This window comes from Ambystoma mexicanum, chromosome 12 (genome assembly GCF_040938575.1).
Source record: "Ambystoma mexicanum isolate Mex_15411 chromosome 12, UKY_AmexF1_1, whole genome shotgun sequence".
Lineage (NCBI taxonomy): Eukaryota > Metazoa > Chordata > Amphibia > Caudata > Ambystomatidae > Ambystoma > Ambystoma mexicanum.
Genome location: NC_090936.1, coordinates 745952935 through 747106367, shown reverse-complemented (window position 1 = coordinate 747106367; position 1153433 = coordinate 745952935). Strand labels below are relative to the sequence as shown.

Here is a 1153433-nt window from a genome sequence, read left to right as displayed (position 1 = left end):
GTTGATGCAAGAACACAATGGGGAGTTGGCAACAATTGCTTTTGCCTCGAGGACACTTAAGGATGTGGAGAAAAGGTACTGAGTGGTGGGAAAAGAAGCGCTGGCATGTGTGTGGTTGTTTGGAAAATTTAAAATATATCTTTGGGGATGAGAGTTCAGGGTGAGCACTGACCATAAACCACGTGTGAGCATATTTAATAATGGTGGTCTGGAGGGTGTGTCGAGAAGGATCATGAAATGGGTGAGCAGTCTGCAGGGTTTACAGTTTCAGGTGGATCATGTTCAAGGGAGACGTTATGTGGTAGCAGGCGCTTTGCCTAGATCAGCGGTTGAATGCTCAATAGTGGATGATGAAGATGACAGAAGTGAAGAAGGAATTTCAGGTATTTTTCAAGTGAAAGAATGCATTAAACAAAAGGATTGGGATGACGTGTGCATTCAGGACAAGGTGTATCAGATGGTATTGGAACTTCTATGTAAGAATTCCAATACTAGTGAAGAGGAGAAGGTTAAAGAATACAGGAGAGTGAGAGATGAATTGTGTGTTAGAGTCTTACTTATATAGGGGGCACAGATTGGTGGTTCCTGAAGGGATGAAAACTCTGTTAATGGATTTGGGCCACAAATGACATTTAGGTCTGGCTAGGATGAAAGCTCTCATTAGAGCTGATTTGTGGTTTCCTGGTTTGGACAAGGAAGTGGAGGTCATGGTGAAGGAGGGCGCTCATTGTCGGGATGGTGATAAAGGTATTGCGATGCACAAGCCGCCTATGAAGGTGCGTGATAGTCCCAAAGTGCCATGGGATGAGATTGCAGTAGATTTGCTGGGTCTCTTTAACATTAGGGAGACCAAGGACACTTACTTGATTGTGGTCATGGATATGTTGTCTAAGTGGCCATAAGTTTTTGTATTGAAGGATGGGACTTCTAGTAGTATTTTCAGGTTTTTGGAGCCATTGTTTTGGCATGACGGGTTCCCATGCAAGTGTTCGTCAGATAATAGCCTGCAGTTGGTGTCGAAGGAATTCAATGCATTTTTGGAGAGATATGGCATACAGCAGGTCAATACGGCATTGTACTACCCCCAGAGCAATGGGTGTGTTGAGAGATTTAACTGCACGTTGATGGATATCATCATAATTATGGTGGCAACAAGTGGGGATTGGATAAGGGCAGTTATGGAGAGAACTTTACAGTATAGGTTGGTGCCTCACACTGTCAGGGAAGTGGCACTGTTTGAGGTTTTGAAAGTGAGGGAGCCCAATATGCATCTGTGCCCAGGTTGGATGAGCAGGTCGAGGTATGGAAAAATAGAGGTGGAAACCATTAGAGAGAGGATTTGTCTGTCTGGTGAGAAGGCCAAAGAAAGAATTGATGTAAAGAATTGTTGTAGGATGGTCAGGGTGAGTCCGGGAGATGTGGTAAAGTTGAAGTTGACACTCAAGGTGAGGAAAGGAGATTCCAGGTTTTCAGAAGAGATGGAAATAGTGAAAGATCTGGGTGAATCCATCCTGGTTAGAGGTGTAGGTGGGTGGAGCAAGGGAAGGATGGCGGTGATAAAGAGAGGTGAGCTGAACAGTGTCTGGAGGAAGGAAGGGAGGTGTTAGGGAGTTGATCTTCCCTGCTGATTTCCCTTGTGTATCAAGGAACACTTAGTGTGTGCATAGATTATTTTATGATGGTCTCATGTTTCACATGTACATCGTTTCCCTGATGCTGTTTACTAATGTGCACTCATGGAACCTGGAGTGTTACTTGGGTCTAGAGTGTGAAGCAGCTCCAGGTTGCAAGGGTGTCAGCTGATGGCTGCTAAGCAGGGAGGTCGCTGCTCAGAACCCAACTTGAATAAATGAGTAATAAGATAAATAACGTTGTGCTGGAGTTATTGTAGTACTCACAACAGGACCCACCTCTCCGCTTTGCTCCTATGTGATGTGCCTTAACCGCGAGTGTCCCCAGCGTGAGCTTCACCCACCAGAGGGACACAGATCAATATGGTAAGCCCAGAACCACTTCAAGCTTGCACATTCATCCACAACACAAGCATGTCTTAGGGTCACATTCAAAGGCCTATCCAGGGTAGCCTCTAGATTTCATGTACACAGCGTGTTGATCACAATCCTCGCTCACTGAGGTGGCTAAGCCTGTTGCACTGCTCCGGTGCAGGGAGATAGCATACCACAAGCGCCCCCTTAACAGTTACACGCTCACCACAAAAGCTTTAATGGTCCACCTCTCCCCGTTGCTGCACACAAGAGGGACTTAGCCCAAGGTTTGGAAATACTTACTTCCTTTGGGTGACGGTGTCAGTCCTGTTTTGGTGTTGAATGTGTCTTGCTGTAAGGTTGCACACTTGTTGTAGTTCCGCTCTGTGTAATTGCAAGCATGTACAACTAAAAACCAGGCAGGGGAGAGATGGATCAAGAACCTATTAAAAGGTGAGCGTTGGACTGCTTAAAGAAAACTTGATACCACCCTGCAGAGCCTGATCCCCCCTGAAGCATCTGTAGAGAGGCAGATGTAGACGTCATCTATAGTGCCCACCACCTCACCTCTATCATATTGGAAAAACAAAAAGAAGACACTGGACATGACACTAGTGTTATGCACTCAGACAACCGTATCAAATGTACCCTCAAACTGACATGGTAGAAGGATGTCTGCAGACACCATTGAACACAGAAGAACTATAGGTGAAATCTGACAAGTGTAACATGACGTCATGAAGAGGAGACATGAGGATGCACTGAAACGATTTGCAAATACTTCAAGAATAAAGATGTAACTGAAGTGACAAAGTGAACATTTATGCGAATATGAAGACATCATATACAGTAAGAAGATAAGTGAGAAGAGATGCAGTAGATGTATATACGCAGAAATGCAAGATAGATGAGATATATAGAAGCTTGCTGCAAAAGAAAATATAACACGGGTAAAGCAGCAATGATGAGAAAATGGATGTCGACTCTGTATAAATAGTAAGTGAGAAGCTTGAAGGAAAGAGACTCTGGAATACAGCTCTGTGCAAGAACAAATAATATTTGCGTAGCTTAGGATCAAGGATGCCACAGCAAGAAGCAATTGCAAGGTACGAAAGGAGTCAAGGAGGATTAGCTACATGCACACAACATATTTCTCTTAGATTAAGTAAAGGAGTGAGCATTTGCAAGTGCCAAGTATTGTACAATCAAAGATGCAGAACGTATATGTAAGTCGGAGCAACCAAATCTCCTGAGGCCAAGAGGAGTAAGAGCAGCCAGTATAATTAAATCAAATAGCACTAAATAGAATGTCAGAATGGGCAAAATCATGGTCTCCTCACACGATGTGCAAGACCACGAAACAAGGCCTATTCATTAAGCTCCAGACGAAAATAGCAATTTACCTTCACTTCCTTTAAAGTTCTGAAGAAGAGAACAGTCAGCAAGGTCCACTACAAAGAAGAAGCCTTGGCTTAGGGCCTAACTGATGAGAGATGGTAGGCTAACTGGCCAAGTGGGCAGTTGTCTGACGTTGTTCCCCGCACCTGGGTTTTGTTTTGCCTACGTGCGGCTAACGAGCCAAATGTCCAAGGTTGGGAGAGAATGCCAACCAATCATGAGGGCCTATGTAATGACGGATTATACATTGTTTCAGAAGCCAACACGCTGCTGTTATTCTGCTACTATCTGTATTATACACAGTTAGAAGTAGTTTAAGGCATGTTTACTTGATAAGGGGCAGTCAATGAGGTTACTAACACCTAAATAAGCCATAGGTATATATGTTCCCCTAACCAATCCCTTGGTTCGATAGGTTTTTACTGTTTGCCATGTAGGATGATGTCATAGCTGATGTGCATTTAGGTATACAGCCATTTGTATAATTGAAATTCTTCAAGAGTGTGTGAACTACAATCAGTTTGTTCGCAGATTTCCCTACTTTATTGAGCTGATAATAAAGTAGTATTTTGCCATATTCTTTGAGTCTGTCCAGCTATTTGGGCCAGAGATCATTTATTGGTAATCCCATCTGGCACTTGGAATGCTCCAGGTGCTACTGCACACATCTTTGCTCCTGCTCGCAAGACATTGGGCCCCGGGCGGTTACAGATCTGGAATTTCACACCCTATAGCACAAATAGGGGCTGTGTTTATTTTGTCAACTTGATCCAGAGATTAATTCCACAGGATCACAGCCCTCTGGCTGGCTGGTTTCTACATACCAAATTTGTCCTCTACTGAATGTGACTCTACCTGGATATTTGTGTAATATATTTCAGTGGGTCAATACCACGTGAAATTGCAAGAAAAAACTGTAGTTCCTCTGATCATAAGAGAGTGCTGTGGGGGCAGAGTCAGGCTAGGGGTGCTCTTTAAGCTGTCGGGCCTTCTCACACCTTGCCAGAGACCACCCGTGTTGTAATTTATGAAGGGTACAGAGGAAGAAAATTGATAGCACCTTTTTAATTATTTAGCTGAACTCGGCTACAGTTTTTAATGAGTAAATGGTGTATGTTTTAGCCTGTATATTAGTTTATATATCGTATCAGAGCCAGATTATTGTACTATTGCACATTGCACTTTAGGGAATAAAGAAGGGCACTTAACACCAAAAGATGGTAAAGAAGAAAGCCACTATGTTTTTACCCACCCTGAAGTCCGTTAAGAGATCAGCCCAAGACGATGCAGAGCAACACAGGTTTGAATCCCGGATCCGCGCTCAGAAACCTCTTTGATATTAAGTGTGTTATAAAAAAACAATTATTATATAACAAATTGATTAGGCAAGTGACTTAATGAGATTGAAGCCCTCTTGTGTAATCTAGATCACACCCAAAAAGTGAATCCTGTGGTTCCCACTGTAAACAAGGGCAAAAAGCACAGGGAACACATGATTGTTTTAACCAAAGTGGCTGCAGATTACAATGTGCAAGCAAAAATAGCATCTTCAGACCTAACAAATTATTAAAAGTCCCACTAGACCTGCAGGGCAGGTTCCATAGTTTACATACTCGACCTAAGAGAAATGCACTCGCCCCAAGGCGACTGGTGACAAAATATTGACCAGTGCTTTTTGTCAAATGGTGCATGTCGCCACAAGCACACTTCATATTTGGTGCAATGCTGCCAAGCATGCACAGTGAAACTTGCATTTTCCAGTTTCTACAAACAGTGTGTATGCAGTAAATACAAAATAAGTTTGTAACACCCCATAATTGCCAGCAAGGTCGAGTATCCTGCAAATGGTGCTCAGCCTTCATAAAAACTACTCACCAATGGTAGTGGGCTAGTAGATTTTGCAAGCCCTGATCTTAATTGTGTGTACTACAAGCCGCAATATAAGCATTCTTGAGTGTTCTCAGAAAAGAGGACCATGCATTTCATTTCCTTGGCATCTATTTATTTTTATCTTAAAACACTGAATCCACAAACTGTGTGGCAGCTATGACCCATTAGCGTAACTCTAGTCATTAGTATCTAGAAATGCACTCTATTAACATGGGCGTCAGAATGCAGCATTGTTGCTTAACTATAGCTTTCCCTAAGGGTTTATACTGAGGTGATATGTGACGAGGCGGAGGGCTGACCCTGTCGGTAACGGCCCACCGCCCAAGTTAAGGTCAGAGGGGCATATCACCATTAGCACCGATGTAGTTCACCAAAGTAAAAAAGTGGTAAAATTATATTTATAAACAAACAGAAGAGATTAAGCAAGAAACAATCATAATGAGATACCAAAAAGGAAAGAAAATCATATGATTATCCACTTTGACTGTAAATTGAAATGAGCCAACACGGAGATATTGGCACAACACCATGAACAAGATAATACAAGGCAGCCAATTGAAGGGAAAATCCCAACCTGCCATTTAAAGGCTAACTAGAGCCATCAAAGGACCAATGCATCACCTGACATGTCAAGGAAAGGCTGCAAGCCACCTTTGGAGTTGAAGGCAGAATAAACAGCCTCCTGGAAACCTTTAACTGTATCAGTAATGCAAGAGACACCAGAGCATAAATCACCTTTGCTGCTCACTACCACTCCTCCAACCGCCAGACGCTGAATAAAGGTGAAAGACTGCAGCAACAGCCAGACTGATTAAATCCAAGCTGCATACACCCTAAGAAGGGGAAGAGATGGGTGAGAAAAGATGGTGCATGGGGAAGGGAAGATGGTCCTTGGACCGAGGCAACAGGCTGGCTTGGCCAACAGAGTGCAGGAAAATCCAGACTACAAAGCAGAGGTCCTCGGGTGATGGCAGGATCCTGCAACAAGCAGCACTTAAAGGCAGAGAAAGCATGGCCATAGCCCACGTTGGTTAACGTTGTCAGGCCCATCAACTGTTAATCTGCATCAGCAAGCACAATTCTGCAAACTGCAGGCTCCAGTGTCCCCCCACAACAATTGGTAACCCTGTAGGCACTTAGGAGACACACCAGCTACAGCCACCAGACAATGCAGCTCTAGCCCCACAGGACACCTCCAACCCAGCACCACCAGCAAGCAAAACTGCAGCAGCACTGCGGCTGCTTCAGCCTAGCTCCTGCCATTCCTCTTGTTCGTAAAACCAAAGATGAAGGGCTACAATGTTACTAGAACATGCCATCATTTGAAGTGAGAATTTTCTATTTAAAACAGAGCGAAACAAAAGGGAAATTATAGAATGTTGAGAGAGGAGAATATAACAGTCATTAGTACCCGGCAAGGGACAATGAGATTGTACTATGCAATCTCATTGGCGCTGGCCGGGTAGTTACCAACCCAGTAAAGCCTTAACTGCACTTCTTCTGTGCCCTTTGATGTCCCTCTATATTCACGCCTGCCCGTCATGGAAAGGGAAAAGGGACAACATGTAGTCCCTTCTTCCCATTTCCTGGCAGCCATTTCTGTGTTTACTGTTTTAAAATGACTTTTAATGGCCATTTACTCTTTTCTTCTTTTTTGAATGGCCGCCATGGAAAGGGAGAAGGGTCCCTTATCCCTGTTCCATGTCGGACATCTTTTTTTTCCTTTTTTTCTTTTCAGTTGTGAAATGCTGACAGTGTTTCACAACTTCTGAAAAGATTATATTAGTACCCCGGTCCAACGGGCAGGTGTACTAATAGAAATAAGCCTCTCCTGGGGGTGGGGGGGACATTACCGCTTCAGCTAATGCCCCGGGGCCTGCATAAAGGCCCTTGCGTCACTCGGGCCTGTAACTGGAGAGGTAATGCCGCCCATCTCGGGCCTTATTTCTTAATTATTGCCACTACATTGTCTGCAATCTAACTGCCAACATTCTAATATTCTAATAAAAATACCAATGTTTTGGGTGAATTATAATGTAGTCCCTTATGTAGAAGAATCATACATATCATGCATATAATGCAGTTATGAGAACATCACATTGTGTATAATATTTTGCCACAGAGAATAATCATTCTCCATGAAACGCTTGGATGAATCGTTATTTTGGTGTCATATTTGATTTCAAGCATTATTCTGGGTAATGACGTCTATTTGGTCACTAGGGTCAAGCTCACCTTCATTGTTGAGTCACACGATTATGTACAGATGAGTCATGATGAGTCAAGGAAAAACAAATCCCATTTACTTAACATTGAAAAGGCACTGGCAGTGCACAGTAATGAAACGTATATAACAGAAGTGAGAAACAAGGCTGCAAAGCCAGACACCAACCCAGACATGCCTTATGTCAATATATCTCAGCGCACCGCAAGAGATCATTGTGTTAATGAATTTCACTGACTCATCTTGAAAGGGATATTGAGAAAAGTGGAGCCATGTGTGAATGATGGGTAATGTCGCAAGGAAAGGACTATCACTCAAATGAATCTCCGAAATGCATTGCAAGGCTTTCCATAATAATGGGAACAACAAACAAGCAGGTGTGTGTCTTTTCATCAGTGCGGTATTTACGTTTGACGTAAACTCTGCAGATTAATCTTTTTTTTTTTTCTTTTACTTTTTGGTGTTCTTAGTGGCTTGACTCCGATATCCCCACTCTTAATTCCCTTACCCTTTCTATTTACTATATGTTTGTTGTCTTATTTAGTTTAATTGAAATGAAATTGAATTTGAATAAAAATGTAGAGCTAAAAAATAGCATTTGAAAAGGCCCGTTTGACAAACATCTTCTTAATCTAATGCTGATCCATTTCCTTAAAGTCAAAAATCACTATTTGAAAAACAATGTATTCGTTTAAACTGGTTTACTGTCCTTCCATTACAGGGTAAATGGGGTGAACCCTGGGGTACATCCTTAATCCTCATGAACACTGCAGATTTAGGAATACTTTCTGAATCTTATGGTCACTGTTAGATTTGATCTGCCCCTGTCCATTCTGTGAGTATGTGTTGGTGCTGTACTGAGTGTGTTGTGGAATGTTTGGACAGGACCTTGCATGAGTGTTCCACTGCGCATGAGGGTTCTAAGAAAATCAGTTGGGACCTGGCACTGAATGGAAGAGGGGGCCGGTGGATGTCTCCCCCTGCCTATGTTACTTACCTTTCTGCCCTTATGTACTTGTCCTGAGACTGAACCCAGTAAAGACTTATGAAACCCACGAGCGGCTCCACCTGTGTATATTTTGACTCCCAAACCTTAAACTTAACACTGGCGACGAGGAATTTTCTCTGGGGACGGTCTCTGGGGAAGGAGAGCAGTCTAAGGAGGAAGTGCTGCACTTCAGGAAAGGGAACTGGAGGACAGAGGGCACATGCAGCAGGAAGAAGAGGGAGAACGCCAGAGGAGTAGGAGACATCTACCGGCCACCCCAAGCTGTCCCCTGGCCATAAGGTGAGCGTGCCCCGTGTGCCAGAGCTGGCGATAGACTGCGCCAAGTTTTAATTTAATGGGGGCTGGCGCTTGCACCTTAAGGGGCAGTGAACTTGAGCGGACCCATACAGTCGTAGTATTAGCCCCGTTGGACGCCGTTACGGCGTGGATGTTTTCCCCTGAAAGAGCACTACTTATTATGCATGTGAACCGGTTTAAGGAATGGCCCCTGGGTCTGACTGCAGGGCCTCTGGGGAGCCTGCGGGTATGCCGACAGTTTGTGGGACATAACTGGAGGCGGTCCCAACCGCCAGTTGTTGAAGTGATGTGGCGCGGCCGGTGCCTTCTCTGCAGGCACCAAAATAGGTCTGTGGATTCACGTACCTCCTCATTAGTGGCTGCTTTGTTGTTGGGCCGTGGAGTGTGCGGTCCGGGCAGTCGCGCAATCGGCGACGGTCTGTGAAGCCCCGGGCTGGTCCTGCTGGGTCTGCTCATCCGGGCGGCCTTTGGGTGGCGGTTGGAGCGGAGCTCTTCCGTGGCCGCCCTGGCCATCATAATAATGACGTCAGATGGATGCTGGGGGTGTTGGCGATAGTGCTGCCATGGTGTGCTCTTGTCAACATTCCAGGACCCGCCAGCTCAGTCTCCGCGTCACAAACAGTGTTACAAAGGTTAGAAAAAAGAACCTTCCAACGTGAGACCAGCGTGCCCTAGTTCCGTGTTTATACGGAAATACAACGTTGAACATTGAACGTTCCGGTAGCCAGTGCTGTATAAAGGATTTATGTACTGCAATCTGATATGGAACTCTGTCTACGTGAGTTTCCAGGCTGTGAGGTTTAAGGCACAGGATGTTGTCTTGTATTTTTTTTCTTCTGTGGATTTTGCCGACGAGAAAAAGAAAAGAAAGGACATTTTTTCTAACACTCGTGTCAGTGCTGGGATTAACTCAAAGACATGTTGCAGAGTCGTGGGGAAGTTTCGGCGAAGACAACGTCTAAAATGGAAGTTTAGTGGCGAACCCGGACATGCAGTGAGGTGCACAAACTGTTGGAGGAACTGCATTATGAACTTAAGTACTGGAAGTTATTTATGGGGGTTGGAGTGATTTTAACAAATCTTATGGTCAATCCATTAATTGATTGAGTATTTGCCACTGCTGGTGGAGATGTTGTTTTGGGAAACTTTGGTAAACTAATGTACTGCATTCCAGATTGAATTATCATCATTCCAGATTGAATTATCAGATGTGTTAACTTTGCATTTTTTTCCATGAACTTATCAGTGGGGCTCTGAGGACTTTAATGCTTGGATTTGGGAGGCGTTTATTTTTATATTGCATTATTTCCACTTTTAGGTCTGATTCGTTCTACTGATATGTTATGGGAAGGGCAGAGTGATGTACCAATTAGAAGTTAGCATGATGATGTTACAGAGTGAGTCTGGTTTCAGAGTTGTGTGACATGGTTTGGCACATCAGGTGCCAGTAGTCTGGCACAGTGGATGCCATTGGTTTGGCATGGATTGTGCCATTGTTGGCATATTGGATGCTATTGGTTTGGTATATGTTGTGTATTAGTGCACAAGAAGTGCCATTTGTTCGGCATAGTTGTGCCACAGTTTGCTTTGGTGATGCCATTGTTTTAGCATAGTAGCTACACAAGTTGCATTGTAGATGCTTTTGGTTTGGTGCATGATGTGCACATGACGTCACTGATTGGGCATTAGTAGTACATTTGAAGTGTACAATGTATGCCTTTGGTCTGGCATAGGATGTGCATTGGAGTTGCATATGAGATGTGTGCATGCCATTATGGGTTTGTGCTAGGCGTAATGTTGTGTAACACATCAATAGTAATGTGTTATGTGTCGAATTGACCCATGAAAAGGAAATGTAAATGAAATACTTGTCATGCATGGTATGTTAACAAACTATTTTTTCCACAGGTACACACAGATGAAATGTTTGTTTAACCAATTAATATCTTTGCCACATGTACGCACAGTATCTCTCTGCAGGCTTGAATTATGGTTCTATTCCGTGCGCATATTTTGTGTTAATGTTCACCATATTTAATGCTGAATTCGAGGCTGTGTGGAGGTGTGAGTGGAGTTGGTTATGGGTTGTGTGTACTGGACAAGTGTCAGTCATGTTGTTAAAATTTGGAAAACTGTTGATGGGGATAGTCCCGTCAGCTTATTTGTTTGCGGAACAAATTTACTCCTGGCACGTGTGCTAGGTTTTGAAGGTGTGTGTGCACACCTTGTAGTTGGAAGTTGGATGATTAGATTGTTTTGCATGTAACATGGTGGTTATGGTTGCCTGGTGAATGAGGGCTGGTTCCCTGTTATTTGACGTCTGTGGTGGGGCCCGCTGCAGAGTTGGTGTTTGTCTATGGTTGGTGCTTAGCTGTTTTGAGCTAGAGTAAGGTAAAGTGAGGATAGCAAATTTTGCTCTGAGCTGTAGCTTGGTTAGTCAGAGTTGTATTGAAGAGGATTTGTCGAACCTGACCTCTGTGGTCAGTATCAATTTATTTGTGTTCAGAGCAATGTTACATCTTCTCCCTGTGTTTTATTCTGTTGTTGCCTGGTTATATATGGGGAAGATGTGTTAGGTTTTGATCTGCCCCTGTCCATTCTGTGAGTATGTGTTGGTGCTGTACTGAGTGTGTTGTGGAATGTTTGGACAGGACCTTGCATGAGTGTTCCACTGCGCATGAGGGTTCTAAGAAAATCCGTTGGGACCTGGCACTGAATGGAAGAGGGAGCCGGTGGATGTCTCCCCCTGCTTATGTTACTTACCTTTCTGCCCTTATGTACTTGCCCTGAGACTGAACCCAGTAAAGACTTATGAAACCCACGAGCGGCGAGAAATTGTCTGTTGGTCTGTTGGCAGTAAATTGCTGATTCACCAAACTTTTTTCCACCGAAGCATGCGCTAGAAACTGTGTACACGTATCGCTCATTTGTGCAAGAAAAAGACATGGGGTCAGATTCTCAAAACATTTTGGGCACAAGTGATGAGATGCACACAAGTGATGAGATGCACTAGTGCCTCGCTTCCCTTGTGGCAAAAAAGGAGCAGGGAAATTTACAAAGGGCATCTTTATGATCGCATCTTAGATGCGCTGATTTAGATGCCTTTTTTCACTGGTTTGCGCATATCTGGTGGCATTCCTGTACATTTGAAAGCACTTGCCAAATTCAAAAACAGGATGTGTTATCAAATGCTCAGAAATGGGGGGTAAGCCCCCTGCGATTGTTGCGAGCAGGTGGAGGCGCAAATCATGGCAGGGTAATTTCTCATCTTGTATTAATTATTTTTCTTAAAGTGTAACGTCTACAGTTTAACCCCCGGATGTCACACTTGCAATCCCATCCCCCAAACATGGATGGAAATGCTCTTTTTCCCTAAGCGTTTCTCAGATAGGGGCCTTTTAAGGGCCAGTCTCTGTGAAATGCGCTCCCAACAGCCACGTGGTTGCTGGGAGCCAGTCGTACATTAGTGTCAGGAGTGCACCCCCCGACACCCCCCCCCCCGACACTTATGTATGCAAGGGGGCTGGACAGCACATCTTTGCCCCAGTGTCCAGCCCCTCCTGAAATGCTCAAGTCCCCTTTGAGATTAAGGTGACCTGTGCATTTCTGAAGCTACACAAATGGGATGAGAGCATCTCTGTGCTCCTTCCATTTCTGCTACTTTTTGAGAATCTGGCCTATAGAGTATTCATGAATCTGTGCAGATCAAGGACATGTACACATGCAAACAAAATAGCAAAAGCCTGGAAGAGGGAGGAAACTATGCAAAGCAACATGACGATGCATGGAAACAGGGAGTTGACATGTAATTGCACCATTAATGTGGGAAACACCCAATAGGTCTCAGGAGTAAAGTAACAAAGGTATGGTCACAAAAGTGAGTCATTTATTGGCTAAAAGGTTTCCAAGCAGCACTAAACACGAACATCTGATTTGCCCTGAAAAGTGCATTCCATCATAAGCTTCAATTGAGATCTGTACCGATGATAAAAGTGCATCCACATCTTTCATATTTTCTTCCAACATGGCCGATCTAATAAACATCATATAGCTGTAACGTACAGTAAGGATGAGAAGGAGGCACTCAAATGACATCAATTGGATCAATTTGGGTAGGCAACAAATCAATGGCTCTCAACCATGAAAAGCGAAACAAATCTTTGTTTGTTAATGTAAAACACCTTCATGGCATATAAACAAGAAATATAAATGCGAGTCCCCACAATCTAGTAATTTCGTACTCATTAAAAGAATAAGGATGTCTCACAATTGTAGACAATTTGTGTAGTGCTTCACTAGGTGACATGTATAGTTTTTCTCACAAATTCACTTATTCAACCATTCGAAATACCACAAAAGGCACAATAGCTGAGATAACGAGACAATAGGGATCTCTCATGAATCCAACAATTACCAGTTGTTACTGGAGTAGTCTACAGTGTACACCTTTTCTTACATTGAGTACGTACAATGTATACATTTACAATCTATTCCATAGACAATCGTTCACTTCACTGGGGCTGTTATTCTGAACAATGTTGTCGACACAGTGTGTTTCAGCCTCTTTTGGACCGATTGATGTGCTCATTTTCTTAGTTTATAGGCCTTGATCAGTTCAATGTCTATTGACTGTCTCTCGTCATTGTATTCCTATGGCATAGTCCCTTTTCTTTCTCTTTTCTGAGATCCAGCTACAATGTACTCATAGAAACCTGTGATGCTTTAGAAAGAGACACAGAGGATCCACTTTTTCAAACAGTATCCCCCTACCTAAAGCAGCCCTTTCCCCAGAGGACATTTTGCTGTATTTTACCACAATATTTAATAGGGCGCCAGGTTAGTGGATAGAGAAATAGCGAGTCTGGAAGTAGGGGGCAAAGGGGCGGTGGTAAAGCAGCAAAATGCGATAAAATGTCATAGATCCTTTTCAAACATCATCGTCAATCTCTGGAACTCACGGCCAAAGGGAATTCACACAATCCAGGATCACCTTTCATTCCAGAAAATCCTAAAGATCTGGCTTTTCAAAACAAATAACTAACATAAAAGCCCACCATTAAATTCCAACTTCACACTAACGCTGGGGTCATACAAACGTCTAACCCCTGGTGTCCGAATTCTAAAATCCAGATGGCTTAACCTTTGTGAACACAATGTATCACCTGCAAACTCAAGCACTAGGCTGCTCCCCTGCATGGAAGGCCTGCAAGTTATGTCAACTGTGGTTTGCATGACCAAAGGACCATACACCTCAACACACCAACTTCAGGACTTCACAACAAACCATTCCATGACTTCAGTAAACCCCTGGAAGCTGGATTTAGCACCAAACTATCGAGAGACCTCACACCAGCCCATGATTTACATTTTCAGGAGTAATATAGCGGCTGTACTGCCCACCAAGGTGGCAAGGCTATGACATCCCAACGAGACGAGAGGACATATCACCATACCAACAAGGCACCTCTCATGTAGCATGCTTTCCACTTTTGTGACTACTACACTTGCTGGACTGCATACCATGGCACTACAGGCGTGGGCCGCAATACTGTGGTGTCACTAGTATGGCAGCACATCAAAAGAAACTGGTCATGGCACCAAGCCACCAGACCGCACAAAGTGCCCTTCTCCAGAATACATATCAAGGAGCCACAATGCTGGCACCAATATTGATAGAGCAGTATCTAGCAACAAACTCCTGTCCCAGTGCAACTCTGCCCACCATTATATTATCATGGGGCCTACATTGTGGTTAATCTGAAACAGGTACTCCTATTTATTGACTTGGCACCAATGCTAGCTGCTCCAGCATGTTCCCCCTTTTCATGCCCGCTGATCTCACTCTAATGCAGGACAGGGCGCTACCATATTTTGCTCCAAGATGTCCCAATGTTATACATGGGCTACTGTGATTTTGCCCCTAAGTGATCCCATGCAATGTGTGCCCTGTTGTGCTTTTTCTCCTGGTGGGCCAGTGTAATTAATATGCTACTGACATTTGGTTCATTATATCCCACTCAAATTCGTGTATTTCGCTCCTGTAAATCACACTGTGATGTAGCCCACATGATGTTCAGTATACCCTTTGTGAATTGCCAGTAAGCCATCCCAATGGGAGGCACTCTCCTGAAACTACTTTTAACCACTGTTCACGTAGTAGCCACCAATCTCTACTGTGTATAGCTTCCCTCTTACCGTTATTTCCCTTTTCTTATTCAGGATAAATTGGTGAATACTGTCCACCAGAGACACCAGTCCCACATTAGGATGTCTCAGAATACCTTCTCACTATTACCCAATCCGAGGGCACAACCGCAGAGTTATCACTATGGCCGTAACAGATCACCAATCGAGAACTCCACTATCCTACTCCCTAACTACTAACGTTCTCATCTACTAGGTTCATAGAGACTATATGCAACCCACTAAGCCACGCACACACAGCATCTGACTACACCTCTCAACAGACATCAAACATCAAATCACTACATCTCTACAACCATATTAAGTATAACAGTCCTGGCCAATGCAACCTAGCACAACCGCACATGAATTTCCCCCTTGAACACAAATGCCTCATTGCTTTCATTACAAAAATCTCAGAAACAGAGCTGCACAAATTACCCAAATACTGTGAAACTGCAACCATCTACAGAACAACAATTGTTTCTTGCATTTTCCCTGCCTCCATAATAACCCACCTCATCCCCCTCTCTTTCAGATCCATGAAAGCTCCAGGAGGTCATACAAATGGCAACACAGTGCTGTATAAGGAGTCCCTTGCCTGGCTCTGGGGACGTATGGTGGGGTGGCCATGTAGTCTGGGTATTTCCCCAATCTAGAGGATGATGAGCCAGGAAGGTATGGGGAGGATTCTTTGGCCACTCTCTCTTAGTCCCAGTTGCATGGCAGGGGGTGGTCACATGAGGTCAAACACCACTCTCTCTTTAAGAGACTGCTCCTGTATAGGGAAGCGTTAGCATAAATGGTAGCACTAATACACACTTTCCCCTATTCTCCGATAGCAGCCTCTCATGTGGCCACAGAAGTGTTCCAGTTATTGGTGCTGTCTCATTGAGGGAAAGGAGATGTGAGGCTTCATACACATTTGTATCGTACAACCCCATTTCTTCTGATTTGAATAGTGAAGTTGCTTTCAAGCATCAAAGGCAATGAAAATCATCTATGCACCACTCTCTATGGACTCCCAGAGACACCAAACACAAAGCAAATTCGTTGGCACTATTGGGTCGGAGATACTGCATGGAATGAACAAATACATTGGAATCTCCAGCTCTGCTCAGTCCATAAACCTGTATGGACAACCGCAGCAGCTTACAATCACAAGCACTGCTTGCATGGTAAGCCTGGTTGATTGAAGCACACCAAGTCTGTTTGCCTGCAGCATGGACACAAAGAGTGCTCAGACAGAATCAACCCCAGGTTTATAATACACATACGAAATCTCTAGTTTCTCCCCCAGGGAAATATGGGGGGCAAGCCTGGGACAAATAAAGGGATGAAGTAAAATCCAAAGTGGTGGCTCCTATTTATAAGGGCTTGGTTTTATCTGGAAAAGCCAAATCACATGCATGTGAAATAATTAAGAGCAACCAATTGCTGATCCTTTCTCACTTGACCCGACAAGTGTAGACACTTACAGGGAATCCAACCCTTGATGAGGGGCTGCATGGCTATTTAAACAGGCTCTCAAGCAGGTGGGGTGGGTAGTTGAAGAAGGTGCAGGCGACTGGAGTCTGGAGGAGGTTGGAGTGTGGATAGACAATGCAGAAGAGTTTGAAGAGGGTGAGTGTGGCGGAGGTGGTTAAAAAGTAAAGGGAGAGGAACATCAGGAAGAGGTGAAGATAAATTTGGTAGTAAATGGAATAATTGTATCAGGAGGACGTAGACAATTTGGTGGATGTGGTAGACAAGAATTAGGAGGTGGACACTGATTTGGAGGAGGTGGTAGAGAAACATCAGCAGGAGGTGGATAGAGATTCGGAAGAGGGGGAAGAACTACATCGGGAGAATGTGAATAGTGATTTGGAGGAGGTGGTTGTGAAACATTAGGAGAAGATGGAGGGGGATGTGGAGGTGGTAGTAGATGGACATCAGGAAGACATGGACGGAGAGAAACTACCTTATCAGATGAAGGTTCAAGAGGCCAATTATGGGCCAAAAAAGGGGCTAGTAGTCAGGCCCTGATCCAAAGGGGTCAAGTCATTGAATGAAGGAGGATGAGACTGTGGCATGGCAGTAAGGATAAGCAGGACAGAAGCAGGAGTACTAGGGTGTGTGGAGAGTAGAAGTCAGGACCCTAGGAAAGAGAGGTGATGGAGGCCCCCTTTAGATCTATGTCTTGTAAGGAAGGAATGGTATCAAACAGTGAAGACAGACACACGTGATCACATTTCAAGGGTGTTTATTGAACTTCAAATGGGTTAGTTGAACACCCATCTAAACCTAAATCTAAGGATGGGAGCAAGCTACGACCATCAAATAATAATACTGCAGTCCTAGTTAAGTCTCTGTCAAATAAAAGGACCTATACTAATAAACCTATTGCCAATCCTTACTTCTAACTACGAAAGGGTGTATGCAAAAAGAAAAGTGTTCAAGAAATAATATCTCAGGATGGTTGAGATGTTGGCTTCCCTTCCCCACATTTTCAGCACAGGGCAAGGCGGCACGTTCGAGCTTCGCACACACTATGGCTTCTCAGCCACAAGGATACAGTCAAAGCACAGATATCAGAGCGTTCTGCCAAAGCCTCTTTTCCAATAATAGTCTCTTACTGCAGAGGGTCTGTCATAAAAAACAAAGTCTCAAAGTTCCATTCCTATCAGGATTGTTACATGCACAAGTTCTCGCTTTCAATGTTCATCGTGGGTCTTCCTTTTCAGGCTGAGATCTCCTTTTATCACTATGTTCACACTTGGTCTCCCTCTTTCGGACTCGGACCACGGACCTCCCTATTTCAGGCTCTGATCCTCTTGATATCTTAATATTTACATTTGGTCTCCCTCGTTTGGGCTCAGACCATGGACTTCCCTCGTTTGGGCTCGGATCCTTTTTTTACCAAAATTGAAGACTTTTGAATGTGCAATGGGTTTTGCTTAAACCGTCGCAGGACCACTTTGATTCATTACACATGATAGTTTCCATCAATCTTCTACTTTCATTTCTCTTGGCGCAATACCTTACAGAGACCTTTGACTGAGCACATTCATCGTGCCGAACACTTTGTCAACTGTATCGTATCTTGACGTCTTAAGTTCAAACATTCATCAGCAATTGAGCTTTACTCGCATCTTTTATCACACATGTTCAACAATGTTCGTTCCAGCACTCGTTATACAATATTGCCGCTTGCAACCTTGACTTCAACACAGACCGGTCTTACATCAGTTTCCCCAACTCAACGGCTGTGTTGATCTCTCTGGTGTTTCATTGTTCTTGGAGCCAAGGATGATACCACAGCGGCTGCTGCTGCTCCTCCCCGCCTTGGTTAGTTACGTGGGAGGGCCCTCGGTATCTTTGACACACAATTCAGGATTCTTCAGTCTGGTTTTCTGGCCTTACGCTTTCTGCCTTGAAGGTTTCTTGAAATGAACAGTGCCTGGCCAAATAGCTCAATGGTATTTCCCTTCTTATGTACCCTTCTGGGTTTGCCTTCTTTCTCCCCTCATTCAGCTGCCGACACGAAACTGCTGTTCCTTCGTGTGCTTTTCCTCGCTCAAAGTGTGCTCTCGTGCTCTGCCTTTTTTGTTTGTGGGGATATTTAATGGAAGTCAGGTGTGAGTGATTGTCAGTAATTGCCTGACCATAGTAGCGGGACATGTCAGGTACACTGCTCGGGTGCAAGTCTGTTTTATCCCAGAGTGGGCTGCTCATGTGAAAATGCTAGAGGAGGGAAAGGGGGGGTAAGGTTCCAACATATCCTACCTTGTAGGATGGGGTAAAGGTTTTGCAGGGGGAGGGATACCACATCTTGCCATCCAGTGTCCCACTCCCCGAAGACCCCTCAGCCTGCTGATCCGCCCACATAGGTCCACTCCCAAGTTCTGGACCCAAAGGCGATGGCCGTGCCCAGGCAACCAGAGAGAGATCCACTGGGACTAGTGGGTGAGACACCTTCTGGTTTCTCGCACACCCTTGCCCTATGGGATGTAGCTGCATCTGTTTCACAGGGAAACCGGGAAAGTAAATCGATGTTCCCTTGGTCTTTGCCTTTTTGGTGTTCCATAGTGAAACAGTAGGGTTGCAGAAGAACCATTGCATGACTCAAGGGTTAGAGTCCTTTCGCTGGGTAATCCATAAAAATGAAGAATAATCTGTGACGAGTGTGAACTTCCTTCCTAGGAGATAGTATCTAAAGTGGTTCATGGCCCACTTGATTGCAAATGCCTCTAATTCCAACACAGAGTAATTATTTTCACGTGGGAAGAGTTTGCAACTTGTGAATAGGATAGTGTGTTCTAATTCATCACAAACTTGCAACAAAACTGCTCCTAACCCTGTGAAGGAGGTGTCCGTTTGTAACACAAACTCCTTCAAGAAATCTACTACCTTTAGGATCGAGTTCTGGCAGAGGGTTTAAGTTGTTGTAACATACATCGTCCTTGTCAGTCCAATGAATTTTCTGGGGTCCAGCGTTTTTTTATTTATCTGTCAAGCTAGCTGTTCTGTCTGAGAAATTAAGGATAAACCTACGGTAATAACCGATTAACCCTAAGAATGCTCAGAGGTCTCTCTTGGTTTTAGGCATGGTGGTATCTAGGACAACTTTCACTTTTTGTCGTTGAGTCTGGACACTGCCATTCCCTACAAAGAAGCCGAGATATTTCACGGCTGATTGGGCCAGCTTACATTTGGGTGGAATGGCAGTTAAGACTGCTTCTCTGAGGGCTCTCATAATAGTAAAGAGATGGAAAAGATGGTCTTCCCAAGTCTTACTATAAATAACTATGTGGTCAATATAAGCCCCCCAGAAATCGGAGTAGGCCTGTAACATCCTGCCCATAAGCTGTTGGAAAGTTGCAGGGGCCTAGTGTTAGTCAAAAGGGAGGACTTTGAACTGGAATAGTAGTCCCAGGGGAGTTAAGAAAGCTGTCTTTTCCTTATCGGGTCCATGTACTGGGACCAGCCAGTACCCCTTGGTTAAGTCTAAGGTTGATAGGAATGTGGCATTTCCGAGCTTATCAATCAATTCATCGATGCACGGCATGGGATAGGCATCGAAGTTGGAGATGGCATTGACCTGTTGGAGGTCTACGCGAAACCTCCAGGAATGGTCATGTTTTGTGACCAATACTACAGGGGAGGACCATGGGCTTGAAGAAGGTTCGATAATATTTGCCTTTGCCATTTTGTTTACTTCCTCAACCACAATCTGTCTACGGGCTTCCGGGATTGTCAACTATTTCAAATGGACCACTTTTCCCTTTTGAGTTCTGAAATAATTATACGTGCCTTGCACTCTCCCTGTTTTCTCACAGAATACATCAGGGAATGTTGTGACTAAATCTTTTAAGTCTTTGTGTTGTTGACTAGATAGCTCTTGGGGAATTAATTCAGCGTTATCCATTTCTTCTGGTACTGAACAAGATAGTATTGTGGCAGTGGCGGCGGAAGGATTTTCCTTCCACTCTTAAGTGATTTACGTGGTAGAGATGGGTCTTTTGTTTCCTGTTAGGTTGGGCTACCTTATAGGTACAGGTTCCTGTTCATTCTAATATTTCATACAGCCCATGCCACTGTGAGACAAGTTTATTTTCAGAGGTAGTCAAGAGGACTAATACATTTTGTCTGATTGAAAACGATCTTAAGTTTACCTTTTTGTCGTAGGTGGACTTTTGTTGTGCTTGGGCTTTTTCCATATGAGTACAGACATGATTTCGAACAAGTTTCATATGTTCTTGCAATCTGGTAGCTGTTTGCAAAAGGGGAATATGTGATTCTTCTCTTTCTTCCCAGGTCTCCTGGAGCATGTCTAGGACATCTCTAGGTTCTCTACCATAAAGTAGTTCAAAAGGAGAGAATTCAGTGGGCGCCTGAGGGGTCTTTCTTGCTGCAAATAGGGCGCAGGGGATCATGCGATCCCGTCCTTCCCATCCTTATCTACCAACTTTATGCAAGGCTTTTACACATTTTTCTTATGCTAGCATGGCCCGAGAATTAGCCCCATTAAGATCAAAAATACAAAATAGGAAAACTACGACCAAAGACTGCAATTATACATGTAACCAACAGATGTGGTCCTCACTTGCGCTGTCGCTCCTTGCCCTTTACATTGTTCCTTTTCTCTTGCACTGCCGCACTTCACCCTTGCCCTCTCGCTCCTTCCCCCTTGCTCTGTTGCCCCTTCCCCCTCACTTTGTTACTCCTTCCCACATTCTCTATCGCTTCTTCCCCCTTGCACTGTTGCTCCCTCCCCCTTGCTCTGTCGCTCCTTCTCCCCTTGCACTTGTGTACAGGCACGTTATAAATGCCACATCACTTCATATCGCTGTTGCTCCTTCCCCCATTGTGCTGTTGCTCCTTGCCCCTTTGCGCTGGCACTCCTTCACCCTTGCGCTGGGACTCCTTCACCCTTGCGCTGTCGCTCCTTTCCCTTGTGTTGCCACTCCCTCCCACTTTCTCTGTCGCACCTTCCCCTTGTGCTGTCTCTCCTTCCTCCATTGAGCTGTGGCTCCTTCTCCCTTGTGGTGTCGCCCCCTCCCGCCTTGCTGTTGCTCCTTACTCCCCTGCACTGTCACTCCTCCCCCTTGTGCTGTAGCTCCTTCCTCCTTTTCATGCTGCTCCTTATCCCCCATTTGCTCTGTCACTCTTCCCCCATTTACACTGTCACTGCTTCTTACAAATGTTGTACAATGCTCCTGTGTACTGTTGCTGGCCCGCTTTCAGCCATTTGATTGTTTTATTCTCCCTCGTGTTGCCATTTATTTCTTATTCCTTCCACCCCGCCACACATCCCTATGCTGCTGCCCTTCTTTCCCTTCCATGCTGTCATGTCTTCCTGCGTGTGCTGTCTTTCCTTTCCTACATGCTAAATGTAAAGTGCAATAAACTACAAAAACGCCAAAAGCATTGGCATTGCCAATGCGTGTTTTTGTAGAGATTATTTCATGTCAGAAATGCAAAAGCTCCCAATCATCCCGCCAGTCGGTCGCAGGTGTGAGAGGTGCAGGCGCAGCCCCTCACTCAGAGCCTGCAACAGCTTTACGTTTCATTTCGATCTAACTTTCTTGCCCCTCCTTTCAGTCCCGAAGAAAGAAAAATAGGAAGAACAGAAGTTAAAAACGACAAGGAGAGGCAGGGAGCTGGAGACTATTGCAAAATGAAATAAAGGAGAAAAAAAGAAACAATTATGCATAGAAGAGATGAGAGATAAAAAAAAAAGAAATAAAAGGCGTGTCACCAAATGGGGTCTTGGACTAAGTGTGTGTTGCAAGTAAAGTATACGGATTAAAATAATGACCTATACGGACATTATTTTTACACCCTTTCTCTATTGTATTTGGAGTTTTGAAAAAGGGCAGATTGAAGTCAGTGTGAACCGCTTCAAAGCGCTGGACAGAGTACACTGGAAACATCGGATCGTAGTACTGATGCACACTCAAGGCGGTGCGAGAAAGATACTTTGAGCAATAGCCAAAACAACATCAGGGTGTGAGAGAATGATGCAGCATCAAGCATAACTGCGACATTATAGAGTATTAGCAGCTGAAAATGAAGACAGCTAAGTGCTCCAACCTACAGATAGACATAGCAGAGGAAAGCATTCCCCGGTCTGCAGGAAAGGTAAACATCAGGATAAGGGCATTTGCTGAGAGAATAAAGAGCCTGGGGGGGTGACGAGACTCTTGAAAGCAAGGCCGAATTTAGCAGATGAGCTTTACATTTGCAGCAGAAGGGAAAGTAAAATGTTGGATTCCATATTGCCGTCGGGATATTGTTCCAGTGCTTGGAGACCAGCACAGAGAATGAACGGCCACCACGTCTGTGTCTGGTCGACCCTGGCAATGTGCAGTAAGTTTTGGGAAGCTGATCTCAGTTTCCAAGCGGGTATGTGGCTCCTGATGGGGGATGTAATATGCCAAGGGCCTTTGTTGGCTAGCCTTTGGGAATGATGGATAGCCATACGTAGAGGACTTGTCGGAAGCAGCGACTACACACCAAGTTTTGAGGCAGTACAGGGGTGCCACTTGACAAGTAAGCGTCTCAGGCACAGATTCTGATGAGGGTGTTAAGTACCAAAAAGTTTGGAGAGAGCGTTAACGACCTTTTCGGTACTTAAGACCTATTCTGAAGGTGGCACATTATTCCGAAAACTGAATGAATGAGCCACTTTCGGAATATATGTGGCAGTTACTAGGATGGGTGAGAAACCAACCTAGCAACTGCCACATTCGTTACATGCCATATATCACGGGTATTCTTGTAGAACTCCTCCACTTTATAATGTGCGTTAAAGTGGCACACATATACAGTACCATTTTGGTGCTGGTATTGTGGAGGAATGTCCCAGAAAGCCGTCGCTGAGTGCAGGTGGGTATCTTGTCATCAGATGCCACTAAATAACTAAACATTAGGGAGGAAAATCAAGACATGAAGTTGTATAGAAATGCAGTTTTGTGGAAACATGACATCTATCCACTTGTATTCTTCTCTCCTGTTGAACTTATTTTCATCTTACAGAAATCTTGCAAAGGCTTTCCTTTTTTCGTCTTATCAGCAGGTGTCAGTCACATCAGGTGGCCTCAAAGTTTACGGGTGCCACTGTGTTCTCGGCAGCACTTTTGTAAAATAACGAATATCTTGTAATTTAACGAGGGTGCTGCAGAGAATTTCCATTCTGCCCATTGTCGACAAAAACAGGTGGAATGCAGGCGGTGCACTGCCGTGCCCGGGACGACTTAAGAATAGTGGTGGAGCCTGGGCGTCCAGATTTGGCCAGTCATTCATGCTCTTTAGCACGCTCACTGCGCCAACATCAGAATCGGGCCCTCAGTGCTTGTTAGAGAGGATGCTGTGAGGTTCTACGCCCGCAGCTTGTGAGCAGTCGAAGAGAGTGGTTTGCCTGACTGGGAGGACCTGCCCTTGGGCGTGCCCGGAGGGCCCATGGTGCACTGCGGAGTGGCCAACACGAGCCCAGTGACTGCCGGGTCTGTAACATCCATTGTTTTTGGGAGAGTTGACCCCTTGAGCTGTGCTTGCTGTTGCTACTGCCGGCACCTTTAAGGGGTTATTCTCTACTATCTCTCCTTTTAAAAAAAAGACAGTTTGTACTGGTACTGGCATTGAATTTTATATATAATCAGAAGTGTACTAGCCGTGCTTGCTGTTTAAATCTGCCGTTCTGGAGGGGTGTGTGAAAAAGGAACAAAGGAAGCGGTCTGACTTGGATAACAGCAGTGTATTAATCTTTGAATCTAGAGGTGTAACAATATTTGTAGATGGGTTAACATAAAGGCCTTTTGGAATTAATTATGCCTGGTAAGACTACCAATCGATATAAGGCATATAACTTGAGTAATGCCAAAGCCTATGAGAAAGTGGCTACTCGTACTAAGTCCACCTGTACGGAGCCATCTGTAGCCACCGTGGCGCAGGTGGCAAAGCGCCCTGATGGAAAAATGACTGCCTTCTCTGCATCAAGCAGGGACCTATTATTAATGTAGACATGTGCACTCAAGAGATGTCATCCACACAATACAAGAAGGGGCAGGGCAAAAAGAAATTTAGATCGGTCGAATCTTGACATTGGCAATAACTCTCTCCTGGAGCTTTGCTATTCTCTCCAAAGGGCGATTCAAGTGCAGCATGAAGGAATTCAAGAGTCCATTCAAGTACAGGAAGAACGAAATCAGGCAACTTCGTCTTTGTCAGAGTCTTCTAATGTAGCTCACGAGATGCAGCGCCAACAACACTCTCCTTCCTCTGTTATAGAATCAGTGCGTTTGTCAGCTACCCAAATATGTGTCCTGTGCTTGAAGGAGCCCGCTCTGGGAAGGAATCTGTTGACTCATGCCATTTGAGTGCCAACGTGAATGTTTAAAGCTGTGTGAGTGGGTGCATGAAGACATCAAACAGCAAGGGTGATCACTTCTGCATCTGTCTGAGTTAATCGAGAAAAATTGCCTTATTAATAAAACACATATGCCAATATTGACAGAGGAGGATCCTCGTTTGCATCTAGACTGTGAACCTCTGTGTCAATAAAGTTTGATTCAGCAGCCGATGCCAGTGAGCGATGAAGGGGCCTCACCAGTGTCTTACAAAACGCACAAGGAAAGGAGGAGTGCAAATCGTTTGGCATGCCAAATGGAGTGAACCTCTCTGCGTCCTGTCAATCTGGGGCTGACCTTTTGGATAATCCGTTAACCTCTACCTAAGTGGATGTAACTACAAACAAACCAGTTAAAAAAATCTAAGAAACAAAATATTGAGACTCTAGAAGAAAGAAAATGCAAGAGGAGAACGCAGGCACACTGACCAATGAGTTGGTTAAGGAGCCTTCAGTCGGTCACGTCCAAGAGTCGGTCTCTGACTTATTAGCCTTGGCTGATCCAGTTAATCTATCAGGACAGACAAATAATAAAATCAACGAGGAGGCTGCGATACCCAATGGGAGCTAGGTAAATAGGCAAGAAGGTAATATTGTACCAGTTACTCTTGCTGGGAACTCACAGGATACTATGGACTTTGATCCAAAAATCATTACAATTGGGTCTGCACAGGTTGACGCAGGGACTAAATCTTTAAATCATACTGCGGTCCTGAAGTTTCTTGCACATGTTCCTACATTGTGAATATTGAATACCTCGGATTTATTTTGACTATGTTGAACAGCTTGAGGAGCGCAGTGACTAGCCTCCACTGCAGCCTGGCTGAAACAGCTGCTCTTATACGTTCACATCAGAATACATTGGCATATGGGTGTCTAACATTGCTATACCAGTACGCTCTTTTGAAATGTCAAAAGGAACAAAGCATGGGGCAGAAGAAACTAGAACTCAGGGCCCTCTTTTGTTACCTGCTGTGAATTTCCTGGGATGGGAGTGGCTCAAAAGTGTACTGCCTTAACAGTTGGATGTGAAGAAATGATGTCTAAAGTTGGTTTGCTGGAATACTAGAGGGCACACTCGCGTGCTCTAGAAACCTGGCTCTTTGCCGCTTCTCTTGAATCAAGATATTTTTATGCTGCAAGAGATCTGAGCGACCACATTGCTCCATATTGATGTTTTTCTCTTTTGCAGGTGTTGGCCAAGAAAGGACCTAAGGGTAGGCCATATGGTGGCGTTTTAATAGGCATTAGCCAGACCTTGTGTACCAAGGAAATTATTAATGCAGCTGACATTGGGCCTCATTACGTGTTTGCCGGTAGCCGTGCCTGCTTTACAGGCACGGCTACCGCCAAACTCGCTACCGGCACCGCCGCCCGCGTTTGGGCCATAACCGGCCCATTACGAGTTGAATGGGCCAGTAATTGCCCATTCGCGGGTGACGGTATTGCCGGGCTCCCGATCCCCAATCTGCCCATAGGGCAGAATGGGAATGGGGAGCATGGTTGCACCGACGCCATCAATAACGGTGCCAGTGCAATTACGAGTTTTGCTCGCGGGTGCCGCCCTGCCTGCCAGGTCAGACCTGACGGGCTGTCAGGCACCCACGAGCAGAACTCGTAATTCGGCAGTACGGTATGAACGGTGCCGGTGCCTTACTGGCACAGCTCAGACTGTATCCGCCAACATTATAATGATGGTTATGAGACTAGGCATGTGCTCCTGGTTAATGTGTATGAACGTCCAGGAGTTGATTGCTCAGAGGAAATGTTTACTTACATAAACACATTGTGTGTTGAGTGGGCTGGTGACGTTGATCATAACCTGATTAATGTTGCCTGTGCTGTAAAAAATATTGAATTACCTTGTAGGGATTTCTTTGAAGATTTCTCAGTAGAGGAAATTGAGACTTGGTTGAGAAAATTGGTATCAAAAGTGGCTACAACTAGTGGGAGCCATCTACCGATGGGTGGCACTAGTAAACCCAAACCTTTCGACATCATGATTTGTGACTCCAAGCAGAGTATTCGTAGTGGTGTCAGATGGCTTAAAACTCTTGGGCTTTCAGAGAAGTGCCACAAAAGAAATAAAGAACATGAAGAATAGATATTGTCCATGGGCAAAAAAACGGGAAATTCGAAATTAAAAATGCCCAGTGGCAGAGGATGATTGAGGTGCTAAACGGGAAAAATACTATATCGATATGGCACCTACTACCATATGCTAAGGGCACAAAGGAAATCCAGATAATAAATTCCATTTATGAAGTGACCTGGATTAGCTACATTGGGAATAAAAAGAAGAAAGGAACTATGAGTGATGTGTACATTGATATAGCGCCTGATCGTTGACCTTTGGATCCCTAGTTTGAAGTGTTACTCACCGCTATTCAAGGGCCCCGGTCCAAATGGACTTGCAAATATTGTCCTAAAGAAGGATCCAAAAGGGTTGGGATGGTTTACTTAAATTTATGTACGGTAAGGTATGTGAGAAACCGGATATTCTGACTACTTGGCGTCAGTCTATTCTGATTCCTGTCTACAAAAAAGGAGACAGGAGTCTACTGGAAAATTATAGATTGAAGGCAATGTTGGTTGTAACTGGAAAGCTGCTTGCGGATTTGGTGTTGCATGCTTTAAAGTTCTGGGTAGACAGTAACAGTATTTTATATGACTTTCAAACAGGCTTCCGACCAGGTTCCTCGAAGGTGCATCGTATTAGATTTGGTGATCGCTTAATACATGGAGCGACCAAAAAAAAAAAAGAGGTCCCACCGTTGTACAAGACTTTTGTGTATTTTAGGTCTGCCTTTCACCTTGTAAACCGAGTCACCCTTTGGGAAAAATGCTAAACTTTAGGGTGCCCTGATTGGTTGTTATTTGTAATCCAGATGTTACATTGCGAAACTAGCAGATATGCTTAGACAATTGTGGGAGGATTACTGGGCCAGTGCAGATAACAGGGGAGTTAAGCAGGGTTGTGTGCTGCCGCCATTGTTGTTTAATCGTTATATTACTGATTTGCCTGGGAGGATGCGGACTGGTACAAATTGCCCCTATTTCCCCCCAGAATAGGAAGGACAAGGGTCACCTGTATGTTATATACCGACGCCCTTGTCATACTCGGCCACACACTATCAGGCACTAAGGCTATGCTTGTTGATCTGGTGGATTATGCAAAAAGAAATGATCTTGTAATCAATGTCGCAAAGACAAAGATTATGTTAGTCACTACAAGGAAAGTAAATAGAACCGTAATTCATACCCCGGTGGGAGTTATAAATTACGTTGAGCATTATTCGTACCTGGGTTTGGAGCGAAGTAGTTCACCAGATTACGAATTCATCACGGCCACAAAGAAGAGAAAATCCTGTTTTTTTACCCGGCTATTTTGTAAATTTGCACTCCAGATGGAAGGATATTTCCTGAAAGGCATTTTAATGCTATATAAACAATGTTTTTGCACGGCAGTTTTATATGCTTGGAAGGAACTAGGCTGGTTAAATACAGTGGAGACTGTATTTTGGAGGAAAATATTGAAGCTCAAGACCTCGGACTCAATATAATTTGTGTGACTAGAGCTTATGTCTTTGAGTGGGCTGGTGGAGCGAAAAGAGAGTCAAAATTTACTTAAAGTCAAAACTCAATCCCAAGTGTCCAGTATTGAGGGCCCTGGGCTGAAATTGTGGAACGGGGGGGGGGCTTAAACAGAGTTGCCAGCTTTGATTAACTTATTATGGATACTTTCAAAGCTATGGAATAGTATCCAAATTGGAATATATGAGGTGGCTATGAGTCACTGAAAATCTCCTTCAGATGGAAACACGAAATTTGGGATTGGAATAAAAACTATATTCATATCTCCACCCTGAAGTGCTATCCTATTATATCAAATGTAGTACACCAATATATGAGACCGCAGACATATATGAGACCGCAGACATACATCAGCCGGTCAAGTATCAAATGTAGTACACCAATATATGAGACCGCAGACATATATGAGACCGCAGACATACATCAGCCGGTCAAGTGGCACAGCGAGTAGAGCGCTCGCTTTGACATCTGTGCAGAGCCTGCTGACGCAGGTTCGAATCAAACTCAGCCTTTCATCCTTCCGAGGTCGATAAATGAGCACCACACACCGTGGGTAATAATAAGCAGCGCTCAGATACCTGAGGGTTCGTAGCGCTATATAAATGCTAAATTATTATTATTATTATTATTCAGTCTCCGAATTCTGCTGTCTGTATCCTGCTGTTGCGTCTACGCATTAACCAACTTCCATTGCTTTTCGTTTTGGGATCCCAGTTGAAACTCTCCCTTGATCGAAGATACTGTACAGTGTGCAAATTACAACCTAACCCCGAAACAGCCAAGCATCTCTTCACGGAGTGCACAAAACTGGGCCCACTATATGTGCACCTATGAGGGTTTGGTGCTCACTTCTGATTCTGTAAGATCGGAGGCTTTATGGAATTACTGTCTGAATACAGACTCAGTATCAGTGCACATGGTGCTTTATCATTTGTGGCTTCAATTAGAAATACTAGCACTTTGTGTAAATAAATGTTGCAGACATGCTACTTTTAGGAGAAGGTAATGTTTTAATAATCTCACTTAAGTTTTAAAAGGAAAATTGTGTGTTGACTAACAATGAATTGTGATATTTATCTAGGTGGTTTTTGTATAATGATTTTACGAATTAAAGTGTGTTTGTTCTATATGTATGAGGTTCTGAAATGTAATGTATTGTAAAAGTCTAACTGACTAAATACAATAAATGATGATTATTATTATTATTATGTAAAGGAGTCTCTCTCTCCAACAGGGAGACAATTCAAAGCTGTCAAGCTTAGCTTCAATAATGAGCAGTGCTTTAAGTGGGGTGAGAAATCAAGCGGGGCCTGCAATGAAGGGTTGTGGCCTGACGGGTCCCCAGCACACGACAATAAAAATGAAAAGTACTCGGGTGACTTCTTTTTTACTTCTTTCTAAGCCCTGGGCATGGCCGGCCTTAGTGGCAGCAGCGCCCTGGGCAAATTGCCCCCCCCCCCCCGCCATGCACCCTTGGTCAACAGGAGGCAGGGACAGGGGGGCACGCACTGCACTTTCTTCTTTTTTTAATAACTCTCCCCGCTCCAGCGCCTGGCAGGTAATCACTGGAATAGGGCGCTCAGGCTCCCTATTTCAATGAAAACCGCCTCACTCCTGCATCAGAGTGGGGAAGTATTCATCTCAATAGGGTGCTGATGCAAGCACCGCGGGCGCATTTAATAACAAAAGGGCGCCTGCTGTGCCTTTTCCCACTACGTCAGCTCAGGGGAACCCTTGAAAACTCCCCCAAGCTGGCATCGTGGGGGGCTAAAGACGCCTCAGGCAGTCCTCCGGCCCGCCCTTACCCAAGGCCGGCCCTGGCGCTGGGGATTCACCCAGGTCCTGCCGGTGACAAGCCAGTGTCGAATTGCACTTTGCTGTTCCATTGGTGCTCAATTTATTTTGTTTCATTCAATAGACTGTGTCAAGCAGTCAATTGAATGAAACCAATGGAATCCAGCACCTGGCTTGTCATCAGTAGGACTTGGGTTTGAATCCCCAGCACGGGACCAGTAAAACATTGCTTTTGTTTATTGTCCGGTGCAAGGAATTCCAACCCGAGCCCTGCCGCTGACAAACCAGTGTTACAGCACACTGTGCTATTTCATAGGTGCACAGTTTCCTTTGTTTTATAGAATAGACTACTTGGCACATGAAGCTCGTTATCAAGCAGTCTATCAATGAAACAGATAAAATCCACCACTTAAGGAATAGCACATGTGACGCCGGCTACTCACCAGAACGGCGTGGGTTTGAATCCCACGCATGCAACGAAAAAAAGTGGTTGTCGGGGCTGTCTGGGGTAGTGTGAGCCCTAGAAGAGCCCAAGCTTGATCGAGGTTTCGGCCCTGGCCCACTTAAAGCCATGATCATGGGCAAATTCAGAACACGTCGTTTAAAGCAAAATTAGCACTGCCTAAAATTATGTACGAGCAAAAATTGTACGTGATCAGAATTGGCCTAATGTCTACAAAAACCACTGGTGTAGGTGAAGTTTGTGCTATCAGGCAGCATGTGCTTATTATTCAGACACGCCAGAAACAATGCCAAACTATTTGAAATTAACTATACAACCCTCCTTATAAAACGTAATATGTTGTTGAAATAGAATCAGATATTTCAAATCATCATTTGGTGGCATACTGTCCACTGATAAGCAAGAAACGCATGCATAATGCCAATGATTGGCAAACATCAGTATTAACAATGTATTTTTTCGAATCAGTTCAGCTGATTGATGCCAATAATGAAAACAGTAAATAGTTCAAGGTTCTTTCTGAAAACATACAACGAAACTGAGGTAAAGATTTTAAAGATCAATTTCATATTTTGCGTATGATACTCTACTGCCACCATATGCTCAATGGGAGAATTGCAGGAATACATCTGGTTATAAAACAGTTGCAAACACATCTTTTATTGAGCATAATATACTTTACAGACTACTTACATGCAGCAAGTTAAAGCCATTAATCATAAAACTGTACCCCATAGCAAGGCACAGGAACACACAAGTCGTTTTGCGCATGCACCTCTGATTAACACATGCAGTCACTGCATACAATAAGTGTCTCTACAAAATTAAGAATGTGTCATCTAACTGGATAATACAAACATACCGATTTTCAGAAATACACCATGAGGTATTTCCAAAAATGTGCGTGTAATGTTTTTATAATTTAAAAAAAGTCATGTCCATCCTTGTTTAGGGATGAAAATATATATAGTCGAGCGGTGGGCCACTGCACCCTGAAAAATAAAATGCTGCCGGTCCTGTTTAAAAACTAGCATGGCTTCTATTCAAATGGGATGAAAACATGGGCACACTGGATAACCACATTTTCACTCTTTTTGCGGTCCACTGCCCATTTTGCCCTTATGGTTATTTAAATAGGTGCACAAACACATCCCTTCACTTAAGGGACAACGCGTTTGTAATAAATGCACTGGGGCGGATGACGATTTCTTCCTCCACCTCTTCGTTGTGGGAAGTTCCAACTCCTAATTAAGCATTCTAGTGCAGTGCCCATGCCCACTATAACAACATCCCGAACAGCTCCGCTTCCCCTGTCAGGAAATGGCTGACGACTTTGCTCTTTAAGGAATACCTAGGAGACATCTCAAATTCCTAGCTCCCAGTTTAGGAGAACCACCCCTGACCTAAGATACAGGCCAGACCAAACCTTGAACGTACACCCTTTCTAATCCTTCATTTATCATTGTACCACTCCCCGTTGCCCCCAGTTAGGTTTCACATATATAAAACCATATCGATACATACAAGCAGCATTTACCAACTGCAGAGTTCCCAGAATCATGCATGCAGGAAATACCTCATGAAGCTATATTCTAGGGGTTAGTAAAAACAAAATTCCACCTGTTTTTATCAACACCGCTTGACACACAATGAGTCCCAAACACCATATTGTGCCAATCAGCAATATTTGGCTCAATCCAGTGGCACTGGGACTGGTGAATCACCAGTAAACCCATGAAATCGAGCCTGAAGTTCCCCGACGATGTCATTTGGTCCTAAATGTTTGCTGGCAACACTCAACCCATACTATTTTTGCACAGTATTAACATACGTAGCATATTAAATATTAATAAATACTAATAATTTAGCATTTATTAGTGCTACAAACCCTCAGGTATCTGAGCACTGCTTGTTATGACCCACGGTGCCTGGTGCTCATTTATCGACCTTGGAAGGATGAAAGGCTGAGTTTGGCCCTGCTGGGATTCGAACCTGCAGTCAGCAGGCTCTGCACAGATGCCAAAGCAAGCACTCGCTGTGCTATCAAACCAATGACTGTAATAAATGAGGCAGGCCCCCACTAGCCCCTCACAGATCCCTCCCTGGTCTTCCCACCTGGAAAACGCGAGATCATCTTCCTCGCTGATGTTCTAGTATGGGGTGGGTTCACTTGACTGAGAACTTTCTGAAAAAACATCCTTTTGAAGTGGCAGGTTAGGGTGATATGTTTCTGTGTTTAAAAAAAACAATTGAATAAATGAAAAGAATCAATACGATATTGTGAAATCCATAGTATCCCTTACTCTACAGTAGTTACAATTAACTATACTGGCGACCAGTCACTAAGCAGGGGACCGGGATTTGAAGCTGTGTTGCTCTGTGTTGTCTTGCTTCCAAGACAAGGGCGTTGCCCCAAACTATCCTACCAGACCATTTGAATACAATTCAAGTTTATTCTGCCTAAGAAGACCCTTTAAACCACATGCAAAAGGATGTAATAAAAATTAATATACAGATCATAAATAAAGATACATATCACAAATGCATAAAATATCCATAAAGACAAACTGTGATAATACACAAGAAAAATTGATTAAAAAAAATACAAGCACAATAATAACTAAAATACTTTAAAGTGCGCTGTGCGAAAACGCTCGTAATTTTACAGTTGATATTTTCACTTGAGGACATTATACAAGAACATGCCCAAGGCCAATGACAAATGTTTGTCGAGGGCAGAGAGGATATAAAGTGGAGCAACTCTACACCTAACAAGCGTAAACGTCTTCAAGGCACACAGCAAAAAAACATCTGATGTCAATATTGCATGGGCAGAACAAGATGAAATGTGATGTAGTGTCACAATCCTCTATATCAATGAACACAGAGCCACGTCTGTAGAGAAAGCTCGTCTCACGCTAGGACAGCAAAGAGGCTCAAGGTAGAGCACCTGACCTTTGTTACCAGTCTTCTGATGGGAGGCAGCTAATGTCCGAAGCCCAGGCAGGGCGGTCACTGGTGGTACATAGGCTTAAAGGAGGGAGTTTTTCTTGCAGAGGAATAATGCAGCTCCTGTGCCTGCCTGTTCCCCTAGATCATGATCTCAGTCCCCTTTGTCTTCCCTATCTTCCCTTGGCACCCTGAAGAGGTTTCTTCTGCATACGACGCTGCTTAAAATGCCACCAAGAAATCAACACAGAAACCTTGTTCTGTACAGAGACGCTTGGGGACACTATTTGGAAATATTGGGCCTCATTACACGGAAGGCAGTAGCCATGGCGCTATTAGCGCCATGGCTACCCCCTTACCGCCGTCAGAGGCCAGGTTCCCAGAATAGGGACATATCGGCCTACTCCGACCTTTGCAGGACCGGTAAGTCCCCATTCCAGGAACCATTCCCCATTCCCATTTGAGCCCCCATAGGGCTCAATGGGAATGGGGAAGCAGCAAATAACGGTACCACAATTTGCACTGAAGTCCCTCAGCGGGTCCTGTCCTTAACATGTGGTCTGACCACACGTTAAGGACGGGACCCGCTGAGGGACCTTGTAGTAGGGCGGTGGGGATTACCGGCACCGGTGCCCTTACCATTGCCGGTAATCCCTTACCGCCTTCCGTGTAATGAGGCCCATTGTCTGTTTCAGCAACCGCCACGTTGCAGGGTTGTGGGTGTTTATTGCCAGTAACACTGCTGGTTATAAATACCGCCTGATTACAAGATGCAATAACACCACAAAACAACTCCAATCTTTACCTCCACCTAAACATTCGTGTTTTGATTTTTTTTCCACAGTTAACATTTTAATATATTTGCTGGGCATGTGGGCAAGATATTTTAGAGGTTGGATTGCCAAAGACGTTTGGTCTCAGGGCTACAATGCCACAGCAAGGTTTCAAGCATATTGCTGAACAAAATTATAGTCTGAAGGCCAATTATCCAGAATGTTTAAAAAGCAGCTAATAGTGTCAGGGTTTACACTACTGCCACTAGGTCTAAGACACCTATGTGACATCCCTTGCCAGGAAGAATCTGGCAGCCTTACTAGACAAGAGGTGTGGGCTGCGGAAACATGCTCAAGAGCAAATGAAAAAATATGCCCATAAGAGAAGGCAAGACACCCATCTCTATAAAGTTAACAATGAAATCTAGCTAGCCACGCAAAACATTAAACTACCTACTTGCCATTGGAAGCTAAAACCACGTTTTTAGGCCCATTCAAGAGCAGGTCATTAACCCTGTTGCGATGAGATTGAAGCTACCTACCCATTATCGGATCCATCCCGTATTCCACGTATCCCTTCTCAAACGTGCCTCTCATTCACTCAGTTATGGAAATAGACACTTACCTCATCCTCCGACAGTGGGTCCTCGAGACAAATACGAGGTCAAGAGAATCATGGATTCCCGTTATTGGAGGAGAACAGTCCAATACCTAATTGATTGGGTGGGATATGGACCGGAAGATAAAACATTGGTCTCATGGGACCAGAGGAACATGAGATTGAGGGCAGCACCGAAATACTGGGGGTAAGAATAGAGCAGGAATCCACCAGATACCTGGGCACCACCATCCCCAGAGACCTCTCCCAACTATACCATTGCAACTTCTCAGGGATCTTGGCTCAGGTTAGTAGCGACCTTCAACGATGGGCTCCCCTTACACTCTCTTGGCTGGGGCGCATGGTTACGGTAAAGATGAATATCTTGCCCCGCCTCCTCTATCTCTTCGCGGCACTCCCTGTGGTGATACCCGAGGCCTTCTTTGAGGTTCTCCAATCCCGGGTCCTCCAATTTATCTGGAATGGCAAAAGGGCGAGAATCAAGACTTCCACTTTGACCCTACCAAAGTCAGAGGGTGGATTCGGTCTCCCGGACTTCAGGCTTTACTATAAAGCAGCCCAGTTCCGAGTAATGTTGGAACATATGAGGGATGACATGGGAACATATTGGACATATATTGAGGACATTCACGCCCACCCGAGAAAAGTCAGAGACCTTTTGTGGGCCCCCTCCCAGGGTTCTCCCCCCACATTTTAGGACTCATCCCACCCTGGCAGCCCTCTGGGCGGTCTGGAAGCCTAACACTGCTAACAAACGACTATCCTCTTGGCCATCCCCCCTGACTTCGCTTTGGGGCCCCCCTATTGATCTAGGATCCAAGGGATTCCGAGACACCCAATCTTGGTCAGACATGGGCCTGGAGAGAATCTCTCAATTGTACCGTGAGGAGGGTTTTATAGAATATGATAAACTGACCGAAGCATTGGCGGATAACCCTCCCTCAGTCTTCGAATACCTACGCTTGAAGGGGATCTTGACCCACCCTCGCTGGGCCGATCGTCTCAAACGTCCCCTCACCCCTTTCGAGACAATCCTGACCATAAGCAGAACGCGGAGAGGCTCCCTATCTAGGTTCTATGGGGTTTTGATTACAGCTGACCTGGAGGGTAGGCAACCTTTCAAGGGGATCTGGGAAACCAGGCTGGGCATGCCTCTGGATGATCATACGTGGAAGGCGATTTTCAAATGCATTTTCACAGGGTCTCTGTATACGGCTGCTATGGAACATAACTTCAAAATCCTCCATTCATGGCATCGCCCCCCGGCCACCCTGTCCAAAATGTTTAGGGATGTGTCCCCCTTTTGCCCCAGAGGGTGTTTCCAACGGGGCACATGGTTTCATTTGTGGTGGGAATGCCCAGTCATTCAGGTCTATTGGTCGGAACTACTTCTGCCCGACCTTACTGCCATTGGAAATCCTCCTGGGCACCCCCGCACCCGAGACAGAACTGAATGCGTTCCCTAAGGTCATTGGGGCCATGTTGAGAGCGGGGAGGCTAGCGCTCGCCCAAAAGTGGAAAAGTGTACTGGCCCCGTCCAAAGAGGAATGTCTCTGCAAACTCAGGTCGATCTTCATATATGAAAAGCTTACCGCAATAACTAATGACACCATGACGGACTTTAGGCAAGAATGGACTGCAGTTCTTCTCCACGAGGATTGTATTTCTATGCGCCTGTAGAATGTATTTTAGGTTGCCTCCACGAGTTGCCTATCTCCATTCTTCCTTGAGACTGTGACTGTATCCTTCTGTTTAATTCTCAAGCTGAACCCACTGTGTCAAGTGATTTGTCTGTTTGGTACTTGGCAAGTAACCGTTCTCCCCAGAGCTATTACTGTTCGTGAACTCTCAAAACTTGGTGTGTTAATTGTGGGTTAGGGTGGGAGGGAGGAGGGTGGTGGGAAGGGAGACAATCATACGACATTTAAAAGTCACCAGATGTACTAACCCACACTGCATAAACTGTATGCAATTTTCCATTGTATGAGGTTGATGTGATAAGCCTTGAACAGTGTATTACTACCCAGTAATTAAGGGCAACAAAAGGTTTCGGATGATAGCTCTGTAACGCTATTTTTATTTTTAATAGTCACATGAATAAAATTGTTGTTGTATGAAAAGTAATCTGGGTGTTCTCTGATGCACAGATCACTGATAGGGATTTGTACAAAGTGTGTTGAATCCATTCCAGGCCAGAGTCAAACAGGTGGGGTAGTCTAAGTCCCTGTTGTTATTATACTGTATACGAGTTTGACAGATTGAAATACCTTACTTCCTTCCTGAAGCATGGAGGTATGTTGAAGGAATTAGTAGAGTCCATGCATAAACTCCAAGCAGAGGTCAATGCCTCCAGGCAAGAAAATGCTGTGTTGTTCCAGACCTGCTGAGGTTTAGACAGAACATGGTACATCCAGGGCTCTGTGCTGTTGATAGAACAACTTTGGGTGAGGATTTTTCGGTGGATGAGCTAAGGAAATTGGTATCAAGCCTCAACTCGGGTAGATGCCCAGATGGGTTGCACATAACATTTTATAAGATAATGCCTAAATCGGTTTTTGAACTGCTAAGAGACATGTATAAGGCCTCTAGTACTCTTGGATCTTACCAGCACCAACTCATCACGCTTCAATTTTGTTGATTTTGAAAAAAGAAAAGGATCAAACTGCACCTTCGAGGGGGCATGGCTAGAGGGCCATGTAAGAGGACGTGTCTCCAGTGTTGCTCCTGCCGATCCTGAACTGATCCTGACTGCAGTTATGCTAAAACTCAACCACGATTGATGAAAGTAGGTGTACAGACTTGTGAAGCTGCACGGCATAACTGGAGTGCCACTTTGAACGGATCAACACCGTGATACATGGATATTGAGTTCACTGACGATCGCCGCTGCCTGCAAATGAAGGACCCAAAATGGCTGCCTGCAGTTAAAGAGACAGAGCATGGCGATAAGCATCAGTATATGGACTGCAGCATTTCAATGTGCCAGAGGTGAACCGAAATCAGCAAGTGAGCTCAGTTGCAGTGAAAAGAAGCAGGGTTTCTCTGAATATATATAGCAGGATTAAAATGAGAACTGGGGAAAAAAAAGCAGGCAAACCGACAGACCATAGGATAAATGGTATGCTCACACAAAGGATCGTAGGGAGCTGAGCCTGGGTGCTGAGCGACCTAGTGAAACTGAAGAACGGACACTGTGGAAGCTCGCTCCCCTAGCCGAAGTGCTAATGATGGAACACGAGTGCCGCTGAAACAATACACAGACGGCAGTGCGCCAGTATACCAGGAGTCGACGGATATAATGTAACATCTTGGACACAGTAAAGCTCTGAACACCCCGGTGTTCGAAACTGAATCGGGTCCGACCGCCTATTCTTCGAGCGCCAGCTGGGCAACAGTGTTGCAGTACAGGAAGATACAGACATGTGTATTGGAGTAAGCTAGCTGAGGCTTTCATGTCACGCGGTTATTCGAGGTGGAGGGGCAATATACATGGACGCCTGCAGTGTGGAGGGAGCGTTATGTAATGCGGGCTCGATGCGGAAGTAAGCTGTAAGAGAGGACTGGGAGTCTGTGTGCTGCCTGAAGGTGGGCCGGGACCGAACTGCAGAGCCGACGGGAAACAAAAGAAGAGTGCGGATAACGCAAGGAGGGGACCGCACCTAACAGATGGGCCCAGAAGGGCACATAGTGCGAGGAAACTGGTTTGGAGTGACAAGTTGGGGCGCCCCCATGGGTCACACTGCAAGCAGTGGCAAACAGGCTCAACAGAGCAGACACATGAAATACCCATAACCATAAGAGGAATGGCAGGCAGACAATGCAGCAAACATAGCACCCTGCACCTGGCGGATATAACCACAGCTTGGACCCCTGCACACAGCAAAGCCGGAAGAAACACTGAGCTGTACCCTGGACCATAGCCCAATGCTAGAAAGGACCACGTGACAGAAGGACCCCCCTGCGTAGGAATCAAGAATCACGGCTCTGCTGTGCCGCATAAGCATCCTGGCGTGACAACGGAAGGACACCATAAGCAGGCCTGCCCATGAAAGAGGGGCAGGAGGTTGGCGTGGGAGCGGTGCAGCACCGATAAAACACACCCTTACGCAGTGGACGTGCAGGACCAGGGCGTCCAGGGCGTTCAGGGCAATGGCTCTTAAAGAGGGCAAAGGGAAAAGCAAACAACCAACAATGGACATTTTTACGAAACAGCAGCAGTCCCCATGCATGCAGGCACAAACTCTGGCCACTACACCGGAAGCGTGAATCTCGCCAAGGGACGATCACCCGATTCTTGCAGCCATTACTGAACTAAAATCCTTGTGGGGGACAGTGATGGCAGACCTGAAAGCGTCACTGGAAACCGAGATAGACGCGGTATGAATAGAGGTCAACCTGTTGAGACAAGGTGTGAGAGCACTGGCGAAACAGACGAGTGGCCTGGAGAGCGCAGTGAAAACCAACACAGATGCGAGTGCCACTAATACTAAAGAGGTCCACATATTGAAACAACAGGTGTCCAACCTGGAAAACCGAGCAGAGGAAGCGGAAGGGCGAGCAAGATGCAACAACATACACGTGGTGGGCCTGCCTGAAGGGGAAGAAGGCTCGGACCCAACGGATTATGTGGAAAATATGACAATTCAAGAAATAGGGGCTAGCTGGCTCTCCCAGGGATTTGCGATTGAACGAGCACATAGGGCCCTGACGAAAAGGCCCCAGCCCGGCACTCCTCCTCGCGCAATCATAGCAAAGATCTTGACCTACAGAGATAGGGAAAAGAGCCTGGAATTATTTCGGAAAGGTGGAACTATAACCCGGGCATCGACGACCATCACTGCATACCCGGACTACACTATGGGCCTCATTACACGGTAGGCGGTAAGGGTTTACCGGTACCGGTATTTTACCGGTACCGGTAAACCCTTACCGCCTTACTACCAGGTCCCTTTGCGGGTTGGAGAATTTAATGCCTGCTTTTTGCAGGTGTTAATAACCAACCCGCAAAGGGACCAGGAGCTAATTACGGTACCGCAATTTGCGGTGCCGTAATTAGCACCTTCCCCATTCCCATTATGCCCTATGGGGCAAAAATGGGAATGGGGAAGGGCAATGGGAGAAGGGGGAATTACCGCCCCACCAACCTTGGAATAGGGCGGTAATACCCCTTTCCACCAAGGCGGTGCCGGTATTTTACCAGCATGGACCAAGGTGCCAATAGCACCTTGGTGCACCGCCGTCCGTGTAATGAGGCCCTGTGTTGGTACAGAGACTGCGTTATAGCTATGTGGCAGTGAAAAGAAGATTACGAACGGCTTGATTCAAATATATGCTTTTTTACCTCGCAAAACTCAAAATCCTACACAAGGGCAAAGCACATTTTTTAGAAGCCCCAGCAAGGCAGAACAATGGCTGGATGCCCAGGGATGTCAAGAGTCTAGAGAAGGGCAGGAGCGAGATGGACAGGATAAGTGATCCGATGTCATGTTTGTTAATTCTGGGGGGGAGGGATATTACAAGTGATTATGCCTGAAGGGGGTGCAAAGGACATGTTATAACAGGGCAAAGGCTAAGTAACTGGCACACTCGATGTGTGGACTTGTTGGACTGGAATATAGAAGTGTGCATGTCAGATAAAAATTGGAAGTGCGTGGTGATGTGGAGCTAATACAGGAGACATAGGAGGTAGCGACCTATCCTCAGTAGGTAGCGTAACAAAAACGCCACTAGGGCGATATCTCCCTGCTGTGTCCCGAGTACAGGCAATAGCCGGAAAAAGGACTAGATGCGGGGGTGCCTGAGATCCAGGGATGGAGCTGGGCATCAGTTGGGATGGGGGCGGAAGGGTGGGGAGCTGTAGTTGGAGTTGGGAAAGGTGGGAGTTAGGGGGGAAGTTGGGGAAGCAGCAAGGTTAAAGGGGAGGGATAGTTTGAAGTTGGGGAACGAGTTTACATACACGAGCGATGGCCTTCAAGTAAGACATGGAGACTTACAACGGGAGGAGTGGGACATACCCGGATTATGGGGGACCTTAAGGTAATCACTTGGAATGTTAGAGGGCTTAATAGCTACCTAAAAAGGAATAAGGTTATGATGTATCTGCGTATACAGAAAATAGATATAGCCCTAATACAAGAGACTCACCTCACAAAAGAAAGATTAGAGGTGATCCGGAAGAAGTGGAAGGGGACCGTTGTCTGTTCAACATATTCAGCCTATGCTAGAGGGTGATCACCTGGGTAGCACCGCATGTTCCATTCCAGTGAACTACAGTCCACAGTGGAAGGAGACGGGAAGATGGTTGCAATAAGGGGGCTGGTGGAAAATAAATAAATATGCATTATAAATACATATGCCCCGAACCAGGTGGCATACTTCAAGACCCTATACAACAAAATGAGCATGTACCTTGGAGGGGTGGTGATCTGGGGAGGTGGCTTTAACTGCACACTAAACCCGAAAGTAGATAGATCAGATAACAAAATAGAGAGACCGACCCCTGCTGCCAGGGCATTGCAGTCATTGTTGACAGACTTCAGGTTCGAGGATGTATGGAAGGTGCACCATCCACAAGACAGACAGTATTCACATTACTCTGCCCCACAAAATGTGCACACTAGGCTAGACTATATGTTTGCCACACAGGAGCTACTGACAGAACTAACACAGACAGAATACAAAGCGAGGGTCCTATCAGACCGCTCGCCACTGGTCCTAATGTGGCAATATCGACCCCCAAGAGTTAGGATACCAACATGGCGCCTCTGAGCTGAGGCACTAAAAGATATAATGTTCAGGGAGGATCTGAGAGAAGAAATAATAAGTTACTTTGAGACCAACACTGGAAGTGTTGAGCCAGATAGTACGCTGTGGGAAGTCTTCAAAGTGGTAGTGAGAGGGATAGCTATAGCTAAATCCAAGGGACTACAAGGAGGGATATTAACAGAACTTCAGGAAGCGGAAACAGAGCTAGAAACAGCATTGAGCAGAGAGTGTAACACCAAGGACGATACTGAAACCATACTCAGGTTGCAACAGAAATGTGCGGAACAATGGGAGAGACTATGCAATCTAAACTATAAAAAGTAAGAGACAACATGTGGGAGGAGATAAACCAGGGAGGATGCTGGCATGGTTATACAAAAACGAAACCCCCAGACCTACAATCAGAGCAATAACGAGGGAGGATGGGCAGATAGTGGACACCCAAGAGGGCGTGAATCGTGAGTTTCTAGAATACTATCAACAATTGTATGAGGATGAAGGAGGAAGCGACCGCAGGGAATTAAGGCAAACACTGGAAGACATAGGTATGCCAGGAATCAGCACAGAGGAGCGAGAGGATTTAGATGCCCCGATCACCCTAGAGGAACTAGAAGAGGTGATAGTGCAGCTACCCACAAGCAAGACTCCGGGGGCCGATGGACTCCCTAGTGAATTTTATAAAATGTATAGAAATGCGGTGCTTCCCCCGCTCTTAGCAATGCTAAATGAGGCATACGAAACAGGAAGGTTGCCAGAATCCCTAAGAGAGGCGATCATCATACCACGGCCTAAACCCAATAAGCCTGGCAAAGATTGCAGATCATTCACACCGCTATGATTGCTTAATCAAGATAGCAAAATGCTCCCAGTGGTTCTGGCAAACAGAATGAGATGGATCATTAATAAACTAATGCACCCTGATCAGACAGGATATGTGCCACATAGGAATATATCCGATAACCTCAGACGACTTCACCGAGTTATAGAACACACGAAAGGGGACACGGGCAAGATTGCAATTGTATCGTTGGACACAATAAAAGCCTTTGATTCAGTCAAATGGCATTGGCTGATTGCAGCCCTGACTAATTATGGGATAGGGCCTGGGTATCTTAAATGGGTCAAACTGCTATATAGTGCATCGCTGACCAGGGTTAAAACGGGAGCAATATCAGAGAGGTGGCAACTTAGTAGGGGTACTAGACAGGGAGGCCCATGGTCCCCTATGCTGTATATCTTAGCGCTAGAGCCCCTGGCGATATATCTAAGGCAGCAGTATGACATAATAGGGATTAACATAAAGGGGGAGCCGCACTTAGTCTCCTTGTACGCTGACGATATGCTGTTGTATTTACGATACCCTGAAGAAAACCTCCAATATGTTCTGGACGTGATGGAGCGATTTGCGTCGCTATCTGGCATAGCAGTGAACCCGAAAAAATCATGTATATTTCTGCTGGGTAGGTATGTAGGGATCCCGCAAGATCAATTATCAATTCTACAAATACCATGGTAGGTAAACACGTTCAGATATCTTGGGATAGACATTTACCATATGGTGGAGGCAGAGCACCAACATAATACTGAGAAAGCGGTAAAGAGCATCGAAAATAGTATGAGGTTCTAGGTAAAGCTCCCCTTGGCGATGATTGGAAGGGGGGCAATGCTGAAAATGGTAGTTCTGCCGAGATTATTGCATTATTTCGGGAACATTCCATATCTGATACCAAGGCGATTTTTCGTTAGGATACATAGCATAAGTAGGGAATTACTCTGGCACGGGATGAGGAATAGAATTGCCCTTTGGAAGTTACGAAATTCATATGATAAAGGGGGTATAAAACTGCCAAACTATGACATCTACCATCTAGCTAACCAACTACAATATGTGGCAAAATGGTTATCAGAAGATCCAACCTCAGAATCTAGATTGTTTAGACAGGAATGTGCCCCGTTCTTCCTGAAAGAAATGATATGGCTGCCCAAATTAGATATGAAAGGGCGCCCAGAGATGATGACACTGAGATGGAAAGTATGGCATAAGGCCTGCCAGGTCATGGAGGACCTATCCCCGTGTAACCCACAAGTGCCACTTGTCGCATTGACAGGAAAAGAAGGCCAATTAATGAAGATGATCAGAAAGCACTGGGAACCAGTAGGGATAGCAACAGTGGGAGACATATGGCAAGAGGGGAGGATAAAAGAATTTGGGATGTTGGTGGAGGAAACGGGGTTGCATACGGGACAATATATTACATGTCATAGAATGGTGCGGCGGATCAAAGAGACATGGTCCAAAATAGTACTAGAGGAGCAACCGGACGCTGCCATAGAAATGATATACGACATAGCAGAAGGAGGGCACGAGATATCCAGGATATATGAGCTGGTGATGTCCAAAGTGGGGAAGGAAGTGGTACAACTGAGACAGGACTGGGAGGAAGAAGTGGGTGCCCCAATGAGTGACGGGATGTGGGAGCGGGCCCAAGGGTACCACAAGAAAGTGTCAAGGAATGCGAGGCTACAGCAAATACAACTATATATAACCCACAGGGCATATATGACACCCCAGAGGCTAGCTAAATTTAAAAATGCAGAACGACAAACATGCCCCAAATGCGGGGAAGAAAACGCAAGGATGACACATATGTCCTGGGCATGCCCAGAGATTGAAACATTTTGGGGAGAAGTAGCCCACAGATTAGAAGAAAAAGGGATTAAGATAACTGTTGAAATAGCATGGGCATGTCTGGTAGGAGGGTTCCCCAGACCACGTAAACTAAAACATGCAAGTAAATTAAAGGATTCGGCATATATACTTGTGAAGCATAGAATTGCCATGGGATGGAAGGCATGCTATAGACCAAGGATAGAAATCTGGTGGAAAGACCTTCAGAAATGGGCAGAAGCTGAAACAGCAGTATGGCGAGAAGCTAGTAATACTGGAGGGGATGAAGAAGCAGAAACCCTGACAGCCTGGAAACATTTAATAGCCACACTGTTTGGGCCCACTCAGGACTGGTCAAGTGACCAGGACCCAGCTGAGAATATAGAAGAGGGAACCCCTCTGCAAGACGAAGAAGCAGATCGCGAAGTAGAGTAGGCTTGAATGGGGGGGGACTGGAGACGCAGTAGACATTGATTGAGTTGCACAAAATTCGAAATACTGTAACATGTACTACAAGTTTGGTTGTGTGTTGTTTGTTTGAGATAAAATCAATAAAATTGTTTTTTAAAAAAAAACTTCACCTTCGAATTATCAACCAATTAGTCCGATAAACACAGACAATAAGATCTTGGCAAAGTCGCTGGCAAAAAAACTAGCAGTAGTATTACCTAGGATGATGCACTCTAACCAGATTGGATTTGTCAAAGGAAGACATGCCGCAGCCAATACCTCATGTTCGAATGAATTATGAAATGAACATTTGAATATCTTTTTTAAAACTAATCATGTTTAATATTATGTTCAACATACCAATACATTTTTTGAATATATTTTGGTTTCTATGTTTCCTTGACCTGGTCCACTATCCCCCTATTCACCAGTAGAAGTCTTATCTGCACATTATCAGTCTTGTTGTTCCGTGTGCCATAACTCCCCCCTGTGTTTTACTAATAGAGTTTAATCAGAATAACGGAGCGGGGGACTCGGCAGGGTTGCCCTTTATCACCAGTATTGTTTGTGATTGCGATAGAGCCACTGGTGGCGGTGATCAGACAGGAGGAGAGAATTAAAGGGGTTAGTTATGGCGGGGTCCCCCAAAAACTATGGTTATACGCAGATGATTTGCTTGTGCTGCTAAGGGACCTGGAAAGCTCGCTGCTGAAACTGATGGAATTAATTGTTAAGTTTAATGCACGTCCGGTTATAAAATTAATTGATCTAAATCAGAGGCAATGACTCTATTTATTGTGAAAAATACAGGATTGTGAATTTAGGCTTTAAGTGGTGTCCAGAGTGGATTACATATTTGGGTATTTAGCTGACCAACAGGCTAGACAAGATTGTATAAGAGAATATGGATCTAGGGAGGTGGACATTTATTTTTAAATCTCTCCTTGTGGGGAAAGGTAAATGCATTAAAGATGAATTGCACACCCAAAATTACTTATGTGCTTGGCATACTGCCTATACCAGTTGGGTGAAAAGTGTGGTTGTATTTTGATACTTTGCAGCAGAACTTCTTATGCTATGGTAAGCCTCCCCACATGAAGTTCTGGGAGCTTCAATTACTGGTGGACAGGGGTGGCCTAGGGGTCCCAAATGTTCAGGCCTACCGTCTGACTTTTACAGGCCAACACTTGGCACTGCTACTGGAATCAGAGCCAGATGATTGGACAAACGTAGAGACAAGCTTGAATGGGCCATTGATACCGAAGGCTATTCTGATGACAAGATCAGTGCAACCTGTAATTACAGCACCAGCCACAGAATTTTTAAGAGCCTTGTGGAAAAAGCAATTGTCACTTCTGTGAGGAAATGCATTGAAATGCCTTGATTCTTCAGTCTGGTACAACCCCGCCCTGAGAGATGGGAAGAAAATGCTGTTTTGGCCAAAACAGTTCTGGGGGGTGTTCAGTGAATAGTTGACCTTATAGCAGGAGAAAAATTGATTTTGTTTGATCATTTGAAAACTACATGGCAAATTCCAAACAGCACAATTTGTACAGTAAAAAGGCTGTTGGTGATGTCTCGGAGGTGGGAGAGATTGATTTTGCACATTTGATTACTCACCCTGAGACAGAAGGCCATTTGGCAAGTAAGTATTACAAACTGATTGTGTTGTCGTCAAATAGCAATAAAGCTTTAATGCAGGAGTGGCCGGCAAGGTTGCCTAGTGAAATGACAAAGGAACGTTGGACAAATGTTTGTAAGAATGTGGCTCTTTCATCTATCAGCTTGGGCGAGAGTTCCAGGCAAGATACAATACTAAATAGGGTCTATTCGATGCTGGAGCGCATGTACAAACAAGGCATGACCGATTCGGACTCATTTTGGGGGTGCACGAATAGAGCAGGGACTCTGGAACACATGCCGTGGGAGTGTGCCAAGGTGAGGACGTTTTGGGAGAATGCGTGCACAGTTTTCAACAGTGTGCTTTGGTGATCCCTTGATTATGGTTTTGTGACGTTGATGTTGAGTGACGATGAACTTGTGGCAGGCTTGACTGTTGCACAGAAGAAATGGCTGTTTAGAGCTTGTTGGTGGCTAAGAAATTGATTCTAAGACTTTGGAAGTCGAGGATTTCCCCAAAAGAGTACTTGGTTTGATGAGATGTTTAAACTGGTGGAGATGGGACGAGTGATCTATAATCGTCAGAAGAAAAAGAAATTGTTTGAGAATATCTGGGGCAGGTTTTTATATCTATTCTAACTCTGTGTTTCTAGCTTTGGGGTGGGGGTGTAACTGTCGGTTTTTGTTGCAAATTTTATGAATATGTGAATATTAAAACTTTAAAATAAAAATGAAAATAAAGATTCCTGTAATACCTGGGTGGGGAACGAAAGGGGTTCAGATTTACTTAAAGTTTGGACCTCCTTCCCTTTCTTGCCCTGGTGCAATTACTTGTGTGCTGGCTCCAGCCCGAATGAGAGGCTGCAAAGTAAGCAGAACAGCGCTAGGGCAGGGTGGAAGGTTTTATCTCCCAAAGTAATGGAATGTAGGTTTGAAGGAAGCCTAGGGGTCCATTAAGGGGTTGCAGAACAACTTGTTGGGCATCAAATTCACACAAGCTGCACCTTATCTTATATCCATGGCATGTTAAATTTCAAGAAAATGTCCAGTTCACGGGTGCAGGCTTTTAACATGTCGACTGGATGTAAAAGTACAGGCTTTGAACCTATAGGGTACCCATTTCTTAGGCCTTCAGATTATAACCCAATTTGTTCAGCAATGTGGTTGAAGCCTTGCCATGGCTTTGCATCACACAGATCTTAAGTCTGTGCCAATCTAAACTTTAAAATATCTTTTCCCAGTAGTAAAGATAAGTGCAAGTGCTTCCCTTCAGTGCTAGAGACTGGCTTCTGAATGGGCACTCCCAATGTTGGGGGCGGGGGGGTCAATTCATGTCCATTACTGCCATGTAGGTGGTGTTCTTGTAATCAGGTGGAGCTCCCCAAATTACCACCGGCAGTAACCGTGATTGACATTGGTGGCAATCTGGTGCAAAAACTTTAAAGCAGTAAGGAGGCCCTTGTCTAATATACAGGTTTTCCTTCTTATATACACGCAATCACAATAATATTAATTAACAGTCCATAGTAACAATGATTTGGCTGCAAACGTCTGAAGCCGAGTAGAAGTTTTTTTCACCATGAATACCTCCTCAATTGTATGATCCATTTCTCACTTTTGCACTGGAATACTGTAAAGCTCTCCCATTAGAGGACAAAAGGCATTCAGTCCCTCCTTTATCTGCTGCTCCTGTCAAAGATGGGAGAACTTAGTACAAGAGTCCCAGAACAAACATTGCCTGCATGTACTTCACCCTGGAGCATTCCCTGCCAGAAGAACAGCTTTACATTGCTCACTTATATTTCAGATTGTTTTAACCTTTGCCGTATGAACGCAAATATAAAAATTAAATCCTTATGCTTAAGAACAAAACATAAATTAAACGGACAGCAACAGATAATATTAGAGATAAACAAAATATGAATATTCAGAGGAAAAGCCATGTCACGTGGTTATCAAAGCCCATGTGCTTGACAAGCACACTACTGGAAATAAAAACCTCAACATATATAATAAGGTTGAATGATCGGAGGAATGGCTGGAAATCTGAACTCATGAAATCCAGTGACTCGTGGAATTAGAAATAATACTGCTAACAGTTCCCATTATTGTCTGTACATTACATTAATATCTGCAATAAAGAGAAAACTGTGGTTTATTCTACACTCCTCCAAAGTAAAGATACAGCATATTCTGTACCACTGCGCTTCAATGATTGACCAGCTAATGGTGGGACAGGGGGCCTTGTGGACTGGCTACGATGGCCAGCTGTACGATCAGTTGTCTTGGGGTCTCACCATGCCCAAGCTCAACCATTGTGCTGGTGTGGCACAGTTGTATAGTGTCAAAAATACTAGCACCACATTATTCAGCCATTCATCAAGACAAAGAGCAGTTTCCTTGTTGGTTTTGGTGAATGTTTGTGGCACAGGCCACACATTTCCTAAAACCATTGTTACCAAAGAGAGAGCGGGAAATGGGCTCCTGAACTGAGAATATCTGGTTGCCATAGCAACCAGCAATGCCACAGAATGAAATGCGCAAGTCACTAAAAGTTTGTTTTCCAAACCCCTCTGCCTACTACCCAGTGGGAAGCTCCCTAAGATTTTCTCCAATTAGAGCTTTGTAAGAAGCAAGTCAGCCAACAAAGCCATCCCAACAAAGCTCCAACGTGCGCGCCCAAGTGATGGTTCCCAGAGCCTATATTGTTGCCCGTCTTCTCTGTTTGGTCGTGAACAGCTCCCCCACCTCAAGCTCCACACTTCAGCTTTCGGGGTCAACAAACATGTGTGAACATTTTCATTAAATTACAGTATGGGTGGAAAATTGAGCGTGTGCGAATCTACAGAGTGTACAGTGTCGGTTACTGAAGGCAGTGCCATCCAGCAGAGTGAAACTGAGAAGTCGGAAAGCACTAATAGCAACTACTGCAGGATTCACTGCAATGACAGTACAAACCGCACAGCAACAGGAGAGAGATAGAATCCAGGTTGTCCGTGCCACTGTCCAACCCATTGAAACAACAGGGCCATCACCTGGGTTGTCCAACTTTAAGGACATCACTGCAGCCACTACTACTGGCATCACCAAAAAAGTCCTTAGAAAGTACTTCTTTCAACATTGGTGATTGGATAGAGGAACTTCTTACAACTTCAACATAAGAAAAAGCCATTTACAAACTCACTGGTGATGTTGAGAAATTTTGGGACATTTGGAGCTGCTTTCTTGATGCCTATGGGTAGATCTGAACTCTAGTCTAGGACAATATAATATATGAATGTCCTTGTTCGCTAATGTTCTGTATGATACCTATAGACTGTGTATTGGTTGTAACATTCTGTGTTTGTTGTTCGGTTTCATGCAATTAGTATTTTTGGTCCTTGTCTCCTGCATTGGCTCTCCTTTTTTCCTTTCTCTTACTTTTCTTTTCTTCCTCTTTTTTCCCTTCTTCAAACTGTTCTATTTTTAATATTGATGATTTCTTTTTGAATTGGTTATGATGAATGATTACTGTTTTGTAATGATTAACTATGTGTAGATTTAATGGATTATTGCTGATCTTGTTCATTTATGTGAAAATAAAAAATTTTAAGTCACAAAAAAGTCCTTAGAGACCCACTCACCGCCTTCAGAAATTACTTTTTGCAACTTGTTCACAGAGTTTTAGACATGAAATACGAAAATGCATTGAAAATGACCCAGGAGGGTCAAAACACGTGTCGGCTATGAGAACAGGTTACCCTAACTCAAGCAGACTGTCCCTTGTGAATATTATAGAGATCTTACTATGAAATAAACAAATACCCCGCGCATGTAACAAGGGTTTCCACTTGTAGAACTGCAGGATGCAGGTTGGCAAAAATAATGAGATCACCACAGATGAGGCCAGTGAGAGGACGTGCGCCCTTCAATTTTGGGCACACGCGAACAATGCAGGGAGGTACTGAGGCGTAGTGTTGTAATATGCACAGGCACGTGCACGGGCACTTGTGGAATGTTGATGCATTTTCAGCAGTCAACATTCCACAGTGGCCGTTAGGTTGAGGAGGCTGAAGCAGAGGCTGTGGGGTCTTGCAATAAAGTACTTACCTTCATCTTACCTGTGTGCGGTGAGATTTTGTCATTGGCGACAAGGATTTTGCTTGACCCCGTCCCACGTGTGCGCCTGATGGTTGTCCCGTGCTACCTGCCCATCCCGGGCGTTGTCGTGCGAGGACGTGGCGTGGCCTGCATTGGATCGACCTGCATCGGATCCCTGTGGAGCTGTCTGCCGCGTACCGTACCCCGTTCATCGTTAGGGGCAGCGGTGACCACAGGTGGGCTCTGTCGGTGGGTGTGCGGTTCCCCCGCAGTGACTGACTGCCCAGGAGCCCAGTCGGGGCATCGGAGGAGGGCACGCCGGTTCGTGGGGGGCAGCTGCGAGTGCGCAGGGCGCCAGGAGACTTGCGATGCCGGCCGCTTGCCATCCCGGGTTTCCAACGGCAGCGGCGGTTGCAGGCAGGCTCCGTTCGTCGTGGGAAGTCACCACCCGGTGTTCAGCTGTTGGGGTCCAGTCGGGGCCTCGGAGGAGGAGTAGCCATCACCGCATACAGAGACCTGCATCCTCGTTCCTCGTAGGACGCTGAGCGCCAGCCGGTAGCCCCACCCCCGGCAGTTTCCGCGTACCAAGCTGCTCACCGTTGTCTCCTGAGGGAAGGAGGAGGGGCTGTGGTGGCGCTGCGCGGCGTGGCTCAGCAATCAGCTGATCATTGCTGCTCGGCTTTTGGGAGGGGGCAGGAGCCTCATACAGACACTGTCCAAGGACGCCCAGAGTCTGGGTTGCCACAAGACATCCCTGATCTGCAATCAAAGGGGCCGTGGTGGTAAGGTTGGGGCATACAACTGCTGTGGAGCCCTGGCAGGTGGAGTTTGGTGCATCTGGGTGGGGCTGTGATCGCTGGAAGTCCGTGTTTGCATCAGTTGGTTTGTTGTGACTCACCCAGTGCAAATTCTCCGGCTGTACTGCATTTACGTGTGGGTGCACGTGTACAAGGTGACAGTGGGGGACATCAGTCCGCTTGTGCATCAATTGGTTTGTTGTGACTCACCCAGTGCCAATTCACCGGCTGTACTGCATTCACGTGTGGGTGCACGTGTACAAGGTGACATCCACCATCTCGAGGGAGCAAGGAGTATTGAGGCTCGCACAGTGGTGGGCAAGTTCCTGTTGGTGGCCTGAGGAATAAGGCACCCTATCTGTCCAGCCATGTTACATACGGCTGCCAGGCCTCCGCCTGCCTTTTTGCCAAACCCTGGAGAGCCTGTTGCTCCTTGGGAGCAGTGGGTGGATGCCTTCAATGTATATTTGAGGCTTGCTGGTGGGGCTAAGTTCAACGATGATCAAAAGGAGGCTGCATTGCTGAATTGTATTGGTACTGAGGGGTTGAGGGTTTTTCGTCACCTGCCTGGAGAGAATGTAATGGTTCAAGGGGGAGGTGAGGGTGAAATGGTGATAAGTACTTACGAGACTGCTTTAAGGAAATTGCCAATGCGTTTTGGCAAAAGAGTTAATGTAGTTTTAGAGCGATATAAGTTTTTCTCTAGGGCGCAAGGTTCCACGGAAAGCTTAGATACTTATGTTACGGCGCTACGTGCGCTCATGGCTACATGTGGGTTTCCTGGTAATGGGGAGGAACACATAAGGGATCAGATTATGATGAAGACATCCAAACAGAAAATGAGAGAGAGGTTGTGGATAGAGAGTGATCCTTCACTAGATAAGGTGTTGGAGATTGCTAGAGCAATTGAAGCTTCTAAGACGAGCGTACAAATTGTTACTGAAAGGGATATGAATAGGGAGATGGTGCATGCCGTAGTGTCAAGGAACAAGAAAGGTTTGGATAGAGCTGTGGTGCAAGGGAGTAGAGCATTGTAAGAGGATTCAATTCAACACTACAGCTAAGTCAACGCCTAGTCTATAATACTGAATGAAAACCCTTATTGATATATCTTTAGGTCCAGTTCATGCGTTCTGGATGACTACCCCTATATAACACCCCTCTCTTGGAATCCCCCTGACCCCACTGAGCCAAGAAGTAGTTCTGTTTTGCAAGTTAAAAGGTTTATTTGATAACTTAAACAATATATATTATATCACGCTTTATAATAAATTAATAATTGAATATCACACTTAATCTGATATGATAAAGATTAACAACGGAGAATCTGGCACTAACACGCTTCTCTATGATCAATAAGGAGTTGACATGAAATGGATAAGGTAGCACAGTGGTAAATAGGTACAGAAGTATAATGTGGTAGAGAATGCTTTATAGGGCTCAAGGAAATGCAAGGTTGAATGAATGAAATGCAGTATAGAAAATACTCAATATGATTTCAACAAACAAGGTAATCACTTTTCTCTGGCAATCCCCTCCCCCCCTTGATGCAATGCAAGGAAATGGAAGGAAGCACACAGTTCTCAGAAATGCAACCAACTGTAATTCAGTTCACCCCAGCAAGCTTAGACTACAGAAAACAGATAGGAGTTTTGAAAACACAGGCCCAAATTGCTTTGATATGTGCTGGCAATGAATTAGAAAATATGCTAAAATACTTTTAATTCCCTTTCAGAGGTTCAGGGTGAGTGGTATCTGGTTAATATTAGTCCAGGCTCACACTAGCAATGATGCAGGAATGATTAGCAGGTTAAACGAATTTCTGGCAAGGAAAAGCAAAACTGCTGTCTTTTTACACGTGAAGAAATTTGCAAATCGCGGCAAAATTCGCGGATGCGCCGGGCGCTATTACAGAGGAACCGCAAGGACTATCCCTATCGTTTTGGGGTCCTAGGAAAGCCTAGGATCTCAGCTTCCAAATGAAAGTTATTGCAAGTCTCTAGCCCAAACGGTTGCGGAGATATGACCGATTTACTAGAGGTCGTTTTTGGTTTTTGCAAATTTTAAACGCACACTTTTTCAGCTTTAAAAATGATGGCAGAATAACACAATTGCTAAGCTGCAGTTCTACTTAGGTTAAATAGATTGAATTAGATGAATTTAAACTAAGAGATGTGTTCTGAGTTTTGCTGAGTACTCACAAGAGATTTTGAACCGGAAAGCGGCTTTGTCACGATCTGGTCAACAGTCTGGTCAGGTCTTCCCGGGTTCTGCTCACAGCGCCTGGCCTCTGGAACTGCTCACAGCGGTCTGGTCTGGGTCTCTCTGGGTACAGCACTGCTTTCTCTCTGCTCTGGATAGATTGAAGTCTCTAGTTTGGCTTTCTGGAGGTTGATGAATTTGAAGTTTGGATCTCTGGATGTTGTATGGTCCGGCAGAGTGCGTTGCAGCAAATGGAATTGAAGGTCCCTATCTGTCCTGACTCTCTGCTTTTATGTGTTTTTGAGAGTGGGTGTGTGTGTTGCATCACTAGACTTGCCCCTCTCACTTGTCATTGGTCCAGCTTTCATTCCTCCCCTTGATTGGGGAATGAACTGTGAGTCAGAGTGATATCATTTTATGGCTTGCCAAGAAGGCACTCCCTTGTCAGATTGCACACATTCTATATTTGATAATAAAAGACATATTTCACAGTTACACAGTTGCTTGAAATTACATATACATGGTGTGGCTGAATTTAGCCATGTCTCTGTCCAAATCTGCTCTTTCTAGGAGCTTGCATTCAGAGATGGCACATAATGGACTTTTTAACTGATTTTTCAATTTCTGACATGGACCCAACTTTACATACATGTGCGCAGTGAGTAAGGACATTAACTGATGAAGTTTCAGATTTTTAACATGCACACATTTAGAGTAATATCCACTTTTCCGCTGACACCCCCCCGAACATACCACCGGTTCCTACCACGTCTTAAACTGTGGGCAGAAAAATCACAAGAATTATGGTATCATTTATAAAATTTTCACATGTCCGCACCATGAGTTATTAATCTTTTTCTAAACAATATTCTGGCTACAAAGGGGTGTGGTTTTCTCTCAGCACAAGGTAGAAATACTGGTTCATCCAGTTCTGCCAAGCCAGCTTGCTCTCACAGGCAGTGCCCCTCCCAGCTCCTGCCAAGAGGAAGCTACATTTTACGACTGCGGTAATAAAAACCTTTGCCTGAGTGAAGAGGGCTTTGTTCACTCTCCTGCAGAGCACAGGTAATTCAATTATCAGATAGATGGCATATCCTTAGTGTGGGCAGCAAAAGGAAGGTTGGCCTGGGAACACAGTGGTGACTCAAGTTTCACTCCTGATGGGGGTAGTTGCCAGGCAGAATCAAGTTCCTTAAGCCAGACCTTCAGCTAACTGGCAGGTTTTTTGTTGCTTTTTAACTTAACTTGCAATTTTACACATGCAGCTAGGATGCTGATTCTAAGTGCAAAACTATGACATTTCAACAGTTACAAAGGCATGTGATACCAAACATAGGTCACTCATTTAATCTAAACATTTTCGATTTTAGTGTCTTTAAATCCAGTGCAACTTAAACTGCTGCAATCCACAGCTCAGCCAGTCTTGTTATAAACCTTGTCTTATGATCTTCATTTCCCAGATTTTGTAGGCACACAACACTCCATTCTACCAAATGTCTGCTGGTGTCCAGTGAGTTTTTAGATGTGTTGCAATGTTTAAAATAGACAGTTTGAGCCTGCCTTCCGAGAAACACAGGGTGGTTTTAAACTGCCGGCTTTTGGATAGTGGTGAGTACTGGTACTGCACCCATTTTTGGGATTTAAGAAAATGAATTCCCAACAATTCTAGGTTGCATTTGGCAATCAGCATTGCCATTCCCAATGGTTTCAGACTACTGTGCGGGTAGTCCAATGGTGATTTTAAAGCGCTTTGAAGCTAACCGGCGCTACTGTTGTTCCTTTGGCAACCCATTTCCCTCATGGCAACCCGGCCTTTCATTCTCGCACTGGTGGGTGGCAAGTGAGGCAACCATTTCGGTGTGCGCACAAACTGCGCAGCTTTCCTGGATTTCAGCGCACATGTGGGTTTTCCGCCATCTTGAATTTTCTAAGCCCACAGCACCAAATGTTGTGGCATGATAGCTTAAACGTGGGTCAGGACACCCAACAGCATCTAAGAATAAGGAGGGGTGCAAACATTGTGGCTGGTCGAGTCACACTGCTGATTCTAAATCCTGTCCTGCTTGCAATGTTGAATGCAGGAAATGTAAGCGTTTGGGCCACTTTGCACGCATGTGTAAGGGGCAGATGGTCGCTAGTGTGGCTCCAGAAGACTCTACCATGTTGTTAGAAGGGGCATCAAGAGGTGGCTCTAATCAAAGTGTCATATTACATGTGGAGGGAAGTGGGCGGAAGGGTCCATGGGTGTCGATATTGGTGGATCAGCACCCTGTGGATATGCTTGTGGATTCGGGGTCACCTTATACACTGGTGGCTCCGGAAGTGTATCAAGAAGTTTTGGGTAAACAGATTTCTACTTTGTTGGCTCCGGACATCAAACCATGTGCATATGGGCAGAGTCCCATCGACCTACTTGGTTACAATTGGTCGAATTTTTCTTTCAAAGGGAGGCAAACTTTGGGTAAATTGTATGTGGCTTCAAAGGGGATGAGTGTGTTGGGTTGGGATGAGCAGGCTGCACTAAAAATACAGATTCATCCGGGTGAGAAGGAACCGGTTCTCAGTGTCATGGAGGGTGCGGGACAGAATGACATATTGGTTACTCCTACAGTGCTCATGAGTGAGTTTCCAGAGGTATTTTCAGACACCCTTGGTAAGCTCAGAGGTATTACACATCGCATTGTTTTGAAGAAGGGTGCAGTTCCTAAAGTGCATAACTCCAGATAGGAGTGGAGGAGGTCACATACTTGGGGCATACATTGAGTTCACGAGGTGTGAGCCCCAAAGGGGAGTTGGTACAGGTGTTGAGGGATACACCAGCTCCGGTCAATAAGGATCAGCCAAGGGCTTTTCTGGGCCTTGCGGAATACTATGTTAAATATTTACGCGGACACGGACGAAGGGACAGACGCACCACGAAGCTGCAAACAGATTCAGGTCAGGCTCTTCAGCCCTACTTGTGCCCGGACCCGGGAGGAGCAACATTTAGCCCTATTCAGAGCGCACCCTACTACTAAATTGCCCTGAAAAAGACTTACAGGGTAATTCATAGAATTTCGCAGAAAAGTGTCGCAAGCGGCTGGCGCAGAGTGTCCGCGTGCGATTGACTGCGCCAGGCACGTGCGCTAAAACCGATTTCCGCGCACAGCGTATTCATGGATTTCATGCTCCCAAACCAGCCGTGGCGCAGAGTATCGCAGCGACCCTGCAGCAGCGCCAGTAACGCCCCCAAGAACGCCCTCGCGCAAGGAAAAGCCATCAAAATCGCTAAATCATCGCAAAGGGCTGCGCTAACCCTGGACCAGTTTACAGGGCTGCCAAACAAGGAACGCAAAGCGGGTAACGTGCATATCAGGGGTACGCGTGAAGTTATACACGCGATTAGCCAGGGTACGTGTATTACAGGGGTACGCGGGAAGTTCAACACGCGATTGGCCAGGGTACGTGTATTACAGGGGTACGCGTGAAGTTATACACGCGATTAGCCAGGGTACGTGTATTACAGGGGTACGCGGGAAGTTTAACACGCGATTGGCCAGGGTACGTGTATTACAGGGGTACGCGGGAAGTTTAACACGCGATTAGGCAGGGTACGTGTATTACAGGGGTACGCGGGAAGTTTAACACACGATTGGCCAGGGTACGTGTATTACAGGGGTATGCGGGAAGTTTAACACGCGATTAGCCAGGGTACGTGTATTACAGGGGTACGCGGGAAGTTTAACACGCGATTGGCCAGGGTACGTGTATTACAGGGGTACGCGTGAAGTTATACACGCGATTAGCCAGGGTACGTGTATTACAGGGGTACGCGGGAAGTTTAACACGCGATTGGCCAGGGTACGTGTATTACAGGGGTACGCGGGAAGTTTAACACGCGATTAGGCAGGGTACGTGTATTACAGGGGTACGCGGGAAGTTTAACACGCGATTAGCCAGGGTAAGTGTATTACAGGGGTACGCGGGAAGTTTAACACGCGATTAGCCAGGGTACGTGTATTACAGGGGTACGCGGGAAGTTTAACTCGTGATTGGCCAGGGTACGTGTATTACAGGGGTATGCGGGAAGTTTAACACGCGATTGGCCAGGGTACGTGTATTACAGGGGTATGCGGGAAGTTTAACACGCGATTGGCCAGGGTACGTGTATTACAGGGGTGCGTGGGAATCATCACACGCGATTAGGCTGGGTGGGTCCTCACAGGTGTTCCCTGTACACCCTCCACGGCCCCTGCAGGCAGCCTACAAAACAGGGGACTACCCTGCACACCTGCTCATGTCCCCCTGCACCCCCACCCCCCAGCAGTGCAGGGGCAGCCTCCACCAGGCCCCCACTCATGTCTCCCACCACCCCCACCCTCCCGCCACCAGGGGCAGCCTCCACCAGGCCCCCACCCATGTCTCCCACCACCCCCACCCCCCCGCCACCAGGGGCACTCTCCACCAAGCCCCCACCCATGTCTCCCACCACCCCCACCAGTGCAGGGGCACCCTCCACCAGGCCCCCACCCATGTCTCCCAACACCCCCACCCACCAGCACTGTGGGGCACGTGGCCAGCAGGCAGTCAGGCAGCAGCAGATGGCAGGTGGGAGCATGCTCAGGGCTCTGGGGGGCAGTAATTTGGCCTCCTGGCCAGGAGCGTGGTCTCTCGTGTGTGAACGCGTGGACAGCCTGATAGGGAGTGAAATCCCACACGTCAGCAAAGGCCCTTAGCGCGTAAACCCGTCAACAGCATATGCGCGCCTATAGTCACCTGCATGTGCAGGAAATTGTTGCGTGACACGTCCCAGTGTCAAAGCGTGTGATTGGTGAAAATGGATGTACACGCAGAAGTGACAAAGCGTGTGATTGGTGAAAATGGATCTACACGCAGAAGTGACAAAGCGTGTGAATGGTGAAAATGGATCTACACGCAGAAGTGACAAAGCGTGTGATTGGTGAAAATGGATCTACACGCAGGAGTGACAAAGCGTGTGATTGGTGAACGTACACGCCACGTAAGTGACGCTGTACGTGTGGGCCTGTATATAAGGTACATGTAGAACACCATTTCCTTGTACGTGCTTTTCGTGGAGAGCGAGTGGGTGAATTCTGTACTTCTTGTCGTTTCACACGCGATTTACTTCACGGCGTTTCCAGTTCGTATTCCCTGTTACCTCTGACAGCTTTTTCTCTTTTTTCTCTTTTACTGGTTTACCTGGGCCTGTTCCCTCAAACAGTGTCCCCTTCTACTGTTGTCCTGTCTTCTCAGACAGCGTACACATCTTCTTTTGGCGGGGGTTTAGCCAGCCAAACGCGCTCATTCTTCACGCTCTTTTACCTGGCAGACGGTGAGTCACGCACGTATCCAACTTCTGTGCTTGCCCCGTGTGTAGCCTACCCCTTCAGAGGTCATTCTAGGCTGCGTGTGACACGCATACGTTCATTCTTGTGTTACTGGGTGCCACAGCGTAGTGCAGGTTTTTCTTTCTGCACACGTGGTCTAGGAGGGGTTGCGTGCACGTCATCTCCCTTTTTTGGGCCTCCTGTGCGTTGCGTGACCCGTCATCTTTCCCCAGGGGTTACAATCAGCCGTGCTAGAGCACTAGGGTACAATTACCATCTGGTACCCAACCCCTTTGACCCCCAATTGCCCAGGACAATTGTCTACAGCCACTCCCATACGCACATTAATATCAGTGCCATGGCTGGGAGGCGAGGATTCCGTAAGGGTGGCAAAGGTGGAAGAGCCACAAGTGGTGGCCGTGGTGGATCCGGTAGGGGACGTGGTCGTAACTTGCAGGGTGAGCCTGTCCCCCCATGTGTGGAGGACCAGTCAAGGGCACCCATCATCCCCCCCCTCCCCCTCCTCCCCCCCCCCCGTTGAGGCTGAAGTGGCTGACACCATCCATGCTCAGCCCTTGTTGGACCAGCCCATTGTGGCACCAGACCTGGCTGACTCCATGGCTGACTTCCAGGTCAGCAGGGCTACGACACGTGCGCTGGTGCACGTTGATGCCATCATGCCACGTGGATCTGGGGCAGCAAGGTCATCTGCTGCACCAAGGAGGCAGGGCGGAGTGGCTGCAGGGGCAGCTGCGGCTCCATCCACCCCAGCCCTCACACACCCAGCCAGGACAGTGTCGGTCCTAGTCCATGCTGCTGACATTCCCCCTGACACCATCACACTAGAGCCAATGCCTGCACCAACTCCCATGCTGAGTGTGCAATCCCACACTCCTGATACAGAGTCCACCAGGGCTCCTGCCCCTAGTGTCCAGAGCGGCGCAGGACACTCAGGATCACCACCACCTTCCAAGCGGAAGAGGAAGAGTGCTCGTCCGGCACAGGCTGATGCCCCAGACACGGCTACACAGTCCGGCCCGTCCAGGAAGCCCAGCTTCACGGATGACAAACTGAATGCACTTGTCGAGTATGTGTCCGGACATGACAACGAGATGGTCATTGTTGCAGGATCCAAGACCACACCTGCACAACGCCAGGCACACTGGCAGACCGTTGCGGACATCGTAAGTGCCCTTGGAATCGTGAGGCGCACAGCCAATGATTGCTATAAGCGCTGGAATGACCTAAAGCGCAGGGCAAAGAGTAAGCTGGCCTCAAGTCATGCCGCAACTCTAGTGACTGGAGGTGGGTCTCCAGTAGTAGACATGGAACTCACTCCACATGAGTCAGTCGCTGGGACCTACGTCACGGAGGAACAGATCCAAGGCGTGGGAGATCTGGCTGATTACGAGGCATTGTCCGGTGAGTGCACATGCATGTGTGTGTCATCCATGTGCATGGTGTGTGTGTGAGGGCTTCTGTTTGGGTGCCAGGTGAGAGTGTGTGCGCCTCAGTCGTATGGGTCAGCCATGTGCTTCATGCAATACTTCCTGCGCAGCTGCATTTGGCCATAGCAGTATCCCTTCTGCCAACAGTAGACATCTAGCACAACTGCACGCCAGTTGCCCTTGAAGTGTCACCTTGACACAACATATTTGCTTATTTTTCACTGTTCATTCAGTCAGTTTGTTTGCATTCCACCACTTTCACTAGGCATGTCGCTGTCCACTAGTCACATGTCTGACATGGGTATGGTAAAGTGGAGTGACTTTGTTACCTGGATATCATTTGTACACACATGTCCCTGTGCAATTTGACCATTTCAGACTGGCAGCTCCAGGTGAAAAATCTGACCTGTTAGAATTAGAAAAGCTATTACATGCGGGAACTGGACTGAATGAATAGGTGCTGCCCTCCTCTCCATCTTCACTCAATAGCAATGGTACATGCCATCTGTGTGATGGCATGTGTGTTTCACCTGCCAATCACAGGCCAATGTGTGATGCCACTGCCAGGCAGCATGCAGAAAATTTGTTCATCTTCCATCTTGGTGTCATCAGTGTGTGCCATTTGCCTGCACTTCATACGCAGTGAGGGTGCATGCATGGGAGGGTTTTAGTCATGTGGGACATGTGTCAATCAAGTACTGGTTCTCTTGCTTCTCAGCCCTCAATGTGTGCCATGGTGCTAATGCCTGTTTCCATTACTTTGTTTTCATGTCTTTGCAGGGGAAGACGCACCTGATACTGCTGGGGTTGTGGATATGGTGCAGACCCAGGAGGTGTCCCAGGGCCGACCAACCACCAGTGAGGGACGTGGTGTGGTGGTGGGGGAGAACCCACAAGTGCTGCAGGTCGTGCTCTCAAGGGGTGTCTCTGGCTGCACCTCCCCCGAGCTGTACTCAGGTGTTGATTCGGATGAGACCTACGTGCCGTCGCAGGTGAGTGTTCCAGGGAGGGATTCTGTTCTGTCTCACCCACCTGCACCAGGGTCAGTACCCTCCATGGGGATGTCAGTGTTGGCAGCTACGCCTTCGGTGGTTACGGATGCAGGGTCACACTCCGCGACATCTGATCCTGTTCCTGGGCCAGCAGATCAGAGGGGGAATGCAGTCCTGCAGCCTCAGGCAGTGCCGGCACAGCAAGGCGCAGTTCGCCTTGCCCCAGACAGGTGTGGTGCCCGCCGACGTGGTGGCCGTACGCCACCCGGCAATACCGCATGGGAGCAATCCATTTACGGTATGGCTACCCAACAGGCTGCATCATCCGAGATGATGGCTCAGGCCATGGATAGGGTGGCCACTTCCATTGTCCCCCCAGAAAGGCTGATGGAGCGACTAGAGCAGGCAACCGACTCCATCTGCCAGTCACACAGGGAGGACATGTTGGGGTCCAACAGGGACAGGCGGGCGGCACTGGCGACTCTGCAGGAGGCCATCTCCATTGAGTCCCAGGGCCACAGGGAAGCCCTGAGGCAGGAGCTCCTACACCTCAGGACGACTCTTGTTGAGCTTGAGGCTTCAACACACCAAAGGACAGAACAGCAGCTGGAGCGTCTCACCCGTACGCTCTCAGCTGAGATGCAGGCAACGAGGGCGGAGGTCCGGGCATCCCGTGAGTTGTTGCATGGGGACCTCCGCACACTCATCCTCCAGAACCAGACCTACCACACCCGCATGCTTGCAGACATGGAGGAGCAGACTAGGGTCTTGCGTGGGCTGCCTCCCATAGTGCAACCACCTCCGGATGCAGCTGCACAGGGTGATAATAGCGACAGCAGTGATACTCCCACAATAGGGTAGCCGTGTGGGCCATGAGCCCATGGAGGTGTTTTATCTTCCCAGGATGCACGCAGGTGGGTTCTGGTGTGCATCCTGTCCTCGGACCTCCTGGGTGGCCTCCCCAACCCCCCCGGGCCCATCAATGGCCATTTTTGATTGTTTCTAAATTTTTATTTTGATTTCTTTTATTCCCAATTTTTTTGGGACGATCTGTTGGCTTCGATCTGTTGGCTTCGATCTGTTGGCTTCGATGTGTTGGCTTCGATCTGTTGGCTTCGATCTGTTGGCTTCCGTGGTTCCTGTGGGCATACGCTGCATTGTGGCTGGGCACATGCAGGCTTGTAATGTATTTGGTTCAGATGCTTGGGTTTGAGTCACACACACCCCTCCTGCTTCCCGTTTCCATGGGCTTGCAAAGGGTGTGCCCAAGTGACAGTGAATTACACAGTGACGTTGGACTCCCATGAGCTGTGTGGCCAGTCTGTAGTCAATACTGTGTATACATTCATAGTGCATATTGCTGTTGTGTTGTACACTGCATGTTGCATTGATGTGTAACTCTTCTTCTGTGTCTACCTCCCAATTTGCAGGTCCCTTCCTCAAGTCCACACAAGGACCTCTAGTCTGGGGATGGGGACCATGTTGGCAGCAGTGCACCTACAACTCTACATGGCGCCAACACTGCACAGTTGGTAGTGGTGGGAGTGCAGGCATTTCCAGGTGGTGAGACTACTAATATGTAACATTTTTGATGTCATGTTAATGGTACTACGTGCTCAAGTATGTTGTTGGTCCGGCATTGCTGTGAGCATTTCAGGTGTTGCAGGTTTCTAATAGTGCCACTGTACATAGTGAGAGTGATGTCATGTTGTGGGGATTACTTTGTTTACCTGCAATTAGCATGACATGGCACGGTGTGTCGTGTGGCAGTGCTGGGGTTGGGTTGGCTGACATGGCACTGTCCTCTTGTTGCATTTTGCAAGTGGGTATTCATTTTAGCTGCTTCAATGTGTAACTTCACAAAACTGCATTGGTGGTGTCTGTGTGGGTAGGGATGCACACATTGTGACACTTCCAGGTGAACAATCTCAGGCTGACATGGAATTCCCGGTTCATTCTCCACACATTCAGGATCAGTGTCAGGTTGAGTCATCATTGATTGTCAGATGGAATGTGCCAGGGCAGTGTGCACTCCACAGGGGTGTGATTTCTATGTGAAGTAATTAGCCACTAGCTGTGTACGGGCTGCCTCCCCCCGTGCCCTTTCCCCTCCCATGCGCAGCGGCTGTGCATGTGGTTGGGGATGTGGGGCCACCACCATGTCCACGGCCAGGCCCCGGCGTGTTGCAACGTTGTGCAGGACACATGCTGCCACTATGATCCTGCACACTACTGGGGGAGCGTATAACAGCTGCCCGCCAGAACGGTCAAGGGAGCGAAAGCGTGACTTTAGCACTCCGAATGTGCGCTCCACTATGCCCCTGGTTGTAATGTGGGCTGTGTTAAATCTTACCTGGGGTGGCGTGGTGGGGTTCCGAATTGGCGTCATCATGTGGGGGCTGAGAGGGTAGGCACTGTCCCCTGTGGAGGTGGGGATTGGTATCATTGGTGAGGTTGTGACCTTGCTCAGTATCCAACATGCATGCATGTGCAGTGGCATACATACTCACCAAGCAGCCATGTATCGCCATGCCGCCCAGCTTCTAGGTCCCGGCTTAGGGTGGACATTCGGTAAATGAAGCTGTCGTGGGTGGAGCCGGGATAGTTGGCATATACTGAGGTGATGATTCCCTTGGCATTACATGCTACCTGCACGTTGATGGAATGCCAGTGCTTGCGGTTCCTATAGATGTGCTCAGATGCCCTGGGGGGACGTAGAGCCACATGAGTGCAGTCGATGGCACCTAGCACTTTGGGGAATCGTGCCACTGCGTAAAAATCCAGGGCGGCAGCATGCCTTTCTGCAGGTGTTCTGGGCAGGTATATGTGCCTGCGGACTGATGGGCGTGCAGTCATGATGTTCAAGACCTGGTGTAGGCAGCGTGACTGGGTGGCCTGTGACACCCCACCCACTATGGCACTTGTCCGCTGAAATGATCCAGTGGCTAAGAAGTGCAGTACATTGAGGACCTTCTCCAGGGGGCTGAGTGCTTGGGAGCACAGGGTGGGTGATGTGAGGTCATCCTCCCACTCACTCACCAGGTCCAGTATGATGTGTGGTGGAAACCTGTACCTCCCATACACCTGGTCATCAGGCATCCCGAAAAGGCTGGTTCTGGGTGTGAATATTCTGGCCCTGACTATCCTCCTCCTCCTCCTTTGGTAGCCCACTGCCACTGCTGCTAGGAACGGTATGTTCATCCTGGCGTCTGAGCTTGTTATTGTTAAAGTCCGCAATTTATGCTTAGCGCGTGTTCTAGGCGAGCGTGTGACCCGCGCACCCCTGGAATCCAGTTCCCAGTCCAATAGCGTGTGGAAATTCACACGCACCACGGGATACAGCGTGTGACCCGCGCACCCCTGGAATCCAGTTCCCAGTCCAATAGCGTGTGGAAATTCACACGCACCACGGGATACAGCGTGTGACCCGCGCACCCCTGGAATCCAGTTCCCAGTCCAATAGCGTGCGGAAATTCACACGCACCACGTGATACAGGTTCGCTGACGTACTTGCGTGTGTAAGTGGCCGCGCACCCATTAAATACACGTACATAGGCCAATCGCGTGTACGCGCACTTTTGTCCAATTACAATGACACTCTGACGTGCAGTATCTCCACGTGTGCCCCGTCATCACGTGCTGAGTGGGGAACACCCGTGCGGGTCACGTCACAGACGCGCTTACGCGCTGAGGGACTCTGGTCCAATAGAATCGCATATGCGTGCTGACGCGCTTACGCGCTAAGGGCCTTTCCTCGGATTTCACGCTGACGTGCAGGATTTTCACTTGCCAAATCACTCCGTATCAAGCTGGCCACGCGAAAACACACGGAAGCCCACGCTCCTGCCCAGAAGGCCGAGTTACTGCCCCCCAGTGCCCCGAGCAGCCTCCCACGTGCCATCTGCTGCTGCCTGCCTGCCTGCCTGCCTGCTGCCACCGTGCCCTGCCATTTGGTGCCTGCACATCAGCCATCTGCAGGGGTCCAGTTGCTGTGTCCACCCCTGCTGGAACTGAAGACTCCCGACTGGGATCACATCGCTCCACAGACCAGCCCCAGGACCCAGTTGCCCACCCACACCTGCCTCTGGGGTTGCCATGTCGGGCACTTCCACATCTGGCACCAGTGGCAACCCCAGGCCAGAGGGGCAGAGGGGCACCAGCTTCACTGTCACCGAAGTTGGTGTCCTGGTGGAGCATGTCCTGGGGCAGTATGATGCCCTCTTTGGATCGTCCCGCGCCAGCAAGGAAGGACGGCAGAGGATCTGGGCCGACTGTGTGGTTGATATCAACGCGGAGGGGGTGGCAACCCGCGACGTCCTGAAGATCAAGAATCGCTGGGAGGACTTGAGGTCCAGGACCCTTGTGAAGGCCCGGCGCCTCATGGAGGGGGGCCGGGGCCGCATGAGTTCCATCCAGATGAGGGTCCTGGAACGCGTACGCCCAGCGCTCCACGCCCAGATCCTTGAGAGGGAGGCCCGTCTGGAGTTGAGCGGTAAGTGTCCATGCATTACTGTGTGAGACAGGGCATGTTGCGGTGTGCTGGTTCTATGATACTTGCCTGTATGTGTGCCATAGGCCATGTATGCATGTATGTGTGCAGGGACATCATGGTAATGCATGTGCGACCAGTGATGTGTGATGCACATGGTTGTTGCATGTGTTGAAATGCCGCATGGGGAGCCCTATTCAGATTTTGAACATGAGAGCATGCCAGTCTCTGTACCTGGACATGGGTGGGGGTGAGGGATGGGTGCTGATGCCAAGTACATATATGGTAGCCATGTCTGTGTGCCTGACCTGCGTGTCTGTGACTTGTGCATGCCATGGATGCATGACACATGTGTGTGACAATGCAGAGATTCAGTAAAGCAGCCAAATTACCCTTGTATCCGCTGTGTTTGGTGTGTTTGGGGCCAGATGGATGTGACTGAGGTGAAGTGTGTGCATGTGATGGGCATGAGGCATGATGCATGTGAGTTACATATCATTGAATGTTTCAAGAGTCCATTGGACATGCATGGAAATGTCCATGGCATGCACCATGCCTGTTACTGTGTGTGTTTTGCCTGGACTGACCCATGGTGAAGAAGAGGGCGGAGACGGCGCTGTGGAGCAAGGCGGCGGGGATGCCCCCACGGCTGCAGCGGAAGGGGTGGGTGAGCCCCCACAGGGGCCTGCTACGGTGGGAGACGGTGAGGAGCCATCCAGGTTGGTGGTTTGCACAGAGGAGGAGGAGGCCGCCACTGGGGCACACATGGGGCCTGGTGGGGGCATCCCTGCTGGTGCAAGTGGTGCAGTCCAGGGCCAGGGGCAGGAGGCAGCACAGGTCACCGTGGAGGGGCCTGTGCATGTCGCTGTCCCTGACCCTGTGAGTGCACCACCATGCACCAGCAGGGATGCCCCGTCCCAGGCCTGTCTGCAGGTAGAGGGGATGTCCATGTCACCTGACTCCCCTCCACCTGCGGACGTGGGAACCCCTGGCCGTGCGGAGAAGGTCCTGATTGGGGTCGCGATGCGCACGGCTGTGATTCGTGATGCCGTGCGTGCTTCCCGGGAGGAGCACGCACGTCATCACGAAGTGCACCGTGCCGACCTGGCCCAATTGGGATCGGCCATGTTCGGGGGTTTCCTGCATGTGTTGGCCAATGTGGCGGCCCTCTCCTCCTCTGTGCAGGCTATCCACCAGTCGTTCTCCTTGCCGTCTTCCAGCCCAGATGCCACCAGGGCCCCCTGTGGACCTGCCCCGACCAATGCAGCCAGCTCGGTGGGGATCCCATCCCTGCCACAGTCGGGAGTCAGAGATCCAGCAGGGGTGGACACCAGAGCAACTGGACCCCAGCAGATGGAGGATGTGACGGCATCATCGGGCAGGGCACGTGCACGACGGCGTCGGTGGTTTCCATCAGCCTGGATGCCGTCGTGCTGGCACAGGCAGTTGCGTCGGAGGCAGCAGCAGGCTCAACGTGGGAGGCATCATGGCTTGGGGCCATCAACATCAGGGGTGCAGGCATCGGCCGGAGGGCAGGAGAACCCTGGAATGGGAGTGGCTTCCGTGTGGGAGAGGTTGTGCCAGCGGATAGGTGCGGAGCGGCAGCGGGCAGAGGAGGAACGGCTCACGATGGTCAGGGCGGAGGACTCCATGCGGAGGGCGCTGAGGCGGGCTGAGTGCCTCGAGGGTCTTCGCAGGGAGTTTGAGCTTGACACTGCGTTATCCCTGCGGGACCTCGGGGCCAGGGAACATGCCCGCCTCCAAGCCATTGACCAGGAGTTCGATGATGCCCTGGCCCATGACAACAACCAGTGAGCCGTCCGAATAGCCCGCTGCCTTTGTATATAGTTGTATAGTTAGGGTTAGGTTTCCTTTGTTTTTTTGATTTTTTTTTGGTTGCGATTGGACAATGCACCACTTTTTTGTAAATAGTTCACTTTTTAGTTAGTAGTCAGTTAGGTTTAATTTGGTAGGGCTCATGGACCCAGGATGATCTTCTTAATTGGCTTATTTTAATTTTTCAGAATTTTTTCTTGGACATTCATCTTGTTTTGTTTGATTTGCTTTGTGTTTTTTCTTATTTGCTGTTCAATACATATTATTTTTTTGATCTTCAATGTGTCGTATCATCTCATTGCTTTCAGGCATGTCATGTTGGGTGTTTTGTCATTCACTTGCAGCCATTGTGTGTGACAGACATGTGTTAAATTGCATTATTTACATTGGGGGTGTAACATGTAATTGCCTTTGATATGTGGGTGGGTGTGATAGTTGGTTGGGCCTTTTGGCAGGGGAGGATGGGCATTACGGACATGATTGGGGAATGTTGGGACCCAGGTGCAGGGGGGCATGGATTGGACATGGGTGGGGGCCTGCTGGCAGGTCCCCCACAGTGCTGGGGGGTGGGGGTGGTGGGAGACATGAGTTGGACATGGGTGGGGGCCTGCTGGCAGGTGCCCCACAGTGCTGGGGGGTGGGGGTGGTGGGAGACATGAGTGGGGGCCTGGTGGAGGGTGACCCTGGTGGCTGGGGGGTGGGGGTGGTGGGAGACATGAGTTGGACAAGGGTGGGGGCCTGCTGGCAGGTGCCCCACAGTGCTGGGGGGTGGGGGTGGTGGGAGACATGAGTTGGACATGGGTGGGGGCCTGCTGGCAGGTGCCCCACAGTGCTGCGGGGTGGGGGTGGTGGGAGACATGAGTTGGACATGGGTGGGGGCCTGCTGGCAGGTGCCCCACAGTGCTGGGGGGTGGGGGTGGTGGGAGACATGAGTTGGACATGGGTGGGGGCCTGCTGGCAGGTGCCCCACAGTGCTGGGGTGTGGGGGGGGTGGGAGACATGAGTTGGACATGGGTGGGGGCCTGCTGGCAGGTGCCCCACAGTGCTGGGGGGTGGGGGGGGTGGGGGACATGAGTTGGACATGGGTGGGGGCCTGCTGGCAGGTGCCCCACAGTGCTGGGGGGTGGGGGTGCAAGGGGACATGAGTTGGTGTTCATTAGTTCAAGGAGACATGTGCCTTTGCTGGGGGGCATGCCCATGGTGGGTGGGCTGCCTGCGGGACATGACCAGGGATGCAGGGTAGTCCCCTGTGGTGTGGGCTGCCTGCAGGGGCCGTGGAGGGTGTACAGGGTACACCTGGGAGGACCCACACTGTCAAATCACATGTGGAACTTCACGCGCACCCCTGAAATACACGCGCCCAGGCTATTCGCGTGTGGAACTTCCCGCGCACCCCTGGAATACACGCGCCCAGGCTGTTCGCGTGTGGAACCTCCCCCGCACCCCTGAAATACACGCGCCCAGGCTATTCGCGTGTGGAACTTCCCGCGCACCCCTGAAATACACGCGCCCAGGCTGTTCGCGTGTGGAACTTCCCGCGCACCCCTGAAATACACGCGCCCAGGCTGTTCGCGTGTGGAACTTCCCCCGCACCCCTGAAATACACGCGCCTAGGCTGTTCGCGTGTGGAACTTCCCGCGCACCCCTGAAATACACGCGCCCAGGCTGTTCGCGTGTGGAACTTCCCCCGCACCCCTGAAATACACGCGCCTAGGCTGTTCGCGTGTGGAACTTCCCGCGCACCCCTGAAATACACGCGCCCAGGCTGTTCGCGTGTGGAACTTCCCCCGCACCCCTGAAATACACGCGCCCAGGCTGTTCGCGTGTGGAACTTCACGCGAACCCCTGATATACACGTAGCCCGCTCCCCCAGACCCGATCGCGTGTGAAACTTCACGCGAACCCCTGTGATGCACGTACCCTGCTGAAATCGCGTGTTAGACTTCCCGCGCACCCCGGTATACACGCACACGTATTTTTTGTCAGCGGGTGTCCGTGTTTGTGGGTACCCCTTTGCACGTCTTTTTTCCTGGAGGGCCACAGTATGGGACATTCATCATGGCAGTATATAGGTGCGATTTGTTGGCGCACCTTTTGGCGCACATTTCTTACAGCCGCAGAGACGCTACCGCCTGCTTTCTTGTGGCGGTCGTGTTTGTGCCTGTGCGCTGGTTTGAGCGTGCGCTTTTTTCCCCTATTCTATTCCATGAATACGTGTTGTAGGCGAGCGTGTGGGCGTTCCGCGCACTTGTGCCCTGTACTTCCCCCGTGACACCCACGTTTTGGCAAGTTGTTCCCCATTCCGAGTGTTACGCCCGTGTTCCGCCTACTTTTGTTGCGTGCGCCGCGCTATGTGCGATTTTCGCTGTGGCCTGTGCGATTTTCGCAGTGACCTGGCGCACGCTGTTAGATGGCCTGTGCGCCAACGTGCGCCGCGCACTTTTTATCGCACATCCTCTGGTTTTCTCGCGCACGGCCTTCCATGAATCGACGTGCGCTGCTTTTCGTGCGATTTTCGCAATTGCACTGCGATTTTCGCTATTCCACTGCGATTCGCACGTTTTTGCCCACTTGCGCCGCGCTAATTATTCCATGAATCGGCCTCTTAGGTGGAAACGCGCGTCGGCTGTTTCTCACCTACCAATGGGTTATAATTGCTGCTATGTATCACTATGATTTTCTAAATTTTACCTTGTGAAGTTGCATTAGCAACAATTAAACAATAAGTTTTAATGCACAATTAAGAGTTTTTTCAATCTGACAATGAAACCAATCCTTAATGCAATGGCTACAAGCATGGGCCAGTGAAGTCCCCCAGCGCCCATCATCATCCACAGTTTGTCATTCCATTCATCACCCAGCACATTGGGGATCTGGAGTTAGTCCCCAGACGAACAAGGAGTGAGGCTGCAGGTTGAAAGTTTCGGTGTTCCAAGCATAGGTGCGCATTAGGTAGGGAGTTCCGACTAACTAACTCCATCCTTTGCAACCTAAATTTGTATCCAATTATGCTGAAAAAACAGTGGCCATGAGAGCTCTCATGAGGAAGTGTGTAAGATTTGCGTGGTCTCAGGAGTGTGCGGCAGAATTTGAGTTGGTCAAGAGGGATGTGGAGAATGCTCCTTGCCTGAAGTCATTTGACCCGAAAAATAAAACTGCTCTGACTGTGGATGCAAGTGAGGTGGGTCTGGGGGCAGTGCTGGAGCAATGGATAAATGGTGAATGGATGCCAGTGGCCTTTGCCTCGAGGACTTTGAGGGATGTGGAAACCAGGTACTCAGTAATTGAGAGAGAGACTTTGGCAGTGTTATGGGCTTCAAAACACTTCAGGACATTTTTGTGGGGCATACCCTATATTGTCAGAACGGACCATAAACCGTTGGTGCAAGTGTTTTCTACCAAGGGAGTCATGGTGGTATCCCCGAGGATTGCCAAGTGGTCAGTACAGCTACAGGATTACAATTTCTCTTTTCAGTATTTTCCTGTGAAGTTTAATGTTGTGGCAGACATGCTTGTCCCGTTTGTCTGTTGTGGAGGTGGACAGTCAGGCAGGCTTGGTGAAAAAGGAAGACTTGCAGGAATGTCAGGTTGCTTTTGTGGCTTCTGCTGTGGAGAAGTCATTGTGGGATGTGGAGTCTGAGGCCGATCTTGAGTTAAAATGGATTAGGGAAGGTCTAGTGAAAGGTTGGCACACGGTTAAGGATAGGCCTGAAGGGAAAGGTTATGCCCAAGTTCTGCATGAATTAGCCGAGGGTCCAGGGGGCGTGTCTAGGGGAAGTAGGTTGATACCCCCTGTAAGTCTGAGAGGTAGAATGGTGGAATTGGCACATGTTGGTCATTTGGGTCGATCTTTGACCAAGAGGAGACTCAGGGAGGAGTACTGGTGGCCGTCCATGGACAAGGATGTTGAACAAGTGGTGAAAGACTGTCAGACATGCTCTGTCAGCGATAAGAGCAAGGTACTGCATCCACAACCTGTACATCCTGTAGAGGTTCCAGAGCAAGTATAGTCGAAATTGCCTTTGGACATCATGGGTCCGTTTGAGTATTTAGAGCCTGAGTCTAGAAATATGTTGGTGTTGGTGGACTATACTTCCAGCTGGATTGAGGTGGCGGCATGTTCCTGTGTCAAAACCAATTCTGTTATTGCCTTCTTGAGGAAAGTATTTGATCCTGAGGGATTACCTGCAAGTTTAGTTACAGATAATGGGGTGCAGTTCACCTCCAGAGCAATGAGAGCATTTTTGGAACAGCATGCCATTTCCCATTATAGGACAGCTCTGTATAATCCTTCTGCTAATGGATTAGTTGAGAGGGCCAATGGTACGATTAAGTCAGCTATACAATTGGCTTTGGCCAATGGTTTGGATTGGCAGGAGGTGGTGACACAATATCTGGCTGCATATCAGAGAACCCCTGCCATGGTTACGGGCAGATCTCCATTTGAGCTCATGAGGGGCAGGAAAGCAGGTACAATGTTGAGAACCCTGGCTATGGGTGGTGGAGGTCCATGTAATATGGATTTGCAGGCTATTCATCGCAGCATTTTGGCGCGCCAGGAGGCCACGGTGGCTTCACAAAAGTTTAGGAAGGAGTTGAACGTTAAGCCTGGGGATAAGGTGTACATAAAAAATCCCAGGATGGTTCACAAAGGCTACAGCATGTTTTTGCCCTCAAGGAGAGTGGTTAAGGTTGGAAAAGGCCATGTGGAATTGGAGGATGGCTCTGTCTGGAGTAAGAGACGGGTGGTGGTGGATGGCTGCAAACGCGTGGAGAGGGCAGGTGTGGAGTCTGATCCGGAATCTCAGGAAACAGTGCTGGATTATGATCCTGTGGGTTCACAAGTGATCAGGTTCGAACAGGAAGAGGATGTCCCACTTCCAGATCCTTTGGTTGCAGAAGTGAATGTGGAGTGTCAAAATGCTTCTGATCAGCAACCTGATGTAGGACAAGAAGGGGGTCGTCTGGTCAGGAGGTGTGGTCCCCCTATAAGGTTTAGAGATTACATTTGTTAAACGTGAAATTTACATTTTATGGTGCGTCGCACCCATATCGTCAATCTTTCTATATCTATTTGTATTTGTAATGTGTATTAATTATAAGTCATATAATCTTCTGTTCATATTTCCATTGTTCAATTTGTGTTGCGGTTTATCCTCTTACAGGATGTTAACATTTTTGTTATGCAAGGGAAGAGGATATGTTGTAATATGCACGGGCACGTGCACGGGCACTTGTGGAATGTTGATGCATTTTCAGCAGTCAACATTCCACAGTGGCCGTTAGGTTGAGGAGGCTGAAGCAGCAGGCTGTGGGGTCTTGCAATAAAGTACTTACCTTCATCTTACCTGTGTCCGGTGAGATTTTGTCACGTAGCATATGGGAGTCACATCCAATGTCAAGAAGCACCCTTGTGCACAGTGCAGCTTTCTGTAAACCCACTATCTGACTCTTTTTTCGTCCCGTACTTGGTTTCAGCTTTCAAGCTACAGAAATTGATCTGCCCTCTTCCACACATAAAAGCCTTTAATGGGCGCAAATGACATCAGGCAGGGGGCAGTCCGACTGGTTATTTATGTGTAGTACATTAATACCTTCAGTAAGACCCTATCACTGGCAAAGTTCTCAGTGATGTCATAAATGAAAATTGTGATGTCATCTTTGATGGCCTGGGTGTTAGTTTTAGCAGTGCATGGTGGTGGCACGAGTTATGGTTGCTTACCTTACCATAACTGGCACATTTCTGGGGGGTTTTCAATTTTACTTGTAACCATAATGCAGCTTTAACAAAGTTTTTCCACTGCAACGTGCAAAGACATGTACATGAAACAATAAGAGATATATGTACCACATCCAAAAATAAATACTTATAAATATTTGAGAACCCAGAAGTATGTTTTCATAGGGTGCACCACATAACGGAATGCACCAAGCGCAAAGCTTAACTGTACACCTAACAGAATCACCTCAGTGGAACCTTGCTTACACACTGACAAGCACCTGGTAGTTATTCCAGAAGAAACCCTTAGAAAAATAGTAAGTACACTGTATTTCTATCTGTAACATTACAATTTATTATGTAAACGTAACTTGTAAGAAATAGCAGTATTGTTGTCTTTGAACAGAAATGTCAAGCACACTGGAATGGTTGGAGGAACATTTCCCCCATGTCAAAATGAGTGAAGAAAATAACTCTAATGATACAGAATACATTTTGAATACAATGAAAGCAGAAAAAGTGTTGTAATTTGTTGAGATATCACTAAAACATGGTTTCTTTTTAACAGTACATAGTGGGAATGAGGAAAACAGGCCCGATTTACATTTGAGTGAACCTGAAGATTGCCACAGACACCCCCTAACGGCAAATGCACAGAATGAACTGACAAACTTATCAGCAAAAATTGATGAAATAAATAATAATTCTCCCATATACGTTTCCCATTCCGATTCCCCATCTCTTTCCTAATTGGATGTATGTTTTTGTTTTCAATAAATATGTGTGTGCTGCTGCTGGCTTTTCTTTTAAAAAGGCCAATTTTGAGTCCGCGGACTGTGCGACTGTCTGTGACCAAAATGGAGGTGCCCCTGGACACTGTGCCTGTCCGGACATGTCCGCTCTGCTGTGTCGCACTTTTAATTAATTCAGTGACTCCACTCCTGTCCTGCAGACACTGCCACACATGCACACACGGTCTCCCACCCAATAGGTGTCGGTAGGACAGGCGTTGTGTCCCTGAATTTCCGGGATGTCATCATGTGACTGCACCCATGCTGCGCATCAGAAGTATCTGTGGACAGTGTCCGTAACACCAAACAGTTTAAAACTGCATTGTGGGACAATCTAGGGTGTTTCAAGCTGAAACCTTACCCTTGCAGAGCTCCTAGACTGTGTCTTAGTTGATCTGGGAACTTTTTAAGCCCTATGTGTGGCTCGATAGTTCGCGGACAGTCCCTCTAAAGGCACCCACCCATTACTGCTCCTCATTGTGAATCTGGCTGTCCAGGAGAGAGCACCTGCTGTTTTTTTCTGTGATTGTTAGAGACCATAACGGCTTCTACTATGGCCACTGCAGCTGCCCCACCACCACCACGATCTGGAGAGTCTGGAGAGGGGAACGGGTGTGGTGATACAGAAGTGGATCAAGAGGAAGATGAGGAACTGGAAGTTCTTCTCTCCAGCTCCCGTTGTGAATCCTGGATGTGGCAGCTTTTTACCACTGTTGGAGGTGTACCAAAGGCTCCGGCAGACAATGTTAGATGCACTGTGTGCAGGTTGTACTCAGTCATTGAAAACCAGGTCTGTACTCATACGGGACCACCTCCATGCGGCACCACCTTAGGTCCAATCACAAGAAAGCAGTTTGAAAGGTCATACCTTTTGAAGGGACGAGTAGGCTGACGGACACAACCTCATCCTCATCATCCGCTCCTGTCACCACAAGGGACACTCCTGTGGGGCAGAGGATCCCAGCGGAAGCCTCGCAGGACATCCATAACACAGTCAACCCTTACCTTTTGAGGGTGACAGTGCTGTGCATGTACTGCGACACACCGCTCTGTAGAGAGGAGCAGTTTCAGAGTTCTTTTCGAGGCTGTGGTCAAGGAGCATGAGAAACACTGTCCCCTACCTGATTAAGGCCCACCAAACATCTTTCTCTCTCTACCTGCCCCTTCGTCCCTGTGGTTGATGCTCTTTCCCTCCCTTTCCTCCCCTTCCATGTCTCTCCTGCGAAAACAAATGCCCAAAAAAATACAAAACACAAAAACTAAAAAAGGTTCTTTTCAGAGGCACCTTTCACAGTTGAAAAATATAAGTACCAAAAAAAGTTATAGGCCCCTAAGCAGTCTGTGGAGTCTGCAGACATCGCGGTAGTCCACGGACACCGAAAAATGTGTGTGGTGCTGGCATCAAAAACATTTAACTCTTTTGCATGGGAAAGTGGTGGCTGTGAAAAGAACCTTTTTTGTATTTTGTGTTTTTAAAAGAATTTTTCAATTTTTAAAGTAAACTAAACAACATTCTATTAAACTGAACTATTTCTTTAAACTTGCAAAAAAAATAGGCATTACCATACATACCAACTAATTTTCTTCTTTCGCGATTGCAGTGAACAACCTCCTGGAAGAGAACAACCTGAAGAAAACTACTCTTCACATCCTACAAAGTATGTGCAGTAGTCTAGTAGTATTCTTTCTGTAAATCAAATACTTATCCACCTCTAGCAGAATTTATAACAAATATTCTAACAAAACTGCTAATGCAGTCAGTCAACAAAACTAAACCAGCAACCACTAGAAAAACGAGGGTCCCTCTTCCAAAAACTACAAATAAAAAAAATGTACAAAGAAGAAGAAAACTGCAAAGGACCCTACCACTATTCCAAAAAAATCATTTTACAAGAGATTTTCCACCATAGAGTACTTCACAATCGTATGAAAACAGCTGAAAAGTCACACTCTGCCCTTAAAACTTTCTCCAGAAGACTAATCCTCGAAGCTCTCATTTTTTTTTATTGTGTTTCAGTTCAAAAGAACTTTTCACAAAGTATAAAACATACACAAAACCGAAAAAATAGGAAGTCAAAAAAATTCACGCAATTAGTCAATAAGATACCTAAAAAAATAATACCCACATTTAAATTTGTCACCAATATAAATACTATACATTATTAAAACAGAAAATCATTGTCTTCTTTACATGCACTAATTGTAGAATAAACCAACCAATATATATATATATATATATATATATATAGATATATATCACTCCTGCGTATAGATAAGTCTCATTCAATTCATTTTCTATGAAAAGAGTGACAATCATGAGAGACAATATAGCTCAATTCAACCCCTGCTCAAAAAGAAAACAGGCTTATAAATCTACTAATAATTTCACATTTTCTTCGAACTGCCTAAAACAAAAGTTTACCACCTTCCAAATCTGAGTTGTTGCAATTATTAAGTTCCTATTCCATCCTGCTAAACATCTCAGCCAGAACCTTTCACTGGCAATCTAAGTAAGATCATATTCATATTTTACTAGGTATTTTTTAAAATACTTCTCATAAATGGAACTCATACTCTTGCAGCAGGTGAGCACATGTCTTATGGTTTCTTTCTCTTTTTCATTACCACACAATCTGCACATTCTCCTTTCCTCTGGGATTTTTGACCAGGCCCCCCGTACACCAAGAACATTGAGTCGATTTAACCTCATATCCAAGAAGATTTTCCGATTAACCTTTGAGGGCATAAGCTTTAAATAGAACTGATATTTTTTGTACAGAAAAGGAAGTTTTGCAAATGATCCTAATGAACCAAATTCCGCAACCCTATCGTTGATATATGCCCAATCCCACTTTTCCAAGGAATCTTTCAAGGACTTCAAAACCGCCCCCTCTCCATATTCCCATTTTGGGACAAATGCAATTCTCTCAAATATATCCAGAATTTTTTTCTGGAAATTATTCAGGGCCCCCATATGCCCTCCCTTAAGCCCTTCATGTACTATATGCAATAATGAACCTTGCTGTGCATACATTATTTTGATATAAAGCTTTGCTCTGTTATGGTCGATTTGGGTAGATGGAGAAATCAACCCCATTTCTAACCAAATGGCCTGAATGGGTGTATAATTAGAGAGACCTAATATTCTCCTCCATATCACACCTTCCGTCACATCCGCCCAATCTGACCAATCAGAAAAAGATGCTTCCAAGGCATATAGGAACATTGCCACCAACCTTTGCTTGTAGATAATAATAATTCCCAATAGGCTAAAACCCGCTGTTTTCTTAGAAAAACTTACAACTGCTGCTAAGGTTGCCATTATCTATGTTTGTTTATTCTTTTGAATTAGTGGATTAATTTTCTTCCTTTCGCTGCATATTTCCTGGCCTAAATATTTGTAGCTGTTAACTTTCTTTATTATTCCCAGTGAACATAGTATGGTGTTTTTTTTACAGCAATGGGCCCCAAAGCTCATAAATTGTGTTTCTTTTAGATTAATTATAAGACCATTCTTATCTGCATATTCACACAGGACAGAAGCACTATTGCAAATGCCCACATATGTATTGTCCATGATTATAATATCATCTGCATAGCAGATCCACCCCCACCTTATGGGAGCCGATTTTGGGAAAGGTGTTCATTTTATCTTTAAAGATGTTGCCAAAATCGGACATGAACAAATTGAAAAAAAATGGGCGCTAGTGCACATCCCTGTCTTACACCTTTTAAGATATTAAAAGGTTCAGATAAGGTACCTTGATTGTCTAGGCGTGTTTGGGCTTTACTATCATCATATGTCATCCTACAGAGATACAACAAATTTGCAGGGCATGCCTCGAGTTTCTTCTAAAGTCGCCCCCACTATACCGAGTCAAAGGCGGAGGTAAAATCTACAAAGAGAACATATAGTGGTACATTTTTATCTTGATTAACCTGCTCAATTAGTGTTTTCAATATGAAGATATTATCTATCGTAGCATGGCCTTTCCTAAAGCCTGTTTGGGCTTCATCTAGTATGTTTTCACTAGCAATCCACTTATTGATTTCTTTTAGTATCAATGTGCAGAAAATCTTGCTAGGGACATCGGTAAAGGCTATTAATCTATAGTTCTCAGGAAGATTACGTTGACCACACTTAAAAATAGGAATGATATTAGCGGTCTTCCAGGAATTGGGCATCCTTCCAGTATCGATAATTTTTATTAGTAAAATATCAGCCCAGGTTTCTGGATTTTCTTTTAGGATGATATTGCATAGACCATCGGGTCCCGGGGCTCGAGAGCTCTTTAGCTTCTTTATTATTAACACTATCTCTTCTCTACATATGTTCATATTGATTATGGGACACATTTCAAGTTTTAGGGATTCTCCTTTAAACTTTTTTTGTTAAAAAGTTTATCCAAGTATAGCTGTCTATGGGAATTAACAGCTCTGAGTTACCGGCATTATTCATATTTCTAAAGCAGGTCCAGAACTTCCTAGCATCTCCTTCATTTAATATTTTAACCGTAGATTGCCAGGCGGCATTCTTTTCAGATGTCTGATAGAACTTGATCGTATTAGAATACTTATTGCAGATCTCCCTTCTACCTTTTTGACTTACTTCAGGACTCAGACATTGCTTATTTAAGTGTCTCAAATTTCTTCGCTTCTCCCTTTTCATATCCCTTATATTTTTATCGAACGGTCTACTATAAGTAACCTCGTTCTTTTGGGGACACACATTCCCTGGAGTAGGCATCATGACAGAAAGTTGGTTAGAGAACCAGGCTACTATATTGTCTAAAGAGTTATCAAGTAGCTGCTTCGGGTCAATTGTTTCACTCCACCTTTTGGCCTTTGCCAGATTGGAATCCGACCATCGAATTCTAGTACCTTTACAGCCACTGTATACCTCCCCCACAGCATCTCTCACATGGGGAGCCACGTACAATTCCATTCTACATTGTAAAAGATAATGATCACTAAAAGTATTGTTCAGTGTTTCAAAGCTTAAGGTTTGACCAAACATATTATCACTTATACAGATATAATCTAATGTAGAGGTATGCACGTTATTATTCCATGTTACAATGTTGAAGGATGTATCACAACTACTTCCATTTAGCAGCCTTAATGTATTTTCGCTGATGAATAATCTCCAAATGGCTGCTTTCGTTAAACAGCCCATATCATCTGTTAGCAGGTTAGCGTTAAGGTCACCTCCAAATATAATGTTCAATTCTCCTCCTGCCATATTTTGGTCGGCCAGGGCTTCAGATATTGTCTGTTGTATCTCAAGGGTTTGGGATATTCCTGGAGGGTCATATATATTAATCAACAAGATTTTACAATTATTGGGCATATCAGCTACCACCATCAACACATTTGGATTGTCTGGAGATATAATACACTCTTGTGAATTCAGTCTATTAGAGACTAAGATAGAAAGACCTCCAAATGGGCGACACTTTTCTCCTTTTTTTGCAACATTATGGTATGATTTAAAACCATCGAACACAGCACCCTTCACAAGCCATGTTTCCTGTAAAAAAACAATTAGTGCATCCTTTAAAAAACCAAAAGACCCATTTTCAGCAAAAAGATGACAGCGCAATTATGCTCAAAAGCAAATTGTTTATATTCATTTTAAACAGAATTAAACCACTAACAAAATGAAAAATCAGTAAATTACAAAAAGTACTTCTAAACATGCACAATGTCAACATAGATACCTTTGCAAACTTCTGTGAAGGTGAATGGATTCACACAAGCAGCACAAAACCATATTTGAATGAAGAGGCTTATAAACAAGAACAGAAAACACCAATTGCCATACCTAGTAATGGCAGAGGTTATGAAATGGTAGAAAACACTGTTATGGCATAAGAAACCCTTATTGGAAAAATGTCCCCAACAAACTTTCAATCAACTGTTCCTTTCACCCAACCAATCTGTCCAGTCTCCAAATGGCTATGCAGCTCAATGTGTGTTGTACTGCAACAATTCTTCAAATCTTTACGACAATTCCTCAATCACTATTTGAAAGTAAAAGACAAAATTAGAATGAAGACTTTACAAACCTTGGACTCCTGTCCAGTGCGCAACTACACTAGACTGAAGAAATTCATTAACCTCCATTTCTGGACCCATTTGCAAAAGAACCTTTCACCACATCAAAATGCTAGGAACACGCGATTCCGCAATAAATAATATTCTGCAGAGACTGTGCTATGCAAAAGTTCCTGCTTTACAACTGCAAATTTTAATAACATTCTCCTACATTGAACAGCCAAAAAACAAATACCACACATCCAAAGTTAATATTTTGGAAGTGAAGATGACTTAAAAAATTAAAAAACTTCAGAGAACATTAGCGAAAAACTTACAAACACCAATCTTCTAATAAACACATACAAAAAAGAAATAGCAAAGTTTAAAAGCACATCTGCTGAAGTACCTAACCAAGTATGTGTGTGTTGTTGCAGAACATTTTTTGAAAAGAGCACAAACATTGTAGATATGACTTACAAAACAGAGGACAATGAGGAATCCCAATGGTTCCAATTAGCTTTATATGTTATAACAGAAAACAAATACAAAATAAGTGACCCCTCAATACTTTGCACATACTGCAATGCAAAGCTTGATAATAACCAAATGACATCACGTGCCGTCACTAATAACTTTTCACTTCCAAAACCACCCCAACAGCTTAATTTGTATGAGAGCATTATAATCCAAACGGCACACCCATTTAAAGCTATAATACCGCTTCAACCCAAAACAGCCAAATTGCCTCCTTCTGAATTACTAAAAGGCATTTGTAGCAAAAAAGCATATTTGCCATTAGACCTCAACGGAAATGTATAAACTCTAGAAGTGCAACGGCCAATAGATCAATCTCTGATTATCCTAGTTAATGGTGTACCAACGAAAGATAAACAAATTAGGCAACAATTAGTAGACTTAAAGTTAGAACAGCCCTAAAATATCTAAAAGAAAACCTTGAGTACTACAAAGATATAAACATTGAACAGAATTTAAGAGAAACCACCCAAATAATTCAGGATTCATCACCAACTGGACAATTTGAACTTCTAGATCCTATTATTGCATCCAATATTTTAGACCGGTATACAATTCACCCACTACACTCCAAAGACGCCAAAGACGATGCATTAGAAACATATCAAATGTGTCAAGCCAAAGTATCTCCAATCAGCATATGGGAGAAAAGTGTAGAAGCACGTGCCTTTCCTCTACTCTTTCCAACCAAAAAAAAGGGGGAAGATATGATGAAAAATCCACACAAATAACAGCATCAGAATATCGCTCTTTACGAATGTATTCTGAAGACCCCAGATTCAGACAAAATGTAGAATACATATTCCACCCCCTGTTCGAAAGTTAACTAGCAACTCTATGTTACTGAATTTCCCTCCTTGGGCTCCCCCTTGCACTTGCCCAGCCCCTGAGCTTTCGCATTCACCCCCTTCCCTTCTCCCAGCCCGACCGCCCTGACCTTCCCCAGCACTTATTTCACTGTACTTGCACGGTATGAATGTCACAAGGCCTAGTAGAACTGTTTATTGTTGTTGTTTTCCCCTCTGTCCCCCACCCTGACCCCTTTTTGTCTTGTGGTGCATGGAAACGCTTGTGTATAGGCACTTAACAAATAAATAAATAAATGTACATGAAAATGCAAGAGGTGTATCTCAATTCACTATTAAATGTCAGTTGCTGCTCATTGTGGTGGCTTAAAATGTGATGCCAGACCCTCCTCACAGGTCATTTACCTTGTACTAGGAGAACTGTAAACCTCCTAGCCAGCCTCCTTCCGAGTTTGTCAAGAGTTGCAACATTTGTCATCATGCTGCTGAGAAAATCACTTTTATTGCTAAAATACATAAAAAGCAAGCTTTGGCAAAGCAAACAGTTTTAGGATACACAACCATAAGTAGGTACCAGCTGTAAAATGGTGGGAGTACCTGGGTATATGATAGCAGTGCATAGCAGGTGTCTACCTAATACCTCCATGTGACATTGGAGGACATGAACACACAGCATCATAATACCAATCTCTTTTAGGACATAGGTGTGTACTCAGCTGAAGCGATTCATTCACTTGTTGGCAGTAGAACATGTTTCTATTTTGTTACAGAGTAATAATCTACTTGCAGTGTTAGTTTCCTTTTATAGGAGTATAAATACTAGAATGCAAAGTGTTGTAAACATCATAAACTTCATAAACAAAGCTAGCTGAACACCTTACGCCTGAAAAGGAGCAACTTCAGATCTCTGCAAACTGGCTACTACCTGAATGATTTAAAGACGCACCAAAGAAGCCTGCATGCAAGCCCCTGTTTTTAATCATTCTTAATCCCGAGGATGCACATTGCTGTTATTCCTGATGAGATTAAATCTGCATTTCAACAGCAGTCAAACAAAAAGGAATCATACAAGTGAAATATACCTCTTTGAACCGTGTGTGGTAGTGAGGGGCCAGTAGACCCCCCCATCCTGCCTTTCCTTAGTACAAACTTGGACCACGTGCCTCCAATGGGGGGGGGGGGGAGTGCCCCTGCTGCCCTTATGTGATGCCAGCATCGGCTGGCACTTGCGTAGATGGGACCGTTGCCCAGGACACAGGGCATCCATTTTGTGCCCCCTTGACTCCATCTTGGTAACTAGGCCCCACTGCGATAATACGAAAAGGCTTCTCTCCCTTTTGCAGTGCCGCGCACATAGCGCACATGGCGCCCACCTTGTCTCTCACTGTGTCTGGAAAACTCTGCAGCCCCATTTTCATGGTGAAGCCGGAGGTAATTGCAACAAAGAACAAATGTAACATCTCACTCTTCCTCTGAGATTACTGCCCCGCGTGTGAACCGGCTTGAGCCAAGCGCTGTGGCTCATCCGTCTCCAAAAATCTGTCCATGCCCCCTCACCCTCGCTATTGGAAAATGATTGCCCTTTGTCCAAGCAAGGTATTCTCTTGATGTGCCAGATATGTGATCCCGCCACAGTGCCTACCTAGCAGGTCCCCAACCAACATTTAGACCTCTGTAGCAGTATATTATCTTTCACTACTAACAAACGCCAACGTGCCTAGATTCTTTACGAGTCCAGACCCTCACTTCAATCAATGTTATCATGATGGTTAAAACCCTTAACCTAAAGCCCCGTATAAGCCGCAGTTATTAATGATGTAAATGCATGAATTAAGTTTATAGGTTTACAATGATTTGTTTAAAAGAATACCAATGATCATTATTTAGTGCATGCTTCACAAAGATGTATTATGTTAGCTTAGTTAGTGGCCACCCCGCTTCACTGCAACCTGACCTTCACCCCTCCTGCACACTGACAAACGGACCATGTGATGTTCACCCTCCCGCCAAAGGAGCAACCAATCCGGATGAAACGCTGCCGCCACAACTATATAGTGCTATAATGACTGTCCAATTCTGAGCTGACTTAGTACCCTATGTTAATTGTGTCACCTATGACGATTTCTCTCTTTATAATATGATGTAAGTGTGATATTTGTCAGAGCGCTCTCGGGCAGCATAGTTCTTTGGATGGCAATTACATAAATATTTTTTGAACTCTCGCAACCTGTTCTCTTAGACTTATTCTCCGACAGGGGTTTGTCTCATTTATTCTTTTCCACGTCTAAAATGGGGAGGGCTCTTACATTTGGTGACCCCCGCGACGTGATTTGGGACAAGTGCCTCAAGGCCCATGCAGTGCGGTGAGATCCGGGACGCCCCCCAGCAAAACCATTGCCTCTGCGGTCGACCAGCCTGTCCACACAATGAGAAGGGGCGAAGGGTTCCCGGTTAACGAATACCAAACTGTAAAAGCTGCTCACCGAGGCGGGCCACGGTTTGGTTGGGGTGCGGACCAGATTGTGGATAGACCGTGAACGGTGACTCTTGGACCACCCGACTGAACACGTGAGTATCGGTTGCGAAAGTTCCCAAGAGGTAAGGGAAGGGTTAAGGAAGAAGGGGAACAGGTAACAGTGGGCAAAAAAGGTAGTTAGGTTCTGTGTGAATGATACGGAGGCTTTTCTGATCTATCCATTATATGGCCATTAGGTTTTGTGGAGATAAAGAAGAGAAGAGTGAGGAAGCCTAGCCCGAACGGGGTAGAAGGCGGCGTCGCGTAGCATTGTCTCATCCAGTGCAGATAAATAAGTGAAGATAAAGAGAAAATGGTAGGAGTCTCGTATATGTATTCGACTCGGAGTAGTCATTTAGAATATTCTTTTTCTGTGTAAAAAAGATTCTTGGCAAGGTAGTGAGGGGAAGTAAGAGGTGGGGAGTGTATGAGGAAACTAGAACAGGGGGTGACAAACCAAACTAATTGGAAAGAGGGGAGTAAAAGCACACAGGTAGTATATGTTACATGTTTTTACGTTTTATGTTTTCATGTATGTCAAAGCGTCATATGTGGATCTATTGATAACTGTTTATGTGCATATAAGTTGGAGAAGATAACTAAGGTTGATTAAGAAAATTGAAAATGCAATGTATGCGAAAAGGTTTTAAGTAATGGTAAATGACGAATGTCCATAATTTAAATAATTTATGGTTTTAGTAAATAGTGAACAAGGGAAGAGGTTGTTGAGAAAGTGTTGGTACCAAGAAGTAAGAAGGAGATTGCATAAGAAATTGAGGTAAGAAGAGTGTCCACCAAGTGCCTGTGTAACTGCACACAGGGAATTGTATCACCATGGGGGGGAATAACCCCATTAGCGCACATCTGCCAACACCTCCCATTGTATAGTGAGAAGATGCAGAAGTATCATGACGTGGGTCACAGAGATAAAGGGAGATAGCGTAACACCCATATGGCCAGAGGGAGGTTCTTTCGATAAAAAGGTGCTGGATCTGGTATCTACACATTTACTGGCGAGATATGAGGGAAAACAGTTACAGAACAGGAGGGAAGTATTAGATTTGTGGCGGATGTTCGAGGAAATAACACCCGCAGGTGAGGTAAATACAGAAAAACTGGCCGAGAAAGAGAAGGCGTCAGAAGAAGTAGGTGGGGCAGCAAGAGGAGAATGTGCGACAATCACAACTGAGAATGATACAACTAAAATATACCCATTAATGACAAGGCCTGCGGTAGGATACAGCGAGCCCCAGTATGTGCCCACGTGCACCACCCTGGCCACCCCAGCAGAGGCAGCAGCCACTGCCCCACTCCCGTATGACAGAGGGGGGCTCTAAAGCCCCACTAGCGCCCCACCAGTGACTCTAGCATGACTAACTGGGGATTTAGACAGACAGCTTGCACACGCGAAGATAGAAATAACGTGATTAAGGGCACTATGCAACAGGGGCCAGATGCTACCAGGGGGGAGAAGTGCCACCATTGGCAGCAGCAAAACTCATGCCCCCTCCAAGTGTCGCAGGAGACTCGGTGCCAGCGACGCCAGCACCGTCACAATCGGTGCCCTCACAATCAGCACCAATACCAAAAGGGCAAGAACAGGAGTGGCAATCGGGAGGGTTCCTGTTCCATTTAAATGGTAAGAATAATGCGCACGACAACCCCAGATAGCCAACGTGGGGAAAGACAAGAAGAAGAAAGGGAGCAAGAGGAAGAAGTAGAAGAGTTGTGGAGTGATCTTGATGAATATGAAGAAGGGGTAGCGGCGGTGGGATCCCCACTGCCATTTCATTTCGATGACCTAGATGAAAGGTCGCCACCAAGATGGCAGGGCAGGTAAAGACAGCGAGTGGGAAACATGGCAGACAAAGAAGGGGACGGTAAGTAAACCAGGAAGGAAGCACAAATTACAAATGCCATTTATACACAAAGGGGCAGGAAGGCCACACTACATTCCGTGGGCCCAAATGGACAATAACAATTTGTTGAAACTTCTCCTCCCACTCTCGGGTGGGGAGGGGAAATGGATACATGCATTCGAGAAGAACACAGCAGGAGTCCCATTAGCAATAGGGGACATAAAAAGTTTGTTGGTGTCCGCTGTTGGTGATCAAGGAGACGCAGTGTGGGTGAAGGTGGGGTTCCCGGGAGTGACCATGTGTTGTGACCGCCATGATGGAGCACCATTCAATAACATTAGAGCGCAAGTATGAGATGCATTGCGGCGGACGTTTCCAGACATTCCAGATTTACCCTTAGTGATGCAGTGCACGATGGGGGAGGAGCAGGAGCCTACGCAATTTATCCTCCGAGTGCAAGACCTGTGGAGAAGTGAAACAGGTACGGCATGGGATCAATCCACCGCCCTGTTTTATTTTAAAATTAAAAAGGGGCTTCCAAAGGAGGTACAGAATGCCTTGGATAAAATAGCTGGGATAGAAGCCAAGGGCTGGCCTGAGATTCAAAGCATAACTGTACACCACTGTAGGAGGATCAAAGAAAGAGAAAAAGGTATAGTGCAGAAAAGGTTGGCAGAGGAAGCAAAATTAGTACAGAATAAGTTAGTGAAGGTCGCAACGCTGAACGCAACCACATCAACTGATAGAAGCAGTGAAGGGGATGACGGAACAGGAAATGCACCAGTCAGAATGGCCACAACATGGGCTGCAGGAGGACAAGAACAGTGGGACGGAGAAGAACAATACGGAGGGCCCCAATGGCAAGGGAGACCAACAAGAGGACGAGGTGGGTACAGAGGGCCATGAGGGGGATTCGGAGGAATGGGAAACAGAGGATTCGGTGGGCCTGGGATGAGAGGAGGACCACAAAGGTCATGTTGGAATTGTGGAAGATGGGGACACTATTCAAGAGACTGTAGAATGCGATCCAGGGGTTACTTTCAAGGGCAGTCCCTATGGGAAATGAGCAGCAATACGGACATCCACACCCAGGTAGCCCCTACAAGTTACCTATGGGAGGGGGTGGGCAAAATCATAAATAATGCAATATCCAAATGCAACAAAGACAGCCACCCCCGCAACAGCAGCCACAAGAGAGGGGACCGTAACAGCCTATGGCCAGACAAAACACAGTAGGGAACGCGAACCATAACATTTTTTAAATGTCAGCTAATGGTGCACCTGCACCTTTTCGCGGCACAGCGGTGGTAGGATATAACGCTTTCTCAGTGCCAGATACTGAGAATTATGCAGATTAGGACAGCCTACAGACAGCCTACAGAGAGCACTTGCGTGTCCAGTCCTATCCACTACCCTATGTGCAGAAGAGGAACCACTAGTGGGAGCAGAGATAGGAAACAAGCAGTTTATCTTTATGGTAGACTCAGGAGCGGAAAAATCATGTCTCATGGAACGGCGGTTTCCACTCTCTGGAAGAAATTTGGAAACGCAGGGGTTCTCTGTGGCTATTTTAAAGGTTCCTTACACAAAAGATCTTGACATAACAGTGGGGGGTAAAACAGTGTGCTCACCCTTACTGTATCACGAAGACGCGCCAATCAATTTGCTAGGAAGAGATTTGTTGAGCAAATTAAATATGACTATCTGTTTTACTGAGCGGGGAATAGTGTGTTCAACCCCAGGAGTATGCCCCGTACGAGCAATGCTAATGATCAGTACAATGACAAACGAAGTTACAGTAATAGGGGTGCCCATTGACATGGATATGTTCATTCATGGCATCAGAGTGTTAGCTCAGGTAGTGCCAGAGATAACAAGAAAGGAATGGAGGGTACCCTCTGACTTTATCTTCCGTCCAATTGTAAATACAGACTTTGTGCCAGGAACCCTTTTATCTATTGATCTATAGGGGGTTCAGGTCTCAAGCAAACGTATCATAGTGATAGGACTGGACACATGTGGATGCAAATGGAGAACAGTACAATGCATAGACCCAAACATAATGTTGCACGATTTAACTGATGAAGAGCTGTTCACTGACAATGAGAGTGATGGAGAAATAATAATGGAAATAAGTATACCATGTGACACCATGATTCAATACGGGGAGATACACAACCCGCTCATGGCTAGTGTTAATGTGCCACCCACAATGTTTGAGGAAGACATGGAAAGAGTACTGCCTGAGATTTGGACAACAGGACCCCATGATGTAGGTGTCATGGTGCGTCCGCCATGGAAACTGTGGACGCTATGGAGGAAGCGTTAATGGGAATCGTCTTCAGCAGTCTAGTGTTCGGCTCGCTCACCACGCCCCCGGGGGATCTACGCGTACATGTATGCGTCCGGCAGTAACGCTGATGCGTTGCAACCCTTGCTTCCGCTTCAGGTCTAGACGCTTGTTACTTTCCTTTGCACTTTGCTGTGAGTTTTCCGCTGCAGTTTTCTCTCCTCCCTTCTTTCAGGCCGCTTCCCGCTTTCTCTCCTTCGTCCCCCCGCTTGCTGCCTTCTCCAGCCTCTTCCTGCCTCCCGTCTTGGTTCCCCTTTCCCTGTATTGCTTGTCTCCACTCTTGTGCTTACCTTCTGGATGACTACGTTCCTCCTTGTTGCTGCTTTCCTTATCGGAGTTCTTGGGAACGCTCGTACTACTCGGATTCCAGGAACCTGCATTTCCTTGTCACCGAAAGAGTCTTCTGGGGAATGTAGTTCTTTGGTACCTATGGAGCTACAGAGAAACATCTACCAGGGTTTTTTCAGCTATGCTTTTTCCCTGGAATTGGGAGCGGACTCCCTGAGAGTCCCACTGCCAAGCAGATAGCTAAATGTTCGGATCCGACAAGGCAAAGGTCGAATTTCTTATCTCCAATCTAGGGGGAAATGCCTTGGCCTCGGCAACCATGTTAGTAACCAACTCTGATCCTGTTCTGACCAATTACGGAGCCTTTGTTCAACAGTTCCGCACAAGGTTTGAAAGACCGGACGTTCTTTACACATCATACGAGAGCCTTCTGGATACCAAACATGGTCCTTTAGACGTACAAACGTATGTGTCTAACTTGCAAAGGATTGCTACGGAAGCCGGATGGCCGGACTCGGCCAAACACTCTTCAGAAGAGGTTTACATGATGAAATAAAAGATGAACTCTCTAGGGTGGCTAGACCAGCTTCTTTTCAGGAGCTGGTTACTTTAGCCCTTTAGATAGAATATCGCATAGCAGAGCGACGGACAGAAAGAAGGAAGTACAAGTCCGGAATTCCACCTTCCTCGACCTCCTACCCACCGATGCCGCCGGAAAATCTGGTGCAGCTGACAGAAGAACCCATGCAAATTGGAACTGCCAGGGGCCCCCTGACTGCCATTGAAAGAAAACGATGAAAGGACGTAAGCCTATGTATGTACTGTGGCTCTGAGAAACATCTTTTGCGAGACTGTCCCGAAGTGCCTCCCAGGAGGTCGGGAAACGAAAGACCTCGACCCTGAGCAGGGACAGGGAAGAGGTTCAAACGGCTGGTCCCTGTATCACTAATACACCCAATTTTTTGGATACCTCTCACCAATTGATGGTTTTTCCAGTGATTCTAGAATGGAAGAAGGGTCACCCAGTAGAATGTCTGGCCATGCTGGATTACAGAGCGGCAGGGAATTTTATGGATGATCAATGGGCTAAAGGACATGCCATACCAAGAAGGGAGAAACCGCTTCCAGTTCCTTTAGAAGGTGTGGATGGTACCCCTTTATCTTCTGGTCTGATTAGACAAGAAACTCAGGAGCTCGGAGTCAAGATGAAGTCACATCAGGAAAGTATGGTATTCGATTTAATAAGAGCAGCTCATTTCCCTGTGATTCTAGGCACCCCTTGGTTAAGAAGGCATAATCCTGGTATTGACTGGATAACCAATGTCGTGGAATTCCGTTCTGAACATTGCTTTCAGTCCTGTCTCTCTAACGAAGAACTATCGTGCCATCAAGGAAATTCTCTACCAGTAAGGAGTATTAACACCATACCTGTGCCTTATCAAGAGTTTACCGATGTATTCGCGGACATTCAACCCAGACCTCCACCTCTGCATCGCAATGAGGATTGCAAGATTGATCTTGTACCAGAAGCAACAGTTCCTTTCGGGCGAATGTTCCCGTTGTCCCTCCCTGAGAAGGAATCATTAAGAGAATACTTAGCAGCCAATCTTCAGAACGGACTGATATAAGAATCCACCTCTTCTGCGGGAGCATCTTTATTTTTCATCCCTAAGAAAGGTACAAAGGAACTCAGACCCTGTATTGATTTTCGAGGTCTAAATAGTCTAACCATTAGAGACAGATATCCAATGCCCTTGATAAAGGACATCATGGAAGCAGTGTAAGGAGCCAAGTGGTTTACAAAGTTGGATCTCAGAGGAGCGTACCGTCTCCTGAGAATACGGAAAGGAGACGAATGGAAGACCGCTTTCCGGGCCCCCTTAGGCCATTACGAGTACAAGGTGATGCCCTTTGGGCTGGTTAATGCACCAGCCCAGTTCCAGAGATTTATGGACAAGATATTTGGTGATCTTTTGTTCAACTCTGTAGTGGTTTACTTGGATGATATCCTCATATACTCATCAACTTTAGAACAACATCGACTGCATGTATGGGAGATAGTCAAGAGACTCCGAAACCCCAGGGGCACCCTCATTCTTGTGCACAAGCGCATTCCTTTTGCTATTCAGAGCCTCTAATAGGACCCTAGGGGCCGCTATGTGCTGATTCTGGGAACGCTTTGGGAGGAGAGGGTCACTTTTGCTTCAGTGTACTCCCCACCTGGGTTGGGGCAGGAGCTGCTGGAGGACTTGACGGCCCTCATTGGAAAATATCAACCTGATAAGCTGTTTCTGGGGGGAGATTTTAATGATGTCATGTGCAATACCACTGATCGTAAGCACCTCAGACACCGCGATCCAGATACCCCTACAAAATTGTATAACTTTGCATCTGCTTTGGGTTTTGGTGATGTATGGTGAGAGTTACACCCGGACACCAGAGGGTACTCCTTTCACTCTGGAGCCCACGCTCCCTCTCCAGGATCGACTATCTCTTTGTCCCACGCACAGATATTTATATGGCACGAGCGTCCGTCTTCCTTCCCCGGGGCATCTCGGACCACTCACCCCTACTTGTGGAAATTCCCCCCCCCCCTAGAACTTGGAGATTGAACAATTACTATCTGGGTTTCCCCGAGCTAGTTGACCACCTTACGGAAGTCTCCACCGAATACTTCGAGTTTAATGATACCGGAGAACAGGACCCAGTGGTGGTATGGGAGGCCTATAAGACAGCCTTGCGGGGCGCCATAATCTCCTGGGTGGCAAATAGGAGGCGGGTGAGACTCCAAGAGATAGCAACACCGGAGGGCGAATTGGCCCGACGCGAGAGCGAACACATTCTTGACCCATCCCCACAGACCCAGCTCTCCCTTAAACGAGCCACTGAGCGGCTCCCAAACCTCTTATTGGATAATGCTAAACAAGCCCATTGGGACTCTCAAGCCAGAATTTATGAACATGGGGACTGGACCGGCAGAATGCTAGCTTGGCTGGAGAAAAGGGATGAGGGACAACGTTGCGTTCGTGAGATTGTCAACCCAAGGGGTGAAAGGTGCACATCAGACGCTGAGATAGCCGAGGCGTTCGCCCAATTCTATGAAACACTCTATCGTGCCCCGACCCTGCAGCTGGACCCAACTCTCCTTAGTGACATACCACTCCCAACTCTCTCAGTACAGCAAAGGGCGAGTCTCGACTCTGCCCTCTCGGAGACCAAGGTTGCCGAAGCACTAGCGCAATTGCAAACCGGGAAGACACCAGGCCCGAATGGGTTTCCAGCTGAAACCTGGCAGAAGCTGGGGGAGGGCAACATTACATCTTCCCTCCATAGAATGTTTTTGACAGCCTGGGAACAGGGCACCATCCCGCAGGACCTCTGCAAGGCCACCATTGTGGTCATCCGTAAACCTGACAAGCCCCAGGATCAGTGCACCTCCTATAGGCCAATCTCGCTAATCAATGGCGAGGCTAAGGTCCTTGTCAAACTCCTAGCCAACAGGTTACAACCGGTGGCTGAGGCCCTAATACACCCAGATCAATGTGGCTTTATGCCACACAAATCGACCCGTATGAACCTGAGTCGACTCCACTTGGCGTTAGAGAGGGCTCCCACCATTAACGACCCGCTTGCTCTTCTAGCTTGCTCTTTGATTTTGAGAAGGCCTTCGATTCGGTCCGATGGGATGGCCTCTGGGAGATCATGGAACGCATGGACTTTGGGGAGGGATTCCTGGGATGGGTGAAACTGCTGTACACAAATGTCCGGGCGGAGGTCAGGGTGAATGGGTGGACCTCTCGCTCTTTCCGACTGGGCAGGGGTACAAGACAGGGGTGCCCCCTTTCCCCTCTACTCTTCGCTCTCACGATGGAACCGTTGGCCATATGGCTTTGCCAGAGCACATCCTGGATAGGATTCAGGTGGCCAGAGGGACACGAAGACCGGATATCCCTATACGCGGACGACCTCCTGATTTACCTGGGAGATCCTTTCCGAACCTGCCCTGTGGTGACCCGGATGCTTGTCCAATACGGGGAATTTAGCGGTCTAAGGATCAATTGGAAGAAATCGGTCTTCTTCCCAGTGAAGGGTAGGGGTCAGCCTGATCCACCTGACTGTCTATACCACATAGAGCAATTTGGCTTTCGATACCTTGGGATCTGGATAACAACAGATCTTACCAGTTATACCATGCTCAATCTCAAACCGATCATGGACCGATTCTCCAACGATGTACAACACTGGAAGCTTCTCCCCCTGACCCTCATGGGTAGAGCCGCCCTTTTTAAAATGTTAGCCCTCCCGCGGTTCCTTTACGTCCTTCAAAACGCCCCACTGCAGATCTCGGGGGTGGAATTTGGCCAGGTGGAAACCCTCCTCAGGGAGCTCCTGTGGGGCGGAGGACAAGCACGTATAGCCCTGGCTACACTCCAAAGGTCGATCTGGGAGGAAGGGATCGGAGTGCCCCGCCTTCAGACCTACTATTGGGCCTCCCAATTGGTGGTGGTTAATGACCTTCTGCACGGAGACCGGGAATTACCCCATATAAAAGCTGAGGTGGGAACTATGCTCGACACCGACCCATTGCAACTACTGTACCAAACCCCCCCCCAGATCTTCCCCACTAACAATGAAGGCACAGATCATTACCACCTGGAGGAGCGTCCACAAGTTTGTGGGGTGGGAGAACAGACTATCAGCGGCGCAACCCCTGTGGCGTAACGCCAACCTGAAAGAAATTGCGAAGCTCAAGCCATGGCCATGCTGGGTGAGGGCTGGGATCCAGAGGGTGGGGGATGTCTTGAAAGATGGGAATCTTGCCCCGTTCGCGGACCTACAATGCAGGTTCCAGCTCCCAGACAATGAGAGATACCATCATATGAAAATGTCCCATGCCCTGAGAGTCCATATATCCACAGAGGACAATATCCCGGAATGTTCGCCTCTAGAACGCAACATTTTGCCCGAATATATACCCTCCAAATGCATATCCATTCTCTACAACGCCATCACTTCCTTCGCAACCCCTGAGTTGACCAATCTAAAGGCCAAGTGGGAAATAGATGTAAGGGAGATGGACCCTGAGGAATGGATCCGGGTACTAATGCACCCACGGGAAGCTGCCATTTCCTCGAGACTTAGACTGGTGCAACTGAAAATACTGCATAGAGTTTATTATCCCAGAACTGCTATGTTTGGGTGGGGGAAAGCAACGAACCCGAAATGCCTCAGATGCAGGGAGGAGGAGGAGGGGACCTTCTTTCACATCCTCTGGTCCTGTCCCCTGATCTGTACTTTCTGGGAAGCCTGCTGTCGGGAACTGACCCGGATACTCTCCAAGACTATAGACATGGACCCGAAGGTCCTAATCCTGGGAGCACCGGGAGAGCACGAACTGAACAAATGGGAAGAATTGCTATTGCATATGGCAGCAGCCCTAATCGAGCACAATATTGCACAGAAATGGGGAGCCCCGGACTCTCGGACCCTGGAGCAATGGGCATCGGACATGGACACATGTGCTATGATTGAAAGGAGGATCTACACCGCAAGAGGCTGTCCCAATAAGGCCTCCAAAATATGGGCGCATGTGAGGAGGGAGGGATGCGGACTCCGGGGACATCACCCTGAACACTTATAAGGTGAACCGTGACTGTACCCCACGAAGATGGTGATGCAAGACAGTTATTATTGTAAGGCGGGCCAGGCCGATCCAGTGGATGTAACTGCCTCGTCTTTTTCTTGTTCCTCCTTTTTTGGTTTTGGTTGTTTTGTTTATGTTGTAATCAAATGATAATAAAAATGTTTTATCAAAAAAAAGAGACTTTGAAACCATCATTTGTTGGCCAAACTTGAAAAATGCTTGTTTGAGGCCACCACCGTGCCATACTTGGGCTTTATTTTGTCGGAAGGCCGAGTAGAGATGGACCCTAACAAGACTGTAGCCATTCATAACTGGCCGACTCCTGACTCGGTAAAAGACATACAGAGGTTCCTGGGTCTAGCTAATTTTTTTCGAAAATTCATACCCTGTTTTTCCAACATCGTCCTGCCCATCACTGCCTTGTTGAAAAAAGGAACGAGATTTAGCTGGAACCAGGAAGCCGATCTAGCTTTCAATCACCTCAAGGAAGCCTTCATTTCTGCACCCATCCTTAGGCAACCGGATCAATCCTTACCTTTTATCGTAGAAACAGACGCCTCTCAAGGCGCCATTGGAGCAGCTCTCCTACAAAGAAAAGAAGATCAGTTAGAACATCCTATAGCCTATTATTCAAGGACCCTCACCCCTAGCGAAAATAATTATTCTGTGGTGGAAAAAGAGTTGTTGGCCATTAGACAGGTCTGTGAAGAGTGGCGACACCTTTTACAAGGAGCTAAATTCCCATTTCAGGTTTGCACAGATCACAGGAATCTCAGTGTTCTACAAAAGATGGAATGTCGTAATTACCATCATGCCAGGTGGGCCTATTTATTTTCTCAATATGATTTTGAACTTACGTATTTACCAGGGAAAGAGAATCACCTGGCGGATGCCCTCTCTCTGAGTTTTGGAGAAGAGACTGACCTGTATACCAATCATGAGCACTTGCTGCAAGGGAAAAGATTCATCAGAACCATCAACACCTTTCTAGGGCAGGTATTGGAAGCACAAAGCAAATCCTCGAGAACGCAGATACCATCCCTAGTCAAGAAGGGCGAATACCTGTTTAGGGAAGGCCTGCTATATTTACCAACCCCAGTACTTCAGGCCCAAGCTATGGCCTGGTGTCACAATCTACCCACAGCTGGACACAAGGGGCGTTCTGCCACATTAAACCTACTAAAGAGACACTTTTGGTGGCCGACAATGGTCAAAGACACTTGTGCATACGTATCCTCCTGTCCTACTTGTGCCCAGAACAAATACAGTACAGCAAAACCTTTGGGCCTTCTCCAACAAGATAAACTACCCGCAAGACCATGGCAACATATATCCATGGATTTTATAGTGGAATTACCTCCATCCGAGGGATACACAGCAATCATGGTAGTAGTTGACTCCTTCAGTAAGCTTGCTCATTTCTCTCCTCTCCAGGGTACTCCGTCTGCCACCAAGACAGCATAAGTTTTCTTGAAGGACATAGCAAAACTACACGGATTACCACAAACAATAGTCTCAGATAGAGGGACTCAATTTACCTCTAAATTCTGGACCATTTTGCGCAAACAATTGCAGATCCAGAAGGCGTTTTCCTCTGGATTTCATCCCGAGAGTAATGGGCAGACGGAACGACTTAATGCCACGCTGGAACAATATCTCAGATGCTACTGTAACCAAACTCAGAATAATTGGAGTCAGCTTCTACCTATAGCCAGTTCTCCTATAATAACACTTTGCATTCAGCGATCGGAATGAGTCCTTTCAAGTGTACTTACGGTTACAAACCCCGACATATCCCACAAACAACAATACCAACCACCAACATACCTACAGTGGATCAATTGCTGGACATTCTCAAACAAACCCATGTGAGGGCTCAGGAAACTTTATCGGCCAGCCGTCAATCATATAAAAGATGGGCCGACAGGAATAGACGAGAGAACCCAACATGGCAGTCTGGAGAAAAGGTTTGGTTATCCACAAAATACTTACCTAGGCGGATTCACCCAGGAAAGTTCACCCCAAGGTATATTGGCCCATATGCCATTGAACAACGAATCAATCCAGTGGCATTCCGACTAAAGTTACCCCACTCCTTATGAAAGATCCATCCGGTATTCCATGTATTCCTTCTCAAGGAATACAAAGCTGATCCTTATAAGAGGCGGATCAAGAAGAACATACCAAGCCTAGAAGATATTTTGGACTCTCGATACAGACACGGAGTACTCCAATATCTCATACTGTGGAAAGGATACCCCTGGACTGAGAGATCCTGGGAACCGGCAAGAAATCTCAATGCACCCAGACTTCTACGCCTGTTCCATAGAAATCATCCAGGAAAACCCAGAGGGGGTCAGTGGAGAAGAGGTCATACTTTCATAGTGCACCCGCCATGGAAACTGTGGACGCTATGGAGGAAGCGTTAATGGGAACCGTCTGCAGCGGTCTAGTGTTTGGCTCGCTCACCCCGCCCCCAGGGGATCTATGCGTACATGTACGTGTCCGGCAGTAATGCCGATGCGCTGCAACCCTTGCTTCTGCTTCAGGTCTAGACGCTTGTTACTTTAATTCGCGCTTCGCTGTGAGTTTTCCGTTGCAGTTTTCCCTCTTCCCTTCTTTCTGGCTGCTTCCCGCTTTCTCTTCTTCGGCCTCCCGATCGCTGCCTTCTCCAGCCTCTTCCTGCATCCTGTCTTGGTTCCCCTTTCCCTTTATTGTTTGTCTCCGCTCTTGTGCTTACCTTCTGGATGACTACGTTCCTCCTTGTTGCTGCTTTCCTTATCAGAGTTTTTTGGGAACGCTCGTCCTACTCGGATTCCAGGAACCTGCATTTCCGTGTCACCGAAAGAGTCTTCTCGTGAATGTAGTTCTTTGGTATCTACGGAGCTACAGAGAAACATCTACCAGGGTTTTTTCAGCTATGCTTTTTCCCTGGAATCGGGAGCGGACTCCCTGAGGGTCCCACTGCCAAGCAGATAGCTAACTGGCAAGGTGGCCTCCACAAGAGTCCGTCCTAAACACTGCAAAAAAAGGCTAGACCACACCTGGAGAGAAAGAAGAGCGATATCCACGGAGAGCTCCTCAGAAGGAATAAATTCAGGTGAGGAGGAGGAGGGGGTGATTCTGGGCATTGACCAAAGCAAAGAGTCCATCAAATCTGAGAGTAGGATTATTGCATGAAGTTACACCCATTAAGCTAAAACTGAAGCCAGGTGCCATGCCCCCAAGAGTTAAGCAGTACTCACTATCAAAAGAAGCGGAGGAGGGGATCCGAGAAACAATAAGTGCTCTATTAAAACAGGGAATAATAGTTCCATCCAACTCCCCGATCAAAAAAGCAAAAGGTGAGGGGTGGAGAATGATACAAGATCTCCGCCCACTCAATAACATCACTCAGTCAGAGTTCCCATTAGTGCCTAACCCGGCATCAGTTCTGTGCAGCATACCCAAAGAGGCCACGTGTTTTATGGTGGTAGACCTGAAAAATGCTAAAATGCTTTCTTTTCAATACCACTCGACCCAAGCTCCCAGTACCTCACGGCATTCACGCTAGGGGGGGGGACAGATACGAACATTGCAGGTTGCCACAGGGATATTGTGAAAGCCCCAACATTTTTAATAGGATCTTATACGAAGATCTCCGAAATATTGATGTAGAGAGCACAATACAGTATGTAGATGATTTGCTCATATGCAGCATGAGCGTAGAACAATGTAGAGAAGACTAACACTGTGACAAAAGGATATAAGGTATATAAAGGAAAATTGCAATACTGCCTAGCCGAGGTTCTGTGCCTAGGGCAACTAATATCCAAAGCTGGCAAAAGAATACTTCCTGACAGAGCAGCTGCTCTATGCCACATGATAATACTGAAAACAGTAAAAGACATGGAAAAGTTTCTCGGCATCTGTAATTACTGCCGTGCTTGGATACTTGATTACGCAGCATACACGCGCCCATTACTACAAGCACTAAAAGAGTCACAAAAGAATAATGCCCCAATAAAATGGACAAATGAAATGATGATGCAGTACTTCAAGTTACAAGACTTGATCGCCCACGTGCCAGTTCTCGCAAACCCAGATTATGACAGGGAATTCTACCTATTTTCACACTGCAACGGTACACTGATGACTGCAGTGTTAACACAGAAAACGTCACTAGGCCACAAGCCATTGGCCTACTAAAGGGGAACGCTGGATGTGGTAATGCAAGGCCACTTCGCATGCGAACAAGCTCTCGCTGCAGCGGCCTTCACCATTGAAAAAAGCATCACAATCGTAATGGGTTGTACGGTGACACTGTATGCAGAGCATTCACTCTTTGCCATTTGAGAAAGATCCAAATCAACATTGACAACACAGAGGGCAACAGCGTATGAAATAATTTCCAGCCCAAATGTGCGCGTGGTCAGTGCAAAACAGTAAACCCAGCCACGTTCATTACAGAACCATGCACTGTAGAAGACATGCAGGAGCACGACTGTGCCACATACGAGCGAGAGGAAAATGATATCCCCAAAGCAAGTGAGAATGCATTACAGGAGGGGGAAATATACTTCATAGATGGGTCAGCATCTATAGATGCTGAAACAGGGGAAAAACATGTGGGGATGGCAGTGGTAAGAATGGAAGAAGACAATTATGAAACGATTGCCCAAAAATGTCTCCCTTCTCATTATTCTGCACAAGCGGCAGAACTAGTGGCATTAATTGAAGCGCTGCACACAGCAAAAGGATGTGCAGTAACCATCTATTCAGATTCAGCATACGCCACAACAACAGTACATTCAGGATTATCGCGATGGCGACAGAGGGTTTCCAAGGACAGATGGGTCACCAGTTCAGCATGCTACATTACTAAATGAACTAATAGAAGCACTAGCAGAACCATCAATAGCGGCGGTGGTGAAATGCCAAGCCCATACTAACAACACAGATGCGATCTCATTGGGAAATGCGGCAGCAGACGCAGCAGTGAAAGACGCCTCTATTTCAGTGTGCCCCCAACAATTGAATGCATCGTCACAACACCCACCGCACAACCATTAGAAGAAGGGTATAGCAACACACCAATAACACAAATAATAAATTTGCAGAGGAGGGCACCAATAGAAGAGCAAGGGTTATGGGCCAAACGAGGGTGCAAGCAATCACTGACAGAGCTAATATGGAGACAGGAAGTGACTGGGAAGGTAGTAATGCAAGTGGAGCTATTGGAAGTAGCATTCCAGCAGCTGCATTCCCCGGCCCATGTAGCGAAACAACACATTGCAGCAAACATACAAGAGCACTGGATTGTTCCCAACCTGCAGGAACATCTGTCCAAATTGACCATAGAATGCACCACATGCCAAACATACAGTTCAGGGATGACCCTAAGAACATTGGGAGGCACTCTACCACGTCCTGTGGGGCCCTTCAGAGAGCTCCACATTCATTATGCAGACATGTGGGAGAGATGTAATGGGGCAAGGTATTTGATTGTAGTGGTGTGCCCCTTCTCAAGGTGGGTAGAGGCAGGACCATGTCCCCACCCGGATGCGAAATGTGCTGCAATGTTTTTGGTGCAGGATGTGTTCTCAAGGTGGGGAATTTGTGATGTAATAAGATCAGACAACGGCACACATTTGTGAATGACATCTTCAAGGAAGTGACATCGCTCCTGGGGGTTAAGCACAAACTGTGTTCAATTTACCATCCAATGGCTAACGGAGTGGTGGAAAAGATCAACGGCCTGCTCAAAAGTAAATTGTCAAAGTTGTGTAACACACTCAAGAAGAAATGGGTGTATTGGCTGCCCCTAGCATTGTTCCAACTCAGAACGCAGCCAAGCAAAGACCACCACTTAAGCCCCCATGAAATTGTGACAGGCAGGCATATTCATGCGCCACTCTCCCCAATAAGAAAAGCATCAGATGCGCACCGGGCTGCCACAGTGCTGGGGGAAGAATTTAAGGAATACCTTACCCAGTTGACACGCACAGTACTTAGCATAGCATGACAAATTGCACCACCCTTTACTGAAAATGCTACGACAGACACTGCAATGCCAGCCCCAGACAGTCCAGGTGGCCCATTAATGCCAGGTGACAATGTATATGTAAGAAGTTTTTTTCGGCGGTGGAACTCGCTGAGATTTCATGGACCTTATGAGGTTGTTTATTGCACACCCACTGCAGTGCAAATTAAGGGACTGAAATATTGGGTGCATCTCTCAGATGTGAGAAAGGCACGTGATAGTGAACTCCCCCAATGTGAGCAAATAAGCAACACTGAAATGGAAAAGTAATTTCAAAAAGGGTCAAAACAAACAATGAATATGAATGTGCTTGCATGAATATCTCTCTCTCTTCCTTTCCTTCTCTCTCTCTATCTCTTGCTCCTACGTCTTGCACTCTCCATCAAACTGAATAAAGGGTAAAATAAATTATGTACATAAAGAAATGATGCCAGTAGCCTAGTATCAGTAAAATGTGTTATATTAAAAGATTTATAGCAACACGTAAGAAGATAATAAGGAGAATATCACAAACAGTAATGAACTATGCAATGTAAATAATTGATGTATGCTTGTCACTTAATCATTTTATATCGCCCCTCCAGGTGACACAATGGCCGAAAGGAGCGCGCTCACAGACAATGGCCTAATGTTAGTTAGTGATAGGATAGCCAATAGAGCCAATAAATACAGCAATGTCGAGTGTGCTTTGAAGTATTTGGCTGCTTTGTTGTCTGTAATGTTATTCTTCATGGCCTGGTACTATACCCTCCTGGGTATTGTCCATGATATGAAAAAAGGGGGGAGCGGGGCACAGCTAATACGAGAAGGGTTGGTACTAATATGGACAGGGGTAAAAACAATGTGGAGAGAAAACTATTCTGCTAATGACTACAATGCTAATAGAACCTACACTATGAGGCACTTTAATGACACAACAACAGCCCCCCTTCCAATTGCTGCTAAAACCTTGTATAATGACAATGAAACCAATGAATATGATGGTGACTATTTTTGGCCAAAATAACTCAACCAAATTAATGTTAATGCACAGACAACCAGAGAACCTACCTCACTTCATATTGCTGCTACTCATGAAATACCAGAACCACTAGCTGAACACACAATGAATAATGTTAATGACACCGCGTAGGGTGGGGTGTTCCCAATACACTATCGAAAGGTTAGAAGTTATCACAAAGGGGAAAGAAGAACAGGGAAAAGGGGGGCGGGTGGGAAAAGATATGACATCTACCCTGGCCTGGGATTAGATGAAATAGAGGACCCCCGCCACCCCGACCAGTTAAATAAATGGTACTCGGACATGAGTGCCACAGCAAAACAAGCTATTAATGAGAGCTGCTATGTTTGCTCACTCATTCCGCACACATCAGGGATGCCCAAAATACTGGTGCCACAAGAAGTGCCCTTGTCAGATGCCCAATGTCTAATTCATCTCATATTGTGTAGAATTCGGAACACCTTCCAGGCACACACATTTACAATAGAGATGCTACAGAATGAGAGAACACGCACAAGCAGACACCAAGGAGTAATTTGCGTAAAAGAACCATTCTTCGTCATAAAAGGAACAAGATTCGCAGAAAACAAATGGCATGACAAAACAATCGAGTGCAAAGCTGAAGCACTCAGAGGACTCACTGAAGAGAACTTCCAATGGGTAAAAGAAATGTGTGCCCCGTCTGGTCCCAGCACATTGCCAAACTAACGTGGGTCAATGCACTAGAAAAGCCAATAAAGACGCAAAAAGAAATACCACATGAACTATGCTTCCACGGAGAAGGAAAAATGTCCATGGGTGCCAACAAGCAATGCAATAAGACAATAATAATTCCAGACATGAAGAAAGGCACGCGGCCCTCATGGACATGTATTGGGTCTGTGGCAAACAAGCATGCCTGCATCTCCCGGCGTCATGGAAGGGCACTTGCGCCCTAGCCACCCTACATTTGGCTCTGATGGTAATCCCAGAAAGTCACATCCAAGGTGGAAAAGGAGAATCGGCTGGCACTTGTGTAGATGGGACCGTTGCGCAGGACACGGGGCATCCATTTTGTGCCCCCTTGACTCCATCTTGGTAACTAGGCCTCACTGCGATAATACGAAAAGGCTTCTCTCCCTTTTGCAGTGCCGCGCACATGGCCCCCACCTTTTCTCTCACTGTGTCTGGAAAACTCTGCAGTCCCATTCTCACACTGAAGCCGGAGGTAATTACAACAAAGAACAAATGTAACATCTCACTCTTCCTCTGAGATCACTGCCCCGCGTGTGAACCGGCTTGAGCCAAGCGCTGTGGCTCATCCGTCTCCACAAATCTGTCCATTCCCCCTCACCCTCGCTATTGGAAACTTACTGCCAATGTAACCCTGTGTCCCCGCAAGGTATTCTCTTGATTGACAGATATGTGATCCCACCATGCTGCCCACCTAGCAGGCCCCCAACTAACATTTAGTCCTCTATAGCAGTATATTGTCTTTCATTACTAACAAACGCCAATGTGCCTAGATTCTTTACGAGTCCAGACCCTCGCTTCAATCAATGTTATCATGATGGTCAAAACCCTTAACCTGATGCAGTTATTAATGATGTAAATGCATGAATGAAGTTTATAGGTTTACAATGATTTGTTCAAAAGAATTGCAATGATCATTATTTAGTGCATGCTTCACAAAGATGTATTATGTTAGCTTAGTTAGTGGCCACCCCACTTCACGGCAACCTGACCTTCACCCCTCCTGGACACTGACAACCAGACCACATGATGTTCACCCTCCCGCCAAGGGAGCAACCAATCCGGATGAAACGGTGCCGCCACAACTATATTGTGCTATAATGACTGTCCAATCCTGAGCTGACTTAGTACCCTATGTTAATTAAGGTCACCTAAGAAGATTTTTCTCTTTATAATATGATGTAAGTGTGATATTTGTCAGAGTGTTCTCGGGTAGCAGAGTTCTGTGGATGCCAATTGCATAAATATTTTTTTAACTCTCGCAACCTGTTCTCTTAGCCATATTCCCCGTCCGGGGTGTGTCTCATTTATTCTTTTCCACGTCTATGTAGGAGAGGGCTCTTACGACCGTTCACTTATTTTATTTAGTTTTTTTTTCTTCTTGAATTCAGGTAAATATGGAGAAGCCGGTTGTCAGCAGTCTGGGGTTTGCCTTTGTTATGCATATGTGCATATGGCAAAAAATCGGCGCAAAACAAACAGGAACCAGATAATTACAAGCAAGTGCAACCCAGCATGCGTCTGCGTTGGGGTGGTCCGCACCACAGGCTCTCACTCCAGCATTTGCTCTGAGGGAGACTCGTCTCCAAGTAAAAATAAAAAGCTGTGTCCTGAATTTTCCACCAAAGATACCATGGTAATGTCAGACACTGCGCTATATCAAGCCCCAGTAGCATAACACCCCACTGTTCAAAGTGACAGTTTCACTTTCATCTGCATGTTGCTGCAGAGCGCCCAAAGCTACTAGTACAAGTCCAGTAAGTTACATTAACACCCTCTATTGTCTCCCCAAGTTGCTAGTGACAAGTAGCAAATGTGCAAGGTGTGCTACATAGCTTTACATAAGTAAAAAACGCTATGCTTTATTACACTACATTTATGGCATGCTGCCAGTTTCCCACATGATATATAGCAGTGCGTGGTAAAAGCTTAAAAAGTATGCACAAGCCAAAAATGTGGGCTTTGCCAATGCTTGTTTTAAACAGGACTTCAGTGGCTTTGCCAAAGCTCGTTTTTAACTTGGCTTCAGTGAAGGGCACACAGAGTGCTTACAAATGAAGTGGCTGAAGGCAGGACTGGTAGGACCATGTGTTCACAGCGCCAGTTAAGTCATTAACTCTCAGAAGGCTGCTTTGAACTAACACTGGCAGGCACTTTGAATGTAGTTTGATGGAAAGACTTGATTAAAGCGATCTCAAAGAGTTTGCATAAAGAGGTAATTTGGTCAGGCAGAGGTGGGAATGTCCATAGGGATTAGCATGGCCATGGGCAGGCAATGGGTGGACACATAACCAAACAAAACCTACAGACTGTGTCCCTCCTCATATGTCATTAAGGGCAGGGCCTCTTTTGGTTTCCAGTCCACCCCTGTTCCTCCCTATCCGTACCCCAATGCAATAGCTTAGGCTCACAGGTGTCGCAAGCCACACCTAATAGCCCAAACTAAAAACTGTGCAACTATTCGACCGCAACAGGGATCAATCTCAGAGAGAGAGAGAAATTCATCCAGGAGGGGTGTAACAACATCGCTGCTGAGATGCTGCAGTGAACTGTGATGGAAAGCGAGCCAGCTGCCATAAAGAGCAAAGCTGCAGACATTGCTGAGCTGCCTAAAAAACAGAGAAGCCCATGCAATGCCCCCTAGACCAAACGGTGTGCAGGACCCACCCTCTCCTAAAAGCCTTACCGGGGGACCCCACAAAAGAGGACCCAGAACACAAACATGAACATTGGTCTTTCCGAATCGCTGTCTTCAATACGTGGTAAACCCATTTGGAGAAAGCTTAGCCCAGTACTTATGGCTTTCTGCTACACATACACACCCCGGATAGGGAAGACAGAGCCTGATTGGCCTGGGACAGGGGTCCAATCCAGGCATAGAGGGATATATGCAGGGAACAGGAAGTATTGGTTTTTCAGGTGAGGTCATAGGTGGAGGTTGTAGATGACCAAGATACCAGCAGGAGGAAGGAAGGAGTGGCAGAGTGTGGGGTGATTTGTGGAGCAGGTGAGGGATAGACTAAGGAGTGAAAGGGGTTCTTCAGTGCCGAGTGTGCATGGTTTTGTAGCGAGTGGGTAGATAAGGGAGTGTAAGGAGTGATACTGAAGCAAATGTTACTGAGCAAAAAGATGCTTGAGTAGTGGAAAGAGGAGTAGTGGTTTGGAGGGAAGAGTAGTGGTTTGTAAGAAGGTGTAGTGATTTGGAGGGAGCAGCCGTAGTTTGAAGGGAATAGAGCAAAGAAGGGGGTGTTACTAGTAGCGGAAGGAGAGCTTATTCCTGCTAGGCAATACCACCTCGACCCTTTGATGTAAGAACATTGAAGGGATAGAAGAGTTGTAGGAGGAGGGAGGCAGAGAGGACAAGAGGAAAGAGTAGAAAAGGGAGAGGTGAGAGTGAGCATGTTAGACGAAGTCTGAATCAAACAGGGTATTTGTAAGGCACCATTCCAAACCCCATTAGATCATTAACAACTGGATAGAATAAGGTCAGTTAGGAAAACAAGGGTGTTTAGAGTATCTCTAGCACCGGTCAGATTTTTAGACAGTAGGGGTCAACATTTGGTAGAACTACCTGAGGTCCTCATCCATTTCCACCCCCCTTCTCCTAACTCACCTTATCCAGAGACACCCCTGAAAAACCTGCCACCAGCCTCTGACTCTTCCCATCCAAGCCCCTCTCCACATCCCTCTGCGCTCGTTGCAAATTGATTTATCAACCTCCTGGCCAGGTAAAAACTCTGCCCCCTGCTATCTGTTGCTCAGATAGGGAACCTGACATGTTACTCACGGATGCAGCAATCGTTCTGTCAACTCTTCGACGTATCCTAATACACAAAGAGAAATGGAGAGACACAAGAACAAACAATGCAATGCTTCTTATAAGCTATCCCAACAATTCAATACACTCGATGTGCAAGAAATGTACCAGAGACAAGAACGACCAATGTTAATGTACAAAAATAAGTGTTTTAGTTAGATAATGACTCACAAAGTCCCTCATTACGATCTCACTAATCAGCATGAGTTTCAGGAGTTTGCCCAGAAACCAACATTACAATAACCACAGCTCAAATCTTCATATGAGATGAGTCTCAAATAACTTCTCTTTAGCAAAACCTTTGGTATCATGAATTGCCCTTCTGAATACTGAAGTCCTCTTTCTAACTGTTATGTAAGGAAAAGTCTAACACTCCTAAGGGTTCTCAAACCATGTCTATAGCTTCTAAAACAAGCAAAGATGCATAGTTCAATTAACCAGCTTGTGCATCTAAAATATATAAAGCAAAGCACAATCTGCCAGAACCAGAAATGTACACAGTTCAGTCAATCAAATTCAACATCAACATTTAAAATGCAGAGAATAAATGTAATAATGACGTTTAGGTGAGGCTTAGAGCTCACGTCCCCATTCCTTCATGGCATCGGCACCCTGGGTCTGTGGGCTGAAAGCTCATTTATAAGGTTCCCTGCTTGGAAATCCCCTTCTCACCTAAAAGAGTTCACTGTCGGACGAATCCCCCAGCTTCTGGATTCAGGCTTTTAGGTTCCTCCCATATTCCTCAGGATTATGGTAAAACAAATTATGGTTTCGACCACCCATGTACCCTCTGCTCATTTATCAGCAGAAACAATGGCTGAAATGATCCGAAAAAACGCAGGGCACAATTACCAGTGAAGGCTCCAAGTGAAACTATCGTTCTAAAATGCCTCATCACCACGAGGTGTGTTTCTATTAGCTTCCAAGTGAGCTGCTTTCTGTTTTGCTACATAGAAAATGGATTGGGACTTTCTTTCTCGTCATACTTAAAATGGCTATACGTATACGCAGGGATGAATGAACTGGCCTGCTTAATCCAGCTACTCTACATACGTATGCATGCACAATATGATATGGTCAAGCCGCATACTGCCTTGCTATGCTATATGGTTAAACTCATACATGAATTAATGAAGGAATGGTAACTCAAAAGCACACCTCCCTCAGTATCTGAGAAATGACTTCAAGCTCCATTGCTAATATAGGCCCTCAAGAGCATCTGAGGACTAAAGCGCTTTGAGTGCACTGTTGCACTGTGAAGCACTACAGTTTCTGTTTTAAGTAATTCAGTCTGCACTGACCTTAAGCATGCATTGCACTACTATCTTTACTACCTATACTTAAACATAATACAATATATCCTCACAGGATACATAATAAAGGAAACAATTTGCTTATCCCATCCAGGATGCTATATTCTACTTGGCCCTAGAGCCAATGCTAAAATAGGTCTTCTATTATGAACAGAATACTGAAAGAGTTGGTGTCTTACCTATTCCCTCCTACCATGCAGGGCACAATGGGTACTATCCAATGACGCACTTGCCATCCTTCCCTGGCCGACATGTCCATCACCCACGCCCACTTACGTCAGCTCCTCCTCCACTGGCATATGCCATCCTGTCCCCTTTCGAGCCCCAATGTCTAAGCATAGGAGGTTTTGCACTGGATTATGTGCACAATTTTCTCTGCATAATCCAATTATTAGTACTTTTTATTTGTGTTTATTGGTGTTTGGCAAAAAATAAAAACAAATCCACTGAATTGGATATCAAGGAGTCCAGAATTATTATTTGGTCCATGGATGGATTCTCAGTCCTGGACAACTTAATAGAAGGATTGCGTCCAGTGCAGCCACAGCGGACAGGACACCTGCAGCTACATAGCCGTGAGATGAATTGATTAATTGACGCTCAAGTTGCACTCTACTTCGACTACATATGGTCTAGTTGTGTTCTTTACCGTCTGAGCACTTGAAAAGAAAAGCAACAAACACTATTGCCTAATGCTAACTTCATAATAAGAACCGAGGCAAAATTAGAGCCGATGGGAGAATTTCTCATGAAGAGTGATTTAAAGTAATTATGGAAGACCGAAGTTAGAATATTATGTAAATAAGGATTAAGACCAGTTTGCCAGAGTATGCCAAAATTAAGAATGAACAACATGAAATTGCCCCATATTTGAGGCATTTCCTAGCAGAGAGAAAACAAGGCAACATACTTAGCAATATTTTAATCAGCTCCCAACTTTAGAAGTATTCAGACAATAATAACATGTACTCCATTGCATTATGCAATTTTGAAACAGTGAAAATAGTAACTATTGTTTTTCTCTTTTCATCAAATTCATGACAAGTTGTATACATTTTTTAAGCTTTCTAATACATGGAAAGGTTAGGTGTTGCAAATTCTGAGTATCTTATCAATACTACACTTGCAGGAGTATGATGAAGCATCTTTGTGTGTATGTGTATTATGGTGCTGCTGCTTCTTCTTCTTACTCCTACAAGATTATTTTTTGTAAATTAAAAAACAAGCATCTCAAAGTTAACATACCCTCAAATGTCTCCAACAGTAATGGGGAAGATGTACATGCAACTACATTGCAATTCCAATTCGCTACAAACAGCAGATTATACAGACACGAAATAAGCAAACTAGTTGAAAACACAATAGCATGAACATTACAGTTGCATTAGATACCTCTTTCATTTAGATGGTCATGAAGGCAGAAAAAGGATAAGGAGCATAATTGTTTTTGTAAATATTCTAGGATGGTGGCTTTTGTTGGGATGCACATGCAGTGTCCCAGCCAGGCAAAAGGGTTCAGGAAAACCTATCTGAATGCAACATTGTGAGCAGAGTAGAGTTTGTGCCGCGGACAGCGCATATATTGTCTTAGTTAGGTCTGAAACATTAGGTACTCACATATAGCAAGTGCAACAAATGTACTAATGTTGTGGTTGCAGAGGTCATAGATATGGCTGTATTATAGGCCTGGTGTTAGATGATGTATTGTAGGGACGCAGGATAGTGTGATGTGCGGGAAGGATTGAAATAAGCAGAAGATAGTCAGCAAGGTAGTGGTGGAAGCGAGGTCAGCGTATTAACTTGACAGATGTGTTCCCATTTTTATATTAAGGCCTAGTACACGAACAGAAGAGACCACAGGCCTTGGTGTGAAGCTGTGGCTCTGGTGTTTTAGCTCCAAAAACAAATCCCCTTTCCCGTCCCGAAGGAGAGAAGCCAAGGTCAGAAGCACCCATGGTGCGCAGATAAACACTAATTGTAGCTAGCTGCATGGCCTGAATGTGATGGGAAGGGAATATTAGTTGGTAAAAGAGCAAGAAGGGATGCACCCTTTGAAGGAAAGAATTCATGAGAATAGGGCACAAAACTCTGTGATGCCAATGACCCAGGCAAAGAACACTACTGCTCTCACCCCATATGAATTACATCTAGACACACAACTCAAGCAAACAAAAACTCAGAATTCTGACTCAAGTGTGGTGCCCTAGTCACGTCATCCCTGGGTACCTGAAGTTGGAAGGCAATAAGGAGGAGCTGAGTTTGGAACGTCATGTAATTCGGGATAGACGGGGCAGAGGTGAAGCCAATAAATTGAGTATAAGGTCAGGGGTGCAGCTCGTGTGTGCCATGTAGTCTGGGTTAATGAGAAAGCCTATTGTCTCATCAAAAGCAGGGTTGGCCTCGCCAAGTTACTTTGATCACGTCTAGAGCACGAGGGTGCCCATCACGTGATGGTCCCAAATGTACAAACCTGTTGATAAGAACCCACCACCAACCATATACCTGGGGTCGGCAGTGACGATGTAGGGGACCATGTGTCTGCGGAAAATGAGGTAATATAGATGTGGCCACTCGGTCAAGGAAGTATGGGGGGGTAATTAGCATGTTGTGTAGGTGGTCGCCAATGAGGCTGGCGGGATTATGCTGTACTCATTATGCATAGTATTGTTAATTAGTGTTTTTTCCACTATAAAAGATATACCGGCTTTGCACAAGTTCCAATCCTGACCACCTTGCTAGACAATGCACTTCCCATCGGGTGAAAAATGATTCTGTGGTGGTGAGGCAGAGTGCTGTAGAGCGCAAGGACATGATCTGAGAAGGTGAGCTCCCACGTTGGTGGTGGGCGAATAAGAGGAATTCTGTGATGTTGGCCGAAGACAAGATGCTGCTTTGAGGATCGGGAGCACAGCAGAGGGAACTGAGCAGGAAGGCGGGGCCCAGCATGACTTGAACAGTGAGGAGTCGGTTGGGAGGTATGGCATAATGAGTAGAATATAAGAGGAAGGAGAGTTTACGGATAAAAGGGCCCCCTGCTTCGGATTCAGTAAACAAGACTTGGATATGTCCCGAATGGCAGGTATCGTGTTGGCACCCAGGGCATCCCTTTGAAGGCACGGCTCGCTGGCCATATGCAATGACCAACAGGAGAACTGCAGAGGTCCAAACTTGAAATGCCAAGAGGAAACCAATGGTAAAAACAAGAGTGGCAGGCTGGACAAGATACATGAGCCAGTGTAAGGCAACCCTTTACCATGAACGGCTAAGTTTGACAAAGTGAAGGAAAAACCTCCCTCCTCGTGTCTGGAAAGAAAATAAGGAATTCTGTGACTGGGGCCGAATATATTAAATCATTATTATTTTCTCAATCAAAGAAAGCAGTGGGTCAATCAGAGAACATATCACCACCAGAAACTAAGGGGATGCTACTGTACCACGTCAGGGACGACCTGAAAGCTGTACTGAAGAGGAAATGGCAACACTTGCATCCGATTTTCACAAATCAATATTGGAAAACAAAATTGAAATATCTGCACTCAGGTAAAGGATCAGTCGATGCGAGGCCAATGTGAATCAAGTTGGCCATTAGAAGCGGAGGTTAGTGAGATGTGTCTAGCGCTAGAAACTCTTTCACAGAGATCTGGAGAATAGGTCATGCAGAGACAACCTGCAGGTCACATTTTTGGCAGAGGAAGCTAAAGGCACAGATTGAACTCAATGTATCCCCCTACTACATGTGTCAATCACAAAAGATCCACCTGACACAAGATACACAATGGATAGAGTATCCCGGATAGGCGCACACAGGATGGAACCCGGTGCCCGCCCCAGGGATATACGGAATCCGAAAATGGAGACACGCAGTGATCAAACAGATCACTCTTTCTCGCTTCTCCCCTGTCAGCTACCCATTTTCCCATACTTTTTTGTTCCGTACTTTCCTGCTTTCCCGCATCTCGAATTCCCCCAACCCCAAAACTGGTGGGAGCTTCCGGCGCTGAGTCTGTTTAAAAAAAAATCTTTATTACCCTCTGTGATCCATGTAATGGATGCGGGGGGACACCTCTGCAACCCCTGAACCCATTTTACTGCACAAGGGGGGGGCAGGGGAAAACCCTGCAACACCCGCTCCCCTTGTTCGATATTATGGGATTCAGCATTTTCACACCCAGCCGAACCCTCAGTAAACACGCATTCAGCATTTTATTTTTCGAGATTTTTGGACAATACCGATTAAATTACATTTCTTCCAAACCAAAGAGAGGGTCTTGGCCACTGCGAGGAAAAAAACACAGATTGCCTACAAAAACTGTGTAATTAAAATATTTCAAGATACTGCACCAGCGACACTGGTCCAAAGAAGATCAAGGACACGGTCACAAAACATCTTGGCAAAGAAGAGGATTCTCAATCGGTGGAAATATCCGTTTGGGATGCAAGAGGAGGGACTAAACATACTGAAAGAAGAGGCAGATCAATATCTATTGAACAGCACTACTCTAGGAGAAGTTGTCAAAGGAAGCCAACGAACCACCCACAAAAGACTCAATTGTTGGCTGGAACAGTAAAAACTAAAGAAAACACCCAAGAGTGCTGAATGATATATGTGACAATGAAGAACAAGTAATGAACTCTGATAGGCAAAAGATTGGATGAAACACTGTGTTCACCAACTATTAGAAATAAATTAGAGGTGGTCACAGGGCGGGAGGGCAGAGAGTGTGGGATTCTGAGAAGGTTAAGTGGGGTGTATGGTCGTACCACTTAAGCTTAAGTGGTGCACTCAGTATTATTGTTGGGGTGTGAAATAACATTGGGGCGGAGGGTGACTCAGGACAGACTGGAATTTTGTAAAGCAGAATGGAAATACCCCAGGAAAAGGTAGAAGGTGGCACAGACATCTCCAACAGATGCAGGAGGACAGCAGCTAGTCACACGCCACAGCAACAATGATACATCTATGGTAATTAAATTCAAAGGGCCTTAACTTGCCAATTAAGACGGGAAGACTTATTAACGAACTCTCTAAACTAGAGCTAGACAGACTTCCTAAAAGAGATGCATATGAGAAAGGGGGAGGGTTCTCTGTTAAAGATGACAAATTACCCCGCACACTTCAATGCAAATATAAAGGATAAGAGACTGGGGTCTCAGTCATTATACATGGGAGCCTGCCACTTCAGGTGTCCCTCTGCAAAGTGGACCAAGGAGGTCGATATGTCATGATAGTAAGGAAGTTGTTCCATAGGGAAGTCCCACGTTTAGAGATGGAGCTAGGAAGCATTCTTTGAAATACATTTAGAGCTTCTGAAAAAAGAGAGGAGTGGGGAATTTTTCATGTCAGGGGATTTTAATCTAGTATTTGACAGGAAAAAAATATAGATTAGCCAACAATGCATAGCAGACGATGCAAGCAATGTCAGGTGCGTTGAAAAACAGAGTTTCCAAAATAGGGCTAGTAGATGTATGGAGAAAAATGAACCTGTAGAGGTGAGATTTTTCATTTTAGTCCCATGTCCACTGTACATACTCTAGAATTGACCATATTTTCACAACACAGTACCTCTATAAGGAAGTACACGAGTCAGAAAGGTGGATATTTTCACACACTGATCATTCTATAGTATGGAAAAACCCTTTAACAAGAGTGTAGATGGCAAAAAGGGGATATTTGGAGAATGGAAGAGTGCCTCTTAAGGGAACCCCTTTATAGTAAGAAACGTGAAGTGACTTTAAACAACTACTTTAAAGAAAAGGTCTCAAAGGATACTTCCTGGGAGACAACCTGGGAGACTATGAAAGTAGTGCTAAGGGGTAAATGTATGGCACTAGCCGGGCTGAATAAACTAATATAGATTGCTACAGAGGAGGAACTATAGAGAGTGCTGGTCATATTGGGAAAAACAGAAGTAGTCCGGAACCACTAAAGCACTCCGGAAACTAAAACTAGCAGGGACATAACAATCTGTTCACCACCAATATTGCAGAGGCATCAGTCTTGAGAGGAAAGCACAGTTTTTCTTTATGTACAGCACCAAATGTGGCACAATACTGGCCAGGCAACTGCGCAAACAAAGAAATAAAACATGTATCCCTCTTATAAAAAAAAGGCAGAGAAACGCATGGTGGCAATAGTAAGACAGACACAAGTGACCACAGTTCAAGGATGTTTATTGAACTTTTGCAAGGGTGTGAGAAGTGTCTATCTAAACCTGAATGAACAGATGGGAGCAAGCTACGACCATCAAATAATAATGCAGTCCTAGTGGAGTCTTGTCATATTAAAAGGGCCTATACTAAAAAACCCATTGCCAAGGCTTACCACTAAGTTACAAAATAATGTGGGGTAATGTTCATGAAATAGAAAGAAGTGTTCACAAAATACAATGTCAGGGTGCTCGGGCTGTTGGCCTCCCTTCCCCACGTTTTCAGCACGGGGTAAGGTGGGTTACTCAAGCAAAGCACACTCTGGCTTCTGTGGCACAAGGATGCAGTTCTTAGTTCAGGACCTTCTGTGGTCAAGTCTCTTTACTTCTCGCAAGTCTCTTGACGCAGAGGGCCTGCTGTACCAGAAACAACACCTAAATGTTCTCTTCAATATTCAACTTGGGTGTTCACCCTGCATCCACCTGTGGGATGTATTGACCCACTCCGCTATGCTATGCGGCATCACCCTGCCAGTTATGGGGAAAGAAATAGCAACAATGGCGGCAAAACCCTTGCGCGCATCAAAAACCTACAAAAACCGTGTGCTTCAGCACACAAAAAGAGGGATGCACAACCTACCACCCATGATGCATGTGCAGGGAAATAGAGTACACCATGCAGAAAAGGTGCCAGTGGGCTCCATGACCAACAAACAGAGTGCAGAGAGAGAAGCAACACTTTGCAAGTGAAAATCCAAAATGTGCTTACACATGACATTTGATTTGTTGCTAAAAACCCCTAAATGCCGATACACAACACTTCTCCGCATTCAAAATCTTGTCTGGTGCTAAAATTCATGTATCAAATGAATCATTGTGAAACATACAAAGTCTGAAAACTGACAGCATCTATGCCAAAATCTGGGTACAGTACCCGGGGCTACCTGAATGACAGCTGTCAGAGGAGTACTGAGGAAACTTTAAAATGACCTAAAACTAAAAAGTCGGCTTGATTAGCAAACATAAATAGGATTGTTGCCAAAAAGGAATACAGATTTTAGTTGTGTTTTTCCCACAGATTTTAAGGCCAAGAAAGAAATGTATTTATGGTTGCTGTAACAAATTTGGTTTTTGCTGGGTTTAAAAGGTTAATTAGCTTGGCTGAAGCTGCAAGAACTGGAAAAACAGGTTTTTCTCCCAGAAGGATGGCCTTCTTGACAAATACCGGCCATTTGGTGTGAATAGGATATGTAATGGGCATTTTAAGAAGCTGTATAACTTATCAAAAGGGGTGAAAAATCTGAAAATGGCAGATTAATTAACTTAATTTTTAGCACTATCTTTGAAAACTTAGTAAAACCGTGGAGCTTATTCTGAACAGGAATGGCATTAAATGTGGGTTTATGGGGACTGAATTTCTGCTAGAATGGTGAAACTTTGTACACACATTCCCAGGGTAAACATGCACATTTGTGGAAATTTACAGAAATATTGGAACATGTTCTCAATACAAAATGGACAAAATTCTGCAGAAAGTCTCAGAGCTGTGGAATTTTGATGAGCAGATCCTCCATAAAATATGCAATCTGTGTATGTGATTTTTATAGAGCTTGCACGTGTATAAATATGTTTTTTGCCAACATTAGACTTTGTGTTCCAGTGGCCAGGGGTGGATTCTCAGCATCATAACATTATACCATAAAGATGACACTCTGTTTCTCTCCTCCTATCAAGGCAGAGAGTAGACTCTGACCCAATCACATTTCACAGGGGCAAGCTTAGCTAAACCAGCCCACACACCCACTTTGTGATGTCATTTTAGAGGATAGAGACAGATGACAACACATAAGGACTCACAGGTCCACTCACTTTCCTGATTCCGGCAAAGCACTCTGATCCAGCATTCTACATCCAGCTGTAATATTCTTCCAGATCCAGATGCCAAATCTCTTGCCAGCAATAGAGACTATTGATTTCCAGCAAGGCCCAAATTCTCAAATGTATTCTCTCCCCCAGTGAAGCGCTGGGTGGAGTGAGAAGGCCTTTTGAACCAGTATCCTGAAATTCGCTGGCTCGCCACCACTAGGCTTACCTGAGGAACTCGCCATCCAACTGATTCAAATACCCACAGACTAGGAGGGCAGATCCTGTGCAAATCCGGTGACCGGCATCGCTGATCCAGTACTGTGCCTGATATGCTGTCTTTCCTAGACCAGACCTAATCCATGACCAGAACTGACAGTCCAATTTAAAAACTGATCCTGTGAGTATTAATAGGAAGAACTGTGACCCTTAGTATATTTACTTTGTCCTATCCCTATTTCCACCCCATCCTATCTTTCATTCAGAACCAGTATTGTTAGAAGCATCTTTGTGCTGACCCTTTTCTCATCTGAAGAAGTCGAGTTTCCTTAGCAGACGGGTCACCCTGATCAAGTGATTGTAAAATCCCTGTGTTGTATTCGCTTTTTCATAGTCATCCTCTAGTGTAAGCAAACCCATTTGTCATTTTCAAAAGTGCATTTCTGTTTTCCATTCTCGTGCCTATTTCACAAAAACGACCTTTACTAAAACATCTATAACTCCTTTTGTTTTTGGGATGGAAACAAAATTTCAACTCTTACTTGTACCTGACATCTGGAGCTATCCAAAGAACCCAAATCAGTGTGATTCTCCCGTTATCGCGAATATCGCATAATTAAATGTTTGCTGCGATTTTCGAAAATCAGAAAGGTTTACACGTGTGAAATAGCTCTAATCTGCTTATGACTTGGACCTTAAGATTTCAATTGTTTTCTGCTGACCAAATCATTGCTTGTGATTGTGTGCAACTGTTCAAAGTGGCTCCCATAGGAATTTATAACAATTTCAGTATTTTTTACCATATTTGGTGTTTTTGCCCAGTTCATTCTAAAGACAATTTTGAAAGCCAGTCAGACAGCTGAAAAGTCAATTCTGTTTTTCTCTTGTGTTTGCTGGGGGAAAGTGGGACTGATATTCTGTTTGATTTGTGCCATTCCTGAATACCTGCTCTCTCCTCCCATCTCTTTACATTGCCTATTGGGGTTCGAGGGGTGTTGCAGGGGAACCTCTAACCATAGTGCTATCTGATCTGAACCAACACAAAAGTATTATTTTCTGTGCTGCATTTGTTTTGCTTATTACTTATTCCTAGTGTATTTAAGATATTATTCCGTTTTCTGTCACCCCATTGGTGATTGTTGTTTATCTATTAAAACATATTGTGATTACATTTTCAATACATAAATAAATATTTACTGTTGCAAACCAGCCTGATTCCTGGTTCAGTGTGACCGGGGGGTCTCAGGAGAAGGGTGTGATATGAGTGGTATATCGTTCAGAATATTGAACTTTTAGACAAAAATAAATAAGGATTTCAGTTGTGCACTACATGCTGGGCTTTGACTTGGATGTGTGCCGGATTGAAATCACTTACAGCTTGGGGGCTTTTCGCGAGATCCTGAATTAGACATACCACTCATGACAGTCTAACACAGCATGCTAGCTGATGGGGTACATACACCTTGTTGGGTTACCATACTGTGCTACACTGTAAAAGCACCCCTCTAAAGAAATACTCAAAGGAGTTGGGCCGTTTGCAAAAGTAAAGTAACCCTGAAATAAGCCAGAAGGAAATCAATATTTCCGGAATGGTGACCCCAGTGGAAATCAATATTGCAAGGGAACACCTATTGCACAAATTGTTTGTCAGGGATGAATGGCTAGAACAGGACGAACAGGTATGGCTGCAGGGAATAAAACAAGAAGTCACTGAAAGCAACCTTAATATCTGGCAGGACAAGGGGCCATTACATCAAGCACTGAGTGAGCTGTACATGACCCCTAAAATAAAAGAGGAGCAATGCAAAATTGCCAAAATAGTGGCCTACCTGTACCTCCACATAGGAGTCATACAGGAAAAATATGCAGACCATGTATACTTCACAAAGAGGCAAGGGAAAGCAATGCAGAAAGTCCAGAGCAATCTGGACTCTGCATAGCAAAGGCTCCAGGGTAGCCAAGAATCTGAAACAGAGGCTAGGCAGTATGCCACCAAACTGCAAGAAGAACTAACGCTCTTACTGCAAAAGAATGCAGAGCAAGACACCCAGGAACTGACACTGCAAAAAGAGTGTCAAGAAAGGTTGGATTCTCTACAACAGAGCCAACAAAAGATGGAGCAGCAATTAAATTATAATAGAGCCTGCGCAGGGCAGATAATTGCCCTAGAAAGTCATATTGATGAACTAAAGGAGGAAAATAATAAATTAATAGTGAAGGATCTCCACACTCAAACAGATGTTGATGAGGAGCGCCAGAAATTATATGCCATTAGAAAACAAAGGGACAATGTGGCTGAGCAGAGGGGAACCCTATGTCAAGAGAGGGACGCCTTAGGCCAGGAAGTGAGCCAGTTAAAAACCAGGTTAGAAGAAAGAAAGTTGGCCCTCCAGGTGCTTAGTGGAGTAAAAAACGATTATGAAAAGCTGTTAGAGCACACCAGGCGGGTGGAGGAGGCTCTGGCAAAGAATAATCAGACCAGTAAGGACCAAACACACGAGGGGAGTCTCCTGCACAATATACCCAATTTAGGCAGGAAGCACAGAGAGACAATGTGGCTCTCTGTGAAAGGAATGACAGGCTCCATAGACAGATAGCCATGCAAGAACAACTCAGAGACCAGTAAGGCCTTAATAGAGGAGCAAAAAGGTCAGATATTGGCATGCCATTAGGGAGTAGGGGCTGAAATAGATGAGGTAAGATGGGAGAGAGAAACCCCTGAGCATAACCTCAGGAACCCTGGTGTCAGGGAATTTAATCCCTTCAATTCCATGGACTCTGCCACCCCCATGTCCACTGGCCCATATGAACCAAGGGCCACGTGGATGATAGACTTCAACACAATGGGAAATATGGGATTGATAGATCAACACCTCCCAGAAATGGATGGGCGGGCATCTATGTACAGGTTCCCAAATATTAGGGCCAGCCTCTCTGATCAGGGAGACTCCATTGAGGGGAGAATCAGAGAACTGGACCCTCAGAAATATCACCTACCTAGATATCAGTCAGTAAAATTTGGTGGGGAATTCCATGAAAATAGGCCCACTAAGAGCATCTTAAAAACCTCTTCCCAGCTAGGACAGTTGGGGGGTGGGGGTGCTCAGCCAATCCTGGGAGCAAAGGAGAGTCGGAAGACTCTTCTGAGCGCCACAGGTCACAAGAGACTAGGCCCACACATTCTGCCAGCCATTCCCAAGCTTGCAGAATCAGGGAGAGCCTAGAGGAACAGACAGCCACCTCAGGTAGCAGTGCCTCTGAGTCAGAGGAGGAGTGGACCAGGGTGACCAAAACTAAAAAGCCCAACAAAGTTAAGAGAGCTTTACTGAAAGATCCCCTGAAGCAAATCAAGGCTATTAGGAGCGTCATCACGCCATACCATAAAAATTCCAAATATTCAGTTTGGGAGCACCTCGAATTGTTTGAGCAAATGATGGGGACTTTCCACCTGAAGGACCGCCAAAGCTGTATTCAGTATGTCAAGTGGACATTTTCACCTGAGTACTCCAGCTTCTTTGCAGGGCTGGAGAATCAGAACCACTTAAGATGGTCCACATACACGGCGGCCATCTTAAAGCATTTTTCAATCCATAGAAAACCGCAAGAGGCCCGTAAGGCAGCCTACAACCTGCGATGTGGGGAAGACCAGGCCCCACAAGAATTTGTCCAAGAACTGAAAAGTGCCTTTGCGCAGACCACCAGGAGGGTGCGCACAGACAGCAGGGAGTTTGTCAATGCCTTCTTTCATGCACTCCCTAAATACATTATGACCCAGCGAGTGAGGGACTTTCATGAGAAAAGGTCTCTATACTGGGTCATTGAACAAGCAACTTGCATTTACGAAGTGCAGGAGCCAGTACAAGATAAAAATGGCAATAAAAGCCCAAAACCAACTAACACCCTGCTGCTGAGGTGGCGGAGGTGAAGGTTGCCCCCATTTTAGATCTGGAGATTGGGGGGGGGGGCTAAAAACATCCCTGCACAGAATCCTACCAACCCAAGAGCCAGAAGGCCCTCGGGCCAATCCCAAATAGGGAGTCAGGAGGTTACCCCACAAATGGGACCCCTAACTCCCCTGACTACATCAGCCCCTGTTACAAGGGCAGCAGATCCAACCAGGCAGCTACTAACCCCCCAGTACTCGCCAAACCTCAACCCCAAAAACAACCCTTCTTTCTTTCCTCATTTTCCTGAAACCAGACAGCCCAATCCGGGGGAGGGGAGGCCAAGGGTGGAAGGGTACCAAAACTATCCCAACTAAGGGTATAATGGGAGAAGGGACAGTTACCCTTCCCGTGATCAACCAAGGGTAGACCAGAGGACCCCGTATTGGCCAGAGCGGCTGTCCCAACTAGAGCGCCAGGTCCAGAACTTGGCACAGGATCTGGGTTGCATGCTGAGGGCTCAACAGAACCCTCAGATGAGCATGGTGACTCGGACCTCCTCAAATCAAGGGTCTGGTGCTCCAGAGCAATGACGGGAAAAGAACCCCGACAATCCACCGGTTCCCAGGGAGGAGGCACAAGAGGAAGGGGGGTGTAAAGCCTTAGAAGAAGCTTCCTTCCCCACTTGTGAAAAGCCCCTGGAAACCCAGGAACCGGAACCAGAATCTTCTGCCCCCGAAAATCTGCAACCAAAGGAACAGAGGGTGGGTAGGAGAAATAAAGAGCCTAAAAAGGCCCATTTTGTGGAGGAGGTGCGAATCTTCCAATTTGAAGGAGATGGGTCCTCAGAGGATTCGGGGAAAAGGATCTTCTCCTTCAGGGAAGAGGGAACTGCTCCCAAAGAGAAATGGGTCCCAAGAGATCCTGATCAGGACTGGGTAGATGTAGGGACCGAGTTAAAACCACCCAACATCAAACCCCCAGAATGACCAGCAAGAAAATCCCCTTGCTCAAACCAATTCTGGTGACTGCCTCCAAAAAGGGGGGCAGCCCGGAATCAGAACCAGGGGAGCCCAAAACGTCCCCCATATCCAATTGCCACCTTTTTCTTACAGGTTCCCAAGATCCCAAACAAAATCCTGCCCAAATCACCCCTTTGTCAGAATCCAAAGCAAAGAAATTAACCCACCAATTGGCCAAAAATGTGCATTATCTTTGCCCCCTTGAGGAGATGTTATGCCCTGGTCCAAATACAGGGGCAATGTATAATTTTGACACTGGTGGACACTGGATCCCAAGCCACCCTTCTGTCAAAAAGGACCGTTGATCATCTGAATTCGGGAAGGGGGGAGAAATACTAAATCCCTCTCACCCCTCTTCCTGGACAACTTCAGAACTTCGATTGGAATGAAATTCCTGTTGAGGGGACTGCGGATTTAGACATTAAAATTGGGCGACACAAGGTGACGCACCCGGTCATAGTTGTGACTCCAGAGGGCATACCTTGTTTAATAGGGAATGACATCCTGCGTAGATTGTCTCCCCTCAGATTGTGTAAACAAGGTCCTCTGGACCCAGACTAACCAACCAATAAAATTAAAAAATAGTGTCAACCATGTTAGTTTAAATGGCACATGCCACATGGTTGAACAAAAACCTGACCAAATTGAATTCCATTTCCAGAATAACTGAATCCCAGACATGACAGTAATTGCAGTAGGACAACAAACTAGTGATGGGGAGTCCTCTCTATTTCTGAAAATCAACCTTCCTTCCAGTCTAAGGTGGCATTCCACACTGGAAGGGAACACTCTGAAATTCTATACAAATTCACAATCAGAAAATGCCACTCCTATAGTCCAAAATGATGAGAAATCAGCTCAAAGCTTGGCTGATATTCAGAAAATTGGAGAGCAGTTGCTCATCCCTATTCAGTTTAATGAAGGGAAGGACCCTGTTCTCGCCTCAGTATTTGTGAACAACGTTAAGAGCTTCATCACCGAGGCCATGTTCCGCAAACTCCCAAAAGATCCAGCCATTCCCACATTTACATTGGTAGACAAATGGGAAATGGACCTGAAAACAACCAATTCCAAACATCTCCTGCCTAGCAGGTGTATGTTCAAAATTTCCATAGGCAATAAGAGCATAGTCCATAATTGTTGGGTCGTGCAAGATGTCCCTGCAGCATTTTATTTATGCAGTGACATTCTCAATCGCTTTGCCATTAGTTTGGACCTAATAAACTTCAAAGCCTGGTCCCAATTAGCAGATAATCCCATGGACTTTGATGACCGAGAGAAAGCATTTTGGACAGCCCAACTGCTGCCATATGCAGTTGAAATTCAGATTGGAGAGGTCACCATCCCAGAACGGACCCGACAATTCTCACTGGAAGTAAAGATTAAAAGAGGACAGAAACTGAAAAATCCTGATGCCTATGTTCATCTTAATGCTCATTTCCAACCACAGGGGTTGGGGGTAACCCCAACACAACTAGTCAATATACAACACACCACCATTCCAAAAGAGGTGGATAACAGCGACCTGAAGAGTATCACTCTGGGCGCAGGCACCATTATTGGAATGGCGGTTGATGACTGACATTTTCCCATAGATTTAGGTAACAAACTTAGGACCAATCCCCAAGGACTGTTTTGACAGTGGTAGCGACGTTGACACAACACCAGACAGGATCTTCAACCGGCAAGGGGGGAATTTCCTGGTGTACTCTTCCTGCCCTTATGGTACAAAGTTCATTGAGGATTACGCAGAGATCATGAGACCCCTGATCCATCTGTTGAAGTGGGGGTCAAGTGGGAGTGTACAAGCCGGCACAGTAAGACAACTCAAAAGAAGCCTCTCACAAGCGCCTTGCCTAGCTTACCATGTCAAAAACAAGGAGTTCTTCTTGGAGACAGGGTTCTCAAATACATGCTTAACTGCAGTATTATATCAAAAGCATGACAAGGTCAATAAAGTAATCTCCTATGCGAGTAAGACTTTATCCTATGTGGAGGAGAAATTCAATGATTGTGGAAAGGCACTCCTGGCAATGGTGTGGGCATCAAAGAATTACCGCCCGTTTATCCAGGGGAAACACATCATAGTGGAGACCCCACACCAACCTTTGCAATATCTTCAAAGTGACAGAATCTGAGCCGGAAATGCGAGTGATTCCCAAATTACTTCCTGGATTCTATCAATGCAAGGCTTTCCTGTGGAGGTCAGATATGGCCAAAACAAGAAGAGTCCCCTCGCACAAGGTCTGGCTGACTTGCATGATTGTGCCAGAGAAAACTGTCTCGAGGACGAAAGTCTTAAAATAAAGGACAACGTGGAGGCATACCTTAATTCCCCACACAAAATCTATGAAGAAGACACTGTGAGGGAATGCCCGCTGTCTATGTAGATGGGTGCTCCGACCAGGTTGACAACAATGGGGAAAAGGAATTTGTGGCCAGTGTGGGGAATGCATGGGTGAATGGTGCCCTAGAACCCTCTGCTTGGTACAAAATCGGTCCCTGTAGTAGTCAAGTGGCAGAGTAGATGGCTGTGCATCAAGCCACCCTCACTGCTGTCCAGCACCAACTCCACAAAATGGTCATAATCACCGATTCAGATTATGTACGGAATGGGTTCGTGGAGCACCTGGTTAACTGGAAAACCAGAGGCATGCTATGTGCTAATAATAAACCTTTAAAACACGGAAAGTTAATACAAAATATTGATGATCTGACCACCTCGAATGGGATGACCATCTACTGGAAAAAGATCAAGGGTCATTCTAAGGTAGAGGGACCAGACAAAACTGGAAATGACCTAGCTGATCAGCTGGCCAAAACCGGAGCCATCCAGGGAGATCTACTTGAGCTTGAGTCCCTGTTGGGGGAAATCCAGGTCACTGCTATCGCTAGGTCCCAGACAAATGCTCACAATGAACTCTCAACTGCACAATGGAGTAAGGCGACCCTAGATGTTGATTTGCTTACGGCTCAAAAAGGGGCTCCAATAATTAGTACGTTTTATCAACACAATGAGGGCCCTGAGAACTTTCCCCTGACAGATACTGATTACATTGGGTGAGAGGTACAATAAAACTATTGTGAGCATATTTAAAAAGTTTGTGGCCGATTCTGGGCCAAGTTGGGACATTCGATTACCCTTTGTCCTGATGGCCATCAGATCTACCCTTTCGTCTGCAACAAAAATGTCTCCATTTGAGCTGATGACTGGACTAAGGATGGTGCTACCCCAGCATCTGCTCTACAGAACCCAAGAGCAGACCTTGATAAATGCCTCCATAACTTATGAGTATGTTGAGAATCTGAGAAAACACCTTTAACATGCTTTGGCCTATGCTCAGCGGAATCTAGAGAGATCTGCAGACAGTATGAAGACCCACTATGATCTTAAGACAACTAAAAAAAGAATATCAGGTAGGAAACCGGGTCTACTTGTACAATTTCCAAAGGAACCAAGCCAAAGATCACAAATTCCTCCCAAATTGGCGGGGCCCTTTTGAAATTGTGGACAGAATCTCACCAGTCGCCTACAGAATCCGCATCCCCATGGGCAGTTTGGCAGAAGGGGAAGACAAGTGGGTCCACATAAACCAGCTGAAGAGTTGCCATCCCAGCCATACTTTGCAGCAAATAGAGGAGCCAACCAGAAACCCTGAGAGGGAAATCTGGACACATAAAAGAATAGTAGGTGCAAGAAGAGTGTTAAGACCAGTAGTAAACATAGATGGGGAATATTGCCGATTATAACAATGCAAGTGTCTTTCTCACTGCTGACATCCCAAGATGACGTGCGGACACAATAGTGGGAAAATATCCATAACCATGTTATGGTCCATCTTCTAGCATCTGGACAAAGAATCATCCAAAGGATTACCAAGGAGGACCACTCGGGGACCGTGAGGAAAGACCCAATGAGCCAAGAGTGCCGCTCCGTACTCCCAACCAGAACCAGCAATACTACTGACCAGAACCGGCGAGGAGAGAGGGTCACCTCCAGCACAGGCGGGAGAAGCAGCTGAATTTCTCCAAATGGACAAAAGAAAAGAACATCTCAATCTCTCGACTTCCCCTTGACGGGCGGTCAAAACCAAGTTGGGAGGGGGGCTCTGTGGGATGTATTGACCCACTCCGCTATGCTATGCAGCATCACCCTGCCAGTTATGGGGAAAGAAATAGCAGCAATGGCGGTAAAACCCTTGCACGTGCCAAAAACCTACAAAAACGTGTGCTTCAGCACACAAAAAGAGGCATGCACAACCTACCACCCATGATGCATGTGCGAGGAAATAGAGTACACCCTGCAGAAAGCTGCCAGTGGGCTCCATGACCAACAAACAGAGTGCAGAGAGAGAAGCAGCACTTTGCAAGTGAAACACCAAAATGTGCTTACACATGACATTTGATTTGTTGCTAAAAACTCCTAAACGCCTATACACAACACTTCTCCACATTCAAAATCTTAACCTGTGCTAAAAATCATCAAATGAAGCATTGTGAAACATATAAAGTCTGAAAACTGGCAGCATCTATGTCAAAATCTGGGTGCAGTACAGCTGTCAGAGGAGTACAGAGGAAACTTTAAAATGACCTAAAAGTAAAAAGTCTGCTGGATTAGCAAACATAAAAAGGATTGCCAAAAAGGAATACAGATTTTAGTTGTGTTTTTCCCACAGATTTTAAGGCCAAGAAAGAAATGTATTTATGGTTGATGTAACAAATTTGGTTTTTGCTGGGTTTAAAAAGTTAATTAGCCTGGCTGAAGCTGCAAGAACTGGAAAAGCAAGTTTTTCTCTCAGAAGGAAGGCCTTTCTCTCAGCAGAAACTCATTGCGAGGTGCTAATTGCTGGTTAGCCCAGGGCTGAACAATGGACATCCTCCAACCCAGGATATTGAAGGTGTGAAAGGTCATAAAACTGCTGCAGCACAGGAAACTCCTGGCTGACAGAAGAAAATTCCAAAGGAGGGGGATACTACATGCTTCAAGGACTAACAAATACTGACCATTTGGTGTGAATAGGATATGTAATGGACATTTTAGAAGGTGTATAACTTATTATCAGAAGGGGTGAGAAATCTGAAAATGGCAGATTAATTAACTTAATTTTTAGCGCTGTCTTTGAAAACTTAGTACAACCGTGGAGCTTATTCAGAACAGGAATGGCATTAAATGTGGGTTTATGGGGACGGAATTTCTGCTAGAATGGTGAAACTTTATACACACATTCCCAGGGTAAACGTGCATATTTGTGGAAATTTACAGAAATATTGGAACATGTTCTCATTACAAAATGGGCAAAATTCTGCAGAAAGTCAAAACAAAGTCTCAGAGCTGTGGAATTTTGATGTGCAGATACTCCATAAAATTTGCAATCTGTGTATGTGATTTTTATAGAAGTTGCACATGTGTAAATATGTTTTTTGCCAAAATTAGACTTTGTGTTCCAGTGGCTAGGGGTGGATTCTCAGCATCATAAAATTATACCATAAAGATGACACTCTTTTTCTCTCCTTCTATCAAGGCAGAGAGTAGACTCTGACCCAATCACCTTTCACAGGGGCAAGCTTAGCTAAGCCGGCCCACACACCCCCTTTGTGATGTCATTTTAGAGGATAGAGACAGCTGACAACACATAAGGACTCACAGATCCACTCACTTTCCTGATTCCCGCGAAGCACTCTGATCAAGCATTCTACATCCAGCTTTAATATTCTTCCAGATCCAGATGCCAAATATCTTGCCAGCAATAGAGACTATTGATTTCCAGCAAGGCCCAAATCCTCAAATTTATTCTCTCCCCCAGTGAAGTGCTGGGTGGTGTGAGAAGGCCTTTTGAACCAGTATCCTGAAATTCTCTGGCTTGCCACCACTAGGCTTGCCTGAGGAACTCGCCACCCAGCTGATTCAAATACCCACAGACTAGGAGGGCAGATCCTGTGCAAATCCGGTGATCGGCATCGCTGATCCAGTACCGTGTCTGATATGCTGTCTTTTTTTTTGTAGTATTTTTTTTTTATTTGTATTGGCTGAAATAAATCAACCTTAGAAATGTACAAAATATACACATCATTAATCATAAATTCATAATTACAATTCAACCTTAAGCATAAGGACAGGAAAAAATAAAAGAAAAATGAAACTTCAGACATAGGCACACAAAATTGCAACTCATTTTCATCAGTCAGTCAATAGGATCAGGAGGAAAAACTATACATATCACACTCACGGTGAATTAAAAGGAAAAAATTACTGTGCAACCTTACCATATGATATCTATTGAGACTACTTTTTTCGATGGAAATCTAATTATCAAGTCTAAACAATATCGAAGATACAACATAACAGTCGAAAATAGTTTCTGCAAGCTCCATCACACAATCAATTAATTAGTGGAAGACTACATTTTTTTGGTAGGTATGCTATATCAAACCCTAAACAACACTATTACAAATTGTGACACGGTATTGCTTATTGAGACCTAGGATGTCAATTCTAAAGACACTGGGCCTCATCACGAGTTGGGTGGTAACGCCGGCACTATTAGTGCCGGCGCTAATAGCCCTACCGCCAAACCCCCGGTGCTATTAGCGCCGGATCACTGGTTTGACGGAAGGGTTATTGCCCATCCCCCATTGGGCCCATTCGGGAATTCCTCATTCCCCATTGGGCCCAATGGGGAAAATTCACACTATTACCACCGGCGGATTTCCAGCCGGCGGTAATCATGCCTAAAATCGGCAATTTTGCCGCAGATTTCCCCCCAGCTCAGAGCTGGGGGGAAATCCGCCAAAGCCATGATCTGGTGGACCCTTAAATGTGTCAGTAATAGCGCCGCTTTTAAGGGTTACCGGCAGACTCGTGATGAGGCCCACTATGTTTTCTTCCAGATTTAGACTATGTAGAAAGTTGATAGCTGCAATTTGAATTGACACGTTGCCACAGCCCAAAATTAGTGCCCAACTTTCGTTTTGAGATATTCTCCCCAGATGTTTGCAATGTCGTGTAAAAACATTTCTCTTTTGGGTCGGAGTATGTGACACTCTGATCAAATGTGTCAAGGTCTCTGGGATAAAACCATCATTGCAAAAGCGACAGATATTTTTGTCTATGTTCACAAGTCTACGCCTTGCCTTAATGTCATTAGTGACCCATAAGTTAAAGCGAAGGCGGAGTATACCATTGCGATACTTGAGCGAAGGACAGCGTATCAAATATGGTGGCAGTATGCCAACTTTTTTGGGAGGAAAATGCAATGTGTCACCATCACGAAAGGTGAGGCATAAGTCACAGGTAGTTATCCAATCAGTCTGGTAGATCTTGAGTTTTGCTTTATCCGGATTGGAAAGCAAAAGTTCAAGAGGGATCTCGGCTTTAGCTAATATGTGATAGACTCTATCAAGCCAGTTGTTTGCAAATATATAATTAGCCGAGAACATATACTGTGATAATGTTTTCAGCAACACATTTAGCTTTGTTGAGATCATACATTTCTTGAATAAAGAACAGAGACGCCAGTTATAGTGCGCATGGATCGAAAGTAGCCCCAGCTCATATCTTATCCAAGCCATCGGTGTTCATTGAGGCAGGTGTAAAATAGAGCACCAGAATTTGGCTTCCCACTGGATAAATTTGAAAGGGGAGTCACTCGGCATTGTTTCAAGACCATATAACAATATTGGTATGATTTTCTTGGTCCAAAAAATGCCAGGCAGGCAAGATAGAACATTTGCCATATTTCTGCATAATGATTCGCGCTTGTGATATGGCTGAGGATAACTTGGTCTCTACCTGCTCCAACTGGCCCTGTGCTCTGCTTTTCCCTTCAAAATGCATTCCCAGATAACAATAATTTTGTGCAACCATGACTGGGACACGATTAATGGTACAGACAAACGTCAGCGGACCATGACGCCTAGGCGAATACTGGACAATTTGTGTTTTGGCTATGTTAATTGTTTGTTCATTTGACTGTGTGTAGTCCTGAAAGGCATCAAGTAAACGCTGGAGCCCAACCTGAGTCCTAGAAATTAAAACTAGGTCCTCGGCATACATGAGAGATTGAATCTGGTGATTATTCAATTTAGGTGAGTCAGATATAACATTTGACAGTGGGATTCCAACATCATGTATAAAATAGTTGAAAATAGCAGAGGCCAATGAGCACTCTAGCTTCAGTCCTCTATAAGTAGTGATTTTCTTCAAGAGTAGTCCATCCAAGGTGATACAAATCTGAACAGATGTGTCATGATGTAAATAATGTATAATGTCATAAAAGGCAGTGGGACAGCGGTCTCTTCGTAGTTTGTTCATTAGTATATAGCGACTGAGTCAAAAGCAGCGTTGAGATCAATAAACGCAAACAAAAAGTGTTGCTTTTGTTCATGACATTGGGCTTTAATGGCGTTGAGGGTCAATAAATTGATGTTGGTTCCCATTCCCGTCATAAACCCAGTCTAGTTGGAATGGCGCAAATTACAGTTCCTTGTCCACACATTAAACTCTCTCAGGACCAGTTTAGTGAAGATCTTGCCCGGAGCATCCAAAAACGCTATTGGGCGATAGTTCGAGGGAATGGACCGGTCGCCCTTTTTAAAAATGGGAAGATTGATAGAGGTCTTCCATGATGGCAGTATATAACGCATGTACAATATATCTTTGAAAATGGTTGCAAGTATGTGTGCCCATTCATGAGGGTTTGTTTTGAACATCTGATTAGAAAGCCCATCAGGTCCCTCGGCTCTGGAAGAGCTGATTTTCTGTATGATGTCATATATTGTTTCATAAGAGGAGTCTAACTGCCAGGCCGATGTCGAGACCGGCTCATAAGGAAGAACAGCATACTGTGGGTCAGCATATAAGGCTAGGAAGTGGGCAATCCAAGCTTGTTCAGACACACCATTAATTTGAGCATCTGCTTGCTGATGACAGGTGTGATTATTTAGTAGATACCACATTCCAGAGGAATTTTTATTGCACATTGCGTGAGCCATAGCTTCGCTGTCTTGCTGATATAAGATAGCCTTCTGACCACGTAGCCAATTTTTATATTTGTATTTGGCCGATTTTAAATCTTGCCACCTAGTTGATGATACTGAGGCCAAAATTTGGCTTTTGTGCTTTCTAAATTCAGCCCTTCTTTGGTGAGTTTCGTGGTCAAAGGTATGGGGATGGCGAATGATATTATGATGAGGAATCGTAAATGTTTTTACAAAGGGTTGCAGTAGATCAGTGTACAGATTTTGGAGCCTGGATTTCGAGTTATCAGCAACCGCATACTCAAATTGCTTTAGTGTCTTCAAATTTCATCTCACTAGAGAGCGGGCACTGTTAACTGCTAGATTGCCATAATAGTACTCCTCAGTTCGTTTTAATGTTAAATTCCAGTCAAGATTCAGAATCAAGAGACTATGGTCGCTCTTTGAGTGATCTTTTATGGTTAAGGACTTTATGACTTGAAAAAAATTGTGGTCGATGTAGATATAGTCGATTGTGCTAGTGAGTGGGCCACGATGCCACGTGTAATGCGCTCGAACATCTCCCTGTACTGCACCATTGACCATATAACAGTTTCGCTCATCCACTTGCATACTATTTGACTTTGGGCTTATCTTTCCAACAATCTAGATTTAGGTCTCCCACAATGATGGTGTGTGTGATCATGACATCTAGTGAGATGTGGTGAGACATGTCAATGAGGCCAGCATAGAAAGTCTCAGCAGACATTGCAATAACATTGCGATATATATTAATTTGAGCAAAGGCCTGCCAATTATTAATTATTTTGACAAGCTGTATATGCGCCCCAACAGAGGCCCACGGCCCAATAGAAAAACCTGTCTTGATGTTTACCGCAATGAGAAGGCCAGATGACAGTCTGCCTCCACTAGGAACAGCTGAGATCAAGGCCAATTCATAATTGTCCCATATTGGTGGTTTAATTAGCCATGTCTCCTGGAGTGCTATGATGTAGTAACATTCATACATAGCTTTAAATGAGAAGTTTAGATGAGCATGAGCTCTAGAGTTCCAACTTACAATGATTATCTCTATTATAGTAGTACATTTTGGTGCTTACTGATGTAAGCTCATGGTTCTCGGAAGTTCTTGATTTTCTCGAGAAATGCCCTGATAAATGTTTGGTTATGGATATTTTAGATCTTATTGATACACTCTCAGGGTCATCCGCTAGCAAACATCCCACGTCAAAAAGGAGAATTTTGCTATGCCATATGGACTGCCAAACCACACCAGAAGGAATCCAGAGTCTAACTATGGAGAGAGGGCAATCAGTAAGAAATTCAATCAGGTCGATGTCCAAGGTAGAAATGTTACGTAAATCTTCAATTTCTCCAAAAATGTTTAGAACACTTTGCCGGTTTAGATCATAAACTGGATGATTGCCCTCTCTGCATTTAAGGATCAATGTATGGAAGTTTTCACGTTGGGGGTGTAAGTGTCGTGTATTTGTCTGGATTTTGGACTTACAAGGAGTCCATTTCACAGCACCACCCCGGTCAAAAGTTTTTGGTGGGCATTGAGTCTCCGACCGACGTGTATCATAAAATTTGGCAGGAGTATTTATTTTTTTAAGACAGGGCGCATCAGTTGAGCTGCTTGGCTCAGTAGTCAACGAATGTTGATGTCCAACCGCTTGAGAGAAAACCTTTGCCAAATTAATGGCTAGATATTTGTCAACCCTTTTTTTAAGTTCATCAACAGCAGCCTGAGGCATGACGGCTTCAACTGGATGGAGAGGCTGGGAAGCAAGTGCAAAGGACACTGATTTAGGCTGGGTAGAGGGAATCGCTAGAGTGGTGGTTGCATCAGGGATCCCTGAGTAGAGGGACCTACATATGCCTGTGAATGGGGAATCAAGAGTGACTAAACAGATGTAGGAGGATTAAAAAGTGAATTTGACTTGCACGGTGCAACTTTCTGTGCATGTTGAATTGATTGAACCAGTTGCGAGAGGGGTGAAAGAGTCTGATTTGGCCCTTGCAATTGATTGGTGGTTCCCCTTGGTAATACGGGCTGATTATCCACTCTTATCTCTACAGATTGTACAGCTTGGGTTGCTATTAAAGCAGCCCTGGTTGGATGAGGTAAGACTGTGCTTGACGTTTTACCAAGTGCTTTAAAAAAGGCATTAAGAGTACTTTTTGGTTGTTTTGTGCCAATCGTATTTTTAGTTTTCTTGATGGAAATTAACGATTTGTTTTAATTGAATTTGAGATTTCTAGATTTTAACTGTTGTAAGTGACTTTGCCCAGAGGTCAGTGTGTTCTCCACACTTATAACCTCAGGGCCTGGCGGAATAGATGGAAGTTCACTGACAACAGGCACGCTTTTATTTGATTGTGGAAATAGAGCTCTTTGGGGATGAGTGTCTTTAGGAACTATAATACCCGAAATTGGAGGAAGAGGACAAGGGACCATGACCGTTGCAGCCACAGAATCCGGACTTTGGGTTGTCAATACCGCAGAGGTTGACATTTCAATGCATAGAGCCGAGGGGCTCGAAACCAAAACTATGGACTCAACAGGACTTCTATTACTTTGGTGTGTTTTAGATAGATTTTGCGAGGACAGCCATTTCATCAATTCCTCAAATTGCCTTGCTTGATGAGCTACTTTGGAGTGATTCAAAAGGTTTGCACAGGCTAAAAATAACAGTATTAATGCCTGTAAGAGCTGGCTGTATCATGAGTAGGGTTTGTGCAGAGTTATCAATTGGAAGCAGTCTATTAGGACGCGGCGTAGGTAAAGCAAAAGACTTTAGCATTGGTTGCAAGTGCACATTAGAAGGTTCACATAATACTGATGCCAAGCTAAGCGTAGGTTCAACCCCTTCCAAAGAGTTTGCAGACTCACTTAAGCTTGCATGGATTGGAAGAGCTGCGTATTCTGGGCACAGATGGGGAAATGCAATTGGGGAAATGGACATATTCGACTTGGGCGGTACTTGAAAACTTTTCGTGGATTCCAACATAGTAATATCAGAAATAGGATGTGGATTGACACGCCCCAGTGGTGTTCAATAGGACGCATGAACTTACCCGATGGTGAGAAGAGATGGCATATGTCCCCCGGGCGATGAAATAGAAACGGGGGATGAAGAGGACACACCCACTCGATTAGTTTGTGTATTAAAGGTGAATCTTGTTTACATGCTAACCGAGCATGCATTGGGTGTAATTGACGTAGCAGAAACAAAGGTTTGTGGATGTGAACCAGAGCACAAATTACCTTCTATAGGCAGTAGAGAAGGAATTAAAATTGACAACGGCACTATGGGTGGCATGCTGGTGGTTAGCTTATAAGTAACAAAAGCAGTCATTCATATATACGTGTAACACAGTAGAATGACACAGAGAAAGCAGACAAATGTAAAACAGTATCAGAACAGCAGGCTTACAATCGAGCCCTTATCAGCATAGCAACCACAATGATAAAGTTTGCCAAGCTCTACCGCGGTGCCGTGGCTGCGCAGCTAAGTGGCTAAGCGTTCTTTAAAAAGTACTTGCGAACGAGTGCTCGCTCGCATTTGCACAAGCAGGCTCGTTCTTAAAGGAAACTCAGCAATAGGTCCAGAAAGGAGGCGGAACCTAAACAAACAGAAGCAAAATTGATGTTAAAGTCGATGTTAAAGTCCAGAGCTTGCCAAATGTGGTTCACTAGAATCTGACTAGTCTCTTAAATCCACCAGCAACAGTCACTGTTAAATGAAACAGCAACAGAGCAGAAGAGCAGCACGTTCAAGCGGCCAAGTGTACTTTAGAAAGTACTTGCGAGCGAGTGTGCTGTCTTTCCTAGACCAGACCCAATCCATGACCAGAACTGACGGTCCAATTTAAAAACTGATCCTGTGAGTATTAATAGGAAGAACTGTGACCCTTAGTATATTTACTTTGTCCTATCCCCATTTCCAACCCATCCTATCTTTCATTCAGAACCAGTATTGTTAGAAACATCTTTGCGCTGACCCTTTTCTCATCTGAAGAAGTCGAGTTTCCTTAGCAGGCGGGTCAACCTGATCAAGTGACTGTAAAATCCCTGTGTGGTATTCGCTTTTTCATAGTCTTCCTCTAGTGTAAGCAAACCGATTTGTCATTTTCAAAAGTGCATTTCTGTTTTCGATTCTCGCGCCTAGTTCGCAAAAACGACCTTTACTAAAACATCTATAACTCCTTTTGTTTTTGTGATAGAAACGAAATTTCAACTCTTACTTGTACCTGACATCTGGAGCCATCCATAGAACCCAAATCAATGCGATTCTCCCGTTATCGCGAATATCGCGCAATTAAATGTTTGCTGCGATTTCGAAAATCAGAAAGGTTTGCACGTGTGAAATAGCTCTAAACTGCTTCTGACTTGGACCTTAAGATTTCAATTGTTTTCTGCTGACCAAATCATTGATTGTGATTGTGTGCAACTCTTCAAAGTGGCTCCCATAGGAATTTATAACAATTTCTGTATTTTTGACCATATTTGGTGTTTTTGACCTGTGCATTCTAAAGACAATTTTGAAAGCCAGTCTGACAGCTGAAAGTCAATTCTGTTTTTCTCTTGTGTTTGCTGGGGGAAAGTGGGACTGATATTCTGTTTGATTTGTGCCATTCCTTAATACCTGCTCTCTCCTCCCATCTCTTTACATTGTCTATTGGGGGTTGAGGGGTGTTGCAGGGGAACCTCTAACCATAGTGCTATCTTATCTGAACCAAAACAAAAGTATTATTTTCTGTGCTGCATTTGTTTTGCTTATTACTTATTCCTAGTGTATTAAAGATATTACTCAGTGTTCTGTTACCCCATTGGTGATTGTTTTTTATCTATTAAAACATATTCTGATTACATTTTCAATACATAAATATTTACCGTTGCAAACCAGCCTGATTCCTGGTTCAGTGTGACCGGGGGGTCTCAGGAGAAGGGTGTGATATGAGTGGTATATCGTTCAGAATATTGAACTTTTAGACGGAAATAAATACGCATTTCAGTTGTGCACTACATGCTGGGTTTTGACTTGGATGTGTGCCGGATTCAAATCACTTACACACCTCTGCCAGGCCCAAATCCTTTTCATAAGTGAAAACAAAAGTTCAATGTTGGATCCCCCTCTGTGTACGGTATCTTTCCTCGGTTTCCCAAGTTCAGTTACATAGTTCAACAGTTTCTTTTAGCTTTCAATTGTATTCACATCGCTTATCCCAAAGGCTTCACACACTGTTCTCATTATACAATGTTGCTGTTTGCAATCTTGGTTCAAAACACAAGCTGGTTTGATATCAGTCTCTCCGACTCAATGGCTGTGCATTCTTTTCGGATGCTGCTTTGTTGTAGGAGCGAAGGACAGTACCACGGCAGCAATCACTCCTCCCGCCTTAGTTATCAATGCGGGAGAGCCCCAGGTAGCTCCGACACACTGTGCAGGTTTGATCAGCCTTAGTTCCTGGTCTTTGGTTTCTTACTTTCCAAGGTTCCTGAAATTAACGGCCATTATAGGTCAAGGATGCTTCCCTCTTTGTAACACTCTCTGGTCTCGCCATCTTTCTCCTTGTATTAAACTGCCATCATTGAACTGCTGTTTCCTTGTCTATTTTGCCTCAATCAGAGTGTGATTTCGTGCTCCACCTTTTATCCGTGTGGAGAAGTGTGATGGAAGTCAGGTGTGTGTAATGATCCGTAATTACCTGACCTTTCCTGACCAGGGTGTTGGCTCTGGTGTTAGTCCATTGTCGCTCACAGTGAACTGTCCATGTGAACGTGTTTGTGTCGGGAAAGGGGGCAGGGGTTGAGTTCCTAGGTATCCTACCTGGTAGGATGGGGAAAAGGTGTTACAAGGAAGGGGACACCGCGTCTCGCCCTCTGGTGTCCCATTTCCACTCCCGAGGACCCTTCATCCAGGTGATCCTCCCGCACTGTTCCACCCCCAGGAACTGGATCCAAAAGCGATTGCCATGTCCTGGCAAACCTGGATGACAGATCCCCGGAGACTAGCTGCTGAGATACCTTCAAGTTTCTCACAGACCCTCAAGGGAAATGAGGGGGACAATAAAATGACCTTTCAAGACATTACGCACCGGATACATACTCATCTGAACAAGAGATGTATCTATATAAGACACCAGTGAGAAAACTAACTATTAAGCAAAGGGACACCCTAGATCTTTCAATATTGAAGATGGAAATTGTAGAAGCTATCGGGAGGTCCAAAATCAATAAAAGCACCAGGGCAGAGGGCTTCACTATAGCATTTTATAAAAAGAAAATATGCTAAAACCCTATCTTCAATCCTAGAACAATTATAGAACCATATCAGAGAATCAGGGTAATTGACACCAGGACTGATCAAATCACTTATCATCATCATCCCCAAATCAGGGAAGCACCGCCAGCAGTGCATCTCGTACAGGCACATCTCACAGATGAATATCAATGTGTAACTTTATACGGGTATCCTGGCCAAACGCATAGAAAAACACCTTCCGGCTTAATAGACTCTGATCAAACAGGATTCATCCCCAATAGGAATACATTTGGCAACATATGAAGGGTGTTACATGTCACGGATGAGGTATAACTACCCAAACTGAAGGCAGTCTTTCTGGCTCTCGACACCAAGCAGTGGTTGATTAGGGATACTTGAAAAAGATGTTGGAGAGATATGGCTTTGGGCTGCAAATGATTAACCTGATATTAACTAATTATCGAGAACATACTGAAAAGGAGGATAATTCCCTTTCACGCCCGCTCTTATTTGCCTTGTCCATGGAACCATACGCAGCATACATAAGGCAAAACATGGGCATTAATGGGATTAAATTGGAAAGAGACACTCAGAAATATGCATCTTCACAGATGATGTAATTTTGATGATTGGGGACCAAGCAAATTCCCTTCCGCATATAATGGAAAAGATATAAAAATGTGCCAGAATTACAGGACTCAGGGCCAATATCAACAAATAAGAGATTCTGAAATTCACTCTTCCAATTGCCGTAGCACCCGGAAACAAAAGATACCATTCTAAAGGGCAAACAAATATATTAAATATGTGTGTGTAAATCTAATGGCTAACCTTGCTCAGCTGTTTAGTGCCAACTACCTGAGAATGATAAATGAGATCCAGCAGGATCTAGTTAGTTGGAAAATGCTTTATATTACATGGCCGGGTCACATTGCAATACTTAAGATGAAGATATTGCCAAAATCACTTATTTGTTCCAAGTCCTGCCTATTGTTATCCACAGAGAGCTACTACTAAAAATATAAAAATGTGTTTTTTTAGATATATCTAGGGAGGGTAAGCAAGTGAGGGTGAGCAAGAAGACACTGCTGAGACCCATGGAGAGGGGATTGAGGGTGCCTGATGTGCAGAACTACTGGAGTCTTGGAGTCTTAGAAGAATGGTCCCAGTCTCAGTCAGAGAAACCAGGGGTATTGTGAAAAACCAGAAGGTGTTTCACAACCTAGTACCCGGGGATCCCGTACTCAGAAGGCCAGGGAAAGGCAATCGCTTCTGGATCCCAGTCCTCGGGGGCGGGGTAGAAGCACCCAATGGTGAGACATGGTATCCCCATTTTCACACAACCAATTTAACCCCTATCCCTGCTTACTTTATGGGAAACTATAACTCCCATAATTCCTCCCCACTTTATCTTAACAGTAATGTGCCGAGGAAGATGATGAATGAGGTCAGAAAGATTACGTCCCTTGACTTGCACTGGCCATGTCCCTGTAATGAGGCCTTGCAGATTCAGGCACGTAACTCTAACAATGTACACCCGACTCTTATTTACACTCCCTGTGAAGATAAAAGGTGGCGCACACAAGCACACTTTGAGTGAGGCGGGGTACGAGAAGGAACAGCTCTTTTGAGGCTGATGCGTACCAGGCTGTGGAAGTTGGAAGGCCAACAGGCTTATGGGCAGTTGCGAGGATCAAGAAGATTTCCATGCTTTCGAGAAGCTTTACGCGCTCAGAGAGCAAAGCCGAGTGAGCAGAGGAAAGAAACCTTCAAGTTGCCAGAAAGAGGCCTGCGACCATCCCATGTGAAGGGCAGAGTTGGGGAGGAGGAGAGGAGGAGTTGGTAACGCCCTTGAGCTGCAGGAAAAAGATTAAAGCAATCCAACTAACACAACCAGTGAGTTATCGAAGGAACAAAAGTCTGGTTGATGTTATAGGGAAAGTGACTGTAATTTGAAAGTTAAAGGTTGCCAGTGTGTGCCGATAAAACATGAATGAAGAGAACAATTGTTGAAAGGAAAGGATACAAAGTAACAGAGTGGTCCTGCGAGGTGAAGTTGCACATTTGAAAGTCTCTGTGAAATGTTATGAGTTTTGAAAGATATTACAGCGGAGATCAAAGTAATGAAAGTAACCGTGACAAAGAAAGAAAGTTGAACAAGAGGAACGTGAAATATATGAATTGTGAATATGCCAAGAGAGCAAAATATAAGAACTTTGGAAAAGGCCAAGAGGGCAAATTAAAGAGAATAAGAATTACAAGTACCAAGAGGCATTGGCTGAAAAGAAATATTAAGAATTGTTGGTGTTCACATATGAACTTTGAAAAAGCCAAGAAGGCAGACTAAAGAGAATAAGAACTACAAGTACCAAAGTACTAAGAGGCATTGGGGAAAAGAAATGCCAAAAGGCATTGGTGTTACACATGAACCTTTCAAAAGGCTAAGAGGGCAGACTAAAAATAGTGGTAACCACAAGTAACAAGAAGTATTGGTGCCACAAGATGAGTATTGTGAAACAAAGAATTGTTGAAAGAGGTCGAAGAGGTCATGCAGAGGTCTATGTAAATACCTTTGAGTTTCGAAAGTCTTCGACAGTGAAAAGGATACCTTAGATAAAACGTGGGGAAGGGGACCCACATGAAAGAGACAGGCTGGAGCCCGGCAGAGGGAAGCCTGTGCAGAACTTTGAGAAATTGAGAAAGTGAGCATGAACTGATTATTGATGGCAAGGTGGGCAAAGCCTAAAGGAAGTGATTGAACTCCCAGAAGACGGAAGCCTAAGATTGAACGGTTGAATTGTACCAGTAAGCCAAATTGTGCAATACTGATCAAATTGTGCCATCCACCTACCCTTTGTTTTTAAGAGACTGTAGACCCAGTGGGGTTGAACCTGGGGAAGGGAGTTAATGCTGAAACCATTCAGACATTTTATTTTTGAGACACCATTTTCCTTTTGTATTCCCTTCATACATTGTCATTTTGAGAAGGAGGGCAAGGTTAGGTTTTCTTAGTATAGGCCTTTTTATTTTGACTAGACTGACAGGGACAGATTTGTTGTTGGTGTAATGGTTGATCTTATTCCCATTTTAGAGTTAGGGCTAGTTAGGAATTCTACCAACCCAACTTAAACTTTAAAGAAAGGTTTTCGAAACTTGTATCCAATGTGTCTGTGTCTACTGCTTGATACCATGCCTTCCTCACAGTATTCATGGACCAAGAGGTACCCGGTACCCATATTTGGAAACAACTGTGGGTGTATTCCAAAAATATAGAGAAATCAATATCCGTAAATGCATTCAATAATCTTACTATGGCAGTGTGGAATTAAGTCACAAGGTTCCTGAGGATTATATCAATCGAATCTCCCTTTACTCCACTGTTTGGGAACCTAAACTTTACACCAGGAAAGCCTGACAAAGCTTTCTTGGCATGGGAACAGACATGGTGCATCAATATAGGAAAAAGGTTTCAAGGTGAACAGATGAATAGCTTTGAAAGGTGCAAATGTGACTTTGGAATTACTGAATTGGATTGCATGAGGCATCTTCAACTGCGCCATTGGCTTCTACACCCCCAGCAAAACAAAGGCCAACTGTAGCATGACCCCTATGGAAAGAAAATCATACAAGGTGCAACCTCCATAAAGGGATTGATATCAGCTATGTATAGGGAACTAGTGAAACTCAAATCCGTGGGTGTATCGGGGAACATTCCAGCCAGGGAAAGTGCTGAACATTCAGATGGGGGACCAGGAGAGGATGTTGGTACATAGGAGGACACACTACATCTCACCTAGTGTACAGGTAATGGATGTGCAACACAAACTCATATATATGATCCAGGTATCCAGAAATGATTGCACAAGATAGCAAACGTTGTTAGTCCTCTGTGCTGGAGTGGGTGTGGTGTAAGGGGTTCATTCTTGCACATTTGGCGGGGCTTACCCATCCCCGAGAGACTTCTGGCTCAAAATCTGTTCTCAATAATATACCAAGAGACCCTTAATAATATAATATTATCACATAATTCTACATTCTTGAAAAATTGTGGAAGATTACAGAATCTCAACACATTCTTAACAGTGATGATTCAATTAGTTAATGCACATAAAAAGTGAGGAAAACCTATACAAAAACAATCTAATTAACCAATTCATTTCGAACTGAGTCCATCATGAGGACTGTACCTACAAGAACACCGAAGAACGCATCAAACAAAAAGCCAAAATGTAAATGGGTAAAGGCTGATATTGTGAAAAAAGTGCAATGTCAGAACCAATCCATCAACCATGACTGCACCATCTCCCCACTGTGAATCTGAATCAGGAACATGCCACATAAGAAAGACCTATGTCCTGTATCGTATATGTGAAAAGATATCCAAATATTGGGATAAATAGACGGGGTACACACAATGTCTGAAAAATAGTAATAAAACTGCCAGTAAAATGAATACACCGATTAAATGGCCCGGCACTAGTAAGCCTACGACTGTGATCTTACACATAGGATATATATAGCAAGCTATTCAACATGGTTGAACTGGATATGTAGAAAGGAGAAAAAAAGCAATTAAAAAAGGATTCAAAACAATGTAAAAAGAAGCCAGAAGAGCTACAAACAAAAATCCACATTACCTGCCAAAAGTATCAAAGAGGATCAAGGGTACACGCTGGTGACCGATTACATGATGAATAATGGTCCTTGGTAAAAACAGGTGGATATGAACAGTGTAAAATTGACGAAAATGGCATGCAGATTCCTGCGTGTACCATGTCATGCTATGACGACACCACGATACAATGATGTCATTGCACTGCGAGTGTAACAGCGTCTATTTGGTCCAAAGGACATAGTAAGTGCATGTAAACAGTATACGGAAGGCCCAGAGTCCTGGCGACAGCTGCAGTAGTGAAGAAGCCCACCAGGAAAAGGAAGGTAGTGCTTCTAAAAAATAAATAAATAAACATGAAAAAAGGTATATATAACAATTGTCAATAAACTGAAATATTAAAATTAAAATATTTAAAGTCAAAATGAGAAAGATTCATAAAGAATACAAAATAAACAACAAAAAATAAAAATACATTAAAAAAAAGAAATACAGGGAGTGGCTAGCAGCGCCGACGCATGAAGCCTGGCAATTAAGTTAATAACGGCGCTTCCAGCTCTCAGCTGCAGTCGATAAAGCCCAGAGAAAGATGTGGGAAGCTGGACAGAATAGCCCAGGAGAAGAGCAACGCTAATCTTGGTCCACACAGTGAGGGACAGGCGAAGACAGCTGAGGTTGTTGCGACACAGAGCGGATCGATCCAAAATGCGCCGACGGCCATGTTGAAATTGAGATGTATATAACACCGGTCCGCAAGGTTGCAAGTGCTGTTCTCGGCCTGGCCACACACCGGAGTTGAAATGCTGCCAGCGGAGTACATGCCTCTGGTGGCCACCAATATATAGTTACATAATCACTCCCAGCCTCCCCAGTGGTGTGCATGCTCCGGGCTTCACTGGAAAGCACGTAGAGACAAGCAAAAACCCAGAAGAATGCGGATATATCCACAATGCTGCTACCCTCTGATAATGTGGGAGGGGGAGTGAATATGGTAAAATCCTCACCTCAGACACCGGACCGGCATGCTGCACAGCTAGCTACTAAGGAGTACAGATAAAACTGAATTCCGGAACTGTATGGCTGAAATATTGACAAAACTGGACCGCCTAGACCAGAAGGTGGTCGAAGTAGAACAAAGAGTGGTAGAGACAGAGGACCAAGTCCTGGACCAAGCGACACACGGACGGAAATGCAACAGAGGATCCAATCCCTGGAAAGGCGAATTGACACCCTGGAAAGTAAGCAGGAGGACATGGATAACAGCACTAGGAGGAAAAATCTACGAATTAAAGGGGTGCCCTCATCCATCTCTGACTAAGTTGTAAACTACTATGTGGGGGACTTTTTCCAAGCACTTTTGCCTCATCTGGATACAGCCTTGCTCCTCCTGGATCGCACTCACAGATTGCAGAGTCGTAGGGGTCCACCATCAATTTCTCCTCCTGATGTAATCACCAGGGTCCACTTCTTTACCACCAAGCAAGAAATCTTGGCTATGGGGCACATGCAGGATGAACTGACATTCCAGGCTTCCGCACTGCAAATTTATCAAGACCTGGCAACGGTAACAATTCAGAAGTGAAGAGCTCTCCGGCCCCTGTCCCTATTCTTGCAGGACCAAAACATCAAGTATAGGTGGTTATTCTCTACTACCCTAAAATATACATTCAAGGGCACTACCCGTACTATTGACAGACTGGAGGAGGCTGAGGGAATTTTGGGGATCGCCCTGCCAGGGGTGGGGGGGTGAGGGAAACTCTCCGACACTCAGATCACTGGCGAGATTGATGGACCGAAGACCGAAGATGAAAAGCATCTCCTGGGCGAGGATGGCTGAAAGTCATAAACGTGGAAAATCCTCCCTGCACTCGTGAACCCAGGGCACAACTGCACAAGACAACCCGTATTTGGGTAGGGAATGAGCGGTAAGCATGCTGGAAGCTCCGGCAGACATTGGCTAACTATGGGCTCCATGCGGCTCACGTCTGGCCTCGAGTGGAAACTCACCTGGAGGCTGAAGGGGCGGGATACCCTGCAGTTTTCAGTTCTTTTTTGAAGTTCTCATTTTTGTTTCGTTGGCTTAGTTGAAACTATGGTTGCCACATGGATTTATGCAGATACTAACCTCTATTGGCGGATGACACTCTCCTGGCCCCTCTACAGTAGATGCCTTCCCTAAGTTGCCCCCTTGGCCCATCAACATTTGGAGTTTGTTTCACTTAAAGCCAAGGGGCTGAACTCTCCAGTAAAAGGCATATCAGTTCTGCGACACCTGAAGGATTTGGACGGCACAGTTATCTTCTTACAATAAACCCACCTTCCTTCCGATTTCACTCGTCTACAGAACAAAGAATTCCCCAAACAATGTCTGTCTTGTGTCTTTAAAACTGGGGGGATGGCCATCTTACTAGTGAAAGGTACAACGTTTACGGAACTGGACATTATATGAGACCCTGGAGGGCGATAGGTTTGTGTGAAAGGTATGTTTAGGCAATTGTATTCCTTACTTTCGATTTATGCCCTTAACGTGGGACAGGAACAATTTTTCAGAGACTTGGAGGCTACAGTCCTCCCCTTACTGGAGGGTCAGATTCTCATTGGGGTGACTTTAACAGGGTTCCTGACCCCGTGATGGCCAAAACGCATGACCCCACTCAGAGAGACTAAAAGATTGCATTAAGCATTCTCAATTTTTTCAGATCTCTGGGGGTGGTGGACATGTGGAGGGTATTACACCCGGGGGAACAGGAGTACTCTTATTCATATTCACTGCTCCTCTTTTTGCATAGACCTAATCTTGGCGTCTCCCCTTCTTATGTCAAACATCGAAAGGTATCTATTGGCCCCAAGGTGCTGTCTGACGACGGCCCAACTCAATTAAGAGTTAGGTTTGGTGACCCGGCCCCATCCTCTAGGCCACAGTTGCGGTTATATTAGCCAATATTAAATGGTATGGCCCTTAGGGACACGGTGGCCATAGCCATACAGAATTATTTTAGAGAAAACCTGGTGGAACTTACCTCAACTGCTACCATTTGGGATGCTATGAAGGCAGTGATCAGGGGAGACCCGATTGCTCACACCTCGGTTTACTGTAAGTGGAAATAAATTAGCCTGTACCCAATTGGAACAAGACATTTCTGAAATTGAAGGGAAATATAAAAAGGGTTAGTCTCCCAAACTCCATAAAGCCGTTCAAATTGCTTGAAATAAATTAAAGGCCCTTTACGCCAAGGCGACTGCACACTCTCTTTTAGTAACTAAGCAGGGATACTACGCCAAAAGTAATAAGGCCAACCAATTTTTTGCGAGGAAACTGGCCAAGTCAAAAGGACGGAACATGATCATAGACCTAAGAGACCAGCAAGGGGTGGTACAGAATGGGGAACATGCTAAATTACAATTGGCTAGATCACACTTAATCGACTCCATGACAGCACCTCCCCGCTTCTTAGAGGAACAAAAGCAGATTATTGAAGAAGCTTCTGTACCACACCTTTCCACAGAAGATAGAGCAGTGCTAGAAGCCCCAATCCAGACAGAAAAACTAGAGTCCCAGGCACTGACAGGTTTTCAACTAAATATTATAAGTTGGTCTGTGCCCAATTGGTGACCTCACACACGGCCCTCTAATTCCTTTCGAGAAAAGGGAACTACAACCCCCTCTATGCAGTCTTCAACTACTATCTGGCTATTAAAACCTGACGAAGACCCAAGGGAGTGCGCCTCCTACAGACCTTTCTCGCTACTGATCATTGATGCAAACATCTGTTCAAAAGTATTAGCTAATCACCTTGCTACAATTCTCCTGACTGTGATAGATTTGGAAATTGACAAGGGGGGTCCTGGGAGTCTCTCCGCCAGACATTAGTCCTGGTTAAGAGAGACTTACCCAGAGTCTTTAGCTCACTATCTTTCACAGAGAAGAAATATCCCAAACATATCAGTCTTAGTCCTGCCCTGGGCAGTCCAGCACCGAAATGCTAGGCAATTCTCCTCTGAACAAGAGTACCAACAGCATCCCCAGACACGTGTTTTGGTCTGGTTGGACCTCATCAGTAGGGAGGAGCTGGCCCTCTCTAAGAATAGTGAGCAAGGGGTCCACGTCTGGATTCCCCATGTAACTTAGGGTGAGACCCAAAGTTACTTAAATATGCCAATTGACAAGGGGGGTCCTGGGAGTCTCTCTGCCAGACATTAGTCCTGGTTACGAGAGACTTACCTGCACCCGCAACCGGATTTGCCATATGTGGTTGAAACTGATGCCTCTAACATAGCAATGGGAGCAGTATTGTCACAACGGAACCCTGAAACCAGACAATTACACCCTGTGGCATTCTGGTCAGGTAAGTTTTCACCCCCCCGAATTGAACTATGCAATTACTGACAAAAAACTGCTAGCAATCAAGGCAGCATTTAAGGCATGGAGACATTATCTTCTCAGAGCCAGACATACAGTCACTGTCATCACGGATCACTGCAACCTACAATACATAAAGTTTGCTAAAGCGCAATCTTTGCACCAACTTCGTTGGGCCCTCTTTTTTGCAGAATTCGACTTCGTCATTACCTATAGACTAGGAGTTCGTAATGGGGAAGCTGATGCCCTCTCCCGCATGATCGTGGAAAAGGAAGCTTTCACTACAACAGACCCTGAAGAACGGATTCACAATATGATGGTCGCAGCAACCTGTCTGGACAATCTACATTCCAACTTGTGATGCCAGATGAATCAATCTGCCCAACAGGAATGGCTTCAAAAAGGAGACCAATACACCATAAAAGACGATCTGCCCTACTTCCAAGGGCGACTGTACATTCCGGATAAGAAACTACAAAACCAGATTATCACCAACTATCATGATGCCTTGGTGGAAGGACATCCAGGAATAGCAAAGACTCAGGCTAAGGTAAAGAAACACTATTGGTGGCCCACTTGGAGGAAGGACATTATCCATTTCATTGAGACCTGTGGTGTCTGCGCTCAACACAAATCACAAATGCAAAACCCTGCCGGTTTACTACATCCATTGATGGTACCGCCAGCACCTTGGCACACTTTGTCCATGGATTTTATTACAGATCTCCCTTCCTGCAATGGTTACAACACCATCTTAGTTATTGTGGATTTGTTCTCCAAAATGGCACACTTCATTCCTTTGAAAGGGCTCCCCACTGCTTCTGTTCTCGTGACAGTGTTTCTAGAACAGATTGTGCGACTGCATGGGTTCCCATCGGTATTGATATCGGATCATGGAACCCAATTTGTTTCGGCATTCTGCAGAAGGTGTTGTAAAATTGACAAAATCGACCTTCGGTTATCCACAAGTCACCATCCCCAAACCCATGGTCAGACTGAACGAACCAACCAGACCCTAGAGCAGTATTTAAAATGCATGTTACAACAATCTGAAGATTCCTGGAAAGACATCCTCTGGTTGGCTGAGTACGCATATAACAATTCCATTCATACCAGTACAGGGCAAAGTCTGTTTTATACTGTACATGGAAGACATCCACTGACATCTGGTTTTGATCCACTTGACACATTAGAAATGCCAGCAATAGCAAACATGCACAAAACCATCACCCAGGTCTTTAAAGAAGCAAACGAGCATCTGACCAGAGCCAAGGAGAGACAGAAAAAGTTTGCAGATCTACATCGAAGAGAAGCTCCCAGTTACCAAATCGGAAACAAAGTCTGGTTGGCATCAAAGAACATTGCTCTAAAAGGACCAAGAGCTTTCCTCCAAAGATATTTGGGGCCCTACACAATTAAGGACATAATCAATCCTGCCGCCATGAAATTGGAGTTGCCATCCAACATGCGGATTCATCCGGTGTTTCACGTTTCACTTCTAAAACCAATGGAACCGGGTACATGTATCAGCATTCCCCCAGATCCAGAAATAATTGAAGGGGAGCCGGAGTACCAAGTCAAAGCTATCCTAGACTCTAAGGTAGTCCGATCCATATTATACTACCTCATAGACTGGAAGGGATACGGGCCCCAAGACCGAACCTGGGAACCCAGCGAGCATGTCCATGCTCCCCAATTGGTTAAGCAGTTCCATCACAACAACCCTACCAAACCAGAACCAAGAGGAGGGCCACCCTTGAGAGGGGCCTTGACGGGGGAGTACTGTCATGGCCACTTGCCCAGGATCACAAGAACTACATCAGCAAGTGGAGGGAGCAAGGGGCACCATGGTTCACACACATCCCTTTGGGACGTTTATACATTGGGGGCCCAGTTGGACTCAGTCCTGGCTCCTCTGGCACCAGGCTCATGGGGAAACATAAATAAGACTCTTTTTATTATGGGCAGGAGTGCTTGGAACCTCATGGACAGGAATGCTTTAAGAACTTTCCAGCTTTCAAGAGCTTTCCATTAGTGTGCAATTAGCCCCGGGCGTGGCTTTCCATCTTCAGCTGCACGTGCCTCTTCAAGGATGGCAGGGTGTGGCAAGCTGAACTGAGCTAGTGGGCGTGGCCTTAAGAGCTTAGCTATAAAAGCCAGCTCAACCCTAAGGCGCGTGCATGCAGAGTAATGCTCACCGCCGCCTAGATAGCTCTTACCTTGGGAATCCAGTCTCCAGTCCATACGCTTACCTCCTGGAATCGGCTTCCATCTGTATTCTTCGCCGCTAAGCCTGGCATCCATTCTTCAGCTTCCGGATCGCAGGTCTTCAGTTCTGGGCACGACATCTTCTTCATCCCCGGCACGCAGACTCTAGCTCCTGGCACCGCAGCACGACATCTTCTTCTCCCACGAAGGAGGACCCTGTAAAAAGACAAAAGGCAAGGTTAGATATACAAACCTGCAGTTTAAGGCCGCACTTGCAAAACACTTTGCGCTTGTCCTAAAACGCTCACTTACCTGCAGCTGGACCACCGGGGGATCCTCCGCTCTTCATCTGGAGCTACCTCGGACCGCAATCACACCTATCTGGGGAAAAAAGATAGACATTGTTACATACTGAACAACAGGCTGAGAACAAGACAATACCAATGCTTCAAGACAAACCGAAAACCGAAAGACGCTTACCAGAAAGGCGTGGCATCGTCGCAGCTGGACTGGACACCACGTATAAAGGACCAGTGAAGGAACTAGGTCCTCATTCTACAGGCGTCCCTGCCAGAAGTAGCACGATGGAGAGTCACCCTTAATAATCTACAGGAGTGGTAACACTTCGGTGGGCGTGGCCAACGGACATGGCATGAAGAGGTGAGCTCTCGGTGCTCCTGAGGCCGTCAGCCGTATCCTGCAATATCCTGCTAGAAAAACGACTGCTCATGTGAAGTAAAAGGTGTTTTCGGGTGTCGGAACATAACGTTTCTCATGTCCGGTGGTCCAAGTGTGAAATCGGCTGCCAGTTTCAGAGAAATAAGGTGGTAAAAGTTGGAGAGACAACATTTGGGAAGTTTCCAAAATGGCCGCCGGGCGCTGCTGAGCGCGAACCCAGCAACGCTACAAATCCTGGTACCTGTGGAAGAGTGGCTGCGCAGAGACGGTCGCTGCTTCAGAGGGAGAGGACTGCCCCCCCCCTACGCGGACCAACATATTGCCGGAGAGGGGGGACTGGCTATGTGTGGGGACCCGCGCCGGAATTCCTGCCCCCCCTGGCCTCCCGAGCGGACGCAGGCACTCCGTACATCGTTGAGCGCCCGCCGGCCTGTTGCTTACCTGCTGCTCTGCCGGCCTGCGGTGTGCACCGGGAGGAGGAACCCACGAGATCCGGTAAGGAGAGGCGGGGGTGGGCCCTGAAAACTGTCCGCCTGCCTGGAACGCGCTGTGGGGGAGGAGTTCCCGTGATCCCCCGCCTGGGGTAGAGCAGCACCCCGAGAGACTGCAGTGCGAGTGCTCCGCGACCCAGGAGCTGAACTGAGATCCGTTTGCTTTCCCAGCGCAGGCTCTGAAATACTGACACATAAATGCAGCCCGCATGAGACACGGGCCCCCGGCAACAGTTTCTCCCAACCCATAGCGATTTGAGAAGCGCAGCCTAACGAACCTCCACCGCTCGAGTTCTTGCCCCTGCGTGAATGGAGGCAGTGAGCGCTGGGTGAACAGGGCGAAGTGTGGTGGCCTACCAAATTAGAATAACTGCTGCCTATCACCTATTGATCAAGGGCCCAAGAAAACACTATTCCAACAACCGCGCTGTGGAGGGAATGTTGAGCATGTGAGAGGGCGCAGCAACGATCACAATTCGCCTCCTGTTACAAAAGGTGGCGGACCGGAGATCTCCCTGCCCCAGTTGAACCACAACGGAGAATTGAGGGAACCGGCAGACCCGTAACACAACAGTGGGGCGAAGAACGCACCCCCACACCCTGAAGGGAGCAGAAATTGAGCACCAAACCCTGACAAAGGCAAGACCCTCCCGCAATTCATAAAACGTGTTACCAACATAAAACAATTCCTACTCATAATTACTGACCTGGACTACAGTAAAGAGAACAATGACCTCCTGCCAGTAGATAAGAAAATCACAGTGTTCCAAACAGTGAAGATGAGGGCATGCCATAACACTAATAGATTTTAGGAACAACCTGTAAACCATAACTCGTGAACAGCATCTCCCAACCGCAGAACGTACTTTTCTTCATAATACAAGGCCTGCTTCGCAATATGGGGAAGGACAAGACTAGAAAAACCTCCACCCAAAGCAGGATAGAACAGTATGCAACCACTCCGCTGCTAGATCACCAGAGAGGTCAGCATCGACCCAACCTGACATCATGGAGGAGGACTTCTCCCTCAGGGATGTGATGGGCGCCATTGCCAGCTCCAGGACATCAATGGAAAAGAAAATGGACGCCATTGGAGCTGAGGTATCCCTGTTGAGACATGACTTGCAGAAGCTGACCGCACGCACTGGAGAGGCGGAAGCACGCATATCGGTGACCGAAGACAATCTACAAGGGGTCAACCGCCAGATAACTGGAATGCTACAACGAATGTAATCCCTATAGGGAAGAGTAGACGAAAGTGAAGGTCGATCAAGGCGCAATAACGTCCGCATGCTAGGCCTTCCGGAAAAAGCAGAAGGAGAATGCATGGAACTGTTCCTTGAAAGATGGCTATTGGACATATATGATACTGAATCCTTCTTCAAATTCTTTTCTATCGAAAGAGCCCACCGCATCCCAATGGGCAGAGTCACCCCTGGTGCGCCACCGCGTTCGGTCATAGCAAGACTTCTGAACCATAGAGACAGGGATGCCATACTACAAATGGCAAGAACGAAAGGGTCCATCACCTATAACGGCTCGAAAATCTCCTTCTTCCCTGACTTCACTAGAGAAGTCCAAAAAGCGCGCCAATCCTTTGACCCACTTAAAAAACGCCTCCAATTGCTTGGAATCAAATATGGTCTGATTTTCCCTGCTCAACTCAAGAAATATTACAAGGGCACAACAGTACACTTTACGGCTCCCAGAGAAGCATGGAATTGGGCAGAAAGGCACATTGAAGGCGATTGGAACGGAACGAAGAAGGTTGGAAACGACCGTAATAGACCACATCCCGAAAGACCACCGGACAACAGTCCACCACAGCGGCAGGAAGACGCCCCACAACAGGAAAACGCATGACGGAAACGGCAACAGAAAAGGCAAGTGAAACCACGAAACACAAAAGAGAAATGAAACCAGCTAAAAACGAGATTCACATGGCAGAAAGTAAGTAATGGCTGGCGACTGGAACCGACCCGCCCCCCTTTAGCAAGAAACGAACGTACAACGATAGGCAGAGTTCTAGACTGCCTAGATATACCGTCTAAGTAAAGTTTGAACTGTTAAGGGGCGACAGATGCTTCGGATGGGGATGACGTATGGGGAGGGGGGAGTTTGGCACAAGTTTACAAGTTGGAAATACTCAATGAAGCACCACATATTACATAAAACAGTGATTAATTGACTAGCAATTACTGTTCCCTGCTGCGAGTCACACGCGTCCAACACCCCCACTATAGGAGGCTCCATTGCCAGCTGGAACCATACACATGAACGCAACTCTACAAGACAATAAGAACAAAACTTTAAAGCTACTCACCTGGAACGTAAATGGCCTAGGAAACAGCCTGAAAAGGAGGCTAGTAAGACAGTTCCTGAACAGGCACAGCCCGGATATAGTCTTCCTAACGGAAACCCATCTGGCGGGTACATCCAACGCACTATTTAAGCGCTCGAACTATCGCACAACCATACAAGCTAGTTTTACAGAGGAGTATTGATATTAATCCACAAAAGGCTACCGTTCACCCTCACCAAAACAATACAGGACACTGGGGGCAGATTCACATATGCCACGGGCACGCTCTGGAACAAAACGATATCCCTCATGGCGATCTATGCTCCACCGGCTCTCCAATCCAGACTTATGGACGATGTAACGCCCTTGCTAACCAGCGACACCTCGGATATTTTGGTCCTAAGAGGAGATTTCAAATACGTCATGAACAATGTACAAGACCGTACGCATCTACGTAACAGAGACCCTAACCGTCGAACCAACCTGGCTACATTTGCGGAAGCGTTTTGGTATTAAGGATGGTGGCGCGACCTGCACCCGGAAGAAAAGGGGTACTCCTTCCACTCTGGAGTACACGCATCGCTATCACGCTTGGATTATTTCTCCATGCCTGCGACATTAATACACACAGTAACGCAAGCCGAATACCTTCCACAGGGCATCTCAGATCACTCCCCTCTACTCATATCACTCACGACGTGCAAACCAGCTCCTCCACCGGGGTGGAGATTGAATAACTACTACCTAGGTTCCCCTGAGCTGATTGAACGCATACAAAAGGTCACTACAGAGTACTTTGAGACCAATGAAGGATCAGTAGAAAGTCCCTCTATACTCTGTGAAGCATACAAACCATTGCTACGAGGAGAAATCATCTCCTGGACGACGGCCCAAAAGAAAATACATTCGGAATCACTGAGAGAGGCAGAAACAAACGTAAAACAAGCAGAAGAAACACATTTTTATCAACGACTGTCCAGATACTAACAGAGCACTGATGCTAGCCCAAAAGAAACTGCAAAACATTGCATTGGACAATGCCAAGCAGGCACATAGTGCTATGAGGGCCAGAATATATGATACTGGGGACAAAGCGGGGAAGGTCCTAGCCTGGCTTGAATGGAGAGATGAAGGGCACAGCCATGTAAGAACAATTGTGTCCCAAAACTTGGAACCCTGCCTCACGGACCAGGACATAGCTGAGGAATTCGCAAAGTTTTACAAGGCGCTATACAAGGGACCTACAACTCCCCCTGGTACCTCTATACTAGACGGTATCACCCTCCCGATTCTCAATGAGACCCAGATTGCTGGTCTAGAAGGAGACATCACGGAAGAGGAAATTGCAATGGCCATGATGCAGCTCCAGTCTGGGAAGACCCTTGGACCGAACGGCTTCCCTATAGAAACCTGGAAGAAGATAGGCTGTAACAACCTAGCTCCCCACCTACTCAACATGTTCCAACAGGCCCGGACAACGGGACGCCTCCCGGCGGACCTGAGGAAAGCTACAATAATTGTTATACCCAAAGTGAATAAGCCCCCGGAGCAATGCAGTTCATGAAGGCCCATCTCCATCATTAACGGTGAAACCAAGATTCTGGCCAAACTCCTAGCGATATGCCTACAGCAAGTCATAACATCCCTAGTCCACCCGGACCAATGTGGCTTTATGCCAGGCAGATCCACGAGAATGAATATAAGAAGAATACACTTGGCCATTGAGTGGGCCCAGGCCCTCAACATCCCCCTAGGTGTACAATAGATTTTGAAAAGGCGTTTGACTCCATCCGGTGGGAGGCTCTCTGGGCTATCATGCGAAAAATGGGGTTTCAGGAACAGTTTCTCTCTTGGGTCCAACTGCTATATGAGTCGCCAATGGCTGAGGTCCGAGTGAACGGCTGGACTTCACGCTCCTTCGCATTGGGAAAAGGGACCCGACAAGACTGCCCACTATCAGCTCTACTCTTTGCGCTAGCCATGGAACCACTGGCCCAGTTGCTGAGAGAGGCACCTACATGGAGTGGCATCCCGGGGGGTTCAGAATGGGAAGACAGAGTCTCATTATATGCAGACGACCTATTGCTATACTTGAGGGATCCCAAGACGACGTGCCCGGTGGTGACAAAGTTTCTCCAGAAATATGGTGCTTTTAGCGGCCTGAAAGTAAATTGGTCCAAATCCACGCTATTTGCACTAAATGCTCTAGGTAGTGGGGTTCCCAAGCCTTGCCCATACAGAATAGCCCCTGATCACTTCCAATATCTAGGAATTAAGATCACGAGGAATCTAGATGATTACATACTGAACAATTTACAACCCATTACGGAGCGATTCACAGGGGATGTGCAGCACTGGATGACCCTGTCCTCGACCCTGCTAGGCCGAGCCACACTGTTCAAAATGCTGACACTCCCTCGCTACCTGTATGTGCTCCAAAGCGCCCCCCTGCACATACATGTGAAAGAATTCCGGAACATAGACAATATACTCAGAAAGCTCTTATGGGGGGGTGGACGCCCGAGAATTGCCCTACAAACACTACAAAAGTCAATATGGGAGGGTGGGATTGGCCTACCAAGGCTACAGACATACTACTGGGCCAGTCAGATGACAGTAGTAAACAATGCAATGCACGCAGATCCAACACTGCCACATGTACGGGCATCGCCCCCCCTGGAACTGTACAAGGAAATGCCCAGAGCGACCCCCCGAAACATAGCGGCACAGACGCCCCGTATTTGGGCAGAATCACATACCTTCATGGTATGGGGAGACAGAGTCACGCCAATCCATCCATTATGGAATAATGGAAACCTCTACGAGGTAGCCAAATTTCCGAGATGGCCAGTATGGACGGGGTGTGGTATAGAGAAGGTGGGCGACATTGTAACAAATGGCGCCATCAGATCCTGTGAAGAACTGGCTATATCCTTTAACCTCCCAGAGACAGAAAGGTACCATTACACACAGCTCCGACACGCACTCCAGCAGCATCTCCCTACACTAGCTGACATGCCAGATACCACGCCAATAGAACGCAACATAATAACAGACTGCATTCAAGCTAAAGTCACCACAGTAATGTATAACGTCATCACCTCCTTTGCTACAACGGAGCTGGTGCGGCTCAAGACAAAATGGGAAGCCGAAGTTGGGGAGATATTACCGGAAGACTGGGTTCAGATATTAATGTTCCCCCGGGAGGTGGCCATATCGACCAGACTGCGATTGGTCCAGCTAAAAATACTACATAGAATCTATTACCCGAGGGTAGCCTTGTACCGCTGGGGTAAGATAGCGGAACCCAACTGCCTACGCTGCCATAGAGAAGAAGGAACTTTCTTTCACACGGTGTGGGAATGCCCAAACATCCACGATCATTGGCGGCAATGCTGTGACATCCTTACTAGAGTGCTACACAAGACGGTCCCCAGTGACCTGAAATTGCTACTCCTTGGAGCGGACAGTGAAATAGACTTGTCAAGGTACGAAAAGCTCTGCTTCATGACAACAACTGCAATTGCTAAAAGGAATATAGCACAAATATGGGGTGCTGCAGAGACGCCGCAAATTAGCCAGTGGATCACTGTTACAGATTTGCATTGCCATAGAAAGGAGAGTGTACAAAGCCAGAGGATGTCCCGAAAAGGCGGACAAGATATGGCACCGATGGGAAGACGAGGTGTGAACTCTGCAACCAGACTTGATATGACATTCCTGAACGTAGAATGTGCATGGCAGTAGGGGATCCTTCACACTAGCACAACAACTTTAATGTGACTTTGTATGATTTGCTTGTTTGAGTATTCCATTGTACGGTATTATTGTTTTAGTTTGTTTTGTGTCTTGTCCCGGTGAGGACCAAAGTTTGTATGTTACAAAACCAATAAAATATAATAATTAAAAAAAATAATAATCTACAGGAGCAGGGTTCTAATTCATCGCAGCAGCCCTTAGCCTACTTGCAGCAGGAGGAAGCAGATCGGGGGTGCCCGTTTCCTGGGAGGGCTGCAACCATGCCCCAACATCACCGCAGAGACCAGGTGAGCATAACAGGGTGGCACTGAACCACAATGAAATCATTTCCCCTTCAATCACTCTGCCCGATCTGATGGGATGAGAAGGCAATAAAATACCTGGGGGTTCATATCACGGCTTCCCCCAAGGACGTATTTGCAGTGAATTTCCCCCCACTCTTTAGAGAGCCAAAAGCGGACTTAGATAGTTGGGCAACACAGGAGATTTCTACGATGGGTCAGATAACTGCCGTTAAGATGAACTTGCTCCCTGGCTTCCTTTATTTCTGTTCGTCCCTCCCGATAGCAATCCCGCAAAAGTCACTTGATCGCCTTCAACGGAAGGTGTTGCATTTCATCTGGTGGGGTAGGAAGACTAGGATCCCCAGGAGAGTGATGTTGGGGGAATCCGGCTTGGGGTTCCAGATCTGCGTAGATACTATACAGCAGCACATATATTGCACTTGCTAGCCTGGGCGGTACCTACGTCCCCGCCCAAATGGGTTGAAATTAAACAATCTAAATTGCCAATGCCCCTTAGCTTTTTGACATTGTCCCTCACTCAGCACAGAAGCATTGGCAAACCTTGCTCATCTCCTCAAAGACAACCCTACGATCCTGGGACTGGGCATTGTGACTTAAAAAGATCCCCAGAGGGATAGGCCCATACTCCCAGTCTTTAATAATCCGGCCTTCCACCCTTGCATGCAGTCAGGGGCTTTTCGTTACTGGAAATGAGGCAGCCTGCTTACGCTATCTCAACTATTTGAAGGGGGTCCCCCATGCACATTCGAAAACTGTAAAGCAACTTTCCATCTGTTGGAATCATATAGGTTCTCCTATACGCAACTACGTCAATGGATTTCGCACCCACTAACCAGACAAAATGCCACACGCAGCCCGAGCCCTATAGAGCTTACTGTTCAAGAGGGTCTACAACCTAGAAGCATCTCCAGAATATACAAACTTGTAAGGAATAATATGCTGACCATCCGCCCGTCTTATATGGCTCGCTGGGAAGAGGACCTGGGTAGACCACTGGAGGACCAATTTTGGCTGGACATTTGGACTAGGAACTACTCGTCCTTCAGATGTGTGACCAATAATGAATGTGCCTTAAAACTATTTTTCCACTGGTACTACTCCCCAGTACAATTACACCATGTTCAGGCATCAATGGCACGAACATGCTGGCGAAACTGTGGGGTACAAGTGACGTACTTCCATATGTGGAGGGACTGCCTGCTTATCAATTTCTTTTGTAAAGAAAGCATTACTGTGGTTAAGGCCATCACAAGCATTGAACTTCCAATGTTCCCCGAGGCTCTCCTTGTGGGTGCCCCAATAGCGGAAGCCTATCCTAAATCTGGGGGTATGACTAATTTACTAGCTCCATTTTAGCTGGCAGCTCGGATTATGATAGCTCGCAGTTCGAGGACCCTGGAAGAGCCAGTTTCATCTCTTTGATGGATCAAGATTTGGGACATTCTGGTGGCGGAGAAAGTGACTGCAGCTAAGGATGGGGTATTGCACCAGTTTATGAACATTTGGGCCCCCCATTTGGAGTATGACCAAGACTTTCCAGCCCTAACTTTTAAACTTAAAATAGATAAACTGTACCTGCAGGGCCACTGAATGTCGCAGTGTCCAGTTTATGGTGTAGCGGGTCGTTGGGGTGTTCTTGGGTGGGTTTGATATGCTTACATTTCTGCCTGTAATGTTTCTCAATTGTGCAAGTGGCTCTGTATGATTTCTCATGTGCTCAACCAAATAAAAAACAGTTGGAAAAAAATACAACAATAATATTATAAGGAGTAATTGAGTGAGTGCAGAAGACAACTGAACTAAAGATAATGATTAAACAGTGATAAATGATGCAAGTAACCACAGTGGCTGCAAAGTAGTCAATCATGAGGATGTGGAGATAACCCAAACCCCAACAAAGGTCATGTGACTTGCAAGAAAGTGGAATATGGTAGTAAAGGAACGCCCATCAAAATGAACAAGGGTCTTTGTTCAACAGCAGATGATCACTGACAGCAAAGCAACAAAAGTGGCAAAATCTGATGTGCCCTACCAAAAGAGTGACGCTGGGATGGTATGATTTTCATATTGGAGGTGGCAGGGGGGGAATGAATAGGATGTCATGAGGAAGGGGGTTCTTAATATAGTATTTTATGTTATTAAGCATTTTGTGATTACAAAAAGAAATAAGGTGCTCTGCAGTGTTCAGGTCCCATACCACTGCCAGGGGCAACATCCTTATAGTGTTACGGAAAGGGGCGAGACATCAGAGTACTTGGTCACATTGTTAACTTTTAGTTAGCATTTTAGGACTCTGGAAGTAAGGATTGCAAATACTGTGCTACCCCTGTTGGTAGCGCCGACTCCTGAAGGCATCACATCGCTAGAAGGATAGTACAGGTCAGAGTAGAGAGATCATGGTAAAAGTGGTACATTTCTGGCGAGGTTGTGCAGTAGGTTCAGGGGTATTTATTAAACAAAGGCAATTTTATTTTCTTGCGAAAGATTGGGTAGGATGGTTCATTTTGGATACAGGGCGGTAGGCTTTTCACAGGGAGATGATGGTGAAGCAGGATCCACCTGCTCTCTTTCTGCTGAATCTAGGGGTGGTGTGTATGGTGGAAGATGAGGACCGTAAACTGCGAGTGTGAGGCTTTTTTGTGATACGATGCGTGAAGTGAGGGGGGCAGTGGTGTCGAGAAATTTGTGATGGATAGGATTTTGAGCTCTATGCGTGTTCCGATATGTAGCCAGTGTGCTTCACGTCTCGCAACCGAGATGTGATCTGATTGTTTCAGGCCCCAAACCGCTCTGACAGAGTTATTCTGGATTAGTTGGAGTTGGTTTGGGTTTTTTTGTGAGGTTCCTGTGAGGATGGCATTGCAGTAGTCTAATTTACTGCCAATGATAGCCCTAGCTAGGGTGAAGCCGTTGCTGGTGGTCAGGAATTTTCTGGAGAGATTGAGTAGTTTGGTGAATATGCAGCGGATGAGGCTGATATGTTTCTGCATATTGGGCTATGCATCAAAATAGACGCCTAGTGGTTTGACGTGGGGTGATACTGGGGTGATGTTACCATTGATGTAGAAAGAGGAGAAGGCAGGTCAAGGTTTTTGAGGCGATGTGGTGAGCCGACAATGAGGAGCTCAGTTTTATCATCAGCCAGGCCTGGATGATGCTATGTTGGCCGAGTCTGAATCGTTGACGGTGAGTTTAATGAGAGCTTGTGGATCAGTTGTCTAAGGAATGTTTAGGCTATTTAGGTGGTCCAAAAGTGGTTTTGTGTACATATTGTACAATATGGGTTAAAGGCAAGATCCTTGTGGGACACCATAGGAGACTGGGATGGGGTCAGCTTCTTCGGCCCCAGTGAAGACCCTGGAGGATTGTCTAGATAGGAAGGATTTGATCCAATTGGTTCTGTGGAAAGATTGAAAGTGGTGGTGAGGTGGTGGCAAAGGATTGTGTGGTCGACAAGGTCAAAGACTGGTGAGAGGTCCAGTAGGAGGAGGATAGCGAGATCCCCTGCATCTCGAATGAGGTCAAGCAGGATCTTGAGGGCAAGCAGGGCTGATTCAGTGCTTGTCTGGGTCTAAAGCCCGATTGGCGAGAGCCTAGGAGGTTGTGGGTTTCAGGGTGTGTTTGCAGTTGTGAGTAGGCAGTGCGGTCAAGGATTTTCAGAATTTAGGGCACTGTGGTGATTGGGCAGTAGTTGGTGGGGAGGGTAGGGTCTAGGGAGGGTTTTTTCAGGAGCGGTGTGGCCCAGGCTTCTTTGATAGAGTTGGGAACTGTGTGGGAGTTGAAGGAGACATTGATAAAATTGGAGATAATGGGTGCGAGCGAGTCAACGCATAACTTGATTAGGAGGGCTGGGTAGGTGCCACCAGTGCAGTTTGTGGCTGTTAGGTGCTGTTTGGTGTTGATTGTGTCCGTTGGGGAGAAAGGGGTAAAGTGGAAGGGGGCTTTTGGGATCAGGGGTGGTTTGAACCACGGGGTTGAGTTCAGGGGGGTGAAGAGATTATTTGAGAATGGTTTTGTCTCTAGGTTTGTTGATTGTGTTGGCTAAGGCTGATTGTATTAGGGTGCACTATGCTCTGCCTTTAGGGAAACTCATTTGGGGGTGCTGGGGTTTCAAGCTCCTTAAGGATTTTAAAGAGCTCTCTTTTGTTGGAGCTTGCTTCAGAAATCCTGGCATTGTAAATGCTGGCTTTTGTGGTAAGGATGGCTATTATGTATGTGTGGGCAATGGTGTTGAAGGTTGCCTTGTTGATGGGTGTGTTTTCTTTTCACCAGATATGTTCCTGGGAGCGTTTGCGTTTGCTTAAGGATATTCGTTTTTTTGTGAACCAGTTGTGGTGGTTCCTTTTTTTGCAAGTAGTGGTTGTGAGTGGGGCATGTTGGTTGAGTGTACTGAGTGCAGCGTTGTAGGTGGCAAGGACGGCTTCGGGGGTCAGTGGTGTCTGATCGTGCCTCGAGGGCTGCACTGATGGTGGGATCTCCAATGGGAGATCATCCTATACCTCGAATGTTTCAATTTATATGCTTGAAATTATTTTGGTTTACTAGTTTCCCTGCATCTGCAATTCTTTGTTAGTACCATCATGGCATTTATTCAGTTTTCATGAAAGCATCGGCCTAAAATAAAGGTACAGAACACTGTTTCACTTCTTTTAGCAGAAGAATCAGGCCATGACAAGAGTACCTTAACTACTTCTGCATCTTAAAGCTTGGGGTCTCATGAAAACAGATTTGGCCCTGTAGGCTCTCCACCTCTCATTAGTGCACACAGTTTAATAAGTAGGTCACTATGGATTGTTTGGACGACTATGTTGATTGTTTTCAATAGATCTGTTCTATTTTTTTTACCTCAGTAACAAGCAATCTGCAATATTGGATTTGAAACTCTACTTTTGGGATAGTTTCCATATTACTATAATAGGATTAAGAACTCCTCATCTCACTGGCCTACCTGTGTAGAACATCCTGGCAGGTTTTCAGCAGTCTTCTGAAGCCAAAGTTGGAGAGCTGCCTCAACACCAGTTATGGGGGATTGGGTGCCGCAGAACAGCGGTGTGGGACACCGCACACCAAACACACAGGAGGAGTCGTGCTCTCCCCCCCCTGCAGGCATCACTACGTACCGGCTTCTCTTGTGCTTGCTCTGGCCCCAACAACAACGCAGAGGGACCACCCACGGTAGAAGGTCTGAACTGCTGCCCATGCAGCAGCTGGGCTAGATCACAATACGGCAACCGCATGCAGTGGTTCCCCCACAGCCAGAGCGCACACATCGACTCTCAACCTCCAAACACTGCCTTCAATAATAAGAGCGCTCTCTCAGATAGAAGACACTGGGTGGGTCCTAGATGGTGAGGCCACGTGGCGTGAGCAACAATGGGCTGTTTTAGCAGAACCACTATGCCACCAATCTACCTCCTACGCTTGAGCACTGGTTGAGAGCCGTGACTCTTGCTCCCACCCAAACAACATCATTGCAAGACATTTGAAGTGACAAGTGCGGACAGATGCCGCAATGCTGCTGGAGACAACCGCATTAAGAAATCACATGAGACAGCTCCCTTGCTACTAGAGCGCCCGCCCAGAAGTTAAAGCAACAAACACTGCACTTGATAATTAAGCCCCAGATGTGCCCTGGACTGCGCAGCAAACCACGTGAGCAACACTGGGCTTTTCTATGAGCGGTCTACCGAGTAACTAACACACTATTCATACCGGAGCATTGGTAAGGGGCGGAGAGCCTAGTCTTGGTCTGTGCCTGGATGCACTGACAGAGATAGGCCTAGATTGAAGCACGCTTCTAAACACTGGCAGCCAAGTTGAGCCCCACAGGTGTGGGACCTGTAGCTGGTACATGATTTGGACACGACCGGGACAGTCTCGACTGGGCACTCCATCAATGCTATCCGTATATACAACTAGTTTTGGTCAGTATTGCAAGCTATGTCTCCAACTAAGAACAAGCACAAGGGCACCATCATGGACTCTTTTGCAGGCCTTGGAAATCATGGCCCATTTGACATTAATGTACAACTTAGAAGATGGTTGGAGGCCTATGTCCAGGTTGTAGAAGTGTCTCCTGGGCGGTACCAGCATTAAGCTCACCAAATTGTAGATACGCTGGGAGGCTGACTTGGGGCTAGAAATCACTGACAGGCAGTGAACACTGCCGCTGGGCTCTGTCAAAAATGTATTTTGAATGCTATTTAGGCTCATACAGGTGAACGTGCTCCACCGCACGTACATGACCCCTTCCAGAGTGTCCACAATTAAAAAAGATGCACCCTCTAATTGTCCCCAGTGTGGTCAGGATAATGCTCACCTAATTCATATGTTCTGGTAGTGCGGGCGATAGGGTTTCTGGTCCCGAATCAAACAGACCTGTGAAAGAGCGGGGATCAAAAGATTCCAATGGAACCTGCTTAAATGCATACTAGGAACATACCCCAGAAAGGGTAAGCATAAACACACCTGTACATGTATGGATCTAGCTTGTATACTGGCCAAGAGATGTTTAACAATGACTTGGAAATCACATAGCTCAGAGAATGTAAGCGCTGGTGTGAAGCTGAGACCACTATATGGGGAGGGACAATAGAAACACGGGGGATGTTGCACTCAATTTCGAAGCATGGAAAACACTTATCAACTCTGTTTTTTACCCCTCGAATGACAGGCCACTGTGAACTCTTTCTATAAATATTGTTGGACTCACACTTGCTATCTTATTTGCACTCGGATTGTATATACTGAACCGGACCCTACTGCTGAAAGACTAACAGTGCACCACTTACTTAGCCCAAACGAGAAGTCATGACACTGAGCAAAGACTGGCGCACATAACTTTTAGCTGACAAAGTATTGGGTATTTTGTTGTTTGTATTATTTATTTTAATGTATTGGTTGGAACACATGAAAAGGACCAATGTATACTGTATTTACAAACTCACCAATGAACAAACATAAAAAATAGGGGTGCGGGTGCAGGGATTCTTTTTTTACCTGTGGGTGTACACGCTATGGGAGAGCAGATTCAAGCCTTTTAGAGTCAATAGGGTAGACTTCTGGAACAATCAATTTCTGACCACATCATCTTTTGCCCAATGGACACTGATCACAACCCGGATGGACATAAGCCCTAGCGACCCCAGCCCCTCCCACTTTGGCGCAGCACTTTAGTAAGTTACAGTGAAGATTCAGACTTGGCTCAGCCAGCCAACCAATGTACTAATGAAGGTGAAGCACCTAGTGCTTTCATATTCAGGCATTTCTTTCATTGAACCAAATCATGCATACCTACGACAACCCCTAGCACTTAATAATGTGTAGTAATGAGTGGAGTCTGCCCCCTCTCCTCATCTGCCACTTCACAGATTTATGCTGCACATAGTGCACAATATATCTATTTTAGAGGGAGAGACAGGGTTTGAAAGTGGCAAAGTGAGAAAGTGAAGAGGCAACTCTCTGCAGGGTCAGGTTTGTGCGAGAAGACCAGTTTGTTTAACTTTGTTTGGACTTCCATGCCTTTTTGTGCACACCTCAGGACGTGCAATGCTGTGCTGTCTCTTGTTACAGGTGTCTTGTTTGCGCTCCTCGTCAAACTGCTCACTATTCTACTTTCTACCTTATTCTATTCGGCTCCCCATGTGTCCCAAACAAATTATGCATGTGTGTTCCACTGTATACTCGCACGACTGGTTTTGCACCTCAGTGTTCCACAATAATTTTGTCAACTGGGGTTTTGCTGCCTGATCTACCACTGCGATTTCACCACTGGTGCCCAATGCAATTAGTGCCCTAATGTGGTTTTGCTTCCCGATATCCAATTTACTGGCTGCTAGATTTTTTTTTAATACTTTATTTTTGAAATTTTCAAACAAACTATTACATCACAACTACATCCATATTGGGTGTAACAACGGTGCGGCAACCATCTCCTCCCAGCCCCCCAGTCACCCTGCCTGCCTACTGGATACAGCAGGATACTATGTCCACTTCAGCAAGTTTTGGTGTGTATGCCAGCCCCAATGTTTGGGCGGATTAAGAGTCAATGAGCTCTGTGTCTGGGCCTCCCGACGATGGCGATGAGGGTTCTTCCGCCTCGTTGAGCAAGAATGTGACTAATGGACCCCATATGTCTGGGGGGTGTGCATGTTGCAGGAATGTTTTTATAAAGTCCGACTCCACATCTTGGCAATATAGCACATCTTTGCGCCAGTTCGCTACTGTCGGGACTGTTCCGCGGCCCCACGACATGGCCACCCTACTGTGGGCAAGTGTCGACAGAAGTTCTGCTAGTTTTCTTATTGCTGGCGATAGACGCTTGGTCATCCCAAGCAGTGCCACGAGCGGGGTGGGTTGTAGGTCTTCTCCCACTATAGCTGAGGAGGTCTGTAAGAACTGTGTCCAGAATGGGGCACTCCCATGCGAGGTGGAAGAAATCGACTGTCGAGTTTCTGCATCTTTCACACATCGCCGACGATTCTGGGTGCTGTAGGTGTTTCTTGGCCGGGGTGAAGTAAGTCTGGTGTAGGAAATTGAAATGAATTTGCTTAAAGTGTGAGTTCAGCGCTATTTTTTGTGTTTACCGTAGAATATAGGACCATTCGTCGTCTGGGATAGGTCCATGAAGGGATCTCTCCCATCTTGTTTTCGCACGTGTGTCAACAGGTATTGCATCTGTGAGTAGGGTTTTACAAATGGATGCGACTAATCTGCCTTCACCTTGTGTCTGGATCACATCTCTCGACCGCCTGTTGGGGTGTAATAAAGATTCCCTCGCTGAAAAGGTCTCCCAGGGTTTTTATCTGGAGCTTCGCAACCCACTGATGGAAAACCTTTCTGGATGTTAGGGGGATTCCTGGTATGAATTTAACAGGGAGAAGTGGACAGTATCTGATTTGGGTGCTTTATTTCTTAGCCATTTTTCTCCAGATCCCATAAGTTGCAAGGACTACGTTAAGTGTGTTATGGGGCACTGGCAAATGACTGATAATGACTGCTCTCAGTAGGTTGGGTGTCGCTAGAGTTCGTTCAATTTGAACGTGTGGTCTAACGAAGTGTGTGGAGTACCAGTGGCTAAGAAATTCCGCTTGGGCTGCCCAATAGTATCGTTCCATGTCTGGGAGGGCAAGGCCTCCGTTGGCCACTGGTAGAATTAATGTCGAGCTGGTTTACCCCCCCCCCAGAGCAGTTCGAGAACTAGACTTTTAATTCTCTTCAGGAAGGATTGCGGTAGAAGGATGGGTACGTTAGTAAATAAATATAGGAGTTTAGGCAGTATCACCATTTTTACAAGTGAGGCTCTCCCCAATAGGGTTACTGGGAGTGTCTTCCATCGGGACACCTTCTCCTGCAGTGATTTCATGACTGTTTCGTAGTTATCTCGGAATATGTCCTGGAAATTTAGGGACATCAGAATCCCCAGGTATCGTACATGTGTAGTCTCCCATGCAAAATGATAATCATCTGCGAATGGCTTAGTGCCTGAAGTTAGCGGAAAGGTAATTGATTTAGAGTGATTGATTTTCAGGCCAGATACTGCGCCGAACCTTATCACCTCACTCATGATCGGGTTTAGATTTTCTGCTTGGTCTTGGATAAACAGTATTACGTCATCTGCGTATAGGGATACTATTAGCTTGTGTGGGCCTATGGTAAGACCTCTATGAAGCTGCCGGGAGCGCAGATTCGACGCTAGGGGTTCTATTATTAAGGCAAAAATCAGCGCAGATAGTGGACAGCCTTGTCTGGTGCCACGTTGTAGGGTGATTGGGGAGGATTTTGTCGAACCCAAAACAACGGATGCTTGGGGGTTGGTGTATAACAAAGAGACAAGGTTAATAAAGCAGGCTCCTACGCCTAGCTGAGTAAGCACTGCCAACAAGAAGGGCCACTCGATGGAGTCAAAAGCCTTCTCGGCATCAAGTAGAACTGCGACGGCTTGGTGAGAAGGATCAAGTGCCTCTATGAGGCCAAACAGCCTTCTGATGACAAAGGTTGTGTTGCGTCTGGGCACAAAACCAGCCTGGTCTGCAAGCACGAGTGCCGGCATCAGGGGGAGCAGCCTATTAGTCAGTATTTTAGCGATTATCTTGTTTTCAATATTTAGTAAAGGGATGGCGCTGTACGATGCACATTCTTCGGGGGTCTTGCCTGTTTTGTGTAATATGATTATGTTGGCCTCACAAAGGGTCTGTGGCAGAGATCTAGTATGTACTGCTTCTTCGTATACCTCCGCTAGGATTGGGGCCAGAGTGCTTTGTAAAATTCCCAGGTTAGGCCATCGGGACCAGGTGCCTTGGTGTTCGGTAGGATCTTGATGGCTTCGGTCTCTTCTGTCGTGATTGGTTCATTAAGGGGTTCTCGTAGTTCCCTCTCCACCCAATAGAGTCTTCCAGGTACCTGCGTACGGCGTCTGAGTTGGAGTTATGTTTTGAGGTGTAAAGTTCTTGGTAGAAGTTTCTGTATTCTTCAACGATTTCTTCTTCTGCATGCACTATCGTGCCTAGCTTGGTGCGCACTCTTTCGACCGTCGTCGGTTTCCTGTCTGCCCTTATCAGTTTCGCAAGGAGGGCTCCTGGTTTTTGGCCTTCGCCGTATTGACAGATCTGCCCATTTCGGCCTAGGAATTTTAGTTTGCACTCTGCTGTAGCTCTAAAGGTCATGAGTTCCTCCCTAAGTGTCGCTTGGATGTGTGGATCACTTGTATCATAGTATTGTAGCTCAAGGTCTTTCAGATGTTCTTCACCAGTTGCGACTTCACGTCTGATCAACTTAAAGATGCCATTTTCTTTGGCCAGACAGACTCCCCTGACAAAGCACTTTAGTGTTTCCCAGAATGTGCCTATCGAAGCGACTGAGCCCTAGTTTATTTCAATGAACTTTGTAATCTCGTCTCGTAATTCAGATTCAAACACCAGGTCTCGCAGCGCACCCAGCTTAAATCTCCACTAGAGTAGTTGTGGTTTGAAGATGGAGGGTTTGCAGTCGAGGGTCACGTGGCGTGATCTGAGAAGGTTTTAGGGAGGATTTGGCAGGGTCCTCACAAGAAGGGGACTCTCGAAGAGACCAGCAGGTAGTCGATTCGGGAGCTCATATTGTGGACTGCTGAGTGAAATGTTCAGTCCCGCTTCTCCCAGTTATTGTGTCTCCATATATCCACGAGATCGTAGGCCTTGCAAATTTCCTGTATCTGGAGGCTGGCTTTGGGCGTTGGCAATGTTGTGCTTCATGATCTGTCTCTCAAGGGGTCTAAGGTAGTATTCAGATCACCTCCCCAGATGATTGTGGCAGAGCCTGACTCAGCAAGGTGTGCGAGGACCCAGTTGAAATTATTTGCTCCGTCTACATTCGGGCCATATGAGTTGACGAAGATAACCTCCTTGTCTGCCAGGATGCCTCGCACGAACAGCGACCTGCAATCGGTATCCCTTTTGGATTTTATCAGCCAAAAGTTGGCCCTTCGATTGATCAAAATGGCCACTCCCCTGCCGTATGACGAGCACGAGGAAGTACCTATGACAGCCCCAATTTCGGGCCCAATGGTGTTCTTTTCCTGGGAGGAGGTGCGTCTCTTGGATCATGGCCACATCGACCTCGTGTCGCTTTAGGTATTGTAGGATTTTCCTTGTTTTGGATGGAAGGTTGCCCCCTCTAATGTTCCATGTGGCGACTCTCAATTGCCTGAGTGGGGTTCATATCAAAGCTGGTTTTATGTAGTACGTCATGCAATGATGCGGGATCCCATGGGGAGTGACTGCGAGGCACTGCTGGTGAAATTCTGGATGTTGTCGAAGTGGTTTAGCAATGTATGGTTGCATGGCGGACTGGTTGGGGCCGAGTGCCCGGTGGCGCTTTCCCCCCCCTCTTCCCTAACAACTTTCCTTATATGGGCAACCCCCAACTCGCCCGTTTGGTTACCTCTTCTGGGTGAGGACCGCAGCTTGCGTGACCAACACCCGTTTCCCCACCCTTAAACAAATGATTGGTAATATAACTTTTGCTGTGCAAGGGGCGTTAGGAGCCTCCCAAGCTGCGGCGCTTTTAAGTCATATGATAGTTTCGGCTTAAAGTGCCGATCTTTCCAAAAGGTCTTTCCGCCTTTGACCGTAGTTGGTTATGTCGGGTTCATTCGGTTTCTTCCTCTCTGTGTCTGTGCTTGGTTGGGGTTCATTGTGGGACAACCAGCCTGGTCAAGGTATGCGTTTATTGGTTCGGGAGTCTGAAAGAACTGGACTCTCCCTACATGTTGTATCCGGAGCCGTGCTGGAAAGAGCATCGAATAGGCAATTTGGTTATCCCCAAGTCTTTGCCTGCTAGCCTGCTAGCAGTGAAGGATCTCCACTGTGCCTGAACCGCTGGGGAGAAATCCGGGGAGAAGTGCACTCTGTCTCCATCATGGTGTATTTCTCCCTTTTCCCTGGCAAGTCAGAGAATTGCGTCCCGATCTTTATAGGTAAGCAGTTTTGCAATTATTGGCCCGGGGGAGCACCCGGGATGGGTCTAGCTGATGGGATTCTGTGGGCTCTCGACAAAAATATGCTTGAAAGGGCCTCGCGGCCAAAGAGGGTGGTGCACAGCGCCTCTACATAATCTTCCATTTTCACTTGCGGCTGGTGTTCTCTCACTCCGACAATTCTGATGTTATTTCGCCTGGAGGGCCTTCTAAATCTTCATTTCAAGCGTTTGCTGCCTTCATTTGTGTCTCCAGTTGGGTCACTCTGGCCGTTAGGGTTGCTGCGCCTTCGTCGAGATTGGATACTCCGTGTTCAACCTCATTTAGGCGTTCAGTGTGGGTGTCCATGCGATGTTGCAGGAGGTCAACCTTGGAGGCAAGGCCATCCATCTTGTTGTTCAGACTCCCTATGCCTGCCTTTAATTCTAGTAGAAATTCCCTGATGCCTGCAGGGACCTCTCCCTCATCCATCTAGAGTGCACTGGCCCCTGGGGGTTTGGGCTCCTCTAGCATTCTGGGCGTCTTGGGGGCTGATCCGGTCTCAAAGTTTAATTTCCGCTGTGTTCTGTCAGTTTTGCCCATTTTTTTGTGTCAGTATAGGTAGAGTCTTCTGTATATGGAGGTTGTAGGCAATCAGTATGACCCCTGCTGTTATTTGGTGGGGTGGGTGGGCACCTCACCGTATGGTTGTATTTCTTTGTCATAGTGCAATGTTTCGGGGCTGTGCTAATGGCTGCAGTGGTATTCACATTGCGGGTTCAGTCTGTTTGTTATGCCTTGGGGGCGCACTGGAGAGCGTAGGAATGCGCGCGCCTTGAAAGGTGGTGAGGCAAGATGGCCAACTCTCCGTGTCTACTGGTCTGGCCCGTCATCCCAATAAGGTTCCTGGTGGTCCGGGGTTGCTAGTTTGTTGGGAGTCGGGGGAGCTGCGACCCGGATACGGCAAGCCAAATAAGTCTGCCAGGGGAGCTTACAGTTTAAAAGTGTGGCTCAGCGTTGTAGAGCTGCCGCTTGCGCCGTACCTGCTCCGATGCGTGGGGCGGTCTCAGTGTTCTGCCTTCTGCTGCTGGGGAGCCGCTGTATGTGGTCCCAGGGGCTACCCGCCCAGTCGCACTCCCCCCACGGAGTGCTAGGGAGGGGGGCAGTGCAGCCCGCCGGCACCTCCCTCCTCCGCCTCCGGGATGGTGCCAGGCTTGATGGCCCCCGCAGCTAGGCCTTTGCTCCTGCTCCGGCAACCCCAGCCCTGCTCATCGCTGTCTCACTGATTTTCACAGCCTACGGCCGTTCGCTCGTGCCGCGGTTGCCGGTCCGCGCAACAGGGGGGGCCGTGCCACGCGAGGGGACTTATCCCGGGTCCAAGTAGGCCTCCAAGAACTCCTTGGCCTAGGAGCGATAGCTCTCCCGACAACTCCGCCCATGTCCCCATCCTTAGGATGTGTTGTGGAGGGTCGCTTTCCCCAGCCTCTGCTCTGCGCTGCCACGAGGCTGACCGCGGACGCAGGGTTGTCGGCCAGGCCTCCTTGGGCGTCTCAGGTCCAGGCTTACGAGGTGTCGGCCGCGGCACAGAACCTCCGATATCGACCCAACTTGCTTCGGTTGGTGTTACTGGTGATATATGTTGTGTCAAGGCAGCAGATATGCCGAAACTTGCAGGATTTTTCCGGATTAATGCAGGGCCGCGCGGGAGCTCACACGAGTGCAGCCATCATGGTCGGCTCTCTAGCACCCTCTTTACTGGCTGCTAGATATCGCACCTTGACCTTGTAGCATGCAGAGTTGTACCTAGGGCACCCAACGAGGCTCTGTCCTCTCTGGAATCCATACTCTGGATTCTCCTCGAGAACTCCCAGTTTACAGGCCTGGCCTGAGGTGAATTTACTGGGTGTCGTTTTTCTCACTTTTATTTTATGCACACTGCTTGTTTTCATTTTTATTTATTTGCTTTCTCTTTCTTATATTTATTTTATTTAGTTCATTCTGTCCCTTGTAACTGCTATGGTGGTGTGAGGTTGCCTGGGCTCACTACCGACTTCGTGGCTCGTCCCATTGCTCGCCTGTCCTGGATTTCTTCACTGCAAGCAAACAGCAAGTCTTTACTAGCTCTCTACAGGTACTTGCAGCAGATTGGCTTTCTTAAAACATGTGTGTTATAACATGCCTTCCATTTCAGACGTGCAGCAGGCTCGCCTTGCCCTCACTGCCATCCTGCTTACATCCTGCCCATCTGAGCCTCAGACGGCTATAGGCCATTGTTAATTCTTCTAACTCCTCTTCTTTCTCCCCTGCAGAGCTCCTCAGATTTGCCCCCCCCCCCTCCCCTAAACTGTCTTCCCGGGAAACTGGTCTACTGCCATCTCTCCTCCCCTCTGGGTCCTTTGACTTTTTCAGGGATGAGATGTCTTTTATTGAATGCCCGTTCTCCTGTGGTGCATGCATAAGACTGCTTCGACCTTCTCCAAGATCATTCCCCCGATTTTGCTTTCATCACTAGGACAAGGCTCAGGGACTCGTCCAATGCCGTCATTTGCAAGTCTCTGCCCACACATTTTTATATCTTACGCAAAGACCGTCCTTCAGACCGTTCTGTGGGCAGAATTGCACTCATTCTTAACATTGTTTTTAAATGTTCTGTGCTACCAAATTCTCACACTCTGCACATGGAATCGCTTCTCCTTCGTGTGGAAGTCTCTTACTTGCACTCTCCATTTTCTTTTAGTTTATAGACCCCCCCCCACCTATGACACTGCCTTTGTTTCTGCTTTTCTTGCAATCCTCTCTGATCTGAGGCTTTGTTACAATTTGCTTTAGGGGATTTTAACCTTCATCCCAATGATACACATCTTCTTGCCTCTGGTATTGTATCTGCTCAGGCGGATTTTGATTTCACCTAGCTGGTTTTCGGCTCCTCGCACTCATCAGGCAATACACTTGACCTCATCTTGGCTTCCCCAGATCTGGTTACAGTACATCCTAATCTGCCCGTCTCCTTGTCGGACCATGTAATTATTCTGTTTTGCATAAGAGCTGCTCATGCACAGACAGTACAGCCGCTCCCTCCACCCTGTTGCACCTCTGGCCGAATGTTAGTAGGGCTGCTATCATAAAAAAATATTCTTGATCATCTTCCCACAGATAAACCTGCTGTTTTTGAAACCCTTGTGCATTCCTTTACGTCCACAGCTAACCTTGTGCCCCTCCTGGCATCTAGGCCTTGTGGCGGCCCCTCTCTGCCTTGGTTTTCCACAGTGCTCGCCGAGCTGCGTTTACTTAGACGGCAGGCTGAACGTAGATGGAGAATGGACTACTCTCCTTCCACTCATCTTGCACTTCGCAGAGCTAAAGCCACTTACCAGCTAGCCATTATAGAGGCCAATCGTGCCTACTTCATCATCTGCATTCAATAGTCATCTAATGCCCCTAAGGTTCTTTTCAAAAGATGTTCAATCCCGATCTACCCTCCCTAATGCCAATCGGATCATTCCCTCCCCATCTCTTTGCCAGTCCAAGTCATCTTTTTTTTCATGATAACATTTCTCTTATCCAACAGACGATTACCAGCTCTCAGTGCCCTGCCTTAACGTCCTCTTCTGTCTGCTCTGATTATCCTACTCTGGCTGCCTGGTCCCAATTCCCGGTCTTCTCTGAGGCGGATATTATTTCTGCTACCTTGCGCTTTAAAGCTGCCTCCCCATCTGACCCTATCCCTTCGGGTATCTTAAAAGAGATTATCCCTTTGATTGCCTCTCTGGTGTCATCAGTAGTAAACTCTTCCCTGGTAAAAAGTTCTATTCCTTCTTCTCTTAAACATGCCCTGGTTATCCCTCTTCTGAAAAAACCTCATCTCAATCCTTCTCTTCCTGCTAATTTACACCCCATTTCTCTTCTACCTTGTTCTATGAAACGAATGGAATCTCTTGTTACATCTCTACTTTCTCCCTTTCTTGAGAATGCTGGTTGCCTCGACCCGTTTCAGTCTGCTTTAGGCCCTGTCGAGGCACGAGTCAGTACTGGTGTTGGTGGTTGATGATCTGGCACAGATTGTAGACCAGGGGGTTGGTGTTCTCCTCTTCCTGGATCTCTCTGCTGCGATTGACACCATAGATCATGCCATCTTGATCCAGAGGCTCTCTCTATTGGGCATCTCTCGTCAAGTTCTGGATTGCTTTAGCTCTTTTCTTACTGATCAATCCCAATCTCTCTTTCTGTCTCCTTTCATGTCATCCACGCTCTTCCTTTCCTGCGGGGTCCCTCAAGGCTCTGCGCTCTCACCCCTTCTCTTTAATGTTTACATCTACCCTCTTATTTCTCTTATTCGCTCTTCGGTTTCTGTGGCTATTCTTACGCTGATGACACTCAGATTCTGATGCAGCCGGATCTTGCCCTTCCTGATGCAGCCACTTGGTTCCACTCCCATCTCTCAGCCATCCATGCATGGATGGCTGTTAACTGGCTTTGCCTCAATGGGCATAAAACAGAGGTTCTTCTAATCAGCGCTCATCCCGACGCCTCTCTGTGGTCCAGTGCATTCTGGCCACCCGAGCTCGACCCATTCCCTCTCCCCACACTTGTGGTTAAGACCCTGGGTGTTAAATTATCATCCTGTCTCTCTATTCTCCTCCAGGTGAGTGTGGTCTGTCAATCTGTTCACTTTAAGCATTGAGCTCTACGTAAGGTGCTTCATTTTCTTCCCCTATCCTTTCATCTGATTGTCGTCTCTTCTCTCATTTTTGGTTCCTTTGATTACTGCAACTCTCTCTATTTAGCCCAACTCAATTATGTGTTACATCATCTCCAGATTCTTCAGCACTCAGTGGCCCACCTGGCCTTGGGAGCTCCTTGTTTTTCTTCTGCTCTTATCACTCTTCATTGGCCTACGATTGTCAGTAGAGTCAACTTTAAAGCCCTTTGCATTCTTCACCGGGCTTTCCATAAGGTTGGCCCTGAATATATTCTCAGTATGTTCCCTCTCGTCCTTTGCGGTCTTCTTCCAAACTTTGCATCTCGCTCCGGTGGCCGCCCCTTTTCGTTTTTTGCAGCTCAGTTGTGTAATTCCCTTCCACTCCCCCTACTCGCAGTAGAAGATCATCTTACTTTTAGACGTAGGTTAAAAACTCTTCTGTGCTCTATTTAATTGGCTTTTTAGTCTTGTTGTATCTGCTTACACATTCCTTGCTTATTGCCCTGATGCCCTCGCTGATGTATGTCACGCTTTTTGCACATTTCTGTAACATAACTGTTCTCACTAACTACTTGGTATCCACTGCTGCATGGTTTCTGTCTTCCACTCCTCCAAGCGTACCCCCACTCACATTCAGGACCAGTTCCTGCACACTGTTCATTCCAAGAGACACCAGCACACACCCAACACGCCACACTACATCTCCTCACAAATACTTTACTCATAGGGCACCACGAGAAATAGTCATGACAACACGGGACGGATGCTCCAGTTGCCCACCGAGCCCTCAAATAGCTGCTCTCTGCCAATATTCTGAACCTCCACTCTCAAACACTGTATGCCATCGTTTTGCCAACAGGAATTATTTCAAAGTATTTTACTTCAAAAGAATTCTGCTGAAAACTCATTGAGAAAAATAGGGGGTGAAAGACAAGGGGGCAAAAGGGGTGGTGACGGGTTTGGGGAAGGATGATAGTGTAGGGAAAGGGGAAGTTGGGGGAGGAGGCAAATTTAAAAAAAAGTTGAGTTTTGACAGCAAAATTCCCACAAAGTAAATTACTTCAGGGGAATTCCTGTCAGCAAAACTACATATAACCCTCAAACACATACAAACTAAGACACTTGCACAGATCAAAGGAATAACCTTCCCAACAGACAATCTGCAATCAACGAGCTTATCAGTGACTGGTCCAATGAAAACTAGCACCATGCACCCCCTCTGGACACAAATGCCTCTCTGCTCTTGGATCTTGACGCAGATCTCCTAGAAAGGACCCACACACCAATCTCAGTAATTCCGGTCTGCTCTAATCAACACACTATTAAAGCTACTTTGCATTTTCCCTCTCTTCCCTGTTGGGAAGCGAGGGCGATCGACCCAGGCTCCCAGGAGGTTTAGGGACAGGCATGGCTGCCCCCACCACTAGGTCATGTGATTTGTGCTGCGAGGTGCTGGGAGGGGCAAAACAACAAACCTAAAAACGACGGTGGGGAGCTTTGGAATGGCGCTGACGTGTCTGGGATCGAGCTAGGGTGGTGTCAGGATTCTCTACTGAAGTGGTAGTGTAGGCAACTAATTCTATGATAGTTTTGGGCGGAGTTATTAGGAGGTGACAATTGTGTTAATTTCTTTCCTTCTTGGAGTTTGGACTTAACTGTTCTATTTAGAGTGTGGATACTTTCCCAAGTCAAGATGCAGGTTTCAGCCGGTGATCCGATTGGCTGGATAATTCACAAGGTCAATTGGAAAACATTCTCAACTGCCTTTCATTGTCCTTTGTCCAGCTGAGGAGGTCAGGATATAGGAAGCTCCTATTGTTTGATGGCTAATTATTGGGCCTAGTCAGGAAACATAGGAGAAGAAGAACAAGTTACTTACCAACTGGTAACATTCTTTCGTCTGGATGTTCCTCCAACGTATTCCACATCTTTGACATGTAAGGTCCACAGCTGTGTACTTCGGAAATATTTTCGGCAGAGGGCGTCCTGCGTCAATGGTGTCGGGTCGATGTCCCTCGAAGGCCTCCATCTAGGGCAACATCACCAGATGTTATAAATAGGACGCACGGCACCCGAAGCCTCATTTTTTGTTTTTTCCTCCATAACGTGACATGCTCTTACACAATGCCAGCTTGACTGTACATAGCCTTGAGGGAACGTAAGCTGCAATAGCATAGGAAATTCTCCAGAGGGGCAGGCTGGGAGGGCGATGTGGAATACGTTGGAGGAACATCCAGTTGAAACAAAGTTACCAGTTGGTAAGTAACTTGATCTTCGAATGGATTGTGTCCTCCAAAGTATTCTACATCTTTGACAGACTCCCAAAGCAGTACCAGAAAATGGAGGAGGGAGAAGAATGTAGAATACCCAATCAGATGGCAGAATAAAGAACCGCTTTACCAAAGGTCATTTCTTGACCATGGAGCGTATCATGGGAGTATTGTTTGACAAAGGTGTGGATAGAAGCCCATGTAGCTGTGCCACAAATATTCCTAATAGGAACTCCCCGCTGCAGGGCTGTGGAAGTAGCCAGGGCCCTAGTGGAATGAGCTTGCAACCCTTCAGGAGGGATCCTGCCCGCCAATCTAAAACATTCAGTAATGGTGAGGATAATCCACCTGGACAAGGTCCGTTTGGTAACAGCCTGGCCCAATCGGTGTCCAGCATATCCCACAAAGAGTTGATCATCCACTCTGACCCTGGACATCCTAGAAATATAAAAGCTCAGAGCTCTCCTAGGGTCTAACCTATGGAGTTGCTCCTCTTCCTTACCAGGATGAGGAGGAGGATAGAAAGAAGGAAGTACCACTTTCTGGCTTAGATGAAACTCAGACACTACCTTAGGTAGAAAGGAAGGACGTACCCTGAGTGCAACCCTATCCTTGTGGAACACAGTAAAGGGCGGCTTAGATGAAAGTGCCTGCAATTCACTCACTCTGCAGGCAGATGTAACCGCAACCAAGAACACAGTCTTGAAAGACAACAGTCTCAAAGGACAAGAGTGCAAAGGTTCAAATGGAGCACCCATTAGGCATTTCAAGACCAAATTCAGATCCCAAACTGGCACCTGAAACGGAGACAGCAGGAACACATTAGTGAGCCCTTTAAGAAATTAGGAAATCAAAGGAATGTTAAAATAAAACGATTCTTCAGACGAGCGCTTGAAGATAGACCGCGCCGCCAGGTAACCTTTGATGGTACCGACTTGAAGACCCCTGTGGGCCAAGGAAAGCAAAAAAGATAGAACCATGGGAATGGAACACTGAAAACGATCAACATTGTGTCCTCTGCACCAGTCGCAAAACTTACGCCAATGGCAATGGTACAGGGATTTGGTTGCCGGCCGCCTGTCCAAAAGCAACACCTCCATATCATCATCCTGGAGGTCCCAATCCTTATATCTCAACCTTTCAGATACCAAGCGTGAAGGTTGAGAGTCTTGACCTCAGGCTGGAGAACCCAACCCTCTCAATCCCTTGCGAGGGAGGGGAGGGGGAGAGAAGATCCTCTCGGTAGGGAAGACAGCTTGGAGGGCAGATGGACATTTCTAGACGGTCCGGGTACCAGGCTCTCCTGGCCCAATCCGGAGCAAAGAGGATCATGTGGGCTGCAAACATCCACAACCTCCTTAACACTTGAGGATTGACGGGTACTGGAGGAAACGCGTACAGAAGTGGGAATGACCAATCCACGACAAATGCGTCTCCTAAGGCTCCTCTTGGAGGAAATTCCCTTGAGCAGAATCTCTCACACCTCCGGTTGGCACTGGTCACGAATAGATCCGCTTGTGTGGTTCCCCAAAGGGCGAAGATCTCCAGAAGGACTTCCTGAGCCAACTCCCACTGGTGAGAGATCATTCTCTGCCTGCAAAGAGTGTCCGCTGCCGCATTCTCCTCTCCGGCCAGATGAACTGCTGAGAGTGATGTTCCCTGCTGGATTGCCCAAAACCAAAGCTGCATCGCCTCTCTGCACAACAGGAGTGATCCTGCCACCCCCCCTGCTTTTTGTTGCGGTAATGCTTGGCCACTGTGTTGTCCGTCATGATCAGGGCACTCTTCCCTGCACAGAGGGCAGAACAGCCTTCAGGGCCAGCCTGATGGCCCTCAGCTTTAACAGGTTAATGTGGAGTTTGGACAGAGACCAATGACCACTGGCGGTCAAATCGTCGGCATGAGCTTCCCATCCTGTGAGGGAAGCGTCCGTCACTACTGTCACCTCCGGCCACAGTTGCCAAAACGGCTCCCCCTTCATCAGGTCCCCCTCGTTGGCCCATCACAGAAGATCCTGGGAGACCGAGAGTGGAATCTGAACAGGATCCGACATCTTGCCTGAGAATTGTGGCCACTGCATCTTGAGGACCCATTGCAGGGATCTCAGCCTGGCCTCTGGCACCAGAAAAATGCAGGACGCCATGGGGTTGAGCAATTAAGAATTAGAAAGCCGGGAGACGCTGGGCATGTTGAAACTTGTCCACCATCTGCACAATATGATGAGCCCTCACATTGGGAGGCGCGCACTTCCCCAAGGACGTGTCCAACACAGCCCTGATGTACTGAAGCGGTTGGGAAGGTGTCAGATGCGACTTCTTGAAATTGAGAGAGTAGCCCAGCTTATGGAGGGAGCGGCAGGTGAGACTGAGATGATCCGTCGCTTGCTTGGGAGAACACGCACGGTTCAGCCAGTCGTCCAGGTAAGGGTGGACGTGAATCGCTCCTCACCTGAGATGTGCTGCCACCACCACCATTAGCTTGGTAAAGACCCTCGGGCGGCAGTCAATCCGAATGGCTGGACCCGAAACTGAAAGTGCGAGCTGCCAGCCGCAAACCTCAGGTACATTCTGTGCTTTGGATGAATCAGCACAAGAAAGAAAGCATCCTGTAGGTCCAGAGACACCAACCAATCCTGAAGTCGAAGGGCCTAGAGGTCCTGAGAAAGAGTGACCGTCTAGAACTTGTCCTTCCTGAGATGGTTCTCAATCCCCCGTCTTTCTTTGGAATCAAAAAATATGGGGAATACCATCCTTTGTTCCACTCTGCTACAGGCACCAGTTCTATAGCGCCTTTCTCTAGCGGGGTCAAGATTTCCCGCACAAGGAGCGGATCTGGAAGCTTCAAATAGAGAGTCTCCAGTGGATTGTCGTGAGGCCGCTGTACGAAGGGAAGGCATTAGCCATGGGCGATTGTATCCAGAACCCACGGATCTGAAGTAATAGCTCGCCATTCTTTGAGATGCTGAGACAGTCTGCCCCCAACTGGTGAACAATCGAAAATGGCCTCATGACTGTTTTGGAGCGGCTGCGGCAGTGCCTGAAGGCAAAGAGGCAGCTGCCTGAGTGGCTTTGGCACCCCTACTTCCCCGAACGCCACAAGTACTTTTTCGCTGGCGCCTTTGACTGGCGTCTCTTCTCGTCCTACCAAAAGAGGAAAGTAGTAACGAAAGGAACCTCCCCTCCACTGCTGTCCCCTAGGATGAAAAGGCAGAGGGTGACGCACAGCTGCACTCAAAGATTTAGGCACAGCTTTTGAGGTCTGCAACCTCTCGAGGCTCTCATCAGCCTTGCTGCCAAACAAATGTGTGACATCAAAGGGCATGTTCAAGAGAGGGGCTTGCACATCCGGAGCAAAACCCGACTTCCGCAACCACACAAATCTGCGTATAACGCTGCTCCCAGCCATGGACCGGCTAACACTGTCGGCCGTGTCCAATCCCGATTGAAGGGATTCACACTTGGCACCATTGCCATCTTGCACGAGAGCAAGGAACCCCTCCCTTTTTTCCCCTTCGGGAATATGCTCAGCCGCTAGAGAAACATAATTCCACAAAGTGTGTGAAAATCTTGGTAAGGCACAAGTGGAGCTGGCTGACTTCAGCGCCATACTTCCCGCAGAAAACACCTTTCGTGCCCAACCATTGAAGCGTTTGTCGTCGCCATCGGGAGGGATGGTAGGGTGTTAGGCAGAAACCTGTGCAGTTCCCTTAGGGACCACTGCAAAAGATTTAAGACTACAGGTGTTGGCAGTAAACCCACTTGGTAGCAGTCTGCACCACCCAGATTTACCTGGTAGCTGTGGCTGAGCAGACAGACTTCCCTCAAGAAGAGTTAGGCAGTATGCAAAGTATACACAATAGGCACTCAGATACAATAATACAAGCAAACACTGACCAGAGCTTTGGTATCAAAGTATATAATTATTTATTTAAAGACACACAGTTGAAACACACCAGCACTCTTATTGTAAAATATTCTAAACACAGTTACTATTGTAATATATACTCCCCTTTTTCCTTATCAGATAAGTCACAGTAAAACACCACTTATTTTCATACAGAGGTGAGCGCTTAACTAGATTGCACTCCAATAAGTTTGTGAGAAAGGGAGGGAAAAAAAGACAGAATATGGAAAGGTACACCACTCTAAGATTCAGGAACACTATTAGCAAGGCAGAAGAGCAAAAAGTCACTGGTGAGCCAAAGTCCAAAGGCTGGGCCCACTCTTAGAGAGAGCAGAGCACAAATGCGCCCAAGATCACACAGTTACACTAGGCTTAGAAAGTCTTGCAGAGGGTTCGAAAAGAGGTTAGAGAGGTTTTAGGAAAGTTTAGCCAGGGTGTCACAGACTAACCCAGGTTCGAAAGCCAGGGGCTAAATCTACCCCATACAGTCGGTAGCAAGGGAAGCCAGGCGGGACACGGTACCTTAAGTGGGAAGGCCCCTCCAGCGGTGGCAGTTGTTCCTGGTAGTGGGTGCAAGTTGCGTCGTCGTCCAGGGGAAGAGAAGATCTCGACTTGGAGGAAAGATGAAGGTCGTTGCACTCCCAGGGAAGAAACCAGCCGCAGAGTTTTCGGGTTAAAGGTGGTACCTTTGTTTCGCGGTCGTGGTAAAACGTGGTATCCCGGTTGCTGGGGTGCTTGGCACGGGCAAGGCGGCCACGAGGTACGTCGGGAAAGCGAAAAGACGGTGAAACTGGTTATCCCCACCAGTCAAAGGAAGAAGACTCTCCGGCGGGAGATCTCCTCTGTCGTTGGGAAAAGTGGTGAGGCAGTCCAGCAGGGCTCCACCGGTGGTGGTGTCGTGGCAGGTCGGCTCAGCTTCTCCCTCGTCGGATTCTTAGGTCCTGTGGCGACTTCTGAAGTTACAGTCCCCAAAACCCTGCTTTTATGCAGTAAACCCCCATTCACTCAGCCTAGTTGTCACTCAAACATGCTAAGTGGTGAGCCGGCCGGCTCACCACTTGGGCCAATCAGGATCAGGATTCCAATCAGGAGTGCGACTTGAGTTGCCTAGGCAACTTAGTCCAGGGTGCCTAAATTTCCCTCCACCCCTCCTAAGTACCCCAGACAGAGTGGCACCACTTTGGAGGGCTTCTGTGGAGAAGCCCGCCAAAAAGTGGAACAAAGGGCTTGACTTGGGTTGGAGTCACAGAAGAGAACACAAACGCCATTTTAGAATCAAGTTTTGGCAAAAAATACCAACCGGAGAATTAATATTAATTAAATAAACCGGCGGTATGTTCGAGGCTACCGTAAATAATTAAATAAAGATAGTAGCCTAAAACAATGGGAAATCCCATAGGAAAATATTTGCGGTTGAATATAAAAAGTAGTATCCACTGCCACCAGCCAAAACTCGATCGGGGGGACGGAGACGTGCCCCCTCGACTAACAGACCCCGGGGCAATTGAATTGCCCCAGCCAGTACGTCCACAATATGATGGTTTGTACTGGTTCTGTTCAGAATTTAAGACTAGTAAAGTCAATGGTGACTTTACATGCCCTGGGAGACAGTAGTCAGTCCCAGGGTATGGAGTCTATACTGGGGGGTCACTATGACACCCCTGTGTCACTGCACTGAGGGTGCTGTGTAACACACATCACAAAAACACATGAAGCCCTATGGAGTAAAAGACCCCATAGCCCATTAAACACATCTAGATTCAAAGAAACACACTCAAATCATGCCCAAGAGTGAGGGTAAAAGAGTCTCACTCTTGGCAGGAGAAAAAAATAAACCCCAAAAGTCCAGCAAAGCTGCTGGGGGACTCACTAGGTTAGGAAATTCAGCCTAAACAGAGAATTCTCCCTAACATAGGGTACGCCGCCTTCCTCGAGGTGGCCGTAACCGCCTGAACCACCAAACCCTCGGGAGTGTGGTGAGATGAAAGGTAGCTGTGGTCGCTAATGGAAGGGCAGTATTTTTTAGTAAACGACTTGTTAACCGCCGGAAGAGATTCCAGTGACTGCCAAGCAGCCACCATCCTTTTCTGCAATGTCAAATGAAAAGGTAACACCAGGTCAGAGGATGGACCTTGATCCAAAATATCAGTTAAGTCATCCTGAACAAAAGCTTCCAGAGGACTAGACCAACCAAGATACTCAGTGACCCTAGCCATTAGCCTCCTGTAGGATGACTCATGTCTGCCAAACTCCACCTCATGAGAAGTGTTCAAGTCACTGGCATCATGGAGAGATTGATGTAACTCTTCCAACTGACTGACCCGGGAAAAGACAGGAGCCACATCAGGCTCAAATTCCAAATCTGACCCCTCCTCATCCTCATAGATATCATCCAGAGGGAGAATAAACTCCTGCCTTGGGACAGAAGAGGGTCTGGAATCCTTAACAGGGCTCACAGACATGGAAGTAGCCTTCGTTGGAGGATCCACAGTACCGGGGACCTCCATCGGCAAATTCCGGCCAAAAGGCACTGAAGGCGTTGAGGGCGCCGACTGCTTCGGCGTCGAGGTGTGTCGATGGCTTCGGCGTCAACAACACTGAGGGCTGGTGTGAAGGCAAAGCTTCGACATAGGTATCCGACGGACACAGTGCCGACGGAGTCGATGCCAACCTCGAGCCCTTACCAGACTTCTGCGGTCTCGCCAGGGACGAGAACCGAGATCTGGAAGCACGTCTCTGGCGATCAACCTGAACCTTGTCCGAACTGGATCTCAAAGTTTCCAGATGAGAATCGTGCCGAGGACCCAAGCCCGAAGGTGCACGAGCCACGGACTAGGACCGTTCCCTGCCGGTTTCTTCCAAAGGTGCGGACAGAACTGTGCCCTGGGATTGGAAAATCTCCAGCATCTGCTCCTTGAAGGCTGCCCATTCCTCCGGAGTCGAGGACTTTGCAGAACAAGCCACTTTCCTCACAGCGCCATTCTCCAAGGAGGACAGGGAAGGCGACCGGTGACGGTGCTTCCGGGAATGCCGAGACGAGATGAGGAAACACTCCACGACCGAGATCCCCGGGACTCCTTCCGACGAGGAGAGTCGCCCCTCGAATCGTCGGTGAACATGCCTTTGGCAGCTTTACGAGACTTACTGGGTTTGGAACTCCTACCTACCTGTAACTTCCCCTTACGCTCCGGCAAGGCCTTAGCAGTCAGCAACTGACATTTGGAACAGTCGTCGTTGTCCTGACTCTCTCCCAGACACCACAAACAAATGTGATGCGGGTCAGTTATCGACATATTAGACTTGCAGTCCTGGCAAGTCTTGAAGCCAGACCGCAGAGTCGGAGGGGTCGAAGAAGAGGACGACATATTCACAAGGAATACATGAGGCGTGCCGAGTCTCCAAAGCAAACACGTTTGCAGAAAAAACGGAACTGAGGCTACGGGGCGCCTTGCGTTCTATTTATAACATCCGGTGACATCGTCCTCGACGGACGTTTTGAGGGACATCGACCCGATGCCATTGATGCAGGACGCCCTCTGTCGAAAAAAATTCGGAAGTACACAGCTGTATAACTCTGTAACTCATGTGCAAGCTTAAAGTCTCCTTATCCTTTCTGCCCTGATACCCTTTGGTCTGACACGTGTTACAAATAAATAAACAAACAAGTCAAAGATGTGGAATAGTTGGAGGACAATCCATTCGAAAGTCGTTTTTTTCCCAGAAGAAAACAAGCTGACTGAAGGATCCAGAATAGCTGTCTTCAATTTCAAAGCTAAGTGAACTTGCAACTAACTCTTAATATAACTTCAAAATATATATGTGAGGGATCCCCTTCATTTTTGTTTCCGAGTTTAATACTGTATTTGAAGGTAAATGTAATTATACTGAAGGAGTTTCAAAATTAACATTGGACAGCCTGTGTATGTTTTGAACTGTGCACGCCTATTTTCCCGTTTGTTCGCACTTTTAAAACCAAGCGTTTCGGTTTGTTACATTTTTTCTGACATTGCGCTCCTATCGGAGAAATCTGCTCACTAGCATTTCTGTTGCTTGACAACCGCTAGTGTTGGAAAACTCTTGAGAGTTTGCCTCGCTGACTGAAAATTGAACTTTAATCTTTGGGTGTTTTAAGGAGCCAGAGACCTGGAACTCATAATTGAAGCGTGCAAAAGAAGAAGAAAGTGTGCACCTGAATAAGTAAAGGTAAAAGGCATGGACCTTAATTTGAGTTAGAAGTGTTGAGCAAAGATTTAAAGGAGAAGAAGAATATTCAAGATATATTTGTAATCCAACCTATTCCAGTCCAGTGACTAAACTAAGAACTTCGTCTAGGAAGTCTGCGAGGAATAACAGGTACTGATCTTAAATAACTGGTTTTGGAACTCAGGAAAGGTTGAGGTAGTTTATTGTACATAACCAGAATTATTGTTCTCTCTTCTTCCCGCTGCAGATAATCCTCAGGGCACAGAAGGAATCTGTGTCTTATTTATTTTCTCCACTTTCCCTCCTCCCCACCACTCCCGAGGGTGTGGTGTGCTCAGCTGTGAATAAGTTAGTTGAGTGCATCAGGCTTTTGAGGGTTTGTCTGGGTTCAGCAGCAAATGCGGATGTCACTTCAAGACTCAGCCTGACAGGTGGAAATTCATAGTGACCTCGAAAGTATCCTCCGAGCCTTTGTCTGCATTACCAAGTGCTTGTGATAGTAGAGATAGAGAATGCATTGTTTTTCTGCGTATAATTGCTAACTGCAGCTTCGTGCCCGATGATGTACCAGGAGGAGCCCACGTGGAAGGAGATGGAGAGAAGGGGCTAGGACCAATGGACTGGCATCCCTTATGGAGAAGGTAGCCTATCTATAGGGACGCGCCAACCAGACATTGAGAGTTGTAACCTATGTAACTTACATCACTGATGACACAGTGTGCCTTTTTAACTTGTCGTTTGCCCCGATTTTGGCAGAGCGCTCCCTGGCAGCAGAGTCCTTTATTTTTGTGAAAATAAAACTTGTGCTTCTTGTAGGGAGTGTGCTGGGCTTTTTTACCTAGTGGGTTCTATTTTTTCTGGTGTGAGCGTTGAGGGGTTTCTCTAGACCCCATTAACTTTCACCATCTCCCTCTTTATCAGATTCACCAAACTGCCTGGAGACCTTTGGTAAATTGCAAAAAACCCAGTGAATACTATTTTTCCAACTTTATTTGAGTCATGTGAGGCCCACACATTTCAAAATGAATGTATCTAAGTCAAGTACAGTACTTTTTTGTAACGTTTGTGCTATGGAAATAAGTTCCATTGCTCAGCGGACACCACACGGTTTGCAACTTCCTGATCAAGTGGAAGAGAAGTGGCAGTCAATGTAAAAGCCTAGATCTGGCACATCAAACAAGGGATCGGATGAAGCCTTCCTAGGCACTGTCTCCTAAGGCACCATCAGAAAACATGGATTGAACCTGGGACCCTGATACATCACAATGCATTAGAGCATACGCAATTTAAGTCTGCTTTAGCTTCTAGTATATTGCACGCATTCAGGCTTCCCATGTAATGGGGGTCACAAAGAATAGCAAAAATGGTGTGTGATGGTGAAATCATTGTGATTTAATATCAAGTTAGTAGGCAGAATATTGAGGTGATTCCATGTAAGGTTTAAAGAACATTGCTATCGGTAATTCCACAGGGAACACCAAATGCCCAAGAGAATGGGGGGAGGGGTAAGATAGAAAAACATGTGAACAAACTGCTGTCTACTCACTAGAGATGAGAACACTCTATTTAAAACGTGGTGGTCATCAGTCCCATGTTTTGTGTGTTCGGGGGCCGGCCGTCGGCCGTCACACAAGCATACATCCACACGCACCCATACATGCATAGAACACACACCGGAGACGTGTGTTGGCTCCGGTCTCCTGCGCGAACTGCCGGGCACCGCCTTTATTCTTTAAACGCGCATGCGCGAGCTTCGTAGAGGCTCGCGCATGCGTACCTCGTGTACGCAGTACACAACATCCCTCCTTTTCCACAGAAACAAACAATTAACAATTAACTGCAGAAACACAACCTGGTTCCTTCTTCGGATTTACGACGACAGATTTCCCCGCCTATGGTGCAGGGTCCATGATAAAGTCTCGGAACCTCTGTGGAAGTCGTCGTCCGGCACTGCTCGGGTATCGTGGTGCCGCGTCACCAGGGGCCTCCGATGTCTCGGGATCTGCAGGTGGAGTGGCTTCCTCCGTCCCTGTCTCTTCCCCTTGTTCCGGGACCTGTTCTGCTGTTGCCTCGCCACCAGCGGCCTTGATGCGCTTGAAGAATGACACATTTCTGGTGATGGTTCCTCTGGCATTGGCTGCGGTGACCATTGTACCTTTCACGTGTGTTACACCCAGTGGTTGGGTCTCGTAAGTTGTCGACAACTTTCCTTCTGCTCTTCTGTTTCGTACCAACACGGTATCTCCAACTGCAATCTGTTTTTCCGGCAGTCTTCTCTGCGCTGTTTCATTATCGTTTCTCCATGACCTTTCTAACTGTACTTGGTCATTGTCGATCACTCCTGGTTGTCTCCCTTCTGATTCAGGTATGAGTTCTCTTGAAAAGTGCTTCCGCAGGGGCTATTCCAGTTGATCGATGAGGTGTTGTGCGATACTCCCGGAGAAATTCAAATAAATTTCGTCAGAGGTCTTCACCTCCATTTTCGTATATGCGAAACACCTTGTTTAGTGTGCGCATGAAACGCTCTACTTCTCCATTGGCTCTTGGCCATAGTGGGGTAACTTTTCGGTGTTTTATCCCTCTCTCTTCACAGTATCGAGCAAACGATTGCCCTTGAAAAGGTGACCCATTGTCAGAACATAACTCGATGGGAAAACCATGGGTAGCAAATATCTTGTCCATGGCCAGGGTGGTGTGGTCGGTGGCCTGGGACTCGACCAGTTCCACCTCTGGATATCGGGACCACTGGTCAGTTACTACTAGGAAGTATAGTCCTCTTCCGGTAGAGCCAAAGTCGGCATGTACTGTCCCCCAGGGTAAATCACTCCTTGCCATGGTCTGAATCGGTGGTCCTTTCTCCGCCAGGCTCGTGGCTTGGCACGGGATGCATGCCCTCACAAAATCTTCCACTCTCTTTTCCAATTCGGGGAACCAGACTTTGAGTCTGAGGCGTGCCTTCATTCTGGTCATCCCTTGGTGTCCGTTGTGTGCCAGCTGAAGGACCTTCGGCACAAGTGACCTGGGGATCACAATCCGGTGCCCTCTCAGCATGAGACCATCGGCAGTTACTGACAGTTCATGTCGTGCACTCCAGAGCAATTGCAAATCCCTTTGCGTTTCTGCATTTCTCCGGGCATCGTTCAAAAGGAGCTCCCGTCATGCTCCTGTGGCTACCGCACCTTTCACTCTCAGAAATGCTTCATCCGAGTTCGATTCGTTGGCAATTTCTTGTCTTGTCAAGGCAATGGGAAGTGCGGACTCGACGACCATGTGAATGGTGTCCACACAATTTGCAACCTCCGTAGTATCTCTGGATTGTCCTGCGCCGGGGTGACGAGACAAATAGTCCGCAGGGTTGTGCGTACCTGGGCAGTATACCAGCTTCACCCCGTACTCCATGAGGGATAGCATCCACCTTTCTATCCGAGGTGGCGTTTTGGAAGAAGCGCCTGCCAGAATGGGAATTAGGGGCTTGTGGTCCGTCACCACTACAACAGGTTTCCCCAGGATATATAGTCTAAAATGTTTACAGCCCCATAGTATTGCGAGGGCTTCGCGTTCAATTTGAGAATTTCTTCTCTCTGTGTCTGTGAGTGCCTTGCTGGCGTATGCAACGGGTCGCATGGATCCCTGTTGATCCGCCTGCATGAGAACCGCCCCAAGTCCCACTGGACTGGCATCCACTATAATTTCAGACTCCCGGGCTGGGTTGAAATATGCCATGGTATCTTGTTCAGACAGAGCATCCTTGATGGCCGTGAATGCTCTCTGTTCCTTTCCAGTCCACGTCCATGGCACTTCATTCCTAGTGAGCGCTCTCAGGGGTTCAGAAAGGGATGCTAAATCTCGAATAAAACGCCCACAATAGTTCGCCATCCCTAAAAAGCTGCAGACTTCTGCCGGGGACGTGGGAGGTGACGCCTCTCGAATGTCTTTCACCTTCTCAGGATCTGGGGATATGCCTCCCGCATGGAAGACAAATCCAAAAAAACTCTAGGCTGTCCTTCAGGAATTCACACTTTTCTTGGTGCAGCATCAGCCCGGGGCTGTGGAGTCTGTGAAAAGTGTTTTCCAGACACTTGATATGCTCTGCTTCAGATTTGGCAAAAACTAGGATATCGTCTGACATGTTTATCACTCCTTTTAGTCCGGACAGAGCCCCCCTGATAGCATTTTGGAGGACTTCTGCCTCTGAGGATATTCCAAAACGGAGTCTTTTATATTGATACAGTCCTTCGTGGGTTGTAAAGGTCGTAATATATCTAGACTCTGGGTGGAGCTCCAACTGGTGGTAACCTGCTCTCAGTTCTCCAACAATGTCGTCTAGAGTGGGAGTGAGATGACGTTCTCTTTATATAGCCAGATTAGGAAGTCTCATGTCTACGCAAATGCGTACAGCCCCAGGCTGTTTGGGCTTTGGGGCCACTACAATTGGAGAGACCCACGGGGTGGGTCCTTCCACTTTTTCAATGATGTCTCGTTCCACTAAGTCTTGCAGCTCCTTTTCCACCTGAGCCCTCAGATGAAACGGTATGCGGCGATGTTTCAGCACCGTTGGTCTGACTGACTCATCAATGTGGAGCCTTATTGGCTCAGCCTTCAGTTTCCCTATGCCTCTGAAGAGCCTCTCAAAGCTTGTCAGCAGGCTGTCCAGATCTGTATGATATACAGCAAAAGTGAAATGAACAAGGTTGAGTGCTTCAGATGCCGCGCAGCTTAAAAGAGAGTGCGGGCTTACGCTGGTGATAAAAAACCTCGCTTTGATGCTGTTCTGGCCATGGGTCACTGGGGTAGGTACCCCTTGGATGGGTAGGGGAGTATCTTCACCAAAAGCGTATATTTGAGCCTTGGAGGGCAACAGGGTTGGTGGGCCTGCAAGTGCGTTGTAATGTCTGTCCGCCAGTACGAAGACTGAAGCTCCCATGTCGATGAGGACTGGAGTGGGAATCTCTCCAATGTCTACAGTACATATGGGTCTTCGTCGAGTTCCAGGGCCATTTGCGATGCTGGAAATGAAGAAAATTTCTTCCTCCTCTTCTTCGGCAATGTGCAGGTCATGCACGTCCTGTTCAAGGGATGATATGCCCCTCACGGTGCGAGCACCACCTCTACCGGCCCTCTCTGGTCCTCTACTTGCTGCCACGGGCATGGCGGCCCACACATTCTAGCGTAATGCCCAGGTATCCCACACCTGCCGCATGTTCGTGATTTGGCTGAGCATTCACCTCTCTGTGGGAGGTCATATCCACAGTAAGAGCACTACTGAGGGGTACCTGATGTTGTGGGTCCTTCTCCCCTCTTCGGTGTCCATCTGGCCTTCCCAGGTGTGAAACGTCTGACTGCAAGTGCCGCCTCCTCCTCATTCTTGGGATGCGTGGCTGCGTCCATTTTCGATCCTCTGGCCTCCGCCAGTTCATACGCTCTTCCCATGTCTAGGATTTGCCAGAGAGTCAGCCCTGGTTCCCTCAGGACTTGCCTCCTGAGTTTTCCTGAGCAGCATCCTTGCAGCAATTGGTTACGGACCATTTCCTCTTCGTTGGCCCACCTGCAGGAGCTCGCGAGGTGTCTCAAACGGGCACAAAACTGGTCCAGTGACTCTTCGCTCCGTTGTTTTTCTGCCCCCATGACGAACCTGTCGAAGTCAACATTCGCTAAGGGTAGGAAGTGATCCCGAAGTGCTTGTTTGACAGCGTCATATGTCGCCACTGGAATGTCGAGGGAGTCATATTTTCTGGACTTCAATGCCTGCAGAGTACATCATGATGGCGATCTTTGCCTCGTCCTCTGTCTCCCCCGAGGCTCTGAACATCATTTCCAGTCTTTTGACCCATATGAGCCATTTTGGGCCATGTTTCGATGGGGGCCCCGTGGTATCAAATTCAGGCATGGGAGCCAGAGTGGTGCGCACTCTGCGTGGCATTGGGGCAACAGCGGCCTCATCATCTGTTTCTTCACCCATCACAATAGGTACTCACAGTATTTTCTTGGCAAGTTGATGGGTAATCCGGCTCCCAACTGTGGCAGAGTCTTCCTGCTGGCTCTTCTGCCACTTCCTGTGTCACAGCCCTGCACCAGCTGGGCTGTGGAGTGTCCAAAAATTGTTGCAGCTGCTTGCAACGGGCAGATGGCGCACAAGCACCCAAAACGGGCCGCAACCACTGCGTGTGTTGTAGTGAACGAGCACTCAAAATGGCCGCCGGCTGTTAGAGCGGGTCCGCGACTGTGGAGTTGTATTCCGTTTCGCCGATGTCGTCGGAAACGGGAAGACAGCTCCGATCCCGCCTCGTCGCAAGTTTTGTGTGTTCGGGGGCCGGCCGTCGGCCGTTACACAAGCATACATCCACACGCACCCATGCATGAATGCATAGAACACACGCCGGAGACGTGTAATGGCTCCGGTCTCTGGCGCGAACTGCCGGGCACCGCCTTTATTCTTTAAACGCGCATGCGCGAGCTCCGTAGAGGCTCGCGCATGCGTACCTCGTGTACGCAGTACACAACACCATGCAGGAGGATAGAGTGGTAAAATGGCACTGTGGATCAGTGTTTTAAGCCTCTGGAACATCAATAAGAAAAGGGAAGACTAACCTCATCAAAATGTGACTTGGAAGGCAGTTTCGCGCCTTGAAACACTTGTTATAGGCGCGTTATAAATGCCAAATCATACCATATCCTGTTCATCTGGATAGAAAGCCAATGTGTGCCTCCAGTTGAAACGGAAGAGCTGTTTGTACTACTTTGCACAGGAAGGGGCAGTGTGGCAAAGTTTGATATCCAACCTGCATATAGATTCGTTTTTTTCAGAATGGTAGATTGATGTTTTGTAACACACTTAATACAGTCCCTAAGCACGGACTGAAATTCGAACCTGTTTTACTCTGCATTTCCTCACTTCCAAGACATACCCGTTGCCCCTGAGATAGCCTCCCTGCCTTTTCAGCAAGGAGCAGTATGCTCCGGCAATGTGTAAGGTCATATCGGACATGACCAGCACAACAAACTCCCTGCCACCTGGCACAGCTAAACTTGGCAGGACATGCACCACATATTTCAAAATGCAGAAAGTAGTGCACTTGACTGCGGGCACTTTTGCCTAGGGCCAGTTCTGAAGTTGGTGGATTAACAATTGGCAAGATGCAGGCTTGTGGAGATGATTTACTGTGGCTCAAAGTGAAAATAAATAACATGCCGAGCCACGTTAGATGTATTCCAGAAGCTATTTGGGGAAGATCACACTTAAACAGTTAACCAACAAGAAATATCTGCAAGTCAAATACACTTTAGGTCAACTACAGCATTGTGGAAAAGCAGTGGGTTACAGATGGGCAGAAAGGACACCCTGGTACTGGCCTCCGAGCTTATTGCTGTGATCTGCACTGATCCCCATTGAATGGGTTTTGTGCACACATCTGTGAATGAGATTTGGGGCATGTTTTTGGAAGCCCAGAGGACAGAAGACAGTGGGCCTCATTACGAGCATGGAGGTAATGAAAAAAGGAAGGCGGAATGGTATTAGCGGCATCATTAACGGGTCCGGGCCATTACGAGCCGACTACCCACCATTACCGCCACCGACCGTACCGTGCCCCTTCTTACCAGCATGCGCGCGTACACACGCCCCCTTTGCGGCGGAAATACCGTGATGCCGCTAATAGGAGGACATCACAAGTTACGTGGGCATGCACTTACCGGCACCCCAAAGGTGGTAATTAGGACCTGCACGACAGCGGCAATACAGGCATCGCGGACCACCCGTAAATAGCAACCTGCACTGTAGGCAACTGCCACAGGTGCACACAATCACCACAGGTGGAGTCTATGGAGCCTGACCCAGTACAAAAGGAGTACACCCACACACCACACCCCTTCCTACACCAAAATTATACCACTAGCTGTTGCAACCATGGGGCTGGAGGACATGTTTGTCCTGCTACAACTACAGCAACAACAACTACAGCTACAACAACAGGCAGCACAGAGGAGACGCAGGAGGAGGAGAGAGGGTGAGACAGGCCCAGCAAGTTCCAGCAGTGCAGCCAGTGGTACCACGTAGGAAGCCACCAATCCCTCGCATCAGACCCAGTCCATTCAATCTAATCCCTGAGCAAATCCACACCCTGAACCGGATGGACCGGGACTCCATCAAAACCATAGTGGACATGATACACAACAACATCGTCAGCCTCATTGAAATATGCACTGCCATCCCCCCGCTACTAAAGGTGGTGTCTGTGCTCAACTTCCTGGCCACAGACACCTACCAGCACACAGTGGGCCAGCTGCATGGTAAATCACAACCACTCTTTTCACGCATGCTGACCCAAGTGCTGGATGCCCTCCTGAAGCATGCTAGCACCCACATATCCCTACCACAGACTGCCCAGGAGCTTGCCGACACTAAAGTAGGCTTCCATGCACTGGCAGGCATGCCCAATTGCATTGGTGCCCTCGACTGCACCCATGTCGAACTGGTTGTCACTCATGCCATAGAGGCGGTGTACCGCAATCGCAAGCAATACCACTCCATCAATGTGCAGATGGTAAGTGACTCCTGCAAGATCATCACACATTGTTGCGCCCGATATCCCAGATCTACACATGATGCCATGGTGCTGTGTAACTCCACGCTACCCCATTACATGGAGCGACATGCTGGACGGCGTGCCTGGCTGCTCGGTAAGTTGCCTGTCTGGGCCATGGCAGTGCATCGGGGTTGTGAGGTGGGGGGATGCATACTCCACCTGGGTGGGATTGGGCGGTGAGTGGACAATGCACTCAGAGCTAAACACTGTTGTCCTGAACAGCCTAACCTGAACATGACACATCAATTGCATACATAACACCAATGCCGTACATCAATGACAACATGCAAGACGCACAAGCAGGCCACCATGGTATGTCAAGCGATGAATGACTGAACATGATTACAACTGTGCCAATGCCGCTAGTGTGATTAGGTACAGAGTAGCATACACTGCAATTATGGGTGGCAAGACATCATTCCGCATCCACAGTATCCGCATCAGCATGCAAGTGAACACCCTGCATCATCTGTACAATGCAATCCACACTAGCAGACCATAGTGCAGTACACAAAGCATCACATGAACCTGTGTACATACATACCGCATGTCAACACAAAGAGCTGCAGCCATGGCTGTGAATCCTAAAGGTGTCAGCTCAAATTGACTCACACATACCTCTTTGTGCTCCCATGCAGGTGATGGAGGCTATCCCTTGAAGCCGTGGCTACTTACCCCTGTGCGGAACCTGCAGAACAGGCACAAAGAGGAGTACAATCGGGAACATACCCGTACCTGTGTTGTGATTGAGCAGACCTTTGGCCTGTTGAAGGCACGGTTCCGCTGCCTAAGCAGGTCTGGCGGAGCACTCCTTTATGGCCCTGAGAAGGTGGCAAAGATCACAATGGTCTGTGTAATGCTGCACAACATGCGCATCCGGAGAAATGTACCACTGCCACCTGACATTGACATGCATGCACCGGGTGAGGCTGATGGGATGATGATGGAGGAGAAGCAGCACCCCTGCCAGTAAGTGATGCACAAGATGGCCGTGCTGTACGCCAATCACTGATTGACAATTACTTCTGAACCACAGGGACGTTGATGGTTATGTGTCAGTGCTACACTGAGCACTGGGACCGTGTGGACATGGACACAAGGTGTGTGGGGAGTTGGGCACTGTGCACTGTCATGAATTGAATGGACACACACGAAATGAACAATGTCCAGGCATTAAATGATTTTGAACACAACAGGTGTATTAAGAATATTTACAAAAAACTGCTTCCCACCTCCACCACTCACATGCCCTCCCCCTCCCCCCAAAACACCCAAACACCCCAAACCCCCAATAAACATCCCATACCCATCAATAAACACCCCTTAATCCCCTCTACACCACCAACACCACCCCCCCCCTCGCCCATTGTCATCCCACACTATTTCCAGGCTTTTTTTGTGTCCAGGGGCAGCATTTCTGTCTGCCTTGCACTGCGCGCCTCGTCATCCGCACAGGGCTGGAGGGAGCGGAGCTTGCAGGTGTGGACAATGGGGTGGATGCGGATGTGATTTGAACCGCCGGTACAGGTTGTTGGCGCTGCATGTGTTGGAGCATGCTGGTTAGGACCTGTGTGACGGCCCCCAAACTGTCACAGATCATGATACCACTTGAATTTATGGCCGCAATGGTCCCAGCATTGGCCTCACGGATCTCCCTGCGTGTTTCTTCGCCATCAGCCACATATTGACGCACTAGCTCAATCATCGAGTCCTGCCGGGCCTCTACCCTTGACTGGCGTGCCTCGATATCAGCAGGGGCTGTGGAGGTGGTAGTGAGATCTGGACTGTGCAGTAGAACCGCAGAATCCAGCATGGGGCTGGACAGTGTGCCCTGAATGGTGGGTTGGGGGTGGACGGGGGGCTTGGGGTGCGGGGACTTTCCACATGGATTGTGCCATCAGGGTTCTCATACTCATCTGCTTTCACATCCACATCGCTGAGTGGGGCTGTGGCTGCTGCCTCACACACTGAACTTGTGGCAGCAGACTGGGTGCCATCAGCCTCCCCTTCAGCTGTTGGCAGCATAGTAGTCGTAGTCTCGTCCGCTGCTGTGGTTTCTTCATGTGCCTGCCTGGCCTGTGCACATGCCTTGGGTTGCACTGTGGGCCGCGGTGCTGCCCCGGAGGTAGAATGGCCAGTGCCATGTGGTCTGGCCCTGGTTGTAGATGGCCTTGGGGCGGGGTCCTGACTTTCACCTTCTGCATCACTGCCTGTGGGGGAAGAAGAGATGCAGGGCATCAGTGATGGTGTGACATGCAAGATGCATGAGTTGGTACTGTACAGTATTTAATTTCTCATGCATTGCAAGCTTATAGGCGTGTCACACATGGTAGTTTCAAGGGGGGGGACATATTGGCATGAGCCGTGGCTTCTCCATTCGGAACAGATGCGTACCAGGTGGCATGCCATTTTAATGAGTTTTGTGTGATATATGACATGCAAATGGTGCCTGTGTGTTGGGTCTCTGTTGGTAATGGGATTGGCACACAGCATGCATTTCATTGTGGCAGGGTTTGGGCCTCCATCTGTACATGGATCTGTATGTGTGTGTATCTGTATGTGTGTGTATGATGGGCCATGCATTGGCTTGGCTTGGCTCACTTTCACATCAGTTGTACTACGTCATGGTTTGGCCTACTGGGGTTTGCAGGGTCACTCACCTCCATCTCCCGATGTCACAGCACCCATCTCCATTTCGCCGAAGCCCTCTATGGACTCCATTTGGATGGTCGTGCTGCAGGTTTCTTCCCAGTGCATCAGTTTGACTGGGGTGTGGGCACCCCCGCATGTGGCCATGGCCTCCCTGCGATTGCTGGCCAGGATGTTCCGGACCCTGAGACGGAGGTCGTCCCATCTTTTTTTACAGTCTTTGACTGTGCAGGGGGTGGTGCCAACTGCAGACACCTTGCGCGCTACCTCCTCCCATATTTCTTTTTACCTTATTTGTGCTTCCCTTTTTGAGGTTGGAGACAAAAATCGCAACTGCATGGGCTGCAAGGGTGTCAGCCAGCATGTTTAGCTCCACATCGGAGAAGCACTACTTGCGCAGGCGGGGGGTTGTTTTACGGGTAGCCTTCGACATGCTGGATGGTATGGCACTGCTCTCTCCTCTGTTTCACTGCCAGATTGGGAGGATGGCAATGGATCGTGTTTTTAATGATGGCCACCGGCGCATTTCCCGTTCCAACGCAATGACGTTACTTCCGGGTCCGGTATTACGAGCTTGGTATTACCACGATGTTATTACCGGGCCGTTATTAAGGGGTTGCTCCTTGGCGGAGGCGGTATCTGTGGGTCCCGTGATGCTGCTATCGGGGGGGGGGGAAGGCCTTTAGCGGCATGGTGGTACGGCCATTACCAGCATGGGGGTTTACTCGTACTCGCACACTCGTAATCAGCCGCTATTAGCGGTGTCATGGGAGCACCGACCCGCTACTTCCTCCATGCCGATAATGACTCTGTTTTTAGCAGGATTCTCGTAATGAGCCAGTAACTTTGTTATCACGTACTAACAGTGGCTGTAAAATGCAGACTAGGTACTTAGTAAAACAGACTTTTCCACAAGAAACAAGGAGTTTAGACAAAGTATAGCAGTTTTTCCAATTATTTCAGTAGGATCCTTTCTCCATTGAACAATTTTCTTAATCAAATTTACCCCTTATTGGTTCTTGGCTTGATCAGTCAGTTATTCAGAATGAGACAAATCACATGTAATAGGTGTCAGGCAGGGATGCAGGATTAAATGTGCTCCTCTGCTGTAGAGTTTGATGCTGCGATTGTGCAAAATAATGAATGTATTTATTTCAGAGATTTGCAAGGTGCACCAAATTATTATAGAGCCTGAGTTGAAGTTGACCATTTTGAGTAACTGAGTTAAATCATGAGGATAGAGTGGGGCTTGCTGATTGAGGATCAGAGGGCCTCAAGTGAGTTCATATTTAGAAGGTTGGTGGTGGCAAATGGGATGTATGAGAAACATTTGGTAATGCCCCTTCTGGCTGATAGTTTGCCAGTCTGACTGCTAAATGTTTCAGTTGGTGCTGATTATGTTGATGAGATATTGGTTGAGCAAGATAGCAGCTGAAGAGCCTTTCACTCATAAATTGCCTACGGTATTGAGGGGGAAAATAATATCACCTTTGAATTGAAGGTTGTTGTGTTTTCATGCTCCTTGTTGCGCTAGATTTTGTACCACAATCTTTCTTATCAGCAGATCTCATGTCTCTTGGTGTTCAGCTCTGGTGTGTACCTTAGCACAGAAGTAGCTGATGTTTTTGGCAGACCTGTGGGATGGTGTAACACAATCTTAAGTGTTCTCCAATGTGGTAGCGTACAGTCCCCAGACCAATTAAATAAATAAATCAAACAGGACAGCTAGAGGAAGGGGGGGGTTCTTTTCCAGGAAAATCTTCCCAAAGGACTGTGCTGCCTTCCATTCCCTATGACATAGTTCATGCGCCCCCATTCCTGTAATTTTTAAATATTTGTATTTTCTTTTAGTAGATTCTTGTAGGTCAGATTCTTGTAGGTTAACCCTTTTCCCTGTTAGCCATGGACAATTAGAGTCCATTCTGGTCGGTGCCACAAACTGCAGACTATAAGCCCTTTCGCCGTCCGAGGTACCTGGGACAAGACTGTTGTACTAAGGTGAATGGTTCACACATGCCTGGTTTAAAAATAGGTCATTCAGCAAGAAAGGAAATAATCATTGGGTGGAGGCGCTACTCCCCTTAGCGTGAGGAGTTGAGACCGGAAGCACATTAAAACAGCTACCGTGAACCGGAAGCATTATTGCTACACATCATCCTCTGACATTGATAGAGAAGACCGATTGGGGCTCATATTAATACACCCTTTAAGGAGAAAGGTGGGAATAGCATGCCAGAAGCACTAGCCTAAAACCTCAATGGTCCTATGATCATTTGGTCAGTGCTCCATAAAGGAAAAGGGTCTGTGGGGCAGGTCAGGATAGTTGGAAGTGAGCGGGTTAACGGATATGATGTGGTCTGTTTGACTTGCAACCAAACTAAAGGAATCACCTTTGGTTTTTTCGATCACTGAAAATGAAATGAGAGTCTGATTAGTTGACATTAATAAAGCATGAGTGTCTTGTGATGGTGCATGAGGTAGTGAGAGAAGTCCCAGATTTAGGTGATAAAGTGGAAGAATATTGAATAATCTGACTGCAACTTTAGTAAACTAGTAAGCCATGCAGTGAATTACAAAAAAAAAATTGAAAAATGAATTCCACTTTTCTGTGCACAACATATTATACACTTGCTGATGCAGTATATAAATGTTAACCAAATTACATCAAAATCAATATTTTATTTATTCAAAAGATTATACATAGAAAGGGTACAGGTGTACATAATGCAATCAAGCAACTGATACAAACAGTTTAGCAAAAATACTAATATGAAAACGCTGGGAGCCTTGTCAAGTGCTTGGGAAAGTAAGTTCATAATGTACACATTTGCTAAGAATTATCCTAACTATCTACACAAGGAGTCCAGACAAGGAGTTGACATGTTTCAGCTCAATACAAAATGTAAAAAGAAATGTTTAAAAAAAAGAAATCGAGACCTTCGCTAGGACAAACACTTACAGATAACACTTGGTAGTAAAAATCTAATGTCATCAGTTTTGTATAGCGTCAGAATTGAAAAGGAGCCACAGAGGGAACTGTGCTCAATTCTTGAGGCAAATTAATAATCAAGGTCTAATTTCTCGTCAAGAATTCAGGTCAGAAGTAAAACCTGCGCTCCTCAATGGGAAGTGAGTAACTTGCTGCTCTTTCCATTTCATGTGTATCCTCAGTACTGTATGCTTTTATGGAGATTGGTGAAAGCTAGTGCTTGGCTGGGAGCCACAGTCCAAGGAATAATGCGTGCATAAAGCATGTGAAAAGGCAATGACAAAAGTGTCATTGCTATGCTCATGCATACCACTGAGAGGAGGAAACCTTCATTAATAACATTCCATTACACTGGATACTATTTAACGTGTCATGGAGATTCTAGAAGTATGCACACTCTGATAGGCTGCACCATATGTGACAAATATTCGAGGAAGGGAAAATTATCTAACTATTACAGATAAACCTGAGGGCCCTGCTGATATCCACATTTTGATATGATATGATATTGTATTGTATTTGTAACACGCCTATAGACAAGTGTTTCAAGGTGCGACGAGGCAAGGTAGGGGGAACAGAGGGAAGACAGACAACAATCCTACCAGGCCAGGTGTCATTCAGATCGCGCAAGTGCATGGGGAGGGGAAGTGGGAAAGTGCGGGGGAGGGGGACAGTGCAGTACATGGGATAAATAAAAAACAATAAGTAAAAGTACGGCCGGCAGCTGGCAAGGGTAAGTGCAGACATCAGGTGTCAAGTGCTGGTAATGAGACTTGTAGGGATAAAGAAACAGTCCCCAAGTGCGGGGGTTGCCAGGTAGGCTGTGCAGGTGTGCAACTGGCAGGGGAGGGGACCTGGGCCAGAGATCAGAAGGTGGCCAGGTAACCAGTGCAGTGTCAGATACAGCCAGGAAGTCAGCAGGGGAGAGGAGGAGAAAAGGCAGAAGCAAAGAGAAAGGTTTTGAGGTGCCTCCGGAACCAGAGATGATTCTCCTCAAGTTTCAGGGAGGCAGGGAGGCTGTTCCAGAGGGAGGCCCCAGCAGAAGAAAGATCTACCACCAACTCGTTGCTTGGAGAAGCGACTGACCCTGAGGGAGTTGGAGGCGGATGAGCGAAGACCTCGAGAAGGAAGATATTTAGGAAGAGAGAGTTGAAGGTATTGGGGCCCAGGCCCCAGAAGGCCTTGTGGACAATGTAGAGGGTTTTTAACTTAATCCTTGCAGGCACTGGTAGCCAGTGCTGAGATTTTTGTCCTGGAGAGATATGATCCCTGGGCTTGAGACCAAGGACAAGTCTCGCAGTCCTGTTTTGGATAAGTTGCAGAGGGCGGAGAGTAGAGGCAGGTAGATTTAGAAAGAGGCTGTTGCAGTAGTCCAGCCTAGAGAGAACCAGAGCTCTGGAGACAGTGAGCTTGTGGGGGAAGGAGAGCAAAGGAAGAATACCTCTGAGGAGGTGCAGCTGGTAGTGTGACTTCTTAGAGACGTCAGAGATGTGAGGAGAGAAGGAGAGTGTGGAGTCAAAGATGACCTCGAGGTTTTTAGCCTCACAGGTAGGAGCAGGAAGAGGGCCAAGAGAGGCCAGCCAGAGTGTGACAGGAAAGGAGGGAGCGGGTGTGCCGATGAGGAGAATCTCAGTCTTACTGGCATTGAGGCAGAGATCATTGGCGGCACACCACTCCTGCATGGCGGACAGTCAGTCAGAGTTGAGAGAGGGTGAAGAGGTGGCTGAGGGTAGCCTGAAGATGAGCTGGGCGTCATCCGCATAGCACTGGAAGTTGGAGCAGAGTGCAGCAATGCAGTGGGCAATAAGTGCCAGGTATTGGTTGAAAAGCCAGGGAGAGAGGTTAGACCCTTAGGAAACCCCACAGGTAGAGATGGAGATAGAGGAGAGGAAGGACCCAAGTTGAACCTGGGAGGGTCAATCAGAGAGGAAAGAAGTCAGCCACGGCAGGGCCTGACCGGTGATACCCAGGTTATCACGGAGACAGTTGAGCAGGATGGCATGATTGACCATGTCAAAGGCAGAAGAGAGATCAAGAAAGACGAGGACACAGAGGGTGTTGGAATCAGGGTTGGAGAGCAGGTCTTCACGGATGTTCAAGAGAGCAGTTTCCGTGCTTCTGGTAGCTCTGAAGCCAGACTGATGATCATGGAGACAACCAACAGATTCAGTGTGAAGATTTCGCTGGGAGATGGCCAGCTTTTCCAAGAGTTTGCCCCAGAAAGGAGTGATGGAGATTGGGCGATAGTTGGCCAGGCAGGACGAGTCTGCAGAGGGTTCCTTGAGAAGAGGGTGCACGAGGGAGTGCTTCAGAGGGGAAAGGACGACTCCAGTGGCAAAGTAGTGGCTGCAGAAGTCGGCCAGAGCAGGAGCCAGGGAGTCAATGTGGTCCTTAATGGTTCTGAAGGAACAGGGATGAACCTTTTTTGACGAGACTTTCATAGATCAGACTTGTCTAGAAAAACTTTGTCTGGTGAGAACAGGGGAAAGGCAGAGAAGGTGGGAAGAAAGGTGGCTGAAGAAGGGCCAGAGGAAGAGCAGGGAATAGAGGGAGGACGGGGAGAGGAGGAGAGCGAGGACAGGATGTCCTGAGTTTTAGAGATGAAATGAGAAGCCAGTGCCGTGCAGAGGGCCTGGGAAGGGATAGGAGAGATAGAGACTGTGGCAGGATTGGCCAGTTCCTTGCAGATTTTAAAGAGTTCAGCTGAGTTTTTAGATGCCACAAACACATGGGCTTGGATATGAGCTCTCTTCTTGGTGAGGACAGAGAGCCGGTATTGCCTTTGGAGCAGGCAGCAGGCCAGTTTGTCAGAGAATTTACATGAAACACGCCATTTCCGCTCAGCCACCCTGAACTTGCTTTTAAGGGTGACGAGGTCTGAGTCGTACCAGGAGCTGCACTTAGCTTTGGTCTTCATGCAGATCCTCATGACAGAGGCAAGAACGTTAACAGTTTCAGATATAGCAGAGTGGAGCATGGAAAGGGCTGTGTCAGGGTGTGAGTCAGCAAAAGGGGGAGGGAGGGGATGAAAAAGTGGCAGCGAAGCCTCACCTGACACTCAACGCGCTTCATGGGTCGGATGACCGAGAAGGAGGGTGGCAGTGCTGGAGATGGCTTTGCCCGAGGGGTAGAGAGGGTGAGCTGGGAGGAAAGGAGAAAGTGATCACTCCAGGCGAGAGGAGTGGTGAGAGGGATAGAAAGGGGACAGTCTGAGGAGATCAGAACATCCAGAGTGTGCCCTGCAGAGCGAGTCGGGCCAGAGGGGAGAATAGAGAGTGAGAGAGAGTCGCCAAGGTTCGGGAAGAGTGCAGATGAAGGACAGGAAGCATCAAGGTGGATGTTGAAGTCTCCAAGAAGGAGGAGTTGAGTGGTCGAGACCAGGAGTGAAGAGGAGAGGTCCACCCACTCAGAAAGGGAGGAGGAGATCTGGCCAGGTGGCCGATAGATAGTGGCCACAGTAAGGGAATGGCTAGGAGAGAGAGAGCCTGCACACGAGTCATTCGAAAGAGGAGTAGGCCTGCGTAGGAATGACAGAAGCAGGAATCCACTCCGGGAAGATCAGGACTACACCCCCTCCAGACCGGTTGGACCTGGGCGCGGAGAGGATTTTTTAGCTGTCAGGGAGGAGAGTGTCAAAGCTTGTGACAGAGCTGGCCGTGAACCATGTCTCGGTGAGACCTAGGACATTGAGGTCAAGTTCCAGAAGAATGCGGCAGATGTCGGAGGAGCGTTTGACAGCTGAGCAAGAGTTAAGCTGGAGGGTCCTTTTCAACTTTCACAGGCATTCAGGCAGAAAACATGCTGACGGATTTCTTGGCCAATGCAGCATTCTGAGAAAACCTTTTGGAGAAATGGGGAATTAATGTACAGTACCACCTTGTTGCTAGGTAACATAACAAAGGGCTCATTCAAACCAAGCTTTAAATTCACCTACTCTTCCAATGACAGTCAAACAACAAAAAAAAACACAGCCCCTCTACTTAAAGCCTTTATCCTTCCAACACACTTTTCAGGGACCAGGTGGTTCATGGTGCGATGGGGCGGCCTACCACAAAGAACCACGCTGACTGAGAGTAGTTCCAAGGGTCTTTATTGGAAGTTTATAACAGATAAGAAAATCGTAGGTGCTAGTGGTTTGCAGTGGCTACCAGGTCTTTAGGAAAGTTGGCACTAGGACTGTCCCCCTCTACCTGGTCTACTCCAGCCTTGACCCCTAGCTGCCTGTTTCTGACTTATTTTATTTAGGGGCATCCCTAAGCGATGGTGGACTGGCTCCCTATGGGGAATTCTAGGCTTTCCCTAACCTAGTTCGCTTAGTAGTCTTAGGAGTAGGGACGTGGCCTTCTTCCGCCTGGCATCATTCACACCCCTTCGTACCTAACCTTTCACTCAACTGGTCTCTTAAGATGTTCTCCTCCCAGCAATTCACCATCCCTCTGATCTCTCACTCCGCCTTTCCACCTCCACCCTTTGATCTTACATCTTTTCTTACTCCTATTCTTACTATCTCTTGTATCTCCAACTACCCCTCAGATATCTTCTCCTCCCTCCTTGCTTGCTTCTCACCCTGCTTCCTTGCATCTTGCTATTCTTTCTGTTATAATCGGTCTCACTCTATGCTGATAGTCACTGCTATTCTCACTCACTGTAGAACGTACTATTTTGTTGCTCCTACTATTCTACTTGGTACTTAACTTGTGTTATCGCCCTCTACTCCTTAATGCTCCCTATTACCTACTCCACTACGACTCAATAAAACTTAGTACCGTCCACTGCTACCTCCAACTCCCACCACCACTCTACTACTGCCACATTACTGCCCTGCTACTCCTACTCTACCACTACTCCTCACACTCTTCACTTACTCACAAATACTCCACAGACACTTGTTCCTTACGCCTCTTCTGGTCTCTCGGATGTCCTCACCCAGCTAACCTGCACTAAACCATTCACACACACTCACTTAATTACCCCACCCCCTTCCATGATTGGCTACTTACCTTATCCAATAACTTACCTTCCTGGAGTGGTTTGATCGGGAGGGGTTTCCTGACGCTGCATATGGGCTAGTAAGCCCTGCCTTCCTTCTTGTGGTACTCCTGATCTGAGCTGATAATGGCTCACATTAGCGGTATTTCCGCAGGCCCCCAGGGGGGCCTTTTTCCATTATAGGTTTCCCTGGCGGTTTAGAGCGGTTTGTTAGGCTTTTTGTTTAATATATTTTTATTGGCATTTTGAATACAACAAACTGTAATTTAACCCCAAAATGAAACCTCCCGTAATGAACACCCCAAACTCCCCCACCCCTTCCCCTCTTATTCCAGCATGGTACAGATTAAACAAGTCACATCAGAAAACAAAAATAGTCAGTTAAGACCCAGAAATCAGAGGTGCTGTGGGCAGTATCGAATGTTATAATCTCTGGCCAGTCTTGTGCAAATTTCGTTTGATCGCCTTGAACTGAGTATGTTATCCATTCAAGTGTAACAAAGTTCCATAGTTTAGAAAACCAGTCCACGATATCTGGTGTGTCTTTAGATTTCCATTTTTGCGCTATATACTGTGTGGGAGGAGGGGGTCTTGGAACCCCGCCGCCCCCTCCATTCCAAGGCAACACACACTTCCTGATGTAGTCGCTTTGGGTTCAGGGCCCAGACCCCGGAGCACCCGTGCGGGAATATCCCTAGGAACTGTGACCCGTGAGGGCAGTCCAGATTAGAATCCAACCAGACTCCATTTTGTGTGCCACCGACTCCATTTTGTTTTTAAATAATGGCAGGCCAGCCATGACATTAGAGCGCAGGCCTGCAGCTCTCCCTGCAAGGCGCACACAGCGAACAAGTTACTCCCCCCACCTCCTACTCTCTGTCATCTCTGCGGCCGTCCGGTTCTCATGGGAGATTGGCCGCGCGAAAGCAACAAACTTGGCACTGTATCTTCTCTCTTCCGTCTTACCTCATTGACCCTGCCGCGGCCCAGCTCAAGGCCTAGCAGCAGAAAGTCGTTAATCTCTATATACCTGCCCCCACCATGCAGACCCAGGCTATAAAGAATACCACCCCATATCCTTTGAACATGTTCAAACTATTAAGAATGACCCTCAAGTATGTCATGTTTTGTTCGCGCCTTAATATGAGAAAACCAAAGTGTCTTTTCTGCAAGCAATCAAAATAGGTTGCTCATAAACTGTTTCCCTTGCATGCGGAATAATGAAAGGATTGTAGTAGAACAATAAGCATATTAGTGCGTTGTATAATATATGTATAATCAGAAGCACTAACGTTAGAGTCCAGCTATATAAGTGTGACGTGTATTAACGTGTAGTATGAGGTTTAATAGAAATAGATTGCAATAACAAAATGCATAACAGAACATAACACTGTACATGCCAGCACAAAGCTACCTTATTTCTGAGTTCAATGTAAATATATGCATATCATGTAAAAGCAATCTAGCAATCAGATGCCATAACCAGTATGATTTTATCATGATAATATGCATTAGGGCCGGCATGTAAAGAATCTGGTAGTGGGCTGCTTAATTTAGCATGGAAAATAACCTGTGTATACATGAATTATTACTATGAGTTTTTTTAAAAAATATCTTTATTTTAAACAAGGCAGGGAAACAAGTACAGTTATGCATTGTTGTAGCATTCCGGTCACATTCAATCCCTTTACCCCCACTCCCACTGCCACTCCTTCCTCCGTCCCCCTCCACGAATGCCTGTCCGCACCGCCATCCTGGAGGTTGGGCCTCCCTCCCCTCCTTTTCATGTTTCGCCCCCCTCATCGGGCGTGCTCCCGCTGCACAGAATCCGTTTGGCCTGCTGGGGCTTGTATGTGAGAGCTGGGAATCTTTGGTCGTAGTCAAGGAATGGGCCCCAAATGTTTTGAAAGCGGTGGGGAGTACCCGCCCTAGCCGCCGTCACCTTCTCTGCGATAGGGATATCCCACATTTTTTGTCCACCAAAGGGGCAGAAGAGGACCCTCTCTGGCTTTCCAGGAACGGGCAATCGTTATTCTCCCTGCTAGGAGGCATTGAGATAGAAGCTTAGCTTTGGCCCCCGACCTAGAGTATACTCCAGGGACTGGAGCGCCCAGCAAAATGGGTTCAGGTTCCAGGTGGAGCGTTGTTTAATTAATACCTTCAATGACGTTCAAACATTGTCTCCAGAATTGTTGGGCTTGTGGGCATGTCCACCACATGTGGATGAAGGACCCCGTGTGTCCACATTGTCTCCAATATCCCGGGTCCAGAGAGCTGTTCATGTGGTGGAGCCTCAGGGGGGAGTAGTACCAACGTAGCAATAGTTTATAAGCGCATTCCCTGTTAGTAATGCAGGCTGAGGAATATTACTATGAGTTTTATAACAATGAGAGCACTGAGCCAAAGAGAAATGATAACGTGTTCTAGATGATTATAATCATAATCATAATGTAACAACCATGTGTAAAAAAGCCTTTATGTAAAATAAAACGCTTCAGGAGATCCTGGGCCTCATTACGACCCTGCTGGTCCGGAAAGAACGGTGGTGGTAAATCCGCCACCACCGTTCTTTCCGGACAGGCTGATTAAGAGTCCTGCAGGTGGGAGGTGTCACTCCCGCAGGTCTGACCTGGCAGGTTTAACACCACCAGCCTGCAGGTGGACATAGACAGAGCCGGTGTTTCCATGGTCCCCATCCCCATGGAGTCGATGGGAATTTACCGATTTCCGCCCCTGGAATTACCAGGTCACTGGGGTTGTAATGCCCCGGTGATTCCAGCAATCATGGAGGCAGAATGGTGATACGAGTCCGGCGGTAACCTGCCGGAATTTCCGGCATGGTTACCGCCGGACTCTTAATGATGTCCCCTGTGTCCCCGTGCAATGCAGGACTACACCATGAAGGTGTTTTTCGATTCTCCTCCACCGCTCATGGTGCCAAGACAGATCAGCAGAGATTTATTGATGTTTAAACAACCAGCCTTTAACCCCCACAATAAGACTTATGACCATTGTGGTATGTGTCTTTGTGACCCATTCGTTTAATGTATAATTTAGACCTTAAATTTAGGGCCCTCTTTGTTGCACCAGATCGACATTCCAGACCACACTGATCTCAAAGTCTTAGCCCCTTGAACAATATATCTTGTATTATACTAACACTGTGGACCGCCCAGTAACAGATCTAACACTGAGCTTAAGAAATGCACTATGACCTATGCCCATTGATAGTTAACCTGCACTTGAGAAATGTCTTTCCATTGGTGTCAAGATTCACAACCTTGGAGGCTGCAGGACAAGATAGAGTGTAATATTGGATGAATGGGAATGTGTGGCCACAAGGGCAAATGTCAAGTGTTTTATTGAAAATGTAACACTGCAAATGTTGTCGACACTGCATGCCAATCCGTTGAGCCCAGCTGACCGACTGACCTGAGTAGCATCATCACAGTACCACGTGATCCTGCTCCAACCACTGCACACCAACCCTATGGCACCTATAGGTGCTCACCCTTAGTGCCCAATCCCAACTCTTCATGTGCCCCCTAGGCCTCCCTCTCCTGGATGACGCAAAAGCTTTATAAAAATGACTTGTAACATGTTTTCTGGAGAGCGCTCTCGGCGTGAGCAGAGCAGATTCTGCTTGCCCTATTTTAGATAAATGATTTTTGATATCACCAGCACTTGTCTTGGTCCCATTCCCTCCCGGGATGTGTCCTGTTTGACTCTTATTGGGAGAATTAAGTGCATTTTTGGGGATTTCTCACTTTCATTGGTGACCCCGACGCAATAGTGTTTTTTTGTCCTTTTGGCACGAGACGTCCACTGTTACGACCCGGAGCGCGCTCCCTCAAGAGCTCCCCGCCAAAGGCAACCGGTACATCTAGACGTGGGCACGCAATAGGGCAAAAGTGTACGGGATCCCCCTTTACCAAACCCAACGTACCACTCGCTGGAGCCGGCGTGGTCTTTGAGCGAGGGGCAGCGCCCTGACCGATTGGGTCTGGAGGGTCTCGGATGAAGACGGACACGTGAGTATCAAGTGCGGGTGATATTAAAAAGGGGTGGGAGTCAGATTAGGAGGTATGGGATGTAGAATATCAGCAGGGGCAAATAAGAAGGGAAGTCATTAGCAGCAAAGGGGGAATCTGAGGTCTGTTCTATATTCTATTCTATTCTCTTTTTATCGCATATGGCCATTAGGACAGTGACAGCAAATAAGGTGAAAAGAGGATAAAGGGATCCTATCTCCGTTGGGGGGTGGAAGGCAGCGCCGCATTGTGCTATCTTGACTAGTATAGGATAAATGGATATGTGAAAATTAAGGTGAAGAAAATAACATAGGGGTCTCGAAGGAAGACCCGGAGTAGTATTTAGAGATGCTTTTTTCCTACTTTCCTACTTTTTCTTACTCTTCCTTCTTCACTCTCAACAGGATACAGGGTGGAGGGAGATACATCTTTAAAGGGATTGGAGAATAAGGGAAAGATATTGAGAAAGGACATGGTTTCCGCATGCTTGTTTATTAAATATAAAGGGCAACAACTGCAGAATAGGAGGGAAATATTGGACTTGTGGAGGCTGTTTGAAGAAGTCCCCCCGGGTAAAAGTGGCGAGTATAATGCCTCTCGCCTGACAACAACTGGCAGTGAAGGGCCAATTGAGAAGAATGAGAATAATACAGAGGTTACATGTATATACCCCTTATTGACAAAGCCAGTGCCTGCAGAAGAATATAGCGACCATGTATACGTAGCACAATCCATATCACCATCCACACCTAAGCCATCTGCCACTGCATCACCCCCATATGAGAGCCAAGGAATGTGTACTCCCACAATAGAGATTGAGAAATTCACACAGGATCTAGATTAACGATGGCTCGAACAGAGCTGTCCTGCCTGAGGGCCTTGGGAGAACAAGGGGGGAGGACGGGTGGAAAAAAGGATAGATACTATTTTGGATAAATGACACTACCACAAGAATAATAGAAATAACCACAGCTGATAGTGACCGTGAAGTGGAGGAATGGGGGATGGCATCGGACAGGGAGGAAGAATACTGGTGTGACAGAGGAGCAGGAAGAAGAATGGAGAATGGGAACTGCTACTGGTGGGGCCTCATTTGGGGAGGGATTGTCCCCCATGGAAGAATGGAGAGGGAGGTTAATGAACAGAACAGGACGCATGGCGGTAGTAGGGAAGAAGGGAAAGAAGGTGGGTGCCGGAAAAAGGGGGAAAAATCTACAGCTGCCACTAATTCACAGGGGGGCGGGAAGGCCAAACTACATACCATGGGCCCAAATGGACAAAGCCAACTTGCTCAAACAGTTACCACCACTGTCCAGAGGCGCCAGCAAGTGGATATACGCATTTGAAAAGCACACAGCTGGAGTACCCTTGGCAGTGGGAGATGTTAAATGCTTGCTAGTATCTGCAGTCGGAGATCAGGCAAACCGGGTCTGGGAGAAGGCGGGTGTAGTGATAAACAGTACCCGCACCTCCCTGGGATCCAGCCCTTTGTGCAAAGTAAATCACTCCTAATTACCTTCCCACACAAATAAGGTTTAAGACGCACGATGAACTCAGTCTAGAAAAAATCCAATCACACAGAATATATGATGCTTGCATTTATTATCTACAGTGTCTAATGAGAACTAAGCAGCAATTTACAATAATGTGGAAATAGAAAAGTGCAAGCTATATATTGCCAATTATCAATCACAGATGAATATGCAATTATTTGGTCTTACGCTCCTAATGAAATGTAGATGAAGGTACGATCTGATCACACCCAGGACCCTCGCCGTCACAGGTGCCCGGCACTCCTCGGAAGAGGAGGGGAGGACTGGCCAAGCCCCCACAGTCCTACACCAGAGCGGGGGATGTGATGCTAGGAGTCTCGGCCCAGATAGTGCACAGCTGGTCGTCCAGGCACTGTTCTTCTTGATACGCGCGTCTTTCCAACAGCCCAGGATGAGTCCCCCCTTCCCTGGTCCAAGTATAGTTCTCTTATTAGGAGCTGCACGTCAATCATCATGACGTGTCAGCTCTTTGAGAAGCTTCTAGGCTCACCCTTCCCGGCAGTAAACATGTTTTCGCTTGGAAAGTTACAAGACTGGAAACAGCCAGTCTTGGTTCCCAGGCTTCGGGCATTGTGTTTTGAGAAGATCAGACATTCTTGCCTTATCAGTGCACCTGACTCGCAGAGCGAAGACGAGCAAAGCTGTGCCTGGCTCCCAAGGGCTGCATAGAGCCTCTTGCAAATGCTAGATGTTTTATGTCTTCAGAAAAGGCCTTCGCAATTAACCCCTTGCAAGCATGCAGGCTCACCCAGTTCGAGAGGCCTGGTTGATGTCAGCATTTTCCTCCACGCTTCGAATAGGCTCTAATACACACAAGATAGCTCAGTGGGTTAGTGCAAATGCAGGTTACTGCAAGTGCCTAGCAGTTTATCACGACATTCCACCTCTTTCGAAGTGAGGCCTGAAAATGCTGACTCAGTTCCATGATTTGGAAGCATGCACAGTGTGCTGTAGGCCGATTAGGCATTTCTCTAGTGCAGTCATTCTAGTATAAAGGAAAGACATTCTGCGCAAGAGCCCAATGAAGACGATAAGTATGAATATTAGGGAAATCAGCAACCACAGCAATGGGTGCAGTATTATATTAAGCAGCTTAGTGGAGGAGGGAGACCATCCAGTGAATATATTCCACCAGTGGTGAGTAGTAACTGATTGCAGATGATCAGCAGTTTTGATTAATTGGTTTCTGTCTATTATCAGCTTGTATTCTGCAGAAATAACTGAGGTAGCTAGCGTCTGGAAATCTTTCGAAGCAGTTTGAGCAAACTGTCTAATAGCTTGAAGCCGGGCAGTAATCACTCCATAGGATAGAGTCCAGTTAAGCAAATGCGTGAGCTCAGCATGCAGAGTAGTGCGAGACCACTGGGTTAAAGAATATAGGGTATGAGTAACAATGTCTAAGATAGTCACAACTTGATCTACGCAAAATACTTAAGGATTCCCTAATAACCTATAATGTTAATAAGCAAGGAATGATTAGTAACTACGCAAGCTTTATGCTGATCTATCTGGAAGATGTCAGTCCCATTAATGTGGTATTGCATCCAGGTGCACTCCCCTGCTATGGGATGTATGCATGGGTCCAGAACCCTCCCAGTTAGGGAACACACCCACCCCTGATCCCAGGACATGCAGGTGTGACTGTGGATAGTGTAGTTTTGGCTGTCTAACCATTCCCCTCGTATTTGTGGAACCCATCAGGAACCATTGATTTTCATAGGCAATACTATAAAAGGGCACCATATTTCTAGAGCATAAGCGGTCCTACTAACTTGAATTAACGCATGGCAGGTGTTATTCATGCAATCAAAAGCAAGCGGCTTAATCCATATGTTTACTGGTAACTGTAGCTCTGTGTGCTAGTGGGTTGAAGATAGTCGCCCCCATTCGGAGCGGGAAGCCAACACCTGCTGATTTAGCAAAGTTTGCCATAAAATGCATAGTGTGTCTTTAGCAGTTTTGTTGACCTGTCCTATGGCAGAGAAAATGTCTTCATAGCTGAAATTCTGCCACTTCCAATGGTTGCCAATACTTTTAGCAGTGTTGCGCAGGGTAGGACTTATCAATGGGCCCCACTGGGCCAGATGTTTTATAGCACCGCTGGCATCAGAACCCATAGTGGCTAACTTGTTGCACACAGTTTCTATGTCAAAAGCATTTAAAGCCCCCGTTCCCACTCCCGCTGAACCCGCAATCAATGAATCTAAGCCCCTAGCTACGCGCAATTTGATGATGGGCCATAGAACTTGACTCCATTTATAGCAGCTTGGTAGTACTAAGAAAACATTGCCCCGTGACAAGTCTATGTCTAAGTGTACCTCTGAAATGATGGAAGCGTGCATCACATGTCTGCAATTTAAATGTTGTCTTACTACTGGAAAATCTATCATGTTCACAGATTCTACTTTGTGTGATTTGAAAAACACTATCCTCCAAGTGGGATGCCTACCATATACAATATTGGTTTTTGATATAAACACCATACTACCATCTGGTAGAGGCTGTTTCAACGTACAATTGTATGAAAGGCATTTGGTCAAGTTATAGTCCAGAAAATCTTGGCAAGTACACTCGTTGCAGTTCTTGGGGCAAAAGAAACATGAGACAGCAAATAAATTATTTGATCCATTCACTAAAACGTTTGGGCCTAAGATTTCGTAAGCACCAGTCATATGAGTTAGTGATAAAAGGTGTCCGACAATGTGCCAATCTAGAACTCTTGCAGTTCCATGTGGATACTCATTTGTAACGCTTTTCTCACAGGTTACGGTGCGGTTGTAGTTATCACGCAGGACTGGAGCATCAGGTGTAGTGCATGCGATTCTCAGAGTCCATGTAGTGTCTTGCAATAACCCACTCTTTAAAGAGAAAGCGTTGGTTTGGCAGGCCAGGAGCACCCACAGCAAGGCAAGTCCCATCCCCTTCATACTGCTCTACGTTCGTGGTGTGAGCCTAGTTGCGGGAATATTAACAGGTATGTCAGAATTATGCAAAAGTACAACATAAGTACTTCCAACACCTTGACTTAACACTTCCCCAGCCTCAGGCTTTTTGTTAAGATGGTGCACCCACACCTTTTTTCCCGTGCTACCGAAGCCTCCTTCCCCCCTCAATGTAGTGTCTGGGGATTGCTTGCTCTCTACTACTAGGGGGACAACTGCTTGTTCACAAATCAATTGTGCAATTCGGTCATATTTGGTTAATGGTACTGCAGATGCACCAGCATTACGTAAAAGTACCGAAACAGTCCCTCTATAATCAGGATCAATCACACCTCCCAATATGTCAATGCCTTGTTTTGCTAGGCTGGATCATGCAGCAATGCATCCATAAGTACCAGCCGGCAATTTGATGCCAATACCCAGAGAGATAGATTTGGTTTGCCCTGCCGGTATAACATCTTCACAGGTAGATAGATCAAGTCCAATGCTGCCTGTAGTGGCTTGCACAGGCAGCTTAGCTTCTTTGTCGGTTTTCCACACAACAAGAGTCTTTGTAGATTCCACTTTCTCACTTGTCAGTCTCACAAAGGGTGTCTGGCGATTTCCCAGTGGACGATTGTTCAGATCAAACAGTGCTTGTGCCAGATGTTTGGACCACCCCTTGAGAGTGTGAGTCTTAGTCAGCTTCTTTATTTGTTGCTTGAGCAGCCCATTGCTACGTTCCACCAGAGCAGAGGATTCTGGGTATCAGCTGATGTGCAGTGTCCATTTTATGCCTTGCTCTAGTGCCCAGTCTTGCACATTGTGTCCAGCAAAATGGCTGCCTTGGTCTGACTGGATTTCATCCGGGATGCCACAGTGTCTGATGAGGTATTCCAGCCTTGCAAGGTAGCCGTTGATCTGCATGGGCGGCTGGATAAGCTAATAACAGTCCAGAGTATGTGTCTACCATGGTCAACACATAATGCTTTCCATTCTCGGGCGGTAAAGGGCCAATGTAGTCAACTTGCCATACGCTAGCAGCTCTTTCACCTCTTCTCAAAGGGCCTTGAGGCTTCCTCTCCAGAGGGTAGTGCTTCACTTCACAGCACACGGAACATCGGGAGGCAGCTTGTCTGGCTTGATCCATGGTAATGGGCAATTGTCTCTTTTTTGCCCAATGATAAGTTCCTGTTTGCCCTAGATGCCCTGAGGTTTGGTGTGCCCAATCCGCCATCCCTTGCAGCACCTCAGCTTCTTGCGGTGTTGTCACTGGGCGAATCTTTGCCATTTGGTCCACTTCATTGTTGAACAGGGCAGCCAGTGAGGTGTGAGGGGGCATGTGTGCATCGACATGCCCAATGCAGATTTTGCACTTCTCACCTTTGCACCACATCTCTTCCCAGATGTCTGGCCCTCCCCAGATCGGCGTGTTCTTGATCTGCCAACCATCTCTTCTCCATGCCGGTGCCCAATGTGTCAGGCCTTGATGTGTGGCCCAACTGTCTGTGTATATGTATGCAGTCTCTGTTTCCTTCACCTGTTCAATCACGGAGGCCACTGCCTGCAGTTCAGCATACTGACTTGATCCTCCCACACCTTCTCTCATTAGCAGTGTTTCTCGGTGGGGCTGGAATGCGACAGCTTGCCAGTGTCTTTGCCCTTTATCATACTTTGCGGTGCCGTCCGTGAACCATGCAGACTTTTGTTCTTCCTCTATCAATGTATCATAGGCGGGTGCGACTTTGAAGGGAGATTCTGGCAACGCCACAGGGGTGTTTGGTTCAGGCATCGCTTCCAGATCTACTGCCTCCAGCATTTGTTCTTGCAGTCTGGAAACCCCTGTGCGGCCAGCTTTCGCACGTTGCTGTAAATACCAATTCCATTTAACATGAGTGGCGTCTTGTGCTCTGCCACTTTTCCCGCTTGCAGCAGTGTCACGCACCCAGCCCATGATTGGAATTTCTGTGCAAATTGTCACTGGTTGCTCGCCTGTGATTCTTTCAGTTTCAACTAGAGGCCAGTACACTGCAGCAACTTGTTTCTCAAGCGGAGTGTATCTTGTCATAGGATCTGTGGGCTTCCTTGACCAGAACCCCTGTGGCACTCTTTTCTGGCCTTGCTTTTGCCACAAGCTCCACACAGCCACGTCATTGTAGACAAGAATTTCCAATTCAAAAGGATCCGTTTTTGTCAGGGGCCCCAGCGTGATGTAATTTTGCAATGCGTCTTTAGCCTGTTGGAAGGAAGTCTGTTGCTCTAGGCCCCATGTAAAGTCATGTTTCTTTCTGGTGACTTTGTAAATGGGTTTCAGTATCAGGCTTAAATGAGGGATGTGATTTCTCCAAAAACCCATTAACCCAATGAATCTTTGTGCCTCTTTTTTATCTGCTGGTGGAGCCATCTGCTGAACCATATCAATTACCGGGTCGGGAATTTTCTTAAGTGACCCAGACCAGATTGCACCTAGAAATTTCACCTCTTGAGCAGGCCCCTGTACCTTTTTGGGATTTATGGCCCACCCCCGATTTTGCATGTGTGTGATCAACTTTTCAGCAGCGTTTTCTACATGTTCTTTCTCGACACTGGTCAGCATGATGTCATCAATGTAATGAGCAATAAATACATCATCCAACTGCACCATCTTTAAGTCTCTGGCAATCAATCCATGACACAGAGTGGGACTATGCACATACCCCTGGGGCAATTTAGTAAAGGTAAATTGTCTCCCCAAGTGATAGCAAATTGGTCTTGTGATTCAGTATCAAGCCAGGTCAAGGACCACATACCATTCACCCACTTCTCTCGTAAGGTTTTCAATCAGGGTGATGATGTCTGGCACCGCCGCAGCTAAGGGCGGCACCTTCTTGTTGAAAATGCGGTAATCAATCGTCAGACGCCACGCCCCATCCGGGCGGCGGACAAGCCAGATCGGCGAGTTGAATGGACTGACTGCCGGCCTGATTATGCCAGCTTTCACCAATGACTCAATTGTTTCACCTATCTCTTTATGTCCTCCTGGCAACCGGTACTGTTTCACGCACACTGGGTCAGCAGGAGGAGGTAAATGCAAGGGGGACCATTTGGCATGCCCAACCACAACAGGGTTAATAACTCTCACATGGATTTTTCGATTGCCAAAAACAAATTCGCCTAAATCTGTAGTCACACTTTTGCCCAACAACACATCAATGCCAAGAATGTACTCCGGTATATCTGCAATCAAAACATTTGCTGTGAAAGGCAATCCCTCGCCAATTGACATTTTTACATTTAAGGCTTTTGCAACAGTTTCTGCTCCCCCATAACCATTGACCAAAACTCTGGGACCAGATAATTTACTGGGTTTGCCATTCAGAATGGTTACCTCAGCTCCTGTGTCTAATAGAGCCAAAACATGTTTTACTTTCTCATCCAAGTACAATGTAAGTGGCACAAAAGGGTGTCTGTCTCTGGGATTAGTTCTCTTTATTAACCGTACCTCAAAGACAGAGCCAGCCCTTCAATCAAAAATGGGGTCTGGGACCTCCCACTTGTCCTTTGCCAAATCAGGGTAACCTTTTGCTCGCACTTTGGGCTTCAACACCTCCTCTTCAGAGGGTGCAGAGGGCTTAGTTTTTCCCAATCCCTGTCTTTTTAATTTCTTCCATTTCTCAAGCAGCACAGATGTGGGTTTACCGTCTATCTCTTCCCTTGGAATTCCTGTTTTTAGCAGGTCCACCCACATTTGTCTGCGTGTGATCTCGACAGTATCAGTTTTCTCTTTAGACTTTACATTTTTGCCACGCTTTTTCTCTGAATCAATGTTTGCAGCCACTAGGCGCGCTGCTTTACGCACATCCAGCCCTTCTAATTGCCCTAACAGAAGTGCCACTTCACCAATGGCTTTGCCCTGCGCTGGACTCGGCAATGAAAGCAATGCGCCCTTCATGTGACTCGGTGCATTTCTTAAAAAACGTGCGCGCATGCCAGCTGTAAACAACTCCATGTCAGGCCCTGCAAAATTTGCACTGTACAGTGCACACTGTAAACCCATCTTTCTAAGCTGATCTGTTGCTTCAGTTAGTGATTGCCAACCGCCCCAACTCTCTTCCATATCCATTGGACTCCCATACAGAGTCATTAGGGCAGTCTGAAGCCAATTAAACAAGGAATGAGAGCCTTGCTGCCCGAGCGCACCGCACACTATCTGTCCCAACATCACATTAGTAGTGAGTGAACCCATCTTTAACAGTTCTTCTGGGGTTAAGAAGATACCATCGGCACCCGTGTCCCAGAGGCGAAGGAACCACCTTAGAAGTGCTTCACCTGGTTTCTGTCTAAATAACTTCGCAATCTCTAAAAGCTCTGTCTGTGTATAATCGCGGACAATCCTTGTATTCTGAATATTTGCACCACCAGCTTGGCCTTTTGACTTGTTAGTGATTAACGGCCGCTCTGGATAAACACATTTCTTTGGAGCACATTCCAGCTCCTCTTCATCAGAACAATTTAATTCAGCAAGCCTAATTTCAACAGACTCATTCCAGTCATATGCTTGCTCAGTTTCACTATCACTGACTTCATCCGACCATAAATTTGGGTCCCAGTTATCTTTCCTAATTAGCGCGCAAATCCTTATCTTTGACGGATTGCCCCACCGCTGTCTGCGCTTGTGCGTGGCTACACGCACAGCTAAAGAGGCACACCTGTCCTCCATCTGATCAGCCCGCTTAACGGACGATTCAAGGGTCTCTCTCATAATGATTTGTTGCTCTTGGAGCAGGGAAATCTCGTCTGTTAATTTGCGAATTTGTACATCTTTAAGCAATTCATTCTCATGCACCTTTCTGAGCGCCTGCAGGAATAACCAGCCTATGTTTCCTGCTGCCTTTAGCTCCCTTCTGCATTTCTCAAGCGGTAAACTCTCCAAGTACTTACTAATTACCACCTGTAATTACATGCCCTCGGTGCCGAGTACCGATGCAAAATATCTGCCACACCCGACCAAGCATTTGATGCCGGCCATCCTGGAATGTGACAGATCTTCCCCATTGCATTCATCTTTTGCATGTTATTTCCAGAATGGCATCGTGCTCGTAAACCCTGCTCACAGCGCCAAATGTAGTGATAAACAGTACCCGCACCTCCCTGGGATCCAGCCCTTTGTGCAAAGTAAATCACTCCTAATTACCTTCCCACACAAATAAGGTTTAAGAAGCACGATGAACTCAGTCTGGAAAAAAGCCAATCACACAGAATATATGATGCTTGCATTTATTATCTACAGTGTCTAATGAGAACTAAGCAGCAATTTACAATAATGTGGAAATAGAAAAGTGCAAGCTATATATTGCCAATTATCAATCACAGATGAATATGCAATTATTTGGTTTTACGCTCCTAATGAAATGTAGATGAAGGTACGATCTGATCACACCCAGGACCCTCGCCGCTACAGGTGCCCGGCACTCCTCGGAAGAGGAGGGGAGGACTGGCCAAGTCCCCACAGTCCTATACCAGAGCGGGGATGTGATGCTAGGAGTCTCGGCCCAGATAGCGCACAGCTGGTCGTCCAGGCACTGTTCTTCTTGATACGCGCGTCTTTCCCACAGCCCAGGATGAGTCCCCCCTTCCCTCGTCCAAGTATAGTTCTCTTATTAGGAGTTGCACGTCAATCATCATGACGTGTCAGCTCTTCGAGAAGCTTCTAGGCTCACCCTTCCCGGCAGTAAACATGTTTTCGCTTGGAAAGTTACAAGACTGGAAACAGCCAGTCTTGGCTCCCAGGCTTCGGGCACTCTGTTTTGAGAAGATCAGACATTCTTGCCTTATCAGTGCACCTGACTCGCAGAGCGAAGACGAGCAAAGCTGTGCCTGGCTCCCAAGGGCTGCATAGAGCCTCTTGCAAATGCTAGATGTTTTATGTCTTCAGAAAAGGCCTTCGCAATTAACCCCTTGCAAGCATGTTCGAGAGGCCTGGTTGATGTCAGCATTTTCCTCCACGCTTTGAATAGGCTCTAATACACACAAGATAGCTCAGTGGGTTAGTGCAAATGCAGGTTACTGCAAGCGCCTAGCAGTTTATCACGACAGCGGGGATGCCCGGGATAACATTAGATTGTGACCACCATGATGGGGCCTCGTTCAACACGGTATGAGCAAGAGTGTGGGACGCCCTGAGGGAAACATTTCCAGACACACCCGATTTACAGTCGGTATTGCAGTGTACAATGTGAGATGATGAAGATGAAATGTCTCATTCTCCGGGTGCAGGATATGTGGAGAGCAGAAACGGGCACGGCTTGGGACCAATCGACCTCCCTATTTTATTTCATTATAAAAAAAGGGGACTCCCAAAGGAAGTACAGAAGACCCTTGACAAAATAGCTGAGATAGAAGCCAAGGGATGGCCAGGAATTCAAAGCATAATAGTGCACCACTGCAAAAGGATCAAAGAGAAAGAAAAGGAGATAGCTCGCGGTGGTTGGCAGACAAGGCTAAATTAGTAAAAAGGAAACTGTTGAAGGTCAGTACATTAGCAGCAACTAACACGGCAGGAAGAGAGCGAGAGGACGACTAAGGGCAGATGGCAATGCCGGCGCAGATGGCAGCAAACTGGGCAGGTAAATAGTCAAGACTCATGGCCAGGGGACAATCAGTATGAGTGATCACAATGGCCAGAGAGGGGCGGTCGGGGTAACAGAGGAGGATTCAGAGGGTCAAGGGGAGGGGGTGTCGGGTACGAAGGACCCCAAGGAGGAGGAAAGGTCATTTCATGAGTGTCAGAGCAGGCCCACTAATTCGTATTCAAATGAGAAACAGTATGGACACCCCCACCCTGGGAGCCCATATGGATTACCGATGGGTGGGAATAGAAGGGAGAATCAGCCCGACCCTAGGTACATGAATGAGTGCCAAGTGACCCCACAACACGCACCACAACACCCCCAGTGTCATGAGCGCACTACCCCCACCCACAGAAGCGCCTATGCTACCACGGCAAATGGAGCACCTGCACCATGTAGAGGGACGGCAGTGGTAACGGGAAATGTTTTCGATACTGATGAGCACCCAAGGTACTCGGCATAGGACAGCCCACAGGGAACACTTGCGTGCCCAGTACTGTCGATGACCCTTAACGCAGCAGAGGAACCACTGGTAGGGGTGGCGATAGGAAACAAACAGTTCATTTTCATGGTGGATTCGGGAGTGGAAAAATCATGCCTCAAAGAGGGCAGGTTCCCGCTTTCTAATCAGACTTTGGAAACGCAAGGATTCTCTGGGGGCAGTGGTTGAGGTTCCATACACTGAAGAACTAGACATAACAGTGGGGGGGGACTGTACGAGCACCCCTGTTGTATTACGAAGAATCACCCATTCACTTGCTGGGAAGGGACCTTCTCAGCAAGCTTAACATGACCATATCTGTTACTGACAGAGGAATAGTGTATTCTACACCAGGAATATGTGCAATCCATGCCATGTTAGTAATACACACTCAAGCAGATTTCCCACAAACATGTGGCATACCTGTAGATCCAGACATGTTCATACAAGGGCTGGGGATACTAGCAAGAGTGGTGCCAGAATTGAAAAGTAAGGAATGGAGAGTACCCTCAGAGTTTATTTTTCGCCCAATCACAGACCCAGCGATAGTGCCAAGCTCAATAGTGTCCTTAGACATACATGCAGTACAGGTGTCTTTGCAAAGAATAGCAGTAATTGCAATGGACATGCAGGGATGCCAGTGGAGAACAGTGCTGCGCATCAGTGCCAATATGGCCCTGCGGGATCTTCCAGACGAGGATCTTTTTAGTGACTCAGATGATGATGGGGAAATAGTGATGGAAATTGCAATCCCCTGTGAAGTAATGATTCAAAAAAGAGAAGTGCCACTACTCTTCGTAGCGGTCATCAAAGCCCCACCAGCATACTTCGAGGAAGACATGTCCCAGGTACTGCATCAGTTGTGGACCACAGGCCCACATGATGTAGTGCTGGTACACGAAGTAACACCTGTAAAGATAAAACTCAAACCCGGAGCCATTTTACCCCAGGTAAAACAATACGCCTTAACTAGGGAAGCAGAAGAAGGAATAAAAGCACCATATATGCATTGATGATACAGGAAATAATAGTGCCATCCAACTCGCCCTGCAACACTTGCATTTACCCAATCAAGAAAGCAAAGGGAGGGGCATGGAGGATGATCCAGGACCTACGCCCCCTTAATTACTTAGTACAGAAAGAGTTTCCCCTTGTCCCGAATCCTGCTTCAATATTGTGCAGTATCCCAACACAGGCCACATATTTCACTGTGGTGGATTTGAAGAATGCATTATTTTCAATCCCGCTCGACCCAGACTCTTGGTACCCAACAGCGTTCCCGCTGGGAGGGAAAAGGTATGAACACTGCCGATTGCCCCAAGGGTACTGTGAGAGTCCCAGTATTTTTAACAGAATTTTGCATGAAGACCTTGGAAACATACACATGACCAGTCCAATCATTCAATACGTAGATGAATTTGTTGGTCTGCAGTAAGGATGAAAAGGATTGTAGGGAAGATTCCATCATCCTGTTAACACAGTTAGCACAGAAAGGATATAAAGTGGACAGACAAAAACTGCAATATTGCCTGACAGAAGTGTTATACTTAGGTCAGCTGATATCCAAAGATGGCAAAAGAATAATACCCGAGAGAGCGGCAGCAATAAAAGTGGTAAAAGAGCCCAATACAGTTAAAGAGATGCAGAAGTTCCTTGGCATGTGTAATTACTGCCGAGCCTGGATATAAGACCGTGCAGCATACACAAAACCTCTATTACAAGCACTCAAGGAAGCCCAATGAGAAAACATTCAGTTACAGTGGACACAAGAAATGCACAAAGCCTTTCACACACTCAAAGAATTGATATCCACAGCTCCAGTTTCGGCAACCCCCAAATATGATTGTGAGTTCTACCTGTTCTCACACTGCAATGGCACACTCATCACAGCTGTGCCAACAAAGAAAACATCTCTAGGCCACAAGCCCCTGGCGTTCTATAATGGAACACAGGATGCAGTAATGCAAGGACATTTCGCTTGCGAACAGGCTCTCGCAGCCGCCGCGTTCGCAATCGGAAAAAGCTCTACAATCGTGATGGGATGCTCCGTCATGTTGTATGTGGAAAACTCTTTTTGCTGTTCTGGAAAAATCAAAAAGCACACTTACCACCAAAGAGCAACAACATACGAGATAATCATATCCAGCGCAAACATGCATATCGTGCAGTGTAAAAGTGTAAACCCTGCCACATTCCTCACAGAAGCATGTACGGTAGAGGACATGCAGTAGCATGATTGTGCCACCTACAGAGGTGATGATGGCAATACGCCTACAGCACATGAAAACGCACTAACAGAAGGAGAAATTTATTTCGTTGATGGTTCAGCTTCCATAGATTGTGAAACAGGAGAAAAAAGTGTGGGAGCAGCAGTAGTTCAGTTGGAAGATGGGGAATCTGAAGTTATTGTCCAAAAAAGATTACTGACTCACTTCTCAGCCCAAGCAGCAGATCTAGTAGCGCTCATAGAAGCATTGCATACAGCACATGAGTGCGCAGTCACGATCTATAGAGACTCTGCTTACATGGCAATGACTGTACATGGACGTTTAGCCAGATGGGGTAGGAGGGGATTCCTAAGAGCAAATGGGTCCACAGTCCAGAATGCAACACTGTTAGTAGAATTAATTGATGCACTAAAAGAGCCCACATTCGTAGATGTCGTAAAATGCCAGGCCCACACACAAGTTGATGACGCTGCCGCCAAGGAAGAATCTTATTTACCAAAGAGCCCTACAGGTGAGTACATACTACAAAAGGTAGTTGAGGAAGAGCACCCAGAAGGATTCAACTCATTGAACTTCAACAAGATGCACCAAGTGAGGAAAAGGAAATGTCGGTGAAGAGAGGGTGCAGCCAGTCATCCACTGACCTTTTATGGAGACAAAATAATACTGGTAAGGTAGCAATGCCTGTAAAATTATTGGAGGTAGCATTCGAACAGCTGCAATTCCCCGCCCACAATGCAAAACAACACATTATCGCAGACATACAGGAGGATTGCTTCGCCGCAGGATTGCAGGAGCAAGTTACAAAGCTAATAATAGAATGTACCACATGCCAAAACATACAACTCCAGCATGACGTTACGAACACTGAAAGGGACATTGCCAAAGCCTGATGGGCAATTCAGAGAGCTGCATATAGACTATGCTGACATGGGAGAGAGGTGTAATGGATCCCGATATTTCATTGTTGTAGTATGTCCCTTTTCTCGGTGGGTGGAGGCAGGCCCCTGGGCTCATCTGGACGCACGGTGTGCCGCCAAATTCTTGGTTAGGGAAGTATTCCCCCGCTGGGGTATATGTGATGTCATAAGTTCCGACAATGGGACGCACTTTGTAAATGATATGTTCAAGCACATAACAGCAGTGCTGGGAATAACTCACGAGCTCTGTACGATTTATCATCTGCAATCGAACGGGTTTGTTGAAAAATGTAACAGGCTACTTAAAAGCAGATTGTCAAAATTGTGCCATTCACTCAAAAAGAACTGGGTATATTGTTTACCCTTAGCCCTTTTTGAGATGAGGAACCAACCCAGTAAGGACCACCACCTGTCACCCCATGAGATCATGACAGGCAGGAGGATGCACACAGCCCACTCACCTTTGCGCAGACAGTCAGATGCACACCAGAGTGCCGTAGTACTAGGAGAAGAATTCCATGAGTATCTCAGAAATCTCACAAGAGCAGCACGTTCCATAGCAAAGCAAATAGCACCCCCATTCACACAAGAAATAGCCACAGACATGACCACCCCAGCCACAGATAGCCCAGACTGCCAGGTGACATGGTATACGTGAGGAGCTTTGTGCGTAGGTGGAATGGACCTAGGTTCCACAGCCCCTATAAGGTAATATACTGCACGCCCACGCAGTCAAAGTGCAGGGCTTAGGGTATTGGGTGCACTTAACAGATGTCCAAAAGGCTCACGAAAGCACGGACTGCACAGACCACGGAAATGGTAGAGATGAACACAGTGTACAAACATAATGAATGAGGGAGCACAAATACAGAAACCGGCTCCAAGTGTAGACGGGAATAAGTGTGTGACAAAGAGACAGTCAGGCGGTTTTAAAGAAATAAAAATGCTGGTCTTTATTCAGACTTAAACAGGTTGATGGGGTTTTAAATAACACAAAGTCTTTTCTGAAGAAGTCTTCCTGCTGTTCCTTCTTGTTGAGCAATGGTTTTTCTCTGCTTCCTTGTAGGGCGCGATGTATGAACCTCTGGCAAGTCTTTTCCTCCTAGTCTTCATATGCCCAGGTGCTACCTGTAGCTCCTGACTCCACGTCTGATCGGTTTTGCAAGGAGAACAAGAATGAACACACCTCTTCAAACCTGCTGGTTGCTTATATAGGCAGGTTTCAACTGGCCAATCAGGTTCTGCTTCCTGCCTCAGTACATAAGAACCCACCCAGACCCAGACCCCTTTTTCCTGTGGATATGTCGTCCGGTGTCTTCCTGCCTCTGTTCCCCTGAATGCTGTTCTGCTGCCCAGGTAAGTGTAGTGTGGAAAGAGGGGTTGGTTATGTTTCTGGGATTCGTGGGGAACACTGGTAGGGTTATGTAGCCATTGTTGGTGGTAATTCCACATGGGTGCGGTGTCACCGTGCAGCGGTTTACTTTCCTCCTTCCCGCGGCCGAAGCACAACATGTGTGTGGCGTCACCGCACGGCGGGCTGTTTTCCTCATTCCCGTGGCCGGTTTGCATGTCCTAACACCCGTTCAGCTGCGGAGTCGTGGCGCCGTAGCTGTTCAGAGGTACATTCCCCCTCCTTTCTTCTGGTTGATCTGTGTCTGCCTCGCAGGCCCCCGCTGATCCGAAGCGGCGGACCGCCTCTCTGTCACTGACGCCGGGGAATTTGTCTCCGCATGGTTGCTCGATTAGCTGCGGAACTGCTAATTGATAACGTGGCGGCTGTTCGGTTTCCTTCTGTTCGTCCCGCGGCGTTCTATTCATGTGTATTCCTTCTTCCCTGGGCACAGCAGGAAACTGCATATAAACAGGCTGTCTCTCCCACTCTCTTATTAAGGGTTCGGGCAGTTCCTTGTTCTTGTGTACGGCGGGATTTGGGTTCTGGTTCGACTGGCCCCACCACTCTCCACTCATGGGGGCCGGGAGTAGTTCCTCCTCCTTGTTTTCCCCGGCCACTGAGGACTCCCTTTCATAGTTCCTGTGTGGTTGATGGTTGTTTACACTGACAGGGCCGTTACAAAGTGTATAATGGAAAAGATTGTTGGTAAAGGTGCACGACTTTAATGGGTACAAACGTCAAGTACAGTATGCAAAATGAAGAAGCGCTGTTAAAATGTAAACAATTGTATAATGAAAATGAACGTCCTCTATATACAATCACTCTCTCTCTCTCTGTCTTTCTCACTCTTTTCCCCTGTTGGTTTTATATTGCTAGTAGTTCGCCTCCCTCAATTCCTCCTCCCCATGCTTAAAGTACAAGGAGGGAGAAGGGAAGGACGCAAAATATAAACCTGCATTAAGGTACAAAAGTAAGCATGAAAAGCGCAAGTGTCAAAATATGTGTACGCTTAACAAATGCTTCCATCTCATTTAATAGGAACTACAATGGGCATGGAAGAGGACCCAACAACAAACGACAATAGTGTAGATAGAATTAGAAGAAGAAGAACGGGTAATTATCCTAGCTATTCGTATTAATGTATGTTCTTTGTATGTGCAGTAGTATTCTTTTCAACATTGTTTGGCCTAGTTTTGTATTGGGCCATAGCTTTTATTTCAACCGATATCAGCCAGGGGGGTGGTGGAATAAAATCAAACCAACAAGGAACCCATTTAATCTGGGATGGTTTAAGTTGATATGGGCCCACGGGAATCGCAGGAACGAATCTAATGATAATACGAATTTCAATGATACAATTGCGCAGGCCACCCAAGAGCCCCATAATTTGAATGAATCTGATTTTAATGTATATTCAATGAATGACAACACCCTCAGAACTCACGTGGGTACAAAATCACCCATTCCCAAAAACAATGCCAGTTGCAGAGATCACATCACCAGATAATATAGCCACCAGACAGGAGAACAACCATAACAAACACATGGCAGACAGCTATTTTAGACTATACACAGAATGGGAGGAAAAAGGGAATGACAAGGTGCTCCAGGACAATGATGGGGTGGTAACAGAAGGAAAAAGAGGGGGACACAACAAGAAAAATGGGAAGATCATTATAAATTTGGCCTCGACATAGTCAATGATCCTCAGCGCCCACATCAAACAAACAAGTGGTACGCTGACATGAGCAACACAGCAAAACAAACAACGAATGAAAGTTGTTATGTTTGCTCACTTATACCCCATTCCTCAGGCACCCCTAAGGTATTGCTGCCACAAGAAATTCCATTTGCAGAGTCACAGTGTCACCTACATCTCGCACTATGCAGAATCAAAAATACTTTCCAAGCACACACTGTCTCATTCGAACCTTTGCATAACGAGCGGACATGTTACTCCAGGTCGCAAGGAGTGATTTGCGTAAAAGAGCCTTTTTTAGTGATAAAAGGAACATTACATTCAGACAAGTGGCAGAATGAAGAAATATTATGCAAAGGTGTCTGAAGAAAAACTTTCATGGGTACAGAGAACATGCGCTCCCAAATGGACTGAACATATAACGAAACTCACTTGGGTTACTGCCATCGAAAAACCCTTCAAACTGCAAAAAAACATTCCATACAAACTGTGCTTTCATGGGGAAGGGAAAAAGAACATGGGAGAAAACAAAAACTGCAGCAAAACTCTTATAATACCTGATATGAAGAAAGGAACAGCAGCAATGATGGATACATACTGGGTTTGCTGCAACCTGGCGTACCTGCACCTCCCGCAATCATGGAGGGGCACGTGCTCCCTGGCAACGCTGCATTCTGCCCTGATGGTGATACCAGAAAGTCATATCCAAGGAGAAAACACACTAGTGGCAGCGCCAAACGAACCATCTCCAGCAACGCCTGAAGAAGTTCCTGTGTATGCCCTAGCTGAGGAAAGTTTGCAGAGCACAGTACGGAGGAAGAAAAGGTCATCCAACTATATCTCCACTAAATCCTAAGAACTTCTGGCACAGATCTCAGATAGATTTCGGCTGTTAAGCTCCGTCGAGACAATCTTTGCGTCTCTCTTTCCCAGCATCCAGGCAAAGGCAAATGCAAAACGGCTTCAGATCACCAGTTGGGAACTCATCCAGCTTGCCAACGACACAGAAGAGGGATTCAACGTCATCAAAGTGGAACTCAGAGCCTTACGACTAATCACCATGCAGAACAGGAATGTGCTGGACCTGTTAACAGCAATCAGCAATGGATGGAGGTGTAACCGAAAAATCGGGAGCGCATGTTGCACATTTGTACCTTCTGCAGACGCGGACAACGGCTCACTTTCCCATGTCATAGCGGCGGTGCACGACCTTGGAGAACGCATGAAAAATGAAAGGGCAGCACAGCCCAGTACCTGGTTCGACAATCTTTTTTCTGGGTACCATTGTGGCTTGGAATGACAGTGAAACTCCTCATGCCACTCATCTTTTTGCTACTCATTTTTTGTGTGTGCCAATTAGGTCTCAGATGTTGTGCCAATGCGATATCTAATGGTGCGCTGATAATGGTAACAATGGGCCGTGCAAATGGAGTGGCGCAAGTAAAGCACGAGGCAGAAGTTCAAACAGGAGAGAGCGTAGATCCAAAATATAGAATGACTGCAATATATAATACAGGGCATATAGTAGATAACTTATATCACAAAACCATAATGGAGCCAAGAGAAGTACAATGGTACAAAGAAGTATGGGTGGACTTGGAGGGTGAAAGGGGGTGCATTTATATGACCTGCACCCCAGATGAATACACTAGAAGGGGGGACAGCCTCAGAGCAGTATGTAGAGCATGGATGCCAATAAAGGGAACACCTCCATGTGAGGAGGCAGTGGCTGAGGAAGAAGAGCACATAAGGTTGGGGCAATTACAATATTCGTTAATTAAGTAACGAAAGGGGGGAACGTGTGGGAGGAGGGGGGTCTTGGAACCCCCCCTCCATTCCAAGGCAATACACACTTCCTGGGTAGGCCCTTATGCGGCTGCTTTGGTTTCAGGACCCTGGCCCCGGAGCACCCATGCGGGAATACCCCAAGGAACTGTGACCCATGAGGGCAGTCCAGATTAGAATCTAACCAGACTCAATTTTGTGTGCCACCAACTCCATTTTGTTTTTACATAATGGCAGGCCAACCATGACATTAGAGCGCAGACCTGCAGCTCTCCCCGCTGTGGGATGTATTGAACCACTTTTGCTCAACCAAGCGGCATCCCTGTGTTCTGTTGGTGCCAGAAATATCAAAATGTCCGCAAGACCCTTGTGTGCGCCAAAACCTATGAAAATCGCGCTTTGCCACACGGAAAGATGGCTGCCAAATCTACCATGCATGTTGTCAGTGGTGGAACAGAGAGCTCACTCCTGAAATATGTCACTGGGCTGCCCAACAAAGGAAAAGGGAGCACAGAGGGAAAAGCAGTGCTTTGCTTAAAGAAATCCAAAATCCTGCTTTTAAATCCTTTTTGCTTGGATGCTAAAACTGCAGAATGCCGGTCCAGAACACCCTCAAACATCCAGTATTCTTGCTGGGTGTTACAATTCATTTAGTGCAAGAAATCATTGTGAACGTACAATATCCGGAAAAGTTGAATTTGTCATAAAAACATCCACTGCAAAAGTTGCCTGCCCATGAAATCTGTCAAAATCTGGGCGCAGTACCCTCGGCCACCTGAATTACAGCCGTCAGAAGCCTGCATGATAGAATTTAAACTTGTAAAACTAAAATCTAATGTCTGAAATCTAAATAACCTGTTATTGAGAGTAACCTAGGTTGTAACGGTTTAATCCCATGGTTTAGAATCTGGAATCAGTGTTCTAGCTGCTTGTTTTGAAATCACAAGTTTGTTTAAACCAAGAAAAAAATGCAACAGAAATAACCTTTGGATCTAAGCCACCAAACCAGTATAACAGCTTCCCCCACAGAGGCCAGGTCTCTCTCTCCACCAAGAAATCACACCCATGTGATGATTATAGGGTGGGGGAAGAATTTGGTCTGCCAGGGTAAGAAGACAATGGACTTCCTCCAGTCAAAGGAAGGCTACGTGTGAAGGGTCGTAAAATGGCCTGCGCCCAGGAGAAATGGGAGGAGACTGCTTCTCAGCTGCAGGAAGGAGGAGGCGGAGACAAACAGCCATTTGTGGTTGGACATTCACAAAGAACATTTTGTTTAAATACATATAACTTACTATGTAAAAGTGTGAAAATTATAGAAATAACAGCATTGTTAATGTGATTTCCGGATGCAAAGGTGAAAAGGCGCCAGAACTCGGTGACATGTTCTAGGAAGGAACGGCGGAAATTGTGATATTAAACAAAATGTATTTTTGATAGAAGCATGAAACTTCATACACTTATGCCCATATTCAATGTGCGCATTTGTAGAAATTTGCTGCAAAATTGGACATTGTGTTCCGGACAAAAAGGGCAAAATTCTGTAAAAAGCAGACACAGATCTTACAGCGATAGGGTTTGGAGGAGTATCTGCTACACAAAATATGTAATCTATATATGTTATTGTTGTAGAGGTTGCACATTTGTAAATATTTGTGATCAAGAGGCGAGGGTTGGACTCTGGGCCTCGTAAAACCACATCATCATGATGACACACTGTTTTTCTCCTCCTATCAAGGGAGAGAGGAGACCCAGACCAATCCCTAGCAAGGGGGCGCGCTTAGGATAATCCAGCAGACACACCCCTTTATCATAAATAAAGACAGCTCAGACTCACAAGGACAGACAGATTCACCCACTAACCGATTGCTGGCGGAGCAGCCTGGAGCAGAACCATCCATCTTTCTTGCTCCAGACTCCAGAAACTTGGAAAGCAGAAAGGCCCATCATTTAGCTGAACCTTTTCAGCAAGGCCTTAAATTCAAGAACCCACCCCAGAAACCTAAGGGGACCAAAAGAAACAGCCGGGCTGTGCTGTACTGCTTTCCTGCTGAAAAGAATTATTACCAGAACCAAAAGATCAAATCCAGTGGTGCTGTGCTATGACCAGAGCTATTGCAGATCAGATCCAGACCAGTTGTGCCGTGCGGTGTCCAGAGTGCCTTGACGCTGCCAATCCCTGACCAGAATCCCTGAGGTTCTGTTTGAAACATATCTAGTGAGTATCTACAGATAGGACTGTGTCACTAGCATATGTACTGTCCATAGTAACCCCCATCTTAACCCATCCTATCTTGTCTTCAGAACCTGATATTGTTAGGAGTACTTTTGAATTGTCAGTACTTTTGTTGCACTAAGTTTCTTATTTGTTTTCTAAAATCATAAATCATTAGTGTTGTGAATAAATAAATTGAATACCAGAAAGAAAGTGAGTATCCACCAAGTGAAGGGTCCCTGGCCAGGACTGTGGAGATTGATGTGTGGCATTCTCTTTTTCTATAGTCATAATCTAGTGTAAGAAATCCCTTTTGTCTTTTAAAAGTGCACTCATGTTTTCCCATTCTTGCGCCTATCTGAAAAAAACGACCTCCACTAAAACGTCCATAACTTCCTCAATTTCAACTTCTGCTTGTAGCTAACATCCTCAGCTTTCCATAGAACCTAAACCACATCCCAAATCCATACGGTTCTCCCGTAATCGCGATTACTGTCTGCTGAAAAGTTTGCCACAAATTTTCGTTTAGGGAAATTCTGACACATGTAAAACAGCTTTTGATTGCTTACGACCTCAGTTTTAAGATTTCACATTGCTTCTTAGTAGGGATGTAATGGTATAACGGTATACCGTTAAAGATACCGTGAACCACTTAATTGAACAATAATAACTGTCACATTGTTTATACCGGTATACCGTTAAGTGCGCTTTTCAATCTGATTTGGAAAGGCTGCCGTAAGCAAGTGCTGCGCAGTCTTGGTCTTGCACTGTTGGATATGCCATCTGCCAAGTAGTTTCAGTTGGAACAGTTTTTAATGCCATTCCATAAACCACATGTGCCTGAGCAAAAGGGTTTACTTTGGGCTGGCGGCTTTGGGGTTTATATATTCATAAAGGATAATGTTTTCTAGACATAGGACAATGGGGGATTTCCGTGGTTCTATCATTGCATTTACATATAATAAGTCACACTACAAAATTCACTCATCTCTGTGGGTATTCCCTGCTGTCATACCAAAGGGTAACATGTCCGTGATTATTGAAAAAACTTTTGGCCCGCAAGGCTGTAACGTAAAGAGAGAGTGCGTGTGCATCTACCATCAGCCTCCATTGATCTGTGGCATGCAGGTAATCAAGATGGCAACATGTTCATCTTCACCAGTAGCCAGTGGGGAAGCTAAAAGCCTAAATTACCACTTAAGAAGAGCTATTCAGTTTGCTTTGCCGGTCGCAGCAGGGCCCCCCGCCCCCCGTCTCCACATGTGCGTTTGTGTTTGGTGGAAGCAAGGGGTGGCATTTCAGTGGAAAGTATGTTGAAAAGCCCAATTCTGGCCTTGTGTGCCTGGTTTTGTTTGTGATGATAAACAATTTATGACCTTTTAGAAAATATTTGTTAAGATTAGTTAACTCCACCTGCTATACCGCGATAACCATGACATACCGTCATTTGGCAAGAAGGTTATCGTACCGTCACAAAACTAATACCGTGACACCCCTACATCTTAGTATTAAATCATTGCTAGTGTTTGTCTGCAACTATCTAAAGCAGCTCCCATAAGAGTTTAAACAATTTCAGCAATTTTGCCCTTATTTAGTGTTTTACCCAATTCATTCTCTAGATAACTTTAAAAACCATTTTGACAGCTTGCCAATAAATTCTGTTTTTCTCTTGTGTTTGCTGAGGGATATTTGGGATCAATATATTGTTTTAATTTTGCCATTCCGGAAACCTGTTCTCTCCTCCTATCTCTTTACATTGTCTATTGGGGGGTTGAGGGGTGTGCAGGGGGGGGGGGGGGGGGGAACTAGTAACCACACTGCTATTTAATCTGAACACACAAAAGTATTATTTCTGTGCTGAATTGCTTTGCTCACTTTTGCTCCTTGTGCATTAAAGAGATTGCTTAGCGTTACATCACCCCATTGGTGATTATTGTATAACCATTAAACATAGTGTGATTAATTTGTAACTACATAAATACATATTTTAACTTTGCAAACCAGCCCGATTCCTGGTTCAGTGTGACTGGGGGGGTCTGGGGAGGGGTTCCAAGAGAGGGGCGTGATATAAGTGGTACATCGTTCCGAATAAAAACTTTTAGACACAAATAAATAAGGATTTCGGTTGTGCATTAGACGCTAGATGTTGACTTAGGTAAAGTGCTGGATTGAAATCACTTGCACCGCAAGGCGCGCACAGCAAACAAGTTACTCCCCCTACCTCCTCCTCCTCCTCCTCCTCCTCCTCCTCCTCCTCTCTGTGATCTCTGCAGCCGCCCTGTTCTCATGGGAGACTGGCCACGCGAATGCAACAAACTTCGCACTGCATCTTCTATCTTCCGTCTTACCTCATTGACCCTGCCGCAGCCCAGCTCAAGGCCTAGCAGCAGAAAGTCATTCATCTCTATAAACCTGCCCCCACCATGCAGACCCAGGCCATAAAGAATACCATCCCCATATCCTTTGAACATGTTCAAACTATTAAGACCGACCCTCGAGTATGTCATGTTTTGTTCGCGCCTTAATATGAGAAAACCAAAGTGTCTTTTCTGCAAGCAATCAAAATAGGCTGTACATGAACTGTTTCACTTGCATACGGAATAATGAAAGGATTGTAGTAGAACAATAAGCATATCAGTGCGTTGTATAATATATGTACAATCAGAAGCACTAACGTTAGAGTCCAGTTATATAAGTGTGAAGTGTATTAACGTGTAGTATGAAGTTTAATAGAAATAGATTGCAATAACAAAATGCATAACAGAACATAACACTGTACGTGCCAGCACAAAGCTACCTCGTTTCTGAGTTCAATGTAAATATATGCATGATTTCATGTAAAAGCAATTTAGCAATCAGATGCCATAACCAGTATGATTTTATCATAATATGCATTAGGGTCTGCATGTAAAGAATCTGGTAGTGGACTGCTTAATTTTGTATGGAAAATAACCTGTGTATACACAAATTATTACTATGAGTTTTATAACAATGAGAGCACTCAGCCAAAGAGAAATGATAATGTGTTCTAGACAATCAATCATAATGTAATGACAGTGTGTAAAAAAGCCTTTATGTAAACAAATAAATTAAAAAAAACGCTTCACGAGATCCTGTCTCCCTGTGCAATGCAGGACTACACCACAAAGGTGTTTCGATTCTCCTCCACCCCTCATAGTGCCAAGACAGATCAGCAGAGATGTATTGATGTTTAAACAACCAGCTTTTATCCGCCACAATAAGACTTATGACCATTGTGTTATATGCCTTTGTGACCCATTTGTTTAATGTATAATTTAAACCTTAAATTTAGGGCCCTCTTTGTTGCACCAGATGGACATTCCAGACCACACTGTGATCTCAAAGTCTTAGCCCCTTGAACAATATATCTTGTATTATACTAACACTGTGGACCGCCCAGTAACAGATCTAACACTGAGCTTAAGAAATGCACTATGACCTATGCCCAATGATAGTTAACCTGCACTTGAGAAATGTGTTTCCTTTGGTGTCAAGATTCACAGGCCTTAGAGGCTGCAGGACAAGATAGAGTGTAATATTGGATGAATGGGAATGCGTGGCCACAAGGGCAAATGTAAAGTGTTTTATTGTATATGTAACACTGCAAAAGTTGCCGACACCGCATGCCAATCCGATGAGCCCAGCTGACCGACTGACCTGAGAAGCATCATCAGAGCACCACGTGATCCTGCTCCAACAACTGCACACCAACCCTATGGCACCTATAGGTGTTCACCCCTAGTGACTAATCCAAACTCTTCATGTGCCCCCCCCTAGGCATCCCCTCTCCTGGATGACGCAAAAGCTGTATAAAAATGACTTGCAACATGTTTTCTGCAGAGCGCTCTTGGCGTGAGCAGAGTAGATTCTGCTTGCTCTATTTTAGATGAACTATTTTTGATATCACCAGCACTTGGTCTTGGACTCATTCCCTCCTGGGATATGTCCCATTTGACTCTTATTGGGAGAATTAAGTGCATTTTTGGGGACTTCTTACTTTCATAAAAGCAGCCAATTGTAAAATGACAAATGTTTTGCATTTTTGTTTCGAGAACAGTTTCAATTGTATTTTAGGGATCAACAAAAGTTTAGACTGGATAGTACTGTGCCCGACAGCCCCAAATATTTGCACCTTGAAGTCCTCAATTTCCGCCCAATCACCCTTTCGGACCTGTCCACCAAACATGCCCCGATTCCCCTGGCAGACCACACTCCGAAATTATTGGTTTCATTTTGTGCAAATGTGCCCGGATATAGCGCTACTAAACCATCAGCTTATACCAGAAGTCCCTTATCTGAATCGAGTGAGTATACTTAGGCATATCTTTTCACAGCCCTTCAAATTCGATTTGTGATATTTGTTCCCCCAAGGTTTGCTGCCGATGGGGGAAGAGTTCTCTGCCGCCTTAGAAGCCTCATGCCAGGTTACGTTGAGCTTGTCCAAATCCTCGATGCAGCGTCCCTTTCAAGATATCATGCAGTCGATCGGGCCATTGGGTGGAGTGTTGAGGACCATTTTCTGCTGTCGGGCTATCTGTATATCTGATAATATGGGTTTATGCCATTAATGAACCAGGGCTCGTCGGAGTGGCCCACACGCACGTGTTTAAGGTGCGGCGGCCATCTTGGAAACAGGCCTTGTTTTTTAATTATGAATCCTTGTTGGGTTAGTGGTGATGTGTAGGCTCCCTTGTTGGATGATGCGTTGACTCCTTGAGCCCCTGCAACGTCCCTCTCATTTACAGCCAGTGTTGTGGGTGTCATGGCACCCCTTGATGCCACACACCCCACTGCCTCTTCCTCGGGCACTGAGCGGATGGTGTTGTGCCGCTCTCTGCAAACCGTGGCAGGATGCATTCCACTTCACCTGGCGTCTATTTTTCCGGCTTTGCTCTGCAGTGCCAGAGCCGCATCAGGTAAGGAGGCTCCCCCCACACCCACTCTTTGACAGGACCTGAAACCAGGCCCTGTCATAATGGGCACACAACAACCAACTTTTAAAAAGAGACTGTGCACCACCTTTTTGAGGCCCAACTGGAGGGACTAAGATGGAGGGAGGGGATGAGAAGAAAGGGGAGGACAAGTAAGCTTGGACTGTCCTAGTGATGGGTAAGCGCTACTTATGACTTCATTGGTAGCCCTTACCCATCAATGGGAAATTCCGGGCATACTTGCTGAGGGTAAGCCTATGCCTCTCAAAATATTAAGATCATGGTCGTCTATGGAGGACGGGAGGTCAGGTGAATTTGATAGGTAGTGGGGGTTTTGGGAGGGCAGAGTGGGGCAGCTGTCTTTCTAGAATTTGAAACTGGTTTTCATCTTGCACATTTCATCTTTGTGACCCAGTTCAAAATCCCTGCTAAGCCTGAAAAGACTTTGCCCTAGCCTTCCTCTGTGGGAAGTTTCTAGAGTGTTTGTTGCAGTCATGATCTTGCTATTAAGGAGGAAAGGGAGGCAGGTACTGAGTGCTTTGTCCCACTCCAGAGTTCCTTTAGAATATCAGGCTGAATAATTATGTTTTTTTGGTTTTTTTGTTAGACAAAACAGCTACAAGAATACCAGTCAAGTTCTGAAATGTTTAAATTAAGGAAGTCCATCATGTCAAAAAACCTTTCTTGGAAGAACTTGGTTGATAACAGTAGTGCCTCTCCTTTTGATCTCAGACCACCAGCTGAGTATGTTGTATTCCAGTTGGGGTTCCCGAGGGATTCGGCACTAGAACTGGAGACATGGTAAAAGTGGAGAAAGTGTATTGACCAGGACAAACAGTTAAGGCATGGTCATAAGCAATACAGGCTCAAGTGCGCAGACAAGAACCACAAGCATAGGCACAGCCAGGAGTTCAGGAAGGGTACCATGAGTGAGACTGGAAACAGTGGGTGGGCTAGGAGAGGATAGCATAACCAGCCTAGGAAGTGGTGATGGCAGAATTTCTTTGAAAAAAAAGGAAGAGTTAATCCAGCTATATACTATTCAATTAGTCTTGGGCATCCAAAGAGTCACTTTAATGATGTCTGATTAAACTGCATCAAAAGCAAAGTGACCTAGCATCCCCATACCTTTGAGTGTACATTGTGACTTTCATGGTGTGATGCTGAAGACACTGTGACGACACAGGGGAAACTTGTAAATGTACAATACTCTTGTCCCTTCTTTTTGTTTTTACGATCCAGGGTAGGTGTCTGGAGTCGAACTTGTATCTACCCAACTTTCTTGGGCACTTTTTAGAGGAAGTAATTTCTACACATTTCTAAGTGTCTACAACCAGTAAGCAATGTGGACTATATTCTCTGAATTCAGTACAGCAGCGTTACCATCCCAGTCTAACCAGTACGAGGATATCAATTCCTTTTAGAAGATGGTCCTCAACCAAATGAGTATTGCTTTGAGTATTGCTAATGGGTACATGCAGACAGTCAAGGGAAGAAATTGGGATTCTAGTACAATTGCACGGCTCTTGACTTGGAGAATAATAATGGATTAATCGCTTGTACTGGTCATAAAGGTTTTACTTGACTACCAAAAGGAGGGTCTATATTGGGGAAGCGAACATCCGTTCTTATATTACTAGGATTACCATAATGGATTTAATTTATATGGTTTTCTATAGCATAGAGCAGGCCCATGGTGCATCAGAGCACTGTATATATTTTACAATGGAGTCATAGTTTTAATGAAACCAAGAATAAATGTGTAATGGAGGGGCTATGGGGATTTGGGATGGCATAGATGTAATCTGCAAAGTGAGCAGTGACCTCAACATATATATATTCAGCCATTCACATTTTAACAGCTTACAGTGGCTAAGTGGGCATGAAACAGTAATGTGACCAAGCTTTCAAATGCCATTCTAAGTTTGATGACTAATAAATGTAGGGCATCACATTTAAAAATGAGATGCAAAGCTAGAATAAGATATTGTTATTTATATCTTCAGTTTACTGTATGACAGTGTCTGTATTCCAAGTTGGGGAACGAGAACATTAGAGGAGTGCCCAGGCTCTAGATGGTGCAGGGTAAATATTGTGGTACAAGCAAAGTTGATGGGGAGATTTAATGTTGCTCTTGCCAATCAATTGGTGCATCATGCAGCAGTGGTTTTGAGCCATTGTGGACAATGTCCCTTTCTCTAGAATCAGACCTTGATTGTGCACCCAGCAAAAGATTCACCAGGGAATACCCACTAGCCGCAACAAGGGTTGGGAAGAAATGTCCCATGCTCACAAGCAGCAGACGACGTCTGGGTGAATCCAGCAATAGGAAATTCTGCCCATAAGCTATGAAATCTTGAAGGAAAACTCACAAACTGGTGATCAATTTTACACAAAAAAAATGCAAACATAAGGGACCTGCACAGTCGAACAATGGTTTGGCAAAGCAGGATCAGTTTGGCACGAGTCAGTGGGCCAAACTAGACTTCAATCCCTCAAAAATGTTTGAGCAGCGTAACAAATCGAGGAAATTCATCCCTTCTCCCCCTTCAAGAACCCCCCCACCCCTGTGAATCTACGAACGTGAGCCCGCTCCGCAATACCCTTCCTCAGGTAGAGGCAAATGGGATCTCACTGGGAGAGACTCCTTAAGGGACAATGACTTCTAAAGCTGTGCATACTGTGGCCTACATGAGATGCTCAAAAATACCAGAAACTGCGAAACAACAAGACTGGTATGAAGAAACCCTTAACAGGTACCATTTTCTTGTGGAAAAAGAACATATACCTTTAAATCAATATATCCAATCCACTGGGACAAGTATGTTGATTAACGTGCACTCAGAAGGCAGAGAGAAGAGAGCGAGGAATGAGTATGCAGGCTTGGGAAGAGTCCTGTGTAACACCTGGAGAAGACCGAAGCCAGAAAGCCTGCGAGTTTCAAACTCACTCGATATCGCAGAGCTGACTGCCAGAGCTACGCCGAACCCGAAGAGCGAGGAACCAGCAGAGCAGGAGCGCAGGAGAAAGTGGTGGCTAGACCATGAAGGATAATCCATGGTGGACAGCTGGTCCACAAACCATTGTTGATACCACTGCCAATAACGAGTCACAAGGTGTCTGGCCACGCATTGAAGCACCTGGACACCACAAGGAAAACGAGAGAACCGCCAGCAGAGAGAAGGCGATAGCCGTCTATGACCCAATAGAAGGTCCCATAGGAACAAGGCTCCCGAAGACCTTCTCCTTCAAGAATGAAGGTAGCAGGGAGAACTGCAGGCCCGAAAGGAATCATATCACACAAGCAACTCATCTCAGTAGAGGCTATGAAACAGAGTTAACCTAGAAACAAATGAACTGAGACAACAGAAAGCATTATTGAAAAGCTGAATAATGAGAGAAAAGAACAGTGGATAATAATACCCTGGGAAAAGGGGAAAGTAACTCCATATTTTGTACAAGAAACATAATACCAAAGATAAAGAAAGATATGAGCCAGAGTTTAGAGGAAATTGACAATTGAGCCACATACAAGGTCAAGTAGATCAAAACAAGCTGAACTATATTTGCCCAGGAGGGAAAGCGGACCAAAGCAATAACACCTTACAAGGATGCATTGAGAGGAACAGCCAGGAATATAGATATTATAAGAGATCCCCAAAAGGGGTTCCCAAAATAGAGGGAAAACTCAATAACACATTTGAAGTTCTAAAGAGACTGATTCAAGAAGTCATGGAAGACTATTTGCGGATTACTTATTTAAGAATACTACAGACTGGTACTAGAAGTACCCTTAGGAGAAGGGAGTCATTCTCCTGACCCAAGTTAGTTTTCATAATGGTAGGGTCAATTAAGGTAGTTTTTGGACAGCCGACTTATTTCTTTGGACGTTCATGACTGACTAACGAGCACCTTAGTTAGTAACATAGGTAGGGACCAGTCATAGCGATGGAAAGAATTATGCCTTATAGTGTTACTTTAATAATATATTGTGCAAACTAGTCTTCAGAGAGGCGTTTCCTCCTTCTGACTCGCCACAGTAGTCAACTGTTACTGTGAGCAAGTGAAAATTGGCAATAGAAGTTGCTACAAGAGAATTGAAAAAGTAAAAGAAAAGCTTTTCTTCAACTTAACAAAAATGTGCTGAATCATTAACTGTACAGTAATCCAATTTATTACAAAGAGTTGTATCAAAAAATATGTATCTCATTTCTATGAACATACGAATGTGGCTGCAAGCACCACGTACATTTCTATTGAAGGCAACGCTGATGGTGATAATCACATATGGGCAATTTTACACAAACAAAATATTCCACAGTTTCCATTTCAAGTGCAGGTGATTGTTCTGTCAAAATAAGTTAAAAGTATTCAATTGAGTGGTCATGTTAAATCTGAAGATCGGTCAAAGGTCCTCGTGTTTATTGTTCGTCTCTGCAGGTTCTGTTAGTAATGTTTCTTCAACTTTATCCTGCACCCCATCTGTTAAAAGAAAATGCACAGTGTACTAGTAATATTTACACAAGTTGGCTCATTAGAAATAATCCCAATATAGTCAAAGCACCCAGGTCATTTAATTAATCATATAATGTATATTCATAAATGAACATCAAAAAAGTATTCAAAATAATTAAAACCAATGAAATGTTTAAAATGAGCAGCCAAATAACCAGTAAAACTATACATACTACCTTTAGAATGTTGTTGGGTAAACAGTTTATAAAAAACTGGTTTAGGAAACTGGTGCAACAGTATCTCTTAAAGGTATCAAATGTTAGAGCTTTTGTATTTAACTGGCTTAAGTGACATGAATTATCAGAACAGGTTACTATGGTTAATTGAGAGGGTTCATGATCCTATACAATGAACAGAAAGAACGGGAGCCACAAATAATTTTACTTCACATAAAACCATGCTCATCACTTCACTGTGTAGAGTTGAAGTGTATGCACTTGACGCTTTAATTGTATTTTGTTTATAGTGAATCCCAGGCACCTATCTGTTGTCCAACGTTTTGTTGCATTCTACATCTTAAAGTTGAATTTATGGCATAATTGTGATTACATAATTAAAAAAACTATGGAAGCCTCAAAGATTAAAAGCTTCAATCCTAAGGAAACCAAGTGCACAAATACTCCAAAGAATAACCATTAAAGAAGGGCCTTATTTAATTGCAAAAAGATTTAAATTATCAAAAATGAATAATTTAGAATTTCAACAGCTTGAGAGTGCAATCTGAAAAATCCTAAATTGAAACCTATGCAGTAACTAAACATTTTGAATATAAATGAGCCTGTAAAACTGCCAGGCAGCACATCCATCCTTATTAGTGCAGTCACTGTTGAAGGGTCCACAGACCACTCAAAGCCAAGGTCTCAAGATTTGCTGGTCTTTAAACACCAATGCATTGATCTATAGTAATGTTGTGGGAAATTGAAGTACTGCACACTGAGGCTTCCTTCAGGACTGTAGCCAGTCAGTCAGTCAGTCAGTCCTCTTTCTCCTTAAATCGCCACCACTTCATGATCAACAATCAGTGCTTCGACCTGGTATAGGATCTAATCTTTCAGTTGTCAATTTTGGCTGACAGAAATGCAGGGTTGTTTGCTGATCCCCAAATGGAAATGATCTCATCCATACTCTTTCATGTCTCCTGCATCGGAGGCTACAACGTAAAGTCCTAAACAAAGCATCTAGAGGAAGAAGTTACAAATCTTACTCTAGCCATGGGCAAGACTATAGACTGACCCAAAGTGATAACTGGAGATGCAATCATTTCAGTGGGGATTACAGGGACATCACTGTAGACACTGTCTACCACCTAATATTTTTAGAGCAATGCAGTTCTGATTGGATGTCAAAATGAAGCAAAGTTGTTGGTATAAATTCACAAACACTTTTGAAACCTAAACAGATTTGTTACTCCCTTCTCCGGTCGCATAGTTTTAATGTTAGTGGAGAGTCACTACTCACCGGTCTCTTTTTGTACACATTCGCCATCCTTGTCCTCAAAGCCTTCAGAGCAGGTGCATTTGTAACTCCCTGGAGTGTTAAAGCATTCTTCGTTTTCCTTTAAACAGACTTTTCCACCAACATTGCATTCATTTATATCTGGAAAAGTACAAAGACTTTGAATTTCCAACACTCAGCAAATAGCAGATGTAACTTTTAATACATGTATTGTCTCTAGAGGAATAATGCTAAACTGAAAGAAGAAACATCTCATTAGTCTATTTAGCAAAGCTATCTAAACTCATGGATTTTCAATGACCTTTCAAATTAGGGGTAATCATTCTATAGAGTCAGGAGCAATTGGCTCCATAGCACAGACTCCAAGAAAGGGAAGAGTTTGTCATTTGGTGTGAATGGGGATTAGCTGTATGGTAGAAATTATATTTGGGCAGCCTAATAAATTATCTTTTGTCCTACAATCAATAAATAACAAAAAGCAATAGTAATAATATGTGAATCTTTTAAAATTGCCAAAGCATGAAAAATTGTGTCAGGTTTATGCATGGGATCAATTCTGCTGCTGTATTTTTTTTTTTTTTTTTTTAGAAAAAGTTGACTTCATAATCCTCTCTCACCTATTCCCCTTTCCGCTCCTCTTTGAAAGAACTTCTTCACTCCCCTCCCAGATAACTTCCCCTTCTCTCTATGCCCTCCCTCCTTCTATTATCCTCTGTTCTCCTCATCTTTCTCTTTTCCCATCTCTACTGTGATCCCCTCTCTTCTGTTGCTCACTTCACTTATTACTCTCTCCATCTTGATCCTTCCCTACCCCCCTCCTCTCCTCTCCCTTCTTACTTGCAAATTGCTCTAAATGCCGATTTTATGGTTTGATTCATGTTTACGGTTCTGTTTCTACTGTTCCATGTTTTATGTATTACTTGTTGTTATCTATAAAGCGCCATGGGTTAAGGCGCTATATAATAAAACAATAAAAATACAAATACAAACAAAGAATGAAGCCCCAGTCTTAGCATAGAAACCGGGAATACAACAGTGGCAATGTTGGGAGCAGCAACACATGTCAATGGAAACAATAAAAAACGATTGTAGGTTTAGAAGAAGTGAAAAATGAAACAAATGTCATGTGTGGCGCTTAATAAGAACTCCCCATTCTGCTATGTGGCAGAATTGAGCCACTCGGCACTTAGCTGGTTTGGCTGCTATCCAATGTGCCTCCTAAAGGGTGGTTGAGGGATCCGTGATCCGGCCAGCTCATTTTCCCAGAAGATTTCTAGCATCCCTCCAAGATCCATCAAGAGGGCTCATATTGCAGAGCACAGCAGTTCCGAGTAACCCTTGTTGATGGTCCCAGTTACTTGACCTGGAGCCCTGGTCCAACAGCACAATTAAGGAGAATTACAGTTCCCAGGATTTCGTACTGAAAGCCCTCACTACTCGGGAACTAGAGCAACTGTTGAATAATGAAATCAATGGTGAAATAATCTGCTGCTTGCCTGATAAAAAGTGAAGGATAGACGAGACACCAGAGTGCTGCATCATCCATGGTCAGAGGGTATCCGGTAATATCGTCCCCATATATATGGTCGCCATACATAATGTCGGCAGGAAAAGGTTGTGGCGACATTACATATGGTGATATATATATATGGGAGTGTATATAATAGTGTATAGAAGTCCTCTTTGTTCAGGGGCTGTGTGGAGGAAGACAAATAGCACATGTATATACAAAAATCCACAAAAACAGCTTCACACTTATTAGGTTTGATAGCTTACAAAAAGTCACCAGCACAATGCCATGAAATATATTCGAAAAAGATGTACTAATTCACAAATTAATGTATACAAAACGTAGAAACATTAAAAATAAATCACATTAACAAACATCATGAGCAATGGCCTTGTAGGGCTAACAAGGAAAAGCCCATAATTAGCCAAATTAATTCTACTTATCACAGCGTAATTGTGAGATTAGTAGGTACGTGAGTGAAACATCTCGGTCAATTGATTAACCCTCTTTTTATTGTAGGATTATCCTTGACTTAGTCGACACTGAAAAATGTGTTTCTAGGTCCTAAGAAAGTAAGACTGTGTGCAACCGACTTAATCTGGTTTACAACGTCCAATGAACCCGTCTTCAGGACACTGTGTAGTGGCACAGGTGGATTAGAAATGGCCCATCATATGGAGATCTTGTCAATCTAAAAAACCAAAACAAATTTGTATTGGTAACATTATACATATTAAAAAATCATAGAACGTTTGGTATCTGTTTATGGCGTATGCAGCTATCATCGCTAACCTTATTTCTTTTATGGCATGTGAGGCATCATCTACGATGAAGATGACACTATTTCTCAATTCTTTGGTGTATTAATCCCCGGTTTAATGTGGGTATAGGACAAAAAACAAAGTGAGAATGGATGCCTCCTGTTTCTCCTAATAGCATTTTGCATCATTCCATCTAAATGCAAGTGTTTAATTTCCACTTATGAAATCATTAAAAAAAAATTCCCTTACAAGATTAGAGCTTCATGCATTGCTGCAGTCAAATGTGCACACCCCCACCCCTTTTTGGGGGGTATATCTAAAACAACGATGTTGTCTCAGTAGCTGTTCAAATATGCGCGATTAACTTTTTCCAAGAGAAAAGTGTCTCTTGTCTAATGATACATCTACAAAACTATGCGTGCCGTTTCGGATAATTACATTCACCCCAGGTCTTGTGGCTATCTCGCTGTTTTTATGTCGCCATGATTGACTTAAAAGATATATTCAAAACCGGCTTGGTGGATCTTGTCGCGGTCTAACGGAAACAACAGGGGAACCACCATCAGGCTGAATGTTGTATCACAGACCAAAGCCGATGGTTAATGGAAAAAGTGTGCAATACCGTGTGTACCGTGTGCACTTACTTGGTTAGTGGGAGCAGCGATAGAAGCATCCGTCGCGTTCGTGTTTAGCAAAGAAAATTCCCAGACGCCAGCCTATGGCAATTTGAACTGCTAGTGTTGATAATGAAACACTAGACCGTGACGGCTGGCAGTAAAGCAGCTTATTCACGCCGCCATCTTGAGTGCATAGTTGAGGCATAGAATACTGCCCAGTCATGCACATTAATGTAGATGAACCGGGAAGGCAGCTAGATTACGAAATAACATTTATTTTAATTTAGAAAGGCCGCGCATATTTCTACACTTAATGTCCTGTATTGTGCATCTAGGAACATATAAACTTGTTCATTCGAGATGGCATTGGGACAGGATTTGGATGGAGGACTGGAGAGAATGCACAACTACGTCATTTGTTGTCATAATTCGGGCTTATACCTGCATGTGGTCTAGGCACGGTGTGGTAGGCATACAGCATATCTCTGCCATTGGGAACCTATTGTGCATATTGGTGTTGCATAGCAGTTGAAATGGCACTTACTGCCCATTGAGAAGGGAATGGGACACACATTTATGTATGTTATCATATGTTTGGTGTTATTTGTGGATGAACAAATTCCATTCAATTCCGACATTTAATCCAGCGTGGACCGTATTCAAATCATAGATCCATTTTGTTCTAGTTTTCGTTTAAGATTTCGGTTGCCACCTCGAGGATGAGCTGTGATGGTTTGAATTATAAACCATTCTATATCTTCTTCTGTACGTTTGGCCTTCACAAAACGTGCTACCAACAGTTTTTCGGCAATGGAATTTTTTACGCAAGAACGATGCTCGCAGATTCTTTGTTTAATAGGTCTTTTTGTTTTGCCGATATATAGTAATCCACAGGGGCATTTAACACCATATATCGCCCAAGGTGTATTACAGTTGGTGAATTTTTTAAGTTGCCATTTACGGCCACTAAGGTCAACAGTTTTTAGGTTGTTTGTGAGACGACAAACGGAACAATTTCTGCATTTAAAATGACCGATCACTGGGGGCAAATGCCACAGGTTGGTCTGTCTGGAACTCTGTATCTGATCTTTAACTTTATACGTGTGCACCAATTTGTCCCGTAAGTTAGGTATCCATCTGAATGCAAAGCGTGGTTTGTTCAAAGTAAAGTCTCCAGTTTGTATTGTCCCCCAATTTTTCAAAAAGCATCTACGAAGATCATTGCTAATTGGCGAGTATGTAGATACACGTTACTTTGTTTTCTTGTACCCTGGGTTGTTTCTCAAGGCATTGTTCTCTATTTATGTTGCGGGCCCGCTTCATAGATCTACGGATGGTATGTGCTGGGTAAGCACGTTCTTTTGAGTCTCAGAGTGAGGTTTCTACTGTTACTACCAAAATCCTCTTTGGTGATACAGTTGCATCTGATGCGTAGAAACTGCCCATAGGGCAAATTTTCCCATAGGGATTGAGGATGAAAGCTGTTAAATATTAGCAGTGTGTTCTTATCAGTTGTTTTTTTGTATAGGGTGGTACCTAGTCGGTGGAAAGTTTCCCTATATATTTCCAAATCTAGAAAGGCTATTTTTTCATTGTGGAAGATCATGGTTAATTTAATATACAGATCTTGTGTGTTTAGCCAGACAAGAAATGTCACCAGACTGGTCTCACTGCCTTACCATAATAAGAACACATCTACATAATGATGCCATGCTTTTACTTGTGTTTTAAAGTTTATATGTCCGTAGATGCACAATACGGGACATTAAGTGTAGAATTATGCGAGGCCTTTCTAAATTAAAATAAAAGTAATTTCATAATCTAGCCGCCTTTTTGGTTCATTTATATTAATGTGCATTACTGGGCAGTATTCCATGCCTTAACTATGCACTCTAAGAGGGTGGCGTGAATAAGCTGCTTTACTGCCAACCGTCACGGTCTAGTGAGTTCTAGCAGGCAATTTGAACACTAGCAGTTCAAATTGCCACAGGCTGGCGTCTGGGAATTTTCTTTGCTAAACAAGAACACGACGGATGCCTCCATCGCGGCTCCCACTAACCAAGTAAGTGCTTTTACACACGGTACCGCACACGGTTTCCATTAACCATCGACTTTGGTCTGTGATACAACTGACAGACCCAACGTTGGACGAGATCCAGCAGGCTGGTTTTGAATATGTCTTTTAAGTCAATCATGGCAACATAAAAACAGCGAGAGAGCCAGAAGACCTGGCGTGAAGGTAATTATACGAAATGGCACGCAACTTTTTTTAGATGCTTCATTAGACAAGAGACACGTTTCTCTTGGAAAAAATTACCATGCATATTTGAACAGCTACTGAGACAACATCGTTGTTTTAGATATACCCCCCAAAAAAAGGGGGAGGGGTGTGGACATTTGACTGCAGCAATGCATGAAGCTCTAATCGTGTAAAGGGAAAAAAAATGTATGATTTCATAAGTGGAAATTAAACACTTGCATTTAGATGGAATGATGCAAAATGCTATTAGAAGAAACAGGAGGCATCCATTCGCACTTTGTTTTTTGTCCTATAGAAACATTAAAATGGGGATTAATACACCAACGAATCAAGAAATACTGTCATCTTCATCGTAGATGATGCCCCATAAGCCATAAAAGAAATTATAAGGTTAGTGATGATAGCTGCATACGCCATAAACAGATACAAAACATTCTATGATTTTTAAATATGTATAATGTTACCAATACGAATTTGTTTTGTTTTTTTAGATAGTCAAGATTAAAAGATCTCCATATGATGGGCCATTTTTAATCCACCTATGCCACTACAGGGTGTCCTGAAGACAGGTTCATTGCATGTTGTAAACCAGATTAAGTCGGCTGCACACAGTCTTAGTTTCTTAGGACCTAGAAACACATTTTTCAGTGTTGACTAAGTCAAGGATAATCATACAATAAAAAGAGGGTTAATCAATTGATGGAGATGTTTCACTCACCTCCCTACTAATCTCACAATTACGCTGTGATAAGTAGAATTAATTTGGCTAATTATGGGCTTTTTCTTGTTAGCCCTACAAGGCCATTGCTCATGATGTTTTTTAATGTTTCTACGTTTTGTATACATTGATTAAAATGTGAATTATTACATCTTTGTCAAATATATTTCATGACATTGTGCTGGCGACTTTTTGTAAGCTATGAAACCTCATACGTGTGAAGCTGTTCATATATATATATATATATATATATATATATATATATATATATATATATATAGAGAGAGAGAGAGAGAGAGAGATTTAAGGTGAGAGGTAGTTGCAGGGGTGTCCCCCAGCATGTTCAATGTGAATGTCCCAGCAAAAAACAGCAATTTTTTGCTGACTTTTTTGCCAGGCGTTATTTTTGCGGGGACATTATCACATGGAACCCTTCAGAGTCCCTGGGAGCACAGGGTGACCATGGAACATCACAGAACTGCACTACCAAAAATACAAACTTTCAAGAAAGCACTGGGCACAAACGCTTATAAAACCTCTGACTCTCACTGCAGGTAATGAAGACCATACAGTACTTCACCATTACTGGAGGCATACCAATAATGCAAACAAATAGAGGCTCCCAGGAAGGACTAACTAAATCAAGCAGAAGAATAGGGAACAGCCTATCTGAGGGAGTGACAGTAACACTGCCCCGTCAAACAACTATAAAAAGGGCAGGAACCAGGCAGAATTAATGAGAAGTCAAGAGGAGGCAGATATTTCTCCTGCAAGGGCCGGCTTGTGGATGCCCACCCTAGGAGAGGACTGACATCTGGAGGAGAAATCAGCGGAGGCTTGGAAGAGGATCCTGGAAGGAGCAAGTCACCAGGGTTTTGGAGAAACGCTATCGTCACCTTGAGGGAATTGGAAGGCCCAAACCTGGGGCTATCCAGCAGCAACCACAAGGGGATCTAAATCAAAGTGAAGCCTTAACCCATGGCAAGAGGGTATCATAATATTGGCTTCCTGGCACAGACCTTTTGGCAGGGCATGTGGGAAGAGAAATATCCACTGCTACCATTGTGAGGTCTGCACGTTTGAACCCTGAGAAAGCCAAGAACTAGGAGGGACTGGTTTTGATTTCTGAGAAGGCCAAAGTTCAGTAGGGATTTGCCTTGAATCTTGAGGAAGCCATGGTCCAAGAGGGACCTTTTGTAAATCTGGATAGATGTGAGGTATGTGCCCAAAACCTGCTGTGAATCCTGTGAAACCCCAAAGACAGAGTCATAAGGCTCTAGTCTTGGGAAGGGGCTTGCAATACAAGGTGAAAGTAGAGAGGCCTGAGAGACCAGAATGAGTAATTGCTGAAATAACCTTCTGAGAATATTACTTATGTTGTTTAGGATAGGGACTTAACCCCCAGGCTGTGAAGGAGAAGACCTCCCCTTCCGTGCCCAGGGGGTCCGGGTACACCCACGATGACGTCGGTGAACGCTACATGCGCTGATGTCATCAGGAAATTTTGCAGACACACTGTTGCTTGCTGCACTGGCACTTCGTGAGATTCTCCCCTTTCCAACAAGTCCTCACTCAAGGAGATTACTGGTCGAGGATCATTCGACGCTCGACCAGCAAGGGCCACTAGACCACCAGGACATTGATTTCAGGGGTGAGGGTCCGCCCTACCAGGCCAAACAGCCCCCCAGCCAAACATTGTGTGTGTGTGTCTATATATATAACTGGCATTATGTTTTGCCTTCCTTGGGGGGCAGATGGGTGCTGCTTTACACCAATTTGCCCCCATGGAAGGCAAAATAAATGCACACTTGGGGGCATTAGGGGGCTGGCCTTGTTCCTAAGGGCTGGCCTCAGGGAGGTGCAGATTCTTGCTGTACCCCGGGGTGCCAGAATTGAGGGTCTGACCCCATTTTGCCACTCCAAGGTAGCTGCAAGGACCACTAGGCCACCAGGGATATGATCTTGGGGTGGGGATGGGGCAGGCTACTCAGCCCCCCACCTCCAGAAAATGCCAACCCAATGGCAAAATGTTGTTTTGCCTTCTTTGGGGGCACATTCTGATTTGCCCCCAAGGGAGGCAAAACAACATTACACTCAACATACAGTAAAACACTTGGGGGTAGCAAGGGGCTGGTCCTGTGTCTGTAGGGCCATCCCCCTCAGGAATCCTCCCCCATGGAGGGGCAGATTGTTTCTGCTTCACTGGGGGGAGGGCGCAATTGAGGGTCTGTCCCATTTTGACAACTCTGGGAAGCAGCAAGGAGCACCAAGCCACCAGGGAAAAGATTTTGGTTTGGGGGGTTATTCTTGCCAGTTGCCCGTCGCAGTACCCTCACCCATCCTTGAGCTTTGGCTGTGCCCAGTTAGTGATTTTCCCTCCGGGGAGGGATGGGGGACCCTGTCGGGGCTCCCTGGGCCCACCGCTGGGCTTTGGGACTGTCGACCCACACTGGAAACAGACACCCAAGGCCGTCCTGGAGCTCTTGCTGTGCTGCGTTACAACCTTTCCCTGTAGGGAAGGATTATGACCCTGCAAGGGCTCCCTGGTACTGTCGTAGGACTTGGGGATGATCGATCCACATGGGAGCCAGGCACCCAAGGCCGGGCACATGACCCCCAGCCATCCTGGAGCTCTGGCTGGGCTGCATTACAGCTTTACCCTCCAGGGTGGGATGTGCACCCTGCTAGAGCTCCAGGGACCGCTTCTGGGCTTGGGGACGGTCGACCCACACTGGAAACAGACACCCAAGGCCGTCCTGGAGCTCTTGCCGTGCCGTATTACAACTTTTCTCTGCGTGGAGGGATGATGACCCTGCAAGGGCTTCCTGGTACCGCCACTGGACTTGGGGATGGACGACCGACATGGGAACAAGGAGCCCAAGGACGGGCACAACACCCCCAGCCGTCCTGGAGCTCTGGCTGGACTGCGTTACAACTTTACCCTCCAAGGAGGGATGTGGACCCTGCCAGGGCTCCCTGGGACCACCGCTGGGCTTTGGGACAGTCGATCCACACTGGAGACAGGCACCCAAGGCCGGGGGCAACACCCTCCACTGTCCTGGAGCTCTTGCTGTGGCGTGTTACAACTTTGGCCTCCAGGGAGAGATGATGATCCTGCAAGGGCTCCCTGAGACTGCCGCTGGACTTTGGGATGGTCGACCCACATTTGAGACAGGTGCCCAAGGCCGGGCACATGACCCCCAGCCATCCAGGAGCTCTGACTGGGCTGCGTTACAGTTTTACCCTCTGGGGAGCGATGTAGACCCTGCTAGGGCTCCAGGAACCGCTTCTGGGGCAGGGGACGGTCAATCCACATCGGAGATAGGTGCCCAAGGCTGGGGGCAGCACCCCCGGCCATCCTGGTGCTGTGGGCATGCCGCATTACAGCATTTCCCTCTGAGGAGGGACGGGGACACCGCCAGGTCGCCCCATGAGTGCTGCTGGACTTGTGGACGGGCGACCCACATTAGAGACAGGCGCCCATGGCCGGGAGCAGCACCCCCAGCCATCCTGGGGCCGGGTTACAGCTTTTCCCTCCGTGGAGGGAGGATGACCCGCCAAGGGCTTCCTGGGACTGCCGCTGGATTTGGGGACAGTCGACCCACATGCCAGACAGGCGCCCAAGGCCGGGGACATCAACCCTGACCCCCCTGGAGCTGGAGGGATGGGGACCCTGCCAGGGCTCCCTGGGGCCATCACTGGACTTCGGATAATCGACCCAGATGGGAGATAGGTGCCCAAGGCTGGGGGCAGCACCCCTGGCCGTCCTGGATCTTTGGCCCTGCCGTGTTACAGCTTTCTCTCTGGGGAGGGATGGGGACCCTGCTGGGGCTCCTTGCTGGATTTAGCGACGGTCTATACTTTTTCTTTTCCGCCCAGGTAAGCACACCCACGCATGTGTGGTACTGTTTCCATCGGGACACCTGTGGGAACGTGGGAAGGTAGGACATGTGTTGTTGCCGGCGTGTTTCGGTCGTTTGCTGGTGGCAAACGTCTGTAAATTATGATTTTGTTCCACCCATATTTTGGACTTTGCCGAGCTTTGTGGGTAATACATTATATGGCGCTTTGTGCTAGAGCTCTTTGGATTCCCACGGGTGTTTTCGTTTCAGAAATGCATTGGGTTCCCAGTTTTCCTTGGTGGCTGCAACACCCCAACCCCAAATCTGTGGGTTGTCCACAAGACCAAATACAGTAAAAATGTGGTCTTGCCAGGCCCTTTGGTGTACTAGTGGCTTAGCCTTTTCCCTTTGTGCCCAGGTAGGTGCACCCACACATGTGAGGTACCGTTTTCGTCAGGACACCTGTGGGTATTTGTGAAGGTAGGACATGTGTTTTCTCTTTGTTTTGATAACGTTTTCAAACATTCCCTACTGCACTTTGTTACAAAACCCCTTTCATTTCCCAAATGTGACCTACATTTAGTCGCTGCTTTAGGCACTGTACGCTTTTGTAACCTGCGCAAGTCACCTACCCTTCAAAAGTTCTGCCCTTGCTCTTTCAAAAAATGTATGCTTGCCATTAGTCACCACATTTCTTTTCCTTATTTTCAAATGCTAATTATGTCTGTTTAGGCCGTCAGCATAAATATCCTGTGTTCCATGGCTCTGTTTCTGGCTCGTGGTATTGCTTGTTTTGTGAAACATTATGAAAAATGTGTGATTTCCTAAGAGTTGGGGGAATGTAGCAGTGCATTGCTTTTCTAAATATTCACAGAAGCCATTACCTTACAAGTGTAAACATGTCCAGAACATACTTTCTTTTCTGTCACTTTTCCAATTAGGTACATAGTTATTGCCTGGCCTGCGCAAATGACCCCTTCCTGAACTTGGAATGTTGTCTTCTTTTCAGAAATGTGTGCCTTTCTGTGTCCCCATTGAGCTTTCCTACCCGCCTCTTCTATTCTGTCCAAGCGTGCTGTATTAAAAGAAAAAGGGGGAAAATCACCTACCTCATGAAAAATATGTTTTTGTTACCCCTCAACCTGTTATTGAAAGCTTGGAAAATGGTCAATTCCGAACTGCACACTATTTGTCCGTAGCTCTTACAAGAAAAAAAACCACGGGCTCCTTTGCACATCATTTTAATGGCATTTTCTGAAAAGACACATTTGGTCCCTTTTTGGTTACTTTCTCATGCCCCCCTACAGCAAAGACTAATCCTAGGTGGCGTTATGACCACCAACATTAGAGAAGAAAAGTGTACAAATTTGCCGGGATATCGCTTGTAACACAAAGCGACATACCGAAAGAACCATAAAAGGACTCAGCACTGGGAGTGAAAACCCTCAGCACTTAAGGGGTTAAATAACTTGATGTCGAGCCCAGAATCACTGAAGCTGGAAGAAAATCTCACTTTAGTTTACCAAATGTACGGTTTTGCATAGTAAAAACCCTCTTTAATTGTATCTCAAACCCTGCAAATCATAAGTGTTTACCCAACCTGTGTGCAAAAATAAAGGCTGGTTTGTTGCCACTTGACTGGACTCCCATGGGCATCATTTCCCAACCATGTCACACATACTAAGAACATTAGATGCCCTGATACATTTGGCCTCACAACCGAGTTGGATGTCAAACTGTTTAGGGTGTATTGAGAAGGAAGGAGAGAAAAAGCTAACTTGTTTGGGTTGCACGCTATTAATGTTGACCTTCCAAGCGGGCAGACAATTATTTAAGTTACAGCCTCCTCCAACAGATTTTATACTGCCATTGAGGTATTAACTTGATTAACATCAGTTGATGGTCTCTAAAGGTGACATTAGGTTAATTAAAATTGCACCAGATATTATATATTAGGCAGTGAAAAGTCAAAAGGAGAAAAAAGGATGGATAAAAAGATTTTATGTCGAATGGCTGAGGGAATTAAATTGAATGAGTGCACTACACCATTTTATCGTAAAGAGAAGTCATGCTGGTCTGCCAAAGACTGATTTCATGCAGCTTTACCTAACGATCAATTGCATCAACAGCCGCCATTAACTCAAACACTATCCCTCACCCAAGCCTGGAAGTTGAGCACCCACCTGATGCTCAAGCAAACACAGACTAAATTAATTCTATTCTCAGGAAACCCCTTCATGCATGCCTACTACTAGAATTGTCTGACAGACATGTAACTCAACAGATGCACCGTTAAACACTAACCCAGTGCCAACTCTCTTGGTTTTATGTGGTCACTTCAAACCTTCCTTTCTGAAGGGCTCCTACCTTTCCGATACAGCTTTCAGAATACAACTACCTCCTTTGCCTCTCAGGAAACTGATTCCATGTTGCCATAACAAGGTTTCATCAGCAATATCTTAATGGTAAAAAAAATAAAAAAGCACACAGCAATGTCCAGTAATCAATCTCAGGCACTGAAATTGAGGACATTTATCTTCTCCTTTCAGCCGACTGGCTGATTAGTAAGGCTCCCCGCGTTTACTGATTTTTACACAGATGGAAATTGCTATGTTTCCTTCGAGCATTTATTTGCAACATATGGAGAGAAAAAAAAAGAAATGTATTCCTCTTGGTTCCTTAGCTACTGGGCTATTATGCACTATGCAAAAAGGATTAATATACTCAGCCTTAGTACTTATGGGTGTTAATTGCCAACCACACAGCACTGGTCAATGGCTGTCCAAAGTACAATAACAGAGGTTGAAAAAGAAACGGAGCTGTGTTTCAAATTATTTAAATGGCTGCAGATGTGCAGTCCTTGACTTGTTATAGAATCCAGCTCTATACGCTTCCCGTTATAGGCATCCAAATGCAAATTTGCTTCTCCTCCCTTATGTAAAGTCATGTGAAAACATACAAGCTACAAATGATATATTTCACATAGCAAACATAAAAGTGGATAAATACAGACATAATTACGACAAAAATAAATATGGGAAAATAGTGCAAAAATAAAAACCATAAAACCGGGAGCCTGACTTAAGAGGCTTGACCTCAAAGATGCCTATTCAAAAGGTCCCTAGTCAACCAGAGCATCCGCCTAGCATTTCACCAAGTTATTCAAGCCAGTAGCAACAACCCTTGGACCAGTGACATCAGAATAATCATGAACTTAGATACAGGCAATCCATGTGCCACTCCAAACTCATTGGTCAAATAAAATCAGGCTATCACCCCGATTCAAGCGATCCAATTTACCAACCTTGACAAGTCGCCTTTAGTTCTTTTTCCATAAACTGTTTTCTCCATTTGCAAAAATCATCTTTGGCTCACTCCCAGAACTCTGATTCAGGTGTATACTGCTCAGGCTACAGAGGCACATGTTCATATGGAGGTTGTGGTCTCCCAAGGAGATGTGCCAGCAAATTAACTGCCTGAACACATGCCATTATCATTTACCATCAAGAGTCTGTCCAAGACTAAAGTAGCATCCATCTTCTGCAAATGGGCAACTTGTCTGCAGTCCAATGTATCAACAAGCTACGGGATACCTGGTGGAACAGGCCCATGAATTGTGGCATTGCCTCCAGAAAGTATTGATCATGGCAGTATCTGCTAGGCATTCACAACATGATTGCAAATTGGCATTACCGCCATCTCCAGGATAACAGCGACTGGAGACCACCCAGTCGTTTTATTGGGCTTTTTGCCCATCAAATTAACCATCAACTTTGTCTAATCTTAAATTAGTGCCTGGATCCAGGGGATCAGAGAAATGGATGTGTGCCTTAAGGATTGGCCATGGGCTTCCCTTTTAGCCTTTCCTTTCTTCGTGACATCAAGGTCCCAGAGTGAGGGATGATCACGGTCAGACAATTCTCATCACTTCCCTTTGGGAAGTGCAATCCTGTTTCGAGCCCCTATGGAAAATCTTCAGGATTCCCTATAACAGCTTCCGCTGTATCCTCGTCTTTTCAAAAACTGCTCTCCCCTTCGTTCTGGATAGCTCCACGGTCCTGATGGCAGAATTATACCAGAACCTAGATGGCTAATTGAAAAAGATCCAAAATCATTTAAATGCACTTAGGAGGAATCAAAAAGATGGTTAAATGTACTTATTTATTGGGTATTTATAGCACAAGGCTGTGAAAGGGTAAATTGAAAACCAGAAAAATTGCATAATTTCTTAGAAGTGAAAACACATTTGGAGAGAGGCGATAGAGAGAAAGAACAGAAAGCAATAAAATATAGTATGCCAAGGAGGCTCACGTGCCGAGACACAACACGTGTGTGCACCTGTAAGCACATCAAAAGCCGCCATAAACATTTCATATGCTCTAATACTCTTTAGGCTGCAACATGTGTTCCCTGAAATGCTTTGTCAGGTGGAAATGGCTTATGCCAATCACGCTTTGTTTTCGAACGCATCATTTACCAAAAAAACAAAAAGCACATTATTAGACATTTTGCACATAACTAATTTACGGTTTATTTACTGTTTTCAGCCTCAGGCGCTTGTCTTTCTTCTTCTTGTTCATTTTCTTTTTATACTGTGTTACAAAACATTAATCTCTCAGGAGAATAATTCAAACAAAATGGTTTTAAAGGAATAAACAGACCTGTGCACTGTTCCTCTTCTAGTGTGTACCCCGAACTACAGCTTTTACAGGCATTCTGTCCACCACCTGTACAGCCGCTGCAGCTCTCATCACATGCTAAAAATATTTAAAAGCAACAACCTTATTTTAATCAAATGCTAAATTATGCTAGTAAAAAGCTATGTAGTTCCTGCAATGGTGCTGGAAATAACGTGATAACCAAAACAAACAAGGAGAAACCAGCTCCATTTAAACACATGCAGCTAAGAAAAGGTCAGCAGGAAAAAGGTGTGCTTTGCCATTCAGGAGACCTAGATTTAAGAATTTCTTTTTATAAGTGTTGGTGAACCTGAAGACATTACATGATTCAGCCCCAAAGATTAGGACACTGACACTCTTTACAAGGAGAACGTCTGTAGGAAGTAACACACTGCATAAAAGCTGTTTAGGAAAAGCAAACCAGATCAGACCGTGGGCGCAGAAGAGTGACATCTTCAGAAATCACAAGCCACCGTCAATTGGTGGTGGGGTAGTTGCATAGAAGAAAACTAAGCCTAGTAAAGAGAAATGAGGGTGGAAAATGCAGGGTGTTGGGTGGTTGGTGGTTTATAGGTTTTGAGAAATGTCTCAAAAGGCTTGACCTAAAATCACTTCATACCAAGAAACGGAAATACAAAATACTGAATCACAAATCTCACTCGGGTTAAACGTGTGTTTGTGAATCCATACCACAACCCCGATTATCCCAAGTATAAAAGATACATCTGCACCGAGGAGCCATTCATCACAAATGAGGTTAACGGCACTCGCGATAAAGATTCATGATGCATATGTACATTTGACTTCGTTCTAAGAAGGATGTAAAGGGTGGCTAAATGTGTCAAGCCAAAAATGCAATTCCACATTTGCAAAAGCCCAAACTGGACATACAATTATTTTAGAATAATCAGGTTGTTTATATTGCTTTATCACGCAAGTCTCAAGGCATTGATAACAGATGCTACCATTACCCAACTCAATCAGATGGAGTGGGAAACTGGCAGGAGGCGTAGTGTGTTTGTGGGTTTAGGGTGTGGGATGGAGGGGAGAGGCAGGGGTGCTGGAGCATGACCTACCTACCGAGCTACCAGATTGGATACGAGTTCCCATGACGTGACCTTCCGTGTGATCATATTTTAAAATGCAGAATAGAAGGATGGACAAAGTAGAATGGTGAATGTCCAAACAATTGGGACAAAAAACATGAACTATAGTTTCTTACAAATTGTGGCAAAAAGGATGAAAGCCTACCGCTTCAACACCATGAGGCGATTTAACAATGGTGGAGCCTACTGGCAAACTATAGGCTCTCAACCTATTCAGTCATTTCCTGAGAGACGACCGGGTAGTCCAAAAATGTTATTGTGCAAAATGATGTTATATGTTTTTACCCAACAATTTTTCATTGCAGCTTTTCTTTGACAATTTAGCAATTATTTTGTTTGTTACTGCAAACAAAATAATTGCTAAATTATTTGTTACTGCAAAATGTGGGGGGTGGGCAGGGTGAACCTCCTTAACCCGACCCCCCAACCGCTGCTTGGTTGACTTGGTGCATGACACAACGGTTCCCAGCTATTCACCTGGGTGTTCGAGTCGGGTTGCGGCAATGTCGCGCTGGTTTGATGCAGTGCTTGAAGATGCAGCAAGTCAAAGGCTTCCGCAGCAATGAGCCAGTGTTGGAATCAAGGCAGCGAGGAGCAGTACTGCTACAAGTGGCATCAAACAGGTTTGTAGAGGCAGGCGAGCAGTTCAATGTTATGAAGTGCCAAAAGCAACACTGCAGGTCCTGTGTCAGGTCGAAGGACATCAAACATGGTTTGAAGCTGTGTGAACACGTTTCAAGCTGCTCCTGATGTTTCAAGTTGTCAGGAGTCCCAATCCAGGGGCTTCAAGGAAAAGGCTAATCCTACCGGATGTGCTCTCCCAGTCCAAGAAGTTTGCCTGGCAGCTAAGGGGTTCCCTCACCTCCAGTTAAGAGCCTGGTACCAGTGCAGCTGTCAGAGTGGAAGGCCGTGGTGCATAGCAGTACACCTCCCGCCCTGTTCCCTGGGGCTGGTTAGGGGACAGACCTCTCCTATGCACTGGATGCCTTTTATCTTCACCTCACTGTTGGAGGGCTTTGGAATGGACTGCACTCCCAATAGAGGTTTAATGAATTAATGTAGTCTTCAAGTCCACAGATAAATTAAGAAAGGTGTGGGAGATCCGATCCTTATAAAGGCAAATTGTAATTGAGAATTGGAGAAAAGCAAGTTATTTGTAAGGGGTCCAATACTTGTTGCAGTAAAAAGTGGTCCTTGCATTATTATAAAATACCCAGAGTCCCTTGTCTTGAAGGAAATGGAGTAGTCGGGAAGAGAGAGCACCAACAAAAAAGCAAGATGGTGGAACCCCTTTTCAGGTGCAGGTTTCTTCTCTAGCTACTCCAACTCTGCCCTTTCCGCATACCTCAGCATCTTTGCTATGTTTTCACTTAGAGCAGTGGAGACAGCCAGGAGTGTCATGGATACACATGGCCTTGGCATCATGAACTTGGGCTCACAGGGTTGACACTTGCAGGTATCTTATTGGGTTGGCTTTAGCAATTGTGTGCATTTTATAGTCACCCCACAATAACTTATTCTTAGAGATTACCCTGCCACCACACTGATAAAGCAACAATTATTACATTTTAGTTCAGAGGTGCATGAATTAAAATCCTAACTCTGTCTGCAATGACTTGGGTCACAGCAGATGCCAGAGATGCACATGAGACCTTTGAACCTGCCCGGTGCCACTGGAGAGCATGGGCTGCAGAAGTCAGGGGACTGGTGCAGGAAAGGTACATCGACGCACTATGTTTGTGGCATCGAGCTTTATGAGAGTGGGGACGGATTAGCAGACCCTGTACAAAAACAGAATTGCCTGAATCATTTCATTTATAAACAAAAGGCTAGGCCTTTCACATCCGTGCAGATGGCAAAGTTACTTCTTGAAAGATCGCAAGGAGCGTAGTAGAGGTATATTTTGAAATGGTCCAGAGTTCGGCATCACTACGGACCTCTACTACTTTAAAGTGTAGCAAGGTATTTACCGAAAGTCTAAAGATGCTGCTAGACGAAGAAATCAAACTCAAGGAACCAACAGAGCTCTGTGACTTTAAGTACGAAAGCCAGCCAATATTGTGGGCAAAATAACTGGTGCAAAGATTATATATTATACAACTAATTTTATTGACCTGGAAAGAATAAAAAGACTAAGTGGGACTGTGAAGATTCCAACCAGTGACTAAGCAGAAATGTTCCAAAAAATGAAACATGTTTCTGCTATGGCAGAGTGACTGACCGCTCCAATCAAGATTCAGCAAGACATGCTATTGGCAGAACAGACCAGCATGTGAAAAATCCTACAATAGAAGGTCACCAAATAGTGAAGAACCAGAGTACAAGTAAAAAACTTTATGGTGTTTTGGTCTAATCATTTATAACCACCTTCTTAGGCTTGCTGGGAGCCAATAGGAGAGATCTGGCCTGTACATGTAGGAACAATGGACTAGAACAAAAATGTCGGTTTGTAACTCGGCCCTTTAGAACAGAGTTCAGCACCACACAGTGAGATGTCCATGGATCCAGTCAGGGTCAAGGGTTAAGGAGGCGTAGATAAATTGTCTCAGTACCCAATACATTGATAACCATGATTCGCACAAATATTTCCCAACCTTTTGGTTGCTTTAGTTCTAAATCACTCTGACCTTGGACCTGTGATGAAGTTCTGTGGTGGGCTAGGCTAGAGAATGCCTGGGAACTGAGGTGCATTACAGAGAATTAACAGAGGACTAGTCCATCCCTAGCCTCAGAAATAATCCCCACAATATCACCCCATGACACACAGAGGCAAACCTGGATATGTCACAATATAAAAGATTAGGATACCAAGGGTCAGTGGCTCGCAGTGCTGTGCATGCGGATAGAAGCAGAAATTATCAGCACCATGAATATATTTGTTTCATTGAAAAATGCAAGACTGCAAGCGCAAACTTGGGCATTTGCATTCTGATGTTTGCAGCTCTGCCAAACCCAAAATTATATTTTAAACCAGGGGAGAAGAAATCTCTGCCAGGCAGTGGTGATCATGGCAGTCCGTGGCCGAAACACAATACAGTGGATGAACCAGTAGCAACCACGGCTACGGAAGCCACTCACAGCCCACCAGCTCATTCGTTTCAGCTGAAGCGAAGGGGAGCATGAGAGAGAGCAGATGGAGGTAGTGGAGAGAAGACAGTGAAGGATATGAGGAACAAGTGAAAGGGTGAGTAGGTGGAGCAAAGGTGAAAGAGGAGTGGAGAAGGTAAAAGGAGGGGCAATGGGGAGCAGATGGAGATGAGGGACAATGACCAGGAAATAAGGACAGTGAAAAGGAGTGGTGGAGTAGAAGTAGCAGAAATTAGAAAAAGGGGAAGGCAGAAGAGAAAAAGGAGTAGAAAGGGAGCTACTGGCAAGAACAGAGAAGAAGGGAAAGTGTAGGAGTGAGGAAGACAACTCAAGCAAAGAAAGAAATGGAGTTCAGAGGAAGTCAAGGAGGAGGGAGACACAAGTTGAAGTCAAGAGCCTTGTTTTTGCCTTCTTTTTTTGTAAACAAAATGTTATTCATTTGGATAAGGTCTGCGATGGTTGGCATAGGAGAGTCGAGCAACATTTTTATTAGGGCCAGTAGGAGAGGTGTCTAATCAGACCGCACAAGCATTTACGACCATAGTACTTGCATTTAGTGGAGGCCCATAACGTTTCCAAAATTGCAAAGCGGCATCTGGGTTACTGGAGGTAAATGCTGATGGGGTGGCAATACAGTAGTTTATCAGTGGGAGGGCATACTTTGGTTCCTCATTCTAGAGGGGTAGACTTGGGAGGGTATGGGGGCCAAACCATGGGAGGTTGAATAGCTTGTTTGGTAAGCAACATTTAGTGAGACAGCCAGTGGTGTTGTCACATTTTCATTTTGTGCACTGGTGGTTGTTATATGGATGGTATATGTGCTAACTGGGTTGTAGACTTATTTTTATTTATTGAACATTAGTGTGCTGCCTGTACAGCAGAAAGTGTTTCCAAGCGCCGCGAGACTAAGGGGGGGGCGGGAGTGTAGGTTTTAAGGAAGGGTGTAACAGGTGTGAGAAAGGAAGAATGAGCATATGTGCAAAGCGGAAGACATGAAGCCATCAACAACATGATGGTAGATGGCGGTGGGGGTGGGGGATTCATGCCAATAAATCAGACAAATTAAGAAGTATAGTAACAAAGACCTTTGCAGGCGTAAGATCCTTCGCTGTTTGAGCAGTACTCATGGTCTTTGCAAGGCGTTTCTTCCACTGCACATTCATCCACATCTGAAACACAAAATAAGATGGAACCTAGTAAATATGCATCTCCAAGTTCGGTTTCTTTACAGCAATTAGTCAACTCAATATTGACTTACATAACATTAAGAAAAGACTGGGGACAAAATATATTTACAAAAATGCTAAACATTTTAATTGGAGACAGATCCCAGCGTTTACAAATGTTGCTATAATTTAGTTTAAGATCCCCTTTAAGTGTCAATGTCTGCCAGACTACCCTCATGGATTCCAGTTAGCATGAGATCTTGGCCTCCCAGGCCAGACTTTCACAACACTATGTATGACCCAATCAGACAATATGTTCTGAAGTGTTTAGCAACAGTACACATGGTTGGCAAATTTTAAATAAGACATTAATATAACTTGTAACAATTGTAGGGGAGGACTGGTCCAGGAGACCCCTCTCGCCTGCGTTTCCTCCCCAGGTGAGGGCTATGGCTCATTGGGCGTTCCCTCGTGCCACCCGGGCCCAGGTGGTGGAGGGCTCACCCGCTGCAGACATTGCCCACACGTATCGAGTGCCCGCACGTATTGATTGCCACACAAATTTAGCTAGGCCCGAAAACCATTTTTTTGCCCGGTAAAGATGGTGTGAGCTCAGCGCACTGTAGCGCGGCCCCCACCCTTGGAGAATCACATCCATGTTGCCGCAGCACCCTGGCAGATCTGCTGCGAGCACGTTCCCACGAACAAGACGGACATGAGCTAGCGCAATACGCTAACATTGTAACAGTTCACCTCCCGCAGTGTACTATCACTATCAGCATGACCCGGCCAGCAGGCCTGAACAATGAGAAGAACGGTAAAATGGTCATCTGATGGCAGACAGTCTTTATATATATGTATATATTAATGTCAAGACCTCTTGCAAAGTATGCTTTCTTCCACAAAATCTCCTATATTACAAACGCCTGTAGAATGTATTAAAATGAGAGAGCATGCTCCCATGATATAAGCAATGGCGAGCTCACACCATTGCAGGTGGATGCTAATAATAAAGGAACGCTCCAGGGATCTGTTTGTTGCGTGTATCACTGGGCAGCCTACCTCCCATGGTTTTGCGCCATAACTAAGCTAATGCTGCTAGAGTACACGAGAAAGCGAATGCAACTATACTATGAACTCATGTAAAGGATGCGCGAGAATGCACTTATCATGTGTGTATGTCTAAGCCCCTTATGTGCCACCACTGTCACGTACAATGGCGGGTCGTTTTCTATGTACTCCACCGACCCAACTACTACCTCATCTACTGCGAATGTATATGCATGTAACTAAAATACTGTAACTGCTAGAACATAATATACAAATGTGGTGCTCGGACTGGGTATAATCGAGACACATCCAGCGAAGTTAAATGCATGTTTTAAAGTGATTTTGAATAAGTATTATCGAAAGTGTTCAAATGTTTGTGATGTCTTTACCTACATTCGGCAACACACGAGGAAGATACCTTTGTAAATGCGTACAAGGCCATTCCCCCTCCCATCCTGCGAAGGCTGCCAAGACATGAGAACAGAGGCCCGCTCTGCGCTACCCCACCTCCCCCGACTAGACTGGAGCCACTTCAAAGATTTGTAGCCCCCACTCCAGCACCCAAGGCCGCGGCCAGCCACCTGCATTATTTACAGCACAGCAGTAAACCTTTGTCTAAACTCAAGCGCCCCCTCGTAAACCCCACAACCCACCGGACCGTCTCAGACTTATGGCCCTGGGCAATCAGGACACCCAACACTTTGACAACACACAGCGAAACATCCATAACCACTTCTAACAAGACAGAAAGACCTGTACCACCCGTCCCAGGCCCCGAAGCTTAGCCCCTCGACCTATGGCCCCGGTCAACAGGACACGGGTAACCAGGCCTCGATATATTACCTCCAGACCCCTCACAAGGTGCATTCCTCCTGTGTTGCATTAACCTATAAAATAACCTATTGGAAGATTTACTAAAGAGAATAACACTGTAAATGACTGAATGACTGCGGTGTGCATGGCCGAGGGCAAGTAAGTCAGAAAAGGCATTCATCTCTGCCACAGGCAGCATTGGCACACCAACACCGCCCGGATGAACTCAAGCCGACCTGCCAGGCCCAGCCCAACCCACGAGGGTGACCAGTGACGTCCTTCAGCCAAGACCAACCACGCCGCAGCAGCACCTATAGTTAGTCGTCGCCGCCCAATCCCAATGAACTTGTGCCCCCTATAGTATGTAGGTTTTGATGACGTTTTTTGTAAATATATACGCCTGTCTTTGCTATTGTCAGACAGAGCGCTCTCGGAGTTTGCAGAGTTCTTTGCATGTCCAATTCTGATTGATAAACTCCCATTTACGCTCACCCGCACTCTGTCTTGGCCTTATTCCCATTTTGGGAGAGTCCTTCATTGTCTCTCATTGCGGGGAGGATCGTGCTGTTTGGGGACGCTTGCTTTCAGTGGTGACCCCGATAGCGTGATTTTTATGTCTTCCTAATTCCTTATAACCGTCCCCTTTTGGCACGAGAATCTCCGGTCGAAAAGGGATACGCACGGTGAGCCGGCTCCGGGAGGCTGCCCGCCAACGGCGACCGGTACACTAAGAAGTGCGCACTCAATAGAGAGTGGGTACGGGATCCCGGTTGAAAAATCCCCTTTGATTACCACTCACCGGAGCCGGGGCTGACTGTTGAGCTGACGGCGACACTGCCTGGACGGACCCAGTTTCGGAGACTATCGGTTCAAGACGGGCACGTGAGTACTGAGTGCGAGCGATTCTAAAGGGAGCGGGGAGAGAAGTTTAAGACAGATAACGATAGGGGGGGGGTACGCAGATCTTCTAAGGATCATCTTAAATTTTCCTTGCTTTTTCTTTGCATATGGCCATTAGGATTAAGAGGTGAATAAGAGATAAAAGTGACGGGAACCTAGCTCCGAAAGGGGGTGGAAGGCGGCGCCGCATAGTGCTATCTTGACTAGTACTGGGAATATATGAAGAAGTGGAGTATAAAATAAAAGCGTTCAGCAAAAGGGGACACAGAGTACATTAGTGACCGCTATTACTCTTTTCCTTTCTTTTCTTTAAGGGTAGGGGGGAGAATAAAAGAACTGTGATTAGCACAAACTTAGGGAGACAGTAAGAGAAAAAGAGTCCTACTAGAAGGGGGGGAAGGCAGGTTAATATCTATATATATATGCGCATCTAGATATTCAAATAAGACGAACAGGGACAGCCGGCTAGGGAGGAAAGGGAGGGCAGCCTGAATGGTAAATTGAGTGGTGCCAAGAGGTGTGTGCACCTCGTATGTGCTAGAAGACATTTTGATGTTGTGAAGTGTGAAGCGGTTATAAATGCATAATAGTTAAATGGACATGGTAAGTGTGGTCGGATAAAACTTTTTTTTCCCTTTTCAGACAACGTCAATATAGTGAAGTGAGTGGGTACCTCTTTGATTTCCAGGCTGACATTGTAAAAATAAGGGATGGGTTGCTCTTGTATGTGCCCCCCAAAGAGAACGGAATAGAAATTGTGTACGGCCAGTTCTGTATTGCGCAGTTAGGGAGGAGGAGAGCCCAAAGGGACCCAACATTGAATGTGAAGTAAAATATAAAGAATAATACTGATACTACATTTACATTGTAGTCGCAAACACACGGAGACACACCAGCACTAGGAGAGCACAGAGATGGGGGCCGAAACACCCTTATCACATATTTGTAAGAATCTCCCGGGATACGTGGAGCGGATTAAAAAATATCACGACCAATGGGTGACCGAGCTAAAGGGGGAGGGGTTACCTCAGATTTGGCCCGAGGGAGGGTCATTTGATAAAAGTGTTCTGGATACGGTGGCCACATGCATTTTCCTAAAATACAAAGGAAAGCAGCTGCAAAATAGGAGGGAAATATTAGATCTTTGGAGGTTATTTGAAGAGATACCACCGCCTAAAACACCAGCATTAAATCCTGATCTCCCGTCCACCACAGACAATCCACTACTAATACAAAGAGATGTCAAAGAAGGGTCAAGTGTAGCGCCACCAGTAGAGGTAATAAGTTTGTACCCGATATTAAAGAAGCCTGTGCCCGCAGAGGGGTACAGTGACCCCACTTACATACCTCCCCCGAAAGATACTACACCCCACCGGCCCACGGCACCTCCGCCATATGAAAGCACGAGGGAGCGAGCCCAGGCAGGCACACAAAGGGTAGATATAGAGAAGCTCACAGATGATTTAGAGTCAAGACTGTCGATAGCAAAAGACGAGCTCTCAAGGATAAAAGACATATGCGAACGAACAGCACTAGATGCAACTAGATCAGGGCGTACGTCCAGAACACCAGGTGAACATAGAAAGCCCGGAGAGGGGTGGAAAAAGGGCGAGATCCTGTTCAGAATTGAGGAAGAACCAACGCGAATAATAGAAGTAGGGTCCCGAGAGGGAGATGTTGTAAATGAAGAAAGGCTTGGGGGAATTAGTGAAGAATTGCTGTGTGATATAAGGGACGAGTTAGAAGAAAGCGACAGGTTGAGTATGGCGATGGGAGGGGGAAGCGAGGGGGAGGAAGGTACGTGTTCAATGAGAACACTGGACGATGAATGGATGGGGCGATTAAGGAATAGAGTGGGGAAAATGGCATCACTGGGAACATCAGCAGCCAAAACGGGCCCGGATGGGACGACGAAAGGAAAGCTACAGCTCCCGTTGATACACAGGGGAGGAGGGAGGCCCAATTATATCCCATGGGCGCAGATGGATAAAGCCAATTTATTAAAGCTATTGCCCCCGTTGTCAGGAGGGGCAAGTAAGTGGATATATGCCTTTGAGAAACATACTGCTGGGGTACCCCTAGCTATAGGAGATGTGAAAAGTCTGCTCGTGTCAGCAGTGGGCGATCAGGCTGAAAGAGTATGGGTAAAAGCTGGTTTCCCGGGAGTAACGTTAGACTGTGACCGCCATGATGGGGCATCCTTTAACACAGTGCGTGCCAGGGTGTGGGATGCCTTACGCGAAACATTCCCAGACACACCGGACTTACAGTCAGTGATGCAGTGTACAATGAATGACGGGGAGGAGGTTATGGATTACATTTTTCGGGTCCAAGAGATGTGGAGAGCAGAAACGGGCACGCCCTGGTATCAATCGACATCTTTATTTTATTTTATTATAAAGAGAGGGCTCCCAAAGGAAGTGCAGAAGGCGCTTGACAAGATAGCAGGTATTGAAGCAAAGGGATGGCCAGAAATTCAGAGCATAATAGTACACCATTGTAAAAGAATCAAGGAGAGGGAGAAGGAGGTGGCGCAGAAAAGATTGGCAGACGAGGCGAAGTTAGTACAGTCAAAGCTAGTGAAGGTTGCAGCAGCAGTAGCCGCGCTCCCACACAGTAGAGAGGGAGATGATGAGGAGGAGGGGCTGATAGCACTCTAAGGAAGGGTGGCAACTAATTGGGCGGGAACAGCACAGCGGCAGTGGACTGAGCAGGAGCAAGGTGGAGGTCCGCAGTGGCAAGAGTGGACCCCTCGAGGGGGACGAGGTGGGTACAGGGGCCGGAGAGGAGGCGGACAAGGGAACGGGGGAATGGGAGGAAATGGATGGCAGGGTCCCAGGGGCCCCCAGGGGAGTTGCTGGAACTGTGGACGATGGGGGCATTACTCCAGGGAGTGTAGAAGTAGACAAAACAATGGGTTCCAAGAGGAGGAGAATTATGGTCATCCACACCCAGGGAGCCCATATGGTCTTCCAATGGGACAGCAGCAACTAAGAAACCCCGGCCAGGGTACCACGGGCCAGCAACAGGGACCCCAGTATAGGACACAGAACCACCCACAAAACAATGACAGTATGCAATACACGCCAGGTAACCCTTTCGCGACAACAGCAAACGGGGCCCCCGCGCCAGCATCTTACAGTGGCATGTCAGTGGTTTCAGGGAGTGTTTTTAATGAGGGAGGGGCAATGAGATACCCCGCATAGGACAGCCCACAGAGAACACTTGCGTGTCCAGTTCTATCCACCACCTACAATGCAGCAGAGGAACCATTGGTAGGGGCGCAGATAGGAGACAAGCAGTTTATATTCATTGTTGATTCGGGAGCGGAGAAATCATGTGTCAGAGAGGGCCGATTCCCGTTATCTAACAGGAAGTTAGAGACGCAGGGGTTCTCTGGGGCTGTAATTGAAGTTCCTTACACAGAAACTTTGGATATAACGGTGGGGGGTAAAACTGTAAAGGCACCCTTACTGTATTATGAGCATTCACCCATAAATTTATTAGGGAGGGATCTCCTAAGCAAACTTAACATGACCATATCATTTACCGAGAGAGGGATAGTGTGTTCTACACCCGGGATATGCCCCTTGCGTGCGATGTTGGTAGTGCAAGCCTACACAACCACACAGGAAATACGAGGGCTGCCACAAAACGAGGAAATGTTTATCAAAGGGCTAAAGACTCTGGCCCTCATAATTCCCGAGCTAGGAGGCATGGACTGGAGGATCCCGGCGGAGTTCCTCTTCCGCCCCATAGTGTGTCCCAACACAGCACCGGGATCAGTGGTATCATTAGACTTGCACGCTGTACAAGTGTCAGCAAAAAGGATCGCTGCGATTGGAGTGGACGAGGAAGGGTGTGAGTGGCGCACAGTGCTATGCACAAACGCCAACATCGCCCTACGAGAGGTAACAGATGAGGATCTCTTTTCAGACACGGAAGGGGATGGTGAGATAGTAATGGAAATAGCGATGCCCTGTGATATTTTAATACAAGCAAGGGAGACCCCCGTCCAATTGATGACAGTGGTAGGAGCACCACCGTCGTTTTTTGATGACGACATGAGGCTCGTACCAAACAACTTATGGACAACAGGCCCCCATGATGTGGGACTGTTGCAAGGAGTACAACCTGTGGTAATAAAACTAAAGCAAGGAGCAATTTTACCGCGAGTTAAACAGTATCCTTTGTCTCGTGAAGCTGAAGAAGGGATAAAAGAGACAATAAATGCCCTACTAGGACAAGGGATAATAGTGCTTTCAAACTCCCCATGTAACACCTGTATTTATCCAATCAAAAAAGCAAAAGGGGGGTCTTGGAGGATGATACAGGACTCACGCCCCCTCAATGATGTAATTCAGAAGGAATTCCCTCTAGTCCCGAACCCTGCATCAATACTATGCAGCATCCCGAAAGAGGCATCACATTTCACAGTAGTAGATTTGAAAAACGCATTTTTCTCCATACCCCTGGCTGAAGAGAGTAGATACCTTACCGCCTTCACACTGGGGGGTAAAAGATATGAACATTGCAGATTACCACAGGGATACTGCGAGAGCCCGAGCATCTTCAACCGCGTATTACATGAAGACCTAGGAAACCTATCAGTTGAGAGCACCATTATTCAGTACGTAGACGATTTACTAGTCTGCGCGCAAAACGAAGAGAAATGCAGAACAGATTCCATAACATTATTGACTTTGCTGGCCAACAAGGGGTACAAAGTGGACAAGGGAAAGCTACAGTACTGTCTGACAGAGGTCCTGTACCTGGGACAGCTGATTTCAAGAGATGGGAAAAGAATAATACCAGACAGAGTAGAAGCCATAAGATCAGTAGGAGAACCCACAACAGTAAAGGACATGCAAACATTCCTGGGAATGTGCAATTACTGCCGAGCATGGATACTAGATTATGCAGCATACACCAGGCCCCTATTACAAGCATTAAAGGTGGCCCAACAGGAGAACAGGAAGATGGAATGGACGGAAGAGATGAGCTCCTCTTTCCAAACATTAAAAGATTTGATTTCAAGCGCCCCAGTACTCGCAAACCCTGATTATGGTCGCAAATTTTACCTATTCTCACACTGCAAAGAAACTCTCATGACAGCAGTGCTGACTCAAAAAACGTCCTTAGGACACAAACCACTGGCCTACTATAGTGGTACTTTAGATGCCGTGATGCAGGGGCATTTCGCGTGCGAGCAATCACTCGCTGCAGCCGCGTTCGCGATTGAAAAAAGTGCCACAATAGTAATGGGCTGCCCTGTGACTTTGTTTGTGGAACATTCATTATTTGCAATACTCGAGAGATCAAAAAGCACACTGACCACACAGCGGGCGACCGCCTACGAGATTATATTGTCCAGTGCCAACATCCATATAGTGAGATGCAAGACAGTGAACCCCGCCACATTCATTACCGAAGCGTGCACACTGGAAGACATGCAGAACCACGATTGCGCAACCTACACAGGAGAGAGAGGGGAGGACACAGTGGTGTGTGAGAACGCTCTAAGCGAGGGAGAAGTGTATTTTGTGGATGGGTCCTCATCAATTGACGTGGACACGGGAGAAAAACACGTTGGCATGGCAGTAGTGAGGTTAGAAGACGGTGAGTATGAAACACTGGTACAATATCGCCTCCCATCACATTACTCTGCACAGGCAGCAGAACTGATTGTGCTCATAGAAGCACTACATGCAGCAAAGGTTTGTGCAGTGACAATATACACAGACTCAGCTTACATGACAACCACAGTGCATGGAGGCCTAGCAAGATGGGGGCGTAGGGGATTTAGGCGGGCAGACGGAACACCAGTACAGCATGCAGAATTGTTGAAAGAGTTAATTGAGGCCCTGCAAAACCCTACAGCAGTAGCAATAGTAAAGTGCCAAGCACATACATCCAACACAGATGTTGTGTCTTTAGGGAACGCCGCAGCGGACGCTGCCGCCAAGGAGGCTTCCTATTTTCAGAAAAATGACACAGGTGAATACATGATTAAGCACACGACGAACGAAGAGCCACCAGAGGGATATAATATGATGCCCATACCACAAATAATAGAATTGCAGGAAGGAGCCAGTGCAGAGGAAAAATTAATGTGGACAAAGCGAGGGTGCAGCAAGTCAGGAACAGACCTGCTGTGGCGGCAAAATAACTCGGGGAAAGTGGTAATGCCAATACAGCTATTAGAGATTGCATTTCAACAGCTACACTTCCCTGCACATAACACCAAACAACACATCGCAGCAGAAATACAGGAAGAATGGTTCGTGCCCTGTCTCCAGGAGCATGTGTCTCGATTGGCAATGGAATGTACAACATGCCAAATATACAATTCAGGAATGACATTACGCACTCTCCGGGGAACAATTCCTAAACCCATTGGCCCATTCAAGGAACTGCATATAGATTACGCAGACATGGGGGAAAGGTGTAATGGCGCACGGTACATGATCGTGGTTGTGTGCCCATTTTCAAGGTGGGTGGAAGCAGGACCTTGCGCACGACCTGATGCCAAGAGCGCCGCCAAGTTCCTAGTAAGGGAAGTGTTCCCGCGCTGGGGAATTTGTGACGTGATTCGCTCAGACAATGGCACTCATTTTGTGAATGAGCTTTTTAAGGAAGTCACTACATTATTGGGAATAAAACATAAATTATGTTCAATTTATCATCCTCAAAGTAATGGCGTAGTAGAAAAGATGAACGGACTGTTGAAGGACAGGTTATCAAAACTATGCTTCTCATTAAAGAAGAATTGGATTTACTGCCTACCGCTTGCGCTATTTGAATTACGAAATCAGCCAAGCAAAGACCACCATTTGTCCCCCCACGAGATCGTGACTGGGAGACGGATGAACACAGCACACTCGCCACTGCGCGAACACTCAGACGCTCACAGAAGCGCCGCGATATTGGGAGATGAGTTCACAGATTATTTAAAGAAATTGACATGGGCAGCGCGCATGATATCAAAGCAACTCTCCCCACCCTTCACTAGAGAAGAGGGAAATGTAACAGGCGCTGTCACGGAACCAGGGCAACAGCTACAGCTAATGCCAGGCGACTGGATTTATGTCGGAAGCTTTGTGCGTCGGTGGAATGCACCACGATTCCATGGCCCATACGAAGTAATATTTTGCACGCCCACGGCAGTGAAGGTCAAAGGATTGAGGTACTGGGTGCACTTGACCGACGTACGGAAAGCATATAGCAACGTACAAGAGGAGGTAGATGGGGAGGCACAGACAACAGCAAACGATGCAACTGAGCAGAATGACTGAATATGAACTTATGTGTATGTGTTGGTACTAAACTTGAATAAATGCACAACTGATAAAGATATTAACTTTTACCTGGTTGAGTGTATATATAAATATATATATATAGTTAATGGAATGCCAAATTATAGCCTGTATACACCCTTGTCTGTGAATACCCCTCCCCGTCTCCCCACCCCTTTCCATTCCCCGTCACATGTATATTGGCACTGATGGTGCTAGCAAAATGTTTACATGTATGCACTCAATGCACTTTTATATCTTAAAACAGGAGCTTCCATGGCATCTAACGGGCGGCCTGCAACGGATAGATTTACTAGAATTAGAGAGTGGTTAACTGTGAAATGCATATATTCGTATGAATGTGGACTATCTGCGTGCATTATATTGTTTTTTACATTAATGTTTGGTCTGGTTACATACTGGTTCATAGCGTTCATCTCTATCGAGATGAACGAGGGGGGAGGGAACAACACAACTACTGGGGCCAATACAACTGCAAGTGTCAATGCCAATACAAGGGAAGGTGATTTCTTGGTATGGGACGGAAATAAACTTGTGTGGGGCTACTATACTACGCCATCCAATGTTGTCATCTCACAAGATGGAGGCCCAAAGGGGAAAAGGCAAAATAACACACTGTCCCCACCTGAGATGTCTAATTACAATGCTCACAGCTTAAACGACCGAAACCCCTCTGCCATATCCTGGTTGTATAACACCCCCACCAGCCAACCTGCCCCCATGGCCATAGACAATCAAAGAATGAAAGCAACACATGAAATATTATATGATGACTGGGTGAAGGGGGGCGGGAATGAGAAAGGGGGGTCTAGTTTGTCCCTTGCCCAGGGAATTGGGAAGTATATGAGGAATAAGAACAACAGACGGAAGAGGGAAGCAGGGAGGAGGAAGTATGATGAGTACTATGGGCTAGGTCTAGATAAGATGGAAGACCCACGACACCCCCACCAAACAAATAAGTGGTATGCAGACATGAGTGCCACAGCTAAACAAACAACAAACGAGAGCTGTTATGTTTGCTCCCTCATCCCTCACGCATCAGGTACACCCAAAGTACTGTTACCCAAAGAGTTGCCAATTATAGATGCCCAATGTCTCCTTCATCTCACGTTATGCAGAATTAAGAACACCTTCCAGGCACATGAAGTGACTTTTCAAATGCTGCAGAACGAGAAAACGTGCTACCCAAAACCGTCAGGGGTTGTATGTCTGAAAGAACCGTTTTTTGTAATTGAAGGGACACTTTTTTCTGATAACAAGTGGAAGAACGAAGAAGTAATGTGTAAAGCTGAAGCACTGAGGGGTGTGGCACAGGAGAAATTGCAATGGATAGAAGAAACGTGCACACCCGTATGGAAGGAACACATTTCAAAGTTAACCTGGGTTACACCCATCGAAAAGCCTTTCAAGCTGCTGCAGAGTGAAATAGACTATGAACTGTGTTTTAAAGGAGAAGGGAGAACCCCCATGGGAACAAACAAGAGCTGTAACAAGACCCTCACCATCCCAGATCTAAGAAAAGGGACTGCGGCCCTTATGGACACATACTGGGTATGCGGCAACCAGGCATACCTACACCTCCCCCCGTCATGGAGTGGCAGCTGCTCAATGGCCACTCTGCACTCAGCCCTAATGGTGATACCCGAAAGCCACATCGATGGGAGCAAAAGGACACAGGAGCGCATGCAGCAAAGTGTGGCTCAACCAACTTCAGAGTCACAAATCTATGTCCTGTCTTCTGGAAGCAAGGGAGAGGTGCTGACCCGCAACAGACGAGCATCAAACTATATATCAAAGGCGTCATCAGAACTATTGGCTCAGATCCCAGACAAATATCGATTATTCAGCTCAGCAGAAACATTTTTTGCCTCGCTCGTATCAAGTGTCCAAGCAAGGGCTAACGCAAAATGGCTCCAGATAACCCGTTGGGAACTAATTCAGCTGGCAAACGACACTGAAGAAGGTTTCAACATAATAAAGGTCGAACTAAGAGCCTTGCGACTGATGACCATGCAAAACAGGTATGTCCTGGACCTGTTGACGGCGATGGACGGCGGTGTTTGCCGAAAAATAGGAAGTGCCTGCTGCACTTTCGTACCTTCTGAAGACGCAGAGAACGGCTCCCTGTCCCATGTGATCGAAGCAGTCCACAACCTAGGAGAAAAAATGAAGATGGAAGGCGGAGCAGAAGATAGTACATGGTTCGATAACATCTTTTCCTGGGTCCCCTCATGGCTTGGAACAACTGTGAAATTTTTAATGCCAGCTGTGGTGTTCCTCCTTTTGATTTTCTGCCTGTGCCAGGTGGGTCTTCGAGTTTGTGCTAACGCAGTACCAAATGGTGCAATGATGATGGTGACAATGGGCAACTCACACGGTACAATAAAAACGATGCAAGAAGCACAAATACAAACAGGGGTAGATAACACACCCAGGTACCAACTGGTGCCCATGTACCACGACAAGGATATTGTAGATAAGCTGTGGCACACCACCATCAAAGAGCCCCGCATACTAGAATGGTACGAGGAAGTTTGGGTAGATTTGGAGGGAGATGGTGGGTGTATATATCTCACGTGTACTCCAGATGAATACGCCAGGAGAGGTGAGAGCTTAAGGGGGGTGTGCAGAGCATGGATGCCTATCAAAGGAACTCCCGCATGGGATGAGGCAGTGATGGACGAAGCAGAATGTAGGAGGATAGAGGATTTAAAGAATTCGTTACTTAAGTAACGAAAGGGGGGAAATGTAGGGGAGGACTGGTCCAGGAGACCCCTCTCGCCTGCGTTTCCTCCCCAGGTGAGGGCTATGGCTCATTGGGCGTTCCCTCGTGCCACCCGGGCCCAGGTGGTGGAGGGCTCACCCGCTGGAGACATTGCCCACACGTATCGAGTGCCCGCACGTATTGATTGCCACACAAATTTAGCTAGGCCCGAAAACCATTTTTTTGCCCGGTAAAGATGGTGTGAGCTCAGCGCACTGTAGCGCGGCCCCCACCCTTGGAGAATCACATCCATGTTGCCGCAGCACCCTGGCAGATCCGCTGCGAGCACGTTCCCACGAACAAGACGGACATGAGCTAGCGCAATACGCTAACATTGTAACAGTTCACCTCCCGCAGTGTACTATCACTATCAGCATGACCCGGCCAGCAGGCCTGAACAATGAGAAGAACGGTAAAATGGTCATCTGATGGCAGACAGTCTTTATATATATGTATATATTAATGTCAAGACCTCTTGCAAAGTATGCTTTCTTCCACAAAATCTCCTATATTACAAACGCCTGTAGAATGTATTAAAATGAGAGAGCATGCTCCCATGATATAAGCAATGGCGAGCTCACACCATTGCAGGTGGATGCTAATAATAAAGGAACGCTCCAGGGATCTGTTTGTTGCGTGTATCACTGGGCAGCCTACCTCCCATGGTTTTGCGCCATAACTAAGCTAATGCTGCTAGAGTACACAAGAAAGCGAATGCAACTATACTATGAACTCATGTAAAGGATGCGCGAGAATGCACTTATCATGTGTGTATGTCTAAGCCCCTTATGTGCCACCACTGTCACGTACAATGGCGGGTCGTTTTCTATGTACTCCACCGACCCAACTACTACCTCGTCTACTGCGAATGTATATGCATGTAACTAAAATACTGTAACTGCTAGAACATAATATACAAATGTGGTGCTCGGACTGGGTATAATCGAGACACATCCAGCGAAGTTAAATGCATGTTTTAAAGTGATTTTGAATAAGTATTATCGAAAGTGTTCAAATGTTTGTGATGTCTTTACCTACATTCGGCAACACACGAGGGAGATACCTTTGTAAATGCGTACAAGGCCATTCCCCCTCCCATCCTGCGAAGGCTGCCAAGACATGAGAACAGAGGCCCGCTCTGCGCTACCCCACCTCCCCCGACTAGACTGGAGCCACTTCAAAGATTTGTAGCCCCCACTCCAGCACCCAAGGCCGCGGCCAGCCACCTGCATTATTTACAGCACAGCAGTAAACCTTTGTCTAAACTCAAGCGCCCCCTCGTAAACCCCACAACCCACCGGACCGTCTCAGACTTATGGCCCTGGGCAATCAGGACACCCAACACTTTGACAACACACAGCGAAACATCCATAACCACTTCTAACAAGACAGAAAGACCTGTACCACCCGTCCCAGGCCCCGAAGCTTAGCCCCTCGACCTATGGCCCCGGTCAACAGGACACGGGTAACCAGGCCTCGATATATTACCTCCAGACCCCTCACAAGGTGCATTCCTCCTGTGTTGCATTAACCTATAAAATAACCTATTGGAAGATTTACTAAAGAGAATAACACTGTAAATGACTGAATGACTGCGGTGTGCATGGCCGAGGGCAAGTAAGTCAGAAAAGGCATTCATCTCTGCCACAGGCAGCATTGGCACACCAACACCGCCCGGATGAACTCAAGCCGACCTGCCAGGCCCAGCCCAACCCACGAGGGTGACCAGTGACGTCCTTCAGCCAAGACCAACCACGCCGCAGCAGCACCTATAGTTAGTCGTCGCCGCCCAATCCCAATGAACTTGTGCCCCCTATAGTATGTAGGTTTTGATGACGTTTTTTGTAAATATATACGCCTGTCTTTGCTATTGTCAGACAGAGCGCTCTCGGAGTTTGCAGAGTTCTTTGCATGTCCAATTCTGATTGATAAATTCCCATTTACGCTCACCCGCACTCTGTCTTGGCCTTATTCCCATTTTGGGAGAGTCCTTCATTGTCTCTCATTGCGGGGAGGATCGTGCTGTTTGGGGACGCTTGCTTTCACAATAAATGGAAGAATTAGCCACTGTATAAATTCAACATTGGCTTGCTTCTGCTTGATTATTTTTTTTAAAAGACCTTTTCAACTATTTAACCAACTAAATTGACCAACTTTCCATCCAATGAAGCCAAGTTATTCAGGAAGTAACATGTTTTTTGGATTCTGTAAATTACTGAGGTTTTACATTTTTCATTATTTTGGTTATTAAAGATCAGTTCTGGTGAATAAGCGAGTCTCCAGCATGTGACTCACAGTCAATGGATAACAAGCCTTCAACTGCTGTGGACAGACAATGCCATGCTCCACTGGTGTTTCAAACACTACGTTAACAAGTTGCAACTCAGAAGTTAAATTCAATTCCAATAAGCATTCCATAAAATGACCCTTCAACAAGTGTTTAATCCTGGTTTTCAAAAATTACTACACTTGATCAAGAAGCATTTTAAATCCACTAGGCCTCGAAGCATGATCATCTGAGCAATGTAGCAAGTTTACTTGCAATCTGCTGTGATGAATGTGATGAGGTCATCACTCCTTTCCCAGAGGTCGCCTTGCCTCATGTGGCCAGTGGATGGCAGCCACTATCCGATACAGACCCTGGGGGTAGCTACTCGAGAGAGGGTCAAATAAGTGGAGGCGACCCTCATGATGGACAGGCATCATAAAATGAGACATGGTATCCCCACTTTCCTTTTAGGGATATCCCCTCCATTCCCTATGCCTTAATGGCATTTGATGATAAACCCTTTCAACATCCTGCAAAATCTGCTGACAAAATGTATCAACATTTTACACTTAGTAAAACAATATGTACGGAGACGAGGACTGCCATGAGAAGAGTGTGAACCATAATGAGCAGTCTAGTTTTGCGAAGAATATGATTTCCAAGACCATTCCCAGCCCGGAGGAGGGAGTTTAAATCTGCCGCTACTGAAAGATGGAGGGAGTTTCGTTTTCCAAGTGTCGGCTTGTAAACCGACAGAAGATGCAGGTTGCGGTGCGGAACAGACAACATCCCAATCCAGGAGTGTACCCCAAAGGCAGGCGAGTGGAACTGGCAAGAGAAGGAGCAGCCCCCAGCACAGATATAAACCATCAAGGGCACTACGAGTGCAGTAAGCAGGGTGAAGCCCTAACAGACTAGCATTGTAACACAAAAAGGAGGGCAACACACAACTGTGTATCATTTTAAAAGGGCAGTGGAGAGACCCATTAGGTATGGACCCAAAGCGCTGTGCAGAGTGTGGCCAAAGGAGACACAAGGTTACCTTAGAAAGACAGTAGGACAGAGAGGAAAAATACTGTCTTTCCCTTAGCCCTTAACCTCACTCAAAAGAGTTTCAAGGGACCTTTCCCTAGGAAGTGCTGATGTGCCGCTTACAAAAAGGGGGAGATAGTAAAAGAGGTCAAAGAGAATTCATTTTTGAATAACCGGAACAACATAAAGGTTGTTCAACTCTTGTGTGTCCTTGGTCACCATAAGTAGAGTGTCAACGTGAAAGTAAAAGTAAGGTTTACACCTGGGACTGAATATACATATACAAGGTAAAAGATCTGAACTGTCTATTAGGGGTACTATATAACTTTACTATCCCATAGACAGATCAAGATTTCCCAAGGTGGCTCTACAGATAAAAAGACCCCACACTGGAAACAGGTATTAGAACAATGTCATTCTACTGCTGAAACCCATATTTATGAATACAGCAGGTCCCCGCTATTGGGGATGTACCCGTTTTCAAGTGTAGATCAAGTGAAGACAAACATATAGGCTACGTAATCCCTTCGAGGAGAAGTGTTTTTGTAGTAGAAGGGGACGTAGGGCTATGCTAAAAGACATAAAAGGTTGATCATGGTCATGGTAGAGTATGTTTTGGTTCTCCGCCACATCACAACCGCTGTCTACCGGTTTCAGTGGTGTATTTTAGGTGTAACCACTTTCTTCAGGACAGTCTTATAAAAACAAAGGGGAAGGAGTCTATAATGGTGCATGGTGTTCAATCACCATGTTTCTGCCAGTAAGGTTTGTTCTTTATACATTACCCCAACTTCCAGTGCCAGAACAGGAAAAAGTTCCCAGGGGAAACCTAAGGAAAAACAAAGACAACAAAGCCTTAGTAGCTCCCAAAGACTGCCATACGCACTAAATGCTAGGAGACTGCAGGTGAAATCACTGCGTCTCCTTTAATTAGACCAGGGACAAACCTAAAAGGTCAAGTATAACACAAAACAGATACATGTAGAAAAAAAAAAGTGTAGAAAGAAGGGGGAACCAACAGACAGTGTGATAATCAAATCTTTGGTTCCCTTATGTGGTAGCAGTTGAAATGAAAGAATTAAAAACATATGTATGTTTTTCTCTTAAATGACCAAACCGGGGCAGTATTCTTGAAAAAACAAGAACAAGAAACAAGTAGATCTACAGCCTTTGGTTATTTAGAGAGGAAGGTAAAGCGCCACGTGTACTAACCTTCTCGCCTGACAAGGTTATTGATTCGATGTTGTGATAGGCAGAGACCACAAGATAGCCGAGTGATGGTGGCTGAAAGAGAAAACAGCAGGTACCACTCAGAGTGTATTCATTTTTTCGATTCTGTTTAAAATCGAGATCACGCGCTCCCTAGGTTTTCAAAAAGATGGTAATACACGGGAGCGAAAGAGAAAAGGAAAAAGGAAAACTTCTGTCACTACTGGGCAGAATGCTTACTTGTTGTCCAGAGACCGCGGCTCCGCTCCTGCAAACCCCGAAACTACTGAGAAGCCGTAGCCGGGTCTGTGATGAATGGACGCTACGTCAGGGACACGTGACCTACGTCACGCGAGAGTATTCCCTTTCGCGCATGCGTCCAAAACAAAGGGAACAAGAACCAAAGGAAGGCTGTGCATGACATTGAGTCACGCAATATGTGCACCCTGGCGAGGGTGGTAAAGCTATATATAAATAAATAAATTATATATAGATTGATGCCCAGATATGTACCATCACTATTCCTCATGCCGCCGATGCTGGCAAATGGAGGAAGCGGCATGTACTTGTAGTAGGCATAATGTTCTTCTGCTGGCAATACTCCAAAACACAAATAGCTTTTTGTGGGTTATATTTATATGCTGAATCGCATATATGATGGAGTGTAATTTAATTTGATGGACATGGCCAGAAATCAAATAGGGTGTGGCCCCATTTTGTTTTTTAATATTGTTTTTTTTTTAAAAGTAGAGTAAATAAATACCTGTCTGATTCATATCATGACAGAGAGGGCCTGCCAGGGAATGGATTCATTAAGGCCCCTCGAGTCGGTTTTGAGGCGGAAAATCCAGTTTTGCTCGCGTTTAAGAAGCATGCTGGCAACATCGCTTCCTCTTCGTGGGCACCTGATCTTTTCTATTACATTCCATCTTATATCCTCGGGTTTGTGTTTTAGGGCCAGAAAATGGGCTACCAGAGGTGCATTTTCCCGCCTAGATCTAATGCAGGACATGTGTTCCTGTATCTGTTTTTTTATAGCTCTACTAGTCATACCTACATATAGCAGATTGCAAGGACATGTGACCATATATATCACGTTTGCTGTATTGCAATTAGTCAGGGAGTTCTGTTTCCAGGGTGTGCGAAGCCCCAGCTCTAACGATTTGGTGCGTGTTTTCAAATCACACACATTACACCTGCCACATAGTGTGTGTCCCGTAGCAGGTGTAGTGTTCCATAGGGTGGTAGATGTATCTTTTCCCTGTTCTAAATAGGAATGAACTAGGGTGTCCCTGATGTTTTTTTCTTTTTCTGATGGCAAAACGTGGAGGGGCAAGATCTACTGCCCCTACATTCAGTATGGGCCAGAGCCTGAGGATTTCCCTTTTGATTTGGTTGATTTTAGAGGAGTATCCAAAGTTTGATTTGGTTGATTTTAGAGGAGTATCCAAAGATTGCTGTGATAGTTTGTTGTCCCTCCGGACGTCTGGCCTGTTGTAATGTGACTTCCCGGGGAATGTTTCTCGCCCGTTTTCTGGCTTGCCTAATGATTCTAGCCGGATATCCTCTTTCCAGAAGACGTTCTTTCAAAACAAGAGATTGAGCATCATACTCTTGTAGACTAGAGCAGTTTCTTCTATATCTGAGGAACTGCCCGAAGGGCAGATTATCCCGCAAGCTTTTAGGGTGAAAGCTAGAATATTGTAGCAAAGAATTTCGGTCTGTGGGTTTTCTAAAGACCGTTGTGGTCAATGCTCCGGAGTTGGCACTTACCTCTACATCAAGAAATTGTGTAGTTTTCTTTGTCGCACTATGGCTGAATTTTAGGTATCTGTTTCTAGAGTTAAGCCAAAGAATGAACTCATTTAGTGTGGCTTCCTCCCCCGTAAACACTAGGAGAATGTCGTCAATGTAGTGAGCCCATACTGTGATGTTATTCCAGTATGGGTTCGTATGGGGGTAAATGTATGTTTCCTCAAAATGAGCCACATATAAGTTGGCCAAAGACGGAGCAAAAGTTGCTCCCATCGCAGTACCTGAGCACTGTTGGAAAAATGTTTCCCATATAGGAAGACATTTTTTGTTAGTGCTATTTCTGTTAGTTGTAAAATGAACTGGGCTGGCATTTCCAAACTTGACCCCATTTCTTGTAGAGTTCTCTCCACTATACGTAAGGTCTCCATTTGAGGGATGTTGGTATACAATGCCTCTATATCGAGAGTGACTAAGAATTGTGTCATTGGATTAAATGGTAGGTCCTGCACCAGTTTCAGGATGCTCGTGGTGTCCTTGAGGTAGGACCGCATCTTTTGGATTTCAGGCCTCAGAAAGAAATCCACAAATTCTGAAAGGGGTTCTAGGATAGATTGTATCCCCGCCACGATAGGGCGACCCGGTGGGGGTAAAATCCCTTTATGCACCTTAGGTAATGCGTAAAAGGCTGGTAGTATCGGGAAACTGGGACACAGAAATGCTGCTTCTTGGGAGCTTATGTGGCCTTCACAGGCCACCTCTTCTACAATCCCTGTGATCCGAATGCGCAACCCTTCGGTTGGATCCCGAGGTAGAATCTGATAATGGGTTCTATTGTCTAATAGTTTGTTAACCATCAGTTCATAGTCCGCGGTATAAAGGATGACTATAGAGTCCCCCTTATTTGCTGGTTTAATTACGATAGTTTGTTTCGCACTGAGGTCCCGAAGTGCTTCACGTTCTTCCTTTGAGATATTCTGGAAGTTCTTTACCTCCTTTCTTTCTATTTGCTCCAGTTTTTTCAGAATGGCCTTCTCAAAAGTGATTGATACTGCTGAGATGTTCTGTGGATAGAACCTGGATTTTGGATGCAAACCTGTCGTACCCTTTCTGGAATTGGTATCCTGTTCCATATCTTGTGTGCCAAAATGCTGTTTTAGGAAGACTTTCCTCATCAGTTTCGCCAGATCTAATCGCGTCTGAAATGAATCATGTCGTGCCGTGGGTACGAAACTGAGTCCCCTTTGTAGGACCTTTGTTTCACTGCTGGTAAGTATGTGAGTGGAGAGATTAATCACTAGTAATGCTCCGGTGCAACGGGACCTCTCCTGGGATACAATTTTCCTAGAACCCCTTTCAGAATTTGTGGATTTCTTTCTGAGGCCTGAAATCCAAAAGATGCGGTCCTACCTCAAGGACACCATGAGCATCCTGAAACTGGTGCAGGACCTACCATTTAATCCTACGACACAATTCTTAGTCACTCTCGATATAGAGGCATTGTATAGCAACATCCCTCAAATGGAGACCTTACGTATAGTGGAGAGAACTCTACAAGAAATGGGGTCAAGTTTGGAAATGCCAGCCCAGTTCATTTTACAACTAACATTAATAGCACTAACGAAAAATGTCTTCCTATATGGGGAAACATTTTTCCAACAGTGCTCAGGTACTGCGATGGGAGCAACTTTTGCTCCGTCTTTGGCTAACTTATATGTGGCTCATTTTGAGGAAACATACATTTACCCCCATACGAACCCATACTGGAATAACATCACAGTATGGGCTTGCTACATTGACGACATTCTCCTAGTGTTTACGGGGGAGGAAGCCACACTAAATGAGTTCATTCTTTGGCTTAACTCTAGAAACAGATACCTAAAATTCAGCCATAGTGCGACAAAGAAAACTACACAATTTCTTGATGTAGAGATAAGTGCCAACTCCGGAGCATTGACCACAACGGTCTTTAGAAAACCCCCAGACCGAAATTCTTTGTTACAATATTCTAGCTTTCACCCTAAAAGCTTGCGGGATAATCTGCCCTCCGGGCAGTTCCTCAGATATAGAAGAAACTGCTCTAGTCTATAAGAGTATGATGCTCAATCTCTTGTTTTGAAAGAACGTCTTCTGGAAAGAGGATATCCGACTAGAATCATTAGGCAAGCTAGAAAACGGGCGAGAAACATTCCCCGGGAAGTCACATTACAACAGGCCAGACATCCGGAGGGACAACAAACTATCACAGCAATCTTTGAATACTCCTCTAAAATCAACCAAATCAAAAGGGAAATCCTCAGGCTCTGGCCCATACTGAATGTAGGGGCAGTAGATCTTGCCCCTCCACGTTTTGCCATCAGAAAAAGAAAAAAAACATCAGGGACACCCTAGTTCATTCCTATTTAGAACAGGGAAAAGATACATCTACCACCCTATGGAGCACTACACCTGCTACGGGACACACACCATGTGGCAGGTGTAATGTGTGTGATTTGAAAACACGCACCAAATCGTTAGAGCTGGGGCTTCGCACCCCTGGAAACAGAACTCCCTGACTAATTGCAATACAGCAAACGTGATATATATGGTCACATGTCCTTGCAATCTGCTATATGTAGGTATGACTAGTAGAGCTATAAAAAAACCAGATACAGGAACACATGTCCTGCATTAGATCTAGGCGGGAAAATGCACCTCTGGTAGCCCATTTTCTGGCCCTAAAACACAAACCCGAGGATATAAGATGGAATGTAATAGAAAAGATCAGGTGCCCACGAAGAGGAAGCGATGTTGCCAGCATGCTTCTTAAACGCGAGCAAAACTGGATTTTCCGCCTCAAAACCGACTCAAGGGGCCTTAATGAATCCATTCCCTGGCAGGCCCTCTCTGTCATGATATGAATCAGACAGGTATTTATTTACTCTACTTTTAAAAAAAACAATATTAAAAAAAAAATGGGGCCACACCCTATTTGATTTCTGGCCATGTCCATCAAATTAAACTACACTCCATCATATATGCGATTCAGCATATAAATATAACCCACAAAAAGATATTTGTGTTTTGGAGTATTGCCAGCAGAAGAACATTATGCCTACTACAAGTACATGCCGCTTCCTCCATTTGCAAGCATCGGCGGCATGAGGAATAGTGATAGTACATATCTGGCCATTAATCTATATATAATTTATTTATTTATATATAGCTTTACCACCCTCGCCATGGTGCACATATTGCGTGACTCACTGTCATGCACAGCCTTCCTTTGGTTCTTGCTCCCTTTGTTTTGGACGTATACGCGAAAGGGAATACGCTCACGTGACGTAGGTCAAGTGTCCCCGACGTAGCGTCCATTCATCACAGACCCGGCTACGGCTTCTCAGTAGTTTCGGGGTTTGCAGGAGCAGAGCCGCGGTCTCTGGACAACAAGTAAGCATTCCGCCCAGTAGTGACAGAAGTTTTCCTTTTTCCTTTTCTCTTTCGCTCCCGTGTATTACCATCTTTTTGAAAACCTAGGGAGCGCGTGATCTCGATTTAAACAGAATCGAAAAAATGAATACACAATCTGAGTGGTACCTGCTGTTTTCTCTTTCAGCCACCATCACTCGGCTATCTTGTGGTCTCTGCCTATCACAACATCGAATCAATAACCTTGTCAGGCGAGAAGGTTAGTACACGTGGCGCTTTACCTTCCTATCTAAATAACCAAAGGCTGTAGATCTACTTGTTTCTTGTTCTTGTTTTTTCAAGAATACTTTGGTCATTTAAGAGAAAAACATACATATGTTTTTAATTCTTTCATTTCAACTGCTACCATATAAGGGAACCACAGATTTGATTATCACACTGTCTATTGGTTCCCCCCTTTTGCTACACTTTTTTTTTTCTACATGTATCTGTTTTGTGTTATACTTGACCTTTTAGGTTTGTCCCTGGTCTAATTAAAGGCGACGCAGTGATTTCACCTGCAGTCTCCTAGGATTTAGTGCGTATGGCAGTCTTTGGGAGCTACTAAGGCTTTGTTGTCTTTGTTTTTCCTTAGGTTTCCCCTGGGAACTTTTTCCTGTTCTGGCACTGGAAGTTGGGGTAATGTATAAAGAACAAACCCTACTGGCAGAAACATGGTGATTGAACACCATGCACCATTATAGACTCCTTCCCCTTTGTTTTTAGAAGACTGTCCTGAAGAAAGTGGTTACACCTAAAATACAGCACTGAAACCGGTAGACAGCGGTTGTGATGTGGCGGAGAACCAAACCATACTCTACCATGACCATGAACAACCTTTTATGTCTTTTAGCATAGCCCTACGTCCCCTTCTACTACAAAAACACTTTACTCTAAGGGATTACGTAGCCTATATGTTTGTCTTCACTTGATCTACACTTGAAAATGGGTACATCCCCAATAGCGGGGACCTGCTGTATTCATAAATATGGGTTTCAGCAGTAGAATGACATTGTTCTAATACCTGTTTCCAGTGTGGGGTCTTTTTATCTGTAGAGCCACCTTGGGAAATCTTGATCTGTCTATGGGATAGTAAAGTTATATAGTACCCCTAATAGACAGTTCAGATCTGTTAGCTTGTATATGTATATTCAGTCCCAGGTGTAAACCTTACTTTTACTTTCACATTGACACTCTACTTATGGTGACCAAGGACACACAAGAGCTGAACAATCTTTATGTTGTTCCGGTTATTCAAAAATGAATTCTCTTTGACCTCTTTTACTATCTCCCCCTTTTTGTAAGCGGCACATCAGCACTTCCTAGGGAAAGGTCCCTTGAAACTCTTTTGAGTGAGGTTAAGGGCTAAGGGATAGACAGTATTTTTCCTCTCTGTCCTACTGTCTTTCTAAGGTAACCTTGTGTCTCCTTTGGCCACACTCTGCACAGCGCTTTGGGTCTATACCTAATGGGTCTCTCCACTGCCCTTTTAAAATGATACACAGTTGTGTGCAGCCCCCAGCACACCTGGCAGGTCGGGCAGCCAAGGAAGCAGACAGGACCGAAAACTGTTGCCACAGAGCTCTACCGTCGAGAAGAGAAGTGCAGAGGCAAGCTCCAGAACGGCCGCTCCGAGAAGTGGTGCCGGCTGACAGCAGAATCGCCAGCCGAAGAAGGGAGTCGCGGCGGGAACTGGAAGCCAGGACAGGCTTCGTTCATACACGAGGAGCAAGAAGGTTTAGTGTCGCTGACTGGGGAAAGCCACTCCAGTCCGCAAATACTGTGGCGAGTACCCGAATATGTAGGAGAAGAATGAAAGAACGCATATGTTACCTGTGAGCCCAGAGGGAAGAGGAGGATGCCAAAATTGAGGCAAAGAGACCCTGAAAGAATTAACTGATTACCGAGAGTGGGGGGGAGAGAGTAATCCTCATTGGAATTACTGTCATCTTCATTATCAAGCACCTGCAAGGTAGGATTGTCACATGGCCAATATAACGTTCTCTCTTTTTCTTGCTTCTTTTTTTCGTATGATATCCCATGCCTGCCCCCACCCCCGTTCTTGCCTTGTGTCGCCTGAAAACATCTATATGCCACACAAATGTCCAATAAATAAATAAAAGTACTTTGCCGTGAAGTAGCTTGTGGGAGACCCATGCCCCCCTGCACTGAAAGTGATTGCAACATAAAATCCTGGCAGAAGAGTATACCAGGCGACATGTGGATCTGGGATTTGCACCCATAAGGAATTGTATAAGAGAACCTGGCAGGGGAGTATACCAGGTGTTCTGTGAGTCTGGGACCCGCACCCAAGTTGTTTTATCTTGGAAAGAGAATCCCCAAGGAAGACCCATGCTCTTAGGATGTGAATTTTATTTATGTGGAAAAAGGATTGGGGAAGGGAGCAATTTCCTGTGGAGTGAATTGCAACACAAGAGTAGAGAGTTATCGTCTAGGGCTATAAAGAACTTGGTTATTCTTTGAACTTTATGATTTGGTGGAGGGAATCCTGGGGAAGGGAGTCATTCCCCCTAGAACTGTGAACATTATCCATTAGGAACTGTTGTTGCAGTTATACCTTTTGTTGAACTTGAAAATATGCACACTTTCGAAGCCAAAGACAATACCCTTAACACCTTAGAGTTAGTTTTAGAATGCAAGGGCTAGGCTAGGATAGGATTTCGGACACAGGATATTTTTGCTTTGGATATCTTGACACCCGACAGACCCCTAGTTTTGATTGAGGTAGGGGAAATACCTCTTAGATTAGGGATATTGAGGCATTTTCCAACCCCTTCATTATTTAATAAAAGTATAGGACCATCACAATGAGTCCTCATGTCCGCGTCTCACTCCTGAATAAATAGCGGGCAGTCTGAACATTACTGAACTATCTCTATAGTATTAATACTAATGTTTGGAATGCCTGCCAATTAGATTTGAAAAACAGAGTTACTCATTGTAGCGATTGCTGTGCTAATCCCCTTGTGTACATACTTATGGGACGTTGTCCCCGTTAAGGGGACAGGACTAAAAGGAGGTCATGCAGTAGGATCTGGATTTAAAAAACGCATGCAATGTGCATTCGTGAGCAGGTTTGCGACCGAAGTACGGAATCAATGTTACACATGCGCCTCCCCTCCCCAATTGAGTTACTGTGGATTCTTATTAAGGGGGTTGGGGGAGAGTGTTGGGACTATGGAGTAGGAGTACAATAGCCATTACTACCACAGCCTTTCCCATTTCCAGTGGTCTGGCCATGAAGCCACTTTACAATTGTCCTCCAGGGGAGCATGCCTGTGGGATGCCAGAGACACCACATTAGTCATCATATGCAATGTGGAGGGGTTAACTTCCACAACTTGTGACTTTCAAACATGCAGGGTACAATTCATTGACCTATGGTCCCCATGAAGGCTTGGAGACCAGGAGAAGAGCCCCACAGGTAGGAAACATGAGTTACAAATGTGTATTGTTTCATACACTCCAAATAAAACTGGAGCGCTGAAGAAACATCCACATATTTTCCTGTTCTTTCTTCTTTTGAGTGGGGGTCTAGAAACAAGACAGGCAATGAATGCAATCTCTTGCTTGAGATGCAGTGGCGGCTCCTCGGTTTGGGCAGAATCCTTGCTTGAGTGCCAGGCAGCACAGTCTATCCGTGTGCTTTATTTGCAGATGGGAGTATGCTGCCTGCCTCTGACCAGGGGTGAGCACCCAAAACAGCATACAGATGCAGACCAACAGGAGAGGATTTGTCTCCCATCAATTATGCTCACACTGCAGAGATTAGGAACCGGCCCTCCAGTCCTTTGTGGTAGCAGCGTTGTGCTGGGGTGTGAGCAGTTAATTGATTAATGCGTATTAAACGTGTTTGCATAAATATGCGCATGTATGTTTGTTTTTCTGTATGTATGCATCTAAGGAGTTGTTTAAATAATGTATGAACGCGCAGATGAGGAGAATGTATGTTCTATGAATGAGTGTGAATGACTGTGTGAAAGGGGGGTGGGCTGCTAAATGTAGGGGTGGAGAATGGTGGACCCCTTGATGCACAGTAACTGTGCATCAAGGGCAAAGCAAACATGATGGATATTATTTGGCTTGACTGGCCTACATTGGTTGCACCTGTCTGCACATACCTTAACTGTTGCATGGCATTTTTTTTACTGAGCATCAAAGGTAAAATCAAACGTAAGTTATCCCATGACTAGACTGGCTATATTGGTACAGCCAGTTTGAATAAACTTTCTTTCTGTGGGGTGACATGACATTTTTACTGGCTGAAAGCTCTTTCATGGTAGAACAGGCATATATTTTAGGCCTTTTCACCATTGTCCAGGAATCTCAAATCTAGGTGTTTTTATTAATGCCTGATATTCAGTGAAACCTAGGCCTTACTCCCACTACCTAGGATCGCAGAATTCTAAGGGCAATAAGTAGCTGTAAACTGCTCTCTGAAACCTAGGCATTCCTCCCACTATCTAGGTATCTCAAATCTAGGTGTGTTCTATCACTGCCTGCCATCATTGAATCCTAGGCCCCTCCTGGTACCCAAAAACACTGAGCAAACAACGAAATCTAGGAACTACAACCAATTAACCAATCACCTAGTCCTAGAACCGGAAGTCCCCCCCATATCGAACTGCGCTACTTCCCCCCCCCGCCCCCCCCCCCCACAACGCTTAGTACTTGCCCCTAAACAGTCCGGCCATAAATTAAAGGAACACCCAAACCAAATTCAATCCACTAAGAGGGCACCCATTACAACTTAAGTGGCTAGACCTCATTATTAACCAACGCAAAGCCCGGAAGGTAGATTCCTGGCCCGGTGAAATCAATACCCAAACCAACACTACTACTAAAAACACACAATGCCCTGACATTACTGGACGCCGCCAGAGAGAATTGGAAAATGGACCAACCCCAACAGATCCCAATGGATCCACACCTTCACAGAAGCTGTCACATATACAAAACGTACCCCAGCAAACAACACAACCAACAGAACAATCATCATATGAGAAAAATGTCTATACCTTACACCATACCTCAGTACAACCGCAGAACCTCAAGACTTTATCTTGTAAGGAAACATCGGTGGCATTAAACACCTTCTGGAAGCACGAAAAAAACATTTTAAGTTTAATATTTATAATACACAATTCATGAACCTGTGGGCATTAGGGCGCAGACAAAACATAAAAAGACCAATTCTAAAATGTCAGTGTTACCAGTCCGGGACAATCCAGATACAAGGTCATACAAACATCAAGGTTTTCAACCTTTTCTTAAAAAAGTCCAAGGAACTCTGATGTCTGAGATCCAGGAGTAGGTTGTTCCATGCCTTTGGAGCTGCAATGTGGAAGGCTCCCTTTTCCACGTTCACAGTCCTGCACCTAGGAAGCATCAATCATTCTGCATTATTGGATCTAAGGGTTCTCCTTTGAACTTTATCAGAGATCAGATCCTGAAGAGGACGCTAGAGGGCCAACCAAGATGGCGGCTCCTCTGTGAGCTCTGACGGAGCTCCCGAATAAATCCTGACAATCAAAAGCTTTCCGGTGTGTGAACCAGCCCCAATCGGTGGGTTAAACTTTATGGCTCCCTGGTGATTGTGACATGAGCAGCAACGGCGGGGAAAGCCTCCCTGAGCCCAGCAGACGGCAGTTGCACCAGACAGCGAGGAGGCCCGACCGTTGCTGCAGACCCGCGCCGTATCACGGACAGAGAGGGCACGGTGCAGGAGCAGATTGCGGAAGACACGAGCAGAGACTACAACAAGGCAGACAGAGGCAGAAGCGCGGGTTGACCGGTGACACCTGGGGAGGCAGGCACCGGTGGGGGAGACCCCACGGCCCCCGCCGCTACACTGAGTGACCAGAACGCAATGGATACCACGTGTGCAGCCGAGGACCCCTTGCTGCTGCTCCGGTCGCTGGGACCCGCGAAGTCTGGCAAGATCTTGCTTCGGTGCCCGGACCAGGAGTGCACTGCCTTAGGACTCATGCGGCTCCCTCCCGTATGCCGCAGGGCCCCGAGGGCTGCACAGTGCAGAGGATCAGTGGTGCAGACAATGGAGGCAGCGGAGGCGGGGCGCCCAGATCCCCGGCTCGAGGTCCCGTGGTGACTGCCAACGAGGGGACACTGAAGAGCTACACGCTGCCGGGAATGAGGGGAGCTGAAACCCCAGCGTACAAATGACATCATCCAAGACAGGTGAGTGGATCGGCCACACCAGACCCCAGTCCCAGCCCCCCCCCTCTCTCCTCTCCTCTTCCGACCTTCCATGGGTGCCAGGGACTGGGCCATCAGAACAAATAATCCTGGCAGAAAAGCCAGCCCATTGATACTGGAGCCGCCACCTTGGTTAAAATCGATGCATCCCCTGCTGCCATCCGAAAACTCATGCCTCGCACCCTGCTGGGTATGGCGCTCGTGAACATCCCTGGCAACAACCAAGCACGGGACACGGAGACCCACACCCCATCGCTCTCCTGAGAACAACCGGGCATCAAATCAAACCTACTACTACCCCCTAATCAGCAAGCAAACAAGCTGCAGCTCTCAAAGAAACTTACCAGACAGCCCAACCACCCAAGCCCCGGAGGTAACTAACCTCTCACCCAGTGAAGGGCTTCTACCCACCCTACGGCGAGGCCCCGGACTACCACCGCTTTGCCATCAAGATTGTCCAGGCCATTCTGATCCCTACCACAAACAGTGGTTGCTTAGTGATCACCATATTAAACAGCAAAGACTCTCGAGGACGCATCGCCCATAAAACCCGGGCCCTGGCCGAATCCTGATTTCAGACACACCGCAGGAGCAACCAGTTGAACCTCAGAGGCACCAGTTACCAGTCAATAACCTCAACTCTCAAACTCCTAGTGAAAAATTGATGCTCGAGTCACGGCCTCAAACAAGCCGCCAACAGAAGGTAAATCGGCCAAATCATGCTCACAAGCAGCCCCGCTGCGGCTCACAACTCAGTGAGAGACAGGCGGTGCCCTCCCACAACTGTGGTGTCAATAATGCCACCTCAGCTCTACGGCTAAAGCACAAGCAGACGCCAACACAGAAATACAGTCACTCGCTGACAAAGAAGGCAGACTAACCCCTGCCTCCCCTACGGCACGACATCTTACAACAGCGGTTCTGACCCCGAGCGGACTGCCGGTTCACTGCGTTTCCTTCACCAACGGCGTCCCTCTCGAAGACCCTGATGTTCCGAGGCTGAAGAATCTCCTCACCATCCGACAGGGGCTATGTCATTGCCCACAAAAAGTCATAGCACCGAAGTCACATCCAAAAACTCGGCAACTAACAAGTGTCAGCATAGCCCCCCCTCAAAAGTCCTCAGCAACAAGCCGACCATATGGAGCTGGGCAATTCCGCAAACTCGCCCTCACTTCTCCAAAGTCTTAGCAGACCACACTCCGAGACCACACGCAGGCCGCTCAATATGGGTAAATCTGATAAATCCCAACGGAAACTGAACTTGGAACTGGGCGCAGTGGTCAAAACCCTTAAAGCAAGAGGACAGTCAGAATCCCCGACGGGGGACATAGAGCAGGAGGAGGAACCTTCCTAGGCCATGGACATACGGGAGATTCTCCTGGAACTGAAAGCCAGCATTGTCAACTTGGATTGCAAACTTCACGCATTATCATCAAATGTCGAACAATTACAACACCGCCTAGAAAAGCACAGGGACAGACTCGACACAGTAGAACAGAGGGTCTCCCATCTCAATAACAACATAGCCTCACTAACAGCGAGAGTGACAGCGCTGGAAGGACAGATGAAAGTGGTTGCCGCCAAGAACGAAGATCTCGAAGGGCGTTTGCGCCATAACATCAGGCTGGTGGGGGTGAGAGAACAACAATCCCCAATGAAAATGGCAGAACTTGTTGAAAACATCTGCAAAGAACTTTTAGGAGCGTCAGAACTATCACAGCTGTTTGTAATAGAAAGAGCCCATAGAATACTGACTAGCAGGCCCATACCGGTGTTAGGCAGAAACCTGTGCAGCTCCCTTAGGGACCACTGCAAAAGATTTAAGACTACAGCTGTTTGGCAGTAAACCCACTTGGTAGCAGTCTGTGCCACACAGATTCACTTGGTAGCTGTGGCTGAGCAGTCAGACTTCCCTCAAGAGGAGTTAGGCAGTATGCAGAGTATACACAATAGGTACAGAGACACAGTAGCACAAGCAAACACTGAGCAGAGCTTTGGAGTAAAAGTATATAATAAGACACACTTGGGATTTACACTAGCAAAAACGAGGTAAGTAAATTCAGCACACAGTCACTATCATATATATACAACCCTATTCACTTATTAGACAAGTCTTAGTGAGAAACACCACTTATTTTCAGACAGAGGTGAGCGCTTAACATAAGATGACACTCTAATAAGTTATAAAGAAAGGGAGGGAAACAGGTAGAGTTAAGGAAGCACACAAGTTTCAATACTTTTAAAAAGAACCACAGTAAGGCAGGATAGGCAGAGTTCTACTGGGGAGCCAGGAAGTCAATTGCATGGCCCACTCTTGGAGAGAGCAAGCACGAGGGGTCCAGGTTCACACAGTGGGGTTATGCCCAAAGAGTCTTGTAGATAGTTCGCACAAAAAGGATGAAATTAAAGTCAGGCAAAGTTAGCTAGGTTGTCCCAGGCTAGCCCAGGTTAGAAAGTCGAGGCTTTACCGTCACCCCGAACGATCTGTCGCAAGGGAAGCCAGGCGGGACACAGTACCTTAAGTGTGAAGGAAGCTCCAGCGGGGGCAGTTGTTCCTGGCAGCAGGTGCAAGTTGGCGTTTCGTCCAAAGGAAGAAGAGGTCTCGCCGTGGAGGAAAGATGAAGGTCGTTGCACTGCCAGGGAGGAAACCAGCCGCAGAGTTCTTCAGTTAAAAGGTACTACCCTTCTCTTCGCGGTAGTGGTAAACCGTGGTATTCTGGTTGCCGGGGTGCTTGGCACGGGCAAGGCGGCCACGAGATGCCCCAGGAAGGTGAAAAGAAGGCAAAACTGGTTATCCCCACCAGTCAAAGGAAGAAGACTCTCCGGAAAGGAGATCTCCTCTGTCGTCGGGAAAAGTGGCAAGACGGTTCAGCAGGGCTCCACCGGTGGTGTCGTTGTTGTAGGTCGGCTCAGCTTCTCCCTCCTTGGATTCTTAGGTCCTGTGGCGACTTCTGAAGTTCCAGTCCCCAAAGCCCTGCTTTTATGCAGCACACCCCCATTCACTCAGCCTAGCTGTCAATCAAACATGCTAAGTGGTGAGCCGGCCGGCTCACCACTTCGGCCAATCACACAAGAGTGCGACTTGGGTTACCAAGGTAACTCGGTCCAGGGTGCCTAAACCCCCTCCCACACCCCCTGTGGTACCCAGGCAGAGTGGCACCACTTTTGGAGGCTTCTGTGGAAAAGCCCGCCAAAAAGTGGAACAAAGGGCTCGACTTGGGTTGAAGTCACAGAAGAGAACACAAACGCCATTTTAGAATCGAGTTCTGACAAAAAATACCAACCAGTGAATTAATATTAATTAAATAACCAGCGGTATGTTCGAGGCTATAAGAATTAAATAATTAAAGTTGGTAGCCTCGAACAATGGGAAAATCCCATAGAGATATTTGCGGTCGAATATAAAAAGTAGTATCCACTGCCACCAGCCAAAACTCGATCAGGGGGGACGGAGACGCTTTCCCCCGTCGAACAACAGACCCCGGGGCAATCGAATTGCCCCGACCAGTACATCCACAATATGATGGTTTGTACTGGTTTCTGTTCATAATTTGGGACTAGTAAAGCCAATGGTGACTTTACATGCCCTGGGAGACAGTCAGTCCCAGGGTATGGAGTCTCTGTTGGGGGGTTGCTACGACACCCCTGTGTTATGGCACGGAGGGTGCTGTGTAACCCACATCAAAAACACATGAGACCCTATGGAGTAAAAGACCCCATAGCCCATAAAACACATGGAAAGATAAAGGAACACCTCAAATCATGTCTAAGAGTGGGAGTAAAAGTCTCACTCTTAGAAGGAGAAAAAAATAAACCCCAAAAATCCAGCAAAGCTGCTGGGGTACTCACTAGGTTTGGGAAATTAGCCTTTACAGAGAATTCTCCCTAACAACCGGGAGCCACACCGCGACCGATCATTGCCAAACTCCTTAATTTTAAAGATCGAGATACAATCCTAGCTAGAGACAAGGGTGAACTCCAATACGACGGCGATAACATCCAATTCTATCTGGATTTCTCCCCAGCAATCCAGGCTCAGAGAAGGTCATACTCCGGAGTAAAACATTGATTGCAAGATAATAAAATATCCTACTCCATGCTGTTTCCAGCAAAACTGCAGATTCAACATGATGGGAAAGTCCAATTCTTTAACACGCAAGAAGAAGCAAACTCCGTCCTAGACAGGCTCAGATGCAGAACCCATGACAACAATCCGAGACCCCCCCAGGAGAGACAGAGCAAGAAGAAACCCACCTTGACAAGAAACTTTACGCATACATATTGAACCCCTCAGGGTTCGGCATCACACACTGCGTGATTTCAAGGGAGCTATTGACCTTGGGAGGGTACTAGCGCCCCAAGCTCTGCACTGTTAATGCTACTGTTTAAAAGGAGGGTTAAGAAGACAAGCAACTTGAGTTTTGCCAGCGTAGGTGGGGGGGAGAACAAACTGTTGGGGGAAATGCACCTGTTGTAGATCTACCCTTCACCACCCAACCTCGCAGTCTCGCCAGAGACCGAATCCACACTGAGTCAACCAAAAGAGTCAAGATAAAGAAACCACCTCGACACTGCAATACCCACCAAGGTCTCGGAGGAAGTCGCACATATCCGACTCAAGTATAAGCTCCAAGCATCACTTTCAAGCTAGCCACCTGGAACATTAGAGGGGGCAACCTTGCGACCAAACACGAAAAATGTTGCAATACCTCTGAAGGCACAAAATCGATGTGGCCCTGATCCAAGAGACTCATCTTCTCCTGGACTCTGAGAACCGCTGGGCCCACGAATGGGGCTGTCATAGGTACTTCTTGTTGTATTCCTCCTACGCCAGAAGGGTGGCCATCCTGATAGACAAAAAAATCAAACTTCAGGCTACTAAAGACGGATAAAGACGCCAAGGGCAGAGCAATCCTAGTAAGGGGGATCCTTAAAGGAAAGGATATCATCTTCGTGAATTCATATGGTCCCAACACAGATGATGCGAATAACTGAGGGATGATGCACCTGGAGGGAGCGGGATCAGCTATGTTCATCTGGGGAGGGGACCTGAAGCTATGTTCATCTGGGGAGGAGACCTGTTCAGGGGACCTGAACACACTGTAGTCCCCCAGAGAGACAAATCACATGCTCCAACTACTCTCCCTACTAAAGCAAGCCTTCAAGTCCTTGAAATCTGTAAATCTTACGATTTTATAGACATATGGAGACAACTGGGAAGCCCACTAATACACCTTTCATTCTTGGCTCCACAACACAAGCTCACGACTCGACTACCTGCTGGTGTCCTCCCAGAGTCCTCTCCAGTGGCCCACAGACACTTCCGAGAAAGCTTACTTGCAGGGTTTGATGAAGGTGCTGAGAATAGTTGGTCCCTGCCAAATTCTCCAGAGGACACTCTCCGACCACTCTGCGGTTACTCTCAAATGCACCACTCAAGGGCAGACCTCACTGGAGATTCAAACCAGGGTCGCTGCAAGACTAGGTTTTCGCAGACAAACTTCGCAACAAAATTGCGTCCTTTCTAGAAATCAACCAGGGCTCAGTCTCATCGGCAGGCACACTCTGGGAAACACTGAAGGGCTATGCCAGATGGGTTTGCGTTGCTAAAGAAAATGGAATACTGAGGTTAATCAGGAAAGAACGTGACACGAGCGAAGCCCGACTCAAAAGACTCAAATAAACATGCACCGCATCGTATGACCCGCATTACCTTGCAGTCCTTAAAGTAGAGCTAGATAAGTTCAGGTCCACTGCAGAAAGAATTAAAATTCCTCCGACAGGGCCATCATATCCGCCAGTATGGTGAAGGCCAAAAACCCAGAGCTTTCCTGGCTCATCTGGTGGCAGCAGACAGAAAACCCACTAGTAGAAAGTATCACCGACTCTCGAGGCACCCTGGTGCACACAGAAGAAATAACTGAATCCTTTTGCACAGGAACTCTACTTCTCCAAACATACCACTGACCCAGAAGCCCCCCTCCTCTAGCAGACACTGAGCTCTACTGGGTATGTGACGAACTAAGACAACCGCTGAATAGGCCCATCACATTAGAAGAAATTCTCCAAGCAATAAAATAACTACCCAATACTAAAGCTCCAGGCCCCGACGGTTTAACAGGTGCATTTTACAAAGCCTTTGCCGCTCTCCTGGCCCCCCTCCTGTTAGAGGTATACGAGGAGGCACTGGAGACCAAAAATTGCCACCGACCCTCCGGGAGGCTGACATAATCCTCTTACACAAAATAGGAAACCCCCCCGAAGAGTGTGTGTCATATAGACCAAGCTCACTGATCAATCTTGATAACAAGATTCTGGCAAAGGTTCTCGCCGCTAGATTGCTCCCCTTGATGCCCGCCCTGGTACTCGCTGACCAGGCTGGTTTCGTGCCTGGTCGCAACACGACGTTCGGCATAAAACGGAGTTCCAGAATCATGGAGGCACTTGACCCTTCGCATCAAGCGATAGCAGTTTTGCTGGACGTACAAAAAGCCTTTGAATACGTAGAGTGGCCTTTTCTTTTCACAGTGCTAAGATGAATTGGCCTAGGAAACTGTAATGAAGGTCCCAACCTATATGTATAGGTTGAATCAACAGCTGAATGAAGTGGAGACCCTCCCCCCCACTTAAACCTAATCAGAGAAATTCAAAGGGACTTCTGTGGTGACAATTATGCGAAAAAGGGTTTCTATAATGATGCAACATACTAGAGTTTAAAGGCATTGTGTTATAATGTCGAAAATGGCATTACCATGTTGTAGAAAGGTGGCAAAGCACAGAATGGACAATGAGATATTCTCTACACGGACATAAAATTATTCAGGCTAAATGCCTTTAACAAAAATGCATGTACTTGAATTGTGACTAAAAGATGAAGAACTGAGTAGTGCTCAAAGTCTGTAATAATGAGCTCATTTTAAAAGTTGGGACGTTCAGGGACATAAGCCGTCAGCAACTTGATTTAGAAGCAGAAACCAGACAGGCCTGGTCGAAACTCTTATCTGAAAAGTCCAGCTGCACAATTATAAGTTGAACCGAGCACCGAGACAGAGTGAGGAATGCATGTTAGAACCTAATTCATTGCTGAAGGGTTTAGTCCAATTAAAACCAATAAATATAAAATTTAAAAAAAAAAAAATAAAAAAAATGCTGGGAGGGGAGTTCTCTTGGAGGCAGGGAACCTGGCACTGTGTTGGGGTTGCACTGTGTCAAGCTATGGTCAATTAACCCTTATGAACTTAACAGTCTCTGTGCTGATCCATTTGAGTGGTCCTTATTGAATTGTGTTGGAGTATGTGAATCCTGCACCCCAACCTCCTTGAGGTGCAGATACTTTGTCTTATGGTATTCGAGGGCCAGCCCTGATCCCATGGGCCCGTCAGAGGTCATTAGGTCCTCGAGTACATTTGGTAGCAGAGGATGGTTTCTGACCATCGATTATTGGAAAAAAATGTCACCTAATGGCCGTTGACAAAGAAACTTTAGGTCTTTGGCAATATCACGAGTCCTTCGCCATTTTGAGCTGAGTGGACTGTGAAGCTCCCCATAGACAATGACTGCAGGCAGGGCCTGAAGGGACCCGGCACATCCCGGAGGACCAGCGGACCAGACGGTAACCTGAAAAAGGCGGTGATCGAGAAGGGGGGAGAACAGAAGGTGAGTGAAAAACTGCCATAGCCAAAAGAGACAGGTAATGGCAACCAAGATATGGGAACAAAACAAATACGTTAACTGCATTTAAAAATTAAATAATAAGAGTAAAATATTAATGAGGGACATGCATGCAAGTGATCAGGGTTTGTGTACATGTCACTATGTGTCTAAATTTGTATGTTGAGGCATGTGGCTCGCTTCGTGGCATAACTATTTGCGTGCGCAGTTAAAACATTGGAACTAGTATAAAAATTATATTTTAAGCTGAATAAAAAATTGGCGTCAACCCAAGGTTTTGAAATTGCAAAAAATTGCATCAAAAGAAGTGGTCAGATATTGTAGTTTAGAACAAACAAATTTAAGACAACCTGTCAAAAGTGAAAAATGCTAGTACACTTTAAGCGAAAATATTGTGTTTCAAACCAGAAGCTATGGAGTTAAAGTTGTATTTTTTTTGTAGCAGGCAAGATAGCTGATAAGATAGTGCTAAGGAGATGGATTTTCGCATTGAAATAACTGAGTTGTAAGTGATTAAGGGGAGCGCTGTTCTCATGTGTTAAGACCGCGGCAATATAAACAAAGACAAGCTTACTTTATGGCCCACGAAAATGAGCAGGGATCTGTCAAGGGAGGAATGTGCAAAGATAGTTTGAGATAAGACACTGACCGGCAAACGACCCTGCTTTTGCAAAGCTGCATGTTGCTCAGATCTGGCTGGGTCATCACATTTTGTTATTATCAACTCATAGACATGCCAACAGCCGATGTAATTGTGAGGTTATTTCAGTGATCTATAAAACGTTTTTGTGAATGTGTGTCATACATTGTAATTTAATTCTTAAAGAGAGTGCATTACATGCAGAATACATGTGACTCACGGCAGAGCAGCCCAGCAATTATTGTCATGATGCCTACCCCCGGGCATCCGGACCAGGCCCATCAGTCCCAGGAGCAGGCATCCAGATGCTTAGAAAAAGCCCAGCAGCCCCGGCTAGGGGCTATCTGGGTACAGTCCTGGCACCGTAGACACAAGGCTCATAGAAGGGGTCAGTCCTGGCGCTATAGGCGCCAGGTTCATATGCTTACACTTACCTCATGCAGACCATGCTGCTAAGAATCCAAGCCAACGTGAAGCCTGAAGGGGACTACTTTACTTCAGGGACTATTTTCTTACTTGGGTGTAGTCTTGGGGGAACTTCTTACCTGGGACTACTTTGAAGGCTATTTAAACCACGCCCGAAGAGCAGCACACGCTTCTCGTTATTCTGCATCCAGCAGCGTAATGCTCACGGTGACTGCAAGTCAGCATCCAGCCTTCTGCCACGCCCGCCTCGAGTCTGGAGCTCCTAGAGAAAAAGGGAAGAGGGAGGAAAGGTTAGAACAAGAACATTATTACTTCTATTCCTCACCTGATTCCGGATCCATTGCGCCTTCAAACAAGGAAAGAGACGTTCATTTGATATGCGTCGCATCGCCCGCTGTAGCGCCGCGCTATTCTTACCAGACTTACCTGATTCTACCGCCGGAGGCATTTTTCATCTCCACGGTCCGGCGGAGTCTCCATCTCATCTTCGCCGAACTCCGGCACCTAAGGGGAACAAAAGAACAGCAAGGTGAACCGAGAGAATAAACAAAGACAATCTCTTTTACCACCATAGACTTACCTGATTTTACCGCCAGAGGCATTATTCATCAAGACGTCATAATTTCTCATGCCGCACCTGTAAAAGGAGGGAAAGCAACAGATTAAACACAGGTATCATTTACCGGACATAGTTGGGTAATACTGACTCTTACCTGAACGCTTCCAGCTGCCACGATGCAATCTTCTCTTGGGTCAAGCTGCAAGACAAAAGGAATCAGACAAGAGTGAATACCAGACATTTTGAACTCTTACGAACTATATACTTGCAGTTCCTCGCCAGGGACCTCAGAGTCAATATTGGTCTGGAACTCTCCCAATTCCTTCGGACCAGTGAAGTAACTGGTTATCTACGCGGCCCTGCACTTCACGCAGGATGAAGAGCTCATCTTTTATAAACATAAGGTGAGACTGTGAAAGGAGATATCGGAGGTGATTAGTGGGAAGGACAGTGGGGTGTTATCACTCAAATCCACGTGTGGCCAATTCCCTTTCTTCACTTTCAGGAGAATACTTCTATGGGTCAAGCAGACGAAATTAGGCGGGCCAGTCCAGTCTGTCATCTCTGCACTACGCGTCACGTTGGTGGAGACCGCAGCTGTCCAGTCCCGGTCAACGCCCCTGTGGGAGCCAGGTGAGCGTAACAATTATAGAAAAAAGGCTTGATTGCACATTAATGCATCCGGCCTGTTGTGGAAAGCACTGCCAGATCCTTTTCATTTTAGTATTGGTAAGCAGACATCCCAGCTATTAAAAGCCGGATGATTAAAGCTAGCATTCCGAAAAGGATGAATGAGCGCGGACGAAAATACCTCTTTTGTGCGCTGCTAATGAGGTTAACAAGAAATGCATTTTTACTGACAACCTGTGCACTTATCTCATGAGAGGCATCTATATGGGAATATTCAGTATTACCTAGAGACCGTACTCTCTTGAGACATACTATGCTGCTGTTCAGCATTCAAGTTAAGCATGTTTTCACCCTTTTGAGGCCCCTACCCTCTCCATTCTTGCGCTATTCAGAATGAGGAACAAGGAACATTTGAAGGCCAACATTCGTAAATCTGCAAAGAGGTTACTTCACTTCTAGTATAGAACCAAGATACCGTTAGCATCCGCAAAAGTATGCAACCCGCATTTCCAAACCTGACAACTTATAAAAACCAAAATATCACAGAAGGGGGTTACACAACATGGGAATGATGTTAGCATCAGTTCTCCATTATTAAAGGGATTTCCCGCATGCAAGTAGGTAAAACCTCACAGAAAACAGCACAGTAATGCAAGGGATCCTATATGTCTTGACCAGGGTCACTGTACCGTCTGCTGGCATAGCCAAGATACAAGCATTAACACAGTTGCTGCACAGTCTCGAATTTGCATACTTGTTTGCCGCTTGGACAGACATTCTATGCGCATCTTCCAAGGGATTGCCCAAGTTTTGAGAAACGCCCAGCTGAGCAAGCTAATTTTAACCCCTATCTGGTGCAGGTACAGCGCTGCCAATCGCGCCGCTTGTACTGCAAACACAAGTAATTGCGCAGGTATATTTGTGAACTTCAGATTTAAAAAATGGTCCAGCCAGCCTCACTGGGATGTGCCCTTCTGATCCTTCACATGAACACATATCCCTACAATAAGCGCTTAACACAGACAACTTCTGAACCCCCGTGGATGAATATGGATTTCCACTTTGGCTACTGCACAAGATCAACAATATCCCCACAGAGGGAAAGAGCTACAAAGGTCGTGTTTACCCAGACTATGTATTCCACAATGAAAACGAAAGGCAGTGCATGTTTTTAATTGATCAAGGCAGAATGTACTTGTCAAAACCGTCAGGCAATGGGTTTGAGGCCTCAGCAGGATGCAGTCAAATTTTCCTGACATGAGTTATTTTAGCCCAATGTAAACTGAAATGTTGCTTTAGATCAGGCAGCATTGTGGGGGCCCAGGACAGCCACCCCATGAGCCCTCCAATAAAGACGTCTCTGGGGTCTACTATCGTGTTGCAAGGAATGAGCGATTCCTAGTAGCACGGAGCATGCAGAAGCCCATAGGCATTGTGGTGCTAGTGAAAAGAAGGGGCTTGCAGATTACAGTAAAGGGCATACACTAGGGGCTGCGTGATGAAGCATCGCCTGTGATTGTGGGACAAATAGATGTATGTTGTGGCTATTGTGAATGGGCTGCATGTTGGGCTCACACTGAGTGGAGTATGTTGTGTAGGGCACAGCATAGTGTTTAATTTAGCAAAAGGGGAAAAGGTACAGACACTGCTGGGGGAAATGTTAGAGGTAGGTAACCAAAGCAGGGTTGACAATTTTGCGAGAAATGAGAAGGGATGGTTCTGCGCCAAACCCACTAGAGAAGCATTCCATGATTTAGGAACAAGACGGGGGAGCTTAGCCCTGTGGCATTAGCTGTTTTGGTGGATGGGGACAGCAGTGGGTAACAAGGAGTCCATGAGCAAGAGCACTGGGGAGCAGCGCAGGATTCAAGAAATACTTGCTTCTCGCATTGCATGTCGAAAAATCTTCTCACCCAGGTAGGCTCTGCAGTGACGCATGTGTATGTGTTTATGTATGGTTAAGTGCTGTATGGAAATAGAATGCTGCCGGTAGTGGTGATTTTTAACATTTATGTTGCAGAGTGAGCGCGGATAAATGAATTGTTAAATGAGAATTTTTGTCCTTGTATAGGAAGGGGGAATTCAAAGCTGTGTGACCATCCGGCGCACCTAATGGGGAAACCAATGATGACAATGAAACAGGTTTTAGCCCCATTTCGATTCCCTTACATTGTGGGGAGGCAAGCAGCCTAGTGCAGGTAACAATCTGCCCCTGGCTGAGCATTGTAGACAATATTGGCTGGGTCAGTGCGCCAGCAGTCACAGTGACGCATACATACAGGACTGCCAGCTACTTAGGCAAATGGAATATGGCAGTCAGTGTATGAATGTCTCTTTCTATAGCATGCGTGGCTCTGAAGGAGCCAGAGAATGGAGGTCATAGCTTAATTTAGCTGTGTCCTCGCCCTCAACCCCTTTTGGGGCTAGCAGAGATTCTGTAAAGGTCAGAGTCTGTGTCTGTGCATATCTGTGAATGACACCAGCCACATACATGTCACTCAATGGGGTGCTGTTGTAAAAAAAAAAGGAAAAGATATTGAGACTGATTACCCCAAAAGGAAATACACCAAACACAGGTTACAATGGAACATACAAAGATCTTTATATTACACTGAACAGTTTCAAAGGACAATCTAACCGATAAGCTATCAGGCCCTCAGTACAACACCGCAAACTCCAGCATGGTTCAGTGTGCTCAGTGAGTGGGACTGTACATTAGAATAGTCTCGCTTTATATACCTTTGAAAACAGGATGTTGAACCCTACTACGAGTTAATATTGGTTGATACATTACAGATCTAGGGTTTGCGCTGAGTTCACGTGTCTGTACATTTAGGGTTTGCCTTTAATACATTCGCCAACAAGCCTCAATGGCAATAGTGTATTTTCTCGCAGAGCCTTCTCAAACAGTTTTTATACAAGTCAGTCAAACAAGTGTCCACAGTTCAGTATTTGGATACATTGTGTTTGACATATGCTCGCAGATTAGCTTCATTGACATAGGTAATCCTCTACACACAGGTCAGCGAAGGACAAGGTCTCAGTTCGTGACCCCTATATGTGGCTTCCGGGCAAGTTACACATTAGAGTGTAAACGGAGGTCAAGACGGCCATGTTACATTCGGAATGACACTGTCCACCATTTTAGACACAGGGTGACTGTACAGAGAGAACCTAAAATGGCGGATAGACCTAAAATGGAAGTTTACATTAACTCTGAGGTCAAGACCTTGCGACACGGATTTCCTTGCAAATGACTTATAAGCAACTTGGCGTAGGCCAATACACATATATTCATCAAATAGGAGGCACAATATCATTTCCTGTTCGACACTGTTTGGACACGTGGCCTTTATACCCTTTGGTTGCAGACACTTTTGGCTCAGATATGGCTGTAAACCTGATATGTGGACCTTTAGTTAAGTTTATTGTGTGTGTGCGTTGTATAGCAGAGGCGCAGTGTTCCCAGTTTTGTGAACTGCCTTTGGGTTTGTTGATAGGGGTTTTATTTTAGAAAATTATATTCTTGTGCATTATTTGTTGATGCTCTCACATTAGTCCAGACCAGGTGTCTGCGAGTGGGGAAAAACTATTGCAGACATTTCAGTGGATTCCAGGCTGTTTAAGACTCATAATTAGACCAAAATTTGTGATGTCATATGTCTTTGGGCGCGGACAGTAAATGGCACATCTTGGAAGCCATTTCTTCCAAAAGGCCTTGCAGAAGGAGAAGCCACCGGCACACTGAGTTGTATGAGGTAGCCTAGCCTACTCCCTAATTCCCGCCAAGATATGTACGCACACCGACTTCCAAGTCACCAGCCGCCACTGAGCTGAACTGACCCTAGCAGCAGCATCAATTAAATGAACCAGCGCTGTGTAAAACTTACAATTGTGACTTTGGAAGAGTAGCCTTTCCTCCAGGGCTGGCCGGTGAGCAGCTCATCTGGCACAAAGTCAGTTGTATTCTTTCAAACGCTGAGAGTTGCATACTGTGGCACTCTGGACTTTTAAAGCCTGTGAGGATTTTGTGAAATGCCTGCAAGTATGGCGGTGTAGTAATAAAATTAACACTGATAATGACGAGAAATGAATGAGCAGGTGGTGTAAGTATGACGGGGAAAGGAAAGGGCCGGAGGCCTTAGCAAATGATAGTGAAAGGGAAGTAATGACACAGGGACGTCACTCCACCAGAATGATAGAGGTAGCGGAAGCGACATCTCAATGACCCCTGGCCTCTGATGATACCACTATAGGAAAAGTTTTAAACATTTTTTATTCTGGGGATAGCAAAGGGGACCGTGCAGCAACAAGGGTTTCCTCTGGGGGTGCAGCCATGACCCCTGGCGACCCCCAAATGACGTCCCTGAATTGGCAATCCAACGATAAAGTGCAACAAACCGAGTTTAGCATGTAACCAGGCATGACATGAGCAAGGGTTATTTTAAAGCTACAGTAGTAGTGTTAGAATTAAAAAGAGATAGTGATAAACTTCATGAGATGAGGAGCAAGTGATTTTACATGGGGTTTTAAAATCAACGTGCAGGCAGGAGCAGGCACTGCCCTGTATCTGAATGGTCCATAGCCATTCATGCGTTCTATCATTTTTTATTAGAAAGCCCCTGACATTTAAAGAGGTTACTGGATCACCTGCGACCTGCTTTTGGGATAACACACATGTAGTGTAGGGGGTTTTTGAGGTGCTCCTAAAGGTTGTTTCTAGGAGCTCCACCGCGATTGGTGGGACAGTCTGCATGGAGTCATACCAGGGGTGGTAGTTTACAATTTTGAGGCCTTGTCAGTCGGAGTGGAGAACATTTTTATTAAATAGGGAAAAACATTTGGTTTGAGACGAGCGGTTGAGATTCTGGAACCATAGGAATTAGATGAATGATGAAAGACTTGAATGACAAAGTGTGAAAGCTTGATGAGTGTTGAGGTTATCGAGGAAAGCATGATTAGTTGGGGTATGCCTTAAGTTAAACACAAGCAATTGTGAATGCATGAGCGCGGCAGAAGGCCAATGAAAGTGGCTGAGTGAGAAGTAAAAGATTTATAGTATTTTTGTAACATAGTGAACATAGCCAGCGGTACGACCTGGCAAAGAAATAATGACATATTTTAAGAAATTCAGGCGTAGGCTGCGAATTATGAAAATTCACAAACATGAGATAGAAACAGTTGGCCTCCAGGAAAATGAAGGCAGACATAACATAGGGGATTATGGCAAATAAATAAAAGAGCGAGCAGGATGAAATAAGAATCCTGAAGTACAGTAGTGGTTAACGTAACATACCGGGAGGGCACCCGAGAGAAAAACTGTAGGATACCGGGAGGACACCTGAGAGAAAAAGTAAGGATACCGGGAGGACACCCGAGAGAAACTGTAAGGAATACCGGGGGGGCACCCGAGAGAAAACTGTAAATTCGCCTTGTTCATGCGCTTTAAAGAGTGGTCAGAAGGAACGTGAACCCAGAGCCCACGGAGGGGGGGGGGGCGTGATTAGGCTGCGATAACGTTTAAAGACGTAATTATAGGGGTTCGTTCAAATCCCATGGTGGGGTAATAATTAGAAGGCAGGTATACGTATGACCAGCTGGTGTTTGTCTAGTCTGTCAAGTGTCTGTTATACATGTCTTGTTGTAAGGTTGAAATTAAGTAAAAGGTTTAATGCGATTCTACAGTTGAGAAGGAATCGCACACAGATTGATGATCGAGTAAATGGGAAAAAAAGTATATAGAATAATTTGCGGGAAGGGGCTGGATTTTAGCTCGCCGCATTTGATGCTCACTCATAGTAATGGGAAGTTTGGACTCACATAAAGATACCAATAGAAACAGAGTTAAGCCCGGGAAACATTGCTCCTATTGGAGGAGTGGGTTAAAAGGTACCGCCCACAAGATGTTATGCCGCGGCCACAAATTGAGCCTTACTCTAAAGCCATTTTTACCACGCATGGCAACTTACTTGCAAGCCACATATACGAACAAAAGGTTAGGAAAACGCTGTGCTGCTCTCGAGTAGTAAAAATATAAGAGCAACGCCAGGAGGGAGAGCCTCCAGCAGCTTGGTTGAAATAAGCACTTAGGGGGTAAAGACACCTGCAGCAACGCCTGCTCCGCCTGAAACAGGAGCCGAGGGAAGTAAGCCTAGAGGACTTCGCCCATTAAAGAGAGCTAAAAGCAACCACAGGTTATAGTAACCCCGCTTATGAGTCACCTTCATATAGTAGTAGCAAAAAGCAAGAGAAGGTTAAAGACAAGAATCGCACATCCCAGCCAAGGGGAGACACAATGATGGGTTAATGAAAGAGGGGATCAAGCATGGACAAGGGCATCTCTCAACAAGGGAGAGAGGGGAGGAAGAGGAAAGAAAGTGAAGATAGAACTGATGAGGTAGCATTTACAAAGGACGAATGGATGGGAGGACAAATCTCATTGAAACTCGATGGGAAAGGAAGTGATGATGGGAGACCTAAAGAGAAGTTAGATGAGGCACAGAGGAAGAAGAAAGAAAAGGAGTTAAGGGACGGAAGGTTAAGAAGGAAAGGTAGGTTAGGGCGAGAACAGCTTTATCGCAAAGAGCAAGGAAAGCAGCTCGATCGCAAACCAGAGAGCAGCCTATGAAAGTGTGTTAAGTAGTCAGCTGGAGACAAACGAGGTTTTCTTTCACAGTGGTTTATTGCACAACAAATACTGGTCAAAGATCAATGAATTTAGCCAACTGATGACGGTTCTTTTCACCTCATAGGCACAGGCGTTCTGTCTTACTTTACTTGCAACAGCCTCTGCTGGCCTCAATTAGTTCCAAGGTAACAGCCAGGCGATTACAGGCTTTTCACCCTTCAACCTGTCCGCTGGCCATGAAAACGAAATTAACAAAAGGTCAATAGTACACACTTCACCACTCTGAATTCTTCTTCTTAGGTGGCCGTTTCTCTCCACTGGAAGGTCTTGAGCCTTGGTCCGGGTACGGTGTCAATTTGTGAACTTTCCGCTTACTACTAGTAAGCCCACTCGTAATCTTGGCTGGACTCACTCCACTCGGGTGCGGCGTCTCTCGCCTCGCGCTGCTCCTGAAAAACAAGATGCTCCTGAGTCTCTTGGAGTTGCATTTAATCCTTGTCCGGCCCCTCCCCCGTAATCAGCCCCATGTCTTCTCAGCAACGGTTTTAACACACCTGATTCAGATTCCCAACCTCCTCCCTGCTCCATCCTCTGTGGGCTAACCCTGTACTTTGTTTGTGTTAGGGCGGTTTTAACGTAAGGAAACCTGGTTCTTCCTTTCTTTTTTCTCCTCTCTTTACCCATCCGTGTGCCTCCCCCCTGATGCAGTATTTCGTGGGGCATTTTGGGATCTGTAGTTTGTCTCTTTTCATTGATGGCCAGCACTTGACGAGACTCTTCCTCAACTCCCTCCTTTCTCCCAGTTTCCAGGGCGGCTGCCACTGTTTCCACCTCACATACTCTCCCACTCTCCCCCCCCCCCCCCCCCAAGGACCCATGCCATTCGGGCAGGTCCATGGCACGTGTCAAGTAATCCGCCACCATCTGATATTTTCCTGGTTTATGTATAGTCACGAACTGGTAAGGCTGTAGCGTCAAAAACCATCTCAGAACTCTATGGTTTGAGTCTTTTTGTGTAGCCAACCATCTTAGTGGTGCATGATCGGTAAAAATGGTAAACCGTCTACCCAGTAGGTAATATCGAAGAGACTCAACAGCCCATTTTATGGCCAGGCATTCCTTCTCCAGCGCTGAGTAGGGAATCTTGTGTGGAAGTAACTTCCTACTGATGAAGGCTATTGGGTAAAGGTTTTGCTCAGTCCCCTAGGATAGCACTGCTCCTAAACCACATCCCGAGGCATCCGCCTGCAAATAGAATTCTTTTGAAAAGTCAGGACAATGGAGAACAGGTTTTGTGGAAATCATCCGGATCAGCTTCTGGAATGCTTGCACTGCCTCCGGGGTGATCTGTAGGGGACGGTTGGTTTTCAGTGCATCTGTAAGCGGTGCAGCTATGGTAGAGAAGTGTGGTAAGAATCTCCTATAATACCCCACAAACCCCAAGAAGGCTCGAATTTCTTTCCTAGTTTCGGGAGGTCTGAGTTTCTGTAGGGCTTAAATCTTGTCCAAAAGGGGGGTTATCACCCCTCCACCCACTGCATACCCCAAGTATTTGGTTGTGTGTGCTGCCAGTTTAGTCTTTTTTGGGTTAATGTGCAGACCAGCTTCTTTTAATGATTGTATTACTTGGGTCAAATGTGCCAGGTGTTCGTTCCACGTATGACTGAAGATCACTATGTCATCCAAGTAAGCCGCAGCATATTCTTCATGTGGTCTCAAGATTTTATCCATTAATGCCTGGAATGTGGCCGGTGCCCCATGCAAACCAAAGGGTAGGATAGTGAACTGAAATAAGCCTTGAGGTGTCGAAAAGGCAGTTTTCTCCTGATCTAATTGGTTGAGGGGTATCTGCCAATACCCTTTGGTTAAATCCAGGGTGCTCAGGAATGAGGCCAAACCCAGTTTTTTCTATCAGCTCATCAAGCCGACAGTGCTCCAAACATTTCAGCTATCAATTTCCATGCCATGAGGGAACCCATTTCTTCATCCTCCCCCGCGTTCCTAGCCTCTTGCCACACCACTGTTTCAACCTCCGCCCATTTTTGTAGGTCCTTCCACCAGACCTCCACTCGCGGCTTATGACACTCCTTCCATCCCATGGCAATCCTTTGTTTCGCGAGCACATATGCCAAATCTTTCAATTTCCCTACATGTTTAAGTTTTTGCGCTCTGGGATACCCTCCTAGCAAGCAGGCCCAGGTCGAGTCTATTATGAGCGTGACCCCCTTCCCCGCTAGTTTCTGTGCTACTTCACTCCAGTAGCATTCAATAACCGGGCACGCCCAGAACATGTGTATCATGTCTGCATTCTCCTTGTCACACTTAGGGCACGCCTGGCGCCCAACATTTCGGAGCTTTGATATTCTCAGAGGGGTCATGTATGCCCTGTGCGTTATATATAGCTGTATTTGTTTGAACCTGTCATTTCTTGACACCTTCTTATGATATCCCAAAGCACGTTCCAACATCCCATCTTCCATCGGGGCTCCCATCTCTGTTTCCCATTCTAATCTCAAATGCACCAGGTGCTTCCCAACCTTAGTCATCAACATCTCATACAATCTAGAAACCTCATGCCCACCCTCCGATGTATCATATATTACCCCAAACGTAGCATCCGGTTCCTCCGCCAAAATAGTTTCAGGCCACCTACTCCGAATCTCGTGCACTACCCTATGATAAGTGACATATTGGCCTACATGCAATCCCGTCACTTCCCCTAGTTCCCCCAACTCCATAATAGTCCCGTCCTGCCAAATGTCTCCCAAAGTGACTAGTCCCACTGATTCCAAATAGGTCCTAATGATTACCCTCAGCTGCCTGTCCCCCTTTGCCAGTGTGACCAACGGTATCTGCGGAACACACGGGAAGGGGTCCCCCATCATCCGGCAGGCTCGGCGCCACATGTTCCGCCCCAACAACAGCATTCTAGGGCGCTCCCTCATGTCTGAGCTAGCCACCCAGATCATTTCCCGCAAGTAAAAAGGAGTACAGTTCCTCCCGAACAACCTGTGTTCAGGGGTCTCTTCATCAGAGAGCCACTTAGCCACATATTGCAGTTGAGCCGCTACATAGTAGGCCTCAAAGTTAGGCAGTTTAATACCGCCTTTTTTCGTAAAAGTTCTGCAGCTTCCATAATGCAACTCTGTCCCGGGTACCGTGCCACAAAAATTCCCTGCACGTACTGTGCAGCTTAACAAAAAACTTCTTAGGTATCATGTGTGGGATATTGTTGAAGTAATGCAAAAGCCTAGGTAATACCACCATTTTAAGCATAGCACATCGGCCCATCATCGCCAAGGGCAACCTCTCCCAGAACCTCATGCATTTCCCGATTTTCCCAACGGCTATTTCAGTATTGCGCCTATGTTCTTCCTCCGTCGTGTGATACACATCTATTCCAAGGTAGCGGAAGGAGCTCGCTGCCCACGGGATCTGCAACACCGGCAACCTCTCCACAGGCGTTCCCACATAGCTCCCCAGCGGGGGTTCACCGCTATACCAGACAGCCTGGCATACCTCCCCATCACCTCCAAAACATACCGCAGATTTTCTTCCAGGTATTTCAGGTATAATAACAAGTCATCCGAATACAAGGATATAAGGTGACGCTCCCCTCCCACCTCAATACCGATCGGGTCATATTGTTGCCTGAGGTATATTGCTAAGGGCTCCAGGGCCAGTATGTACAGCATCGGGGACCAGGGGCACCCCTGCCTACTGCCTCTGCCCAGCTGCCATCTTTCAGACACCACTGCACCCGTACGGACCCTAGCCAGCGGTTCACTGAATAACATTTCGGCCCATCTAATATAACCTGGCCCCACTCCATACCCTCCTAGGGCCGCCAGCAACCACGGCCACTTAACAGAGTCGAACGCTTTAACTGCGTCCAATGCCACAATCGCCATTTCGCCGTCATTATTGCACCCCCACTCGACCATTCGGTGGAGTCGTCTATGGTTGTGAGTGATGTTCCTGCTCGGGACATAGCCCGTTTGGTCAGGGTGAATTAACTTGCCGATTACTCTCCGCATTCTGTTGGCCAGGACAGCTGTCAGTATCTTGCTGTCCTGGTTCAGCATCGACAAGGGCCTGTAGGAACCGCAACCGTGTCCATGTTTATTGGGCTTGTGGAGCGGTATTATGATCGCCTCCCTGAGTGACTCCGGCAACCGTCCTACCTCGAACGCTTCGTTAAGCATTTCTAGCATGGGTGGGAGCACCTCCTCCCAATACACTTTATAAAATTCACTAGGGAACCCGTCTGCACCTGGAGCTTTGCTGGTGGGTAACTGCCTTAAAATCTCTTTCAATTCCTCCAGAGTGATCGGAGCATCCAGCTCCTCCCTCTCCTCGTCACTGACCTTAGGCAGGCCTATATCTTCCAGTACCTCATCTATCTCCTCCTGGTTGCTCCCCTCATCATCTTCATATAATGCCTTATAGTATTCCGCAAATGCCCTGTTTACACCTTCCTGGGTGTCCACCGTCTCGCCCTCGTCATTGGTTACAATTCGAATCGGGGGTCTCGGGGTTTCGCTCTTGTACAACCACGCTAGGAGTCGGCCCGTTTTATCTCCTCCCGCATGCTGTCTCTCTATATACTTTTTATAATTTAAGTTACAGAGCCTATCCCAGTATTCTGCGCACTTCTGTTGTAATTTGAAGACTACCTCTGTATCAGCCCCGCCACCTTCCAACTCTCTTTCCAGCTCGATCTCAGCTATATGTAGATAAGCTCGAACTCCACCCAACAATCCCTTTGACTTCGCAATGGCGATCCCCCGCATCACAACCTTAAAAGTCTCCCATAAAGTACCAGCCGACTTTACACTACCAGTATTCACCTCGAAGTAAGCAATAATCTCGTCCCTTATGTCTTCTCTGAAGACTGGGTCTTTGAGCGCCTCCGCCCGGAGGCACCATGTTGGTATGCGCGCCCTTGGGGGGCAATACTGGCACCTCAGGACCAGGGGCGAGTGATCAGAGAGAACTCTTGCTTTGTAATCTATATGGTTACTCTCTGCAACCACGTCCAGAGTGGCAAAGATATAATCAAGCCTTGTGTGTAGTTGATGCAGAGCCGAATAGTGCGAGTATTGCCTCTCGTCAGGGTGTTTCGCTCTCCACACATCTACCAAGCCAAAGTCCGCCAGCAGCGTCTGCAATACTTTAGCAGCTGGGTTGGGCTTGGCCGTCTTATCATCCGACCTGTCTACCCTAGGATTCAATACACAATTAAAATCCCCGCCCCAAATCACTGCACCCCCGACACACGCACTAAGCTTGGTACACAGCGTCCTAAAGTATGACGCTGTGTTTTGGTTGGCGGCGTATGTATTTACAATGCATACTTCTTTGTTCTCTATCAGCCCCCTCACTATAACCAACCTCCCATCCGCCTCCACAATTTCTTCAGTCAACTTAAATGGCACATGTGGCGCCACCCAGACAAGTACTCCTCTTGCATAAGCAGAGTACGCCGAATCCACCGCTGTCCCTTTCCATTTCCTCCCCACCAACTCCGTTTTCTCTCGAGTCAAATACGTCTCCTGTAGCAAGGCGACGTCTATCTTCTGTCGCTTCAGATACAGCATAACCTTGTTCCGCTTCAAATAACTGTTGAGCCCTCTAACATTCCACGTTAATATCCTAAGGTCCCCCATGGTTCATCAATAGCTCCCCTTCCCCCTTCCAAGCAGCCCTCCCCTCACACCAAACAGATTCCTGATTTTAGTTCTTCCCCCAAGGCTCATTTTTAAACTTAAACACCCCAAAACCCCAACCCAACTAACTGCCCAGCACCATCCCTGGATCTCAGGCATCCCCGCGTTTGGTTCTCCCTTGGAAGCCCAATTTGAGAACCCGACAGGGTGTCACCTCACTATCAGTGACCAGACTAAACTCTAAATGGGGATATAAAGATCGGCCTCAGGAGGCTCCTTCCTATCACATCAGTCTCCGTGCTCACGGATCATGTTTCCTACCAACTAGCGCGTACCTGCTCTTCAACTGCATCAGTGACTATAATCAAGTCCCACAGTCCACAGCCCAACCAGGCCCGCAGCTTTACTTCTCTCGTCCTGCTCCGTCTTCCTTCTGAATATCTGGCTCTTGAGGGCATCTCTGCACATCCAGCCACCCCATAGCGTCTTCCGGAGTGTCGAAGAACAGCATCTTGTTCTTATAAAAAACCTTTAGCTTGGCCGGGTAGAGCAGCATATATTTATACCCAGCTTCACGCAATCTCCTCTTGACCGATCCAAAGTTCATACGGCTTCGCTGTACCTGCAGAGTATAGTCAGGGTAGGCAGTTATGTTCGCCGCTCCTCGTTGAATTGTATCCCCTTTACGGAAGTGTTCAAGGATTCTCTCGCGATCCCGATAATTGAGGATCTTGGCAATCATTGGCCTGGGCGGGTTACCTGGCGGTGGCCTCCTTGTCAAGGCCCTGTGCGCTCTTTCCACAGCAAATCCTTGGGAGAGGTTTCCCCCGGTGATTTCCTGTAGCAGCATGTTTTCCACGTATTCCGTCGGGTTGTGGCCTTCAGCCCCTTCCGGAAGTCCAACGATGCGAATGTTATTCCTCCGAGCGCGCCCTTCTGCCTCCTCTGCCCTACTTTCCAGGTTGCCCACTCGCTGCACCAGGGCATACAGCTCCCGCTTGTGTGCAGCACAGTCCGCAGCGATTGGGCCCCTCTCTTTCTCCAGGGTCTCCGTGCGTTCCGCCAGATTCCTAACATCCTGCCTGAGGAGGTTCACATCTTCCTGTACCGCTCCAACTTGAAGCTCCATCGCCATTTTCAATTCCGTCACAGCCAATTGTAGTTTGGACTCCCAGGCCGCCTTCAGGTCCGCGATCACCTCAAGGACCTCTGGGTTCGTACTCACAGCGGCCATTCCCACTGCTGGGGTCTTATCTTTGCTCCTGGCCCCCTCGGGGCCGGTCGGCGTTCTGGTGTAGTCATCCAGCGTGGGCTGCTTAGCCTTCGCTCTCAAGGGCTTGTTGGACATCCCTTCGGTCAGGGTAGCTTCTCATCCACAATCGTGAGTCAAGGGGCGGTCTGACCCTGCGGCACGGGTGGAATGTGCACCGCACACTCAATACCGCTGCTGCCCAGTGCCCAAACGTGTCTCCGCTATCTTCGGCTTGCTATCCGTCGTGGAGCATGGCCATCCATTGTCCACGCCGCAATACACTTCTGTGATCTCCTCCGACCGTGGCCTTCGCTGCCTACTGTTCGCCCTCCTGGAGCGAGTGTCTCTCAGCGCCCATGGTGCCAGTTTCCTCTCCTAACGGGCGCTGGCGTTGTAAGTTATTGCCTCGCTGCAGCTACTTCAGGAGATGTGTCCCGGGGGCCCCCCCAGCTGTGTCCTTTGCCTGGCCTCCCCTCTGGATCTCCCCGCCAGTCCTATTACAGCTGTTGTCAGTTTGGGAATATCCCATGCACAATCACTGTGCTTCGCCCATTTTCCGGGGCATTGTGCATGTGGATATGTGGGGGGAGCCAAGGCGTCAGCACGCAGCAGTCCGTGTGCTTTCTGTGGGATTCTCGTTGCGTCCTGGGCACCTGTCTGCTCCTCCCCCGCCGCCCTCAAGAGTGTTTGGTGCGCAGACCGCTGATCGCGGCTCCCCGTCCCGCGGGTGTTCAGGGCACGAACAGCCGATCGCGGCCGCATGTAGATGTTCACTTGCGTTTACACGTTATGAGGGCGGGAGGGGGCCACGTAAGCTCCAGACCCCGACCCCTCCATATTTTCATGAACAGCCGCTTCACTTGCGGCCCGATTTCGTCCGCTCAATATTCGGGCTGCGGGGTCAGTTTGTTCGGGCAGCGCACACGCTCCAAACCACTGTGCTTTGGTCGTACACGCGCATAGAGCTTGTATCTCTCTTAAGGGACGCCACAGTGTGTTTCCTTAGCCCCACTGTGCTCGCGTACCTCTGCAAATACACTGTAGCAGCAGAAGCGAAACTTCCTGATCAGGTCCTTTGTTCTCGATTCTGGGCCGCCATTTTGTGTCCACTTCGGTCCCCGGCCACCGCCATCCTCGTGATGTGCAGAACTTTGTTCCAGTAAGTCCTGCGGGCATCAAAGTTTCTGCAGGCACGCTTGGCGTATTCGCATGCGTATGTATGCATTTTCAGCAATCGTAGGCACCCGTGTGTGCACTTTTTATACGGATCATTGCAGGATCGGCAGAGCTCCTCCGGGAACCCGTCCTCTCACATGGCCTCGTAGCCGTTCCACCTCATAGTTAACAGGTCCCAATATTTTTGTTAACTGATACGGGCCCTTCCACTGAGCCAACATTTTGTTCGTGTGTGTAGGTAGCAAAACCAATACCTTATCCCCTACCTTCAAAGTTCGAGGTCGGCTCCCTTGATCATAATACTTCTCTTGTCGGTCTTGGGCCCTCCCCAGATTTTCTTGAGCAAAGTCTCTCAGTTTGCCTAGATGTTCTTTTAGGTCATTAACATATTCGGTGAGTGAGGTTTCCCCCTGTTGTTCCCAGGTGTCTTTTAGTAAGCCCAGTATGGACTTGGGCTGTCTTCCGAATAACAATTCAAAAGGGGAGTATCCGGTTGAGGATTGCGGGGTATCCCTTAGTACCATCAACACCCAAGGTAGCACCCGATCCCATCCCAACCCTGTGGGGCTGGTGGCTCTTCTTATCGTCTGTTTAATAGTTTTGTTATATCGTTCCACCAACCCATCCGTTTGGGGAAGGTACACTGAGGTTTTCAAGTGTTGAATTCCTAAGGTCTTACACCCCTCCTTCATAACTACTGACACAAAGTTACTCCCCTGGTCTGTCACTATCTCCAGTGGAATTCCCACTCGGGCAAAGAACGGCATAAGCACATCGCATACCTGTCTTGCTGAGATTCCCCTTAAAGGGAAAGCTTCGGGATAGCGAGTGGCATAGTCCACAATCACTAAGAGAAACCGGAACCCTCTACTGGTGGGCTCCAATGGCCCTACAATATCCATTCCTATTCTCTGGAAGGGTTCCCTAATCAGGGGCATTCTTTGTAGGGGTGCTCTAGCCGGTGTATGATGACTAGTTTTTTGACATATGGCACACTCTTGACAATATCTGGCTATTTCCGCATATACTCCAGGCCAGTAGAAATTCTGCAACACCCTTTTCACCGTCATGTTTTCCGCTAAGTGTCCCCCTGTTGTGTGGTCATGGGCCAGTTGGATCAGAGTTTTCCGGTATGACTGGGGAACCAGCAATTGCTCCCTCTCCTGATTATCGGAACCTCTGGTCACCCTATATATTAGCCCTTGGTTTTCCTTGAAGTATGGAGTAGTAACTGGGGTCCCGCTCATTGTTTGGGCTTGTTCCATGGCCCTTTTTAAGGTTTCATCCAGTCCGGTTTCGGTTCGGAACAAGGGAAGATGGTCTCCCACTCGCCAGTCTATGAGGGCAATTTCCATCCCTTTTCCCCCTGTTCTTTTTCATATTTTTTCTCTGGCTTTTTGTGAGTTTCTCCCTTCTTATTGGTACCCCGATCTCTGTTTTGGCAAATGGAGCTTCCTTTAGCCATTTGTTGAATTCTGGAATATCTGTCCCTATTAGTACCGGGGCTGGTATGGCCGGAATAATGGCTACTTTAACTGGTATCTCTATTCCCTGTATCCCCAACACCACATCTTTCGTAGGATAGCTTTTTACGTCCCCATGCACACATTTAATGTTAATAGTTCTCACCTTTCCTGCACCTTGCTCACTCACATGCGATTGTATGGCCGTCTGTCTGCTACCGCTGTCCATCATGGCTTGTTGGGGACGTCCATCCGCCGTTGCCTCTATCACATAGGGCAGTTTCTTCCGATATCCTGGAGCTTGTAGTGTTCCAATGTCCATTGGTTCTGCCTTGGTTTTTCTGGCACAGAACCGGGCTATATGGCCCCATTCCCCACATTCAAAGCATTGGGGTGTCTGTCCCTTTAGGACACTGGTTCCGTTGTTGGGCTTAGGGTCTGGCCTATTCCTGGGTTCTTGGATTGCTCCCCTGTAATTGCTGCGCATAATAGGAGTTTCGTTGGGGGGCCTCGCTGGTAGTGCTGTGAATGTGCGGGATGTTCCGGTTTTTTGATAAGCGGTGGCCACATCTATGGCTTCCGACAGAGTAAGGTGGTGATGTTGCCTTACCCACCTTTGTATGGGACTAGGCAGGGTGTCAATGAATTGTTCCATCATTACCTTTTCCTTAGTCTGTCCAATCGTGGCTGTGTTGGGTTGTAGCCATTTTTCTGCTAAATCCTGTACGCGGTATAACAGTTGCCTGGGGCTCTCTCCGGGTTTCAGTTTGGTTTCACGAAACTGGAGCCTATAGGACTTCCCATCTATCCCCAGCCTTTCCAACACTGATTTCTTGATATCCACATATGGGGTGTCCCCTGTGGGATTGGCAGCCTGATAGGCTCCCTGCATTACTCCCGTAAGCAGGGGCGCCAAAAAGAAAGCCCATCTGTCCTGTGTCCATTGTGCTGCTCGGGCTATTCTTTCAAAGTTTACAAAGAAATAACTAGGGTCATCCCCTGCCTGGTATTTTTGAAGTACGGTAGGGGGGAATAGCTGGATGTGCCCGTTGGTTAGCCATTGATTCACCCAGAATCCTCAATTCTTCTCTTCCCTGTTCTTGAACTGCTGTTTGCACTTGTAGAGCCTGTTGTAGGGCCTGCCGGTCCGCCTGGGCTTGATGTCCTTGTACTTGCACCAACTGCTGTAGTTGCTGTTGGCCTTCAGCTAATGCTTTTAACACGGCTTCCATGCTGCTGGTGATTTTTGCGTTCCTCTGCAATCCCACCGCTGCTACCACTTTTAAGTAGTCAGCTGGAGACAAACGAGGTTTTCTTTCACAGTGGTTTATTGCACAACAAATACTGGTCAAAGATCAATGAATTTAGCCAACTGATGACGGTTCTTTTCACCTCATAGGCACAGGCGTTCTGTCTTACTTTACTTGCAACAGCCTCTGCTGGCCTCAATTAGTTCCAAGGTAACAGCCAGGCGATTACAGGCTTTTCACCCTTCAACCTGTCCGCCGGCCATGAAAACGAAATTAACAAAAGGTCAATAGTACACACTTCACCACTCTGAATTCTTCTTCTTAGGTGGCCGTTTCTCTCCACTGGAAGGTCTTGAGCCTTGGTCCGGGTACGGTGTCAATCTGTGAACTTTCCGCTTACTACTCGTAATCTTGGCTGGTCTCACTCCACTCGGGTGCGGCGTCTCTCGCCTCGCGCTGCTCCTGAAAAACAAGACGCCCCCTGAGTCTCTTGGAGTTGCATTTAATCCTTGTCCGGCCCCTCCCCCGTAATCAGCCCCATGTGTTCTCAGCAACGGTTTTAACACACCTGATTCAGATTCCCCACCTCCTCCCTGCTCCGTCCTCTGTGGGCTAACCCTGTACTTTGTTTGTGTTCGGGCGGTTTTAATGTAAGGAAACCTGGTTCTTCCTTTCTTTTTTCTCCTCTCTTTACCCATCGGTGTGCCTCCCCCCTGATGCAGTATTTCGTGGGGCATTTTGGGATCTGTAGTTTGTCTCTTTTCATTGATGGCCAGCACTTGACGAGACTCTTCCTCAACTCCCTCCTTTCTCCCAGTGTCCAGGGCGGCTGCCACTGTTTCCACCTCACAAAGTGACAGGCAGAAACAGCAAAGGTTAGAAGAAAAGCAAAGGTACGTGAAAGAAGGGATGAGGAAAGTCAAAGCAAAAATTTATATTGAGATAAGAAGAAGGGGAAAAGATAGGGTCAGAGAAGAGACGAGGAAGCTCAAAAAGATTGACCACAGAAATAAATAACAAATAAATAAACAAATATATAAATAAATCAGGAAATACTGAAAGCGATTGGTTATCTTGGATAAAAAAATGAATAAAAGGACAAGGGATACACTCAAAAGCATAAAGAAAAAGAGCAAAAAGTGGAAAACAAATAGCACTTATGAGTGTTCCTGGCAAACAGAAAAAAGAATATGGCTGATAAAATTGGGTCAATTAAATGAAGGAAACTCGCACAAACCATTTTAAAGTAAATATGGTGAAGGAACCAAAACAACTGGTGAATGTTGGTAACAATGTTGATTTATTTTACAGACAAGCTATGGACCTCTTGCGTGGAAACACAAGAAATTGTCTGCATGGCCTTAAATAAGCGAGAAAAGAGAAATGATAAGTACTAGTTCACGCCAAAAGGGTGTGAACACGCAATTCATCAACACTGAAGGTAAGAGGATCCAGGTGAGTAACAGGAAAAGGTAGCAAGAGACATAAGGTCTTCACAAGTCAGCTGTTTTCCAAGATAGGTACTATTAGGTGTGGAAAGAGTAGAGAAATAGATAAACAGCATGGCCATTCAGACCACCTCAGAAAACAGAAGTAAAATTGAAGGCGAGTAATTATTTTTATGTTCATAATGTCAAAAAGAGTGCATTGATAGAGGTATGTAAGCATTAGAGTAGGCCAACAATAATGGGAACAATAAAGGTGGAGGCATGTAGTTAGAATTGGTGCCATAGTTTTAGAAGACAGTGGTAGGCTAGATCAAGTTAGACAGGGACGGTGTGCAGCGAAACGCCTCTGTTTTATCTCCCTAGGATGAACACAAAGCACAAGCATAGACCATGGTCCAATTAACGGAAAAAAGAATAGGAAGAATGGCTGCTGAGCTGAGGAGGTATGTGCAGCTAACCAGGAAGAATGGCTGCTGAGCCGAGGAAGAATTTACTGCTAACCAGGAAGAATTTTCTGCTAACCTGGAAGAATACAGCTAAGCCGAGCAAAGAACCCAGCAAAACTAAGTATCCCCGCGGGGTGGTTTGGGAATGAATCATTTATGTGCACCAACGAATCAGGGAGAATGACCCAGAGAGTATTTTTGATAACAGAAAGGGAGAAAAGGGGCTTAAAGTCCGGAAGAAAACCTGACCCTTGCAAATGCCCAAATGACTTTTTCCTTATTTCTTGACTTTCTACAGACGGCGGGGATCCCCAAGGACGTTCCTGTAATCTACTACAGACGTGCCTAGAAGACCAGGAAAGAAGACAACATCTTTCTTTAGCTGTTTTGTCTCCTTAGGGTTGCATGTGGCACCCGGAAGGGAGAATGTGTCTCATGATGGACATAATGTGGTATTGTAAACAAAAATCATTGTCTAAGCCAGCTGACACAGTGCTAGGAATGGGGGGTATTTTAGTTATGGTGTAAAAATGACCCACAAAAGGGAAATGTTTACAAGGAAATGTTTTGTAGCTTGTCTAGGAGGCAGGGGTGTGAAATAAGAGGGAATGTCTCAATTTTAGGGAATAAGGAGTAATAGCCACTGCGAAAGGAGGTTTTAAGGAAATGGGTTGGTAGGAAATGGGTTAGATAAGTAGAGACCCAGTTATTTACTAAGAAACTCATTACGTTTTATATTCCAGGTATGCGTCGAGGGACCTGTATGCCTTGGAAAATTGACGTCGAACCGCGTGAGGAGAGAGGAAGGTCATAGAGGAACCCAGTGAAAGCCCGACGCTGAATTATGTCTGCAAAAGGACGCCCCCAACCCTGTACCCAATGCAAAACCATCCCCTCTTGTGGACTCATTGAACCATGAACTCTTTTGAAAGAGAGACACTCTGGGGAAAACACTGAACCTTATGTGATGAAGAAGGGAAAAAAAACAATGGACTTCTGGTCTAAGCATCTAAAGAACCTGGAAGACTGACTGTGCAAACAGCACGATGGAAAGGAAAAGGCGACAGGACACAGACGGTCCACTAACGACAAACGCAGGACAACTACAAAGGAAGACGCAGAAAAGGAAAGAGTGCGGACAAGAGGAAGTGACGGAGTGAAATGACATTCATGGGCAGGAAAAGATGCTCAAAGAGAGATTGTACTTTGTTGGGGTGGGAGTTGCAGACAAGGTGTGACATACGATGAGACAATGGGCTAATGGGTTACCTCAAAGCTTGACCAAACCTCTTGAGCCTCACAATGGCTGTGAATAGTCCAAGGCATACAGTTAGATTAAAGGCACACAGTTACAGGAAGTAGGGCTTACATGGAAGGAGTTGACACACACGTTTGTTTTAGTACGACAATACGTTAGTATATGCCACATTATAAGATCGTGTTGGGAAATGTTTAGATAAATGTTAAGGTGAATGGAAATGGAATATGGTTTAAAGTCAAAACAACTGAACTTCAAAGACGGGGGAGTGTAATGAAGGTCCCAACCTATATGTATAGGTTGAATCAACAGCTGAATGAAGTGGAGACCCCCCCCTCCCCCACTTAAACCTAATCAGAGAAATTCCAAGGGACTTCTGTGGTGACAATTATGCGAAAAAGGGTTTCTATAATGATGCAACATACTAGAATTCATAATGTTATAATGTCGAAAATGGCATTACCATGTTGTAGAAAGGTGGCAAAAAACAGAATGGACAATGAGTATTTTGTACACGGACATAAGATCATTCAGGCTAAATGCCTTTAACAAAAATGCATGTACTTGAATTGTGACTAAAAGATGAAGAACTGAGTAGTGCTCAAAGTCTGTAATAATGAGCTCATTTTAAAAGTTGAGATGTTCAGGGACATAAGTCTTCAGCAACTTGATTTAGAGCAGAAACCAGACAGGCCAGGTCGAAACTCTTATCTGAAAAGTCCAGCTGCACAATTATAAGTTGAACCGAGCACCGAGACAGAGTGAGGAATGCATGTTAGAACGCAATTCATTGCTGAAGGGTTTAGTCCAATGAAAATTAATTGGACAATTAGCTAATGTAACAATATGGTTGCTGAAGATGTGCAGGGAGAAGTGGGGGCATTTTGCTCCCTCCCATTTTGCTATAAATGTGTCTGTGTAATGCTGGGAGGAGAGTTCTCTTGGAGGCAGGGAACTTGGGCACTGTGTTAGGGCTGCACTGTGTCAAGCTATGGTGCATAAACCTTTATGAACTTAACAGTCTCTGTGCTGATCCATTTGAGTGGTCCTTATTGAATTGTGTTGGAGTATGTGAATCCTGCACCCCAATCTCCTTGAGGTGCAGATACTTTGTCTTAAGGTATTCGAGGATCAGCCCTGATCCCAGGGGCCTGTCAGAGGTCATTAGGTCCTCGAGTACAAAACTATTTCCTCAAATTAATCTCCCTCTACAATCGCCCCCAGTGGAGCATTGTCCTGGGAAAAACAAAATCAGCAAGTATAGAACTACAGAGAGGAACCAGACAGCGTCTGGACTCCGGTCCCTACAGCTTCATAGAGATCTCTCCCTTGGACCCCATAAAAAAATAATCTCCCTGTACGCAGACAATGTGGTACTCTTCGACCAAGACCCGAGTGAAAACCTGAATCCCATCATGCGAGAGGTAATCAAGTTTGGCACCGTCTCAATTAATCACACTAAATCCGTCATATTGCCTGTGACCCCAGACACCAAGGAATTCGTGGACGATTTTGGGTTCAATTGGGAACACTCACAGGTCAGGTATCTTGGGATCCTAATGTCCAGAGCCCACCAAGACTTATTCCAGGATAACTACGAAAGAGTGGCAGGGACACTCCGAGACAAAATAAACAGATGGAAGCTCATCCCGCTAACTCTATGGGGGTGCGTCTCACTGGTTAAAATGGCGATTCTGCCCAAATTACTTTATTTGTTCCCAAACACTTTCTTAAACGAATTCAGAGCTTAATCCTTGAACTGCTGTGGGCCAGCAAACCGGCAAGAGAAGCATACATGCCACTGATCTAGAGACTGGGCCGCTCAAGCCCAATTCCTCGGATACTGGTACACCACACACTTCATTAGACCCCATCTTCAGATTGAACGGGCCCTCGCAACCCCCAATTTATTGAGAGCAATCATCATAGGCCACCTGCCGGTACCCCACGCATCGCTGAATATAGTCCTCTCCACCTATGCCCTCTGGAAATAAATTGCGCAGAAATGTAACATTCAGATCAGATTCTCCCCCCCCATACCAGCAAGGTGCATACCAGGAATCGCCCTGACCGCAGAAGAAGTATACCTAAAGTGGGTGGACAAGCTACAAATACATACACTGATCGACCTTTCTAACACCCCAACCAGCCAGAGATAGAGGAGCCGACATGACCCTAGGCACATTTGTGTACTTTCGCCTCCGTCATGCATTCCAAGCATTCCTCCCCATGTTTCCACAGCAACCACCTACATGGCAACTACTACACGGAGTGATCCAATCTCAGGGGGAAGGCAGGTTGGTCTCTGTAATTTATAAAGCACTCCTAACAGACACAGTACTCACACACACAGCTTTAAAAACGAGATGGGAGAGGTCCCTACAGTCCACAATCCCGGAGGACGACTGGGTCTACATTCTAGGCCAAATTCAGAGAGTTGCTTTAAACACACTTTTTAAACAAACACATTTCAACTACCTATATCAGATATACCACACCCCAGCGAAATTCCACGCAGAACGTCCAGAGATATCGGCGTCCTGTGAAGATGCAATGCCTCAGCGTCTGATTTTGTCCATCTCGCTTGGGCGTGCCCAGCCATAACCCAATTCTGGGATCAAGTCCTCGAAAAGTCTTCGGCAATAACTGGAACATCGGTGGTGCCCAAACCCACAGTGGCGCTGCTTGGCCTAACCAGACATTTACCATCCACAGTTCGGAAACTAGCTGGTCTACTGCTGGTGCTAGCACGCAGAAGGATCGCAATGTCATGGGGACGAGGACCCCCACTGTTAAGACGGATTTCTGAACTCTGACCTGGAGGGGCAGAGGTTCAGAAGGCCAACCTAGTTTCTTGGAACAGGGTAACCTCTGGACAAGCTAGACCAGTCAGGGTAGCTATGGCAGGCGGTCAAGACTAAGTCTCAGGAGAGGTGAGGGTGCCTGGAGGACCTCAATGAGCACACAGAGCAAGGACACATACAAATGACTCCAAACAGGTGTTATATCAAAAATATAGACACGTTTATTACAAGGCCTTTGTAACATAGACCATAGCAAAAGAATCACAGTTACACTAACTAAACCAATACATCACACTCAATACAATATATATACAAGACCATGGGGGTCTAAAAGGGTGACTGCACGAAATATGTCGACAACCTAGAGGGGAAGGAAACAGGCAGTGCAGGTCATCTTTTGGCCCAGTTCAACATCAATAATACACCCAACTAAGAGGCAGTCCAAGCCCTATGAAGAAAGGAGCCTTCCGCTCAATAGTACATGCACGTGCTTGTGTCAATGGGCAGAATAGGGTCTCTTCAAGGGTCTCTAGCAGCTCAGGAAGGTGGATGAGGCGATGCAGAACAGGTTCCCACTATTCAAGAAGGTCCTCCACTTGAAGGCAGAGGCAGTTCGAGAGTGCAGGATGGAGTCGCTATTTTGCAATAGCTGTGGAAAGGAGAGGGGCCCCCAGGGGCCACTTGTGCGTAAAAATGGGCTCTTGCGCTAGGGGCTACCGGTTGGGGTAAGGAGCACTCACCGGTCCCCGAGGCAAGCAGACCCAATCTTCGCCAGTTCAGTCCACTTCGTTGGCAGGTTCGAATGCGGCAAAAAGGAGTTCTTGGCACCTTCAAGTTCCTGAGATGCAGCGATGATTCCCAAACGGGACAGTGGCGATTTCTCCGCTCCGGGTGGATGAATCGACCCAGTTTTACTGCAGCAGGCTTCAGGGGCAAGAGGGTCACCAATGCACCGAACTTGCACAGGTCGTTGCGGCGGCAAGGCAACATGGTAACCGCGATTACTCCGGTCCTGGCGCACTCGTCTCACTTCAGACCTGGGAATGCCAAGTGTATGAAATTCGTGTGAGGGTGCCGGGGACACAGAGCTAGCAGTATACCAAGTTTTCGAGGGCCTCCTCGAAACAGCGGCAGTGACAGAGCAAAGCAACTGGGTATGCTGGTCAGTCCACTGGTTGGCCCAAGGACAGTTCCGAGAAAGCTTACTTGCAGGATTTGATGAAGGTGCTGAGAATAGTTGGTCCCAAGCATGTTCGCAGACCTTCTAGGACGACCAGATGCTGAGGAGTCCCACGGGACGAGAGCAGGCTCAGGGTGCCAAACCTTTCAGCGGGTTACCAGCGCTTCCTCAACTCAGCATCGTAGCTGCAGGATACTTGGATCCTATCCTTTTTTCAGTGAGAACTCTGGGTAAGAGGAGGCTGAAAACACCACTACCATGTTGATCTCCTAAGTTCCCTTCGCGCCAAAACGGAGAGGGTCCAATGAGAGATCTGCTCACAAACACACTCCATACATGGACCAATGACGGACCACAGTGTCCCAGGCATTCATGGCACTCCAGACTCTCTGGCACCCAGGATGTGTATTGGAATCAGACATTCCAACCCACATCCTGGAGGCACACACACAAGGCATGCAGAAGCCCGCGAAAGCATTGGGATTCGTGGGAAACTGCATGACCAAGTAAGGACTGACCCGGGTTGGCTCGACTTGGGGAAGGTGAAGGGGCAAGATGGCCAAAGGACAGGACAAAGAACCTTGTGGCATGGCCATTTTGGAGCCAGGCCACCTATTCGTGCCAAACGCGGTTAACGCGGTCAAAATGGCAGGAAAGGGTTAAAAAGAAAGTGAACAGATAGCTGCCACCAGTCCTGTCCATGAGACATCTGCACAGTTCATAAAAAGACCAGCGAGAGTATCTAGGGCCTTTGGAAAGGACTACAGACCCATGTGTGCTGTATGGTAAGATACATTGCACACTTGTTACATGTTGCACAAAAGCTGCAATATGAGTAAAGGACTAAGGGAAACAAAGTCTCCCAGTACTGAGTGTCTTAAGGGCAAGTCAGTTTCCCCATAAAAAGTGAGCGAATGCCCAGAGGAGTGCTGCTGAAGGTTGTGCTTCTCTGGCAAAGTCAGTCAAGGGTGTCTAATCAGCAGCAAAAAGTTTGGGGGTTGACACCTGGAGGCAAAATAACATATAAGATGAAATCTTTCCTAACACCACCCACCCTGTCAAGTTGGCTAAAAGACATAACCTACTGTCAGGATGTCAAAACTGACTTATCAAAACCCTACCCTTAGACGCACGACGTCCAGACATTTGGGGCCATACATCTCTTATCTAATGTCTACTCCAGACATTACTTCCTCACCAGTCCCGACTCCACAAACCACTCCATAACGACTTTGTGCCCAACAGTTTGCAGATTACAGAACCCGTACAAAGTGAGACTCAATGGTTACGTAATATCCTTTATAAACTATGACTGGGGGCGAGAGGGAGAAGCGGGGATCTCAAGGCGCAGTTTGTATTATTTTGTTCCGTTGTACCCGTTTCTTGTTGTTTGAAATACCAAAAATAAAGTTAAAAAAAAAAAAGAGATAAGATCCTGAAGGTAGCTGGGCATTAGGCCTGTTCTGCATTTGAAAGTGATGACTAATAGTCGATAGAGTAGACGGGCATCAACAGGAAGCCAATGGAGAGCTCGCCTGGCAGCTGAGACATCTCCTCTTTGGGATAAAGCCAGAACTGCTCTCACTGCACTGTTTTGAATTACCTGCATCCTATTGCAGTCGGTTTTACTAATCCCAGCAAGGAGGCTGCAACAGTAGTCAATTTTAGATGTGATAATCGCTCTAGCAATTGTCTCTGCATTGGTTTGACTAATGAGTGGTCTAAGATGTGCTAGGAGCTTATTGCAGCATGCTGATGTAGACACAATACTTCCCATGTGAGCTTTCATGGTGAGCTGTTGATAAAAGATCACGCCCAGAGTTTTAACCTTTTTTAGTGGGGTAATTTTAACATTTCCTAACTGGAAGCTCGCATAAGATGGACCGAGCTTTGTTAGCATGGATTGAGTGTGAACAATCGACAGCTCCGTTTTACCCCTGTTCAGTGCAGGTTTTTCTGCACCATCCAATCCTCAATGATCACATATATCCTGTTCAAGTTTGCTTCATCTAGTGCATGGATTCCCTCAAGAGGAACGACACACTGTATGATGTTTGCATAATTTGTAAGCACAATCCCCTCATGCTTTAGAAGATGGGGGCTGTGAATACATTACAGAGACAAGGAGAAATGCATGCTGCCTGCGGCAAACCAAATTTAACTGTAACCGGTGTAGCAGCTATGTCTCCATAGAACACTCTTCTTTCCCTATTTTCCAAAAAAGAGGCTATCCAACATGGGGCAGATGTAGAGAGGTTTGCCACTTCTTCCAACCTTGCAACCAAAATTGAGAGGTCAACCAGGTCGAAAGCGGTGGACAAGTCCAGCAGCATCAACATGGAAGGCTGACATTCATCGACCTGTTCCAAAAGCCTAGATTTTAGTTCAAGAAGAGCGGTCTCCATGCCGTACACCCTGTCTAAACCCGGATTGGCGACAGTTGAGGATAGGATGTTTGTTCAGATGCTCTACAATGTGCCATATGTAACCCGGTCGAGAATTTTGAGCAGGAACTGGGTATTGATGATGGGTCTGTAATTAAGCAGCTCCTCAACAGCCAATCTGTTTTTTTTAGGATAGGGCTGACCCATGCCTTTAGGTCTAACGGCTCCAGCTCTCCGAAAGGGAGGCATTTACAAGCTTACAGATAGCTTCCACTAGGATCGGAGGGCAGGTTTTAGATATGATGGCCGAAGAAGAGTCACCTCTGCATTTTGGAGCTTTAAACTGTTCAATCATAACGGATAGCTCACCCTCCGTTAGGTTTGAAACATTTTATTGAGGAATGGTTGGGCTTCTTACATATGTATCCTTGATGGCCTTACTAGAGGCAGTGTAATTATTTTCTTTTTTCCGGACTATATCTGACCCAATGCCATTGAATTTATCTTGCATGGCTGTCTGAATATCTCAACACCATGCAACATCTTTCACAAGACGGTTAGCATTATTCGGGCTAGTGGATTCTTGTTCCCTTAAAATATTAAAAAGTTCCTTAGTTTCTGATTGTGCAGTCACAATCCTGAGGTTCAGGTAGTTTTTTTTTAGCATCGATAAATCGCCCATATGCATGTCTTGGCTGCTCCTTTATAGTTTGTTAAGGCTTCTGAGGAGGGGTTTAATTTCCAGGAATACAGAATTTTCATGGTAGCAGATTTAAGCTTTCTCAGCTCTGGTGAGAACCAGGCTTTGTTATCTGTCCCTTCCTTCACCTTTCTGTGTTTTAACAGCGCTAAACAATTGGAAATATTATCCAAGTTACCAAGAATATATTTTGACATATGCTCTAACGAATCTAGCAGGGAAAATGTAATTGGTGGGCTCAGTAAAGGTTCAATTCTTTCTTGTGCGAGTAATTTTAGATTTCTACTCATACCTCCTTGCATGCTCCTGCCCATTTTCCAAGGAAAATCTGCCTTTACGTTAAACAGTAGAAAATAGTGGAGCAACCACGGCAGGGGAATACCTTGAGGTCCCTGGTGGTGACCCTTAAGGACGAAACCCAATCAAGGGTATGTCCCAAACAATGGGTTGTCACATAAAGATGATATCCCTGCTTCCTATATGGAGCAAGTTCTAACGGATTTGGGTTTTGAGAAAATAGTTTATGTCCTAATCAGTAATTCAGATCGCCCAATACTAAAAAAACTAGAGTTGGGATTTAAAATTGAGAGCAAGTGATTACAGAGAGCGGAAATAAAACCATCATTTAATGAGGATGGTCGGTGAATTAAAAATACATTCAGTGTGGTTTCGGCATTAAGGCCTATTTTCAGGTGTAGCAAATTGGCTCCATTCATGAATTGGGAATTAACTTCCCGTATAGTATGGGAAGATTTGAAAATCAATGCTACCCCTCACCCTCTACCATCCTCTCTATCTTTCTGTATCATGTTATATCCTTCTGGAATGGCAAAATTAAGAGAAGGACCAGCTGACAAGTGTCCCCAAGTTTTGGTTATAGCAGCACAAACATCCATTTTGTTTCAAGAGGCTTTTGCAATTTATTAAATAGGTGACTGTGGAAGAAGTCAAACCAGATGACCACTGTGCAAGAGGGTTGGTAGGTGAAGCACTAAACGTGTGGGCAGGGTTTTAACAGTCAAGCAGAGGAACACCCTCTAGGAATTGTATGGGGCAATACATGTTGTTCAGGTTCCAGCAGGGGGAGGTATACTGATTCTTCTGTAAATAAAGCAACATGATGGCATTTTGGCACTCTACATTCCAAATGGGTAAATTGATAGTCTTCCCCTTTGATAGTCGGCGCACTGGCACATTCCAGATTAGATGACTGCAACGCCCTGTTAATGGGTATTGCAAAAGGTCAAACCAAACATCTGCAGGTGGCTCAAAATGCAGCTGTCAGGATGGTCTATTCCCTGCCTAGGCGGTCGCCCATTTCCCAGTTCAGGAGAAATCTTCATTGGCTACCTGTATTGATATTGATATTTTATTTCTATCGCGCTCGTACACAAGTGTTTCCGAGCGCAACAAGGCAGGGGAGGGGAACAGGGGAGAACAAAACCGCGATCTTACTAGGCCCAGTGACATGGAGAACGTGCAAGTGCATGGGAGAGGGGGAGGGGAAAAGTGCATGGAAGGGGGGAGAAGTGGAAAGTGCGAAGCAAAGGAGAAACAGATAAATAATAATAAATAAATAATAAAGGCAACAAACAGTGGTAGTACAGCCAGCAATTTGCAAGTGCTAGGTTTAAGGAAGGACAGGGTAGGTCTGATAAATGCAGGAAGAAAAAGGGGGGGGCTGTATGAGTACAGATACAGACCACAGTGCAAGGGGTGGCCCGGAGGCAGTGCGGGAGGGTGGCATGGTGAGCAGGTACATGGGCCCGGAGGACAGAGGGTGGCCAGGTGCACGGTACCAAGAGAAAACAGATCAGCAGGGGAGAGGAGGAGCGAAGGCAGAAGAAAAGAGGAAGGTCTTGAGGTGCTTCCGGAACCGGAGATGGTTCTCCTCAAGTTTTAGAGTGGCAGGGAGGCTGTTCCAGAGGGAGGCCCCAGCCGAAGACAGATCTACCCCCAGCTTGTTTCTTTGAAAAACGACTGACCCTGAGGGAGTTATAGGTAAAGGAGCAAAGAACTCGAGAGCGGAGGTATTTGAGGAGGGATAGCTGAAGGTATTTTGGACCCAGGCCCCAGAAAGCCTTGTGGACAATGCAGAGGGTTTTGAATTTAATCTTTACATCCAATGGGAGCCAATGGAGAGATTTCAGAGCTGGAGAGATACGGATCCCAGGGCTTGAGGCCAAGGACAAGTATGCAGTCCTGTTCTGGATTAGTTGCAGAGTACAGCAAAGAGTTCTGTTTAAGGGCCTTTGCTTGGTCTTTAGGTGTCTCAGAGGAACTGCTCCTATCCATCTTTCCTCAAAGATTGTTCCCTACCACCCAGATCATTGTCTACGGTCTTCAGGACAACACCTTTTGGTGATTCTACCACCAAGGTCGGTTTCCTGGGGCAATAGTTGTTTCTCTTGTGCCGGTACCCAGGCTTGGAATTCCCTTCCACTTGATCTCTGGACAATTGAAACTTTGTGCGAATTTAGGAAAAAGCTGAAGACTTTTTTTTTTTTTTTTTTTAATAACTGTCCACGATGACTCTGGCTCCCTGTTTTTGTACTACTATATCATCTGCGCCCAGATGCAATTAAATACTTGGTCCCTTTGGTTATGCGTGATATAAATATAAAAATCAAGTGTTTGTGACGGTGTGCAATTAACTGTGATGCTTTTATAACAATCCCGATAAACTAGTTTTGAACATTACTTGTTTTTTAGATGCTATTTAGAAAATGTATAAATATGTAAAAAGAAAAAATATATATATATATGTATAAAAATGAGATAGCCCCATTCATTTGGAAGGGCTCAGTTTGTATGAACCAGAAGTGGGCAATAAACACATTTTTCAAATGGGTTAGCTCAAAAAGGAGCACAAAATAATGTGTTTTTAATACATGCTATTTTCCTTCAGGCAATCTTTGCGCATGCATCATTACTGCATGATCCAATGGTGCATGCAGATTTATCTTGCATCTGTAATAGCGTTGGCCGACTGGCTGATTGTGGGAAATTCGTTTGCACAGGCTTCAGTCTTTTGCACCACAATCTGAATGAGATTATTATGGCGTTGCCTATTTCAAGTTGCACAGAAACATTTGACAACCTGCAAAAAGTATTTGTCCATTGCAGTGGTTTGCATAGGGCTTAACACTTCATGTATGAAGATGCATTTCTACATTGCTGGGAACCCATCTTGAGGACAATGGTAACTTCGGAGGCCGCTGGGATATTGTTTCTGTGGCAATGCCTTGATTCTTGCAAAAAAGTGATTTTATTTTATGTTCTCACAATTCTGCAAACTATGAGGTCTTTGCTTTTTTGAGATTGACCAATGGTGGTGCAGTGAGGTTGGGTGCAGGCTTTGGGACCTGCTAATGAGTGCTTGGGACCTCCCATTGTTTCTTCCTTTAAATGCAAGTGGGAGTATGGTACTGCCGATTTTTTTAAGTTGGTAGTAAAACAATTTTTTAAAGGAGTAAAAATGTAAGTCCAGTTCTCAATGAGAGTATTGTATAAGAGTAAAAATACGTTTTAACTGGAAAACGAAAATATTTTTGCAATAATTATTCCTTTGCCCCTAGTTCTTCATACACAATAAAAGATATACGTTTACTTCTGATCAGGCATTAATAGGAGTTTCCTGCTGTGGTACAATGTGCACTACTGTTTCAAACATATCCATGGAGCGTTGTGGGTGAAAGCAGGGGCACAAGGTCAGTTTCCTATTTTTGGTTGTGAGTATTTTTACTCCTTATTTTTATTTTGTGGCAGTATTTGCCTATTTTTAGAGAGTAAAAGTGTCCAATACACACATGTTCTGTAGGGCTGGATGAAGGGATGTGTATACCACTGTTGTGACTCATTTCAAATGACAATTACTACCATAAGACTATGTCATTTGAAATTCAGATGTAGGCCTGCCCAGTCATTTCACTTCCTATAACAGGGTCACATGTTTTAGGTGGAAGTATTCTACTCCCTATTTTTTGAAGTTCGGAGTAAAATGATTTTTGTATGAGTCAAAAGTAATTCACTTTGCCAACGGGGGTACTTTTTTTTTAATTCCGTGGAAATATATTGTAACTCTAGAACATATTTATTTGTGTAGTGCATACTTCTCTCCAGCCAGTAATGAATGCCTATTAAAATATTCATGTTTCCCTTAAAGTTAATCCTCAAATCAAATCAGGCAGAAAGTTAATCCTCAAATCAAATCAGGCAGTAATAGTATTAGTGTGCCTGCTGCTTTCCTGGTACAACTGATCCAGAAATACCTAAGGGTCTAGGTGGGTGAAAGCAGGTTGAAATCCTATGTGTCCATTTTTCTTATTTTCTCTGGAGCGTACCTTTACGTCCTATTTTTGTCTGGAAAATGTACGTTTTCGGGGAGCTTTTACGCTCACCTGGTATCCACGGGGGTGCCACACGATACTGGATGGAGGTCTAAACTCTATCCCGGACCCCTCTCTGCTTGGTTATGTGCCAGACGTTGGGTAGCGCCTATAACAGGAGAATGGAGGGTTAAGTTACTGGTTCTGTGATGGGTGGACTCCCACCTCCCTCTGGTCCAAATCCCCTACCTTGGGGTTATTGCTCACCTTAGGTTTTTGTGCGTTGAACTCTCCGTCCTGCGTCTCAGGGCAGGGGCGTGTGGTTGGTGCGGGCGTTCAGTGGACCTAGTTGCTTCACTGGTCCGTGTGCCCTTATGTCGGGTCCAGACCGGCTGTGACTCTGACTCTGCTTGCTGTCTTCCAGGTGAGTTATAATGTCTTTTCCGTCTTTATTCTGTCTCTTTCTTTCCCTGTGTTTTCTCGGTCTTCGCTGCGTCTTGCTCCACTATGCTGTTCCTAACAATGTCTTTGTTTTCACAGGGATGGTTGCGATCTGGAGGTTGCCGCGCCGATGGCGAACACCATGGTGAGTTATTGATGCGCGGAGCGCTGCACTGCTTATTGGTGTTAATTACTAACCTGTGTTCTCTTCTCTTTGTAGGGGTTGCAGTGATGTTCTGGATTGATGAGCGATCGAAGCGCTGCTTGCCCAGATAAGTGCTTTGTTAATGCTGACCTTGTTCCTTCTCACTTGCAGGTTGCGATGAAACCCGGAGATGGGCGAGGTAAGAGAAGCGCAGGGTGCTGCCAGGACTCGCCGCTTGCCCAGGTAAGAATTGTTATTAATGCTGTCCTTGTTTCTTTACCTTTGCAGGTTGCGGCGAACTACGGAGATGGGCGAATTAAGCGAAGCGCAGGATGGACAAGTGTTCTTGCTCGCTAATGCTGTTCTTGTTCTTCCAGGATATTAATGGAATCCGGATCTAGGGCTTCAGGATCGGCCCACCGGAGAAGCAGATGAGCAGGAGCTGGACACGGTGAGCGTTACGCTGCAGGAGTGCAGAATAATACGAAGCGTGTTCTGCTGTTTGGGTGTAGTTTAAATAGCCTAGGTAAAGTAGTTCCAGGCCAAGTAGTTCCAGGCCCAGCCACACCCAAAACACTAGACCGCATGACTTGGTTCTAAAGAACTGAGCTGTGTAATAGACCTCCATGTTGGATTAAGGTCCAAAACTGGTATTGCTTTATTCCTGATAATGAGCCTGGCGCCAAAGGCGCCAGGACTGACTTCATGTATGTTTCTGATGGAGTTTTAAGGCCCTTGGGGCCGGTGTGAAGGGCTTTAGCCCCACTGCTGCCAAGGGGCTGTTATACCTCAGGAGGTCAGGTGCATGGATCATGACAGGAGCAAAGTGGCTGGCACTCGGTTTATCAGTGGGGCTGGTTATGAGTAAGAGTTGGCACTGCGCCATTCTCTGGGGAATGTAATGCTGATGGAAGAATATCTGACTTTCCACTCTTCCACTCATTGGTGTAGCAATTCTGATTCCAGTATTCCCATAACAACAGGCATGTTCTCTTGGCCTATGAATTACTTAATACTAGTGGCATACAAACTCTTATTGGCACTTTCAGCACACCCCTCTTTGGTTGCATTGTCTTTCAAAAAATTCCAACTTTTTTGCCAGCCACATGAGTTAGGATAAGCAATGTGTGTTCTTTGTAACAGATTTTCAGATGAGATTTATTTCCCACTGGCCCAACAGATGTTCTGCACTGCCACTGAACAGTGTTTGCTACTCAACAAAAAAATTACTTCAACTTAACCTATTGTTTATAGTGTATATAATATGCTTTGATTTGGTACATATATACATATTTTTCTTTGAACCTTAGTACCTTTGCTAGAGATCTTGAAGTCTTGGATTGCTTTATGAGCTCTCTCAGCACCAGCTACAAAATATTTCTTTGCCAATATATCTGGAAAACATGCTGTATATTGCACCTTTAATACCAATGTGCATGCAATTACAGTGGTCGGGGAGAGGAGAATTCCCTTTCACACTCCTGTCAGAGATAATAACACATTAACCACTCCTGCTGACAAATTGGATTATCTAGTTAGTCAGTTGCACACAGGGTGTGTGTGCACAAAAGCCAAGTCTGCACTTAGAGAAAAAAAGGATAATTGCTCCATACGCAGTCCAAGCCACTTCCCAAGCACAAAAGGCTCTTCCTGGGCTCTGGCTAGACCCCACGAAAAAGTATGAACATATATAGCCATTTCCTACCGCTAGCTGAAATGATAACAACAAGGTAAATCATTTTGATCACCATAATGGCCAAACAGCTACTATGCTGAAACATTAGGGTGACAGTGGTCCGAATTGCACCTAAGAATGTAAAAAGAAGGTACAACTGCCACCAGCCTGACTTGACTACATGCTTAAGTGAAAACTGAACTTTAAGTAAAAATACAGAGGGGGCCCCCACATTACTATCCTAAATAAAGTTGGTGGCACCACACAAAGGAATAAATGGGAGACCGGCTCCCCCTGAATTGGAAGTCCTTGTGACCAACTAGTCCCAAAGAGGAATGTATTGAGGTAGTGAGCGAGGTTGCAAAATGTGTCAGAGGGGCATGGCCTGGAGGGACTTGTGGGGAACTAGAAGTTGTCGGACTAAGTAATGGCATATTCAAAGGTGTTTATTTAAAATGAAAGAAAAACGTGTCTAGCCCTACCACTATGAGGGAAATTCCCTGCCTAACAAACTAAAACTCTGGTGCGAGTTGAAGTCCAAAAGAAAAGAGTCCTTTGTGCAAGTCCTATTCAGCTAACTGTCCCTACCACTTAAGAAAATGTAACAAAAAGGAGGCTGTAGCAACAGCCTCAATGATTGGCTTCTGCCTGACCCAACACTTACATATCCTCTCCAAGCAGCAGGTTTTAAAAGTTCATCAAGTACCGGATTCCTCTCCAACAAAAGTTTTAAAGAAATGTTTGTGAAATCCTGGTACTCTTTCTAAATAAAGATTTTAAAGGGAATAAGGTTATCAATTTCTTGTAGCACAGTCATCCGCCTCTCTGGAGGTTCTCTATGCCACCTTTTTAAGCCATTATATATACTTCATACGGTTTTCTTTTCCTCAGAAAAGACAAGGTTTTTCGTTACACAGCTCCACCCTTACCCACTTGGTGTTTAAATGTGTTCTTGTCTTGTTTTCATACAATTGAATCTTCAAGGTTCTCGCTCTTCCTACTTCTGTTCACTAGGTTTTTTGTTTCCAGGATTCTTCAAAGTCCACAGGCTCTCCATGAAGCTTATTTAGCAAGTCCTCTGTATGGCATCTGACCATTCAGGTTTTCTGAGCTCCCAGAACCCTTGTGGCTTCTCCAGCCATGTACATCAATGTCTTTCTGTTTCCCGGGGCTACTCTTAGCCCTCTGGTAGGCTTGTTTTCGCTCTATTTGTGTTTATCTGGCACACGCAATCCTTGTGGCTTTCCAAGCCTCGATTCAGACTTTTTACCCATCTCCACATCTTTACCTTTTCGGGAGAGTATACTACGTGTTCCAGTGCTTAGTTCGGCAGCTAATCCACTTCTCATGCGGAACTCGGGGATTTGCTCGCTCTGCTTCAGTCTGGTCTTGGCGTCAGTTAACGGTGCCTAGGCCCACCATAGCTTCTATGTGGTCACGTCACCAGGCAAGATGACTGCTTTACCGTCCCAAACTCCTCCTTGACCCAGACCTCATTACCAGTCTGGACACCAGCCTTCCACCAGCTTGCAAGCGTTTTGTTCGCCATCCACACTACTGCTGATTCCGCAGTCTAGCGCATGTCTAGGCACCTCCAGGACGTTTTACGGTCAGAGGCTCGTCTCTGCATAGGATTCGCTCTCCCTTGTTCCTCGTGGTTTTATGTCAGAAACAAAAGGGGTGTGTTGTTCTTCTTTGACTGTGCCGTGCAGGCGAGATCCAGCACTACCTGAAGGCAAGAGATTGAAGAAATGTCAGTATTTGGTGGCTTCAAAACAGAAGTAACACACTTTCCAATTCCTGTGTAAGCGGATAATGTACGCTAGACTGGGAGTTCCTTATCGAAATGGAAGTCCTTGTCCCCCAGAAAGGAGTCACAGTTAGGTCCCACTTGCCAGTTAGGTCCCACTTGCCCAGACCCCTAGGGAAGGTCTTGCTCAGCGGGTTCACTTCCCTACCCTCAAAGGGGGTGGCTCCCCTCTGCGGAGAAGGAATGGATAGTCAAAGACTCCATGTAAAATATTCCTTGTTACCTCTGCAGTGCTTGGGTTCTCTCACAGCTTTTCTCACTGAGCCAGGATCAACTGCCCAGCCGTGGAACGGCACAGATTCTTTGCTGCACTATGCACTCCCCTAGCCCAGGGGAACCCCTGGAGAATAATATCACCAAACTGTAGTCTTCAAGGTCCTGTATGTTATGCTTTGAATTTGATAGTGCTGTTTAGAGGCCCTTTTACATTTGAAACCACACTCTACACAAAATGCTTCTGGTGTTGGAAGTGGCCACTGTCAAAGTGCTAAATTTGGTTTAATTTAGCAACCACTGGGCAGACTTTCGAGGCATGGCCGCCATGGCAGCCCTATACCTGCTGAGGATCTGATGCCTGCTATCTGGGTCATAAGCCTTTTTCAGGTTTGGCTTCCCCCTTGGTTCAGAGGGCTGGGCCCACTTCAGAAACTGTACACATGGGATTGACCATTTGCCACGATCCTTGCAGCAGGACGTATGAAGAAGCAAAAGAGGCGCAACATCCTCTGAATTACGGATGCACATGAAAAAATAGTAAATGAAGCTATTGGTGGTTTATGTTCATGCAGACACTACCCCCATGGAGAGGACTGAAGCTTCAGCAACTAAACGTGTAGTCTCTCATGACTCCTGGAGATGGTGAAATTCATAGTAACATTTCAGAGCTCATGCAAGATGTTAACTCATTTGACAAACAATTATTTTCTACGGAAAAGAGGTGGATGAGAACGAAAATTCAATCTGTGAGCAAGGACCTAAATTGTCTGAACTCACAAAACTAAGTGGAAGTCCTGGAAACCATCCTCTTCACTCCAGGTCAAATTGCAGGCTGCTGAAAATGGCTCCCTGCGGGGGAAAAAAACCTTCAAATCCAAAGTCAGTAAAAGACACCTGCTTAACTTAACCCAAGACCTGATTGACCAAACACTACAATTTCCAGAAAACGCTTACAATAGAATTAGTGTCCACCAGGTATATTACACTCTCGAGAAACAAGATAGTCCTACCCGATATATACTTGCCAAGGTCCCCTTTTTCCATGTAGAAGAGCTTTGTAACCAAATCCATCATTTCATTTAGAGATGCAGAGCTCCAGATTTTTCAGGACTTAGCCCCCCCTCCATGCTTCAGATATGCATATCTTTTGAGTTTACCAAATGGCCGAAAGAAACAAAAAAGCGATGTGGATTACCCTGCACTCTTCTGTTTCACTACAAAGACGGCTCTTAGTCCATCACCATGTTATGAAAAGATCAAACTCTAAAGGATCCAGACAGTCCAGAAGGCCCCGTTCATGTGCTAGCTGCCAATCCTTGCATTCCAGTTCAGAGGAATCGCCCCGGGGAATGGTCACATGCACACAGGGAAGAAAAAGAAGTCTGATCAAATCTCTTCAGTCTTGGATCAGCATAAATGTCACATGAAACACCCCCACAGTGCTCTTGACAGGAAAATAGCACCTGTGTGAAACTCTTTAATTGTTCCTTTGATGCAAATAACCTTGGCATTAGATATTAAATGCCAAAGCAAGAGGCTACAGAAAGATCACTTGAAGATACTTATTGGCCCATTGTCCTTCATCGCTAGTGGTTTCTTTTTTAATGCACCCTCAGGCTCTGGAGGATCTACTCGACCACGTGCATAGTAGAGTACGATTTGCATGGTACCCGACCTTTGATGGGTACAATGAAATTATAGAATGTTTGAAACCTTTGACATGTAGTGCAAAGAAACGTTATTTGCAGTAAATGTCAAGTGGGGAATTCAGGTGGGAGGCAAGTTATCAGGATTAGATCAAATTATTTGCAGAAATTGGCACATGTAGATTTTGCAGTGGGGGGCATTTTCGGGGTTATGGGAACATTTTAGGTTTGGTTGCTCCAATCCTTTGGGTCAGATGGATGATCAGCAGAGTCTTTACCTGAATGTTCAGTGTCTTAACTCTCCTGTTATGGGTGCTGGAAAGCAGTGCTCCAGGAGGCACGTCTGCACACGCAGGACAAACTAAGGTTACATCAGAGAAATTCCCAAGCAATATTTGTCATCTGGGGGATTAGTGGGGGTGGAGGGGAGAGAAAGAACTAGGCATTTGTAGCCTTCTGACAAGTGCTATCCCTTTTGTCCACCCAGACATTGTGGGATTTAGAAGATAGGTTTCTTCTAGTGATATTTGTGAGTCTGGTGGCCCTTGTTTCAGATTTATTGTCACAACTCTAAGATGAAAAGTTCCTTATAGGCTTCCTTCCCATAGCAATTAACTTAACTGAAGGCAAGACTATTGTGGTAGGGGACTTTAACTTGGTCGCAGGCCCTCTAGTTGACACATCCCTTCTCCTTCCTTCTGAAAATCTATTGCTTTTACCAGGTTACCACGGGAACCCAGGATGATTCATATTTGGTGTATTCTACATATGTTATGTTATGTGTTATGTTATGTGTTTGCTTCTATAGCGCCGGTAGCCCAAGGGCATCAGGGCGCTTTACACAAAACAAAAACAAACCAACAGATATATAAAGATCCTACACTACTGAAAATCTCCCGGTCGGAACATTGATTCAGAAGTTCATTCCAAGTGGACAAAGTTCACTTAAATAAGTGAGTTTTCAGTCTCTTCCTGAATGTTAAGAGGCTTTCTTCCAGTCTTAGAGCTTGTGGGAGGCTATTCCACAACTGGGGCGCGAGCACCACAAACGACCTACCCAGCCCTCGTTTCAACTAATGCTTGGGTACCACTAGCAGTCCTTTGCCGTCTCTGAGAAGCGTACAGCACCAATCGATTTTTGAGGTAGATGGGTGTTTTGCCATAAAGACACTTGTGCATGAGTGTGAAGGTCTTGAACTTGATACGCTCCTCTACTCTAAGCCAGTGCAGTGTAGGGATTGGTGATGTGATCATGTCTTCTTATTTTTTTTACATTCCTTATTGTGTTGTTTTCTAATACTTGACATCTCCCTAGATCTTTTGCTGTTATGCCCACCAGGAGAGCGTTACCGTAATCCAATATTGATAGTACAATGGCCCTACCGATTGTGGCTATGTTACTTTCCTCCAGATAAGGGCTCATGGCCCTCATTAGACAGATAGTAAGCTGAGTTCTTTAATATGTAATTTACTTGAGCCTCTGAATTCAGTGTCGAGTTGACCATCATTCCTAGTGTTTTTACCTGGTCTGACACCTCTATTGTGGCTTCATTAATTCTAAAATTCCCATACTCCTTACCCAATTTAACAAGAGAACTACTATGTCCAAATAACATGAGTTCTGTTTTTGTGTCATTGAGACACATCCAATTCTTCTGCATCCACTCGTTTATTATACTATAAACGAGTGCTATCCTCTCGCTGTCCTTGTAAGATCCTTTTATTTCGATGACCAACTGCGTGTCATCCGCATAATTCGTGAAAAACACGCCTGCCTTCATTAAGATGTTGCATAAACTGCGCATGTAAATGTTGAACAGCATTGGTGATAAACCTGCACCTTGTGGTACACCGAATATTATAGCCAAAGGGTCTGAGAAGTTGTTCCCCAATGTACTTTGTCTTGGCGGTCCGTACGAAAGGATACTAACCACCCTAGTGTCGCTTTGGAGCAGCCCACGTTTTCCCCTCAGGGCTTTAGCTAGCAGATCGTGATCAACCAAATCGAAGGCTGCACTTGGATCCAACAACATCAGGATCCCTGTCTTTCCTCTGTCCATTAGCCCCAGCATGTGGTTCTGAAGGTCCAGCATTGCAGTCTCAGTGCTGTGAGATGCCCTGAATCCTGATTGTTGTGGGTGTAGTATCTCCTGTTGCTCTACGTGATCTTGTAGCTGGAGGGTAGCAATTCTGTCCATTATTTTAAGCAAAAAGTTAGCATTCATGATATGACGGAAATTTGCTGGATCCTTGGGGTCCAAGCTTGCTTTCTTTGCCAAAGGGGTAATAGTAACCTTTTTAAATTTTTTGGGCATTAGGCCCTCCTTAAAGGAAGCATTTATAATTCGCACTAAGACAGGTGCAAACTGTTCCTTGTATTCAAGTAAAATATGCGCCGGAAGGACATTCTCGGCGCATGACGTGGGTTTCATGTTTCCCATAATTTCTATTAGCCCCCCTACGGTGATTGGGGAAAAATTAAAAGCCTCTGATCCTTCCTCAGTCAGGCTATCTGCTGTCTGATATTCCTGTTTAAAACCATTCCTGGCTTTAATGAGATTTTGCCGTGCCTTTTCAATTTTTGCTGCAAATGTGTCTTGTACGACATCACAGTCTTCCTTCGATGGAAGGAAGGGGGGGGGGGGGGGTAAGCATCTTTGGTTTTTCAATGCTTTTCAGTATTTCAAAAAGTTTGCTCGTGGAATTGGCCGCAGTTCCTATTTCTCGGTTCAAATAGTTGGCTTTTGCTAATCTTACTTTATCTCTGTATTTTTTATTGGCTTGCCTCCACCTATCTTTGTTTTCCTCGGTTTTGTCATTTAGTCACCTCCTTTGTAATGCTCTTTTTTCTTTTTTTAAATGTCTAGCTCTGGAATAAACCATTTCTGGTTATTGCTAATCTTACAAGTTGGGGAATATGGGGAAAGGGACACTTCTAGTTTGTTCATAGGGGGAGTTCTCCAGAATAGATTTGCTGCTTATCTACACAGCATGGGCCCCATATATTTTAAGCAGAGCTAGCTATCAGGGTGTTTTAAAATCATTCACCAGTATCAGGCTTTTTGACGATAGATCGTTTGGCCACACCTTCAAGACCCCCATGCAGACATATCCAATTTCCCCATTTAATCAGATATCTCCTGAGCTATTTTGAATTACTTTCTTGAGAACCGTTCCCATAAAAGACATAGGGGCAATTTGGCATGGGATGCAGGCGGTCATTAGAGAGTCCTTATAAACTAAACTTCATAATTGGTTAAACGGAGGGAATTGCACAGGGACCGACTGGAACGGGAGTTTTGCAATAAAAGCCATTCTTCTCCACTCCCCACTGACTTTGCTTCCCTATCTCCTCCCCTCTCCAACTCCCCTGTTCCCTTCCTATCTCCTTTCCCTCCCTTCCCCTTCTTCTCGCACCCATTGATCTCAAATCAGTTATTTGTAACCTTCGTTACCTACCTCCTCGCCCTTTCCCTTCTCCCTTCCCTCTCCACCTAAGTAAATTGTTCTACATACTGTCTCACAGGTTTGCTTCATGATTGTATATATGCTTCTTTCTTTATTGTACCTTGTTGTTATACTGTAAATCGCTTTGGATTAAAACGCTATATAAACCTAATAAACATAACATAACAATTAAAGGTGCTCCCTTAAATCCCAGCATGACCCATGTCTGGCTCGATCCAGGGTGAAAGCTCTGGAGGCACACAAAAATGTAAACAAGATGTCAAAAACCAAACACTATTATTACAAGGCAATAAAGCTAATCATCTCTTGAACAATAAATGTAAGCTCATGATGTTGAGAAACTACATTTCCAGATGGTCTGTATAAATATGCCTCGTTATTCATGCTTATGGATTCTAAAACATACATAAAAAAAAAGCCGATTTATAGAGAAGAAATAAAATGAGCCTTCTCCTAAAGCAGTTTTTTTGCCAAGTATCAGGTTATGATGGGTTAATCCGCCGAACATAAAACATGTGTAAGCCTCTTCTCCTGGGCCATCCAATTGCTCTTTAATTTGGTCCTCAATATGGGTTTGATTACCACTTCTACAGCACAATCTGCCACTGATCTCGTTTTAAAACTGGGCAGGGTTGCCTCAGACGGAAGCTTCTAGTGCCTCACTTCCCTTCTTAATGTCGACACAAAGCTCTACTTGAAGGCTTTAGCAAATTGACTGATGGGGGTTTCTTCCTCCTTAGTAGGTCCTAGTCAAAATTATTTTCATCACACTGTGGAATTCCCATGACAACAAGTGAGAGTTCAACCTGATTTATAAGGAGGCGGCAGTAAAGAAACCAACAGAAAATCTCTCTGGTCTCTTAGGGCAGACTGGGGCAATATCTTTAAAACCCTCTGGGTTTTTGGATTTAGTCCTTCCTTTATAGAATTTGTTAGGGCCAAATTCCAAAAATCTACCAAGATCAAGGTTAATGGTGTATTTTCTGACAATTAAACAATTAAAGAAATTATGGAACGCGACCGACTGTGAAATTTGGTTGGCCCACAGGAATATTAGCATACTTCATTCAAGTAGGCGTACTTGGGAACTATTAACTATACAGAAACTCCATTATTCAGCCGCTCGGGGGCTTTGAAGTTGTAGACTATATGGTAGATTTAGTTAATCCAAGCTAGACACTAAAGAGGGACTACATGTGTTGCCTGGCAACTACTATACATTGAGGAGCTCGTCAGCCAGTGCCTTCAGCAGTAGCAGGCCGACGGGTTAGAATACTTGCCCGTACACTAGAAAGGTAAGAAGGGGCTGGGGGATGTATATTTTTGTCCGCAACCCGTATTTTTGAACATGCGCTAATAACAAATGCTAAGGGCTTTGTCTCTGCGTCTCTGTAACAAAGATAACATCTGCACGGACACGCGTGAGACAGACGGGCAGCAATGGATTATATATATATTTTTCGGTACAAGGACATGTTTAACACTGCATCTCCGTAACAGAAACTAGATCTGTATGGACACGCTCGATTCAAGTGGTTCATCTTCGTTAACAAGCTTACTCAAAACCAATTTGATATGTACGCTACACACAGTATATTGGACGTAAATACTATGACGGAAATGCATTTCAGGTGTCAGACCTCATAGGAGTTATGTGTTTACCTTTACAGGGATTATCCCGTGACTGACTTAAAATCAAAATGGTAAGCAGGCTGTACTCTTTACATCACTCCTAAATAGAAGAGAAAAAAGTGCATACCATAATTTAAAATTGTACCATTTCAACCGTGCTGCGGGGTCACCTACACGGAACAAGGCCCATCACTAACCTATATGGGTTAGCATTTGGGGCACTAAGTATCAAACGAGATCAAGACGTCAGATTCTTACTTTAGTAGAATGGGTTTAAACAATGTGAAATATAAATCAACATAAGGAAATGTGAATAAATTTGGATGCAGACTAATATTTACTGATATAATTATGTGTTTTCTTTCTTTTTATGTCCATTTGTTTTGTCCTATTTTGTCTTCCGTATTGTGATGTGTGTGATTACATGATCCAATAATTAATGGTGCCTATTAACCTTATTTATTTTTCCTCTACACTCCGTACAATTGATTACAAATTGTATTATTCATTATTATTTATTTTGATTCATGTAATATCCTGATTGACGTGGATATTTTTCGCAAGAATATGGATATGAACAAACCTGCCCAAAATCATTTGTTTTGAAAAAGGCCCTGGAGAGGCCGAAACACGTGTAAACAATCTATGGGCATAATAAAGCAATGCATTTCACTTGAAAACCACTATATGGATTAAGGAAACTTATATTTTCGTATTTGGAGACAAATTGACTTCGGTGGCACAGTTAAGGTGTGGTTACTAGACATTGTATTTTCTGACAATATCATTATCGCTATGTCATAGGGAACTGGTCAGGTTGACCCCTAGCCACCTCCTTATTTTCGCTACAGCAACAGAGCCTGTTGCTCACAGAATTCACATAAGAGTCAACTTTTCCTGGTACAAGAGGGCAAAGGAGATTCACATGTTAGCCCATTATGCCAAAGTCATTGTTAGAGTAGATGTGCCCTTTGTGTGAAATTCTCTCCACCTGTGAGTCCCCCAGCACTTACTACTGGACCATTGGATTTCTGACCAGTTCTGCTGAGTGAGTGGGAAGCTTTTTCCACACTCCCTCCTTTTTCTCTGATCTTGGTGACCCTTTTTACCTCTTTTTGGAGTCGTCCTTTCCTCCAACATTTCTGGCATCTACATTTTTCTAAAGCAGCACACAACACTTCCTTTGCAGGGTTGCTGGGAGCTCCTAGAGCTTCCACTTGATTGTTTCTCAATTTTCCTTTTGTTAGCTCACACGTTACCAAGCCAGGGGATAATTTCTATCCTACCTGTATTTTCTGTTGCAAAATCAGCACACCCCACCTTATATGGAGTGGTGAGGGCATCCAATGTATCAATTTTCTCGACTCTCCAGTAACTTTTTGGTTACTGTGACAAGCTCTCTGTTCAGGCTGGTGGCAGTGTACCTGTTTGCATGACTTTTTGAGGACTTTGTCGAAGGCTGTATTCGCAGCTGCAGTATGGGATACAAGGGTCACTATTTACTCCAAATGGTGATAAAGATATGAAGATGAAATTGTTAGTAGGGTGCTTCTGACCAATCTTTATTTTTTTGAGTTTGGTAATAGGCAGCGTCCACCTTGCCACCTAGCCCATCTAAAAGACTAGGACCATGTGAACCACGAACATGTGTTTGGAAAGGGGTGAGATGCGCTCGGTCTTCCTTAATTACACAGTAGTTCAGTATTACAAAGCATCACATTGGTAGACTTACAATTAGATCAGGCAGTATTTATTCTTGTATAGATCAGCCGACACGCGTTTCGACCTGTGGTCGTTTTCAAGGCTGACATTCATTTCATGAATCAAAAATGATAAAATGTTGATAAGGATAAACATATGCATCATACATTTATAACTGGTAATGCTTATTTAGAAAAGTATGAAAAGAACAGTGAAATTGCAAAGCAAAGCAAAAAAGACCTTTATTTGGTTTTACATACCCATTAACAGTTCATCGATAACAGGTTGAGTGGATGCGCAGAGCAACAGGAAGAGAGAAACAGGAAAAGGGACACTTGTTTACCATCTTAAACACATAGTTTGGTGAATGAGCATCTACTACTTGGTATATTTATGCATTGCACCTCACTTGCCCAACGTCAATTTGAATATGTAGTTGGATAAATCTTATTCCATGGGCGATATCTTAAAGATTAGTATTATACTTCCACCTATTGTGTTAAGAAAGTCGCCACACATAACATTAGTGACCATATGTTGTACCTTTACTAGTGATTCATCACTTTTGAATGGTGTGCACCCGTGCATAATATTGTGTTAATAGAAATTCAAATGGCCCAGAGCATTATGTTAGTGATGCTGGATATTGACTCACACATCACATGCGCATTCTGCTGTAGGTCCTGTTGGGAAAATGTAATCACTTTATTAGCATGGTGGCCTTTACTTAATTGAACTGTAAATGAAATTAAAACTTGATGAATGATTTACCCCTTGATTAATCAGATAATTATATCATACCGGTAGAAAATCATAAGATCCAATTTTTATTGATGTTCTGTTATTGTTCTGTTATTGCGATTTCTAATTGAGCTGTGAAAAAAGCATGTAATTCACAATGAGCCATAGCCCACCATGTTAGCACGGTATCTTGAGATACTATATTGTTTGTTGGTCCCTTACCTCAATTAAGCACAAATGTTGCGCATCTTCTGAAACTGTCAATGAGCACAAGTTTCCCGAAATGAGTCCCCCAAGGTCGCAGAGTGGATTTACTCCGCCTGTATTTGACAAAATGTTTTGTATAATTATAGGCCCTTCTTTGTGCGTTTCCGTTCTGCATTGCATTTTATAAAAAATGATAGTAATGATTAAGCCTAAATGTTAAAACTTGATGTGCTCATATTCATAGGGAAGTATAAATCATGCTTGAGGTGGCATATTTAGTCAATTACTGTTGGAGTTCAATGTGCATGTTCACAAATCAGTTGGGCGTGCACACACAATGATATTTGGAATAATAGAAGTAGATTTGAAAAGCTACGTTGGCATGCTTTCCCCATATTACTCCCCTAAGTAGAACGCTAATGGCTCCAACGCCAAGATGAAAAGCATCGGGGGCAACAGAGATCCCTGCCTCGTGCCCCTTCTCAACTTCCACTGATCGGAAATAATTGTGCCCGTCTTGACCATTGCTGTCAATTAATTGTATAGCAATAGCACCCATTTGATGTATGTGGGCCGAATGCCGAATCTTTACAGGCCGAGTCAAACGCCTTGACTGCATCGAGTGACGCTATTGCCACTTCTTGTGTTTCTCCTTGGGTACAATCTATTATATGGTTTAATCTTCTCAGGTTATTGGTAATATTTCTGTGCGGGACATAGATCCTGTTTGATTCGGATGTATAATCTTGGCTATGACCGGTTTATGTCTATGTGCCATGACTGCCGCAAGAATCTTCGCATCTTGGTTCAGTAACGAAAGGGGCCAATACGAGCCACAGTCGGTATCTGGTTTATTAGGTTTAAGAAGGAGGACAATTATCGATTCTCTCAAGGACCCTGGCAGTCTGCCCTTGTCAAGTGTCTCGTTCAGCATTGCTAGCAGTAGAGCAAGGATTTGTCTTGTATTTTTATAAAATTCCCTAGGTAGCCCATCCGCTCCTGGGACTTTGCCGGTCGGTAGTTCTTTTATCACATACTCCAGTTCATCTATCGTGATGGGCACCTCTAGCTTGTCCCTCTCCTCCGTGTGTAACTTCGGGAGATTTATCTCGGATGATGCTTCTTGTATCTCCGATATATCGCACTCTGAGGTTTCCTCATATAATTGTTTATAGTAGTCATAAAAACACTTGTTCACCTATTCTTGGGTCTCCCGCAACCTGCCATCAGTTCCCATAACTGCTCTAATTGTCTGCCGTTTAGTCTCGCTCTGATAAAGCCAGGCTAGCAATCGCCCTGGTTGTCTCCTTCTTCATGTTGCCTCTCAATATGTTTCCTGTGGCTTAATTTACTTAAACTGTTCCAATGTTACCAACATTCTTGTTGAAGGCGGGACACCTCTTGTGCTTCTTCTAGGGACCCATTTCCTGCCTGTGTCAGGACCTTCAGTCTACCTTCTGCTTTTGGCAAATCCTGTACAATAACATCCTGCATCCCTATGGACTTTGCTATAGCCGCTCCCCTCATCACTACTTTAAAAGCTTCCCATAGAGTGCCACGTTTCTACGTTGATACTAAATCTACACATACGGCCCCACTGTTGCAGGACGCGCACAGTGAGAATAACAGTGCAGGGACTTAACGGGTATGAAAAGAATATACGTAAGCGCCTCTGATCTAAGTAACTATTGAGGCTCCCATCGTAAAGAATGCCAACACAGCTTTTCAAATCTACTTGTATTATTCCAAATATTGTGTGGGCACAGCCAACTGATTTGTGAATGTGCACATTCAACTCCATAGTAATTGACTAAATCTGCCCCTTCAGGCATGATTTATACTTTCTTATGAATATGAGCACATCAAGTTTTAACATTTAGGCTAAACCATGACTATCATTATTTATAAAATGCAAAGCAGAACGAATCGCACACAAAAAGACCTGTAATTATACAAAACATTTTGTCAAAAACAAAGTAAATCCACTTTGTGTCCTTGGGGACCCATTTTGGGAATACTTCTTCTGAAATTGTGAATCAGCACATGTGCAACATTTGTGCTTAGTTGAGGTAAGAGACCAACAAACAATATAATATCTTAAGATACTGTGCTAACATGGTGGGCTATGGCTCAGTGAATTCCATACTTTATTCACAGATAAATTAGAAATCAGAATAACAGAACGCCAATAACCTGTCACAAAGCTCAAATGATTTTCTACCGGTATGATATACTTATCTGATTAATCAAGGTGTAACTCATTCATAAAGTTCTAATATCATTTGCATTTTAATTAAGTAAAGGCCACCATGTTCATAAAGCGATTACATGTTCCCATCAGGACCTAGTGTAGAATGCGCGTGTGATGGGCGAGTCAATATCCAGCATCACTAACATAATGCTCTGGGTCATTGGAATTTCTATCAACACAATAGTATGCACGTTGCACATCATTCAAAAGTGATTAATCACTAGTAAAGGTACAACATATGGTCACTAATAATGTTATGTGTGGTGACTTTCTTAATACAATAGGTGGAAGTATAATACTAATCTTTAAGATATCACACATGGGATAAGATTGACCCAACTACATAATCAAATACACTATGGGCAAGTGAGGTGCAATGCATAAATATACCAAGTATTAGATGCACATTCACCAAGCAATGTGTTTAAGAGGTAAACGAGTGTCCCTTTCCTGTTTCTCTCTGCATCCACTCAACCTGTTAATCGATGAACTGTTAATGGGTATGCAAAAATCAAATAAGTCTTTTTTGCTTTGCAATTTCACTGTTATTTTTAAACGTAACTAAATATGCATTACCGGTTATAAATGTATGATGTTTGATGCCTATGTTTATCCTCAGCATTTTATCATTTTTGATTTATGAAGCGAATGTCAGCCTTGAAAACGACCACAAGTTGAAACACGTGTCGGCTGATCTATACAAGAATAAATACTGACCAATCCAATTATAAGTCTACCAATGTGATGCTTTGTAATACGGAACTACTGTGTAATTAAGTCAGAGCGCGTATCACCCCTTTCCAAACACATTTTCTTCCTCCAAATGGTGGCTGTAGCCTTGAAAAAGACAACTTGTCCTTTCTGATTACTTCTAGCACTCTGGGACAATTTGTCTTTGCCAAGCTTCCTGTAAAGGGTCTCCAAGTGACTGGCAAGACAGGAAGTGGGAGAGGTCACAGAAACTCCCCTGTCCTTTGCCCTGCAGTGTGGCTGACAGAAATCAGTTCAGACTGGAAGGCTGTCTGTCCCAACCGGACAACCACCCCCCAGGTTCGACGGGTGCTTGGGTCATGATTGGTGGACTCAGCTGATGTTCCTGGATACATTCCAAGTCCTGGAGCTGAAAGTGAGAGTCGACCACTGAAACCGAAGATTCCGAAGGACGCTGCCAGCAACTTCAAGCAACCGCCAGAGCCTGCGGAGTAACAGCTGCTGTTCCTATCTCAACTTCTAAGCAACAGGAAAAGATCCAAACAGGACTACTTCCATCCTTGGACTGGTGGGCCAAACCAGTCCCAAGACGAACAACAATTTGCCCCATTCCTGGAACAGCTGCAACCTCTATGGCGAGCAACTCACCAATACCCAGGGACTTGTGCTGTATCGCTGAGCATCGTCGCCTGAAGTTTGTGGGCATCCTCTAAGCCTACAGTGACTCAGGCCAGCTCCCAAAAGTCCCCTCACCAGAGACGAGGGCCGAGAAACAGAAAAGTCGATCGCTGCAACAATAGTTCTTCACCCAAGCCTGAAGATCCTTTGCTGGACATTCATCTGCATGAGAGCTGTCGCCAGATCCACGAAGCCCCTTTCTTCTGTCCAGAAGACGTCAGTGATCGGGTCTACTGTCACCTCACTGCTATAACGGTCTTGCAGCATCTGTTTCTTCAACTGAAGGTACTGTCCTGATCCTGGAAAAATGTACCTTGAGTCTACTTGTTTGATCCTGTGATCCTGGGGCTGCAGATAGCCCGTATCTCACACCTCTCCAGACCTCTATAGAGTTACATTGGGGTGGGCAATCCATTGTACTCTAATGCTGCCTTAGGACATTGGTACTTGGGGCAACCCTTCAAGGAAACATCTTTATTTCCTGGACTTGTGAAACTCAAATTTTACTGAACTGTAAAACCAAGAGGAGATCCTGTTGGACTCTGTGACTCTGAACCTTGCACTCAGCTGTCCTGCCTTATCTGCCCAACCCCTGGTCACTGGTGGCCCATTGTCCCCTCTGAACACTGAGACTCAAACGATAGGGTTGGACTCTTCAGGACAGGCTGGAACAAAGTTACTAAAGGTTATAACAGTTTGGAAAGGTTTGCATATAGGTTTCATGTGACTTGTTACTGAAAAAGCTATTCTAATGTGACTACAACTGTGGTTTACTATCCAAAGAATATTGCAAGTGTTCTGTTGTTAACTGTGTTATAGTACTTAGTTACTTGAAAATTACAACAGAGTGCCTTAGTGAATATATTAAATAACTTTTTTTTGTACGGTGTACGACACCATCGAAAATAAAACTGTGGAGTCCTAATGGACAACAAACTAACACTAGAACCACAAGTAAACTCAATAATCAAGAAATGCTTCTTCCTCCTGCACAAGGTAAAAAGGATCCTACCATTGCTCCCCTTCACACATAAAACACTTACCACCATCTCCGTCATCATGTCCAGAATAGACTATGTCAACAGCCTATACCCTGGAATGCCACAACGCCTACTAAAGAAACTGCAACGTGTCTAAAATGCAGTGGCCAGACTTCTCCTCAGACTACCGTGAAGAGAACGCACCATCCCAGCGCTAAAAAAAGCTACATTGGCTGCCGATCAAACAACAAATCACGTTCAAAACAATGTGCATAACACACAGAGCAATCCATGACCAAGAAGCAGAATTCCTTTAAAAGAAAATCACAATCTAAAGACCGACAACACCACTCTGATCAAGCAATCAAGCAATGACATTAGCCTGGAACCAAAACCTTACACAAGAAAAAAATGTTGTGGGTCATCATTCTCCCACCTAGCAGCAAAATCTTGGAACACCCTCTCAAAAGAAATATGCAATACAAATGAATACCTAGAATTCAGAAAACGACTTAAAACCTGGCTATTCGCCTCAGAATCAGACAGGGACGACTAGGAATGACAAAGATACCACTGGAATCAGAACACACCGCAGCAAGCATACATGGAAGAAGTCAGGGAGGGACACCAAAAAAGACCCACTTCTAAACAATACCCCACTCTTGACATCACCCCAGGGACACGCACTATAGCAGTAGAGGGAGGAGCATTACCCATTGGGCACCCCTGGAGGCCCATAAGCGCCTTCTTCAGGGGATGGAGAGCACACACCAAGGGGCTGGGGGAGGCTAGGGCAGGCACATCGCACGTAACCCAAGAGCAAACCCTTCAACCATATCAAGCTCCACCCAGGGAAGGGGGAGGCTTTCACCTCAACACCACAGACCGCTAGACAGTTAAGAGAGGAGAAACACTGCCATGAGCAGAACCAGACGAATGAACCGCTACAAACGCCCAGCATACAGAACGGGCAGAGAAGCTGAGCACAGAAGTACAAACCGACGAGGTAAGAAAAACCCCCCCTAACCCAACCCTAAAACCTCAAGTTCCACATACACCTCCTAAACACCAAACAAATGCAACCCCTTCTCTGCACAGCAGTCTGCATGCACTTCACTACACTGCAACAACAAAACAAACCACACATAGTCCCCACACAACAGCACATGGGAATCTACCGAGCCGTAAATCGCAACCCAAGCTCAGAGAACGGTGCAACCTGGACTGAAGCTGTCAACAAGGCATCACATCTCTCGCTCTACCTCTTCCCGCTGTGCCTTACTAGCCCAACCCACAAACTTTCCTTTTCAGATTCACCAGAGCGCCAGAGGACCACTCCGGTGGTGATAGTGCGCGGTATAAGTGATCTTTAACATTAACATATAACTTCTAAGTGTATCAGTGTTTTCTTGGACTAAGTGTATGGTCCGAGTTCTTTGTACTGTAAGAAAGGTATGGTATCATCCAGTAAGACAGACACAAGTGATCACAGTTCAAGGGTGTTTAGTGAACTTCAATTGGGATTGAAAAACGCCCATCTAATCCTAAATCTAAAGATGGGAGCAAGCTGCGACCATCAAACAATAACGCAGTCCTAGTCGAGTCTGTCAAAATTAAAGGGCCTATACTAATAAACCTATTGCCAATCCTTACTTCAAAAAATACAAATAGCGTGGAAAACAATGTTATGCAAAAGAAGAGTGTTTAAGAAATATGTCAGGATATTCAAGCCGTTGGCTTCCCCTGCCCACGTTTTCAGCACGGGACAAGGCGGCCCACTTGGGTTTAACACACTCTCTGGCTTCTCTAGCACGAGGATGCAGTTCAAAATCTCAACATCAGCGCCTTCAGTGTCAAAGTCGCTTTTCCATTCAAAGCTTCCTTTTCAGAGGGCCATATGTAACACAACATTAAAGTTCTGTTCTTCTCAAGATTTCACATGGACAACTTCTCGGGTGATTTACTATTCACCCCGGTTGCATATCTGCTGGGCTCACACCAAATGTATCTACTTTTCCAAACTGTCCTTATTCATCAAAATTGAAGTCTTTCTAGTGTGCGTGGGTTTTTGCTCGACCCGTCGCAGGACCACTTCAATTCACAATTACTCATTCTCTTCTGGATATAATCTTTTTCTCACTTTCACTTTTGCCACTTCTCAGCTGGATACCTTACAGAGAAGACCTTTGATTGGGCACCCACTCATGCTGTACCACTATCAGAGGTATTATATCTTGCTTTGAAAGTTCAATCACTTCACTCATCAGCAGTTCAACTTCACTTGCATCTCTTAGCACAAGCGTTTTAACAATGTTCGTTCCAGCTCTCGCCATACAATACCGCTGCTTGCAACCCTGGCTTCAATACAAATCGGTCGGTGTCCTGTCAATTGGTCGACTGCAATTTGGTCGACACCATTTGGTCGACACCATTTGGTCGAATGCCAAATGGTCGAATTTTTTTTTTTTTTTATTTATATATTTTTTTGGTGGGTTTTCGTGTGGGGAAAGAAAAAAAAAAGAAAAAAAAAAAGAAAAAAAGGGGGTTGGGGGGGGGGGACCCCCCCAAAAAAAACCCAAAAAAGGGGTAAAAAAAAAAAAAAAAAAAAAATTTGACCATTTGGCATTCGACCAAATGGTGTCGACCAATTGTCCTGTCGACCAAATGTTTTCGACCAATTGACTGGTAACCAAATCGGTCTTGTATCAGTGTTAGGCAAAGTTTGTATGCAGTACCCTTTGGGTGCAATACACACAACTCTGACCACAGGTATAGGAAACCCAACCTTTGGTATAAGTTTGTACTACACAGTTTTGGTAGCGTGTTGAGCAGCCAGGCTTATCTCAAGAGGGGTCAATGGGGGTCATTACGAGGTTGGAGGTAAGGGGAAAACGATGCCGGTAATGGATTACCAGCATCGCTTACCGCTCCGCACGATTATGACACGCCAACCCGCTATTAGCGGCACCGTAATTAACGGTGCCGCTAATAGCGGCAGGGGCGCGGGCACGCGACCCTTCATGCCAGCAATACCGGCATGGCGTAAAGAGGAGAACATCACAAGTCAGGCGGTCATGCAAATAATGGCCTACTGAAGCCCGAAAAGTACCTTACCGGCATGGAGCAAATACCAGCATCGCGGACCACCCGTAAACGGCCATGTGCAGTGTCCCCAACTGCCACAGGTGCACACAATCAGCACAGGTGGAGGCAATATAGACTGGGCCAGCACAAAAGGAGCACACCCCACCCCTTCCCACACCCAGTCACACACCAAAATGATTCCAATACTAATAGCAATGCTGGGGCTGGATAATATGATTGCAGTGGAACTGCTGCAACAACAACAACAGGCAGCACAGAGGAGACGCAGGAGGAGAAGGAGGGTGAGGCAGGCCCAGCATGCCCCACCAGTGCAGCCAGTGGTACCACGCAGGCAGCCCCCAATCCCTCACATCAGAGCCAGTCCATTCAAACTAACCCCTGAGCAGATCCACACCCTGTAGCGTCTGGACCGGGACACCATTACCACCATTGTGGACATGATACATGACGACATTGTCAGCCTGATTGAAATATGCACCGCCATCCCACCCCTACTGAAGGTAGTGTCTGTGCTCCACTTCCTGGCCACAGGCAACTACCAGCACACAATGGGGAACATGCATGGCATATCACAACCATTAATCTCACGTACGCTGAACCAAGTGCTTGATGCCCTCCTGAAGCTCACAGGCGACCACATTTACCTACCACGGACAGCCCAGGAGATCTCCAACACCAAAGTTGGTTTCCATTCACTGGGCGGCATCCCTGGTTGCATTGGCGCCATCGACTGCACCCATGTGGAATTGGTGGTCCCACATGCCATGGAGGTAGTGTACCGCAAACGTAAGTTATACCACTCCATCAACGTGTAAATGGTATGTGATTCAAACAACATCATCACACATTGTTCTGCCCGATTCCCCGGATTAACCCATGATTCAATGGTCATGCGGAACTCCACCATACCACGCTACATAGAGCGACATGCAGGGCAGAGATCCTGGCTTCTCTGTGAGTTGCACGTTAGGCTCATGGACATGCGATGTGGGTAGGTGATTGGGGGGAGAGATGCATACCTCACCTGGCTGAGATGGGGGGGAGATGCATACCTCACCTGGCTGAGATGGGGGGGTGGAGAGAGATGCATACCTCACCTGGCTGAGATGGGGGGGGGGGAGAGAGATGCATACCTCACCTGGCTGAGATGGGGGGGGGAGGGGAGAGATGCATACTTCACCTGGCTGAGATGCGGTGGGGGGAAAGAGATGCATACCTCACCTAGGGATGTAACGATATTACGGTATACCGTTAAAGATACCGTGAACCACTTAATCGAACAATAATAACCGTCACATTGTTTATACCGGTATACCGTTCATACCGTTAAGTGTGCTTTTCAATCTAATTTGGAAAGGCTGCAGTAAGCAAGTGCTGCACAGTCTTGGTCTTGCACTGTTGGATGTGCCGTCTGCCAAGTAGTTTCAGTTGGAGCAGTTTTTAATGCCATTCCATAAACCACACGTGCCTTACACAAAATCAATATGTTAGCAATAGGAAGGATAAATATAGTGCCAAGAAGGAAGAGGGTTTACTTTGGGTTGGCGGCTTTGGGGTTTACATATTTATAATGGATAATGTTTTCTAAACATATGACAATGGGGGATTTCCCTGGTTCTATCATTGAATTTACTTATAATTAGTCTCTGTAGTCTCTGTGGGTATTCCCTGCTGCCATACCAAAGGGTAACATGTCCGTGATTACTGAACACCTTTTCGCCCACAAGTAAACTAAAGGCTGTAACATAAAGAGCATGCGTGTGCGTGTGTGTATGCGCACAAGCGTATACTACCATCAGCCTTCATTGATCTGTGGCATGCAGGTTATCAAGATGGCAACATGTTTATCTTCACCAGTAGCCAGTGTGGGAGCTAAAAGCCTAAATGACCACTTAAGAAAAGCTATTCAGTTTGCTTTGCCAGTCGCAGCAGTACTCCCCCCTGCTCCCCTCCTCTCCTCTCCACACGTGTGTGTGTGTGTTTGGTGGAAGCAAGGGGTGGCATTTCAGTGGAAAGTATGTTGAAAAGCCCAATTCTGGGTCTGGTTGCCTGGTTTTGTTTGTGATGATAAATCTGACAATTTATGACCTTTTAGAAAATATTTGTTAAGATTAGTTAGCTCCACCTGCTATACCGCGATAACCATGATATACCGTCATTTGGCAAGAAGGTTATTGTACCGTCATAAAACTAATACCGTGACACCCCTAACCTCACCTGGCTGAGAGTGCCTGAGACAATGGACCATGCTCATACCCCAAAGCAGGCCAGACTGGACCTGACACCAGACCCCAAAATGCAAGACGTAAGCTGCCCTACCATGAAAATGATGCAGTGTTACAACCATCCCATAGCCATCAACATGTGCACTGTACATAATCAGACCGTATCCGCCGCAACACAATGCAGCTACAAGCAATTAGTATGGCCAATGCACAGCACCAAATACCATCAACAGAAAGGACAGTCCTCCATTACTGCGTTCAAAGGAGTCACATGAGGGCCAAATACATTAAAACACCACTACACTAACACAGAGGTCCACCAAAACTGCATGTCACCATTTGTTGTGCATAGTGAGAGCACCATGAGGCTGCCATCAACGGTGACAGGATGAAAGCATAGAAATGACTGCACATCAGCCAGATCATGGGAACAACCAGCACCAGCGTGGACAAACACAGTGAATGATCACTCAAGGACTAGGACACCCCCCTGCGCCCACTAGACGATGGCACGCACACCTGTCCATAGGAGGAATACACACATAGCGGTCACATCGTGTGTCTCTATTCATGCATGGATATGTGGTAGCAAACAGGAAATAAATGCATGATATGGGGTCATTGATACAGGTCCCATATGATGTGATGACGTTGTGAAAGAGACCGGTAGGGGGTGTCTGTACTTCTGCTCTCTATATGGTAGAAGAGAGGCACAGAAGACCCCAGCCAAGATTCTCTATTACGGTAGCAATGGACGAGCAATCAAGGCCTAGCTTCTCAGGAGGTGATGCAGGCTGGTTCTTAAGTACAGTGTAGTCCCCAAGCCCCCACAAAGGAATGTCCACACACTGTATTGGTTAGAACACAGTCTTTATATAATCAATATTTAAGGTTATGTACACTTGTCATAATAACTCACTTTGTACTTAGGAAAATCAACAATGGCAAATATATACAATTCTAAAGTGGTACCACCCTTTGTATTAGATCTCATTAAAGTGCATCAACAATACTGTAACAATGTCACACAGATCAATAGAGTGAAACCAGCAATAGAGAGAGGAGAGAAAATAAGATGGTTGAGCAATAGGCAGAATACTGGCCCCTACCACTAGACACAGTTCTGTGTGGAGATCCCCCCACCTGAGCAACCTATAAAATAAAGATATAGCACAAGCCCAGTCCATATATTGTTCTGCAAGTCTTATTCCCTCCTATAATGTTTTTACCCCCCCAATGTACCTGGTGGAGTCGAGTTCTTCGAAGAGGCATCGACAGATCCTTCTTGAGCGACCCCCTTTGAAGCGGGAGTCACGGATCGTCGAGAGGCGTCGAGAAGCGTCGAGGAACTCGGTGTTCGGCGACAGGGAATCGACGGCCCTTCTTGAATGCCTTCCCTTTCAAGCGGGAGACACGGGGCGTCGAACGTCCGTCGACAAACAGGGTAGAACGGCGTCGATGAGGCGGCAGCTTCGTCCGAGCGGTGCTAGTCGGCGTCGGAGCGTCAGCGTCCTGCAAGGCAGAGGCGTGCGGGGCACCTCGGTGACAATAGTTCTGGACCGCAAAGATTGTGGAGACGGAGGCCCAGCAAGGGCGTCGAGTCGTTCGAGTCTTTGTGGTTTTCGGGTGGCGGGAAACCCACCGGCAGATTTCTCCTCAGCGCGTTGGTCGTTCTTGACTTTCTCTGGCAGGATAAAGCGGTTGACGGTGCGGACGAGGGAGTCCTTCGATCCGAATGTTCTTAGGCAAAGGAGCAGACGGCTCCGGTCGTCGGCGGCACGGCGTCAAGTGGTTCCCACGGCTGGGCAACACAACTTCGACGGGCCTCCAGCGGTTACACAAACCTGCGAACCCTGGTCGACGGCAATGGACTTCGACGGCGGCGATGTCCGGGTGCTTCACTTCGATCTCCTCGGCGGTCCCGTCTCGGGTCGGCAGCCTTTCAAGGGTCTGTCTTCCAAGGTGCTTCGGCGAAGATGGAGCGGTGCTCGATGGTCCCTCGGAGCACAGGAAGAGGGCGCCTTACCAGGTCCTCGCTCGGGTCAGTCTTCGACGATTTCGGCAGCCTTCGGATCGGTCGAAGCAAATGCAATAGCAAGTCTTCTTCTTCCAGCTGGACGTCGAGGATCAGCAGTTCCAGTTACTCTTAGAGTGGAGACTCAGCTCCAGAACGCTTCTGAACGTTCCCTGAACCCTCCTGAACCAGTGGTGAGAGGTCCCCAGATATACTATTCTGTCTCTCATCCACACTGCTGGCACACACTCAGCAGCCAATCATACAGAAGGGCATTCATGCAGTCAGTCAGCCAATCAGGCACACAGTGCATTCAGGCCACACTCCTCCCTTTCAGACACTCACAACAAGGAATGTGGATTGGGACAAGTAACCAGCCATTCAACACTACACACTGCATTCAGGCCAGTTTCGGGCAGGGCTGTCTCAGTCTTTGTCTCTCATGCCAGAAACCAGACAACCACAACAAGGAGTGTATATTGGTCACACACTCCATTCACCCAGGTCCCACCCACAGGAGGTACCCACAACATACAGTCACTGGGAAGGCTCCAGTCAGTCTAGCTGGGCCTTCACAACAACACCATATATGGAACTTCCACCCAACAGCCAGTCAGGGGGAAGGGACAGAGTCAGGGCTTCCCAGGACTTTGGGAAAACAAGGTAACAGGCAATAGAAAGCAAGAGGCCACAGGGGCCATCTTGTTTCCTATCAGGAATCAACTGATCCCAATGGCAGGGCCTGGGTATCCCACAATGGAGGACACCCAGAGCACCTGTCAAATTCAGCATGGAGCTGCCACCAGCCCATACCCTGCTCTGTGGGCCACCCACAGGTGCCCAAAACATACACTAGGGGCACAGGGTTGTACCCCTACCCATGGGTGCCATAAGGGTATCCCATGGGTCTGTTCACCAAACCAAAAGAGAGAGCTGCACTGCCAGGAGTCCCACATGGACTTCTGGGCAGAAAACATGACAGAGCACACGATAAAAAGCAGTAAAGGACAAGTATTCAGAGGCCCTGTCCCTCTGATGCATTTCCAGCATCACAGACTTACACATATACATTGTTTCCCACATGCAGGTGATGCAGGCTATCCCTTGAAGAGGTGGCTCCTTACCCCAGTCCGGAACCCGCAGAACAGGCACGAGGAGGACTACAATCATGCGCATACACATACCCGTGTGGTGATTGAGCAGACATTTGGCCTCATGAGGGCATGGTTTCGCTGCCTCAGCAGGTCTGGTGGGGCACTCCTGTACGGACATGAGAAGGTGGGCAAGATCGTCATGGCATGTGTCATACTACACAATATGTGCATCAGACGGAATGTGCCTCTGCCCCCCAACGCTGAACTGCAACCACCCGACGATGAAGGTGGAGATGGGGCTGCACTTCAGGGAGGTAGGGATGCACTGGAGGGAGGTGACATGCACCTGACTCTGATTAACCAATGTTTCTAGCACACATGGATGGGGGGTGTGACATGGAGGTGGCACTCAGGGCACTGGGTGTGTCAAAGACACGGACACGGACACTGTAGACTGTTCACCAATAAAGCACACGTACACAATAAGCAATGTCCGCATATGTGAATTATGATTTTCCAACAGGTATTAAAGAAACATAAAGTGCACACGCCCTCCACCCCACACACCCTCTACCCTCTCCCCCTCCCCCTCAACTTCCCCACACATCCCCCTCCCCCCTCAACTTCCCCACACATGGTGTGCACTTGCATGCACCGTAAGTCAACATGAGTTCAGGATGCCTGCCAGAGCCTACACCCCTTCTCTTCTGGCATCAGGTGGACCCTTGGCCGACCTGCACAGGTTCCGGCCAGACCTACGCAGGGGGGCTGGACATCGTGGAGCTGGCATTCGACGATGTGGCAGGTTGTTCGGCCACCTGTGCCGGAGCCATGGCCTGCATTGCTGCCACCATTTGTGAGAGTACCTGCCTCATTGCTGCCAATTCGCTACAAATTTCTTTGGAGCTTGTCTCAATAGCAGATCTTATGAGAGGCGCATTCCCTCATCTCATCCCTTGCATGTCCACATTCTGTGATATGCTGGGTTAACAGCCCTGCCAGCTCCTCCTGCCGCTGTTGAATTGCCCTCATCCCCTCTTGGCTGATTGGGACACTGGTGGAGCTATGAAGTGCCACTGCCATCGTTGGTTCCTCGTGCAGGCTTTGTGGGGGGCTGAAACTGGCACCCCCATGACTCCCCAGGAGACAGCTCTTGCCTGTTGATGTTATCAATGCTGGTTGGTGAGAGTCGTGGCGAGTGCAGTGGTCCTGTAGCGGCAGTTGTGCCTTGTTTGAGACTTTCAGCCTCATCGTCGGACACGGCTGCTGTGGCAGCTGGCTCCCAAACAATACTGCTGACACCCGAAACAGTGCCTTCAGCCACTGACTCCTGGGTGTTGGTGGCTGGTGTGGGTGCTGTGGTGTTGGCCGTGATGGAAATTGGTGGTGGAGGTACTGGGGTTGTCTTGCCCTTGCGCAATACTGCAGCTTGCCCTCTTCCACTTGATGTAGAGGGGCAGTTTGGTCCCTCCATGCCCCTGGCCTTCTTGTGGGGCGTTGCGGCATCCTCCCTGGTGTCCTGCTCATCAGTGTCTGATTGCGTGCCTGTGGGGGAGCAAGAGAGGGAGGGCATTAGTGATGGGTCAACATGCATCAGGCATGCATTGGGGTTGCTGTTTCTCTATGGAATGGCAGGAGATTGCCATTGGGGTATGACATTCGGGTTGCTTGGCTTTTGGGTGGGTAATGAAGGGATGTGTCTGGGAAGAGACATATATGGGGTGCATCATGCATGTGGACGAGTTGGTGCTGTGCACTGCCTATAGGCAGTCTTGCAAAAATGTGTCTGATGGACCCTGCCTTCCATCTTTGCACTGTCAGTTCAGGGGGATATCATCGTGTTGTACTTTAGAGTGTTTATTTTGTGACACCTACCTGCATCTGCCGAAGACGGGGCTCCTCGCTCCATGTCCCCCACTCCTTCTATGGCCTCCATCCCTATTGTGCTTGCGCAGATCTCCTTCCACGGTTGCAACTTGATGGGGGAGTCTGCACCACCATCTGTAGCCATCCCCCGTTTCCGGTTGACAGCGAGGATGTTGCGTACGCGTAAGCGCAGGTCGTCCCAGCGCTTCCAGACGTCTTTTGGTGTGCGTGGGGTGGTGCCAACGGCACTCACTTTCTGCGCCACCTACGCCCATATGGCCTTCTTGCGCAGCAATGCGGGTCGGGACATGTTGGTAGAGAAAACGGCCTCTCCATGTTCCTGCAGCGTCTCGGCGAGCATGTTCAGCTCCTCCTGTGAGAAGCGCTCCTTGCACAGGCGGTCTGCGCTTTTTTTTTTTTTTTAGAGATTTTGGCATTCTTATATGCTGCAGGTTATGGTACAGGTGAGGAAGAGGTGTGGTCGGGATTGGGGTCCTGGTTACAGAGGATGGCAATGGATTGTGTTTTTAAAGATGGCCGCCGTGCTCTTTCCCGTTCATGTGCGATGGAGCTAGTTCCGGTTCCGCTTATTAGTGGTGACTGCTAATCGCGGTGACCGCTAATACAGATGGCGGTGGAGCCATCTACGCTTCGCGCAATGCTGGTAAGGGCAATTTTTTTTCGCCCTTTACCGGCATGGCGGTAAGGTCGTTACCGGCATGGATCAAAGCTTGTGCCCGCGAAGTCGTAATAGGCCGCTTTTAGCGGTCTATTACCAGCACGGACATAGTATTTGCTCCATGCCGGTCATGACCGGTACTTACCTCCAACCTCGTAATTACCCCCAATGTGAGCTGTAGGGGAGTTACACAGAGATTCACAGTGACAAGTATTCAAATAAACTTTTACCCACAAGGTTTCTTGAATAAACAATTATTAATTTATCAGTCAGTTAGAATAATCCCTCTTCAGAAGGGAGCAATACGACTAACACTCAAATACTCTTCATGAAATACACACTCTTAATATCTCTAAATCAGTAGATACCCTTTTGGGATGGCCCACAGACACTACCTACACCCTTAGGTGACCTCAATTGCTAGGGTGCTGGGGACATTAATATATCACAGTTGCATTTAGAATCATAGAAGTCAAAGGAAAAGGTTATTTAGAACATACAAGAGACCACAAATATTCTTAAGCAGACACATACTTTCAGATCCCCTAATAAGAGTCATTCAGTGAAAGAGGCAAAGACAAAGTCAATTGGCAAAAGTCTTTATGAGCTGAAGCACTTCTTTGTAAGTAAGTAGAAAGTCTTTGCACAGTGTTTTAGATGTCTTTGAAGAAAAGAAGAATCAAATGTAGGGCCGCACGCTGATTAGACTTGTGAGTAGTAGAGGATGCAAGCAACTCTACAGTAAGAAGTAAGTTCTCTAAGACTTTTTACAGTACCTTTGTATCGAAGAAAAAGTGCAGCAGATGGCTTCTGTTCCTGTGCAGCTCTGCAGATCTCACTGTTCCTGGGACTCAGTCGTGGGGACAATAGGGAGGACTCCTGGGGACTCCTGCACTGCAATGGGATGGTCACCGCTCACAACCAGCAATCTTCAAATCAGTGGCTGTTCAGTGTTTCAGCTCCACGCGTCTACCGCAAATAGCAAAACCGCAGTTCCTGGCTGTCGAGGTGGACTTTCCTTGCTTCTGGGGTCCCACACTCTGTTGAGGGGGCTCAGGCTCGGTCAGTCCTGCTTCCTGGAGCTCTAGACCATCTTAACAGCAACGCACACAATCTGGTGTTCCTCTCCCTGGCTATACGGTTTCCATCAGCAACTCTGTGGAAATTCATAAAGCTCCAAGATGGATGTCCAGGTGGCTTACTTTGGAGTTGATTTGTCCCACCTACTCAATGGGAGAAGTCGTCCTTGCAGGGGCTTCTCCGTCGATACGAATTTGGAGTTTCAGCACAGCAGCAGGGCTTCACTTGGCAAACCAACGGTCCAGGAGTTGCAGCAGGCATCCTCTTCAAATGTTTATTCGGTTCCTTCGTCCAGTGGTCAACTCTGCCTTCCAAGCCAAAAGCCTCGCCTTTTATTCAGTTCTCTCCCATTCATTCCAGCCTAGCTGTCAGTCACCCAGCAGGGTGGCTGTCCTTGCCGGACAGTCAGCTGGCCAATCACCACAAAGTGCATTTGGGTCTCCTAGGAGACTAAGCACAGGGAGTTTCAGGCACCTCCCTCACTTCCTGCCTACCCCAGACACCCTGGAGCCAGAGGTGGGCTTCACTCTTGAATCCCACCAAAGGCAAAGCAAACAAATGGGACCAAACCTGGTGTGGTGCGCAGAGTAAATCTCAAGAAGGACCTTTCCACAAAGAAATGGCGAAAAAAGAAGACCAGGGCCATTTTGACAAAAATGGCACCCTTAGGTGCTTTACTGCAGCTGCGAACACAGCACGTGGTAATAACACACCACGGTAGTTTACGGCTCGGTAGATTCCCATGTGATGTTGTGCGGGGACTATGTGTGGTTTGTTTTGTTGTTGCAGTGTAGTGAAGTGCATGCAGACTGCTATGCGGAGAAGGGGTTGCATTTATTTGGTGGTTAGGAGGTGTATGTGGAACTTGAGGTTTTAGAGTTAGGTTAGGGGGGGGGGGTTCTTACCTCGTCGGTTCGTACTTCTGTCCTCAGCTTCTCTGCCCGTTCTGTATGCTGTATGAAGGTTACTGTCGACCTCGTAATGTTATCCATTGAGGTGCATCCACCTATCTAGGTTCAATGTAATGCTACATACCAGAGGGGTAATATTGTGTTTAAATAAGTCCTTTGTATGCTGAAGGAATTTGTATTCCCCAAGTAGGCAATGGCCTCCACCTTCCATGAAAATGGGAAAGACTGCCTTAGGCTTGTAGTAGTGGAAATGGGATTCTGAAATATTAAGTCCCTTGGATTTAGCTACATTAATTTGATAACTTGATTCTGCTTCAAATAATTTTAATTCTGCCATTGAAGCTGGCATAGTAGCTCTGGAATCATTCAAGTGCAACATGACTGCTGGTGGGCGGGCGGTTTACCAAGTCCTGTCTGAGACGGCGCTTAGGAAAACCCACTTTGGGTGTACAGGGTTTCATTACTTAGGTTTTGCCTGAACCACACAAGGGCTTGGTAGAATGACGAGCAGGCAGGCTTAGTCTAAGAAGGAAGGACGGCTGTAATGAGGTACTATGAGAAACCAGAAGGTGTCTCCCCCACTTATCCACAGGGATTGGTCATCCAGGTGGCCAGGGCACAGCCACCGCTTTTGGATCCAGTTCCTGGGGGTGGACCAGTGCGAGAGGATCACCTGGGTGAGGGGTTTTCAGGGGGGAGGGGGAGTGCGATACCGGATGGCGAGACATAGTATCCCCTTCCCTATAACACCTATTCACCATCCTACCAGGTAGGATATTTAGGACTCTACCCGCACCCCCTTTTTACAACACAAACACTTTCACATGGACAGCGCCACTATGAGAGAAAACAGACTTAACACCCGAGCAGTGTACCTGACGTGTCTCAATACAATGGTCAGGCAATTACTGACCATTACACACACCTGACTTCCATTAAGGAACTCCAGGGGAATGGGGACATGGAAGCACCAGCACCATTGCCAAAGGTGCCTGTGCTTCCGTAAGAAACATACCTGCAGGGGCCGGTACTCCCGACACGTCAGACCTGATTGGAGATCTGGCCCCTCCAGGCATTCTCGTAGTCTGGCGGTCGGGAAAGGGTATCGGTACATTGCTACCAGAACCCTTATTTCCGGATCACCAGACTTAGAATGAGGCCCAATGTTTCATGGCTGGGATGCATAGGGGCAATTAAGATTAACTTGATCTCCAAACTGCTATATCCTTTCCTTGCCTTCCTGATTGAAATACCAGATTCCTTGATCTCATTGCTACAGCGCAGATGGATTTATCTGGGTCAAAAATTTCTCCTAGAATCCAAGTGAGGGTCCTCACCAGGTGGGTGGATTTGAGAAAACTGGGAGTTCCAAGAGGTATCTGTTCACTGCCCAGCTTTCCCAACTGTTTTATTGGCTCAGGATCCGGTCACAGTTAGGTGGGAAGACATTGAGCAGTGTGTCACAAGGATCCCACTGTCAGTTTTGCCATTCCAGTCAAAGTCTGATTGATCACTTGGAGGGATGCTTCTCCCCAATACACAGACCAATCATTAAACTTTGTACAGGGTTTAATCCAATGTCACTGGTTATTGGGAACCATTTCTTGCTCTGCATGATGAGAAGAGGTGTTAGAAGTTGGGCACAAGGTGGCCTCGAAACATCTTAACTATATAGGTGAGGTACTGTTCTTTCCTTCCTGGTAGGCGCATTTTATTTAGAAGAAAGCAAAGCATGCAGGTATTTCAACATAGGTACTGGATCTTCAACCCTTTGGTCCGCTCTTCTGGGTCGAGACCTCCCTTTGCCCTGGAGCAAATTATATCAGGGCATCTCTCTAAGGGCTGCACAAAACTATAAAAACTGCTGGACCTCTCCGACCATGCAGAGAAGCTGCCCTATGTGCGTAATTAGAGTGGGCAAAGGGAAAGACCAATAGATAGCCTTTTTTTAGGTTTGCATATGGTCTAGAGCACAGAACATCTCTAGTTGTACATTCATTAAAGCTTTGCTTTGGATGGTATGTACCCCGACAACATTTCACATGATGTTTTCCTCCTATTCGCCGATCTGTTGGCAAGGGTGTGGAGAGAGGGACCTCATTAGGAGACCAGTGGTGGTTCTGTTGTGAGCTTAGATTTCTTGGAAATAAATGGTTGGCCATAATAAAGAATGTCTGCAATGTACAAATCCCCCGGCAACCTGTGGTGATCTTACTGGGAGACACTGAAGAGGGGGTTTACTCAGACAGGCCATAATGCTCTCTTGCGCTCTCATCTCAAGGCAGCGAGAGTGACGATGACAAATCAGAGGAAAGCATCAGAGGGCTTAATTATATCCTTGTCAAAGTGCCAACATTTGGAAATTATATCAAGGAGAAAGTAACAGCCATTACATCGGGTAATCACCCAAAATACCTACAAACACGGTACCACTTCATGAACTATTGCAGAGATAATGTTCACCCTACTTTCTAGCATATTCCACTTTTCTTAAACATAATGGGGGTAAGGCGGAGGGCAGGTTTTAACAAGGCACATTTTATGTCGTACTGAAGGGTTAGTGGGATATGAACAGAGCGTGGCAGCCAAAGTGAATGACAGTTGTAAGACAATTTGGGGAAAATATGTACATGCATGGACCTGGTTACATAAAAGACATCAACCACTTGACAAACATTCTTCACGTCCCTATTGCTTCTAGGTATGCAGGCTGCAGCCAACGCGAAATGGATTCAACTCACGCACTGTGAGCTGCTGCAGCAGGCCAATTCGTCAGCAAAAGGCCTAAATGCTAAAAGAAAAAATGCTGGCACTACGTTTGGAGGCCTTCCAGATCGTTACATCCTTGATCTTCTAACTGCTATTGAAGGTGGAGTTTGTGCACATTTCGAGTGCAGCTGTTGCACCGTAATACCCGATGGAGAGGCTTTGAATGGAACATTGAAAACAGGTATAAGGGAAAAAGACACTCCATGAAAAAATGACAAGTGAAGCTAATGGAGTGCAGTTAAGTAGGTGGATGAACAGCATTTTTACATGAGTGCCCACCAGGTTTTCTGGAGTATTTCGAGTCACTGTCCCTGCATTCGTCCTCATTCTCGTCACTTTCTGTATTGGAAAACATCTTTTGAGACTTTATACTAACAAATAAAAAGGAAAATCTATGTTGGCCACAAGCAGTGAAAAGGATAATAAAAAAAGAAGGGTACTAATGAACTAATTGGGCAAAATGCAGAGGACGATATTGATGGGTGGGTCAGAACACAACCTGAGGATTAAGAAAACTATGAGCAATCTTGGATATTGTGTCTAAAGGATGGACAGCGGTATCTATATGGGTGGGAGACGCATTGGATGGTTGGGAGGAAGTGGGGCGATAGGACGAGATTAGACAAAATATGGATTCACAAAAATAAAGTAGCAGAAAGGGAACGGGAGTGGGAAAAAGCTTTAGTTATTGATAGATCAATAAAGGGGGGGAATAATGTGGGACAAATTCAAGTTCAGTGTGGTAAAAAGGTGTGGAATTACCAGCTGTGGGACTAGCACTTTGAACGGGGAGGGAGCTTCCTGGATAGCGACACAGTAATCTGAACTAAGCCCATGTGAGCGAAGGGCGTGTGACTAGAAAGCAACTGCTGTTTTGCTGTGGCTGCATTTGTATCCATTCCCCTGCCGTACCTCGAGGATCTGAGGACAGCAGGAGACCGAAGGAGAACGAAGCGCCGTCGCGCTGAGAAGCCCCGCCCCCTCCTCTGTGGCCCGCCCAGGCAGGAAGTGTGCCTACATTAGAGCAACCCAGGCACCCTTGCGGCGCTAAGCCCATGTGAGCGAAGGGCGTGTGACTAGAAAGCAACTGCTGTTTTGCTGTGGCTGCATTTGTATCCATTCCCCTGCCGTACCTCGAGGATCTGAGGACAGCAGGAGACCGAAGGAGAACGAAGCGCCGTCGCGCTGAGAAGCCCCGCCCCCTCCTCTGTGGCCCGCCCAGGCAGGAAGTGTGCCTACATTAGAGCAACCCAGGCACCCTTGCGGCGCTAAGCCCATGTGAGCGAAGGGCGTGTGACTAGAAAGCAACTGCTGTTTTGCTGTGGCTGCATTTGTATCCATTCCCCTGCCGTACCTCGAGGATCTGAGGACAGCAGGAGACCGAAGGAGAACGAAGCGCCGTCGCGCTGAGAAGCCCCGCCCCCTCCTCTGTGGCCCGCCCAGGCAGGAAGTGTGCCTACATTAGAGCAACCCAGGCACCCTTGCGGCGCTAAGCCCATGTGAGCGAAGGGCGTGTGACTAGAAAGCAACTGCTGTTTTGCTGTGGCTGCATTTGTATCCATTCCCCTGCCGTACCTCGAGGATCTGAGGACAGCAGGAGACCGAAGGAGAACGAAGCGCCGTCGCGCTGAGAAGCCCCGCCCCCTCCTCTGTGGCCCGCCCAGGCAGGAAGTGTGCCTACATTAGAGCAACCCAGGCACCCTTGCGGCGCTAAGCCCATGTGAGCGAAGGGCGTGTGACTAGAAAGCAACTGCTGTTTTGCTGTGGCTGCATTTGTATCCATTCCCCTGCCGTACCTCGAGGATCTGAGGACAGCAGGAGACCGAAGGAGAACGAAGCGCCGTCGCGCTGAGAAGCCCCGCCCCCTCCTCTGTGGCCCGCCCAGGCAGGAAGTGTGCCTACATTAGAGCAACCCAGGCACCCTTGCGGCGCTAAGCCCATGTGAGCGAAGGGCGTGTGACTAGAAAGCAACTGCTGTTTTGCTGTGGCTGCATTTGTATCCATTCCCCTGCCGTACCTCGAGGATCTGAGGACAGCAGGAGACCGAAGGAGAACGAAGCGCCGTCGCGCTGAGAAGCCCCGCCCCCTCCTCTGTGGCCCGCCCAGGCAGGAAGTGTGCCTACATTAGAGCAACCCAGGCACCCTTGCGGCGCTAAGCCCATGTGAGCGAAGGGCGTGTGACTAGAAAGCAACTGCTGTTTTGCTGTGGCTGCATTTGTATCCATTCCCCTGCCGTACCTCGAGGATCTGAGGACAGCAGGAGACCGAAGGAGAACGAAGCGCCGTCGCGCTGAGAAGCCCCGCCCCCTCCTCTGTGGCCCGCCCAGGCAGGAAGTGTGCCTACATTAGAGCAACCCAGGCACCCTTGCGGCGCTAAGCCCATGTGAGCGAAGGGCGTGTGACTAGAAAGCAACTGCTGTTTTGCTGTTTGGCTGCTTGCTGCGGCCGCGGATACTGAGTTGTGGCGTACGGCCGAGCCTGAGGAAATCCGAGCTCCTCGTGCCCTACTAACCGGACCAAGTGTGCGTGGCCCGCTACTATTGGTGTCATGTCTTCGACTGCCGATAAAGGGAAAAGTGGTAGTATCTCCATGAAAACTCGTGCCCAAAGAAAGCAGAGGCTGGAGTCGCCTGAAAATTGTTTACAGACTCCTGCTGAGCTGCAACAGTCACCAAGGCGCCTCCCAAGTGAAATCATGGACACAGCGACGCAAAGATCAAGCCACCAAGTAAGTGAAGATGGGTCCACTGTGTCCTATTCGTATGACTTTAATTACACCATGAGAATGGGGGCCCTAAGCCAGGAAAGAGTAGCGATCCTCCCTTCCCCCTCTCACACAATTATATCTGCAACGCCTGTCTGTCCTACTCAGGCAATGACGTCTGGCTGTCACACAGAAAGCGTGCATAGAGACGACATGACAGCTGCTCCTTGTCCTGTTCCTGAGGCTCCGATCGAATCCTGTAAGGCCACGACCTCAGCGCCGATGGCAGAGTTAGATATGGGTGTTAATACCGAGAGTGTAAGTGCAACGCAAACTGCTTTGCCCATGATTACGACCCCGCCATTGACAGGGACCACTCCTGGTCACAAGGAGCTCTCACCTCGACACACAGGAAGTAACCCCATTAGCCGGAGCCTTTGCAGCGCTGCGTGGCCAGTGCCCCTTCACCTGCTCTCAAACGAACTAGCAGTCCAGCCAGGCAATGTAGTCCTTGACAGCGCAAGCCCGAGCAAAAATGAAGCCACGAGCGGTGTTTCGCCTCGGCTGAGGTTCTACAGCACCCTTGACAAATTGGTACCCTCTCCAATAAAACTGTATAGCGGGCTCTCTGAAGGCGAATTCCACGACCCCCCATCTACGACTATGGGCAGGGCGGAACCTGAGCATGGTGCGCGCCCAGAAGCCTGCAATACGCCGTTACATGGCGAAGGGGTGTGGTCCAATTTAAAGTGTTTGGCTACCAAAACTGACTCACAACGCAGAAACTCACTGGATCTGGTTAACAAACTGCTAACAGACCTTAAACAAATCAATCAAGTGAGAAATAACACTTCGACCTCAAAAAATATAGCTAACGGAGGACATGAGCCTAGGACAGAGGCACATGACTCGTTATCCAGCGCACATGGTAGGGCGTTGAGCAACCTCGATAATCGCCAACACGTCCACCAAATTGGGCCGTCAAAAAGAAGAAGAGCCGATTCGAGCATTTCCCCGAGCTTCCAATGCTCACAGAAGAAGATTCCGAAACAAGGGGTTGCCGCTCTGGCCCAACCCTCGGCCAGGCTGAACGCCAAAATATGTCACGAAGCCGTAGGCTCACCGAAAGCCCATGACTGCTACGTATCCTCAAGTGACACTTCATCCTCGGACTCATCCATTATGGATCGCCCATATCCGAAAATTAGGCGGTTCCCTTTGAGCAGAAAGCGCAAGGTGGAACATGAGAAAGAATGTAACAGCACTACGAGTCAAACGCCATATATGCCTGGCATTCAATCCACTATTCTATCATCCATGACTTTATCCCTCGCACCATTCCTTAAAATGTACGAACATCTAAACGAGAACATAAAAGACCTGTTAGTGGTTGTAGCAGGCTTGCAGTCCAAATTGGAAACCTTTGAAAACACGCATACGCTGCATATGGCCGCGATGTTGAACACTAACAATAAGGCAGAGATGGCGTTGGGATCTCTGATGGATGTTAACAAAAATGCAAACTTGGACAAAAAATTATTGGCTGAAGTCGCAAAACAAGCTCTTAACATCTTCCAACAAAAATGCGAGAATAGATCCAGAACTGAGTCCGTAGACGCGAGAGGAATCGTGGCACCCTTGTGCTGTCATTCTACAGAGCTCGGCCATACAAATAGGTTGGCCGTGAACAGAGGCGTGGCGGTGGAACCTAAAGCCCTCCCTGATCCAACATACCAGCTGTGCTCTACCTCTCACGACAACAATGACACTGAAATCGTCCCTTCGAGTTGTACCCGTGTGTCTTCCACTCTAGTGCCTGACAACACTATCAACACTCCTAGAGTTCAACTGTCAGTGGAAACTCCCCTTATGGACTTAACCAACACAAATAACCTGCCACACTTCAAAGACATTTTGTTGGTAAGCCAATCTGTGGAGAACTTGGCCATCCTGGACCCGCAAACGGCCACCTCGTCTGATCAAATTTATGGTCCAAATCAAAATCAAGGTCCAAACTTTATAGACGAACCGATTGCAGTCTCACACAAAGAGACAACTGATGTGTCCCCTCAAATTTTCGACATATTCAAAGCCAATAAGGCCTCCGCCCCAATCGATACAACAGTAAAGATCCGCAAGGGAAAGGGGCCTCAAAAGAAATCGAAGAACCTACCATCAAAAAAATCAAGACGTGGCAATGATTCTAGAAAATTTCTGAGAAACATTAAAACTGTGAATGTTACTGTAAACCGAACAATTACGAAAGAACACAACGGAGCTGTTGGCTCCGAGAACAACACAGTAGTAATCGAGCTTGATCAACCCAGTAGCAGCATCGCAAACTCGTGCGACATCTCTGAAACCCTGCTCAACATGTCAGTATACGGAGACGCTGAGGTGGAAGCCCAGGGTGCGCGTGTTGAAGCGACTCCTACGGTTGGTGCCATCCCCACAGTGTTTAAGCCCGTTAGTACTGGACCCCCAATGGACCAAATCAATTCTAAAGATCTGTCGCAGATGTCATCAGGTACAGACAGGCCTCCTTCGGATGACAGTGTCGCACCTATCAAGACTTCTACCCAGTTCGCCAACGTGTGTCAAAATGCGCCAAGCTCCCATTCCGACAGAGTGGTCACACTACTTGAAGTAACGCAGGCGGTGACTCCTCTGCCCCACGGATTAGTCAGTCAACCAAAGGTGTTCCTGACTTTGGAAGAAAAACGCTGCAACACTATGGCTTCAGCAAAAGACCGTGTTTGCCAGCACACTGTGCATGGTGCCTCGGAAGAGCCGGCCTATGTCAATAAAACCTTTACAACCAGGCCTGCAGGACGGGCGCGTACATCTGAGCCCTCACAAGGTACCAAAGTTCATCCACCACCGCAGCCAAAAAACAATAGAAGTTTGCAAATAGCCTCCACAGCCATTAAAAACCCGTCTATTTATCGCAAACAAGGCTGCCTGTCAGGAAATGCCGCGTCGCTTCATCAAGTGCTCCTAGAACGTATAGACTCAACTGACGATTTAATTTTAAATCGGCACAACGTTCTGTGGCTATGCCACCTGGTACCGACCCTCAGAAATATTGAATCTGAGGATCTCAAAATTGTGGAATTCATAAACGACAACAAAAATGATGCCGTGGTACTACACTTACAATCGAAGCTGATAGCTGACACTCTTCTTCAAGCAGCTCCGGTTCTCATGTCTTTGGGCTTCGACATATCCCTAGCACCAACGCACGACAAAGAAAACCCGATACAAGATGATTTCATTCTACATAAAACGGACGAAAAAAACCAAGTGCGTAAATCTCCTATAAGGTCTACTGCAACACTAACACCTTCTGCACCCCTTACCACCGGTCCAGAAATCTCACTTGCAGCAAGAAGCATAGACTGTCTCAAGATTACAATACAAGGAGCGGCCCAAGTGAAGACCAATGGGATATTAACTACCCAATGCTCGTCTGAGGCGTTGGACGTTAATGATTGGTCGTGGGTCGCTGCCTCGCTAAGCTCAAAGAAATCATGTTAACGCCAGGATCCTAAGGACCGTTTGACACACACTCTAGGCTCCTGGAACACCAGGGGCTTTAGCCACTTGTTTAACGTCTCGTGGTCAGACGGGTTGGACATTATCTGTCTACAGGAGACATGGATATGTGAAAGTCCTATTATGGAAGACTTTGAAATTGCTTTTAATCCTGCCATTAAGCAGAACAAAGGAAGACCCATGGCTGGTCTTGTGGTTGCCGTCAGGATCGCCTCAGGCTACAGAATCATGAGTTGTGCAAACATCTCTCCCTTCATTCAGGTGGTCACGGTCAGCTTGGCGGACGCCGAACATGTAATGGCTTCCAACCTCTGTATTATCAATATTTATTGGAACCATAAGGCCACTGAGGCTAAACACTTCATTGATGAGATAACATCAGTCATCGACGACCTTTTAGTGAAAGAGCCCACACAAGACTTAATCATCTGTGGTGACCTCAATATTGACTGCATTAACCATTTAAACACCTCCGGTCATAAAAAGATCGTAAACAAGCGTGAACAAGAAGTAACAACGCAATGGCGTATGGAAATGGATCTTCGAGAGATGACGTCCCTTAACGGGCAAACGACCGGAGACATACCAGCGGCCCCTACCTGGAGAAGAGGAGAATCAAAATCAACATTGGATTACATTCTAGTATCTAGCAACCTTCATAAGAAAATCAGCAGTCTCGTGGTAGTGTACATGACCCACAGTGACCACGACATGGTAACCCTGACGTTCTCTGCTGAAGCCTATACATGCCAAGCCCCTTGGCCCCACGCTGTCAGGACTGGATCTGGCCGCATTCGGCTAAACCTGGACTCTAATGACATGGATCAGATTGTGTCGTCCTTCAAAGCATCAGGAATGGTAGAGTATGCACACACCCTGACTCAATACCAAGAAGTGAAGAACAAAATAAGACATACTCAATTCACAGAAAAACACAAATTTGATCTTGCGGTTCTCCAACGTAAAAGGCTTCTTCGTCGTGAACTGAGACATATAGGGAACTTAAATTCCAGTGACTCCACCACCCAAATACGCAAGATCAAACAGGGATATAAGAACTGGTTGAAGTCACATAAATCGATTATGCTCCAGAACGACGCTGAGCTCATGATGTCCAAGATGAAGAGTACAAACTCAGCCGATTATTGGCGACTCATTAATGACAACTTGACTCCACAACATGCCCTCCAGGCAAACTTAGTCTTAGAGGCCGAATGGGTAGATTTCTACTCCGACCTCTTTCAGAAGACCAAACATTCCACCGTTTGGGTTCCGCCAAATATAACTCAATGGGACATCGTCTTTGACTTCGACGACATCGTGAGAGTCATAAAGAACTTGCATGCCTCTAGGGCCCCTGGCCCGGATGGACTCACGAATTTTACGCTCAAACAGCACCCAGAAGAATGGGCAGCCTTCTGTGAGACGTTATTTAACAGGATCCTCAAGAGTCGTAAGACCCCGGCCTCATGGAAATCGGCTGTGATTATACCCATCTTCAAAAAAGGAGACCGCAGAAACCCCAAAAATTATAGACCCATTGCCCTACTTGACGTCCTAGGGAAAGTGTATGCCTCCCTCCTCCAGCAACAACTTCTTGAATGGTCCGCCAAGTCTAATCGGGTCGACCCAAGACAGACTGGCTTCGTCAAGGGCGTGGGGTGCGGTGTCAACTTACTCCTATTAAATCTATTGAAAATGGAAGCTCTTCGAGTAAACTCCAAGGTCTACCTTGCACTAGTTGACCTATCGCAGGCATTCGATAGTATCAATAGAGAATTACTTTGGGAAAAGATGAGCAAGTGGAACTGTCCACCAAGCCTGTTAGCTGCCATCGTGGAACTCCATACAGACACCTCCATTAAAATTAGACTAGACTTAAAGGGAACTCTAACAGCTCCTATTGAGACATCAAGAGGCGTCAAACAAGGCTGTCCTCTGGCGGCAACAATCTTTAACTTGTTCATCTCTGACCTCAAAGACTCCATGATTGGCTTAGCTACGTTTCCACCCAAAATCCACGGCTTGCATGTTGACTACTTAGTCTACGCGGATGACATCATTCTCCTGGATTCCACACCGATAGGTCTCCAACGCAAACTCATCGCTGTGGAAAAATACCTGACAGAGAACTGCTTAAATATCAATAAAGGCAAATGTGAAATCATGGTATTCGAGAACCTGCGTGGAGTAAAAAATAATAAGAAAAAATTCACTTGGTACTTGAGTAAAGATCCAATCACGATCGTGCCAAATACAACATATCTAGGTATGAGACTAAGCGCAAGCAGAAATGACGCGCCCTGGCTGGAATCTGTAAAATGCAAATGTCGGACGCTGGCTTGCCAAGCGTCATTAATTAACAAAAGATTTGGCAAATTCTCCTTAAAGCCTACGATAAATTTCTTTCAGCAGAAAGTAGTTCCGTCCCTGATCTATGGTGGTGAAAACGCGTTTGGATGTGGGAACGAAATATGGAATTCACTGGAAAACATCTTTTGGTCCAAAGTTCTACACCTACCTAAAGGGACCTCAACATCATGTGTAAGGTATGAGCTTGGATACATTTCGATGCAAGCCAGGGTTGCTTGGAACCTCCTAAGTCTGTTTAGAAAAACTAAAGTGTCCAATCCAAAGCCACAAATTGAAATTCTTCATAATTCAGACATCAAGAAAACATCCACTATCTTGTCTCAATGGAATGAGTTGTGCCATGATGTCTTGATTAATTATGACATCTCAATCCAAATGTTAATAGAAAACCCTGATGCTGCGAAAGTGAAATTGTGGAGAAATGATTGGATACACACTTGTAAACAAAGATCGACTTCGCGCACAACCCGGGAAGCCCCTCCTGAGGCAAGAGCGTATGGCACCACTCCGACCTACTTGTCTTGCTTCCCGGACGCATGGTCGAGAAAGCTATACCTACAGTTTAGGTTGAATGTTCTTCCGACCAAAGAGCGCCTTTGTTTTTGGAACCTGGCATTGGCTCCGGACCCCATGTGTCGTCTGTGTAAAACTGAACATGAAACACTCAAGCATTTGACGATGAATTGTCCTGGTCTAGTGAAAGAAAGGAACATTCTCTTCGGTCCTGTGACAAAGAACTATCAGTGCCTGTCCAGGGACGACTGGTGGAAAGCCCTCTTTGTAGAAACTAAAAGGCCACTGCTACACGCATTAGTCATCTTTCTTCGAGCTGTGAAAAATCGATTGGACAGCCTCGTGTTATCTTAGCCGGAGGAGTCATCCGACACACAACTTGGCAATCTTGTACACAGTCCCGAGGCTACGCAAATGAAATAATGAGATGCGGTTTCATGCTGGTTGTAAAAATCTTAAATGTGTCTTTGCTTCTTTTTTAAAGGTTTAGAAAATAAACCATATAAAATAAAAAATAAAATAAAAAAGTAATCTGAACTAGCCTGGAGAATTCCCTAAATAACAGTGTCTCACGTTTAAAGAAGCATAGATAATCAAGATGGGTCACAGATGAGTATAACCATTTTTAGCATTAGGCTGAGCCGTGGTATACAGTCCTCAAAGCATGCTTTTTAGAAACGTGTGCTTGGTTCATTAATTTGCTTAGAAGCCGCAGCGGCTTGTAGCACATTTCAAATCCCACAATCCCAGGGTTGCACGGTAGAAAGCAAACAATGTTTGTTACTGTCGAGGTCATAAACCAGAGATCACTGGTCCCACCGAAATGCAATGAATGCACAACCATTTTATAATTCGGCATATTTAATTTACGAAGCCTGATCTACTGACGGTTTCAAAAAACCCATGGCAGTTTCTAATTGCTCCTGAATACATTTCTGCCTGGGAAGAAGGTAGACATCACAAGGGGAACTAGGGGTGATGTGGTAAGGGCTGCGGGACCCAATCATAGAATGTAATGTATGCCCTTCTATAAGGGTTTGATATGCAATCAGCTATTCGTGGGGATACTTTATGTTGAAAAGTGATTGATGTTAATTAGCTTAGACAACTATAAAAGCTTTTGTTTTAAGGGTGTTTCTTTAACAGTGCATTTTCATGCAGTTCTGTTCTGTGTTCTGTTTGAATACAGTTTTCCCAGTTGCGTACGGGGCCCCGAATAAAACTGCGATACTTCTTGCCTGGCGTACACTCCTTTTCGACTACTTTTGTAATTTTTTACTGGTGTGTTCCAAGGTGACCCCCTGAACATTGTATTCACATTTCCCAACCTATTTAGCTCAAGATTTGATTTGCACCCATGCAGTGTTGTGTTCCATCTCATCTTGAGAATATGGCTCCTGCAATGTCCTATTGTTTTGATGGTTCAAGGTCTGCTAAACCACACATTAACAGTAAAAAAAGAAAAATTCCCTACTCAATAAATATCAGTCAGAATCCCACAATCAGTCAGCCGATTTGCTGGGGTCCCAATGAAAAAGCAATGAAAGATGCTTCTTCTGGCAGCTTTCCCAACAGTTACTCTCTAGTGAGTCACTGATCAACTCATAAGTTGATCAGGCAGGATGAGACATCTGCCTAAATCTGCAGATGAGTTGAATTTGTAGTTAAAGATTGAAGAATAGTTGGTATTCTGTTAGTATTAATAAATCTGCTTATATATGAAGAGTGCTTTATGACCAGCTTCACAACGTGGCAAGGCTGAATTGGACATTCCAAAATGTGTTGGCAGTTTGGGTTGCACAAGGGTAACCTTCCTCACATGGTCTTCATTTGCATGAGAGTGACACGTTTTAAGCACAAGGCATGAAAGACTATAACAAGGATTATGCACCTTTCCGGAACGGTCATGAGAAACCTTGAAATTCAGTCTTCTGTATGAAGGGGACTTTGGCAGTTGGTAAATCACCTTCTGCAAGACACCAGACATGCAGCTCTAACTCACAATGTGGGCCTTTAGCTGCTGACTTCAACTCCAGGTGAGACCCAGCCAGCACCTCTGCGGAGGTCAACTTCCACTCCAACAATTTCATGTGAGGTCAAGGCTGAGCGTCACCAATAAACACAGGTGTAACATCGCCCATCAATTTGAGCCTCTGGCTAGGGCATTGGCCACTGTCACTACCTCAAGGCAAAGGCCACAGTCACCTTTTCCCTGCAAGACATGGGGGTGGGAACAGTGTCAAAACCTATGTGTAGTCATGACGAATTCCATATGGAGGTGATGGGTAGGGTTGCCACATTGTGCCTAGTTGAGGCCCTGGGGAACAGTAAGTAGTTACCATAAATGCTGGGACACACCCTGCACAGTTAAAACCATCTCAGCATGAAACCCTGAAATAATGTAACCTCCATTTCTGGCTGAGACCATGTTTCACTCTTACCACTTCCAGATGAGGCAATAAGACATTTCAATTTTCTGGCATTACCTTGGGGTCAGACGTTATTGTGCCAGAGACTAACAGAAAGGGCATGGATAACCCACCCCTTAAAATGTAGGTAGCAAATGTGGGTTGCAGAGGCAAACGTAGATGCCATGGTAAAATGGAGCAGAGGTTTGGGGAGCCAATGAAATGCCCTAGAAAGTTAGCATCAATCAGCGAAGTTTAGGGAAAAACATCCAGAACCTTTTCCAATTGTTCTGGAGTCATCACAATAGAAATAAAAAGATGCAGGGTAAATGGGACTTTCTTTTGCCACTGAAAATCCTGATAAAAATGCATGGCCTCACCTTTTGAGGATTTTCAAGTGTTAAGGAATTTAAAATGTCCTTACCTGTACAAGTTTCTTCATCGGTCTTTGTCCATCCCTGATTGCATTCCTTACAATCATTATTTGATTCTCCAGTGCATGCTTTACAAGCCTGATGGCAAACTGTGAATAGATAAAACCTTATTTATAAGTCAGTATCCCACAACAGTTAACTTAGCTTTCATTTCAAACAAATGATACACATATCAAGAAAAGATTTCAGGGGGGATGCAGAAATGTTTTGTATTCGAATGTGGAGACCATATTAATATATTCGAAGAGATTATGATAGAGGATGGTAGAACTTCTTAGCAACAGTTTCAATCAGAACATTTTCTGGAGGTGTGACCCACAAAATGCTCCCAAACTACTGGTTAAACAGTCTAGAAAACAATTCACTTAGTATTTGGATTGGAAGTGTTTTGGAACCCTCACAGGACTTTTTTCATAGTCTGAGAATCACAATAACCTCAAAATAATGTCTGTGAAATGTGCTCGACAACAACGTCTTCAATTCCCAGTGTTTTACTACCTACTAGGTAAATCAATTGGGAGTGAAAGCTCACCAGTGGTCGCTTTCCCTTTAATAGGATAACTTGAACAGAGCAAAAGAGTCCAAGCATGGTACCTCAAGCTGGTAAGAGGAAACTAACTGGTTGTAATATCCTCAGAGGATTATAGAGGGGAGGGGTAGTGTGCTAGAGAGCCTGTAGCAAGGTGTCTGCTTTGGTGTAACACGCATTGGCCCCACCCGCTAAATGCATCATCCTGTGGAATCTCCTTGTATTTATCCACTTCAAGTGCTACATTGGCACCAACAGAGTTCCGGAACTGTGGTATGGCCAAGGTGTGATTGTGGCTAGTCGGTGATTCACGCGACCCCCGTTTTTGTTGCGAGTACGGAGACACCCGAGACCCACTAGCAACAGATGCTGGTGGAGATCTGCAGCTGAAGGTCCACCTGGCATGTGGCGGAGGGCCCCAGGTAAGTTCCCGCTTACAGCTGAGAAATGGGGGTGACCTGGAATGGGAAGAGCAGTGCAGCTGACCTCAAAATGATGAGCAGGCCTCAGCCAGAAACGTGCTAAATATGGCAGGCCCACGAGAGGCCAGCTGTCACAGCCTTTATGATGCCTCCCATTTAAATGTCGGATGGTGGCTTGGAAGTCCATGGGTACTGGCAAAGTGAGGATGGGGGAGGCTTTCGATCGGGGTTTCATGTTTTGGTAGACTCTCCTGCCCCCACTCTGGAGCAACTGGACTCATCTGCCTCGGTTTCACTTACAGAGAACATCAGAGGTTGCCTTGGAGTACAGAGTATGCAGCTACCACATAGGAAAGTGGTTGGGGTTGTGAAGCCAAACAGGCCTTCTCTCAGGGTAACTGTACCTAGCATCTACTTGCCTGAATCATATGGAGCTTTTATCAAAGCTTCTACAACTCAGCCAAAACATCCCTTTGCATATGGGTACCTCTCTGCTACCACCCTCTAGAAGCTAATAATGCAAACAAGGCGCTATTTTGGCCTCTTGGTTTTCTTAAGGGGTATGTCTAGGAACATCAGAAGACCGGTCACCAGCTGGTGGATGAGGGGTGCTCCTGTTCCAGTCTCTGTGGGTCATCTGTAGCCCCCCCTGATCAGCACTATGTGGGTCCGCTCAAATTATTGCTTGAAACTTAGCAAAGAAGCAGTCTTCTGCCGGGGGCAGAGGTGGCTTGTGTTAAGCTCGAGCGCCTTGAAACCACAGACGATGGGACCCAGGCTGGGCTAAGGTATTGAATATAGACAAGAGGGCAGGACGACTGTAAATGGTAAGGACAGATCATTGCACCAATGGGGAGAAGAGAACCTACCAGCTCTTTTGCAGGTCTATCCACCATCTTGGGGTCCGGAGGGGCAGAGGAAATGGCCAGTTCAGTTTCCCGCTCTTGGCACCTTATCCACTATCTTGTGGTAAAGCTTTAATGAGCCAGCACGACATGTGCTTGTGAGCGTGGGGTTTGGACTCCTTGAGAAGCCCCGGCTGCAAACGTTCCTTATACTTAACCCTTTTACTGAGAATCTCAAGCTCCTGCTTGGTATTCGATACTACAAAGGGATCCTGGAATCCAGACCTGGAATTAGTCCCCCGAGAGGGATCGCCGGATAACAGTTTAGCAATGGCCCCTCCGCAGGGATCCTCAGGCCCTTACCTGGGTGTACTGGTGTTAGCCCCAAAAGAGGATCTTTGGACTTGCATCCAGCTTCAGCCCCAGAGTGTGGAAACTCTGGGACAGCCCTGGAACCTCTAAGGATCCCTCCTGGACCAGGCAACCGCTGAGGAATCACCTGTCCGGTGTTACCTAAGAAGAAGGGAAGGCACTTGCCAGTCACCAGCATTCAGACTCCAGTAAGTCTTTGAGATGCTGAAAAGGCAGTATGGAGAATATATCCTTCCAGCGTTGCAAGTAATTTGTCAGGGACCGCACCCAAAGTACATCATAGGCCCAGCACTGGTCCCACTTATGCTCGGGCCCCAAGATCTCAATGCAGAGAGAGAAGAGGCAAACAAATTGATTCACTGGCACAGCCCACACGTGACAAAACCAGTTTTACCCAGCATAGGCAGATGGACAAAAACAATGCGACGCCGGGCACGAGAGGGAAAAATAACTGAACAAGAATCCAAAAAAAATGGGTACCACAAGGAAAGTAAAAGTAAAAACCCTTGGTGTGAAAGTTGCATCATGCTGGAGGCTCCAGTATGATGCACTACATGTTCAATTTAAATGCAATGCCTTTCTGCTGGGACACAGCTCTGGTTCTGTCCACCCATGGACAGGTAATCCTGAGTGTATGGAGGACAGGCGATGTGAGATATGATGTAAAAAGCAATTGAGACCTTTCACTCTAAGAGATTGAAGATTTGAGAGTGGGCGACCATGGCTGGGTCCCCCTGTCATGTAGCATCTGAGCTAAAGAAGTTCTTGTTAAAATTCCTTCATGGGACTGAGTATCTTTGCAAAGTATGTTTTGTTTGGCATTAGCTTCCCTTCAATGCAAACACTGACTAGCAAACTAACCAAGAACGACAGTGACAGAAATCTGTCAAAAACAGAGGTTGTGGCCAAAGCCACCTCAGTTGAAGGTCTCCAAACTAGCTACATCAGGGGTTAAATTTGCACTCCCCACCCGCCATGTCCAGTGATAATTGACTAGTGGCGAGCAAGAAATGGTGAGCTATGTCTATATATAGATTGGAGATGGTGAGTGACTTTATGGCTGGCTAAAAGCCTGCAACCTGAAATGTTTACCCCTGAGCCTGGTGCTTCATTACTTCACAGTTATAGGTATTGGAGGTATCAGATGACCACATATTCAGGGCTCACAGGATGACTGCTTGTTTTAACGAGGCAAACAATGCATTCGGAGATCTGTGAAATCATTATGAAGTCAGAGGGTCCAATGGATGATTTAATAGGTGTGTCGGGATAAGATTGTGCCGTTACAAGGTTGTTACAGTTCTGCAGTGGGCACAATGATGACAAATAAGATTCTTGCAAAAGATCATGAAGCAAGGAAGTTAGATCACATCATTGTTATTCTTTCAGCTCTCTACTGCCTTCCTTTTCACATTCATATCCAAATAAAAACTTGCCTGCATTATTTTCAAGGCCTTGACACATACACAATATCAGTGTACCTAACAGCGAAACATTGGTTGCTTCTACGATCACTCACAGAAAAGATGTCCCATACTCATATTCCTAAATTTAGGCTCACATCGTTCTCCAACTGGGCCTTGTATATTGCTGCCCAATACCTTTAAAGCTCCCTTGACCTCCTGACCTCCAGGTTTACTTGCAGATAACTGAAGAGTTGCCTCTTCAGCTTAGCTTTTTCCCTCTAAGTAGCCTTCTTCACATGCCCATAGTCCTTTGCTATCACTCCACTGTTTACATTTGCCCCACCCCCCATTTCTTTTACCAGAAGTATATCTAATTTTTATTGCATACAATGTCCAATCTCCCTTTGGGGTAAACTAAATCTGCCACAAGACAAACCTGTTTGGAAGTTAAAGTAAGACTCTCTTGAACATTTGCAAAACAGAACGCAAAGGCTCATCTTTTTTTAAATGTTCTTTATGATGTGCTACTGGAAAGCCGATAGGTGCACATTCTGTGTTGCCAGTCCAGATGCAGACACATTTTAGGTTTAAATAAGGGGCAAGCTTACAAAAACATAGCTACAATGCTTGGTTGCAACAACAACAAAAAATTTACCATACAAGAAACTATGCAAATGAATCAGAAAAAGACAGCCTAACAAGAACATTAAAACAAGACCTTTGCAGGCGTAAGACCCGTCACTGTTCAAGCAATACTCATTGTCTTTGCAAGGTGGCTCTTCCGCTGCACATTCATCCACATCTGAAATACAAAATCAACAAAGAATCAGATACAAATGCTTCTCCACTTTCAGGTTCTCTAGAAAGGTTAAGCAACACTACATCCCACATAAAACGCATTCTTAAACATATTTGTTTTTAAAGAGCGGTGCCAGGCAGGCTGTTTTAGAATGCTCAGGAATTCCCAAACGTAAAAACCACAGAAGTACCCATTGTCCTCGACTATTTGGTTCTGCTAGCACAAAATTAGACATCTATTCCCCAACTGCTTGTCAAAACAGATGAATACTGCAAAGATAACAAAATAAATAAGGACAAGGGTCTGCAGTGCCTAAAGCAATCCCTCAAATCACAAAAACACTTGTTAAAACAAACTTTTTTGAAAATGGCGCAGTCCATCACCTACCGCTCCACATTTTCTACAAATAAATGGATTTCATACACCCCTACAGTGATGGAATAGGAAGACCAAGAAGCAGGCATCCTCCGCTTAACTAAGAACATTGAGAGGGCTGTTGATTGGATATTCCAATGTTGCAGAGGCAAACATAGATGCCATGGTAAAATGGAGAAGAGGGTTGAGAAGCCAATGAAATACCCTAGCTCCTGGTCTCATTCCCCTGACAGGGGTTTACCTTATTTTGGTATAATTTTGGGATACGTGACAGGAGGCTGCCTTCATTTGGTGACCCCTTTAGACGGGATATCCTTGAGTCTCCCGTACTTGCGGCAAGAACCAGGGCTTCTCCGGCAAAGCCGCCCCCACCTACGGCTGACCAGTCCCCAAAAAACACGTACGCAGAAGGAGAAGTTTCGTGTGGGTTCCGGCTTTGCGATTACCCTGCTGCTCGCCTGAGTCGGGTGCAGTCCCAAGGAGAGGCCCAGATGTTGTGGATAGACCCCGAATGGAGGCTCCTGGAAGAACACGCCACCTGAGTATAAACTGCAAAGGGGATAACAAAGTGGGGAATATTGCTGGGAATGTAGAGCAACATGATTAAGGGGAACACGCAGTGAATGGATGGATGAATGAACTTGATTAATTGGAGAGAAGTGCTTTCAACTTTTTATTTCCATTAGTATTTTTTGATAAAGACACGTGAAGGAAGATAAAAGAGGAAATACGGGAGCTTGACCTAGAAAGAGGTTGGAGGGTGGCACCACAGAGCACTGTTTTGACCAGTGCTGGAGACAAAGTAAGAGATAAAAATAGGAGCCCTATATAGTGTTTTCCATAAATATGCAAGGAGGAAGAGCCTAGGAGGGGCGACCATGATGTGCATGAAAAGGGAGGGAGGGAGAGCAGTGAATTTGATATAGGTCGTTTGTTTCATGCATTTGTCCTGTTATTATGAAAAAACTTTTATGTTTATGGTTCTAAGTGTATATGTATCGAAGAATTGTAATTGTATAAGGTACCAGCGCATAAGAGATCTAGGTGGTAGTGAGGCACTGTACCTAGAGCTAGAAGCCCGAGGAGGGAGGGGCGAGTGAAAAGAAGGACCTTTCTTATTCCTATATGGGTCTTAAATAGAGGAACTCACTAGAGAACAGAAATAAACAGCTATGGGGGCAGAAACACCATTATCTCGTATTTGCAAGCAGCTCACATTGTACAGTGAGCACATAAAAAAAAAAAATCATGGACAGTGGGTAACTGAAACGAAAGCGGAGGGACCATCACACGCTTGGCCAGAGGGTGGATCGTTCGACAAGAGAACGTTAGAGCACCTTTCCACATTCCTAACAGACAAATATAAAGGGAAACAGTTACAAAACAGGAGGGAAGTGTTAGATTTGTGGCGGATGTTCGAGGATACTCCAACCACCAATAAAAAGGAAAAGAGATCAGAAACTCCAGCATGGGGAGGAGGGGGGGGGAAGAGGAGAGGAACAAAGGAACGGGATAGACGGAGCCAAAACTGATTTATCCTTTGTTAACAAAACCGGCAGAAGGTACAGCCCCACACCATCCTTATGTCCCATCGACCAATACTCCCGCTCCTGCAGGAGCAGGTGTACAAGATCTTGGTGGCATTAGCGTTCACCCGCACAGAATTGGCCCGGCTACGAGCAGTATGTGAGCGAACGCAGGATGTAGAGGGAGATCCCCAATCACCACTGGGAACCCTGCCCATACAGGAGGATAAACGGAAGTCAGGAGAAATACTATTTAAGATTGACAGTGCCCCCATAAGGGCAGTGCGGGTGGAGGGATAAGGAGAAATTGATAATTTGGGGTACGATACTGTAGTATCAGTGAGAGATGAAGAATCATGGAGTGATTTTGACGAATCAGACAAAGGTGCAGTGGAGGGATACCACAGGTAAAGTGGGCAATGCCTAGTGGGGAAGACCCCTGGGAAGGAATGTTACAAAGGCCTTGGATAAAATACCGGGAATAGAAACAAAGGGATGACCAGAAATGCAAAGCATCATAGTACACCACTGTAGGAGGATCGGAGAAAAAAAATTATTCATAGAAGGTTAGCTGAGGAAGTAAAACTTGTGCAGACGAAGTTGGTGAAGATCACGGCTGTAACAGCCGAGCCGCCAAAATATAAGTTGGGTGAAGAGGGGTGTATCTCAGGAGCCACACAGGCAAGAATGTCCGCAGTGTGGACGGATAATGGACAAGGGCAGTGGGAAGGAGAGCAGCCATATATGGGACACCAGTGGCAAGGAAAACCTGCAAGAGGGCGAGGCGAGTTCAGGGGATCTCAGGGAGGATATAGAGGGCAAGGGTGATACAGAGGACCAGGTCCCAGATGAGGAAACCAAGGGCAATGCTGGACGTGTGGGAGGTGGGGCCATTTTTCACGAAAGTGCCGCAGCAGGCAGGGGGAACTACCAATACAACCAACCTTACTACACACCACCCCAATATGCCACTCTTCAAAGTGGTCATCCCCACCCAGGGAGCACATACGGACTGCCCCAGGGATTGTATGAAGGACCCCCACAACATCCACAATGAGCACAAACACCACCACCTCGTTATAGTGCATTTACGTCACCCTACCCTCACAGCGCAAGCACAACGCAACCGCCCCACTCAGCAGGTCCAACGACACCAAAAACCTTTTGCCACCACTGCAAACGGGGTACCAGCACCTTAGCAAGGGACATGCATGCTTAATAAAAACATCTTTTCCTGCCCACGGACAGACATTCACCCAGACTAGGAGAGCCCACAAAGAGCACTTGCGGGTCTGGCTCATCTACTACCTTACATCCAGAAGAGGAACCACTGGTGGGGGCAGCGATAGGGAACAAACAGTTCATCTTTATGTTGGACTCTGGGGCAGAAAAATCATGCATATATGAGGGTGATTTTCCATTGTCTGGCAAAAATCTCGAAACGCAAGGATTCTCTGGGGCTGTAGTAACAGTTCCTTTTACAGAAGATTTGGATGTTAAAAAAGGAGGTAAAACAGTACGGCACCACTGCTTTATTATGAAAGTTCCCCTGTCAATTTGCTGGGTCAGAATTTGCTTAGCAAGCTCAATATGACAATATAATTCACCGAGAGAGGGATTATTTGCTCCACCACTGGCATGTGTTCCCTCAGAGCCATGCTATTGATAAACATCATGGCAAACAAGCTTAGGTTGAGGGCAGGGGTGCCAGTGGACCCCGACATGTTCATCTATGGGATTAGAGTGTTGGTCAGAGCAGTACCTGAGCTCACAAGGAAAGAATGGAGAGTGCCTTCTGATTTGGTGTTCCGCCCAGTAACTGCCCCCAAAATGGTTGCTGGCACAATTCTGTCCCTAGACCTCAAAGGGGTGCAGGTATCTGCTAAAAGGATTGTAGTAATAGGAATGACACTCATGGATGTGAATGGCCAATATACCATCACAAGAAATGAGCGATTAGGAACTGTTCACTGACGACAACAACAACGGGGAGATCATTCTAGAAATAAGTATCCCAGGTGAAGTGATGGTACAGTACAGGAAAGCACCCAGCCCCCTCAGGGCTGTCGTCCATGCACCACCTTCCTTTTATGATAAAGATATGCAACAAGTGCCCCGTCATCTATGGACCACTAACCCACATAATGTAGGATTGTTGAGAGAAGTGACCCCTGTGAAAATTACATTAAAACTAGGGGCGATATTGCCCAAGAGTTAAGCAGTACCCCCTGTCCAGAGTGGCAAAGGAAGGAATTCAGGAAACATTATGTGCCCTCCTAGAGCAAGGGATAATTGTCCCCTCCAACTCCCCATGTAATACAGCCATATATCCAATCAAGAAAGAGACAGGAGGGGCGTCCCTCTATGACGTTGTCCAAAAAGAGTTCCCTCTTGTTTCAAATCCTGCTTCAATTTTGTGCGATATCCTAAAAAAGGCAACCCACTTTATTGTGGTGGATTTAAAAAACGTGTTTTTCTCTGTGCCCCTTGATCCCAGCTCCCAGTACCTCACAGCATTTACACTGGGGGGAGGAGGAGATACAAACATTGTTGTTAGCACGAAGGGTACTGTGAAAGCCCCAGCATATTCAACAGGATCCTACATGAAGATCTTGGCAATATTCAGGTTTCTAGCATGTAATACTCAGTATGTAGATGACATAGTATGCAGTGCAGTGAAGAGAATTGTAAAGACTATTGCTCTTCTCCAGCTGCCCGCACACAGAGGATATAAGTTAGACAAGAAAAAAACTACAATACTGTCTGTCAGAGGTCCTGTACTTGGGGCAGGTGATCTCAAAAGATGGCAAGAGTGCGTGCCTCTGCCAGACCCCACACTGTGAAAGATATGCAGAAATTCCTTGGGATATATAACTACTGTAGAGCATGGATACTTGATTATGCCGCCTACACAATACCCCTATTGGCAGGCATAAAGGAGGCACAAAAAGAGAAAACACATAACATGGACAGCAGAAATGCAGACAGCATTTGAAAACTTTAAAGAATTGATTTCCACGGCCCCAGTTCTAGTGACGCCCGATTATGAACCCAAGTTCTACCTTTTCTAACATTCGAATAACACCTTGATGACAGCTGTTTTGACAAAAAACATCCATGGGTCACAAACCACTAGCCTATTACAGTGGCACACTTGATTCAGCAACGCAGGGTTACTTTGCTTGTGAAGAGGCTCTCGCAGATGCCGCCTTCGCGCTGAAAAGAGCTCCCCAATTGTGATGGGGTGCTCGTCACCCATTATGTAGAGCACTCTCCGTTTGCAATATTGGAAAGATCCAAATCCACTGTCACAATACAGAGAGCATCAGCATACAAGATTATATTGTCGAGCCCCAATATCCATGTCATCAAGTGCAAATCAGTAAACCCAGCTACATTTCTCATCAAGCCCTGCACTGTGCAAGCGCATGATTGTGCCACATACGAGGGAGAAGGAGGCGATATTCGCAAAGCAAGTGAAAATGCACTAGAGGAAGGAGAAGTGTACTTTGTTGATGGATCAGCATCCATCTGCCAAGAAATAGGTGAAAAACATGTAGTAGCAGCAGTGGTGAGATTGGAAGAAGGGGAGTTTGAAGTACTTGTTAAAAAACGTTTGCCCATGCACTACTCGGCCCAAGCTGTGGAGCTGGTAGTATTGACCAAAGCGTTCTATGCAGCAAAGGGATGTTTGTTAGGCAAAGTTTGTATGAAGTACCCTTTGCGTGCACTACACACAACTCTACTACAGGTATAGGAAACCCAACCTTTGGTGTAAGCTACAGTTTTGGTAGTGTGTTGAGCAGCCAGGCTTATCTGAAGAGGGGACAATGTGAGCTGTAGGGGAGTTACACAGATTCACAGTGACAGATATTCAAATAAACCCTTTACACACAAGGTTTCTTGAATAAACAATTATTAATCTATCAGTCAGTTACAGTAAGTCATCTTCAGAAGGGAGCAATATCACAGTACAGTAGTGCTAATAAAACCACCATCCAAAAACTCCAAATACTACAAAATAATGCCATCAGAGCTGCACTAGGCATCAATAAAAGAGCGCACATCTCTGCTATCAGACACCATCATAAATGGTTATCTAATCACAACAAAATACAACTAAAAATGGCCTCCCTGACACAAAGTACTACACAATGTTGCTCCAAGTTATTTAATTGACAGAACCTCCAGCAGACCGTCTAGAACCATCAATACCAACTGCCTGCTAGTACCTAGATTCAAATCCTCCAAGATTGGCTGCAACAGCTTCCCTGTGAAGTGCGCTAATCTTTGGAACTCCCTGCCACACCAGTTGAGAGCTGACCTTGCCTACTCCTTATTCAGAAAAAACCTCATCACTCACCTCAACATGACTGATAACTAGTCACCTCAGAAATTGTGATCTGCTAGTTTGACTTGCTGTTAGACTGTAAATTGTGTACATACTTAGCTACCAAGATGTAAATTACTCTGTCTCTCCTCGCTATTTAAGATTGTATATTGTATTTTGTATTATTTTTGTGTATGCAACATCTATAAGCTTCGCATAACCTTCTGCGCCCTGCTACTCCCGGGTCTGGTGCGCCTTATAAATCTAATAAACAAACAAACAAACACTCAAATACACTTCAACACACACACACTCTTAGTTTCTAAATCAGTAAAGACGCTTTTGGGATGGCCCACAGACACAACCTACACCCTCAGGTGACTTCAATAGCTAGATTGCTGGAGACATTAATATCTTACTGTTTGCATTTAGAATACTATTGAAGTTGGTAAAAGGAAAAGGTTATTTCGAGCATACAAGAGACCACAAATATTCTTAAGCAGGCAAATACTTTCAGGTCCTCCAAGAAGAGTCATTCGGTGAAAAAGGCTAAGTCGAAGTCAATAGGCAAAAGTCTATCTGAGCTGAAGTGCGTCTTTGCAGGTAATAATAATATAATAATAAGTAGGTAGATAATAATAATAAGTAGGTAGGTAGAAAAAGTCTTTGCACAATGTTTTAGAAGTCTTTAGAAGAATCAAATAGGCCACAAGCTGTTAGACTTGTGAGAGGCAGAAGATGCAAGCAACTCTACAACAAGAGCTAAGTTCTCTCAGACTTTCCGTTACCTTGGTATTGAAGAAAAAGTGCAGCAGATGACTTCTGTTCGTGTACAGCTCTGCAGATCTCTCTCTGTTCCTGGGCCTCAGTCGTGGGGACAAGAGGGAGGACTTCTAGGGACTCCTGCACTGCAATGGGACGGTCACCGCTCGCAACCAGCAATCTTTCCAACAAGTGGCACTTCAGTGTTTAAGCTCCTCGCAACGACCGCAAATAGCAACACCGCGGTTCCGGCTGTCAAGATGGACTTTCCTTGCTTCTGGGGTCCCGCACTCTGTTGAGGGTGCGGAGGCTCCGTCAGTCCTGCTTCCTGGGAGTCCGGAGGATCTTCCTGGAGCTCTTGGCCAACTTAAAAGCAACGCACACAATCTGGCGTTCCTCTACCAGACTATACGGTTTCCAGCAGCAACTCTGTGGAAATTCAACCAGTTTCGAGAAGGATGTCCAGGTGGCTTACTTTGGAGTTGATTGGTCCCACCAACTGAAGGGGTGAAGTCGTCCTTGCAGGGGCTTCTCTGTCGATACGAATTTGGAGTTTCAGCACAGCAGCAGGGCTTCACCGGGCAAACCAACGGTCCAGGAGTTGCAGCAGGCGTCCTCTTCAAGTTCTTCTTCGGTTCCTTTGTCCAGTGGTCAACTCTGCCTTCCAAGCCAAAAGCCTCGCCTTTTATTCAGTTCCCTCCCATTCATTCCAGCCCAGCAGTCAGTCACCCAGCAGGGTGGCTGTCCTTGCCGGACAGTCAGCCGGCCAATCACCACAGAGTGCATTTGGGTCTCCTAGGAGACTAAGCACAGGGAGTTTCGGGTACCTCCCTCACTTCCTGCCTACCCCAGACACCCTGGAGCCAGAGGCGGGCTTCACTCATGAATCCGGCCAAAAGGCAAAGCGAACAATGGGAGCAAACCTGGTCTGGCACGCAGAGTAAATCTCAAGGCGGACCTTTCCACAAAGAAATGGCAAAAAAAGAAGACCGGGCCATTTTGACAAAAATTGCCCCCTTGGGTGCTTTACTGCAGCTGCGAACGCAGCCCGCAGTAAACGCACATCACGGTAGTTAAAACGAAACCACTGCCACCAGCCATTCAGTGAGGAAAGGGTAACATAAAAATGTTACATGAAAAGCTAGACAAGGGGGATACTAGGTAACCCATCCAGCACCCTATTGTAAGAGAGTGTGTGATGGGTCTAGAAAGTTACAAATGTAAGTAAAGTCAATGTCACTTTACTGCTCTCTGGGAAACAGTACTTTATCCCAGAGAAGGTATTTAAACCTTTGGGAGATCTGAAATACTTCCCTGTGCCACTGCACTGAAGGTGCTATGTGACACAATGTAAAAGATGATGCCTATGGAGTTTGTCAGACTCCACAACCAAAAGAAACACAAAGTCCAGAAATCACATTAAAATATACGAGAGAGTGGGAAATAGGGTCTCACTCTCTCCAGGTTAAAAAAAAAAATCAAGTCCTCAAAATCTAGCAAAGTTGCTGGGGGCCTCTAAGGTGGAGGGAATTTGCACATTTCTGAGAATTCTCCTTAACAATGTTCAGTGACAATATATTCCAATTCAGCATGTCACCACTATGGCACATGCTGGACTGTCCAGATGGAGGAAAGGGGATTTAGATGAGCGGATGGGTCCCCAGTACAACATGCAGAATTACTGGAGGAGCTGATCAAAGCATTAGTGCAAACCTCAGGGGTAGCTATCGTGAAGTGCCAAGCACACACCCATAATTTGGACGAAATCTCTTTGGGGAACGCGGCTGCAGACACAGCCGCAAAAGAGACAGCATACCTCCCAATACCCATGAGCACAGAATGCATACTAATAAATAAAACAAACCAAAAAAAACCTGATGGTTATAATGCACTTCCCATCGCCCACATAAGAATTACAAAAGAGAGCAACCCAAACTGAGCAAGATCTATGGACTAAGAGGTTGCACACAATCCCCCACAGATTTGTTGTGGAGACAGGACACGACAGGAAAAGTTGTTATGCCTGTAGAATTGTTATATATCGCATTTGAACAATTGCACTTCCCAGCTCATAGCACAAAAAAGCAAATTGCCGCCGATCTGCAGAAAGCTATGTTCATCCCAAACATTCAGGAATACCTTAATAGAATGGTGGTCGAATGCACTACATGCTAAGCGTTTAGTTCTGGAATGACTTTACGAACGCTACGAGGCAATTTGCCCCGCCCAGTGGGGCCCTTCTGCGAACTGCACATTGATTATGCAGACATGGGAGTGAGGTGCAACGTAGCAAGATATCGAATGTGGTGGTGTGTCCATTTTCTAGATGGTTGGTAGCTGGGCCCTGCCTCCACCCAGACGCAAAGTGTGCAGCAAAGTTTTTGGTCAGAGAAGTATTTCCCAGATGGGGCATATGTGAAGTCATAGGTCTGATAATGGTACTCATTTTGTTAATTATCTGTTTAAGGAAGTGACATCCCAGCTAGAGAGGAAAAAAAAAAAAAAATTGTTTGCACTCACAAGTAAATGGGGTTGTAGAAAAAAATCAACGGCCTCCTAAAAAGTAGATTGTCCAAGCTATGTAACTGCTTAAAGAAGAATTGGGTGTGTTGTCTTCCCCTGGCCCTTTTCCAACTGTGCACTCAACCAAGGAAGGATCTCCACCTGTCCCCCCACGAAATAGTAACTAGTCGCACATGCAAACGCCATTGTCGCCAGAAAGGAGGGTTTCTGATGCACAGAGGACAGCCACTATGTTAGGAGAAGAGTTTAAGGAGTATCTTACGCAACTCACACAAGCAGTGAGATGTATTGCCAAACAGATTGCACCACCATTCACTGCTGACAGTGTGACAGGCACGTCGACTGCATCTCAAGATAGCCCTGCTCAAACTCTGATGCCAGGAGAATTGGTATATGTCAGGAGTTTTGTCCGCAAGTGGAATTCTCCTAGATTTCTTCAACCATATGAGGTGATCTACTGTACACCCCGTTTCACCTTCTCTCAATACTTTGATCTTGTCTCTTTGTTTTGTCATCACTTCCCCATGTTCCATTTCCCATTCTATAACATCACCCCGTTTTATCCTTCTCAATAGGTGCCACAAGAATGGAACTGACGCCACTCAACAGCGAAAATAATACGTTAGATAGCAGTAGGAATAGAATTAGTGCCACAAGAGCATGTAGCCATGAGTCTGGCTTAAATTTCATAGCTATTGTATTTTCTCTGACAATGAGACAACGATTGTTCTAGGTATTTATTGGGGAGCATTTTTTTATCTGGGGGGCCCATGTAAAAGAAGGGGCTGGGGGTAAAACTGACCTGGAATAATAACACATCCCCTAACCTCACTATGCTGTACACAAATTTAACCAGGGTAACCCCAGAAATGCAGGTATTTGTAAATAATGACAATGAAAGCTCACTAAATGCAATTAATGTTACATTGCCAACTACCACTATGTTTACAACGTTTCAAGATACCTCACAACCTACTATCGTCACTACCTCAAAATCAAATTAAATGCATTTCTTGTCCCGATTACAAAATCTAAAGTAGCACTTGGCTCCTCACACCCCCCCCCCCCCCTAGGGTGTATGTGCTATACAACATAAATGTTAAAAATATTGAAAATGTGAACACTGGTATTTTTCCAATGTATCATAGCCAGCCCGTGAATGTTCAGAAATCACCATGTACCACTGATAGAGTGTGTAGCAGGCCAGCAGAGAAAAGACAATCCCTCTCAGTGGAAAGAGGAGGCAAACAACAATTTAAGTATGATGCATACCGTGGTCTGGAACTAGATAAAGTAGAAAACCTCGTCATCCAGGGCAATCTACTCAGATATGAGTGGCTCAGGGAAAAGAGCTACTAATGCTAGTTGATATGTGTGTTCACTAATACCGCACGCATCTGGGACACCAAAGGTTCTGGTACCTTAGGAGGGCCCTCTGGTAGAAACTCAATACCTCATCCACCTCACATGATGCAGAATAAAGAGCAACTTCCAGGCACTAACAGTGAGGATGAAACTCCTTCCACCAGACAAGAGAATCTGTAAAAAGGTATCACAAGGTGCAAAGTGTTTCAGGGAGCCATTCCTGGCCATTGAGGGAACAACATTCACAGAAAATAAATGAGGAGAATCAACATTCATGTGTAAAGCTGTGGGAATGCGCAGTCTGTCCAATGAAACACTGGAATGGATGGAACAAACGTGCACAAATTTGGTTTGATCATATCACAAAGCTGACATGGGTCACTGCCCTCGGAAAACTTATCAAAATACAGCATGAAGAAAATGATGGACTGTGCTTTCATGGGGAAGAAAAAGTACCAATGGGTACCAACACACGTTGCAACAGAACACTTGTCATCCCCAACATTCGAAAAAGGCACTGCCGCCCTAATGGACTACTAATGTTGTGCTGCAAACGGGCATACTTGCACCTCCCACCTTCATGGAGGGGCTACTATGCTCTGGTAACACTGTATTCCGCACTGCTGGTGATGCCAGAGGAGCATGTGAAGGGGGAGCGGTGCCAACAGGACAATCCGACCAAAGGCCAACAGAAGCATCACCCCCGTACACTCATCTACTGCATACTGTCTGAGGAAGAGCAAGAAGAGATCTTGGCTCGAAGGAAGCGCGCCTCAAACTACATCTCCCAAGGTTCCTCTGACCTCCTTGCACAGATCCCTATGAACACAAACTCTTCAAATCAGCAGAGACATTTTTTGCATCAATTATACCGAGCATCTAAACACAAACGAACGCCAAATGGCGCCAGGTCGTGCGCTGGAAGCCGATCCAGCGAGCAAATAAACAGAAGAAGGGTTTAACGTCATCAAAGTAATAATAAGAGCACTGCGGCTCAGGACAACGCAGAACCGCTACGTCCTGGACCTCCTCACAGCAATGGAAGGCAGTGTTTTGCAAAAAGATCAGAGGTTCATGTTGTACCTTTGTACCTTCTTCAGACACTGAAAACGGTACCCTGTCGCACACAATTGCAGCAGTACATGAACTTGGGGTGAGAATGAGAAAAGAAGGGGTGTGCAGAACAGAGTGTGGTTCATCATGGGATTCAGCTGGGTGCCTTCATGGCTTGGGACTGCGATGAAGATGCTCATCCCCTTTGTTGTGTTCTTCCTGCTAATCTTCTGTGTGTGCCAGTTAGGCTCCAATGCTGTGCAAAAGCTGTTCCCAGCAGTGTGATGATGATGGTAACAATTGGTAATAGAAACACTAACAGAGCCTCGTGAGACACAAGAAGCACAGGTGCAAACTCGGGAGAATGATGAGCCCAAGTATCGTATGGTGGCCATATATAATACTGGGGATGTGCTAGATAATTATTATGGTATCAGGCAATATTATCCCCATATATATGGTTGCCGTACATAAAATCGCTGGGAAAAGGGTGTTCCATGCAATAAAGTCCCCACAAAAAACAGCCATTTTTCGGCAATATTTTTGCATGGCGATATTTTTGTGGAGACATTATTACATGGAACCATTATTATCACACAACCCGAAGACCTAGGGAACTACAAGGAGGTGTGGGTAGATTTGGTGGGTGATGGGGGATGTATATATATGACCTGCACTCCTGAAGAATATGCAAGATGAGGAGAGAGTTTGAGAAGTGTTTGTAGAGCATGAATGCCCATCAAAAATAGCCCTGCATGGGGCGAGGGAGTAAAAAGGGCTGAGGAACGCCACCGTACTGGGGGAGGGTATTTGTTACTGGAGTAACGAAAGGAGCAAATGTTGGGAAGGAGATGATCCTTGCCCCCCCCCCCTCTTGCGTCACTCCAGGTGAATAACACATACATTAGCCAAGGGGGGGGGAGGCGTACCCAGCCCCCGCAGTGTTTAGTCGCACAACATCCCATAGCAAAATAACAGTCACAGCATAGCCCCTAGCCCAGCCATAAGCCATTTTGAATTAGGCCCAGTGCCATCTTCTCTACCAGGCCCGAAAATCCATCTCTCTGTATAAAGGCAGCTCTCCCATCCCCAGCACCTCGCACAGCCAGCCCACACCACTGCCTCCCCCTTGCCAGCTCCACTCGAGCCCTGTTCTCACGGAAGCCCAGCCATGCCTTGTTACAATCTTGCAGTAACATTTCCAAAAGCATGTGCTCTGTACAGAGCGTGAGACAGTGACAAGTCATAAGCCCAAGTGCCATTCATCGCTCCTAAATTGCCCATGCCCCCTCGACCCCCACCCCGTCAGGCCCGAGCACATTGGCCCCGACCCCCCAGTCCCTTTCATGCTGACCCCATGTAAATGCCATTCCAGAACACCCACCCCAGCCCTAATCCTATGTTGCAGTATATCCTCCCAAAACTAACACACATCTCCCTACATCATGAGCACGTCTGATAGGCAGACGGCAGATCAATCCTTACTGAAGGCACCTGGGCGCAGGGTTTGTGGTATAAAAGGGATTGCTAAATGTGACTGTCGGAATACGAATATATTAGCTGATCTGACCAGCGTACCCCTATTCATGCAAGATTTTATGTGGGCCATTATTTTGTGCATTATCAGTTCCTGTTGCTTAGTTTAGTTAGACAGGTGTGTACTCCCTTTCCCTGACCTTCACACCGTGGAGATGAGCCCAGCTGACCCATGTGGACCAACAGTGACTGAGAAGTGGCAACCAATTAGCGCCTGGCATCTCATATAGTATCAACTGATCCATAGGCTTCCATCCAATCCACTGTACACTTGTGTCCACTATAGATTTTGTCATCATGTCGTCATCATGTCATCATCAGTGATGCTGTGTGCCTTTTTAATGTGCTGCCTGTGTAATGTTTCAGCAGAGCACTCTCGGCAATTTTAATGATTATATACACTTTGTTATCTTTGCAACTCATCTCCTGGTCTCATTCCCCTGACGGGGTTTACCCAATTCCTGTATAATTTTAGGATACGTGCAAGGAGGCTGCCTTCAAGATCCAAAAGGGAAAAATAAAAACCTGCAAGTAAACTAAAAAGAAAGGAATGTGGGGACATACCAAACCCAGAAGGCATAGTTTAATGTATCATCTAAAGCAATCAGCACCACAGTGCTTGCTTAGAAATCACAATCCGTGAAACAAGGCTAACACATCAGAATACCAAATTCTGGTTGTGATCAAGTACTGACAGGAAAAACAATAGACACTCCTGTAAGTTTCTCATACCAGACGTCCTGGACCTGCAAGACACCCGCGCTGGCCAACACCTCCAGACAAGAGATTGGGCCGCCATCAAGGATTGTGTTGAGGCAGTGGGCAGGTAACACCATTAGCCCCTTAGACATCACTGTCACCTCTAGCCTTGGCCACTGGACCCCATATTGGAGTGAGGCTTTGAGATGCTGTTGCTATCATCTCTGATTAAGATCACAGAGGCCCTCCCCACCGCCTCCAGGCGAAGCAATAGACCATATCAAAGCTGCAGGGTCTGCATCTCCTATGCTCGATACTATAGCACTACCGCTGGCGAAGGTTGTTGGTTACCACCTCCCAAATGAGGCCAACAATCTGCCACTACCCACAGATTTCCAACTGATCTCAATCGCTTGTTCCTTCTCACGCAACACTTTCCTCTAATCTTCTTTTTCACATATCAAGTGCAGCTCCAATTACCTGGTAATAAAGGGTCTACATCTTTAATTAAAAAGAGACAGACTACAGGAGAGACCAATGAGAAATGGCAAATATTTCTAATTGACTTCCCTTGATAATCTAGGTGGCTAATGTTTTTTGCTTCGCTACAAGAGGTATTAAGGAAAGCATAACTCATTATGTTTTCGCTTACCTGAACACGCATCCTCATCGTTCTTCATCCATCCCTCTTTACATTCGTTACAATCGTTGTTAGTGGCCCCAGTGCAAGTTTTACACGCCACATGGCAAGCTGTGAAAGGATAAAACATTTTTACAAAAACAGAAAATTATCCAAAAGATAAATGTGGTGGCCTTAAAATGACCCTCTCTTTACCATCACTAGAAATATGCTCAAATGGATTAGAAATTAGGTTGGGGACACAAACCTGTATTGTACTGGAATACAGAAGCTCTTGTAAAACAATTGAGCTGTGCCGGAGTGCAGAGGTTAGAAGGCAGAGGTTACCAGCATCACTTTGCATGAAGTTCTGCCTTATGGCTGTGTGACCCAAAATCAGTGACCCAACACTACAGTTAAAACGTTAGTGTTTTCAACTGAAGTATTGTGTGAAAGATCACAAAAGCCACTGTGCGATTGACTGGCCATTTGCAATTTTGAGGCCTAGCACATGTGGGACTCTCGGAGGGGGCGAAGTAGAGGGAAGAGGAGGCCTGCACCCTAGGGGGCTCATCCATTAAGGACCTGCACAAGAAAGAATAAGAGATTGTAGGGGAAATCACTATTAAATGCTATTGAGGAGAGTGGCCCGCTGAATTTGTAGCCATTTGCCCAGTGAGCGCCTCAGTGGAGGAGATGGAGCATAGAAACACAGGTGGGGTTACTGAGACTCTGAGTGAGATCCTAAGGAGAAACAGAGTGCTGCCGCTGCACCATTGATCAACATGCTACACTAGTATGGTCATTCATGTTCAAAGCCAAGGCATGGGCAAAAACATCTCAAATGTTTTCCATTCAGGCAACAACACTTAGCACAAGAGACTGAATGGGAAATGCTGGCGGAGGCAGGACAACCACAGGCAGATAAAGAGGTAGTCATCAAAAAAGAGATCTTGAACATTTTAGTGGAAATTAAGGACATGCACTCAAATATCAAGATCTCAGTCCTGGAATTGAAGGGGAAAGTGGAAGAGGACAGAGTGTAGGCAGTGGAGAGCAACAAACTCAAAGCAGATACTCTAGAACTTAAATATGACGTGAGATTGGGAGAGCGCGGAAAAAAGGAAAAAAAAGAATTGGAGAGAACAATGGATGACATCAGAATAGAGAGCGCAGATGTAATCTTTGCTTCCCTAGTGACCCCGAGATACAGGGAGAGTCTCCCACAAAGACAGAGGTGAGAGTCCAAGAAACGGTGAACAACCTGCTCCAGGATGAAGGTGGTCTCACAGCAGAAAATAGATTGAGCAAACAGAGGAGGAAGACAAAAAAATAGATTGTGATGTAAAGCAGCCTTCTTACCAAGGTAGGCCCAGATCCAACTGACATGAACTGGAACCTTCACACAAACACACGGCACCACATTCAACAGGACTCCAACATTCTTACAGCGCATGCATTCACAAATAAGCACTTTACAATATATCTCCCTCTCTTACTTCAGACACACACATAAACAAATCTACTTCACAACACATCTCCTTTTCTCACAAAAACACAATGCACACTCACACAGCAACTTGCACTTTTTAAAGAGGATGTGCTACTTTAATAACATCATGGGGTGACCCCATAGTTAACTTAGAAACACTGATGACTCACGGGCGACCAGACCATAATCCAATGGAGGCGTGACCTCTCACTTCACCTCTGTAAATCTCTATCCCATCTAGGATACATGGCGGTAGGCACTACCTACCCATGACAACTTTCAGGGAATCCTCCCTCTTCTAATAAATGGTTCTTGGCGCGACCTAACCATTACCACCTTGTAGAGGTTTGACCGCTTACTAAATATATTGGGAAACTTACTACTCCCACATATATTTCTGAGCGCAGGCGTGACCTCACCCCTTAACCATTGCTGAGGCGTGACCTCGTATAACATCTTCTTTGGGCATGACCCCTACTTTACATCCCTACTTTAATCCGACAGCCAGATTCTCAATGTGGAGGCACAACCTCCCTTTAAGTATATTAGGCACAACCTCAACTTAAACATTCAAGGGTACACGACTCTTGCACATTTGCGGACACAATCATTCTGATCTCTCTGTCATCCTTAGTACATTTCAAATCACTTACTTCAAAACCTATACTTCCATCCTTACCAAGAATGATCTAAACGTTCAAATTATTACAATTTGGTTTGGTTTTGCTAGGACCAAACAAAAACATGCATGGTGAAAAGTCATGTTGTAGTGCTAAAAGTCTTTGTTGTATTGTACAACATAAACCCTGCAATGCCTCAAAAAGAATTGCCTCTAGCCCACTTACACTGGCACAAACATCTTGCTGTATCAGGCATACATCACGCACATACAATTGTCTAGCAAGAGAATAACTCATTTCCATAAAGTCCATAAATGTCCATTAGTAATCTACAAATACCTGCAAAGCCTCAAAATCATTATCACTAACTCACACAAACAGGCTCTTCCATTTTGCCACTCCTGGCATACTTCATGCTCTTCACTTAAACACACTTAACACAATGACTGTATTTATAAAAAAGTCCATAAAAGTCCATAGATGCCTGTAAATCCTTAAAATGTTATATACTATATTGCAACATACGTTAATCATCAATTCAGCCAACTAATTCAACATGCCGCTCTGGGACACATAACTTACATGCATGGCAATTCTAACCAGAACAGTGACATCTCATAAACCATGTCATACATTGGAAAAACGAATTTTTAAACAAAAGGATATTTAAGACGTAAAATCACCCGATAACTTAATTTTCTTCTTCAAAATGATGGTCCATTAATGTGCACAGCTCCAACTGGAATATGCACAGCACTTCGATTATATCACCTCTCGCAAAAAAAATTGCTTCTGTTCCCAAACAATTTCTCTATGCTCCTGACGCTGTCCCGCTAGCCCCTTGTGGCTGCCATACAACTCCCAGCATACCCTGAAACGTCGCTCAGGGATCTTTTTGCCAGGCGCAGCTCCATTAAATGCACCAGCTGGTATGTGTCTTTTGTATTCCTATATTCACCATACCAAGGAAGTGCCCAAGAACAACGCCCAGTGCCTTTACAGGACCATATGCCGTGGGCTACTGCTGCAGGGCGATTAAACTTGCGTATGCAGCTCTTCGGGCCCTTTTTAACCCTTGAATCAGCGCTGGGACTAACTTTTCTTCCTACTTTAACACTTGATGCGGCATCCACCCTTGCACTGGGCTTTACTCCCCTTCATATTCACTATTGCTCTTTAGAGCCTGCGCTGGGAAAACCTCTTTGTTCAGCATCCCCTTTGATAATTCTCTGGAGTGCCTCTTCTTCTTCACTGGGGAGTAACCTTACTCTTTGTAGGTCAAACACTTAAGGTTTATTCTTAGTTACATCAAGATCTTACAATGGAGGACACCACTGGGTCCCATCATCCAGGTAGGCCCAGCTCCAACTGACATGAGCTGGAACCTTAACACACACTCACAGGACCACATTCTACAACAGGACTCCAACATTCTCACAGCTCATGCAATCACAGATAAGCACTTTACAACAGATTGAGCACACAGAGGAGGAAGACAGGAGGGGATGGGAGCCATTGTAGCTAGCGCGCCTGTACTGTTGGGAGGATAAAGCAACAATTGTCAATGAAGCCAGGATATTACAAGAGGTTGACAAAGTACATACAGTACGTATAATGCAGGATTTAATCGGCCTGGGCACTAAATACGAGAAAAGAATGCAGAGCATTGACAGACTGGTTGAATGATAAAGTGATCACCTTGAAGGTTAGTCCTCTGGGCTAATTTTGGGCTTGCTTGATGCCCTCTGTGCACTGCACAGAATTTGTGTTTTGCGGTCATCACAATTGAAATGTGGAAATCGTTTTCCTTCTCTGTACTTCTTCGTGCTACTGTGAAACTTCTGCCGGCGCAGAGTGTGCATGGCCCCCTAATCCTTTGCACTAAAGCAGGCCTTCCAACATGGCTGATCCCTTTGTTCATGCAGTGCCGGTTCACCTGACCCTCGCCTGCTCGCCTCTGATTGGTCCCTCCAATCTTCATCTAAACCAATCAGGCGAGCCGGCTGGCGAATGCTGGCCCGCCTCCGAGGCCGGCAATTTAAGGCCCCTGTCTGTTCCCTGTCCGTTGGCTGGTTGTGCCTGGGGCACTCCACTATAACCCCATCAGGAGGCTGGGAACAGCTCCATACTCGCCGGTCACAACGCTCAATTGGACCAGCAATCATCGCTCTCAGGTCTGCCCCCGTCCCTCCCTTCCAGCCGATTGACTTTGGGAACTCAGAAGGCAAGGCCACTGGGGCCCACACTATGGAAAGATGCCAGCAAAGTTGCCCTTTCGCCTCGCACCCCCCCTCTCTGCTGCTTCCGACCACCTCTTCAGTGCTGCAAGCATTACGATCTCGCGCCTTCGCCTGGCTTATCCAGCAGCACTGAGCCTTCTTCTTCCACTATCTGAAACTCCCTAAATAACAAACAAAGACTATGGAAGTAACACCAATGATGGGACTTTAAATTCATTTGGGACATTTGAATTGTGGTGTGCTCGACTTCGCTGCACCACCTTCCATCAGTCTGTATGCTCCTGGACATTTGACTTTTTGTTGGCCTTTACCTCTTCTCACTATTTCCCTCTATCTCCACCTCTCTACCTCTCTACCTCTTTTTGTCACTGGCTTTACCTTCTCTTCTTCTCCCCCCTCCCTCACTATGGTCAGTGCTCTTACACTATCTGAAATGTGGCCGGGCCTAGTACGATAGTTTTGTTTTACACATTCTGAATGTCTCAAGGCCTTGCAAGAATGTTTACTGTATTTACCCCGCTCCCTTCCCCACCTTGGAGCACTTTGATACACTTTGTGTATAGGCACTTTATAAATGAACTATCATATCATATTCAGATGGGGCTACCCCTTTTTTGCACACATCTTTGAATTCAAAGACAAAGCCTATGCACTTAAAAATGAAGGTGAGAGAAGCGGTGATCAGGACATTGACGGGATCACAAGCGATAGAAGGGAGGCAAAATACCCTTTAGCAGAGGATAAGATGAAGCAGAAGATGCAAGATCTGAAAAAGAGCTGTATGAAACAGACAGGCTCCTGCAAATATTGCCGCTTAAATTAAACCTTTAGGTTTACTGCAGAGAGGAAGAGGTGGTGGGTGAAGGTTGTGTGGAGGGGACACAAGTGGACTCAGGGAACCTGGAAGGTGAGGCGAATCATTCTTGAATCAGGGGAAAAGAAAAAAGTGTCATATTAAGAGTGAATGTTACATCGCCATTTGCTATTGGGTGGGGGAGGTGGATGTTTGACGTTGCAGACATAGACGCCAAGATAGGTTGAAGGTGGGGGGGTTGAATGTGGGGGGTGAGAGGGCAGTGGGTATTAGTCGGTTAGGGACACCAGTGAGGATACAGGCAGAGACAAGCTTTGTCTTCAAGAAGGGTTCACAAGCCTAACCTTTAATAGCACATGCAATCTTTGGCAGGCTGGAAGGAGGACGACGGAGGGAATAACGGTAAGAGATCGGGTTTGTGGTACTGAATGGATAGCTAAGGGCAGCAGACAACTGACAGAGAAAGCAATATGCGGAAAAAGGAGACTGAATAAAGAACGTTGAATGCTTCAAAGGTGGTACTGGGATATATGAACCTCCAGGGGATGTCAGAGAGGTTCTTAGATGGATGGGGAATAGTCTGAACTCGCCCTGTAAGAGAACGCTTTTGGCTCGGGAATCTACAAGAAGAGATCTAGACATCCTGTTTGTAAAAGTGACGCACTTTAGGAAAGCACAAGAGAGGAAAAGTAAGGTGGGTGGAGGGGAGCATTGCCTTTCATCTGTGCTTCATAGGACAATAAGAAAGTTGTGTGAGAATATTGCTGGGCATGCATCTCCAGTGAGGAAAACGGGGTTGGGAGGCTGATGGAGGGGAGACTACTGGTCTTGCGGGGATATTTACAAGGGCTGCAGGTTACAGTGGCAGCCTTATATGCCCCAAATCAAGGGCAGATGGACTTTCTTAGGGAGACAGTGACTCTGCTCATGCCTGAAGCAATTGATTTTTGTTATGGGGTGAGGGGCAGGCTTAAACTTGGCCAGGGAACCACAGAGACAAGATGTCCATAAACGGGGGGCCAGAGAGACCAGGGAGAGAAGCAAAAGAATGCTTTCCAAGACATACTTCCAGTCCAAACCACCTTGTCTGTATATATGGATGTGGAAAAGACTTTGAAATCTCCTGCAACAACTATAATCCACATCGATCCTTCACCTCTATCAGCTGCAAGCAATTATTATTATTATTATTATTATTATTAGGGTATTGTGAGAAAGCTAGGGGTATTCTCTTATGTAGACCCCTGGAATCCTCTATTCAGGTGGCCAGGGGAGGGCTGTCGCTTTCAGATCGCAACCTTGGGGGTGGACGAGCGAGGGAGGATCACCTGGGTAGAGGAGTCCGGGTTGTTCTTGTGGGAATACACTAGGCAAGACTCAGTATGCCAACGAGACGACAAGGGAAGGACAGGAAATCCCAGAAGCCTTTGTGGGTTATGTTGGTTCCATCATACCCGACCAAGACCTCCCTAAACTTAACCTAAGGGAGAACAAGAGACAAGACAAAGACATGGACCCTCATTACAACTTTGCCGGTCCGGAAACAACGGTGCCAGTAAGCTTACCAGCACTGTTGTTTCTGAACCGGCAAAGTACAAGTATGCAGGCAGGATGCCTTTCCGCCCGCCAGGTCTGCCCTGGCGGGCGGAACGGCACCCGCAGACTTTCATGGGAGCACTGGCACCGTTATTAACAGTGCCGGTGCTTCCATGGTCCCCATTCCCATTGAGTCCTATGGGGCTCAAATGGCAATGGGGACTAATAATTACTGCCGCCTGACTTACCGGACCACCAGGGCTGTAATGCCCCGGTGTTTCCGGGAAGTCAGGAAGCGGTAAATCATCATGAGTCTGGTAGTAGCCTGCCGGTTTTACTGGCACGCTACCACCGGATTCGTGATGAGGCCAATGGTCTTAATCAAGTATCCCTTTATCTAACCTTACTCTAGATAAACAGGGAATATGATCAAGTCCCACGTATGTATGCTACTAGGTCAGGAATACAAAGTGATCTACTGAGAGGGAAAATTATTCCTTCAAGCAAAGCCCAAGCTAGAGGGCTTACCTATATACCCGGTCAGTCACCTGTCACTGTTTCAATAAACATATCCAACCCACAGCCACATTGGAACTCCCCCTGACCATTTCCACATAACACTGGGACAAAGACGACTAGGAGCAATAATGATTACACATAGGAATAACATGGGGAAAGTAAGGGAAACCTATTTGAGAGAAAACCACTGTCCCACTTATAGAGTCAGGCACTTTACACTAACCATTCACGCCTGACTCCACTTGACTCCAATGAGAACTATAAAAGGTGTGGTTCTGCACAGGGAGAAGAGCCGCAGTTGGGAGAGCAGAAGGGAGGCTGTGTGGCTGAGTCCAGCAGAGGATCCCTTCTCAGTCTCAGACCAACTCCTGCCAAGAACTTTGAGTGAGTAGGAGAGCAAGCAGAAGAGTGAGTTGAGAGGAGAGCCGAGATGCCAGAGCTGCCCTGGACCAGAAGCCAGAGACCGGGACGCTGAGAAGTTGCAGTTTGCAAGTGCAGAAGCGTGACGAGGGAGCTGTGTCGCCAAGCAGTACAGGAGTCTGTGTATGGGTTCCAAAGGGCATGCTGGGCACCTGCAGCAGCTGCCGATGCAAGTGCTTGTTCCCCCGGGCTGGTGCGACAGCCCAGTAGTCTGAGGGGCGTGAGGCAAGACCCCGACCTCGGAACAAAGAACTGCTAGGAAGCCAAAGCACAGAAGTCAGCCCGGTGAGTCTGAAAGCATTGTAAGAGCCAGGTTGTGAAAAGTGCGATACAAAGTGGCATATGAAATGCGTAAGAAAGAGGACGGGGTTTGTTAAAGTATTCGAGTGAAAGGGAAGACTTCAACGATGTGAAAGGAACAGTGCAAGCCCGAAACTAGAGAGAGACGCGTGTGTGAAGTACTAAGTAGAATTAAGTCAGACATTGAAGCAAAAGTGTAAAAAGGGGCAAGAAACCCATGGAAAAGGTGCAAGAGGTATGAAAGCAGAAGAAAGTGGAAAAGGGGCCAGAAGCCTGTGGAGAAGCGTGGAAGAGGCACAAATGAGAGGAGGATTAAAGGACAGTGCAAGTTTGCACGGAAAAAGAAAAGGAATGTATGAAAGGGGTGCAGGAAGCACCAGAAGATGAAAAGTTTAAGGAGTAAGAAACCAAGAGTGGGGCAAAGGGTCAGAGTGGTCGCGCTGAGGAAAAGCAAAGAGCTTAGCATTTTTGAAAGCCTGCGATTCTACCCCATGAAAGAATGATGTGTAAGAGAGAATATGTAAAGTAAAGGCATATCCTGACCATTTGAATTGGTGTTTGGAACTAGAGGGGCCTGAGCTGGGGTAAAGGCGCACTGTGAAACCAAAAGGGAACTGTGCGATATGGTGTTTTGTTTTGAAAGCTGGAAGGGGCTTGAACCGGGCTTGGGAACGAGATAATACATGGTGGCAGAACACACAAGATGGCCGGAAAGGGTGTAAATGAGTAGAAAGGGAGTGTGTGGAGGAAAGTATAGCGGTTCGTAGTGGGCGCAGCAAAATGGTGCCATCCGTAGAACAGACACGGTGGGTGGAAAGGGCATAGGCAAACGAAATGGAGTTGTCCTAAGGACACTGGAACTGTCCCTACAGTGACCATAGCATGCGAGCACAAGCGCAGTACAAACTAAAGGATTGCCAACATTGCGCCAGTTCCTAACTTTCCCTCTCACTTGTGTTGCACTTTGAAGTACTTTGAGAACCCGAACACTGTCCGTAGGACACTTGTGCGCATGCGCATGTGTGAATGTTTGCATTTGCTGGCCAGGGGACTTTCATGAAGGGGGCGGATGTGTTGAGGATGTCATCTTGTGACCGCACCTGCGCTGAGCGTGGGGACTAGTTTCCGCGGTATGTGTGCTTCCGGAACACTAAAAATGAACTTGTGGACACAAGGCAAAGTATTGTGGAGTGGAAAAATGTACTTTCACACATCCCAAACAATAGGCCACCTCAGGAGTTGCTTTGTAAAATTTAGTGTACCGCTTAGTAAGGATGAAAACGGTCACGAGGCAACCCCTGCAAGCCTTCAAAAGGCCACACCCCCCGAGCGCATCTTCATTGTCCTTCTAGCTATAGCAGATAGAGGTGCGTTGCCTTTATTGCTGTAGTGACAAAAAGGAAAGGAATTACTATGGCTTCCATGGCTGCTGTTGGGTTATTAGCCTCTGCACCTCCACCAAACCCGCCACCATCACCACCTCACCAAGGGCCTGCAGAGAGATATTTGGGTGAGGATGTAGAGATTGAGGAGGAAGAGAATGAAGTGGAGGAACTCCGCACTCTAGTAAAGTGCAAGAATGCCGATTTGCTATTAATTAGCACGACTGCTTACTTTCTTCAGCATAACCTGTACATACGTTGCAAGCATGCCTATTTAGGCATAGCTCTCAACCATTTTTGTGTGAAGAACGGGTGAAATGAGCTTATTTTTGTTTTTGGCGGGTGACACGTCCATTGGAAGGAATGGCCGTGCAGGAGGCTTGGCGGATGAGTCTGCCCTTTACAAGGCGGGTGACACCCGTCAAAAGCGTGTGAGTTGAGAAGTATAATTTAGGGTTGACCTTCATTTTGTGTGTGAAAATGTCGCAGTTCTGTCCTCTGTATTGGCAACAGAAATGCTACTTGCAATGTGATGGTGTGAGAATAGTAAACGCTTCCAATAGTGGTGCTGACATGTCCTTCGGAGGGTCACCCGATTTTTGGATATTGTGCTTTGCATTAGCAAGTACAAAAAGTTTGCCCATCTACTACGTTGCCCTATCGCTTACACACCTCTCTCCTATGCATGCTACACTTTGTAAAGAACAAGGAATTTCCAAACCCCTAAAAAGAAAAAAAAGATATTTTGAAGGACTTTGAAGTAACATATTGAAAGTAGTATACAAAGAGTGCGCAGAGAGAAGTGAAATGTGCACGTGGATTGGGTAGAAACATGAAAGTTGAATCGTATGACGAACGAAGTACAAGTGAAGGCTGCAGTATCTTGACGGCTGCAAACACACAAAGTAATTCATATCGTTTTTTTAATTCACAGTGATGACTACTCTCCTGAGAATCACCAACATCTACACTGCAGACAACATATCGGAAGAAAGCTTGTCATTGTGCACAAAAAAGTAAGTACAGTACAACCTTCATATTGTAACTTCTCCTTAAAGAGGCTGCGTGGGTTATTTGTTTATCTTGGGCACCAAAGGAAGCATTCATTTGTAAACCATTCTGCCTACAAATATCCAATTGTAGGACAAAGATTAACACATGGAATGGGTGACAAATGGCTGTGTGCTTGGTACTGAAATGACATGGGAAATCCGTAGAAGGTTAGATTGTGAAAATAAGTGGCGGCAGCAAGCTTGTGCCATTTTGGTTATTAATAGTGGTTCTCGGCACAAGTAGGGCACTGTGTATTCTCATCTAAAGCACATTGTACTACTATACAAACATTAAAGTAGCACTGTGCATTGAACACCATGGGAAAGAGTTTCATAATCACACATGCACACAGCAGACATACATTGGACAATAGACCAAACAATATTTTTTTCTCAACCGGCACCAAAGAATGCCTACCAAAAAGCAGCTCCGTAGAAAGGAACGAAGAATTAGAGCAAAAAAAAAAGTACCCAATGTAAGCATCCACCTGTTGTAGAGTTAGGGTAGAACCTTGGTACAAACCACGTAATGCAATTGGGTAACATAATAAAAGAAGTCTCAACTACCGAAACTGTACGTCCTCCATCAAAAAGTATCACAAAACACAGAAATGATGTCAACGTAATGGCTGCCAACTACCAAAACTGTACGTCCTCCATCAAAAAGTATCACAAAACACAGAAATGATGTCAACGTAATGGCTGCCAACTACCAAAACTGTACGTCCTCCATCAAAAAGTATCACAAAACACAGAAATGATGTCAACGTAATGGCTGCCAACTACCAAACCTGTACGTCCTCCATCAAAAAGTATCACAAAACACAGAAATGATGTCAACGTAATGGCTGCCAACTACCAAAACTGTACGTCCTCCATCAAAATGTATCACAAAACACAGAAATGATGTCAACGTAATGGCTGCCAGTAAAGCTAACAATGTCCCCAACAATCCTGATAGTGTAAGAATAACCCATAGTAAAAAATTATTTTAGCAAAAATGTTTCGTCACAGAGTCCTTCAGAATCTACTAAAAAGAGGACCAAAGTCATCTTCACCCCTTAAAACGTACCGTAGAAAGTTAATTCTGCAAGCACTCGTGGACGTTGCAATCCTTCTCAAAATGAAGTTGTTCATATTAGTGTTAAAAAGGATGAAAGCACTAACAAAAGTAAGTACCAAACTACAAATGAAACTGAGCAATAAACAGAACGTGAACATAAATAATTATTTGTATATTTGTGGTGGTGAGTGGAGTCACACAACAACCACAGAGCCATATTTCAATGAAGAAGCATACAAACAAAATCAAACAAACACAATTACCATCCATAGCAGTGGACATGGGTATGAGAAAATCAATACTACCACCATGGAACAAGAAACACTGCTTACAAAACTGTCTTCTGAAAACTCAGAATGACCTCTCGATTCAGCAGAACCACACCGTCCAGTATACAAATGGATGTGCACATCAATGTGTGCCATTCCAAAAAAAGCTTTCAAGTCTTTACGTGTGTTCCTCAATCAATATGTAGAAGGTAAAGAAAAGTAAAATCAAAGTGCTGCAAAATATGGATATTTGTGTAGTGCGAAAACACACAGGACTAAAAGGACATTCACTACCGTGCATTTCTAGGCCTAATTGCAAAAGTACCTTCCATGATATCAAAAGAATATCAGTACATCATTCTAAAGTAAGAAATTGAGTGTATAAAATATATTGTGCGCAAAGTCCAGCTTCAGAATTAGGCAATTTAAATACCACTCTTCTGCATGGTACACCCAAATACTTACAAGAAGAAATAGATCGTATTCAGAAAAAGTATTTTAGAAGTGAAAGCCACGTACAAAATGCAACAGTTTTAGAGCATAGTAGCAACAATTCAGCACATAGCAACCTTCTATTGCACACATACAGAAAAGAAATACTACAATGTAAAAGGTCATCGGCTGAAGTACCAAACCATGTGTGTGTATGTTGCCGCAGAACGTTTTACAAAAAGGAACAAAAAAATGTGGACATAGCATACAAAATAGAAAATAATGAAGACTCTAAATGGTTTGAATTAGCTTTGTACGTTTTAGCTGAAAGCAAATATGAAGTAACTGAACGTCTGATATGTTGCAGTTACTGTACTGCAAAATTAGACAACAACCACACTCCTTCAGGTGAAATTACAAATAATTTGGAATTGTTTCCATTACCAAAAAGTCTGCAACAGCTCAATTTGTATGAGAGCATAATAATTCAAACAGTTCACCCATTTCAAGCAATTATACGCCTTCATCCAAAAACAGCAAATTTACCTCCCTCTGAATTGGTGAAAGGCATTTGTGGCAAAGTAGTGTACTTGCCATTAGATCTAACGGAAAATGTGCACACTCTAAGAGTGGAACGTTCAATAGAGCTTTCTTTAATAGTTTTGGTAAATGGAGTACCAACAAAGGACAAAAAAATTTGGCAACAATTAGTGGACTTACACAAAGTTACACAACATTGCAATATCTAAAAGACAACAAGGAGTACTACAAGGAAATAAATATTGATGAAAGCTTAAGGCAAACAACTGAAATCATTCAAGAGCCATCAGAAACTGGACAATTTGAACTTCTGGATCCAGCTACAGTATCCACTCTCGTAGACCATTACACAATTCATCCATTGCATTCCAATGAAAGTATAGATGATGCACTAGAAACTTACCAAATGCGACAAACCAAAGGGTCACCAATGAGTATTTGGGAAAAAAGTATAGAAGCGCGTGCTTTTCCACTGGTATTTCATACTGGCAAAGGTGGGAGGTACGATGATAGACCCACTCAGATTGGGGCATCAGAATACCGCTCATTACGAACGTATTCCCAAGATCCCCAATTGAGACAAAATGTGGAATACATATTCCACCTACTCTACGAAAGTGAATTAGCAACACTATGTTATGGAGTTGCACACATTCTTAAATCTGGAATGCACTTTTAAAATATGTCAGCTACACAGTTAATACAGAAAGTACAAGAAAAAGATGAGGTTTTACAATCAAGTATAACAAATTTGTTTGCAAACATGCGCGGTACAAAGGAATACTGGTTTAGACGGCACAGAGACGTGCGTTGCATGATCAGAAACCTTGGACCACCAACTTGGTTTGTTACGCTAAGTTGTGCAGAATACGAATGGGAAGATTTGCATGAGTTCCTACGCATAGCAAACAGCAACAAAAACAACAGATATATTAACACCTAGAGAACTTTGCTCTTTAGATCCAGTTAATGTCTCAAGATATTTCCATCATCGTTTCATTGCAATGCTACACTTTATTTGCAATAAAAGTGTTCCTCCCCTTGGAGAAGTGCAACACTTCTTTTGGAGAAAAGAATATCAAGCGAGAGGAGCACCACATATTCACATGCTATTATGGATCAAAGGTCGATGTTTGGCAGGAGGGAACCATTAAGGAGTTTACAGAACTCAACGAAGAGGCGGGGCTACACACGGGGCAATATGTCACAAACATTAGATTGGTGCGAATGATTAGGAGCACCTGGCCAGAAACAGTTTTAATAGAAGAACCAGATGCAGTGTTGGAAGCAATGTATGATATGTCTGAAGGGGGTCATGAGATCTCGAGACTGTACAAGATGGTGATGGCTAAGGTGTGTAAAGATTTGACGCATCTGAGGCTGGACTGGGAGATGGAAGTGGGGGCCCCGATGGAGGATGGGATGTTGGAGCGTCCACAAAAAAGGGCTACCACATAAAAGTATCTAGAAATGCCAGATTAAAACAAATTCAGTTGTATGTAACGCATAGGGCATACATGACCCCCTTGAGGATATCAAAGTTCCGAAATGTTGGCATACAAGTGTGTCCTAAATGTAACCTGGAAAACGCTGACATGACACATATGTTTTGGTCGTGCCCGATTATTAGATGCTACTGGAGTGATGTGGCACAGAAACTGGCCGACAAAGGGGTTACTCTTGTCATAGACACGGCTTGGGCCTGCTTACTGGGCGGGTTCCCTAGGCCACGGAAACTCAAACATATTGAGAAACTAAGAAATCTGGCGTATGTGCTTGCGAAACGTAGGATCGCCATGGGGTGGAAGAAATGCCACAAACCTAAGGTGGATGTATGGTGGAAGGACTTACAGAAATGGGCGGAGGCTGAAACGGTGGCATGGCAAAATGCGAGTAGCCAGGCTGATGAGGGGGAGGTGGGCACCCTATTGGCCTGGAAAACGCTAATAACAGAATTGTTTGGAGTAATATCAAACCCAAAAGACTCTGAAGAGGACGAAACTCGGCCGCATGTGCCAAACACTGAAAGAGATGGACAAATAGGCTCACGTGGGGAGGGAGGGATAATGGGAGCAGTGACTACGATAACTTGATGTGTAATTGAACCATTATGATTATGCTGCTTGTTTGGTTTTTATTGTTTTGTTTGTATAAAATCAATAAAAGAAATTTAAAAAAAAAATGGATCAAAGGTGCACCGAAATTTGGCCATGACAGTGATAGCACTGTTTTGCAGTTTATCCAAAAATATGTCACATGTGAAATCCCTTCACAACAGAGTCATAGTGAGCTGCATGGGCAGATTTTACAATTTCAAAGACACAAATGTGGCAAATAGTGTTGCCGTGAATACAAAAACAAAGATAAATACTATACCAAATGCCACTTTGGTTTCCCCAGACCAGTTACAGAAACAGGTGAAGTAAACAACTTCATGTCTTCAGTTCGACATAGTATTAAAGACAAGTCACCTAAAAACACGTATTACATAAAAAGAAGTGAGGAATCAAAATATATCAATGATTATAATGCAATCATTGCCCTATTGTGGAATGCAAACATAGATGTGCAGTACTTTGCAGACAATTCAACTGCTGTTGCATGATATGTTACAGCCTTCTTAACAAAGGCAGAAAAAACAGAGCTTCAAGACCTCTGGGATGACCTAGCATCAGACAAAACATTATCACAGAAATTGTACAGCCTAGGCATAAAAATGCTGTCTCATAGAGAATGTGGGGCCTATGAAGCAGCAGAGAGTTTAACCGGGACTGCTTTGTACGGAAAATCAGACAACATAGTATGGCTCAGTCTTGGTCCTGCAAAATCTAGAAAAAGAGTGCTAAAATCATGGGGACATAGAAACTATTTCCAGAAATGATCCCAACAGCCAAGACATTCTGAAAAACAATTTACTGGACAAACAGGAGTACCACTCTGGAAAGCATATGTCTGTACCACGTAGCTCAAAACCTTGCATACAAAAATAATGTAAAACCCGAAGAAAGTAAACGTAGATATAGAGTGACCGATTGTGAAGGGAGCTTAGTGAAGCTTAATGAATCATGCGAAGTTGTCATTAAAAACTCCTCAACAGAAAGAACTATATTACATGTCTCTTTTACAACTTTTCAAACCATGGAGAAAAGAGCAAGATATACTAAATAATTATGAGTGCTATGAAGATGCTTTCGAAGCAAATGAAAGCACTATCACCGATGTTAACTTTACGCAGTACAAAACAATGTTACACAATGAGCAGCAACAGGAAGAAGAAATTCAGGCCCAACTAGATAAAGACTCTTCCGACAGTAGTCAACCTTCTGTAACAGGAAGTTAAGAGCCATTAGGACAACCACTGATAGCAAATGAGGCTGAAGCTGCTATGGCAGAAGTAGAAAACACCATGTATCAGTATCAAGAAGATAGAGAGGACTTAACTGTGCAGCAAGGAAAACTTAACGAACAGTGCACCATTTTTGAAGAGGTAACAAAACCAATTGTGCATGGCATACAGCACAAAAATAAAGAATGTACCTGCCAAAAGAACAAACCTATACTGTTGTACGTCAGTGGGGAAGCGGGATCAGGGAAAACATTCTTAATCAAAATTATTAGCAAGTTCCTGCAGCAATTGACAAACAACAAACTGTCAGCTGTTGTAACATCACTCACAGGTTTAGCTGCCTACAACATAGGCGGTGTGACTTTACACCGATTACTACTGCTTCCAGTAGAGCATCAAAATAAATGAGACTACTACAAACTTTCTGCAGAAGCTGCAATGGAATTACGGAGAGTATTGAAGCAAATGAAAATGCGACTAATGGATGAAGTGAGCATGGTCTCCAATCTAATGTTGGCTTTGATTCATCTCAGATTGCAAGAAGTACTTAAAAGTAATAAGGAAGAACTCTTTGCTGGGAAACACATTACCGTTTTCGGAGATCTTCTACAATTGACACCAGTAAAAGGTGAACCGATTTTTAAAACCTTAGGCCACAAACTCTGCCGGAAAACTGTTGGTAGCATAGGTAATGTTAACCTTTGGAAACATTTCCAATACAGAGAATTAACTGAGAACATGCGGCAATCTGCAGATCTCACTTATGCCAACATCTTGAAAAGTATTAGAGTTGGTGTATTACCGCAAGAAGCACAAGCTGTATTGAAAAAGCATCATACATGCACTTCATGGCGATAATGCATGCGCAACTGATGTAATGGAACAAATAGCGCACAAAAATGTCAATTGTATGGCCTTAATGCCAACTCTTGCAAGCTGTTGCAAATTCAATGAAACAATGCTAAAGAAAGAAATGCAAGCAATAATAGAAATTAGCGCCACAGACAAACTAGACTTACATGGTTGGACAGTACCCATGTGTGAGCAGGCCACAACAAGACTAAATAGTTTAGAACATTCAATCTCCAACACAGCTGGGTTGGAAAAAGTATTGAAATTATCATTAAATTGTAGAGTAATGCTTAAATGTCATCTTGACGTAGAGCAAGGGCTAGTTAATGGAGCACTGGGCACAGTTGTTGGCTTTCAATCATACCCACATGATAACAGCATTCAGTTTGTAAATATTCGCTTTGATAAAGTTTCAGAAGTAAAAAGGATAGGGCGCTCAATGGCTCGATTTCTTCTCTTCAAAGACATGTATGTGCGTAGAGAGCAATTTTCTCTAACTCTTGCATATGCAGTTAGCATTCATAAATCCGAAGGTCTTACCCTAGATAAAGCATTGATAGATATAGGAAAGACAGTGTTTAAGGAAGGCATGAGCTACGTAGCATCATCACACTTACGTACACTTGACGGTGTTTTGTTAATAAACTTTGATTCAAAAGTAAAGTCAAAGCTGATATTCTTTGCATTCTAGAATACAATAGATTGCGTTCACTGTACACCCCTCATCTGAAACAATACCCTGTTCCAGATAAAGTGAAACGTGGTAAAAGAAAAGTAAATGAAACAGAAATGCAACAGAATGCAACAGGAAATGCTGCAAAAAATAAATAAATAAATAAATAGCCGCAAACATAGAAAAACCTATTAGGGAATGTGAACCAGGCACGTTGGCAAAGAAGCAACAGAAAAACCGAAAAATGCACTCAGGTACAGAACTTGCTGGCCCATTCAAGTTTGCAAATGAAAGTGGGCTAAGTTTCTATGCAAATGTAGCAATGAATATTCTATTTCAATTGACACCAATTGTTAACAATATTTACCTGCACAGCACAGACCAATTGTGTTCACAAATGTTAGTACTGCATAGAAATGCAACAAGCAATCCTGACAACACATACAGTGTTTATGGAGTAAGGCAACAATTGGACTGTGCTGGAATGGTGAGATTCACTATGACCTCACAAGAAGATCCACAAGAATTTCTAATGTACGTACTGTTAGTATTGGAAAACAAAAGTATACCTGTAAATGAAATCTTCCAAATTTCGTACATGTGGAAACATACATGTACTCTCTGTAACAAAGTGATACAGGAAGAAATCCCAAATGAGCGATGTGTGTATATTTCCATACCAAATTGTGAGAACATTCCTTTTCAGCAACTTGTACAAAATGCAAACCATGGCAGATTATGTAGTATTTGCAATTCAGACAATCGCTCTACCTTACTGATCCAATCACATAGTGCCTACATAATGCTTATGCGTCTACGTTATAATACAGATGGCACCAAAAACAACTGCAAACTTAACTAGATTTACACACGGTCAAGTGTCACTTGGAAAGAAAACCTTTACAACAGTTGGAATAATCTTCCATGCAGGAGCTACAACCAATGCAGGTCACTACACTGCATACATTAAAACGAATTGTGGATGGTTTGAATGTAATGATAGCACCATTACTCTAAAGCAGAGGTTGCCAGCTAACCTAACAAATGCGTACTTAATGTTCTTGAAGCCAAAATTTACGAAATAATGTGCACTTCAAAATTTTGAACAAAGTAAGTGAAAGACTACAAACAGTTAGAATACGCCCACAGGTATCCAACTACCCAACAGGATGGAAGAATGACACAAATAAATGGTTGTCGCAGATTGTTAAAAACAAAATTCACAGGTAGAATATGCCTATAGGTATCTAAGTGTTGTAAAAAATCGGCAGGAAGGCAACAAAGAAAACATTAATGGGAAAGATGAAGGAAACAGGATGTAACAACGACAAAAAAGAATAGTTATCGAAAATCTGTAGGAACAAATGCACAGTTTGAATACGCCTACAGGTATCTAACTGTTGATAAAAATGGGCAGGAAGGCAACAAACATAACATTGATCAGAAAAATGAAGAAAGCACTGAAAGCAAAAAATGAAGTACTTAGTTGCATAAGAAATGAAGGTTTTTTTTAATCCGACAAGGATTTTTTCCCCAGACCCAAGTATTAGAAAAGCAAACACAGAAACTGAGCGCAATGCACAGTACACTGGTTTGTAAAGTAAAAATGAGGGTCTAAAAAAAGAATTAACTGTCTATTAAGTTGCAAGGAGTACAGGCCCTATCCACAACCATCACTGCATATGTGAAACATGGTCCTTGTGAAGTAGCTGCTTATAAATTTAATTTTCGTACCATCGTCTGCAGCCATGAAGTGAAGAAACTAGGGCACGAAAACAGCGACCAGAATCCACTACTCCCATATTAACAACTGAACTCCACTGCTAATGACTTCAGTATTGCATGCATGGGCTTTAGCCATGCACCCAAGACTGCAAGGTCTCCCCACAACCACCTCGATGATGTGTGGTAGTGGGGGTTATTCTATAGGGGTGTTATCCTGCTGTACCTCTGCCCGGAGGCTTCCCTCCTAGGTATATGTCTGTAGATCTTACATGGGATGGGTGTGCAGTGTCTTCCAAGTGTAGTACTTTCCACTTTCTTGTTGGGTCCATGGCCGAAGCCCATGCCCCCAACACTGCACGCACTCCCCACAACTTGCCAATGAAAATGCAACACAAGGGGTGTATGCATGGTTGGCAAATGCTACGGTGGTTGTGGCCAGGGCCTGGAGTCTTGGAAGTAAGGCCTTCGGCCTTTGACCGACGGCCATGCATCCAAGACTATAGGCCCTGGCCACAACCACCGTAGCATGTGCCAACCATGGCTGCGCACTAATGAATATAATAATAGGCATTAGAAACAGTAAGTATGTACAAGTGTATTAATGGGTGCATGGCCTTCGGCCTTGCACCCAAGAGTGCAGGATGTCCCCACAACCACCCCTTTGTTTTTGGGTGCATGGCCATGTGCCAACCAACCATGGCAGCGTACTAATGAATATACTAATAGGCATTGGAAACAGTTATGTATTCACAGCATGTAGACAATTTCAATGTTCCCTGACACCAGACATGTCTGTACAAATGTAACAACTCCCCCGTGCAATACACGGCCTCAAATACTGCCCTTATTGGACTCCTCCTTTTCTGTGCGTACAAGGAGGCGTAGAACATACGTCATTAAGTAGGTATAAGTGTACTGTGCGTACAAGATGTCCATACACATTAGATCATGACGACCGACCCTCAGAACATGTGCATTAATCACCCATATGTGAAGACTGTAGCCCCTGGCCACTACCACCGTAGCATGTGCCACCCATGGCGGCGTATTAATGATTGTAATAATAGGCATTACGAAAAACAATACGGTCACGGCATGTTGTCAATTTCAATGTTGCCTACCTATACCCGTGTGCTTTCAAGAGTTACAAATTTCCTATCCACTACATGCAGTCAAGTGTTACAAATTTCCTGCCCACTATATGGACTGAAGTGCTATCGTTATTATCCCCCACATTTACTGTACGTACAAGGTGTCCATAGAAATTACATCATGACGGCCGAGGAACAAATACAGAGATCACTCATTTCTTACTGTGTGAACCTTTCCCAATGCTCTGTGCCACAGCAAAATAGGGCAATGAAAAAAGCATGTGCACGCTGTTTGTTACTCCGCTTTCGGTGGATCCAAGATATCGGGCGCTACCAAACCATCTGACCCAGAAGACGTCTCGCAGCAGCCAATGGAGAGAGACGTTGCGTGTAGGCGGTCATGGCGGCAGCCCCTTAGCCAATCGGTTTCTTGTTTGTCGACCGAACAGGGAAGTGTGACCGCGGAGCGAACATAGATATCACTAATTATTTCAGACCTACTTTTTCATAATTATAAATGAACGTACTGCATGTTTGGTGACACAATGTACAAAAGCACTCTTTGTGGACCCAAAAAGTGCTCTTCCTATGGAAACAGCAACTTAACCATAACCCATCACACACACACACACACACACATATGTCCTAATGCATAATTGTTTCTTGTTTATAAAAGCACTTCTCGTTTCATTTAGAAAATTATATGTGTACACATTTTGCTTACAATAAAACAATTGAGTATTTACATATTTTTATTTTAAAACATAGTAAATAATTAGTGTCTATTTATTTGTACTTATTTTTTCTGCAAATGTATTTACAGATTATATTATAGTGAACATGTCAGATATAATTGGCACAAACAGGAACACTGAAAGCACTGTCCTATTTATAATTCAGATATCCTCTTTTACCAAAGTACTACAAAGGAAAGCTTCACAACTAGTGATATGATGCATGGGTAGCTGTTCACCGTTTTAAACAATATACTCATTGTTATGAACTATTCTAAAATGCCAATTTCTTGTGTACAGCCACGTAATAAATGACATCATATCAATATAACATATGTAGAAACGTAACAAGGGTCTACATATGGGAAAACACCTAGAGTGATCTTATGTCCGATGCCATTAGGTAAATAATCATTGATGTCATATGATGTCACCAGTGATGATATTGTGGTCATAGACTGTGCAAGAGGTGGCTTTATCCGAATTTCAGGGGTTTTCACCTTAACGTCTCTGCAGGTAAAGTTTCTTCCTTTAATTTCAAGTTTTTTTTATTTCATAGATTTGTTCCGCACATGGCCAGTGGCCACAACCTATGGCCGTACCCACTGCATACTTTAGAACACTACCAGACCATGTCCTTCGACCATGGCTGGTGGGCACAGCCACTCTATATAGCAACCCATTGCTCAAAGACATTCATCAATCACAAACTGATTTTGACCTGTTTTGACAGTGGAATTGTTATGTATAAAAGCTTGCAGGTTTTGATAACTCAATGTTTTTAGGCAATGTGTTAAGGATTTTAAAGCGGCGTCACACAAAAGACCAGGACTCTTGATACTGGTCAAGGATGCAGCGCACAATCAAAATACTTTAACTTTATTTTCTAAGACTTCAGATTGAGAAGGCACCCAACCCGTCTCACACCCACCTTTAAAAACACCCAGGGTCACAATGAACCATGAATCAGGCCTGTGGATAGTAATACAATATTTATTTATTTTAAAATATATTCAAATGAAATCACACAAATTTAATATAGGGCAGCAATGACCAGTGTGGTGATTATTACACTGTACAATGATAGAATACACTTAGTTTGACCTTCTAATATAACATACAAAATGCACAAATGAATAAGAGCAATATTACTTTTTGGGTAGATAGCACCCCAGTTAAGATTTCCCCCTGCAATACTCCCTCAAAACCCTACTAACGGAATTTTGGGTGGGTAGCAAGGAGTCAGGTATACCTGGCAACTATACCAGGCAGCAAACAGAAGTGAAATCCGACCTTCCCGCATGAAAAGGGAGACAAAAATCGGATTTTAAAACCTTTGCAATTGCACAAAATAGCACTCGGAATTACTAAATATTTAATATACATGTGTGGTTGAATGAATGAAGTAAATATGAGTTATAGCAGTATCAGGGATGTAAGAACACTAGCAAACTACAAGGCAATGTACCAACAACAAGCATATGGTTCAGAAAATCAACTAAGTGAAAACACAGTGTAGCCAAATCACACGTGTAGAAATTGCATTAGCTAATTTACACAGGTTCAAAATGACAAACGGCTTGAAAAACGTGAGAAATAGACAGAATCGGAATGCAGTTTTTATGCCGAGTGACAGATGCACATCACAGGGATAATATGAAAGTGAAAGAGTAGCACTAAATGAATAACTGGATGGGATTATGAACAAGGAAGGAAACTCAGTTTTTAAATGAAAAACAGTTGCACAAGGAAAATCGGTTTTGGAAATGAGAGGACAAGTGATACAAAAATAGAATTGTAGTGACTATATTATCAAGAAGAGGAACGCTACCCATGGGAAAGGTTAAGCTGCAGTTTTAACCCCCACGCCAATTTCTCTTTATGTGGGAATTAATTATTTTATTCCAAATATTACTAAGGATTTATGCAATGTACTATAAGGATGGGGAATAATGACGCAAACACCTGGAAATCAAGGAACAGGATACACAGAGGGTTTTGACAAACAGTTACTAGTGTACTTTCAGTAATTACTTATAGAGTAGAACAAAGGGCAAAGTGTCAGAATGGGATATACTACGTTTGGCTATGGGATGGGGTGATACTTACAATAAGCACTTACATTTGGAATTTTGGGACTGTGGACCGAGTTGCTGGACAGCAAGGCAATTTCTGGTCACTGGTCACAGTGGCGGACTCTCTAGAAGAAAACAGCTGGGCAAAGGTCTGGTCATGGCACAGCGGCACCTCAGCTGGATAGAGCGGGCAGCAGGGCAAGCAGGCAGCACTGGATAATCCCAATGAGGATTCAGCCACCTTTACCCTTTCTCCCTGAGTTATTTGGATTTTTAGTGGGGTTTTTCTGGACCAATGGTCCTGCCTAGATAGGGTCAGCTATGCTCTTGCCAGGCAGTGGAATCTGGAATCTTGCAGGATGAATATGGAATATCTGGATATGCAGGAGGTGGAAAATTCAGAAGAGAGTGTCCTTTGTCTCTGTGAGCTTCCACCTTTTATAAGGTGGCTGACATCACAGGATTTACTATGGGGGCCGACCTTTGGCTTGACATGCCTCTAACAACTGGATTGGTCAGGTTTTACTGTTACCGCCTTCCTGTCAGCGGGTTGGAATTCAGGGGCATGACATCCGTTTTATGGTGTGGGTTTACAATGCCCAGGGCCTTCCCACAGTTTTTAGCCAAAATCAGTTATTACATAAATTGCACATTTTTACAGTTATAGCACTTTTGAAAATCACATACGCAGATTCCAGATTTTACACTGAACATGTCATTCCAAATCCCACATTTGTACGATATTGTTTTGCCATTCTAATAATCTTTCACCATTTCTAGTGGGAACCGCTTCACCTAAAATTCTACAATTATAGATGTGTACCTATTATCACAAAGCATGTTAGCATTAAATTTCAAAGTTGCACCATGTATACTTTTCCTAAGATTTACATTTTTCTGCCATTTGCGTCCCCCACATCCTAGGGAAAGCTCCAATGCCTTGTTTTAATGCCACCAAAATTACATTTAAACTGTTAAACTGTCGTATAACTGCGCTTTCTGGTTGCAGAAATAAATTCAGGACAGTCGTTTGGCCCAAATGGGCCAGCATGGTCTTCCAAATAGGGGTATACTTCCCAATGTTGCTCTGGAGTTGCCTTTGAAGCTCCCCAGTTTGAGTTGAGGGCAGGTTCTGTGTCCCAGAAATCCATTGTACCAGGCTGCCGCACTGCCACAGAGTAACGAGGGTGCGAGATCCACCACCCTTGCCTATTCATATGCCCCGGCGGCTGGACCACTTGAAGGGAGGCAGATCCTGTTCCCAGGAAGCAAATTCCTTTGAAGCCAGGCCAGGAAAAAACCCGTTCTGTGGCTTCAGCAAATTTATTTTTATTTATTTATTTCCTGAACCAGAAAGCAAAACTGTTGGAATTAAATATCCTACATATGTTTTAAAACAAACCCCACCCCCTCACCTTTCTATGCAAGGACAGGGCCTTAATTCAACAATTTACTTTTAAACAGACATTTCCTTGTTTGTAAAAAGCACCATTTTACACATGGTTAATTTTCCTTTGCTGTCACTTCACAATACGGTTTTCTCTTACATCTAGATAGTAAACATTATTTGTAGCCCTAGTCAGTTTCTCATACACAGAAATCTGTTAAAGGCAAGGGTTCACTGAAACTGACATAAGCACAGAGGGATGGGGCTTCTTGTGAAGAGGTTAGCTTTGATATTGTGTTGCAAAAAGTCAATTGTTTTCCCATACAGCTTGGAGTGAAGGTCTTTGTTATTTCCCAGATCTTGCCTTACACATCTGTCATTCAGTGAGAAATGCCCCCTTTTGTTGGAGGACAACCTGAATATGGATGGACATAGCTGGGTCTCACTGGAACAGAACTGTGTACTGTTGAAACGGTGGAAAATAGCATCAGGGCGCTGTCATTTTAAATGCAAATGCAAAATAGTTCCTTTGAGCTAGCAGCATAGCAGCTCTGCTTTTCAATTCTTTTCTTTGGTGTACATAAGGAAAACACTGGCAGCCTTTCTCGGGGTGTTCCATCTTGCCCCATATGTGCTTGGAAAAGACAGCACAGCCATTATTTCGGTAATTGCAGAACACAGTTTTGGTGCAATGCAATGGTGCTCAACAGAGCCAGCACAGCCATTCTGCTGTTGACTGCTGAGATGTAGTTTGGTGATGTGGGGAGTTCTGCTGGGCGGATAAATGTACCCCACAGATGCACAGGGCAACTCAATTATTTTCCATGGATCACACACTTTGGTTAAGCAGCATGCTACAAGCTCCTTGTTTTATGGCCAGTCTCTTTGTGACTGCTGTGATACATCGCACAACCCCAACTAGCCGCATTTAAGCAGCACGGAAAAGGTTAAAAAAAGGGCCAGCGGCAAGAATAACATATGCCCAGGCTTTTGCCCCATACTGAAAATCAAGAGCTGGTACCTATGAATATACGCACAGTAAGTGAACATATATCTTAAAGCAAGATATACAAATGTAGTTCAATTGACCTTCCCCTTAGAACAAAGTGCACAAGACAAAATGGCATTGGACTTTTAAAAAAAGTAATGAACACCAGAAAAAAATAACATGAGAGGCGAAACGTTTAAATAGATATGCTGGCAAGTATAAAAGGTGCTCACCTTTTAAACCCAGCAATCTGTTGTGAAGCATTCCCTGGAAAAACAAATCCTAATATGAAACAAGCGATTGTGGTCTTGTGGGTAAGCATCTGCACTGGGAACATAACCAGAGTAAAATCCTGGCAAAAAAATACTTGAGCAAGCTTGCCAACCTAAAATAAAAAACATGGCCTTGCATCCTCCCTCTGAAAAAAGGTTAAGCTGTCCACCCACATGTGTCCTTTACTGAGAAGAAGCCACAATCAGGGTAAAATAACTGAACCAGTGTCCAGGATTGCAAACTCTTGCCACATTATGGGCAAATACTCATGACTGAATTTCCCTCTCATTTCCTTTCCTTACCTCCATGTCTCGCTTTCAACAGTACTCTGCTTTGTAAAGATAACTTGAAAAGTACACATACCATAGCGTCACTCAAATATATAAATCCACATAAAACTATGTTAGGCATAAAGTTTACAGTTGTGCCATTATTCCCCCACCCCATCTGGGCTGGGAGACTACAAATACCAGAATGCAATTCAACAAGAGGCAAAAACTAACTTGTCTCCGAGTGCAATACTTTCAAGGACTGACACTAGCACACTTTAAAATAATAAATAATGAGGTTGCAACTAAGAAAACACACTGCATCCGGGACTGTGGAATGTCTCCCATCCATGAAGTAACTGGGAGCGACCCTTCAGAGCTTCAAAGCGAGGAAGGGGCCTGGTCTTGTAACTTGGGCTCAATTATTAGGTTACATAGCCTGTGGGGTCAGATTAGCATATTAGCAGATCTCACTTTTAGAAACAGAATTAAGAGCACCGTTTTATTATTAAATAATCAGGATATTAACCCTTGCAGAAGGCATTCCAACAGCAAGCACAAATTATTTCAATAAATAAAATAAAATACATCCAGGTAGTGTAAGCAGAGTGCACTAAAATACTTGCATTGTGCACAAACAGCATTAAATGTTCAGAAACATAATGTTTACCCCTCTTTAGTGAGAAATATCCACATTCAAATTCCAAATATAATCAAGTAGCTGCCGATTCTTGTACGCCAATACATAAAATGGGAAAAGCTAAATTACAAGTTCCATCCTAATAAGAGTTGTTGTCTAAAAGTCGCTGGACAAAATGATTCTGATAGAGGGTGTGCTAGCAACTCAAGATTTCAAGACAAGGTTATCATTGCTGGGTGCGATTCAGCTCATTTGTAGCCTAGCAGAGCTTTACATCAACAGCTACCACAAGTTAGGTTTGACTTCAGAGGCCAAATGGTGGCATGCAAAAAAACCTATGTGACATTAATTTTATGTGTTTGGGAACGTGTATAAAGGAACTATTATAACATGGTCCTCTGGAATGAAAACAGAAACTTGTAGTGGTTTCTCGAGAGCTTTATTCCAGTACCATGGCAGGGCTGTCAGTACCATGGAAGGGCTGTGGCCACATCTCATAGGCGGTTATTTTAACTGACTCTAGGAACTACAATCTCAAGCAATAACCATTCTGTTAGAACCCCTGTGACATCATTGATTTCTACACTCTAAAGACATTGAACCCATTTACAAATGAAACAGTACCTATGTACAAAGAAAGTAACTAAAATTACAAAGCATGAAAAACGGCAATACATGAAGTAAACATCTTTACAACACACCTCTCCTAGGTCACCAACACCTTGGTACTATGCTCTTCGTGCATATTTTGCAACCCTTTCCTTGTTCCACACATTTTCACAGCATTCCCATAATCCTCCTCTGCCACATAGACCAGTGAAAGTCTCACATCACACTTCCTCCCAACAACACTTTCACTCTGTCGCCTTTCCTAAACTTGGTAGATCGCATGCACCTCTGCTCATCATACCCGTCCTTGGCTACCACACCTCCTTATGAGATCTCTCAGTGCGTCAGAGTGAACTAACTAAGAGCTCCCTAGCCAGCCTGGCGAAAGGGGTGCATTGAGCTTCCTACCTCTGAAAAGCTTATGAGTAACTCCTGTCGTACCATGAGGGGTGATCGTATACTGAAATAATAATAATTCACACCACTGGCAACAGCCATCTGCCCCCCATCCATTATGGTTCTGTTGAATCTCCCAACAGACCTGCTGCTTTGAGGATGGTACAAAGAGGTATTTGAGTGCCTTATGCCCAACGACCTAAGCCATGATTTAATTCTAATGAGGTAAATTGGGGCCCTGTTATGACCGGCTCTTGGTCATAGGGTTCACTCCAAAGGACACTCAGGATCCTCAGGCCAGGTACTCTTAGTGGTTACTTTATTAGCTTCTTAGTTACAGGATCAGATGTCATCAGATAATTGAGAGATCAGGGATAATGAGCCCACTGGCTCCCACCACCCAGGCTCACATCTTGTAACTGCCTGGGGTTAGAACCAATACATCTCTGAACATTCTAACCTCACACTCACAGCTTACATTCGAATGATGACATCAATCCTGGCACAGCATATATGCAAGCACAGGAGCCAACCCTAACACCTCCTTTCCTTCAACAAACACAAACACATGTCAAACTCATCATCAGGAAACCAACCCAACACCTCCTCCTGTTGCTTAAGGGCACACCTACTAACACACTAAACATGGCTTCCTCAATCCAACTATGTTCTGCTTACTACCCGAGCAATTGAACCCGCAGGCTTAACTAACATCCTACGACACACCCAGCCGCCACACCTAACGCTCCTAACCAATCAAGAACAACACAATTCTCCTTCCGTTCCCACCTGCCACAGGGAACCTCGAACTGCCACTTTCGAGCACTAACCGCCCACCTTGGCAACTACAACAAACACTACCAAAGCCAATCAAACACAAAACTCCTTCCGTTTCTCCCTGCCACAAAGAAACCTCGAGCTGCCACTTCCGAGCACTAACTCCCAAAACCAGGAAAGACCAGGTACTGTCGTAACAACACGAGACACTTACTAACAACCCAACAATCTACCCGGGTCAACAGAGAACTACACTTACAATTCATGCCACTGTTAGACCCATTCAGAAATTCAAGTGAACACAGCCACACCAGATCATCACTCACTCACCCAATCACACCATAATTAAAGGCAACTAGCTGTCACTAACACAAACACAACAAAACCCAGCTGCAAATGTTGGCCTGACATTTGAGCCCTTCTGAACAATTCAAAACACCCCCATAGTGACCACAGCCGAGGCTGAAACATTGCCAAGGTTCTGAGATTGACCAAGAAGAAATCAATGGCAATCCCAGAAACCACCTAAAAATTCACAAGGAAAAAACACAAGATACAATATCACTTGCATCTTAAGAATTTCAAACGAAATCCCTGAACCCTACCTACTCCATAAGGTCATCAAAAACAACATCTAAGCTTCACATAGCTTCAGGCACTAGTGCTCTGCTAGAAGCCTCTGGGCTCCGCAGAACCACAACCCAAAACAACATAAAATCTTCTCAAAGCTTCACGTGAACTCCGCAGAGCCAGAAATCACCACAACATAAAAACTTCGCAAAGCTTCTGGTACTAGTCTCCTACTAGATACCTCAGGACCCCGCAGAGTCACTAACCTACACCCATCAAAACTCCAACGAGTTTCCATACTAGCCTGCCACTAGTAAACATCAATGACTCAACAGAGCCACAAACACCAAACAAACACCTCCAACTCCGCAGAGTTCCTTGACCAAACACTGGTCATGTACCACACTCAGACTCTAGTCAAGCATACACCACAACACCAAACACAGTCAAACCCGTACATAGAATGTGAAACTGCTAGACAGCGCTGCAGTTGCTCTAACAGAAATCTTGGGTTGAACATCAATAAACACACACGCACACACCACGTCTATAATGCCTCAATATTGGTTATTCTAATCATAGCTTCGAGTGGTACATTGACACATTGTACATTCAGGTCACATTTTCCCTTAAACAGGCAACCTAATATGCTGAAATGCCTCAAAACGTTACGCTAAGCATAATGTAAAACACCACTTTGAATGTGCACCTCAACCAACTTCATATATGTCACTCAACCACAACACTTGCTGCAACATAAGTGTGGTAACCAGTTTTAAAATAATCCTAAAAGTCCATGTCGCCAACACAGGCAACTCTAAACTGCTGAAATACCTCAAAGATTTTATGCTAAGCATAATGTGGATATTCGCACCACTCTGATTGTGTATTGAAATCATCTCTCTCACCCACACAATCAGAACATACAGACGTAGCAGTTACCCCCAAAGCTCTAGTTCAAACCTAAAAGTCCATGTTGTCATGAAGAGCAACACTAAAACCTAGAATGCCTCAAGTTATTACATCTAAACATAGGTGCATAATAAAATTACATTACTCATTACTCATGCTCTCGATCATAACAGCGCATACCAAACCCACACCAACTCTCTAACCAGACAATAAAGAACTAGGGTCTGACATTACTCAAAGAAATTGCTGTAACACCTTCCAGAAAAACAAGTCTGCTCAAACACTGGACCGCTACCTTTGTTATCAGCATAGCATCCATGCAAATAAGATCAAAGTATCATCTCCATTGATCCGTGCGCGTCACTTACTTCATGGTTAGAGCGAATGCCTCACCCAAACGCTACACTCACGTTACGAGTAGGCTGACACCTTTGCCAAACGTTGCTCTCCTCTTGTCAGTGCTGCCCCATCAGTCACCATGAAATAACAGGAAACTCCGCCGCAGGACTAGGTGGGCCGCTCCATTGAAAACACTGGATGCTGGCCAACGCTGGGATTACTTCCTTCCCACGTCGCCACGTTGTTTGGGTTCTTTACTCAAACCCCGTCCAGGACCTCTCCAGGCTGTGTAACATCAACACAGCTACATGATGATCCGGTGTTCCCAGCGCGAACCCTAGTAAGCTCACAATTCGATCAGTGTTCTAACTGATCACCAACTCCCTCTGCAGCTTCCGTGACGTCACCATTCAGCAGGGGGCACAGAGCAGCAATGATCTCCACGGCCCAACGGTCACCTGGGCCTCTTCGCAGCTGGCACTCCCAACGACTGCGAGAACTCACTGTAAAAACAGTTCCTTATCCACACGAACAGTGCACCCAACTTCATTTCAGTGCCAATCTCCTTTGACTTCACGGTAATCTTTCCTGCACCGCTGTATTTATCAATCACCCCTACAGAAGGGCACAACATCCTTCAAATGGGCAGTTCTTTCAAGTCTCCTTAGGTGCCACACTTGCTGGCTGTGTTACTGGCAGGACCCCTGTCCCTTGATATCCCAGAGGATCCTAGCTCCTGGCAGCCTCTTCTGTGCTGGGTCTGTTTCTGTGATTTCTGCATAGGAATCCCTTGGGACAGGCTGTCTTGCACAGCCCTGGCTGGACACTCATGTCCCAACATCCCAGGGGAGGTACTGCTCCATTCAGCCCTGGGTGCTTCTAATCTAACTCCTGGGCAACCTCTAATGACACGGCCTGGGCTCCAGCGGGTCGATCTCCCCAGGGGTCTCCTTGGACAGACTGCTCATAAAACCTCTCCTCTGACAGGCTGCCCCTTCAGCCCTGGGTGGTGGGCACTAACCAATCCATGGGGGGCAGTGGCTCTCCCTCTCTCCTTGCATACTTGTCCTCTTGCCTGCACCCCCCGCAGCAGAGTCTCTTCTCCTCTCTCACATGACATCACACAGGTACCTGTATGTCCTTTTGCTTCACTTGGTGTCCACTCCAAGGTCCTCCTTCACCATACCTTGGACCATCCTCGTCGACAATTGTTATGACCAGCCCTTGGTCATAGGGTTCACTCCAAGGGACACTCGGGATACTCAGGCCAGGTACTCTTAGCAGTTACTTTATTAGCTTCTTAGGTTACAGAATCAGATGTCATCAAGTCATTGAGATACAAAGAGGATCAGGGACAAGAGCCCACTGGCTCCCACCACCCAGGCTCATATCTTGTAACTGCCTGGGTTATAACCAATTCAACTCTAAACATTCTAACCTCACACTCACAGCCTACATTCTAATGATGACAGCATACATGCAAGCACAGGAGCCAACCCTAACAGACCCATTGTCACCAACAAAACTGGTGGGAAAACCTCACAAAAATACCCCTTCATATTTTTGCTGTGGTGATCCCCCTCAAAACACCCACCTCAGGCCACTCGGACAACAAATCTATTGCTACCACCACATAGCTATCTCTTACTCCAGGTAAGTTGAGTGGCCGAACCAAATTAAGGGCCACCATTTCCCAAAGTACTCTCAGCACAGCTGGTAATACCATGGAACTGTTCAGACTCTAAACACCTTGTCACTCTCTCTACACATGTTTCAATTTTCCACAACACGCTCTATATCCAAATCCATTTGCGGCCACCAGAAATCTGCCCCGATAACCGATGTGGTCCTAGAGATGCCATGTGAGCTCTGTGACCCAAATTAATCACTGCCTCTCTCCTATCCACAGGAGCTAGCAATTGTTCCCCTCTACAGACCAACTCACCTGTGACACAACTCATTCTTGATCCTACTGAAGCGTTTAAGATCTACATTGTCATGCCTCCTCTGCACCTCATTACCACAATGACAATTTTCTTTGATGAGATGTTTCACCTGCTGATCAACCTCATCATTATCACACGCCTCGCACCATTTCCCCTTCATCCAAACAACCTTCAACTCAAAATATCTGTTTGAATCCTCCATCACTCTTCTACATTACCACAATCCTCCCCCAGCAGGGCATTGTACGAAGATCCATCGGCTACCACATTCTTTTTTGCCGTCCTCACGTAAGGATGCAAGCGTTGGTGAAAGAAAAGTACTCCAAATTAGAAAACGCTGCTGGGCCCTTCATATCTTAGCAGGCCAAATGAGCTTTTGGTGCTGCTCCACTCCTGCACACGCCTTACAGTCAGCAGCAGCATAAACGATATCCCATGCAGCAAAGGCTATGCTTCTAACACATATACGGTGCTCTGCGCTGGTTGGCAGGCATTCAATAAAGCGGGTACATGTGTACTAGGCAATCTCGTCCATTATAAATTAACCATTTTCAGTTACACCGATTCTTCTTCCAATCTAACCAAAACGCACTGTGCTGCCCAGGATACTCACTGGCAACTTCAGAAATGTGTGTGTTTACCCATCAATATACTCCCTCCAGTAGAAATGGTACTTCAGCCGGTGGCTCTTGTGGGCAGCTGTGCAAGCAATACTCTTCACAGAGGAGGTAGCTAAATTCAATCACTAGTGGGTTACTACTCCCCACCACCCTTCTCCACCGCAGTCCGGGCGGGGGGACGTTGCCAGTAATAGAACGTGGTCATCTTTAATGAAAACAGAAACTTGCATTGGTTTCTTGAGAGCTTTATTCCAGTACCATGGAAGGACTGTGGCCACCTCTGACAGGTCATGCTAACGGACTCTAGGAAGTATAATCTCAAGCAATAACCATTCTGTTAGAACCAATGTGACATCATAGCATAGTATAGTATACTCTAAAGACAGTGAACCTATTTCCAATTGAAACAGTTAATATGTACAAAGAAAGTAACTAAAATTACAAAGCACAAATAAACAGCAATACTTGAAGTAAACATCTTTACAACAGGAACATTTGTAAAAAGAAAAAACATTTACAGCGTAAAGTGTTATATCCAATGGACAAAAAGTTAAAAAGCATGTGACACTGGAAATTCTGATTTGTGGTATACAATGTACGAACTCCTCATTCCCCATAGGTAGCTCCTGTTTATGGCTGATACCAGAAAGGAGCCGCTTTACTCTCCCGCTCATCTAATCATGGTTTAATCCCTGCAACAGCACACGCAAACATTTTTTGACTAAAAGAATGTTCATTTATAAGCAACATTACGAAATGTAGTATTACCTGTACAAAAAGCATGCGTATCATTCCGGTCTGTGCTGTAGTATCCATCGGCGCATTCTAAACAGAATTCTCCAGAGTATTCCACCTTACAGCGGCAGGACCCATCACCACTTCTAGTGCCGTCTCCACTACAAAAGCCGTTACCATGGCAGGGCCTTTCCGAGCCACCGAGACATGCTACACGTTGAAAAGGTAAGAAACAGCCTTTTAAATTACTGTATAGAATGGGGCGCATACAGACATCTACTAAAACTCTACAATGTACTTTCAATGAATAGGGCAAGATGGCCTCCTTCCAATGGTGAAAATTGAAATGCAAAATAGCTTTGTAAGCTAACAGCGTCAGCTAGCGTGCGTGTACACACACACACACACAAGGTTGGCAGGGCATTCCCTTTGGAAGCGAATAGAAAAAAGTATGATCTATACATTCAACCCTCCAGGTAAGCAGTGCACCTGTCTGTTTAATTGCCTAAAATAAGGCAAATACTGCAAAACCAAAAAAGAAGTAACAGCTACAGGTGACTTCCCCTTGCAATGACTAATGAGTTGATGTGTTCAGATAAGCGACATCAGCAGCCCAGGTCACAGACACAAATTCTACTATTGGGTTACCTGATCTGAAGAGGGCCTCAATATTAAAAACAACTCAATTACCGGATACACAATATACGTGTTACAACGCAAATACCCACAGTTTTCAGAATTGCATTTTTTTAGCTTGACTAAAAATACCCATGTTGACAATGGAACTATTTTTCTACTCCCTGAAGATTTGTTTTACTCCAAACTTCCAAAAGTAGGGAGTAAATACTCACACCTCAAAAACGTATTCAGAGCCCTGTATGTAATGATCAAAATATTTTCTGAGTTTTCATTGTCCATAACGTAAAAATGTTTTTTTGGTTTGAATTGATGGATACCATTTTTATCTCTACCATAAGCAGTGAAAAACAAGAAAAAAATCCTCTGTGATTTAAATGAATAGCAAGCATTTATCATCTTTCTGCAATGTTGTACATTGGTCATTGAGTAAATTCTATATGGAACTTAATAGCATTCATTGTAAAGTGATTTGGTGTGCAATACATTTTCCCGCTCCTTAGATTAGTAGAAAAATCATTATTTAAGCAGTCAACAGATGAAAGATTAAACTGGTCATCGTATGATGGGAGCTTGAAAATTAAGATTGTGGTAAAAGGGCTATGAACTTGCTGAAAGAAAGTTGGGAAAAAGAGCACATCTTTACCAAAGCAGTCTGGTCCATAGGTTCCCGGTGGACAGCACACTTCAATTGTTTCAATGCACAACCACTTCAACAAATCAGAATGTTTCCTCTTCCTGTTCAATAGAAATAGCAGTAATAAATAAAAGCAGATAAAACTCATGAGCAAATTAGGCACTGAGAGCATGTTAATGAATGCCTCCCCTCTGGAATAGCCAGGTATGAAGCTTTGCAAATCGGATGACACAGCAGGATATCATTCTTTTAACAGCCTGCAATGCAGAGCCTGCTGGACTTCGAAACCCTGCCCCACTATAACACAAACCCTTGTGACAGTGCCAGCAGCGTGGCCCTTTCAAAGGGGCGTGGGAGCCCACCCAGACCTCCCTGGGGTTCCTTGATGTGGGCAGGCTCCTTCTCCACCACTCCTTACCAGCACTGACGGCGGCCTCCAGGCCACAGACGAAGCGCCGCCGCCATCATCATCATCATGGACGACGCTGGGAAACCGCGAGGCAGCAGCATAATCCCTGTGGCAACACTGGCAGAGGCCATGAAAAGGGGTGTTCGGCACTAAAGGGGTACCGCGCTATCCCCAACATCGGAGCTCAGCCTACAGTGTCAGTCCCCGAACCACTATGCCACCAGGGATATAGGGATATAATTATTAGTAAAGGCCTTGAATGTTCTAGCACCCCCGCAGGGTCCATGTTGGGAAAGGGGCTTACCAGCTCCTTAAAGCCCTCCCATGGCCTTCCCCTGTCACACCCCTTGGAGGCAGCTAAGTGATTGAACAGGGTAAGTAGCCAATCCTGGGAAGGGTGGAGTATTTAAGGAGGTGTGCGTGTGTACGTGCATGCGTATGCGTAGGTTAGTTGGGTGAGGACAGGAAGTGGTGGAGGATGTCAGAGACCAGTAGAGGTGAGAGCAATTGGAGAACGGAAGCTATTGTTAAGGAGTGGGTCTGTGTGTGTGTGTGTGTGTGTCTGTCTGTCTGTCTGTCTGATGGAGAGAGAGAGAGAGAGGTAGAGTAGGAGTAGTGACAGACTGGAGTAGTTGTGGTAGCAGTGATGGTAGTAACTGCAAGCAAGTAAAGTAGGGGGTGGGGTAGCGAGTGAAGGAGATAGGTGGTAGTGGCTAGTAGAGGGGTGTGCAGAGCACCATATCCTTGGGTGTCCCTGGGGTCTGACCAGGGGCTAGTGAGAGATGAGCAGAGCACGATATCCCTGGAGGTCCAGTGAGAGGAATACAGTGGTAGTAGAGAAGTAGTGAGAGTAGCAGAATAGGAACGGAAGCAGAGCGGGAAGAGCAACAGTGAGTGGGAGCGTAGGAGTGGGTATTGGCATTAAGTGAGATAGAAATTATAACTAGAGAGCCAGTAAGAGGTGGGGAGAGTGAGAGGAAGGAGAGAAAGGAATGATGGAGGAAGGAGGATAGTTGGAGATAAAAACAGTAGCAAGAATAGGAGTGGGAAAGGAAGATCAAAGGGTGGAGGTGGAATGGCAGAGTGGGAGATTGAAGGGACAATAACGTAGTAGGAGGAGAACAGCGGAAGAGATGAGTATAGAGAAGGGTCAGGTTCGAGAGAGGGTAAAAGGTGTGACTGACGCTGGACGAAGGAAGGCACCATTCCCTATTCCCGGAGTTCTAACCAGTGACAGGAGAGGGAAAGTTAGAAGTTACCTAGCGAGTCAGGTAGCCAAAGTCTCAGGGCAAACACCTAAAGTGTAGAGAAGTAGAAAGACAGATGGGGGGCGTGGCTTGGCAGCCATGGAATAGGCTGGAAACCCTGTGAGCTCCGTGATCCGACAACTTGATCCGACCAAGAAGCGCATATTTTTTTGATCAGCGGCGGCCCAAAGAGTATGTGCAGGCGTGGGAAGGCACAGAGCAGAGCATGAGCAGGCTGACCGCAAATTTACAGGGGGGGGGAACGGTTGTATTGTTACTTTGTACTGAGAGGCTGGCCGCGGAAGGGACATCAAAATGGCCGCGGACGAGAACAAAGATCCCGAGGGGCGCACCCCCGAGACGGAGGAGCTGTCTCCGTTCGACAACAGCAGAGGAAGATCGCTAGGGATACAAAATAATCATCACATTGCCCAGTCCGGGTGGCCGCAGTGAAAGAAAAGCAAGGGGTGAGACGCTGGTGGAGTGCCCGGAGAGGAGCGTGGACGATCGAAGGAACCGCAGATATCATCGGCCCTTTGAGGATAGCAAGAACCCACTCTTGCTGGGACTGAAGACCACGGGTGAAGGGGCTGACCCACGACTCATAGACACAGTGCTATGTCTAATAAACCCCCAAGATTGAAGAGTAAGCAACCCACATTAGAGGAATACACTAAGACTCCGCCCGGCCTGGAAGGAGCCAGGAACAAAGACAAAGCCCAAGTTGGGAGCAGTACCACCATGGGTGCGAATCAGTAGGTCCTTGAGGCGATCGCCGATCTGAAGGCCAAGCTCGAACTGGCGGTGACAGAACTAAAAACAGCGCTGGAGTTCTTCCCGGCGTTGCTCAAGGTCCACTATGAGGGCACCAATCACCTATTTTACAACCCCAAAGAGGCATGGGACTGGTTTGAAACCCAAGTCTTCACGTATTCCAGAGCGCGGCGTGCACCACTGGGCCCGCCTACGCAGAAGCCCTGGTCCGGGCGGCCCTCGCCCCCTCGATCTCAGACCAATACGGATGGTGGCACGGCGCAGCACCCGGCTGAGAGTCCCATGGAAAAGAGATAAGGCCTACGCAAATGTGGGGGTTAATCTGCAGAATAATAACAGGGAAACGCCCACTTGGCGGCCGCCGCTCCCCATGCGGCGCGGGCACTATCTCAGTCTGGGTCATCCCGAAGAAGTTTATTAAGTTATAAGTTTAATGTTTGGGCGACAGGTGCTCCCAGTTGGGGGGGGTGGAGGAAGTACAGGGCTCGGGAGTTTTAAGGATGTAAAGAAACAGGCTAGAAGGCATGACACCGACAAACTCTGGCAAAAGAAACAGAATCACGGGATGAGAAGGCATGATACCGACAAAAACTGGCAAGAAATTCAAGCACTGGCTATGGACAGGACCGTTGACACTAAAATCATCCAGTCATTAGGCTCACCACTACGGGGAGACCCCCGATGTCTCCCCCGAAGGAACATCTCTACACACCACCAGCAGATACGCAACCGCCACCGATCCTTCCAGATGCCCAGACAAGAGACCCACGCAGATAGAATGAACTCCAATAAGGTATCCTTACTCTCCTGCGACGTTAACGGCCTCGGCTCCAGCATAAAGCAAAGATTGGTGCTCCAGTACCTCAACCGGTACTCGCCAGACATAGCTCTCTTAAATGAAACATTTGATTGGAACGAACACCAACTTTTTCAAAAGATCTAACTACTCGCATACCTACCATGCCGGTTTCATCAAAGGCTCCAGGGGCACGATGATACTCGTTCACAAGCGAGTCCCCCTACAGGTTAGGGAGGTCAAAGCTGCCCCCGGGGCCGCTATGTAATGATACTCGCTGACATCTGGGGTGAGAAATGGGGCGTCGCAGCAATCTATGCCCCTCACCACGCTTACGAAAGAACTGCTCTCCGAACTACAGACCTTGCTCCTGGAAGAAGAGGCCGATTTATGGGTGATAGGTGGGGACTTCAACGAAGTGATGGACACCGCAGTCGACAGATCTCATAGGAGATCTGGAAACCGTCCTGCTTCCACATCACTCACCATGTTCTCCGAAGCCCTGGGGTTGATGGACACATGGCGTTCACTTCATAATGACGAGGCTGGCTTTTTCTTTTTCTCCGGCGTCCACAAGTCGCTCTCCAGGATTGACTATGCCTTCATCCCCCGCAGCATGAATCACAGACTCCTACATGCTGAATTCCTCGCAAGGGGAATTTCGGACCACTCCCCGCTCCTAACTATGAAGAATTCCTGCCAATGTCCGGATCGTAACTGGCGCTTCAATACATACCACCTACGACTCCCAGAAATTGCGGAGGAACTGGAAAAAAAGACAACAGAATATTTTGATAATCAACGAAGGCTCAGTGGACTGCCCGATCTTGATCTGGGAGGCGTACAAGACTGTCCTCCGAGGGGAAATTTCCGCCCACCAAAAAGTCCAAATGATCAGAGAAGCAGAAGCACGAGTCTTGGAGTGAGAACGGCAAATCCTAGAAAACAGCAACCAAGAGGCAAAAGAGGCTCTGGTCACGGCACAAGATACCCTTAGCAACCTGGCTCTAGACAATGCACGAACAGCCCATCAGCTAGTCCGGAGCCAAATTTACAAACGAGGCGACAAAGCAAATAAGACCCTGGCATGGTTGGAGAGACGAGAGCTAAGCAGGGGACATGTACGTGCCATTAAATCTCTGGATGGAACACTGCTGACAGATGACTCTGACATTGTTGAAGCATTTGCCACCTACTAAAAGAATCTTTATACCCCACCGACCAGGAGCTCGCCATCTGAACCCTCGTGCTACCTCGACCGGATTGAGATCCCAAAACTCACAGCACCAAATCAGATCTTCTGAACACTGATATCACAGAAGCCGAGGTGCAAAAGGCGCTTGCAGAGCTTCAACCCGAGAAAACTTTGTGTCCCTACGGTTTCCCTGCAGATACATGGAAATGCCTCGGTGGTACACTATCCACCCACCTGCACCGTATGTTACTACGTAGCAAAGAGCTAGGGTCACTCCCCCCGGACCTCAGGAAGAAATGCATAGTAGTAATACATAAAACCTGGTAAGCCTCCAGAGGAATGTGCCTCCTACCGTCCTATATCCCTGACCAATGGCGAGGCCAAAGTCCTCGCCAGAACACTTTCTAACAGAATACTGCAGGTGATTGAGACCCTCGTCCACCCAGACCAATGTGGATTTGTGCCCAATAAATCCACTCGCATGAACCTCCGCAGAATCCACCTGGCGTTGAGTAGAGCGAAAGAAATTCCTGCCCCACTAGCCCTCCTGGCGATGGACTTTGAAAAGGCATTCGACTCTGTGGGGTGGGATGCTCTGTGGGCAATCATGGCTCAGATGAACCTGGGGCAAACATTTATATCATGGGTTAAACTCCTCTAGGTATCCCCGGAGGCCACGCTAAGGGTGAATGGCAGGTCCTCTAAATCATTTCCCTTGGGTCGAGGTACGAGGCAGGGGTGCCAACCCTAACTGGACCGGATTAGTTTGGCCGGGGGGAGATGGGGGGGGGGGGGGGGAAGAGGATCGCCTCTCACTATATGCGGATGACCTCCTCATATACCTTAGTAACCCGGGCACTTCATGCCCGACTGTCTCCCTCATCCTTAGGGAGTATCAGAACTTTGCGGGCCTAAAGGTGAATGAAGCCTAAACCATCTACTTCCCGATCCAAGGTGGCGAGTCCGCGATCCCTGAGACCTGCCCATACCATATCTCTATCAGGGAATTTAAATATCTGGGCATACGGCTCAATCCGACACTGGAAGGGTTCTTCCAACTCAACCTTCAGCCAGTAATAGAGTGGTTTAACAGAGACAACTCCCACTGGCAATCACTCCCCCCATCGCTAATGGGTAGAGCCACGCTATTCAAGATGATGACCCTCCCCAGACTCTTGTACGTCCTCCAAAATGCCCCATTTATCATCCCCGAGAAACCTTCGCACTTATTGACAGAAACCTTTGCACGCTGTTATGGGGAGGGAAACAACCCAGAATCGCCCTTGACACGCGCCAGAGATCAGTATGGGAGGGAGGCATCGGTTTACCCCCCATACGCACGTATTACCTTGCGGCACAGATCGGGGTAGTAAACGACTGGATGCACGCAGACCCCACACTACCACACATCCGTATTGAACTAGAGACCATGGCCCAGTCATCCCCGCTGCAGATCCTGTACGCCACCCGCAACCGGCTCCCGACGTTGCCAAAAACGACGCACCATATCCGTCGTGCCTGCCGGGATGTGCACAAACTAATCGGCTGGAAAGGAAAGCCAACATTATCCCAACCCATATGGCACAACGCACTCCTCCCGGAAATAATAAAAATTGGCTCTTTTGGTCACTGGCGCGCAAAGGGGATACACACGCTAGCACGTGATACAAGGGGGTTCCCTCCTGGACTTCGAGACCATGCAAGAGCAATTTCACCTGGCACCCATGGACCATTTTCGACATGCGCAGCTGTCCCATGACATCCGCACCCAATTCCCCCGACACAACAAACAGACCCCCCCCTGCTCTCCCAATCGAGACCAATATCCTCCCGCAACGCATCTTCTCTAAGGTCACCTCCACTCTCTATCAGGCCCTCAACTCTTTCGGGGCTACACAGCTGGATGGGCTCAAAGCGAAGTGGGAAAGAGACGTAGGCCAACGGGAACCAGAAGACTGGGTTGATGCATTAATGTCCCCCAGGGAAATTGGGATAGAATCTAAACTCAGACTAATACAATTGAGAATCCTTCACCGCTCATATCACGCACGTACTGCAATGACCAAATTGGGAGGGAGGGTGGGAGGAGTAGAAGACAGGATATGCATCAGATGCAAAACTGAGCCTGCCACCTTCCACCATATGATATGGGACTGCCAGGTGTTACAGGTCTTCTGGGAGAGATGTATTAACACGATCTCTGCTGCCCTGGCGGCGCCAGTTCCTAAAGAGCCCAAAATGGTACTCTTAGGCATCTGGGGAGAAGTAGACCTGTCAAAATACGAAAGAATGTTTCTGGCGATTGCGCTGGGGGCAGGCAAAAGACTCATTGCGGCTAAATGGGGCTCTGCTGACCCACTGTGCCTGAACCGCTGGAGTAATGAGCTGGACAGATGTGCCGCTTAAGAACGCCAGATCTATAACGCACAGGGTTGCCCCCGCAAATTCGAAAAAATATGGGGCAAATGGCCTGATGCTCACTGAAATCCACTGGTGGAAGTAGCTCAGTACCACTGTTAATATTGTTTACCTGGCTTGTCTCACAACTGTCTTACGGCATTTGGCCCTGCGGGGCCCCTCTTGCTTTTGATACTGCCATGTTGCCTTCATCTGTTGTATGCCTATGAATCAGGTTTGTTTTTTCGTTGCATTGTTTAAACTCAAAGAGTTATAAAAAAAGAAAAATAATAAGAAAAAGAACTGTAAAGCGAAGAAAAAGTTCCTTGTGAGTTATCCAGCAACTTGGGAAAGGTTTAGGGGAAAGGAGCACAACCCTAGCTTTGAAATCTTGTATTTTGGAACATTATTTTGCATCACATTATTTCCAGCAAAAATGTGAACTTTTCTGCTGACTGAAAACACCACAACACGATTTACTTTGAGAAGAGATCATCCTGGCACAGTTATCCTAGATCATTAGTGTTAGGGACAGAAGCAGGTTTTTGGGACACAACAGTGACAGACTTTTTAGTTTCAGACTTCCTGGCAATTTCACTAGTTTCCTTTGGGGTAGGGACACCCCTCTTAGCTTTAGGGATACAGAGGCCTTTTTCCAATCATTTTTTATTTAATAAAAGTATTTTTCTCAAAACCATGCAACCATTGTCCCCGAGTCTTCCTTATGCACCCTTACAATAGCTCAAAACCTTTTCTTTAAAAAAACAAAAGTCTTCTTAATTTTGATGGTTTGCAATTATTTGGTTCACAAAAAGCAGACTGCGTCATAACACTAATAAAATGTACAAAAGAGTCCTGGATTATCGGCTATGGTCAGAGAAGAAAACATACTAGATATGCAATGTTCTTGTTGTATGGTACGACTTAAGATTCCAGTAAAACATTATGTGAAGCCGGTACTCACATCTTAAACCACCATATTTCCAAGTGTTCCTCATGCTCTTCTACCATGTGGTTACATTCAAAGTCACTGCTGTCACACAGATTTTCTACAATCTCGACAAGGCGGATTTCACTGAAAGAAATAAGATGGTTAGCACAAAATGGTCCCTAGAAAAAAGGCCACATAAGCATACAGTTATTTTGAGTCAGTTAACTTATTACAACAGCTGATTTAAAGCTTAGAAAAAACATTAACATTGTACAATTAACTTCTCATGTACTTGTCAACGAGGAGATTCTAGCAAACTGAGCACCCAATTTAAATGCTATTCACAAAAGTATTATTAGGGTGGAATTTCCAGTTGCAAACAACTAACAAACCAAACACAGACTGCAGCAAGTCCAAAATGCTGTTCTCATCAGACTGCCTAAAAACCAATATTCAGTTACACAAGCACTGGTCAGATTACAATGACTAGACAAAATAGAAAGTAAAGCCTCTACCTAATGCAGAAATACCTTCCTGACACCTCTACCCCCTTCACAAAAGCTACACATATAAACCAAAATAGGCAACTCCACTCTGACAATCCCTTCTCTAGAGACATCTGTAACAAAGTACAACAGTAACGGACATAAACATTTTGACATGGAAGCAACAGCCCGTCCTTCCAGATCAAGTTCAGTGGAATCCAGATTGTATGGGTAATCCATAAAACAGGTATTTTACTCCTGGACAACTTTGAACCTGGTGCAAAAATCATTGGTTGACTTCAGTGAACAGTTTTTTTTGAAGGATGGGTATGGTAGAAGATTTGTAACGTGCAAGTCATCACCTCGGAGGAGGCATCGAGGTGTAGGATACTCTATAATTGCAATGGAAGTCCTTGGACAAATGGACACAATTGGTGTCCAAAGGACAGAATTGAATACACCATTTTGCAACAACCAGCTCTGTATACAAGCAGAAAATGCACCATTATTGCAGCATTTCATTACATTTCTTCAAAACGTTTAGTTCATACACGTTTACAGGGTCACCTAGGGTGTTCTGTCGGTGATAATGTTTTGGGCTCTAGGTGGATGAGAACTTTTTGTGTTGGAAGGCTGTGGTTTCAGGGAGACTAGTGTTGAGATGGGGTTTTATGTGGTATGACAGAAACGCACCTTCCACAAGTAGTCAAGTCTAGAAGGAAAGTCATGGAGACTGGTACCCCAGACGTTCTAAATGGTGGACACTTGGGAAATGAAAGCATTCATAAAAAAGGTAAGAATGATAAGAGTACTGTGACAGTCACATTGGCAGACACACCTGCAAGCAGAATGCAGACTCGGATGGGCATGCCCACGGTCGATGTGATGTTTAGATTGAGGAGGTGCACTGGGGAATCCCGAAGAGTCTCTGCCTGCTTTCCAACCTCTTGTGCCTTTTAGAATTTAAGGAAAACAAAACTAGGACAAATCCTTTAGCATTAACTTCTTTCTTGCAAATCAAAGAAGACAAGTTCACTCAGGTGCCCCTACTTCGAACATACTCAGCACAGCTAGTAAAATCTCACAGTATGGCAATCGGGAGGCTGTGCTTTGCCTGCTCCTGGTGGTAGCAATAGGGTGGATGAGTTTAATCCTGATCGTGAAGGACCAGTAGAAGATCACTGCTGCAGAAAGGGAGAAGCGCTTACACAAGGACTCAATATCAGGTGGTCCTGGTCCAATGCACACCATCACCAATCCCACATTAGACAGCAGCCTTTTCTAGCTGCCCTGCGCATAGCCACACAACTCCAAACAGACTTTTGCCCAACATCACGATAGAGGAGTAGGATATTAAGCCCTAGGTCCATGGTCAGCAAGGAAACGAGGCCACCAATGCAAGTAAGCAAAAAGGTGAAAAGAGTAAGAACACCTGTTAAGAGGAGAAGAGGGAAAGGTGGATCAGTGCCAATCCCAAAACCTATATATGACCCAGCTAACAAGGATCAAGGAATGTTATGTTAAAAACATATATCGAGCACACATACACCACAAGGGTACCTTGGGGCCAAGACACCAACGGCAGAGCCAGAGTAACCTAGCTAAAAGGAGAGTTTGAAAAGAACATGGAAATTGAAGGCAATTCTTTAAATTCTTTAAATTCTGCATTGCTACAGGCAACTAATTCCAGATTTTGCCCGCTGCAACTGAGAAGGAGCTTTCACTTAAACGAGCTCTCCGAAATCTCAGGGATGTAAGGTCTAAATTTGTCCTGAAGAAACTTTGTGCCCAGTCAAGAGTGAGCACAGTGGACGAAGCACAGGGCCTTAACCTTAATCCACTCCGCCACTGGGAACCAGTGGAGGGCACAAATCGCCGGTCTAATGTGGGCACAATACAGCGATCCTGTTGCCACCCTTACCGCCATATTCTGCAGGCGCTGGAGCTGCTGAATCAGGCCCTTAGGTTGAGCCTGGTAGAGGGCGTTGCAATAGTCAATGTGACTGGTGATCAGGGAGGCAGCCCCCTGAGGGCGTCGGGCCTCCAGTAGGAAAGGTAAAATCCTACAAAGAAGCTTGAACGAGAAGAGCCCATCTTAAAGACGGGGCTCACTTGCCTGGCCATCGATAGAGTGGATGACAGTGAGACACCCAAGTTCTTGACTGACGCTGCAGGAATGGGGGATCCCTCAGAGCTGACAGCCAGAACAAAGAAGTCCAAAGAGCAGCCCTAGAAGGAGAGCCCACCACTATTGCCTCCGTCTTGTCAAGTTTAAGCCAGTTGCTGTCCATTCAGCCCTTCACGGCCAACAGGCACTCACACATTTTCGACGAGACCTCAGATTGGTCAAGACCTAGCCGTACCTAGATCTGGGTGTCGTCAGCACAGGTATAGCATTTGAAGCTGTGAGAGCGGATGAGAGCAACTAGCGGGTGAATGTAGATATTAAATAACATGGGGGACAAGGCAGTGCCTTGAGGGACACCAATAGATAAAGCGTGAGACCGCGAGAGAAGAGGAGGAAGGAACAGTGATGGACCACGACCCAATAAGAAAAAGAAACACGCCATGACGGTTCCCGAGAGGCCTGCTGTGGCCAGGTTAGCTAGCAGGATGGAATGTTCGACAGCGTCAAAACCTGCTGACAGAGCATGGTGAGATCATCCATCGCCGACACCAGGACACGCTTGGTTCCCCTGCCCCGGTCAGAAACCAGACTGAAACGGATCCAAACTATCTGAGTGTTCAAGGAAAGAGGATAGAAGAGGGGACACCAAAGACTCCAGGACTTTTTGAATTAAAAAAGGGAGAAGTGAAATAGGACGATAATTGGTCATCACTGCAGGATAAAGTGAAGGCTTTTTTAGCAGTGGAAGATGGATGGCCTGTTTCAGCTCTGAGGGAAAACTACCCTGTCGAAAGGAGCAATTTATTGTAGTAGTGACGTAGGTAATTACCTCAGGAAGGATTTCCTGCAGGACAGCGACCGGCATAGGGTGTGACAGGGCTGCAGACTTCAGTTCGACAATCACATTGAGCACGTCCTCAGTTGAAAACTCCGGAAAAATCAGACCAGGAGTGCAAAAGCCTGGTGTTAGGTTTGCTTATGTCAGCACAAGCCCTCCCAGAGCAGTTTCTCTGGATTAAATTGCGGATGCCCGTCACCTTAGCGATAAAGAATTCCACCAGGGAATCACAATGTCTGCGATGGAGCTACCTTGGGTGTAATAGCAGTTGAAGTAAATGATTTAATAACTGAAAATAGCTATTTGGACTGATTAAAAGCCGTTAGAACTCAGCCCGTAAAAAAGTTTGTTTGGCAAGTTTAATCGCTCTATGATTGTTATAGGTCAACTTCTGAAAGCAGGCCTTCTCCTGCACATAGTTCCTATGCCATTTCCGCTCCACTTGCGTTAGCTCTAGGAGGGCTGTCTTCAGCTCTTCTGAGAATCATGGTGCAGAGGGGCGTTTCCAAAGGTGAAAAAGTCAAGGGGGGCAACTAGATCTGTCACTTGGAGGAGAGTTTGTGTGAGAGAAGGCAAAATCAAGTTTGGGGGCAGAGTTACACTTTTCGGCAGTCAATACTGCCCTGTGGTCGACCCCATGCCAGTTACGGCAAAGAATGGCCGTAGAATATCAGGCCCTTGCAGAAGCCAGAGAAAAGGGAGACCAATGTGTTGCAAGCCTTCTAACAGCTATATCTCAGACCCTTGAAGGCGACAGAAACCGGGATGAACAGAACAAACTGATGAAAGAGCCACTGATCCAGTGCATGACAATAATACGGTCTGATGACGCCCCTGTCAAGTGGGAAAATATACATGTAGGTAAGCTGAAGGTAATACAGTGGGAACCAAATGTGGGGTGGGTGGGGTGAACTTGCTGTTATGGTAGTCCTATAAGGCAAGGGGGGGGAAGGAGAAGAAATAATTGCTGGTAGGAGTATTGCGGTCACATTCTGAACCACGAAAGGGCAGCCTGAGACCAGACAGTGAATATATTGGTGTCAAGATGATTCCTGAGACCAAGTGAGAAGCTAGTAAGCATGATGGGTGCTTCAATGTGGAAGATATGTAATAGATTAACACATTTTGGCAAGGACACAATCAGCAACTGGCCTTACCTCTATACTTTGGTGGCTCTTGGACGGGAAGAGGCAAAGCTGATCCCCTGAGAAGCCACCTCTGCCTCTGAATGGCAAGAGAAGTTAGATGCTTCCTGTGGTGTTTAAGACCCAGCAAGGAAAAACCCCTTACTAGGAGGGAAAAAACACCTTGAAGTACTCAATGGCATGAAGGAGTCAGAGTGGGTCCATAGGAGAACTGCAGGCATTGAAGTCAAAGAGACTGCAACGTAAGGTACAGGGATGCTAGGATTCCACGAGAGAGCAGCAAAGCAGAGAAACAAATGAGAAGGAAGCAAAATGGAACCCGAGTAACTACGGAGCAAGAAACGTGATGCAAGAATAGAGCTAGGGAGCACCATAGCAATTGAGTGGCAACACTCCGCTTACAGTCCTTTCACCGCTTATATCTTGGAATGGCTCTGGAATGCTGTGGCAGCTATGTTGGCGTCGTGACATTTCAGAGTGTCGCTGAGCATCATGCTGTTCCGAGGCATGCAGCGGCCATCTTTGATTGGGAATAATCTCTTCTCCTTCCTCCTTCACCACAATGTAATCTCCAGTGCTGTCATAGCGACTAGGACGTGGGTTGTGGACAACAATTCTAGACACCCCTGGCTCTTTGGATAGAGCCTCACACCTATTGAGTTATCCCCTTCCTTAGGAATTTTTTGACCAGCCCTAGTCAAATGAGGCATCCAGTTTTGTTCTGAGTCTTTTCCCTACTACCCAGACAGGCAGCCGTCCAAACATAACCTAATCAGTGTGTATAAAGGCGTTGAATGATATCTGGTTATCACAGGTGCTCAGTTGATCATGCATCAACACAGGATAGTGAGGATTAGAGAACCCAGACACCAATCACATGTAAGGTAAATGTCTTGTGATAAAAAGGTAAAAGAGCTGTAGGTGCTTCAACAAATATTCAGGCACAAAGCATATGTAACGGTCCAACAGATGACCCCGCAAACTTTTGGAATCAATGCCATTTACCATGACACGGTAGCAACATGGTTTCTATCCAGCCTGTTATGCCAGAGCTCAAAGCCTACTATCGGTTCTAGTACAGTCTTCGCAAACCCCCCCTCCACTACTTCCCCCCCCCCCCCCATCTTCCATGACAGCTCCACTCCCACAGTTGCAAGACTGAGGTCCCTTTCTCAAAAGGGGAAACGGGCACGTCATTGTTTCGATCTCTTGATCTCAATCCCTCCCTCTCCTCAAGTGTTTTACCCCTCCCTTCCCCCCCTTCACCTCTCTGTGAGCTGGAACCTTCTGGGTTCAGAGTGTACCTCTTCCTGGTTTCCTAGAGCATCGCCACATCAAGTCATGACCCGGTTCCTGACAGACTTCTTGAACCTTTTTTTCCCCCATGGTACTGAAAGAACTAGCCACGCCAGTTTGGAAACTTCAGTTGAGGTAGCCACATCACAGCAGGAGAATGCAGTGTTATTCCAATCAATGACAATCCTTAAAGGAGCAGTCGATCATAAAAATCTCCTACCAAAGGAATATTAGGGGGTTCTGGGGCTTGTCCAAGGATCCCTACAGGGAGTGCAGGAGCCATACCCGCACTGACACCTGTCCAGTTTTAATGCCCGCTACCCAACAAGAGTAAAATAGTATTCCTTCCTGCCAATTCCTTCCAAATTCAGGACAGGGGGAGGGGCCTAAAGGAATTTAAAGCATTTATGACTCATTGTAAGGTATATTAAATAACCCTACCCCAAATAGATGCATCTGACCAAGCTGAAACTGTGTTGGTTTTATTAAATTTAGAGAACATTACCTTCGCTTGGCCGACTCCTTACATTGACAACAATTGTCTGCTCTTAATTGATTATGCCAGGTTACATAAGGTTTTCCAAGCCATGTTAAGTCACCAATATTATGTACAATTAGTAAGGAATTCATTCATTGATAGATAGATAGGACAAGGCATCACCCATTTCAAGGGTCTGGTCAACCAAACAAGCCTGAAGATGACCGGTTAACTATATTTTATAGAGGTTTAAGATCTGAAAGATGCGCTAAGCCAGATAGCGGCTCCCCCTGAAACCCTTTCTGAGTAGCCCGTCTTGGTGGTAAGGGTGGATCACTGAAGCAATGAATGGAGAGGGGAAAGGAGAAGGAAAGATCCCAGAAGGTTTTCCTTCCATAGAAAAGGACCTTCCCCACACTAACGGTTGGCCATGCCAGCAGCTCAACTATGGAGGTGATGGGAGCCTGCAGGCGAAGCCGGCCCCACTCCAAGGACCCCCTTTAGGATCTGTGATCCTGTCTGCCGCTGGCAGACGCGCTGATTGTCACGGCTCACTCCCTTCGCTCGCGTTCCCGCCACTTGGGGGCATGTTTTGGGGTTTATTCCCTACTGGACATTTCCTCCGAACCTTATGCTACAGTGTCCTGATGAATTGGGAGCGCTAAAACCTTATTTCCCAAATTACTTCCCTTCTGGATCCATTCCAGGTTTTTGGCAGCCAGCATGCTACTGCTACTTTAATCAAATGACTATGCTTCCCAGAATGCCTGGCTCACTGCTTCACCTCCTCCCTTGCAGGACAAGGCTGGGTGGAGGATAGGCAACACCTGTGGCTGCAGGTGCAGCAGGCGGCACGCCTGAGGGGTGTGCTCGTTAAGCAGCTTTCAAAGCCTGTTTGCTTCAGTCCAGCGCTGGTCATTGTTGCTGTGTTCCTGTTGTGACTGGTCCCTTGTTCCTAGCTTTTGTGCCTAGTTCTTGTTCCTTGTTCCTAGCGTTTGTGCCTAGTGCCCAGTTCCTGTTTCTTGTTCCTCTCCCCTAGATTTCGGATTCTTGTGCTTAATTGATTTCTGCTCACTGGATTTCCCTTTCTGTCTTCCTCTGTCTGCAGGCAGCCTGTCTCTGTGCTTTACCCTTTGATGCTGCCCAATTCGCCTGTGTTTTCTGTTTCTTTGTTGCTGTCCTTTGCTACTGAAAAACCTGATGCTTTAGTCTTTCCCTTTATAGATTTAGCTTCCTGCCTCAAGGTTTCCTTTTGTGATATCATTTTCCCTGCTCCTGATCCTTACTTTCTATTGGGATCCATTCCATGTTTTCCATCTCACTTCTGCATTCATTTCCCATGGATTATTAGGTGTGGGTGTTATTGTAACTAGTCCCAGTGTAAATGCCCTTTTGTTTCCTCACTATTTTATATCACTATTTGTACTCGCCCCTTGACTAGGATCTTATGTTTTTAGTTTCCTCCACCCATTGCTGTTATAGCCTTCAGGGTTCCTGTTTGATCAACTGGGTTCGTGAGTTTACTGACATTCAAGTGGTCTTTCCGGTCCTCGTGAGTACAGTTTCAAAGTTCCTTATTCTGTATCATCCAGAGTGTCAGCTCACAGATCCTGTCCTTGCTTGCCCTCTACGTGGGTTTAGCGCTGTCAGTATCTGTAATAGCATAGTGGGTAAGGAGTTTGCCGACTTTCCTTTCAGTCATAAGGAGGTTCTAAGTGCTTACCCCACATTCCTTTTCATATATAGGTATTATTGTGTCTCCTGGGTTTTAGTATACACAAGTCTTGGGTTTTGTATGCACATATTTAGATTCAAAGTTGTACACTGTGAGATTCCGTGCACATTGCCTTCTTCCTTTCTTAACAGAATGACCAGCCGTTATTCCCATTTGAATATGGCCAGTTTAAGAAAGAAAGGCAGCAAGGTAACTAACAAGTTAGTACAGAAAGTTTCCCCTAAGTCTACCTGTGACAATCAAATCATTGATCCTGACTTAAAAGAACTCCTTGATACAAATGGGTATTTACGTGCTGAGTATTTTACCCACAGGATGGCCCATCGTACATTGCCTGATCCTAGTTCTGTCTTTAATTTTGATCCAGATTCTATGTCCGCACAAGCCTTAGCAGCGGAAAACAACACACTGTTAGATCTATTACACACGAGAACGTCTGTTGTTGAACCCCATGATTCCGGTTGTGCTTTACCTCAGATTGAACATTTTCATGATTCAAACATAAAGAATGGAGGGGTTCATTGCATATCTTCTGTTTTCAGCCCTCAGTCAACTGCTTACTCCTCTGCACAAGTACTTACTGTAGTCCCTAATGTCAAGAGGTCTGATGTCAGTAGTCTGCTTAAGGGTAACACAGACCAAGTCGGTAAGAGTGAGTATAGATCATAAAACCTGCAAGCAGCAAATGACAATGTACAATCAGTGCACACCCGGATGGTTAGGGCAGGATCCAGCCCTGATGCCACCATGCCTTCCCCTGTGCCTACTGATAGGGATGTACAGTTAAGGCAGGGGATGCTAAAAGCTGAACTTGAGGAGTTAAAACAAGAATACATTACTTTACTAGAGGAGAATAAGACTTTACGGTCTTTTCTGAATACACCTCAAACTTTATCCGTTGATGAAGTGAATACTGTTCAATCCCGGAGTGCGGAGGTTTTTGTAGGTCATGATACTTGTCAATATGAAGATTCTATTGGGAGTGAAAGTTCTCTTTCTAGCACAACACTTATTCAGGGCACAGGTTCTGACAATTGTTCTATCGTTTGTCAGGAATTGCTGTTAGCTGAAGATTTACAAGCCACTCCTTTACCTAAGATTTCCTGTGTAGCAGTCTGTCATAATTCTGAGCTTGAACACATACATGCTTCTGATTTCCAAACACAATCCACAATGGTGGCATACACAGAATCAGTCACTACTGTAGGCTTAGGTTCAGCCCTTGATCTAGCTGCTGAGACTGAAGTAGACATTCAAGCTGATGTGGAAAACGATGCTACCTCTGTGTTCACTCCTTCTTCTGCCAATTTTTGTCTCAATGAACAGTCAAAGACAGTACAAGATTCATGTTTTGATGGACTCATTCCACAGTATACTGAACCAAAGACCCGGCAGGCAATTCCTGAACTGTTGATTGTTAATATGCCACTTTCAGAAGCTAAGTCAGAGGAATGGACATTTGACGAAATCCTGATTAACAGAGACTTTACTATGGTGATTCCTCTGGTTGATTTTGACTTTTACAAAGGAAGAGACTCTGTGTCATCCACTAAGGAGAGGGACGGCATGGTTACAGCTCACTCTTTGGTTACTGGTGCCAAGGAGTCAACCGCCCTAAAGGTGCATTCCATTCCTGAGCCACAAATGTGTCTGTCGACTTCTGGGACTTCTGTTTGTCCTCCTACAACCATTGACTCTTCGATTATCCAGTCCATGGCTCTGCAGTCATCATTGTCTAACGTGTCTTCAATCAATGAACAATTGCTATGTCTGCCAATCACTCAAGAGCCTTCACCATGCACGTGGTCAGAGTCAAAAGACTCTGACAAGTTTGTCATCAGCTAACGAGACGGCTCCAGCTTGCATGCTCTCAGCCTCTGAATTTCCTCTGGCATGCCTGTTTTCGGCTACAGTGACTCATCCAGCGGATTATCCTTCAGCCATGGAGCCTCCGGTAGCACATCCTGAGTGCCTGTCTTCGGTCCCAGAGCCTACTGCTAATTTGGCTTCAGTTCATGAAAGACCTGTATCCTGCTCAGCCTCGCTGCCAATATCGGAGGTGCACCTGTCTGCTCTGTTTGATCGTGTTGCAGATTCATCTACTTCAGAGCTACCTCCTAAATCCCAACCATTTATTACGGATGAACGTCCAATCTGCCCTTCTTATGCTTCAGGAGGATCACCAGAAGGCCTGCCTTTTACACAAGTTAATTCTCCCAACTGCTTGACTGTAGAATCAGCACCTCCCGCATATGCTACATCTGAGTCTGAATCTTCTGCCAGAAACATCAAGCTGGATCACGACTCGGGAGGGCCTTACCTGCAAGGCCGTTGGACTTGCCTGGAGTGTTACAAATGGGAGACGGATACCATCCGCCATGGCCCAGACATCGAACAAGTAGCCAACCAGGATAACGGGCTGGAGGGTTCACATTTGGGGGCCGGTTTGGATCAGCCGCTTGACAGCCTTTTTGTTGCCGGATCCCACATGAGCCTGAAGGAAGGGACAGGCACGGCCCCCCCAACTGCTGCACCATTCGGGTGCTAGTAGCCAAAGGAAGGATATGACTGCTGCAGTTCAAAATGTGCCCGTTATTGCTCCTGCTGCGAATGTGCCTGATGTGCCAAGTACTGCGTCTATCACTCCTATCGGTATGCCAAACGTTCCTGCGGTTGTATTCCATGTGCAACAAGGTGGCTACATGACTGACGCCAGGAGTGCCAACCTCGTACAACCCATTGGACTTCCAGGCCCCCAAGGCGTGGGACAGATGCAGTCGAACCTTGGTCACCCTCAACCACAGGCCTTTAATCAAATGGATGATGAGAGAAGATCCGAACCTCTACCTTGGCCACCACCTTCTTTGTCTGAACATGAAAATTTCCTGAAACCTGCTGATTTCTCACCTCCTGTGTGTCCGCTCTCAGCAGGGGGGCTACCAGAGCATCAATCATTGTCCAAAGCATGTTGCACCAGCCTGCCTCCCTCCTCAATGATGTATGAGTGTTCGCTCCCAGAGACTGAGCTTCCTGGACCTTCCAAATCTGCTTCAGGTCCTGCAAGTCCTTCATGCCTTTCTTCGACCCATGAGTCTCTTCCTCACCGAAAACCTGCCTATGGCTCTTATAGACTGCGGCCTGATTCTATTCATTCCAGTCCTGCTTCTGCCCGTGGGTCATCGTTTCCGTCAGTGCCACTTCTGAAGACAAAGCGCTCCTGTCATGGAAAGAAGATGTTTTGTGCGAGTAACGGCCGCCTGGAGTCGGCCGTGGGAGGGGGTATAGTGTCACGGCTCGCTCCCTTCGCTCCCGTTCCCGCTACTTGGGGGCATGTTTTGGGGTTTATTCCCTACTGGACATTTCCTCCGAACCTTATGCTACAGTGTCCTGATGAATTGGGAGCGCTAAAACCTTATTTCCCAAATGACTTCCCTTCCGGATCCATTCCAGGTTTTTGGCAGCCAGCATGCTACTGCTACTTTAATCAAATGACTATGCTTCCCAGAATGCCTGGCTCACTGCTTCACCTCCTCCCTTGCAGGACAAGGCTGGGTGGAGGATAGGCAACACCTGTGGCTGCAGGTGCAGCAGGCGGCACGCCTGAGGGGTGTGCTCGTTAAGCAGCTTTAAAAGCCTCAGTTTGCTTCAGTCCAGCGCTGGTCATTGTTGCTGTGTTCCTGTTGTGACTGGTCCCTTGTTCCTTGTTCCTAGCTTTTGTGCCTAGTACCTAGTTCTTGTTCCTTGTTCCTAGCTTTTGTGCCTAGTACCTAGTTCCTGTTCATTGTTCCTAGCGTTTGTGCCTAGTACCTAGTTCCTGTTCCATTCCTAGCGTTTGTGCCGAGTTCCTAGTTCCTGTTCCTTGTTCCTAGCTTTTGTGCCTGGTGCCCAGTTCCTGTTTCTTGTTCCTCTGCCCTAGATTTCGGATTCTTGTGCTTAATTGATTTCTGCTCACTGGATTTCCCTTTCTGTCTTCCTCTGTCTGCAGGCAGCCTGTCTCTGTGCTTTACCCTTTGATGCTGCCCAATTCGCCTGTGTTTTCTGTTTCTTTGTTGCTGTCCTTTGCTACTGAAAAACCTGATGCTTTAGTCTTTCCCTTTATAGATTTAGCTTCCTGCCTCAAGGTTTCCTTTTGTGATATAATTTTCCCTGCTCCTGATCCTTACTTTCTATTGGGATCCATTCCATGTTTTCCATCTCACTTCTGCATTCATTTCCCATGGATTATTAGGTGTGGGTGTTATTGTAACTAGTCCCAGTGTAAATGCCCTTTTGTTTCCTCACTATTTTATATCACTATTTGTACTCGCCCCTTGACTAGGGTCTTATGTTTTTAGTTTCCTCCACCCATTGCTGTTATAGCCTTCAGGGTTCCTGTTTGATCAACTGGGTTCGTGAGTTTACTGACATTCAAGTGGTCTTTCCGGTCCTCATGAGTACAGTTTCTAAGTTCCTTATTCTGTATCATCCAGAGTGTCAGCTCACAGATCCTGTCCTTGCTTGCCCTCTACGTGGGTTTAGCGCTGTCAGTATCTGTAATAGCATAGTGGGTAAGGAGTTTGCCGACTTTCCTTTTAGTCATAAGGAGGTTCTAAGTGCTTACCCCACATTCCTTTTCATATATAGGTATTATTGTTTCTCCTGGGTTTTAGTATACACAAGTCTTGGGTTTTGTATGCACATATTTAGATTCAAAGTTGTACACTGTGAGATTCCGTGCACATTGCCTTCTTCCTTTCTTAACACTGATCCATGTAGAAGATCGCCTGCCATTCAATGCTGCTCCCTACCCTTTCGTAGGCACCCAAGCACCATCACGTCATGCCATCATCTCAAAGTCAGCAAGGTCAAGTATTTAATGTAGCAAATGACTGCCAAATGCATGTAGTGCACTACTATTTTTTTTGAGACAACCCAAGCCTCCCAACTTGTGTTGCCTCAATAACCTGCAACCGCTCTGCACAGCCTAGACGCTGCCACACATACTATACTCCACTCGCTGTGCTTCCCATATATCAGCCACATCCTCTACTCTGCCCATACTTTTCCCACCAACTAGAACCCGCTTCTTGGGGATTACAGCAGCACAAGACCCCAGTTCTATTCCTAACTAACTCTATTCTCACCTGCAGCCTATCATCTGCCTCGTCCGCCCGTTCATTACTCTATTTTCCCCAATACAACCCTCCTACACCCTGCCACCTCTACATCCTAGACCACCCAGTAACGATGCCCAGATGTGGAACCACAATCTCCCTCTACTGGCAAACACAGCACCACCTCTTCTGCACACCCTTCCCTTACCTACTATCTACCTTCTGTGAGAAACCAGAAGGTGTCTCATCCATTAGTCCCTGGGGATCTGTCATCCAACTGGCCAGGACACAGCCATCGCTTTCAGATCCAGTTCCTGGGGGTGGACCAGTGCGAGAGGATCTATCCCATGTACGCCTATGCACTGAGTGCATGGAACTGTGGGATAGACTGGGCAAACGTAACTACGAGGCATGTAGTGATATTACATGCATGGGGGGGGAAATGGGGGGACGACAAACCCAGCAGGCTCCTGGCCTGGTTGTTAAAATGGGAAAATCCAAAAACATATAGTGGAAATAACTGACAAATATGGGGGGGAGGAGGGGGCAGTGGCTGAATGGGTCGGAGATTAACAGCATGTTTGCCAGCTTCTATGAGAAACTTTCCAGGAAGAACACTCAGTGGGAGGAGGCAGAACTAGAGCACACAATCAGTAATATTGCAATGCCCAGGCTAGGATCAAAACAGAGGGAGGACTTAGACGCAGACATAATCAAGCAGGAGATACAGCAGGCTATTTCACAACCTCTGATGAACAAAACCCCAGGAAGTGACAGCATCCCGACTGAGTTTTATAAAACATACAAAGCCCAACAAGCGGGGAAGCTGCAAACTGCCAGCCACAATGAGGGGAGCCATAATGGTATTGATATTTTAACAGGGCAAGGGCCCCACTCGCTGAAAATCCTACAGGCCCCCCAATCAATGCTCAACACAGAAATAAAGATTCTGAGCAGGATCCTTGATAGGCGATGACAGACAGTACTCCTGACCAAACAGGGTTTGTACCGCACAGACACTACGCACAACCAAAGAAGGCTGCAATATGTCCTGAGACATACTCAAAAAAGCCCAGAGGAATATGCAGTGATGTCACTGGATGCGGTAGAGACATTCGACACTGTTGACTGGGGATGGCTCCTTGTGGTGATGCAAAGGTTTGGGGTGGGCGAGGTCTTCCTTAAGTGGATCCGCATTATATACAGGGACCGACTGTCAATCTGCATATTTTTATGGATTAGCTCATGCTAACTATTCATTCATTAATGTAAACTCTGTTTAGCACTATAGTTTGTTCTGAGCTATCATGGATCAACATTTGCTGAGAGCCATGCAGAAAGATATAATGTAGATATACTTGTTATTATGTATAGCACACATTCTTGTTTCAAATAGATATATAGGTTTGTGTGCCAATGCGAAAATACTGAATGCAGCTGAACCGCGAGTAGATGTTATTATAAGCACTTGTCTCTTGGCAGACTGTCAGCTATTCTTCAGCACAGAGAAACGGCCTTGACTGCGGAGATATCATGACAAATGTTTTTGTTTCTGCAGAGTTAGGATGACTTGTACGAGAGAAAGAAAGTTGGCACAATCTGCCTTGCTTTCTTAGAATATGTTACAGTACAGTTCATGCTATAACAATGTATGCGCGTAGGTAGGAGCATGCTGTTTCCATGGAATGCTTCTACGCATGTAATGTAAGTCAATGCCAATATGTATAACAGTGGATTTCTTTTCAGTGCCAGTGAAGGGAGCGGGGGAGCTCTCATTGCTAGAGTGGGCGGATTGGTCATTTGATAGGGCTATAATTGCTAGCGCTAGTGTGACAGCGGAGTGCTGGGGGCTTGGCTTGTTCCTGAGCAGCTGACTTCCCCTGCCATGCATAATAAACTGTTTTCCGTTTAATATATATCTCTGTGCTTCTTGTGATCTTATTTTATTTCCATAATATATATTTTGTGACTTACACAATTGCGAGAGTCAAAACTGGGCAAACCACTTCAAAGGCTTGGATTATTGGGATGGCCACAATATAAGGCTGCCTGCTCTCACCCATGCTTTTCGCATTGGCTATGGAACCACGGGGGGGTAAATCTCTGTGCTGAATTTGCCGAGGTGGCAATCCCAATAGTGAGCGAGCGTCATCTAATATCATTGTATGCGTATGACAAACTACTATACATAAAAAAAACAGGAATCAACCTGCCGTATAACTTGACGGTGGTCGGCAACTTTGGTGAACTCTCAGCCAAAAAGGTTAATTGGGAGAAGTCTTGCATATTTCCATTGGCAGCCCTAAAACTTAAAATCGGAGCTACAAGAAATTAGACTGCCACATAGAGATCCACCATGAGCCCGGGGATATGCAGGTCTCCAATACGGAAAGGGCACTTTCTTGATTGACTCCTACAATAACCTTCGGCTGCCACTCTCACTCATGGGTAGGATCGCGCTGGTCAAGAGGATCCTGCTCCCCGAATGCTCCGTTTAACACAAATGTCCCCATTAGATAGTTTGAAAACACTTTGTAGCACTAAACGGCCTGATAGGAGGTATCCTGTTGGCCGGAGCAAGGAAAAGAATAGCCTGCAAAACAATGATAGAGGAGGACTTCAACTCCCTAATTTTGAACTTTACTATCTGGCAGCGTAGCTGCAGTTCATGGCTTTCTGGCTAGCATATGAAGAAAATTCAGAGACCAGACTGCTCTCGCCCCAAGTTCCACAATTCACAGTGAAAGAAGCACTTTGGGTGCAGCCCAATGGAAGAATGAACTGTCCAGAGTTGCAGACCCTGGCAGAAAAAGGGGGGCTGAACTTGAAGAGGTTACGTCGGGAGAATGTGTATTCATCCCACATCCAGATTACCCAAAAATGTATTTATTTTTTTACATTTGCATGGCTCGACTGTGCTAGCTGCTACTTTGTTGCGCTATATTTTAATATTTTAAATGCATCCTTAATTTTTTTATTGTGTGCCTCCTGTCCCCCAAATGTCCCTTCCTTTCATTTATTGTATTTACTGCATAGTTCCAAACGCAAGAGCAGTGTAGTGTTTCTTTCATATGCTTGCTCCCGGCAGAGTCGCTTTCATTTCCATGCATCTCGCAGCCCTCCGAGACGACACTTACGTGTCTCCCATACAGGCAGCGCAGCGGATGGGCGCAGCGGACACGCCTGATAGCACACAAAAGGCAAGCATGTCTGGGTCCCAGCACGGTGGTTGGGCATGGGCACCCCACCCCTTCTTCTGTCTCAGGTAGTCAGGATTAGTTTATTGCCTTGGCCCCTTGAGATACTCGTTGGCCTCCTGGCTTTGCATCAACATTGGCCGATTGCAGCCATGCTTACCTACGGATATAGCATATTGAGGCCCAATCAGGTATCTAGTCATCCTGGTGGCGGTGATGCTTTTATTTTGAATACTAGATTTGTATCTACATGGTTTACTTTGTCATTGAAATGCAAAATTGAGGCACTTTTGGTCTGTATGGTTCTCTCTGCCTATAGGACTTTGCATTTTTTGGTTGCTTATTACCCTCCAGGCTCCGACCCCTCTTTTACTGAATCATTTGCGGAATCTTTTGCTGACCTTGTAGCTTCGGTTCAGCTTCAATGTACTAATCCGATTGCTACTGGTGATTTTAATCATAGGTGTAATGGCCATTCTGACAGTACTGCTGCCAAGTTCATTGTTGTTATGGAAGACCTATTGTTGGTGCAGCAGGTTACTGAGCCCACTCATATCCTTGGCAATTACCTGGATCTGTTTTTTGCTAAACATGATATGGTTGTAGTTTCCCCTGCCCATAGGATCATCTAGTCTGACCATTTTGTTATTCCCATTGTTTATGATTTCATTGACTGCCCTCCTATATCCTGTAATCATAAACCAAGGAAGTGCAATTGGCACTTGGTTGATAATTCCCTTTTGGCAGCACATATTAACGAATGTTGTGTGGCGGTTCCTTGTCTGGATCTTTGCTCTCTCTCTGGGATATTTACTACCATGGCAGACTCACTGGTGCCTCTTGTTAATATGCATGTCTGGTCATCCGTCTGAGTCCTGGTTTAATGACGATCTTAAACTCCTTCGTCTTAAACGCAGGCAAGCAGCGCTCCTCCTACTCTCCTGGTGATAGGGCTGTATATAGTGCCATTACTTCCAGCTATCATCTTGCCATTAAACAGGTTAAGCGAGTGTTTTTACTTATCAAATTGAGTCCTCCATTAACCATCTAACAATTGTTTAGGGTTGTGCAGTGTCTGCTAAGGTGTCTCCTGCCGATTCTACTCCTCCATCCCAAGAGCTCTGTGATTCACTTGCTGATTTATTTTTTTTAAACAATTTTTATTGATTTTCACAACAAACTACAAACATTCAACAACCAGCAATATACTATTGTCTACAACATCTGACACTTCTCTGCTGTTTGTTATTAACCACCCCCCAACTCGAGCCTACTTCACCTCGCATTCCGCTACTCTTCCATATCAAAGCCTTCCCATAGCCTACTCCCCAGCTGAGCACTTGCTGATGTTTTTGTTCTTAAAATAGTTGAAATTCGTGATCAGATTTCTTCTGTTTGTAACCCTAGTACGGTGGCTTCCTCCAGTCTTTTGCGGCTGCTCTGGAGTTAGGCCCTCTGTCTGCTTCTGACACTTTGTGGAACTCCATTTTCTATCTTCTCTGACGGGGATATTATCTTGGCGGTGGAGAGAATAAAATTGGCTTCACCTTCCGATGCCATCCCCTTGAGAATAGTGAAAGCGATTTTGCCTTTGATTATCTCTAATGTTACGATTGCTATAATCATTCCTGTTTTACAGGGACAATTCCTTCTGCCCTTAAATGTGCCACAGTGATTCCCCTGCTCAAGAAGCCTTCCCTGGGGGGCATAGCCTGGAGCACCGACGTTGCGGCTGCTCTCTTGATGGCCTCCGTGGCAGGCCCGCTGCATCATGACCCTCGTGTCGGATATGGCTTTCCTTTTCAGCCCATAACGCCTACTGAGCTGTAGGAAGGTGTGGGGCAGCAGATGGCAAAAGAACGGAAGGCTACTGTATGGGGAAGACCCGAAGCGAGCCTGGTGACTCCCAACTACCCCGGCACTGCACTGGCCCAAGATGGCGGACGGGAGCATATACAACATCTCCGCGAAGGGCTCGGTGACTGGCCCCTCCTGCCCTGAGGATCCTGGCTTCGCCTCCCTTCGCGCTACCGGTGCCCCTGACGGCTGAACACCTTCACTGTGGTCCCCGGCTTGGGGGGGCGAGCTTCCCGAAACCTGCCATGTGAGCGCTCCGCCTCGCAAACGTTCTCACGGAGGCGGTGTTAGGCGGAATCCAGTGCAGTTTCCTTAGGGAGCACTACACCAGATTAGGACTACAGGTGAGAGCAATAAATCCCCTTTGGTATCAGTCTGTACCACAAAGATTTAGTTGGTAGCTGTGGCTGAGCAGTCAGACTTATCTCAAGGGGGAGGTGAGCAGTATTCAGGGTTTACACAATAGGTATCACAGTACTATGGGACAAGGAAACACTGACCAAAGCTTTGTATCAAAAAGAGAACATATTTATTCTATACACATCTAGTTCAACATATAGATCACAGTTGATAAAGTAAGTTAAGTCAAGGAAAAGTATATACAACGCCCTATTCAATTGTAGACAAGTTTGCGATAGAGTGAAAACTGAGCAAAACGGCACAGTGAAAACCAACTACAAATGGCACTCTATCAATTTAACGAAAGGGACGGAAAGCACAAGTTAAACCGAAATATCTTCAGACACCCCCTAGCAACACTTCCCTGAAGTTTTGTGAACAAGTAATGCACAGTGACACTTTAGCATAAAGATAAGTGAATGAAAACTGAGCAAAATGGCACTCCACAAGTTAAAACAGTAGGAAGGAAGAGGGGTTTTGAAGATTCAGGTGCATCAACACATTTCTTATTGAAAATCAATCTAGTGAGATCAGATCTAACAAATCAGCCAGAGTCAATAGGCCTGAGCCAGAGCCAGTGCTACAGGACCAAGAGCTTATGAGCAAAAACGTTCTTGTAGCTGCAGTCAAGTCTTTGGTAAACGAATTTTGAAAAGGTAGATGCGAGTCGAAAGACAATGTTAAGAGAGAGGGCGGCCAACCCAACAAGTAGATACAGGATTTAAAACACCTTTAGGGCTTCCACGGAGAAAGGGAGGCCTGGCGGAGCAATGTACCTTAAACGTGAAGAAGTGGCCCCTGCAGTGGCGGTTGTTCCTGGTAGCTCCTGCAGTTCGAGGGGACCAGTAGAGGAAGAGAGGCTCTCGTTGTGGAGGAAGGTTCGAGTCGCTGCACTACCCAGGGATGAATCCAGCCGCGGTGCTGCCAAACAAACTTTAAAAAGGTACGCTCCTTTTAATCGCGGTCCGGGTCGATAGCTGCCTGGCTATCCGGTCTCCAAGTGCTGGGCACTGTCGATTCGACCAAGGCAGGTCCGGAGAAGCGATGGGTGAACTGGTTGTTCCCACCAGCTCAAGGGAAGAAGGCTCTTTCGATGAAGATCTCCTCTCGTCGTGTGGAAGAAAAGTGGTGAGACGATCTGGCAGGGCTTCACTGGTGGTGTAGATGCTGAAGATGTCTGTGGGTTCTCTCCCCTTCGGTTCTGTAGTTCCAGTGGCGACGTCTTGCTCTTCCAGTCCTCAGGACCCTGCTTTTATGCAGAAAGAGACCCATTCATACAGCTTAGCTGTCACTCACAGAATGGGGTGGTCTTCTTGGCAGGAGACCCTCCAGCCTATCAGGTTAGAGTGCGACCTGAGTTGCTGCGGCAACTCTGTCCAGGGGTTCTACTCCCCCTCCCAAACAACAGACCCACCCCAGACTCCGAGGCGACGAAAGGAGGGCTTCTTGGCAGAAGCCCGCCAAAAGAGCGAACAAAGGATCCCCGACCTGGGTTAGGAGTTTAGAGTAAGACACGAGAAAGAAGTTATATTAAAGTTCTGGCAAATAAAACCTACCGGAGTAAAGTTAATAATAAAATAAACCGGCGGTATGTGAGAGGCTGTCAGTAAAAGTGTTAATCTCGAACAATGGGAAAATCCCATAGGAAAATATTTGCGGTTGAATATTTTTGGTAGTAACCACTGCCACCAGCCAGAAACTTTAGAGAGCGGGACTTTAAAGTACCCCCTCGAAAATGAACCCAAGGGAAAATGTATTAACCCTTTCCAGTACCTCCATAGTAAGATGGGTTGGATTGGTTAAGTTCAGAAGATATGACTAGTAAAGTCAATGGGGACTTTACATGCTGTGGGAGACAGTCAGTCCCAGGGTATGGAATCTATGTTTGGGGGTCGCTGCGACACCCCTGTGTCACTGCACTGAGGGTGTTGTGTAACACATGTGCATAAAGATGGTTCCTATGGGCGGAAGAAAATCCCATAGGCATTAAACACAAAAATAGCCTAGAACACACATAGCAAAGATGCCTAAGAGTGGGAAAAAGAGTCTCACTCTTAGCAGGTAAAAAGAAACAAAACCTTCAAATCCAGCAAAGCTGCTGGGGGACTCTATAGGTAAGGGAAATTAGCCATAGAATGAGAATTCTCCCTAACAGATGGGCGCCGCAGCTCCCACGTCAAACATAGCGCGCCGGAGATCTGCGCCGTAATGTGGAGGGAGTACAAGAAACTATGAATAAAGCTTGTTGGGGAACGTACTTTTGGAAGGACAGATGCATGATGGTGCATGGCATACCAGCAGCGTGAAACTGAAGTGATGGCACTGGGATGCGAGTGCTACGAGCAAAGAGAAACACTCACTGCCTGTGGACTTAAAATGGCAGACCCCCCCTAAGAACAAAGAGATGAGCCACAAAGGTAAAAGGCCGCAGCCGAACCGCCGTTCGTAATGGTGAGGGAAATTGTCCGAAAAGAACAGAAGCGGTACGATGCATCCGGAAGGGCAGCGACTCTCCAGTGCCACACGGTGTGTACCGTAATAAACGGTTTACAAAAGGAGAGGGAGCAGTCAGAAGAACAGAGGAGTGCCCACGAAGAATCGGGTCAGACAGGAACCGCGTGGTACGCTGTGGAAATCGAGAGAACTTCTCGGAATGGATGTGCAACTGTAGCAGGCTCACACACTTAGACGTGGCATGAAAGCAGAACACACGAACTGCTGTTAATGGATACATGACATGGCTGCTGGAATATCGAAACACCCACAGTGAAATACATGTTGAACATAGTAGTTATTCTTGGACGGGCGCTAGAGGAGCCTTCCGCATCGCGGACAATGCTGTAGTGACAGGAGTATGCCGCAAGAATGAGGAGAGCTTAATGGTGTGTGCTCGGCATGTGCGGCAAGAATTAATGCGGGCACGGAATGTAGGTGGCCTGCCAGGGACAGTTTGGAAGCAGATCGGCAGAGACCCGCAGACGCAGAGAGGCTTCGTTGAGACGGATTGGCAGTAGATTGTTGGATGGAGGAGAGGCACCTAAACGAGGTGCGGCAAGAACGTACTGCGCCACGGGACCCAGGACTCTTGGTCCAGAACTGTTGTATCACTGCTGCACATGAACAAGCTGCAGGGGCACACAGCGGTTAATGGAATAGGAATGAGATACACATACTCCTTCACAGCGCCTTGTACTCTGGGGCAGGCCGGTGATATCCAGCCTAGTTGAAGCAGTGAGAACATGTCAGTGGTGGAGTGTGCAAGGGCTCCGAAGTGAAATGTCGAGCCGGGGAGAATCCTTCCCTGGTCCCCTCCCCTCCCCTCCTCCATTCACTCATCGGAGGTTTGGATGAAGCTGCCAGCTCTGCGACACAACGGCAACCCAGGCCCCACACGCATATAACAGCTGGCTGAAACAACAAGCTGTTTGTGCCTGGTTTCGCCCTCCCTCGCCTCCCCTCTCCCTGCATCGGTGAGGAGGCCCGGCAGTCAGAGAGAATTTCGCTGACTTCCAAGGCACTACATCACTAAAATAGAGAGAGAAGAGGTACGTGGCCATGAAACGTCCACCCAAAAGGGCCTTCAATAAAGAATTTACCCCCTGACAATTGGCTGCCCTGCAAGGTTGCCTCCAGACCTTCTTGAAACCTAGAACACCACCAACTGCAGCCTCCCTCAGCCTTAGGCTAATATACATTATAAGAACACTTTCCACCTCCATCTCCTGGGGCGCCCCGGCCCATGCAGCGACCCCCCCTCCAAAATTACAACTTAATCCATACCGCCTGGCTTCAGCAGGGGGGACCCATCCTATCTGTGAGCCGGATATATTTCCTTTGGGACGCTACTCAACATCTAACAAATCCGTTTAAAGCTTCTCCAGGCCTGGACGTGATGGTGTTCTGGAGGGGAAGAAGAGAACTTCAATAAGGGTTGAATCCCACAACATAATAGAAAGCCCAACCTGACATTACGGGCAACGAAATACATTGACCAGTTGTTCTCTCACCACAGACCTATCAATCAGGCTATCGCATGGTACAATACTAAAAAGGTAACCCACAAGGTCTGCAGATCTCCATCGCCGCCTGAAACAGCTTGGACCCGCACTCTCTGCCCCAAGGAGGCAGCACTGACCTGGTATACTCCCGGGACAGCTCTAATATCTCACCTACCCCCCCCACCCCGCTCGCTTCCTGGGACGCCCCAGCCCACACCTTCATCCCCCTTCTCTGCCACATCCCAGGGAGCACGGAACGTCACTACGACTCCACCCTCTACCGGAAGAACCATAGTCTCCCTCAATCGGGATTGGGAGGTCACAACCTATCCGATCATCTACACTAACAGGACTCGAGCAGGGACACCGGAGCACCCACTCCAACGAATTTGAGGATCCTGTTGCTCCGGCCCCACTCAAAGACCTCCCGACCTGCACGCCAACAGGAAACCTCAGCACTATTCACCTACCCTCCGAACCATAGAAGGAGTAGAAGGAGAAGCCCTTGCCACCAAAGGGGATATATTGGCCTTCATGGCTGATATCAAGTCTGAATTTAGATCCTGCATGACGGAACTCACCACCAAGCTAGAACATACCAATCAAAAGGTGACCGAGATGGAGCAGCGACTGGGGGAGATTGATGACTGCTCTCAGGACCACGCAACCACACTGAGGGAAATCCAACGCTCAATTAGTTCCTTACAAGACAAATGTGAAATCATTGAATTTAAACAGGAAGATCTCGAAAATAGGGCCCGCCGCAATAACCTCCGGATCCGAGGGATTCCGTCCTCCGTCCTGGACAAAAACCTGGCGGAATATGTAGCGGACTTTTTCCAGTCTCTACTCCCACAACTGGACAAAACCCAACTTCTGCTAGATCGCACCCATAGGCTACGCCCACATTGGGGAGTGGACTGGGACCTCCCTCCAGATGTCATCACCAGGGTCCATTTCTTTACCACAAAAGAGGCCATCTCAGCAATCAGCCGTTCACAAGATGAACTCTCCTTCCAGGGCTCACCTCTCCAGATCTACCAAGACCTCTGACGCCTTACGCTCCAAAAGAGGAAATCACTCCGGCCTCTGACTCTTTTCCTCCAGGAGCACCAGGTTCCATACAGATGGCTATTTACAACATTGCAACCATTGCAGCGGGCCATGCCCACGGCCCATGCCCATTTCCAAGGTACGTTCCACCTCTGAGTGCTTGGAATGCCATATTTTTTTTTACTAACCTGATTGGCCCGGTTGGCCAGGGGATTGGCCGAACTTACAATGTCGCCCCCCTGCCCCTGTCAGTTAAAGTTACGGCCCCCCGTTGGGGGCTCGTGTTAAAACCCCAAGAGCAGGACGACTCAATTTTAGCTCTCACTCGAGATGACGGTTAACCCTCTCACTTCCGACCTCTCTCCCCCCCTCCCCCACCAGACGATATAACAGGGAGAGACACAGCCCAGGAGCACCAAAACCTAACATTTCTCTCTCTCAACGTCAATGGGCTAAACTCCCCTGCCAAACGGAAGTCGATCCTACAAAAACTTCAGGACGAAGATGCACCGGTAGGCCTGCTTCAGGAGACTACCTACTACCAGCAAACTTGGGGCGACTCCGCTCCCGACTATACCCACTCCAGTTCTTTGCCTCAGGAGGTTCCAAGAAGGGAGGAACTGCGATCCTCTTCAGGAAAGACCTAAACCCCCAGGTCCTCGATTCTAAAATGTGTCCTGAAGGCCGATTCATGGCGATCAAATGCCTCTTGCTGGGAGACCTGTAGACCTTTACTTCAGTATATGCCCCCAATTCTGGACAAATAGTTTTCTACGACTCACTGGGCTCCTCCCTCTCACGCTTCATAGAAGGCCAGGCTATAATCGGAGGCGACGTCAATGGAGTACCAGACCCCAACGAAAGATAAATCTCACCCTCCCACCCACCGGAGATTTTACTCAGGCGCTCAGCCTCCTACGCCTATTTAGGACACTGGAGGTGGTGGATTCACGGCGGGTGCTCCACCCCTCGGAAAAAGACTACTCTTCCTATTCCTACGTTCACCAAACCTTTTCAAGGATTGAACTCCTCCTGACATCCCCTCAGACGCTTGCCTACGCCAATGAAGTATCAATCGGCCCGCGGATCCTATCTGATCACACCCCAGTAATCATGAAGCTCTGGGCACACAAACCCAAGCCCAACTCTCCACGTAGATAGACTCTGTATGATCCAATCATTAATGACATGTTGCTAAGAGACAAGACCGCAACAGTGATTAAGAACTTCCTCAGAGAAAACCCTGTCATAGACACCTCTCCGGACAAACAACTGGGATACCCTAAAGGCAGTGATTAGGGGAATCCTGATCGCACAGGGGGTGGCCTCCCATTGTAACAGACGACAGGCCCGGCTGGCTCTCGAGGAGGAACTTAAAGCAGCGGAGGACACTCACAAGGAAAAAGGCTGATCCCCCAGCACACAGCGAGCTATCCGCACTGCCAGAAAGAAGCTAGAGGCCCACTACGCTGAACACACCGCACAACTAATGGCCAAGACCAAACAATTCTATTATGCGAAGAACAATAAGGCGAACAAACTGCTGGTAGCTAAACTGGCCAAAACAAAATGCGCCAACACCATCATCGGCCTACGTGATCCACACAGAGTGATACAATATGCTGAACAGAAAAAACAACAGCTAGCATCCGACCACCTAACCCAGGTAATGACAGCACCACCGCAGGACCAGTCTAAACAGAAGGAATACCTACGGGGAGCGGCACTACCCCAACTGCCCGACTCATCCAGAGAGCTTGGAGGCCCCCGATCACAGAGGAGGTTGAGGAAGCTATTAAATCCCTTAAATCCCGGGCCCCGACAGATTCTCCTCCAGGTTCTATAAAACATTCAAACCCCAGCTGGTTCCCCCTTTGGTGGCACTCTTCAACTCTTTCAGGGAAACAGGGTTGGTGACCCCCCTCAATGCAAGAATCCACCACCGTCCTCCTACCCAAGCCAGGGAAGGACCCGAGCAACCCTGCCTCCTACAGACCTATAGCCCTCCCGAATATAGACACTAAATTATACTCCAAAATCCTTGCTAATCGCCTATCACCCATATTGCCTGATATAATTCACCCCGATCAGGCAGGCTTTATTTTGAACAGAGCGTCAGAAGACAATGTCGCAGAGCCCTGAACCTGGTAGATCTCGCCTCCCGAAGCTCCCAAGGGCTGGTGTTAATGGCCCTGGATGCCATCAAGGCATTTGGCAGGGTGGACTGGTCGTTTATGAGCCTCACCCTGGAGGTCTTTGGGTTTGGCCCAATGTTCCAGACTATGGTATTAGCCAACTATAAATCGCCAAAGACCCTCTTGAGGATCAACGGCTCCTTTTCTGCCCCGATCCCCCTGACTTGCGGAACCAGACAAGGCTGCCCACTATCACCATTGCTTTTTGCACTTATTGGAACCCTTCGCCTAGAGGATCAGGCTGAACAACCATATTAAGGGCACCCAGGTCTGTCCATCCTAGCACAAAATAGCCTTATATGCAGATGATGTGCTGCCACGATCTTGGAGCCCCGCTCCTCATTAAAGCATGCCCTGAACGAAATAACCAGCTATGGGGAGGTTACCGGCTTCTCTGTCAACTTCATCAAGTCGGTGGCCCTGTGTGTCGGCCTCTCCCCGGAAGAGCAGGAGGCGCTGGCCCTGATGTGTCCAATCGCATGGAAGAGAAGATCCATCCCTTACCTGGGAGTCCACATTCCCGCGAACCCGAAAGACACGTATCAGGCCAATTTACTGCTGCTTTTTAAGGAACTAGAAGGGGATCTGAAACGCTGGACGACCCAAGAAATCTCATTGATGGGACGCATAACAGCCTGCAAAATTAACTTACTCCCGAGATTTCTCTACGCCTGCTCTTCCCTCCCAGTGGCAATCTCAGAACCAGCTCTTCGCGACTTGCAGAGGAAAATGCTTAGGTTTATCTAAAGAGGCAAAAAGGCCAGGATCCCCCAAAAAACACTGCTGGGCAACGCAAGACTGGGTGGGCTGGGGGTCCCTGACCTCCAATCCTACAGAGTTGCAGCACAATTGGCACACATTCGCGCGTGGCAGATAACCACGGACCACCCTAGATGGGTGGAATTAGAGCAGTCGCGGCTCCTGCTCCCCTTGCGGTTTCTTCCACACATTCCACCTCCCCTCAGGCAACGATGGAAAGGGCTCCTCCTGGCGACTCAACATGCTCTGAATTCCTGGGACTGGGCACTAAAACGAAAGGGAATCCCAAGAGGACTGAGTACCCTATCACCAGTCTTCCACAACCCGACCATCTCACCCGGGGCGAACCCCCGTAACTTCCAGAACTGGATAAAGGGAGGCCTTGAAAACCTGGAACAGCTGTACGTGGGAAATCTACCCCGCACATTTGATCAATATAAGGAATTGTTCTGGAAAGAGACAGGTTTGCATACATTCAGCTACGTCACTGGTGCTCCCATCCCCAAACCCTCTGGGCGGCCACCCACCCCCTCACTCCCCTCAAACTAACACTCAAGGATCTCCCAGCCCATGGCAGGATTTCTACCCTATACAGACGATTCCTGGGCGACTTCCTGGCCTCAAAAACTCGATGTATGGCCCAGTGGGAAGCTGACCTGGGACACCCAGTTGAAGACCAGACCTAGGTGGACATCTGGAACCGAGCACATATCTCATCCACCTGTGTTACCAACAGAGAATGCACATTCAAGATCATTTCTGCGGTGGTACTACACTCCCCTCTGGCTCCACCATATGAATCCCCTGGTTGACTATGCTTGCTGGAGAGGGTGCGGCCAACCGGGCTCCTTTTTCCACATGTGGTGGACATGTCCAAAGATCCAACAATTCTGGAAACTATGCTTAGCGACCATCGAACAGATTACCCAGACAGCTCTCCCGCTGGAGCCTGAGCCCATCTTGCTAGGAGTCAGTCCCGGTTCCTGGGATCTATCCGCGCTCTGGAAACAGAGCAAAACTGTTGACACAATGCCTCCTAGCGGGGAAAATAGTGCTCGCCCGCTTCTGGAAGGCCCCCGACTGCCCCTTCATATCCCAATGGTGGGGGAAGCGATGGGTCATTTTGATCGCAGAGAAGGTAACGGCTGCAAGGGCTGGAGTCCTCCACCGCTTTCAGAATATTTGGGCCCCAGTGCTGGAGTATGACCAGAGATTCCCTGCATTGACCTACAAGCCCATCAATACTCGGTGGGCCCTAAGGGACCAGGAGGTTCCCTGAAGGGGGAGCATAGCAAGAGGAGCCACAGAACAGATAACCCAAGGGGAAGAGCCCCCAGACTAAGACCGGAGGAAGCGGGTGGGGAGTTTGAGGGGATTGTTGAAAATACTTTATATGTCATGTTTACGCTGTACTGTTGTCACCCTGCCTTGGTTTAAAATAAACATATTTAAAAGAAATTTTAAAAAAGGAAGCCTTCCCTGGTTCCCGCTAATTTTCATCCAATATCGCTTCTCCCGTTTTTTTATGAAGCTGTAGGAATCACTGGTTGCCCCTGCGCTTTAACAATTTTGTGGAAACTCGTATTTGATGCTTTTCAGTTGGGATTTAGACCTGGGCGTGGCACTTTTGGAAGAGTCTCTCAGGGGAAAGATAAGTCGGCTACAGCCAGGAGGTGCCTGCGACACACATATCCCAGACAGAAGTGGGGAAGCTTTGTTTGTAGAGGGCAAAGTTGAAGAAGCTCCCGATTCAGGACACAGAGAAAAAAAACTCTTGTTCCTAAAGCAAAGATACCATGAAAAGAGAGATTGGGCAGATAAGATTCTCACATGGAGGTTGAGGGAGGAAAGGAACAAAAAGGCAGTGGCCGATATTAGTACAAGTGAGGGAACCACAGTACATGATCCCAAGTCCATTGGACAGGAATTAGTTAATTACTACGAGACAGTGTGTGCATCAGAGTGGGAGGGAGACGAATCCCATATTTCTACTTTTCTGACGCCTGCCCCTCCCAGGTCTCTCACAAGCTACAGCTGAGAGTTTAGACCTGCCAATCACTGAGGAGGAGGTAACATTTGCTATCAAGGGTATGAAGTCATGGACAGCCCCGTTGAGGATGGCGTTTTCATTAAATTCTAGAAGATGTTTTGTTCACTGTTAGTCCCCTGTCTACCAGCTACTATAACGACAATAGAGACTATATATATATATATATATATATATATATATATATATATGTATATATATATATATATATATATATATATATATATATATATAAATAAATGAAGAGGGTAAAGACCTGAGGCAGTGCTCATCATACTGGCCGTTTTCCCTTTTGAAAAATGATGTTAAAATCCTGGCGAAGGTCCTGGGACATAGGCTGGAGAGATGGCTTCTGACGCTGGTGCATGGGGACCAAGTTGGATTTGTCTTGGGAGGCAGGGTTCAGAGAATGTTCGAAAAACAATAGGTCTAATACACCAGGCCCAAATGTCTGACTCTGACGCTCGTTTGGTGTCCTTGGACTCCGAAAGGCGTTTGATAGAGTACAGTGGCCATTTATGATGAGGGTCCTAGAGAAAAAAGGGTTTGGAACAAATCTCCTTAGGTGGAATGCAGCCTTGTATGGAGAGCCCAGGACGAGGGTGCAGGATAATGGTATACAAACAGACTCTTTAGACTGACAAGAGCGACAAGACAGGGTTGTCCCCTCTCACCATTGTTGTTTGCACCAACCATGTAGCAGCTAGCATCTTCGATATGTGAGAATAGGCTAATTTCAGGCATTCAATGCAGTGGAGTTTAAGTTATCCTTGTTTGCTGGCAATATTTTGGGACATGGAACTATGATGCATACATCCCTCCTGGGGTTAATGGACCAAATCATGTGCTATAGCCAACTATTGGGTCTTAAAATTAATAGAGAAATAGTGTGTAATGCCTATAAGGGTGGGAGACCCGGATCTCGACACTAGGACCAGGTATCTGGGCATGAGAGTGGAAAAACGGGGGATACAATATCTAGGTATGCGTCTGACCCAGGCCCTGAGTAGTCTAAGGAATAGCAATTATGATCCCCTAATGGCACATTTGAGGGAGCACCTGCAACAGTGGACCCCATTGATATTGTCATGGTATGGTTGCATGATCTCCATCAAGATGAAGGTTTTACCATGTCTTTTGTACCTCTTTGCGGCCTTGCCGGTGCAACTCCCAGAGAAGTATTTTGGGGCCCGACATGTGAGCTCCACAAATGTATTTGGCAGAATAAGACACCTAGGGTAAAGATGGCGACTCTTACATTCCCAAGGGATCGGGGAGGGTTTGGCCTTCGTGATTTTTTTTTTTATTATAAAGCTGCCCAACTGATGGTTATGCTCGAGCATATGAGAGATGACATGATGACCTATTGGAACTACATTGAGGATCTGGTAGCCCACCCATTGAAAGCGAGGGACTACCCCTGCTTAAAGAGATCCCAGGGGAAACTCCAGAATAACCCCACTCTTGGGGTGCTCTGGGCTACATCGAAAGGTGCAAAGCAAACAACATGCTCTCATCATGGCATTCATCCCTATCATTGGTGTAGGGCCCCCCCGTTTAATCTCTCATGCCAGTGGTCTGACGGGGGTCTCAAAAGGGCTAGGCAACTATTTAAAAAAGGGAGCTTCCTGGAATTCTAGGAGTTCCGGGACGTCTTGGGAGAGGGCAGGGTCTCAGTTTTTACTTCCTGCGAGTGAAGGGTATGTTCTCCATCCCAAAGTGGAGGGTGGCTCCGTCCAGGTATCCGACACTGATGGAGAAGGTTCTGGACTCCTCGGCTTCAAGGATATATAAAGGTCCTGAATACATCATGCTTGACTGGGAGACAAACCTTTAAGGAGGTTTGTGGGTAGAACTTGCAGGGAGGGAAGTCACAGAGGAGTAATGGGTGAAGATTTTCCAAGTCACCTTCCATGGGAATCTCTTCACCTCCACGGTGGAGCATAATTACAAAGTATTGCAGGGATGACATAGGGGCCTATTAAAGCTTTTGAGAATGTTTGCCAGAGTTTGCCCGTTGTGCCCACGGGGGTTGTGGACATGCAGTTTTGCTCTCACACATGTGGAGGCACTGCCATAAAGGTCAGCATTTACTGGAACGAGGTGTAAAGTTCGATCAAAGACATCACATGGGTTCAGCTAAGTCTTGGGCATTCCGGCAAAGGATAGAGAGGAACGTAGGTTCCCTAGGTTGTGGGAAGCGATGCTCAGAGCGGGAAGAGTGGCAATAGCTCAGCGCTGGAAGGATGGGAGGCTACCTTCGAAGAGGGATAGGGAAAAGAAGCTACGGGAGATGCTTATGGAAAAGTTGGCGGCGCTGGTAAATGACAAATTGACAGGGTAATTCATAGAAATTCGCACAAAAGTGGCGCACGTGGCTGGCGCCCAGTGTCCCTGTGCGATACACTGCACCAGCCGCGTGTGATAAAATCCTTTTCATCGCACAGCGTATTCATGGATTTTAGCCTCAAAAACCAGCCGTGGCGCAGCGACCCTGCAGCAGCGCCAGTTACGCCCCCAAGAACGCCCTCGCGCAAGGAAAAGCCTTCAAAATTCCCAAATCATCGCAAAGGGCTGCGCTAACCCTGGACCAGTTCACAGGGCTGCCAAACAGCAAACGCCAAGCGGGGAACGTGTATTTCAGTGGTTCTCGGGAAGTTTCACACGCGATTGTCATGGGTACGTGTACATCAGGGGTGCGCGGGAAGTATCACATGCGATTCCATCAGGGTACGTGTATTCCAGGGGTGCGCGGGAAGTATCACACGCAAAAGCAGCAGGGCACGTGTATTCCAGGGGTGCGCGGGAAGTATCAGATGCGATTCCATCAGGGTACGTGTATTCCAGGGGTGCGCGGGAAGTATCACACGCAAAAGCAGCAGGGCACGTGTATTCCAGGGGTGCGCGGGAAGTATCACAAGCGATTCCATCAGGGTACGTGTATTCCAGGGGTGCGCGGGAAGTATCACACGCAAAAGTTGCAGGGTACGTGTATTCCAGGGGTGCACGGGAAGTATCACACGCAAAAGCAGCAGGGTACGTGTATTTCAGGGGTGCGCGGGAAGTATCACACGCGATTCCATCAGGGTACGTGTATTCCAGGGGTGCGCGGGAAGTATCACACGCAAAAGCAGCAGGGTACGTGTATTTCAGGGGTGCATGGCAAGTATCACACGCAATTCCATCAGGGTACGTGTATTCCAGTGGTGCGCGGGGAGCACTACACCTGAATTGCCCGTGTGGGTCCTCCCAGGTTTTCCCTCTACACCCTCCACAGCCCCTGCAGGCGGCCCACACACCAGGGGACTACCCTGCACATGTCCCGCAGACAGCCCATCCACCATGCTCATGCCCCCCAGCCAACCCACATGTCACCTTGCACTACTGCCCACCAACGCATGTCCCCTGCACCCCCAGCAGTCAGGGGCATCCTCCACCAGGCACCCACTCATGTCCAACTCATGTCTCCCAGCATCCCCACCCCCCAGCAGTGCAGGGCACCCTCCACCAGGCCCCCACTCATGTCCCTCTGCACCCCTATCCACCAGCAGCCAGGGGCACCCTCCACCAGGCCCCCACTCATGTCCCCCTGCACCCCCACCCCCCAGCATCCAGGGGCACCCTCCACCAGGCCCAAACTCATGTCCAACTGCATTCCCACCCCCCGGCAGTGCAGGCCACCCTCCACCAGGCCCCCACTCATGTCCCCCTGCATTCCCACCCCCCAGCAGTGCAGGCCACCCTCCACTAGGCCCTCACTCATGTCCCCCTGCACCCCCACCCACCAGCAGCCAGGGGCACCCTCCACCAGGCCCCCACTCATGTCCCCCTGCACCCCCACCCACCAGCAGTCAGGGGCACCCTCCACCAGGCCCCCAATCATGTCCCCCTGCACCCCCACCCCCAGCACTGTGGTGCACCCTCCACCAGGCCCCCACTCATGTCCCCCTGCACCCCCACCCACCAGCAGTCAGGGGCACCCTCCACCAGGCCCCCAATCATGTCCCCCTGCACCCCCACCCCCAGCATTGTGGTGCACCCTCCACCAGGCCCCCACTCATGTCCCCCTGCACCTCCACCCACCAGCAGTCAGGGGCACCCTCCACCAGGCCCACACTCATGTCCAACTCATGTCTCCCAGCGCCACCACCCCCCAGCAGTGCAGGGCATCTTCCACCAGGCCCCCACTTATGTCCCCCTGCACCCCCACCCACCAGCAGCCAGGGGCACCCTCCACCAGGCCCCCACTCATGTCCCCCTGCACCCCCACCCCCCCAGCAGTCAGGGGCACCCTCCACCAGGCCCCCACTCATGTCCAACCCATGTCTCCCAGCACCCCCACCCCCCAGCTGTCAGGGGCACCCTCCACCAGGCCCCCACTCATGTCCCCCTGCACTCCCACCCCCCCACCAGTCAGGGGCACCCTCCACCAGGCCCCCACTCATGTCCCCCTGCACCCACACCCCCCACCAGTCAGGGGCACCCTCCACCAGGCCCCCACACATGTCCCCCAGCCAACACGTTATCACAATCCAGATCCGAGGCTCCTATGCCCACCCAAATGCCACGCCACCTCAGTCCAAACACCCAACCAAGCTTTACATCCATTCAAAATTGAAATACCCATTACATGATAGATAACAAATAAGCAGTATGCGCATGAATACAAGTCCGTCAGACCCACACAATGGCAACACATGACTGTGAAAACCCACATTGTGGCAGGCATGAAACCAATGAGAGAAGTCCACACATTGAAGTAAGAAACAAAAATGTATTACAGTGTAAATGAAGTGAATGAAATCAAAAGAAACAATAATGGCAACAAATATCAAAATGTAGCATGTCCACCAAAATAATAAATAATGAAAATGGGAATCCAAAATAACCGTAATGAAATTGTGTCCAAAGTCACCGTCCAACAAAGCAAATCCAAAGGGAAAGTAAAGTGAAAATCCATTGCTCCATGGTGAAAAAATAATAAAAGATGAAGACCACAAATCCACTGTCAAACTATGTACAAAGAGCAAATCCAGGGTCCATGATCCCAACGATGTAAATGAAATCTACAATAAAACCCACCTAACTAATAACTATATACAAAAAAATGGGGCATAGTCCAAGCGCCCCAAATTAAAAAAAATAAATAAAACCTAACACTAATTAACTATATACAATGGCAGTGGGCTAGTCCAACGGCTCACTTCTGGATGTTGCGGGCCAGGGCATCATCGAACTCCTGCTCAATGTCCCGGAGGCGGTCCTTTTCCATGGCCCCGAGGGTCCGCAGGGACGACGACATGTTCTCCTCCAACTCTCTGCGGATTGCCTCGAGGCACTCGGCCCGCCTCAGGGCCCTCCGCATGGAGTTCTCCACTCTGACCATCGTGAGCCATGCCTCTTCTGCCCGCTGCCGCTCCGCATCTATGGCGTGGCCCAACCGCTGCCACACGGAAGACACTTCCCGTCCTGGGCCCTCCTGCCCTCCGGCCGATGCCTGCCCCTCCGATGTTGAAGGCCCCGAGCCATCATGGCTCCCACCTACAGCCTCCTGCTGCTGCTGCTGTCCATGTGCCCTGTCCGATGGTGCCTGCACATCCTCCTCCAGCTGGGGTGCAGTTGTTGATGTGGCCACCCCTGCTGGCCGTCCGACTCCCAACTGTGGCAGGGATCTGTTGTCCACCAGCCTGGCCGCACGGTCAGAGGCAGCTCCACAGGGCACCCAGGTGATACATGTGTGGGAAGATGGCATGGAGGATGACTGGGGCATAGGGGGTTCAGTTGAGGAGGGGGTCGGAACAAGGTCCAGGAAACGGAGGAATCCGGCCATGGTGAGCTGTCCCAGTGGGTCAACACGGTCAACGAGCCATGCGAGAAGACGTGCAGTCTCATCATGGAAAGACTGCAGGTCAGCTCGCATGGCCCGTTGACGCAACGCCACCCCACCCTGGACAGGCTCAACCTGTTGCAGGATAGCCACATCCGTAGGGTGAGGAAGGCCAGTTGGTGTAAGCCAATCCCCTCCTTGAGAACGGGTCTGGAGGTAGGCATCCCTGCTGGTGCAAGATGATGCAGTGACAGGAGCAGGGACAGGATTGCACACAGGCACCTTCACGGCGGCCTGTGCTGCCACCTGTCCCTGGTCCTGCACTGCACAACTAGCACCAGTGGGATCCCCACCTCCAGACCCCGCCTCTGTTGCTTGCATGGCCTCCTCCTCCACCAAAACCCCCACCAACCTGGATGACTCCGTGCCATCTTCCTCCGTTGGGCCCTTTGGGGTCCCAGCTGCCCCTTTGAAATAAAGAGGCACAAAGTATGGGAGAAGAGAAGAGCTTTATTTGAGGCCCCCAGGTAGCTGCAGTGGAAGCATTAACTGGCGAGGCACTCTCAAATGGAATCTACATGCACAAGGTTCTAAGGAGACCTGTGCATGTATTACCATAACATCTCCCCCACGTGAGGCAAAAGAAAAAGGAAAAACAGGTGGGGGAAAAGCGGGAAAGTGAAAGGGAAAAAAAAGGGTGTCAAGTGGGAGAGGCAGAGGGAAGATGGGTAAACTGGGGTACATTAGTAATAAACATAGTCATTGTTGAAGTTTTGGATGATTTTGCGGTTCCTTCTGGACATTCTTCCAGTGGGGACTCCTTGGTGCATGGAGTGAGGTCTGTCATTGTCCACATGTTCACAGAGGGATTCTCTTGGTGAATGTGAGGTGTGTTGTGATGGTTTGTCAGGACTGTTGTCCTTAGATATGCTGGTCTCTTGGATGTCTTTTGTTACTTTTATGAGATAATCTCCAGACCATCGCTTTCCATCATCGAGGATGACAGACGTCCCATGACAACTCACAACTCTCTGTGGAGGTCTGAAGATGGATTCACCCTTGAGAGTTTTCTTCGGTTCTTTGACACGTACCCAGTCTCCTTCACGAACCATCATCTCTTTTACTCCATGTCTGGAGTCGTATTGTCTTTTGTATTTTGCTTGTTTTTCTCTTACTGTCTTTTGAAGTAGATCCATGTTCACCCTTGCTTCTCCCGTGTATAAGAACATCCACGCCGGTCTAAATCGGTTAGTTGCAACCCTACCTCGCATGAGGGTGAAGGGCTCTATGTTCGTGGTGGTGTGTGGGGTAGTTCTATACGCATGCAAATCTTATTTGAGGGTTTCTCTCCACGGGAGGTTGTTGGCCGTGGCCAGTTGGACTACGCTCTTCACGAGCCTGTTCATGCGTTCCACAAGTCCGTTGGAAATTGGATGGTACAAAGATGTTGTTATGTGGCTGATGGACCTTTTCTTGAGGAAATCAGCAAATTCCATAGATATGAACTGAGACCCGTTGTCCAAACCAATTCCTTGGGGTCTCCCTCCCTGCTGAAGATCTCTGTCAGGAAATCTATGACTTTCTTTGAGGTCACATTGTCCTCAGCTATTCCCCATTCTGTCCATTTAGAGGTGTAATCGACAAGTACTATGATATATACTTTGACTGTTTTGAGGTTCTCGAATGGACCCATGATGTCGATTGCCAGTTTAGACCACACATGTTTGGGAGGTTCAATAGGCTGTAAGGGGGTCTTTCTTAAGATCTTGGACTTGTCACTCATGGCACACGTGGAGCAATTTTTGACCAGTTCTTCAGCTTCTTTCCACATTCCTGGCCACCAATAATTGTTTCTCAACTTGTTTTTCGTCAAGCTTCTTCCTAGATGACCTTCGTGTGCCAGTTGGAGTACTTTTTTTCTGAGTTGGGTGGGTGGGATTACTCGATCGCCTCTGAAGATAAGCTCATCGTCCATGGATAATTCTTCCTTGAAGGGAATGAAGGTTGTTAAAGCCTCTCCCGTTTCCACCCAGTCATTAGCTATCGCTTCCCTGATTTCTCGCTGTTCCGGATCAGTATTGGCATTAATTTTCCATTCATCTCTCGAGATGGCAGGGTTTACGACAGCTATGATGTCCTCATCTGGAGATGCAATCTCAGTGTCGATGTTGGTCGATAATCTGGAAAGACAATCTGCTACTTGGTTTTGTGGACCAGGAGTATAGCATAGTTGGAGGTTGTATTGCATGATGTCGAGGAACCAACGTCTTATTCTCAGTGATATAAGGTGAGGAGTTTTGGACTGAAGGACATTTACTAGAGGTTTATGGTCCGTTTTCAGTATGACGGGTAAGCCCCAAATTAGGTTCCTGAAATGCTGAAGAATCCACCTCAGACCCAGAGCTTCTCTCTCAATGGTGGAATAGTTTAGTTCTGCTCCCCTCAGTACTCTCGATGCGAATGCGATCGTCACGATGTCCTTATCTTGTTGCTGTTCTAGGACACCACCCAGTCCGGTTTTACTTGCATCTACGGATATGATGGTTTTAGCTTTACAATCGAACATTCCTAAGGCTGGGGCTTGGTTAATTTGAAATTTGATTTCTTCAAATTCGTTCTTGCATTCAGTGGACCATATGCATTTGGTTGCCTTCTTCAAGATGTTTCTCATGTTTTTGGTCTTATCAGCATAGTTGCTTATAAACTTGGAGTAGTATTCGGTCATCCCGAGGAAACTCCTTAATTGGTCTCTATTTTGAGGCTCGGCGATATTCATTATGGTGTCCATGAGTTTCCTCTTGGGGCTGATGCCGTTGGCGTCAATGGAATGGCCCAGGTATGAAACTCGGTCGCACTTTATGTTGCATTTCTCTAATTTGAGTGTGAGCCCACTTTTTTGTACGACCTGTAGGACACCCACAAGTTTTGCGTTGTGCTCTTCTTCTGTACTGGCTGATATGAGGATATCATCTTGGAAGCAGCGTATGCCATCAAGTCCTCCAAATAGATGTGACATGAGTCTCTGAAAGACTGCTGCGGCTGAAGCGAGTCCGAATGGCATTCTGTTAAACATGAATGCACCGAGAGGTGTGACAAAAGATGTTAGGTTCTTTGAGCTCTCTTCCAAAGCAATCTGGTGATAGGCTGAGGAGAGGTCCAGAGTTGTAAAGTATTTTGCAGGTTTCATGGTCGATAGGAGTTCAGATATATTGGGAAGTGGGTGTCTGTCAACCCATATGTTTTTGTTTAGGTCTCTCAAGTCGACGCACATTATTATGGAATCGTCTGTTTTTTTTACTAAGACAATTGGGGCAAGCCATTCTGAACTTTCGATGGGCTGTATGATATTTTCATCGCAGAGGCGCTCAAGTTCTTTCTTCAACGCCTCTTTTGTTCCAAAGGGAATACTGCGGACTCGGTGAGCCACTGGGACAGCACCTCTTTTGAGGATTATTCTGTGTTGGAAACCTTTTAGGAGTCCAATCTTGTCGCAGAACACCTTGGGGAATTGTTTTGCTAGATTAGATTTGATGTCCATATCATTATTGAGCACACTCAGCACAGGGATTTCTTCTCCAGGGTGTATTCTTACTCGAAGAGCGGCTTGTTCTTCCCATCCCACAACGGAGGAGCCATCTTTGGCTACAAAGAGTTTGCAATATGTTTCTCTGTCATGGAACTTGAGGTTCACCCACACATATCCCATTATCTCGATGGCCGTTTTTCCATAACCGGTAGCTCTTACACAAGTGCTTCGCAGGTCATGTATCTTGCCAGAGAGTACACTCAAAAAGGTCTTGAGATCCACGATGGTGTAGGGGGAGCCAGTGTCTACCATTACAGGTAATGATATGCCGTTGATTTGCATTTTGACCCAGGGACCGTTGCTCTGTTGTTGGGATGTTACAGTGAGTATTTGTACCTTTTGTTGCATTGGACTGATCGATAACATGTCATTGTGCTCTTGGTTGCTTTCGATTACTCTCACAGAGGACGGTCTGATGAAAGGTCGCCTGGTGAGATTGCCATATCTGGTTGTCTTTCCCCGTGTGTTCTTGCAGACTTTGGCAAAGTGTCCAATCTGGCTGCACTTATAACACTCCACAGCGATGGCGGGGCATTCTTTGTCAGGATTTGGATGCTTGTACCATCCGCACCTCTGGCAGCGCGTTGGATTCTGGGAGTTGTATGGCCTCGCTCTGCTTGAGCCAAATTTCGAACCCCTTGATGGCGGAGCCTTTCTTACTGCTGCTACTAGAGGCTCGTAAGGCTCGGACTCAGGGCTGACACATTTGATTTCGACACTGGTCGTGTGGTCACGTCTTTCCCTCATGCATCGATCTCCCAATTCCATGCTCCTTGCTATCTCCGTGGCTTGGTCCAGGGTGGGATTTTTGGTTTGCCACAATTTTTGTTGGATGCGTGGATCAGCCACATTCAGCACCAATTGGTCTCTCAAATACTCATCACAGACACATGTGAAACTGCAGGTTGACATAAGCGCCCTGAGGGACGCTATGTATGAATCAATAGACTCGCCTTTGAGCTGCTTTCTGGAAAAGAACCTGTATCTTTCCAGTACTACGTTGGTCTTGTTGCCAAAATGACTGGTGAGTTTGGCCAATGCTATGTCAAACTTGCGGTTGCCATCTCCTCCTATGTTGCCGGGTTCGGGAAGGGTCCTGAAAAGTCTCAGTGCTTCTGCCCCTATACAGTTCAAGAGGGTCGCCTCCTTGAGGTCATCATTGAATTTGCTGCCCCCAATGGCTCTGAGGTAGACGTGGAATCCATCGATCCATTGTTCCCATGGGCAGGTTGGGCTCCCAGGGCATGGAAGAAACTTGGTGGGAGGCGGAACGCCCTGCATGGTGGTGTGCCTGATTCTAGGTTGTAAGTGGTGAGGAATGGCGTTGAGTGGCACCAGTTGCTGTAGTGTAGGCAGAGGTTTTCAGTACTGTTGGCAGTTAGCAAGGAGGCGCTGAGATACAGTCTTTATAGAATTGCTTGCATGGCAGGGTGGGACCCCATTCAGAGAATGCCCAGGCGTATCTGTACTGCAGAGTCTTTAAGCTTCAGTGTATGGATGGTCCTTAGTACAGATTGTGACCTCACAATGGGCTGGGAGCACAGGTTGGCTGGTTCAGGGAAGACCTGATGGAATGTTCAGTTGTGATGTCACTATGGACCAAGATAGTGAGTGATTAGTCCCGGAAAGTCAGAGTAGCCATTGAGAGAATGAAGACTGCTAATGCTGTGCGTGTGTTGCTGGGCAACAGCTAGCAGCTTTTGAAAATGATGCAGGGTTCTGCTCAGGGCAGCAGTGAGGGTTATACACAAAATAAGATGCCAATAAAAGGAAAGCGTACGTTTCATTTTGTCCGTTTTACACATAAAATGCCAAATGAAAGGAAAGTGTAAGTTTCACTTCGTCCTCCCCCCTCCTCTGACCTGATAGATGGACAGCTCCTGCAGTCTGATGCACTTTTGGAGTAGGGCAGGAGTGCAATGTGCGCCGCTCTAAACTCCCAGCGGGAAGGAGCGGCACCCTTTACAGTGGGGAACTGAAAGGTGATGTCGAGGCTTCTCTTGGCTGTTCCTCTTGGCTGTCCACAGCTGACAGGCAGGCCGCTGCAGGCGCTGGCAGCAGAAGTCGGCGGCAGCGAAAAAAGGGGGGGGCTGCGCCCAATCAGGTGACCTAATACGCTCCCGGGGGCCTCGGGGTACAGTGCCTCGTCGCCATATGAAATAAAGAGGCACAAAGTATGGGAGAAGAGAAGAGCTTTATTTGAGGCCCCCAGGTAGCTGCAGTGGAAGCATCAACTGGCGAGGCACTCTCCAATGGAATCTACATGCACAAGGTTCTGAGGAGACCTGTGCATGTATTACCATAACACCCTTCTGCTGCCGAGGAGTCCAACTCCAACCTCTGCCTCCTGGACCTCCCCTCGGCAGCTGCGGCCTCGGACTCCTCACTCCCCGACGAGATCACAACCTGGGAGGGGAGCCGGGCCTTGCGTCTCCGGCTGGTGGTGCGACCCCTGCCGCTGTGCTCCACAGAACCTTCTCCGCCCTCTTCATCAGTTGACGCTGCAGACAGGGAGAAATAAAACACAGGCATCAGGGCACTGTACAATGGATACATACACACGACAGTTGTACATGTGTGGCATTGGCAAACCTCAGACATGTCATCACAATCCCCAACACACATGTCATTTCAACTCGCACATATGAGCCATACCACAGCCATATCGCAACAGCCAGCACCACCCATACACATACAACAGCATGAGCAGGCAAAGGTGAGCCAGATATCACATGCGACACAGGGAGTGCACTACACATGCACACACACCACCACACTTGCATGCATGTGTACACCTCCGCCAACTGTCGCAGTGTTCAGATCGGCATCCATGTCACACCTGCCAATCATTCTTCCACATCCTTTGCCATGCAAGCCTACACACACAAGCACCATCCATGTGTCACACATGAGAGCCCTCGCATGTGTCAACCTCACGGCCCTGTACCCCCCCCCATACTTGGCCACATAAAACCACATGTGCAACCTGCACACTCCTGCCACACCACCACACGCACAGCTTACAATCAGTATGCATGTACACTTACCGCTCGACTACAGACGGGTCTGCCTCTCAAGGACCTGGAAGTGGAGCGCTGGGGATATGCGTTCCAGGACCCTCATCTGATCTTCCGACAAGTGGCCCCGGCGCCCCTTAGCATCCGCTGCTTTTAGGAGGCGCCGGGCCTTCTTGAAGGCCCTGGACCTGAAGTCCTCCCAGCGCTTCTTCACATGATGGAATAGTCGGACTCCCACCCCCTCCGTGTGGATGGCAGTCACAATGTCCGTCCAGATCCGAGTCCGTCCTTCCTTGTTGGCGCGCAACCTTCCAAAGAGGGCATCATACTGCCCCAGGACATGCTCCACCAGGACACCAACTTCAGTGGCAGTGAAGCTGGTGCCCCTCTGCCTCTCTGGCCGGGGGTTGCCACTGGTGCCAGATGTTGCAGTGCCCGACATGGCAACCCCAGAGGCAGGAGTGGGTGGGAAACTGGGTCCTGGGGCTGGGCTGTGGAGCGATGGTATCCCAGTCGGGAGTCTTCGGTTCCAGCAGGGGTGGTCACAGCACCAGCACCCCTGGCTGATGTGCAGGCAGCAAATGGCAGGACACGTGGGCAGCAGGCAGTCAGGCAACAGCAGATGGCAGGTGGGAGCGTGCTCGGGACTCTGAGGGGCAGTAATTCGGCCTTCTGGGCAGGAGCGTGGTCTTCCGTGTGCTTACGCGTGGCCAGCTTGATACGGAGTGATTTGGCACGTGAAAATCCAGCACGTCTGCGTGTAATTCGAGGAAAGGCCCTTAGCGCGTAAGCGCGTCAGCACACGTACGTTAATTCATTGGCCCAAAGGCCCCCAGGCGCGTCTATGATGTCACGCGCATGGCCGTTGAGAATGGCGCGTGTAAAAAAAAAAATACACGTGTGAGTGTCAAAGCGTGTAATTGGTGGAAATGGCCTTAGCGCGTATGCGCGTCTGTGACGTGTGTATAAAAGGTACGTGTAGAACACCATTTCCTTGTACATGCTTTTCGTGGAAGCGAGTGGGTGAAATCTGTACTTCTGGTTGGTTCACACACGATTTACTTCACGGCGTTTCAAGTTCGTACTCCCTGTTACCTCTGACAGCTTTTTCTCTTTTCCGCTTTTCTGCTTTTTCCTGGGCCTGTTTCCTCAAACAGCGTTCCCTTCTACTGTTGTCCTGTCTCCTCAGACAGCGTACAAATCTTCTTTTGGCGGGGGTGTTTCCAACGCGCACATGCGCGTCTTTTTCACGCTTTTTTACCTGGCGGACGGTGGGTCGCGCACGTATTTAACATCTGTGCTTGCCCCGTGTGTCGCGTACCCCTTCAGAGGTCATTCTAGGCTGCGTGTGACACGCATACGTTCATTCTTGTGTTTCTGGGTGCCACAGCGTAGTGCAGGTTTATTTTTCCACACACGTGGTCTAGGAGGGGTTGCATGCACCTTACTTCCCTTTTTTGGGGTGCCTGTGCGTTGCATAACCCGTCATCTTTCCCCAGGGGTGACATACAGCCTTGCTAGAGCACTAGGGTACGATTACCATCTGGTACCCAACCCCTTTGACCCCCCCCCAATTACCCAGGACAATAGTTCACAGCGACTCCCATACGCACAATAACATCAGTGCCATGGCTGGGAGGCGAACAAGCCGTAAGGGTGGCAAAGGTGGCCGAGCCACAAGTGGTGGCCGTGGTGGATCCGGTAGGGGACGTGGTCGTGACTTGCAGGGTGCCCCAAGCCCCCCCCCCCCCCATGTGTGGAGGACCAGTCAGGGACACCCATGCCCCCCCGGTTGAGGGTAACGTGGCTGACACCATCCTTGCTCAGCCCTTGTTGGACCAGCCCACTGTGGCACCAGACCTGGCACAGGGTGACTCCATGGCTGACTTCCAGGTCAGCAGGTCTAGGCCACGTGCGCCGGTGCACGTTGGTGTCATCAGTCCACGTGGATCAGGGGCAGCTAGGTCATCTGCTGCCCCGAGTAGGCAGGGTGGGGAGGCTGCAGGGGCAGCTGCGGCTCCATCCACCCCACCTCTCACACACCCAGCCAGGACAGTGTCGGTCCAAGTCCATCCTGCTGACATTCCCCTTGACACCATCACACTTGAGCTAATGCCTGCACCAGCTCCCATGCTGAGTGTGCAATCCCACACTCCTAGTACAGAGTCCACCGGGGCTCCTGCCCCTAGTGTCCAGAGCGGCGTAGGACAGGCAGGATCCCCACCACCTTCCAAGCGGAAGAGGAAGAGTGCTCGTCCAGTAGAGGCTGATGCCCCAGACACAGCTACACAGTCCGGGCCGTCAAGGACCCCAGCTTCAATGAGGCCGAACTGAATGCACTTGTAGAGTATGTGTCCGCACGTGACCGCGAAATGGTGATTATTGCAGGATCCAAGACCACACCTGCACAACGTCTGGCACACTGGCAGACCATCGCGGACATCATAAGTGCCCTTGGAATCGTGAGGCGCACAGCTACTGAATGCTACAAGAGCTGGAATGACCTGAAGCGCAGGGCAAATAATAAGCTGGCCTCAAGTCATGCCGCTACTCTAGTGACTGGAGGTGAGTCTCCAGCAGAGGACAGAGAACTCACTCCACATGAGTACGTTGCTGGGACCTACGTCACGGAGGAACAGATCCAAGGCATGGGAGAACTGGCAGATTACGAGGCATTGTCCGGTGAGTGCACATGCATGTGTGCGTCATCCATGTGCATGGTGTGTGTGTGAGGGCTTCCATTTGGGTGCCAGGTGAGGGTGTGTGTGCCCGAGTGGTTTGGGTCACCTATGTGCCTCATCCAATACATTCTGCGCACCAGCATTTGGGTATAGCAGTATCCCTTCTGCCAACAGTAGACATCTAGCCCAACACCACGCCAGTTGCCCTTGAAGTGTCATCTTGCCGCAACATTGTTGCTTATTTTTCTCTGTTTATTCAGGTAGATTGTTTGCATTCCACCACTTTTACCAGGCATTTCTCAGTCCTATTGTCACATGTCTGACATGGCTATGGTACAGTGGACTGACTTTGTTTCCTGGATATCATTTGTTTAGACATGTCCCTGTGCTATAGGACCATTTTGGACTGGCAGCTCCAGGTTAAACATTTGAACTATTTCAATTAAAAAAGCAATTTCATGAGCAAACTAGACTGAATGAACAATTGGTGGCCTCCTCTCCCTCTTCACTTTATGGCTAGGGTACATGCCATCTGTGTGATGGCATGTGTATTTGACCTGCCAATCACATGCCAATGTGTGATGCACTGCTAGGCAGCATGCAGCAAATGTGTTGATCTTCCATCTTGGTGTCATCTATGTGTGCCATTTGCCTCCCCTTCATACGCAGTGACGGTGCATGCATGGGAGGGTTTTAGTCATGTGGGACATGTGTCAATCAAGTACTGGTTCTGTAGCTTCTCAGCCTTAATTGTGTGCCATAGTGCTAATGCCTGTTTCCATTTCTTTTCTTTTATGTCTTTGCAGGGGATGACGCACTGGATACTGCTGGGGTTGTGGAGATGGTGCAGACCCAGGAGGGGTCTCAGGGCCGACCGACCACCAGTGAGGGACGTGGTGTGGTGGTGGGCGAGAACCCACAACTGCTGCAGGTCGTGCTCTCAAGGGGTGTCTCTGGGTGCACCTCCCCCGAGCTGTATTCAGGTGTCGATTCGGATGATGAGACCTATGTGCCGTCGCAGGTGAGTGTTCCTGGAAGGGATTCTGTTCTGTCTGACCCACCTGCACCAGGGGTAGAACCCTCAATGGGGATGTCAGTGTTGGCAGGTACGCCTTTGGTGGTTACGGATGCAGGGTCACACTCCGCAACATCTGATCCTGTTCCTGGGCCAGCAGATCAGAGGGGGAATGCAGTCCTGCAGCCTCAGGCAGTGCCGGCACAGCAAGGCGCAGTTCGCCTTGCCCCAGACAGGTGTGGTGCCCGCCGACGTGGTGGCCGTACGCCACCTGGCAATACCGCATGGGAGCAATCCATATACGGTATGGCAACCCAACAGGCAGCATCATCAGAGATGATGGCTCAGGCCATGGGATAGGGTGGCCACTTCCATTGTCCCCCCAGAAAGGCTGATGAAGCGACTACAGCAGGCAACAGACTCCATCTGCCAGTCACACAGGGAGGACATGTTGGCATCCGACAGGGACAGGCGGGCGGCACTGGTGACTCTGCGGGAAGCCATTTCCATAGTGTCCCAGGGCCACAGTCAAGCCCTGAGGGTGGAACTCCGTCACCTCAGGACGACTCTTGTTGAGCTTGAGGCTTCAACAAACACAAGGACAGAACAACAGCTGGAGCGTCTCACACATACGCTCTCAGCTGAGATGCAGGCAACTCGTGAGGAGGTCCGGTCATCCCGTGAGTTACTGCATGGGGACCTATGCACGATTATCCTCCAGAACCAGACCTTCCAGACCTGCATGCTTGTTGCCATGGAGGACCAGACTAGGGCTTTGCGTGGGCTGCCTCCCATAGTGCCACCACCTCCTGAGGCAGCTGCAGAGTCTGGGGAGAGCGACAGCAGTGATTCTCTCACAATAGGGTAGCCTTGCAGGCCATGAGCCCATGGAGGAGTTTTTTTTTTTTCGCAAGATCCACACAGGTGGGTTTTGGTGTGCACCCTGTCCTCGGACCTCCTGGGTGGCCTCCCCCACCCCCCCCAGGCCCATTAATGGGCATTTTTGATTATTTTTGATTTTATTTTATTTTTGGAATTTTTTGGACAGTGTGTTGCCTTGTGTGGCTCCCGTGGGCATACGCTGTATTGTGGCTGGGCACTTGCAGGCTTGTCTTGAATTTGGGTCAGATGCTTGGGTTTGTGTGACACACACCCCTCCTGCTTCCCATTTCCATGGGCTTGCAAAGGGTGTGCCCAAGTGACATTGACGTACACGGTGACGTTGGACTCCCATTTGATGTGTGGGCAGTCTGTAGTCAATACTGTGTATACATTCCTAGTGCATTTCTCATGTCTTCACAAGGCGGTCTACTTTGGAACTGGAGTCCATGTTGTAAGCAGTGCACCTACACTCTTGCGTGGCGCTAACACTGTATACTTGGAAGTGTTTGAAGTGCTGGCATTATCAGGTAGTGAGGCTACCAATTCTTTAAGTCTCTACTGTCATGTTTATGGTAGGTTGGAGGTTGTGTAGGTGATTGGTATGCTTGGTAAGTATTTGGTAATGTGTGTTGTTGGTCCTGCATTACTGTGAACATTTCATGTGTGGCCAGTTTCCATTAGAGACACTGTAGTTGGTGACACTTGGGGCATGTTGTGGGGATTAATTTGTTTGCTCTCACATTGCATGACATGCCATGGTGTGTTGTGTGGCCGTGCCGGGGAGGGGTTGGGTGACATGGCACTGTTCTCATGTAGTATTTTGCAAGTGGGTATTCATTTTTGCTGCATTGAAGCGTGTCTTTTGATAACACTGCATTGGTGGCGTTTGTGTAGGTAGGGATGCACACATTGTGACACTTCCACATGAACAATCTCAGGCTGCTATGGTTCTGACAGTTGACTGTCCCTTTGTTAGTCATAATTGTCAGGTCGAGTCATCATTGCTTATCAGATGGTATGTGCCAGGGCTGTGTGCACTCCACAGGGGTGTGATTTCTAGTTGAAGTAATTAGCCACCAGCTGCGTACAGGCTTCCTCACCCCGTGCCCTTTCCCCTCCCATGCGCAGCGGGCGTGCATGTGGTTGGGGATGTGGGGGCACCACCATGTCCACAGCGAGGCCCCGGCGTGTTGCAACATTGTGCAGGACACATGCTGCCACTATGATCCTGCACACTACTGGGGGCGCATATAACAGCTGCCCGCCAGAACGGTCAAGGGAGCGAAAGCGTGACTTGAGCACTCCGAATGCACGCTCCACTATGCCCCGGGTTGCAATATGGGCTGTGTTGTATCTTACCTCGGGCGGTGTGATGGGGTTCCGAATTGGCGTCATGTGGGTGCTCAGAGGGTAGGCACTGTCCCCTGGTGAGGAGGTGATGGGTATCATTAGTGGGGTAGTGACATAACTCTGCATCTGACATGCATGCATGCATGTGCAGTGGCATTCATACTCACCAAGCAGCCATGTATCGCCATGCCGCCCAGCTTCTAGGTCCCGGCTTAGGGTAGACATTCGGTAAATGAAGCTGTCGTGGGTGGACCCTGGATAGTTGGCATATACTGAGGTGATGATTCCCTTGGCATTACATACTACCTGCACGTTGATGGAATGCCAGTGCTTGCGGTTCCTATAGATGTGCTCAGATGCCCTGGGGGGGGCGTAGTGCCACATGGGTGCAGTCAATAGCACTTTGGGGAGACCTGGTGTAGGCAGCGTGACTGCGTAGCCTGTGACACCCCACCCACTATGGCACTTGTCCGCTGAAATTATCCAGTGGCTAAGAAGTGCAGTACATTAAGGACCTTCTCCAGGGAGTTGAGTGCTTGGGAGCACAGGGTGGGTGATGTGAGGTCATCCTCCCACTCACTCACCAGGTCCAGTATTATGTGAGGTGGAAACCTGTACCTCCCATACCCCTGGTCACCAGGCATCCCAAAAAGGCTGGTTCTGGGTGTGAAAAATCGGGCCCTCACTATCCTCCTCCTCCTCCGGTAACCGACGGCCACTGCTGCTAGGAATGGCATATTCATCCTGGTGTCTGAGCTTGTTTGTTGTTTGCGCGCACTTTTATGCTGCACGGGTCGACGTACGCCTGCTTCCTGCTGGGGTACGTGTTTCCGGATTAGCACGTTTTTTTGTGCGCATGCCTTAGCCCCGTTCAATTCCATGGATATGTATTGTTGGCGAGTGTGTAAAACTTCCCGTGCACCCCTGAAATACACGTACCCAAGTAAATCGCGTGTGAGAATTCCCGCGCACCCCTGTAATACACATACCCAAGCAAATTGCGTGTGAGAATTCCTGTGCACCCCTGCAATACACGTACCCAGGCCAATTACATGTACGCGCACTTTCATCCAATTACACGCAATGATACTCTGACGTGCAGTGTTTCCACGTGTGTTCTGTCATCAAGTGCTATGAGGGAAACAGCCGCGCGCGTCACGTGACAGGCGCGCTTACGCGCTGAGGGCCTTTGGTCCAATGGAATTGCCTATGCGTGCTGATGCGCTTACGCGCTAAGGCCCTTTCCTCGAATTTCACGTTGTCGTGCAGGATTCTCACGTGCCAATTCACTCCGTATCAAGCTGGCCACGCGTAAGCACACGGAAGACCACACTCCTGCCCAGAAGGCCGAATTACTGCCCCCCCAGAGCCCCGAGCAGCCTCCCACGAGCCAACTGCTGCCTGCTGCCACCGTGCCCTGCCATTTTGTGCCTGCACATCTGCCATCTGCACGGGTCCAGTTGCTGTGTCCACCCCTGCTGGAATAGAAGACTCCTGACTGGTATACCATCGCTCCACAGCCCAGCCCCAGGACCCAGTTGCCCACCAACTCCTGCCTCTGGGGTTGCCATGTCGGGCACTGCAACATCTGGCACCAGTGGCAACCCCCGGCCAGAGAGGCACCAGCTTCACTGCCACCGAAGTTGGTGTCCTGGTGGAGCTAGTGCTGGGGCAGTATGATGCCCTCTTCGGATCGTTACGCGCCAACAAGGATGGACGGGACAGGATCTGGGACGACTTGGTGGTTGCCATCAACGCGGAGGGGGTGGCAACCCGCAACATCCAGAAAGTCAAGAAGTGCTGGGAGGAGTTGAGGTCCAGGACCCTATTGAAGGCCCGGCGCCTCGTGGAGGGGGGCCGGGGCCGCATGAGTACCATCCAGCTGAGGGTCCTGGAACGTGTAGACCCAGCGCTCCACGCCCAGATCTTGCGAGGCAGACCAGTCTGGAGTTCAGCGGTAAGTGGGCAAGCATTGCTGTGTGAGACAGGGCATGTTGCAGTGTGCTGGTTGTCTGATGCTTGCCTGTATGTGTGACATAGGCCATGTACACATGTATGTGTGCAGGGACATCATGGTCATGCATGTGAGACCAGTAATGTGTGAACCACACGGTTGGTGCATGTGTTTAAATGCAACATAGGGAGCCCTATGCGGATTGGACACATGAGAGCATGCCAGTCTCTGTTCCTGAACATGGGTGGGGGTGAGGGATGGGTGCTGATGCCATGTACATGTATGGTATCCATGTCTGTGTGTCTGACCTGCGTGTCTGTGACTTGTGAATGCCATGGATGCATGACACATGTCTGTGACAATGTACAGATTCACAGATGCAGCCTAGTTATCCTTGTATCCACTGTGTTTGGGGTGTACAAGGCCAGATGGATCAAACTAGGTTGATGTGTGTGCATGTGATATGGAACTCACATGCATCATGGGTCATGCCTAACAACATTGTATGTTTGGAGAGTCCCTTGGACATGTATGCAAATGTTCATAGCATGTGCCATGCCTGTTACTGCGTGTGTTTTGCCTGCACTGACACATGTGTTGTGGAGGGACATGATGGAAGTGATCTTTGACAGTGCCACTCATCTGCTATTGCTTCCTGTCTAGGGGGCCGTTGTACAGTACCCTGATGCATGTGTTCTATGTCTCCCTCTACACAGCGGCAAGTGAAGAAGAGGGCGGAGACGGCGCTGTGGAGCAAAGCGGCGGGGATGCCCCCACGGCTGCAGCGGAAGGGGTGGGTGAGCCCCCACAGGGGCTTGCAACGGCGGAAGACGGTGTGGAGCCATCCAGGTTGGTGGTTTCCACAGAGGAGGAGGAGGCCGCTACTGAGGCACACATGGGGCCTGGTGGGGGCATCCCTACTGGTGCAAGTGGTGCAGTCCAGGGGTAGGGGCAGGAGGCAGCACAGGTCGCCGTGGAGGGGCCTGTGCATGTCACTGTCCCTGACAATGTGACTGCACCACCATGCACCAGCAGGGATGCCCCATCCCAGGCCCGTCCGCAGGTAGGGGGGGGGATGTCCATGTCATCCGACTCCCCTCCACCTGCGGACGAGGGGACCCGTGGCCATATGGAGAAGGTCCCGATTGGTGTTGCTTTGCGCACGGCTGTCATTCATGATGACGTGCATGCTTCCCGGGAGAAACTTGCACGTCATCACAAAGAGCAGCGTGCCTACGTGGCCCAGTTGGGATCAGCCATGGTCGGGGGTTTCATACATGTGTCGACCAATCTGGCGGCCCTCTCCTCCTCTGTGGAGACTATATGCCAGTCGTTCTCCATGCCGTCTTCCGGCCCAGATGCCACCAGGCCCCCTGTGGACCTGCCCTGACCAACGCAGCCAGCTTGGTGGGGATCCCATCCCTGCCACAGTCGGGAGTCGGAGGTCCAGCAGGGGTGGACACCACAGCAACTGGACCCCAGCAGATGGAGGATGTGCCGGCATCATTGGGCAGGGCACGTGCACGACGGCGTCGGTGGATTCCATCAGCCTGGATGCCGTCGTGCTGGCAGAGGCAGTTGCGTTGGAGGCAGCAGCGGAGTCAACGTGGGAGGCATCATGGCTCGGGGCAATCTACATCGGAGGGGCAGGCATCGGCCTGAGGGCAGGAGGACCCAGGACGGGAAGTGTCTTCCGTGTGGCAGCGGTTGGGCCAGCAGATAGGTGTGGAGCGGCGGCGGGCGGAAGAGGCGTGGCTCACGATGGTCAGGGCGGAGAACTCCATACGGAGGGCCCTGAGGCGGCTGAGTGCCTCGAGGGAATCCGCAGGGAGTTGGAGGAGGACATGTTGGCGTCCCTGCGGACCCTCGGGGCCATGGAACAGGACATCGAACAGGAGTTCGATGATGTCCTGGCCCGGGACACCACGGAGTGAGCCGCTGGACTAGCCCGCCGCCTTTGTATATAGTTAATTAGTGTTAGGTTTTATTTCTTTTTTTTTAATTTGGGGCGCTTGGACTATGCCCCACTTTTTTGTATATAGTTATTAGTTAGATAGGTTTTATTGTAGGTTTCATTTACATCGTTGGGATCATGGACCATGGATTTGCTCTTTGTACATAGTTTGACAGTGGATGTGTGGCCTTCATCTTTTATTATTTTTTTCACCATCGAACAATGGATTTTCACTTTACTTTCCCTTTGGATTTGCTTTGTTGGACAGTGACTTTGGACACAATTTCTTTACGGTTATTTTGGATTCCCATTTTCATTATTTATTATTTTTGTGGACATGCTGCATTTTGATATTTGTTGCTATTATTGTTTGTTTAGATTTCATTCACTTCATTTACACTGTAATACATTTTTGTTTCTTACTTCAATGTGTGGACTTCTCTCATTGGTTTCATGCCTGTCACAATGTGGGTTTTCACAGTCATGTGTTGCCATTGTGTGGGTCTGACGGACTTGTACTCATGAGCATACTGCTTATTTGTTATCTATCATGTAATGGGTATTTCCATTTTGAATGGATGTAAAGCTTGGTTGGGTGTTTGGACTGGGGTGGCGTGGGGTGGGATTTGGGTCCGCATAGGAGCCTGGGATATGGATTGTGATGTGTTGGCTGGGGAACATGTGTGGGGGCCTGCTGGCAGGTGCCCTGCACTTCTGGGTGGTGCGGGTGCAGGGGGACATGAGTAGGGCCTGGTGGAGGGTGCACCTGACTGCTGGGGGGTGTGGGTGCAGGGGGACATGAGTGGGGGCCTGGTGGAGGGTGCACCTAACTGCTGGGGGGTGTGGGTGCAGGGGGACATGTGTGGGGGCCTGGTGGAGGGTGCCCCTGGCTGCTGGGGGGCAGGGGTGCAGGGGGACATGAGTAGGGGCCTGGTGGAGGCTGCCCCTGACTGCTGGGGGGGTGGGGGAGACATGTGTGTGGGCCTGCTGGCAGGTGCCCTTGACTGCTGGGGGGTTGGGGTGGTGGGAGACATGTGTGGGGGCCTGGTGGAGGGTGCCCCTGGATGCTGGTGAGTGGGGGTACAGGGGAACATGAGTGGGGGCCTGGTGGAGGGTGCCCCTGGCTGCTGGGGGGTGGGGGTGCAGGGGGACATGAGTGGGGGCCTGGTAGAGGTTACCCCTAGATGCTGGTGGGTGGGGGGTGCTGGGAGACATGCGTTGGTGATCAGTAGTGCAAGGTGACATGTGGGTTGGCTGGGGGGCATGGCCATGGTGGATGGGCTGCCTGCGGGACATGAGCAAGGGTGCAGGGTAGTCCCCTGTGGTGTGGGCTGCCTGCAGGGGCCCTGTAGGGTGTAGAGGGAACACCTGGGAGGATGCACACGGTCAATTCACGTGTAGTACTACCCGGCACCCCCGGAATCCACGTACCCTGCTGAAATCGCGTGTGGAACTTCCCGAGCACCCCGGAATACACGTACCCAGCAAATCGCGTGTGGGACTTTCTGCGCAGCACAGAATACATGCACGCGCTATTTTTCAAACAGCGGGTGTCCGTGTTTGTCGCGTACCCCTTTGCACGTCATTTGTCTTAGAGGGCCACAGTATGTGACATTCATCATAGCTGTATATAGGTGCTTTTTGTTGGCGCACATTTATTTCAGGGGCAGGGACACTACCGCCTGCTTTCTTGTGGCGGACGTGTTTGGGCCTGTGCGCTGGTTTGACCGTGCGCTGGTTTGCCCTATTGGATTCCATGAATACATGTTGTAGGCGAGCGTGTGGACGTTCCGCGCACTTGCCTCCTGTACTTCCCCAGTGACGCCCACATTTTGAGTTGTTCCCCATTCCGAGTGTTACGTCCCGTGTTCCGCCTACTTTTGTTGTGTGCGCCGCGCTATATGCGATTTCGCACGCCGTTAGATATCCTGTGCGCCGGCGTGCACCACGCACTTTTTCAGCGCACATCCGATATTTTTCTCGCGCACGGCTTTCCATGAATCGATGTGCGCTGGTTTCCCCGCGATTTTCGCACTTGCACTGTGATTTTCGCACTTTTACTGCGAATCGCACGTTTGGGCACCTCTGCGCGGGAATTTTCGGCGCACATTAATTCCATGAATCGACACCTGAGTCTTTTCGGGGAGGAATGGGAACCTTTACTAGCCAAAAATGGGAGGGAGTAGGAGGAGATGATTTAGGGGGATAGGGGTGATTTGATTTCCAGCTGATGCAATATGTGGTGGTCCTAGGGGGTAGCTGAACCACGGAGGGTAATACAACCCAACCTGAGAATATTCGAGGGGAGGAGATTGTTAGACCCAATCTAAGGAAGTTATAGGGAGGATTGGGACAATGGGCAGGTTTAGGGGGCGGGGCGATTGATGTTGTATTGTTGAATTATGGGATTGTTAGGGTGATAGGGCAGAAATCAAAACATTATGCACACAATCTCCTGGTGTAAAGAAAGTAGTATTCATTACCCTACCAATTATCAATGGGTGTGAGCGGAGTGGGGGGGGTTGATAGGGTTTTGGGCAATGAGGAATGAAGTGGGGTGGTGCTTATTGTGTTGGTTTACCTTCTAAAATGCTAATAAAGACCTGTCAAAACTATAAACTTGTACTATTGTATGTAAGAGGTCAAGCTGGTTCAGATAAAACATGCTTAAAACAAATCATCAGCAAGTTCCTCCAACAATAGACAAACAACAAGCTTTCAGCTGTTGTAACTGCCCCCACAGGTTTAGCTGCCTACAACATAGGTGGTGTTACTTTACACCGATTGCTACTCCTTTCAGTAGATTGGACTACTACAAACTTTCAGCAGAAGCTGCTATGGAGCTAGGCAGAGTTTTGAAACAAATGAAAAAGCTCCCAATAGATGAGGGGAGCATGGTCTCCAACTTTTATTGGCTTTGATTCACCTCAGATTGCAAGAGGTCCTCAAAATGGACAGTAAAAAATAAATAAAATAATAAAAAAAAAAAGTTAAGCATCTGAAAAAAGTATTCTTCCTCCAGGCAGTCAGTCCATCTTAACCATAAAGTACAGACTAGTCCATCTTAACCATAAAGTACAGACTCACTAACGGCAACCCTATAAAAAAATATATATCGTCTTTTTTAAATGGGTTGTGCGCGGCTTGGCAAAGCGTTGGAGTATGGGAGGCAGGGCGTAGAGGAGTATGAGAGGCAAAGGGGAAGTCAGATAGCATTCCAGCAGTTTCCTAATTGTTGCTATATGAAAGAGGTGCAACAGGCATTTCTGTTACTCTCTTACAAATAGTGCTAAAGGGTTATTAGAGCCGCTGTTGAAAATGTAAATAGTGCTTTGAGATTCAGTGTGGAGAATATTGTAGAAGCGCTTAGCGAATCAGTCTGTTGCATTTTTAGTAGTGTTTTTATTCAGTCTGGTCATTATAGTTGTAGTTCTTTTTGAATCAGGTCTGGTGGATTCAAAATGTCTCCAAAACAATTGAAGCGCATTGGACAAGTTCATCCGAAAGCAATGAAATACAAATCTTTCCCTACTCAGTCAGCATCAGGTGAAATAACTTTTCCAGAGGATTTTTGCAAGATGGTGCCATCAGTTAAAGAACTGATACATAAAGTATATCAACGAATTACAGAAATCATGAGCAGCTGTGTGACCGAGCCATCCTTACTGCTAAACGGTTTCTGTCAATGAAATGAATAATCAGATTCAGCATATGCTTCCGGGGCACAGTTACTGAGTACAACTCAATCGATGCGGTGGTGGATGCCGACGAAGCCATAAACTATCCAACAGAATTCCTCAACTCACTCAACCCCCCCGGAATGCCACCACGTCACCTTCGACTGAACATTTGGTCACCCATCATGCAGCTTCTTAATATCGACCCACCTGGGCTGTGTAACGACACATGCCTGTGCGTTAAAAAATTGCTGTGCGTTAAATTGCTGCCCAACATAATTGAAGAGACAGTTTTGACTGGGAAGGGAAAAGGAGAAGATGTATTCATCCACTGCAGTCCACTCATTCCGACAGACATGTTGTTTCAAGCGCCTACAATTCCCATTAAGTCTGGCATCTAGTATCATGATGACACAGGGCCAGTCAATCTAGTGCACTGGTATCAATTTGTAATCGCCATGTTTGTCCCATGGGCAGTTCTTTGTCACATGTTCTAGAGTGGGTTCCCTGAATCAGTTGTATATCTTTGCTCCAACTGGAAAAACAAAAAATGTTTATGAACTAGCATTATAATGAACATGTACTTTGTTGACATTAAACTTTAGGCCCATAGTTGTTGGCACCGTCGGCATCATTTCAGCCATCACGCTGCTCAGGAATCACCATGTTGGTCTCACGTACAGTTATACGTTTCAAAATTCGTTTTTAAGAAGAACAAAAAAAATGGTGTTGTAGTCTAAATTTTTAAAATATGAATCGAAAAATTTCGTGAATTTTCTTTTCACCTTTCTTATGGGGCCTTTCCGAAAAGCATAAAGCTACCTTAAGGTATATATTTTTTTTTATTACTTTGTTTATTAAGCTTGACATGACAATAGAAGAGCGAGTAATAAAAGGGGCCTTTACACCGGACTATATTCGAAACACACTCGTAATACAACAATTAATGTCACAGTTCAAGTAGAAACATTGGTAGGAGAAGAAGGTACAATTGATCCATCATCATCATCATCATTATTGGCTGAGATAGAAAAAATGTAAGAGCGAAACAGGAAACAGATATTCCTGGGCTTGGACCACCCAGGCCTCCTCCGTGTCTGAGGCCCAGGTCACGGCTCTGAGCCAATGCAAGTGCGTAGGCGCTCGGGGTCGGAGCCAGCATAACAGTCCCGACCAAGACCAGGAAATTCATGAAAAAGACACTTTAGTGGGGACGGTGTGATCTCGTGATCCAGGACATCGGACATTGTGGAACAGATCTCCACCCAGAATTAAGCCAGGCTAGGGCAGGACCATATTATATGAATATAAGTTGCGTCCTCGGATCCGCACCTGGGGGAGTGATCCGGTGACATGCGGTGTAACCTAATTGGGGTGTAGTGAAATTTGTGTGTAAAATTTTAAATTGAATACGTTTAAAGCAAGAATTAAATGATACACTGAGTATGAGCACACATACGATTCCAGCATTGATCACTAATATAGATCTCCATGTCCTCCGCCCAGGAGCGTTTGATTTTATCAAATGGGTGTGTGGCTCTGGATTGTAGTAAAGTGTACAATCTGGAAACCTTCCCTCGGGAACCATAAGCGTCCAGAATTTCAGCTAATATAGGATCATCTGGGGCTATAGTGGGGAAACTCGGGTAGCTCTCCTTGAGGAGTCGGCGGAGGGCTGAGTATTGAAGCCACATGGATGGTTTCCGCCGCAAGGCTTCAGGTAGGTCTGGCCATTCTATGAAGCTACTTGGTCGAAAACATCCTGAATGGCCTCAAACCCTGCATCCACCCAGCGGCGCACCACTGGAAGGGGAACGCGGGGGGCTCCCGAGAGGAAGTTCCAGAGTGGTAAACTGCTGTGAAAGGGGCGAGAGCCGCTGGACAAGGTCCACACTTTAGACAAAGCTAGTAACGTGGTGCCTACAGGATCCAGGGCTTTACATTTAAGACATGGGGGAGAAAGAACCAAAGAACGAATATCCCGTCCATCCACCGCAAGACCCTCAAGCCTAATATGTGGGGGGGGATTCGTAATGGTAAACAAATGTGATGCTAATTGCACCTGTGCGACCAGCCAATATCTTTCAAAGTTAGGAGCACCGAAGCCGCTGCCATCAGGGGTAGGTTAAGGAAACGATCGAGGAGTTGAGGGAGCACAATCATCTTTAAAATACCGACCTTGCCAGCCAGGGAAATTGGGAGTTTGGCCCAAGCCAGGCATTTCTTGGTAAGCATAGTTTCCTGTTTCGCTCTTACATTTTTTCTATCTCAGCCATGCTTGGTAAGCATAGTTAAGTATTTTTGATAGTTAGCCTCAAACACTAAGTCGGATTGGCGGGCAACCACTGCACTGAGATAGGTGATTGCAGTATGACCCTCATTGAGTGGGAGGTTTACCCTGTTTAAGCAGAACAGATATAATGGCCTTGTGGAGGGAGGGGGGGTGTTGAGTGTACCCACCTCACAGGATTCTTCCCATAGTGTCAGCAATTGGGAGACCAGTCAGGCTTTATATTGTTTATAAAATTCGATTGGGAGGCCATCAGAACCAGGGGCTTTGCCTGAAGTTAGGGAATCGATGGGTTTTGATACTTCTTCAGCCGTAATTGGTATATCAAAACAGCAGCTAGTTTAGTCTGAGAGGAAGACGTAAGCGTCAACCTCAGACGTAGGCATGGTGTCAACATTAGAGTATAAGGATTCATAGAAAGAAAGGAACTCTGCATTAATATCCTGTGCGAGAAGGGCCAATGAGCCGTCGGATTTCTCTATAGCCGGGCTATGGGGAGATCCCGTCTCCTGGCGAAAGAGTCTAGTCTCACACTCGGATGGCTTGTGGCGATCAACCGTACCCATTTCACTAGCCCACTCCTCACTCCTCCTCACCACACGTCGGTCTCTCCAGGAGAGTCTTCCCTTTTTCTTTGTTGTCTTCTCCTTCTATTTGAAGAGATAGGGACGGGCTCGCCCGGAGGCCACTTTGCCAATGAGGCCATTTGCCTGGCAGCGGGGACTCCAGGGAGCCCACCCCAAACCAGGGAAAAGCCTTGCCAAAAGACCCTGGTGAATCCTTGTGATGTAATGATGGTCTTTCCTTTATAGATGTAGACTTCAGGATCCAGCATGCATTTGGGTCGATTGATGCAGATTGGGCTGTAAATAACGGAAGGATTTACACAGAGAGTAGAAGGTGGATCTATTTGTCTCTTGAAAGTAGAGGGAGGGAAACTAACAGGCACAGGCAGCCAGCACAGGCGTCTGCAGGTAGAAGCACCATGCGGCGAGGTACGCAAGAAGAAAGCAGCGTTCTCAACGAGTAAGCAGGAATGCGAGTGGAGGGGGGAAAGAGGAGTACTGTTACCAAGCAGGGAACGGAGAGGGAAAATATAACCCCTAAGAGAACGTGAGCAGGAAGAAAGGGGTACCGCCTGAGAGCAGAAGATAGAAAGAAACAGTATAACTCACGGAGGGCAAGAGAGTAGCACAAGAGCGTTGGTACACACCATCTGGAGAAAGTAAAGTTGCAACTAACCAGTGTTTGGGAATTCTGGGTAATTGTAGTCTGCGAGTAAGAAAGACTAGAATGTACAAAGCATTCCAAAAAGAACCAGAGGTATTAGTCCTTCCTCCATTTTGCCCATCTATCGCAAAGCTTCCATGGGCGATTTATGACAGTACGTTTAGGAACTCGCCCTGCATGGCTAGCTGGGTTTTTAACAATTTGCAAGGCCTGACACTGTCCTGAATTGGCCCCTGAAACTTACTGGCTAACGTTCACAAACATGAGCCAAAAGAAAACATTGCCATTATATCCTAAAATGGTACGTGTTAAATGACTTTAAATGAGTCATTTCACACTTCCCAATGGGTTTAAATAACTGCATATCACATTTGATGGGTATTAAATTATTGTGATTTATGGAATTACACTCATGGGGATTGAAGTAATTTAATTTCCACAAACTACAGTAGGGCTCCATGACTTGAGGATTCAATGTTGTCATCCTAATGCGGAGTATGTATGTTCAGTTGAATATTCTTACTGACCCATAGCTGGTATCAGGGTTTGATGATATACGTGTTTAAAGATGTCCAAGGATGTGGTCTGAGGGTATAGAAAGAAAGTGGTGCACAGCAACTTACTCAAACTTGTTATCTTGTTCTAAAAACAAAAGAACAATAATTCTTCAACAGCAACAGTATGTCGAAGGAGGAGTGACTACCCATGTACCCAAACTACACAGGAAACAGAAGAAAAGAAAAAAAGAGCAGGTTACGTTTTCTGAACATATGAATGGCTTCAACCAATTTTGTGCATGTAAAGAGTTTTGGTTTAGCTGCATGCCAGATAAGTTCAGTTAAGTGTGAAGAGACCAGAGAGTTACTAAGCACATGGAACACCACATAAAGCAAGACAGTGGCCATGCATAATGACCATGTACAATAATCAACATGGTGATTTAGATATTAAAATCATGCCAATTACATGAAGAAGAAAAGCATATCCATTGCTCAAAATGTAAACAACATACAAGAACTTACCTTGTTTCATACTTTGACAAAGTTTTTTCTTCCCAGGCAGTGTTACCACCACCAAAATTCTTTTTTGCTGTATCTTCCAACCCCTGTGGACAAAACATGTAAAATGGCTCATGAGGTCCTAATTATGAAATCCAAGTACAGCTAAATGCCGCCATGAAAGAACTGTAGCAATTTTAAGTCACTAGAAAAAGTTATGCAGTAAAACAAAAATGATCATGGTTGGGGGTTCCTAAAATAGCCATTATGTTGTGCAGAAGCAACAAAAATATTTACTTCGAGGGTAGTTGTGTGGTCTAGCAACAGCGTAAAGAAATCAAGCATAGCCACCATTAGAAACAGGTTTGACATGACATTCCCAAAGACGTGGCTTGGACAGCAATATCAAAATCGAACGATACATAAGAAGTATTCCAAACTAATGGGGCAACAATGAAAGTTAGCTTTTAGCAAGGGCGGGGGGCATATGCGCTTAAGTTAAGACCTCCTACAAAATACATTCATTGCTACTGTGCCATCATCCAAGGAACCATCCACTTTGAGGCGGCACAACCTCTGGTGGGGCTCACCAGACATGGTGGTGATAGGTTGCTGCGCAAGGCCCTCGATCCAGAATATTTACTTTGAACACTATGTGCACAACAAGTGCACTATGCAAGTCTAAATGAAGACCTGGCATCAGAACCTCCACCTTTCAGTACTACAATCACCACAGTAACTGTCTATCTGAAGGCTGGAAACAATCATGTGCATTGTTTTCAGTGCTTCATCTCTCCACAAACAATGATGCCAGTCTTCTCGAAGCTCTGAAACCCGATGCAGTTCTGAGCCTTCCTGATAACGTGATGTTGGATATCATGCAGCCAAAAAATTACTTTAGCCCATTGCTTTAAGCAGTTCCACCGGAAACACCTTAACAGCAAGAAACTTCAGGATGCCTACATGATGGCCATCATACAGTCACAAACAATATCTCCCAAAATGCCACCTATGGCGATACTAGGAATTAGTGGGATTAATCCTAGATGATCATGAGTGTCAAAATGATTTTCAGAACCAGGATGAAGCAGTACCAAACTAAAACCCTTAGATTAGATGCAGGATTTGGAAGCTCCTGCACAGGTTCTCCTGGCTAAACGAGTGCGGATCCAAATGGATGAGTGCCGAGTTTAGAATAGGTGTTCCCTTTTCTTCAGCCTTCACAATCCCAGAGCTTATGAAAGGTGTAAAAGTCCCACACTATGTCATGGTGACAAAGCACATTGTGATTGGTGGAATCATCCCATTGGTTTGCTTAACAGGCTGACCTTCGAAGGGAATACACCCCTTAACTTGGATGGGTTGAACATATTTCTGCACACAGCACAGATTCATTCAATAACTCTTATCTTATCATAGCATTGTGACAAATTGGCAAAATGTGGATATCTGGGTTACAACACAGACACCCAACATGAGTATGTGTGATGCAATTTGTACTAATATTTATAATATTAATTATTGATCACAATATATTTGGTCTCTTTTTGTGGAGGAGAATCTCACAATTTTAAAACACCATTTCTTTCGATTCCAAAATGGTTGAGATTTAATAGCTAAAATAGTTTATTTGTGCATCAATGTGCGGATGCAAATGGTCCATTTTGTTTCTGGTTTGTCAACAATGGAACCATGTGAGCATCAATGTGCAGATGCAAATGGTGCATTTTGTTTCTGGTTTGTCAACAATGGAACCATGTGAGCATCAATGTGCGGATGCAAATGGTCCATTTCGTTTCTGGTTTGTCAGCAAAGGAACCATGTGAGCAGTTCACAGAGGCCCGGTTGTGAAACCTTCAGTCAATGATTGATAGGCATAGGGGAAAGGCCTCTTGTTTGAGATCAAAGACTGTAGATTTTATTATCAGGCTTATGTCAAGAGGCAAAAATGTTTAAACTCATTTTGGCTTTGAAGCAATGTACCTATATCTCTTCAGAGGACTGCAGATTTAGCTCTGCTTGAATGGAAAGATGTCATTTTCTAAGAATATTTCTCTTGAGAGGAGCCCGTGGGGGAGGGTATCCCATTACTCAGAGGCCCTGAACAAGTGGGGCTTTGTTAGGAAATTTAATTGGTTTCTTTGATAGCTAATAAACTGGGTATGTTATTAACAGATGGCGAAGCTAATCTTCAGCGATTTCAACTCTACTCCCACCAATGTGTGCAGGGCTAAACAGAGGTAAGCGTGTTACAAGATTCCCAGGAAGTATCAGCAAAGCTAACCTTGCAAGAGCCATATTAGAACCCAATTTGACCATGTAGATTTAAACACTAATGTTCTCAATGTTTTACAGTCTCACATATAACTATAACACTGAGTAGTTACACCTGGCTTCTATTTGCATTTATAAGTGCGTCACAGTATTTTCTGTCATATTATTTTGCTTAATGTTGGAGAAATAAAAACATGGCATTTTGGTTAATGAAATTACAGGTTACTCCATTAGGCTCTTTTTAAAATGTTTGACAAGGTTTTCTGAATAATGTGATTCAGCTTTCTCACACCCAGCTTCTCATTAGTTGAAGGGAATGTTTTTTATTGTTGGTTAGACACAATGCAGAGTTGCCTTTCACAGCCCCCACGTTTCATTTTTGTACAGTTCTGTAGTACACATTGTTAAAATGTAGTACGGAACTTTATTGTAGATGAAAGTAGCATGTTTTAATTTGCAAAGTGCTTTCTTCATTTCTTGCTGTGAATTACAAATGTTACCCACAACCCAATCCTTTGGCATGAGGTACATTTGTCGCCTACGTAGTTCTAATATTAATTCAACATTTATGGGAAAACAAACAAAATCAGGGTTATTTATATGGTGTTGTCGCACATGCGAGAAGGTATCTACCTGAATTTTACAGGAGTACCTTTTCCTGGTAAAACACAACATACATGAATGAAGCAAGGTACCATTCCGTCATTTGTTGCTTTAGAGTCTGCGGGCTCCATGATTCTTATACACTAACAAAAACTATCCCAGATTCCACAGTCATGACACAGCGTGCTATGGCATACTGCACAGTTGAGTGCAAAGTCATGTGCTGTGGTAGCAAACTAATGTGTGGTGGACAAAAACACTTGACCAAAACTAGGAATGTGTGTGATGTCAGCAACCTATGCTGGGTTACAAAGGCTTTGCAACTCTAATTTATGGCAACCATATAATTCAACATCTTGTCCCAACTAATAGCGATGTACTACAGTAGCACCCATTCCCTTCCCAATCCCATCAACCACGTTTACTACCTCACCATACCCCCTACACTACCAAAGGTTGTAGCTTGCTAAACACCAACTTATAGTAAAACCCCAACAGGTACTAGAGTCAAAGCACACACATGCAGGCAACAGTAATACCCAGTCAGCCTTGCGCAGTCAATCTAACGGCACTGTCTGCTCCCACTAACCCACCTTCTTTCTGCACGAGCTTGATGCTCCAACTGAGCATCCAGGAGGAAAATGCTGCACTGCAGGAAGACCCAAAAATGTAACATGTTCGAAATTGAGGGTAGTGATCTAGCTCCTGCTTATAGCATAGTACAGCCTCGTTAGCTTGACGCCAACATCAAGCAGGAGCTACCTTAAACTCCCCAGGCCAACTGATGCCGAACAAACACACCTATGTGAATTTAACTCAAACATTAGGACACAGACATACAACATTAATGCTTAAAGGGTAATAAATAATGGCAATATCATATGTTTGTACTTTATGTGGAAGTTAGATACGCAAATTGCTATGTACTTGCTCCTGGTCACTGGTTAATGCGAGATACCCAGGAGCAGTGTTTAGCTCCTGCTTATTCAATCCTTGTTTCCAGCTCTGGTGAAAAATCTCTCGAGCATTTTACCAGGCATAATGGGATTTGAGTCTGTTTAAAAAGGCGGAGGATCTCTAAAATATGTGTCTTGAGACAGAGTGTACACAATATTATTGTTTGACTGCACACCTAATATGTTAAGGGTTGTATGTGATAATCGCTGGAAATAACAGAGGGTGACCCGATATTTTTTTTAAAGGACCTAATCTCCCACCCCAACAATTTTGTAGGGCTGGTGCGATTATATAAACAATCTCCAGTCCTAGAATATTTGGGGAAGTGTTGGATTGAGTCATTCTCTAGGTTATTTACAGCGATTGTCTCACTGGATACCATATGTTAATTATGTTTTTAAACTTTTGAACTATGATTGTGCTGCACAAGGTGTACTCCCACTAAAACAATGCAAATTTGTTTTAAATGTACTTAGTGATTAGCTCAAAAGAACTTTTCAAGACTAAACAAAGTACAGTTAACTTACACCCAACCATAAATAGAAAAATCCATCATTAGCTAAAATCAAAGATTACATAAAAGGTGCAATTTTCACATAATTAAAAAAAAAAATTACATTATGCAAAGCAATCACCATCTACTCCCGGAGCTCAAATGAATTGCACACCGTCATCAAAATAGCATTAAATAGACAATCACACTTGTCCCAGGAATACCTCAGTAAGAGAGTGTAATGCTGCAAAGCACCAGCCATTCGACCTAGCAAGGAAGAGGTTTTACCATACATTGAAACTTGATAATTCCCCTAAATACTGAATGAGATGACTAAAATAAACGATGATTGAACAGTGCGTCGCATTCTAGAACCAGGTGTAAAATAGGCTCGATATGTTTGCCATGTCAGTGCAACAATGACAAATTATCAGTTCTCTTAATTATTTGTGAACCTCTTCGATTGTTAAAATCCAGTCCATATGCCAGAGCTTTCTTTTAGACTTTAGGCGAGTTTCCATCACCATCTCCAAAGATGCACCATACTGCATCATGAATGCTTCACATCTGGTTAGCTAGTTATTAAAATACTGTTCTTTCTAGCTTTGATCTACTTTAGCTGCCAACAAACTCAGATTCCTCAGCTGCCACAATTTTTGCTGAAATGAATGAAGATTTTACAAACTAAGCTATTGCAAATAGAGCGCAACCACAGTTTATAATTGCTGTACGGGTACACCCTTTGGAAAATGTTCCAGATGGGGCCTTCCAAGAGGGGCAATCCATACCAGCCGTTAATAAAAAAGTCTCTACAGCATAGATGATCAATGGCGCCAATGTTTTATTATAGAACCATCACCAAGAGAAATTAGAAGTTTCTACATTTCTTATTAATCTTTTGCTTCCTGGTTGAAAAAGAGAAAACTTGGGTTTTACTAGTATTAATTATTATTTTTTAGACATATTTTTATTAGGATTTAAAGAAAGCAACATTAACCTCCCACCTCCAAATCACTTACTCCCCCCCCCCACCCAGCAGAAGCAATGATCTCGTTTTCCTTCCACATCTCTGGTAGACTATGGGATTACATACACTTATATAAATGTCCAATATTCTCAAATTGTGTGGGCACCACTGGCGTATATAGTCCCCTTTAAGGAAGTCCAAAACCACTGCCCAATCTTGCTGAAATTTCCTGACTTCCCCCTGGCAGATTATGACAACCAATCCTTTTGTCGTTGGCGGGCTTCTTTGTTTCCAAAGGTTTGCGATAACCAGCCATGCCACTATTATCATCAACATAAAAGCTTTGCCATGCACCCTAGACGGTAGGTGGACTCCCGGATCGAATAGACCACCCATCCATTCCCTCGGTGTCAGAACTGCATCAAGAGCTACCATTCTTAGTCTGGGCTGTGACCTCCTCCCAGAGTTCCCCCATAGCCGGGCACTCTCAGCAGATGCGTTTCCAATCCCATCTCATGCCGCATTCCCTCCAACACTTCTCCGGGGATGCCAGGTATATTTGATGAAACCTTTCTGGAGTATAGTGCCACTGAACCATTATTTTATACCAGGCTCCTCTAACCTGGAGACAGTGCAATACTCACAGAGCAAAGTATAGGGTGTCCTCTTTTTTTTTAGGGGCTCGTTTGGGGAGGACTGTAAAGCATTTAAAGAAACAGGGGGAACCCAGCAAGCTACATATTAATGTCGCACTGAAGGTGGTTCAAAACTCAAATTGGGTGAATATAAACTATCATCTTTTTAAACAAATATCAAAAGATGAAAAAAGGTCAGAATTACAAAAATATATCTAATTTAATTTCATCACACATGATAAAAATTGGACATCAGAGGTCCCGTTTATAAAGGACATATAACAACATAAAACATAATTGGACACAGAACAAATGCTTACCGCCAATACCGAGTTACTTTGCAATCCTTAACTGAAAATATAACGGACGAAAAATACCCGGGCCAGTTGAAAAGACGTGCTCTCCCAGGTAAACAATTATTAGCAGGGTGATTTTTATGACATATGCGTCATACAGAGTCAGCGAGTGAACGTTATTTTTATCTTATTTCACAGCTGCTGGTGTCTCCAATACCTGGTATTTACTACTGCAAAATACTTTAAAGGTACCTGTTTTTGTTCTGGTCCCGGTTGCGCTATTAAGTAGTGATATCGTGCACAACTGTCTCCTCCCCTCTCCTGCCCCCCCTCCCAATATTTAAGGGTCCATGCAACCTGTTGAAATGAGTAAACATTGCTGCATATGCTTTGTACAAGAATGATGCAAGAGTTATGAACTATATAAAGTGATCCGATTAAGCTGCATTGCTAAATGGGAAATAATTTAGCCCCATTTCTTTTTCGTCTTTTGAAAATGAAAGAAATCTGATGCGCACCCAGATCTGTTCCTAGGGTGTTTGGGGTTTCTTTATTCACTGTGTGATGTGATGAAATCAACAAAGTGTGTACCTAGGTCAGTAACATATGTATAATGTGGTTTATTGTAGATACGCTGGTAAAGAATGAAATAAGTCTCCTAATACAACATCTGAAATACCCTCCCGTTTGGGTTGAATGTGTCCTGATGAAAGTCTTAATCAGGTGAATATACGTCTGGTCAATCATCCGACACCATTGAAACGGTTGTCTAAATATTTAAGGCTGGAAACAGACTCGTCTCTGTCGACACAACAAAAATGGGGACCTCTTCTAAAAACACTCATGTACTGTAATGTCTGAAGTCAACCATCACTTACTAACATCACTACAGCTTTGGTGCATATTACTGATTCACCAACACGCAAATGAGTGCACCAATGTTATAGAACCAGCATTTGTTCTGTGTCCAACTACGTTTTATGTTGTTATACGTCCTTTATAAACGGGGCCTATGATGTCCAATTTTTATCATGTGTGAAATAAAATCTGACATATTTTTGTAATTCCGACCTTTTTTCATCTTTTGATATTTGTTTAAAAAGACGATCATTTATATTCACCCAATGTGAGTTTTTAACCCCCCACCTTCAGTGCGACATTAATAGGTAGCTCGCTGGGTACCCCCTGTTTCTTTAAATCCTCTAACCTGGATCAACCTCGTCAATTTAGGAATGTTTGCCCACAAAGTGTCTTTTCCCTTCTATGCATATATCCACATGTTTGGTCCGACTCCCCTTCCATCAGAATCAAATACAGCTTTGACACCAGCTGTTTATTGCCAGTATGTGTAGTAATACATTTTTCAAACACGGAATTCTCTCCCTGCATGCAGCCACCCCCCCCCCCTGAGGTGGCTATCCAAGGTTGCATCTGAAAGTATTCCATTCTGTTTCAGATAGTCCCAAACACTGTTTACAGTCCACAAAAGTGTGAATTTCTGTCCCCTGCACCTTATCCTGCAGTTTTGTACACCCGACCTTCCGCTGAAAGCACCCTGTAGGGTGCCTGTTTGGAATTGCGGGTTCCCAAATAGCAGGGTGAAGGGGGGCCGGTGCGCAGTTAGGCATCCCTTCTCAAGTAGGCCGTCCCATATATCAAACACCACTGCTAAACCCTGACTAATCTGTATGTTCTGGGGTCTACCTCGTCTATGTAGCCAGAAGACCCCCTCCAGGGAGCACCCTGCCACCGTTCTATCCATCCTTGCCCAGGGTTTCGAAAAAGTCTCCAGTGAACCATTCCCTCAGTACTCTCAGCTGTGCAGCCTCGTAATATTTTATAAAGTTTGTGAGTCCCATAACCCCTTTATCTCTGGGAGCCAATAAGGTGCACAATCCTAACCACAGGGTTTTATTTCACCATAAAAATCTCATAACCATCTTATTCAATGTCACGAAAAATGTATGAGTGACAGGTATCGGGAGAGCTTGGAAGTAGTAGAGTACCCTCAGAAGTGTTACCATCTTTATGGTGGCCACTCTTCCCAGCCATGAAATACAAAGTGGGGTCAATTTCCTCAAATCTTCCTTCACTTGTTGAAACAATCTCGGATAGTTGTCATCATGCAGCTGCAATATCACACTAGCTAAATTAACCCCTAGATATCTTATACTACTCTTTGCCAACGCAAATGGAAAGTATAGAGGCAGAGCTTCCGTCCGTGTCTGCAAAAAGCCCCAATACCAACAGCTCTGACTTCCCCCATATTCACCTTGAGGCTTGCCACTAGTTCCATTTCTGTCAATTCCACCACCAGTGCAGGTATTGATGTCTCGGGGTGTGTCAATGTTATTAGCATGTAGTCCGCAAAGGCGGCAATCTTATGCTCCTCCCCCCAAAGGGGATGCCCCGTATCACTGACCGCTGTCTAAGTTTGACCAGGAGTGGCTCTAAATATATTGCGTAAAGCAGTGGCGACAGGGGACATTTCTGCCTTGTACGCCAACCTATTTCTATTCTACAGGACAATTGTCTATTAATCAAGAAGCGCATCATGGGGGCCTTAACATTTGCCTGTACCATCTGTATGAACTTGGCCCCCATCCCCATACGCTCCATAGTAGTAAAAAAAACAAAAAAAAAAAAAAAGACCACTCTACCCGATCAAAAACCTTTTCAGCGCCTAGCGACACCAATACCGATGGGATCTGCTTTGAATTAACCGTTTCTATCAAATGAATAACTCAATTTGTGTTATCGCAGGCCTGTCTCCCCAAATTGAACCCCGATTGGTCTATGTCAATTAAAATTCGGAAGAAGAGATGCCAATCTTGCCAGCAACACACCAGCCTATACCTTTGCGTCTATATACATCAACGCAATAGGTCAATACGACCCACATTTGGTCAAATTCTTGCCCGGTTTCCGAACACCACCCCTTTCACCTCTGTCATAGTCGTTGTTAACTCTCCTTTAGCCACAATTGAGTAAATAGCCCCACCAGCATTGAGTTCAATTTGAGGATGGGATAATCTCTGGTGATCAGAGAATATTACCCGATGAGGTTATTGCCAACAGGTTTCAACCTACATGTAGCGAAGGACGTGTCATCAGTTGGAATGGTCAGGATAGCAGTATGGACAACACATGCACCATGAGGAAAAGACCAGTGAAATGTAATGATTACGAAATATATAAATGATGTTTTTCTTACTGCTTCATGAGTAAGACATGTGCATGTTACATCTCTCTAATATATTAATGTTTAGGTCAGATGTTCATGTTACCGTTCCAATACCTCATGCACCCAAGCTCATTTTTTGACTGACATTTTTCTCCATAAAACGGTCTATGTATAAATTTGTTTATAAGCTATCCATAAGGGGGATCGTATGTAGTATACTTCGGTGTGCGAGATGACTCACGCCTAGCTTCCCCGTGCAAGTCATCCTTGTGCACTGAAGCAGCGACGTCACATTAAAATTACAGTTCAACTGTCATATTCTTGCTGGCACCGGCTGTCGATGGGGTTTTCCTTATCGCAGACTTAACCAAATAAACTTCAATATGGATTAAACTATACCGGTCTCCTCTGTTATTTCAGTGAGGTACTTGTTGGTGAGAGAAAGTGGTATTCTTTATTGAATGTGTGTGCAAATAGTGAGAGTAGTAATGGGAAGATAGGAGTGGGAGGAGAGTGACTGAGTAGTAGTAGAGTGAAGAGGTGAGAATAGTACTGAAGAAGTAGTAGCGCAAAGAGAGAGATATTTTAGGACCTAAATTGATGGAGGGGTTTATAAATTTCACGGTTGGCGGTGATAGTTAAAATGAAAACACTAACCGGGTTACACCTTTTTCAGGCATCCCTCCCCATCCCAGTATCAACCTCAATTCTCAGGATTATAGAATGACTGAGATTTACTTGGAAGTGAGAAAACCTAAAAACACAAGGCACATTTTGTTTCAGCCCAAACAGAAGAGAGGGATACCCCACATATTAAAAAATATGTGTAAGCAGCGCAAAATCAGTGCAATGGTCGAATGAGGCAAGGTAGACTGTGGCAAACACTGGGTTGCAACAGAACATGCAGTGGCAGGGGAGTATTTATGGAAGCAACCATGGTGGCTTAGGGGAGATTTCAAGGATCACTTTAAAGAACTGACCTTCAGAAGTGTCACTTGAGAGTTACATAGAAACATGAAGGGTCTGATTCTCAAACGACCCAATTACATGTGTGAGTAGATCATCCAGTCCTGGTTTAACATTTGCATTTTCGAATGTGCAGCTTTGCGCCCTGCCCTCTGCCCCCCAACTCCCCTCCAACATGCCCATTTAAGGAGAATTTTCATGTCTGTGCTAATTCCCTTCAACCTTAGAAACACCTAGCGCTTTCAGGGCTTGTTTTTCCTCCTGAGCGAGCAGGACCTTTTTCTCACTGCCTCATGTGTTTTTCCTGACTGAGATTTTTGTGTTTTACTGTTTATGGGAGTCTGACAAACTCCATAGACATGCACTTTTTGTATAGTGACATAAAACACCTTAGGTGCAGTGTCACTGAAAAGTCCCTTGGACTTTTCTGAATGTTTAAAGACATATTCTTGGGTGAACTACCGTTCCCAAGAATAGCAGTATGATCCCAGTCTTACTTTTCTCTTTTGTGGGACCAGCACACACCACCCTATTTGGAGTTCTGGGGGGCTACTTCGCAATTCCTATTCCACTTCTCACTTAACATTTTTTGTTACACTAGCTTACTTTAAATGGCTGGTTGAAGTGGTTTAATTTTACTACCAGTGTGCATCTTTACCAAAGGCTGAACACTCAGCGAAGGTACAGCACACATGGGTGTCCATTTATTCAAAATGGCCCGTCTTCTTTTTTCGCCATTTTCTGTTTGTTAGCTACTTTTGGGCTTTTACTCTGTTAGTTCAAACTGGTTTGAGTCCTTTGTGTGTTTTGCCTTTGGCAGGCCTGCCCAGGCTCCAGTGTGTCTGGAAAGGCAGGAAGTGAGGGAGGCCCCGAAACTTCCCTGTCCTTTGTATCTAGGTATGCCGGAATGAAACCAGTATTCACTGGCCGGGTGGCTGTCCTTACCCTGCTGCGTGATAGCATAGGCTCTGAATGAATGCGGAATCGCATAAAAAGTGAGATTTTTGGGACTAGAGGCAGAGTCGACCACTGGAGAGGAACAACCGAAGAAGACGACATGACAAGACGCCAGCAGCACCCTCTTGGAACGCAAAGTGCCCGGTGAAGCCCTGCAGCTCTGCTGACCCTGTTTTTATATCGACTGGGAAGACCAGTGTGGGGTGACTTCCTTCCTTGGGCTGGTGGGACCAACTAGCCTCAAGCCAATCTTCCATCTGGTGCAAACCCCGACTTGCTGTGCCTCACCAGAGAGGCAGAAGATCAATGCCTGGGGTCCTGTGACCATTGACGAGTGCATCATCTTGTGAAGTCGGAATCCAGCCAAATCTTCATGGGCATTCCCGAGGACCCTACAGAGACAGGAAATATTGATCCAGAGTCCCCTCACCCGACTCCAGGACCGAGGGAGCAAGCTTCTTCCAACCAGAGATATTCGTTCTTCATTGATGCAGAGAAAAAGGCACCAAAACACTGAAGTGCCGCTGAAACAAAGGAAATCTGTAGCTGAGGAGCCCGCCAGACGTCCTCCCTTTCGTCACCACGACCAAGGTCTAGGAACAAGGGTCTGCCAAGTGTAGCAAAGAGTAATCCAGCTGGAACATTTTTCTTCGAATCAAAAAGGTACTGTAGCGCTTGGAGTGTTCACCCTTTAGCCATATGTAGTGCTTCCTATCCTGCAAAGTGCTTTTGTTCCACATTAGAGTTGATACTAACTCACCTGCACTGGCCTAACAGCTTGTGCTCTCTAGAAAGTAGCTGACTTGGGTTACTGCAATTTCTTATGAACTTACTAACTTTGTCGGGACTTTATCTAAGAAGAAGTGAGTCAGAACTATGGACTTTGTCTGTCCTAGCTCCCTAAAGGCACTCCTCTGGACCTACTGAATTTGGCAATATGTGTTGCCTCATGGGTTATAATTGTGATTACTATTATTGCTGGGATAAAAGTTTACCTGCCTCTCTTTAGATTTTAATTGTTTTACAAACTATTGAAAGTATGTTCTCAGTCGTATTCTAACCTTTCCTTCCTTTACAAACTCAATAACTGAAAAAAAGTGCAATAATGACCTTAACTGAAGTCATATCCGTGTGCTAGAAAATGTGTTAGCAAAAAAAGTATGAGCCAACTGTTGTCATTTACAAACTGAATGCAAATTTTGATTGAAAGTTACTAGTAGATTAAGCATTCTTTAAAAAGCTTTTTTATACCTTGTGTATATTATAAATAAACATCTATATATAACTTTAAGTGTGTGTTACTTGTCTACTTTTACTTACTGATTTAAATTATACAGATCTACAGCTCACATTACCCCTCTTAAGATAGCCTGGCTGCTCAGTCACACTACCAACGTGTGTAGTGCAGGCCTATATTAATACCAAGCAGTTAAGTCTTGTGTAGTCCTCATCAGTTGGACTGCACCAATTCTTACCGAACACCCACCAACCCCCAAACATTAAATGCGGGACTAGAAACCTCAAAATGCAGTCACACATAAGGACTAGATAGATGCGTATTCTCAAATATGACTAACTATTAAGGATCCGAGTAAAATGGGTCACAAAGCAATGTGTGCAACAAATGGATATTTAATGGTGCATTTAAAAGGGTGCCGTTATGTGAGGTACATCCCAGAAACAGCGATGGGCTGTTTTAGGGAGAGCCTTCAGAAGTGTTCTTTCCCCCAAAAACGAATATGACCAGGATAAAACCAATTGTTCAATTGAGCTATCCGGAATTCAAAACGGGGTTGCACTAGTGATTATTGTGGCTAAAGGTACTTTGCAGCACTAAAAAGGCCACTAAAACGTTGCTGGGTAGAGGAGGTGGGTCACTTTTACAGTTAAGCAAAACCTCAAGTAAAATAAAGGTAAACAGGATGGCGACATAAAGCGCCCTGGTTCTCACCTTATGAAATCTCTGCACCAGTTTCTTACAGGTCTCGCAGGGTTGCTTTGTGCTTTCGGGGCGGCTGAGGATGGAGTGAAGGGACAGAAGGAGCCACAGGGCCAGGGAGAGAGAGACTCGGCTCATCTTGTAGACCTGGAGCCTGGCGGGTCCTGGAAGCTGCGCTTGCTGCCTCTGCCGCCGGCAATCAGAAAGCACTTCAGAGTCATTCAAACACCGAGTCTCCTCCAGTTCTAGCACGCTTCCGCCTCCCGGACCCGCCTATAGACGCGCAACGATACGATTGGTGGTCTAACGTTGTAATTCTTCATTGGAGCCAATGCAGGCGAGCCACGACCAGGGCCAATCCAAAACCCACGTCCCCGGCAGGAGGTGCTCGGTGGAGCTGCTGGTGCTGCCGCTTCCTTCACGTCCTGCCCCTTGTGACGTCCCAGCGGCGCCAGCGACGGAAGCCGTAAAGACCAAGAAGTGCCCGGTATGTTCTGAGAATGTAAAACGCGCGGCGTTCCATCAACCTGTATTCCTTATCCTGAATCCTGCCAGAGCAACTAAGGGTTCGCGCATTTTGTGTCCTTGTTCGTGCAAGAGCTGATGCAATAGCGTCTCCTCAGAGTTGCTCATTTTTCACGTTCCCACCTGCGATTTAAACACCCGTGTTCGTGACAAAATGCCAGCCCTCCCGATTTTTTCATCAGATATGTTTCCCACTTTTACGTTCTCCCACCTAAAACAATTCTAACCCCAAAGTGATGTTATGGGGAAAATGTAAATTCTCCTGCTTCTGTCTCCCATCCAGGTGCTGCTAAATGTTGGCATGTATGCGCGTGTCCTTGTCACTTTTTCAACAGCTTGAATGTAACATTGCTAATTCCTGAAACAACATTTTTTTTGTATGCTTTTGTTTTAGGGCTGAAGATGTAAGTGAGAGTGAAGCGAAACAAACATGCCAACATTTAAGATCACTCAAAGGGAGGTTTTTATATGGAACTTGGGAGAATTCAATTTGCCATCTGACTTGGAATGGGTTATCGAAGTAAGGAAATAAGTAACTGAAAAGCCTTATAAGAAATGGATTAATCGGGTTCCATTCATTGGACATCCACCCTCCAACTTCCCTGTGTTCCGACACCTATCCTATCTCTTCCAATTAACCTTTCCCGGCCCTCATCCTCACAATGGGCACCTTTGTACCCGCCTGAGTCCTTCTGTCTTCAGTTCCTTACAAGTAGTCACATGGTGCTCTCCTCCTGGCTAACAGTTTCAGTTTGACAATTCAAGGTGTCTACCCCCTCAGGTGATGGGTGTCGAGCCACCGCCTCCTTCCGCTGGGAACTACTGTTCCATGGCCAGATCCAAAGATGGCAACTGTATGGTCTTCAACGTTTGCACTCGAGTCTCCCAAGGCGCTGTCTCGGTAATCCCTACAGCGCATGCCCGCCAGAGAGCCCTCAAGTGCAAGCATTGCCCAAAGTTCATAAATGGAGATTACCCTAACAAATGTCAGCTGTGATTTAAAGGAAAATCATAAACACTGTGGCTCATGTGATGGCTGTAGTGTTGAATTTTCTAGGACTGATGGCACACCCCATTATAACATCCTGCTAAAATCAGTTGGGTCATGCTATTCTTTAGTATTTGCAGTGGTCTCTAGTTGAATCAAGGCGAGCTGAAGGTGGTTGCTGGGCATATGTTTCTGTTTCGCCAGTCTGCATTTGACCATTAAGAGACACTCTGTAGAGGCAGATACTTGCATGCTATTGAAAATTTCATCCATTTGATTAGCAAATTAACTGCAAAAAGAGGACTATTGTGTCATCTTCTTGGATATGGAGCACTCCTCCCTGTGTAACATGCTGCAGAAATGTTGTTCTTTTGGTTACTGCCATTGTATGTTGGTCAGGGTGATGTGGGGCGTCTTCTAGGCTGGATGGTTAGTCACAAATGTGTGTGGATTTACGCTGTCTTCCTTTGACAAGCAAGAGACACTGTGCCTGTTGGGGGCATTTATTAACATACCACCGATGTTTGCATACCTTTTGGCAAATTCATTTTAGGGTAAAATGTGGACTGTTGGCACGTCAACTAAGACTTCAACAGCCAACAATGGTGGACATCCTGCTTAATTAATTTAGCACGTGCTATTATGTAGAGTGGTACATTGACTAAGTTATTAAAAATCTGTTTGGAGTTATGGTGGTAGATTCGATATGAGATGCCATTTGCAAAGCTGCATAGGGTTCTGCATGTGCATATTATTACATGGTACAGAGGAATGTCAATCAAAATCGACTTCATTTTGGCTAAAAGCCCATCAAAGCGTACACTGCATATAAAACCATTTGTGGTAAAATAACAAACAGTGTTATGCAAACATAGTAGTTGCAATCAAAGTACATTTATCATCACCTATAAGAACACGTAAACTTGACAATGTGTACATTGTCTCTTGTGTTTGTATACCTAGAATCGCCATGCAAGTACATTAGTAATATTAGGAATATTTCATTCTATGAGCACATTCTATCATTAAAGCATTGTTTACTGTATCAAATGCACAAATCGAATCATCAGGTTTAAGGAACTACAGGCTTCATATCTCATCCTAATGCCAAATGAATTACCTATTGGTAGTCCATTGCATTCTGATATTAGATGTAAATGGACATTTGAATCGCACATGGCCTTCATTTTCAACCCAGATTTCACAATAGGGGCATTTTGAGGATCATTGCGATCCCAATGACTGGTAAACATTGCAGTTGGCAATAGGCCCATACGTAACTTCACAAAAACTATTTAACGGAATTTCTTGCATGGGAAGTCAATGTACCTTTTAGGACCCAACGTGTGTTTGGTTGCCAGATAGTTTGAGGCCAAATGGTGATGCACACAATATTGCAATTGGTCCTTCAGTGCCTTCTCTTTACAAAAAGCAATTAACATAGCTTTTGGTTTGCATATTTACAGTGATGGCCCCAAAAGGACAGGCTGCCCAAGGTAGTAAACATTTTTTTGACATACTTAATCCATGCTAAGGATATACCTCCTTGGTTTTCAAGAATGTCACTGAGCCCCATATAAAAGGAATACAACTGATAGTCATTCCACAGTCTTGCCCATTACAGTATGGCCTGGATCACAAACGTGTACTTGAATCCTAGAATTCCCAATTCCAAAGTTAAAGGGATGGAAGGGGTACTATAATAGATGGCCCATGAAATATTTCAAGATAATAATCTCTTATTTGTAAACTAGGGGATTTGCAATTAGCCCCATGTTTCTGCACTATAGGTAGCATCTAGTATAACTCGCACCTTTATATATTTCTAGTTCATTGGATAACGTTTTTCTGCCAGATCGTGCAACGAAGCTAGCAACTGCACAACCGTTACTTGTGGAGGCCTTTTCACACTTATGAACTTGGGACGACCAATTTGATTTATTGTGGAGGCTGTGAGGTTGGCATTATGGAAAGAGACACACAACAGATTGAATATAATGAAAATACTTTTATTAACTTAAATGTCAGGATGGTGTAAGGCCTACCTTTCCCTATGCTAAGGTAGGATTTCCTACCTAACAAAACTAAGGATAGTCTTTGTCAGTAATTTCAACTTAAGTCTCTCTGTGTCCAAAACCTATGCTTGCCCCCACAACTAACATCAAAGCAATGTGTAGCGATACGAACCATAAATTAAACCTATTTGCAGCTGAAGCTTAGTTTTCAGCTTCTTCTCCTCAAATATCCAAACGTTCACCACAATGTTCAAGTCACCTTCTCTTGGTTTGTACAGTTCCACACCTTTTCAAATGCCAGGATACACTTACCCAAGTTCAATGTCAAAAGATGTCACAAAAATAAATATATTGAAGCTTTCTCTTTGAGCTCAGTTTCAACAATTCTTCATAGCTCAGGCTCCCTTCCCCCAAACCTTATATGCATTAATAGTAGTCTTCCTCTTGACACAATAGCAGATTTCCTTGTAGTATATAGGGATTCTCTGGTCTTGGCGCAGTTGTTGGACCACACGATCCACCCATTACAGGTCACACAACCAGGAATCTTGAGTTCCCTTTGAGCAGTTTGAATATTCAATAAACAAGTGGTTTCTCAAAGTTAGCTTGAAAGCCAAACAGTTTCTCAGACTGGATTTCAGCTTTGCAGTTGGGGTTTTTCATTCACTTTTAGTTTCTTTCAGTACATGATGAAACATCAGCTTAATATTAGCATGTTTGCTTTTTCATTCAGTTTCTTATACAAGATTAGAAAATGTGCTGTTTCCATTCAATTCGGTATTCAATATTGGCAGTGTTGCTGTTTACGTTCATTCGGTATTCAATATTAGCAGTTTATGATTTTATGTCCCAGTCACCTTCGCTCCTTCATTTAACTTCACTTGTAATGCCAGTATTTATTCCCTTTGTGCTGTTTGCAACCTGCGTAGCCCGCCCAGAGCGGCACGGTCTCTGGGTCGTTTCCCCAGCATTCACCAGTTGCAAGCGTCTTACTCCAGCCATCCTCTCTGGCCACTGCTTTAGCTTCTGTGAGCCCCGCTCGTGTAGGGACAGGAGTTCGGTCGGCATCAATGAGCTCAGTGCCTCTGCAAGGGTGGGAAGGCGTTCCTGTCGTTTGTGCCTCGCTGCAGCTCCTTTTGCTGCCACTTCATGTGGGAGACTTACCTTCTTCATAAGGGAGGCTTGCCTTAGTTTGGGGATGTTGGGCGGCGTCTCGTCTTGGGTTCCACCACGGCTGCCTCCAGAGTCTCTGGGTTTCACAATCTCCATCCAAGTTCCCCAGGTCTCTCTTTTACTCCTGCATGTCCTGGCCTTTTATACACCTATGGTCCTTCAGTGGGCTGCAGGTGTATTCCATCAGTCAATTTTGCCTGACTCTGATTAAGAGGCCATGACTGACCTTGATACCTTTCTTGCATCTTCTTTGTCCCAGTACCTAAGTGGTGAAAGTGAATGGTCTTCATTATTCTTAGTTGCTTCTTCCTGGTCTCTGTACCAGAGTGGGGAGAGTGTGTGCCAAGAGAGGAAAGAAGGGGAGTTGACCTACGGTGACCCATAAAGGTTGGGGAGGGCTAGATTGGTTGACATTAGGATAAGGGGGATATCATGTCTCGCCTGAAGGCATCCCACTCTCAATCCCCATTGACCCTCCGCCCAGGTGATCCCCAGGGTCAGGATCCAAAAGCAATGGCCTTTCCCTGGCCAACTGCGTAGAGGATCCAGGGAGTATGAGTGAGAATACCCTCCGGTTTTTCACAAGGCATAGACTAAGATAATCGAAGGTCTCGGCACGAACAACACTGGGGGGTGAGGAAGAGAAGCTCAATGCATGCGGTTTGCAGGCTACTGGCAATATTACACGATCGATGTGCAGCTGGCACCGCAACAACTCTTAATGTCCCATGCAAACTGTGCACATTAAAACATGCTGCACAATTGGACGGAATGACTAGTGAAGGACGCTGGACAACCCAGTATGAGAAGTGACCATTTGGGTGCATGATGGGGACCACCTAAATGGAGTGCTGGACATGGGTGCTGCGGCCAGCACTATAATGATAATGATGTGTTATTTATATAGCGCCTTAATCCTATCACAGATTACATTCAGTCCCATTGTTGTGCCGTGAGGTGGCCAGGAATGCTGCGAATATCCTGGACTATAGCAAAACACGGGGTCAGCACTGGTGGCCATCTTGGTAACACTGCCCTCCCTTCTACAGGAGCTGGCCCTACATCCAACAAAGACATGAAGGAGTACAGGTGCCAAGAACAAGGTGGAACGTGACTGTCTCTGTTCTGGGGTGGACGTGGTGATACCCATGGTGGGACGGTTTATGAGTCGATTTAGCAGCTCCATGCTGGCGGTGGAGCAGGCTGACTGAGGAACAACTGGAGACACTCCCCATTCCACAACTGGCACACGCAGCAGGCAGTAACACAGCTATCTGACTACTGGTGTGGACTGTCAATCACACCAAGCAAGGGAATACACGCTGGACTAAGTCGGAGCGACGATCGAGGCTAAAGGTGGACTACTTGCAAGGCAAAGCAGACAGCACTGACTGGACAAGCGACGAGGTGGGGCAACCGCCTAGACCATGCTGCGCGTGGTACACAATTGGGAATGTCATCTACAAAAAACAAACAAAAGGGCTTGATAATGGACTAATTTGCTTGACGGACAAAGTCCCAGGATCCGGGACTAGTAATGGGCGACACACCAACGACGCAATTAGACCCTGAAGAGTCCAAGGTACTGGCAGTCTTTGTTGATTTAAGAGCCTAATTGGAGGGCAAAATAGACGCAGTAAGCATCGATGTACAGCTGCTATGGCAGGAAGTCTGCTCGCTAGTGGAAAGGGTTACAGCGGCGGAAGAGACCCTGAAGGAAACGACCACTTCCACGGACGATTTGAAAATGAGAATGAAAGAACTGGAATCAAGGAATGCTTCACTGGAACTACGAGTAAAGGAAAGTGAAGCAAGGTCCCGGAGGAACAACATAAGGGTGCTAGGCTGACCAGAAGCCATGCAAGGCAGAGACCCGACGGGATAGATCGAAAACCTACTCCTGCAAGAAATTGGCCCAGGGAAGCTCTCACAAGGGTTCGCAGTGGCAAGGGCACATAGGTCCCTGCAGAAGAAACCCCCGGCTGGATCATACCATAAGCGATCATCGCCTAGATCCTAAATTTTAGGAACAGAGAAGTTGTACTCCAGTTCTCTAGGGAAGGTGGAACAATACAACGGGATAGCGCCAAAATTGCAATATACCCATACTACACGCCCATTGTGCAACAGAGACGCAACAGGTTTGTGCCCATCAAAGCACAGATTTGGCAGATAGATATAAAATATATGTTGATGTACCCAGCCAGACTGAAGATCATGCATAATGGAAGAACACTGTTTTTGGAAACGCCAGAAGCAGCAAACATGTGGCTTGATCACAACAATCTGGGTAACAAAGATGGAGAGACGAATTGAGGACGCCAGGAGCCGCCTGCCTGAGGGATACTGAAAACTACACTACAAAGACTGAGGGGGAAGAACCCCTGTCCGCCACTATAACTATTCTATTGTTTGTGGATACACAGCTGGGTTTTGAACTAGCAGTGCGTTGTGGCTACTGAACAAACTGAGCCACAGCGCACATCATAAGCCCGACCTGAATCACAGAAACGACACACATAAGCCGGAACAATGCCGCAAGAAAGCTGGGAACGGCGGAGCCACACAGTGCCACTTCTAGGTGGTGCTCAAACAACCCCAAAATTATTGTTACAAGTTTCCAGCCGTTGCTGTCTCCCACCCAATACACAATGACTAAGCATAGCTTTGGAGGTACGGGTTTGCCTGAACTGAGACACACTGTTGGGCAATTTTTGTCGCCAGAGTTTGAGGGGAGTTTGCATTTGGTTTTATTAGTTTTATAGAGCACAATGTAAGTAAACGGAGTAAGGGAATGAGGAAGCGCAGAAAGGGAAACGTGGCAGGGTTAAAATGGAATTTAATGTATGGTCGTAAGGCGGGGTGTTTGATGCATAAGGTATGGTCGTAGTGGGAAAGGGGACAAGGCTTGGCAGCGGGCAAAGATGCTGATGTACCAGGCTGAATGGGGGAGGGGAAGCAAACACACCCATGGTGCAAATAAAGCTTCTGACTTGGAATTTTAGTGGACTGGGATCTTACATTAGGAGATATAGGTATGGTCATACCTTTACCGCAAGAGGATCTCCATATGTCTTCTGCAGGAGACCCATCTGCTCCCTGAAGGGCAGGAGCAACTTTTGTCAAGATGGGGTGGGAAAAAATTTGCCTCCACTTTTTCACAATTCGCTAGGAGAGTTCTCATATGGGTAGAAGCTACTGTTCCCCTACAAATGTCAGAGATGGTGACAGGCCAGGAGGGAAGATATGTCATCCTATGCAGACACCTGGGAGAAAGAAAAGTGTGTATTGTTTCCTACTTTCCCAATAATGCTATTCTGAAACATGTACGTATGCTCAGCAAGGTAATAACATGAAGAAGGGATGTGATGCTGCTGTGGGGAGGGGACGTTAACTATGTGGAGGTCATGCTTTTGGACAGGTCTTGCCCCTTCATGGAGGCTCCTTGCCTGCCTCCAAGATTCTTAATATAACCACCTCAGAGCTTGCCATGAGGGACATATGGCGTGAGATACACCTGGATAATAGGGAATATTCTTACTATTCGTCACCACATGGACTACATACAAGAATTAACTGCATGTTCGTGGGGGTGGAATAATTGTTAGAATTTACAAACACAGAATATGTGGGTGAACTATGTCTGACCATTCACCACTGATAGTCACATGGAAAATGAGTGGACCTAAATCCCCCATCCCGACATGGTGTATGTCCACGGATACCTTGCTAGACGAAATATTTAGGGAGATGTTACACCAAACCCTAGCAAAGTACTTTGAGACCAATATTGGTAGCATGATCATCTGGGGTATTGTATGGGAGGCAATGAAAGTAGTGGTCCTGTTTGATATTATAAGAAGGGCCGGGGGCATTCAAAGGCTATTGAGAATGGACATGGAAACCATTGAGAACAGGGTCACACGGGTAGAGACAGAGACCTAGGACGGAGAGGTTAGAAAAGGACCTCTTTCAACTAAGATTGCAGTGGCCTGGGTAGGCTTGCTAAATTTGATTATGAGACACGGAATGCGCAACAACATGCAGAAGGGGACAAGTCTGGCAGGCTGCTTGCATGGTTATGCAAACGAGAACTGCCCAGAGAGCTGACCACACTGTTGCTAGATGAATGTGGTGCCCCCTAGAGGTCACAGATGACCATAAATGAAATGTTTGCAACATTCTACACTAAATTATATAGTCACGACCAACTGGTATCCAATAGGGAGATTGAAGAGACCCCAGCAAATGTACGCATTCCACATCTAAATCAGGAACAGGCCGAAGCCTTATATGAACCTATCTTGTTGGAGGAGGTGAAGGAGGAGATTAAAAACACTTGCTATGGGCAAATACCCCGGAAATGACGGGCTCCCGACAGAATTCTAAAGACGTATAGTTCACTACTGGCTGCCCCGCTATTAAAGGTTTATGAGAAAGCGTATGAGAAAGGCATCTTCCCGCTGAGTATGAGAGAGACGATGATTATACCTATGCCCAAACCAGGGAAACCCACGGAGCACTGTGATTCGTACCGCCCAAGCTGAACTACGATGCTAAAATCCTCACTACCATATTAGCAAGCCGCCTCCGCAGAGTCATAGCTACAATCATACACACTGACCAGACTGGGTTTGTACCTGGCCGTAGTATGGCTTCCAACTTACGCAGGCTGCAACATGTCATAGACCAAACTAAAGGAATGCCAGCACAAATGGTGGTTATATCACTGGATGCTATTAAATCTTTTGATTCTGTCTACTGGGATGCAATGTGTGCAGCACTAAAAGGCTTCGGGATTGGTGACACATTCATTCGGTGGAGGAAACTACTATACACCAACCCAGTAGCTAGGGTGAAGTCTGGGAGATGTATCTCGGAGATGTGGGATATACAAAGGGTGTGTCCACTCTCACCGATGCTATATATACTAGCACTAGAGCCACTAGTGGCATACCTCAGACAGGAACACTTGGAGGCCGGGATAGATGTATGTCACAAGTCACCTTATATCGTTATATGCTGACAATGTCGTGCTATACTTATGTGAACCTTCCCATAACCTCCCCATTATTTTAGTAGTCCTGGATGAATTTGCAAAGGTATTGGGGATTATGTTTAGCAAACATAAGTCGTGCCTGTTCCCTCTTGCCACTCTTTGTGAAGAAGTAAATGAGGACTTACCAGAGTTGGGGCTGAAATGGGAAACAACCACATTCAAATATTTAGGGGTCCAGATAGCACACAAGCCGCAAGAAATGCACAGACTAAATACAGTCAAAATAGTAAAGGGGATGAAGAAGTCCATGAAATTCTGGTCCGTTTACCGCTCTCACTTATGGGAAGAGTGTCTATCACCAAAATTATCATCCTTCCGAGACTGCTATACGCATTTGCAAATGTACACTATTCTATTGTAACAAGGTTCTTTATAGACCTGCAAACCCAAATCCGGGACTTCCTATGGGGCAAGGGCCACCGCAGGATTGCGCTTAAAACATTATACTTACTGTACAGTGAAGGAGGGGTACAGCTCCCGAATCTAGAACTATGTTACCTGGCTGCTCAGTTGCGATATTTGACCCTATGGTTACCAGATGAAGTCACTACTGAATAAAAACTACTACAGGTGGCAGTACTACCTGCCAAACGTAAAGAAATACTATGGTTACCGAGGTCCTGCATGGGCTCCCAGTGTTTGGTGATGAGGCTGGGCAGACAAGTTTGGCCCAGGACATTGAAACTGGTGCATTTGCTATTCCCAAAATATCCCCGTTGCCACAGACGCCTGTATGAACCCGACAGAACTTGAAGTAAACAGAATCTGGGAAAGGCACAGCGTATATACATGGGGAGATATGTTTGCAAATGGGCATCTGGGAACTAGGCGACCTGATGCAAAACGAAGGATTACCAGGTGGTCAATCCCTGCAATACATAAGGGTGACGAAAGCTGCCAAACAAAAATGGGTGGGCTGGCCTGCTGAACCTGAGGAAGACTCTCTTCTAATACTACTGTATGATCTCAAAGATGCAGACCGACGTCTAGATTATATGAATGCCTCGCGGGTATGAGTAACATTACACATGAGAAGCTGAAAAGTTGTTGGAAAGTAGATGTGGGGATCACAGATTACAGAATTACAGTGGGAACAAGCCCTGATCTATGTTAAAAATGTGTCCAGGAATGCTAGATTCCGCCTAATTCAATATATATTCAATATATTGCACTGTACATACATGAACCCCTGTAGACTGGCCACATTTAATAAAACACAGACATCTGAGTGCCCTTGGTGTAGCAGAGATTGAGCTGATTTGATAAATATGCTATGGGAATGTAGCTGGGTGCGGACATTCTGGCATAGTGTGGAACAAGCGTGTAGGAAGGATGGTGTTGCCAGGTTCAAATTGAGTCCACAGGAATGTCTAATAGGAATGTACCCTAGACTCCCTAAATATAAACATGTGACTATTTTTATGGATTTGGCATGCGTACTGGCAAAACGATGCATGGCTATGTCCCTGAAATGCAAGCATGGCCCCCAGTATCTTCAATGGCATAGGGCATTTGAGGGTTGGTACCTCGCAGAGACAAACGCGTGGGCTGGGGTCATGGGGGGCGGGGGGCTGGGATGATGGACACTCAGATACATTCGAAGCATGGAGGGGGCTGTATGTATCAATGTTGCCGCCCTCAAATGACCGCTGTAAATGTAAAAACTAAAATGTTGAAGGTGCATAAAATGCAAATGCTATTGTTGAAGTGCCCGGAAATACTTGCGGCCACACCAATTACATGGCTGCACACACCAATGCCACATACCCCTTCCCGAAGCCCAGATAGAGTGAGGAGGACTAAGTTGTGCTCTTTGTTGTTTGTTGAAATGTTGGTTATTTGACCTAATGTGCAGGTTTTGAATAGCACATGAAGCATTAAAAGGTAGTCATTTGTGAAATACTGTTATGCGCTGCTGAAAACCTTGTGACTATATATGAACAAAGACTGATTCTACAAATTAAGTGTACCGTGTTAACAAGAAAACCAATAAAATACATTTTAGAATCAAATAAATCTTAGCTTCTTGTCAAAGAAATCAAATGCAGGTGGGACTTTCTTCCATGCTCTCTGAATTTCAAAAATGAGGGACATCCATAGTTCACCACAAGGATGCAAGGAGCAGACGCCCCCCTCCCCCCTGCTAACTGTTCTTGAAGTGGAAGCTGACCTATTTTTTTCAGGACCTCATCCTAATGGCTGGTCTAGAACGGGGAAGCTGAGTGGGAGGAAAAGTATGGGAAGGTGTGAGGGCAAGGCCTGCCAGAGGAGGTGGGATACTTACTTCAGCTTATTAAACATGGTTCCTGGTATGGGTAAGCAGGATTAGGATAACATTGGTTACAGTAACCTCTGTGTATGGGGTTATGATATAGGACTTCTTCACAGATTCAGTGGTTTACATGGACCATCAGTTACTGAGAAACTGCTCTTAGTAATATCAGTGTTAGCTGTCCGAGTACAACACAATTACATGGAAAGCATGGCTACTCATTCAGTTCCAACATATATAGAACTCTGATGAGCTGTTCCCTGGTAACTGTTGTTCCTTCTATTGGCTCAATGAGTGAAGGTTATAAGGAAGGCATGGTATCAAACAGTGAAGACCGACGCAAGTGATCACAGTTCAAGGGTGTTTATTGAACTTCAATGGGTTGGTTGAATGCCTATCTAACCCTAAATCTAAAGATGGGAGCAATCTACGACCATCAAAAAATAAATAACGCAGTCCTAGTGGAGTCTCTGTCAAAATAAAAGGGCCTATACTAAAACACCTATTGCCAATCCTTACCTCTAAGAACAAATATTGTGGGACAATCATGTATGCAAAAGAAAAGTGTTCAAGAAATAATATGGCAGGATAGTTGAGCAGTTGGCTTCCTTTCCCCACGTTTTCAGCACGGGGCATGGTGGCACACTCGAGCTTCGCACACACTCTGGCTTCTCTAGCACAACGATGCAGTTCAGAACATAGATATCCCTGCTTTCTGCGCCAAAGTGTCTTTCCCAGTAAAAGTCTCTTATTTCATTTGCAAAGTGCATGGATTAACAAACAAATGCCAAAGTTCCTTTCTCATTAGGTTTTTCACAATCACCAGTTCTCAGGTTCACTGTTCATCACAGGTCTCCCTGGGCCGGGCTCGGACCTTGTAATCTCACTTTCATAGCGTTCCACTCTTTATCAAAAATCAAAGACCTTCGGCTGTGCAGTGGATTTTGCTTAAACCGTTGCAGGACAACTTCGATTCACTTAAGTTTCACCTTTTTAAACTTTACTTTCGCTTCTACCAGTTCTTGGCTGGATACCTCAAACATCGACCTTCGATTGAGCACACCTGCGATGCCAGACCACTCTGTTTCTTTGTATTGTAACTTCTCTGATTCATATTAAAGTTCAAACATCCATTGGCAATTGAGCTTTAGTCGCATCTTTCTTCACACGCGTTAATATTCTTTGCTCTTAATACAACGTTGCCCCTTGCAACCATGACTTCAACACAGACTGATCTTGTATCAGTCTCCCCAACTCACTGGCTGTGTTTATTTCTCTGGCGCTGCTTTGATCCTGGAGCCCAGGATGGTAGCACAGTGGCTGCTGCTCCTCCCGACTCGGCAAGTCATGCAGGAGGGCCCTGGGCATCTCCGACAAACCATGCAGGATTCTTCAGTCTGGTTGCCTGTCCTTACACCTTTTAATCTGAAGGCTTCTGGAAAGTAACAGTTTCTTGCCGACAAGGTGAAGGGTATCTCCCTCTCGTTCTCGGTTGGCGGCATTTCTTCCCTCGTTCAGCTGCTGCCTGGAAAACGCTGCTCCTTCGTGTGTTTTGCCTCGCTCAGAGTATGCTCTCGTGCTCCGCCTTTTATCCATGTGGGGAAACCTAATGGAAGTCAGGTGTGAGTTATCAAAAGCAATTGCCTGGCTTTGCCTGACCATAGCAGTGGGACATGTTAAGTGCATTGCTCGGGTATGAGTCTGTTTTCTCCCAGAGCGGGCTGTCTGTGTGAAAGTGTTTGGGGGGAGATAAAGTTCCCAGGGGGTGAAGGTGTTGCAAGGGGCTGGGGGGATACCGATCTTGCCATCAGGTGTCCCACTCCCCGAAGACCCCTCACCCAGGTCATCCTACCGCACTGGCCCACCCCCAGGAACTGGATCCAAAAGCGATGGACGTGTCGTGCCCACCTGGAGGACAGATTCTCAGGGATAGTGAAACACCCTCTGGTTTCTAACAAGGTATTCTCAGGCCTTAATGGACTGGCCCTGAATGTTTATTGGTTGGCTTTCTAGTTCTCCCTAGTTTAGAGGGGGCACTTAAAAGTGTTGGGGGTGGGAGGCGTGGCCAAGAGCGCCGGCGCTGCAGACACTCTTTTAAGGGCCTCCGTGTGGGACACAATGCAGCACCCTGTTTAAAAACATAACGGCAGTCCACCTCTGCAGCATTGTTCGCAGTCCGGGGTGGTGAAGTCCCACGCCCCTCCAGACGAACTTACAAGGCTGGGCGGACCCAGGACCCTGCAGTTCGAGCTCGGCAGGCACTGTGGGCCCGCCATCACACCTCACCAAGATGACGGTCGGGTCGGGAATGGCCCGGGGACGCGCGGCACACTCCAGGAGCTTTTGTCCTCTGCCATTGAGGTCCCCGGCAGCAGCGCCTCTGCGCCACCCGGAGCCAGCATAACGCCGGAACCATCTGAGGGACCGGCTCGCCTCCGCCCGTGGTCATGGTGAGAGGGTGCCGCGGGGGTCTGGCCGTCCGCAACTGCGGCCCGAAATCTCACGGGCTGGGCAAGATCTTGAGCTCCCTTGGGCTTCCCCACCCGCCACTGGAGATGCGGATGCGTGGGTGGGCTCGGGGGGGGGGGGTCTCTGCACCCTGCAACTGGGAACAACTTGGAGGAGCATGTGTGAGCCTTGCTCCCCCCAATCCTGAAGTTCAACATGGCCTCTGCCGCGCCTATACAGCATGGGGGGAGGGTCCAGCAGAGGGGCCCCCAGGCACTGCAGCAGCTAACCAGACACTGCATTGATCCCTCTGGGCCTGTTGTGCGGCCTAATGTAGGAGAGGCTCCTCCACGTAATCACCAGGATAACACCCTACTCCTAGGCTCCCCCAGGATCCAGGGGCACCCCTGCCCACACAGCTTCCCTGCTTGATCTCATTGGGCCTTCAACACTGCCACCAGAAGCGACGGTAAGACAGCCAGACCCACACCTTCTTCCTCACTGAGCCTCCTTACTACCCCTCACGGGGTGCAGCACCTCTCCATTCCTGGGGCGCCCCAGCCCACTCCAACTCTTCTTGGCACCACCAGCCGGGGAGCACCAGGCAATCACCGTGGGACCCAGTCAGGCTCCGGGTGGGCAACAGTACCAGCGGCCCTGACCTACACAATCGGTTCTGGTGCTTCTCCTCCCCCCACCCCCCACTCTCTATTGCCTTCCAGCCTTCTCCACACATATCCACATGCTACGCTTACCGGTCCCCACGAGGCGAGTCAACCCCTCACCGGGAATTGTTGCAAGAAGGTCCCTGCTGTCTCCTGCAGTAGCCCCCGCCCCCCTCGGCACCTTAACCACGATGTCCAGATAAGCCAAAACCACCAAAAACTCATCGCTGTCATGCTACTCTCATCAGACAAAGGAAAGAAAATGGAACCTTTAAAACATACGCCTCCAAAAACCATTGATGACAGAGGAGCTCTAGCTACCAAAGAAGACATACTAACATTCATGGCCGATATCAAAACTGAATTTAGATCCTGCATGACTGAACTCACAGCAAAGCTAGAACACACCGACCAAAGGCTTACGGAGGTGGAGCAGAGGCTTGGGGAAGTAGAGGAGCGCTCCCAGGACCATTCCACTACTCTAGGGGAGGTCCAGCGCACCATCCGGGCACTTCAGGACAGGTGTGAGATCCTCGAATACAAGCAAGAGGACCTGGAAAATAGGGTTTGCCGCAACAATCTTAGGTTCTGAGGCATTCCATCCAGACAAACACTTGGCGAGATATGTGGGGGAGTTCTTCCAGTCCCTCCTGCCGCAGCTGGATCAACATCAACTCCTGTTGGATCGCACCCACAGATTACTCCCCCACCACGGAATGGACTCAGATGCTCCCCCCCCCCCCGATGTCACAACACGCGTCCACTTCTATACTTCGAAAGAAGCTATCTCCGCAATTGGCCGGACCCGAGATGACCTTACGTTCCAGGGCTCCCCGCTCCAAATTTATCAGGACCTTTCCCCTCTCACCCTACAGAGGCGAAGAGCCCTTCGGCCACTGACTCTCTTCCAGCAGGACAAACAGATCCGCTCTAGATGGCTCTTCCCAACAGCGCTGCAATTTACACATAATGGCACATCCCGGTGAATCAGCCACCTAGAAGATGCAGAAAAGATCTTACATCCTGGCTCCCCTGAAGCCTCGCGGTCCGCGACATCTGAGGGCGAGGAAGGAGGAACAGCTGCCACATCGCCGAAGCCAAGACAGGCCTTGTGGTCTAAGTAATGAGAATAGGACGGGAAGATGATCCGCAGAGACATACCCAGAAAACCTACACCTTGGTCATTGAAATTCCGGTGACGCAGGCACATGGATCAAGCATTGCTGCCTCGGGCTCCCCACGGCCCATTCCCACTTCCAGGGTGCATACAATCAGAATGTCCTTGCAAGGCATTACAACCACCTGGGGCACGTTGGCGTGGGGTGGACACACATTGCCCTGTTGGCCGAGAGGTTAGCCAACCCCAAAACGTTGGCTCCTCGGACAGTTACAGGTCTGGCCGCCCGTTGGTGGCCAAAGTTAAACTCTCATTTGCAGGGTGATATCCAGCTACTTTCCCCCCCACCCCCGAAATAATGCCTGACCTATTTGCCTCCCGACAGCGCCCCATGGGGGCCTCAGAGCCCACCCCAACCCTCCGCACCTTGAAGTTCTCTTCCCACAATATCAGAGGGCTGAACTCCCCTTCCAAGCGCAAATCCATACTGCAATTACTATTGGATAACAAATCCGATGTGGCATTCCTACAGGAGACCCACCTCCTGCCGGCGGACTTTGGGCGGCTGCGTAATAAACACTTCCCACATCAATTCCTAACATCCAACGGAACTAAAAAAGGGGGAACCGTGATTCTCTTTGCAAAAGGCCTACACCCTCAAATTTTGGATACAAACTATGCCATGAGGGCCGCTATGTAGCACTTAAGTGCCTTCTACTGGGTCAACTATATTCACTTGTTTCCGTGTATGCACCGAACGAGGGGCAAAACAGCTTTTACGAATCCCTGGCTGAGGAATTATCCTCTTTTGTGTAGGGCAATGTCATAATCGGCTGAGACTTCAATGGAGTTCCAGACCCCTCTAAAGACAGATCACATTCGCCCTTCCCCAGGGACTTCAAGCAGGCCCTCAGTCACCTTCATCTTTTCAGGTCGTTGGATGTGGTAGACGCGTGGCGCATGCTTCACCCTACTGAGAAGGACTACTCTTTCTACTCCTATGTCCACAGAACATTTTCAAGGATAGATCTTCTCCTGGTATCGCCGCAAGTCCTGTCTTATGTCGACGATGTTTCCATTGGCTCGAGGACTCTGTCAGATCATTCCTCGGTCTCCATGACACTCCGAGCGCATGATGCCTCCCCGAGCCCCCAACGCAGCTGGTCCTTATACGACCCCATGCTTAATGACATGGCACTGAGAGACTCCGTCGCCAGGTCCATTCAGAGCTTCTTCAGGGAAAACCCCTACGAGGATACTACTCCAGCGACACCTGGGATGCTATGAAGGCAATCATACGGGGGAGCTGATCGTGCAGGGAGCGGCATATCATAAACGCCTACGCCAGGCACGCCAGATGCTCGAGGAGGAACTCCGAATAGCGGAAGGGATTCACAAACAGAAGGGTTGGTCCCCAAAAACTCAACGAGTGGTGCGTACCGCCCGGAACAAGCTGGAAGCACATTATGCAGAACATACGGCACACCTGCTGGCGAAGACTAAACAATTCTACTACACAAAAAACAACAAAGCAAATAAATTAATGGTAGCAAAGCTAGCTAAAGTGCGCAGGAGAAACACCATAACCGGACTCGGGGACCATCAAGGGGTGGTGCGATACTCGGAACATGAGAAATTACAACTTGCAATAGACCACATGAAACAAGTGATGGCTGCTCCACTGCGAGACCCAGACGAACAGCGCAAATTCATACGAAAGGCCGCCCTGCCCCAACTGAATGACTCGGCCCGGGATGCCCTAGAAGCGCCTATCGCAGGGGAGGAGATCAAGGCAGTCATCAAGGCTCTTAAACCCTGTGCCTCAGGTCCCGACGGCTTCTCCACCATGTTCTACAAAATATTTCCCCTTCAGCTGACCCCCTACTTGGTCCAACTCTTCAATTCCTTTAGGGACTCGGGTGCAGTATCTCCCTCCATGCACGAGTCGATCACCATTCTCCTCCCCAAGCCAGGCAAGGACCTGGAGGATATAACCTCCTACAGACCGATAGCCCTCCTGAATATAGATACCAGTATTTACTCCAAAGTCCTTGCAAACCGTCTATCACAGATCCTGCCCAACATAATCAATCCCGACCAAACTGGTTTCATCTTAAACAGGTCAGCGGGGGATAACATACACAGAACTTTGAACCTAATAGATATTGCATCCCAGGATTCACAGAAGATGACACGCCTAGCCTTAGACGCCACCAAGGCATTAGACACAGTTGACTGGGCATTTATGCAGCACACGTTGGAGGAATTCTGCTTTCGACCCGCCTTTCGAGTATTGGTCATGGCCAAATACAGATCTCCGAAAACCCTTCTCAAGGTTAATGGCACACTTTCCAATCCAATTGCGCTGACTTGTGGGATGAGGCAAGGGTGCCCATTATCTCCCCTACTGTTTGCCCTGGTAATGGAAACTTTCGCCCAGAGGATCAGACGGAACACTAACATCAAGGGCCCATAGGTGGGCATGTCTCAATACAAAATAGCCCTCTACGCAGATAATGTGCTCCTAACCATCTCAAAGCGCTCACCTCAATGAAACAGGCTTGAGTGGAACTTGACGCCTTTGGGATGGTCATAGGCTTTACTATCAATTTTAGCAAATCCGCTGCCTTGGGGATTGGCCTGTCCTCAGGGGAAATAAAAGCCCTCAGCTCCCTCAGTCCCATCCAATGGGAAAAGAAGTCGATTCCTTACTTGGGAGTGCAGATCCCAGCAAACCCGAAGGACACATACAGAGCTCGAAAGGGACCTAGATCGCTGGGCAGGACAGGAAATCTCCCTGATGGGACGCATTACAGCCTGCAAAATGAACCTCCTCCCCAGGGTCCTATATGCGAGTGATGCACTAGCCGTCGCAATTCCCCCTCCCAGCCATACGGACATTACAAAGGAAAATGCTTCGGTTCATTTGGAGAGGAAGAAAAGCAAGGATCTCAAAGAACAGGAGGATAGGAGGTGCCAAATTAGGGGGACTGGAGTCCCAATTTACGATCAAGTGGCGGCTCAGCTAGCCCAATCTCACGTCTGGATTTTTACCTCTGACCCCCCCCTGCCCCCCCAGATGATAAGAAACTGAACAATCGCGGCTCCCCCTCCTGCTGTGGTTCCTGCCACACATTGAACCCCTGCATCGCCAGCGATGGGAAAAACTACTAGCCTCTACTACCCAAACCTTACGGCTGTGGGACTGGGCCTTGAAACGTAGGGGAGTTTCAAGGGGCTGAGCCCGTCCTCCCTGGTCTTTCACAATCCAGCATTCTCCCCTGGCACCCATCCCCCAAAATGTTAAAAACTGGATAGCGGGAGGCCTAACAACTCTGAGCCAACTCTTTGTAGGGGGCGAGCCCCGCACATTCGAACAATGCAAGGAGGCCTTTCACCTCTTGGAGACGGACAGTTCCCCTACATCCAACTCTGCCACTGGAGCTCCAACCCCCACACGCGACAGGCTGCGACACGCACTGCAACGGCTCTCAAACTTACCCTGCTGGAGCCCCCAACGCGGGGAAGAATTTCCTCCTTATATAGACGCCTGCAGCCTGACTTTCTCTCCGCAAAGGCGCCCTATATGGCACAATGGGAGGCCGATTTGGGCCGACACATGGACAACCGAGAATGGGTGGACATATGGACGAGAATCCACGCCTCCTCTCCTTGCATAATGAACAGGGAATGTGCCTACAAAGTCCTCCTGCGCTGTTACTACCCTCCCCCGAGGTGCCACCATATGAACAGAGCTTTAAACCCTGCCTGCTGGAGACTATGTGGCCAACCGGGCTCCTTCTTCCGAATTGAAGCTGGATAGCACTATCCAGCTAAGTCTGGTGCTCTCACGAGTGCTCAGTAACTGAGCTCTGTTTTCATATATATTCCATTAGGAATCTGTGTAGCTTAGTTTTGTATTAGGCATAAAAAGAAATTATTTGAACTGAGTTCTGTTCACTGCTGTATACATAATAGTTTTACTTTAATAAGTAGTTTTGAGTATAACACTTCTCTTCATGTGATATATGGTTATGCTAGGAAGCATTTCCTGGGACCCAATATGGTCAACAGTGTTTGCCTATGCATTTCGGAATACAATTCCTTCTTCAGGGCCTAAACACTTAATATTGCAATGAGTGACGTAAATCATTCAATATTGGACACAAATACGATCAAAACGTTGTTACATAGCACATAATGCAAGTGATTGTAATACATACCGTTGGCACATACGTACGACATTCGCAGAATTTCAAATATGTGAAAAAGAATACATAAATCAAATTAGTTCATAGTCATGCTAAAATTTCAGGCTTGTTAAATACCAAAGTTGAAGGATATAAGTGTACCTTATAACTATAAGTGCCGTAGATCTGTGTAATGGCGTGTTCAAGAAAGGCAGTAATAACAAAAAAACAGAACAGAAGAGAATCAGGAAATTAAAGTTATATAGTTCAAACTACACATCCGTGTTGTTGTAGAAGTGATTAAAATGTGGGGTTCATGTAAGTGAACTCCCGTGTTACCTTCTGTTTGGAGTTGCTGTGAATGTTAATGTTCAAAGCAGAAAGCGCAATGCGTTCAAAATTAAGTGCTGCCGGCCGCGACCACGGGCTCCTTCTACCACATGTGGTGGCTCTGACCCAGGGTAAAACAGTTTTGGACACAATGCTTAGCCACCATTGAGAATATCACCCATGTGGCACTCCCACTGGAGCCCGAGCTGGTACTTCTGGGAGCTCCAAGCCCGGAGGTGTACCACCGATGCGGAAGGAAATCCAAGTTGATAACCCAGTGCCTTCTTGCAGGGAGAATTGAGGTAGCCCGCTCCTGGAAAACTATGGAGGGCCCCCTAATGATCATATGGTGGGGGAAGATGTGGGACATTCTAATAGCGGAGAAAGTAACGGCAGCAAGAGCGGGACTTCTTTACCGTTTCTTAGACATCTGGGCCTCCTTCCTGGAATATGATGAAGCATTTCCGGCACTAACATTCAAACCCGGCATGCCCAGAGGGTCCTCGGAGTTGGGAGGGAGCCCCGGGAAGAGACGGAGCCCGGAACGGATGTAAGAGGATTCAATTCAGCACTACAGCCAAGTTAACGCCTAGTCTAGAATACTGAATGAAAACCCTTATTGATATATCTTTAGGTCCAGTTCATGCGTTCTGGATGACTACCCTTGTATAACACCCCTCTCTTGGAATCCCCCTGACCCCACTGAGCCAAGAAGTAATTCTGTTTTGCAAGTTTAAAAGGTTTATTTGATAAATTAAAATATATATCACACTTTTTAATAAATTAATAATTGAATATCACACTTAATCTGATATGGTAAATATTAACAACGGAGAATCTGGCACTAGCACACTTCTTTAATCACTAATGAGTTGACATGAAATGGATAAGGTAGCACACTGGTAAATAGGAACAAAAGTATAATGTGGTAGAGGATGCTTTATGTAGGCTCAGGTGGATGCAATATTCAATGAATGCAGTACAGAAAATACGCAATATGATTTCAACCAAACAATGTAATCACTTTTCTCTGGCTACTCCCCTCCCCCCCTTGATGCAAGGCAAGGAAATGGAAGGAAAACACACAGTTCTCAGAAATGCAATCAACTGTAATTCAGTTCAATCCAGCAAGCTTAAACAGAAGTTTGAAAACACAGGCAAATGCTTTGATAGGTGCTAGCAATGAATGAGAAATATGCTGGAAACGCTCTTAATTCCCTTTTAGAGGTTCAGGATGAGTGGTATCTAGTTAATATTAGTCCAGGCTCACACTAGCAATGATGCAGGGATAGTTAGCAGGTTAAACGAATTTCTGGCAAATGAAATCAGGCAGCAGCAGTTTTTTTACATGTGAAGAAATTGCAAATCGCGGCAAAATTCGCGGATGCGCCGAGCGCTATTACAAAGGAACCGCAAGGACTCGCTCTACCGTTTTGGGGTCCTAGGAAAGCCTGGGATCTCAGCTTCCAAATGAAAGTTATTGCAAGTCTCTAGCCCAAACGGTTGCGGAGATATGAGTAATTTAGTAAAGGTCGTTTTTGGTTTTGTAAATTTTAAACGCACACTTTTTCAAAATGACAAATTTTACTAGAAATGACAGGTGACAGATAGGAGGCAGTTCTACTTAGGTTAAATAGATTGAATTAGATGAATTTAAACTAAGAGATGTGTTCTGAGTTTTGCTAAGTACTCACAAGAGATTTTGAACAGGAAAGCGACTTGGTCACGATCTTCAGTCTGGTCAGGTCTTTCCGGATTCTGCTCACAGCGCCTGGTCTGGTCTCGGCTAGGCACAGCACTGCTTTCTCTCTGGTCTGGTCTCTGCTAGGCACAGCACTGCTTTCTCTCTGGTCTGGTCTCTGCTAGGCACAGCACTGCTTTCTCTCTGGTCTGGTCTCTGCTAGGCACAGCACTGCTTTCTCTCTGGTCTGGTCTCTGCTCTGGATAGATTGAAGTCTCTAGTTTGGCTTTCTGGAGTTTGATGGAGGTAAGTATGGATTTTTCCGGCAGGGCTTCCAGCGGCAGATGAAATTGAATGTCTCTATGTGTCCTGACTCTCTGCTTTTATCTGTTTCTTGAGAATGGGTGTGTGTGTTGCATCACTAGACTTGCCCCTCTCATTCGTCATTGGTCAGGCTTCCATTCCTCCGCTTGATTGGGAAACTGAACTGTGAGTCAGATTGATGTCATTTTATGATCTCTTGAAACAACCTCCCTTATCATCTGTGCACCCAAATATATATATATGATCAAAATCCATACTTCAGAGTTACACAGTTGTTTGAAATTACATATACATGGTGTGGCTGAATTTAGCCATGTCTATGTCCAAATCTGCTCATTCTCGGAGCTTGCATTCAAAGAGTGTACATAATTGACTTTTTAACTGCTTTTTCAATTTCCGACATGGACCCAACTTTACATACATGTGTGCAGGGGGTAGGGACATTAACTGATGAAATTTCAGATTTTTAACATGCACACATTTAGAGTAATATCCACTTTTCCGCTAAAACCCCCCTGAACATACCACCGGTTCCTACCACGTCTTAAACTGTGGGCAGAAAAATCACAAGAATTATGTTATCATTTATAAAATTTTCACATGTCCGCACTATGAATTATCCCCCTTTTTATAAAACCATATCCTTGCTGCAGGGGTGTGTCTTTTCAGGTCACATGGTACAGAAACCAGTCTTTCCAGTTTCTGCCAAGCCAGCTTGCTTCTCACAGGCAGTGCCCCTCCCAGCTTCTCCAGGAGGAAGCCACTTTTTACGACGTCTGTAATAAAAACCTTTGCCTGAGTGGAGAGGGCTTTGTTCACTCTCTGGCAGAGCACAGGAAATTCAATTATCAGATAGATGGCATATCCTTAGTGTGGGCAGCAAAAGGAACATTGGCCTGGGAACATAGTTGTGACTCAAGTTTCCCTCCTGATGGGATCCGTTGCTAGGCAAAATCAAGTTCCTTAAGCCAGACCTTCAGCTAACTTTTTGTTGCTTTTAAAATAACTTGTAATTTTACACATGCAGCTAGAATGCTGATTCTAAGTGCAAAACTATGACATTTCAACAGTTACAAAGGCATGTGACACCAAACATAGGTCACTCATTTAATTTAACATTTTCGATTTTGGTGGTTTTAAATCCAGTTGCAGTTAGGCTTAAGCTGCTGACTCCATAGCATTTTTGTTATAAGCATTGTTTTTGGGCTCTTCATTTCCCAGATTTTGTAGGCACACAAAACTCCATTCTGCCAAATGTCTGCTGGTGTTCAGTGAATATTTTGCACATGTTGCAAGGTTTGAAATAGGCATTTTGCTTGCCTTCAGAAAAACACACAGTGGGTTTTAAAACGCCGGCTTTTGGATAGTGGTGAGTACTGGTACTGCACCCATTTTTGGGATTTTCTTGGATTAATGCATTCTAAACAGGAATGGTTCTTACATGGTAGTAAATCCTTGCTTAACATTGTTTTGATGGGGCTCCTTACAGTAAGATGGTTATGTGGAACCCCACAAAAAGGGTTGAATCTTTAAAGTGGTCCAATGAGTCACGATTTCAGCAACTTTTTGACATCAGTAAAAGTGGATTTTGTTAACAAAGACCTTTCTTTACCCTGGTGGGTGGCAAGTTAGGTAACCATTTTGGTGTGCGCACAACTGCGCAGCTTTCCTGGATTTCGGCGCACATGTGGGTTTTCCGCCATCTTGAATTTCCTAAGCCCACAGCACCAAATGTTGTAGCAGGGTAGCTTAAACGTGGGTCAGGACACCCTACACGGACCAGGAAGGCTGAACACGAGGGGAAGCTCCAAGCTAGAAGGGACATGTTGGGGGGAGGGAGATATTTATTCAGGGACTTTCTTGGTATAATTTTTGCTACCTCCTAAGAGGTTGGTTGTTGTAAATTTGCATTTGTTTAAAATAAAATAAACACAATTTAAAAAAAGAAAGTGTTGGGGTGGAGGGGAGATCTAGGGTGCTGTCGGTGGGCATAGGAGTATTCAAATTACACATATATAAATGTATGTTCTGTGGGTTAAATGAGACTTTAAGATTGCCACCTTGAATGTTCAGGACCTCAACTCACCAGTTTAATGTGAAGCCGACATTTAAGTGGTTACAGAATTTGTATACATCGGTAGTTCTCTTTCAAGAGACCAGTTCTAGGACCCAGATGTGAGATTTTATTACAACGTAAGTGTTTCCAATTACAATAACTGGCCTCTGGGAGGGTGGGACAAGTGGTACTGCCATTCTTATCCCACTGGGTCCACCCTTTAAAATGATAGACCTCCTCAAAGATGACGGTTTTTTATTTTATTTGACATTTATAAAGCACCTTCCCCAAGTCAATTTACATACTAACAACATGGTACAATTAAATGGTCATGTGAAGAGGAAAATATCAAGATGAGGAGAAAAGAAGGAGAAGATGTGCCTTAAGGCAGGACAGAAAGATATGGAAGGAGGGAGAAGCACATATATTAGGGGGATGGCCGTTCCAGATTTTCAGAGGCCAGGATGGAAAATCAATGGAAACATGAGGGAGCAAAATGGTTTTCAGAGAAGAAAGAAGGTGCAAAGTGCCTGAAATAGGGAGAGATGAGAGCAAAGAGATAAGGAGGAGTAGGAATGTTATAACATTTGAAAATAATAAAAAGATAGTGGAAGTGAAGGCGGGAATCAAACGAAGGAAGAGAAATAGAAAGCAACACGTTTTTAAGAGTAGAGCGAAAAGAGTAGTTGAAAGAGAAGAATGACTACAGAATAAAAAATGTAGCAGAGCGGGTCAAGAGAAGAAAAAGGAAGTCCAAGTAACAAAGCCAAACAATCAAGGCATGAAAAAATGTAAGAAAAGAAAAGGCTGCATTTTGCGTAAATTGAAAAGGTGGCAAACGGCAGGCTTTAGCAGTAGAGGTGATATGTGAGATAAATTAAGTTCAGAGTCAAAGATCACACCAAGGTTACGAGCAGTAGGAGAGGGGGGAGGGGATAATGGGTGGGGTAAAGAAGATGGAAGAATTAGGGACGCAAGGGGGAAATAAAGAATTTCTGTTTTGGACGGGTTAAGGACAAGATAGCGAGAGGACATTCAAGATTGGATTGCAGAGAGGCAAGAAGAGATCCGGGTGTGAAGGGAATCGGAGAAGAAAGAAAGATCTGAGAATTGCCTGAGAAATGGCAGGAGAGATTGAAAGAGGTGATCAGTGAATCGAGAAGGACTAGTATACATGGAAAAAAGAGGATCACCCAGAACATCGAGGGACGCTGTACAGTAAAGATGTTACCTGACCAGAAACAGTTTAACTAAGAGAGGAACGATGGGAGTGAAGCCAGCAAAGGACTGACCCAGAGAAGCCCAGGGAAGAAGAAGAGTAGGATGATCAAGCACGTTAAAAGCTGCCAAAATATCCAAAAGAATCAGAATGAAGGAACGTTTGTTATGCCAAGCAGAAAGGGTGGAATCAGACACATGAAGAGCAATCTCAGTAGAATGTGTGGGACGGAAACTAGATTGAGTGAAAGGAAGAAGGGAATGGTGTTGTACATGAGAAAATCTGAGCATAGATGACTTGTTCTATAAGTTTAGATAGAAAAAGCATAGTGGATATAGTATGGAAATGTGAGGCAATAAAGGGGTCAAAAGAAGGCTTGTTAAGGATGGGAATAATAGTTGCATGTTTAAAAATGATAGGGGAAAAATTGAAGGGAGATGAGAAGCATTAATGATCTTTGTAAGGTAAGGTAAAAGTAATGGGTAGACCGGTGGAACAAGGGAAGCCGAGAAAGGATCAAGAGGTGAGGCAGTTGGATGAGCACCTGAACGGTAGCAGTATCAGTATCAGAATCAGTCACTGAGGAGAAAGGGAATCTGGGTAGACTTGTGCTCAAGAATAGGAGTGGCAGATGTCATGGGAACTAATTCAGAAAAAGAAAAACCGAGCGTAGAGACTTTGGATTTGGTGAAGTTGGACATAGACAGAGGGGCAGAAAAGGAAGGGTAAGGTGGAGAAAAGCTTTGTGATGAGTTGGAAAAGACGCAGCGGGTGGTGGGAAAGAAGTTGTAGGGGAGGAGAGATCAAGTTTTTTAGCAGTTTATAGAGATCAGTCATAGGATGAATGGATAGCAGATAAAAGATAAAGATACTCGGGAGAGTGAGATTTTTTTTTCCAACGGCTCTTGGCTTTTCGAAGGGTAGTGTGGAGTGAATGAAGAGCTTGCGGTAGCCACGTTTGAGAGTGTTTACGAGAAGGGACAAAGAAAGAGGAGAGGTACAAAAGATCCATCTAATAATTTTATGTTCAATGTATGCCCTAATGAAAAGCAGGATGTATTCTGAAAATTGCTGCATTTATGGAGTTAAAGGCATTCATAGGTGGGGGCTTTTATATGGTGCCTGATCCAACGACTGACAAATCACTTTCTCCTGTCTGATTTTTAGAAACGCTCTTGCTCTCACAAGAATGCAAGCGGAAATTGATCGAAAAATATGGAAATGTGTTCATTCGGAGTGAAGGGATTATACTCCCTTTCCCCACACATACAGAGGTTTCTCGCCTATCGATTTTTATCAATATTCTCCACCCTCATACCATTCATACACCTGGCAGAGATCAAACAGTGTTCTAGCTGACAAAGCACTTGTTACTGCTATATTAATGTTAGTTTGGGTGGTAGCCCCACAAAGACCTCTAATGTCGTTATACGACCCCATTCTGATGGATGAGATATACGTAAGGAAATAGCTGTGGAAACTCCTTCCAAGAAAATGGATGGGTAGTTTGGGATTGGCCTGAAACAGTGGTAAGGTGAGAATCGATCAACCGTTCAGCAGCATATGTTACAAATTTACAGGCCGATTCATGGAATAATTAGCGCGGCGCAAGTGGCCAAAAACGTGCGATTCGCAGTGGAATAGCGAAAATCGCAGTGCAAGTGCGAAAATCGCACGAAAAGCAGCACACATCGATTCATGGAAGGCTGTGCGCGAGAAAACCATCGGATGTGCGCTAAAAAAGTGCGCGATGCACGTTGGCGCACAGGCCATCTAACGGCGGGCGCCAGGCCACAGCGAAAATCGCACATAGCGCGGGCCACACAACAAAAGTAGGCGGAACACGGGGCGTAACACTCGGAATGGGGAACAACTTGCCAAAATGTGGGCGTCACGGGGGGGGAAGTACAGGGTGCAAGTGCGCGGAACGCCCACACGCTCGCCTACAACACGTATTCATGGAATCGAATAGGGCAGAAAAGAGCACGGCCAAACCAGCGCACAGGCACAAACACGACCGCCACAAGAAAGCAGGCGGTAGCGTCTCAGCGCCTGTAATAAATGTGCGCCAAAAGGTGCGCCAACAAATGGCACCTCTATACAGCCATGATGAATGTCCTATACTGTGGCCCTCCAGGACAAATGACGTGCAAAGGGGTACCCACAAACACGGACACCCGCTGACTGAAAAATAATGTGTGCGTGTATTCCGGGGTGCGCGGGAACTTTCACACGTGATTTGGCTGGGTACGTGGATCTCAGGGGTGCGCAGGAAGTCCCACATGCGATTTGGCTGGGTACGTGGATCTCAGGGGTGCGCAGGAAGTCCCACACGAGATTTGGCAGGGTACGTGGATTTCAGGGGTGTGCGGGAAGTTCCACACGCGATTTGGCCGGGTATGTGCGCGGGAATTCACACACGCGACTTGGCTGGGTACGTGGATCTCAGGGGTGCGCGGGAAGTCTCACACGCGATTTGGCAGGGTACGTGGATTTCAGGGGTGCGCGGGAAGTTCCACACGCGATTTGGCCGGGTACGTGCGCGGGAATTCACACACGCAATTTGGCTGGGTACGGGGATCTCAGGGGTGCGCGGGAAGTCTCACACGTGATTTGGCAGGGTACGTGGATTTCAGGGGTGCACGGGAAGTTCCACACGCGATTTGGCCGGGTACGTGCGCGGGAATTTACACACGCGATTTGGCTGGGTACGTGGATCTCAGGGGTGCGCGGGAAGTCTCACACGCGATTTGGCAGGGTACGTGCGCGGGAATTTACACACGCGATTTGGCTGGGTACGTGGATCTCAGGGGTGCGCGGGAAGTCTCACACGCGATTTGGCAGGGTACGTGCGCGGGAATTTACACACGCGACTTGGCTGGGTACATGGATCTCAGGGGTGCGCGGGAAGTCCCAGACGCGATTTGGCAGGGTACATGGATTTCAGGGGTGCGCGGGAAGTTCCACACGCGATTTGGCCGGGTACGTGCGTGGGAATTTACACACGCGATTTGGCTGGGTACGTGTATTTCAGGGTTACGCGGGAAATTCTACACGCAATTTGGCTGTGTGCTCCCAGGTATTCACTGTACACCCTCCACGGCCCCTGCAGGCAGCCGACACCACAGGGGACTACCCTGCACACCTGCTCATGTCACCCAGCACCCCCAGCATCCAGGGGCAGCCTCCACCAGGCCCCCACCCATGTCTCCCACCACCCCCGGCCACCATGGGCAGCCCCCACCAGGCCCCCACTCATGTCTCCCACCACCCCCACCCCCCAGCAGTGCAGGGGCAGCACCATCAGGCCCCCACTCATGTCCAACTCATGTCTCCCACCACCCCCACCCCCCCAGCATCCAGGGGCACCCTCCACCAGGCCCCCCCTCATGTCTCCCAGCACCCCCAACCCCCAGCAGTGCAGGGGCAGCACCACCAGGCCCCCACTCATGTCCAACTCATGTCTCCCACCACCCCCGCCCCCCAGCCACCATGGGCATCCCCCACCAGGCCCCCCCTCATGTCTCCCAGCACCCCCAACCCCCAGCAGTGCAGGGGCAGCACCACCAGGCCCCCACTCATGTCCAACTCATGTCTCCCACCACCCCCACCCCCCAGCATCCAAGGGCACCCTCCACCAGGCCCCCACCCATGTCTACCCCCAGCCACCATGGGCATCCCCCACCAGGCCCCCAATCATGTCTCCCACCCCCACCCCTCCAGCCACCATGGGCATCCCCCACCAGGCCCCCACTCATGGCCCCTATCACCCCCACCCCCAGCAGTGCAGGGGCAGCACCACCAGGCCCCCACTCATGGCCCCTATCACCCCCACCAGTGCAGGGGCAGCACCATCAGGCCACCACCCACGTCTCCCACCACCCCCACCCCCCGAGCCACCATGGGCAGCCCCCACCAGGCCCCCACTCATGTCCCCCTGCACCCCCACCCCCCAGCAGCGCAGGGGCAGCACCACCAGGCCCCCACCCATGTCTACCACCACCCCCAGCCACCATGGGCATCCCCCACCAGGCCCCCACTCATGTCTCCCACCCCCACCCCCCAGCCACCATGGGCATCCCCCACCAGGCCCCCACTAATGTCTCCCACCACCCCCACCCCCCAGCAGTGCAGGGGCAGCACCACCAGGCCCCCACTCATGTCCAACTCATGTCAGAACCCCCACCAACCCCCCCCAGGCACCATGGGCATCCCCCACCAGGCCCCCACTCATGCCTCCCACCACCCCCCCCCCAGCAGTGCAGGGGCAGCCTCCACCAGGCCCCCACCCATGTCTACCCCCAGCCACCATGGGCATCCCCCACCAGGCCCCCACTCATGTCCCCCTGCACCCCCACCCCCCAGCATCCAGGGGCACCCTCCACTAGGCCCCCACTCATGGCCCCTATCACCCCCACCCCCAGCAGTGCAGGGGCATCCCCACCAGGCCCCCACCCATGTCTACCACCACCCCCACCCCCCAGCCACCATGGGCATCCCCCACCAGGCCCCCACTCATGCCTCCCACCCCCACCCCCCAGCCACCATGGGCAGCCCCCACCAGGCCCCCACTCATGTCTCCCACCACCCCACCCCCCAGCAGTGTGGGGCACCCTCCACCAGGCCCCCACTCATGTCTCCCACCACCCCAACACCCCAGCCACCATGGGCATCCCCCACCAGGCCCCCCACCACCCCCACCCCCCAGCATCCAGGGGCAGCACCACCAGGCCACCACCCATATCTCCCACCACCCCACCCCCTAGCAGTGCAGGGGCAGCACCACCAGGCCCCCACTCATGTCCAACTCATGTCTCCCACCACCCCCACCCCCCCAGCATCCAGGGGCACCCTCCACCAGGCCCCCACTCATGTCCCCCTGCACCCAGGTCCTCACAATCCCCAATCATGTGCGTTATGGTCAGCATCCACAGCCAAAAGGCCCTACCAAGTAACCCATTCACCCACATGGAAATGGAAATTACATGTTACACCCCCAATGTTCATAAAGCAAATGAACCCATGTCCGTCACACACAATGGTTGCAATTGAATGGGAAAACACCCAACATGACATGCATGAAACCAATGAGATGATACCACACAGTGAAGTATGGAAACAAAAATTGTATTAAAAAAAATTGAATGCAAATGAAATGAAACAAACTACAATGGCAATGAAAAAAAGATAAGCTGCATGTCCGCCCAAAAAAAACAAAACAATCCAATGAAGAACTATGTACAAAACATCCAAGGGTCCATGAGCACAACTGAACAAAGGAAACCTAAAACTAAAGAACTATATACAAAGGCGGCGGGCAAGTCCAGCGGCTCACTCCGTGGTGTTCCGAGCCAGGGCATCATCAAACTCCTCGTCTATGTCCCGGAGGCGGTCCTGTTCCATGGCCCCGAGGGTCCGCAGGGACGACGCCATCTGCTCCTCCAACCCCCTGCGGATTGCCTCGAGGCACTCGGCCGCCTCAGGGCCCTCCGCATGGAGTTCTCCGCCCTGACCATCGCGAGCCGCGCCTCTTCCGCCCGCCGCCGCTCTGCACCTATCTGCTGGCCCAACCGCAGCCACACGGAAGACACTTCCTGTCCTGGGTCCTCCTGCCCTCCGGCCGATGCCTGCCCCTCCGATGTTGATGGCCCCGAGCCATGATGCCTCCCACGTTGACTCTGCTGCTGCCTCCGACGCAACTGCCTCTGCCAGCACGACGGCATCCAGGCTGATGGAATCCACCGACGCCGTCGTGCACGTGCCCTGCCTGATGATGCCGGCACATCCTCCATCTGCTGGGGTACAGTTGCTGTGGTGTCCACCCCTGCTGGACCTCCGACTCCCGACTGTGGCAGGGATGGGATCCCCACCGAGCTGGCTGCATTGGTCAGGGCAGGTCCACAGGGGGCCCTGGTGGCATCTGGGCCGGAAGACGGGAAGGAGAACGACCGGCGTATAGCCTCCACAGAGGAGGAGAGGGCCGCCAGATTGGCCGACACATGCAGGAAACCCCCGAACATGGAAGATCCCAATTGGGCCACGTCGGCACGGTGCTCTTCGTGATGATGTGCGTGCTCCTCCCGGGAAGCACGCACGTCATCACGAATTGCACCCGCGCGCATCGCGACCCCAATCAGGACCTTCTCCATACGGACACGGGTCCCCTTGTCCGCAGGTGGAGGGGGGTCAGGTGACATGGACATCCCCTCTACCTGCGGACGGGCCTGGGACAGGGCATCCCTGCTGGTGCATGGTGGTGCACTCACAGGGTCAGGGACAGCCTCCTGCCCCTGCCCCTGGACTGCACCACTTGCACCAGCAGGGATGCCCCCACCAGGCCCCATGTGTGCCTCAGTGGCGGCCTCCTCCTCCGCTGTGGAAACCACCAACCTGGATGGCTCCTCACCGTCTTCCGCCGTAGCAGGCCCCTGTGGGGGCTCACCCACCCCTTCCGCTGCAGCCGTGGGGGCATCCCCGCCGCCTTGCTCCACAGCGCCGTCTCCGCCCTCTTCTTCACTAGCCGCTGCGTAGAGGGAGACATAGAACACAAGCTTCAGGGTACTGTTCAATGGTCCCCTAGACAGGAAGCAATAGCAGATGAGTACCACTGTCTCAAAGTACACTTCCATCATGTCCCTCCACAACACATGGGTCAGTCCAGGCAAAACACACACAGTAACAGGCATGGTGCATGCCATGGACATTTCCATACATGTCCAATGGACTCTTGAAACATACAATGATATGGAACTCACATGCATCATGGGTCATGCCTATCACATGCACACACTTCACCTCAGTCACATCCATCTGGCCTCATACACCCCAAACGCAGCCTAGTTACCCTTGTATCCGCTGTATCAGTGAATCTGTGCATTGTCACACACGTGTCATGCATCCATGGCATTCACAAGTCACAGACACGCAGGTCAGGCACACAGACATGGCTACCATATATGTACCTGGCATCAGCACCCATCCCTCACCCCCAACCCATGTCCAGGAACAGAGACTGGCATGCTCTCATGTGTAAAATCTGCATAGGGTTCCCCATTTCGCGTTTAAACACATTCAACAACCATGTGGTTCACACATCACTGGTCGCACATGCATTACCATGATGTCCCTGCACACATACATGCATACATGGCCTATGTCACACATACAGGCAAGTATCGGACAACCAGCACACCGCAACATGCCCTGACTCACACAGCAATGCTTGGACACTTACCGCTCAACTCCAGACGGGTCTCCCTCTCAAGGATCTGGGCGTGGAGCGCTGGGCGTACGCGTTCCAGGTCCCTCATCTGGACGGAACTCATGCGGCCCCGGCCCCCCTCCACGAGGCGCCAGGCCTTCACGAGGGTCCTGGACCTCCAGTCCTCCCAGCGCTTCTTGATCTTCTGAACGTCGCGGGTTGCCACCCCCTCCGCGTTGATGGCAACCACACAGTCGGCCCAGATCCTCTCCCGTCCTTCCTTGCTGGCGTGGGACGATCCAAAGAGGGCATCATACTGCCCCAGGACATGCTCCACCAGGACACCAACTTCGGTGGCAGTGAAGCTGGTGCCCCTCTGCCCCTCTGGCCTGGGGTTGCCACTGGTGCCAGATGTGGAAGTGCCCGACATGGCAACCACAGAGGCAGGAGTGGGTGGGCAACTGGGTCCTGGGGCTGGGCTGTGGAGCGATGTAATCCCAGTCGGGAGTCTTCTGTTCCAGCAGGGGTGGACACAGCAACTGGACCCCTGCAGATGGCTGATGTGCAGGCACCAAATGGCAGAGCACGGTGGCAGCAGGCAGGCAGCAGCAGCAGATGGCATGTGGGAGGCTGCTCGGGGCACTGGGGGGCAGTAATTCGGCCTTCTGGGCAGGAGCGTGGTCTTCCGTGTGTTTTCGCGTGGCCAGCTTGATACGGAGTGATTTGGCACGTGAAAATCCTGCACGTCAGTGTGAAATTCGAGGAAAGGCCCTTAGCGCGTAAGCGCGTCAGCACGCATACGCGATTCTATTGGACCAAAGGCCCTCAGCGCGTAAGCGCGTCTGTGACGTGACCCGCACGGGTGTTTCCCTCATAGCACGTGATGACGGAGCACACGTGGAAAGACTGCACGTCAGAGTGTCATCGCGTGTAATTGGACAAAAGCGCGCCTACACGCGATTGGACTATGTACGTGTATTTCAGAGGTGCGCGGGCACTTACACACGCGAGTACATCAGCGCACGTGTATACCGGGGTGTGCGGGAATTTCCACACGCTATTGGCCTGGGTACTGGATTTCAGGGGTGCGCGGGAAGTTTCACACGCTCGCCTACAACACGCGCAAAGAAACACGTACGCCAGTAGGAAGCAGGCATACGTCGACCCGCGACGCATAAATTTGCGCGCAAAAAAATAACAAGCTCAGACGCCAGGATGAATATACCGTTCCTAGCAGCAGTGGCCGTGGGCTACCAAAGGAGGAGGAGGAGGATAGTCGGGGCCAGAATTTTCACACCCAGAACCATCCTTTTTGGGATGCCTAATGACCAGGTGTATGGGAGGTACAGGTTTCCACCACACATAATACTGGACCTGGTGAGTGAGTGGGAGGATGACCTCACATCACCCACCCTGTGCTCCCAAGCACTCAGCCCCCTGGAGAAGGTCCTCAATGTACTGCACTTCTTAGCCACTGGATCATTTCAGCGGACAAGTGCCATAGTGGGTGGGGTGTCACAGGCCACGCAGACACGCTGCCTACACCAGGTCTTGAACATCATCACTGCACGCCCATCAGTCCGCAGGCACATATACCTGCCCAGAACACCTGCAGAAAGGCATGCTGCCGCCCTGGATTTTTACGGTGTGGCATGATTCCCCAAAGTGCTAGGTGCCATCGACTGCACCCATGTGGCTCTACGTCCCCCAGGGCATCTGAGCACATCTATAGGAACCGCAAGCACTGGCATTCCATCAACGTGCAGGTAGTATGTAATGCCAAGGGAATCATCACCTCAGTATATGCCAACTATCCCGGGTCCACCCACGACAGCTTCATTTACCGAATGTCCACCCTAAGCCGGGACCTAGAAGCTGGGCGGCATGGCGATACATGGCTGCTTGGTGAGTATGAATGCCACTGTACATGCATGCATGTCAGATACTGAGCAAGGTCACAGCCCCACCAATGATACCAATCACCACCTCCACAGGGGACAGTGCCTACCCTCTCAGCCCCCACATGATGACGCCAATTCGGAACCCCACCACACCACCCGAGGTAAGATATAACACAGCCCACATTGCAACCCGGGGCATAGTGGAGCGCACATTCGGAGTGCTGAAGTCACGCTTTCGCTCCCTTGACTGTTCTGGCGGGAAGCTGTTATACGCTCCCCCAGTAGTGTGCAGGATCATAGTGGCAGCATGTGTCCTGCACAACGTTGCAACACGCCGGGGCCTGGCCGTGGACATGTGGTGGCCCCACATCCCCAACCACATGCACGGCCGCTGCGCATGGGAGGGGAAAGGGCACGGGGGGAGGCAGCCCGTACACAGCTCGTGGCTAATTACTTCACATAGAAATCACACCCCTGTGGAGTGCACACTGCCCTGGCACATACCATCTGACAATCAATGATGACTCAACCTGACACTGATCCTGAATGTCTGGAGAATCAACCGTCCAAACCATATCAGCCTGAGATTGTTCACCTGGAAGTGTTACAATGTGTGCATCCCTACCTACACAGACACCACCAATGCAGTTTCGTGAAAAAACGCATTCATGCAGCTAAAATGAATACCCACTTGCAAAATGCAACATGAGGACAGTGCCATGTCACCCAACCCATCCCCAGCACCGCCACATGACACACCGTGCCATGTCATGCTATGTGCAGGTAAACAAAGTAATCCCCACAACATGACACAAGTGTCACAATGTACAGTGTCCCTAATTGAAACTCGCGACACTTGAAATGCTCACAGTAATGCAGGACCAACAACACACTTGAGCAGGTATTTAGCAATAACACTTATCAGCTACTGACCCTCAAAACTACCATTAACATGACATTAACAATGTAAGGAATTAGTAGTCTCACCACCTGGAAATGCCTGCACTCCCACCACTTCCAACTGTACAGTGTTGCCGCCATGTAGAGTTGTAGGTGCACTGCTGCCAACATGGACCCATCTCCAAAGTAGAGGGCCTTGTGTAGACATGAGGAAAGGACCTGCAAATTAGGAGGTAGACACGGATGATGAGTTACACATCAATGCAACATGCAGTGTACAACACAACAGCAATATGCACTAGGAATGTATACACAGTATTGACTAGACTAACCACACATGTAGTGGGAGTCCAATGTCACCATGTACGTCAATGTCACTTGGGCAAGCCCATGGAAACGGGAAGCAGGAGGGGTGTGTGTGACAAAAACCCAAGCATCTGAACCAAATACATGACAAGCCTGCATGTGCCCAGCCACAATGCAGCGTATGCTCACAGGAGCCACAGAAGGCAACACATTGTCCCAAAAAAAATAAAGATAAAAATAAAAATCAAAAATGGCCATTAATGGGCCCGGGGGGGTTGGGGAGGCCACCCAGGAGGTCCGAGGACAGGGTGCACACCAAAACCCACCTGTGTGGATCTTGCGAAAAAAGAAAACGCCTCCATGGGCTCATGGCCCACACGGCTACCCTATTGTGGGAGTATCACTGCTGTGGCTATTATCACCCTGTGCAGCTGCATCCGGAGGTGGTTGCACTATGGGAGGCAGCCCACGCAAGGCCCTAGTCTGTTCCTCCATGGCTGCAAGCATGCCGGTGTGGTAGGTCTCGTTCTGGAGGATGAGGGTGCGGAGGTCCCCATGCAACAACTCACGGGATGCCCGGACCTCCGCCCTAGTTGCCTGCATCTCAGCTGAGAGCGTACGGGTGAGACGCTCCAGCTGCTGTTCTGTCCTTCGGTTTGTTGAAGCCTCAAGCTCAACAAGAGTCGTCCTGAGGTGAAGGAGCTCCAGCCTCAGGGCTTCCCTGTGGCCCTGGGACTCTATGGAGATGGCTTCCTGCAGAGTCGCCAGTGCCACCCGCCTGTCCCTGTTGGACGCCAACATGTCCTCCCTGTGTGACTGGCAGATGGAGTCGGTTGCCTGCTGTAGTCGCTCCATCAGCCTTTCGGGGGGGACAATGGAAGTGGCCACCCTATCCATGGCCTGAGCCATCGTCTCTGATGATGCTGCCTGTTGGGTTGCCATACCGTAAATGGATTGCTCCCATGCGGTATTGCCAGGTGGCGTACGGCCACCACGTCGGCGGGCACCACACCTGTCTGGGGCAAGGCGAACTGCGCCTTGCTGTGCCGGCACTGCCTGAGGCTGCAGGACTGCATTCCCCCTCTGATCTGCTGGCCCAGGAACAGGATCAGATGTCGCGGAGTGTGACCCTGCATCCGTAACCACCAAAGGCGTAGCTGCCAACACTGACATCCCCATTGAGGGTTCTGACCCTGGTGCAGGTGGGTGGGACAGAACAGAATCCCTCCCAGGAACACTCACCTGCGACGGCACGTAGGTCTCATCCGAATCAACACCTGAGTACAGCTCGGGGGAGGTGCAGCCAGAGACACCCCTTGAGAGCACGACCTGCAGCAGTTGTGGGTTCTCACCCACCACCACACCACGTCCCTCACTGGTGGTCGGTCGGCCCTCTGACCACTCCTGGGTCTGCACCATCTCCACAACCCCAGCAGTATCAGGTGCGTCTTCCCCTGCAAAGACATAAAAGCAAACAAATGGAAACAGGCATTAGCACCATGACACACAATGAGGGCTGAGAAGCAACAGAGCCAGTACTTGATTGACACATGTCCCACATGAATAAAACCCTCTCATGCATGCACCCTCACTGCGTATGAAGGGCAGGCAAATGGCACACACTGATGACACCAAGATGGAAGATGAGCACATTTTCTGCATGCTGCCTGGCAGTGGCATCACACATTGGCCTGTGATTGCCAGGTGAAATACACATGCCATCACACAGATGGCATGTACCATTGCTATTGAGTAAAGATGGAGAGGAGGGCAGCACTTATTCATCCAGTCCAGTTCCCTCATGTAATAGCTTTTCTAATTCAAACAGGTCTGATTTTTCACCTGGAGCTGCCAGTCCAAAATGGTCCGATTGCACAGGGACATGTGTGAACAAATGATATCCAGGTAACAAAGTCACTCCACTTTACCATAGCCATGTCAGACATGTGACTAGAGGACTGAGAAATGCCTAGTAAAAGTGGTGGAATGCAAACAATCTGCCGGAATGAACAGAGAAAAATAAGCAACAATGTTGTGGCAAGGTGACACTTCAAGGGCAACTGGCGTGCTGTTGGGCTAGATGTCTACTGTTGGCAGAAGGGATACTGCTATGGCCAAATGCTGGTGCGCAGAATGTATTGCATGAAGCACATGGGTGACCCAAAAGACTCAGGCGCACACACCCTCACCTGGCACACAAACAGAAGCCCTCACACACACACCATGCACATGGATGACGCACACATGCATGTGCACTCACCGGACAATGCCTCATAATCAGGCAGATCTCCCGCACCTTGGATCTGTTCCTCCGTGACGTAGGTCCCAGCGACTGACTCATGTGGAGTGAGTTCCATGTCTTCTACTGGAGACCCACCTCCAGTCACTAGAGTTGCGGCATGACTTGAGGCCAGCTTATTCTTTGCCCTGCGCTTTAGGTCATTCCAGCGCTTATAGCAATCATTGGCTGTGCGCCTCACGATTCCAAGGGCACTTACGATGTCCGCAACGGTCTGCCAGTGTGCCTGGCATTGTGCAGGTGTGGTCTTGGATCCTGCAACAATGACCATCTCGTTATCATGTGCGGACACATACTCGACAAGTGCATTCAGTTCGGCATCCGTGAAGCTGGGCTTCCTCAACGGGCCGGACTGTGTAGCCGTGTCTGGGGCATCAGCCTGTGCCGGACGAGCACTCTTCCTCTTCCGCTTGGAAGGTGGTGGTGATCCTGAGTGTCCTGCGCCGCTCTGGACACTAGGGGCAGGAGCCCTGGTGGACTCTGTATCAGGAGTGTGGGATTGCACACTCAGCATGGGAGTTGGTGCAGGCATTGGCTCAAGTGTAATGGTGTCAGGGGGAATGTCAGCAGGATGGACTAGGACCGACACTGTCCTGGCTGGGTGTGTGAGAGCTGGGGTGGATGGAGCCGCAGCTGCCCCTGCAGCCTCTCCACCCTGCCTACTTGGGGCAGCAGATGACCTTGCTGCCCCTGATCCACGTGGCCTGATGACATCAACGTGCACCAGCGCACGTGTCATAGGCCTACTGACCTGGAAGTCAGCCATGGAGTCAGCCAGGTCTGGTGCCACAATGGGCTGGTCCAACAAGGGCTGAGCATGGATGGTGTCAGCCACATCAGCCTCAACCGGGGGGGGGGTTATGGGTGCCCTTGACTGGTCCTCCACACATGGGGGGACAGGCTCACCCTGCAAACAACGACCACGTCCACTACCGGATCCACCACGGCCACCACTTGTGGCTCGTCCACCTTTGCCACCCTTACGGATTCCTCGCCTCCCAACCATGGCACTGATGTTAATGTGCGTATGGGAGTGGCTGTAAACTATTGTCCTGGGCAATTGGGGGTCAAAGGGGTTGGGTACCAGATGGTAATTGTACCCTAGTGCTCTAGCAAGGCTGAATGTGACCCCTGGGGAAAGATGACGGGTCACGCAATGCACAGGAAGCCCAAAAAAGGGAGATGACGTGCACGCAACCCCTCCTAGAACAGGGAACAGGCCCAGGAAAACCAGAAAAAGAGAAAAAAGAGAAAAAGCTGTCAGAGGTAACAGGTAACAGGGAGTGCGAACTTGAAACGCCGTGAAGTAAATCGCGTGTGAAACGACAAGAAGTACAGAATTCACCCACTCGCTCTCCACGAAAAGCACGTACAAGGAAATGGTGTTCTACACGTACCTTTTATGCAGGCCCACACGTCCAGCGTCACTTCCGCGTGTACGCGCTAGGGCTATTTCCACCATTTACACGCTTTGTCACTTCTGCGTGTACGCGCTATTTCCACCATTTACACGCTTTGTCACTTCCGCGTGTACCCGCTGTTTCCACCAATTACACGCTTTGACACTGGGACGTGTCTTTCATTTTTTTAACCCGCAACATTTCAAACGTGTGCCATATTCAACGTGCACGTGACTTCATAGACCCGCATACGCTGGTGGCCTTTGGGCCAATGAATGTACAGACGTGTGCTGACGCGCTTACGCGCTAAGGGCCTTTCCTCGAATTACACGCAGACGTGCTCGATTTTCACGTGCCAAATCACTATGTATCAAGCTGGCCACGCGTTCACACACGGAAGACCACGCTCCTGCCCAGAAGGCCGAATTACTGCCCCCCAGAGCCCTGAGCACGCTCCCACCTGCCATCTGCTGCTGCCTGACTGCCTGCTGCCCACGTGCCCTGACATTTGCTGCCTGCACATCAGCCAGGGGTGCTGCTGCTGTGACCACCTCTGCTGGAACCGAAGACTCCCGACTGCTTTTCCATCGCCCCACAGCCCAGGGCCCAGTTGCCCACCCACTCCTGCCTCTGGGGTTGCCATGTCGGGCACTTCCACATCTGGCACCAGTGGCAACCCCCGGCCAAGGAGGCAGAGGGGCACCAGCTTCACTGCCACCGAAGTTGGTGTCCTGGTGGAGCATGTCCTGGGGCAGTATGATGCCCCCTTCGGAAGGTTGCGCGCCGATAAGGAAGGACGAACTCGGATCTGGATGGACATCGAGACTGCCATCATCGCGGAGGAGGTGGCAGTCCGCGACTACGAACGTGTCAGGAAGTGCTGGGAGGACTTCAGATCCAGGACCCTCAACAAGGCCCGGCGCCTCCTGAAGGCAGCGGATGCTAAGGGGCGCCGGGGCCACTTGTTGGAAGATCAGATGAGGGTCCTGGAACGCATATCCCCAGTGCTCCACTTCCAGGTCCTTGAGAGGCAGACCCGTCTGGAGTCGAGCGGTAAGTGTACATGCATACTGATTGTAAGCTGTGCGTGTGGTGTGCCAGGAGTGTGCAGGTTGAACATGTATTTTTATGTGGGCAAGTAGGGGGGGTGTACAGGGCCATGAGGGTGACACATGCGAGGGGTCTCATGTGTGACACATGGATGGTGCTTGTGTGTGTGGGCTTGCATGGCACAGGATGTGGAGGAATGATGGTCAGGTGTGACATGGATGTCGATCGGAACACTGCGACAGTTGGCGGAGGTGTACACATGCATGCAAGTTTGGTGTGTGTGCATGTGTAGTGTACTCCCTATGTTGCATGTGATGTGTGGATGACCTTTGCCTGCTCATGCTGTTGTATGTGAATGGATGGTGCTGGCTGTTGCAATATGCCTCTGGTATGGCTCATGTGTGCAAGTTGAAATGACATGTGTGTTGGGGATTGTGATGCCATGTCTGAGGTTTACCAATGCCACTCATGTATGACTGTCATGTGTGTATGAGTCCATTGGACAGTGCCCTGATGCCTGTATTTTCTTTCTCCCTGTCTGCAGCGTCAACTGATGAAGAGGGCGGAGAAGGTGCTGTGGAGCACAGCGGCAGGGGTCGCCCCACCAGCCGGAGACGCAAGGCCGGATCCCCTCCCAGGTTCTGATCTCGTCGGGGAGTGAGGAGTCCGGTGCTGTGTCCCAGGCCGCAGCTGCCGAGGGGAGGTCCAAGAGGTGGAGGTTGGAGTTGGACTCCTCGGCAGCAGAAGGGGCAGCTGGGACCCCACAGGGCCCAACGGAGGAAGATGGCACAGAGTCATCCAGGTTGGTGGGGGGTTTGGAGGAGGAGGAGGCCGTGCAAGCTACAGAGGCGGGGTCTGGAGGTGGGGATTCCACTGGTGCTAGTGGTGCAGTGCAGGATCTGGGACAGGAGGCAGCATAGGCCGCCGCGGAGGTGCCTGTGTGCAATCCTGTCCCTGCTCCTGTCACTGCATCATCTTGCACCAGCGGGGATGCCTACCTCTAGACCCGTTCTCAGGGAGTGGATTGGCTTACAACACCTGGCCTTCCTCTCCCTGCGGATGTGGCTATCCTGCACCAGGTTGAGCCTGTCCAGGGTGGGGTGGCGTTGCGTCAACGGGCCATGCGAGCTGACCTGCAGTCTTTTCATGATGAGTCTGCACGTCTTCTTGCATGGCTCGTTGACTGCGTTGACCCACTGGGACAGCTCACCAGGGCTGGATTCCTCCGTTTCCTGGGCCTTGTTCCGACCCCCTCCTCCACGGAACCCCCTGTGCCCCAGTCGTCCTCCATGCCATCTTCCAACCCATGTGTCACCTGGGTGCCCTGTGGAGCTGCCTCCGACCGTGCGGCCGGCTGGTGGACAACAGATCCCTGCCACAGTCGGGAGTCGGACGTCCAGCAGGGGTGGCCACATCAACGACTGCACCCCAGCTAGAGGAGGATGTGCAGGCACCATCGGACAGGGCACATGGACAGCAGCATCTGCAGGAGCAGGAGGCTGTAGGTGGGAGCCACGATAGCTCGGGGCCTTCAACATCGGAGGGGCAGGCATCGGCCGGAGGGCAGGAGGACCCTGGACGGGAAGTGTCTTCCGTGTGGCAGCGGTTGGGCCAAGCCATAGATGCGGAGCGGCGGCGGGCGGAAGAGGCGCGGCTCACGATGGTCAGGGCGGAGAGGGCCCTGAGGCGGGCCGAGTGCCTCGAGGCAATCCGCAGGGAGTTGGAGGTGAACATGTCGGCGTCCCTGCGGACCCTCGGGGCCATGCAACAGGACCGCCTCCGGGACATAGACGAGGAGTTTGATGATGCCCTGGCCCGGAACACCACTAAGTGAGCCGCTGGACTGGCCCGCCGCCATTGTATATAGTTATTTAGTGATAGGTTTCCTTTATAGTTTATTTTTATTTGGAGTCGACGGACACTGCTCCACTTTTTGCATACATTTCCATTTTAGATAGGTTTTTTGGTAGGTTTCATTTCGTCTGTTGGGATGATGGACCCTGAATACTTGTACATAGTTGGACTTTGGATTTGGATATTTTTTTTACTATGGATATTTTTTTCCATGGAGCAATGGTTTTCATTTTCTTTTTCCCTTCTTTTCCTTTTTATGGACTTGAACTTTGGAAGAAATTGTTTAGGATTATCATTTATTGATTTTAATTTGAAAAGAGACAGCCAGCTTAATTTTTTTTTTACTTGTGTATTTTGTTTCATTTTGATTGCCATTACTGTTGTTATTAATACATTATTTGGATTTTTTCATTCTTCAATGTGTGGTTTCATCTCATTGTTTTCATGCATGTCATGATATGGGTTTTCAGGTTCACTTGCAACCATTGTGTGTGTGTGTGTGTGAGACACATGTGTTGATTTACATTGTTTCCATTGGAGTAGTATCATGGGTGCATGTAATACTTGGTTGTGTCTTTGGGCTGTGGTGGCTGGCCATGAGGCCCATGCTTGAGGATTGTCCGGGCCTGTGGGCAGGGAGACATGAGTGGGGGCCTGGTGGAGGCTGCCCCTGCACTGCTGGGGGGTGGGGGTGGTGGGAGACATGACTTGGGGGCCTGGTGGTGCTGCCCCTACACTGCTGGGTGGTGGGGGTGGTGAGAGACATGAGTGGGGGCCTGGTGGAGGCTGCCCATGGTGGCTGGGGGGTGGGGGTGGTGGGAGACATGGGTGGGGGCCTGGTGGAGGCTGCCCATGGTGGCTGGGGGGTGGGGGTGGTGGGAAACATGGGTGGGGGCCTGGTGGGGGATGTCCCTGCACTGCTGGGGGTGTGGGGGTGGTGGGAGACATGAGTGGGGGCCTGGTGGAGGCTGCCCATGGTGGCTGGGGGGTGGGGGTGGTGGGAGACATGAGTTGGACATGAGTGGGGGCCTGGTGGTGCTGCCCCTGCACTGCTGGGGGGGTGGTGGTGGTGGGAGACATGAGTGGGGGCCTGGTGGTGCTGCCCCTGCACTGCTGGGGGGTGGGGTGGTGGGAGACATGAGTGGGGCCTGGTGGAGGCTGCCCATGGTGGCTGGGGGGTGGGGGTGGTGGGAGACATGGGTGGGGCCTGGTGGGGGATGTCCCTGCACTGCTGGGGGTGTGGGGGTGGTGGGAGACATGAGTGGGGGCCTGGTGGAGGCTGCCCATGGTGGCGTGGGGGTGGTGGGAGACATGGGTGGGGGCCTGGTGGTGCTGCCCCTGCACTGCTGGCGGGTGGGGGTGGTGGGAGACATGAGTGGGGGCCTGGTGGAAGCTGCCCATGGTGGCTGGGGGGTGGGGGTGGTGGGAGACATGGGTGGGGGATGCCCATGGTGGCTGGGGGGTGGGGCTGGTGGTAGACATGGGTGGGGGCCTGGTGGAGGCTGCCCCTGCACTGCTGGGGGGTGGGCGTGGTGGGAGACATGAGCAGGTGTGCAGGGTAGTCCCCTGTTTTGTGGGCTGCCTGCAGGGGCCGTGGAGGGTGTACAGGGTACACCTGTGAGGACCCACCCAGCCTAATCGCGTGTGATTATTCCCGCGCACCCCTGTAATACACGTACCCAGCCAAATCGCGTGTGATAATTCCCACGCACCCCTGTAATACATGTACCCAGCCAAATCGCATGTGATTATTCCGGCGCACCTCTGTAATACACGTACCCTGGCTAATCGCGTGTAAAACTTCACGCGTACCCCTGTCATACACGTACCCAGCCAAATTGCGTGTGAAAATTCCCGCGCACCTCTGTAATACATGTACCCTGGCTAATCGCGTGTTAAACTTCACGCGTACCCCTGTCATACACGTACCCAGCCAAATCGCGTGTGAAAATTCCTGCGTACCCCTGTCATACACGTACCCTGGCTAATCGCATGTAAAACTTCCCGCGTACCCCTGATATGCATGTTACCCGCTTTGCGTTCCTTGTTTGGCAGCCCTATCAACTGGTCCAGGGTTAGCGCAGCCCTTTGCGATGATTTAGCTATTTTGATGGCTTTTTCTTGCGCGAGGGCGTTCTTGGGGGCGTTACTGGCGCTGCTGCAGGGTCGCTGCGATACTCTGCGCCACGGCTGGTTTGGGAGCCTAAAATCCATGAATACGCTGTGCGCGGAAATCGGTTTTGGCGCACGCGCCTGGCGCAGACAATCGCACGCGGACACTCTGCGCCAGCCGCTTGCGACACTTTTCTGCGAAATTCTATGAATTACCCTGTTAGATTCTTTATGATTGCACTTAGAAAAGAGGCTAAATAATAAGAACATAAGGTAAATAGATAATCAAGAGCGCTCGGGGATTTGAGAATCACCAAGGCCAAGCTTGAAGCACACTTAGTACTTGGGCAGGCTGCTCCTTGGAAGGTTTGATAAAGGTATACCGCTCGAGCTTGATCCCAAGTATTCTATACAGATGGGATATGCATAAAGAAAAGGAGGTGCTGTGGCTTAAGACGCTTGAAGGTAACATCTGGTGGTGGGCGCTAGGTCTCCTCCCTGGCACCCCTCTAGAGGCTAGCTGCTTAGGATTAGTTTAATTAATTACGAACCTCAACATTAGGAGAAGTATGATGAATCATAAAATCCTAAATAATCACGGTGAGACGCAGTATAGTTGGTACACTGGCACAAGGGGTGGGGGCATACCATTATCTGTGAGCAAATGAAAGAGTCTGATGCAAATAACGAGTTTGGCCTCACTGTGGATTATACAGAGTACGAGACTGTGACAACAGGATAACTAAGAAAGCATATGAATGCGACCGCATAGCCAATATTGACCACTTGCAGGGGAAGTCCACGTTCCAGAATTATACTGACCAATGTTTCCCGTTCCTTCGACTCTTTCCTTCCCTTATCTCGTGGGTTGATCCATGGATGAGACTCTGCTATAAAACTGAGATTTAATCTAACACCAACTCTAATGAGAACTGGCCCGATAATAAGCCTACAGAAAAGTCTATATAGGCTATGTAAACTCAAGTTATAAACTATTGCACGTGTACTGACAGGCTGCACTGTGTTGGAAGACCATTCCTTGAAAATCTATGGTGTATTGTTTTGAAGGTTAGGTGTTTGGACAAAAATAGGGCACTGTGGAAATCCATATTTAACATGAAAAATTATTCATTGGCACGTGCAATTTATGAAATCGGGCAGTATGCAATTGACAAATATTCTCGCAACTGTGTAAGAACATATGAATAATGTTAGTACATTTTATATATGTAATTTTTTTATAACATTCAGGCACATCGTTCCTAAGAACATCTGAGAATAGATCACTCTCGTAACCTATGCTCTTCCTGCATGTTGGATTAGAAGGACAGTACTAACAAACTGATTCTTTACAAATAGGTTTTCGTTTAGGTTCTCTTAGCTGAATCGTATTAAATTGTATCATAACTGAGAGAACTTCGAGGAGACGATTTTCTGAATGTATGCCTTTGTACCTCATGAATGGACAGATGATCTGTTTTGAGTATTACGTTTTAATGTTGATGTCTTTTTTAGTTCTATCTAACTGATTAAGAATGTAATTAATGTTTTACGGTGCTCTTATAAAAATTGTTTGTCTTTTGTATATGTAATGGTATTCATTTTGTGTATAATGGTGGTCCATAAATGTTAAACTAAAAAGCACAATACAAAAAACAATAATAACTTGGTAACTCCCAGAACCTGCTGCGAACTAAGCACATTTATTATGTCCAAGGGAACAAAGCTAATCATTTGCTAGCATGCACATTGCTATGATCTAAAAACGTAATTGTTTGCTTAAAGCATGGAAAGGGCATTCCAGGGTATAAGGAAAATGAGAAAACCGATGTTGTACTCCTCATTGCACGGGGAAATGCAGGAACAGGAACTTAAACGGGAATATGTTCACTCCATGGTTTTACCTCAGTTGGGGAGCCCAAACATTTAGAATTCGAGCAATCTGTCACCATAGAAGAGATTAGCTATGCGATCTCTACACTCCTGAAGAATAAAGCTCCGGCCCCCAACAGGTTCTATGCCTTCTTTTATAAGACATTTAAACCACAGTTAGTAGGCCTTATGGTATTAATCTTAAATTATTTTCTTTCCTTCCATGCAGTAACCCCACCTATGGTTGGATCGAGAACTACTTTGCTACTAAAACCAGGGAAAGAGGCGAGTGACTGTACAAGCCTGTTGAATGAAGACCCGAAAATATACTTCAGTTCTGGCCAGATGTCTATCAATGGCACTTCTCTCACTAATATAACCAGACCAAATAGGATTCATTAATGGTCATAGTGCACATGACTCATACCAGGTCCTGAATTTGGTGGATATGGGAACGTCCTTGGGTATCCCGAACTGGGTGCTAGAAGTAGACCCAAACAGTGCCTTCAACGCGGTAGACTGGCAGTTAATTTATGAAACTCATCTAGCTTTTTGGTTTGGGTTCAAGTTTATCTCATGCATCCTGCCTAACTTTTAAAAACCTGTCCACTAGACTCTGGATAAATGGAACCTTCACTCCCTTATAAAAAAATATCCAGGGGATACAGAGAGTCGATATCTGAGGGATTCCAGAAACAAACTCTTTGTAAAATGGCCCTTTATAGAAATCTCCATTTGAGCACAGCCAGCATACCACACAGCTTCCTCACCATACTTTAGAATTGCTGGAATTTGAGAGCGTTTCGGGTAAATTACTCTAAATCTATGGGATTCAATATATAAATATCTCAGATGTTCCTTCTGAAATTGAGATGAAATAGCAGTTCTGCTGGAAACCACGGACAATCTAGGAGTGAAAAGTATCCCTGATTTGGGGAACCTCCTATAGGATTAATTTTCTAACTTTATTTCAAGAGCTCATAAGAGAAATGGAAAGATGTCTCACAACCAGTACGTTTCCTGGCCGAGGCGACTAACAAAAAGAATTACCTTCTACCAGGATTCCTATCAGCATGCCTGGCGATGCCAATTAAGATGCATACTAAGATGATGCATATGCTCGAGGCAGAAATTATTTAAAAGGATTTTGGCCCAAAGCGCCCATGCATACCAACAAATGTTATGATAAGGATCCTATCAGGCAGATTAGATTATATATATAGATCAAACACCAGAAAAGTTATGGTGGGTCTAAAAAGGCTTGAAATAAACATTTCACCTGAAATGTGAACGTAGAATAATACATTTGAGCCAAGTCACACATACCAGAATGCCACCTAATAACCATTTCTGGAAGTTCACCTCCAGTTCAGAGCCACATCAGCAAAGTATTGGGATATGAAACGTGACACAAATGCAAGCCTTTTACTGTCTCACAGGGCAGTGCTACTTTATACATAGCTTAATCAACAGAAGACTGACATTTCTCAGGGCTGTAGTCTACTGCATAACTGTTTTCACCCTTGTTAGAGATAATCAGTGTAGTACAGTCTTAACAGATTTGTGGTTGTAGCATTGAGGCATGTTTAGTAAACTCCAGCAAAGTTATTCTGGTGAAAGGGACCAGAGGTGCCTGCAGCGTGCCATAACGTACACAATACAAATGTTACTCGTATCCTTAACCAAAAATTCTTTTCATTATGGCAAGGAATTTAACTGCAGACCTATATATACCTTTAACTGTTGATTTCTCCACAACTGTAAACTGAGATTCTTTGTTTTAAACACAAAACTGGAATCTATGATCAATCCTGCAGGGACCATTGGTGGTACACGTTCATGTGTGTGCACAAGCGTCATGTAGGCTGCTTGAACCTCTGCAAACTGTGCACTCTATCCGTCCCATTTCTTGTAAAAAGTGAGCCAGTATTCGGGAGCGCCATTTGTTTTAATTACTACCCCTACTCCATCTTCCACCCTCTCCCCAGCCATATGAGCACTGCCATCCCAAAAATAAATGTCTGGATCCTGGTCTTGTGGGTGAGCTGATATTACGGATGCAATGTTTCTGTACGTGTAATGCCACATTTGTCTTGCCCTTCTGACACCCCAACTCCTAATTTGCTACTTTTTGCCTCCCTACTCCTGCAATTCCAAATCCAATAAGTTGCTAGCCATTTACCCGTTCTCGTAGTATAAGGCTTGCTACAATTGTTCAAGGGCTTGTCAGTGCTTTTCACCCAAAACCATTCGAATTCTTTCTGCTTCAGGTAATCGTACAAGGGCTCCACAAATTCTGTAAATACAGGGGTAAGGATTCTGGAATAACCTCAAATTGCAAATATGTAATTGCAATGATTTGTGAGTTATGGGGCTCATTATTGTGCCATTATTAAATGTAGTCTGTTGATATTCATGCATTTGCCCGTTGCTAATAAACACATGACCAAAAATATTACTTCCTCTTTCCTCCATGTTCAATTTCAAACCCCCTTCATTTATCCTGATCAGCTCCTCTCACAAATGCTTATGTTCCCGCATTTGTGCTACAAATCAGAATGTCATCCACATATTGAGCTATGTTTGTGGCATACTTTAGATAATCTAATATATACAGTATATTACTCCGAGAAATAATGTGGAGCTATCTTGCAATGCCTGGGGCAATACTTTCCAGTAGAATATTTCTCCTTCCCATCCAAAGGCGTAGTACTTCTGACTTTCTTTGTGTAAGGGGCACACCTAAATCTAATTATTTACATAAGGAGTTATCACTCCTGCAAACGTTTCTGGCAATGGTGAAACCCATTGTGTGGTACATTTTCCAGCTCCTTCTAATTGATCGCTAATAGCCACCCTCGTCTTTCTACTTTATAGGCCAAAAATGTACAAACAATGAGACCTGTTCTGCTTTTAAAATTACTCCCCTTTCCAATAATTCCTTAGTAGATGTGGTATTGGAAGTGGCAATCTCCTGTGGCACACTGTATGGAATCACATCTTTTGAATTTCTGGTGATGTGCAATTCTATACCTTCCTCAGTACTCCCAAAATCATGCTGTGTCCAAATCATGACTCTTTCTGCCATAACCCAAATTTGTGTTAATCGTAACTTTGTTCTCTTGGACGGTACATGGCGCATAAGACCACCCTCAGTATGCCCTTGCCTGCTGGCTGCCACAGCTACATATTGACAACATCTAAAATGACCCCTCTGCTCTCCGATCAGCTCACATGATATCTTCATCCCCCAAACATGTGCGATTGTTACCCCCCAAAACCCAAATAGCATATTTGATCTTTACTGGTTTTGTATGGTTGGGGGAATTGGGTCTCCCTCCCAAACCTGGCATTTTGATCATTTTGGAAATGTAGCCGATTTTAAAGAAAATGTAGCTCCACCAATGCATTTGTTAAATAATTGACTCCACATGTATAAAAGAAAAGTGCACTATACAGGGGCCCTGCCCCATGTGTCTTGTTGCATTTTTGTATAATGGATGGTCACCCTGGCAGTGTCTTGCACCTATCCTAATTGTGCTTCCCCCGCCCCCCCCCCCCCATCTGCTCTACAAGCAGCATGGCTTCGTCCTGTTCTCAGTATCTATTTACTGTTGAAGCTGATTCTGCCTCTCATGACTTTTATTTTGCTACTGGTGCTGCCCCAAACTTTCCCTAATCTCTTCTATACCCCTCACCTCATTTTCCAATTTGTAAAAGTTTTTCCACGGTCTTACTTGACATTCTGCTTTTCCAGAAATGTTTTTTCCTTCATTATACCAGATCACTGTCCCTCTATCACATCCTCTGCTCCTGCCCTCCCCTCGTACATTGCACATCTCTCAAACCAAGTCTCCTTCCTAACTTCTTTGTGGGAACCTCAGTCAGCCCACAATTCGGATTCCCAAACAGTAAGTACATCCTTCCTTTTGATCCTTATATCCCCTTACCAATATATTTTCCCATGTGTCCTATTTGAACACCTTCTGCACTTTTTCCTGGACCACTTGGGGCAAAGTCGCCCAGCGAATCCATGTTTCTTCCATCAACAAAGCTTGCTTCTCTTCATAAATAGTTTTAGTCCAAACCTGTGTGTACATCTGGCATTGACCTTCCTTCAGAATGAATCTAGCCAATAACTGACCAATATTTGATGGCAAAATCCTTGCATGAAATAGATATTGGGCCTCCTTACGAGGTCGATGGTAGAACCCGCTGGTAGGTGGCGGGCTACAACCAACCCAGTAACACTGTTTCCACCGGCTGACATCCCGGTGCCACCGGTATATCATAAGTGGCGGCTGAACGGTAAATCCACATTCCCGTGGAGTTCCATAGCACTCCACGGAAAAGGGGAAAATTAAGCACTGGCACCATTGCTAACGGTGCTGGTGCTTCAGTGACAACACTGCCGTTAGTGGCGTGAACTCCCGGCAGGTCAGGGCTCTTGAGAGTACTGTGCCCCTGTCGGCAGACTCGTAGTTTGGTGGTCCGGAAAGGGTGCTGGTACGTTGTTACTGGCACCCTTATTTCCGGACCGACAAATTCATAATGAAGCCCATTGTCTCTATACTAATTCTCCATCCCTCCCTCACATTAGAAAAACAGAGCACTGCACCCCACATGCGTCTTGTATCAGGATTTTATTATTGATATAAAAAATGAGCGAGTTGCCTCCCTGTTCATTTCTGCCTCGCCCCTCAACTGATCACCTGATGAGGGCCAAAGTAAATCTCTTGGGTGGTTCATTTTATAAGGCTGACTTACCTGGTTCAATTCTGCCCTTTTTTTCATATAGTTTGATGTCGCTGTTGTTTTGGTTTCTTGTCCACATTTGTGTAAGCTTCTCGATACCTGCCTCGTCACTTCAGTGGCTTTTCTTATCTTTTTCTTCTTTTAACTCTAATTTCTCAAGCGCTTCTCTTAATTCTATGTCTGTCGCCCCTGCTTCTTTATCCTTCAGTCAATATCTCTTTGGAGTACCTATCCACCAAAGCAAAACTTTTCTAATCTACTGTTAACTCGTCCATTGTGTTCTATTTCACAATTCGAGGTCTCTCTACTCTGCTTCACAGTAATTGTAAATATAGCCACCACCCAATGGCCTTTGGTAGTAGTATGATGTGCTTTGCCATGCTCGTAGCCCTGATAGGATACGATTCAGATACCTCTTTAATTTTAGATTATTCTCAACATTCATGCAGACATCTCCCTAAAATGTTTTGTGGTTCTGAAACATTGTCCTACAATTTGTCTATAACGGAAGGCAAGTTCTGCCTGCAGCCTAGATGTAATTTTCTAAGGCAAATTCTTGCTCTATGATCCGACCCAAAGTCCCAGGATTTAATTGAGCTTCCTCCTTTGTGAATCCAGGCTTTTTCAGACAGTGGCCAGCACTACTGCAGTTCTATTCTCCTTTTAGATACTTCAGCATCCCAAGTAGATGAGATCATCTAAAATGTTGCTAAACTTACAATGGTGAATCTATATCTATACTTTTTACTGTGCCCCCTGTATCTTTCTTTCAAGAACAGTTCAATCCAAGTGAGTGTCATTTTCACCTGCTCTGCCAACAGGCAAGCATCTGCCATCTTGCCCTTACTTTCCTTTTACAATACTTTGCGCCTTTCCCCATGATCAATTAGTCTGCTCCTTAGTATACCTTTTCCTTATGGCTTCTGTTCCCTAATGCGCGTATTCCTAAAGGTGCTATGCCTCAAGATGTATGTGCCTCAAAGCATGTATTACACTGAATACAGAAGTGCAGGCGCTACCCTTCAAAGTTCCTTACCCTCTCTGTGTCTGCCATGTGGCATCTCTAGTCATAATTGGCATCTCCCTGAAGCCACAAATCTTGCAGGTTAGGGAAACTACGTTCTGGCCTTCAGTGTCCACGTCAAGAACATTTAATTCTAGCTGCCTTGCCTATTGTTGTAGGGGAATTCAAACTGGCGTTTGACCCACAACTGCATAGGGCATTTTCAGTTTGCTTCTCCAACTCACTTGACTACACTGCCCTTAGATTCTTCATCATAATAGTGCTTTAACATGCGATGTATTTCACATCCTAAGACATAGATTCAACTTTTATTTCACACCCCATAACTCTGTCTATATTGTTTGTTATGACCAGTAAAACGCACTTCTCATCCCTTGTCCAGGCAGATATCGGGTTTCTAACTCTCATTGATCAAGCCCCTGTTCAGTAATGTCATGCTTGGGTCTCACTTTCCTACAAATGCATCAAATGGAGGCTTGATTCAGCTCCCATCCCATGTTTGCCCCTGTTCGCCCAGGGCACCCCAGCCAAGCCGCAAAGCTGTCTGCAGCAACCTTCAGGTATGGGACTACGACATTTGTTTCTTTAATGTAATGCAAGCTACATAGCTTAAATTAGGTGCTTGAAGTTTGTTAGGTGTTAATGTATATCCACTGTATTGAAGGCATGTACACATGTAGTCCATAGCCACCAATTAAATCTCAGTGCACTCTTAGAGCATATACAGTATTCTTGCTGCGCTCCAAAGCTAGCCGATGTGTCACAATTTGAAGAATTTTGGAGTAAACAATATGTTTCACTTAGATAGAATTGAAGACTAGCCTATCCGAGACCACCTCTCTGCACCCTTCCACTACATGCACTAATTAATGATACTCTGCACAACACCTCTGACATGGAATGCAGCTATTCCTCGCGTTAAAATGCAGTCTAGCTGCACACCTCATTTCTCTCCTGTTTCACACATTTACACAACTGCTCTACCATCAGAATGCAGCTATCCTCCATGATAAAATTTTGTTTGGCTGCACACATAATGTCTCTCCTCCTTCACCCTTTTGAACAACACCTCCACCATTAAATTGCAGCTACACCCACAATAAAATCTGGTCATGGTGCACACATAATGTCTCCCCTGCTACACATACATGGCACAACACCTGCATGCTATCCTCCACGATAAAATTCAGTCTAGCGGCATGCATGATATCTCTCTCGCATACTCTTCAGACTACTTCTCTGCACCCACTGTGATGAATGTAGTGAGATGATCCTTAAGAACAAATTATGGGCCTCCTCTCATGAGGCCAGGGAAAGGCAGCCCCTGCCTGATCTAACCCTCGCGGTGGTAATATGCAGGAGGATCACATGGGAGGGGACTCTTATCAGAAGGAGTTTGGGTCCTCTCTAACCTATGATTCCCCTAATGTTCCTAAAGCCTTAACGGCTTACTCTAAACAAACTGATATTTTTTTCCATAAAAACAACTATGAACTTCAAGTCCCATAATGCCTGGCGTACTGGGAAGAAGAAGAGGAGTTCAGAGTTGATGAACCATCATGACCGGTCTAGCTGTTGTGGTATAAAGCACCTGAGCAGGACCTTTTCAAAGTAAGAATGCGTTTTAGGTGTGTGAAGCAGAATAAGGAGACGCTTACGGTGTAACCGAGGCGGCAGCGGGACTATATGTGGGAGAGGCTGTTGAGGCAGTGGAAGCACCAGCTGAGACCAGCGCCGGAGAAGAAGCATGGCTGTGCAGAGAATGCACAGCTGTAAGCAGCTATGAGGCAAGCTACACCGTGTGTGAGATGGGCTCCCGATACACTGTGCACTTCTCTGGTGAAGAAGTTAAACCAGAGATCACACAGAACCTGAAGCAGTCAGACCGGAGCAGGCAGGGGCGAGAAGCATAGAGGGACCCAAATAGATCCGCTGCAGCACCAACGCGTCTGACGGAGAAGCAATGGAAGACCAGTGAGTTGGCCTGAGGCAGGTGACCCCAGGGAACTCTGAAAAAGACAGCTAAACTGAACTGATGATTTTGAATACAGAACCAATGAAATGCGGCATACTAGGTGCAACTCTCCTAATGAGGGATACCAATTGGGGGATAATTGTTACCCTCATTGCCAGCAGCCAAGAGGTTGCATAAGAGTACAAATGCTGCAGGAGCACTATCCACCTTACGAGATACCAATTGGGAGAACACTGTAACCTGCATTGCCTACAGCCAAAGGGCAACAAAAGAATAACACAGAAGTCAAGAGACTATAATGAGAAGCAGTTGTTGTTCAAACCTCCTCACTCAGGATCCTGATGTGGAGAGCTTTAGAACAAGTATTACAGCTGAATGCAATTGTAGTAGTAGGAGTTTTTATCCTGGTAGGCGAGTAGACCAGGAAAGAAGATGATGTAAAGTATTGTGGCTGTGGTAAAAGGTGTGTTGAAAAGGAACTTGCTAAATTTCATCACCTTGTCTTGATGAACTGTTACATTACATAAAGTGAATTTCAAGCTATCCTGACTAAAGTATTTCTTGTGAAGAAGTATGATTTGCTAATATTTGCTTGGCCTTTGGGAACAGATTACGTGTCTTGGCTTACAAACTGGTGTAGGAGACTGTGAAAAGTAAGTTGATTTGATTTATGAACAAGTCTTCGTACAAGTGGAAAGATATATTGAATGGAAAAGACTTTTGGTGCTACGTTGAATGGAACTTTGTTGTTATGCAGAGCTTTCTTTAATCTAAACTTTAATGAAAGTATTCCTGAAAACCAACCCTGGTCACAAGGAATGCTCTTTAAAGTTTTTGAGTTTGAATTGATGTATTATTTTGTGGAAGTGAAGATAACCAATCAATCCTTCTATGATTTTGCTGTGTGTTTTAGTGTGAGAAACAATGTTTTTGGATACTTTTTTTTTCTTTAGTCTTAGTTTGTTAGGCAGGAACATCCTTGTTAGGCTAGGGAAAGATAGACGTTTGTCTCACCCCTTTTTTTATTTAATAAAAATGGCAACTTGTGAGAAAACTATACCTTTGTGTCTGTCTCGCATTTCTGACTCCTTACACCACCCACATACCTGCTCAGCATGGGTGACTAGCAGGGGATTGGCCACCCCTACCTACCTTTTTGTATTGGCTAAAAAACACACACGCATTCTATAACTCTCTGATGAATTTCCCATACTTGGACTTCGGTCTCCAAGGGGGTTCACCCTACGGTGCGTTGAGACCATACCAATGGTGAAAGGCGCTATGCAAATGCCCATTACATTACATTACATAGCTCCTAAACTCGGAGCCATAATTCAGTGTAGTTTCTGCAATTCTTTTGTCTGACTCCCACCCAACCTCTACATACGATAAATCCTTATAGACCATGTCTAATGCTTACAAATCTCGCACTCTGCGGCCTGCATATCTCCCACCTAGCACATTTCCCACATTACTTCCAATGCGCATGGAATGGATTTGGTGAGGCACATTAAAGACAGGTTTTGTTCCAATTGTGAGGAGTCCGAAACTCTTGAACACTTGTTCATATATTGCAATCATTTTGAGCAACAAAGGCTCCTCTGTTTAGGCTCTTTTTTGGTGACCAAGTCTCATTTTGAGCGTAACATGATTTGTCTGCGTTGCATGTGGGGCCAGTGCACCCCAATAGTGTTGGCAACAGTGAGACTTGTAAACATGATTGAGGATGATCTTTCAATTTTAAATGATATCTTGTATGCTGCAAAAGCTAAATGTGATGTAGGTGTTTATTAACAACTGTAACTGCGTTTATTGTGTCTGGTACCAGGTTGAATGTAATCATGAACTTGAAGTAATCTCGGTTTAACATGGTTGAGCCTTGGTGGGATTTGTATGGTACCAAGTATTCTGATTCGTTTATGGAACATACGGATGCCAGACCCCCTCTATTGAATCTTGTGAAGTGGTGTTGGGAATTCAAACGACATTGGTATTATAATGAAATTGAACCTGCATCTTTGTTTGAATTTTTGTTTTAAATGGTATACTGATGAATTGTGTGATGAACTGTTGAAGATTGCAATGTAACGCTTCATTACGTTATCTTGCGTTCTTTTAATTTGTAGTGAATGCATATACTTGTCTGTTTGTATTTTGTTTTATGTGCCATGTAAATACTACAGATATTATTTTAATATTGGTTATGGAAAGTGTTTAGAGATGTTATTTGATAAAATCTTTTGTAAAGGTGTAAATTTTACTACCAAAAAAAAAGAAAACCTGTATTATAGTTGCACTGCCAGTAGTAATAAAGGTACCCCTAGGGCTTTAAGACCAGCCATTGTTAGTTTAATGATATTTTTAAAGGTGAAGCTAAATCTACACTTTTAATGCTCACGTTTATACCATGCTGCTGGCAAACACACCCACTACATTCTTGGTGATCTATGTGAAAGTCAAACAGGATGAATCAAAATGTTTTAATATATAGCAATAATGCACCCCTCCACGTGCCAGGGATGATTTCACTGTGAGATCATTTCTGCTTTGTACAACAACGTTTTAGATCTCTGAATTCCACAATTCTCATCAGATAGGGTGGAAGGATAGCTCAGGGGCAATTTCATTGTCTTGGAAGCAAGACCACACTGAGCAGCATGGGTTCAATACCCGGCCGCGCACTTAAAGGCTTGACTCCAGCATGAAGCGTGATATAAAATCCCAATTTGTATGACAGAAAACCTTGTGGTGATCCTCCGCAAACCTAACCTGTGGGAGAATCCTAGGGGTATTGTCCCATGTAGATCCAGAGAATCCTCTATTCAGGTGTCCAGGGGAGGGAAGTCGCTTTCGGATCCCAACCCTGGGGGTGGACGAGCGAGGGAGGATCTCCTGTGTAGGGGAGTCCGGGGTTGTGATCATGGAAATACCCCAAGTGAGACGCAGTATCCCAACAGGATAATTGGCAAGGGGGAAGAAGGCCCTTAAGCCTTTATGGGATACGCAGGCCCCATTGTCCCTGTACCAAGAGAGCGGCAGGAATACCCTATTAAAACAAAAGTAGGCAGGGAGGTGGGTCTTGGAAACAGCAATATGACTTTTAACCCAACACCTATATATCTCTCCACTTTTTAGACCAAAGGGGACACTGTCAAGATCAGTACATTTATGGCAGGGGACCAGGAGTAGGAAACAACTTAACAAAAGGGGAATCATTCCAGTGGTATAAAAAAACAGAGCCAGGAGATTCCCCTCTTTCCTCCATCAGTCACCCTTTGATTATTCCACCCATAAAGATCATTTTCAATCTTCCCTTCCCCATTTCCAACAAATTGGGACAAGGAAGAGGCAACCAGGAGTAGTGAAGATTTCCCATCGGAATAACATGGGGAGTGTAAGGGAAAACAGACTTAGAAAGAGCTTAAATTGCCCCATTGATAGTCAGGCATTCTCTTATCGCACACACCTGACTCCACTTGACTGCTTTTCCAACTATAAAAGGTGTGGTTCTGCACAGCAGAATGAGCGAGTTGGGGATTTTGTTTGGACCAGATAAAACACGGTGAAGAGAGCAGCAGGATCAATGGCTCAGAGGAGAGGAGAACTGGCGCAGTGTTTCTGAGGGGCTGCAGCGTGGCTAGGGAGCCATGTCTCCAGAGAGCCGGAGCAAATCATCTTGCAGGATGCTGTTGGCGGGTTAAACATTGCTCATTCCCTTGGGACCTGTGCCTGCCCCAAAGGTGTCTGAGGGGCAGGTAGTGAGACCCTGACCTCAGGCCTGCACAACCAGGAGGGCCCGCTTGTCACCGCGTTGCTACCAGGGTGAGTCTCGGGACGAGAGAGAGAGAGACTTGGGAGCATGCGACTGACTGAAGCAGAGCAGTGAGAAGAAAATGTATGTAGCGGCATGGAGCATAAAAGACGAAAGAAAAGGATACTAGTAAAGAAAGCAGATCGAGAGACAGTGGGAGAAAGTAGACCCATAAAACCAGTAATCCCTATATGTTTTTCGTGCAAAGAGCCAGGACATCTAGCAAGGAATTGCGCCCAAAATAAAATGGAGGAAGAAGCCATGGAGATTGGATGTATGGTAGGAGATGAGTGGAAGGATTTCACTCGGCCCCCACAGGCTTTCTCTCAGCCCCAGTCGGGGTCCACACAGTTCATACAGATTTCCCCTCAGTCGGATGCATATGCCACCTTCACAATGCTTTATTTTTTACTTTTACCATGTGTCAAGGACTTTCGAGTGTACAGGTGATTTGCCTGGACCCTTGGATGACTACCTTGACGCCTCCCTATGGCCTCTTGATATTTGCAGTTTTAATCTTCTTTCTTGTTGCCACTGCAACCTTAAGCTTAGCACGGTGTGATAAGGCAGGAAAAGAGGAGCGAGATCAGAGTCTTATTCCGAGCCAATTAAATAACTGTACAGCAAGCCAAGAAGGCTGAGGTGATTATGATGTCAGGGAGTGTCATGAAAGGAGGGCCTCTGTAAGAAAGACATTTCTCTGGGCCAATGGGAAATGAAAAGAATGGGTTAAAACGGTACTCTTTTTTTTAATACTGGACTTCGTATGTTATTCATTTTCCGCCCGAAGAAGATGCCATTTACGAATGGGCTTACTAGAAGAAAAGTCTAGCCCAGGATAAAGAAAAACGCTCCCGTTGAGCAACGTTTGTAGATGTTAAAGAGTGTTGTGTGAGCCACGAAGAGAAGTTCATAAACGTTCAAGCGAAGCAAGGTGTTTGTCGGCGTTATGGAGGCCGAATGCTCGAACGGAGAAAGGTATTAAAGCTGAGGCATCAGTGACGCACCTCCAGCTGCTTAGTTGGCGAGTAAGGACTGTCAAAGCAGCTGGGGGAAGAGCTTGCATCTTCGCTCCAGTCCCACCATTGCGGGGGAGGAGCCTATGCAGCGAGGCAGACAGAGTCGTTGAGCCCAGCTGAGGAATCTCCGCGGTGCGGCTCCAGTCAGGCTTGTGAAGCCACTGCCTGTCATCCGACAGCTGATCCAAGCTTACACAAGGGAGGAGGGGCCGGATGACTTCGGAGGCCGTCGCCTCTCTCCCAGACAGCTGATCAAAGGTGGCGCAAGAAGAGGAACAACCGGATGCCTTCAGAAGTGCCGGTTGATACAGAACCCTCGGGATAAGAGGTGAGAGGGGGAAGCCTTTACAGCGCAGTTGGGTAAAGTTACAGAAACCTTTGACAAGGGCTGAGTTTAAAGAGAACTTGAACTTTTAATGGGGATTTAGAGAAAGTCTTGTCAACAATTATTCTACAAGTAGAAAACTAAGGCACCTGAGTGTGAGTGGGCAAGCCTTTGACAGTATTCATCATACTTCCTCCTCCATCTTGAAAGACTGAAGGTGAATATTTTTGATAAGATCTCCAGTCACAAGTGGTCGCTGAGTGGAGTTTCTAATCTAATGGCTAACGCCCAAAAAGAGACTTAACCCCACAAGTCCGAAGGTCTCACTAAATAACCCAAAGACTGGCGGCCAAAGGAGAGAGCACGGAGACTGTCCTACTTGTTGAAATACAGTTTGTTACTAGAGTTAAAACTTAAGAAATTAAACTAATTTTAAATCAACCTGTGTCCAGAGTGGTTGTTTCCTATACGCTCTTTCTTACATTTGGTGGCAGCGGTGGGATAGACCGGAACACGATGGAGGAGTTGATAAAGACCTTGAGTGAGGGCCAACAGTTGTTACAGCAGGCCCTACAACTCCAAAGCCAGCAGGCGCAAGCCGATAGACAAGCTTTCCAACAGGCTCTGCAGGTCCAGCAAGCCCAGATATTAGAAGCCACAAACATGAGAAATCACAAGCCGGTGCCAACCTCGGTCCTTCAAATGTTTTCCAGCGGTGAAGACCCTGCACACTTCTTTGTCAACTTCGAGAGGGTCGCCAGGAATGCTCAGTGGCCTGCCAAGAGGTGGCGCCATTACATCACACCACTTATGACCGGGGAGATGCAGAGCGCCTATCAGGCAGCTAGCCCGGCAGGAGACACCTTCTATGCGGACATGAAGCGGGTAGTGCTTGAGCGGCTTGGGCATGACGAAGAAGCGTGCAGGATCAAGTTTAAGAGACGCTAGTTCATGGCAGAGAAAACTCCCCGACAGTTATTTAATTGGCTCTGAATAAGGCTCTGAACTCGCTCCTCTTTTCCTGCCTTATCACACACGGCTCGGTTTTTATCCAGTTCCCTCCCGACTCACCGGCTGTGCTGAACTTGTTGGCATTTCTTTTGCCGCTGGAGTCGAGGACAGTACCATGATGGTAACCTCGTCTCCCCGCCCTGGCTATCGGTGCAGGAGGGTACCATGTACCGCTGACATCCGTCACACCATTTGGCAGCTGCGATTCCCAGTCTTGCGTTTCTTTATTTAGAGGTTTCACGGGTCTGGTTTGAAAAGGACAAGGGCAATTCCCACCTTGATGTCCTTTCAGGTCGTGCTGTCTTTCTCCTCCTTTTGAACTTCTGTCCTGGAATTACTGCTTCCTCGTATGTTCCGCCTTGCTAAAAGTGTGCTCTTGTGCTCTGCCTTTTATCCCCATGGGGAAGGGAAAGGGCAGTCAGGTGTGTGAAATTAGTGTCATTGCCTGACTCTGCTTGACCCTTCAGTTGGGACATGTCAGGTATACGGCTCTGGTGTTAGTTTGTTGTCTTTCACGGTAATCGGTCTGTGATAAAGTGCTCGTGTTAAGAAAGTGGGGGTTGAGGTGTTAAGTATCCTATGGAGTTGGATGGGGAAAAGGTGTTAACATCCAGGTGATACTCCTGCACTGGTCCACCCCCAGGAACTGGATCCAATAGAGATGGCCGTGTCCTGGCCACCTGGATGACAGATCCCCAGAGACTAGTAAGTGAGACACCTTCAGGTTTCTCACATACCCTACCCCTCTGCGAGGTGAATACACCTGTTCTTGGTCCGGGTTCTCTGTTTTTAGGACCTGGGAGAGAACAAGGCCAAGAGATGTCCAAGAGCTCGGAAATATTCCATGGGTTTGTTGTGGTCAGTATCGGTAGAGGTGTAGTGTTCTTACTAGTTTCTATACAGTAGCCTAGGAATAGTTTTTTTAAGAGGGTGATCTGACATACTGGGCTCAGAGTTTTCCCAGTCCCATATTGGCGAATTTTGGGAAAAGCAGTTTGCTTGCCAACAATTTTGGGGTAGGAAATCTCCAAATGGAGATTGTTTCCTGTAAGAGAGTAGAGGAGGTAGGGAAATCCTGTCCTAGAATAACTTTTTTGGGGAGCTAAGGAATTATGGCTGATTATATTTCACAGGACTCGCCCCGGATTATAATGTGTACAGGTATTCTGGGGTACACTTCATTGTCCCCATGTACACATGCAACGCTAACTAGGGCCACATTTTCCAGGTCTTCGGTTGTAACTAAATCGCCCTGTATAACAGTTTTACTACCTGAATCAATGAGGGCCCTGACTTGTCTCCCATTTACCCAAGCCTTTTCGTAGGTAAAATCCATAGAGGATTGACACAAGCATATACTAAACGTCTCCGGCTCTTCTTCGGGTTCTCCCCATTCTTTCCCTTTTTAAGCATCCTATTTCCATAGGTTCGTCCCTTAGGTTATTTGGACAGTATCGAGCTACATGTCCTGTTCCTCTACAGGAAAAACAGACGGGAGGCGGTAGTCTAATTTCTTTTTATTTCCTCCCTTTTACTTTTATCTTTTGTTCTGGGATGAGTTTGCCTCATGGGATCCCTTTTAGTTTTATGAGACCCCTCTTTATCTATTCCCTGAAGTTGGGGCCGATGGATAGATCTATGATCCTTCCGTTCTTCCCAACGATGGGCCGAGTGGAATTCTTAAGCTGCATCTGAGTGGTTTTGTGCAGCCTCAATGGCCGTGGGTAGGGTTGGCCGATATAAGTAGTCCTGGGAGGATAGCTCAGAAGCAACGTGCTCGTCTTGGAAGCAAGATGACACGAAGCAACACAGGTTCCATCCCGGGTCCGTGCTTAGAAACCTCTGGGTATTTAAGAGCGTTCTAAATACGCAACTAAGACAAAAAACAACTACGCAACTAAAAACTAATAATTCCTGTAACAGCACCTTGATGCCTGCGGGCTGTGTGAGCCCTTTAAAAAAAATGCAAAATGCAAATAATTGTAGGACAGCTTTCTGTAAAAAAGGGGTTACGGAATTAGTGAATTGTTTTAAAGACAACATCTCCATCTGTTATTCTAGGGATTTACTATTGATCCACAGGGCCCTAGTGTTTTTGACACGTTCACCCATTTCTAGGGGGGTTTCTCTGAGAATTAATCTAATGGCCCTCAACTTCTGCTGATAAGTTTCAGGTTTCCCCCACACTTATTAACAGCCCTTCTTTGATGGATAGAAAGGTGGCACCCTGTGCAGGATTAAGAAGATGATAGAAAGTTTGTAATTCGCCTTTCAACAAAGGGGCCAGATAGCATCTTTTTAAGGTTCTCTTGCCATCCTAGTTGTTCAGCTAGGCGTTCAAAGTTTAAGAACACATTTCCTAAATCTTCACCTTCAAGATATGGTTGCAGTAGCCCCTGTGGTTGTAAGGGTCTCGCTTGCAATTCAATCAGCTTAGTCACATTTTCTTGGAGTCTAGCTTCAGCCTAGATCGAATGGGTGGCGAGAGTTCCTTCAGTCGATGGTTCTGAATCAGACCAGAAACAACTCTCAACTCACTCAGACAAGGTCTCAAAATCCTCTGAGTCTTCTGACTCTGAGTCCACCAAAGGATTAGACCACTGGGAGCCAAGCTCTAACCCTGATGGTCCCGCGATACATGATGCTTGGGAACCAAAAATAAAAAGACTCAGAAGAAGGGGGGTTTAGAGCACTAGGTCTAATGAGAGGGATTGAACTGTCAATATTTTTTGATCCCACTGTTGTATGTGATAGTGTGAGAGAGGCTTGTGTTTTAAAGAACCAATCCTGTTGACCGGTTGGGACACGAAGTTGGGAGAACACCTTTTTTAGTGTGGATAGGCGGTCACAGTCAAGGAGTTTAATGACTCTGTTTTCCCCTATTGGTGGTACAACAATTATCAAATGCAACAAAAGGAGTCCCGACAGGAAAAACAAGAAATTACTACACGTGAGTTAAATCACGGTCTGTGTGGAGTAATCTAGGCATTAGGTAATATTCTTTTTACATATTACAAGTCGTTGCATGTGTTCTGTAATTTATTAGAACAGAGCACTCATGCTAAATCTCCAAAATGTGTATAAATTGCACATTTATTCAGTAAAAGTCAAGGTAATCTCATAAAAGAACACATACATCAATTGCTGTACACATTTAGGTATGCTGGAGGCATCTGTGACAAAAAACAAAGAAAAACATCCAAGTTTAGACATAAAGCAAAAGTACATACAAAGTGGGAGACATTAAGACTAAAATCCTCTTCAAGAATGGCATATATATCAATCTATTCTGGTTCAAACTGACACATAACCTATTGTCACATTAGCTGAGACATGGTGTTACTGTTATGATGTTCATAAAACACTATAAATTATACAGTAGGTTGGGACGTGTGTGTTGAATTGTCAATGATTCTGTAGTTCAGGGGTCTATGTAGTGTGCCACTGTGAGTCAACATGTGGGGCAGGCCACTTGTGTGTGTAAATCAGGACGCAAGGGTGTTAAGTTTCGGCAATTGGATTGAGTGGGCCGCCTTCCTCAGGACCAAAGTACGGAACTTGTGTGCTGACCCCTGAGGAAAAGTAAAAACCAAAGAACAAAAAACTTCTATTGGGTAGTAAGGCCTGTAATTAAGCTGATATGCAGGTCAGAGTGAAGATTCAAAGTGACCAGAGTGTTAGTGATAAGGCAGGTGAGGCCAACGCGTGCAGGAGGTGGTTGGGCAGGAGCACGTATTGAGCAGTAAGTAGGCAGAGATAGCTTGTGCACATTAAATTAGCAAGAAAGTGCGATGGGGATGCTAATGCAATGCAGTGCCCCGTGGTGGATAGGGCTGGTTCTTAAAAGGGCAAGCCCGAGCTAGGAGGTTGAGAAGTGGCGGGAAGGGGAGAGGCAAGGCTGGTGTACCCTTATGATCCCCTAAAATGCATGCACTAGCCAAGGTCGAGGCAAGTTTGTGTGAAACAAGCAAAGGGAAAGGCAACACATGCGCTCTTAATGTAGTACCTCGATAGCAGCTGCACAGGGCCTTATTGTTTCAGGCTTGTTCTTATGGTGGATAGAAGCATATCCTTATTCATTGAGGCATTAGAGGGGGCCCATGGTAGCCCTAGTGGTTACAGTATTTGGTTGCCTGCCAGTAGGGAACCAGGGTACAGGTGTTTGAAAAGGCGAAACAGCCTCAATGCAGAGGAATGTTATACGAGGCTGTTATGGGTGCAAGGGCAATTTCTTACCTGTGGCTGCCTTTGGCTATGCAAACGTAGTTGGTAGCTGGGTCTGCTTCTTGCGAAAAGGTGGGTGACTTTGGTGAATGTGGCAGGGAAATGGCGTTTCCTTTGGTGCTGGCAGTCGTGGGCTCCTAAACATGAATGAACAGGGTGCCAGAGTAGGTATTTATAGCTCACATTCCTCGAGGGATAGCACAGGCAGAATGTATGCAGAAGTCAAAGCCATGGCTTCTTACCATGTAAGGGGGTGCCGCAGCGTTGGTCCAGCGGGCTGCTAACGCTATCGCGGAGTGTCTGGCAAGTTGTTGTAGTGTTGCCTAGACAACCGTAATGCGAGCCTCGAGTCGTGCTTCGCTCGAGGACTCAATATGTGAATGAAGAATTACGTCTCGGTGTGACGCCATGCTGCCTAAGTGATGGAAACAGAACAGCACCTAAAGTTGATGTATGAGTCTTGTGCATGTGTTAGGGCCCTGGGGCTCAGTGGCTTCAGGCTGCACCTAGGTGCACAAACAGAATGGAAGCTGCGGTAGTAGAATGTTCATACTACCTGTAGAAACTGGTAGGCAGATGTATCTGTGAAGCTGCCCAATGCATGTAACAAAGGAATAGAGGAGGCATGTCAAAATTATGTCAACTGACATTTAAGGATATTGTGTCTGTTTTGCAGGATGCACAAGTAAGTGCATTGTGCAGAATATTGCAAGTAGTCTAGGATATTGCCCAATATGAGTAGCAATGGGAAGGAGGATGGCATGTCAGATTCATGTCGAGCTTGCATTAAGGGGTGTAGTGCCCCTTTGGCAGGATATACACTTCAGTGCATCATGTAGGAAGAGCATGTGCCCTGGGAGACCTGGAGGGGAGTTGCGGTCGGAACAACCGCGCAGTTGGGGGCGGAAGCATGGCCACATGGCGTTGGAATGTCTGTTAGGTGTATAGTGCACGTGTGGTAAGAGGTGCAGCTAGATATATGGTGCTACAAGGGTGCGCTAATACCTGTCTGACTGAATCAGTTGATTTGTAAGTGTGGATGACTCAAAAGTACACAGGTGTTTCTTCATTGAGTCCTTTTTCCCTCTCTAGTGTGTGTAGGCGGTGTATTCATCTTGCTTCCTTATTGATAAGACTCCTTTGGTGGTTATATGCATTTTTTACTATATCAATAAACCACCACTTAAATGCATTAGGGGAGTGTTGCAGCTCCAAAAAATGTGAGACTAGTGGTGCTGCATGATTCCTGCATCGAATTCTAGATCTGTGCTTGTTTATTCTGATGTCTATCGGTCTTGTGGTCTGTCCAACATATTGCAGCCCACATGGACATTCTATGCAATATATAACATTGCTGGTCTTACAATTGGACATGAACTGTAGTTCCCAACTTTTATTGTCGATCTGAAAATTGAGCGTTTTTAGTGGTAAATTTGCACGCTCTGCAGTTTCCACATGGGAAGTGTCCCACAATGGCGCGTAAGTCCCAACTGCTGATGTTTGACCTTGTCTGCTTTATTTTAGAGTGCACTAGGTGGTCTTTGAGGTTTTTGGATCGCTTGAAGGCGAACAGTGGTGCCTGTGTATTTGGCAGACAAGTAGAGATCATTGGCCAATATTTTAATAAGGTTTTCTTGATTGCAAAGGAGTTGGTGCTATAGGTAGTAACACAGGTGATCCTGTCCTGTGTTTTGTTCTTGTCTTTTGACTCTAGTAAGGTCTCCCTTGGTGTCTATCTCGTTCTCTTGAGAGCATGGGTCTCCAATTTCTTGGGGTATCCTCAGTCTCTTAGGTCGGAGCTCAATATGTTGCCATAAAGTAGTAGTCTGCTATGGAAGCGCAGTTCCGTCTGTCTAAGAAATTGACTGTATGGTAGATTTTCTTTAAGGGAACTGGGGTGGAAGCTAGAGAAGTGCAAAGTGGTGTTGCGATCCATCAGTATCTTGTACAATGTACACGCCATGTGCCCAGGTTTTGCTTTAATAGTCAGGTCCAGGAAATTGATACGGTGTTTGTCACATTCCATCGTGAATTGTATCAATGGGTGGAAGTCATTGATATACTTAAGGAAATCACACAAAGTTGTTTGGTTTCCTTCCCATATGAAGATGACATCATCAATATATCTGTGCCATTTCTTGATCTGTGGTTTATATTGATTGTTGTCTGTCAAGATGTGTTCCTTCCACCGCTGCCGAAAATTGTGTTGCCAGGCTTGGTGCAAATGCTGCACCCATGGCTGTTCCCTGAATTTGTAAATAGAACTGGCCTGCAAACTGAAAAAAGTTCTTTCTTAGAGCAATGCTCATGAGTTCAACAATAAATTCCACTGGTACTCTTTGTTGTGTGCTCCGGTGAGTCAGAAAGTCTTGTTCTATGTCTATTACTTCTTTCTGTGGTATATTTGTGTATAAGGTCTTAATGTCCATGGTTACTAGCAAGTTTGTATCTACATCAAAGCTCTGGCCTTCCAATATTTTAATTGTAGCCGTAATGTCTTTGAGATAAATTGCTGTCCCCTTGCTGATGGGCTGTAGAAATAGATCCACAAATTTACAGAGAGGTTCCAGGAGGGACCCACATCCAGATACAATAGGTCTGACTGCTGGTCTGTTGGGGTCTTTACGTATTTTGGGGAGTGCGAAGAAGGATGCGATTCTCAGTTGTGAATAGTTCGGGTATTCCAGTTCCTCCTTCGTAATCCATCCTCTAATCGCTCCAAATTGTGTGGTTTCACGTTTTTCTTCTCTGATTTCCACCGATGGATCCTTTTGCAATGGTTTATGGCTCTCTGCATCACCCAGCAGATCCAAAACCATCCTATTGTATTGTGACTGGGGAAAGACAACTATGCTGCCCCCTTTATCTCCTTGTTCAATAAATAGCCTGGGGTCCGACATGAGTTCCAGTGCACCTTTTTCGCTGTTGGACAGGTTATTCGTAGAGTTCTGATTGGTGGATTTCAATCTTTCTAGGTCCCCAAGGACACACTTTTCGAACAGGAGTATTTCTTTGGCTACTTGATTGTCAAGAGGCATAAATATGGAAGGGGCGTATCTTGTCGGGTTTCAGGATCATCTTGCTCTGCAAAGAAATGCTTCAGTCTAAGTTTCCAAAAAATCTTTTTGACTTCTATTTCTGTATTGCAACAATCTGTCTGGTTGGTGGGGACAAATGAAAGTCCCTTCTCTTGCAGTTTTCGTTGCATGGGTGAAACGTTGATGTCGGAGAGGTTGGAAACTGGGATTGCCCTATCCTCAAGCCTACCCTGCGTGTGTACAGTTGTTCTGTCTATTGGTTGTGATCTCTCCGGCATTGTCTCTGTCACCGCCTGCCTCCCCATGGCTGGAAATCCTGGTTGAAAAAATCTGCCGGGTACCCTCTGGGCTGGCCTCTGCCTAGAAAAGGCCTTTGTTCTTTGAACTTGTTGATATCCGTAGCCATATGGGTCGTCTCTGGCTGAATGTCTACTAGTGTCTGAAAAAGTTCCTCTCCTGTTTGGTATTTGTTGTGATCGATCTGTGTTTCTTTGTTCCAGGAACTCAGCACTTAAATATGGGTAAATTCCTTTTCTGTTCTGAATTCCTGTATGTCTTAAGTTTTTTTGTTTTCTTGGTCAACGTGGCTGATCTGAAATCATCAAATATTTTTTCTATTTCCCTGATTTTTATCAGCACGAGTTTCAATTTTTATCAGTTGAATCAAATCCCATTCCAGACACCATATGGAAGGAACTCATGGTGGCAACAGTAAAGACGGACACAAACGATCACAGTTCAACGGTGTTTATCAAACTGTATAAATGGGTGAGAAAAATGCCTAACCTAAATCTAAGATGGGAGCAAGCTACAACAATCAAATAATAAAGCAGTTCTAGTGGCGTCTTGTCAAAATAAAAGGGCCTATACTAAAAAAAATATTGCCGATCCTTATCACTAAAGTATAAAACAGTGTGGATTAGTGTTCACAAGAGTGTTCACAAAAAGGATAGGTCGGGATGTAATGGCTGGGCTCTCCCTTCCCCACATTTTCTAGCATGGGACAAAGGCGGGACTCACAAGCACAGCACACTCCTGGGTTTTCTCCTGTACAAGGTTACAGTTCCGTTCAACAATGCCCCGACCTTCTGTGTCCAAGACTACTTCAAGTAAAGTATCTTACTTCAGATGGCCTGATACATCGTAAACGATTAAAAAACAGTTCCTTCTAATTCTCTTCTTGTCAGGTGATTACTCTTCACCAGTGGATGCCCCTCAGCCGGGTTCCGATCTGTTTCTCAAAATTAGTCCCCTCAGTCGGGCTCAGATCAACCAAGAGCACGTTGGACATCCCTCATTCGGGTTCACGTTTTGTTCCCACAGTGCAGTTCACTTAGCTTTCTCACAATCTTTTCTCTTGACATCCCTCAGTCGGGTTCACTACAGCCTTTCATGTATACTCTCTTCATTTGCAAAATTCAAGAGTCTCGATATCTTTTTAAACCATCACGTCATTTAGTTAACTCCCCCCTCATCTGGGCTCAGACCTTCCCTTAGCTTATCCAGTCCCAGTCAGGATTTCTTTTTAGGCCCGAGTTAGGTTTTCTTTCATCCCCTAATCAGGCTTTCTCACAGTCCCCATTCAGACTTTCTCTCAGCCCCCAGTCAGGCTTCAAACAGTTCATATGGCGTACCCCTCAGCCGGGTGCATATGCCACGTTCACAATTCTTTATTCTTTACCAACGTGTCAAGGACTTTTGAGTGTACAATGGATTTGGCTGGACCCTTGTATGGCCACCTTGACACCTTCCGTCGGCCTCTCAATATATTTTCAGTTTTACATTTCTTTCTTGCTGCCATTGCAACCTTAACTTAACAGTTTGGTTTTTATCAGGTTCCCTCCCGACTCAATAGCTGTGCTAAACTCGTTGGCGTTTATTATGCCGCTAGCGTCAAGGATGGTACCACATTGGTTACCTTGTCTTCCCGCCCTGGCTATCATTGCGGGAGGGTCCCATGTACCGCTGACATCAGTCACACCATTTGCCAGCTGCGATTACCGGTCGTATGTTTCTTTGTTTAGAGATTTTGCGGGTCTGGGTTGAAAAGGGCAAGGACAATTCCTTCTTTGACATCCTTTCAGGTCGTGATGCCTTTCTCCTCTGTTTGAACTGCTGTCCTTGAATCGCTGCTTTCTCGTACGTTCCGCCTTGTTCAAAGTGTGCTCTCATGCTCCAGATTTTATCCCTATGGAGGAAGGGAAAGGGCAGTCGGGTATGTGGAATTAGTGGCCATTGCCCGACTCTGCCTGACCCTTTAGTTGGGACATGTCAGGTATACAGCTCTGGTGTTAGTCAGTTGTCTTTCAGGGTAATCAGTCTGTGGTAAAGTGCTTGTGTTAAGAAGATGGGGTTGAGGTGTTAAGTATCCTACGGAGTAGGATGGGGATAAGGTGTTAACAAAAAGGGGCTACTGCGTCTCACCCGTCGGTGTCCCACTTCCACTCCCCAAGGACCCCCATCCATGTGTTCCTCCCGCACTGGTCCGCCCCCAGGCACTGGATCCAATAGCGATGTCCGTGTCCTGTCCACCTGGATGAGATACTGGGGACTAGTAAGTGAGACACCTTTTAGGTTTCCCACACTTCCCTCTGCCTGCCTCTAGCATGTCTTTCACCTTTCACTTTATCACACAATGTTCATAGGTTATTCTTTTTCAGGTGACTCACGGATCACCCCGGACCTCCCTAAGCCAGGCTCAGATCCCTTCAACACAATTAGTCCCCCTCAGCCAGGCTCGCACCAATGTCAATTTTACATCAACTATCGAAGACTTTCGAATGTGCATGGGGTTTGGCTTGACCCGTTGCAGGGCAAGTTAGATTTCACAATTCTATTTCTTTTAACGTTTGCACACTTTCGGTTAGATACCTAACAGAGACTTTCGAATGAGCACCCACGTGAGGCCGGACCACTCTCTCTATTGTATTGTATCTTAGTTTCAAAGTTCATTCACTCATCTGCTGTTTCAATAATCTTCTTTATACAATGTTGCTGCTTGCAACCTCGGTTTTCACACAGACTGATCTGGTATCAGTCTCCCCAACTCACCAGCTGTGCTGTCTTCACTGGTGCTGCTTTGTTGTAGGAGTCGAGGACACTACCACAGCAGAAAAACTTTCTCCCCGCCTTGGCTATCGACGCAGGAGAGCCCTAGGTATCTTCGACACATAAGACCTGGAATTAAAGCTGAAGAATCCTGCATTAAGTTTCCTATTCTTGAAGGCTCATGAAAGATGCTGTCTTTTGGTGAAAAGGTCAAGGGCACTTGCTTCTTTACAATCCTCTTCGGTCTTGATGTCTTCCACATTGTATCAAACTGCTTCCTTGTGTGCTTTGCTTTGCTCAGAGTGTGCTTTCGTGCTCTGCTTTTTATCCATGTGGGGAAGTGTGATTGAAGTTGGGTGTGTGTAATGATCAGTAATTGCCTGACCCTGCCTGACCTTTGTATTGGGACATGTCAGGTATACGGCTCGGGTGTTAGTCCATTTTCGCTCACAGTGAGTTGTCCGTGGGAAAGTTTTAATGTCGGTAAAGGGGCGGGGGTTGAATCCCTAAGTATTCTACTTGGTTACTTGGTAGGATGGGGTAAAGGTGTTACAGGTAAGGGGATACCGCGTCTCACCATCCGGTGTCCCACTTCCACTCCCCAAAGACCCCTCATCACAGTGATCCTCCCAACTGGCCCAACCCCAGGAACTGGATCCAAAAGCAATGGCCATGTCCTGGCCACCTTTGATGACAGATCCCCCGGACTAGCGGGTGAGACACCTTCAGGTTTCTCACACTGGATACCAGCCTCCTGGTGTCCCCACTGGAGGCCACTTCTTGCAAGCATTTATCTGTGTCTGGTTCTCGAGGGAATGATGGCCATCGCCGGCAAACTGCTGCCCTTACTATGTAATACTGTAGTGTCTTGATGGGACTGTCACCTAGCTTTGCTGTAAACGCCTCTGCATTCACAAACCGCCCTTCTGGGTACACGTCTCATAGGGCCATGCACTTGTCAATATCCCATGACCTTCGGGTGTCTAGGTCAAATGTTGGAGGGGAGACCCGGGCAGTTAAAAAAGGGAATTGCACCGCAATACAATACAGGGCGGCCACCCCTAGTCTTAAACAACCTCGACCATGCGTTCACTGTTGCGTGGACTGGATCGAAGGTACAGGAATCAGCGTGACAGTGGCAGAGCATGACCGATCTCAGATTCGTCAGTGCTGCACTGTAGGTTTTCCAAAGCTCAAATCGGGCCGGGGATGAGGTATACCATACCCAGCATGTTGCGCCTATACTACAATATAATATAACTCAAGGTCAGGTGCCGCAAGGCCTCCCTGGCTATATGGTTCCACTAACACCTCCCAGCTCATCCAGGCCACCCCTTTCCCCTACACATAGTCTATAGCCAGAGGTCCCAGCTTAGTAAAAAATAATCTTCCGGGCTATATCGGGATTGTGCTGAAGAAATGCAATAATTTAGGGAGTACCACCATCTTGAGCAAGGAACGCCTCCCATACAATGACATTGGCGACCGGGCCCAAAGTTGTAGTTTAGGAGCTAAAGCGTCAAGATAAACTTTGTGATTGTCGACATAGGGATCGGTGCAAGCAAAATACCACCACTTCCAGGTATTTAAATCTGTTAGGAACCCACTTGAACCCTATCAAACCAGCAGGTTCTGGCGTGTTATCTGTCAGCAGGAACAGCTCTGACTTGGCTTCATTTATCTTCTAGCCAGAATAGTAAGTGAATTTACAGACCTCCTCCAATATTGGTACCATATTCCGCTCCGGATCCCAGATATATAGTAGGGTATCATCAGCATATAGCAATATGATTTGTGGCAGACCTGCTATTTGGATATATGATATGGCATCTATAACGCGCCTATACACAAGTGTTTCAAGGCGCAATGAGGCAAGGGAGGGGGAACAGAGGGAGGACAAACAGTGATCCTACTAGGCCAGGTATCATTCAGATTGTGCAAGGGATGGGCGATGGGCGAAGGGGGAAAGTGCAGGGGGAGGGCAAGGGACAGTGCAGTACATGGGAATAGAATAATAACAATAAGTAAAAGTAATAGCCAGCAGGTGGCAAGAGCTGGTAGTGGGATTGTATGGATGCAGAAACAGTCTCCAAGTGCAGGGGTTGCCAGGCAGGCAGTGCAGGTGTGTGTGACTAGCGGGGGAGGGACCTGGATCCCTCTGACTATGGCGTTCACGCATCAGTCATGCAAATGGTTCTATCATTAATGCCGAAAGGCCGCTGACCGTCTGCCATTAGTGCAGACCTTAGCCTAGTGGTCAGTATACAGAAGCTGTACACAGCCGATAAAGTATTCACCCAAGCCCATGTGGCACAGGACCTCAAACAAAAATGTCCACCACATGCAGTCTAAGACCTTTTACGCATCCAGGGAAGCAGCAACTGCCCTGGCCCGCAGGTTGATCTGTGATAAAATGCCGAACAGCCTCCGAAGATTTAGCGGGGTTGAAGGATCCAGAATAAATCGCAACTTGTCCGGACAAACTAGCGTCGGCATGTGCAGTAGCAGCCGGGTGGCCAAAACATTCGCAAATATCTTTGCATTTGTGTTGATCAATGACGATGGCCTATACAAGGTCATGTCCTGTTTCGGTCTGTTCGGCTTCAACAGTACTGTTATGATCGCCTCAGACAGAGTTCGTGGAAGCCTGTCCGATTCCTCCCATAGCTTCAACAGTCTTGGTGCAAGTGTCGACCCAAGTTCTTAATACAATTTAATGCTCAGGCCATCGGAACCTGGGGCCTTCCCAGAGAGAGGCTAATGCCGTTATTGCGTCTGCCACCTCCTCCACCGTACCTGGCGAATCTAGGGCAGCATGTGCCTCTGCAGATAGACCATGGAGAGCAATGTCCTCGATCGATTAATTTCATCCTCCGAACCCCTGTCTATGTTCGTATATAGGGTCTCATAGTAGTCTCGAAATTCCGCATTAATACCCGTGTCCGTAGTCGGCACATTCCCCGACCTTAACTTCATCCCAGCGATATGCTGTATTCCCTTCTCGCCCCGAACCACACTGGGCAGGAAACATCCTGGCCTGTCAGCTTCTCTGTATCTGCACGCCTGAGACGGTCTCGCCATGCATCAGACCTCTTTATCCACCAGATCCCGGAATTTCAATAAGTTTCCCTTGATGCGACCCAACAGTTCCCTATCATTTGTGGTGTCATGCTCATTCTCCAGTTGCCTCAAGCTTACTTCAACTTCATGCATGTCACAATGAACCTCCCTTAATACACCGATGGTCATGGACATAATTTCTCCCCTCATCTATACCTTAAAGGCCTCCCACAGTGTGCATAGCGGAGTACAGATCCTTCATTCCTCCCAAAGAAACCCTCAGTTTTGTTCAGCAATGAAAGCCTCAATTCATTGTCCTATATCATTGAAGGGGCCATCCTCCACAACGGTCGAGGCACTGCAGACTCTCTCACATTAACGTAATCTCAAGTGGTAAATGATCCAAAATGATCCTTGGGTGGATCCCACAATCCAGCACCCGTGTCGCCATGTACTGGATAGTAGCCAATGGTCTATCCTGGACTGCACGTCACGGACTGCCGAGTAATAAGTATAACCGGACACCCCTGGATTAGTCCCTCCAGACGTCTACCAACTGTATCTCAGTCATAAGATGGGTGGCCATGCGTGTTGCCACGGTCAGACTTCACTGTGTGGTTCTGGATCAGTCCAATATGCTATCCAAGACCATGTAGAAGTCCCCTCCCCATATTATTGGGGCAGCTATCCCTTTCAAAAGTATCTCGCCTAGGTCCCCATAGAAATCGGGGTCATCTATATTTGGCACATATGTGTTAATCAATACCACCATTGTGCCCAGCAGCCTCCCCACACAATCACATAGCAATCCTGCGGGTCAATTGCCCTTTTTTCCTCCTGAAAGTGCAGTGCCCAGTTTATTAAAGTCAGCACACCCCTGATTTGTGTCAAGTAGTCTGTGTAGTATCGTTGATCTCCCCCTTTGGGTGCAAACTCCCTGTTCAGCGCCCCTCGGACATGCGTTTCCTGAAGCATTACTATTCTGGGCCGTTGACGGTCCAGATATGCGAGAATCTTCCTCGCCTTAATGGGATTGTTGATAACCCGGACATTCCAGGTAATTCATACATTTTCACCTGTGTCTGTCGGTGGAACTTGTTATTTACACTTGCCATCCCACCAATAACTGCAGGTCATACCATTTGCGTTTAACTAGCAACACATCTGCTAAAGTTTGGAGCATAGCTCCCCTCTTTCTCCAACCTCCCTCCCCCCATCGCAAGCCCACACTCGCAATCCTGGTGTGCAATACACCAACCTCAATCAAGCCCTCCCCACTCAACACTCCCACCCCCTGCCCTGATAACAACCACCCTTCCTTCTCTCCCTCATCATCACCCCCAACCTGATAATGTAGTCCCATAACACTCATGGAATACTCCTGGGGTGCGCTGCAAGCAGCAAAAACCTAAACATGACAGCCATGTGGCACCCACCCGGCGTTACTGAAACATTAGATTTGAGTGCCATCTAAATATCACTACAGGTCTCCCAGATCATCCGGCCCACTCCCTCTCCTGGACCCAGGGATGTGGTTGCGGTTGTTATTACGCTCTGGTGGCGGAAGTGGGATAGATGCCTCCACATAGTGTGAGAAGGGTATTCTCCCAAGTAATCCTCTAGAATCCTTTTTTGAGGTGGCCAGGAAAGGGCTGCTGCTCTCAGATCCCAACCCTGGGTGTGGGCGAGGGAGGATCACCTGGGTAGGGGAGCCCGGGGTTGTGCTTGGGGAAATACCCCAAGTGAGACGCGGTATTATACCAAAGAAGAAGGTGAGGAGGACGGAGTCCCTGAGGCTTTTATTGGCTGTACCACATATTCCACCCTTCCTCTCATCACATCTCTCTTGCCCAAATTGAAAAACCCCTCCATATATAACAAATTCCTTAGGATCCCAAACCCTGTTGCATTCAGAAATGACATCTCCCAGAATCAGTATTTTTCTGTGTCCTACCCGAATACTCCCAGTCATTCTCCTTCCTGTCCCTCTTATTATTTCCTGCACTCCCAATCTGCTCAGACAAAACACTACCATTCTCACAACCCCCATGTTCATTTCATGATAATAATCCCGTCATTCCCATTTGTTTCACAAACCCTACCAATCTCATCCTTCTGAATTTACCAAACTCCCTAGGACGAAGAATATAATTCCTCATGACACCCCCCTTTTTCCAGCACAAACACTTCTCACCCTGTGGAAAACAGGCTACCCCTAGAGCCGTTTACCCGACATGTCCCAATACAAGGGTGAGGCAAAGTCAAGTAATTTGCCAGAATCACACACATCCCACTGCCCTTTCCCTTCCCTACAGGGATAAAAGGTAGAGCAAGAGAGCACAATACGAGCAAGGCAGACCGCACGATGAGACAGCTATCCAAGCATGGCAGTTCAAGGGGAGGAGAAAGGCAGCAAGATCCGAGGGGGTGACCAGGAGACGGGCAACCTTGCCCTTTCAAAATTAGACTCGCGAAGCGTCCCTGAAAGGAATCGTAAAACCGCGAACAATAGCCAACGTGTGTTGCAGCAGATGTCAACGGTAAACTGAGCATCTGTTATCGTGGTACCGTGCTTGACTCCAGTGGTAAGAAAGCCAAGCAGTTCATCACAGCAGTTGAGTCGAGGGGAGAGCCGATAAGAAACCGAACTGTGCTGAATGAAAGCCGCAAAGTAGAAACTTAAGAGAAGAATCAAAGAAATTTTTATATAAAGAGAAAACCAGATGAAGAAGGGTCTGGCACCACGGGTACCCACTCAAGAGACTGTGGTTGATCCCGCGTTTGTTGAAACTACTGATACCAGGAAGCTTTGGTAGAGCCACAAGGACAAGTTCCAAGTTGTCATAAAGGGGTCTAGCAAAACCCCCTGTACAGTTGAAAATCTTTGACCTGCAGGAAATCTGAGGGAGATGAATCCTGAATAGTGAGAAAGAGAAACAGCTATGTAGTTGGCAAGAGTGAACCCGACAGAGGGATGACACACAGTGTGTTGTTTAAAAAGACATTAAGACTTGTGAATGCAACAAGTGAGTGTTTTATGAATAAGCCATAGTGAACCCGATGGAGGGAGGCTGTCGTTCAAGAGAGGTCTGAGTTCGAAAGAGGGGGGATCAGGGGGTGAAAAGCTAACACCCACAGACACATGAACGTAACAGGTCAAGTTATGTAAAGTAGCCATAGTGAACCCGACGGAGGGAGGCTAAGATTCGAGAGGGGTCTGCACCCGGAAGAGGGGGACCCAGGGGTGAAGATTCATTGCCCTAAGTGACATAAGAAAATAACATTTGTTTATTAGTATCCTAAGCCCTCAGAAACAAGATATTGAACCATTGAAGGCCCTGATATCACTAGAAACATTTGGTGGATTTAAGCCCGGAAGAAGATGTGAAAGTAGGCTAAGCAATATAGTTCACCTACATCTGAGAAATGGCTAAGCAATACGTTCTCCCAGAGGTGAGAAAAGGCTAAGCCATACAATTCACCTAGATGTGAGAGTAGACTAAGCAACACAGTTCACCTAGATTTGAGAAATGGCTAAGCAACACAATTTGACTAGATGTAAGAGTAGACTAAGAACTATGGTGTGAGAAATTGATAAACATTACAAATAGCCTAGGTGTGGGAAGCTAACACATATGGGCTCCGAAAGGTGAGGTTGTCATATGACTGTGGGTGCATGCATTTGATTGTAGGCTTATGGGTCGTGAGGTAAGAGATAAGAGTACTAAGAGAGGTGGGTCAGTTTGCTGGATTGCAGTGATTGCTGCCCCCCTGTTCACATCACACTTACTTTTTTTCACTCCAAGCAGGTGGACGGCTGCAGGCCTCCTGCTTCCCCGGCTGACACGGTGGACATGATCTGGAGCTGCTTCTGAGCTGCTTTTTTGCCAATTGCTAATGAGATGATAGGCTGGAAGTGTTGGGAAAATATTGGTATAGACATTTTATTGTCACATGTTCAATTATGTTTCCATTTACAATTTTTTTAAATATTTTACTTTGAGCTTGGATATATACATAATTTTGGTATACACACAAAGATCATTATAATGTGAGCCTTTATGAAAAGTTAATAGCAGTACCTGCACTATGCTTATTGTTCACCTCAGAAGACATACCCTTCCAGTAACCAAACTGTGAGCCCTACTAAGATGCACAGAAACTGGCATATAGTGTATTAAAAATCTGTTTTATAAATAATATATTTTTCTATTGACCATTGTTATGAATATATCAATTGAATAAAGGATCAAGCTTCATTATTGACAATTATTATGAAATCAACAGAAAGATCACTTCCATTTCAAGTAATATTTTTTCAATTCTAATTGTGTCTACATGTATACTATTGATGTCTATGGTTTAACTTTTAACACATTGATCCTTATTTGTCTGACTATAATTTGAATGTTGAATCTTATGACGATACTTATTCTTATTTTAATTTTTATTGATAAAATTCTCTTCAAACATTACGATTGTAAAAAATGAATTTTATATACAGGAGGATGCCTGTACTTTGGTAACATAATCTCCTTCAATTGCAACCAGTCAGGCGGAGGAGGTATGACGCGTGATGCTTTATTGAATGATCTTAATTTACATTGGAACTATATTATCTTGTACATTTTATAATTTTGAAAAACAATCAAATTATCTTGGATTTTGGAAATAATTGAAAGTTTTACATTTTCAGAAATTGTGAATGCATGTACTCATCAATGTAGCAATATCATTTACCTTCCAACGTGCAACATTAACAGTAATCCATTCCTAAACGTCTGATGGTATATCAATGACATTGATTCTTTCATTCCATTCTCCAAATGCTCAATGCATGTATTTATATACTGTTGCTGTACAAGTGCAAAAAAAATTAACATTATAATGCTACATATTTTTGGTGCAAACAGTGTATTCATTTTTTTTTTAAAGGATCAGAATAATTGAGCTACTCTATCGCCAATTCCATGTGACACCAGTGAAGTTCAACAGGTACATTTAAAGTTGAATTATTGTTAACATTTTTAGTTAGTTATAATGGTTGGATTTCTCTTTATTTGAAAAAGGTGTTTCTTTTTCAATATATTTACCTGTTCCTTGGTGTTTGCATCACTTTTCGAAATGTGTCAAGGATACAAGGTCACTTATCAAGAAGTAATCTTTGATATCGAACAAGTTAACATTAGATTTGCTCATTGTTATGCCATGTTTATTGCATGTGTTTTTATGTACAAGGAGTCTACTTCTGAAGCGGCAGAGAGTGAAACGACACAAGGACCACAGGTATACAAATAATTGTGAGAGTCATCATTTGCCATACATTTGACTTTTAATGTTCCCTTCATTGTGTAAACACGTTATGAAAATGAAATAGTCTACTTGTAATTGTATTTAAGTTTCTTAAAACTGAACATACTTATTGTGATAGTTCTGTTGGACATGGGAAATGAAAAAGGAACATCAAGATTGACTGTATAAAAACGCACTCGGAAAACCAGGGTAAAAACGATCCATACTTTTACATTTTTTTTCAAAGTAGTTATTTGCCAGTTTTCTTTGTTAGTATTCGATTAAAAGGTTGATATTCCTATGTTTTGTGAGTGTGGCAAAACAAATGCTGGTTTTATTAATCTATTAGAGGCCTAGGAAGAACAGGAAGACTCGGACCACACCCCTAACAAATGATTTTGCTTGCCAAACCAATGTCACTTGGGAGCAACTGATATTTGAGGGTGCAAATTGCTCATCCTAATGTTCGGAATCGGGATGCCGATGTGCAGTGGCCGGAATTTGAACTGAAGATCACCAGCGAGTCATGGAAAGTAAGGATTGATCATTGTTACAGCACACAACATCCAACATAACTGACAAATAACACAGAAGATGCTTCATCATTACTTGCTGATCCTCTCCCCCAATCCATGCCTTCGAAACAATTTCTGTCAAAGAAAGACATAATCTTCCCAGTTTACCCAATACATTCTGAAAATGGCAAAATATCCCAGATTGAAATCACTGAGGCTTCTTCGGAATTGTTCAACAACAATGTGCATAGCCCTGACTACACCAGGGGTATTGCGCAGGACTTATCCACAACTATATAGCAGGGTGATTGCCTATTAAGGGAACCACAACACATTGTTTTTGACAGTTGCCTGCTACAGATCATACACATGATTAAATGCAACTATGGCATATGTGGGAAGATTTGTGGGGGGCCATTGGTGAAGTTTACTATAGCAATCAAAGGCCCTGACCTGAAAATCAAAGGAAGCTGTTTGCACGACCATTAGTTATTCGTGGTGCGAGCAACCCATTCTTGGAAAAGTACCAGCTGGAAATGTACTTTGTTCTTGTGCTCTGTTATTCAGTGGTTCAACATTTATTAAGATATCAAGTCAGGGAGCACAGCTGTGGAGGTTGCCATGGCGACATTGGAAGCCTCTGTATACACGTAGTCCTGTAGCCGGATGGATGGCTTCCAATGGGAAGATCTGCCCTCCCGGACACGTGATGCGCAGCACGTTACACAACCCAGGAAATATGTATGCCTTCGCCGACAAAGTGGCGCTTCTGATTAAAGCATTTCCGTGACTGTCTTCCTTGTTTCTGCCAGATTCTTCCTGCTGACCCGATTTACTGTTTTCCGGATTCGTCTTTTGCTTCATCCCGCTTTGACTCTGATGTAATCCCGACCCGGAGTACCCAACGGACTGCTTTTGTCACACGTCTTGCTTCATGCTGCCTGATCAACGCTGACTTCTGTTTTGTCTGTGGATTGATTCGCTTGCCGCTTTGCCTCATTTCTGCCCGCACATTGCCAATAAGCCTCTGTTCTTTGGATTCCCATGCTGCTGTTTTCCTTCTCGCACTTCGTTAGAGATGCTCTGCTGAACTTCACATCCGCACCAAGTTCTCAGAATATTTCTGTGCTCACTATTGTTCACTGTTGTGCACGGACTGGAGACACTTGCTGTACTGCACCACCCCGTAGGCTCAGGCATCCTCGTGCCTTCGGGACAGGTCCCCACTAACCAACCCCGTTCCTTTTACATACGCTTACCTTGGATTGTTTTGGGATATTCCTATTTCCAGTCGCTTCTCGCCTGTTCACACCTGGTAAGACTTTCATTTATTATCCCTTTCCTTCTACCAAACCACCATGTGTCTTTCTCACTTATACTCCTGTATCCCTGGATATCCTTGGTCGTATTGGGAACACAAGGGACCCCTGCTGCAGCATACCTTGCTCGACTGGGAGCAACGCACTTGCCCTAGAGGTTAGCTCATTTCTACCATCTCTACCAATTGGAAAGGGACCTTTTGTCAGTATTACTAACCACGCTGTCTTTTATATTACAGCTGGTGGTTTTCGAGTGGCATGTTCCCGTATCTTCCAATTGATTAATTCCTCTGGTTGTATACTTTACTAATCAGTGGGGTACATTGATAGGAAGAACTCTTCCTCTACTTGCGAAGTTGTCCCGTCATACTTCTGGCAGCTGGACGCTCACAGACTTCTCCAGGTATTGACAACCACTAAGACAGTGAGTCACAACCTTGAGCTCATTGCTATAACTGCATACTACAAATATCGGAGACAGTTCTGGTTCCCTGCTATTGGTTAGGCACAGAATCTCAAACAGATAACCATAGACCATGCTCTTGCAGGCAAAAGGGTCAGGCTTGCTGGGGATAGACAGTGTGACAGTCCTTGATTTTCGTCGAAGTACTGCACTTACCACTTCCAGCACATGGATACCCAAACACTAGTTTGGTCATGGTGCAAGTGTTTCAATGGACAGCCTCGGTTGCCATGGAGAAATATGGTGTCATTAACCCTATTGAGCTTCTACAATCAAGAGATTGCAAACAGAATTGATAGCCATTGACGGACATTTGGGAATAGCAAAGGTCATACGAGAGCAAGTTCCAGCACATAAAACATCAATTTGATGGATGGCACATCATCAAATCAAATATATTTTAAAAAAAGCTTCTGTTAATAAAAAGGGGCCAGAAGACCTTTCAAAATGGTCACAGTCCATCAGCAACCATTTATGGTGGTGTTAAGAAACATGTGAGGGTTCCGTCTAGATTCTGGTTGACAAGTGGCGTTCAGTTCTCCATCATAGTTCAAACACACTCATGGGAGGATAATGAGCATTTTCACAAGTGTGTGCTTGGACCTTTTGAATGAAGAGCACAATCATAAGAAAAAAGTGGTTGGTGCAAGGCTTCCCTCCTCACATTGCCCTACAAACGATTATGTGCGACAAAACACTTACCAGAGATTTGAAGGGCCTACCTGAATTTTGCCACACTGGTGATTTGAAGGCTTCTCATAATATGTGCTTAGGAGTACAAGCCTAAAAGGTTACACTTCAGCATAGACGTTGTGGAGGCCAGAACAAGGCTGGCTGTACTTGCTCACAATTAGCACATTGGTTGGAAACCATGGTTTCGGAGGTGCTTTTGGTATGCTTTGTTAGACCATGGCATTTACAAAAAGAATAAAGTAATGAGTTGCAAGGCAATATTCGAGGAGATGGAATTTGACTTTGTGAAATATCTGACTTTGACTGTGAGGACCATGCAAATGCACGGACTGACACCAGATTATGTTTACAGGGGGCAGTCTATGCCACAGAACATTGCTAATGTGGTTTGTCCTCAAAAAGCTGTTATTGTTGAAAAGTTGACTTCTAGATAGAGGTGTGGACTTTAAAATGTCTCTCTATTAAAGTTTAAATCATTAGTTTGAAAAAAATTGAAAGTATTTTACATTTTTTTTTATTATACATATTTAAAAGAAATATCAGTTAGGTTTTTCCGTAAAAGAAATGTGAGTCTATTATTCTTATTAAATGTGAATTTGTATGAATTTTAGCATATTTTCTTCTCAAATAGTACTTTTTTCTATTATACAAATAAATATTAATGGAAAAAATGTTGTTTCTGTACTTATTGGTCACACTCATTACCAAGTATATTAATTGTTGAAATAAAACCTACATATGGGTTATTTTTTTAATTTTAAGATAATGGCATGTAGGTGCCAAGGACAGCACTGATGCATTCGAATCATTAGTCAAAGAGATGACAGATGTGTCTTTAAATTGTTATTTGTTTTTCATAATGCATGTTTAAAGAATCGTAGAAGATGTATTTCCCACCTTTAAATATATATACATACATATGTAAATCTTATAAAACATGCACAAGGGAGAACTTTAAACATTTGGCCCATAGGGCTAATAAAATACTTTGGAAGATGGTGCGGTGTCAATAAATGGAAAATCCAGCCTCCACATCCTCCATAACAATTACACTCAATAAGAAACTCTACACCACGCACACATTACGAAGTAAATAACAGACCGAACAAGGACAGCCAGAAATAGAAGCATTGGTTATGGCATTGCCAGTAATTGTGGGTATGTGTCTGTGCTTGGACAATGCAGAGCAAAGAGGCTCAGGGTACTTTGCTTTTATCATGCAACAAACATGCACTTGATTGTAAAGTATGCCGCCGATTGAAGTACGTGGACGCAGAGTTAACTGTGAGTAGAGTATACAAAGGACCAGTTTAATGTAGAGGAATCAAGCGGGACCTATGATGCTTATTTATATTTTCAATGAAGGTGCATAGTGTGGGTCTGTTTGTGGGTGTTTGTATTTTGTTTTTGTCAGACCGTGGTGATGTGTTGGGAGTAAAATTGTAAATGTGCAAAGTAGATCTGTTCATGTGATTAGGTATTTTATTATTTTTATTTATGATGTTCAAAATGTACCTTTTTTTGGTCACATAACACTGTTATGGACAAGACATTAAACATAATGCTTTGGTAGTTGCTCAGAATTTGTTGGTAATGTTGAAATGAATTGAATTTGGAAAAGTAATTATTTGTTTACTGCATTACATGGAACTCTGGAGCTGTATTATAGGATGAACTTCTGCTTTGAATCTGCTTATTTTTCACTACATTGATCAAGAGGAGGAATACAAATTGAAATTTGTTTTGCTGGAATGTAACATTAATATATTCCATTTTTTCTATACGAATGATAAAGTAACATGGATGGGTCATATTGAAGATTATATTACATTATTTTTGTAATTAAGTCACCATTGAGCAATACATTTTTTTTTAAAAAGCATTGCTGAAGCTATCTTAAAGGGCAACTTCACTCAAAAATTGTATTGTCCCAAAAGATAGTCAATAATCAAAAATATATGTATAAAACACACTTTTAAAGAAAGTTCCTATGTCAAATTTTGAGCAAATGAGGCTGAAAGGTTTTACATGGGGCCATCCATTTTGTGATATGAAGCCAGTGTTTACAATTGCCTCACTTTCATTTTGTGTTTTCTGTGCTCCCCAAGCCCAAGGAAGCACAGAAAACGTAAAATGATAGACAGAGCAATTATAAATACTTTGCCAGCTGCCAGCAGAGTTTTCATAATTGATGCAGCTTTCTTTTCTAGTTTCCTGAGCACGGGAAACTGAAAAATAAAGTTGTAGCAATTATGAATAGGATGCCGGCGAAATATTCATAATTGCCTGGACTTGCCTAAAACAAAAGACGCAGCAATTATAAATACATTGCTGTGGTTTTCTTTTTAAGTTTCCCTGGCTCCCCTGGCTCCAGGGAGCCTGGTAGACTTGAAACAAAAGCCACTGCAATTATAAATACAACAAAGTTGTATTTATAATTACGGTGTGACTTAAAAAGAAAACCACGGCTATCTTAAATTATAAAAACATTGTATTTATAATTGCTGGTACTTTCACTTTGAGTCTCGGGGGAGCCCGGGAGACATGAAAAGAAAGCCACAGCAATCATAAATACAACGTGGTTGTATTTATAGTTGTACTGTTTTTTCTTTTTACGTAAAAAAAAAAAAGCACTTAACAGAAGCAGACAGCAGGAGGGATCCTGACTGCATTCTCTCCACTCCGGCTATAATGAAGCAAAAGCTGGCAGTAATAAGCCAAAGCTACCATTAGGTGGCTTTTGCTTCATTATTGCTGTGAGGGCAGAGCTTAACAGAAGCATAAAAAAATATTTTTAATATACGTTTCTGATTATGGTCCATCTTTTGAAACAATAACATTTTTCAGTGAAATTCCCTTTTAAAGAATGAAAGACAAAACCAACCAAAAGATGAGTAGACTGTGACTTCATTGGTAAGTCGGTGTAGTTAGAACATGATGAGGATTGAAAGAGACCAATAGCATATGTCACACAATGGTGCCGATATTACCCAAAAGGTTTGATACTGGGTGCAATAACTATACAACTGGGGCATATGCTCTTCTGCATCCTTATTAGTCAATGTGTATGCCCATGTGTGGTGTTGCCGACCAGGTGCACCAGAAAGATTGCTGAAATCATTGCATCTTCTCAGTAGCATTCAAAGACATTGGAGCATTATAGACTGACTCTTCCCTCGCTCTACTTCAATATATGACAACAACAGCTTCTTCTTTTGGCTATATATAATGATCTCCATCCCTCTATATCCATCCATCTCTTTTTCTTCATCTCTATGCATCTCTATCTCACTGTATCCAGCTCTCTGTCTGTCCATGCCAAGCTGTCATCGCATTTCTGTATATGACCATTTCCATCAAGCTCTATCATTCTGTCTGTCTAAATCTCTAGTAATCTTCCATATGCACATGAATCTCATCTACCTAAATGCATCTATGGCTCTGCATCTCCATGCATCCATACCTCTCCCTCTATCAATCTCTCTATCTACATTCATCTCTATGCCCACAAGAATATTCATAGTCCTCTATATATTTGCTCTTACTGTGTATATATCCATCTCTTTATGTTTTTGAATGACTGTAGGTCTATTTCCAGCACCCTCAATGCATCTCTCATATCTACTGTGAGACAGGCATGGTATCAAGAGAGACACAGACTCAAAGGTGTTCGTTTTTAAAACCTTTATTTAGGAAGCTTCCTGGGTTGGTGTAATGCTTGACTGTCCCTAACTCTAAAGGGATAGTTCCCTTAACTGATGTTTGTAATGGCTGTTGCTGTCTAATAGTCCAAAATAAAGGTCCACCTGTGTATAAACCTATGCTTGCCCTCACTCTTTACAAAAAAGTGATAGGAAGTTTTTTACAAAGGAAAACTAGTAGTTCAACAAAATGTGGGAAGCCAAAGTTGATTTCAGGTGGTCTTCTCAGCAGATGTAGTTTGGTCAGTGTCACAAAAATGAGTTCAATCAACAGGGCGGTTCGTAAGACTTTCTCCACAGGGCCCTTGCAGTGATTTCAAATACCTTCAGTGTCTTGGGGTTCCCTTCCCCAAGCTTCAACGTATTCAAGTTTCAAACACCATAAAAGAAATGGAACGCAGTTCTTTTTGAAGCCTCTCTGGGTTCCCTTTCCCTCTCGATGCTGAAGTCTCTCTGGGTTCCCTTCCCCTCCCCAGATTTCAGTCCTTTCAACACTATAAAGAAAACCAATAAGTCTCCAAGTTGGTTATGGCCTCTTAGGGTTCGCTTCCCCAAGTTCAGGCCCCTTCCAGCTCTCTAAGACAAAGTCAGTTTTAGCAGGATGCACTTGACCTTTCCTCAATAAGCCTCTTGGGGTTCACCTCACCAAGCTCAAGCCCCTTCCAGCTTTCATCATAAAGTCAGTCTTATCAGGATGCACTCTGCTTTCTTTGGAAGGCCTCTTGGGGGTTCCCTTCCCCAAGCTTAGACCGCTTTTAGTTTAAAATAAAATGAAACCTATCACAATTCCTTTTCAAGATGTGCTTTGTTGTCTTGTGTAGGCCACTCAGGGTTCCCTTCCCCAAGCCCAGGCCTCTTCCAGCTTTCAACACAACACAAAACAAAATATATCGAAGTTCCTTTTTGGTTTCTCCGGGTGCACTTCCCCCCCATGCTTAGGCCCCTCTAGTTCCAAACACAAGTTAAGCTGGTCAGGATGTAGCTTTTCCTTACATACAGCTTTTCTTACACACAATCCTTGCACGGAGTAGAATCGGACGCTTTTGAAAACTCCAGGCTCTTCGCTTTTCCTAAGCGCAACCTCTCTGATCCTTTCCCCCTCTCTTTATTTCTTACCATTACTTTCCTTTGTACTTTTTATCTTCAGGTGCCTCCTGCACCACTTTCATATCTTCCTTTCCCTTTGTCATGCAAACTTGCATTGTCTTTTATTCCTTTCACTTTGTTGTGCCTCTTGTACGCCCCCTCCTTCTGTCATGCACACTTGCACTGTCTTTCTCCTATCGTTCCCCTTGCACACTACTTTACTCTTCCGTGCACACCTGCACTTGTTTCCTTCTTTCTGGGTTGCTTACACCCTTTCCTTTTGTTCTGTACTTCACTTTTGCTTCTGCGCTGTTAATGTACTTTTTCTTTTCTTCTGTGCCACTAGCACGCACTCTCCTTTCTTACTTTCTGTTTCGTAAAACTATCTTTCTTGCTTTCTGCTTCTTGCCGTTTTACAAATCTTGCTTTTTCCTCCCTTTCCGTTCCAGCCACAAGCTCAGGGGTTTCTTTCTCTCTCATGCGAGACTCGCTGAGTAGCATAGCGCTGGCGAGCGGTCGCACCAGGATGCATTGGGTCAAGGTCAGGGTCTCGCCACCTGACCCTCAGGCACATTTGGGCCTGGCACAAGGCCAAAGGGAACATGCAATTGCACGGACACTGCCAGCAGGGTACCAGCTGCCTCACTCCGGCTCTCAAGGGACACGGCACCCCAGCCACGCTGCAACCCTTCGCAAACACTGGGCCAGCGTCGCAGCACGCCGCTCTCCGGATCCTTCTTCCTGCAGCTCCCAGCTTTGTGGCTTCTCTGGTCCAAAATGCCTCTTCAGCTCGCTCATCCATCTGTGTAAGACCACACCTTGGTAAGTGGAGTCAGGTGTAAATTGTCACAATTAAATGCCTGACTCTCTTAGTGGACCACAACATTTTCCTGGACTAGCCTTGGGTTTCAATTGTGCCCATTTTGTTTGGGCCATTCGATGTTGCATTGTACACTCCCCACTGCATATTTCTCAGGGCTTCCCTTGCCTTTCTCCTCCCCACATGGGTGTTTGCCTTCAATCCATGTTGGTCCTTTTTTAATGTTCAGCGCAGCCTCGAGTGCATAGGACCGTCATTTCATTCTTATGCGCATGTGTGGCTTCCGCATGTTAACGTTGTTTGATTGCGCTGTTCGGAGGTCACGCGAGAATTGTGCTGTGTTTATAGCTAGCCTGACGGCACACTGCAGCCATGCATGCTTGTCTGTAGACTTGTGTGCTATCTTAGTGGATCATACTGGACAGTGATTAGCTCTCCCAAACCCTGTGTTTTTCAAACCTTTCTGGTGTGTGCAGTCAATTTGACCACAAGGGGTCCCGCTGAGCAGTTTACAAGTCAGTTCGTTCATTAATTTAGTGCATGCCTCCTGGCACGCATGGTGAGCACCACTTTATTTATTTTTTTAATGGTTTGTAGTGGGTTTGATTGGCTGCCAATCCAGTTGGCACTCATGTCCTCCTGGCTGTTCAATTCTTTTTGTTTCTTTTCTCACCTTATTTAGTTTTTCTGCTTCCTGACATTCATTGGGTGCTGAACCCAGCAACTAACAGATGCGGGCACAGGCTTTGCCTGTCTCTCCATGTCTTTTCATGCTTTTGGATGAAGTAGGCAATTTGCTGTCATTTATGTCTATGTTTGAGTTCACTCCATTCATTAGCTGTAGTCCCTTTGGGCTCTTTGGTATATGTGCATGTGTTGATATTATTATAATGCCACTTTTTAGTGTTCTTGTTTCAATTTGCTGCACTTCTCGCTGGGGAGCATGATGGTCCAATTAAGCTGCTGGGTCTGTAACTACTCCCAGCCGTGTTGTTTTTCACATCAGGTGGGGTGAAGGGTGTTCTGTCCATAGTGCACACTCAGGTTTTGACCCGTATGAATTGATTATCTTGTTGCAGGGTTGCATACATTCTGTTTAGCACCCTGAGCCATTGTAAAGGCCCTGTAATAATGCCTGGCCCATATTTTGTGTAAGTATTACGTTTGCTAGGTTAGCAATATTCCAGCATCATTTTTGGCCATACGTGGATTTGTATATTTTATATATATATTTCTTTAGGTTTTGTCAAACTTTCTTTCCCGACGTTGAAATCCATCTGCTAATGTCGAAACCGGTCGGTGTATATAGAAGTAGCCGGAAGACAACACTACTACTCTGATGCTATTTTTTTGTCTCCTATTGACTACACTTTTGTTCAAATTAGACAAAAAAATAGAACTTTGGACTTTTGTGTTCGTGCAATCTTGCCACTTCTCTTGCCCATTGTTGTGTTTGGCTGACTGGTTTAGCCTTCCATGTATGTTGTGGATGTTATAGGTAGATAGTTTTACACCAGTTTCCTAAGTGTCTTTATGTGTGTTTTTCTTTTACTGTATGTATTGATGATGTAATACTGATGATCATGAATTGAGACAAATTAAATGTTGTTTTGTTTGATGTACTTATTTATTGTTCTAGATATACTTTTTCAGATTTCTATATTTCATTTCCTAACATCTAGAATACTGGGAACCCTCTTTTTCTGTTTTACTGACTCTATTAGTGGGACAACTCGAGTTCTTTCTATGGTAGGTTTCCCTTATTTTCCCCATTTTATTCCTATGGGTAATTTTTGCTGATCTTAATTGTCTCCTCCTCGTCTCAGTATTTGTTGGAAATGGAGAGGGGTGATGGTATGAGTTTGAAAATGCCCCCTTGAGGTTGAGGTTTAGGTTGAGGGAAAGAGATTAGAGGTATAATGAGATTTAGATTGAGTTCTAATTATCTTATCAAGATATTGACGGGGAGTAAAATGAAAATCTCCTAGTTCGTTCTTACCCTAAGAAGAAAGTTGTCCCCTTCTTCATGTCTGCCGATGGCTTATGTGTATAGTATTGAAGAAGGAAAGACACTGTTGGGGTCAAGAATTGTAAAAGGGTGTGTGCTCTATAGCCATCCAGGATTTTTTATCTTCCCTTTTCATGAGGGAAGGTGGATGGGTAAAATAGGACTTGGGTGACAATATCCCATGAACAACGAGGGTGGGTAGGATGGATTGGGGCAAGGAACAGGGGGATAGCATGTCTTGCCTTGAGATGTCATCCCTAAAGACTCCATGCCCAGGTGATCCTCCCTCGCTGGTCCGCCCCCAGGGTTGGGATGCAAGTGTGATGGCCATTCCCTGGCTACCTGATCAATGGATCCCTGGGGACTACTTGTTAGACCACCCTCCGGTTTTTCACACTACCGAGTTGTCTATGTATACATCTAAAGATCTATATACATCTCGATCAATGCATTTCTCTATGCCTATCCATATCGCTCTTCATGTTACTCTATGTATCTCTTTTATCTACATCAATCTTCATAGCCATCCCTGTCTATATACCTTCATAAATTGCAAAGTAGGCATGTCTCTATGGCTCTATCTATTTCTCCATACAAATGTGACTGTATATCTCTTTTCATACAATTCAATCCATCCATTGATCGCTCTATAATATATCCATCTACATTTATTAATCTTCCTGTGTGCATCACTATATATAACTCTATCCATCTGTCTCTATGCATATCTCTATATACATATGTATCCATCCATCCATCTCTCTTTATGCATCTGTCTAGATCTCTATACATATCTCTCTGGATGTATGCATATATTGTTCAAACTCTGTGTTACTCAGTAACGTGGCTGCTCCCTAAACCTGTCGCCCCTACCCTCTGTCTGTCTGTCTGTATGTATGTATGTATGCCTGTCTGTCTGAAGTATTGTCTTTCACAATGTGTAATGTGTATCCTGCTAAATTATGCCAAGTTAAGCCTCAAATGCCCCAATAATGCCTTTTTATGGTTGGTAGAGTCCCCATATGTAGGGTAAAGCCTCAAATGTCTGAACTCCAATGACCCAACACTGCCAAGACCCAGAGCACAAACCCTATACCTCACATCCTGCCCCCAAAACCACTCGGTGTACAAACTCCCTACCCAACATCCAGCCCCCATTACCAAGATTGCAATCCCCATACCTGTAATCCTGCCCCTTCATTACCCAGAACGTTCCATACCTGGCATCATGCCCCCTACTACCCAGAACATAAAGTCATATCTGGCATCCTGCATTCTCGCCATCCAGATCACAAGCCCTATACCTGGCATCCTTTCCATGGGTGCAGGCATTTTTTCTTCCATTCAGGTCTATTTCACTTTGCTATCTTCCTCATAGGAGGATGGGCTTGCATGTGAACACCTACTTTGAGATTTTTTTTTTTTTTCATGAACCCTAGACGCGCATAATCAAATTTCAATACCTCACACACTTAATGGTGATGTACATGATAGTAATATGAACTAACATACTTGTGGAAGATATTTCTACCACAACTTCCAGCTTGAAAACAAATATGAATGTTATTTTTACATTACAGAACATCGAGAAGTTCGCCAATCATATTATTGACATTTGTTGTTATTAAAAAAATGAATGAACCTTATCTTCCCCTGAAGAATGTTTCAAAACAAGTAGAGAACAGAAACGTGTTGGGCAGTTGGACAGCAACTATTTTGCAGTTGCAGTGTTCACTATTTTTAGAGCTTCAAATTCTATAGATATTTTTCATTGAGCTTTTCATGGATGTTGTAGTTTTGTGTTTTTTCATTTATGGTACATGTGGGATTCACGTGAATTGTAGTTCATGCATTTTTGCACATAAGTCACTTGGTAAAGGTTTAGCAGTGATTTGTTTAGTCTCCGTTTGAGTTTTGATCCCGTGTGTGGTGTGTTGTTTTTGGCAATTTTCTCTTTGAGATGTATGGGGGAGAAATCAAATACATATAAAACATCTTTTTGTCGGAAGTAGTTGTGTTATGAATTCATAAGCATAACATAGTACAGGAAAAGGACTTTGATGTAATGTAATCTTTCCCAATATCACCAAGACTGCAAGGCCCATAAATGGGACCCTGCCCCCCCAGCCCCCACACCAGGAGTCAGAGCATAAACTGCTGGGCACTGGTTTGTCCCAAAGCATCAGCACTTAAGTGCATTCCGCTTCCGTTCTATGCTGGCCTTCTCCATATAGAGGATGCCAACTCAGCAACCCAGGCCCACACCTCCCACCTGGGGGTGTGGGGGAAGACACAAGGGGAAGCTCAACATTTTGTAGGTGAAGAGGGTCCCCTCCATGGCCCTACCCTAGAGGAGACACTGTGTAAGAGAGTACTTGGTTTTTGCAATTGCAGACCAAGATGACTCCATATTGTGAACTGTTACTATTTTATTCAAATAACAGTAAATATTGTATGGAATTCTCATTGTTAGTGTAGGACACTGTTTTAATTGGGTTAAAATAAGTTAATCGTTATTCATTTTACCCAAGCGCCACAATGCCCCCGGGCTGTTGCGCGCTCTACAAATCTGAATAAATTAATAAACAAATAAATGTAACTGGGAAATACATTAATACAATCTTTGCAAGGTACAAGTGGCAGAATGGAAATAACACAAGAACACTCTCCCGTGTGTGCATGTAGTCTTGTTTGATAAACTAATAATCATTTAAAATGGGTTTATTAGGAATGTGTATTTTAACAGTAATGTTTGAAGTAAATATTATGTTCTGGTGAAGAGTAAAAATGTTGTCTTATTTTTTATGTAGAGGTCACAACTGAAATAGGAACATAATATTTGTAATTTCTACGATAAAGGCGAAACCAAAAGCAAAGGGGACCTTCGAACTGTGAGCACTGAAAGAAGTGGCTATTTGCAAGTTGTCCCTGAATCCATCATAGTAAAAATTCCAAGGATGACATCTAATAAGTAAACTGAAAGAAAAGATAAGATGGAGTTTAAAGAAATAGAACGGACGAAATTCAAGTTTCTATTCATAAGAGCTGTCGAACGAGAATTACCTTTATTTTACATTGCTAGAATAGAAAGTCAACAATTCATGTAATGTTTTCAGAATTATTATAATATTGATGTAAATGGGTGCTTGATGAGAAACCATGTGCCACATTTATATTCAAGTTGATGCAAAGACATACCTTTTTTTAATTTTAAACATAACATATACATAAAAACCTTGTATTTTATTGAAATGTACTTAATTGTTATTTTTATTGACAGTGGGTGCTAAAATATATTTTTCTTTTCTCAAATCTACATAGTTACATCATAAAGATGTGTGTATGTCATTGCAACGATCTACCCATGGATGGGTTCTTCAACCAGAATTGGAGTATCACAATCACAAACGGAAAAATTATATCCTTCTTCTGGGACTATCGTGCCACCCCAGTTTGCCTATTTGTGATGTCACTCATCCGGATGAACGTGCCAGCATTTATTCAGTAGAGACATACCTTTTGTTGCCAATGTGTAACAAAGCCTTTTTTCACTTAAACGTAACGCCATGTGCTTTGATCGAAAATAGATGATGGAACTGAATGGAATTCTATTTTACTCTGCAGACCTTTGACTTGCACAATTCATGTACTGGGATTAAAATATCGAAGAATGGAACCAGAAAGTTTGCATGAAATGTTGACCTAAACATAGTTACTATGGCTTGGAGTAAACATGATGTTCTTTCAAGGATTAAGTGTGACAAAAGTTTAATGTCTCGGTTGGATGTATTCAACTGTGTCAGTTCCATTAAGAAATAAAATGACTTTGTAAATTCCCAACTCTGAGTATTTATTGAAAAGTGTAAGTTGTTTTCTTTTTGTGAAAAGCAAGTAAACGTTTAGAGAGAGAAAGTGTGTGTGTGCGAGTGTGCGTGCGTGTGCATCTTCCGCGTTTTTGGTAACGTGATGGCATAGTTGATGACCGCATATGTTTGGCTACGCTGTGCACAAATGTCAACGGATAAAATTATCCCGAGATGGCGGTTTACAACCAGTGAGGTTTGCATGTCTAAATGTCAGAAAATCGAAGGAAAGCTGCATTTGCAAAAGAATTCTGACCGATTGATACATGCTCAAAAATACATGCCCTAGTCATTGGGCCAATAACATTCTTGATAGAACTTCCCCTTTAATACATTGCACTCCACGTGCTCAGGCTTCTAGATAAAAAAAAAATCCCTGCAACCAATCCAATGATTCACAGCATAGTCTGGTCCTTCACAGTTAGCATTTGCTAGTCCCTTTATAAAGGCATGGGATTCAAAGGTAAATCCTAATCCACTCCCAACTCCAAATTGCTGTGCTCATTATTCGTGAAGCTGACTTTTGTAATGGGCATTACAATGTTACAGTATTGAAGCTTGTATAATACTCCTTTAACCATACAAATCTACTTTGATTGGCGTCCTTTGCCAATTTGTCCCCACCACTATTCGGAAAACATTCACAAACCACTGTGTCCATTTGACACAGACTCACTGCTTTTGATGACAGGGCATTGTCTGTGTGCCCTTAGTTGCTCCCTTTGCATACTTTTCAAGCTGCTCTGTTCAGTACCAGCACTTGACACCTGATGCCTGCACTTACCCCTGCACTTGCCACCTGCTGGCCTTACTTTTACTATTGTTATTTATTCTTTTATCCCATGTACTGCACTGTCCCCTCCCCTTTCCCCCCTGCACTTTCCCATGCACTTGCGCGATCTGAATGACACCTGGCCTAGTAGGATCGTTGTCTGTCTTCCCTCTGTTCCCCCTCCCTTGCCTCGTCGCACCTTGAAACACTTGTGTATGGGCGCGTTATAAATGCCACATCATATCATTTCAATAAAAAAAGTTGTTTTATAAAGTTTCTCTTTTTAAAAGAAAAATCACATGTCGCCTGACCTCATGCCAGACCAGCAGGTAAAAAAGCTATTATAATAGTCTACGGTGGATACAGTGGTTTGATATTTTGATGGACATTTATGTATTCTACCTTTCCCCGCTGAATGGCGTTGTAAAAGTAAATTCCCAATTAATTCGTTTTTTCGTGTAAACTGGTGAATTTCTAGTGAATGAAAATGTTGATATGACATCCATTTCGTTATGTATCATGGATATGTATACTAATGTTTGAAAGACCTCATCTTGCCTCAAATTGTGCCATTTTGCGTATTGATTTGAAGCATGTTGATCTTTTTGCTCTGACCAATGCTGTTCATTTGTAGGTGTTTGATTAGTCCAGCATGGCTATGAAGAGTACAGTAGACAGACCGTCATTTTGGCTGCTGGCCCTGCTCATAACAGTGGCTTTCACCCATTTAATCATTTGCCCGTTCACAAAGGTGGAGGAAAGTTTTAACCTGCAAGCAACGCATGACATTATGTACCATGGCCTGCATCTGAACAAGGTGAGCACTTTTACAGGAGTATAACCCCTTTTTGGGTTAAAGCGATTAAATGAAGATGTGTAATATTAGATCTGCATTATGCCTGGTCCCAGGAACTTGAAATTTGAAGTTGTGTGCAGGCAGCAGAATCAATTTAGCATTAGCACCCAGCCAATCGGAGAGCTCAGAATGTGGGCTGACACTGATAGTGACCGCCTGCGTTCTAAGCCGCCTGATGGCCGGTTCCCCCACCCGCCCGACTGTGCGTTGTTTCCCTCTCCCTCCCCATCCCATTTAACTGATTTCAGCAACAGGTCCCCGTTGCAGCAGCTCCTGTCCCAGTGTGGACTGCATGGAAATGGAGCCCTGCCTTCCAATTCCATGGTGGCCATATTGGTACAGTATTTTCTCTCACAGAAAAAATACTTCCATTTTTATTTAAAACCTTTAGCACCCGTGTAGCGCACTTAACGGGTGCTTATGGCGATATGCCCCTCAGTGGTGGGGCCACCCCGTAGGTAACGGCTGTCCACCCTCGTTAAGGGACCCTCGCTGCGCTCGGGCCCTTAACTTTGGCGGCGGGCTGTTACCTAGCATATCGCCTCAATAATCCTGCGTTCTGCAGGCTACACTAGCCAGTAACATCCCAGAGCACACGATACAAGCCTGAACAAAGTGAGGGCTGTAACGCCTGGGCCCGGTGCCATTACCGGGCCGGTGTAGCCCGTAGAATGCAAGATTATTGCTATTAACACCCGAGGCAAACCCTTGAGGTGCTAATGGCAATTACAAAAAAAATCCACCTGCGCTGCTTCGTTCGCATCAGCGGCCGGGGAGAGTCAGGCAGGGTTTCCTTGTAAATGGAAGGTGAGGCTCTGCTTGGAGTCCCTCTTCCATTTCCGTGGTTTCATCAGGAAGCCGTGCAGCGGAGCCTGTAGTGGAAGGTAAGGAGACTTAGGGTTGGGGGGGCCGGGTGGGGGTTGGGTGCAGTAAAATGGGTGGAGGGGCTGGATCAGGGTGAGGGAGGCTGAGGCGGAAACACAGCAGTGCCGGATGCGGTGACCACCTGGATTGTTCCAAACCCGGGCATGCATTGGTAGATTCAGCCTGGGTTTGGAGCAAACAGACTGGCTGCCGCACCCGCAGAGGGTGCTAATAGAAAGTTAGTTACTTGCAAAGAGGATGTGTGGTCATGTTTCTGTAGGAAGAATGGCAGCTGGTGGGAGCTTCTGCATTTTTTAAAAATTCCATCTCTTGTGTTTTTTTTATGTTGCTTTTTTTCAGTACGACCATCATGAGTTTCCAGGTGTTGTGCCAAGAACCTTTCTGGGACCAATATTTATCGCTGCGCTTTCCACTCCTGCTGCCAATGTTATTTCTATGCTGGACATGTCGAAATTTTACTCACAGATTATAGGTATGAAAGTGATCTGGATCGAGTTTTTGAGACTGCTAAGTAATGCAAATATTCACAGCGAAACATGTACATGCGCATTTATTTTTTTATTCTGATAGCGAATTTCATTATTCATGTTTATACAAATAATTGTGAGAAAGCTGCATGACCTTTGGCTGCAAATGCTTTCCAGATACATGGGGGTGAATGCAGCACAGCATCTCCTGTGGTGCAGATTTTCAGAATGTGTGTACCTCAGATCTTTCATAGAGCAAACTCATTTGGATATTATCAACTACCAAGTCCTAATGAGAGCTTTTGTGAATGTGCATGTTGGTTGCTCATCCTGTTATCTAAGAAGAAGTGAATTATACACAGATGCTTGTGCTGAGTTTATATGACATTTGGAAGAGCTTCACTTGCTGTTCACTGAAATATTCCCAGCTGTGTGTTCATCCTTGTTGGAACGGTATCTGAATATTCGGTCTCTTCTGTGTCTATTGCCAAAGGATAATCGCATGAAACATGGTCATTTCTGAGAAAAGCAAGTATTTTTGTCCTCTCTGCTTGAGATACGATCCGGAATCCTGCCTCACTACTGCAGTAGCTGGTCATCATGTCTTTTGTTTTACATTTAGCTGGAAGGCACATTTAAGTTGAGTCCAGTAATGTTTATCTGATTGGTGTGCAATTGGGACTCGAAAAAGCAGTCAGAGTAGCTCGTCGGAAGCTTTTACATTTTGCAGCTTTACCATTAATGTCAGTGGGACCTCCGGCATATTTGCTTTCTGTTTTGTGACACTGATCTGATTTTTTGCTCAACTGATTTCTTTTTGTGGGCACCCGTGAGTCTTTAAAGGAATAGTGCGCTCAAAAATATTATTGTCCTAACAGGTGGGCAATAATGAAAAACATGCATTAAACATAATTTTAATGAAAGTTCCTATGTAAACTTTTGAGCAAACAAGGCTCAAAGAGTTTACATGGGAGCATCCATTTTGCCATTTCAGGCAGCCTCCTGAGCTCATGTTAAGCTCTGCCGGAACTAAACAAGCAGCAAAAGCCCCATGCTGGGAGCTTTTGCTTACTGCACCCAGAGCAGAGCTGTACATAAGCTGGGAGGCTGCCTTCACTTTCATTTTATGTTTTCGGTGCTCCCCAAGCCCAGGGAAGCACAAAAAATGTAAAATGAAAGTGAAAAAAGAAATGACGCAGCAATTATAAATACAACAACGTATTTCTGACTGTGGCGGGTTTCGCTTGGAGTCTCCTGGGCTCCCCTGGGTCGGGGGAGTCCAGGAGACTCCAAGCGAAAGCAGCGCAGTCTGAAATACAATGTTGTTGTATTTCTAAAGACAGCAGCATTTACAAATACAACAGCGTTGTATTTCTGACTACGGCGGCTATCGCTTGGAGTCTCCTGTGTTCCTCCGGGTCGGGTGAATCCACGAGACTCATAGTGAAAGTGGCCGCAGTCAGGAGATTCTAGAACAAAGTGTGATGAATCCTTGGATGTCGTCACTTCTTCCCAAGGGGGGGCCCCTTCCCATAAGGCCAGGGAGGTGAGGCCATTACCCATTCGTCCTCCTGGGGGTGGTACATAGCGGGAGGATCTCATGGGGAGAGACTTCCCATCTGGGGACAAGGACGACCATCTAGGAGAACGGGGTACAACACCCTTCACCCTCCACCCACTTCCTTTACCTCCCCTCAGTCTGAGTCCCACCTTCACATCCCTCACTTCCATACCACACATGTATATATGTGAGACTGAATACCCTACAGTTACTGAGACGAGGAAGAGGAGGGATGGCCTAATGAAGACACCTTGATAGGTACTGACATGAGGATGAGGTTGCGGAATAATAGTCCTCCTAAAAACTTAAATGAGCATTCTAGATATCATCAATCATTCAACATCAAGAGCAAGGAAGGACTTACCCTTTTGTCAGACCGTCCCAGGAGGAACCACAAGCAAGAGGATTGTCCGGCGTGGGAAGAAGAAAATGCTGCTGACCTGGATACGAACAACAAGCCCAGGCATCTCTACCCGGCCCAGGACCGGGCGAGAAGCTGTCGAAACAGAGGTCCGGGCAGGCAAGTTCAGGAGCCAGACCGCGTGGTCGAAGGGACTCGGCCTGCAGGGGAGCAATGACTGCAGAGACACCACAGTTCGCCAGGGGACCTCAAAAGCTGCATAAGACCCACACGAAGAAAAGGAGAAACCCGGGACCAACCGAAGACGACGGCTTCAACCCTAAAGGAACAAGGGTTCTCGTGATGGTTGATGGGATCACAAAAGGGTCACAGAGGCGGCCGAAGGGAACCATATGGAATTCCCTTAACATGGGGGCAAGCGGGAAGACCCCTTATTGATATCTAAAGACATAGATAATTATCCGTTAAGAAACAGAGGAAATCATGTCTGGGACCCACACCCTCAAGGGAAGATCAGTATAAGACATCTTCCTTGTGGCATTATTCGGCAGGGGAGTGAACCAGGTCTGCCAGAAGAGAGCAACAGAGAAATCCATGTCTGGGGCCTGCATGCACAATGGAATATCAGTATAAGTCGTCTTCTTCGGGGCAGTACCTGGCAGGAGAGTGAACCAGGTCTGCCAGAAAAAAACAGTAGAAAGTAAAAGCCTGAGAAAGGCCAGGGGAAGGAAGACATTGTGAACAAGTTTGAGAAAGGTCAAGGGAAAGGAGACATTCCCCCTGGTGTTGTGGACTGTGAGAACAAAGCCAAGGAAGGCTGGGAGAAGGGAGTCATTCTCTTGGTTGTTGAGCTTGCAAGGAGGATCAAACCAGTGATCAATAGTAAACTTTCTGATGCAAAGTGTTAAAGATTCAGCAATTCATTGTTGGTTACATATTAAAACCATGGCAAGGGAGTCATTTTCCCTGGTGAGGAACTTGCTACCAGAACTGTGCCACCAAGTCCAGGAGGAGGGACTCATTCTCCTGGATGAAGAACATTATTATTATTTGTAAATGTATAAAGCGCAAGTAAGGCCCAAGGGCGTCTAGGCGCTGATGTTGTCAGTAGTATGAGGGCGTCTCCTACTCAAATTTGTACAGTTCCTGAGTTAGAACAAATGAGTCAAGTGCCTTCCGAAAAGGAGAGATGCTCTTCCATGACTCTTAGTGATAGCGGAAGTGAATTCCACAACACCTGAGCCATAATTGAGAATGAACGGCCTCCCAGCCGTTCCCGCTGACACCTCAGTATTTTAAGGAGTAACTGCAAGGAGGAGCGTAGCTGTCTGGCTGGACAATACCGCACTAACTTATTCTTCAGGTACTCTGAGGCAACATTATGCACTGTGCGATGGATAACACAGAGTATCTTAAACTCATTCTGTGCTGCCACCGGGAGTCAGTGAAGGCGATGCAGAAGGGCTGCTGAAGGGGTCAGATGAGGTACCATAAGTGCCAGTCTTGTTGCTGAGCTCTGGAGCGCCTGCATACACTGAATATGGGCTGTCCGAGGTATATCCTGTTGCAGTAGTCCACTGACCCCATTATAGTAGATGTTGCCAACATTGTTCGGCTGGCTGGGGGTAACGGAGAGAATTTTCCTAAATATTTTTAATTTTCCAAACCCTGCACTACAAATTGGAGAGATCTGCACCTCTCGTGAGCCATTGGGTAGGAGCCTCACCTCAAGGCTTTTAACAGATTCACAGACCGCAGGGCACGGGCCCAGTGAGTCGGGCCAATATTGAGAATTCCAAAGGTTGTCCACCGTTTGGGTACGAACACCAGAACCTCTGTTTTATTTCCATTCAGCTTTAACCAACTCGCTGACCTCCAATTACCTATTTTGTCCAGGCAGTCGCAAAGTTTTTCGGGGGTTTCAGTTTGGGACGAGTCCAGCTGAAACACTGTGCGCCATCGGCATAGGTATAAAAAAGGACTCCTGACTCTGCAATTAGATCAGCCAATAAGTGCACATATAAATTAAAAAGAAGAGGAGACAAGGCTGACAATTGTGGAGCCCCACAAGTCAAACTAGAAGTAGAAGAATGGCATGCTTGAAAAGAAATAGTCTGGGAATGCCCTTCAAGAAATGACTAACCATGCCAGAAGGGGCCTGGCAACGCCAGCTTGCTCGATACGGGTCACTAGAGTGTCATGATCCACAGTATCGAATGCTGCAGAGAGGTCCAGGAGAATTAGCACTGCGGCGCCTCTGCGGTCCTAAAGCAGAGCTAAATCATTCAGCAGTGAGATCATAACTGATTCTGTACCCATTGTGGGATGAAAACCAGATTGAATTGGATGCAGCCACTGTTTCCCCCAAGAATTTCATGAACTGTGGAGTAATCATGGCTTCCATCAGTTTCATAATAACCGGACGAAGAGAAATGGGCCTATGATTGGCCGCCACACAGGAGTCCAGATTTTATTTTTTTAAAAGAGGGATAACCACTGCATGCTTCAGTGGGGCAGGAACTTCACCTATGGTAAAAGAGTGCTATAAGGCCGCTGTAAACCTGCAAATAGCTCTCTGTGGAAGGGCTTTCACAATACAGAGTGGTACAACATCAAACGGGGAGGTTGATTTTCAGGCCATGGAGAGCCTTTAGTATAACATTGTCATCTATAGGCTGTAGACAGAAAATATTTGCAAAGTAGGAATGATAGGTATTCCGGCGGGCAGCTCCTGGAGCCGCTCCACCTCCATTGCCGCTTAACTGCTAGTAATAGCTTGTCGGATAGCTCGAATTTTATCACAGAATAATGCACTAATTACATTACATTGCAGTTGCACATCTGGCAGTTTCACTAGCCTTTTAGATGGGCAGATCGACAATTATTTTGCCACTGTAAACAGTTGCCTAGCAGAGCAATATGCTTCTGTTATCCAATTTGCATAATATTTAGATTTTTCCACCATAATCATCTTATGATAGCATATGTGAGAAACCTGAAGGTGTCTCCCTAGCAAGTCCCCAGGGATCTTTCATCCAGGTGGCCAGGACACTGCCATTGCTATTGGATCCAGTTCCTAGGGGTGCGCCAGTGAGGGGCAGGATCACCTGGATGGGGGGTCCTTGGGGAGTGGAAGTGGGACACTGATGGGTGAGACGCAGTATCTCCCTTCTTTCAATACCTTTTCCCCCCTCCTACCACATAGGATAGTCCGAAACACTACCCCCATTTTCCGACAGACACCTTCGCACACCACAGACAACAGACTAACACCCGAGCCATCGAGACCGCAATCCAGGCACAGAAATTCAAGAGGAGAAAGGCACCGAATATCGAGAGGCTGACGAGGAGAGACAGGAGTTTGCCCTTTCCGACCCAGACCCGCGAAACCTCCGCAGAAGGAATTGTAAGACCGCGGACAATAGCTCAAGTGTGTTGTAGCAGATGTCAATGGTACACAGAGCTTGCCTACGCTGATAAGCAGGACCGAGGCGCCTACTACCATGGTACCGGCCTTGACTCCATATATGCTGAAAAGCCAAGCAGTTCATCACAGCCAGTGAGTCGAGGGGAGAACCAATAAAAACCAAACTGTGTTGAATTAAAGTCGCAAAGTAGCAATTTAAGGGAAGTTCAAACAACTGTTAGGAAAAAGGGGAAACCAGCTGCAGAGGGATCTGGCACTGTGTGGGTGCTTACTCAAGAGACTCTGCTGAATCCTGTGTTTGTTGAAACTGCAAATACCAAAAGGCCCTGGAACAGTCAAAATGGTCATACAGAGGTCTTGCAAAATCCTCCATACAGTCGAAGGGTATGATTGATAAAGTTGGCAATGAAGTCCCCATGAACAGTGTGTTAACGGAAGTGAACCCGACTAAGGGATGTTCGCAGTGACCTTTTTAGAAACAGTTGACAAGAGTGAACCCGGCAGAGGGATATCGACAGAAATGGGTGAAGCCTGAAGAATTGTTTAAAAAGATATTAAGATTTGTGAACCAAGGAAAAGCCATAGTGAGCCCGAAAGCGGGAGGCTGAAAATTGAGAAGGGTCGGCGCCCGGAAGAGGTGGCCCCTCGGGTGATCCATTATCACCCTAACTACCGTATAAATGGAACTTTGTGGTTTATTTTCTGACCCTCGAAGGCAAGAGACTTTTTGCAAGAGAGAGAGAGACTTGGCCACCAAGGTTCCTGAAGGTTTTTTTTTTTTACCTTGATTTTATTGGCAATTTGGTTGAGTACAACAGATTACTTATGGAATCAAACAAATGCAATTTATACACAGATAATCACAGATCATTGGAATCGTAAAGCATAGCCCATGTAATCAGCACAAGCGATAGTAAAGTGTCCATTGTTTGTTGCAGCCGACTCACCTTCTATTCTGTGGTCGTAACCGCAGCCTAGTAGGCCCAGATCTCCAACCTCATGCTCTTGAGCCCAGGTCAGAGCCACCACGCACTCTCGCTCCCCAGCCGTTTTTTTATCTTTCCACTTCAGCAGAATGCATCTTTTGGCCATCATGCAACCCATATTCACAAATGCTTGATGCCTCTTGCTCGGCAGATCTGCCCACATGCCAAACGGAGCTCCAAGAGGGGCTCGCTCTAACAGGGAACCCACCACATTGAATAAGGTATCTTAAGACTTTGTCCCAAAGGTTTATTAAGTGGGGAGACATTCCCAGAACATATGTAGGTGATCTGCCTGGGCAGACCGGTATCTAGGGCAGACATGTCCCTCAAGGTGAAACATTTTGCTTAGTCTGGCGGGGTGTAATAGAATCTGCTCAATATTTTGAATTGCATGAACTTGGTATGGGTGCACATGTGTGTCCACTGAGCGTCCATAGGTTCCATACCCATTTCCTCCGACCAGCGAATGGGTGCATGTGAGGCTGAGGGGGCTATCAACACCATTTTATAGAGGGTAGAGAGGATGTATCTACAAGCGCTAGAGTTGGCTATATATGCCACTTCTGACATTTCGGGGGGTTTGTTGGGGTACCCCGGCCATCTGGTTGTCACTGCTGATTGAATCCTGTAGTATTGAAGCAATTCCCCTCCAATACCCACATGCCCGGGCCTCGATGTAGTGGGCATGGTGAATTTCCCTTTTGGGTATAGATGTGCCAGTGCTCTATAGCCCAAACCCTCCCACTTTGACTGTACTGCTCCATCCCACATGGGTCCTAGTTCAGGGAATCTCCACAATAGAAGCCATCGGTAGGAAGGTCGGTCAGTCCCTGTAAAGGCAAAGATTGACCGCCAAGCTCTAATCGTGGAGGCAACTAGGTCGTATGGGCAAGTGTCTTTATAGTGTTGGTCCAGCAGCAATGTCTTAAGATCTGAACAACCCTGCGCCAGCCTCTCCACCTTGACATGGAGTGGAGGATGTTCCCCCTACATACCAGAATGTGGCGAACTGGGCCTGCACGGCCACCCAATATAGTTCCAGATGGGGGATAGGAACCCTCCCCTCTCATATGGAAGGGTCATCTTAGCCAATTTTTTTCCCGACTGCTCCGGAGTGCCACAAGAACTGTGCAAATAATCCTTGCCTTTTAGAAAAATAAGATTTCCCTGGCCAGAGTGGAATATTGATGAACATGTACAGCAACTTGGGTAGTAATATCATCTTGATCAGGGAGAGTTTAGCGACAGCAGAGAGTGGGAGGGATTTCCATCTACTGAGCCTGTTTTCCACGTAGGTTATAGCTGCCTCATGATTGTCACGCAACAAGGTGGTGCATGTTCTGGATATCACCAACCCAGATATTTAATGTGGTCTTGGGACCATCGAAGGTGGAAGACGCTACAGGTTTCGTGTGCATTATCTGTGAGCGGGAAGACCTCTGATTTGGAAAAATGTATGGTGAAGCTGGAGAATTCACCGATTTACTTAATATCGTGAAGGATTGGGTCCAAGTTAATAGGAGAATCTCTAACATACAACATTACATCGTCAGCAAACAGGGAGATTATCTCGGGAGTGCCAGACAAGCGGACGCCATGTCGCCCGTGGCGCTCTGTGATAAAATCTGCCATGGGCTCCATGGCAAGGGCAAAAAGGATCGGGGGGAGGGGGCAACCCTGACGGGTGCCTCTTTCTAGGGGGAACTGCTCAGATGCACATGAGTTGACTGGTACCATGGCCAATGGCTGTGTGTATAGTAATTTAATATAATGTGTCATGGCCGGACCGACCCCATCTTCCCCAGCACCACCAGTAGATAGTCTCACAATACCATATTGAAGGCCTTTCAGCATCAACAGCCACTGCAACTGCACAAGCCTCGGGATCTATTCTAGCCATGAAGTCAAATAGCTGCCTAATATTGAGAGCAGTAGATCGTCCAGGCACAAACCCTGCCCAGTCGCAGTGCACAAGATGAGGCATCAATGGGAGAAGGCGGTTGGATAGGACTTTAGCATAGATCTTGGTGTCGTAGTTCATGAGTGAAAGGGGCCTGTAAGAACTGCTTGTTTTTTTTTTTGTTTCAGAGGTACCGTGATCGTAGCCTCCCGGAGTGATTTCGACACTAGGGAGTTGCCAAGGAGGCTGGGGGCCACCATGGCCGCATATTCCTGATAGAACTCTGCAGTGAGACCGTCTGGGCCTGGAGCCTTTACCTTGGGCAAGTTGACAATAACTGCCATTATTTCTTCTAGTATTATGGGGGTCTCGAGTATTTCCCTAATCTAGGCACTAAGGCGTGATAATCGGATATCTACTAATAATTAATAGATGGCCTGATCCCCCCCCCCCCGTAGCAGTTCCGCTGTGTATAGGGATTTATAAAATTCACGGAATGTACCGACCACTTCTGAATCAACACATCTGGGGTTGCTTTGCTCATCCAGAATGCAGTCTACCTGGACCTGCCCCCTCTCTGTCTGAACCAACCTCGCTAATTTTCTACATGGTCTGTCCCCTTTCCCGTATTTCCTGGCCGCCTGTGAGAAGTAGCGCATTTCCCTCTGAGCATGTACCTCAAATTTTTTTTGAGTTCCGTCCATATTTGTGCCAGCACCAGGGGATCTGAGGATCGAGAGTATTCAATCTCTAGCGGTTTCACATTGCTCCAAGGCCCTCCTAATACTTTTAAGAGCTCCAGCTTCCCTAGATATCACCATACCCCTGCTGTAGACCTTAAAGGCCTCCCATCTAGTACCCAGGTAGGTGAAATTGTCAGTATTACAAGTGAAGAAGCTCTCAATGTGAACCTTAATCTCAGCCCGAAACACTATGGGCCTCATTACACGGATGGCGGTAAGGGTTTACCGGTACCGGTAAATCCTTCCCGCCTTACTACGAGGTCCCTTTGCGGGTTGGGGAATTTAACGCCTGCTTTTTGCAGGCGTTAAAAATCCAACCCACAAAGGGACCAGGGAGCTAATTACGGTACCGCAATTTGCGGTACCGTAATTGGCGCCTTCCCCATTCCCATAGAGCCCTATGGGGCAAAAATGGGAATGGGGAAGGGCAATGGTGGAAGGGGGAATTACCGCCCCGCCAACCTTGGAATAGGGCGGTAATTCCCCTTTCCACCAAGGCGGTGCCAGTATTTTACCGGCATGGACCATGGCGCTAATAGCGCCATGGTTCACCGCCATCCGTGTAATGAGGCCCTATATCTTTTCAAGGTTCCAATTTAAATCTCCATGCGCAACCTGTGATGCTTCTGCCTTATTTCAATTATAATGTCACCGGGGAGTGGTCAGACAATGTGCAGGGTTTTATGTCGATGTCTAGCACTCTCCCCATAAATGAGCTGGAGATCGGGAGCATATCTATCCGGGAGGCCATATCATGCACTGAGGAGTAAAAAGTATATTCCCTTGTCTGTGGGTGTGTCGTGCGCCACGGGTCACATAGAGCCAGCGATTGTATATGAGACCGCAATCGGCGCCGGCTCTAGGTATGGGCCTGGGTGCTAACTTCGTTCTATCTAGTGTACGATCGAGAATTAGGTTCATGTCCACCCACCCCCATATTATAGGTATCCCAAAGTATCTGGACAGAATCCCCCCGATAAGATCAAAGAACTCGGGGGAGTCGATATTTGTACATATGTGTTTGTGAGTACCGTTATATATCAGTATCATGACTCCACTGGACTGTGAGGAGTAAGATGTGAAATGCCTGTTCCTCCTCCCGTGTAGGGGCACTACCACGGCATCTTCCTTCTTTAGCATGGGACTCCTGCAAGTAAAGAACAGTTGCCTTATTCCTATTTACGTAGGCCATCACTTTCCATGTTTTAGTGAAATTCCCCATGTTTTAGTGAAATTCCCCAGACCACGAATTTTCCAAAACCTTACTCTCAGTTGTTGTGCCATATCCTATGTGTTATCATGTGATTAACCTTGTGTTCATTTAGGATTAAGATTACTGTGTAATCCAGAACTGTCATCTGAGCACTCAATTGCCAATACTTTTATAGTTTTTTTTTTTCCCCCAACCCTCCTGATCCACGCAAATGGCGCTCAACCGTAAAGGTCTGTTTTAAAAACGGGACCATATTTCCCCTACAACCACCACCACTGCCACCCCCCCCAACCTGCCGTGTATGGACCTCTCCCTCCCCTCCTACCAACTACCCCCAAATTCCAACCGGGCCCAAGGGGAAATGTTTTCCTCAACTCACACAAAGCAACTGCATTGGGGCTGTCTGTTTCCGGACGGTACCTTACACATTAGCGAGGGATGCCACATTCCTTATGAACCGAGTATTGAGGCGGCGGATACACCTGATTTGCTGCTAACAACTCATATGCTGACCTAAGATTTCCAAAAGCAAAATTGGGACAGGGAACCTCAGCAGGGTCAGCAACATTTTTATTTATAGGGATATGAGTTCAATGAACTTCACGGCTTCACTCGGGACTATGGAAAAAGTAGAGTTGACCCCAGAACTGCAGCCTTAGTTTCGCTGGGAATAGCATTCCATATTCTGTGTTACTTGTTTGTTTGATTGGTTGTTTGTTTGCGCTTCCGGAGCTATGATGGGCCTGGGGAAGTCACTCGGTTTGGGTCTCGGGGTCAGGGCACGATGAACCTGTTCTACAGCAAAGAAGGGAGAAGGTTCCGGGAGACCCAGAAGGTCCATCAGTAGGTTCTCCACTGATGATTCCATGCCTTCATTCAGGGCGTCTTTGGGGACTCCAACTATACGGATGTTGTTAGTGCGTGATCGCGACTCTAGATCGTGTCATTTGTTTTTGACAAATTTCATGTCCCTCGTGAGGGTAGCAACAGTGTCTTGGAGGGCGGTTACATTGTCTTCAGTGGCACCTATCCTTGTAATTCAGACCCTTTCCTGTGCCAATGTTGAGCGCATGGACACAACATTTGCTGTTATGTCGTCACGCTTTTCATGCACAGCAGCAAATCCTTTCTCCATGGCCCCCATCATATTTCCCAGATCTGGTGCCAGTATAATCACGTGGGTCGTGAGGGCCAAGTCCGGTTGGGCCTGGCTCAACTGTCCCATCTCACCTCGAGGAGTACATCCTGTAAATGTGTCCATTGCTCCGGCTTTTCTCCCTCCCCACCCTCCACCGGCTCCTTTTGTTATGATGAATTGCAGCCTCCCAGTTCAAGGATCCTATCCAGCAGTTTGATCAGGGGGTAGCTTTGGTTATGAGGACACCCTGCAGCCTGCTCCTTGGGCTACCGCGGTACAAGGGGGGACCCCTGTGGTCTCTCTTTGTTATGGGGGGGTCCCACATTTCTCTTTTGATGCTGATGTGTGCACAGAGGGGGTTGGGCCGTTTAACATGCATTACACAATGGCTGCCAGGGGACGTGCAGTTTATAATGTACATGTCTCCCATGGGAACTGCTGTGTAAATGCCGTGGGGGGTAGCGTTCCTCACCTCGTGCGGCCGTTGCCTACCCTGGGGTTCTTCTCAAGCATCTCCCGTTGCGGTCCAGGCTGCCATCCTCAAGACCAGCCTGCGGAACGCAGCATGTCTCTCTCCTAGACGCAGTGCCCGTGGCACCGGCACAGCATGAGGGCGATGGGCGGGCCCATCCTGCCAGCTGCTGTCACAGGACCCGGGCCGGGAGGAACCAGGCGGCTCGCGGCAGCCCATGGCGCTGGGCCAACCTGTCAATCCTGATATGGTAGGCGGGCGGTGGGGTGTGTGCGAATCGCTTGATTTCTCAGGCAGAGGGATCGGGTCTCACGGGTCTCCTCCTTACACGGACGTGTGTTACAGCCCGTCTCCATTGCAAGCTCCCCGTGTCGTAACCTGAACAGCCATAGGCTTGCAAGGTTGATCATGGGAGCACTAGTGTCATAGGGGAACAATCAGCCCCCCAGCAGGAAGAATAGTAACAGCGTTTGACACTTCCTTGCAGGATATTGGCACTGTTATGCAGACCTCGCCGACGAGGCAGCTATCTTAATCGGATGCTCAACAGTGCTCCTGAGGTTCTTGAAGGTTGAGCGGAACTGTCTCGTACTGGGATAGCTCGAGAAGCGTGCTGTGCTCAGATGTTCCACCTTATCCCGTGCTCAAAACATGGGGAATGGACACCCAGACTACTACATCTTGACATATTATTTGTGAACACTTCTTTCTTTCTTATGAATCCTATCCCACACTCTTTTTGTAATTAGCGTAAGGATTGGCAATAGGTTTTTCTTAGTATAGGCCCTTTTTATTAACCACAACGCCACTAGGACTTCCTTATTTTCATTTGATAGTCGAAGCTTACTCCAATCTTAAATTTAGGTTTAGATTAGGCATTTCTCACCCACTTTTGCAGTTTAATAAACACCCTTGAACTGTGATCACTTGTCTGTCTTTACTTTTGCCACAATGAGTTCCTTACATATGGTGTCAACAGTGGGATGTGACTCAATGGAAACAAATTGGGAAACACCACAATTTCAAAAACGTAGTCCGAGAGCCTTTAACCCTTCCATCACCACCAATGAATCAATAGGGTTTGATATCTGTAGCAGTAGGGAATCTATTTTTCCCCCTGGGAAAAGATGAATGATTCCTACGGACTTAATTTTGATACCCCCTCCAGGGTGTTGCATCCGATTAGCACCAAAATCTGGTTTAGTATGGAAGTTCAGGATAGATATCTTAGCAGGCGTTATTGATCCCAACTTCCAGGGAGATGTGAACGTTCTCTTACAGAATCCTGGAGAAAACCCTTTTGAGGTAAGTCGTGTGAATCAGATTGCTCAGGGAGTTTTGGAAAGCGCTTTATTCCCTCATTTTAAGGAGAGCAAACCAGATAAAACAGAAAGATTTAACTTAGGCTTTGGGGAAGCTGATAAATCTCTTAACATCGGAGAAAGGAAGGGGGAAGAACCCACCATCTATCCCGACCTAGCCTTTGCCCAGTGAAATGATCCCTTCCGGACGAAGGCAGAGGGAAGGGAAGTCCCTTTTTCTTCTTAAAACAAGGGTTACTCTACAAAAGAGAAACCTCCACCGAAGGTCTGGTAAAAACCCAATTGGTAATATCCAAGAGTCACTGAAAGGTTGTGCTAGAGACTGCGCATTCCCATTTTACCGGGGGGCATTTAGGACAATTTAAAACACAGGCGTACATTAGTGGGAATTATTATTGGCCTGGTAGCCAAACCGATATAACAACTTTCTGTTACACCATTTCGCCGATGGCAGATTAGGCGTCATTGGTCCCTTTGTGGAGCTATGGTTCGAGGAAACTACGGTATAGCAAGGGAGACCTGTGCCAGCAGTCTAGTTGTTTCACGTTGCCGTCAGGAACACGTGATCAGTCATCTGATCCCTCTTAAGGCACGTCACTTCTGCTGAATGTGATGCTCCGTAAGTTCGCAGAGATTCTGACCCCCGAACTCCATCCCATCGACAAATATCTAACTCTCTTTTTCTCACTAACGTTCCTTTTGGTTGTAGAATTGTCTCATCTCGGGCTGCTCACTTCCTCTCCCTCTATTAGTCCAGGGGATTCTCCCGTTCCTTCAAGCAGGGCCCTCCATTTGATATCCCGCTCTAGACAGCAAGTCCGCCTAGCGGAAGTAAGTCCCGTTCCTACATTTGACTTATCTTTACCTTGTTTAGAACCATACTTATCATTCTTCCCTTGTCAGTTGTTCTCCTCCTCTCTGGACTACAACTCCTTCAACTGCCAAGAAAGACCCATTCGAAGGATCTAACTCCAGTCATATCTAAAGTTAGTTTTCGTACTCTCCACATCAATTTTCCCTTCATTCTGCTCTTCTTACAACTCACCTGTTATCCTCTCGTCCTGTAGGTCTCTTTCCACTACACCACCTAGAGAAGGGCCATCCTGTGAGAAAGCCAGTCCTGACGTCCGGAGTCTTTCCTTCAAGAAGACTGAGTCAAGATCTCCAGGGTTTTTCCCCCCAGAGGGTTTCCCTGGGGTTCGTGTTTCCCCTTGCCGATTCTTTTATCTTCGGTGCTAGGGGGGGAACAGGGATTCTGGGGTGATCCTTCTCCTCTGCAGTTGCTGCTCCGAACAAGTTGGCATCCGATCCGGTTAGTGTTTTTACTCCTAAAATATCCTTTTGGGATTTGGTTATACAATACCGAGAGGTACTAATCTCAACAGAATTATTACTGTAACACTTTCATCCAGACACCCAAAATATGTTAAAAGACCAGCACGCACATCCCATTACCTGCCCCTCTAAACCTGTTACCGATCATAGAAGTCCCCTTTTCAAGAATTGGCGTGGACATAATAGGAACTCTAAAGGCATCTAAATTGGAAAATAAATATGTACTGGTGATCGTAGATTATGCAACTCGATACCCTGAGGCATTCCCAATGCGAAATAACACCACCCAGCAAATCCTTAAGCATCTTCTACCTTATTTCTCCTGGGTTGGTTTTCCCAAAGAAATACTAACATACCAGGGGTTACATTTTATGAGTAAGTTTATGGTCGAAGTAAACGAGCTAATCCACATAACCACCTTGCAAACTTCTGTATACCACCCCAAACTGATGGCTTGGTAGAAAGATTCAATAAGATCCTAAAATTAATTTTACGGAAATTAGTAGACAAGGACAGGAAGCACTTGGACCGAATGATCCCATGGGCATTATTTGCCATAGGGAACCCCCCTCCCCCCACCCCAGGCTTCCACAGGTTTCTCTCCCTTTGAATTGCTTTACGGAAGAAAACCCAGAGATGTCTTGGACCTGCTCCGTGAAACTTGGGAAGAATGAGCTGAGGCCCCCATTCCAATCTCACAAACCGCCACTCAAATGCGAGAACACATAAAAGTGGTCCGAGACGTAGTTTGTCCTCCTTTGGGGAAGGTCCAGAGCGAACAAAAAGCTGCTTATGATAAAAAAGTAGATTTAAGATCATTCTTCATAGGACAGAAAGTACTGGTCCTTTTACCCACCTGAGAAAACAAACTTGTCTTGTGTATGTGACCCACTCCAAAGACACGAAATTCCATAGCTTATAATAGCAGACTTTTATGTGTGGAGGATAAGAGACTTCCGTTTCTGGTGCTATTACCAGTAATGCCTCCAGTTGAAGAATATAAAATGCCTTCATCTTGTATCTTGTATTTCGGCCACTGTTCATTATCTTGTTGTGCCAGGCCTAATGGACTTTCCCCAAGAGATTGGTCTGGCTTGAAAGCAAACCTTGACCTAATATTTCCATGCACCTCTTCCCAGAATTGAGACAACTTGGGACATGACCACCATGCATGCAACCAATCGCCTCTCCCCCCACAACCTCTCCTACATAAGACCAGAACCAATGTAGTAATTTTATGTAATCGTTTGGGGGTGTAGTGCCATTGATATGTTAATTTGAACCAACTCTGATAGTTCCTTCCCTGAATGGAAAAGGGAGGGCTGTATAAAGTTTCGGGTTATGTTCCTAGACCAAGAGATTACATTGTTTGCTTTATGTACAGAGGAATTGGCCCTTCAGGAGAGGCACTCCTTCCAATACTTTCAAGATCGTCACTGGCTGATGACCCGCACCCAACAAGCGGGCGGCATTAAGACCACTTAAACCATTTGAGCAATTTGTAACTTCTAGTTTGGGGGATAAACATTTGATCTCCAGATTATATAGGCTTTTAACTGATCTGTATGGATCTTGGCATTCTCGTGATACCTTACCATAAACAAGACCACGATTCCTCTGTAGGCCTGTACAGTAGGGTCTTTGCCCAGGCCAGCTGAAATTTAAGCGCATTCAGTGAAGATTTGTCAGTTAAAAGCCTATATAATCTGGAGATCAAATGTTTATCCCCCAAACTAGAAGTTACAAATTGCTCAAATGGTTTAAGTGGTCTTAATGCCGCCCGCTTGTTGGGTGCGGGTCATCAGCCAGTGACGATCTTGAAAGTATTGGAAGGAGTGCCTCTCCTGAAGGGCCAATTCCTCTGTACATAAAGCAAACAATGTAATCTCTTGGTCTAGGAACATAACCCGAAACTTTATACAGCCCTCCCTTTTCCATTCAGGGAAGGAACTATCAGAGTTTCCTGGGGGGGGAACTGAGGATTTGCGAACGGTGGGTGAAAGGGGAGGGAAATGAAGTAAAATCATGTTGGCAGACAGCCTGATCCCGTGTGTCATCTACCAGCCCAGTAATCCCACTGTGATGTATATTTCGAGGTCCATCAGGTCTATGTAACTATAGTTTCTCTCCCATTCTAGGACCCACTATAGCTCTCTCCATCTGTGTCCATCATTTATTTGTGTCTTCTCTAAACCAATCCTTAATTACTCGCAGCTGCGTCGCTCGATAATAGACTCTAAACTTGGGAAAACCCACCCCTCCTCTATTTGGAGGGAGCATTCCTGTTTTCAATGCAATGCGGGTGGGGGGGGGTTATTTTTCCATATATACTTCGATATTATAGTATGCAGCGTTCAGAAAAAGGAAGTCAGGATTCAGATCGGCAGAGCCTGAAACAAGTACAGCACCTTAGGTAAAATCACCATTTTAATTAAGTTAATCCTTTCGAGCCACAAAATCATTAAAGGACTCCAGGACTGGACAAGCTTCTGAATTCCGTCTAATAAAGGGCAGAAGTTAGCCGAATATAATTCCCAGAGTAAACTTGTTATGTTCACCTCCAAGCCCCAGACCCCGATGCTCTTTGGTATCCATCTGAGCTGTGTCTCTTTCATTGCTTGAGTGCGCCATGTGTAATTGCAATTGTAATTGGTTATTTTGAACACGCTTAATACCCAGAGGTTTCTGAGTGTGGACCCGGGGATCGAACCTGTGTTGCTCTGTGTCGTCTTGCTTCCAAGGCAAGTGCATTGCTCCTGAGCTATCCTCCCGAGAGGCCCAGCTTAACATTTTCAAACTTCATGATGTTGATTTTAAGACCAGCCACTTTACCGAACCTTTGGGTTACTAATCGTGAGGAGCATATCAGCATATGCCATCAGTTTATGAGTCTCCCCCCCCCACCCTTAAAGGGTATACCTTCTATTTGTTCCCATTGTCAGAGCCGTGATAATAATGGTTCTAAGTACAATGCATAAAGAAGAGGAGAAAAGGGACAACTGTGTTTCGTACCTCTGCAAAGAGAAACCTGTGGAGAAAGTTGACCATTTATGAGCAATCTAGCAGCGGGATGTACATAATTGGCCTTTACCATTGCTAAGTATTTGGGACCAAACCAGATAACTTGTGAGGTGTTAAAAAGGAAGGACTACTCCATTCGGTCAAATACTTATTCAGCGTCTAATGACACAAGAACCGCTGTGTCCTCCGATTCAGCCACCTTTCCCATTAAATGACGGATTCGCTCTGTGTTTTGGGTAGGTCGCTCCTTTGTAAATCCTGTCTGGTCGGGATGGATAAGATGTGTCCTAAGATTCTGGAGCCGGGTTGCTAGAAATTTTGTATATATTTATGTGTCAATGTTCATGACCGCTATCGGGCAATATGAACCGCATTTAGCTAGATCCTTCCCTGGCTTCGGAATTACAATTATTTTAGCCTTTTCCTTTGAAGCTGTTCTTTTGCCACTCTTAATAAAGGAGCTAAAAGGATCTGTTAATTTGGTGGCTAGAATTGCTCAAAACATTTTATAAAAAGAGACAATGTACTGGTCCTGTCCCGGGGCCTTATTTATTGGAAGGTTAGCTATAACTGATAATACTTCCTCCCGGGCAATGCCGCTATCTGGATTTACTTTATCCTCTTCCGAAATGTTCTCCAATTGGGTTGATTGCAAATCATTTCTTTGTGCGGCCTGATTTGGGGAATATGACTTATATAAAGTAGAGTAAAATGCTCAAAACTGGTCTATAATTACTGATCTATAATGTCTTCAGTCGACGTTACTTTCTTTCCCATTGTATCTTCTACCTCTTGTATGCAAATTCCTGTTTTAATTGTCTCACTAACATTCTGTCTGCATTGTTTGTCTTATCGTATATCCTCTGTTTTAAATACAATAGGCTTTTTTCTGCCTGTCTAATACGTATTAAATCCAATTTACCCTTAGCATTACAATATAGCCTTTGAAGACTCGGGGAAGTGTCTAATTCCATTTGTTTTAAGACATCCTTTACTTCAGGCTCCAACTCTAGTTTTATTTTATGCCTAAGATTCCCCCTAAATACCTGTATCGCGATAAGTTCCCCCCGAAGGATCGCTTTAAATGCGTCCCATACCACATCCAAACTTGCTTTTCCATCTAAATTAGAATCAAAATACTCCTCAATTTTCCCTTCTATTTCTTTTCAGATAATCGGGTATAGTATTCTTTTGAGAATTTCCAGCTCCAGAGTGTGGGAACTACTTCGGGGAAGTTAATAGTCTGAGATGGTGATTTTGTCTGTTTCAATTTGTGTCACTCTTCCTATCAGCTGTAAGAGGATTCAATTCAACACTACAGCTAAGTCAATGTCTAGTCTGGGATACTGAATGGAAACCCTTATTGATATATCTTTACGTCCAGTTCATGCGTTCCGGATGACTACCCCTATATAACACCCCTCTCTTGGAATCCCCCTGACCCCACTGAGCCACGAAGTAGTTCTGTTTTGCAAGTTTAAACGGTTTATTTGATCATTTAAACAATATATATATATATATATCACACTTTATAATAAATTAATAATTGAATATCACACTTAATCTGAGCAGTAATCAATAATGGATAGTCCAGCACCAGCACACTTCTTTATAATCAATGATGAGTGGTTATAGGATGGATAAGATAGCAACAATACTTTTATGGTTTCAAATGGATGCAAGGTGGAATGAAATTGCAGTACAGAAATACTCAATATGATTTCAACAAAACAATGTAATCACTTTTCTCTGGCAATCCACTCCCCCCTTTATGCAATGCAAGGAAATGGAAGGAAAGCACACAGTTCTCAGAAATGCAATCAAATGTAATTCAGTTCACCCCAGCAAGCCTAGACTACAGAAGTTTGAAACACAGGCCCAAAATGCTTTTATATGTGCTGGCAATGAAGTGAAAAATATGCTAAAATGCTTTTAATTCCCTCTAGAGGTTCAGGGTGAGTGGTATCTAGTTAATATTAGTCCAGGTTCACTCTAGCAATGATTCAGGGATGGTTCTTAAGAGGCAAACAAATTTTTAGCAAGGAAAGCAAGGAAGCTGCTGTTTTCACACGTGGCTGGATTTTTAACCAAATCGCGGTAAAATTCGCGAGTGCGAGAATCGTGTTTACGGCAAAAGTATGAGGAGTAGGAAGTCGGTTCTAGGCTTGTTGAAAAGGTGAGATTCTAAGCTTTCAGAGGAAAGTTAAACCAAACGGTTCCAGAGATACGAACGATTAAATAAAGGTAGTTTTTCGGATTTGAAATTTTAAAAGTTCAAAGCGACAGGTTACAGCTTGCAGATAGAAAATGACAGGTGACAGCTTTGCAAATGACAGGTGAGAGTTAGGAGGCAGTTCTGGTTAGATTAAAATAGATTGAATTATATTATTTTAACTAAGAGATTGGTTCTGCACAGTTCTGCTAGGTACTCACAATATATCTAGAAATAGGCCTCGCCACGGATCTGGTCAGGTTTTCGGACTGGACTCCGGTTCTGGTCTCGGCACTTCACAGTGATCTGGGTCAGATCTCTGGTTCTGCTAACAGCGGTCTGGGTCACTCTGGATCTCTGGCCTCTGGTTCTGGATACTGCTCTGCTTTCTCTGGGTACAGCACTGCTTCTGGATCTTTCTGCACAGCTTTCTCTGGATACAACACTGCTTTCTGGCAAATGGCAAGAGTTCTTGCAAAGAATTCAAACAGCTCGCCTGGCTGTGAATAGTTTACAATGATTTGAGGCCTGCAAAAGAGGGATTTAGCTTGTAGTTGACCTCTCTGCTACAGATTCTGAAGTAAAGTCTTGGTCTCTGAAGGTGGATAGATTGAAGTCTCTATGTTGGCTCTCTGGAGGTTGATGGAGGTAAAGTATGGATTTTCCCGGCAGAGCGTCCCGCAGCAGATGGAATAGAATGTCCCTATCTGTCCTGACTGTCTGATTTTATGTGTTTTGAAAGTGGGTGGAGAGGCTAGCTTTCTAGGCCCTACCCCTCTCCACTTGTCATTGGCCACTTCCTCCTCTTCCCCTTGATTGGGGGAATGAAATGAAGTGTCATCATGATGAGGTCTGTTTATGAGAGAACCCACCCCTGTCAACTTGACACCCAAATCTATATCTGATCCAAAAGACATATTTCATAGATACACAGTGGTTTGAAATTACATGCACCCATCACATATCACATGAGATATACCCTGTTCAAACTCTGCTCTTCCTGGGGGCTTGCATTCAGAAATGGCAACCTTTGGTGCTTTTTAGTGGGTTTTGCAACATCGGATTTTTCTCCATATTTATACACATGTACACGGCCTGTCCATACATACTCCAGTAAATTACCATGTCTCTAGCTTAAACACAGAGTCTGTAGTATACGTAAATAGCAGGGTTTTGCCCCAGAACATCACACAAATTGGAGCTTGGGCTTGAATCGAAGGTACATTTTTTTAAATGAAGGCTCTCAAAGTTACACATTCCTGTCATTTGATTACAAAGAGTTATCAGTGTTTCTGTAAAATATATATTTTGCTTTCAATTCAGTTCTCAGAGTGTTGGAGTCCGCCTCCAAGACTTGGGTGGGTCAGTGATCACATGTGTCTTCTGGCAGGCAGGCCTTTGTTGACAGGAAACAGTCAAAATCAACATATTCTATTCAAGTGCAATAGCCTATTGTGTGGTTTCCAGGAGGTTGAGGTCAGCAGACCAGGGGGTCACTTTGCATTTGGTTATTATGACCATGTGATATCCTGGGCTATGGTATGAATCTCTTGAGGTGAGAGGGTTTCCCAGGCTTCTGGCCTCTGGGAACAGCAGGTCGCTAATTTTTTATTAAAATGCAGCCTTTGAAGTCAGCTGAGTCAAATCCCTTTGTCAGCAACTGCACTTAGTTCTCCTGTCAGAGTTTAGACCGCTAGCGCCGCCTTGAGGATTTTGTTGGTACTGCATCCATTTTTGGGATCTTTCTTGGATTAATACATTCCAAACAGGAATGGTTCTTACATGGTAGTAAATAATCCTTGCTTAACATTGTTTTGATGGGGCTCCTTTACAGTAAAATGGTTATGTGGAACCCCACAAAAGGGTTGAATCTTTAAAGTGGTCCGGTGAGCCACGATTTCAGCAACTTTTTGACATCAGTAACAGTGGATTTTGTTAACAAAGATCTTTCTTTACACTGGTGGGTGGCAAGTGAGGTAACCATTTTGGTGTGCGCACAAACTGCGTGGTTCTCCTGGATTCTGGCGCACTTGTGGGCTTTTTGGCCATCTTGGATTTTCTAAGCCCACAGCACCAAATGTTGCAGCCTGATAGCTCAAACGTGGGCCAGGACACCCAACAAATCCCCCCACGTGACTGCCCTTTGAATTTGAGTCGATGGGGAGTCGGGTGCACAAGGGTTTTGACCCACGCACTGGTCTGTCCGCATAATCTTCTTCCAATTCTGCAAATGGCACAGTTCAGCATCTTTTCCTCCATCCGGTACTGATCGATCGGTTCTCCTCGCCGGTCCTGATTGGAATATTGGGGGGTACCCTGGGCCCCTCGCGTCTCTGCTCCCGGTCTCCGGATCGTCCTCCCTGGCCAGTCTCAAGGTTTTCTTTCTCCTAGGACGACAAAGGAAGAGCGGCAATACCTATTCATAGACATTTTTCCCCCACCATTGATATAGGGGGTGGCATATAAATTTATAGTCAAAACATATGAACATGCACATTTCTTTTTGCATTCAAAAACAAAAACACCCACATTGAGAAACTCAGAATTTGATAGGCGATATGTAGGATATTTTAAGTTAGAACTGAATTAATCTGAGACAGTACCCTCTAGGATTCCAGAGGATTCCTCCAGTTGTTGCAGAGTGTGCCTGGGATGGCAACACTTTAGCTGATTTATATGTACCCACTTGTCTTCCCCCTCTGCCAAACCGCCTTTGGGGATGCGGATCTTGTAGGCCACAGGAGAGATCTTGTCTATAATCTCATAGGATCCCTTCCATGTAGGCAAACATTTTCGCTGCTTGGCCTGGTTCCTTTGGAAATTGTATAGATAGACCCGGTCTCCCACCTGATATTCCTTCCTGGAAGTTTTCAGGTCATAGTGGGTCTTCATACTCTCAGCTGATCTTTCTAGATTCCGCCGAGCATAGGCAAAAGCATGCTGAAGGTGTTTCCTTAAATTCTCCACATACTCATGAGTTGTGGAGGCATTTATCAACGTTTGCTCTTGGGTTCTGTAGAGCAAATGCTGAGGAAGCACCATCTTGCGTCCAGTCATCAACTCAAATGGTGACATTTTGGTTGCAGATGAAGGGGTAGATCTGATGGCCATTAGGACCAGAGGTAATCGGATATCCCAACTTGGCCCAGAATCTGCCACAAACGTCTTTAATATGCTCACAATGGTTCAGTTATATCTCTCTGCTGCCCCAGAAGAAGCTGGCCTGTAAGCAATGTGTAGCTTCCTCTTGACCCCCAGTATCTCCCACATCTTTGTCATTACTTCACTGGTGAAGTGGCTACCTCTGTCTGACTCAATCCTTTGAGGTAGACCAAAACGGGAAAAGATGTGGTTAATCATCAGGGCAGCTGCTGTTTTTGCCTTGCAATTTGGGGCTGGGAGACATTCCACCCACTTGGTAAACAAGCGTGTAACAGTCAATATGTACTTGTTTCCTCTAGTCGAGCGAATCACAGGGCCTACAAAGTCGATTTGTAAATCTGACCAGGGCAGTGTCATCCCCCTCTTTTGGAGAGGCACCCAGTGTGTGAGGGATGTTGGCTGAAATTGTGCACACACAAGACAACCCTTCAAATATTGGTTGAGGTCCTGGCCCATGTGTGGCCAGTATGCAACCTCTCTTAAGATTTCCAGTGTTGTGTGAAACCCCCTATGACCGGCAGTGGCCGCATCATGGGCGTGACTTAACATCAGGCTTCGGAATGAGGTAGGAACCACCCACTGATCGTGGCCAGCTTTGGATTTCCTTACCAACAAACCGTCTTGGATTCGGAACATTTTTGGACATTTCATCAACACTCTTAGGTCCTCTTTCCCAATGTAATCGGTATCCGTCAGGGGAAAGTTCTCAGGGTCCTCAATGTGTTGGTAAAATGTACCAATTATTGGATCCCCCTTCTGAGCGGTAATCAAATCAGCATCAGGGGTCTCCTTGCTCCATTGTGCAATTGAAAGGTCATTGTGAGCTTTTGTCTGGGACCTAGTGATAGCAGTGACCTGGATTTCCCCCAACAGGGGGAATCTCAACTAGATCCCCTTGGATGTCCCTGGTTTTGGCCAGCTGATCAGCTAAGTCATTTCCAGTTTTGTCTGGTCCCTCTATTTTGGAATGACCCTTGATCTTTTTCCAATAGATGGTCATCTCATTCGAGGTGACCAGATCATCAATGTTTTGGATCAACTTCCCATGTTTTAGGGGTTTGTTATTAGCACATAACATGCCTCTGGTTTTACAATTAAGAAGGTGCTCCACGTACCCGTTCCGTACCTAATTCGAATCTGTGATTATGACCAGTTCGTGGAGTTGATGCTGGACAGCAGTGAGGATGGCCTGATGAACAGCCATCAATTCTGCCACCTGACTACTTCGGGGACCAATTTTGTATCCAGCGGAGGGTTCTGGGAACTCCTTCACCCATGCATTCCCTACGCCAGCCACCAGTTCTTTCTCCCCGTCGTTGTCAACATGGTACGAGCATCCATCCACATAGACAGTGGGCATTCCCTCACACTTGTCCTCTTCAAAGACTTTGTGTGGGGAATTAAGGTATGCCTCCGTGTTGTCCTTGATTTTTAGACTTTTGTCCTCGAGACAGTTTTCTCTGGCACAATCATGCAAGTCAGCCAGACCTTGCGCGAGGGGACTCTTCTTGTTTTGGCCATATCGGACCTCCACAGGAAAGCCTTGCATTGACAGAATCCAGGAAGTAATTCGGGAATTACTCACATTTCCGGCCCGGATTCTGTCACTTTGGAGATATTGCAGAGGCTGGTGTGGAGTCTCCACTATGATGTGTTCCCCCTGGATAAACGGGCGGTAATTCTTCAATGCCCACACCGTTGCCAGGAGTGCCTTCTCACAATCGTTGAATTTCTCCTCCACAGAGGATAAAGTTTTGCTCGCATAGGAGATTACTTTATTGACCTTGTCATGCTTTTGGTATAATACTGCCGTCAAGCATGTATTAGACAACCCCGTCTCCAGGAAGAACTCCTTGTTTCTGACAGGGTAAGCTAGGCAAGGCGCTTGTGAGAGGTTTCTCTTGAGTTGTTTTACCGCCTCGGCTTGTTCTGGACCCCATTCCCACTTGACCCCCCCCCCTTCAGGAGATGAATCAGGGGTCTGGTGATCTCTGTGTAGCCCTCAATGAACTTTCTGCTGTAATTAGTCAGTCCAAGGAAGCTCCTTCGTTCCCGCAGAGTTGTGGGGTCTTTCAGTTTCTGAAGTGCTTCCACTTTCTTTTCCTGGGGACAGAGACCCTGAGGAGTAATCTCATGCCCCAAGAAATTAACACGGGTTCCACACCACTGTGCTTTCTGAAAGGAAAGTTTTGCTCCGGCGGCCCTCAACTGGGTCAGAACATAACGGATCTCCGCTATGTGTTCCTCCACAGATGAACTTTTGATGAGGACATCATCTACATAAGCCAGGTTACCCCTTGCACCCAGGTCGGGCAGGGCCTTGTGTAGGAAAATGTCAAATTCATTGCCGGAGTTGAGGTATCCGAAGGGAGTCCGGGTCCATGTCTACTGCTGGCCCCCACAGGTAAAAGCCAGCTTGTATTGGTCCTCCCTACTGACAGGCACGGTCCAGTATCCATTGGTCAGGTCTATTGCAGTGAATACCTGTGACCCCTGGATCTGGGCCAGCCCTTGGTCAATGTAGGGCAGAGGCCATCGGGAAGTATGGACCCGTTTGTTGAGCTCCCTAAGGTCGGCGCAGAGTCTCCACTGGCCGTTTGGCTTTAATATTCCCAGCACCGGATTATTGAAGGTGCGGTGTATTGGACGGATTATTCCCCGGGACTCAAGGTTCTTAATTATTTCAGTAAGGGACTCCATTGATACGAGAGGCAAACGATATTGCTTCACAAACACTGGAGTCATGCCAGGGTCCGTGGGGATTGTTGTTGTGTGGATGTCGGTGCGACCACAGTCATATGAGTCTACCGCAAAGAGATCTTGGAAATCCAAGAAAACTTGTTTCAACTTTTGCTTTTGTTCAAGAGTCACACAGGCATCAGCTAGGTTGACTCTCTCTTCCACCATCTGCCTGAAGCCTGGAAAGACTTCTGGTTTGGCTATTTCAGCGGCCTCCTCCAGCTGGGTGGAGAAGTCCCTGGTCAGAGTGCTGATTTGGACTGGAGGCTTCAGGTGGGAAAGGCAGCCCTCATGGACCTGGAAAATCACCTCATCCCTCCTGAAGTCACAAGTCACATCTTCCTTACCATAAGGGCAAGAAGCGTACACCAGGAAGTTCCCCCCCATGCCGGGTAAAAATCCTGTCTGGTGTTGTATTGTCATCACTGTCACTGTCAAAACAGTCCTTGGGGATTGGTCCTAACAGTTCATTTCCTAAATCAATGGAAAAATGTTGGTCATCAACCGCCATTCCAATAATGGTGCCTGCGGCTAGAGTAATACTCTTTAAGTCGCTTTTATACACCTCTATTAGAATGGTGTCATGTTCTATGTTGACTAATGGTGTTGGGTTTACCCCCAACCCTTGCTGTTGGAGAGAAGCATTTAGGTGTATATAAGCATCAGGGTTTTTCAAATGTTGTCCTCTTTTAACTTTCACTTCCAGGGAGAATTGTCGGGTCCTTTCTGGGATGGTGACTTTCTCTTTGATCTGAATCTCAACTGCATAAGGTAGCAGTTGAGCTGACCTAAATGCTTTTTCTGGATCATTAAAGCCCATGGGATTATCCGCTAATCGGGACCAAGCTTTGAAGTTTATTAGGTCCAAACTAATGGCAAAGCGATTGAGAATGTCACTGCCTAAGTAAAAAGCGGCAGTGGCGTCTCGCACGACCCAACAATTGTGGACTATGCTCTTGTTGCCAATGGAGATTTTTAGCATACACCTGCTTGGCAGGAGATGTTTGGAATTGGGTGCTTCCAGGTCCATTTCCCATTTGTCTATCAGTTTGAATGTGGGAATGGCTGGATCTTTTGGCAGTTGGCGGAACATGGCTTCGCTGATGAAGCTCTTACCGTTGTTCACACACACTCGAGCGAGAACAGAGTCCTTCCCATCATTTAACTGAACAGGGATGAACAACTGCTCTCCAATTTGCTGAATACCAGCCATGCTCTGAGCTGATTTCACATCTTTCTGGACTATAGGAGTGGGAGTTTCTGATTGTGGATTAGTAAAGAATTTCAGGGTGTTTCCTTCCAGTGTGGAATGGAGGTTGATTTTCAGAAATAGAGAGGACCCCCCATCCCCAGTCTGTTGTCCTACTGCTATTACTGTCACGTCTGGAATTTGGTTATTCTGGAAGTGGAATGCTACTTGGTCAGATTTTTGTTCAACCATGTGGCATGTGCCGTTTAAACTAACATGGTTGACACTCTGTTTTAATTTTATGGGTCAGATAGTCTGGGTCCAGAGGACCTTGTTTACGCAATCTATTAGGGGTGACAACCTTCTCAGGAGGACATTCCCTAGTAAACAAGGGGTGCCCTCTGGAGTCACAACTATGACCGGGTGTTTCAACTTGTGTCGCCCAATTTTAATGTCCAAATCTGCCGTCCCCTCGGCGGGAATTTCCTTCCCGTCAAAGTTCAGGAGTTGTCCAGGAAGTGAGGTGAGAGGAATTTGGAATTTGGTAATTCCCTCCCCTTCCTGCATTCAGTTCATCAAAGGCCCTTCTGGACAGAAAGGTAGCTTGAGATCCCGTGTTCACCAGCGCTGAAATCGTACCCTGCCCCTGTACTTGTACCGGGGCATAATATCTTCCCTCCTTCTCCTCAAGGGGGCACAGATAATGCACATTTTTGGACAACTGGTGGGCTAACTTTCTGGTTATGGACATTGCAAGAGAGGAAATTTGGGCAGAATTCTGTGGAGAGCCTTGGGAATCTGAAAGAAATGGCAACTGGAGATCAGACCCATTGTGGGTTCCCCTGGTTCCGGTTCTGGGCCGCCCCGCCCTTTTTGGAGGCAGTCATCAGGACGGGTTGGAACCAGGGGATTTCGGTATTGTGGGTTCTGGGATGAGATGATGGGCGGCGGTAGCTCAGTCTCCATATCTCCCCAGTCTGAATTGACATCCCTTGGGACCCATTTTTCTTTGGGAGGAGTTCCCCCATCTCTGAAGGAGAAGATCCTTTTCCCAGGAACTTCTGAGGATCCCTCTCCCTCAAATTGGAAGACCTGTACTTCCTCCACAAAGTGGGTCTGTTTGGGTCCTTTGTTTCTCCTAGCCCCCCTCTGCTCCTTGGGAGGCAGGCTTTCAGGGGCAGGAGATTTTGTTTCCGGTTCCTGGTAATCCAGGGGCTGTTTACAAGTTGGGAAGGAAGCTTCCTCCAAGGCTTTACACCCCCTTCCCCTTGTGCCTCCTCCTTGGGAACCGGTGTGTTATCGGGGTGCTGCCCCCGTCATTGTTCTGGAGTACCAGGTCCAGAGTTTGGGGCATTCTGCGGTGGCACGCTCATCTGAGGGTTCTGTTGAGCCCTCAGTATGTGACCCAGATTCCGTGCCATATTTTGGACCTGGCGCTCTAACTGGGAAACCCGCTCAGGCTGATACGGGGCTCTATATTCTCCCCTGGGCTGATCCCGGGAAGGGTAGCTATCCCTTCTCTGGTAGTACCCCTGGTTGGGAAGATTTTGGTACCCCTCCACCCTTGGCCTCCCCTCTCCCGGATTAGGTTGTCTGAGCTCAGGGAATTGGGGAAAGAAGGATGGATGATTTTGGGGCTGGAAATTGGGTGGATACCTGGGGAAAAAGTTCTGCCCAGGATTTGGAGAATTTCTGCCCTCCTGGGGGAAGTTAGGAGGGAAGTTCCCTGGGTTAGGTGCTTGGCTGGATCCCCCCCCCTTGGGCTGGAGGAGTCCACACATAACCCAGGATGGGTCGATTTCCCTTGTAACGGGGACTTACATAATTAGGAGAGCGAGGGACCCCATTTGTGGGGCTGCCTCCTTGGCTCCCTGTTTGTGGCCCGAGGACCTTCTGGGCCTAGCATTATTAGGTGCAGGTAGGTTTTTAGGCCCCCCATCTCCAAATCAAAAAACAGGGGCAACCCTTACCTCTGCCACCTTGGCAGCAGCAGGGGTGCTGTTGGTTTTGGGGTTTTTGGGCTGGTTTTTGTTTTCCACCGGTTTCTGCACCTCGTAGATGCGGGTGGCTTGTTCAATGACCCATTCTAAAGATCTTTTCTCATGAAAATCTCTCACGAGCTGGGTCATCATGTATTTGGGCAAGGCATGGAAAAAACTATTAACAAATTCTCTGCTGTCTGTGCGCACCCTTCTGGTGGTCTGCACAAAGGCACGTTTCAGTTCTTGCACGAATTCTTGTGGGGCCTGATCCTCCCCACATTGCAAATTGTAGGCTGCCTTGCGAGTCTCTTGAGGATTTCTGTGAACAGAAAAATGTTTCAAGATGGCCGCCTTATAGGTGGACCATCTTAAATGATTTTGGTCCTCCAGACCCGCAAAGAAACTGGAGTATTCTGGTGAGAAGGTCCACTTTACATATTGGATACAGCTTTGGCTGTCCTTCAAATGGAAAGTCTCCATCATTTGTTCATAGAGCTCCAAGTGTTCCCAAACAAAGTACTTGGCGTTCTTATGATAAGGCGTGATGACACTCCTGATTGCCTTAATCTTTTTCAATGGGTCCTTAAGCAAGGCCCTTTTTGCCTTATTGGCCTTTTTGGTTCGGGTAACCCTGGTCCATTCATCCTCTGACTCAGAGGCATTGCTCCCAGAGGTTCCTGTCTGCTCTTCCAGGTTTTCCTGGATTCTGCGAGCCTGGGAGTGGCTGGCAGAATGTGGGGACCTGGTCTCCTGTGTCCTGCGCCGTTCAGAGGAGTCTTCAGACTCCTCCTTGCTGCCAGGATTTGATGGGTACCCCCCACTGACCTAACTGGGCAGAAGTTTTCAGGATGCCCTTAAGGGGCCTATTCTCCTGGGGTTCCCCACTAACTTGCACTGTGCTTGGGTGCCCATACCCGGATGCCTGCCCATCCATTCCTGGGAGGTACTGGCCTATGAGCCCCATGCTTCTGGCTGGATAGTAATCTGCCATCCCTGTGGCCCGGTGCTCATGTGCGCCAGGGGACAGGGGGGTGGCAGAGTCCAGGGACTGAGAGAGATAAAGGCCTCTGGTACTAGGGCTCCTGAGGTTATGCTCAGGAGTTTCCCTTTCCCAGCGAACCTGGTCTCTATCCGCCCCTGCTCCCTGTTGCAATGCAAGAGCCTGCGCCTTCAGTTCCTCAGTTAAGGCCTTATTAGACTCTATCAGTCTCTCCTGCATCGCTACCTGTTGTTGGAGCCTATCATTGTGCTGGCAGAGAGCCTCATTCTCTCTCTGCGTTTCCTGATTGGTCCTGGAGCACTGGGCCAGTCTTTGCTGCAGGAAGGTTACCTCCTGAGCTGTGTCCCTATTGGCCTGCTCCTTTCTTGCCAGAGCATCCTCCACCTGCCTGGTGTGCTCCAAGTTATGGTGTTCTTTTTTGAGGTCACCCAGTCCCTGGAGGGACAGGTGATTTTCTTCCATTTTCCTTTTTATGTGGCAGACTTCCTGGCCTAAGGTATCCCTTTCCTGACTAAGAGCCTGCATCTGTGCCGCCAGGTCGTCCCTTTGCCTTTGGAAGGCACCAGTTTTCTGGCGCTCCTGGTCAAACTCTGCCTGGGTATCCAGGTCTTTCAAAATCAGTTTATTGCTCTCTGCCTTCTCCCTATCTAGGTGGCTTTGCAGGGTGACTACCTGCTCAGCACATGCCCTATTGAAGTCTAACTGTTGCTCCAGTTTTTTCTGGCTCTGCAGTAGGGAGTCCAAACCTTCTTGGTGCTCCTTCTGCAAGGCCAGAAATCTGGTATCCTGGTCCGCCTTTTCCTGTTGCAGCACATCCATATCCTCCTTTATTTTAGTGATGTACCGTCTGCTGTTATTTTCTGACTCCTGGCTCCTGAGCAGCCTCTGCTCAGAAGAGTCCAGATCAGATTGGGCCTTCTGTAGTGCCAGCAGTTGCCTACTCGCCAGATCTTGGCCTTCAGCACATTTGTCCTGCATGGCTCCCATATGTAAATATAAATATGCCGCTACCCTGGCAATCTTGTGGTGCTCATCCTTGGCCTTCGGGGCCATGTATAGTTCACTCAGGGCCACATGTAGGGGACCCTGATCTCCCCATATATCTGACCCTGTTTCAGTGACCTGTTGCGCGATTGCCTGCAACCAGACCGTTTGGTCCTGATGATTCCACTCACCTCTCACAAATAGCTTATGTAAGAAGTGTTCTCTGGCTATTTTCATATCTACCAAGGTCGTCATTCTGGAATTTGAGTTCCTTCCTGACATACAGAAGTTTATATTTTATTTTTGCAAAACAGACCTTTTCCTTAGAGCGTTCCTTTGAGGACTGCTTTACAGCGTAACACAGCGTGGTGATCCGACCGGATATGTGTATCTGGTCAGCTGGCACTGTAGGGTATTTTGTGGAGATTTGGGGCCTGACGGTATTTTATTACCGCCGAAAAATAACTTAGCAATAATCACTCCTTGTTTTCAGATTGGGCCATGTGCAACAATAATACAGTGGACATGCATTATTTCAGCACCCAGACATGCATATTTGGTATGCGTGGTTGGTGGTATTTTGGTGAGCATAATTCCCTTGTTTTATTTGTGGCCCCAATGTCCAGAATCCCTTATCTTTGCTTACATTTTTCGTGTAATCACTAGAGAGACCTCAGACCTACATTTCAGGAATACCACATTTTCAGTGTTAGTGTTAGTGTGCCACCATGGGCGATCTCACTGACTTATTTACGACAGAGAGCTATATGTGGTAATTTTGTGGTAATTTCCACTACCTTATATACGGTAGGGAACTATGTCCAGAGAGTCCCTCTTCCCGTTGGCTCATGTACCTCCAAAGAGCTATGCTACAAACAATCACTCTCAACTGTCCATACTGAATATGATCATGCACACATCTGTCTTAAAATGACAATTGCACTGTTTGAAAATCTCCCCTCATCATCAGCACTGTATTGGTAAATATAAAATACACCACCCGTCTGCTTTCAAATATTTTTCTGTATTATAAAAATTGCATTTAAACACGATCTCACTCTTTACAGAAATAAATAAAATAGCACAGTAACAGCATTGTCTGTGATACACTGAAAAGAGAGTGGCGGAGAAAAGAACTCGATTTGCAACATTAACATGTGATTAAGGCACCGGAATCTCCTTTCCTACTCTGACTGAATATTCTCGTACACACTCAGCTCCCACACTTATGTAATTACCTTATCTGTTCAGCCCGAGTTTTCTTCAGCTGTTCTCTTTCTGAATGTGGCTCCCTTGAAGATTAACCCCAGTGAAAAGGAGCGCCTTTCATTCTCAAACCGGGGTCATTGCCTGGAACTCTCAGCTTTTTCAGCAGAAATGCCCCAACCAGGAAAAAACAGGTTCTTCTCCCAGCTCTCCAAATCTCCACTGTCCTTCTCTCCTCAAACTCCCCCCAGCAAAACCCTAATCACTGCCTCTAGCATGATACTTGCTATGATGCTGCTCCAATCAGAATCAATCATGCCATCTCCTCCCTCTCTACACAATGGCTCATTTTTATAGTAATACTTTGTAACCAACTTATTTCCTGTTCTTTCGAGCCCTTTTGCTTCCTGTAGTTATGTGGACAGAGCAGCAGAGAAAACGAAAAAAAAAATGAATGTGCGTTTAAAAGTTCACTTTCAGAGTAGGCCTATTTCTGCAGTGGAGACACATTTTTATTAGTGGATTATGTTAACTTCAGTTTCATTAGTCAGGTTAGTTATGAGTAATGTTAGTTATTAATTTTCAAATGTGTCTCTTGCACCATAGGCATTTCAGGTGAAAAATAGTGTGCATTTTTGAACGTGCACGTGTGCTTTTAACTGTAAAAATAGATTTGCATCTTATATGTTAAAATCCTTTTTGACTGAATAGCCTGTCTTTCCTTGTTAATCTGGTAACACATATAGCAATGCACCGCACCCTTGTGGTGGTGCTGCATAAAAAAAATTGCTACCTGTGCAGTAGTGCTGTACTCTGTGCTGTAACACGCCAAATATCCTTACATACCCTCCTTTTGTTTTTAGAATTTGGCTACGATCCAATCCAATTCCTAAAAACAATTTGTTCTTTTTCTTCTTTTCACAATATAGCAATCCAACAAAATGAATATTCATGTGCATCAATGAAAAAGTTGCAATCAACACAGAATTCATCTGGGTTCATTAGTTTACAAAATGTTCTACATTTGCCTTCTCAGTGGAAGTGGCATTACTCTAAGTTTCGATTTACAAGTCAATTAAAAACAATGAAATAAAACAACTAACTAAAACAAATAATTAATATAACAAATTAAAATAAATAATTAAAATAATAAATACGTGGAACTCCATATGTCAGGACTCTTGTCTGCCTCTGATATGTCCCGACCAGCGATGTTATTTGGTTCATTCGAGTACACTTTCATCTTAGCAATCTTAGATCCATAGAAGTCATCTTTTTTAGCATTCTGGTTATCTTGTCTTCACCTCCACCTGGAGGCAGGCATCTTTTGGTCTTCATCCAGGGGACTCCAGGACTCCATCGTCTCCCGTGGCCTTTGATGCCGGAACCTCCGACCAAATAATGTTAATTTTCTAAATCAAATAGAAAATAAACAAATTAAGTACATAGCACAATACTAATTTCACCCTTTTGCCAAAAATAAAACATGCTTGGTAAAAATATTTCGTTTTTTTTTTCTGAAATTAAACACAAGTTACAAGAAAATAAGCACGTATAAACAGCATTCAATATTTAATAAATTTTCTCTCCGCACACCAACCATGGGCTTCCATTATATATTTATTTATTTATTATTATATATTTTTACATATATTACAGTGTTTATGTGCCATTATAACAATCAACTTTTTAACTTCTTTGTCGCTGCCTCCTGATTGCACCCATTTATTTTCTCTTTTTGTGTTCAAGGGACTTTATCTGTTTCTACATGCTCAAGCTGCCTGATCTCATGTCTGGGATGGCATGGTTTGATTTGATTTACATGGACAAACTGCTCTATTGCCGTTTCACCTTCATTTTTCAAAATTTTATAAACTACAGGAGAGACCTTATCTATAATTCGAAATGGCCCCTGCCAGGCTGCTAGAAATTTAGAATTTTTCTGTTTACTTTTTCCAAAATGAAACTTGTACACCTGATCCCCTACACTGTATTCCTTTACTGATGCCTTTTTGTCATAATAAGATTTTGCACTGTCAGCAGCTCTTTCCAGATTTCTCTGCACAAAAGCAAATGCATGTTGCAAATGCCTCCTCAGTTCATCAATATATTCATGAACTGTGGATGCACTCACAAGTGTCTGCTCCTGTGTTCTATATAGTAGGTGTTGTGGTAACACCATTTTCCTACCTGTCAAGACCTCATGGGGGCTAACACCTGTTGCTTTGGCAGGAATGGACCTGATTGTCATCAAAACCAACGGTAAACGTAAATCCCAGCTGGAACCTGCTTCTGCCACAAATTTCTTTAAAATATCCACAACAGACCTATTGCTTCTTTCAACTGTACCTGAAGACGCCGCCCGATATGCGATATGTAGTTTGCTTTTCACACCTAGTATTTGCCATACCTTACTCATTAGAGTACTTGTGAAATGACTTCCTCTGTCTGACTCAATTCTTTGTGGCAACCCAAACCTTGAGAACACATGGTTCACCAGCAATGTGGCTGCTGTTTGCGCACTACAATCTGGTGCAGGAATGCATTCAATCCACTTCGACATCAAACATACCACACTCAAAATATAACGGTGTCCCCTGCTCGACCTTTTTAAAGGACCTACATAGTCTATTTGCAAATCTGACCATGGGAGAGTTAGGCCTCTTTTCATCAATGGTGCTCTATGCATTGGTGAAGCAGGTTTAAATTGGGCGCATACTAGACATCCTCTAGTATATAATTCCACATCTTGGGACATATGTGGCCAGTAAGCATAATCTTTTAGTATTTCTAATGTTTTTTGTGAACCTCTATGGCCTGCAGTTATGGCATCATGTGCATGGTGTAGCATTAGTCCTCTGAATGAAAGGGGTACTACCCACTGTATTTGTCCTGTTATGGACTCTCTAATCATGAGTCCATCCTGTAATCTAATTCGTGTTTTGCTCTTTAATAGCACCCTCAACTCTTCTTTTCCCATACAATCATTTTCTGTTAAAGGATTTTGTTCAGGATCTATCAAATGATTATAATAGATTCCCAAAATTTGATCATTCTTTTGTGCCTCAATCAAATCTTGGTCTGGCGTGTCATGACTCCACTGCACCACCGGTTGATCTACCTCCTTTGGTGCTTTAGAACGTGTGACTGCATCAATTTGTATTTCACCCATTAAATAATCAATAGGTAGCAATTCTCCCATCACAGCCCCAATCTTAGCTAGGTGGTCTGCCTTATCATTTCCCTCCTTTATCCTCTCCTTGTGTTTTTAAATGCCCACGAATTTTTCTCCAGTATATTGTTAACTTATTCTCTGACACCAATTTGTCTATGGCTTGTATCATTTTTCCATGCTTAAGTGGCTTTTTGTTATATGTAACCATGCCTCTTGCTTTCCAACCAGGCAAATACTCCACAAAGCTATTCCGTGCATAGTCAGAATCAGTCACCAGGACAATTTCACTGAACTTTTTATCAACTGCAGTAGCAATTGCTTTATAAATGGCTGCCAATTCCGCCACCTGACTGCTCCTATCTCCAATCCTCATCCCTATACTGGGGACACCTTCACATTTCAACCAGACATTTCCTATTCCTGCCACTAACTGTTTATTACTGTCATTTTCAATGTGAAAAGCACAACCATCCACATATACAGTTGGCAAATCCTTGCATGTTTTTTCATCAAAAGCTTTGTGTGGTGATTGTTCAAATTCCTGCAAACTAGTTTCTACTTCCATTTCATTTGGTATTTGTTCAGCTGCACAGTCATGTAAGTCAGCTAACCCTTGAGCAATTGGGTTCTTTTTATTTTGTCCATATCTCACTTCTACGGGAAAACCTTGTAATGCCAGCGTCCATGAAGTGATTCTGGATTGCGCTAGATTACCTGATCTAATTCTTTTACTCTCTAAAAATTGCAAAGGTTGATGATTTGTTTCAATAATTACCTTTTCTCCCTGAACAATGGGGCGGAAATGTTGTAGCGCCCACACAGTGGTTAATAGGGCCTTTTCACATTCATTAAATTTCATTTCAACTTGGGAAAATGCCTTACTTGCATATGCAATGGTTTTGTGATTCAAATAGTGTTTTTGTGATAACACTGCTAACATACAATGTTCAGAAAAACCTATTTCTATAAAGAAATCCCTGTCCTTTATGGGGTATGCTAAACATGGTGCCTTTACAAGACATTCCTTTAATTTAGCCACTGCATCAGACTGCCCTTTTTCCCATTTCCAGGGAGTATTCAGTTTAAGCAGTTTAGTCAATGGTTGAGTGATTTCTGCATAATTTTCAATGAACTTTCTGTTATAGCCTGTCATCCCTAATAAACTTTTTACTCCTTTCACATTTTTAGGATCTTTTAATCTTTGTATGGCCTCTATTTTCTTCTTTTGTGGATTTAGCCCATGTTCAGTCACTTCATGCCCTAGAAAGTTCACTTTTTTCTTGCACCATTGTGCTTTTTGCAAAGATACTTTGGCGCCTGCTTTCTGCAATTGGCCAAGTACATGTCTTATTTCATCAAAATGGCTTTTCAGGCTTTCATTTTTTATCAGGACATCGTCCACATAAACTATTGTTCCTCTTTCCGCTGCATCCGGCATGGCCTTTCTCAAAAATATGCCAAATTCACTCCCAATATTGATGTACCCGAACGGAGCTCTAAGCCAGGCATATTGAGTCCTGTCAAATGTCAAGGAAAATAAATGTTGTATCTCCTCTGCCAATGGCACGCACCAATATCCAGAGGTGAGATCTAATGTGGTAAATACATTTGAACCATGTACCTGAGCTAGGCCCTGATCAATGAATGGCAGTGGCCATCTAGATATTGGTACTCTTTTGTTTAACTCTCTCAAGTCTGCACACAGCCGCCATTGACCATTTGGCTTTAACACACCTAAAATAGGTATATTGGATGTGCTATGAATGGGCCTGATGATTCCCCGTGATTCCAAATTTTTAATAATCTCTGCCAATGATTCTAAACATGCCAGCGGTAGTCTATACTGGCGTACAAACACTGGATTTCTGCTACACCCTTCTGGTAGTGTGGCCACATGTAAATCAGTTAAACCACAATCATAAGCATCTTTTGCAAATACATCCTTAAACTCCATAAATATCTCCCTCAGATTGTCCCTCTCTTCATTGCTTTCACATGCATCCGCTAAGGAGATCTGCTCTTCTACCATTTTGGAAAATTCTGGAAAATCTTCTGGTAAGGGAATCTCGGCGCTTTCCTCTAACTGTGTGGCTGTGTCTTTTTGTAAAGCTGCCACTTTTAAATATTTTGGCATATCAGCTTCCACTTCAATGGGCTGATTTTCTGTTTCATTTTCATTTAAATTAAATATTATGCAATCCTCTTGATGGCAGCACACTGTCTCATTTGAATCATAAGGATACACAGAATGAATTTTAAATATTCCTATGGGCTGAGAGTCCAGGTGTTCTGGTAACTCACCCTTGGCATCTACATACTTTTCAGGAATATTTCCAACCACCATGTTATTTAAATCTGCCGTATAATGTGATTTTTGTATGGCCATTCCTAATGGGGAGTTTTCCTCTAAATGAATATCCTGACAACCTTTATTATTTACCATAATTTTTACAGATCCTTCACCAATATCTACCAATGGAATGTATTCATAATCCAGGCCTTGCTGTTTTATGGATTCATTCAGGCATACAAATGCATCAGAGCCTTTCATCTGCTGTCCATTTTTGCATTTCAGTGCTATTGCAAACTGTTTTGTAAATGCAGGAATAATAGTATCTTTCCTCATTTGTAATTCGATTGCATAAGGAACCAGTTGTGCACAATGATAAGCCCTTCTTTTGTCTTCAAATTCAGGTGCCGGACCACCTAGGCGTGACCATATTTTTTGATTAAGGAAATCTAACACCATACACATTCTGTGCATGATGTAATTTCCCATGTAAAATTCATTTTGTGCTCCACTCACTATCCATACATTATGGTAAATTGTTTTCTGTCCAATGCTAATTTTAAGCATGCATCTGCCTGCAATTCGGTTTTCAAAGTCTGGACTGTCCAACTCAGAAACATAGTGGTTTTTAATCCTAAATCTCGGGATTTCTTCCCTCTCCATTATTTTTTGCAACAATTTCTCATTAATGAAACTCCTTTCATGTTCAAGCGCTAAAATGGCTTTTATTGTTTTAAAATAGTCATTTATACCAACATGAACCCATGATTGCTTATCTTCCATGTGTATTTCTGCCAGAGTGGTAATGTGTTTTTCTGAGTCTGTTTTAGGAGTAATATTCTGTTTGCATGTTTTCTCTTTTAAATAAAAACGTAATGTGTGCTCATCTATGGCAGTCTGCCAATTTTTCCTTGGGTCCAAGTATATTTGTACAGGTAGTTTTTCATTGTCGCTTTGCATTTTGTCTTGACACATTAATATAACAGTGACACTAGGTATGCAGCTATTCTGGAGATATACCTCCACAGCATCATTTGTTTTGGCAACGGTGTGACATTCATTTATATTGCTGTTTTGTGATTTTAGTTTCTTAGGCCTCAATGGTTTTTTGGTTAAGGACCACAGCACTCCATTCACCCCATCTATTAGAGGAGACAATCTTTTCAGACAATCTGTCCCCATCAGAAATGGAATTTCACAAATAGATGTGATCAGTACCCCTTGTTTCATTCTGTGCTTTCCTATTTTTATGTCAACCTCAGTTACACCTATGATGGGCACCTCCTCCCCATTAAAGTTATGCACTGGGCCTTGATTTTCCTTCACTGTGATCTGACTCTGTGGGGGTCTCCCTTCATTGATACTCTTTACCAGCTCCTTGGACATAATTGTGGCCTGTGCGCCAGTGTCAATCAGAGCAAAGGTGTGGCATTTTTCTTCTACAGTGATGGGTGCATAATATCTGTCCTCAACTTCCTCTAATACACATAAGAAATGTGAATTCTTACTGATTTCAGGGCTCACCTTTCTCAGGTCTTTTTCACTTTTGGCTAAACACATTGGTAAATGGAAAGACATTTTTCCCTCCTTTTTACCTATTTCTGCGCGAGAGATTTTATTCATTTCTCCATGATCAGAGGTTTTTTTGAGTGTGGCCACTGTTCGCCCATCCATCTGGGTAACATCAGAGACCACATTACAATCCTCCAACTGAACATGTGTAACAACATCATTCAGCAATTTGTCATTTTTTAATTCTGTGCATTTGTGATCATTTAGTGTGATACCAGCCCTTTCAGCCTCTTCAAAAATATGTGGCTGAAAGAATTCTTCAGGTGATTGACTTGTACCCTCCTTGTGAGTATTTCCTTTTTCTGTCTGTGTTTGGTCATTGTTTTGCTTGCCCAGGGAAGTAGCTATAGCATCCCCACTTACTCCCTGTTCACTGGTATTCCCCACGCATGAGTCATTTTTCTTAAATCTGTCCCTTTGTTCTTTTGAAATTCCTAATGTTTCTTTTTCATTTGTGCAAATATTTACTGTTTTATTTAGCTCCAGGTTAAACCGTACCTCTTTTTTAGAAGTATTTGCACTTTCTGTCACAAGTTCATTTACTGGCACTTTCATTTTTAATCCATTAGGCATCTCAGAGTCGTTATGCAAAATTATATCAGAGCAATCTGTCATTTTGGCACTGCAGTTAGCATGAGTACTTAGTCACTTTTCGGAAGCCCCCCGGTCATTGCTATGGCCATCAGCCCCCTCTTTGGAAGGTTGTTTTTGCGCTGTACAGAGCTTTCCTATTTGCTCAGCTAACATTTTCACTTGGGCCTCAAGGCATTGGAACCTTTCCATCTCTCTAGGATCCTCTTTCTGTGGCCTAGGTCGATATTGGTTGTTTTCCCCCTGATTGGATCTATTCGGATACCTCTCAGGTGATTGATGTCGGTTGGGATGGTTTCTGAACTCTTGATTCATTTGTGGAGGGGAGCGGGTTGCACCCATCCTTTGATTATAGTCCCCTGGTGGGGAATCATTGTACTGGCGTGGACTGTAGTTCACGTTTTGCCTCATGTCCTGTCTCTCAGATTGTGGGTACTGGCCCCTAGGTTGATTTCCATTATCAGTAAATCGATCCACATATCGGGGCCTATCCTGATTACCATGTATCATGGTGCTGGGATCAAATCTGCTCTGTGTCCCCAATGACTGGTAGGGACCATCATTTCTTTGATCTTGATTTTGTCTCTGGTTATTGTTCATACCTGCCATATCAGGCCGGTATCCTACCCGGGGTCTGTCCCCTAAATACCTAGGGCTGATGTAGCTCTCTCTATTACTAGGATCATGTGATTGGAACATTGGTACAGGAAATGGCGATCTTTGTTGATTACCCCTTTGTTCAGGTGTCACATTTTTACCTTGGCTTTGAGCAGACTCAAGGGACATTTTGGCTGACCTGATTTCCATTACTGTGGCTGAGGGTTCTTTAGATTTAGGTCTAGTATCTTTCATTTTATCACTTTCTCTACCCTGACAATAGAGTACCTCATATAGTTTTGTGCTTTGATGTACAATCCATTCAAGGGACTTGTCACGGTCAAATTCACGGACCAATTGGGATATGATGTCTTTCTGTAGCCCATAGAAGTATGCAGTTTTAAACTCATTGGAATTTGAGTCAAAAGATACATCAAAGCGAGAAAATGCTCTTTTTAAGTCTTGTAAAAATTGGCGAGGAGATGTATTAGGTCCAGCAGTAATTGTGTACGCGACTTTCTTTGCCTCCTGCAATGACTGAAAAGGAGAAAAATGACGCCTAATTTCTTTTTCAAACTCCGACCATGTCATATTCTGCTGTTCATTTAATCCCCTTATGATGCTGGCCGTCGGGGCATCTAAAGTTAAATGAAAATATTGTCTGTACTGTTCCTTAGGTATCTGGAGTGCTTTAAAAATGTCATGCACCGCTTCTAAGTGATCCTCAATGCAGCATTCACCTCCCTTTTTAAATGGTTTGATGAGGGCTTTAATGGATTTCATTATTTTTATGGGGCTACTTGTTGCAATGCATGGAATTGCACTATTTTGTGATTCAATCCTGTTTTCAGGTGTATGAGATTGGTGGCTGCCCCCAATGGGAGTATCAAATCCCCCAAGGGCGCTGCAACCAAGTTCAGTCACCGGCCCAGTCACTGGAGCACTAGCTCTTTGGGCAGAGCTAGAATTCACCTCCACTCCATTGAATGTGGTACCCTGCCGCCTCTCCTGGGACCTGGGAATGCACATTTGCTGTTCTAAGTCCTTACACTTTTTAAGGAGTCTGTTGGCTTCATCTTGCAAATAGTTGTTTTCACCATTCATCTTATTAATCACCTCCTGCATGTCGCACATTTGCATTTGGCATTCATTGAACTCTTTATTTCTCTTGTCTCTTTCTTGAATCATTTTAATCATTTCTTGTTCTGCGCTCTGGAGATCACCTTCTTTTTCACAATGTTCTTTTTGTAAAATCTGCATCTCTGAAACAACCTCATCTTTATCTTGTCTAATGTGATCCACTAATGCTTTTAAGTGTGCCAATTCTTGCTCACTATCTTCAAATTGTTTCTTGCTTTTGGATAACTGAGTATCAAAGTCTCTGCATTTTAATTGCATGTCTTTTTGGCATACATCCAATTCTGCTCTCAACATTTCCTAATTTTTACTTGCCCCATCTAATTCAGTCTTTAACCTGTTAATTAGCTGAGTATCATTCTCTTGCATTCGCAGGGACTTGTTTAAAATAAACCATATTTTGCCGCATAGCCGTATTAAACAGTCTTTCTCTGCACTTTTATCGGCTGCATTCAATAATCTTGTAAGGCAGACCTGAATTATGCTGCCTTCTGCAAAAATATTGTCTAGTTTTTCTTTCTGCACCTCACCCTGAATGCGGTTACCCCATTCTAACGTGCTATTCGACGACCAATTCCCATGTGCAAACAACTTTGCCTCTAAATATTGCACTAGATTTGAGAATGTGGTTTCCCTTTGTGACATTCTGAAATTCGTTTTTAGTGGCACACTGCTATTATAAAATGGGTTCCCTTTAATGTGCAAATGGCAGTGTGAGACACGCTTGCCACGCCCAGTAGGTACTCTATGATCACTTTCCCGGCCTGCAACGCACCATAAATATGTAGGGTATTTTGTGGAGATTTGGGGCCTGACGGTATTTTATTACCGCCGAAAAATAATTTAGCAATAATCACTCCTTGTATTCAGATTGGGCCATGTGCAATATAATACAGTGGACATGCATTATTTCAGCACCCAGACATGCATATTTGGTATGCGTGGTTGGTGGTATTTTGGTGAGCATAATTCCCTTGTTTTATTTGTGGCCCCAATGTCCAGAATCCCTTATCTTTGCTTAGATTTTTCGTGTAATCACTAGAGAGACCTCAGACCTACATTTCAGGAATACCACATTTTCAGTGTTAGTGTGCCACCATGGGCGATCTCACTGACTTATTTACGACAGAGAGCTATATGTGGTAATTTTGTGGTAATTTCCACTACCTTATATACGGTAGGGAACTATGTCCAGAGAGTCCCTCTTCCCGTTGGCTCATGTACCTCCAACGAGCTATGCTACAAACAATCACTCTCAACTGTCCATACTGAATATGATCATGCACACATCTGTCTTAAAATGACAATTGCACTGTTTAAAAATCTCCCCTCATCATCAGCACTGTATTGGTAAATATAAAATACACCACCCGTCTGCTTTCAAATATTTTTCTGTATTATAAAAATTGCATTTAAACACGATCTCACTCTTAACAGAAATAAATAAAATAGCACAGTAACAGCATTGTCTGTGATACACTGAAAAGAGAGTGGCGGAGAAAAGAACTCGATCTGCAACATTAACATGTGATTAAGGCACCGGAATCTCCTTTCCTACTCTGACTGAATATTCTCGTACACACTCAGCTCCCACACTTATGTAATTACCTTATCTGTTCAGCCCGAGTTTTCTTCAGCTGTTCTCTTTCTGAATGTGGCTCCCTTGAAGATTAACCCCAGTGAAAAGGAGCGCCTTTCATTCTCAAACCGGGGTCATTGACTGGAACTCTCAGCTTTTTCAGCAGAAATGCTCCAACCAGGAAAAAACAGGTTCTTCTCCCAGCTCTCCAAATCTCCACTGTCCTTCTCTCCTCAAACTCCCCCCAGCAAAACCCTAATCACTGCCTCTAGCATGATACTTGCTATGACGCTGCTCCAATCAGAATCAATCATGCCATCTCCTCCCTCTCTACACAATGGCTCATTTTTATAGTAATACTTTGTAACCAACTGATTTCCTGTTCTTTCGAGCCCTTTTGCTTCCTGTAGTTATGTGGACAGAGCAGCAGAGAAAACGAAAAAAAAAAAATGAATGTGCGTTTTAAAAGTTCACTTTCAGAGTAGGCCTATTTCTGCAGTGGAGACACATTTTTATTAGTGGATTATGTTAACTTCAGTTTCATTAGTCAGGTTAGTTATGAGTAATGTTAGTTATTAATTTTCAAATGTGTCTCTTGCACCATAGGCATTTCAGGTGAAAAATAGTGTGCATTTTTGAATGTGCACGTGTGCTTTTAACTGTAAAAATAGATTTGCATTTTATATGTTAAAATCGTTTTTGACTGAATAGCCTGTCTTTCCTTGTTAATCTGGTAACACATATAGCAATGCACCGCACCCTTGTGGTGGTGCTGCATAAAAAAAATTGCTACCTGTGCAGTAGTGCTGTACTCTGTGCTGTAACACGCCAAATATCCTTACAGCACACTGTATTAATCTGCACAAGTGATAGATCTAACCCAAACGTCCGGCTCGAGCCCCCAATTTGTAAGAGGATTCAATTCAACACTACAGCTAAGTCAATGCCTAGTCTGGGATACTGAATGGAAACCCTTTTTGATATATCTTTACGTCCAGTTCATGCGTTCTGGATGACTACCCCTATATAACACCCCTCTCTTGGAATCCCCCTGACCCCACTGAGCCACGAAGTAGTTCTGTTTTGCAAGTTTAAACGGTTTATTTGATAATTTAAACAATATATATATATCACACTTTATAATAAATTAATAATTGAATATCACACTTAATCTGAGCAGTAATCAATAATGGATAGTCCGGCACTAGCACACTTCTTTATAATCAATGATGAGTAGTTATAGGATAGATAAGATAGCAACAATACTTTTATGGTTTCAAATGGATGCAAGGTGGAATGAAATTGCAGTACAGAAATACTCAATATGATTTCAACAAAACAATGTAATCACTTTTCTCAGGCAATCCACTCCCCCCTTTATGCAATGCAAGGAAATGGAAGGAAAGCACACAGTTCTCAGAAATGCAATCAAATGTAATTCGGTTCACCCCAGCAAGCTTAGACTACAGATGTTTGATACACAGGCCCAAAATGCTTTTATATGTGCTGGCAATGAAGTGAAAAATATGCTAAAATGCTTTTAATTCCCTCTAGAGGTTCAGGGTGAGTGGTATCTAGTTAATATTAGTCCAGGCTCACTCTAGCAATGATTCAGGGATGGTTCTTAAGAGGCAAACAAATTTTTAGCAAGGAAAGCAAGGAAGCTGCTTTTAACCAAATCGCAAATCGCGGTAAAATTCGAGAGTGCGAGAATCGTGTTTACGGCAAAAGTATGAGGAGATACGAACGATTAAATAAAGGTAGTTTTTCGGATTTGAAATTTTAAAAGTTCAATGCGACAGGTTACAGCTTGCAGATAGAAAATGACAGGTGACAGCTTTGCAAATGACAGGTGAGAGTTAGGAGGCAGTTCTGGTTAGATTAAAATAGATTGAATTATATTATTTTAACTAAGAGATTGGTTCTGCACAGTTCTGCTAGGTACTCACAATATATTTAGAAATAGGCCTCGCCACGGATCTGGTCAGGTTTTCGGACTGGACTCCGGTTCTGGTCTCGGCACTTCAGTGATCTGGGTCAGATCTCTGGTTCTGCTAACAGCGGTCTGGGTCACTCTGGATCTCTGGCCTCTGGTTCTTGATACTGCTCTGCTTTCTCTGGGTACAGCACTGCTTCTGGATCTTTCTGCACAGCTTTCTCTGGATACAACACTGCTTTCTGGCAAATGGCAAGAGTTCTTGCAAAGAATTCAAACAGCTCGCCTGGCTGTGAATAGTTTACAATGATTTGAGGCCTGCAAAAGAGGGATTTAGCTTGTAGTTGACCTCTCTGCTATAAATTCTGAAGTAAAGTCTTGGTCTCTGAAGGTGGATAGATTGAAGTCTCTATGTTGGCTCTCTGGAGGTTGATGGAGGTAAAGTATGGATTTTCCCGGCAGAGCGTCCCGCAGCAGATGGAATAGAATGTCCCTATCTGTCCTGACTGTCTGCTTTTATGTGTTTTGAAAGTGGGTGGAGAGGCTAGCTTTCTAGGCCCTATCCCTCTCCACTTGTCATTGGCCACTTCCTCCTCTTCCCCTTGATTGGGGGAATGAAATGAAGTGTCATCATGATGAGGTCTGTTTATGATACAGAGAACCCACCCCTGTCAACTTGACACCCAAATCTATATCTGATCCAAAAGACATATTTCATAGATACACAGTGGTTTGAAATTACATGCACCCATCACATATCACATGAGATATACCCTGTTCAAACTCTGCTCTTCCTGGGGGCTTGCATTCAGAAATGGCAACCTTTGGTGCTTTTTAGTGGGTTTTGCAACATCGGATTTTTCTCCAGATTTATACACATGTACACGGCCTGTGCATACATACTCCAGTAAATTACCATGTCTCTAGCTTAAACACAGAGTCTGTAGTATACATAAATAGCAGGGTTTTGCCCCAGAACATCGCACAAATTGGAGCTTGGGCTTGAATCGAAGGTACATTTTTTAAATGAGGGCTCTCAAAGTTACACATTCCTGTCATTTGATTACAAAGAGTTATCAGTGTTTCTGTAAAATATATATTTTGCTTTCAATTCAGTTCTCAGAGTGTTGGAGTCCGCCTCCAAGACTTGGGTGGGTCAGTGATCACATGTGTCTTCTGGCAGGCAGGCCTTTGTTGACAGGAAACAGTCAAAATCAACATATTCTATTCAAGTGCAATAGCCTAGTGTGTGGTCTCCAGGAGGTTGAGGTCAGCAGACCAGGGGGTCACTTTGCATTTGGTTATTATGACCATGTGATATCCTGGGCTGTGGTATGAATCTCTTGAGGTGAGAGGGTTTCCCAAGCTCCTGGCCTCTGGGAACAGCAGGTGGCTAATTTTGAATTAAAATGCAGCCTTTGAAGTCAGCTGAGTCAAATCCCTTTGTCAGCAACTGCACTTAGTTCTCCTGTCAGAGTTTAGACCGCTAGCGCCGCCTTGAGGATTTTGTTGTTACTGCATCCATTTTTGGGATCTTTCTTGGATTAATGCATTCCAAACAGGAATGGTTCTTACATGGTAGTAAATAATCCTTGCTTAACATTGTTTTGATGGGGCTCCTTACAGTAAAATGGTTATGTGGAACCCCACAAAAGGGTTGAATCTTTAAAGTGGTCCGGTGAGCCACGAGTTCAGCAACTTTTTGACATCAGTAACAGTGGATTTTGTTAACAAAGATCTTTCTTTACACTGGTTTGTGGCAAGTGAGGTAACCATTTTGGTGTGCGCACAAACTGCGTGGTTCTCCTGGATTCTGGCGCACTTGTGGGCTTTTTGGCCATCTTGGATTTTCTAAGCCCACAGCACCAAATGTTGCAGCATGATAGCTCAAACGTGGGCCAGGACACCCAACACAGCCTAATTGAAGCACAAAAATAATCTCTCTGAGAAAAGGATTTGTGGACATGGGAATATTATGTATACGCCCTTTCGTCACCTTTCAAGGTAGGCCACATGTCCTTAAGTGTCAACTAATCAAATTTCTGTCGAAGGGCTAGTGAGCGTAGGGGACGAGCGTGTATGGTGTTAGAACTTCTGGCTCATAAAGGGTCCCATGTGATAGTCAGATCTCCCATCATAATTATTTCACCCTGGCCTATTGGCCTGTATTTGGGGCATACAGAGATGCCAGAATAAGGTCACCAAACCCATTTGCACTAACATATAAAGGAAGCAGCCCTCTTTATCAGCCTGGACCTTCACAATTGAAGCCTGCAAGTTCGCCTTAAAAGCGGTAAGTACTCCCGCTATCTTCCCATTTGCGTTTGCCTGCCTAATTATCAGGCATTGCTTTAGTGTTAACTTATGACGATCCTGATATTTAATATGCATCTCCTGTAGAGCTATAAGATCAGGCTGATGTATGCTAAGTAGCCGTTCCAATTTCCTCCTTTTTCCAAGGTTGTTAAGCCCCCTTAAATTAAGCGTCAGACAACGGAATGTAAAGCCATTGTACGGGGCCGGTACCTATGAAATGCAGTTCTAATCGCTTCTTTCCTTTGTCTTTGTCACATATTCTGTGTACCGCCCCCACAACTTTCCCACTCCACCCCCTACCTATACCCTCCACCTCCCCAACAATTTCCCCTTCTCCCAGGTGTAGACCATTTACGTAATTAGACGTTTACATAATTTGTCCCAATACAAGGGTCAGGCATGGTCAAGCAATTGACCAGAATCACACACACCTGATGGCCCTGGCCCTTTACCTTCCTCACAGGGATAAAAGGTGGAGCACAAAAGCACAGTGCGTGGAAGTCAGACCGCACAACGAGATGGCTATCCAGGCACAACAATTCAAGAGGCGGAGAAAAGTGGCGTAAATCGAGAGGCTGACAAGGAGAGATGCGACCTTGGCCTTTCCGAACCAGACCCACAAAACCTCTGCAGAGGGAATCTTAAGACCGCAGACAATAGCTCAAGTGTGTTGCAGCAGATATCAACGGTACACAGAGCTTGCCTACGCTGATAAGCAGGACCAAGGGAGGCACTTGCTACTGCGGTATCGGCCTTGACTCCAGATATACTGAAAAGCCAAGCGTTTCATCACAGCCGGCGAGTCGATTGGAGAACCAATAAAACTGAACTGTGTTGAACGAAAGTCGCAAAGTAGAAACTTAAGGAAAGTTCAATGAATTTAGGAAAAAGGGGAGACCACCTGTAGAGGGATCCAGCACTGCATGGGTGATTACTCAAGAGAATCTGGTGAATCCTGTGTTTGTTGAAACTGCAAATACCAGAAGGCCTTGGGAAGGCCACGCAGGAACGATCAAAGTGGTCATACAGAGGTCTTGTAAAATCCCCTGTACAGTCGAAAGTCTTTGACCGACTGGTGATTGAGAAGGGTATGATTGATAAAAGTGGCAATGAGGTCCCCATGAACAGTGTTTTGACAGAAGTGAACCCGACAGAGGGATGTCGACAGAAATGGGCAAAGCCTGAAGAATTGTTTAAAAAGACATTAAGATTTGTGAACCAATGAGAAGCCATAGTGAACCCGAAAGCGGGAGGCTGAAAATTGAGAATGGTCAGCGCCCGGAAGAGGGGTCTCTGGGGTGACCATTATCACCTTAACTACCGTATAAAAGGAACTTTGTGGTTTGTTATTTTCAGAACCTCGAAGGCAAGAGACGTTTTGCAAGAAAGAGAGACTTGGCCATCGAGGTTCTTGAAGGTTGAGAGCGGAACTGTTGTCTCGGGCTGGGGAAGCGCAAGAAGTGTGCTGTGCTCAGAGGTTCCACCTTATCCCTTGCTCAAAACGTGGGCAAGGAAGACCCATACTACTGCACCCTGACATATAATTTGTGAACACTTCTTTCTTTATTATGAATTGAATGCCACACTCTTTGTTTTTTATTTTTATTTTTTGTAATTAGCGTAAGGATTGGCAATAGGTTTTTCTTAGTATAGGTCCTTTTTATTTTATACGACGCCACTAGGACTGCCTTATTCTCATTTGATGGTCAAAACTTGCTCCCATCTTATGTTTAGGTTTAAATTGGGTGTTTATCTCACCCACTTTTGCAGTTTAATCAACACCCTTGATCTGTGATCACTTGTGTCGGTTTTTACTGTTGCCACCATAAGTTCCTTATACATAGTACAGTTTGTTTGTATACATTAGGAGTTTCCACATCATAGCTAAGCCACCACTTTCTTTCAAGACGTTGGCACGAATTCTTTTGCGTCAGGAGATCAGGAGTGAACCAGGCCGCAATAGGCTTAGTCCTTCCGAAATGAGATTCAATAGGCGCCCGGTCATCTGCCACCTTTACAAGTTATTTGAGGAGAGAGGTACAATGGTCAGCTCCCTCTTCCCTAAACTTATTCTTAGTCTCAAGTAATTGAACAGTCATGAGAGACATATCCACCTTACGCCATAGTATGCCATAGCCTGAGGCCGATGAGAGCTCTCCAGACGACAAGGTGGTACTTTAATAGTAAAAGGTACCAGAAAGTGGTTGAACCAGATAACTGGAACAGGGGTGAAACTAGCAGACAGACCTTCTTCAGAGAAAATCAGATCAAGCAGATTGCTACTTTTATGATTGGGAAGATGATTGCGAAGGCCTAAAGATAGATCTAACAGGCGGGTTACCAAGTTACTTGAACACCGATCAGTCGGATCGTTTGGGTGGAAATTGAAATCTCCTAGCACAACTAAATTAGGATGCACCACAGCTAAATTGGCAGCCAGCTGCGCAAAATTAACAGAAAAATTTGTTCAGCCCAGTGACGGGGGTCTGTATACCAGTAAGAGATGAACAGTCATATTAACATTAACATGCACTTTAACCAGGAAGAGTTCAAAGGGCAGCAAATGCTCTACTGGAACCCGCTGCCACTGGAACGAAGCAAGATAAATTATTGCAAGGCCACCTTGGGAGTGGAAGGGGGGCCTTATCTAAACGCAATGCCACGTAAGCATCTTGTAACAGCTGATATAAATCAGGGTCCGAATTAGCAGAAAACCACATCTCTGTGATACGCAGAAATGCATCTACCAGTGTAGTATGAAGATCAAAATGGTGAGCTCCTGCTGATCTTACATTGATAATCAAGCACTTAGAGTGCCCATGGGATCTTGTGACCTCCATCCCATCCTTACCGTTCCCCTGTGAGTTTGCTCGCCCACCTATCTAGCCATAGCAGTGAGCTCTCTCCAAAGAGCTTTGTCCCTCTTGGTGCCAGGTCGATAAGCTCAGTACGTGTGTACCTCATTTCATGGGTTACCATATTGTTACCTTCCTCATATGGATCCTCATGAGTCTGGCATAATGGTGAAGCCCAGAGCCCATTCGACACCCGGATGTGCCCAGACTAGCTTGCCTTAAGCGCGCTCTAGGTGCACCCACAGGGTGCGCTCACTCTGCATCCGCTCCAGGCTGAAATACAGACTCCCGGTCCCCTGACTCCACTAAAAAAAGGTGGAAGTACAATGAGCCAGCAGTCCCCCAGTACACCTCTAAAATTGATGAATACATTAGAAACAGTCTAAAATTAAAAAGATCCAATTAATCGAAAATCCTTTAGGTTGTGGAGAAATTCTGACAAACCCATTAGTTCATTAGTTGAGGTAGGGAAACCCTTCATAGATATAAGGAAAGATAGATTTTCTCTTTATTTTTATACTGAATTAAAGTGTATTGCAATCACTATGCCACCTGTGTTTGTCTCCTCCTTCTGCACCTTTACATATGGTGGTAGAAGTGGGATCTGACCTAGTTGACACAAACCAAGGGACACTAAAATTAATCACAAAATTAAGTGACCAAGTCTCTAACCCATCTATTGCCACTACAGAGTCTATAGGGCTGTTCCCTGGGAAAACATTTCCGGCTTGTGTACAATATGGGATGTTCTACTCTCTCGTATTCTTGTGAGAGTACCGCTCCTAACCCAACTTTAGATGCATCAGTTTGCATCAGGAAAGCATCAGTTTGTATCAGGAATTCTTTGTTAAAGTCCGGCCTCTTAAGAATGGGTTCACTACAAAGGATGTTTTTCAAGCCATTGAAACTGTCCTGATCCTCTTGACACCAGTTTAGCTTTTAGGGTTGCACATTTTTCAACTTGTCTGTCAGGCTGGTGGCGATACTTGAATAGTTAGGGAAAACCTCCTATAGTATCCTCTCAACCCCCAAAAGGCGCAAAGTACTTTCTTGGACTTTGAGTTAGATGTTCTTAGGACCGCCTTTACCTTTTCAGTCAGAGGTTGGATTAAGCAGTTTCCAATGAAAAACCCTAGATATTTGACAGGTGATTGGCTGAGATCACATTTTTGTGGGTTGGCTCTGAGGTCGGCTTTTCTTAGGGCTTGGGTGATCTCATACAGATGGGGAAATATGTTCAGGCCAAGTATCACTATGTAACGCAATATAATCCAGGTAAGCTCCACAATAGGTTGAATATGGTTTTAATATTGGATCCATCAAGCGCTCACATGTAGCTGGGGCTCCATGGAGGCAGAAAGGTAAGATCTTAAATTGAAACAGACCCTGTGGCATCGAAAAGGCTGTTTTTTTCTTTACTAGCTGTATTCAGAGGTACCTCCCCATATCCTTTAGTTAGATTTAAAGGGGCGTATTGGCTACAAATCAAGCTTTTGACTCTCTGGCTCCATTAAGATCAGTAAAACAGAACAAAGTGGTCAGCTTCAATCAGTGGTTTACCCCAGAGGTTCTGTATGCCAGGGTGGTAAAATGCAAGGTGGAACCCAACTGGCGGAAACATCCGTCGAATGATAGTAGCGACTTACAAACTTGCAGCCAGAGCTTTTAATAGAGAAGTGTTTAAAGCCAAAGAAAATAATTTAAATGCAAGAGTAGAAAAGGCTAAATCAAACCTAAAGAACTATTTACAGTCCTACAAGAACTGGGCCCCGGACCACGGCGAAGATCACCAGCCCATCCGCAACATGCCGGTGGCTGCTGACGGAGGGGCCATCCTCCTGCCGCAACCGTGGAGTGAACAGCCACTACCAACCTGGGAGCCCTCCTGTCCGGGACTCGAGTCCAGGCGGCATAGTGACGGAGAAGGAATGCCAGGGCAGGACCTGGCAGCCGCGGCGAACGCACCACGTCTCCTCTGCTGTCCCAGGCTCCAAAATAACAGCCGGTGGAGAACCGAAGAAATCTCACCCTCTTTGTCCAGAGAGCCACAGACCGAGGAGAAGAGAAGTGTGACTCCCCCACAGTGACCCTCATCCGCCCAAGGTACTGTACCCCTGAATGCGCCCCAGCCAGCAGCGCTCCCAACCCCAACGAATACCTCGTATCACAGCGCATAATCCTGACGGCTGTGGCGTCCCGGACGTGCGGGCCGGCCTGGGGCCGATGCCGCACGTGGCGCGGTATCGGCGGGGGAGTTCCAGAAACAAACACCTGGTCACCTGGGAGTGTTCGGGAAGGACCTTGGCTGGCCGCCTGGTGCTGGACTGCGCCCTGCTCCGCTGCGTCTGGTCTCCGCCGGTGTTGTGTGCCTGAGGGGGGGGCCACACAAATCCAATCTTTGATAGCCCAGCAAGAAAGTCAGCCCTCCACTCCGGAAGAGCCGGGTGTCAGTTCTGGAAACACAAATGAAGATGGTGAATGCTAAAAATGAAGCCCTAGAAGGGTGCTCGAGGAGAAACAACGCTAGGATAGTAGGCGTCGGAACAACCATTACAATCAAGAATGGAAGAACACGTGGAGAAATTATGTTCAGACCTCTTTGGACCTGATAAGCTATCACCTCTCTTCGTCATTGAGAGGGCCCACAGGATCAAAGGACGGGAAATGGATACGCCCTATAGACTCCAAAAATAAACCGCCGGACGAAACACATAAATAATCAAACGAGAGCCACACAGCTTGGGAAGCTCCAAGCGCCCCTGGCACAGCCCACTTATGATTCACCAGTTGGATGTTATTTGGGAAGGTAAAGAGGACGAGCAAGTTGGGGGTTGCTCGCGAACCAAGGAGGGAAACAGTTGGCAAGTTGAGATTGCCCAATTCAGACAAGTTAGTTATGTGAAGCATGCACCGACCGGAACCGGGGCACCTCGCGCTTGACCCGCTTGAAACCACCTGTCCCACGTCTAATGCAACGACAACCAATTCTCACCCAATGGACAGCAAATATGGACCACTTTGTACCGCTCTGTAAACCAACTCCCAAAAACGTAGCCAAAAAAATTGAGAAAATACGCCATATTCAATGTAGCTGCTTGGAAACATTAAAGGTGGCAATCAATTAAGCAAAATGAGGAAAGTATCACAATACTTACATCGTCACTGGATAGATGTAGCCTTAATCCAGGAACGCACTTGCGCCCCGCCTCCGAGAACCACTGGGCAAAAGATTGGGGATGCCACAGGTACTTCGCCTCCTTCTCTTCATACACCAGAGGAGTTGCTATATTAATCAACAAAACTCCCAACTTCATCTTAATTCAGACCCAGAAAGACTCCGAAGGTAGATCACTATGGTCCACAGAACTATCCATGTGGAAGAAGTAATTTTGATCAACTCCTACGGCCCAAACACAGACGGCCCCAATCAACGAAACAAACAGTGGCTCCGTGTCTTCAGCGGGCACACTTTGGGAAACGCTAAAATGCTATGTGAGAGGAGTATGTTCAGCGAAAAATGGGATCCTCAAGACCATAAGGAGAGAACTAGTTGCAAGCGAGACCCGCCTAAAATCACTCCAACAATCTCTCCTGAACGTGAACAATCCCAACATGCTGGCGGCACTCAAAGTGGAACTAGAATCCTTCAGAGCAGCAGCAGAGCGAGAAATCAAATTCCTATCTAGTCACCACAGAATCTGTCAATATGGCAAGGGACAGAAACCTGGAGCTCTCCTAACAAGACTAGCTGCGACAGAGAGGAAACCCACAATGTGGATCGGTCCACCACCACACAGGCAAACCCGTCCACTCCAAAGAGGACATAGTAGAATCATTTTGCAAATTCTATCAAAATCTGTATGATTCCCATTACACAGCGGACCCTAACGCGCTGGAGCAATACCTAAATGCAATCGAACTCTATTGGACAAGAGCCGAACTCCGAGAGCCACTAAACAAACCCATTACCAAAGAGGACCTACCAAACACAAAGGCTCCCGGCCCAGACGGCCTAACAGATGAGTTTTACAAATACGTTGCATATCTCCTAGCTCCACAACTGGTGCAAGTATATGACCAAGCCGTAGTTAAGGGCCAACTATCCCCAACACTCTACATGGCCAACATAATATTCCTCCACAAGCCTGGCAAACCAAAAGAGGAGTGTGCTTCGTACAGACCCATTTCACTGATCAACCTGGACAATAAAATCTTTGCAAAAATTCTTACCAAAAGACTGATGCCATTAATGCCCGCTATGGTATTGGCAGACCAAGCAGGCTTTGTCCCAGGCAGGAACACTTTATTTGGCCTGAGAAGGATGTTCGGGATGATGGGAGCCCTCGACCCAGAAAGACAGGCAGTGGTGGTATTATTCAACACCGAAAAAGCGTTCGACTCGGTTGAATGGCCCTTCCTCTATGCCATATTAGAACGAATGGGCCTAGGCAAACGGTTTATACCCATGGTCGCCCTACTGTACAAACAGCCATCATCCAACATAATACTGAACAACAAGCGCTCCTCCGACATATTCTTACGAAGAGGAACGAGGCAAGGCTGCCCGCTATCAGCATTGCTATTTGCCCTAGTAATGGAACCACTGGGGTCAGAACTCGGGCTATGTCACTTGCACAGAGGCTTTGTCCTAGGACCACATAGAATGATTGTATCTCTATATGCCGATGACGTTGCACTCTTTCTACAGAACCCTCAAGAAAATCTAAACCCTGTGATGCAAACAATACTCAAATTTGGAAACTTCTACCGACTAAAAATCAACAACTCAAATTCAAAAATCTTTCCCCTCACCACGTCAACCAAGGAATTCACAGACAACTTTGGATTTAAATGGCAGCACTCAAAAGTCAGATACCTAGTTATCCTAATGTCCCGATCCAGCACTGACATAATGCGAGACAACTACGAAAACACATTGGAAACAATCCAAAGCAAAGTGAATGGGTGGAAATCGCTCCCGTTGACGCTTTGGGGCAGAGTATCCCTGGTTAAAATGGTGATCCTCCTGAAGTTGCTATATCTATTTATGAACATCCCCCTAATACTGCCAGAAAGATTCATACATCCAATTAGAAGCATAATTCTCGACCTGGTTTGGGCAGGCTAGTTAGCTAGGGTAGCCCACAGCACTCTTACTCTCCCTGTGACACAGGGAGGTCTAGCCCTCCCAGATATAGAACGCTACTACTGGGCAGCCCAAGCTCAATATCTCAGCTACTGGTAGACCGTACACTTCATTCCACCTCATGTACAGATTGAAAGAGCACTGGAAACTCCTCACCTCCTCCGTGCTATAATCTTTCGGCCGTCAACAAACACCCTCAAGACCAATGAATGTCGTGTCCACAACATTCACGATTTGGAAAAGAATGGCCAAGAAAAGCGGAATCCAAACAATATTCTCCCCGCTTCTCCCGGCAAGAAGCATACCAGGTATCCCAATCACTTCAGAAAAGGTATTCCAACCATGGACCAAAAAACTACAGGTCAACACCCTAGGTGACCTCTTCCCAGAAGGCACTTTCATTATTTCCATGCAACAGGCCAAGGACAGGGGATGTAATAATGTCCTTGACACATTCATCTACTACAGACTCCGGCACACCCTGCAGGCCGTCATCCCCACCTTCCCCCACCTGGCCGTTGCTGCATGGCGTAATCCAAGCTCAAGGAGAGGGCAGACTAGGAGCAAACATCTACAAAACCCTATTGGCCGAAAAAACACCACCATCTGCAAACCCCAGAAGAAGATGGGAAAGGTCTCTAAATATCACAATACCTGAAGTAGACTGGAAATATATCCTCAAACACACCAAAAAGATGCGATCAACACAAGATACAAGCAGATACATTTCAACTACGTTCACCAAGTATACTGCACTCCGACAAAACTATACGCCCAGCGAGCAATGATATCCGCTGCATGTACCCGATGCGGCTCCCCAGAGGCAGACTTTGTACACCTTGCATGGCTGTGTCCCAAAGTGGCAGCGTTCTGGAAAACTGTATTGGAGAAAGCATCAGCAATAATCGGAATACAACTTAACTCCGACCCGGTATTGACTCTAAGTCTGACCAACCAGATACCCGACCCTGCGCCGTTATTAACTAACCTATTGCTGGTCCCAGCATGCAGGAGAATTGCATGCAGCTGGGGGAGGAGTCCACCAGCGAACCTACAGCAGTGGCTATGTGATGTCACATATTGTGGAGAACTTGTACATTAGGACATTGCCCCTACATGCTCGTCCTCCAGACATCTGGGGCCTATTTATAGATTACCATTAATACTGTAACTACTGTGATTTCCTCTGATACACAATTGCCCCTGATACTGTATTTGCTACTAGTACTATGGTTGCCACTGACACTGTGATTACCCCTGATACTCTGATTACCAATGCTACAGATGTGGCTGCTGCCACCGACACTGTGATTGTCTCCCCTAGCATTACATCCTCGCTCAAGTGTGCCCTCATTAATGCTCGGTCACTCGCAGCCCACGCCCTTGAGATCCACAACCTTCTCTGTAACTCTGACCTTGACCTACTGTTCATCAGCGAGACTTGGCTTCACGAAGCCTCTGGCCCAGCCCTCGGCCTACCCCTACCAGATGGCTACACCATTTTTAGACAAGAACGGCAAGCTCAGAAAGAAGGAGGGGTTGCCCTGATCACCAAGCAGACCATTAACATAAGAAAAATCCAAAAATAATCACCCCCCAACTGCCACTACATGCTCATCAAAATCAACCCCTCACCCAATTATTGCACTTTTACAACCCACGTGACCTATCGCCCACCGGGGCCTGTTTCAGAATTCCAAGAAGATCTCCTCCACACCCTGGGGGATAACCTCAAGAAATCTACCATGTCCATCCTCCTGGGTGACTTGAATCTCGGCCTAAATTACCCTGCAGATGGAAATCCAGCATCCCTCGATAATGCCCTTTCCATACTGGGCTGTAAACAAGCAGTGTCAGAGCCCACCCATAACAAGGGTCGCACACTAGACTGAATCTCCCATCACAATTGTGATCTCGCTATCTCTGCCATCACACTGATTCCATGGTCTGACCACGCTGCCATCCACTTCAACCTCAACTACGCCAGAACCTCCACCACCACCCCAACCACACTAATGCCACACTAATGCCCACCCTCACCAGAAGTGCCAAGCAACTCACTATGGAAAGACTTCTAACGCACCTCCAGGTTCCTGAACGCATACACCCTTGCACCGATGACCCGGACGCCCTCGCCACTACCTACAACCATTATCTCTCAAGCTGTAGGCACCATCGCCCCACTATCTCTAAGGAAAGCGAAAACCGTAAAACAAACCAACTCCTGGCTCACCCCGGAACTCCTCCAGCTGCGCACAAACAAAAAGGTCAGACCTCTCTGCCTGGCAAAGCAACCCAAGCGATACCACCAAACTGGCATTCAAAAATATTTCCAAACAATACAAAACCGCCATCATCTCAGCCAAAGCCAACTCCTTCAACTCCAGGATATCCAACGCACAGTCTGCATCCAGGGAAATCTTTGCCATCTTTAGAGAATTGGAAACACCCACCCCCACACCCAATACCATCACCACAGACAAAGACTGGTGCAACAAAATCCAGGATGCCATGCTGGACAACTAAACACCTTCCAAGAAAAAATCATCAGCCACCAAAAAGCACTAAAACAACAACTATCAGACTTAAAACAAAAGGCACCAGAAGAAATACCACCATTCTCATTCCAAGAAATGAAAGAACAGGACGTCCTAGCTATACTCCACTCGATCAAGCCGTCCAACTGTAAAGGCGATGCCTGCCCTGCTCAGGTCATCAAAAACAGCGCTCCGGCACTGGTACCTTTCTTCACCTCCTTCATCAATGCATCCTTTAAATCCAACCTAGTACCCTCCTGCCTCAAAGAAGCCTGTGTGCGCCCGTTGCTGAAGAAACCCACATTGGATCCAAAAACACCAGGGAACTACAGACCCATCACATCGGTACCCTTACTACTGAAAATCCTGGATAAAGCAGCATACCTTCAAGTCCAGAAATATCTGGACACCCATCACCTACTTGGTCTCCGGCAGTCAGGCTTTCGCCCCAACCACGGCACAGAGACCGCCCTCCTGGACCTCAAGAACCAATTGATTACCTCAGGGACGCAGGCAAACCGGCCCTCTTACTACTTCTTGACCTATCCGCGGCATTCAACCTGGTTGACCACGACACCCTTTGCCACCATCTCACAACTGCCAGCAACTTCTCACCCAATGCCACGGCATGGATCGCCTCCTTCCTTAGCGGTAGAGCAATGAAGGTCTTCTTAGACCAGGCTTGCGCACAACCCCAACTTATCAAATGTGGAGTTCCAAAAGGATGTGGCATTTCACCCACCCTGTAAACCTCTTCACAAAGTCACTATTCAACTATCTAGACACCAGGGGCATCACATACACCAATTACGCTGACGACACGCAGGTCCTTACTCCTCTCACGGGTGACTACGATGTGGATCAGACAACCCTCAACACCATCTACACCACCATTCAGTCCTGGATGGCTGAAAACTGGCTCTGTCTGAACAGTGAAAAGACGGAACTCCTAATCATTGGCTCTCCGAACATAATCAGAAAGATGGGTTTACAATATGACTCCTTTCTCATCGACAACACTCGCATCCCTATATCTCAGTCAGTCAAAACACTTGGAGTCTATCTGGATTCTAATCTCACCATGACCAGACAAGTGAACGCAATATCGCCAGCAGCTGCCTACCATTCAAAACTTATCACAGCCGCCAGACCTATCCTAACGCAACAAAACTCCCTCACCATCGCCTGAGCAATCATTAGCTCTCGCTTCGACTACTGCAATGCGCTTCTACTAGGCACGTCAGCAGAGAACCTCAGGAAACTCCAAACAGTGCAAAACAATGCCCTGTGAGCAGCCACAGGCATTTCCAGAAGAGAGCATATCTCTGCCACAAGGAAATCGGTCCATTGGCTTCCCGTGAAGGCACGCATCCTCTTTAAAATTCTCACACTTAATCACAAATGTCTCCATGATACCGCACCACGATACCTCGCTCGGAGATTCTCAGCGCCCACCTCGAACAGACCCACCACAGCCAGCTACACCAACCGGCTCGCCATTCCCAAAAGCCTCAAAGCCCGGGCAGGCGGGTGAAGCTTCCCGGTGTTAGCCACCAACTGGAACCTTCTCCCTCCCACAATCAGAAATATTGAATCCCACACTGCCTTCAGAAAAGCAATCAAAACAAGACTATTTGTATAACTCTTACCCTTGATCTCATGCTGAGCACCTGATACTTGTAACCCATGCATTTCCATGTACCTTTCGTAACTAAGACACTTTCTTGAAACAGCGCCACGATGCCTCTGCGCTGCTAGGCACTTTACAAATACAAACATAAAATATAGCCTACTTAATGTCCACAGACGACGAACTAGACCCACAAACTCCATCCTCAACACACAGTCAAAACGAATCGCCACAAAACTCTACCTTGCCTCTCGATGCCACTTAACGGCAAGACTTCTGTTTTTTTTGTTTTCCTTTTCCTCGTTCTAAAAGGCAAAAGACTTGGTCGGCCAACGGGCAAGGCGTGGGAGCAGTTAGGGGTAGGGGGGAAAGGGTTGTGGGGCCTGGGTTGTGATGACTGGTGCATGGTCTTGGTTTCTTGTTGTTTAATTGGATGAAAAACCTAATAAAGAACATTTTTTAAAAAACACATCAACGCATTCTAGATCAAGTTAAGTTGTTACAACCTGCTGAAGCTAATACAATATCTTCCTGTAATACTTTTAATCCAGATAATGTTCTCTTTGCATTCAAAGAAGTATCGGAAAGTGAGGTAATGGAGACAATACAAAGAATGAAACCCACATCTTGTATGGGGGATATTTTCCTGGCAACGCCTTTTTGCTAGAAAGCTTGTCCCATTGGTTACAAGATGTGTTAATTGCTCCTTTCAAGAGGCTCATACCCCAGAATATATCAAGGAGGCATGGATGACTCCTCTAATAAAAAAGGAGAACCTTGATCCAAGAGTCCATGGAAACTATAGACCCATCACTAATGTTCCGTTCATACTAAAAATAATTGACCAAATAGCCTGTGCTCAATATCAGAACTTTGTGGAACAAAATAATATTCTGGCTAATGAACAATCTGATTTTCGTATGAATCATGGGGCGCAGACTGCCCTCCTGGATTTAGAATCAAACATTAAGGGAATTATCGAGGAAGGTAGTGCAGTTTTACTTTTATTGTTGGACCTTTCATCAGTATTTGATTTGCTTGACCAGGCACTGCTGGCAAAAAGACTGGTTAAGGTAGAAAAATGTACACCCCTGGCTGCAAGCTGGTTCAAATCCTTTCTCGGACCAAGGACGGCTAGTGTGGTTAACGGTAATGCCCAGTCAGAACACTTCTAACCTGTGGTGTTCCACAGGGATTATGCCTCTCACCGTTATTCTTCAATGTGTATTCTAAACCTGTGTCACCTTCTTCCCTCTTTGGTGGTCCAGTTTGCAAATCATGCAGACAACACCCAGATAGTGTTTTAAACTATCTGGGGTCTATAGTGAAGATGTGGACAGAGTGAACAGAGTATTTAAAGCCATGCAGCTATGGATGGCTGCTAATTCTCTGGCTCTGAATGCCTCAAAAGCTGAGCTGCTTGTCATTAGTACCCAACAAAAGTAAAAACATCTAGATACAGGGTGCACATTTTTTATAGGTAATGGTAATGCCATCACGGTGTCCAATTCAGTTAAAACACTAGGAGTCTTCTTTGACTAACACCTTTCTTTCAAGAAACATGTCTCATACCTCAATTCATCTTGTTCCTAATACATCAATCTGTTGTGGCAGATTTGCCCGTATCTGTCGGAGGCTAATAGAGCTTTGATTGCAGCAGCTATTGTAAATACAGAGCTGGATTATTGCAATAGTCTTTTGGTAGGCACTTCCCAAGCTAACATAAAGGAGTTATAAGTGTCACAGAATGGAGCTGTTCATGCTGTATGTGGGCTGGGTCATCGATCCCAGATTTCTGCATCTCGTAGGAAGTTGCACTGGCTCCGAGTTGAGCAGCGAATACAGTTCAAGGGCTCCGTCCTGGCGTTTAAATACCTCTCAGGCGAAGCCCCTCTCTATCTTTGAGATTAAAAAGAACTCCCTTTAGGCGGACTCTTTGTTCAAACTACAACGTGATGCTATACCAACCACTGTCTTCCTAAAAAAAAAAAATTGGTGCTGCTGGCTTTAATGCATGGGCACCTACCATCTGGAACTCCCTTCCTCTGGATCTCGGGGGCATGTGCATCCACAACCGAGTTAAAAAAACAAAAGAAAATGCTTCTTTTTGATGGAGCGATAGATTAAATAAGCGCATGAACTCTGCTATAACTCTACAACACCAATACTGTTTGCATCCCATTTTTTGTTCTTTGTTGTCTGTCTCGTGAGCGCCCTGCGGCCTTTGGGCGAGTGGCGTGATACAAAAAAATAGATAGATAGAGAAGTTGGGACCAGCTAAATATATCTATCAATTCTCCGATGCAGAGCATCAGATAATTATCAAATAGGGAGATGGAATTATTTTTCCTGAAGTCCATGCAAAAGCGCCAAGACTGATCAGGATTCGTGGCTAAGACTTTGGGGAATACCAGGGACTTTCTGAGGGTTCAGTCATGTCTGCCCTAAGCATCTCTTCTATTCCTCGCTCGAATATTTTTTTTCGAGCCTCAGGGATCCTATAGGGCTTGAGGTTTATCATTTTTCCGGCTGGGGTTAGCCACTCCTCCCTGGTTGTTCTCAGAACACCTCTTGAAATTGATGTAGTAAATCTTGAATATCAGCCTGTTGCAAGGTTGACAAATCCTGGGGAAATTAGGTTATTTTCCTGAGGTGAATTGTTGAGTAGGGTTGCAATAGTGAATGTGGTTTTTTCACTGGAGTCGACTTTCCACTCTTTAAGCAGGTTTAAGTAATTTAATGGACCCTTCTGCTCCAGAATTTTATAAGGGCCATACCAGCAGGAAATCATTTTATTTTTTGAGGTAGGTAGGAGTACTAACGCTATCTGGTTTGGGTTCCTGCCTGTTTTTTATAGACTGCCTGTTTTTCAGGAATGTCCAAGATCTTTCTTGACAATTTCTCACACTGCCGTCATGTGTGATTTCAATTTTTGTGCAGTTTGAGAAAGTGCCAACAAGGCTTCTTCCCTCTCTTCCCATGTCTCTTTTAACATGTCGGTGACATTGCAGGGTTCCCTTCCATACAGAAGCACAAATGGCAAATACCCCAGAGAAGCTTGAGGTGTTTTCCTGACGGCAAAGTGGGCCCAGAGTATCATCACGTCACAGTTCTTCCCGTCTGTCTCTACTAGCTTCCAAAATGTTCTCTTCAAGGTCTGGTTTAAGTATTCTACAAGACCAACGGTCTGGGTGTGATATACTGAGGTCCTTAAGGTTTTGATATGCAACATCCCTTCGACCTCCTGCATTAAGTGATTTTATAAGGCCGGGGCCAATGATCATGGGCGAAGGCCATGGCTAGTGGGTAAAAAATAAAGGTAGTGTTTAAAAATACACAGTAGGCACGGCCGAAGGATGTGCTCACTGGCCAGGGCCAAAGTCTTTTGCTAGTGGGCCCAAAAGACATGTATATTGTCCACGGCAGACTGGCCATGGCCGAAATTCATTGAAAAAAATGTACTTATGGTGCAGTTGTGTAGATTTAATGCAACCAAACCCTTGAAATTCAGCAGACCAGCTTAACTCAGCACTTTCCTGTTGCAAAGCCTAGGAGCACATTATAAGAGGAGGGATTAAAAATGACATACAAAATTGCATTATGGGGAACATAGCATTATGAAGGACATCAGCAGGAGCGTGCTGAGTTAAGCTGTTCATGAATTCCCACATCCGCTGTATTTCAAAGGTTTTGTTTAATTAAATCTGCACAACTTAACTGCAGCTTAACTAAGGTTTTTTCAGTGCATTACTTCACTCTTTGTCTTCAGTCTGAAGTTCCACTGACTCCAATACTGGTGGAGCAAGCCCTCCATCCATGACCAGTCATAAAGCATGGGGCCTTGTGCGTGGCTCTTTCTGGCCTTCGCTTCCCAGATTCTTCTATCCTGCAGGGTTCCATGAAGGAGAAGCCAACAGAACAATCTTCAAGAGCTACACCAGTATGACTAGATATTATTGCAGTACTTAATATGTGAGAGAGGGAGGTGGGATTGCATTGATGCCTTAACATTGATTAAGATTCTTCATACTGCCTGGAATTTCTCAGCATATTTTGCTAAAGCTTGTGCAGAATAGATCTGTAACACACACTAGGCCCACAATATCTGCCTGGTTAAGAAAAACACGCAGATTTAATGAGTACACCAAGATTATAATTATATTCATTGGGCTAAAACTAGGCTATTTCAATATTTTGTTGGCTAAAATAAACCATGTTTGCCCATTTCTTTCAACATATATTTTTCTTTTCCATGGGAGAGCTATTAAGAGACACCATAATTTTTGTTAGGTTACCCTCTCAATCTTTCCTGTGCTGGTGACACCGAGTTTATGGTGCTATTAAGTCTCGACATAGTGTCCATATATAACCTGTGTTGCCACTCGTACTTCTTTGAACAAATGAATCCATCAAAGCAGAGGGGAAGGGGCGAGAGGAATCCTTTGCAGGCAAATTTGAGATATTTTACCTGTAATATGTTTTGATCCATAGCTCTAGATCACTTTTAGGCTGTTCTTAGTTAACTCCCCATAGAAGCCATGGACTTTTAGACATCATTTATAACCCTGTCTACCTAAGGGGGTATCCAGAGGTTGGTCTGTATAACCTCACCTGTTCCCTGTTTGCCAATCCACAGCAACACAATTGTGATTATGATTTTACATTTTATTGGGACAGAATGACTACATGCACATCTGTGATTGGTAGTGGGTAGTGTGAGAAACCAGAAGGGGTCTCACCCACTAGTCCCCGGAGATCTGTCATCCAGGTGGCTAGGACACGGCCATCGCTTTTGTATCCAGTTCCTGTGGGTGGACCAGTGCGGAAGGATCACCTGGGTGAGGGGTCCTCAGGAGTGGGACACCGGATGGTGAGACGTGGTATCCCTCTCATTCCTGTAACACCTTTACCCCATCCTATCAGATAGGATATGTAGGAAATCTACCCCCCGCCCTTTTCCTGTACTAACACTTTTTTGAGAAAACAGATTAACAGCCGACCAATGCAATGGTCAGGCGAGGTCAGGCAATTACTGACCATCACTTACACCTGACTTTTGTTAAGCTTCCCCACAGGGATAAAAGGCAGAGCGCGAAAGCACACTCTGAGCGAGGCAAAGCTCACGAGGAAACCGAATTTCGAGACAGCAGCTGAATGAGAGACAAATGATGGCAAGGAGATCGCAAGGTGAGAAGTTCCCTTGACCTTTCTGACAAGAAACTGTTACTTTCAAGAGCCCTCGAGATTAGAAAGCATAAGACTAGGAAACCAGGCTAAAGAACCCTGTATTGTGTGTCGGAGATACACATGGCCCTCCCGCGTCACTAATCAAGGCGGGGAGAAGCTGCAGCCACTGTGGTACCGTCTTTGTCTCCAAGAACAAAGCAGTGTCAGTGAAATCAACACTGCCGGTGAGTTGGGGAAACCGATACAAGACTGGTCTGTGTTGAAGCCAAGGTTGCAAGCAGCAGCACTGTATGGCGAACGCTGGAATGAACATTGTTAAAACGCGTGTGATATAAGATGCAATTGAAATTGAACTGCTGATGAGTGTTTAAACTTTGAAAAGCAAGATATGATACCTTTTGAAAGAGTGGTCCGGCACTGCGTGGGTGCTCAATCAAAGGTCTCTGTAAGGTATCCAGCTGAGAAGTGCAGAGGTGATAGTTAAAGGGTTGTAATAAGTAGAGAACAAAGAATTGTGAATCGAAGTGGTCCTGTGATGGGTCAAGCAAAATCGTGCGCACAGTCGAAAGTCTTCGATTTTGAGTCATACCAGAATGTTTTGTAAATTAGATCAATTGGATCCGAGCCTAGCAGAGGGAGACCAATTGAAGGTTTTTTGGTAAAGTGGGTCTGAGTCCGGCAGATGGGGACCCGGGGTGAACGGTAAATCATCAGATGCATATGAGAATCCTGAGGAGAAAGGAACTTTGAATGTTTGTCACATCAGGTCCTCTGAAATAAGAGACTTTGAATGGCAAAGAGACTTTGGCAGAAAAGGTCCTGATACTGAAATTTTGAACTGTATCCTCTTTCTAGAAAAGACGGAGTATGTGCTAAGCTCAAGTGTGCATTCCTTGTCCCTTGCTCAAAACGTGGAAAAGGGAAGCTAACGGCTCAACTATCCTGACATATCATTTCTTAAACACTTTTACCACACCATTTGTATTTAGGAGTAATGATTAGCAATAGTTTTATTAGCCTAGGCCCTTTTATTTTGACAGGACACCACTAGGACTGCGTTATTATTATTTGATGGTCGAAGCTTGCTCCCATCTTTAGATTTAGGATTAGATATTGAAGTGCAATAAACACCCTTGAACTGTAGTCACTTGTGCCTGTCTTACGCTTTGATACCATGCCTCCCTTACAGTAGTTTTTATATTTTGGGACAGTATGATGCTGGGTATCTACTCCACTTCTAATATTGGTATATTGCTTGACTATTCTATTTATAATGCTCATAAATTATCTCTACAAGTGAATAAATATACATAAATGCTAAAGAAGAGAGTGGAGACAATATTAATGTGTTTCTGCTTAGTAGGAAGAACACTATTTTGAAGTGAAAACACTTATTGGTTTGGTGATAAATTAGTGCACAGAAGATATTGATAACATTCAAGGTGTATCATACAAGAGTAATAAGTATTGTTGCAAGGATCTGAAACCTGCAGCTCTCCAGATGTTTTGACTACGACTCCTTAACATTGACTATCATGGCTGGGGATTATAAAAGTTGTCCAAAATATCAGGAGAACCAAAGGTTGCAGACCCCTGCATTGATGCACAGAAGGTGGACCCACAGAAATATTGTTGTCCAATAGTGTTCCTGTCAGGTGCTTGGTTATAGTGGTTTCTTTTGCATTGAAGGGCAGAGGCCCAACTTTCTACAGAGTCTTGCTTCATGTACAGCACTATTCTCTGCCGCAAAACCTGCCACAGCCCCAAGTAGACATTTAAACCGCTTTTGGGGTGGAGGTTAGGCTTTGTTTTTCAGGGTATGATGAAAATCATGACAATTTGCTTGTTGCTCATGTGATCTCTTCTCTATTTAGGATAGTCTTTCCCTGTCTTCCATTGAGTTATGACTCACTGAGGCCCTGATGTCTATTAACAAACAGACCGCCCCTAATTTCCCTTCCAACCTCATCTGCTTTCAGGGACTTTTCTTGCAGCTAACCTGAGAATTGATTCATTTAATGGTGTTTACATTTTTCTCACCTTTTTCCATTCGGCTAAGGGCTGGTTCTAGGATTTCCAAGGTCTTATGTGGCAGAGGACTTGCAAGGACCCGTAATTTGCATATCATTTGGCAACCCGACAAATATCTTTATAGCAATATGTTAAGCCGAAACAGTATGAATGAAGCTTTTCCCCTCCTGAATTGAAGTCAAGTATCTGAATGCCATGTAAAATGAACCTAAAAGAGCTGTGCATTTTGCAACTATACTATCAAGACTGTTGCACAACAAAAGGAACTGCTTGAGAAGGTAATCAGCTTGTAGTCATTGTTTGAACATGAAATTAACTAGACACTTTAAAGTGGGTAGGGAGAATTTGTGTGGTTCAGTTTGTCTTCAATGAAGGCGCAGATGCTGATAGATCTAGCGGTGAAGGGCTTTGTTCTCATTGCCTATTGTCAAGGATGGCCTCACAAACTCCAGTGTGGATCGAGAGTTTTTATTGAACGCAAGATAAGATCTTCAGACGTGCAATGGATTGATCCCGGGTTGGGGCGCAATAGTGGGCGGGTGTCCCTCTCTCGTCTTCTTGTGACCTCCCACTATTTTAGCCCAGGTGTCATTAAACCTGAGATTATCAACTAGTGAATGGAGACCCCTACTGTCTACAAACTAGCCAACATGAGGGCCTAAAAGCCATAGCCTTATCTATCTTGCTCCCTCCAGGGTTCCGAGAAGGGTTCCCTATCCTAGCACTAATTATGGAGGTCTAATTATAGAATGATGTATTGTCGGTAAGGTGCCTTAGCAGGTACTGACTCCTTTATCGCTCCTCACTTGCTCTCTTCCATTCCTTTCCCTGATGTTCCTTCTGCCTGCTCTCTGCTTTGCTCTATTCCTGCTCTTCTCCCTCCCTCTCTCTACCCGCTCCCCACATCTGTCACTCCAATTTTTACACACTTTCCTCTGACCTATCCTATTGCCTTTTCTCTCCTCTCTGATCTCTCATCTCCATTGCACCTGTTTCCTATTTCCTTTCTCGCCTCTCATCTCCATTTTCCCCCTTTCCTATTTCCTTTCTCCCATCTCATGTCTACTGCTCTCTCCCCTTCTCTTACTCGAACACCTAGTCCCTCACACTACCAACACCTCACCTGTAATCTCTGCCACAAACTCCTCAACGCTCCCTTCCATCATCCGTCCTCCACCTAGTCTCTCAGTCTACGCTCTCTTCCAGACCCCACCCAAATACCCTTCCTTTACCAGTATTTTACACACCTTCCTTTCTGTTTCTGTCCCTTCCGCCCCCCCGCCTTGCCCGTTGGTTCACTGTATTCCCAGGCGCTAATGGGCAATTCTATGTATACTGTTTTCCCTGGCATGGGTTTTTATACTGCAAGTCTTTATAAGCCCCTTTAGGCATCGCCCCCTTTTCTCGCTTGCCATTCATGTTTGGTTTTGGGCTCTGGGTAGTTCGGTTTTTACTCGACTCTCTGATTTTATTAGAAGAAAGATTCGCTGAAAACGTTTTCTATTTTTTGGATTACAATGTTGCTATAGATTACATATGTTTTGTGAAAATGATACACAGAACAATGTAAACTATCACATGAAACATTTGAGCATCATGTTGTTCCACGTATCATACTGTTAAAAGCCTAGAACAACGAAAGGACATCTTCCTGAACACTTATGTAGTTATATTTATAATTGGGTGTTTAGTAATACATCATAACGTATATATGAATTGAAGTTGTGCTGACAGTGTTTGTCACTGAGGTATGGCATTGGCGAAACATTGGGTGACAGCATGGTTTCCTACTACTTGTATGAATGAAAAGGAACCCTAGTCTTTCACACGAGTCTGCTGTGTACTTTGTCACTGATTGAGTGTGTCAGAATCGGCACATCATGGTTAAGTTGCCCCCCCTCACCACATGGGAAGAGCTTTCTTTCACATGCGTATTGCTTTGGCACCATTTGATAAACATTCACAAACAAAAATAGGCCATCCCTGAATTTCGATGGAACGTTTTGAGGAGTTCTGGCAGGCGGCAATGAAATAAGGGTGATTCCCATTTAGTTTCTCAGACGGCAAACTTAGCTCTCACCTACTGTTAAAAAAGCCAGAAGGAATTGTGTCAAACGTTCATGAGGCATGGCTATCTGGTCCCAAAAACAGGCTTTCCCTTTTTTTGGCACAAATATGTCCAATAGTTAGTTTGACATTTTTTTAAAATGTCCGAAAAACCATCTGTGCCCAGTACTATCCTTGGCCAACAGGGCCAATCACAGGGTCTTGATTGGCAAATCTGTGTTTATGGACCCAAAGTACAGCCAATGTGATAGGTTTAGGACTGGAAATATATCTGAATTGCTGACATTGTTATTCATGGACCATCTATGGGGTCTTGCAGACCATGCTGCAGCAAGTTAGAAAAGGAGCATATTGCAGGCATCTGAACAGGTGGGGCAATGAGCAGGCACCCCAGAGGAAAGACTGTGGCAAAGGAAAGGCAGTTTTTCACATGACCCTAAATAAATAAAATGCAGTTTTCAAATCTCTGGGTTCCTAAACCTCTAAATTTAGGAGCTTGTGGGGCTGCCTGTAGGCTATATCCAATCCCTTCTTCACACACACTTCATGCCCCCCCCAGAAAGTTTGAACTCTCAACATATCCAGTCTAGTTCAAACCTGCAAACTAGTTCTTTGGGGGTACATGGTAGCCCATGGACCAACTATGCCAAAAGCCAAACAAGTGGGCATAGCAGGTATCTTAATGTAAACGGTGGAGTCCCACAGGGATCCTCCCTTTCCCCACTGCTTTTTAATTTATATGTCAAATTACTCATGGACATCCTGAGGAAGCACTGCATACACTTCCATCTGTATGCAGATGATAATCAGGTGTTCATGTGGATACATAATTTAGAGGAGACGTATGAGAAAGTGGAACAGTGCCTACAAGAAATACATGCCTGGGTGTGTGGCAATCGGCTATTGCTGAATGCCAGCAAAACAGAAGTGGCTCTATTCGCCTCAAAACACCATCTGCAACATAGGGAGCAGTTACAATCAACATGCTTCCTGGGGACACAGCTGAATTTCGCTAAGAAAATTAAAAATTTGGGCTGTGTCTGGGAGGATAATATGGGATGTGGAGCTCATTTTAGCATGAAGGTGCAAGCGACATTCCACTCATTACGCTTACTGAGACATATCCTACCATTTATTGCGAATGAAGAAAGAGCGGTGGTTATTGGCACAGTGGTCAACTCAAGACTGGATTATGAAAATGCACTGCTGTCAGGTATACCAGCCTATCGGCTGCGAAGATTGCAAGTGGCCGAAAACGCAGCAGTTAGGCTAGCGTATAGGGTAAAAATCTGCCCCAACCTCTAATCTAAGAAGAGCTTTACATTGGTTGGCAGTAAAGGAGAGAATTGAGTTCAAAGTTCTCTGTCTGGTATTTGTGTGACAATAAGACAGGGCCAAGATACTTATCAGATAAAATCAAGAGGCATGTTCCAACTCGGCAGCTGCGCTCAGCAGATGAGAATCTGCTTCAGATACCACGCACTAGGTATGTGAGCAAGGCGGACCGCAGATTTGGAGTCTATGGCCCAAGAGTATGGAATAAACTACCCAGAGAAATTCATGAGATTAAAACCCTTGCGGCATTTCGCAGGGCGCTGAAGACTCGACTGTTTTGTTAGAGACTTTGGATCTGAGCTAGTGCATATCAATCTCAAATGATTAAGTGGATCAAGGCAAAGATGAACAGTAATAGAAACGCCAGCACTCAATTACGATTGAATTCGTCCGGTGTGCGATACAAATCACTTTCAAATTTCAATTTCAAATATCATTAAAAAAACATGCCACTGCAAGTGGCTACTGGCAAAACCCACAGGCCATGGTTAGTGGTCAGTTTGCCCTGGCCATGGCCCACCCCACTATGCTATCCAAAGAGGCCAGGGACACAAAAACCTCTTATGAGATCTCTGTGGCTCCAAATTAATGTTCGAGTAGCTGGGACCCTACTGACTCCTGAGGCATGCTGAAGGGTGTAGGGATCAGTCGGGACCTGGTTGACCCAACTCTGCTCACGTAATGAGAGAAAAGAGGGAATTCAAAGTAACACAGAACCAGTAATTCCAATTCACTGGTGGCAGATATTAGACAGAATGCAGTGGTCAAATGTGTTAAACACAAGAGACAATAAAGAGACCATAAAACCCACAGGGAGGTGCCCTATACATCGCGCACATACAGCAGGTTGGTGGTTTGAGTACAACAGCTTGGTCGCAAAGCATGCTGCATAGGTTTGTCCCAAAAATGTAGAAGACATAATTGACGAGATTGTAGAAGACCTTGAGGGTTAAGGGTATGTGTTTTGTAAAGAAGTGGAGTGACCTTACCACACTCTGGTGATTCAGGAATAAAACGTTGGGCTGGAGAGTGTGACAAATTCTAGGGTATTTTCACTGCTTCTGTTTGGAAAGCCCCTTTCCATGGGGCCAGGGAGTTGAGGCCGCTACCCGATAGTCTCTCTGGGGGTGGTACTCAGGAGAAGGATGTCACGGAGAGGGAAATCCTTCATGGGACCAGTGAAGATGGCCCTAGGAGAACACATTATTCACTTACCCCTTTGGTATCCCCACTCTCCTTATCCCCCACTCAGGCCCCTCTGGTCCCTCATACCTCTGTATGTTATAGTAGAGTAGAAACTGTCATTGGCAATATGAGGAAGAGAGAGACTTTCCCAAACTTAAATACAGCTGAGATGAAGAAGAGGGAACAAGGAAGCAAAAGCCCACTGTGGAACCAACACACACAGTACAGTTGTCAAGAGGCAGTCCCAATCATAGAAAGGAAAGAATGACTCAATGGTCTGTCGAATCAGCCCTGGTGGAGCAAGTAACGAGCCGCTCGCTCCATGGAAGGCGACCCGAAGACTGGAAACCGGGACTCAGAGAGGTGTGACTATCTGAGAGGTCCCAGCGAGGGGGACCTGGCCGGTGGCAGAGAGAAAGGGAGATGGACTGGCAAAAAGCCAACTGAGGGAAGACGCGAGCAGCCAGAGATGTGAGGGACAGTCTGGAGCTGCGTAGCCGCGAAGAAGAGAATGCTGAGCACGGCAGCAAGAGAGAAGCTCTGCTACACCTCCCAAAGAGACTGGAGACCGCCCTTAAAGGGTTGGACCAGTTGTTGGGGCACTGAGGGAGCTGAATACCCTGAAAAGCCTTGTGAATATATCCTGCAGAGCACAAGGGAACAACTTGATACAAACATTGTAAACCAAACAAACACATCCCAAAGAGCACACAGGGACAGCCGAAGAATCATACACGCTGACATGCACGTTGAGAATAAAACTCTGTGGTATAGTACCTGGCAGGAGAATATACCAGGTCTGTCCAAGTTGACACTAGGTAAAGCAGGAAAAGGGATCCCGCAGAGGCAGGGTCTGGCACCCATATGAAAGCAGGGAAGCCTTACCAGTGTGCAACAGGTTCTGGGACCCAAATGGAAACTAGCAAAGGCCAGCAATAATGTATATAGGGGTCGAAGACCCACATCAATGAAAAGATGCGTATAACTAATGGACTGGAGCCCAGAAGCAGTCGGGGAGACCCCAAAAAGACTTACAAATATGAACAGTGAAATGGCAAACATCTTTGGAACTCAAAAGCTATGGAATTAAATCTGGCAGGTTAGTGAACCTGACTTTATACACCAATGGGAACGTCTGTGGCCAGATCTGGCAGGTTAGTACACCAAGCGTGATGAAAGACTGGAAAGGTACATTTTTGCTTCACAGACAGAGGAAGCGGATTCCTCCAGAAGGTTGGGAGAACTGTGTTTTGGTTAAAAGTGGAAGCAAGGACCAAGGAAGAGGTTTCTGCCAGGAGACTGAGGAACTGTGTTTTCTTTAGGTTGGTCTGAACATTCAAACAGTGAACAGTTAACTACATACTCTTTCACAAGAACTGTGGCTTGGAGTCTCCACCCAGAATGAGAAGGTCCCCCTTCTGGATTAATGAGACATCCCTTTTTCTTTAGTTAGATTGAAAGTGTAAGGGACGGAAATAGGTTTAGGCACAGGACAGTGGACACTTTACTTTACGGATATCCTGACTGGGTCCTTAGTATTTTTGTTGAGGTAGGGCAACCCCTCATAGAAAGTTGGGTAAGATAGGATTTTTTTTTCCTTCATTATTGTAGATAAATCTATGCCAACCATTATGTCATCTCTTTGTCAGACTCTTACTTCTGCACCCTTACAAGAGGTACTGATCAATGGCAGCCAGAGGGAAGAAAAAAAAGCAAAATGGCGCTTGATCACAGGGGTAAATTATCACATAAGCAGTGATCCGTAGTAATGAATGGAGAGGTGAGTGAGGAAGCTTCACACGACCCGGCGTGTGATGCACGCATATGCGTACACAGGATTACACTGTGGTATGGCTCGGAATCTAGTCAATCCACATTAAGAGTATCCTGTGGCATCGACGCGCCAGATACTAATGAGGAAAAAATTAGCAAATTCATTACACGTCAAGAAGATAAAAAGGGAGAGGAGATTAAGTGGTTGGACAAAAGACGAGAAATGTTCAGTGGGAATGATGGTATGGGTGTATGTTTGTAATTGTAGGAATGCATGTTTCTTAACTGTGATTAACTAAGAATTAGGTGTAAGTGAAAATGTCAGGAGTCATCTACGCATGTTGATGCAAAGCATTTAAGTGATGGCAATATCTAGACCAGACTTATGGCCTCATTACGAGTTGGCCGGTAAAATTTGCAAATTACCGGCATGCTGGTTCAACCGTGTCCATGTTGCACTGCTGCCGGAATCAACGGTTGATTCCGAGTTAGCATGCACGCGCATACCAGCATGCCGTTAACGGCTGCACCGGTATGCCGGTAAGGCCCTGCATACCCCTGATAGCATCATCCATGCCGCAGACATGGGCACCAGCATCATAGATGCCGGACAAAACAGTACCGTTGATGCCGGTACCATACATACTGGCACCGGAAGCAACATCATCGTGCCAGAACGGGAAATGCTCTGCCATCTTGAAAAACGCAATCCATTGCAATCCTCTGCCTACAGGACCTGGAATTGCAAACTGTGTACCCCGCCAGTAAGAAAATGTCTCAGGCTACCCGTAAAGGCACACCTTGGCTGCGTAAGCCCCGTTTTAGCGATAAAGAGCTAAATATGCTTTCAGACACCCTGGTCGAGCGCGCCGATGTCATGTTCTGTCCAGACCTGCGCTGTGCCGCACAAATAAGGAAGAAAAACATCTGGGAGGAGGTGGCCCAGAAGGTCTCCGCGGTGGGGACAACCCCACGCAGTGTAAAAGACTGCCGAAAAAGGTGGCACGATCTGCGGCTGCGTGTCCGCAACATCTTTTCAGCTAACTGTAGCCAGGCCCACGAAACAGGTGGCGGAGCATCCTCACCCATAAAGCTGGCACAGTGGGAGGAAACCTGCAGCTCTGTGATTGACATGAAGGCCATCAAAGGAGTCGGGCATTCTGAAATGGGAGTCCCATCATCGGCTGATGACGGTAGTGACCCTTAGCATAATACATAAGTGAAGACACACACAACACCCCAAATACAATGGTGGAGTCCAAATAGCAAGTAGATGAGAGCAAATACATTGCCCATTACCTCCCACCTAAAGTCAGCCCTAACACAAATGCTACATCCCTGTCACGAAAACACACAACAAACCCCACTGACACATACCACTTGAGTCCCCAAACACAAGCCCCATCTGCATGCAGACACACACATATGCATCACCATAGAGATGCAGGCCTCATCACTGTGCCATCTCATTGCATGGTGCACACATCGCCACTACCGATTACACATCTGATCCTCAACCAAACAGCACATGGCACACAGCCCCTGAGGCATGGCTACAGCACGCAATCCACGACACACCTGTAGGCCACCCCACAGACACCATGGACATTATGGCTGTGCCAGAAGGATGCCCAAACACTGCACCCCCCCAACTCCTGTAAGCACCATGGCCGCCCCTCCAACATACACACAACATTGCACAGGACTCAAAATGTACTAACATCAGTGAATATAGGATGTACCTTCACCCATGACTGATGCCCGGTCTCTCCATCCCCCACAGGTACAGGATCAGACAACGATGCAGAACACACCGCAACAACCAAGTCAACATCAGCACGCAGGAGCAGAGGGGATGATGACGGCACCAGGCTGTTGACGTCAAGGGCTGGCCTGAGGCAAACCACCACTCCCAAGCCACAGCACCCCAGCCAACAGGGCGCACAGGCCGGAGAACCTGAGGAGCAGCTAGCTCCGACACCTAGTAATGTGCCCCAGCCAGAAAACATTGGTGCCATCAAGGCACACATGCCAAAAGGCACACCGGCCCCAAAGGTCACAGCCAAGAAAACCCCTGCCCCACAGCAGACACCTCATGTGGGCGAGGAGGGATCACCAGCAGGCAGCGTTGCTGAGGGGCCGCAGTCAACGGCCACAAGTGACCTCGGTGAGGCAGCTCAATCCGCCTAACATAGCGCGGAGGACAAGCAACAGAATGAGGCGGACACAGCAGGTCATTGCATGTCAGAGGCTGCACACACCACAGTACTCCTTGGGACATGGATCTGGTGGTCACAGCTCTGGGGAGGAGATGCCCGAAGATTTATTTAGCCCTCAAAGAAGTCCCACTCCACCTCCCGTGCAACCACCAGCTGGACCTACTATTACGCACACCTGGTCTCTGTGGGGATGTTGGGGCACGGTTACAGCCCTCCCTGGAACTGGCTCCCCTCGGTCAGGCTTCCTCCCCTGCTCCTGTGTTCAGGACTGCGCTGGTTGTTGATACTGCCCCTGTGAGAATATGAGAGGCCGGGAGAATGCTGTGGTTTCACTCAAACCCTTCTTCCCAGAATGTGGTGAGCATGCGCCTACCCATATAGTCTCACCTGTTTATTTATGAGTGTGAGCTCTCCGTCCTGCTTCTCAACTGCAGGGGAGCCTTAGATAGACCTAGTTTCTTCACTGGTCCATGTGCCTGGCAGCCCAGACCGGCTGTGGCTGATCCACTTCAAAGGTAAGTGTTCCTCAACAAGGATTATTGTCCGTATTCTTTTGAAATGTCTTTTTTCCGTGATTATTATCCGTATCCCTTGTAATGTCTTTTCTTCTCCCCAATAGGTGATGAAAGGCCCAGCGGAGTCGCCGTGCTGGAAGCGAGCTCAATGGGAGGCCTGAGGAGTTTACGATGTCCCAAATGGATGGTACGTTTGGTTCTATGGTCAAGCGCGAGGATTGTGTTGCGCGTAATGTCTTTATGTTGTTTCTAACCTTATTTGTCCTTTTCTCCTGCATGGATGGCCTGGCGAAGTCGGACGAGAAGCAGCTATCCAAAGATATGCCGGCGGGTGATGGATGGATGGGTGGATCCGCAAGGATGCTGGCAGAGATGAGCTCTCGAGTAAGCGTTGGATGCCCGGAACAGGTAAGGATGCGCTCCGACAGCGTTGCCTGCTGGAATCAGGTAAGATGCGCTGCAGGCAATGGTATTGCTGGAATCAGGTAAGATGCGCGCAAGCAATGGTATTGCTGGAATCAGGTAAGATGCGCTTCGGGCGTTGGTATTACTGGAATCAGGAATCGGGTAAGAAGCGCTTCAGGCGGCGGTGAGCGTTATGCTGATCCGCGAAGCGCTTGAACTCTTCGGGGCAGGCTTAAATAGCCTGGTCCCAGCCACACCCCTTTGCTGTGTCTTGTGGCCCCACCCTGCCACTCCCAGAGGATGCAGCCCAATGTATTCCTATGGCCACGCCTGACCTGGATGTACGTGGGGGCCCTGCAGGGGAGGAAATAACACGTGCACCAGAAATAAAGTGTGCAGAGCACACTTTCTCATGAGCCTGGTGCCAAAGGCACCAGGACTGGGTCCAACTGGACCCTTTATGTGAGGGAGCTTGTGGTCCTTGCTCTGTGGCCATGACACGTATCATACTGGACCTTGAGGGGCGGATGAGCCGCATGGAGGAGCGCCAGCAGGCCATGCACGACATGGTGAAGCAATACCTTGCAGAAGGGGAAGCCACACGCTGGGCCCATCATGACAACACCCAGACAGTCACCCGTGCTGTCTACCGTGTGGCCAGGTGAGTGCGTGAAGGCATGGCATCCGTGACGCAGGCGCTCGCACAGTTGGCTGCCACCATGGCCCAACATCATGCTGCACGGGCAGAGCCACAACTCCCACCATTGGCATGCACAACCCTGGCGAGTTCGACCCAGACGAGCCCGGTGCAGAGGTCGCTGCGCAGTATGCGCCGGCCAGAGGAGCTACACCCTCCATCTAAAAGGGGCAGTCAGTAGCCGGGCACACATGCAGGAGGGAGTCTGGTTGGACTTGGATTGGGTGCAGGGGGTGTTGAGGGATGGGGGTGGGTGGCATGGGTGTGTGGGGTTGTTGAGGGATGGGGTGGTGGGTGGGGAGCGTGGGTGTGTGGGGTTGTTGGGGGGGGGGTGGGTGGTTCTTTGTAGGACGTCAAAGGGTTGAGGTCCACATTTATACCTGTTCATTGTACATAGTTCACATTTGATTAATACACCTGGTGTGCATATGAAAAACACATGACTGGACATTGATTTTTGAGTGTCTGTAAATGTATTTCTTAACAGTGCCCAGTGTTCACCATTCCCAGTGCCTTGTGTAACCCAGTTCATCAGAAATACTGTGCAATCAAAGATTGCCGTACAGCATATCCTTCAGGCTCATTGTGCTGTGGCCAATATGCAGCATCTTTCCCATTATCTTCCGTGGAATTTGGTCCATGTCAGGGGCAGGGGTACATTGTGCCGGATGCACATGTTGTGCAGCATGGCACATACCAAAACAATTTTACCCACCTTATCGGGCCCGTACATGAGTGCCCCACCCGACCTGCTGAGGTAGCGAAGCCGTGCCTTCAACAGCCCAAAAGTCTGCTCAATCATCACACGGGTGCGTGCATGTGCACGGTTGTAGTCCTCTTCATGCCTGTTGAGTGGATACCTGACAGGGGTGAGGAGCCACGGCTTCAGGGGATACCCAGAATCACCTGTATGGGAGCAAATGACCATTTGATTGTGAGGGCTTTTGGTATTCCTTGTGTACGCTGTCTGTACATTGTTCGTGGTCAAATGCAAGAGATTTCCATTGCCAGCTATTGCCATTTCATTAGAGCAACACTCAGGTTGGTGTACTTTATGTTGATCCATGGTAGGGCAGCATGGGTAACGTTCAGGTCTTAGGGGCCTTAGCACCCAATACAGCACTCACACAGATGAAGTCAGTAGGTCCATGATGTACTCGCATGTGATGGCTGTGTTGTAGAGGAGGATTCAGTATGCAAGTAGGGCACTGTATGATGCATTTCCCTGATGTGCAACATGATACACGTTGTTTTGCCAATCATGCTTTCCACTACTTGATAACACCATGTACATGTCCGTCATCGCCTTCACCCATGTGACCGTGGCACAATGGAATTGGTGGTATGGTCTGCCAGTGTGGGGAGATGTTTCTGTGATGGCGCCGGGTGTCAACTGGCATGCTGGAACTGGGGTACTGTGTATTGGTCCTCCACCACTCGCACATACGTCAGTGGTGTTGACTACTTGCTGAATTCTTTTTTCTACATCCATGTCCCATTGGTTTTTTTGAGTGTCCCTTCAGGTGCACGGAATGGCATGGTGGTCTGTGGTGTACCTGTCGGGCAGGGGCAGTGACAGTGGATTTCCTGAGAGGCAGTTGGATTTCGCTCAGTCATGGCTGCATGACCTGCAATGTACTTTGCTCTGCTTATGTGAGTTATGCATTCTGATTGCAGGTTGGTGCATTGTGGTACCTGTGGCTCAGGTCTGATGATGTACCGTGTGCAGGGCTGAGTGCTGTGTTTGTTGCTACCATTTACACATTGCTGTGCGGCAATGGCACGTCTGCATCCAGTGTCAGTCTCACACATCCTGTCGTGGTCATTGGGGTCAAAGTGTTTGGCACCCAGGATGGTGTGTGTTCCCCCCCCCCAAAAAACAACCCCCATGGCCCAGCCAGCAGACAGGTTGCATATGTTTGTGGTCCCCCCAAATGACAACCCCCATGGCCCTGTGGTTGGACTTATCCAACATCCAGGCACGTTGTGCAGCGTGTAATTCCATGTAGCAGGGAAGCGTGGAGTTGCACAGCACCACTGCGTCCTTAGTGGATCCTGGGTATCTAGCACTGCAATGCGTAATTATATTGCTTGCATCACACACCATCTGGACATTCAGGGAGTGGTACTGCTTCCGGTTGAGGTACACTACCTCCACATGGGTGCAGTCGAGGACACCAATGACGTTTGGCATGCCTGCCAGTGCATAGAATGCAATTTTGGTTGCATTCACCACCTCTGCAGTCCGTGGTAGCGATATGTGGGGCCTTGCGTGTTTCAGGAGTGCATCCAACACCTGGTTCAGCACACGTGGGAAAGATGGTTGTGAGATGCCATGCAGCTGCCCCACTGTGTGCTGGTAGGTGCCTGTGGCAAGGAAGTGGAGCACAGACACTACCTTCAACAGAGGGGGCATGGCGGTACGGATGTTGATCAGGCTGACCAGGTCATCATGAATGAGATCCACAATTGTGCGTATTTTGTCCCTGTCCAGGCGGAACAGGGTGTGAATCTGTGCAGGGGATAAATCAAAAGGACTGGCCCTTATGCAAGGGATTGGTGGCGGCCTGTGGGTTACCACTGCCTGCAATGGTGGTATGTGCTGGCCCAGTCTCACCCTCCTTCTCCTTCTGCGCCTCCTCTGAATTTCCTGGTTTAATTACTGCTGGAATAGTAGCAGTGCAGGCATGTCTTCCAGCTCCTATATGGCAACTGCTAGTGGTATCAGTTTGGACTTGGAAGGGGTCTGGGTGTGCTCCTTTTGTGCTGTGCCTGACTCCATTGCCTCCACCTGTGCTGATTGTGTGCTCCTGTTGCAGTTTGGAACACAGTAGATTGCTATTAACGGCTGCCCCCCGATGCTGGTGTTACCGGCATCATGGTAACCATTCTTACCAGCATTTGGATGCTGGTAAGTGCATGGCCATGCAACTCGTAATGTTCACTTCCTTACGGCAAGCCAGTGTTGCTGGTTCGGCTGCCGCGTGCCCGCAGCCCATACCGGGTAGGTGCTACCTGGTCACAATGGGTCCCTGTGGTTGCTGGTAGCACCGGCATCGCGGATCGTAGTGCACCGGTCCGGTAAACGATGCCGGCATTCCTTTACCGGTATCGTTATTACCGGACGGCCAATCTTGTAATGAGGCCCAATGTATGGTACTAGATGTAGGCAGACAATGGTATGCAGTTATTGCCATTGGAGAAGGTTACAGATTGACTAACGTCACTGATGACGATCTATTTGAAGAACAAATCAAATAGATGAGGATGAGATGACATTTGAGGTAAATCTCATTTATTCGGTGGAAATGATTAAATGAGAGTTGCCTCAGAGAATGATGCTGGCACAAAAACGTCTTGAATATTTTGATGATGACATGGCAAAGGTGCCTGTCTCAGTATGGACTAGAGGCCCGTATGACTCGGGCTTACTGAAAGGAGTTGGAGAAGTGAAGATTAAATTGAAACCAGGAGCAATTTTACCAAAAGTACAACAGTATCCCATGTCTAGGGAGGCAGATGAAGGCATTTTTAAGACAATTTCTGCCATGATGGATCAAGGCATCTTAGTGACGTCAGAATCATCATGTAATACTGTGGTTTATCCGATTAAAAAAATCAAAGGGAGGGTCTTGGAGGCTTATACAAGATCTTCGCCCGATAAACCAGTTAGTGGAGGCCGAGTTCCCTCTAGTGCCTAACCCGTCTACAATTCTATGTAACATACCTGTTGAAGCACAGTATTTCACTGTGAGTGACTTGAAAAATGTGTTTTTCTCAATCCCATTGCACAAAGATTTGCAGGATTTGATATCATTTATGTTCAGACAAGTTCGTCCGGGCCACCCCTTGCATTGGGGACTGTATTTGTACCCATACAGCCCCCCCTTTTTCTTCCTGCACTTATCAGACCTACCCTGCCTGCTGCCTTAAACCTAGCACTTGCAAATTGCTGGCTGAATTACCACTGTTTGTTGTCTTTATTATTTATTTATTGTTATTTATCTGTTTCTCCTCTGCTTCGCACTTTCCACTTCTCCCCCTTCCATGCACTTTTCCCCTCCCCCTCTCCGATGCACTTACGCGTTCTCAATGTCACTGGGCCTAGTAAGATCGCTGTTTTGTTCTCCACTGTTCCCCTCCCTTGCCTTGCCTTGCCGTGCTCTGAAACACTTGTGTATGAGCGTGATAGAAATAAAATATCAATTTCAATTTCATTAAGGTTCCAGAATGACATATAATTCCGTGGGGACACTATTCCCTGGGGACACTATCCTAGTTCGGAATCACACAAAGGTGGGACGACCCAAGGTTCCATGGCCTGTTCATTGTGGTGGACATAACGCCATCTGCAGTCAAGTTGCAGGTAAGAAGAGCTTGGATCTTCCTCGGAGATATCAAGCCATATATCGGAGAGACCCCCCTGTCTGCACCCCACCGCGAAGAGACTACAGACAATGGGGAAGAACCACAGCACGTGCAGACGATATCCATGACGGGGAAGAAGGACACATGACCAGTCAAGTGAAAAGAAAGGAACCTTTATGTTAGGTTGTGGCTTAGTTCTGGACATTTCCTTTGAGCAAAAAAAAAGGGAAAAGGGACATAAAATGAACTCTGTGCATCCTAGTTGCAGGGTGAAATAAAGAGAATGACATGCATAAGCCACAAATAGATGTTGACTTTGGACTGAGGCACACTGAAGCCTTGATAAGAAAAGCTATGCCAAATTTTGATCGAGGATATATAAACTGGAAAAGAATACAGTATCCGGAGTCCTTCGACACAGAATCTTTGTTTGGACTTACTTATGGTGTCACGCAATAGTGACCTCACAAAAAACATACTGATCTATTTCTTATTGGTATTGAGGTCCTACCCGTCGTTGGTGGGAAGACTCACAAGCATAACAGTTTCTTCAAGATCCTGAGAGCGAAAAGACTATAAAGAGGCTGCTCACAGTGATCACAGAATAGTTTCTTTTACTTCTGGAGTGCAGCGAGGACAAGACAAATGTCCCTATCTCAAGAGAATCATAGACTAGCAAATGCAGTGTTCTTTCGCTTAATCGAACACTTTCCAGAGCTTGTGGGGAGACATGCCAATGTTGATGTCCTCACTTTCATCCGAGACCCAGCTAATACTACGCATCTGAGTATGCTTCGGCACAGTATTGTGATAAAGGTTGCACATTCTGATCACCATCAAAATCACAGAAGAGTGTAGAAACTTTACTTCGAGGGACAGATCCTGAAGGTGTTGTCAAAGACTTCACTTTTGTTCATGCTGATGAGGAAGCATCATGTCGTCTGGAGTGAAGCAGATTAGAGGCATTGACTGGGAATTAGTCTATATGGAGTATGCAGTATGAGACTTACTGAACGTATTGCCTCATTAAGACTTACTGAACCTTTGCCTCATTTGGAACTTTAGTTTGTGAAAAGACAACTGTTTCCAGAGACAAGAGACAGTCTATTATTCAGATCAAGAGGACAATTGGTCCAGAACTATTGATCTATGAGCACAGACAGCAGAGTCCAGAGGAAGTGATAATGATTTTAAAAAGTATTAAAGAACCAGTTTTTGCTTCCTTAGATGATCGAGATGGGAAGCCAGAACAGCAGCATCATTCTCCCCCATGAGGAGAGACATTCATATTGCCCCAAGAACAAATGTTGTAAACTCACCTACAGGTGTATAATTTACACCTGCATTGTATTCATTATCATACTGTTGTCATTAACGATTAGAAATGCATTCTATATAGGTGCACAAAGTGTTCAGACCCCGAGCATCCACTTAAGGATGCGAGCATAAGACCTACAAAGGTACCCAGCCTTACATAGTCATTTAGTCATTCATGTTCCTAGAAAGAAGGATCGAGTGACTGAGCTTGAAATGGACGAGGTAAGTAATGACGCACACACATGACACTTGTGTTAACAAATTAGTTGAAACGTCGGAGACCGGATTGGCAAGCAAATCAGATAAGGGATTGATGAAAGTTACACCTACACAGAGAATGAGGGAAACCACACCTGGCCCAGTATCAATTACTTCGGAATCACATTCCAGAAAATGGGGAGAGTTTGGACAAAGCACAATGAGAAGCTTTTTGCCAAAGGGTGTTACAAGCCACATGGAGAAAGCTGAACATTTAAGAGTCAAAAAGCTGTAGAGAGTGAACCAACAAAGATGACCCCTGCAAGCACACCGGATCCTGTGAGATATGATATCAGGATAGTGCCTGTGAAGACACAAGCAGACATTCTGAGGCAGTTTCATGCCAGATTTGTATGTTGAAAGGATGAAGCTTATTGAACTCTCTCCTACTCAAATAATACAGACGCAAATGCCCAGATCAGTGATGGAGATGCCTGAGAATCCTCCAGCAAGAAAAAGCTATGCAGAAGTATTACATGATATGCTTTTGGAAGCTCATATCAAAAGGATAAGAGCCAAAAGGAGCACACAAGAAGGCACTAACGAACTGAATGATTACCTGGATAGCGCAGCACATTTGGGAAACAACATATGGCACCAACATATGAAGGAAGTTGGAAGGCGAACTTCAGATGAAGAATGTTTCATTTGTACACTCCTACCGTACTACATGGGGAAGTCAAAAATCTTTGTAGCTGTTGAAATAGATGTTAAGACAGCACACTGTCTGTCACATATAGCAATGTGCACGACTAGAGGTTAGTTTATGGGAAGTGATGCTTCGCTCAAATGGGCGACTGAAGCAACTGATCCAAATGAATATAATTATGTCCAAGACATAAAAATGAGAAATAATGGCAAATCAAAGAATACTGTGATCAGATACGAGAAGCCTGAAGTAAAAGAAGCAGAGATCAGAAGAGAAGCAAACAAAAAACTGGACATCAAAGGAAAATCTGCAGAAGATGTTCGCAGATGGAAGAACAGATGACAAATGCATATCTGGGGAACAGTATTGTCACCAGACAGTTGGGAGTAAGGAGTGGTGATCTGCAGAGCATGGATGATCATTGGATACCACAAAGAAACAATCGAAAATGCATCAATGATATGCAAGCCATTGTGGCCAAAGCTTGCCAGACTGCTAACACGGGTCGAAGACCGAGGAGGACCCTTGCAGATAGTGCCATTGGATAGTTCTAAGCTATGCTTCGGAAACAATGGTGCAATAAAAATGGGAGAGAATCAGAACTGTGGACGTATATTTGATGCAACAGGAATGATGCATGGAAATGCAGTGATCATGGATCACTATTGGGCATGTGGATCCAAAGCATATATCAGATTGCCAAAGAATTGGGGAGGTATATGTACATTGTTAAACGTCCATGTACCAGCATTGGTGATTCCAAAAAGTTATCTGAATATTGACAATTTCCCGAAAGCAGATGCTCACCTGAGAAGGAAGAGATCTGTGGAACTGATAAGCCGAATGAAGCGAGACAATTACTTCTCTGCCAAATCGATAGAAGCCTTTGATGCAATCCCATATGAGCATAGGTTGTTCAGCCTGACCTCATTGGTGTTCAAGACGATCCTGATGCCAAGAATTCAAGTTGGAGCAAACACTAAATGGTTGCAGATAACCAGATGGGAGTTACTGCAGACCATCAAAACGACCACAAAAGGGTTCAATGCAATCAGAGAAGAGCTGAGAGCAATCCGACTGATGACACTCCAGAACAGGTATGTCGTAGAAATTATGACAGCTATGGATGGAGGTGTTTGTGCAAAAATCGGAGAATCATGTTGCACATTTATACCTTCACGTGACAACGAGAATGGAACCTTAACGGAAGCCATAGGCATGCTGACAAAACTACAGAATCAGATGATAGATGTTGACGGTGACAGTTGGTTTGGAGCACTGTTTTCATGGGTTCCACAATGGACGGCAGATGCATTCAAGTTTTTAGGAGCCCTGTTGGTGATATTACTTGGGTTCTGTGTGATCAAGCTAATAATCTCACAATGCCAGAAGACTGCAAAGAAAGCCATAAGGATGAAGATTATGATTGATGTTGAGTCAGGATGGAAGCCCAAGGACCTGACTGATGAAGAAATAAGAGACTTTGTGAAGGCCAGCATTTATGCACCAGAGGGAACAAAATTCCTATATCTAAAGAATCATAGAAAATATGCTGGAAGATGGATCTATTGCAGTCCAAGTGGAGAATGCCAGCTGATGACCTAGAACAAGGATGAACATGTAAGAACAGCAGGATGCTTGACGGGAGTCCTACAGATATGGACCCCAAGGAAGCATTTCTTCAGGTCAAAATGTCTGTACCCAGAGGACAAGGCAAGATTGGATGCAAAGAAAGAAGAGAGCGGTCGATGAATCGCCAAGAGGGGGGAGTGAAGAGGAAGTGCCAAGTTTCGCCCCCACTCCAGCTGCCCCCTCCCATTACCTATTGACTTCAGGCCAAAATATGTGACGTATGAAGCACAGTTAAATCAGCAGAGAGCCACACATGGGCTCTACACAATGCATATCAGAATAACAGCACCTATTGACGTACCGACACCTAAGTAAACCTGGACAGTAAGGTATCCATTGAGAAAGCCCTATTCACAGTCGAGACAATATGACGGTTGTCAGAAGAGAATACCTGAAGAAACCAAGAAAATAATGAAGGAAGATGAATGGTGATGTCATAAGAAATCGGACTGACGCACATATAGAAGATATAATGACCTGAGAATAACGATAAAGGGCAATAATGTAAGGAGAGACTATGGATGAATGACGTCTTGAGCCCACGATGAAGAAGTGGATGTCAAAATGAAGAAACTTATGCCACATACATGATGACGATATTCAGTCAGTTTAAACATGTACAGATGCAAGTAACTGCAAGAGGCTAAGAAATTGTGAAGCTTGCTTATGCTTAATAAATTGCGGCAAAGCGCCAACATGTACAAATATGTACCTCAAAAGCACTTTATGTATAAATATAATTCCACTACGCACATGAGCAGAATTGAACAAAGGTTACTAAAGGTCTCAGAAGGAGTATGTTGCAGTAAGAAAATCAAGAATCAAGGAAGAACGAAACCCAGCTGAGGAGGATCATGTCAAGAAGCTGAGGCCTTATCTGGCTGGGAAAGGCCGACATTGGATACAATTAAGGAGAAAAGAACAGAAGATCCTGTTCAGAAAGGTTAAGATAAGCCCCAGATTGCGGAGGACTGGTAGAATTAAATCAAATATATAAAAAGACACAGAGAAAAAGCCGATTTTTGCAGTGTCCAGTCATGTGACAAGAAACAAAGATAAAGTGGACCTCAGCAGGTGAGATTGGAGACTCTCTAATGCAAGCAAGTACACTATGCTTAATATCACAAAATATATTTATTAAAGCTTGACTTAAGTGTTTGTCATATTTATTCGACATCTGCACATCAATTCCACCATTTACACCACTATTCATTCATACCCTCATAAATGTACATCTTCACACTATGGGTTGGTTAAGAACCCTGACAAAAACATCTATGTCTATACTCAGTAGGTGTCCAAAACACAAATCAAATAGCATATGCGCATATGCATTAGAGCGCCTCCAATCTCACCTGCTGAGGTACACTTTATCTTTGTTTCATGTTACTTAACTGGAGGACCGTCGGCATTACAGGTACCCTTATTATTTGAAACAGTCATGTGACAAGGCAGGCTGGAAGAGCAAAATGTTCACATACATGCATGGATCCCGGCCATTCCCATACTCCTTAAAAGTTCTCAAGGCCACAGAGCAGACTCAAGGACAAAATACAAAGCACTAATTGACACATGGCTACGGAAGTGATGATTGATTGTAACATAGTTGGTGGGGAGCTGGGGTGAAGTGAGCTCCTCTGCACCTGAGTTCTTTCTGCGTGCTTCTAGATATAGATGGAAACGTATGAGTGGGGTTGATGCCAATCCAATCTTAGTGGACCATGTAATCTAGGGTCCTATAGTGAGTAGAGCCAATGGAAGTCGTACTTTTAGTGATGTTCATAGTGGCCATTTTGAAGGGAGGGCTTAGTTGCCCCAACTGACATTGATCCCCTCTCCCCGTTACCACATACAGATATAGTACCTATGTTAAAGTTACCTTCCTATAACCAATCACGTTGCATGTCAGGTTTTTACGAATTACCACGTAGAATGATGTTGGCAATGACAAATTATTGCTATAAATACTGTGTTTTTTCTGAAAGTGAAAAGAGCGAGAAGATCGAGCGGTTGCTGATGTTCGGTGTACGCCCCGTTTTATGAACTTCATTAAACGGATTCCCTTTGCCAAACTATTGAGTTGTCATAGTTATTTGATGCAGGAGTATGAATCTACATCCCCATCTATCTTGAGGGTACTGCTACTCATCTTAAAGGGCTGTTTAAGAGATCATCCAGTTCAATGCTGTTGCCAACTTTATAACATCCGCAAAGTTCGGCCTTTTTCTTTCCTTTCATGAAACCAAGCTTATCTTCACCCTTTTCCTTGCCCGTCTTTATTACTGCTCTGTTAGACAGTCTTCCAGCCTATCAACTTGTCCTCAGTCTGTCATCAACTCTGCTATTTGTACTATCTCTCTGGGCTCCATCTTAACCTTCCTCTCTTGTCTCCATGTACCAGCACGTACCATATATTCTCCGACTTTCTCTTGTCAGTTCCTAAATCTTCCTATGCACAATCCCATTTCCGCTCCTTTTTCCGTCTCGCACCTGAACATTGAAAGTCCTTACTTGCTTTTAGTTCCTTTACTAATCGTCCTTTGTTCCGCTGCACTTTTAAAGCTCATCTCTTCTCTTTTCTGCAATTGGTTAATTTAATGGATTTTTGTTAGTTATTTTATATAATTTTGTACAGTTTTAATTTTGTATAGGGCTTTGGCAAGCGCACTTTATAAATCGGTGAATACAAATACAATGCCATAGACCTCTACCCCAGTGAGAAGTGGGTCCTTGGCAGTGGCATGAAGGGGGAGACGCTGACCCATAAAAGTGCAACTCAGTACCAGTTGAGCTCAAATCAACTGGTCACAATGTATACAAGACGAGAAGCTGATGAAACGGAAGGAACTGAGCATGATCATGATCACTGGGCTACAAAGAGGAGAGTCAGCCCATACAATTTGGTGGCATGTGTAACAATGTCATGGACCTCTAATCAGGAGTGGCCTGGGGTGCAAGCCTCCTTCCCTTAGAAGCAGCTGTACAGAGAGAGACTATCATACAAGGAAAGTGCAATCAGGGACCAGGTGATCTGGAAACACCTGGACCCCAAGAAGTGAGACAGGAGCTACTGGCCATGGCCTGTGGCTTCTTTGTATGGAGCCTGGCTCTTGGTCTTACCCAGGCCATTGCCGAGCCATCTGAAGTGGTCACTGGGCCAGGTCAATGTCTATATTGCCTAAATAATTGCCTTTGACCATGCCAAATCTCCCAAAGCGGCGGTTGTGGCTACTTTTCCCCCACTGGCAGTCCACAGACCACTGGTCTTGGTCTGTAGCCAGTATTCCCTCTACCAGGGACATGGCCTATGGCCATGCATCGGGCTCCACCAAGACTCTGAAATGGCCACTGGTCCAACGCCAGGCCCAGTGCCACTTTGTCCCCATTGCAGGTCTGCAGGACACAGATGGCGCCATTGCTCAATGGAAACACATTAACCAGAACTCTAAACCGTATACACATATATCCATGTCTTTCTTTTTCCAAATCACATGTCCATATTGGTGAAATCTCTGTAGTAGACAAAACCTCATTGGCTCAACTCCATCTCACCACTTTTATGGTTAGCATGATCCTTAGCCAGGCAGATGAATATTCTGTAACATTGCATAGATTATTGCTGGTAATACAGGAGATCACATGATCAAATGTGTAATTTTATTTAATTTTTATTTAACTCACGCAGGCTCTTTTTTGGTCATACAGACCTTAGTTTAACCAATTATATGGGCTCTATACACGATGTGATGTTTTTGTGTTCATCTTTTTAGTACAGATTCACTTTCTCGTCAATGTGATCTACAACAGTGATCCAGTGGGTCTCTTTTACTCTTAAAATCTGTTCCAAATTGCCACTCCTGCATGACTGTTGTATTGGTTGTATTTTTTCCATTGGTCCGAGTGCAGAGGGGGCGTGACCTGGCTGTTAGCCTGGAATGCTCCCTTTGGTGGTGGGACCAAGGTTATTTTCACGTAGTTGTCCCTCTTGTATGTGTCGCAGACGGGTTACAAACAATTAAATCTACCAGGAGAAATTCCCATCAGAGTTTGGCCCAGCACAACATCCTTTTTCTTGTGATGCTTGTATGAGCGGTCTCCTCTTGTTAACAGGGGGACATTCACGTTCTTATTGTCTGGAAAGTAGACCCAGTGTAACTTTGAATGTAGTTATATTTTTCCTAAAATAGGTTGATTTTTTTAATTGTTCACTTTTTTTCAGTGAAATTGATACAATGAAATGCCACATTTGGAAAGCAAACTTTATGTAGACCTTTAGTTGAAACCATTTGAATTTCATATGGAAATCCTAGCCCTGTTTATTAGCCCTACTCAGTCTGTTAGCCCCATGCTGCGAGGTGTGCACCTTTTTGACCTCGGTTACTTTCTCGATCGCGTCCCTATCGTAGAACTAATGTTAATCGGCTTCTCTGCCTACTCTTGTCTGCCTGTGTTTAGTAAGCTACTCTCTTAGAGTTGTGGAAATAATGTTGAGTTCGGTTCAGCTGATCTTCACACCATGTTCCCTTTAAACGGTGTCTATAGTCACCATCTACCAGCACCTCGTGCTCTGTAGTCTGTGGCCAAGGTTTGAAAACGTAATAGGTACAACGTGAGTAACTGAAGGTTACTTTATTAGACACCTCAATGTGCCTAGTAACAGCTTCTTCATTTGAACAGAGGCACACTCTTTTCCAAGTATTGTTTTGGGCTCAAGGGTTTACAGAATTCAACTAACTACATTTCCGAAGCCGATGTGCATAAGTGGAGCAAACGCTTTCATTTAAATCCGTACCGTGCAAGTCCTGTTCATGTCAATCGTGCCAGAGAGGAGGTTCCCAAGAATTGGTATTGTAAGAAAAACTATCTCGCAGAAGTGACATCGTTATGAAGTTGAAAGATGTCATTTCATTCCACTGTGACCAAAATATGAATAGCTCTCTTCAAATAACAGCCTTTAAACCAAAGTATTTGGAAAATGTCAAATCCACTGAAGATGTGAATACATTAAGATACCTTTGTTTACTTTTTTTTATCCCAAGCCAGAGGAATCCTGGGACTCTTTGTCATGTATGCACTCTGGGAGTTACAGAAAGAAGTGAGACGGCAGCATGGACGAACCGTGGCAACTCTCTTATGTTTCATTACTGCCTCGCAATTTCATGTGATGTTTTACTGCACTCGGACATTACCAAATGTGCTTGCACTTCCTGGGGGTGAGTACTTGTAGGTTGCAGTTTTTGCATATTTCGTTTTTTAAATTATCTTTACCCAAGCTCTGACCTATGTTTTAAAATGTGAAATACAAGAAATTAACCTATTCTACTATGCGAGTTTTAAGGATGTATGCCAGTACCTCTTTCCCTGAATGACAGTGAATGCAAATAGCATTTGTAGGCATATTTTGGATGGAAGCTGGGGGGAGCGGTGCAGAGGCACTGCATCCATCTCTTTTTAGGATCCAAAACCAAGAGCATTGCCTCTGCATCCAGTGGTCGATGACCCTAGGACATCAACCTCCTAAGGGAAATGACAAGGGCACAGAGCCATTGTCTCTTATGGGTTTTTTGGTGCATGAAAGGAGCCAGGGATAAGGGCTGCGCAGTCGAAAACAGAAGTTTCCATGCTGAGCATGAACGATTACAAAAAAGGATGGGCTGGGTAGAGCAATTGAACCTATTTTTAATGGTTTGGTTTTGGCATATTTGAAGGTGCTAGCGCCACCTATGTAGCAAATCATTGCAAATACAAAAGAGAGAAGCGGGGGATCTCAGAAGCAGGATATCTGGTTGCCATAAGAACTGAAAATGCTCAAGCATTAATTGGCCGCATGACACAATGTTATTTTCTGCCTCCTTCTGCTTTTTAAACGAATGAATGGAAGTTGTACAAAGATATTACCAATCAGGAGTCCTGGTATAATTCACGTGCTTTCATCCACTGCAGACCGCTCCGTGATCCTTCTTAAGCTAGTTTCACAACACGGCCTCTCACTGTGTGGAAGACCAGTTCCTGTTCAAAGTGTTCTGTTCACCACTTATCTGATCATTCCTCGATGACATTTCTCCCCTTCCCTCCCCCGTACCCCTTCCAGAGTGGTCTGCTAAATGGCACACCTTCCCCTCTCCCGACGCTGAGGTGAGCCCCAGAGAAACACTGGACCGGTAGTGGCAAGAGCCAGGCCATCCGTTTAGCGCATAGGGATAAATGCTTAAAAAAAAGACAAAAAGACTGTGGTCGAATGCAATTGCGTGCATGGATGGTAGGCTTTGTGCATGTGCGTCCAGTAGGAAAGACATCTTTGGATATGTCCTCGTGCACGCTGCGGGCCTGTTAAGCGAATAGTAAACGAAACATGTGTATTCGAAACGTGGTAGCGTTTAGAAAAAGAAAAAAAACATGTACCTTAATGCAGGGAATTCCGTGGCTGAATGGTTAAGGCAGCAGATTGCCACAGCCTAGCTCCGCAAAGGTTCGAATCCAGTTGAGTTCTGATATGTTTTTTCAAATAATTGTCAGTTTGCAAGGAGAACAGCGTGGATTCCATAACAGGCTAATTTTCTTGTGTATCTTATGTTTTTTTTCAATTAAATTCATCCCCGAGAGCCTCCACTGCACTTGTGCTCATGACCGAGTTGAAAGCCACAGTAACTACTTGGCCATACCAGGCTGAATAAGAGCCAGAACTGAGCGGTAACACGCTGCAAGCCGCAGCATGCTGGGGGGCTTAAAGGTACATATATCTAACAGGACAATCGGCACTACAAGTCCAAGCATGCCATAGTAATGTGAAATGTTATTATAATGCTTCACACCTGATTTCCTCCTGCTTCTATTCCCCACACTACCACCCACCCCACTCTACAGTGGGCGGGATAGAGGAGATAGATTACTAGGGTGGGGTAGAGTTGTGTGTAGAGTAGCAGGAGGGGTTAAGGTAGTGGGTTACTAAAGTAGTATTTTGAGGTGGGATAGAGAAGTGCAGCAGAATAGTGAGTGGGAGTTTGGTGTGATGCGGTAGACTAGTGGGTTGAGTTAGTTGGTTGTGGCAGGGTGGTGGGATAGTGAGAGGTGGTGGCAGAGGTTGAGTTGGTGAGGGTAGAGTGGAGGAAGAGTGTTAGGGGGAATTCTCAGTCTATGGCTAATTTCCCTTACCTATAGAGTCCCCCAGCAGCTTTGCTGGATTTGAAGGGTTTATTTTTTTCCCCTGCTAAGAGTGAGACCCTTTTTTCCCCACTCTTAGACAGATTGCTAGTGTGTGTTTTAGGCTATCTTGTGTGCTTATTGTCTATGGGGTTTTCTCACCCTCATAGGAATCATCTTTTTTTTTTTCAAATTCAATTTTATTGGTTTTAAACAGCAAAAGTGAATCATGAGGTAGAAGCACATTCGAACATACATAGGAACCATATATCGCTTCTGCCTCTTTTCCCAACTCAGATTCAAATAGCATAACTATAATGACAGTACAGTCAAGCATGGGTCCACTCCCGACGAGTGAACTATATAACTCCCCTTCCTTCCCTCCCTCCCCTCCCTTTTATTGCTCATAACACTTCCGTGGCATGATGATTGCTGTAGTCCGAAGAAACTTGCGACGCGGCAACGTCCGAAGGTAGTTGTCATTGTGAATCGTGAATCGTTAGCATTGTGATCGGGTGTGTGACAGGCACAGGCGTTTGATTGATAAGGGTCTCAATTTTCATACATCATGCAAGGCAGTTGGTGAGTGCTTTTACTGACTAGATGTTGGGTAGGCGTTCGATCTTGACATGTAATGGCTTGCGAAGTCACTCCACGCTTCTTCATGTTTCGCAGCCTTGTTGTGCAGGGCTGCCGTTATTTTCTCCATAGTGTAGATATTGGTGGCGACTTTCAGCCAGTCCTTTTCGTTTGGCAGCCGTGGGGATTTCCATTTCGTAACTAGGGCTGCCCTGGCTGCCAATAGGAGGGGGGATACCAGTCCCCTCACCTGCACCAGCTCGTCATCATCATCTTCAAGACCGAACAACATCAGAAGGTGGGAGGATTCTCTGTCTATGCCATCTAGACGCTTGATCCATCCTAGGACCTCCTGCCAATAAATGCGCACTTTGGGGCAGTCCCACCACATGTGCCAGTAGTTGGCTTCCGCTCCGCAGTGGCGCCAGCATCTGGGGCTGGAGGTTTGGAACATCTTTGAAAGTCTATGCGGGTCATACTGCCAACGGTGGAGTAGCTTTACAGCGTGCAATTTGTATTGGGTGGCGATAGACACTCTGGCGGGCGTACCGCATATTTGGTCCCAGGCCTGCTGGTCAAATTCCCTGCCGAAATCTTTTTCCCATTTTCCTTTGAGGGGGAGGATCGGGGAGTGTTCCTTGGTGATCAGAGCTTTATACATCCGGGATATCAATCCTTTGGTCGCGTTGGTCGTGTCAAGGATCGTTTCGAAGGGCGTTAATTCTCTGCGCGTGGCGGCTTTCCATTCCTCTCTTGAGAGCACCCCTTTCAGCCGTAGGTACAGGAAGATCGGGATCGGGTGGATTTGGAGGGCATCTTCCAGTTCCGAGATTGATATGAATTTCTCCTTCCTCCACAGCTGACCGACTCTTTCTAGTCCTGCATCAAACCAGGTTTGATACCTGGCGTGTTCGGGGATCCTCTCACGGATGCCAGGTGACCAGAGGTGGCTCAGGGGTGAGGGCCATGTTGTAACTCCTGCCATACCCTTTCCTTTCTTCCAGATGTTCCACATGGTGCCCAATATCGGGTGTTCGCGCAGTGGTTTTACAAGCTTCGATCTGGGAACCCATAGCCATTCTGCGAGGGTCACGTTGCGAAGGAAGTCATTGTCGAGCTGGACCCACTGGAGGTCCTTCCTGTCTCGTAGGTGTGGGACCAGAATCCTCAATTGTGTTGCCTGATAGTATATTTCTATATCCGGAAGACCTACTCCTCCCAGCTCCTTCGGTAGTATCAGAATATCATATGCTATTCGTGGTTTTCTTCCGTCCCAGAGGAAATCGAGTATAGTTTTCTTGACCTGTCTAAAGAAGTGTTCTGGGATCATGACGGGAAGGACCTGGAATGGATACAGGAAGCGTGGGAGGGTCACCATCTTGATAGCGTTCAAGCGTCCCATCCAGGAGATTGTGAGTGGCTTCCATTTCAGTAGGTCAGCCTTTAGGGCAGCTAGGAGCTGGGGGAAGTTCGCCTCGTAGAGCTGTGAAAGATCTCTTGTTATATTAATCCCCAGGTAGCGTAGTGTGGATTCCTGTATGGTTAGGCCGAGGTGTGCCAGCTCTCTTTGTTGTTCGAGGGAGGGTACGTGGAGCGGGAAGAGGATGGACTTAGTTCTATTGATTTTGAAGCCGGAGAGTGTTCCATATTCTTCAATGAGATGAATCGCCCGCGGGACTGACGACAGGGGGTTGAGTACGTGCAGCAGGATGTCATCTGCATACAGGGCCATCTTGTATTCCCTACCGTTCACTCGGATACCTTCCACGGTGGAGTCCGCCCGGAGAGCTCTGGCAAGTGGTTCCAGGGACAGTGCGAAGAGTATCGCCGAAAGGGGGCATCCTTGTCTCGTTCCCCTGGTTAGTGGGAACCAGCGCGAGAATTGGGAGTTCACCATTACTGAGGCTTTCGGGGTCGAGTAGACAGCTTTAATCGCTCGGCGGAGGACAGGGCCGAGGCCTATGTGCTTCAGCGTGGCTTCTAGGAAATGCCATTCGACCCTGTCGAACGCCTTTTCCGCGTCAATTGACAGCAATGCTGGCATATCTGGAGATGTTCTAGATTCCTGTATAAGGTGGAGGGTCTTGCGTGTGGAGTCAGCGCCTTGTCGACCCAGAATAAAGCCAACCTGGTCGTTATGAATTATCGAGGGCATATGCGTCTCTAGGCGGGCTGTGAGGATTCTTGTGTAAATTTTGGCATCTGTATTCAGCAGTGATATCGGACGATATGAGGCACAATACTTCGGGTCCTTTCCTTCTTTGGGGATTACTGCTATCAGAGCCTCTGAGAAGGACGCGGGGGCCACTCCGGAGAGAAGAATGTTATTGAAGAGTTCAACCATAAAGGGAAGGAGGGCACTTTGAAAGGTCTTATAAAATCCTGCCGTGTAGCCGTCATTCCCGGGGGCCTTCCCTGTCGGAAGTCTTTTAATGGCGTTTTCTACTTCTTCTGCTGTGATGGGGGAGTCCAGTGCCTGTGCAATGTCTGCTGGAAGAGAGGGCATGGAGACTGCCGACAAGTAATCCGTAATTGCTTCCAATCCGGGAGCTTCTTGCGAGGTGTAGAGCTTCTCATAGAAAGTGGCAAAGGCTTCAGGGATATTGGGGGGGCAACGGACTCGGAGTGGTTCTTCTTCTTGTATAGTGGGCACCCACCTCTCGCGACGCTGGCCTCGGAGTCTAGCAGCGAGTAGTGCCCCCGCCTTATTACCGTGTTCATAGTGCCTCTGCTTTAGGCATTGGAGTCGGTGCTCAATAGCCCCTGTTTCGAGCTGGCGCAGTTCCTCCCTTTTGGCATTGGCTTGTTCTATCTTGTGTAGCCTCTCCGTAGTCGCGGTTTGCGCCATTTGGTCCAGTTGAGTGATTTCGGTCCGTAGCCTATTCTCTATGAGTTGTCGTTCCCTCTTTTTAGCTGCACCCTCCCTGATGAGCACCCCTCTCCAGGTGGCTTTGCCCGCCTCCCAGACTGTGTTCGTGGAGACGTCACCTGTGTTGTTTTCTTCAAAGTAATGGGTGATGTCCTGTTCGAGTTGCTCACGGAAGACCGAGTCTCTAAAAAGCGATTCATTGCAGCGCCATTTGGTCGACCTCTGGGGAAGGGCCATTTGATCCAATGTGACCGTCACCGTGTCGTGGTCCGACCAGGTGACCGGGGATATACTGGTTTCCGTCATTGCCGTTGTGAGTGCAGGTGTTAGGTATATATAGTCTATCCTGGAGTACGTGGCGTGTGGAGTCGAATAGAAGGTGTAGCCTGTGCGTGACGGGTTCTGATGTCTCCAGGCATCTGTTAAGTTGTATATATCCATCAGTTCTGCCACCCTCGAGCGTGCGCTGGTCACTGGGGTGCTTGCGGAGGGGTCGCCGGCTTGCCTGTCGAGTTCAGGATCCATCCACGTATTGAGATCCCCACCCAGGATTACTTCGCCTTGTGCCTCAGTCATAACCTTGGGGATTGCTTGGTGAAGAAACCGAGATTGGCCGGTGTTTGGTGCATAAATGGATGCGAGCGTGACGGTGGTGCCTTGTATATTGCCTACAAGAACAATAGTTCTACCGCTCACGTCGGACCAGGATCTCATTAACTCGAATTGTAGGGTCTTGTTGATCAGGATGCCCACTCCCGCCTTTTTCAAGGGGCCAGAACCCCAGTGCTCAGAGCCTAGTTTGGGGTGTAACACTCTCCGTTCTTCGCCTCTGGAGTATCGAGTCTCTTGTAGAAAGAGAATATCAAAGCCTGCCCTCTTGAATTCTCGGGATACTAGAGATCTCTTGGTGGGGGAGTTGAGGCCCTTGACATTGAGAGTGCCGATTTTAAGGGTGCCGTGCCTGTCACCCGCTACGTTACGTTTCGTGGACATTGCTGCACTTAGTGTGTTCGTCGTGTGTGTCGCGTCGTCTTCGAAGATTAGTTGCCACAGTGGAAGTACTCTGATAAGTGTTTCGTGCCTCGTGAGGCATTGAATTTGCGATCATCCCACCCACCTCCCCTTCCCTTTGGGTATTGGTCATCATACCCAGTGTTCCCGGTTTCAATCTAAGTTCTGCATCTTTCAAACCCATGTGAAACTGAGTCTTAAAGGTGATGGCGTCCGCGTTGGACCAGATGTACTCAGCCGGTCTTTCAGCGGACCGCCCGTGAGGGTTATAGCCACGCAACCCCCCCCACATGGTAGCGTATTATGGTTTTGAGCCCCCTCCCCCCCAATTTGATTGCTGAACATCAATCACAAAATAACAAGCAACAAGAACTGTTGTTACAGGTAAAAGATAGAAAAGAAATGCAACGATACGTGTGAGTTCGAGGGACGTCATTCGCCGGTCGACCCTCCGCTATGAAATCAGTGGAAAGCGCACAATGTGGGGTGTTCGGCGGGTTTGTGACGACGTCCCACCGCTAGGTACCAACTCCTTGGCCCATGGGTCCCGAGTTAGGTTCCTCAGGGCGAGTGACGGGTGGGTGCCGCCTCATCCATTTACGTCCGGGGAGTCGTTAGGACGTCTGTATTTTCTTGCTCCCTTGACTTTATTCCGCTTCGGGCCCTGGGGTCTCCTCCTCGCTCCATCCCGTGCCGAGTCGCCATGTGATTCCTCCCGTGGGTCCGGGCCCACGAGATCCGCCATGCAGTTCCGGATGTCGTCCTCGGATCGGAGCGTTATCCGCCTGCTCTCGTGTTCAAAGTTGAGGGAGAAGGGGTATCCCCACCTATACCTTGTGCCTCGGTCCGTGAGCCACTTCGTGAGAGGGCTGCAGAGACGCCGTAGAGCCAACGTGAGCGATGAAAGGTCTTGGAAAATGGTTATCTGGGCCCCGCTGAGGGTGAGGGAGTCTGCCGATCGAGCCTTCGTGAGAATCCTTGTTCTATCCTGGTACCTGTGGAACTTGGCTAAGACGGATCTTGGGCCTCCTGGTGGGCCGCCGGCTCTGTGTATTCGCTCAATTGCGAGCTCGTCCACATTCTCATCTGCGACTAATATCCTGATGATATCGTGTATGGTGTGTTTAAGATCTGACTCTGTTTCACCCTCGCGCTCCGGGATCCCAAAAAAGCGGAGGTTGTTGCGGCGCTCCCTATTTTCTAAATCGTCAATTTTTAGCCGGATGTCCTCTTCTCTTTTCTCTATGTTGTTCATTCTAAGGTTCAGTTGGGCTTCCGTTACATCGATCGAGGCCTGGTTGTTTTCAACTCCTTCAAGCCTCTGTTCTATGTTATCGACCCTCTGGGTCATTCTGTCTATCTTGCCTCCTAGGTTCGCGCCCATGCTTCTGATCTCGCTTAGGAGGGCGGCTATGTCCCCCTTGGTGGCTGCCGCACCCGCTTCGGGGGGCTCAGTTGACATTGTTTCGTTGGTATCGGGGTCCGGGTATGGGGGGGTGTATGCGAATCTGGCGAGTTTGCTGCGGATGCTCATGCGATGTGTAGGTGCGAGGAGGCACACGCCCCTATGGTGGGGGCCTTTCCCTCAGCACCGAGGCTCTGGTTGCTTGCCGGCGTGGGATGCGGGATGGTGACCCAGGTGTCCCGTCGAACTGGAGCGGGTGACGAGAGGAGGCACACGCCCTGGGGTCAGGGGCACTACCCTCTGTCCGCACTGTACGTCCCCGGTGGTGGCCTCCAACCTGGGATCCTCTGCCACTCAGGTTCCACTGCACTGTCCTGGTGTAGCCTTTGGGGCCTGTCTGGACTGAACTGAGCTCGTGGGGGTCCGGTGTGAACAGTTCGGGGCTAAAGAAGGCCCGGATCCGGCTTGTGGGGGGAGGGCCCCGTTCGAAATGCTGCCTGACTGCTGAGGGAGCTCCGCGCCAGGCCCTCAATGTGTGGGCCGCGCTCTGTAGCGGGGGGGAGCAATTCCCTATTGGGTGGGGGGGAGCAAGGAATTTCGTATCCTCCAGGTGTGAGGGTCAGCCAAAATGCAGGAATAACCAATTATAATCCCCATCCAAACCCTTTGTTGGTTCCTTTATATTGCATTCCCCTCTTTTCTCCCCAACAGCCACACTTTTCCAATTCACCTCCCAGTCGGCGCCTCGGGGGTCCGCCTCGATGGAGGAGGGGGGCTCCTAGTCTCCTTGGTCGGCGCCTGTCGCAACTTCGGGGGCGCGGGTAGGGGGCTGGTTCCAGGGGGAGGGGGCGCCGTCTCTCCTCAGGCAGGGTGGCGTTGCTGGCAGTCCCTGTACTCGGGGGCGGGAGCGCCTCTCGGGGGCCTTGGGACGCCCGCGCTTAATGCGGGCGGGAAACACTCACCCGACCCAGTTGTGGCCAGTCCGTGGGGTCCGCGAAAGTTCTGTGATCCGGGGGGGCCGGCGGGGGTGGTGCGTTGGTGTGCGGGAGGCCGTTCACGGGTTCCCGCGGCTCCAGTGCTCCGGGGAGGTGCTGCGTAGGAGGCCCGGAGGGGGCGGCTCAAGTCGGGGCGATTTCAAAGGGAAAATCGCTCCGATTCTCGTCGGAGTTTCGCCCGGAAGTCGGGGGCCAGGTTCAGTGGGCTCCGTCCGTCGTTGTTGTTCGGGTGGGGGGGCCAAAAGTGGGGGCTCAAAGCACTTTTGGGGGTTAGGGGAGCGGAGCTCACACGGAGGAGTTCTGCATCCGTGCGCCCCCTGGCGGCCGACCTAGGAATCATCTTTTTAACATGTGTGGTACATAGCACCCTCCGTGCTGTACCACGGGGGTAGCGACCCCCAAACATAGACTCCATACCGTGGGACTGACTACTGTCTCCCAGGGCATGCAAAGTCCCCATTGACTTTACTAGTCAATTCTTAGGAACAAAACCAGTGCATCCCATCTTACTATGGAAGTACTGGGAAGGATTAATAGTTTTTCCCTAGTGTTCATTTTCCAGGGGGTACCGTACAGTCTCTCTCAAAAGTTTCTGGATGGTGGCAGTGGTTACTACCGTAAATATTTGACCGCAATTATTTCCCTATGGGATTTTCCCATTGTTTGAAGCTACCACTTATACTGACAGCCTCTAACATACAACAGGTATATTTTAATACTAACTTTACTCCGGTAGGTATTTATTGCCAGAACTTTGATAATATTTCTTTCTCGTGTCTTTCTCTATAATCCTAACCCAGGTCAGGGATCCTTTGTTCGTCCTTTTGGCAGGCTTCTGCACAGAATCCCTCCTCTCTGCGCCACTGAGTCTGGGGTAGACAGGATGTGTGGGAGGGGGAATAGGCACCCTGGACAGGGTTGCCTACGCAACCCAAGTCGCACTCTGCTCTGATAGGCTGGGGGGTTCTTCCGCCAGGAGAGCCAGCCCACTGTGTGAGTGCCAGCTAGGCTGCATAAAAGCAGGGTCCTGAGGACTGGAGGATAAGACGTCGCCACTGGAACTAAGAAACTGAATAGGAGAGAAGCTGAAGACATCTGCAACGACTGAACCACCGGTGAAGCCCTGCTGCAGATCCTCACCACTTTTCTCCAACGACTTGAGAAGATCTTCACCTGCAAGAGTCTTCTTCCCTTGAGCTGGTGGGGCCAACCAGTTCGTCAATCGCCATCCAGGACCTGTCTTGGTCAAATCGCCAGTGCCCTGCACTTGGAGACCAGATAGCCAGGCACTCGTCCACCACGACCGCAATTTAATGGAGCATACCTTTTAATCCGTTTCGACATCACTGCGGCTGGCTTCTTCCCTGGGCAGTGCAGTAACTCGAACCTTCCTCCATGACGAGAGCCTCTCTTCGTCTGCTGGACAACACAAACTGCAGAAACTGCCAGGAACCACCGCCACTGCAGGAGCCGCTTCCACTTTTTCAGGTACATTGTTCCCCCAGGCCTCCCGTTTCGAGGGGTACTGCTAAAGGTGTTTGAAATCCTTTACCTACTTCCTGGCTTGGCCGCCCCTGTTGACTAATATTATTTTTTACCTTCTGCATCCCTCCTTTTGAATCGTAAACCAATGACTTGACTGCAGCTACTAGAACAGTTTGATCCTGGGCACATTGCCCTGTACCACTAACTCTGGCACAGGCCTATTGACTTTGGCTAAATCTGTTACAACTGCCTTCACTAGATTGCTTTTCACCCTCAACTGTATTGATGCACCAGAAACACTTATAACCACTCTTCCTTGCCTCTTAATTATTGCTGAAGTGCCATTTTGCTCGGTTTTCACCTATGTATAACTATTGCTAAAATGCTACCTGCCTAACTTGTTCACAATCCACTTGGGAAGTATTGTTCGTGTGTTTAAGAGGCTAAATCTGTATAACTTGTCATTTCCCTCCCTTTTGAGAAATTACTAGAGTGACATTTTTGCTTGATTGACCCTGTGCCATTTTGCTCAGTTTTCACCCTTGCTCAAACTTGTCTATAATTTAAATAGGGAGTTGTGTATACTTTTCTTGACTGTTTTAACTTGCTTTGATAAAGGTGATTTATGTGTTGAACTAGAAGTGTGTAAAATAAATATATATATTCTTTTTAATACAAAGCGTTAGTCAGTGTTGCCTTGTACCATAGTACTGTAGTCCTAATGTGTAAACCCTGAATACTGCTCATCTTCCTCTTGAGATAAGTCTGACTGCTCAACCCCAGCCACCAACTAAATCTTTGTGGTACAGACTGATGCCAAAGGGAATTTATTGCATATACCTGTAGTCTTACTCTGCTGTAATGCTCCCCAAGGGAACTGCAGTGGATTCTGCCTAACAAAGAGTAGTTGGGTGGTGTAGAATCAGATGGGTAGAGTGGTTTGGGAAAGTTGGTGGGATAGAGCACAGGAAAAGGGTGGGGTGGAGTGTAGGTGGATTGGTGGGTTGATGTCGGGATGTTAGCTCTGGATAAAGTATCACCCTGCTATCAAAGCAGCAACATTTTCTTTTTTACCAAAAGGATCCAGATGGCGCTAAACAAACCAAAATAATTGTTCTCAATAGTTAAAGAACTATCTTCTCCCAATATGATTTCTACCCCAGTTCGTCCTACATAGGATCTCTGTGATTCTTTATCAGATCTCTTTATCCAAAAAATCTCGACTATCGGAACTAACATCATGGCATCTACTGTCATTGATGTAACTCCGACTGTTATCCTTGTTCCCTGTCCTCCAGCTCATGGTAAATTATTCTCCCAACTTGTCGAAATTACTGCTGAGCATCTCTCAGAAGTCATTTTACGCCTTAAGTCCTGCTCCCCACTTTTCCTGCTCCCTTTGTATGTCCTGAAGGATAGCGGTATGGACCTGCTTCCAGTGATTGTTCAGCGGTTAACAACTCATTGTCCCAAGAGTTGGTTCCAATGGTCCTTAAGCATGCTTTAGTAGTCTCCCGCTCTTGAAGAAGCCTACCCTCGACCCAGCGTTACCAGCCAACTACCGGTCCATTTCACTGCTCAGGTTTTTAATGAAGCTTGTTGAGGCTATTGTTGCACCTCGGCTTAGAACATTTCTTGAGTACTCCTCAATTCTTGTCCTGTTCCAGTCTGGATTCCGCCTTCTCATGGAGACTGAGTCAGTTATTGTCACAGTTGTTGACATTACCTGGGTTAGTGACCAGGGACGTCATTTCACCAAATTGCCAGGGGTAGCGGAAGTGACATTGCACTCCCCTGGTGACCCTTGACCCCCCTGGTGACATCACAGGAAGTGATGTCACTTGACCCCACCCCGAAGTGATATCGCGGGATGCGATCGAACTCGACCTTTCACCTGTTTACATAGCATTCTACACTACAAAAATATGGATACAATAGCTCTATAATGTGATGTACATTTCATACGAGAATGGATCGCCATATGTATCGTTAAGATCAGTGTGTATAGGCCCATATTACCAAACTACTGTGAATGCAAGCAGACGTCCATGACCAAATGATAATGTGTTATTATGTAGCACTTACGCTTAAGCGCTTTATATAGAAAAAATATACACCCAATATCACCCAACCTGTTTTGGTACTCATTTATCGACCTCAGAAGGATAAAAGGTTGAGTTGAGGCGTTTAAGAACAGACTAAATCAGTGACTCACCCCCTGAAGTGTGCCTGAAATGAACCTTTAATGAGTCTAGCAATTATTGTACAGAATTCCAGAAAGACACATTATTTTGTATTCCTAATCTTTCTTGTTTAGGGTCAGTGCTGAAAGTGTTAGACTTGTGTCACTCCTTTTCTTCTTTTTCTTCTTTTCTTTAAGGGGCTTTAACAAAAAAGCTAGCCACTCCAGAACTAAAGAGCCACAGGTGCTGGCCACAGCCCATGAGCTTGCATTACTACTACAAAAAAAATCTTTTTTTTCTAGAGGTCGCAAGGGAGACCTCAGAGGTCGCAAAGGGAGACCTCAGAGGTCGCAAGGGAGACCTCAGAGGTCGCATTTTCGACCTCTGGCGACCCCTAAATGACATCCCTGTTAGTGGCCAGGGCAGAGTTGGCCTTCTGATACTATTGCACTTATCAGCTGCGTTTTAACAAAATTGACCATTTGATCTTGTGTCAACATATCCATGAGATGGGTATCTCGGGTTCATAATAATAATAATAATAATAATTTGGCATTTATATAGCGCTACGACCCCTCAGGTATCTGAGCGCTGCTTATTATTACCCACAGTGTGTGGTGCTCATTTATCGACCTCGGGGCACCATACTTCACCCTTCTGTACCACTGCCCACCCCACTGGAATCCACCACTATACTGTAAGCGATGCAACTACTCTACCCACACTACCCCAGCCATTCTACCCCCATTTCTCAGCCCTGCACCACTTCTCTACCCTTAACCGCTACTCTACCCCACCCTACCCCCACTTTACTCCACCTCAATCTACCTCTACCCAACTCTATCTTTAACCCTTCACCACTCTACCCCACACACCCTACTCCATCCCACTCTACCCTTGTTCCACCGTACATCATCCCACTAACAGGCCCACCCACTCTAGCAGCACCCACCCCATTCTACTATTACCCCACTCACTGCCCTACTATAACGCACCCTAAGACTGTCCTACCCACTCTACCTCCACCCACTTTTCCCCTGCACACTCTGAAGCCTCACTGTACCTCATGCTGTACCCCTGCCCCACCCCATCCCTCTCTACCTGTCCTCCCTTAATCTGCAACGTATCCTTTTCTAACCAACTGGTGACGTTTACCCTCACCCACCACCCCACTCTACCACTACCCAGACTCACAACATCCAGTCGGCTACGCCTCACCCCTCCTTCCCAAACTCACCCACCCAATGTCCAGTCTAATGTACACACCCCACACTCAGCCTTCCTACCTCATCTCTGCCTACTAGCCCCACTCACCCATGCTCACCCCTGCCTATCCCCACCAACCCACACACACACACTGGTTCATTCCTGCCTACTCACCCTACTGCACCATGCCTAACATGCTCATAATACTACTAATAGCTTGGCGATTCTCCCTGGCACCTTAGATCATCCCTAAAATCGCCATGCTTAATTTAACAGTTATAAAATGTCTGCAAGTTAGTTTTCTGACACGTATCAGTAGTACAAATAGTTAACAAATCTCAGAACACAGGAATGAGGAAATGTCTTTCTACTATGTTTATGTTTCACTTTGTTTCTGCAAACACTAACCTGCAGACACGTTTGGAGTTACTGGGTAAGTAAAACCCAAATATTTACTTCATTCTAACCTGCAAATGTAACATGCAATATACGGCAATGCTAGCTTTTCAGTGAAATGGAGGAAGATCTCCCTTTATTACAAGACAAATGTAATTGGAATTCCGCCAGTGCACCCAACATGGTTGTCACATGTTTGATAGGGGTCCGGAGCGGGCCCGGGTGAGACGAGAGTTGTGGGATACCCCCTATTACGAGAAATAGGGAGTTTGAAAGAATGGAAGGTAGAGGAATTTGTACATTATTCATTGAATGGCAAGAGTGTCCCGTTCATTAACTAAGCAGAACAGGGTTACTGCGTGGCAATCCTTTGTCATACAATCTGAGGGGTTTTCAGTACACACATCGGCAGTCGAATTTGATACCACGAATCTGCTCATACATCCCAGGAAAGACTGACCCAGCCAGCATGTTGTGAACATGCACAGCATGACTTGCACACAAATAGACCTTATTTCACGCACCGAGCCCGCTATCATGTGCCATCAAAATGAAGTGGCAAGCAAAGGTCGCACACGGGCTTCCTCGCGAACATCTGAAAGTATACTTCACATGCAAGTTTTGCTATCCTAGCTTTGAGGGGATATCCTCACATCAAAATAAGTCATCAGATGCGTGACTCGCTGTAGGGTTCTCCTAGGTAGCTTGGGCAGCCCCGAGGCATTCAGAGGACTCGCTCATAACCGGGACGGCAAAGCGAGAGAACCTTACTGGCACAGCAGCACTCCATTCTTCCTAGCCGTGTCCCCGCTACACAAACACAGAGCAAGCATTTTAAACAAACTGATCACCAGATATGCACACAAAAGCACAGCTGTTTGGTTAGCTAGGCCTTTAGCACGCTATAGCTCCAGCTGATTGCTTTTAGTGCTTCCATTATACTGTTAATCAGTTGCCACCACCAATCCAGTGTTTGTCCCACTTTAACCTTGACGAGTACAATGGTGGTACGGCAGCATATAAGGCTCTTGAAACCGGTCAGAGACCGAATTCGAAAAGCTCTATTGTTGTTGAAGTGGCGGAGACTGGCTCACAGATTACTGCTAATTAAAAGGTGTGGGTTCGGCTTCTGTCACGTGGCAACACTTGACGTTTTCTTGGGGACATTTGTGTTGGCTAGAAATGTCAGAAAGATGGTGGCACAGCATTCTTTGGAATTATCATGTATGCTGTTTAATCTTTATTTTACTTTGACTTCGTTATGTAACCTCTCTTCCATGCACAGTCTTTTCTTATTAGTGGCCTCGGGCAGCCCATGTTTTCACTTTTTATTTTCCTGCTGCCAAATTCAAATGCTAGCTATAAAGCAGTCGAAATTAAACCAAAGTTGAATGCTTTATCTTGGTTACATTTCGAAATGAAGTTTGTTTGATGTCGTTTGGAAGCAAGTCATACCTGAGCAACACTGTGAGGAGTGTTACATTTTAAAGAACAGATTTCTCTATGCAACTGTCTTATACAAACTTGAAATTGTGTAGCTTCCTTGAGTTGGCCAGCATGGCTTGGCTGAAACAAAGCGATGAATAGACGCCTGTAGAGTGCAAACAATACAACCTTGCAGTCCTTGGGCTGTGGCGTGCAGCAAGTTGAATTTAAACATACTGACGTTTCCATTTAAAAACATGTCGAGAACATTGGCGGAGCCACTATTTCTCTGTTCTTTGTGTTCAAAAAGTGTCCAAAGTTTGCTGCACTGCATGGGCGTGGCCATCTTGTAAATGTTATGGGGTCCAAAGTAGTATGAGACGCATGGGGAATGTTTCTTCTTTGAGGAATAAGAAAAGCACACGGATGATCCAGCGAGAGAGGAAGTGATGGTGTAAACTAACATAGAAATGCAAGATTCCATCAAAGCACCGGTCATTACATGCAGCAAGTAAACCATCTACCCGTGATGTACACCATGGTAATTTAGCCTTGTAGACCAAGGGAGGGTCATTATCGTTGGTTACAGCCTGAGGTGACGCCCAGGGCAGTCTGTTGGGAAAGGTTCATTATCCCAGGAGATAATGACCCCGCCCAAAGCTTAGAAGGCTATTAGCACATAGTGCTAGCAGCAATGACTGTTTTGGAGTTGTGATGGTGATAAAAAAACATGTTAGATTAATAATGAGTAACGCACAAATATAGTTTAATGATGATTAAGTACACAAGAAATATAACTAAATTTAAAATGGTTTCATTCTGTAATATTTAAATAGCTAGGTTGTCCTTTTTTATATATAAGAAAAGCATTTTAATTGCAAACTTGTTTGTATTGGAACAGTTTTAGCATGAGCTTGCTGCAATGAGGATACTGAGTTTGCCCACAGTGGTCCCTGAATGGAACACTGCTGTGGTGTGTGTGGGGCATATCTTGTTATTGACGTGATTGAGTTTCTGCACTCTCCTGCATTTCGGATAAGAAGAGAGTCCTGCAGTCAATCCAGCAGATCTGAAGAGGAGCCAAGTATCCTGTGTAGTTGTGCAGATGAAGGAAGACCCTACAACCTGTCCTGAAGAGGCCTGATGACCATTTCTTGCTGCTGTCCTGGTGGAGCCGTGTCTGGCTACTGATCTCAGAAGACCCTCGCTGGGGCTTCGATCGTTTGAACTGGTGGGACCAACCAGTCTCAATGTCTTCTCGTGGCCCTGCAGTTTGGAGTCTTTGGAAATGTCCTTGGGTCAACTGGCGGGTGGACTAACTCCCTTTTGGGCTACCGCACCAGAAGTGTCGCTGTTCTGCGTTTTCATCCAGAACTTCGGGGGTCTCCAGCTAGTCCGGTAAGTGACATTCCTGCAAGATTTCAGCATCCCAGCATCAAAGCCTCCTGGACTGGAAGGCTTTATTTTACCACGACTAGTGAGAGGCTTCCTGCCACTGTGCCCTGGTGGCTGTCTCTGGAACCGCCTTTCCCCCATCTGGCCGAGTGTCTTGAAGTATCCTGTAATGGTGCCTGCTGCATTTCTCCACTGGAAAGGATTGCACACAGCTCCTAGACCCAACCAAAACTTGGCAAGCACCCGCAGCTTTGGGGTATCTTCAACCGGAACCAACAGCGAGAAAACCTAACTTCAGTGACCCTTCTTCGACATGCCAAGTCTGAGCAAATATCGGAGTATGGGTGGTGAGTAGTAACGATATTTACCGGTGCGCCTATCTCCACCCTTTAAAAGTTTGTTGAACAACTTTGATTTGTTTCATAACACTTGGCTTTGCCAATACTTGTTGCAAAAGCCCTCCAGAAGATAAAACAAGTCTTTAACTCAGCAGTGAACTCCTTGGACAGTCTTCTAGACTAATCTTCACGTCTACAGGAACATGTCCCTAACGTTTTCCTAACGCCTACAATTACTTACAGGATCACTATTATTTTGTGAGGTTCATATTGTGACTGGTGCACTGCTGTCATGTTTATGTTGTATTAAATCAATAAAAAAAAGAGTTTAAAAAAAAAGAACTTTGACCTTTTTGGCAAAAGGCTCAAATCAGCTCAGGTTTGGACGTTTCAAGTTGGGGTTCCTATGCCTGTGGACTGTTGTGCAATTGTCTAATACTTACCTTCCTTTTACGTATGGGGGGATGAATTGTATGACTTGCACTAACTTATGATATTCCATACTTGGCTAGCTGTAAGAGGAATGTCCTCTTTTGTTCTTCCAGTCTTACTCGCCTTCACAGCATGGATGAAGCGAAGGTACGGCTCATTCATCTGGCTCTCTGCAATGTCAATCATCATCTTTAGAACGGAGCTGTGCATGTTTTTTGGTCTCATGCTGCTGATGATAATTCTTTCTAAAAACATATCTGTGTTCGACGTCTTACTACATGCAGTTCCAGCTGGCGTTGTTTGGCTCGGTAAGTGAATTACTGTCGTTGTCAATGTTCACCTTAGGCCTTTTGGGAGGTGATGACCAATTGCATTTATTCTTAAATTTGTTTTTGTTGTGGTCTGTTATTTGTTCAGATGTCTTCAGGTTGCACAATTTAGAAACAAACCACTATGTGCCACGTTTTACGGTTTGCCTACTGTTCATAATGGTCAATAATTACCTCTATGTTGTCTAAGCAATGCCTATTGATAAACGTAGCATATTTGACCTCTATTGAATGCTGAGAAATGTTGATGTGCAAAATATTCAGGGAGTTGCACATCGAAATTGTAAATGCTGCTTAGTTGTAAAATGAACCCACCTGTTCTAGTTGATTGGAAGTTATTATTATTTCACTCTGCAGATGCCCGCTTTCCCTCCCCATATTACTGACTAAGCTTAGTTTTGCATATGCTGTAATGCAGCAGCAGAGGTTGAAGACAGGGTGGAAGAAAGAACTCAAAGCCAATACTCGTAGATCATGTTCTATAAGGGGCGCTAAAGCTACAGTTGCAGATGGCGCTAGCAAAATGGCCACAATTTGAGGTGTCTTCAAAGTTGTCTTCACTATGGCTGGGAATGCTTTTTACACACAACCGTTTAAAATCACTGTAATTTCAAATGCTATCAAAAGAGAAACACACTCAAATGGCTTCGTTTGAAAACCACCTTTTATTTACTAAGGTTCCTGGGTTGGTGTAATGGCTGACTGGCCCTAACTCTAAAGGGATGATTCTCTCAACTGATGTTTCTAATGGCCGTCGTTGTCAAAGAGTCCAAAGTAAAAGTCTGTCTGTGTCTAAACCTATTAAAGAGCAAAATTGAGCAAGGTCATAGATTACCTGGCCTATTAACGAAGGGTGAGCACACACCTATGGGGGTTACACCTTAGTAAATGTGTACAAGTAACTGTGAATGACTTCTGACAAAAATATATCAGGACAGTTCTGGGTGCTGCAGTTAGATTTTTAATGAAACTGCAGTTTACGTGTTTTTAGATACACTTGATAGAGAGTGACACAAGATACAACAGTATTTACACATTTTGTAGGTATAGTAACCAGTTTGTGAGTGACAAATTTCAAATATTTGTAACGTCTTTTAAATGCTTACACATCCAGTGAGTGGTCCTTGGGAAGGAAACTAGTGGATATAGTGAGGTGATGGCATGTGATAGTCAGCACATATACATAAAACAATGAGGGGTTGAACAAGGACAACGCAAACAATATAACAGTCAACCTATGCTTGCACTCACTCTATACAAAAATGTGGTAGGAAGTCTTTTAAAAAATTTGAAAAATAGTGGTTCAGCAAAAATGGAAACCAGGATTGGTTTCAAGTGGTCTTTTCACCAGGTGCTGCTGGGTCAATGTCACACAAATAAGTTCAATCCACATAGATGTTTGTAAGACCTTCTCCACAGGTCCCTTGTAGTTATTCCATCTACCTTCAGTGTCTTTCAGTTCTTTGAAGGTTCCCTTTCCCAAAACACCACTGAAAATAATAATAATAACACAGTTCCTTTTGTGAGCATCTCGTGGTTCTCTTTACCACGCTTCAATCCTCTCACCAGTTCAACAAAAATGTAACAAGTCTCTAACTTGGTTAGGTTTCTTAGGGCTCCCTTCCCCAAGCACAGGCCCCTTTCAACTTTGAAACACAAAATCGGTTCTTTATAGGGATGTACTGTGATTTCTTACATAGGCCTCTCAGAGTCTCCTTCCATCCCCAAGCCATAGGCCTCTTTCAGCTTCTAAACACTACACATGTTTTATTACTGTCTTGAATTCATAAACCATTCTTTCATGGGGTCGAGCAAATGCCAGGATTTTTCCTTTTCCTGGGCGTGACCACTCTGACCCTCTTGCCCCTCTCTTTGCTGTCATGTTCTTCTGTTATCTTTTGTTTGGTTCATAGTCTAAAAATCGAAAAACAAAGTCGAAAGTCAAAATATTGAGAAAAAAAAAGTCGAAAAAAAAGTCGGATTTCTTTTTTATAATGTTTTTATTCGAAATGGGTGGGTTCCCTCCACCCACCCCCTTTTCTTTGCATACAAGAGCCAAAAAATAAATATAAATAAAAAAATAAATGATTCGACTTTTTTTTTCTCTATTTTTCTTTTTGTTTTGTTTCAACATTTTTTTTCTCGATATTTTGACTGCACACCCTTTTGTTTCCTTCAGATGCTCTCTGCACCCCTTTTCTTCTGCTTTCTTTTTCATGCACACTTGCACCCTCTTTAACTCTACTAATCTGCTTTTCCTTGAGGGGGCACTAGAGAGCCCAGTCAAGATGGCCGCGAGCTCCTGGCCAATCTGAAAATATCCAGCCTTTATCCTGCATTGCTCGAGCTGCCACACCGTCCACTTGGGATCCACATGAAATCGGAACGTCTCGTGCATATCCTGGATCAATCCCAAAGAGCAATAGTGCCCCAAAGATGGAGATAGCGAGGCAGATGCAGTCCTGGAGGCAGGACTCCCGCGTTGGAAGTACTGCCCGGTGCTTGCAACCCCTGACGGTGTAAATACTTTACTAGAAACTCTGCCAAGGGCACCGCTTCGCTGTGGAAATAATGACTAGGGAGACATCTCCCATAAACAATCACAAATACGGTATTGACAATTGCAGGTGGGACATGGTTGGTACACAATCGCAGATAAGGGGCTATAGCGTTTTGAGGATTGCCCGGAAGACTGGCCCTGATGAGCCCCCATGCGTGAACTTATGTTTGGTGTTTGGTGAAGGGGTGGGGGGAACTGGCAGGTTGGGGTTGCTGGTGGGGGAAGAGGGTGAATTGTTAAAGGGGTTAACGATAAGGATGCACAGAGGATTCGAGAGTCGCTTTACTTTATTGGGCAATGGGATGACACAGCGTCACAAACTAAAAAAAGGGAAAAATGCCTGGTTGTAAGGATGAAGGGGATACAAAATGTTAGTCACTTAAGAGCATGCATGGAACGTGAGAGGCCTGAACTGTCCATCCAAGTGCTGCAAGATATTATTGTATATGCAGAGACATAATGTAGAAGTCGCATTTATACAGGAGACGCATCTAATACTAGGTGGGGAATCAGGATTTAGGGGGAACTGAGGATGTCACTATTACTTCTCTTCCTACTTCTCGTACTCCAGAGGGGTGTGTATTCTTTTGCACAAATCTGTCGGGTTCTGCTTAATCACCATGGCTAAAGATCAAGAGGGAAGAGGCCTGGTGATGCAAGGAACCATACAGGTTCGGTTGTATACACTGGTTAACTACTACGGCCCGAACTAAGATTCGGTAGAGACCCTAGGGTGGATTGGCCACCAATTAGAAGGGTTGCCATCCAGGGAAATAATCTGGTCTGGAGATTTTAATGCGTTCATGAAGCCTGACCGGGATCGCACCGAAGGGGTTCACTGCTCCATGTCAACGGTGACATGTAAGTTGCAAGATATGTGCTGCTTATGGGAGGTCAGTGATGTCTGGAGAACCAGGAACACAGAGAAAATGCAATATACGTTTCAGTCCTCCATTCATAACTCAACATCCTGACTAGACTATTTCTTGGTTTCCCACACATTAGTAGGCCAGGTAACGGAGGTATCCATTTTAGCACACACATTATCGGATCATGTCCCTGTGTTGATGGCCTTTGAACTAATGGGTCGAGAAATGGGGAGGACACCTTGGGTATTTAAAAGTGAGGGGTTGACATATGGGGCGTTTCGTGAGGGGTTAACCAAAGCTATAGACACCTTTTTTTAAATCAATGTTGGATCGGTGGAGTCATGTATGACACTGTGGGAAACCTTTTAAATGCATAATTAGAGGGGAATGCATCTCGAAAGAAGCTGGTGTGCTAAAGCAAATTTGCATCGAACTTAGATACCGAAGTCGGGAAACCGACTCCCCATCTATTACAAGTGTACCACCAGAGTCTGACAGACTGCCAGTTACCCGATTCCATGAGGGAGGCAGTGGTAGTGGTGTTGCTTAAACCGATTGCTCTTCCTACCAGCCTATATGCATTATCAATTTGGATAACAAGATTCTGGCCAAAATACTGGCATCCAGGTTGGCACCGCTGATGCACAGGTTAGTAAAGGCAGACCAATCCGGGTTTATACCAGGGCACTCCAGTTCCTATGAACTACGTAGGATGTTTGGATTGATGTCAGTGGGACAACAAGACAATTCATTTGTGGCCCTCTTTGTTTGCAGTACTACGTAGGATGCCCTCTATCGCTGTTGCTTTTGGCATTGGCGGTAGAGCCGTTAACGGAGATGATCAGGGAACGCCCCCTACATAGAGGGGTTCAAATTTGCAAACCTAGTGTAGTAGTCTCTCTTTATGCAGATGCCATGGTGCTCTTTGTAGCTGACCCCAAACATGACCTTGATCCAGTTTTGCTGGATGCACTAGCATTTGGGGATTTTTCTGGCCTTGGAATTAACTCCACAAAATCGGTTCTTTTCCCACTAACAGACCGTGTCGAACGCTATGCTGATGGGGTGGGGGTTTCAGTGGCATGGGGATTTTGCGCAGTATTTAGGTATAAATATTGGCCAAGCATCAGATGTCCTGTATAGGTATATCCACCAGAGAGAGTAATGGAACAGGCTAAAACAGCGGTGGTAAGGTGGAAGGATTTACCTCTTAATCTCTATGGGAGAATTTCCCTTGTTGCTTTCTATGTGTTCCTCAATATCCTGTTGATGCTATCTAGAGAATACTTTCGGAATTTGAGATCTGTGATATTGTGGTTCATTTGGGCAAGGAAATAGGCCAGAATCTCATGGGAAAAGCTAGTTGCACCAATGAATGAGGGAGGTTTGGCATTACCGGATTTTGAAACTTACTACGATATAGCTCAAGCAGGGTTCCTCATCTATTGGTTTGGGTACCAAGTGGATAGAGGACATGTAGCGGTGGAGAGAGCACTCACGACACCATTCCTTTTACGTTTGGTCATTTTGACGGCACCCGATAGGATTTACAGAGTGGACAACATGGTGGAACTGACCTGCAGAGCGTGTACCCGAATTGAGGGAATTGTACGATCGGACCGAAAAAAACTTCAGACAGTACAAAAAGTCCAAAAAATGCTACCACCAAAGGTTCGAACACCGAAAGTTCGAACCTTTTGGTGGTAGCATTGTAGGTAAGTATAATGTGTGGTATAGTGAGCGGGTGTTGCGGGGGACACCCCTGCAGCACACCTGAAAAAAGAAAAGAAAAAAAAACGGGTGGTGCTGGGGGTATCCCCCGCAACACCCCGCTCACTATACTGTGTGGTATAGTGAGCAGGGGTTGCGGGGGACACCCCTGCAGCTTTTCGGAATTGCCGCCGCAGGGACTCGGCGTGTAAAACAGATAAGTAGGGTTTGTTTATGTTGGGGGTGTGGGTGGGGAGTGTTGTGGGTATGGGTGTGGGTATGTAGGGGTTTTGAATGCGTGTTCGCATGGGAAATGTGTGAACATTTTGTGGTTCGCAAACCTTTCCGTCGCTGTCTTTTCCGTGACAGAAAAATCACGCAGATCCGAATTGAGCACAAATCCAAGGTGAGGTCATATACTCTCCTGACCTACCATTCATTTGCATACCGAGAGTCCCGCTGACTAGTGAAAGAAGCTATGTCGCCTTTATGAAGTGAGTGATCTCCGCCCGAATGGCCAGTTCATAACGTTAGAAGAGATGAGGAGTAGGGGGAACTTACATCTTATACTTTAGGTTGAGGAACTCTATAGGGCAGATGTTTTCGACCTTCCCCAAAGAATCCGAAGTGGCCCCAATACTTGACAGAATGCGCCAGGGAGGGCACAAGAGTAGAGTGGTCTCCGTTATGTATGGTATATGCCTTAAAGCTAAAATGAAAGCCTGTACTACCTCCCGGGAGAAAATCTTTCTGCGATGTACTATATCAGATGAGACTTGGAGGTACTGTTGTTAAGAGACGGGTAGCACTCAATGCCAGTTTTAAATTGATGAATTTTAAATACATAAATCAGTTTTACTACACACAAGCCTTGCTCCTTGCTACATAGGTTTTTCCCAGACTCCTCTGAGAGATGTGCAAGATGCAGTAATATAACCGTCGATTTATTGCAATTAACATGGGGATGCCCGGAGATTCTATCCGTCTGGGAGGGGGATTTTGAGACACACTGTGACAAAGTGGTCGAGTGATTGGACCCTAACCGAATGACTGCATTATTGGGCTACACCAAATCCATCCCCAAAGGTGTGAGGAAACTTAACAGGGTTGCTTTTACTTTTGGCCAAGAGACGCAGGCGATGGTGGGGGGCGGAACCCAATCTCCAAGACTAGATCAGTGAAGTTCCGACGCCCCTGTACTGTAATGGCATGGAGGTGGAATATAGCAGACTACTACATCCCCAGTGTAAACCCAGAGACCTATGGGGACCATACATTCATTACTTTATTTCTCAGTCCCAAACACCACAGGAGAAACAGACCCTGCCCCTTTGAAGCCCATAAACAGACAATAATGTGAGATATAGGGTCACCTGCTATATGAGTGGCAATAGGATACTGAAATAATAGCTTGGAGTTCAGGCGTTCTACCCTTTTTGTGATAGATCATAATTTTGTTTGAAATCTAAGGCTGTGATGCTTAAAGACCAGAAATGTCTTTTATTGCTTGCTGATTGTTAGCACGGCAGTGCAGGTGTGTTGAAAAATGGCAATAAAAAAAGAATTAAAAAAATCATTTGCTTTTCCTGCCGTGCACACGCGCACCTTCTTTAACGTGCCAATGTAACTTTACTGATCTGATGTCCTTTCCATGTACACTTGCAAGCTCTTTTGTTCCCTGCACACTTGTACCTTCCTTTGCGTGTCCCAGTCACTATTCTTTGCCTTTCGCGTGCCCCTACCTCACTATGGCCCACTCGCTGCTTCCTTCCCACTTTTTCTCGCCTTCCGCTTTGATCAGGCTTTTATTTGCCTTTTCTTTTAGTGGGGTGCAGAGGTACACTCAAATTCAGCAGGTTTTTTTTTAGCAATTGATGGCGAGTTTAGATCATTAAGTAAATACACTTCCAGGTGCTCCTTGTTAAATCTGTGCTACTGGATATAGACAGTGAGAAAGAGATAGGCACCTCGAGGAAAACGAGGTGTAAACAAGGGCACACACTGCAACTTACAACTTGTTTTAAATTCTTAAATATTCACTACACAAATTCGTTTTTCTTATTTGCCTTTTGCCCAGATCGGATTTTCTCGTTGCTTTTCTTTTGCCTTCTGTCTCCTTGCTGCCCTTTCAGCCTTTTTGCTTTTCTTTCACTTTTAACGTTCACACTTTTCTTTCTTTCCAATTCTGTGCCTCTTTTCATGTTCGTGCCTTTCTCCCGCTCTGCTCTCATTTAAACGCACGCTCCCGAGTTTCTCTTACACTCCTCATGAAACTTCCCAGGCAGCGTCGCGTAGAGAGGTGTCTCCTTCAGGCAATGCGGGATTGAGGTCGCGGTCTCACCGCCTGCCCCTCATGCACCCTTGGGGTCGGCACTGGCCCCAAGAGAAAAAGCATTCTATTTGATGAAGGCAGTGCTTCTCCGGCTCCCTGCAGGTACGGCTCCCACGCCACACACACCAGGCCAGTGTCTCCGCACACGGTCTTACTCCTGCCTGCAGCTCCAGCTTCTCTCCACTTCTGGGCTTCACTGGTCCGGACTGCATTCCCAGCTCGTTCAAGTCACTGTGATGGACCACACCTTTTATAGCTGCACACACAGTCAAGTGAGTCCGGTGTGAATGGTTACCTACCCGTGCCTGACTCTACCTGACTCAATTAGTGGGACAGTGGTTTTCTCTAAAGTTAGTGTCCCTTACTTTCCCCATGTTATTCCAATGGGTAATCCTCATTGATCTTAGTGGCCTCCTCCTCGTCTCGGTATTCCTTGGAAATGGGGAAGGGGAGATGAGGTGAGATTGTAAACACCCTGAAAAGGCTGAAGGAGAGTAGGGTAGGGTGTTTTCAGGATTGGGAAAATACCATGTCGCGCCGTCAGGCATCCTTCTCCAAACCTCCACTCAGGCGATCCTCCCTCGCTTCCCACCCCCAGGATCGGGATCAAAAAGCGATGACCCTTCCCTGGCCACCTGAATGGAAGATCTAGAGGGACTGGATAGGATGATATGGTCAGGTTTCTCACAATGTCTACATCCTCTTCCAAGAATTCAGTTTTCTTCTGACTGTGGTTGCATTTCTGAGGCTCTTTTCTAGTCTTTGTACTCCAGCTGATGAGGCTGATGTTCTTATCTGAGCTCCTTTTTTTATTAAGTGCATTATGGCTTGGGGAAAAAGCCTTTTACACTGTATACAATTAAAAAGACATTCACATTAGAAAACCTAATTCATAATTCATCAATTTTCATTGCTATTATAAGGAATACAATAGCCAATAATTCAGCCTAAAAACTACTGTAATGAATTAAATACATTACATTTAAAAGATTATATAGAAAGGTAAGAAAAATCCTAGTCAAATAAGAAGTGAGTGAAGATTTTTCTTTGCAAGGATCCCAATCTAATGTGCTGCCACCGTCATTACTAGGGATGCTGCCCTAAAGACGGATGCCCAAAACTGGTCAGTCCTGTAAGTGGGGAAATTTGCAAAACCTTTCACATATTCCTGAGTGAAGTGTGGGGCAAGCCGTCAGTATATGCCTTGTCGTTTCGATGTTCATTCATCGAATGGAATACCCTTCCAGGCTCTTTGAGAAACCTAGGGTTGTTCCCACATCTACTCCCCCTGGATCCTCTATGCAGGTGGCCAGGGAGGGGCTATCACTTTTGGATCCTGCCGCTGGGGGTGGACAGGCGAGGGAGTATCACCTGGATAGAGGGTCCTTGGGGATTGGAGATGGGATGCCCTTAGGTAAGGCACGGTATTCCACATCCTGCTTGCAGAAGGAAACCCCTATCCCAGAAGTAGTTATGAGATTTTGTTATAAAGACACAAACTTTCCTGGACTGCTAGCGTAGGTGATTCAAAAGAAAATGCTACTATTGAAAGTAAATCTCTTATCTGTTTATTTATACAAATATATATATCGCCACCAGATTCTACTGAAAGTACTGTAACATACAATGACTAAAACCATCTTCACATATGACAAATAGTTACAATCAATTAAAAAATCCAAGCTGTAGCTAGTATCATAAAGTACCAGGTGCAACAGTAAAGTGTTCCTGTACTGAAACCTCAGATAGTGAAACTATTCAATCTAAACATGCAAATTAAACAACAAGCATGAGATCTCTACAAGATCTGGCACCATTTCATATAGTCAACATGTTTTGTTCGTTTACATAAGACTGAATCTGTGGAACTTCATCAGGGGTTTTAAAATTCTTTCAGTTGTCTGCGGTGCGACAGCCGGTAAACGTACATGTTTGTCAAGTTCGTGCAGCTCTATGCTCCTAAGCCTTAGTCTACCACCCTCTTTATTAGGGTTGAAAGTCTTCGCCTGCACCCAAGTTGGGTTTCACGCTCTTGACCCAAACGTTTCTTGTTTATACTCCGTGATTCTATTTTTATTCTTCTTGACTTGAGCTGGCCCTTTATATCGGCCCTGCATTGTGGAACAGGGATCCGTTCCCTGCTGTGAATATGAAATCGATGGAAATCTATTAGATATGCGTTGGACATACCGCAACTGTTATGTGTATCATTGTCTTCTCACTACATACTTAGCAAAAACAAGAATGTCCTCTTCTTGAGTTAGGGCGCCCTCTAACTGTAGGTGGTCCAAGCCTGTAAAACACAGAAATGAACTGGCCGTTACTTACTGATCTGTATGATGTATGTATGGCTGACATTATGCTATCTACCATATGACATCTAGCTGACATTCTACTCTGTGCCATTTATAATAATACAGGTTGTAACCAATTTCACATCTGTATGCATAGTCATTTAATCGACTCATATTTTTAGGGAGTCTCCTTTGGGTGTGTATAACATGCTGTCTATTCGGTAGACTTACTTAATATGCTGACTGCGTGAGGCGCGCTTTGGAGTGTTCGCTTAGGAGGCACTGCGTGACATTGTTACTGAAGCCTCTCCTGCCTGTAAAACAATGTCTGTGGATCAGCTAAGGGGCTGGCTTTTCACCTCAGTGTAGTTGTAGCATACGTAACGTGTACAAGATCTTACTTCTAATCCTCGAGCGGGTATGTCAGTTGATTCTATCTCGCCACCGGTACCCGGGTGCTGCGTTTCTGGATTGCAGCATTCAGCACCGTGCTGGATGCATGTTTAATTTATGCATGTTGCCACGGGTAACCGGATCACGTGGTTACCTACCAATGATATGCACAGCAGCGCTTTGTCGGGCTCTATTTTAGACTAGTGTCGAACGTCCGGACAGTACATACTTGTCCTATGTCTCTTAAAGGCATGGTCTAGTAAAATTTTTTATTGTCCCTACGGGACGGCCATGTTTTTTTAAGCCTAAGTGGCTCGATTTTAGAAAACTTTCCTATGGACCTTACCCGAGTTTTCGTCCATTAAACGCACGCGAAAACAAGCACCAGGAAGCCGCCATTTTCTGATAATCCTATCTTTTCCCCGATCGCCCTGGCTGACCTGCTTTTGCGGCACTAAATCAATTCCCCCGCCCCTGAGCCTGACATTATCAAAACATTCATATTCCCCGCCTCTCCCCGTGACGTTACTGTGCTGCGTAGGCAAACGCGGCCAGTCGTCTTCTGCGCGACTCCACACAGAACCCGGAAACCAACACAGACCATCTCACAACACAGCGCGCCACAATTCGGAATATGAAACTGTACTTTAAAATGAAACAGCAACACGGTACATTTGGTAAAGTACATTTATTTGACATTAAATGTTTAGAGAATATTCAGCAATTGCCATATGAACTCCGGAAGCCATTTATTTTCTTTTATCTGTATCCACAATAACTGTTCCGTTTCATCTTGAGTCACGCGCTGTTCCTTTATGGTACACAGGGTGTTCATTTTCGTAAAAAGAATCACTTTGGAAGCACGGTGAACCGCAAGGCTGTTCCATCAACTAGGCACTAGTCCAGCCTAAAGGTTGATATGTTGCTTCTAGCCACTAGTATAGCGTAAGGGCATGTGGGCCCTTGGCGATCGTCCCATAATATGGTGATCGTGCTCCAGTTGTTGACACAAAGCTGCAGGTGTCTGCTGAAGAATCCATCCACCGGTGTCTCAAACAGATGGCAGTGGCAGAAAGGGATCAAATACCTGTTATGAAAATGACAATTAGTCTCGCTAGCCGAACTTCATTAATATTACTCATTTTATTTATTACGGCCGATCAGAAACTATTTGCTTGCAAGGATAGTTCAATGGAGTATGTTCGTCTCTAAAATCAATGCGAAAAGTAACGAGATAAATCGAGGCCAACACACAATGATAAACGACAGTCTACATGCGTGAGGAATGATATGATATATGATATGGCATTTGTAACGCACCTATACTCAAGTGTTTCTAGGCGTGACGAAGCAGGTGGGGAACAAGGGCAGACAGACAACGATCCTACTAGGCCAGGTGTCTTTCTGATCCCGCATGGGGAAGGGCTGTACATGGTTAGTTGAATACAAATTAAATAATAGGGCCAGCTGGTGGCAAGTGCAAGGTAAATGCCGGGAGAAGGGGCTGAAGGATACAGAGACAGTCCCGTAGTGCAGGTAGGCAGTGCAGGGAAAAGTGGCTGGGCCAAGGACCGAGATCGGTGAGACTAGGGGACCTGCATGCCCATGTGCCCACTACGAACAGTTTTAGTTGCTTTTCCTAGCTCTTCATTCATTCATTTATTCATACATCCATTCATTAAATCTTCATTCCGGTATAAAAGCGTGTAAAGATTTACTTACATTATATTTGAAATTTCCATTGTGTCTCTTCGTAATGCAGTCTGTAAAACGGACCGTGCTCTTGACAATGATTTTTCGTATACTGACCTAAAACTGAAACTCGGTCTAGTTTCTGAATTTTCTGCCTTATTGTCTCTTACGTTATTGCGCACTCCCTTCAAATGTAGTTCTTTCGGCATGGTCCCTGTCTCAAGGTCAAAAAACAATAGACCCTTATACTTCCAGTGCGACTTGTGGGCCTCATCTGGACGCTGTCCTTCGCATTCTTTATTTGCAACATCACGTAGTATAGGCATCTGTGAGAACTTGAAGTTTAGAATCCGTCTATGTAGTGCGCCTCAATGTGCAAATGCGAACTGGCTTCTCTCCCAAATGCCACGGCTTGGCTGGCGCGTTCTAAGTGCCCCAATTTTGTCCCCGTTGTCTGCGAGCTTTGCAGCCCAAATTGAGACATTTAATTTTTGGCGGAAGGTCAGGGAAAGTATAAAGTACCACAGAAGTTGAGTTAAAAGTGAGATTTATTGTTTGTTTGTTTTATTATTTGCAATACGCAAGCCTCCCCTCCGTTAACAGTGCGCAGCATTTACATTTACATGAGATGAGACATGAGAAAAATATATACATACACATATATGAGGTGAATAGAGAGAATTCAAAGATGACACCCAGCTTGTTCGCCACCCATGATGGTGAAGGTAGGGGTTAGGTTTACAGGTACACTGTACAATAACATTTATTTACAAAAAGACAATCGTATTGCAATTATTTAAACCGGGATTTGTACTTCACTGCTCTGCACAGAAACGTCCAAAATTACATATCTGTGCTTCTCTAACACAGCAACAATAAGGCCTTTCACAAAGTCGAACTGCATTTCATCATAGACTGGTTTGATCACCCATTGCTTACTTCGTTTTGAAAACACCTTAGTGTAGCGAGGCATCCTTACTTTACCCCTAGTCCTAGATTGTTCACGTCCGACATTGCTGTTATGGGCCAAGACCGCTAGTAGAGTGCGATGTTTCATGCCCCGAAAGCTAAAATGCAAGCGCTTTGGCCTGTACTTTAGGCACATATTGTGGAACACCTCCAAATCTCCTGTGTGACAGAATTCTGTCAGTCCTCTCAAATCTCTTGATAGAGTTTTGTCGAAAACAATCTTCTCAATGGCTTTGTGTGTCGGTGAAGATGGAATCAACCACTTCTTCTTCCGTGCCTCCTCTGGGGACAAAGGGCCATGTTCACATTGGTGGAAATGTTCATTTGCTGTCCAGCGGTGAACGTTGGTACAGTGGTGCATCGGTGACCGCCATTTTTCAAGTAGTATTTCCACTGACCCCTCACAAGTTTTTGAGCTCCACCAAAGATGGTTGGTGATAGAATGTGACCATTGCAAAATACTTTCAAAACCTTTTTTTTTCCCTGCAGCCGAGATTTTCTTATTGATTGATTTAGCAAGATGCCATACGTCAAATTGATGTTTAATATGTGGGAACTGCTCTCTCATTGTCTTGGCAATTGAAACGTGTCTATCCGTGGCTATGAGGTTGATGTGCATTCCCCTCGATTGTAGATATTCCACTGATTTTATAAATCCTAGTTTCTCCATGGCCACTGAGGATGTACATTGTGTTACCTGCACAACCACCAAACTCACAATTTTCTTACTATATATGTCCTGAAAGTGGTAGGTGCAGTACTTGGCAGAAAATCCAGGGCTGTCGCACTGTCCATCGCCGGCTAGCCTGAATCGTTTGCCTTCGAATGTACTTGCTAGAAACAATTGTTCAATTTTCCAAGCATCACTAGTGGCCGGAAACAGATAATCACGTTGGTATATGTAGTACAGCGCTTTAGAAATGAAATGGAGTCCCACAAACTGAAAGAAAGCCTCTAACTTTCTAAAACTGGAGCCACTAAAAAGTGATGCCTGCAGTAGATTGCCTGCTGGCAGTTTCCCCAGCATCGGTTGTGCAGACCATGAGAACCTATGATTTAATCTACAGGCGGCATTTATTTTGACGTCACTGCCTTTTATTTGACGAGTCACATTAATCAATGGCTTCCCACATACTTTCCCTCTAATGGAATGCACACATTTCAGCATACTTATAATTTCCATCAAACAACTGTCGAATACAATGTATTTGCTCTCTTTCATTAGACTGTCATCCTGCGTCAACGTTGTTTCGGCCTGTGACGTTGCGGAGATTTCAACACATTGGAAAGTAATATCGCTGATATCAAGTTCTGATGCGTCTATGGATGCTGCGGCTGGTTCATTCTGTCATTTCGACATCTATTACTTCAACATTGATGGGAGAACACAACAATGTCGACAGGTTTTTGGGTGGCAAATTTTTGGCGGGTGTAGATTGTGTGAATTGATCTGCAACTACTTCAGAGCTATCTACAATACATTCAATAACATCTTCTTGTGGTGGTGCAGTCGCACTGTAGCTATGGTCCAATGCAACTTTGCTGTAGTCTCCAAACACAGTTAATTCATGTTCTGGCCATTGGACATGAGCATCTCGAGCCTGAACACGCCTCGCCTCAATTAATAGTTCCTCCATAGTGTACACGGTCTGGCAAGCCACATCTCTCATTCGCTTCACTGTCTGTGTGTGTATAGTTCTGACACCCACGGGTAACTGGAGGAGAGATTGGAAAAGGGATGTTCAGTTTAAACACAAGATGGAGTGTAGTAGAATTGACTGGAAAAAAACATAAAATAGTCCCCAGCACAAACATTTTTTTAAAGTTATGAACTGTTTGTAACTAACCTTTTTTGTTTTTTTTTCTTTGCAACTTTTTTGACTCGACCTTCAACATCTGCACGCTGTAGCTCCGATTCGTTTCTGCATGTCCTCCCTTCCTCTTGCGCTGCAACGACTATATTTTCTGTATCCGCATAGACAGCACGGAATGAGGCTCCATCGTCTCCCTGAAACATAGTATTTTCATTACTATGTATCAAAATATTGTTAGCATAAAACACACGTGAGGACGAACACACAGGTACATCTCAATAGCCAAACACGATTTAAACATTGTGTGCAACAATCAAACGACAAGTATTCGACCAGTGATACCTCTGGCTCTGCATGGACTGCCATGAATGGTTGTATTGGAGAGGAGGCATCCGCATCTCCCTGAAACACAGTACCTGCATTAGTATGCTTTTCAATATTGGAAACACAACACACACTTGGGGTCGACGGCAGAGGTACATATAAAGAGATAACCGCAAATGATGCATTGTCCAAAAGAATCAAGGAAAATCTAAATATGATCACATTTCATCGACTTTTTTCAACGATTCCTTTACATCTGCATCATCTAAATGAGATGTTGTGATTGTGGTGGAAGCTTCGTCGTCTCCCTGAAACACAGCACTTGCGTTAATAGGGAAGTAAGTATAGCAAATGGAATCATGTTATATGATCACGCATGATGGAGCTGTCATTATCCATACCTCGTGCTGCTGAAGAATATCTATGGATGTTGCAAATGTAGTGCGCACTTCCGAAAGCTGTTGCGCCGATTCGTACACTTGAATGTCAGGCTCTGCATCAAGTGCAGGGGTTGACGCTCCATCAACTGCCTGAAACATAGTAGTTGCATTAGTGAGGATTACAATTGTGAAAACATAACACACACCTGGGGGCGACAGCACAGGTACATATCAACGGCTAACCACGAATGAAACATTGTGTAGAACAATCAAACGACAAGAATTCCAGCTCTGATGATGACGCTCGATGGAGCTGTCAGTATCCATACCTCCTGCTGTTGAAGAACATCTAGAAATGTTGTAGATGTGGCTGACGCTTCAGCATCTCCCTGAAAGACAGTACTTGCATTAGTATGGATACCACTAATTAGAACTGAAAACAAACACCAGTGGACGATAACTAAGGTGTATATCAATTGGAAAGCAGTAACCAAACATTCGGTGAAGTAATTACACGATAGAATAAAACTATTACTTGACATGCATAAAACAAGTATGTAGCGGATTAGCCTAGTAAGATTACCTGATACGCGCTAGAAGTGGTTGATAACTGCGACCACGTCAAGGATGTAGAATGTTCTTGCTTCAGATTGAAGGGATAGTCAAGAAGTTGTAAAGGTCAATTAATGATTGATAATGAAATGCCAATATTAAAAATAGTCATGTAAGCCGACAGAATACTTGAAAAATGCTCAATACAGCACAGTTCCCTGTCCCCATATATATATATACATTGCGTTTGTGGGTTATGAAATCGAAAAAGAATATATTGATAAATGTCATTATTCAAAAAACTATACACTCATATCAATATCGAAATTATTACAAGGGATAGAACACCTACAATATCAATTAATCCATTCGGCTACCCACACACTACCGCAAGGCCTAAAGCTAAATCCGGACACTTGACTCACCGGTGGCGGAATGTGGACGAATAGAGTGGGAATAGCGTTTTCGCGCAATTTCCGTGTCGTTCGCCGTTTATTCTTCTTTGTTACCCAAGAAGTTGTGTACATGTCCAAGGAAAAGTGCCGGCTGCAGATGCGGTATCGATCACCCCTCTTGTCCTGTAAGACTTGTTGGACTCTACTTTCCAGCTCATCCAGTGGATATCCGCAATGTCTGACCCATTCTCTTATTCGATCAACAGTTTTCGGGAATACATGCATTGTAGTGCCTTCAGATTTCGCATGGGTCTTCGAAGGGCAACCGCTAATCGAACAGGCAGGCTTTGTTGATAAATCTGAAAAGTAAATATCAACATTATTATACAATCTTCAAGAATAAAGATTTGATACAAATGTAAATGAATCATACAATGATCAATGCAAGGTTTGTTTTGGTCGCAGGAACTATACCAGTTAATTATGTGCGGCTTAGTATTTGCATAAGTTGCAGAAATGTATAATTGATGTGACGGAAATCTGAACATGTGACTCGTCCCTTGGATGTTCTGTCTTGCACGAGAAGGAAACATGCTTACATTATAGACTGGACCCCCGAAGGATGCAATTCAATGACAATAGGCAAAGATGAAAATAAATAGATCTATTGATAGCATAGCAATGGAAATTCAAGTCAATAGCAATGAGACCAATGAACATAGCACTATTGGGTACTCTACTCGCAAATAGATAGAAATTTAAAAATCTGCAAAATATGACCAGGATGCATGGCCTTACCTTGACCAACAGACAGTTGGATTCAGCAAGCAGAGCAGTATGTTGCGGGAGAATAGGTGGATGGCCACAGGTAGCGCACTGATGGGTATGCTCGAAGCGGTCACAGAAGTTCACGGATAGCACGACGACGAGCAGATTAGCATAGATCTCAGTGGTTCCCAGGTAGCACGTTCAGGAGTTGACTTGCAAAGCACAAAGATGTTCTCATGAGACATATCGAGTGGTTTTTAAAGTATTAGAAACTGGGGTGTGTTTGTGAATGAATGACGTATGTATGTCGTGGTATTAGGGGGGCGGCCTGCTTCAAGGGGAGGCCTGGCTGGAGACACGGGGTCTGAGGAGGCCATGTGACCGATGGCCCCTTGGCGTGGGACACCTTTTGAAGTGTACATGTAGTTTGGCACCTTGGCCTTTCGCGCCCCTGACAGCCCCCCATGCCAGCGCGCATCCACCGGCGCGAACCTCCTTTGATACAGGGGGGTGGGATGGATGGCCCTGGGGCGTGCAGATAAGGCACAGGAAGACTGCTGAATGGAGACACACTTATGTGGATTGCAGGGGGGCGGCCTGCCTGGAGACACGGGGTCTGAGGAGGCCATGTGACCGATGGCCCCTGGGCGTGGGACACCTTTTGAAGTGTACATGTAGTTTGGCACCCTGGCCGTTTGCGCCCGTCACAGCCTCCCATGCCAGCGCGCATCCACCGGCGCAAACCGCCTTTGATACAGGGTGGTGGGATGGATGGGCCTGGGGCGTGCAGATAAGGCACAGGAAGACTGCTGAATGGAGACACACTTATGTGGATTGCAGGGGGGCGGCCTGCCTCAGGGGAGGCCTGCCTGGAGACACGGGGTCTGAGGAGACCATGTGAACAATGGCCCCTTGGCGTGAGACACCTTTTGAAGTGTACATGTAGTTTGGCACCTTGGCCTTTCGCGCCCCTGACAGCCCCCCATGCCAGCGCGCATCCACCGGCGCGAACCGCCTTTATATCAATATACAGTATATCGCCTTTATATCAATGATAGTATATTGTTGCTTATCAATAACAAATGCCACATACCAGAGATTCTTGTGAGCACAGACCCACACTTCAACCGGTGTATTATAGTAGTCAAAAGGCCTGTATAATCCAATGGTAATTGTTAGTATAGATATATGTGTGACTTTTATAGAGACAAAACCTACTGAAAGACTTTGAACAAGTGTTATTTAGTGCATGCATTATCGAGAATATGTTATGTTAGCTTAGATAGATAGTGACCACCCTGCTTCACAGCGACCAGACCTTCACCCATTCGGATCACAGATGTCTGACGTCCATCCTTGAATGGAGACACACTTGATTCATTTAAAAAATCGAGACAACCGTTGTTAAAATATATGTGGCGTTTTATTTTGTATCTTATTTTCATGACACAAAAATACAAGACTTTAAAGATTATACAGGTCAGGTTGCAGCACAGCGAGAGAAAATCCCCTGTACTTACCGCTGTCACTCGGGAACGTTTCTCTAATGGCAAGAACGGCACAGGCGGGTATCACTCTTCGAACGCGGTGTCGAAGCCACCATGTAAAGGAACGATAGGCCACCAGCCTGTACCACCTGTGAAAAGGAATGAAACAAACTGTTTTTAAATGACCAAGATAAGTTTAATAAACGTTTGTTGTCAATGACAATTCTTGTAACTAATGGCATTTTACACGGACAAATGCTATCTAGACAATGCACACTATTGAACGACTTACATGCGTTACAATGATATGTAGATGTAATTTTGGATATAGTAGAAGAACATGAAATAGGAGTGGCATGACAAGCAGAGTATACTTACTCGTTACTCGGATTACGAGGACGAATAGTTGCTCGAAGTTTGTGCATAAGCACCATCATTATTCTCAACACGGCCCGTGTGAGGCAGGCTGCCCTGAAGTCAGGCAGCTCGGTGATGCATTGCGGTCGTGGCTCGCCTTCCGAAATGTAGGCCAGGCATCCCGAGTTTTCTCAGCAGCAGCAGTTCTCGTCCTCAGTTGGCATTAGCTCGCACCGATTGCATGTGCACCAGGTGGAGACGCTGTCCATTCGACTAGGCCCAGGCTCTTCATCTGTTGATTCGTCCTGCCAACTGCTGTCCGAATCCCCATCGTTTTCGCGTGCTTCCCTTTCCAGTAGTTCCTCCTCAGTATACTCGGGCTCGTACATGTAGGGCATTATTGTAGCCATTGTGTGTTAAACAAACTAAAATAATTTATAGCGGTGGTACTGGTATCTGTTCACACGGGCTACAAGCGGCGAAGGTAGCTGACAAGAGCACTGAAACGAGTCACAGAATACTCAAAGTAACACAGAGAGAGGAATGGAATCGAAAATCTGCTGCTGTGTGTTGTGAAACAGTCTGTTTATACTTATTGAGGAGAGAGGCATCCTGCCATTTCCATGGCGACACGTCATTAGCTGAAGCGCAGCGAATGTTGACACGAGACGTGCTTTGGCGTTGGGAAATGGGCGGTACGAGTCTGCTGATGACAGGCTCAGGGGCGGGGGAATTGATTTAGTGCCGCAAAAGCAGGTCAGCCAGGGCGATCGGGGAAAAGATAGGATTATCAGAAAATGGCGGCTCCCTGGTGCTTGTTTTCGCGTGCGTTTAATGGATGAAAACTCGAGTAAGGTCCATAGGAAAGTTTTCTAAAATTGTGCCACTTAGGCTTAAAAAAACATGGCCGACCCGTAGGGACAATAAACATTTTTACTAGACCATGCCTTTAAACCCAGCATTATTCTAGATGTCTACAGATACTCTATTGATGCTTGTACAAACACTCTAGTGCTAGCAGTAAAACTACTTCGTAATTTTGACAGTTTGTCAAAAAAATGGGCCGTACACAGTGCTTACATGCCATGATACTATAAACAGACTGTCACAGGATACCATTTTCAGTTCTTTTTATCTTCTTATCTTGTGCCATTTGATCTTTTCATTCATCCCTATTTGATCACATTTGGTTAAGAAGATAGGTTTTTGTTCTTTTCTCAACAGTCTGTCTCAACAGCACCCCGGTGGGAGGCCGGCTGGCGAAGTTCATCAGCGTGTGCGAGTCCATCTCCACTGACAGTTGGGTGCTGGATGCCCTGGCCTGCGGGCACACACTCGAGTTTCTAAAGAAGTGCCCCCGCATTCCGCCTGTGGCCAGGAAGGAAAACCACATCCCTCAACTGCTGCTGGAAGTAAGGGCGATGCTGAAGAAAGGAGTCCTCGAGCTCGTCCCAAAGAGGCTCCAGGGCTCCGAAGTATACTCCCGATACTTCCTCATAAGAAAGAAGACCGGCGGCTGGCGACCCATCCTGGACCTTTGTCGTCTAAACAAGTACTTCAAGTCCCAGAAGTTCCAGATAGTCACCCTCCAGCATCTGCTGGGACAGCTGGAGGAAGGCGACTTCCTATCGTCGCTGGACTTGGAGGATGCCTACTTTCACATCCCCATTCTAAAAGGACATTGAAAGTTCCTGAAATTCGTAGTCCAAGGGCGGCACTATCAGTTCAAGGCCCTTCCCTTCGGATTGAAGTCGGCGCCCAAGGTGTTCACCAAGTGCATAGCACCAGTGGCGGCGCAGCTGCACCTGCAGGGTATCCACGTCTACCCCTACCTGGATGACTGCACAGCGGTGAGTTCTCTTGTCTTTGCTCGGATGAGCCAAACAGCAAAGACCGTCCAACTACTTACGGAGCTGGGATTCACGATCAACTTCCCAAATCCCACGTAGTGCCGTCGCAAGTCGCCCTGTTCCTGGGAGCCAGGCTCGACACAGTGGCGCGATTGGCCTCTCCGTCGGAGGAAAGGACGAAGGCCATCCTGGGCAAGGTGTAACGGCTGTCAAACATGGACGTGGCCAGGGTGAGGTCCATCAAGTCCCTGCTCGGCATGATGTCCTCGTGCATCTACCTTGTGCGCCTGTGCAGGCTGCGGATGCGTCCACTGCAAGAATACCTCGACGCCCGCTGGATGCAGGCAGCGGGCAACTTCAAAGACAAGATCTCGCTCAACGAGACCTTCCGCCAAGCGATCCGGTGGTGAGGTAACCGCGCGCATCTGGCAGCGGGTATGGACTTCCAGAACACGGTGCATCAGGATACGGTGACGACAGATGCCTCCCTGGAGGGGTGGGGAGCGCACACCGGAAATCTCCACGCAAGAGGCCTTTGGCTCCCAGAGGAGAGGTCCCTACACATCAATGTCCTGGAGCTCCGAGCCGTGTTCTGGGCCCTCAGGTCGTTCCTTCTCTCCTTCAAGGGCAAGGTGGTAAGGATTTTCACCAACACCACCACCACGATGTTCTACATCCGGAAGCAGGGAGGCACCAGATCCCAAGCCCTATCCAAGGAAGCCCAGGATCTGTGGCACTGGGCTGTCGCCCAAGAGATGTTTCTGGTACCCTTCCATCTGGCAGGAATAAAGGGCACCATCGCCGACTCACTCAGCAGGGAGCTGCGCTCGTGCCACTAGTGGGAACTGCATCATGATCAAGTGGATCTACTCTTCCAACGATGGGGCAATCCCCAGATCAACCTATTCACAACGGCGGCGAACACCAAGTGTCGGAGGTTCGCCAGCAGGTTTCCCCAGCCGGGGAGCATGGGCGATGCCTTCGCATTCCCCTGGGACGGCCTGTTCCTGTATGCGTTCCCACCGTTGCCGTTGCTGCTGCGACTCATCAACCAACTCAGACGGTCCCGGTGCAGGATGATCCTCGTCCCACTGGCGTGGCCGAGGCAGATCTGGTTCCCGGACCTTCTGGACCTGTCAGCGTCCCCCCCAGTCAAGCTGCCGACGGATGCGGACCTCCTCGCCAGAGAAGGAGGCGCCATCCTCCACCACGACCCGGGGTCTCTGAACTTGCAGGCCTGGCTCCTGCAGCACTAGAGTTTGGAGAGTGCGATATCCCGGCAGACTGCAAGGAGGTACATGCAAAGGCCAGGGCGTCCTCAACTCTCAAGTGCTATGGACACAAATGGAAGAGGTTTTCTGTCTGGTGCCGGGCACAGAAGATTAACCCTCTGTGGATTATGGCCCCTCAAGTGCTGCCGTACTTGCTATCGCTGGCCAAGGCGGGGCTGGCCCACGCCTCCATCAAGATCCATCTGGCGGCTATCTCCCGCTACACCAGAACTCCGGGGCGCTCCTCTCTGTGGTCCCATCGCCTGGTGAAGGAGTTCATGAAGGGACTGTTCCGATCGTTCCTGCCGGTGAAGGCTCCGGCACCAGCGTGGGAGCTCAACGTGATGCTGACCAGGCTCATGGGGCTGGCATTCGAGCCTCTGCATTCTGCACCCTTGAAGTTCCTGTCGTGGAAAACGTTTCTTGTGGCCATCACCTCCGCACGACGAGTGGGAGAGATCCAGACCCTCCCTCCTGCAAGCCTCCATACCTGACTTTCCACGAGACGGGGGTGGTGCTGAGGACGCACCCCTCCTTCATGCGCAAGGTGCCGTCTGACTTCCATCTCAACGAGCCCTTGGTGTTACCTGTTTTCTTCCCGTCGCCTTCGTCGCCGACCGAGAGGACTTTGCACTCGCTAGATGTAGCTAGAGCGCTGAAGTTCTACGTGGACCGCACGAAGAGTTTTTGGAAGACATCACAGCTGTTTGTGAACTTTGGACCTGTGAACCAAGGGAAGGCCCTCTCGAAGGCTTCCATTTCCAGATGGCTCTCCTGCTGCATCATGCACTGTCACCGGTTGGCAAACCGACCGTTGCCCTGCCGTCCGAGAGCCCATTCGACCAGAGCAGTCACTGCTACTACGGCATTCCTATCTGGTGTGCCTCTGCTGGACATCTGCAGGGCTGCTACGTGGAGGTCGACGCACACCTTCACGAGATTCTACTGCGTCGACTGGTATTGCAAGGAGGAGTCCAGGGTCGGCCAGGCACTGCTGCGCAACCTGTTCGCCTGAAGGTGGGCTTGGTGAGGAGGTAAGAGATGCTTAATGTTGAGTTGATGATATGCTTAATGTTGAGCCTTGCCACCTCACGTGGTTGTGCATGTGTTTACTGCTATGTATTCTTGTATTCATGAGCATGTGAATCCATGCCAGACCCCATGCTGGAGAAGGAACAAGTTACTTACCTTTAACTGTTGTTCTCCAGCATGGGTCTGGCATGGATTCACATGCAAACCCTCCCTCCTACCCCTCTGCGGCTCTTCACTTGGTCCTACTGCCACTTTACGTGCTACCAAATCTGAGGATGGCTGCCAGGGGAGGCGCTTAGGGAGAGGGCAGTCATTGGCTGGGGGCAGTATGACCCAGAGACCAGCGATTGGTTACTACTAAGAAAGACAGTTCCGAAACGAAACTGAAACTGATTTTTTCTTTACCGAGGATTCCCAGCCTGACGACGGGGAATATTCTTGAGCATGTCAATCCATGCCAGACCCATGCTGGAGAACAACAGTTACAGGTAAGTAACTTGTTCCTTTTTGTTTTCCTTGCTCATTGAAATTTAAATTGCATGATGTGAAGAGGGATGGGGATGGATGATTTCTGATGGTGAGCGGAGAGGTTGGTGGATGTCATATCACCCTGGTTGTCAGCTATGCACCAAATGTCGACTCACTGGAATATTATGGTTGGATTGTGGATCAGTTGGTTATGTTATTAGGTAGTGAGGTTATCTGGGATTGGGAGGCCTGATTTCAACACTGTTTTGCATCCGCAGATGGATTGGCTTTCCTCAGTTCGACAGCCTAATTTTAAAACAGCACATAGAGTTCAGCAGATCTGTGAGACTTTTGGACTAATTGATATTTTGAGGATTAGGAGTCTGGCAATCAGGGACTTTTGCTGTTACTCCACAGCACACGATTCAGCATCCTGGATAGATTTTATCCTAGTATCAGACAGGGTGGCTCATTGGGTTGATCACTGCGAGATATTATCATACACCTTATCAGATCATGCACCGGTACAGGTGCTACTTAGCTTACTGGCCGGTAGGTTTAACACTGCGGGATGGAGGTTTAAATCTGGGGCACTCTCGGATAGCTTTTTTACAATGGTGCTGCATAAAGAAATTATGGGATTTTTGTAACGAATGATGAATCTGTGGGCTCGCTGACAACTCTGTGGGAGACATTTAAGTGCTATGTCAGGGGAATTTGTGTCTCTAAGGAGGATGGGATTTTGTGAACTATAACGGCAGAGTTAAACACATATCAGGGATGATTTGATTTAAAGAGCTAGAGGTTTTGTATATAGTTTGTAAAGACTCCACCTTGCTAGCTGCCATTCAGGATGCTCTGCAGGATTGTCATGCTGAGGCCATAAAGTAAAGTATTTTACAGGGTGGTACGTCATTATGGGGAAGGACAAAAACCAGGGGCATTTCTGGCATGTTTGCTGCAATCAAAGAGTTGTCGGACATGTATACATAGTATCAGATACAGTACTGATATTTACGCTACAATGACTCGGACATATTGGAAACCTTTGTTTAATATTACAGAGAACTACATGTATCTAAATGTGTGGTATCACTCGACAGATTGATTAGTATTTGAATGAGATTGTCCGATATTGGCTAGGACAAGAGGAGAGGGAAGAGCTATCAAGAGTATTATGCGGGGAGAGTTGCTGCTGCTATGAAGGAGGCAGGTATAACTCTTCTGCTCAGAACCAAAAATGATCCGGCATACTGTACATCTTATAGGCCAATATCTTTGATTAATGTGGATATTAAAATATATACTAGGATTTTTGTGAAAAGACTGCTTCCATATATGCAGAATTGCGTCTTGGTAGATCAGTCAGGGTTTTGCCATGCAGGTATTATGGATTACATTGTTCGTTTGGACTGTTTAATTTGATGGACCCGAGTATGCAGGCTGTCTCTATTACTTGATGCTGGGAAGGCCTTTGATTAGGTAGAATGGCCCTTTGTTTTTACAGTGCTCAAAAGGATGGGGGAAGGGTCGGCATTCCTTGCAATGATGGGTCTACTGTATGCTGCACCAAAAACACGAATTAAAGTGAATGGTCATTTGTCTAACAGTTTCCCAATTGGGACCAGACATGGATGCCCACTTTCCCCCTTGCTATTCGCTATCGCTATACACCCATTGGCAATATACTCAAGGGAACATCATATGCAGCGTGGTCTACAATTTTACACTCATAGGCTGATCACTATAGGTGATCAGCTATATGCAGACAATATGGTATTTCTTAAGAACCCACCAGAGAATCTGGTTCCTGTTATGCTGGTAGTTGATAGTTTTGGAACTGATTCCGGTCTGCATATCACCCTAATTAAATCAGTGATTTCCCCCCTGACAGATGGCACAGAGACATAAGAGGATGGTTTGGGATTTAGGTCGGGTACGGTTAGCACTCGATACTTAGAAATAGAAATATTTTGCGATAATGATGTATTATTCAGGGGAAAATGAGGACTCTGATGGATAGGTGGAAGGGACTTGCGTTATCTTTAATGGGGAGAATTGTGTTCATTAAGATGGTGGTACTGCCATGTTTTTGAATGTTTTTTAAAAATATTCTTCTGGTTCCTCTATCGACATTTTTTTTTAGAATTTACAGAGTATTTTATTGCAGTTTATATGGGCTGGAAAGAGGCCAGGGTTGTGTGGCAGAAATTAGTAGCACCTCTTGAAATGGGAAGTCTGTTGATACCAGACTTTGAGTTCTATTATTTATCTGCCCTGGCACATTTTTTGTCGTGTTGGTACACGCTGGGCCCGGATAGGCTGCATGTACAAAATGAAAGAGCAATAGCTGCGCCAGCGGTTCTAAGATCGATAGTGATGCAGAGGACTAAGAAGAGGGTGGTGGGTATGAATGTAGTAGCATGCAAATGTCATGCGTGGGAAAGAATTGCAGAGAAATGTGGTTCTGTGGATTGTTACTCTACATTACTACAGTTAACGCATGTTCATGGCATTCTGATTACTTGGACAAATATGTGGCAGTGATAGGCAGACTAGGGATTGGCAAATTTGGCTATCTTTCTCCTGGTGGGATGCTCGTTGCATTAGAGCCATTTAAAGCATCGGGATGGGAGCAGGGAGTGGTACACCTTTGTATATATTTCTATATTTTCGAATGCGGATTGTATTTGGGATTGCCTTTTGTTCCTTTCCTCAGCAACGTACCACTATGGAAGTATTAAAGGATATGATTATGGCCCAAAGGAAAGGTAAACTGGTGTCTATGATATGTGAAACTGATCAAGTGGAATGTGAGGGGGATGAATGAGGCCAAGAAGGTCTGGGGAAAAAGCTGTAGATCAAGTGATTACTGAGTTGGAATGGGATTATATATGTGCACAGAATCATATTTAATTTAATGCTAGATTTAAGCTGCTATATTTTAAATATGTACATCCGATGTAATATAGCCTGGCGAAGCTGCACAAGTATTATGGTGATACATCTTCTGTATGCGGTAGATACTGGGCAGACGCTGCTGATTTCTTCCATTTAGCGTGGCAGTGCCCAAAGATGCAAGAGTTTTGGGTAAAGGTTCTTGGGACTCTAGAGGATTGTGAATGAACCTATAGAGATGTCACCAAAAATTGGACAGCTGGGACTTGCCAAATTGATTTCACAGCATGCTCGGAAATTGGTGAGCTTGATGCTAGAATTGGAGAGGTGTAGGATATCTATAGTATGGTGGAAAGGGCATCCACTAGTTAGGCAGAACTGGTTGATGGACATGGCCTGTTGTTACGACATGGAAACAACCTATATACAAACGCTATCGACATGATGGGGACCATCTGGCATATGGACAGCATATAGATGTTGTTTGATCGAGGCCACAGAGCGAAGTGGAGAGGATACAATACCCTAACTTTGATTATTTAAGGGGTAGAATATTTGATTAATGAGTGTTGGCATTGTATTGCGATAGGATGATGCACTTTGAGGGATCTTATGGAAGTGTTGGTGTTTTAAAAAAAAACAATAAACAAAGTTAAAACAAAAAACATGACCTTCCTTACAGTACATTCTGGGGCATGGCTTTACAGGACCATCCAAGCATGGTGTAATTTCACTCGGCCCATCGACGTGACATAAACCACTGTCTTCTCAGTAGCTTTCCATTTCACCTACAGGTATTTAACCGCAGACACTTGACTAGCGTTCCAGTTTTTAGTTTGCTAAACATTCCTGTATGATGTAGCCTGGGGTGTGTAGGTGGGCATACCTGCACGTCGAAGGTTGACTTACATCATCCTCCAACAGCCTTATGAGCTATTGTGCTCTTCCCGCCCCAACACTGTTCACGCCACCTCCCTTAGCATGGCTGCCGCTCTTAAGTCATTGCCGTAATGATGACTGTCGTTCAGCACCCTTCAAAGCTCTTCTCTGTCCATGAACCTGAAGTAAAATTCAACCATTTTCCACAACAACAAGATCATCTTCCAGTTTGGGACAACACCTTCCAAACCCTACTTTCATGTTATTCTTTCCTTTTACACCTTTCCCCACGTTGTCCCTTCTTATTTTTAGACCTAACTCCCAGTACTCTTAAGCCTTTGTCTATCCTCACCCTGTTTTTCCAAAACTTTCAAATAAACCCGACCAACAGCATCTATCTGACTCATGTGCATCACTTCTCGGCATCCTACGTACAAGTAAATCGTTAGGTTTTGTTTCTATGCAATGTGTTTAGACCATGGATTATAAGCAGTTAACAGACGCTGGGTATATTATTTCTTGTTTTCTTTCTCATTTGCATGTTTATCTGATGGTCTTTTTTTACTCTGCACAGTGCTTCAAATGCTTTTAGTGAGGTTAGAGCTTGATCTTTGTTAAACAATAAAATAAGACTGACATTCCCTGCAAGTAAATGGCGAAGAATGAATGTGTTGGTGATTTTCTGAGACACAGTGTAAGTCTCCAGTGGTTGAAGCGTTCTTGGGACTAGCTGGAGCAAATAACCAGCTTTTATTCCTCTGTTGAAGAGCAGTGGTAGTTGGAGGGTGTACTGCCCTATACACTGAATCAAACCATTAAAATCATTTTAATTCAGATCTTTGTGTTATATCCAGGCATTACAACTAATATGGTTATGTTCCTATGTTTATCTTGCCGTAATGACATTATGTTCTGTGAGAGAGAAGAATTTGAAGGCTTTTATCCTCTGCAAATATACACAACAAAGTGCTGAGCACGCTCTGTGGCATCATCCGTTACCTTAGTTAGAGGTAGAGTTATTACTGAATTGGAAGGTTTCTGAGTTCCATCTATAGGCAGGTGATCATCACTTTATTAATATCTAAAGCAGCACCACACTGGCTGGTGCAGTGTTAAACTGTAGTTTGTTGCCCGCTGTGTGTCCTGGTATTCCCGTTGGCTGATGACCTCATGCATCAGTGAATTTGCCAAGGCTTATTGAGGTGATTTCCCTCAATGATGAGGCTGGTATTGGATGAAGATTTCTTGGTGGACAGTTGGAGTTGACATGAAAGCAACAAACCTTTACAGAAGGGCACAAAATAGTCACATACAAATGTAATGATTCACACATTCTTCCAGGCAATCTCAATTTTGTTTTTCCACTTTAGATTGTTATTGTTGGTTAACACAATCAAATATTTCTACCCTAGGAGTAACGATTGCAGTGGATTCTTTTTTTTGGCAGCGCCTGGTTTGGCCAGAAGGTGAAGTGCTTTGGTACAATACGGTTCTCAACAAGAGTTCTGATTGGGGAGTATCCTTTAAGTACAAGGTCAGAAACAAAGATGTTTAATGACCAACAACAACCTAAGGTGTGTTTCTGTTCGCATAGTTACTGCATATTGTTTCATGTTTAGAAGCGTGCCTTCAAAACTGAAGTTCTTGTGCTTTCATTATTCGACCAGAGCCTTCCGTGCAACACTACTTGTGCCAGACTATTCAACAGTTTGTCATTGGTGTGCAGCGTGGCAAGTTCACTGAAAGAGAATGTCAATTCGAAACATCAGCTATGTTGAGTGCATCATTTTTCCAAAGTACATTTTAGAGTGTAAGGGAAATGCTATCTTATAAGGGATGGCAAAGTTCCTTCAACGCATGTAGTATGTGTGATATTATCTTTATCAGCAGTGTTGTCTAAAACAGGTGAACAACTATTTCTCATTAATTGATTTATTTAAAGTAATTGGTGTGGTTTCAATGATGATGGGGAATTTGCAAAGTTGCTGTATATCAAATTGTAATTGGTATAGGTCAGGTAGGTGATTGTCCAATAATTCGAGCAGTGTATCGCTTCAGGGTGTTTATAGAATCACATATACAGAAAATTAAATGTAGCCCAGAATAGAGTGTAAAGAAATTGAAAGGATCACAGTTGGAAAGTGAGAGCATCAACCGAAAAAGTGTGAGCGCGTTGGCATATGTTGCTGCCACATCACAGAACTCACTTGTCTGTAGTGCATTTAAGGCATTTGATAAGGCATGAAGGACAAACTCTTGCATGTGGAAGGAGTTGGAGTGGGGGTGTGGGGTGTTGAAACTATGGTGTCAGCCCTGTTCAAAGTGGGATTCTCTTCCTAACGCTAAGCAAACCATCCTTAAGCTGTCCCGGTCTCATCTACTGATTTCTGTGGTTGAGCAATAAAGGTCAACTGGCGCAGGTGGTATAGCTCAGTGGCAACGCACTGGTCTTTGAAGTAAGACGACGCAGATCAACACAGGTTCGAATCCCGGGTCTGCATTTAGAAACCTTCAGTATTAAGCGCTTTATAAAAAAACAATTAAAATAATTATAGTAGGGGTTCAGGAGCATCAAATAATACGGTGTAACACAGTATTCATTTGAATATAGCGGTGTTCTGCAACCGTTTTTTTGGACTAGAACTCCCATCAGCCTTATCCAGCACAGTTAGTGATGCGGGATTATAGGAATAGTAAATCAAAACATCTGGGAAGCTGCAGGTTGCAGAGCCCTGGAATAGAGGAATGGCCACAGAAAGGTAATATGGACTTCAAATCTCATAAAAGGTAAGTAAAGATGATGTACAGGTTACAGGTTTGTAAAGCCATGTGAGACCATCTCTTGTGGTGTTGTTGGGTTGTGACCAAACCCTTGTGTGATCGATATTTGACCCAGGATATGCATTGTGTGGCTTATCAACCTAGGCCTAGGTGTGCAAAGCAAACACCCTATCTGCATGTGTGTATGGCTGGGACTGTGAAGAGAGTTCCATGTGATAATGTCCCTGCAAAAATGTTGTCTGACAAAAATGTTGCCATAAAATGGCTGTGGTTTGCAGGGACATTATTACTTTGAACATACGGGGGACACCCCCCAAAACCTTTTTTTTTTCTCAAGAGGATCCGGGGACACCCCCACACCCTCTGCTCCCCTTGACCCCATATATATGGTTACCAAATATAAAGTCGCCGCTGCCTTTTCCCTACGACCATATGTATGGTGACCATATATATGGGGATAATCTTACCGGATACCTTGAAGAGTGTGAGGTTGGCATCATGGAAGGAGACAAAGACAACAGATTCAATATATAACAATAGGCTTTTATTAATTAAACAATCAGGATGGTGTAAAGCCTAACTTGCCTTATGCTAAGGGTAGTCTCTGTCAGTAAGTTCAACTGAAAATTCTGTCTTTGTCCAAAACCTATGCTTGCCCTCACAACTAAGACAAAACAATGTGTAGGGAATTCAACCATAAACTAAATAGTTTTTGAAAAGTAAAGTTATTGGCTATTTCCAGCCTGGGTTTACTTTTCAGCTTCTTTGCCCCAATGTCAACAAGTTCAGAACAATGTTCAAGTTACCTTCTTTTGGATTTAAAGTCATAAAGTTCCACACCTTTGTAAATGTCAAGATGCCCTTTCCCAAGTTAGATATCAAGAGATGTTACAAAAAGAAGTATCTTGAAACTTTATCTTTAAAACTGAGTTTCAACATTTCTTCACAGCTCGGGGTTCCCTTCCCCAAGTCTCATATGCACCAATTTCAGTTTTCCTTTCGACACAATCGCAGGTTTCCTTGTTAGCATATAGGGGTTCTCTGGTCTTGGCATAGTTGTTAGACCTCACGGTCCATCCACACGTCACGCAACCAGGAACCTTGAATTCTCTTCCAGCAGTTCATTATTTAACATCTATGAGTCCTCTGGTCTTGGCACAGTTGTTGGATCTGTGAAAAACCAGATGTTTTTTCACAACCTAATACCCAGGGATCCAGTACTCGGGTGGCCAGGGAAAGGCCATCACTTTTTTAGATCCCGACCCTGTGGGTGGACAAGCAAGTGAGCATCACCTTGGTAGGGGGTCCTTGGGGTGTGGGGGAGAAGCACATGATGGTGAGGGATGATTATCCCCCTTTTTCCATGACCCATCCAAACCCTACCACTGCTTATTTTATGGGCAACTACAACTTTTATAACTCCTCCCCACTTTACATTGACCACACTACTGAGCCGAGAAAGATGAGGAATGAGGCCAGAAAGATTACCTCTACTGACTCGCAATGGCTCTGTCCCTGTAATGAGGCCAGGCAGAGTCAGGCAAGTAATCCTATCTACACACACCTGCCACTTGTTAACACTCCCTGTTAGGATAAAAGATGGCACGAACGGGCACACTCTGAGCGAGGCTGAGTACGAGAAGGAACAGCTTTCAGGGCTGATGCAAATCATGCTATGGAAGTTGGAAGGCCAAGGGGCTGATCGGCAGTTGGGATAAACGAGAGAGAGCCAGGCAAGGATTCCACACTTTCGGGAAACCGTAAGACGTCACAAGACAGAAACCGGGTGTGCGGAAGAAAGAAACCTTCAAGGTGCTGGGAAGCGGCCCGCGACCCTCCCAGGTGACAGGTGGAGGAGCAGAGGAGGCGCTGGCAACTGCCTTGACTGCTGCATGAAAGGAGATGATAAAAGAAGACCAATTAACACGACCAGTGAGTTATGGAAGGCAAAAAAGCCCAGTTTATGTTAAAAGCAAAAGTAACTGCTGAATTGTAATAGGAAAGGATACAAAGTAACAGAGTGGTCGTGCGAGGTGAAATCGCACATTTGAATGTCTGTGTTAAATGTTCGGAGTTGAAGTGGAACTGTGTGATAAAGTGAATATTGCAACTGGATTCAAAGGCAAAAAAGTAAGTGATCCCTGTAAGAAAGGTGAATAAGTAAAAAGCAAAGAGAAAGAAATAGCAAGAATCCAAGAGGGCAAAGCCAAGAGAAAGAAATACCAATTATCTTTGGTGTTGCATATGAACTTTGAAAAATGTCAAGAGGGCAAAGTAAGGAGAATAAGAAATTACAGATACCAAGAAGTATTGGTGTTGCATCTGAATTTTGAAAGAGGCCAAGAAGGCAAAAGAGAATACGAAACAAGTACCAAGAGGCAAGTACCAAGAGGCATTGGTGTTGCAAGATGAGGAAGATTGCTGATTGTGGAATTGTGGAAAGAGAAAATGAAGTGGTCATGCAGAGGTGTACCTAAAATCCTTGCAGTTTTGAAAGGCGTCGACAGTGAAAAGACACCTCAGACAAAATGTGGGGAAGGGAACCCCCACGAAAAGAAATACCGGCTCGAGCCCGGCAGAGGGAAGCCTGTCTATAGTAAGGTGTCCAATGCATCACCCAAGCCCAACATTGCTTCCCTGAAGTCTCTGTGTATTCCGGGGTGCACATATCACTTTCATTGCCATATTAACACTATTCCAAAATGGTTTCAAAATTGGGCATTCCCACCATATATGCCCCCATGTCCAACCTGCCAACATTCCCCAGACACTTTTGGGTAAAATGTATGTAATTTCTCGGGTGTCGGGTGCCATTGCACCATTACCTTGACCCACATCTCTCAGATCTGGAGTGTCCTCATGAGTTTTGGAATCCCCTGCCACACCTCCTGACATTGCACGTCCAATATAGAGTTGCTTAAGACCTTTTCCCACTGTTTCATATACCCTCAGTGCAAATTAAATGGGGCATCCGTGAACAGCCTATACAATGCTGAATTTGAGGTTGGATACTTTTCAAAGGGGGTGAGGCCCCTCATTGTCAACTGTTTACTTCCTGAAGTTTATTTCCTGTAGCCAGTGTCTCAGTTGTGTATATCGAAACCTTTCCTCTTCGCGTATAGCAAATAACTTTTTACAGTGTTGGAATGTCTTAATCTCCTGGCCCTCCACCATATCGCCCATCTTCTGACATCCAGCTTCTTCCCATTGCCTAAAGGCTTCCTGCTGTACCCCCAGTGTAAACTGAGGATTACAAAAATGGGGCATAAACCGAGAAGGAAGCGTAGTGGTCCCCTTTCACCATACCACAGCGTCCCATACGTCACCTATAAAAGCTGTGATTTTACTCCTATACATATTAGCAGGTCTGTCAGCCTTCTGACACCATAGAACTTCTTCTAGGGGCCTACAAACTACCGCTCTATCCATCCGCAGCCACGTTTTCTCTTGGTTTCCCCAAACCACTCCTGTGTTATCAGTAACTGGGCCGCTTGATGGTAAGAAATTTGGAGCCCCCATCCCACCACTCGTTATTGGCGCTGTCAGTACTTTCCAAGCCTCCCTTGATTGTTTTCCTTCCCATATGAAAATCCCCACCATCCCATTTAGAATCTTAAAGAATTCATAAGGGACTACTAATGGTAAAGCTTGGAAGTAGTACAATACCCTTGGAAGCACTACCATGTTAATAACATTAATCCTACCTCTCCATGAGATTGGAAGGGGATTGCGCTCCACCAGCCACTTTCTAATTGAGTCTAACAAAGGGGGATAATTAGCCTGATATGTAGATTCCAAGGAATTGGTTATCTTCACTCCCAGATATCGTAGGCCTTTATCTGTCCTCTTATACTGACCCACCTCTAAGGACCGTTCTGTTGACACAGCTCCCCCCCTGAAGAACCATCATTTCCGATTTATGGGTATTCATTTTCAGGCTTGCCACTTCAACAAATTTGTCAAGTTCTACGGATAGACTGTAACGCTCACCTGGTTCCCACGGAGGCGCGGGCGTGGTCTGGACGGCAGTGGCCTCTTCGAAGGAGATGTTCAGCACTCTGAAGATGGAGTGGGCTGGGTTCCCAAATCTGGCTTGTCTGGCTCGGATGAATACCCTTCTGTGAGCGAAAAGGAAGGGTTAATACTCTGCGGGTTTTGTGTAGATCTCCCGTTCCCCTTCTCACCCTCCTTGCAACCCTTCTGTAATTACCTGTGGAGACTCACCTTAGGGATTGAAAAGGCGAGCTCTCCATCCTGCTTCTGATGCAGGGGCGCGTTGGGATCCAGTTACGTCACTGGATAGTAAGTTCAAGTTCGCTCTTCTGTTCCGGTAAGTACCGTAAATGTTTATGGCAAGCTTGAGTCTAAACTGTTCCTCTTCTCTTTTGCAGGTAATGGAAGACTCCGGGCTGAGGGCGGTTTCCGTCGAAAACCTGATTTCAGGTGAGTTTTGGTGTAGGCCCACTACTGTCTTTTCCTGTCTCTTTTTCCTTAGGGGCCGGAGTTCGAGAATGCCGAAGACATGGAGCCGGCACGAAGCAGAAGCTGAGTCCGACCTGTAAGCAGGTAAGTTTTAAATAGTTTGTTTGCTACGGTTCTTGCATTCACTAATGTGATGTTTGCTTTTTCCCCATAGGGGCCGGGGTGCTGAAATGCCCAAGGAATGGCATCGACCCGAAGGTAAGAAGAATTAGCTTGGCAGGTAAGTGCTTCTTGGTTATTTTCCCCTTCTCATCTTGCTTTCTTCTCTTCGTCTCCCCGTAGGTGCTGGAATGCTGCAGGAGATCCGGATGGGCGTCGCAGAGCCGAAGGCGCCACGTGCAGGTAAGAGAAGTGCGCCGAGATGTATGCGACACGGTGAGTATTTAAAATGATGTCTTTTTGCAGGAACGTTGGCGCGCTGAATCCGGAATGCAGCTTTAACAGGTAAGGTTTGTTTTCACCTGTTTCTTCTTCCCTTTTCTATCCTTAGGTGTTTCCAGGATGCTGGCAGGCATGGTCGAGGGCTGGAGCAGGAGCAGGCACGGTGAGCGTCCAGCTGCTATGAGCAGAACAACGCGAAGGGTGGTTTGCTGTCTGGGCGTGGCTTAAATAGCCTTTCAAGTAGTCCCAGGTATGTATCCTTCGACTGAAGGTATGTATCCTGCCACCAGCCACACCCGTGTGGTTAAGTAGTTCCTTTTTCATCTGGAAGTTGTAGAATGATCTGCCAGGTAAGGAAATTGCAGCATGGTCTGCCAGGTAAGTTTGCACCAAACACTATTCCTTCCATATCTTGTATGAGCCTGGCGCCGATGGTGACAGGACTGTTATCCCTTATGAGCATGATGCCAACGGCACCAGGACTGAGTCCAAAGAGCCCCTATCTGGGGTGGCTGGGACTTAGTATACATGTTGCCTGCCTCTGAGGATGCCGGGCCCTGTCTGGCTCCTTGGAGGTAGGCATCATGACATAGACCTGGTAATGAACTAGCCAAATCCGTTGCTGTCAGAAGCAAATCATTGGCGAACGCCATCACTGTATGCTCCACTCCTGCAAATTGTATGCCTCTAATATTTTTCTCATCCCAGATCTTAGATAGAAATGGCTCCAAGTGTACAGAATCTGAGACAACGGACATCCCTGTTTTGTACCCCTAGACACCTTGATTCCCTGTGACACAGAACCATTAATGGCCAGCCGCAATACAGGTGACTGATAATTTGCCTTAACCATTCGTATACATTTCGATTGCCTCCATAGTGCGAAACAAGAAAGACCACTCCACCCTGTCAAATGCTTTTTCTGCATCCAAAGTTAATACCCCAGCGGAAAGGCCAGATTTGTTTACATTCTTGATCAGATGACACACCTGTCTTGTGTTGTCGAATGTTTGTCTTCCATTGTCGAAACCAGACTGATCCGGGTGCATGAGTTTGGGTGTTAGCTTCCATTCTTGATGCTAATATTTTAGTGTATATTTTTGCATCGATATTAATAAGAGCAATGGGTCGATATGACCCACGTACGTTGTTCGGTCTTTGTCAGATTTGGGAAATATCACAACCTTTGCCTCTTCATTAGTCTGAGTAATACATCACCAACTAGTAAAGGAGTTAAAAAGAGAACTCATCAATGGGGTCAATATGTCTTTATACGTTTTATAAAACAGTGCCGGAAAACCATCTGCTCCTGGTAAAGACATGGTAGCTGCTTGTACTTCCCCTTTCCCTTTCCCCTGGGTCAATTTTATTTAGCTGGCAATGCTTCAAATATGCCTCCTGAGCTTCTTTATCTGGGGAATCTGTAGTATATAGCGCAGTGTAGCATTCCGTGAATACCTGCATTATATCTTCTGACGAAGATCTAAAGGTTCCCGGTCCCTTTCTGATATGGAGGATGGCCCTTGCTTCCTCCTCCTTCCTCACTTGCTACGCTAACATACAGTCTGCTTTGTTTGCCTTAATATAGTACTACTGTTTTAAGAAAAAGAAATTCTCAGCCTGCCCAGTCTGTAGTAGATCCAATTGTCCCTTTATGCACCTATGTTCCCTATTTAGGGCCACTCCCCTAAGTGTTTCCATTCTACTCATCACCCCCTTCAGTTGCGATTCTAACTCGCCTTGCATTAAGGTGCGTTGCTTTTCCCGTACTACCTTCCTTGCAATTAACTCGCCTCTCATGGTTGCCTTAAAGGCGTCCCACATAGTCTGTTCCTGCATTCCCGGAGTTTGGTTTATTTCAAAATATTCCCCCAATTTTACCCTGTACCTCATTCCTTATGACCGGGTCTCCTAATAGATGATTCAGAAATTTCCAGCACAAAAGCACAAAAGCCCAGACCCTCCTAGTTCCTGTTCTATATCTATTGATATGGGTGCAGAATCTGATAGACTTATGGGGCTGAGATCCAGTAACATGCCTTACACCCATATATAATCGATACACGAAAATGACCGATGGGCATGAGAATAGCACGTGTACGCTTTAATTCCCCTCTTGTTTCTTTCCAGGAATCTACCATAGCCATTTGGGTCATACATGCTTGCAATTTTTGTGTGGGGCCCCTGTGAGTTGAATGTACTGTCACACTCCTGTCTTCTAACAGATTCCATGCTCTGTTAAAATCCTCCGTTATTATGATTTGTCCCATTGTACATTTTTCAAGTTTGGCCAGCACCACCCGCAAGAATCTACCTTGCCCCTTATTAGGTGCCTATAGGTTGGCTATCGTGTACTGTAATCTCCCCCACTGAATATGGGCAAAAATATATCTGCCTTTGTCCAACTCCTTTGCACTTATATGTAGTCCTACCAATCCCTTAAAGGCTATAAGGACTCCACCTATTTTACGCCTATTGTTAGATTGCTCTATATGTGGGTACACCTTGATCCTTAATTTGTGGCTATCACTCTTATGTATGTTGGTCTTTTGCAGGGTCACATTGTTTGGGTTTCCCTGCCTTAAAAAATCTTCGACCTTACTTCTTTTAAGGGGGGAGTTTAAACCACTAACATTCAGTGTCAACATTTGGAACCCTCTTTTACCTGCCATGGTGCATTCATTCTTTCAATGGCTGCTGTCCCCCTGCATCCCATCCCTATTCCCACTCCCCCTAACACTCCGGTTGGACTCAACCAATCCCCTCCCCCATGCCCCACCACTAAGCACCCGGAGATAAACTGTGCGGGTCTACTAGGACACATTCCCTCCCCGAATTCCAAGCACTAGGATCACTCCCCACCTTCCTCAGCACCATCACTCCACTGATCGACCTCCCTGTAGGTTATTACTCAGACAGTGCCCAGGCTACTCCAGGTCATACCCCCTCCCTCCGGACCTGTACCATAATGTACCTCTTTGCCCTCACGGGCAAGTGAGTTTGTCAATTGGTTTACCGGGACCACTTGGGGGGCCTCTTCTGCGACGATAGCTCTCATACGTTTCTCCATTCCCATTGTTTAATCCTTACTGTCTCTTGTGGCAGCCTGAAGTCTTTTTGAACACCCCCTTCTTCCACAATTTTCATGATCCTAAGTCTTTCTTTGCAGGAGGTAATCTGGTGCTGGCGTCCCTTACATGAAAACAACAATCCAAATTGGAATGTCCATCTATATTGTATTTGAGCCTGCGACAAAGCCTTGACCACCGGCCCCATCATTCTTCGCTTCACCAATGTGGATGGCGCTAGATCTTGATATAATTGTATTTTGGCGCTATTCACTTTGATGGCACTTGCCTTTCTAGCCGCCTGTAGAATCATCCTCCTTTTGTCTGCATCTTTGGAAAGCCGTTGCCACATCACAAGGTCTGGTACTTGGTTCTGGCCCTCTAGGGCCCTCCTGGTGAATACGATCCAGGGGTACCTCTCCCCTGCCTCCAGTTCCAGAAGATCAGCAACAACCTGTTGCATTGTGTCCTTTGAATCTAGGTCCTCCACTCCTTCGGGTAGACCTTTCACCATCATTTTAGTTCTCCTCAAGCGATTTTCGAGATCCACAATCTGAATCTCTAGATTGTGTAGAGCCATTGCGAGCTGGTCAGTTAGTTAATGCATCTTTCTTGCATGTGTCCTCAGCTAGTTCTTGAATGGCCCTAATTCAATAATGTCCCCTTTCACCTCTTGCAAGGATTGAGCTAGATCAGTTCTAATCAAACTCAACTGTGACTGCAGAGTCTGTATCATCTGATCGCTGAACTCTTTGAAGTAATGTTGGAACACGTCATTAGTTACCGCTTGCCGTGTTGTCCAAATTGGGGACCTTCCTGCTCCTCGGGAGTGTGTTCTTCACCCAACACCATCTCCCCTTCCTTCCACCAGAGGTTCTGTAGCACTCCATCTTGCTGTTTCTATGCCAGTTTGGGAGAATGGGCCCCTTCCTTGGGTTCTTTAAGCTTGTTCCTAGACATCTGTAAAAGTAGTAGGGAGATCCTTCTTGTCCCAATTGCTTAGTAGTCCACCTAGGTGCACTTATTCTTTATTCCTGTAATCTGCTACTCCTGAGAGCTTCCGCGAGGCTGAGGCCACCGCCCCTCTCTCGCTCAATTAGGGCCCACCGATACCCCTCCACTGGCACCACAGCCAAGCTTTGTCTGGTGATCACCTTCCCTTTTTCTGCTGACAGGGGCGCATCTCCCTACGGTCCCCCTCCGCCTTTGCCTTCTGATTCAGCCTCCTTCGAGATGGCCACTTGTAATTGAAAGCGCTGCCACCATCCGCGGGCTCCCTTATGCTTTCTTGCCCTCCAAACCCACCTTAGAATACACAATAAGACAGGCTGGGGGTCGTGAGTAGCCAGTGCGCTAGTTGATACCAGAATTAGCTAAAGTATGATGGCTTGCTGCACTGGTAACCTTCCACTGATGTCCCCTAACAAACACCAGTACGGGTAAACATGAGATACAAAACGGAAGGTAAAATCAGTGCACAGATCCCAATGTTCTTAATGAAAAATCCATACAGATATGGCTTCAAGTCCAATTTATAGGTAATTAGACAGCCGACACATGTTTCGACCTATTAGGTCGTTCTCAAGGCGTTATTCCGATGACGTAATGAACAAAGTGGTATGTCAAGTAACACACTTGCTGCCCTCCAATGGGTATGTGTCTTTGTGCCAGTACGAATTTTCTGGTGCAGGTAGCTCCACGGTAATACTGGGGTCAGATCCCCATCTCCAGGAAGAAATCCTGGAGATGGGGATCTGACCCCAGTATTACCGATTCGTACTTAACAATAAATTGGACTTGAAGCCATATCTGTACTTTGTTTTATGGATTTTTCAATAAGAACATTGGGATCTGCGCACTGATTTTACCTTCCGTTTTGTATCTCACCTTAGAATACATCCTGATTGTGACGTGCTCCATTCTGCTTAGGTTCTTGTTGTTGCCGAACACCTTCACTCCCCGGGTTGCCTCGTCCGTCTCTGCCCTCTGCCCCACGTGTCACTGCATAGTCTGACCCGGGTGTGCCGAAAAAAGTTGACCTTCAATGGAGATATGGTTGCAATGTGTTGAAAACCAGCTCCACAGTAACAATTTACACTAATTTACACTCTGCTGCTTCCTGGGCCTTTAGTTCTAAAATTGCGATCACCGCTCCACTGTAGGAACACGTTGCATATCGCTCAGTAGCGGGGGGACCGATCTTGGTAAAATGTTTCTCAAAGTCCTGCAACATCCCCTGGGCCGATGCGCGGGTTAACCATCACAGAGGGGTGTCAACAATGCAATATCTTCTTTGTTTAGGTAGCGCCAGGCGCGAGCCCTCTCCTCACAGTGTTCGCGTCCTGGCGGCCATCTTAGAATCTCCTTATACTACCTTCTAATTGCGAATATGCCCTGATGTTCCCTGGAAACAGAAAAGGAGCTTTTGGTCACTATTTTCCCTTTGTATTCCCTTTAACACATTTTTCATTTTAGAAGGAGGGCAAGGTTTGTTTCTTTTTTTACTACAGGCCTTTTTATTTTGACTAGACTGACTTGGACTTATTTTGTTATTTGTTTAAGGGTAGAGACTACTCCCATTTTAGAGTTAGGGTCAGTTAGGAATTCTACCAACCCAATCAAACTACCAAATAAAGGTTTTCAAAACTTGTATTTATTATTTCTGTGTCTACTACTTGTTACCATGTCTTCCTTACAGATCACACGATCCATGCATTACAGGTCACGCAACCAGGAATCTTGAGTTCTCTTTGTGTAGTTCAATTTTCAATAAACAATTCAGTATTCAAGGTTAGCAATCTTGCTGTTTCATTCAGTTCAATATTAGCAGGCTGCTTATTTTCATTCAGTTTGGTATTCAATGTTAGCAGCTTGCTTATTTTCACTGTTTGGTATTCAGTATTAACAGTTTGCTTATTTTCATTCTAAACCATCTTTCCTGGGGATTTTGCTCATACTTCATCTCTCACATGGCTCTCCTTTCGTTAAATGCTGTTTTGCTCACAATTCGCCACCTCGCGTAGCTCCCCTTTTTGTAAAAGGCTTTCTTTCTTCATACAGAGACTTTCGAGAACCTATCTATTGGTACGCAACCACTCTGTTAGTATTACTTAACCCATTTCATTATTATTCATTCTTTATCATTGTTCAGGCATTGTGAACGTGCATTTCCTCACACTCAATTATTCTGCTGCATTGTATTCACTCACGCCTTTCACATACCGGGTTTCCCATTATCTGAAACTCCCCGGGTTGTGTTCTTGGCTTTCAGCTGGATTCTGTTAAAACGTCTTTTTCCTCTGAGGTCAGGGCCTCACCAGCGGCCCCTCAAACACTCCTGGTCTCCATTCCCAGTCCTGGTGAACAAGTATTTCTTCCGAATCACTTCATAAAGGATCGGCACGCCTCCCGACACCCTTCTCTGGACTTCTCTGGCTCGCTGGAGACACGGCTCCCTCCCCATGCTTCCTCTCGCTGCCTCACTCTGCAGACTCTCAACGTCTCAGTCTCGTTCTCCACCGGCTGGTGCCTGGGCAACTCTGCCGTCTCAGCTGCTCTCCCAACTCGTTAGCCTTCCTTCCTGTTGCTGCTCTTTTTATACTCTTCTGAGACTTTGATAGGTTGCAGGTGGGCATACTTAGTTTCAATTGCCTGACTTTGCCTGAACGTATTAGTGGGACAGGTCTGTCCAGTATACTGGTGTGCCTCTTTAGTCATCTTCTTCGTCCCAGTGCCAAAGTGGTGAGAGTAAGTGGTGTTCATTACTTTGCTGTTTCTTCTTTTCTTTCTAGGGCTTTGGGTTTCCCTAGAGAACGCTCCAGGCTATCTCACTTGGGATGGAGGTCCACAGAAGTGGACTCTGTGACTGCCCACTAACATGCAACGGGTGCAAAGAGAGGGTGACCAGGGGGATCATCAGCATAACGCCCCGGGCCTTTCACTTGCTCTAGGAGGCACCCGGTCCCCTGAGGAGTCATCCCTTGATAGTGCCTAGAGCCAGGCAAGAGTATTCGTCATAAGGGTCTAAGCCAAACAGTGCATCCCAAGGGATGTGGGAGCCAGAAGCATGGAATTTGGGCTTGGATCAATAGACCATGCCTGCTTTCCAGAGCAGTTGATTGGCTGCCCACTGTTTCCCTGGTGTTAGTGAATGGTATTGTATTGGCTATACTCTATCTATGATGGTTTCAATGTCTTTGTTGTGCACTTCCCAGCAGTGTATGCGTCCCAGATCCCTCTGTCATGAGCGGTGCTAGAGAAAAGATAGCAAAATTAAACACCTGAAAAAATAATGAATTAATCTGACTTTGTTTGAAATCTGAGTGCATTGCTCTTGTTATGGTACTTTCTTAGTATGAGGTGGTGAAACCCAGTTTTCCTCTTGCTGCGCTCTGCAGTGCTAACTATTGTTGTGGCCGTTAGTGACCTTCATGGTATGGTTGTTTCTACAATTGTTGGTGTTGCAGTCTTGCCGTAAAAGCTATATCTTTGAGGAAATCTGCTTGCAAAGGTTTTGTTTCCAGAGCTCAGGCCTTGCGCAGGGTACATGGTAGTTTGGATATAAAATCTCTGAAGACTAGATAGGCTGGCTCAAAGATGTTAACAATAATTTCAGACCCACAAACATATTTAACAAGATTAACAAACAATGGCCCTCATTACGAGCATGGCGGTCTAGTACGTATGGTACCGGTAAGTATGCCGGTACCGGGGGGCGTGTCTTACCAGCCATGGAGTAGGACGTGCAGGCTAGAGCTGCTCCCATGATCCGACACTGATCCTTGAGGAAATGCACGTAATACCGGCCAAAATTGTCACCAGAAGGGATGTGCGTGCGTGGGAACGTATACGCTACTAGACCCAAGAAGATTTCAGCTTGCTGGGCAATTATCGGCGAGATTGAGGAACCCGAGGAGCCTAGCTGCATGGATACATTGTATCCAAAATGGCGGCGAACAAAGGATGAGCGGCCGTAACTTCAGTACGGATAAAAGCGCACCGCACATTGCTGCCCTGCCACTGAGAAGACGGGCCGATCCCCTGCTAACGACCTGGAGGGAGAATTACACGCGAAGCGGACAGTAAATGAGAGCGGAGACGAGGTAGCTTTCCTCGGCCACCAGCTGACTCGATGCGCGGCTCCTGCTGCCTGCAGGAAACGAAACAAAAGCATCGGGGGCCTCAAATGGAAATGCGCGCGAAATGATGGACAAGATGGACACAATGTAGCAGCAGAGGACGTGAGGAGCGACACTCAGACACTCAGACCATTGGCTGGCGTGTTATGCGGGGAAGCCGAATGCATGGTGAGGCTCCGCTGCTCAGCCGAACAAACAGAACAGCTGCTGTGACACGGAGCTGGAAGTGGATGCGGCGGGCTCAGAGGAGGACTGAAGGCCCTGCAACCAGCATTGTGGATGCTGGCATAACACGGGGAGACCAGCGAACGGCAGCTTAAGCAGGAGGCCCGTGAAGGACTGGCACACAACTGGAAGGGAAACACTTCACTTTGTTCTGGAAGCGTGGGGCTCCCCGCAGGCCATAACTGGAACATTGCACAGAACGAATGTGCGCCGCACTACAACGAGTGGGACTCATGGACCTGGAGCTCTTAGCCCCTGACGGAGCGCTAAATTGGGCATAATTAACAGGTCTGCGCGGAAGGGTGAAAGCGCAGTGATATGCCACATGGACTTTGGGATAGTGGCTCACAGGGTGTCTGATGCCAGGACCCCACCTACGACAAGACCGAGAAGGTGAGCCAGCGAGAATACATGCGAGAGGCCAGGGGGGCATGGTGCACAGAACTGTTATGCTGGTAGGTGCTGCCCAGTGGTACACTGAAGTGGGATGGGACAGTGCCTAAACGCAGCCGGCACCAGGGTATATGGTGGAGCGCGGGGAAGACGGCTGAAGATATACCCAGCGGTGCACATTGCGCAGAGAGCCCAAAAGTCAGGGGCCAGCGATATAAGGAGTTGCCCCTGCGATCAACAAAAGGAGCCAATACGTGGGAGAGCACAACCCACTCCAGGAATAGCCCGGCGAACGTAAGCCAGTACGGAGGCTCTCCTGGTCAACTTTCTTGGCCCTGGGTGTGCGTCGGAACAGAAGTGCGGAGCAGACACGTCGGAGACTAAGCACCCACAGGCAAGATGGCGGGAAGAGGGACCATAACCAAGAGTAAGAATAAACAGTCCACTATGGAAACATTTGCCAAGGCGCAGTTGTCTCCAGCGACCACGGCACTCAAGGGAGCGTCAGGACCGATGGAGAGCGCCATAACGATCGAAAACCACCAGATTTTGGCGGCTATCACGGAACTAAAAGATTCATGGGTGTTAGCGATGGCTGACTTGCGCATTTCCCTGGAGGCCAAGATAGATGCAGTGGGCATTGATGTCACCTTGCTGAGGCAAGATGTCAGGGCGTTGGCAGAGAGAACGAGCTGCTTGGAAAGTGCGGTGAAAACCAACACGGACACCAGTAGCAGCAATGCAAAGGAGGTCCACGTGCTAAAGCAACAGGTAGCTAACCTGGAGAATCGGGCGGAGGAGGCGGAAGGTAGAGCAAGGAGAAACAACATTCGCGTCGTCGGACTCCCAGAGGGAGAGGAAGGCCGAGACCCCACAGACTACATCGAAAATTTACTCCTGCAAGAAATCGGGGCCGAAAAACTCTCACAAGGTTTTACTGTGGAGCGGGCGCATAGGGCCCTCGTGAGGAGGCCACAACCGGGGGCTCCCCCCCCCGGCCTATCATAGCGAAAATACTGAACTATAAGGATCGCAAGAAGATTTTGGAATACTTCCGCAAGGGTGGAACCATTGAGAGAGCGTCGTGCACCGTCACGGCGTATCCAGATTACACGATGCTGGTCCAAAGGCAGCGGTACAGCTACGTGGCGATCAAAAGAAGGCTACGTGCGATGGGGATCAAATATATGCTGCTGTATCCCGCGAAGCTAAAATTGATACATAAGAGCAAGATGTTTCTTTTCCACACGCCCGAAGAAGCGACAACCTGGCTAGACCTTCAGGGGTGCCCGGAACAGGAGGTGGATCAGGCGCAGAAGTAATACGATAAGTGGCTGGGACATTACATGTGGCGGGACATGATGTGCAGTGGGTATCCATTAGAATTATGAACGATGACTATGGCTGAGGGGTAGTAATGGGTACGGGTGGCACCTGAAGCAGATCCCATGGCGAACACAAGGACTTGAATATAGCAAAGAGGATAGACATATGTGGTAATTGTACAGTTAAGTGTGTTGAATTCTTAGCAAATAGGAGCGGCAGAACGCGAGCTCCCTACCCCCCCCCCCCCATACTAGTCTTAGTAGGCTAGCCAGTAGGGCGGCCTTACCTCGCGGAGCATTGAGTACAGGCGGAAGCCAGAAAAGTGCTAGATGCGGGCGAGCCTGAGATCCAGGGATGGAGCTGGGCAACAGTTGGGGAGGGGGGCGGAGGGGTTGGGAGGGAAAATGGGGGGTGGGAGGTGTGGGGAGTTGGGTGTGGTTGGGAGGGAGAAGGGGAAGGGAGGAGTGTCAGGGGTGTGTGTAGTTAAGGGGAGTTTGAACTGGGATACGAGCCTAAACAGACAAAAACGGGTACAAACAGTTGATTGCGTGGCAGAGGTGGGGGCGGAAAACATAATAAGCCATGGGGAACCTTAAAATGATTATGTGGAATGGGTCTAAACAGTTATTTGAAGAGAAACAAGGTTATGCTATACTTGCGAAGACAAAAAATAGACATTGCGTTATTACAAGAGACCCATCTGACAAGTGAGAGACTGGGAATGATCAAGAAGAAATGGAAAGGAGTGGTGGTGGGCTCAACATACTCGGCTTATGCTAGAGGGGTCCTTATCTGGGTGGCCCCACATGTCCCCTTTCATGTGTTACAGGAAACTGCTGGAGCGGACGGGAGAATGGTAATACTCAGGGGCCTGGTAGAGAACAGAGAGATAAGTGTAATCAATACATATGCTCCCAATCAGAATACAGCGAGGTATTTCAGAACCCTGAGTGCTACCCTGGGTATGTGCATGGGAAGTGCGGTACTATGGGGTGGGGATTTTAACTGCGTACTAGACCCAAGGGTGGACAGATCAGACCAGAAGATGGAAAAACCCGCCCCGGCGGCACGGGTGTTACAAGCACTGCTCAATGATTTTGACCTGACTGACGTATGGAGAGCGAAGCACCCCCAAGAAAGACAGTACTCGCATTACTCGGCCCCACAACAGCTGTCCACCAGATTAGACTATGTCTTTGCTACGTCAGGCCTAATAACGGAAGTGGTGCGGGCGGAATATAAGGCGAGAGTCCTGTCGGACCACTCGCCCTTGATTGTTACCTGGCAGTACTGCCCTCCAAGAGCAGGGATCCCGACGTGGAGGCTCCGAGCGGAAGCGCTTACGTATCCTGTGTTCAAGGAAGAGTTAAGGGAAGAGATCATAACCTACTTTGAGGAGAACACGGGTAGTGTAGACTCAGCGTGCACATTGTGGGAGGCCTTTAAAGTAGTGTTGAGGGGCGTGGCCATAGCGAAGTCCCACAGTCTGCAAGGCGGTATCCTGGCTGATTTACGGGAGGCTGAGAGGGATTTGGAAAAAACACAAAGAGGAGAGCGATACTGGTCCGAATGCGGAGCGGATACTTCAACTTCAACAAACGTGTGGAGAGCACTTGGACAGGTTGTGTAAACTGAATTCTAGGAAATACATAGAGAGGCAGCACGCGGGTGGTGACAAAACAGCACGGCTTTTAGCGTGGTTATATAAGAGCGAAACCCCTAGACCCACCATCAGGGCGATAACAAGGGAGGACAGTAGTGTAGTGGACACCCAGGAGGGAGTTAATCAGGAATTTGCCAAATATTACAGAGAACTATATGGGGATGTTGAAGAGGATAATCAAGAGAGGATAAAAGAAACACTCGAAGATATAGGCCTACCCAGGATAAGTGCTGAAGAGAGAGAAGAGCTGGATGCACCAATCACTTTAGAAGAATTAGAGGCGGTGGTGAGACAATTGCCTACTAGTAAAACCCCAGGGGCAGACGGGTTTCCGAGCGAGTTTTATAAAGCATACATGGCAGAGGTGCTCCCTCCGATGCTGAATATGCTAAATGAAGCGTTTGAGGCGGGACAGCTGCCGGAGTCGCTAAGGCAAGCAATTATAATTCCGCTCCCTAAACCAAATAAGCTTGGGCACAGTTGCGGCTCCTACAGACCACTATCAATGCTGAATCAAGACAGCAAGATATTAACAGCCGTTTTGGCGAGCAGACTGCGAAGAGTCATAGATAAACTCATACACCCGGACCAGACGGGCTATGTTCCAAACAGAAACATAACTCATAATCACAGACGACTCCACCGAGTCCTTGAATGGGCGGGGCGGAATGAAGGTGATATGGCAGTAGTGTCCTTGGATGCGGTAAAGGCTTTCGATTCTGTTAGGTGGCCATGGTTGCTGTCGATGTTAGAGGAGTATGGGATGGGGCCCGGATATGTCAGATGGGCAAAGATGTTATACAGTGCGCCGCTCGCTAGAGTTAAGACGGGTGCAGTTATTTCAGAGAGATGGCGGTTAAGCAGAGGTACTAGACAGGGATGCCCATGGTCCCCTATGTTATACATATTGGCATTGGAACCGTTGGCTATATACCTCAGACAGCAGTATGACACCATAGGCATTGAAGTGGGTGGGGAGCGACACTTAATCTCTTCATATGCAGATGATATGTTATTGTATCTAAAGCATCCCGAGGAGAACCTCCAGTATATTTTAGAGGTTATGAATCGGTACGCGGAGCTGTCTGGAATAGCTGTGAACCCTCAGAAGTCCGTAATTTTCCCGTTGGGTAACTATAGGGGACTCCTTGCAGAGCAGTTGCCGGTATTGCAAGCCCCTTGGGCGGTTGACACCTTTCGATACCTTGGGATAGACGTGTATCATACGGTTGAACAAGAACATAAGCACAATACGGAGGTAGCTGTGGGAAAGATAGAGCACAGTATGCAATTTTGGGGAAAGCTGCCGCTAGCTATGATGGGGCGTAGTGCAATGCTTAAGATGGTGGTCCTGCCCAGACTCTTGCATTATTTTGGGAACATTCCATACCTCATACCTGGGAAGTTTTTTGCCAAACTGAATAGCATACGCAGGGACTTTTTGTGGCAGGGGACTAGATGCAGGATGGCATTGTGGAAACTGCAAAACTCTTATGAAAAAGGGGGGATACGGCTCCCCAACTATGAGGCCTACTACGTGGCGGGCCAACTGCAGTATGTTGCTAAATGGCTCTCGGATGAAAGTACCCCCGAATCCGGATTGTTTAGAGCAGACTGTGCCCCATTTTATTTAAAGGAAGTGATCTGGTTGTCCGAAACAGATATGCAAGGGCGCCCCAATATGTTGATGCTAGGGTGGAGGATTTGGCGCCGCGCGTGCATGATGATGGAAACCTCAGCTCCGCTCTCCCTGCAGATACCGCTGGTGGCACTGGCTACTGGAGATGAGCAACTGCGGAAGAGGATCAGAAGCCACTGGGAGCCAGTGGGTTTGGCAACGATTGGAGATGTTTGGCGGGAGGGATCCATCCTAAGTTTCGAGGAGTTGGGCGAGGAAACAGGTTTACACGCAGGCCAATATATTACATATCATAGACTGGCGCGCAAAATTAAAAAGACTTGGCCCGAAACTGTCCTCGAAGCAGAGCCGGATGGTATTGTAGACACTATATATGACATAACAGAGGGAGGGCATGAGATCTCAAGGTTGTATGATATGCTGATGCTTAGGATAGGGAAAGAACCAATGCAACTTCGATTAGATTGGGAAACTGAGGTGGGAGCCCCAATGGAGGATGGGATGTGGGAGCGGGCTTTGTGGTATCATCAGAAGGTGTCGAGAAACGCTACGTTGAAACAGATACAATTATATATTACGCATAGAGCGTACATGACACCCCTGAGGATATCAAGGTTTAAAAATGCAGGTAGACAAGCATGTCCCAAGTGTGATGAAGAACAGGCTGACATGACACACATGTTTTGGTCCTGCCCTGTGGTTGGGCGCTTCTGGGGCGAGATAGCGGCGAGACTGGCAGATAAAGGAGTTGCACTGGTTGTAGAGTCAGCTTGGGCCTGCTTATTGGGGGGGTTCCCTAGATCTCAGAAACTGAAGCATGTGAACAAATTGAAAGACTTGGCATATGTGCTGGCTAAGAGAAGGATTGCCATGGGGTGGAAGGCCTGTCATAAACCGCAGGTGGAGATATGGTGGAAGGAATTGCAAAAGTGGGCGGAAGCAGAGACAATGGTATGGCAGGAGTCCAGTATAAGGGGAGGGGAAGAAGAGGTGGGAACCCTGCTGGCTTGGAAATCACTGATAGCGGAATTGTTTGGAACGATGCCAGACCTGGCGGATTCCAATGGAGAACAGACCCCACCGCGCAGCGTGAACACAGAGTGAACAGACTTGACGGGCTCGTAGGGGGGGGTGGGTTTTGGGGAGCGGAGATCAAATTGTATAATGAACACATTCGAAACTGTATTATGCATCTTGTATTATATATTTGGTCTGTATTGTTTTGTTGGTTGAAATATAATAAAAAACGTTTATAAAAAAAAAAAGTATGCCGGTACCGTACTTCCCGGACCGCCATACTACGGGCTCTGCTCGCGGGAACTGTTTCACCTGCCAGGTTTTTCCTGGCGGGTGTAACGGCACCCGTGAGCAGAGCACGTCGGATGCACCGGCACAACTCTGAATGTGCCAGTGCATCCCACATCCCCATCCCCATTCAGCCCAATGGGGCAGAATGGGGATGAGGAGGCCCTTGATTCCGGCACCCGAAAATGGGCAATTACCGGGTCCACCGAACTCGGCATGACCCGGTTCTTGGCCATTCACAGGTGCCGGAAAAAATGCAACTCCGGCGGCAGCCGTGCCGTTTTTAACGGCCGTTTATAACGGCACGGCTACCACCAGAGTTGTAATGAGGGCCAATGTGTTGAAATAAAGCCAGTTAACTAAATATATAAAGAACTATAGCAACATATTTCGAGTTAGTGTTGCAAGGTTTTGAAACTTATAGAGATTTTGTGCCAATGGCATATTTTGACTTGTAGATAAAATATATTAACTTAAATTATTACATTAACAGGTTTTTAACATGGGAAACTCACACCAGGAATTACTCATAAAAATAATCCAAAAATATGCAAGGTCAGGCGTGCACCTAGACATCTATCCACTGGAAGTGCTCCATGAGTCAAGGTCTTCACAAAGGCTGGCTGGGCATTGGTAAGGTCCCACCACAACACTAGTCTTCTGTGGAACTAACCAATAGAGATTGAGATATGGGTGGGACAGTACCTTTTACAATTGATATGTTGAAAGTCTGGTGCTGCCGGATTTCCTGCCGTTTTGTGTTTATTCAGTACATTGTCCCACTGGGTGCTAGGTAATGGAGCTGGCCATGTGCTTGATGCTTGAGTGAGTCAGACCGGGCCTCAAACCAATCTCTGGAGCACAGCGGGTATAACCAGGATCCGTTCCTTTCCAGCTACTATTGATTCTTGTTTCTTGGGGGTGGTTAATGTGTCTTGTTTCATTCAGCATTCCACTTTGAGCTAAACTGGCAGACAGCGACTTCCAGGAACACTAGGTCGACCCTCGGCTTCTCCCCTAAAAAGCACAAGAATCGTGCTCTGAATTGAAATCTTTTCACAGCTTGTGGGCTGTAGCAGCTTCTAGCTAGAAGGAGCTTGGAGTTGGAAGGTTCTGAGTCCCAATCATGAGTCCATGCAGGTTGCTATGTCTCTCCATTGTTGTCTGAAAGGACATGAAGGGTGGCAGAGGCATAATGGTGTGCTGGGCGGTCTGGATCCACAGCAGCTCTGATCCTCATTCCCCTTGACCAGCTGATATCCTTCCCGATGCCATCTCATTGATGCAGTCCTGTGCAGTAACAGCGGGGGACACTCGTAAGCCCTGAGTGACCAAGTGAAATGCCCTGGTTAAAGTGGCAGACCGATTGATCGCACAGAGGGATTGATGCAGGCAAACAAAATGGCAGGTACACGCCCTGTCACATGGTGAGAGTTTACCAGGGAGCTGCAGTGGGCCCACAGTTTACCCTGAAGAGACAAGAGGAGGCCTTGAGTTGATAGGATCAGTTGTTGGTGTTGGATGCATTGCATCTGGGGTGTGGTTAAGCAATCGATGATACTTGATGAGGCACAGGGGATCTCTGGGGACACAGGTTTACAGGTGCCAATGCTGGAGGTTTGCTGGCCTCTGGTGCGGTGTATTTGAACTGAATGTAGGTGATCATTCATAAACACAGATCCGGAAATCAGATGTCCCTTGGTGTTAGCAGTCCACAGACAGATGAGGCATGCAGAGGATCCCGATTTATTTATTTTCACAATAGCTAGAGTGCGAAACTGGATGGATCTCCATCCACTATCTAAGCATCCAAAGGGGGTCTTCTGCGAGGGGTGAATTTTCGTTTGTCTGACCCCAAGAAAAATAAAAAAATGAAATTAAAGAAACACGCATACAGGAAATAGGGGCTTGCAGCAACAAATTGAAGACCTCCACTTTGGAGTTGCAAGCGCTTATTGGTTAGTCTCTAGCAAAGGAACAAGATTGACATTCTGGGCTAAATGTCTCCTTGATAACAAATTAATCCTTCTGGGGTACCACTGCTCTGACCCTGCTTATTCTTCCACTCTGCTTAACCCCTGCAAGTTCGAATAATAATATCTTGCTATTTATAGAAGGGATTGTAGGGGACTTCCTGACCCTGTGGCCAATGGATCTGTTTCTTAGCTGGCAAAGCTGTCGTCTGTGCAATGACTAAGAAAGTAAAGAAAATCGAAACCTCAGACGCCAGCACCACTGTCATCACCTCACTGTTGAGTGACGAATTGAAATCTCCTGAAAACCACTTTGAGGGTCTAAAAGATGTTGGTGATGTCAAGATGGCCAACAAGCTTAACTCCACAACTCTGAAGGCCTTGAACATATGCAGCACGTCTTCAAGGACTGTATGAATAATTAGCCTGCCTGCCTCTCCCTTTCTTTTTTTTATCTTCATTTATACCACTGGACCATAGCTAGGCATCTTCAGGCTTCATAATGTGCATTTTATTCATTTTGCCCAAATACCTTTATATGTAAGAAAAAGGACACACTCTGGACCGGAGGAAAACCACTGCATACGTCTAAAGTGAAATACTTTACATATTCTATTTCATCAGCAAGAAACAAGTACTGTCATTATATCATCTGCATGCATGAGCATACTCATAAAGAAAGAACACCTTTATCATGGGGTACATGCGCAAAACACACCTTACATTATTATGACAACTTTAGAATAAACATATATTTTTCTTAGATTAGAAGATCCCCAAATATTCAGCTGTTATGCAAGCCCTATAAAAGCATTATGGATTCAGTTCTTTTTGGGATTGTTGTATTTCTCCCTCCTCTTGCTTATCATTGGAGGGGTTGTTTGATTATGATACCCGTCCCGCACTAAAAGGACCAACTCCCCTTCAAGGTTTTGAAACTGGGTACTCCATTAATATTTTGGTACCTTAAAAGATTTAAGAAAGTTATGCCCTTTGTGTCCAGTCTGACACCTTGCCAATTAGCCTGCAGGAAGGGTACCAATTCATTGCTCACCTATTTATACTCGCACCTGAAATGATTTCTGGACTCTCTGCCTTTCAGAAGGGTCTGCCTTTGCTCTCGCGCCATGGGGCATGACCTGCCTTCTTCTCAGCTATGCATGACTCATCCCTCGATTGCCCAAACTGTGCCAAGAGTCACACCTGCAGTCTTCAGGACTCGTTCTTGTTAGGTCACCATGCCCGAGTTCAGACACTGCCTTCAATTAAATCCCCAGTGCTGCTCTCTCTGCCAGCTTCCAAAAGATGGGGAGTAGTCGCATCCACCACCAGCCCAAGGCCCCAGCCTGTCACAACCTCCCATATTCAACCAGGAATATCAAGAAAACCAAAGACTTTATATTCAGAAGTAGCAAAATAAATGAGCCTGTCCCAAGGTTTCTCACTCGATTTGCTCTGAGCCAGCGGAGCAAGTCTGCTCCAAAACCAAAAAGGTTTTCAACTCGCTCTATCAAAAGCCTGAGCCAACTTAGCCCAAACCGAAGTCAAAATCCTTTTTTCTTTTCTTGCCCTCTCACTGCACTGTTTAAACACGTATCAACCAACACTGCCCCCTCATATGGCTCTGTATGTATTTTCTAACATTTTACCTCCTATTCCGTGATGTCACCTGCCACCCCCCCTCCTACTTTTCCAGTCTTTACTCTGGCGACCCCTCTACAGCATTTTCATTCATCACCCCATCCTGCGACCTGGAGGAATGTGCAACATGTTTACTTCCTTCTATCCTTCCTGCCTTTGCCTTTGTATGGACAATAAGCGTGCTCTTTTCAAGCGCCATCACACTGTTAATTTTTGTTTTCCTTTATTTGTATGCGAAATAAATTTCATTAAAAAATAGGTTTAAAATAAACAGCCTCATGTACATAACATAAAGAAATTTCATACAACACATACAAAACTATACTAACCACATAAAAACCAACAAGTTACTCTTTAACAAGAACATTTTCATAATAAAACATGTAATCCTATAGAATTTCAGTCTATATTACAAACCCTTTTTAAGAAAGACAACACCCTTAACTTTAAGGACATTGAGTCCCCATGCAATATGGTTAACCAGAACTGATACTGAGCAATCCATTCAAAATTTACAAAATTTCTAAAATACAGTATAACGACTGGGCACAATAATAATAGATGTATTAGGGATTCCAAGTCTGACCCATTACAATATCCCTTTGTTTCATCCTGAGGGTTACGAATAAAAATGATTAAATACATTACCATCAGGAACCTGCTCACCCTGCCACCCGCACTGCCTCCGGGCCACCCCTTGCACTGGGGTCTGTATCTGTACCCATACAGCCCCCCCTTTTTATCTTCCTGCACTTATCAGTCCTACCCTGTCTGCTGCTTTAAACCCAGCACTTTGCTGGCTGCACTACCACTGTTTGTTACCTTTATTATGTATTTATTATTATTTATCTGTTTCTGCGCCACACTTTCCACTTCTTCCCCCTTCCATGCACTTTAACCCTCCCCCTCTCCCATGCACTTGCACGTTCTCAGTGTCACTGGGCCTAGTAAGAACGTTGTTTTGTTCTCCCTTGTTCCCCTCCCCTGCCCTGCCGCGCTCTGAAACACTTCGTGTACGAGCGCAATAGAAATAAAATATCATATCATATTCCTTTTCATAACGTTAAATCTGAACCTCATTATATTGTTCTTCACACGTCTGCTTGGATATTGTATAAGGTATTTCTCCATTGAACCTGGCAGTTTTTGTGGAGAAACTACTTGCGCATGAATACGAAAAGTCAGTATTTCCAGCCTATTTTCACCCCAATCCATTCTTAATAATTTTCTTGACCTTAGTAATTCTTGTAAATGTAATAAACTGACCATTATCATAACGTCAATGAAAAGTATTCCTGTCCTGTATTCATTCATGCGATGTAACCAAACCAGCATTGCTGTCATGTATCCCTGTTACCCCTCCCTGTAACTAAGATCCCTACAAGTAACAGCGCCACAATGCCCAAGGGCTGCATGTGCGCTATACAAATTTAAATAAATATATAAATAAATTAGTTGGGACTGGTCATAAGAATACTAACTGTTAAACCCATTTTAACCAATGCCCTTTCACAGTCTTCGCGAAGATCCTTCCTAAAGTTTACTGTGTCAATTACCCCCAACCGGTTATAGGATCAAGTGGATCTAGGTCACCTGGCCTAAGCCCCACCCACCTGGCAGCTTCCAGGTTGCTGCTCTTTTTCCCCACTTAGCAAGCCCCGCCCACCTATGCCTTCCAGGTTGCTGCTCTTTTTCCCTACTTAAGGAGCTGCCCAGCCTCTTTTCCTGTGCAGATGGGGAGAAGGTGCAAGTGGATCTAGGTTACCTGGCCTAAGCCCCGCCCACCTGGCGCCTTCCAGGTTGTCGCTCTTTTTCCACACTTAGCAAACCCCGCCCACCTGGTGCCTTCCTGGTTGCCGCTCTTTTTCTCTACTGAAGGAGCCCTCCTGCCACTTTTCCGTTGCAGATGGGGAGCTGGTGCAAGTGGATCTCGGTCACCTGCCCTAAGCACCACCAACCTTCTTAGCCCTGCCTCTTCCTTCGTGCTCGTAACTCTTAGATCAAGGTTGTAACTCGCCCGGGCGTCTGAAGCGAATGGCTGACAAAGAAAAGGGCAATTCCTGTTTGGACCTGTTCAGACCAGGAGGACCCAGGGCCTGAAACTCTGCTATGTTGGTAGGTAAGCATGCACCAACATGTGTTACCTTCCTTTGTCCCCACAGGCCTTCCCCACCCCCTCTGGTGCCCCTGTGATGTTCCCTTGTGCCCCCACCCTTCTCGCACACAGGTGTTGCCTGGTTTGCTTGATTCTTCTACACGGCTCCCTCTCCCCCTCCTCCAGCCTACTTCTGCAGGCTTCTTTCCTGATACATTCTGGTTTCACCATCACTGTCTTGTGGCCAATGCTGGATTTGACTTTTATGGACTTCTCAACTCTCATACTGGACTTCCTTTGAATCTTGTACTCATGGTGGCCCTGAATCATGCTGTTCATCTTCATCTTGTATCCTGGCTTTCAACATTGTGTTACTACTGACTTCTGCAATTGTATTCGCTCTCCCCTCTTTCTTCTCCACTCTTTGACTGCTTACTCTCTGTTCTCGCCTCCTCTCCCCTTCTCCCTTTATCCCTTTTTTCTTATCTCGTCCCCTCCTCCCCTTACTTTCATCTATGCACTTACTCTAATTGTCCCTGGACCTAGTATGATAGACCGCGTCTGTCTCCTCCCCCCACCCTTACTTGTGCCGTACCCCACCCTTCAGCACTATCTGAAATGTCGTCAGGCCTAGTACGATAGTCGCTTGTTTTGTTCCTCCCCTACCTTTCTGCACCCCTCTCCCTCACCTTTTGTTTTCCTCCGGCTATGCCAGAAATGTCGTCAGGCCTAGTACGGTACTTGCCTGTCTGTTTCCATTTCCTTCCCACTCTCCCCCTCCCTTCCTTATCTATGTCTTAGCATTTCTATGTCTTAGCACTTGCACTATCTGAAATGTCGCCAGGCCGAGTACGATAGTTAATTTCACATCCTTACTGTTCATGGCCTGGGAGAATGTCATTGTATTTTCCCTTGTTCCCTCCCTTGCCTTGAACCGCTTTGAAACGCATAGGGCTTCATTACGAGAATGGAGGTAATGGAAAAAGGAAGGGGGGAATGGTAATACTGGCATCGTTAACGGGTCCGGGCCATTACGATCTGACAACCCGCCAATACCGCCACCGCTCGTACAGTGCCCCTTCATACCGGCACGCACGCGTACACCCGCCCCTTCGCGGAGTAAATACCGGTAATAGGAGGATCACAACTCACGCAGGCATGCAATTACCGGCATCCCGAAGGCAGTAATTAGGGCCTGCACGATGGCGACCATACAGCCATCGCGGACCACCAGTAAACAGCAACATGCAGTCAAGGCAACTGCCACAGGTGCACACAATCACCACAGGTGGAGTCAATGGAGCCTGTCCCAGTATAAAAGGAGTACACCCACACACCACACCCCTTCCTACACCAAAATGATACCACTAGCTGTTGCAATCATGGGGCTGGAGGACATGCCTATACTGCTACAACTACAGCAACAACAGCAACTACAACAACTACAGCTACAGCAACAGGCAGCACAGAGGAGATGAAGGAGGAGAAGGAGGGTGAGACAGGGCCAGCAATTACCACCAGTGCAGCCAGTAGTACCTCGTAGGCAGCCACCAATCTCTTGAATCGGACCCAGTCCATTCAACCTAACTCCGCAGCAGATCCACACCCTGTATCGGTTGGACCGGGACACCATCACCACCATTGTGGACATGATGCATGACAACATTGTCAGCCTCATAGAAATACACACTGCCATTCCCCCGCTACTAAAGGTGGTGTCTGTGCTCCACTTCCTGGCCACAGGCACCTACCAGCACACAGTGGGCCAGCTGCATGGCATTTCACAACCACTATTTTCACGCATGCTGACCCAAGTGCTGGATGCCCTCCTGAAGCATGCTAGCACCCACATATCCCTACCACGGACTGCCCAGGAGATGGCCGACACCAAAGTAGGCTTCCATGCTCTAGCAGGCATGCCCAATTGCATTGGTGCCCTCAACTGCACCCATGTAGAATTGGTAGTCCCCCATGCCCTACAAGCAATACCACTCCATCAGTGTGCAGATGGTATGTGACTCCAGCAAGATCACACATTGTTGCGCCCGATATCCCGGATCGACACATGATGCCATGGTGCTGCGTAACTCCACGCTACCCCGTCACATGGAGCGACATGCTGGACGACGTGCCTGTCTGCTTGGTGAGTGAACTGACAGGCCCATGGCAGTGCATCGGGGTTGTGAGGTGGGGGGATGCTTACTCCACCAGGGTAGAAATGGGCGGTGAGTGGAAAATGCATGCAGAGCTAAACATTCCTGGCCTGAACCTCCCAACCCGAACATGGCACATCACTGCCACACATTGGACCAATGCCGTAGATCAATGACAACATGTAAGACGCACACCCTAGCCACCATGTGTATGTCAAGCAATGCATGACTAAACATGATTGCAACTGTGCTAATGTGGCTAGTGTGATCATGCACAGTGTAGTATACACAGCAATAATGGGAGGCAAAACATTTTCCTGCATCCACAGTAAATCCGCATCAGCATGCAAGAAATCACCCCGCCTCATCTGTACAACGCCATCCTGACAACCACACCATATTGCAATATACTACGCAGCTAAATATTTGTGCATACGTACAGGGACATGTGCATGTCAACACCAAATTGCTGCGGCCATTGCTGTGAATCCTGAATGTGGCAGCTCAGAGTGACTCACACAGACCTATTTGTATTCGCTTGCAGGTGATGGAGGATATACCTTGAAGCTGTGGCTACTTACCCCTGTGCGGAACCCGCGGAACAGCCATGAAGAGGAGTACAATCGGGTTCATACCTGTGTTGTGATTGAGCAGACCGTTGGCCTGTTGAAGGCACGGTTCTGCTGCCTAAGCAGGTCTAGTGCAGCACTCCTTTATAGGCCTGAGAAGGTGGCAAAGATCACCATGGCCTGTGTCATGCTGCACAACATGAGCGTCTGGAGAAATGTACCACTGCCACCTGACATTGACATGCATGCACTGGGTTAGGATGATGCGGATGAAGACAGAAGAGAAGCAGCACCCCTTCCATTATATGATGCACAAGATATCCATGCAGTATGGCAATCACTGATTGACAAATACTTCTGACCCACAGGGACGTTGATGGATATGTGTCAGTAACGTATTGTACACTGGGTCCATGTGGACATGCTACCCAGGGAATGTGGGGAGTTGGGCACTGTGCACTGTCATGAATAAAATGTAAGGTATACTGAAATATTGTTCAGAGGAAGTTTTAATTTTTCAAAGTATCACAATGTATTTACTAAGATACATCATTTTCCACAATGGATTAATCATCAATTATTACACACATTAAATTACATCAATATTGCAGGAGAGCATAATACACTAGGCTAAGAAAGCCCATACACAACCTTCATTCCTCAAAAATCAAACCATCATTTACACTTCACATCAATCAACCTCATTCAGTCACAAATTGATAAAAATTGAACCATAGAATTGGTGCAATATATATGTACTGGCACTTCACTAATTATCCCTACATAATCTGTATCATTTCATCCACATAAAATATGTACAAACACAATAATTGTCAGAAATGTGATCTGTGGCACGGGGTGGGTACACTCAACAAAAAATGGCTAATCCAATCCCCAGATGTTCTTCTCAACCGGTTTCGACGTTTGAACGTTTGAAAGCAATTGAAGTAACGTCTTCATCAGGAGAAACAATTAATAATATTACGAAAACTGAAAAAAATAAAAATACAACAATTATATACTATAGTCTACTTGCCCAAACTGACAACATACAGTTGTTAACACCAGAAGTTAAATCAACACAATCAATTGAATTAGAGGCACCACGTGGGGGTGAATCCCAAAGTATCTCTACTGTTCCACAGTGTCAGAAAGGGTATGTGAACCCCGAAAACCAAAATAAACACTGTGTGTCTATATCATCTATATATCTTCGATATAACTTGATCTGTTTGACAAAAGGGTTGATATGATGTAACACTTTATTTTCTTCAAACAGGGCCATGAAAATAATCGCCAGGTTGGGGGCGAAGTGCAGCCCATTGCAGTTCCTTTATTTTGCAGAAAAAAAGTTTCTTTAAATTTAAAGAAGCTGTTGGCCAGGACTAGTTCAGCCACTTGACACAAAAACTCGGACATAGTGTTACATCATAGCAACCATTTTGTCAAACAGATCAAGTTATATCGAAGATTTATAGATGATATCTTACTGATCTGGGAAGGCAATGCTGACCCACTTGGCCTGTTTGTGAATTGGTTAAACCAGGTGGATGACGATTTACACTTTACTTTTGAATTTTCCACCACAAGAATGTAATTCTTGGACCTCTCCATTTACAATGATTCGGGCTATATACAATTGGAGCTATTCAGGAAACCAACAGAAAGAAATACCACATTGAAATTTTCCAGCCACCATCCTAAAAGCCTGTTGCAGAACCTTCCACATGGAATGTTCTTATGGCTTTGGCGGAATTGCTCAAATGTGGCGAACTTCAATAAACACACAGAAGTCATGGAAACTAGGCTCATTGAACGAGGGTACCCCAAAAAACTAGTCAAACAGTCCAGGATGTGAGTACGGTACACAAATCGTGAAGCACTTTTCAGCCCACAGACTTAAACTCCTGATCAAGATCAGCTGGTGTGTGTCTCCCACCTTTTGCCAGCACAGTCAAGCGATTAAAGGTATTATCTTAAAAAATTGGAGAATTTTGAATTTGACAGGAATGAAACTTCAAAAACCACTGTTTGCCTTTAAGAAAGGCAAGAATTTGCGACAAAAACTTACTTGTGCAAGTCGACTTCCACCTAAGTGTCACCACATTAGAGATACTAATTTGAACCCAGTAGTAGGTCATTATCCTTGCACGTCATGTACAGCTTGCAAATACTAAAAAAAAAATGACTTCTTTTTTGGGGGAAGGGAAAACATGGGATTTACGTACTTTCACCACTTGTAAAAGCAAAAATGTGGTGTATGCGGTCCAATCCCCTTGCAATATGTTGTACATAGGAAAAACCTCAAGAGAGGTTCATGTTCGTATTAATAAACATCGATCAAAAATTCGAACCCGTAACCTTAATGCTCCTATGGTTCTTCACTTCATGGAGACAGGCCACTGTGTGGAAGACCTAATGTGGTTCTGTGTGGAGAAAATTGTCACTAGTGGACTTGTCCAAACCAGGAACAAGCTGGCATATAAAGAACAATTGTGGATTTTCAATCTTAAAACATTAGACAAAGGGCTTAATACGCTGGAACCTTGGGAGTTCAACTCGCTTTGACATGGATTTCTTTTCTCTCTTTCTTGTGGTCCCAGCACAATGCAGCAATTGTCTTCACACAAATTGGAATATCCACAGTGGGGTTTTTAAGTTACATGCCCAAAACAATAAATGTAGGGCAATGATTGAACCCCAGTAAGTTACGTGTTGACTTCAATTTAATTAAATTTCACACCGTGTTATTTTGCAATTTTGCATTGTCCCAGCAGCAGAAATAAACTGCGAATTGACGCAGGTGCATATTTAGGGATTTTCATTGGTAATATCCTGCACAATTCCTTGGGAAATATCATTATTTTGGTGGCATTATAAGATTGGTCCCTTTAACAACAACACATATTTTATCCACGTGACCAACCATCATATAAATAACACAGCCTTCAATGGAGTCTGTCACACGTCGGTCAGGTTGACCACGCCGGAACGTGTAATCAAGTAGATATCCGGGGGGACTTCCGCCTCCACAGTTAAACGCGCATTTATTACTGCAGCGAATCGACAGCGGATTGTGTCCCTCATAGCGCGTACAGTTTTTCAGCGGTAACAATAGTAAGTAATTGAGTGAATTTAAATTTGGTACACTTTAGATGTGATAATAATGTCAATCTCTCAGTATTTAATTGCTTCGGCAACAAAACGGAGCGGACATGTGTCAGTAGATGTTATAAAAGGTGACTGCTTGCCCGAGAAGGAGTCAGTGCATGACTAAATATTGGGTGTACACTTAACTTATTCATACCTGTTTGACTAAAGGTTTTTAAATTATTTTAATTATTAGACCTTTTTGTGAATTTTTTGATAGTCAGCAGCACAAATTTAAATCATTTGGTAACCATCTATATACTATTTTTCTCCAGCATGGGGTCTGGCATGGATTCAAATGCTCATGAATATTCCCCGTTGTCAGGCTGGGAATGCTCGGTAAAGAAAAAATCAGTATCAGTTTAGTTTCTGATCTGTCTTTCTTAGTAGTAACCAATCACTGGTCTCTGGGTCATACTGCCCCCAGCCAATGACTGCCCTCTCCCCAAGCCCCGCCCCTGCCAGCCATCCTCAGATTTTTACCGCACGCTCAAGTGTTGGGAGTCCTCGTGCTATAGCTCTCGAGCTTTTACTGCGTTTTGTGCTTTTTCAAAGAGATTTATCTCATTTTTTCTGTTTAATCAAGCCTCAAGCTCCACCATTTCTACTTCCGATCAACGGAGACCCATTTCAGATTTATCTACGCCCCTCAAGTGTGAAGTTTTCATCTAGTTACGCTTCTTGGAGGATTCCAGAAGTTTCTGAGGCCTACCTCGTGGACGAGAGGAACATGGCACAGGAGAAGGGAAGCTTGGCTCCCGGCAAACTGTTCAGGATCTGCCCCGGATGCAACCTTCAAAATGTTCAAGGATGACGAGCATTTGAAATGCCTTTACTGCCTCCACGAGGACAAAACACACGTGGAGAAGGACTGTGCATTTTGCTTTAACATGACGGATCGGACGATGAGGGATCGTCGGACCCGTCTCTCCAACTGGCTGGAAGGCAAGAGCCCAGCAGGTGAGAAGAAGAAGTCGTCTGAGCGGTCTTCTAAGTCCTGTGAGGGTGCCCCGGCGACAGGGGGCCCAACAGAAGGCAAAGCACCGCGAGTCTGCGGGCACCGGGAGCGCCGAACGGTCGGGCTCCTCGGCTGCCAGGCAGGGCGCACCTTCACTGACGCCATCAACCACGAGCCAACGCTCTGGCTCGGGGGAAAGAAAATCCGAGAACCCGGCTAAGCTTCTGGAGAGGTCCCGGTCGATCTCGGAGGAACCGGCCGAGGGGGAGCGAGGCGGTGGCCCTCCCCCTAAGGTGAAGGCCTCAAGCGCACCCAAGATGGTGAAGGCCTTGATTCACCCGGCTAAGGCCTCTATCCAGGGAGTCGCTGCGGCCCTGGTGAAGCCTGTGGGGGCTATCCAAGTGGAGGCGACCTCGGGGCCCAGAGTTTCCCTGCCTCCGCGGAGAGAATCCTCTTTTAAGCCCATCGAGAAGACCCCCATGAAGACCCCGGTGGAAAAAGAGGGGGGGGGGCGTGGCTGTTACGGACACAAACACAACCTCTGAGGAGGAACTGACTGAGAATTCGGAAGAGGCCCAGCCCCACGGGAGGAAACCCTGAGGTGGGGGACGACGAGAGCGAGGGTGGCAACGCCTGTCGCAACCCGAGCCTCAGGACAACTCAGCGGCCATTTTGACGGCAATCCAAGCCTTATGCACCGAGATGAGGAAGAGACTGCTCCTACCCCCGACGGACGACCCAGCAGTGCTGGGTCCATCGGGAAGCCCTCCGAACAAGAGGAGGAGAATTCATCCAGTGCCCCTTCATCCCTCACGGCCTTCTCAGCCTTTTGTCGCCTTCCCCGATCCCGAGGGACGACACGGGAACGGACACGGCCACGATGGGGATGGATGATGATGGCGGTGACAACGGGACTGGCCTTCCGTCTCCGATTCCTCGGGCATCCCCGCCCAACGAGATTGGCTCCTTCCACGCCATGATTGCCAGGGCATCCAAGCTTTTTCAACTCTGCCCTGAGGAGAAGAAGGAAGGCTTCCTCTACCAACGGTGCGAGGCCAAAAGGAAGATGGTCCTCGCGGTGCCCTTGCTGGATGACATCTGGGACGAGGGACTTGCCCACCTCAAGAACCCGTCCACGACACCTGCCAAGAGGGACCGGTAGGAGAAGTACCGGGTCCCCGACACCGCCCCGTTGTGCCTTAGGGCGCAGCCGACCCCGGATTCGGTCGTCTCAGCGGCGGCCAAGAAGAAAGCGGGGGGGGTTATCGGCTTCATCCTCAACTTCCCCACCGGACGACGAGGGAAAGAAGCTGGATGCCGTGGGACGACGAGTCATCTCGTAGGCGGCGACGATGATTAAGGCGGCCAACGCCCTAGCGATTGTGGCCCGCTACGACAGGGAATTGTGGTACAAAATCGCCCCCCTGTTGGACTTCCTCCCGGACGACAAGAGGGCAGAGGCCTCCTACAGGAGGGTGAGGTGGCGTCGGACCATGCCATAACTGTGGCCATGGACATTTCTGACACCGGTTTCCGCCAGTTGGGCAACGGCCGCCGCCCTTTCGGAACTCCGGAGGCAAGCAAGGTGCCTCCAAAGGATTCGGTGGCGGCTCCTCGACCTACCGTCAAGCGGCCCGTTCCTCGTCGCAAGAAGCCTACCGGGGACGAGGCAAGTCCGGTGGATCTCGCCGTCGTCGCCAAGGAGGCCAAGGAGGCAAGGCTGCTTCGAAACAAGACTGAACCGGCCGTAGCGTCGGGGCCACCACCGAAGCACCCCGGTGGGAGGCCGGCTGGCGAAGTTCATCAGCGTGTGGGAGTCCATCTCCACCGACCGTTGGGTGCTGGATACCCTGGCCCACGGACGCACTCTGGAATTCCTAAAGAAGTGCCCCAGAATTCCTCCAGTGGCCAGGAAGGAAAATCACATCCCTCAACTGCTGTTAGAGGCGAGGGTGATGCTTAAGAAAGGAGCCACCAAGCTCATCCCAAAGTGGCTCTGGAGTATACTCAAGATACTTCCTCGTCAGAAAGAAGACAGGAGGTTGGCGTCCCATCTGGACTTACGTCGGCTCAACAAATACATCAAGGCACAGAAGTTCCGGATGGTCACCTTCCAGCACGTGCTGGGACAGCTGGAGGAAGGAGACTTCCTAGCGTCGTTGGATCTGGAGGATGCGTACTTTCACATCGCCATCCTAAAAGGACACCGAAAGTTTCTCAGGTTCGTAGTCCAAGGGCGGCACTACCAGCTCAAGGCCCTCCCATTTGGATTGAGGTCGGCGCTCAGGGTGTTCACCAAGTGTCTGGCGCCATTGGCGGCGCAGCTGCGCCTGCAGGGGATCCACGTCTACCCCTACCTGGACGACTGGCTCATCCGAGCAGGTACAAGGGAACTCGCCGTCGAACACACGGCAAAGACCGTCCGGCTGCTCATGGACCTGGGATTCTCCTCAACTTCCCCAAATCCCACCTGGTTTCGTTGTAGGTCGCGCTGTTTCTGGGAGCCAAGCTCGATACAGTAGCGCAGTTGGCCTCGCCGTCGGAGGAAAGAACGCAGGCCATCCTGGGCAAGGTACAGCGTCTGCTGGCCACGGACGTGGCCAGAGTGAGGTCCATCAAGTCCCTTCTCGGGATGATGTCCTCTTGCATCTACCTGGTGCGCCTGGGCAGGCTTCGGATGCGTCCTCTGCAGGAGTTCCTCGACGCCCGTTGGACACAAGCGACGGACAGCTTCGAGGACAAGATCTCGCTCAACGAAGTATTCTCCAGGCAATTCGATGGCGGGGCACCCGCGCACATATATCACCGCGGGCACGGACCTTCAGACCCCAGCATACCAGGTGACGGTGACGACGGATGCCTCCCTGGAGGGGTGGGGAGCGCACACCAGAGATCTTCACACAAGAGGCCTGTGGCTCACGGAGGAGAGGCCGCACCACATCAACATACTGGAGCTCCGAGCAGTGTTCTGGGCCCTCAAGTCATTCCTCCCGTCCCCCAAGGGCAAGGTGGTGAGGATCTTCACCGACAACACCACCACTATGTTCTACATCCGGAAGCAGGGAGGAACCAGATCCCCAGCCCTATCCAAGGAAGCCCAGGATCTGTGGCACTGGGCCGTTGCCCAGGGGATGTTTCTGGTGCCTTTTCATCTAGCAGGGATAAAAAAACATCATCGCTGACTCGCTCAGCAGGGAGCTGTGCTCTTGTCACGAGTGGGAACTACGCCAGGATCAAGTGGATCAACACTTCCTGCGATGGGGCAAACCTCAAATCGACCTGTTCGCGACGGCGATGAACTCCAAGTGCCAGAGGTTCGCCAGCAGGTTCCCCCAGCCGAGGAGCATGGGCGATGATTTCTCGTTCCTCTGGGACGGCCTGTTCCTGTATGCGTTCCCGCTGTTGCCGTTGCTGCTCAGGTTCATCAACCAACTCAAGAGGTCCCGGTGCAGGATGATCCTCGTCGCACCGAGGTGGCCGAGACAGATATGGTTCTCGGACCTTCTGGACTTGTCAGCGTCCCCACCAGTCAAACTGTCGATGGATGCAGATCTTCTCTCCAGAGAAGGAGGCGCCATTCTTCATCACGACGCGGAGTCGCTGAACTTGCAGGCCTGGCTCCTGCAGCACTAGAGTTTGCAGGGTACGATATCCCGGCTGACTGCAGAGAGGTTCTTGCAAAGGCCAGGGCGTCCTCAACTCTCAAGTGCTATGGACACAAGTGGAGGAGGTTCTGTGTCTGGTGCCGCGCACAAAATATTAACCCTCTACGGATTACAGCCCCTCAAGTGCTACCGTATTTACTGTCGCTGGCCAAAGCTGGACTAGCTCACGCTTCCATCAAGATACATCTGGCAGCGATTTCCCGATACACCAGAACTACAGGACGGTCGTCCCTGTGGTCTCATCGCCTGGTGAAGGAGTTTATGAAAGGACTGTTCCGATCGTTCCCGTCGGTGAAGGCTCCAGCCCCGGCATGGGAACTCAACGTGGTGCTGACAAGGCTCATGGGCCCGCCGTTCGAGCCCTTGCATTCAGCTCCGTTGAAGTTTCTGTCATGGAAGACCGCATTCCTTATGGCCATCGCCTCTGCACGACGCATGGGAGAGATTCAGGCCCTTTCCTGCAAGCCTCCATACTTGACTTTCCACGAGACGACGGTGGTGCTGAGGACGCACCCCTCCTTCATGCCCAAGGTGCCGTCGGACTTCCATCTCAACGAGCCCTTGGTGTTACCAGTCTTTTTCCCGTCGCCGGCCGAGAGGACTTTGCACTCGCTGGATGTAACTAGAGCGCTGAATTTCTACGTGGACCGAACGAAGAGTTTTCGGAAGACATCACAGCTGTTTGTGAACTTTGGGCCTGTTAACGAAGGGAAGGCTCTCTCGAAGGCTTCCATTTCCAGATGGCTCTTTGGCTGCATCATGCACTGTCATCGGTTGGCAAACCGACCGTTGCCCGGCCGTCTGAGAGCCCATTCGACCAGAGCGATCGCTGCTACTACGGCGTTCTTGTCTGGTGTGCCCCTGCTGGACATCTCCAGGGCTGCTACGTGGAGGTCGACGCACACCTTCACGAGATTCTACTGCGTCGACCAGGATTCCAGGGAGGAGGCCAGAGTCGGCCAGGCAGTGCTGCGCAACCTGTTCGCTTAAGGTGAGCCTGGTGAGGAGGTAAGAGATGCTTAATGTTGAGTTTTATGTAATGCTTAATGTTGAGCCTTGCCACCTCCCGTGGTTGTGCATGTGTGTACTGCTATGTATTCTTATATTCATAAACATGTGAATCCATGCCAGACCCCATGCTGGAGAAGGAACAAGTTACTTACCTGTAACTTTTGTTCTCCAGCATTGGTCTGGCATGGATTCACATGTGAACCCTCCCTCCTACCCCTCTGCTGCTTTTCACTTGGTCATACTGCCACTTCACGTGCTACCAAATCTGAGGATGGCTGCCAGGGGCGGGGTATAGGGAGAGGGCAGTCATTGGCTGGGGGCAGTATGACCCAAAGACCAGTGATTGGTTACTACTAAAAAAGACTTATCAGAAACGAAACTGATATTGATTTTTTCCTTTACCGAGGATATTGGTTGCCGAGAGCATACGACCCTGTGGGTCAGGTTAGTGTGGCTTCATTGGGTTTTGTTTTTGTTTTTAGCCACAGTGTCGGTTCAGCCTCACTTGAGACACAGCGTTTATTTTGGTTTTAGGGCTTCACATACCCTTTCTGACACTCTGGAAAAGTAGAGATACTTTGGGATTCACCCCCACGTGGTGCCTCTAATTGAATTAATTGTGTTGATTTAACTTCTGGTGTAAACAATTGTATGTTGTCAGTTTGAGCTGGTCATTTTGGGCAAGTAGACTATAGTATATTATTGTATTTTTATTTTTTTCACTTTTCGTAATATTATTGTTTCTCCTGATGAAGACGTTACTTCAATTGCTTTCAAACGTCAAAACCGGTTGAGAAGAACATCTGGGGATGGGATTAGCCATTTATTGTTGAGTGTACCCACCCCGTGCAACAGATCACATTTCTGACAATTATTGTGTTTGTACATATTTTATGTGGATGAAATGATAAAGATTATGTAGGGATAATTAGTGAAGTGCCACTACATATGTATTGCACCAATTGTATGGTTCAATTTTTATCAATTTGTGACTGAATGAGGTTGATTGATGTGAAGTGTAAATGATTGTTTGATTGTTGAGGAATGATGGTTGTGTATGGGCTTTCTTAGCCTGGTGTATTATGCCTTCCTACAATATTGATGTAATTTAATGTGTGTAATAATTGATGATTAATTCATTGTGGAAAATGATGTACCTTAATAAATAAATGTTGATACTTTGAAAAATTAAAACTTCCTCTGGACAATATTTCAGTATACCTTGTTACATTAATACCCCAGTCCAGAGTGAGGGGATTCCCAGCACCATTCAGTGTGCATGAATAAAATGTATACACACGAAATGAACAATGTCCGGCATTGAAAGATTTTTCACACAACTGGTGTATTAATATCAACTACAGAAATGTGCTACCCCCAACCCCCCACAACACATGAACACCCCATACCCCCAATGAACTCCCCCGAATACACCTATACACCTCCGACACCATCTGACCCACTCCCATTGTTGTCCCACACTATTTCCTTGCTTTCTTGTCTGGGGGCAGCATTTCTGACTGCCTCGCACTCCGTCTCATCAGACGCACAGGGCTGGAGGGTACAGAGGAAGCGGGTGTGGAGGATGGGGGTGTGGTGAATGGGGTGGAAGCTGTGGTGATTGGCACGGCTGGTGCGGGTTATTGCTGCTGCATGTGCAGCAGGATTGAGGTTAGGACCTGCGTGATGGCCCCCAGACTGTCTCGCATCATCAACGCAGAGGCATTAATTGCAGCTGTGTTCGCCGCTATGGCCTGCGCAGTCTCATGCCTCGTGTCCTCTCCCTCCGCAACATATTGTCAGACAAGGTCCAGCATTGAGTCCTATCTAGCCTCCACCCTTGCTAGCCATGCCTCAACGTTGGTGGGAGCAGCAGTGGTTGAGGGTGCTGCGACAGGGCGTGCATTGGCAGGGCTGTCCTCTGAGGGGGGGTGAGAGGGTGCTGAGGTCCGAATCATGGAGTAAAGGATCCGCAATGCTGCTGGTGGGTGTGGCCTGAGTGTGGGGTTGGGGGTGGACACAGGGCTTGGGAAGTGTGGTCATGCCACATGGGTTAGTCCATCCTCGTCCACATACTCCTCCACTGGAGTTTCAATGTCGCTCAGTGGGGCAGTGGCTGCTGCCTCGCCCAACGAACTTGTTGCTGCTGAATGTGTGCCACTGGCCTCACGTTCCACTGGTGTTGCCAGCTCTGTGGTCCCGGTCTCAGGCATAGATGTGGGGCCCTCATGTGCGGCTATGGCCTGGGCACTCGCCCTGGGTTTTGGTGTGGCCTGCAAGGCTGCCCCGGAGGTGGTCTTGCCTGTGGGAGTTGTCTTGTGCCAGGACGTGGATGCCCTTGTGGGTGTTTCCTCACTGGCATCCTCTCCATTGGGGGTATGGGGGTAAAAGAGATGCAGGGAATCAGCGATGGTGTTACATGCAAGATGCATTATATGGTGCTGTGGAGAATTTCATTTATCATGCACTCATATCATACAGGTGTGTCACACAGGGTAGTATGAAGGGGGCATTTTGGCATTTGCTGTGATGTCTCAATTCAGGAATGCTGCATGGCAGGTGGCATGCCGTTGTATTGAGGTTTGTGTGATGTATTACATGGGCACGGTCCGTGTGTGTGTTTGCTGTCTGTTGGTAATGGGTAATGGGATGCATTTCAGTGTGGCAGGGTTTGGGCCTCCATCTGGACAAGGATATGTTGATGTGTGTGTTGGGACGTGCATTGCCTTGCCTAGACTCTATTCCAGATCACTTGTGCTACGTCATGATTTCCCCTACTAGGATCTGCAGGGTCACTCGCCTCCATCTCCCTCCATTTGTTGCGGCACCTGTCTCCATCTCCCCGAAGCCCTCGATGGACTCCATCTGGATGAAGGTACTGCACGTATCCTCCCAGCGAATTAGTTTTGTGGGTGAGTGGGGACCCCCGCCTGTGGCCATGGCCTCCCTCCTTTTGCTGGCCAGGATTTTCCATACCCTGAGGCGGAGGTCATCCCACCTTTTCTTAGTCTTTGACTGTCCGTGCGGTGGTGCCGACTGCCGAGACCTTGCGGGCTACCTCCTCCCAAATCTCTTTTTCTCTGCTGCACCTCCCTTTTGAGGTTGTGCTGGTTAATCTCCTCAGCATGGGCAGCAAGGGTGTCTGCCAACATGTTGAGTTCTTCGTCCGAAATACGCTTCTTGCACAGGTGGGGGTTTGATTCCTTGTAGCCTTAGACATGTTGAATAGATTGGCACTGGTCTCTCCTGTACACAACTGGTGGTTTGGGAGGATTGCAATGGATTGTGTTTTTAAAGATGGCAGCCGGCGCATTTCCCGTTCCGACGCAATGACGTTACTTCCGGGTCCGGTATTACGAATCGGTATTAACATGATGTTATTACCGGGTCGGTATTAAGGGGTGCCTCCTAGGCGGAGGCGGTATCGGCGGGTCCCGTGAAGGCGCTATCGGGGGGTTGGAGGGCGTTTAGCGCCATGGCGGTATGGCCATTAGCGCCATGGCGGTGTGGCCATTACCGACATGGGGGTTCTCGCGTGCTTGCGCTATTAGCGGCATCAAACGAGCACTAACCCGCTAGTTCCTCCATGCCGGTAGTGACCCAGTTTTTACCGCACTTCTCGTAATGAGGCCCATCGTTTATTTATATATAGGGCCTATACACAAATGAGACTATCATTAAAGGCCCAATCAGGTCAGATTCACATTTTCTTAATAACAACAGTTTTTTCCACAAAACAATACTTCTAATCGATTGAAGGCCCAGCTCATATCTACTGATCTGTAGGAGGACACATTTAATATAGAGCAGATCTCCAAATCATGCTCTCAGTTGCCTTGAATTCGGACATAGTGAATGGGTTCAAAATTGTACCAGTGCGCTTAATGACCACTCTTGTTGTTTGGATTGTTGCAAGCTGCGTTCATTGTCCGTACTGGTTTGTGCGAAGACTATGTACACCTCTGTCCCCAAGTACCGTCCGAGAGAGTTATGGTACTCACTGACCAGTCATTGAGGCCACATGTGGCTGGAACAATGCACTGGGTCCCTAGGTAGCTGCAATGGAAACGAGGGTTACGTGAGACAATCACGGTACAATATGTGCAAGAAATCCAATCACTAATAATGACAGTGGCACCTACCAGGTGGTATGCTGGGGAAGGCTTGCAAGTGGAGAGGGTAGACAGGGTACCTGATTACACCCCCCACTAGGGTGGGGCTACTGAAGGAATGATGTCTGTCCAGAAATTGTAACACCTGTGACTGGAAGGTATCAGACGTGGAACCAGAGGGATGCTTGGGTAGGAATCTGAATGATAAGCGTAGCACAGAGTGGGATTTCAAAGGCAATCCTGTAGCAGGGACCAAGGTTCAGAGCATGAAGGCAGTCCAGTAGCAAGGACCGAAGTCCGGAGCATGTAACTCTGCAATTCCGAGGTGGCAAAGCCAAAACGTAGCAACAGAGCAGTCTGTATAGACTTTCCGAGTTCGGAGCAATTCAAAGGGTCCGAGCCGGAAAGTGAAACGTAGTAGTTGAGGAGGAGTCAAGAGTGAGTCCATAATTCAAAGCCGTGGTCGAAGTTTGTGATTACAAAAGTTCGTAGCAACTAGAATGAACGCTGTGAGCTGGTGTGGGAACGCAGCTGTGAAGCACCGTACCGTGCTTCCGGCGTTTATACAATAACCATGGTAATGCGATCATGCGCTTGTGTTCCTCTCACATGATCGCGTAACCGTGTCCTCTGGAGGTGGTTCAATCTCCAAGGCAACTGCCAATCACGATGCGATTGAAGCCGCCAGGTATGGCGTGGCTGAAACGAACCAGACCTCTGTGTTAGAAAGTGAGGAAGGCAACGCACACTTTGGCCCCCACGTTGCGGACTGGAGGGGTGTCACCCTGAGTACCACATGAGCGTGATGTGGAGGGAACATGACGTGTATTAGTGGCACTGGGGCGCACTGGATGCATGGCATGGGGTATACAGCATGCGTGACATTCACCCCCTCCACAAAGCCCGGGCTTTGAAAGATTAACAATATCAATTGAACTGGAGACTGTCTCTATCATATTAAATAAGTATCGATCAAGTGACGACAGAAACATTGCGGTTTATACACACAAACAGTAGAAGAAGGGCCTTGAGAATGACCAAGCTCGAAACACGTGTCGGCTGACCACTTGAGTAATAAAGTGAAACTTTGAGAATATCTATCTGGAAGATTCTGATTCAATCTGATGTTGTCACAAAGCCTATGAACTTTAGGGAGGCAGAGCGCGAGTCACCATTAACCATAACATACAGGGCAACACTTTCACTCTGTAAAATTCACGGCATGGCACACGGGATAATTTCCCATACTTTCTGTCTATAACACACATTTGTCTACTCCACCCCAAAGCCTTGGCTTTCAAATAGTTTCTGAAAAAGATGTTTTTATTCTTTGCTACAATTGGGTATCCTAAGTATTGCATATCTATCTATATTATTTTTTTGTATTGCGCCATTCGCCCATAGGCCTCAAGGCGCTCACATAGACAGAGATGAACATAAAACATAAAATTGTAGGCATATAATCTTTAGTAGCGTGTTCACTCTTTTCCGAATACCATTTGAAACTTGACCTTCTTTACACATTTACCTTTGGACAATCTCATTATTACCATTTTCGTAGGGTTAATTTTTAACTCAATCAAGTTAATATATTCACCAAAAGCAGAAATCAATCTTTGCAATAAGATGGGTGTGGAATCCGCCAAAATAAAATTGTCAGCATAAGCCGCCCCATTTATTCTTAAAGACCCAATTTTGGGGGATACTAGAGACATTTGGTCCAGGGCCACACCCATCTGCCGCATACAAATTATACAATGTGGGGCCCAGAATACAAACCTGACGAATACCCTTGAATGTGGGGAATGCCAGAGGCACCAAACCTTACGAATTTAATCTAACCTTCATTTTCGAATCCCTATGTAAATGCATCAGAATAGTCAGTATCCCTTTAAGCATGCCGTAATGATCGAACCTTTTCCACAATAGCTTTCTGTTCATGGTGTCCAACGCCATACTGAGATCCATTGATGCAATATACACCAAAGAGCTAGGCGTAGACCAAGCCATGCCCTGTAAACAGCTGAGCAGTAACCCCTCTCCCCTGCAATCTGTAGCCATGTTTCTACGAAAACCCATTTGTCTATAATCCAAAATGTGTTTCGCTGTATACCATTCCTCTATATGGTCCAGCACTATTGCGGCAAAGATTTTCGAGTCCACATCCATCGATGAGATAGCCCTGTAGTTGAATGGTAGAAGTCTAGAGCCCTTATAAATCGGTATTACATATGAAAATCTCCAAGACTCAGGAATGTCTTGTGACTCCACTATGTTTCTAAATTGAATATGTAGGATTTTAGACCAGAGACCCACATGTTGTTTCAAAAGAGTATTTGTTAAAGTATTCAGCCCCCCTGCTCTTGATGGATTGGATTTAATGATCTTTGCCGCAATGTTTCTTACAGAAGTATCAATCCTCCAATTATAATTCCGCCCAAAATCTTCAAACTCTTCCAGGTCTGGGGGTTTATCAATGTTCTTAAAATGCAATACTCACTCATCCTCTAAAATAGGGTTTGTAGCTAATTGATTTTTTTTCCCTCAGTTTGGTTTACCATTTCCCAAAAGCCTCTAGGGGTGTTCCCTTTCAAGCTAACATTCTTTCACCATCTGTTTGGTATAATTTGACATGTTCAAATTTCAGCCAGTTCTTTTAGGCTTGTTTCAATTTACAGATCTTCTCCTCACTCAATACTCTAGATCCATTACCCATCTTGGTAATTCTAATCTCCCTATGAAGTTCTTTTTTCCCTCTTTCACCTCTTGGTTGAATACATGCCTATCTTTCTGTTGTCCCCCCCTTTTCCCACGACCCTGTACCGACACCCTTGTCATATTTCCTTCCAAAAAGCCGGAAAATGTCATACTGAGTACTTGAATTATACATTAGAGGTAGTTAGCTCATATCAACAACTTATAGTCAACATTCATTAAATTCGTGCTGTCAAAATTACAAAATTATTTTTAATAATCAATTTCATAGAAAACACACATTAGCTTAAAAAAGCGTAGGGCCGTTCCCCAATCACTTGGCATAAAAGAATGATACACTGTATAAAAAACAGTTAATTTAGTTGTGACACAGTACTTTAGGAGCAATCTAGTAACATCTGTCTAGTTGACGGGTATTTGATTCGGTGACCAGGGCAGGGAGCATTTGCTAACTTGCACTGTTGATAGAACCTGTGTTAGGGTACCTATTTCGTCAGTCTAGTAATTTATCTAGGTGTAGAAAACTCAACATGTTTCAGTTCTCTAGGTTTTATACGGAACTTTCTTCAGGAGTGGTGTCATTGTATCTGAAAATATTACAGGAAAACAACAGCAACAACAACAACAACATTGGAGCGTGCTATCAATGCATCTCTCTTAGGTTGAGGAATCTTGTTGGCAGTGTTTAATATCGAACTTGAGTGTTCTTTCTGTAGCTGTTGATCTAGACCAAAGAGACACAAAAAAGAGAGAGGTATAAGCTATAAATGCTAGTTACTTCTTTTTGATAAATAAATGTATCTGACGCGGCTAGGTTAAATCATTACCTAGTCTTGTCGGGGTGAGTGGTTCTTTAAGAGGTAGAGTTCCTGTATAATGCAGGATATTGTCCTCTTGGCCCGTAGTTGGCTTCAAAGTGAACTTGAGTGTTCTTTCTGTAGCTGTTGATCTAGACCAAAGAGACACAAAAAAGAGAGAGGTATAAGCTATAAATGCTAGTTACTTCTTTTTGATAAATAAATGTATCTGACGCGGCTAGGTTAAATCATTACCTAGTCTTGTCGGGGTGAGTGGTTCTTTAAGAGGTAGAGTTCCTGTATAATGCAGGATATTGTCCTCTTGGCCCGTAGTTGGCTTCAAAGTGAATCTACTGGGACCTGCAATATTATTTTGCAATCATTAGTATACTGTCAAAGTAGGCAAGCTGACTCCCATATGACGCACGCAGTGAAATTAGTGGTGACTTACCTCTATCGGAGGGTCTCTATCTTTGTAGAGTAACTTTAAGAAGAAATTCTCAATGTTTCAGTTGTTGTCTATCCTTCATTGTAGTCTAACTACTCTGGGAATGGAGAAGGCGCTCAGTTGTGCCTGCAGGGAATGAACTTTCATTACTACTGGTCTAGTGGCACAGCGAGTAGAGCGCTCGCTTTGACATCCGTGCAGAGCCTGCTAACCCAGGTTCGAATCCCGGCAGGGCCAAACTCAGCCTTTCATCCTTCCGAGGTCGATAAATGAGCACCACACACCGTGGGTAATAATAAGCAGCGCTCAGATACCTGAGGGTTCGTAGCGCTATATAAATGCCAAATTATTATTATTATTTATTATTACTATAGTGTCAATCTCGTTTTGATTTTGTAGACCATTTAGTGGTTATCGTAGAATTAAAGCTCACCTTTCTGGTGAAAATTAGTGGCCAACACGATGAAGAATCTTGTTTAGTTAATCTTGATTCAATCCTCTTCAGTGAGGTGAATGGATCGGGTAGCTATCTATGAGTTCTGTGGGAACATTTAAAGGGCACAGTCAGGGTTGTAGTTCTGTTTGAATTTACAAACAGCTAATAAATCGATCGTTCAAACTGGGGGTTCTAAACTTAGAACTAAGGTTACCTTGCTTTCTAAGTTTCCTCGTTTGGATCGCTCCGATCGTGAGGGCTACAGGACGCCGTCTCAATGTTAATTGCGGTCGCCATCTTGAGTGAGGAGCGCTTTATAGAATGTGTAGTCCTTAGTTAGTTATCATTACTGGGTCTATTACACTAGAGATTATCGCGATCGGTGGAGACTGTATTGCATTAAAGGATTAGTACATCAACAATATGCTTCAGAGATATTTACTTGAGGTTGCTATAATTACTGGAGTTGCAATCTAAGAACTGGCGTCTTATTATCGGCTTCCTGATTGCGGTCACCATTTTTAGTGAGGAGCACTAGGTATAGTGCATAGTCCTTTGTTTGTTATCATTACCAGATCTATCATACTCAGGACTACCGCGATTGGTAAATACTGTATTGCATTCAAGGATTAATATATCAAAAGTATGCTTCAGAGGTACTTAATTGTGGTTTATATAGGTAATCGAGTCGCAATCTTAATACTAGTGTCTTACTATCAGCGTACAGTCATGAGAAGTCGGGCCATGTTAATAGGAAGAATGAATGGTGGGTATGACTAGAATAAAGATAGCTACTTTCCATTATTAACTATATTGTCCCTAGTGAGCTATAGAGTAGCTCAATCTCAATATATAGATTGAGAAAAATCATACAAACAAGAAAGGCTAAAGGATCAAGTTTAATCCGCAAAGAATATCACGTCCAGATGGACATGGTTTACTGGTGGTAGTCCTATGAGTCTAGGCTGTCCTATTACATTTTGTGCCGTTCAATGGCTTCATTAAGCCCCCTTTGGTCGCTTTTAGCCTGGAAGATAAGTCTTTGCTCTTTTTCTAGTAGTATGTTTTTCTTTTTGGTAGGGTCGTTACCTTTGATTGTTAATAGGACGGTCCATTTCAGTTCTTCACTCAAGTGGTTCTGTTCTAGATAGTGTTTCACCATTGGTGCCATTAAGGTTTTATTTCTTATGCAGCTCCTGTGTTCTATGATGTGGGTTTTTATTTTCCAAATAGTTTACCCTATGTAGTTCAGATCACACAGGCATGTTATCATATATACTACATATTCTGAATTGCAATTAGTTAGTTGCATCTGTTTCCAGGGTGTGTTGAGACCTATTTCTATTTCTTTTGATTTGTTGGTAAATTTACACACTGAGCCTTGTCCACAAGGGTAGTGACCAGTAGCTTGGCTCATCCCACATGTTTTGGTAAAACTTTCATACTCTTGTTGTTTACCTCTAAATTTGCTACTACTTACCCTGTTTCCAATGGTAGTTGATTTTCTATAGGCAAAAAGCGGGATAGAAAGATTGTTGATAGATTGATCGAAAATCTTCCAATGTTTACGCAGTATATTAGGGATCGACAAACTCAGGTTCTTGAATGTATTAACACTCACTATTCTTTCTTCTGTAGGTTTTTTCACCTTATCTTCAAGTAGGGATTCCCGGTTATTATTATAGGCTCTTTTTGCTGCCTTTTTTATACGTTTTTTGGGATATTCTCGATCTTTGAGTCTTTTAGAAAGAGTATCTGCTTCTTTTTCGTAGGCTTCTTTAGTGCTACTATTTCTTTGTAGCCACAGAAATTGGGCATACGGTAAGTTATTTTTCAGGTGTTTAACGTGGTGACTGTGATAGTGGAGAAGGGAGTTTTTATCAGTGATTTTATGGTAGGGTCGTACTAGTAGTGTTCCTTGCTGGTGGAAGATGGTCAAGTCTAGGAAGTTAATTTCCTCTCTTTTAATCGTAATAGTGAATTTTAGATGGCGATTACGTTGGTTCAGCCATGTTACAAAACTGATTGTGGTCGCCATATTCAGTGAGGAGCACTAGGTAGAGTGCATAGTCCTTTGTTTGTTATCATTACCAGATCTATCGTACTCAGGACTACCGCGATCGGTAAAGACTGTATTAGATTCAAGGATTAATACATCAAAAGTATGCTTCAGAGGTACTTATTTGTGGTTTATATAGGTAATCGAGTCGCAATCTTAATACTAGTGTCTTACTATCAGCGTACAGTCATGAGAAGTCGGGGCCATGTTAATAGGAAGAATGAATGGTGGGTACGACTAGAATAAAGATAGCTACTTTCCATTATTAACTATATTGTCCCTAGTGAGCTATAGAGGAGCTCAAGCTCAATATATAGATTGAGAAAAATCATACAAGCAAGAAAGGCTAAAGGATTAAGTTTAATCCGTAAAGAATATCACGTCCAGTTAGACATGGTTTACTGGTGGTAGTCCTATGAGTCTAGGCTGTCCTATTACATTTTATGCCATTCAATGGATTCATTAAGCCCCCTTTGGTCGCTTTTAGTCTGGAAGATAAATCTTTGCTCTTTTTCTAGTAGTATGTTTTTCTTTTTGGTAGGGTCGTTACCTTTGATTGTTAATAGGACGGTCCATTTCAGTTCTTCACTCGAGTGGTTCTGTTAGTGTTTCACCATTGGTGCAATTAAGGCAATAACAAGAGAGGACAAAATAACCAGGGAAATAAATCAAAGAATTTTTTACAACAAGGCCCCAATCGGGGCAACTGGAACAACGACAAACGCCAAACCAGGAGCGGCAATCGCTCCTAGTCAATTTATCAAAATACAAACTTACAGACATAGAAGAATCTGTCCTTAATAAAGGCTTGGGCTATGTCATCACTAAGAAGCACGACCCTTTCCTCTTTCGTAATGATTTTCATAAATTGATGCATAAGATACATCTTAAAGAATTCTTCTCCGACACCACTAATGAGGCCATGATTCCTCGGACCAAGAATCGCACAGGTCTAAGAAATCCTTCACATTTTTGCCCACCGAGCCACTCTCACTCTCCGGAATCTATGATATTTGAAAAACAAGCTCTGAGAGATATTGAGAAATTGGAAAAGAAAAATAACCCAGTCTTTCAGAATCTTAACCATCAAGAAATTAACGCACTCAATAGTCTCGCTAAAAATGATGACCTCATAATAAAAAGAGCTGATAAGGGAGGCGGTATAGTGGTCCTTGATAAAACTGTCAATGAATGTCTCAGTCAGCTCAACAATGCTAAATACTACAAAAAAAGTCAGAAAATCCAACTAATCTTCTAAAAATGATTGAGCTAAAAGCTGAAAAAGCGAAAGACGGGATGGATAAGTCATCAAGAAAGTGAATTCCTTACTAATTCCGACCCCTCTACTCCAACCTTCTACTGTCTACCAAAGATACACAAGACCTTAACAAAACCCACAGGACGACCCATCGTAGCTGGTATAAATTCAGTTTTAGAACCACTCTCTAAATTCGCTGACCATTATTTGAAAAATGATGTCACCAAAATGGAATCATATCTTAAGGACACTAAAGAAGTCATTAAACGCTATGAAAACCATCCATACGATATTAACACTCAATGGGCCTCATTACGACCCGGGCGGTAAGGGATTACCGGCAAGGGCACTGGTGCCGGTAATCCCTTACTGCCCTATTCCGAGGTCCCTTTGCGGGTCCTCCCTTAATGCCTGGTTTTACCAATTTGCGGTACCGTTATTACCGCTTTCCCCATTCCCATTGATCCCTATGGGGGAAAAAATGGTAATGGGGAAAGGCCATGGTGAATGGGGAATTACCGCCCCCGCCAACCTCTGAATGGGGGCGGTAATTGCTCCATTCACCATGGCGGAATCGGTAAGGTTCCGGCAGCAACCATGGCGCTAATAGCACCATGGTTACCGCCTGGGTCGTAATGAGGCCCAGTATCTAATTACTCTAGATATCGTCTCTCTGTATACTAATATCCCCCAGCAAGAAACTATCAAAACACTAGAGGAAATATTACTAACACGTCTAAACGAGGACCCTGTCCCTACGTCCTTTATCCTTTGGTGCATAGAAGTAGCCCTAACTAAAAACTTCTTTGAATTTCAAGGCCAGTATTGGTTTATAGTCAAAATCTCGAATACAAAATCTCGAAAAAAAAAATCTCGAATACAAAAGGCCGAAAAAAAAAATATCGAATTTTTTTTTCAATGTGTTTTTTTCCAAAATGGGGGGGTTCCCCCCCAACCCCCCTTTTTTCATTTTTTTTTATTTTACCCCTTTTTTTTACTTACCTGACCCCAAAAACATATATAAATAAATAAATAAATAAAAAATTCGATTTTTTTTTTTTTTTTTTTTTTTCGGCCTTTTGTATTCGAGATTTTTTTTTTCGATATTTTGTTTTCGAGATTTTGACCGACCACCGTTGAATTCTTCGAGAAAAAATATATCTACACAAATAATCCATTTGAGAGTCATCTACAGTCATGGGCGTGGTATATAGATGAAATTATAGTCATCTGGATAGGCACTGAAGAAGAGGCTGTGAGTTTTGTAACATGGCTGAACCAACGTAATCGCCATCTACAATTCACTATTACGATTAAAAGAGAGGAAATTAACTTCCTAGACTTGACCATCTTCCACCAGCAAGGAACACTACTAGTACGACCCTACCATAAAATCACTGACAAAAACTTCTCCTCTATCAGTCACCACGTTAAACACCTGAAAAATAACTTACCGTATGCCCAATTTCTGTGGCTACAAAGAAATAGTAGCACTAAAGGAGCCTCCGAAAAAGAAGCAGATAATCTTTCTAAAAGACTCAAAGATCGAGAATATCCCAAAAAACGTATAAAAAAGGCAGCAAAAAGAGCCCATAATAATAACCGGGAATCCCTACTTGAAGATAAGGTGAAAAAACCTACAGAAGAAAGAATAGTGAGTGTTCATGCATTCAAGAACCTGAGTTTGTCGATCACTAATATACTGCGTAAACATTGGAAGATTTTCGATCAATCTATCAACAATCTTCCTATCCCGCTTTTCGCCTATAGAAAATCAACTACCATTGGAAACAGGGTAAGTAGTAGCAAATTTAGAGGTAAACAACAAGAGTATGAAAGTTTTACCAAAACATGGGGGAAGAGCCAAGCTACTGGTCACTACCCTTGTGGACAAGGCTCAGTGTGTAAATTTACCAACAAATCAAAAGAAATAGAGATAGGTGTCATGCCACTTACCTGGGGTGCGAGGCGCATCTGCAGGTCCCGGCGCCTCCCGTCCTGGCGCATCTACCCCCGATACAGGTTGGGGGATCTCGGTCATCTGCGGCTCACGTCGCTTCCGGGATTTCCCGTTCGCGTGGTTCGCGCAGGTGCGGAAGGCCGTGTTTCGCCCTCCGCACATGCGCCGTCCACAGAGCGCTCGGGAAGTCGCAAGCTTGCTTCCCAAGCCTCGTTTCGGGCGCGTCAGCACCTGGGGACAGCACGGCTTGTGTTCCAAGCCTCCCGGGTGCTGCCTGCCCTATATAAAGGGCCAGTTTGCTTGAACAAACCGCGTCTCAACGCGGTTTGTTTCCTGATCGCGTCATCACCTGTGTTACTCTTGAGTAGCACCTTGTCAGCCTTCCCAGCCTTTAGTTCCTTGTCCTTCCCTGTTGTTGTCTCCTTCCCTTGTCTGCCTCTGAGAGTTTCTTGCCTCCTTCCTTCCTTGCCAGTAGGTTCCCTGGGCCTTCCTCTCCCAGCTCCCTTCCTGCCTTCCAGTTCTTTCTCCATGTTCTGCCCCACGGTTCCTAGTCCCTCCTTCCTCCTTGCCTGTTGGTTCAGTGCCTTGCCTCCTGCCTTCTCTGGAGTTACTCTGCCTACTTGTCCATCTACTGCTCCTGCCAACTTCAGTTCTCTTCATCGGTCAACTGCTACTTCTTGGAGCCTTGCTGTTGTATCCTGCTGTGGGTTTTCCATCCAGTCAAGACCCGCCTTCCCTGTCAGTGCTTGCACTGTCCCGACGTCACTCAAATCAGTGAAGTGCGCATCCGTGGCGTTGGGAGCTGGTTCACCACTGACCTTGTTTGAATTCAGGGTGGGTGTTGCGCTGGTTCCTCACGTTACACATTCAGCAACCATCAGTCGGACAGCCTGGCTACTTCACCACGACCATCAACTGGAAGTTCAGGTACTCAGCGCCCACGAGACGCTTTTCTTAACAATAGGTCTCAACACACCCTGGAAACAGATGCAACTAATTGCAATTCAGAATATGTAGTATATATGACAACATGCCCGTGTGATCTGAACTACATAGGGTAAACTATTTGGAAAATAAAAACCCACATCATAGAACACAGGAGCTGCATAAGAAATAAAACCTAATGGCACCAATGGTGAAACACTATCTAGAACAGAACCACTTGAGTGAAGAACTGAAATGGACCGTCCTATTAACAATCAAAGGTAACGACCCTACCAAAAAGAAAAACATACTACTAGAAAAAGAGCAAAGACTTATCTTCCAGGCTAAAAGCGACCAAAGGGGGCTTAATGAAGCCATTGAACGGCACAAAATGTAATAGGACAGCCTAGACTCATGGGACTACCACCAGTAAACCATGTCTATCTGGACGTGATATTCTTTACGGATTAAACTTGATCCTTTAGCCTTTCTTGCTTGTATGATTTTTCTCAATTTATATATTGAGATTGAGCTAATCTATAGCTCACTAGGGACAATATAGTTAATAATGGAAAGTAGCTATCTTTATTCTAGTCATACCCACCATTCATTCTTCCTATTAACATGGCCCGACTTCTCATGACTGTACGCTGATAGTAAGACACTAGTATTAAGATTGCGACTCGATTACCTATATAAACCACAAATAAGTACCTCTGAAGCATACTTTTGATGTATTAATCCTTGAATGCAATACAGTATTTACCAATTGCGGTAGTCCTGAGTATGATAGATCTGGTAATGATAACAAACAAAGGACTATGCACTATACCTAGTGCTCGTCACTAAAAATGGCGACCGCAATCAGGACGCCGATAATAAGACACCAGTTCTTAGATTGCAACTCCAGTAATTATAGCAACCTCAAGTAAATATCTCTGAAGCATATTGTTGATGTACTAATCCTTTAATGCAATACAGTCTGCACCGATCGCGATAATCTCTAGTGTAATAGACCCAGTAATGATAACTAACAAAGGACTACACATTCTATAAAGCGCTCCTCACTCAAGATGGCGACCGCAATTAACATCGAGATGGCGTCCTGTAGCCCTCACGATCGGAGTGATCCAAACGAGGAAACTTAGAAAGCAAGGTGACCTTAGTTCTAAGTTTAGAACCCCAGTTAATAATCACGCGATCGACCGCACTTTCAACGATCGATTTATTCGTTTTTTGTAAATTCAAATGGAACTACAACCCTGACTGTGCCCTTTAAATGTTCCCACGGAGCTCCTAGATCGCTACCCGATCCGTTCACCTCACTGAAGAGGATTGAATCAAGATTAACTAAATAAGATTCTTTATTGTGTTGGCCACTAATTTTCACCAGAAAGGTGAGCTTTAATTCTACGATAACCACTAAATGGTCTACAAAATCAAAACGAGATTGACTCTATAGTAGTAATGAAAGTTCATTCGCTGCAGGCACAACTGAGCAACTTCTCCATTCCCAGAGTAGTTAGACTACAATGAAGGATAGACAACAACTGAAACATTGAGAATTTCTTCTTAAAGTTAATCTACAAAGCTAGAGACCCTCCAATAGAGGTAAGTCACCACTAATTTCACCGCGTGCGTCATGTGGGAGTCAGCCTGCCTACTTTGACAGTATGCTAATGATTGCAAAATAATATTGCAGGTCCCAGTAGATTCACTTTGAAGCCAACTACGGACCAAGAGGCCAATATCCTGCCTTATACAGGAACTCTACAGGAACTCTACCTCTTAAAGAACCACTCGCCCCAACAAGACTAGGTAATGATTTAACCTAGCCACGTCAGATAAATGTATTTATCAAAAAGAAGTAACTAGCATTTATAGGTTATACCTCTCTCTTTTTTGTGTCTCTTTGTTCTATATCAACAGCTACAGAAAGAACACTCAAGTTTGATATTAAACACTGCCAACAAGATTCATCAACCTAAGAGAGATGCATTGATAGCACGCTCCAATGTTGTTGTTGTTGCTGTTTTTTTACTGCAATATTTTCAGATACAGTAACACCACTCCTGAAGAAAGTTCTGTATAAAACCTAGAGAACTGAAACATGTCGAGTTTTCTCCACGTAGATAAATTACTAGACTGACGAAATAGGTACCCTAACACAGGTTCTATGAACAGTGCAAGTTGGCGAATGCTCACTGCCCTGGTCTCCGAATCAAATACCGTCAACTAGACAGATGTTACTAGATTGCTCCTAAGGTATTGTGTCACGACTAAATTGACTGTTTTTTATACAGCGTATAATTCTTTTATGCCAAGTGATTGGGGAATGGCCCTGAAATTGATTATTAAAAATAATTTTGTAATTTTTACAGCGCAAATTTAATGAATGTTGACTGTAAGTTGTTGATATGAGCTAACTACCTCTAATGTATAATTATATTATTCCCCCGATAAAAGGTAGAGCTACTACTTGGGTAGTAAGAATTCGGTTGATGGTCCTCTGCAGTACTCTCACTAGTCTCCTGATATCTTCAGAGTTCATTATTTGCCCCCAAAATGGCACAAAGGATTTAGCTACATCGCCCAGGACTTTTGCTGAAGTGTCACCATTCTCGTCTCACGGCGGACGAGCCTTTGAAATCTCTACAGTACTCGCAATAAATACCCTGGGTAACAGAATCCCTAAATAACAAGTTCCCTGCCAATCCCTGGGTAACTATGGAAATGCTATATTACCGCAAACAAAGTAGACCGTTTCACCTACATACAAAGGTCTGTCCTCGCCAGTCAAATTCTCAACGTTGGCGCAACCTTTAAAATCACCCATTAACGGAGTACCATTCCTTTGTATGCAGAAAGAAACTGAATCGGGGCTATGGTTAGCAGTGTAGGAAGGAGGCGTGGCATCCCTATTGCCTATAGGAGCTTTCTTGAAAGAGATCAAAGACTGAAAAGGGCGGGACAGTCAATCAGAAGGTCTTATAGAAGCAACATTAAGCTTACTCCTATTTGCAAAAAGCGAGCATTCCAGGGGCGTCAGAACACGTTTTTCAAACTCGATCAAGTTAGTCCCATCAAAGTTCCCCCAGATGCTATCGTTCCATCGGCCAAAGATTAGTGCTCTAAGAGAAGCATAGCATGCAGTTGTCAAAGGTAATGTAACGCTCACCTGATTCTCGCAGAGGCGCCGGTCTTGACTGGGCGACTACCGTATCTTCAAAGGTGATGTGTAGCACCCGGTTGGCTCTTTGGGCTGGATCTCTGTGCACTGTATGCCTGACTTCAAGAGTAAGATGTCTGCAGACAGAAAATATGGGATTAATGAACTGGGGTTATTGGGGGTGTCCCTATCTCTTCCCTTTTTGCTCTCCTGTAGACCCCCAAAGGTTAACGCTCTCACCTTAGGTAAGTGAATGCCGAGCTCTCCATCTGCCTCGGGGCAGGGTGCTGTAATCAGTTTCTTCACTGGATCGGTAGCGCAGGCCTCTTGACTTCAGAGGACTGCTGTCCGTCGTTTATTGCACGAACGGTAAGTTTCGAGTAATTCTATTGTCTTTAAAGTCTTTAGCAATGATGTCTCTTATTTTGCAGGTTCCGGCGATGGCGGATGACGGGCTGAAGTGAGTTGAAGATGGAGTCCGTATGATGAATAGAAGCGCCTGGAAGCACGTAAGTAAGTGCTTGTTGCCTGCTTCACGACGCGCTCTAACTGTCTTTTATTTTGCAGGTACGAGTTCGGAGCGGCTGCAGGGTGCCGGAATACCCACTGGGGTTGATGTGGAAAGGAGTAATGGCACGTGAGTATTAAAGTTCCCCAATGTCTTTAAACGCACCTTGTTTTGTCTTTCAGATGCAGGATGCAGCGCCGAAGGCCTCCGGAGAGTGCGAAGAGTCGGTAAGCTTTTGTCTTTCAGATGCCGGAATGCAGTGTGAAGACCTCCGGAGCGCACAAAGAGTAGGTAAGCCTTTGTCTTTCAGATGCCGGAATGCTAACCTGTTCTTTCTTGTCTTTATAGGTGTTGCTGAAGACTGGATTCAGGATGGTAAGCCTTTTTCCTTAGGCCCAGGATCCGATGCAGAAGACACGATGAGCGTTCTGCTGCAGAGGATGCAGAATAACGCAAAGCAAGATTCATCCACCGGGTGTGGTCTAAATAGCCTCCTGTAGTGCTTAGGTGTCTCCTTCCACAGCCACGCCTAGGTAAGAAAAGAGTTCCTGCTTTCCAGAAGAGTTCCAGTGTTCTGAATCTAGGGAGTGGCTCCTGCCCCACCCAACAGGAAAAGTAGTTCCAAACAGAAGAGGATTAGAGGCTCAGCTGGCAGGCAAGTAAGCAGCATGGTCTGCTGCAGGTAAGTCCACCCAAGCATTATGAGCCCGGCGCTTCCAGCGCTGGGACTGGACACATTTATGAGCCTGGTGCCACTGGCGCCAGGACTGGGTCCAAAAGGTCCCAATTGGGACTGGTTGGCCCTCAGAACCTGGGTTATGGATCTGCTTCCAAGGGAGTTGGGAAAACCCTGACCTTTTGGAAGCAGAGATCATGACAGGTAAAGGATGAATATACCAACCTAGCCCCCTATCCCCGTGTTGCGGTAAATATGAACAGACCCAATAATTAGATCTGTTAAAAATGGCATGTGTAGCATTCATGATGAGTAATGGTGTGTTGTTGTGATAACTCTGTCTGTGCTGAGAGTCTTTAGGAGATAGAGTATGCAGATGCACGAAAGGAGTGGGAACAATAGGTACATTTTCAGTAGGTAACAAATTCTCAAACGGATGTACTTCTTCTAGATACCAGAAACCTAAGACAATGACTATTGTGAAACCAATTAACATTATCACAAGACAGCAATACGTTTTCGGGGCCCATACATTGGATTGTTCATTTTTGCAGCTGGTCACACATTTTCTTATCTGTTCTGTGCATGCGGGAGCGGTTGCAGGCATTGTATTTGTCAAACGAAAGCGCCAATGTTATTTGCTGGCGACCTCCAGGCCGAGCGTTTTCTTAGTCCTTCCACAAACCCTAGCCAACAGAATCCCCTTATGTACAAATGATCAGGCCAAAAAGACAAGCCCTTCGATGATTTTCCTTGATGGCACAGCCGAACTGTGGTACCTGGCACTTAGTGATCTGTGAACAACGTGTCGTCACTTCCCACTGGAAGTGGCGAATGAACGGAAGCAAGATCAGATACAAAATCCGGAACAACTTCCGGAAACAAAACTGTTGGAAAGTGTGGAGATGAAATGGCTGTTTTCCCCAGACCTCACAGGCTCAGGGAATGTCTCTGATGCACTCTCGATGCTGGTTGCTGCTTCGTGATCATTGGTTGGTTACAGCATTGGTGAGGGGTTCTGTATCTTCTGTATCGTATGGCACTGGGTGTGGAATCCTCTTGGTGTGCGACGCGTGTATCCAATGCTTCCCGCCTGCTACCCGCACAGTAGTCTGTGTGACCAGCAAAACTTGGAAGGGGCCCCGCCAACGAAGTGCGAGGCAAGAAGATCGCTCAAACGATTTTGTGAGGATCCAATCTCCCGGTAGTAGGCTGTGACCGGGACCCTCCTACCGTACAGTTAAAGCCTCCCACACCTGGTGATAAATCAAATACAGATTTTTAGTTAACTGGCCACAATAGTCATAGAGAAGTACATTTTTGATGTCTCGTAAAGAACGAGACTTCGGAGCATTCCAAATATTAGCTGGCCTACCCATGACTACCTCAAAAGGAGAGAGCCCAGTCTTAGTTTGAGGGGTCGTTCTCATAGACAACAACACGATCGGTAAGGCGTCCGGCCATTTTAGTTTGGTGCCGGCACACGTCTTACCGAGCTTGTTCTTGATGATGCCATTGGGTCTTTCTACTAGTACAGCACTTTCAGCGTGTCTAGCCGAATGGAACCGCTTATCGATCTATAATCCCGCGCATATCGGCAGAATTACAGCAGCGATAAAGTGTGGACCATTGTCCAACCAGATGACTCTTGGCAACCCAAATCTTGGAAAATATTCCTTTAACATAGTCTTTGCCGTGGTCATAGTTGTAGCATATTTGACAGGATAGGCTTCAACCCATTTTCTAAAAGCATAGATGACGACTAATACATACTTGAAATTATTGCAACGCTCCATCTCAATAAAATAAAAATGAATAACCTCAAAGGGGACAGAAGTTGGACCAAAACTACCCCTAGGAGTTGATGTGCCCTTTCCCACATTATGCTGCAAACAAATCATGCACCCCTGAACAAAGCGTTCAGCTACTTTAGGGATTTTGTCATTTACCCACACATTTTGCAACATTTTAGTGATTTTATGAGCACATATATGGGTGGGACCATGAGCCATAACAATCATCATCGTAATATATGCGTCAGGCAGTAACCACTTCCCTTCAACTTTGTCCACCCAACACCTATCATCATCCAGTTTCCCCAAACCCTCAGCACACTTCTTAGCTTCTTCTAATGTGGCATCGGCTTGGATATCCCTTACGGAATTAATACCCTCATCCAAAGTACAGGCATTTGTGGCTTCCCTTGAAATATACATTTCTGAAGAGAGATCAGTGGCAGTCTGTTTGGCATCTGGTCAGCAAAAGTGTTCCCTTTTCCTACATGATCTACAATCTTCTGATGTGCTGAGTAGGGAGTGCAAGCGCTGAGAGCAACCGTACTACCAAGGAGCCATGTTGAATTTTTGTACCATGTGAAGTCAAGAAACCTCTTTCTGCCCAAAGTCTACCGAAGTTGTGAACCACCCCAAAGGCGTTCTGACTGTCAGTATATATGTTTACTGTAAGCCCTTCGAAAGTTCACAAGCTCGGGTCAATTCTATAATCTCTGCAGCCTGCGCGGAGTTATGCATGATTCTCTTGGTTTCCACAACCATGCTCAATGTAGTGATTGCATAAGCAGCTGTGGATTTACCATCCGGAAGTTTGAAGCAGGAGCCATCGCAAAACAGCTCCCCTATTGGATTATTCAAAGGAGTGTCCTTTAGGTCAATTCTGCCTTCAGTCTCTTGTTCGGTAGTGTAAAGGCAGTCATGTGACTCTTCGTCACTGCAAGCAGTACCTTGCGGGAAAGGTAAAAGTTAAGCCGGATTAAGAACATAACACCTCTTAATTTGTATGTGCGGTGCAAACAAGATCAATTCATATCTCGTTAATCGTGCAGAGGTGAGGTGTTGCGTTTGTGTTCTATTCAGTAGAACATCGACAGAGTGAGGTACCATCAGGGTTAAAGCATGGCCTAGGAGCATTACATCGCTCTGTTTTATGGACTGCTCGCCGACATCTTGGCAAAGCGCATGCTACAGGATCAAGGGCGGAAGAAAAGTAGCCGCACGGCCTATTCTTCCCTCCATGTTCCTGCGTTAATACAGCCAAAGCACATCCATCACATTCATGCACATACAACACAAAGGCCTTTTCATAGTTTGGTGTGCCCAAAACTGGTGCTGAGCACAATGCAGTCTTGAGCAGATCAGATACTTGCTGGTGTTCCAAGCTCCACTGCAGTTGCGAAGAAATGCTTTTCTTCGTCAAAGCCAACATTGGTTTAATCACTAGGGAGAAATTGGGGATCCACTGCCTACAGTAAGAAGCCATACCTATCAAGACTCTAACTTCCTTCTGCGTATTTGAGACAGACCTGCTAGGAATTAGTTTTTTCCGTTTAGGCGTCAACCTTCTTCCCTCCTTTGACAGGAGATAGCCTAAATAGGCGACCTCCTGACAACAGTATTGAAATGTTTTAAGCGAAGCTTTATGTCCATGTTTAGCCAAATGTATAAGCAACAACATAGTGCCCTCCTTACAAGCGCTCTCTGAGTCAGCAGCTAAAAGCAAGTCATCAACATATTGAAGCAGTGTACAAGCAGAGGCCAACTCAAGGGTATCGAGCTGCTCTTTCAAAGCCCTACTATAGATACTAGGACTTTCTGTGTAACCTTGCGGTGCACGGGTAAAGGTAAACAAACGTCCCCTTAAGGTGAACACAAACAAGTATATACTGTCTTTGTGTATAGGAATACTAAAGAAAGCGTTCTTTAGATCCACAACACTAAAATGAGTAGCTGAAGCCGGAATCATGGTTAATAATGTCGTCACATCAGGCACAATTGGAAATTGTGGAGCAACAATCTTATTGATGGCACGTAGATCAATCATGAAACGAAAAGGAATTGCATTATCGCCTTTCTTGTACACGGGTAAAATCAGACTATTGCACAAACTACCTGCAATTTCCTCAATCACCCCTCGATGCACAAAATCTGAGACAATGCATTTCAAGGCTTGCTCATTATCGACCGAGATCTTATACTGGGGAATATGTGGCAGCTTTACTCCATGTTTCAAGATAATCTTAACAGGTTCAATTTGCAAGACACCAACGTCATTATCATCAAAAGCCCACAAACACTCCGGAACATCATTAAATTCCGGCGGCAAAAGGCCTGTTCAAGAATTGAGAGACAGAAAGTTGCTGTGGTGAAATCGTCAAACGCACTCCATCAGAAGAACAATGAATTACCGCATTTAATTCCTTCAACAGATTCAACCCCAACAAATTCTCTCCACAATTCGTAATCAAAAGGAATGGACAATGGTCCGAAAATGGACCCAAGGCAATCGGTACCGGCGAAGAAACCGGACAAACAACTGGTATGCCAGAAAACCCAACTGAAACATTGGTTTGCCCTGACAGTGGAATGTTTGGAACCCACGAATGGTCAATGGAGCACTTCTGTGCCCCTGTATCTATCAAAAATAGATGTTTCCTATTTCCCACCAACAGGGACCTTTCTGATTAACGGGAATAGGCGTTGGTTCCAAACCCTGTTTCAGGCAATCCTAGCGAAACAGAATGTCGTCAAAAGGAAGTTCTTCAGATAAGTAAGCAGCAGAGGGATGATCAAAAATGTTTCTATTATCCACACTCGATGCCTGATTGTCCTGCGAAAAAGATTTCTGTGAATCCTGTGAAAACTGACCTCTACCAGGACCCCCTACACCTGGGTGACCTCTGGATCGTCTACCCATATTTCCAAATGTGTTATTTGACCTCTGCTGGAGGACCTGGCATTGTACACGCCAATAAACCTCTTGTCTACAAAAAGCACACTGGTTAATGTTTAGAGGACCCAAGGGCGCATTTCCCTGCGGAACGTACTGACCTCTAAATTGCGAATTACCCCCTCTAGGGCCTCTAACAATTTGCTACAATAGTACTTTCATCTTTAAGTCACCTTTTCTCTGTTCAACTCTTTCCTTTTCGTTATTGACACGGTTATCGTAGTACTGAGCCATGTGCAATACTTCTGACTGAGACTTTGCTTGCCAAGCGCTCTCGGAGGACATCATTTGCAACTAGATGTCAGGCAGCAATCCACACACATTTGTCCATGAATAATCTGTTCCCAGACTCTGTGCCTAAGTCTAGTCCACACTAATCTGAAAATACCTGTTCGAACCGATTAAATAACTCAGTAGCACCCTCAGACTTCCCTTGGACACAGGCAGTAAGCTTGTCCCAAATAATTCTCTTTTCAGGAATTATAGTTTTCAATTTCGTAACTATTCTGTCAGGCGAAGTTAGTATTACCTGAGGCGGTCTTTCGCCAGCTGGCCTTTCTCCATCGAGTCTAACTAGGTTAGTCCATGTATCTCCTAGCCCTGGTACATCATCTACAGTTATAATCTGTTTCCACAAGTCGACAGTCAGGAGTACGGGAAATAACAAATCGATATCACTTAAGGTGAATACCGATGATTGCAAGACAGACTCTATTTCTTTATAGAACCCTGTCGGATACTTCCTAATGTCGGGAATAGATTTAATGGTGTTCACTTCCTGTCTTGAGAACGGGACTTGAACAAACTGTGACACATAATGTGCAGGAATATCATAAGCCTGCGCACCCATTCCGGTATCCGCTGGAACCTTGACTTTTGGGACAAATGTCAGAGGGACCTCTCTCATAGGCAACTGAGGAATAGGCAACTCCGAACGCTTACTAAGCAACAGAGCCAAATCGAGCGCTAAAGCAGCTGAAGAAGTGTCAAACGAAAAAGCCCTCTTATAAATACTCAATAACTCTGCGGAACAACAAATCTTCTTTTTTACACACTCATCCTGTAGGTACTCTACCATTACCTGTATCACTTTCCTCTGCATTTCTAGCGTATACTGACTATAAGTGTCATATACTTTATTATTTTTTTTAAAAGATTACATTTTTCAACAAACAATAAAACCAAACAAACAGTGCATGTTCAACAGTTTCATTACACTTTTTAAATTTCCTAACCACTACTCCCACTACCCCACCCCTCTTGCGAGTCTATCACCTTGAGTCATCAGATTCCACACCCTGTGGTTCGGTCTCCTCCTCAACAGGTTCAGTCGGGTCATCTAATGACCCAAACAGTCCAGCTATCAGTGATTTCCAGGCCATCAGGGACTCATTCTCCTCCGCCCCCCCGTTGGTGCACTCCTCTTGCCATGCTATGGTTTCGGCTTCTGCCCATTTTTGCAAGTCTTTCCACCACACCTCTATCCTCGGCACATGGCATGACTTCCATCCCATGGCAATCCTTCTCTTTGCAAGCACATAAGCCAGGTCCCTTAGTTTGCTTACATGCTTGAGTTTCTGTGGTCTGGGGACCCCCCCAGCAGGCAGGCCCATACGGTGTCCAATACTATCTTGACCCCTCTTCCCTCTAGTTTCTCATTTACACCCCTCCAGAACCTCTCTATGATCGGGCATGACCAAAACATATGCACCATGCCTGCGTTCTCTTCATTGCACTTGGGGCATGCTTGCTGACCTGCATTCTCGAACCTCAATATCCTCCAAGGCGTCATATATGCCCTGTGTGTTATGTAAAGCTGTATCTGTTTCAATCTTGCGTTTCTAGACACCTTATTATGATACCTTTGCACCCGTTCCCACATCCCATCTCCCATTTGGGCCCCAACCTCCGTTTCCCAGTCCAATCTCAGCTACGTGACCTCCTTCCCCAGTTTAGACATCAACATCTCGTACAGTCTGGAGACCACATGGCCCCCCTCAGCTATATCATATATAACGTCGATGGTGACGTCCAGTTCTTCCTCCAACACAGTTTCGGGCCACATTCTCTTAATCCTCTGTACCATTCTGTGGTACGTGATGTACTGGCCTTCGTGCAACCCAGCCTCCTCCCGCAGCTCCTCAAAGGTAACACAAGTGCCCCCCTGCCAAATATCCCCATCATTGCCACCCCAGCCGGCCCCCAGTGGGTCCGGAGTATCAGTTGCAGCTCAGCCTCTGCCCCTGTCAATACCACCAATGGCATCTGCGGCGAGCATGGGGACGGGTTCCCCATCAATTGGCATGCCCTGCGCCACACCTTCCACCCCAGCAGCATCATTTTAGGGCGCCCCACCATCTCTGCCCTGGGTGCCCACATAACTTCTTTCAAATAAAATGGTGCACAATCCCGCCCAAACAGCCTAAATTCAGAGGTCTCTTCATCAGATAGCCATTTGGCAACATATTGCAACTGGCTCGCCACATAGTACGCCTCGTAATTGGGCAGCTTTATACCCCCTTTGTCATGGAAGTTCTGGAGCTTCCATAACGCCACTCTGTTAAGCGTGCCATGCCACAGAAAGTCCCTACACATGCTATTCAGTTTGGTAAAAAACCCTTTAGGAATCAGATACAGAATATTCCCGAAGTAATGTAGGAGCCTTGGCAGGACCACCATCTTTAGCATCGCTCCCCGCCCCATCATCGCCAAAGGCAGCTTCGCCCAAAACCGCATGCATTTCTCAATTTTTTGGATTGCCACCTCTGTATTACACTTATGCTCCTCCCCCACGGTGTGATATATATCTATCACCAGGTACCGAAAAGTACTAACCGCCCACGGTACCTGTAAGACCGGTAACCTCTCCGCTGGAAACCCTGTATGCCCCCCCTCCTCCCCAATAGGAACAGACTAGACTTCTGGGGGTTCACCGCTATTCCTGATAGCACAGCGTATCTCCCAAGCACTTCCAAAATGTACTGGAGGTTCTCCTCCGGATACCGCACATACAGCAACATGTCGTCCGCACATAGGGAGACCAAATGTCGCTCCCCGTTCACCTTGATGCCTATGGTGTCATATTGCTGCCTCAAATAGATCGCGAGAGGCTCCAGGGCCAAAATGTAGAGCATAGGGGACCACGGGCATCCTTGTCTAGTACCCCTACTAAGCTGACACCTCTCTGATATCACAGATCCCGTCTTTACTCTGGCCAGCGGTTCCCTATACAAAATCTCCGCCCACCGTACATAGCCAGGCCCTAAACCATAGTGTTTCAGGGCCGCCAGCAGCTACGGCCACTTGACGGAGTCGAAGGCCTTGATCGCATCCAAGGACACGATTGCCATTTCCTCCTCACTTCTGCTGCCAAACTCAATGATCCTCTGAAGTCGCCTATGATTGTTGGTGATATTTCTATGGGGGACATAGCCCGTTTGATCCGGATGTATTAGCTTACCAATGACCTTTTTCAGTCTATTCGCCAAGACCGCAGTTAATATCTTGCTGTCTTGGTTCAACATTGACACAGGCCTGAAGGAACCACAGCTACGCCCTGGTTTATTTGGTTTAGGGAGAGGTACTATAACAGCCTCTCTGTGACTCCGGCAGGCGGCCCGTCTCGAACGCCTCATTTAGCATCTCTAGCAACAGGGGGAGGACCTCTTCTATATATACCTTGTAAAATTCACTTGGGAGCCCGTCTGTCCCCGGGGTCTTACTAGTAGGCAACTGCCTCACCACCTCCCCCAGTTCTTCCAGGGTAATCGGAGAGTCCAATTCCTCTCTTTCCTCCTCACTTATCTTGGGCAGCCCCATATCCTCAAGCGTTTCTTCTATCATTGCCCGGCTACTTTCCCCGTCTTCCCCGTATAGCACTTTATAATAATCCACAAACGCTTGATTAACCCCCTCCTGGGTGTCCTCTACGCTACCATCTTCCCTCTCTATAGTTCTGATTGTGGCTCTGGGGGTCTCGCTCTTATATAACCACGCCAAAAGTCTCCCCGGTTTGTCACCTCCCGCATGCTGTCTCTCTATGTACCTTTTATAATTAAGGTTGCACAACCTCTCCCAGTAATCCGCACATTTTTGCTGCAGCTTAAGTATCAAATCTAGTTTCTCTGCTGTATCGTCACCGGCTTTTAAGGCCTCTTCCAATTTTGCTTCTGTCTCCCTCAGTTCAGTTGAAATCCCACCCTGTAGGCCCTTGGATTTTGCCATGGCCGCCCCCCTCATAACAGCTTTAAAGGCCTCCCATAGTGTCACTGCCGAGTCCACACTCCCAGTATTGGTTTCAAAATAATTTACTATCTCCTCCCGTAAATCTTCTCTAAAGAAGGGGTCTCTCAACACCTCTGCTCGTAGGCGCCATGTCGGGATCCTCCCCCTCGGGGGGCAATATTGCCACGCAAGAATCAGGGGAGAGTGGTCCGAGAGGACCCTGGCCCTGTACTCTGTGCGCAATCTCTGCTATCATTTCAGGTGATGCGAAGACATAGTCCAGCCTTGTTGATAACTGCTGTGGGGCAGAATAATGCGAATATACCTTTCCCCAGGGTGCCACAGTCTCCATGCATCTTCCAACCCAAAGTCATCAAGCAGTGTCTGTAGCGCCCTGGCTGCAGGGGTGGGTCTATCCAATTTCCCATCCGATCTATCCACCCTCGGGTTCAATACACAGTTGAAGTCCCCTCCCCAGATCACCGCACTTCCCACACACACGCTCAGGTTCGCACTCAGTGTCCTAATGTACGCCGCCGTGTTCTGGTTCGGGGCGTACGTGTTAACAATACTTATCTCCCTATTCTCTACCAGTCCCCTCAGCATAACCATCCTCCCCTCTGTCTCAGCCACCACTTGCAACCGCTGAAACGGGACATGTGGCGCCACCCATATAAGTACTCCCCTTGCGTAGGCCGAGTACGAAGAGCCCACCAACACCCCCTTCCACTTTCCCGCAATCGTGTCCATCTTCTCACGTGTAAGGTGGGTTTCCTGTAGCAATGCAAGATCTATTTTCTGCCTGCGCAGATACAGCATAACTTTGTTCCTTTTTAAATGGCTATTAAGCTCCCGCACATTCCATGTGAGTATTTTAAGGTCCACCATGGCCTGGTATGATCCCATTTCCCCCCCCCCCCCCCCCCCCCCCCAGTGCGGTATCCCCTTTCTAAAACCCAGTTAACCAAAAACACACCGAACTTCCCACTCCCTCTCCCCCGCCTCCCAACCCTTCCCCAACACTCTCCCCCCCAACTGTTGCCCAGCTCCATCCCTGGATCTCAGGCGCCCCTGCATCTCGCTCTTTCCGGCTTTCGCCTGTACTCGAAGCTCCGCAAGGTGAGGCCGCCCTAGTGGCCAACCTACTATAACCACAACTACAATTCGGGGGGTAGGGTGCTACCGCCCTGCCGCTCCAATAGCACATCAACGAACTACACATTGCTATACAGTTTAAATATATGTAACCGCCACTATATTCAAGCCCATCAAGTCTCTCACAATCCGCAGTATGTTATCGAATATCTGCCTCCTACAGCCAGGCCCATCGTTCTCAGCCTTCGCCTAGGCGCCCTTGGGATGTTCGCTCGCCGCCATAGCAAAATGCATACCGTGTCTGAGTCACTTTTCACGTCCATTTTGTGTCTCCTCCGTGTCTTGATCCGGGCAGCCCTGCAGATCCAACCACGTTGTCGCTTCTTCCGGAGTGTCAAAAAAATGCATTTTGCCCTTTTACACGACCTTCAATTTCGCAGGGTACAGCAGCATATATTTTATCCCAGCCGCCCTCAGCCTCCTTTTGATTGTTACATAGCTGTACCGCTGCCTCTGGACCAGCATAGTGTAATCCGAGTATGCCGTGATAGTACTTGAGGCCTTCTCGATTGTTCCGCCTTTCCGAAAATACTCCAATATTTTTTCCCGGTCTTTGTAGTTCAGTATTTTGGCAATTATCGCTCGTGGAGGGGCCCCCGGTCTCGGCTTCCGCATGAGGGCTCTATGTGCACGCTCGACCACAAATCTTGCGAGAGTGTACCAGCCCCCGATTCCTTGTAGGAGTAAGTTCTCGATATAATCAGTCGGGTCCTGGCCCTCCTCGCCTTCCGGCAGACCAACCACGTGAATGTTGTTTCTCCTCGCTCTCCCTTCTGCTTCTTCTGCTCGAGACTCCAAGTTGGCCAGCTGTTGCTTGAGGACATGGATCTCTTTTGTATTGTTGGCGCTGGTGTCCGTATTAGATTTCACCGCGCCCTCCAGGCTGCTTGTGCGTTCCGCCAGTCCCCTGACATCTTGTCTCAGCAGGGAGACTTCGATGCCCACTGCTTCAATTTTAACCTCCAGGGAAGTGCATAGGTCCATCATCGCAACCCCCCAAGATTCCTTCTGCTCCGTAATGGCTTCCAAAATCTGATGATTATCAGCCGCTGTTGCGCCCTCAGCCTGTGCCATCGGGCCTTTGGTTGAGGTGGCCGCAGGAGACAGTTGTGCTTTCGCAAAAATGTCGATCGTGGGTTGTTTGTTCTTATTCTTGCCCACGGCCCCTCGCGCCGACATTTTCTGGTTACCGTTGGGTCTCCCTATCACGATTCAGCGACCGAGTGTCTCCCCAGCTGCAATTTCCGCTCTTTACCGACTGTCGCGGTGGTCTCCAGGCAGTCGCAAACTCCACCTCCTCTCGCCACTGCTAGTTCAATGCCGAGCGAGTGCTTCTCGTGCTGGTCGTGGTGCGGCCTGCATTTTCACACCTCGGCCCCCTGCCGTTCGGGCCAGCACCCAAGCTTTCACGACTCAAGACCTACGGCCCCCGGGGGTTTTTGTATTCCGTCTTCACCTCGCCATTGTCGTTCTTTCCCCATGGCCGCCGCCTCTATTCATTCTCTTCGGGTACCCTGGGTTTGTTTCTTTTGTTGTCGGACATCTTGTGTGACAATGGACCGAGCCGCCGCCGTCTGTCGTCGAGCAATTCCTCCAGACTCCCGCTTACGAATTTTCTCGATCTTTATACAATGAGCAAAGCATCCATTCCCATGCGTGTGTGATCGATTCTGGGACCAGTGGCGCACTTTTAAAGGTAGTTTTTACGGATCATGCGTCGGATCCTCCGGAGCTCCACGGGAAGCACGTCCTACTCCATGGCTGCTCAAGCCATGCCCCCCCCCTAAGTGTCATATACTTCTGCAGGAGTTATCGACATGTCTGAGATCCATCTAATCGCATCTTTCGTACAAATTCGTGTTTCCTCAGTTATCGATTTCCGACAAGGAATGAACCGTTTCTGTACGAACATAACATCCAAGCTATCACCATCTTCATCTTCATTCCGTAACCTTTCCAGCTCCCTTCTATACTCAAGAATCCTCTCAACATGATCTAGCACCTTCTCCGCAGTATCTCTAGAGAACGCTAAAGTATTCTTATCCCTCAATCCTTGTGGGAGATCTATATCATTCAGCCTGTTCCACAATACACATAAATGAATTCCTAATCCTTCAATAAAAATGTTTTTCTCAGGAAGATTGTCTAGATTAGAAAATGTGGCAAAACATCAGCTTGTTCACCCTTCTCCATGCAATGCTTTGCCCACGCAGTTAACTTACGTTTTTTCTCCAAAGACACAGTATTACGAGTTACACCCTCAATCCCGCTCCCCGATCACTACAAGCGGTGTCGAACCACTTGGAAGAGGGAGAGTAGGCAAGTTTTGAACATCGGGGAACAGAGGTGCTATTACTGGTACAGCAGGCAAAGGTGGAGGAACGGGTGGAGGAGCAACGACAAGAGGAGGAACAATAACTGGAGGAAGAGGAACAGCAGGAGGAACAATAGGAGGAGCAGGAGAAACTATGGGAGGAGGAATAACAGCAGGAAGAGGAACATATTGTGAATCCCAAGTGAAAAAGCCATATCCATATTCCTAACTGACTCAGACTGTTTTTTTTTGGTCATACAACAATGCTTTTTCGGCGTTCATCATATGACGGCGCGCATGCTTTTCTCTACTCTTGAGCTGCTGCAAAGCTTCTTTCTTCCAATTCTGTAATACATCAAATGCTGCAGGTCTAGTCTTTTTCTTCAATAATATAGATTCTAAGTATTCAATATGAGGGATTTCCAAACTACCATTGATTGGCCACTGAAGTTCGGAAGCATGTCTAGTTTGTCTGTGCCAAATATCATTAAGTACTATACTACCAATGCCCTGCTTACAGTACATAGTACACGCCGGCGACCCCTCCATTGGTGCCGGTCGGCCAAATTCCAAAGATTGTCTGTCCTTGCGGAATAATGCCCTAAAGCAGGCAGACAATTTCCCAGGCATATCAGAATACTGTTGTTACCTCGTCAATAATTGAACTCGCGAGTGCAATGCGTCAAAACTAATTATCAGGATACTTAATCGGGTCATGACTCATCTGATCAAATCCTAAAGAGGTCCGATCGGATTACACAGTTTTCTAACAAAGATTTCCTCGTGGTTGGTGATTTCAGCACATCTGCCCGCCTCGATATATGGACCCTCGTCAAGATGCCGACTCAGACCGCGTGCTCACCGTCCAGGAATCGGGTCGTGCAGCGCTGCTGAGGTGTCGCGTCTCATCCAAGAAAGGGGCCCCCTTTATACCGTCCGATAGATGTGTCAACCTTCAATGAGCTGGCATCAATCTTTTTTTTTTTATAACTCTGTTTATTGAATTTAAACAGCACACAAAAACATAAAAATAAACATAGGCATTCATCCGAAAGACAAGGCAATATCGATAGCGGCATTGGCAATGCTGGGTCGAAGGGCCATGAGACGGTTGTGAGACAAATAAATGCTGGCAGAGCTGGTTGCGTCTGACGTCTTCAAGTTGAGGGAAGGGTGGGGGGGAGAGCAAGAAGGGAGGGTAGAAGGCGGAGGGAATGGGGGAATGGGGAGGGGGGAGGAGGGGAAGGAAGGAGGGGGGAAGGGGCAATGGGGAGGGGTGGATTTCATTGATCATAAAGCCATCTGGCATCAATCTTGAGGGTCCCTATTCGGGCGCCATCTGTAAAAGCAAAAAGAGAATATCGAGGCTGAGTACCCCAAAAGGAAATACACCAAACACGGGTTTACAAAGATACACTGATATTTATTCTATAACTGAACAGTTTTCAAAGGAACAAAGTATCAGATAGCTATCTGGCCCTCAGTACATCACAGCGAATACCAGCCCTTTCGGTGTGAGAATTGAGTGGGACTGTACATCAGAACACACACTCTTTTTATACAATTTCTAACATGATGTCCAGCCCATCTACAGGTTAATCATTCCTCGGGCTAGGGGTTTGTGCCGCGTTCACTTCTGATTTATTCACCTATATGCGTATGGATTATTCCTAGTTTATACACAAATAAGTCACAATGGCAACAGTGTACTTTTGGATGTAACATTAAGCCTTCGTACATGTTTTACACAATGCAGTTCAACAAGTGTTCACATTCAGTATTTAAACAACATTGTGCTTAATATATGCTCGCGGATCAGTTTTGTTGGCACAGGTAATCCTCAATCTACAGGTCAACGAAGGACAAGGTCTCATTACATGACCCTAACATTTGGCCTGCGGGCAGTTTAGACATTAACTTACATGTAGAGGTCAGGACGGCCAAGTTAGAAACAGAAGAACACTGTCCACCATTTTAGAACACAGGGTGACTTTGGAGTGAGAATCAAAATGGCGTATGAACCTAAAATGGCGGCTAAATCGATCTAAGATCGGAACTTTGCAACGCAGATGTCTTCGCAGAGCGACTGGGTTTAGGCCAATATATACAATAAAAGAGGCACAATATAATATCCCGTACCACTCTTCAATGCTGTAACTCAACATTTCCAAAATTCTCTCCCAAGTTATACTCCAAGGTCCAATATACATTGATTAGAAGTATATAGGTAACTGTTTTATCCATCTTCACCTCCAACCCAATAACTAGAATTATATCCATAATCCTCCATTTCCCTACTTTCTGTACATTTCTCCCCTGCTTAATGGCCACTGCCAGCCCTCCGTTGGGTCTGTCCTTCAACCCTTGATGGGCGTGAATATTGAATACCTCATAGCTATCAAATTTTAAATTTACCTTGGCCCAAGTTTCTTGAAAAAAAATTAGGTCTTATCCATTTAACTCCTCGTATAGCTTTCCACTGGACACCAAGTTCCTATAACCGCTAGTGTTCCATGTGAGGAGCTCCTTTTTAAGTTCTTTCGTTCCTGAATCACTCTGCTCGGATTTTCATCATTTACAATTGACTCCTCAATGTTGTTCTCAGCCAGAATATTTCTAACTATGTTTCTCACATCTAGTTCGGACAGGGCCGGGCCCTCCAAGGAATCTCCCTTCACGCCACTTACATGACCAAACCCCCCACCCTCTGATTCTACCGAGTCTCAGGTGCAAATGCATCCACACTTCACCAGGACCTGCCCTCAGATATTCTTTGCCCTCACAACCGCTGTTTTTTTCCATCCTCCATGAAAGTTCTCTACATTCTTTACCAATGCCTGACCTAATGACCAAGCCTCTTTCTTCCTATTCCAGATACTTTCATTATCTACGCGCTGACTAATATTATGAGACCTAGTCACATGGGTCTCAGGGTTTACAGCATGATTAAAGATATCGTAGTTCTGTTTAGTAGTTTCAACAGTGAACTTTTTTTTATCATTGCCTCCCTCCCTCTTTTTTGGTTCAAGGTATCTACCAGTCAGACATCTGCACTTACATACTTGTGTACCCCATTTGTTTTTTTCGCAGGATAACGTTGTAGGGACTCCCTGTCTTTCCTATACCCCTCCCCATTCTCCATTCCCTCCAGCTCATCCACACCCCCTTTTTCCCTCCCTATTACTTCACTACTCAACTCCTCTTCCCCCTTCCATGATTGTTCATCCAGATCTTGTATAACCAGGGGCGTGGCTAAATGGCTGTGAAGTAGGACTTGCTTTCTTAGTGCTCCTGCAGATTCGCACATGATCCTGGAGAAAGGTTGCGTTTGATGCTGGCTATGTGGGAAAAAAAATACCTACGTTGGTATGAATGCACTGGGTATGCTGTGATCTGAAATCCCAGAGGATTGGCAGTAAGGAATACGAACTGGGTGCCACAACAGTTTGTAGAGCTCGGGCCGTGAGTGGTAGCAAAATGGTGCTCTCTAAACAAAGAGCTGGACCGGCGAAGAGCTATATCGCTGCGAGGTAAAGTGGCAGTCAGCGAAGGCAAAGTGACCCTTTCTCGTGAGGAGGAGCTGAAAATGGAACGCATTGTACAAAACAAGGAAGCGGTGGGGAGAAGAACCGCCCGATTCGTGGAAGCCTGCAGTTAGATGGAATAATGCTGGCAGATGGCAGGAAGGGGCGGACAGAATTGTAGGAATTAAAGAACATGACCGCGAGCATCAGACTCGTGTGCGGTGGACTTTCCATTGCGAGTGCTGTTTAGCGAATTAACAGTGCACTGCATCACGGGGAGGGGTGAGGAAACAAAATACATTTTAAAAAAGCAAGTTAACTGTTTGCCGCCGTGAGTCTGACAAAGTCGCCTGACCAGCTGCGGCGTAATGAAGGTTGACACATCAGCTCCGAAGTGATCGGAATCACTGAACTGCGCTGATGGATGCAGCTGAAGGCAACATTGTGGCCAGTACAGGATCGCAGTGAAAAAGCCTACAGAGGAGAGAGGTGTAATTGACAATAACGCAGGAAAGGGTATTCGTGCAAAACAAAGGAACTATATACATGCACAACACAGGCAGGCAGGCTTGGAGGGACACTGTGAAAGGCGAGCTGGGGGCACACAATGAAAGTGGGGCCAGAGAACGCACAGGAGATGCTCACTGCAAAGTAATAGACAATAACAGGAGGGCCCAGAATATTGTGACCAATGCAGGGTGGCACATACGGAAGGCTCCTCTGGAAATGCAGCGAAACACAAATTGAACACCAACGCCTGCACACTACACTGACCTGCGCATCCTAGATTCGGTGTCTGAAACAGATGCAAGGTCAAAGGTCATAATACGGGTGCCAGGTGCGCCCTGACCGAATATGCAGGGAAGATCAGCCCATCAGACTCCTGAGTGGAGAGGAGATAAATAGCGGCACTGCATAGACACCAATTGCTGACTAGAGCGTCCCCACAAGGCAACTGCAGCCGTGTTGCCCCCTTTGAGATGCTTGCGGTTCTGGCTCCAGAATTGACGCAGCGAAACAGGCTGCAAGATCGGACCCCACGCACGCTGGCAGGGAATACCACGTAAAGCTTGCACATTACTATTCTACGACAAGAGGTCTGTACCCACATGCCCTGGTGACAGAAGGCTGCAGAGGGCCACACTGAGGTGGAGGTCACAGAAAATCTACGAGTGAACATAGGGACTGGGGCAAGACATTGCAGGTCAAACCAATTGAACAGGGTAACACGAAGGAGGTGTGTTGGCGTCTAAATCAGTTAAATCGAAGGCGAAACAGCCATCAATGGACATTTTTGTTAAATCATCTCAGGCGACAGAGGGTGAGAAAACTCCTGAGCAGGGCACGCAAAGAGGAGCAACTCTAGTGCGGGACGATCAACAGATCCTAGCAGCTATTGCAGAGCTGAAGGCATCATGGGGATCCAAGATCAACACCGCCATTGCGGAATTGAAGTTGGTGCTGGAATCCAAGATAGATGCTGTCGGTGTGGACGTCAACCTGCTCAGACAAGATGTAAAGGCATTATCCGAACGCACAGGCGTACTGGAAAAAGAAGTGAAGGCAAATACGACCACTTGCACGACTAACGCCAAGGAAGTCCACACGCTGAACAGCAGGTGCACAATCTCAAGAGCAGAGTGGAAGAGGCGGAAGGCCGTGCATGCAGAAACAGCGTTCGCATTGTGGGACTGCCAGAATGAGTCGAAAATCCGGATCTAACAAACTACATAGAAAACATGTTGCTGCAAGAAATTGTCACTGAGGTGCTTACCCAGGACTTCACGTGGAGAGAGCACACAGAGCCTTGACCAGAAGACCGCCACTGGGGGCCCCGCCGAGGCCAATCATTGCCAAGATATTGAATTATAAGGATAGGGAGAAGGTCCTGGAGCGCTTCTGCAAAGGAGGGACCATAAGCAGAGCATCAGCGAATATCACGGCATACCCAGATTACACCTACCAGGTACAGAAGCAACGCCTGAGCTACGTGTCGGTGAAAAGAAGGCTGCGTGAGTCTGGTTTTAAGTAAATTTTGCTGTACTGCATAAGGTTAAAGTACGTTTTTTTGATACCCCGGAAGAGGTAACTACATGGTTGGACATGAACTGCCCAGCGGATGCCGACGATCAAGAGGATACAAGTCATGAGAAGTGAGCGGGGATCCTTGCGGAGCCGGAACTGTGGACAGTGGGGCCACTGACGGAACGAACATTGATGGGCGATGCCAGAGTTAGAGTCTCGCAGCCATGTGATATGACAGATATTCAGAATAGCCATTCTGAAAATGGAGTGCAATACGCACAAGTGGTTTAGACATGCATAAGCTGCGCAACATAATGTTAGCTTGAAGCAGGAGACACAAGGGCTGCTCTGGAGTGTGCAGCACTAGGGAACACGCCAACACCCCTGATAGTTACGATACAGGTAGAACGGTATCTCCCTGTGGAGCCCCGAGTATCAGTACGGACCGAGAAAGGGACTAGATGCGCGGGTAGCCTGAGATCCTGGGTTAGTCGGGGAAACTGGGGTGGAGGGAGTTGAGGGTATTGGAGGGTGGGGGGTTTACAGGTATACACAGTTTGGGGGGAGGTGGGAGAAGTGTGTTAGGGGAGTTGGGGTGTGTGTGTGGGGGGGAGTTTGGAGTGATGGAAGGGGGAACAGCCTACAATCAGAAGCCAGTCAACTATAAATCACTGCGCATGGAGCGGAGGATAAAGGGGGACAGGGGTGGAATGGGGTATGGATAAGATGGGTGACCTCCAAGATAGTGACCTGGAATGTCAGGGGGCTCAATAGTTATTTGAAGAGGAATAAGGCCATGATGTATCTGAAGAGACGGATGAACTGATATTGCTCTGCTACAAGAAACTCACCTGACCAAAGAAAAACATGAGGTGGTGGGGAGGAAATGGAGAGGGGCCACCATATGAGCAACATATTCGGCATATGCTAGAGGGGTAGTTACATGGCTAGCGCCACACGTCCCCTTTTAAGCTATTACAGTCTACCATAGAGCCAGATGGGGGGGGGGTGGTTATAATAAAAGGGCGTAGTAGAAAACCGGGAGCTGAGCATCATCAACACGTATGCCCTGAATCAAGATGCCACCAGCTATTTCATAACTCTATACAGTAAGATCAGCCCGTATATCGGAGGGGCAGTTATATGGGAAGGGGACTTTAATTGCACGCGGGATCCTAAGGCCGACCAATCAGATGAGAAGATGGAGAGGCCCACCCCAATAGCTAAAGCTCTGAAGACCCTATTGAGCGATTTTCGATTAGTGGTCGTATGGAGGACACACCACCCGCAGGACAGGGAATACTCCCACTACTCTGCCCCACAAAACCTGCACACTCGGTAAGACTACGTATTTGCTGCACCAGGGTTGACGGGAGAACTAGTGAAGTCGGAATACAAAGTGAAGGTCCTCTCAGACACTCCCCGTTGATGATATGGCAATACACGCCTCCTAGAGCGTGAATCCCGACATGGAGACTTAGGGCTGAAGCTTTGAAAGACAGTGTTCAGGGAGGACCTGAGGAAGGAAATAAGGGACTATTTTGAACACAATAACAGGCGTGTAGAATCAGCTGGCACAATATGGGAGGCATTTAAGGAGGTGGTGAGGGGGGCAGCAATATCCAAATCCAAAGGCCTACAAGGTGAAATAATGCATGAGTTACACGAAGCAGAAAGGAAATTAGAGACAATATTGCGTAAGGGTGGGCATTCCCCAGAGGAGGCTGGTACCATACGGCAATTACAATAAGATTGCAGGGAGTACTGGGAAAGATGATGTAACCTGAACTATAAAAAATACGTCGAAAGGCAGCACTCGCAGGCAGATAAGCCGGGCAGACTTTTAGCCTGGCTGTACAAGAATGAGACCCCCAGACAAACAATTAGAGCGGTACGGTGGATGGATGGGCAGACACTAGATTCCCAGAAAGGGGTGAACAAAGGCTTTTTAGAGTACTACCAGTGACTGAATATGGATGTTACCGAGGGGGAGGAGATTGATGTGATGGAAATTGACCTTCCCAAACGGGAGGCAGCGGAGAGGGAGAATTTAGAGGTCCCAATTACGCTAGAAGAATTAGAAGCAGTGATCAAGCTCCTACCTAGTGGTAAAGCCCAAGGGGCAGATGGACTCCCTAGCGAGTTTTATAAAACGTATAGGGCGGAGTTGCTCCCCCTGTTATTAGCAATGTTAAATGAGGCGCTGGATAAGGGGACGCTGCCGAAGTCTCTAGGGAGGCAATCATCATCCCGCTACTTAAACCTAATAAACCAAGCATGGACTGTGGGTCATATAGACCACTATCCATGCTCAAACAAGACCACAAGATACTCATGGCAGTGCTGGCAAATAGGTTGAGACCGGTTATCAATAAGCTCATACACCCTGACCAGACCAGGTATGTTCTGGGCAGAAGCATATCCGACAATCTTAGAAGGCTCCACTATGTTATAGAAAAGACCGAGAGGGACTCCCAGGAGGTTGCCATGATTTCCCTAGATGCAGTGAAAGCCTTCGACTCAGTTAAATGACCATGGTTAATGGCGGACTTGAAGGAATATGGGGTTGGGCCCACATACTTGAAGTGGGTCCAGCTGCTGTACAGTATACCGCTGGCTCGAGTCCGAACGGCAGTGACCATCTCACAATGATGCCAACTTAGTAGGGGTAGTAGACAGGGATGCCCATGGTCCCGATGCTGTTTATCTTAGCACTGAAACCCCTGGCGATATACTTGAGGCAGCAATATGGAGAAGTGGGGATCAGCACAAAAGGAGAGCATCATCTGATATTGATGTATGCTGATGATATGCTGCTATATTTGAGATACCCCGAAGAGAACCTACAATATATTCTGGAGGTAATGGAGCGATATGTGGTTCTGTCTGGCATAACATTAAACCCCAAGAAATCGTGCATAATTCTGCTTGGTAGATATAAAGGGATACCACGGGAGAAACTGCCGGTATTGCAAATACAAGGGGAAATCAAGACTTAAAGTAACATGAGGTTCTGGGCCAAGCTCCCTTTGACCATGATGGGGAGGATGGTGCTGTTAAAGATGGTGGTACTGCCTAGACTATTGCACTATTTTGCCAACATACCATACATGATACCCAAGCGATTCTTTGTAAAAATCCAGAGTTTGTGTAGGGGGTTCATATGGCACAACTCCAGGAATAGAAGAGCGTTATGGAAACTGCAGAATGCATACGAACAGGGGGGCATTAAATTACCCAACTTTGAGATTTACTATTTGGTCAGCCAACTACAGTATGTGGCAAGGTGATTATCGGAAGACTCCACACCGGAGTCCAGATTGTTGAAGGTTGAATGTGCCCGTTTCTTTTTTTTTTTTTAATGAATGGATATGGCTGCCAGCATCACAACGAGACAAAGGGACAAGAATGTTGGATTTGGGTAGGAAAATTTGCCGGAGGGCCTGCCCGGGTTATGGAGAACCCGTTCCTGTGTTCACCACAGCTGCCACTAGTGCCACTGCAAGGGGTGGACGAGCACATGAGGAAAATAGTCAGAAGGCATTGGGAACCGATTGGCGTAGCGACTCTGGGGGATATGTGGCAAGACGAGAAGGTGTTGAAGTTTGACACATTGGTGGAGGACACCGGTTTGCACCGGGAACAATATATTACTTATACTAGGCTGGTGCGGAAGATAAGACACGTGGTCGGAAACAGCATTGGCTAAACAGCTGGATACGGCCATAGAAACATTTTATGATGTGTCGGACGGAGGCCATGAGTTCTCCTGAATAAATGAACTGTTGATGTCAAAGGTGGGGAAGGAGGTGATTCAGTTGAGGTGGGACTGGGAGGAGGAAGCCGGAGAATCAATGGGGGACGGGTTGTGGGGGAGGGTACAGGGATACCACAAAAGTGTCAAGGAACGTGAGAACGCAACAAATCCAGTTATATGTTACACATAGAGCGTACATGACTCCTAAGAAGATAGCAAAGTTTAAAAATGCAGAGACACAAACATGTCCTAAATGTGGAGAAGTGAATGCGGGACTGGTACATATGTTCTGGGCATGCCCAGAAATAAGGAGATTCTGGGAAGAGATAGCCCACCTCTTGGTGGAGAGAGAGACCGAGATAAATCTGGATGTGGAATCTATGTGGGTGTGCATGGTAGGGGGGGTTCCCTGGGCCACCCAAATTGAAGCACATAAGTAAACTTAAGGACCTGGCTTGCATTCTAGCGAAGCGCAGAATAGCTATGAGTTGGAAAGCAAGCAACAGGTCGAAAGTAGAAGCCTGGTGGCATGATCTTCGGAAATGGGCAGATGCGGAAACGGTGGTGTGGAACGAAGCAGTAGGAAGAGGCGGGGAAGAGTAAGCAGAGACTTTGACAGCCTGGAGGCACTTAGTACCCACTCTGTCTGGGTTTGACCAGGCAAGCCTGGAAGACTACGGCTCTTCAAAGGGAGCGGAGGGAGGGGCGCACTCAGAGATGGTGGGGGGAGGCGGTGAAGTGGAGTAGGCTCGGGACAGGGGAGGGAGGGGAAATGAAAACTGCACATGAGAATTGGAATGTACTCCTGTTGTGTATTGCATGGTTTTCACATTGGAATTAATAAAAATTGTTAAAAAAAAAAAAATCTTGTATAGCCACATTACAAAGATACTTACGGGATGATGCTTTTGAAACTTTTCGTTCCAATAACTTTTTTAATTCTCTGTTTCCTTTGTTACCTCTTCTTTGAATTCTTAGATGCCACTATAATAAACAAGGCCTTCCCCTTCTTAACTTGTTTGATCTCCTCAGTCTCTCCTGTCTCCACCACTACAACCTCACCAATCTCCTCCCTTCTCCCCTTATCCCAATTCCCATTGATCCCATTCCCTGGCAGACCCACCACCCCTTCCGTATTTTCCTCTCAACACTCATTTAGAACTACATCCCTTTTAGAGAGGCCACTGATTATCTATTTTTGAAAGCCTGAATGCAGACTCCCTTCCTTACTTAACCAAATGTTCATTCCAATCAGTGCATCCAATATCACCTTATGATCCCTGAAAGAATTAGAGAGGTCTTTTATTTCTAAGCCTTCCCCCACTCCGGTCTCCTCCTCCTTTAGGTGTTCAGACATAGCCAACATAGTTATTTTAGCAGACAAAAAAATAGGGGGGAATGTTCAAGAATGAATAATCATGTACACCTCTTACACCCTCTCCCCATCTCCCCTGTGGATCGTTTACTTCATCCCCCATAACAGTTGGCTTCTGGTCATCTTTATATAATGATTGGGAGTGAACCGTGATCCCTCCAGAAGTCGCCACCCCCCCCCCTTTCCACACAGCTTAGTTCAGGCATATCAACCCTTACATCCCCCTCCCTTTGTCGAGAGTTGCTTCCCTCTAGGGGATCCGGCATATCCCCGCCGTGTCTCTTCGGTTTCAGAGTCATTTTCTGGGGATATTGGAAGAGGCATGGCTATAGCCCTCGATAGCATATTCCTCCCATTTCTGAATACCAACGGGCCCCCAAAATGTCTTTTCGACTGCTCGTCGCTTTTTTTTCTTCATTGTTTTAAGCAATGTTAACAAATGCTTTCTTACTCAGTTATAATTTATTTCTCTGGTTTAATTATTGGAGAACCACTCACACCCTCCTTGCTTCTTTCACAATTATCAATAGTTTCATTGGTAACTGCACGTACCAAACGCTCCAACGCTTAATCGCTCTCCCGGAAACAGGCTGACTCACAGCGCAGAGAGCTAACTGTATGCTACCAAGCGACCGGCTCACGGCCGCACAGACAAACGTGCAATGCAGGACAAACCAATATGATTCCACAGAACCTCCTTACCTCATCTGACTACGGCAGTACCCTGAAAGCATATACAGCGGACGAATCCCCTGAAACCATCCGACCCGAAATGTGCCAAAAAAGGGCTGTGGGCTATTGCCATCAGCGAAGCAGCGAACAGCCAACAGGCACTTTCAAAAACACTTGCAAGTGCACGCACACAGTACTTAAAGAAGTAGCTCTGGCTTCAAAGAGGCAGGGCTTCCTGTCCACTAATAATCCGGCAGTATCTGCAAGTACAATGAAATAGGACTTTATAAGTGTACTGACTAGACTGTATAGTATAAAGAGCCAAACAACACATGGCGGCACATCAAAGCTCTAACAATGTCTTTTGCAGAGAAACTGACCTTTGTTGTTTGAAATAATTAGTCCAAATGAAGCAGAGTCCCCGGCAGGTTCGGGAGACAACAGGCACTTTCAAAAGCACATCCAATGCGCGCTGTTAAATCATGCGCTCTGAATCTTTCCTCCACGTTCAGCTTTTTAATTCTGCTTTATCTTTTAAAGCTGCATGAAAATGTGCCTTCCGCTATGCCAGCACTTTTGTGGCCTAACAATCCTATCCACTCTATTTATCCAGATACTGTGTGTTAGTATCACATGTTGCACCCAATACTACGTGTTAGTAATTGCACAATGAAAATACTGTATAAATTCTTTAGCTCGTAACCTGCCCTACAGGAGCCGTTGAAGTCACTCAAGGGTGTTAGGTTGATTTTACAGTCAGAAAGTGGAGCCTAAACTAGCCTTACACGAGCCATGATTGAAAATAGAAAAGAGATGGAGCCCCTTAGAGGCTGACTGTAATAGGCACCAGGTGGTGCAAAATGGGGCAGTGCGGGTGGTTATGGGTTTATCCTGCAGAGACCATGTTTCGGCTTCCATGCGAGCTTTGCATTGGCTACCCGTTGAGGCCAGTCTGCTCTTTCGTCTCTTAGTTATCACCTTTAAATGCAGACAAGGCTTAATGCCCCGCTATTTGCAGGATCTCAGCTCTGAAAAAGTACATTGGAGATCCCTTATATCTAATTACCAGGAACAGTTGACGATTTCCAGATGCAGGACGGTGAAGTTTGAAAGGGGAGCTTTTTTTATTGCAACTCCTGAAGCTTGAAACAACATGTCCCTGGATCTTGGATTTAGAGTGCCTTAGATCCATTCAAGAAGAAACTGAAAACGCTGCTGTTTGCTTGACTTTGTGTCTGGTTAAATAATACTGCCTTAGTGCAGAATCTCATCTTGTTTTCTTATATTTTGTCCGTGCCCTAATGCCTACGGGTCCATGGATTGCGCATTACAAATGCATTGAAATAAAGGAAAGGCAGAGTTTGCTCTTGTGAAAATGACGTGATGAGCATATTATACCAGTTGCCCTTGCTGAGAACAACTGTTGAATCACTTCAAAAGGAAAATAAGTTTTGTGAGCAATATGAAGATCTCGGAAATAGATTGCGTGTGGAGAACATCTGAATTAAATGTATGAAGGCAGGAGCTGAGGGCAGTAACATTCAAGAGTTTGTGAAGGGCCTTCTGTCAGAGTTCTTGAAAGAAGAAGTAATTGTGGCATTCACATTGACGGGTCCGCAGGGTGAGGCCAGGCTGGGCCAAGTTACCACCCAGCAAAGACCCAAAGTCCTCACCGCAAGATATTCTCATAAAATTCCATGACTATAAATTGAAGGAAACAATACTGCAAAGCCTAAATAATGATCACTGATTTGAGTATGTAGGCTCACTCATCCAGATCTACAAAGATGTCTTACCGATCAACTTGGCAAGGCAGAAGAGACTTAAACCTGTGACCAAGATTATAACATCGAGAAAGATATGACACTAGCAGGATTTCCCCTTACAACTGAGATTTACATATATTGAAGGGATGTCTGCATCTCCTCTTAAGAGGAAGGCATAAAGTTGTTAGGCCACGAAGGTGGTAGAACAAAAGAGTAGGTCCTCTGGATTAGAAATGGGTGATCTGACAATGAGGGAGCATTTGGCCTGGAAACGTAAGAGAAGGAAATTGCAGTGGATATGGTCCCACCCTACAGTCAACATGAAGAGACTCAGTGTCACAATTCTAGATCTGAACTTGGGCAACTTTAAATAATGCTGATAAAAACTCTGTAGCACACTGTTTGTTTTGAGTGGGGTGTTGAGTCCTCTAATGAGTTCAAGTTATCTGCTTACAGGGGTGGTTTGGAGGGTAGATAAGGCTCTCATATTTGTCATATTTATCAGTTTGTTACAATATGAGAATTGGGGAATGAGTAGGAAGTTTAGACATGTTGACAAGTTGAGGGAGGGTGCTGTTGAGCAGCGAAGAGGAATGGAGGCCTGACTGTGAGCTCCATCCTCAAATCCTGAACCCAGATATATTCTGAATGGCAAAGAGCTGGATCTGCCGTGTCCTGGTGCCTCCGAGGGAGACGGCGGCTTCAGTGCTGTGGATGGGAGGAGCTCTCTGAACTGGTGGCTCGTGCTGGATCCCCATTGGCATTTCTATCAGCATCCGAGCCCGGATGCCTGCGGGGGCACCGCACATCCTTAGTCCTTAGTGCTTGCTGCACACAGAACGGGCCGGAGGTGTGTGGCTCCGGTGGTGGGTGCGATACGATGGCCCGCCTTTTGTCAGAGGCTACTGCTTCCCTGTGCGCTTGTGGGCCTGACACAGCTGGGCGCCAGGCGTGGATGAACATCGCGGGAACCAGCCAAGTTCCCAACGACATCTGATCCATCGGAGGTGAGAGCTCCCCAGATGGCTGCGGGCATACACGCCGGGGCCCATGACACTGGGAGGCATTGCGAGGTCACCGCGGTGGAGGGACTCTGTTGTTTTCTAGCCCTGCTCTTCCTTATAACTGACTGTGGGGCACTTGTGATAATGTGAGGCCTAAACCCACCCCTTCTTGTCATAATCGCCTGCTCTGCCCTGAAAGTGCGTGGTTTGGGAGGCGTAGTAACACTGTAAGCAGCATGGCACCAGTGATGTGGAGCCCAGTCCGATGGACCTTGGCACATTTTTTGTCACTCTGGGCTTGGTGGGACAGGGGTGCGGTGGTAAGGAGGCCAGAAAGAAACGCAGCCCAATGGATTTTTTCACCAGTGCCCAAACATCACCCGTAGAACCTGCAGATCCGGAACAGCCAGTGAGCCCAGGTGTTTCTGAATCCCGATATGACCAGCTGATGATGGCAATGCAGGGTGGTTTCATGGCTGTCATCGTCCAGCTGCATGACATTGTGACAACGATTGGATCCCTGAAATCCAAACTTGAAAAAGAAAGCAGCTGCATTACCGCAGCTGAGTCCAGAATAGGGGACGCTGAGGATCGGGTGGGCCAACATGATTGTGATATTGCGACATTGAAAGCAGATCTTGCCAAGGTCCAATGGAAATGCGATGACCTAGAGTCCTGCTTAAGGCGGAATAACGTGCGCATTGTGGGAGTACCCGAAGCGGCCTGAAAGGGGCCTAAAGAAAAATGACTCGAAGATCTTTTAAAAACTCTATTCTGCAAGGCTCAGTTCTCCACCCACTTTTTAGTTGACGGTGCACATCACACTCTTACCCAGTTGCCAAGACCTGGAACTCCTGCGTGCACTGTTATTGCAAGACTGCTAAATTACAGAGATGGAGATATCATCCTGAAACTATCAAGGGAACTGAGAATGCTTGCTGCAAGTCTAATAATATCCACATCTACCCAGACTTTGCAGCAGGGGTCCAGACCATGAGAAGATCATATGACCCCGCAAACAGACTGCTCTGGACTAGACATGTCCCGTACGCCCTCATGTTCCCTGCAAAATTACGCTTTCAACATAGTGGTAGGGTGCACTTTTTTGAAAATCCCACTGATGCTCTGGCATTTGTGGAGGCTCACTCCCGGTACCGGAGCGTGGGCGCGATCACAATCGTGTCCCAATGGGAGAGGCCAGACAACACGACATGGGGGACTGAACGTGAAGTTTTGACACTTGAATTTGTTTTTGCTGAAATGGTGCAGTTAGCAGGCACGTGAAACTGTTAATTTAAATTGAGGCGTGCAACCAGTGGGCCCGCCAACTGACGACGTGACATGCGCACCGTACCACAGGAAAGTTCCTTGGAACCGTGAAGGATACATCATCTAGTTGGGGTAGATAAGGGAGATTTGGGGAGAAGTTTGGGGTTCGATGCTGGGAACCCAGTTACAGGTTGGGAAGGGTGGTGGGGCTTTGGATGACAGACCAAGAAGGTCCCACAGAGGTTTTGGGGAGAGAAGTTGGAATGGAAAGGCCTGCATATGGGTAAACGGGTTGACGCAACACCAAGAGGCAAATATTGGTGTTCAGAAGGACACACATAAACAATATGCTCGAACTAGAATCAAATGGGTGAACCAATAACACTAATGTTCTGAAATGTGCAAGGCCTTAATAACCTCATTAAAGCTAGGATGATTCTGTCCTATCTCAAAAGACGTTCCCCTAAAATTGTAATGCTATAAGAAACACATGCCCTGGGGCCAGTACATCACGAATTTGCACCAAAATGGGGGCAACAAAGATATTATACCTCATACTCGTCGCAAGCCAGAGGGGTAATCACCCTAATACATAAATCATTAATGTTCCAAGCTGGGGCTGTCCAGATAGACTCTGGGAGGAGATATATTAGTGTTACCGGGACAGTCGTGGGGGAAGAAATTATTTTAGTGAAAACATACGGCCCCAACATTCATGACCCTAGTTTCTTTGCTCAAATATCAAAATTAATAGGGAAGATGATGGATATCCCCGTCCTATGGGGCGGGGACGTCAACACAATCCTCGACCTAGCTAGAGGTAGATTTAGCACCAGAGACCGTGGATTACAGCCGCAGCCCAAACAATTAAACAATGACTCAGCATGTACTGGTTAACGTTTGGAGGGAAGAACACCCAAATGCTACTGAATACACATACTACTCCACGGTGCATGACGCGTTGTCCCAAATCGACTTTTGGTTGATATCAGCAACATGATCGTAAAGACTGCGCAGGGGTAAAATGTTGCCACACACCCTATCGGACCACTAACCAGTGATGATATCCCAATTATTAACTGCTAAAGCTAGACCTCGATGATTATGGAGGATGGCACCAGCGGCACTATCTGCTGCTGCGTTGGCGTCAAACCTATGCGAAGAAATAGAAGGGTTTTTCACAATAAACGAAGAATCAGTGACATGCTATGCAATGGTGTGGGAGACGTTTAAGGTATGGCTGAGGGGTACGATGATATCCTCCACATCTGGAATACTCAAGAGCACCAGAGGGAATCTGAGCAAAATACAGCATGAGTTGAGGAAACTCAAAAATGAATATGGGTTGACCGGAGATGGGGAACTCCTAGGGATTATTAAGGGAAACATGTTAAGATTCCGTGAGCTAGCAGACCAAGAAATATGATTTATGGTTAAACAAGTTCAGGCCCGTAGATATGGTGAGGACAGACTAGTACACCTACTGGCGGGAATAGCTAGAGGCGAGAGGGGGACGCGGCACATCACTGGCATAGAGGGACCAGATGGACAATTCATAACTGAGACATGTAAGTGATTTCAATCTGGCACTTCACCTAAGTCGATGCCTAGCGTGGGATGCACAACTGAAACCCTTAATTATTTATTTGTGTCTTAAGTTCTTTTATTCTGAACGATGTACGGTATCAGACAAACGCTAGCAATGATTTAAGAGTGATAAGCAAGTTGAAAACTTAATTTTTAGGTCGGGTGCAATAAAAAGCTATTTTACACGTTATAGATTTTAGCCAAACGAAAAATTTGTGTCAAACTTTTCCGCGGCGCGTATCCAATGGTGGACCTGAAAGTATTGAAAATGTTCAGCTTCATTTAGTACCGATTCTAATTTACACTGAGCATAAGTCTTATGCCCCAGCCACAGAACACATCTCAGAGTTTTGTACAGCCCACACGTTTCCACTTAGCGAAGGCACGGAGAGGCATGCCTGGTGGGAAGTCTGGGTTAGAAAACAGTGGCATGCAGGGAGACGGAAAGGTCATTATACCATAATGTTTGGCTGCAGTATCCCCAGTGTCTTCCACTAGAGCCGTTATTTTACTTTCATGAATGTTTGGAGGGCAATCTTTTTTGGGAAGCCTTAAAGTTTCATCTAAATGCGGGCCACCCAATGCACGTTCCATTTGTACCCATCACTTCTCGCCCTCCACCTCTCACTAGTCTTTCACTATCCGAATCTGTGCTGCTTGGTAGAACTTCTTGAAATCGGGTAGACCCAAGCCACCTTTGCCTACAGAAGTGGTTAAAACCTTGTATGCTACCCTTGGCGTTTTATTGTTCCAAACATATGCCGATATTGTTTTTTTGAAGTTTCTTGAAGAACGAGACAGGAACCCGAACAGGGAGTGCTTGGAAGAAGTAAAGTACTTTGGGGAGGATGGCCATTTTAATTACATTGATCCGCCCCAACGACGATATTGTCAAGGAGCCCCAATTTGCTAATTGTTTTGTTACAGTTTCCAGTAGAAAAGAATATTTTGCTTCGTACAAACTCGTTATATCGGGAGATATATTAACCCCCCACCAATCTAATTTGGGCTTTTTCCCAGCCGAATTGGGTTTGGGACCGCAACGCTAACACTTCCTTATGGAGAGATAGATTCAGAATTTGTGATTTTGGCAGATTACTTTTTAGCCCTGCTACCGCGCCATAGCTCCCAAGCTCTCGTTCTATTGCAGGTAAAGAAGCAGCCGTTTCAGATATAGCCAAGACCATATTGTCCGCATAGGCCATGATGTTATGTCCCCCCCCCCACCTCCGAATTCTATATCAGGGATGTCCCCTGTCTGTCGGACCAATCCTATTGCGTATAATAATGGCGACATCGGACATCCTTGTTTTATTCGCCTTCGGAGAGCTATAGGAGACGAGAGTTGCCCATTTATCAGGAGACAGGCTTATTTACTTTTATGCTAGCTATAAATTGGGGGCCGAAACCCATCCCAAGCAAGGTTCGGAAAAGAAACGACCACTCAACACGGTCGAAAGCCTTTTCGGCATCCAATGACAACAAGACAGTGGGCACGTCTTTTTTTTCCCCACCTTTTCTAAAATTTGTGAGGTGCGCCAGATATTGTCATGGGTTTGTTGATTTTTGTATAAAGCCTGATTTATCTGGGTGTATGATCTTAGGGAGTAAGTCTACCATCCAGTTAGATAAACATTTTTAATATATATTTTTGTATCCAAATTTATAAGTGCAATTAGGATCCACATCTACTCGGATCCTTTCCCGGCTTAAGGGACAACACTATCTTTGCTTCTTCCATTGTTGGAGTCATACTGTCAGATTTGATAAATGTGTTGTAGAGATTAACAAGTTTCAGTATTAATGCTTCTCGTGTGTTTTACAAAATATCGCGGGGAAGCCATCCGGGCCTGGGGATTTGTTAAGAGGAAGAGAGTTTATAACCATAGCTACCTCTTATATTGTTGTATCCTTTTCGAGAGATAGGCGGTCCTCAACTGATATCTGGGGGAGGATGACCGTTTCTAGATACCTCTGCTAAGATTGTTCATTTGGATTATAAGAACAATAAAGATTTGAGTAGAAAGTACAAGTTGAAGTCACCTAGTAAAATGATTTCCCCTTCACTAAAGATTAGCAATTGAGTGGTGACTGATTTCAAAAAACCCTCTTGACTTCGGTTTCGGCATAGATTGAGGCCACCGTTATTCTAGCAAGGTCTATTTCCAAAATCGCAAAAACATAGCGTCCTGCTTTATGGATTTTGGTGCAAAGCACTTTGATATGGGGGCAGATTTTAGTGCTATCACCGCCCCTGCCACCTTCCTGTGGGCAAAAAGCATCTCTTGGAGCACCATCAAATCCGGTTGGTGGCGCCCCAATAGAGCCTCCAGCTTCCTACGTTTAGCCGGCGCATTCAGCCCTCTAACATTGCGGGTTAAACACTTAAATTGACCCATTTACTCAATGTGCACATTATTCTCCAGAGAATATGAAAACAGTATGATGATTCCATTGTTGCCTTCTTGTCAAATGTATTCCATGCATAGACAACCCCCCCCCGATCTAACCTCCAACTTCCCCTTCCCACATGTTACCCCTTCTAACCCCAACCTTCCCGCAATAAACCCAAAGTAATGTCCCCTGGTGGGAGCCATGGTACCTAACATTATCCAGGCAAACCATCCCCGGCCGTGAGTCAACAATATTCACCGGGCTACGTGCGGGGCAACCTAGTACCCCCATCTGTTACCTGAAAAGATATGTCCCAAGAGGTTGTGCTCCACCTGCTCCTTCTGTTGTTTTTGTTGCTGCCTGATCAGACCGTTTGTTGTTGATAGTTTAGTTTGGCAAATTTTCATTCTGAAGGCTTGGTGTTAGGGCCCTAAGTCGCATTTTCCAATACTCTCGTTGATTGTTTTGCCTCCTCCCACAGCGCGATGCTATCAACCAATCCCAGGGTTTCTGCGGAAATGTCGATGGACGAGCCTCCATTTCAGATGTAGCTTTTGCATCTTCCTCTTCGATTTGTTGAAGAGCCATACCCGACTCTCGAGACTTAATCCTGTGCTGTTTACTATGTAGCGAGAAGACCAATCCGAAAGGAAATGTCCACTTATATTTAATCCCACATGTTTTCAATACTCTGACCACCGGCTGAATTTCTTGTCTTTTCTGGAGTGTGATCTGGGAAAGGTCCTGGAAGAATTGGATTTCCAACCCATTAGAAGTGATCGAGGATTGGTCAAAAGCTTTCCTCAGAATTAGCTCTTTCTGCAGGTACAACGCACATGCTTCGAGCACATCTCGAGGGCGTACCCGGGTTGTTTATTTTTGGGCCCGTGCAATGCAAACGATCTAAGGAAATTGTGGCGGGCTCCTCGCCCATAAGTAGATCAGCAAAGATCTGCGTCACTGCATCTTTCAAGTCCAAATCGGGATGGTTTCCAGAAGGTTTTGTATCCAGATGTTTCAGCCTTGGGATCTGTTTTCTAAATCCTTGCATTGTAATTTGAGGTTGCGGCTGGTTCTGACTAGCTCTTCAAGCACTATATCTGCTTGCCTAGACTCCATTGTTAATTCCTGGATAGCCTGTTCATTGACTTCTGTGCACTCTCAAAGGGTCGCAATATACTTGCTAAAGTCAGATAGCGATTGTCGTATTTCTGACGGGAAGGAAGTGAATTGTAATTGAAATGAATCCGTACACTTTTCTTGTAATTGCTGGCAGCTTGCCGCAAAGTTTTCCTTGGAGGCTGCCATCCTTGCTGTAGGAGGATCAGATTTTCCTGGCTGAGTTCCGTTCTCTGTGACTCCAATTGCTGCTGTCGCCTGGGTCGTAGTACCCCAGAGTTTTTTTATTGTATTCTGTTTAGGCTGGATTTCCCCAGTATCCCCCATTTGGGTTTGCTTCTTTTTCCCCCTCGGCATATGACAAACCAGTGTACTACTGAAGGATCACAGATAAACAGGGAGTGTGTAAAGATTATGCTTCACTGTAGAGAGGATGGCAAGGGGCTACCATCAGCCAGAGGCCAGACCTAGGTGAGATAGTTCAGGTGCACCTATTTTATTGCCTGGTGACTGCACGCCTTCTGGGTTCCCCGTGAGTGCTTTTTAAGTAGGAAAGGAGAATAGCCCGTAATCAGCGGGGGTAGCCCAGCACTGTCCAGTAACAATTGGCATCTACTGTAGCATGGCTATGCTATGGGGCGGGGGGGTGGATGCTTAGGCTTAGAAGTGTTCATTAGCGGGAGCTCCACATATCCGTATCTCCTTATTTTATGCCCCTCAGTTTTTATAACCAGATGCCACGTCTATTAAGATATATGCACAAAAACCTCTGGTGCTGTAGATTCCCGCAGAGAGCTTTGTTATCCCTTGAAGGAGGCAGCAAGACCCATGTCCAACTGTCTCCTCAGCCAAAATGTAAATGACAGTTATGTGGCTTTCACGTGCAGAATGTACAGAATGAGTCCCCTTTGCAATATGAAGAAAGCAACGAGAAGCTGTCTCCCTTTCCTGTGCAATGTCATCAGATCTTATAGTGCAGAAGTGTTATTTGTAGCCTTTAGATACTTTTTCCCCCTCCAGTTATCTGCTTACAAGGGCCCGGACAAATAGACATACACTGGAGACAGGAGGGCCAGAGCCAAAGGAACAACCCTTATGGAAGCAGGATCTGTAGCAAACCCACAGACAGAAGCATGTCTGAAATGGAGCTTCTTTTGCCTTCCACGCTCGATGATCACCACAGGTCCTCGGCGAAGCATGCAGTGTATCAGAGGATTTGCGTAATTGCTGGTTGATGCCTCGGCGATAGGAAACGTTCTGATCGGAACACTCGGGATATTAGCGGGATTTAAATTTACGGCACGTAGCTTTCACCCAGCTTCGAATCCCAATAGCTTAAGATGAATGTTGATACTACGGGACCACTCCAGAGGGCAAGATGTTCCTTAGAGTCACTGTATCTACCACATTCACCTCTGTATACTGAAAGGGGAATTCCCAGATGAGGCGAGCCGTGTGCGTTCAGTGCAAGTCTCTGTAGTTTAAACACAAATCTGAAGCTGGATGTTTGGTATGGAGTTGCTCCTTGGCTTGTAAAGACACCCTGACTGCTATTCCGGCACACATTATTCCCGCGCGAGGGTGAGGCCGCTTCTGCGATACAGGTGGAGCCGACGGAGCACACCGCACACTCCATTTGTGTACTATACTATTTTAATACTGTTCCAATATGGCCAGGTCACCAGGTCCAGACACTGGCGGTGCGGTTTGTGTGGGGAGGAGATGTGGCCCGTATGAACTGGGTATCCCTGACGGAACCCTAGGATATAGGAGGCCTAGCGGCTCTGGACTTGGAACTGTACTACCTGGCCGCGCAGGCACATTACGCAGGATTCTGGTATAGACCGGACCAGAGCCTGCCACACCGGGTACTGGAGCACTATGGGGCGTCCCCAGCCGATCTTAAATCGGTCATTCTAAATGACCACTATGTAGACACATGTACATTCGACCCAGTGCGCACAATGGTGAATGCATGGAATCGAATTTTCAATAGTTTAGGCATAGACGCCCCCCTACTGCAACAAAGTCCCGCTGTGGAATTGCCCTGGGCGCCCCCCCCTCCACTTTTCACAGTGATATTCGGATAGCATGGGACCCAGGGAATGTTATGAGACTAGGAGATCTGTACCCTGAGGGCAGATTTGTACCAGAGGAAGAATTCAAATCGAAACTAGGTGACAACCCTGTTGGGATGCTACAATATTATCGCATGCGGGCAGCGGTTAGGAAGAGATGTGTATAATTTCCCCAGGAACCGGCACCTTGGACAGCATCGAAATGGTGGTGCAGGGTGATGGCTGCAAAGGACTGCTGTCTAGACTATATGGGGAAAATACAAGATGGAAGTGAACGACCCAACATAGCAAAGAGGAATTGGGAGCAAGACATAGGGACAAACGTAGATGAGACTAAATGGCAAAGGTATTGTCTCCTAACCAAAGAGGTCTCACTCAATGCACAACTCCGACTCATACGATTCAAAGTGCTGAACAGACTACACTATACACCAGCGAAAGTAGCACGATTCTCCCTAATACAGTAGATAAATGCTCAAAGTGTAGACAAGAGGGAGCAAACCCAATACATATGTTCTGGAGCTGCCCAGAGTTGGCGGAATGTTGGCAGGAGGTGACCGTAGCATTGCATGCAATAACCAAGATCCCTCCTACACCCTTCTAAAAAATATTTGTTTGGGGATATTGTTAAGGTCAATACTAAAATCCATGGGTTGTATAATAGAAAAGAAATGTATTCTGTAAAAATCAAAATCAGCACCGACAATGCATGAATGGCTTGGAGAATTGACATACGCGAATGAAACGGAGGAGGGATTTTTGGGAACAGTGACAGCAACAAGTAGGCCTAAAGACATTTGGGGACCATTCCGGGAATATCTGCGAGATGGACAATGACACAAAGCTGGGGCATGTATATTAGAGACTAGAGCAACAAAAATTAATGTATGTTCTGTGTAAAGTTGTAACAATGCTAATGTATGAACACTGATCTTCCTGTAAACTGTCAAGCAACCTAAATAAAGTTTAAAAAAAATAAAAAGAAGGGACCAGCGAATGAGAGTAGCTTGCATGTTTTTTGATTGCAGCAATCCTCACTTTAGATATGGCGATTCCTTTATGCCACTATACACACATATTCCCAAAAGATTGGCGAAGACAACGTGTCTCCCATCCATGCATTGAAGTTTGAAGGGCAATAATGTATCCTCGACAACGGCGTATGGTTATTTGCCGGGTGTACTTGCAAAAGCGCAACTTATTTTCATCATTTTTGCAATGTAACTTTTGTGGTCCTTTGCCTTAGCATCACGATTGCTGGTGGTGTAGTTGCCACTGTTAGATGTATGGTCGTGGGTTGCGCTTTATGTCATATACTGTAAAGCAAGTTAAAAATTCTCATGTTACTTTGACAACACAAATATAATGGGAGGAAGTTAGCTGATGAATGTATGGGTAATTATCTTTGCATGGTTTACTGGAATATCGGACATTAATTCCAGTATACAACTATTCCAGTATACAACTATTCCAGTATACAAGTTTCAGGGTAAGTGATCTCGAGGATTTAAGATGTCTCTGGATTCAGGGTCAAAGGCACGAAACTGAGCTTTTTAACTGAAATATCTTCGTGTAGGACGTGATTTCTGAAATATATATTTCCATTCCCATAACGTATATCATAAAAGAATTAAAAGAAAACGTTGAGGAAAACTGCACAAATAAAGTGCAAACGAGGAAAGTGACATCGAAAACAAACTCGTTATGGTGTCCAGTGCCCGCACCTGAGACTTCTGGCTAGAAAATAGATAAACTATTAGAACGATGTTGCGTTACTCCGTTTCTTTAATGCTCAGATTCCTGCTTTTGGGAATCCCTGATGCCAAGGATGAGGTGGGTCAAAGTGGTGATGTTGCCCTTGTGGGTAATATAGTATTGGTGACCAAATGGTGCATAGCTTCATTAGGGGGAGGAGGGATCAACCAACGAAGGCTGTGTGGTTAACTAGATGCTGGTGTGTCCAAACAATGCAAAAAATGACTAATTTCGGACACAGTACCCTTGGAAATGTCCATGTGAAATGGTCGCCACTTCCCGAAATTAGCCCCACAAGACTATTGAATCATAATTGTCCACAAATGTGAGTGCTGTGAACTGGTTTAATGTCAAATCAGGAACTGAATTATGTCTTATGAGACGTCTCTTACTTGTATTTTATATTTGATGAACGGTGCAGGTTATTTACTGAGGGTGTGAGTGGTGTGGGGGGCATTCCATGGTTAAATGTTTGATGGTCTTCATGTTCAAGCAATAATAAAAAGAAGTTGGAAGACAGGGCATGAAGATGCCCCTTTCACAATCCTCTTGGAGTCTGTTGGTTGAGCAGGGATGGGATTTCTTCTGTTCGTTTCTTGTTCTCAAGTTCCAGCAGTTTGTGGCTCAGAGGAACAAGTGAGACAAAGTTACAACAGGGATGAAAGCCAATATGTTGGTGCAAGCACACCGAGTAAAAAAATGAACCTGGTTAGTTCTCTGCTCCTCCCATTGTTGTGGAGATGGAAAAGCAATGGGGAGGACTGTGAGGGCGGCATGGTTTTTATAATCCTCTGGTAAATTCTTCCCAATGGCTGCTGCGTAGTGTTTGCACAAAACAATAGGCTGGATGATCAATAAGTAAAGATGAAAGTAAGCACCTAAAAGCCTGGCGAAGATTAATCACTTTAGGGTTTACTTTACAAAGGTTCTGTGAAGTACCTCTTATTTTATCCCTTTCAATAACATTGTGGTTACATTGAGTTGACCGCAGAACCACTATCATAGAAGGAGGGAGCAGGCTAAATGTTACACATAGTTTTGAAAACAAATCTGCTAATTACTTTGCTGGTTGTAGAGCCAGGGGGAGTTTGTGATCCACATTGAATCCCAGGTACTACGCCTTATTCAGTGGTATACTACGCCTTCCTTATTCAGTGGTATGAGACAAAAGTCTATACAACGGAGGACATACGCTTTCACTGCATTACTGATTATAATCTCCCTGCATTTCCATGTCTGAAATATTGTGAGGATAGATTTCATGGTTCATTTAAATAGTCCTAGAAAATTGAATGATTTTGTGCAGAAAAAACCTATTTAGGTATTTAAATAAGTGTTGCTCTATTGAAAATATTGAGAGGTGTTGCTCAAACTAAGCTAAATATGAACTTTTTGTAATTATGCACTGCTCTAAAGATTTCCTTAACCCTATTCGTACAGACATCGCCTTTTCTTTGGTATTTCTTTTCAGCCTTGCCACGTGCTTTAGCATTTAGTATTCTATTTTTACCGTTGGGTGCTATGGATAAAAGAACACATCATTTAATGCTGCCAACCTTTGGCTTCATTTTCTTGTACTCTTTTCTACCTCATAAAGAGCTGCGGTTTATCATCTACACGTTTCCAGTGCTCAATATTGTAGCTGCAAGAGGTTGTTCACATTTGTAAGTATGAATTGTTTTTAAAAAAATGTTTGACCTTGCTGTCTCAGTCTTGAACTTAATTTTACCTGTGGCCATTTGTGCCTTTGTTTGTAGGCCACAGTTATGAACGTTTTGCATAGTTAGTGCTGCAATTAGCTTGGCACTGTTGTGACACAGTTTCATATCGATAGGTGCGTATTCTGTGCATCGCCAGCATGCTTACTTGAAACTGCTTATGAACCCTAGAAAATAAACTAAACCTATAAAAGGTGTAATTGATATTCGAAAGTGTTGGGCTGCATTCAGTGCTCTGTGCTGCCTGCTACCTTTTCTAAGACTTTGGGCTAGTCGGCAAGAAGAAGTGTGCGACTTTGGAAACGCGGGTTTTTGCCCACTTCACGTCTACAACACTGCTCGTCAGTGCCCCGCCCTCCTGACTTCAACAAGTAAATATTATTGGACTGGGATTGGGGCTCGTCCGCTTCTGCGAGGACGCGCGTATTTTGGCGCGTGATTGGTGCCTCGACTTGAATCCTCACATTGTTCTTGTTTACTTTAGACCTTCCAGGATTTTGCGGCATGAAATGGCAAATTTTGCGGCATGAAATGGCAAATATTGCGGCACAAACCTTTATTTATTGCGGCATTTTTGCAGGACATTTTGTATTAACTGGAGGGTGTAAGATTGCCACATTGCAGGAAATAGGTAGAGTGCAAGGCTAGAAGAGAGCCAGGGTATCATTATTATGTGTCTTTTGTATTAATTTAATAGGAAGAGTCCCAGATGTCTCTGGCTTGGCAGAACAGTGTTTGATTTGGCTACATTTCTGGTTTAATGTTCATGCCTATTTAATAGTATTAACTAAATTGATCATTATCAATTGTAATGCTGAAAATATTCCCCTTCTATGTTCTCCAATCCCCCAAACACCCACAAACATCTCACCAACTCTCCATCATAACTTACATTCCTTAACCTCTCACTCTGTCATACAAATACTCACGTGCTATGTCACACTGTCAAGTCACAATCTGCACTGCCCAGCCCCTGCCACACTCCAAATCATACTCCCAACTCACACCTTACACTCTACAATTCCTCCCTCAATATACAGTCCTTCATTCTTTTGTGCTGCTTCTGCATCTTGCATCTTTTCTCCCATTCTATCACATTCTTCCCTCATCCTTTTTCCCAATCTGCAGCTCACTGCCTCTTTCTGGCCAACCGCTTCCTCTACTTTCTGTACCTCTGCTCGCTCTCAGATTTCTGGCCCACCGCATCACTGCTTCCTCTGCTCTCTTGTGCAGCACTTCCTCCTCTGACCCACTGCTCTTCCTCTGCTTTCTTGCCCATCACTTCACATCTCACCCATCACTCTCCCTCTCTCTCATAGTGTAACCATTTTTATTATTTTTTTTTAAATGTAGATTTTGTCCCAGTTCCTCAAATGAGGGGGCATTTAAAAAAAGAACGGAGGATATGCTATTTTTAGACAACCCATTTTTGGAAATGAGCAGGTCACCTTATTCTCAAAGGTGACCGGCGCATTTCCACAGGCTTGAGCTGTAGCGCAAATTGTGCGCTGGCAGCTGCCTTGAATGGTGTTCTGGGTTGTTTGACCGAAGTGTAATTATTTGCGGCGGAATTGACCGTAGTCAATTTTGCTGCAAATTGATTTGCACTTCAGCCAAACAACCCAAAATGTACCTTTCACCACCACCCGACCCCCTCCCCTACTTAACCGCTTGGTCGCTGCAGCTTCCCCTGCAACCCTGCGGTGCCAGATCCGTCCCTCTAACGCGGGTCGGATCCGTCCCTCTAACGCGGGTCGGATCCGACTCTGCAGGGTCCTTTTTTCGTTATTTTCCTTTTTTTTCTGTCCCCGCCTCCAATTTTGAGGAAAAAGGGGAAAACACTTCTGCAACCACCCTAGACCAAAAATACTAAACAAGGGGAGCAGGTGACACCCCCGCAACACATGTTCAGTATTTATAAAAATCGATCGAATAGTACTGCACATAATTGGTCAAATTGTAACATTCGATAGATTTTTGTCATCAAAATGGGGAGTACTTTGAATAGAATCGCTCTCCCGACAGTGTTCTGCAAGCTCCCAGCGCCTTTCACAGGGACAGGCACTCTAGGTGCCTGCCGCTGTAAAATGTGACCCAAACAATGCATTTTTATCCTGTTTGAGGAACAGAAATGCAAGCGACTCAGCAGCGGTTCATACCTTAAAAGAAATGCATGACAGGTGAGGAAAGACCCTGTCATGCAGTGGCAGCCCCACATCCCGTGCGCGTAGGGTTGCCTACAATTTCTGCACATTTAAAAGTGCATCTTGCTTGGAAATGAGGGATGTGCTTTTAAATTGACACTTTATTTGATCAAGGAGGTGAAAAAGGCCATCTGAATGGGCGCGCATATAAAATGTGCCCATTCATGTGTCCCTTGTGGATTGGGCTGCAATTTTTGGGGCGCAAGTGATTTCATTTCTTGTGTAAATAAAAACAAAAAAAAAAAGTTGAGCACCTGGCACCCTGAGGATTCTTTTTTTCAAAACAGTAATTTTTGCAGATTACTTAAAAAAAAAAAAAAAAAATTTTTTTTTTTTTTTTTTTTTTTTTAAAAAGATGCTGTTTTTGCACAAAACGGCCATTTTTGCGGCATTTTGCGCAAAACGGCCGTTTTCGCGGCATTTTGCGGGATCGAAAAATCGCAATAAGCTGGAGGGACTAGCGCTGCTTTTCAGTGGCCCGCTTCTGCGAGGACACGCGTATTTTGGCACGTGATTGGTGCCTCGACTTGAATCCTCACATTGTTCTTGTTTACTTTCTAGCGCTGCTTTTCAGTGGCCCGCCCTCCTCACAACTCATTTGCCCTACTTACACATCCACCCGGTGCACATCACATGCACATGCATCTCGCGCGTGCATCCGGAAGTGTACGAAAGTGTTGGGCTGGCGGGGGCTGGGGAGCTGGTTACCTTAGAAGTAAGTGCTGATATACTGTAAGCTAATATTGTCTGCATGTAGCCTAATATTTGCTTCTCCAAATTTTGGTTTAGTGCACTGTATCTTGAAAATGAGGAAGAATAAACTCTCCATAATGAGAAAAGATGCGGGAGCGGACTTTTTTGCAGCTGTGAGTACGAGACGTGCTAGTCTCGCTCAAGCAGCGGCTCTACCATTACCGGAATCTAATGATGATGAAGACGCACTTCTGCAATGTGCGCAAAACTGTTCCCTAATGGGTAAAACAAGGGAGGATCAAATTGATCCCTCTCAGCCACTTTTTGCTGAAGAAGCGTCACCTGACGCCACAGTAATAAAAAAAAAAACTATCATAAATAATGAAAATGAGATGCCACATGTTTTGAATGACATAGGCAAGTCAAGTAACTTTAGTTATGACAATCTTACTGATTTGCCACACACCCTGCCATCAAGTGACTATACTCCTGTAGCCAATTGTACTGGGAGCCCGAGTTTCACCCGGCAACGGGCTCCGATTTAGCAGTAATGATGAGTATTTTCAATAGACTGATGTTGTCGGAACTAAGAAAGCAGACGGCTATCATGAGTCTTTCTGCTGAAATTCGGCTGTTACCATCGAGATTTACCGATGCATTAACTGACGCAATAAAATTGAGCCGAGGGGAGGCCCTTCAGACGTGAGGTTACACAACTCCGAAAAAGTGAATAGTGGGCGAACGCATTCTGAGCGAATTGATGAGATAATAATTATTCCAACTATACAGGAAGAGGTTAGTGAACTCCCATCAATTTGTAATTAAGGAAATAAAATGGCTTTCGATGAGATAGGTCATCAAGCCAGTGATGTGGGAGAAGCACACAAACAGATGGACACTGACTACTTTGAATTAAGTGTCCAAAAGGCAGGGAAAAAACTAGCAAAAATTAAGAAAAAAAATATCAACGAGGCACATCAAAATCATCTAGAACATTTTTGAGGGATTGTGTTCTTAAACTCACTATTCCGGGTGCTGCTGACGTAATTCTAGTATCTAGGTGCGAAGTAGTGGCAAAAAATGATGAGCATTTAGATCCTAAAGAAACTAATGATCAAGCATTGCAGAGTATATTTTCTGAGGGGGATTATACTCTATGCGATGTAATGAAAAAGAAAAGGGAAGATATGTTCGAATTTTTTTTAAATAAAACTCTGTCTAGTAATATCAGTGCTCCCTCTAATCCATTGTTTGAATGGGGACTGAACAGTCATGTTACTCCTGTGCAGACCTCTGACATAACTGTAGGCAGATCTCCCTCCAAAATCAGGGCAACCATCGATTATCCGAGGAAGTCTGTCAGAATCACCGTCAACTCTGGTCTTGGTAACCCAGCCTGGAAAGCCTCTTCTGGTGTGCCAGCGATACATTTGTGTAATGAAATCGAATAGCTCTAAGCATGTGACCTTACCATCTAAGCTAACAAATGAGGCACAAAAAGGGTCGGATAAGGAGGACCAAATGACTAAGGAAGATGATTTGCCTCAACTGATCTTTAAGGTTCTTAAAGACAATTTCCCCCTAGAAACTAGGGGTCATTTGGTAGATCCATCTCCTTTAATTAAGACTGTAGAATATACTACAGACTATACTACAGACTACACAAAAAAAAAAATGTAAGGACGTAGAAGGTATCAAGGTTGCGGGTAATTACGAGAATGAGAACAAATTGGGCAGTGGTAGGGAACAAACAATCGCATCATATCAGGACACTGATCTAAGACTGCTGGTTCACCCTGAGCTACCTGGCTTAATTTTTAGAACATTATTCAGGGATACTGGTAGCATATCATTGAATAGACCCTATATCTTATCACTATTTGCTACCATTCCCTAGTTAAGTTTAATTACGTCAGCAGACATACAGTTAGTCGATTTCATCCATAAATTTAGATACGACTATATACGTCTGGTTATAAGCTCTCCTTTAGTAAGAACTCTTCTTTTGAAAGAAGCTGAACATCTGCAATGTAGAGGTTTTGACATCTTTGAACAGAATCATACTACGCCCACTACTCAAACTAATGCTTCGAGGCCAACTATACAAGAAAGGGGTTACTCAGACTTGCCCTTGGACATGATTAACCCGAGAATAGAATCCAACACTGACAAACAGGACTGGAGGTGGTTGGCTCTATCTTTGCGGGAGTCCATAGACACGCTGAAACAGTTAGGTAAGACCCTCTAGCTTTTACACCAATCTATAATTAGTGTGCTGGAACTCCAGAGGTTGCTTCAACTTGATGTATAATGAAAAATCGATGTCCGATGACTTTGTCCAAATACATGAATCTTGGTCCAAAGTTCAACTTTGTTGGGAAGGTTTTATTGTGTCATCACTTTGTGCACAGGGTGGGATCAAGGGTCGGCCTAAGGGTGGGCTTATTATTGCTGCTAAAGCCTCTAACCATTTGATTAAAACTGGGGATTGGTGTTTTTCCAACCATTTTCTGGTGGTCTCTTATCAGATGAAGCTCAATTCAGTTGATACCCCTTTACTTATAGTAAATGTCTACTGGAGTCCTACCGAACAGTCGGACCAGCAACTACAGAATAAATTGAACAAACTTGGACACCATCTTGAAATATGGCTACAAGAGAATTCTGGGGGCCAGTTCGTAATTGCAGGGGACATGAATGCCGACTGTTTTGGTGATCGCATGGCAGAGAATATAAGTATCTCCAATATTGACACGCAGGTCAGATTGGGGGGAAGCTCCAAATTGCTTGGGAGAATATGAACACATTTTGCACAAGTGTGGGGACTTGATATGTCTAGTGATCATTATACATGGAAACCAAGGGGCTACAAGTCTATTATTGATTATATTTTTCTATCAGTAGGATTGTCGAAGTGCATGGGTAAATTTGATATTATAGAATCTAAAAGTAGCGATCACAGTATGCTTACTATTGAACTATCTGTCCATCCCCAAAGATCTTTTATTCATGTGTACAATCAAGGATTGTCGACTAATATCAAGGGAAATAGGACTAAGTGGACCCAGAAAAAAATGTTAAATTCACAGCTACTATGGTGAAAGACTATCATACACTTTCCCACTATCAACGGGTGGATCATTACTCACCGAAAAATTTTACGCATTATATAACGACTACCATTTCAAAGTTGGAGGAGTGTTCACGTTATAAGATAGGCTTAGGCAAACCACAGACCCATCAAAATGACATTGAAGTACATGATCGGAAATGTTTGCTCAGGAAAGAACTTAGACTTATAAGTAAATCGGGGCTTTCTATATCCAACATCTTGATCATGAAAAAGAAAATTAAACAACGATACAAAAACTGGATAATACACCATAGAGGTATTCGTACTCCGCTTGATGGAGAAGCAATGCTAAAGCCATTACGTGGACCCAACTCCTCCAACTTTTGGAACCTAATGAATGAGTTAGAAAGACTGCAGAAAGATGCAATTTTGAATCTTATAAATGAAGGCACTTGGCTGGGACATTTTTCTAACCTTTTATATTAATACCAATCCAATTGAAGTAATAAACTCCACAGTGAGATCAACCTGGTCATTGGAATATGTTATGGAAGATATTGCGGGTCTCATTAAAAGATCTAAAAATGCAGGTGCCCCTGGCCCTACTAATTTATCAAACAAACTATTGAAGTTAGACCCAGACATTCTGGCTAAAATTTTGTTTTTCCTATTTGAAAATATCCTAACTTTCAAATATATCCCACAATCATGGAGGATCTCGATCGTTATACCAATCTTCAAAAATGGATCCCGACAGTGCCCTTCTAGCTACAGGCCGATCGCCATAGACGATCCAGAGTCCAAATTGTTTGCCTCTGTGGTTCTCAAGGATATACAAAAATGGATTCGGCCTTCGACCTCGTTGACAGAAAGACTTTATGGCATGTGTTAAGAGATCTCAACATGCCTATCCATCTTTTGGATATTGTCATGGCTTTATATACTGATACCAGGTTGAAGGTTAGACTCAACTCTAAGGGTCTATTTTCTAGAGAACTTTTAATTCCAAATGGCCTTCGCCAAGGTTGTATGTTGGCCTCAACCATATTTACTTTATATGTGAGTGGTGCAGACACTGCCCTGACTAACGAGGGTTTAGTTTCCCCTAGACTGAGTAATGTTTGTCATGAATGGCCTATGCAGACAACTTTATATTGAAGGACAACACTAGGGTTGGCCTACAAAGACTATTAAAAGCTTTTGAGGGTTTTGTTCTTGGTTTATCACTCAAAATAAACCCATCAAAAACAGTAATTATTCGTTTTGGTAGATCGAACAAGAAAGAAAATGCTTTCACTTGGCTATGTGGTAGAAATAAGATTAAAGTAGAACCTGCTCTTAAATATTTGGGCTACCACTTTTCAGGGGTTGGTACCACCGCCCTAATCAAGAGCCAGCTCAAATTAAAAGCAGAAATTGCAATTAGGCAAATGCCTGCCATTGAATCCAAATTTGATAAATTTTCTATGGTTCCTCTTAGGGAATTCTACCTCAAAAAAGTCATACCTCGATTGGCATATGGTATTGAACTGTTTTCAACGGAACTGAAGGAGTTCTTGAAGCATTTAGAAAGCAACATTTGGAGGTCTGTGTTATTTTTTTTACCCAAAAGTATTCCATTGGAATTGATAAAATACGAATTCGGCTTACAATCTGTCGACGTATGCAACTTGGAAAAGAATGAGTTTATGGCAAAAATGCAAAATGGCGGCTGAGGGTGACTTGTATGCATGTGCTGGCAAGGAATCTACCAATCCTTTTATACATTATCTAATTTCGGAGACCATGCAATGAGCTAGGCATGTCTGTTATCTCTCTGCTTAATAAACCCAGAAAAATTAAAGAAAGCCTTATGGGTTTTGACTGGCAGAAAACCAGAAACAGAATTTTAGAATCCAATTTGTACAAATACACATGCGCAACATGGTATCCTGCCATGGAAAGGTATCTAAGAGAGTACGCAATGATTTTATGCGTTTCAGATTCAATGTGATTTTAACTAACCAAATCAAAAGCATTAGAAAATGTAATTCCGAAGATTGGCCAGGGTGCAGATTCTGCAAAGTAGAGGGGGTAGTGGAATCACTGCAACATATTCTTCTTGTATGTCCTGCATTGATGACACACAGGATCAATTATTTTGCGCAATATGTACGTTCTACCTAAAATGTAAACAGATAATTTATTTGGAATAGAATGCTTCATGACAACACTGCCAATTTATATATATATACGGGTAACCTCCTTTTTGAGAAAAGTATGTGGCTTATATTAGGCTTTGATTTGGTAGTCACTATTTTCTTTTGTCTGTGTAAAAATGTTTTGTGGTCTAAGCCGTGTCTTGGAAATAACTCAATATTGTAGCAAGTAATGTTTTACGACCTGCTCATGTATTTTATGCATTTTTCGCATTCTCGAGAAATTTGACATTTCACAAATATCTTTTGTTCTGCATCTTGTGCAAACATGTATTGAATTGCGTATGTTCTTAAAATGTTCTTACATTTTTGTAATTATTGATACTGTAACCTGTTTTACCATTTTTTGCAAAGGTTTATAATAAACCAAAACAAATAAACAAAACAAAAAAAATATATATTATTATTTATTTTATTGTATTTGAATTTTTGTTGAGCACTGGTGAAAAATCAGAATTAAGTAAAGACCGCCAATCACACAGTGAGCATAACTTTATTAATTCGAACTTTGGTTTTGAAAATCCTGAATTACTCTGGGGGAAGTGGATCCAAACCCTGGTTACAAGGATACATGTGTACACAGTTTGTTTCCATATAACTTTTATTTAGTTGATTTGAAACGGCTGTATGATACCTGTATAATTTTGTTGTATGTACATGAGGGACAGATACCTTTTGATATTAGAGTGTTTTTCATTTAGTCTTAGTTTATTAGGTTGAGAATTCCTTTTTCGGTTAGGGAAAGCGATTAGTTTGTCTCACCCTCATTATTTAATAAAATGGCTACTTGTGAGAAAACTCTATCTTCTTGCCGGTCTCCCATTTCTGACCATCACAGTTTGCTCTTGGCTAAAATGGGGAAGGCAACGGTCCAAGGGAAAGGGTATGTGACTATTCACAGGTTCTCATCACTTCTGCTCAGAGGGGAGCCCTTGCATGTGAGAGTAGGGAGGGGAGCCTGCTACACAATAACCCCCCTAGAGGTGGCGGAAAACGGGATCCCACACAGAGAGACTCCCCTTTTCGGGACAAACGCCTTCCCAAAGTAGCCTGCTCGAACCAAATGCATTCCAACAGCCATGGGTGCCTTTAAAGGTAATAGCACCAATATGCTTGCAACTACAGTTGTTTAGGGTGCAACCCTATATCAGTAAAACAGTTGCATGTGGTTGAGCAGTATTTTTTAAGATTCCCCGATTCAAAGCGAAGGTCTCAATATATGAGGCTGAGGATGAATCTATGGCATACCAAAGAAATTTTGTTCAGGCGGAATCTCAGCCAAGATGATTGCTGTCGATTTTTGATTGCTGAATGCTCTGCCCTACTGCCTCTGAGAGTGACATTATTTCGATACCTGTTTGTAGGTTATTTAATTTTAGATTCTGATATTTTATGGGATGGTCTCTATAATAGTCACAAGTTGCGTATGAACATAGCAATGATATCCTTTTTGCATTCTTTGAATCTTTCGGAACACCCTAAAGAGTTGTGCTCTGAATATAACTCCACCTCTTGTTTGATGATGCAATTTGTAATTTTTGTATTGTGAGCTAATTGTTTTAGTGGGACCTTCTAATGTGGCTTTTGCAAATGCTTGTGGAAACATTATGCAATCATTTTATATTGTTTACCCTTAGGTGCCCTCCCACCCCTAATTTGCCTTTTATCTGTTTAAAATTGATGGTTGTTTGCTAATTAAATTGGGGGTTTTCATCTCATTCTAATTCTATTTTTATTGTAATAATAGTGACTGTATATGTGTATTAATTGGAACTTGTGCTAATACATGTTCTATGAATTTGTAAATTGTCATTTTGAAAGGCTGTATCTTTCAGCTAAATCAAAATAAAAAATAAATAAATACTAACACCAATATTCTCAATACCTTTTAACTGCAGAACCTCATTTGTCGGGTGACAGAGCGTTGAATACAGATAAATATAAAGCTATCGAGCTCTGATACAGTGGCTGGTTAGGAAGCCCAGTTAAAAACACAATCCAATGTCATATACCTATTTCTACCGTGCTTGCCGATGCAGGGCCATTTGTGTATTGTGTCTTGTTGGGAAGTTTCACAAGCAACCTAAGGAGGGCCTTGTTCAAGATGCTCTTTATTCTCTGCTGCAAAGGTTTGTCACGCCTTTCTGAAGAACAGCACACACATCCTCTACAAGCGATGTGGGAGCAGGGAGCTTCAATGGGGCCTCTTCAACACAATTGGGAAGTCACATTAGGGAAATAATTACTGGAGACCGTTTGATTTGAGGTAGACAGGTGCTAGGGCGGAAGGACAGTGTAGCTAGGAGATGATATGCAAATTGGGGAAGGGGCTAACCATCTTGGATATGCTGAGCTCCCAGTTCCTTCCTGAGACCCCTCCTAATGTCCTAGAGACAAGGCATTCTTCAAGCTGACATCACAAGGAATAACTCTTTTTACAACAGCAAGGATTGTCCTCTTAAAGAAGGCTTGGAATGGACCTGTATGCAGTGCCAAACTGACAATATAAAGCAGTGAGATCCCCCCTTTAACTGAGTCATTTCTGAGATTCCTCTTGTATCCTCATCGGGAAGAACAATCTTAAAGTATCATTTTGGAAACATCTTAAATAAGATTTCACTGGAGCTTTGTTGTGACAAAGGCTGCCCAAAGTGTCCATCCGTTGGGTTAAGACAAGGACTTCCACTGAGGGTGTAGACCCTCTTCCTAACCACTTCAGGGGAATATTTAAAGTGACCTTCTGGGAGAAAGCATGACTGTAGCTCGACGCTGGTACACGGGACTCTACCTGCTGAAGCAGCAAGCCCTACAAGTGTGCCTGGTAGCCTTCATGGCTGGGAAGGGCAGAAGACACTTGCCTTTCCTCTGAAACCTGGTGAAGGTTCCCACAGTACTCCAAGTACCAAAGGTTGCTGTCTTTGGCTCCCTGCGCCATTGTGAGCTGCTGCGAGTGCTCCTAATGCTTTTGAGCCTCTCCAAAGACTCGACGATTTTGCCTTTGACGCTCTCTCAACTTTGAGCAACTTCAAGTAAAGCAGGCTTCTTTGAGCCACAAGTCGTTGGTCTAACTGCATCAGTTTGTTGGGTCAGCCCATTGCTGAAGTTAGATCTCTGCTTTCCTCGCATCGAAACACCATCGAACCATTCAGCTACGTCTGCCTGTCCCAAACTTCTCCAAGCCAAGAGCCATTGGTGCTGGTTGAACTACATCGGTGCGTTCAACACTGTCGAGCCAGCTCCAACTTGACGTGACGTACCAGAAAGCACCCAGAAACCCATCTCGATGTTGTTGGGCCCCTGAAAGAAGACAAAGTATATATCTCTTGTTCTGTCCTGTTGCCCTTGTTCTGTGGGCCCACGTGACAATGAAGGCCCCCTTGTATGTCTTAGACATATTACTGAACTTGTTTGACTTTTCTGCAAAACTGGGTATTGAAGACGAAGAACAGTGCTTGCAGATAAACAGAGTGAGTGCTCTTTTTCCCCAAAGTCTGCATTTTCTATGCATTTCATTGCATGGGGTGGGGGGGTATTTGCTAGTATTTTTAATAGTTTATCTGTCCTTTTACCTTATTTCCTACTTGTATGGAATCATGTTTGGGCTTTTATTTTATTCTAGTACTTATTGTACTATTGCTTTGAATGCTTCCATGCTGGTTAACACCATCTTCAAGAGTATAGCCTGCTCCTGGCCCATGCTACCTTTAAAGAGACAAAGGGAGTATGCCATTCACAGTGTGCCTGTTTCACCTTTGTGATTGAGATCACTGCTGTTTTAGTGTGGGGTTGAGTTCAGTCTGAGTTTAGAAATCACTTCTTCTCCAGCATGGGGTCTGGCATGGATTCACATGCTCATGAATATTCCCCGTCGTCAGGCTGGGAATCCTCGGTAAAGAAAAAACCAGTATCAGTTTCGTTTCTGATCTGTCTTTCGTAGTAATAACCAATCACTGGTCTCTGCGTCATACTGACCACAGCCAATGACTGCCCTCTACCTAAGCACCGCCTCTGGCAGCCATCTTCAGATTTTTACCGCACGTTCATGTGTTGGGATCCTCGTGCTATTGCTCTCGAGCGTTAGTGCTATTTTTCGCGCTTTTTCACAAAAACCTTCGATTCTTTCGGTCAAAAGAGCCTCAAGCTCCACCGATCCTACATCCGATCAACGGGGACCCGTGTCGGATTCGTCTGTGCCCCTCAAGGGTGAAGATTTCGTCGAGCTACACTTCGGAGGACTCCAGAAGCTTCTCAGGCCCGGTCTCGGAGATGGCCCAGGAGAAGGGAAGCTCGACGCCCGGAAAGCTGTTCAGGGTCTGCCCTGGAGGCCAGCTGCAGAACGTCTTTAAGGAGGACGAACACTCTTTCTGCCTTTACTGCCTTCATGAGGACAAGACGCACGTGGAGAAGGACTGTGCGTTTTGCGGCAACATGTCGGAACGGACCATGAAGGACCGCCATCAACGTCTCGCCAACTGGCTGGAGGGTAAGAGCCCGTCTGGCGAGAAGAAGAAGAAATCCGAGCGGTCTTCTAAGACCTTTGAGGGCGCCCCGGCGACAGGGGCCCAACATAAGGCCAAGCACCGCGAGTCCGCTGGCACCGGGAGCGCCGAACGGTCGGGCTCTACGGGCGCCAGGCAGGGCGCACCCTCCCCGGCACCATCAACCACGAGCCAACGCTCTGGGTCGGGTAAGAGGAAGGCCGAGCACCCGGCGAAGCTCCTGGAGAGGCCCCGGTCGAGCTCTAAGGCAGAGGAGGAGCGTGGCAGTGCCCCCTCCCTCAAGGATAAGGCGGTGAGCGCACCTAAGGTGGTGAAGGCCTTGATCCATCCGACCAAGCCCTCTATCGAAACGGTCGCGGCGGCCCTGGCTCAGCCTGTGGAGGCTGCACCAGTGGTGGCGACCTCAGGGCCCAGAATCTCCCTGCCTCCTCGGAGGGAGTCTTCTTTTGTGCCCATCGATAGGACCCCCGTGAAACCCTCTGTGGGGAAGAAGAAGGGGGGGGCAGGGCGTCGTCGTAGATTCGGCCTCAACCTCAGAAGAGGAGCTGATCGAGGTCTTAAGCCACGGCCTAGGCGTGGAAGAAGGCCAGCCCGTCGGAATGGACCCCGACGCAGGTGACGACGACGACATCGTCGAGGATACCGACGGGGCCCCTGCTCGCCCGTCGGATTCCCCTCTGCCAGCGCCGCAAGACAACTCGGCGGCCATTTTGTTGGCCATACAGTCCTTATGCTCCGAGATAAGGACGAGGCTACCGTTACCGACGGAGGAACCTCTCCCGTCGGGGGATCCAGAACCGGGACCTTCTGGTGTTCCCCCTACCAAGAAAAGAAGGATCCATCCACCACCTCCTTTTCAACCGTCGCGCCCCGTCCAGCCCTCCTCCCCGTCCACCCGAGGGGATGATACGGGGACTGACACGGCAGCGACGGGTACGGACGACGAGGCATACGACGAGGATATTCCGTCGTCGCCTCCCACCAGGGCTTCTCCGCCCGACGAGATCGGATCTTTCCACTCCATGATCTCCAGGGCTTCCAAGCTTTTCCAACTCTGCCCTGAGGAGAAGAAAAAGGAAGGCTTCCTTTATCAGCGGCGCGAGGCCAAGAGGAAGACGGTCCTCGCAGTGCCTCTGTTGGACGACATTTGGGATGAGGGCCTTTCCCTCCTCAAGAACCCTTCCACGACGCCAGCTAGAAGAGACCGGTACGAGAAAAAGTACCGGGTCCCGGACACGGCCCCCCTATGCCTCCGGGCGCAGCCTACCCCGGATTCCGTCGTCTCCGCGGCAGCCAGGAAGAAAGCGGGGGGGGGTGCGGCCTCCACATCGACTTCCCCGCCGGACGGCGAGGGAAAGAAATTGGATGCTATGGGACGTAGAGTCATCTCGTCGGCAGCGACGACGATTAAAGCGGCCAACGCCTTGGCTATCGTGGCCCGCTACGACAGGGAGCTCTGGTACAAGATAGCTCCCCTGCTGGATTTTCTGCCGGACGACAAGAGGGCGGAGGCCCTGGAGATCCTGCAGGAAGGTGAGGTGGCCTCGGACCACGCCATCACCGTGGCGACGGACATCGCCGACACTGGGTTCCGCCAGCTGGGCAACGGCGTTTGCCTTCGACGTCGTGGATGGCTCAAAGCTACGGACTTCCGGCAGGACGTCCAGACCAGAGTCCTGGACATGCCCTTCGACGGGAACAACCTGTTTGGGAAGACAGTGGACGATTCCCTTCAGGCCATCAAGGCGGATACTGAGACGGCCCGGGCCCTTGGAGTCCTGCAGCAACGACGGACGCCCTTTCGGAGCGGCGGAGGCAAGGGCGCCTCCAAAGGTTCCGGCGGCGGTTTCGCTTCCTACCGTCAAGCGGCCCGCTCGTCGTCGCAAGAGGCCTACAGAGGACGAGGCAAGTCTAGCGGACCCCGCCGTCGTCGCCAAGGAGGTCAAGGCGGCAAGGCCGCGTCCAAGCAGGATTGAACTGGCCGTGGGGTCGGGCCCCCACCGAAGCACCCCGGTGGGAGGCCGGCTGGCGAGCTTCGTCAGCGTGTGGGAGTCCATCTCCACCGACCGTTGGGTGCTGGACGCCCTGGCCCGGGGCCACGCGCTCGAGTTTCAAAGAAGGTGCCCGCGCGTCCCCCCCGTGGCCAGGAAAGAACTTCACGTCCCTCAACTTCTCCTGGAGGTAAAGGCGATGCTCAGAAAGGGCGCCATCGAACTCGTCCCAAAGAGGCTTCGGGGCTCCGGAGTCTACTCGAGATACTTCCTCGTGAAGAAGAAGACGGGAGGATGGCGCCCCATCCTAGACCTGCGACGTCTGAACAAGTTCATCAAGGCGCAGAAGTTCCGGATGGTCACCCTCCAGCACGTCCTGGGTCAGCTGGAGGAGGGAGACTTCCTATCGTCGTTGGATTTGGAGGATGCCTACTTCCACATTCCCATCCTAAAGGGGCACCGAAAATTCCTCAGATTCGTGGTCCAAGGGTGTCATTACCAGTTCAAAGCCCTTCCCTTCGGACTACGGTCGGCACCCAGGGTATTCACCAAGTGCCTCGCACCGGTGGCGGCGCAGCTGCGCCGCGAGGGGATTCACGTCTACCCCTACCTGGACGACTGGCTCATCCGCGCCAAGACGAGGGAGCTCGCCGTGGTCCACACGGCAAGGACCGTCCAACTCCTCACGGACCTGGGATTCTCCGTGAACTACGCCAAATCCCACCTGGTGCCCGCGCAAGTCGCACTGTTTCTGGGAGCGAGGCTCGACACAGTGTCCCTTCTGGCCTCCCCGTCGGAGGAGAGGACCAGGACCATCTTGGGCAAGGTGCAACGGATGTTGGTGGCCGACGCGGCCAAAGTGAGGTCCATCAAGTCCCTCCTCGGGATGATGTCTTCCTGCATCTACCTCATTCCCATGTGCAGGCTCCGGATGCGCCCGTTGCAAGAATTCCTGGATGCGCGCTGGATCCAGACGACGGGCAGCTTCGAGGAAAGGATCAAGCTCGACGAGAGTTTCCGACGAGCGATACGGTGGTGGGGCACCCGCGCGCATCTGACGGCGGGCATGGACTTCCAGACCCCAGCCCACCAGGAGACTGTGACCACGGATGCCTCCCTGGAAGGGTGGGGAGCGCACACCGAAAATCTGCACGCAAGGGGACTCTGGCTCCCGACGGAGAAGTCCCTGCATATCAACGTCCTGGAGCTCCGTGCAGTGTTTTGGGCCCTCAGGTCCTTCCTTCCGTCCCTCAAGGGCAAGGTGGTGAGGATCTTCACCGACAACACCACCACCATGTTTTACATCAGGAAACAGGGCGGAACCAGGTCCCCAGCGCTGTCCAAGGAGGCGCAGGACCTGTGGCATTGGGCCGTCGCCCAAGGGATTTTTCTGGTGCCGTTTCATCTGGCAGGGATAAAAAACACCATCGCCGACTCACTCAGCAGGGAGCTGCGCTCGTGCCACGAGTGGGAACTACGGCAGGATCTGGTGGATCGCCTCTTCCGACGGTGGGGCACACCCCAGATCGACCTGTTCGCGACGGCGACGAACACCAAGTGCCGGAGGTTCGCCAGCAGGTTTCCCCAGACGAGGAGCATGGGCGATGCTTTCTCGTTCCCCTGGGAGGGCCTGTTCCTCTACGCGTTCCCTCCCTTGCCTCTGCTAATCCGGCTCGTCAACCAGCTCAAGAGGTCACGGTGCAGGATGATCCTCGTCGCACCTGCGTGGCCGAGGCAGATATGGTTCCCGGACCTTCTGGACTTGTCAGCGTCCCCGCCGATCAAGCTGCCGGCGGACGCAGATCTACTCTCCAGGGAAGGAGGCGCCATCCTCCACCACGACCCGAAGTCGCTGAAATTGCAGGCCTGGCTCCTGCAGCGCTAGAGTTTGGAGGATACGACATACCGCCGATTGCAGAGAGGTTCTTGCAAAGGCCAGGGCGTCCTCGACTCTTAAATGCTACGGACACAAATGGAAGAGGTTCTCTGTCTGGTGCCACGCACAGAAGATTAACCCTCTACGGATTACGGCTCCCCAAGTACTGCCGTACCTGCTGACGCTGGCCAAAGCTGGTCTGGCACACGCGTCCATCAAGATTCATCTTGCTGCGATCTCCCGATACACCAGAACCACGGGGCGGGCGTCCTTGTGGTCTCATCGTCTGGTGAAAGAGTTCATGAAGGGACTGTTCAGATCGTTCCCGCCGGTGAAGGCTCCGGCCCCGGCGTGGGAGCTCAACGTGGTGCTGACCAAGCTCATGGGGCCTCCGTTCGAGCCTCTGCACTCGGCCCCGTTGAAGTTTCTATCGTGGAAAACAGCTTTTCTTGTGGCCATCACCTCCGCACGACGAGTGGGAGAGATCCAGGCCCTTTCCTGCAAGGCCCCGTACTTGACTTTCCACGACACGAGGGTAGTGCTCAGGACGCACCCCTCCTTCATGCCCAAGGTACCGTCGGACTTCCATCTCAACGAACCCTTGGTGTTACCTGTGTTCTTCCCGTCGCCTTCGTCGCCGGCTGAGAGGACTTTGCACTCGCTGGATGTAGCTAGAGCGCTGAAGTTCTACGTGGACCGCACGAAGGGTTTTCGGAAGACGTCACAACTCTTTGTGAACTTTGGACCTGTCAATCAGGGGAAGGCTCTCTCGAAGGCTTCCATCTCCAGATGGCTCTCCGTCTGTATCATGTGCTGTCACCGGTTGGCAAACCGACCGCTGCCTGGCCGTCCGAGAGCCCATTCCACCAGAGCGATCGCAGCTACCACGGCGTTCCTATCTGGTGTGCCCCTGCTGGACATATGCAGGGCTGCTACGTGGAGGTCGACGCACACCTTCACGAAATTCTACTGCGTCGACCGGGATTCCAGGGAGGAGTCCAGGGTCGGCCAAGCAGTGCTGCGCAACCTGTTCGCCTGAGGTGAGCCTGGTGAGGAGGTAAGATGCTTAATGTTGAGTTGATGTGATGCTTAATGTTGAGCCTTTGCCACCTCCCGTGGTTGTGCATGTGTGTACTGCTATGTATTCTTTATTCATGAGCATGTGAATCCATGCCAGACCCCATGCTGGAGAAGGAACAAGTTACTTACCTGTAACTGTTGTTCTCCAGCATGGGTCTGGCATGGATTCACATGCGAACCCTCCCGCCTACCCCTCTGCGGCTCTTCACTTGGTCATACTGCCACTTCACGTGCTTCCAAATCTGAAGATGGCTGCCAGAGGCGGTGCTTAGGTAGAGGGCAGTCATTGGCTGTGGTCAGTATGACGCAGAGACCAGTGATTGGTTATTACTACGAAAGACAGATCAGAAACGAAACTGATACTGGTTTTTTCTTTACCGAGGATTCCCAGCCTGACGACGGGGAATATTCATGAGCATGTGAATCCATGCCAGACCCATGCTGGAGAACAACAGTTACAGGTAAGTAACTTGTTCCTTATCCCTCTACTCCTGAGGGCAGTAGTCATTTCATCATTACATCTTACATTGTGTCCCTTGATGCTCTGTTCTAATTCCTATAGATAGCTCATTGATTATTTCAGGTATCTATTTTAACATGCAGCCACATGTTTGAAACCTGAAGGTATCCTCACTCCTATTCTCCATGGGTCCTCTACACAGGTGGCCTGAGAAAGGCCATTGCTTTTGAAACCCGACCCTGGGGGTGGACAAGTGAGGGAGAATCAGCTGGGTGGGGGGTCTGTGGGGTCTGGGAGAAGGATCCCCTTGGTAGAGAGGTGGTATCCCCCTTTTACTAATTATGACAAACCCTTTTCACGCCTTCCTGGGTTATTATGAATCAACTCCTCGAACTTCCTCATATATAACTACTAACAGTACTGGGGCATGGAAGAGGCAACCAGGTTTTATGAAGACTAGGTGCGTTTACCACTCTGGTACTGGGACGAGGAAAAGGCCTGTTGAGAGTCGTAGAAGTCGTGCATGTCCCCTTAATGATGGTCAGGCAGGGCTAATTCTGCATTCCTAACTTGGAGCCTGTTAATGTGCTGCAGTTGTATAAAAAGCCCAGCCCAACAGAATCCGAAGAGCCTGTGGGGAGAGAAGCAGCGACGAGAGAAGCCATCGTGTTCATGGAAGAGCAGCAGCAGAGAGGCCAAAGGAAGCATCAAAGAGCTGTCGGTGTGTGGCGCGCTGGGGGTTCAAAGGAGCACTCGTCCTCCTGGAGTCAGAAGCTGACCCAGGAGTGCCTGGGAGGCAGAAGGTGGAGCCCGGAGGCAGCAAACTGAAGGACGAGAGATCTGCGCTGCAGGAACGCCGAAAGAAACAACCAGTGAGTTTCTATATGAATGGAAACCCGGTATGCATGTGTTTGAACTTAAATGGAGGATTACTTTGTATCAGAGTGGTTTCATGCATGATAAGTCACGTTCTCAAAGGTCTTCGATTGAAGTCATCAACTTTTGAATAAATGAGTATACTTTGTAGCAAAGTGATTGCATGTACATGAAGACACCTTTTCGATGGTCTCCGAGTGCTGGGCACATTACAAAGACAATTTACAGAGACTTATAACTAAATGAAATTAATAAAACCTTTTTTAATTGTTATGTTATTAAAGACATTCTATAATGATATATACCAACGAGGTGATATGAATTAAGATATTTAACACTTACTGAATTCCGAACCACATGAAAAGTATATCAAACTTATCTTCATACTTGTTAAATACCAAACTGAAAGAAAAGTTTTACCTATGAAGATCCTAAATGAAAGAAGCTTTTAAATGCATAATGTGGAAAACTCAAAAGTGAACACAACTGTAACTACAAGTCAAATTACATATGTTGAATTTACAAGTAAATACAACTTGGAATCTAAGAAACCAATCCTTATTGAACATTAAAGTCAACAGAATTTCAACAATACGAGCGTGCCAAATATACCTTGGACTCCAGAGTGAATGGAACTTTGGAGGTAAACTTTAACAAGGGAATAAACTGCAACTTTCAGTCAAGACATTTTTGTACAAGGACCAACACAACCCAGAGGGCGCAAATGGGACGCAGACTTTTAAGAAAGCTGGAAAATGTCCTTAAACAGTGAAGGTGAATCTTTGGGAAAGGAAACCTGAGGTTTAACCTGCTCATTAACTTGAGGGCTTTTTTAACTGAGGACAATCCTGAGACTTTCATTTGGAACTGCTATATAGTTTGGGAAGGAGCTGAAAGAAAGATGCAAGCGGGCCAGGGCTCTGAACTATGTGTTGAACACTGTTTTGTTGGTTGCTGACATCCCTACACATTGTGTAAGATTAGTCGTGAGGGCAAGTATAGGTTTTGAACACAGACAGATTTCCAAGTTGAACTTTGAGTCTTTGACTTTCCTTAGTTTTGGTTTGCATAGTATAGGACACGATAGGCGTTTTTCCATCCTGACTTGTAAGTTAATAAAGTATTATTGTTAATTCACAATCTGTTGCCTGTGTCTTACTCCAAGATGACCTCACAATAAATTGCATAACATTATGTAAACTGGAAAAGAGTCCTAAAGGAGTCAGGTGAAAGATGAGAAGTGAAGCAGGTGGACCAGAGTACAGGTATTCATCAAATCCCTCGAGCTGTAAGAGAACACTTGAACAACTGAAGGCCTTATGAAGGCATAACTAGGCACCAGCTAACCACCCGAAAACCTGGAGCTAACCTGAGCCTTCCCTGGTTATAATGTGGGGACTAGCAGAAGGCCTCCAAAGAGAGACAACAGTCTTTAACAAAATCATCTATGAACCCCATGGCATGCAGACGCTATACACAGATCAAGATTTCAAGAATGTCTTTACCCACACTTAACAATTGTCCTCAGATTCCCAGTGACCAGGCGTTATAATTTCCTGGTGCCTGTTGTGGCGGCTTGTAGAGTGTCTTGATTGGAGCACTACGTAAATTGTAGTGGCTGTCTAGGAAAGCATGCACGGCATAGCCAGGATGCAGCACCTCTCTGTACGCAGAAGAAGAAAGCATTCACAATCCATGCAACCTGCTTCTCAACAGCGGTTGTTGAAGTGCTCTGAAAATCCATCCGATACTCTTCACGACTTCTGGCTATTGTTCCTGGTTTAAACTCTGGAAAATGTTGTGATTATAGCGTAGATTTTCTGATTATGTAACACTTCTCATCATGGACCTGGGCTCTGTAACAAGCGTAGAGAGAGTACTGGGCTGAACACCTGTATCGATATGTAAAGTCTTCATGCACTAATGCATGTTTTCTTTTGGAACATGGTCAGTATGCCTTCCGATCTTTTTTCCAACCCGGTGACCTTCCAGAGGTCTTGTTACCTGGGGTTGCTTGGTCCAATGGTATCGTAGAAAACAATTGTCCCTGGTTTAACAGTTCTTGGCAGTCTATCAAAGTTCCAAAAGTTCATCAAGTTTACAAAATAAAGTCTCAAGTTCCTGAAAAGACAAAATATCAAAGTTGTCTTAGGTAGAGCGATATTTCCCTGCTTACTCTCCACCACTTGGGTTGGTTTCTCCTCACTTGCTTCACGTCTTGGGTGCCTCTGTGCCCCCTTATATCTGCTCTTCACTTATCTTATTGGGCCCCTCTGGATCCCTTGGATTCCTCTTTCCGAATGTCTCACTTATCTCCATGGGATATTGGTAACCCCTTTTTCCATGTGCCTCTCTTACCTCTTGAGAGTTTCTGTGATTCGTCTATATGATTGCAGTATTCAGGTTTCTTGGGCTCCGGTAACCCTTATGGTTATTTGGTTCTTTCTCTATCTCTGAGCCTTCATGCCCTATGTATGGTTTAGGATAATCCTTTGTTCTCCTTTTGCTCTCTCTTCTCTTCTCCACTCTCCATTCTGAGCAACCCGGGTACCTTTGATGTGCAGGGTTTGCTCAGTAGTGGTGGCGTTCTCCACAGCTTTTTGGTCCTCCCTTCTGGACACGATCGAGTTTTGTATTCCGCTTGTTTGAACGTCTCTCCGCTCCTTAGCTCTTGCGTTGCAAGCAGAAGATTCGTTCCTCCCTCGAGTTCTAGTTTTGGGGTTGGTTCTCAGGCACCGGGCCCTCTACATCCTCTGCATGGTTGCGCTTCCAGGTAAGGTCTGCTTTACTCTGCATTGGCATTGCCGATTCTGTGTGGCTCTTTGTCGGGTCGGCTGTTTCTCTCTTCCTCTCCTACTTCTCTCCACACCACAGCAGGCTCCGCTGTGTAGTACGTCTCTGCCCCTCAATGACTGCTCACGTCGGAAGGTCGCCTCTGCGTATGGTTTCCCTCTCCTCCATTCAAGAGTGACCCTTTATTTTCGCTCCGTGACCAAAAAGGGGCATGCTGTTTATCTTCAGCTGTCAAGCCTACGCAGAGACTACTGACAGTATTATTTGATTCCCACAGCTGAATATAACATCATTTTCTCTGATTCCCATGTATGCATATAATTCCTTTGGTATTTACCCATGGGAGTCCTTGTCCCCTTGATGGGAGTCCCTCTCAGTGAGGTCCCACTTCCCCAAACCCCTAGGGAGGGTTTTGCTGAGCATGCTCTCACCTCCCTAGCCTCAAAGAGGGTGACTCCCCTGAGGCGAGAAGGGACGCTATCTACAGATTCATCACCGAGCCAGAGACGACAATCACAAATGGACAAGGATATAGCAAACAATAACTAAATCCAGGAGAAATCCGAAGAAGGTCCACACAGCAGTCAAGGGACAGAATCCAGAATGTAGCAAAGTTCATTAAGGGAAATTCGCACCTGGAGAAGGGTGCTCAGCCAATCGGGTGGCGTGTATACAGACGAGAGCACATTTTCCAGCTGCCTGAGGCCTTTCCCCCAGGTGGTGCCATCTTGATTGTGGGGAGGCAACAGGGAGCATCTCCCTGTTGCCACCCTATGCCCCCACCTTCCCTGCACCCCTTTGAGACATTCCAAACCCTTCCCCTGTCCCTCACTCCTCACTTACCTGCTGGACCAGAGCTTTGTGCTCTGGTCCCGGTGCTCCCTCCTGTCATCCGTGCCCTCCATGGAAATAGAAAAGGGACAGCATGGCATGTGCCACCTTGTTTTTTTTTCATGGGAGTTTGAGCTTGCGCAATACATGCGGAGCCCGGTTCTCCCATGAAAACAAAAACAAATATTCACACCTTGGACGGGCGCAAATAACAATCGCCCTTTGTTGGGCGGCGTACATGGCCAGTTAGAACCCATAGCCCTTGCCGAAGCCCTCTCTTCACTCAGGGCTGTCTAAGATTGGGCTGCCGAGCAGTTACCGGCCATATACGCCCCCCGATGCGGGGGTAATAGCCATATTAAACGAAAGCTACTCGGTTGCGGAGAGCTTTCATCACAAACTACAAGCGTTAAATAGATTTAGGGCAAAGTAAGATGACCACCAAGCTGATTCATAAGTCTGGAAAGAGAAAAGACACCAGGGCTATTGCCCTCCCTAAAATGGCACTGCTAATGTCTTTTCCAGCAAAGTCTGTAGGAAAATGCAGTCTAATTGGTTCAGCACAGGCACCATGCCCAAACACCCGCGAGGCAGCCTTCATGGAGGAAAAGGGAAGCACAGGGAGCAGCGGACGCTAACCGAGGAACAAGACTGGGGAAGCAAGCACCCAGACGAAGATGGATCAGGGGCCCAAAATCACAGAGCAAGGAGGCGTAGCTGCAAAACGCAGTTTTAACAGGCGCTGCCTGCCCATTTTGGAGATTACTGAACTAAAGGCTTGACCGTCTTTTCTTGTGAGACAGATTTTTGGTGGAACCTGTGGTCATCTGTTTGATGATTTTAGGGTTAAAGTTGTCGTGGTTTCTTTGGAGGTTTGTTGCGAATGAAGCTCAAGCCGGACAGTGCATAACACTTTGAGAGCTTTCTAAATCAGTTTTGAAATATTGAGCCTCAGTATCTCCTTCAACGAATGAAGAGTTTGAAGAGTTGGCTGCACATAGTCTCTTGGTTTAGGTTTCCCTGTGGTCTGTGAGGGGTCAGAAATGAGAGGCGGACACAAAGTTGTAATTTTCTCAACATTTGTCATGTTTATTAAAATAAAACGGGATGGGATAAAGGCCCATCGGTCCCTGTCTTAAAAAGAATGTTCCTGCCTATCAAACCAAAGCTAAAGGAAATTGACCTTGTGTACAAATATATCTGACCCTCACACTAACATATACAACCAAAATGTGTAAGGTAAATGCATTTGTTTTCAGTCCAACAGAAAATGTGCAACGGTTCACTAGTATGACTCCAAGCAATCCTTGCGTCCAGGATTTGACTCCCCTGAATCAATTCAGGAAGACTTTTGAAAGAATTCTGTTCCAACAATATCCAGTTCAACAAGAAATGTCTTTCATCCAACACTTCCCTTAAACTGCCAAAGTAAGTGTTTCTTCCATAGAACATATGTTCCAAACTAAAGCAACTGTTTCTCTTATGAAATATTCTTCTCAAGATGTCAAAATGATTACTTAGGAGGATGTAACGGCACGCTTTTACAACTGATCTCTCACGTGAAGAGAATTGCACTGTTTTGCCTTTCTTTCTCTTCTTCAAAGGCTCTTGCCTGGTGGCAATGTGGGTTCACGGTTTCCCCAAACTGACATCCCATGTTAGGGGAATTGTACCCTTGTTGCCCTTCTGTTCTACTGGGTCGGTGTTCAAATTAACTGCTCAAGTGTCCTTTAACTTTATAACATGTCCTGGGGCCCCCAACTCCTTTTGGCTGACTCACCAGCTTAACGTGTATCGAAAACGAAGAACCGTTCGTCCGAGTACCATAGGTATTATGGGAATTGAAGTCCATATTGTTTGCTATTTTTATGCTTTCCAAAGCTATTCTGTTTTAAATGCTTTTTTGGAATTGAGTTAGTCAGAAATCGGAGCTGTTGTGTGAACCGTATGTGTAGTGATATTGTGTTAAGCACTCTTACCCAGTACAGAACCATTAAAATCAAGGGATGTTAAATGTGACACGTGTTTCTGAAGTATAAAGCTCATTCTGTTTATGGGGTCTTTCATATAATGTTCTTTTTAACATGGGAGGGACTTGCGCAGTGACAGCACGCCATCAATATTTGGGAATTATAGGATCTTCATCTTCACAGAACGAAGAATACTCCTTCTCTCCCAAGGGAGTCACCACTTCTTCCGACAGTCATCTCCTCCCATGTGATCCTCTCTCTTAATACCATCCCAATGTCAGGATCAGGTAGCACTTGCCTTCCCCTGGCCACATGGGAGGAGACTTTAGGCTGGGGATCGGGGATGGCTCTGCAGGATTCATCACATACCCTTGCCTTAAAGATCCAGCCTGAACAAAACCAATAGCCCCCACCCCGATATAAGAAGGTTCTTGGGTTTAAGTTTCCCAGTTACAAACAGGGCCTGATGAGGTGTCTTTTCAGGTGTTTTAAAACTCATTTGGGCCACCCAGAAGACCCACTGATCAAAGTGGGGTACTCCACTGCCCAAATGTTCAGATATTACTGCCACTAATAGCTGAACCTCCCTCCCCAATATGGTAACATGAATCTGAGTTAATGGGTGTCCTTTTGTTTGACCATGAACACGACCTACAGTCCCTTTTCCTATGGATTTCCAGCCCTGAGGAAGTAGACTTGCTTTTATAGCACACCCCTTACTTCCTGGATCTCATTGGGCCCAAACTGTTTTTCCTTGTAATTACACTGTTAGCCGATACAGATTTGTATCTCCAGTGCAAAGCATACTATCAAGTGATTCTGAGGATTCTGCTTCCTTAGAATTAAAAGATATAGGACTTTCACAGGAGGGTTTAACATTCACTTTTTGTTGCTCTTCTGGTATTTTACAGATTCTTGGGTAATTCAACTGACAGTGATTGTCTAAATGTTGAAATCTCCCACATATAAAACATCACATATCTAATGAAGATTAGGAATTCTCCCAAGAGAAACCTGATTCCTCAAAGTACAAAGCTTCGGGGTCTCTGGTTTAAAATGTTAAGGATTTTTTAGAAGCCCCCTCCAGTTGCGTTGTTATGCCCAGGGGGTTTCAGATTTTCTAGCATTTGGGGCCATCCTTTCCAGGTGAATTATTATGCCAGCTTTCGACAAAGTAGCTCCCTTTTTAGTTTGACATTCGGCTTCTCTTGCCATGTTGGAAAAAATAATCTTTGGAACATTCTTCTTTAAACAATGTTTAGGTTTGTCTTTAGATGGTTCCCAAGTAACCTCATACACCAGATTCCCCAACATTTTACCTCTAGTGATTTTAATAGGTACTGGAGAAACATTCAGGAGAACCCATTTCAAGTCTTCCCCATAAGATAGTAGAGGAAACATTTTCACTGGCCCTTCTTTATAGGGAATCATGCAGATGGATAGATTAACAGAGAACTCCACCTTCAACTGTAGAGAAATTATCACGTTATCTTTGCAGTTATTAGATCATTTTGAGGACAGAAAAGGTGTTAAATATTACCTTCTACGGTTTTAATAATAGCCTGATTAGACAATAACTGAAAACTCATCCCCATAGTAGATTTGGGAAAAACATTTGTTCCCATAGTCTTCCCTTAAAGATCCCATTCCCCTAATGGAAAAGGGATCTGGGGGGAATTGGTCCCCAGATATAGAAGTTAAGGAAAGGGAATGTGTTTCTTTCTCTTGGGAGTAAGACCTGGTAATGAGAGGAGTGTTCACTTGACTTTCCTCAGTAAACATAAGTTAGGTAGGGGTAGAGTCTATCATACTTATGTGGGATGCTAAGTCTGCATCAACTGTACCCGATCCAACTCCTGACACCATGCGGGAGGGTTCTGAAATAAGAGGTAGACACAAAGTTTTAACTTTCTCAACATTTGTCATATTTATTAAAATAAAAAGGGGGATGGGATAAAGGCCTATCTTTCCCTAACCTAAGGAGAATGTTCCTGCCTATCAAACCAAAGCTAAAGAAAATTGACCTCGTGTCCAAATATATCTGACCCTCACACTAAAATATACAAGTAAAATGTGTAAGGTAAATGTATCTGTTTTAATTTCAACAAAAATGTGTAAAAGTTCACAAGTATGACTCCAACCAAGCAATCCTTGCGTCCAGGGTTTGACTCTGTTCCCCATAATCAATTCAGGAAAACCTTTGAAAGAGTTCTATTCCAACAATATTCTATTGAGTTCAACGAAAAATGTCTTTCATCCAACACTTCCCTCAAACTGTAATGTCTCTTCCATAGAACACTTGTTCCAAACCAAAGCAGCAGTTTCTCTTATGCAATATTCTTCTTAAGATGCCAAAATCATTACTTAGGCGGATGTAACAACAGTCTTTTCCATAGAATACTTTTCTCAAGATGTTAATACAAATGTTTGTTTCATAGAAGGTTTTTCTTAGGTGGTCAAAGTAAATGTTTTCCTCATAGAATACATCTGTCAGAATGGCAAAACAAATGTCTCTTGCTGTACAATAGTTTGTCAGAGTGATAAAATAAATGTTTTGTTTGCACAACACTTTATTTCCTGGTTTATTCGCCTGCCAGGGATAGTTTTCACTCTACACAGCTGCTCCTTTTCTGGTTTACTCACCGGATAGGAATAGTTTCTACTTCACACAACTGTTAATGTCTCTCTCTCTGCTTGTGGCAATGTTTGTTCCAGGCCTCTCCACATCGATATCCCATATGAATAGAATTGCACAATATTTGCCCAGTTCTTTATTTGGGGCAATAAGGGTTCCAGGTTTCCCTAAACTTATATCTCAGTTGAGGAGAATTGCACCCTTTTGCCTTTCTTTCTCTTCTTCAAAATGTTTGGCTGGTGGCAATGCTGGTTACAGGTTTCTCCAAACTGACATCCCATATTAGGAGAATTGTGCCCTTTTTGCCTTTTTTTTTCTCTTCTTCAAAGTCTCTTGACTTGTGCTAATGCAAGTCCCTGGTTTCCCCAAACTGACATCCTGTGTGGTCCTGTGTGGGGGGAATTATACCCATGTTGCCCTTCTGTTTTACTGGCTTGGTGTTCAAATTGCCTGCTCAAGTGTCCTTTAACTTTATAGCAAGTCCCGGGGGCCCCAGCTCCTTTTGACTGACTCACCGGCTTAACGTGTATCGAAAATAAAGTACCATCATAGGGCTGGTTTCTCTGCTCACCCAGAGTCTCTCTCGGTTCCCATGTCGGTCCCTCACATCTCTGCCAATGGAACCCTTGCTGTTCCGCACGACCTTGTCTCACCGGGTCCTGTAGCTGTGGACTTTCCCCAGATTCTTTCTCCTCCTATACGCAACGCCTCCAGACAGGTGCCTGTGAGCATCGTCCTTCTTCAGCATGGCTTGCTGCTGTAACTGCTGCAGAGCTCATCTCCCGCTTCGTGCCGTCCGTGGCTTTCTGCTCCTTCCTCCCAACTGCGACCACCTCCTCTCCTGCTACACCCCGGTGCATATAATCAAATATGAGGAACTGTCCTGGCAGGGAAATGGCTCCTAAAAGGAGCCGAGTTCCTTATTGCTTACTCTGTCAGTTATACAAGAGTGCTCTACTGGATACAGTGACTCCCTAATAGTTTAAATCAGTATTTAGGGAGAATGTATTAATGTAGAAAAGAAAAAAAACCACATCTGAAGACGTGTTAGTATTCATCAACTTTGCATATTGCAAAAATTATTTAATCTGCATTTATTATCGCATTGTTAATATCTATATTCATTAAATTAAGACATACATAGATGTATTGCTTCACATTCAACACAGGATTGTTAAAGCAATATACAGAGGAACATTCTCACAAACCTATACATGAAACTAAAGTGTTCTCTCTAATAGACATCAACATCCCACATTTGAATGTTAAAGAGCACAGGAAAAAGTCATGTGCAATAGCCTGAACGCTTAAGCCTGGATTATGTTCAGAAATGCCTCTCTGTCTAGATAGAAATAGAATATATATCACTTAAAATACTGCCACAAGGACAACGTCATGGGCTCAGGGGTCTACGTAAGGTTCAGTACTCTTCACTGGGACTGGGCAGCCACTCTGCTGTGTATTTTTTATTAAAGCATATGGGGCTATATATTTCAGCAGTGATGACCTATTAGTGGCGCCTTCCTCCGGACCAGAACAGGATGTATGGGTGTCCTCTGAGGAAAATAGGAAAAAAGCCACCGTAAGGGGAATAGTTAGGCTCACCATCATTAGCCACCAGCATGTGATCAGCTTGCGTGCATTTATCCCCTACAGGGAGTAGTTAAAACAAAACTAACAAGTGAGAAAGGGCACACTAGTGTTACCTCCACCGACAACTAAAAATAGAACACCTTAAACCGTAGCTGTGTCATTTACTTCTCTAAGGGTTATGTGAGAGGTTGCCCTGAAAGTACCAGCTTAACCTATCAAGTGGGGAGTCTAGACCTCTCGAGGGGTGTACATCTTGGACAATCCCCTCTCTCAGAGAGTTAAACTGTGTTGGAGGGTAACCGTGGAGCAGAGCAGCATCTGTGTTGCCTAAGGTATGTGGGACAGAAAACAAGAGCAGTACATATCAGAATTAATGAGCTCAGATCAAGAATCCACTGTAAAAACACAGCAGCATCCCTTTTGTCCGACTTCCTAGAACACCAACATTCAGTGGAGGACCTCAAATGGTGGGTTTGGATGTAGTACAGCATACACCAAACCGCCAAAGAACCCTTCTGAATAAAGAGGCTTGTTGGATACATTGTTTGAACACTCTTGAAAAAGGACTCAACAAAGAGATGCCAATGCACTACGATCCACGTGTGACATGGAGATCCCCTTGTATATCTTCGGCTTCAAGAATATATCCTTGTCTGGCTGCATAAGATCTACTGCACATATCATACCTCGACCCTATGATAGTCCTGGGGTCTTGTCTCTGAATAGCTGTGTGAGACCCACAGCTCACAAAACATGCAGGCCACATGAGTACTATTGTTCCCCAGATGTTCTCCCATGCCAGCTAGTCTTTGCTCCTTTTAGCATTTACTCATTAGCTAGTCCTGCCCTTTATTGTGGTAGAACATGCAGAGGGTCTGACTCACTACGTAGACCGTCCCCCACCTTTTGGTAGGTGCCCACAGCTAGCGTCACAGGTGCAATCCTCAACTTAAAATAACTTCTAAGATTAGGCCACCATTATATTATAATTTCTGGCTTATTACTTTTAAGCCTATGGCGCCTCGACGGACTCACAATGGAGTTATCAGCCTTAGTACATTAATGCCTGTACATTCCAACATGGTGCTCCCGCAAACTGGCTTCCTGGACCTGATGTACCTTACCAGTGTAGCCCTGCGAGTCTAGGTATTTAGACTCCCGCAGCACAACAAGCCTATTGTTACCATGGTTGGAGGCTTGTTCGCTCGACTGCGACTCTGTAAGTTGTTTGCTGTTTTTACTGCAACTGCTGTTCCGTATATATAGATACTGGTATCTTGGGAGTAACCTTTAATACAGTTTCCTCCATCTGCAGATGTGTACCTGACAGCGCAAGTCCCCTTCAGCAGCACGCCAGCATTTGTGTTGCTAAGTTTCCTGCACGCTGCTCTCCACTGAACGCCCGAGTGACTAGATCTATCGAGGGGAAGAGAAGGGGCTTGTCCATGCCAACACAGAGGCTTGGGACATAATCTACCATTCCTCATGTCATGGCCCAAATTGTTATGCATTAGATATGCTGACATCTCCCACCAGGGTGCTGGCGGCCCGCATACAACACTGAGTCAGACTAAGACTTGTCAACACCAGGAGTCGGCATTGCCTTCATTGCCAAAACTAAATTGGGACTTGGAGTACTTCCACAACTCCCTTTCCCCTCAGGAGAACTCCTGACAGTCAAATTGCCTCTCTCACCATCACGCACCATAACTCTGCACCTTATTTATCAACCTCCTGACCCCATATCCTTCGAGGGAGATATCACGTCCTTACTAACCGTCAATACGAAACCTAGTTCCCAGATTATACTACTAGGAGACGTCAACTGAGGACTTAACGACGCTAATGATAACAATGCCACAACTTTGCTAATACCATTACATAACAAAGCTTCACCCACTGTATCAACCTGCCAACACACAACAAAGGAAGAACTCTAGACTGGCTCGCCGACCTCAATTGCAAGACTATAATCATCGCCAATGAACAGTGTACCTGGACGGACCATCACCTGATCTCGTTCATCCTACCAGTCAAATCTCAACCTAGCCCTAACATAGTGTTAGGGAGAATTCTCTGGTAAGGCTAATTTCCCAAACCTAGTGAGACCCCAGCAGCTTTGCTGGATTTTTGGGGTTTATTTTTTTCTCCTGCTAAGAGTGAGACTCTTTTTCTCCCACTCTTAAGCATGATTTGAGTATGTCCTTTGACTGTGAATGTGTTTTATGGGCTATGGGGTCTTTTACTCCATAGGGCTGCATGTGTTTTTGGTATGTGTGTTACACAGCACCCTCAGTGCAGTAACACAGGGGTGTCGTAGTGACCCCCAAACATAGACTCCATACCCTGGGACTGACTACTGTCTCCCAGGGCATGTAAAGTCACCATTGGCTTTACTAGTCTCAAATTGTGAACAGAACCAGTACAAACCGTCATATTGTGTAAGTACTGGTAGGGGTAATTCGATTGCCCCTGGGTCTGTTTTCCAAGGGGGCACTGTCCAGTCCCCCCTTGTCGAGTTTTTGGCTGGTGGCAGTGGATACCACGCAAATTATTCCACCGGAATATTTCCTATGGGATTTTCCCATTGATTTTAAACGTACCACTTTTTGGTGCAATGTTAACGATCCCGCCGGGTTATTTATTTAATATATATTCCCTGGTTGGGTCTTTTTGCCAGGACTCGGTTTTAAAATGGCATTTGTGTTCGCCTCTGAAATTCTAACCCAAGTCGAGCCCTTTGTTCCACTTTTTGGCGGGCTTCTCCACAGAAGCCCTCCAAATGGTGCCACTCTGTCTGGGGTCTACAGGATGTGTGGGAGGGGGATTAGGCACTATGGACTGAGTTGCCTTGGCAACTCAAGTCGCACTCTTGTGTGATTGGCCCAGTGGTGAGCCGCCCGGCTCACCACTTAGCGTGTTTGAGTGACAGCTAGGCTGTTGAATGGGGACTGGAACTTCAGAAGTCGCCACAGGACCTAAAGAATCCGAAGAGGGGAGAAGCTGAGCCATCTACAACGACGACACCACCGGTGGAGCCCTGCTGTACGAACTCGCCACTTCCCCGACGACCGAGGAGATCTTCTTCCCGGAGAGTCTTCTTCCCTTTGAGCTGGTGGGACCAACCAGTCCGCCTTTTTCGCCTTCCTGGAACGTCTCCTGGTCGAATCGCCCGTGCCAAGCACCCCGGCGGCTGGATAGCCACGCTTCACCACTACCGCGAATAAAAGGGTTGTACCTTTTAATCGGAACTCCACGGCTGGATTCTTCCCTGGCAGTGCAACGACCTCCAGCTTTCTTCCTCGTCGAGATCATCTCTTCCTCTGGTCCAAGCCACGACTTGCACCCGCTGCCAGGAACAACTGCCACCGCTGGAGCTTTCTCACCATTTCAGGTACTGTGTCCCGCCTGGTCTCCCTTGCAACAGATTGTCCAAGGTGTCCCGTAAATCCTTGACTTTCTAACTGGGTTGACCTCAGACCTGCTAACTTTGCCTTTCTGAACTGATCCAACCTCTTTTTGACTTTTTTGCAAAGACTTTGAGTGCATTTCCACTGTGTGATCTTGGGCACATTCCGCCTTGCTCTCTCCAAGAGTGGGCCTGGCCTATGAACTTTTTGCTCTACAGTAGACCCTGCCTTTCTTGACTTGCTGGGGTTTCTTAAAAGTGTTGGTACTGTTATTTTCCTACTCTGCCTTTTCTCTCCCTTTTTAAACAAATTATTGGAGTGCCATCTACGGTTACGTGCTCACCTCTGTTTTGCTAAATAAGTGCTGTCTTAACCTAGACTTGTCGAATAATTAATTAGGGAGGTGTATATACTTATAGTTACTGTGTTTGAACTTGCTTGATATATTATTGCCAGTGTATTTTCATAAGTGTGTTTTTAAATAAATAATGATATACATTTATACCAAAGCTCTGGTTAGTGTTTGCTTGTTCTACTGTATTTTTAGCCCTAATGTGTATACTCTATATACTGCCTAACTCTTCTTCAGAGAAGTCTGACTGCTCAGCCACAGCTACCAGGTAAATCTGGGTGGTGCAGACTGCTAGCAATTGGGTTTCCTGCTTACTCCTGTAGTCCTAAACTTTTTGCAGTGGTCCCTAAGGGAACTGCACAGGTTTCTGCCTAACACATAGTAGCTCCCCCAACGCTAACTAGCAATAAGCGCAATATAACTTTGGATAACTTACTACAACTGCTCCAACCCATTATGAATCCCACACTTACTAGCCTAGATCCTTCTGCTCAAGTGGAACTATACGATAATACGATTAATCAAGCTATTGATAAAGTAGCTCCCCCAAAAATGTGCAAAGAGAAACGTCGAGCGCATCTCAATTCCTGGTTTACTCCCAATCTCAAAGCCTTACTTAATGACCAAAAGAAGTGCAGAAACCGCTTGGAAGTCTAATCTGATGGAAGCTAATATGGAAAAATTGGCCAACATAGCTAAAAAAATATAAAAATGAGATACTTCAAACAAAAAAAGACATACAATGACAGGATTAACAAAGCCAAATCAAGTACCAAAGAACTCTTCACCATTCTAAAGGAATTAGTCACCTATACCCCCACCTGAAACTTGCACCAAGGACAAGACCTGGTGCACAAATATTCAAACTGCACTAGCCAATAAAATCTCTCTTACAAGACAAGAGAAAATTGAAAATAAAAAACAAAATCTCTCCAGGGACCTGCTTTCACCAAAGCCAACCACAACCATCATCAAACCTTGTAACCGCTTCAAATTCTCCCCTGTCTCCACCCAGGAAGTAGTGAATATAATCTCCTCCTTAAAAGCATCCAAATGCCAGGGCAACACCTGCCCGGCTCCAATTATCGAAGAGACAGCCAGAGAATTAGCGCCTTTCATCGCTACCTTTTATAAACTCATTTATTTCATGTTCCATCCCCTCTAATTTAAAAGACGCTTGAGTCCTTCCTCTTTTAAAGAAAAACAATCTCGACCCTAACATACTCACGAATTAGAGGCCTATAACTACTACTGTCCCTTTCCTTCTGAAAATTCTAGACAGGGCAGCCTACGTTCAGGTACAGTCTTACCTCGAAACTAACAATCTCCTTGGTCTGCATCAATCTGATTTTAGACCCAAACAAGGGATAGCATCCGCATTAATAGACCTAAAAATGGGTGACCTAAAGGACAAAGGGAAGCTTGCCCTACTTCTCCTTTTGGATCACTCAGCCGCATTCAAAGTAGTTAATCACAAGGTCTTATGCAATCACCTGACCTCAGCTGCACACTTCTCTGACAAAGCCACGGCTTGGATTCAATCATTCCTGGACCATAGAACCATGAGAGTCTTTTCGCCTAACGTTTCTGAACCTATACCTATTACATGTGGGGTCCCACAAGGGTCATGTGTCTCGCCCACAATGTACAACATATTCACCAAGCCCCTTTTTGATGATCTTGACAATCTGGGTGTCACCTACACCAACTATGCAGATGACGCTTAGATTCTCATCCCCATCTCTGGTAACTATGAAACTGACTCAACTTTACTAAACAAAATATATCTAGTCATTCAAGCACGGATGGCCACTCGCACCCTCTGCCTGAATGATGAGTAGACTGAGCTTCTTCTCAACGGTTCGAATGTAAGACTAAAGAACCTGAGTGATCAATTTAGATCCTTCAATATTGACTGCATCAATATTGAAGTATCCAAGGTGGTGAAAACTTTAGGTTTCTACCTTCACTCAGCTCTAAACCTAAACATACAAGTCAATGCCACAGCCACGGCCACAGCATACACCTATAAATTAATTAATGCTTGCAAACCTTTGCTCTCGACAGATAGCTGCACCGCTTTGGTCAGAGCTCTAATTTTATCAAAGTTAGACTACTGTAACCCCTTATACTTAGGTTCCAGTAAATACAATATGAACAATCTACAAATATTGCATAATAATGCTCTAAGAACTGTGTTCAACATTCCAAAAACTGAGCACATTTCAGCAGTCAGACGTAGTACAATGTGGCTTGCCCTTAAAGATAGAATGAACTTTAAAGCCCTAACCCTTACATACAAGTGCCTCTCCAACTCTGCCCCTAAATATCTAGCTGATAAATTTGCCAAAAAACATCGGGACGACCCTCTAGAGCTGCACATTCACACTGCTTGAAGGTCCCCAGATTTAAACTTCAGAGAGCAGGCGGAAGTACCCTTCCAGTAATGGCCTCTAAACTCTCGAATTCACTGCCTGTGAACCTAAGAGCAGAATCTTCCTACTGCAGCTTTAGGAACAATACAAAATCTTGGCTCTTATCTCTTGGTGTCAAATGAATGTACCAGTTTGACATCTCTGCATTTTTCTGTATCTAACATTTGCAAATACTTGTAATTTATTGTAAATAGTCTAAACTATTTTGCTTCCTTCCTGTAATTTACTGTAAATATATTCAACTATTTTTCTCCCATCCTGTATGGAACCTATGCAACTATGTAACACGCTCAGATGCCTCTGGGTTTGGTGTGCTTTATGAATATAATAAACAAACAAACAAGGAATCCCGTTTGATTTTTCAGTAAGCTGGAGACACCTCCCTATAGGTGCCCACAGGTCCTTCTGCAAGCACACAACTTTAGCCACTGCTATCTCTTCAATGCAAGTTAGGGGATCACAGGGATGACCCCCTTTCTACTTTCATTCTACCCCCAGTTGGATGCTGCATTGCTCCACGGTTACGCTCCCACACAGCTTGACTCTAAGAGCTGGGACCATCCAAGATATATTATAATTATAATAATAATTGGTTATTTATAAATGGAGACAGGCTATTCACATGCTGGTGGCTAATGATGGTGAGCCTACCTAGTCCCCTTACGGTGGCTTTTTATTCCTTTTTTCTCAGGGGTCACCCATACATCCTGTTCTGGTCCTGAGGAAGGTGGCACTAATTGGTCATCACCGCCAAAACGTATAGCCCCATGTGCTTTAATGGAAAATACACAACAGAGTGGCTGCACAGTCCCAGTGAAGAGTGCTGAGCCTTGTGTAGACACCTGAGCCCCTGATGTTGTCCTTGTGACAGTATTTTAAGTGATATTCTATGTCCCGCTAGACAGAGAGGCATTTCTGAACATAATCCAGGCTTAAGTGTTAAGGCTATTGCACAGGACTTTTTCCTGTGCTCTTTAACATTCAATTGTGGGATGTTGATGTCTATTAGATAGGACTCTTTATGGTTTCATATATGTTTGTGAGAATGTTCCTCTGTATATCACTTTTAACAATCCTGTTTTGCATGTAAAGAAATGCAGCTATTTATGTCTTAATTTTATGAATAAAGGTATTAACCTTGCAATAATAAATGCAGATTAAATAATGTTTGCAATATGCAAAATTGACAAATACAAACACGTCTTCAGATGTGGGTTTTCTTTTCTTCATTAATAATTTCTCCCGAAATACTGATTTAAACTATTAGGGAGTCACTGTATCTCGTAGCGCACTCTTGTATAACCGACACAGTAAGCAATAAGGAACTCGGCTACTTTTAGAAGTCATTTCCCTACCATGATACATCCTCGTATTTGATTATATATTACCCATGTCCTGGGCAGAGTAGGGGTTGGCCCTTTTGTGGTTAACATCCTGGTGCATAGTCAGACGCACCATTATTAAATCTCCTGCACAGCTGATGATTCGTTGAACTAGTCTACATCTTTGACTTAAGGTTGTTGCTATTGCACATTGACTCTTCATTCCTCTTCTTCGTCCCCATACCAAAGGTATTATGAGAATTGAAGTCCATGTTGTTTTTATGCTTTCCAAATCTATTCTGTTTCAAATGCTTGTGACCCATCCGTTTCTGTATAAAGCTTATTCTGTTTATGGGGTCTTTCATATAATTTTTTTTGGGTTTTCACATGGGAGGTGCTTGCACAGTGTTAGCATGCCATCAAGTATTTGGCTATTATAGGATCTTCATCTTCACAGAAAGAAGAATAGAATACTGAGTGTCTCCTGAAGGAAGTCGCTACTTCTCCCTCATAGCCATCACCTCCCATGTGATCCTCATTCATAATATCACCCCCAAGGTCAGGATCAGGTAGTGACTGCCTACCCCTGGCCACATGGGAGGAGACTTTAGATGGGGATCAGGGATGACTCTACAGAATTCATCACAGGTCCTTGTGTTTTTAATCTGCAAAAGGTGGTGCAGCATATTGGCCAGGTATTTTACATGAAAATATTGGTTGTGCAGCTAAACTGCGCAGAGGACTCGATATTCAAATCTTCAGTTCCTTAGTATTAATATGGAAAATCAAGTGATCTTGAGTAAGCAAAAAATGATCGTCCAATAGTGTGAATTTGTGATTTATTGCAGTCACGGCCGACACGTATTTCGACCACAAGTTTGTCCTCAAGGCTGTTATAAGTCATCATAAGTTTTCAATTATGAGGTAATTTTTTTTTTAAAACACTTTTTATTACGTTTATTCCAACAAACATTACAAACCAAACTTGGAGTGCATATGTTAACATTTTGAATTTATATCACTACATCCGTGGCCACTGCTTTTCCCATTCCCTCCCCCCCGTTCGTGCCTACTCCCGTTCATTCACTATATCTTCATCTGGCAGTAGGGATTCCTCTCCTGTGGTCTCTGCTGGGTCCCGATCACCTGACCAGTCTTGCGTAGGCCCAAATAGCATAGCTATCAGATGCTTCCAGGCTTTCAGTCTCCTCATCTCTTCCAAAATTGCTAGCTTCCTGCCATGCGATAGTTTCAGCTTCCGCCCATGTTTGTAAGTCTTTCCACCATACTTCAATTCTTGGTTTATGGCTTGCCTTCCACCCCATAGCTATTCTTCGCTTAGCAAGTATGTATGCCAGGTCTTTTAGTTCACTTACATGCCTAAGTTTACGTGGTCTGGGAAATCCCACCAATAGACATGCCCACGCTGTTTCCACCACTACCTTGATCCCTTTTTCCTCCAGCCTGTGTGCCACGTCTCCCAAGAATCTTTCAATAACAGGACATGACCAAAACATGTGCACCATTCCAGCATTTTCTTAGTCACATTTGGGACATGATTGCGTCCTGTGTTTTTGAATTTAGCTATCCTCTGGGGGTGTCATGTAAGCCCTATGGGTTATATATAATTGTATCTGCTGTAACCTCGCATTCCTTGACACCTTCTTATGGTACCCTTGGGCTCGCTCCCACATCCCGTCACACATTGGGGCACCCACTTCTTCCCAGTCCCACATCTTTCCCCACTTTCGACATCATCAGCTCATACATTCTAGATATCTCATGTCCCCCTTCTGCTATGTCACATATTGTATCCATGGTGGCATCCGGGTCATCTTCTGGTACTACTTCAGACCATGTTTCTTTGATTCGCTGCACCACCCTGTGGTATGTAATGTACTGTCCCGCATGTAACCCCGTTTCCTCCCCCAAAATCTCAAATTCTTTTATACTCCCCTCTTGCCATAAGTCACCCATTGTTTCTATCCCTACCGGTTCCCAATGTTTTCTGATCATCATTCTTAGTTGCTTTTCTTTTCCCCCCGATGTAACTAGAGGCACCTGCGGGGAGCACGGGGATGGGTTCTCCATTGCCTGACGGGCCCTGCGCCACATCTCCCACCCCAGTACCATCATCTTTGAGAGCCCTTGTATCTGGGCAACCACATCATTTATTTTAAGAAGAATGGGGCACAGTCAAGTCGGAACAGCCTGGACTCTGAGGTTGGTTCTTCTGAGAGCCATTTTGCTACATATGGTAGCTGGCTGGCTATGTAGTAGATTTCATAGTTTTGCAGCTTTATACCTCCTCTCTTGTATGAGTTCTGTAGCTTCCAAAGGGCTACTCTATTCCTTGTCCCATGCCAAAGGAGTTCCCTGCAAATGCCATGTATTTTAGCAAGAAATCGCCTTGCTATCAGGTATGGGATATTCCCAAAATAATGCAGTAGTCTTGGTAGGACCAACATTTCCAACATTGCTCCTCGCCCCATCATCGCCAATGGGAGCTTTACCCAGAACTTCATGCTATTTTCAATACTCTTGGAGGGTAATTCATAGAATTCAGCGCACAAGTGGCGCACGCGGCTGGCGCACAGTGGGCACGTGCGAATCCCTGCGCCAGCCGCGTGCGCCAAAACCCATTTCCGCGCACAGCGTATTCATGGATACCAGCCACCAAAACCAGCCGTGGCGCACAGTGGCGCAGCGACCCTGCAGCAGCGCCAGTTATGCTCCCAAGAAAGCCTCTCGCGCAGGGAAAAGCCATCAAAATCCCCAATCCAGCGCAAAGGGCTGCGCTAACCCTGTACCAGCACGGCAAGCGGGCTACGTGTATCACTGGGGTGCGCGGGAAGTACCTCACGTCATTTCAGCTGGGTATGTGCATTTCAGGGGTGCGCGGGAAGTTCCACACGCGAATGTCCTGGCTACGTGTATTTCAGGGTGCGCGGGAAGTTTCACACGCGATATCAGCATGGTACGTGCATTCCAGGGGTGCACAGGAAGTTCCACATGCGAATGTCCTGGCTACGTGTATTTCGGGGTGCGCGGGAAGTTTCACACGCGATATCAGCAGGGTACATGTATTCCAGGGGTGCACGGGAAGTTCCACACGCGAATGACCAGGCCACATGTATTTCGGGGTGCGCGGGAAGTCTCACATGCGATATGAGCAGTGTACGTGCATTCCAGGGGTGCGTGGGAACTTCCACACGCGAATGTCCAGGCCACGTGTATTTCGGGGTGCGTGGGAAGTTTCACACGCGATATCAGCAGGGTATGTGCATTCCAGGGGTGCGCGGGAAGTTCCACACGCGAATGTCCAGGCCACGTGTATTTCGGGGTGCGCGGGAAGTTTCACACGCGATATCAGCAGGGTACGTGTATTCCAGGGGTGCGCGGGAAGTTCCACACGCAAATGTCCAGGCCACGTGTATTTTGGGGTGCGCGGGAAGTTTCACACGCGATATCAGCAGGGTACGTGTATTCCAGGGGTGCGCGGGAAGTTCCACACGCGATTTCAGCAGGGTATGTGTATCACAGGGGTGCGTGGGAAGTCACACACGCGAAGTCAGCAGGGTACGTGTATTCCAGGGGTGTGTGGGAAGTTCCACACGCGAATGTCCTGGCTACGTGTATTTCGGGGTGCGCAGGAAGTTTCACACGCGATATCAGCAGGGTACGTGTATTCCAGGGGTGCGCGGGAAGTTCCACACGCAAATGTCCAGGCCACGTGTATTTTGGGGTGCGCGGGAAGTTTCACACGCGATTTCAGCAGGGTACGTGTATCACAGGGGTGCGTGGGAAGTTCCACACGCGATTCCAGCAGGGTACGTGTATCACAGGGGTGCGCTTGAAGTTCCACACGCGATTCCATCAGGGTACGTGTACATCAGGGGTGCGCAGGAATTTTCACACGTGAATTCAGCAGGGTACGTGCATATCAGGGGTGCGCGGGAAGTTCCACACGCAAATGTCCTGGCTATGTGTATTTCGAGGTGCGCGGGAAGTTTCACACGCGATATCAGCAGGGTACGTGTATTCCAGGGGTGCGTGGGAAGTCACACACGCGAAGTCAGCAGGGTACGTGTATTCCAGGGGTGTGCGGGAAGTTCCACACCCGATTTCAGCAGGGTACGTGTATCACAGGGGTGCGCTTGAAGTTCCACACGCGATTCCATCAGGGTACGTGTATTACAGGGGTGCGCGGGGAGCACCACACGTGAATTGCACGTGTGGGTCCTCCCAGGCGTTCCCTCTACACCCTCCATGGACCCTGCAGGTGGCTCACACCACAGGGGCCTACCCTGCACATGTCCTGCAGGCACCCCATCCACCATGGCCATGCCCCCCAGCCAACCCACATGTCAACTTGCACTACTGCCCACCAACGCATGTCCCCCTGTACCCCCAGCCACCAGGGGCACCCTCCACCAGGCCCCCATCCATGTCTCCTCCCACCACCCCCACCCCCCAGCACTGTGGGGCACCTGCCAGCAGGCCCCCCCCATGTCCAACTCATGTTCCCCACCACCCCCACCCATCCAGCACTGTGGGGCACCTGCCAGCAGGCCCCCACCCATGTCCAACTCATGTTCCCCACCACCGCCACCACCCAGCACTGTGGGGCACCTGCCAGCAGGCCCCCACCCATGTCTCCCACCACCCCCACCCCCCAGCAGTGCAGGGGCACCCTCCACCAGGCCCCCACCCATGTCTCCCACCCCCCAGCAGTGCAGGGTCACCCTCCACCAGGCCCCCACCCATGTCTCCCACCACCCCCCAGCAGTGCAGGGTCACCCTCCACCAGGCCCCCACCCATGTCTCCCACCACCCCCCAGCAGTGCAGGGTCACCCTCCACCAGGCCCCCACCCATGTCTCCCACCACCCCCACCCCCAGCACTGTGGGGCACCTGCCAGCAGGCCCCCACCCATGTCTCCCACCACCCCCATCCCCCAGCAGTGCAGGGGCAACCTCCACCAGGCCCCACCCATGTCTCCCACCACCCCTACCCCCCAGCACTGTGGGGCACCTGCCAGCAGGCCCCCACCCATGTCCAACTCATGTTCCCCACCCCCAAGCACTGTGGGGCACCTGCCAGCAGACCCCCACCCATGTCTCCCACCACCCCCACCCCCCAGCACTGTGGGGCACCTGCCAGCAGGCCCCCACCCATGTCTCCCACCACCCCCACCCCCCCAGCACTGTGGGGCACCTGCCAGCAGGCCCCCACCCATGTCTCCCACCACCCCCATCCCTCAGCAGTGCAGGGGCACCCTCCACCAGGCCCCCACCCATGTCTCCCCCCCACCCCCCAGCACTGTGGGGCACCTGCCAGCAGGCCCCCACCCATGTCCAACTCATGTTCCCCACCACCCCCCAGCACTGTGGGGCACCTGCCAGCAGGCCCCCACCCATGTCTCCCACCACCCCCATCTCCCAGCAGTGCAGGGGCACCCTCCACCAGGCCCCCACCCATGTCTCCCACCACCCCCACCCCCCAGAACTGTGGGGCACCTGCCAGCAGGCCCCCACCCATGTCCAACTCATGTTCCCCACCACCCCCACCCCCCAGCACTGTGGGGCACCTGCCAGCAGGCCCCCACCCATGTCTCCTCCCAGCAGTGCAGGGTCACCCTCCACCAGGCCCCCACCCATGTCCCCCACCATCTCCACCCCCCAGCAGTGCAGGGACACCCTCCACCAGGCCCCCACCCATGTCTACCACCACCCCCACCCCCCAGCACTGTGGGCACCTGCCAGCAGGCCCCCACCCATGGTCCCACCACCCCCATCCCCCAGCAGTGCAGGGGCAACCTCCACCAGGCCCCACCCATGTCTCCCACCACCCCCACCCCCCAGCACTGTGGGACACCTGCCAGCAGGCCCCCACCCATGTCCAACTCATGTTCCCCACCCCCAAGCACTGTGGGGCACCTGCCAGCAGGCCCCCACCCATGTCTCCCACCACCCCCACCCCCCAGCACTGTGGGGCACCTGCCAGCAGGCCCCCACCCATGTCTCCCACCACCCCCACCCCCCAGCACTGTGGGGCACCTGCCAGCAGGCCCCACCCATGTCCAACCCATGTTCCCCACCACCCCCACCCCCCAGCACTGTGGGGCACCTGCCAGCAGGCCCCCACCCATGTCTCCCACCACCCCCATCCCTCAGCAGTGCAGGGGCACCCTCCACCAGGCCCCCACCCATGTCTCCCACCACCCCCACACCCCAGCACTGTGGGGCACCTGCCAGCAGGCCCCCACCCATGTCCAACTCATGTTCCCCACCACCCCCACCCCCCAGCACTGTGGGGCACCTGCCAGCAGGCCCCCACCCATGTCTCCCACCACCCCCATCCCCCAGCAGTGCAGGGGCACCCTCCACCAGGCCCCAACCCATATCTCCCACCACCCCCACCCCCCAGCACTGTGGGGCACCTGCCAGCAGGCCCCCACCCATGTCCAACTCATGTTCCCCACCACCCCCACACCCCAGCACTGTGGGGCACCTGCCAGCAGGCCCCCACCCATGTCTCCCCCCAGCAGTGCAGGGTCACCCTCCACCAGGCCCCCACCCATGTCTCCCACCATCTCCACCCCCCAGCAGTGCAGGGTCACCCTCCACCAGGCCCCCACCCATGTCTACCACCACCCCCACCCCCCAGCACTGTGGGCACCTGCCAGCAGGTCCCCACCCATGTCTCCCACCACCCCCATCCCCCAGCAGTGCAGGGGCACCCTCCACCAGGCCCCCACCCATGTCTCCCACCACCCCCACCCCCCAGCACTGTGGGGCACCTGCCAGCAGGCCCCCACCCATGCCCAACTCATGTTCCCCACCACCCCCACCCCCAGCACTGTGGGGCACCTGCCAGCAGGCCCCCACCCATGTCTCCCACCACCCCCATCCCCCAGCACTGTGGGGCACCTGCCAGCAGGCCCCCACCCATGTCCAACTCATGTTCCCCACCACCCCCACCCCCCAGCACTGTGGGGCACCTGCCAGCAGGCCCCAAATCATGTTTCCCAGCCAACATGTCATCACAATCTAGATCCCTGGTCCCTATGGTCAGCCTCCAAATGCAAAACACCCACCCGAGTATTGCATCCACCCACTCATAATTGGCAATTACATGACAGAACACCAATTGCAAGTTTCGAAACAAACACATTTCCCTCACATACACCCAATGGGTGTCAGTGAATCTCAAAACCCATATCATGATATGCATGAAACCAATGAGATACTACACATTGAAGTTCGATAAAAAAATATGTATTAAAGGGAACATAAATAGAATAAAAAATAAAGAAACAGAAATGGGAATGTACAAAAATGAAAAGAAGCATGTCCGTGAAAAAAAGCAAAACCAAAAATCATAATCCAAAGTAATGGTGTCCAAAGTCACTGTCCACAAAAGAAAATCCAATGGGAAATAATAATTGAAAGCCATTGCTCCATGGGTAAATTGGGAAAGAAAAATACAATCCAACAGTGAACTATGTACATACGAACAAGCCAGGGTCCATTATCCCAACAAAAGAAATGAAACCTATCTAACTACACTAATAAAATAAACTATATACAAAAATGTGGCCAATGTCCAAAAGGTCCAAAATAAATAAAAATAAAAAAAGGAAACCTAACACTACCTACATAACTATGTACAAGGGCAGCGGGCTAGTCTGACGGCTCACTTTTGGATGTCCCGGGCCAGGGCATCATCGAACTCCTGCTCAATGTCCCGGAGGCGGTCCTCCTCCATGGCCCCGAGGGTCCGCAGGGCCGTCGACGTGTCCACCTCCAACCCCCTGCGGATTGCCTCGAGGCACTCGGCCCGCCTCAGGGCCCTCCGCATGGAGTTCTCCGCCCTGACCATTGTGAGCCGTGCCTCTTCCGCCCGCTGCCGCTCCGCATCTATGGCGTGGCCCAACCACTGCCACACGAAAGACACTCTCTGTCCTGGGTCCTACTGCCCTTCGGCCGATGCCTGCCCCTCCGATGTTGAAGGCCCCGAGCCTTCATGGCTCCCACCACGTTGCTGCTGTGCCTTTGCCTGTGCACTGCCTCCTGCTGCCTGCACATCCTCCGCCGGCTGGGGTGCAGTCGTTGATGTGGCCACCCCTGCTGGACGTCCGACTCCCGACTGTGGCAGGGATGCCTCCTCCACCAGCCTGGCCGCACCGTCAGAGGCAGCTCCACAGGGCACCCAGGTGACTGACTGGGTGGGAAGATGGCACGGAGGACGACTGGCGCGTAGGGGGTTCAGTTGAGGAGGGGGTCGTAGCAAGCCCCATCAAACGGAGGTATCCGGCCTGGGTGACCTGTCCCAGCAGGCTGACGTGGTCAACGAGCCATTCGAGATGACGTGCAGTCTCCTCATGAAAAGACTGCAGGTCACCTCGCATGGCCCGTTGACGCAACGCCACACCAGTCAGGACAGGCTCAACCCGGACCCGGATAGCCACGTCTGCAGGCAGAGGAAGGCCAGTTGTCGTTTGCTCATCCCCTGCCTGAAAACTGGTCTGGACGTAGGCATCCCTGCTGGTGCAAGATGATGCAGGGACAGGATTGCACACAGGCACCTCCACGGCGGCCTGTGCTGCCTCCTGTCCCTGGTCCTGCACTGCGCCACTAGCACCAGTGGGATCCCCACCTCCAGACCCCGTCTCTGTTGCTTGCATGGCCTCCTCCTCCACCAAACCCCCCACCAACCTGGACGACTCCGTGCCATCTTCCCCCGTTGGGCCCTGTGGGGTCCCAGCTGCCCCTTCTGCTGCCGAGGAGTCCAACTCCAACCTCCGCCTCTTGGACCTCCCCCCGGCAGCTGCGGCCTGGGACGCGGCACCGGACTCCTCACTCCCCGACGAGATGACAACATGGGAGGGGAGCCGGGCCTTGCGTCTCCGGCTGGCGGTGGGATCCCCGTCGCTGTGCTCCACAGCACCTTCTCCGCCCTCTTCATCAGTTGACGCTGCAGACAGGGAGAAATGAAACACAGGCATCAGGGCACTGTACAATGGACACATACACACATGACAGTTGTACATGAGTGGCATTGGCAAACTTCAGGCATGCCATCACAATCCCCAACACACGTCATTTCAACTCCCACACATGAGCCATACCACAGCCATATCGCAACTGCCAGCACCATCCATACCCATACAACAGCATGAGCAGGCAAAGCTGAGCCAGACATCACATGCAACACAGGAAGTGCACCACACATGTACACACACCACCACAGTTGCATGCATGTGTACACCTCTGCCAAGTGTCGCAGTGCTCAGATGGGCATCCATGTCACATCTGCCAATCAGGCTTCCACATCCGGCTGTCGCATGCATCCATGTTGCATCACTGTTGCACCTTTGTCAAATACACACAAATGCACATGTACACAGTGCTGATACATGCAGCTGAAAACAACATACATGCGTGACATCACGGACATGTCTACTTACATACACATTCATCCAAACATGTGTGCCCACACAACTGCATTTGGCATGCAAGCCTACACACACAAGCACCATGCATGTCTCACACATTCCAGCCCTCGCATGTGTTAGCACCACGGCCCTGTGCACCCTCACCCATACTCGACCCCATACAAACAGATGTGCAACCTGCACACTACTGAAACATCACCACACGCACAGGATGCATGTACACTTACCACTCGACTCCAGACGGGTCTGCCTCTCAAGGACCTGGACGTGGAGCGCTGGGGATATGCGTTCCAGGACCCTCATCTGATCTTCCGACAGGTGGCCCCGGCGCCCCTTGGCATCCGCTGCCTTCAAGAGGCACCGGGCCTTGGTCAGGGTCCTGGACCTGAAGTCCTCCCAGCGCTTCTTGACATGTTGGAAGTCGCGGACTGCCACCCCCTCCGCGTTGATGGCAGTCACGATGTCAGTCCAGATCCGAGTCCGTCCTTCCTTGTCGGCGCGGGAACTTCCGAAGAGGGCATCATACTGCCCCAGGACTTGCTCCACCAGGACACCAACTTCGGTGGCACTGAAGCTGGTGCCCCTCTGCCTCTCTGGCCGGGGGTTGTCAGTGGTGCCAGATGTTGCATTGCCCGACATGATAACCCCAGAGGCAGGAGTGGGTGGGCAACTGGGTCCTGGGGCTGGGCTGTGGAGCGATGGAATCCCAGTCGGGAGTCTTCGGTTCCAGCAGGGGTGGTCACAGCAACAGCACCCCTGGCTGATGTGCAGGCAGCAAATGGCAGGGCACGTGGGCAGCAGGCAGTCAGGCAGCAACAGATGGCAGGTGGGAGCGTGCTCGGGGCTCTGGGGGGCAGTAGTTCGGCCTTCTGGGCAGGAGCGTGGTCTTCCGTGTGCTTACGCGTGGCCAGCTTGATACGGAGTGATTTGGCACGTGAAAATTCGGCACGTCAGCGTGTAATTCGAGGAAAGGCCCTTAGCGCGTAAGCGCGTCTGCACGCATACGCAATTTCATTGGACAGAAGGCCCCCGAAGCGCAAGCGCCCCTGTGACGTGACGCGCACAGGCGTGCATGGGCATTTCAGTGCGCGTGAAAAACTGCGCATCCGCGTGTAATACGAGGAAAGGGCCCATGCGCGTAAGTGACGTGACGCGCGCGTGCGTTTCCCTCAGCACGGGTTAAAGGTGAGCGGGCCCAGCAGTTCGCTGTACGTGCCTTTCGTGGAGACCGACGTGTGTTACTGCTTCCTGTTGTTTTGCGCGCCATCACAACTTCACAGCTATCAAGGACGTATCTCTTCTTTTGGCGGGGGTATTGGCTACGCGTGTTTTTCTGCATCGCGCTAGTCAGACGGTGAGTCGCACACGCTCTTTTTCCCACTGCGGGTGCCCCTGTGTATCGCACCCATTTTCGATGTCATAGTAGCCTGCGTGTCCCACGCGTACACGTTATTCGTGTTACTGGGTGCCACCGCGTACTGCGGGAGGTTGAATCCACGCACGTAGGCTGCAGGGTTGCGTGCACGGTTTTACTGCAGTTTTTGGGGTGCCTGAGCGTTGCGTGACCCGTCACCACATCAGCGGGGTCACATACAGCCTTGCAGGTGCATGGGGGCTGTTAACATCTTGCTTCCCACCCCCTTCACCCCAATTGCCCAGGTCAATTGTGGTGTACACCTCCCATTGGCACCACTCCATCTGTACCACTCCATCTGTGCCAGCACTACATCTGTGCCATGGTTGGGAGGGCACCAAAGGTGAGGGGCGCCTCAGCTGGGCGTCCTTCTCGTGGCGGGCGTGGTCGGGGACGTGGCCGTGGTGACCAGGGAGTAGGGGGACTCCAGGGTGTCCAGGGCGGCCACAGAGGGGGAAGAGGCAGGGGTGCGCCACTTGAGCACAATGTTTTGCCATGTGTCGGTGCAGTCATGCCACCACCCCCTGTGGTTCCGGGGGATGCAGCTTCTGCATCTGGCACTGGCGCCCGTTTGACCCGGCAGTCCGTTCCATCGACTGCCACGGGCCCAAGGGTAGTGGAAGCTGCAGGTGCAGCTGTGGACACCGCCACCCAGGCTCGGGGTCTGCCAGCGCAGGCTGCGTTGGCACTTGAAGAGCCCTTGGTAGATCTCCAACAGGCCAGGGGGGAAACCATAGGGGCAGGCCGGGCTGCTCAGACCAAGACAGGTGTCCCTGGGGCAGTCATGTCATCTGCTGCCCCGAACAGCCGGGTGTTGGCAAGTGCAGGGGCAGATGCACCCAATAGCACCCCGGTTGTGAGTCTGCCAACCAGGACCGTTGCGGTCAATGACCCTGCCGCAGCTGGTGTTGCGGCGCAGGGTCCATTAGTGGGCACCCAGCTGCCACTGACACAAGTCAGGCCTTTGGTCATCCCTCCACCTGCCACTCCCTTGGCTCAATCCACCGAACCCACTGGCCATACTGGTCAGGGCGGCATTAGCCAGCCAGGGTCTGTGCCACAGTCCAAGAGGAGGAAGGTTGCACCTGCAGCACAGGCTGGGACCCCACACACAGCCACGACCTCCTGCACGTCGAGGAAGAAGCCTTTCTGTAAGCAGGAACTGGACTTCCTCGTGGACTACGTGCAGGGCCACAGCCGTGACATGCTAGTGGGTGCCAATAGTCAGACTACAGCTGCCCAACGTGACACTCACTGGAAGCATGTTGCGGAACATGTCAGTTCATTCGGCCATGAGGTGCGCACGGCGCAAGAGTGCAAAAAGCGTTGGAATGACATCAAACGCAGCACTAAGGCTAAGCGTGCCTCTAATTACAACTTGACTCTGGTGACTGGCGGTGGGCCTGCACCAGAGGAGGAAGAGCTCTCTCCGCATGAGGCACTCGTTGCGGAGTTTATACCACCTGAATTGGTCGAAGGAGTGGGAGAGATGCTGGACTTTGATGCCCAGTCCAGTGAGTGTTGATGCGTGTTTGTTGAGGACGTGTGTGTTTCACTTGTGGGATGTGTTGTGCATGATTGCCGCTACATGTGACGTGTACATGGTTCTGATGTGTAAGTAATGCAATGCTTCCGTCATGCATGTCTCCTCTGCCTGCATGCGGGGACTCCATGTAGGCATGCTCCCTTGCCACTCCTCTGCCACTCTGCACCCCAGTTCCACCTTTGCACTGGTGTTCTTCAATCTTGCCAATGTGTACTTTCTTGTTCATGCGTCCTGTGTAGATGCTAACTTCCAGCGTAGAATCTGCCAAACATATGCCGTGTGGTACAGCCTTAGTACTTGATGCAGGGTATCTCACTTGTACTGTGCATAGGTCAGATCTCCCGGAGGGACATGAGTGCCCATTCATGCTCCATGTGCATTGCACGCATGCCCCTATGTTTCCTTGACTGGATGATCACTGTAATACAAGTCCTTGGTTACATACATTGCCTGCCATCTCATCAGCCTTCCCATGTCAACTGTGGCTCAGTCCTGCGTTGCGCACATGTTTAGGGTCTGACAATCTGTGTGGCTCACAGGCCTCAGCCTGTTCAATGGCCAATGACTCTGTCCAACTGTTGTTGTGTCTTCTTCACACATGGGCAGAATCCAGAGTTTTCATCATGTGTCCTGCTTACTGTCCCTGCATCATTTGCAGTGTTGTCACTTGAATCACATTCAGCTGTTGATGCCAGTCAACACTGCCTGTCAATACACAGGTGTATGGTCAGCCTTTTGATACCATGCTAGGCATCCCTGCTTTGGTACTGGGGTGGAGGGGTGCTTGGCTTCTAGATATGGTACACATTGAATGCACGTGATGTCTGAATTTGACATTGCACTGCCTTCACATTTCCTGGCACATACCATGGAGTCCTTGTACATGTAGGTAGTGAGTGGCGTACACATTTTCTGCACTGCATAGTCCCACTTCCATGGAAACTGCCACCTTTCAACAGGTCTGATCACAGAAGCAATTCAAAGTTGACCAAGCATGCATGGCAGGTTATATGTTGTGTGTCACATGTCTGCCTGATGCGTTTGCTGTCGGTGTGTGTGTGTGTGTGTTGTGTGCTTCTGACATGTGTAGTGACCTTTTTTCTCTCTATTTTTCAGGTGATGACGCAATGGAGGCGGAGGATGGTGTTGTCATGCCAGACACAGGGTTGGTACCGCTACATCAACCCGGCACTAGTGGGGGTCGTGGGGTGGTAGGCCACGAAAACCCCCAAGTGCTACAGTCCATCTTGTCTCTGGCTGCCTATGAGTCCAGCCTTGATGACGACTCTGACGTCCATGTTGAGTTGGATGAGCATCAAGTCCATGTGTCAGGGGTGAGTGATTCTGATGTGGACACTCCTCTGTCTGCGACACCTGCACTGAGGGATCAGACAGTCTTGGTTCCTCCGCCCGTGGCGGATCGGGACGCAGGGTCACCCTCCACACCAGTCACTGATGTGCCTGGGACATCACGTCGACGGGGGCATGTAGTCGTGCAGCCGCGGGCGGTGCCAACACAGCGAGGACCTTGGGTCCCGCAGGGGTCAAGCCCGGCAACATGGTCGCCACGCGCAACCGCAGTATACTGAGTGGGAGCAAGACATGGCTGCCAATTCAGAACGGCAGGGGGCAGGAATGGAGAACATCGCTGAGAGCATGGAGCGTGTGGCCCGATCTGTGCTCCCCCCTGCTAGGCAGGTGCTTCTCCAGCAGCAGGCGGCACGGTCCACGGCCCGTTCGCTCAGGCTGGGCATGGCGGCCTCAGACAGGGCACGCCAGGCTGAAATGTCGTCTCTGCGTTAAGCAATTGCTGCTCACGCAGAGGCGCACATGGATGCCCTGAGGGAGGAGTATGCTGCCCTCAGATCCACTCTGGGTGTCCTTATGATGTCCCAGAGGCAGCAGGCAGAGGAGAGGTTTGCACAGCTTGAGCGTACCATCTCGGCTGAGCTACAGGCTTGCCGGGAGGTGCAGCGGTTGTCCAGCCAGGCCTTGCAGGAGGAACTCCGTGTTACACGTGCTACCTTGCAAGAGGAAGCACGTGTATCACGTGAGGTTCTGTATGCAGACCTACGTCACATCGCCACACAGAACCAGGCTCACCCGTCCGGCAGACTTGCTGCCGACGAGGGGCAAGCTGCGGCTAGGCGTGGCCAGGCTACTGTGCCAGACTCGTACGACCATCTATCTCCCACATAAGTCGGGCTGTGCAGGCGTTGAGCCCATGGAGGGTTTTTTTTTGGCTCAGCATCATCGCATGTGGATGTTGAGCAGCACCCTGTACCTCCCCCCCTCCTGGGTGCCTCCCCTCCCTCCCCGGTTCGTATGTGGCCATTTTTGATTTTTCTTTTAGTTTAGTTAGTTAAGTTTCTGTTTGATAGTTAGTTTAATTAGGTAATGTAGGTTTTCCATAGTTAGTGTAATTAGTTAATAGTTACTATAGTTTAAAACTGCCTGTCTATTGTGCTTTCATGTGATGGTGCGGTGCTTTGTGGCTTTTGAAGGCATCCACTGTCTGTTCCAGCTGGGCCCTTCAGGCTTGTCTTGTTTATGTGTTTGCTGCTTGGGATCCTTGACTCACATATGCCACTCCTGCCTCCCTTATCCATGGTCTCGCAAGGATGGTTCGGTGTTACAAAATTTTACACAAGGGCCTTGGACTGTCATATCTGTGGCATGTCTGGTGCTGTGTGACTTGTGTTTACACCCCTAGTGGGGATGATTTTGGTGTTATTGTCCACTGTTCAGCTTTTGCTAGATGGGGTGTTTCATGATTAATGTGTACATTCATTGCTATGCATTGTGTAGTATGTTTCTTATCTTTACTCTACACGTGCTTGTTGCAATTCATGCTGTAGATAGTGTTACACACTTTGGATGTGAAAGACGGACTGATGGTGTGATTTATGCTGTGACTCTCTGACATGGTCAAGTAATGAGATGCCTGAAGAGACACACACAGATGACTTTGAAGCATTAATCATGTGTTTCATGCCCTTTCTGCAGGGGGATGAGCCTCCAGAGCACCTTAGCCAGCAGACATGGCCCATTGGACGACGGAATTCTGGACACGTTTGTTGGTGCCCACATGCACATGTGTGCACAAGCAGAGGCACAGGGATTGCAGACCTACATCCTAGAACTGCTGACATGTTCCAAGGAACTCCAGGCAAGGTGAGCAGCACAGGGGGGCCACTACACAGCAAAGCTTGCACCAGGCGAGTTGCACATGCAGGCTTAGTCACAGCACTGAGGGTGAGCTTGGACGAATATTGGTGTTGAAGCACACAATGCAGCTCAGATGTGTTGGTGGATTGATGGCTGTTGATTGTAGGGTTGTCTGGGACACCTGCAGGGGCAGTGGCACATGCCCTCCGGTACACCAAGGTCCATTGAGGCACTTGTATCAACCATGTAGCCTTTCCGAGACATGGAAAGGGGCAGCTCACAGGGACATACAGCAAGGGACATACTCGGGTGCAGTGCATTTCATTTCCATGTACTTTATGATAAATGCACTGCCAACTTTGTTTCGGTCATGGTAGTACGCAACTTGCTCTGAAGTCATGGCTTGCTATATGGGTCTGTCTGCTTACCCAGGGAACATTGCATGTTGTGTGAATTGCGACACATTGGTGTTCCATTTGCCACGCACCCACCAGCGGCTGACTTACTGCATTGACTGTGTATGACCCGTCACAGGGGTAATGTTATATATGGGTACGAAGCATCTACACCAGATTGTCTGTTTGTAGAGTAGTTTGTTGCTATGGGGCATGTTTGGTGGTGTGTTTTTGTGTAATTGGCACGTACAGGTTGTTGACTGTGGCTCTCTTTGCAGCATTGCAGTGCTCCTGTAACCGGACCTGAGAGTGCGCAGGCAGGAGGCCAGCACTCAAAACCAGATCTAAGTGTCTTGTTGTTTTTCTTTCAAACTGCTCTGCATAGGCTTGCTGGGGGGTGCACTAATGCATGGATGTATGCGTGATTCAATTTGGTATGTTTTTTCCCCCTAATCACCCGGAATCCTATGCAATTTTGAACCCTGTACCCTCTACCCGGTGTTCCTGCTTCCCGTACCTATCCAAGCAACATTCCCTAACCCTCTTTCCCCGCTTGGGTTGCGGTTGCCTGTGTAAGCCCCGAACTTGCAGGCGCCAAAACCCTACAGGGGGTGGTTGGTTCGTACCACTCCTAAGCCTGGACTACCGAAGGCCATGACAATGATGTCCAGGTTTGTTTGGATTGTGTATGTGTTCATGCAGGTAGTACATTTTTGTGCATTCCCTACTTTCATGTGTCATTCCTCCTCCCCTCTCCTGCCACTCATTCCAGTTATCCAGTGTGCCAATACCTGTCCCGACTGCATATCCCTGAACCTCCTTCCCCACCAGGGTCTCCGGGGCCTGTGTGAGTTTGACCTTGCAGGCACCCGGGACACAGTGGGGGTGGTTGTTTCGTGACACTCCCGCGCCTGTACACAGGACCTGTGACAATACACATCCGTTCATGATGCATCATCCTATGTTATGTACCACACATGGTTCACATCCTGTTGTGACATTGTTTTACTGTGCTACCTTGGTTGTTGCATCATTGTGGTAGTACTTGGCCTTTGTGAGGTACTGCTACGTCAAGTCATCTACTGGAGGGTGTTTGGGTTCGTTTTTATGCCTTGGATTTTGTGATTTTGGAAATGAGTGTGATTTCTGAGGGTGCAGGCATCTTTTTACACACAAGGTGGGAGATGGTGACGAAGGGTAAAGGTGATCCTGTGGCCAGGTGGAATTGAGGGTTGAAGGCTCCATGACCCAGGTGCAGTTGATCAGTGGGTCATGGTCATTTGTGAGGGAGGGGGGGGGTTGTTGTTAATAGTTGCCTTGCCCTGCAGGGTGATGGGAACTCTGACATTGTAATGGCGGTATCCTATGTAGATGTTGTGTTCTGCTGATCAATGCCTGTTAATGTGTTGTGTTTAGCTTTCAGGTGCAAGGGGATAGTTGTGGTTTGACATGCTGGGGTGTACACATGGTGAATGTTCACATGTGATGTGTAGAGAACACTGATGGTCACTTGAGTGCACATGTATATGTTGAGTGCATGTCCTTGCAGACCCACACACTTGCACTCTGATGCACTACATGTACTACCACCCTTGCATATCCACGTGTACACTGTTTGCCTTCTGGTGGCCACTGTGTCCCTGCAGCACATGTTGTGTGACCAATTATGGATCCTGTACATGCCTAATTTGGTTTTTGATGTGGTCTGTCGCTTAGATGTGATGCTCAGGGTGTGCATCACACACAATGGCTGTTCACTGTGCTGTGCTGTGCGCTGAGCAGTGTGTTGCAGGAGTAGGACACAGCACACAGAAGCTGCAGTGTTGATTTTGCAATGCACAATGTGCATGTACACAGGCATTCATTGTTATGTTACGTCTACAACTCTTGTAATGCATTTGGAAATGACTTATTTTGAGTGGGAGGTTGTTGGTCTGTCATTTCATCTGATTCCTGGTCAGGCATCATTGTCTGATGCCACTGTACATTTTGGACATGTCAATGTGTACCTTATTGTTGCTGTGTTGGTGTATGGGTATTGCTTGCCATGTCATGTTGTGGTTTGGGAGGGTTTGAGTGACATAACAGTGATGGCTATGGCCTGTTGTGCAGGTGTGTGTGATGCACACCTTGCATGTCAGGGTCATCCGCTTTTCAGAGCAACTAGCTGGGGGTACATCTCTCTCTGCGGCAGGGCCCTCCCTCTGGAACAGCCTTCCTGCCTCACTTGAACTTGAGGGGAACCACCTCCGGTTCGGGAAGCACCTCAAGACCTTCCTCTTTGCTTCTGCTTTCTCTCTGCTTCTCCCTTGCGGAATTCTTCACTGGAACTGCACTGGATCTGCAACTGGGCCACTCTCACCGACCTCGGTCCCTGGCCCAGCCACTCACTCTCCACTTGCACTGGCTCCCTGGCAACCCCTTCACTGCGGTACTCTCTCTCTATCCCTACAGCCCCCCCTTCCCGGCACTTGTCTGCACTTACCTTTGCAGTTGCCACCAGCTGACCTGTGTATTTGATTTTTGGTCTACTTCCCCTGTACTGCACTCCCCCCCTCCCCCTACCCCTGCACTTGCACAATCTGAATGACACCTGGCCTAGTTGTACCGTTCTCTGTCTTCCCTTGTTCCCCCCTCCCTGCCTCATCGCACCTTGAAATACTTGTGTATAGGCCATATCATGTCATATGTGTGTCTTTTGGTCACACAGGATAGCTTGTGTTTAAGTAGCTAGGGATGCAGACGATGTGGCACTTCCATGGCAACATTCTCAGGGTGGTAGGATTGTGACAGTTGACTGTCTCTTTGTCATCATCGTTTGTCAGCTGGTATGTGCCAGGCCTGTGTGCACTCCGCAGGGGTGGGAGTTTAGGTGAAAAATGTGGCCACAAGCTGGGTCCGGGCTTCCTCGCCACGTGCCCTGTCCCCTCCCATGGGCAGCGCCTGTGCCTGTGGTTGGGGGTGTGGGGGCACAACCATGTCCACCGGTACGCCCTGCCGTGTTGCAACATTTTGCAGGACACATGCTGCCACAATGATCCTGCACACTACTGGTGGTGCATAGAGTAGTTGCCCGCCAGAGCGGTCAAGGGAGCGGAGACGTGACTTGAGCACTCCGAATGTGCGCTCCACTATGGCCCTGGTTGCAATATGGGCAGCGTTGTATCTTACCTGGGGTGGTGTGGTGGGGTTCCGGATTGGTGTCATCATGTGGTTGCTCAGAGGGTAGGCACTGTCCCCTGGGGAGGTGATAATAGCTGAGATTGTTAGGGTTTGGGTATTTGTCTGTGTGTGACTTGCATGCATGTTCCCCATTCCGCGTGTTACGCCCACTGTTCCGCCCACTTTGGTTGTGTGCGCTGCGCTATGTGCGCTTTTGCTGTGCACGTAGCGTACGCTGTGTATGCCTGCGTGCGCCATGGCTGGATTGGGCGCACGGACAGCGGGAAACACGCGCAGCGTCTTCCTTGCACCTGCTTGCGCATGGATTTTCGGCGTTTCTCACGCTTGCGCTCCCTTGCGCCTGCTTGCGCATGGATTTTCGGCGCACGTTTGTTCCATGAATCGGCCCCTTGTTCTCTTTCTCCGTGTTATGTTGGTGCTCTGCTTCTACTGTGTGGTAGATGTCTATCCCAAGATATGAAAATGTGTTGACCTCCCACGGTATCTGTAAAACTGGTAATTGATCTAATGGGATCCCTTTATATCTGCCCAGTGGGAATATACAAGATTTCTTGGGATTCACTGCTATGCCAGACAGCTCTGCAAATCGCTCCATCACCTCTAGAACATATTGGAGATTTTCCTCAGGGTAACATAGATACAACAACATATCGTCTGCATACAAAGAGATTAAATGTGGTTCCCCTTTTATGTTGATACCTATTTATCATACTGCTGCCTCAGTTATATCGCCAGGGGCTCTAGGGCTAGTATATACAGCATGGGGGACCACGGGCATCCCTATCTAGTACCTCTGCTGAGTTGCCACCTCTCTGATATTACTGCTCCCGTTTTTACCCTGGCTAGCGGTGCGCTATATAATAGTTTGACCCATTTGAGGTACCCAGGTCCTATTCCGTAATTAGTCAAGGCTGCAATCAGCCAGGGCCATTTGACTGAGTCAAAGGCCTTTATTGCATCCAGCGATACAATTGCCATTTCGCTCGTGTCCTCGTCCGCATGCTCAATAACTCGATGGAGTCGTCTGAGGTTAATAGATATATTCCTGTTGGGGACATAACCAGTCTGGTCAGAGTGTTTTAATTTATTGATAACCCTTTTCATTCTGTTCACCAAGACTGCTGTTAGCATCTTGCTTTCCTGATTCAACATTGACAGCGGTCTATACGAGCCACAATCATTACCAGGTTTATTGGGTTTGGGGAGCGGTATGATAACTGCCTCTCTGACACTCTGGTAGCCTTCCCACTTCATACGCCTCATTTAACATCGCCAAGAGCAGGGGGGAGCACCTCATTCTTATACATTTTATAAAACCTGTTAGGGAGTCCATCAGTCCCCAGAGTCTTGCTGGTGGGCAGTTGCACCACTACCTCTTCTAGTTCTTCTAGAGTAATTGGAGCATCCAGCTCCTCTCGCTCCTCTGCCATTATTTGCGGTAGGCGATGTCTTCCAATGTTTCTCCTATTTTCCTGCAATCGCCTCGTACAGGCGTCGGTAATAGTCTGCAAATTCTTGGTTTTTGCCTTCTTGGGTGTCCTCTGTGCGCCTACCTTCTTTTGTTATAGTTCTGATTTTGGGTCTGGGCGTCTAGTTTTTATATAACCATGCCAGGGCCCTCCCTGGTTTATCCCCTCCTGCATGCTGTCTTTCTATGTACTTTTTATAGTTAAGATTACACAATCTCTCCCAGTGCTCCACGCGATTTTGTTGCAGCCCGAGTATTGCTTCGTTATCCTCTTCGTCATTGCCTTCTCTTCTTAGCGCTGCCTCTAGTTTTGTTTCTGCATCTTGTAGTTCTGCTAATATTCCTCCCTGTAGTCCCATGGACTTAGCTATGGCTATCCCCCTCACTATGACTTTAAAGGCTTCCCAGAGCATACCCGCTGTCTCAACACTACCAGTATTGATCACAAAGTAACTTATTATTTTATCTCTCAAATCCTCCCTAAAAATTGTATCTTTCAGCGCCTCTGCTCTGAGGCGCCACGTTGGTATCCTTGCTCTCGGGGCTCAGTACTGCTATACTAATACCAGCGGTGAGTGGTCTGATGGGACCCTTGCTTTGTATTCAGTCTGCACTATGTCTACCATTAACTCCTGCGTGGCAAACATGTAGTTTAGCCTAGTAGGTAAGTTTTGTGGAGCCGAATGATGCGAATACTGTCTGTCCCGTAGATGACGCACCCTCCATACGTCCTCGAACCCGAAATCTGTTAACAGTGATTGCAACACCCTGGCAGCTAGGGTGGGTCTATGTATTTTCCCATCTAATCTGTCTATTTTCGGGTTTAGTGCGCAGTTAGTCTCCTCCACAGATCACTGCCCCCCCATAAGCTCATGCTGAGTTTGTTGTATAGGGTCCTATAATATGCTGCTGTGTCATGATTCGGGGCATATGTGTTTATGATGTTTATTTACTTGTTTTCCACCATCCCTCTTATTATAACCATCCTCCCATCCACTTCGATTTTAGATTGTAATAGCTGGAATGGGACATGCAGTGCTACCCAGGTAATCACTCCTCTAGCATAGGCCGAATATGTTGCGCCTACAACGGTCCCTTTCCACTTCTTCCAGACCACCTCCAACTTTTCTTGTGTGAGGTGAGTCTCCTGTATCAGGGCAATGTCTATTTTCTGTCTGCGCAGATGCATCATAACCTTATTCCTTTTTAGATATCTATTGAGCCCTCTTACGTTCCAAGTGATTACTTTAAGGTCTCCCATGATGCATTAGGACCCTGCTCCTCCCTCTGCAACTACAGTCCAGATCTAGGTTTTCCCCCCTATTTGTAGGCTCGATCGCCAACATAAACTTCCCCTAACTATACACACTTCAACTTCCCCAACCGCCCTCCCTCCCTCTGCCCTGCCCAACCCGCCACACACTTCTCACCCCAACACCCCTCCCTTCCCCCCCGCCCCAACTCCCTCCCCAACTGTTGCCCAGCTCCATCCCTGGATCTCAGGCACCCCCTCATCTAGCCCTTTTCCAGCAATTGCCCGTACTTGCGGCTCAGCAGGGAGATATCGCCCTAGTGGCGGTCCTACTACTCTAACTCCTGGGGGTAGGTTGTCTCCATCTTGTAGTTCCTGTTTTGCACATCAAGCTGAGCGTGCTTGACGCTACCCAATTTACTTTTTGCATTTTATATTCTAGTCCAACAAGTCCAAGTGTCCCATGTTACATTTTCTCATTATTATCTGTTCTAGCCACGCCCCTGTTATCTGTACTACAGTCTCTTCCCCAGGCCCCCCCCCCCCGTCTCTTATCATACATGGTGTTTTCCAATCACTTATCGTGTTCCTCACGATCTTGCTCCTCGTCCCGCTCCAGACAGCCTTGCCTTTGTGTAAGAATTTGAGCTTTGTGGGGTACAAAAGCATATATTTGATCCCGGCTGTGCGCAGTCTCCTCTTGATCGCCACATAGCTATAGCGCTGTCTCTGCACCAGCATGGTGTAATCAGGGTATGCAGCGATGGTCGCAGATGCCCTTGTTATCGTCCCTCCTTTCCGAAAGAATTCCAAGATCTTCTCTTTGTCCTTGTAATTCAGGATCCTCGCTATAATTGCCCGGGGGGTGGCTCCGGGTTGTGGTTTCCTCATCAGGGCCCTATGCGCACGTTCAATTGCAAATCCTTGTGAGAGCTTGCTGGCTCCTATTTCCTGTAGAATCATATTTTCTACATAGTCCGTGGGGGCTTGGCCCTCCTCCCGCTCCGGCAGGCCGACTGCGCGTATGTTATAACGTCTCGCTCTCCCCTCGGTCTCCTCCGCACGGTTCTCCAAGTTGGCCACATGTTGCTTCAGTATGTGGACTTCCTTGGCATTGTTTGTGCTGGTATCCGTGTTCATTTTCACTGCACTCTCTAGGCCACTCGTTCTTTCTGCCAGCGCTCTCACATCTTGTCGCAGCAGGTTGACTTCTATCCCTACTGCATCTATTTTGGTTTCCAGTGCGGTTCTCAGATCTGCCATCGTTATTCCCCACAAGGTTTTCAGTTCCGTGATGGCTGTTAAGATCAAGTAATCTTCTCCCGGCAAAGCTGTGTCTGCCATACCTTGTGCTGGGGTGGTGGGGGCCTGTTGCGACTTTGCAAAGATGTCCGTTGTGGGCTGCTTGCCCTTGGTTTTGCCTCCTCTTACCGACATTGTACCACCTTGGCTTTACTTCAGGGTCCGGCTCCCCTGCAACGTGCGAGTCTTGCCCTTCCGCTGCTCCTTCTTCGAGGTTGCAGGCCTACTGTAGCACTGCCTATCTTGTATTTACTTGCACTCTGTTCTAGTGCGCCTTGTGGGGGGTTGCAACTTTTGTTTTCTGGGGGTCTTGTTTATGGGGTCAATATGCGCTCTGGCGCAGCACTTTTACCATGGCGCGGATCTTTTTCAGCACTCCCTTGGCAGTTCCTGTACGCGCTGCATAAATCGTATGCCACCCTGTATGATGCGCCTTGATCCGACTTTCGGCCTTACCTCCCCAGGCAGTGCAGCATCATACTGTTGCAATGTAGCTTGGGGCAGTGCACCCTTGGGTCGTTGCAGTCTGATCGGACCACCAGTGTCCTATTGTGCGCAATTTCAGTCGTGGACCGCCCTTGCTCGCCTTTCCCATGCAATGTGTGTTGATTGAGTACGCTGCAAGCTGCTACTGCTGGTCCCCACTTGCCACGGGGGAGGGCTCCACTGTTGCCGCCGGGCACCTCTTGTTTTGTCTTGAAGGGGGAGCTGCTTGTTCTGTTTTGCACCACCTGATTGTCTTCTCACCCCACGTTGCGTGATTGGTCCTTCCTCCTCTTTCCTCCATCTTTAAAACAACCAATTTCTGGCTAACAGTTTAGGAAGGATTGTAGCATATTGGGCAATGTGGCCTGTGAATGCATTCAATTATATTCGCTCAATCACTCTGAGGCATAGCGCTCTGCCACTGTTTTCCTTGCTCATCCTGTAGCGTTCACTGTGTGGGGGGGGGGCTCCACAACTACACTGCGTCCCTCCTGAGGGGCCGCGCAGTCTAAAGCTCCTACTTTGCGTGGGCTTATGTACGCCCTTATCTTCCCCCGCAGTCGTCTTCTTCCGCGGTGGTGTGCTTCCGCAGCACGCAATCTCGCCCCCGGGTCTCCGTGCGGCTGCGGGCGCCTGCACCTGGCTCCAAGCTTGTGCTGTATCACTCTCTGCCCAACGGCTCCTGGGCCCTGCAGCACACCGCGCTTCCCAGCGGGCTACTCCGGTTCTGGCTCCCGCACCCCCGTCATGCTCTGGGTGCCAGAGGGATCTCCTCGGTGCCCGCAGGGGCACCCCGAAACTTTCTTCTTTCTTTCCCCGGCCTCGGGGACACCCGGGCCGCCGATGCAATGCGGGCAAGCTCACGAACAGCACCTTCCAGTGTGCGCTGTCCTTTTGCAGCTGCCGCTCCTCGCACTAGGGCGTCCTTCTTTCCGTCTTCGCCGGCCCTCGCATCAGCTTACTTGACTCCGTTTCTTTGTTCAGTCACTGAGCGGCCGCCATTTTGTATCCAGCCATGAACTTCGCTGTGAGCAACAATGTTCAACAAGTCTGTCAATATGCATTCGTTTTCCGCACGGCCTCGGGCATCAGAGGCTCCTCATATTCATGCTGCCCTGGTATCTTTTTGATGTTGGATTCTTGCTATTATTCAGCGTGCTGCTTTAAATTCCTTGACGGATCCACAGAGCTTCTCAAGAGAGCAGCCTAATCCATGGCTGCTAGGCCACGCCCCAATTATGAGATTACATGTACATAAATTATAATCAGAAATTTGAAATCATAAAGTGACAATATGTAACAGAACAAGGAATCACATGGTTGGGTTACATACACCCAAGTAGATAGATAGCTGTTCATATTAATTCAGCAATTGTGTCAATCCGTACATTTTAGGAAGAGTTAGAAATGTAGAGAAAATTAACAGTAAGGGTGTGCATACCCAGATCCAAATCAGTTTAAAAAATAACCATTCAGGGGCAGGAACCAAATCGGGGAGACAAAGGGGGTATTATGAGCAATATATCATTGTAATCAATTGTTTTTATATAGTCTCTATTGATAACAAACCAAAATTCTTCATGCACGGTCCAAAGTTATTGTTGTACAGAGTCTGTGCAGTTGAAACATTCAGCTAAAAAAGTGCATTGGTGAGTCCCTATTAATGTAGGATGCCAGGAGGTTGTCTTAGTCCCCAAGGCGTGCGCCACAATAGCGCTGGTCAACCCATATTGGACCGAGATCTCTAATGTCTTGTTCTGTGTTCTGATATTGTACTCTTCAGATGCTGCTTGTTCTTCACTGCATCTGATGCTACTTGGAAACTGAAAAGCAGTCTCCAAGTAGCATCAGATGCAGTGATGAACAAGTAGCTGTATAGACCTGCGGTTGTGTGGATGATGTACCAAATTTGGCATAAAGAGCGAGTAGACAGCGCCTCAAGGAATTTGCGGTTGAGTTGGTCCTATTTGGAGGAATACAGGAGGTTCAAAGACCACGACGGGGTCCGTTAGAACCTGAGGGACTGATTGCCCAATACTTACAAGATCCTCCATTAGAAAAATTGGAGGTGATTGAAAACTGTAGAATTTGTGAAGACATTCTACCACCTTATATTGGGGCATAAGCAGAGATTGCACTGCTTTTTTGTTTGTATAGTTTGTCCTGATGAAGGTCCTGAGATTTATGGGCAAGATTGAGAGAATCTGGGGCCAAAGTCACTTTTGTAAATATGCAAAGAGGAAAAAGAACTACAGTGTATATTAGATTGTTTATATGTGTTAGAATATGTGGTAAATACCTGAGTGTGTCAAGGCATGAATGTGTATGAAAGGTGGTAGTGAAAGATGTGGTTAAAGTATGGTGTATTCAGTTTATATGGCAGTCTTATAAAATTTTGACATGCTGTGTTGTGAAACAGAATAAAAAATATTTTTTTGCTAAATTTTATGTTATGAAGAGTTTATTCTAGTTGAATTAATCCAACCTCACTGCCCCTGATCCATTTTTGTTGATTATACTTAAAACACTGCAGACAGCGCGGAGCTCGTGCAGTTTGCCTGCAGTGTGTTCTGTGGCTCTGGGCTCGGGACTCTGGCATAGCAGTTTTAACAAGTGGATTGGAGAAAGGTAACTTAAACGCAGACTAACGAGGAAGAGTCTGAATGAGTGCAAGAACAGGCAAACTAACTAAAGAATTGTACTGTTAATATGAACCTAGGCAGTCATGGCAAAGGGGGGGATTACCTTTCCAGCTGACTCATTAAACTCGCTGCACCCTCTACCTTCGCTAGAGACTGAATTAATATGTAATGAATTTGACCGCCACCCGGTTTGTATAGCAAGTTTGGATGTACACCTCGAAACTATTGTCCAAATACAAGATCAGGATGTTCTCCTTGTTGGGAAGCCTGGTTTGTACTTCACAATGAACAGTGCATCCATCCAGTAGAACATTGGGGATGTTTTCCTTATAATCCTGTATTGAATTCAGAAGTGTCTCCCTCGTTTTTTGATTTGAATAATGGAGACCAGAAAAGTACAACTACAGAGTTGAATTAAGTAGAGCTTTTTGAAAACCAGGAAAGTGACAGTATATCTGTGAACTTCCCGGAACAAGATTCCTTCTCAAATACTCCCTAGCCTTTCAATACCACAACGGAAGCCCTGATATCCAGTACTTGCGGCATATCCTCCCAATTGAGCTACACAGATTACTCTAACCCGGTCGGTCCTTATGGGTCCTAATAACTTGGCAGCATTACATTTCGTGCTATCTACCACGGTAAAGGGCTTTGATATTCTCAAAGAAGAGTCCAGGAAAAACACTGAACAAATGAACAATATCTTAATATTTATGGAAACCTTGCCAAAAAGGGAGGAAGTGAAGTGCTTCTTCATGAATTAAGTTTTGGGCATTGTTACAAATGTACTGTACATCCAAAAAGAATTGACCTCATTACCCTTCCATGAAAAAGTGTTCGAATCTGCCCCAAACATAGATGATATTCAAAATCACTATAATGGCAAGTGACCAGCCTCCCTCCGGCTGTAAGTCCCCCGGTGAAGCTATGTACTTCCCCTTCGCAGTGGAATCAAATGGGGCAGACTTAAGTGTGCAGATTCTATCTGGAGTATTGGCGGGAGGTAGAACCTGCAATCCGATTTAAACATTCATTCTCAGATACCCCTCCGGATGCAGAAGTAATAGAGTAACTTTTGAGGATGGGAGCAATTGAATTTGGCCTAGACCAGTAAGTGATAAGTAAGTCTCCCCTTCTACAAATAAACCCATTGAATCAAGATAAACAGACTAGTTACGGCAACAAACTTAAGGGGAAAAGAACCAGAAGCTCTGTGGCACAGCTGGAGAAAAAATACTAAAAACCAAAAAATTCAAAAGGTGAATAGCAATGCATCCAGAGGGTTTGCGAAAGCAATGAATGGACATTTAGACTCAGACCCCTCACGAAGAACAAACAATTATATAATGACAAAGAGGTGAACATTGCCCCGATATTCTTAAAACATGGGATCACTACAAAAATTAATGGATGCAGTGAAACCGCTTCCCAATATTCTTTAAATTATATTGAGGGTGGCGATTTATTTCATAAAGATGAGGAGAGTCCATCTAGCAGTATGGTAGCTTCAAGGGGGTTGGGTCCTCCGATGTATTCCATATCTATGACAGTAATCATCACAGCTGTGCTGCTTCGGAAAGTTTTCAGCGTCTGCGTCGATGCGCCGTCCTCGAGGACTTCCTCCGACGGCCGACGTCACCCGATGTGATAAGTAGGTTGCACGACGCCCGTAGCTTCAGTTCTGTTTTTTCCGCAAACGTGTTCGCTTCGTAAATCTCGGTACGCCTCGACTTTTTGGAGTTTCTGTTGTTCATCTCGGTTCTTCGAACCTGCTAGTTTGTAAAGTTATTCTTCGTGAAGATGTCTACCTCGTCTTCCACACCGCGTCCGGGCTTTAAGAAGTGCGGGGACTGTGGGTCCAAGATGTCGGTCACGGACTCGCACGACGCCTTCCTCTGGTGCCTCGGGGAGGCCCATGACACGGATGACTGTGTCGACTGCCAGTCACTCACGTCAAAAGCCTTGCGGGAGCGCAAGAAGAAGTTATCAGTAGGTAAGGTGTCCAAGCCCCGGAAGTCGAGGTCTGCGGGGCTTTCGACGGACGACTGGAGGGGCGACTCTCCGCGTCGTCGTCGGAAGTCCAGTGGGTCTCGGTCCCGGAGTCGGTCTCGCCACTCCTCTGCCTCTTCGAGGAACTCACGGAAGCGCCGTCATCGGTCGCCTTCCCCGTCCTCATCCGAGGACTCCGCCCGTCGGCGGATCCCTTACCCCACCAAGCATGCGACACCAGAGGAATGGGCTTCCTTCGGGAAGAAAATGCCCAGGATGTCGAGGGACACGCTCGGGGCTCCACCTTCGAGGCCTGTGTCGACGGCACCGCGTCTGTCGTCGACGCCGGCGCCGATTCACTTGACGCCTTTCGGGGCTGTGTCGATGGGGGTACCCCGTGGCTCGGGGGAACCACCTAGAAAGGCTCTGGCCAAGGTCAAGCATGGCTTTGGTTCCAGTTCTGTGCCTTCTTACCGCCATCTGGAGTTCATTTCAGAGGTGGATGAGGGCTCTGATGATGGCATGGTGCCTGACACGGTGCCTGACGAGATTCTCTCGGGCCATAGCCAGTTTGAAGACCTGAGGCAGTCCCTGCATGATGCTAGTGGGCTGGACACCTCTCCGGAGGTGGAGTTTTGTAGGCCTGAGCCTGGCACTCATGCCGATTCTTCATACCGGCGCCTTCTGTCACGGGTCACCGAGTACTTAGGATGGTCTGCTCCCCCAGGAGAGTTTGTTCAGGATGACCTTACGGATATCCTCGACATTGGTCCACCAACAGACCCGGTACTGCCATTCCATATGGCTCTGCAAAGAAGGGTGGCAGCGGCTTGGACTGCTCCGGAGAGTCTCCCAGCAGTGAGCAAGTCTTTGCCGCGAAAATACCGCCCAGCCAGTAGTGACCCCTGCTACTTGTCCGAGCACCCTACTCCGGAGAGTTTGGTGGTGCAGGCGTCTACGGCCCCGGCAAAGCAGGCGTCGTACCCTACCATCCCTCCTGATAGGGACGACAAGCGTTTTGACAGCTGCGCGAAGAAAGTGTTTTCTGCAGGGGGTATGGCGCTTCAGGCGACCAACTCCATTTGTGCCTTGTCTCGTTTCACGCACACTCTGTGGAACTGTGTTTCCTTGGCGGCTGAACATATTCCCGAAGGGGACGAACGGGATGGTTTCCTTGCCATGGTGCAGGATGGCATGGATGCTGTGTGTGAGGCCGTTCAGTCGGGTTTGGACATGGCAGATTGCATTAGCCGGTCCATGGCGGCGAGCACTGTGATACGCAGGTTTGCGTGGTTGCGGAAGTCGGGGTTTGCTCCTGATTTGCAGGCCCGGCTCCGCAACATGCCCTTTGACGGGGAACATCTTTTTGGCAACAAGGCTGACGAGATCCTTGAGAGGTTGCAGACCTCAAAAGCTGCAGCGAAGTCGTTGGGCGCTGCAGTTCGACAGCCTCCGCCTTTTCGTCCTGGGGCACAGCAATGGAGGGGAGGTTCCTTTCGTTATTACTCATCCTTTGGTAAAGCGAGAGGAGCTGCCAGTCAAAGGGGCCACCGTAGGAGTGCCAGAGGTAGAAAACAAGGTACTCGAGGTGCCCAGGCCGCTCGGGCTGTTTTCTCTTTGCCCCCAGGCAACGCTGCAACCGCTTCAGCTCAGTCATGAGGCCATGTCCCATGGTTCGCCGGTTGGGGGAAGGCTGGCGCAGCATCTTGCAGAGTGGCGCGCCATTACTTCAGATGTGTGGGTTCTGGAGATCATAACCCACGGCTACTGTCTTCCTTTCTGGCAGAGGCCTCAAGACAATCCACCGGGGAATCTCTATTTGAAGAGTCCGGATCCGCTCCTTGCGCAGGAAATTCAATCCCTGCTGGAGAAAGGCGCCATAGAACTGGTACCTGTAGCGGAGAGGAACAAGGGATGGTATTCCCCTTATTTTTTGATTTCCAAGAAAGACTGTGGATTGAGACTCATCATGGACTTGCGCGGTTTGAACAAACTCCTCAGGAAGTACAAGTTCAGGATGGTTACTCTTTCTCAAGTCCTCCAGGCCCTTCAACTTCATGACTGGTTGGTGTCTCTCGACCTCAAGGACGCTTATTTTCATGTGCTGATCCATCCGAAGCACAAGAAGTACCTGAGGTTTGTGGTTGGCGACTCGCACTTTCAGTTTCGGGTCCTGCCGTTCCGATTGACCTCCGCCCCGAGGGTCTTCACCAAGCTCATGGTAGTGGTGGCAGCGCACCTCAGGAAAGGGGGGATTCATGTCTACCCCTACCTGGACGATTGGTTGATCAGGGCTGCTCTCCCGAGCAAGTCCTGGATCATCTGTCAGTCACCTGCCACTCCCTCCACAAGCTGGGCTTCTCCCTCAACTTAAAGAAGTCCCATTTGACACCAACTCAGAGGCTCCAGTACATCGGAGCAGTGCTCGACACGTCCCTGGGGCACTGTTTTCCTCCCCAGGTGAGGGCTCATCACATTCAGCAGATGGTGCACAAGTTTCAACTTGCCCAGACTCTCAAAGCGTCCGGGTTCTTGAGACTGCTCGGCCTCATGGCATCCTGCATTCTTCTGGTGCCAGAGGCCAGGTTGCGGATGAGATCTTTACAGTGGGCACTCAAGCTACAGTGGTCTCAGCCTCCGGCAGGATGTCGGACCCTGTTCAGGTGCCGTCTTCGGTCGCCCGGGACCTTCTGTGGTGGGCCAACAAAGGAAATCTGATGAGGGGGACTCCATTTTGGCTGCCCTGGCCGGAGGTGACGATCGTGTCGGACGCATCCCTCACGGGATGGGGAGCTCATGCCAACGAGTTGACAGTCAGCAGTCGTTGGTCTCCGTTGGAGTCCAGACTCCATATCAATCTGTTGGAGCTGAGGGCCGTCAGGCTAGCCCTGAAGGCTTTTCTGCCGACTGTGCAAGGAAAGAATGTCCTGATCCTGATGGACAACACGGTGGCCATGCACTACCTCAACAAAAAGTGGTTGGCAGGGTCACTTCCTCTGTGCAGGGAGGCAATGCAGCTCTGGTTCTGGGCAATCCAGCAGGAAGTTTCGATCTCGGCAGTTCATCTGGCAGGAGACGAAAACGAGACGGCAGATGCTCTGAGCAGGCAGAGCACGATCTCTCACGAGTGGGAGTTGGCTCAGGAGATTCTCCTGGAGATCTTCGCCCTTTGGGGGACCCCTCAAGTGGATCTCTTCGCCTCCAGTGTCAACCGGAAGTGCGAGAGGTTCTGCTCGCGGGAATTTCCTCCAAACGGAGCCTTAGGAGACGCGTTCGTGGTGGAGTGGTCATTCCCACTGCTGTATGCGTTTCCTCCAGTCCCAGTCATGCCGCAAGTACTGCGGAGCTTACAGAGGTTTGGTTCCCGGATGATCCTCATTGCTCCGGCGTGGGCCCGGAGGACGTGGTACCCGGAGCTTCTCGACTTGTCCATCTGCCCTCCACGTCGTCTTCCCTACCGAGACGATCTGCTCTCACGGGAGGGGGGTCAGGTTCTCCATCCAGAGGTCAGGTCCCTCAACCTTCACGCTTGGTTTCTGAAAGGTTGAGGTATAAGGATTGGGACCTCCCTGAAGACGTGATGGAGGTGTTGCTTTCGGCCAGAAGGCCCGCAACAAAGTCCCTGTACCGTTGCCGTTGGAGGAAGTTCTGCGACTGGTGGCGGGTTAAGAATGTGGATCCTTTTGCATGTGAAATTCCCATGGTTCTGTCTTTTTTGCTTTCTTTGGCCCACAGGGGCCTTCAAGTGGGTACCATTAAAGGTTACCTGGCGGTGCTGTCCATATTTAAGCGCTTGTCTGAAGAGTGTTCCTATTTTAAAATTCCTTTAATTTCTCAGTTTCTGAAAGGGCTCACTAATGTGTTCCCTCCGTCACCTTTCCTGGTGCCCGGTTGGGATTTGAACCTTGTTCTCAAGTTTCTGATGGGCCGTTTGAGCCTTTGCATTCATGCCCTTTGAGACTGTTAACTCTGAAAACGGTATTTTTAGTTGCGGTCACTTCCGCTCGCAGAGTGAGTGAGTTACAGGCACTTTCAGTTAAGCCACCCTTCACTGTGTTTCATAAGGACAGGGTTGTCCTTAGAGTTTAGAGTTCGTCCTTCTTTTCCTCCGAAGGTGGTGTCGGAATTTCTTTTAGGCCAGAAGGTTGTTCTTCCGGCATTTTATCCTCCTCCACATCCTGATAAGGAAGAGGAGAGGCTCCATAGGCTTGATCCTAGGAGAGCGTTAAGCTTTTATATTTCACGCATGTCCGGGGTCAGAGTGGACGATCAGCTCTTTATTGGTTACGCTGGAAAGCGTTTGGGACAGGCTGTGACGAAACAGACTTTGTCTCGCTGGATTATTTTGGCTATATCTGAGTTTTACCGCTTGGCGGGTAAGGACCCACCGGTCGGCTTACGGGCCTATTCTACCAGGGGTATGGCTGCCTCTACTGCCCTGCAGAGGGGTGTTCCTATTCGCAACATCTGTGATGCAGCCACCTGGGCTTTGGTACATACTTTTGTACGTCACTATTCCCTCGATTTCAGCTGTGGTACTGTCAGATATGGAATACGTCGTCGGACCATCCCATCGAAAGAACGTTACCAGGTAAGAGAGTAACTTGTTCTTCTCAGGGGAATGTAACATCTTTAAACCCTCAATTGGGACCAGCATAGAAATAACTTTTACTAAGTCAGTCAGGAGGCACCTTTCTACAAAATCTGGAGAGTAATGACTGGCTTCTTGCCTCTGCTAAAGCCCCAGAGAAGTCACCAAGAGGTCTTCTTTCATTGGGCCGAGAGAAGCGTGCCCCCTGCCCGAAAGCTAGGGAGGACCAGGCATCTCGGGAGGGGGGGGGGGCTCTGCGGCCTGACTAATTTCTACACTAAAAGCCCCTACGGTCCTGGAGGAAACACAGATTTGAATGATCCCTTCTACCCCTCACCGATGAGGAAATTAAAACCGGAATGCCGTACCAGAACCTGCCAGTCTCCGCAGAATCTCTCTATAAGTCTGTCAATATCAGAAGGCCATAGGGTCAGAGTATCTATAATGATTGTGAGACTATCGGCAAGGGATTTGAAACTGGTGATCAGGTAAAAAGTGGGGGGTTTAACTTGGCTGAGCTGATTGCAGCACAATCGACTGAGCTTAAGAGGGTTGTGGGGCTAAATTATGGGGGATACCCACTATTAATGCCAGTATGAAGCACCAGATGACTGAACGCACTGATTCATTGAAGAAAAATTATCTTAACTCTAATGTTTGGTTACACTCTCTGGAGGAGAAGCCAAGCGAGGAACTTTTAGAAAGCTTCATCAGGAAGTAATTTTTGCAGACCCTGACCTGAAGTATTTAAATAGACCTTGGGTCTTAGCAATTCTAAATCACATCCCAGGCTTAAACAAAATCTCTTCTAGTGATATTGACCGAATAGAATTTTGCGACTGAGTGAGGTGGGATGTGGCAAAGGTTACGGTTAATTCATGAGTAACAAGAGAGAATTTTAATTTTTCTGTCTATGAAATTCGACAGAGAGGGTTTGATATTTACCACGCACTGGACCCCAGTATGTACCTCCCCATGCACGGATAATGGGAATGGTTTGGTGACAAAGAATCAGAAAAGACCATCTTCTTTGGAGGAAAAATTAAGAAATGATATGTGGGAGGGAAGGAGAGAAGGTCCGGGGCAAAGTAAGAAAGTAAATCTAAGGGATTGGTTGTGGCTGGCACAGCCTCCGGGTGCGTACATTAGAGAGGAGCAGGGAGGTGGTTCTAATTTTGGAATACGAGAGGTTTTTACCATCTTTATGGTTCGGGGGCTTCCTGTAGAAAGCTGAATAAATATGAACTTGTAATCTTACGGGAGACCTTCTTATAACATGTGATCATGGATGACTATTCGATTTGTCAACAGATGGCAGTTTGTGGGTCAAAAGGGCATCTGAAGGGAGGGCTCCTGATAGGCATGAAGAATGAATATATTCTGAATTTGGGAATAATGGACGATTCATTGTATGTGGTCCTGGCTGCTTGCATAACTTTTTAAAGGATGGATGTTCCCATCTGCTTGTTTTTGATGTATATTGTGTGTATTGCCAGATCATATTAATGAGACTTTAATGTGGTGGAAAGAAGCTCGACTGGAGGGGCTTATTATAATTTCAGGTGCCATAAAGAGAAGTCTGTACAGGACCCCAAGGGGAAGAGATGATGGGCCTTCTTTGAGGGATGGAATTTGAGTATGTTGAGTGGGAAGAAAGAACACGAGATGACTAATTGGAATACTTGGAGTAATGGACCTAAATCCTCTGTGATTGATTTTATACTGGTGTCTGAAGAATTAGGACCGCTGGGAAATAGCTATAAAGTGAATTGCGGCTTCCCGAGCGATCATGCAATACTGACAACAGTCTTACCTTTAGTTCACCAAATAGGAACCATATGGAAAATGGTTGAAGTTACAGTTTCTAGTGGAAAAAGTAGGTTGCTCTGGGCCCAGAGGGATATATGTGAGTTTAATGGAAAACTCGAGAAAAGAATTCTGAATGCACAGGGAGAAATTGACGTACATGCTTGCTCAGTGAATCAATTCCCTGCCCCTATAGAAAACTCTTTGAGCAAAACACTGGTTCGACTCAGAGGACACAGCTACCCACATACACCTGGAAAAACATTCTGCCCGGCCCAATGACATACGCTCCGTTATTTTTAACTCAACCTACAAAGACACCTGCCCATTTGACCCGGTACGCACCACCATACATGCCTGGTCCAGGATATATAAGAGAATTGGCCTGGAGACGCCATACGACCCAGAGGTCCCCTTGTGGAATTTCGTTAGCATTGCCCCTACCTTCGACAGGTCTCTCCAGCAATCATGGGATCCGGACAAACTCTTCAAAATGCGGGACATGTTCCCTGATGGCACATTCTGTGAACTTAGACTTTTATCAGTGCGGTGGGCGGGGGCCAGCTTAAACGTTTTCAATTCCACCGAATGAGGGCTGCGTTTGCTGCTAGATGGCCAACATTCCCACTGGAACCCACAAAGCATGAATGTATCGGAGCCATGGTTTCCGCGGATGGTCATGGCAAGGGGGTCCCAATGCTATATTCCCTTGTGGAGGCACACTCCACTTCATGCAACACTATTGAAGAGACCTGGGAACGTGATACAGGCACTGTGATTGAGGACACCAAATGGACCCACTATTGTCAATTTACCAAAACTGTCTTGATGAACTCTGGACTGCGACTGATACAATTCAAAATCCTAAATCAACTGCATTACTCCCCAGCCAGATTAGCCAAATTTGTATAGGACTGTACAGGTTTCTGTCCCAAATGCGACACCCCAGACGCTGGGGCTTACCACATGTACTGGTCGTGCCCTTTGATTGTAGAGTTCTGGCAGGAGGTGGCAGAGCTCCTTGAGGAAATCACGTCGATCCCAGCGACCTCATCCGCCCTAAGATATTTGTTTGGGGATATTGGTAAGGTGAAAGAAACCACAAGGTGATTGTTTAATATTTCATGCGTCATCGCCAAGCGTTGTATCCTGAAATGTTGGAAATCCCCAGCGAGACCAGCTCGAGGGGACTTCCTGAGAGACTTATGTATGGTAAATGACGATGATGAACTCTTTGTACTGTCGGTCCCAACACCCTGCCGCCCCAAGGATATATGGTCACTACTGCAGCTTTATCTATGTAATCTGCTACCCGAGGCTGACATGACGCCTCCACCTTCCCCATGATTTAATGTATCGATCACCTTGTTTTTGTACGTATATGTGTCAGAATTATGTCTGAGCCTGAATGTAATGTATGTGTAATGGCCCCACTGTGGAGCAGCTCTCTTAATAAATAAAAGTTTAAAAAACAATTTAAAAAAACCTCTGAGCCCCAGGAAGCCTAAGGTGCCAAATAGCAGGCCAAATTACAATCAGTATATCCAACAAATTAAAAGGGAGCACAAGAGAAATATCAGAAGGTCCATTCGGGAAAGTGTCTGTTCCAACTTGAAAGTAGGCTGAGGAATTTAAAGCAGGGTTACAGACATCGCCTGAAAGCCATTAAAGCATTGGATTATCAAAGGGAAAGAGAAAAAATGCTTGCTTGCTTATGAAAAGGGATGTAAATTATTGGAAATAGATAAAACAAAGAGAGCATGCAGGTCGAAGCCCAATCTAACCCTATACCTGAGCAAGTTTGGATTTCACACTTCCCGTCGCTATATGAAAGACCGGTAGATACCGCAATAAGTTGGGAGAATTTCAAATCCGAAAATTGGGCTTTGTCGCCTTCTGGAGAATTAATTTAATTGATTATCCGTGGTAGAAGTAATTCCAGGGCTCCTGGCCCGAATGGTCTCTGTAATAAAGTCTTGAAGGCAGAGCCAGAGCTGTGGGCAGACATTTTACATAGTCACTTCCTGTCAATTATCCAAGCCAAGTGCACTCCTGAGTCCTGGAAGGAAGCACATAGTGCCTAGTTTTAAGAAAGGTGACAGAGAGGCTCCTGAAAACTATAGACCTGTGGCTCTCCTTGATACAGACTCCAAAATATTCAGAGCAGTATTTCTCTCTTCTTTGGAAGAATGGGCTAGGGCGAATGACATCCTTAAGCCTAATCAACTGGGATTCCGGCCTGACGTGGGCACCAGCTTGGCAGGCTGGGTGATAACATATGCCCAACGTGTTGCCTGGGAAGGAGCCCAGAAAGCGATCTATGTTGTATCGGTCGACCTATCCTTTGCCTTTGACGGTGTAAATGGGAATAAACTATGGAAAAAACTTGCAGACTGAGGCCTTCAAAAGGATTGTTGGCACCATTGATATTTATTTGCACAAACATTTGCGAATTAGGACTAGACTTGACGGGATTGACACCTACAATGGCCTTCGCCATGGCTGTATCCTTGCACCATTCCTATTTGATGCTTATTTGTAATCGGGTGCGGATTTGTGATGTTATGGAATATAGATCTGCTATGTTATACACAAAGCTATGTCTTTTAGTTAATGGGACACTGATAGTTGACATGATTAAGGCATTCAATGTAATAGAGTCTAACAAGGTACTATATTCACTTGACCTGATGAAATCCACATATCATAAATGGGTGAAAGAGAATGCACTGAGATGGTGGTCATTTGCAACGTCTACAGTGAAGTACTTGTTGAAAAAAGAAATTCATGCTATTGGTCAAGAGAGAGATATAATAAAGCTAGCGTTGAAAAGCAACAGTAGAATGTTTTTGCAATATAGATAGAACATCTCTGGTATTCCGGCTTACTTAATTGCATTTCCTAATGCCAACACAATCCGATGCTACTTAATTTTTAAGTTTAATATGTCTGAATGCCTAGAAATTATAGGGACTAGATTTGGTATCATGAGAAAGGAGAGATGGTGTCGACTATGTGGGATGGATCATATTAAGACAGCAAAACATCTCATCTGTGTGTGTGAAAGTCTACGTGATATTAGACTAAACATATCAAAGCATACAATAATAGCTGTGACTTAAATAATGTGAATGAGATTTGGGAGAAACTTCTACAAGGTCATGATCTTAATATCCTTTACCACAGGATGAATTTTTATGTGTATTGCATGGAAATTTTAAAACAATTATCTCAGGAGGTTTTTTTATTACGTTTTACAGTGGCTTATATGTATATTTAATTTTGTATTTTACCTTTTACAGTGTCTAATGTGATGTATTTTGTTATGTTGAACTTTGAGTGTCATATGTAAAGCCTAATTTGGCTATATGTATATTAAATAAATAAATAAATGATGCTTATTTGGCAGATCTGGGAGAACACCTGAAGTATGCCTCCTTTAATGCCCCAAAAGTTCTGGGCACAAAACTGTTCTAAAGTGGGCATACAAAGATGGATGAAGGGTCTATACTCGTACTGTAAAGAAAATGATTTGATTATAAATGCTTGAAAAACACAGGTGATAAAGTTTACAGCAGGAAAACATGTAAAGGAAAAATTGGCATGGCTGGGAGGCAAGCAAGTGGTTGAGGTTGACAGTATGAAGTATCTGGGTTTTCATATTTTTAGCACGCCGGGTAAGAAAGCAGTAATGGAAGGTTTTTATTTAAAGGCAACAAAAGCTGTTGCTTAGATGAGGACTTTTAACCATACATTTTGTACATTTTCTATAGTTCCTCTCCTGAAATTTTATAAATCGAAAATTGTACCTATACTGATTTATGGTGCAGAGACTCACCACAGTCTGATGCAAGAAGATTTTTGCCATCTTGAAGGCTATATATGGAAGAAAGTATTAAGCCCTCCCCAGGCCATACCAGTTAGCATAATCAGATATGAAATGGGACTTTTATCCTTAGAAGTACATATTGTGTAGAAGAGAATCCTATTATGTTTTAAATTTAAAACTGTTCCCGCAAAAACAATGTTTGCAGAATTTAAAGAGGGGAAGGCTGTCTGTACAGTCCTAACAATGAGACTGTTAGACACTGGAAGAATGGGGGCTGGAGGGAGAGCTGCTAATTGTACCCCCGTGTATTTATAAACAAAGGTTGTGGCGTGCAGACTGGTGCAGAACATGTGACTCGGTGGGAGGCTATATGAGATATCAGAACAGTACTCTGGACCTTAACACATTGGGAACTTGTGCACAGTATTTATGTAAATACCCTTCTTGGAAAGTGGGCTATACACTATTGAAATTTATATTAGACATTTTGCAGACTAGGGTACATTGGGCAAAAAGGAAGAAAGGAGATTGTCATCTTCAGTGCTGTGGATTCTGTTCAGCACCTAGCAAATTGATACAGCACTTATTATTACACTATGAAGTATTAATTGCACAATGCTTAACATGTTTTAAGAAATTCATAGACCGTTATGGAAGTAAAACAGGATAGGTGGTCTGGAGTATGTGTTGGTCGAAGATGCTGTACCAACTGAGTAAATCTCTCTTCCAATTTTTAACAATGATTAAGTTAGTGGAATAGAAGGGATGTTAGATAGTAAAGTAAGAGCTCAACCGCTATGGGTAAACGGTGTCAATTGCCTTTTTAAGATGGATTTTTAAAGTATTTTTTTATGTACTTGTGCAATAATGAAGTTTGGTTTCATGTAAGGTTTTTAATAAGTTCAAAAAAAGGAAATGTTTGTATTGTATTTTTTATTGTAATGCGATGAATTTGTGCAAGGTTCTAACTTGTTTTAAAGCTGAATGCCCAATAAAGGTTAAAAACAATTAAAAAAGTCCCCCAGGGAACTTTTATCTTGCATGTTACCTCATCTGTAAGGGAGGCATGGTATCAAAAGCACGACAGACACAAGTGAGTCAAATTTCAAGGGTGTTTATTCGAACAATCAGGGTGGCAAAAATGCCTAACTAGCCCTATCTCTAAGAATGGGAGCACGCTCAACAAACAAATAATAAATAAAAAAAGTCCTAGTAATGTCCGTCAGAACAAGATGGCCTAAACTAACAAAAACCTATTTCCTGCCCTTACTCTAGTACAATAAATGTGGCCTGCGTCTTGAAAGAAATAGTGTTAAAAAAAGTAATGGGTCAGAATTACTGAGTTCTCAGGTTCCCTTCCCCCACGTTTTCAGCACAGGACAAGGGGGCAAACACAGGCTCTATAATACACTCTGGCTTCTGGGGCATGAGCATGCAGTTCAAGACACAAGCCAGGGCCTTCCACAAGCAAATCTCTTTCTCATGCCATAGTCTCTTGTTTGCAGGGTGTCTTGGGTGTGGACGAAACAAAGTTCTGTTCACAGTTCAACACAAACTAATATTCCTTCTCTTCATGGTGAAAGGTTCGCCGTAGGTCTCCCTCGATCGGGCTCAGACATTTCATATTCAAGTTTACACCACTTCACAGATCTCCCTGAGCCAACCAGCAACCTGCTAGTTGCCCACTGTTCACCGAGGGTCTCCCTCAGCTGGGCTCAGACCCCTTTTATCACACGTTCGCAAATCTCCCTTAGCGAGGCTCGGACTTGCTGTTAACAACTTTACCTGCTTTCAACTCTGTTTCTTAATCTGTCCCAGGTCTCCCTCAACCGGGGTCAGACCTTTCAATCACAAATTCCTTAACCCCAACCAATCTCCCTCAGTCGGGCTAGGATTGGATATTATTCACAAGTTCATGAAATTGAAGACTTTCGACTGTGAGGGTTTTAGCTAGACCTTCGCATGACCACTTCGATTATTTCACTTCTCTGATTCACAACTCTCATTCCGTAGACATTGGCAAGCATCAGACAGAGACCTTTGACTGGGTACTTGCAATATGCCTGACCACTCTGTCACTCCACAGCATTCTCCGTTTATCAAAGTTCATTAATCACAGGTAATTTCAGTTCATACTTCAATCTACACTTCTGCCGCTTCTATGCAGCCCGGCCTTGCACAAGTTTACTTCAACTAACCGGCTGCATTTGCGGCTTTGATCAGGGATCCAACGTCGACACCACAACGTCTGCTCCACCTCCCCGACTCTTGCTCTAGTGTGCAAGAACGGTGGGTATCTTGCAACGTGGGTGTCACCAGCTTAGCTCTGCCTCTCATCCCTCAGCCAGGCTCCGACCACTTTGCCACTCACACAGATCTCCCTCTGGATTTGTAAAGTTTTGAAGTCTTTGGACTTCATGTCCCAGAATGCACCTCTCATTTTGCTTGCTCCCACTTCACCAGCTCCTCAGAACAGCATTCCAGTGCTTTGTGAGCTGCAGGAGTTCAAGGGGATGATGAGTTGCGGTCATGGTTTCAGCGCCTGCCCCTCTGAAGCCTGGGCTCTCCTGGTTTGCCCAGGGGAGGAGCCCTGGTGTGGGTACCACCAGGCAACCCCAGATGCCCTTGGTTTGGCTCTCTGGAGACACAGCTGCCACTCAACACTGCAGTCTCCCCTGTACTCACAGGTCCAGTGCATGGGGAGTCCTTCCTCCTCCTGGCCGCCAAGGGTCACTCCAGCTCAAATTCTCCTCTGGCTTCTTTGCACCCTCCAGTATCCCCAGCTCGCTCAGAGTGCGCAAGTCTGCCTGGCTGTTTATACTGACTGGGAAGGTTAATAGCTTTCAGGTGGGAATGATTGTAACTTGAGGCCTGACCTTGCCTGGCCTCATTAGTGGGACAAAATGGAGACTGCCCACAGGAACTCATAGTATGATATTGCAACTCCCCTTCGTACAAATGCGCCAGATTGAGTTAAATTGTGTCTCAACACTTAAGGTTTATTAACAAAGTTTGTGCTGGCCCTTCATGGTTACACATGTTTCGGCAATACTAAAATGCCTTTTTCAAACCAGGGCTGATGGTGAGAAAACAATAAAGCATATTATATGACACAATAATAGAGTGAGTGTTCAGTGTAAACAAATTATCAGAAAAACATTTCATTCAGCATTATGCCAACATGAATATTGTTAAATACACAATTTTGTTAAGAGACAGAGAAAACGAGGGATGGGCGAAGGGGAGGATAATTGGGGTGAAAAAATATGCACAGAGAAAGAGACAAAATAATAACAATCAATACGAAACATAGCATTCACTGCTCATTAAAGAAAAAGACAAAATAATAATAATAAATGAAAACCATTATATTCACTGCTCATTATTTTGAATGCTTAATTGCATTTCATATAGCTTTGCTATTAAAACTGTTTTTGAATTCCTGATTATAGTAGATGGCTTCTATAATATCTTAAGCTTATTCTTTGGTTTTTCTAGACAATATTTATGCGATTAGTCAACCTATGTTCACGTGATGCATATTGTTCATATTATGCCTTGTGTGTGTCTCGGCTGAATCGTGCTGAAATGCTTGAATGTTTTACAGTTGATATTTAATCTACCCTGAATTGGGGGAAATAAATCACTTTAAATTCAATCTCCATCCTTGTTTCAAGTTTTTGCCCATGGCTTAGCCAGTTAGAATGCTCCAAATGTGGTTTAAAGACTGTATTCCGAGCATTGTGACTTGACCAGCCATCTGCGCCTGCTGCAGTTCACCCACCCTCCTGCTTCCCTACACTGGCGATCTGACATTCTTGTTGGCTCCCCCTCATCATCCCATCGTCCTCATTTGTGGACCCCACTCCCTCTACTGACCTCAAAGCAAGCAAAATAGGGCTTCTGCTTGTCAAGCATAGTTTTAACAGCGGCCACCTTAGAAAGGGACCATGTCAGTCATACATCCCTGTTTTGTTATCCTTTTCACAGGTGTGCAAAAGTTAAAATTAGCACTGGATAATATATGTGAAACCAGAGTTGCATTGATTTTATTTACGAGGAAGCAATGTGAGTGTGTGTTAGTTGAACAAAATTGCAACCTCGCAAAATGAATTTCAACTTCCTTGCAAAGAATAGAACTTGTGCTGAAAAATATTGGAAAGTAACTCGGAATACATACCAAGATTTCCAAGCTTGAAAAAGTATACATTTCATTAAAGAAAGTCAAACTTGTTCATTTGTAAAGGAAATATATGTACTGTGTTTCTTTGATAGAAATGGAGTTGGCAATGGAAACCGAAACTTCAAATACTGCATTAAGGAACAGTACATTTAGAAATTGTGGTAGGTCGGAATCAGGACTCCGACACCAAGGCTTTTGTTTTAAGGGTTTTATTTTTTATCAAGTTTGCCTAATCTTTACCTAAATCTGCAAGCACAAGCCCTATTCTATAACTACAGGAAGTCAAAAGGGTGATCGTCAAGATGTCTAAAAGTGATAAAAAGTACTCAGTCAGAATTCTACTCTAACCCAACCACTTTATCCTATCCTCCAAAAGAAAACACACAAAACAAACACACACTTTGTGGGACTCTGGAAGGGATGGATGCTGGCTTGTAACCCCAACTGTGTCCCTTGTTAGAAAAGGCCTTTGGCCATAGTTAAGTTCAAGAAAGACAGTTGTTAGTGGGCTGGTAGGTTGTCCCACTCCAGGTCTCTGTCTATTCCCATTCTGGGATACTTTCTGTCTTTCTGTCTTTCTCCTGCAAGGAAGGCATGGTATCAAAGTAAGACTGACACAAATGATCAGAGTTCAAGGGTGTTTATTAAATTGTAAAAATGGGTGAGATATATGCCTAATCTAAATCTAAGATGGGAGCAAGCTACGACCATCAAATAATAATGATACTGTCCAAGTGGAGTCTAGTCAAATAAAAAGGGCGTATACTAAAAACCCTATTGCAATCCTTACCACTATGCTACAAAAAAGTGTGGGATAATGTTCAGAAGAAATAAAAGAAGTGTTCACAAAAAGATAAGTCATAATGTTATGGCCGGGGTCTCCGTTCCCCACGTTTTTAGCACAGGACAAGGCAGGACTCTTCAACACAGCACACTCCCGGTCTCCTCTGACATGTTTTTTCTCAATATCAGGACCTTCTGTGTCGAAGTCTCTTTCATGCAATATCTCTTGCTTGAGAGGGCCTTATATGCCATTAACAACAAAACAAATGTTCCTTCTGCTAATCTTTACATCGGGTGATGACGCTTCACCCTTGGATCTGCCTCAGCCGGGCTCTGATCCTTCCCTCAACTTTGGCCTCCCTCAGTCAGACTTAGGCCAACCATTCAATGTGGACATCCCTCAGTCGTGTTCATACTTGTCGTCACAATGTTCACGGGAGTATTACTGCTCACCCTTATACGCCGGCATCACTCAGCTGGGTTCACATTTGCCTCCACAACGTGCCAAAGACTTTCGACTGAACAAGGGGTTTGGCTTGACCCTCGTATTACCACATTGACACCTTTCGCCAGTCTCCCCTAAGGCCTCTTGTTAATTGTAGTTTCTACAACAACCCGAAGACTTTCGACTATGCACAGGATTTAGCAAAAACTGCTGCAGGGCCACTTCGATTTCTTAGTTCAAGACATTCTCCTTGTTCAGGAGCAGAGTCCTTCGATCGAGCGCCCACGTGGCACCGGACCACTCTAACTCTGATACCAATTTGGCTTACAAAGGACTTTTGTCCATTAGTCTTCTTTCTTCATATAATGTTGTTCTTCGCAACCTTGAGCGCAACACAGTCCGATCTATTATCAGCTCTTTCCGACTCACCAGCCTTACTGAACTCTGTTAGCGTAGTCAAGGACGGTACCACAATGACAACAGCTTCTCCCCGCCCTGACTATCAGTGCGGCAGGGTCCCATGTACCGCTGACATGCTTTGCACCATTCGTCAGCTGCAGTTCCCGGTCTTATGTCTCCCATCTCTGAGGCTCCTCGGGTCTGGGTTGAAAAGGGCAAGGCAATTCCATCCTCGTCATCCTTCCAGGTCTCGCTGCCTTTCTCCTCTTTTTGAACTGCCATCCTGGAATAGCTGCCTCCTCGTGCGTTTGGCCTTGATCAGGGTGTGCTTTCATGCTCCACCTTTTATCTCTATGGAGAAAGGGAAGGGAAGTCAGGTGTGTGTTATCAGCAATTGCCTGACCCAGGTGTTGGGACATGTCGGGTATACAGCTCTGGTGTTAATCCGTGGTTTTTCATGGTAATCGGTCTGTGAGAAAGTGTCTGTGTCAAGAAAGGGGGGTGGTTGAGTTTCTAAATATCCTACATTGTAGGATGGGAAAAGGTTTCATAAGGAAGGGGGTACTGCGTCTCACCCTTCAGTGTCCCACTTCCACTATCCGAAGACCCCAGGTGATCCTCCCTCACTGCTCCACCCCAGGAAGTGGATCCAATAGCGATGGCCGTGTCCTGGGTACCTGCATGACAGATTACCAGGGACTAGCGAATGAGGTACCTTCAGGGTTCTCACACTCCCTTTTTTTTTTTTTTTTTTTTTTTTTTTAACTTCTTTTTATTGGTTTTACAACATAAAAGGAATGGGAGAGAACAGACAAAACAGAAACAAAAGTCACCCTCCCATTTTCCTTTCCCCCTTCCTCCCCCCCTCCCTCTCCCCAAAGGCTGCCGCAGTATGTTCGTGGTCCGTTGCCGCCTCGGGTCCGGCGCCGGCCGTTGTCAAGTTCGTAGCGGAGGGGCCGGTCTCCCGGTGGCCTCCCTCCTTTCCCTGGGAGTTTCCCTTGGTCTTGTCTTTGCATGTGTTTGCTGGTCTTTCCCAGTTGGGGTTGCACTGTTCAGAGTCCGCGCTGGTCACGACCTCGTCTCTTTCTTCCCGTTAGTTCTCTTCCTCTGAATTATGTAGTGCCTCCCGACGTGGGCGGTTCAATTTCTTCGTTTCCTGAGTCGCCTGGATCGCTATTGTCAGTCGTATCATCCTCGCCTCCGCTGCCAAACAGGTCTTGCACCAGGGAGTTCCATGCTTGTAGTCTGGCTCCGCTGTCGCTCTCTCCCCCTTGTGTAGCTCTCGCCCAGACTGCCGTCTCTGCTATTGCCCATTTTTGTAGGTCGGCCCACCATCCTTCCTTCGAGGGGCCTTCGCTCTTGTTCCATGCCATCGCTATGCGGCGTTTCGCTAGTATTGTCATTAAATCCTTCATTTTTGCCACGTGTGTCATCTGCCGGTGCCCCCTTGGGAACAGGCCCAATAGGTATGTTGCTGGCGTTCTTGCTGGCATCCGTATGTCTGCTGTCAACGCCTTTTCTCTCACCGTGTTCCAGAAGTCTGCTATTTGCGGGCACGACCAGAACATGTGCACCATGTCGGCCTGTTCGTCTCCGCACCGCGGGCAGCTCCGGGTTTGTCCTTCTCCCATCTTTGACATTCTCTTGGGGGTTAGATATGCTCTATGTACTATGTATATCTGCAGTTGTCTGAACCTGGCGTTTCTGGACACCTTTTTTGTGTACATGAGGACTTTGTTCCATTCCTCGTCTTCGAAGGGTTGTTGCAGTTCCTCTTCCCACTTCATCCGTGCTGTTAGTGTCTTTTTGTTGGTGTGTCCCAGTATTTGCTCATAGAGTCTGGACACCGTATGACCTCCTTCGGATATATCGTACCATGCCTCTAGTTCCCCTTCGGTGTCCTCAGGCTCTGGCATAGTGCTCCACCTCTTCTTTATTGTCCGAACTAGGCTATTGTGCAGGATGAATTGGCCCCTGTGTACATCTTGTTCGTCCATCAGGGTCTGGAATTCAGCCCACTGTCCGTCACGCCACAGGTCCCCAATTTGGGCCACACCTTTGTCTTCCCATTGTGCCCTGTACGTGGTCAGGCTGGCCACTCGGGTGTCCACCAGCCCCGCCAGTGGGATATGTCTTGAGCAGGGGTCTCGTATGCCCTGTGTCTTCCAGGCTCTTTTCCATAGTGTTCGGCCTAGTTGGGCTATTTTGGGTAGGTCTTTGGCTTGGGCGGCATTGACCCATAATAATTCTCTCAGGTAATACCTCCGGAGTGTTGGCCCAATAATTATTGCATCTATTGAGGTCTCCTCGCCCAGCCATCGCACCACAAATTGGAGTTGTGCTGCCAAATAGTAATATTCAAAATCTGGGAGTTTGATGCCCCCCCACTCATAGCTTCTCTGTAGTGTGCTTAGTGCCACCCTGTTTCGCCCCCCTCCCCATAGGAAGGTTCTCGCCATAGTGTGTAGGCGCTTGAAGAAGGGCCTTGGTATGTTGTATGGGATGTTCGTGAAGTAATATAAGAGTCGGGGTAGGACTGTCATTTTTAGTAGTGCCGCCCGGCCTATCATGCCCAACGGTAGCGTCTGCCAGAATTTCATAGCCTTTTCAATTTTGTCTAAAGCTACTTGTGTGTTACCTGCGTGTGTTTCCATGGTGTCGTGATAGATGTCCACTCCCAGGTATTTGAAGGTGTTCGGGGCCCATGTGATGCCCAGAGGCGGTAATTGATCTGACGGCACTGCGCGTAGGCCTGCCAGGGGAAACAGCACGGATTTTTCTCTGTTGACCACTATTCCAGATAACCTACCAAATGCGCGCAGCGCCTCTAGTAAGTCCTGCAGGTGGGTGCGTGGGTTCTGTATGTAAAGGAGTATATCGTCTGCGTATATGGATATCTGGTGTGTTTCCCCGTCTATCTCTATGCCCGTGTCTTTGTAATCCGTTCTTAGGAATACTGCGAACGGCTCCAGGGCCAGGATATATAACATTGGGGACAGGGGGCATCCCTGTTTTGTGCCTCGCTCTATGCCCCATTCCCTAGAAACTTGTCTACCCGTCTTGACTCTCGCTCTCGGGTCTTTGTATAGTAGTTCTATCCATCTTGTAAACCCTTGTCCAATCCCATAGTGAGTGAGCGTTCCCAGGAGCCAGTCCCATCCCACCGAATCGAATGCTTTGATTGCATCCAGTGAGGCTACAGCACACTCTCCTCCCTCCTGGTTTGTCCTTTCTATAACATAGTGGAGTCTGCGCAGGTTCCAGGACGTGTTCCGTTCTGGCACGTACCCTGTCTGGTCCGTGTGGATCAGGGTGGGTAGCACTCTTTTCAGGCGGTTGGCTAGTGCCGCCGTCAGGATCTTGGAGTCCTGGTTTATTAGGGAAATCGGTCTGTAGGAACCGCATTCAAGGGGGGGCTTGTCTGGTTTAAGGATCGGGATTATTATAGATTCTGACATACTACTCGGGAGTCTTCCTTTCTCGTATGCTTCTTCTAGTGTTTCTAGCAGTCTCGGGACTATGTCATTTTTATATTGTTTGTAAAATTCCCCCGGGAGCCCATCTGGCCCCGGAGATTTCCCTGTCGGGAGCTGGGCGATTACCTCCGTTAGTTCCTCTACAGTGAGAGGGGCGTCTAATATTTGGGCCTGCTCCTCCGTCAATTGTGAGAGTCTAATTTCCGCGAGGGCTTCCTTCAGGTCCCCCTCCTCTGCCTCCTGGACCCTGGAGTATAAGTCCTCGTAAAACTGCGAGAACACCTCGTTTATTCCCTCTTGGGATCTTATCACCTCTCCCTTTCTGTTCTGAATTTCATTAATTGGCTCCCGCTTAGTCTCCTGCTTGGTTAGCCAGGCCAGGAGTCTGCTAGGCTTGTCCCCCTCAGCATGTAGTTTCTGTATATATTTCCCGTAGTCTAGCCGTCCCAATCTTTCCCAGGTCTCCACGCACTGTTGTCGCAGGGTGGTGAGGTTCTCTTGTTCCGCCCCCTTCTCCCCCGCTTGTCTCTCAGCCTTCTCGATTCTCCTTTCTAACTCATCTAGTTGTGCTAGGGTTTCTCGTCTGAGACCTCCCATTTTCCCCATCGCCTCCCCTCTGACTACCACCTTGAAGGCCTCCCAGACCGTTCCTGTGCTTTCCACACTACCCTCATTATGTTCAAAATAATCTTCTATTACGCTTTGGATGTGTTCCTGGAAGCCCGCGTCCAATAATGCCTCTGCCCTCAATCTCCATGTTGGTATAGGGGCTCTCCTGTGTGTGTGCGCCCATGTGATCGTCTGGGGGGCGTGGTCAGATAGGGTTCGCGCGTGTATGTATGCCTCAGTGAATTCCCCCAGTGTCTCCTTGCCCGTAAACAGGTAGTCTATCCGTGTGAATGTCTTGTGTGGGGCACTATAATGCGTGTAACCCCTCTCTTCCCCATGTACCTTCCTCCAGACGTCCCCGAGTCCGAGCTGGTCTAGTATCTGTTGTAGTGCTCTCGCTGGCGGCGCCGCTCTCTTGTGCTTATTGTCCGACCTGTCCAGCCGGGGGTCCAGTGTGCAATTATGGTCGCCTGCCCAAATCATCGTTGCATTCCTGTACGGGGCCAGCCGGGGCGGGAGCGTCCTGAAGAAGGCTGTAGCGTCGTGATTAGGGGCATAGGTGTTCACGAGGCATATCTCCCGATTTTCTAGCATCCCATGGACTACCAGGATTCTCCCTTCCGCGTCTTTCTCTTGGTGGATGAGCTGGAATGGGACGCCCGGGGCGACCCAGGTTATGACTCCTCTGGCGTAGTTGGAGTATGTTGCACTATACATCTGGCCTCCCCATTTTTTCTTTATTTTGGCCTGTTTTTCCGCCGTCAGGTGCGTCTCTTGCAACAGTGCAATGTGGGTCCTTGTTTTGTTTAACCAGGTATAAATCCTTAGCCTCTTGACGTATGCGTTCATCCCCCTGACATTCCACGTGACAATTCTTAAGACATCTCGGTCCTTGTGGGGACTAGCGCTTGCGGCCTGTTCTTTCCCATGGGCTCGCTCAGTGTCTTATTCTCTCGGTGTGTTCCTGCCGGGGATCTGTGTCCCTTCTTCTGGCTGTTGAGTTTTGAATCGTCCGTTCGTTTTCTATCTCGGATCGTTTCTCTCTCTGTTGGCCGCTCTTTGTTGTGGGCGGTCTTGCCTCGTGCTTTCCGCCAGCTTTTTGTTTGTGGGTACTGTCCCCTGAATTTGTTTTCTTTGCCGATTCTTTGTGTGTGACAACTGTTAATTCCTCTTCCGCTCTCCTCCTTTCTTTGCGGGCTTTGCCTTAACTTCCCAACTGTTATAACTGTTAACCCAAATAACGTCAACAAACGCCCAGCCTCCCCTCCTCTGCTCGGGCTCCACCGCTTTCCAGGTGCCGCTTTTTCCTCCTCGGCCTTACCTGTCGCGGCGTAGTGTCTTGAAACTGACACTATAAACATTGTTTTTACTGGGGCTTCTCTGTGGGTCTTGGCGGTTCCCCTTCCCCGAGTCTTGTGCTCCCTTTGTAAGTCTCTTTACTGTGGGCTTTTCAACTTGGTGGCTGTCGGTTGCTCCTTTTCGTTACTTCCCGGTAGGGCATCTCTACCGTCTTGTTCTTGCTCCTGTAGCGTTGGGTGTACTTGTCGTGCCCGGTTCTAGTCTCTATTTTGCCGGGGGTGGTTTCTGTTTCGCTCGTTTCTCTCTGCCGACTGTGGAATCCCACGCTGGTCCATCCACTCCTGGGCGTCGGTCGTTGTCTCGAAGATCTGTGTTTTTCCGTCATGCAGTATTTTTAGTTTGGCTGGATACAGCAGCATGAATTTCACCCCTGCCGCTCGAAGGCGCTCTTTGGTCTGCCAGAACTGGGCTCTCTGCTTTTGCACAAGTACCGTATAGTCTGGATATATCGTTATCCTGGCCCCGTTCCTTGTGATGTTCCCTCCTTCTCTCGAGAAAGTCAGGATTTTTTCCCTGTCCTTAAAGTTCATAATTTTTGCGATCATTGGTCTTGGTGGTGCTCCTGGGCGCGGTCTTCTAGTCAGCGCCCGGTGTGCCCTTTCTACCACGAAGCCTTGGGATAGGGTCTCTGCTCCCACTTCTTGGATCAGGAGGTTCTCTATGTAGTTTGTGGGGTCCCTTCCTTCCTCCCCCTCTGGCAGCCCCACTATTCGTACGTTGTTGCGCCGGGCCCTGCCTTCTGCGTCTTCAGCTCTGCGTTCTAGTATATTAATTCTTTCCAGTGCTTCCGACATTTGTGTTCGCGAGGCGGACACTTCCACTGAGTTGCTCTGTGCTTGTTGTTCCACTGTTGTCATCCTTTCCGCCAGGTTTCTCGTATCTTGTCTAAGGAGTCCCACATCTACCATCACTGCGTCCAACTTGCCTTCTATCGACGTCTTTAACGCCCCTATGGCTTCCAGTATGCTGCTTTCCACTTGCCTGATCTCTCCTTGCGTGGCGTATGACTCCGGCGTGTCTTTCTCCCCAGCCTCTGGCTGCTGGTCGTCGTTCTTCCGGGTGAATGTCTCCATGACTGTTTGTCTCCCTCTGCCGCTTTTAGGCTTGTCTGGCATGTTAGTACCCACTGCTCTTGGCCTGTAGTTGGGCCCTGTTCAGTCTGGTTTCGTTTGTGCTTCAGTGGGTCCTTGCTCAATTCTCTCACTCGCTTCCACTCTTTCCTGCGTGTGTTGCCTTTTTAATAAGCGATTTCTCTCTGTGTCTTTACCCTCGTTGTCCGTTTGCCGTGTCTCTCTCCGGTGTTCTCTTCCCTCTCGCTTTTGGGTGGTTGGAGTCTGTGCCTTGCGTGAGGCGGCTCATCCCCCAGTTTCTGCCTGTGTGGGGGGGGTCTGTTTGTGCTGGATGGATTTGTGGTTCGTAGTGACTGTTACGTTCTCTCCCCCGCTTGCTGGTCATCTGTGAGGCAGCTGGTTGGGGTGGTGTCCGGGTCTATGTGTAATTCTTTTGCTCTCCTCGTTACGACGGCGGCTACCTTCTTCTCTTATGTCGTCTCTGTTAGGTCTCGGCTCTCCTGACCTGCCCCGCGGTCTGTCTCTTGTTCCCTGGGCCTGGTTCCTGTGTCTCAGCGTTACCTCCCTTCTCGGGATCTCCCGCTGCTTTGCCGGCTCTTCGCTGCTGCTAGTCACCTCTGCGTCGGCAGGGAAGGGCTCTTCTTCGGTCCGATCTGTGGGCCGCTTCCTGTCCGTGGGTCTCGACGCCTTCTTCCTTCCCCGTTTGGTGTCGCGCTGTTTCTGTAGTGCTGTCTCGGGCTTCTCTTCCTGTTGCTGCCGTCGGTGCCTTGTCTCGCTGCCGGTCGGGTGATGCTCCGATCCTGCTTGGGCTGGGCGTTGATCTGCTGTCTCCCTCGGTTCCGCTCCGGACTGGCAGGTAAGGGCTCTTCTTCAGCGATCCGGTCTGTGGGCCGCCTCGTATTCTTCACTGCTTCTCCTATCGGGTTCCGCTGCTGCTACGCACCTCCGCGTTGGCAGGGGAGGGTTCTTCTGGGTCTAGTCCGTGGGCCGCCTCTCGTTCTCCGCTGTCTCTCCTCTCGAGGTCCCTCGTTGCACTGCTGGGTCTCCGTCGTTGCTGCTCACTTCCGTGTCGGCCAGGAGAGGCTCTTCTGTGGTCCGGCCTATGGATCGCTCTTCGTTCTCCGTTTCTTCTCATTGTGGGATCCCTCGTTGCTCTGCTGCTGCTCACCTCCGCTTCGACGTGAGGGAATCTGCCTCGGTTCGGTCTGTAGGCCGCTTTCGATCCGTTCTGCCTCGCCTTCCGGGTTCTCCGGTTATTCTGCTGGGCCTCCGCTGCTTCTACACTCCTCCGCGTCAGGGGAGGGCTCTCTTGGTCCGGTCCACGGGTCGTCTCCCAGTCTCCGCCGCCTCGTCTCTCGGGGTCCCACGTCGCTCCGTTGGCTCTCCGCCGTTGACGCTCACCTCCGCTCTTCTGAGGCTCGGTCTATGGGTCGCCCCTCGCCTCCGCTGCCTCACCGCTCAGCTTCTTTCGTTGTTCCGCTAGGCCTCCGCTGCTGCTGCTTGTCTCCGCATCGGCTGGGGAAAGCTGTTCTCCAGCCCCGGTCCGTGGGCCGCTTCCTGTTCTTGAGCCGCGCCGTCTTCACCTTCTCTGGGTCGGTGTCGCGCGGCTATCTCTGCAGTTGGCGTCTCGGATTTCTGCCACTCTGGTGGTACTTCGGTCCTGCCTGCGCTGGATGTTGATCGGCTATCTCGCCCGGTTCTACTCCTTCCCTTCGGCCTTCTTCGTGTGTTGAGACGCGGGTCTCTTTTTCAGCGTTGCGCGCCCGCTATTTTGTTGGTGGTGCCGCGCGTCTCTCCCTCTTCTCGTTTTCGCTCTTCTGGCCTCCGTTTTTCCTCGGGTCTTCTCCCGTGTGTGCCTTGGGTCTTCCGACGCCTTTTCCTGGTGTTTGTTCTGGTTTTTTTTTTTCCTAATATACGCCTTTCTCAGGATCTTTGGTCGGATCTGGTGGGAGCCTCTCGGAGTCTACTCACTCTCGCATGGCCGCCAAGCCACCAGGGTTCTCACACTCCCTTATGGGATTCTTTTAATCTTTCATACTCCCCACTCAGGGGTTCTCTTAGTCTCCACTCCCCACACTGGGGTTTTCTAAATGTCTCCCCGCTCTGGGGCCCTTCTGCTTCTCATTCCCCACTCTGGGGCTCTGCTTCTTACTCCCCACTCTGGGGTGTTTTTATGCTCTCCCCACTCTGGTGCTCTTCTTCTCATGCCCCACTCTGGGTCATTTTCACACTCTCCCCTACTCTGAGACACTTCTTACTCTCGCTCCCGACTCTGTGGTGTTTTCATGCTGCCCCCCCTCTTGGGCTCTTCCCCTTCCCTGGGTTCTCCTTAGTCTTTGCTCAGTCTGGGCTTTTTTCTCTCTTACTCTCTCCTTCGCCCGACTGCCTCTCCACTAGGGCCACCGTGTACCTGAATGTCTCGAGCAGGGTTTCTCTGTTCGACTGTTCGACTGCAAGCCGCTTAGGCTTGCTTCTGCCAGCCTCTGTTTTGGTTTTCCAGGGTTGGACTCTCTCGTGCTGGCCAGTAGGTTGGCACAGAGTCTTTTATGCGACTTTTCCCCTGTGCTCTGAGTCGGCTGTCAGAGACGCTACCTTCTTGTTCCTGCAGCTCTGTAGGTGCAGAGTCCCTTAGCTGGGCTCCACGTCAATCCCCTTCTATCTTTCTTTCGTAGCTCGGTCGTTATGGAATCGCTTTTGCAAGTTCTCTGCTGGGATCTGTGTTGTCCTGCCGAAACGCTCTCTCAGCTCAGTTGGGGCGGAGCTGCTTATGCAGCTTCTCTGCTGTGCTCCACACTATTCTACCGAGACCACAGTTCATTCTCTCTCTCTCCGGCAACATTGTCTTTGGTGTCTTTGGCTTAGTTAAGTCCTGTGGGCATGCTTAGCCTCTTCCCCGATTGGTTGTGCCAGGGACGCTCCTCCAGTGGACTGGTTGACTCGTTTATCCTTAGTCTTCACATGCGATTGGGTATATCTATGGTCAGGAGCCAAGCCAGCCATCAGTAAAGGGTGTACATGTTAATTGCAAAATCCAACCACTGCATATCCTGCAAACTTGCTAGCGCCTGGGGACGGGGGATAGAGACCTATACACCTGTTGGAGTCTGTCCTCGAATGGGGAGTCTCCTCCAGAGAGATCCCACTTTCCCTGTATCCCAAGGGGTATTAAGCGTAGCCGGCTCACCTCCTTAGTCCCAAAGGAGTGGCTTCCCCTTGGGGAGAGGGGACGGTCTCCCTGGAATAGTCCCACAATGCATTTAGTGATTTAAGATGTGTTTGCCAGCTTGCAATGGAAAAAGAAAGTAAACACAAAGGCTAGTTCCTTTACAGGTTTGTGGAACACAGTCCAATACCATGTATTTGTGGACTGCGTTCTACCATCACTACATGCACATGTGTAATATATCATCTCTCTCGCTGAATTTTTTATAATTTTCATTGCTGTTGTCTTGTGACTGTTCCTTCTCATACAATAAACGTTTATTCTCCAGCATGGGGTCTGGCATGGATTCACATGCTCATGAATATTCCCCGTCGTCAGGCTGGGAATCCTCGGTAAAGAAAAAATCAGTATCAGTATCAGTTTCGTTTCTGATCTGTCTTTCGTAGTAGTAACCAATCACTGATCTCTGCGTCATACTAACCACAGCCAATGACTGCCCTCTACCTAAGCCCCGCCTCTGGCAGCCATCTTCAGAATTTTACCGCACGTTCAAGTGTTGGGATCCTCGTGCTATTCCTCTCGAGCGTTAGTGCTATTTTTTCACGTTTTTTTCTCAAAAACTTCGATTTTTCGGTCAAAAGAGCCTCAAGCTCCACCGTTTCCACATCCGGTCAACGGGGACCCGTGTCGGATTCGTCTACGCCCCTCAAGGGTGAACATTTCGTCGAGCCACGCTTTTGGAGGACTCCAGAAGTTTCTCAGGCCCATCTCGGACATGGCCCAGGAGAAGGGAAGCTCGACGCCCGGAAAGCTGTTCAGGGTCTGCCCTGGATGCCAGCTTCAGAATGTCTTTAAGGAGGACGAACACTCCTTTTGTCTGTACTGCCTACATGAGGACAAGACGCACGTGGAGAAGGACTGTGCGTTTTGCGGCAATATGTCGGAGCGGACCATGAAGGACCGCCATCAACGTCTCGCCAACTGGCTGGAAGGGAAGGGCCCATCAGGCGAGAAGAAGAAGAAATCCGAGCGGTCTTCTAAGACCTTTGAGGACGCCCCGGCGACGGGGGTCCAACACAAGGCCAAGCACCGCGAGTCCGCTGGCACCGGGAGCGCCGAACGGTCGGGCTCTACGGGCGCCAGGCAGGGCGCATCCTCCCCGGCACCATCAACCACGAGCCAACGCTCTGGTTCGGGTAAGAGGAAGGCCGAGCACCCGGCGAAGCTCCTGGAGAGGCCCCGGTCGAGCTCGAAGGCCCCATCGGAGGGAGAGCGAGGCAGTGACCCTCCCCCCAAGGAGAAGGCGGTGAGCGCACCTAAGGTGGTGAAAGCCTTAATCCATCCGGCCAAGGCCTCTATCGAGACAGTCGCGGCGGCCCTGGCTCAGCCTGTGGAGGCTACACCAGTGGTGGCGACCTCGGGGCTCAGAGTCTCCCTGCCACCGCGGAGGGAGTCCTCTTTTATGCCCATCGACAGGACCCCCGTGAAACCTCCGACAGAGAAGAAAAAGGGGGGGCAGGAGGTCGTCGTGGATTCGGCCTCAACCTCTGAGGAAGAGCTGATCAAAGTCTTAAGCCACGGCGTTGGCGTGGAAGAAGACCAGCCCGTCGGGAGGGACCCCGACGTGGGAGACGACGATAACGTCGAGGGTGCTGACGGGGCCCCTGACCGCCCGTCGGAATCCCCTCAACCAGTGCCGCAAGACAACTCGGCGGCCATTTTGTTGGCTAAACAGTCCTTATGCTCGGAGATAAGGACGAGACTGCCGTTACCACCAGCGGAGGAACCGCTCCCGATGGGGGACCCGGAGCCGGGCCCTTCTGGGAGCCCTCCCCCTAAGAGAAGAAGGATTCATCCTCCACCTCCTTTTCAGCCATTGCGCCCTGTTCAGCCCTCCTTCCCGTCCACGACTCGTGGGGATGATACGGGGACTGACACGGCCGCGACGGGTACGGACGACAAGGTTTATGACGAGGATCTGCCATCGTCACCTCCCACCCGGGCTTCCCCGCCCGACGAGATTGGATCGTTTCACTCCATGATCGCCAGGGCATCCGAGCTTTTCCAGCTCTGCCCGGAAGAGAAGAAGAAGGAAGGTTTCCTTTATCAACGGCGCGAGGCCAAGAGGAAGACAGTCCTCTCCGTACCTCTACTGGACGATATTTGGGATGAGGGCCTCGCCCTCCTCAAGAACCCATCCACGACATCAAGAACCATCCGGGATCGGTACGAGAAGAAGTACCGGGTCCCGGATGCGGCCCCCTTGTGCCTTCGGGCACAGCCGACCCCGGACTCGGTCGTCTCCGCGGCGGCCAGGAAGAAAGCGGGGGGGGGGCGCGGCCTTTACGTCGACCTCCCCGCCGGACGGCGAGGGAAAGAAATTGGATACGATGGGACGCAGGGTCATCTCGTCTGCAGCGACGACGATTAAGGCGGCCAACGCCTTTGCTATCGTAGCCCGCTACGACAGGGAGTTGTGGTACAAACTGGCCCCCCTGCTGGACTTCCTACCGGACGACAAGAGGGCGGATGCCCTAGAGATCTTGCAGGAAGGAGAGGTGGCGTCGGACCACGCCATTACGATTGCGACGGACATCGCTGACACTGGATTTCGCCAGTTGGGCAACGGCGTGTGCCTTAGGCGGCGTGGATGGCTCAAGGCTACTGACTTCCGTCAGGACGTGCAGACCAGAGTCTTGGACATGCCGTTCGACGGAAACAACCTGTTTGGGAAAACAGTGGACGATTCCCTTCAAGCCATCAAGGCAGACACGGAGACGGCCCGGGCTCTTGGGGTTCTCCAGCAACGGCGGCCGCCCTTTCGGAGCGGCGGAGGCAAACAGGGTGCCTCCAAAGGTTCCGGCGGCGGATTTTCCACCTACCGTCAAGCGGCCCGTTCGTCGTCGCAGGAAGCTTACAGGGGACGAGGCAAGTCAGGCGGACCCCGCCGTCGTCGCCAAGGAGGTCAAGGCGGCAAAGCCTCGTTGAAGCAGGACTGAACCAGCCGTGGGGTCGGGCCCCCACCGAAGCACCACGGTGGGAGGCCGGCTGGCGAGCTTCGTCAGTGTGTGGGAGTCCATCTCCACCGACCGTTGGGTGCTGGACGCCCTAGCCCAGGGTCGGTCACGCGCTCGAGTTTCTAAAGAGGTGCCTGCGCGTCCCCCCTGTGGCCAGAAAGAACATCACGTCCCTCAACTTCTCTTGGAGGTAAAGGCGATGCTCAGGAAGGGCGCCATCGAGCTCGTCCCAAAGAGGCTTCGGGGCTCCGGAGTTTGCTCAAGATACTTCCTTGTGAAGAAGAAGACGGGAGGATGGCATCCCATCCTGGACCTACGACGACTGAACAAATTCATCAAGGCACAGAAATTCCAGATGGTCACCCTCCAACACGTCCTGGGTCAGCTGGAGGAGGGCGATTTCCTGTCGTCGTTGGATTTGGAGTATGCCTACTTCCATATTCCCATCCTAAAGGGACACCGAAAGTTTCTCAGGTTCGTGGTCCAAGGGCGTCACTATCAGTTCAGAGCCCTTCCCTTCGGACTGAGGTCGGCGCCCAGGGTGTTCACCAAGTGCCTTGCACCGGTGGCGGCGCAGCTGCGCCGAGAGGGGATCCACGTCTACCCCTACCTGGACGACTGGCTCATCCGAGCGAAGACGAAGGAGCTCGCCGTGGAGCACACGGCAAGGACCGTCCAACTTCTCACGAACCTGGGATTCTCCATAAACTACGCCAAGTCCCACCTGGTGCCCGCGCAAGACGCACTGTTTCTGGGAGCGAAGCTCGACACAGTGTCGCTTCTGGCCTCTCCGTCGGAGGAAAGGACGAGGGCCATCTTGGGCAAGGTGCAGCGGATGCTGGTTGCGGACGCGGCCAGAGTGAGGTCCATCAAGTCCCTCCTCGGAATGATGTCTTCTTGCATTTACCTCATCCCCCTGTGCAGGCTCCGGATGCGCCCGTTGCAGGAGTTCCTGGACGCACGCTGGATCCAGACGACGGGCAGCTTCGAGGAGAGGATCACCCTCGACGAGAGTTTCCGGCGAGCGATCCGGTGGTGGGGCACCCGCGCGCATCTGACAGCGGGCATGGACTTCCAGACCGCCGGCCACCAGGAGACAGTGACCACGGATGCCTCCCTGGAAGGGTGGGGAGCGCACACCGAAAATCTGCACGCGAGAGGCCTATGGCTCCCGACGGAGAAGTCCCTCCATATCAACGTCCTGGAGCTCCGTGCAGTGTTGGGCCCTCAGGTCCTTCCTTCCGTCCCTCAAGGGCAAGGTGGTGAGGATCTTCACCGACAACACCACCACCATGTTCTACATCAGGAAACAGGACCCCAGCCCTGTCCAGGGAGGCACAGGATCTGTGGCATTGGGCCGTCGCCCAAGGGATGTTTCTGGTGCCGTTTCATCTGGCAGGGATAAAAAACACCATCGCCGACTCACTCAGCAGGGAGCTGCGCTCGTGCCACGAGTGGGAACTACGACAGGACCTAGTGGACCGCCTCTTCCGACGGTGGGGCACACCCCAGATCGATCTGTTCGCGACGGCGACGAACTCCAAGTGCCGGAGGTTCGCCAGCAGGTTTCCCCAGCCGAGGAGCATGGGCGATGCTTTCTCGTTCCCCTGGGAGGGCCTGTTTCTATACGCGTTCCCTCCATTGCCATTGCTGATCCGGCTCATCAACCAGCTCAAGAGGTCACGGTGCAGGATGATCCTCGTCGCACCTGCGTGGCCGAGGCAGATAGAGTTCCCGGACCTTCTGGACTTGTCAGCGTCCCCGTCAATCAAGCTGCCAGTGGACACGGATCTTCTCTCCAGGGAAGGAGGCGCCATCCTCCATCACGACCCGAAGTCGCTGAACTTGCAGGCCTGGCTCCTGCAGCGTTAGAGTTTGGAGGATACGACATACCGGCCGACTGCAAAGAGGTTCTTGTAAAGGCCAGGGCGTCCTCAACTCTTAAATGCTACGGACACAAATGGAAGAGGTTCTCTGTCTGGTGCCACGCACAGAAGATTAACCCTCTACGGATTACGGCTCCCCAAGTACTGCCGTACCTACTGACGCTGGCCAAGGCTGGACAGGCGCACGCGTCCATCAAGATTCATCTTGCTGCGATCTCCCGATACACCAGAACCACGGGGCGGACGTCTTTGTGGTCTCATCGTCTGGTGAAAGAGTTCATGAAGGGACTGTTCAGATCGTTCCCGCCGGTGAAGGCTCCGGCCCCGGCGTGGGAGCTCAACGTGGTGCTGACCAAGCTCATGGGACCTCTGTTCGAGCCTCTGCACTCGGCTCCGTTGAAGTTCTTGTTGTGGAAAACAGCGTTTCTTGTGGCCATCACCTCCGCACGACGGGTGGGAGAGATCCAGGCCCTTTCCTGCAAGGCCCCGTACTTGACTTTTCACGACACGAGGGTAGTGCTCAGGACGCACCCCTCCTTCATGCCCAAGGTGCCGTCGGACTTCCACCTCAACGAACCCTTGGTGTTGCCTGTTTTCTTCCCGTCGCCTTCGTCGCCGGCTGAAAGGACTTTGCACTCGCTGGATGTGGCTAGAGCGCTGAAGTTCTACGTGGACCGCACAAAGTGTTTTCGGAAGACATCACAACTCTTTGTGAACTTTGGACCTGTCAATCAGGGGAAGGCTCTCTCGAAGGCTTCCATTTCCAGATGGCTCTCCGGCTGTATCATGTACTGTCATCGGTTGGCAAACCGACCGCTGCCTCGCCGTCCGAGAGCCCATTCCACCAGAGCGATCGCAGCTACCACGGCGTTCCTATCTGGTGTGCCCTTGCTGGACATCTGCAGGGCTGCTACGTGGAGGTTGACGCACACCTTCACGAAATTCTACTGCGTCGATCAGGATTCCAGGGAGGAGTCCAGGGTCGGCCAAGCAGTGCTGCGCAACCTGTTCGCCTAAGGTGAGCCTGGTGAGGAGGTAAGAATTGCTTAATGTTGAGTTTGATGTAATGCTTAATGTTGAGCCTTTGACACCTCCCGTGGTTGTGCATGTGTGTACTGCTATGTATTCTTTATTCATGAGCATGTGAATCCATGCCAGACCCCATGCTGGAGAAGGAACAAGTTACTTACCTGTAACTGTTGTACTCCAGCATGGGTCTGGCATGGATTCACATGCGAACCCTCCCGCCTACCCCTCTGCGGCTCTTCTCTTGGTCATACTGCCACTTCACGTGCTACCAAATCTGAAGATGGCTGCCAGAGGCGGGGCTTAGGTAGAGGGCAGTCATTGGCTGTGGTCAGTATGACGCAGAGATCAGTGATTGGTTACTACTACGAAAGACAGATCAGAAACGAAACTGATACTGATTTTTTCTTTACCGAGGATTCCCAGCCTGGCGACGGGGAATATTCATGAGCATGTGAATCCATGCCAGACCCTCGCTGGAGAACAACAGTTACAGGTAAGTAACTTGTTCCGTGTATGACATTTGTGTCCGTTTTGAAAGAGCATATGCTAATGATTTGCACGTATAGCCTGCATCCTAACCTTTTTTTTACATTATTAAATCTTTGGGAGTTTTCAGGGTGAAAAGAAATGGGTGAATCAAAAACAATGCAATTAAACTCTTTAAGCAGTAACTTTTCAGGAATCTCAGCCCCTTCCGCCCAAATCCGCCCTCCCCTTCTCCCCGTCGTCCTCTCGCCCTTCTGGGTAAAGTGTCCCACGCACACACTGGTTCGCTGTATAGCCTCAACAATCGGAGATAGAACAGCTTTAGCTAACGAGTATTCTTCCCATATTTGTGAAAGAAAGGAAGCCACCACACCTCTATATTGCATCTGGACTCGTCAATCAGGTATGCAAGATAATATCTAGCCCTTGTCCTCTGAAACCACTCGCTTCGAAAGCTTTTTTCCATTGCTGCGGAAAGCAACTTCTGGCAGCTATCAACAGGGTATGAGAAATACGATTGATGTTTAGCTCCTGCTCTCCTTCTTTGCTCACCCCCAGTAACATCAGCAAGGGGGAGAAAGCCCTCGGAATTTCATCCAGTTCTCCTATCCAGAGCATAACCTTTGTCCAGACCTTCTAAATACTCTCATGCTTCCATCACATGTGCCAGAAGTACATCCATTTATGGCCACACTGCCAACAATTTGGGTGTACTCCAAGGTACAACTTTGCTAACTTATTAGGGGGGAAATGCCACCTATGTAAAAGTTTAGTCGCCTGCCATCTATACTGCACAGATACAGTACCTTGGGATACCTTGTGGCACATTCTAAAGAAGAGCGAATCCAAAATGTCCATGCCCAGGTTCCTTGCCCATCCAGCCCTAGTTCAGCCAACAGCAGCTCTTTATAAATACTGGACAAAAGGCCCTTTGTTTCCCTGCTCCTTTTTTCAAACGCCGATCCACCCACCCCACCCCCATTTTGCGTCAAGGAGCATACCCTTCAGCTCTATCCAATGAAATATAGAAAGGATACCAATCTGTAGGTACTCCCCCAGGAGCTCAATGGAAATAAACTGCCCCCATCCCACAACATCCCTGCTTTCTCCATGCCAGCCTCATACGACCTTTGGAACCCCAGAGGTTCATTGATCAGATCTCGCAATGGAGAGGCCCATATGCAGCTCAGTGGAGAGGGCCAGCATGTGAGCCATTGTGTATGTTTTTCTTCATACCACTTACTCCAAACTACTGAGAGGACAGGATGCTCCAGGACTCTTTTTTTTAGGGATTCACAACCAGTCCCTGAAGGAAACTGGTGCCAAAACAGCGTTTTCCAGGTCCACCCATTGCTTAGACTTGAGCGGGCGACGAGGGTCCACCATCACTTGAAGCTGCGCCGCCCTGTAGTACCGTGGCAAATTGGGTAGTCCCATCCCACCCCTCTCTCTACGAAGTATGAGCGTATCATAGGCAAGCCTAGGATGAGCCCTCTTCCGAAGGAAACCCAGAAGAGCAGACCTGACCGTTTCGAGAAAGGAATCCGGCACCACTCTGAGAAACATCTGGAATAGGAATAAGGAAGGAGAGTCATCTTGGTGCAGTTCAAGCTTGCAACCCAAGATAACTGCATCCTACCCCCCCTCTCCAGATCCTGTTGACTTCTAGCCCAGAAGGGCAGATCATTCACATTGAACAACTCATTCAGATCCCTGGGTATCTGCACTCCTAAATACTTGAAGCCCTCTTCGTTGATCACAAATGGTAGGGTCGGAAGGTATTCCAATTCGACGTCCCTCACTGGTACCACCAGGAAAACTACCAAATTAGTGAGATTTATCTTAAATCCAGAGAACCTGCCATACTCCTGCAATCCCTTCGGGAGGTGCGGGATCGACTCCCTCAGCCTGATCACATACAACAAGGCATCGTCGGCAAACAAGGCCAATCTGTATGTCTGCCCCTGGATCATAATACCCTGAATATATCGATCTACCCTTACACTAGAGGCCCATGTGTCATGCGCGGAAGGAAGGTTACCCTCAGGCACACCGTTTTACATAACACTCATACCCCCGGGGACTCTCCGACACATAACACAGCTAGACTCCCCATGTCACAGTCAGCCCCTCATAATGTCGCGCTAGCTGTGGTGCGGAGGAAGCGTCATCAGCTCCAAGGCTCTGTCAGAGGGTGACTTCGTTTGTTCCCTCGTTTCCCGTGGCAACTGCCATGGAGATTGCGAGCAGGCTGGGGCAGCCGACCATAACCACTTTCTGGTTTCGGGCTGACTTCCCGATCACGTGCCCTGAGCTCCGCTCACGTGATCGGGAGTCGGCAGACATAAAAACCACGCAATTTGAATCATTCGCCGCTTCACAGCTGTTTTCACGACACTGTTCGGCGTTCTCGATTCACGTCTTGGATTCATTTGAAAAAGACCTCAAGCTTACGGATAACAGACTGGTGTTCTTGCTCCTTGGATTTGTGGTTTTGGTTTCTGCTCGTATTCACAGACTTTGGGATTTTGGCTAACGGTTAACGGATTGTTTCGGATTACCCTTCTCTGCTTTGTTACTTACTCATCTGTCTTCGAGGTTCCTTGAACTGCTACGGTGCCTCCAAGTAATCCACAAGTACCATAGTGCCATGAATTCTTCCAGGATCATCAGGTGTGTAGCCAGCGCTGAGTTTCTGGCGCCTGGCTTTATGGATTGCTGACGCTTCCTTGCACCACAGCCTCAGAGTTCCTAGCACCTTTCCATTAACTTAGGTAAGCCCCTTTTCAATACAGTTACATTGTTTACAGTACTGTGCTTGTTTGTGCTAATACCTGAATTCATTCCAACAACTCTGGGGTCCTCGGCGGCATCTGATCCTGCGAAACAACAACCACCTGTGGCTTCAAGGCTCGCACAGGGAGTAGTTTTCTCTCTCCCTGTGTGGAACTTGGGGACAGAGGCCCATATATTCTTCACGATGCGTCAAGTCAAAACAGACTGTGAAGCCTTGTGTTGTGTTGAATATGGAGGCCACAGCCGACAACCCTGTGGCTGCGTTGGTACATGGCAATCACCGTGTTGAGGGCAGATATGACAGCTGCCAATACCGCTATACATCAGCGGTTAGACCTCATCCAAAGTGCTCAAAATCCCTTACCCGCTAATGCAGAGTTCGGTGATGCTGCTGCCCAACCCCCTGTAGCACCATCTGTTGTCCCCACGGCAGCACCTCAGGTTCCCGTTCTCGTGCCCACACCCTTTCCCTTGACCGCTCCAGAAAGATTCCATGAAGATCCCAGAAGGTTTCGTACATTCTTAAACCAATGCAAATTGCATTTCCTCTGTAGACCTCAGGCCTTCCCCAGATTCCATCACCAAGGCGGCGTTTACCCTATCCCATCTCGCTGGTACAGCTGCCGTTTGGGCTAACCCGTTATTGGAAAATAACTGCCCCGTTCTTTATGATTTCGATTTACTAGTCACAGAAATATCTCATGTATTTGACACACGTCATAAGGCCCAGTCCCGGGATCTCGAGTTATTGGACTTATCTCAAGGAAAGGGCTCACTCACAGAATACATTGCCCAATTTAATCATTTGGCTGCTGAGACCTCTTGGCCCGAAACAAAAAAGGCAGTGGTGTTTTATAGAGGACTCAGTAATTCCATGAAGGATGCTATGGCCGTTGTCCCCTCTCTGCCCACACAACACATTGAATTAGTAGACCTCGCCCTACAGATAGACGCACAGCGTTCCGAACGCAAATCCGAAGCAGGGTTTCCTAATACAGTTCAGACCTCCCCTTCCACAGATACAGGTGGTGAAACCATGCAAATAGGCGGAATCCGCAGCCCGATTTCGCAAACCGAGTGAGAACGCTGAAGAACTGACAACGCATGCCACTATTGTGGCCTAAACTAACATTTTGTAAAGACCTGTCCTCGGCGTCCCAAGACAAAAAATCCAGTTTTTCGGACTGTTCGACCCTAGATCCGAGGGCCGGATCGAGCAGTTCATCTACTCCCTCGGAAATGATACCCGCCTTTGGGAGGGTTAGGCCAGTGGTGGTACAGGCTACTTTAAAACCCACACCAGATATTGTTCATACACTGTCCATTGTTATTGATTCATGTGCCACAGGCAATTATGTCGATATAATGTTGGCCAAGTCATTGAATCTACCCCTGGTTACCAAACAACACCCAAAACCTGTACACGCAGTGGACGGCACGGCACTGATTTCCGGTCCGATCAGACAACAAAGTGCCCCAATCACCATGAATATACAGAACACCCATCAGGAAGTGATTTCCTTTGATTCAATTTCAATGCCACAGTTTGGTTTGATATTGGGTATTCCGTGGTTGAAACAACATAATCCGCTGATTGACTGGAAGTCTGGGCATGTTCATTTTGAGTCAGAATTATGTCAAAATGATTGCCTCACCGCACCCGAAGGCATTGAATCACCCCCACGTGCTTTGGGGGCCATCGCACAGCTCACACTGAACGATGACATTCCTTCTCCTTCAGAGCCACACCTGGTGGGGGCTGTTGCAACCGGTATTCCTGCAGAATAGCAGGATTTTCAGGACGTTTTCGATAAGGGCTCTTCCGAAATTCTTCCTCCGCATCGCACCTACAATTGTCCCATTGACATAATTCCTGATTCCATCATTCCTTCGGGATGCATTTATTCACTGTCTCCCTCGGAGGAACAGGCTCTCAAGGAATACATCCAAAAGGCCCTAAAAATTGGTCACACACGCCCTTCTACCTCCCCTGCGGCCAGCCCTATTTTTTTTGTTCCCAAGAAGGAGGGCGACTTACGTCCCTGTGTGGACTACCGCCGCTTGAACTCCATCACCGTAAAAAATCAGTATCCAATCCCTTTGATCGCCCCGTTGTTGGATAAACTAAGTCACGCCAATGTCTTTACGAAACTCGATCTCCGTGGAGCATATAACCTGATTAGGATTCGCCCCGGAGACGAGTGGAAAACTGCCTTCTGTAGTCGTTATGGGCTGTTTGAATACGTGGTTATGCCCTTTGGGCTTTGTAACGCCCCAGCCACGTTTCAACGTTTTATGAACGAGGTATTCCATGACTTGCTGGATGTATGTGTAGCGGTATACCTCGATGATATCCTCATTTTCTCACAAAACTTAAAAGAACATGTGATACACGTCCGCGAGGTTTTGTCTCGTCTTCATCAAAATTCACTCTTCTCTAAGCCTGAGAAGTGTCAGTTTCATACTGACAGTGTGGAATTCCTGGGATTCCATATTACACCCGGGGGTCTATCCATGAACCATTCCAAGGTCCGTGCTGAGTTAGATTGGCCAAAGCCCAGTAACCTCAAGCCATTACTATCATTTCTGGGCTTCTCGAATTACTACAGGCGTTTTAGTCAGTATTTTTCCTCCATTGTAACACCCCTTAGTGCATTAACCAGCCCAAAGATGCCTTTTGTGTGGCTAAATGAATACCAGACAGCTTTTGATGCATTAAAGACAGCATTTACCACTGCCCCCGTTCTAAATCATCCCGACCCAGAACTCCCTTTCATAGTGGAAGCAGATGCATCCTAATTTGCTCTTGGCGCAGTGTTATCCCAGCATTGTCCCTTTTCAGGTCAGCTACATCCGGTGGCATTTCATTCCCGAAAGTTTTCCCCTACCGAAAACCATTACACTGTTACAGAAAAGAATTACTGGCCATCAAGGATGCCTTTCAAGTCTGGCGGCATCACCTGTTAGGGGCAAAACATCCAATCACGGTATTCACAGATCACCGTAATATCCAGGACTTGGCCTCGCTCAAGTGTATCAATAGCCGGCAGGTGCGGTGGCATTTATTCTTTGCAGCCTTGGACTTCCAGATCAAACATCAATCTGGCTTGTCCCATGGAAAGGCAGACGCATTGTCTCGTTACCCTGTTGGGGTCTCCTTAACCGTTTTCGCTGAAACCCTATTAGACTTACACGTCATTTGTCTCTGTACACCTCCTTTACCACTACTGAAATCAATTAGTACATGGGTTTCACTACATCCTGAACAAGTCTCAGAGTGGGATCCGGTGTTTCATGATGGGTTACCATTCATCCAGAATAAATTATGGTTACCAACAGCAGACACCCGCAACCTCGCTCTGGAATGGTCCCATGACAGAGCCATTAATGGACATCCTGGACAAAAGCGGACATTGGACCTCCTCAAACGTTGGTGTTGGTGGCCCTCCATGAAACGCGATATCGAAGGCTATGTGAACACGTGTGCAATATGTGCCCAGTGTAAACATCGCCGGGGGCGCCCAGGGGGTCTCTTACATCCCTTACCTGTACCTCCTAGACCCTGGCACGCGGTTTCGATGGATTTTATGACGGACCTGCCTCGAACCAAGGGCTTCGACACAGTTTGGGTGGTGGTGGATTCTTTCTCTAAGGTCGCTCGGTTTATTCCCTGTTGTGGCATTCCGTCCGCCCCAGTGTTGGCCAACCTTTTCTTTAAATCCGTCTTCTGTCTTTTTGGGCTACCCACAGTTATCATCTCGGACAGGGGGCCGCAATTCACATCTCGGTTCTGGCGGGTGCTCACAGGTCTTCTGGGCATTGGTTCCTGTTTTTCATCCGCCTATCATCCGGAAACGGATGGCTAGACTGAGAGGGTGAACCAGGCCATGGAGCAGTATTTACGTTGTCTCATTTTACAGCACCAACAATCATGGTTAAGTGTCTTGCACCTTGCTGAATTTGCATACAATAACGCTTTGCACGCTTCTACCGGCTCTTCTCCTTTTTATGTTCTGTATGGTCAGCACCCCCGCACCTTGCCTATTCCTGATTTCACGCTTTCTGTTAATCCTGCCGCGGTTGCATGCGCCTGAGACCTGTCAGCTGTCCATGCCCAGACGCTCACTCATCTTCGCGAGGCTCAGGTGTCGGCGAAGGCTGCGGCTGATGGACGGAGGGCTGTGGCGCCTTCCTATGTTGTGGGGGACAGGGTTTGGCTTTCTTCACGTCACCTCCGACTGCCGGGCTGTCGCAAATTGCTTCCCCGTTTTGTAGGACCCTATAGGATTTCTGCAGTGATCAACCCGGTGGCCTATCACCTCTCTGTTCCCGCCTCTTGGCGCATCCATCCTGTGTTCCATACCTCCCTATTGAAACCATGTCCCACTCCTACGCGTCTCCAGTCTGCCCCTGGTCCCGTTTCTGTGGGTGGTTCTGAGGAGTATGAGGTGTCGACCATTTTGGGGTCCCGTGTGGTTAGGGGTGGTCTCCAGTATCTTGTGGACTAGGCGGGTTTTGGCCCGGAGGAACGGTGTTGGGTTCCTGCGGCTGATGTCCATGCCCCGCGGCTGGTTTCTCGTTTAAACCTGGACCATCCCGCCTGCCCACGTGGTCGTGGGCCATTGGGGGGGGGGGGGGGGGGGGATCTGTCATGCACGGAAGGAAGGTTCCCCTCAGGCACACCGTTTTACATAACACTCATACCCCCGGGGACTCCCCGACACATAACACAGCTAGACTCCCCAAGTCACAGTCAGCCCCTCATAATGTCGTGCTACCTGTGGTGCGGAGGAAGCGTCATCAGCTCCAAGGCTCTGTCAGAGGGCGCCTTCATTTGTTCCCTCGTTTCCTGTGGCAACTGCCATGGAAATTGCGAGAGGGCTGGGGCAGCCGACCGTAACCACTTCCTGGTTTCAGGCCGACTTCCCGATCACGTGCCCTGAGCTCCGCTCATGTGATCGGGAGTCGGCAGACATAAAAACCGCGCAATTTGAATCATTCGCCGCTTCACAGCTGTTTTCACGACACTGTTCGGCGTTCTCGATTCACGTCTTGGATTCATTGGAAAAAGACCTCAAGCTTACGGATAACGGACTGGTGTTCTTGCTCCTTGGATTTGTGGTTTTGGTTTCTGCTCGGATTCACAGACTTTTGGATTTTGGCTAATGGTTAACGGATTGTTTCGGATTACCCTTCTCTGTTTTGTTACTTACTCATCTGTCTTCGATGTTCCTTGAACTGCTACGGTGCCTCCAAGTAATCCACGAGTACCATAGTGCCACAAATTCTTACAAGATCATCAGGTGTGTAGCCAGCGCTGAGTTTCTGGCGCCTGGCTTTATGGATTGCTGACGCTTCCTTGCACCACAGCATCAGAGTTCCTAGCACCTTTCCATTAAACTTAGGTAAGCCCCTTTTCAATACAATTACATTGTTTACAGAATTGTGCTTGTTTGTGCTAATACCTGAATTCATTCCAACAGCTCTGGGGTCCTGGGCGGTGTCTGATACTGTGAAACAACAACCACCTGTGGCCTCAAGGCTCACACAGGGAGTAGTTTTCTCTCTCCCTGTGTGGAACTTGGGGACAGAGGCCCATATATTCTTCACAACGCGTCAAGTCAAGACACCATGGTTCTATCCCTAATGCATATAGCAAGGGAGGCAGCCGGCAACCCCATCTAGAGAGAAAGGGTTGCTACTCCATCCTGTTGACAAGCACTTGGGTGGGGGGTACCGAATATAGTGCCCAGAGCCAACCCATCTACAGTCCTCCCATGCCCACCTTCCCCAACACTACACTCTCATGAAAGACTAGCTAACCCGATTGAATGCCTTTTCGGCATCCAAGTATTGGGGCTCCTCCATTTTTAGCCTCTGGGAAAGCAAGAAGATCCAGTGTTTTTCTGAGGTTATCCGCCCCTTGCCTATTCCACGCAAAGCCAGTCTGATCTGAATGGGCCAGTTTTGGGAGGACCAGCTCCAATTTCAGTGCCATTACGCATGTGAAAACGTTGGCCTATTTATTCAAGAGGGATTCCACTCTATAAGACGAGCAGTGGGTCAGGTCATTTCCCTCTTTCAGGATCACTGTTAAGGCACTGAGGAAGGAGCAGGGTGCGTTACCACCTGCTTTAATACTATTGAATACCCTGACTAGGGGAGGAGCCAGAAGGTCCATAAACATTTTATACAACGCAGACTTTAAGCTGTTCTCTCCTGAGGTCCTCCCTGCCTTCATATGCAGAATGGCCCGCTTCACCTTGCCCAATGTGATCTCTGTATCCAAGGTCTCCCTATCTTCAGACAACAGAGATGTGAGGGGGATATCCCTCAAGTACCCTTCGGCCTCTTTTCACTACTGTATAGGGCTTCATAAAATTCTGCGCATCTCTGGAGAATCCCCTCAAAGTCTCGTACATTGTTCCCCTTCGTATCCCTAATCTGCTCAGCCCTTCACTCATTCCTAGCAGCCCAAAGTCTGTGAGCCAGAATGGATGCCACTCTATCCTCTTTCTCGTAATTTCTTTGCTTCATGAAATTCATCGTCCTCTAGACCTCGCCCAAAAGTAACAAATGCAATTCCTGCCTTTTCTCCCTAATAGACTACAGTGTTGCTTCCACCGCACCCTGATCCTCCTTGGGACTGGCTCTCAATTGGACAATGTTTTCCCCCAACCTACTCTTTATCAGGCCCTTTCACGTTTTTCCGTTTTCTCCTAGCCCCAATAAAGAGACCCCTAAACATAGCCTCTGCTGCCTCTCAAACATGCCGCTGTGAAATCTCTCCTGTGTCATTTATCTTAAAAAAAAAAAAAAAGAACCAGATTTCCCTCTCCATGAATTCCCTAAACCCTGTAATCCGGAGGAGGGAGTAATTTCAACACTTGCGGAGCCTCTAACCCCGGAAAAGCCATGTTTAATGTCATTACAGCCATATCATGGTCAGAACAGGCTATTGTCTTCACTTTGAATGTTCTACTGGATCCCCGGTGTTCCCTTGATAAGAATTGATGGGCTGGAAGGCAAGTTGGACACACTCTATTCCAAGGTGGATATGCTCCAACTTAGATTGCATAAACATGGGGACCATCTTGATACGATGGAGCGAAGAGTGTCTGGGATTGAAGATGGTGCAGTGTCTCTCGCGGCCAGGGTCGCTGAAGGCAGTTAGTGCTAAAAATGAGGATTTGGATTGGCAGGCACGCAGGATTAATATCCAACTGGTCGGGATCCCGGAGCACCAGAGGCAGGTCAAGATGGAGTTTTTTTAATCCCTGTGTAGAGCGGTCTTTGGCGACGCAGAACTCTCTTTGCTGTTTGTGGTCAAGAGGGCACACTGCATACCAGCCTCTCGCCCGGTGCCCCTCCTCACCCCATCATCGCCCGTCTGTTAAACTATCCATCTGTTCCCCGACTTCCCAGCGGCAGTACAGGCTTCCAGGAGATCCTTTGTGGGGGTGAAGCACCAGTTCTGGGACAATCACATCCAGTATTCCATGCTATTCCCGGCAAAGCTGAGGATCCAACACAGTGGAAAGACGCAATTCTTCCTGTCTCGGGAGTCCGCAAGCTCCTTTCTTGATGGCATTTACAGGGCACATAGGCTCAATCATCAGCGTCCCTGAAATGGTGCCAGGAACCATGGCAGGGGAGGGTCAGGAGGACCCCTGAGATCGATGTTGTCCCAGCCTAGCCAGGCTCCGCCTGGTGAACTGGCCCAAGACTTTGTTGAAGCACCTGCACAGGGAACATTTAGTATGGACAGCAGGCAGTCCCCATTTAGGTGACTGATGGATCTTCTAGAGTACATCCAACCCGCCCTGGGCTGGCACTTGTGTGCCGAGCGCAACATGATTACTGGTGGTGTTTTGTTGGGGGGGGTAGATGTGTGGTGGGTGAGGGGCGTCCAGAGTTGGCGGGGGTGGGTGGGGTGTTCTGAAGGGGGGTTGCATGGAAGCGGCAATGCTCCTGCTTTGGTTGGGGTTGGAGCTGTTGGATCTGGGGGGGAATCTTCGGGCGGGTGGTGGAGGGACATCATGGGGTTGGGGGGGAGGGAGTCTGAGTCCTACAATGTGTGGCCTGCAGCCTTGCATTAGGAAGCATAGGGTGCAATCTGGTTGGGCTTGGGATGCTTGGCCCATAGCTAGTCTTTGCTTGTTTGGATGTTCCTTAGGGTAGCTACCTTGAACATCAGGGGGGAATCAGCCTTCTAAGGTTAGGAAGGTGGTGCCATATTTTTGCAGGCACAAGGTGGAAGTGGCCTTTGTTCAAGAAACTCATCTCACCCCTGCCTCAGTGTCCCGTTGGGGTTGCCATCTTGTCCTACTCCTCTTAAGCCAGGGGGGTGGCCATACTAATTGCAAAAGGAACCAAGTTCTGACTGGACTCAGTGGCTCTGGACGATAAAGGGAGGGCCCTGCTGGTCCGTTGCATCTTGGAGGGGGTGGAGCTGGCTCTCATCAACCCATACAGGCTGAATTATGATGGCGCCAACTCCTTCAGCTGGGTGATGGTCCAGCTGGCCGGATGCCAGAGTGCGACAATAACATGGGTTCGGGATTTCAATCTGGTAAAGGACCCTTTGCTAAGTAGGTATGGGGTTGGTCGGGGCTCCCCGTCCAGGGCGAGTCAGCAGGTGCATGATATCTGTGTGACTTATAACTTGATATCTGTGTGACTTATAACTTGGTTGATGCATTGAGGAGGCAGCCCTGGGATGAGTGCTGCTATACTTCAAGGGTCCAGCTCCAGACTGTACTATCCCCTTGTGTCCCGCCACAGGGGTTCAATTTTGGAGACTGTCGGATCCTTCTGCAGACCCTGTCTGACCATTCAGCGGTGATCCTGGAGTGCCTACTGGGTGGGGGGTGTAGTGGGGCCTACTCATGGTGCTTTAAGCCGACTGTGTTACAGGCCACAGTGTTCTACGAGGAAGTGCGTGACGAAATGGGGGCATTTCTTTGCACAACAAAGGCTCGGTCTCCTCAATGGGGGCGCTGTGGGAGAGTTTCAAGTGTTTTATAAGGGGTATCTGCATGGCCAAGGAAAACGGGATCCTCTGGTAGATCAGGAGCAAATTGGGGGCTAGCGAAGTGCGGGTGAAGCGTTTGGAGAGTGACTATGAACCCTCGGCAGACCCCGCTGTGCTGGCTGAGCTGCAGTGGGAGCTGGTCATGTTCCAGGAGGGGGCGGACTGGGAGATTTTGAACTGTGGCCATGCGGTTTGGCTATATGGGAAAGGTCAGAACCATGGGGCCATGCTGGCCCGGCTTTTGATGGCCGACAGGCGACCCCCACAGATAGATTGCATCAGGGACCCCATGGGGCTCTGCTGTCTGCCGAGGAGGATATTGTTGCGGAATTCTGTGCCTTTTACCAGCACCTCTGTGTCTAGGCACTCCCAGGGTGCAGAGGATCTCCAGCGCTACCTGGATGGGGTGGAGCTGTATTGTTGGATCCCAGCTTTGCAAGGCACTTAATCGTGAGCTCTCCGTGGAGGAGATTCTGATGGTGATCAGGGAGCTACCGGGTCTAAGTCCCTTGGCCCAGATGGCCTCTCGGCAGAGTTTTATAAGGCATATGCCTCCACTATGGTCCCCGGCTTGTTCCAGTATATAATGAGTCCCTGATTACGGGAACACTCTTCCCCCCGCCCCCTTGCTGAGGAAGGCAATTGTTATAGTGATACACAAGAAGGGAAAGCCGGCTGATGAGTGTGCATTTTACAGACTGATTTCCTTAATCAATGTTGATAACAAGTTCTTTGCCAAGGTGTTGGCCAACCAGCTTCTCCCCCTGATGCCTGGCCTTGTGCTGGCGGATCAGGCCGGCTTCGTGCCCAGGAGGTATACTACATATGGTTTGTGCTGCTTTTTTCTGGGTGTTGGCGGCGCTGGAACCAGAGGCGTGGGTGGCCACGATCTTTTGTGATGCTGAAAAGGCATTTGACTCAATTGAATGGCCTTTCCTATTTGCGGTTTTACGAAAACTTGGACTTGGAGCCCGATTTCTCTCTTTGGTCACCCTTCTCTACGCCAATCCATCGGCAGGAATATTGGTGGAGAGGCAGCAGTCTGACAGTTTTTACATGGAGTGGGGGGACAAGGCAGTGGTGCCCAGTGTCCCTGCTCCTCTTTGCCCTGACGATGCCATTCTGCGGGAGCGTCCCATGTAGCGTGGACTGCAACTGGGGCCGCATAGATTGATTAAATCCCTGTACGCAGATGTCGCCCTATTTCAGAGTGACTAGGAACGCAATCTCAGCACAGTGATGCAGGAGGTGACTAGATTTGGGGAATTTTTCAGCCTGAGGATCAATCACAGTAAATCGGTGATCTTTCCTCTCACAGACGGGACAGACGAGTTTGCAGATGTGTTTGGGTTTCGGTGGCAGTCATCCGGGGTCCGGTACCTGGGGCTTAAGGTGGCACGTGACTGTGAGAGGTTGCTCGGGACAACTACGGCTGGGCGATTTCGTGCCTCCAGGATAAGGTTGCGAGGTGGCGATTGCTCCCTCTCACCCTGATCGGACGCATCTGGATAGTAAAAATGATCATACTCCCCAAGCTCCTTTATCTTTTTCTCAATGTTCCGTTGCTTCTGCTGACTGTATTTTTTCTGCAGCTGCACGGACTTGACGTGGAAATGGCATTCTTTCGCACTCTACCACTGCAGGCCTGCCCGCTGGATGTATGGGATCCGTATGTTCAATACCTACTTACTGCGAGTGAATATGTATTTGTATAACAACCTGGTCAGAACACCTGTAATGTATAGTATTATGATTCGCTGGGTCACTACCGGAACGGACTCCTTGTTTTTTTGTTGGTGCCGGATGTGTATTGGCAAAATGCAAAAATAAAGTATTAAAAAAAGAAATGTGATCTGTTTCCTCATGGGGAGCCAGTGGACCTTTCTTCTTGCATCTGTGATGTGATTGTGTTTAGAGAGGCTGAAGGCAGTGTGCAGGGCGTTATTTTGGATAATTTGCAGCTTGTTGAAGTTCTGTTCCGTAGTGCAGCCAGGAGTGTGTTGCAGTAGTCGGGGTTTGAACCAATAATAAATCGGGCAATGGTGAGGCGGTTGTCGATGGAGAGGAACGGTTTACTGGCGTTGGAGTTTTCTGGTGTGAGCTGCAGACGAGGCAATGGCATTGTCATGGCGTGTCATGTTAAGGGTGGCGTCAAGGTGGATGCTGAGAGACACCCAACGGTATTCTCCCACCTACTCCCCCGGGATTTTCCATTCAGGTGGCCAGGAAAAGGCCATCGCTTTTGGATCCTGATCCTGGGGGTGGATTAGCGAGGGTGGATCACCTGAGTGGATTGTCACGCGGGATTGGGAGAAGAATGCCCAAGTGTGAGACCTGGTATTCCCCACTTCCCAATTATATACCAACCCACTCTCCCTCAGCCTTAATGGGGTATTTCCAATGACGCCCCATCTCCCCTTTGCCATTTCCAATCAGTACTGGGACGAGAGAGGTGATCGGGAGCAATGAGTATCACCCATAGAAACAAAATAGGGATATAAAGTGAGGCCTACCATCTAACACCTTTGAATTGTCCCACTAATAGTCAGGCACTTTACTCCAACTGTGCCCACCTGACTCTAATTGACTCTTACCTGCAATATAAAAAGGATGGTTCTGCCAGAAACATTGAGCGAGCTGGGGTTGCTGACTGGACCGGAGGAGCCAAGGAACAGGCAGCTGCAGGAAAAGAAGCCTGGGTGATCCAGAGGATAACGGCGTGCTGAGATGCTGGCCCGGTGTTCGTGAAGGGCGGCAACATGGCTAGGGAGCCGTGTCTCCAGAGAGCCGGAGCGAGGCCGCCTGTATCCCGCCAGTGGTGTTCAGGGAAATGCTTGTTCCTTTTGAAACGTGTGCCAGTCCCAAGGGTGCTGAAGGGCAGGTGACGAGACCCTGACCTCGACCCAAACCGATTTGACCTTCTCGCCGGCGCCAAGCTACTGTTGGTGTGTTTCATGTGACAGAGAGAAACTCGGTACCATGCGGGTGGCTGGAGCGGGAGCAGGAGGCGGGAGCAGGAGCGTTGTTGAAAGAAGAGGCAGGTGAGCAAAAGAGGGACCAAAGCAAGCGAAAGCTGGAAAACAGTGAAAGAAAAGCAAAGCAAGAGAGAGGTAAAAGCAAAGCAGGCGAAAGCTGGAAAGCGGTGAAAGAACTAAAGCGTAATGACAGAAAAGGTGCGCTAGAGGCGCAGAATTAATAAAACGCAGCAAAGTGCCTTGCCGGTTCAGAAACCGCCAAGAATGGGTGCAAGAGAGACCTGAAAATAATGAGAGGGGTGTAAGCGACCCAAAACCGAGAGAGACAGCAAAGAGATAGTGAGAAGGAAAACACAGTCAAAAGAGGGTGCAAACGACCCAAAAGAAATACAGTGTGTGCAAGAGGCACATTAAAGGGCAAAAGAAGGTGCAAGAGAGCACAGTGAAAAGTAAGAAGTGTGCAAGAAGCACAGAATGGTGGAAAGACGGTGCAAGTGTGCATGACAGAAAAAGAGGCACAGCTCCAGCTCACTGATGAGGCCCAACAAGGCTGAAACATGTGTCTGGGGTTGCTGTTGGTAATCTTGTTCAGAAGAGAATTGCCATAGCATTTCGGTGCTGGACTGCCCATGTGGGCGGGACAAAGATTGATATGCAAATAGATATTTCCCTTCTGTGAAAGGTACAGTGAGCTAAATTGTGGCTGCAGACTCCCGAGTGGGTACCTTCCCAAAAAACAGATAACTTAGCCATGTTTGTTCTTGCAGAGGGGTGCCCATGACTATATTGTTTTACAGAAAAAGAAGGTGCAGGAAACACAGTGAAGTGGAAAAGGACAAAGTGAAAGAGGCACAGAAGAGGAAAAGGTGCCAGAGAATAAGGAGAGGGGTTAGAAGTCAGAGTGGTCATGCCTGGGAGGAGCAAAGCACCTGGCGTTCTCTAAAGTCTCTGATACTACTCTCATGAAAGATCTGTACAGTGAAAGGTACATACTGACAAGAAGAACTTTTTGTTTGTTTGAAACCAGAGGGGCCTAGGCTTGGGTAACGGAACCCTAAGAGGCCTACAAGAGACATGGGTGAACTTCATGAAGAGAGGCCTAATATTGGGGAAGGGAACCCTGAGAGGCCTAACAGGAACATTTTGTTTGTTTGGAACTGGAAGGACAAACCTTGGGGAAGGGAACCCCAAGATAACCAGATAACTTGTGAAATCTATTGACTTGCTGCAAGAGCCCTACTTGGAAGGTTAACCAGATGTGGTTTACATTTACTTTTGAATCACTATTTTTACTTTAAGAAGATCCCCTATCACATTTAGTTTAAGAGTGAGGGTAAGCATAGGTTTAGACACAGACTAACTTTGGTTTTGGACTTGACATCGACGTCCCTTAGACGATCAGTTGAGGGAACAACCCCCTTAGAATTAGGGCCAGTTAGGCATTACACCAAACCCACAAAGTTTGATAATAAAGGTTTTCAAACTGTTACTTTTGAGTCTCTCTTGATACCATACCTGTCTCACAATGCCCAGGGTTTTAATTGTAGGTGAAACTGTCATTGTAAGACATTGATTGTGAATGCTCGGTAGGCTTGATCAAGTTTGACAAGTCATGCTTGGGTCCCAACGAGCAAGATTTCCGTTTTGTCGTCATTTAGACAGAATATGTGAGAGGCCATCCAGACTTGAATAGTTTTCATAAATGGTGTTAGGTTTGACAGTGTCTGGTTGGTGGTGGTGCCCAGACAGATGGATGAGGATGTGCGTGTCATCCACATAGTTCTTATATGTGATGTCAAGTGACTCCAGGTGATCGAAGAGAGGCTTCATATAGACATTGTAGAGGGTGGGGGAGGCTCAGAAGCCTTGTGCAATGCCACAGGCGATTGGAGTTGGCAGGGCGGTGGAGTCGCCGGTGACTTTAAAAAATATATATATATATTATTTTATTAACCACAATGTAACGTATACATTTACATAACCATACATTGCCGAATTGTGTCTGTGTTTTCCTCGCCCCCCAAATACCCACACCCTCACCACCCTTATTCTCCCGTTGCATCGACTGTTCCTTATATATACTGTCTCAATCTGCCAATTATGCTTGGGCTTCCTCTGCCCTTTGTGCTTCAGTGTACCTTGAGGCCATCTGCTTCCATGAACCTAAATCCACATTGTGCTCCCCCTGCCTCTGCGGGCTGCCTCTTGCCACACTGGTTTCTGCCAGTGTCCATTTCTGGAGGTCGCTCCACCACCGATTTATGTCCAGATCTTTGGGTGCATTCCAGCCCATTGCTATCCGGCGCTTCGCTAGGAAACAAACTAGGTCTTTCAGCTTGTTCACGTGTCTGGCCCATCTTCGGCCATGCAAAAATGCCTAGCAAACAGGCCTTGGGGGAACCTCTGTCCAATGTTATATCCGCCTTGGCTAAATTTAGAGCTATGTCGTCCCAATACTGACAGATCTTTCCACATGCCCAGAAAATGTGTATCAGACCGGCATTAATGAATCCACATTTTGGGCAAGACTGTTCGGTGGCATTGCTAAATTTGGCTATTCTCCCAGGGTTAGATATGCCCTATGTGTTATGCACACTTGGATTAGCTGGAGTCTGGCGTTCCTGGACACTTTTCTATGATAAGCCAATGTTCTGCTCCATACTGCGTCTGTCAATTTCTCTTGCATGTCCAACTCCCAACTGAGCCTAGCCTGCCCCTGCTGTTAGGGAGAATTCTCCAGAATGGATTATTTCCCTTACCTACTGAGTCCCTCAGCAGCTTTGCTGGGTTTCTAGGATTTCTTTTTTTCACCTGGTAAGAGTGAGCGCCTTTTGTCCCACTCTTACATGTGTTTTGCTGTGTGTGTTTAACGTTTTCTTGTGTTTATAGACTGTGGAGCATCACCTACTCCATAGGCATGATCTTTTTACTTTGTGTTACACAACACCTTCAGTGCAGTGTCACAGGGTTGTCTTTTAGACTTCCCAACTCAGAATCCATTTTCTGGGACTGACTACTGTCTCCCAGAACATATAAAGTTGCCATTAACTTTAGTAGTCTTTTAAATCTACAGACCCAGTACAAACTATCTTACATAGAGTACTGGAAAGGGTTAATACTTATCCATTTTTGTCTGTTTCTCTTGGAGCATTGTTTCGCTCCCTTTTCATCAAGACTTGGCTGGTGGCAGTGGTAACTACCCTGTGTTTCCTACCGCGGTTATCTTAAATAGGTAGCCTTGAACTTAAACTCCTAGACCATATACGTTTTTATATGGTTCCGGCTGGGTTTATTCACCATTTCTTTTTAAGAATGTCTTTCTCGTGTTTTACTCTGCGTGCCAAACCAGGTTTGGTTCCTTTGTTCACCGTCTTTTCGCGGGCTTCTACACAGAAGCCCTCCTTAGGCGCCTGAAAGTCTAGGTAGGCAGGATGTGAGGGAGGGGTTTTAGGACCCCTGCCATAGGGACTGTCCCGCCAGGACAGCCACCCTGCTGTGTGATTGACAGCCAGGCTGTGTGAATGGGGGAAAACTGCATAAAAAGCAGGTCTCTGGCTCTGGAAAGGCAGAGTCACCACTGAAATGAAAAAACTGACGAGGAGCTGACTGAAGAGGACCCCTACAACGACTGAACTACCCAATGAAGCCATGCTGCAGATCCGAATCTTCTGAATCCGATGACAAGAGAGGATCCTCCAGAAATCTTCTTCCCTGGAGCTGGTGGGACCAACCAGTTCACCCAAACTGCAAGCCAGGACTCCTTCCTCTAGTCGAATTTGCTGTACAGAGTTACAGTGAACCGGATAGCTAGGAAGGTCGGACCCTGCTTGGGTTTTAAGGAGGGCACCTTTTTATTCGTTGCTTTGCTCTGCTACTGGTTTCTTCCCTGGGCAGTGCAAGACCATCCAGTCTTCCTACTTCATGTCATTCCGACAGTCGCTTCAGGAACAGTGAGTCTGCAGGAACTGCCAGGAACGTTCGCCACAGCTACAGCTTGTTCTCCATTTAAAGGTACTGTGCAAATCCGGTTGTTCGTTTCGTCCAGCCGTGGTGAAGGTGTGTGAAACCTTTTGCCAATCCGAGAGCTTGTCCTTCTCTACTCTTTAAACTAACTTTTCTGCCGACCAACTTCGTCCGGAACTCTTGGCAAAGACTTAAACGCGAACTACCCTGAACTGTGTGATCTTGAACAAAAAACTTTTGTCCTATTGACTATGGCCCTAAGCCTTTTTGATTTGATTCTATCACGGTAGTTCATCTTTCTAGATTGCCCTGCTTACTTACCTGTTGGTGCTGCTCAATTTTTGTCTAACTTTGTTTTTCCCTCTCTTTTTTAATTGCTGGAGTGCCATTTTGCTCACACTTCGTTTGAGTTTGACTTGTCCAGAATCAATTGGGAGTGGTGTGGTGTATTTAGAGTGTGATTTTTCGTCTGCTTTGCTTTAGTGAAATGTTTTACAACTGATGTGTAAATAAATGTATATTCTTTTACTCAGAAACCGTGAGTTAGTGTTTGTTTGAATCATAGTAATTGCTGTCCTTTGTGTAACTATTGATACTGCTCACTTACTCTTAAGATAAGTCTGACTGCTCAGCCATCGCTACCACTTTACTGTGTAGTACAGGCCTGTACCAAAGGTGAATTTGTACTGTCACTTCTAGTCTTAATTGTGTGTGGTGTTCCCAAAGGGTACTGCATATAATTCTGCCTAACGCCTGTGTGTCACCACTCTGTGACATTAATAGCTTATATATTCTGGATACTGCATCCCACCACCTGAAATGTCATAACATTTTCCTATCCCTTCGTCTACTTGTAGCACCCTGTCCGTTGCCTGCCATTTTTACTTTAGTATAGTGATGTGTGATGCGTATTTTACATGCTGTGCCTACCTGTCTCTGACGTGAAGACTCCAAAGTCCATCGCCAGAGATGACTTGAGAAGTTCCGTCAGCCAAGAAGGATGTGTTCCATTTGGTGGCTTCAGGAGAGAAGTAGGCAGCGGTAGTGAGATGATGGTATAGTGTCGGGTGGTCAACGAAGTCGAAGGCGGCTAAGAGGTTTAGGAGCAGGAGGAGGGCGAGAGTGCCCAGGTCTCTGAGGTCATCAAGTTGTTTTTTAGATCTAGCAGAGCAGATTCAGTGCCGTAGCCAGGGCGGAAGCTGGACTTGTGGGGGCTGAGGATGTGGTGGTGCTCCAAATATTGTTGGATTTGGAGGTAGGCTTCTCGATCGATAATTTTCTGGAGGAAGGGGCAGTAGTGATAGGCCAGTAGTTAGTCAGAATAAAAGGGCCCAGCAAGGATTTTTTGAGTAAAGGTGAGATCCAGAAAGAACAACTGTGTGAAAGCCAAATGTTGTTTTCTAACCAGGCCCTGTTGCCAACTCTGAGCAATGGAAAGCAGATAAGGGTTTCATAATTCAAACACATGATAGCCAATCGCAGTGCTTGAATAACACAGAGCCCCAGCTGAGAATGATCACCCAATGTTTGTGTTTCCAGGATGTCCTGCTCAAAAAGGTACTTAGGGTTGAGAAATGTGTGGCCACTGCAGTTCATGGGTAGAGTGAGCCGAAGCTTTCATGGAAAAGCAGCAATAATCTTGAAGCAGGAGGTGAAAAAGAAGGGTGTGGAGAGAGGTTCAGAAGAGGTGGTGGGTGGGAGATACAACTGAGGAGGTGGAAAGGGACACAGAGGGGAACTTGAATAAAAAAGACGTGGCAAGTTAACCTGCAGAGAAGGTGGAGAGAGTAGGGGCGATGGTGGAGGTGAAAGGAGCACTGTAGGTAGCAAGACATCAATAGGTGATGAGGATAATAAGAACAGCAGAAAAGTAATAAATGGTCCCCAAAAGGGGACGACAACCAGTTGTACAGGCCAGAGGGCAGAAGCCACGCATTACGTGGCAATTGAACCGGAAAGAAAAGGGCAACGAGGAGGAGCCTAATTTAAAAGTCTGATGTAGCAATCTACCTTAAAGGTCAAGAAAGACGAGTTGGGACAGCCTAAGGGAAGTCGGGAAGGACAGACTATGGCCTTACAGAATGCCCGATTGTTGAAGCTCCCACTAGGTTTAAACTTAACATTGTTTTGTTGCTTAATCAAGGCCCTAGAACCTAGAGGCCAAGGCTTTGAGTTGCGTGTTGATCCCTCTGCCCAAACTGTGTGCAACATATGTGCTACAAGGAAACCACATTACATAAATCAACTATATATTGTCTCAAGATTTACATAACTCAATTGTTTTACTTCAGATATGTACAATAATCCAATGCATCGTGTTTACAGTGTATGATGCCTTTTCTATTTTTGTTAGGTTGCATAACTACCATAAATCCTGGATGTATAAAGTAGGAGCTCTGTGTGTGTTGGCTCACCTGTTGGCAAACACTGCTTATTCTGGAGTTTCACTCTATGTATCACATTTCAACTACCCCGGAGGACGTGCAATGCAAGAGATGCACAAGCTAGTGCCCCCAAACGCAGGTTTGTAAACAAAAATATATAACTAAACGAGCCTCTGACCCTTGTCATGCTCAAAGTGAAGAGGATTCTTAATCTTATGCATTACAAGAGATGTGGTTACCTAACTGTACATTAATTCAAAGAAGTTATATTGTGGGTATGTTTTTTGTGTGCATGTGTAAATGTAACCTAATGTGTTAGTGTGATGGTGCCGTGGATTAATATGATCACTGAAGAATTGTGTCTGTAACTACAGAGGGTAGGCTTGAATTGCACCAGCCTTTTGATATCATGAATACGATCAAATGAGCATCATCAAGTCTGCAAATAGAAACTCCTATTATTATTGTTAGTGTGTTCTCTGCACATTTACAGTATTAACAAGTCTATATAAATGTACAGGAGCAGCGCTTCAAATGAGGCAGATGGATTCATCCCACTCCCTGCCATAACCAGTTGAAATAGTTTTGGGACAATGCAGCGTCGCGACACATTGCAACTAAAGTTGCATTAAGGAGATCGTGCCTGTCTCACAATTCTACTGAATGCAGTTTGAGTTGCGGTGTTCTGTTTCATTTGTAATTAATATGTAGGATCGCTGTCTGACAGTATGCCTGTGCTGTATATGTGCCAGAGGCACCCCTCAGTTAATCTCCACTAGAGCACAGGACTGACGAGCAACGGCATGTGAAGGTGACATGGGTGTTTTGTGTTGGAAATGTGAAGTCAAAGTCATGGATATTTTCCGGCAGATGTGTGACGTGGCATAGCAATTTTCTTGGAACAGATAGAAAATAGCCTGATAAAAGGCGTGTTGCTATATTACTCCCACACTCACCAGCATGCAACTGTTAAAACCGTGACAGTAGAATAGCCCTTTTCTGCTAACAAGCACATGTCGCAGCTAACCCCACTTCCCTTTCCGGTAAGTACGGTCAGCTATAGTTCTGAATCACTGAGCAATGTGTAATGGGTATGCAAATAAACTACAAGGCATAGATTTTTGGTCAACGCGAGAAAAGGCTTCATTTTCTTAGGTTGATAAAGCTATGCATACAACAGCACTTCCTACAAGATAGACAACCCTCAAGAGTTAGTGACTTTTTATCCTTGGCCTATAGCTTCATTCTACTTCTGTTGTCCCTTGTCAAGTAGGGTTTATCTTTGTCCCCAAGACATTTCTATATATTTTTTGTTATCGCCTCTAACGGCCATTTCATCATAACTCGCCACTTTTTTGGGCCCTGCTTTGTCAGTGGCACAGAGACAATATAGTTGTGCAGAACGGTGTCTATCATTTCGCCAATAGGTGAAGCACCTGCATACTCTGTCTACAACCCACAATGGTATATCTTTCTCAGGCACCTATGCATTCAGTCGCACGTCATTCCCGTTAATTTGGGTGACTACAGGTTAATATGATCAGTTGGGAACTAGGAGCTCTATGTTTGACCATCCACACCAATATTTGTCCCCCAGTATATTTCACTGTGGCCAGGTGAGTGTTATTTTTTAAATTCTAAATTATTTTTCACTCAAGATTACTTTATGGTGTACTCCACTTCTGAAAGAAACATGGGGTTCTGTTGCAGTAAATGTGTATACGGTAGGCATTAAAAACCCTAAATTGCTGAGCTGTACAGGGCACCAATTGATGCGGGGAACTGGACAACAGTAACCCATACATTGAACCACTGCTGGTTGTATAACCAGAAAAGTCCAGCAATATAATGGCTCCATAAATAAAATTGTCCCCCAATGCCCTTATCCTTTGCTTTTGTGTAGCACTGCCCTTCCATCCGTAATAAATAATTATTAATTGTGTATGGGCATGTCATTATTACTAGGTCCTGTAGAGGATGTTTTCCCCTGTCACAATTTTCTTCTCAGTAAACCCCACACTCCCCAGTTGTTGCCGGATGTGCAAAGGCAGCAGCTATTGTAAAATCGCTGCTCAACTTAAGCGCCCCTTATTCAAACTAGACTTCACCAAAGAGAGCTACAGTATTGAGGAAATCGAGGGTACTTTGCACCGTTTTGCATCCCAAGTAGACCGCAATACTTTCCCTGCAGAATGTGAATTGACATCTGCAAGTTGGCCCCCCCCATACCATGGTGGCACTTCATAGGGGGAAAAAGTAGTTAATTTGCATAATAGAATTTCTGCTGATATGGCAGTGTTTCTTGAAGTACTTAAAATGGAAACAGAATTTGGAAGTTTCACCCTCACTGCCGGTTCAAGCCTGAACACACTACTGTATTTGCCAAGACCCGATCTTTTAAAAACATTAAGCTCTAAATGGAAGCCAACTAGTTATACAACAGGTGGGCCATGCTAACAACGCAAGTATATTAATCGACCAGTGTTGGAACATGGGGTGCCTGCCATGAAAATGAAACCACCCCCAAAAGGAGAAGAGGAGCATTACCTCCTTCCAAATTCCAAGGACGTTTCAGTTCCTCCAAGGAAGAATAAAATCCTCTTCAACAGGAGGCAGGGGGACTTTTTCTGTTCCTCTGATTGCAAACGATTACATTTTCCATTACCCTTGGAAGAATTTTAAAAGGGTGTACAGTACTGAATGATGCGTTCTTCTAAATGTTGATGGTGTCATTCATTTTATATTGGCATTGTAAGAGTTTGATATGGGGGTACAGTACTCGGTGTTGGTTTTCCCATTTGCTGGGGTAGATGACATTAACATGCTGAATGTTTTCTTTAGTGCCCATACTTCTCCTGCCTTACAGGTCCTGGGCCTCACCTTGGAGGAGGCCATGCCACTGGACATCATTATCGGGTTGGAGAAGGGTCGCAAACTAGAACAAACTACCTATGATCTTGGTGATGCAGCACAGGTGGTAAAGTGGAGGAACCTGACACCTGCAAGGTGATCCTAACCACTTATGCTCATGTGTCATTGAAGTCTGCAGCCAGAAGTGGCCTTTCCGCATCTTAAGCAACAATGTGGCTGTTAGGAGTGACCATACCAAGAGAACATGGGAAGCTGCTTGCAAAGGTCAAGCGGCTCGGAGAAAAACAGGGGGCACTGGCAATGGTAATCTCTTTTGATATACAGTGCATCGTTGAGCAAGAACTGCAGGAGGAAGAAACCATAACTTCTAACACAGCCTTACGTGCCTCGTACCAAATAACCCTCAAATATTGCTGCCAGTCCTCCTCAGATTGTCTTCTCCATATCTTTAGCTGCCAACATAATGCCCAACCCCCTGTCCGCCTGAATGGACTTGGAACTCTTGTGACCCCTGTCAACTTGATGGCACCGCCCATAAGAGGTTCTCACCACTACCTTGTGTACAGGACATGTGTGTACAGGACATGAGCACCCCAGTAATCCCTAATGCCCCTTTGTCCCCTCTGCCACAGTTGTTCCCTGTTGAAGCACAGATTCCTTCTCCACCCCCACACTCTTTAAGAGCATCAGAAGTGCCCTTTCGGTCTGATCGCCCATTCAGAGCCGCCATTACTGCAGAGGATGATGTGATCAATCGGATGATGTCATCACACCTTTCTCTGGGATAGCCTCTTCCCATGTGACATGAGGACAGCAGCAGCTACCTGATCCTGACCCTAGGGGCGGACCACATGGGGAGGCGACCCTCAGGGAGATGAGACAGCAATGTTAGAGTAAGTCACATACCCCTTTCCCTTTTAGAGATGTTCCTTCCCTCCCTCATGCCTTAATGTCATAGTGTAACTTTCTCCCTCAAACCCTTGCCAGGTCTACTTCATACAGTCCCCAACATCAGACAGGGAGTGATATGTTAATAACTGAGATGCGGAAGTGGCAGGGAGCAATACAGATTACTTCCAATCCGATCCATTGTTGGCTTCCTCAATATTATACTAAAGACACTGTGACGGCAACTGAGACAAGAAAGAGGAATAGAGCAATGAAGATGACTGGAACCAACAAGCAAACTCACTGGTCTAGTCTTTGGAAATTGCTTAATTCTGCCGGGAACTTTAAATTCATGGCAGTTGACAGATGGCATGAGGGAGAAGTGCAGAAGCTGGGTAATGCCACAAGCCGCGCAAAGACTGGACAACATGCTACATGAGAGCATGCTGTGGGAAGCAAAGCCGAAGTGAACCCAGACAGCGTAAGAGGGAACCGTGGCAGAAGGCTCACCGCCTGTGTGGAACCAAATGCAGCGAAGCTTCAGCTGCTGATGGCAGTCATGCTGGTTTCCCTGCACGACTTCAAGGAATACACCAGACGCTCACGGAGCCCAGCCTGCTTAGACAAGGTACTACAACCCTCGCGCTTGACGCTTACAGCAGCCGGATTTTTCGGCATGCCGATCTGACGATTTGTAGACCGGCTGATTCCCGCTAGTTTCAACCGAGGAAGATTTAGCTCTGGGAGAGGATTTCGTGAGCTTCGTGGTGTTATTGGATGCAGACCGGACTTGGCTGCACGTACAGCGCAATTCTAAGCTGGATTGACGCTGCTATTCAGATGACAGACTGAAGGTGTTGGTCGACGTGTAGAATCCTCCTAGACCTTGCTGGTTCATCATTAGTAAGGTGTACTGCATCTACCTCACGCTGGATTAGAAGCCAAGTTGACGGCCACAGCAGGAATTAGCCGCTCCTACGTCTCTAGTATTCAGCCGTCACATCACATTAATAGTGTGTGTTTAGATTGTATCTGGTTTAGACCGGGAAACCCTGCATTTGGAAAAATGTCACAAGCCGTCTTTGTACAGCTTTCAATACTGCACAAACAATTTTTAAATGTGAATTGTTGCTTTTATCTGAGTGCACGCCCCTGATGAATTTCCCTTTACTGTGTTTGGTGTGAATGTATGAGGAATGAAACATGTTGGGCTGATTGGGTGTGATGAAGTGTGAGTGTGAATTTGAAATTGATTACAGTTCTAGTTTAATATAGGCTAACATGATTCATTTCTGTGTGATCCTAAGATAATTATTGTTTAGTTTTCTAGTTTGTAGAACCAGATTTAAGGTGGTTCCTTTACTCCCACTTTCCCTGTGTATTTTGATTTTTAGTTTTCTCCTGTCTACTTTTCGCAATTTGTATTGTACTTCTGAATATTAACAGCCATTTGAAGGTGTTGATTTTTAACGATTATTAATGAATTAAATAAAATATGTGTTCAATTTTGCCTAATGTGTATGGTGCAGAGGTAACCTGGCTGGCCATTTTATGGTTGTTATTATCCCATATTTTAATTATTGAATCATCGCAAGGGTGATGCTGCATCTGCGTTACTACACTGTCTACCAAACCCTTTGTATACTATATATAGGTTTACCTAAGTTAGGGGCCGATTTTCATGGGGCAGTATAAATATTTGGTTCCCCAACCTCTCTGTGTCAGATTGGACACTCACGCTGAGCCAACAACCTGTATGAGGAAGAAACAAAGAGGCGCGAGAAGCGTTCAAAATACCCATTAAACCCAGGGATGATGGATGGGTTACCAGGGTGCCTAAGAATACATGCCGCTGCATGAAAGTAGCGAGAGAAATGCTGAATGAAACCTGTGAAAGGTTTAACATGGTCTTAAGCCATACCACAAACTGGTTGCTTAGCCCATACCTGAAAAGAGGAAATACAACAAATACAAGTACGAATGTTGAAAGAACTTTGTGAAACCGGAGGTGGTAAGCCAACAGTGGACAAATGTCACTTTGTTGGTAAAAGGAAAGATAACTGCATAGAAGTTCTGGCAGGAGAGTATACTAGGCAAAGTAAAGCATTTGAGAGGGACTGCATGTCAAGTGGTTGAAAGATTACATAGAAGACCTGGCAGGAGAGTATACTAGGCAAGGTCAAGGGTTGAAACCCTGGCAGGAGAGTATACCAGCGAAAATTAAATGTTTGGAAGACTGCATCCAAGATCTGGCAGGAGAGTGTACACCAGGCAAAATCCAAAGGTGTGTAATAAACTACAGTGGAAGAGAATCTCAAGGACCCATGTCCTTGAAATTGTGAATTTTTTTCAAGGTAGAGAGAAAACCTGGCTGGGGTTTATACCAGGTGACCTGGGATCCACACCCTCAATGTAAATATTGGAAAGGGAAACCCAAGGAGGATTTTGGGGATTTTTGAGTTGTCTTGAATATAAGGAGGAATCTGGGGAAGGGAGCCATTCCATGCAAATGTGAGCACACCGAGAGGAGGGAGTTCCCGTCTTGGGTTGCAAGGAACTTGCTTATTCATTGTTTGAACTTTTGCATATTGGTGAAAAGGAAGCTGGGAAAGGGATCTATTCCCTTGAGCTATAAACCTTGTCCATTTGGAACTATTTAGTTTGAATCATACCTTTATGTTGGATTTCCACATTTGAACACTTTTTCCGAATCCGAGACAATGGGCCTCATTACAAGTCTGGCGGTCTGGAAATAAGGGTGCTAGTAGGAACATACGGCACTCTTTCCAGACCGCCAGACTACAAAAATGCCTGCAGGTGCCAGTGCTCCCGGCAGGTCTGACCTGCCAGGAGCACTGGCCCCTAAAGGCATGGTTTCCACGGAAGCACTGTTAGCAACAGTGCCGGTGCTTCTGTGTCCCCATTCCTGTGGAGTGCTATGGGACTCCACGGGGATGGGGACTTACAGTTGCCGCCATCTGACATCCCAGGCCGCCGGCACTTATAATATGCTGGTGGCGGAAGCAGTGTTACGAGGTCGGCAGCAGCCCACCGGTAGCACCGGCGGGTTACCGCCGACCTCGTAATGAGGCCCAAAATCCTTTGCACCTTAGAATTAGTTTAGAGTGTGACGCCTGTGATGAATCCAGTGGAATCATCACAGATTCCCCAGTGGTAACCTCCTCCCATGTGGCCAGGGGGCGGCAGCCTCTACCTGATCCTGACCCTGGGGGCAGCTACATGAGGGAGGATCAATGGGAGCAGACAGCCTCCGGGCGGGTGTTGCGGCTTCATTGAATGAGACGTGGTATCCCCCATTTGCCCATGAAGAAACCCCTTGATACCCAATACTGCAAAGGCCTATGTCCATGCATCTATACTCCCCTTTAGGGAAAATAGAAGAACCTTTTCCCAAAACCCTTCAGGCCAAACTTCCATCCCTGGTCTAAAGGGTAAAAGCTACCTTTTTAAATTCGAATTATCCTCCATATAGGACTGTCTCTTCATTTGAAACCATTGAAGGTGATTTCCCTAATAAACATCATCAGTTAACATCAATGGACTCCATCTACAACAATTACCCAAGTACTGGATGAGGAGAGGAGGAAGAAGGGGAGGAATAAGGGAACAATGCAGAGCAGAAGGAGCCTCAAGCTCAATGAACACGTTAGTTGTTTTCAAAATGCACCTGTGTGCAGGACATTTAAAGATTGAAAACCAACTTCAAGAGGCTGCTGCTGTTTGGAAAAAGTCGTTGCACCTCTCTGAGAGGCTTGTGGAACTGGGATGCACAAACTGGAGTGGCGGAGCCAAGGAGCTCTCCAACAAGGAGGCAGAGGGACGCTGGGCAAGTAGGGCATGATGAAGACACGCCAGGCACTAAGGGAAGATTCCTATGGGTTCGGCAACCGTAGAAAGCAGCGTTTCACCTACTGGGACCTGCAGCAAGACAGGCGTGCTGTAGCAAAGATGCGAGAGAAACCAGAACAACGTGAAAGCAGCCCAGAGTGGAAAGCGGGCAACAAAGCTTGGCCGCATACGCGCGAACAGATCAAAGATGCCACACAGAGCCAGTGAGGCAACCCAAGCAAAGTGGGGACACTGGGGCGTTTCGGGAACCGCACCAACGCCAAATACAAACTGTAAACTTTAAAGCCGTAGAAACAGAGACATTGAACAGACTTTTTGCAAAGCAAGAAGGCATATTGCAGATAAGGACCCCAGCCATATAGGAGTGTATGGAATGCAAATATGGGGGGAACCCAGAGAAAATGTTGACTCAACCAGATGTACAATATATTTATGCAATTGTGGAAGTGAAAGAGAAACTATAAGAGGTTCTGGCAGGCAGGTAAACCAGACAGTTAATAGTGTATAAGAAGTCCTGGCATGGGAGTATGCCAGGCATTTGCAAATCTACAGAAAGTCGCAAGAAAGGATACAAAACTGTGTTTGTTAAACAAGAAGGACTTTTGAAATAAAGAATTACAAAGCTAAGTATCTTTACAACTAAAAGTATTGTTTTGGGCCAAGAAAGATACAAAGAACTGTTAGACAAAGAATCATTGGAATAAAAGGAAGAATCCAGGGGAAGAGAATCAACCTCTGAGACCAAGGCTTGCTACACTTAGTGGATTTTGTATTGAAGAATGAATTGCAGTAAGAAAAAAGTCCAGGAGAAGGAAATCCCTGTGGAGCAAAGATCGTTTACTTGACTTTGGAGAACATTGTATTGAAGAATCACTGACATTGAGAAAGAATCCATGGGAAGGTAATTTCCCCTGCAATGAAAGGTTTTGAGAAAGATCCCAAGGGGGAAGGGCCACCCACTGGAACAAGGGCTCTTTGACCTTGGAGAACTTTTATATTGGAGCTGTTCTATTTTTCCGTTATGCACTCTTTTTAAAATCACCAGGTTAAAGACATTTCCCTTTTCACCTTATAGTTTGGTTTGTAGTGTGAGGGTCAGTATAGAACGTTTGGACACAAGGACAGTTTTGATTTTGACAGCCCGACACAGGCAGATCTTTAGTTTTTGGTAGGGAAATTCCTCTTAGAGGACAGCCAGAGGCCTTTTCCCAACCCTTTTTGTGTTAATAAAAGTCTGTAACTAAAAATATGGCAACTTGTCTCCGACTTTTATTTCTGACTCCTCACAGGGCCAGAATAGGATTACGGACACAGGACATATTTTGCTTTGGGCATCTCAACAAAGGACAGACCCCTTGGTTTTTGGTTGAGGTAGGGATATCCCTCCTAGGTAAGGGATTGTGAGGCATTTTCCAACCGCTTCCTGATTTCAATAACAGTTTATAACCAAAAACCATGAGTCCTCTGTGTCTGCGTCTCATTCCTGGCTCCTCACAATGAGCAGATCATTCTTAGCATTGCAAACACTCTATGGGTGATATATTCCACATTCCACATTCTGTTCAAACATTTGGTCAGTTTCTCGTAATATCAGCAAAGGTGAAAATAAAAGTTAACTTTGATGGGCTGGACAAAAATCAACTTAATTTGATAAACATGATTCTGTCCTTTGTCTACTAAGGGTTCATAATGGTTGACACCCAGCTCTGCATGGAAAAGCTCAGTGAATTCGTAAAGATGCAGTGATGACATGCCTCGCTGTCAGTGCACTTATCCGCAGCAGTAACCCTAACCCTCCCTTCCCACCCCCCTTAATCAGGCAAGTCTATCTCATTTACCACTGGCTAACACACATCCTACCCCTAAACTTTCAAGTCTCTTCCAGAAACAAATCTGCCCCTGACTAATCACCCCAATCGATGTGTACTCATTTCTTTACTTATAACAAAATTCATGTTTAGTCAGCATATATTTAAATAAAATAAATGGTAGAACTGTGTGAGCGTTTTCTCTCTGGAGGCATGAGTGTAAAGGCACAAGCCTGTCGGAAATTGAAAATAAGGTCACATTACATGACATTAATAAACATCAGGGGTAGGCAACCTGTTGACCAAATGATCACCTGGCTGTGGGATACTACAGGTCCTCTCCTCCTCTACAGCACCCCTTTCCACTGAATTACTGCCTCCAAAGCAAAAGAAATTAGGGAATAAAATCTCCCATAACTCATCAGCCACAGCCTGTATTCTCATTGCTGACGGATGATGGGAGCTGTAGGAGAAAACATCTCGAGAGCTACAAAATAGCATACAGCTTCTGTTCACAGTGGCCAAATGACTGTAAATGAAAAGATAAAGTAAAGTGCAGCTGGAGCCCTACACCTTGCATCGTTCCCTCTTCTTCTGAAACTAGAGGGGCGTGGCTCGGAGCTGCCGCGATCGGCATGCCTTCTTAGGAGCTCCTGCCTGGCCCAATGCGCCGAAAGCAAAAACGCTGTTTCCTACCTCGGATTAGCGCTGCGAGCGAGACACAGCATGGGGGAAGGTCCGCTGCAGCTGCCCAGAGAGTTAGACCCAGACTGGCTACCGGATCTCTGAGTTCGGATCCATTTTTGCGTCCAGGAATCATCCGGCGGCAAGATGGCGGCCGGGACCCCAGGCTACATGGAGCTGTGGTGAGGGGGAGGAGCAGGCGTATGGAAGCAACCAGCACAAGTTGCCTAATTATTTGAGACTGTTCACCTGCACTGCCCTAAAGAAGCGAGCCATCCTGATGAGGCTCTAAATCGGGTCCCGGCGAGAGGTTACGCAATGCCCGACTGGGCACCCTAGCTGAGATCCGGAGGAGCCCGGCGACGGAGCTGAGGGGGGGTCCCAGCGAGCAGCACTTCAATGCAGCGCACCTTTGGCCGGGGCCTCGTCGCACCTCGCCCATCCCATTATCGGCCCCAAAGCCACACAACATCCCTCTGCTGCCGCAGCTCTGATCGGGGCAGACGGCACCACTCCGCGACCTCATGGGCTGGGAACCGCGACCAACACCCGCGGCGGAGTGCCGTCCCGCTCCCATCTGGGCCTCCTCTCCCACTGATATAAGCTTCTGGAGACCCGGAGAGGCGGCGCTGCAGTAGCGCGGTACGGCCTAGATATTCTGCCCGGCCTGGCTGCAGTTGGGGGAAGTCCCCTGGCTGAGAGCCGGCGCAGCCTTCTATCCTCCGGACCACACAATCGAGCGGATTGGCCCGCTCATGTGAACCCCGGCACTTCCTCGATACCGGAGCTACAATACACATCCAGCCAGCCATCAACTTATCGGGTGTCACTACAAGCTTGACATCTCTGGGGCACCCTGGAGCATCAGAGGAACAACCGCACAGACCCCCATAAACCTGCTAGCACAAGGTGAGGAGTCGGGATCGGAGGGGCCCAACCGAATCATACTGGGCTCCCAGTCCGTGAACCATCGGAAGCTTCCGTCCCCATATCCTGAGGGCTCCAAACGAGCAATCCCTCCTGAATGCCCACAACTGGGTCCCGGGGCCGGCGACCTTAAGCAACAGCACCATCAGCAACAAATCACCAGGATCTCTCGGAGGCTGAGGCTATCCTATCCAGTCCCCCCCACTTGGACTTTAGAGGCGGGCCTGGCCCCTGACTCCCCCACCAAGTTGGGTACACAAAAACAATCATCAGGGGGAAGAGCGGAAAGCATTCAGCAATAGGAAAATGTCTAGGAGCACGAAGACGTCCAAAAAAACGGACATTGTGGCTTTAATGGCCAGTTCCTCCACTGAACGGCCAAAAAAGGGGGACTTGCAAGAGGACATCGCCAGTAATACCGCATCCACCACCTCCGCAACAGCTCATAGTCAATCACAAATGGTTACCAAGGCTGATCTTCAAGAGCTACTCGCCGCACTAACGAGAGAAATTCAAAAGATTACGGAAGAGGTAACCAAAAAAATAAACTCCCTGGACAAAAGAGTGGTTGAGGTGGAAAGACGGACAGCTGAACTCGAATCAGAGGTATGCGACCAAAGATACGAAGACAAGCACGATAGGGACAGGATCATAGCCCTAGAAGCGAGATGCGACCTCCTAGAAGCTAAACAAGAGGACGCAGAGAATCGCTCTCGAAGAAACAATATTCACCTTCATGGGATGCCATCATCCATACCAGATGCTGAGCTAAGAAGTTAGGTTCAGAACAACCCTCCCGGACGAAGCACCTCTGGAGCTGGATCGGGTACACGGAACAGCTCCAAGATTGGCATCTACCCTTCCCCCGGACGTCCTGGTGAGGGTTAATTTCTTCCAAATTAAGGAGGAGATCATGTGGGAAGCGAGACAAATGCGCCAAATCACCTTTCAAGGATCTACAATATCGCTGTATCAAGATCTGGCGAACTCCACTCTTCAGAAGCGAAGATCCATGCGAGTATTCATGGAATGGCTGCGTGAAAAAAAGATCTCATATCACTGGGGGTTCCCGACTTCAGTCAGATTCACATGGGAGGGTGCCCAGAAACAAATCCACTCACCGAAAGAGGCTGATAAATTTCTGGGCATCGGGAGGAGAGAGGGGGAATCGGATTCTGAAGAATCAACCCAGACTCAGCACAGAAAGCCCTCAGATGGACCCTGGTCGAGACCTGGCCAAAGACGCAGACCTCGCGGCCCCCCCCAAGAAAAACCCCAATCTGGGATGAGTAATCCTCAGCTTCATCAGAGAATGCAGGTCCCCGAAACTCATGCAACGAATCATAGCGACCTGCGAAATGTAAGGCGGAGGGAATCTATCAGTTCCCAAGAAGCCAGGAACCTCATAATCGGAAGGATCCTCAGTGAGAGATAATAACAAATACCCTAGCAGTGCGGGTACATCGGTCTAGTTCTATTTCACATTTTGTTTGGCAGCTCAGTTGGCCATTCTCGGTGCGTTGGCGCCACCAGTTTCCCAGTGGCAGTAGGATGTCGCTTTTCCTACTAGTTCAATTCAAGGGGGGGGGGTTACCAAAAGACAAACATAAATCCTGGGTCTCGGAGCAACATTGGCTCGACCCACCGCCCAACATCACAACACGTCTCAACAACAACACCAGCGAAGCATCACCAATGCAACGACTTAGCCTCGGACCTGGAAGCTCAGTTTCCATCAGCGGGCATAAGGCCAAACTCAGCAGAAGAAGGAGGTGATTGCTAACACAAGCGAGATAGAGATCCTTTCATGGAATGTTCAAGGTCTTAATTCGCCAAGGAAGCGGAAATCAGTCGAACACAGGCTGGGGCAATTATCTGGAGACATTGTATTTCTCCAAGAAACTCACCTATTGCAAGAAGACGAACACCGAGTAAGATTCAATAGATACAAAAAAGTGTACTTTTCCACCTCCGGTCAGAAGAAAAGAGGGGTGGCAATACTCCTGATTGACAGGATTTCTCTATCAGAAATCACAATAAAAAGGGACCGAACGGGCGCTTCCTCCTACTCAAGGGGCTATTTGAGGAACACCCCATCACCATCTCCTCAATCTATCGACCCAACATGGCCCAAGCCAATTTTATTTCAGAGCTAATCCCAACTATCCTAGCCTTTCAAGAAGGCCACCTAAACATGGGCGGAGACTTCAACTCCATGCCAAATCCCCAAATGGATAAGACTCTACCACCCACAAACTCTGACTTCGTACAAGCATTACCACTAGCCAAGCTACTCAGGGAAACGGAATCAGTCGACGCCTGGAGGCTTTTCAGTGGGTCCTCAAGAGACTATACCCATTATTCCTGTGTTCACAAAGGTTTCCTGAGAATCAACCTCATATTGATCTCTGGGTCCTCTATCCATGCTTAAATAAGACGGCAATCCACACCTGCATGATTTCGGATCACGCCCCAGTGACCGCAAACCTGGCCATATCGGGTCAAAAGCGCCCAGTTCAGGAACACTGGAAGTTGAATGACTCTTTTACTAGACGAATGCATTAGAATGGAAGTCGAGGACACCATATCCAATTACTTTAAGAAGAACACCACAGAGACCTCTCCTATCAATATAATCTGGGATGCGATGAAAGCAGTCGTCAGAGGCTCCCTGATCAGCCCGGGGGCTGAGCAGCGAAGAGTCTCGAACATTGCTGCAGCAAAATTGGAGGAAAAGGTGAACCAACTAGAGGCTGAACTGAAACTGCGCAACTCCAGGAAAGTAGAGAGAGATATGAGAAAGGCCAAAACAGAGCTGGAAATGCACTGCGCTGATCGAACCACCAAATCCTTAGCCTTCACGAGGCAGTTCTACTATATTAAAGGGAACAAAGCGAACAAAGTGTTAGTGCAAAAACTGTAAAAGATCTGCAGCAGAAACGACATCCTCAAACTAGCCGGGGCCGATGGGAAAATACTCTACTCTGAAGCGGACAAAATTGACGAACTATCGAGGTATCACTCAGACATTATGAAAGGGACACCAACAGTATTAGATAACATGCCAGTGTATGTTACGCTCACCTGGTTCCCACAGAGACGTCGATCTGGACTGGACTGGACTGCTGCGGTCTCCACCAATGTGGCGCGCAGGGCCGAGATGACGGACTGGACTGGCCCACCTAGCTTCGTTTGCTTGGCCCGTAAAAATATTCTGCAAGTGGAGAAAGGGAATTAACCACCCGTGGAGTTGAGCGTAAATCCCCCCACCCCGCTGTTCTCCCCACTGATCACCTTGGATGTTCCCTCTTATAGTCTGACCTGATGATTTGAAAAGACAAACTCTCCATCCTGCAGTGAGCGCAGGGGCGCGTAGATAACCAGTTGCTTCACTGGCTCGAAGGAATTGGTGAGATCCAGGACAATATTGACTCCGATATTCCCGGAAAGACGCCTTAAGTATGTAGTTCGTAAGAGTTCAAATGCCTGACTTTCACTCTTGTCCGATTCCTTGCAGGTTGCAGCTTGACCCTACTGAAGAGTTCCTCGTGGCAACCGGTAATGTTCTGGTAAGGATTTGTATTATCCAACACAGTTCAGTTCGATAAAATAATGTCCATATGTACCCTGTTGCTTTCTCCCTTATTCAGGCGCTGAGAGAAAGTATGAAGTCCCTGGGAATAATGCCTCCGGCGGTAAAATCAGGTAAGTCTTTTGTGTTGAGGAGGGTTCCCCTTGTTAGTCCCTTGTTTCACCTTGCTGTCCTTTTGTTTCCCCTTAGGGGCCGGGGTTCGGCTAGGATGCAGTGGAAGCTGCGCCGACCCGTGAAGAAGAATAGTACCCTCGGTGGTAAAATCAGGTAAGTCTATGGGGGGTATTCCTCTGTGTATTCCCTTGGCTCTCCTTGCTGTTCTTGTCTTCTCCTTAGGTGCCGGAGTGTGGCGGTAACATGCAGGAGGATGCAGTGAAATGTGAAGATGCTGCGAAGGCCGGTGAGTTCAGCGCGTCGCTGCAGCAGGCGAGGCGAAGCGCATAAAATAACTTCTTTCTTCCAGCTCGAAGGCGCGATGGATCGGGAATTCAGGTAAGTATCGAAGGTATTGCTCTTGTCTAACCTTTTCTCCTTCTTTCTCCCTTTTTCTAGGAGCTCCAAACTCGAGCCTGGCGTGGCAGAAGACTGGATGCAGACTTGCAGGCACAGTGAGCGTTACGCTGCTGGATGCAGAATAACGCAAAGCGTGTGCTGCTCTTCGGGTGTGGTTTAAATAGCCTCCAAAGTAGTCCCAGGTAAGTATCCCTCCCCAGCCCCACCTGAGTAAAAAATAGTCCCTAGGTTAAATAGTCCCTTCCAAGCCTCGTTTGGCTTGGAGCTCTTGCAGCATGGTCTGCATCAGGTAAGTTTGCAGCATGGTTTGCATCAGGTAAGTTTTAATCTATGAGCCTGGCGCCTATGGCGCCAGGACTGACTCTCCATATGAGCCTGGCGCCATAGGCGCCAGGACTGCACCGAAATAGCCCCTAGCGGGGGTTGTTGGGCTTGCTTGGGGTAACTTGATGCCTGCTTCCGGGGTTGCTGGACTTGGTCTGGGTCCCTGGGGGTAGGCATCATGACAGTGTATTTACGTTCCGTACCCACTCAGAATTCGATTCAGCTTGATCACCTCGAATCACCCATCTCGGCCGAGGAAATCGTTGAAGCCATCAAATCTCTTAAATCCACTGCCCCTGGCCCAGATGGCTTATCCGCAGTCTTCTACAAGAAATACTCCAGAATCCTCGTTCCCCAGATGGTTACCCTTTTCAATTCTTTTCTGTCATCGGGCTCTGTCACCGGGTCAATGGCGGAATCACTAACAGTTCTGCTGCACAAACCCGGGAAAGCACCCAAACTGGCCACCTCTTATCGCCTGATTACGCTTATGAACAACGATGGTAAGATCTTTGCTAAAGTTCTAGTGGGCAGGCGGGGTGCGGTCCTGCCAAACCTGATCGACAGCGATCAGACGGGTTTTATACCAGGGAGGGGGACTCACGATAACATTCGGAGAACAATAGACATCATCGAAAGTGCCCATAGATCTGGGGACAGGATGGCAGTGATATCGTTAGATGCTCATAAAGCCTTTGATTTGTTGGACTGGGGGTACCTTCGGGCGATCTTGAAACACTTCGGCTTTGGCCCAAACTTTATCACATGGATAATGGCCAATTACCAAACTCCCACTACACAACTGCGGGTTAATGGCATCAGATCCGAGGCAATACATATATCAAGGGGCACTAGGCAGGGGTGTCCACTCTTTCCCTTGATTTTTCCATGGAGCCTTTTGAAGCCAAAATTAGACAGAACACAAAGATAAAGGGGATTACGGTGGGAAACCGTGAATATAAAATTGCATTATAGGCGGATGACGTATTAATAACAGCGTCAAAGCTGGCGTCATCCCTGGAGGCCTTATGGGAGGAGGTTAAAGAGTTTGGGGCCCTATCAGGGTTCAGAATAAACCTAGACAAGTCGTCAGCCCTGGCTATCAATATCTCTAATTAGGAAAGAAACCCCCTCAATCCCCTAATGCCGATCCCATGGGCGAAGGACGCAATCGAATACCTAGGGGTATATATCACTAAAGACCCATCCCACCTGTACGCAGCCAACTTCCCACAATTGATTAAAGATTTTAAAACGGACCTAAAGAACTGGTCATCCCAAGAAATCTCCTGGTTTGGGCGGATTACCGCCATAAAAATGAATCTGATCCCTAGATGGATATACTACTGTACAGCATTACCGACCCGTATCCCGGGTCCAGTACTAGTGGACATACAAAAGAAACTTCAGGAATTTGTCTGGCGGGGGGAGCCTCGCATTGGCAAACGAATAATGACCCAGGGAAAGGCTCAGGGAGGGCTGGGAGTACCCGATATAGCTAGATATACCCTAGCGGCTCAGCTATCACACGCATTCTCCTGGGTACAAGAAGCCGATACACCAAAATGGACGCAGATCGAAGAGGCCTGGTGCCCGGGCAACCCCGTGGATCTCCCACACCTGCCAGAGATAAAATCCCAAGCAAATAGTGGCCTCCTCTCCGCGACAATCACAATTGTGCGATGCTGGAAGGCAGCAGCCTGGAAATAGGGTATCCGAGTAGTTCTGGGTCCCCTAACTCCCATCTGGAACATCCCAGATTTTTCACCAGGTTGTCACCCCAATAGCTTTCAGCTTGGGAGGGAGGGTGGTCTATTAAAAAAGGGCGACTTCTTGGAGGAGGCTTCTCCCATCTCATTCGAAAGATGCAAATCAAAATTTGGGGTGGGTGAGCGGGAAAGATTCCATTACACCCAAATCCGGCACTGGCTGTCTCACAGGGCGGTGCGGGAGAGATGCGCCAGAGAGCCGACAGCCCTGGAAATCTCCCTCACAACTCCAACGAAAAGAAGCAAAACCTCCACTCTGTACCGTCTTCTAGATAGGGCCGACCCCTCGAAAAAAGAAAGGTACATGCTCGAATAGGAGAAGGACCTGGGCCGGGAATTAGAGGTTGAAGAATGGGCAAAAATCTGGACCAGATTGCACAAGAGTTCACAATGCATTACAAACAGAGAGCGAGGCTACAAGCTCTGTTACAGATATTACGTGACTCCAGTCCAGCTCAATATCCTCAACCGCTGCTGGCATGGCTGCCCCACCCCTGGCTCCCTATTTCATATGGTATGGACTTGCCCGAAGGCGGAGGCATACTGGAGAGAGGTGATAAAACATATCGGGGAAATTACCGGCCTGTTCATATCCTGGGATCTTGGAGTTATTCTCCTGGGCGAAACGGGGTGGGGGGCACTCCCAATCTCAGGGCACGTTCCCCGTTTGTGTACGCACTTACTCCTTGCAGCAAAAATTGCATTGGCCCGGTTATGGAAAAATGAAGATGGACCCTCAGTAGCATTATGGTGGTCCAAGTGTTGGGACATCGCAGTCGCCGAAAAGGTCACTGCAATCCAAACAGGCACTTTCAACAGGACCTTAAACACCTGGGATCCATTAATGAACCACGCAGCCATATTCCCAGCGCTTACTAGAAGGCCACCACTCACTAGATGGCTACAAAGCAGCCCACTCTATTAACCCACAGACTTGAGCCAAAGCCACCCAATGTATGGATCCCCACCTAATCACCACGATTGAGCATGATCGCGGAAAATAGCATGCAAGTTACCATCAGACTCTCCCTTGACATTCATATAAATCTGCGTTTTTGAGCTGAAGCAATTAATGATCATTGTAATGTTGTTGATATTGTGTCTATCTGTAAAACCCAATAAAATATTGTTATGAAAAAAAAAGAGGACAACTATTCACTTACTGTCTACAATACGGACTGACTGGTTACAGTGGCCTTTCTAATTGTGTCACTTATCAGAAAGAGAATGGCACAGGGGCAGACGGCTGTTTGTGCATTCAAAGTGAGCAGTACTAAGGCAAGTCTCAATGGCAGCAGCTCAAGCAATATCAAAAGGTACATGCCATCGACCGGTGTGTAAATGCTGCAACATCAGTAAAACATAAGTGCATATTTAGAAAAGTGGAAAAACTTGGGTAATTGTTCTGTATGATGGTGCGCTATACTGGAATTTTGAAAGTAGAAGGGGAGTGTGAAACGCCTTACACATTATCCAATGGCAGTAGACCATACAGAATATGGTGCCAGGAGGACATATGTACCTTTTGGCACCTTACATCTAAATTTCCACTTCCACTGACTCACCCCTCCTCTCCACCCACTATATTGCAGCCTGGATAATCCCCATGCACATACTGTGATTTCATCTTTTTCCTTCTTATATGTAGGGTTGAGAACTAACACCCTATCCCCAATAGCCACCACATTGTAGCCTGGATGCTCCCTCCACCACGCTTCTTGCAACTCCTTACCTCCAGCCTGTGTTTCTGCTTCTGGGAAACTGAAAGAGGACTGGCTTGTTATTCCCCTGTTACGCTCACCTGGTTCCCACAGCGGTGTCGGGCGGAACTGGACAGCCACAGTCTCCACCAACGTGATACGTAGTGCAGAGATGACTGACTGGACTGGCCCACCTAGCTTCGTCTGCTTGACCCGTAGAAGTAGTCTCCTAAAGGCGGAGAAAGGGAATTAGCCACCCGTGGATTTGAGTAATAGCCCTTCACTGCGTCCCCATTTATCACCTCTGATATTCCCGTTCACAAAGCTCACCTTATAGTTTTGAATGATGAGCTCTCCATTCTGCGAGGAACGCAGGGGCACGTTGATGGCCAGTTACTTCATTGGCTTGAGGATATTGGAAGAGTTCTAGACAAATCTTGGCTCCAAAACTCATGGCGAAGGACCGTAAGTATATAGTTCAAAAATGTCTGAATAATCACTCTTGTCCAATTCCTTTGTTTATCTTGCAGCTTAGACCCAAAAGAAGATAGTTCTGTGGCAGCTGAAAGCGTTCACGTAAGAGTCTGCGCTATCCCACACTGTCTGTTAAATGATGCCAAAGTTTAACTCGCTACTTTCTCTTTTCTTACAGGTGCGGCGTAAGAAGATTTGGCGTGCTGGTGAATAATACCTCCGGCGGTAAAATCAGGTAAGTATATGGTGGCAAGAGATTGTTCTCGTTTGTTTCTTCTCGGCTCACCTTGTTGTTTTCTTGTCCCCCTTAGGTGCTGGAATGCGGCAACATAATGATGAAGACAGCGCCAGATCGTAGAGATGCTGCGAGGAACGGTGAGTATGACACGGCGCTGCTACTGGCGATGCGACGTGTTTAAAATAAAGTCTCTTTCCTGTTCTAAGGTGCGATGAATCCGGAATCGGGTAAGAAACCCAATAATGTTCTTGTTCTAAACTTTCTTCTTCTTTCCCTTCTTTCTAGGTGCTCTGGACTGGAGGCGGGCGTGGCACGAGGTTGGATGCTGACTGCAGGCAGAGCGTTACTCTGCAGGATGCAGAATAACACGAAGCGTGTGCTGCCCTTCGGACGTGGTTTAAATAGCCTTCAAAGTAGTTCCAGGTAAGTATTCCTCCACAACCACACCCAAGTAACAAAATAGTCTCTAGGTAAAGTAGTCCCTTCCAAGCCTCACATGGGCTTGGATCTCTTGCAGCATGGTCTGCATCAGGTAAGTTTTAACATATGAGCCTGGCACCTGTGGCGCCAGGACTGTTCCCCCATATGAGCCTGGTGCCATGGACGCCAGGACTGTACCCATATATCCCCTAACAAGGGTTGCTGGGCTTTCTCTGGGTAACATGATGCCTGCTTCCGGGATGGCTGGACTTGGCCTGTATACCCGGGGGTAGGCATCATGACAGCACTTCCCTCCCCCCCAGGCCCCTCCTAAAGTCGCTCTTCCCCTTGGTCTTGGTTTGTCTGGGAAATTCCGGTGGAATCTTCTCACCAACTGAGGTGCATGAACGCGGTCACTAGGTTCCCATGACCTTTCTTGTGGTCCGTAACCTTTCCAGTCGATTAAATAAAAAAAGTTTTGACTTAACCATTTTGGAGTCCAGGATACCTTTAACTTCAAATTCGGGTTCCCCGTCTACAAGGATGGGGTCAGGTGGCCTGGTTAGTCTTTTTCCAGGTTGTACTGGCTTCAGAAGCGACACATGGAAGACTGGGTGAATCCGCATACTAGCAGGCAATTCCAATTTGACGGCCACCAGGTTGATAATGGCCTTAATAGAGTAAGGTCCCAAATATCTAGGGTTAAAGGTCCGCGTTCCCTTTAAAGGTATGTGTTTTGTGGCCAACCAAACTTGATCCCCAATCTGGTATTGTGGAGCATCACTTCTATGCTGATCAGCATTTTTCTTGTATTTTTCTTTCGCTTGCTTCAAATGTTCAGTTGCTTCCTTAAAGGCTTGTGTAATAGTAGCATGCAGATGGTTCACTGCGGGCATTTCTAAGTGTTGAGGTTAGTCAAGTTCTGAGGTTCGAGGATGGTGCCCGTACATGCTATAAAAGGGGCTTTGTCCAGTTCCAGAATGTACAGAGTTATTGTATGCGTATTCGGCAATCCATAGAATGACCTTCCAATTACCTTCAGTCTGGTGTAACATACAACGCAGGTACTGTTCAAGAGTCTGGTTGGTCCTCTCCATCTGACCATCGGTCTGGGGGTGGTGACTGGTTGAGAACCTCACGTCGATCTGCGGCAATTGACAACATTTTTTCAAAAAATGTGAAATGAATTGACTACCTCGGTCAGAGACCAATATGGAAGGAAATCCGTGTATTCGAACAATGTTTTCGAGGAACTCCCTGGCCAGAATTGAAGCAGAAGGTAATCCCTTTAAAGGAATAAAGTGGGCCATCTTGGGAAAAAGATCCACAATAACTAGAATGGTGTTAAATCCATTACATGGAGGTAGGTCTGTAATAAAGCCTAACGATAAGGTGTGCCATGGTGTAAGCGGGATATCCAAAGGTTGTAAAAGTCCAGCTGGTTTTTCTTCTGACTTTTGTTTTGGGCGCAAATGTCACAAGACATTACAAATGACTTTACGTCTTTTCGCCAGGTGGGCCACCAGAATTGTCTCTTAATTTTAGCTTCAGTCTTTGCGATACCTGGGTGCCCTTCCATCAGGGTGTCATGATAATTGGAGATGACTAGTTCTTGGAGTTCCTTGTGTGGCAGAAATAGTCGCCCTTGATAATAAGGTAGATCATTGATGACTGAGTAGTTCGGGCCTTTCTTTACCCAGTCCTGCAGGGCTGTTGGATCAAAGAGTTGTTGGATCTTTACCTGAACATCTTCTAGTGTCTGTAGAGTAGTTATGCCAAGAATTCTTTGTTCTGAAATTATAGGTACCGGTTCTGGGTTCACATATGCTTCTCCCATCCCTATTCGGGATAAAGCGTCTGCCTTGCCATTTTTACAGCCTGGTCGATAAGTGATCACAAAATCGAACTCGGCAAAGAACAATGCCCATCGAAGTTGGCGTGATGATTGGGCCTTGGCTGTTTTTAAATACTGCAAGTTCCGGTGATTACAGTAATGGTATGCCTGGCACCGAGAAGATAGTGCAGCAAAGCCTTGAAGGCGGATTTGATGGCTATTAACTCTTTATCGGTAACCGCATAGTTTAACTCGGGTGCCGAAAACTTTCTGGACCAAAATGCTACTGGGTGAAGTTGACCAGTTTCAGGATCCTTCTGGGACAGGACAGCTCCCATGGCTAAACTGGATGCATCAGTTTCAACTATGTATGGAAGTTCAGGGCGTGGGTGCTTTAATACAGGTGCAGACGTGAATTTCGCTTTCAACTTTTGGAAGGCGTTTTCAGCTTCTTCGGTCCACAAGAAGCGTTTGTTTTTTCGCAAGAGTGCTGTGATATGGTGTACAACATGTGAGAATTCCGGAATGAATCTGTGGTAGAAATTAGCAAATCTGAGCATGCTTTGTTCTCCTTTAACTGAGCTGGGTGATGGCCACTTGAGAATTGCGTCCACCTTTCGAGAGTCCATTCGGACACCTTTTGGAGTCAGGATAAATCCAAGGAATTCAACTCCCGTAGCATGAAAAACACATTTTTCTAATTTTGCATATAACTAGTGCTGGTGTAGTTTCTCTAGGACTGCACAAACATGCTTCACATGTTCTGATTCTGAAGAGGAGTACACTAGAATATCGTCTATGTATACGACAACACCGATGTCAATGAGTTCACAAAGGACATCGTTCATAAAATACTGGAAGGCTGCTGGTGCATTGCACAACCCGAAGGGCATCACCTGGTATTCGAATAATCCATACTTAGTGCGAAAAGCAGTCTTCAATTTGTCGCCTTTCTTCACACGTACTAGATGATATGCCCCTCGGAGTTCTAATTTAGTGTAGATGCAAGCGTCCTTTACTTGGTCTAGTAATTTGGGGATCAGAGGCAATGGGTATCGTTTCTTAACCGTGATCTCATTCAATGCGCGGTAGTCTATGCACGTTCTGAGGTCACCTTCCTTTTTTGGCACGAAGAACAAAGCTGAAGATGCAGGGTAGTTGGATGGACAAATGAAGCCATTGGCAAGATATTGGTCCAGGTATTGTCGTAGGTGAAGGTTTTCAGGTTCAGTAAGGGCGTAGATCCTACTACATGGAGGTTGTGCGCTGGGTATGAGATCGATTTGACAATCGTATGTTCTGTGAGGTGGTAAGGTGTTTGCCTGTTCTTTTTGGAAAACATCCTGGAATTCTTTATATTCCTGAGGTAACTGCACAACTGGAGTAGCGACTGCGGCCAGGCCTTCGTTCAAGGGTTTTTTTCGGGTAACAAGTATGTGCACAATCCGGGAACGTTATTCTCTTCTCTCGCCAATCAATACAAGGATTATGTGTTTCCAACCAAGGTATCCCTAGTATTATTTGGAACTGCGGGGCTTTGATTAAATCAAACATACTAGTCTCTCGATGCCCACCCTGACCCAATAGTGTCATCTCTGTGGTGGAATGAGTTACAGGCCCAGAGGCAATTTCAGTTCCATCGACTGTGGTGATGACATCCAAAGAGAGGTAGATGCATCCTAGAAGCCAATTCGTGGTCCACATAGTTTCCTATGGCCCCGCTATCAATGTATGCCCTTACTGCGTGCATACGTGATGGTTGCCTTGGATCTATAAGGACCATTGGTATGATGAAGTGCGAGGTCTGAGTATCCTTCTCCAAGCTCGCCAAGCGGACCTCTACGCTTGTCGGGCGTGGTCGTTTCCCGAGTCAGACTCCATATGGCTTTTATCAGCAGCTCCTACCACTTTCTTGGGTGGTTTTACAGGGCAATCCTGTAGAAAATGTCCCGAAGTTCCACAGTATAGACACAATTGCATTTGCTGTCTCCTTTCTCTTTCCTTCTGAGTCGAGGGTCCTTTAACCCCTCCGATTTGCATGGGTTCTGAGGTATCTGCTCCTTTGGGGGTAGCGTTGGGTTTAACCAACACCCGGTTCTCGAATTTGGCTCGTTCGGCCTTTCTGTTCTGAAGTCTGTGATCTAACTGGACCACTAATTCTATATATTCAGCACAGTCTTGAGGTGGGTTCACAACTTGAGCCAAAACATCTTTGAGTTCTCCTCGAAGTCCTCGATGAAATAACGTAATCCGTTTTACCTCGGGCCATCCAGTTTCCACCACCAACCTATTGAAGGTTGCAATGTAGGTTAGAAGGTCCTGGTTACCCTGTCGTAGGGACAAAAGTTCGTTATCCAGGGCCTGTCCTTGGGAGTGCCAAGCAAATAGTCTTTCCATGCTTCATCGTTTGGAAAGGCTCCAGGTCTGCATAAAAAGTGCAAGCGGCATTGGTTCATAAACACGGCAAACTTTTTCGGGTCCCCAGCAAAACGTTCCGGCGGGGCTAAAGGAATGCTCCCTGGTAGAACCACTTGCACAGGATTGCTCAATGAAACAGGAGTTGAATTCCCCCCGAGTCCAGGTAATTGTGTTTGCCCAGCTTGGTTTTGCAATAATTGTCTAGCAAGATCATCGGTGCGTTCCTTAGAAACAATCAGTTCTCTCCTGAGGGTATTAGTTTCTTGACGAGCGCCATGTACTTCAGCCCTAAATTCCCCTAATAGTAGGGCCAATTGGTCAGTTTCTGAGGTCTCCATGACACCCGGGTGAGGATTTGTAGAGAGGCTTCGCGTTCTGTTACGCTCACCTGGTTCCCACAGGGGTGTTGGGCGGAACTGGACAGCCACAGTCTCCACCAACGTGATGCGTAGTGCAGAGATGACTGACTGGACTGGCCCACCTAGATTTGTCTGCTTGACCCATAGAAGTAGTCTCCTAAAGGCGGAGAAAGGGAATTAGCCACCCGTGGATTTGAGTAATAGCCCCTCACTGCGTCCCCATTTATCACCTGATAGTCCCGTTCACAAAGCTCACCTTATAGTTTTGAATGATGAGCTCTCCATCCTGCGAGGAACGCAGGGGCGCGTTGATGGCCAGTTACTTGACTGGCTTCAGGATATTGGAAGAGTTCTAGACAAATCTTGGCTCCAAAACTCCTGGCGAAGGACCGTAAGTATATAGTTCAAAAATGTCTGAATAATCACTCTTGTCCAATTCCTTTGTTTATCTTGCAGCTTAGACCCAAAAGAAGATAGTTCTGTGGCAGCTGAAAGCGTTCAGGTAAGAGTCTGCGCTATCCCACACTGTCCGTTAAATGATGCCAAAGTTTAACTCGCTACTTTCTCTTTTCTTACAGGTGCGGCGTAAGAAGATTTGGCGTGCTGATGAATAATACCTCCGGCGGTAAAATCAGGTAAGTATATGGTGGCAAGAGATTGTTCTTGTTTGTTTCCCCTCGGCTCACCTTGTTGTTTTCTTGTCCCCCTTAGGTGCTGGAATGCGGCAACATAATGATGAAGACAGCACCAGATCGTAGAGATGCTGCGAGGAACGGCGAGTATGGCGCTGCGCTGCTTCTTGCGATGTGACGTGTTTAAAATAAAGTCTTTCTCGTTCTAAGGTGCGATGAATCAGGTAAGAATCCCAATAATGTTCTTGTTCTAACCTTTCTTCTTCTTTCCCTTCTTTCTAGGCACTCTGGACTCGAGGCGGGCGTGGCACGAGGCTGGATGCTGACTGCAGGCACGGTGAGCGTTACGCTGCAGGATGCGGAATAACGCAAAGCGTGTGCTGCCCTTCGGACGTGGTTTAAATAGCCTTCAAAGTAGTTACAGGTAAGTATTCCTCCACAACCACACCTGAGTAACAAAATAGTCCCTAGGTAAAGTAGTCCCTTCCAAGCCTCACATGGGCTTGGATCTCTTGCAGCATGGTCTGCATCAGGTAAGTTTTAACATATGAGCCTGGCGCCTATGGCGCCAGGACTGTTCCCCCATATGAGCCTGGTGCCATAGACGCCAGGACTGTACCCATATAGCCCCTAACAAGGGTTGCTGGGCTTTCTCTGGATAACATGATGCCTGCTTCCGGGGTGGCTGGACTTGGTCTGGATGCCCGGGGGTAGGCATCATGACATCCCCAAACTACTTCCTTAGGATGTCCAATGCATGGGCATTATGAGGAATCAAGAGAATTTATCCCTTCTCCCGAAGTTGGAGCCACGCCCCTTAGGGCTAGGGAGGTAAACCAGCTACGCTCAACCCCCCTAGGGACAGGGCAAGCAAGATCCCACTGGGGGTGATGCCATTTTAGGAGGCAAGGACTCCCCAAACATGGGTTTACTCCACCTCACTTTAACACGGACTCCCAAATGTTTGTTGGCTATATGGGAATGAGCAGAGCACTAATGTAGGGGGCAATTTAAAAGTGTATGGTTTGGATTCAGAGCCGTATTTGTTGCAGTCCTTGCACGAAGAGCAGAACTAATGGATTCTCCCATCTCGTTCCAGGGAGAAACATGAAGTTCCCAGGACTCGGACACACGAAGACAGAGCTAACCAGAGGGTGAGAGAAACTGCCCTGCAAAGGCAAGCAGAGAAGGGAACTTCTTCTCTGGAGGAGCCTGCAGGCAGAGTCGCGCAAATGGTGTGGTGGGTCGAGGACAAGGAAGCACGCAGAATGCTGTCACTACTAGGAAGGAGGGGAGCTTGTAGCCGCTGAGGAGAAGCAAAATGAAGCAGCGCCAAAAGTGGCTTGCTGGTATCCTACCTAACCTATGCTGTCAGTCCAAGACTGGAGGAACTGATGCAAGAGACCCGACCACAAAGATCCGAAGGAAGATGGAGGCGTGGTTATTCGCTGGCAAGAGACTGCCTCCCCCCAACAAAAAGCACTTCCGCCAAAAAGCAGGTATGCAGCACAGACCGAGAAGTGGGTGGAGGGCAGTGAGGCCACAACATAGCCCACGGTGACTGAAAATCCATATACCCGACAAGGTGATGAGAAAACCGATAAACAAATCATGCTTGAGAAGTCGCAAAGCCCACTCCAGGCTGAGAATCAAGACATCCCTACAACGGGCTGAGACAACCTATCCAAGGAGTCAAGAGCCCGGTAGCCCAAGATGGGCTAAGACATGAGATACCCTACCAGGGGGTAGGAAATCCCACAACCTCAGCAAAGAAAATGACCAAAAGGCAGTAGGACCTGTCACGCCCCTCCGAAGGCGGTGGTCCTTGTAGCATCGTTGGACCTTAGGACGGCGGGTGTCAGCCATTTTTACTAGCAAGATGGCCACCGCAACTAGAGATGCGGGTCTAGCCTCTGCACGACTCGGTATCCAGGAAGTGCTGTCTCCCTACCCGAGTGTAGGTATATCTGTTCCTGTGATCAGCACACGAATGCGTTGCTACTCTGCTACAACAACGCAACGTAAGTTCGCATCTAGGTAGCCTGATACGTCTTGCTAATCACTAACCTTTCGGCATTCTAAACATTCCTACCCTGTTTCAATTTCAGTGCACTCCTCACCGCCTCTCTGTCTCGCGATTCCACGGACTCCATCTCTTTCTCACCTAAGTTTGCCCACCGGTCTCGTTCCGGAGCGCGGTAAGCTTCATTCGGGACTCTCCGGCATATTGATTTCCCGTTTCTCTACCTTTCCCGACTCACTATTCTATCTTCCTTCTCATAGTTACAGGCTTATGTTACACCGGTATTGCGACCGCCCGTGCAAAAACCTGCACTATCGAAACAACTCCTAGCTCCGCCCTTCTTGCCTCTCAGGTAAAGATTCCCCCGTGGCTTTCCCCTATTCGATCTAGTTCTCTTACTAGTTCTAATCACAACCTTTCCTTACTATCGTAGAGGTTTTCGGAAGTTTCTGACTGGCACCTTTTTCCACACATCGTTCCTGTTTAAGGGTAATCTACATTCCTAAACCTCTTACATTTCCATATTTCACTTACCTGCTTATACTTATCATTTTCTTTCTCTTTCAAGACGAACGTCCTCCGGACTTCACCTGAATCTCCGCAGCAATTGAAGACATCTTTCCCGCAACCTTCGACACAGGGTTTTCTTCCCCGGAGGGTTTCCCTGGGACCTCTTCTCCTACCTGGTTATCTGGGTGGGGGAAGAGGTACTTGGGAGGCTTTCACTTTCATCTCCCCGTTTGGAACAAGGAGAGTCTTCCCCTGCTGGAAGGTGTCAGTCACAGGATAGGAAGAGAGGTAACGGTGAGTCCTTGGTGTAACCTGCCAGCTGTTAAAGTTTGTAATGATTATTGTGACTATCATCATTTTTGACAGGACCCAAGATACCTCGAGCTGGGTTGAAACGCATTTTCAGTTACGGAAATACAGGCAAACCCAGACCACTAGGGCCTGTTGTCTCTGACGAGGGGCACACATCCAGAGTGTGATGAATTGAGGGAACTTGTGATGAATTGAGGGAACTTGTCACTTCTCCCCAAGGGGGAGCTTTTCCCTGTGAGGCTAGGCAGGTGAGCCCGCTCCGCAACACCCTCCCAAGGGGTCGAGGAAAGTGGGACCTCACCGGGACTCTTGTTCCTGGGAGGACTTGCAAAACCATGCCCTATAACAGCATATATGGGACTGTCTCCCATATCCAATACTGCCAATTGTCAAGACTTTAAGAAGGAACAAGAGAAAAGAGCAGCTGGCTCTTTAACTAAAAAGCCTAGATCCACTGAGACGGGTGGATTGAAAGAGGAGTGTTTGTTCCTAGATCCACTAAGAAAAGTGGATTTAAAGAGGAGTGTTTGTTAACCTTGAGGAGGAAAGGGGGAGCAACGAGAGAGGATTGCATGGTGAGGCAGGGGAGGTCCCCTGGTAACAATACTGTATCTGGAGGTGGGGCCATGGACAAGCGCGGAAACTGCAAATGCCCAAAGTTGCTGGAAGCCGGCAACCAAGAAGAGAGCTGCGTGGAGATTGAACAAGATGAGACTTCGACCACAGCGGAGTCACAGTAGTGGTGGTGGTGGCATGACCACAGGACTACAGCAGTGGGCAGGCTGACCTGGCAACAACGCTGAGACCTTCAAAGGGAGACTGCTACAGCTGATGTGGTTCGCCAGTGAGGAATACCAAAGTTGGGAGAGGGGATGAGCCACGTCAGACAAAGATGCCGGCAAGGAGACCCATGAAGAAGAGAGAGTGGCCAGAGACCCGAAGGATAAGCAACCCTGACTAATTACCACCGGAACAAGAAGGTAACAGGGAACTGGGGAGGAACGGGAACCAATGTGAGAATCATAAGAACGCTGAAACTCGTCCCAGTAGAAACAAGAAATTGAGACGGCGAATCTGACAAACTTGAACTGCCTGGGTGAAGGAAAGAGAAGCATAACCCACCCTAAAAGGGAAACCAATAGAGATGGAAGAGAAATGGAGTTGTTGCAAAAGTGAACTGTCTAAATGACCGAGAGAGAATAATAACTAATCCTAAGGGGAAGAGAAAAAGAACAGTAAGAGAGTTTGAAACACACTTCAGAGAAAATGGGAAAGGCAGGGAAACCTTTATGATAAACACCTTACAAGAAAGTACAACCTCATCCTGGAAAGAAGGGAAGATTAATCATGTGTGTGAAAGAAAGAGAATCATAACCCACCCTAAAAGGCAAACCAATAGAGTTTAAAGAGAAAATGAGTTGTTGCTAAACGTGAACTGCCTAATTTACACAGAGATGATAATAACTAATCCTAAAAAGGAAAGAAAGAGAACTGTAAGAGAGTTTGAAATACACTTCAAAGAAAGTGGGAAAGGCTGGGTAGCCCCTAGGATAACAACCTTTAAGAAAGTACAGTATTTTCCTGGAAAGAAGGGATGATTAACCCTGTGTGTGAAGTGAATGAGGGGTATATAAGAATCACAGAAGACCAGAAGCAGAATGCCTAAGTAGCCTTCGCAAATAATGACTGGCAAGAGAATACAGAGGAGAGAAATGGGAAATATACCACCAAGAGGAATAAGAATCCCATAGAGACCTCTAGTTTGCCTGAATATGCAAACTCTTTCAAGATTAACCTAAGGAACCTACCAGACTCAAGGAAAGTAATTACCTCAACAGACTCAAGGAAAGTAATTGCATCAAAGAAAGGTAGCAGCAAGAGCTTTTTGAGAGAGTTGTATGAGCTAATACAAGGAGTCACGAAAGACTATTTGAAAATTACATATTGAACTGGAATTTAAAAGACTAAATAGAACAGTATAAGAAGCACCTGCCAGGAGAAGGGAGACATTCTCCTGGCCTTATTCTTTTTTTGGTTCAACTTAGCGGTGGGATCAGATACCATTCGTTTTTGATTTGGGATGTTGGACTAATTGTTTATGGACATACTTGAACGACTGACGAGCACCTTGGTAAAGTATGTAGGGAATACCCCATAGCAATAGGCATAGTTGTGTCTTCACCATATCATTTAATAAACTCATTCTAAAGGTGCCCTACTAGAGTCCTCATCCTTCTTCTGATCTGCCACAAGAGGCATTGGATAGATTTGGAGTTTGAACTGTTTGAAAAGAATAGCCAGGCCGATTGGCTGGAAGAAAGAATCAGCACATTTGGGTGGGGCTTGTGAGAAACCTGAAGGTGTCTCCCTGACTGGTCCCCGGGGATATGTCATCCAAGTGGCCAGGACATGGCCATCGCTATTGGATCCAGTTCCTGGGGCTGGACCAGTGAGGGAGGATCACCTGGATGGTGGGTCCTCGGGGAGTGGAAGTGGGACAGTGACGTATGAGACGCAGTATCTCCCTTTTTTCTAATATATTTTCCCCATCCTGCATTACAAGAAGCTCAAACTCTAACCCCCTCCCCCTTTCTCAACAGCAACACTTTGGCACATCACGAAAGACGATGGACAAACACCAAAGCCGTTTACCCGACATGTGCCAACACCAGGGTCAGGCAAAGTCAGGCAATTGATCAGGATCACACACACCTGACGGCCCTTTCCCTTTCCCACTGGGATAAAAGGTGGAGCACAATACGAGCAAGGCAGACCTCACGACGAGATGGCTATCCAAGCACGGCAGTTCAAGAGGAGGAGAAAGGCGGCGAATATCGAAGGCTAACGAGGAGAGAAACAACCTTGCCCTTACGGACCCAGACCCACGAGACCTCCGCAGAAGGAATTGTAAGACAATGGACAATAGCTCAAGTGTGTTGCAGCAGATGTCAACGTTACACAGAGCATGCCTACGCTGATGAGCAGGACCGAGGGAGACGTCTACTACTGTGGTACCGGCCTTTACTCCAGATACAAGGAAAGCCAAGCGGTTCATCACAGCCGGGGAGTCGAGGGGAGAACCGATAAGAAACCAAACTGTGTTGAATGAAAGTTGCAAAATGGCACATTGGGAAAAGTTCTAGGAGTTGTAAATCGTTAAGGGAAGACCAGATGCAGAGGGAATCAGCACCATTTGGGTGCTCACGCGAGACTCTGCTCAATCCCATGTTGATTGAAACTACTGATACTATGAGGCCGTAGGAGAGCCGCCAAGAAAGGTCAAAGTGGTCATACAGGGGTCTAGCAAAATCACTGTACAGTCGGAAATCTTTGACCTACAAACTGTTGAGAAAGCAAGGGAAGTGAATCCCGCATCAAGAGAAAGCAAAAGGAAATATGAAGTGGCAAGAGTCAACCCGAAGAAGGGATGCCAATAAAGAGGGGCAAAGTCTAAAGTCCCAAGAAACAGTATGTTGACAAAAGTGAACCCGGCAGAGGGCAGTCCACAGGAAACTGTTTAAAAAGACATTAAGATTTGTGAAAGCCTGGCATTCCGAGATGGCCGCTGTGCACTGAGGAAGGGTGCAGGCAGAGCTCCGTACCTGAAGCAATGTAAATGGCATTGGAATAGAGCATATTTCACAGTTTCCCTCCTCAGAAGCTATGATGAACGAGTAAGCGAAGAACCATTGCCCCCTGCAGCTGTAATAAGGAAGATGAGGAGAAGAAGAGTTGGCGGACGAGGAGAGCTCATGACCTGGCAATGCCTGAAATTCAACAGGGCAAGCTTTCAGTCTGCCTGCAGGGGCTGGGCTGAGAACCCGAACCACATCTGAATATCCCCAGAGAACCGAGGGGAGGCGTGAGTGAAAGCAGCATGGTGCTTCCATGGTCCCGCAGCTGAGGAAATTCCCGGAATTCGGCAGCTACAAGTGGAAAGAAGTCGGAAGCAGGAGCTGCGCATGGCGGGGGAGAGTGCACCCAGATGGCGTAACACTGACTTTGCGGGACAACAGTAGGCGCGGGACAACAGTAGGCGCAGGTGCGATTGTCTGTTTGAAGGCCATGGTCTGCATATAAACAGATACACTGCATGTTTTTTACCCCCAACATGAGACTCAATATATGCCCGCGAGCCAGGGGGGGAAGCTGACGCAATATCAATTAACAGAGCGAAGGAGGGATATCTGTCTGGCAGTTGTGCAACGATTCCACCGGGCCAGGGAGGCGTGGTTTTGAGCAAGGCTGTACATGCCGAGATGGATCTGGGAGACAATTCGAGGGCGAACACGCACGGTAGGGTGCCCAGACAGCTTACAGACTGAAGGGTACACGGGACACAAAGATTTCTTTTTAATGGCTGAACCACGTTAATATTCTCTGGAGCCGTGGAAGATACAGACACAGAAGGTACGACAAGGACTTTGTAAGAAGCCAATACCAGATTGGTGGAAGGTGGTTAAGATAAGCAGGGCTGAATAAAAACTCTTGTGTATTTTAGGCAGGTCTGACACAACAATAAAGGCAGCTGTATTACTGAGATACAGAGAGAGTTGTAACCTTGCTGAAGGAGGCAAACACATGCTGACTCAGGTCAATAAATTAAAAAGATACGAATTGGGGCAATGTCATGATTCCTGCCCCTCATGTCCCCATAGCAACAGCCTTACCTTGCAGCCCTTCTGCCCATCATTCATCGCTCCTTCTGTTCTGCGGGCATCTTCGGCAGTGTCATTCCCATCCCGGAACTCCGCTTCCTAAGGAAAAGGGAAAAGAAAAGAAAAAAGGCATTAGTAAGCATTCTGCATATCTTTGCTTATTTTTAAATACTGTTCGAGCTTCAAACGCTTATCTGAATCCCAGCCGCTCTGGGGGAACTCTGTCTCCGGAACTTCTCATCCATCTGCAAGAGGGAAAAGACACTCCAGGTTAGCGTGGAAACATCTAGAGGCGCCCCATACCGCGCTTACTCACCGCATTTGTTCTTCATAACCGACATCCACACTGAAAATGTCGCGGCACCTAAAAGAGACAGAAAAAGAACTCAGTTCAATACAAATACGAAAGGGGTGCATCGCGCTCTCACTCACCTTCAGCACTACTGATCTCAGCAGCACGCCGCCATCCCCGGACGCCGGCCATCATCTAAGTAAGGAAAGGAACGAAGTTAGAGAACTGTTCAAAAGACTCATTATACTTACCTGTCGGACTCTTGCCAGTGAAGTAACTAGGCAGCAATGAGCCCGAATCAATCTACGCGCCCCTGCGCTGAAAGCAGGATGGAGAGCACACTATCCAAGAAAACAAGGTGAGCTGTGGATCAAAGGGAAGGGTTGGACCCCGGGGAAGAAGGGGTTCAAGCACACAGAGACAATGGGGAGTTAAACTCTTCCTATCCTGTGTTTCAGGCCCAGTCTCTAGTCGAATAGCCTCCAGGGAAGGGTTCGAGGTCGTAAGAGGTCAGAACAGGCTGAGTGACGTCCCCGTGGATACCAGGTGAGCGTTACAGGCAACAAGCAATCATACTTAAAACAATATGACCCCAATACCATAAACGAGAGACAAATGGGCACTAATACAGGGAAAGCTAGGTGATTAAATATCACATCATCAAATTCCATACTCCCCAGAACATTACAGAAGTGTGCAGTGATAACTACCCCATCAAAACCATAAACTTGGGTGGATATGGGACCTTCTAAGGCAGTTAGGCTCTTTCAAGGACTGGATAAATCAGGGGACCCACCTGGGCAGCAGAGACACTATGCTGGGAACAAAAAAGAAGACATCCTCGGTCACTTGCCAAAACATAGAGGCTAACACGGATAGCCCTCTACGGGATATTTGTGCCAGATCATCTCGGGCTCAACAGGTTAGCTCCCCAACTCGCCCTGACGTCGCTCTAACAAAAATGGCAACTTCCAAAGAGGACTTTGTAAAGAGCTTTTAGGAATTTCAAACCATGTTCACAGCGTCATTTCAGACAACGGAAATTAAACAAATAATTAAGGATTTCAGGAAAGATCCATCTGAGTTGGACGAACGCACTGATGCAAATGAAAGAACAATACAGGAGCTGACTGTCGACAACCGGCAATCGGAGGAGCTGCTTGAACACTTGGCTAGTACGACCCATAATCTCGAGATCCAATGTGAATATTTAGAGAACAGGTCTCGCAGGACAAATATTCGGGTCAGGAATCTCCCTGAATCAGTCATGGACTCCGACGTGAAAGAGGCAATAGTCACGATCTTCAAAGAGCTACTCGGCGCAACAGAAAAGGAAGAGATCCTACTGGATCGCGTTCACAGAGTGGGCCTGAGAAGAATGGACCCAGGCTCACGCCCAAGAGACGTGCTGGCAGCACGCAGGTTACACCTGCAAAAGGAACAAATCTTTCAGGCTGCTAGACGAACAGATCCTATCACGTATAATGGCGCATCGATAGAACTGTACCAAGATCTCTCCCTGATGACCTCCAAAAACACAGGGAAATGCAGCCTGTGATAAAAATGCTGCAATTAAGGAAAATAAGATACAGATTGACATTTCCATTTACAGTCACATTTGCATTTGACAGGGAGGCAACACAGGATTACCTCTGGCAGAAGGATTGGCGGTGTTGAAAATAAATGAGGATGAAGGAGAAACCGCAGGAAAATTACAATCGCAAGTGGAAGGTCAGATCTTAGATGGCTCACAGGGAAGATTTACCCGAGATATCGGCAACATACAGGGTAGGTGGTTGGAATGGTCTCGCTGGAACCCTCGTTTGCGGGGCACGATACTAGAGAGGAAAAAGTTAAACAAAAGGAATAATGGCGAGGGGAACTATTTGATTACGATGCCAACCAGATTGCAAAATGTATAGCTCATGTACGGAATGTTCCACTTGGAATCAACGGAGCGGAGGAGTTGAGGGTTTTCAAATACCCTTAGGGGAACCCTGGAGGAAATGGTGATCCACGAGGGAGAAGTAATGGATGTAGGTACTCCAGGTGCAATGGTTCACACCAGGGTGCAGTAGGGGAAATGGTGACAAGTTGTTGGGGTTAAGGGGTCCTGGGGGGGGAATGAATGCAGGAGGATGGGGAGGGACAACCGCAGCATGTTTTGGCAATTTTTAAATGTTCCAAGTTTATGGGGTAGAGCATTAAATATTAATAGTTTGTTAAAAAGGAAGTGCATTCAATGAGGCTCAAAGACTCAAGATCAGGTCAGCTGGGCAAATACGTCGATGTTAAGACCTATGTAGCCAGTTGTGACATTGGTCAAAAGACCTCAGCAACCTCCGTAGCACAAGCTCCCTTACAAACATTCCCGGTTATTGAGGTACCTTGTTTGAGAATCGCATTGAATATAGTGGGCCCTCTGAACCATCTATGTTGGGCAACAAATATATACTAATCATTCTGGACTATGCTACCTGCTATCCTGAGACCTTTCTCTTGAAAAATAATACAAGCCAACAAATCCTTGAACACCTTATTCCCTTCCTCTCATTAAAAAGGGCACGAATTGTATGTTTTGCCTGATGTAGGAGGTGAAGGAGGTACTGAATATAAAAACATTGAAGATATCGGTTTACCAACCGCAGATTGATGGTCTGGTTGAATGCTTCAATCATAAATCTCTCCCTTCCTGGATTAAAACCTCCTTCGACCCCACACTCCTCAAATACTACCATCCTATCACAGTCCTGCCATATTTCACCAGAAACATGGAATGGAATGCTTTGTTACAAGCCAACTCCCAACAGCATATCACCACAAACGACAAGCTTTGAATCAGGTTTTCACAGAGGCCACAGCACCAAAGGTGCAAATCTTCAAATCCTGGATGGTCTCCATAATATCACTTAAAAAAAACATACAAACCTAGTTCTCCTTAACTACACTGCAGCTTTCTCCACCATTGTCCACACCATCCTCCTAAATACCTTCTCCCACAGGGTGAAACTCTCAGGCACTATTCATCTGGTTTACCTCCTTCCCCACTGACAGAGTATACTTTTTCTCCATTCCCTCATATAAATTGAATCCCACTGAGTCAGTTGTGTGGTACCACAATGATCCTACCCATCTCCTCTCCTGTTCAATCTGTATGTTCAATTCCTCAGACAAATTCTTAATGGACACAACATCTACTTTAGTCAATAAAAGGACATGTCATGGTCATCGGGCCAAGGACGCAGACCTTACAGGGCCACACACACAGGGGACCGGATGGACACAGTCCTGGCACCAGGCTCATAAAGAACAATTAAAAAGACATTCATTTGGGTAAGAAATACTTTTATTATGGACATGGTACTTTCATTTTGGGTGCATAGTGTATTTAACATGGAACTTTCATCTTTAAAGCAGCCTCACATGTATTCTTGGGTGGAGCTACTGCTATTGGATTGCCTGGCAAGTGCTGACTCACTAGGAGTGGCAGGGTGTGGCAGGCAAGCCAAGCCTAGTGGGCGTGCCCATGATCACAGCTATAAAACGGATCAGATCCCTGCGGTAGACACTTTGCGTTGTTCTGCACTTCCATGTAGCGTAACGCTTACCGCCGCCTGGGATTCAACTTACCTTTGGAAATCTTCTCTCCTGCCTCCATACTTACCACCTGGGGGGATCCTGCTCTTACCTCTGTACGTCTTCATCTTGGCACCGCGGCTCACCTCTAAATCATTTGGGATGCTGAAATCTGCATCTGGACACCACAGCACAATGCTCTTCACCCGCGACCACAGCACCTGCAAATAAAAACGAAAGGCAAGGTGAGACACTAAACGGCCATTACGTTTAAGGTTGCACTACCACCGAACCTCGCGCTTTCCCTTAAACCTTCACTCACCTGTTGTCGGACATTGCAGTTTCAGTCATCTTTCTCCCTGCCGCGTTCCACGCCTCCACAGCTTCTTTGGGCCGCATTTCCAGCTATTGGGAAGAAAACAGAAGAGAAAACATTATTCAGAAATTAACAACAACATTGAGAGCAATAATATCAAGACAGAAAAACAGAAAGGGGAAAAGGCAAGAGACATTGATAGACGCTTACCACCAACCAAGCGAAGCATAGTCGCAGCTGGACTGACTATTACTTACCAGGGATCAGTGAAGGAACTAGATCCCATCAACAAGCACCCCTGCCAGAAGTAGCAGGATGGAGAGCTCATCATCCTTACTTACCATGTGAGCCTTATGGGCCAGTACATGCCCACAGAAATCGCACCTTGGGTAGAAGGGTTTGAGAGGTACAACAGTCACCAATTAGAACACTCAAGTTTTCTCATATGTGGATATGCATGGGCAGGAGCAGTGGCAACAATTGGCCACGCCCACAGCTTATCTGGAGGGGAAGAGACCAGAAAGGGGGATCTTTTTTCTGGGAGGGATACAACCGTGCCCCAAAGCCTCCGCAGAGACCAGGTCAGCGTAACAGAACGCGAAGCGCTACAACTCTCTGCTCGGGCGTTATGGAAACTTCAGAGGCAGATCTATTGGCTCAACTACTGGGGGAATTACGGGCTGAAGTACATGCTTCAAAGCAGGAGATCAGTGCATTAAGGAGGGATCTTATTGTAACTCGAGAAAGAACTGATGACTTGGCAAGACAGATGCTACAGGCACAAGCAGGACAGGTTCCCTTGCCTGGGGCAACCCACGCTTCTACGCCACAGCAATCAACACTGGTTCAGGTGGTTCAGGTTCTTCCAGGGGCAGTGCCCCTAGCCCCGCCAGAACGCTTCAACAGCGATCCAAATAAGTTTGCCATATTCATGAACCAATGTCGCCTACATTTCTTATGCAGACCAGGAGCCTTTCCTAATGATCAAGCCAAAGTTGCATTTGTACTCTCATACCTAGGAGGCAACGCGGCAGACTGGTCAATACCATTAGTTTATTTATTTGCATTTATCAAGCACGCTTGCAGCCCATGAGGCATTGAGGCGCTGTTACAGAGGATAAGCAGACTTGAATTACAGGCAGGCTCATGATTACACAGTAACGAACAAATATGCGGGGAATTGCTCAAACCAATTTGTGATAGATATTCGGTTTAGACAAAGAGTCTAGTTTTGATAGCCTTGCGGAAGGCTAGGTGTGATTGTGATTCAATCAGTTTTAGGTGAGGTGGCAGTGCGTTCCAGTGCGTGGCTGCTTGGGTGGGGAAGCTGGAACCTCCAGCGCGCACCTTTCGTGAGGTAGGTGTGACAATCGTGTTGGCATAGCGTGATCTTGGGGGTCTGGTGGCTGTGTGCCTGATGATTGTCGGTCAGATAGGGTGGGGCGAGCTTGTGGAGGCATTTGTGGGTGAGGGCAAGCGTTTTAAAGACAATTCTCTCTTTGACAGGGAGCCAGTGGGCTTGCCTTCTGATTTCAAAGATGTGGTCTCTTCTGGCAGTACCTGTGGCTGCCTGAGCGCATTGTTTTGAGCTAGCTGCAATTTGGCCACGTTTTTGCTGGAGGTCCCAGCGAGAAGGGCATTGCAATAGTCTAGCCTTGACCCGATAATTGCCCTGGCAATGGTGAGGCAATTGTGACGGGCCAGGAAGGGCCTAGCAGCGTTGAGGATTTTAGAGTAATAGGCTGAAGAGGTGGCGATAGCATTGACCTGTTTGTCCATGGAAAGGTCGGAGTCAAGGTAGACTCTGAGGGTCCTAACATGCTTTGAGACCTTGATAGGAATGTTATCGATGGTGAAGGAGGAGTACTGGTCTCCAAGGTTGCCCAATGTGAAAGGTGATGCTATGAGGAGGTGTTCAGTTTTTTCACTATTGAGGCAAAGCCAGTTCTTTGCCATCCAGGATTGGATGGTGGAGTAGATAGTGGTGAGGGTGTTAGTGTCTGCTAGGTAATCGCCCGAGAGTGGGATGAGTACCTGTGTGTCATCCACGTAATTGGTGTACGATATGCCAAGGGAATCCAAGATGCTGAACAGGGGCCTTGTGAAAAGGTTGTAAAGCGTAGGTGCTATACAGGACCCCTGGGGAACACCGCAGGTGAGGAGGCTCGGGGTGGCGGATGCAGACTCCGAGAAGACTTTCATGGCCCTTTCTTGGAGGAAGGAGGTGATCCATTGATAGGCTTTCGGGGAGAAGTTGGCTTAGGTGGCTAGATGGTGGCACAAGGTGTTGTGGTCCACGAGATCAAAGGCCGTGGATAGATCAAGGAGCAGTAGGAGAGCAGGTTTGCCTGCATCTCTAAGATCGTCCATTTGATTCTTAAGGTCTAGAAGGGCCGTTTCGGTGCTGTGCCGTGGGCGGAATCCAGATTGCCGCAGGCCTAAGAGCCGGTTATCCTCTAAGAACTTCTGGACTTGCAGGTAAGCTGCTTTGTCCAAAATTCTGAGCAGGAAGGATACAGTGGTAATTACCAGGGACTGTGGGGTCAAGCGAGGGTTTTTTAAGGAGTGGGCACACCCAAGCTTCCTTGAGTCCAGACGGGACATGGCCTGACTGGAAGGAGGAGTTGATAAAAGCTGTAAGGAAGGGGGCTAGGGTAGGTGCTGAGTCTTTGATGAGGCTAGCTGGGCAGGCGTTGCCCTTGCAATTGGAGGATTTGATGGAGTTGAGCAGGGTGATGACCTCTCGCTCAGTGATATCTTTGAATTCAAATAAAGGGGAGTCGCTGGTCTTGATGGGTGGCTCAGCGCGCAAGTTGGCTATAATGTTGGAGAGGGCTTTTTGGTGGCCGCGGATTTTAGTTTGGAGGGTGTTGAGCTTGTCCAGCATGGCAGACTGAATGCTATTACACCACTTGTCATCTTTGATGATTGATGGGGCAGGGGGGGCAGATGGTTTTTCCAGTTCCCTAAAGATGGTGAATAGTTCCTTGGACCCTGACTTGGCTTCAGCGATCCTGGCGTTAAAGGAGGTGGCCTTGGCTATGGTAATGTTAGTCCTGTAGGATTTGGAGATGGTTTTGAACTTCTGTTTGGTGGCCTCAGAGGGGCTGGCTTTCCAGGCAGAGAGGGGAGTCCTTTTTTGGGCTCGTTTTTTAAGAAGTTCTTTGGAGAACCATGAGTTGGCATGTTTGGCTTTTTTTGCATTTTTTAGGGTCAATGGAGCAATGGCGTCAACGGCTGACGTGATGATATCCTTAAAGGTGTCAGCTAAGGTTTCGGGGTTGTTAGAGGAGGGGGCCTGGAGGGCAGGGTTGAGGAGGTAAGGTGCTAGATTCTCAACTGTGAGAAGGCGAGAGCTCCTAGTGTAGGTTGCTGGGCACAGTGGGTGGGGGGGGCGCGAAGGCCACTTTCTTGGTTCCGAGGGTGAATTGGATGTAGTGGTGGTCCGACCAAGGGATGGGGGTGTTGGCAGTGATGAGAAGGGAGCAGTTGTGATGACTGATCCATGACTGAGCCCATGAGTGGGCTCGGAGATGGAGTGTATGAAGCCGAGGTTGGACAGGGCTTTCTTGAGAGATTTCGCAGGCGGGTCCTTAGGGTCGTTCAGCCCTAGGTTGAGGTCACCCAGAAGTAAGACCCGTGGTGTTTTTTTGATGTTGTTGGTTAGTGCGTGGATAAGGGTGTCATGGAAGTCAGAGGATGAGTTGGGGGTCTATATACAATGTGCATGGTTATGAAGCAGTTGGGGGAAACGTCAATTTTTAGAGGGAGGTAGTCGCTGTTGCTGTCCAGCAGGCCTTCAACTTCTCTAATGGCAATGGCTTCCCTGGCGATGAGGGCAATGCCTCCACCTTTCTGCGAGGTGCGGTCTTTCCTGAAGATGGAATACCCAGGTGGGATGGCAAGGGATAGGGCTGGGCCTGACGTTTCATTGAGCCAAGTTTCAGTAAGGATGAGGAAGTCGAGGTCGTCCTTGATGAGCAGGTCGTTGACATCAAGGGCGTGTGCGGGTATGGATCGGGCATTAATCAGTGGGCACCTGAGTGTGTAGGCAGAGAGAGGCGTGGAGGTGGGCGGGCTAGCCAGAGTGGAGAGTGGCTCGGCAATAGTGAGTGGGGTGGAGTCAAGGGTGGCCATGGGGGCGGCATCAACATGAGCAATAGCCTAGCATTAGGCAATATAGTACAGTGAGTGGCCATGGGGGCGGCATCAACATGAGCAGTGGGCATAGGCATAGCATTAGGCAACATAGTACAGTGAGTGGCCATGGGGGCGGCATCAACATGTGTAGTAGGCATAGGCATAGCATTAGGCAACATAGTACAGTGAGTGGCCATGGGGGCGGTATCAACATATGCAGTAGGCATAGGCATAGCATTAGGCAATGTAGTACAGTGGGTGGCCATGGGGGCGGCATCAACATGAGCAGTGGGCATAGGCATAGCATTAGGCAACATAGTACAGTGAGTGGCCATGGGGGCGGCATCAACATGTGCAGTAGGCATAGGCATAGCATTAGGTAACATAGTACAGTGAGTGGCCATGGGGGCGGTATCAACATGTGCAGTAGGCATAGGCATAGCATTAGGCAACATAGTACAGTGAGTGGCCATGGGGGCGGCATCAAAATGAGCAGTAGGCATAGGCATAGCATAAGGCAACATAGTACAGTGAGTGGCCATGGAGGCGGCATCAACATGAGCAGTAGGCATAAGCATAGCAATAAGCAACATAGTACAGTGAGTGGCCATGGGGGCGGCATCAACATAAGCACTGGGCATGGGAGCGCCAGTAGGTTTGGGCATTAGTGGAGGTGCAGAGTTAACGTTAATAGAGGTACTTTTGTTTGTGGCAGCCATGAGGTCTTGTTTGGTGGTATGGACATTGAAAGTCTGTCGTAGCGTTGCCACCGAATACGTGGCAGTGCAAGGGCTGGGGTTGGCCTTAGTAAAGCAGCGCGTGATGTTTGGAGGCTGGCTTCTCACGCCAACCCTTGCATTGCGGTACCCTATGTTGGGTGTGTATGTGAGGGGAATGGTAGGCAGGGTGCGTGACCATAGTCGTGCATTACTGTAGAGACATTCCATGGTGCGCCTGGCTGTGACCTGGGTAGGTGCACGCAGGGGGTGTGACTGGTAGGCGAAGAGGCTGGAAGCCTTACCTTGTGTGAGCTTGAGAGAGCCTGGAGGCGCCATCTGCGCCATCAAGCAGCAGAGAGCTGCAGAGAGTGAGCTTGGCCTTTTCTCCTGGCCTTCGCTCCTCTGGGGCTTCGCCTGGCGGTGAGCCCCCCCTCCATTAAAGACAGGATGGGAGGGAATGGCTGGAACGGCAGACCAATCGTGGGCCTCAGCAGAGGCTTTTGTGTTCCTGGTTGCTACGGTAACCACAGCGGCGGCCATCTTGGCCTCTCCTCTCGTGGCCGGCAATGGCCGTGAGGGACATCCTGGAGCACTCCGGTGCTACGGGGGCAAGGACAGCAGCTGGTGGTGATGTGGGGCGTTGCTGTGGGTTGGAGGGGATTTCCAAGCACTCCTGTGCTACGGCGACGCTCTGCACGGCTTTCCCTGTTGCAGCTGCCGGATGTTGAATCAGCTGTGGATTCACTCGCAGCGGAGCTGCAGAGAGTGAGCTTGGTGAGCTTAGTAACTCAAGATGACCCTTTGCTTCGGAAGTTTGGGGATTTCCAACACGCGACGGAGAAATTATTTGCCCGACATACTCAAGGACAAGCTCTGGACAATGAGTCATTGTCACTCAATCAAGATCTATTAACCTACATTGCGACCTTCAATCGTCGCGTAGCCCAAACCAACTGGACAGAAGAGAAAAGAACTATGTTTTTTTATCGTGGGTTATGTGGGGAACTCAAGGATGTGTTGGCTCAAGTTGTGAACCCACCTGAGGGGTGTGCGGACTACATAGACCTAACAGTGCAACTCGGTCATAGGTTGCAGAATAGGAAAATGAACCGAGCCAGAACAGAAGGAAGGACAGTTTATGTGCGACCCCGCGAGACCCAGGCCAAACCAAATGAACAGTCAGAAGCAATGCAAATCGGTGGGTTACGGAGTCCTCTAACCAAGGCGGAAAGAGAGAAAAGAAGACTGCAACAACTATGCCTATATTGCGGTAAGGCAGGTAATTTCCTCTGTGAATACCCGGTGAAACCCCCCAGGAAAATGGTTGGGGCAACGGACAAAAATAACGAAGAAGTAGTAGTACAGGACTCGGGGAAACTCCAATGCCTGGCAAGCGTAGGGGTCAACTTGGAATGCGTACAGACCTCACATCTAGTCCTTCCAGGACTTTTGTTGAATAACAAGCAGCCGTCAAAGATAAATTCCTTGGAGGTATACATTGACAGTGGGGAAGTAGCAAACTACAATGACAACGATTTGGCGATCTGAATAGGCCGAAAACGTCACTGCGGTGGATGGATCTCAGCTATCATCCGGCCCAGTGACACAATACACCGAAAAAGTCAAGCTACTGTTGCAGGACGGGCATCAAGAGGCCATTACTTTCGATCTCATCGGCCCTCCTCAATTCCAGATGATATTGGGAATGCCTTGGCTGGAGACCCATAATCCTAGGATCGACTGGAAAAAACGAGTTCTGACCTTTCCTCAAGATTGTGCAGACACCTGTTACAACAAAGATGTCATTAACCTGAAACCCAAGAAAGGTATCGTGCTGGGCCTCACTGGCTCTCTACCACCTGAATATCTGGATTACCAAGGTGTCTTCCAAGAAGAACAAGCCAACGTTTTGCCCCGGATAGATCCTACGACTGCCAAATAGACCTTGTGCCTGGAGCCCAAATTCCATGCAGCCGGATTTATGTTCTAACGGAGCAAGAAAACCAACATCTTAAAACTTGCCTGGATCAGTATTTGGTAAACGGTTTTATCCGCCCATCCAAGTCCCCTGCTTAGTCGCCCCTTTTCTTCGTGCCTAAAAAGGAGGGGGACTTAAGAACATGTATTGACTATAGAGCAATCAATCAGATCACAGTAAAAAAACGATACCCCTTACCACTTATACCAGAGCTCCTGGATCAGGTGAAACGCGCTCAGATCTACACAAAGTTGTATTTGCAAGGGGCCTACCATCTTGTGAGAGTCAAAAAAGGAGACGGGTGGAAGACGGCATTTCGCACGAAGTATGGTCTCTTCGAATACCATGTCATGCCTTTCGGGTTATGAAACACCCCTGCGGCGTTCCAATTCTTTATGAATGACGTGCTCCGTGAGCTATTGGACGTCTGCGCTCTTGTCTACATAGATGACATTCTCATCTACTCGAAGTCCAAGGAAGAACATGTCGGTCATGTCCAAGCAGTCCTAGAGAAACTTAGACAACACCAGTTGTATGCCAAGCTGGAACAAAATGCCTTCCATGTGACCGAAGTCGAATTTCTTGGTTTCATGCTCACACCACAGGGCGTACATATGGACACACGGAAGGTGGACGCAATCCTCCAGTGGCCCTCACCAACATCCATGAAGGGAGTACAAAGTGTGCTTGGATTTGCTAATTTCTATCGTCGATTTATACCTGGGATCTAACAAATTGTTCACCCAATTACTTCCTTGCTGAGAAAGAACAAGAAATTCCATTGGTCCACAGAAGCTGAAGAAGCCTTTTGGAAGCTGAAACTAGCATTTACCACAGCACCAGTTCTTCGACACCCTCAACCAGACCTGCCATACGTGGTTGAAACAGATGCTTCAAATGTAGCCATGGGAGCTGTGTTGACCCAACCGGAACCGGAAACAGGACAGTTGCATTCCGTCGCATTCTGGTCCCGCAATTTTTCTGCCCCAGGCTTTTACAACATCAGATCCCGTGGCCATCATTCCCGAAGAATGAATCCAAACCACGATTGCTGCTACCACGTGTATAGATGACTTAAAAACCTGTTTGCAGTCCCAGATGAATCAAGCAACACAACAGGAATGGCTTTTAAAGGGAGACCGGTACATCATCAAAAACAATCTACCATATTTTCAAGCACGCTTATATATCCAGGACAAGAAACTGCAAACTCAAATCATAACAAACTATCATGATTCATTAGTGGAAGGACATCCTGGAATAGCCAAGATGCAGGCTAAAATAAAACAAAACTACTGGTGGCCCACTTGGAGAAAAGATATTGCCCAGTTTATTACATGTGGAGTCTGCGCACAACATAAATCTCAGAAGCAAAATCCTGCTGGTTTACTACGTCCCTTGATGGTACCACCAGCACCTTGGCATACACTATCAATGGACTTTATCACGGATCTTCCTCCTTGCAATGGTTACAACACCATTTTAGTCATTGTGGATTTATTCTCCAAAATGGCCCATTTCATCCCCCTAAAGGGACTTCCAACTGCATCGACTCTCGCTACTGTGTTCTTAGAACAAATTGTCCGGTTGCATGGATTTCTTTCAATATTAATATCGGACTGTGCAACTCAATTTGTTTCCGCCCTTTGGAGGTGGTGTTGTACAATTGCCAAAATTGACCTTCGGTTGTCCACAAGCCATCACCCTCAAACCGATGGGCAAACCGAATGAACTAATCAGACGTTAGAGCAATATTTAAGGTGTATGCTACAGCACTCCGAAGTCTCCTGGAAAAACATACTCTGGGTAGCTGACTATGCATACAACAACTCAGTTCAAACGAGTACTGGGCAAACCCCATTCTATACTGTACATTGAAGACATCCAAGGACATCAGTGTTTGATCCACCCAATACTTTGGAAATGGCAGCAATAAAAACCTTGCATAAAAACTCAGGTTCTTGAGGAAGCGACAGATCACCTGACTAACGCCAAAGACAGACAAAAACTGTTTGCTGACTGGCACCGAAAAGAAGCTCCCGATTACCAGATTGGGGATAAAGTCTGGTTAGCATCCAGACACATACTGTTGAAAGGACCACGGGCCTTCTGCCCCATATATTTGGGCTCCTATACTATCAAAGCAATAATCAACCCTGCCGCCATGAAATTGGAGTTACCATCTCACATGAAGAGTCACCCAGTATTTCATGTCTCTCCCCTCAAACCAATGAAACCGGATACACGGATTAGTCCTCCATCAGAGCCTGAATTACTTGATGGGGAACCAGAGTATGAAGTTAAATCCATCTTGGACTCCAAGGTAGTTCGGTCCAAATTGTATTACCTTATAGACTGGAAAGGTTGCAGAGCTCAAGACCAAACATGGGAACCCATTGAACACGTCCATGCTCCACGTTTAATCAACCAATTCTATCACAACAATCCCACCAAGCCAGGACCAGGAGAAAGACCACCTTTGAGAGGCACCTTGAGGAGGAGTGCTGTCATGGTCATCGAGCCAAGGACGCAGACCTTACAGGGCCACACACACAGGGGGCCCAGATGGACACAGTCTCATAAAGAACAATAAACAAGACATTCATTTGGGTAAGAAATACTTTTATTATGGACATGGCACTTTCATTTCGGGTGCATACTGTATTTAACATGGAACTTTCATCTTTAAAGCAGTCCCACATGTATTCTTGGGTGGGGATACTACTATTGGATTGCCTGGCACGTGCTGAGTCACTAGGAGTGGCAGGGTGTGGCAGGCAAGCCAAGCGTAGTGGGCATGCCCACGATCACAGCTATAAAAGCTGCTCCGATCCCTGAGGCAGACGATTCACGTTATTCTGCACTTCCATGCAGTGTAACGCTCACCGCCGCCTGGAATTCAACTTACCTTTGGAAATCTTGTCTCCTGCCTTCATACTTACCACCTGGGGGATCCTGCTCTTAGCTGTGCGCGTCTTCATCTTGGCACCGCGGCTCACCTCCGAATCATCCGGGACGCTGAAATCTGCATCTGGACACCGCAGCACGACGCGCTTCACCCGCAACCGCAGCACCTGCAAAAAAAAACAAAAGGCAATGTTAGACACTAAACAGACATTACGTTTAAGCTTGCGCTACCACCGAACCTCGCGCTTTCCCTTAAACCATCACTCACCTGTTGTCGGACATTGCGGTTTCAGTTATCTTTCTCCCGGCCACGTTCCGCACCTCCACAGCTGCTTTGGGCCGCATTTCCAGCTATTGGGAAGAAAACCGAAGAGAAAACATTATTCAGGAATTAACAACAGCATTGAGAGCAATAATATGAAGACAGAAAAACAGAAAGGGGAAAAGGCAAGAGACATTGAGAGAAAACAGAAAAGGGAAAAGGCAAGAGACATTGATAGACTCTTACCACCAACCAGAAGAAGCATAGTCACAGCTGGACTGGACTATTACTTACCAGGGATCAGTGAAGGAACTAGATCCCATCAACAGGCGCCCCTGTCAGAAGTAGCAGGACGGAGAGCTCATCATCCATACTTACCAGGTGAGCCTTATGGGCCGGTAAGTGACCACAGAAATCGCACCTCGGGTAGAAGGGTTTCGGAGGTACAACAGTCACCAATTAGCACACTTATGTTTTCTCATATCCACGCAGGGACAGTGCCACCAGCGTCAACAGCTTATCCGCAGGGGGAGAGGCCTGAAGGGGGAGATCTAATTCCTGGGAGGGCTAAAACCATGCCCCATCGCCCCGAAGAGACCAGTTGAGCGTAACAGGACAACATGCAAACATACTCCAAATCTCCTTCTCAAATCCCCACACTCTCAAAAACTGCCTCTCCACCATCACCACCTGGATGGACACCTACTTCATAAAACACAACCATTCCAAAACTTAATGCCTCCTCATCTGCCCCCCAGAGACACACCTGACACCACCACTGACAACCCACAAACTCGCACATCTCACTCTTCACGTAGTAAAGTCCTTAGGCTACAAAAACAACCCCACCTTTCCTTGACAGCCAACATAGCTGTAGTCACTAAATAATGCAATGTCTTCATTGCCTATGATTTAGGCGTGACCATGAGCCTCTTATCTCCACCTTGTTTGAGGCTGTGAAAACATATCCCTGGTCATCAGTCATTAATGTCAAAACTCACCCTAGGCTGTGTGTCAGCGCGAAAAGACAGGCATGCCTAGGTTCATGTGCTTTTCAACATGATTAAACAGATACAGCCAGGAATTGTAAAGTTCTTGGACTCAAAGAGATACCACTCTGATGCATTACTCTGAATTATACACTTGACACAGTAGTTATCATTTTAATGCATTTAATATGATGCCCTATCTTCTGAGGGCTCTTATTGTCATTAAACAAGCTAAAGCAAAAGCGGATATAACATCATACCTATGAACAAAATTGCTATGTGGGCAAAGAGCATGTTTGAATAGATAAACTAAAACCACCACTTTTTCTATTAGTTAACAGCATGTGTAACCTTTATGTCTCATTAAGCTATGCTACACTATACTACACGCCACCAGTCTCCATGCACCCTGCAAGCCCCCACCTGTCACTCACGTTGAGAGCGGAGTGTGTTTCAAATGAAACATATCCTTCTTCGGCTGCCAAGTTCTACTTAGCTGGGCCTGGCAGTTTCAGTCCTATCTACTGCTGCTCTGCTCTGCACTCCTCCCCAGCCCATCTGGCTTCAATGGACTAGCAAGTCTGCTGTGCTTCCTCCTTTTCCCTTTTTGTGCTTTGGCTTTATATGTATCAAGTAGTATGGTTTCCCTGCATGTGTGCATTGTCATATCTGCTATTTTGAACAGTGAGGCCTAGGGCTTAGTGTGTCACTGTGTTCGTTGAGTTGAGTTAGGTCTCCTATGTAAAACTACATTAGGTGGGTTTTCGCACCTCTCAGTGAGAGCTCTGCACCCATTCTGTGAATGCCTCCACTGTACTCTATGTGCCTTACCCGCGCTAACGCGTGTGATGCTTCTTGGTCATGTCTGTCAATTTCCTGTTCTTGAATCTTTTTATGATTTTTTAAATTTTCAACAACATCTTAACTTACAGACATACAAATCAATGCTTGTGACAGTCAATATCCACATGTGTCTGATTGTGCCCCGCAACCCAGCCTACTCCACCTCTTTCCCTGCTACCTCCTTACAACTCACTGTGACGCAATATAATGTCTAGCTCCAGACTATGTCTCTGCTTGCCCCCCATTAATGGTATCATGTGCCTAGCTGCTGCTAGCTCGGCTGTCAACAATTTCCATGCATCTAGATCTGCCTGACCCTCTCCCTGACCTCGGTGGGATGCCTCTTGCCATACTGCGGTTTCTACATACATCAATTTCTGAAGGTTCTCCCACCATAACCATACTTTCGGACCGTGATGCGCTTTCCACCCCACTGCTATCCTGCACTTCGCCAGTATGTATGCCAGATCTTTCAACTTACTCACATGTCTAGTCCTCTTCGGTCTTGCAGAGCTACCCAGAAAACAGGCCACGGGAGAACTAGTGTCCAGTGTAATGTCCACTCGTGCCAAGGGTTGGGTTATCTTATCTCAATATTGTCTGATCGTCGTGCAAGCCCAAAACATGTGGCCCAAATCAACATCAATTAGTCCACATTTTGGACAGGATTGTACGGTAGAATTACTGAATTTGGATATTTTCATCAGGGTTAGATATGCTCTATGGGTGACGTACAATTGAATCAACTGCAGCCTTGCATTTCTGAACACATTCTTGTGGTAAGCCATCGCTCTACCCCATACTTTATCTGTTATTTACGTTTGTAAATCTGCTTCCCAGCTACGCCTGGTCTGTGCTAGCATATCCCAAGGCCTCGACATCAACACCTCATTTATTCTCAAAACCTCATGCCCTCCCTCCGAAATATTGAAAAACTTTTCTATCATCTCATCTTCATGCAGTTCTCCCTGCGCTCCCCGGCCATTTCTGCTTTGAACTGGTAAGGAGCCTGGTATAAGTGAGATGTTGCCCCACTGGTATCCCCATATCCGACACTAGTTCCATAACATTTCTCAGCTTTCCTTCTTGTATCACATCTCCCACCATCACCACTCCCAGTGGTTCCCAGTACTTTCTCACCAGAAGCCTCAATTGTGCATCTTCCCCTTTAAACATCACCTGCGGAATCTGAGGAGACTATGGTGTCTTTTTTCCTAGTAACTGACAAGCCCTTTGCCACATCGCCTTGCCTACCCTCAGTAACAGAGGGGGCTGACCACCGTGCAGCGCGACTGTCCATATTACCTCTTTCAGAAAGAATGGGGTGAATGCTGCCTGAAGCAGATGTGCCTCTTGGGTCTGCTCGACGGACAGCCATTTAACCACGAATTGTAGTTGTGCTGCCACAAAATGTGCTTCGAACCTGGGTACTTTTATGCCACCTTGTTCATAGGGGCCCTGGAGTTTCGCAAGTGCTAGCCTGCACCGTGAGTTATGTCACAGAAAACTCTGGCATATACTATGGAGTATCTTAAAGAAGGCTTTCGGGATATCACATGGGATAGTAGCAAAATAATGCAGGAGTCTCGGGAGTACACCATCTTCAGCAGTGCGGCCCTTCCCATTAGTGAGAGCGGCAACCTAGCCCAAAAGGTCATGGAGTTTGCAATTTTGTCTACAGCTTTCAGAGTGTTTTCCATGAGTTCTATCATAGGATCATGAAAAATGTCCACTCCCTGGTATCTGAACGTGTGCGTTTCCCACCTAATCGATAGTCTCGGCAAAGTGTTCCCGGGTTTCCCCGAGTATCCCACTAGGGGGAACAGGTAACGACTTCTGCGCGTTTATTGTGATACCTGACAACTCGGCATAGCACTCTAACACATCTAGGATATACTGTAAGTTGGTCTCTGGATGTTGCAGGTACAGAAGCATATCATCTGCATATAAGGAGATCCGGTTTCGCCCCCCCCGGCGTAACTATACCTGCTTCTGAATATTCCTTCTGGAGATATACCGCCAATGGTTCCAGTGCTAGGATGAAGAGCATGGGGGACCATGGGCAGCCCTGCCTTGTGCCCTTGCTCATCCGCCATTGTTCCAAAATGTGTGCGCCCGTCCTGACCCGCACCTTTGGTTTATTATACAACAATCATACCCAGACAATGTACCGCCATCAACCATGGCCATCTGACTGAGTTGAATGCCTTAACAGGATCCTTTGAGGCCACCGCTAATCGTTGTGTACTACCTTCGGTCTGGTCTATAATGTAGTACAACCTCCTAAGATTGTCTGTGATATTTGTGTTCAGCACATACCCTGTTTGATCTGAATATATAACCTTTGATATAGATGGCTTGAGCCTGTTGGCTATTAGGGCTGTGAGAATTTTCCCATCTTGGTTAAGCAATGAGAGTGGTCTATATGAGCCGCAATCCTTATCAGGCTTGCTAGGTTCCAATAGAGGTATAATAATTGACTCTTTCAGTGACCCTAGCAGTATACCTATTTCTAGTGCCTCGTTCAGCATGGCTAACAATGGGGGCGTGACCTCTGTCATATATTCTTTGTAAAACTCGCTGGGTAACCCGTCTGCACATTTGGCTTTACCCGTCGGCAACTCCCTAATAGTGTGTTCTAGTGCCTCTATAGTTATAGGGGCTTCTAATCGCTCAGCCTCCTCCGCATCCAGCTTTGGGAGATCTGTTTATGACCGTGCCTCCTCTATCTCAGACATCTGGCATTCTGAAGTGTCAGCATATAGCTCCCTATAGAAGTCATAAAAACGTCTATGTATCCCTTCCTGTGTACCACACATCTCCTTATCACCTCCTACTCCATTCGTATCATCTCCCTTTTAGTTTCGCCTTTGCATAGCCAGACTAGCAGATGTCAGGGCTTGTCGCCTTCTGCATGCTGTCTCTCAACGTATTTTGTATAGCTCAGTTTACCCAGCCTACTCCAATGTTCAAGACATTCCTGCTGGAGGCGGGAGACCTCCTGGGCTTATCCCCTGAGCGTTCAATGGTTTCCAGTTGAGTCTCTGCCGTGTGTAGGTCATTTTCTATGGTGGTTTGTATTCCACTAGTTTTTGCTCTAGTCGTCCCTCTAACCCCCCACATTGAAGGCTTCCCATAGTGTGCCTGCCGATTTCTACCTGTCTTATATTTGAAGTATTCCTTTAACCCTTCTCTAAGGTGTTCCCGAAACACTGTGTCCCTGGGTGATTCTCCTCTAAGCCTCCAAGTAGGGATCCTAGCTTGGGGGGACAGATACTGCCACGTAAGCACTAAGGGGGCATGGTCTGAAAGTAAACGCGCTTTGTATTCCGCTCCTTTACATTCACCCAGGGTTTGCTCTCCCATAAACATATAATCTAACCTTGTATAGAGATCCATGGGGGCCATGTGATGTGAATATACCCTGTCCCTCGGGTGCAATGTCCTCCATATGTCAGACAGTTTAAATTCCTGCAGCAGTTTATTCAGGGCTTTAGCCGAGGGGGCAGGGTGTGTACATTTATCGTCAGATCTATTCATCACCGGGTTCAGCGTACAGTTAAAATCCCCTGGCCATATAAATGTGATGTCTCTATATGAGCTAATTCTAGGATATAATGACCGAAAATAAGCAGCCCTATCTTAATTTGGTGCGTATGTGTTAATACATATTTCTCTGTGTTCTACCTGCCCCTGCATTGCGATCATTCTGCCTTCTGTGTCTAGGAAGGTCCTGCAGACTTTGAATGAAACAGACAGCATTACTCATATTAGAACCCCTCTAGCGTATGCTGAATAAGACAAACCGATGGTCATGCCTCCCCACTTTTCTGCTAGGGTGCTTTGTTTCTCCTTAGTGAGGTGCGTCTCCTGCAGGAGAGTATCGATTTTCTGGCGTCTCAGGTAAGACATTACTCTATTTCGTTTGATAAAACTATTCAATCCCCTTACATTCCAAGACACTATTTTAAGTTCCCCCATCAAGCTTGGATGTGTTGGCTTAGTCTACCAGTGTGTTGAATATGCTATATCTACTTCGCGTGGAACTGTAGGCTAACTCCCCCAACACCCTTTCTCACCCCCAACAGTTGCCCAGCTCAATACCTTGCGCTCAGGCATCCCTGTGTCTCTCTCCTGATCCAGATGCTGTCCTGGTGCTCGGAGTACGGCAGGAGGATACGTGACCGCTAGTTTCCTACTATAAACCAAACTATGTTCAGGTGTAGATCGCTTCCTCCCAGTGCGCATCCAACTGGATACTACACCCATGGCTCCTGCATTGTACACAAACAATTTGCGCATATGACTGTTCTGTGGTGCCGCTGTGCTCGGTGGGTGTCCAGTGGCTGTCCTCCTTCATGGCTTTTCAGTTCTGCCCAGTGCATTGCCCCCTCCCCCCCCTTTCGCCTGGTCTCTGTGTCCATCCACTTGCACTTCTTCTAGGGTCTCAAAAAAGATAGAACAGCCCTTATTTATGACTTTCAGTCTCACCGTTTACAACAGCATATATTTAAGGTACTCCTCTCGTAGCCTCCTCTTGACCGCCATAAAGGTCATCCTCTGTTTCTGCACCAGGAAAGTGTAGTCTGAGTAAGCCGTGATGTTAGCTGAAGCCCATTGAATTGTCCCCCCTTTGCAATGTTCAAGAATCTTTTCCCTGTCCTTGTAGTTTAATATCCGGGCTATCACGGGATGGGCAGTGCTCCGGGTGGCAGCTTTCCCGACAGGGCTCTATGTGCACTCTCCACTATGAACCCCTGAGTGAGGGTACCTGGGCCTATTTCCTGCAGCAACATATTTTCTAAGAAATTAGTCGGGCTGGGTCCTTCTTCCCCCTCCGGGAGCCTGACGATGCGTACATTGTTCCGTCTGGCTTGTACTTCTGCTTCCTCCGCTCTACTTTCAACCGTACTTACTGCTGCAGAATCGCAACTTCTCTGGAAGTGTCTTTTAAGTTGCATGTATTATCCACCACCTCTTTTTCTAGAGCTCCCGTGCGTTCTGCGAGTGACCTTACATCCAGTCTCAAAAGGTTCACGTCTAGGCTGATAGCGTCCATTTTAGATTCCAGGGCCATCTTTAAAGCAGCTATGCCTTCTAGGACTTGTTGGTCTCCTTTTATTTGGACTTGTTCTCCCTGTGTCGCTGAGGTCAACGGTAGAATAATCAAGGGTTGTCTGTGTGGGTTTGGCGAACGTATCCAATGTGGGCTGCTTCGCTTTCTTCTTGTGAGCGTTTGATGCCATGGTTGATCTGGGCTCTATAGTGCAGCAGCCCCCTTTACTCCTCTCTCTGCCCTGCACTGTTTCACCGGGGTCCTGTCGCTGCTGAGTGGGTCCCTTCCATCTCGCTTCCTCCTTGTTGCCAACAGCAGTTGTCCTTCTGGTTCTGCTATTTTATTCGGGGTTACGATATGGACTTGCCGCTGTCCGCATTATGTTTGCTGGTGGGCTTGGAACCGCCCACCGTCTACAATCTCTGGTCCCTTCTTGCATCAATAGTCGGTAACTTATTCAGTCCCCTTTTATGACATGTTTCTTGTGGAGTCTGTCTTACTGTGTGGGGTCCCCTCAATGCATATCATGCCCGTTCGTAACCGTGGGATCAATGGCTCCCGTTCTTCTCTTCAACAGACAGGACCTTCTAGGCATGTGGGGGCCTGTGTTTGCTATTGCACCCCCTTAGACCTCCTGGGCTTTTGTCCTTGCACTCATCGTTGTGGCCTGCTTCAGGGTTGCGTTTGCACGACCAAGCGTTACTGTAACCTGCTTCCAGTGTTCTTATAGGTGCTCCTCAAAACCAGGCCCTACATCGCAACCAAAAGAGTTCTTTCGTACCTTGTGGTTTGTTGCTGCAGCAGCCCGGTTACCTGCTGATGTTGAACTTCACTGGTATACTGTATATTTGTCCGTCCCTGGAGGACCTTACTCTGAGCAATGTTTATATGGATATGTGATTGCCCCACATCCTGCACTGTGTCTCCCTTTATCTTGCGGCACCTTCAACCGCTCCTGCCAGCCCATGATGTACGGGCTCACCTCCTGGCGCCGCCTCAAGTATATTTCCGGCCCTGAATCCGGGCATTCCGCGCAGGGGCCAGTATTTTGGACGTGCCCCCTCAATCCTGTACTTGAACTATACGAACACAGCGTTCCAACCTGCTGCCCTACTACAGTCCTAGACCAACAGTATCCAGGGGCCCCTTCACTTTATGTTGTATCACCACAGTCCATGCTTGCTTCGCATCTGCGCTCGTACTTCCATGTAGAGTCCCTGCTTTCCACCAGGGCATCTGCACCACTCATTATTTAGTGGCTCCTCCCCTGGTTGCTGCCTTGATCCATCCCGTACATCTTAAGTGATCACCTTCCACTTGTGTGCCGTGGAGTATGCCCTCCAGTTTGTGCTCCAGAATGGTATACCTTAAGTGTCCCTCATGGTCTTGCTTTTCACAGGAGGGAGAGTTTGAACGTGTCTTACTGCCGTTTTGCAGTGTCCGCGTGCTCTGTGAGCTTAATTGTATCCAGTAGCTGGATACATTGTATCCGTCCGTCTGCATGCAGTTATGCTGTTTTCTTTGGGATCTCAAGAGCGATTTCTCCTGATGCTGGTTCCCTTGCTGGGTGTACAGAGTATACCGGCAGGCGGTGCTTAAATATATTTACTGGCAGCTGATCCGCTACTGCCTGTGCTGATTGCCCGCATCGCCTGTTCCGCTGTACGCCCACTGGTATGGTTAGATGTCGGAGAGGGCAGCCACTAGTATTGTTATGGTCCACCCACTACTGCAGCATATCCTGACGTACCATCGTCTTTTACATGCAGTGTTCACCATCTTCTAACACTGCAGGTTGTCCTCTTGTTCCTGATGTACGGGGTCAGCATCGGTGTGTGCAGAATCTTAGCGGGGAGATCCCCATTGGACACCCCCACCTCCTTAGGTCAGTATTATAACACAATGAAATGAATAAAGGAATACACAGACAACTGTATTCAAGTTCTTTGGAAAAACACAAGGTCACAGTTTATTTTGGAGCAAAACAACTTGGGACGGCCCCAGACACATTACAAACAGTCAGATACGGGTGAACCATGTCACCACTTTAGCCACTGGCCAAACTGACAACACTGCTGGTTATTCCAGCTACACTGGCACTGCCAGCAGGAACCAGGGGCACTGACCAGGAAGATTGTTGGCCTAAAGCCCTAAGGAAGGGAGTCAGTGCCCGTCGAGGGATTGGCTCGAACCCGGCCAATCCCGAGCCGCTGCAGCTGCAGCATGAAGTACCTCATTGGCTAGGACCGCCCCGATACTCCGCCTGTAACAAAGAAAGAAATATTAGGAACAACTCAAACAACACACTAGCTTATTTTTTCAATACTTCTACTATGGCACTCTACTAATCCTACTGATGATGCGAAAGCGTCACCCTACTCCTACTACCGGTCTGCATGTTTACTCCAGCTTTAATTGTTACCCAGCTTCAACATGTTTTACCCCAGAATTATATTCTCAGGCGTGGGCGGGTGGGGATTCACACAAGGCGGGAGCTGCTGGGCAAAGAGACTGATGGCCAGCAGCTCCCGTCCTTATCAGTGTCCCCAGGGAGACCTGACCGGAAGCCAAGTCCCCCTGGGAACGCCTCTTCCGTCTTGCTGATGGGGAGAGAAGAGGAAAGAGAGGCTTGACCAGTGACTGGAAGGGGGTGGCCAGAAGGGACAGCCCGCTATGTAGGCTGTCCCTCTAGTGCCCCCTGTGGGGGACGGTCAGCCTCTTAATGCCCGCTTCCACTCCTCTGCACTTCTATGAGCTTTATACCGCATCTGAGCCGCCCTGCCCTGCTGCCTCCTGTACTGGCGGAGGTCACTGTGTACCGTCCCTCCTTGCTCGCGTCTGCCTCAGTGCGTCCCTGGGCACCCTTGCCAGTGTGGGTCTGCTGCCACTCACCTCATACTGCATTCCACGTCTATTTCACTGCCATCCCAAACAAAATGGCATCTTTAACATGTTCATACTGCATTACAGTCCCCGGCCGGACTGGGTATGCTCTATGTGCCGGTCCGCACACAGGTTATGGACTGTGTGCATGCAAGTGCTGGTGACTCTTAGCCTTGTTCCGTACAACTTTGCACAGTTACCGCTGGGCTCTTTGTTTGGCTGCATCCGCCATCTTGTTCCATTAGCATCTCGCCAGACTTCGGACTTCGATCAGCTGGCATTCATCCATTTCGCCTCCTTAAAGTCCCAGCTTGCTCACCACTGTGCTCCCCCACGTTATACGCCTGGAGGTTTGTTCCTGTGCCCAAACGTGCACTTCGGCTTCTGTTTATGCCCAGGATCTTTACGGATCGACAGGAGTTCCTAGAAAAAACGACCTACTGCATGGCCCCCTAGCCACGCCCCCCCCCCAATACAATAGCTATGTCTATAATATTTTTATTTTATTGTCCCTGTTGAAAAAAACTTTTCAACCTTTACAATTAAAACCTTGTTAAACAATACTCACAAACAATTAAAAAAATAGCCTTAGGATCACAAATCACCAAGCATATTAACTCATGAGAGACTTTCCCATTTGCATTTCACAATGGCCCACCAATGTCTGAATAACATAGACGATCCATAAGAGTCAAGTGCCTCAAATAACCCACAGTAGCCAAAGCAACGGATGTAGGAAAACCCAATATCAATCCACTCCAAAGATCTTGACACAAAAAAAATCAAGCTTTCCCACACATTTACTAAAATATAAAGTGTGATGTGCATAAAGTGCAGGACATTCTAAAATTATGTGTTTAAAGGTTTCAACAGTATTGCAATCTGACAGAAGCGACAATTAATCTTTCTTTAATAATTTCCATTTTAAGAGAGTTTATTTGGTATATACAATATCAAACCTAACACGCATAAAATGACTCTGTGACAGGCTTTTAGGGAATATTTGTAGATAGGGGCCTAATGTACCCACAGGTTTATGCTCTCTCAAGTGGGACAATGAATTGTATGTGGGCATAGTTTCTATGGTATTTATCCAAATCTGCTGATACAGGGCCAACTTTACCTTAGTTGAATTGTGCACCAAATCAAACGAAGTTAGTCCCATTTCCACCAAAATGGCATTACAATGTTCCATACATCTATTACCTGTAGGCTTCCTGTGTGCGAGATATACATTAGATAACACTATGAAAAGAGAACCAGCACGGATTTGCCAAGATCTTCATAAAGAACAAAGGGAGTTGCCGCTTCGCCCTAAGTAGAGATTTGAGACCAAGCTCATAGCGTATGGCTTCTATAGGTATACAATTGGGCAGTCTCAAAACTCTGTGCTAAATCAGGGACTCCCATAACTCAAGACTCCAAAACCTGAACTTGTATAACATCTGTCCCATAAATGAATTTTGGGACAACCTTTCACTCATTGGGCCTCATTATGACCCTGGAGGTAACCATGCCGCTTTTTGCGGCATGGCTACCCCCATTCCGGGTACGGGGTTCGGGTTCCCTGAATGGGGAAATACCGGGCCATTCCGACCTCGGAGGGCCCGGTATTTCCCCATTCAGGGAACCCAGACCCGGTACATCCCCATTCCCATTTCAGCCCCCATAGGGCTCAATGGGAATGGGGTTGATGCTAACAATCTAACAATCCTTCTTGCATTGTTGACCTCCCTCAGTCGGTTTCACTATGGCCTTTCATGCAAAATATCAGCAGCTTGTAACATTCAAGAGTCTCATTGTCTTTATTAAACAACCATTCACTGTGGACATCTCTGAGCCGGGTTCACACTCATCGTCACAATGTTCATAGGTGTTTTAACACTATGCAGGATTCACTTCCCTTTGTTTTCCAGCTCCCAGTCAGGCTTTCTCTTAGACCCCAGTCAAGCTTCAGACATTCACAGTTCGCACAGCGTTTACCTCAGCCAGGCGCAAACGCCTGTTTCACAATGTCAAAACTTCGGCAAGGGGTTAAGGACTTTTGATTATACAAGGGATTTGGCTCGACCCTTGTATGACCACCTTAACTCTCTATACCGGCATTCCCTATGGCCTTTTGGTACTTGTAGTTCTCTTTCTTCCCAATATTCGATACAGTCTCTTTGTTCAAAGAAGGGTACCAGCCAGAGACCTTTGCTGGAAGCCCCACGTGGCGCCGGGTCACTCTCTCTGGTACCAATGTGTTCACAAAACACCACTTGTCTAATTATCTTCTTACTGTTGCCACTGCAACCTTGAGCTCAACACATTTCGGGTGACTATCGGCTTCTACCGACTCACCGGCTGTGCTGAACTCGGAGGTTGCTTTGGCGTGGGAGTCAAAGATGGTACCACGATCGCAACCTAGTCTACCCGCCCTGTCTATCAGTGCGGGAGGGTGCCATGTACCGCTGACATCTGACACACCATGGGGCAGCTGCGATTCTAGGTCTTAGGTTTCTTTCATCAGAGGTTTTGCAGGTGTGGGTTTAAAAGGGCAAAGGCAACTCCCTCCTTGACGTCCTTTCAGGTCTCGCCTCTTTTCTTCTCTGTTCGAACTGCTATCCTGGAATGGCTACTTCTCATGCGTTCGGCTTTGCTCGGAGTGTGCTCTTGTGCTCCACGTTTTATCCCTATGGGGAAGGGAAAGGGTAGTCAGGTGTGCAGTTATCGGTAATTGCCTGACCCTAGTGTTGGGATATGTTAGGTAAACGGCTCAGGTATTAGTCCGTTGTTGTTCACGCTCTGAGAAAGTTTTCATGTACGAAAAGGGGGTGGGGTGGTAGAGTTACTACATATCCTACTAGCCCGAATGGGGCACAGTGCTTGCTGCCACATGCTGGAAAACACTCCCGCCAGCCATTAGAGCTGAAAATTCATTCTGGAACTTCAGAGCCAAGACTAAATCCTGGCTCTTCTCCCAAACCACCATTTAGAACACTAGTCCAGCTCCCACTTGGAACTTTGCCTGTATATTTCTATATATATTTGTTATGCTACCCACACAAATGGAATATCTTTTATGACCAGGTACCATGTAGCTGCCGTTCAATCATAATGCCCAAGTTTGATTGTAGTCTCTTCTATGACAAACCAGAACTCCCTAGGCTTAACTTATATGTTAATACATTCTCCACCTGTGTTTTCGGATCCTGTAAATATAAACTTGTCTCCTAACTGTATTCACTATGCAATCTACTATGTAACTCACTATGTAACACATAAACTGTATGCAATCTATATGTAATTTACTATGTGACCCACAGGGGTCAAGGCCTAAAAATGAAAGTGGGGGGAACTCATCAACAAATGCAATGGGATGTGATGTCACCAGAAATTAGCATATTAATATGTAGATTTCATTAAATTGGCTTGGCATAACCATCCAAATTGCACAGGACAAATAGCATTTGCCGTTCAGAAAATCAACACACACACAAAACCAAGAGGATATTTTCTACTAATAGTGTTTTTGAAAACATTAAAAGGCGTGCATGTTTTGAACTCCAAGAACCAATACAAATGTTTTCCCTGGCGCTTGCAGTACTGAAATGGGACATTTCACCTTTAGTTGCTTGTTATTTTTCATCAGGTTATACAGTGCAGTGGTGAAGTGTTCAGCCTGCAAACCTGACGACTGCGGTTAGGTTGGCTCTAATTCTTAAATGCAAAGACAATGTTCAATGTTTCTCATTTTAGCTGGGGGGAGTCCGTACCCCCGCGTGTACCTTCGACTTGAGCCCTGGTAACCCACAATGTAACATTCTATGCATTCAAGTACAAGTGCCCAGTTACCTTTGGGTTAGGTGCGCTATACAAGTAATAAACTAAAGTATAAGGTCTCACAAGGAAGGGAATAATGCGTCTCAACCTTCGCTGTCCCATTTCCACTCCCCGAGGACCCCCCACCATCCGCCATCCAGGTGATCCTCCCGCACTAGTCCACCCCCAGGAACTAGATCCAATAGCGATGGCCGTGTCCTGGCCACCTGGATGACAGATCCCTGGGGGCTAGCAAGTGAGACACCTTCAGGTTTCTCACACAAGGGCAAACTAACCAAGACCAATCCGTGTTGCCCGTATTCACATTTGGGACTTGCACCCTTGCCACTTCTCTAGATTGAAAAGTCGAATTAGAGACAGTGATATGTACACAACTAAGGTTAGTTACAGAAGGAATATCTACAGAACAAGTAGAGCGGTTATGAACATCACCATTGTATGGTACAATGTGAAAGTCCATTTTCCTCAATGCCCTTAGAATCACATCACGTACCATTTTTGAGACGACGTTCAGCATACGTTTATTAGTTGTAAAATCATTGATGAATTCAACGTAATCGATATCACGAGATGTTATTGCTGTTCAATTCGGCACCTCATTGAACAGTACCAAAACAAAGGAACGATTGAGCAGCTGAAATTCATCTTCCACAAATAAGAAGTCTAATAGGAGTCGATGTATATATTTACTCCACCCTCCTCCCCAAGGTTCCATCCAAAAACTGGTTCACCGGCCTAAATAAACTTAATAAACATAAACATAAATCCCAGCCTTACTAAGATTACAGGTGGATCTAGACCCCTACCTTGGGGGGAATGCAAGGGTTGATCATTATTGGTTCCTTTAAGGACACTATATACTGATCTTTTCGCAGGCCCCTCCATCCCCCAACCCTCCCTGTAACTTTCATTCAGTCATTCCCCAGCCCGCTCTGCGAGGGCCTAGGAAGCCCGGCTGAGGCATGGCAAGTGCCCTGACGCCCCCTTTCTGCGTTGAATTGATCAGTGGAAAAATGGATAGCCAGGGCACCCGAGTTACCAGGCTTCTGCTCAGGCTCCAAAAGGGGAGGCAACCCAGCTCCACTACAGAGTTCCGGGGGTGCTGCTACAACATAAAAAGAAACTGGTATATAGGTGGGCTAGGCAAACTGATAGGATACTCGTCTGAATGGGTTGTTAAAAGGCTAATGTCCAAGTCCTCAGCGCGTTCTCATGAGAGGACTTCAGGAAGGATGTAATCGCGCTCTTTCCAAATGCTGGCTGTGCTGCAGGCTTATTACTCTTCCCTTTTTTGCCATGGCCCCTTGACAATGAGTTACTTTGCTCCTTCTTCCCGGTGGGAAAAATGACAACTACTGACTGGTCCTCCAATGACTTGTCGTCATTTCTAGCTGCCTTTAAACAATGCAGTAACTTCCTTGAGCCTTTATTCCTCACTTTGCCGCTGATTTTCAAATTTTTCAAATTGTTCTTAGATTTAGACCTGTGCTGCGAAATAACTGCTTCAAGGGATTCTAATTGTGTGACGCCCAAAAATGTGGAATTGTGGAAATCCCTTGGTTCAAGCGAGACAGGCTCACTATCAAGGTTGACCACCTTGTTGAACACCACTCGACCCATTTCAGAAACAACTAGTGGAGCAGTGGAGGCCTCGTCGATTACTTTAAATGATAATGGCAGACCTAAATCACTGCTCGGTTGACTTGGAACAAAGGGGTCGGCATGGAGGTTTAATTGGGATGAGACCTCCCCTTCATGATGTTGTGCCTTTGCGAATATGTAGCCTTCATGGAAGTTTAGTTTGGGTACCCTAATGGATAATGTTGTCTTCTGAGACTTAAAGTCGTCAATGCATAAAATGCCAGCTCTGGATCCTGATTACCAGCTAAAGGAGGTGTCTGAGGATTAAACGGTTCCCTTGATGATGGGGATCGCAGGATTAGCCTGAAGGCTGAAAGGACTTGGGCGAATTGGATGGATACAGCACCAGAGACCCACAGAGTCACTGCGGCTCAGGGGCATCATCCTGGGGAAAAATGGGGGCAGAATGAGAAAATTAATGCACAGACAATGCTGCTGTCCGCACTAAACTTTCCATGAGCCCAGTGTCCTTGCGTCTTACTGTGTCACCGACTGTAACCTGCTAGCCATTTCAAAAAGGCCAGTGCCACCCACCAATAATGGAGGCTCGGGTTCCGAGACGTTAGGCGTGGTAGAAACAACAAGAGCTAAGGTTATAACTTCTCCCAACTGCATGGAAGAATCAATTCTGGTTTCAGATATATTAAGAGTCACTGAAGGAGAAATAGGCAATCCTTGAACTAATTCTGCACCTAAATTGGAGTCTGGTAATGAGTTCCTGCAGAGGTCGGCTGCGGAGGGCGAATGCATATATACATGCAGATTATAACCAAAATAAACTACTAGATAACCAAGTGCAAGTAAAGTGCTGGCAGCACGGAACACAAGTAAAAGCTCTTAACCTCTTAGAGCCAATGATGTTTCTCTAGCAGGGTTCAACAGCTACCCTTCAACAACTGCCTTGCACGCCGCTACCAATTTATTATGTTTCTGAACACTCAGCGCACTGGAGAGCTGGAAAGCTGGAGAGCTAAGTCCCACCCCCTCCCAAGGAGTTCCAATGTGCCACAGATCAGGCTTCCGTACTCCGCGTACTTCAAGTACCAGCGCCAATATCACCAGACCAGCACGCTAAATTTGCTAATTTGGGAGCTTCTGTGCCACGCCACCCGTACAGAGGTTGTGCTTCGCCAAGCTCAGAGGAAACAACCAGGCAACATTAAAACTTCAAGGCGTGAGAGTGTCTGTCAAGCTGCACCATAGATTGAACATTCACTGGCCACTTCCAACAGACCACCAGTTGGCCAGAGGAAAATCTGCCTATAATTAGATATTTACTTAATTTTTTTTCTATACATTTAATTATGCACTATAAGTAACAGATTTTTTGTGTGCATTAACCAAACTTCAAATGCGTAGATTCCATACTATCACAACGCACACGGGCACATACTTTCTTTTATATGAGATTGTATTTTATAAAACTTGTCACCTAGAAAAGAATGTGCCCATGTAATGTTATTACGGTAAGGAGAGTTGTAAATTTAAGTGTGAACATTGACTATTTATATAACACTTATCTTTCTACTTCTATCTATTCTTATTAGTTTTGTTTTTTACTAATACATCTCTTTATATTATCTTTGAAGTACCTGAAATAAATGTTGCTGGGTCACATTCTTTCCCTACAATGAAGTATTGTAATTGCGTATTGTAATTGCTTTCTAATATATGGAATTCAAACCATTTGTAAGTTGATAGGTACTACAAATGAATACTCCACACATAATCATATGATACTTGTGTATGACTGTATAGGAATCTATGTGATCACTGCGCCCCCGACAATGTTGATGCCAATTATGGTGCAGTGCAGTGATCAGATAGATCACGTTGCTTGCATCCCCCTACCCAGCCCCCCAATCCCTCACCACACTTACCTTTACGGCGGCACATTTCGGTGTGTGCAGCTGACTCCCCGCTATCCCTGCGGCATCAGTTCCTCCCACTTACGTGGGTCGTAGCTGACACAGCAATGTGCTTTTCTTTCTTTTTTTTTAACTTTCTTGTCCCCCACTTACCAGAATGGTAAACCGGGGACACCCCTGCAATCCCTGACTCCCGTTACTGTGTGCCCAAGGAGAGCAGGGGACACCCCCACAATCCCTGCTCTGCTTCTGGCGCAGTAATGAGTCGGTAGAAAGAAATGCACCAAAGTCGCTGTAACTGCGTAGTCGCAGTCGCAGTCACATGGTCGACATTTTGGTGCATTTCCCTTTATTGCTCCATGTCATGTTGTTATTATTGTTAAGTGTAATTAAAATATGTATCAAAAGTTGGGAACAAAATTATTCTAACTTATATAATCAGAAAAGTCATATTTGATGTAATTATTGATCTCATCATGGATGTTGTGTATGATGACATTAGCGATGCCATGTATGATGTAATTGGGGGATCGGATATCTGTTGCACTTAGATTTTGTGATGAATCGGAGGATGTCGTCCCTTCTTCCCTGGAGGGAGACCTTTCCCATGGTGGTCAAGGTGGTGCATCCAGAGTACAAAAGTCCCTCTGAGGGTGGTACACCGAAGGAGCATCACATGGGGAATTAATCCCTCTTGGGATTGGGGACAACCATCACCAGAGAATGCGGTATCACCACGTTTTAATACCTCCAAACCCCTTCTCCAACTCTAAATCCTCTTTCTGGATCGAACTGATATTTTATTGTTAATTCAGTTCACATAATTTCCATGACAACATTAAAAAGCCAGAAAATGCAAGGTATCAGGAAGACAACTTTAAAGCTAGTACTGGCACGAAGAAGATAACCACGAGTCGCTGGATCACTCATGAGAAGCAGAACGAGCGCTCTAGCGTCTTGATGCCAGTGATTGGCCTGGAGCAGTTCATCAACCCCACGCAGGAGTTTCAAGGATGTTAGAGCTCAGCTGGGGCTGAGACGCGCAAGAGATTTCCTCGGAGGAGGAACAACGGGAGCCATGCAGGAAAGCAGCAGACACAAGCCGCAGGGGAAACCGTGTTGGGAGGAGCGGGAGAATCTGAATGTGGTCCGTCAGCAGGGGACTTCTTGGGTTGCTGCCATGTCAGTCCTCCAGGCGTCCCAGGGCAAAAGAAGGAACGTGCAGCTGAGAGGCGTCGCAGTGCTAAACGAGCAGTTGCAGACCCCGTTCAAAGCCCAAATGCTACTGGAGCCTTGCATACAGCTGCTGGTGAACCGTGGTAGCCTCTAAGAAGGCAGGAGGCAGAGTGTCCGGGAGGTGCAGGAGGTCCGGGGAAGCAACAGCAGGAATATGAACTTGGAAACCGAGGGTCTGGGACCCTGAACAAGTTGTATACTTGATAGGAGAGTGAACCGAGGGGATACAACAAAGCCTTGTGAGTCTGGGACCCGCACCCAAACCAGGAAACGAGATTCAGAGGGTCTGGGACCCTTGACGAATTGTATACTTTGCAGGAGAGTGAACCAAGCAGATACAACAAACTTTTGCAAGTCTGGGACCTGCACACATATGAGAAACCGAAGCTTAAAGCCAAGAGTGTCTGGGGCCCTGTGAAAGAAAAGAGAGAGACAATTCATGAGAATGCATTGGCTTGGCAGGAGAGAGAGAGCCAAGCCACTTTGGCGAGTCTAGGACTCGCACCCATATGAGAGACTGATAATAAGAGGGCCAAGGACCCTAGAACTGATAAAAGGAATCCTATGCTTGCTATCAGAGTGTGCCAAGCTGTTATGGTATAAGAATTGTGAGAGCAAGAGACAGTTATTGTATGGATTATCAAACAACCTAGGATAACAAGAAGTGTAGGGGAAAGGAGCACAACCCTAGCATTGGAATCCTGTATTTCTGGGAAATTATTTTGCATCACTTTATTACCAGTGAAACTGGGAACTTTTCTGTTGATTGAAAACACCAAGAACACTCTTTTACTTTGAGACTGGACTATCCTTTGCACAGTTATCTTACATCATTAGTGTTAGGGACAGAGGTAGATTTTGGGACACGAAAGTGACAGACCTTTTAGTTTCAGATTTCCTGACGGTTTCACTAATTTCCTTGGAGGCAGGGAAACCCCTCTTAGCATTAGGGATAGAGAGGCCTTTTTTCACAGTTTTTTTATTTAATAAAAGTCTTTATCCAAAAACATGCCACCATTGTGTCAGAACCTTACTTCGGCACCCTTGCAATGTATTTGGGGGCAGGAAATGTGTTGGACTTAGATGTGCGCCTAGAGGACTCTCTCACGTGGACAACATGATTAAACAGCGGCATCAATAACAAAGCTCCATCCGAGCCTCAAGGTACATATAAACGCACCATTTTGGTGGACATGTGCTGCAGGCATGGCTACCCACAGATACGCATCAGAATGCAGTGACGACCTATGACAAAAATTCGGTCCAGCTGGACACAAAGATTCTCTTGCACTCTCATATTTTCCTGACCTCTCTCAGCACCCGTCCGCATGCCTGATCTCTTGAGTTGCTTACTGGACCCCGGCCAGCCCCCTAATTCCTTATCTTGGTCAAATGTACACACGCATTTAAACCTTTTCTGAGAATTTCCCATACTCTGGACTGCGGTTGCAAAGGGCATTCCCAAGGGCATTCCCACCACAAGCACGTTGAGACAATAATAATAGGAAAAGGTGCTATATCAATGACTCCTACAATACAATGGCCCTCATCAAGAGTTGGGCTGTAGCCCTTAAATGTGGGGATAACGCTATTACCGCCACATTTAAGGGTACGCCCAAACATGAGTTGCCAGCATTTACTCACAGCTCTAAGCTGAGGGCAAATGCGCCAGAAAATTGCTGATTTTTGGTGCAATTACCACGCGGTAATACCGCCAGCAGTAATTACGTTGAATATTCCCAGTTTGGGTCCGGGAATGGGGAATAACGGTTACCGCTCAACCCGTGATCCGGCGGTAATACCAATACAGTTAGGCGATATCCCAGTCGGGAGGCCCAGTGTCACCTGTGATGTAATTATTGTGGTTGTACGCTGCGCAACAAGGGGTGCAAAGTTAAGGTGGACTTGCTTCAAATGCAAGTGCTGAATTTCAAGCGTTTTGTTGTGTTAAATCTGATCAACTTAACTGTCTCTTAATAAAGGTTTTTTCACTTAATTACAAAGGTTTTGTTGCCATGTTTTTTCACATTAAATCTGATCACATTAACCCTCTCTTAAAAAGGTTTTTTCACAGAATTTCAATGATTTTGTTATACTATAGTTTCTTTTGGGCCCACTAGCCATGGCCTACAGCCTTCCCCACTGTACTTGTTGCACCAATAGGTGTCTTTGGGGCCCACGAGCCATGACTTTCGGCCATGTCCACTATACATGTTGCACCAATAACTTTCTTTGGGGCCCACTAGCCATGTCGTTGGCCATGGCCAGTAGCCACAGCCTTCGTCCTTGGCCACTGTACTTGTTGCACAAATACATTTCTTTGGGGCCCACCAACCGTGGCCAGTGGCCACGGCTTCGGCCGTGCCCACTGTACATATTGCACCAGTAGGTTTCTTTGGGGTCCGCTAGCAACAGCCTATGCTGTGGCCCCTGTACATGTTGCACCAATACGTTTATTCGGGCCCATTAGCCATGGTCTTAGGCAATGGCCAGTGGCACAAAGACCCATTACCCCTGCCTAGTAGATGTGAGCACTGTATGTGTCAAATTTCCTTTTTTTCCCCACTCTCTCCCAATTCCTGTGGGATTCCCGTGATAATGGCATCAAACTACACATACAGAGGCAACAAACTACCCATGCCTGCAGTATTCCCCCAATATTCCGAAAACTTTCAAAAATCAAAAACTTGTCCCAGTCCTCACAGGCATTCGCCAAGTGTAGTGTGACCCTCCTCTTTCCATGGTCCCCTCTCTCTGCTCAGCTGCTTTTTCCCTCCCTGGCCTTCGTTGGACTTTTTCTCTATGGGAAAATGAATGGGAGTAGGCCGAAAACAGTGTTTTTTTATTTCTTAATAACCTTTTCATTTTTTAACAAATCTATTTCCCAAAATGTCCAGTCTAGTGGACAGGAGGGTTCAGGGGGGGAGGGGTGTTAGACAAACATTTTGTTGGAAAAATACAAATCCGTCATGCAAGTCAAAAGTTATTAGCAATAGAATTTTGGGATTTGCATGACTCAAGGCTATCAACTTAACTATAGGGTGGAAGAGAGAGAATGAGAATGAAATAACTTTAAAATCCATACTTAATGGACCAAAGCTCCAACAATGGTGGATTTAGTTAATTTCCGAATGGTCATTTGAGATGATGGTAAGAGAAAGGCTTCGGTTTCACTTGCGAAGGCCAAGGCAATTAGGAGTGATTCCTGGTTTTACGAGTTCAGGTGCAACAAAAACTATTGCAAAGTCCTTTTTAACCGTTCATATGGGAAACAGGAGGTCCTGTTCCTGAAATGAAATATTGGGCCCCTCAAGCATGATGTTGGTGATGAGGATTTACATTAGTTTGTAGTTAAATAAGAAATAGTCGCGGTACAGGAGTCTTGAGTTTTAGAAGCGCCATCTATCGATATAGTAAATGGAATATGGGAAATTGCTATTACAAACCCCATTCAGCTTAAGTGTAGTCTTAAAGTTAAGTAAAGAAAAAATAACCTTAAAACAACTTGCCCTGATTCCTTAGCTTGCCCTATTACAGCATCAAAAGATAAAGACAATGTGGATAGTGTCCTTGTTAATCTATTTATCTATCTATAAAGTTATAGTCGGAACAGAAAGTGACGATCTGCCGTTGGTTGAAAAATGAATGGGAAATTGGAGACCTCCATATAGGACTGAAACCATGGCTGACCTAGAGTTTAATAAGCAGAGGAAACTGCTTTAAATGGAATAACTATAAACTATTGTCAGTGGGCTCCTGTATATATTTGTTGGAGTGGACAGGGTTTTCGGGGTTCATTGAATGCAGGTGAAAATAATAAGCCAATGTACTGCTGACCCTTATTTGAGTATAAAAATATTTGAGAAGATCCTTATCTGCAGGAGGGACACATTAATTGGGTCTGTAAAGCCCTATATCCAAATTTGAAATAAAAGGTCAAATCAAAAATGGCAGGCTTTAAAAAAGGGACTTAGACTCTGAGAAATGGGGGGTCACAACCCCCATGCGAGAGAAATGGAAGGTCATCTGAAATATAAAACAAGGACATGCACGTTTATTCATCGATCATCAGAAACAGAAAGCTAGAGCAAGGTACGAGTAAATAATAAAACCAATTTTTGGTATTGTTCAGGCATCAGGAAGTAGACACAGACCACTGAGTAACATGTGGATTACAAACTTTTATTAAAACAAAAAAGAGGGGTGGAAAAAAAGGCCTAACTTGCCCTATGCTAAGGTGGTATATCCCTACCTAACTGAAACTAATGATAGTCTATGTCAGGAAGTCCAAAGCAAATGTCTGTCTGTATCTAAAACCTTTACTTGCCCGCACATCTACTTGTATATAATGTGTAGGGATGTCATCACAATGAGAAGTGTTCAAATAAAAGTTCAGAGCTTCTTGGAGCTTCTTTCAGCTCTTGGTTGGAAAAGAGTTTTCCCTTCCCCAAGATTCAGGATAGTTCACTTTACACAAAGAGCGGGGTTCCCTTCCCCAAGCTGTGAAGTCTCTCAATGTTCCAAAACACAATTCCTCAGGATACGTCTCAGCTTTTCTGTCTTAATTGCATTTCACCAATTTCACAGAGTTCAGTTTGCTAAATTCAGATCACACAAGTTTTCCTTGCTATTCAATCACAAGCTTATGGGTGAGGTAAGTGGCTTTTCCTTTAGGTGGGTGTACTAGGTCTAGGCGCAGTTGTCGGACCACACGGTCCACCCATTATAGGTCACACAACCGACACACCTTTCTTGCTTCTTCACAGTTAACTGCCACAGTGGTATTGGACTTATCCTCTTGGAGCTTTTGCAATACTTGTTTTGCCACCATTCACTTATTACACTTTCAAATATTCTCACAGCTTTTGCCACTGCTTATTCTTTCAAGTTATACAGTTTCTTATATTCTTATGGAACCTGCCAATGCTTGTTTTCTTCAGGTTACACAATTCCTTATATTCTTATGGCACTTGCCAATGCTTGTTCTCTTTGGTTTAAACAGTTCACAGTTCCTTTTTATCAGGGAATTTCACCAACTGCTTTCAATCCAATTGGTATTCAATGCCACTTTCTTTTGGTTTGGTATTAAAAAAAAGAAAATAAAAAAGGTTTAATTTCATTCCATTCAGTCACATTGAATAAACTAACATCAAATTTCCAGGTTACTCTTCTGCTGGGAATTTGGACCCTGTTCAAAGGCGTATTCACAAGTTCAAAGATTTCTGGTTCTCTGGCCATTTTTTGGCCTTGTCATTTTCATCTTGTTTACAGTTCGGTATTCACAAAACACTTTCATTCAGTTTTCTCAGCAGCTTCAGGTTATCGTACTTATCAAAAGTATTTATTTCAAGCTGGACCGGCATTCATATTGCTTAAATGGTCCCTCGCTCACTCGCGACCGATCCGACCTGCAGCAACCACGCAATCCATACCGCAGCGTCCCAAAGTCATTCAGGCTTCTCTGACTCACCGGGTACACTGTCTCCAGGTGCTGTTCTCCGCATCGGCAGGCTCTGTGGCTGTCGCTGCTCCCGGCTCGGCGCGCCTCTCTTCCAGGACCTCAGCTGCCTCGGTTTTACGGAGAGGGAGTTTCTCTGACTCAGGAGGTATGCAGACTAACACAGCTCCCAGAGACCTTTCAAATGCTCCTGTCACAATCTGCTTCTGCTGCAACAACTCTGCAGCTTGTAGGCGCTTCAAGAAAGTGTCTCCCTGGCTTCACCTCCGTCTTCCCCTCCAAGCGTTCCACAGACGATATCATTAGCCGCACCTTAGCGGGCCATTTATACCACCCCTTGGGCCTCAGGTGCAGGCAATGTTCCTTTACTGCATAGCGGTTTTGGTACTCGGCATCCATGTTAATAAAAAGAGGATGTATGGCTCTGGGATGTTTCTTCGTCGTCTCAGTCCTGACTGGTGTGTACTGGGAGATGGTCAGGGGAAATAGGGATGGGGTTGGTAGTACCCTACAAATGCCTGGGGGATAGTTGAATAAAAGTGAAATGTGGGATACTGTCTCACCCAAGGGTGCCTCATCTCCACTACCCAAGTCTCCTCCACCCAGGTGATCCTCCCTCGGATATCCACCGCCCAGGGTCAGGATCTGATAGCGACAACCTTTCACTGGCCACCTGGTAGGAGGATATATTGGTGAAAGAAGTGAGGATGCCCTCAGATTCCTCACAGTATATTATATAGTGATGCATGCTACAAATTACAGTAGCAGAGCGTCTGATAACAGGTGCACCAATTACCATCATTGCCACCCATGTTAGTGGTACTCCAGTTACAGCCTCAAAAGGATGAAGGCATGAGTTGGCCCAGAGTAATAGTGAGTCCTTGATCAAGCAGCAGCTGCTTCTCTTTGGAGACATGTGTGCTGTTTTCAGAGCTATCCACTCATCCCCCCCTCCAATGAGTAATATAATGAAAACGATTGATTAATATATTTTATTTATGCCCTAAATACTAGAGACTAGTCTCTATGCACGGGGCAGGAATTTGATCTTGTGTTGCTTTGCTTTGTACTGCTTCCAAAACAAACACGTTGACCCTGAACTATCCTCCTGGCCCAATGATGTGTTATTCTGGAAACTGGCCAATAAATCTAGAGCCTCCAGCAGTTTAAAAAAAAGTAATATATCGTTGCACATGGGAACACTAAATCCAGATGATATTTGATCCTCTGGGGGGAAAATGCCAAGTGCACTGGGTTGGACTTTCAGTCGCATAGCCTGTCATTATGGGATTACATAAATGGGACTGTACTGCGTGAATATTTGCTATTGTTTTTTTTGTTTTTTTATTGAATATACAGTTTATGATGTGTTGCAAAATGATTAGCTCATTTGTGGTATTTAGTATGATGGGTTCGAAGAATTTTACAGTATTCTTTTTTATTTGAATTTGTTGTGTAAACATTTTTGATAGGTCAATACATAACAATATGTTTCAGCAGAGCAGGTAAAAATAATGGCATCTAAACTCATTAAAGAGGTGTGATACAAAATAGGCACGTAGCCCCTGAATGAGTCTCTGGACAAAGGTGAAGATTGGATGTGTGATCACAAATTTGGGTATACCTTATGGTCCTGGAAGATTGTACACAACCGACTGAGATGAAGGCAGTGACTCTTTAGCCAATATAGTTCGTTTGGACCCTTTCATTTATATTTGAAAATGCTATGTAGGTGTTCCTTTTCGAGTTTGTAATCCTGACAAAATGTTATTATCCGTCTACAATTTGTTCATGATTTGTTGACTTGCAAATAATGAGAAAGGCTCATGTTGCTGATTCTGTCGCTTGTGACCCTTTGTTTGATTCAATTTTTTAAGTAAAGTTTAAATAAATAACTACACTCCGGTTAGGGCCACTTTCTATCTGCTTGTAATTCCACTGCACTTGTCCTACTGGTTTACCAACCTTCTGTTTATTTACAGGCGTGTCTCTTCATATTGATGTTGCCGCAGCACAGACTGGGATTTCTCGCTTCCTGGAAAGCAATCCTACTTGGAAGTATGTATTTTTAGTTGTTTAAAAAAATGTTATACCAAACATCTGTGCTCTTTTTGGGCTGGAATGGGAAAAGGCAAGAGGGGTGTAAAGTCCAGCAGTGATGTCTTTTGTTGTGGTGTTTGATTATATTGTAAAGCAACAAAATAGCATGGTGCTCATTGTGCACTTTCACAAGTCATATTACCAGGAAACTCCAAGAAAAAGAAAACCAGGAACTAGGTTTCCTCCTGCTACACACTCACATTTTAGAACAGCTAATCAAGCAAGCTATCTCCCTCTAACACTTCACTTCAGAAAGGAAAGGAAAGACTGTTCTTCAAATAATACCCTGAGGTGTGTTTACCGACCACTTCCTCTCTCCCCACACTTGAACTATCCCCTCCTCCTGCAGACCATCAACTCCAACTGCGTCTCCATGTTCCATTATAATTGGTTATTTATAGCACGGACCCGGGGATCGAACCTGTGTTGCTCTGCACCGTCTTGCTTCCAAGGCGAGCGCGTTGCACTTACACCTAAGCTAGCCTCCCGAGACTAGAATAACACGTTGTCCTTTTGTATAGCACTTTGTTGCTTGCTTGGCAGCAGATGTTGTGTTCTTCAAAACCCTACATAACTTTCTCAACTTACATTCATAAGATGGGAAATAAAAGAAAGCTTTACAAGAATTGGATTGATTGTACATGGAGTGTTGTGAATGTAAGTAACTCACTCCAGTGGTAGTTAAGGAATTAAACCTTGTATAAGATTTCTCCACGCTTAGTGGAGTGGGGGGTACATACTAAAGCAAAAAGTGAAGCTCTCTTCATTTGTGAAATTATGATGTAGGTGGTCAAATGTAATGTGCCACACTTTTGCAGGAAAATGAGAATAAATGCCCCCAGTGATAGTTAGGCTTGTGTTTTTTTTAAATGTTTGATATGTAATGTTATAGTGTCCCGTAACACGGCTAGTTTTTTAAAATAAAGGCAATGCAGAAGACGAAGTACATCAACGTCCTTGCCTGCCGCGCACCATCACTGTCCAACTCCTAACCCCTACACGTCCTCTTAGACTTATCTTCTTTGTACTCTAGCAAAATGTGGGACTGGGCTGGTACTTGTGAGATGCGGGAAGCTATGTTTAAGTTAATGGTAAGGGCAGTGATTGTCAGAGAGCAGGACACTTTTACCAGGTGAAACACCTTGCCCAAAGGCCCGCTGTGCGCACCAACCCAACATTATGGCTTTTCATCATCTTGAATCTGGTGGCATGATCGGTTTCCTGTTCTGAGGTCCGATATGAGTCTGTGTCTTTCTTGGTCTCCTGTGGACAGAAGTGAATATGGTTTCTGGTGGCTTGCCAGAATCTTTGTCTGTCTTTCAGTGGATATATGGTGATGTTACCGATGGTCTGTAGTGCCCAGGTCCACAAATGGGCTGGTCTGAGTTTTCTAAATTGGAGGTTCTAGAATATCGACTAGAATTCTTGGACTTCAGTGGCGTTCTGAGATTTGGCCATAGACTTGCCACTTGAGGCTTTGGCAGGGGCCATGGGTGATCCCACCTTCCTCCTATATATCACCTCCAAGGGCAACGAAGAGAAGGTGGTTGTCCCCTATCACTTAGCCTCCCGCTTGTGGCTTTGTTGCAGTATTCTGCCATTTGCCTGTGCTTCATTCAGATACTGGGCCTCATTTAAAGTTTGGCAGATGCTAAAATCTGCCAGCTTTCTGCCCGCAGATAGAAGCCTATTTAAAGTTAGCATTAGTCCAGCTTTACACTGAAATTCCGCCATCGGAAAGCTAGTAGAAAATCTGCCAGTCTCCATGAATTGCAATACGAGCAGTGGATTTCCAGACAGCTTTCCACCTGTGGAATTCCAGTGCAACGCTGTTGTAATTCTAACTTTAAATAGGCTTCTTTCTGCTTTTGGAAACCCAGGTGATTTTACTCTATGCCGAACACTAAATGAGGCCCTAGGTGGCAGTGAAATAGTATCATTAAAATCCAATCATGTGACAAGATTCAGCCTAACCCAACTATTTTCCCTTGATCACAGATTTCCAACCTCATTGCCTATGTCCCCTCTTGCCATGTCCTTTGGGTAGTTAACAGTCTTTGACCCATGGTGTTGGCTTCACCCCAGCAGTTCTTTAATGTCCGCTGACACACTATCCTTTCGGAAGCCTAAGAGGAGCAAAAATCTGTAGGTCATCACCTCCCATATACGCTGCCTGCAACTGTTGGGTTAAAATTACCCATAAAAAAGCACAACTGGTTAAGGAACCAAAAATATATATTTCTTAATAAACATAGATTGCCTTTTGTGTGATGCACCCATAGAGGATCTGTCACACTTCTTATTTATTTTTTTGTCCATCCTATGCAAGAGTGAGAGGGTCTACACTCAAACCACTTTTGAAGGAGAAGGGGTTTGTTCAGTATTGACCAGCTCTGACCTACTTGCTGTGGGCGGAATCACCCCATGTTTGGTGGGCACTTTTGTCCTTTTTGAGGAATGCACTGCTTACCAGGAAACATCTAATGACATTTCTATGAGTGTGATTGCAGCATTTTTTACTATATTGTAGGGATTGTATGCAGTATTTTAAAGTTTCTATATTTGATACTGTTTTTTGTGTAATTTGTTTTTATGGATCCTATGGTGTGTTTCTGAAATAAACATTTGTGCAAGAGGCTACGCAATGATTTTATGCGTTTTAGATTTAATGTGATCTTAACCAACCAAATTAAGAGTATCAGAAATCGAAGTTCAGAAGATTGGCAATGGTGTTGATTTTGCAAATTAGAGGGGGTTGTTGAATCACTTCAACATATTCTTCTTATCTGTCCAGCACTTAAGAATCAAAGGATTGCTTACTTTGCTCAATTTGTACAATCAACTGAAACAGTTAATAGGGAATTTATTTGGAATAGAATGCTGCTTGAGAATTCTATCATTTTAAGTATACGTGTAACTTCTTTTCTGAGAAATGTTTGTGATCTGTTCTAATATTGTGTTTTTGTATAATGTGTCATAGAGATCCAAGTACCGACACTGGTTTTGTAATATCTTTTGGGAAGTTTATTACCAACATTTTAATTCTCAAAGTATTCAAGAGTTATACATTTTATAGAATGGTTACTTTGTTTAATGCTTATGATACCTGTGTTATTAGTGTAAAAATGTAGTTATTATTTCCTTTTATGGAGTTGTATTTATTTTTCAGTTGTGATACTGTTTCTGAATTTTTGTAAAGGTTTATAACAAACCAAAACAAATAAACAAATAAACAAAAAACAAAACAAAAATAGGCTACTTCCTTTTGCCGGATCACTTCGCTACTCAGTATCCGTTTCACAGCTATCAGAAATTCAAAGTTCACCACAGGTCTGCCTTCCTTCGCGTCTCATCCATACGTGTGCAGCTTTCAATTGTGTGATATACTGTTGCAACTTCAATTTTGCTTAACACACACTGGCCTTTCATGTCGCTTGCCAAGTCACCGGCTGTGTGCATTCTTTTCTTGTCTTGGTAGTTGAATTCACGAGTCAAGGTTAATACCACAGGCTTAGCCTCGCCTTCCCAACTCTGCCGTTCACCTGGGAGGGTCGCTGGTGTCCTCAAAACACAATGCAGTCTTCTTGTCTGGGATTTTGGCCTTCTCCACATGTCTTTCACATCCTTTTGGAGGCAAGAACCTCCTGCCGGGAACTCCTGGGCTCCTCAACCCTTTGCTCTTATCCCTCTGTCCGTCGCTTTGCTCCAGTAGGTTTGCCTTTGCCCTGGAAGTTATGCTCTTGCTCGTGTTCCACCTTTCTCAGAGTGTGTCTCTAATTTCTGCCTTTTATCCGTGTGGGGAGAGCTAATTGGTATCAGATGTATGCACTTAAAGTCAAGTGCTTGACTTTGCCTGACCCGATTAGGGGGACATGTCCAATCTGATATGTAAGGGTTAGCCTCTTTACTCTGTCGCCCTCTTCCCTGGCCCAGTGTTTGTTTGAAAAGGTGGGGGAGTTGGGACATTGGAGAATCCTATCAAATAAAATGGGCCATGTGTACGGGAAAGGGGGAATACCGCGTCTCGCCATCGGTCGCCTCACCCGCACCCCCCGAAGACCCCTCACCCAGGTGATCCTCCCGCAATGGTCTGGCCCCAGAGTCTGGATCCAAATGCGATGGCTGTGCCTGGCCACCTGATAGAGATATCCCCGGGGACTAGTAGGTGAGACATCCTTTGGTTTCTCACAATTCCCAGACTCTTGGGTAAAATGGATGACGCACAGAAATGTTCTCAAACCTTAGGATTCCAAGTTCAGGTTCGTAATCCTTTTCCCTTAGAGTTCCTCTTTGTAGTTCTTCTTTTTAAATCTAATCCACCAGAAAATTCACAGTCTCCTGGGTGAAAAAGTGGCAGAAATAAAGAAATGTTCAAAACTATACATTTCCAAGGTTAGGGTTATGAACCTTTCCCCTAGACTCCTTGTACAGTGTGCTCCTCTCCTTTTGGGGTCTCTAAGGCCTATGGTTGCTTAAACAAATGTTGGTAGATAATTCGCCATCATTTCTTCCATATGCTTTACTAATTTATCCTAGCAACTTGGCACACTCCATTTGCCAAGTACAGGTACTGTCTTTTCTCCTGGGTGCGAGTCCTTGACTCACAATATAACTCCTTGGTACACTCTCCTGCCAAGCAGTTATGCTTTAATGGAACTTCTTGTTTGGGTGTAGGTCCCTGACTCGCAACATTCAATTTGGCTTGATATACTCTCCTGCCAAGCAAAACCTTTCCATTGGTTGTGGGTTCCAAACTTCCAATATGTGGTTTGACTTGGTATACTCTCCTGCCAAGTCTTTTCTCTCTCAAGGACACAGTCCTGGCCTCTTAACATTCACTGTTTCTTAGTCTTTTCCTCTGCCAAGCAACAGCTCTAACATGAACTGTCTTTTTTTGGGTGCAGGTTCCAGACTCGCAATATTTGATTTGGCTTTGTTTCAGTTTTTCATATAGGTGTTCGAATTGGTTTCTGTTTCTGACTTTGAAATGGATGATGTCCCACACCGTCTTATTCTGTCCTCTACCTTCGCCCTCTCACTCCTCTGGACCTCCTGAGCTACTCCAGTCCCCCTTGTACCTGTATGCTTGCACCTGGAATCTATCAGCATTTCCCGAGCGGCTGCAGCTGCCCTTGAGGCTCAGGTCACGTTCGGGGCTTTCTCACTGTTGGCAGCAGCTTCCTTGGTGCCTACTTTCTTCTGGCAGCACAACCTCTCTGCTGGGTATTTCACTGGCGCTCAGGGACCCCGGAGGTACCGGACGGCAAGAACGTCAACAGTCCTGACTCCTGAGACCTTCTTGCGTTCTCCTTCTCTTCTTTTGGGTTCCGCCCAGCTCACTCTCGATGTTTTCGCTGCGGCCTGCTTTGCCAGTTTGCTCCACGGAGGATAGATCTCTTCCATCAAGTCAGCTGTTCCAGGTTCACACTCCTGCATTGGGAAAGGGAGTCTCTTAGACCAATCACATTAGCTGAACAACTACAGCGCTCATTCTGCTTCCCGATAGTGATCTTTGAACTGCTGACCAGCTTCCTCTTCTCAGTCCTTTAGACACTAGCATGGTCATTCTGTTTCTCCGTAGTGATCTTTGGACTCCTGATCATCTTCTCAGTATATGTCAAAGAATCAGATGTGAAATGTTCTATATAATCTGAGGTTTGGAGCCTGTCAAGTATATTAGATTGACTAGCTTGACAATAATAGATATGGGCCATATCACAAGGAGGGAGGTTAGGAATTAATACTGAATCCCATAAGGAGGTCCCTCCCCGAGGGCATCACCCCCAGGGGATTATTGTACTGTGGATGCACTGCACTGGCCCCACAGGGAAGGTCTACCCCTATGGCAGAAGGGACAACATCCTCAGATTCGTCCCATACCTTTCCCCTTACCATTGGCCTACTCCTACCGAAGCTTCCCCTAGAATATTGTAGAACTTTGATTGGATTGGATCTCTCTCTAGTTTTTCCAATCGCAGACTGGTAGGGGCTCTACAATTTCTATCTCCTCCCAAGAATCTACAGGAGAATATTATTACATAAGGTGATTAAGGTTGGATATATTTTTACCAAAATTAGGGAAATCTGTTCCAATAATAAGATCCTCCGGAAGGCCAGGTATAATAGTTGAGTTTCGTAATAACCCCCTGATCATGGGAAGACATTGATACAAGGGTTTTGAGATAGATTTCTTGGTCGCCATAAACACAGGTTACTCAAACTGGTTTCCCCTTTTCATATCCTCCGCATGTACACAACCCACCCCCCCCCAACCAAGGATCCCCAGAGCAAACTCCAAAGCTTCCCCCAAATATCAGTAGAGACTTTCATCAAGCTGGTAAGAAATAGCAAACAAGCAGGCTCCCCATGGACCCCTGCCCTGCAGACATATACAAATCAATCCTCACACAGGGCGCACCCTTGGAATGTTACAGAAACCTCTTCAACCAATCACTCCCAACAGGGAAAGTACTTCAGTCTTTCAAATCAGCGTGCATCAAACCACTCCTCAAGAACAGAGCAGGCAACGTGGAAGACCTCTCCAACTACAGACCTATCTCGAATATCCCATACCCAGCAAAACGACTTGAAACCTACTTCTGTGGACTAACACAGGAACATATAGAAAATACCAACTGCTGGACCAGGCACAAGTCCGCTTTAGACCTAAGAGAGGAAATGAGGCGGCACTCCTCTCAATCTGGGATGGTCTAAAGGCAAATGCAGACTCCAACACAAGTTCAGCTCTGATACTTCTGGACCTCTCTGCAGCGTTCGACACAGTCGGCCACAAAATTCTCATCAAGAGCCTAGAAGAAATAGGAATCACCAACCTAGCCCTACTCTGGATTAAATCACTCCTAATAGACAGAACGGAAACCGTCTGGATTAAACCTTTCAAATCCATTCCAAGAGACACCAACTGTGGCGTACCACAAGGATCATTCCTGTCCCCACTGCTCTTCAATATCTACCTGACTCCACTAATGAAGCTCATTAAACAACACGGATTTGCATGCCACAACTATGCAGACGACACACAAATCATCTACAAAATAGAAGTCCCGCAAGAAGAAAACACAACGATGGAAGGCTGTCTACAAGAACTCTATGAATGGATGAACACAAACAGCCTAAATCTCAACCCAGGCAAAACAGAATTAATGGTTGTACCCAAAAACCGAGAAAACCACTACATCCCTTGGCTCACAGAACTAGGAACTGTACCAACGCCAATCGACATTCAAAAACCTGAGTCGAAAAGGACAGCAAACTAACAATTGAACTGCAAGTAAATGCAATAGTGAAGACATGTTTCTTCCTCTTGCACACACTAAAAAGGATCCTACCTTTCCTCTCCTTTACCCATAAAACACTTACCATCATCTCCCTCATGTCCAGAATAGACTACGCCAACAGCCTATACCTAGGAATGGGGGAACGCCTACTTAAGAAACTGCAACGCATCTAAAACTCAGCGGCCCGACTCCTGCTCAAACTACCACAAAAGGACCACATCACCCCAGCACTGAAAAATGCTACATTGGCTACCCATCAAACAAAAAGTAAGGTTTCAAACAATGTGAATAACGCAAAGAGCTATCCATGGCCAAGGAGCAGAATTCCTACAAAAGAAAATAAACATCTACCTACCGGCAAGACCGCTCAGACCAAGCAACAACATTCGACTAGATCCGAAGCCATACAAAAAAGAAAACTTGTGGGGTCGTCTTTCACCCATCTGGCAGCAAAAACTTGGAACTGCCTTTCAAAAGACATACGCAATACAAAGGAGCACCTAAGATTCAGAAAACTACTTAAAACTTACTTCTACCACTCAGACTCAGAAGGGAACAACTAAGCAAAACAAAGACTCCACTGCAAACAGCAAAACCGAAAGAGCATTCATGGAAGGAACAAGCCAGGGAGAGAGCCCAAAAAGAACCATTCCCTCAATACCCCACCCTAGTCACTACCCCATAATCAGGAACACCAGCTGCAGGCGGGGAAGCATTAACCAATAAACGGTACCGCCAGGAGGCCTAGTACCCCCTGTCCTCAGAGGGTGGGGATCATGCACAAGAAATCCGGGGAGACAACCAAAACCCCCAAACCCTAGCCAACTCCAGCCAGGGGTTGGGGAGACGTCCACACAACCTCATACCCACAAACCGCGAGCCAATCACAGGGAACACCAACCAATAACGGACACCCCAGCAGGGCTTAGTGCACCCGGTCCTCGGTGGGTGAGGACCGCGCACAAGAAACCCGGGGATAAAACCAAACCCCCAACTTAGCCATCTCCAGCCCGAGGGCAGAGGGAGGCCTGCACAACCTCATGCCCACAAACCACTAGACGATTACAGAGGAAAGCCACCACCATGTGTAATACATGGCAAACAAACCCCTACAAATCACTGAACACACAGCACAGACAGAGACAATGAGCACAGAAGTCCAAAGCAATAAGGTAAGAATAACCCCTACTAACCCAACCCTAAAAATCTCAAGCTCTGCATACACTTCTCAAACACAAAACAAAAACAACCTCCTCTCTGCACAGCAATCCGCACGCACTTCTCCACACTGCAATGATAAACAAACCTCACTTAGCCCTGCACAACAGCACACAGGAATCTACCGAGCTGTTAATCACACCCAAGCTCGGCGAAAGGTGCAAACTGAACTGAAGCTGTCAACAGGACATCACAACTCTCGCCTCACCTATTCCAGCTATACCCTACTAACCCCCCTGCACCACACTCTTAACTTTCAAATCCGCCAGAGCACCAGGGGATCGGGTCGGTGGTGATGGTGCACAGTACAAATTATCTTTAACATTAACATGCATACGGTAAGGTCGGATGGCAGTTTGTTTGCTTCCAGAGTTGACTAAGGGTTATGCAGGATGACCATTTATTTGTACAGGCTCATGAGTTTTAAATGGCTCTGGAATGCAAAAACAATTACTGACGGTTTTTTTCCTAACTAGAGGGTCAAAATATTCTGAGTACGTGCCCTTCGTTTTACAGGGGTCTCAGCTGGGTTCAGCCTAATTTCTCAAAATTTCTGGCAGTAGAAATGTTCTGTTTGCCCAACCCGATGTAACAGACCACTTTTTATGTCTTCAAAAGAAGTCGTACCTCGAGCGTTTAATGTCTGATAGGAAGCCTGTAGTTCTCCTTTTAATAAGGGGGCTAAATTGCACTCTTTTAGATCTTCACGCCAATGAAATTGGTGGGCCAACCTCTTCTTTAGGAAGAAGCTGCCCAAATCGTCTTCTCTGTATGGTTGTATGACCCCAAGAGAGAGTATGGGTCTCTGTTGTCTATCTTTATTTAATGGTTTTCACATGAAAACCTTTACAAAATTAATATCATATTTCAATACACATAAAATCCATTATAGCTTATACTTCTCAAAATCATCATTAAATTACTAAAAAACATGAAATCTTTTAAAACAGTACAATGTATTAAAAGAGGAACCCCATCCCTAAAACAACTTCCTAAGCTTATACAACTAAATTTACAGTGTGATTAAAAACATCAGCAGCCATTTCTAAACTGTTCATAAAGGATGTGACAGGAATTCCCACAAGGTAGGATTCCCAGATAAGCATTTCTGCCACAGTGATAACTGTTATTAATGCCCCAGAATATTTTTCCTGTTTTAGAAAGTGCTGGGGAATGAATTAACAAGTGATTAAGGGGGCCCAGATTTATCCTTACAAAATCTACAAAAAACATCTTGGGCATCTAATAAGTACTCCTCAACAACACTTCCTTTGTACTGTACAGATTCCATCTGAAACTTAAATACTCCTTGCGTTTATAATGATTAGGAAAGATGCTTAAGAAAGGTGCAAGAGTGCCTAATTATTGATGACCGAACCTCAAATGCTTCAACAAAGTGTAGCTATGTACCCGGTCTACCGTCTCGTTCCATGAGGGCAGTTTTTACTTGTCCTGGAAAATCCTTTAGATACCTGACATTTTTCACAATTTCGAACAAATATTTCTCCCATCTCTGCTTTAGACCGCCACAAAGTTCTCATCCTTCATACCCATAACACAATGGAGATCTTCATAAATATTATTCCTTTGAGGAAACCAGATCTTTCGAGCAAGCTTAATATACTCCATTTGACCCTCGGAGAGGAAATCCTCAATTCAAACCTAATTGCCATAACTGGAACCACATTAGGGACTCTCTAAATTTTACTCCACATCAGATCTTATAACCACTTTCCCTATATAGGAGCTTAGGTACAACCTTATGTTCATAGAACAATAATACAGGCTTAATAGATTAATATGTGAACAATAAAGACTTTTTGATTTTATATTATCCTTGGCCTGGCCTATCCCCTCATTGTGCTCTTTCCATGATGATTACCTATTGTGCTTGATTTCTCTAGCATCTTTGCCCCGCGTCACCCTCTTTCCTCTGATTTACTAATAGAAATCCGTCAACATTTCTGATTCATTTTTATTATTTGGTTTGCCAGAACAATACTTTTTTGTCTTAGCAAATTACCTAAAAGCACTTATTGTGGTTGCCCACACACCGGACACCCCAAATAAATAAAATAAATCCCTTTTGGTCCCTATGGAATTTTCCAAGCTCAATTTAAAAATTCTCCTTGATCTATTCTTTGACAGTTGCTAAACATTTGTTTTTTCAGGGTTAATAATCAAGGAATTAGCTAAAGCAAACTATAAAAAAGCAGACAGCAGTCTTTGAAAGCCAATGGGCGAGTAGTTGAAGAGTAAAAAATCATCTGCGTACACTAACCATTGTTACTCCAAAATCACCCATCTTTGGGGGGATAAACAATGCCGCTTTCATATACTCCCCTGTGTCAGATACATAAAGGTTAAACAAGCAGGGAGCAAGTATGCAACCATGCCTTAGACTGGAGTTTGTCGTTATCCTCCAATACAAGGATCCCTCCTGATTCAATCTGACCTGTATCCCAGATTAATAATGTAGTACAATTATCAATGTTAACAGGCGATCTAGAATTCCCCAGGTAGCTTGTTTGGTCTACAAAAGCCGTCTATCTACTTGGTCAAAGGCTAGGAAAAGATAAAATGATGCCAGATAAATAGGTAAATTCTATCCTGCCCACAATTTGTTTGTGCTGCAGAAACCTAATTGTGCAACCATTCACGTTGGTACCATGTCCCTTCCTGATGCCAGTTTGCAATTTATTTAACCTTCCTTGTAGAGCTAGCCCAAGCCTCCAAGTGTAATAAAAGTATAGACGCGAAGACCTTACTGTCTGCATCTATCTTTGTAATAGGTGGTTAGTTCCTAGGATTGGCCTTCGCGCCCTTTTTGTAAATTGGGATAACATTCGAGGTTTTCCAAGATGCCCGGGACTCTCTCAGGACTCACAATATTTTTAAACGAAACACTGAAGATCACAGCCCACACCTTTGGGTTCAGTTTAAACAAGTAATTTGACAGATTGTTTGGACCAGGAGCCTGTGAGTTGCTATTGTTATGTATAATCTTCACAATTGCCTCATGATCAAACTCTAGTTCGCACTTCTCCAAACCGCCTTTCATTCTTCTCTTGGTTTATAACTGTACTGAGGCACATTGCGCATATAGAACTTCAAAATGACACACCCACGCATCCTCTGGAATTGCATTACCCTATCTAACACCTTAACAACAATCCAGCGAGTTAATAATTTCCCGAAACCAGACACATTCCTGTTTTCCAGGGACTCTAACATATATTCTGCCTCCCTTTGCAAAGTCCAAGCTCAATGCTGTTTAATTACATTCTCATAAGATTGTTTAATTTCTTTAATCAGCCTAACCCTTTCTTCCTCTTGTCTCATGTTTTTCAAAATCCAACGAATAGCCCCCCTTTTCTTCTGCTTTTCCTCCACAATGAGTTTGGTTTGTCATACCTATGGCGATGGGCCTTAGTCTACCTCTTTAAAATGATTCCTCTTCTTTCCCCGGTCAGCATCCCCTATCAGTTCCTACATAGTGACAGCGTTGTTGTCCAAATTAAATGTATATCTTTGTAATCCAAGTTAGTTGCCAAGTGCATTGAATTTAACCTTGTGTTACATCTCTCGTATATCCCAGGCTTCCATCTTATTCTTTTCAGACCCCAATTGGGCTGTAGATTATCAGGTGTACCTTTCACATCTGTGCACAATGATCTATCCAAAGTTACCAGTAACATGCAATTGTCACTCCAATTATTATGTCTAATCTCCATACTCAGGCACATTTCAAATGAATAATCTAAGAACACATAATCTAGCGTAGACTCGCTTTTCCCCCTATGCCATGTGGATTGACTGGGGCAGTCACCATTGATTCGACCATTTAATAAACGTAGTCCCAAGGCATTAAGATTGGAGTACCATTTTCTACCATTCACCTCTTATCCGAGGAACTCATAGGCACCAATGCTGAGTTCCACTCCTATTTCTCGTTCTCTTCATCGAGTAAGCAAGTAGAGTTCAGATCGCCAGCTAAAAACACCACACCATTGTACTGCCTAGCTCTCCACTCTATAATATACGAAAACAGTAGCATCGAAGAACAAATCTGAATTTCCCACCCCTTAATGCCAACATATATTTTCTAATAAAAAAAACTTTAGTGGTGAAGCCCATAACAATTTTAATCTCAACCACAAGGATTCCATAAGGAGTCTTATAGGGAACACAAGCACTAATACCTTGACCGCTATAAATAGCGGTCAATAGGCCACAAGCCGGGCCGACCCCGTTGGCCAACCCGGTCTTCTGGGGGAAACACTTCATACCCATCAAGGGTAGGTCTTCTAGTTAACCAAGTTTCCTGCAGCATTATCAGGTTTTTAGCTCTAACAATTTTCATCAAGTCTGGGTTGGCTAGTAGTTGTGAATTACCTCTCATATTCCAAGACAGTACAAACGCCTGCTTCTTGTCACTAAAGATGTTTCTGGGAACAGTTGGTCTCCGCTTTACAGGCCATGTACATTTTTGCTGCTAGCCAAGCCCAGTTGATCAGCTCTGTCTGACCCATAGCCTGTTCTTGTGAAGCCCTCACATTTCTATCCTCTTGGGTCCACACCCCATTAGATTGTACATTCTGGTCTCTTAATACGCTACATACTTGATAATGCTGCAGTTTCAAATCCAAGATTTCAAATCCCAACTGCCTCAAGGGTAATATTTCCTTAACAATGGTATCATACACTACATTTGAGCCAATATGCAGGATAAACATATCTGTCCTTCTATGATCTGCACATTCTACACAATCTATGTCTAAAGATGACAGCTGCCTTAAATTGAGGATTTCTGCAAAGATTGCTAACACATACCTATTTAAACATAACCTCAGATCGGTCTCATATAGGCTAGACATCAAAATTCGATTTCCACCAATATTCCTATTGCCATCATCTAGTATGGATAGCTTCCTCTAATTTTCCCCTAATCTTACTTCAGGGTAGTTATGCTTCTGGGGGGGGCTTATCCCACTCAGTCTTGTGATGGGCAAATATTGAACCCTTGTTGGTCCCAGTAAAGGCCAGTGCCTCTGATCTATCCTTTTTGTGGCCATTCTTCCCCCCTCGTATCATAGTTCCCAATCCCCGGTCATTTAACTTCATGAATTTGCTAATTTGCTAATCATGCAATTGTGCATTCTGACTGTTAATTCATTTTTCTAATAGAGCCCCTTTCATAGCCAGATTCTTAACGCCATCACATGGTCTACCTGATCCTGAATTCCCATTTACACCCCCATTTATTTGTTATAAATCAACTTCCGCGATATTATTCACCCCTCTCACCTCATTTAAAAAAATGATCCCAGTCTGGGCACAAACTGTTTTTCCCCAATCAAGGCACTTAATGAAACCACGTCACCTCCCCTTCCTGTGAGTCTACCACCATAATACTTTTTGGATCCACCATTATAATTGGTCTGTGAGTTTAAGAAATTCCTAGCTGTCACCATCACAGTCATAATATCAGTTCCTACACCAACCGAGGATAGTACTGCATCTGTTTGAACGCAGATTGAAACCTTAGGGATACTGTGAGGGGTCTGAAATGCAAGACGGACACAAAAGTAAAGTTTTCTCAAGGTTTGGCATTTATTCAAAGTAAAAAGGGGTATTGATAAACCCCTAACTTTCCCTTACCTAATAGAGAGGTCCCTGCCTAGTAAACTAAAGACAAATGACCTAGTGTCCAAAATATCTCTGACCCTTGCACTAATGTACACAATAGAATTATAAAAGGAAAATATGACTAAATCTTAGTTCAACGAAACAGTTTTGTAATTTAAACTCAAATATTCTTGTAAGCACTTCTTGCACCCAGGGTTGTATTCCCTTCTCATGGATCAATTAAGAAATACTTAGATTACAGTTCTGATTCAACAAAGTTTTGTTCAAGGTAATAGAAAAGTCTTTTCCAATCACTCTGTCTTTCTTGGCGAAACAACAAATGTATTTTTCACCACAACTGGTTGATAAAACAAATAATTGTCTTCCACAATATCCATCTCGAAAGCATGATTTTTTCCCAAAAACAAAGGTTAAAACCCGAATGCACTTGTTCTGTTATCATGTAACACTTTCTTCAAAGGAACTACTTTTTGTCGGGATGGAACTTCAATCTTTCTCAGTGCTTCTTCTTGAAATAAAACACATTTGTAGAAAAAGCAACTTGTCTCAGTGATGCTACTGCTGATTAAACAAATAATAAAGTACATGAATTCTCTTCATTGAACAAAGGTTCTTTCCACACGTCCTTCTATCACAAAGATATCAATTTATTTTTAAATCTTTTTTTATGAAGCATGTTATTGGCATAACCAATACTTATATAATAGTTCCATGGTACATACCAGTATGCATGACATAAATCAAGTTATCCTGACAGATACAGCCATGGAAAATCGATTTAATTCAAACCATAGAACCAAAACAACAAAACAGAACAACAGAGCTAGGCAACACTGGTCAGATGTGTGCATTAATGGTAGAGGGGGCCCCTCCCTCATAGTCTCTAGTCTATTATAGCATACAATTTTTCACGGGGGAGGAAGACTGGTCCACGCACACGAGTGGGAGGCGGTTGGGGGGGCGGTGCATCTTGTCTTTCGTAAATATTCCACCAATGCTACATAGCAGGGGCACCTCCATAAATCATACTTAGTATGACAGGGGTTTATCGTCTGAGGGCCGGAACATTGCCTCTACGAGAGCATTCCATGCTATGATGTTCTCCGTAGGTTCCATGACATTCGGTCTCAAGCCCCTGTGTCATGCCGTGGTTTCAGCTGTATTCCATCTCAAAATTTCGTTGAACCATGGGCCTTGTTGCGGCCCCTTTTGGGATCTCCAGGACATCGCTATACGCCTTTTGCCCAGTACACATGCTAGATCAGTGAATTTAATAATATGTCTCCTTTTCTCAGGTCTGGGGTATGCTCCCAGCAGGCACTCGAGCAGCGTCCAGTTAAAGCGTTACCCCTGCTTTGATGCATGCAATTTTAATCTGACCCCAAAATGATGCTGCATGAATTCCGTGCCAAAACATGTGCATAACGTCCGCCCCATTGGTCCAGCATCATGGGTAACTAATGACATATTTGGATCAAATTCAGCTATGCGGATTGGGGTTATGTACATTCTGTGTAATAAATTAATTTGCAAGAAATCAGCACATTATTCCATTTGCCGTCACTCTCTTCCCCAACCAAGTCTTTTTCCCATTTCTCCCTCAGTCCCACAATTTGTACACTGGTCATCTTCTGCATACAACTACATATCCTAGATACAGGGCACCAGCCGTCCTGTAATTCATACAATAGGGTTAACACTGGGCATGGTGCTGGTTCCTCTGGCTAGACTGGCCATTTCCTTTTTCCTATTGATGTCAGCCTGCGATACCACAAAAACTGGCTCTTAGGTAGCCCGTCAGTTTGAAGCAAGTCTGTGTGCTCTCTATACCTCCCTTCCTTGTACATATCACTCCATGTACTAAACCCAAACTCCTCCCATCGCCGGGCCACAGCAAGTTCCTCTAACTTCATGCAGGCGTCTGGGATGCTGACCTTCAGTATTTTCAGCGCTCTCTTCCACACCCTTCTCCCTACCATTATGAGAAGTACCTGGTTGTCCTCTGCCCACCCATACAACTTCTTTTAGTACAGTCGGGCTGGACATTGCCTGAAATAGCCCCGTCTCAGCTGTGTCGGACAGCCAGTGCGTCACATACTGTAACTGTCTAGACAGAAAGTATAATTTGAACCCTGGCAACTGTGCACCCATGTACTGTTACGCTCACCTGGTATCCACAGGTACGCCACCCAGCCGGGTTACTCGCTGGTATGCTTCTCAGCTTTGCCCTGATGTGGTCTGTGGGGCAGGTTCTATTTCCCTGAAACTACAGCACATATATTGCTGTCCACACATGCAAATTTCTCTTTTGTGTCCTTGCAAATGTTTTATGTTGTTTTAAGAACCTTGTTTTGTAACTTCACACCATTGAATTGTGCATTTTTGACAAACCCCCACACAGATTGGGTTTCTTATATACACACTGTCTTTATTTTTGCCTGAAAAACGCCTTGATACAGTGTGTTGAAAACATATTCTTGTTTATTCTGTTGTGGTCCAAGAAACCATTTTGATGTCTGTTTCTCCCTGGAAATGTGCTTTTATGTATACCACTCACACAGTTCCAATATATAAAATAATTGTGTCTGAGAGATTTTTTTCTCTACGATATAACCTCTATGAATATTGTCTCATTGAAGAAACGGCAGAGTTTACACAAAAAATGGTGGGATTTTGTGTGTATGAGCAATAGTGTTCTTGAACCTATTCACTTGTGTGCTTTGTTCTTCAGTTAACCCTCCTGGGTATAATAGGTTCCATACCAGGAGCCCAATTGCTTGATTCTGAAAATACAGGAGGACTGTGTTCAAGACTGTCCGACTGAGGTAAGTATCCTCCTTCCACCCCCGTATGATTTCAGTCCCTCTGGAGCCCTCTCCTCACCTTGTGGTAGAATTAGGCGTGCTCTCCGTCCTGCCTTCTTTGCAGGGGCGCGTTGTCTTTCATGGGCAAGTGCGGCCCAGTTACTTCACTGACGCCGGCCTGTTTGATATTGTTCAGGTAGGTCTTATTGCTGTTCTTTAGTTTTGTTGCTATCTTGCATGCCTTTCTTTGTTTAAAATGTCTCTTTTTTTTCTCCCTTAGGTATGCAGAGCTTCAGCGCGGCGAACTGGCTTGGTTGAGCCCTGCTGGTAAATGTTGGCGCATTCAGAGCGCTATGATGCGGTAAGTAAGCGCTATGCGCAGCACTGCAAAGTCTTGCCTTTGCTAACCTGTGTTTTCATTCCTTGTAGGTCGCGGTGTTCTTCAGTGCGAGTGGAATGTCCGGAGTGGTACCAGCCGAGAGGCGACCAGCCAGGTAAGCCTTTTGAGCAGTTCGTAATTTGTAAATGTTTCTACTGCTTTCTTTAATGTTGCCTCTATCTTCCTCTTTCAGGTCGTTCTGCCCGGGAGGCGTGCGGATTCAAGGAAGCTGTTCTCAGTAGCTGCGAGTGTTTAAAGATGAAGACTGCAGGTGAGATGCTGCTGCTAATGATGTTCCTTTTGTCTCCTTGCAGGTTCTGCTTCTCCGAGGTTCGAGGGAATAGCTGGACACGGTGAGCGTCACGTTGCAAGCTGCAAAGTAACGCGAAACGTGTTGTCTTGCTCGGGTGTGGTTTAAATAGCCCCAATAAAATAGTCCAGGAAAAGTAGTCCCTAGGCTACCACACCCAAAACACTAGACCGCATAGCTTGGTTCTTAGGAACCAAGCTATGTGGATGCCTCCATGTTGGCTGACAATAATAAAGTAGTTCCCAAGCACGTTGTTTATTCATGGTGTATGAGCCTGGCGCAATAGGCGCCAGGACTGGCCCCATGAGGGCTTTTGAAGAGGATGCCAGGCTCTAGAGGCCCGAGTCCTGACTCCACCTGGCCAATGGGTTTGCCAGAGGGGGTTTTGGGCGAGGGTCGTGACAGTACTCGTGTAGCATGCAAAGCGTGTTCAGAGATATTCTCTGCCTGCCTCGACCGCACAAGAATCCCCTAAGCAGTGAATCCAAATGGCGGAAGAAACCCACTGGTATATAGTAATACACATCTTCAAATGGGTAAAGCAACCTTGGTAGCACAATCATTTTAACCAGGGTGATCCTACCCATTAGGGACAGTGGCAGCTTCCCCCAGAACATCATGGACCGTTGTATCCCCTCTAGTGTTCTTTGTGTTCTTCATGTGCATTTCCTCAGGAATGTACGCTATATAAAGCCCCAAATATCAGAAAGTGTTGTGTTCCCCCCGGTAAACACCGGGGGTCGTAATGTCTGAATCCTGCCAGTGGCAATAAGCAAGATTTTTGCCTGTTGAAGGATATACCTGACAGTTTAGCAAATTTGTCCAGCACCCCAAAAGTATGGGCAGATTTTGCTCTGGTTCACACACATACAATAGTACATCATCGGCGTACATTGACCCGAGCCGCCCACCACCACTCCCGCAAGAAGAAGAATTCCTGCCCTACGTATACCACCATGGGCTCGAGAGCCAGTATGTAAAGCCTGGGCAATAAAGGGCACCCTTGCCTGGGACCCCGTTGTATGTCCAAGGCCTCGGAAACCCATTTCCCAGTTCTCACTCTGGCCACCGGCATTGTGTATAACACTTGGACCCACTTAATGAAACCCTTTCCAAACCCAAAACTTTGCATCGCAGCCACCATCCACTCCCATTAGTTGGAGTCAAATGCTTTGGTGGCATCAAGTGACGCCACCGCTATTGGGGCCACGCTTGAGTTGGTCTAATCAATAATATGTTGGAGTTGGGGCAGATTCACAGAAGTATTGCCTGCAGGGACAAACCATGTCTGGTCCCTGTGGATTAGGGAGGCAAACACTTTCCTAAGCCTGCCAGCAAGCAGTGCAGTTAGAATCTTAAAATCCTGGTTCAACATGGCTAAGGGGTGATATGAATCACACAGTTCATCTAGTTTCTTTGGTTTGGGTATGGGTACTACCACTGCCTCCCTTATACTGGCTGGGGGCTTACCTTCCTCGTAGGCTTCCTCGTATACATTCAGCAGCACAGGTGTGAGGGTCAATGCAAATGTTTTTTTAAATTCCGCCGGGAGCCCGTCCGAGCTCCTGGCGTCTTCCCGGTGGGAAGGGACCTAATGACCTCACTCAGTTCCTCCTCTGTTATTGGTGACTCCAGGGAAGCATCCTGCTACGCAGTGAGTCTTGGCAGCTTAATCTGGGAGAAGGCCGCCTGCAGCTCCTTAGGAGTCACTTGTGTCGCGCGTTCGTATAGGGTTCTACAAAATGTACTAAAGGCGCTGTTTATTCCCCCCCATCACCTCCAGAGTTCCCCACACTCATCTCTGATCTGTGTTATGGGCTTGTGGGGGTGCTCAGCTCTACATAGCCATGATAACAGTCTTCCTGACTTATCGCCTTCTGGTTGGATACGTGCTATATGTGTTGCATAGTAAAACTGCCCAGAGTCTCTCCCATGTTTCTTCACATTGGCCACCTAGGGTATACAGGTCCCTCTCATCTTCCACTATCTTGTCCTCATTCGCTTCTGCAACACAGAGTTTACCCTCAATACGTCCCAAGTCCTCCGTCAGTATTTTCCTAATCTCCCCCCACACCCGCCATTACCTCCCCGTCATAACCACCTTCAGGGTTTCCCATATTATGCTCCAACTGTCCACGCTACCCACATTGGTCTCCAGGAAGTCTACCAGGAATTCTCCCAGCTGGCCTCTGAATATTCCATCTTGCAGTGTCTCCGCTGACAGGCGCCATGACAGAATTGGAGTCTGGGGGCTTCGGTTGGCCCAGTTCGCCACCAGCAGGGAGTGGTCGGAGATCGTGCGTCCCATCTAAGTAGCATCTGTGAAATCAGCAAGGTGGTCAACTCCAACCAGTATATAATCTATGCCGGTATAAAGCTTGTGATGAGTCAAATAGTAGGAGTACCCCCTCCTATCCTTGTTCTGATCCCGCCATAAATCTGCCAACGCAAAGTCACTAATTCTCATTCAAAGCCTTGGACGCCGACATCAACCTGGGATGCAATGAGTTCTATCTATCAAGGATTGTGTTCCTCACACAATTAAAGTCTCCTCCCCAGAGAAAGAAGGCCTCCCTCAGATGGGCTAGTTTAAGTTTCAAAGGTCAGAGGAAGGTGAGTATTGTGTCGATGCACACTAAAACTCCTCTGGCGAATTTAGAGTAGGTAGAGCTGTATCCCTCTCCTCCCCACCTAGCTATCAGCAAATCCTGGTCAGCTGGGAGTAGGTGTGTCTCCTGTAATAGAGCACTTGTGATCTTTTTCCTTCGCAGGAAGGTCCTAACTCGGTTGCTGCATAAATATGTCCCCAAACCCCTTGCATTACATATTACAATCTTAACCATGCCACCCGTTTTTAGTACCCTCTCCCCCCTCCTCATACCAAAAGTCATAGTGTGTGAACGCTTTCCCGCCACCCTCCAGACTCCCCAGGTACATAGCTCATGGCTAACCGTACTAACAAAACAAACTGTAACCTTAACAGTGTGTCCCATAACTTGAGACAGTAACAATATCCAACAGCTTTCAGGCATACCAATAACCGGTGTAACTCAAGGCCACCAGGGCATAGGCACAGGTGCGCCCGCATCCGGTGCTGCACAAGGCCACCAGAGCTTGGGCGATTGTACCGGCTGTCCAGTACTCATGGTGTACTCCACCTGGGGAGGGTGCAAATTGTCTGCACCCTGTGCAGCGGCGTTGCACCTCTGCCGTAAAGCAACTGTCTCAAGCGTTTAATCATATCTGCACATGCAAGCTGTTTGTAGTCTTATTTGGGGATGTCGTAGGCGTACTGTACACCTATCCCCTCGATCCAGTGGTGTCTCCATATTCTTTTCCTGCAGTCCATTGTGGTCCATCCACATATTAACGGCCTCTGGAGTCTCAAACATGTGGACCTTCCCATTGTGTAGGACTTTGATGAGCATGTATTTGAGGCACAGCTGCTGTAGGCAGTCTTTCGTGGGGATAAACGTGTTGCGTTTCCTCTGGACTAGTGCAGTGTAGTCCGGATATATTGCCATCTTGACGTTCCCCCTCTGTATAGCGCCTCCGTCCCCTGAGTGTTTCAGTGCGACCTCACGATCCCTAAAGTTAAGGACCCATCCTATAATCGGTCTTGTATTGGATCCTTGCGGGGGCCTCTTCTGCAAGGATCGATGTGCCCTTTCAATTGTGAATCCCTGCGACAATTTCCCAAGGCTGCCCTCCTACAGAATCAGGTTCTCGATATATGTTGTGGTATCAGGACCTTCATTTCTCTCCGCTATTCCAAGCACCCTGATGTTGTTCCGGTGGGAGCGTCCTTCTGCATCCTCCACTCGGCTCTCTATTATAGCATTTTTGGTTTATAGAGCCTTCATTCTTTACATTAGGTCTGCTGTGGGGGAGGCCCAGTCTTGTAAAATCGATTCTGTCATGGTGACTCGCTTGGCAAGTGATCCAACATCCTGCCTCAGGAGTTGAACACATCAATCTTGACCTCGTCGATTTGACATCTCAGCGAGGACCGCAGAGCCGGAATCGCCTCTAGTATTTTTCTGTCCTGATGCTCAGAGCGGGTCGGCTGTGTCTGCAGGGATTTGTCAACTTTATCTCCCATTTGGTCGGAGCATAACCCCTGGGCCGCAAAAGATTTCATAATATGTGACTTGCTGACGCCCTTTTACTTGGGAGGCGGCATGTTGTGATTGTCGGAGATGAAAATATCTAATGCACGGGATAGTTCAGCAAGTGCAGGCCTTCCACAGGCTCTCGTACCCCCAGACTCTACGTCTATCCCTCTGCCTGTGACCCGGGCTGCCTCGTTACTACTCTCTCTCCTTGTTGCTAGCAATGTTGCGGGCAAGCATCCAGGTCTATCAGCAAAGGGTGAAATGGTTGTGATGGCTGTAATGCAGGGTGCCAGTGGGCTCTGCTCCCAGCAATGATCGAGGTGACACAGTGCGGTATTTACAGAAAGGGATGTCTCTCTCAAGTGTTCTTTTCACCATGGTGTAGACAACCAAGTTGCCAGAGATGAGCACTCACATCCACAATCACCCACCTTCTGGCCTCTAGGTTCCGGATAAGCAATATCTGTGCAGGGCCCGTGTCTGTCTGCAGGTTCCTCCAGATAATATAGGTTAGGGGCTGGGGGGATTCCCAAATACTGCGCTCCCAGGTGGTCAGACAGGTGCCTACTACATGAACTACTACAGCGCTACCAGCTACAGGCAATACCGACCGCCTGTGTGCAATTCCCCTCATTCGCTCCAGGACGAGCTGCAGCCTCTCCCTCGGATCGCCCCCGTTGCTCTTCTACGTTACTTTCCGATGCGCTTCAGGAAGTACAGTGCATTCCAATCGTCCCCTCCGCATTCCTCCAGGGCTCACACAACCCCTTCCTTAAATGTTCTCTGCCCACCGCCCCACACTGTCAGCCTCGGCCGCGTCCTGGTCAGCCCTCCGCTCAGAGTACCTCAGTCTGCGCCAGTCGATGATTCGGGACTCCTATTTCTATGGGGGGCACCTGGTCACTGCTCCTTCCTCCTATGTGGCCGCTCCATGCCAAATGAATGTTTGAAGTTGTCAGCCATGTAGATTCAGTTAGGAGCCACTAGCCCTCCAGTTCAGCCGCCATCTTGTTCACTGTGCCGCCCAGTATCTGTTCCTCCACAGCTCCCAAACCTCTTGTTTGCGCCAACAAGAGGGATCGTTGTCGGCTCAACTATCTCTCCACCAAGGACACAAAGCTTGCACAAAGAAAAAAGTCCGAGATATGCTGTTTGTTTTTGGAAGTTATAGTAGGATCTCGGCAGGAGCTCTCGCCTAACGCCTCCTCACGGCATGAACCCTGGTCATGCCCTTTGTCACAAAGATATCAAACCACGATCTTCTTTCCTGGTCCACTTGCCTGCCTGGACTAACCACTATAAGCCCTTTCCTAGTATACTCGCCTGCCAGGAAGAAAACCCCTACATCTAACTTCAAACTTGAATGCAATATTGATTCAAAGATTCTCCACACCAGTCGCTCTTGGAAGGAGGTTTAACCAATTACTGTCTTTTCTTAGTCTCTGGACACTTGACATCTTGTGTTCCAGTTTTCCCTAAACTGAGAATAAAATGTACAATAATTATTCTCAAACGGTGATAGCAGTTTGGTTTACAAGCTTCCTCCAATTGAAATCCCAAAAATAAAGAGTTGAACCCTTGTCTTCTTAGTATGGTTTCACACTCACTTGGGGAAATTTGAAATATACGCTTTCCCAAATGTATAACTCTCTAAAAGGGATTTATGTCTTGTTGAAGCGTAGTGCTCCGCCCGGCCTGATGGCCATTACATGTTCATTGTATTCTGCCAACAAAGCTACTGTCCGATATGGCTTTGAGGGGTGCGGGGGAACAGACTGAGGATTTTGGGGTTTATGTTAGAGTAAGGCAGGGCTGTACCCTGGTACCCATTCTATTTAGTGTTGATAGACAGGAAATTATTGATGCCTTAAGTGAGTGCCAGGATTGTCCCAGGATGGGAGTAGATAAATACCTAGTGCTTTCTTATGCAGACGATGCAGTCCTTCTGTCCACCACGCTCCAGGGTTTGAAGCATGCTCTGTCAATTTTTTTATACCAAATGCTCTGAGTTGAACTTGTCTTTAAACATTCAAAAATGTAAAATGATGGTCTTTAGGCCACGATGCGGCAAAAGCAGAACATTAAGATTGAGTGTATGTGACACTGGTATTGAGCAAGTTACTCACTTCGACTATCTCGGAGTGTGTTTTGAGGATACCAGTAGCTGGAGGCCATAGGTGGCTAAATCAGGACTTTCTTTGACTAAATATTGTGTCACAATTCTACCCTTCTTTGTTAAACACTAGCTGGGGTACCCAGCGTTGCCCATGTGCTGATCGAGTGGTGTCTCATGTACCCTGGAAGATGTTGTGCTTGTTCTCATGTCAGCAAGTCTTGCTTCAGTTTGCTGTGGCATCTCATTTGCCCTGAAGAAAGTTGCTCTTATCCTCTGGTAGGCAAGTCGTGCTGCTGTTTGTTGTTGTGTTTCAGAAGCTCTTGATATTCGCTTTGCATCAGATGGATCGTTTCCAAGTGATGTTCGATTTTTGTGCAGCATATTTGTCACTTAATGGCTTCAGCACATTTGAGAAAATGTCCAAGAAAGATTGATTGATTGGGCCCTCTTCTCGTGAATGAACTTAAGTAAACTGTAACCTTGCCATTTCCCATGTTTGGAGTGGCGTGATAAAACAATGTTTTAATTCTTTTTTTTCTTATTCCCTTCAATAATGCTATAATAAATGGTTTCAAACTACTTTATACATTTTAAAGGAATAACCAACATATCTAACATTTTCCTTCAGACACTTTTCCAAATTTTGCCTCCTTCTAGTACCTACTGTAGTGAATTGGGGTGAGCACCAGTAAATGAGGGTGTCTACGGAGTACATTTTTTGCATCCAAACATAGACTAAAGTCTTGACCCAGACAAATGAGGAATCCATGAAATATTTGGTAGCAGTCGGTTCAACAGTGTGGATTTGTATAGCCGACAAACATACACAGACACATCCCCAAAAATGTTTGCATATAAGATTTTTGCATCCAAACATAGACTACAATTTTTCCCAGACAAAAGAGGAATCCATGCAAAATTTGGTAGACGTGGGTTCAACGGTGTGGATTTGTATAGCCAGACAAGCATACACACATACATACATTCAGCTTTATATATAAAGATGGCAGAAGTGAAATTTCCCCCGCTTTCGAACTGTTCCACAAACAAGCCATACCGACATCAACGTACGGCTCTGAATTGTGGGCCATGTTAATACTGCTGAGTTGTCCACCTGTGAAAATAAATTCTTAAACAAATTATTACTGTTACCCATGGCAGCCCCTTTGGCCTTGGTCCACCTAGAACTTGACAATGCCAGGAAAGCGGCTCAGATCTCATTTAAACCAATACTGTTTTGGGAAAGGGTTTGGAATGGTGTGGGGATAGAGACATAGAGGAACTCCTTGTCTTATGTCATGAACCCTGATGGGGGGGGGGGGGCTTAAAGTGGTTTGTTCACATGAAGGCCTGTCTCTTTCATTTGGCTATGGCTGATCTATGGAATAAACCCCAAGTGCCCTAGGTATGGGACCTGAATACCTTGAGAGCTAGGGCAAATAGGTCAATGTTTGAAGATTTGATAGCCGATGCCATTAAGTTGAAATTTGGAGTGGTATACCTTGAATCCACATTTGAACCAGGGTTCAAGGTTTATCTTGTCACAATACTTTCACCAATGGAGAAGTCGCTCTTTGCTCGATTTAGGCTTCGGTTTCTGCCAGTAGCCTGTGTAACCAAGGGTTGGCAGGGGATGCAATCTGATCTCTGCCCAATTTGTGGCAACTCTCCAGAAAATACTGCACACTTTTTACTAATTTGCAGCAAGACCTACCACATAAGATGTATGTACTTGCGACCTATCCTGAATAATGCAGACATTTGTCATGTAATTCCCGCTGCCAGATACCTGAGAGAATGTTTGCTTCCCTACGTGGTCTTTGGAACAGCACACTTTATCTATGGGGCATGGCTATTGAGAAACACGAGTCTGAAGAATGATCTTGGTACCATGGTCAGTGACAATTAAGTGCCTGAGGATGTAAGCATGTGCTCTCCTTGGCCCCTATTGTGCTAATGTCCCAGCTGTGCATCATCCATGCTCTAACTAAATACTAGCCCATGTAACTAGTTAAATTTTAGGAGCAAAGTATGAAACATGCTGCTGTTTGCACTATTGATTTGTAATTTTGCCTATCTTTTAAATTGTCAAAAGTGTGTTTTTCTATAAGGTTTTATGGTTGATCTCCATTTGTTGTTTCTCTTTTTTATATGTATGTGGGCTTCTATTTGTACTAATGTATTAACTGTTCATTGGAACTTAAAGGTCAAAAACCAAATAAAAGTTTGTTTGTCTTGCTTTGTTAAGACACATTCTTGGCTGGTGGTAATGCTGATTATGAGCTTTTCCCAGTGGTTATCTTGAAAAGGATTTTTCGTAGCTTCTTGGCTGTAGCTAGCATTGGTTAGAGGCTTTCCCCACTCAGAGTTCATCCAAAGTCTTTTGACAGCCTCTTGGGTGTGGGTAGTACTGGTTATTAACGTTGCCCTCTTGTAGTCCCTTATAAGGGAACTTCCTTCTTTGCCACTTAGCTTAATTTTCTTTAACTATTCGGTTTTCAGAAAATATGTTCTGCTTTGATTCATGAATTGTTTGCTATTGAAAATGATTGCATCTTAACAGCTTTCGGGTAAGGAGTGCCCCAGTGTCAGCCTTAAGACTCTGCCAACTCACCGGTTCTATGCAGCGGCTCCCTCTTCCTGTCAGGCTTTGCAGCAGTTCTTCAGCATTCCGTCTGCTTTCTCTCCCGCTTCTGCGAGCTTCGGGTAAGTTGTATGTCGGTCTTCGGGAGTGATGACCGCTCCATAGATCTACTGCGGCTTTACTGTTCTGACATGCTGCTCTGGAAACACATCTCCTCCTCAGCTGGGCTGCTTCTTAGTACGCTGAGCGTACTCTGCATTTCTGCTGGATTTCTCCCTTCATGGGGACTTCTGCTGGCGGGCTTCTTTCCGTGGCTGCTCCTCCACCTCGGATAGTTTCAGCATCCTCAGCTACGCCTCCCACACGGCCATTCAAAGCTCCTTGGCTTGTTTCCTTGGCTTGTTTCCTTGGCTTCTCCTTCCTTCCCTTCATCTCCTTCATTACTCAGTTGGGCCTCATCTTGGGGTTTAAATATTCCGCTCAGGCGCTTTAATTTGCAACAACTAGATTGCACCTTTGAATATTCACCATTCTGAGTCTTCATTGCCTCTGAACTCCTCTTCTTCGTACCAGTACGTTTAGAATTATGGGAACTAGAAATCTAGATTATCTGAAATAGCAAATTTCTCACCTTTGGCAGTCGCATGGACAATGTCATTCTTGGAGAACAGACATAGTAGAGTCTGTTCAGATATAGCAGAAGCCTGTTCCATACCGGTTCTGTTCGTGGTCCCACAGGGGGCTAGTACATCTCCGAGCATATACAATCTTTTTATGGTACAATTTTTCACGGAATAGGAGGCAGAGGGGATCTTATTCTCTAACTATGCGGACGACACTCAATGTGTCGTCCTGCTCTCAGGCTGCCACTCGCAAGACGAAGCAGAGTTCAATAGAATTTTCCATTTAATTGAAACCTAGATGCTTAATAATAACCAAGCATTGAACAAAAGCAAAACAGAACTAATGATTATTGGAAGCTCTGTTGCCATTAGTAAGCTGGAAAGAAAATATCAATCCTTTAAGCTTGGATCGGACCATATTAAGCCAGTAATCAAACTTAAGATTCTAGAAGTTACATTAGATCAAACATTGTCCATGTCACACCACGTCTCTAGTGTAATCTCGGCATCAGCATATTACATCAAGCTATTACACCACCTTAGACCGCTCATTACACAGGCAAACTCAACCTATTGCCAGAGCCATCATAGGGGCAGAAAGAGAATACTGTGGCAGTCTACTAGTAGGTCTAAAAAAGGGAGACACCCAAAGTTTACAGACAATGCAGAACAGGGCGTCAGAGTGGTTTTGGGGTTGTCTCAAAGAGACCATGTAACGGAGGCAAGGTGCTAACAATCACCTTCAAATGCAGACAGGGCATTATGCCATTGTATTTGCAGAATGTCATTAATAAAAAAACGGGGGGCAGAGAACTAAGATCCTCGGGGCAGAATCAGCTTAAGATTCCTAGGAGCCGAACCTCAAAGGCTGAGAAAGGAGCTTTCCATTTTGTAGCCCTAAAACTTTGGAATCGGCTTCCCCTTGCGCTGAGACTCCAAAGCTCATTGTAGATTTTTTAAAAAGATTTGAAAACTCTCCTCTGCCTGAAGCCCCTAAGCTGTATATAGCATCCTAATGGTGAAAGCCTCACCATACTGTTTGTATGTTGTTTTGTAATCTTATGATATGATAGTTTATTTATATAGCGCCTATATATAATGTGTTTCAAAGCGCTTCAAGGCAAGGAAGGGAACACGGGAAAATACGACATTCTTAGGCCATGAACAGTAAGGATGCGAAATTAACTATCGTAGTCGGCCTGATGACATTTCAGATAGTGCAAGTGCTAAGACATAGATAAGGAAGTGAGGGGGAGAGTGGGAAGGAAATAGAAACAGACAGGGGACTACCGTACTAGGCATGACGACATTTCTGGTAGAGCCGGAGAAAAACAAAAGGTGAGGGAAAGGGGTGCAGAAAGGGAGGGGAGGAACCAAACAAGTGACCATCGTACTAGGCCTGACAACGTTTCAGATAATGCTGGAGGGAGGGCGGGGGGGGGCAACAGTAAGGGGATAGGGGAGCGACAGATGAGGTTGCTATCATAGTAGGTCCAGGGAAAATTCTGATAGAGTAAGTGCATAGAAGAAAGTAAAGGGAGGAGGGGAGGAGATAGGGAAAGGGAGAGGGGAGGGGAGGAGAGAACAGAGAGTAAGCAGTCAAAAAGAGTGTAGAAGCAAGAGAGGAGAGTGAATACAATTGCAGAAGTCAGTAGTAACACATAATGTTGCAAGCCAGGATACAAGATGAAGATGGAACAGCATGATTCGGGGCCACCATGAGTACAAGATGCAAAGGAAGTCCAGCATGAGAGTTGAGAAAGGGTGATGCACCGTGAATCAATGAAGTCCATAAAAGTATTGGCCACAAGACGGTGATGGTGAAATCAGAATGTATCCGGAAAGACTCCTGTGTGCAGGAAGGGGGGTGGGGGGTGCACAAGGGAAAAACACAGGGGATGGCCTGTTGGGACAGAGGGTGTAAACACATGTTGGTGCATGCTTACCTGCTGTCTTAGCAGGGGTTCGGACCCTGGATCCTCCTGGTCCAAACAGCAATAGCCCTTTTCTTTGACTGCCCTTCACTTTGGACACCTGGGCGAGAGACACCCTTCATCTAAGAGTTAAGAGCAGGAAGGAAGAGGCTGGGCTAAGAAGGTGGGCGGGGCTTAGGCCAGGTGACCCAGATCCACTTACACCTGCTCCCCAGCTGCAAAGGAAAAGAGGCTGGAGGGCTCCTTAAGTAGGGAAAAGAAAGGCAAGCACCAGGTGGGCGGGGCTTGCTAAGTGGTGAAAAGGAGCGGCAAGCAGGAAGGCACCAGGTGGGCAGGGCTTGCTAAGTGGTGAAAAGGAGCGGCAAGCAGGAAGGCGCCAGGTGACCTAGATCCACTTACACCTGCTCCCCAGCTGCAAAGGAAAAGAGGCTGGGGGGGCTCCTTAAGTAGAGAGAAGACCGGCAAGCAGGAAGGCACCAGGTGGGTGGGGCTTGCTAAGTGGTGAAAAGGAGTGGCATGCAGGAAGGCAATGTCAGCACCTTCATGCCCCAGGGTCTACAGCGCGCTATATAGATATCGTAAAGTAAAGTTAAACTGAAGTCCATAGAGGAATGTGTAACATTAAGTTGGTCCATGTTATTTGTAATTTATTCAGTCTGTTCTATGAACTGAAAATTATTAGAGTGAGGGGGGTTGTGGAAAGAGTTTGTAATTCCACATTAGAGTGAGGATTTCTCATTAAGGCAGAAGGTTTTCATCTTTAATTCCTTAGTCTTTGAGGCACCAACTTTGTTCTGTTTGACTGATTTTTTTATAACAGGTTCTTTGGACATTGATATTAGAGGGATTGGTACATTGATAGCATGCCATTAAATATCAGGGAATGATTTCACTTTCATCCTCAGAAGATGGCGAAAACCATGTCTCTCTTGGTGGAGTCACCACTTCCCCATAATAGCCGTCTTCTCCCATGTGATCCTTCCCCCTGATACGACCCCCAGGGTTGGGATCAGGTAGCAGCTGGCTTTCCTTGGCCATGGGAGGAGACTTCGTTTGGGGCTTGGGGTTTGGTGATGACCAGTGGTGGCCGCTCGCATAGGGGGGGGTGCTGCCCCCCACCCCCACCCAGAGCCCCCCATAGTGTGCTGCAGAGAGCACACACTGAACAAGTTCTTTGTTTTTTCTTTTCTTTTTTGGGGATTTTATTTTGCAGAGCTGCATCTACATGGCAGCGGAAAAAACCAAAAGCATAAATAATTATTGTGATTGCTGAGAAGCCCAAAGCCCAATCATTAACATTACAGAGCACAATCTGACTCCGAGCGCTCTGCAATGTTGATGACTGGGTCTGGCATACAACATTGGGGCGCGTCCACTTTTACGCATCTTCAGTTGTATTGTACATGCATTGAGCTCGTAGCTCCACGCATTCTACGTTACATCTCACAATGTAGGAGACTGGCAGGGCGCTAGTGGCCCACCAGTATATAATCTGTGCGCAAATAGCGCACAACCAGCAAGCTTCTGACTTTGAATTGGGGACTAGCAACAGGTATTTACTGAATGTCATTGGCTGTTTGCCAGCCAATGACATTCATGTGTGGGTGGGTAGGTTTGGGGGTGATGGATGGGCGCTGGCGTGTGGGTGACGTCAGTGTTACCTCATTCCTTCTAGAACTTCTCTCAGGCTCACACTTGACTTTGTGCTAAGTAGTTGAGAAGAGGCTCATCTGCCCAGCCAGCCAGTCCACAGAACAGGAGTCAGGACAGAGGGCCGTCAAACAGCTGATGCAGTGCCGGTAACTGTGGTAAGTAAAAGTGTGGCTGGCCTGGGCTGGCCTTCAATCATTCCCTAGGCCAGGAGGACAGGGCTCTCCTAGAGGCTTGCCCTGAGGAATGCAGTAGGGCCAGGGAAGGCCTAGTAGCGGTCTGTGTTGATGTTAAGGCCGTAGTAGGCCCCCGCTGCCTCATGTCCTCCTCCTCTTCCATTCTAAGAGGAGTGGTCGTGAACATGATGCAGCAGGGAATAGGCGACATCGACACGAGACGCGACTGAGAGGGGGCCATGCAGTCAGGGTGGATAATTCCTTTGGGGTCGGGATATTGCGGCCAGGGGACAGCTGACGTTTAGTTTATTAATTGTGTTCTTGGAGGTGCCGATTAGTCCCGATGTCTGCGTTTTTATGCTTTAAACCCTCTCAGCTTGGATATACTGCATTATTTAAGGGTTTAAACTTCTGGGGAACTCCAATATGTGTGCACAGTTCGGGTACCAAAGCCTCTGCCGAGATCCCCCAGAGTCACACACTGCTCCTGCTGTTCCATCCTCGTTTGGTCCACCATTTCCTGTTTCTTTTTTTTCTTTTTATTAATTGCGTCATAGCCGATCCTCGACTTTTCACATATAACAATATACATAGAAAAAAGAAGAAAGAAAATCAAGTACAATTTACACAATTTCTGAAGAAAAGGAAGACAATGAGAAGGATTGAAAAGAAAACAGAACATTACATATCCATAATAACTCATTCATCCCTATACAAACACTAATTAATATTGGCTATTTCTCAAAATCACACTTGCAATCCATTATTTTAACCATATCAATAATTAAAAATAAGAATGAGACCGTGGCAGGACAGTCAGTATAACATGATGGGAGTGCAAAAATGAAGAGAGAAAGAAAGAGAAAAGAGATATGCCTATCTAGACTTTGGGTATACAAAAGACCAAGAGCTTGGAGGGGATACAGAACTTGAATCGTTAGCAAGATCTCATGGCCAGCTATCAACCTCTCCCAGAACATTTCTAACAATAACAGTTCTTTCTTTCCCACACATTGGCCCAGAAATCTCACCCTCAGGTCCCAAGTGCCATTGCATTCAATCAGGATATGTCTGAGAGTCTGGAGGCCAGGTGCCACACAATGCGGACACCACCTTTAGGGATCTCCATGTTTGTCACGGTAGTACAGTACTTCCCCTGTATGGAGTAGGTTCAGTCGTATTCTTAAAAAGGCACACCTGACCCTCCAGCTAGGAGAATGCACAAGTACCTGGGCAGATGGCCAACTTTTTTGTTGTGGAGGGAAAGTGATTTAGCCAAATTGACCTACGCATGGTGTCGATTGTGTCAATCCAATCTGTATGTTTCATTAGGGCCTTCACCTTCATTGGATTGTCCAAAAGGGTCTCATATCACTTTCAAAAGCGGTTAAAAAAAAAAAGTGCTTTGAAAGGAACGCTGAGGGGCACTGAACCAAATGCCCACCAATGTCTTTGTATAATGAATTGGCTTTGGGAGTCCAAATCAATCTGAATATGGAGGTCACCCTCCAATCTGTATACGACCGCAGAGACTGGAGGCCTAGCTCATATCTTAAGTTTGCGATTGGCACGCTCTGCATGAGGCCCAATACCCTCTTCCATATTTGACCCTCTAATCTGGCCCAATTCATTTTCCAAGACTGTGGGGCAATATTGAAAAATGTGGTTGAAACTTTGCACATTTGTGCTGTTAATTGTGCAACCTTTCCGCCGAAGACCAACTGAGTCCGGGTAAATGAAGGGGATGCACAGAGAACAAAGCCCAAGTATACCACCTCTGTCGCAACTGGAATTTTATGGTCTCCCAATGCCCGCTTAAAGTTTGGGACCTGACATTCGGCCTCCTGAAGATCATTATCTTAGACTTCTCTGGGTTCATTTATAAGTCATTGGCCAAAGCATAGTTCCCCAAACAATTCAAAAGGCGCTGCAGGCTGATGGCGGTGTGATCCACGGGGATAATGTCATCGGCGTAGGCCAACCACTTAAGGGGCCGAAGGCCAATTTTTGGGCTCGCCAACACCGATGACTCCAGTGCCCCCCCCCACGGTCCACCAGATATAAGTTGAAGAGGAGTGGTGTCTGCCTCACTCCCCTCTCAACCCTAACCGCCTCAAATAGATGTCCCACTGCGTCCAACCTCGCCCTCAGAGAGAGGTACTCATGTAAACTGAACACTATGGCTAAAAGGGGCCTCGGATCCCTCCAACTGTCCAACTTGCCCCAGAGCCGATCCCCGTTTACCATGTTAAAAGCTCTGGATAAATATATCCAGGCTTTGAACAGCAAGGGGCCACCCTTTTCCCATGAGCCTTCACCCAAAATGTTCAATACTGTCCCATTCAGGCTCGTTGAGAGGCTTTTCCGGAAACCTGTCTGGAAACTTGAGAGAATATTGGTTTGCCTTTCCCACCGTTCCAGCTCTCACAACAACGACCCAACAAATATTTTACTTTCCACATCAAGGAGGGGGATTGGGCGGTAGTTCACTGGTTCCGTACAGTCTCCCCCCCCTTGAAAATTGGTATTACTATTGAGGTTTTTTAGGACGGTAGGAATGTTTTTTCTTTCAAGATGTTACAGAAAAAGAGGGACAACAGCCTTGACCACATACCCACATCTTCCTTCAGGACCTGATAGGTCAAGCCGTTAGGACCAGCTGCCCTCGAGAAGATGACTTACAGATTAGTTCAGCTATACTACTCTCAGAGCAGTACATCTCCCATGGTATATCGGGGATCCTGAAGCTGGATTTTATAGGAGCCTTTTTGTAGAGTTGTGCAAGATGGTTACACCAGTTTCCCTCTAAAACCACATTCCCCTGGAGACTAGCCTTTAGGGATGACCTCCTGCAATGAGCATCAATTCTCTGTCTTTTTGGAGGCAGAGAGCTATCTGCCCCCGTGACCAGTTTCTATAATACTTCCTTAGGAGAACCACTTGTTTTTAATATTCAGCGGTTTCAAGCTGTTCTGCCTCCAGGTCCCTCACCTCTCTTCGTAATTCCTGTTTCCTTACCCAGGTCGTCTCGTGAAACACATGGGCTCGGACCGGGTGCACTGTTAAGCCGGGTGCCTGTCCATCCTCACAGCCTGAGGTGTCCCACTATCCTCATCAGGTAAAACGGCCATGCTACGTAGAGCCTATGTAGAGCATCCAAACATTGTCTCGGGGAGAAAAATGGGTAATTCCTTTTATTTAGATGATCAAGGGTGGACTGGACGCACTTTACCAGTTTGTTGCTCACAAGAAGCAGAGAGGATTAGTAGCCTTCACGTCCTTTCGCGGACTGTCACAAACTGCTTGCTACACACTGGCTGCCTCACCCCACTAGTCTATCTAACCCCTCCTGATGTCTGAGATCTGCCTGTGTTTGAGGATTCACCAGGCGTTCGATTACGAGCTCTATAGGATTAGTTTTCATCTTGGGTTCTGTTGAGGTTTCTCCTTTATCTTCAAACTTTTCGTCCCTAAGGATTTGCAGTGAAGATCCCTAGTCTTTTACAATTTGATTAGGAAAGGTGATAACCCCTGGTAAGTATTGTGTGATGTTGGGGTCACTAAAATGTATTTTCTTTGTCTACAAAAGGGGACATGATATTTAATTGTATCCTCATCAGAGCTCCCCGACAAGGATTCCCAGTCTGCCGATTCCCCAGTCTCTACCTTGTTCTTAGCCTCAAGATAGTCCAAATTATCTGAACTCTCATTAGTCTCCCTGTCGCTATCTGAATTATTGGGTAATGGAGAATTAAAAGGTGTTACCACTGCAGTCGGGACGTAAGGCAAACTGTCCTGGGGCTTAATCACTTCTAGTAGAGGAAGACTCCCTGTCAAAGTAGTACTCCTACCCTAGGGACCTAGTTTTTTTTTTTAAAGACATTTTTATTAATTTTATTCAAACCAAACAACAATACAAACCAAACATGCAGTGCATATATCAACATTTCAATTGTTCACTACTTAATTTGGTCACTGCTCCCCCCATCCCAGCCCCCTTTATGAGCCTATTTATTCCACACACTCTGCATCTGCCGCACGTGGCGGTGTCTCGCTTCCCGTGGATTCAGTCAGATCTTGTATTGTTCCAAACAATTCCGCTATTAATGATTTCCATGCCATCAGGGTTCCTGCCTCCTCCTCCCCCCTTGCATTACTTGCCTCTTGCCATACCATCGTTTCTGCCTCCGCCCATTTCTGCAACTCTTTCCACCACACCTCCACCCGTGGCCTGTGACATGTCTTCCAACCCATGGCAATCCTTCATTTTGCAAGTGCATATGCTAGGTCCTTCAGTTTACCAACATGCTTAAGTTTTTGTGATCTAGCGTACCGTGCTACAGGAAATCCATACACATACCGTTCAGTTTGGAAAAGAACTTCTTGGGTATCATGTATGGAATATTACCAAAATAATGCAGGAGCCTAGTTAGGACCACCATCTTCAGCCTTGCACCTCGTCCCATCATTGCTAGGGGCAACTTCACCCAGAATTTCATACACTTCTCGATTTTCACAATAGCAACCTCTGTGTTATGCCTATGTTCCTCTTCTACCGTGTAGTACACATTAACCCAAGGTACCGGAAAGAACTAACCGCCCATGGTATTTGGAACACCGGTAACCGTCTTACAGGGGTTCCCTTATAGCTGCCCAACGGAAAAATACTAGATTTTTGAGGATTCACCACTATTCCAGACAGCCCTGCATATCTTTCCATCACCTCCAGGATGTACTGGAGATTTTCCTCCAGGTGCCTCAAGTACAGCAACAAATCATCCGCATATAAGGAAATCGGGTGTCATTCCCCTCCCACCTCGATATCTATCGTATCATATTGTTGTCTGATGTATATTGCTAGGGGCTCAAGGGCTAATATGTAAAGCATCGGGGACCATGGGCACCCCTGTCTGGTGCCTCTGCTAAATTGCCATCTCTCGGATAGCACTGATCCCGTTCTAACTCTGGCCAGCGGCTCACTATACAGCATCTTCGCCCACCTTGTGTAACCGGGCCCCATTCCGTGCCCCTCTAGGGCCGCGAGCAGCCATGGCCACTTGACTGAATCAAAGTCCTTCACTGCGTCCAAGGACACAATCGCCATTTTTCCTTCATTCTTACTTCCCCATTCGACAACCCGTTGGAGTCGCCTGTGATTATGCATTATATTTCTATTCGGGACATAGCCTGTCTGATCAGCGGGTATTAGTTTGCTAATTACTCTTCGCAATCTGTTTGCCAAGACAGCCGTCAATATCTTGCTGTCTTGGTTCAACATCGACAAAGGTCTGTAAGAGCCACAGCTATGCCCAGGCTTGTTGGGTTTGGGAAGCAGTATTATGATCGCCTCTCTGAGTGATTCCCGCAACCGTCCCACGTCAAATGCTTCATTTAACATTTCTAACATTGTGGGGAGCACTTCCTCTCTGTATACTTTATAAAATTCACTTGGGAACCCGTCCGCCCCCGGGGTCTTACTAGTAGGCAGCTTCCTCACCACCTCCTCTAGCTCCTCCAGAGTGACTGGTGCATCCAGCTCCTCTCTTTCCTCCACAGTTATCATAGGCAGTCCTATGTCTTCTAATGTTTCCGTTATCTCCCCCTGGCTACTTCCCTCCTCATCCCCATATAGCAGTTTATAATAATCCACAAACTCCTTGTTAACTCCTTCTTGGGTGTCCACTACACTACCATCTTCTCTCATTATTGTTCTGATCGTGGGTCTGGGAGTTTCGCTCTTGTATAACCATGCTAAGAGCTGTCCCGTTTTATCCCCTCCCGCATGCTGTCTCTCTATATATTTTTTGTAGTTGAGGTTGCAGAGCCTTTCCCAATATTCCGCACATTTCTGCTGTAACTTAAATACCAGCTCCATATCTTCACTTCCACCCTTTAATGCCTTTTCTAGTTCCCTTTCTGTTCTTTGTAGGTCAGCCAAAACCCCACCCTGCAGGCCTTTCGATTTTGCTATGGCAACCCCTCGCATCACCACCTTGAAGGCTTCCCATAATGTAATGTACTTGCCGAGTCAACACTACCCGTATTCGTCTCGAAGTAGTTCATAATCTCCTCCCTTATGTCCTCTCTAAAAACGGGGTCCTTAAGTGCCTCTGCTCGGAGGTGCCATGTCGGAATCCGTGCTGTTGGGGGGCAATATTGCCACCCGAGAACCAGGGGCGAGTGATCAGAGAGGACCCTCGCTTTGTATTCTGCCTGAGTGATCTCTGTTATTACATCTGGCGTAGCAAAGACATAGTCCAGCCTTGTATGTAGCTGCTGCGGGGCGGAATAGTGCCAATATTGCCTTTCTTGGGGGTATTTCGTTCTCCACACATCCGCCAGACAAAAGTCGTCTAGCAGTGTCTGCAATGCTTTAGCCGCTGGGGCAGGTCTATCAATCTTGCCATCTGATCTATCTACCTTGGGGTTTAGTACGCCGTTAAAATCCCCGCCCCAGATCACTGCACTACCCATACACATACTAAGGTTGGTACACAGAGTTCTAAAATATGCTGACGTGTTCTGGTTGGGGGCATATGTATTTACAATGCTTATCTCCTTATTCTCCACCAACCCCCTCAATATGACCATCCTCCCATCCGTTTGCGACACTTCCTGTAATAGTTGAAATGGGACATGCGGCGCCACCCAGATAAGTACTCCTCTAGCATAAGCAGAGTATGTCGAGCCCACCACAACCCCTTTCCATTTCTTTACAACCATCTCCATCTTTTCCCGTGTCAGATGTGTCTCCTGCAGCAGTGCAATATCTATCTTTTGCCTTCGCAGGTACAACATGACCGTATTCCTTTTCAGATAACTGTTAAGTCCCTAGGTCCCTAGTTTATATCAACCAGGTCTGATCCCGCTCCTTACACCATATGTGCAGAAGTAAGGCTCGGGCACAAAGGTGGTAGGTTTTTGAGCAGAAACCTTTATTGTGTGAAAAAGGGTTGGAAACATTGTTCTATGTCCCTAAAACTAAGAGGGGTTTCCCTGCCTCTAAGAAAACTAATGAAACTGTCAGAATGTCCAAATTATAAAGTATGTCCCTGTTGTGTCTAAAGAAAACTGCATTCTGTCCCTAACACTGATAACATAAACTAACTGTGCAAGAATGACCTCTTCTAAAAGTAAAAATGTTCTTTGTGAGTTCAATAAACAGAAAAGTTCCCAGACTCTTGGTTAAAAATGGATGACAAATAAAGAAATGTTCTCAAACTGTAGGATTCCAAGCTCGGGGTCGCAATCCTTTTCCCTTAGTTCCTCTTTGTATTCCTTCTTTGTAAATCTAATCCAACAGAAACTTCCCAGTCTCTTGGGTGAAAAAGTCATTCTAGGTGAAAAGATCTTTTTATAAAGATCTTTTCACCCAAAAATCAATTTAGAAAGAGTGCTCCGTGACCGAACGGAGCAGTCTTTCTAAATCAAAATGTCATGCCCCTGCGATGCACACGAGTGCACGCAGGGGCTGACAGGCACTAAATGACTCGGAAGCGGGCGCGACAGTGAATGGTTAAGTGTGTGTTTGTGTATTTTTGGGGAGTGTTGGGGTGTTGAGGATGGGTGGCTTTGGGGGGTGAACGCCCCAATTTTGAACGAATCCCATCAGGGCAGGGTGGGGTTGTGGGGCGCAGCAATGTGGGTTTTTGCTTTTTGTAGGCAGCCCAAAACCGGCCGGAAAGGCGACCTAAATAAAGTGAAACTATCACATAAAACCAAAATAGTGGCAGAAATAAAGGAATCTTCAAAACTATACATTTGCATGGTTAGGGTTCTGAACCTTTCCCCTAGATTGCTTGTTCAACATGCTCCTCTCCGCCACCCAGACCTATAGTTGCTTAAAGATATGTCAACAAATAATTCACCAGAATTTCTTCCATATGCTTTGCTAATTTATTATATAAACTTGGCACACTCCTTTTGCCAAGTACAGGACTTCTTGTACTGTCTTTTCTCCAGGGTGTGAGCCCTGACTCAAAATATAACTGCTTGGTTCACTCTCCTGCCAAGCAGTTATGCTTTAGTGGAACCTCTTGTATGAGTGTAGGTCCCAGATTCGCAGCATTCACTTTGCCTTGGTATATTCTACTGCCCAGCAAAACGTCTCCTTTGGGTGCAGGGTCTCAGACTCGCAATATTCGATTTGACTTGGTATAGTCTCCTGCCAAGTCTTCGCCCTCTCGAGGACACTGTGGCCCAGACTTGTAACATTCATTGTTGCTCGGTCTATTCCGCTGCCAAGCAACAGCTCGAACATGGACAGTCTTTTTTAGGTGCAAGTCCCAGACTCCCAATATTTGGTTTGACTTTGTTTCAGTGTTACATATGGGTGTGGGTCCCAGACTGGTTTCTCTTTCTGACTTTGAAATGAATGCATGTCCCTAGACTGGCAGCGGTTTGCCGGGGTCCCAGACCCTCTTATTCGGTCCTCTTCCTTCGTCCTCTCACTCCCACGGACCTCCTGCACTTCTCCTGTCATCCGCGTATCTGTGTGCTTCCGCCTGGATGGTACCTGCGTTTCCCGAGAAGTTGCATGTTCCCTGGAGGCTGCGGTCACGTTGGCAGCGGCTTCCTTGGAGCCTGCTTCTTTCCTGTGACACTTCCTCTCTCCTCTCTGCTGGGCACTTTGCCGGCACTCAGGGACCCCATAGGTTCCGGGCGGCAAAAATGTGAGCGGTTCTAGCTCCTGGGACCTGGCTCACGTTCTCCTCCATCTCTGCTTTAAGCTTCCCTCCAGCTTGTTCTCGCTGCTGCCTGCTTTGCCGGTTTCCTCCTCCTCGGATCGATCTGTTCCATCAAGTCAGCTATTCCAGGTTTAAAAAGGGAAAGGGAGTCTCTTTGGACCAATCGCATTAGCTGAACAACTAGAGCGCTCATTCGTCTTCCTGATAGTGATCTTTGGACTCCTGACCAGCTTCCTCTTCTCAGTCCTTAAAAAGCTAGAATTTTCATTCTGTTTTACAGTAGTAATCTTTGGACTCCTGATCATCATCATCATCTTCTCAGTATTTGTCAGAGAGTCAGACGTGAAACATTCAATATAATCTATGGTTTGGAGCTTGTCAAGTATATTAGATTGACTAGATTGACAATAATAGATATGGGCCATATCACAATGAGGGAGGGTAGGATTTATTTTGAACTTTCTTTGAGTACTTTGCATCTGTGATAGCGCTATCTCTATATTGTCCCAGAAAGGACATAGCTGCGGGCAGCTCCAAGAAACATGGAGAAAGTCAGCCGGGTCGTATCTACATCTAATAAATTGGCTGGGGGGGGTGGGTAGGTCTGGGTAGAACCTGTGCAGACAGGCTGAAGAGTAGTACACCTGGTGTATGAATTTGAAATGTGTCAATCTGAAACGATTGTTCATGGATATTTTGTGTGTTTGAATGTCGATGTTTTTCCATTGTAATTCCGACAATTCACACCCTAGAGCCGTTTCCCATTTAACCTTGTTATTAGAGATGTGGGTTACTTTCAGTGATCCGATACATTTATATATGGATTACACCAGCTTCTTAGTGAATGGAGGGTCTACAACATTTTGAAGTCTCGGGGAGGGCGTTTGTGCGTGTGGGAAGTTTGCCCATTTGGTCTTAAGGGCCTCGCGCAGTCAGAAATATAACAGCATGGTGATCGCCATCCATTCCCCTCTTTCCCTCATTCCCTCCCACACGATGAAGCTCCCCTCTTGAAGATTGCCCAGTGTGTAGGTCCACATTTTCTCAAAATGTTGAAAAATGTTCTCGTGGGTGAGAGGGATTCCGTTGACCTGGTAAATCGACAGTTTTGGTGAAAACCAGGCCTTCAGAACTGTCACTCGGCATAGCTGGTCCCAGGCTCTACAGGGGATAGACACTGGTTGTATTTCTGTTTTTACCTCATTAACCCTGGTGCCCCAGAGCAATCCTTTCACGTCATTTGGGTATGAGGTCACCCTATCGAGTAGTATATGGGGGAGTTCAGGTGTAGAGGACCACCATCAGACTGAGTACTGTATCTGAGCTGCTAAGAATTAAGCATACAACTCTGGGTATTCCAGGCCACCTCGTTCAAACGGTAGGGTCAGGGTGTCGTAGAAGATCCTGGGTTGCCTTCCCGCCCAGACTAGCCGAGTCATTAAATTCCTAAGTTGGGACCACAATCTCGTTGGGGACCAGGCTGGGACATTATTGAAAATATACAGACATTTCGGGAGAATCACCATCTTAGCCAGTGACTTCACTCTGCCTGGGAGATAGGCAATTGGATCCATGTATCCACTTTATGTTCCAGTTTTTCAAGAGTCTCTACATAGTTTGTTTTATACAGTTCCAACAGGGAAGGTGGACCGGCAAACTACGAGTTCTGCTCGCGGGTGCCTTTTCACCTGCCAGGTGTGACCTGGCGGGCGGACCGGCACCCGCAAGCAGAGCATGTGGGATGCACCGGCACCATTTACAAATGGTGCCGGTGCATCCGACCTCCCCATTCCCATTGAGCCCTATGGGGCTCAAATGGGAGTGGGGAGAATTTTTTTCCAGCGCCTGGCAATGGCCAATTACCAGGTCCGCTGGTGTTGTAATACCCCGGTAATTCCCCATTCCCGGGCACTGGAAAAATTTACATGTTCTGCGGCAGCCTGCCGGTATTACCGACAAGGCTACCGCCGAACTTGTATTGAGGCCCATTGTCCAAAAAGCAGGATAATTGGCAGGATTTATGCGGCCTCTGTCGGAGCACTCTCAGGCAGCGGCTATTTACCAGGCTGTCATGACCACTGCTTCCAAGGAGTCAGGAGCAGCCCAACGCCCTTGGAAGCAGGCTCACAACATTCATTGCAGACGCCAGCAAGTCCCTTTAGGGACCTTTTGGGCCTTGTCCTGGCACCGGTGATGCCAGGCTCATTGTGGGGACTGGTCCCGGCCCAAGAAGCGCCGGGCTCATAGCAAATACAGAAGTGCTTGGGTGGACCTACCTGCAGCAGACCATGCTGCTTCCTTACCGACAAGATGATGTCTTCATCCTCTTCTGGCAGGAACTACTTTTCCTCTGGGTGGGGCTGGCACCACTCCCTAGGACTGGAACTCTTCTGGAAACTGGAACTCTTTTTCTTACCTGGGCGAGGCTGTGGAAGAAGACGCCTAAGCACTCCTGTGCACTATTTAAACCACATCCGATTGGTGCAACGTGCTTCGCGTTATTCTGCATCAGCAGCAGGACGCTCACCGTGTCAGCTCCAGGGAATCTTCCATTCCGGCTCCTGTGAACGCGAAATCTCCTGATTTACCTGATGAGAATCCAATCTTCAGTCTTCAGCAGCATGTGCAAAACAACAAAAACACAGATTAGCAAAGTCAAGGTCAGCGCTTCAACTTACCCGATCAACCGGAGTGTTTAAGGTATTTGCCGCATTCTTTCTCCGCCATCGAGCCCTGCAAAGACAAAAGAACATTGGTTAGTAACGTTCTGTTTCTGAACGGCTTACCTGTGCGACGTACGCTCCAAAGTCAGCTCGCACCGCACTCCGCCACCTGCAAGGCAAAAGAGAGACATTAAGGTGCGTTTAAAGGCCTAGAACAGACTTTCTACTTACGTGCCTTCATATGCTCCATCATCTTGTTCACTCTTCGGCACAAACCTGGGCATCATCTCTGGCGCCTTCATCATTCTCCATCTGAAAGGAAAAGACATTAAGGTGCGCATTAAAGTACTGTGGCATTCATTCTACTTACGTGCCTCCACGAACTTTGGCATTCTTTCGCCATCATTTCTTCTCAGTGAACCCTGCAGAAAAGGGACGTTAAAAGGGAACATTAAAGACTTTGATATATGCAAAATAGGCTCGTGCAATTAACGGCGGCATCGCTCTCTACTTACCCTCTGCAATCAAGAGGCTGATCCCAAATCCAGTGAAGTAACTGGACCCAGAGCCCCTGCAAAAGACGCAGGATGGAGAGCCCGGCATTCACCTATTTAAGGTGAGCACAGTTAGCAACCGAGTACCACGGGAGGAGAGAGTGTGGGGGTAGAGACTTCATCCAACCTTCCAGCTACTAATCCCCTGATTTTTCCACTTGTAGACATCTCGCCCTCCAAGTCAAGCTTTCGGTGAGAAGGGGGCCAAACCAGGGAGCCAAACGAACCCTACGCCTAACATTGAAGACGGTTTCACCGCCAAGCCAAGACCCGCGCCTCCGAGGGAACCAGGTGAGCGTTACACAGCCGCGCACCAGTGCCCCCCGGGTAGGAGTTAATATTGGAGTGGAGTTTAGGGGTACTGATGAGGGGGCATACCGCGTTCTCTGAAGATGGTCATCCCTAATCCCATGAGAGGGGCCCTGGTCCCATGCAAAGGTCTCCCCCTAGGGGAGAAGGGATGACATACTCAGATTCGTCACAATAGTCAAACACATATAATAATGCAAAAAAATTCATGAGTTTGGCCTTGTTGCCCAAACCAGTTGTTGGGCAGAATTCTATGCCGTTCCCTTAGGGAGCACTACAGAAGATTAGGACTACAGGTATAGGCAATAAATCCCCTTTGGTATCAGTCTGTACCACACAGATTTAGTTGGTAGCTGTGGCTGAGCAGTCAGACTTATCTCAAGAGGGAGATGAGCAGTATTCAGGGTTTACACAATAGGGCTACAATACTATGGAACAAGGAAACACTGACCAAAGCTTTGTATCAAAAAGAATATATATTTATTTTACACACTCTTAAGTTCACACACAAATCACTATCATTAAAGCAAGTTAAACGAGTCAAGAAAAGTATACACAACTCCCTATTTAAATTGTAGACAAGTTTGAGCAAGAGTGAAAACTGAGCAAAACGGCACAGTGTAAACCCAGCAGAAATGGCACTCTAACAATTTCTCAGAAGGGAGGGAAAGGACAAGTTATAAAGGTTTAGACTCTTTAACACACCAGCAACACTTCCCAAGTAGATTGTGAACAAGTTAGGCAAGGCAGTACTTTAGCATATGCAATACTGAGGTGAAAACCGAGCAAAATGGCACTTCACAATATTAAAAAGGGGAAGGAAAGAGGTGGTTATAAGAGTTAGGTGCACCAACACATTTCTAAGTGAAAAGCAATCGAGAGAAGTCAGTTGTAACAGATTTAGCCAGAGTCAATAGGCCTGTGCCAGAGCCAATGGTACAAGGCAAGGTGCCCAGGATCAAACTGTTCAAGTAGCTGCAGTCAAGTCTTTGTTCAACGATTTTGAAAAGGCGGTTGCAAAAGGTAAAAGATAATGTTAGATCAAAGGGGCGGCCAACCCAGTAGGTAAGTAAAGGATTTAAAACACATTTAGCGATACCCAACAAAATGGGAGGCCTGGCGGAACAATGTACCTTTAAAGTGGAAGAGGCTCCTGCGGTGGCGGTGGTTCCTGGCAGTTCCTACAGTTCGGGAGATCAAGCAGAGGAAGAGAGGCTCTCGTCGTGGAGGAAGGTTCGAGTTACTGCACTGCCCAGGAATGAAGCCAGCCGCGGTGCTGCCAAAATGAATAAAAGGTACGCTCCTTTAAATTGCGGTCTTGGTGGACGGGTGCCTGGCTATCTGGTCTCCAAGTGCAGGGCACTGGTGATTCGACCAAGGCAGGACCTGGAAGGCGATTGATGAACTGGTTGGCCCCACCAGCTCAAGGGAAGAAGACTCTTGCAGGCGAAGATCTTCTCGAGTCATTGGAGAAAAGTGGTGAGGATCTGCAGCAGTGCTTCACTGGTGGTTCAGTCGTTGCAGATGTCTTCAGCTTCTCTCCTCTTCGAGTTTCTAGTTCCAGTGGCGACGTCTTGTCCTCCAGTCCTCAGGACCCTGGTTTTATGCAGCAAAACCCCCATTCATACAGCCTAGCTGTCACTCGCACAGTGGGATGGCTCTCCTGGCGGGAGAACCCCCCAGCTTATCAGGGCAGAGTGCGACTTGGGTTGCGTAGGCAACCCTGTCCAGGGTGCCTATTCCCCCTCCCACACATCCTGTATACCCCAGACTCAGTGGGGCCGAGTGGAGGGCTTCTGTGCAGAAGCCCGCCAAAAGGACAAACAAAGGATCCCGACCTGGGTTAGCATTTCAGAGAAAGACACAAGAAAGAAATCTTATTAAAGTTCTGGCAAAAAAAACACCAGATTAAATTTCATATTAAAATAAACAGGCGGTATGTTAGAGGCTGTCAGTAAAAGTGGTAGCCTCGAACAATGGGAAAATCCTATAGAAAAATATTTGCGGTCGAATGTTTACGGTAGTAACCACTGCCACCAGCCAGAAACTTTGGAGAGAGGGACTGGACGGTACCCTCTCGAAAATGAACACCAGGGAAAAACTATTAACCCTTTCCAGTACTTCCATAGTAAGATGGGTTGTACTGGTTTTGTTCATATCTATTGACTATTAAAGTCAATGGGGACTTTACATGCCCTGGGAGACAGTAGTCAGTCCCAGTGTATGGCGTCTATGTTTGGGGGTCACTATGACATCCCTGTGTTACTGCACTGAGGGCGCTGTGTAACACACATGTAAAAAGATGATACCTATGAGGGTGAGAAAAACCCCATAGACCATAAGCACAAAAGATAGCCTAAAACACACATCAGCAATATGTCTAAGAGTGGGAAAAAGAGTCTCACTCTTAGCAGGAATGAAAATAAACCTCTGAAATCCAGCAAAGGTAAGGGAAATTAGCCCTTTAAGAGAATTCTCCCTAACACCAGTTTAAAAAATATTAGCAACAGCAATCACCACAATAAAATTTTCAGCAGATTTAAGGGGGGAAAGTGCCTGGATGAGGTACCAATGTGGTTTGGTTTAAACAAAATCGGATCTAGCAGACCTTTCTAAATTGATAATTGGGACAGAGGAGCAAGAAATGAATTTCATCCTCCTTAGGAATCACACGAAAAGCATCTGTTCGAGTGACCCTTGTACCAATTGCAGTACAATAGGTAAGCAGGGGAACTCCTAAATGTAACCTCAATTACAGCTTCTTAACAAAAAGAAAAAGTTCAATTAAATCTAAATGAGGTTCAAAGCCCAGGTACTCTTTGAAGGGTATAGAACAGTTTAATGTTGTGGTCATTGTTGATCTTTCAAAAAAGCATTAAGTGCCCAATCCCAATATGCCTGCCATACCTTGTATTTTGTTTATTTGGCTACAGAGGATGTTTCGGCCAACGGATACCCCATAGTAAGAATGGTTCTAACATGGATGCTCTAGGACCACGATCTACCAGCAGAGCACAAATTCACAACATCAATAGCTTTTCTATAGAAAAACAAGGGGAACAAACAATAGCCTGCATCAAAGCCATTGCAATACAAGTTTCAAACAAGCCTTGTATATAATGCCAGCACACCTAACTTACAAAAGGAGAGATGCATTTGGGGTACCCTATGGAAAAGCCTGAAGTTTAAAGGCATGGGGCCTCATTACACGGATGGCGGTAAGGATTTACCGGTACCGGTAAAATACCGGTACCGGTAAATCCTTACCGCCTTACTACAAGGTCCCTTTGCGGGTTGGGGGATTTAACGCCTGCTTTTTGCAGGCGTTAAAATCCAACCCGCAAAGGGACCTCAGAGCTAATTACGGCACCGCAAAATTGCAGTGCCGTAATTAGCGCCTTCCCCATTCCCATAGAGCCCTATGGGGCAGAAATGGTAATGGGGAAGGGCAATGGTGGAAGGGGGATTTACCGCCCCTCCAACCTTGGAATGGGGCGGTAAATCCCCTTTCCACCAAGGCGGTGCCGGTATTTTACCACCTACCGTGTAACGAGGCCCATGGTCTTGTTACACGGTAGGTAACTTAAAAAATATGTTATTTAAAAAATAGATAGGCAACATAAAAAATAAAATACTAGCTATTCAAGCTCAAAATTCGCAAAAGCAAGCACATGGGCGCATCCATTTTGTGAAATTGATGCCCTCCTGTGCTGGCTTTTGCTTTTGCGGCACTAATGAAGGAAAAGCCAGCCAGCTGTAGTAAACAAAAGCTACCGCTGGGTGGCTTTCCCTTCATTAGTGCTGTACGCGGAGGACGGGGACCGGAGTCCAGACCAGGAAAGCTGCAGCTGAATCTCGGTAAGTGCTATTTATTTTTTTTAAAAAATGAGCACTAGCTGCGGTTTTTTTCTAAGTTTTCCGGCAGCTTTAAAAACGTTGTATTTATGTTTGCGGTCTCTTTTGAAGCGACCGCAAACATAAATACAACGTTATTGTGTTGGAAAACGCTGCGGTTTTTCTTTCCCAGTTTCTCAGGCTCAGAGGAGCCCAACCCCAGCTAGTGCTTATTTTTTTTTTTTTTTTTTAAATAAATAGCACTTACCAAGATTCAGCTGCAGCTTTCCTGCTCTGGTCTTCAGTCCCCGTCCTCCGCGTACATCACTAATGACCGCAAACATAAATACAACGTTATTGTGTTGGAAAACGCTGCGGTTTTTCTTTCCCAGTTTCTCAGGCTCAGAGGAGCCCAACCCCAGCTAGTGCTTATTTTTTTTTTTTTTTTTAAATAAATAGCACTTACCAAGATTCAGCTGCAGCTTTCCTGCTCTGGTCTTCAGTCCCCGTCCTCCGCGTACATCACTAATGAAGGGAAAGCCACCCAACGGTAGCTTTTGTTTACTACAGCTGGCTGGCTTTTCCTTCATTAGTGCCGCAAAAGCAAAAGCCAGCACAGGAGGGCATCCATTTCACAAAATGGATGCGCCCATGTGCTTGCTTTTGCGAATTTTGAGCTTGAATAGCTCAAAATTTTACATAGGAATGTTTTAAAAAAGAGAATGCTAGTATTTTTTTTATGTTGCCTATCTATTTTTTAAATAATTTTTTTTACTAGACCATGCCTTTAAGTCTTGGCAGAGCACCACTAAGTAGTTCAAGGTTTCATTGTCCGCGCCACACAATCTGCATTTAAAATTTCTCTTCGCAGTTGGATACCTAACTTCTGTGACTGCTCTTGTAGGTAAGAGATTAAGTCTGAAGCAAAGAAATTGTTGTCGAAGGTGTGCACTAGGGAATTTAGTCAAATATATTGGTAGTCAACCTCTTGCCCTGGTTTCCGGGATAGGCCTTCCATAGATTTTACATTTGCTCCTAGCCTCCAGTGAGGAAATCCAGTCTAAGTCCATCAATGTTTTCTTCACTAGTGTTGGATTTTCCAGCAGGACCTGTGCAGTAGCGTTGACACTCTCCAGATGTAGAATGCATATCCTACTCCGTTCATCTAGAATCGGCTCTGTATGACACTCAGACCTTTCTCAGTGTTGCAAAGCCGCCTTCTCCTACAGCGCTCAAGCTTTTACTGAAAAAGGCCAAGGACTTCCACACCACCGCCTCATTAAGACAGTTAAGGCCCAGTTCTACTCTTATGGCTTGAACTGGCATGGCATTAGGCAGGCTGAGAACCTGCCTCCAAAAGAGCCCTTCAAGTTTGGGCCAGATGGTATAAGATGGTATAAGGTAATGCAAGGAGTGCTTCTGAACCATAGGTCGGAATTGGTATTACCTTTTTCCGGTAGAAGTCAATAACTGGGAAAGTGAGTATTTATAGTATCTCCTCAAGAAGACTTTAGCCTGCGTAGCAAGATTCTTCACCCGGCTCTGCAGCATATTTTGATTAGACGCGTCCATCACACTATTACTCAGTTCCACACCTAGGTATTTCAATGAGGCCACCTCCAGAATTGTTTCCTTTTTCAGGTGCCAAGTGTGTCGTTTGGAATTTCTTCCCCTCCTTTCTCCCAGGGTCATTATCCTTGACTTGGTTATATTGATTTTTAGACCATTAGCTTCAATGTAACGTTCCAAGTCATTGATTTGGTCTTCCGCGTATAGTAGACGATTAAGGGGGACTCCTGCAAGCGATGGTGGAAAACATATCGTGTTCGTGAAGGCTGTGTCGATGTCAGAAATAAACATGTTGAAGATAGCAGGAGCTAATCTACACCCTTGCTTGAGCCCATTCTCTGTTTCAATTGGCTGAGACAAGTTGCCAGTGCTGTCCAATCTAACTGCGATAGATGTATTGAGTGAAGCGCCTTAATGGGTTTGAGTATACTCTTCGGGCATTCCCAGCGGACCAACTTTGACCATAGAATGCGTCTGTCCACTCGGTCAAATGCTTGGGCAAGGTCTATGGATGGCAAGTATATTTGACTTTTTTCCATCCTTTTGGCCTTTATTTTCAGGACATTTATTATGAACAGGTTGAGGGCCGTACCTATGTCTTTAAAGAAGCTGGCCTGCCAGATGTCTCGGTGGTTAGTAGAAAAACTCCATTCTTTAAGATCTTTTAGAATTACTGCAGCAAATAATTTGCCAATTACGTCCAAGAGGGCGATAGGCTTCTAGTTAACAGGAACACACCTATCGGCCCTCTTGAAAATTGGTACGATAATAGAGTGGGACCATGATGTGGGGATCCTCTTTGTTGCTTTGATGTTAAGAAATAATTCCATGATAAATGAGGCCCATTCCTCTTGGTCAGTTTTTAACATTTTGTTAGTAATGCCATCAGGTCAGGCTGCCCTAGATTACTAGCAGAGTTTATCAAGGTCATAATCTCATCTTTATCAATGTTGACGGTCCAATGACTGTTCCCCTGACCCAGGTAGTGCAAATAATGCTTTATGTTTAGCCCAAGTTTCAGCTGATACCGCTTTGCTTAATGCAGATGATTGGAGATTGTTCATGGTGCTGAATATTTTCCATATTTCTCCAGTGTTTTTTGCAGCTACCAGTTTAAGCATCTTCTCTGCATCTCTTTGTGTGATGAGATGTTTGTACGAGCTGAGCCAGTTTTTGTAGGCTTGCTTCAGTTTTTTGATCTTTCATACATTCAGGTGAGGCAATTTTCCCCAGCTGTCTCACACGTCTGCAGAGGCCCAGTTTCCTGATTTCCACCTCTGGATCGAAAGAGTGATGTGTTACAAATGTAGGCTTCATGCCACAAAGTCTTTTTTTCTGCATACGGGGAGAGAAGAGCCGTGTATATTCATCTGACTTTCTTAAGACTGTTTCATCACTGGCTTGGTTGTCCTTCATGGCCCGAGTCATTTTTGTAATGCTCTCTGGTGTCATTTTGAGATTTGAGAGGCCTGTGTTTATTTCTATGTGCTGCCTCATTTGTGTTAGTTTGTTTGTAGGCCAGTGGTCAGAAGAGACCTTTAAGATGTTATGTTCACTGTTCTGGGTTTTCACATCCTCCACAGTCTTGAGTCTTTTGAACACAAAGTCTGAGGCAAAAAAGTAGTCTAATATCTTCTGGTCTTCCCCCCTCTTCCAAGTCGATACTGGGGGGATATCGCCTTGCAGATGACTGTTCACCAGCCATATGTTATGTGCTGCCAGTTTTTCTCTCCATCTAAGTCCCCTTACTTCTGCTGGACTGGCATTCAATGGGAGAGCATCTATAAGCTTTCCCGAAGGATGAAAGCATTGGATGTTCATATCTCCGCACACGATGAAGTTCAAATTGGGCCTTTTGCCTTGTGCGTCGTCTATGAGTTGGAGTTTCAAATGACAGTGCTAAAATTGAAGCGAAGTTCCAGTGTAGGTTCAGGATCATTTTGGTTCTCAATTGATGGCTGTAAGGGTCATTCAATTGTAACGTCAGAGTCCCGATGAGGGTGACGGTTGAAGAATTTCCAATACGTTCAGTCCTCCCGTGTGTTTAATTTTTGTTAAAAGCCCGGCAATGGGTCTGCCCTTAACACCTTTGATTGCAGGATTCAAATAAGATGTAAAACCCTCCAGAACTGGTGGCTCCCGCAAGTCTCCTGCAAAAAGACTATGTCGAATTGAGCAAAGTGGTTGTCTCCCAGTCCAAATAAATGCCAGAAGCCTCTAGTGTTCCAGCATCCAAAAGTCAGGGCCGATGAGTCTCTCAATGATGGATGCTTTCAGCGCTAGGACCTCGATTGCGCAGATGCCTGGGCACCCGCCAACCATCTCCAGTCTTCTTCTTGAGTGCCTCTTTTATTTGGCTCTAGTTTGGGCCTTTTTTCTCTGGATGGGTTATATCCATCCACCGTGATGTGCAGTTCAAGCTTTGCCTTGTCCAATGACTTGGGGTTGTTTCTCATAGGCAAAACAACTCTTCTTTGTGGTGTTATTCAATGTTTCGGCGAGGTTACAAAAGCTGCTTTTTTCTCTTGACGTTCCCTGGACCTCATCACTTGAGATGTGTGTTGTTTTTCCATAGGTTTTTACTCTAGACAGGGGAGCTGCTTTCTTTGAGGGGTATCTGCTTTGTTTCGCCTGAAGTCCCTGGTCCCCCTCACTTAAGTTGTACAATGCGAGCGAGAATCCCATAAGCAGCATCTTAGAGGCTTCCTTTAGAATACGGTTTTTAATTCGTTCAGAGGATAAGTAAAGAACAACTTTATCCAAGCAGTCTTTCTCTGGTAATTATATCAGATGCATCTCGCCAGAGTCTATTACTCTTAAGGCTGGGATAGAGTGTAAGAGTCTCAAGACGTTAGTCCTATTCAGGGTAAGGTTGTCGTTAATTATAAGCACTCTTTGTAGGAGTAGTCAGTGTGTTTCCCTTCTGTTGTCGGTTTCATTATCCTCTAGCGAGTTATCTTGTTTACTTTTTTCTGATACCTTGTGGGTCGAGGAGGTTCTTTTAGTCAACTTCTCAGGCAGTTGTTTATTGACCAAAGCCTTCATTCTTTTCTCTAGTGTTAAGAAGGGCCCCCCAGGGCGTGTACAAGCTCTAGCCTCTGTAGTAGTGTTCCCCCCAACATGACGATGTACTCTAGTTATATATTTTGTCATTGGTTTTCCCCTTCCATCCTGACCCCCGTTTAGGCATGGAAGAAGCCTTGTGTCCTGCTTCTTTGATGCGACCTTTGTGTCAGTAATGTGTTCAGCTTCACTTTCACTGGACGATTTGCCATCTCCGGAGTACCCTGCTATACCCATACCATCACTGATGTTATTTGAAAATATGGATAAAATGGATACATAAGATTCGTTCATGTCGACTTCCTCCTAATTTAATTCATCCATGTATGAGTAAGTGGATAAATTCATTAGCTCCTCAAAAACGTTTTCTTCTGTTTGGTTCTCAAAATTCTCTTGCCCCTGAGGTGCTGGTTGCAGGGGTGGAGGTGATTTGGACAGAGACCCCTTTGGCAGGCTGCCTTTAGAAGTGAAAGTCACTTGAAGCTGGTCATGTTTACACGCAGGAGGAACCAGATTTCTAAGGAAGCTTTTCTTCATGGGAGCTGGCAAAGTCAGCAAAGAGGGCTGCTTGAGCTTCGAAGGTTTTAAGCTTTGAGTTCTGTTGTTAAACAATTTAAATGTTCACACCCTTCTTTTTGAGTAGTCCACTACAGTCAGAAATGCCCCTTCCTTCAAGGTAGGAGAGACAACTTTCTAGGGTGTACATTGATGTAGATAGACCCAGTCACTGGGCATGTGAATGAAAGGAGCCTGCCAATGGTTCTTTCACCTGGAAGTACAGTGATCCGAAAGCCTTCATTACAGATTTACAATCATTTAGGACATGTATGTCCTCTAGTTGTAGGTTAATTTTACACAGAGCTACTGGACTGCTAGTGACCATACACCTGGGCCACCATGTCAGGATTTAATTCAGATATGAAGTCGTGCAAGTGGAAATGCGTCTGGCCATCTGTGGCCAGTCTCCTGACAAGTCAGAATTGTAAAATGTTTAAGTGTTCCGACTAGTAATATCTTAATGAAGAAACTGCCCTCAAAATTACTTTTTGAAAATACTTGGTATCCAAAATGTTTTTTTATAAGTATGTTTTATTGGCATTTTCAGAAAAAACATTTAACAATTCCCTTCCTTCCCTTTACCACCCTCCACCCATTCTGCGTCCAACCATAACCCAGTCTCCCCCCATTTGACCAATCCCTTTCCCCCCTCTTTCTACACCAAAACCGTCGCTCCTCCCCCCCGCCCAACTGTCCTCTTGCAGCCCTCCAATATATTTTGCGTCTCTGTGTTTTCCCCTATCCAAGGCCTCGGCAGTTCCTGCCTCTTTGTGTTTGTCTTGTATTCTGCAGTCAGATCATCCCCAAGAGTTTCATTTTCCTCAGGCACCATGCTCCCATTGTGTCCCGCTGAAGAAACTTCAGAATTACATCCCACTCTGCAAGGAAACGTTGGTGGTCCCCCTGGATGGAGTAAGTGACCCACTCTAGTGTGGCAAAGTTCCATAATTTGCCCACCCATTCATGTTTCGAGGGTGGCTCCTTTTTTTCCATTTCTGGTCCACCACCACCTCCAACATCTCTCCGAACCGCCTGGTAACATTTATGTAACTTCTTAGGGGTGAGGTGCCACTGAACCATCAGCTTGGTCCATATTTCTTGCATTTGGATTGCCCTTTTACACTTGAGGATTTGTGCCCATAGCACAGACCATTGCTCCTCCTCGATTGAGTGCCCCACTGCCGTCTCCCATCTCCCCATCTAGCTCCTTTTCCCAGGTTCTTCCCCCTCTTTGATAATTCTATAAATTGCCCCCACGAATTGTTTATCTCCCGAGTCGGTTGAGACATATTTTTTGAATGGGGTGAGCTCCCTGGTCAGCTCTCTTGTTCGTCGGCTGTTGCAACCAGTGTCGCAATTGCCAGTAGCAGTAACTTTCTCCTTCTCCTAGCTCAAAGTTCTGCTTACATTGGTTAAAAGATTTCAGCTCCTGCCCACTAAACATGTCCCTTAGCTTTCTACATCCCCCTTCTTGCCACTTATTAAATTGTCCGCCCCTTATGCCTGGTGTAAATTGCGGGTTTCTAAACAAGGGTGTCAGCGGGGAGGGGAAGGTGGTCAACCCTGCTTGTCTCACCGCCTCATCCCACACATCTCCTAATAGTGCTCCTATTTAACTGCAATACATATTTGTTCATCTATCTTCCTTTTGATCTCCATTCCTTCCCCCAGTCATCTCTAAACCAGTCTTTAATCACTTTGATTTATGCCGCGAGATAATATGCTCTGAGGTCTGATTACCCCAGGCCTCACTTGCTCTTCAAAGTTCTCATGACTAGTCTCGACACCCTGGGTTTTTTGTGGTTCCATATGAATGTACCTGTGTGTTTTTGCAATGACCGGAAGTAGGTGTTCGGTACCTGTATTGGAAGCGCCACAAAGTGATAGAGTAGTTTGGGGAAGATCACTATATTCAAGACATTGATCCACCCCAACCATGATATGTATAGGGGTCCCCAGTCAGTGAGCAGTTTCTGGATTTTCTCAAGGAGGGGCGGGTAGTTATCCTCAAATTCCAAGCCTATAGTTTTAGTGATCACTACACACTATATGGGAGGGTTTCTTGCATTTCCTTGGCCCTGTCAGACGGAACCGTCGGGTTCAATACCTATGATTTATGAGCGTTTATTTTTTAACCCTGCTACCCCCCCATTACCTCCCCATTAGCATTTATGTTTGCTAGGAATTTGGCCCCAAATACCATCCTTTCCATGGTGTGGAAGAGGAACTGCCATTCAACCCTATAGAATGCTTTTTCAGCATCTAGGGCAAGGATAAGAGCCAGAGTCCCTGACTTGTTAACCTTTTCAACCAGGTGGCTAACCCTTGGAGTGTCATCACATGTCTGCCGACCTCTTATAAAGCCGGACTGGTCGACCGATCCAGGGAGGAGACGTTCAAGACTATTCGCCACAATTTGCTTTTATATTTCTGCATCAATATTGATAAGCGCGATCGGTCTATGAGTCGCATTGGTTGCTGTTTTCCCTGTTTTCGGCAACAACACTACCCTGGCGTCTTCCATAGATAGTGTAATTCTACCCGTTTCCCCAAAAGAGTTAAAGAGCGGGACCTATACAAGCCTGCCAAGTATCCTTTCGGGCCCGGCACCTTCCCTCTTGGTAGACTTGCTATGGCAGCCCCTACCTCTTCTGCTGTGATGTCGCTCTCCAGCTCCTCCCTTTCCTGGTCAGTGATCTTGTTTAATGGGCATGCCGCTAGGTAATCCTTCTGGGCCTGTTCTGCCGGGGAGTCCATTTTATATAGAGTGGAGTAATATCTTGTGATCGCCTTCATAATGTCTGGGAGGGCTGAGCTTTCCTTGCCCCCTCTGTCCTTACTTGTAGTATAGTTCTTGACGTCTTTCTTTCTCAGCATCTTTGCCAGTAGTATAGTACCTCTGTTTGAGGTAGATCAGCGATTGCTCGGCCACTTTCGTATGCAGGAGCTCAAGTTGGCCTCTAATCAGCCAGTACTTGCCTCTAATCGCCCTACCCGCTCCTTGCACCATGCATGCCATAATTTCTTTCAATTTTCCCTCTAGCTCCTTTTCCAGTAACCTCAGTTGACTATCCCTCCAAGATTTCAAAGCTATGAACGTCCCTCTCAAGCTGGCTTTAAAGGCGTCCCATACAACTTGATGGCTGATTCTTCCTAAATTGTTGTTATGGAAATACTTCACTATCTTGTCCTTTACCTCACCCCTTAGGATGTCATCTTTAAGGATGTGCGCCGTGTATTGCCAACTCCAGAGCCCAGGCGAGCCGTCTCCCATGTCTAAGGTCAGTGTAATAGGTGCATGATCGGCAAGAGCGATTACTCGCACCTCTGTCTATCACCCCTCCCAGTAAGGACCTCGAAACCCAAGCGTAATCAATCCTTGATAAAGTTCTATGCACATAAGAGTAAAAAGTGTTCCCCTTTTCATTCCCTTGTTTTTCCCTCCACACATCCACCAGTGACATTTTTTCTTGTAGCTCCTTCGAGGGTTTGCCTTGATTATGGAAGACCCTTGTGCTCCTATCTACGCAGGGGTCCCACTCCATATTGAAGTCCCCCACTAATATTATTTGGCCTTTCGCAAATATTTCCAGTTTGCTTAGTGTTAGCCTTAGGAACCTATCCTGCCCCACATTGGGGGCATATGCCGCTGACCGCGTGTATACCCCCACCCCTTTGAAAGGTTACTGCTAAATACCGACCCTCTGAGTCTCTCTCTGTGGTGGTGATTTGAATTGTCAAGTTATCGCACATAGCTATCAGCACCCCTCCCCGGTCTTCCCTGCTGCATTGGCTTGGTGTAATTGACGATAAGCCTCAATTCTACGTTTGTTTGGTTTCAGATGTGCGTTTCTTGGAGGACTAATATTCCTGGCCCCTTGCACCCTAAAAAATGCTCCAATTTATTTCTTTTCACCAGGGGAGTTTATTCCCCTAGTGTTCAGGGAAATAATCTTAAGCGTAACCGCCTGACTCTTCAGGACCTTTCCACAACCTATGTGACTCTCTTTCTCTCTCATTTCTACCTTCTGGCCCGACACACACCGCAGGCCATACCTTGGATGCTCTCATCTCCACAGACATCCCTCTCTCTATCCCTCTCACTACCTCACTCTCCTGGACTGATCACTCTCTTCTCTCCTCACACTTGAAGCTCTCTTCTCCTTTAGCACCGGCACACCCTGCACCGCCGGCAGCCTCCAAGGTCTTTCAACCCATGAAAAGAATGTCAGTGGCTGCCTTTGCCTCACCTACTCCCCTTCTTCAACTCCGGTGATTGATTCCCACCATGGCACAGCCCTCTCTAACCTTCACCTTTCCATCTCCAATACTCTTGACATTCTTGCCCCTGTCATGAGGGTCCAACTACTGCCAAAAAATGCAACTCTTGCTATGACTCCGATATAACTGCCCTTAAACACAAGTGCAGAGCAGCAGAATGGAAATGGGGATACTTGGGTGCACCCTCTGACAAGCTGGCCTGATGCATTCTTTAATGGCAATACAGAGTCCTCATCAGGTCCAAAAAGAAAGTCCATATTCAAGCTCGCATCTCCTCGACATCGAACAACATGGCCGAACTTTTCAAAGTCTGCAAGGAACTGGCCAACCCTACTGCAGCGTCATCCTCTACTGCACCCACCCAGGCACTTTGCTTGGCCCTGGTTCTACACTTCACTGCCAAAATACAGGACATCCTGACCTCTCTTGCCTCTGCATCCGATCAGATACCAACATCTCTTGGGCCCCCCTCGGCCATCTCCTCCTCTCCCCATCTTCTCTCCTGTCACACCTGAGGAGGTCTCTAGACAAGTCTGGTCTATGGAAGCCCCTTCCAAACAGATGGCCCCCTGCCCTTTCAAAACCATCAAGGACAAAATGGACTCTCTCGCTCCAGCGTTAGCAGACCTCTGTAACCTCTCCTTCGCCACTGGAGTTTTCCCCACTTCTCTCAAGCACTCTCTAGTGCACCCTCTGTTCAAAAAACCCTCGGCTGACCCTTCCATTCTGGCAAACTACAGTCCAATCTCTATCACTCCCTCCTGGGAAATCTGGAGAAATTATCTCTGTTTACCATCCACACTGAATCTGTTGGTTGTCTCCATGACCATCAGTCTGGCTTTCGAGCATCCAGAGGTACGGAAACTGCTCTTCTGAACACCCTTGAAGACCTGCTCTCAAATCTAACTCTCCTTCTGTCCTCATTCTTCTTGACCTCTCTTCTGCTTTTGACACAGTAAACCACAACATCCTGATCTCCCATCTCTGTGACACCCTGGTGATCATAGGTCAGGCCCCTGGCGTGGCTTGTCTCCTTTCTCTCTGACCGTCCTTCCCAGGTGAAACTTGGGTCTTTTCTCTCCGCTATCACTCTCTCTCTACTTGTGGTGTCCACCAGAGATCTAACCCATCCCCCTTCAATGTCTACATGGCCCCTCTAGCCCGCAGGATCTTTGCCTTCACCTTGCGGATGAAACACAGCTCTCTTTCAGGCTACTCTCGGCCTCCTCCTCGCTCATTCCTGACTGTCCGCAATTCAGTCTTGGTGTGCTGCGAACGATCTCTGACGCAATGGCAGCAAGACAGAGAGTGTCATCATTGGGACCCCTGCTCCCACTTTCACTCTGGTCGGTTGGCCTCCCTTGGCCCTGTGCTATCACCCACTAGTGAGGCAAAAAATCAAGGGGTCATCTTCGACTCCACTCTCTTTCTGCGCTCACATCTCGGACATCTCTAAAAAGTCCCACTAACAGCTGCACCTCTTCAGAAGTATTCTGCTTTTTCTCACTTTCCCTCAGAGGCTCACCGTCTCCAGAGCCCTGGTTCTTTCTAGACTGGACTACTGCAACAGTCTCTTTCTCAATCTTCCTACTTCTATTCTCCGACCTCTACAACTCATCCAAAACAGAACCGCAAGACTTATCCTTGGCCTCAAGCCCAAGGACTGCATCTCCCCGGCGCTGAAATCTCTCCACTGTCCCCATCGCTGCAAGGATCAGGTTCAAGGCCCTCTGCATAGTTCACAAGGCTTTCTGGGGCCAGGGCCAGGGCCTGCACTATCTACAACACTCTTTCCCTAAATACTCTCCTTCTAGAGCCCTCCGCTCATCCTCCTCCAACTCTCTGTGTGTGAGCCAATTTTCAAAACAGAGATTTGGGGGTAGATATTTATCCTCTGCAGGTGCTTCCCTCTGGAACAACCTCCCTGCCTGCCTTCCTCAGTCTTGAGCCTGATCTCCTTAAGTTCTGTACACTCCTCAAGACCTTCCTTTTCTCTGCCTCTTTCTCTCTCCCTCTCTGTTGTTAACCTCCTCTATATTCTTGCCTACTTCCAGCCGACCTCTCTCCGTAACACTGCTCCGTTTGCTGACTGGTCACCTGATGCACATCCGGAGCCACACAGGTCTCAGGCTTCCCTGCCAGTCCTCGCACTTGCCCCCAGTCCTCTGCACTCTGCTTACCACTACTGCACTTCTGGAATTCATTCCATGGGAAGGGTAACCTCTCTGCACTTAACACAGGGCCCTGCTGGACTGGGCTCACTCCTCCTCCCACTTCCTGTCTGGGCACTTACATTACCTTAGAATGTATGAGGCCTTGTTCGCCAGGCCTAGTACAGTAGTTTTTTGTTTCCGTATGTCTTCTCCCCCGCCTTATCACCTGTACATTCTTCTCCTTCACCCCCTTGTCACCTCACTCTCTGTCATGCACTTGCACTATCTGAAACGTCATTGGCCTAGCACGGTTGTTTAAGGATTGTATGCCCCTCTCCCTCTAATCTCCCCTTTTACACCTCCCTTCTTGTCATGCACTTGCACTAGTAGTAATGCGTCAGGCTTAGTTTGTTAGTCTTTTTTGCTAGATCATTCGGAAACTCCAAGTCCTAAGAATGGCTCTGTATTCCTATGTTCCCTTCTCGCCTTCAAGCGCTTTGAAGCACTTCTCTTGTGTATAAGCGCTTTACAAATAAACAATTACAATTACTCTATTTAGCCATGGTATGTCATTCTAGGTGCTACTGCGGGAGAAACTGTCTTCGGTTAGGACCTCCCCTCCTTGGCTCATCCCTACCCCTCTCCCCCCACACCTGACCCCATTCCTCCTCCTCACTGGGCGGGCTCAACCAGCCTCCACTCCCGCACCCCGCTCTGACCTTCCTTCTCGGGAGTTGAGCACCTGCAACTGGCCAGCGATTTCCTGTGCAGGTCCCCCCAGACCCATGTGCGATTCCAGTCAAGTCAATATCCCGACCCCTGCCCTGGTACCTCCCTTGCGACCTCCCTCCCAGCCAAGGTTTGGTTTTGATCCTTTGGGCTTCTGTTCATCCATTGGAGTTGCTCTTGGCCTCTACCGCAGGGATCCTTTCTCCCTTTGATCCAGTTCGGAGGGCCTAGGCGGGCCGTAAAGGGCTCCTTTTATCCTGGGATTCTTTAAGTGTATTTGGACCATTCCCACAGCTTCCTCTTGATCGGTTCCTCTGTCGGCTTTTGGATCTCCCTGTGGTCTTCATCTTCAATTTCAAGGATTCCCATCCCTTCCTCGCAAGTGGTGATCTGGTGTTGTCGCCTTGCTCCCGGATCACCCCTCCTAGGACCGACTCTGTGCATGCGATCTATTTTCATTCCGGAACCACCCTCTAGGTCTGCAAACACATGTTTGGCCATCGAGCTTAGCTCTTTATCTACCACCTCTTCCGCCAGGCCTTTTATCCTTATGTTTGACCTCCTTGACCGATTTTCAAGGTCTTCACTTTGAATCTCTAATTTTTGCATGACCCTTGAGAGGTGATCCACAAGTTCATCAATTTTGTATCGTCGGCTATCGCCTGGACTGCGTTTTCAGTTTCATCCACCCTTTCTTCCAATTTGCTTATGTCCCCTTTCACCTCTAGGTATGCCATATCCAAATCTTCTCTCATTTTGCTCATTTGCATTTGTATAGTGTTTGCTATTTTGTCCCCAAAGTCTTGAAAACATTGACGGAGGACCTCTTCAGTGACCATCTGCTCACTCACCATCTTTGTCTGGAGCCCTTCCTCCACTACATTTCTCTGGGTCCTGCTCACCTTCCAGCTTCTGGGTGTTACTGTCTTGTTTTTCTTTGCAGATTTGCAGGGGTTTTGGGCTTCTTTTCCTTTGTTGTTAGACATCTTGCCCCTCGTTATCCACTGAGCGATGTTATGATATGATATGATATGATATGATATGGTATTTGTAACGCGCCTATACACAAGTGTTTCAAGGCGCGACGAGGCAGGGAGGGGGGGAAACAAGGGGAAGACAGACAAACGATCCTACTAGGCCAGGTGTCATTCAGATCGCGCAAGTGCAGAGGTAAGGGGAAAAGGAGAAAGTGCAGGGGGAGGAGGTGGGGGGGAAAGTGCAGTACAAGGTAAGTAGCGTAATAAAATAATAAATAATAATAAAAGGGCCAGCTGGTGGCAAGTGCGAGGTAAGTGCAGAGCAAGTGCTGGGAAGGGGGCTGTAGGGATGCAGTGACAGTCCCACAGTGCAGGGGGAGCCAGGGAGGCAGTGCAAGTGGAGAGTGGCTGGGCCCTGGACCGAGGTCACAGAGTGGCCCAGATGCAGGTTTAGTGCAAACTTCAGTGGGGAGTTTAGCAGGTTTAGCAGGGGAGAGGGAGAGAGAAGGCAGAAGCGAAGAGGAAGGTTTTGAGGTGCTTCCGGAACCGGAGATGGTTCTCCTCAAGTTTCAGGGAGGCAGGAAGGCTGTTCCAGAGGGAGGCCCCTGCTGCGGAGAGAGATCTACCCCCAGCTCGTTGCTTCGAGAAGCGGCTGACCATGAGGGAGTTGGAGACGGATGAGCGAAGGGCTCGTGAAGGCAGATATTTAGGAAGAGAGAGTTGAAGGTATTGTGGCCCCAGGCCCCAGAAGGCCTTGTGGACAATGCAGAGGGTTTTGAACTTAATCCTCGCAGCCACTGGGAGCCAGTGAAGAGATTTCAGTCCTGGAGAGATACGGTCCCTGGGCTTGAGGCCAAGGACAAGTCTTGCAGTTCTGTTCTGGATAAGTTGCAGAGGGCAGAGAGTGGAGGCAGGCAGATTAAGATAGAGGCTGTTACAGTAGTCCAGCCTTGAGAGAACCAGGGCTCGGGAGACAGTGAGCTTCTGGGGGAAGGAGAGGAAGGGAAGAATACCTCTTATGTTCTTTAGCTCCGATGAGCCCTGTCCATTCAGGTCGGGGGAGTCCTCCTTTCTTATTGGACTCCCAGGTGATCCCTTAAGTGCCTTTTTCAGTGCTGGGTTCGTGCCTGGTGTGAGCTTTCCCCGTTCCCCATGGGCCGTTGGGTTATGGTTGCTCCTGTCTGAGGCTTGGGATGTCTCTTGTCAGCTTTGCCCTCTATTTTACAGCTCACTATCTTCTATGGCTCCTAGTCTGTTTAACTGTTGGTCTCTCTGTGATCTCCTTTTCACTCAGGGCAAGCACTGGTGGTATCTGGGCAGGATGTTTTTTGATAGATCTCGCTTTTGTTGTGTTACACAAATCTTGGCAGTTCATGGAATAGCCTTCCCGCCCGACCGCCAGGGCCATGGGGGGGCCAGCACCCTTATCAATGTGTGCGGCGCTTCCCCTGCTGTTGCCGGTGTCCCTCCAGCACGTCTCCAGTGAGGGATATCTCATGGGTGTGGGCCTGGGTTGTCCCTTAGTGGTGGGCTTTAGGCTGGAATCCCGCCACTCCCCCCACTCGATGCCACAGGTGATGGGGGCATCTCCCGATCCCTCCCGCTCCTCCACTCTCTGCTCTTTACGCCGGCATTCCGGGGCTGGATGACGCGCACCCAAGTTCCCAGTCTCCTTTGCAGCTTCCCTGCCTCTCTTTACCGGCTTGTTGGTCCAGGTGCTCCACTAGGATGCGTGCGCCGGTGTCAGGCTCCCTTCCAGGATGCCTCCCTCATTCTTCCTGTGGCTCTGCCTCTTTTACTGCCACTCCAGCAGGGGGGGCAATCTCTGCTTTCCCCGCTATTGAAAGGGGCTACCTCCGATGCATGCCGGGCCCTCTCTGTGATGCTGGACCTCTCGCTCCAAATTCCAAAATGTCGTGTTTGTATTGCTGTTGGTCAATGAACCGCTTCGTTCTGTCCCCTTACTCGTGCCTGGGGAGTGTTTCATTCAAATGATTTTGTGATGTAGGCCCCAGGGAGAAAGGATTGCTCTGTTTCACGCAGCTCTCCTTGCGGCAGCCATCTTGGAATCGGCATCCGAAATGTTTAATACATTTTTTTTCTCCAATTATAACTGCAGTTCGAGGGGATTGTGTCCTCCGACGTATTCCACATCTATAACAGGTAATGTCCACAGCTGTCCTGCTTTGGAACATTTTCGGCAGAGGGTGTCCTGCGTCGACCCGTTGTCCCTTGAGGGCCTCCATCGAGGGTCGATGTCACCGGATGGTATATATAGGACGCATGACACCCGTAGCATCAGTCCCGTTTTTTTCGCAAACGTGTTTGCTTCGGAATCTCAGCAAGCTCGATTCTTCTCTTCGAAAGCAATGTCTTAGCCTTCCTCTACTATCCCGAGGTCGGGCTTTAAAAAAATGTCAGGACTGCAGTTCAAAAATGTCCATCACGGACCCGCACAACATCTGCCGCTGGTGCCTCGGCGAAAGCCACGCCACCGACGACTGCAATGACTGCCAGTCCCTGAAGTCTAAGGCCTTGCGGGAGCGTACAGTCCCTGAAGTCTAAGGCCTTGCGGGAGCGTAAGGGGAAATTGAAGGTAGGTAGGGTGTCTAAGCCCTGTAAATCGAAGTCCGCTGGGCTTTCAAACGATGACTCGAGGGGTGACTCTATGCATCGGCGAAAATCCAGAGGGTCTCAGTCTAGGAGTGGTTCCCGCCATTCCTCTGCCTCGTCGGTGCACTCTAGGAAGCGCTGTCACTGGACGCCTTCCTCGTCAGAGGAGGACTCTGCCAGACGGTTGACTTATCCCACCAAGTCTTCGTCGCCGGATGAATGGGATTCATTCCGCCAGCAAATGTTAGTGATTTTTTCAGTCGCAAGGCACAGTTCCGGCCGTGCCTTCGAAAGAAGCCGGCAAGGAACGTGCTCGTTCCCCCACTCGCACGCCTTTGGGCTTGGGCGGTCGGCGCGATCATCGGGAGTCGTCGAGATCCCGTTCAGACAAGGACGATCGCCATAGCCGTGCCAGGTCCAGGTCCCGGTCCTCAACGCCATTGAGACCGTCGAAACCTGTGAAGCCTTTGAAGAATGCATCGACGCCGTCGGCGCCGTGTCCGTCGAAGGACTCTCTCGGGGCTCCGACCTCGAAGAAGTCGTTGACGCCATCGGCACCTCGGTCGACGTCGATTCCCTCGCGCCCTCTACGCCGTTTGTGGAGGATTTGCCGGAGGTGCCCCTGAGGGCTGTGGAACCTCTGAGGAAGGTTAAGTCTGTGATCTCCAGGTATCTAAAGCTTGTCTTGCTCTTTTTGGAGGGGCATGAGAGACTTTGCAAAATGTATTGCATACTGTGAGAATTTTGAATTAATTTATTGTACTTGGATTTAAAACTATTTACTGGTCTTGAAGAAATAGTATCATGATACGATATGAGAAGTCATTTACAATGCGCCTGTACACCAGTGTTTCTAGGTGCGACAAGACAAGGAAGGGTAGAAAGATGGAGGACAAAATAAACAGTCTTACTAGGTCATTCAGATTGTGCAAGTGCTAAGGGGAGGGAAGAGAAGAAGTGCCAGGTGGGTGAGGGGAGGTGGAATGAGTGCAGTGCCAAGAGTGTGGTAAGTGCTGCCAGGGTGGTGGCTCAGTAAGTCCAGAGGGGTAGGGGACAGTAGGGTTGCAAATACAGTCCCTAAGTGGGTGGGAGGCCCAGAGGCAGTACAGGGGTCTACTGTTCACAGGTAGTGCAGGAGCCTGGTTCAGGGGCCAGGTAACCAATTAGCACAGCAGGCAGGAGCCTCAGCGGGGGGGGAGAGAGAGAGAGACAGACAGACAGACGAAAAAGACGAAAAGGAAGGTCTTGAGTTGCTTCCGGAACCTTAGGTGGTCCTGCTCAAATTTGAGAGAAGCAGGGAGGCTGTTCCAGAGGCAGGCCCAAGCCGAGGACAGAGAACTACACCCCCCCTCCACCCCCCCATTCACTGTGTCTGAACCTTGGAGGTGGATGAGCCGAGGGCTTGAGAAGGAAGATGCTTAGGAAGGGAGAGTTGGGTGTAGTGTGGTCCCCGGCCCCAGAAAGCCTTGTGGACAATGCAGAGTGTCTTGAACTTGATACTTGCAGCGACTGGGAGCCAGTTGAGAGATTTCAGGGTTGAAGAGATACGATCCCTGGGCAGATTTAGAAAGAGGCTGTTGCAGTAGTCAAGACTAGAGAAAACCAGGATTCTGGACACAGTGAGCTTCTGGGGGGAAGTGAGAAAAGGAAGAATACCTCTGAGGTGGTGCAGCTGGTAGTGTGACTTCTTAGCGATGTCCAAGATGTGAGGAGAGAAGGAGAGGGTGGAGTTGAAGAGGACCGCAAAGTTCTCAACCTTGCAGGAAGATGCGGGTGGAGGGCCCAGGGTGGGAAGGCCAGACTGAAAGAGGGAAAGCTAGAATAGGGGTCCCCATGAGAAGGATCTCAGTCTTACTGGCATTAAGGCAGAGATCATTCCTGAAAGAGAGCTGAGTGTCATCCACATAACACTGAAAGTTAAAACGGAAGGTAGAGATGGGGTGGATAAGAGGAGCCAAGTATAATAGTTGAAGAGCCAGGGTGAAAGGTTAGAACCATGGGGATCACCACAAGTAGAGAGAAAGGTGGGAGAGAAAAGGACCCATGTTGGGCATGGGAGGGTCAATTGGAGAGAAAGCAAAGATGTCATTAGCTAAGAGGGTTTCTTTCTGGGAAAATGTTCTACACGTGAAGTCTTGGAACGCCACTGTCTACTTGATTTTCCGGTCTAGGGGGTTCTATAAATTATATGCATCACATTGTGAACGTGCTTCTCTGGAAATTGACAGGGTCGTAACATTATTAACCTTAATTCTTGCTTCTGGAGATTTATAGCATGCTAGAAGTAAGCTGATAAATCCTGTGTCGCACACCATCCTTCTTATGTTCGCGCAGAACTCCCCCCACACAACCCAATAAAAAGTTTATTTCAGCCTACAAAGTGAACAGCATATGGGAAAGGTACTTCCTTTCTACTATTGCCCTCATTTTTAGTAAGTTGTAAATTGCACAGAAGGGACGGCTGCCCTACTGGGCAATTTCAATTTTCAATTGTTTTCCTTTACAGATGGTAAAACGCACTGACGTCCAGGAGGTCCTGGGTACAGTGGCAGAGCCAGGCAGGGGTGCAGTGGGGAGGGGCGGGTATGGGTGACGGTTGCACACCCCCCAGCCTCCTGCTGGAACCCTATTATCCTCCCCATCCCTGGCACCAAAAGCTGCCTCCGCTACTGCCTGGGTACCCATGCCTTTTAACACTCAATAACCAAGTGATAATGCCAGTTTACATGTATGGTGGGCAGCATTACAATGAATCCCTATGATTCTGCATGTTTTTCAACAGGTTTTTAAAAAATAAATTCATAAATCCGAATCCATAGGGATTCAAGCTTCTCCAGCCACCTGAGAATTCGATGGTGGCATATTTTCTGCACAGAGCATGGTTTGAGAGGGAGCAGACTTTACACTCAGGCCCCAAATAACATAAAGAAAATATTACCAAAATAAGTGCTTTACTGGCGAAGCGCACAGTCAGGAAAATGAGGGTGTGTGTTGTTCTTTGTCTCCAACTGTTGCATCTCATTGTTGTGCTTATAAGGCTGACAAAGCATCCGAAGAAATCATCTTGGGGTATCTGAAATCTTATGAATTTACACCATTTTAACATAATGTATTTCATCTTAGTGCAATAAAAGATCAAGACGTGGAGTGTTTTTATTACTGACAAATCTTTGTACATTTTCTTTGCAGATATGACAAAAGAGAGGACCTGAAACCAGGAGACAAAGCAATGTTCATGTACACTCACATTCTTATGGAAATGAATGTCTCTCTGCTATCACATTACAAGCATACCCACAGATTGATGGCGAACATAACTGGTTTTGGAGGATACAGATTTAACCGTGACATACTACCTCCATTGTATATACTCCTGGAAACAAAATTAGTGCTACTGGAAAAGGTCCCCGTACCTTTGTGACCAAAGAAAATACTGTGCGTGGAAACATTCCTCTCGAAAACTAGAATGAAATATCGAGGCATAGTCGGACTGCTCTGCAAATAAAATAAGGCAGCACTGTTACAACGGCAAAAGAACAAAACCCCCTTTTTGAAATAAGACAGTCTGCTGAGCATTACAGGGAGCATTTGCAGACCCGACGTTATGGCTCTTTGTACGCTAAAAACTCCCACTGCAAGCATAGATTTCCTTTCAAAATTATACCGGTCTGCACAGATCCTTGGTTCGTGGGTTTCCCATGTGCTCATCTCTGTAGTCTCCAAATTGGATTTCACTGTTATGTGTTTTCAATTGCCAGCAGGAGTTCATAAATCAATTATACTAATGTATAGCTCAAACTAAAGATCTTTCTAAACACACACCTTTTCTCTGATGCTCAACTGCATGTATATTAGGGTTGCCAAATTATGTTTACTGTTAAAAGCAAATAAATGTCATAGTGACATGAAGGTTGCCAGTGCTATCAGAACATGTACATTGTTGATGAGATAATCATTATTTATATATAAATAATGTAACTATCTATAACCAACGAAGTATTAATAAGCCATTTCATACCTGTTCCATAAAGCCTAGTAGATCCAAGTTACATTTTAAAAGTATAGTGTTCAAACCCCTTTTGTGGTAACGTGGGTCAAGAGCAGGCTGTACTGTTCACGGGGGCTCGAGCTGGTATAGTTGCAACACAAACAATAGTACAGTGATATCTAAATAAAAGCATGCTCAACCGAGGTTCTATAAATACAAAAAAGGACCTTTAATTAAACTAATAGATGAACACAATTAATAAAAACACTAAACAGACTAGAAAAAAAGGGGGCACTCTGGGTTGATAGGCAGGGATACTCACTCAAAAAGATTTCAGCAGCAAATGTCACTGTTCAAAGATATCTCTTGTAAAAGACAAAGAAAGGGGCTTAAGTAAGGGCCTTTAAGAGCGACCAGGAGGAAAGAGCGCCTTCAAATAAATGGTTTCTTGTCTTTGGGGCTCAACAACATTGAACCAGACTTCCAGGCACTTTACTGAAGTCAAGCCGGTGTAGAGATGGTCAAGTCATGCTTTCCCCATGGTGAGTCATTTGAAGGTGCTTTCTCCAGGTGGCTAAAATCTGTGTTTTAGACGGTCAGGTCGATGGTCTTCCAGTGGTTTCAGTTAACAGCAAGATGATGTTTCTGCTGGGTTGAGTTACCATTTAAGACAGGCGAGTTCATGGCTTTCAGCAGGTAGAGTCCACTGCTTACACAGATTCGAGCGATCAGGTCAAGACACTCTGCTTCAATTGGGTTGAGCTGGTGTCTGGGCGGCTCGAATAGGAGAGGTGCTTTGAGTGCCAAAAGCAGCACCACAGTTCCTGTAGCGGCTCGAAGAGTCAAGAGCGGTTGAGTTGGCTTGAAGGTGACTTGAGGCACCAAACCGGGTTGTGAGCTGCTTCTGAGTTGCTGGGTCACAAGGGAGAAGGATAATCTCTTGTTCCAGGGGGATTGTCTGGCACCTGCAAGGGTCCTTCTCTTCAGTCAGCAGGATCCTGGATCCAGTGCACGGGTAGGAGAGAGGTCTTGGTCCACAGCAGTTTAACCGAAGTGGGTAGGAAGAAAAGCTTTCCTCTTCCTTGGAGTCTTCAGTCTTCACCTTTACTGTAATGAAGGATACAAACATCGTTGCCAGGCGTTCCAAACATACATTTATTTAGTAGTAATTGTTATCTTCACAGTTTAGTAGCATTTCTTTCTCAACTTCTTAACGTTTACATCAATGCCCTACTAAAGTGTTTCCCCACTTTACATTAGTGGTTCATCAGGAGGGAAAGTACATTTGTACAGTCGCTGAAAAGTAAAAATGGTGAACAAGAAATGAAACTTATTTCCAATATTTGTGGTTTAGTATTTTCAAAATATATATCTAATAGACCAGAATTTTTTTGCATATATGTGAGTGTTGCATTTAAAGTGTCAATGCATTTTATACTAATAAATATTTTTCTTAAGAGAAGAAAAGCATTGAGACATTCTGTTTGGAAAAAACATTGAAAACTTCATGATTTGAGTTTGGCGAAAAATATATAAATATATATGTGGTACACAGCTGAATGTCATATTTTAGTAAGAAGAGATAAATTAGGGTTGTGCTTACTGTTTTAGTGATTCTCCTCTTGTTATGGAAGTAGTTATATTGTCATTTGTCTTGAATTGAATTAGTTCATTTGGCTTGCATTATAATTCTTAAATGTATCCTTTTGAGGGAAAGAATCCTGTGAGCTTCTTATAGTGGTAGACAGTTCCTGCAGATTGTATAAGTTTTAGGTTATACTTAGAGGCTATAAACTTAAAGTTTGCAAATTTCTGCAAGTAAATAGTAAAATGATGAGGTTGGGTCTAGGATAGAGGCATGTTAAAGATTAAGTATACCTGGATTTCTGGGGGGCATGGCTATCTAGCCATGGTGTAGGACATGCTTTCCTGGGAGGCTCCTGCAGATCCGTAGTTGATCCGAAATATAATATGCTAAATACTGCCCATCATCTCCGAAACTGAAGGCAAGAACATCGGAAGGTGTGCTGCATATCACCTGCAGTTTGCGTGGGCATTGGAGCTGCGGCTCATATGGACTGAAGCCTTCCGTACAGTGGATGCAAACAGACAAAGGAATCAAGATGGCGGTCCTGAACAACAAATGGACCGAAAGATGCAACTGACACAGAGGGCTTTCGTGTGAGACCGCACGCCTGATAAACTAGAGCAGAAAGGCTTACAATACTCATATGAGGATCTTGGACATTATAACCACCCCCCCTGGAGGTGAAGCATGGGTCTGTAGTATGCAAGCGTAGAGGCGCAATATGGACCAAAGAGGTGCACAGCGAAAGGGGAGCCAGAAACAGGGCACCAGATCGTGCCACCCGACGTAGGAGAAACAAGCATCCACAGCCCGTCTGTGTCGCTGCAACACAGGGGCTGAGGGTGTGCACCGGAGATGGGCAGGCAGCCCGAGGCGACCCATCAGGAGCGGCCATGGACGGAGGCAAATGACACAGAGGCACGATGTACTGCCAGCTCACCGAAGTAAACACACAAGTGAAATCCCAGCAAGGCAGCGAGCGGAGACCCGAAAGTATGGGCTGCTCTCTGCGTGCTGAATAACACTGATGGAGGCTGACAGAGGAAACGAAACTGACAACGCAACCTGGTGGACACAAGGTAGCAGCCACGCAAGTGCAGTGAGTGAGCTGAGAGGATAACAGAGAGGCGCACACAAATGATGAAGTGCGCTAATTAAGCCAGGGGGACATCAAGTGTGCAAAAGGCAGCAAGGAATTAGTTCAAACATAAATAGAGGAGGGACATAACGCCAAGAGACACAACATAAAACCATAAACCCAAGGTCTGCTATCAAGGCGAAACCAAGGAGGCGCGGGGCTTCCCCGGGGGCTTAAGACAGTGTGAGTGGAGACCCAACGGGGTCTGCACGGTCCCAGTGCTCGCGCTGGACAACATTCAAGCAACATTCTCGCAGGTAGTGGAGTGGCCCGAAGAGGAGGCAGACGCGAGCAGAGCGCCTCAGAGCCCCGGGCGGGAGACCACATGGATGCCCGAGGGGCAAGGGAATAAGGACTGCCCGGAATGCTCTCGTGCTGGAGGGAGCCACGGGGGGCATAGCAGGCGGGCGCACCTGTGGCGAAATGACCTGGTAGGGGGCATGAGCGGCAAATAGTGCGGCAAGACCTGTTGGGTGTCCTGACCCACGTTTGAGCTATCATGCTGCAACATTTGGTGCTATGGGCTTAGAAAATCCAAGATGGCCAAAAAGCCCACATGCGCGCCAGAATCCAGGAGAACCACGCAGTTTGTGCGTACACCAAAATGGCTGCCTAACCTGCCACCCACCAGTGCAAGCCTGATGGGCCAGGGTGCCATGAGTGGAATGGGTGCCAAAGGTTAAACAGCAGCGCCTGTTAGCTCAAAAACGCTTTAAAATTACCTTTGGTTTCTCTGAATGCCAGCTCAAAATGCCTATTTTCAAACATTGCAACACATCCAAAAATCTCACTGAACACCAGCGGACATCTGGCAGAATGAAGTATGTGTGCATACAGAATCTGGGAGGATAAAGAGCCCAAAACAATGTTCATAACAAAACTGGCTGAGCTATGCATGTCAGAAGCCTAACTGAAACTGGATTAAAACCACCAAAATCGAAATGTTTAAATTAACTGAGTGACCTACTTTTGAGTGTCACATAGTTTGTAACTGTTAAAATGTCATAGTTTTGAACTTAGAATCAGCATTCTAGCTGCATATGTACAAATTGTATTGACTTAAACTGGGGAACAAAAAGTGACATTTTAGCTGAAACCTGGCTTAATGAAACTGAATTCTGCCTGACATCTACCCCCGACAGGAGTTGATACTGGATCAACAGCTGTGTTCCCAGGCCTGGCTGCATCCTGAGGTCACATGGCCCTGTTGATTAGATTACTGGTGGAGCAGCTGGAGACTACAGGGAGGTGAACCTGGACTCAGGCAAATGTTATATTGGGGGCGTCGTAAAAGTGGCTTCCTCTTGGGAGAAGTGGGAGGAGACGTGCCTCTGGGAGCCACCCGAGCTGGAGGCGGGGACAGGCAGAAGCTTCCCCCATGTGCTTTGGAACCTAAACCACACCCATCTGGGCCAGAGCATAATTTTAAAAAGATCGATAACTCAAAGTGCGGACTTGTCAGAATTATATAAGTAATATCATTATTTTTGTGATTTTTCTGTGAACATTTTGAGATGCGTTAGGACCCTGTGGTGTATTCTGAGGAGTTGCTAGCGGAAAATAGGGTCTCACTCCAAATGTCTGCATGTTAAAAATCTGACACTTCATCAATTAATGTCCATACTCCTTGCGCACATGTGTGTAAATTTGGGTAAATGTCCGATATTGCAAAACCAGTTAAAAAGCGCAAAATGTTGTCATTTTTGAATGCAAGGCCCCAGGAAGATCATAGGCGGACAAGCATGGACCATAAGGAATATATAATGTGCACATGTAATTTCAACAAATTGTATATCTGGGAAGGATGTATTTGAATCAAATATAGATTTGTGGGCAAACTGACCAGGGGAGGATCCTCTGACCCATAAAACCTACAGCATCACTCTGACTCACATTTCCTTCCCCCAATCAAGGAAGAGAGAAAAGCTTGACCAATGATCAGTTGAGAGAGGGGCTGGCTTAGTGATGCTGCGCACACACCCACTTTCAAAAGACATAAAAAGAGCCACTGGAAGCTAAAGAGGACATTCAAATCCAGTTGCTACGGAGCGTTTTGCTGGACCACACAACATCCAGAAGATACCAGTTCCAGACTGACTCCAGCTACAGACTCCAGAACCTAGAACTTATACTTTAGAACCTAAATCAGAGGCCTAAAACCACAAGCTGAGTTCTCTGCAGCAGGCCTCAAATCATTGCAAGCTACTCACAGCCGTGCGAGCTGCTTGAATCCCTTGCCAAGAACTTTTGCTAGGACCAGTGCAGAGATCCAGGAGCCGTGCAGAGACCGCTGTATCCGGACAGACCAGTGCCAGACCAGACCGTGCAGAACTGCAGGCCCAGAGACCAGATCGCTGTGAAGTGCCGCTAGCCTGATTGATCAGATCCGTGACGAGGTCCAGTCCTTCCAAAATATATTGTGAGTACTTAGGTCAGATTGTGACAGAAATAAGATCTTAGTTTAAAATAATCTAATCCAAACTATTTTAATCTAACCAGAACTGCCTCCTAGAAGTTGTCACTTGTCATATTGTAAAGCTGCACCACTGTCACTTGTCAATTCTGAAGCTGCAAGCTGTCACCTGTCATTTTGAGTTTACTTTAAATCCGAAAAACGACCTTTACAAAAACTTTCATATCTCGGGAACCGTTTGGGCTACGAACTTGGTTTAACTTTCCTCTGAAAGCTTAGAATCTAAGCTTTCCAACAAACATACTCCTTATACTTTTTCCGCAATCACAATTCACGCACTCGTGAATTTTACCGCGATTTGCGATTTGGTTAAAAATCCAGCCATGTGTAGCCATCAGCAGTCATTTCTTTCCTTGCTAAAAAATGTTTTGCTTCTTAATCACCATCTCTGAATCATTGCTAAAGTGAGCCTGAACCCATCCCAAGTATCTCTCACTTACCCTGAACCTCCTAAAGGAAATTAAAAGCATTTTCAGCATATTTCTCACTTCATTGCCACCACATTCAAAGCACTTGGGTCTGTGTTTTAAAACTCATACTGGTTTTCTCTAAGCTTGCTGGGGGGGAACTGAATTTCGTATTGTATTTGATTGCATTCCTGAGAACTGTGTGCTCCTCTTTCCATCTACTTCCATGTCTTACATTGCATAGGGGAGGGGGGTGAATTGCCAGAGAAAAAGTGATTATATTATCTTTTGCTAAAATCATCTCAAGTATTTCTGTACTGCATTTTATTCCTCATTGCTTTTCCCTTGAAATCAAAAAAGTATTTTTGCTACTTGATCCATCCTATACTAACTCCTCATTGATTATAAAGAAGTGTGCTAGTGTCAGATTACCCATTGTTGATTAACATTATATTTATAAGGGCGATATCGATTATTAATTTATTATAAAAGCGTGGTATCTATATTTTGTCTTATTTCTCAAATAAACCTTTTAAACTTGCAAAACAGAACTACTTCTTGGCTCAGTGGGGTCAGGGGGATTCTAAGAGAGGGGTGTTATATAGGGGTAGTCATCCAGAACTCATGAACTGGACATAAAGATATATCAATAAGGGTTTCCATTCAGTATCCCAGACTAGGCATAGACTTCTAGCGGACCGGAAAGGCGCACGCCCCACCAAGCACCGCAAACGGACCTGAGACACACGCCAGTGGCACCCAATGTGGGTGGGGCGGCAAGCACACCCCGGGGAGCCAGCAACCACACCCACATAAGCAGGCTGCACCCATGACCAGACGGTACCCACGGCTGAAGAACGCCGAGCCCGCAACAATACCCAGTAAGGCCCACAAGCACTTGAGGGCGCAGCCACAGACCTGGACCAGTGGGAGTTGGGGCACACGGAGGGGGGGGATGACGAACTGCCAGCACGATTACGTGGGAGGATACAATCCACTCCAGTCATAGACTCAGCAGCATAAGGAAACCCCCAATTTAGCCCTCACCGGTCCCGTTGCCAACTGGGACCAATTCGACGGAATCAAAGATCAAACGCTGTGGTGCTCGTACACACAAGCCAAGCAACATCAAGATGGCCAATAAACTGCCCAAAACAAAGGGTAAACAACCCACGCTTGATGAATATGCCAAAACACCGCCGGTGGCAGAGGGGGCAAGTAGCAAGGAGAGAACCCCCACCGAGGGTACAGATGCCACGAGCAAAGACCAGCAGATCCTTGCAGCAATTGCAGACCTCTCAGGCATACCGGTAAACCCCAAGAAATCAAGCATGTTCCCTTTAGGGAGATATAGGAGGGCCCTGCATAGGAACCTACCGGTCTTGCCGATACCCTGGCAGACCAGAACATTCCGATACTTGGGAATCGACATATATCACACTGCCGAGGATGAACACAAATACAATACGGAGAGGGCAGTGGAGGGTGTTAAGAATAGCATGGGGTTTTGGTCAGGCTACCCCTGGTCATGGTGGGTAGGGCGGCTTTCATTAAGATGGTGGTCCTGCCGAGATTGCTACATTTTTTAACGAATATCCCGCACATGCTCCCCAAACTTTTTTTTGCGAAACTCCACAGCTTATGCAGGGGCTTTATATGGCATAACTCTAGGAATAGGGGGGCCCTTTGGAAGTTACAAAACTTGTGCGACAAGGGGGGTATAAACCTACCAAACATCGAGTTATACTACCTTGCGGGACAGCTCCAGTATGTGGCCAGGTGGTTGTCCGAAGTAGAGACAGCTGAAGCCAGGCTACTGTACAAGGACACCGCCCCCTTTTTTCTAAGAGAGGTGGTGTGGTTGCCTAAATCAAAGTTGCAAGGAAGGGCGAGACTGCTGGAACTGGTCTGGGAAATATGGAGCAGAGCAAAGCATGGCAAGTAGTGGGAAACTCGACCCCCATACTCCCTGCAGGTGCCGCTAGTGGCGCTGTGTGGGGAGGACCTCCAAATGATAAAAGGGATCCGTAGATATTGGGAACCGATGGGCCTTGCGACCCTCAGAGATGTATAGCAAGAGGGGGAGGCATTAGACTTCCAGCGATTTAATGAAGGTCACCGGGGTGCACAAAGGCCAATATATCACTTATACAAGAATGATTAAACGGGTGCGGGAAAGGTGGCCTGAAGCAGTGCTAGCGGAGCAACCCGATACGGTCATTGAGACGATGTACGATATCTCTGTCGGGGGGAAATTCTGCCGGGGTAGGCAGGGCCGTCCGCAGACCTCCGGGCAGGGAGGCCCCAACACCTCCCGTATATCCCAGGTGTGAGATAGAGTATGAGACGCACACAAGGAGCAAGGCGACTCTGCTGTTTATTTATGCAAAACGGCAGGGATGGGTCAAGGAGCGTACGCGTTCGTCCTGACACACACACAATCGTGGGGCTCGCAGGCCCTTTTTACTACCTTATGACGCGCTACTTGCGTCACTTCAGAAAGTTAACAAAAAACCTATCGCCACTCTTAATTGGTTGCTCGAGTGGTAGGGTTAGTATAGTACACATATAGAGAATGATATTAGTGGTCAAGGTGTAGTCAGGTGGTATATCTGGGTTGTCCCTTCAATTAGATACATAAGAATTGTTACATGAAGACCCCTGAGGATTGGCTAATGTTACTGACGTCTGAGATAAGAGCCCCATGTTCTGATTGGTGCATCCGTGAGCTCCCCAGCCTGGGACCACCGTTGTTCCCAGCTCTCGGTGTACCTGTGTTTGCAACAATGTTTCAATATGGGTACATGCAGACAATGTGAGGATTTATTCATAGGTGGGAGCTGACCGTTCCCACTGTAGCAGGTGTCCATTGAGCCTTTCAAGTGTCCCGGCCTGTGTCTCGTAGTGAGGGACCCAGACGCCCTTTCTCTCCTGGGTTTTGGCATCTCGTCAGGTTCGGCTTGGTCACGTGAGGCGGGACCGTGTTTGAGGCAGAATTCTGCACAATTAATATTGTTTTTCCACTGTGTGTCTGGTTTAATTTGTAGATATGATTTTAACGTTGGTACGCGGAGTGCGAGGTTGCAACATCGTGCCTTTGATGATTTGTTCTTGGATGTGGGTTTGCAACATTGCGACCTTGGCTGGTTGCTCCACCAGGCTCATTCTGCAGGATCAGCAACCTGACTTTTGCTTTGTTAATGTCCACGGAACTCTTGCTTGAGGCCTACTTGGGCCTGGTGCATAAGTGATCCATTTCGTGCATGGGTGCTTTAGATTATAGTGGCATATATTTCCATGACCAATATCGTGTTTCCATTATACCTCTCATGGTGGTAACGGGTTTCAAGGGAAGCGTGAGCAAGCGTTATAGATGAGTTCATGATGCGTCTTGCGTTTCTGCACTCTGAAAGCCTATGTAAAAATAATAAAGATGCACGTCCGTGAATATGCCTGTCGCCTACGTCAGAGCACTGAGTATGTTCTTCGTGTAGATTGGTGTGGAAATGTTAAGTGGGTATATTTATACAGATGTGCTTCCCGTTGTCTAGGTCGTCATGGCATCTCTAACGACGTGTGGTTTTTAGTCTAGCTGATCCGAGCCGCAGGTGTCGGCATGGCCAGTGCGGGCTGCTGGGCAGGCAGGTGGACACATCCGTATGTTCCTGTACCAGGGTACCTGGTCGTCTGGTAGATGGACAAATTCTTCTCGCGGCGGGTGTCTGGGCCGTGACCCTCTAGGCCAAGCGCGAGAGGTGAAGGACGGGAGCCTGGTCTTCCATTCTCCCACTTCATCTCGGAACGAGGGCACGAAATATCCTGCATATATGAACTATTGATGACTAGGGTGGGCAAGGAGTTGCTCCAACTGAGGCGGGACTGGGCGGAGGATGCAGGAGAACCTATGCTGGATGGACAATGGGACAGGGCTCAAAGGTACCACAAGAAGGTGTCCCGAAACGCAAGGCTACAGCAGATCCAGTTATGTTACTCATAGGGCATATATGACCCCTAGCAAAATTGCCAGGTTTGGAAGTTCAGTGATACAGAAATGCCCTAGGTGCGGGGAGGTGGAAGCTGGGATGATACATATGTTTTGGGCTTGTCCGGAGGTGGGTAGATTCTGGACAGAGGTTAAGCTACGCCTAGCCGAAAAAGGGATCACACTGGAGGTGGAGTCAGTTTGGGCATGCATGCTGGGGGGTTTTGCCAGACCACGCAACCTGAAGCACATTAGTAAGATGAAAGACCTGGCCTACATCCTGGCCAAACGGAGAATCGCAATAGGCTGGAAGGCAGCCCAAAGACCCAGAATAGAGACGTGGTGGGCTGACCTCCTGAAGTGGGCAGATTCAGAAATGGCAGCTTGGTATGAAGCAATCAGTAGAGGAGGGGATGAGGAAGCGGGACCCCTGATAGCATGGAGGCAACTGGTGGCCACGATGGTGGGACCCTCCCAGGCCGAACTTAGTGAAGACGATATGAGGGGGACTAATGAGGAAGACAAGCTCGGAGATGCGCAAGCTGGAGTCATTGAAGCAGGGGCTCAAGTTAAGGGGGCGGGAGGGGGGAGGACTGTGACACACAACATGTGAATATAATGATGTAAAGTTCATATGCAAATGTCCTCAATGTTGTAATGTTTGGAGTGTTAATAAAAAAAAAAAGTATACCTGGATTTCTCCTTTTTGCTTCCTGTTTGCCTGGATTCCTCTGGATAATGCTGCTATCGTGGTGCTGGAACTGGGAGTGTGGCATTCAAAATGGCCGCTTTTATTTGCGTCTCGCAACGCGAAGACGTCATGCGCGTCATCACATTGCGGCCGCCATTTTGGGGAAAAAAAAATATATAATATTTTTATATATTTTTTTTTTATAAATGGAAGTTGCTGCATTTCTAGTTTGACATTAAGCCCAATTCAGTTTTAAATTGTGATTAGCATATTTAAATCACTAAATCTAGATACTCTTAATGGAAAAAAGCTATACACTAACACTGGAGGGGATTCTTTCCCTCAAAAGGATACATTTAAGAATTATAATGCAAGCCAAATGAACTAATTCAATTCAAGACAAATATGACAATATAACTACTTCTATAACAAGAGGACAATCACTAAAACAGGAAGCACAACCCTAATTGGTCTCGTCTTATTAAAATATGACATTATGCTGGGTACCACATAAATATATATATATTTGGCAAAACATATATATATATGTTTTGCCAAACTCAAATCATGAAGTTTTCAATGTACGAGCACTCACATATATGCAACAAAAATTCTTGTCTATTAGATAAATATTTTGAAAATACTAAACCACAAATATTGGAAATACGTTTTATTTCTTGTTCACCATTTTTACTTTTCAGCGACTGTACAGATTTACTTTCCCTCTTGATGAACCACTAATGTAAAGTGGGGAAACACGTGTTGAGGGCATTGATGTAAACCTTAAGAAGTTAAGTTGAGAAAGAAATGCAACTAAGCTGTTTTATGTTTGTTTGGAGCGCCTGGCAACAGTGTTTGTATCCTTCATTTGAGTACTTCTATTAGCGCTGTGCAGCCCTTAGAGCAGCAAACCACAAATGTAGGCAGCACCAACAAATTTAAGAAGAACTAATAACCACTAAAATCCAATCACTCGCCGCAGTTTGCCACACAAAGGCTGCTATCTTCTTGCTACTTCACCTTTACTGTGAAATAAACTATCTCCAACAGTTTTAAGTAAATCATGTCTTGTAGTCCAAATATGAATAAACTAAGGGGGGTAAGTGGGCTCCCCCACTTTAAAAAGGCAAAAATGCACGAGTGGATTGGTCAAAAGCAAGCCTGTTGTCAGGTATCTAAGCCAGGCTACTGTAAGAAGTGTTCTTTGCCTTCTGATATCATGCCCAGAATGCCTTGTCTGCAGGGCGAGGGGAGGGGGCAAGAAGTTTGCTGCGGAGTATTACAGTTTGTTTTTCGAAAGTCGAAAATGGGCGTCGACACAGGCGTGCCAGTAATACTATCCCTAGTGTGACGTCCACTGTACCCAAGATCCCTCACGCGTGTAGGATCCTCAGATTGTTTTTTTCCGCCATACTGGTCGGAAGCATCTTGCGGAGTTCCCTGGCCTTAGCCATACTTTTGCTGTTATTATAAATTTAATTCTTATTCATTCCCTTCCCCACCCCAACGTCGACCCTCAACCTCGACGACGGCTGGAGAAGTCATCGACCGTCGACTGCTGCACGACGGATCTGGGCCTCGGTAGGCCGCTGGCCTCGGCCCGGGCCTAGTAGGCCGCTGGCCTCGGCCCTTACAAGTAGGGAGAGTGGGGGGTGGTACATACTCTTCACTCTTGATATATAGTTACATTTATATATATTCCTACACTTAGCAGCCCGCTGCCTTAAGGTGCGTATGGAGGGTACCCCTTTTCAATTCTGCCCCAAGTGCAATCGCAAATACCCTTGGGTCGACAGGCACGCCACGTGCAATTTCTGCTTGCCGAGGGATCACCCCGAAGCGAACTGCAGAGCGTGTAGTAGGTTTAAACCTAAGACACTTAAGGACCGTTCGACAAAGCGTTGGGCCCACCACGCCAGGCAGGAGGCCATGGCAGCGGAGGGCGCCTTCAGCGATGGCAGCGACGCCGTACTTTCGGACGGCGAGGGCATTACGGCGTCGAAAGACAGCCGACGAGCGCAGGTCCCCGACCTCGGAAGGTCGTCCGGCAAGGCGGCTATGGGGAAGACCCCCGGCGACGCAAGCGCTACACACCGAACACACACTAAACACACTAAGACCAACCGGACCTCGACGACGTCGACTTCCCGGAAAGAGGCACAAAAAGAACGGTCCGACTCGGTGTCCTCTGGGCGCTCTCGATCGAGATCGCCTCACGACGCAAGGCAATCATCCACTCTTGCCAAGAGTGCCTCGCTACACACACTAACGGAAGTTCGATCGTCGGGAGACGAAGACGACTTCCACCCCCAGGCCGCGCTCCAAGATACCGAGACCGCGGTTAACATCAGTGAGGCCCCACGCCCGAAGCACACAGATACCTCTCCAGACCCTCGACGCCAGGCGTCGAAAGTCTCTGGGGCCCCCAAGGGACAGGGAAAACATTTTTCCACGCACGGAGAAGGGGGGAAACAGCGGAAAGCACAGCCTTCCACCCCTGTAAAGCCTAAGCAGACAAGCAAACACAAGTCTACCCTTGAAAAATCACCTGCTAAAGTAATACCCTGTTCCAGGGAATGGTCCAGTGAAGACATAGACAGGGTTATGTCTAGGATGTCTTCCTTGGCTGATTTTTATGATAAGAACCCAGAACACTTTCTTTCATATAACCCTCAAGGGGCCACACCCTCAGGCTCCTCCGATCCTATCCCGCTAAGTAAAGAGCCCCGGGTCGAAAGACCTGAACCCTTCAAGGTTCAGCCTTACTCCACTCCATATTCTACTCCACTCCCCAGTTATCAGGGACAAGTTTTCCCTGAAGAGGACCAGGAGTTTGCATTTATGGAAGAACAAACCGGGACAGATTACTATGCAGAGGATGAGGACCTGGAGGAGGGAGAAGATGAGCAGGAAATTTACAGAGTAGATTCCCCAGTACAAAGCGAAGCCCCAGTTACTGACTCTCCAGTTAATAACCAGCCCCTCCTTAACGAGGTTCTCGCTCGAGCAGCGGAACACTTCCACATCGACACCCACGGTGTACAGGAGGAAAGGGACTTCGCGGAGGAGTTTGTAGGAGAGAGAAGACCGGTCGCTCAGACCATCCCTATCCTCAAATCCATCCAACGAAGAATAGATCCTTCCCTGGTGAATCCTAACCTCACCAGAGCTGTCAACCCCAGAATTGAAAAGATTTTCCGGGCAGCCCAGTCTGACCCTCTGTATATAAAGGGACATCTTAAACCAGATTCCCTAGTGGTGACCAACACTAGAAAGAGGGCTGGCACGCCCTTATCTTCATCAGAAGCTCCTCCCGACAAGGAGAGCAAAAAACTTTACGGGTTTGGCAGAAAGGTAGCCTCAACGTCCGCCTACCAAGCAAGGATTGCGAATTCCACCACCCTGTTGGCTAGTTACAATTGCCATCAATGGGAAGAAGTCGCGGCGCTCATTGCCTCTGCTCCAGAACCGTTAAAGGGCCAGCTGGCTCGGATCTCGGCAGAGGGGAGAGCCGTGTCTGGTTGCATTTTAAAAGCAACTTTCGACGCCGCTGACAACGCAGGGAGATTGATAGCAGAAGGTACTGTTATCAAGAGACATGCGTGGTTACGGCAGTCGGGATTCAAGACAGAAACCCAGGCTTCTTTAATAGACAAGCCAGTGGAACCCGACCTATTGTTTGGGAAAGCGGTCGAAGACGCACTTAAAAATGCCAAAGATGAATATGAGACTCTCAAATCCCTTGGCCAGCTTACCAACAAACCCCCTAACCAGAGGGGGAACAATAATTTTCGTCGCCCACGCGGCCAAAATTCACAAAGAGGCAACTATGCCCAGGGACAAGGTACACAATGGAATAACAACCAGCAGTCTACCCAGAGTTACGGCAGGGGTAACAAGAGAGGTCGTGGAAGAGGCAGAGGCAGCCCCAACAAGGGCGGGGGCACGCCTCCACCAAAACAGTGACGCTCAGTTCAGGGTCCCTTGCCACGCAACCCCAGTAGGGGGACGCATTTCCACCTTCACCCAGGCTTGGGAAGGGATCACCTCAGACAGATGGGTGCTGTCAACAGTATCCGCAGGATATTGTATAGAACTACTGCAGCGTCCCCGGACTCATCCTCCACGACAAAGAGTGCACTCCCTAGAGCATCAAAGGATCCTTCTCGAGGAGATCGCCATTCTGCTAGAAAAGGACGCGATAGAACTCGTCCCAGGACACCAGGTAAACAAGGGTATCTATTCAACTTACTTCCTTGTGCCAAAGAAAGATTTTACAATGCGCCCAGTATTGGACTTACGGCCTGCCAACAAATATGTCAAGCCCCAAAAATTCCGTATGACCACGCTACAAGAGGTAATCCCCCTCCTAAAAAAGGGGGATTACATGGCAACCTTGGATATGAAAGATGCTTATTTTCATATTTCCATGCTCCCAGCGCACAAAAAGTACTTGCGCTTCAAGGTGGACAGTCGCCACTACCAATTCAAGGTACTGCCCTTCGGGATAGCTTCAGCACCAAGGGTATTCACCAAGGTACTGGCGGTGGCGGCTGCACACCTACGCAGGGAAGCAATCCCGGTGTACCCTTATCTGGACGACTGGCTCATAACGGGGGAAACCCCAGGAATTTGCAGGTCAAACATTCAGAGGACTATCGACCTCCTCCACGAATTAGGCTTCTCCATCAACGAGAAAAAGTCAAGTCTGGTGCCAAGCACCTCAAAACAGTTTCTAGGAGCTATCCTAGATACTCAGAAAGGATTGACCTTCCCTTCGGAAGAGAGAATTCGGAATATACTTCTGCAAATTCCGCATTATCAGTCAGGTCAACAGATAACAGTACGCAAAGCTATGCGGTTACTGGGCATGATGGCGTCATGCATTTACCTGGTCCCCCACGCGCGTCTGCGCATGCGTCCCATGCAGGAATGGTTGGCGAAACAGTGGTCTCAGGCAAGTGGTCATTGGGACGATCTAGTGGTCGTTTCGCCAACACTCGTACAGAGCCTACACTGGTGGACAAGAGAGAATCTCGCAAAGGGGAAACCCTTTTACGATCCCGAAGTACAAGCCGTGGTGACTACAGATGCATGCCTGACTGGGTGGGGAGCTCACCATCTCCACCACACAGCTCAGGGTCTCTGGTCTCACTCAGTAGCCAAGAACCACATCAATCTGCTAGAGCTTCTGGCAGTATTCCGAGCGCTAAGGGCGTTCGAGCCCCATCTACTGAACTTGTCGGTGCAGATCAGGACGGACAGCACGACAGCCATGTTCTATCTGAACAAGCAAGGGGGGACTCGTTCGCCAAATCTGTCCAAGCTTGCCCAGAAAATATGGATATGGGCACTCAGACGGAACATCTTCCTGTCATCGCAACATGTTCCAGGGGAGCTCAATTCCCTAGCGGATGCTCTAAGCAGAAACTCCCTCCCGGAAGAACACGAATGGGTCCTTCACAGAGACGTAGTAGAAGATCTCTTCTCTCAGTGGGGTTTCCCCACTATAGACCTATTCGCCACAAGCGAAAACAAACAATGCCCAGGATTTGCATCCAGGTTCCCCCAGCCGGACTCCCAAGGGAATGCCCTGTGGATGAACTGGTCAGGGATGTTTGCGTACGCTTTTCCACCAACTCCTCTCATCAGGAAGGTGGTGTACAAGATGAACAAGGAATCTATGACGCTCATCCTAGTTGCTCCCATGTGGGCGAGACAACCATGGTTTCCACACCTACGCAGGATGGCGGTATGCGAACCCATCAGACTCCCAGCCTGGTACAACCTACTGTCCCAGCAACAGGGTCAAACAGTGCATCAGGAACCCAACTCTATGAACCTAGCAGCATGGCTCCTGAAGTCATAGAGTTTGGACATCTCAAATTACCACAGAGGTGTATGGACATTCTAAAGGAGTCCAGGAAACCAAATACAAGGCACTGTTACTTTGATAAGTGGAAAAGATTCGTTATCTGGTGCCAGAATAAACAAATCAACCCGGTTGATTGCACTCCTTCCAACGTTGTGACATACATGCTCCACCTGCTGGATGCAGGGTTGGTTTTTAACTCGCTGAAAGTACACCTGGCAGCCCTCTCGGCTTACACCACATCCCATAACAAGGTCTCGTGGTGGAAAGTACCAGTGGTTAAAGCCTTCATGGAAGGAGTAAAGAGACTTCACCCTCCTATTTCGAACCCACCGCCAGGATGGGACCTCAACGTGGTGCTAGCTAAGCTCATGGGACCCCCATTCGAACCCATGCATAAAAGTAGTCTCAAACACCTGACTTATAAAACGGCCTTCTTAGTAGCCATTACCTCCATAAGAAGGGTCAGTGAAATTCAGGCTCTGTCAGTGCAGGATCCTTTCTTTACTATCCACAAGGACAAACTGGTTTTACGCACACACCCTAGGTTCTCACCTAAATTCATATCCAAGTTCCATGTAAACCAGTCCATCGAGCTTCCGGCTTTCTTCCAGAACCCGCAAAGCTCGGCTGAGGTGAAACTACACACCCTAGATGTGCGTAGGGCGGTCCTATACTATGTAAATAAAACCAGACCGCTAAGGAAAACAGATCAACTGTTTGTCTCCGTAGCTACAGGCAGAGAGGGGGATCGCGTCTCTAAGGGCGCTATCTCGAAGTGGATTATCAACTGTATACAGCTGTGTTACTCTCTTTCTGACAAGACTCTGCCTTTTACGCCAAGGGCCCACTCTACTAGAGGCATTGGTACCACTCTGGCTTTCATTGCAAATGTTCCCCTCGACACCATTTGCAAAGCGGCTACTTGGAGCTCTATTCACACTTTTACTCAGCATTACTGCATTGACACTCATTCCAAGACAGATACACAAGTGGGACAAGCGGTTCTAAGACACCTGTTTGCTCATGACCCTTCTCACATCCCACCTCCTTCTTCTGGTACTGCTCGCTAATCTATGCACAGCATGTGATCTAAGCAGATTCCACAAGCCTCAGAAGGGATACATTACTCACCGTAATCGTATTTCTGATGCTTGTATCTGCTTAGATTCACATGCGACCCACCCTTCCTCCCCTCCGAGAGAAGGCGCATGATTGCTTGTAGTCTTACCTTTTCTGTCTATCTGCTTGGATTATCTGTACTCACGCTACTCCTCATGCTTCCTCATGTCAGAAAAAATACAATCTGAGGATCCTACACGCGTGAGGGATCTTGGGTACAGTGGACGTCACACTAGGGATAGTATTACTGGCACGCCTGTGTCGACGCCCATTTTCGACTTTCGAAAAACAAACTGTAATACTCCGCAGCTTCCACTAGATGTCGGCCTATGCACAGCATGTGAATCTAAGCAGATACAAGCATCAGAAATACGATTACGGTGAGTAATGTATCCCATATATTTGGCAAAACATATATATATATGTTTTGCCAAACTCAAATCATGAAGTTTTCAATGTACGAGCACTCACATATATGCAACAAAAATTCTTGTCTATTAGATAAATATTTTGAAAATACTAAACCACAAATATTGGAAATACGTTTTATTTCTTGTTCACCATTTTTACTTTTCAGCGACTGTACAGATTTACTTTCCCTCTTGATGAACCACTAATGTAAAGTGGGGAAACACGTGTTGAGGGCATTGATGTAAACCTTAAGAAGTTAAGTTGAGAAAGAAATGCAACTAAGCTGTTTTATGTTTGTTTGGAGCGCCTGGCAACAGTGTTTGTATCCTTCATTTGAGTACTTCTATTAGCGCTGTGCAGCCCTTAGAGCAGCAAACCACAAATGTAGGCAGCACCAACAAATTTAAGAAGAACTAATAACCACTAAAATCCAATCACTCGCCGCAGTTTGCCACACAAAGGCTGCTATCTTCTTGCTACTTCACCTTTACTGTGAAATAAACTATCTCCAACAGTTTTAAGTAAATCATGTCTTGTAGTCCAAATATGAATAAACTAAGGGGGGTAAGTGGGCTCCCCCACTTTAAAAAGGCAAAAATGCACGAGTGGATTGGTCAAAAGCAAGCCTGTTGTCAGGTATCTAAGCCAGGCTACTGTAAGAAGTGTTCTTTGCCTTCTGATATCATGCCCAGAATGCCTTGTCTGCAGGGCGAGGGGAGGGGGCAAGAAGTTTAGGGAGCCCTGGAAATATCCAAGATGGTGGAACCAGTCTCTGGATTGAACCAGTCTTCTGGGCTACTCTTAACTCCACCCCATGCTTTTTTGCCTATTTCAAAAAGGGCGATAGGAAAATCTGTTGCTCCTACAAAGGCTTGTGACGTGATCCATATCATTAACCTATATTGGAACCATAAACGAACTGGGACCCAGCTATTTATAGATCAGGTCACCACAATCCTTGATAATTTGCTAGAATCTAACTCTGGAAGTGATGTTATTGTCTGTGGAGACTTGAACATCGACTTCTTCAACCCACAGAGCTCCCTTAAACGTCAGCTGGCCAAATCATGGAACGACGAATTAGAAGTGAGGGGTCTCTCTATGTTAAATGGCTGCACACAAGGAGACATCCCGCCGAAGCCAACGTGGAAGCGAGAGGGTCAAAGTTCCACCATTGATTATATATTTGTGTCGAATACCATACACGAGAAAACCAAATCATTGAAAATTCAAACAATGGACAATAGTGACCATGATATGTTGGAACTAACATTCCAAGACTCTGGTGGCATAGAGAGGGAAACATGGTGCACAAAAATTTTGGTGGAACCAAACCGTCGGCGCTTAAGGTTGAAGGAAGAAGAAGTATCTATGATATGTACCCAATACAAGTCATTAGGGAAGGAGATCGACTACGTCCCAATGTTGTCACAATTTAAAACAAAAAACATTGGAATGAAAAATTGGTCCTTCCAAAATAAACACACTTTTGACATCATGATAAAACAACGCAAGAGAAAGATGAGAGCTGAAATCCGCAAAAACAACCGAGGTCCAACTGATGAAATATCGAAGAAAAACAAAGCAGTGAGACAAGCCTATAAGAACTGGATTAAAAGCCATCGAGCGACCATATATCAAAATGATGCAGAAGCGATGATGATGACACTAATGAAAAAAGATAGTGGGGAATTCTGGCGCACAATCAACAGCTTGGAAGCGCCACAATTCGTCTTGCAAGCTTGCCCAGTGTCAGAAAAAGAATGGGTGAATCACTTCACAGCCTTGTATTACAAAGACCTTGAGCCAAATAATGTTCCCTCGGATGCAACAACATGGAACCTACAGTTCTCAAAAGATGATATCTATGAGACAATCGTGAGAGCAAAAAACTCCCGGGCACCTGGCCCTGACGGGCTGTCAAACAGTATGATTAAACAATTTCCGGACTTGTGGGCTGACTTTTGCTGCGAATTATTTGCGAGAATTAATACTCAAAAGCAAGTACCAGCCTCGTGGAAGACTGGAATAATCGTACCAATATTTAAGAAAGGCAATAGATTATTACCAAAGAACTACAGACCAGTGGCCTTACTTGACGTTTTGGGCAAGATTTTCTCTTCATTGTTACACAAGAAACTGACTTCTTGGGCAAAAACAGCAAACAGAGTGGACTCACGACAGGCAGGATTTGTAAAATCAGTTGGCTGCTCACTGAACCTGCTCGTACTAAACCTGTTGAAAATGGAGGCCCTTAGAACAAACACGAAAGTGTATTTGGCTTTTGTTGACTTCTCCACGGCCTTTGATATGGTCGACAGAGAAATCTTGTGGCAAAAGCTAGAAATGTGGGCCTGTCCTCCAGGCTTACTCGCTGCCATAAAAGAACTCCACAAGGATACCTCAATTTCCATTAGACTTGACCGACTTGGGACCCTGTCAACCCAAATTATGACGCACAAAGGGGTTAAGCAGGGATGCCCCTTAGCAGCAGCTATCTTCAGTCTCTTTATCTCCGATATCGGAGCTACAATTCAATCTGTGAGATCATTCTCACCAAAACTAAATTCTTCGAAGATAGAGTGGTTACTATACGCCGATGACTTGGTAATATTAGATCTAACCCCAATAGGGCTCCAACGAAAATTGGAAGCAGTTCACAACTATGTATGTCAGAACAAGCTAAAGATCAATACTACAAAAACTGAAATATTGATCTTTGAGAATCTAAAAACAAGCTGGCAACAAAAGGGCACAAGACAGACATGGCATCTAAATCACGAGACACTGCAACTGTCCAAAAGCGTGAAATATCTGGGCATGATCTTGAATTCCAGCATCTGCGACGAACCATGGGTAATAGATTCCAAGCGCAAGTGTGGCCAGTTGGCCTGCCAAGGCCTTGTGATACATAAAAAATATGGACGCTTCTCACTGCAACCACTTCGGAATTTCTATATACAGAAAGTGTCTCCTATTCTGGCATACGGAGCCGAAAACGCGTTTGGCTGTCCGTCAACTCACTGGGCCGTGTTAGAACACATGTTCTGGACCAAAGCACTAAGTCTTCCACCGGGAATTGCTACAGTCTGCTTACGTTATGAATTAGCCTTAACATCATTGCACGCCAAGATATGTTGGAACCAACTCTCATTGTTCCGGAAAACGAGAGTAGAAGAAGGAATCGTCCAATTTCAAATTTTCCATCATGCCTCGCCTGAAGGGCCAGGTATTTTGCCGCAATGGGTAAGACGTTGCGAAGAGTTGTTAACAATGTATAACATCACCCTGGAAACCTTACTCACAAACCCCACAGCAGCCAAAAAGAAAGTATGGCGTGGGGATTGGATAAATACATGCAGCGAACGTAACAACGTCAAAGCGATGAAAGATTGCCCCGCTGAAGCAAGAGGATATGACATCCTCCAAAAATATCTAACTCGATTTCCTAATCCAAAAGCAAGAAGATCATTTATGCTCTTTAGATTAAATGCAATGAAAACTAAAGACAGAATTGGTCATTGGGCGTGTAATACACATATGATCCCAACCTGTCGGTTGTGCAAAAACGAGCTAGAATCTCTCAAACATCTAGTCTTGTTCTGCGCTGCCTTGAAAGACGTAAGATCAATTCACCTGGGACGATGGAATGAAAATAATTTATCAGCATGCGCGGACGAGTGGTGGCAGACCATGTGGAACGGGCAAGACATGAAATTAATTATACCTTTGACCTCCTTCCTGGCAGTGATAGAAGAGAGACTAAAAGACAATAATGAGTGATTAAACGTCGGCACCATTCCCACTGTACACCAGGCATTAAAGAAAAGCGGAGTAACGCTTGAACACGAGACTATAAAGAAGAGGTCATTTGGGAGAGACTTGAAATACCCAATGTAATTTTTAAAACTTTCATATGTGTTGTAAAACATTTTAAAGGTTTGAATTTAAACCAATAAAATAAAAAAAAAAAAAAAAAAAAAAAAAAAGGGCTACAGTAACCAGCACCCTGGTGTGAAAGCACCATGGCCATTTCAGGGCTGTCCTTGAAGCAACACTTCCCAGGCCAGGGTACCTTCTATCTGACAGAATGTATCTACATTCCTCAGGAGGATCAAAGAAGCAGCTTCCTAGGGAGGATCCCACATGGTTGTTGCTGGTACACCCTGGGCAGACAGCTGATAAACACCCAGCCGTGTTATGAACGAATTGCCTCGCTCAACTGACAATAATATGGCATTTAAATGCTGTGAATGTAAAATTGTATTACTTCAGTAACCACCATGTCATAACTAGACATCGCTTATAATTACAGTTTAACGTGAATCGTGGTGGCTGGGGTACATCATTTGTATGTTTTGAACCAGAGGTGCAGATAATTAAAAGCCATCTCTCTCTGTTGAAACTTGGTGTTCCAGCAGCTGTTCAGGAATGCATGTGAACTTTCAATCTGCCCTGCTGCCATTTCAGGCCATGCACTCCTGTTGTCAGAAGACTGTCACAGCAAGGTTGCATCATGCTTTTGGCATGCAGCAATATGAAAGGAGGCTCAGATTAGCAGGCCCTATTTCAGAAATAGAATTACCCACATTATTGTATTTCTAAAAGTCAAAACAGTTCAGGCGATCCCACCCTGACCAGAAGACATTCTGTCCCACACTGCTACACGTTTTGTAGACTTCAGGACAGCATGATTACTTTGAGGAATGCACAATACGAGAGAGAGAGAATTATATAATGAAGCCACCATAAAACAATCTGGCAGCATACACTGTGCACTCTCCAATCAGTTCACATGCATATGTAGCTGGTTTGACAGCACTATGAATTGTAATACAGGCACAAACAATTATGACTTCTCACACATGGCAGCCATTTGGAGAGTCCCATTTTCCCTCGCTTTTAGTAATGCAATATTGTAACCTTCAAATGTACCATTGAAAAATATCTTGCCAGTCTAATGGGCAAGTTATTACTTAAACGGGATACACAGCTGGCTTTCAATGTATGAACTCATACAAGACTCTTTGGTCTTCATAAAACCCAGATTCGTACTTCTTATTTGAACTTTGTATTTACATCATGTAAAGAATGCATGTTGTAGTTTTGATGGGAGTCATCTTGGGTAAGCGATCCACCTTGCACTAAATGGCAATGTGGTTATGGATGCCCTTCTTTAAGTCCGTCTGTCCCCTCGCCCAACCTCAGTTTCCCATCCCACCCATTTCACCTTCAACTAGCACGTTATTGAGGACCCGAAATAAAATAACTGCTCAAACAAATGGTGCAGTCAAAGGAGCCTCAGGACAACAGTCATGTTGGTAGCTTTGGAGAAACAGAATTTAACACATAAGGAGAACGCTAGTATACACGCTTTCACTTCGCAGCTTTCCATTTAACACATACAGCAAGATGTATTTGAGTGCAATCAGACCGTTTGCCCATTAAATTCTGAAAAGAGCAATTATGTCCTCTGTCATGGTTTACGTGCTGTGAGAGGCGGCGAGTGTGGTTACATCTGTCTGCAAAGAATATGCATTCAACTAGTACAGCATTAGTGCTACAAACACATGAAATGTAGTGCAAATCATGAGAGCGAAGACCACTCTCAAGCTCACAAAGCCATTTTTTTAATTGGTCTGCTGGTTTGAGGCTTTACCAGGATCTACTGGATACTTGAACATATTGTCCGAGCAAGTGTTGTTCCTCGAATGTGAAAACATAGCTGACAACTGCCTCAATGTCGCGAGGGACCCATTCACACAGTTCTGGCTTTTTAACCAACAGTAGTTTGATGGCTGGGAATTGCAGGCCGTACTTAGAATGGAGGGTGTATAAATACCAGTTTCAGGTAAAAGAGAATTATTGGGCTTCACTGGGTCAGGTAAGGGTGTCGAAGAAGGAAGCTAACAAACACTAAGGTGGCGTGATGGTGGTTATAGACTTTTTCTTTCAGTACCAAAAGCCTATCTATTCCTAACCCTACAAGGGGATTCTCTTCCCCAAAACTAATATTATAGGGTCTGTCACAATGTCCGCCAAAACAAACTGCATCGTCCTTTGTGACAACCTACTTCTATTCCTCACACTATAACTAAAGGTTAGTCTAACAGAAATGTCCTTCTCCAGGAGAATGTCTCCCTTCTCCTGGTGCTCCGATAATGTTCAAAAGAATGTTCTCTTGCAACAGAAATGACAGGGGGGATGCCTCCCTTCCCCCGGCTTGTGGGTTTCACACACAGTCTTTATATCAATCCACGGCTAGGAGCAGGACTCCCTTCTTCTGGTGTATCTCTACACACTTTCCAATAAAGCCAGGGGGAATTATTCCCTTCCGCGGTATTGCTTGGCACAGTTTACAAGGCCAGGGGGAATGACTCCCTTCGCCTGGCATCTTTAACACAACTCCCAGTTTAGGACCAGTAGAAGAACTCCCTTCTTCTGGTATTGCTTGGCACAGTTCACAATGCCAAGGGGATTGCCTCCCTTCCCCTGGCAACTTTAAAGTATGTTCAAAGGACTTTGGCCCTTTCTCCAGGAGAATGACTCCCTTCTTCTGGTGTGTAAAACGTTCTATCTTACAATCCTAAGCTTGATGTATGCTTTGCCACTTTGTTTTGGTTGTAGCAAAGTCCCATACCTTTCTATGTTGATTACTGGGCAAGTTCTTCTTGCTTGCTCAGTTTCCTTTTGCTGGGGTCCCAGACCATTCTCTGGTGGTCAGTGGGCTTATAGTTGCCAGTGTGATGAGGAAGCCCTAATCAGATGCTTTGGTTTCTTGGTTAGGGTCTCCAACCAGACTCTGGTGATTAGTGGGCTTAGGGTCACCACTATGAGGAGGAAACTCTCCTCGGATGCTTGGTTTCTATTGGCTAGGGTCCTCAACCCGTCTCTGGTGGTCAGGGGGCTTATGGTCAACACTGCAACGAGGAACCTCTCCTCAGATGCTTGGTTAATCTTGGTTAGGGTGTCGGATCCGTCTCTGGTGGTCACTGGGCTTATGGTCACCACTGCAACAAGGAAGCTCTCCTCGAATGCTGGGTATACCAATGTTAGGGTCCCCTCTGGGTCTCTCGCACCTCCATTATCTTCTGAGGTATGGCGGCACACGACCAGGACTTCCTGGGACTGGGGTTCTTATCTGCGATTCACTGAGCTTCTCTGTCCAGTTTCTGCAGCACTGAAAAAATGGATAACACACTAAGCACACCCTTTTTGTGGATAATCTTATTGCGTATTAGTCGTATACATTTTATCAAGAGATTGTCACAAATGTTGGGTTAAGTCAAGGTGCAGGGGAGAGGTGCTCAGCCTTGGTACCTAGGCTGGAGATAAAGGATAAAAAAAGAGAATGTTTTCCTAATAGGAAAGCTTCGACCCCTGCACACTATCTAGAAGGCCAGAGCCTAATGGTAATTAGAGAGTTAGGTGGCATATAAGACCAGTTACCACCTTTAATTAACACAGATGTAAAAACTTTTTAGGTATCTTAAATATATTCAGAATCTCACCAAAGAATTCAATTTGACAATTTCAAAGATATATTAAAAAACAATACAATTTGTTATTCATACAAAAATAGTTGCCCCAACGCGTTTCGAGTTGCAAAGACTCTTCATCAGGGGCATGTTTTCTTTATCTATAACATTTCTATAAAGAAAAGAAACATTTTTAATGTAAACAATGTTTTAAATTTTCAACTCAAAAAAAGCAATCTTCAAAAAACAACTCAATTTTGAAGGCATCTATGTGGTATCGAAGTATATAGACTGATTAACGTCCATTGTAAAAAGAATTAGGCAATCCTCTGTGAGGTTGACAGAGTTAATGATATTCAAAAAGTGAGTTCATCAGCCTTGAGTGTTGATATTCATGCACCAGCAAGATAAACATAGAATAACTAGGACACTGAGACTTTCACCTGATGGTTATAGATTAGGAAGCCTTAACTATGCACAAGCCATAGAATAAAATACATCTAAAGTCAGGGTACCTCTGGATAAGAGAATTTCTACATTATGAAGTCCATAAAAACTATGTACTGCACAGTTTGCAACTTAGGAAATTGGGTGACATTCTGTAATTCTGAGATGCCTTCAAAATTGAGTTGTTTTTTGAAGATTGCTTTTTTTGAGTAGAACATTTTAATTTAATACATTGTTTACATTAAAAATGTTTCTTTTCTTTATAGAAATGTTATAGATAAAGAAAACATGCCCCTGATGAAGAGTCTTTGCAACTCGAAACGCGTTGGGCCAACTATTTTTGTATGAATAATAAATTGTATTGTTTTTTAATATATTTTTGAAATTGTCAAATGTAATTCTTTGGTGAGATTCCGAATATATTTAAGATACCTAAAAAGTTTTTACAGCTTTGTTAATTAAGGGTGGTAACTTGTCTTATATGCCACCTACCTCTCTAATTACCATTAGGCTCTGGCCTTCTAGATAGTGTGCAGGGGGCTCTTTTTTTGTCCAGTTTCTGCAGCACTACAGCATCACTGCACGCTGGTAAGTTACTCAGTTCTTCTCTCCTGCTTTGCATTCCGGTCAGCTTCAACTTTCCCGGCTTGTTTTGACAAGTTTGTTAGTGCATCATATATATTTATACAATGTTGACAGTCCCACCCTGGTGGATTGTAAAAGTCCTTTACCTCTGTTGATTACTTAATCCTCAAGCCTCCTCTGGGCCACCTCATACCAGTACCAGCACAGTCCATGACCCGCATGCCTCCTGTGCTCTTCTTCGTCCTAATACATTTGGCTTTGGCTCTGTCTCCTATGTTACAACAGTACATAGGTTTACTTTCAGGAAAATGGCTCTGAACAGTGAGAGTGGCCTGGGAATGTTGGGGAGTGACAACATGCGATAGGATGTACCCTAGGTGATTGTCCATGTCCGCATAGCGGGAGTCCCTTCCCATGAGGTGGTCCCGCATTAAAACACAGCTAGGGGGACTATTGGGTAGTGGCTGCACCTCACTAGCCTCATGGGAAAGGGCTTCCCCTTTGGGAGAAGTGATGACACATTCTAAATCATCACAGTCATCTAATGAATAACATACCTGCGAGTACTGAATACGACAACTCTTATAAAAATGAACATTAAAAAGATGGCCACCGCTTACACAGATGCTTAATACTAGGTCTGTTTAGCAAGATGGCCCTGTGGTTTCGCCATGGGACCTTGATGGTCATAGATTCATTACAAGAGAGCATTTGCCACCTTAACAAATAGTATTTACAGAACAGTGAACAAAATAATTGTATATTGTGCAAAAATGCTGTTAGTAGCTCATTTTTAGGGCTTATGTTGACTTTCGTCCTGTTGGAACAAGCCTATTCAAAGATGGGCACAGCTGAATATTCATATGACCATGAGATAATCCTTTTAAAATGGTACATGGCCACTAAACACGTGAGGAAGAAACTGTTACTATGCATGTACAATTAAGTTTCTCTTAAAATAATCTCTCCTCGAAACATAGCAATTGAACAACATTGTGTACTATACAACTCTGATAGATAAACTGATTTAGGGCCATTATATATTTAAGAATGAGTCATTCAGTTGTGGAGAAACAACTCACCCTATTGCTTTGATAAACGGATGAAATAATATGTAATCCAATGAAATCACCAAATAATGTAATGTACTTTACATTATTTTGTGTTTTATTACAACATACGGTACAGCTAATTATGAACAGTATTTCATAATATGTAATCGTTTTGTCCCTGAAAACAGAAGAACAATTTAAGTTTGATTACAGACCTTTAAGATCCAAAAATAGGTATGTCAATTCCCTTTGGCCCTTTAAGAACAATAACCACTCTATTGGGAGAGCTCCACCTTGTTGAATACATTTTCCTCTCTCCTTATTTGAACACAGGAATCTGCACAATTCTAAGCATAAAGCTGGACTGTTCAAAGTGAACCATACTATGGCATGGGCCACGGATGAACTTGGTCCCTGAAGAATACCACATGCACAACATTACTATGCCTATATAGGTGGTTGAAATGTGTCATGTCTGATATTACTAAAATACATAAGAGTAAAAATGTGTGGAGTTTGCAAATCATTTTGGAGGACCAGTTCCCCATGGTCTTCACATTTATTGTAACTGGATAAATTTTAGAACAAGACATAACTATGTTTCTCTTTTTTCTTTCTTTCTTTCTTTCTTTCTTTCTTTCTTTCTTTCTTTCTTTCTTTCTTTCTTTCTTAATAAAGCCATAGGAGAATGAAGTTATCCCTTTTGTTTGTGGGCGAAATTATCTTTTTAATTTTGAATTTTGATCTTTGTTTATTTAAATGTGGCAACCTTTGTATTGCTTTGTGTTCTCATCCAATCATTGTTTATGTATTATTTGTAATTAGTGTCTGTTATCTGTTTGATTATAAATATTACACATTGCACTTTTTTGCAAAACACGATGTTGAATTTTGATTGTGTGCGGACTTGATTAATTCCTATACATACAGTTTGAAATATACTTGATAGGTACCCTGTCTGTTCATTTAAGAGCTACCAGTATTACCAGTGGGCAGCTATAGAAGAATTTTCCTTTTACAAATAATGGTGTAGCATATGCAGAATAAGTTTGATAATTGTAATACATTTAAGTACATATGTCTCCTGTGAAGAATACAGGGAATTAGCCCCTTCTCCCCAACAGGGAGCCGCCCCCTTTGGGACTAGGGAGGTGAGCCTGCAAAGCTTAGCACCCTCTAGGGGACAGGGCAAGCAGGATCCTACTTGTGGCGACTCCCCCTTACTGGACAAGGAATCCTCAGTAAGGGATTTTATTCATCTTCCCTCACGTAAAATGTCCCATGTGTTTGTTGGTTATATGGGTATTGACACCTATACCTGTACTCATGGCTGGTGTGGTTTCTGACCCATTTATCAGACACTCGTTACGAGAAATACAAGATCAATGGATCATCCAATCTTGTTTCAGCTTGATCCTTAAACACGTCACAGGAGTAACTGCAGAGGGGAAGAGGAAGTCCCACAGAGCGATCCACAAGAGGAGACAACGTCCTGGAGGGAAGAGATATGCGAGAGCTCGACACAGAAGGTATCTGGTTCTAAGGAGCCAGCAGAAACGGTACGAGCTCAAGACCTGGAGTCAGTCAGACGCAGCTGAGCGAACCGAGGAGCACTGCCCGGACGAGAAGCAATTAACCAGTGCCTGTATTCCACAGAACTGACAATCTTATGTCCAAAGAAGAGGCGAACATGACAAACTGACGTAAGGAACGTTGGAAGAAGCCGAGCTGCGCATACATGGCAGCTGAAGAGACAGCCTCTGACGAACGCTGTCATGACACAGGGGGTATGCGGCTGTTCCTGGGAGCAGGAAGGAGGGCATAGAGAAATGGAAATACCACACGCCAGGGTGAAAGCCAAATGACCCCAAGAAGAGGTAGGAGATACAATACCTCATGGCAGAGTGAGAAGCCAGAAGACCGTCAGCAGGGTGAAAGCCAAACTATCCCAAGAAGGTGGCAAGAGAGACAGGTGAACCCCAAAAATGATTAAAAGAAACCATAGTCCAGAGAGGATAAATCACCATATTGGCATAGTGAAAGACAAACTGACGTGAGGAACGTTGGAGAAGGCCAGAGGACAAGGCCTGCACTCCTCTTTGCAGCTCTTCGCTGCTCGGCTGCCATTTGCCACGATACCATGCAACATCACAGAGGTAAGGAGCTCGCCCACTGCCTCTTCCTACACCAAGACTTGTCCACCAGGAGCTCCAGACTACGCGCTTGCACCATGGAACCCACCATCAGCTCCAATCCCCTTCCCACTAACATCCGCAATGCGCGGCTATGTTCCCGTATCCCACAACCCACCCCACCCACCTACATGGCCATACTCAGGCGGTTAACCACAAAACCTAAAGCCTTCTCAATTACCCCCTATACAGTAGCATATGATACACTCCACCCCACACCTAATTGTACCTCCTCTACCCGCAATTTCTCCCCATCCATGCCTACCATCACTGAAACTGCGCCCCCAAGTGCAAAATGCGTGATATGCAATTCTTCTACCCCCATTGTGAATGCTATTGTGCCAAATGTGATCTCACCTGTGCCCACCACCACTGAAACTGCGCCCCCCAGTGCAAAATGCGTGATATGCAATTCTTCTACCCCCATTGTGGCTGCTATTGTGCCAAATGTGATCTCACCTGTGCCCACCACCACTGAAACTGCGCCCCCAGTGCAAAATGCGTGATATGCAATTCTTCTACCCCCATTGTGAATGCTATTGTGCCAAATGTGATCTCACCTGTGCCCACCACCACTGAAACTGCGCCCCAGTGCAAAATGCGTGATATGCAATTCTTCTACCCCCATTGTGAATGCTATTGTGCCAAATGTGATCTCACCTGTGCCCACCACCACTGAAACTGCGCCCCCCAGTGCAAAATGCGTGATATGCAATTCTTCTACCCCCATTGTGAATGCTATTGTGCCAAATGTGATCTCACCTGTGCCCACCACCACTGAAACTGCTCCCCCCAGTGCCAAATGCGTGATATGCAATTCTTCTACCCCCATTGTGAATGCTATTGTGCCAAGTGTGATCTCACCTGTGCCCACCACCACTGAAACTGCGCCCCCCAGTGCAAAATGCGTGATGTGATATGCAATGCCTCTACTGCCCCCCACCACTACACCACTTGAGCCCCCAGCCCCACACCGACCATACCCATCACCTCACCCTCTCCTCCCTCAGACCCCTCCCTAGTTGTCACAGAACCCCACCTCAAATGTGCCATGATCAATGCCAGATCCATCAGCGCCCACGCTCTAGACATTCACGACCTCATAACCACCCATGACCTTGACCTGCTCATGATATCTGAAACCTGGTTGCACGAGGTCTCTGGCCCTGCGCTCTCCTTGGCACTCCCTTCTGGCTACTCCATCACCAGACAAGATCGCCCCTCTAAAGGTGGAGGTGTCGCAATCATCGCTAAGGACTGCTATATTATTAGAACGATAGATAAATCCCTACACAGCAACAACGACTACCTCCAAGTCAAAATTGACCTCTCCCCCAACTGCACCATTACCGCTCATATTGTCTATCGCCCTCCTGGCCCAATAGAAGACTTCCAAGCCTCCCTCATCCATCTCCTATCTGACAACCTCAAAAAACATTTGAAAGCCATTCTCCTTGGGGACGTCAACCTAGGCCTACAGGATAAAAAGGACCCAGCAGCTAAATCCTTTGACTCAGCCCTAACAACACTAGGCTATAAGAACACCATCTTTAGCCCAACGCACTCAGGGCAGAACACTCGACTGGATTGCTCAGCACAACTGCCCACTCATCATCACTGGAAACACTCCCACCCCATGGTCTGACCACCATATCATCACATTTAGCATCCTCACCACTAGCTCTTCTACCCCGCCACCCCAACCCCTACCATCTTGCCTCACAAGAAGCTCCCGCCAGCTCACTAAGGAAAGACTACTGCCCTTCCTCCAAGGCCCAGCCTTCAGACCACCTTTTTCCACAGACCCAGAAACTCTTGCATCAACCTACGATGCTGCCATTAAAGCAGCTATCAACTCCATTGCCCCACTTAAACTCCGTAAATACAAACCCACCACCCACTCTAACTCTTGGTTCACCTCAGACTTGCTCGCACTCCGAAACGAGAAAAAGGCAGCACTTACTCAGTGGCAAACGTCCCACACTGACAAAGACAAGTTGCTCTTTAAAGCCTGCTCTACGGAGTACAAAAAAGCTATCACCCGGGCAAAATCCAAATCATTTGAATCCAGAATCTCGGAAGCCCAATCCAGCACTAAAGAAATCTTTGCAATATTTAGGGAGCTAGAGACTCCTACTCCCACCCCCCAGAACTTCACCAAAGACAAAGCCTGGTGCGACGAAATTCAAACGGCAATGCTAACTAAACTGAGCCGCCTCCAAAGCAAAATACTAGCTACCAAACAAGCCCTGCCCAATACTTGTATCCCTGTCCCACCACCAGCCCAAGACCCTCCCCAACCCTTCTCCTTCAAATCCATACAGGAAAAGGACATCATTAACATAATGAAGAACATCAAAGCATCCAACTGTAAAGGTGATGCCTGCCCAGCCACTCTCATCAAGGACTGCATTGAAGCGCTTGCTCCCTTCCTGACAGCATTTGTTAATGCCTCCTTCGCAACAGGGAAGGTCCCCACCTCCCTCAAGGAAGCATGGGTCCGCCCCCTCTTAAAAAAAACAACTCTCGATCCCACCTCCCCCAACAACTATAGACCCATCACCACTGTCCCTTTCCTCCTCAAAATACTCGACAAAGCAGCCTATCTGCAGGTTCAGCACTTCATCGAAGAAAACAAACTCCTGGGACTCCGCCAATCTGGCTTCCGCCCTAGACATGGGACTGAAACCGCCCTACTGGACCTGAAAAACCAAATGGACGATGCCAGAGACATGGGCAAACGCGCTCTTCTCCTACTCCTTGACTTATCTGCAGCGTTCGATCTCGTAGATCATGACGTCCTTTGCCATCACCTCTCCTCCACTGCCAAGTTCTCCCCTGACGCCACAGCATGGATCACATCCTTCCTACAAGACAGAACCATGCAAGTATTCTCCGACCTAGCCTCTGCCTCACCCACTACCATACTCTTTGGCGTGCCCCAAGGCTCATGCCTCTCCCCCACACTCTACAACATTTTCACACGACCCCTCTTCCTCATCCTCGACGCTATGGGTATATCCTACACTAACTACGCGGACGATACCCAGATCCTCCTTACCCTCACAGGCAGCTACGACACTGACGCCATGACCCTTAACAACCTCTACAACACCATCCAAGCCTGGATGGCAGACAATGGACTATGCCTCAACTCTGACAAGACAGAACTCCTACTGATAGGTTCCCCCGAAACGCTAAAAAAACTTGACTCCCAATTCAGTCACTTCACCATCGACACCATCAAGATACCTGTATCAGACTCAGTCAAAACTCTTGGAGTCTATCTAGACTCTAACCTTTCCATGGACAGACAAGTCAACGCCATTGCCTCCTCAGCCGCATATCATGCTAAACTGATCAACGCAGTCAGGCCTTTCCTCTCCAAAGAGAACTGCACAAACATAGCCAGAGCCATCACCGGCTCCAGGCTAGACTACTGTAACATACTCTTCCTAGGAACCTCTAAAAGAAACTTGGAGAGGCTACAAGTCATCCAGAATAGTGCTCTCCGAGCAGCCCAAGGTATTGCCAAAAGGGACCACATCTCAGAAGCCAGAAAACTAGCCCACTGGCTCCCAATAAAGGAGAGAATAATTTTCAAAGCTCTCACACTGACACACAAATGCATCCATCTCACTGCCCCCGACTACCTCTCACAAAGAATCCACCCCGTCGCCTCTACAAGGCCAACAAGATCACCCTACACCAACATGCTCTCTGTGCCATTAGTAAAAAGATCCAGAGCAGGTGGATCTAGCTTCCCCTATCTCGCACCCACTCATTGGAATGCCCTACCTCCCACCATCCGCAGTGAGCCCTCCCTCCTAGCCTTCCGCAAAGCATTGAAAACCACCCTCTTCTCATAAGGTCCCTCGCAGCAGCATGAATACCAACCATAGGACCCACTGCTTAAGTTGTATTGACCAACCGCATAATCTGCAATGATAACCGTGCTTGTTCCTTTCTTAATATGCCTCTTGTTGATACCATGCCTGTAACTAAGCTCATGCAAGTAACAGCGCCTCAATGCCCCTGGGCTGCTTGCGCGCTATACAAATTTAAATTAAAAAAAAAAAAAAAGACTGTTGAACAAGGAAAAAAGAAAGATTTAAAAGACATTAGTATTAGCACAAGGCCTGGAAACGTCCAGAAAGACATTTGGGTGGGGGTCATACGCCAGCCACCATTACAGCTACTGAGAAAGAAACCCTTTAGAGACCTTTGATGATTTTGTTAGTGCTTTTTATTAGTGGTAGGGTCAATACTTGGGTTAGATTTGTCTTTTGGGACAGAGGACTGTGCTAGGTGTGTAGGACTTACTGACGAGCACCATTTATTCTTCATTCATTTTAGATCGGGCCAATATACACCTTAGAGATGGGGTTAGAATAGGCTTTTTTTCGCGTGAGTTAAATAAAACACACATTTGAACCATGACCTCTTGTCCACCCCTCCTGAGCCTGACTTACCACAACCCTCTAACAACACAACAAGATAACTCTGTGTGCAAATGGACCTACTTCAGAGATCAGCCTGTAGCCATTCAGAGGTTTGAAGACTAGCAGTCTGTCATTCTTTGCAAATCAATGAAATGAGTACCATGGAGGTGTGCAGCAAGAGCACCTGATATTTTATTTTCAAGCGGCCATTCGATTTGTGCTGCATAACTGCACAGTTTTCTAAACACAGCTCTACTGATCGAGTGGCTGACCAACAGAGCGCGAGAAATGGAACTAGGTCTCTGTATCTCAGACTCTCTCTGAGTCATGTTGTCAGGCGTGTATTTGTTAGAACCACCACAACTCTAGCTGACAAAGTGCAACCAGAGAAAAAAAGACACCTTTAAGAGAACAGGGGTTGAGTTCTTCACCCTACATAATTGGATTAAGATAATAAAGGTGTACTTTTAACAGTTTGCAATGTTCTTCTGAAATGATTTCTTCCAGTATATACTGTGGTCATAATTAGAACACTAATTCAAAAAGTACACAACCACACTGCGTAGAACGGTTTGCTTTATCTGAAACACGTATTTTAATCCCAAAAAAACAGCCAATGCGTGTTTCGACCTCACAGGCTTCTTCCAGGCTGTAACCATATATATTGATTGGTTACCAGTGCGGCAAATATTAATTGGAGTCTGCAGTGTACTTCATTATAATCCGACAGTGCAGTAAGGTTCGTATAATGCAGCTATATTAATGTGCCCGTTAGCGTGATATAAGCAGCCTCTTGGTTTTTCTTTTTAATTAAAATGTATGCGTTTCAGATAAATCAAACCGTTCTGCGCAGTGTGGTTGTGCAATTTTCGAATTACATAATTTGTAGGCCATTGGGGGCATATGGTCCCTTTTTCACGACCACCCGCAGCAGTAACATTGTTCGTCAAGTTTTTTCATCAATATAGATTGTCTACATACTTTACTGACGAGAGCTTCAGGCTCTTGCTTAGTGCCCCACTTCCTTTTTTAATAAGAACACTACACTCGTCTTACTGGTCAAAGCATTATCAAAACCTATGAAAACAGTTTTTGATATAGCATTGTCAAATCCAAGATGGACAGCCGGGGTACACTCCTATTGTACTCTTATAAAACACCCCAACGAGAAATGGGAAGGTGGCAAATCGAAATGAGGGTTCCTAGTTGCATTGCATACAAGAGCATTATGGGAAAATAGAATGGTCACAGATCTTAATATTTGACAAATATGTATATGGTAAAAGGGTTGTATGCATGAATCAATAAGTACACAATATACAATGAGCTTGGTGGTCATTAACTTTCTCACAACACGCATCCTAACATTAAAATGTTGCAACCACATATACCCATTCGAAGAGCCTAAGGATTAGAATTTGAATTTAAAATGGTTGTGACATATAATTCCATTGGTTTCCTAGCGCTGTCTTGCTTCTCATTTCCAGAAATATTTAGAAGAGGAAGGGTTGGGTCTTCTGTGTTGCATGCCCAGTTCCCCAAGGACATCCTTAGACAATTATACAGATTATACAGATAGGTTAAACCTGCACGTTTGAGTGCTTTTACAAAGTATCTGGGTAAGGGAGAATATAATGCAGTTTGTAAAGCCTACATTTGGTACTGTTGTGAAGAGAAACAACATTGGCAAAGCCAATAGGTCTGGCTTTTCTTTTGTAAATACCTTGCAAAAGAAAAGCCAGGATTCCAAGATGGTAGCCGGTGTAACGTCAGAAATTGTAATCTGTCAGAAAATGCTATCCCTGCTGACTGAGCATGCGTAGTGTCTTTGCGCATGCTAAGTCATTAGTTAGCTGGATTGCATTTTTTGATGCAGTGGATGTGGCCTCTCAAACTTTACAAGACCTATTCAGTGTTACCAGGTACTCTAATAAGTTCATAGCGGCAGCCCTGCTTCATAACATGAATGAACTTCCCTGGGCCGCCCGTCAGACTTGTTCACACTCCTACGTACCGTCCCCATTCCTCCATACATTTGAGGACATTCCGTCCATCGGGACGGGACCAGAGCACTTTATAAGCAAAAGAAAATAACTATTTTGTCCTTTATTTTCACGCGGGCCACTGCACATGACCAGAGCCCCACCTTCCTGAGCTCCGCCCCACGTATCACCCTTTAGTCTTTTTTTCTGCACTGTCGGGCTCGGGCGCATTTGCGTCTAAGGGAATTTTTTCTTTTTGTTCCCTTGTACTTCATATTCCTGCACCATTTCCACGGTCTTCCTTCTTCCATCAATGCAGGACCGTCTGGTATTCGTGTCCTGTTCTTCGTGCGAACATCGTTTTGCGAGGGCGGATCCCCATTCTCCCTGGAGTGCTTGGGCCCGGAACACCGGTGGAACTCTTGCTTCTACTGCGACTGCCTCTCTGTCTGTGCACTCCAGCGTCGGCTTGTCAGGTGGGAGGCGGTGTTCCAACGGATTCCTCCTCTGCATTTACAGCAGTTCATCGAAGAAAAAAGGAAATGTCTGATAAATTCCTTCCTTTTTAGGGCACACTGGCCAGGGGGCTCCTTTCTGGGTTCTTCTGGTTTCAGGAGGGGCCGAAGTGGCTCTGGCACCAGGGCTCTCCCTGAGGTGTCCCGAAAGGGATCTAACCTGGACTCCGGAGTTTGCTCCGAGGTCCCAGTAAGGGGGCTGTCAAGACAAGATCTTCATCTGAGGTTCCATCCTGGGGCCAAAGTTGGGCCCGGCATTTATGGGGCTGTTTTCACTGGGGTAGTTCACAAGGTTTCCATGTCTGAAACTAAACGTACTGTGACTAGTCTCGAGGTTTCCTGTACAGTGACTAAAGGCACCGGGGTTACCCCAGAGGATCCCCGATTAGGGGCTATAATTAAAACCGGCAAGATTGAGGGGCACCCCCCGAGGACTCTGGCTTTCAGGGGGGTGACCCTAAGCCTTCCCACACAGAATCCTGTGGTCAAACCAATCCTGCTGAGGGGGCAAAGAAGGAAAGCAAACGCCTGAAGTCTTCAACTACCAGACCTACCTAGGTTCCCCTCACCAATTGTTCAGCAGAATCGAATGGGTCTTAAAAGCTCTCCAGATCTGCTAGCACCGCCTCTGCTGAGGTTACCTGTCACAAGGCTAAAATGGAGAAAAAAAGTCCCCTGAAACCCCTGTGGTGACAATGGTCTCACTGACACCTGTGACGCAGTTCACCTTAGGCAGTAACAAAATAGCAGCCCAACCCACTCAGTCTGAGGTAGCCATTTTGACTACCTCTCTCACACCAATGTTCTCAACGGCTGGTACCGAGGGGCCTGTTTTTGGGGGCTGATCAGCCTTTTCCACGCAATGTGGACAATAGGAATCCGTTCCACCCTCCAATGGATTGGCGTGCTTGTTGTCCGGTGCCACGCCCAGTCTCGCTCCCTCCTACGTCCGCTCCCTTAGTTTACGTGGATCCAGGTGGTGGAGGGCCATCCTGGCAACCAGCCTCTTTGCAAATCTTGGGGGTATGCCCTTTCAGAGCAGCTTCTACCCACTCCTGTGCATAGACCTTCCTCTGAGGATGCATTTTTTGACAGATTCCAGGCCCTTATGCACTCACACAAAGTATGAAGGCATACTTTAAGGATCAAGGAATGTATCCTAAGACTCTCGAGCCGCAACCTGTTCTGGCTACTCCTGAGCAGGTTTTGGTAGTTCCACCCCCTCCTCCTCCTCTTCCGGTGGGGCCCCCTCCTCCACTACCATCACTGCCTCCACTTTCACTGATACTTAAGACTCCTGTTGCGCAGTCAGGTGTACCCACAGGATCTGAGGTGCCATGTGCTTTGGATCAAGTTTCTGTTCCCGCCGTATTGGGTGAAGATCAAGCGGACCAGGATAGCGAGGACCCCTGCCCCCCACTCTGTCAGAACCTTTCATGACCGGGTTGTGGATATGATGGCGTTGCTAGATCCACAAGAAGGTGTACTTTCAGGAGCCTTTACTCTTTCGACACAGGCGTGCACAGGCCTTTTCCTTCAAAAGGATGTGCTAGCTGAAGCCTGCAAGGTCTTGGGAAAACCTTATTCTGGGCAGCACCAGAACAGAAAAAGTTGACACTCGCTACGAGCTACACTCATCAGAAGACATACCATTGACTGCGTGCCCACCCCCATCATCAATGGTGGTGGCAGCAGCTATGCTCCAGTCTAAGCCATCCTCGACATCCTGTACGGCAGCTTCTAAAGTCCTTTCCAAGGAGGACAAGCTTCTTGATGCCATTGGGAAAAAAATATTTTCCAATTTGGCTCTCCAGCTGCGACAGGCGAATACCGAGGTCATCCTGGCAGCAGCAAACCTCAAGCTCTGGAAGGAGCTTGCCGAGTTTTAGCAATGTATCCCTCGTGACAATCTTGAAGATTTTCAAGACAGCTTATCCGATGCCAGAGTGCTGGCTCAAGACCTACTGGAGGCCAGGGCCGATCATGTTCACACTTCCGCTCTGGGTCTTATGGTTGGAGTACACATCTCCCGCCAAGCGTGGCTGTATGCTACGAAGTTCTCTAAGGAGGTTCAGGACAAAATACTTGATCTTCCCTTCGAAGGTAAATAACTATTTCACTCCTCCACCTTTGAGGAACTCACTAAAACAAAGGCAAGCACACAAATGGCTCAATCTTTTTCGGTCCTTGCCAAAACCAGCTTATACTCAGAGGTCGGGACCCAAACGAGGTCCTTCTCAGGTTTCAGAGGATTCCAGGATTGTTGTGCATGCCGGGTCCCTCTGGTGCTCCTCACAGCAAAGGCAATGTTGCTGGTTTTACTCTTGGTCAGGAGCTTCCTGTTCTGCAACAGGAGGTCTCACCGCCGATAAACCATCTAAATGATGTTTTCCATCAGTCTCACAAGACTCTGGTGCGAGGACGAATATTGTCTCATCTGAAGGCATCGCAGACCATCACAGAAGACTGATGGGTTTTGTCTGTCACCTGAGTGGGCTTCCGCTTGCCCCTCCCTCATACCCCACCCTCTCAACATCCTCTTCAGCAGACTGGGTCACCCTTCTTCAGAACAGAGGTACAGAAACTTCTAGACCTCAGAGCAGTGGAACCCGTTCCCTTGCAGGAGGGAGCAAGGGGAGGGCTATTACTCCCATCTGTTTTCAGTGCCCAAACCCAACCAAGCTTTCCTGCCCACTCTCCTTGACCTCTCCAACTTCAATCTGTTCCTACCCCACGAAAAATTCAAGATGATTATGCCCAGCCAGATGAGGTCCGCTCTCCTGCAGGGCGATTGGCTCTGTGTGGTAGATCTTCAGGACGCCTACATGCATATCCTGATCTGGGGCCCACATCGGAAATACGTGATCTCCGTAGGAACTGAACACTTCCAATATCGAGTGCTACTGTTTGGTCTCAGCTCAGCACCACGTGTCTTTACAAAGATGATGGCGGTCATCGCAGCATTCCGCAGACTGCAGGGTATTCATGTTTATCTGCATTTGGACGATTGGCTTCTGCGCAGTCCTTGCCCACGAGCTGCAACAGTCAATCTTCAGTCACTCCTCCAGCTCCTGTTCCAACGGGGGCTGTCGTTGAATTGGCGGAAATAGTCTATGATGGTTGCTCAAGACCTGATTTTTCTAGGTTTCCGTTGGGATACTCTCAGTGCCCAAGTGTTCCTGACAAAGGGCAGAATTGCGGACCTATCAACCATGTGCCAGCTTTTCCTTCAGTTCTCCCGCATGTCGGCCTGGTGGTTCCAGAGACTCCTGGGCCTTATGGCTTCTTGCGTGTTAGCCCTACCTCTTGCAAGACTGAAAAGGAGGTGCATTCAGCTTGCTCTTCGGAACTGATGGTCTCAAGCTGTGGACCCGGACTTCATAATGATTCCAGTTCCATCCTCCATGAAGGCGGATCTTCAGTGGTGGTCATCCGCCAGCAACCTTTCGGTGGGAACCTTCTTCCAGGAGCCCTGCCCACAAGTCACGGTTACCACAGACTCCTCCCTTCTAGGGGGGGGGGCACACTACTTCACCTCGAGGTGTACGATCTGTGGCTGCCCCAGGACAGAATGTCCCATATCAATTACCTTGAGCTTCTGGCAGTTTTGCTAGTGCTAAAAGCTTTTCAGCCCTCTATCACCAACAGAGTGGTTTGAATTTACACTGACAATTATGTAGCGATGTTCTACATCAACAAGCAGGGGGGCACCAGGTCCCCTCTTCTAGTGGATCTACCTATCCAGATTTGGAATTGGGCGATCCAGCACAAAGTCTGGCTTCAGGCAGTGCACATTCCGGGTCACATCAATGTTGCAGCAGACTCCCTGAGCTACCAATCTGCAGCGAGTTACGAATGGGAGATGAACAGCGATGTTCTTACCAAGATCTTCCAGCACTGGGGTTCTCCAGCAGTGGACCTCTTTGCAACCTCATCAAACAGGAAACGTCCTCTTTATGCTTCCAGGGACAGTCTTGGAGTGTCTTCCTTGATGGAACCTCTCGAGATCACCTGGGAACTACATTAAGGCTTGCGCTTTTCCACCTTTACCTTTGATTCATCGTCTCTCTGGAAACTCAGGAGCGCTTCCAACTGCACTCTCCTTTTCATAGCTCCTTGGTGGGCAGCCAGGTTCTGGTTTTCGAAGCTGCAGCACCTGTCGGTGTACAACCCGATCGGGTTGCGCAGATTCCTGACCTTCTCCACCAGAGCAATCACCAGTTGTGGCACCCCTCCACACAATCATTCAGCTTGGCAGCCTGGTACCCGAGTACAGGTCCTTAGCGCAGTAGAACCATTCAGAGGTTAATTTGCACATAATTCAGGCGGCACGTAAGCCTTCTACGAGGACTCAGTACAAAAGCAAATGGCTTCGTTTTTGTCATTGGTGTATAGCTAAACAGCTTGATCCTCAACAAACTTTTATTGACTGTGCCTTGTCTTTTATATCAGACCTTGCAGCCTTTGGCATACACTTCTTATCATGCAGGACACGCCTATCTGCCATTGCGGCTTATCTGTCTACAGACAGTTGCGCCTTTTCACTGGCAAACCCAGTATTCAAGAGACATTTCGTAGGTCTTCTTCATCTCTTTCCTCCAGTCAGGCCTCCTCATCCAAAATCGGATCTGAATGTGGTCCTCACCGCTTTGCGTCATAAGCCATTTGAACCTACGGCCACTACCAAACTCAAGTACCTTTCTTTGAAAGTGGCCTTCTTGATTGCGGTAACATTGCGAGAAAGATAAGTGAGCTTCAAGCTCTCTGTCGAACATCCGTTCCTAACATTCCACAAGGATAAGGTTGTGCTTCACACTCATCCTTCATTCCTTCCCAAAATTGTCTCTGAGTTCCACTTAAACCAGTCAATATCCTTACCGGTTTTCTTCCCGAACCCGGTCTCCGATGCTGAGAGGGTTTTGCACAACCTAGACATCAGACGAGTTTTGAAGTTTTACCCCGACAGAATAAGCGAACATAGAATTTCTTCACAACTCTTTATTACATTTGGTGACCCAAAAGGGAAACCTGCTTAGAAAGCATCCATCTCACATTGGATAACTTCAGGTATCACCGAGGCCTCAACAATTCAAGGTCTTCAACCCCCAAAGGGCATTCATGCACATTTGGTTCATGGCAAAGCGACTACTGTTGCCTTCCAGAAATATGTCCTTTGGGAGCCCATAGCCAAGGCTGTTACGTGGGCTTCCCCTTCGGCTTTTTGCAGTCGTTGTCTTGGCCGGAGCTCCCGGGCTAATGCCCAGTTCAGCCAGGCAGTTCTTAAAAACTTGTTCCAATAAGGGACATTTCTATCCTCCCGTTTTCTTTGGTCAGTGCTTGGGAAGCTCTCAAAAGTATGGAGGAAAGGGGACGGAACGTAGGAGTATGACAAAGTTACTCACCATAGTGACTACCTTAGTCCTAGTCCATAGTCCCCTTTCCTCCATACGCCTGCACGCTGTCCCCTCTAATAAGTATCCTCTATTTTGCTAAATGGTCCTTCGACTTGGCAATAGAAAAGGACTGAAGGGCGATGTGCGCGGCGGAGCTCAGGAGGGCGGGGCTACGGTCACGTGTGGTGGCCCATCGTAAAAATAAAAGAAAGACAAAAGTTATTTTTGTAAATGCTTAAAAAGTGCTACGGTCCTGTCCCGATGGACGGAATGTCCCCAAATGTATGGAGGAAAGGGAACTATGGACTAGGAGTAAGGTGGTCAGTAACTTTGTCAGCGCCGAGACCCCTGCTGCTAAATTCCATTAGCAGCAGGGGTCACTTTCAGACTCGGCGCCAAAGCAATGAAATGAATTAACACAACAGTAAGCCACAGGGAATTAACTCATATTTCAATCATGTTCTAGTTTAGAACATGATTAAAATCGGAGTTAACGTCTGCTTGGCTTAATGTTTGCTTCTTCACTTCTGGCCTTGCTGCCATAAGCTCAGGACTCGGGCTTCGCTGCTTAAGCAGTCTCTTTCAAAGGAATTTGACACAGCACTGGAGTCTAGTGACTGGACCCTGTCCTTCCAGTAACACGCAGCTTGCTGAACCCTTTTTTGCGCATGGACAATTTTCTTGGCATGTTATGTTATGCTGTGTTAGTGTTTTAAGGTTTAATTTTGTACTGTGCCATTTACAAATGCAGTGATCTGGCAGCACTGAAGCATCACTGAAAAGAATGGCGTACTGTGGCCCTGACATGGTATTCCAGACCGCAGTCTTCAGCGGAAAGGGAAAGAAGCAGCAGAGGTGAGGGATATTGAAGGGGTCAAGGATAAACAAACAAGAAGGCTTAGTAAAGGTTGAGTGGAATTGAGAGGTAGGATAGAGTTTGTGATGGGATGCTCACATATAGTGGCAATGATGATGGTTTGACGCCAATCGCTGACCAGAAAAAATGCAAATAACTGATATTCTTTAGAGCAGGAGTACTACCTGTGAGGGTGGTTTCTAATACAGATAGCAATATTGAAAAGTATTCATTATGTCATTGTATCACAGTCTTCAGATGTGCTCTAGCAAACCCTTGTATGGAGGCTTGTTTGCCTGGGATGTGTTGCTGTAACTTGCCAGAACCCAGAAGGTGATTCTTTGATGCAAGAGGAAAGGGGGTATGGAGTTAATGTACCTCAGACTGACTTAACTGTTGCATGGCCACTTGCTGAGATCTGGGTGTTTATTGTAGAGAAATTGAGCCCCCTCACCTTCATGGCACCAATCACTGCTGCTAGATATGAAGTGAAGAAGCAGAACAATATAGCCACGGGGAAGTTACACCTATTTCAATCATGTTCTAGAGGTAACTCCCCTGTGTCTTATTGTTGTGCTTCACTTCACCAAGGCAGCGCCGACCGCTTCTGCTAAGTATTTATAAGTGCTATATAAATTTTAAAAAAAATACTGCATGCATATTCTATTGCACACAGCGCACTGGGTCAACTGCTGCATTTTCTGGACACAGTGGAGTTTTTTTTTGTGAGATAGCTACACTTTTTGCAGTGATTGTTTTGAAAAGAATGTATACAGTTTCTATAAGATCATGTCTTGACAATGCCAGGCTACGAATCACTAGGTGGGAGTCTTGCTTTAAAGGAAGAAAAGGAAAGGGAACTGAGGAAATTGCATAAAAATTATTACTGCCCATGCTTATACTTTTCTGATTCTGGGCATCTATTAGCAGTGCCTGGCAAATGCCTAATATGCATACACCAGCCAAAAAACTGTTGGCTTTGCCAATGCTTTTTTTTAACAGGACTTCACTGAGGGACATGCGCAGTGCTTATAAATCGATCGGCTGAAGGCAGACCTGGTTAAGATAGTTTTACTACACCAGTAGTGTTTACAGCTCAAATTAAGTAATTTACTCTCAGAAGACTGCTTTGAAAACCACTGGCACGCCCTTCAAGTGAGAAGTTTAATGTTAAGGCCTCATTAAAGAGAGCTCAAAGAGTTCCCATGAGAAGGGGTTTGTTTTGGGCAGGAACGCAGTGGGAATAGCTATACAGATTAGTATGGTAAAGGGAGGTCAATGGGTGGGCTATTTACCAAACAACACCTACAAGCTGTGTGTCCCTCATATGCCATTTCTCCCCATCTGTACTCTAATGCAATAGTTGTGGGTTATAACAACCTAAACTAAAAAGGAAAGTTCCCTTCTAAGCCGAGGAGACTAAAGGAAGCGGGTGCGGGGGGAGGGGATTACAGCTTTACATAGGCATATGAGGGATGTAGCTACATTATGACAGTACCTAGGCATATGAAGCTTTCACTGGCATGTGAACCAGTATCAGGCACATGATGGCAACGCCTGGGTGTGCGACGCTGTAGCAGGGCATATGGCAGTAGTAACTTTGCTTACTTATGTAGCCATGGGCTACACTTGGACATTTGATGGGAACATCTGACTATAAAAGAGCCATATAATAGATGTACCTCTTTGTGTAATGGCAATGGCTGGACATTTGACAGTGTGCTGGTGTAAAATACCAGTACATGGTACAAAAAGGCAGTATCTGTCATAGTAGGCTGTCCATGCAAACAAGTATACATACGGCTTATTATAAAAACAGGATTATTACATTTGACAATTCTTATTCTGCTGATTGGGTATGATTTGGTCTTCTCGCGTGTGCTTTTGTCCATATGTTATTTTTTGTGTAGGGTTAATTGTCCTTGCTCAGTACATTGACAGGCCAACTCTAGTGTGAACCAGGTGACTGAGGCCTGTCGCCAGTACTGCCATAGCACACTAGTTCACTTGGGGAGTACAAGTGGATGCTCTGTAAACATTTTGCATGTCTTTTCTTTGCTTATTTCACCAAAAATTATCCTCGGTAAGCACCTGGATATTTTATGATTACATCAAAATGTAAGGAGTGATGGCCTAGAGGAGCAAGTCATGAGGGAGCTATTGACCAGAGGGGTGAAGGGTCATATTAACCAAGGACCAGACGAGGGGGATCAACCAGGTTACCCAAGACCAGAAGGGCAACTGACCAGAGGAGAGTGGCTCACTAGGGAGTCAAGGACCAGAGGGGCGACAGAAAATAGGAGCAACTCACAAAGGCATTGCTGCCAAGTGGCGGGCCCATGTCATGCGTGATGCCATGAGCCAGCCCTGGATTTTCTCTTTCCATGGTGGTCCTTGTAGGCCCATATTTATAAAGAGAAGAACAAAAATACCAGTCCTAGCATTTAACAGGAAATGGCTGGGCTGGCTCAGTGTCATGAAGGACATGGGGAAACCTGGAAGGTATGCAAGGGAGTCAAGGACCGAATGATAGTGACGAATCAAGGACTAGTTGAAAGATGGACCAGTGAAGCCAAGGATCTAAAAAGCCAATGATGTGCTTTTATATGTCACACGCATACAAAAAATGAAAATAGACACTAATTGCTAGAAAAATAAAATGCAATTTTAATGAATGCTTTTTGTTCTGACATATTATATCTGTGTTCTCTATGTATATTTGCGTTACTGTTATTTTCTTACTTTTGAGACCTGTCCACAGTGTTTTAGAGGTGTGCTTGTTTTTCCAGATTATTTGGTTGGGAGCCAGCTTGTTTTGGGCTTTATTTTTTTCCTTTTGACCTGGCAACACTGGACATATATTGCATTATACTGCAGACAAGTTCTGAATGTTTTCTCATGCTGTCTGCACATTGCTGCGACTAGCAGGGGTGTTGCTAGCTCTGTAAAGGATTGGGGGCTAGGCTAATGTTGGGACTGTCAGGACTCGGGGCTAGCTAATCTTTTGGTTGTATCCCCTGAGCTTCTATCTGGGGCTACAGCCAAAAGACGCGGGTCTATATATAGCCCCCTTAGCCACCCACTAGCAACGCCTCTGGCTGCGAGCTCGGTACTTGTTCAAATCCAATGGGGCTTCTCCTAACCACGGCAGTGTCTTGCGCACGCCCCAAGCCTGTGCCACCGAGCATAGACACAGGAAGAAGCTTGCGCTTCCCTGTGTGATCTCAAAAGCCACAGGCCTTGTTATTTAGTGGTTGATATAGGAGGGCAGTAACAAATCTGAACAAGCGCTTTGAGCACACTGTGGGGGTGCCCCCCACCAAATACACACACTGTAAGACCTAGTTGCCCTCTGTGGACATACTTGGGACAGAACAGCCAGCTGGAGACCCCAAGGAGCAGGGGCAATGCTGTCACAATCATTGTAAACGAAGCACTGCCTGTTTTTTCCACAGTGGTAAAACTCAATCCTGGGTTGGATTAGCTGGTGGTGAACCGCACATGTTCATAGCCCCTCAGAAGCCTGTTTATTTAAAACAGCGGGACATGCTTTGAACAATATGGGGCACAAGCGCGCTATCACTCAAACGCAAGCATTCGCAAACATGGAAGCCACTCATCACACACGAAGGAGGCAGCACCGAGATGCGCACATGTAAACCCTCAGCGCCACACATCTCCAGTGTGGGCACTGTGTGACAGAAAGAGGGCACTTTTTGTGATCACTTTCCTGGCATTACCGTCAACTGCAGAAATAAAGTTCATTTCTTCCAAATATTCAGACATATTTTTGCTGCTAACACGTACACAAAATAAGGTCACAACACCAACTAGAAGCCCCCAGTCATGTTACGTGTGTTGGCACAATTGGGTTGTTAGTGATACATAATTCGTTTAACCCAACACAGCATGTCAAGTCATAAAACACCACAACATTAGACAAAACAACACCACAACACAGCACAACAATGCTCACTAATATTGTATTAAACTGATTGGCAAAACACGGCACATGCTTCTGTCGTCCACTCTTAACATACTATATACATCGGGCTATAAACACATTATTGCACGTATGCTGGATATTGTGCCCCCTTTTCAAGTGACAGCGGAGCTGCATAACCTGCTTTTGTTGCAGACTCCGGGCATCCTGGGAATATGAAATTACACTAACACCCCATCCACACATATAGGTGATATGTTTTTGCATCCCTGCAAATGTGCCTGTCAGATGCACACACACACACCCACATGCGCGAGGCACAGATGATGACAGGAAGAGCAGAAACAGCCCTGCCCTCCCCCACTAGTTAACTGAATAGGATTTTTTGACGGAGTGGATGTAGCCACTCGGAACTTCACAAGACATATCGCGTTATACTGCAGATAATGTATGAATGTTTTCTCATGCTGTCTGCACGTTGCTGCAAGCTCGGTACTTGTTCAAGTCTGATGGGGCTTCTCCTAACCACAGCAGTATCTTGTGCACGCCCCAAGCCCATACCATGAGCACCTATCCCCCGCTCCCACAGAATCCGGATAAAAAAAGCAAAAAAAACATATCCTGGGTGCAAATCCTGGCTTTCCCATCGCAGACAGCTATGTCATTTTCCAGGGAGATCTTCACCAATATCCTCTTCTCTGTCCCCGCTACACACCTATGGACTTCTCATCTCATCTCTACTCTCTCCCCTTTCACATCCTCTCCATTAATGGTGGCACAAGGGGGAAGTCCTCCTGGCGGGCTTCTTTTCATCACACTGCATCATTAATTTCTACCACACTGGAACTATCCTGGATCAGGGTCCTCGGGCCAACCTCCTTCTCTGACGCATCCTGCTATGCCTCATTAACTTTCTTCCTTCTGCCTCTCCCCCTACCACTCTCTCTGCCCCACTGCCCCCTTTGACTGGAGTATCACACCTCTGTACTCCACCTCAGAAAATCTTCAAAGGCAGAGACCATCTCCGCCTGGTGACTCTTAAAGCCTGCACAACCAACAAACACTCTGCTGACATCTGCCTCCTTCTTGAAGACACTGACCTTGACATTCTCGCTCTTACTGAGACATGGTTCAATGCTAGCTCAGTCACTGGTTTTGACTCCCTCCTACCTGACAGCTATTTCCAAGCCGCAACCTCACCGTGCTAGTGGTGGGGTTGCCTTAATCTTCCCCAAGTGGGTTCCTTCTTTCATCTTACCCACCCAGCCCTACTCTTCCTTTGAGAGCCTTTGGTCATCTCACCTCCAAAAGCCCTGCCAACCTTGTTCTCAAACATCCACCCAATGAAACGAGTGTCAGCTGCTGCCTTCACTTCCACCTTTATCCTCCCTTGCCCCAACTCAAGACTCTACCACCGACACTGCTCTCAGCAACTTCCACATGTCCATCACCAACACCCTTGACATTCTTGACCCAGTCATGAGGATCCACTTGATACCCCCTTCTAAGCACAACACCTGGTACGACTCCGAAAGTGCAGAATGGCGGAACGGGAGTGGCCAACTTCAGGCTCACCCTCTGACAAACTGGCCTGCCTCCTGCTCCAAAGGCAATACAGACTCTCTATCTGTGCCAAGAGAAGGGCCCACATTCAGGCACTGGTATCTGATGCATCCAACAACACGGCTGAACTTTTCAAAATCTACAGGGAACTAGCCAACCCTTCCACAGTCTCCTCCTCCCCTATTACTTCTCAGCCCCACTGCAAAACACTAGCCACTCACTTCACCACCAAAACTCAGGACATCCTGAACAGCCTTGTTACTCACCCTCCCAACCCATCCCTCACCCCCTTGCCTCCCTTGGCCACTCACCCTCCTCCTTCACCCTTTTCACACCTGAAGAAATCACCAGAGTTGTCTGCTCCCTGAAGGTCTCTTCCAAACAGGCTTCCCCTTGCTCATCCAGAACCATCAAGGATAACATTGGCTCTCTTTTCCCTGCTCTCGCTGATGTCTTCAACCTCTCCTTTGCTACTGGTTCTCCTCCCTCAAGCACTCTCTTGTGCACCCCTTTAAAAAAAACATCAGCAGACCCTACCTGTCCAGCCAACGGTTGTAGGTCAAATGGTCGAATCTAAATGGTCGACAGGACAAAAGGTCGACAGATCAAATGATCGAATTTTTATTTTTGTTTTTTCACATTTGTTTTTTTTTTGGGGGGGTCCCCCCAACCCCCTTTTTTTTGTTAAAAAACTCTTTTTTTTCCTAAACGAAAACCTAAAAAAATATGGATAACTAAAAATAAATTCGATCATTTGTCCTGTCGACCAAATTGTGTCGACCATTTGTCTATCAACCATTTTGACTTAACACCCAGCCAACTACCACTCTATCTCCATCACCACTTCCTGGGGAAACTGCTGGTGAAGTTGTCCTTGCCCCAACTCAACTCTCACACTGAACTTGTTGGTCTTCACGACCATCAATCTGGATTCCGAGCATCCAGAGGAACAGAAACTGCTCTTCTTAACACCTGTGAAGAACTGCGCGCATTTTTGGATTCCAACTCCCCAGCTGTCCTCATCCTTCTTGATCCCTCCTCTGCCTTTGACACTGTCAACCACTCCATCCTCATACAAAGCCTCCATGACACGCTTGATATCTCAGAGCGGGCACTGGACTGGCTGACCTCCTTCCTAACTGACCGCTCCTCCCAAGTCATCCTGGGCACCTTCTGCTTTCCTACTTTCTTCTCAAGCAGTGGTGTTCCCCCAGAGCTCTATTCTCTCGCCTTGGCTCTTTAACATCAACCTTACTCAGCTGGCACTCGTCCTCTCCTCCTTCTCCCCCAATGCCCAGTGTTATGCAGATGACACACAACTCTTCTTCAAACTTTCTGCTAACCCTCTTGCACCTTCTATCATCTCTGACTGCCTATCTGGCACCCAGTCCTGGTACACTTCCAAATATCTCTGCCTCAATGCCAGCAAAACAGAGATCCTGCCCATTTGGACCCCTGCTCTCGACTTCTTCCCTTCACTTTGGCCTTCCTCCATGGGTTCTCCCCCCTGCTCCTTCGTTTGAAGCCATAAATCTTGGCGTCATCTTCGACTCTTCTCTCTCCTTCCTCCCTCACACTCAGGACATTGCCAAAAAGTCCCACGTTCAGCTCTTCCTTCTCAAAGGAATTCTACCTTTTCTCACCTTCCCCCAGAAGCTAAAAGTTACCCGAGCCCTGGTTCTCTCTAGGCTTGAATATTGCAATATCCTCCTCCTGAATCTAACTTATTCCACTCTGCGACCTCTTCAGCTAATCCATAATAGGGCAGCAAGACTTATCCTTGGCCTCAAGTCCTGGAACCACATCTCTCCTGCCTTAAAAAGTCTTCACTGGCTCCCGGTTGCCTCACAGATTAAATTTAAATCCCTCTGTATCATCCACAAGGCTTTCTGGGGCAAGGGACCATACTATCTGCAACTCTGTCTCTCTACATTTCCCCCTCTAGACCTCTGCGCTCCTCTGGCACGAACTCTTTGTGTGTAAAGCGTTTCGCCAATAAGAGGGCAGGAGGTTGATCGCTTTCCTCCATTTGCTCCCTTCTTTGGAACAGCCTCCCCCACTCTCTTCGTCTTGAGCAGGACTTTATCAAATTCTGGAAGCTCAAGACTTTCCTCTTTACCTCCTCCTTCCCCCTTCTCTCCTCTGCTAATCTCACAGCTGCCTGTTTGGTGTGCAGGGCCCTTATGCATCCTCAGGGCCCTGACCTCCCACAGCAAATCACCCCAGCTTCTGTTTATCCTCAGCACTTGCCTTAGCACACCCTTTATCCTGGAGGCTCGCACTTCACCTGTTGCTCACCCACAAGCACCCCAGCACTTACCCCCCTCCCTTCTGCACTTGCTTGGTCTGAACACTCACAAGCATAGCAGGTTGCCCCCCCCCCACTGTATTTTATTTAATGTTTTCCATCCCCATGTACCCTCTCTGTTGCCCTGTGGGCGCTTTGAAACAGAATTTACTTGCTGTATATGCGCTTCACAAGCAAACAATAAATAAATAGACATAGGAAGAAGCTTGCGCCTCCCTGTGTGAGCGCAAAAACCACAGCCCGCGTGAGTTCAGTAGTACACAAACATGGGAAGGAGCTCTCTCCTAGCTACCATCAGCCTTACAGCGCTCACAGTGATCCCTCACACGAGCACCGGAACGAGATGGAGAAAGATCGTCACTGTGGACTGTGTCTAGGTCCCTGTGCCAACGTCATGCTCCATATTATTAAAACATAAAAAGAAAAAGCACAGGCCTACACTAAACATGCACCAGGAGCTCGGACGGACACCCATGCGTACTCTCAGGGAATATGTGCCACTTCCCTGAATGTGCTTTGTGGAGCCCGAGGCACCCCTGCTAATGGCAAGCGAGGGGCTGCATGTGCGAGTGACGTGTATGGGTGAATCCTGCATGTTCCGGTTGCAGATGGCCGTGCACTCGACCCAGAGGAGGACAGTATGCCCACGCCACGATTTCAGTTGATCACGACCATGCCTCCAATGGTGCCTTTGGCACAAGCAATAGGCGCTGATACTACATTTTTTGAGCCACGGGTACAGTGAACATTCCCCATTCGGGGGATGTACTTGGATGCGACCGCCTGGCACCCAGTGCATGTACACTCATTCATGGCTGGACAGAACATGCACGCTCTATCCCGAAACAACTACGAGTAGGCCAAGACAGCAGCAGAGGAGAAACCACTCCAGACATTCTGCCTCATAAGGCACACTCTGTCTGTCTTGCCAGAAGGACTACTACTAAAGGAGAACAGAATCGTCATCCCTGCAAGCCTACAGGATCAAGAAATCGACTTAGCACACACAGGACACTGCAGCATCATATCCACAAAGCGGCAACTCAGGACAAAGGTATGGTTCCTGAGGATGGATGCTAAAGTTGAACAGACGCTTGGACACTTCGTAGCTTGCAAAGCAGTCGTGCTACACACCTTCCCCGAACCACTCAAGATTACAACGATTCCCCAGCAAGTGTGGGATGAGGTCGCCATAAACAGGTTTGGTCCGCTCTCCAATGGCAAATATGTGCTAGTAATCATGGATGAGATATCCAGGTTTCCCGGAGTACATCTGATCTATTCCACGAGCGCTCAGTCGGTTATCCCAACACTGGACAAAACATTTGCTGACTACGGTATTCCTACCACTGTAAAGTCGGATAATGGACCCTCATTCAGCGGGTAGAACTTAGCAATGTTTGCAGAGCATCTAGGTTTCCAGCACCGCAAAATCAAGCTGCTCTGGCCTCAAGCCAACGGGACAGTAGAGAGATTTATGGCCAATCTAAAACGCACCCTCCAAATCTGCTCCATCACCAAGGGATCGTTCATGCAGGCCATCTGCACATTACTCCGGGATTATAGGAACCCACCGCACAGCTCCACGGGAGTATGCCCATCAGTATTAATGTTTGGTCGCATAGTGAGAACCACTCTCTCACATAATCCCAACAGCAAGACATTTGAAAATAGTGAAACCCAGGCCAGAGCAAAGGATCGGGAAAGCAAGCGCAAAATGAAAGAGTATGCCGATCACCCAACGAAGGCAAGGACCAGTGACTTTCAAGTAGGAGATCAAGTACTAGTGCATCAAACACAAGACTCAAAAGAAACACCTGCGTTCAAACCAGAACCCATGACCGTGACCCACATCCATGGATCCATGATAACTGCAGCAAGTCCCATAGATACCTTCACCAAACTCATGATTCTTCCGATCGTTTGAGGGCGACCAGACTCGGGAGAGAGAGAAGAGTCAACAAATTGTGAGGACTCGTCAGATTCAGACTTTGAGTTCATGGACGGTGATGTAGACAAAGACGACAGTGGGAGTGACCGTAAAAAACAAAAGCACTCCCACCCTGCAGAGCCCATCTAGAAGGGTAATTTGCAAGCCGTCTAGATGGATTGAAGAAATGGGCTAAGGTCCCAAGTTGTTTGTTAAGCAAGGGGGAGATGTAGTGTCCCCTTTCTGTGCCCAGTTACGAACAGACAGTCCACATGTCCCTTTTCACTGTTAATGTGGGTTGCAGCCCACCATACATATATAGAGGCGTGGTTACCGCCTAGTGCGCAGTTGATATTTGAAGAATAAAGAAGACAAACCGACCTGTTGTCTGCATAGTTTAATTTGTGTACTTTATTGCATCCCCTGCTGTGGATTCAACGGGCAGAGGGTGTTTCCTCTACTTGCAGATGAGCCGCTGTTGAGCAGGTTTCATGCACATCATAACCAGCCCTGGCATGAGAGCCTTCTTAAAAGATAACATGAGGGAAATGCTCCCATCTGTGGGACTCTCGGCTTCAGTAACCACTCACGGCCCCTTCAGAGGCTCTGGCCAACTGAAGCAAATGTCCACAGACCCACAGCAGCATTTTATAGCTGGACACCATTCAACTGTTTAATGAATGGATGTCAGAAATACCGTCCATACAGGAGTACTGGCAGACCTCTGCATGAGTAATACAGACAAAACAGGTACCCCTCTGCAACCAGACATCCTGGCAGAGACAACAAAAATGATCTGGCAAATGTTACACACTGTGACACCCACAAAGAAGCAGATTGCTCCCTCTATAGGCTGTACCCAGCAGAGAAAAGCCAGTTGCGTCAGCTCCAATCTACCAGTGCACTCCACAGTGGTCCCATCTGTGCTGGCACAAAGAAAAGTGCCTTCATCCTCATAATCCTGGTCGGGCAGGCCCTCAAGAACTGCTACTGTCATGGATAGGTAAAAAATATACTTGAACAGTGCTCCACATTTACATGCGCACATTCTGATACTATCTTAGCAGCCTGCAACAACAAACCTTGGAAGGAAATGGAGGAGTTTGCAGAAGATCTTAGCAGTGACAGAAATTAGCAGTTCTGCAGGAAGCAAAAAGGTGGCCAACGACATGCTGGAGTCCACAGCTAGACATGTGGACACTGCCAAACTGGAAATGAGTTCAGAGTTAGACCTTCGTAGGACGGCCTGGTGAAAGAGCAAAAAGCTGTTACCAGACTTACAGGGGAAGGTCAGGGCTCTGCCCTTCGATGGCCTCACCCTCTTCCACTCCAGCACTAATGAGGAACTTATAAAAGAAAAGGCACATTCCCTAAATGCTATAAGCCTGTCAGCCATCTCACAAAAGAAAAGGCACATTCACTCAATGTCATAAGCCTGTCTGCCATCTCTGGCCTGTTCAAAATCCTCCTCAACAGCTCAACAGAAGGGCCAAAGAACATCAGCAGGCTTCAGTGGCGTCCTCAACACCAAAGCATCAAGCCAGAATGAAAAGCCTAAGATGGACATCCCCCGGGCCCAGCAGCACTCAACTCCGGTCGGCAGACGGGTTTCCCCCCATCTCCCGTCTTCAAGGGAAATAGCTTATGACCCCTAGACTTTATTGCTAGTGAATTCAGTCTTCCCGTCCCTTCCCCTGTCCTCCACTCCCACCCCTTTAATTTTCATTGAACCTCTCAGAGGGACTTTAGAAACTGATGAAGTTGGATACCATAGAGCAGATTCAATTGGAGAGTCCTTCACAAGTTTACTTCTGACGTTTATTTACGACTACCTTCCAACAGGGAGTTTCAAGGTGGTCACTCTAGGGCACATTCTGTCCACTCCGATGGAGGGGAATTTATTATGTACTTTATATCTGTAGGATGCCTACATGCACATACTGTTCTGAAAGCCCCACATAATGTTTCTCTGCTTTTGTATTCAGAACTCTTGTTATCATTACAAAGTCCTGCCCTCCGGCTTGAGTTCTGCACCAATGGTGTTTATCAAAGTAATAGAGGCACTCCTACCTCTCCAGCACCTCCAGGGGATCCTCATATACCCGTACCTGGACAACTGGATGAACTGTGGTGCCACACTCTCACATGTGGTTGATTCAGTTAACTATATTGTCTGACTGACTTTTGCTCTGGGTCGGTAACCTCCTTGTTTTTTTATTTTGAGCGGCATGTCAAGAGGAGAGGGCGAGTAAAACCCCTCGATCTATCAGTTTGTCTCCCTCTCCTCTCTTGGCCACCCCTAAAGCCTCTGAAATCTCTTGCTCTGCTCTCAGAAAAATAGGCCAAAGATTTTGCGATTTGAAAGCTAGTCTTTTTTGTTAATTCCTCTGTAAATGAATGAAACAGATCCAAGCCTACAAATGGCAAACTCTAAATATGATCTGGCATATCATTAGAAAATGTAATAGCATGCATCCATTCTGATCATCTCATATCTAGACCTATGCACCGAACACAGAGATTACAATATCCTGGCCTGATCGGGGATGTGCACAGGGGAGGGTCTACCACCACAATTACTGGATCCTGTCATAAACTCTGTATAGTTTGTCTCATTGCTTGTTTCTAAGGGGTTCCTGAAGTCCTTTTGCCACAGTTCTCAGGGTTTTCCGTCCTGGGTTTCAGCTCCAGACTTTGGAGCCTCTGGTGTGCTCTGTAAATGAGGTCATGAATGGCAGGCATTTCAGCAAGGTCAAGAGTCATAGCATGAAAGAAGGCTGCCCTAAAGTCTCATTTGGGTTCTTACTAGGCCCCTCCTTAACTTCCCCTCTTCCAGACACGCTCTCTTCCCATGGGTCTTGTCCTTAGCCTTCTTCCTGAATTCTACCTAGGTGTACCCCTTGATATCTTTGGTTCCACCACCTCTTGTTCACTGTTGTTCTCTCAATTATCTACCACGTCCTCCTATAGTCTGATGCTTTTCGTTTATGTCACCAGTTCCGTCTACTACCTCCTCCTTCAGTATCTTGATGTTGCATAATGTTTCCCCTTCACTTCTATCACCTTCTTTGCTTTTCCAACATTTCTCTAATCCTAGACTTCTTTTAGCAACTCTACGTCTCTTTCTATCTCAAGTTATTTTATTACCCACCTCAGCTTAGTGTTTTCTCACCCTAGCCATCTACTCTCCTTCCCACCTTCTCCAGACCTGTGTTTATCTTCTTCGGCCATTTTGGCACTTCTCGTATCACAATTAAAGATAGCAAATTCTCTTTCAGCTCTCCCACCTTCTGCCCTTTTTACACCTTCACCCATTTACATCTCTGTCTTGTAATGATCAGGGATCTCTAGTTTTTTATTTTCACTCCTACCTTCAGCCCTTTAGACACATTCATCTCCTCTTTGGGCAGCTCTCATACAACAGTCATTATCTTCTACTTCTTCACTATCTCTCTCACTGGTTGGGCCTTCCTTCTCCCAGCCTCCCAGGTCTGTCTCCACCAGCCCTTTGCATTAGTCTTCTCCCAGCTTCTATGACCTTCCTCTCCCTATCCTTCGGAGTCTTGCACCTCATAGCCTTCTGGGTTAATTTACTGCCAACCTCCTTGGCCTTTCTTTTCCCAGCTCTTTGGATCTTGCACCACTCAGCATGCTGGGGCTCTTAACTCCCCTTACATCCTGCATCTGTCCTTTACAGCCTCCTGGGCCTCCCCTGCAGCCTCATATCTCTTCCTTTCCCCAGCCTTCTTGGTCTGCCTCCCAGCCTCCTGCTCTCACCATGTTCCGGGGACCCTTGTCTAGTCTCCTGTCTCTAGTTTTGCGCCTTCTCTGGCTCCTTATAGGTCTGCGGAATTCTGAACTGCGCCCCACATCATTCAGAAGCCTTTTTCTCCATGTCAGAGGGACTGAATACTTTGGCAAAACTCAGCAACATTTTTGTACTCGCTCACATCTCTCTTTTTCTTTGGTTAACCTTGAATTCCATTCCATGATCTCCATCTATGCCTTGTAATACATGGTTTTCTAGTTGTAGGACATGCGCTCGTCACTATGCCAAGTTGGACCAATATGCACTGTGATGAATCCAATGGAGTCATTAAGGGTTCCCCGGCGGTAACCTCCTCCCACGTGGCCAGAGGACGGCAGCCGCTACCTGATCCTGACCCTCGGGCGGCTATATGAGGGAGGATCACATGGGACGAGACAACGATCGGGGGAACGTCATGGCTTTGTTGAACGAGACTTGGTATGCCCCCCTCTTCCCTGAGGAAGACTCTAATACCCAAAGCCTTTTTCCATGAGGAAGACCCTCTAATGCCCAAAGCCTTAATGGCATATTGTCGGGTATTGGTTCCCCCCTGTAGAGGGAGTAAAGAAAACTCTTCTCAATATCCCTTTGGTCACACCCCCGCCTATGACTGTTTGAACACCATGGCCCTCATTATAGGTTTGGCGGTAAGAAATTGTAATCGTGATGCCGGACCCACCGCTTCCAGCAACCCGTGGTGCCAGAAACAACAGATGATCACGGGTTATCGGGCGTGCCGGAAACCGTGGAACCTGCATCACAGAAACGCTGTGTAAAGTGGGCAAAACCATCTGCACCGTCGCCCTTAGTGCCGGTGACCCCGGATCCGGCATCACAAAGCCAGACCTGGCGGCACCGGAAATACTGTGACCGGAAATAAAGCGATCACCGGAAAAGGAAACCGGCTGGTGGCCATCATAAAAACACAATCCATTGCAATCTGCAGCATCCAGTCTACATCCACCGCCCCCCCCTAACTGTAGAAATCCCTAGAGGACCATGACATCTCGCATCCGTGAGACCCGGCAGAGCAAGCCGCGCTTCTGAGGCTGAGATGCACATGCTTGCAGAGACCATTGTCCTGCATGCAGGGGAGTTGTTCTCCACAGACCAGCGCCGCCAAACACAGCAGAGGTAGAAGGCTGTATGGGATGAAGTGGCACAGAAGGTGTCGGCAGTGGGGACAACCCCACACACAGTCAGAGATTGCCACAAGCGGTGGAACAACCTCCGCCTGAGGGTCTGGAACCTCTTATCTAAACACTGCAGACAAAGCATGGCCATTGGTGGTGGACCCTCCTTGCCAATCCAACTCATGCCCTGGGAGGAGAAGTGCAGCATTGTGCTGCACATGGAGGCCATTCAAGGGGTTGGCGATGCGGAGGCCAGAGCCTGGGACACCCGACAAGGCCGGTGAGTGCACATAGCCACAATATACTGAACATCCCCCCTGGTCATCCTGCTCTCAAGACCAAATCAATGAGATGTGAATTGCACTGTCCACTGTTCATATCCCCCAGAACACACCCTGCAGGCGCACACGCACCCACACCTGAACCAACAACCAGGGCACTGTCA

At 46.5% G+C, this 1153433-nt stretch overlaps 2 protein-coding genes across 6 annotated transcripts; one reads left to right on the top strand and one right to left on the bottom strand.

The window, feature by feature from the left end:
* Nucleotides 1–235918: 235918 nt before the first annotated feature.
* On the bottom strand, nucleotides 235919–508887 carry CRELD2 (cysteine rich with EGF like domains 2). 2 transcript variants are annotated; one of them, XM_069629255.1, is made up of 12 exons: nucleotides 508486–508887; nucleotides 495227–495309; nucleotides 436072–436182; nucleotides 428299–428390; nucleotides 427050–427226; nucleotides 393414–393512; nucleotides 378512–378595; nucleotides 374210–374308; nucleotides 257403–257486; nucleotides 252107–252202; nucleotides 237741–237878; nucleotides 235919–236249 (listed from the first exon to the last, which is right to left on the bottom strand). In XM_069629255.1, exons 1-12 carry the CDS (start codon nucleotides 508609–508611, stop codon nucleotides 236173–236175), a joined length of 1266 nt encoding a protein of 421 aa, XP_069485356.1. In that variant the 5' UTR covers nucleotides 508612–508887; the 3' UTR covers nucleotides 235919–236172. The 2 variants fall into 2 exon arrangements, with proteins under 2 accessions (XP_069485356.1, XP_069485357.1); XM_069629256.1 differs by lacking the exon at nucleotides 252107–252202.
* Nucleotides 508851–1095602, top strand: ALG12 (ALG12 alpha-1,6-mannosyltransferase). 4 transcript variants are annotated; one of them, XM_069629252.1, is made up of 12 exons: nucleotides 508866–508960; nucleotides 509393–509518; nucleotides 587656–587715; nucleotides 603887–604069; nucleotides 605333–605465; nucleotides 695452–695625; nucleotides 713385–713579; nucleotides 742307–742410; nucleotides 837774–837997; nucleotides 955900–956069; nucleotides 1028726–1028801; nucleotides 1094879–1095602. In XM_069629252.1, the coding sequence occupies exons 4-12, from the start codon at nucleotides 603905–603907 to the stop codon at nucleotides 1095108–1095110; spliced, it is 1473 nt and encodes a 490-aa protein (XP_069485353.1). In that variant the 5' UTR covers nucleotides 508866–508960; nucleotides 509393–509518; nucleotides 587656–587715; nucleotides 603887–603904; the 3' UTR covers nucleotides 1095111–1095602. The 4 variants fall into 4 exon arrangements, with proteins under 4 accessions (XP_069485352.1, XP_069485353.1, XP_069485355.1 ...); XM_069629251.1 differs by lacking the exon at nucleotides 509393–509518 and having other exon boundaries at nucleotides 508851–508960; XM_069629253.1 differs by lacking the exons at nucleotides 508866–508960; nucleotides 509393–509518 and adding an exon at nucleotides 509021–509039.
* The last annotated feature ends 57831 nt before the right edge of the window (nucleotides 1095603–1153433 follow it).

Coding starts and splice junctions, on each gene's coding strand:
- ALG12 (XM_069629251.1), top strand. CDS start 603,905: ATGGCTATGAAGAGTACAGTAGACAGACCGTCATTTTGGCTGCTGGCC. Junction 604,070..605,332: donor ATGGCCTGCATCTGAACAAG/GTGAGCACTTTT, acceptor GCTTTTTTTCAG/TACGACCATCATGAGTTTCC. Junction 713,580..742,306: donor AGCTGGCGTTGTTTGGCTCG/GTAAGTGAATTA, acceptor TTTCTACCCTAG/GAGTAACGATTGCAGTGGAT.
- CRELD2 (XM_069629255.1), bottom strand. CDS start 508,611: ATGAGCCGAGTCTCTCTCTCCCTGGCCCTGTGGCTCCTTCTGTCCCTT. Junction 436,183..495,226: donor TTGTCAAAGTATGAAACAAG/GTAAGTTCTTGT, acceptor TATTTCTTTCAG/TGAAATCCGCCTTGTCGAGA. Junction 428,391..436,071: donor GAAATATGGTGGTTTAAGAT/GTGAGTACCGGC, acceptor TCTATTGAACAG/GAAGAGGAAACATTCTGATT.